The sequence below is a fragment of the Neopsephotus bourkii genome, unplaced genomic scaffold (assembly GCF_033783945.1).
Source record: "Neopsephotus bourkii isolate Nb327-2 ecotype Australia unplaced genomic scaffold, CSIRO-AGI_Nbou_v1 NB_1767, whole genome shotgun sequence".
NCBI classification, from domain to species: Eukaryota; Metazoa; Chordata; class Aves; order Psittaciformes; family Psittacidae; genus Neopsephotus; species Neopsephotus bourkii.
Window position 1 is genome coordinate 3013780 of NW_026902241.1, and position 1152681 is coordinate 4166460.

General features: G+C 39.7%; 3 protein-coding genes and 1 long non-coding RNA gene across 23 annotated transcripts; all 4 read right to left on the reverse strand.

Annotated features, from left to right (window-relative positions):
* Positions 1–116721: 116721 nt before the first annotated feature.
* Positions 116722–276230, reverse strand: UST (uronyl 2-sulfotransferase). Its single transcript, XM_061378795.1, has 8 exons — positions 275783–276230; positions 215407–215450; positions 200931–201086; positions 193154–193233; positions 175945–176098; positions 150875–150972; positions 148510–148667; positions 116722–119725 (listed from the first exon to the last, which is right to left on the reverse strand). Exons 1-8 carry the CDS (start codon positions 276045–276047, stop codon positions 119442–119444), a joined length of 1239 nt encoding a protein of 412 aa, XP_061234779.1. The 5' UTR covers positions 276048–276230; the 3' UTR covers positions 116722–119441.
* A 29110-nt stretch (positions 276231–305340) lies between these two features.
* On the reverse strand, positions 305341–313612 carry LOC133225827 (uncharacterized). The gene is made up of 4 exons (XR_009729295.1): positions 313334–313612; positions 308702–308880; positions 307575–307693; positions 305341–305697 (listed from the first exon to the last, which is right to left on the reverse strand). It is a non-coding gene; the product is annotated as an uncharacterized LOC133225827 (long non-coding RNA).
* An 8266-nt stretch (positions 313613–321878) lies between these two features.
* On the reverse strand, positions 321879–867965 carry LOC133225774 (SAM and SH3 domain-containing protein 1-like). Of its 9 annotated transcripts, none has more exons than XM_061378537.1 (21): positions 867850–867965; positions 866247–867333; positions 416927–417055; positions 385329–385379; positions 385158–385207; positions 373817–373857; positions 372190–372267; positions 370796–370908; positions 369031–369132; positions 354124–354256; positions 349328–350163; positions 345241–345312; positions 342944–343087; positions 340671–340806; positions 339564–339733; positions 338254–338463; positions 337422–337572; positions 334621–334734; positions 327198–328303; positions 326493–326624; positions 321879–325678 (listed from the first exon to the last, which is right to left on the reverse strand). In XM_061378537.1, exons 2-21 carry the CDS (start codon positions 866709–866711, stop codon positions 325418–325420), a joined length of 4494 nt encoding a protein of 1497 aa, XP_061234521.1. In that variant the 5' UTR covers positions 866712–867333; positions 867850–867965; the 3' UTR covers positions 321879–325417. The 9 variants fall into 9 exon arrangements, with proteins under 9 accessions (XP_061234521.1, XP_061234519.1, XP_061234524.1 ...); XM_061378535.1 differs by having other exon boundaries at positions 372190–372276; XM_061378540.1 differs by having other exon boundaries at positions 349817–350163; positions 372190–372276; positions 867850–867963.
* Positions 867966–900531: 32566 nt separating this feature from the next.
* On the reverse strand, positions 900532–1011340 carry STXBP5 (syntaxin binding protein 5). Of its 12 annotated transcripts, none has more exons than XM_061378555.1 (29): positions 1011207–1011340; positions 1010267–1010661; positions 1007725–1007822; positions 980525–980606; positions 979597–979697; positions 968787–968921; positions 967561–967624; positions 964881–964964; positions 955665–955788; positions 954127–954205; positions 948448–948602; positions 947359–947431; positions 944461–944608; positions 943976–944043; positions 943389–943429; positions 941226–941446; positions 939557–939735; positions 938347–938472; positions 937711–937862; positions 928151–928216; positions 925009–925068; positions 924861–924908; positions 918483–918533; positions 913946–914185; positions 912113–912482; positions 908541–908706; positions 907663–907774; positions 906625–906845; positions 900532–906121 (listed from the first exon to the last, which is right to left on the reverse strand). In XM_061378555.1, the coding sequence occupies exons 2-29, from the start codon at positions 1010417–1010419 to the stop codon at positions 906080–906082; spliced, it is 3459 nt and encodes a 1152-aa protein (XP_061234539.1). In that variant the 5' UTR covers positions 1010420–1010661; positions 1011207–1011340; the 3' UTR covers positions 900532–906079. The 12 variants fall into 12 exon arrangements, with proteins under 12 accessions (XP_061234539.1, XP_061234537.1, XP_061234542.1 ...); XM_061378553.1 differs by lacking the exon at positions 1011207–1011340 and adding an exon at positions 1010821–1010993; XM_061378558.1 differs by lacking the exon at positions 1011207–1011340 and adding an exon at positions 936190–936273 and having other exon boundaries at positions 1010267–1010807.
* Between the last annotated feature and the right edge of the window lie 141341 nt (positions 1011341–1152681).

Genomic DNA, 1152681 nt, shown 5'->3' on the forward strand with positions numbered 1-1152681 from the left:
GAAATAATTGGAGATTATGATCACAAGGAAATAGCCTTATAACAACTCAGGTTTCCTCAACTAATTCTGTTTCTCCTTTAAAGGATACTATTAAAGAGTTATGAACAAGATTATATCACAATCACAACACTTATACAATTTACCTGTCCTGTTATATGATATCCACAGGCTCTTACCAAGACAACTTTCTACCAATTCAGTCTGGAAGAATGCACCTTTGTGTTAAGCAATGGAAAGGTATCTTGGCCACATAAACTAATATTACAAATAAATGTAACCATATGTTTTTATTAAAAATACACCTAAAAGCATCCAACATTCATTTACCTCTTAAGATCTTATTCAAACATCTCCATCAATTTATTAATTTTCTCTTCTCCTCTACTTGCTTTCCTTTTTTATTTACCTTGTATTCAGCATGCAGTATTACCCCATGTGCTGACTCAGGGCAACCTGCAGCAGACACCTGCCTCCAGTACCACCAACCACCTACACATGCTGCTCCCTGGATCCCACCAGCTGGAGTTCTTTGCCAACAATCCCACTGGCACACTCTAAGTGAGCTGAGCCTGCATGCTTTTGTTTCTGTACTTCTATGCACTACGTAGGACTAGTTAATTGGAGGACATTAATCACAATTTTCTAGTGCATTAACACCACTTGCGATTCAAATGTAGTGTAGTGCAATGCTACAACTTTTCTTGAGACTCCAAAGATGGAGAAAGAAATGCAAAGAATTGTTGGGAAAGCACAAAGCAGGGATGCCAAGACAGGTATAATACTATTTCAGGACTGCTGAACTACTACATTATATATTAGTCCTGAACCACTTGTTTCAAAGACTTCTTCAGCTGCTATGTCTTCTCTTGTCTGAACTGATACAGCTACCAGTCAACTGTAATTGTGCTGAACCACAGCACTTCCAATAATAGCTGAACATGATCCAAGGAGCAACATATTAACCAGTGCAACCTTCTGCCAACAATTTTAGAACAGCTTTGAAGAAAGAAAAAAATCCACCCTAAACTAATCCAAAATACATATTACTCTGGAAACTCCACCTGTATGAGCCACACAAATGAAAAATCCAAGTTGTTAGCTAATAATATAGTGAAAGCAACATCCTAAGACTATTCCAGTAACCATCTGATCATTACTTTAGTCCCATAAATCCTGTATTTTCTGATATAATCACAGTATGTACTTAAAATACATGTAAGAACCGGAGTTTTTGTTAGAATATTCAGAGATGTTTTGATAAAACACAGATCACAATACTATCCGCAGTTTTTAGTATACGTAACACAATATTCTGCTATCAAAAACAGCACCACAACTTAAACACACCTTAACATATGACAAGTTGCAGCCAGGACTGCTATACCTGGAAACTCAGGTCACAGTATTCCTTCTCAGAATACACATTCTGTTTATCTGAGTATGTGAGTTCAGCTTCCCTTCTCTCTGTGCACTTTATTAACAGAGCCAAAGCAGCCCAACTTTTCAGGAACTGGAAATTCTGCATGATTAGAAAATAAAACCAACCAACCAACTCACCCTAAACAACCTGCAGAGGTGACCAGTACAAAGATCTGTGAAAACAGCAGTCAAGACAGGATTTTGAGTGTCCCACACAAGTAAATTAAAAGAGGCGGGCACACATTTAACACTAACAGTCACACTATTATTCATTAAATACACACCCACACTAATCTTGCACAAATTTACTCTGCATATACCAAAAGCACTATCTGGAAGGTGTAAAGATACACCGAAGCCAACTACTACATGGGGTGCCTTGCAGCTGCTGCTATCAGTACCCAAGACCACTAATGTAAAGGTAGCATGGATATGCCTAAACAAGCTCTGGTCATACTTTAGACTGAAGTTTAGACACACCTGAGAGGTCTCAGAAGTTGCAACACTGGAGAAGCAGAGGATCAAAATATTTTGGTTTTAACAACTCAAGCTATATATACACATCTGAAAAACCACGTTCAAGCAGGAAATCTTGGCTCACACAATTGAGAAAAATCACCCTGGACAGTGAGGAACAATTAAATACCACATCTGAAATAGAAAGCTGTAATTTATTTTCTATCAGAAAAAGTCAGGCTTTTATTCCGTCATAGAGAATAGCTACATTAAACATTAACAATATTATAGTTCAAATAAGTGATAAGAATTGCAAAAGTTAAAACGAAGTAATGAAATAGTCTTTAAACACAAATTCCAAGTACTAGAGCTCCTTTTCCCTCCCACTTCACATACACTGGGTAGCGCAATATTCGGTACGTACATATGCTGCTAAAAAGATGCCAAAGCCTGTTGACATTTACTCAGGTTTAAAGCAAGCAATTCATCAAGGTTTGGGAACAAAGAATACTTTCAAAGTCCCTGAAGTCTTGGAGCAAAGGTCTGTTCACTATAGCAGACCTGAAGGAAGAGCTGATGATGCAGCCAGGCAGAGTGCACCATGCTTTGCCCAGAGAGGTGAGCAAGCCCGTTAGCACACCACCTCAACCCCTGAAAGCACCTCTGGCAGCCATCTGCTCTTGGTGCAGATTCACAGCTGCTGGAGATTCCGCTTCCAAATGCTTGCAGTACATGCCCTCAGATACAAAGTGTGAGATGCTCTGGGGCAGTAGCAGCACAATTTTAGAAATGGGTGAATCCATGGCTCACTAGAAACACACCCTTCGTGTTTCAATGGTTTAGAATGCTAGAAAAATCTGAGCAGTGACAGAACGCTACTGGTTTTACAGTTTATTCTAAGCAACTATTAAAAAAATACTGTTAAGCAAAGGAAAAAGAAACAACCCACCTGAATAGTTCAACTGTTTATCAATAACTGTGTTGTAATGCTTCTCTAATTAAAATTCAAAGTTGTCAAGATCACAGCAAGCTCAGAAAAATATAGGATCCTATTAACAAGAAAACTGTTTTACTTTAGTTAAGTATCAGATGCCATTTTTTCCACTCCTCATACTGAGTAGCCAATTAAACACTGCTAAGCAGTCAACTCCCCAAGCCCTCCCCTAAGACCTCTTTTTTCCAGTTTCTCTACCCTAAAGTAACCCATATCACAATGCACTCTATCAGACCAGTAAACGCTATACTCTCCATCTCAAATTCCCTGTACAGATCTAAACATTTTGTACTTATTCTTTACATAAATTTCCACCTTTTGTCTGAGGTATCAGACTGGCAAAACAGCACCTTCACAGCTCTTACAGCAAAAACTGCATGGAAAAAGTTTCATGCATTCACTCCTTTAATGAAAAACACAGAATAATTAAAAAACATTTTTTAAAACATTTTAAACCAGGAGAACATTCCAGATCATCACCCCAGGGCTTCATTTCAATGAAATTCATAGAGAAATATACTTGAAGTCCTCTAGGCAGTATATCCACTACATTAACAAAAAAAACCCCCCACACTACTGCAGAGCTCAAACACATTTAAAATAAAGATTATTAATAAACTCAAATTAACCTTAAGGAAGTCTGAAGAGCCAGGCCAGGAGGCCTCATGAGGCCTCTAGTACAGACAGATTAGAAGGCTTTTTCCCAATTCTTGATTTTATAAAGGAGCTTAAAAAGGACTCTGCATTCATCTTGCTAGAGGAAAGCTTAAAGAAACTGGAAGGTATTTTGGGAGATGCATGTCTAAGGAACAGAAACAGCGCTGTTGTCAGGCTCGTAACTCAGAATCTGGAAGCAGGACATCCAGAATACTGTTAGAAAGATATATATACCAGTGGAAAATAAAAGGCACAAATGTAAGAGCAAACAGCCAAGACTACCAATAAATAGGCAGCATCAGAAAAGGGTACCAACAGGAGGTACAGAAAACTGCTGACAGCAGTATTTTGGCTTCAGAGATTCAGGCATAAAACAACAGCAACACAGCATTACAGAAATAAACTGGAAAAATATATTAAAGACATTAATTATCAGCACAAATCAAGTTCAACAACGGTGACTCACAGAAAGAGCTCTTCTAAAACCATTAAAAGCAGTTTACTTACAAAGGAGAACTTTTAAATACTAGAGTGCAGTACAGTATAAGGTTATTATTGCGGTAACATCCATTTACTAATCCTTTTACATACTGCTTTTAGATTTTTCAAAAAACCCTTCACTGTGACTTTATACTGTTGAAGAGAGACAGGCACAAGAAAGATCCTACTGCCAGAAATACTAAGTAACTGGAAGATTTAATTAGCTGGGCTCTTTTAAAGACTACTGGCAAGATCCCCAGATAACTTAAAAGGCCTGGCACTTGTAACATGATGGAACTCCTGTTGAAGCTTTATTCTGTGAAAACTATCGATATGAAAGTAAACAATGTGTCATCTCCCAGAGGCTGCTCAGAACTGGAGTACAAGACACAAAATAAACTGCTTATCTTGTTTATTAAAAAACCTCAAAGTCTTAATGTGAAATATGATTCAGATGCCAAATACTATGCTGTTATGATGGACCAATAGCTAGTAAAGAAATACACGGATTTTTAAATCTCCTTTCTTCTGACAGAGCACATATTCAACAGATCAGAAAATTCTTCAATACTAACCTTAAGCTTAATATCACATTCACTTTTCACAAAACACAATGCAAGTGCTCTTCAGAGTAAATTTTGCCAAAACTGATTTTATGAAATGATTATACCTAACAAAATCAAAACAAACAAGCGGACAGTAGAAAATGTTATCTGCACTTCTTGTTCGTTGCTAATCTTTTCCTACCACAACTTCATACCATAAGAAATATCAAAGTTACTTGTGCAAATATTAGCATAACTGCTGTATTGAACAATTCCAGTTGAACTTCCGATGCACTCAGAATGACTTAAGTTCCATTTATGGTCAGCCACCCCTCTGGAAACAGCCTTTGTGAGTACAAGAGAACAGCTTTTGGAAATACACGGAACACTGCAACAGGGAACAGCATGCCCTTCACCTTCCCCAAAATCAAATGAATGAAACCTTTCTATCTGCCTTTATACTTCGGATATGCCTAAAAAGTAAACTGGTCATGCTTTTCTGTCATTTTATCTGATCACGTCTCATCTGTGCTTTACTCACATGGCTAAAAATGCTATAGAAGTTATTGATCTAAAAGCTTACTTTAGAAACCTGGCTCTAAATATTTATTAACTGGGTATCCTTATAGCATTAATGGCACAGATTATAGATGTTTTGCTGTAATGACAGCAAATTAGATGCAACAAGTTGCAATACAAGACCGGTAGAGGTTGCTAAAGTGCCTGTTAAGACAGAAGCCAAGGGATTTCTGGCATTTCTTTTGATAGACCCAAGGGGTGCAGAAAGACAGCAGAAACAAATAATCAATAATAAGGACAATAGAAAAAAAAAAAAAAAGCCCCACTCCCAGCCCCAAGCCTGAACACAACCCCCCCCCCCAAAAAAAAAAAAAAATCACCCAAAAAACAATAAAAAAGAACACCCAAATCCCAACCACGCAACCACTCTACACTTACTTGGGGCTCTTCAGTAGGACTAAGTAGTTCCCCAGTTCTCCCAGACTACCCACTGTGGACAGTCACGTATCCACCAGATAACTCAAAAAAGGAAAACTATCTTCTCCCCACCCCATTCCATGCTTTCTTGATCAGTACCTTTCCCCATATATTTAGCTACTTTTTGTTACCTCATCCAAACTGCTATCCAAGCACCAGGTCAACAAATATTAAAACACTTCTACACATGCTGCTTTTCAGCCAGACTTCAATTATCCCTCAAGTTTGCTAATTCAACTGCAGGCCAACGTTAGGTCACTGTGCATTAAGGATTTCCCTGAATGGAAACATTTTATCTCTGGAAACAGCTTGGCTGATGATAAAGTATGGCTGATATAGATACTCCTAGCATTTCTTTCAGCTTTCTCTCAAGAATATAATGTTATCCCTGGTCTGTACTTAAGTTTGGCAATCACATTATTAGCTTATGAATCTTTATCCACAAAACACCCCTCCTAAGCAGGATCGCATTCCTCTGAAGGTAACCAGCATTGCCAGTTCATCACTAGTTTATATTTACTTATTATGTGTCAACACTTTCCCTCAAAATTAGTTTGGGGTATATTTTTGCATCCCTAATAATTAGACTATAATGACATATTATTCTCCTGCAACCTGCCTCTCTAACCTCTTACATAGTGATGTCCACACCTATTAGTCCTTCCTCACCTGTGCCTGCAAGTCCTTGTTAAATGTCAGACTAGAAATTCCCATTACACATGCCTCTCAAATGAAGGGGTGAATGGGTGGGGGTGTGTGTCAAATACCAGGTGGCTTGAACACACACTTTTTTCTTAAACTTCAAATTTAGAGTAATTTTGTAAAGGAGAAAATTATAGAAACAGGAACATTGTATCATCAAGTACTATATTCTGCCTGTAAAAGAGATTAAGAAGTGAAATGATAGAATCTAAAAGCTTAACATAACATCACTAAAGTTTTAAATGCACATTTTAAAAGAAAGTGTAAGAACTGTATGATGGAAACAGGATTACTAAATATTCCCATGACAACTTAATTTGTCTAATACATTACTCGTCTTTTTTATGGCTATTATGAACCATTTCAGCAGTATCTCTACTTAAAACAGAATAATCTTAAAACTGTAAGTTATCCTCCATTCACTATCATCCATCTCCTAAATAAAATACACATCCGCTCATCACAATTAGTTTTGTCTCATCTTCAACCTACTAAAAAATGATGCTTCTATTTAACTGTTTGCCAGATCCCTGTTCTGCACTGTTCCTTATGCGAACAAGAATATGAGAGAGGGTATAAACCTGATTTCAATCACATAAAACTGAAAAAACCCCAAACCCTGAACTATGAATCAGGCATGACTAAGGTCTCCCTAGTTATGCTAGTGGATTGGATTAGACCAAAAAGCTTCTATCAAATAATTAATTATGGCAAGATCAGAGGAAGATGGTAAATTCTGCAACAGTTCAAAGACATAACCTGTTTCTATGGAAAATACCGGAAAGCAATTATTACCTTGAAGCACAAGCTGGTATTTTTTCTTCCTCCATTACAAGTATTCATCTCCAAAAATAGACTTGCATTTAACATATTTCACGTCTTTTTAACTCCTGGCCTTAATACCAATGTACTACTATGTGTCCCACAGCAAAAGTGAGCACATTAAAACATTTAAAGAGGTTTAATCTGACAGGTACTCCTTTGGAAGCTATAAGCACTTCTACAATTTATCTTTCAAGGAAAAATAGCCAGTTGGCATACTTTTTTTCATGTTGCACATATAAAAAATCCAGTTTGGTTTTGTTTGTTTACTGTGAACTATTTTAATTCTCACTAGGTCAGCCATGCTGAAATGCACATTAAGGGATTCTGTTCATGGATTTTATATAAATTGGGTTTGCTTCCCCCCCCCCATCTCCTTTAGAGACTGAAAACAAGGCCATCACCTTCCTTTACTGTGGGCCATTCTGTGGATTCCACCAAAGCATAGCTGACTTTTTCACAGCTCAGTAACATGGTAGCAAACCTCATACACAAGCACCTTGAAAAATGAGGTTTCTCAGATCCCTATGAGTAACTCCCCTGGAGTATGGTTTCATTAGACGAAAATATATCACAACAGTTATCAAGCCGTCATTATAGTTGACAGTTTGAAATTTGACCTGTATTTTCTGCACAGCATGTTAACAACAGTAATCTGGGTCTGAAAGCTTTGAAATTTGTAGAAAGAGCTTAAATTCATTTTTACTGAAGATGAACTAGGTGAGGAAAGAAAAGCATCTCCAAGATAGCTGAGAGGCATTTTGAATTCTTTCGATGCTTATTCTCCAGGGCACACCCATGTGTTTTTAACAGCAATACTTTGCATGCACTATCCTGTCCACACAGTTCTTCCAAAACCACTAAAAGCTTTGCATCACAAGCTAGCCTTCTACTTAAGAAGGGAACGTACCAGAGTCCCCCTGTAATTAAATTAATCTTACCAAGTTGAAATAAAAAGCTCACAGGAAGAAAGACTAGGCATGCTGTTTTCCTTCATTTTTATTCCCTGACAAATACAGTGAAAGTGAAATTGCTATCAAATAACCGATTTCTTAGTTATTCACATGAATCTGAAAATAGAGGTTCTACTCATTAAGTTACACTGGGAATATGCGTGAAGATAATCAAGATGACTGCTACGTGTATCTTAAATACAGTACTTAAAACTCAAAATTTTAAATCTCAGAATCTTATAAATTTATCATGATGAAGCATTTTCTCCACCTCAAAAGCAACCATACATTTTGTATTGTCTTCCAGCACGTGTTTTCATGGCAGCTGTAGGATGTCATACAGAAATGTAGTGGACCAAGTGAAAACTTCATTATCTAATCCAGTCAGGGTAGTTTTGTTAGTTGTATCAATGAACTGTGCAGCAACTCCAAGTTCTCCCTGTATTAACATTCCAGTCTTAGCATCCTTCAAGTCAATTTTACTGAGCTAATCAATTCTCTCCACTATTAAGCAGATTTATTCACTTCTTTTCTATGCATTTACATAATTGTTTTCATTTGTCAGCATCACAATGAATGAAAAATCCCTTATTAATTCAGAAGTTCCAGTAATAAATATTAGCCTTCACATCCCTGTCAATTCTGTTTACAAATCTGTTGACAATGCACTCATCAAATTCCGTAACCTGCTGAAATCATCTGCATTTACAGTACCCCATGGCAAGAGAGTCCTTAAGTTTACTACTCTTCATTTAGAACTAATAATACTAATAAAAATAAAAAAAAAAAAAATCAACCAAAAATCTCCCTAACCAGTTGCCCTATAAGCTTCAAGTGGTATATAGTTGCAGAATTTGGTAAGAGTTCTGCAGTAACCACTTTCATGAAATTGCAAACTTCACTCATAAATCCTCTCATCTGTCTTTTAAGCCATTCATTGAAAAGCACAAGTTGTCATCTTGATTTAAAAAAAGTAATACAAATATATCCTTCCTGAAATATAGGGACCGTAGCACCCAATATTCAAGAGGAGGGCTCAACAGGGTTTCACATAGGAACAAAAAGACACTACTTCTCATGTCCTCATGATCTTTCTGATGATGCTCAACATCTCTGCAGGCTTTTCTGTCTGCTGCCGAGCAATAGTTTTAGGTAACTGCCATGGATCCAGGATCTCTTTTCTGAATTGTAATGAAAGTTCCAAATACAGTACCTATAAGCATCATGAGGCCTATTACACACCATGAGATTGCAATACTGGAACTTTAATCACCTATTCCTGCTCCTTGCTCCCACCTATGCTTTTCCTTCTCTGTATTTACTTCCCTAAACATCATTAACTGTGAAAGTCTAAAATGTTTTCCGATGTTTTACTACTACCTAGTTTGTTGAGTAGGAGATAGGTTTGTAAAACCTACAACAAAGAATCAGTCATAGTCAATGAAGTTCTTCAGGTATGTCAAAAGTCAGAAAAGTGTTAAGCTTGCGATACAAAGCCTGTTGTTGCTGTGGTCATAACCAGCATGTACAAGTAGGATAAAAAGCACTTGAAAGTGTTAAGCTTATTTCTATCCCCCGGCTTTCATGAATTTCAATTATTACTCTACACATAGAACAACTCTAAAAGAGAGCTGGCTCCAGAGCAGTTTGTCAAGTTCCAGTTTTATATCTGACTTTATTCCAGGCCAGATCAAAGTCTTCCTTGAACAAGTGGCCCCCTAAAAAGCTGTAGATGTTCAGGGAACTTGCCAGAAACCTACTGCCAACAGCTGCAATAAAATATTCACTCAAAAGCTTTAGGAAACTCTACAATAGTTGACTCTGGGCCAAAGGGGGATACCCTGTAGCCTAAGTACACAGAAGCCCATCTCAAAACCTCTTTGCCCCAAGCATCCTCAATAGTACAAAACCATGCTCCAATTAGACCTGGAACTGCAGAGCTTTCAGACTTTTGACTTCACCTGTGAAAACCAGAATCCAGCATGGCAGAGTGCTCCAAAGCTGTCTGACTCCAGTCATTAGCCCCACTGTAGTTTTCACTGTAAGATTCAGCTTATGCTTGCTAAACCCATACCTCATTTAAGAGTCTTCAGCTAAATGAAAGAAAGCTCTGATGAAACAGGAATCCTGATTTCTAGGAAGCCATAACCCTGGATATTTTGCAGTACTTTTCGACAGTGATCTCCCAGTTTAAAAACAAAACAAGACTGCACACAAACTAGATAGCAAACCTTTCACAAGAGACTGATGCACATGATTAACACCTGAAAAGCCACCACAGGACATCACTGTACAAGAAGCAGCACATAAGAACATGATACTTTTTACGCTTAAAAGTTCACACAATCAATAGTATCTCAGAAAAGCTATTCAGAAAACTCTTCAAAATCATATATACACAATTTATTTTTAGAAAAAAAAAGCTTCTCAGTAACTCAGAAGACTGTAGCAGAGAGGCACTTCAAACCCAACTGGTTTGAAACTGAAATAATTGTCAGTTTATTCATGCAAAAAAAATTTAGAAGGAATCTTTAATTTCATAACTGAAAGTACTACTTTTTCCTATACTGCCAGTTCAAACATGGAAGAATGCAAAAGGCTAAGAAGTGCTAAGTTACATGCATGGTATATAATGCTTTTGCTTGCATTTACAGTGACCTGCAACTGTTGAATGTAAAACTATCGTGTTGTCACATCTCCGTAACAGTAGAAAGCCTGAGAAATGTGCACCCTTTTAACGTCCCCACTGACAGTATTACCGTATTTCTTCAAAATTCATACAAGAACATAAAAAAGACAAGCATTGTTGTGCCATGTGTTAGCAGCTTGTCAGGTAGTTCAATTTCCGATATGTATTTTGGGTTATTCAGTTCATAGCAGGAAGCTCTGGAAAGCCTCCATATAGCCAGGCAAGTACTTGAATTCCGGCAGTTCTATGCAGAAGGCAGCAACTGCATCACAAACCCCAGAGCTTCATACGTCACCCAGTGTTACAGTGGTTTTGCTTATGCCTAGGACTGGTATTTGTAATGCTTTTTTTCTGTGTTTCATACCAATACTGAAGTACCCCTAAACAAAATGCCAAGAAGTTCCATTACAATACAACTGTAAGCCAGAAACGAAGTTATTGGAAATCAAGGGACATGACAGCATTTTAGGGAAACATTCCAGAATCAGAAGTATCACAGTATGTTAGAGATTGGAAGGGACCTCAAAAGATCATCTAGTCCAATCCCCCTGCCCGAGCAGTATCTCAAATAATTGCCTATACCTACAGACAAACAACTCTGAAGAAGGTGTTCTAAGTTTTAATGAGAGCAGCACACATTTAGACTGGACAACAGGAAGAAATTCTTTATGATGAGGGTGGTGAGACATTGGAACAGGTTGCCCAGAAGTTGTGAAGGTCCGTCATGACTCTGGATGAGGCTTTGAGCAACCTGATTCCATGAAAAGTGTCACTGCCCACAGCAGGGAACTTGGACTAGATGATCTTTAAACACTCTTTCAGACCTAAGCCATTCCATTAATCCGTGATGTCCAAACCAAAAGATAACTGCCATTCTTTTAACTGCATCAATAGCCAGTTGCTATACAATTGCTTAGTATATCTAAGCAATGCATTAAGATACTCCCCTTACTAACCTCTCCCCCTCCAGTTAGATGATGTTGTTGAAGTCAGGCTGTATGCAAACTGTATGCATACAAGTACATTAGGAAAACATATTCCCAAAAATCTCGGTAGTAACAAGGTATGTCAACTGTCATCTTATTCTGTGCATTATATTTTTCCTTAGAGGAAAAGATGGCTTGTTTGTAATATTGGCCTGAAATGTTATAGCCTACCTAGTTCATCAGCAACAAGGTTTTCTGAAACAACAAAAAAAATCACCCGAATGTTTTTTAAAATTAAGATCAAGCTTTCTTGCTGCTTTGATTAAAAACACTAACTTACAGGAAAAAAATCAGAAGCTACGTGTGGCACTTAGACACACATATAATGTACACACTATTTTCTAGTTTTGTGAGAAGTTTTTCTAATTCTTTTGCCAATTTCATTAAGTCAGTCTTTTCTTTTTTTTTCTTTTTAACTTAAATTTCTACTTCCTTAGTTGTGCAACCCCAGTCTAGACGCTGACTCACTTCAGCACAAGCTGGCAACTGCAACATGGCCCAGCAAGCCAGTGGTGTCCTTTGTCAAGAAACAGATACAGGAAGTAAAGATCTGAAAGCCCTACTCCACCAAAACCTGGTCTCATCTTTAAGAAACTGACTTAGCCAGCACAGGGCTCTGAGGAATGGAAGGCCAGAGAAAAGCCAAGCTGCAATATATAAAATGTATCTTCACTGACCTTAGGCTATGGTTTATTATTCCCTTCTTAAACATCTTTTGTTGTTGTTAAATCTCACCTTATTATATATTTTATATAAATATGTGTTTTTGTCTCGCCTTATATAAAATCTTTGTTTCATATGGCTATAGAAAGAAAGGTAAGCACACATTTCAAATTTAAGACTAGTTGCACCTTTGACACTTTCTCCACCTCTTTAAAATTCAAATCAAAATTTACATGTTCTGATCTTGGAAGATGTTCATGTTCGAAAGTATAGTCTTTTGATTTTTCTTTTCCCCATTACCTTTGTATCTCTTGAATCTGAGCAAACCAGGTAAGCAGGTAACTTCACTGTGGTTTGACAAACTGCTGAAATAAATTCAGAAAGTGTTAGTATAGCCCTGTACAAGGTACCAATGAGAGTGGAAAGTGCTTATCTAAAGGTTGACAGTTCAATCCTCTTACTGAGGATGAAATATAAGGGTAACTATAAGGGTACAAGGAAACAGAATATAAGACTAACTCTTGCCATAAGGCAAAGCTGGAAAAATAAAAAAAGCTTGGTCTGTAAAACTGATTTGGAGGGAACTACAACCTCTGCTCCAAGACTTTTCCAAGATTTTTCAAGAATCTTTTATTTCCCAGAATAGTCAACCAGTTAGAGATCTCTCCATCCTTCACTTACTCGATTGCTCCAAGGGTTGTTACCACTGCAGCAAGAGCAATACTAATGCTAATGCTTTTGAATGCAGTTGTCATGACACACTCCCAAGATCTTCTCAAGCCGTGTAGATAGGAGGGATACTTATTTTTGTGAGTTTCTAACTCAATCAATGAAATTTACTAACATTCCACAAGGCAAACAAGAGAGGTCTCTAGCTTGAGCAAGTCTCATTACCAAATTTTAAAAATGAGCTCCTGACAATACGTACATTAGAACAAGACCAATAAAAGTCTTGAAAATTCTCATCTCTTGTTACAATAAGGCTATTATGAATAATAACACTGCTATAAGGAATAATCCTGTTGGGTCTTCACTCTCGCAGCCATGTTACATACTGTTTGTCATAGTCTACAAATGAAAAGCCACACCAATGCAATAACTGAATAAAAGGCCTCAAAAATGCATGACTGTACCAAAAGCAAATCAAATTTAGCTGTGATTCTCTGAATTTAAGGGTGCTTCAGTCACATTATAACAGCCAAACTGTAGAAACAGTACCTATTTTAAATATATCCCGATTTTAATTAGTCTTCATTTATATATTAAATTGCTGTGTGGTATTTGACAGCTGATACATCCATGTACTGCAGACTGTACTGATAGTGACTTAACTCAATAAAGACATTGAAATACACATCTTTTGGGGAGAAAGAAAAAAATAAATAACAATAATTAAAAAATAATCAAGTACTGGGAAGTTAAAAAGAATAAAAAAGATGAGCAACATCACAAGTAAGCCCTGTGACGCATTCGCACACACATCACTGAAGTCCTGCCTAACATCACTCAATAACTCCACAGTAATGCCAGGAATAGAATTGCACACTCTGATTTTAACACATTGGAACACGACCAAAGAGACAATTTCTCTGTTCTTATCATACTGCAGCTCATTCATCATCTTTCTTTTGCATCACACTAGGCAAAACACTACAACTCTGAACTATGATATCTTCCAGTCTTATCAACAGTCTGTTTGCTGATCTCATTTTAAAACACAGCAGCAAATCTAACTTGTGAAACAACAAGGATTTTTCCAGGTCATAGGGTCAAAATGTCCAATTCCTCATATGCTAAGCAGGCACTTCAAGAATACTAACATTTTGCAAAGATTTATACAAAGGCTCTAATTTCTGTGACCATCATATAACCAGGAACTGTCAGCACTGGTACCACTGGCACCACCTCCCCCCCCGCCCCAATTCAGCTTGCTGAATCCACGGTCATGTAGCATTTCACTGTGATTCACAGTATACTCTGAGAATGCCTGGTTTATACAAGCCACTCAAAAGACAAGTATAGGAAGTGAAAAATTCCTGAGAGATACTACTGACTTTACAGGAGTTATCTGCTTTGAGAAAAGCAAAAACACACCAAGGATTGCTTGATCAGTAGTATTTTGAGCAAGTCTAAGCTAAAAACGGTATTATTTATGAGCAAAATAAATTTACCACTTCATCTTCACTGTTCTTTCCTATACCGTATGAACAGTTACCTGTATGTAAAAATGTCTGTTACATGCTGCATGCAAGTGTAGTTTGGAGCTTTGGTGGTGGAATTTTTTACCCCATTTACATGAAAGGCATTGCTCAAAGCATTAAAATGAATCATCACCAACCAGAGGCTGTGTTTAGCCTGTTCTAGTGCACTATACCAGAAGAGGAAGGCACAAGCTGGTTTATCTCCTCCCAGTTGTCACATACAGTCATGACAGAACTTCCTACTAGTAGTCTACATGTGTAGTCCTTGCCATGCAGGTAGTGCAGGTAAATAGTGCTTTTCAAGCCACTGTAATCACATCTACAGTTTAAGCCTTCACTGTCACAAACTAAATTTTTTCCTTTGAGTTTCAATAAAGACGTAAATGATGTTTAAGTTGCTTAACTTTTATTAGTAACTCAGTACCATTAATTAACCAGTAAATTAAGATTATACTGTGGAATTATCACTCTTGTTATATCAAAGTCACCTTACAAAACACTAATATCAAAATCATTCATATGTGAAATTAGATTTATAGCAGGCATGATGTGATGACTAGGATAAGAGGCATTTAGAAGAGTCCGAGGTCTGGGTTCTCAGTGTGTAAGGATCCTGCTTTTCTCTCCATTAGCACCCAGGCTGCACTTCCCCTTTCTCCATTGAACAAGCACTTGTATGAAAAAATAAGATTATTTATTCAAAAGACATCTTAAGTCTACTTAGTAATCTCATTTTTTGGGGGCTAGGTTAATTTTAACCTAAATCAGTTTCCCAGCCTTGTTTATCACTCTGCCAATCAAACACTTGTGCCAATTTGAGCAATACAGGCCGATTTTAGCTGGCACAACTTCTACAATTCTCAGGACTATGATCTGAAGATGAAAAACTATTTCACAGAACGCTAATGCTTGCCTTCTTCCCTGATGTTCTTCCCCAGGGAACAAAAATATTATTTAGTGCCAAAGAAATAAGCTTTTGGAATGTTTAATAGAAGTATGCCTAGCAAGTTAGGTACTTTATTCTCATTTACAATCCAACAGGAGGAAAACAAAATTTAACTCCTGAAGAGCTTTCAGTTAGTGTTTTCAACCTTTTCCATAGTAAAATTATGTGCAGAAGACTAGCTAATAGTTTTTAAAATACCTCATTTACAGAGAAACTGGAAATAGCTTTGCGCCTTTAAGGAAAGCATGAAACAACAGAACAAAATAGTTCTATTTTGTGTATACCAGACTTGATGAAGTATTCAGTTACAAGCAGCAGCAGGCTATGGGCATCACATTGGACTTCAATGTTTCACTTATCATATGTTACAGAAAACTTTGCAAAATAATTTATTACGGTATTTTCTCAAAGTAACTATTTAGCCAGAATTCAACAAAAGTATCATTTGAAAACGTATAGACCAAGCTACAACTAGAGCAAATACACTGTTAGCGTCACAAGTAACATGTATCTGTATTTTAGTAGCCTCGAGCACAGAAATAACCAAATAAAAGAGAAAGCTTTTAGATTCTGGCAGTGAGCTTTTCCCCTATGGACAGAACAGGCTGTCCTCACAAAACTAGTATTTACCAAATATGGCTCAACAATCAAATTCACTACTTGGTGAATACCAGAGAAAGTGTAATGTATGTGTCAAAAAAGCCACAAGGAAAGTTTAAGAGTAACTCCAAGTATTCCCTTTATTACTCTTTTCAGAAAGTGCTTTCAGTTGCCTGATCTGTGTGCAAAAAGTGGATTTTATATACAAATATTTCAAGAACAAAAAATTTCAATCACACAGATTAAAATAATCTAAACATAATAAAGTAACTTAAATCATTGGTCCAGGATGATAATGATACTGGTCAGGTAACATGTCAAAAGCAGGACTTTGCTTACAGTTCACACTGCCAAATTAAGAAAATGATTTACAGCAAAAAGGTCATGCAAGGAAAAAGAAAAAATTTAAGTTAGTCACTAAGAAGGGAATTGTGGTCATTTGGGTTAATGACTCTACAGGTAACATTTGCCATGTTCCTTCCTGAAGACTTGTAACTTTCGTGTTCACTGTTAATTAAATAACATTTATTTGAACATTGTAATGCAAAAGAATAATCTCATGTTTTACTAAACCAGTTTGAGGCCTTTCATCGAACACACCTAGCCCCCCCAAAGATCACCTCCCTAAAAAACCCAAAAAAAAAAAAAAACCCCACCCTAAACCCACAACCCAGCAACAAGAAGAAAGCAAAACAAAACAAAAAACTAAAAACAAAACCACCAAAAAACCCCTACTACTTTGAAAGAGTTTTGCTGAAATCTCCTGGCTTCAATAGAAGTAAAAGCTGGCTAGTCAGCCACCTAAGAGTTTTCAACTCTTCAAAGTAATTGCAGAATTAACAACCTAACCTACTTGGCTTTTGGAGATGGAACAGAAAGAAATCTTCTAAATATGCACTCCCAAAATCTCTGTGAACCTTCTCAAACCAAGTACAAAGGCCACTCATTGTTGCAGATGCAAACAATGAAGCTCCAGCATTAACACTATTACATCTGTCAGCTGCCTCCTGCAGCATCAGTCCAAAGCACAAGCTACCTTAGTCAGGGAAGGACAGAATCACCCTGAGTTGATTTTGGTTTATTAACTTCTATTTCCAGACTGCTGTGAAGAATACTCAACAAGTCCACTACTGCTGCTTCTACTCACTGTGAGGATAAGATAGTCTTAATCTTCCACTGTGAGAAGATTTGAGATGCCCCTATAAAATGAGAGATGTGCACTGCAAGTTAACTGGGGAAAATAACAGTCAACCTTGCACACTCCTCTACTAATGAAGCGCTTAGATATTTAGGTTGAAATTACATGAGAAAGCTGAAAAGACTGAAGCCTTCAGCAAGAGAACATAACTTCTTTTGCTCCTAAACTGCTTTGAAAGAGGCTGACAAGTTACTGTAATTAAGAATCTGAATTACAGACCCTGGCTAGACCAAAAGCTGAATTTGAGTAGTGAGTCACGAGCCATTATATTATTTTAGCAGTCGGCACTGGAGCCATTTGTTTATTCCGCTCCCATTATCTCCTTTTGGGATTGTATATTCAATTCTACAACTAGAATAGGTGCCTAAGAGCAGTGGCTTCCTTAAATTAAAAAAACCCAACAAAAAAACAACAACAAAAAAAAACCCAACAAAAAACCAAGCCCACAAACACCCCCAAAACATTTCTAAGAAACATGAAAGAGTATATTCTAGGAAGTGCTGGTCTTGATTTATGCAGCCTCAGACTGGAATTATTTAATCTAAGACTACTCTACCTGAACCCAGCAGCAGCCCTGATAAAACAGTACTGATAAGGAATGCTTTCTACATTCCTACAACTCTGGAATACTCTGCAATAAAAACCAGCTCCATTTTCAGAGAATCGCTGAAAAATTTAGACTGGACTAAGCTTCTGGTGGTCAGCAACTCCCAGCACCTTTTCCAAGCAAGTCTAACTTCAGGTTTAAACCAGATGCACAGGGCCCTGGCTAGACAAATTCTGAAAATCCCCAAGGACAGAGATTCTACTATATTTCTGGAAAACCTCCTCCAGAGTTTAATCACTCGCACTAGGAACTTTTTCTTATGTCTAATTGGGATTTCCCCTGTTGCACTCTATGACTTATCTCTTGCCATTTTGCTCACCACCTGAGAAGAGTATGCCCCCCCAACACACCTGTAATTCATATTCGAACAACTTAAAACTACACACAAGTCCACCTTCAGCCCTCTCTTCCCTACATCAAAGATGCCAAGTTTCCTCAGCCTCTCCACATATATCACTAATCATCTTAGTTGCCCTCAGCTGAACTTGCTCTGGTTTGTCAGCATTTCTTGCAATGGGCAAGCTCCAGACCATGAGATACACCCTCACAAGTGCTGAAGAGAAGGAACAGAATCATAGAATAGTTAGGAACACACAGGCTGTGCTCTTTATGCTGAGCCTGAAAGCCCTTTTCCTATACTCCAAGATGACTGATACACTGGGAAGTACTTTGAAACCCATTTAAATTCACAGCTGCTGTTTGAAATAAGCTTTTATGGTGCTTTTGCATCAGCAACTATATTCTAAATGATATAAAAAGAGGTATCTAAAACAAAACGGAATTAGTATAGAAAGACGTTTTCCTCTAGTTTTAAATGTGTTGTACTTTCAGCATTTAAATGTACTTCTGACTGTTTTGTGAACACACATATACATCCTGCAGAACTTGGAGAAAAAGCACTGAGTTTGACAGCTGCCTACTTAAGAAACTGAAGTGGGGAAAAACAAGCAGAGAAAAAGGAAAGTTACAGGGTTGGATATGGGATGAGGAAAAGCTATAGGAAAAATTATAAGCCTCAATGCATTTTGCGACACTGGGCCAAAATTAAATTCAAGCCTCTGTGCCAAGTATTTATCTGCTACTGTTGGGCTCTATGGAGATCCTTAATCAGTAGCTTATGTGAGGCCCAACTCTTTTCCAGAGACCTTTAGATCCTTCTCCACTAACTAAATGTTTGTGTGTTTCAGTGGAATTTGGTTCTATTTGAGCAAGACTTCCTTCTAGCCCAGATAAATGTCCTCTCTAGACATCACAGAGAGCCCATTTAAATATCTGAAATTCAAATTTTAAAATGCCAAACTTCTTAATGCCAAAAATCAAAGCCACTGCTAACAGTATTTTTACAGTAGGAAAGTTTTAGATGCCAATATAGACAGTGGAAAACCTTTTTCAGTATCTTATACTGAGGTTCAGAAAAAACTGTCAAGCCCTAAATCTTCTCATGTCACAGCAGCTGGCAGATCTGGCCTTGCTTTTGTGGATAAATGTAGTATGGTCATCTATTGACTGCAAGAACAGTAAACCTTGAGTGAAGGAACATACAGATACCAGGAAGGATTACTATGAGTTATTACTGGCACCAGTCATTATAAAACTAAGGGAAAAATGAAAAGCAAACATACACACACACACAACCCACAAAAAAAACCCAAACTAACAAACCCCCACCCCCAAAAAGAAAACCACAACCAAACCATCAAACAAACCCAAACTTTTTGAGATGGATTTTTAAATTTCATTTCCCTACCACTGCCTTGAAAAGCAGCTTCTTTCCAATAATGAAGGGAAACTGCTAAACTTTCCATGAAATAAGTTACCACAATGTTGCAAATGAATGGTTAGTTATTTTAAATGAGGTGCATAGTTAATTCCTCATATGGGAAAAAAATAAACAACCCATGATTAAAAATATCTTGAAATGCTGTGGCTTCCCCTTATCCTACAGATCTTCCAGAAAGCCTACTGATTAGTCTCGACAGGCATGCAATCATGTGTGGTCATTACATGACAAGTCCTGAGAACTAAAAGCAAAGATAACAGCCTATGAAATAATATTGAAAGACTACACCTCCTTTGAGCTTAAACATCTTCCTACCTAACTGAAAGCTATGTTCAAGTTGTAAAGAAGTAAGTAATCTGCCATTGTAAATGTCATATCCTCATTCTGACACTGTCAAAGTATCCTTACGCGTGTTTTAAAAAAGCAGCAGTTCTAGTGATTGAGCCAGGGAGGAAACCAAACAGCATAAAATTCCAGGCATCCCTGGAACCCAGCCCAGTCTGCAGATGATGAGGCCTCACACCCTCTATTATTATATAATAGTATTAATAACACTGACCAAGACATCTTAACCATTTCACTGGGAGCCACAGGGGATAAATACAGCAACTTGGTTGATTGGTATGTAACAGTAAGTAACTAAATCACATCTGGACAAATTTTCAAGACATTGCAACATCAATTTTGACCACACTATGCCCTTTTACATCAATGACAGCTATATAGGTTTAAAATACGTGACTAATTTTAGTCCCTATTAGAAAGGCTTAGTGACACAGGCCACAGTCAGCATCCAAGGAAGCAAGAAAGACACAAAGCTAGTCTTCCACAGAATCCACTGACTTCGTCATAATGCAACCCAGGTTATTATAAGTTATTTAAAAACTTACTAAAACCACAGCCATCCCATTTCACAATGTCAAAACATATTCTGGAGTACCTACATTTATTTCATTGTTTCAGCTACAGTCAATTCAATCCCTTTTTACTATCAGTGAGTCCAAAAAAGATCAATTGCTCCAGCCAAATCAAAACTAAATGCAAATACCAGTACCACCAACCCCAGAAGTTACAGGCTTGTTTCCTTCAGGAAAACATAGACCAACATACTCTAGAACAACAAAATGTACCATCAACACTGCCATTTCACATAGATGAATTTAGAATGAAGAACTATGAAATGCTCCTAGGCCTGGATTAATTGTAAAATTAATGCATATAAGAGACTAAAATATATTCTACTCACTATGTTTCATACTAAAACTAATCTAACAATACTTTTAATACTACAATAACTGTAACTTGCTTTTTAAAAAGTACTCCTTGTATCTCAAATTTGAGACAAAAGACAGTTCTTCTCGTAACTTAACATTCTATAAAGAAAAGTCCCTCACAAACAGCACCAGAAGTCAGGTTTTTTTCCTTACAATTTCAAGAGGAAGAGAAGCTACTATTACAGTGAAATGAGTTGCCCATATGCCTTTTACCAACTTCAGAAGAAATTCTGCATGAGTTTTCTTTACAGCTTCGTAACTATTGCATTATTTTCTCAAATATTGGTGATTTTAGCAATTTCACTCTTGCGCAGATCAGTGAGTTTACCCACATATTAAAATTTCTCTGCAGTGCTTAGGAAAGCTACAAGCAGTCAGCAAAAACAACTCTCTACAAAGAACAGATTTATTTCCTTTCCAAACCACAAAATGTAGAAGTTTAGGAGCTGCTCCTCCACACCTCCCTCCATTTTAATGAAACCTTAAACTTTGCACAATTAGAAAACACTCTTTCCAGTTCGAGCTGTTGCCACAGGGACAGTGAACTCTTAAAGGTATAATGAAAAGCACAAATCTACTGGAACACTACTGTACATTTCTCAAACGATCTGTAATTTTTTAGTGTTATTATTACATGATTGTAAGTCACATTTGATAAAAGCTCTTAGAATACTAGTTTGTTTCAAAACTTAAGACTTCTTACTACCCCTGTATCAAAGCCTGTTCCACACTGGTATTTAGAAGTTGAATTGGGCAGAAGGTATTCCAAACACTAATTACCAAATGAAATCCATTAAACCATTTTATAGTTACATCTGACCTTAGATATTTATCAACTTAAAGAGAGTAAAGACATTAAATGCTGTAGCATTTTATTAAAAATCCTATACACACACTATTAGTGAAACATGACTGAATGACTGAAGGAAGCCCACCTTAGCTGAATGATACCTGTATACAAAGGAATGCAACAACAATTTTAAATTATTCTTCACTGTGGATCACACATAGCAACATGCAGAATTACAAATTTTAAAAGCAAAGCACAAAGAAAATCAAGCTCTTTAACTATTCCAATAAGGGAGAATACTTGCCTTTCACACACACACACACACACACACACACACACCCCATTTATAGCATGAGACTGAGAAGTGAATTGACACCTAAACTGATAAAAGCACCAAACTGGAAACAAAATTAATGAATCAAATGGCCTGGGTGCAGGAAACTTGACAAGTAAAAGGAGAGCCCAAGTGTCTGGACAAAGAATCAAAAAAAATTGATGCTTTCTTTCCCAAGTAGACCCAGAGCTACATAACCACCTCTGTAAGTGTGTAGTGACAAAACAAAGAATTCTTAAGAAATCCTACATTATCTCCTGAAGTCTTAAACCTCTTCTTCCAACCTTTTAGCTTCTTAGTGTAAGTATTCAAGAATTGTGAATTCCATTTCTTGTAAGACTTCCTCTTGCCCTCACCTTCAAAAATAAATTGGTATTAATCTGTCATCATCTGCAGGAATACCAATGTGGTTAAAGACAGGAGCAGCCATATCAACATAACACATATTCCAAGAAGACAGCACAAACACAGGAAGCCTTGATTTTATAGTTCTTCCATTTTTTTTTAAATGATCCATAGTAGTTTTTAAATCAGTTTTTTAAAGAATTTTTATACAGAATAGACAAACACATGTTGTATACAGTATGTATTCTGACAACATAGAAGTATCACAGCAAAACCCACAATTGTCCTTTTCTCCAGTTCACAATCAAAATAAACTGTTACATCTGTGTGAGGAATATTTTGCCAGCATAGCATAACTGCACCAGCAAAACACCTATAACACACAGATTAAGCCACAGGCTATAGTTTCACAACACTTTTTCCACTGCACTACCAGCTTAAGCAGTCCTCATCCCTCAGCTGTGCTGGCACAACTGTTTGTGCAGCTGAGCAGTGAGGCCAGTCAGGGAATCGATCCAGGTTAAAAATAATATTTTTCTGATGGTAAATTCCACAACCTGCTTTGCTGCACAGCCACCTGGAACATTAACTAGTTACAGTGGTGCAACCGAGGGGCAAGGCAGGAATAAGAAGCTTAGGTCAGGGCAGTGCTGACACAGAAAGAAATGCTCATGAAACTACACCTTTGGTCTTTAAATGTTTTGGCACTGCCTGATTAAGTGCATTATCCAAACAGTGCAGAATAGAAGAGAAGAATACTGCCTCACACAGGCATGGAAAAAGCCCCCAGACAACACAGGAGGCTTCCACCCACTTTTCAGGAAATGCTACACAAGGACTGCAAGAAATTCTCTTAGAAACATTTTTTTTTTTTAATAGAAGTTGCAAACTGCCCTTCTCCCTAACCCCCTTGCACCTCTGCCATTTCCTGTTTCATTTCCTGTTTGTGCGGAACAAGTGTATTCATTCTATCATTTACTGTTTCTTTCACTAGCTCACATACAAAACCTGGTATTGGATCTCTGCCCTTCAGGCAAACAGACAAGATGTTAATACTTTTGTTCTCTTAACAAATCCTGGGCAAAGGAGAGGAAAAGAAACTGTACGCTAGGACAGTAATATTTGTATATAGCACCTTTATATGTAAGCACATTATCTATGCTATGATAAAGTAACTACAAGACTAAAAACATAGAACTCATCTCACAATACTAGCTATGCTGCCTGCATAAGGGCTATACCCTGGTAAGATTTTAGCCTTCAGCAGCAATAAAACAAGCCTTTCTGTTAGTGATCTGCTTTACTCCTAAGTTTTTCAGTCCAAAGGAACTATTGGATAAACATATCTACAAGGCCACAAAAAGGTATGAGCCCTGGATAGTTACGCTCTATTGATAAAAATGCTTTCTATTCTCGGGGACAAGAGCTATTGGCATGCAAACTGCTCAAGTTTATCACTATGTGGATAAGGTTTCCAGACAGAAGGTAGTTTATATCATATTCCCATGGCATGCAAGACACAGGGAGCATACACCTATGTCCCAACCATGTTCAAAAGCAGCATCCCTGGCACATAATCTTCCTCCTTCTGCTTACAGCGCAAAAAGATTGCAGTTGATATCTGAAACCAAGTGTATGCTTTTACTTGAAAGGAAAACAACCCTAATTTGGGAAACAGCCTATTATTTAAATTCATATTTTATTCACACATACATGCTTATGTACACATATCAGAAAAGTTCGTAGCTTTTCAAATGTTTAAACTAAAAAAACATCAAACTGACAAGTCTCACTTTGTAGCTTCTTTCTATGAATATGCTTCAAAGCATTCATAAGATTTTAATGCCATCAACTTGGAGAATAAGGGAATGCATTTTTTCACCTGTTAACCTCAGATGTTTATCATATATATTTCAAATTATAGTTTGGAATTTCAAGGGAGGAATCCTGTAATTAAGGAATAAGCCTTTTAAAAATTATCCTGAATCAATACTAATGCCAAGAATATACTGTACTATTTCTAGCCACCACTGAGCAGAGGGCAATTCTCAGAGATGGACTGCAAGCAACAGATCTTGTTCAGTATTTTGATCTTTTATTAAACTTCCAATAAATATCACAATATAACTGATCTGTAAACACAATCCATGACAGTGCTGACTTGAGACTTTTTTTTCTCTTTTTTTTTCACTTCAAGCAGGAATGAATTTAGTTTGAAACACTGACATAGGCTTAATTCAGGTTAAGACAGAGTTACACTCTATCCTGAACACAATTTAATCCCCCCATAGATGCTTATCCTCCCAGGAGTTAAGGTCATGCAATTTCAAATCCATTCAGATAAAAATACTCAAGTGTTCTGCACCACAACAACTTTCAGAGTTACAAGATAAAGCCTTTAACAGGGCATCATTTATTAAAAGCTAGCAAATTATCCTCAGCTTTCTTCATCTGCTTATTATATGTACCTGTCCTCATTTTTCTGTCCCCTCACATCTCCCATTCAACCCAGTTCAACAAGTTTCTACTGCCACCTACCGGAACAGGTCTGACTCACCTTTCTACCCCACAGTAACTGTCTTTTCTGGTCCCTCGACACTTCAAAGAGGCAGTTCCATTTGCTAGTGCAACAGAAAGTTATGTTTTGGTGGATGAGAAGGAGCCTGAATTAGTCTCTAGGTGAGCTGGCAAGAAGAGGAATCTAAGAAGCGTCAATACAAGCCCACATGTAGGGGAAGAGCACAGACTGGGGATACATTTCCCATGTTAACAGAAGGGGATTGTTTGATTGGCACCAATTACAGGAACAAGCAGAATGACTGCTGAACTCTAGAGCTAACAGCCAAATAGTGCATTGATAGTTATAAACAAAGTGACCACTGCTACTGCCGTCACCAACAAATACCTAAGCATACCAGTCTTGCTTACAGAAACCATAAGAAGTTGGTTTCTCAAGCATACCACTTTCATATCCACTTTTAAGGACACCTGAGCCTTTAAAAATAAATGCCTAGGTGCCTTCTGTAATTCTTGATCTCACATAATTTTATGACTAAAATATAGTCTCAACTACTGAATTAATATGATGTAAAGATCATGTAAGTTTGATTACAAGCTTTCAATGAATCTCAAAGACCTGAAGACAAACTACTTCTTTGTTAGCAACTGGGCTGTTACCCATCAGATTGGTAAGAGAACAGGTCATCTCTGAACACCAATTAATCTTTACTTTCCTTAAAATTTGAATTAAGTCTCCTGAAGTTACAAGTGAACTAAGGAAAAGAAATTAAATCAAGTCAGCCCAAGCGTTACATAGTCCATGAACACATCCACAGGACAGTTCTAACCCAACATAGAGAGGAAACGGAAAAAGGGGAGGGGGGGGGAGGGCAGGAGTGTGTTGTCCACATCATGAAGCAAGAATAAAGTGTACCAAGTATCTGAGCTGTACAGGTATCTGCTAATTAAAAAAACAAACCCAACCAAATAAAAACCTACAAAAAACACCTCTACCAACAAATCCAGCAGTTTCAAAGCTTTGCACCAGACGTGGAATGGTGACACTTTTGCTTGGATTTGTATTTTTACCACTCAGAAAACCCTTCAGAATACCAAATTTTCAATTGGATAGTTTTACAGTTGTAACTTAACATCAATTAGTCATCAGCATGAAGCCGACTAGAAATGTTTGCATTGCAGTTTTAAAAGTAAGAAATGGTCATCAAAAAACAGATTGCCATGACCATATAAAATAAGATATGGTTTTCTGAAAGACTTCGGGCAGGAAAGAAAGAAGAAAAGAATCCGTATCAGTATGGTTTATTTTTTCTTTCACTTTCCATTCAAAATAAGCAGGAGTTACACCCGTTAATGGAGCAGATTAGGCGCATTAGAGGCTAAGTTTTAGAAAATACTAATATATCTGGGAAAACACTAGGCTTCACAGAGTCTCTACCTGACAGCATGGAAAGCCAGAGAGGCAAAACCAGCCTAACAGGTCAGTACTTTGAGCAGCTGTAAACTCAACACAGACTTTCAGTTTCACATTTGACAGTAATGCCTTTCTACGCATTCTGACAATTTTATCCAACTAAAAGACTTGGAAGGGAAGGAAGTTGCCTTACTCTCACAGTCCTCTCATTTCTCTCCTGTTTTTCCCATTCATTTTGACATCATCCAGAGTACATCCATTCCAAAGTTTAAAAAAAAAATAATAAAATAGAAGCATTCAAAATGAGCCTAGAAAACTGATGTTCTTGTGGGTTTGGGTTGGTTTGATTTTGGTGGGGTTTTGTAGAGTTGTTTTTTGGTTTTGTTTTTTTTAAATATTCCCCCCCCCTCCCCCCCCCGATTTTTAACCTTAAATTTATATATGTGCAGGGTCCATTCTGCAGCCTCGAAAGACATAAGCTTATGTTTTAAAGACTTTCAAACTCTGACCTTCGGGAGCTGGGGCTCAAAGAACACCAAGTATCACACAGATCATTATAAAACTACTAAAGTTAACACAGTATTTCTTTTGCTACTTGTTCCTGCCATCTCTTCATGCCCGTCCTACCAATAAACAAAATATATATATCCAGAAATCACACAGTATATTCAGAAATCAATACTTCAGTTACACTACATCCCTTTTTTTCCACTTTGTCATTTGTTAAAGAGCAATCACAACAAGAAATTTCCCTTTACAATCATAAAAGAAATTCCACTCGCTACAATCAGCAAGACAAAACCAGCTACATCTTTGCTGGTGACGTGGACAGTGGGATTGAGTGTGCCCTCAGCAAGTTTGCTGATGACACCAAGCTGTGTGGTTCAGTTGACAGGCTGGAAGGAAGGAATGCCACACTTGTGAGGTGGGCTGATACCAGCCTTATGAAGTTTAACCATTCCAAGTGCAAGGTCCTACACCTGGGTTGGAGCAATCCCAGGCACAGATACAGGCTGGGCAGAGAAGAGACTCAGAGCAGCCCTGCAGAGAAGGACTTGGGGGTGCTGGTCGATGATAAAATGAACATGAGCTGGCAGTTTGCATTCGCAGCCCAGAAAGCCAACCGTATCCTGGGTTGCATCAAAAGGAGCATGACCAGCAGATCAAAGGAGGTGATCCTGCCCCTCTGCTCTCGTGAGACCTCACCTGGAGTATTGTGTGCAGCTGTGGTGTCTTCAACATAAAAAGGACATGGAACTGTTGGAGGAAGTCCAGAGGAGGGCCACGAGGATGATCAGGGGACTGGAGCACTTCCCATATGAAGACAGGCTGAGAAAGTTGGGGGTGTTCAGCCTGGAGAAGAGAAGGCTGCATGGAGAACTCAGAGCAGCCTTCCAGTATCTGAAGGGGGCCTATATGGATGCTGGGGAGGGACTCTTCATTAGGGACTGTAGTGATAGGGCAAGGGGTAATGGGTTAAAACTTAAACAGGGGAAGTTTAGATTGGATATAAGGAGGAAGTTCTTTACTGTAAGGGTGGTGAGGCACTGGAATAGGTTGCCCAGAGAGGCTGTGAATGCTCCATCCCTGGCGGTGTTCAAGGCCAGGCTGGACAGAACCTTGTGTAACATGGTTTGGTGTGAGGTGTCCCTGCCCGTAGCAGGGGGGGTGGACTAGATGATCTTAATGCCCTTTCCAACCCTAACTAGACTATGATTCTATAAAATCTCACGAAGCACTCAGTTTAAACTGCAGACTTTTGGAGGGGGATAGTGAATTAATAACACCTACTAAAACCAGTCTGTGACTACCTTCTATAGTATTCCTTTACCTTATGTGTTACTGATATAAATCCTACCCAGTACTGTTTCCTACTACAAGGTCGCTGTCATGGTTTAACCAGTTGGCAACTATCCATCACAACCGATCCCTCACTCCCAAAACCAGGACAGTCCATAATAACAGAAATCCATGTGCTTACTAGAACTCGGTGATCCAGTTCATGGGAACTTCATCTGCTCCTGAAAGATAATTCCACTGGCTCCTCTGCAAAAGCTCTTAACTACTTCAAAATATAAGACACCAGCATGATTTTAAGCCTCGAAGTTTAGCCTCTCCCTCTAATTCAAGCAGTGTTTAACATATTAAATTTCCTTCTGCACAAAGAAAATTGCCTCAGCATCTTTTGTCAAGGCAACAAAAAAAAAAAGTAGACATAATCAGAACTGAAAAAAGTAATAAAAATCTTCTAACACATTATCACAGAAGACCTTCGCGCACACATAGAGTTGTACAGTTTGATGTCCTGGACACACTGTTTGCTCAAATACCAATAAAAGCAAAAGTCTGTTCTCCATGTGTGATGTTAAAAGTAAAAATAAATGCATATGGAATAACTAAATAATTTAATTACATTACCAAGACACTTAAGTAACTATATTGCAAATGCCTGAAAAAATATAATCACAGTCCTTTAACAGAGCAAAGGTGCTTGGAACATCGCTATCCCTAACTGCTGAAGAAAAGGGGAAGAAATTAAAAAACCTCACCCTTACAAATATCTGCAATCACCAGTCTGTTGCTTCTTTAAGCAACAACAAAAATATACTGGCAACAAAACCTACCAACCCCTTTCTTTCCCTCATTTAAAAAATAAAGAAAAACATTAAATCAGAACTGTCATGAGATCCAAACCTAAGCACAAAAGAGATTAAACAAATTTACTAATCAAAAACTAGTTTGTTCAGAGTATCTGGGCACAAAATCAGATTCTCCAGCTGTTCAAAGAAAGTAGTCTGCATCTTCCTCTTTACACCTTTCACATACAGGGTACTTTTTTCTACTCAAGAGCTTCTATTAAAATGTATAATTACAGACAATACCACTTCAAAATGCTCAGATCACTTCAAGTCAGAAAATAAACACTAAAGGTATATGAAAAAGTTTCACACATGAACTAAAGCATACCATGTAAAATTGCCACACAGTCTAAACCTTTATCAAAGTGAACAGGGAAGTCAAAAACTTATTTTTGAAATGGAAAGGTATTTTTTGGGTAGAAAATGACTGGCTAAATCAGTCACCGGTTACTTCAATGAAGTAAAAGCAGGGCAAACGTTTTTGGTTAGCTACTTGAGGAAAATTTCATGCAACAGTTTGTTCAAAGAGGTCATATTTTGAGAACTGCAGGCTTAAAAATACAATGTAATAATAAAACATATGATTAAAAGATACATCTGAAAATTAAATAGAACACATCTTCAGTTTTGTGCATTGCTATACTTCATTGACCCATACTTTCCTGAGAAAACTACTTCAGTTATTAAAGAAAAATGCCTGAACTTTCCATGCTATGCTCATAATCAAAATTAAACTCTTTTTTTTTATTTTGCCACACTTAATATTTTTTCCAGTTACACTTGGAATTAGCATAGCAGGACAAGCCTCAAGGCAGTACCAAACCCAACTCTCTTGCTCTCCTCAGGCATGAGGAGTGATACCTTGTCCTGCAGCCTCATGCTATTATCTCCCGGTCAAGGAGCACAAAATAATTGTCTCACACACACTTACTTCAGGGCTGGTTGAATATTTTGTTTTGCATTCTTCTCCCCTTTATAAAAATCAAATCGATTTCTTTAATTGATAGGAGAGGTGTCACTGTTAAATCCAACATTTGGGTAAATACCTACTGAAAGCCAGACTGGCAAAAAATGAATTCCTTTCATCTTAGTCAGGGACTTGACTTGTTTACTAACATATCATTTACTCATAATGTTTCAATGACACTAAGGCTAGATATTTCAGCCACTCCTTAAAAAGCAGTTCCAAAACAATTCAATACTGCCACTGTCATTCCTCCTGCTCCCAGGCATGCATTCCCCCTCTCCCTGCTGTGACCTGCTGCCAATGCTGGCACTCATTTGATCCTGCAGCAAGTCAGTTCATGGAGCAAGAAACAGAGGGAGGAGGAAAGCAGTGTTAATTTTCTGCTAGTTTAGTTTTGAAACAGATGAATGCCAGTGTGAAGGAGCAGAGCCAACTTATACATATCTATAAATCACACCCTTAGTTTTTCCTGAGGGCAATATTGGAGGAGGGGAGAAAGACAAGGCTGCACTCAACACTAAAAGAGACTTCTGATTTTACATTACCTTAGCACTAGAATAAACATTTAGGAAGTTAAACATGTAGCCTAACCACAAAAAACTGTCTCTGGCAGCTGTTACAATCAAACAATGTGGGCCTGCACGGTTAGAAGAAGGAACAGACACACAAGTTCCACAGAAGCAACACAAAAAGGGTTAATAACAGCAAACTGCTTCCTCAAGTTAGCAGCTAATTGGAAACAACTGTGTTAAGACTGAGCCCGGAGATATTGCTTGAGCTCAGGAAAAAGAAAAACAGAATTTATCACCTGTGGAAGAAGGGACTGTCACTCCATGAAAAGTACAAGGATGCTGCTACGTTATGTAGATAGAAAGTTAGAAAGGTGAAGGCACAGATGGAACTAAATCTGGCCACTGCCATAAAAGATAATAGAAAGTACTTTCACAAATATATTAGCAATAAAACGAGAGCCAAAGAGAACTGCCATCCTCTACTGGATACCAGGGGAAATGCTAGTATCCAGTGACTGAGGATGAGGAAAAGGCTGAGGTACTTATGTTGCCTTTGCCTCAGTGCCAGGGAAGGTCATGGAGCAGATGATCCTAAGTGAGATCATAAAGAACATGCGGGAAAATGGAGGGAACAGGCCTGGTCAGCATGGGTTCATGAGGAGCAGGTCCTGCTTGACCAACCTGATCGCCTTCTATGATAAGGTGACCCACCTGGTTGATGAGGCTGTAGACGTTGTCTATTTAGACTGAAGTAAAGCATTTGACACAGCGCTCTCCTGGACAAACTGGCTGCTCATGGCCTAGATCAGTGGATTCTTCACTGGGTTGGAACTTGGCTGGATGGCCAAACCTAAAGAGTGGTGGGTAAATGGTATCACCTCTCATAGGTGACCGGTCACTAGTGGTGTCTCTCAGGACCTGGTGTTAGGGCCAGTATTGCTTAACACCTCCATGGATGATCTGGATGAGGGGATTGGGTGTACCCTCAGTAAATTTGCAGATGACATCAAGTTGGCTGGCAGTGTTGATCTGCTGAAGGATAGGAAGGCCCTGCAGAGGGATCTGGACAGGCTGGATTGATGGGCTGTGACCAATGGTATGAGGTTCAACAACTGCCAGGTCCTGCATTAAGGCCACAACAACCCTAAGCAATGCTACCGGCCTGGGGAAGAGTGGCTGGAAAGCTGCTTGGTGGGAAAGGACCTGGGGTGCTGACTGACAGCTGCTGAGCATGAGCCAGTTTGTGCCAAAAAGGTCAAGAGCATCCTGGCCTGTATCAGATATAGTGTAGCCAGGAGGCCCAGGGAAGTGATCACCCCCCCGTACTCAACACTAGTGAGGCTGCACCTGGAGTACTGTGTTCAGTTCTGGGCCCCTACTTCAAGACAGACATTGAAGTGCTGGAGCAGGTCCAGAGAAGGGCAACACAGCTGGTGAAGGGTTTGGAGAACAAGTCTGATGAGGAAGACCTGAGGGACCTGGGGTCGTTTAGTTTGGAGAAGAGAAGGCTCAGGGGGGACCTTATCACTCTCTACAGCTACCTGAAAGGAGACTGTAGTGAGGTGGGTGTCGGTCTCATCCTACTGCTTGTTCCTTGGGAGAAAAGAGGCAACAGCCGCAAGTTGTGCCAGGGGAGGTACAGGCTGGATATTAGGAAAAAATTCTTCAAAGAGAGGGTAATCAGGCATTGGAACAGGCTGTGCAGGGGAGTGGAGGAATAACACTCCCTGAAAGTGTTCAAAAACTGTGTAGATGTGGCCCTCAGTGATACACTTTAGTGGTCTTGGCAGTCCTGGGGTAATGGCTGGACTTGATGACCTTAAAGGTACTTTCCAACTTAGTCGATCCTATGATTCTGTGATAAGGAGAAGACTCACTGGCACAGCCCTGTCAAGCAGAGCACAGCATCATCAAACCGAGCACAGAGCATCTTCCCTCTTAGACCACAGTCCCTTTTTCTTAATTTTAGGCTGAGCCTCAAGATTATTTTCCTCATGCAAGAAAGAACCTGAAGTGAGAAAAGGTGGAAAAGTTTCAGAATGATTGGTAGGACATCATCAAGAGGGAAGCTACCACCAAGAGGTAGGAAAGAAAGACCTTCAGCTATTCGGCACAGTACCATAAAGAAGAACAGTCATGAAGCCTTCTTTCCTGCCTATCCTCTTGTCTAGGAAGGGTAACTGAGGCTCTTGCATTTGAAGGGTACCCATACAGGAAGAAGCCTACATCTGGGCTGCTGTAGTTTTAGGTTAACAGAGATTAACTTTATATCTAAGCACAGTTATCTTCACCTGTGAAGCTACACCAGCAGAAAGTCCTAGGCTAAGAACATCTTTGAAAGAACAGGAAAAAAAAAATGCTGCAGGGAAAAGGGTAAAGGAAAGGATGAGAATGGTCACAGAAACTAGGAGCTGTTTGCTGTTCTCTGTTAGTTCTAAACTAACATATGTATGGACAAAAATCAAGACCACCGTTGCAACACTTGGGAGCAAAACTCTAGTTTCCATTTATTTTCTGCCTACTTCACAGTAGTTGGGAAAAATAAACAAAAATCCATTAAGCTGCAAAAAACCTACACCAAGATGAGGTAACAGACACTGACAGGCAACAGCAAAACTGAAATACTCATGGTGGTATCACAATCTAATCTGTTTTGTATTGCTTTTCTTCAAGGAGCGTATTTCATACACAGAGAGAAAAGTAAGACATGTCTAAACAGCTGTTCCTTTACCTACCTTTGTCCACACTTTTCTAGAATAAAACATGGTTTTGCTACCTAGGAACTGATAATATATAATTTAAAATTTTGTTATTTCCCCCTTAGGTTTCCCGTGTTTGTCTATGAACTTTCTTCAAGGAAGGAATAATGCTACTTGTTCTCCAGCCTTCTGTAAAGAAAAGATAGATGCAATCTCTGCACTTCCTGCTATGTAATAGGCTAACACTACCAACCCCCTTTTCTGCACTTTACAACACACAGGATTCAGTGAGGAGATTAACGAAAAGGGAGAGGGAAGCTGGGAAAAGCTGAAATGCCTCCATAGTTCAAGGCATCTCATTGCATATTGTTTCCTCCTATTACAACCCTTAAAGATGTCCACTAAACCTTTTACAAATTAAACTATCTTCTACCTTTTCTACTTTAAACATCTCCTTACAAAGATCCTGACATGAGACACAGACTAACAAGACAACTAGATACTCAAAAAAGTTAAAAATAAAAAGGCAGATGAGGAAAGTAATAGGGGGAAGTTGAAAAACAGAAAAGATGGCTCACAGCACAAGGCAAATAAAAGCTTTTAACCTTGTAAGGTCCTCCACTTTGTCACGCTGCTTGGGAAAAGACTCCCACAACAGCAGCAAGATTTACAAAAGACTAAAACCCATGTTAAAAAAACCCAGAACATTTGCAACTAAGATTCTGTCCCTGTATCATCCCTATTCCCCCAACTCTGGGGGCGTTGGGAAAGCAGAGGAAAAATGCAGAAATAAACTACTGTTTAAAAAGCTAGAAATCAAGATTACACTATCATCTAGCAGCTAAAATAGAAAAGAGTTCTTTCCGAAACTGACATACATGCATTATTAAACTATGAAATGTAATAAACCTTTTTAATTATAAACCCTCCAATTTTGATGTATTAACACATGCCAAAATAAAAAAAAGTTAATCTTTAATTACTCAAATGATAAATTGTTATTAACTTGCCAATAATTCTAATAATTAGATAATTATCCGGGAATGGAACACCATCTTCCCACTCAGGTTTTGACCTTCCCCTGGGTTTTCTGAATAGAGTATCACCTTACAGCCTTTAACTAAGAAATTAGTTGTGTTTCCCCTTTCTCTTTAAAACTGGAGTTAAACACAGAAAATTTAACTACCACATACAAGTAAGAATCACCTTTAAGCCCCAGTGTTTATCTTCTGACCACAGATATAGCTAGGTGTCAGGTATTTTCAGGGAACTAAAGAGAGCACCAAGATACCATTTTACTTAATCAAACATTAAACTAATGCATGGAGAAAGTTACTTTGCTAGTCTGGATAGCTCTTCACAACTTAAACATACAAACACATTTCTTGCATTTGAAACAAAGGTAAGAGGCCTGTTAACAGATGAAGACCGACTTTTGAAAGAAAAAAATGAACACTGTCACACAAATAAAGTGCAAAGTATTAATAACTATTATACTTCGCTTCATATCTCAGAAAGATTCAATTTTTCACCAATTCCAATTTTTTAATGCTTGTCCTGCAAAAATCCAAAGCCATAGGTTACAAAAAGGCATAATTTAAAAACGCGGACACGAACTTTTGACAGGAGCTGGCAAGAACAAAGGTATGAAAAAAATCTGTTTTAATTTTGTGATAAAAATCAACAACCCCCCCCCCCAGTGAATAGCAAAGTAGTATTCCTCCCAATTACATATAGTTTCATTCTCACAAGAGGTTCAGGAAGGACAACAAAGCAGTGATAATAAATTCTTAAGTTCAGAAGGCAAAAAAAGCTGCACTGCTAGGCTTCTACATCAATTTAAAAATCCTAGTGAATACATGTACACCACGAAAAGCTACAAAAGCCAGAGAAGTTGTACTGCAATAGTAAAATCTGAAATGAAAAAGTGCTTTTGAAATCAGTGAATTTTGCCAGTCTGAGCAGTCATTGTAAGGCATTCTGCAACATTCACTGACATGACAGTGTAAGGTGATGATTTGCCCTTATCACAAACAGGCAACAGCCTAAAGTCACACAGATAAAGCTGAAATACTAGTTCATTCCAAGACTCCTAAAAACTTCAAATCAGAAGACAACTAGTTTTTAAAATCCCATGCAGTCCAACTCTGGATATTTTTCTAGCTAAAGTTTCTGTTTGTTTGTGGGTTTTGTTTGGTTTTTTTTGTTTGTTTGTTTGTTTGTTTTGTCTGTGTGTAATATGAACTGTATTATGTTGAGTCAAGCTGCAGGTCTAAAGACCTCATTTATATTTCCATGAATTTCCCCTCTCTTTGATGGGGAGTGGAAAACACATTCAGAGAGTTGCCATTGGCTCTACTCTGAAGAAACACAAGCTATAGTTTGGCCTGTTCTTTTGGCCAGTTTCAACAGGAAGGAACCCTGTAGCTCCATGCACTCTGCTAACACCATTAGGTGGTACTTTGACTTTAAGATATTCTGTGTCACAGGTAATGTACTCAAAACTATTCATTTATGGGCAACTAAAAATAAGGCAAAACCAATACAATAAACACAGCCAAGAAAGAAATAATGTCAAACTTCAACACCCAGATAAGGCTTAAACACTTGTGTTATGTAAACAGATGGACATCTACGTTAAGCTTTAGCTTGAAAAAGCTGTACCTGCCAGCCTAGAATCTGAATATGCAGGCCACATTGGAAACTACTGTTAGGTTCCAAAGTCCATCCAATATCTGCAATTTAAATACAAATATTTACACACCAATTTTCATTTACTCATCTTTAAAAGAAGCTTTATATTCACTAATATGGCTGAATAACAGATTATAATTTAATTCACCAGTTTCCTCTCATAACCACTAAAGGCTACAAAAGGCTTTAACTTCAGACCAGATCAAATAGTTCTCCCTTGCAGTATACAGGTGAAATGGGGGTATCTTTACAGAACATTTGTTTTTCTATCTCACTTTAACCACATCTTTCCTCAAGCATCTGCAAGTGAACAATTCTCTCCATCTTTCTTTTTCCATACACGCCTCACTGCAGTTACGCTTATCTACTAGCCACACTTTTCACCAGTTCCAATAGGACCTGAATTTTCTACTCCATTGCAAAACTGGGCTACAACATTTAAAGACTGAACACCTTAGAAAAACTGGCCATTTCTATTGACTAAGACAAGAGTACTAGGATTTTAATAGGCACCATCACTTAAAGCTCACTAATTAAAATATGCATTTAAGCCTCCTTGATTATTTCCAGGGAACAGGAGAAAGAATACTGTCACCATCTTTCACCCACATAGGTCACTGGTGAAGATTTCACACAGTGGCATAATCCACATATGTGAGCTCTGTGGTGAAGTCAGTCCATTTAGTTCCTGTCCTACTTTTTGAAGGGCTAGCTTTTAAATTTGCGCCATCTTCGGGATTCAGCTGATGACCCTATAAACAGCTGCAGTGCCACAGTGAGCAGAGATGAATCTTGAACTAGTCTTCCTGCTTGTCTACTGTAGCACTGCTCTTAGGTCTAGTTTCAAGAGAGGCTTTCTTCACCAATGATACCAACATAGTTTTTCTTCACCATACCCCAGCTTTACAGAAACAAAGCCTATCTGTAGGAGCATACTATAACACACATCAGTGAACTAATGGGAGAGGATGACAAATCCATTCACTCTCACTCCTATAGTGCAAAAGTATTCCTCTCAGTGTGAAGCTATGAGAAACTCCTGAACTCATTTAACAGCTCCTCAGCATCAAGAGGTTAGATCTCGCTCCATAAGATCACCCAAGACAGTTAAATAGCAAACTGGTAGTTTTCTAACCCTCAGCACATAAACTGACCTGGCTCACAGACAGATGAAACAAGTATCAGAGACCAGCTGCTTATGTCAGTGAAAGAAATCTTCCCTGTTCAGTCATAGCAAACTATCAGACCAGACCGACCTCTGATGCTCACAGATGCATTCTTCCCTCCATTTTTTGGTTTAAACCTGCTATCTCAAAGCCATTTTGTTATATTACTGCAAGAGTATTTACACAGAAATACCAACAAAGGAGTTAAAGCATTCCTTTCATGGCAGCAAAGGCATATTTTGCCTCAATAAAGCAAAACTATTCAAACAAATCAAGGTTGAAGCCCTTCCAGAAAAATAACACCACTTTACACATGTAACTGCAGCTACACTAGCAACCTCTGCATGCACAGAATTACACTATGGAACTATGACACTCTTGCATGTATCCAAAATGATGTAGCCATGTTGGTACCAGTCATAGCTTTGAAAAGCTCTACACCACCAGAAGAGTAAAGACAACAGATTATCATATCGATTTTTTTTTTTTTCCTCCGCAGTATGTGCATGAAGGCACTACTGGGAGAACTGGTATGCTCCCTCCAGTTTGAAAACCACATGGTTTTTCAACCCCATGCAGAGGAAAAAAAAAACCAAACCCAAGCAACTAAAACCCGAAACAAACGGGTATCTGCTCTGAACCTTACTGCTAACACATCACCTGCTAGAAACAAGAGGCTGGAGAGAAAAGAAATTTCCAATCCAAATGACAGTCCTCTCCTGCTGCTTACCATTTATTTTATTTTCCTTCACCAGATGCTGTGGAAAAGGAACTCAAATGTGTTGCAGTTGAGGCCTGAGAACGGAAGACCAAAATGCCATTCTTGGAGAGGAGCAGAAACTTAACTCTTTAGCAATCCCCATTCCACGTACATTCATGATGTCCTAACTCAGATGCAAAACAAAGTAAGTTATATTGCTTAAAAATTTGCTAGTGGTCAAATCTCATCTTGCATTCAACTCATAAAAAAAAAATAAAAAATATCTCACTGAAGTACCAGATATAACCATCATAGAGGTGATCCACTGAAAAAACCTCCTCCAACAGGATTCCAAGCTTTGATATACCTACCTCTACCCTAAGCAGCTACCAATGAATACAAGCTGGTGAGGGTTTAAGTCAAGTAATTTCATAATTCTTGTATGAATCACTCAAACAGATTTTAAAAGTCACACATGAAAACAGATAAATGAATTATAGCTGTTAAATACAGTTTTAATTAATTTTTTAAGACTGGCACAGTTTAAGATGTCTGAAGAACTAACAAGCATAACAGATGAAAGATAACACAAATACTTTGCTAAATGTCTTTGCCTGATCCAATATATGCATCTTGGTAAACAAGTTTTAATATTCACGGGACTGCAAACTCTTCTGGGACTGACTTTTAAAATAAATATTTATACAGTGCCTTGCACAAAGGGGTCTAATCCAATCAAAGCTCTCTAGCCAAAACCAAAGCATAAATAAAATATAATAATCTGGTATTGGCAATTATTCCAGCAAGATTATTTAAAACACAGTTTGAGACACACACACATACAGAAAGGTCTTAGCCCCATTTGCCAAAAACAAGACCAGTACTTTAAAAAAAGCGAACAGGACAAGAAAATTTTTAACAGAAGTGAGCTTCCTTACCAATGTAAACCACTTTTTTAAGCATACTTTTGCTGAGCCCTGGAGATACCCTGTACCCAGACTTCAACCTGTTCAAGAAGGCACTGTAAGGTAACCAACCATTCATTCCCTTTCAATAGATAGTTCTCCAACAAATGGAAAGCAGCAGTTTGAACCACCTGAATGAACCGAAAGAAATCCAAGTACAGAACTCATGACACTTCCTTTCTCTTCCATTCTTTCAGGAAAGCCTAAATGGAAAAGGGGCAAACTTAGCAACTGATATTCTGAAGAAGAAACAAGAGAAAGAAATGTCAAGTAAGTGTTCTGTAAGTGTGCAGTGCTTCCCCCTTCCCCATGCCCGGCTGTGTAGGTGAAAGAGTTTATAATTTCTTCCACATTGGGAAATCATGCTTAGGACTTAACATGAGAAAAGACTTCTGCATTTCTAACTTTCAGTATAAAGTAGAAATCAATCCCCTCCCAACAGCTTCAGGAAAACAAATGATTTATCTGGATAGACGTATTAGTCATAGTTTCCGAGGATCGGATCAGTAACAAGTACTAATGTATTAGGAGTTGTTAGAGATTCTAAACTTGCTATGTATTTTTTTCAGTTAGTTTACCCTGTTGAAAAAGACATTCTGAGAACACATTGATAAACACATTGATCACCAAATGAGGTTTTCACACATATACAATGCAGTTTCCTTAATGCATTTTAAAGCTCTAGCTTTGACAGCCTCTAAGAATTCCTCAAAGAATATTCCATAAGCATATTTACGCTTGATCCTTCTACAAGTCACCTATGAAAATACTTGATAATAGCAAACCATCTTCTTGAATAATAAAGAGTTGCTGCAACAAATAAAATTAAGTTTGACATTAAGAACATTTCACATCTGCCATTTCTACCCAGTGTTACATACAAAATACAAGTATACCAGATAAATACTTATTTCAAGATTCAATCAACTCCATAAAATCTTATCCTGTAATAAGAAGCACATAACTTCAGGCTTATTAAATTAGTACAATACTACTATGGCTCACCTTCACATGTAAATCTATTAGACCTTCAGTACATTAAATACACCACTGCATGCAACAGCACACAGACATATGACTGAATTACGCTATTAACACAAGACAAACATTTAAGTTGCATTATCTTAAAAAACTCTAAACTATACATGATATACCAATAAAACAGTGCTTTTTCCCTAACCCTGGAAGTGTTCCAAGGTCAGGCTGGATGGGGCTTTGAGCAACCTAGTGTAGTGGAAGGTATCCTTGTCCATGGCAGAGGTGTTGGAACTAGATGATCTTTAAGGTCCCTTCCAACCCAAACCATTCGATGGTTTTATAACACATTCTGAGGATAACATGTATTTCTTACGCAGCTTAACTAACTCTTCCTTACTTGGGCACATTCTTGCCCCCTGCTGCTACATGCACTGTCAGTCTAGGCATCAGGGTAATCCTAAGGTCGAATCAGACCCATACAAACACAAATTCAGGCACAGCAGAAGAGGCTCTGTATATGCATCACTAAACCTCACCTCACCTACCAGCCACCTCACCCCAAGAGTTTCTATTTCTATCACTGTAGTTAAAAGCTTACAACACAGTCTCAGCAGACTGCTCAGCTACCTTTTGTCTCTCAACCTTTTTCTCCCCCCGCCCCTTCTTTTTTTCTTTCAGTTTTCATCTTCTTAAGAACCTATTGTATCAAGATTTTCACTTAGTAAACCAAAACTGGCAGCTGCTAAACTTCCTCTTAAAGGCACTATCCCATAAATAGCAGAACAAAGCCCATTTCCCATATTTTGCATTGTTTCGGCCATACCCCCACATTTCAATTAGTCACATTCCACCTCTATCCCAGATGCCTATTATTTTACCCCTCTCTTCCAAGAGCTAGCCACAATATACCTAACCTCTCATGTCCTCTAACTACTGACTGAAGAGAGTACTACATTTCACATCTGGTTCCTACCCCACAGACAATGGTTTGATTGCCAACTGGAGGGCTAAACACAGGTAACATCTAAATTAACACAAAACATCCCCCTAAAGAGATGATCTTCCTCAATTAAACCATCAAGTTTAACATAGCCTGTTAACAGTACTAAAATGTAAAGTCTTTGAGATCCTGCCCTTTGGCTAATTTCTTTACTGAAATTACCTGATGGGCTCAAAAATTATTGAGACACAGGATTAAAGAAAACATAATTGCTCAAGATTTGTGCCTTTAGAAAGAAAGGCAAATTAAAGATGGCTTAATAGACTACACAAACCCATAAAACCAACAGCAACCCTTCCTTAAAAAAAAAAAGGAAAAAGCAGTTCTCTCTTAAAGCAAATGCAAACAACCCCCCCCCCCGAAAATAGGTGCATCTCCACACATTTTCCATGTGAGAACAGTTGATTCTGAACTTTTCCAGCATGTCTAATTAACTAAAGTTTCTTAAACTCCATTTATAAATTCCATTTGTCCCTTTAATAAGTATTTACACCGTCCCACTACTTTCAAGTGTATTTTAAAGGGGGTGTAAAAGTTTCAAAGAAAAAAAAAAAAGCTTCTGTGAGTTTTTTTTTTAAACTGGCGACTTTGCAGAAAGCAAGAAACTCAAATTCATGCCTTCAATGAGGGGAAAAATCAGGTGGAATTCTGCCTTCTCTACTGGCAGCCCCAGCAGACCAAACAGCCAGCACACACATACCACCAGATTTGATTAATTCTGGAACAAGCTTTAAATACTTAGTATTTGGGTACTTGTCTAACATAAATAATCAAATTAATGATCATACATAGTGGCTTTTGTCCTTGTTTTGGTGAACTCTAGCAAGACTAGCAATATCATGACTAAATAGGTGCACAGGTTTGGGGTTTGTTTTTTTTTTTAAGTTTTTTTTTTTAAGTTTGTTTTTGTTTGCCTTTTTTTAATAAAAAGCCTCATATACTCAACACACAGAAATATATGTTTGTTTCTAAGTTAACATTTTTCTCAACACTAAAGGGAACACAAGTTTTATATCCATACTGAAACATCAATTTTTAAATAATGGAAAAATTAAATTCTGCTCATAGTACATGAGCAGTACAGATCTGAATGAGTTTTAAACCACTCATCATTAAAGACAATGAAATTTGATCTTCATCTGTGCTCATAATAGGAAAGAGCTATACATTTTCCATATTGCTACCAAAAAAAAAAAAAAACAACAAAAGATTACACGAGGCATTTTTTCTAAGAATATAACACACTTTTTTTTTTAAGTATTTTTTTGGTAAAATTCTGTGGCCAGATACTAACTTGAACAAAGTTTATTTAGCGCAGTACCACAAGTTAAGCATAACTTCTTACCACCAAACAAAAAAAAAATCTCATACTAAAAATGCTAAACTACACCTTAACTGCACCTATAGCAACAAGAACATCCTGAGTGATGCTATTCATTCAACAATAGACATGTTCCAAGAATATCAGGATACTATGCACAAATAACACGTATCTTCCAACTTCAATTATGTCAAGCTACTTCACTTGGTTTCACCAGAACCTGATTACTACAAACTGAGGAACACTAAGATCCAAAGGCAGCATAACACACATCTAGAAAGAACTCACTAAACATCTCTATACTGTCTGGAATACCTTCTTGCATGGCAGTTGAGTTTGCTGATCAGTTTAATAAAAAGAAGCCCCGAATTTTACTACAATTTGCCCACACAAAAAGCTAGTCTACAAAAACTTTTGTCAGGGAAAGCATTACTATTACCAGTGATTTTTGGGTAAGCATTCTCAAGAGATGTTGAAACAAAAACAACTGTTATAACTACAATTAAGAGTTTATAAAAAATATTATCCAACTGTAAATCTGACAGCTTTCTTGCCCTCACAGTTGCATTTAAATGTGTGGAATCCAATGCAGATCAGTTTGCCAAGCAGGGTTCAAGATGTCCGAGACCATCCACCTGCATTTCTCCTGTTTGAAATATTACGTGTATACTTTTCCAGTTGAGATAACCTACTATGCAATTAAAGAGAAGAAAACCCCAACTTGAATCACTGCATACATTACTGGGGAAAAAAGTTAACTTTCACTTCAATCATTTAAATATTTGAGTTTTGAGTATAGCTTTAAAAAATCCAGTTCTGAATCATTGGAATTTTTGTTTTATTTCCTGTAAAAGCACCAACAGCAACATCATTCAGCATTCCGTTTGCAGCAGTTCAGAAAAGATCAGCCTGATGCCGCAGTCATTTCATAAACTTGAGGTCACATCTGATCAACTTATTTCTTCCAGTGTTTCCAACCATGGAGATCATGATAAGGAGGGGGCACTTGCAATAGGATGAAAAGCAATCTAGTTTTAAGTTTCAAAGTACACTCTCACAAAGAAATAGTTTGCCAAAAGCTCTTCAAGCTCCCTAGCAAAAAAGGAAAAGAAAAAAATAATAAAGTTTTCTGAGAATAATCTCTTCAACAGATGACAGGTTTAATTCAACAAGGCTTGAAAAGAATCAGGTATCTATAAAGCCAAAGACTGTTACAAAATGACACAGGACCTAAGCCTTCAAAGCAATACCGTGGTGAAAAAAACACTATCATCTTCCATTCTGTCACTGCTGGAAGAGAGAAGTTTCTACCAGGACACTGTCATAGGAAGGGAGCCCATTTTCAAGAATTCTATTTCTGTATCAGCAAGTTTAAAGAGAGAAGAACCGTTTGATTTCTCTTGATGTTGAGAAGAAAAACCATTTCCATTTCACAAAGTCTTTGAACATTGGTGTGAGCAAAGGCAGCGTAGCACAGGAAGAAGATGGCACTGCCTCCATATATATTGATACGTATGATGCTTTATCAAACATCTCTCAGAAACAAAATCAGGATGACCCAAACTGAGTTCCCAACAGCCTTCCTCCCCTCTTTCTCTTTGCAGGCTCATGTTACTTCACTTCATGTGAAGTAACATGAAAAAAAACCACCCAGGTCTTCTCAGTTTTTAAAAGAAATCAGGAGTCAGCTTACTGTGCATTCTGCTGCAACGTAAGCCAAGGCACCACCTACAGATGCGCATCCATAAGTTTAACATATGGATAACAGCCACAAGTAACAGAAACTTTCATTTAAATTGAAGGGCAGAATTTACTGAGGCTGATGACACGTGTCGCCTAGTTTGTCAGTGGAACTTCCCTCTTGCCAAAAGCAGACACCAGAATTCTGAGATTTTATAAAATCTAATTACAGTAACACAGATAAAGAATAAATAATTGAAATATGCATATGAAATGAAAATGTATGGTTATCTGGTAGATTAATTATTCCACATTTCAGCAAATCATGGCCAATCATGAATATAGTGCTACTGCTATGGTGTCATTAATCCTCCTTACTGTAATGCATGTGCAGTACTATTCTGGTGGCTAAACTTATGATACAAAACGATTTGAACCTTCTAAGAGAATGACTGTATTTAATGTATGTCTTCTACACATTTACATAATCAGAGTACTGAAAATAATATGCCACACCATTTTCAGTGTTCTACAGTTGAACTTCAGGAACGGATCTGATCAGTCAGTGTCAAATATCCTAAAGTTATGATGATCAGAAAACCACACCTGAAACCCACTCCATGCTAAGAAGTAATCCCTCGGAACACCTTTTTTAAGTATGTACTTACTATCATTAATACAAAACCCACCTACAGCTCTTGGACACAAACCAGGCTTTGCTGAGGGGAAGTACAAATAACACAAGGTCCTGCCCTGAAGTGTTACTTGCTACATGTAACAGGGCTAAGCATACAAACTTTTAATACAAGCCTTTCAATGAATGAGACAAAGTACCATACACGTCCACATAGCGTTTCCAGGGACAACAGAAAAGGATGAGAAGAAAAAAAGAAACCATATGCACCTCCTCTCTTCAAAATCCCTCTTATCAGAACCATATCAAGAATTTCTACTCAACAATTAAACTGACTTGAATAATGGAAACTAACGTCCCAAATATACTATATATGGAATCGAGCCCAGCCAGCCCCCGCAAAGACATCAGGCACCAAAGAATCGCACCTCTGACACTGTTACTCATCCTCAAATGGCGGAGGCTCGCCCAGCGCACCCACACCTGTCACCTGCTAGGCGCCAGGCCAGCCCCCCTCTCTCGGTCCCTCCTCCAACAAGGCGAGCCCGCTGACAGGCCGCTTCCGCTCCCCCCGGGCTGGGCCAGGCCGGGGCCGCCACGCACGCTGCCCCGCGCCCCCCGCCCCGCAGGTCCCTCCCTCCCCGCGCGGGGGAATATCCAGCGACTCGCGAAGGAAAAGAAGTTTCCATCTCTCGCTAGACGCCCCGCTGAGCAGTTGCTCCCCGAGCCGAGCCTGCCCTCCCCTCCGCACCCCGCCGGGGAGTCTAACCCCCACCCCGCCCCACCACACTGGGATGAGCTGGGTGCCGAGGGCTGCTCCCTCTCCGCGCACAGGCCTCCCCTGCCCTCTCCCGGGGCGATAAAAAAGGCACCGGGACCTCCTCGGCCCTTCTCAGGCCCCCTGCCCCTCTCAGGCCTGGGGGCTGGGCCGGGCCAGCCCCCCGCGCCTCTCTGTGCAGCCCCCCCGGGGATGGGCTCAGCCCCGGCAGGAAACGAGTTCAGGGAGCTGCCGCCAGGCCAGCCTCGGCGGGGTCAGCCTTACCCTGCTGCTGCTGCTTCTCCTCCTCCTCCTCCGCCTCCTCCTCCGCCGCCTCCCCCACCACGGCAGCAGCCGCCGCCACTACCGCCGCCGCCACCAGCGCCGCCGCCGCCTCCGCCCGGCAGGGGGGACCCCGCCGACCCGACCCGCTCCGCAGCCTCCCGCCGCCGCCGTTCCGCTCCAGGGGGGGAGGAGGAGGATGAAGGGAAGGGGGGGGGTCCGTGCTGCCGCCGCGGGCGTGAGAGGCGGGGAGGCCGGGGCTGGGTGGGTCGGTGGGTGCCTGCGGCGCCGCTCCCGTCCTCAGCTGGAACCGCTCCGGCTGCGCGTCGCTCCCGTCCCCCCCCCCCTTCCCTCCCCCTCCGCTCGCTACAGCTCCAAATCAAAATAGTGACACAATATGGCGGCGGCAGCCCAGCATCGCGAGAGCGCGCCCCGGGTGCTAACGGGACGCTGCGGTCGCCAATGGGCGCCGGGGAGGGGCGGTGGGCGGGGCTCCGCCGGCACCGCCCACAGGAGGGTGGGGCTGTTTGGTGCGGTGCGGAGCTCGTGGGGTAGCGGCTGGTGGCGGCTTCGGTGTGGGGGGACACCGCCCCTCGCCCGGCCCCGGTAGCCCCTCCTCTGCTCTCGCCCCTTCACACCCTGGCCGTGGCCGCCACTCGGCCGGGCCCGGTGCCAGAGGAGGAGGAGGAGGAGGAGGAGGAGGCGGTGGTGGTGGTGCTGGCGCTGGCAGCAGGGGGTGGGTAGATGGGCCGCCCCGGCGGGAAACGGAGCGGAGTTTGAGAGAGCCGAGGGAGGGACAGAGGAGGGCAGTTACCACAAAGGGTAGCGTCTGCGACGGGAAATAGAAACTAGGAAAAGCAGGATTAGTTAAGCAAACCACCCCCTTATCTGAAACGGTTGTTTCTGAGGGGGAATTGCTGGATTCTTTCTGTCAGGAATACTGGTATGCTCTCTAAATTTGTTTATACAGGCCTACATGGTTTCCATCAACCTTCTGAGGTACAGCTCGGCATAATTCTCTTTCCCAAATGCTGCAGGCAAGCAGGGACCCATATGCTGGATGGTGAAGCTCGCTTTCAGCTTCTGCTCAGCTCAGCAGAAGGGATGCCAGACCAAACCTCTGGGGCCAGCACGGCCGTGATCTCCCTCCAAGATCTCCACGGAGGAGAGCTTTACAAGCCTCAGCCAGGCCAGGAGGCCCCATGGGTCCTCATGTGCAGCCTTGGAAATGGGGATCAAATTCCTCCTGTGGTAGAAAGATGGAGTATCCTTGATTTTAACGGGATGTTTGACTAGGTGTTTCTATTGCCATAATTCAGGAAATTTCATCTTAAACGGGAAGACAACTTTTAGATGTGTTTATAAAATTATCCAGTAAATCAGTCGGGTTTTGGAGTGTGATACTATACACCATTTACTCTTTATCACTTTTCCTGTATTTCCTTTTCCTGCATCTCTCATCCTCCATCCTCCCTGCAGTAAGCAGGTGCTGCCTATGCTGTCTAGCAATGAGAAGTCCATCCATCCATCCATGTATCCATTCTTGGGTAATCCTACTCTGCAAAAGACAGGAACAGAAATCATTTAAAAGAAATCTTTTATCACCTGTGGTGGAAAGAAACTGTCTGAAACCCTGTAACCTAGCAAGGTTTCTTGGCAGGGAAGAGGATGTGGGCCTTCCAGATTTCCCCAAACAGCAGTGGTGCTGGGCAGAAATCAGTAGAGATATTTTTTCCCCTCAGTTAACTCCCAGAGGTACCAGTGTGCTCTGGTGTATGAAAGAAGCTACAAAACTGTTGGGCCATAGTCATCTCAAACCTTAGAAGTTTTACAATCCATCGTGATGGTGTGATGAGAGAGGGCCATGCTTTCTCTGAGCAGAGACATCAGCTGTCAGACTTGCCAACTAACAATCCTGAGGTACAATGATACAAACTAATAAACTATCCTGTGCTAGGCAGGAACTATATAATTGGTGACAATTTAGTCTAAGTCTCCTGTTACAAGAGCTAAAGTTGACTTTGCCATTGCAACAATGGCTATTTTCAGAAATGATTGAAAACATTTTCCAAATGAAAGCATTAACACATGAACAAAGACCCTCTTCATTTAGTCAAAATTGTCAGAGAATCCCAGGGTAAGCAACTGCAGACACCAGCTTTGCTTGAGTAGGCACAGGGAGAGACAGAACATGACACCAATGAGTCTGATAGTGAATTATTATGCTGGGAAGGGGGAAAGAAGAAACAGAGAGAAAGGAAGACATTTTTTCCCTCACAAAATGGGGAACTACAGGTATGTATATACATTCCAGTAAGAATCAGTCGTGTTCATAAGCTACAACAGAGAATTCTGCATTTCCTTCATGTATCAGCAGCTTGGTGCATGAAACACGCATCCAATGTTTATTACTCAGCCTGTCTTGAGTCAAGGTTATACAGTACTGAGTATCTGCTGAAATTTGTTGATTGCAAATAAAATAGTATTCCTCCAACCCAACCAGAAATTAATATAGTCCCCTTCAAAATGGACAATGGAGTACCTTGAAGGAAGACACAATGGAAATATCAGATCACAGAACTGTACTCCAGTTGCTCCACCGTAATTGTTCCGGTACATTAATCAAACGTTTCTCTTTTGCTGCCCGTGGTGTAGGCAGTTCATGTTCTTCTGGGTCATCTGCCCAAGCACACTGCTGTTCAACTCTTCCAGTACAACTGCTTCAAACTTTGCTATGCTGTACCTGACCTTTCAGACAGATAGGATCGTATACTCACATGAATACCTTTAGTGCACTAGAAAGTGAATTTATTTTGCTAAGTTTAATACCAAGTTAAATATTTGACCTTTTTGCCTACAGTTGCTAAAACAAAGATTTGCCACAGGAAAGTGAAAAGCCATCTGTCACTGCTCCATTCATTTACTGCAATGCTTAAATGCTGGGATCATGTGAATGAACTGCACCAGCCTTTTTCCCCTCTCCAAGGCTCTACACACTGCATCTGTGTTTGAGCCCACTGCTAAAGTTGCTCTTCTCTCCCCTACAGCAGCTAATTTTGAATCCTTTTAAAACACCTTTCCAAAATCAAAGAACAGAAAAACAGTTCTGTGTACTGAGATTCGGAAAAGAATTTTTTTCGTATGTATCTAAAACAAGAATTAGGAGGATCTAGCTAATATTAAGATCTGCGTGCAACCCTTGCCATGGTGACACCAAGCGGGGCAGAGTTTGCTGCCTGCCCAGCGGTTTGCCTATTCAGCCTTGCTTCTTTCCCTGTAGATTTTAGAGTATTACCCCCCCCCCCCCACCATACAATGTGTGAGTTCATGTTTTTAAAACCTTCATCAGACTGTTTATGTTCTTCACTGGTAGAAAGTGAAATTATAAATAGGACTGGGGGATTATTTTAAACATATTGTGAATGACAGCCATTTCTGCAAAGTACAATCAACTTTCTCAGCTTGGTACTGGCATTTCTGATGATGAAATTTCCCAAGAATGGTTTCTAGAAAAGATAAGAGAACAAGTCCAGTTAAAACCAATCCACAACAACTGACATAATTTTTCTGAAACTGAGTTTAAAATTAGTTTCATGCAGTGGAAAAAGGTGGCACTGGCAGCTGTAAAAACTCTACTTTTCCCTCGAGCATTCACGTCAATTTCTTTTTCATGTTTTTAGACAGAAGGTCTGTCAGTGTTCAGGTTGACAAAAGCAGAGTGCCACAGTACAATACTTTGACCAGCCTGGTGCAGAGAAGTGGATAATGATGGATTTGTAAGCAAATTAAACTACAGAGCCTCAGCATAAAGCCAAAGCTGTGATCAATATGCAGCATAGCTTTGCTCAAGTGAAGCACTTGTCTCTCCCACCCCGCTTTGAGTGCTTATAATACGTAATAGCTTTATAAAAAGCCCTTTTTGTTTGCAGTGTAGAGGTAGTCCAGCTACTGATGTTCATTTGGAGGAGTGTGTTGGAAACTGTAGTGTCAATATTCTAGTTTACTATCTTCTGTTTTGAATCTCAGCATAATTATAAGTCTGCTTTAAAAAACAAACCAAACCCAAAACATTCTTATTTAATCAGAAACATCAGCTCTTGGAGCTCAGCGTTTATGAACAATCCTGAAATAATAAGTATAATAATTCAAGAAAATGTTTTGGTAAAGAAATGGCTTTCAGATCAAATTATTCAAAGACTACAGTGAACTCCGGTTGCTTAGATTGCACTTGTGTGCAGTTACGAAAAGCTGTTGTGTCCTGATGTTTTTCTTTTCAACCCATAGTACACAAACAGCTCCGCTATCACTGTTGAGACTCCCCTGGTTTTCCAGGTTGCTCCCTTCCTTTCTTGAAGATAGCACCAGCTTTTTTACTTCCTAACAGCTCATATATTTAGGAATAGAGAGCAAACATGACATTTGAGATAAGGATATGATTAAGAGGTGCCTTAGAGGTTCATGAGTTCCAACAGCCTCACAAGAGTTGGATAAGGCCTTTGCATAAAGGAAATCCATTGAGAGAAACAGCCTACCATTGCATTCCAATTTTAAAAGCATAGTGAGCATTATTGTAGGACATGTATTAATCTGACATAGCAAAATGATGTATTTCTGGAGATTTGGTAAGATTTTTTGTTTGTTTGTTTTAAATATCTTAAAAAAATATTTTTATATTGACCATGAGTGTCATAGAAGAATGTTTACACTTGAAGGAAAATCTCTTAGCCTAGCCAAAACAATTCTGAAGTTTTTAAATAACTGGGAAAGACCCCCATATTAAATCCATTTTTTGACTAAGTCAGAGAAAGTGGATCAACAATCTACAGATCTTTCAGTGCTCAGGATATGAGAATTAAAAATGTAAGAATATAAGCTCATGTATGTTCACGTGACATATAGTTGAGTCAATACCTACTAGGGAGACAAATTTCATATATAATGCTACCATATGCCTCTCTTATGAAACTAGTTTTGTGAACTCACTGACATAAAATATAAAAAGCTAAGACCATTTGAGGCTCCAAGGTACTTCAGAAAAAATAGCGGTTATGTTTCTTCCAAATCCACTGTTTCCTATGCTTTGTGGGAAATTCAGTAGAAAGTATTTTTGCATAAATTTCCACTCTTCTTGAGATTTATATAATACTGGAATATATTCAAAGCATGTCGTTCAGGTCTCGGTTCAGCAAAACATCTAGCCTCTCGGTAAAGTCCATCTTTATTCAGGATACCTTTCAACTACTTGCTTAAACTTTACACTGTGTTGGAACCTGAGGCAAAGAACAGGCTTAAGTGTTTCTCTGGACAGGTATAACTTGCTGATTTGAGCCAGGAAACCTACCTTGAAGTCCAAACAAATGACTTTCCTGTTCCAGATTCAAATTGGGCATGAATGTTTTCATAGTAAAAATCCTTGCAGAACGTCTTACAGCTTTTTAATTTCCAGATACCGATTTTAACCTCTTCTGTCTCATAGACTTCATAGAATCATAGAATAATGAGGGTTGGAAAGGACCTTAAGATCATCAAGTTTCAACCCCCCTGCCATGGGCAGGGACACCTCGCTGTAAACCATATCACCCAAGGCCTCGTCCAACCTGGTCTTGAACACTGCCAGGGATGGAGCATTCACAACCTCCCTGGGCAACTTCAGCCAAATCCTTTTCATTTACCCACTTTGTAAATGTGAGAGTGCAAACTGCAGTGTACCTAATCTTATTATAAATGTTAACACAGAAGGTGAAATAATTATATTGTGTTTAATTTCCCCAAAATGTGGAGGAGGTTATTGCTAGGGGGCTAGTATATTTAAAAAACCAGCCCAAAGTACTCTAAACCGAAGTGGTTCATGGTATTAGATTTCTCCATCATCTTCTAGCCTTCTGCCCCCCTGCTGTAATTACTTTAACTCCTCATCCAGTAATAAAACTCTGAACAAATTCTGCGCCTGCTATTGAGTAAAATGAAAGCTCAGTACAGATTCTCTGCATTCTTTCTTCTCTTCAGCTGTGGTGCTTGACAACTTGCATGGTACAACTGAAACACGCAAAGCCTTTAAGCCATTCCATATTAAAAGAAAAACAAGAAAAACTCGGTGCTTTCTAATGCTGATACTTGTTAGAAACAGTAAATGTTGATACAGAGAGGTACTGGGTTCTCCATTTGTGTAGAAAACTCATTGGTTAACAAAACAGAATCGGTCATGTAAACTTATATACACACTGAACTGCTTTGTTTCTGCCTGGATCTCATGCAAGCCCTTGTAAGGAGAAGGCAGCTCAGCTTTCAGGTCTACTCTTTGCAGGAGTGAACTGAGGCACATTTCACTATGTAACCACCTATCTTGCAGGTACTGTGACAAAATCACCAAATTCCTGTTCTACCTGTGTGACTTTGAAGTTCCAAATTGAGCTATGTTTCAGTTATCATCTCAACATTTTACTTTTTCTGTGGGAAAAAATCACTTGTGTATACCCCCAGTTAAAAATGTTTCAGTATCACAGGGCAAAATATTAAGAAATACCGAACTTCTAACGCATCAGTTCACTAGAATTAAGAACGGTCATCTCATCTCCAAGCCAAAATGCTCAATACTTCCAGGAAAGCCAATACAGAAGATAAGGTTGTCATTCATGAAAACAATCAGCTAGTATCTCAGCTCTTTTCAGCTACTACATCATCATCTAGAGGTACAAGAGGAAATTGTGGGAAGTTTGTTAGGAGTTGCATAATGTACATATTTAAAGGAATGCAATAATGGCCAAAATATTATTGTTCACTTGTTGGTACTTTTTTCTTCTCAAGATCTTGTGATGAATAACAAAATACTTTAAAAACCTGTGAGAGTCTGTTCTTCCATCAGGAGGGTGCCCACTCTGTGAAACACACACAGTCCTCAAGAACATAACCCAGAAACTATAACCCCAGCTAAGCCAAAGGCCAATTTGTGCTTAAATTTAGGCATAGGAAAGTTCTGTTGGCTTTACTCACACGCTTAAAATTAAGCATATGTTTTAACACTTTACTGGATTAGGGCCCACGTCAGCAAAATAAATTTCTTGGGAAGAAGTAATAAAAATGTAGCTTGCAGTGAGGGACAGCAGAGCCATTCACAGCTACAGAAGCTTTAAAACACTAGCTGGTATTTATATGTTTAAAGAAGAAACCAGGCGTTAAACAAAACATTTATTTTAGATAGCTATCTAATTAGTCTGCTACAAAAGGACCTTAATTTTTCTTAATTTAATGAAGAACATTTTTTGCATCTCGTAAAGTAAATTAATCTACACATTGAGGACAAAAATGTTTCACAAGCACAACTTCAAAAGCAATTTTCCCACTGTTCAGTAACAGCCTGCTGTTCCAGAGGTATCCCGGCATTGCACGGAGAAGGGGACAGACAAGAGGCTAAACTTTTTAAACAGAGTTTCATTACACACAGGCACCTGAATTTGCTCATTCCGAGTGTATATAATTGCATATATACAATAAATGTCAGCTAACTAATTCTCTTGTATGCATTGTGCACTGATGTGTATTTATTTCTAATGTGAAGAACCTCTCTAAATATTTGGTATTGTACTCCAGCCTTTAAGGAGAACTTACATCATTTGCAAAATGAGAATGGATACAAGTTTACTAGACTGTGTCTATGTTAATTATTTTTTTTTCCAGCAAAAACTCTCTGTTGCTAACAACACTGCAGCAAAGTATGAATTCTAGTGTAGATATAGCTCCTTTGGCATTTTAAGTGCAGTGCTATCTGGCCTCGTTCAGAACAGCTCTGTCTTGTATATCAAGATGCCAGTGGTCACAGCAGCTTACTCTGCACTGGTGCTTTGGCACTTCCCAGTAGCAGTGAAATTGTACTAATGGGCAATCCTCTCACAAGTATTCATCCACAGAAAATGTGTTAAAGTCTTTCACAATAATAGAATCATTTTTTCCTTTGGCATTACTTCACGCCTGAATCAGCAGGCAATGCATGTGCATTGTATTTTCCTGCTTTTTCAGAAGTAAAATCCTTCAATCAAAAGACAAGTCATAATCATTTGTTTTCAAGTTATCTTTTTCTCCCATCTTCTTAAAGCCAATTTTCTGAAGGGGACAAAGTTGCTGAGTTTGTGTTGTGAGTTTGTCCCAGTCACAGCCTCTGACCCCCCTCTAGGCAGTTCCAGACAGACACCTTTGTAATTCTCAAGTTTTCAGAAAATAAGTGGTACAAAGAGAGGCAGTAGTGTCCCTTCAAGGGGCAACAATAAAGATGGGTCTTTTATCACTCTTATGACACATGGGAGAATCCACTGGAAACCCTACCCTTGAGACTGGTTTCATGACTTCACTGTTACTATATACCTGATTTGGATCCCTGGGATCTAGAGCTTGGGATTCTCAGTCCTTTTTTCATATCTTATTTGCAGAGTCCACTGCTCAGTGAAGACCTAGTCAAGGTCCCTACAGTACAAAAAAGCATTAAATAGTAAATTTATTGACTGCATAAAACTTAGGAGATCACAGATGTGGAAAAAAAGCAGTGCTGCAAAGAAATCTTAAACACTCACCTGCACATTGACTAGAAGTATGTGAAAAAGGAAGTTTGCTTTACTGGCAGTAGCATCAAGGCTGGGGCTAAGTCAATGAGCCAACTAAACCAAGATGTGCTAACCTGCATACAGAAACCAGCCTCCTATACCTATACATGAGACTTATGGAATGACAGTTCAGATTCACCAATGGTTAACTCAGTGCTGTGTTTTTAAATAGCTGAAGTAAAGGAACCATAAAAACTCCCACCAGGTTGAGGTCTCCAGTTTGGGAGCTTTTTCCTAATGTACTACATATTTTAAAGCTTAATCATCAGCCCTTCTCCAAGCAAAACTCCTACCCATTTCAGTTAATCTTTGTCAAAATCAGTCCTGGTACTGGATAGCAAGCTGTAGTAAAAATTAAAACCAAGTTTCTAATCAGAGAAAAGAAGTTCTGAAATAGTCTTCCAACAGTAATGGGGAGTGAAAACCAGTTTCAAAATAGAATAAAAACTTATTATTGCAGCTCCATGGAATGATGTTCAATGAACCATAGAGGTCTCATCTTGTTCAATTTTTTAGCTACCAAAATCCGGTAGCTGGCAGCCACCTGAAATTTGTACATGAATTGAAATGTTACTGACCAAATAGTTGTCACTGAGTATTTATTTTAGACCACCACCCTCAGAGAAACAGAAGATTTAAAATACTTTTAGTAACTCGTTTTTTAAAAGTCACTGGTCAGCTCGCTTGTAAATACCTGATGCCCAACAGCATAAACAGACTTTGTTTTTTGTTTAGAGAGTTTTGGTTTTATTTTTAGGAGTAGTATTTTTATCCAGAAATCCTGTTACAGTCCTATGTACAAAGTTTTATTCCAAGTAACGAAGGTCTGCAAAGGCACTGCATATATTAAATTACAAAAGATTGTTACGTTTTGGTTATTATTTTGATTATGGTTGTAACCCTGAAAAACAAAGGAAGATCACAATGAAAGAGAAACAGACGTGGAAAACAATTAAGACATGGTGTTAAGCTGCTGCAGTTGAGACTTATAAAGGTATCTGTAAAATAGATAGGATGAGACCAGAAGACCAGATTTTTTGTGTCTAAGTCAGGATGCCCTAACTTATAGGTTACTAACTTCCTTTTGGTTGTTTGTCCATGATAAATCCTTATTTTAATCTATCAAACTTTAAGAATATATAAGCCGTTCATTTTGAGTCACAATTCCATCTACTTTAATATACAGACTTTATTTCTTAAACCTGTAGCATAAGTAAATTTGTAGTTTACAGCTTAGATAATGCAGCTTCAAAAAAGGAATGACAGACCATGTGGCCATGTAACTGGGTGATACAACTACAAATGCTTTCTGTTTCTGTCAGAGGTGTGATGAGTTGTGCAGGCAAATTATATCTATGTAGTCACCCTGAAGTGATGTAGTGATGAAAACCCGGTACCAGATATAATTTCAGAATGGAATCAAATAGAAATTTTGTAAAAGGGAGGGGAAAAAGGTTGCAGCACAGCATCTCATTTTCTGCTGAAATGAAAGAACATCCTATCACTGATGATGCAATAAAATAATAGTGTACAATATCAAAATACAGTGCACTGCAATAAGGAGTTGGCTTGCAGATAATACACCTACATTTCTTGTAAGGTGTTTCATATTATAGGTGTTTCAGTTGTCTTGCTCAAATGAAGAACTCTTCCATGGATATTTTCGGACTAACATTACTTTTTATTTGTATTGGTTATAACAATCCCTAGAGATTGCTCTAGACATCTTATAATAGAGAAACAACAAAAAGTGGATAATTTTGAAACAGCAATAATTTGATACAACTTTTAAGAAAAAATATGTATATTAATTTGCTAAGTACTTTTAGCAGTTTTGTGGTGGGACCACTTCTAGGCACTGAAGTCAGGCTGAAAACATCTATTGAAATACAGGAAACTTGCAGTGTCTGTATGGGTTTGCATGTTCTTGAGATAATCCAGGGGCAGATGGGATATGGATAATCAGAGTGCTCAAATGTAAACTTAAAAAGTTTTGCTGTGTACGGCTCCAGTGTCAGTGTAATGTAGCTAGCAGAGATACTTTCTGTTCTGGTTACCTGCCCAAGCATTAAGTTAATACAGCTTTTAATCTCTGTACTTAAGGGAAAGCTCAGTAGTTAAAAATGCTTGATTAACAAATAAGTTGTGTATTTTAAGAGGCGTCATTACTATGTTTTTGGTACAAATAATAAACATTTTAAGCTCCACAAATTCTGTGCTGCTGTGAGCATTAATTTCTGATTTAGTACTAGCTAGGAGAACATTTCAAATGGAAACCTGAAGGCTTCTGGTTATTGACCTTGTTGATCTGATTAGCGTAGATTGTACTGAGATCCTGCATTCATGGCATAACTCCAGCTAGTATTAGGCAAAATTGTTTGGAGAGTCATACCGTCAGCAATGAGTGCTGTGTCAAGTCACTCTGTGCAAGCAGAAGCTCTCCTGCCTGGCTTATAGCAACCTATGCAGAAGCAGAGGGAGGAACACGAGGCTGAAGGAAGTACCAGACAGCAATTTGTGGTGCATAGCTACAAGCACAGCTGGCTCTGCAGCCCATCTCGAAATAGACCCCTTATTAATCAAGATAATTTTATGAGCAGAGTTTTTTTCCTGTCTCAACACACAGTACCTTGGCTGTGGTGGCAATGCATGCCTTAAAGATACTATGCATAAGAATCAACAGATACTGGAAGCAGTATGGTGTGTCTTTTAATCACACTGCATAATGCAGAGCAATTTATTGCAATTGCTTTAAAGCAAGTACTGTTTATACTGGTACTGTGGCAAAGTTAAGGGCACAGGGGAGCAGGAAGAGATAAGGCTGTCATCTTATTTTTATGGGAAATAAGAAGTGAGCAAGAGGTCCCTGTCAGGAGTAATGCCTGAAACACTGTTAATAAAGACATTAGTTGAGCACTGTAATTCCTAACATTCTAATTCTGTGTGAAGATGCTTGCCTGTAAAATATTTATTTCCTTTGTGGCAAGTTAAAAAAGAAGGTCCCATCCACCTAACTCTGGAGACATTACAAACGTCTTAATTAAAAGGCAAGCATGTAGGACAGCACAGTGACAAGCAGATTCCTTACAAACAAATCTACATATAGAAAAACCTCTCCTAAAACACAAACAGCAGCAGAATTACCTGACAAAGGATGGGTCCTTCGCTGTAGTGCAGAACAGGTGCAACACCACAACAGCAAAAGGTGGGAAAGACGTCAAATGCACCACTGAATTATTTTAAAATACAGAACAGTTCCATTATATGAGCATGTTTTCTCTTCCATGATACTCTCAACACAACATTTCTGCCTACTGTAACTATTAGTAGAATTCCTTTAGTTTCAAACATGCTTAAAGCAAAGGAAATTAAAATTTCTCCTGATGTTTACTGTTTCATTTCTTCTGGTGTACTTTCCCATGTCAAAGTTCTACAATTCTTAGATTTAAACTTAATAAGAAGAAACTTTCCTTGGGTTTTGTGCTTCTGTGTTTCCTTTTAAAACTCAAAATCTCTGGCATTTAATTGTGTGGGTGGGTTTTTTTTTCTTACTCACAGCTTATTGAAAACATTTCTACTAAAAACCAGTTCTTGGTCATTGTTCATATTAGTTTGTTTCAGTTCTTTTTTTCCAAAGTGCCTGACTGACATGTGTTCTCACCTTCATGAATTGATCTTTTTTTAAAACAGGAAGAACTTCTGAGTAAACAATGTCATATTGGGCTTTATAAACAAGAGTAAAGTCAGGAAGATACAGCACGTAATCTTGCCCTACTGAGCACTGGCTTTTAGAGTTCAATATGGCTTTAGACTGGTTTTATTGAAACCAGAGAAGAGTAACAAGGAAGGATTAGAAGTCAGGAAAAATAAAGCTTATGAGGAAAAGACTGAAAGAACTGGTGCTGTTTGATCCAGAGAAGAAAAGGCTGAAGGCAGATAAAATAACAATCTTCAAATATGGAACAGTTGCTTAAAAAAAACTAAAAGGTCTCAATCACTGCAAGGTTTGTGGCTAGACCTTAAGTGAACCTTTCTAAACAGTGAGTGCAACAAAAGCATTGCAATAGCTAGAGGAGTTCACACAGTTCCATCTTTGGAGATTTCCACAAACAGGTTAATGTATAAACATCTGTCAGGAATGCTGTAGAGTATAGTTCATCCCACACAGGATGGATTAAATTACTTCTTTAAGTCCCTCCCCACACCTATTTCTATTATACACGATGCTGGTTATGCAACAAAAATTTGTAAATGAGGTGAAAATGTTTTTGTTAGCCTAGCACAATGCTTTTACTGTTCTGATCAACTCCTTTATCAATGTAAACCACTACCATGTTAGATACATGCAAACCCATGCTGTTCAATGTAAAAATTAAAAAAGAACTGCATTTTTACAGTCTTACGGTTCACAGAAGGCTATACCTCTATTTTTTACCACTTCCCTCAGACTAACAGGTGATACAGGAACAAGTCACTTTATTCTTTAATGCTATTTGATATTAGAAATCATAATCTTATGCATTGTCAATAAGAAGACTGGTCCAGGAGTATTACAGCTTCTGTATTCCAACTTATATACAAAGGATTGGAAAGGATCTCCTGGGTCATCAAGCCCAGGTCCCTGTTATCAGACTCAGCCCTGCAGTTTGTAATTTATCAAGCTTAAATTTGTTTGCAAAGTTCTGTCTTAAAACTCTGTTTCCAGTGTACTGACTGAGTGGCTGTTCCAGGCCTCTCTCCTCTGATGTTTCAAAACTTCTGAAGCTTTCAATGTAAATTTAGTTAGGGCTGTTTATACTATTTCACTCTTGTGCCAGCACTGGTTTTTACCTTAAATATCTCCTTTCCCTCCCTCAGTGACAACAATCCTATCCTGTCCTGTTTTAAAGGTTACTTTCTTTTTTTTTTGGTCTCTTCTTTAGCTGGTCACTTAGCCACCTTTCATTTTCTCCTACTGATTTTCATCTTTGCTACATTAACTCTTGCTTTCCTTGGTGTGTTTCTTTGAAATTCAGATGGACTGGATCCAGTGCTTTCATCGCAAGCAAGATCGTTTGGTAAAGTTGTGTACCTCATCAGTATGGTGTAATCTACTCCTAAAGAAATACATTGTGTTTTATCATATTTTTAAATTTTCTCAATATCTTCAACTCTATTTCTTTCAATATTTAGAAGTCTTGAATAGCTTTGAGATAAGTTCAATGGATCCAACAGCTTATGTTGTAGTCTTGTGTCATCCTAATTGTAGGCACAGTATTTTCTCTTTATGTCTTTTCATCACTATCTGACCAAGTCTCAGCTATTTATTCAAAATCTTTACCTTCTGATTTCATTCCATGTGCTGATTCTTTCAAATACTGGTTATTTTAATGTGTTCCTATTCCACCCTTCAAATGAGCACATTCAGATCTTTCAACTTTGCTGCCAATCTCAGTTGTACTCATTTCCATTTTCTTCAGTGTTAAACATCCTTCTCCTGAAGCTATCTATTCCTTAGTGACTTAAGAGGCAATACTATTTTTTTTACCTGCAGTTTCACTCACTTTGCTTGTTTCCATGCTCTGCCTTTCCTCAAATGGTTGGTTATTGGCACTTGTCTAAATCAGATGACACCAGTCAATATTCTCACCAGCTACAGTTTGCACGGTAGCCTACAGCACTCACCAGAAAGGAGGCAATTCAGATGTGGAGTCCTCCTTGATCAGAGAGGGTACAAGGCATTCCTACATGCACGCTCTGCTCATTCACCCTGCTACCAGCAATTCCTATGTAGGGCCTCCCACATCCCAAGTTAACCTGAGTTACTGCATAGTTCAAATAAAGAAATACAACTTCTTGAGGCCAAAAATGGAAGGAGGAACAAAGAGCTTGGGTCTACAGCCCAGTGTCAGAGTTTGGGCAGAGAGGTGATGCCTGATGCATAGCCCCCAGGTTGTTAGTGCATTTCACTCAGAGGTGGTGCACAACTCTAGCTGTCCGTACCAGCTCTCCATGGATAGGGCACAGAGAGATAGATGCTCCAAGGGGAGAGTCTCAACAAAACCACCCTGAACAAGTGGGAAATCCTGTGTCTCATAACCAGTTCAGTGCCTACTGCCAGTGCAGGAGAGAAAAACCCACTGCTTTGGTGGGAATTAGCATGCCTTCAGATGGAGAGGCATGAAGATGGAAGGAAGCTGGGTGTGTTGCAGCCTGTGTGGCTACAGTTAGGCAGCTAAATTCCACTTTAAACCAAATGTAAGCACTTTGGTGCTTACAGAGTTACTTCTTTTTCAACAATTTGCTGATAAAACCTGAGTCCAACAGAAATGAAAGAGAAGCTTTATGGCTGCAGAGTACCTAACTTTTCTAATCACTTCAAATTCCCTAACCTCTGCAGCTTGCCTGGCTGTAAAGGAGTGGTAACACCCTAGCAGAGTTTATGTAACTGCTATCGGTATTGCATTAAGTTCCTTCATCTGACATGCAAAACTTCCACCTGCTCAGTCACCCAAGTCCTGACTTGAACTAACGACTGTTGGTACTACAGTGCTATATTTGCTTCCAGCAGGCTGATAGCAAAGTGTGCAGAGGAGCGAGCACCTGATTGAATTCATGCTATAGCCTGAGATGATAATTGTTTTACCCTGGCTGTTATCACCTCCCAGCAGGATCAGTTTAAGTTTGTTGCTCTCTGGAGAAGAAGGAAACCACGAATGCAGGGAAAAATCCATGTGCCATGGTGTTTTAAAATGTCAGAGATCCACTACTCTATCATTAACTCTAATTTTAAGCTTTGACAATGCTGTCAATGAGCCTTGGTATTTTGTCATCGCTGTACTATTTGTAAAAATCGGGTTTTCTCCATTGGCTTCTTCTTTCATCTCTGTGCTTGGCAGCCTAATTATTTGCTTTCTGTCTATTGGAAATTCTAGAACTACTGGTAGAAAGTAAAGTGTTGCTATGAAAAACACAATTCCCCCCCCCTCCTTTAAATACCTCTTTCTTTCTCTGTGTTTAAAAATGAATACTTTACAATGTAAATGAATATTGTTTCCTCTCGGTCCCAATTTGTTCCAAAGGCAGCAGGAGCTTTTAAAAAGCTGTTCCTTTCTAAACTTACCACTGAGATAATCCTGAGTTACTGTGAAAAGTTTGTTTCTGTTCACACCCTTCTCTTTTGCACAGAGACATTTTCACAAATCTCCTGTTATCAGGCAGTGCTGAGAGAAGAGCAACTGCAGAGTCTCTAAAATGCCAGCAAAGATGATCAAGTTTGCAGTGAGAAAGTGCAGGAATAAACAAAACACTGTAGCATGCTTTAAAGATATAATCCTACTCTTCACTTGAGCATTTTCTTTTCCTGATCCATATAAAATAAATATAAAAAGGGCAGCAAGTAAAAAATGAGCATCTGTATTCCGCTACAGCAGTCTAAAGCAGTTTGTAGGCTTTCTGTTTAAGTAACTATAAAGCTCTGGTTATCGGTGAAGCTTCCAAACTTCTAAATATGGCAATTTTTATTACTAGCTTTACACTTATTTACAGGTCTTCAATCTCCCCCTCAAGGCACCTCCTGTTGCTGCTGCTGTATGCAGAACCAGCTTTCTGGATGTTTCCTTGCAACGTCCAAACCAGCTCAACTTATCACCTGTAAAAAGCTCCATCTGCTCCAAAATAATTTGTGTCTAAAGAGAAACAAAGAGAGGAAGAGGTCCATTCACCTTGCTAGAAGATGGTCACTGGCAGTACTTGCTCCCTCTCCATAACGCTCTGGGAAGAGAGTTTTAATGAAGCAGCATGGGCCTGAGAGTCCAAATGATGGAGATCAGCGACAAGTGATGTCCCTCAGGGGTCTGCATTAGGACCAGTATTGTTTAGTATCCTCATCAGTGACACAGACAGTGGGATCGAGTGCACCCTCAGCAAGTATGTGACAACAGCAATCTATGTGGTGCAGTTGACACATCTGAGGGATAGGATGCCATCCAGAGGGACCTTGACAAGATCGAAAAGTGGACCTCATGATGTTCAACAAGGCCAAGTGCAGGGTTCTATACCTGGGCTGGGGCAGCCCCTGATATCAATACAGGCTGGGGAATGAAGGGCTTGAGAGCACCCCTGAGGCGAAGGACTTGGGTGTGTGGATTGACAAGAAGCTCACTGTGAGCTGGCAGTGTGCACTTGCAGCCCAGAAAGCCAACAGTGTGCTGGGCTGCACCAAAAGGAGCATGACCAGCAGGTCAAGGGAGGCAATTCTCCCCCTCTATTCCACTCTCATGGAATCCCACCTGCAGTACTGCCTTCAGCTCTGGAGGCCACAAAATGAGAGGGACATAGACCAGTTGGAGCGAGTCCAGAGGAGGGACACAGAGGTGCTCAGAGGGCTTGAGCACCTCTCCTGTGAAGGCACTCTGAGAGCTGGGGGTGTTCAGACTAGAAAAGTGAATAGAGACCATAGAGCAGACTTTCAGTACTTAAAAAGGGCTTATAAGACACATGGAAACAAACTTTTTAGGAGGATCTGTTGCAATATGTCATAGTTTTAAACTAAAAGAGGGTAGAATTAGACTAGATACAAGCAAGAAAGCTTTTACAATGAGGGTGGTAAAACACTGGAACAGGTTGCCCAGAGAAGCTGTAGATGCCTCATCCCTTCAATACCAGATTGGATTGGGCTCTGAATGATCTAACCTAGTTGAAGATGTTCCTGCTCACTGCAGGGGAGGTTGGGACTAGATAACCTTTAAAGGTTTCTTCCAAGCCAAACTATTCTATGATTCTATGATTTAAATGCAGTTTAGGCAGGGCAGAAATGCCCTAACATACACAAGAAACATTTACAGGGCTGTTGTGTTGATGAAAGAGACTTCTCACATTATTTTGTTCCTGGTAGAGGTCAGTTTTAACTGGCCTCTGTACTAGACACATTCCTGGCAACAGACGAGAAGATCCGCAAAGAAAGATGACAGTGGCACTGGTGTGCTCAATTCAGCATATCCTTATGAAAACAAGGTCCTCAGATGACCAGGGGTGCCTACTTGGTGAACTCTACATTGTTGAGGTTAGATGGAGGCAGCAGTGGAGATACCCAGGTGCACTAAGGGGCAGCCAACCTGAGAAGGAGGCAGCAGAACTTGAGGGTATACAGAAAACTAGGAATGCCTGAGGCTCCTCAGGTGCTGAAAACCAAGGTGTGTTTTGTGGACAGCTCATTAAATTCCACATTGGATATGTTTTTGATTTTAATTTTTGCATATGGCACTGTTCCAAAGGACCAGCAACTTTTACTTAGCCTGGAAACTGCAGAAGAGAGGTGACGTGGAAGGTGGTACCATCACTCTGGCTTCTCCTGCCTCACAGGTATTAGCATGGATTTCATAAAGATTTTATCTTGTTAGAAGTTTTGTACTCAAGTTACTTCCAAACTGAGAAATATATCTATATTCCATACTGAATGTGTGAATGTCTGTAACCAAAGGCCAGAATGAGTATTTAAGAGAGAAAAACATAAAGTTCAGCTGTGTGGAAAAAAGGGACTGATGAACTAGAAAGAGTTCACTTTTCATTTCTAGAGGCATGATGAAACTGAGTGCTTTGCATGAGCTACCCCATCAATATCGTTAAAGGATTAGGAGAGGGGCATTCTTTTTGTGCACATGAGCTTTTCAGCAGCATGGCAAATAAAATAAATAAAGAGAATAGGCCAGCCACAGAGGTGGGTTTATATTTAAACACAAAGTTTACATTAAAGCTTCTAGGAGAAGTGTTGGAACAATGTGGAGTAAGCTCAGATCTTCTTATTCTCTTAAGATCAAATTGCATAGTATTTTTACACTTTAATACTGTAAATGTTTTGTCCCAAAATGTAGTTAAAGTCTTCTTTTATCTTGGATCTATTGTGAACTATTAGCACGTGACATTCCATAAACTGGGGCTAGCACAGACTCTAGTAGACATAAACCCAGTGGAGTGGGGCTGTTGGGTTAGGGTTTTTGCCTTTTCAGTAAACACGGATTTATAACGTGCCAAAACCTCTACAGATCCTTTCAATCACAAGTCAAGGGGGAGGCTTTCAAAACATTCTAGGCTTTTTTATTTGAGCCACCTTGTAGCTTTTTGTGCAGGCATTCCTTCCCAGCAAATAGTACAAGAGCTAGCATGCTGAACAAATAAATACACAAAGGTTATTGAATGTATAACCCTTTCCCTCCAAGCAAGCTCCTTCTACTTTGCATGTACATATTGCAGGTTTAAACTGCAAAACATAATTTAATTCCCTCGAAACACAACAAAACAAGCTAACCCTGTAGAGATTCAGAATAAAAAGATTATTGAGTCATGGCAATTTGTTTCATGTCTGAGGCTGCTGAAGATCAAAAACCTCCAGAAATAATTTCTGTGGGTTGAAATGTTCATTTAGACCTCACCCTGACATTCACTGGGCTCCTGTGCTTCCTGACCTCTCCACAAGGAAAGACATGAAGATTACTTGTAAGAAACACCAAGTTCATCTTCTTGCAAGATTTTCTGACTTTTAGAGAGTTTCTAATAACCATACCTAGCCCTAATGGCATCCTCTTCAGTGCTCTGATTCTATACCTGAGATGATCATGACTTAATAATTTAAACAGTCCTGTGCAAAAAGGGTTTTTTCCTAATCTTAAATATGTAAGGCAGACTTCATGTCTTTAGAACGGAAAAAACGAACGTGATGTCATGAAAGAGCTGTTTTAGAAAGGCTTTTTGCTAGTGTACATCAGGCTTCACTTACAGTGTTACAAAGCCACACACCTCAGTCTCATAACTGACCTTTTTCCTAACTAGTCATCTCTGAAACAGGTAAACACATCCAAGGAATTAAAACCATCTGCCAGTAACCATAAGTGGACTGGTTCCCTCTAGTCACAGGACGAATTTTTGTGCCATAAAATACAATTCTGGTCTTACGAGAACTACACCAGCTGTCTTCAGCTTAAAAAAAAAAAAGAAAAAGAAAAAAATAGAACAATCGTCCCACAGTATTTTAAAACACGATATCCATGCACAACATTCATGGCCAATCCAAGTCCAATAATAAGAGGTGAGCTGCATCATCATGCAGCTCTTCCCCATATGTGTGCCCATAGCTGGGCCAGCTGCTTCTCCTGTGGTGAGCCCTGTCCCAGCCTGCATAGGAAGGGAAGTGAAAGGGTTAAGCCTCTATTTCCACTACTACTCTTCAGGTCATATAAAGGCTGAATGTCTTAACACTTAACAAGGTTTTCCTAAGGTTTTATGTCAGATCTTGGCTTCTGTTTTACATTGCTTACAAACAGATTAAACCTTTGAGAAGGCTATATTTTATAGAGCTTAAAACACACATGGTTAGAAGAACCCGACTCAGAATTTAATGTTTCATATGGAACTCGTAAAGCAGACTTTTTTTACCTTTTCTTCCCTCCATGAAAGTGGCATTAGGGATGCATCAGATGTGAAAGTAGAGGTGTTAAAGATCCTTTATATACTACCTAACACACATTCACCATCTCCTCTCTCTCCGAGGAGGCCAGTACCATCCCCTCTTCATGCTCACTCATTTGGGTGGTGGATGTCACTGACAGCAGTCACTTGATGCAGTGCACCCAGTAATCACCTTGGGGAGGATATATCTATGCACAGGAAATCTGTAGTGTTTAGGTTTTGTTGTAACATTTCCCGTGAAACCAGAACTGGGAGAAGCCCCAGTTCTCAGGAACCTTTTTAAGTTGACCTTACGAATTAGTAGTTCAGAGTGTTTCTCTGGGACTTGAAAAGCATTAGTAACATGTCAGGCAATATAGATATATAAATAAACCCTGCACTTTTACTTATCTTTGTAGTCACTCTTATACAGCAAACTTCTCAGAGTAAGGACTGGTAAAGCCTGCCATAGTGCAGCACAACTGTTTAGAAAAAATGGTTAAGGGTATAAAATCTAACCCATTTTTTACTTGTCAACTAAAATACTGCGACTAGCATCTTGGGATGGATTTCTCATCTCCTTTGCCACGTTAGTGTTGTTCAGTGATTTCCTGTACTACTTCCTTTACATAGGTTTTCTGTTTCATTAATTCTCTTATCTTGTGGATTTCCCAAGGCTCAAGCTGTTTATTCTTCCTTTAATCAATAGAACTATTGATTTTATTTTCATTTTCTGTTCTTTCTCCACTAGTCTTCTGTTCACAACTTCATTTCTTTCTGCTTCATTTTCTACTTCCCATTTCTGTATCTCAGTTCGCAGCCTTGGTTTCAGTCTCATCTTGTTCTATACTCTTGGCTTCTTTTCCCTCTCTCACCCCTTGTTTTCATAGCCTCTCTTCTTGACATTAGCACAGTCCTGTGTCATTACAAATAGCCTGATAAACTCTCAGTAGCTGTGTGGTTTTGTGTGAGAGGGGACACACATACACACACACACACACACACACACACACACACACACAGGCTTTGTGGGTTAGCTAATTGCCTTGGGCTATCTTGCAAGTCTCCATGATTAATTCAACTGTACAGTCACTTTGGGACTCTGAAATGTGCTAAGGAGGCTGGCTCTGAATGTGCCCACAATAAAAAACTCCTTGAGCTCTTCACCTTTTACAGAATGCAGTTTTTGCCTGTCAGGGCCTTCTTTCAGTGTGTGAATGCCCAAATGGCCTGCTCCTTAATTTCCTGTACTGTGCTGATAGAAGCCTCTCCTCTGATGTTACCTGCGCATGATACCCACATTCAAAGGAAAGTATGAAAACACACACTTGCTCCCAGTTGAGATCATCTGGTGTAAACAGTAAGTTAAATAAGCATAGTCCATAGTTCACATCAGTTCTCTCTCTGAAATCCTCCAAGTCATCTATTAGGGTTTGTCCACCTGCTCTCTTGCTGTGGCTTCAAAGTCCTGGACTCCCTGGGAAAGGCTGTGTTGCCTGGCCACAACCAGCTCCTGACCCCTGGGGGGTCTCCAGACACCCCCACAATGGAAGCATCCCTACTGCTATGATTAGAAAAGCCTGTCACTGCTTTGTCACCGCGTTCATCTCAGCTATTCAGAAATGAAGGCCATGCCAAGAAGAATCTCCAGGCTCCAGTTCAATCCTTTGAATTCAGTGTAAATACAGCCCGGTTTGAGTGAGAGCTGGATCTAGTCCTTAATCAGGCAGCGAGCACAGTAGTATGGCTAAGTATAGTAACCACTTAGTTTACAGTACAGTGACCTAATAATTATGCAAGATAATACTGTATGCACTTAGCTCGCCTGTACCATTTAGAGCACTTGCCAATAATACATGAGCACATTTCATTATCTCCTTCCCCAGCTCAGGGCTCTTTATAAACGGTATGTTTTGTCCTGAGATCACTGGAGCTATGGACTGTCTAGGTATATTTAACCCTGCGGGTCATTCCAGCGTGCTTCTTTTAAAGAAGATCATATTGTTTTTCCTTCTTTCCATTTTTGAAAGGCTAGGCTTTGGCCAGAGGGTACTCTACATATCTGGCTGCAAATAGACTGCTTGGAGCCAAGCAATGCGGTGCCTTGACTAATTTCAGCATTCACTTAAGCTAAATTATTTATGATACTCTCTGCACAGGCCTTTCTCTGTTGTTGTTGTTTTAATGTTGTAATCTCAGCCAGAATAAAAGGATAATTTGCATGATTTCAGCTACTGCAGTAGCTCACACATGGCTCGGAAGGCTGAAGCCAACTACAATATATTCAGAGTTTGAACTGAGTGGCCAGAAAAGGGAAATTTTGACGTGCCAGTAAATCATGTCCCTAATGGTGAGAACGCTTAACATTTTTACATAAGCAGCTGAAACAACATGAGAAACATTTTCCAATGATACAGTTATTCACTTGTATCAAAAGCTCATCACCTTTGCTGCAGTAACATAAATCAGGAGGATGTTAAGCTGAGAATGGTCTATTTTCACCTCTGAGCTGGTATTACGAGTCCAAGTTCACTGCCAGCAGAGCATGGCTCCGTTGTTCTGAGGATGTAAAATGCCAGGAAGACCGAGGAAAGAAGCCCAATAGTGTTTTTAAGGAGCCTTCTGGTTTCCAGCAAGCGCAAGGCACAAGAGATAAGAAACAGAATAAAAGTTACAAGGGAATGCAGAGCAGAGAGGTACCCCCAGCTTCTCTGGCTGGTGGCTTGCCAAAGAAAACAACAGAAGTGGGGATTAGAGCTTGAGATGTGCACATTAGAACAGAACTACCTATTCCCTGCCTTTTCGCCTTTGAAAAGCTGCCATGTGAAGAGAAACATTCCTTTTATTATTTATGGGGACAGCCACTCTTGTTTATTATGCTCATGTTACTGTGCTACATGCCAAGTACAAGCCCTCTTTTTCATAGAGAGGTTTTTCTTTGTACAGAGTGGGGAAAAAAAAAGAAAAGAAAAAACCCTGCCCTGTTTGCAGTGTTAGTGAGCATATCACAGGCAGGGTAGAGAAAGGAGGTCTTTCTACAGAGCTGTGATTCTGCTTAGAAAGGCGGTAGGAACAGAACACTGCAGTGCCCCACACCATCGAGCTCTAAGGGATTAGCAGGCAGGGATCTGCCTCTGGAGCGTTCCTGCTTGCCTCAGCACTGCTCAGGCACCCACATCCCTCAACAGCCCAAGAGGAGGAGAGCTCACAACGGAAAAAAAGATTAAACAACCGATAATCTGAACATCGGTATTTGTGCAGTTTGTAGGAGATGGGTATCCCCCCCCACCCGGGTTTGGAACTATGGTGATGGGAAAGAAAAAAACCCAAGTTTATTCCTCACCCCTTTTTTCTTTCAAGGCAGCTGAAGGACAGCTGACCTATTTTCTGAGTTCAGCAACTCAGGAGGCTCCCCAGCACCTGATTGCTTCTTTGTGCCTGTCCCCTCGAGCATGTTTAATACTAATAGGCCTGGCCCTGGTCAGTGGTTACAAAGGAGGGAACCCTCAGCTGCTCTTGGACTGCGGAGTTTGTGCCGAATGCAGGCAAGGATTTGAAACAATCTACTGAATGCAAAGCAAATCCCAAAGCAGAGGAAAGGGAAACCAGGCAACAGTACTTTCTGTGGTGGATGAGAGCAGATTTACCACCTAGCAGTTCACAAACTGCCTCCAGCTGGGGGATATTGCTAGTTCAATTCTCCCATGTTTAATGTGATTACTGATACTAGTTCATAGACTTAATTTCATTCCTTTGAATTCCACTTCACTAACAAAACAATCGAACAGAAAAAGTGCAATAAAAACCCCTTCCCAAACTACAGAATACAAACCAGGAACCTTCGCTCATTCTGTCTTCAGAAGAGACTTCTTTTTGTTATTATTATTTTTAACCAAATTATACACAGAAGGAGCTTATTCTGGAAAATAAAAATGCTGTGTTGTATGAAAGGAAGAGAAATCTTTCTCTTTTCCGAGTAGAGTTTTTAAAGAAGACCCTGACTGATGCTTCTGAGTGTATAATCTAGAAATGAAATATTTGGATATGGGAGAAAGCAGAAATACAGTAGATTTGCAGGGACCATGTGAAAATATGACTCAGTTAGATGGTGAAAGGGTACAGCTCTCCCCAGCTAAAAACTGGGATAAGTACAATGCTCCAAACTTTGCCCCCACAAAGAGGCTTGGTTGTGCTGGGAGGGTATAAAAGAGTGAACACATTGAAAGAACAAAAAGACTCCTATCTCACACGTAACTTTTTAGATTTCTGCTTTAAAACTCAGGCTATAGCAACTTAGTTCCCTTTCAGAAACCACTTATTGCTCCATGATGGTATTACAAGAAGATGCTGAGCAAGCATTTTCCTGTTTATCAGTAACACAAATAATGTGTGATAACAGCAGTTCTTCAGGTAGAGTAGGGTTTTTTCAGCATGTTCTGAGTTACGGAACAATTCCCAGCAGCCAAACGAAACATACCATGACAAAATGTATTCTAACAAATTGCATTTTCACGGTATGAGACTGCTTAACACTGTAAGCAAGCAATAGGTTTCACATACCGATTTACCCTTGCTTTCCATAAGCTGCTGAGCTTACTTGTATTTAATCCTCAATATAGTATTAATAGCTGTTGCAAATAATGTATTTAATACCTTCCAAAGGCAGGTAACTCCAGGTTATTGAATCCAAAATAATAACTTTCCATGTTCTTTCAGACTTGCCTTGGCAGATTTTGCAGATATGGCTTCTTTCATGGCCTGAACACGAATGATTCATTTTTCATTTTTCTTATAAAGAGGCAGAAATCATGACTATGGTATACACAAAACATCTGATTTATGGCAGTGCAATACTGCTCTCCTAGTCCCTGGATTGTTCTCAGTCCACTGCTGATATGCTTTTCTTGCTGACTTTACTACCTGTTAAATATATCTTCTCTGTCACCAAGACTGTCCATTTAACTTAATTTACATCTTGCTCTACAACTACTACATTATTTAAACATTTATAATTGTACTTGCCAATGATTGTCTTCCTGTCTCTAATTTGTTAATTAACATTTATTGCATATCTGATTATATTTTCCTCACTGTTGGCTTAATTTGCATTGAATAAGCCATAAACAGTTCATACTAGTTATTATCAGTTTAGTTTGTTACAGGATTAATGTTATGCCATTGTTGACATGAAACTACAATTGTTAATTCACTCCATTCCCTTCAGCCTCACCAGCATGGCAAGCATGAAGCTACCCTCCTGCTGTTGGTATCCCTGTCTGCACGCCCTGCCCAAGCCAGACATTATCCAGCAGGTTTAGGGATGAATTATGTTCCAGAGCTCTCTTTGCATCAACATCATAATCACCATCATCATCCTCTTTCATCCCCTTGCTCTCCTCACCTAATGAATGTCAGACCAAGTCCATTAGCTTCAAGGGAATTTTACTTCTATGTATAGAGGGAGACTGGCAGGCTTACTGAGCTCTACCCTCCTGCTGCATCCCAACAGACAAACTTCATTTCTGTGCCCTAACAGCCTTAGTTTCTTTACTTCTTCATTTTCTCCTACTTCAGGCTTACTTCTGGCTTTCTCCCATTGTTATTGATTCAGCCAAGCCCTCCCAGTCCTGCCCAGTGGTTGTTTTACTGCAAAGTCATTGATTCCCTCTGTGCTGCTCAGTCCTGAACATTTTCACCTGCATTACTTGCACTCAACAACTTTATAACATTTTTAGTCACTGTCTTCTAACAGAGGATGTCTGCAGCCTCCCTCCTAACCTTTATGTATTTATAAAAAATAGGGATTTAATTTCTGGTGTACTAAGATTATTTTCCCTCTGATTGATTAGACCACCTCACACAGAAGGAGTAGGTAGGACAGGAAATCTCCCAGCCTCAGTGGGCCTGATGTCTTCCCTCCTTTCACTAAATTTCATCAGTCCTCTCTCAATCCCAGTGCACTCCCAAAACAGTACAAGGCCACACATTTGTCTCCTTCTCAAAGTCCTCCCAAACCCTCCCAAACTTCATCCACTGCAGCAACTGGTTAGCTAACTCCTCTTTCTTTTTGTTTAGGCTTCATATCCAGAAGAGTTCTTGCCTTCTCAAACCTGCCTTCCCAAGGGTCCTTCACTCTGCCTTTGGTGACTCCTGAGGAAGCCCTCAGTAAGGAAGAAACATGCTCAGGCTCGGAGCATTGTGGCCGTACCTTGTCCTGCCAGCCTAGGGACCTGTATTGAAGAGGTGGTGACATGCCCTGGGGTGGCCACCAAACTCCGCACCTGCAGCTGCCAGCTCCCCCAAAAGCTGGGTTCCTGGGGGAGCTGTGCAAACACTGCATACCCGTGGTCTAAAGGGACAAAATAAGCCTTCTCCAGAATCCAGGCCATTTCTGGAGGATGAACAGTAGTCTTTATTTTGCCTGAGGAATGTCCCTTCCTGTTCTAAGAATGATGCATATGCTGATGTCCACAGAATGCACATCTGAGTCCCCTAAATCGTCTTTGCCTGCAGTTGTTCAAAATCCTCCCTGGCTGTGTTTGCTCACAACATATCCACCAAAGCCTGGATGCAATTTAAGTGTATTGCTCTTCCTGGCTCCAGGTTGGTTGATTCTGTACTGGGAGTGTAAAAGGTCTTGGTGGGACAAATGGTATCAACTCGCCTGTTTGTAAATCATGCTGCAAAGTGTAGTTAAGATTGTTGTGGGGAGGCTCTGGGCACCACTTCAGTACTAATAAATGGTCAGTAATAATAAAAAGAAAGGAATAAACTAAAACCAAGTAGCAGCAGGAGCTGGCAAGAGACTTGAATGTTCTATTCTCTTTGTCTTTTTATTAAAGCTAGTAAAAAATTTGGTTGAGAGAAATGTTTTCCAGCAGAAATTTCCTTTTTCTTTTCTCCCCAGAGTGAAAACTCACCAACAGAAACACAAAAGTTTCTACAACACTGCAGTCAGATTTACTTAATCCACAGATATGTTCATTTACTGAAACCAACTGACTTAGGCAAATGCAAATACTTCACAGGAATTCTAAGAGGACTCCTCAAGAATGTTTAATAAAAATCATGGAAATGCTGAAGAAACCTCAAAATTTAATGATTTTAAATACTGTCACACAGACCCAGTTGCACAATTTCTGCTAAAAAATTGCAACCTACTTATAGAATCATAGAATCAGCTCGGTTGGAAAAGACCTTCAAGATCATCAAGTTCAACCATTACCCCAGGACTACAAAGTCCACCACTAAAGCATGTCACTGAATGTTTTCTGAACACTTCCAGGGATGGTGATTCCACCACTTCCCTGGGCAGCCTGTTCCAATGCCTGAACACCCTTTTGGTGAAGAAATTTTTCCTAATATCCAGTTTAAATATATTCAAATGCATTGAATGAGTGTGTGAAGCAAAGTTTCTGGGAAGACAGTACCCGCTAGGCACTCGCACAATGGCTGTTGAGGGGTATACGCAGAGCCCAGATCAGTTGTTACTTGTCAGAAGTTCGCCTTGAAATGAAATTGGGAATTATTTGCTACATTAAAGCAACAGCTACTGGCTTTTCACTCTGTTTCTGACAGTGCCTCAGGCTCCTTTCCAGAGGAGTTTTCTATGCAGCAAAACCCAGTGAGGGCCGCCCAGCAGCCAGCCTGTGCTCCATGAGAGTAGTGCTTTTGCTCCTGAAGTGCAACAGGTCACCAGCTTTAAAAAGTTTTGCTTTCCCACCTTGAGTGAAGCAATAACTTTTCCTTGTTATAAATAATGTCATTGAGGTTTGGATGTAAATTAGGGACCTGATGATTAGTTTCTAATATTTATTCTGCATCCCCAAAGGAAAAAAGGAACCTGGTATGGGAAACAGGTATCCAGTGAATCACTCTCCTGTTGATTGAATGAGATTACTATTACTTGTAAAGACTTTAAAAAACATGACCTGTCCTGTGTTTAATTTTATGATTCCTGATACTTCTGGTCAACTGAATGCAGTGTTAAGGCCTGGTAATTCTTTGGAAAACTTAGTTTTTGTAGATAATGTTCACTTTCTGGCTACTTTGTGAAGTGTTACTTAGCTCACACAATCAGTGTGAGCTTGGACAGTATGAGACCTGTACCAATCAGTCTGATTCACTACCCTATTTCTTATCACGAACAGTAGCAGACACCTAGAGACAGAGCAGAAGTAGTATGGACAGGGTGATCTTTCTCTGATACACCTTTGAGCTTCCAGCAATCAGCTGAGGGGATTCTTGAGCAGGAGATGGCATTTGGATTGTTACATTAATAGGTCTTGATTGAGCTATTCCCTATAAATTGCCCAATATTTTCTTATTAATTTATTCTTTGGCTATTGTGTCATCATGTGGGAATGAATTCCACAGCATAACTGTTCACTGTGTGTATTAACTTAAACCTGATGCCTGATCATTCAGATGACACCCAGTTTTTGTGATACAAGACTTACTGAAATATGTTCCCCATGTATCTTCTCTCATGTCTTTGTTGGTTTATAGCTATCACATCTCCTCACAACTTTATCCTTTTCTTTATTTTTTATCTTTTTATTTTTTCAGGCTAAAAATTGACAGCCTCTTTAGTTTTCGCCCCCGCTGCCCCCCCATACATCTGAGCATCCTGTCTCTCTTTTTTGACCTTTCTCTCATTCAATCAGCTCTTTCTGGGAGAGAGGAACAGGACTGCCCACAATAACCACAGTGTAGGTGGATGATAAACTTACACAGTGAAACAATGATGTTTTCTTTTCACTTTCCTTTCTTAGAGACTTTTTGTCTGTTTGTGAGTCTAATGTAACCATTTTCAGAGAATTAGCCCAGTGATTCCAAGGTCCGCTTCATAAACAGCAGTAAGTAGTTTACTGCTCAGCATTCTGCATAGGTAGCTCAATTTTCAGTTCCCTGCGTCCCCTAGTTTGTATTTCTCATCACTGTACTTCACTTGACCACTGTCATTCAGTGCACTCTGTACATGAGAGTTAATCCTGAGCACACGGAATGGGCAGGAATGAATATTACGTGCATTTCTGATGTACACACACATGCATCTTGTCTTTTAATTATCTTTCACCATGTTTGAACAACATACTGCACGTTGCTAACAAAGCTATGAAGATCTCTCACTGCCACCTCAAAATCAGAAGGAATTGATTTGTTTTTTAGCAGATCAGACTACACTGTGTATTACAAGCTCTACTATGAACACCTTGCTGTTTATCCTGTCTTGGAAGTAGCTTACTGTTTGCATATCTGTACTGATATTTTCTTTACTGATAGGACAGAAAATGTCTAGTACATTCTGAATAACATTGCTCAGTTAGCTTACCATTTGAAACAGGTAAGACTTAGACATGTTATCATAGCCAAATAACGTACAATTTTTAGCATGATCTGAGAGTCCATGATGCTTTTTATCCCATAAACATTCCATAAATAACAATCTGCTTTTCATTCCTTATTTTTCCATGCAATGTCAAACAAGAACAGGAATGATTTATTCATTGGGAATTAACCAATTGAACCAGTGGGTGTGGACTTCATCCCATTTGAGTGCTTTCCTTGCAGGCTATCATCAGCACATAAATTTAAATCACCTTTAGGTGATGACTTCAGCTTGAGTCTGAGCCTTGTTTGGAAGGTCTTCTCCAGACAAATTCCACATGACCAGTTTTCTGTTGCCAGTTAATAACTGTTAAGATATACCGTATTTTCTACCAAAGTGCTCTTCCTAGTTTTATTCTTTGTCTTTCCTTTGTGTGGCCCTATGGAATAATGTAACTCTTATCCAGAATTCTGCACACCAAGAAAGAGTTATGAAAGTGAAGAAATAAATGTTAGATTTGTAACAAGAGGATATAGACCAAGGCAGTAAAACCAAAACCCCAACTGAAATGAAGAGTAAAATTCCATTCAAAAAATAGCATTCAGTTCAGCAAACTGCTTCCTAATTTATTTCATTCTATTATTAGAACACAAACTCAACAGATCTTTGGGAATTCCTGTGGCAGAAGGACATTCCTGGCATAAGCCTGTATATCTGTGCTTGTTGTGTTACCTCCCTGGCTCCATCACCACCTACCTCTTTAGAGCTGTGCTGTTTTCTCTAATGCCCATTTGCAGCACCTGACTTATTTTCTGCACAGCTACAGTACAATGACACATTTCACCCCTCAGTTATGCCTCTTGCCTCACACCTAGGGTTTGCCCTTGTAGAGGGAAAGGCAGCTGTGAGAAAAGCGTGATCTCAGCAACCACTACTTCAGTATTTGGGAGACAAATGAACATGGTCTGGAAAATCTGTTTCAAGAAACACCCCTTCTTAGTTATACATTATGAAAATACAAGTAAAATAGGAAAGACCATAAGCCCAGAACTAGTGACCATGGATACCTGCAAGCTGAGATGACCTGGGGTAACCCCCAGACCTGGAGGTGTATGCAAAGTGTCACTGTCTGAGGGCTGGGATCCCCAGGTGCTGAGTTTTGGGGAAATCCCTCCTGCAGGCACAGGCCATCAACTCCTTAACAAATTAGCAAGCAGCAGAGATGATCTTTTGGCTGAGGAAATCAGGTTGCCACACAGTCTAAACATGCATGTAAGAAGGGGTTTTTTAAAGCTATACACTCTTTTTTGAACAGTTAAAGCATAAGACTAAGGGATAGGACCTAACTGTCATAATTATGGGACGATGCATGGCTTAGTTTCTTGTGAACATTTCTTTGAATGGGGGCATCTGAAACAGTTTTTGAAGGACTTTCTCATTGGATAATTTATCAGGAGATCACATTATTTCAGAGATTTTTAACTCCAAAAAAAATTGCCCTTAAAAAAGACCAGCTTAGTTTCCACAGCCACAGTTATGCTATGCAAGACCTAGAGGAAACCCAGACCAAAGGCATTAGTGCAGCATGGATTCAGCCACCCTGCTCCAAGGCAGACAAACCCTGAGCAGTGTGAGCTTGAGCCAGTTTTTACCCCTTGGCTGTGGAATTATTATCTGGAGTTAAAGTTATTACACTATTTGTACACAACAAGAAGATATAGTTTGGGTCTTTACAGACTTTCAAGAATGTCTCTTAAAGCAATTTATGAACACTGAGTTTTCTGGGAGACTGGTGAAATTCCTGTTAAGAGTTTTGGAGATGAATGAAGCAATATGCTGTAAGTCTAAAGTGCTCATTCATCATCACACAAGTTATTTAGGAGCAGAAGCCCAAACCCAGAAGCATTTCTGATGCTTGGTAAACGCATAATAAATGTTATGAGATGACAGAAGGTTCCTGAGGCAGAGGCCAGGAACTGATAAGGTAAGACTTGCATTCCAGCCTCCTATCTCGTGTTTACTTCAATCTGATCACTCAGTAGCATTCTTTCCAGGGGAAGGAGTAAAGTGGGGATCTCCTCCTTTCCTTCCTTCTGAAGGGCTAGGCTCCATTTCTGGGCAGAACATGGAGGTTTACCTTATGCGTAGAAATTCCCATGTGGCACAGCCTGACAAACAGCTCAGCCGTGTGCAACGTGCATTTGGGTGCTGCAGCAATATGAAGAACCTCTAGTCTGCAATATCTTAGGGACAGATAATGCTGTAATAACAACACGATCAAGTCTGAATGGTCTGTGAGCTTTAAAGAGCTGTAATGGAGCTCTCCCGCTGGGATGATGTGGTGACAGAGGTTGCGTGGTCTGCATAGCCCAGAGCATTCCCAGTACCTAAGCCTGTGCCAGACAAACAGTGCAAGTTTTAAACTCTGAAAAGTGCTTCCCATGTGAAAGTCACCAGCCAGGGTTTGCCACTCTGTGTTCCAATGCAGAAAGGGATAGCAGCTCCTGCTGATAGCAGGAACAATCCTTGGCCTTATGAGGAACTGTTTTTCTCAGAGTTGTCAGGAAATCCTAGCAGAAGCATCAACAGTGTGGTGCCCTGGAAAGGCCTTAGGCAAAGGACATGCTGCTGCTTATGTGCTCAGGCAGACCTTGCCAGCCCCTCACAGCACAGGAGGTGCAGGGTGCCAAGTGCCTCAGGACATCAGTAAAAGGACAGGAAGGCTCTCAGTCTCCCTTTGGCTCCTTTAATAAACATTAGTTCCAATGCAAACAATTTAAAAGAGAAATTTTTGGAGCGCAGGCTCAGCTTACTGGTGTGGTAGGTGACAAGCAGCTCAAATGGAAGGGGGGTTCTGGGATGCACTCTATGTGCAGTAGCTCCAGATTATCTGGTTGATTTCACTAACCATAATATGCAAGACCTTTTGTTCACCTGGGAGGAAACACTCCTGCTTGAAGCTCTGGTCCAGCTCTTTTCCGTGACCACCACTGAAGAGCCCCTGCCTGCATCACGCCACACTGCAGTCACTTACATCTGCCCATCCTGTATCTAATTAAGTCCCTGTGTCAACTACTGTGTCCCAGGCAGAACAGAACGATGCTTTGGTTTAAGGAATGCATGAGTTTTACTACTTTTTGTGATTTTTTTTTGCCAATTAATCTCTGCAGGAAGGGGGACACACACTAACTTTTCATCTGTATTTGAGACCATGCAAAGACTGGACTTGATTTCAGCAGGAGCCTGTGGGCTCAGGTAACACTGATAATAAATAACTAGGCACATTGGGAAGGGCAAATAACAGCAGTTTTTCTTTCAGGTTGTAGAGTGGTATCTGTTAAGCAGGCAGGAACCTTTCCAAACAGGGCATTTTGTCTGCAGGTGGGATGCTCTACAAACAGGGACGATGCATATTCCCAATACCTTTAGCAAAAGTCTCCGATAGCATCTGTTAAAAAGCATCTGGAAAATCCACCTTAAGAAAACCATACCAATGAAATGGCCTGCCAAGCTGCAGCTTCCCGATCCTTCCATTATAAAGAAATTTGCTTATGGTGCAATTTATGTAAGCTCCATATTCCAGCAAAAATACATCAAGTGGTATCAGGTTACCAGAATCAGTCCTAAAACAACTGCTTCCTAGAAGGGGAGTTAAAAAGAAGCAGCAGCTTGCTTCATGTTCATTAAATCGTGACACGAAACTCTTGGGGAAACACCAGGAACATGAGAAAATACCCTTTTCTTTTAGTGGTGGTGTTTGGTTTTATTCCCCCCTTACGAAAACCTGATACGGTAACTGAAAACAGAGGAAACACCCACTTTTCGAACCTGAACTGTAATCAATTTCCCAGCAAGGGCAGTGTCCCCATACAGCAGTCTGTTTGTTACAAGAGAACATCAGTAATAACACCCATCCCTCTTCAGAAATTCTTTGAGGCAGTACTGTTATCTCTAAACCTTCAAATGCTGTAAAACCCCTTGTTTGGGAGTTTGAAACCTTGATGGTCAAAATGTTTTGACCCTCTGTTTGGGGTCAGAGAGGCTTCCTGCAAGAAGACCTAATACTACAACCTCCCACTCACTACAGATAAGCTTGTTTTCTGTCTTCCAGCAGAAACGCATGTTTCAAAGACAAGATTTGAAATAAAAGTGAAGAAAGGGGTTTCATCTTGTGCTGAAGGGCTTAGGATTTTCTGTAAGGGAAACAAATACTAGCAGAAGCCAATGCAGCTGCTACAGAGGGCTTTTTTATTTTAAAGAAGCTACATAGATGCATGAAACAAAACTAACCCACATGTTCAATCAGTGGGAGTTAGAATAATTTCACTAGAATCCACAATCGTATGTTCGTCACCTGAAAACACCAATTTTTATACCGGGATTTTTTTTCTTCACTTCCCCCACTTATCTGGAGCAGGAACAGCAAGCACCAAAGGAAACTTGAACCCAGACAGTTCCCTACTTCAGACATTAACCTGACTACTACAAGAGCACTTTTACACAAAGTGGAAGTAACCTATTTAACAACTGTGACTTACTTTCCTCTTTACTTAGCTGATAGTTCGCTGCAATGCTCCTTTTTCCCCTCACCTGCAGTGAAAAAGATCTTGTTTTGCTAAGCATATGTGTGTAACTTTAACTGTGAAGGACTGCAGAATGTGCTCTGAAGACAAGGGTGAGCCTGAAGTGCCTGGATCTACACAAAAATTCAGCTTTACAGGAGTCTTCTTTTGGCAAGCAGTAACCCTGTAGTTAAACAGCTGGGTATTATGTTGTCTTACAGGATAAATGCAGGCAGGCACATGCTTGTTTAGAACACTATAAAATTAGATGTGCAGAAGATACTGGCTTGCCTGCTTTCCCAGCTGATGTGATCCCCTGCTCCCATTGCTTGGCTTCAAAAGCGGTAAGAACAAGGTGAACCTGAAGAGGTGACACCCATGTGAGGTATTTCACTTACGTACTGGCAAGAGCAATTGAACTTGTAGAGCTGATGCTGCATTTTGAGTTTGGAGAAATGTGAGTAAGCGTGATGCGGAGTATTTGATCTTTTAGGTTTCTGTTTGAAAGAGGGAATAATGCTGCATCTTGCTTGTGCTATCCAAGCTTGCCTGTGACTTCTATCCATGTAGCCATGAGATCCTAAACATGCCATTTAGTTTCAGGGCACTTCATAGTAATCCTCTCATGAATAGTCACTATGCACGCAGAGGAAGAGATTAAAACCCAAATGGTTGCCTCATGCCAGTCTAAAGACTGGCACGCTGCAGACTTATTAGCAAATAGCTCTCTGAGCTTCCTACGCACATACTTGCTGTGTGACGCTGCCCTTTCTGGGCCTCCAACCTGCCCCTGTGACAGGCAGCTGGGTACCGTGCTCTCCCCTCACACCCAGACCTTTCTCCCAGTATAACCTGCCAGGAACCCACCATTGCCCTGCTCTGACCAGGTCTTTGTCTTGCCAAGACCACTGGTGGTGTGGCATCTATTCTGGTGAGCTGTACAGCCCCAGATCTGCTACTGCTAGTGAACTCAAGAGATGGGCCTGGGTTCTCCTTTGCACAGCTGTCTGTGGCTCAGAGCAGAATGACCAAAATACCTCTATGATTTTCTAAGCACACAGTCTTTTTAAACGCAAAAGGAAGGAAAGGTATTTGTATGGTTTTCTCTCTCTGTCCATCTGGGAACTATTGCTTTAAATAGGTACTGTTACACTCTTTGATAATTTAGTTTCACAATTCCAGATTAAAAATAGGTTAAGAACCAAAAGTGGAGGCTAGAACAACGTTGTGACAACCAGCGACATTTTATGGCATTAAACTGAATGAACTGCCTTTGAAAAACATCTGTATACCTCTTGAGGTTTTCTATTACAAAGAAAAACTGCCTGTGAGCAAAGCTACTTTCATATTTTAACATATGTTTACCAGATAATTTCATTCCTACACGCAACTTACATTTCTGGAAGAGACTGTGTACAATATAGATTGAAATTTCTTACAGCATTTACAATATTACTTCAAAATACCTTATCATTTGGTAAAATCATCTCTCCATTTCAGTTCCTCTTTCTGCCACCAGTGCTTGATGCCTCTCTACCTCTTGTGGTTTTTCTTACCTTATCTCCTATAGACCTTTCCAAAGATCTTCATTATTCTGTCCATCTCTGACAGCAATCTCCTCTATGGGCCAGGTCTTCCAATCATGCTGTGTGCAATTTCTGTGGTATTAAGCATTAAAGCTAAAGAAAAAATAAAACCAAAAAACTTTAAAGAAACCAACCCCAAAACTTGCCCAGAGACTTCTATTTACATGGTGCTCTTTCACCACAATATGTTCAGTACCAAGCTGGTCTTAAAATCCACTGATTTTGTCTGTTGATATCCTATATCCTCCAACCTCCTCCCTTGACTTCACCAAATAGTTCCCCTCTTATCAGCCTCTTTCATTTTTAGATACTGTGTAAAAATCCAATTAAACAGCAATCAAACGAAAATACTTAATCACAGGGTAAAAGCTGTAAGAACCTATGTGGAGGGTGTGGGGAAAACTCAGCAAGCGCAGAGCAGAGACTGGCAAACTGCTCAGTAAAGCAGACACGCAGCCAGGCCTTAGTGATGGGGTGAAATGTATTTCCTAAAGTTTCAAAGATTATTTTCTCAGAGGAGATTTGGTTGCAATACAGAAAGTTCCCGAGCAGCTGAACTGAGAGGAAGCGTGAAAAAAAGGACTTTTCATTCCAGGACACAGTGGGCAAGAAGGAATTCAGTTTCTAAATGCTTTCATTTCTGTTTTGTCTCACTCTAAGTTTTATCAGTTTTAAAGGCTGTGGATCTAGTTTCTGTTAAAATAAAACTTGGGTTTGAGTTTAAAAGCTCTTTGGCAGTCTTGACAGTGCCTAACTTAAGAAAAAAGTTTGGCAGATCTGCCTGAACATTCTAGGCAACCAAGTCCCATCACACCACCTTAGGCTGTGAAGAACACACCAATTTCAGTAGAGAGTCATGAGAAATAAGCATTTCAAAATGCTACACTTTGTCAAAATGCCTTGCAGTATTGTGGCTGATACCAAAGTCCCACCTTCCAACATCTGCATGCTGTTCTTACTTGAGGAGCAGATGTATGCTTCCTCTAGTGAAACAGAACACAACTTGTCTCAGAACTTTCAGAATAGCTAAGATACAACACTGTACAAAATATACATCGACCTTTTGGTCTGCATTTACTTGCATGACTCTTGCTAATCTCTGCTGTCATACAGGATTTATATCTTGATTGTATTACAGTGGGGAATCACAATAAGCTGCATAGGAAAAAAGGCCATTGGAAGAATGAACAGAGAATCAAATGGCTTGTTTGGATGGTTAAAGAAAATGGAAGAGACTGGGTCTTGCAACTACCATTTTTCACAGAAACACAAAAATATGATTACTATTATCTAATGCACTACACAATTCCTTGGTTTGCAAGCATGGAGTCATTTGTACTAGGCTCATCACCATCATATCTGAGCGCTAGACAGACTTTTTTAATTGGCAGCAGTATATCCAGTTCAAACAATGGCTAGAAGTCTTCCATTTGTTAACTGAAAAGAATATACCCTTTTAATACATACCCATTAACACACAGCATAAACAAACCCCAGAATAATTTAGGTTGGAAGGGAGCTTTGTATCACCCCACCTCTGCTCCACAAAGCAGCTATAGCTTTCAGGTTGCTCAAAGCTTCATCCAGTTAAGTTTGGAAAGCCTCAAAAGATGCATTTTATTTCAGTCAGGAGTTCCCTGTTCTCAAGCCATTCCTTGCTGGAACAACTCATTTCCTTGCCCACTGGAAAGGATCATTCTGGTGCTCCATGAGGCTATTATTGAAGATCAAACAAATGTGAAACTCCTTCACACTTCTCTATGGCAGCCTCCCTTCTTTTCCTGAAGAAGATGGAATCTGCTCTCCTAAAATCTAGGATTATTACCTTGCCTTCCTTTCCTTGGGAGCTTAAATTTTATGATCGTACTGTCACAGCAGTGTCAAATTGTGATGTAAATGCAGGCTCTCAGGTAAACAGAACAGTTGGAATATCAGCTTATTTAATAGCAAATAGTTTCAAGGCAATCTTTTATAATGCAAATATGAAGCTCAGATAAAAATGTTACTGTGATGTAAAGCCAAAATGAGGTGCCCATGAAAGCAGCTAGTGCATATCTCCCTGTTTTTCATCATTCTATTCAGAACTTACTGGTTTTATCCAGCAATGAAATAGTCAACAATACTGAACTGTATATCGCGGCATAACTTAAGCATTAACATGCCATGAAGATGAATGGCAAAAATTCACATCTTTGAAGATCTGGCTCTGCCTGCCTGTGGACACCTATGTATTGCTTACCTTTAGCTTACCACCCTTACAGCCTTTTGAGGGCCAAGGGGATGTTTGTAAAGCATCAAAGCCAGGGTACAGAGCATAAAGTGGCAATCTCTGCACGACAGACTTGTCTTGTGCTGCCGGTGAGCCAGCTCTAACTGCCCACACATTATGTGTCCTCATGATTTGTATGCTCCTCCCAGGTCATATACTCCCTTGCTCCTCCCTTCATCTTCTGTATCTGTGTATAATTGCTGTAAGAACCCTTTGTTCAGATGGAACATCAGAAAACTTAGAATGGACATGGCATCATCTCATTTGAAAAAATAAACAGGGGTGTGTGTGTGTGTGTGTATCATAGAACCATAGAATAGTTAGGGTTGGAAAGGACCTTAAGATCATCAAGTTCCAACCCCCCTGCAGTGGGCAGGGACACCTCACACTAAACCATGTCACCCAAGGCTCTGTCCAACCTGGGCTTGAACACTGTCAGGGGTGGGGCATTCACAACTTCCCTGGGCAACCCATTCCAGTGCCTCACCACCCTTACAGTAAAGAACTTTTTCCTTATATCCAATCCAAACTTCCCCTGTTTAAGTTTTAACCCATTACCCCTTGTCCTATCACTACAGTCATATATGTACATTCATATACTGTACAGTCATATACAGTACTGTATCACTACAGTATGTGTTTGCACATATATGCTTCTATGTGTTCACATATTATAGTTTACTGATTCTTGGTTTTCTGCCTTCACATTCCTGCTTTGTTGACATCCAGAAAGAAGTTGCCATTAACAATAGCTTGGAAACTAGTGAGCATGAATTTATGAATAGAATTTCACTGCTGTGTTATTTTGTCAGTCATTAGTACTTCATTTTACATGCCATCCATAACATCTCCAAGTCAGAATCTGATTGACTAAACATGTTTTGGCTTTAGCTAGTAGTAACTATTTTATTTTTGAGACATAAACTGTTACTGCTAAAGTGTGGTCCTAACAAGGACTGTGTTTGAGGAAATCATGGTCTTGATTTGACCATGGCAGGGAGTTACAGCTAAAACACTTTAATCTTTTCTTCAGCCTGCCAAATGAGATGTAGCTGTAGACAGCCAGGCAAAGCAACCTCTAGAATTTCAAGCTACTTCCAGTGCATGTACCACATGTAAACCAGAATGCAAGTGTTACGATACAGTAAATAAAAGCACAAACATCCTGAAAAATACTGACAGCTCAGCCTTTCGTGCTTCCTCTCAAAATGGATGCAAAGCAGTCTGTCCAGAAGCAGCTTAGCAGACTGCCAGCTCCTTTGCTGTCTTTTCCAGACCATGGCTGAGAACTTCGAAGTTATTCAGCCACCTGACTCTCATTTGAATAGCTTCAGGGGTCTGGGCCTTGCTGTCTTCTCTCAGGGTCCTACAAATTTCTTTAGAGTTCCTTTTACTCAGGGCTCCCCTTTTGTTTTTCTTTCTTTGTTTTTTTGTTTCTCCCTTCCCCCATTTCCTGTTAATTGCTATTATGTTTATCACAGCACCATCTAGGTTAGTGAGTGAAGAGCTGACTATACAGATACAGGCTTTCCTTCCCTCATCCAGCCTGTCACCAATAGCGCTACTCCTGCACCCTTCCCAAGTCCCACAGGAGTCATGGATGGATTGAAAGCCTTGGCCTTAATGAGGTGCCAGCTGCCCCCACAACCCACCTCTGTCAATGCAATAATCAGGACCTGCTTTGCTCCCAGCAGCTCACAAAGTACTTCGACTATATCATCGGCTCTGATCGGCTGCATTGCTCACAGTATAAGCTTTCAAATCTCTTATTGTAATATGACCCTTTTAGCAATTGCTATTGCTTTTAAAACCAATTTGTTCTGCATTCAAAGCCCTCTAAGCTCCCATAATGTTAGGATTGGTGCCTGCACACTAAACTCTGCTTGCTAACAGAGGCCTTGGAAAACTATCTGGTTACACATCAGGCTGGTGTGGAACCAGTGAAAAGGCAAAAAGGAGAGAGGCACATTTATACTACACTTACTAGTCTTTCTTCCAGAATTGCAAACATTCCTTCTGTTCCAAATTAATGATGAGCAGCTCTCCACATGCCTGTGCAGCACAATGGCTGCTCAAAAACACTTTCTTATCACAAACCAGTGTAAAATGGTGATCTTGCACAGCAAAACAGAAGGTAAAAAGCTGTTGTTTTAAAGTGCTTTAAAATATTTTTAAATACACTTGATACACTTTTACAATTGTTGTTGGATGAATTTGAACTAAACAATGAGGGAGGTAAAATAACTCTACTCCCCAAGCACTTTAACCTTACTTAATAGGGCAAGAGTTCACAGGAACAAGAGCTTAAGCAAAGCCCATCTGTCTATCAGCCCTTTCCCGAGGTACTCTTGAACCTGGTGGCCAGTTTCAATCATGTTTGAGAGAGAAGCAGCCTCTTAGAAACCAATCTCATATTTCACAGAAACCCATGAGGGGAGGGAGAAGAGAAATTGCTTAAAGTAGTACTCTACCTAAGAGAAAGGCAAGCAGAAACCAGCCATTATCTGGGCCTTTGGTGGGCCTTGTCCTTGAACAAAGAGCATCTTGCTCACCTACCAGCCCCAAATAATAGATGGTGAATGTATGAGGAAATATTTGAGCTGAAAAGCAAGGTGGAGGGGAGTTATTATTATAAGGGAACATACTGAAGATGTGGGATGAAGCAGAAGCTTGAGGGAACCAAAAAAGGAATAATTCTTGAGTCACGGCAAGAGCCTGGGGATGTTGTTATGAAGAAGCCTTAAGAGACCAAGAAGAAGATGGGGTTATTTTGATGAAGACCATAGGAGACAGGAGACACAAATATGCAGGAAACCAAAGCTCCCTACTTATGTGTGTTATGGGTCTGTGTGGAGCATGCTAACACACTATGTAAGTCTGAAGATTTACTTTTATGAGGTCCAAAGATTTGAGTAGAAAGGATTCAAAGTTGTCACTCATATGGCATTCCAATGTCTCATAAATGTGACTGATTTCCAAAGCCAGACCTAAATGTTTAACTAAACTGGTACAGACGTTTGGCCTCAATGTAACTTTTAATCAGACCCAATAGCCTGAGCTCTCCACCCCCATCATACTGCATTGCCCGAAACAAATGATCGACATGGTGGGCAGCATTAACAAACCAGAATCTCTCTATAAATTTATTTAAGGGGTTTTTACCCTTCCTGATAGGTTTGTGTTTAGTAGCAGGCCTTTGAAAGAAGTAGCATGGTGAAAAGCAATGAGACTGCTGCTGACAACTTCTCTTCAAGGCCAGTAGTTATCAGTGGACACATGCTGGGAAGCAAGTTTTGAGGAACAGTGAGAGGTAACTGGGAAGCTTCCAAGATGACTCAGGTTACTGCCAGTGGAGCCTAAGTACTCCTGGCAGAGCTGGTCACCAGCTCACAGACTGACCATCAGGATCAACAGTAGCATGGACTGGTGCGCCTGAACTTTGAGCTTTAGCATAAAGGTATCACCTCTGGCTCAGGAGGTTCCTCAGGCACCAGCTGATGAAATTTGGCAGCATAAGCCACTTACACTCTTCTGCAAGCATTACCTACCAGCTGCTGTGTGACAAAGACGCTGCACCAGTGGGCACTAGTTCAGAGCCTCTTGACCATTTTTATGTTCCAAGAAAACTAAATGCAAGTCTCACTGTCACAGCACCACACAGGCCAGCTGCTCCCTAAAGCAAGGTGACCCAGAAGGTAATGGGAACCCAGTACCAGCAGGGCCAAACCTCCCCAACCAGAACCCATCCACAATATCTGAGTGAGGTGAGCAGGACAAACCTGGAGATGATGACCAGAACCAGCTGAGAGTCCACATTATAAGACATTGAGACATGCTTAAGGTCAAGCTGGAAATTCAGTCTGTAGACCAGGGTTAAGAACAGGTCTAACACTGGCTGGAAAGATCCACGACTGGACCAAGGTCTAGCCAGGACATCAATCTGCATGTTGAGATCTGGCTCAACACAGCCCATGGTAAAACAAAGACATGGACATGGAAAAGCTGAAAAGCAGCACTCATCCAGCCCAACCAGAGACTCCTAGGTCCAGGTTCAGCTGAAATAGGGCTTCTGGGTCATGGGTGTGGGTGGAAGCCCCAGCTGAGGCTGGTGAAGGTCATTTAAGTCTCACTAGTGCATGCAGGTGCCTGATGTGTACAAACCTGATAAAGATGGGCTTGGCTCAGAATGATGGTATGGGATATTTGAATCTATCCAGCAGGTACAAAGAGCCTGTAACAATATCCCAGAGACAACAAAAGCATAGTTTATTCTGACCCAGAGGCTGGTGTGACAGGCTGAAAACGTGCACTGAGGGTGGCTTGCTGCAGGTGTGGGAGTTGCATTCTCTTTCTCATGCTGATGTCTTTGCATTTCCCTTGTAAAAACATACTGGGAAAAACAATCTTGTTTGGTTTAAGAATACCTCATACCCACCTGAATCTTAATCAAGGAGAAGTCCACTTCAAAGGGCCAATGTGCTGAAAATGCATATATACAACATACACATGCAATAAATTTTTATGGAACTTAGATCTACAAATGTAGATCTTATTGTAGACAAAGCAGACAAGCGGCTCTTCTTGGAGCTGTTTTTTTACTGCAATTAATTTTGGTGTCTACTGAAAGGATAAGAATTACGTTAGCACTGTGATAGTGATTATGCCAGCCAGTTGATGATATGGATGTGACGATGTTAAAGCTTTTGCTAGGCCGCTGAGCACTCCCAGTGTGAGCTCCAGAAATGTGAGAAGATTCAGGCTGAGCTGATTTGCTAATGCTGTTATTAAAACTGGAGGGCCTCCTTGTCAGCTAAGCTTGGTGCTTAGCAGAGTGTTCACCATCTGCCCCCTGTGCAATACTCATGAATGTTGCAATCAATATACAATCTGGGAAGTGTGGGCAATGCTGGAAGGTAAAAATATTCTTCCTTTGCCAGATATATCTTAATTGGTTGTTTCATTTCACACATATGGGACAGTAAAATGTATTTGTTTTCTTGCCAATAAAGGAACATTTTCATAATGCTCCTTAGTCACAACTTATCTACAAAAGGTGAAGGCTTTGATGTTTCCTGTTGGGTTTATGGTTTACACTGCAATTCATACACAAAAGCATTTTAGCATTTAAATCCTGAGCTAGAAGTATTTTTAAAATTATATGCTGAAATAGGAACTTCACAACACTGTGTCGGCATCTGCCCATATCTCAAGAGTGTCATGAACTGTTACTACTTGAGGAACCTGACAGGCTGTCCATGCGCCCTGTGTACCTTACAAGTGTGTAGGAGTCCACTGATGGCTTAATTGTTGAGCATTGTATAGCTAGTCTCTGTAATGGGCATGTGTCCTTCCACCAACCTCAGAAACATGTGGTGGTCCATGCAGATTTCACAGGATATATCTGAGCTCCTGAGCCATGAAGGCTGCTCAAACATGGGTGACAGCAGCCTTTTATAAAAGCAAGCATTTCATCAGGACAAACCTTGACTCAGTCTCACTGCTCAAAGAATCTGACATGTGTGTTTCCATCCCCATGTGTTTTACAAAGTACTAAGGTGAAAGGATATCATGTACAATAGTGTTTCCTGGTAGGAGAACACAGAGAGCATTGCTGGGGCCAAATGTGAGAGTCAGTGGTAAAGCCAGAGGGCCCTAAAGTATGCACGCATGGCTGGCAATGACCACCATCTTTGCCTCAGGGTGGAAAAATGGCACCATGTTGGGACTAAGGGATGCTTGGTCTTTTTGTAGGACTTTGCCCCCAACAGAACTGCCACTGAAGCCATGTTTTGTGACTCCTCAAGAGCAGTAGCAGCTGTGTTTGTAAACCAAAATTTGCCTGGAAAGCATATTTCATCCATTTTTTTGCTAGGCCTTTGCAGAGGTCTTTCAGTGGGAGTTGAATATGTGATGCCTCTTTTATCTAGTCTGCAAACTTGATCATTCCGGACAAACTTTCACTGCTTTAAGAAGATGCACACATACCATACACTTCTCTATGGTTAATGACAAGGCAAGACTTTTGCCATTTTTGAGGGTCTTCATGGAAAAAGTTGCATAAGATTACACAAAATTGTCATATTTTTCATGGTTTATAATTCTGACACAGAAACCACATAGCTCTGACACAAAAAAAAAAAAAAAAACAAAACAATGGCTTTGGCACTTTCTGAACCAAGGAACTATGGATCGCAAAGCCAGGAGCTCTGCTGGGGCGAGCAGCAACACCAGGGACCTAAGAAAGGAAGTCAGGGCAGATCTCCATTTCCAACCTGGGCCTGCATGCCACAACGAGTTGTTAGACAGCTTTTCACAGATGGCTCAGTGACACTTAAATCCTTTGCCTCCATTTTTTTTAACAGACCAGAGAAATCACCAGAATGGGGAAGACTGTGGAGAGAGGTGCAAAGACCAAAGTAAAGACCACTGAGTAAGCCAGCCCCATTGCCCACCTCCCACACAAAGCAGGAGAGAAGTAAAAGTGTCACAAGAGTAGGGCCGGAGGTGAGAGGCAAGTGCTCCTCTGAGGTCTGTGCCATGTGTGCTTATTTAAGACACCAGCTTTCCTAGAGCTGAGCTCCTTGTCAGACCCGTCCTCTCCAACAGGAGCTGGTATCTGCCCTGGGGCTGTTAAAGTTTTACAATAGCTGAAATGAACCAGAGTGCTCCTGCTGTCTAGCTCTGGGCCTGAGCTGCTGGGACCAGCCAGGAGAACTCATCCCCCCAAGCCCTTGGCTCCAGTATTTATTGCTTCTTGCCTCGCAGTTTGGACAGTGGTAGAATGTGTCGCAAGACAGAACTTTTAACTCTGGCCTTTATTTAATTTGACAGTGGGTGAGGCCTTTATTCTACATCCTTCTTCAGTGGATAGAAATGTGTTTGGTCTGTATTAATTTTTTGTTCTGTACCAATGGTTGGCATCAATTGGTTTCAGTTTTTTTGCACTATAAATGTTAAAATAAACAAACCAAGGTCCCAAGTGGTGGTCAGGGATTTTGCCAGACCATGGTAAGTAGTGGGCCCCAAGAGGCTTTGAAAACCACCCAGAGAAATACAGTACAGAAGAGCTGCACTGAGCATGCATAATAATCTGTTCCAGAAGCTAGAAAATATTTTCCGGGAGACTTGGCAATTGTGGCTTGAGATGGAGAAAGAGAGAAAGAGAGAGATGGGTAGAGAGAAAATGCCCTTTTTCCAGGAAGGATGGTAACTGGGAAAAGTCCCTGCTACTGCAGGGTACTTAGCTAAAAGGAAAGATTCACTCAGCAGAGAGTTTTGCATCACCAGAGGTACAGAGACAGTTCTTTGCCTAATTGTAGAGTCCAGCCAGGCAAAAACTGAAGGAAGACTTTGTTTAGAAGAGAGATGACAAATAAGGCTGGAAGATAACAATTTTAAATTTTTAACTAATCTGTACCAGTCTCTTAGACCCCCCCAGAATGAGGACTAGAGAGGTCAAGAACTCGTCTGAGCCTCCAAAAGCCAGTTAAGTTTCAGTCCTAAAGATGGGCCACCAGGTTTTGGACAGTCATTTTCATAGGGGAGCCAATGGTTTGTCTACCAGAAACTCATCACTGAGAAAAGCCTGGAGCCTTGATGTGATGATAGCTTGACACAAAGAATCGACCACTCTCTGGCAATTTGCTTTAATGCTTACTCTCACTGTTTAACGTTTCTGATTATTTTCTCATTTGGATTTGCCAGGCTTCCACTTTCAGCTACTGGCTTTATTTGCCAATTTCTCTGCTAGATTAAGAGCTCTTTAGACCATGACATTTTCTGCCAGGAGGGAAACATCTTCTGTACTCGAGCCATTTCTCATTTTTTACAAGCCTTTATTAAACTCAACAGACTGAGTTCTCCAAGTCTTTGCTATGGCCTTTTCACTAGACCTTGCGTAATTTTTGTGGTTGTTTTCTTCACCCACTCCAATATTTCAACAACTGTCTAAAACTGTGGGCACTGAAACAGTCTACCTAATACTGTACACAGGTATAAATGTACATCCCTGCTGAAACTGGATTGGGGTAGTAAACTTTTCTGTTTCTTATTCTGAGATGATTTTTTTCAGTCACTATCAGAAGCTGGCCTGTATTCTAGTCACTAATGCGGTCCTCACCCTTAGGTGGTTTGCTGGTCTCCCTTGCTCACATGCTCAAAGTCATATTGATTGCCTCACATGGCTTCAAAAGGCCAAATCATCATCTATTCTCTTACCTGAACAGTTCCTTGCCAATGTGGAAAATAGATTCTGCCTTGGTCTTACCTGTGACCCACAGCTGGTGACTGAGATGCGTACCACAGTCTAACTGCTTGTTGGTTTGGTCTGGGCATATCTAAGCAACACTGAATAACCTGTTGCATATGGATGGCTATCTGAAAGGCATCAGCTAATGAGCTCTCTGGAGTGACTTCAAGCCCTATGTTAATCCCTTTGGAAGAAACCACACAGATATTGTATACCATTAGTTTCTTACAAGAATGCTATGCTGTAAGCCAGTGTAGACTTCTAGTGACTGTGTGCCCATCCAATTTAATTAACAACTCATTTTTTCTGCTGCCTAAGATCCCTTGTCAGGCAAACCAAGCTGCAGTGCCTTCAAGTGTGCTGGTGACCTCCTGTGACGTTGGCTGAACATTCTGCATTGTTCTAGTGTCCTTCTGATGTTTCAAGATTCACTAAAAATGAGTATTTCTAGGCCAGGATCTTCATCATCTCTTTAGGTCTCTCGACTGCAAGTTTTCTAGGTCTGCTGATTTTCAAAATATTCATTCTGGGTCAGTGTGGTTTAATATAGTCCTCTTTTATGGGTGGAAAGAAGGCATTTATGTTCATTGGCTTTCTGGTTTCTGAATACAGATAAGAATGGAAAAAGTCTATCTTTTCTACATGACCATTGATTTTTTTATCATTTCTATCTGTCGAGGGGCATTTTACCTCTTGTAGTATTTCTTGCATCAAAGTAGTCTTGCTGTTGCTTGTGACACAAATACGGCTGCCCCATTATTATCTGTCTTCAGCTGCTTTTTATGTCTTCATGTCACTAACGCTCCAAACTTTTCTCTCTCTCTTATTAATGCACAGTTAATTTCATTTGAATATTGCTCCTGATGACTGGAGACAATTTTCTGAGAGATGCTAAAGTATTCATGTGGTCTGAAGTTTTGGCATCTGTGTCACTCTCTAGAAGAATTTACCTCCTTCAGTAGGGAATTCAGGGTGTGTTGTGATGTGCTCTGAATTTCACAGGTTTTGAAAAATTGAAGGAGGGTCACTTTTGTAACTGTGTGGCTCCCTTTAGATCAGCTTTTGGTTGTAATTTACTTCCTTTTAACTCAAGCTTTCTTTCTCTCTTCAGTTTTAGCAAATTACTACATCAGTTTTATTTGACTTGCATGCCTTAGTCTCTAAGTTAATAACCATTAGTTTTCTACCTACTTTTTTTTTCCTTCCAACTCCTCCCTGTTCCAGGAAGCTGTTTTCATGAAAATATATCTATGACTCGTCAGCAGTATCTTCCTTTTGCCCCACTGTCTGCTGCTACAGGCAGACTACTATCAAGTTTCAGTCCAGTGACTAATTATCTTTATCTAGTACAAAGAAAACAGAAAGATTTACCTCTATGTGAACAATACCCTTTTGTTAGAAATTCTTTTCAGACAAGGAGTATCTTGTAAAGGAATCTTACCTTTTTCAGATTTTTCTTTCAAATAAAGCAGTTAGTCATATCAGCTCCTCCCCAGCCCTCCCAAAGTCTCCATCTGTGGCCTTGTGCTGGAAACAAAAGCAAAATGAGGGGAGGGGTAGAGGCAGACAGATAGAGTAAGGCTGACGAATGGGTAGGCAAATCAGTGAACTTGCTTCAGAGACATGCTTCTCAACCCTAATTTATTTCCACTGTATTAAGCAGTATATTTTGATCTCTGGAAAGCTTCTGCCTTTTTTCTACTTAATGAGACATAATTAACTAATACTTGCGTTTACCCCAAAACCTGTTTATCTGACGCTCTGTGTTATCAAAACTTTAAGCAGTACTGCTTAGACTGATTTCATTGTTGACAGTACTTCTTCCAGTATACAAATCTCTTATATTGGTGCAATTAGACATCATGTGGGATGCAATATTTTGATTCTACTTCTATCTGTCATTTCCCCTACCCCCCCAGTTTCCCTATTTGTAAGGGTTTTGGTTTTGTGTTTCCTGTATATTCTTATCAGAATGGTGAGAGCTTAAAAAAAAGTTGCTGTTTACTTTTGTCTGAGTCCCCCTTCTATAAAGCAGAAGAAACAGAAAACACTGTTTGATGGCAAGAAATAACAAACAGTTCATCATTATTTTTGAGTGAATAGACAGGGCTGTTTCATGATGCCTCTGGCTGAATAGTTTCTGTTGAAATGAAATATAAAATTGTCTCCTGTACCTTGTATATCAATACTTTTTTCTACCATGGTGATGAGAATTAGGGAATCATTAAATTCAAAAAACAGGAACATAACTGGATAAATAAACCTAGAGGATCCCAACCTGTAGAGAGTTGGTACCCAGGTATTCAGCCAACCCAAACTGAAAATGTTTACATAAGAAAAGGGCTTGTATTTCCTGCTCTGTGCCAGGCCCCTCGATAATTCATGTTCCAATGCAAAACTCTTCATTCACCAACACACAATGTTGTGTGGAGCTCTTGCAAAAGTTCTGACCAGTCCCAAGCTCTGTTAACAAGCATAAGCTTGAGTTGTCCAACACAGGTTTAGCTGGGGCCAGGAGTGGGTAGATAGTGGTAAAGGAAAGGGAGGCAGTACAAAACGTGCATTTTGGGTAAAATGTAGATGAAAATAAAGAGCCTGTAGCAAACCTGAAACAGCAAAAAGCCTGAAATCCCAGCACAAGTCCTTCTCCAAGGGAGCAGACTGTATGCCACACACTTACCAACTAATGGTTCACACCAAAATGGTCAGGGAAGATCACTCACACCTAGACTACTGGCTAGTTGACAGGACTCCACAAAGGAAGAATCAAGGCCAAGAATGCAAATGCCAATTGGAGACGTATAGTAACATTTTTGCTCCAGCCACCTTCCTAAATCCTGAAGGCAGAAGGTCGGATGGTCAGGCAACACCAGAGAGTGTCTCGTGAGATGGCTGTTTTATTACTGAAAATCCAAATAGTGTTTTTTGAAGCAAAGGTTTTGCTCGCCAAAACTGAAGGCACTGAGAAGACTTGTCAGAGCCAAGGAAACTCTGTCATAACCCCTTATACCAAGTATTTTGCACTTCCAAAGTAATCACAGAGCTGTATCCATAAACACACATAGAATGTGTACAGGGCCTCAGAGCAGGAATAAGGAAGGAAGGGAAAGTCACTTACTGTGTGACCAGCAGTGCTTGCTGTCTGGCAGATATGGTCTAAAACAAGTCTGGAATTGAGAAATTTATCTCTTGTGCTTTTTTGTTTGTTTTAAGAAGCTTTTGCCAAGGAAGATGCCACATTACCAGGAAATGACTTTTTGACATGATACTGTATTTTCTGCTGAGCTGTTCAGGACAAGTGACTGGACTGAATACCTAGCTCCATGAAAACAATTGAGATCAGGCCTTCTGACACAAGACAGCTGCTTTCCACTGACATGGGCTGCTTTTTAAAAGTTTTTCTGAAAGCACAGTAAGCACAAGAAAGACTGGTGTCATTAATGTTTCTAACCTGTGGTGGTATGCTTTTCTCAACATAAACCTCTTCAACACATCCCAAAACAAAGGCAGTGTGGAAACAACCACTCTCTCTTCATTTCACATGAAGGTGCTCTCTGAGCTAGACCCCAGGCACAGAGTGGTCCTAGCAAAACCCCAGTGAGAAGACCTCTCTACACTGCACCGTGGGCAGAATTTGGCCCGTTGAATAGGAAGCTAGAAAGATGGGCAAGCATACATTTGCTTGGTGTTTTAATTTGGCCAGTTCCTCTGATGAGTGCAAGCAATCACTGGCCAAGATAAGCATGGAAAGAAGAAACATGTTGACAGGCACATGGCTGTATCTAGGCTGCCTGTGAAGGGCAGCAACGTGACTGATGTCGGTATCAGACTTGTTTACTTTCACCTTGTGTGGGTGAGCTGGTGAGCCCCAGCTGTGCAGTGGATGAGACCCCCATTGTGCTGTTTGTGGGAACACTGCCCCACAGGCACCGTATCAGCCTCCTCTCTGTGGCTGAGTCCCAAAGCACCTCCTGGTTCACAGAACAGATCCAGCCATTCCCATGAGAACATGGTCCACCTGCAAGCTACCATGACAGGGAGGGAAAGTAAAGGAGTGAAAAAAAGTTTGTTCCTCTTTAAGGGTAAAACGCTGACTCTTCAAAGCATATGTAGAAAAATCATTTTCTGATCACAGCAACGGTTACTGGTTTGTAAAACGTGAACTGAGTTTCTCTTGGTAACAATTTTGATAGGATCCATTTCAGACACATCTATTACACATTCAGTAAGTTGTTAAAGGTGCTCTGTTCAGCATAGAGGTTGATTCTGACAGTTTGCTTTCCACAGGTCAGTCACCACTTGGAAAAAAACCCTAAAAATCTGTTTTCAAGATTATTGCAGTCAGGATGTCCATCAGGGGAGCAACAAGGGGAAAACTTTAAGGAGATGGGAGATGTAACAGGCATATACTAACAGTAAGACTGATTGTGGTTGTGTATCTTGTGTAACTTTCATATCTTGTTTGCAGTGAAAGAAGAGTTGAGTGCTTTCCTCATAAGTTTCACCATAACTTCAAGTTGAAAGAGACAGTTAGATTTGACCTGCTTCACTGGGAGCCAGCTATTTCTGAAAACTTTCTTTGGCTGCCTTGCTCCAGTGGCTTATTTGGCTCAAAACAGAAACTGATCATTTACACATGAACTTGGCAAATGTCAATTGCTTCCATTCCAGTCTGGGAGGTTTTATTGCACTCTCTTGAGAAGAGTGGCATTTGTGTGAATAAAGCTTTTTAAGTCCCACTGGCAGCACAGAAGGAGCTAAATTTGCCCTGTTACAAAGAGAAGTGATTCTCATGATTCTCAGAAGCAGATCTGTCACTCAGTCTTGCAGACATGGCCAAGAAGCACTACTGGGCTATTATTTCCAGATTTGTAAATAACATCGTTAAGGAGACAGCAAGTGTTTGCTCGTCTGAAGTGTCAACCAGAGTCATGCAGTGGGAGCAGGGTAGGTTGGGCAGGTAAGAGCTGGCCACGTGCAGCTGTGGGTTCCAGAGATGGGTGGTGCAACAGGCACTGGAAGGATGCACTACCCATGCCAGGAGGGACACACACCTCCATTTGCTCAGCAGAGACATCAGCTGCAGACGACCATGGGCTGGTATTAGTCTGTCTCCTCTGCTAATTGGGCTTTTCTGAGCTAAACATGCTGCTGTCAGGCAAATAGCTTCCCTGGAGCAACAAAGGGAAAAGCTTCACTGGATGTTAGGAGGTGGCTTTCAACCATTGTGCACAATGAGATTTTTTCCCTGATACTAACTTAACGACTCATCAAACATAAAGCCAATGCGCAGATGAAATACGTCAAATGTCCCAGACTAGCTAGGAATGAAATGCAAGCAGTGGTGTCTGTGAGGTAGGAAGCAGCCCTCCGTTGTAGCAGCTCCTGCAATTTAGTTAGCATGCGGGGGGGGAGGGGCTGTTCCAGCCCAAACCCTGCTCTGTCACACCTGGGTTTACTGGCATGTCCAAGATGTCCTAACCATCACAGCAATGAAGAGCACACATGCCAGATCCCAGCCCTAGGACTGCTTCTAACTTCCACCAATTTCTTGTTATTGATGGAAGTAAATGGCATAGGAGCCAGAGCAGCAATACAAACCACTGAGGCTCTGAGAATGAGAAAAATATTCACACAACAATGGTAGAAAAATATTTTGCATTCCAGCAACAACTATGAGAATATGAGTTTTCTAGGAGCCTAAATTTGTTAGTGCTATAGGATAAGTATGCCATGAAAAAATATAGCGACAAAAAGCCTCCTATCTGAATTGCTTGAGATGGTGCATCGAGCCGGGGGAAGGCAGAAGAGGTAATGTTAATAAATCACTGTCCTGTCCAGCAGGCTTCCATTATTCAGAGAGAAGGGCAATTACGAAGGCATACCACTGCCCTGATTTCAAAGTTTAACATTCCTGTTTGATATCTGATCTAGCAAACAGTGTTAGGAGGTATCCAAGCAGCATGCACAGCACTTTAAATGATTAAGGGAGCAGGGTGCTTGAGCACGTTGGCATTCTAGGCCATAGCTCTCCAGCAATTAAAGACGTACATACATATGCCTCTCCTTAGATACTTACTGATATGGCCCAAATTTGGTTTCACTGAGAAGGGGAAACCACATTCCAGGCTCAGTCTCACTGGTGTGAGGTCTGAGGCTGCTGCACCCCTGAAATAGGTGGGCATACACTACCAAAATCGGAAGCTATCTCCACTTCTTTCCTTTCTAAAGCGATGGTTGTGCTCCCAGCTCTCCACTTGTACAGAAAGGTCACTGAAGTGTTGGCAAGATCGGATAGGCATTTCAGACACTGCCACCTCCTCACCCTCCCCAAATAACAGGCTGGTTGGCTCCAAATCCAATGACTCTAATCCCACAGGACATATTAAAACCTAGAGATACTTCGTGCTCAACTCAGTGAGTGAAATGACTACCATTGAAAATAAACTACAAAGCTACAAACTTGCTTCAGCACAAAATTGCAAATGCTTTGGTTTCCACATCTGCACTTATCCCCCCCTGTTTCCAGTGATCATTGGAGGGCTGACCATGAATTAAGGAAACACAAGTCTTTCATCTGCTTGCATGTTTGTCCATCATAACCTTGCTGACACTCTCCCCAATGGTCCCAGTAACCTCTGATAAATCATAGAACACTGTGCCATAAATAGGAGCATTAACTCTTACCTGGGGCACACCCCACTCTGACTCTGAAGCCCAGCTGCAGAATAAGGCTAACTGGACTGATCTGTCTCACTGAGGTGTGCGTCTGTTGTGTGTGTGTGAACACAAACCAAAGGACTAAAATGAGATGCTGTTAATATACCACAGCAACACTGCAGTTAACATCTTCTAGTGTTGTACGCTGGGAAGTGACAAAGGAATTCGATGCACTAATTGAGATAAATTTTTATAAGTATCTACTGGATGCAGATTCTAACTGAGTGCACAGCCCAGTATGAACTGGGAGCTGAAAAATCAGTTTGGCTTGCCTGACCTTTAGACTGACTATTTATGGTTTGAACCACCTTATCCTCCCTCAAGCATGGTCAGGGTTTAACCACTTGAAAAAAGAGGGAGGTGGCACTCAGAGTAGCTCTAGCAGTGATGGGGTAAGGATAAAAGCCAGGCAAGCTTGGCAGGGAAAGGTACTTACTGTGCGTTATTTCCTTTTGCTTTTGAATGCTTCAACTTTCCATACCACTTCTGTGTCACTTATCAAGCCTCTTTGTGGGCTCAAAACTAATTTACAGAGCTAGGAGAAAGCTTACTGGAACAAGCATCTCTGTACTGCAGGTCAAATTCCCAGTTGTTTTGACTGTTTGGTCAGTAACAAGGCCCTCCCCTTTCTGCTGGCCTGTGCAAGGGAACCTGGAGTGGAAATATGCAGATGGGTAGGCAGGGTTCCAGCCTACTAACCCTGAACTAGTTAAAGCTGATTATGCCTTTCATAGTACCTCACATCAGTTTGAATTTTCAAGTTCACAAAGTAAAAGCTGTCACTTGTTCTCTGACCAAGATACCCAGCAAAACCTAAGGGCGGAGATCAGTAGAATAGGTTGGCAATAGAGCTTCCATCTCCTTTGCATTTGCACCTACTGATGACTCTGTCAGTGCCTGCTGCAACTTTTGGCTGTGCTATCAAGGGGAAGTACAGCCACCCAGCCCCTGAATTGAAAGGTTTCATGGTCCTAGAGACATAGCCATGGGTACAGCATCTCATATCCAGACAGGGTATGCAGTCTAACCCAAAGCAACCTCTAAGTATGGATTGTCCAGGTCAAACCTTTATGTTCAATGGACACATTCATGCACTCACATGTGCATGCATCCACACACTGCTAATAAAAACAGCATCAGTTCTCATATAAAACACTAAACTGAAGAAGCACCCTTTCATTATGCTTAGGTTCAGAATGTCAAAAACTTCCTGAGAGAATTAACTGTGACATCTACTGTTCAAGATCATTTATCCTGTCGGCTATTTCTGTGTTATAATAGTGGTACCACTGTTGCCACTGAGGTGCACAGTGCAATACATGAAGACCTCTTCCATACTGCTGGAAATTGTATATGTTCTGTGCTTGGGAGTTCACTTGCTAGGGCATACTGCTGAGCCCTGGCTACTGAACCACCTAACAGAACTGCATGTATTTTAACAGAAGGCAAACCCTGCAAGCGCTTGAGTTATTCTCTCTCTTTTGTGCCCCAGGAAAAAGTGCTGATTTATATCTCTTTTTCTCCAGTCAAAGAGATTGTTCTGCAAACTAGCTTACAAAGCACTTCTGTTTTAACCACTATTGACCTCCAAACCCCAAAGTATTCACTCAATGGATATTTGAAATGCCTAAACGAACTGTACCTAGGAGGAATGCAGGTATGGGAACTTTATTCCAGCTGCAGAATATTAACTGGCTTTACCCAGCTGACACTAGCACTTTGGTTTTCATCACTCAACATCTTTGATTCAGAAGAACAAATGCACAAATTGAATTTTGGCCGTGTGCACCAGAGCCCCATTCCAGAAGACATGTATTAGTTATCTTACCAGCAAAAGAGCAGAAAGAAGCTTTTCAGAGAGGCTGCATCCTGTCCTCTTGAGCAATCCTTGAGTCATTATCTCAGGATCTCACATTTCAAATACTGTAATAAATGAAACTATTCATTAGGAAACTGGCAGTCCATGGTCACCTTCTGATATCTCTAACAGTATTCTCATAGTGGGCAGGCTTACTGAGTCTGGTTTGGATGGGGGAACCTTTTTCCACAGCTGTAATAGATCTATCATGCCAGTGAAGATCTGTCTGGACTGCCATCATTTTCTTGGAGATATAGGCTCAATATTTTTCTTACAGTAGTGAAGAATTCCCTGTTAAAGATTTTGAAAGTCTTCTTTCTCTAGCATCTTAGAGACTGGACTTCCATAATCCAGCTTTACCCTGGATGACCTTTCTGCACTCTGATGAAGTGCCACCACCTAATCAGAGTTTTCCAGGCATGGAGAATGCTAGCAGTCCATTTGTCCAAGGAGAGAGAGATGTGCAGTGCCTCTAACCTACTGTTCTTGTTAGAGAGAGGTACTTGTGAACCTGAAGCCTGAGAGATATCCGGGTCTGTCACTCTCCAATGAGTACTGATATTCTGAGCTGCAGACGTAGCTTCAATTTAATAGTAGCAACATAAACTACTAGGAAAATCTAGTAATGGCCATTCACCACAGTACCTTATGGACTTTAAGAACTGACCTACCCTATATATTAAACAGCCATTGCCTGCTACCACGACCCCAGCTGGGCACATGTCAAGTTGGTTTTGATGTGAAAACTTTTATCTTTAGTGCCTACTTACCATCCCCATCCAAGCCTGTGGTCACACCAGGTGTTTTGTCATCAGCTTTGGGAGAAAATGTGGCAAGGTAAGGAAGATTAGTGGAAGCTGATGTCCTGGTTCTTGCAGCTTTTTTTACTTCCATCTAGGCTTCTGGAAGCACAGTGTAAAAGTAGCTGCAAGTGAAGTGCTCATGTGAAAGGCAATACTACTCTACTACTGCTTCTGTGCCAGAGATAGCAGCAGGCTGAAGATACAGGGGAAAGCAATGGGAGCCACCAGCATGCTGCACTGCTTTCAGCCAACGAGGTCTCTTCCTCAGGTCCTGCACCATGCTCTCTTTGTTTCCAGAGTAGGTGCAGAAGTTACTGTATTTCCTTAGCACTGATTTTTGTAAGGAAAGAAGTTTATGGAAACCACATGCAACTGACTTAAAGACTGATGCTACCAACACCTGCCATTTCTATTTATGTCTATTTTTAATATCTCTTCACACACTGCTCATGCAGCACAATCTCTATTCTACAATATCCTTCCTAAAAGCCGACTTTTGCCAAGAAATTTCACACAACCACATGTAGAAATAAACAGATAAATCTCCAGCAGAAATGGATGAAGTCTTCTGTGTACTTTTTGGTGGCTTGAAAGATTCTCTCTGACCTTAATGCCTACAGGTATGCCAGAATCTCATGAAAAGAGAGCAAAGCTTACAACATGTTGGCTGCCCAGGGGCACACTCTGATGCACGGAGCATGCCCAAGCCTCTGACCACTGCAGCTCCTCACAATGAACAATAGCTTTAACTGCCTGGAAATGTGCTGAATTTCTCTGTAATCATCAGTTATATCCCACTTGCTGTGAATGACCAACCTCTGGAGCCATTATGTGTAGGACTGCTGTTTTCTTGCAAGGGCCAACACTACTTTTTTTTTCCCCAATGCAAATTCCAAATCCTGACTCCTAGCCTGCAGCAGTTTATAGTAACCTAAATAGGAAGACTCATAAGAGTGTTACTTTTAAAATGAAAAATTTAAATGTAAGTGAAATTACCTGTACTTGAGCTACAGTGACACTAGCAGCTTATTATTGCTACGTGAATGAGGTCCATACAATGCATGCAAGTAGTCTGCCCTCCTTTTCATGAGAAAGCAGATTTAACATGCTCCTCTGTTAGGTATTTGTTGAAGATGGGACTTAAAAAAATCCCTGAGCTATTTGGATTGACTGCCTCAATAAATCTGAGCTATGTGATTGCCCTTTCCTCCTCCTGACAACAAAATCTCTCTTGCTTGTTACTCTCACTTTGTTGCTGCAGATAATTTTATGTAGCTTTTGGATATCAACTATGGAAACTGTGCCAGCTTCTCCAAAGTAGGTTTTCTTGGTTGCTTGTCACAATTCAGTGGTGACACGAAACTCAGTTTCATTCCTGCATTTTGGAACAAGTTAAAACACTCTTTGCTGTTTAAGGAAGGGGCCTTTGTTCTTTAACACGTAGCTGTTTGCCATATTACTTTGGCAGCTTCTTTGGACACCAGCAAAGGAGGGTTGTTTCTGTGGAAGGCCCAAAGCCCTGAATTCCTGATGCTTGTTTCTGCAGTGTTGTGGTGGAAGACACTGTTGGGCCTTACCAAGCCTGGGTGAATCTGACGCTTCCTAGGAGCTCTGGCTCTCTTGCTGACACAGGCATCTGTGCCCTTCTTTACAATGTCCTTTCAGTTCCTTTTTCCCTGTGCTTCTGGATCATGTTCAGACTCTTTCCTACACTGCCTATGTCCAAGAGCACTTTTTAAGCAGCACCCAGGTGACCCAGGACCCCAGCTGCGTCTAAAGTCTGTAGGTAGGCTGGTGTGACAACCCTATACCTCTTGGTTTAGTTGTTTCTCTATCCCACCTTCAAATTCTAAGTAATCCTGCTCACCCTTCTCTTTCCTGTGCTCACCTATCCCCACCTCAGGCACATCGTGCTGCTTCCATGCTGCTTCATAGCTCACAGCCTCTGAAAGGACTGGTAATGAAACGCATTGCAGGGTGTGCTTCCCAGCAAACAAGACAGCTGATCCCACAGGGCATCACTCCTTTCCAACACGTGGGTCAGAGGACAAGAAATCAAAAATAAATTATTACCTTTAAGACCTTCACTCTGCAGAGACAGAACCACCGACTGCCCAGGTCCTCCCTCCTACAGGGAATGAGACAGGCTGCCACATAGAGAGGTGGGAGATGGAGGCTAATGGAGCAGGAAAATCAAAGCCCTCTCCCCCTGCTCAGGAAATAAATTCTGTGTATCCCAGAGGCCATAGAGTATGTGCCTTTCAAAGGCAGACATTGCTAACACATTCATGCCTCAATTAGGCCCCATTACCATCCACCGGTTCTTTCTGATATTCATTATACCAGCTTCTGCTTCAGCAGAACTCCCTGAGGTCTCATGCTGGCAAGTTGGTTTTTAATACTCAGTGCCACTGCTGCTTAGCATGAAGAGAGAGATGAGTGGCTGCTTTACCCAGATCCCACCTCACTTGCAGCTCCATAGCCATGTCAGGAAAATACAAGCAAAACAAAACACCTTTCGGCACAAATCCCTTTTCTTAACCAACTTCCCGTAATGTCTGAGCAAGAGAAAATCACTGCCACAGCCACTTGGGTGTTGCCTCTGGAATCTGGAAGGATGAAATCATCACACGTCCCACCACCCTGCTCACTTTGAGGCATTTCTGACTAGGCTCATACGATGTGGTTGCCTCCAATTAGAAGGGATTGGGATCAGTGATTCAGGAGGTCACGTCCAGTCCTGCAGCCCTTAAATAGTATGGAAAGAGTTAGTCTGAGGTTGCCAGTAGAAGGCAATGGTAATTGTTAAAATGGCTCAGGGCCTGGTAATGTGTGACTAGGGCAAAGGAGGGGAGATTCTGGTCCCAGCTGTTGCTTAACTCAGCATGTGAGTTTGGGCAAATCTTTAATCCTGCTGTCCTTTACGTCCTGAGTAAGTTTGCCCCTTAGGAGCAATGGCTTTTCCCAGCCTCTGTAAGGCCCTGTGATCTGTGTGTATCATTGACTCATGCTGGCTACTGGCAGTCAGTCTGGGTCAGCAGCAACATGCTGATTGACAGAACGAGTCAGTGTCATTAGAAGTGGCCAATATACAGTATTGTACTATATATATGGTTTTGTATCAGTTGCACCTCAATGGACAGGGGTGTACTCAACACATATGTGACTATGCCTTTCCTGCACTCCGGTCCTGTCCTGGGAGTGTCTCGTTGGATGCAACAGGCACTGTTGTACCTACCTCTTGCAACCACCCTCTGCAAGGCAGTCTGACAACCACAAAATAAAGCCCTCCTTTACCACAGGCATGTCCAGTATTAAAAAACATCCTCTCATCCAAAGTAGGACAGATCCATGCATACCATGCACACATAGAGCCTTACAGGAACTTTCTTACACAGGGCATTAGACCCAAGATATTTATGCAGAAATATGTATATATGCATGTGTTTATATTCACACATAATTATGCAGCACCGAGGCATTTTACAGGCTTGTCCTCTCCCTGTCTCCAACAAAGACTGTCTCTAATGTTTCAGTGATGTACCAAAGCAATGTTTACATCCCTTTTTATTGTGAAAGCTATTGTATGATGCTTGACAGTAATATTTCCTGTCTGTTATAAGCAGCACCAACAACCGATTTTAATTTCCTTAAAGATGAAACCCACATTTGTTCTCTCCGAAGGCAAAAAACTGTATAAAACGTGCTTCCTGATGAGTAATTTCTGGGCATGATGTGATGCCAGTCTCAAGCCCTGACGCTGAAAATTTTTGTTCTGTAAGTTATTACTGCTAGTTCTTCCTTTAGCCTGCAGATGAGAACGCACGTACTAATAAGTCAGCAGAATAATACATGTGGTAAGATATTCGGTAATATTCAGGTTTACCCATGCATTCTTTCTCCTGTTTTTGTACAGAGTTCCCCTTCTTCTTACAGTTAAGCCTGGACATATTTTTCTATTTTAAATTTTCCAATGATTTGTACAAGAGAGTATTAAATTGCTGAAGGGCATATTAAGTATTACAGCTCTGTTAAACTTGAATGAAGCAATGCAAGTCTGGAACACATTTAATAAAGCTGCAGCTTGATAAGTAAACCTTCTTTGCCGAATCTGACATTCCTTTGCACTAATCACCTATGTGGAAGAGCTGCCTCTAATTCCTTTATTCATTTAACTTTCTCACCCCTAGACTAAAACCAGCTGCAGGCCTCCCCTTATCTTGACACTTTGTAATTTAGAACCTTTTCCACAGCATTCAGAGGAAGGTGTGCAGGAGCTGGGCACTGCAAAGGCTGAAGCTCAATCCTCATAGCCTCGCTGGAGCACTCCTGGCTTACAGTTTTCCAGACTTTATTTTTAAGTTGGAGAATGAGCACATGGCATGCTCAGCCCTGAGGAGGACTCACAGTTGGCATGTGGAAGTTGTATCAAGGAAACACCTATGTCACTGTGACTGCCGGGGGAAGAAATCAAACCAGGCCACCCAGAATTTCCTGGGAAAGCTTGGAGACTTAAGATTGATATTTTTATTTTTTTAACCTTTTCTATTATTTCTTATAGTTCTTTCACTTGAAAAGCCCACAGGTCACCTCCAGGGTGATTCACATCCTTAATTTCACCCACAGGGACAGTGGTGTGTGATTAGGCTCCATGAGGAGCTTGTGAAATGAAAGACCATTACAGCGGTGATGTAAGGCTGAAAATCAGTGCTGATGGATGACAACTCTCCTAGAAGGCTTTGCTTTGCATTTAGGTTTCTGCTGGTGGTGTATCTCCCCATTGCGTCTGTCCTTTTCACTCACTGTACCTTCTTGCCTCACTGACTTGTTCTGGCCTATTTTCTGTGTGCTACACTTACATTTACCATACCAAATGAATTAAGTCAGAGAGGTTATGAAACCCACTTCACCAGAGATTTCACCCCTTATGAGGAGCCTGTATAAAGTCTCAGACCTGTTGATAAAACAGTAAAGACAAAAACCTCCAGGCCTCTATGATGAAAGCTTCTGCTTTCTCATATCGTATGATAAATAGCTTTATTATAGTCAACACTTCTTGCCTGTGATAGCCTCTTGCGCAGCCCTAGGCTGGCTCTTGATCCTAAACTGGAGGGGAAGGCTGACAACAGCAGAGCATGTACACAGCTACATGGCTGCTGTACTCCTGGAAGAGCTCCTGACAGCCACTTTATTCTTAGAGCTGCACCTGTGGCTAGTCAGTGAGCCCAGCAATTCTCTGGCAAGATTTAATTCCTCTGTTTAACGCCCCCTACACAACATCTTGCAGTAGTTTCATTTTAAGCAATGTTAAAAGTGAAAATAAAACTTGTGGGCACTATTTTCATGGCACTCCAGCCAACAGCGCTTCACAAAACAGAAGCTTTTCTTGGTGGAAGCAAGAAAAGTGCAAGAAGCGCTTCTCTTGGTGGAAGTCTGTCTGCCAGAGGATGCAAAAGCTGATGTTGCGGAGTTGGCGAACTCAAGGGGATTTTCTCAAGTGCCTTGACAGCTGCCATCAGCACAGCAAAAATCATGACTGCTGCCCAGGACCCTGGACTTTCCCTGGGGTACAGCATGGTGCAATCATGTCTGCAGGGATTCCCAGTTCCTCATCACCAAACTGCTACCCAAATGATGCCTGTGCAACAGCCCATTTCTCACTGCTCATCCACTTGACAATGTGTCCAGCTGCACGTTACTGCACCAGGTACCGCCTGGACACTCAGCTTCATGTCAGGAGGAGCTAAGGAACAAGCGAGGAGAGTGAACAGGTAGAGGTGATGATGTGGTATCTGCCAGGTAGCAGAAGGTAGGAGAGGACACAGCTTTTTATTCAGGAGAAGGGCATACACAGTATATCAAAACAGTAGCTGAAGGATTGATGGTTGAGTCCTTGAGCTTAGTGAGAGGAAGCTGGGTGTCCTTCTCCTTTAAAGTGAATGTACAGTAAAGCGTACCCATGCCGTGTGCCAGACTGGCAGGACAGAAAAAGAAAGCGGGTCTGTGTGAAGAGGGCAAGTACTGTATTGACAGCAGGAGCACAAGGTTCCTCATGCTTTTCTGATGACACGTTTCAACCCAGATCAAGCTCTTTAGGAGTGAGCTGCCTCATGTGTCATAGCCCTCAAATCCTTGGCCTCCGCACTGAGACTACCAACGAGAATGCCAGCTATGATGGTGGGTTTATTTTCACCAGACTGAATGGACTTCCCTCTCATTCCACAGAGAGCACGAGACAGCTGTAAGTTAGCAACAGCTTTTCCTTGGAGAGGGGCCCGAGGCATAAGATTTAAAGCACCTAACGTCCCTCTGTGCCCATATCCCAGGATATATGTTCTGTTCAAAATAGCAAACAAGGAACCACGGGTGAATTCACCTAATGATAATTGCCCATGCCCCATGTGGTGCTGCTGCAGGAGAGGTAACAGGAAGGGGGAAAGCATGGCAGCAAGGCTCCTATTTAAAGTGAGAAGGAAGAGACCTAGGCTCCCGTTCCTGAAGTGTAAGGCTGGGTAAGTGCCTGGCGAAGCTGGGATTGTAACAGTGAGTGATCTCTCAAGAGAGAGATAAGGTTTAGGCTATTGATCTTTTCGAAGCTTTGATGTCACCAGAAGAAAGGTACCATCTGTGCAGAAGTTTAGTTTACTCTTCCCACTGCCAACAGTCAATGGGAATATGGTTTTGCAGGTTTGACACTTGCTCATCAAAGACTGTAACAGCCCCAGCCTGGAAAAGACTTTTCACATACTTGGTTTCTTTGGTTGACTCTTAAAAGTCAGTTATTATCGTTTCAGTATGCAGCAAGATGCTTCCTCGCTCTTCCTCTCTCCTCTGCCCTTGCTATGATCTCCAGAGATGTGGCCACTCCCTGGTTTTCCTCTTCTAACATCCTGCCACATCGCACATCACCTCCCGCCTGCAATCCCCTGCTTTCTTCGCTGCCTGGACGCTCGCTCCTTCCTTCACTGTCTGCCTGGCAGCCCTGGCTCTCCCAGAACATCCCTGCTTCTGACAACAGCCATTTCCCCTGCTTCATCCCCTTGCCGGCTGCCTCGGGCTGGCCTAGGGCCTGCAGGTATACCGGGCACGGCAGATGCTGACAGGGAGCGAAGCACCCAGGGTCATTGCCGCCGCCAACGCACAGCCGAGTAAACCCGCTGAACCCAAGCGAAACCGCGGGGAGGGCTCCCACATCGGGTTGCGTGGAGCCAGCGGGAGCCACCCCAGCGCTGTCCCCTGCCCGGGGCCTGGGCAGGGCCGGGCGGTCATGGCCGCGGCCGCGGCTCCCTCTAGCGCCCGCCCGGCGCCGGGCCGAGCCCAGCGTGGCCTGCACCGCCGTCGGGCAGCCGGGGCAAGCTCCGGGGCTGCACCGAGGGGGCAGAGCCCTGCCGGGCCCCTGCGTGGAGAGCCTGGCTGGGCCTGCCCACAGCCCCCCACGAGCTGTGGCTCTGGGCAGGACACGGAGCCCACCCCCAAACCGCGAAAGATGCTGAGAGGAAAGGGAGGGAGGCTGCCACCTCTCGCACGAGGAATCATCTGTTCGCTTCCCCCGCTTCTCATTAGAGAAGAGTTTTTTCCCAAAACAGGATGTTGGGCCAGGGAGAGGTAATGTAAACAGATGCATTCTTTGAAAGCTTGCAGTGCATTTTTGCGGAGCATAGGCTCTGCAGTGAAATGGGGAGAGCCATGAGGTGTGGGAACAAAGGACCGACGCAGCGGCAGGAGGATGAAAACCCCTTCCTCTGACAAAAGTGAGTCAGCCCAGAGCCTACCTTGACGTTAGTGCTTTTTCTGGAGACACAGAGGGCACAAAGTTGAGACTGAGCCGTGAAAAAAACCTTTAAACAAAGCTGATACTAGCTCGTTGCTAGAAGAAAGTTTGAAACAGTATCACAGAGAATATGCAGAATTGGTTAATTTGCACCAGAAGTGGCTTTTGCTGATGGGAACAAAAAGGAAGAAAGGATCCCATCTCTGCTCACATCCCCCCAGAGTGGCTCCAGCACCAGAAAGCCAGTGACCTCCAGGGTTACTTAAGCAGTTTCACCTGGACCCGGCACTACATGTGGACCCAGGTTGAATCCTTTCCCCGTTGCTGTGTGCTCTGTCTTCTATGAGGCACAGGCTTTTCACAAAGTGTGCCCTCAGCAGCAGGGCAGTGGAGCCAGGGAGGCTGTGACTGCCCTTTCTGACAGCTTCCTTAGGCACATCCAGCTGCTTAACACCTGCACCAGAAGCAGCTTTCCTCGCCTCCCATTCTACAGGGTTCTGATCCTATTCCTCACAATGCATCTCATGTCTTTCCCGGGTTCTCTGCTCTGGTCTCCAAACTTCTTTCAAACTTCACAGAAGCAAAATCCCTCTTGTCTTTTGTGTCTAAAACCCCTGTGTGGCTCCAGAGGGCTGTAGCTAGTGTTTTGAAGCTCTACACATATACCTGCTACAGTTCCTGTACAGTGCAGAAACCTAACACATGCTAACTGTGTAACTGCATTGCTATGGTGCGAACTTGCCATTGCTGCATGTGCCAACCTAGTTTTACTCCACTTTGCTATTTCACATTACAGCTCCCTTTAGGGTGGCACCTTCATGCAGGATCCATTTGCCCCGAGCATGTAACCACCACTGCATAGTCAGTTTTCAAGCATTAAGTCCCAACAGCTTCCTGGGGAAGGAGCCACTGAGTCCTAGTGCAAGCTTCAGAATTCTTTGTCCTTTTGGATCTCTGCCTTGTCTTCTCTTGAGCAATGCAAATGGGAATGATGAGTAAGGGAGTAATACCTTTTGACTCACAGGACTAAAACAAACTGCTTTTGGAGGGACAGGCTACAGAAAACAATGGATACTTGGATTTGGTTTGGTATGGCTTGCTATGTTTTTCTAAAAGGCTGCATCTAAACTGAAATGACTGGCATGCATGGGGAAGACGGGGAAAGAAGGAAAAGCAAGCTAAGCCCAGGCATCAAGTACGCAGTCTAGGCCTCCTCAGCAAGAAGCAGCTTCCGCTATCTAACCTACACTCATACACCTCTTGCATAGGGCTTTCTTTGCATATGTGTTGTGGTTTAAGCCCAATCAGCCACTCAGCTCGCTCACTCACTCCCCCCGCTCTTGGAGGGATGGGGAGAAGAATAGAAAGAATGTAACTCCCACGGGTTGAGATAAGAACAGTCCAGTAACTAAGGTATAACACAAATCACTGCTGCTACCACTGGTAATAATAATGATAAGGGAAATAACAAGGGAAGAGAATACAACTGCTCACCACTCACCAACCGATACCCAGCTTGACCCAAGCAGTGATCTACCCCTTCCAGGTAACTGCCCCCAGTTATATAGTGGGCATGACGTGCTGTGGTATGGAATACCCCTTTGGCTAGTTTGGGTCAGGTGTCCTGTCTCTGCTTCCTCTCGGCTTCCCCTCCTCCCTGGCAGAGCATGAGACTCAGAAAGTCCTTGGTCAGAGTAAACATTACTGAGCAGCAACTAAGAACACTGGTGTTATCAGCATTGTTCCCAGGCTGAAAGTCAAAACCACAGCACTGCACCAGCTACTAAGAAGGAGAAAAACAACTGCTACTGCTGAACCCAGGACAACATGAAACATTTTTTTGGTCTCAGTTGCAGCATCTACTGTTCACTTGACCATTAACACTGTGACATAAACACAGTATTATCATTACTATTTGTCATTACTGTTTGATCCTCTGTGTTGCTTGTGAGAGGAGTCTTCAAAGGTATGATGTGATACTGCTGGCTTCACAGTGGTTAAGGGCTGGCCAAACCTGAATGAATATTTTGGGTAAGGTGGGGATTACCTGTCCTGTTTCAAATTACTTTTCCCAGCTCACTATCTGGCAGGAAAACGAGGAGGCTTTCCCTAAGAAAAAAATCTCCAGGGAAATTCTCAGCAGCTCCTTTTCATTTCCGGAGGAATATAAACTAGTGCACAGTCCTTATGTGGTTTCGAACCACATTCAGCTGCCTTCCAGTGACACTGGGGCTTCTTTCTGAGCCTGGGAATGACACAGGAGGAGGGAGGTAGAGGCCAAAGTGCCTGGGGCATGCTGGGTAGATGCCCCTCAGCTAGATTTTGAGTGGTGTAGAGCACTTGCTACTGGGATCAGTGTGAAGCAGAGGAGCACAACTCTCACCTGTGGAGTCTGCATGTAAATAGGCAAACATCATAGGCATTTGGGTTTGGGAAGTCTGGCTCCACTGCAGGCTATTGTGATCCCTGTTATTCAGGAATTCTACAAAACCATACCAGTACTCATAAAAGTTTTGCAGAGTAGATAAATACTGCACTCCAGCCTTCGCGGTGAGGGGGAAAAGGAAAGCTTTAAGTTATTAAGCCGGGCCACACAGAGATTCGGCAGCAAGCCGGGCCACCAGCTGTGCGGGGCTCTCAAAGCAACAGTGCCTCCGTGTCCTCTTCTGCCACCACTGAGAGCACTCACATGGGTGTTGAACCCTGGGCAGCAGCTGGGAGGGGCTCTGGGGAGAGGGCATCTCGGGACCACATACATTTTTTAAGAAAGGGCCTGACCTTCCTCATGTTAGCACGAGGAGCTGCAGCTTTCTTGTAAAATGCTGACTTGTGGCTAAATACATTTTCCCTGGTTTGCTTCAGCAAGCTTTGCTATCTGTTTTGCACTTTCCTTTCTATTTTGCAGAGAATTTAGAAGCTCTTAACTCTGGTCAGAGCTGTTCTTTGCCAAGGTTTTGCCAGTGCCTCCGTTCCCTTTTCTGTGGTGAGAACAGAGAAATGAGTTGGGACCATCCTCCAGGAGCTGGCTGCAATGCTTCTCTATACCTACAAAAGACAGAAATGCTTTAGATTTATTTGGGGTGACGGGTACATGACTGTGAAGGATCAGAGTAAGTCTGAGACAATCCCCCTTCTCCCAGACAAAACGAGGACATTCTCTTTTCTTCCTAAGAAGCAAAAAGCTTTTTTCCTTTGACTCAAAAGACATTGTTTTGGAAAATCAGAGTTGACCACATAATAATTCCATCTCCTTCTCCCAGTTTTGGAGAGATAAGACATGCGTGATGCTGCTTGACACTATGATATTTGTAAGACAAAATAGAGGTCAAATTTGCTGAATGTTTTCCAAATTCCAGTGAGGTTTATCACAAAGAGACCCATGCATGTACCCAAGTGCTGTGACTGACAAGGGCTGGATTGTAGAGTCACTAAAAAGCTCAGTTTCCAGCCAGTGTTGATCAGCCAAATCACGATCTTTGGGGCAAAACCTGCTGGAAAGCTACAATTATGCAGAGAGATTCCAGGGAGTTTTCACAGCAGTTTCTGAAAAGAAACCCCATTGTGTGGAGCTGGGTTTTCATGCTTCAAGGAGCAACACTGTCTTCTATCAGCACTGTCCTGCCTTGTCTGGTGAGAAACAGTCCTGAGCTCAGGCCCCCATAGGGCAGGCAGGCAGAAGGCTCCTGACACCTCCCCTGGATCTCTGCAGCCTCTTTGGAAGAGAGGCACAGCCAGGCTCTCCTTGCCAGCTCCTTGTCCCAAGAAGTGCAGGAAGAAAGATTTTTCCCACAGCAAGTGCTGACAGGTCTAGCACAAACTTGTCCAAGGATTTGGCAGAAATGCCCACCAGCTAGCTGCGACTGAGAAACCGGCTCTGTTTCCCTCACCCCGTTCAGACACCAGCCTCCAGCGCTGCTGCTGACACCGAGTGTGCTCATGCTGGAGGGCTGACACTGTGGAGACATCTTTGCACCCTGATGTGCTCACCTGCCAGCTCATTTCAGTCTCCTGGCCAGCAGCCAAAGGGAACAGATTTGGCAGTGCTAAGCCTCAGTTGTTTCAACAGAGACAGGCCAGGACTCGCCCTAATACTCTAAGCAGAAACTAGATCTGGAGCAGGGATGGAGCTGACACCTGCAAGGTGGGCTCTACCTCAAGAACCTTTCCCCAAGTATCGAAGTTTAGAGTGAGGCTCAGCAGCTTATGCTCCTGCACAAAGCATTGGCACTTGAACAGAGGAGTTTGGACTATGTTCACGTTTGTTCAGTCTTCCTTAAGATGGTCCCCAGAAGACATCAGCAAAAGTTTTAATGATGTGTACTGTCCAGGTAAGGGAGGAACTGGGAGAAGATGAGGGGAAAGCACCAGATCTCTCAGCTAAGAGGTATACACCCCTGTCTGACAGCTGGAGTGTTTCTGCTTTATGGATACACCAGAGAAAAACAACTATTCAGTGAGCCAGTCTTTTGACTCCATGTTGGTGTTGGTTGCTGAACAGTTAAGGCATCACTTCATGTTCTGTGTTTCTAAGCACTGTGGAAAACCAAAGGAAAATATGACTTAGAGGACATACATGAACACAGGTTTGATAACTTTTCAGATAGGCTGCAATGGCCACATATTGCAGGACAAAATGTGACCATATTCTTGCAAACAGCTAAATTTACAAGGTGTGACTTCAGCCACCCATCCGCTTATCTGCTCTTACTGCTGCAGGATCACCTTTCCCAAACGTAAAGCTGCCTTACAGCCATGCCATTTCTGCATGTGTTCATTATGCAACTGAACAGATAAGACCAGGAAGTAATCTTTGTTCCAAAAGGACATAAATGGTCTGTTGAAGCATTAAAAATTCATTAACATTTAGGCAGTTACCTGAAAAGTTTGCAGAGTTTTAAGGACAAGGTAAGGGGAAACAACTCTAAGTACTAAAATTTCCTATAGTACCTGTTTTGCCTTCTGAAATCTAGGTCTGATCTTAGAGCAGGAAAGACAGTTTAAGGATTAAGACACTTGGCTAAATTATCATCAGTGTTTTTTCACAACCCTCCTGTGTGACATTGGGAATATCACTTACCCACTTCCTGCATCCATTCCCAATGTATGAAATGAAGATAACAGCATTTCTTTAACTCCACTGTGGATCAAAAGGATAAATATATTAATCATTTTCCAAAATGTTCAGACAACATGGTTAGTGAAGAAATACCCTACACAGATTGACCTTGGGAAATACACCAAATAGGCCTACGGTTTGTTCATATACAAACAAATGGAGTAAGCGAAACTGGAAAAGGTCTACAGCTCTTCAGTGAGACATAGGGGCCTCATTGTTGCTTCTTCTAGAACATCTCTCCAGCATGATCTTAGGAATCTGGTTTTCTTTGGGGAATCAGAGACTAACGACTATAGCTGATTTCCCCTCCCTGAGCTTACAATCACATAAACTGCATTGGAGGCTTCTAGAAGAGAAATTCCTGGGAAGCCACACCCTGGCTCTTATGTCTGCCATGGGCTGTGATTGCCTTTGTTTCTTTCCTGCACCCAAACTAGAGATGATTACGAGTTCAAAACTGGGAGATGCAATTGGCCTTTGCTACCTGACAATGCTCCAGTGAGCCTTGAGGTTATCAGAAGTCTCCCAGTACCGTCCTGGCCTTGTAAACTGGAGAAATGAAGGAATGCCTTCCCTTGTGCACAGTAGCTGAGTATTACTCTGCTCATTAGCAGCAGCACTGTGCTGAGAAGGACTCATTTCACTCAGCTGACTACTTGCACTCAACCTGGAAAGAAGTCTGCTGAAGGATCAAGCCATGTCTCAGAGCAGCTCCTGCACATCAGATACAGGTAGAGCCTGATACTCTGCTCGGCTTCTGGGGTAGACTGGCAATTTGCAAGCAGATTGAAAAAGCTCCCCCAATGCTAACTTAATAGAAATCACAAATGTGAAGCAGCATTTGATATTGAAGCACCATCTCAAGTTTTCCAGATGGGCCAAAGCCACAGATTGGGCAGTTTGTGTAACACTTCTGTGGGGTGCTCTGTATCATCCTAGTATTTAGAGCATTATTCTTAATTCCAAGCAGCACTGCCCCCATGCATTTCTGCTAATCTCTACTTTTCACAGCACCAATTCCCTTGCAGTGTAGCAGAATTCTTTAACATGAGCCTTTTAGCCCACTGGATTCAAAGAAGAGAACAGATGGATGGCAAAAGTTTGCATAAAGCACACTGCTGCCATTCCTGCTTTACAGTAGTGTTATTAACTTACCCTTTCAGCCACAATCAGTTAAATACAAAACCAGACTTGCATTCTTCTTTTACATACTCAGAAAAGGAAATCCACATGTTTATATTCACAATCCCCATTCAAATACACCATTGGTCAATCCTCACCATCTTACGGCATCGAAAAGACCAAATATGCATTTGCAGAAAACTTCCCCCCATTCCCATCCCTTCTTGCCCCCACAGCAACCTTCCACCCCACCTTCAGGCTCTTCCAACATGACAGGATCAGATGCCAGTGCTGAGACACAACCGTTGTGGTGTGCTGGTGCTTCCATTACACACATCTGTTTTCCAGAGCTTAGAACTGAGTGTTGAAGTTCATGCTGCAGCTTGGCATGCAGTGCCTTTTCTGGGCAAACCCAAGAAAATGCATGACAGTTTTCCAGTTGCAAGTGAGGCATCAGCAACTGATTTATGCTGGTCGAGATTTAACTTTCAGCCTTGAAAATAAGATCCCTTCCATCCACTCCCAATGTATTGCAGGGGATTTTTTTTTCATATCCTCAATGGCTTTTTCTCATGGAGCTGCTTTCTAGCACCTTTCCCACAATACCTGTGGGCACCTAAGCAGACCCTTTGCAAACACTCCCTTGGGACTGACCCTGCAGAAGCAGTCCTGGTGATTTCAGCACCACCAAGACAGGCATTTCCAAGGCTTGGTAACACCTTTCTTGTTTTTCCCATGGAGTCTGTGTATGGAAGTCTACATGTAGCAATCCTCAGTTCTTTTCTCTGGTCTTGGCTCACATAAGCAGATTGATTGTCAGTGTTTTATATGTTTGCTGAACTCTATACAGTAAAGCCTGATGCTTGAAAATAAAATAGAAGGAATGCTGTGGTATTGTGTTACAGTATTATAGCACTCAAAAATGTTGCTGTGTTGTTTTAGGCTGTCGTCTAACACCACAGATGTTCCCTTTCCTAAAGCGGAGGAGATTAGAGCACCATTACTCCTAATTGAGAATTCCAGACCTGTATTTTTTAAGAGGATGCACAGTTTTATTCTTTGGTGGATGATGTTTTTTCATTTGCTAAGAGGATCCAAGTTGGCATGCAGTGTGGTTTCCTTTGTTAGTCAAAAACTCTACCTTTAAATAGTTTTATTATGTAAAGTATTGAAAAGAGGAAGAATTCAATGGCTTGAATCAACAGACTTGTCCTCCAGTGTCTAAAATCTGTGGTTTTGTTTGTGTTTTTATGATACCATGTACAATTCTATATTGTAACATTCAAACAATTCATCAAGGACCAATGATAAAGAACTGCAAAGAAATTCAAATGCTTCAAATACACCATTACTTTCACATACCTTCACTCTGCTGAGATAAGTAGAGCACATTGCAAATACTTGAACTTAGCTTTGCAATTTATGTGGAAGAGAAGTAAATTAAATAGGAACAAACTCCCCACCATTTGTCACTGTCACTGGAAACTTAAGACTAAAATTCCTTTTTTGCAGAATGCTGCATTTTAGCAACAGTCGATTCAATTTTTAGTGTGAAAACACTGATGTTTCACTTACATTACAACATCACTCTGGACTATTGGGGCTGTTATGCCTTGCCATCAAATACTAGGTCTAATAAAACACAGTGTGTGTGGACCAAGCTGTTTCTCTCCTGGATAAAACTTGTTAGCAGCCACAAAGCTCATGAGACAATGTACTTCAGGGGTACTTACTGCACTTCTCACCTGAATAATGTAATTCTGGCTTCATTCTCATACCTCCAGGCAGCTGGGGACACAGAATAACCCGGGAGCAACCTGCCCCAATCTCACTGCTAAAGCATGACTTTCAGATGATAAACTGTGCTGTATCTCATTCTGTTTTGTCCGATGCAACTGCGGTGCCTTACCCACAGCTGCAGTACTCAGGCAAAAAATCTAGCGTAAGCAAGTGGACTATGGTGCTAGGAAGAAATGTTCAAGTTTTATTCTTAAATATCACTGGACTGAAAAATAGTCGTATGGCTTATTTATATTTCAAGAGATGGTAGTGAATAAGTTAAAGAATATTTCATCCCAAAACATACCTTGCTTTCATTTATAGCTAAGCTAATGTACACATACGTTTCCTTATTTTCATAAATGTTAAGCACCCACCTTTTTCCCCCCACAAAGATTCACAAGTACATGCATGGCACTTCCTACAAGCTGTCGTGGGCTAAAGGCTTACAAACAATTATTTCTTTTTTGAATATGAAATATTAATCAGACCAAAATATAATAATTTAAATCAACTTCTTCCTGAGCAACTTAGAATTTGGAATGTGCTGAAAAGTTTCAATAAATAAGTCAAAGATTAACCAGCTTAAAACGTACCTTTTAACAATTAAGTAAAATATATTTCATGACAGACAAATAGGCTGTAGAACCAGGAATCTTAGATGCTATGTGCCAGATAAATTTATGAAGTACCATTCAAAGAGGAGAGGCCAGGCTGATTGTTACGAAAAATACAACAACATTAAAACCTAGCGAGTAAATCATTAAACAGGTTTTGTATTTAGGTTATAAGTAGTGATGGCTAAAGATACCATTAAATAAACAGAAACAAATAGACTTTACGGTAAGTGGCAGTGAACTTGCAGGAAGGGTGAATGTGTTAAGTGACTGATTATTCTGTTACAACGTTGGCAAAAAGGATTCGAACAGAATTTCATGAAGGTGAGATTATTAGTTTTCTTTCCAAAATATAACAACTCCACAGTGTGTAAACTAATCATCACTCTTTCAATGTAATTTCATAGAAACCACTTAAAATATACAATGCAGCAGATTCATATTTTAGCTAATATGTTAGTTGTTATCTGTGCCATTTTCAGCTTTCTTTAACGTGCTCCCCCACAGTAGTGCATTGCTGCCACCAACTTGGGATGTTAATAATGAGAACAGAAATTTCTACATAGTATTTTCTGGAAGTTTGCATCTTGTCTTAACATGATGACACTTCTTTATTTTTGTCCTCTGCATGTAGGTACAGAAAGGCTGACGGGTGATGAAGATGGGCCACAATGTTTATTGGCTCTCAGCAGGCTCATAAAAGAAGAAACCCTTCGAAACCACATTCTTGCTTAACCCAGGTTTATATGCCGTGTCCATCACAAAGTAACTTTTGCTTGTTATTGCAAACCAAAGTATGACTGTGCAGATGGCAGACATGCTGCTAAGGCAGCTGCAGAATAGGAAACACAAATTGCCTGGCAGATGTTTGAGAAAGGTTGTGCGTTAGACAGAGTCATGTAGCCCCTGAAGTGTTACTGGGACTCATCCTGAAGAGGGGCTGCAACAACTCAGCCCTGCTTCTTTCCTCTGCTCCAGGACAGGAATTAATTATTATTATTGTCTACCAGCCCGCTTCCTCTGTCAACAACAGCGCCCAAGAGGCCAAGGCCTCATCAAGACCCCCAAATCTCCCCTATTCTGCTATGCCCATTGCTGCATGCAGGTCTGTCACTTCTCCACCATCAGTCCTGGCAGGCTGTCGAATAGCCAGCAAGCCCACAGGTCACAGGGAACCTCAGGGATACCCACCTTAAAAGACAATAGCATGACACATAACTGAGCTATACCCCTTTCCCCTCCCAGCCTCCAACCACCCCCTTTCTAGTGTTTGCTGATAATACTTGTAGTGATTAACAAGAGCAGCTTTCACAGTGGCTCTCTTAACAATGTATCATTGAATTGTCTTTTACTTCACAGAGCATACCTTCTTTGTTTTATCATTCTGAAGTATTTCAACTGGAGAAGTTGAAATCAGCTAAGTTTTTTTAATGAGTAGCTTTTTCTGTGTCTCTTAGGATTTGTGACCCATAAGAATAATCTACAAAACCCCTTTCTGAACAGGAAAAAGATATGCTGCACCTTTTCTTTCAGAGTCTAATACAAACATACTCAGCTGCAGAAACCAAACTCAACTGTTTAGTTAACTCTGCCTTGCACTTTGCATTCACTGACCTGATAACTTTTACTTGCTCTATGAAAAAGAAGGGTTCACCAAAAAACATCTGGTTCCTGTAACTTGCCTTATTCCCACTAATACTATTTTTTTCAGAATAGTAGCCTTGCTCCTCATGCACAGGGTAATTCAGAAGCCATTATCTAGGCCCCTTCTGAGCCTGTTATCCTTGGATGTGCGCAGACATGGCAATGGGATATCAGTGTGTTCTGGGCAAAAAGAAGTACTCTTGCCAAATGGCTCACTACCTGTAGTTCCAATTGCTGGTAGCTAATGCTGCAGCGGTATGCAATGAAGACTTGTTTCTGGAGAGACATGAGAGTCTGTAAAATTCACTTTTCAAGACTGCCCAATCTATTCTTTAATGTTTTGTAGGTTCCCAGAGGACTACTGCATACTCCAAAAGTTATTTTGTGATAGACAGTAGATATTTCTCTCTTGAACCATGCTATAGCAACTATGCTATAGAGCCAACACCATATGATGAATCAAACCTGCAAAACCAGGTATCTCCTGGTGGCCCAGCATGTGGGAATGGTCTCAAATGTTCCATTTCAAATGCTGCTGCGCATTAACTCAGTTCCTTAAGGAATTACTTTTAATAATAATTAAAAAAATCTTAAGAAAGCTGGAGGGGTCACCAGAAGAGAAAGGATAGGTCTTCCATCCATCACCTTTTATAGATATCCTCTAGCCACTTTTCATCATCTTCTTCCTCATCATCTATCGGTTCCTCTGTTTCCAGGGGAGAAGGGATGAAGAACTCAGGTCTGGGACGTGGTTTCCTGATACGAGACTTCAGTCCAAACTTGCGCTTTAGCAGGTGGAACTGTTCTTTGACATAGTAATAAAACTCATATTCGTATCTCATGCGTTGGTAGAGGATCTGTATTGCTTCTGGAGAGGGGACGGTCTTTTTCACTGTCACAGTCAGATTGCCAAGTTTCCTATGTTCTGTAAAAGAAAACAAGCAACGTTGTGGGTACTGATTAATGAGGCCAGACCTAAACTTTTTTAATGATTAAGGCATTGCTCTGCTGCATTACTAATACAAATGAGCTCAAGCTGTCTCCCTAATAATGGATTTACTTTTAACAAGAGATGAAAAAATACTGATGTTTGAAGTCAGACAGCTACTTCACAGATGGCATTTGACATTGTGTGATGTCACCAAGGATTTTAATTGGCAATGAACAGTTATCTCAACATGCAAATTAGGTCATACCATTTATGAACATAAACCACACGCAGAGAAACCCATAATCTTGCCTAGCTTTGGAAATTTTGCCTAATGCATATGAAATATATATCCAATACACAGCTGAGCTGAACTAATCAATTATTTCCTATATAGCATACTGTGTTGTGTCTCAGTGGTGCTTTATTATTGCTCAAATGTAAACAGGTATTTACCAACCTGAATCCACCTAACACCAAAGCACTGTTTTCATCACCATGATTCCTCAGGACCAAATGTACCTGATGACTTTCTTGTCTTTTTTCACCTGTTCATTAAAGCGGACTCATCTTCCTGTCATGACCTGGGACTGGAATATTTCAGTATGTTTTTCTTTACCCGACAACTTTTGCTTCAGTAAACTGAAATAAAACACCCTTATTGTTGATAATGAATTAGAGTAACAAGCGAAAATACTGAATTGCTCTGTCTCCTCTTTGGAGGAGTACATAAATCTCCAATGAGATTAGTACAAGGTGTAAAGCCAAATCTCAAGGCAATCACTTTGCTGTTTCAACACATGGCAATAAGCTGCCAGAGCATCCTTCAGTATTTTCTTCTTCTTCAAGACAGAAACATAATTGAACATTCACGGTGAAGAAGAGAACAGAATAAGCTAGAAGTACTGATCTGTGGCACCACTGTATCATCCCTAACGACTGCAACTTTCTGTAGTAGAGGTGAATGTCACACTGATGAAGTATTAGCTTCTATAATCAGGTTTTCTGAAAGCTCAGTGCTTCAATCCAGTAACTCTGAGAGAACGTGATGCCTATGGAAATGACTGTAATAGCCTCAAAATACACCTGTGTCCAGACACGGCAAGATGAATGGGCTTGCATAGAAGCAAGCAGGTGTCAGTGAGACATTAGTAAAAAACCTTTATAATGGCAAGAACAGATAGGCAGTGCAGTGGAGCATGCAAGTTACAAAAGCTCTGTCTCTGGTGGATTTTAAGACTAGATTCATTGGTTCTCTCCTGAGGGAAGACTAGGGGACATCTTAATGCCATTTTCCATTACTCTAAACCTAATAGATTAATTTTAATCTTGTCAGCCCTTACTTCACTTCCCTGCTTTTTGCTACAACAGCAAGGTCGGCATGAAAACTGATGTGTTTATTTTTTTTTTTTGTTTCAGGATATCTTGGCTTCTGCTACTCATTCTTTCCTTAATATTTAGATCGTCTATTTGTGCAGCCTCAAATGCCAAACAGAAATCCTCATACGCTACATGACTACATAGATAAACTGTTTCAGTGAAGAAGAGCTCAATTTTGATAAGGAAACCTAATTCTTATTGTAACTACAGTTCTGCAAGTTGGAAGAATTCAAAAGGGTTGGGCCATGAAGCATGGCAAAGAGAAAACTTCCAAGGAGGAAGCAGGCAACAAAGAACATTTCACGTTTCCAACCAGATCCCAGCGGCAGTGATCGCCCTCCCTTTCAGGGGGAGTCCCTGAATCAAAATGGGATTTTATCATGGGCAGAGTTTCTCACGTGAGCAGTCCAAACCTAGGTCTTCTGAAGCACCTGCCAGCAAAGCTAAACACATCTTTAGCAGTTCTACAGTGAAACACGTTTTCACAATCACACATACTGCTAAAGGATGGATTGATGGTTCCTAGTAGGAAAAGTGAGTTGTTCTTGGGATTCCACAAGCACTATGTTTATCCAAGAGAAATAACCAAAAATAACTTTTTAGGGAAATGAGGAATTTTAAGCAAAGACAAACACATGTTTCAAGAGGTAATAAAAGGTGAGTAAGCCCAGCTAGCAAACACAACAGCAATGATCTTTAAACAAAAAGTTGGTATTTGCAATATTTTAAATGTTGAAAAGTACAAGAAGGGGTAGAGCACAGCTATGTGAACATGAACTGCTTTCTTCACATGTTAGAAGATATATATTCATATAGCTTAGAGTGTCCACACCTATTAACACATTATAATTTTCAGACAACTGAAACACAATTTCCTTCTTCAGAGTAAAGGAACTGAAGAAAAAAAAACATGAAAGCCATTCATTTTAATAATACTGCATGAGACAGCAAGTGCTGCTGGGCTGGACATTCTCATATTCATTTGACTTCATTCTGTCACACACATCTGGTGCAGAAGAAAAAAAACTTACAGCTGAAGAGGTATTTTCCCTCTCATTTTGCTTGCCAATTACAGCAATTTGAACTGCTGGAAGAATACGATACAGAGGATAGGTTGACTAGCTTACAAAACTTAATGCTGTTCTAAATCACACACAAAAATTATTCCAAGGATTAATTCCGTTTTGCATTTGTACTTTTAATTCCTTCTCTAAAGGAAGAATAGTTTTCATTAGTTGGTAACAGTTAAAACATGCTGCTCTGTAATTAAATGGACCTTTCATGATAAACTTTGTAGCTCTTTACACTGAAATCTTTGTCTCTACTCATATATCAAACTAATGAAACAATTTGGTACACAAGAGTTCTTTGTTCTTTAATTACACTGCTGTATGGTGATATATGCTCTGTAACTACTGACTGTTTATAGTTCATTAATTTGTATAGTTTTATTTAGATAGGAGTAAAAATGATTAAAATATACAAGAAAACTAAATTAAAAAGTAAACAAATGATCTTTAACGTGCTCTAGCTAAGAAAAAGTGTAGAGGAAGGATCATGAAATGCTTGCATTTAGAATAGACATTAGCATAGAAAGCACTACTTGTAGCTAGTGAATGGTGTGAAATACTTCTGGTGAAAATACTGGGTTCCACAAGAGCTTAGTCTCTTTCACACAACTGTTACCCATACATCACTGTAGACTAACAAATGTCTCATCATTTTAAATTACCGGTCATGTGTCCAAGTTGCCACTGATGGCTATTAGATGACTCAATGCAGGAAGGACACTGTACTCAGTCTATCCTTGGGTGAGAAGGTAACTGATGCCTTATGATTACTGAGCACTTCAAGACATTCCTCTTTCTGGTGCTTAGCTGGTAGCTCCCACCAGCTTTGCAGTCTGGTTTTCTTTACAAACTCAGCAGCAAATATACACTACTAAATATTGTATTTATTAAGCTTAAGCCTTTATACTGCTTGCCAACTTCATTTTTATTTTACATAGGTTATTTCTGTCACAAAAAACTCCATTTACCTCGCTGCAAAAGCTCTTTACTTATACAGTCCCTCCAGGACTCTAAGCGGGAAAAGCCACTTCTTACAGCTCCAGTTTCCTTCGGTGGCTGCTCCTCCCAGCAGAGAGAGGTACTTCTGTTACGGCCCAGGAGTGCTGCCAATGATGACAAGGTGAAAAGCAGTAGACTGTTTTCTTGGGGGGGAGGTTGGTGTGGGACAGGAGCAGCCAAGGAGGAATTTACTGGTGGTGTGCCAGGCAGGCAGCAGCCCACCAGCCAGGTGCTGCATGCTGCCCTCATGGTGGGCAGCAAGAAAGCAGCAATACGTACTCCTCCTCTGAATTCGCAGTCATCATCGCATAGAGGATGCCCGTGTACATTCAGTTCTTTGCTCTATGCACCCACCTACCTCCATAGATGTATACAAAGACACATACACACTCTGGAAGGCTATAGGAGCAACGTAGATTTTTTGGCTCCAGTTGGTTCTTGCAGTACAATCATCAGCAATGGCAGTGTATCAATACTTGTGAGGCACTGGTTGTCAGATGCGTGAGCTGGAGCTGTGCCTGGCTGCAGGCTCAGCCTTTTGATAAAACTAGTAGTGACCTTTGCATGTTCTTTTGCACTTGATTTTTATTTAGACTGGTTTCTAATCTGAAATATTCTTAAAAGGCTCTTTAATACAAATATGGATGAAATCACTGAACTGCCTCTTGAAGTCACCTTAACCACCTCTCCTCATCATGGAAGCAAAATGGAAAAATAAGGTAGATCTGGCTTAAAGCCAAAATAACAATCTACGTACGCTACACAAATCCAGCTGTCCCACCAAAGGACCCCCGTTTTACGACCTTGGAGAGAACTAACCATATGGAGGGCAACAAACTACACCATTTACTTTTTAGGGTTATTTTTTCTTAAGCTATGTTTGCTTTGGCATTCTTTTAAGTTACTTAAAAAAAGAAGAAAAGTACTATAGAGTAACCCAACCTCGGAGAGCAGCCTGCTCGTGCCTTGAATTAAGCCTAAATTGGTATGCAGAGATGGATGAAGAAAATTAAATTCTTTTGGGTTCCCAGGTGATGAATAATTTACTATTACTTTTCCCGCTTCAAAAAACCCCAAACAAACTAAGACAACAGCATTACTCACTGCAGCAAACCAAACCATAGCGAAATGTGGTTTTTCTACTTTGTGGCTCAAACAGCAACCTCGGATTGCCATATTTAGACAAAATGAGCCTAAAGACATTCTCCATCTCAGAGGAGAATTTTGGAGTCCCCAGTGCCCCACCATTTCGGTGGATGTGAGGTGAAAGTTTGCTCCCCAGGTTGAAGCCGCAGGGAGCCCAGCACCCTCGGGGCTCCCGCAGGGAGAGGTGAGCCAGGCTGGAGCAAGCACAGGGTGGCTGCAGGCGAGGCAACTGTGGGCCTGCCCGGCTAATACTCGCAGTGGAAAACCACACGCCAAGAGCTCTGCTGCTCTGAGGCTGTGTGAACACGATGGCTGTCACAGATACAGTAAACTCATTTCCTGGAACTGCACGGGGAGGCCGGGTGTTTCAGTGGTACGCAGCTGAGCAGCAGCACATACCTTCTGCTCCACAGTTTTAAATGGAAATAAATGTATGTTACTGTGGTTAGTTGTGACGTACGAATCAGCAAGGGCCTCTGCTTGATTTACCACTAGAATGATCACTGGAGTGCTAAAACAGGGCTCTGATGGCTATGCTAGAAATGATCTCCCGCCAGAATATCTAACGGCAGCCTAGCAGAAAAATCTCTGGCATAGTTGATTCGCTTTTCAAACTTGAAATTTTTAGCTGGGCTCTTGAAGGATATCTGGGAAAGGATGGTTTTGGGAGAAAAGACACTGACGTGTTTGGCTCACATGCCACCTTTCCAATGGTCATAGTGCTGCTACTGCTCAGGAGCATGCCAGGAGCATGCCAAGTGCAGGGCAAGTCCGAGGTCCCTGGCAGAAGGAGGCTGTACTATGTGACTGCACCATGTACTATGTGACTGTACTGTGTGACTGAGCACTTCACATAGGTTCATAGAATCATAGAACGGCTTGGGTTGGAAGGGACCTTACATGTGCTAAAGGAAATCAGGGACAGTGGAGAAAACCTAACAGAGTTGACGACCAGGAAGAAGTGCATTAAAAGCCAAGGTGGATGGAAAAGTAAGTGGTAGTTTGTCCCATAGCATTTATTAGTTTTATCTGTCTGAAATAGTATGAATCCCAATTATTAACCTTCTTACTGCTAGTTTACTCTCTTCTCCATTATTCATGTCAACAAAAAAGGTGCATTTTTTGACATGTAGCTAAAGATGTGACACTTGTGTGCATACTGAGGACAGTTATGCTAAGCTCACTAGCAATGCTTGCTTTGTTTTAGCATTTCTGTCCTGAATTATTGTGCTGCTTTGATGACATGGAATGACTCCTAACTCCAGGACATCAGCAGAACTCTAGCCCACTGGCACACTGCAATGTTCTGTCTCCCTAAAGATCAGATACAGAATCACAGAATCATGGAATAGTTAGGGTTGGAAAGGACCTTAAGATCATCAAGTTCCAACCCCCCTGCAATGGGCAGGGACACCTCACAATAAACCATGTCACCCAAGGCTCTGTCCAACCTGGCCTTGAACACGTCCAGGGATGGAGCATTCACAACCTCCCTTGGCAACCCATTCCAGTGCCTCTCTCACAGTAAAGAACTTCTTCCTTTTATCCAATCTAAACTTCCCCTGTTTAAGTGTTAACCCATTACCCCTTGCCCTATCACTACAGTCCCTAGTGAAGAGTCCCTCCCCAGCATCCCTATAGGCCCCCTTCAGATACTGGAAAGCTGCTATGAGGTCTCCACCAGCCTTCTCTTCTCCAGGCTGAACAGCCCCAACTTTCTCAGCCTGTCTTCATATGGGAGGTGCTCCAGTCCCCTGATCATCCTCATGGCCCTTCTCTGGACTTGTTCCAACAGCTCCATGTCCTTTTTATGTTGAGGACACCAGAACTGTACACAATAGGGTTCTCTCTAAAAGGACTGCTCTCCAGGGGTCATGGAAACATCCAGAACTTGACAGATTTGCAATCCTAGGCACATCAGATGTCTTATCAAAAGGGATCTTGGGAGCAAATACACCAGGCTGTAACTAGCAAAGACATTGCAAAATGATGGCTGCCAAAGACAGACGGAGCTCAGGGTGACAGTTACAGCAATGCTCTTTCTTTTTTCTTAGCACTGCAATGAATAAGGAAACCAGATGGAAAAATAATGTTACTATTAACCTAATATAATTTCATTATTAACATGGACAAAATGCAGAGAGCTCAGAGAACAATACTTGGAGGAGAAAAACAGAGGGATGACAAAACAGAGACTAGTCAGGAAGACCCACAGAGATAATCTGAAAGACACATAATCAAACAACTACTAATGCTCAAGGATGTAGACATCATGGAGTCATGGCACAATATCAGAACAAGAAATGTGTGTGTGGGGGAATGTTAGTTGATAAATGTAAGAAGCACCTTGAGCCAATAAGGCTGAAAATAACAAAAGAATTATCTTCCTACATTATGCAAGTAATATTACTGGGGATATGTTGCAGAGGTCCACAATACACCACTCTGACTGTCAACTGGACAATATAACAGCAACATGCATTCAACAGTGCTCTGAAATACAACTTAAGCTACTGAAGGCATTATAACGCTATTATGAAACACTTGCCCTATAACACAGCAATGCAAATAGGTAACTTTCTCCATACTTTGAAAAGAGCTACAGACTTTAAGGTCTCTTCTCCAGCCATTAAGCATTTATCATGGAATCTCAGCTCTCCTCTGGGAAACTTCACGGTCCTATGCATTTGCTCCTACCAGTTCAGAGCTGTGGATCCAGCAATGCGGATCTCCAGCTGCATGGGCCATCTCATCTGTACCACACTGTGCCTCTGCTGCAGCCCCAGCTGGAAACAGGCTGTGTCTCACACATGAGCAGATAACAAATCTCAGCAGGATCTTCTAAGAAACTTCTTTATTTGGTACACTTTGATGCTGCATTTCCAGTAAGGGAAGTTAACAAAGAAAGGAAAAAAAAGGCTGAAATTTAACCCATGTTGGTAGAGAGAAAAGGCGTATTCTTGAGAATGAGGTCAGGTACTTTACTGCTGTTAAGCAACTTCTAAGTTGAATTAGACAGAGTTGGAGGTGCCAAAACCAAAGCCATCTGCAGAGGAAATGCCAGGATCATCTAGCTCAAGTTGCCGAAAGAATTGCTATGGTTGCAGCTCATATGCAATTTCCAGTTCATTTTTTTATAGCTGTATAAGTATTACTGAATGGATCCAGTCAAATCTGGATCTGACAAAGCCATAATTTAAAAGGAGGCTCTCACAGATCACTTGTGTGATCTGCACAGCATTGAACAGTAGCTTACGCAGACACTAACGTTATTACTTTTTTGCAGAGAGAAGAGAAAGTTCCAGTAATGGAGACAAATTTCAGCAGCACTCACAAGCAGGAAGAGCTTCACCACAGGTATGTGATGCAGCAAATCTGCAGATATAGCCTGGGACTTGAGAACCTAGAGCAGGCATCTCGCTGTTGTGCTCCAAGTCACAGCAGGCTGCTATCTGCGATTTTTGCCTGCAAAAAGGAAGTAGTGGAAGAGGTATGCTCTGCAAGCTTAAGATGTCTAAGCGGGATGGAGCGAGGTGAAGGTGTTTTTATTTCCATATATGTACTGGTGAGTGCAATGCTGGCATATAGCACACAGTTTTGTAACCACATCCTAAAACAGAGAGGGTACGAAAACAGCCTCAGAATGAATACTGGGGTTGGAAGGGACACTTTACAGAAAGATGATAAATTCATTCTGGTCAACTTACCAAAAATTAGATGATTGAGAGGTGACGTTTTTACAGTATCTGCATATTTTCCTGGTGAGAAAAATATGGACATTGAAGGGCTGGAAGCAGAAACCAGAGAAATGTGGACTGGAAGTAACACACAGCTTTTTAAAGTGGTGAAGGTGATTAGTCACTGGAACAAAACAAAGGGTTGATCTGCTATCACTTGGTATTTTTGCAACCATGCTGGGTAACTCCAGTTTGTGATCTCTGTGCAGAAGAGAAACTGTGGCCTGTAGCACACAAGAAGCAAGCTAAATGACCCAATGGTCCACTTAAGTCTTCCATAGATTCAAGTTCCAAACATCTTGCAAATGTCAGCTTCCATATCAAGAGCACCACCTGTGAAAGCCTTTTAGTCAGTGCCTTTGAGATACTTCAGTGTAAATACAATTTTTGGAAGACAGATGAACACCTAATATGCTACCTTTTCCTGTCATCAGCTATTCAAGACTAGCGGGTGCCACACTGCACAGCATCAGGCCTTGTAGGCATGTGAAGTAACACTACACTTCTACATTCTATCCTGAACTTTTTTACTATGAGTGTGGTAAAATACTGACAGGCTGCCCAGAGAGGTGGTGGATGTGCCATCTGGAGACATGCACAGCCAGGCTGGATGTGGTTCTGAGCAACCTGATCTAGTTGAAGATGTCTCTGCTCATTGCAGGGGGGTTGGACCAGATGAGTTTTGGAGGTCCCTTCCAACCCAAACTATGCTATGATTCCACGATTTTACTTTTTTTGTTAAGTTCAAGAACATGGTCTTAAAAAAATACTAATTCTAGGTATTGCCTCCTCCTGTGCTCCAAGAGCATACATACAAGTGCTTATTTATATAAGAATAACTACTAAAATGAGAAAGAAAAGTAATTATACTAATTAGGGATAAACTAATGGACAATAATAAAACTTATGAATTACTGATAAGAGTATACAGGACTGGAAAATGTACATTACTGCATGAAAGCTGCTATTAAAAGGGGGAGGGAGAGAGAGAGAGAGAAAGCTATCAGTCCCCCTCTCCCTTTTGAGAAAGTTGCCAGGTCTAAGATTTTCTCCCAACTGGCTGCAGACAACTGAAAGCCCTGAAATAGCTTTACTTCTTATTACTGCAAGTTACAGGCGGTCAAGAGAAAAGTCTCTCTTTTGCCCTTAGGTTCTTTTGTGTATCATGAGCAACGGAAAGCGGCCAGCGGCTGAGGCACTGGTGAAGAAGGAAGAATGCTACCAGAGCAGAAACAACACACTGTTCCTTTCAAGTTCAGACCCTCCTGGCCCACAGCCTGACTGCCTTGGCCAGCTGCCAGGGTACTGGGACAAAGGCTTCCTCCTCTGGCCAAAACTGAGGAAAAGGGTCTGTTGTTTAACACAGGCAGACTTGTTTCAGCAAGAGAAAAAACTAAAAAGAAGGGGAATTACACTAACTGGAAGTCCTGAGAGAGGACAGTAATCTCCTAGTGTGGCTAATGCAATTCTCACCCCATGCTTTTCCTGAGGAGGGGACGTCTTGATTCTTTGCTGTTCAGGCTAGAAGGCAAAGCGTAACATCTCAACAGCGCTAAGCCCCAAGACTGCCAGGGTCTTCACATCCCCCAAGGTTACTATGAACTAGAAACAAGAATGCACCTCTCCACCTTCCAGGAAGCCCCAGACAACACGCTGCTCCCCTCCATGCCTGCACTACTAAGCTTGAGTGAAGGGTGAACACCCTCCGTCATAAAAAGAGAAATCTCTATGCATGTAGCAGACATTGAAGCATCTGGCAGATAGATAAGCCATTTAGCTACCTCAGGACTTCACAGCGACCAAGGCTCCTTCCTGCTGGCTTTCCACGGTCATTAAACACCAGTCAAGGTGAATTCACACCTGGGCTTTTTGCCATCTCCGTAAAAGATCTTGCAGCTTGGTCTGTGATGGGTAACTTGGGACACTTGGGGTTCACTGCAAGTTGTGAGGTCATGCCCCTACCTGAAACCTCCGAGGCAGATGCTGTTGCAGAGGTTACACAGAGACGCAGTGGCTCTTCATGCCAACCTCTGTGCCTCTTTAGCAGCACAACCACAGGCGACGGATGAGGACTTGAAAAGGGTAGAAGATAATCCCTAGGCCTAGAGTATCTGATTTGGTTCTGAGCACCAAAGCACTTGGGTGAGGTGAGCTACCTCAGAGGCTGCATTGCAGGATGCAGTGTCTCAGTGAGCTGTGGCAGGAGACTTCCCCCAGCAATTATTTATGTCTGAGAGCTTTCAGAAGCAGGCCCTAGTTCAGGGACAAGCGTGATTTTAATCAGCTCGGGTTAATATAAATGAATACAGGACATTTTTTGGTACTTAGATGCTGTTCGAACACCACCAAGATTTACACAGGCATGTACTTGCTCTGTATTCCAGGCAATAGATTTCCTGAAGGAGGGGGAAATGACATTTCTGACATGTGCATGTGAGACCAAGATCTTTGCAGATGAAGGCCTCCCTATGAACCCTGCATCTGCACCAGCTAGTAGCAAAGTCAGCTCTCATCTATTTACAGTGACTTATGCCATCAGCTCCTGCACACCTTGACCATTCTCGCTCATGTGCCAGCACAAAGAACAATCTATTGAGGAAACAGTTTGCTCAATGATCCTTTCTAATTCAACTCGTATTTAGCATTACTGTGCTGACAGGGAGGAGATACATGGGTACACTGTTCTGCCATCCATCACCTTGTTTACAGGAAGTATATTCTCAGTAGCCATAACTCTATTGCAGGTTAAAGGAATTAGCGAATACTGTGGAAACATCCATGAATCAGAACAAGAGATTTACAGGGATATGAAAAGCCACTGCTCCTGCAAATTGTCTTGTGTCTGCAGTGCTTCAATCAGTAGTTTCAGTCCAGTGTTAGAGAGACTGGCTAGTATCAAAGTTCCCAGGATGACTGCACTGTTTTGCTTTAATGACAGTATGAGCCCTGACATAATGACTACCGTGCTTCAAAGTTGTACCACACAAAACTTTACCTTGTGATTAAGAAAACAGGAGATAAAATGACCTGCTGTCTTTTTCCATTTCTGTATTTATGGGCACATGTAAACATTAACACCTCTGAAAGAGGACAAAATGGACAGAAACCAGGGAGGTTGTGACAGCAATTAGGAAGAGCTCTTTAAGAAAGATCGATTTTGGGAGGGAGCGAGGTTACCCAAAAGAACGGTAAACCTGCAGCAAACCAGGATTTTGTTGAAGAACACTCCAATTTTCTACACTGTGACCTTCAAGAGTGGTGAAATAAAGGCCCTCGCTTTTGAGCACTCTTCAACAGTATGCAATATTAAGAGTTGCATCAAGATAAAGAAGGAAACTGTGTTCGGTAGGTTAACCTCAGCCAGCAGCCAATCACTTGTGTGACCGCTGGCTCATTCACCTTGCCCGCATGAAGGGACGAGGGAGAGAATAGGAAGAACTTTAAAAGCGAGAACATCCATGGGTAAAGATAAGGATGGTTTAATGGGGAGCTGGGGGGGTTGGGGAAGTGGGAGGGCAAACTGAGGCAAAGGAAAATCCCTCACACCACCTCCCGCAGACAGATCAATGCCCAGCCAATCTCCGAGTGATGGTCACTTTGGAAGCCCAAAGTTTTCTTTCTCCTCCACCCCTGCTTTTATTGCTGAGCATGATGTTATATGGTACGGACTATCCCTTTGCCCAGTTTGGGTCAGCTGTCCTGGCTATGTCCCCTCCCAGCCTCTTGCCCATCCCCAGCCTACTGACCAAGGGGGCAGAGTGAGAAACAGAGAAGGTCTTGATAGTGCATGAGCTCAGCAACAGCCAAACTGGTGTGTTGTCAGCTTTGTTTTAGCTACAAATCCAAAACACAGCACTGTAGAGGCTGCTATAAAGAAAAGTTAATTCAAACCCACCCAGAGCTGGCAGAGTAAAAATGGGTGCTGCCAGGTATGGGCAAACCTGCCACATCTGTCCCTAGGAAATTTAAAATACGAAGTATATACACAATGCTCAAAATAGGCACAATGAATCACATGAAGTACCCACTTTAGAGGCTGATTCTAAAAGGAAGAGAGGACCTATAAGTAAATTTAACTTATCTGGTAAAGTAACATAGAAAATAACAGTAAGAACAAGGAATTAACATTTCAGTGGCCAATTTCAACATATATTCCTCAAAACAATGAATCTGATTCTGAATCTACAAAATCGTATGCAATTTGCAGATCTTACCAGAAGAATAAATGCCTAAATTTGACCTATGCCCTTAAGAAATCCTTAAACCATAAATGATCAGCTTTTTAAACTCTGTAGACAGAATGCACCATTGAACAGATTTAAAACAAAAGCCAAACAGAATATTTTAATGAAGCTCTGTGGAAAACATGATGAACAAGTTATCTGGGAGAATGGTACATTCAGGGTTTCCATAGTAACAAAAACAATGAAAAAAATGTAAAAATAAGGCAGCTTTGTAAAGGCATGTCGGAAAAATCAAAAATTAACCTCTGGGAGGCCTGGCATACATTTGCTTAGAAGGGACGCCTACAGTGTTGGATGCATATATGCACTTACACATGGCAACAGGGCTCTAAGGTGCATGCTTTGACCTAGACTCATCAATGGGAGATAATGCATGCAATCAGGTTTTGTCCAAGTGCCTAGTGTACAGGTCCCAGAACCCAGTTCAGTGTCTAGAGCGAAGACAAGTTCTCCTATAAGCCTGCAGGTGCTGGGAAGAGAAAACTGTAATCCTGAGCTCTTTAAGAATACATTCCTCACAGGCTGCTCTAGGGTGGCCAGTGACTATGGCCATCATTTTCTAAACAAAAATGGTAACTCAGACACATCATATTCAGCTGAAACTTCATCCATCTGCTTGCCACAGTAGTTGACAGCATTCCTGGCACATTCCCAAATCATTTAATTCTGTTAAGTACATTTACTGAAGAAACTAGGACCCTAAACTGAGCAACACAGAGTCCTCATAAATATAACTGCTTTTCTTTTTTTGTGTCTGAGTAACAGTGGGAAATGAAAAACCACAAGGCTGAAGGAAGTGAAGGGACTATTTATGTAGCATGGGAAAAATTAAACTGAGATTCAGCGCTTTAAAGTGGGTGATATCTGTTTATCAAAATACTTTTGTTGTATCTCTTTTGCCTTTGAGTATCCAGTCAGCCTGCTAAGACTTAGAAACGGTGATGCGGTGCTAGATTCAGCCTTTGGTTTTAGTGGCAATCTGTGTAAGTTCTGCCACTACTTTGAAACCAAAATGTTGCCAGTTGTTAACAAACTATACCAACGTATCACATGTCATTTTTTGCAAAACTGCTCACACATGTATACAATATGGAAAGATGTGTGGGACTTCGATTTTTTCCTTTTCTGCACATGAGATACAAATAGCTATGCACTAACTATTTATTTCTATTAAAACAAAACCTGTTGAACAAGTGGGATGTACACCAAGACGTGGTCTGGAAGGATAACAGAAGCAGCCTGTGAACTGAATAGCTAAATTAAGCAGGAACTCAAACCACTGATTTCTACAAGTAGCTTGAAATAACATGCACCAAGGAAAATAATCTTCATCGATTCAAAGCAGAACCTTTGGCTCAGTAGTGAGTCTGCCCTTAAGATAGGCTAAATAATGTGTTCTGCAGCCACACAAAGTACTGAGGCCTGCCAGGGACCCCATGCCGTATTCCAGCAGCAGCATGAGGCAGTGCCAAGTAAATGTTGAAATTCAATATACAGACAAACATGATTTGCAATTTCACTGCTCGTCTGTTAGTAGAAGTTCTAGATGAATTGGGCTGGTATTTTTGGTAAGCTGTTGTTAAAGTGTAAGAAGACAGACTGAGGTTTCTTGCTTTAAGCCTCTTGCACTGGCATAGCTGCACCAAACAGGCAAAGTTATGCAAGCTGGCAATTTGTTCCTGTTATTTTCAGCTAATACGCCAGTTGGTCTTGCCATGCTTCACCCTCTTCAAGGTCCCTTTGTATTTTCCAGACTCCCCAGGTTTCCTGTCTTCTGCAGTTAATTCACTCTAAGCACTCTTCTAGCAGCTGCTTTGGTCATCATACACAGTGTTCTCAAGAGTTTACCAGAAAGATCTTCCTCTCCATTAATCTCCTTTGATCTTGGCAAGAAAGTCCTCAGCTTCTGCTGTGTTTCTTTGTCCCACATGGATCTAAGTCACAGATTTTGCTCCTGCAAACACTGCAGGAAAAGACACTACCAAAGGCACTAAAAAAAACCCAACACATAAATAAAGGAACCAAAACCTCCAAACAATTCTACCAAAAGGTTAGCTCAAATAGCACTCAAAGATGACCTACCCATTGGATACATAAGGAAAGCACTATAAAGGCATGATATAAAATTTGCTTTTATACGCATAATTCATCCTTGCTTCTACAAACATTATTGTATGCCAACTCCTTGACAACATCCATCTCCACCTTACTGTAATATAAGAATCCAGCATGAGTGAGAAATACTCTTGCTGCTGAACTCCAGGCATCAAACAAATCCTCAGACAGATAAACAGACATTTACCTCTCTTCAGTGATTGTGCAGAGTGTTCAGTTTCCCTGGTGCATAACTTCAGCACCTGACATTAATAATGCCTATACCCAGTGAAGTAAACCAGGTTTGCCAGCTGCCTGAAGACCCTTCAAAGATCAGTCACACCCACTGTAACACTGGCAGAGCACTTGCAGGGACAGTGGAGAGTGGAAAAAAGCTTGGAAGATAAAAATAAGTCTTCAATGCCCACCAAAATATTTGGTGGTATTTAGGTTAAAACAGAATTTTCTGTGAATATTTTCAACATTTCAAATAAACTTGCTTTGGGTACACGCTCATTCCTGTCATGCCTGATTTCCACTAGCTTTTGGGAGATGTATATTATATATCAGCCACGCATTAATCCCACACTCTCATTTTATGTAACAGTTATGTAAAAGTGCATGTCGTTACATAAGCAGTAAACCTCCAAACTTGTTAACATCCCAAAAGCCCTGAGAGCACACCTCTGCAAAGCACTGGGGGCTCTGGCCAGACTGAACACACCCATGTTCTTTGCACACAGGCATGCACCAAATACTCTGCTACAGCAATGGCAGCGTGCTCCACATCTTTCCTCAGCACAGGCACAACACAACCAGCCACTGGGCTCTGCCAGTAACTTAGAACTTGTGTTGCACTTTCTGGCTAGAAACAAGCAAACAACAAAACAACCCACTGCTCCTCTCCTTGATTTATTCTAGGTCCAACAGTGCTCTTATCTGTCTCCTTGCCCCCTTTTTACTCCACAAAAAGCAAGAAATCAAATAATGTTGCTGATTGCTTGGAAATGAATCAAAGCAGTCAAGCATCAGGAGGAGCAAAGCCTGAGAGAAGCATACAGATTTTGTTCTAAGCCCTGAATTTGCATGCTCTGCAATACCAAAGCTCTAATACCTGGAATGACTTACAGGTACGTGTGTACTCTAAGTACAGCAATACATCACACAGTAACACAGCTTCATAGACCCTCTGAACCCCAACTGAAAAGAATCACTATGGAAGAAGACAGACCACTACAATTACCTTGCTTAAAATTTTCACTACCCAGAAAGTATTAGATGGAATCATACTGCAAAAGGCACAGGAATAAGGTATATTGTTTTATCACTGATCATGGCAGAACACAAGAGATACGGTTTCCTCTTATGGTGAATGCACAGAGCTGATTAATTCTACACTTACAGGGAAGCTAGATCACAGGAGTCGAAGAAAGCCACAGGAAAGCAAATTGATTGTGAAGAGAGTGTATTTCAGGGCCTGAGAACAGAGCAGGAGCACTTGTGTGGGCAGACAACAGATGCTGCTCCAGACTTCCAGCAAGCAGCAAAGCAGGGAGGGATGGGTAAATGCTGGGGTTGACTTCTTGTTTCAACTTAAACAACTGGAGGAACATAACAATTTAAGGCACTGTCCCCTGGATGGCTCTTCTATTTCTCCTGAGTCTCCAATTATTGTACTTTTCCTTCTCTTCAATACTCTCATTTCCCCTGAGTATGCACTCATCAGCAACTTGCATTCCCCAGAAATCCTCCCACTAGCTGTTTGGAGAGACATTCATGCTGGAGGGCATAACACTCTTCTAGTATGCAGATGCCTTTAAAACCACAAGTCATCTTAAGAAACCAAACGGCACAGAGGTGCATGAAGAATTTCTCCAAGGCCTATTTTGAAGGCAAGTGAATTCAGCCATCTCACAAACATCAGCAGTAATTTCAATCCAGTAAGCATGCCTGGCATTCTCAAAACCTTCCCCCAAACCACACACCTCTTTGCACGTGCACTTCTTCTAAAAATAGGTTTTTTTTTGGTCTGTTTTTATGCTTACTTTCTGCCCTCAGCCTGCATGATAAAAATGTTTTCTGGTGAGCCCTGGAGAACCAAGCAGACCAAACACTAATACTCATATGGTATTTATTTAGAGGGGGAGAAAAATCCCTTAAGTTGAGTATTTATGTTATTTTGAGCTGGTTTTATATTTTATGCATACATAGTGGAGCTGGAATTTCAGGGCTGGCTTTTGTTTGCATTCATCATGAAACATTTGTTATATGAGCTGCTGCTACTGCTACCAAAACAGCTGCTTCTCACTGCCAGAAAACCAGAGACCAACTCAACAGTTTTCTTTCTTCCTCTGCTAAGCGTAGCTGGCAAAGGAGGCCTAGTACTTCTACATAAAATGATCTTTTTTTAGCTTCACTGTCATCCTTGACACCTTTTGCCTATCCAGAACACGGACTTGAAAAAGAACAGCTAAATCAGAGCAAAAGCAGGTACGTACTGATGCTCCTGAATCACCTACAATTAAACGTAGATCAGAAATACAGCTGTATGAGTTCCCTGCTTTGCAGCTAGGGCAGCACCTCAAGTATGAACATCTTTTCTTCAGCTGCTCTAGAGACTTAGCCAGGATTTAGCCTTTCTGTCCTGCGTCATCATTTTCTGCCATCTGGAAAACTGAGCCATGGCTTGATCTAGCTTTGCAAAAAGATTTCTTCTGCTTCCTTGTGCAGAACATTATACCCACCCATATGACAATCTGTGCACTTTCGTACCCACCTGGGCACACACCAGGACCCAGAGCATCAGCGGACCGCAGTCTCGAGTGCCTAGGACAGACCTTTTTCAACTGCACTTAAGCTGAATTTTAATGCATTGTTTTGTTACAACTACTAAAACACTTCAGTGTTGTTCTTGTTGCTTCCTGGTAATTTCATATTGGCAGTAACATCTCTCACCTCAGCCTCATCTTTGTAAGAGAACGTTTATCCCAAGCTGGAGCACAGTCCCTGCAGGATTCCTCTGCTTGTTTAAAGTAAGGGGAGTCTATCAATCAAATAATGCCTGTCTCTTTAACCAATTTTATCCTGCAGGAAAACATTCTCTCTTGTATCCTAACAACTTATTTTCTGTAAGAGCTTTTGGACAGAGATCCTGCTGAAAATCACACCTCTACCATCTCATATCCCTGTGCTTGCTGACTCCTTTAAAGGACTAGTTGATATTTAAGGGTCTACAAATGCCATACAGACTTTTTCCAACTGTCTATTAATCCATCTTTATTATAGTTTCTACCAGTACATAAATTGTGTTCTTTCATCTGTTGCTATCCAGGCAACCACTGCAGCCCTTTAAAAGCCTGGAGTCACATTAACTACCTTCCATTTCTCCAAAGTAGCTGCTGATTGAATGACAGGACACACCACAGCATTGGCAATCTCAGTTTCAAATTGATCCTTGGTGAATACTAGCTCTGACAGCAGCACTCCTGACACTGCCAACGAGTAAAGATAGCTGAGGAGAAAAAATAAATGCAACATGATAACACCAAATCTGTTACCTGTATTATAGATGGCACCTGCAAGTAACTGAAACGTTGAGTCCAAACAGTACAACTCAACAGACGAAATTTATAAAGTGCAGTAACAGTTGTGCACATGCTGGAGACAGAAAAAGCAGCCCAACTGGAAAGAAGACACTAATTAAAGAACACAATGGGAATGCAGTTTGGAAGAAGGGGAGCAGATAGGGAAGATGAGCACAGAGAGCAGTGGAGGTGAGGAAACTCTTTTTTACTACATACGTGAATTTGTGATTCCACCCCAATTACAGAAAAAAAAAAGAAAAGAAATCTTCCTACCCAAATACAGCAAAACCTTCTTTCCTTGCTATAGCTTCTTGGAGAGCAAGTTTTCAAGAGGGACAGATCAAAAAGCCTGGGAAATTCCAAGTGAGAGAGCAAATAGAGAAGCATAAACTCCTAAGACACACTCACTCTTAGAAGAGCAAGAATCCAGCACCACAAACTGCCTGCAGGGCAGGTAAAGCAAAGGCGCTTGGAGGAAGGAGCATAGGCATGGTGTGAAGCTGTGTTCAAGTGAGCAGATTAAACCCTCAGGAGCACTGGCTGGGAGACATACCAAAAGGACTCCTGCAGCAGTTGAGAGTTACACTGCTAATCTATCTCCTTCATTTTAATTCTTACCACTTTGTAATCAAGGGCCAGCACTGCACTATGCTGGAATTTATTCTACTAATTCTTTCCCTTTTCTAACAGCAGTAACAGTGGTCTTAAAATGACTTAGAGCTCAATACACTGTGTCCTCTGGGAATAACTGCTCTATTTGCAGATGTTCTCTGGGTATGTCTCTTCCCTGTGAGTGCCCCCCTCCATCTCTCCCAGCTGCTTTCTGTCTTCCTCTTCCCAGCTAGTTCTAGTTCTAGAACCCAGTTCTGATGTAGTTGAAATAAACCTTTTAGCTTTAATGCTTTTAGCTAGCTGCATGCCAGAAAGTGCCTTGCTATAATTTCACACCTAACTTGTCAGAATTTACACTCTTTGATGTTTTCCTCATTTTAATTATTACAGCATTTCAATTATTATAGCAGCTCATTTGTATCACTGTAAAAACTAGATTATAAATCACAGTGCTTATGTGAAACCCCAATTAATTCCTTAGGAATGGCCACTTGTCTCTATTGTCCAAAAAATACAGGTAAAAGCGTTTTTACAGTTAAATTTCTTTCTTTTTGTAGTTACTTGAATGTTTTCCAAAACGTTTCTGAGCCATCCAAGCTATTGGCTCATGGTACTCCCATTGTTCTTGCAAGATGCCTCACAGATACGCATAATCAGTTTAACCTGAAGCCTATTCTATCATTGATAACAATAGGCAGGACTTAACAATTAGTGTGAGGAAAAAATACAACAGACTTTTTTGAAGACTGAAAATATTATGCTCCTAAAAAGCAATGTGAACAGTGAGCTCTGTGATCTTCTCCGTACTGCTCTTGTCTCTTCCATGCCAAAAATGCCCAGTTTTCAGTTAAAAGATGTTTCTCCCCGAACACTGACCCTGAAAACATACTGTGGGACACAATAATTGACCTAAATTCTCAGTTGTTTTTGTATTATGATTAACAACAGTTTTCCAGATTCCAGCCTCAGCCACCTTGTGCAATTTGCTTGATTCTGTGTAGGTGAAATGAAGACCCGTGCAAATATGCTGTAGCTGCAGCTGGGAACAGAAGTAGGCCTATTAACTGGGATTTACAGCTCTGCCTTGTCCTCTATGCCTTCTGTTGCCTGAATAGAGGTCAAACTTGTCAAAGAAGCAATTTGCATAATCTGTTACTGCCATAATTTTCATTCAAATGCTATTTTTAAAGCAGAAGCCATAACAGAGGTTTAGCTGGAATGTTACTGATTAAAAAAGCATTACGATTTTATTTAGTAAGTTAGTCAAGAAGGAATGAACTGTCATTGCAAGCTTTAACTGTCTGTCATTAAAATGCTTGTGGTGTTTTGTCATCCGTGACCCAGGGTTATTTATGAGATATAGCTAACACTGAATTTGAATGCAGCTTTCCCTCTGTGCCAGAGCTTTAACAAAGCTTCTTGTCCATGGGTTTTTCATTTTGTTATATTAGGAACAGGAAACATCCAAAAGATGCATCAGGGAATCAACCTCAGATAAATAGCAGGAGAACTCTTACAAAACACATCTTTAGTGACTGATATGCTTACTAGATAAATCTGACAGTTGCTTGAAAGATACCAGCATGAACCCTTCAAAATGATCTCCTGACACACAAAAAATACACATGAGTTCTTGATACGTGGGATACAAGGGTTTGGCTGGCTGCCCCCTGGGATTTAGACCACAAATAAGGTTGTTTTTTTTAACTGCACAAAGTATGAAATTACACTGGTGTGATTTTAGTCCAAAACCAGACAGCCCATCAATAGGTCTGATGAAAGGAAATTGAAACAATGCAAGCATCATGAAGACGTGGGATGAAATGAAAAATATGAAGGCTGAAGTCTTTTGGAACTACAGTAAATGATGCAGACAATGCCACAGGTGGTCTCAGCCTCCATAATCCTGCAGGTATAAATGCATTATACAGCAAGTTTAGAGAAGGGAAACTGCTCATGATGGAAAGGCTCAGACAAGACCATGCAAAAAAGTAAAGTGTGCTTGGCTTCAAGTAAAGACCTTGCCAGTCAATGGGAAATAGCAATATGAAAAAGGTGGTGATGTGTAGGAAAAAAGTAGCAGACTGCAGAGCACAAGCACTGTATATACAACATGTATTATAGCACAAAGAAAGATTCTGTAATTCTATGAAAAAATACTTAGCCTATCTCTACAACACATTGTTGGTGTTGGTGACAATACATTGTCAGAGCCAGTCTGAGCTCAATTGCCCAGAAACTTCTGAAGAGAAACATCTGATCTAGGTTTTTCAAAGGATGACTTTAAGGGAACATGGGCTTCACCTGACACTACAACTCACTCCCAAGAAGAGCCTTTACAAACTCAACTCACGTGAAAATCCAAGCCTAAAGTAAGGTTTTAAAAATCTGCATTGTAACTGGCAAGCAGATAAACCATATCCTTCTCTTCCGTATTCAGTGGTGAGATCTGGAAGGTGGCCAGCCCCCTCAAATGCCAGAAGTGCTGGGCAGAGGCACTGTGGATCAACATTGCCCTCTTCATTCTTTCAGTTCACGAACCATACTCTGTGCCCTCTATCCCCTGGCAACATGAAATATGTCAATTTCTCACCTGATCTAAGTGATTATTGCTGCTGCTGCTGCACTTATAAAGTCAACCACCCATCTTGACTCTAGAAGAAAGCAAAACCATAGTAGTATGTCTGGCAGATAGACCACTTCCCTGCACCATGAGCTCAGGGAGCAGATCTACCCAAAGTGTCAATGTCACACCAGGCTGTCAGCTACCTCACTTTTCATCTCAAAATGTGCATTCATTTAGACTACAAAATGTATTTTTATGTAAAAACTCTGCTTCATGACCATGCACATATGAGCTAACTCCAACCAGCAGGGAACTGTAACTACAGAAAACTTGAGCCTGGGTGCGTACAAGCTCCACGTGGGCTTGGAAAGCCATGCCAAAATCTCTTGCCACACCTTTACTGTTGCTCATATTTCAGCAGTGAGACTGATGCTATCTTGGATAAATCTTTTGGTGCCATAATTCTGTCTCTCATGCAACACACACAGAGTCTGGAGTGGCTTCACCTTCCTCAGCAGAACAAGAACCACAGCTGTTATGAGCTGCCAATCTTTGCTGTGGGACTTGCAACAGAGAAGCTTATGCTTCTGAGGCAAATCACCCAAAGACCTAATGGATCTTTTGAAAAACATGGAGTCATGAGAAAGCCCAAAAGTGCTCAAAGCCTTCCAAGAGCTCCTATTCTTAAAACTTCCTAATTCATTCAAACTGGGGTTTGAAACCTCTGAAAGACAGAAAACAACATCTTTTCCTTTTACAACACTGGAGAAGGAAAGAAGATTCCCACTGATTGTGCTTATCACTGATTGGTGCATCCACTAACTTCAAGGCATCCCAGATCAGGCAGTCTGGTTTTGTCCATGCTCTCCAAACCTTGTATTTTCATGTGTGAAGAGCTAAATGAGGTATCTGAAGCTCTACAAAACAAAACAGAGAGCTGAATAAATGTGCAGAATGCCCTAGATGCTATCGACCTAACTGGGAACAAACACCCTTGGGGATATGCACTGGGACTCTTCCTCTCTCTCTGCCTTTTTTGCACACAGAGAAGTGGGAATTTGTTTTACAAGAAACAAAACACGTAATTAAAACTTTTCCTGTAGCTTAAACTGCCCATTTTAGCATACACATTGTTTTAGAGTGTTCCTCCATGTAATTTTGACAGTTCAGACTTCAGAGGGAGAAGAACGGTTTGTTCACATTTCCTATTTTTATTTTCTATTTTCAGAACAGGATGTTGGGTGATAAAGAAGAAACCGCCACCCAGGAAGAATGTAAATTCACATGTGCTGTTACCACTGGCACTATGTTCAAGTCCCTGAAAGTCCTGAACAAGCAGGGAGATTACACCACCTTCTGGACAAACCTAAGTCACGCATACAGTTTGCTTCATATAACGGATAGGAACATGCCATGGAAGCATTGTACAATTAACTACTCCCTAGGTCCAACCTCATGTTTTACCTCTACATGAAATTTAGAATTTTCCTCTTCTGCAGAAAACTCTCATAGACAGAAATTCCTCTTGAGAATATTATTTAGGGAAAGCGCCAAGCTGCTTTGGAGTGCGAGGTGAAAAACCAGCATGTTTGGAGTCTCCAAAGGTTTTGAACATTTGAATGTGTTTGAAGTTTTCCCAGATTCTGTTTTAAGAAAGTAGCAGATGCAAGGAAGTGATACAAAAAAATCTTATATACATTTAAACCAAGCTGCTTTTATTCTCACATCAAGAGTGCAGATGCTTGTGGGAGAGAGAAGGGGTGTGCATTTGCACATCAGAGATGAGCAAATATATTCTCTTTCTACATATCAGTCACAACCTTCTCCAGGAAATACAGGGCATGAGAAACAGGCTGACTATTAGAAGCTGCACATCATATGACCTAATTTTTCCTTTGCTTTCATTTTGTGCTGAACAAAGACACAATATAAGATGATCACTATTTAAGGACACTGCACAAACACTGCCTCTCCTCCATCAGACTTCTTTCAGCATCTCTTACCCAGAATTTTTGCTCTTGGAGGTTGTGCTGGCAAACACTAGAAATTACAGCTTCTCAGAGGGGAAAAAGAACAGTGGGATCTTCCAGCCCTCCTTTTGCTTTCTTTGTATCACAGCAACTCTTCCAGCAGTAACTTTCAGTTCCAGAGCATTTCCAAATGCACAGCATCCACATCTTGCCAGAGCAGCCCAAGAAAATGGTGGGAGAAAAGCTGCCACAAGAATTTAGTACTAAAGATATCTATCTACCTAAGACAACAGGGAGCACTACTAACAAAGTGATGGCCTGGAAGGGGGGATAAGGAAAGAAAGAAAAGCCTTTCTCACCCTTGTCCACTTGCAAACAGTTTTGTTTTGACAAGGAGTGGGAACATGTTCTTTTCCACTTCCAGCACAGGAACCATGGGAAGGCATGCCCCATCTTCAGTGCTGCCCTGGCACAGGAGCAACCTTTGGCACTATGCAAGACTTCCACCCTTTTCCTAACTCCTTCAAATAAGGCTTCATCATCTACCTCATGGGATTTCAGCCTTGCAAAAAAAGGCAAATGTCAGCATCTCTCTCCTTACTAAGGTTAAAGAGAAGGGGAAGCTTATGAACAGATAATGTCAAGACTCTCACTAGCATTCATGAACAGAATGGATTTAAAAAATCAGTAGGATTGTATTACCCAGGATATTACTACTGCAGCTTAAAATATTCCCTGTAAATGTGATTCTTCTGGAGAATAACATTTTCACTGCATTTTCAAAAAAAAAAAGCACATTTTATTGTTTACCTGTACAATATATTTTCTTCCAGCTGACAGCGTGAGGAATTTCACTCAATAAAATTCACTCTTTGAAAAGCTTAAATCAATCTTCTTGCTTCAGACTAAGATGTTCACATTCTCCATGCAAAACACAACTTTCAGGAAACAATTTTTTCTTACCCTGGTATTGGGAAGGGGTGTTTTTATAGGGCTCCAGGTGCCAAAGAAAATTTATGAACTCCTGCAGAAAGGTGAGAGGATATGGGCTGCATCTGAGGTAACAGAAGATCATTTTATAGCCTATTCTTTGACATCCTGTAAACTTTTACCCCATACTGCAGAATTTGACAAGGCAGAAAAAAAAAATCCATGTTTTGCTGTCTATAGATAATGTGTACTTTTCTACCACTTAAACCCACCAGGATACAAAACCAACATGTACCCATTTCAAAAGAAACTGTGTAAGTATTCTGGCCACCAGCCAGGCTACCAAAATGAGCTATAGCCAGCAAAAATGCACAGGACTAGCAAAAATGAACAGGACTGACCAATTATTTTTCCTTCAGTTGTGCTTCTGAAAGTGAGGGGAGATGTAAAGTTATGCTATAGCTATTTCAGGCCTTTCAAAGAGTTAAGGAATAATTCCAAATTTGAAGTAAATATAATCTAAGGCTCTCCAATTGGTCCTTATCTGCTCCAATGCTAGGCAAAAAAAGAAAAAAAATTGGAGCAAATTTTATTGTATTAGCAAAGAAATCTACTACACACAACAAGATCTTTTATTATTATTATTACTTATTCTACTCATCTATGGATCCATTTATCTATTCCCTAATCTGTCTGCCACCCCTCACCCTCACTCTTCCCTTTTGATCTCATGTCAAGGGTAGTTCTAGCTGTCAAGGCAGGAAGAGTTTGTCACTTTAGACAAGACAGACATCAAAAAGAGAGTCCTTTTGCAATTCTTGACTTGGTACCACCATTAAGAAAATACTTAATTTCAAAGAGAGAGAGGAAAAGGAGAAAAACAGGAAGCCTGTAGCTCTAAAATATTCGGCACGATAAAATCAGATTGGTTCCAATGAAAGCTTAAGCACCACAAAGAACCTTCACATTGTTTTGCACATTGATATAAACCACAGAAGTCAAAATATCTGACATACGGATTAGCTAAACACAACATTTTTATTGATGCAATGAATAAAATTATCTTCCTTGTGTCCTCTGACACTAAAATTTCCTGTCATGAAGAACTGCCAACTTTTTAAACTCACATTTGAGAAAAACTGGTGTGTGTTTCAGATGTGACACCACTGAAAAGAAACAGCCATCAGAGAACAAATACACAGCAGCTGGCGAGCAAAATATATTAAATATCTCAATAACCAACTGTTAGTGATAATGTCCAAACAAGGCAACTCTTTTTATTGCAGTTTTTATTATTTTTCTTATATTTTACCTTTCTTCAGTTTCTTTCTGCCACCTTATGTATAATAAATGATTAGCATCACCAGCAATAGCACTCACGTCTGGATTAAGCAGTTACCTTTGTCATTACGTATACAGACACACACACACTCTGTGTTCTCTAATGTAAATGTTCCATTAGCTATCTGATCAGTAGAGCCACTGTTATACTGACCTTGGGCTTCAGAACAATAGCTGCAAAATGTTCTTGAAGGTAAAAAGGCTACTGATTTTGTTTTCCAGCTAGGAGGAGGACTTTGAGGAAGAGTTCCTTAATAAATGCTGTTACATGCTATCTCGGATGAGAAATTTTACTAGACACAGAAGAAACAAAAAGGTTTGAAGATGGCTCACATAGTTAAAAGAAAGAAATTAGAAAATTTTCCAGATTTCCTGATTCCTATTAGCAGCAACCTACAGTGAAGGGTCCCAGTATTAAGAGCTTCTCTTGGATGGGAGCTGTAGTGATCTGGTGACCACCCAAAGCACCTGTAACAAAGGAGGTGAGTCCCAGCTTTGGGAAGAAGAAAGGGCTTAACCCAGAACTCCTGCAGATATATCTTCAATGCACACATGATTTTGTGGGTTTCATAACATTTAGCAGTTTGCTTCCTAAAATGATAGGTAGCTGTTTTTCATTTTGTTTATATTATGATGATGGTGGGACAGCAATCACCAATGCTCTGCTCTGGTTTCTAATCTGTATAATCTACTAAGGCAACATGGGACGGAAATTGCCTTCCTTCAGTTACTTGCTGCTTCAAAGCAGCTCTACAAATCCAGTTTTTGAACTGTGTTTAATCAGAAACTCTTACTGCAGTGGACTTCAGTGCAGAGATTCACTGACCTGGAACTGAAATCACCTTTCACTGCCCTTTTCTCACGTCAATGTATTCAACTGATAAAAGATAAGTTCTGGAAAATCTTTATTTTCTTTATGTGAAAAAAGGAGAGACTACTGTAAGAGTATCTTGGGTGGAACCGCAGGTCAGAAGGCAAAACTTGTCAATTGTATAGATTTAATCTGCAAGTATTAGTTGCAACAAAAGGTCGTCACGCAGCTGGGCAGAGTAACATCTCTTCTTCCCAGCACTTCATGATGCAACAGCAGAGGGTGTTGCAGATCAGGTCTAAGGTGCTCTTAGGAGAATGATGTAGGATTTGTTGCACAGCACTGGCAATTCTGTTAAGTTCTTCCTAAGCATTAGCACCAACTCAGAAATAACCTGAAAATAATTATGACTGAAAAAAAACCCCAAACATAGGCATGTATGAAAAAAGGAGGGTGTCAACACAAGGAGACCATTTCCTTTCTGTTTTTCCTTGTCAATAAGTGAATGGGAAAAGTAAAACAGAAGTTTAATTCACATGGGGAATACTGAAGAGGTTAATCTTCAGACATGACACAACACTGGTTTTACATGCGCACTCCCAAAGGAAATCGCTGTCCTGAAATAAGGTGTTAAATCTACTCTGGACACTGGAGTAACCACAGAGAAGAGAAAGATCATCTAGCACTTAATGATTCCAAGAGATTGCTTATTTCACACCTGATGAAAACTGAGACCCCGCGTGCTGTTAGCTTCCCCCATTGTGCAAGAAGTGAAAATCTATGGTGAACAGGACAACTGAGGAAGTCCTACAGAGTCCCAAAGAAAAGTTTGCTCATTGCAAAAAGAGCATCCTTCTATTGATCCACTGCTTCTCTCTTGTCTAACATTCCCATGGGAAAACCTTGGAGACTAAGTTGTGTAAATCTTTAGGAAAACTTCCATGTGCTACGAACACAGGCCTTTTTTGTTTTTAATTTACAAAGAAAAGAGAAATAACTCTTTTCCAAACCTGGGCACTGTTATCATGTCAATACCATACTATGCTCTTCTTATGTCTGTTATTGAACAAAACAGCTTTATGGCTGGATACAGCACCAGAACAAAGTAACACACACCCCTTCAAATAGCTGCCTTAGCTGCTTTATTGAAAGCAGATAATGGCTCAATGAAATCACGTTCAGAAGAGGAATGCCATGCTTTCCCTGTAATATCTGTATCATTGTTAAAAAAAATAATCTTCAAAGATGCATCCTGGGGGCAGGGATTGGTGGACAGTCACCCAAAATTCCTGGTTACAGACAGAAACCCGTGATTTCTCCCAAGTGACATTTTACTGTGATAGCTGTTCTCAATCAAAAGCCAACCATCATCTCCATGCATTACAAACAAGATTAAATGTTTGATCCATGTGTTTTTAATACACAACTTCGCTGTAGGCATTTCACACTGACATGAATGCAACCTTCTTGCACCAAGCAAGAAGGGAATTTTTACCCCACCCTGGTTCATATGATGTTGATAGCCCAACCAAATGTAAGCAGGAAATCAGTTCTGCTGAAATGACATGCACAGCTCCACAGAAGCATATTTCTTGGTTTAGGTATAGGACACAAGACTGCCTTCTAATGAAGTCAGCAATAAATAAGCATTGGGAGGAATGGACTGATGCAGAGAAGACAGAACCCTTTCAGATTGACTGCAGGGTGTAAATTAAGGGTAGATTAAGTGCTCTCTGTTTTCATTTCTCTACTCAAGTACCGTAAGTCTTTTTCCTCAACATGCCGTAAATACTCGTTCTTCTTTGTACTTTACCTAAACTCAGTTCCTGAACTCAGAGCCTTAACTGAAGGTTCATTTCATTTCAACTCTTAGTCAAGGTTGAGGGAAAATAAATATCCTGGTGCTAGAGAATCTCCAAAGTGCCCAGCTCCCCAGACCACTTCTTTCAGGTTTCTTACGTAGATATTGCTGACACCATTTCGAGGATATTTTGATGGTATTATTTGACAGCTGAGTATGACAGAATTAAAAGACAAGAAAGCTACTCCAGTGGTAAACGGGAAGCTTTCTGGCATGTGACAAGGTCCCTGGAGCACTAAGTGCTTGCCTGGGAATGAAAACGACACAGCAACATTGAGGAAAAAAGCAGAATATGTATACGCCATCAGTCATATCTGCTCCCTGAAAGGGAGACAGATCTCTTCACTGACTAAACAAGACAAACACGGACCTTTCAGCAGCCTTGCGGATTTTGCCAAAGTTTCTGTACAAATAGCTTTTTAATGGAAAAAGTTACCTGGGTTTTTGTAGATGCTAAGCACATCCTTGAAATAATGAGGTAAGAATCTTTCCAATAAAAGCAGCACATCCTCCAACTCCTCCAGAATGCCCACAAGCAGGAAATTCTCATTAACATTCAGCTTTGCTCTTTCAAGGGCCCATTCACCAGGCTCCCTGTATGAAATTAATGGGAGGAGAGAAAGGGAAAAGAGGAGGGGAAAAAAAAAAAGTTTTAATATGCATTTATTTTAGAAATTCAAGCCAAGGACACAACTGAATAAAAAAATATTTCATGCTGCACTCTCAACAGAGCATAAAAAGCCCCCACCAAACCTGAGCGGCTTACTGAGCTTTCCTGTACATCTAGAATTCGTTTGGCATGTGAAAACATGATCACATTAGAAGGACATTAATCAATGTGTGGAAATACTCCATTCTGAAGACATCTCTCACCAAGTTGTCCGTACACTCAGACTTGTGAACTCCTTTATTTCAACTCAGAAGCATGACCCATCTCATAGGAGGGTGACTGCCCTAGGTGATGAAGTGTGCTGCTAAAGGGTGGCAGGGTCCCTGAACCACATCAGAACTGTTGCAAGCAACCACTGCCTGCTGTTACTCAGTGAGTACTACACAGGAGGCTACTGGCCTGTTTCTCACCTTGTCCTTCCTTTTAACTTCTGCCAAAGTACCCATGAGCTTCCCTTTCCCTTCCATTACCCCTGACAGCCCTGTTGGCTCTGCTACAGATTTCACATTTGTTTGCTCTGAAGATCAGCTTAGGGTTATTCTATCTTTTCCCCCAATAGAAGTGGCAGAACACCAGTAAAACTTTATGCTTCTTTCTTAGTTTCCTGGAAGCAGAATTTGGTTAGATAAGCATAAGAATCCTAAATCCCTTAGGCTAACTTATATTAATTATGTCCTGAGAGCAGCAGTCGGCATTCATTTTGATAGGGAATATAATGCCAGTGTCCCAAATTAAAGGAAATCAGCTTTTTCACAGGGACCACCTGGTATGCTGAACACCTGAGTCACATATGCTATTGGAGAGTGGCTGGAGATTGCACCTCTTCTCTGGCTCCATTATAAATTAAATATAAATATAATAGGCTAAAAAATAAATATAAAAGGCTATCATAAATTCTATGCAATAGTCAAATGTCTTTTGATAACATTTATAAAAGCATATTGCTTCGTACTCTTGCTAGAACAGACCTGGAGGAGGTTTTTCATTTCCTACCACTTTCTGTGCACCGATTCGTTTTCTGGAAGACCAGAGCATCCTAACAAATCTTTTAAAATTCCTTCTTGCAGCTCCTTGTGAGACTACAAAGTACCTGAAGGAAGGGCGTGATAGGAAACCTATCTATAACAAGCTACAAAACGGTACTTCAGTATACTGCTTAGGAACCTCACAGAGCTATGTGGTGAAAGTACTCAGGTATGTGACTGCTGTTAATGGGATTACTCATGCACACAAGTTAAATATGCAACCATAAGCATTTGCAAGTGAGGCCAAAATACATTAAGAAAAAATGTGTAATGAAAATGAAGTCATGCATCTGTTTTGCTTCTTAATCATAACTTCACTTATGCCAAAAAACTAAAGCAGGATTTTACAATGACGATACTTAGAAACTGAGACATAAGAAGGAAAGCATTTTCATGTGTTATTACTGCTCCAAAAAGGCATGGCTTTTGAAAGAAATTTTTGAAAACATCTGCAGTTGTCCCACTCTGGAGAAGCAGTAACAATAAATAAATAGAATACCTCAAAGTTGAACAAACCTAATAAAGAACACGCTGTGACCGACAATATGAAAGTACTTGAAAACAGGAAGATATCTAAAATTATTTACAATTTGTTACATTAAAGTTTACTATGCAGAATCAGTAACACAGCAATATGAGAACAGACACATGAAGAACGAGCTAGGTCAATTACAGCAGTATAAGGCTGCACTTTACAAGTTTTAAATATGATGACTATTTCTTACATGGACATAGAAACCTGGAATTACTCATATACAGACCTCATACGAGTATCTGAGCACAGCTAAAATAGGTATTACAGAACTGCAGTGCAGTAAAATGAATAATGAGCACACACGGTCATTGCCATTCTCACCTTGCCAACCCAGAAAAAAGATTTCCACATAAATATGTCCAGATTCAATGAATTATTCAAATATTACAACAAGAAAAAGGAACAGAAGTACATTTGCATTCCCCTCCTCACGCCAACACATGTGCACATGCAGTTGCCACATCCAGTGCTGCCTTGCACTTACACTTTTTCTCTTCATGTAACCATTGCCTCTTTATTACCAGTGGCTGACAAATTGCTGGCCAAATCGAGATACCTTGTATATATTTACCTGCATCTTGGATGCTGTCCGCAGAAATATGGTATGATGTAAAATAGCCTAGGATTGGAACATTCAGGGTAGTTTTCAAGGATACATACATTAATGTCCTGTGGGGGAGGAAAGGGAAAAATAATTAAAGAAAGAGAGGTTGAACACTGCATTTTCCTTTCTCTATCAGCCAGCGTTTTATCTCATATTTTTTAAAGTCATATCAGAGTCAAAGAATTGTGCTGAGGTTATCCCAGATACCTTAAAAGTCATCCACTGATCCAAGTATCTACTTACAAATATCATTAGAAATATTCAGGAGGGGGAAAAAAAAAAAGGCAAAACCCACATACTTTTTTATTTCTGCAAATAGCACAATTATTATACTGAAGTTTCCATGTGATTCAAAGCAGGGCACATGGATCAACTTTCATACTGAGTTATATTTAAAATATTCAGATTATTTTCAGACACTTTTAAATACACCTGGGACAAAGTCTGAAGTAGCCAGAATAAATCAAATTGAGAGAACAATTATTTAATTTTTTTTTTTCCCATTCTCTTTCATTCAGTGATGGGAATGATCAAACATAAGCTGTAATTTCCACAGCTCACTCTTGATTGAAAAACATACATCACTATTGATTACAATTCTGTTCATTCGTCAGATGTTCAGAATTGAGCCTATTGTATAAACTCCTGCTGAGAAAAGATTAGAAATTATTTATCATTTATTGTTCATCTAATTAGGAGCTATTTACCATTTTTCAAAGAGTAGGCATAGCTATTGATCCCTGAGGAACTGTACTCCATTTCTACCTTTACTGCAGCGCAAAAATAAAAGTACCTGCAAGCTGACAGAACTGCACTATCCTTACCTAGTCTAATCATCCCTTACTCTGCAGGCAGACCCACTGATTCCAAAGAGATGTACAGGACAAGGAAAAACGTGGCAAACAAAATAAGCAAAAATTAAAGGATCTAATCTTTGCAAAACCTTCTTTCTTATTTCAAGATGTGTGCTTTTATAATGCAATAAGCTTGATGCACATCAGTATCAAACCAATGACTAATCAAATCCATGCTTCATCAAGTAAATATTCAGGGCAGCATGGGGTACAGGCCTCCACTGCTCTCCCAGGGCAGCATGGGGTACAGGCCTCCAGCCGCAACATCTGCTTCCGAGACCTCAACACAGAAAAGCTCTTCCCAGAACTTCAGCCCTCATGCCTAACTTCAGTAGTGTTACAGTTGGGTCTGTAAGCTTTTTAAAGCACACTCCTGTTTCTTCTTCTGTCTTACACACATGCATATCAAATTTTATAAGAACATCAGAAAATCCTGAGCTGGGAGGTAAATCTCATGGTGAGGAACCATCAAAGAAAACATAAAAGTTGCCATGTGGAATATGAGCAACCCGATTTCCCTTCTCCCCCCAGTGTATTCAAACATACGGATAAGGGCTTGCCTTACATACATATGAGAAAATTTATGGTCAAGGCCTGAATTTTGACATTCAAGCCTCTGAGATGACACTAACCAGCCCCCCGTTCTCAACCCTATGAATATTACTGAGAAACATACTGGTGGCACAGTAAGGTAGCACAGGAAATGTGTCCCTCCTATCATATAAACAAAATCTAAAAACAACAGTTCTTTTAAGTTTTATCATGCTCTTACTATAGATGCCATCAGATATGTTTTTCAGGGATGTTTTTGGCTCTTACTGATATGTTTTAGTAGTGGACTTGACAGTCCTGGTGTAAAGGTTGGACCTGATGATCTTAAAGGCCTTTTTACCACCTAGTTGATTCTATGATTCTAAATTTTCAGTTTCCACAAGAACCTGCAGAGACCTGCAATGATTTCATAAACTGCTTGAATTTTAAAAAATCTGAAATATTGTCCTGAGAGTACCTAAAATAATGTTCAAGCCAGCTCGTCCTCGATTGATGGATTAACTGAAAGGCAGAAACACCTACATAAGACTTAAAATTCATTAGTAACACCCAGCCAACAAACATTCATCTTTTCTCTGAAAAGAGCAAACTTTGAAGTACTTTTTGTAGAACAATAAACAATTTCCTTCAGTTAATCTCTTTAACTCACAGCAAATACTGTGCCACTTACAAAAATAGGTGACCTTAGCTTTGAGAGCTTTCTTTTGTCCCTCTATAAAATCCTAGGGGTACTGGAGGAAATAATAAGTTTTCTTTGTCCACTAGAATTAACACCTAAGTTTTTTTTTAAATAATAAATAATTATTTGGCTTCAGAGCACTCCCTATTTCTTGATCCTTAGGATCACAACCATGAATTACAAAACCTCCAGATTCTACTATGGATGTACGGCAATTGTAAGTACACCTGAAAATTTAAAATGAGGAATCCTAATTCAAATAAAGGCATCCCTTGTAGATTTATTTCCATGAATCATCCATTATCTATGGGAAGCCATAAGAACAGCCTTCCTCTCACAACCAAAATGAAAAATATGACATGTTGTCTTTCCATGCCCTGCCCTTGTGGGATATTGCAGCTTCTGTGAAGCCAGGAGACTGTGCTTACAGCCCAGCCACACTGAACGCTCCTTACTTCAGTCTGAAGGTTGCAGATGTGAAGCTGAGGTGTGTCACGAAGGCTACAGAGGAAGCAGCGACCTAAATAAATACCTTTCAAGTTTCCATAAAGGGAAAAAAAATGAAACAACGTGGAAAACCAGTGAGTGAGCCCAGTCTAGGGTGACCGCTCCTGCTCACAAGGTTATTCTTCATGCGTTGCTACAGTCAGCAGCACAGTCTAGTCCTCACCGTTGCCAGCCAAGGAAAATTCTCCTGCTCTGCTGAGAGCCTCCGAGAATCCTCCTATGGCTTGTAAAATATTTTCTCACATACTTGCTTGGTGTTTGTGAAGAGGTCAAACTGACCGCTACATCCTGAGGACAGTTGCATCATACTAACTAAACACAACCACGCTGAAAAAAGAAATATAAAATCCGCTTTCTCTGACCCCATCAAGGGAGCTCTGCGTGGCTACAGAGTGATGGGGAAGAAAACAGAAACATGGCATCTTAGAAAAGGGTTCAGAGTGCAAATATGGAAAAGCACAACTGTCTACTTTGTAAGACTGCAGGAAGATACTGGAAAATCAAGGTAAAATTGGCACGAAGGTTTTCAAATATAAATGCAACATAATTTACTAAATCTTATTTAGGAGCATAATATTTACATATTTTTTTATGAAAACTATAACGCAGCAGATTTTTGACCCCAATTAGAGGTGGTTTTACTTCATTAGGTGATATTTAATGTTTCAATTCAATCTCATTTGAGTATTCAAGTAACACACAACAGCAAGACCACCTTATTTCTTTCACATTCTGGAGGGATTTGGTATTTGTTTGTGCATCTATGCTAATGGCACTGGGAGCAGATGGCTGTGACATGGGCATCACCTCCCAAACCAGCACTGCTAACACACCTGAAGCCAAGTGGCTCCCAGCCCATGTTATTGTGGTACTGAGCCCCTCCAAGGAGGGCTGCCAGGTGGAGTGATTTGTGCCAGATGGGGTGGGATGATGGTCCTCTAGAAATGGCAACCTGGACAAGTCTATTTGACACCAGTGGAACGCTGCAGAGCAAGCAGCTGGCACTTTGCGGAGAGGCTTCATGAGATGGCAGAGCTGATTTGGCTAACCAGAACATGGGTTTCTGTCCCCAAACAACCCCCTGCACCAGTGGTGATTGTCCCTTCACTCCTGTACAGATTCCACCAGCTCAGAAAATAACAGAAATCCTTTGCTTTCCTTCTGATGCCTTCTGCTCTTCCACCAGAGGTGTGAACAAAGCAGAGGATTGTCATGGAAATGCCATGATGCCACCTCAGCACTCCCGCTGCACAGGGCATGTCCCCCTCCAAGCGATGCAGTCACATTTAATGCCATTGCACCAACTGAGAAACAGTCAGAGCGTGTGGCCATTTCACCCCAGCACTGCTTGTACCCCTATGCCTAAATTCTGACACCTTTGCAAGAGCCACCCATGCTCCCAGCATCTTCGTCTGTGGGACCATGAAATACACAGATGCCAGGGACTTCTCTCTTCTTAGCTACCTGGCAGATCTCATGTAGTTACTGACAGGAGAGCAGAGGTGAGCCTTGTGTTTCACTCTGAAGAGGATCAAAACTGCTGCAAAAGAGGACTATAGATGTAAGAGATATCCAGGCTAATCCTCTGGTGGGCCCATGCAACAGATTAAGGTCTGCCCTGTGAGGACAGATGTTACAGCAGATGGAGGCCAGTGACAGGATTTTGAGACCTAGAGCATGGAACAAAGAAGAGCCTGGAGCACCAAGTAGGTAGAACTGTGCTCCCCAAAGACAACCTCTTGTAGCTGGCTTTAACCAGTACTTTCCTGCTTAACAGTCAAGAGGTATGTGATTTTAATTTCAACACCTGTATATTTGAAAGCTGAGTTAAGATTTGCATTTTAAAATTAGCTTTCAGTCACAGATAACACTCCTTTCAACTCTTTCTTGATTGGTGCATCTGCTTTTGAAAAGAGATGCTTCTGAATGCTTTTGTACAGGTCTTGAAAGGCTGAACAGGCATTTCACACCTTTGCAGGTATTCAAGTTCCCTTCCTCCACGTATTTTTCAGGAGTTGAAATGCACTTTTAAAAAAAACCAACAAACAAATCTTGATCTCTTTAACTCCTAGAAAACCCTCGTGATCATTTCTTCAAGTTCTCTTTGCCTTCAGCTAAATCATGTATTTGACAAAAAGCAGAAGCAAAAGCAACTGGAAGACGAAGAGATGAGCCCTCTCATCACCTGTACTACCATAAGGCCCAGTGCACTGCTAGAGAAGAAGACACTGCAACAGCCTGCAGAAGAGATCAAAATAATATCCTGCAGGAAACTTCCGGGATTCCTAGCACACTGGATGAGCAAAAGCACCCCATTGAGCCAGCTCATTTGATTCAGGCTGCTGTCCTCCAGCCATTTTATTTAAAGATTAGCTCAAGACAGAAGCTGTCCTGTAAAACAAAGTGCTCTTATCAGTATGGTGGGCTTTCTCCCTCCAAAATAATTTTTCACACTTATTATTATCTGGAAACAGATTCTCTTCCCTTCTCCTCTTTTCCAGTATTTCAGATACTTCACCTCTGTAAGTGAAACATTAGTTAACCACGTGCTTTGACACACTGGGGTGCTTACCTACAAGCTACAATGAAGTCAATTGCTGATGACTGGCATTCCTAGCAAGTGAACTGAAGTCCTGAGGCCCGAAAGACAGTGACAGCATGCTGTCAGTAGCCAGGGGCTACAAAGGCCAACCTGGCATCTTGCAGAAAGCCTCTAGGAGTCCCTGGAAACAATGATTGGAACCTACTATGTTTTCCTCATTATTCACTGGCCTACACTTGAAAGGACACTTATGGAAAGTTACCACATACACAGTTGTTTTGGGGAAACAGCTGACAGCTGCAGATGGAGGCAACATTCAAGTGCTCATACTTCAGCTCTTCTCCATATCAGCTGTCTAGCTAGGCTACTGAAAGCCAAAAGGCTCCAAGACATTTTGTTCCCCCTCTGAGAGCAAGCTTCCTCTTTGATATAACCAGCCTGAGCAGCAAGTCACATCAATATGTTGGTTTGAAGCCAGCCAACCACGCATACACGGAAAAAATATGTTAAGAAAGTGTGGAACAAAAAGCTGTCTGCTTTGAAAAACCTTTCTTTATAGAAAAAAAAACAACAACCAAACCCATAGTTCTTCAATGTCTAATCTAAATAAAACTAAAGGAAAGAATACATTTTTGTTCATTCTCTAGCATGGCACACTCATGAGCAAGACTGCTGCACTTTCCTCTTCTGAGTTTCCATCTCAGAGACCCGATGGAGAGAGAAGCCAGACCAGACAGTTCTTCCCTCCAGGCAGGGGGAAGCTCACCAGACATCTTGTGGAGGCAGCTGCCTGTAAGTTCTTAGTTGACTTGAGAAAGTAAAGTTTCAAAGTACTTCTGGTACTTGTGATAGAGCCTTGGAAACCCTAGAAATAGGGTTTTTCAGTTTCACCTCCAGGGAATGAGTTTTTGACAAGCAACATGTTTAGATTGAAACTGACCTTATCTCTGTACCCAAAACAGCATCCAGACTTACAGGTTTGAATAGATCACTCTGCTGTTATCTATGTCTAGCATGACTGTTTTCTTACAGACAAAACTGGCTTTAATCTACATAACATGTACAGTCATCTCTTCTCTGCCCCATTTCCTTGGGGTGTGCAAAGCACACCTTGACAGTGCACCACTGAGCAGCAGCAGTGCTGCAACTCCCCACAGCTCTCTGCTAAGACTTCCTCACTACGGTTACAAGCACAGCTTAGAGACTCACACTAGATATTTCTATTTCACATGCTCCAGGGTAGCACATTAATGCTGCATGTGAAAGAGATGACAGGAAGCTGAAAGAACCCTTTGCAACAATAGATGACTTGAGATCAACCCGAAATATCAGCAGAGACAGTATAATAAGGAATATATGCATCTTCTATTCCTTCCCTCAAAGCTTGATATTTTTCCTTAGTAACTGAATTGGCAAAGCTAGACATTTATACTTGAAAGTGATTGAAATTTTGTTTTGATTCATAGTATGACATTTTTTCTTTAATTAAAAAAGCCTGTATTGTATGAGTACAATTATTCAAGAGAAAATTGTATTATGAAAATCTGGAGAAAAAGATAAAAGATATGAAGGCTGGTTCAGTTAAGTCTTCTTTCAGCTGTGCTTTACTGAGGAAACTTAACTTTTTAAAGCTAGCCTAGGGTAGCCTACGGCTTGCTTCGATTCAATTTGTGTTGTCTCTACATCGGCCCCCACAAAGCCACTCCATCACTCCCCTTCCTCAGCTGGACTAAAAGCTCATGGGTTGAGATAAGGCCAAGCAGAGATCCCTCACCAATTACCATCATGGGCAACGGAAGGTTGCTTCTCCCAGAAGCCACCTCTGAACTTGTAAGTGCTGGATATTCCAGCTTCAGTAATTACAGCTCTTTCTCCATAAGACAAGCGTGGATGTGCATATCTGTTTCTCCCTGCGGTCTGTGCTAGTAGGTCCTTTACACAGAAGTGTTAAGCTCTCTCTCAGCAGCAAAGCTGGGACATCAGCTTCATGTTCCTTTCTTTTGGAGGACGGGGAGAAAAGTACAACAAAGTTCCCCCACTACCAAAGCCTCGCTGTGCAAATCCAATGCATTTTTTGTAGAGGATAATTCTGCGTTTTCTTTGAATTGACTTTCTGCATTTTTTCTGGCAAAATAAGTGTTTTTCATTTCCCCCCCAGACCACATAAGCAAATAGGCTGCCAAGTTTCATTCTCACTGTTTTTTTTTTCTTTGACAGACTCTTTGGCTGGGCTAATTTGCCTGGCTTTTCTGTCAATAATGTATTCAACTCTTCTTCCTGGCATCTTAGCAAGTGAAGCAGCAGCTAACAAAACAGCTGATCTGCTAGCCATCTACATTTTCATTCAGTGCAGGCATAAATTATTCATTCACATATAAAGTTTTGATGGCAGTAACATAGCAGAGGTGATGAAGTATGCCCACAATGCTTCTATTTACATGTGACAAACATTAAACACATTTGCAGATCCCAATTTTCTAACTTACAATGAAGTACATCATTGAGAAAATATGCATATGGATATATTTCTCTCCTCTCTATATCAGAAATCATATTGGCAATTTTTCAAAGACCAGTGTTATCAATTAGAATGGAATCACTTCTTAGTATTGCACCTTCTCATATCTTTCTTTTCTAACTTCTGTGGTTTTCACCAAGAATCATCTTAGTATGGGATATATATGAAAAAATAGAAATTATGCCAAAAAAATGGGAGAGTGCCTGCCAGCTGAAAAAGTGTATAAGCAATAAATAACTATCCTGTCATAGAGGGCACAGATCCAAAAGACCAAAAACACTGACCATTATACTGCAATCAAGAATGAACTCCAAAGCAACTAACAGCAGGGAGAAAGTTCATCTGTTAACTCTGTTTGCTAACATGTCTCTATAAAGGCAGGTGGAAAATCAGGCTGCTTGGATGATGACCCTTAATAAAGTCAATTAGGGATGTCACATATTCAGTTCTGCAAATGCTGAGCAGGAAGTAGTCCCCACCTCAAGACTTTCTCAGCCCTTCCTAACGCAGCACTGCTGGACCCTAGCCTACAGATGCCTGTGAGAAACGCAGCAAATCGACAGATACAAACATCAATTTACACTCACAAATGGTAGTTCTGGGGAAAAGATTGAAGTTATTCCCTGACAGAGGACAGACTCACCTTGAGCTGACTCCGAGGCTGAAGTCAGTGGGCTGGAAGTGAACAGAAACGCAGCCGGTGGGTGAGGGTCCTCCTGGCAGGATGGACTCACCATACCCAGTGATGCAGCACAGCCCTGGCTCCTCCCAGTCTGACAATAAAGGCTGCTACAGAAGACCCAGGGCAATGAGATGCATTTAACTCCATCCTTTGATAAGGGAGAACCAAGTTTACCTAAACTAGGGTTGCTATTTGTCCAGTCTGCTCATAAAAATGTTCAGATCTGCTCTGATTCGTACCAGTGCTTTACTGCACCTACTGTCAGAAAACCTTTACTAGTATCTGATGCAAAAACAACTGAAGATTTAAATCTCCCCACAATATTTCCTTTTTAAGACCATCTTCTGGACTCTCTTCAATTTCCTAGAAATCCTAAAACGGAACACTTCTTAACTTAAGCTTTTTCAGCTCCAAATGAAACAGAAAAGACCCTGCTGTCAATTTACTGAAATTCTCATCTGAACAAGAGTGTGCTATGGCAGAAATGAAGAAGTAATTTTATGTCTCTGGCTCCTGGAACTCAGCATCTTCTGTTTAACTTGAAATGCTGGATTCCCAGAAACCATTTGTGCTGCACATTAAAAAAAAAACAAAAAAAAACCACAAAAACCAAAAAACCAGAACAAATTGGAGAAGACACAGAGGAAATCGTATCATAGAATCATAGAATAGCTAGGGTTGGAAAAGACCTCAAGATCATCCAGCTCCAACCCCTTTTCCATGGGCAGGGGCACCTCACACTAAACCATGTCACCCAAGGCTTTGTCCAACCTGGTCTTTAACACTGCCAGGGATGGAGCATTCACAACCTCCCTGGGCAACCCATTCCAGTGCCTCACCACCCTAACAGGAAAGAATTTCCTCCTTATATCCAATCTAAACTTCCCCTGTTTAAGTTTGAACCCGTTACCGCTTGTCCTGTCACTACAGTCCCTAATGAAGAGTCCATCCCCAGCATCCCTATAGCCCCCTTCAGATACTGGAAGGCTGCTATGAGGCCTCCATGCAGCCTTCTCTTCTCCAGGCTGAACAGCCCCAACTTTCTCAGCCTATCTTCATACAGGAGGTGCTCCAGTCCCCTGATCATCCTCGTGGCCCTCCTCTGAACTTGTTCCAACAGTTCCATGTCTTCTTTATGTTAGGGACACCAGAACTGCACACAATACTCCAGGTGAGGTCTCATGAGATCAGAATAAAGGGGTGGGATCACCTCCTTCAACCTGCTGGTCACACTCCTTTTGATGCAGCCCAGGATACTGTTGGGTTTCTGGGCTGCAAGCACACACTGAAGCCGGCTCATGTTCATTTTCTCATCAGCCAACACCCCCAAGTCCTTCTCTGCAGGGCTGCTCTGAATCTCTTCTCTGCCCAACCTGTAGCTGTGCCTGGGATTGCTCTGACCCAGGTGTAGAACCTTGCACCTGACACTGTTAAACTTCATGAGGCTGGCATCAGCCCACCTCACAAGCGTGTCAAGGTCCCTCTGGATGGCATTCCTATGTACAGATTATCACCTGTTTAATACACCACTGTGTTAATGTCAAAAGCCTTGTTGTCCAGCCAAGCACATTGTAATACTAAGACTCAGTGTGTCCTGGATTGAGAGCAAGTCCTGCTCATAACTGAGTAGTGAAAAGCATTACGGATTGCTCAGAATGAGAAGTCATGCCATGAAAAATACCATAGGAGATCTGGGATGCTTTTACATACAGCAAAGGGCCTTCTAGAGCGGGCATAAGACAGGAAAACAAGAGTCTCAAACTGAAGTGATAGCCAAAGCTGCTTTAGAAAAAACGGATAAAATGAACTGAAGATTGGCAGAATCAGCTAGCAGTAGATAACACTAATGAAAAACAGGTCAGCAGAGAAAGCTGGGCCTCCCAACTTCCAACAGGTCTTTGATTCAGTCACTGATGATATAATAAATGCAGTCCTATGTTCCTAAATTCTCAAGGCAAAACCCCCCAAACAATAGAGGATAGTCTGGTAAAGGATAGGAAGCTAAGGACAGGAATAAACTGGCCAGTTTTCTTAGGGAAACAGGACATTGAATAGGACATCGTAGTAGGGTATCAGCGTTTGTGCTGAGGCATCTCTTGTGCATAACAAAGAAGGGTTAACAGTGAAGTAACAAATTTTTCATTGATCAATAAGAGCAGGTAAGAAATCTGACCTGAAGCAGTTACAGAAGGACCTAATGCTGCTTAGGCAATAAAACACTGGAAGAAAGTCAGCGCTAGTAAATGCACAGGTCCCTGTAACAGGCTACTCTGGATGACAAAGGTGTAACTGAGTTTAAAAAAAATAAACAATAAATCCCCAAATAATAATAATAATTAAAATAATAAAAAGGTATATTCCTAGAAAAAGGTCTATTGAGGGCTATCAAATACAGATACAGAAGCGATATCTGGCTCAGGAAATTGGTAAGCTGAAGAACATCAGAAGCTGAGAGGACACTGGAGGAGAAGCTACACTTAAGCCTGTCCCCAGTTTTCCCTAGCAGAGGTGGATGGTGCTCATCTCTCAAAAAGGCCTTAATGTAGTAGTCCATACTTCTACATATGACACAATGTCATTTGCACAGGATCTAAATGTTTTAAACTACTGCTTCGTTGCTACAACACAGGAAAGCCTATGTTAATAACAAGACATTTTTACAGTTTACATTTTTCTCACATTTTCTTTTCTATATCAAATGTTCTCATTCCTGTACAGCTTGACTGCATGCACAGAAATTATGCTCAGCAGATTTTAGCACAGACCTCAAAGACGCATACACGAACAGAAACACATTTAAGTTCCACAAATGCCACATCATCTTGAAGCTAGCATTACATCGGTTTTAGTAGGGGCTCATAAAAGATAGTTTTAACAATACAAAGTTTATAAGATGCCTACTAAAACAAGTATTAGAGTTCTGACTGTCAAAGATGTCACCAGAGGGAAGCAATCCATGAAGCAAAAGAAAATTAATTTTACTGGCAACGAGTATTAAATACTATTGCTTTCATATAACCCATCAAGACAGAGGCAAAACAAGACAGTTCATTCCATTTGCATGTGTTTTTACAGAACTTCATGTGACAAGAATTAGGGAGGCAAATGCTTACTTTCTTCAAAATAAAGCTTTAAACTAAAAGATTATATACATGGATAAGGAAGATATGCCACAGTATTCAACCTAGTTGATTCTATGCTTCTATATCTCAAAAAAATAAATATTGCAGATTTCAGGAAAGCAACATTTTTTTAAGTCATTAATCTTCTCTCATCTGCAGATGATGAGCAATATTTCCACTAAATAAAATGAACACTAGCTAGCTGATGCCCTTAAAAAGTTTTATTTCAAGATACTGCTCAGTTATAGCTTACATGATTTGCTGTCATGAATTCAAACGATACACTTCCATTTCAGTGATGCTGAAGAGAGAGGGATCGTATCCAACAGCTCGTGATGTGTACCTGAAATAATCCAGTCACACCAAGTACACTGCCTAGCAAAAGAAGAAAAAAAAACCAACCCTGCTGCTGACCTCTTCATTGAAGAAAATACATGATGATTGTCATGTAGTGCGGGTTACAAATCTATTTGGTTTTACCCATTTTTTAAAGTTAGATGATAAATCTAAAAGCACAGTACTGAGTTTAAAAAAACAACCCTAGCTTTCTCATAGCAGCAAGGTCTGAGTGTTTGCTATGCCTTCTTAACCTACACATTTGTGTGGCACTTCACCACAAGCCTCCTGAATGTTGACAGAAGAGCTAGAAATGCAGCTTGTGTTCTAATTCTGATTTCTTATCAGCCTTTTACGTGGCAGTTGACTGACTTTTAATCTCTCCATGTTTCAGGGCTGAAGTGTAAAAGGAGCTGCAGAGCAGAGAAGAATACCACACTACTTCTGCACGTGGCTTCACTGCTGCTGCAACTGAGGATGGTTTCTGCTCTGCTGCCCCTATCTAATTTCCTCAGCTATAATCTTTCCCCTGCTGAACAGCTTTTCTGGAAAATTACTAATACTTTGCATCATTCATAGCACTGCCATTCCGAACAGCAGCCACAAAATGGAACAGACATATTGATTCCACATTTTTGTTTGACAATACTATCATTGTCAAACATTGACCTCATAGCAGCTTTCCAGTATCTGAAGGGGGCCTACAGGGATGCCGGGGAGGGACTCTTCATTAGGGCCTGTAGTGACAGAACAAGGGGTAACGGGTTAAAACTTAAACAGGGGAAGTTTAGACTGGATATAAGGAAGAAATTCTTTCCTGTTAGGGTGGTGAGGCACTGGAACGGGCTGCCCAAGGAAGTTGTGAATGCTCCATCCCTGGCAGTGTTCAAGGCCAGGTTGGACAGAGCCTTGGGTGGCATGGTTTGGTGTGAGGTGTCCCTGCCCATGGCAAGGGGGGATGGAACTATATGATCTTAAGGTCCTTTCCAACCCTAACTATTCTATGATTCTATTATTGTATTCACAATTCCAGATATTTAAAAACTAAAATTACAAGGTTTAGAGGCATAATTAATGTTCCTACTTGCCTCTCTTTTTTTAATTATTTTTGAACCTTAAATCATCTGCTTAAGTTCTTGTCTACAACTATGAACAACAAACCCATGCCTCCTTCCCCAGAATCTCTCAATCCCCTCATGTCAGGCAGTACAGTTTCAAAAAGTACAGCAGGTAACACAATCAATAATAAAATCATGTAAGTTAGTAACTCTGCCAGAAGGAGAGGAAAAGTGTAAAATCTGCCTTTTTTCTTTCTGTTTATCAAAGGCAAAGAAGTTCTTTACTTTGAGGGTGGTGAGGCACTGGAATGCGTTGGCCAAAGCAGTTGTCAATGCTCCATCCCTGGCAGTGTTCAAGGCCAGGTTGGACAGAGCCTTCAGTGACATGGTTTAGTGTGAGGTGTTCCTGCCCATGGCAAGGGGGTTGGAACTTGATGATCTTACGGTCCTTTCTAACCTTAAGTATTCCATGATTCTATGACATCATCCCTTTGGATTACATTCTGAAGAAATTTATTTTCTTCAAACACTGATGAGCACTTTTAATTTTTCCTTTTAAAGAGAACAGAAAATTACTTTCTAAAAAGAAAAAAAAAAAGTCTCATTTAGCAATCCATATTCACCATGGAAAGTTTCCTATTTGCCACTGGTTAGTGGATTTTTCCCCAAGAAAAAGGAAATTACTCTTGACAAGCTTCAGTTATGAATAGTGGCTGGCTTTGCTTGGATCAGAGTTAACAGGAAAAGGTTGTGTTCAAGGTAACCTGAATAGACTGGGTTTCAATAACTCACTGAGCAATAGGCAGCTCTGCTAAAACAATGGCAGTCCATTTTCAAGAGTTCAGAACAACAAATAACCAGCTTTTGTTGGTTTTTTTTTGGGTGTTGTATTTCTGATTTTATGTAAAGCAAATATAGTTAACAATGGATAGAGGAGCTTGAAAATACCAGTCAACAAGAAAATGAATCCTGCATTTACTTCAAAGGAGAATTTCCCTACATTGGGAATTCCCTACATGGGGAAGGCATTTTCTCAGCTGACACAGAAGGCCTATTGCTTATTCTGAAAGATGAAATTACCTTTCCATTACTTTTTCAAGACAGGCCCCCTCCACGCCTCTGTGATAGTTCATGACCATGGAACCTCATAAGCCAGCTGGTGAGAGGCACATGTATGTTTGAGTAAGGTTATTTAACTGTAAATAGTCATCTTAAGGAAAAGAAAACATAAAAAAGAATGAATTTGAAACAGTTCATTTCTTTCTTTACATAAGGTTGAATTATAGTAACAACAAAAATATGAGTTCCTGGCAGCAATACCTTGCCTTACTTGACTGACTGACTATAAGGAAACAACAGTCAAATGCCTCAAACACCTAGGACATGAGCCTGAGTGCTCACCACAAAGGAGCAGCCTGTGCTCCAACAGGACCCAGAGTCTGTAAGATCTAGAATGAACTAAGTCTTGAGTACGCCTGGCCACTGAGGGTCCCTTTTTCTGCAACATGCCATCCTGCTTCCACGTGGTTTCAACATAAACTATTTCAGAGCATTAAAAATAAAGATTTCAGAGGCGTGACCCAGTCATTCTGCAGCCAACAGAAGAGTCCATACTGCCACCGAAGAATTACATGATAGGAAAATATTCTGCTGACAATAAACACCTAAATCCCAGGACAGCTTTGGATACTTTTATGAAACTTGGCTATCCCTCACCACGTCATGCACGTGCCTCAGGCAGGTGGTTCTCCTAATCCTACCACCCTGAATTCTCCCTGCCACCTACCACCTCAAAGCATCAGCCTTGCTTCGGCCAGTAAGTTTCAGAGATCAGGATTTCAGTTTATTTCACTTTGGTGGCAGTGCTGAGAGCCAGAAAACTTACGTATAAACCACAAAAAGGATGATGACAGAAAAGGAACAAAACAGGCTAATAAATTCAGGTTTATTCTCATGGGTTGTCAGCTCCTTCAGGTTCTGACACCTACAAAGCAAAGTGAGTATCTGACTGCTTGAAATTACATTATCATGCCACAGCCTGAACATGTTCAATATACAGGCAGTAACAGGAGGGCTGCCTCTTTCTGCCCTTCCTCTACCAAGAGGACTAAAAGGTTCTGCAGTTTCCTTCCCCATTACACTGCCAATAAAATAGTTTTCATTTAAAGTGGTTAGAGCATAAAGCAACCAGGAAACAAGTCTACTTCTAGCAAGCAGTGTACTTAGGAGGGAATTTAGTAGGGTTTTCTAGGGAAGGCTACATCAATTTCTTTAGGCAAGACTTCCAAGGCATTTTTTAATTAAACAACACTAAACATTTCAAGAAGTCAGACTTCTAAATATAAAAACATATTTATTTTTAAAACAGAGTATTTGCTGGTCAATGTCCCTTCTCTGTTATTTAGGCCGCATATAAAATGTAACACTAAAAAGATTAATTTTAGAAATTATACTAACAGAAATGGAAACTGGGGGCATTCTTTTTCTTCTGAATGATAAAACACTGCTGTTCTAAACTCATTCTATTCCAACTTTAAACAAACAAAATATCAATAATTATTTTTCCATGATGACTACTAAAGACAACTCTCCAGCTTCACAACACACAAAATGTTGGACTATGCACTGAAGATTCACGCAGATTCTTTTGTTTCTATTACCTGCAATGGTTACTTGCCAGGTAGTATTTGTTAAGCCATCACTTACTGGGAACCATTTAAGTGTTGTCTCTTTAGATGTGTCTTCTTGCTCCTTTAACATTAACAAAATACAACAGGAGGCTGTATTTTATGGAGACTGACAGAAATTATCAAGAAACCTGAAACTCATCCATACTGAAATTACTGTACATAGAAAATGTACCAGGATGTACCAGGAGACTTCTTCTTTCCAGAAAGCACTGAAGAAAATGTTTAAACCCACTATTTTTTTTTTTCCACATTTTTTGTTTTGGTACCTTTACTATTAGCAGTGCATAGTGTAAATTTGTAGATACATTTCACACTTTAAATGTATTCATCTCTTAGCTTTCAAAGACAGATTTGGTAATAGTCATGACAGTGTTAACAATTGAGAGCTTCAGCATCAGTTTGGAAATTATAAAAATTCATTTGATAGGCAGATCTGTAAGACAACAAAATCTTAGCCATTACAGCATAAACACAAAGAAGACTTGATTACTTTAAAGTCAAAATACAATAAATGCAACTGAATATGTCTATAATGGTAACTATCTTACATAAATTACCTAGTAGCAGAATTCATTTGCAAGCATGTAATTACAAAGTTTGCTTTTGAGTTACCCAGAGTAGTCCCTAATTTCAGAAAGTCGGTATGGGCTATGAGGAACACCTACTGTATGCACAGGACCCTATTCTGTACACTTACCTGATCTATATACTTACCAGAGATTTTCTGATAAAGAGATCTTGTCTTGGTAACTAGTGGCCTGTAACGGCTACATATTTACTCTTCAAGTACAATGGAGTATAATAGGATATTTCAGTTGGAAGGGACCTACAGTGATTATCTAGTCCAACTGCCGGACTGCTTCAGGGCTGACCAAAAGCTAACCCATATTATTAAGTGCACTGTCCAAATGCCTCTTAAACACTGACAGACCTGGGGCATAGACCACCTCTCTAGGAAGCCTGTTCCAGTGTTTGACCACCCTCTCTGTAAATAAACATTTCTTACAATGATTCCTTTTTGAATACATATAAACTGTTATCCACAATAATGTCAGCAATGACTTCCACAGCTTAATTACACATTATCCAAACCATCACATCGTTCTGCTTTTTCCTGGGTCTGGCAACTGCTCATCCCAGTTGGGATCTTGCACTGAAATCTAGGTCTTGCACTGAAACAGCCCACAAACAATCATCCTTGATGCAACTTTTCCATGCCTTCTGCAGACGTACCTTCTCATATCTTTTCCCCTGTTAACTTTTTCCTCATCTGAAAAGTCCTATCTTCATCATTCCTCATATGGGAATTACTTCATCCTTTCACTGTTGCTCCTACCCATTTCTGAGTATTTTCCAGTTCCTGAAAACCCATTTTGGGAATGGGAGGTCACAAATGTCAAATGAAGGAAGTGACATGCAGCCACCCTATGGATTTATACACAACAAGATTCTGTTTTGCTTTTTTTTTTTTCTCTGTTGTTTCTGATTTGCCTTTTTTTTTTTTTTTTGACTGCTACTGAGAACTAAGCTGATGCTATAGCAGAACCATTCACCGCACACACAAGACCTCAGTCCTGACAGGTAAGAGTCTGCTGAGAACACGTCATTTAATGTGTGAAATAAAGATGATCCTCCCTACTAAACCACCTTCCAGCCTTCGCTGAAGGCAAGGCTGGCTCTTATCTCTGGACTGCACAAGAACGCTTTTTTTCTGTTCTTATTTCCATCTCCAAAAGTATATCTCCTGAAAACATAACATGGACATACCCTCTTTTTGACATTAACACTGTGGTGTATTAAACAGGTGATGATCTGTACATAGGACCTTGACACGCTTGTGAAGTGGGCTGATGGCAACCTCATGAAGTTTAACCATGCCAAGTGTAAAGTCCTACACCTGGGTCGGAGCAATCCCAGGCACAGCCAAAGATTGGGCAGAGAAGAGATTCAGAGCAGCCCTGCGGAGAAGGACTTGGGGGTGTTGGTCGATGAGAAAATGAACATGAGCCGGCTGCAGTGTGCGCTTGCAGCCCAGAAAGCCAACCGTATCCTGGGCTGCATCAAAAGGAGTGTGACCAGCAGGTTAAAGGAGGTGATGCTGCCCCTCTACTCTGCTCTCATGAGACCTCACCTGGAGTACTGTGTGCAGTTCTGGTGTCCTCAACATAAAGAAGACATGGAACTGTTGGAACAAGTTCAGAGAAGGGCCACGAGGATGATCAGGGACTGGAGCACCTCCTGTATGAAGATTGGCTGAGAAAGTTGGGGCTGTTCAGCCTGGAGAAGAGAAGGCTGTGTGGAGACCTCAGAGCAGCCTTCCAGTATCTGAAGGGGCCTATAGGGATGCTGGGGAGGGACTCTTCATTAGGGACTGTAGTGGTAGGACAAGGGGTAATGGGTTAAAACTTAAACAGGGGAAGTTTAGATTGGATATAAGGAGGAAATTGTTTCCTGTTAGGGTGGTGAGGCACTGGAATAGGTTGCCCAGGGAAGTTGTGAATGCTCCATCCCTGGCAGTGTTCAAGGCCAGGCTGGATGAGGCCTTGGGTGATATGGTTTAGTGCAAGGTGTCCGTGTCTATGGCAGGGGGGTTGGAACTTGATGATCTTAAGGTCCTTTCCAACCCTAACTATTCTATGATTCTATGACTGTAGGTACTTAGCGTGTGGAACTCTTCTGATACTTGGCTTCTGGTTTCTAATATGGTTTCCTAGCATTTGCAACAGCCAGAAATTTTCAGACCAGTACAATATTACATGAAAAAATACCTCATGCTTTTACATTCTGAAGCAAAATATTGTCATTTTCCTGTCCCCTTCCTCCACAAATAGGAATGCAATACAGAATGGTGTAATGATATCACGACAAATAGTATCATTACAATAAAAGCATGGTGTAAATAAAATCCAGATCTTTTTATCTTTGCTATCAATATGTATTATGAATTACATGAAAGATTTTAGTGCTGCAATCTTAACCCATGGTATACTGCTTTATTTACTATGTGCAATTGACTCAGGCTAGTAAATGAAAACAGATTAGGAAGGCACATTTTCTTGCTCTCAAATAATTGCATAATGCTTCAATGTTTGGAACGCAGACTCCAGAGGGGGACATTCAAAAATATTGGTTTGCAAATTAAAGACACTGAAAAGCTAATGTCAACCATGAAAACATTTCCTTTAACACTACATACTATAAGTTGTTTAATCAGTCCCTCCTCCAGCTAAGGTCTGAATTGTCATTAACTCTGAGCTTCAATAAATTATTAATACAAAATGGGAGCATCTAAGGGAAAGATGGTGCTTTCGAACACACACAGCAGATGAAGGGTTCCAAAAAAGGCCCAGAAATGTTGCTGTGAAGAGTTAATGCAGCAAAAGGGAACAGCTGGGACTATTAAAAGCACTCATTAGAGGGAAGAAGCAGCAAACTGTTCTAACTGGGTCAGCTGACAGGTGGCTGTGCTTCAGCAGTGTCCTCCCGGCAGCTCAGTCCCATGCGCAGAGATTGATGCTACTGTGCGATCCTCAAGCCGCATCTACAGCTGCAAAGCTCAGGACACGGTGTGGGACACCAAATGGCCAATTCAAAGCTTCTCAGCACTGATATGTAACACAGGGAGCAAAATAAGTATGCATGGGGGTAAGTCAGGGAAACCAGGGTGTATAAAATGCTTAGTCTCTAACTACAGCTCAGAACCCAGTAACAGAAAAAATGTACTTTTTTATTTATATATTAAACTCCCTAATGTCTGGTATGCACTGCACTGGCACAGGCAAATCATTTTAACCTCTGCACACCTCAGATTTCCAACATAAACAATGTTAACCAAGTTCACCAGAATCTCCTTAAAAGTTCCAAGGTTCAATCAACAGACATACGTAGCCCCTTGTGAGGTCCGCAGGAGAAAAATCCCATCTAGAATGAACCTTCTGCTCCCCCTTGCACCAAACCTGCAGGCAGGCAACTCTCCCACTGCCCTTTTTATACAGAAAAATACTCAGGACAGTGACAGTCAGGAGATGGAGGCATGAGCTCCGTACCATGGTCTCTTCTGGAAGCCACATCCCTGGCAGACTGAAGAGGTGCAAGAAATGTAAGTCATGAAGGAGAAAGCTCCATGCGTTACTGCTGGTGACAATTCACAATACAATTAGCCATGGTTAAGTATTTCTATTTAAAGATAAAGACAGGAACCAAGACAGCTAGCTGCTGTCAGAAAACCAATGCAATTGATAAAAGCATATTTTTCATCATAGATAGAATTTTGGGGATATAAATAATAAAACTGGTTCGATGTATTTAGTGAATGTTCTTACGTTAATGAAAAAAAAGTCATATAAGGAAATTCTCAAAATTCAGGAGCACAAAACCACGTTCTATATGAGTTTAACAGTTTAACTATCCAGCTTTTTCTACAATTTTGTTTGAACTTTATGAAGTAACCTAAACATTGGTTTAAATACTTAGGAAGAAAAGACAAAAGAAAAGACAATCTTTGCCGGAGTGGTTCCTACTATAAGAAATCTGACTTGAAATTTCCCTGGTGTCCTTTGCCCTTCTTTGCAGTAATCCTAACACACTACTAACATACATGTTAACATTTAACTTAAGAGACAAAAAGACAGATGCTCCTTTATGGGATTACTTGCATGAGTAATCTTTAGCATAACTGAAGCTGGATATTGTTAGAATGTTTTTTATTTTTAGCTGAGAAAAGCATATTTATTTTCAGAGATGAAGTTGAAAGACTATGCTGAGCCTGACATAGATGCAGTGCAAACTTAACCACTAATCATAAAGAAAATCTGAAGTGGCCTATAGGAAGGTGACAAGTTCTTAATTTAATGAACAGTATTTTTTACAAAAAACCTCACTCTTCTGACAGATTACCTCAAAGATCTTTTGATCTTGTACTTGAGTGAGTTAGAAGCCATGCCATTTGTGAGCCTAACAGAGAGCAGAATCACATATAACCAATTTCCTGCAATTCAAGCAAGAATACACATCCCGTGCTGTTCCACATGTTCACTCAGCCTTAGCTGTCTTAGATCAAAGTTTCAGCAAGTATTAAGGAAAGCTGAAAAACCCATACATACTTTTTATATTTGACTTCTCACACTGCAGTTGTAGTAAATACTAGGTAATTGCTAACAAGCCTTCTGGAAAGGACAATTTTATATACAAACCTTTCAAATATTTATGGTAATCCCTCTATCAGGAGTGCTTCCCACCTTCTGCACTTTCAAGCCTTAAACTCAACCATCTGATGCATATTTTTCCTTTGCTTGGTACCAGCAGCACCCACAGCTGTGCTGATAAGGGGTAACTTGCTTTCTTGAAGCATATTTACTCCACTCCAACCTGAAACATATTTACTACGATAGCTTTAAATTAACTTTTGTGAATTTACCCTACAAGACCATAAGGTAGGGCGACTCTTGACACTGTTTTAGACCATCACCTCTCTGCCATATGCCATGCTAACATGTTGCCACTATTCATTTTGGGGAGCTCGGAAGTGATCTTTTTAGGTGACTGACAGTGACTCACTCCAGCAGAGAAAGCACTGGATCAGGGCAGGGAGCTGCCTGATCCTGGTGGAAAGTCTCACATTGCAGCAGCTGCCTCTGCTGTATCTGACTCATGAATAAAGGGCTTGTTTTCTATCCTGGCTTTCAATTAAATTTTGGTAAACACAGACATTTACCGAAACATTTAAATCAGTTTATCTGACTCCTAAATGAATGGTTGTTTTCTCTGGAATAGAATCAAAGCCTGAAGCTCTATTTAGAGAAAATTTCAAATGATCAGTGACCGATGGAAATTTCTGTCTCTGTTTCTGACCTTTGCAATGTCAGCAGTCCAAATATTCAAAGTTAAGAAAACAGCACCCAAGGTGCTACAAGACTTCCAAGTTTGTTGTTCTGTTTTTTCTCCAGCCCCCTTTTTTCCTTAAGGATCAGAACTGAGGGAAGAGAATGCCTCCGTTAAGGATATCACAACCTGATGGCCAAGCAGGAGCTCATCAGACACAAAACCAATCCATCTTGTAAATCTATAACCGCTGTCAACACGAGGCTTCTCAGACTCTTCAGCGATGCGATCAAGTTTGTGGAGCCATCAGCAGTTTTATATTTCCCTAGCCATTGATCTGAGGCATGATGGAAGAAGAAAAGTAAAAACTTCTCCAATCCTCCCCCTGCTTTCACATATCTGCTCACTGTCAGGCATACCTCACCCCAAATGACTCGGGTTTAATAACTTTGATCAATATAGAAACTATTTAATATGCTAAATCTAAGTTTACCCTTCAAATACTCCCCTGTGAAAATAAATGCCGTATGGTCCATTTTGCAATTAAAAAAAAAAAAAGAAAAGAAAAAATATTAGGGAAGAATTGCAAAAGGTATGAGGCCAGAAATCAGGCCAGTCATCGGTCCTATGCTAAAGGGCCATATCGGCTCATGCTCAGAGGTAAATCAGCTGCTTACCTTCTTCACAGCTAGAGCAGGCAACTGATCTAGCAGCTTCTGAAGCTACCATTCCACAAAATATATTACCTGAATTTTAAGATATATGCCAGCAGATTTCCTTACACCACTGAGGGGAAGAATAAAATGCAGTCATGCAATATATTACGTGGTTGGATAGCACAGCTTTTAAAAATGCTTAACATTCAGAGTAAGTGGCTTTTGTTAGAATTAATTTCTCTGGCAGTTGGTCTATACATTACTGTGACAGAAGCAAATGCCCTCTTCAAACAGTGCAAGTGACAGCCGAAGTCTGCCAAGGAGGAATGGAGGACAGATTCCACAAATGTTTCCAAGATTCTAATGCTGAATTACCAACAGAGAAGTTTAAAACAAAAAAGCAAAAATAGAATCATAGAATACCAGGTTGGAAGGACCTCAAGGATCATCTGATCCAAACTTTCTTGGCAAAGCATGACCTAGACTAAATGTCCCAGCACCCAGTCCAGCTGAATCTTAAAAGTGTTCAACATTGAGGAATCCACCACTTCCCTGGGGAGATTATTCCAATGGCTGATTGTTCTCATGGTGAACAATTTTCTTCTGGTGTCCAATCAGAATCTCCCCAGGAATAATTTGTGCCCATTACCCCTTGCCTTTCCCATGTGACTCCCTGAAAAAGACAGTCTCCATCCTTTTGTATCCACCCTTTAAATACTGGAACATGGTGATAAGGTCTCCCCTGAGCCTTCTTTTCTCTAGGCTAAACAAACCCATTTCTCTCAGCCTTTCTTCCTGGTGTAAGGAAGGCTTCCCAGTCCTTCGATCTTCGTGACACTTCTCTGGACCCTCTCCAGCCTGTCCACATCTTTTTTGTATAGCGGGGACAAAAACTGAACACAGTATTCCAGGTATGGCCTGACAAGCACTGAGCACAGTGGGATAATGACATCTTTATCTCTGTTGGTGATGCCCTTGTTAATGAGACCCAGCATCTTGCTGGATTTCTTTGCTTCAGCTTTACATCGTTTACTCTTACTGAGCTTATTGTCCACCAGGATATTCAGTTCCCTTTGCACCGAGCTGCTCCCCAGCCGGGCAGATCTCAGCCTGTACTGCACTCTTGGATAGATTTATAAAGTAGTTTTGATAAAGGATGCTGATGGTGCCTCAGACCGACAAACTGTCTTTTAAAGAAAATGACTACTGACCTCAGGCGACCACTTTTTATTTCCCTTTCACTGTATGTGCACATACATGCATGGGCATATAAGCAATTTCTTAAAGAACATCACAACAAAAATGCAAGGTGATTTCTTTCTATTAACTTTTAAACCAACACAAACGACAGGAATTAGATCTATGCATTTCAGTTCTGCTTGAAGTAGAATTTCAGTGGCTTTACATGCCACATCTTAAACTGCACAGGCAGTACTGTATTAATCAAGCTTTTACAGAGTCACTCAGTCATGAGAAGTGTCAATCACTGAATGCTCCACTTCGAATGAGAAGTAGAGGCACTTAGAGTGAAGTACGTACTGTACAACTCCCTTTCAATGTTTTCAACATAGAAAATATGACCGCACTAGCAAAATAATAATGCAGTAAAAACCCACCACACATTCACTTCTGCAGCCCTCTGTCCCACTCGCTGATGACAGAAGAAAAGTCCATGTATGAAGCATGCAAAGCTTTGGGGCTGCCTTCCAACTGCACATGAGCATGTGAAAACCTGCTCAGATTACACAGGGACTTCTTCAGTATCTCTAGACATATAGCAAATAAAACCCCCTTTACAACATTACTGAAAGGAGTTTGTATAGCAGATATCACTGAAGTTTAAGGCTATAGCTATACACACACATCCAACCCCCACCCCCTTTCAGTTATACATAACCTATAAGCTTACCTGTTCATGGGGCTTTGCATGACAGACAACAGTAGTAAAGTAAAAAATATATCAGCATAGCCCTGTCATATAAAAAAAAAAACAAACCCCAGCCTTCCTTGGATCCATCTGACCCCAGCTAGAACGAAAATGTGTTGCATGGCAGTCATTCAGAGCTGTGCTCTCTACAGCTCATCCACACCACATCTTGCACTCTACTGCCCCTCCAAAACGTCGTCAAAACTTCCTCTCTTATCTAAAACACACAGCTCTCTCTGGTTTTGATGTCTGGCCTGCAACATCTCATAGCAGACCATCAAGCTGTCCTGTCACTGCTGCGTCACTGAACCTTCTGCAGGTTCAAGTGTGGCTGAAGGCTGAGTCCAATCAAACTGGATCTTCGTTATAAAGAGGGTAAGAATTAATTCCAACATTTTGTTGTCTTAGTAAGGTTTTGGTGCATGCAAAAAGACTACTATTAAACACACTGACTACCTCTCTAGCTTCTGTGTTTCTCATTCAGCATTTATAGAGTACCTACTGCCACAGGACCTTGGTCTGTGACAATGGCTGGATAGGTGTTATGACAGTTCAGCAGTTACACAAAATTAAAACTTAAGAACAGCTCATCCAGCATTACTGCCTCCTTCTTAATACAAAAAAAGGCAACAAAACCAAACCAAGAACTGGGATCAGAGCCCTAGTATAAAAACATGATGCTCAACTTACTAGCAAGAGCATTAGAGGCTTGGACTCTCTAAATTGCTCTATTTCCCAAATCTCCTCTGAAGCCGCAGTGTTACAGGCATAGTTGAAACCTAAAAATCTGTCTGAATATTCACAGTGATAAATAGGCAGAATTACTATGCCTAACCACTATATAACGAGTGTAAATTCAACTCGGTGAAAGGACCATTGAATAGTGGCAACCTGCGACTTCTGGTCAGCTTATACAAGATCAAACCAAATCACTGAATTCCCACTAAAGCTGAACAAAAATGAAGGACCAGGCAAGAAAAAGACAGAGGAAAAAAAATGCAAGATGCTTCAATCTCCCATGTTTTCAAGCATCTTAATATCAGCATTACGTGATGATGGGAAATTGTCAATAAAAGCCTTTTATTTAAACATACCAGATATCTTTCCTCCTGCCTCATGCTGGGGGTACGGATCATGTGATTCTGTTCTCCTCTCCAGTCTCCAAAACGTCGAAAAAAATAATTGGATAAAAATCGATTGACAGGATCTCTAATGATATTGATGTACACTGGTTGGTCTCCTCCAAACCTGGCGGGAAGAAAAACAGGTCAATCTCACCAGAAGATTTCACACTGGCACACGTATCCACCTCTTATCTGAATGTCTTCTGATTACTCCCTACACAAGCTCAGAGCTGTCACAAGATTAGAACAGAAACTGAGAGGCTTACCAGTAGTTACCAAAACTTTGTGAAAGCATGCAAGAACTCTTTCAGATGAACAGTAAATATGGTGTCACATTAAGCTATGTGTGTAGTACAGAAATTTTCATTTAAGACCATTTTTTGCACTGTGTCAACAGATCAGCCTCTTGAGTTTTCTCCTTGATGTTTTCAGATGAAGAACCTTCTGCAGCTCAGTCCAGGAATGGGTACTTTTGGTCAACGCATTTCTCATCTAGGAAGTTATGTCAGAGCACGCAATGCCTAACACAAACTGCCCTAAGGCAGCCTTGGATCACCTTCACCTGTACAGCAAGTGCAAAGGATTTTGCAACATTCAAGATTATCTGAGAAGTCTTCCTTTGGATGAACTGACAGATATGTATGATATTTCCACCTTTATATTTGCTGGAACTTGTGCAGACCTTCCTCCCCTTACTCCCAGCATGCACCACCAGCTGGATTTGAGGTTATTTTGTGGTTATGCATCACCTTATCCTTGTACTGTTCTACATAAAGGTGTTTTTTTGGAAGTCAATATAAAAATGTGCTTCAAAAAAGAAATTATGCATCTATTTCAAGTACAAGCAAGCCCAAGGAAAAGAAAAAGATAAAACCAGGTGTGACCAGGCTCCGCACAAAAGCAAACTGCAGCACAGGTACCTGCAATTCAGATATGAAAAGATAAACCAGAGCAATCTCATCAGTCTGACTATACCCTCTTGTACACCTCATTTTGGTAATTTACGACAAACATTTTCTGTTTAACAGGTAGGATAAAAAGAGACGAACAGAGTGAAAAGGAGCTTGAGGAGGCTTGTGATTATACTGTATTTTCACAGTACTAAAAATACTTTAACTGCATATTTTGTATCAATACACAGCATCAGAAGAATGGGGAAAAAAATGAAAGTTGCTTACTCTCTTCTGTGGTCAAAACCGACAATGGACATTTATGCTATGGACAATTATGAACTACAGCTGTTGGGAGAGATAAAGAACAAAATAAAACCTTTTTGGATTAAGAATTTCATAGGATAAATTCTTGGAATTTGCCTAAGAAAATGAATTATATTTCTCCCTTCTGTTTCCCCAATCAGGAGGATAATTCTTAAGCACTAGCTTGTGGTTTAAGTTCGGGAGCTTAAGGACATAGCCACGTTTAATGATTTAAATGCTGTTCTGATGATTTTATGAGTCACAATTTATATATTTTCCTTCAAAATGTAAAATATTAGATGAGAAGAGAGAAGACTGAAGACACTCTTTATATTAAAAAAAAAAAAACCACACCAAAACCCTCTTGGCTTCTCTACATCTTTTGAGGCAGATGAATAATTGAATATGTATAACAAAAGATCAGGTCTCCTCATAAGTATTAAATAGCCAGTAAAATTGTTAAAAATATGAGTTCTAGTAAAAGACAAAAGAAAAAAAATCCTACAGTTTCAAGTCGAGTTTTAGTCTGCATGATTCCCCAGACCACTAAGTAGAGTCTGCAGAGGCTAGTCTCATGAATAATGATGCATATCAATAATTTCATTGACCTCAGTGTTGCAGGATCATTGCCATAATTTGAAATTGCATAGACAGCATAAAACTTTAAACCAATCCAATTAAAAAGGCAGATGCTCCTTTCTTCCTGATTAGTACATAGCACAGTTTGGACATGGGTGTGCGAGGGAAGTATCCTAAATTCAGGACCCTGAACTCTTTGAGTTTATTTTTGCTGGTTTTCATCATTATACAGAAATAAAACCTACATTAAAGAAAGGCATTCCTGTAAATACCATAGGAAACGAGGCCATGAAGCTTTGACAATATTTATTCAAGCTGAAAGCTATTGGTGAATGCCATGGCTGGTAGCCATGAAAACTGTATTTTTCAATTGAAACTGCTGGCAAGAAGAGGTTCCACCTAAATTACCAAACACATTATCTTCCTATTGCTTGATGAAGATCAGCAATAATCTAAAGACAGAAGAGAGTGAAGTACAAAGAAAAGGGGAAGCAATGAAGACAGCAAGAAGCGATGACAGCAGCAAGTTGTCTTAAGATACATAAAGATTACAATATCCAGAGAGGCAAAGAGATATCCTGCCCCAGGGTTTGTAGAGAACACTAAGCTTAAATGCCTGTCTGGAGAGACAAAAATCAGAAGCAGACAGCTATTAGTTGTCTAGATAGAAATACTCAACACATATTGTCTTTTCTGAAGTGAAAGGAGGGGTCATATTGCATAACCAGCCCACTAAAGTGTCAGCCTTTGCTGGTAAGGTCATGTCCCTGAACATGTGAACTGCAAATTCACCACCAACAACTCTGAGAACAGGCACATGCAAGCTTGTCTGCTCCAGGAAGGCAGCTCAGATGGGAGGTCACTCTTTCAAAAAAAGCTACAGAGGAACTTCTTATTTCTGAAATGAAGAGTGTGTCCCCCTCAAAACACAGGGCAGCTCGAATGTCTGATTTCCTGCACTCTGTAACCAGCCTGGTATATAGCCTGGAGCTTCAGTTGCTCCATCAGGCAACAAGCAGGGAGTTTTGAGAGAAATTAAGTCTGTTCTGGCTCTTACTCAAATCTGTATTTTTTTTCCTTTTTTTTTCTTTTTTTTTTTTTTGTTTTTTTAAGCATGGTTTTTAGTACTTCAAATTCCAACTGTTTGTTTCTATGGAGTACACTGAGACTTTTTTATGGAAGCTAAGCAGCACTTGCATGGCATAAAAAATCCTCCTGGTTAAAAAAAACCTCTGAAATCAATAACCTTAAGCTATTTAGAGAGATAAAAGGGCAAATCAATGCTCCATTTGTTCAAGTATGTTCAGCATATTTTTAGGTACCTATCAATCACAACATATTAAATATTACTTAGCTTTCCAGAGTGAAACTTCTCAAATTAACAACACCCACATGAAAGTGCTCTTGAAAATAACACATTGTGCTCTCATGATACATCATGTCACCTTATTTATACTCAGATACCTATTGTGAAGGATTCAAAAAGGGATGTGATCATATTTTTCTAGGCCTGAGCAGAATGCTTACCTTCTCTGAGTGGGATCAAGACTTCATTCTGCATGATAAATGTACCTGATCATTCTCATGTCCAGCAGCACATCACTACTGGGTAGAGTGGGCCAGGACACCACCATTTCAGAGAAGCACTGAAAATGTATACACAGATCTTCTGCAGTCCTTTTCCTGTATTTAATTTCTCCTGATTTATTCAGTATATACTATTAAATCCCATTAGTTTTAACTGCTCTGCTGTGACAAGTGTATTTTTGGAGCGCACATCAAAATAACTAGACTATTTACAGGCTTCAATCAATGATATTTAGGTTCATTAATATTACATTTCTCCATCCTTTTTTTAATAACAGGAAACAAAAAAGAGAGGTATGACAGATATTGCAAGTCTGCCCTTTAGAAAAATGTCTCTGATGAATTCCAATTGTATGATTTACATGATTTCTTTTTTTTTTTTTAATCAACGAAAGTGATTTGCTTGGCTTTAGAATGGAGGATCTCTCAGTTCCTGTTATTTTTCATTTCACTTCACTGCTGGAGGCTGCTGTATTTCTGTTCAGCACAAAACCCTTTGCACAAGCAGAAGCATGCTCCTTCATCCCTGCAAGCAAGCAATACTCCTTGAGGAAATGACAACTCCTAACCTATTCTCTGAAAGAACTTGGGCTGTCTTTTACTCCTTTAATATAAAGTATCTCCCCTTAAACAAGTGAGGGAGTTGCTAGAAACTCAATGTAACGGAAGCAAACAAGAACTGACAGTCACCTAATATTAACAGGGACAAGCATATTGTGTCCTTCTTAGAAAGGCAGCACAATTTGCTTCTACAGCTTCATACAAATCAGAATCACATGCTGAGAACACAATTGCCCAGCAAGCTTTACTCATCAATTACGTTATACCTCCATTACCTGCTCTGCAGCACAGCTTCATGGGGAAGTCACACAAAAACACCAACATACAACTTTCACCTTTTCAGGCCTGAAATAAGATGCACTTATATCAAAACCTGTCTTCTGAAAAAGGCACCTTAAAATTAAAAGATAGTATAACTTGTCGAATTTGCATGCACTTGGGGCAAAGCAATCCTATTCTGCACACAAGGCACCAGGCAACGCTGGGATGCTCCAATGACCCTCTTCAAGGCAGAGCTGCAAAAATTTCCAGAGAAGCAGGCCGAGATACTGCCTATTTCACTATCCTGCAAATCTCACAGAGTATTTAATGTAGTATTTCTGTCAGTCTTTTACACTCGTGAATGCTAAACGACAAGGTGGTATTTTTCCCCCTATGCCTTTTGTTATGCTGAGGATATCAAAGTAGTTTAATATATAAATTCACAATTAACAGCATCAGCACTGATACAAATCCTGACAGGGTCTGTATAACATCCCCAACTCAAGCAAAGGCAACACTTGAGAAGGTAATACTAATTGCGTTTCCCTTTATGTAATGCAAAGTTACAGCCAGAAATAAGTAGGAGAGGAAACACTAATTCTCCACAAAGCACTAACAACACCTATAGTCAAACTCTGCATTATTTAGAATCACTTAATTCTAGATACCTTTTTCCCAAGACTTTCCAAAAGTCTGGCTCAGGATCTCTCTGGACCCCTCATTAACATTTCATTGTAATTCAGAGATGCAAATGTTGCACATTATACAGAGGAACAAAAAAACTGATTACAAATTATTGCAATAAATTTCCAGCAAATAGTAGAACAGCTGATACAGCTCTTTGGAAAGTATTAAATCAACAAACATGGTGTGTAGAAAAGATACATCTTCAAAACTGGATGAAACCACACATTTGGCTGAGATAGTTATGTTCACATAAAAACTTGAGGCTTGACTTCTTGGGAAGGTTATAATGCGAAGGATGTTGCAATGCACTTGGCACTGCTTATTCAGCTTCTCATATGAATACATTTATCAAGAGTATCATGTGTGTTTACAGCTGTCCTGTGGAAATGGCTGTCACAGATTGCCACACATCATAATGCTAGGAATGTACACGTGGAAACTGAAATACACAAACCTAGGTATAAGAAAAAAAAACACACATTGTCACCTGGCAATATATATTATGTATACAATGTGTGGTATATAAAAAATAAATGTAAATGAAATTGAAAGCATGGCTGCCCTGTACCAGATGTGAAATTCTACATAATCACCACCAAACAGAGGAAGCTGTATCACCATGCTTGAGGCTTTGAATCTATACAGTTTAACATCGTAATCTATGATTCAGAAGGTAAGTGCAAAACTACGGATAGCATTGTCAGATAACAAAGTTGCAAAAGGAGAGAATAATGGAATGGTTTGATGGCAAAGAGCTACTCAAGCCACAGGGCAAGCAAGACAAGCAAACATCATGCACTGTAGTACAGTAAATAAACCCCTAGAATCAGAAGCAGAGGACATTCAGAGGGAAGTAGCAGTTCTGGCAAGGACTTGCATGCCTCCACAGATTATCAGTAGCATGTGAGACGTTAAAGGCCAATAATCCTAGTTTCCCTTTTTCTGAGAAGCAGGAGCCCTGATGTGACCACTAACAGAGCTCATTTTAAACAAAGTGCGTGCAAAGTTCACTGCAGAGTCACAAGAAGGATGAAAAAAATAAATGTTTTGGAATGGGAAGATGTCTAGAAACTGAAAATCTTCAGCTTGAAAACAAAATGAAAAGGGGAAAAAATACAGAGAAGGCTCAGAGGAGACTGCACCACTGCATGTAAGAAATTACACATGAAAGCTTGCCTACGGAAAAAAATTGATGAAAGGAGTCTTCATAAAGCAAGCAAATCTATTCTCAGATCCAAGGAGAAGGAGGCAATTAGGTTTCTCAGAAAAAGTAAGAGGAAAAAATAACTCTCAATTTACAATCCGCGAGAACAATCCAGCATTGGAAGAATTTACCAAGGGCCGCAAATTCTTTGTGATTGGTGATTTTTACATCAAGACTTAAATTTTTGTTCTGAAAGATGAAGGTTTTAGATTGAAACCTAAATAGTCTGTATCATACATTACACAAGGGTGAGAAAGACTAGAAATTACTTGGGACTGCCATAATCCATCTTTTTGCCTGCAGGCAGGATCAGCCACATAATTGCCACTACCAGCTCCAAGATGCTCAATCTATCCCATTGCTTCGCTGTCCTTGCTCAAGCCTTTTCCTAAATGCCTTATTTAGAATTCTGCTGATGCAATTTAAGGGTGCCACTTCTGCTATCATTACTCATAAAGAACAGTGCAGTCTCTTTATTTCTACAGAACCTTTTAAATATAAAATTCAGAAGTGTTAGCACAGTCCCCTCTTTCCCAGTCTCCTTTTTTATTCTCTTTCTCTGCCCTTTCAATCTTTCCTCACAGGTCAATTCTTTGTATCTCTGATTATTCTGTCTAGTCTCTTTTGGACTCCTTTGGAGTAATCAACATCTGTCTTAAGGTACTTCCGAACCGGTAACATAATCTAATCTACAGTGCGAATGTAAACATGGAAACCAAACAGCAATTAAAAAGAAAGATAATTTGGGTGTTATGTCTGATCCCACCTTCAGTAACTACATTTCAAGCAACAATTCTCCATTACCAGCTAGATGAAAGCTAAAAAGTCTATTACGCAAAGGACATGGGAAATCTAGGGAAATAAATTTTAAATCAGGTAATCTTAAAATCTGTGGAAAAACTTGACATAGAGCAGTATTAAAAAAAAAACAACAAAACCCACCAAAAACCTGAAAACAAGCCCTTAGACCATGCTGAGGTCAAACTGCACATGAGATTTGTGCTTAGCCTTCCACCAAGTCACAGTTAAAAAACATCATTACATACTCACATCATTAAAAAACACATAGTATAAAAAAGGAAGAAAGATGTAGGAGGGATTATAGCACCATGTGGCCATTCATTAAATGTGTACTTTACAAGGCAGACCTCACATGATGGTAGAAAGTGTTTCATGATGTGTTAGCAAAAAGTATAGATTATAATGAACACACATAAAGACACACTGTTAAGGCAGTGCACAAAAGTTTAGCTGACATTTCCCTACTTTTAAGAGCTTACCCAGAGGGTAATATTTTATTTGTTAATGTATTTTAAATGACATTTCCTAGATATATATTGTTTTTTATTTAAAGGAGGAAAAAATCCACAACATGAAAATACTTTAGTAGATAATCTTAGGCTGCAATCACTGTTTCAAGATGTGGACTCAAGAGGGCATTCAAAGAGCCCAATCCCTCCCACAGAATCAGTGCAAGCTGACTGAACTAATGTTCATACAAAGCATACCTGAATTTGCATTCAAAGGGTCACGGACATTCAGCATCCGGTTATGCCAGCTCCATGCATTTGTCCAGCACACCATTTTCAAAAGCTAGTGGAGCATGGTTAAAACACATAATAGGCATGTTCTGCAAAACATTTACGCTCTGTGTGGCATTACTTGTTCCACAGAAAGGGAGAAACAGGAATCTTCACATTATTAATAAATTTGAGTGTTGTGACAAATATTCCATGGCTGTGTTTTAAACCAATGAAAACAGCACCACAGAACCACCCTGGTTTTACTGACCTCTTACCAGTCTGTAGAAAGACTTAAAAATTAAATTCTAATTCCAAATCAACAGGCCAGTGACACACACAGAGGTTAAGTCACGGCAAAGCAAGATCTTTATCTGCCATAGAAATTGTAAAAGTATCATCCAACTGTTATGAATCATCAGCAGGCTAACATACAAGGCTTTCAAACACCATGCTGTCAGCACAGTGTGCTCCTGCTTTCAAACATGTCGCTTATTCTTATGACATACAGCCAACTGCTGAACCTAGGACACTATTCTTCAAGATTTACCCCCTTTTTGTTTGTTGGCTGCAGAGACATTTTACAGAGCCCATGAACAGGGAGTGCTGTAACATGAAAACGTTGTGTTAAACTTCAGTTTTTAGAGAGGCTTCTACATGAGAAAAAACACAAATCCGATGAATAACAAAAAAACCCTGAACAATATTCAGAAACTAAGTTTAAGTTTGGATTTATCAAGACTGCATCTCTCTGCCTGTATCTGCCTTCACACAGCATGTGATTTACTGTTATCTGTAATTCAGAATTCAGGTCAGAGATGAAGGAAAGCATTCAAACTGATCAGCACTGCTGCACATGACACTGCCTGCTGCTACAGCACCCCAATTTACTCATTTTTATTAGTGGTGGGTATTTTGTCTGTTTAAAAAAAGCAATATTAAAGCCAGTATCAATAATGCTGACACAGATTGTCTGCCTAAAAACACTTTTTCAAGAAAAACAAGAACCTTACACATTAACTCTGCTAATATATAACAGAAACCCTGAAATATTTCTTACGTTGATTCCAGGGACTAAAGGCAAGTACATTCTCAAGCAGAAGACCTCACGGATCTTTCTCTCATTTCTTAAACCTGTCCCCCACTTCCCTCATGCCCTGAGCAAAACAGACATGGCAGAGCTGGGGCTGGCATCCAAGCAGGGCATAGGATGGTGGCTGCTGGTTGTGAAGGTCCAGCAGTTCTGCTTTGCCTGGATTTCCCTTGAGCAGGGGTACCATTAGCAGCATGGCTGTCTCCAAGTCTTCTACTGGTCTTTCAAATTTGGCTTTAAACTGACCAGTGGGGTCAGAAGTTATTTAGGCATTAGGCTTAGGGGGGAAACTGAGAAGACGCAGAACAGCTGGAACTGATGTGTGAGTCTTTACTTCATTAGAAAATTATGCTAAAGTGTTGTCCCCTCCCCTCGAGCTCATGCACACATATGCTTCAGTACACACCGCCGATATTAAACTGCAGCTGGAAGAAAGAAGAGGGCAGCAGCCTGACAGTGCAGGAAGAATGACTACTTACCCACTAATGCTGGGTGATAATTCACCCTGTCTTTGAACAAACAAGATATACTGAACTGAATTATAAGGGCTAATTAAAACGTAAGATTAAATTGACTCCATGTTTTATCTTTGCATCTCCTTACCACACCATAGGAAATTTTGAAGGAGATCACTCCCCAGTGGCTAGAAACTACTGCAGAAATTAAGAATTCATGGCTCCAATGAGACATGAAAAAGCCTGTTTCTCTCTCTGGGTGGTCTTTTTAATGCTTCTCCCTCCTGTGACTTTACCCTGAGCTAATCAGCCAACTTTTAAACAAGCAAAAGCCACCTACCAGCCAGAAGAACATCTTTAGATTTTTACACATTTCTCTGAAACTTCCATTTACCCTGAGACAGGAGGGAGTGGGCAAGATTTTCAGTGTGCCTGAACGAGGGTCCTTACATACACACATGGAAGATAACAGTTTGGTGTTGGAGAGAGGCAAGCTGCCTTCCTGTGTCCAAAACGTGAGTGGTGTAATTCTCCCTATCCCTGACTCAGCCTGACCCAAAACCATGGCCTCACCACCCCTGTGCATTCCTACAAAAGTTCTTTCTGCTTCTCTTCAATCTGTGACACTTGGAGCACACACCAAGCATCTTGAAGAGCTGCCCCAAAATTGTTATAATTACTTAATTCAGCTGAAGATTACTAAGAGGTCAAGTGAGGCTTTTCCACAGACTTGAAGCTTCTTCATGCTTCATTTTATTTCCAGGCTAATAGATGCCAAGCAGCATTTATGATGAAGAACAGCCAACAACCTGTACCTATCCTGAAATAACTTTTGGTGTTTCTCTGCAAGTTATTCTAGCTCTTCACAGCTTCTGCACTCTCTAACACTGGATTGCTTGGATCTACTAATAGCACGTGCAATCTTAGCGAATGCATCAGCATATAAATCTCTACCTTCATAGAGTAGAGACATTTTTAACTATTTGTTTCTGATGTATATTTTGGATGCTTTTCTCAGCAACATTAGTATATAAACTTCAATTCAGAAAGAGACATAAAAATATATCAGTGTTTTTACTAATTTAATGTCTCCCACAATCCTTTTTAAATACATGCAGCACTGACTTTGAAAAAGAATTGGAAGATGACAAAGATAAATTATATCTGTCATCCTGGTCCTGCGATGTGACCTCTTCGGGCACATGTCCCTGAGTGGAGGCAAACTGTTGTGGTTTAAGCCCTGTCAGCAAGCCAGCCACACAGTTTCTCTCCTACCCCCCACACACCTCTTTCTTCCCTTCCCCCCCACCCCCACTCCCAGAGGGATGGGAAGGAGAATCAAAAGAATGTAACTCCCACGGGTTGAGATAACAGCAGTCCAGTAACTAAGGAATAACACAAACCACTACTACTGCCACCAATAATAATAACGATAAGGGAAATAACAAGGGAAGAGAATACGATACCACCCACCAAAACCAGCCAGACCAAGCAGTGAGTGCCCTCCCGGGTAACTCTCAGTTACTTCCTGGGCATGACGTGCTGTGCTATGGAATACATCTTTGGTCAGTTTGGGTCAGGTGTCCTGTCTCTGCTTCCTCCCGGCTTCCCCTCCTCCCTGGCAGAGCATGAGGCTCACAAAGTCCTTGGCCGGACCAAACATCTGAGCAGTAACTAAAAACATCGGTGTTATCAGCGCTGTTCCCAGGCCAAAAGTCAACAACACAGAGCTGAACCACCCACTAAGAAGGAGAAAAAATGACTGCTACTGCTAAACCCAGGACACAAACATTCCGAATTCCTAAGTTCTGTGCAAAAGGAGGTGGGTGCTTCTACCCTGTGCACTACAGATCACAGCAGAGGTTATGACTGACAACTTCTAGAGCTCCTCGGGCACATGAGGAAAAAAGTTATTTGGTTTTTGTTAACATAGGCCAATGGATACCTGCATTCTGAGAGTACACATAAAGGGTATATTATTTTTTTATTATTCAATTAATTTTCTTCTTCAGAACATTGACTGCAGTAGGACAGCAGCTAGTAATTTTGCACGCTTCATGTCCCCCTGGTTAACACATTTAAATACAAGGAATGAAAGCCATTTCTGTAAAACGGGAAATGGCAACCTGGTAAAGAATGATTAGGAAAATACTTGGGAAACACACTGGAAAAACAACTTGTCCTGAAAGCCCATTTGCTCTGGCAATAACTGAAGCTTTAGTAAGTGTATGCATGGTGACTGCAAAGTTATTTTTTTTCTACTGCATACAGCATTAGTGAAGCTGGTACAGGTCCAGAGTACAATTCTGATGCTTACACTTAATATATAGAACTGCTGGAGAAGATTCAGAGAAGAGTCACAGAGTTATTAAATGGATTAGAAAAATACTCACCAGCAAGAGGTTTGAGAGTACCTGTGATCAAAAGGAAGAGTGAAAGTTGTTTGGAGACAGCAGCAGCAGACAGATGCATGGGGAGAAATACCAGAGAACAGAAGATCATTCCAGTCAATAAGGAGCAAAAGCCAGAGAAATACTCATTAGAAACTAGCCACACAATTTGCCAGTAAAACTGACAGACAACTGGAACCAAGGAAGTGGCAGAAGAGGTGTAACACAATGCCATCAAACACAGCCTGGATGGTTTTACGGAAAACTTCAGAGAAATACACTCTTCCCCATCAAGAACAAAGAAATCCCTAGTAGCTAACAGCTGGTATGAAGAGAAAAAGCATCAAAACATTTATCTCTGTGTATAAAGACATTTCCAAACAGGGTTAATAGAAGAAAGCCCCCTGGGGGTTTCTTGCAGAGGTCAGTCCAGCATTTAGGATGAGTAATACAATGACCACAAAGACATAATGAAAAGCCTCACCCAGGAATCACAAGTACAGGAGAATCCAATAAACAGCACTACCTTCCCCCCAAAAAACAGTCCCATAATGCACTGGATGGAACAGTCACCCTTCCAAGGCACTGGATCATCTCCTAAAGGTAGCCATAGCTGCACTGGAGAAGGCTGGGAACAGAAGGTGCAAATCACTGGAAACAAAAGCTTTTTCCTCTGACAAGCATTATGTAGAAATTCACCCACATCAAAGAAGAGCAAGAAGCTGCTGCTGTTCACATCAGTGATGTTAACTGCAAGTCAGGTTTGTTTTCCTTACTATTGTTTGGGAAGCTGAGAAGCACCAATAAGAATGAAGAAAAGGCTGAGGTACTTAATTCCCTCTTTGCCTCAACCTTTAGTAGTAAGATCAGTCATTTTCAGAGTACCCAGCCCCCTAAGCTGGAAGACAGGCATGAGGAGCGGAATGAGGCTCTCATAATCCAAGGGGAAATGGTCAGTGATCTTCTTGACCACCTAGACCCACACAAGCCTTTGGAGCTGAATGGGATCCACCCAAGAATACCAAGGGAGCTGGCAGAAGTGCTCACCAAGCCACTTTCCAAAATTTAGCAGCAGTCCTGGCTAACTGAGAAGGTCCCAGTTGACTGGAGGTTAGCAAATGTGACTCCCATCTACAACAAGGGCCAGAAGGAGGACCCAAGGAACTATAGGCCTGCCAGTCTGATCTCTGTGCCAGGGAAGGTAATGGAGCAAATCATCCTGAGTGCCTTAATGTGGCACATACACGACAACGAGGTGATCAGGCCCAGTCACCAGGGCTTTGTAAAAGTCAGGTCCTCCTTGACAAACTTGATCTCCTTCTATGACAAGATGACCTGATTAGTGGGTGCAAGAAAGGCTGTGGATTTTGTCTATCTTCAGCAAGGCCTTTGACACCATTTCCCACAGTGTTCTCCTGGAGAAACTGGTAAACAACCGCTGGATGGATGGCCAAGCCCAAAGTGAGGTGGTGAATGGAGTTAACTCCAGTTGGCAACTGGTCACAAGTGGTGTTCCCCAGGGCTCAGTATTTGGCCAGTTTTGTTTAATGTCTTGTTTATCAGCAGTCTGGATGAGGGGGTCGAGTACACCCTCAGTAAGTTTGCAAATGACACCAAGTTGGCTAGGACTGTTGATCTGCTGAAAGACAGGGAGGCTCTGCAGAGGGATGTGGACAGACTGGAATGACAGGCTGAGGCCATGTATATTAGCTTTAGCAAGGCTCAGTGCCTTGGGACTGCATCTGGGCCACAACAACCCCATGCCATGCTTATAGGCTTGGGGAAGAGTGGCTGGAAAGCCGCTTGGTGGAAAAGGACCTGGGGGTGCTGATTGATGGCTGCTGAATGTAAGCCAATTTGTGCCCAGGCAGCCAAGAAGGCCAATGGCATCCTGGCCTCTATCAGAAATAGCAGAGCCAGCAGACCCAGGGCAGTGATCATCCTCCTGTACTCAGCATTGGTGAGGCCAGTTCTGGGGACCCTCTACAAGACAGACATTGAGGTGCTGGAGCAGGTCCAGAAAAGGACAATACAGCTGGTGAAGGGTCTGGAGCCCAAGTGTGATGAGGAAGGGCTGAGGGAAGTGGGGTTGTTTAGTCTGGAGAAAGGGAGGCTCAGGGGAGACCTCACTGCACTCTACAACTGCCTGAAAGGAGCTTGTAGTGAGGTGGGTGTTAGCCTCTTCTCCCGGATAACAAGCAATAGGACAAGAGGAAATTGCCCTGACTTTGTGCCAGGAAGGTTCAGATTGGGTATGAGGAAAAAACGTCTTCACTGAAAGGGTTGCCAAGCTCTGGATCAGGCTGCTCAGGGAAGTGGCTGAGTCACCATCACTGGAGGCATTCTAAAGATTGTAGATGTGGCTCTTAGGAACACAGTTTAGTGGTGGACTTGGCAGTGTTTGGTTAATGGTTGGACTTAATGATCCTCAAGGTCTTTTCCAACAGAAATCATTCAATTCTATGCAAAAGCAAAGCAGACTTATGTTTTGCATGACTGCATCTCTAGTACCTTGGTAATAGCCTCTAAAACAGCTTAACAATACCTACAGATCTTGAAAGGTCTCAAGCAGCTAAGGACAAGGCAAATGGAAGAGACTCCTTTTGTCCCTAGAGTGTCCTTCAAGCAGAGCATGCCTTATAACTCCTGTCTGCCAGCTTGATAAATGCAGGGAAAAAGGAATATAAAGCATTCTTTATCCCTTCCTGCAAACAAAAGCTTGATTTCGAGTTGCAAAAGGAGAAACAAGTTATGTTACTGGACTAATGCGCAGGATGACTGCACCTGCAAAAATTCACTATTACCAATAATGGCTCTGCTACAATGGTATGTAGAAAGCCTCATCCCTTTCCTTGGGAAGGAGCAAAGGTTGTCACCAAAGTAGGGTTCTTCAACCTTCAAGCTGATTTTTGAGCCTTTCACAGATCTGAAGCTGCCCTAAGCCTGCAGAGTCAGTGGTCTACCTGTCCCTGAGTACCCATCCCACTCCCCACTGTGCTGAGCTGCTCACAGCTAGCTGCTGTCTAAGGTCTTCAGCTGTTAGCCAAGAAAACACCACATAAATACTTTGACCCTCATTCTTTTACTTTCTGGGGTATTGCATGGCTTTCATGTGAGCTGGCAGAAGAGCTGTGGCAAACAGGAAGAAAGGTATTCCACAGACAATTTGAGTTCAGCTCAAGTCACTAGAGGTGGTTTATAAAGGATCAATTTAAAAAAAAAAGCAGTAATACTAAAATGCTTTCACAATTCTGTAATATTTATAATTTGTTTTTATATCACATTCTTGAAATTTCTGCAAAATAGATACTTGACACTCAAGTTCCTAATGAAATCAGTTACAAAGACAAATGTATCACCCTAGAATTCAGGAACAGAGCAACTCTTCAACATTATTCACTGTTAGTTGTAATACCACCAATAAATTTTGAAACTACAGACTAAAACTCTCAAATGTTTATTTATCAGTAAACACTAGGAAATGTTCAACCAATAGTAAGCAATGTTGATGTACTTCAATGATGTCTCATTTTTAAAGGTTAGTCTTTTCAGTACCCTACAGCTACTACTTAAACCACGTCCTCTCAATAAAATGAAAAATGTTTTCCAGGTTTGCAACAAACAGCCAAAAAGGAAGCTGCAAATACTTTTATACATCTCACATAATTTTTATATGTTTTCACAGATTTGTATTGGAAGAAAAATGCAGAGAGATTTTATCCCATGGATACACAACAAAAGAAACAGGTTACCAACATGGCAAGGATGTACCATATGTATAGAGCATGGGATGTTGGGATGAAAAAGAGGCAATGATGTTCATTTCTTTCTCATGTACTAATGTTGTGTCCCATCTCTAAAAAAACAGTTTAATCAAGAAACATCTCTTTATGTGGGTACTTGGTTGATCTTGCAATTTGGCAGAAAGATCATTTATTAAAGATGTGACGTCCTATTCTATGAGTTTCATTTTTTAAAAGATAATACATTAGAAATGGAACTCTCATGGAATCAGAGTAGAGAACACAAGACAGGAATTTTAACTCTTCTTGTTTTCATGGAACAAAATCATGGTCTTACTTAAGTTGATATCTCAAGTGAAATTCCAATTGCTCAAAATATTTTATTTTCTAAAAAAAAAAAAAACCCCAACAAAATGACCCAACAGAACCCCAAAAACCCAAAACCAAACCCTGAACAACAGCCTCCTCTCCTCTCCTCTCCTCTCCTCTCCTCTCCTCTCCTCTCCTCTCCTCTCCTCTCCTCTCCTCTCCTCTCCTCTCCTCTCCTCTCCTCTCCTCTCCTCTCCTCTCCTCTCCTCTCCTCTCCTCTCCTCTCCTCTCCTCTCCTCTCCTCTCCTCTCCTCTCCTCTCCTCTCCTCTCCTCTCCTCTCCTCTCCTCTCCTCTCCTCTCCTCTCCTCTCCTCTCCTCTCCTCTCCTCTCCTCTCCTCTCCTCTCCTCTCCTCTCCTCTCCTCTCCTCTCCTCTCCTCTCCTCTCCCTCTCTCTCCTCTCCTCTCCTCTCCTCTCCTCTCCTCTCCTCTCCTCTCCTCTCCTCTCCTCTCCTCTCCTCTCTCCTCCCTCTCCTCTCCTCTCCTCTCCTCTCCTCTCCTCTCCTCTCCTCTCCTCTCCTCTCCTCTCCTCTCCTCTCCTCTCCTCTCCCTCCTCCCCTCCCCTCCCCTCCCCTCCCCTCCCCTCTCCTCTCCTCTCCTCTCCTCTCCTCCCATTCCCCCCCTCCAATTTTATCACTTCTTACTACACTATCCACCCAAGCCATGTATTCAGAGGACATGCACCGACATTACCACAAAACCAAAATGCTGGAAAGATAAGCAACCTCTTGCAAAGATCTGCAGAAAATTCATAAAATTCAAACTCCTACAAGCATTTTTTTTTGTATCTAAATGCATGGAGTCCAACCTAGTGGCATAGATGGCATGGTTCCCAAATACAATTTCCAAATTAAACTTACAACTTGGGCAATAACCATTCGCAGTCAGCTTTAATCTTTGTGTCCTGGCTAAATGTTAATTGGCATCACTCACTCCTTCAAAAAATTCCTTCCAAGTTTCATCCAAATTCAATTTTCTTCACATTCCATGCTATAAATGTCTCTAGTCTTGCTGCCAGGAGGGACTGCACTCCCATGATACAGAGCATAATCCATTTGCATAGTTTATAAATACTTCCGTACCCTGTGAAATGGGGACTATTTTGTCAGAACAAAATTAAATTGGTTAAACTGGTGAAGAGTTGTTCCGAGCACAAAATAAATGCACTCAGTGGAGTTTTCAATCTCATATTAGTATCCAGCTATACAGAGATAAAACCTCTGCAACAATGTGCACAGTTTAAAGACCTAAGTTATCAGCTCATGCATGTTGGCTGGAAATGTTGTAAACCAAGATCAGCTTGGAGGCAAGGCATGCAATAGCAGCCTGGCTTTTCAGAAACATACTCTATGTAACTATTACGTAGCAAAGAGAGAAAAAAAAAAACCCTCCAAACTTCTGAATGTGACCTCCAGCACCAGAAAGGGAAGGGGAAGTAAATTTTATTGTTTATATGTAAAAAGGAGGGAAAATGTTCCACGTATTACAATTAATAGAAATCAATGGAAAAGACTTCAATTGCAAAAAATGCCTTACCTTGAGAAGTTGAGGAAATGAACATGTCTAGTAAATAAATAGGGCTGCTCAGCAGTGCTTATGTTTTTAATCAGTTCCATCTAAAAAGAATTAACAAATAACATTTTCCAGGTTACATTTTGAGGCAGATACAATTACACAATCAACACATGTAATTTTCAAGTCCAGATTACTCAGGAACCCTTCCCCACTATACCTCCCAAACACTGCCATCAAGATAGCAGGAATGATTACTATTTATGTCTAAGCAAGAAAGTTTAAGCTGCAGACACCATCCTGCCATCACTGAACTTATGTACTTCCTGTATCAGTTTAAGGAAAGGCCTAAACTAAAGGAAAAATCTAACCTCTGCCTAAATCTGCACCAGAGCTTTGCAAGTGGCAGCTGCCCTCTGAAAACACTGGCTCTTTTCACCAGAATGCCAAAATGTAGAATGTCTGAAATTGTAACAGCAAGTAGGAGCTGAGCCAATGACCAATTTAATATAAGAATAAAAATAGCCAACATTGCCAAAACACTGAACCACCTGTTTAAATACAGAAATCCATACTCCTGATCTTTTCACTATTACAGCAAATTAAAGAGTACAGATTAACTGGGCACTTTTAGAAAGATGATGCTAAATTCTAGTTCAGGCACATTCACTTTTTTAAAAAACATAAATAACATTTTCAGATCACTACAATGGAGTAATGTAAACAGCATAGATTGCAGACGGCCTACCATGGATATATGAGTATCTAGATTGTGTAAGCCGAGCTCTATCTAGATCTAGAGAAAACAAAGCATCTAGTGGAGCACCACGCTAGTGAGTTGAGACACCCCGGTTAATTTTGCTTCCTTATTATTAATTTACTAAGATTTATGTTCAGATTTTCTGTTCTGTGTTCAAATGCATGTTATGCTATGGAGGTTGAACCCAAATGCATTTTAAATGATATATTTATTGATTTTTGCAAAGTGGGTAGTATTAAACAATACAGAAAGTAAAAGAAATTCATAATTGGGGGAGGGGGGCGGTGAAGGGGGGAGGAAGAGAAGGTAAATCAAACATTCTGGCTTGAGCCATATCAATTGATGTACTAAATTTAAACACCATTAAGGAGACTTAAAAAAAAATAGTCTGTTTCTTAAAACTTGAATCCTATACCTGACACAGACAAAATAACCGTCTATTATGAGGCCAAGATAAACTGACTGGCATGTGATGAGTTATTGCACTAAAATCCTGAAAAACATTGTAGAAAATAATGTCCATGCCATAACAAATATTAAACTACATTTAAGGGACAACAATTATAATTTTTTTTCCTTCTATCTTCCAGTTTTGCTATACCGATATTTTGCCATGGTTTTTACGCTGTATGTCACATCTTACTGCTTCTCATTCATCTTTTATTCTCCATTTCTTCCTAGGACACATAACCTGCATTTTTCTTGCAGACTACACAAGCTATAGCTATTTAACTTCTAGAACCAAGTGAAAAAGTGCAGAAACTGGTATGCTTTTACCTACTTTCCCTCTGCCTTAAACAATTTTACACAGATACATGTACGATGAGGACTGAAGCAAACAGTTCAGTTTGTCTGTCTTCTCAAGATGGGCCTTTTCCTATCAAACTAGTTTAAGTATATCAAGGCATATTACGTCTAAGAAAGCTCATCACGGTGTATTAGAATCTAAAGATATATTAAGTCCAAAGGGCTGTAACCCCAAGGGGATGGAATTTAAAAGACCACCAAAAGAAAGACAATATGAAAGGAAAAGAAAACAGACAGACGTGTGCTTCACAAAAAAGTGGCAAGAAGTGAATAACCCCCCCTAATTTAGTTAGTCATATAGAGACTCCAGACTAGTTGATTCAAGTACAAACAGATCTATATACAGTTCCTTCAGTACAACATAAATGTTGTGAAAAAGAAATTAATAAACCTTAAGAGAAGAGCTTGCCCAGACCAGAATTAGAAAGCCCAGGAAACTTTGTAATAATTGGCACAAGCAATTGGCTACTGTTTGCTAATTCTCTGATGAGACAAAGGCTTCCCTAGAAAACCAAACAAGTCAACGTTTCTTTAGGACTCTGTCTGCCAAAAAATTATATTCATTCATCTTAAAGAATGAAACAAGGGGAGACTCTAGAGACTGTCTATCAGATGTCTCAATTGGCTTCTTTCTTTGTTTTTACCCAGAAAACTGAAAAAGAAGTGAAATTCTCAGAACTGTACAAAGCTTTATTTAGGTTTATTGGCATTTTACCTGTGTTACTGGATCTGCATGAATGAAGGAAGAAAGGAAGATGACAGAAGGAAGTTATTGATATGGAATAAAAACTCCATTCATGCCATTACAGTCACCACTGTAATTGCATCTTGGAATAAATAAAAACCAAACAGAGCATAAATATGGAGATGTAAAGATAGTACACATATACAGATTAATCCCACTGAGTTTAAAAAGTCAGGCAGCTTTAACATAATACCACTAGATAAACGTGTGCGAGTAGTATAGTGAGTGTTAACAAAGCACCATGCAAGCCTCCCTTGCTCCTCATCTTTCCCTAGGGCTGGTAGCAATTTGCTAGCACCAGGCAGATTCACATCACACCACTATCATGTTTCCCCCATTGCACTTCACCTGATGTCAGTGTCAGGCTTGTGTCAACCAGTTTTTGTACCAGCACAGGCACTTCTGCCTCAGGAACAAAGTCTGGAAAGATGCACAGAGCGCAGGACAGCATCTGGCTCCTGGCTTTTTTTAAATCCCTTGCCACCAAACTCGATCTCTTGAGCTATGATAATAGCTTACACCAAAGCATGCACAGAATTTTGTTTTGACTTAAAAGTGCCTTCACATTTAGACACTTAATGATTAACTAGACTTGCAAGCAGATGTGGATAAAGCTACAATGCGCATATGAACAAACAAGCAAAAACCATCCTTTTAAAAACCCTGCCAAAAGGGTAAGTAAGGCTCAACAGAGAAACAACACACAGATGTCAGCAGGGAAAAATAAGTAACTGTAATGGCTCACAGCCACATGCAAACTGTGGCCATATTTCCCATGGGCCTACCTCTCTCTGATCCCACTGTGCTGAACTGATTTCAGTCTAACAAGCCAAACATTAGTCAGTGCCTCCTTTTAAGATGACTTGGAAGAAAAATAAATGAATACAAATTTTCAAAGGTCTCCCATGAGAGTAAGGTCTCCAGTGGGTTCTTTTGCTGTTGGTTTGGGGTTTTGGTTCTTGGGTTTTACAAGATGGCTAGTGTAGAGTACCAACAGAGAGGAAGACTGAGCAGAGGATAAGATCTGAGGAAAGCAAGCACCTTTGGAGGGAATGAGTGATGAAGGAGACAGACATATAAGCGCAAATGATATAGGAGATCGTCTTAACCAATCTAAGTTTGGAAAGACATGAAAAGGCACAAGCAGCAGAAGAAAAATTACCCTGGCAAAAACTGTTACGAAAGAGATGAACCAGAACACATCCATGTTTGGAGGGAGCAGCTGTAGAAATATCTGGAGGAAGCTTGAAAGGAGCATATGCTCGCTGGGATAAGGGCCCATAAAGAGCCATTCCTCTTTCTTGCTGCTGCCATGAGCTCTCCTGGGGAAGTTAGGTTACTGCAGTGAAACAATGCTGAAAAAGATAGCAATTTGCTTTTGAAATTAACTAAATTGCACCAGAGGGTTTATGCTGCTAAACAAGGATCCAGGGAGAGGGAAATGCCAGGACACAAAGACTGGAGAGGCAGGCAGTGACATTCCATGCCCACATGCACCCAATTCACCAGCGGAGCCTGTGGCATGGCCCAGCCACATCATCTGAACTGGAGGGCAAAAGCAAACCAAAAGCACTGGGTACACTGCATGGCAAGAGTCTGCAGAGATAAGAAACCACAATAAGCACTTGCAAATACCTCCATGGTGTGGTCAACACAAATTTGCTGTCATTCCACCTCTCCTCCATAAACACTTTATTGCAAAAACCAGTGACTTTAGCATAAATGCTGATTTGCTCCCTAGCATAATATCTTTCTACCACTGTGATTCCTTAAGCTTTTATTGTAATTTTTCCTCCAAAATTCATTTTCTGCACTGATCCTTAAACAGGACCTTTAAAGAAGACCAGATCTGCAAAGAGATGCAACCCCATAAATCACAAGCTGTTTCTGAATTTTAAAGCCCACCTGAGCAAGAACATCAGGAAGCAATACCCAAAGGGAAAGGTTTTTCCTTATTCTACCATCCTACACTACTACTGTAGGATCTCAGTTAGCCATGCTGAAGAAATTAAACCATAATGGCTCAGCATCACCCGTGCATTTGTTGCTGTATTGCAAATCACAATCCAGCAGATGGCACAGTTAAATGACTCTGAGGGAGACTAGACAGGCCCTCCCTGAGAGGCGAAAAACGTGGAGGATGGCTTTGCTCCAGCCACAGCATTGTTCTTGCTTAAAAACTCAGCTCAAGGCTTGTGAGAGAAGACACTACCTTTCCCTCTTGTAAACAGCCAGCTCCCCAAGCTAACTGCAGTCCTGTTTGGTTCAAGGTTTGCAATAGGTAAATTCTACTGGGAGCAAAAATAAATAATCTGATAATAATCCCACCCAGACAACAGCCAAAACGTTACCACTTCTTTTTAAATTGCTGTTATTTCACTGGGAGAATTTGAGGTCAAAATGTACAAAAATGGTGAGGCAACTGGAATTTTCCAAGTGAGGTCAGCTGGATCACGCTATGGTCTCCACTAACACTGATAAAATAGGACCAAAAAAAATCTCTGTATCTTTCTTGTGAGTTCTTTACCTTCCTCTACTGTTTTCAGGCATGCAGGGTCCAAGATGCACAAGTATCTACAGGTGTTTGGTATATCACTTTCATCTCAGTATCATTTCTATAAACAACTCACAGGAATGAGACTAGGTCTTTGTTTTCAGCTTTCAAAAACTTGGAATAGTTTCAAGAATTTCCAGCTCCCCAAGCTGCTATGACCAATTTTGTCTTTAGAAGCATTTAAGAAATTAGTCATGGAATTTTAGTGTGTTAAGCTGGAATTATACATAAAGCTGGCTGCATGGCCGTAAGGATGGGTGGTAGAAGTAAACAATATGAGGATAAACCATCAATTACTCCTGCGATTCATATCGGTATAACATATCTATACTCACTCTTACTTCTCCAAATGAAGAAAACAAAAACCAACTAAACAAAAAAGGGTGGTGTGAAGGAAGGCAAGGAAGGGGAAGAATTATTTTGTAGGAGTTTGTGTGTCATTTTAAAGCCACATCAATTAGATTAACTTTGTATACATGAATAATACACATTATTTTCTGAATTATTTGGAAATATCATAGCAAATGGTAAGGCACAGATTAACCAATCTGTTTCCAAAACTCACTCCCTTATGCCCACAGATGTTCAAATGCTGCACTTACAATTGCTGGCAGGCACATATAATTTGGGGAAATGTCTTGGTAGGAGACTGGGAAAGGCAATGAAAACATGGATTTCAGTTATGTGCAGTCTCCATAGTCATTAAGAACACCTACATGCTTAACTTTATTCAACAACAGCAGACTACATAAGCTAAACATTTACATAAAAGTCTTGGCTGGATCAGGGCATTAACCAAACACAGTACAGACAAATTACATAAGGAAGGAGACATATCTTCAGTGAGAAGCCCATGCTCATGCTGGGAGCCTACAGCCCAGCCCAGCTCCCTTTTCTCTCATTCCAGTGCCTGGAGCCTGAGACCATCCATTCTCTTAACTTCCCCTTGTGTACACCACATTAAACGTGGGAGAAATAATTTATTTTTTCCTATTCTGCTCATAAAAAATGAGAAGACAACTAAAATCACCCTGAACAAAAGAACAGTTACTGTCTCCAGGCACATTTCCTGCTGATCAAAGACACTTTTCAGCAAAAGTACTCATTAAATTATGAACATATTGTAACTATGTAAATAAGCCGTAACTTAAGAGACTCAAGTTATAGCAGGGCCATCTATAGAGTACATCATTAGCTCAGTGTCAATTTATCCAATACCATCTGTGTTCCAGCACATTTGCTATCTAGTAACCGAACAGCTTCTGGTGCACAAAAAGTAATGAGGATATTTATCCTCTGTCAGTGTACTGGTTGAATCAGAAATAAGCCTGGGCCTCTCCAGAATCTCCACATACTTGACTAAAGCACTGAAGACTCTTGTGATGTGATATCTGATGAATGACACAGCCAAAACCCAAACAAGCCAAAACACAAAAGCAGTCATACCCACTGAAGTCTTCTATCCCATATCCTACAGTTAAGCAGAAAAACTAACCAGGCAGTAGCTCAGGATAGTTTGACCCTGACCTGACGGGACCCGATGGGACCATCCTGCAAAATTCCGAGGCTCCATGGTGCTGCCAGTAGGATATACAGGATATCCTGCAGTAACTGCAGCCCAGGCCTTCCCTTGGCCACAAGCAGGGGCACTGGGGAGATACTGTCCTCCCCCCCCCAAGCCTTTCCTCTGGGGTGTTGCACCCAGCTGTGCACAGAAGCCTTTGGGTTGCTGTGGCAGCCCTGGCTAGTCAGTCCTGCAGTGGCAGCTGCTGGTGAGACACCTATGGTCATCTTGGAAGGGAGGAAGGTGGGACCTGCAGGACAAGTATCTGCTCCCAAATTTCCACTTGAAATGAAACACTGTGTCTAAAATAACAATCTTCTGCTCACAAACAGGCTACAAATAAATCACCCCCAATCATAGCATAATGCCACTGGCAGGCCCAGGTCTGTATATATCATCGCACTTTATCCTTTTGTGGTTTGCTGGCTGCTATTCCTAGAAGTGACACAGGCAGTTATTGCAGCCTCTACCTGATCTGTAGATCAAAATAGCAGCTGTGGGCAATTTGTGTGCAACAGCCATGCCTATAGCATCTGACCATATCCATACGCTTCAGAGCCTGAGGTTTTTTGTATTAGTTGCACCAGCATCTGCTGATGGCAGTGATACTCAGAGGGCACGTGGTTACCCTAAATACAAAATAATTTAAATAACTGGATCTTTTAAGGAATCAAAGCTGCAAAAATAATGCCCTCTACAACTTTAAAGGAACAGGAAAAGGGGTATCTGAGTAAAGAGGTTTCATGTGATATTTTCATTTGCTTTAGTGAGGGTTGTGTGATAACATGAAAAAGCAGATGAGCAATAGGCTGAGATAAGATCAAGGATGTGTCAAATTATAGCAATACAGGTTAGTACAGCACCAGGGAACATCTTCTTGAAGCAAATGTTTCCTAGAAAATTCTGAATGAAGAAAGTGAGGAAAAAAAAACCAAAAAAACCAACTGTTGGCTATTATTTACTCCTGCTCTACTAAAAGAGACTCAAGTTAGGTCTAAATAAGCTGGCCTGCTTATATGATAAATGGTTGTGCCCTGAAGATACATTAATACAGATCCCAGAAGCTGTTAGCACCTAACTTCTCTTGTACTAACCCTTTGTGATTCACTGCTGGACTAACTGCTATGCTGACTAAATTCACGAGCTGGCTCACTGGAAGTTAGCTTTTCTGGTTAGCTTCCACATCATGTTGCTCTTGGCTCTATAATCCATTTTGCCTATTAACTGAAGCCTCTCAGAAGATAATGAATTCTGGCTGATTACTCAGGTCAAAGAACCAGTGTGCATTTTCAATCTGATTTCTGACAGCATATGCCTTTGTCTCTCAGTCTCACAAACATACTAAGAAAACAGGATCTAAGATGAAGTTACCTGTTCATTTTTGGTCAGTCTTGTCTTGTTATGGATGTCAGATGTAACCAGGTTGAATCCATGTTTCTCTGATAAAATTCTCAGAAGCAAAACCACAGTTCGACTCCCACACTTTCCAACTCTGTTGTAGACCACCTGGCTGGGGAAAGGAAGTACCTAAATAGAGATTGAAAAAACATGGAGTCAGTATATTGGTATTTTTGTTTCTGTGTACCTCTGAATCACAGCATATTTTGACTGTAAGCCAACAAATACATAGAGGAGAATTTCTAGGGCTCTGCCCAGGTCAGAAGTATTTGCTTTCACCATCAAGTTAGAAGCTCTTTAGATTAGAAAGACACAGCTCAGAGGGTGGCAAGCTGAGATTTCACCCTCATGATCCAGTTTAAGCCAGCAGTGTAGATTGGTAACTAGTCCAGATACATTAAGTCTCTGCTGATGTCTTCTAGAGAAGACAATGATGTGCTTAAACCTGCTGCTTGGTAACCTCAGTACAAATAATCACCTTTAGTTGAACGCCTCCCATACAAAGAACAAAGAGGAGTGACTTTTCACTACAGTTTGGCAACTCAAAGTGAAGCTGACATAATGCAAGAGGAATGCTCAAAGAGAAAAACTTCAGCTTAAAAGGAAAAAAACCAACCCACCAGCAACAACCACCAGTTGTACAGAGCTAAGATTAATCAACTGTTTCAACTTCAAATATAGACATCAATCTTTCAAAGAGACTCGCAGAACAAATCATGATACTGGCTAGGTATGTACTTGCAGAATAAACAATGCTTGGGACACAGGCAGCCTGGAGATTAACTGGCACAGTCTGGTCACCTCTGCAGAGGTAATGTTCGCTAACCCTCAAAACAGAACAGCCACATCCAACCTGTCCACTGGGAATGACCTCCAGCCCATGATCTCTTGCACCATGCTCTCCTCCATGGGAAACCACAAAAATTGAGCAGTAATTCACTGTCTTGAAGTACACTGGATGCAGCCTTGGTTTGTTTCTGGATGATATTCATGGGCTATTGCTTCAATAAAAGGCATTCTGAAGTCACACTTTTTCACTAGACAAAGAATTGCATATAGCAGCAGCATCTGATAATACAGGTCAAGAGGCATCTTTTTTCAAGCCTTTTAAACTGGCTAACATAGTCAGGAGTTCAGCTTCATCCACAGCAGTGCATATATCACACTCACTTATAGAAAGTTCAGTTTCCTAGTAAGAGGACAGCACAAAATATTTCCTGACACAGGGAGTGCATCTGGGTTCTAGGCAATGTGATCAGTGCAAAAAAACCCTCACATGCCAAAGTAATAGTGTGTCACAACCTATAGTTACTTCTGCTGTTGATGCAATCACATTCTCCAAGCAGAAGGATTTCTAACATAAGAGAAGTCATATGAGGCATATGGGCTTCTGGCACTTCTTACGGTATTTGAAAAGCTGACAGATCTTCATTAGAGAAGAAAAATTATTCCTCAGGAAACCCTTCAGATTACTTTCCAAGAGGACTGCAAACTAGAATAAAAAACCCATAAATAAATAAAAGGAAAAATCTGAATGCCCCTATGTATAATGGTAACATCCTGGCACTTTGCTATTAACATTACACTTCATGACAATAAGGACATTACTATTGTTACTGGTTGCAGTGTTTAGGATATACCCTTCACTGCAACATGAACATGGAAACCACCATTCTCCAAACTACCTTGGGAAGGGGTAGGTATCTGGTGAACATGGTCTTAGTTAAGCTTTCCAACTTATTCAATCACACCTGCTGATTCAGCAACTAAACATGGGCATCCCAAGGCTCATACAGAACCCACATAACACACCAAGTCTAACTATTTGGTGATGTTTTTACAGTTTTCTATGAGATACTTAGGCCCCTTGTTCCTTATCAATTTTTCCCTCAGAAGCCTTGCTTCCTATGAAATGGAAAATCCCAGCCTCAATGATCAGAGAACTCCAGGGTTGATTAATTTAATGTCTCTGCTACAGCTGTAGCTAACCTTTTCCAAAAGGACTGCTAATGATGTCTGAAAGGTTAACATTTGAACAAGTTCTGTTGATAGTAACACCAGGAACACCATCATGGAAAGTTTTCCTTACGCAAGAACACACACGAGCCATATTCTGGATTGTCCACTTTTTGATTCATTTCTTTACACAACAAAAACCAGTTATTTGCCACAGCCCTGCAGCACTATCCAAGCAACCACTCTGTTAACTGGTGGAATGGATGGGAGGTTCTCCTCTGCTCAGACGCACACTTCTGGCATACTGTGCTGTGCAAATATGTGAAGTCTTCAAGACAAATGCTAAGTAGATGCTGACAAGTGCCAGTGAAGGAGCAAGAGCACACACAGCATGTGTTTGCCTAGCATCCTGAAAATGTGATAAATGATGAGAGTTTGTGGAAACATTTAAAAATGCTCCATTAACTGCTTGGATTTTCATAGCAGAGCTGCACTTTGCCATATAACAAGCAAAATTTTGTCTTCATTGGTACTTCATTCACATGGAATTTTGCTGCACGCAGATCACATCCAACTTCTAATTAAATCCCTGACTTGATCAGCCAGTAACTTTGGGTGAATTTTATTAATATAATTCTTGAAAATGAAACGAAATTAAAGCAAGCATTTATAAGGTCTCTTTTCTATGTGCAAGCAACTTTAGCAGCCAAAAAACTGACAGTTGCCACCAACTTCTGCCATTTCTCACCTTTCTTTTTGAAACTCACCCTCCTATGGAGCACAATTCTGTTTTGCACACTGACAATAACCATGGCAACTCCCAATAAGAAACTGTAAGCAAATACTGCAGTTATACAAAACTGAAATAAAGGGCTATTATTTTCAGACAACTGTTTAGCTTAAAGGAGACAAATACATCAATGCCTTAATTCAGTAAACATCTGAATGCATCTAGGCAAAATCAGACAGGATTCAAGATAAATAAATGCTACAGCTCAAAGCTCACTTCAGAAGAACATAGTCACTAACAATAATCAAAGCTTCACTGACAGCACTGCTGAATGTGATTGGCTTTAGGGATGTGCTGCCGAAGCTTTGCTCATGTTTCTTCTGTTTACGTCACCATTCCATTTCCACACCTGAATGCACCAGAGGGTGTGCCCAGTACACAAAGCCACTCAGTACACAGGCTGTTGGACATAAGCAAGTATTTGTTTGATGTGACCAGTTCCCTCTGGATGCTGCAAACCTGTTTTCTGCATTTTAGAAAATGTCTAAGTAATTTTCTAAAATGTCTAAATTTGATAAAGAAATATTTGCTCCTGGATCCTGAGTTTGTATCAGGCAGATCTAGAAATGCAAGAAATTGAAAACTTCAGAGAGGAACTTGTTTCTCTCTTCCCCTTCCTTCCCTCCCCTCAATACTTACAATAGACTCAGACAATAGAAGAAATGGTGACAGAGAAGGCACTTGAAAAGGAGGCTCCTATTATATTAGCAGAAGCAAGATGGAAAACAGCAATTGGAGGTTTACAAAACACTAACTGGATTACACTTTGTTTTACAGTAACAGTATGCATCATGTAGACTAACTGCTGAGGTGATGCTCTGGCAATGCAATATTCATGTAACAATATACACAACCTAAAATAATTGCAATGACTTTATTGAGCACTGCATCAAAGCTCAGAGGTAATATAAACAATTCAAACATGTAATTCACTTTGGAGTTGTATGAATTAGTACTTACAGCTATAAAAAAGTAAAATCCACAGTATAATTACACCAGCTCTCTCTAAGGGTCTGGAAAGTTATATAACAATTTACTTGTCAGTTCAAACTGAACTTTTTTTTCTTTCGTTCCACACTTAAAGATGTCAGCAACCACTGTGAATGAAATCAAGAAGAAAAAGTAAATTTAAATCAAAATGAATGTACGTTACAGATGATGACTGACAAGTAGCTCTGCCAGTTTTAGGAGGGGGGCCATTTTTCAGAGAGCCTGACAAAAGCTCAGGCTTCCATCTTCAGTGGTGGCTTTGTCTCCAGGTAAACCTTCTCACCATTTAAAAAACAGGCTCGGTAATTACTTGCAGTGTCAACAGTTCAGGGATCCACCCAATGGCCTGAGGCATTCACTTTTACTGAACCAAATCCACTATAATTTTGACGAAAATTTCCCAGCCCAGGTAACAATTTGTCCAGACAAAGAACTCATGTCAGAGATATACGTTCCCAGATGCAATCCACCACTTCCACAACTTCTGCAAGCAAGTGGTCCCTGTCCTTACTCGTAAGAAGGGACAGAAGTAGGTGCCAGCACTGACTTCCCCTTTATGAGCAGGGACTAACCTGTGGTCAGATAGAGCTCCATGTTTATCAGGTGAATGAGGCCAGCTCACAGACAAAACTGGTGAGATCATGAAAGCAATGAAACATTTACTAATGACACACATCCCTATATATCACATCTTCCCGTGCCAACTTTTCATTTTTTTCCCCATCCAACTGACTGAATTACAAGAATTCAGGAAATTGGTTATTGGGTCAATGCAATGGCCCATCTTGCTCATGAGTGGTGGAAAACACTAGTTAGGCACTTGCCAACCTGATCACTGCCAGCAATCTATTTCTTTCCTGTCTCTCTCCTCCTCCAGTGCCCCCAAAAACTGCAGATGGGTTGTTAGAAGGCACATCTATACCTGTTGCCTAAAGAATTTCTTACACAATGTGCTATACCAGCAAACTCCAGAATTTTGTTACCCACCATGCATTTCATTTTTAGCTCATCTTTTACCAACTCCAGAGAGTATCTGTTCTCACACTGAGTTTCATGAAAACAGATCAGATAATTCAGTCACCAGTTTTGAGATTTTCTTAGATTTGCTGGATGCTTCTATTTAACTGAGGTTTGTCACAAGCCTGCCATGGCCTATTAAAAGACAAACCAAAAGGCCACCAAGAGATAGCATATTCCAAACCTAACTTCAGGAATCACTGCAAAAAATTTCATTCCAAGCAAATATCAACTTACTCACTATGAAAGCATTTACAATGAAAAGGTGCTAACACAAAGATATGCTGGCAGAAAACATGACTGAAAAATGAAAGTGAGAGGAAATGAAATAAATTTATCCTCCTTCTTCCCCAGGTAAACCACACAGATCCAGTATATCAAGATCCATCTATGCAGTCTAGTGACACTGGACAGAGGCAGGCTTTGGAATTAACCAACTCTTTAGCAGACCAGACAGCGTGATCTTCTCTATGGGTCACTGAAAATACACTAGAAACCACATGAAAGGTAAGGCTGAAGTTTGTTTTCAAAGTTTGAAAGCCTTCAAGCTGCAGTGGAACACTGAAAATATTGCAGCAGAAGAAACAGAAGATTCTCCTGCTGCATTTCCATTAAGCAACTAATTTTAACTGAAAGAGTATGACTCCTCCCTGCCCCCCCCCCCCCCAGCAATGCATTTCATCTGTTTGGCAGCTGACATTTTTGGAAGAGTAAGTTTAAACGTGTTCTCTAATAAGTCAACATCCCTAAGTACCAAAATAAATTGAAAACATAAGCACGGAGCACAAGCAGCGAAAGGAGACTGGTTGTAGACACAGTCAAACTTACTAAAGAAAAGCACTACTATGAAGTCTTTGCCAAAGTTAATGGTTCCCCATGTGCCCCACAAAACAGATCTGTATAGCCAGTATCAAAACGTCCAATATTTTTCCTATGAAGAAGCACCTCACCCTTACAAATTTAAAAAGAGTTTGATCCAAAGCATAGTAAAGTCTCCCTGTAAAGTCTCAGATCAGGCCTCATTACAAGATATTATGGTTATACATACAGAACATTGAAACTATGACAACCTGGGAAAATTACTAAGAAAAGGTCAAAGATCAAATTTTCAATGTTTTGGCTGCATCCTGTTAAAACATTTTATACCTTGCAACTGATTTAGCTTCTTAAAACAGCAGCTCACAGCTGAGCAAAGCCTCTGCTTCAGCAATCTGCTGCACAAGATTCCCTGCCCAAGAGTGCAGAAGCAGGTTTATTTTGGTTATGTGAAGTTACAGCAACATTCAAATCCAGCAGATGTATACAAAGAGTCAAACCGGCTGGTAAAGAGCACATCCTCTGTTCGCTCAGCAGTTCTAGGTGGTCACTAAAGTCAGGCAGCCCCTGGAGGTGTGAGCAGGACTCCTGGCTCCCTCATCACTCAGCAACATCAACTGTACACAAGCAAAGGCTGTTTTGGATTCTGTCAGGGATGAAGCAGGTGAGAGGGAATCACCCTACCCAAAAGGTAATTGTTTGGGGAAGGGGTACCTGCTAGATTAACCAAATCTTTTTCCTTTCTCCCTTTCTTAACCTAGCATGCTTTTCAATCTCCTCTTCATTCTTCTTGTTTTCCTCTGCAGTTTGCAACTGTTCACTTCTTCTGGGACTAAAACTAGATATAGTGCTGTGTCTAAGGCAAAAAAGAACTGACTAGTTATTCTTTGTATCTTGTGGATATCCCTTTTTAATAAATCTCAGGGTGGCATTCTGAAGAATCAAACCATATGAGACTGTTGCTGGTACAGAAAGGGGTGCTGAACAAAGTCATCACTCTCTCCTTTACCCTACATGAGTGTGTGAAGATTATAACAGAAAGAGAACAGGAAGAACCTCAAAAGTTTTTTTGTGAAAAGCAACATTCTCATATCTTACTTCTAAAGTTCCTCACATTGTGAAAGTCATCTCATTTATGTATGCATCTATCTTCTAATGAGATAAAGGAGAGAAATGATATTAAGGACACAGTTCACTGACTCTGGTATTCATTGTTGGAGCTAGCATGAATTCAAGTAGGCCAAGAATTTTGGTGTCGCTAATTACCCAGTTTTCCACTGGAATGTTTTACATGTCATACCGAAAACCCGTTAAGCTGCAGAATTTGTGCAGCTTTTACACTATATGTATATGTATCTTGGAACTGCAAAATTTAAAACTGCTGGTTTTCCTCCTGAGCCCAGGGTTTTGTACACTCTGTGATGTGTTCAGAACACACTGGCACGGTTACCCTCTGTTGAAGCAGTAAATCCTATCACATCCAACCCACATGTTTATACTGGATACCTACAACATGAGAGATATTAAGTAGCTAAGCCTTGTTTTAAGACTTTTTATAATACATCACAGCACTGGTGTTCCCTTAAGTAACCTAACTACCTTAGAGTAGTTTCTATCCTTCCAGTGTAATATACATGAATTCACCCCAAAGCCAATAATACTCGATTTGAATGTGACAAGTGATAGACTAAATAATTTATTCCTCTGTCTTTCTTCAGATTAAGGGTTAACCCTTTTGTACCTATTGGGGTTGACTATCTATTGGTCTGCACTAGTACAACTCCTCATGGTTTCATCATTGCCAAGGATGTGTCATACTGTATTTCAGTTTGCCCTTCTGCCCTTTACTTTAGTAGTTTCACATTTTATTTTAACATCTACAGCACGCTTGTCTTTTCCAGTGCACTTTGAGCAGGCACTTTGTAAATCAACTGCAGCCTGAAATAAAGGTTGTTTATAGCCGTAACTGGATTTTAATTTGTAAAACAGGCCAGTTCTGCTGGACTGTAATTCAAATGCTCATTACTGATGAGCTGGCTCTGAGGTGCTCTCGCTCCACATGTTCAGGGGAATTCAAAGGGACTGAATTTACTTCACAGCTGCTAGTTACAGATTCAAATCTGGTTCATGACAATGTGTCACCACCTGGAAGGAGCAACACCAAAAAGTGCCTACAGGAAGGACAGTGTGCTAATAGCCAACAATTCCAGCAGAGCCAGAAGAAATCCTAGTGTCACCTGAAATGACTCAAAGGCCCAGAATACCTTCCTGACTGACCACAGTGCATGTTTCAGTCAAAAGTGGATCCTGTGGTGTTGGAGAAGCCCCAAGTTGGAGGCAATAATGGATGCAGCCCAGTATCAAGTGCTCCCATTTCACCCTTCTGCAATCTGAAATGATTAATCTGTTTCTCAAGCATACCAAACCTCCTTCCTGCTGATCAAGGCAGGACTCCTTCCCGTTTCAATGGAGGGAGCTTCTCTTTTAGCTATGGTATTTGACGCAGAACAAACTTACAGGCTGCAAAACTGGTGGTATCAGAATTTTTCTATTTTGTGTAACAGTGGGTAGGCTTCTGTGTTTCACCTTTATCTATGCACACAGCCTGACAATTAAAGTACAGACCAAATGACTGAATACTTCCTAAGCACCTGTGAAATTAGATGGATGAAAACTACAGACTACTGGCATTCAAAAAATCTGCATTCCTGTTGTGTCTTGAAATCCTTCAAAATTGAGAGGCTAAAAACATTGGGCTTTGTAAAGCCAGTTCACTACTGTTTAAACTTTTGCAGGATGTCAGCATGCACAGTATGTCTCATGGATTTATCTTCTTATGACAGGCAATCTGGCTTTAATTTCCCAAGACTCTTTGTACTGTTCATTTACTATCGGTTAGCTTTCCCCTATCTACACCTTTCTGATATGCTATAAACTGAAGTAGTATTAAAAACAGAAGTAATCATTTTCTCTATATTAGTAAACAACAAAATACAATAATTTCTTGTTCTCAAGATTCTTGATCGATAAATTCACATGAACAAAACAAACAAAAATTAGTTCTCCATTACTATTCAAATATTTTCATGATGCAATTCACAAAGTAATAGTACAGACTAGAGTTCTAGTGTATTATTGTTATATCATTCATCACCTGTAGCTTCATCAGGATTCCAATCAATTGTAAATAACAGACAATGGGGAAATCTTCTGGCAAATCAGGTTTTTCTTCCCTTGAGATACTCCCGTTTGTAAGGAAGGACAACAAAACTTAAGGACATGAAATAATTATTCCAAGTATTTCTACAATTATTTTACACTGCCTTTAATAAACTGAGGAAAGTGAAGAAATATTTTATTGGTTTTAATATCACTGTATTTTATTCACTGTACTACACTCAATCTCAGTTATACAGTAAAACATAGTTCTTCAAACTATAAAGGGGATCTTTGTAGTTAAGGCACTTACTGCATTTTGATTTTTATTAGCCAGGTATTGTGTCTAGTAACCACTGGAAGTTACTCTATCTTAGCATTTCTCAGTTCTGGTGATTTTTGCTAGATGAAAACCTTCCCACTGCACAATATCTCATAAACAATTCATTTTACAAACAGAACAAGGCTTTTTAATCACTGAAATCTCCTCCCACCCTGCCCTGGATGGACTGCTTCAAAGATTATCCACCATTTGTTTTAGTACAATTGAACACAGAATATCAGCTCTATTGCAAACACACACTCCTATTCATGATCTTAAATTCCCTATTAAGCATGCACCTAAAGTGAAACAAATCTTGCTTGGGTTTTGTTCCAGTGCCTCACCACCCTCACAGTAAAGAACTTCTTCCTTATATTGAGCCTGAACTTACCCTGTTTAAGTTTAAACCCATTCCCCCTTGTCCTACTGCTACAGTTCCTGATGAAGAGTCCTTCTCCAGCATCCCTGCAGGCCCCCTTCAGATACTGGAAGGCTGCTATGAGGTCTCCACGCACTTCTCTTCTCCAGGCTGAACAGCCCCAACTTTCTCAGCCTGTCTTCATACCGGAAAATATTGTATCGCATCTATGCATTTTATTTCTTTTCATTTTGAACCCATCCATTTCTGTATTCATTTAAAGCTTTGAAGCATTGTCACACACATGCTAAGTATAGAGTTTTGCTGACATCCTAACAGATATCAAAAGACATTGGGTCCATCACAGGCATCCCGTGGGACAACCATCAAGAAAAGAAGAATAGACCACTTGAATTTAACTCATCTGCTATCTATGTGGACAGCTCCTTTACACATATAGAGGGACATATCCTGATGCTCTTGCCAAGTTCTCAGGGGAAAAGCTTTCAATCAGTAACAACAATAGGCTTGATAAAGATCGCATAATTTGTCCTCAGATGTCAGCTTCACCACATTGGACGTCAGAAAAAAACTTCAAGAAGTTTTGCTAAGGAAATAGCTAGGCCAAATACGGGAACAAAATACACCTGTTTATTTCAGAAATGCTCAGACATGAAATATATTAACTGAACAGCAGCAGTCTCTAACAAATGTCAATCTCACAGGTTTTTTAAAAACAGGTCAGCATCATCTATAGTCATTGCTTAGTCTGTAAGAGGCTAAGAGAGGCTAAACAAATGATCATTTTCCAAAAAACCTTCAATTCAGAATTTTCAGAGACTGAGAAAAAACCTAGAGAGAAAGAGGTTTGAACTAGGAAATTCAAGGGTTTTAACTTGAAGAATTATTTTTTTACGGACAGAGCAGTGAATATAGTTTATAGCCGAATGTAACTTCCTTTTTATCTGTCAGACACTAACACCACCAAGACCAGGGGTGTGCTAGGATTGCTGGAGATTGCAGCTACCTGGAAAGAAGCACACACAGAGATCCGTCTTAGAACTCATGAAAACCTACGATGAGTCAATCTCTGGCCAAGTCTCTGGTGTCTAAGGACCAAAGAAGAGTGGCCTATGCCAGACACACACCTTCATACTACAGGCACAGGCACTTTCATACCAGTCAGTGGTAAGGGTAATCACTGCTAGTCTTTAACAGTCAAGTAAACGTTTACTGGGGGAAGACTTGAAAAGCTGGCTCAACTGGCCTTAACGGGAGAACCAGAACCACACCAGCAATGTTCATGTACAGCATTGAGCAAATCTTTCCTTCTCTACTTGCTCTGAGAAAATTGCTGCTGCCACATTTATTTGAAAAAACCAGCCCACTACCCTGACCTCCTGAAACATGATGATGCTATTCCTTATTCAGAGAACAAGAGCTATTTTCAGTTCTTCCACTGGGAAAAAAACCCGCATAGTATTTAAAGAAAACAAAGTTTTGGCACCTAGCCATGACAAAAAGCCAAAACTAATACGATTTCCAACAAAACACTGGAATGCACTCTGCAAAACAGTGCAGTCCAGTGCATATCGACTGTTGGTGGCCTTCCACTACAGCTAACTACATACTATCAGTGTTAGCTAGCAGTCATCCCAACCCTGGGCAATGACTTGTAGTTCACTACCTCAGTTTCTAGCTCTGAAGCATTTTTAAGCAGACACACAAAATTAGGCTCCTTCTAACTCTATAACTTACTTTCTAAACCTTCCAAATCTCAATCTCATGTTTTCATTTAATTTAGGGCATGCTGCAATTCCCTCTGATGAATACAGCAGGCATTAGGGAAATGCTGGAGAGCTTCATTTAATAGCTGCTCATGAGACTGAACACAGTTGAATACAGCAGGGCAAAGATATGCCTGCCACGGTAAGTAACTGCCAGGATTGAAAGAAACAAATGAGGGGCTTTTTCATCCATGTATTGTGTGTGCTGCTAAAGAAAGGTGCATCACCATCTGTGCTTTGTGAGGATCACAACTGAAAATACTATTTGTAATGAAATATTCCAAATGTTGGATTCAGGATTAATTTCTTCTGCCACTTCTTTATGTGCCAAATTAAACCATTCATTGACCTTAACCATCTATTAGTTTAAATGTGGACAGTTACCTAAGCATGTGAATAGAGGCTACCTTAATTATAATGACAATTACAGCGGATTTAGTTCAGGTAGGGTTCACAGTTCAGAACTGAAGCTGTAGGAGGGTAAATAATTGCACTTAGCCAATAATGCAATGCATGATGTTCACAAAGCAAGAGCATCTTCATGCAAAACATGACCTTAAGCAAATACCAGTAATTAGCAGCCCTCTTACCAATCCCCACCCACGTTTTGATTACAAGAATGGAAAACAAAACAAAAAATCCCCACCCAAGAACAAAGCAGACTTGCACACATGTTGTCCAAAAGGTGTTCAAAATGTGCGCATCCATCTTTTAACAGTTTGTAAACAGATGCAAGTACTTAAAGAAGAATAGTTTTAACTTGCAAAAGGCTACAGCCTGTTACTGCACTGAGCTAACCACCAAGCTTTCATAGGTGATTACAGAGGAAGCCCAAAAACTTTACTGACTTTTTGTAGTTAATCAAAGAGTACCTACACAACCAATGAATTGTGTAAGTATTTAATCAGCTAGCCTTTCTACAGACCGCTGAACTGCAGCTGGACGAAACTGAGTGGATACAGCCAAAAATTACATGTTTAGATAGGCAAAAGAACTTTTCGTAATGTAAACAGGAAAGTGTCTGGGTAGAATAAATCTGTCCCACTGCTGCCCATTGGCATAGAGTTCCCATCCCCAGCACCACTAATTGGTAACACAAAATTCCTGAAGAGAAAGGACCAGAACCTGAATAAAGTTTCCAAGGTTAAAAATTCTTATCCAGATTACAGCCTTTTCCTTACTGGCACAACTAGGCACTTCTGAATGCTAAAGGTAGCATGAAGATTAACAGGTCTGGAGTAACTATTGCTTTACTCTTCCGAGCTGGTTGTTCACTGTGGAGATCTGACAAACATAATGCTTTACTCCATGCAAGCTGCTGTACTTCTGGGAAAGAGAAGCAGATGGTACCCAAATAATAAAAAAAGAATAGAAAAAAAAATCTTGCAAGAACATAAGAGGGTATTAAATCAATTGTGTGAAACATATGTTTAGCCTTAGATTCCCTCCCATCCCATCTCACTTAGTAATTCTGAACTTTATTTTGTTGCTTCTGTCTACATCCACTTGGTTTTGTGACTGTGCATGCAGAAAACGCAACTTGTATTAAGAGGAAGAAAATCAGATGTACATCATACCTCTGAACTGACTGAACTTCAGGAGTGTAACAAATTTCTACGGATCAGCTGAAAGCTACAAATCTCATGCGCACACAGACTTTGTAGCAACAACGTCAAGAAATACAGATTATTGTAGCTTGCTTTCACTGGTAACTAAGCTAAGTCAGCTCACTTTCCATACTACCTTCCTTCCACTGACCGAAAGTCAACTGTTTCACCACGCTGATGCACACACATGGTTGAGCATTTAAACTCAAGGCCTGGTGGCTCGGGTGTGATTTCACAGTGAGTTTGAAGAGAGGTGAGGGCTACCACCAGAGAAAGTGGCTCTTCACCTCCACCCCGTCTCTAACTACTTACTCTCACCCGCTGTGCTAGCATTCACAGTGGGCCACATCACCAAAATAATCTGTCTGAAACTAAACTAGGAGACAGACACATTTTCAGGTTTCATGCTCTAGCTCATCCACATCAGCCCAGCAGGACTCCTGCAATGCTGAGGAAAAAAAAAAAGAAAAGACCCTTTCATCAGTAGGCTCCACTTTTTGGCTAGAAATGACCATGGAATCTTTTCATGAGGGAACTATAAAACATGTAAAATTTCTACTTAAATACCAACAGGGCTTACAAAAGGATTCAGGAATCTATGTTCCATTAAACCAATACTACTTGAAAAGGTTCATATTAAAGAAAGCCATAGACTCTATTATGTAAATTAGCCTATAGCTAATTATTATTATATGCATAATCACAGTACCTCTGCTTCCTTTCTGCTTTGCTGTCTTACAAGTAACAGTGAGAATTCTGCGTAACTTCAAAAGGAAACTTGCAGAAAAGCTGCACCTTCAAGTGTTGCAACTGCACAGCATAAAAACCTTCAAAAGACTTCAAAACCACAGTTAGCTCTACCCAAATACCTCAGTAAGACACTACACTATACCTACAGAAATAAAGTGAGTCTAGATAAATTAGAACATAGCATGAGAACGGTTGTCATCCTGTTTTTTAAATAGCTACTATGCAAAAGGAGTTATAATAGACTTCTTGTCTGGAAAGACAGATACAAGACGGTGTAAGATCATGTTCTAGAGATTAAAACAACACAAGATACAAGAAAACAAGAGACCCTAAATACCTGCCTCTACTTTTTCTTCTTGTAGAAGCCATCACAATGCTGGTCCACCTGTCATGAGATGCCACGATAACAGTGATGGAAAAGTCAATGCTGCAGTCATAGGCAATAAGAACAGTGTACCCTATCCCTATAAAAGTAATCATTACCTACATTCATTAAATACTGCTTTCTTTGAAATTACTGTACAGAGCAGCAGAGTCCATTTCTAGTAACTGCTGCCTGGAAAAAGGCCATCTTCCCTTATTAACTCCCACCACTGTGTCTTGTTTGTGCATTAATGTGCTGACAGGCAAAATATCACTAAAATCCTGCCTCTCCTTGACTCAGTGACAAAAATGCCATTAGTTTAATCACATGAAGATTTAACCCAAGTTACTTGCAAATGCCTGAAAACACCGGGGGGGGGGGAGGAAGAGTTAGAAGGGCCAACTAGTATTGACTAGTGTAAACTCATCACAGTTGCTTTGCACACAAGTAAACATACAATTAGTTAAAAAAACAAAACCAAAGAAAAACAAGAAAAAAGCAAATAACAGTAAAAAAGTAAAATAGCAGCAGCTCACCTTTTGAGGGGGTGGTCCGTGGTCATCCAAGTAAGTGGAATTTCCTACAAAAAGCAGAAGAATTGAGATAAACAAAAGTCATCAAATCCAACTTCAAAATTTGCCAATTCATGGAGCCAGTGTATCCCTATCTCACTGGTTCTCTGGTGTTGACTAATTCAAGAAAAATAAATACCCTCTGCTTTAATTTCTGATTGACAAGAGAAAAACAAAACTAATTCATTTTGGCTACATTTGTGCTAAAAGATTAGATGCACATTGTCATTTTAGCAAAAAATAAATGTGCCAAGGCAACTTTAATTAAATAACATGGCATTCAATTATTTGCATGACAAAAACTGTCAGCTGCATCCTTGTATATATTAAGCAAGTGAGCACAGTGAACCTCAAAGAAGTTCCTTAAATAATGAAGCTTCAAAGGCCTTAATCAGATTTTGGTCTGATGGAGCTCACAAGCATTCACCTATCTCCTAACATGTATTTTTCCCAACCTCGAGGTTAACTTCTTTGCTCCCAAACAGTCCTGATCAAATGGGAGAGGTATTCTGCTGTAGTTACACCTGCCCTTTCCAGCATCAATTTTAATTCTGATGAAGAGCTTCCGGAAAAAAACAAAAAAGCTCCTAAAATTTTTATGTGCTCCATTCTTAGTTGGCTACAATAGAAAAGGCAACAACTTCTTTTTACCCATTACTAACAAACATACACTGACATATACAATACACCCTCCCACACACACCCATAGGCTATCTTCCCTGCAACTGTTCTTGAATCCTTCTTAATATTGAGCTTTCCCAACAGAAAGAAGCAGATGATACCTTGCAGCCAGTCTGAAAGTTCCCCTCAGGCCACACATGCCTCTCCTCCTAGTCATTCTCCTACCAAAAGCAACAAAAATACCTCTGCTCTAACCTTACACCAGTACAGAGCATAAGAATCATTTGTACAAGTGCCTGCTAGATATCCAAAACTCACATGGAGGAGGACTGCAAAAATCACATCCCACTTGTGAGCATTTAGCCCCTGGGGTTTTTAATGGGCAGCAGATATTGCCTCCAGGGCAATGTGGGCTGGTGGAAGTAAGACATAATTTCACATCAAACAGCTTTTCCATTGTCAATCTGGCCGAAAGGACACTGAGTCACCTTGGTGTTCAGAGTGCCAGAATTAAAAAGAGATTTCTGGATCCAGAAGGCAGGAAGGGGAAGTCTGTATGTGTGAATGTGATGACTTTCCATGTAAAATAAAAAGGTAAGCCCCAGTACCCCAAACTTGCTCTTTTGCAGATGCATGTACCTTGATGTTGGAAGAGTTTGCACAACTACAAAAGCCTAAACATGTCTTGAGATGACCTTTTGTTAGTCATCTCAGAATATGAATCATCTTCTGAAGTTTACCAGAAACTCTTATTTCTATACAGCTGACACAAATACCCATCCTTTGAACAACCCTGTTGATTATTTTAATGCCATAGATAACATGGCTGATTCCCTCCATCCAAGGATAATCTCTATTATCCATTCCTCTGATTCAATTCTAATTGCCAAGAAAGTGATTCAGTTCCCAGACTGCTAACAGAATTATGTATGGCTTTCCAATAAAGTAGCTACACCATGCAGTGATAGGGACTTGAAAGTAAGCATTTCAGGAAAACCCAGTTACACCTGGGAGGGAGGCAAGCTCTTGGTACCTCTCCTTTCATACTCATTCAGGATTTAACTTCCCTGTAGATGAGGCTGTTACTATATCGTTCATAGCAACCTCCTTCTCTTTGTAATTAAACAATACTGGCACTGTTGTTGATAAAATAACTTTTATGGTTTTCTCACTGTGTCAGGAAAACTGTTTCATCTTGATCCATGCTAGAATAAGTGATGCTTGCTAAAAAGCATGTTTGTGGTCTAAACAAGTTAACACATTAGAAATGCTATAAACACTATATGAAAACTATTTATTTGTTAAAAAGGGTAACAAAACTTTGAGTTTTATAATTGGTATTAAGAGGGATACATTAATACTCTTTTTTTTCCTCATCTCCCCAAAACACAGGCAGTTTTTGCTTATCTAAATAAAAAGGAATATTAGCTACATATGTACATATATATATATAAACTACATGTTTAGGAATGGCTCATTTATCTGTAGAGAAGGATTTGAATTACCACCTTTTCTTGAGGAAACAGATCATCACAGTCATAGTTTAGACTATCTTATACAGCAGTGTCAAAAGTGAGCTATATTACAGACAACTTTTTGAGAAATTCTTTAAAATTAAGGAGCCAATATCTTAAGCAATTTCACATTTCTGTATCAGTAACCTGTATTATTAGCACATGTATTATATTTTCCTTCCTTTTTGTTTTTTAATGTTTGAAATTACATCAAAATATCCCTGTCCTTGAACACTTACCCTATAGGTTTGACTTCCGTTCTCAGAAAGTTGCTAGTACCACTTAAAGGATAATACCACATCATTGGCCCATTTTATAAAGCATCTTTTTCACGGTAGTTGCTTGCTCAAATCCAGAAACAACTAACAGTGGTATAAACAAATTGCCAGACAGATAAAAGTGATCACAGAAATTAAGAGTACTGATTTGAAACATTGTCAGAATAACTTGCAAATTAAGAGCCGAGGAAGGAAAGCTGCACACATTTCCGACATCCTTATGCTGCCCTAAATGCCATGTACTCAGCTAGCTCCCTTCTCCTGCCAGGTCTCCTTCAGGCATATGAACCAGAGCTGATCTCAGCATCCACAGCATGCCACACCAATTCAATAGTCTGAATCCTTCTGTGCTCAAGTTTAAAATAAGTATTTGTTTTCCTTCAGTAATAAAAGCAAAACCTTTTGCTGTATGATTCATACCTACCCTAAGTTAAAAACCACTACAATAGCTCAACAAATCCAGCTGTGATAGAGTGGAGCAGCTGGCTGTGGGGTACACTGGCCAGATCCTTAACCCCAGAAAGCCCTGCACGTGTTCTCACTGCTCATCGCATCATCAAATTGGGCTTGCTTCCATCCTCCTTGCAAAACAATGGCTACGCTACAGGAGGCCTAATGCATGCAGAAATATCCTGGAAAACATGCACCTAGGTCAGAATCTTTCTGCAGAAAACCTTCAGGAAAGATGATCACTTTCTAACACAAGAAGAGACCAAGAAAAGCTTATTAAACATGATTCCCAATTTGGGATTTACAGATCCCATGAGCTTAAGACAGGGTGCGACTTTCACACATAGAGAATACATATCAGACTAGTTTAGTTTAAAAACAAAAGAAAAATTCAGCATTATGTATTTGCAACAATAGAGAAATACCAAAGTAAAGCCTATCTGTGAACTACTGTCTAGAAAGAGATGACAAAACAGTGCAAGAAAAAGAGTTGTACAGTGAAAATCAGGAACTTAATGAATACAACAAGCACCAAAACCACTGTTCCCAAGTTCAAGCGCTTAATTACATCAACATGACAAGCTTATCTAAGATGGAGAACATTATTATGCAGCTTTTTTAAGCTCTGGTACAGATTGCATGTGTTTGACACTACTAAATGCCACAAGAAGAAAAAAGGCTTTCTGTCATGGAAATGATGAAGCGATAGGTCATCTTTCCTCATTAAGAATCTAGTCCATTGCCCAAAGCAACCGATGTCATTACATTATTAGGACGACTTCTCTGCGGTCCTTTAATGAGGCTTATTAAAACTTAGTAAAGACATTGTTGCTTTTGTCTGCTGCCTAGGACACTTTTAGATGTATTTTTTTTCTCCCTGTAGAGTAGTATTTATTCTTTAAAAACAAAATCTTCTTTCTCGCATATTCTGCCTTCCTGTAATAGTGTGAAAGTCTAAGGCATTAGAAACAAGTCGGAATAAATTAGTCTCAGAATAGGGGTATTATGCATTCCACAAACATGTTCAAGAGCACACTTGAGCATAGCCTCCTCCGATCTCTGTCAGGAGAGAAAAAAATCTAAAAAAAAAAGGAATTTAGCTTTATTACAGAACATGGTGAATGGTGGAATCAGTCCAGTTTTTCTATAATTTATTATCTTTGAGGTTAAGTGAATCAGCTGTATGCAAAATCTTTGGGGAAACCTTGTGGTTATGTTCCCTTTTTCTTGGAATCATTTAAGTGTGGGGGTTTTGCTTGAAGCAAGCCAAGTTTATACAGAGAATGGTGGTCAGCCACCAGGATTAAAGGACAAATATTACTGTGTCCAGTTCAGAACCACAGAAAACAAGAATAACTGCAAACTTGGAACAAAAACTTTCCAAAAAATGACTGGGGAGTACGGGAAGAGGTGGTGAATGAACTTATGTATGAACTAAGGACCTTTTGATAGCAACTGAAACAGGATCACTCCATTAGAACAACTTAGATATCATGCAGAAAGAACTGAATTGAGATGAGGGGAGAAAGCCAACATGGAAAATGTGGTGTTTTGACTGTTTTCCTGGAGCAGGGTTTTCCCTTGTTGGGAATCACAAGCAGCAGTCTAAGGGAGCTGGGATCCAGTTACTGCCAAATTCAATGTGTCTTCTGAAAATCCTGCTTTGTTCTCTTCACTTGGTCATCACCGCAAACTTCCAGCTGCCAATACAACCTTTACTGACATACCATCACTTAGATCATCTGACTTCTAATGGAAACGAACAGTCTAATAGTTGTCTGATGAGTCTTCCAGTCTGGGAATCAAGGCTTTGAGGGACAACTCCCCCACCAAGCACCCCTAACTATTAAGAAGTGCACCTTCAAAATAAACAAAAGTACCAGTGAATAAGGTTCAGTTCTGCTCTGCTTCCAGACACAAAATTGTTCAAGCAAGAAACTGGAAAACCAGCCACAATGAAATCAGTTCATGGCTCCCCAGTGCCTGTTATCATTTTATTCTATGCAATTTCCTTGTTCTTTCCACTAAAAATAATTTCCCATTACAGAAAACACTGAGGAGATGCCACCAGTAAGAGTGTTAACTCAAACAGGATGCCCGTGGCTGGCAGCACATATCCAAACCAGACAGGATTGCCAGAAACAATAACTGGGGGTGGTTTCTGCAGTTTATTCTCAGCATCCTACATTTTATATGTGTGTAACAGTTGACTTCCTTAGAAAATTCACTGATTTTTAAACATCTGCAATAATAACATGTTCTTAGTCACCATATCGCGGAGCCCTCTGTGGTCCAAAGGCAGGAAGGGGGCTAGGGACTACAACTTAAAAACTAGCAGCTCAGCAGAACAACTGTGTTCAGTTCATATCCAGCCTGAAAGGAAAACCCAGCTATTGCTGAGGTCAGCATAGCCATTTTAGCTTTAACAGAGGAAACTGTTTCAGAGGTGTGCAGAGATTAACATTGCAAAGCACAGCAAAAGTCCACTGACCAATCTGCACTGGAACACAAGCGACTTACTGCAAATTCTCCCATCATAGTTAAAGGCTCTGTACCTACAATTGGTTTCCTTTGTGAACGAATGGATTTTTCTGCTTCCTTTCTTGCCTTTTAAAACATTTTGGTTAGTCTTGATTTTTTAAATCATAAATACCAAAACAACCCAAAACCAAACCCATACATTTAGTTCACCCTACATTACTGCATGCAATGAAGCAAAGAAGCTGGAATATGACAAAAATTCTATTTAGCTTTATTAGCCAGTGAAATGAACCCTGGAAACTTCATTAAGTTATAATTCAGATTTGTTTACCTATCAGTTTTGTACTTTAACACAATTAGGAGAGAAACTGGTACACATAAGTACAGTTTTTGAAAATTTACTGGTAATTCTCCATGTCATTTATATAAAAGTACCACTAGAGTACAGATACAAAGGGTTTTAATTGACTGTAGGTTTTAAACCAGTGCAGAAAATATATCAGAGAAAGATTCTAAATGAAGAAAAATACCTTTATGAAAAACAGATATTAAATAATACTTTCTGTATACTTAATTTGTCCAAATCTATCAGTGCTTTTATTTAATATGCTTCCCTCTTAATATACTGAAGACTAGAGCGTTAACTTGTTCCATAGATCAATTTCTTAGAAAAAACACCCACATTAACTGTATTTCCTACATTTAAATGTATTTAAATGTGTAACTATAATTCCTAAATAAGAAACCCAAAACTTTCAGCAGTTTAGTCCAACTAAAGAAAAAAAAAAAAAGTCAAAGTTCTGATGTGATCCCATCTACCCAAATTATGTGATCTAGAGCAAGCAACATGATGGAAGTACCGTAGACACTGGGTTTATTGGTGGTATTCCTAGGGCTTTTTGTTTTTACTTCTACCTTCTAATGACAGGCTGTCCAGCCTATAATTCTATGAGATTAAAGACCCATTTTAATAAATATTTAGAAATGTTGGCTATATGAAATTGAATCTCAAAACTGAGCAACTTGGCTCTTGGCTAAAACTGCTCTCAAATAAGTAGAAAAATCCTTCCCTCTTACAAACAAAGACAGACCTAGGTGGTCTCACATCAGAAAGTTCACAATCTTCCTACTGCAAGCAGCCACATTGTGTATTTGTCCTACATACATATCAAGCAGAAAAATATTTTGCTCCAGAATTCTTGCTGGGAGATTTTTCCTAACCCCTAATTGTCAGACAATCTAATCTTTGTTCTGGAAGTTTTCCATGACCAGTTCACACCAACTTTTTACTTGTACCTGCCTTTAATATCCCGAAGTCTTCATGGCACAATCTATACTGGCCCTAGACAAACATACCTACAAACAGCACTTATTCTCCGTGTTGCTCGTTCTTAGCCCCTTTCTACTCCTCTAAAATTTTCCCCACCCTTCTCAGAGGTATCTGCAGGTTCAGTCATCCTTTCTGCCCCTAACAGCAGCACACTGCCTGCCCAGTTACCCCTGGTGAGAGGCTGACTGCTGTCCTCCTGGGTCTGGCATGGGAAGCAGAGAGGTGTGGGCAGGACAGGGGAAGATCCGTATTAGGTATGGCCCTCCTCCTGCAGAGAGAGGAGAATCCAGAAGGCAAAGCTACTCAAAAATCACAGATTTTCTCAGACTTGTGTGGTTAAGCCTTGCTTCAACACACCATATACATAAAGCTAACAAGCATTTCACAGTGTAGATAGCTGTTTCATTTTATTCTTTTTCAATAAACTACTTTATTACAACTGGGGAAGGAGGGGAAGGGGACAGGGGAAATCAACTAATAAAACCAGCTTCAACAGGTATTTTCCTGCATTCCATTAAGACAGCGCAGAGAAAACCTAATGACCAAAACACAGAAGGTGACATTAAGGCAAATTTTATTTGAATGTGTTTTGCAATAAGAACAAACACTGAGACCTATCTCTGCAGCCAGGTAGCTCTGTACTAAATTCACTTCAATCCCCCTTAATCTGTTCTCTATCTTCACTCTGCTTTTCAGCCGGTTCTCAAATTCTGCTTTCCGGTATCACACAGCAAGCAGATGCTGGTTAAATATGGGGTCTTACTTCCCCCACCCCACCCCCTGAATATTTTTATCCTTTCTCCCACAAAGCATGCCAGCTATTTTGTAATGACCTGTGTTATTTTCCTGCAAATGAAGCTGTTCAGCATTTAAGGGGCAAGTTGGGAAAAGCTCATAGTTTGGCTGCTAAACTGCCACTCAGTGAAGTCACACAAAGACTGGTCTCCTACTTCATTTTCTAAGTGGCTAACATGACAGTAATACTGGAAACTGTGTCAAATTATAATGGCTGAATACAAAAACGATCAGTGTAGCACAAAAAGTAGCAAATTAGAGAGTAGTTAGAAACATCTGACATGTGGAAATAAGCTAGACTTAATGACATCCAGGTAATGTATTTTGGAAACTGCCTGTGGCAGGCTGCATTAACAACTATCTCAGAGAATTAGGAGGGAAGGAATGAGTGAAAATCTGGCTGAAAAACAATACTCTGAAAGTAGTTAGCAAAAACCAACACTCAAACTGGAAACAGAAAAATGTGTCAGAAAATCAGGGGGATGAGGACTGGCCGCTAATGGAGATCTCCAAGAGTGGATTAGGCATCTGCCAGGAATGATCCAGGTGTTGCCAGGCTGCTTTAGAACAGACAGGCAAATTACACCAGTTCCTATTCCAGCCCTGCTGCTTTTAATTATTTATTATTTTTTCTTTTAAATTAAGCAGACTTCCCCTGGGTGCTGCTCTAGGTCCCATCACTCAACATTCTCACTCACGACTTGAAGAAATGCATTTACAGAGCACTGGTATTACGTTTGATAACAGTACCAAATGAAGGGATCTGACATGTGCTGAAACTCCAGGGCAAACACAGAAATACAACGATTAGTTAAAGAAAGAGTCTGAAAACACAAGATGCAATTCAATAAAAACAAGCATAGAAATTTCAACTCGCCTAAGAGCAACATCTTCATAAAAGCAGAACGGAAACATAGGGGAAATTGCAGAAAAGAGCATGGGGAGAGATAATGGGAGGTGAATACCAATTCCCTTCCTTTGGATCAGTCTGAGCACTCTGTGAAAGCTTATAGCTTCACTGGCTTGCAAGAAGACTGTTTTAATCGACTGTCACATGAAGAAACTGTTTAAAGCTTAGGGTTACTCTGTTTCCCTGTTGTCCTCCTGAGTGATAGATAGGTGCGACTATCTGCAGGCCATTTGCCTTCAGAGAAATGTTTTTTGCTTCTACCCGGTGGAACACATGATACAAAGGAAGAAACATCGTGGGACAAAAGATGGTGGAAGGACCATGACATTTCCCCTTTCAAGGTGCATGCTCTCCCCAGCACAGAGAGCAGCACACCGAGTGCAGGAGAACTCCCTCTGCGCATGTGAAATACAGGACTGAAGCTCCACAGATAAGCCTTGTCTCTAAAAGGCTCTCCTTACCGAATTGACGACAATTTGAAGGTGACATTGAGGGCTGGACAAAGGACATAATGACGAAGCTTCAATGAAGACCCTGTCACGTGTGAGGCTTCTTAGTCTCGCTTAACTCTGCTTTTCAGGCTCCAAGCTCCAGGGAATCTGTATCTGACCAGACACCTTCTCAGATGATAACAGTCTCAAGAGTTTCCTATTACATCCATACCAGACATCAGAGCTCTGCTTTTTTCGCATGACGTTTTTCCAGGGACAAGGATTTTATTATATAAACCTATCCAACTTGCAGGGTTTATTCCTGTCCATTGCATTTCTACAAATAGTTTCAGATACACCACACGTTTCCCCCCCTGCATAGGCAATCTTGGAAAACAGCAGGTCAATGAATTTTGGAAAACACACAGCTGGCAAGTCACCAGTTGGTCAAGGAAGAAGTTTATTACTATTATTAGTACTATTAAGTACTACACTGCACATGCTATCCAGAAAGGGTTCTTTGTTGGGCGTTTGGTTTGAAGCTCCTGTCCCTCAAGGCACATTTCCGAGAAGATGCCTAGGTCTGTGGGCTGACCCCAGCAGCACCTTCCTAGCAGAGAAGGATTGAACACACTTCACAGCCAACTGGTCACATAAAGCTCTAAAGAATTATTCATATTTGTATCATGCTAAAGCCAAATGAGTTTTCCTTGCATGTGCTTTCTGCAACATCGCTTGAGTCATACGGTTGCTATGATTTTGTCACACTTCTTTAGAGGCAGCTGCATTTACGATAATGGACCCCCCCATATGAGGAAGCCTGCAGGCTCGAACTATATGTCTGCACAGCTTTCTACTTTCTTCACAGTTTAAATTCTCTATCTGATCTCAAACAGAATGACTGAAAGTAAAAAAACCTTTCTACAAGTCTATCTCATTTTCCTCTTCTACCATTTTTTTTGTGCCACAAGAGAATCACTGTAAAACTCTTCTATACTTACAAAGCTCTTGAAAAGCAAGAGCCCTCTATGTAAGAAATGGCTATTATTATATTGCTTTCTTCTCTGAAGATAAAAAAAAAAAAAAAGAAAATCACAAACTGTTTAACCATTATTAGCTTCCCATCCTCAAAAGGCTTAAAATGCACAAAACTGGAAGTAGCACTTCTTGCCAAGGTCTGTTAGAAGCTTATGACTGCAAAACAGGACATGTAAGTAGGTCAGATAAGGAACATAATGTACCTGAGCTATTTCTTCTTTATGACAGTTTAGCGTGAAGTTTTATTAATCTGAATTACAAAAAAAAATTAACTCTTCAGACATTTATTTTAGACTTCAATATGATTTAATACAAATATTTTCCATTACTATAAATGCTCTGGCCAAACTGCTCAATTTTCACACTCTACAGTTACTGGCTTTTGTTCATGAAGACATTTTAACTCCATTTTATCCCTGTCTCAAACAGATGCATTTGAGTGATAAAAAGACTTCTCAGTGCAAGTGTTCGATATTTTAGGAACTTCTATATAGAAATGGCATGTTTAAAAACAAGAGGCAAGATTTATGAGCCACAAAGCACTGGCCTTGGCTTAGACCTGCCCGTCCATTACAGCACCCTTTGATCTCCTGCAACTATTAAAGGACAGGATTAACCCCATTCCTGTCATTCCAACCCCTTGCAATACGTAACTTCTACTTCATATTTTAGCCTTCATTGAGAAAGAGTCATTTTAGTACACAGAACAGACAACTTAAAACTCAAGTGTCTTTGAAAGAGTTTTCTTCTACAAAGCACTGCAAGTACCAGAACAAACATCATGATTTCTAGAAAGATGACTTTTCCTGCTGCCTTCTGCCTCATAATCTCATGATCTTTAACAAGATTCATACCCATTTTTGTACAAGCACATGATTTAAGATTCATTTGTAAGCTTTCTGTAGAAAACCCTATGAAAAAGTAATTTAATGTATTGCTATAAAAGCTTTTGCTTTTCAAAATCTAATGCTATTATTACTGAAGCCTAAGACCCACTGTGCATATACAAAGCTTACCTGTATGAAAGAGACAACACAACCCTTACAACTTTCATCAATTCATAAATTTATCCAGCAGCAAATATAAGTATGTAGTGATGGTTTTTCCCATATTGTAAACAGCAAAAATATGGCTATCACCTATCAAGCATTTGGTATGCTTTCAATTTTCCAAAGTTTGAGTGAAAATTCAGATGTATTAACTGATTCCAAACGTAAGCTCTCCAACGACTAAAACAGTGTCTTGAAAACATCAGCAATGACAGGCTATAGGTTAACATATTTATGTTAAAAAGGTAACTACACCTTATGCAATGTCATACAACCACACAAGCAGTCCAGGTTTCATCAATCTCAGCAGAATTCTTCAAACTGGTATTATATCTCTCATGCTTTCCACCTGTCCCAGAAAGATACGCCCTTTCTATATATACAACTAACCTAACTGCTGAGGAGTTTGACTTAATTAAGGTACTACTAATGTCTAAAATGCATTTTAACTCATTTGGATAACTGTTTATTTGGTACTTCTCTTGGGTGCTTTGACCGCACTCATGAACTCTGAAATGCAAACATTCACTACTGGTAACAATTACTGAGGCGTGCTCTTTCTTTTTATATCATTTTCCTGTGTTTTATTTAGCTTGGAGAACCACATCAGGATGTCACCACTAAGATGTGGCAGTTTAATAGATCTCTAACCGCCACTCACCAGCCCTCCTGCAGACCATGTTTCTTACAAGAGACATCTTAAAATATATGAAAAACATCTGTGCCATGTAGACTGTAACAATATAGTAGCCATTATCTAAATTGAGCTTCTCAGGGTACACATGCACTAGGAGAATTTATTTTTGCTCTGTCTACATATAGCTATACAGATCTGTATCAGCAACAATCTCTGCTTTGCTTGAATGGTTGAGAGACTCTTAACCAACATGAAATTAGTTGTTTAAAAAAGTTAAACCAAAGGTATTCATATTGGCACATACTAGAGGATAGTATAACTTAGGTGTATTATTGCATTTTATTACTAGGTGGTATATTATTTTTAAGACATGCCTAACAGACTTCATTGTAAAAGTAACAATGCTTTTTTAACGCTACAGCTTTATAGCAGTACTTTTAAAATTTGCTGAAAGGTGAGAATAGGCTTTTTGTTCTAATCATATAGCAGGTAGAGTGGTGTAATTCTAGATTTCACAAGGTCATTTCAGTGACAGTATTTCATTTCTACAAATTTCCATCAATCTTGATGAAACAGAACAAAGAACATTGCAGCATACTGAAATTAACATTCAGATAGACAAAAAATGCTATTCTTCATTCTTTATTCTGTATTATATTCTATGTTTCTCAGAAATATGTCATTTGGTCACTAATCATGATAGAGAAATCTAACCTGAGAATCGGACCATCGTCTCCAGACACAGAAACAATGGTCTGCCATGTAAAAATTATCAGGACAGACAGACAGACAGACAACAATGTAGATGGTGCCTAAAGTACCAATATTAGTCATGGGGAATGTAACACTTCTGTGGATTGCCCTGACCTCTGATCCAAAGACAAAGGGTGCTTTCTGATTAACACTCAACTTTCCTTCAAATGGACTCCTGTGGGAATGGGACTCTATTTCAAACAGCACCCAAAAAATCAGTATAATGCCAAAACCAGATTTGTTTCAATCTGAATGCAGCCTTCACACTTTAAAGGAGCACACTCGACTGCGCAGCACTGCCACAGCAGCAGACACACTCAATTTGCTACTCTACTGTGAACACAAAAGAACCTCTTGACAATGGTTGTAGCAGATTGCTCAGGGCTTCAATATTTGGCCCTACAATGCTCTAGGCTTTGGGACACGTGTCAGGACTTTTGTAGCATTATTTTCCTCCTTAGCCTTCAAAAATTCACCTCAGACTTCCTACCACAAGTCATTTTGTTCCAGGCCTCGACATCCGTATGGCTCGGCTATCAGCAGCTCTCATGCTATGGTCAGCCAAAGTGTCAGCTCCTCAGCTCCCCTAACTCCAAACAAAATACAGCTGTGAAAATACCTTCTCTCTGCTGCTGCTGCAACTTCACACAAGCTGTTTAAGAGGTCTCCACTGTTTTCTTCTTGTTTCCCACAGCAGTTTCCACTGTATTACATTATTGCATTATTTACTAATCAAGAACCTGCCAGAACTTACTTTTGTCAAACACTAAGAAACAAGAACTCACTTTTGTCAAACACTAAGAAACAATGTGATTCCCCTGGCTGCCTTCTCAAAGCAGTGCATTATGTTTTACTTAAACTAAACTAAATAGTTAAAAGAATAAAATAATCAGCCTTAGACAGGCTTCTGGCACTGAAAATATACCAGTCCAAACTACTGAAGATTAAGCAGCTGAAAATGGGACCTTAAGGAGGTAAAACTGCAGTACAAACCTTGACAAAATACCATGGCACTGGGATTACCAAAATTTATATGTCAGAAGACACCAGAGTATTTACTCAGGCTGAAATGTGAGTTCCCAGCCAAGGCACAAGCAATAAAATGCTTCAAATGACTCAACTGGGCCCAGAGCTCCTACTCCCATGCCAGGCAGTTTTCCTCCCTTCCTCACAATCCTTCCTTAAGGTAAGACAAAACAGTGTCACGATGTCATGATTTAACCCAGCAGACAGCTACACACACATAGAGCCACTCACTCGTTCTGCTCCACCTCTCCCACCCCTCCTTCCCAAGTAGGATAGGGGAGAGAATTTGGGAAAAAAAAGTAAATCTGTGAGTTGAGACAAAGACAGTTTAATAGGAAAGCAAAGGAGGGGGGTGGGCAATGATAAAAGAATATACAAAACAAGTGATGCATTAATGCAATTGCTCACCACCCACCTACCGATGCCCAGCCAGCTCCCAACCAGTGGTGCCAGCCAGTTTTCCCTCCAGTTTATTGCTGAGCATGACACCATGAGGTGTGTGATATCCCTTTGGTCAGCTGGGGTCAGCTGTCCGAGCTGTGCCCCTTCCCAGCTCCTTGAGCACTCCCAGGCTGCTCACTGGTGGGGTGGTGTGAGAAGCTGAGAAGTCCTTCACTTCCAAGCACTGCTCAGCAACAACTAAAACATCAGTGTGTTATCAACATTATTCTCATACTAAACCCCAAACCAGCACTGTACCAGCTACAAGGAAGAAAATTAACCCTAACCCAGCTAAAACAAGGACACACCTCAAATATCAATTTTTTCAGTCATCTTAGAATCCAGATCACTGTTTAACGTAATTCCATAAAGAGCCATTATAGAAGTAAACTGATCTAAAAACCCTGCAAAGGGTTATTTTAGTATGATGGTTATTGGAAAGCCATGAGAGCAACTGATGAAACAAGTTTACACCAGTAATGCTTGCAGGTTTAAGCCTTCAGACTAGCACCTCTTTGGAAAGAAGATATAGTCTTATAACGCGCTCATGTAGGGCCCAGCACTCACTAACTTCACAATCAACTAAATACATCAAGTTTCCAACATCACTAGGAGTTTATTATTCATATAAGTCCAGGGCTTTACATACTTTCACATCTTTTTTACTCTTTCTTTGACATGTAAATAAGAACTGCATTTAGTTCCTAAGAAACCATGAAATATGCTGCTATTTTAACTCATGGAAACTGTAAGGAAGAGGCATAAATATGGTGCCGTCAGCTGGAACATGTGGTGAGTGAGCACAAACAGGATTTTGCAAAGGCAGCTATATGAGGCTTATATAAAATTACACAATTTTACAGCAAGATGCAGACTCCCACATACCACCCTGAGTGGAAACCAGAGTAGTTGGTTTACCATTTTTTAAAACAAATGGCCTGGTGCATGAATCATGGAAGGAAACCAGTGCACACGCTGTCCTTATTATAATGGAATCATAGATTATTCTACATATAATCTTCATGGGAAGAAAAGCAACTTTGTACTTGACTTATCCTGTCATATTTAAACTACTATATTTCTGCTTGGGCTGGGAAGGATGCCAGCAGGCTCAGCATACCCTCTTCCACCACCTTCAGTCATGGAACAGATTTCAGGGCTTTCTGCTGCTTTCTAGCACTCAACAAACCGTAGTTTGGAGGATACTCTCCCTTTTTATTAGGCAGCTGAATGACAGGGTACATTTTCACTATGTATTCTCATGGCACTTGCTGAAAGTTTAGTCAAATTTTAAGTACCATGACTGAAAGCTATTAACTAACCAAAGTCATCCCTTATGAATTCCTCAGAGGAAGGAAAAACAAACAGAAACACAGATATCAGCACCTCATCACTGACATTGCAGTCTCAGCCCTATGCTGCAGTCTCCTTGGCTACTCTGGCAGCTGGGCTGCTGCAGCTATATGTACACATGGAAAAGCCCAAGCCTCATGCAAAATGCCAGCCTTGCTTCAAGGGCTTGGGCCACATCCCCAACATCTTCCACCATCACTGATGAGTCTGGGAGCACTACCAGCAACAGCAGGACCACTTTGTTTAAGTTATATGTCTCCTGAGTCTGAGAGACTTGTTCTCACAACTGCCAATAACCGCAGATCCTGGGAATCACAAGCTTTGGTTTACACTGTAGAATCATTGAATCTTTAAGTTGGAAAAGATCTTCAAGTCCACCACTAAACCATGTCCCTACAAGTCTTCTTAGATACTTCCATGGATGGCAACTCCACCACTTCCCACATTTGCACATAAACACAACCAAGTTACTGCAGGAGCTAAGACAGAAAAAGAGCAATGCAGATGAGTCCCAAGAAATGTGGAGTAAATGTTACAGCATCATGTGGACCCCTCTTCTCCTTTATCAGAAATTAACTAGGAATATAAATGTCAGTAAGTTGAACCGTTGTAAAGGAATTTTGGCACTTCAGTCATTGCTTCTCCAACTTGTAGATTTAACAGAGCCAATCCAATACCCTGGCCAACATCGATACCACTGCTGGCACTAAGGCAAACGATTCACAGGAACCAAATAGGATATATCACCATATTAGATAAGGATGCTTTAGCCACAGACAAAAAAAAAAAATAAAAAATAAAAAGACGAAACCAAACCACTATTTATCCAGGGACTCCCGATTTCATTTTTCAGCCATTCTGCAGAACAGATACTTGGGTCACCAGAACCCAAATTAACTTTTAAAATAATTTCTGCTGGAAGCCAGCGCTGAAATCAGTGGAAACTTCGAGCTCTTTAAGTTTTGGTTATGCAGAACAGCTTCTCTGAAGGAAAGAGGGATTTCCTGCACAGACCTGAGCTGTTATAAGGTGGACATTTCTGACACTTCACTTTCTGTGCAATATCCTGACAGTATTCACACAAAAAATACCAGACAGTCAAGGCACCCTTTCCAAAGCATGAATTCATCTGTAAGTGCACAATACACAAATAGAAAGTGACTCTGAAGCTTCAAGAACTTTAATGTGTTTATATGACTCTGTATGACACTGCTATTCAGCAATGGCTTCACCCAGACAGAACAGGAAAAACACAATGTATGTAAAAAGTAGTTATGTTGGAAATATGATTTCATGGTATAACAAACATCTAGGAATAACTTAGTCACTCAAAGATCACAAAGGGAACACAGCTCTGCTCCTCCCAGCTGCTGACCAATATCCTGGAGGAGCTACGGTTTCTGTTAAAACAATCTTAGAGAAACAGGCATTTTAGTTTCAAAATTTGGTTTTGGTACAGAAATAAGTGAAGGCAGTTCACACTTTTCAGGAAACTCATAAAGGCAGCACAGAAATGTCAGAAACCCAGTTACAATGTCTTCAGTGATTAGAAAAATTCTGCCATTACAAATGGAAGAATATCTGTACATGTAACATAACACTTTTCACACAGCTGAAATTATAATCTTCTTTATTTCATTGCAATCTGGCACACAACATGTTTTTGACTTGACTTTCATTGCTAGTGGGCTATTTAGTACTCAGAACATTATGCAATTTTGGCATTTTAACTTTTTTTCTGCAATTATGCCAGTTCCATATTTTCCCCCAAGTGATCTCTTATTTACTGTCAACCTAATTTTTCTAGATTGTTCTGAAATTTGTCCCTGCCCTTACTGGCATTTATAGTATCTTTACTTCGGAATCATCTGCAAATATAATCAAAATGTTAACTCTCCACTTTCTAAGCATTAAAGCAGACGTTGTGCAAAACCAGCATACTGATCTTTACTACACACCTTCCTTAACATGTACATAGGCCATTATAGCTTAGCACTGCAGTATATGAGAAAAATTATACTTATTACCCTTATCAACATCTTATTATTCTCATTAACAAAGAATGTCATAATGGAGAATGCAGGTTAAATGAAGTAAAAAAAAGTCTGCTTCTATGAAATATTATCAGTTTTCTAATTGTACTCTAGCACACCCAAAATGACACACAACCACATCCAGCAGCCAGACCCTACTACAAACCAGCTGCATCCTCGGCACCACAAACAACCGTGAAGAGCACATGGTCATTGTGATGAGCACATAGTCATCCCTCTGCCTCTGCAAACCTGCCCTGAGCTGTACCTCATCACAAACATGGGGCACCTGTACCAGAGAGCCCCCGGTGCCACCCCGCAGCAGCCTCCCTCTACCTCATTTAGGTGTGGCAGCCAGACCTAAGCTGCACTTCAGCAGTGCTGGTTTCCCTTCCGAGCAGGACTGGAAAGTGCTGCACCACCTGCTCTGTATGCGGCTTTCAGCACAACCTCCAAGTACTGGACCACTGAACCTGCATGATGCTGTTCCCAGTCCATAGCAGTTGCCCTCCAGTTTCTCCATGAACTATTAAGCACTTGAACGGTAACGTTTTTATGGCTGATTGACAGCAAACTGTGTGCCACTAGACATGATGCTGGTTTTAAACTTCAATTAATTTAGGACTGAATCATCAAACACAGCTTTGAATGCTCCAAATCTACCTACCATGTGGCACATATGAAATTATTAAGTGAGATATAATTCTTTACTTCATTTTCATTTCATTGAAATCACACCATTCTGGAAGCAGGACTCCTGATAAGGTGCTTAATTCAGAGAGTTCTGTTTAAGTGTTAAAGTGAGAAAGGAGACACGGGAATTACAAGCTGTTTTGAAATACTATTTTTTTTTCCTCTCTTTGTTTCTATGGAAACCTGAAACCTGTTTGCTTTCTCTTCCTACTGCTGCTTTTAGAAACTCGAGTACATTCACACTTCCATTTAATCTCTTGCTTTTACTTTAGCAGAAATCCCTATTCTGCAAAATACTTTAAAGGAATAACACTTGTGGTGTGATGAGAGCATCCCGTACCAAACAGCTGTGCTACTGCTGCTGATCCGCTTACTCCTAAACTCCTCCCAGTTTGGTCATTCACCTGATCAGCAACAACAAGGAAAAACAGTGAGAGAAAACAGTCAAAGTGACAGTTGAATAACCACTACTACTCAAGGATATTTGAGATTTTGCCAAATCAAACAGAAGGCCAGCTAAACTGCTCTTCCAGTATACTCCACCGTGTTTACATTTCTTGTAACTAGTTTAACCACAACAATTCTGCACCTTCTTCAACTGTTAGGAATGTCATTTTAATGCAGTAACAACAAAGGAAAGCCCCAAAGCCCAACTGTCAATATGACAGCTTCTGCTCAAGCACTACAGATACACTCCACTTGTGATACAAACCAAACTTCCTGACAGTCCGCAAGACATGGCAAGTGTACAACACAAGCCGGGTAGGCATCGATTCAGCCTTACACTCCGTATTTCAGCGCTTCAACTGCCGCGCTACTCAACACAGAAAGTGAAGTCCCCAGCAAAGCTGAGCTATCAGCTCTCCTCCAAAGCGCCTGTCACAGCTTCCCCACTGGCTCCAGTGCCAGACAAACCACATGGGGCCTGGCTGGCAGCCCCACAAGAGCGTTTTGCAAGCCTGGCCCCGAGGGACTGTTGTGCAAGGCTACCATGGAAAACCTAATGTTCCCCACACCCACAGGCACCTGGCAGGAATTTCTGCCCCACACAGAAAGACCGTGGTCCTACAGTAACTCTCAGACATGTGGCCACAGTGAGTTTGCCATGGCCACACAGGCAGCCACGGTTGTAATTAATCTGAGAAATCCTCTTCGGGTCAAAAAGCCCTCTTGCCATTAGGACAGGCCAAAGCACACATGCCACTGAAGAGCATTAATAAGCATATAATACATGTACACATGTAAACAGCGGCTGCTGGAGTAACAGAGCAGTCTGTAAAACAATCTCCACACACACAAATTGGACAAGCATCCTGCCTGAACCAAAGCTGGTGTCATTTGCACATCTAAAGCTTCCAGAAATCTGTCCAAGATATCTTCCTTTTGGTGACCAGAAGACAAGGAATACTCAGTTTCCAACCACCTCCAAACATGCTGACCTAACTGAGCTGCCCACTGCAGAGGCAAACAAGAATGCCAGTCTCCAGCAGAGCACTGGTGCTGCTGTCAGGAGGCTTTCCTCTCCCATCCTGCCACTACTTTCTGCATCATTTGGGACCAGTCTTATGCTAGAACCTGATGAAGCCGAGCCCATCCTTTGTCTCTGCATCACTGATGTTAACACAAAGTTCTGCACCTCTTCTTCAGCTTCTCTACTTATGCTTCTTGGCATTCATCACTGACACTTTCAGTATATGCCATTTCCTAATTTTCCCTTCCTTGGTCCTTGGCAGTAGTCCTGATGGCACACCACATTAACCAGTGACTGCCCGGGTTGGCACAGTTGATCTGCCCTCAGGAGCCTCTCAAGGTTGACAACAGAACAGCTAATTAAGAAGGGTGACTACCTTTCATGAAAATGGTGAGTGAAACATCACCAATATTTTAACTATCAGATGTCTGCAGCTTCACATGGGACAATATAACTAAACACACTCACTTTTACTCACCTCCTTCCCCCACCCAAACCATTATTTTCATTATATGACATCATTTCTGGCATTAAGTCATGTTAAAAACAAGGTTAATGTGAATTTCTATAAATGACATTATTTTCTGCAATCTAAAGACTTAAGGGTATGTGAACAACTTTAGGCATTTTCCTTCTGAAGTCTTACAATCTACAAAGACTTGTGAAAACAGTGAACATCTATTTTGAAATAGACTCAAGCTAGACACAGAAATTACAGCTGGAAACACAGCCTAGTTTTTTACTGAGCGGAAAAAAGGAAAGCAAACTTAAATACATACAGACAAAAGCTTGATATTGCGCTATCCAGACACTTTCAGTACACATAAGAAACTTATACAACAACAAAGAAATTAATAATAAGGCCCACAAAACTTGCTGAACCAAAAAGTACCCTATTTTTGTGCTTAATCAAATGTTCTCCAGACAGGACATCTGAATTCAATTAACAGAAGTTTTGGTTTGGGGGTTGCTGGTTTTTTTTTTTTTCTTCTTCAGTGGTTTTGTTTTGTTATTTTTAAGTACTGAAAATTTAACTATGTGAGCTCATTATTGCTGAATGTCAGGATCACGGGATGTGAAAAGCATAATCCAAGTTTTGAATAGCTCCTTAGAAAAAGTTGTGTGCAAAATAAACGTGGAATGTGATCATGCTGAATTACTGCGCTAAGATGTGCAGCAGTCATGCTGTTACTAATTCATATATTCTGAATTTCTGTACTTGTTTATCCTCAAAGTCTTAAGTATATGGATGATGTGCTGATTTGTTCCCAACTGTCTCATTTTATCGACTTTCCCTCAGTAGATTAAGGTTCTTTTTGTTCCTGGTAATATAAAGGCCACTAAAATGAAACAGTAAACTTGAAAAATGCATGTAATTAAAAGTTGGTTCTTTGCCTAATATTTCCAGCTATTGTTTCACACCTTTGATATGTGGAGATTGATACACAGAAAGTCCTGATGCACAAAGCAGAAATAACCAGTAGTTTCTTCCTGCTGTCACTCATGACAACTCCGGTTTCTCTGGATGCACAGCCCTGGTGTCAACTTTCCAATTTTTAAGTATGTCTCATAGGCAACCTATGCTTCCTTTGCCTTTCTTTATGAGGTGTGACTGACCACCCAAACTTACAACACACCCTCCAAAACCTTCCATGATCCCAACAGATCTGGACTACACCTGGGACAGAGCATTGCTGTTACAAGACACTGAGGAGCAGTGTGGCCCATTAACTTTGTGACATGCACCGAAAGCCATGATATCCTGACCACTCGCAAAGCCGCACAGCAGTATTAGACACATGGAAGGAAGATGGAATAGTCTTGCTAAAATATATTCAAATGGAGGCAGCTTGCTACTACTACTATCGAGAGAGAGAAGCAGTTTGGCGAGGGGGAGTGGATTTTACTCCAGTCAATCAATACAGAATAAAATCCAGTAATACTGTCCACTCATTCAATACAAATAAAATCCATTTCAGACATTTTCAGGCACTGATGAACTTGTTAACAGATGACTACAGACACTTCTCCCACCTCTTTAAGAGTGCTACTCTGGCTGACATGCACTACATAAAATTCTGCATCATGAGATCCTTCCTTTTCCAGAGGCTGTACATACAGAGATGTCCCAGGCTGCTGTGCCTTGCACAGAAGCCATGACTATTCTTGTCTTATAAAAAGTAAAAAAAAAAAAATAGATCTTTTCTAATGTCTGACAAAAAAATAAAGTATTTGTTTGCACTAGATCCACCTTCTTCTTTTCGCGTGGTATTTGTTCTAAAACAAAAGCTGAGACAAAGTACAAATCTCAGCAAGCAGAGTGAGAGCAAGACTTCCAGCACTGTCCACGTGAATACTTTCCTTTGCACAGCTGGAGCCCATTAGCTTCCTTTGTTGTCTCTACACTGTCCAATAAAAGTAACCAAATCCAGCCTCATTTGTAGTATCCCATTATTTAAACGCAGGCATTTAAGCCTCTCTTTCCTCCAGCTTTAATGTGGCAGGTTTCCCTGGATTAATAAACTGGTCATCCTGTTAGATCTCCAGCTTTATGGGAATAAAAGGCTATGTTATCACAAAGGTGGGGATGTGCATCTTGTGACATGCGAGTCCCTCCATAAAACTGTAAATACATCACAAAGTCCACAAGAAAATACTCAAACCACACAACAATATCACAATACCCATCAGCCATGGTAAACTCAACCCTAATTTTAAGACTATTTTTTTCTCCAAAGTACCATGCCAGTTTCAAAAGACAGGAAACAGGCAGCTGAGAGCGGCCTCACAGTCACAGGCCGTGGTCGTCGTGGGGGATTTTAACTTCCCTGATGTTTGCTGGAAGGACTACTCGGCAACCCAGCCGCAGTCCAGGAGGTTCCTCCAGTGTATGGATGATAACTTCCTCATGCAAATGGTGGATGAGCCAACCAGGAGGGGAGCGCTGCTGGATCTCATCCTCACTAACAAGGAGGGTCTGATCGAAGCAGTGAAGGTTGAGGGCTGCCTTGGTTGCAGCGACCACGAGATGGTAGAATTCAGGATCTTGTGTGGTAGGGTCAGTAGAATAGCAAGTAGAATCGCAACCCTGGACTTTAGCAGGGCAAACTTTGGCCTCTTCAAGCAATTGCTAGGGGAAATACCATGGACTAGGCTGCTTGAAGGTAAAGGGGCCCAAGATAGTTGGTTGACCTTCAAGGACTGCTTTTTCCAAGCTCAAGATCGGAGCATCCCGATACGTAGGAAGTCAAGGAAGAGGGTCAGGAGACCTGCGTGGCTAAATAGGGAATTGCTGGGTATGCTCAAGTGGAAGAGAAGACTTTACAGGTCATGGAAGGAAGGGCTGGCCACTTGGGAAGAATATAAGGCTGCTGCTAGAGGATGTAGGAAAGCTGCTAGGATGGCTAAGGCCTCCTTGGAATTAAAGCTGGCGAGAGGGGTCAAGGACAGCAGAAAGAGCTTTTTCAAATACATGGCAGGTAAAACTAACACCAGAGGCAATGTAGGCCCGCTGATGAACGGGACGGGTGCCCTGGTGACAGAAGATACAGAGATGGCAGAGTTACTGAATGCCTTCTTTGTCTCTATCTACTCTGCCAGAGGCAGTCCTGAAGAGCCCTGTACCGCTGAGACCTCAGATGAAGACAGGTCAACGGAGCGGTCTGCCTTAGTCGATGAGGAATGGGTTAGAGACCAGTTGAGCAATCTGGATATCCATAAATCCATGGGTCCAGATGGGATGCACCCGCGGGTGCTGAGGGAACTGGCGGAGGTCATTGCTAGACCGCTCTCCATCATCTTTACCAAGTCTTGGGAAACGGGAGAGGTGCCTGAGGACTGGAGGAAAGCAAATGTCACTCCTGTCTTCAAAAAGGGCAAGAAGGAGGACCCGGGTAACTATAGACCGGTTAGCCTCACCTCCATTCCTGGGAAAGTGATGGAACACCTTATCCTTGGGGCCATCTTAAGGCATATCAAGGATAAGAGGGTTATGAGGGGCAGTCAACATGGCTTCACCAAGGGGAAGTCGTGCTTGACCAATCTCATAGCCTTTTATGAGGAAATAACACGGTGGATGGATGATGGCAGAGCGGTGGATGTGGTCTACCTTGACTTCAGCAAAGCGTTTGACACAGTCTCCCACAGCATCCTCGCAGCTAAATTGAGGAAGTGTGGTCTGGATGATCGGGTAGTGAGGTGGACTGTGAACTGGCTGAAGGAGAGAAGCCAGAGAGTTGTAGTCTATGGGGCGGAGTCTAGTTGGAGGCCTGTATCTAGTGGAGTGCCTCAAGGGTCGGTACTGGGCCCAGTATTATTTAATATATTTATCAATGATTTAGATGAGGGAATTGAGTGTACTATCAGCAAGTTTGCTGATGACACTAAGCTGGGAGGAGTGGCCGACACGCCAGAAGGCTGTGCTGCCATTCAGTGAGACCTGGACAGGCTGGAGAGTTGGGCGGGGAATAACTTGATGAAATATAACAAGGGAAAGTGTAGAGTCCTGCATCTGGGCAGGAACAACCCCAGGTTCCAGTATAGGTTGGGGAACGACCTGTTAGAGAGCAGTGTAGGGGAGAGGGACCTGGGGGTCCTGGTGGACGACAGGGTGACCATGAGCCGACACTGTGCCCTTGTGGCCAAGAAGGCCAATGGCATCCTGGGGTGTATTAGAAGGGGGGTGGTTAGTAGGTCGAGAGAGGTCCTCCTTCCCCTCTACTCGGCCCTGGTGAGACCTCATCTGGAATACTGTGTCCAGTTCTGGGCTCCTCAGTTTAAGAAGGACAGGGACCTGCTGGAGAGAGTCCAGCGCAGGGCAACTAAGATGGTTAAGGGAGTGGAGCATCTCCCTTATGAGGAGAGGCTGAGGGAGCTGGGTCTCTATAGTTTGGAGAAGAGGAGATTGAGGGGTGACCTTATTAGTGTATATAAATATATAAAGGGGGAGTGTCACGAGGATGGAGCCAAGCTCTTCTCAGTGGCAAACAATGATAGGACGAGGGGAAATGGGTACAAACTGGAACACAAGAGGTTCCACTTTAACTTAAGAAGAAACTTCTTCTCAGTGAGGGTGACGGAACACTGGAACAGGCTGCCCAGGGAGACTGTGGAGTCTCCTTCTCTGGAGACATTCAAAACCCGCCTGGACACATTCCTGTGTAACCTTATCTAGGTGTTCCTGCTCCGGCAGGGGGATTGGACTAGGTGATCTTTTGAGGTCCCTTCCAATCTCTAACATACTGTGTGATACTGTGAAACTAGTTCATGCTCATGTAACAAAAGCACACACATTTGAGTAAGACAGTCAAGCACTAAACAATATCATCAGCTTCTATGTAATACTGGCAAGAGATACTACATCATTTTTTTGGGGGTGTTTGTGTGAGAAGCAATTGTCATCTCTAAGTTCAGAAAAACCATTTCTGTGCCTCAGGTCATACATTTTCAAATGACAAAACATTTCTTTCCAAATTGTTACCCATCACATCTGACTTAGCAGCACATTCACAAGAACAAGTATATTTGTTTTGCTGCAACCATTCTATATATAAAATTAGCTTGCTTTCTGACATTCTGGTGGTGATCCCAAGCACAAGCACTCTTTTAATCATCTTCAAGCAGATTACCAAATCAGAGCTAACACTGGTAATGCTGGGCATATGCATGTTATTCCTGACACATGAAAGCCTAGAACTAAGAGCAATACTCAGGAAGAGCAGTTGGGATTATTCAGATATGCCAGGGGGCTACTTTCCTACTTTTCCTGCTATGCTACACAAAGGAATATAGGAGGAAAGAAACATCACTCAGCTTTTTTAGTCCTGAAGTTCAAAATATTCAAAAAGGCTTAGCCACCTTAGGAGAAAAGACTGACTGTCATTCATTTAAAGAGAGCCCAGGCATTGCAAGGTGAATACTGAAAGCACTAACATTGATGCTGATCTCTGGTACTGGTTTAGAACTGTTTGGAAATATGTATTAATTTGGGAGGTATGTAATACTGAACTGGACATCTGCTCTTGAACCACAAGAAGTCATGTGCTTCACTTTTTGGTATCCAACTTCACTTTTCCAGGAGGTCAAACCCCAAATTCAATCTGATGCTCTTGCTGTTTTCTACGAAAAGTTCAAGACAGAGATCCAAAAAAAGCACAAGCAAAGCTTTCTCCTGGCATGTACAAGAATTTCCCAGGAGCAGCTATGATTGTTTCGCTGGTCTCTTGGCTCTGCTTCTGGGACAGTCCTGCTCCACTGCCGCTGTCAGCTGCAATACCTGGCTGGCTGGTGTGGCCGCAGGCAGCCCTCACTTGCTGGCCATGCTCTGCAGCACCTCTGCCAGCCTCCCTGGCTCTTCCTACCTCCTCCCTAGACTAATTCCTCTCTCTACCTGTATCGCAGATTGCAACCTGGCTTCACTCAGGCTCAGCGAAGCACCCTCCTTTGCCCCCGTGTCTTCATGTTGCGCCCATAACCTTTCCTCCTCCCTTGCGGTCGAAAGGGATGGATCACGATCTCGAAGGCGGATCATATGGAAGAAAAAAAGAAAACCTAAAACAGATGATCTTGTTGAAAAACTTCCTCAGTGAAAGCTTACACAGCTTGTTCAGATTGCTCAAGAGGAAATCCTTTCCGTAACTTTGTAGGTCTGCTGGTGATAAAGTCTGCTAGAGCCCAAAAGCAATCCTCTCTTGCTCCCACACAAGTTACTTGCTTAAGGCCGTGTCATGACTAAACTATTATTTGCAGTTGTTTATAATACAAAGCCACACAGCACCCATATTTTGCAAAGAGACAAGAATCTCACTCAAGTACACAGAGCTTAACCCTTGGGCAAATTATGTAGAGTGAACCAACACAGCCAAAAATGATGCATAAAGTTCAGATTCTTTCCTGAAATCAGAAAGCATCTGCCTTCTCTCTCCTCCCAGAAGCCAGAAGAGGTTATAGAATCATAGAATAGTTAGGGTTGGAAAGGACCTTAAGATCATCTAGTTCCAACCCCCTTGCCACCCAAGGCTTTTGTTTTATTCTCCTACCACAGTCCAATACAACAGGTTAGGACATTTTACCCCTCAATTACAGCCCAGTTCTCCCACCAGTAGAGAACATACAAAGTATTTACAGAGTCCCCGTTTTCAGTGAAAACTGCCATTTTTGAAGGCAGAAACAAAGCAGTTGATACTGCTTAAAACAGCTCAAGTCCGTTCTGACAGACAGTTACAGCCCGTTTTATTTCAAAACTAAATTGCCATGACGAGGTTGTAAAAAACTGACTCGTTTTTGGAGTGCTGAGTATTACAACTCTTAACATTTGCCAAAGAAATCAGTGGAATGTTTTCTTTTTATTTCTTCAAAAAAGACATATCTTTGAGTCCTTGCCACAAGAAATGTTTTTGTCCTACATTGTTAATAATCTCCCAGAACATTTTTTCCTCCCTTAATTAAAAACCTTGTATTTTTTCATAGCTTCTACACAAACAGTATAGGAAAGCCAAAAAGTTTCTCGTAATACAACTTTTAACTAAGAACTTGCTACCTTGTTACAGCCAAATTCTCCACAACAGATTTTTCTCTTCACATCTTCTGGTTGTCCCTAGTTGTCCACATAATCACATTATCATTGCTATTTCCAATTGAAATTTATCTGACTGCAGCTTCCAGCTATTGCTTCCTGTTATGACTCTTTCACATACTGTAATTTCCTTGGTATTTTCTCCCTGCAGATTTACTTGACTGCTGTGATCAAGTTTTGTCCCAATCATCTTTATGCTGAACCAGTACCAAGTTTTCCATTATAAGGTATGTTATCTAGTCCTCAAATAATCTTTGTGTGTTTTTTTTGTTTGGCTGGTTTGTTTTTCCTAATGCTTTCTCCAATTAGTTTTTTCTCCTAAAACATGTATTTTCAAAACTGTACTATGCACAGAGATAAATCACTGTTCTACTATTCACGTGTACTAGGAGCAAATAATTTCTTTATTGCCACAGCATCAGTGTAAAGTGCGTGCTGATGCATAGGAAGAAAGAAAACTATATAAAAACACAAGCCTAAGCTTGAATATTGACCTATACCATTTAGTAATTGTATATATTTAAGTACTTGAAAGGATTCTAAATCTGGATGGCACAAATGTTATACTAGTAGCTATTGCTGCTTAGACCAAAATTAACAGATACTTAAACATGGAAAATACTGCTCTATCTCTGCAAGACAGGGAGGATTTCAGATTTTATCAACCACAAGTTTTACTCCTTAGGTGATTATACACCTGAGTACAGCAACAGTAATAGCCAAGAAAAGCCGAACAGAACAACTCCATTTATGAAACAGAGTTTACAAGTATTATTTGTCCTCCAACTAATTTTCAGGTTTAGCCTTTAAAAATTCTGCCTTTGATCTTTGATTGGGACTAATTTCCACTTGGTCACAGACACAATACCTAATATGAAATACTTTAGTCAAAAGGCAGCAGGTGTTGATTGATTCTAGACAACAGCAAAATACCTAGCTGCTGTGAGTTAATAATAGCTATAATTTAGTGAATAAATATTGAACTATACCTCATGTCAGTCACTGCCATTAAATATTTCTGAAACCAAATAGTACATCTGCATTCAAAAAAATTAAGTCTACAATGGCAGAAGTCAGTGTGACTTCTAATGAACTCTATTATCTTTGGTCATCATACAGGCATTATGTTTTGCACGATGTTTTACAGAAGGACTGTATATGTATCTCTTCCCTCCTCCCCCCCATATATATATATATGTATGTAGAATTTATTTTCATGAGTTTTTGAAGAGTCTTCCTTTCTTATGGAGGAAATATTTAACTTGACATAGCCAAAAAGGATAAAATATCTTAAACTCCAAAGAACTTCATTTGTTGTGTTTAATTCTTTTTAGTTTCTATAGATTTTTTCCAGAAGCAGAGGCAATTTTCCTACCCTATCATGGTTATTTAGACAGATGTACATAGACGTGCACAGGCAGTTCATGTCTCTGCCTGGGCTTAGCCTTTAAAATGAGGCATGAAATACAAATACTTAGCATCTGCCCTTTCAACACGTAAACAACAAAGATGATGCCCAGAGAATTTTTAGATGGTTGTTAGGTCTTTCGGTTCCTTCTTTGTATTTAAATATCACAGACTTTCTATTCTGGATTATTCTTCAGTACAGATCAAGTGAATCTGAACTAGCAATTTCACATCTAAATCTCTCCAAATGTTAGCATATGCCTCTGCAAGTACCAATTCCACACTGATCTCCTGGCAGACCTTTAAATCTTGAAGCTCTGCTAGCACCACAAACAAGAAAAACATTTTTTCCAGAGGTCGCCAGTAGTTCTTTTTCACATTCCATTTCCATTAGAATTTCTTTCTTCAAAACAACCTTTCTTTCCTGCATCTGTAGAACCACCCTCATGCTGACAAGTTCTTCTGGTAATAAATAATGAACATCATTAGAACTGGCCATAAAGCTGGTGTGAAGCAAGAAAATACATAAACATTCTAATTTATAGATTTTGCCAAGATATGCACCGATCAAGAAATAATGAAACTGTGGACACCTCTGTGACCCACAGTGGTCGGTGCAGACAGCAAAGCCACAGTTGGATACAGAAAGAGTATATCACCTTGACAGCAGGTCAGCACTCAAGCTGAAATGCTATAGAGCCAAAAATGCACCAGGCCATGCCACTGACAATCCTGCTGCCCTGGTCCCGTATGCTGGGTCCCTTGGACCACTACTTAACTCTGATCAGAGTAGGCTGCCATGTGGCCTCAGCTGGTCTCCCTCAGCCTTACAACAACAGCATCTGGGTACAGACTGTAAGCTGCACCTCTTAACCATGACAGGACTCACCTCCTGTCCTAAGGTCTCATTTCCACTTGACTAAAAATTAAAAGAGTTTTGGCCATTTGAACCAGTATTTTCTACATCAAACCTTTGTCATGTGCTGTAAGCTTTCAGGAGTAACACCTGACATATGCAAAAAGGAAGCCTTCTCTTATGAAATACACAAGCAGTACCAATTAATGACAGACAGAAAGTGTATGTTTACCTCATTGTGAAGAATTGCCAGTGGAAGATGGCACACAACTTACTGAGGTGTGCACACACTTCATGACAGCAAGCCAGGAAACCCTGTCTGTTCAGTGCAGTACCCTACTGACCCAGTAGATTAAACAAGGGGTTATGGACAAAATGCACAGCAAAGAAAACAGGATCTCAAAGACACCGAGTAAGAGAAATACTGAGTACATCTGCAGAGCTAGTAAGAAATCCTGCTCTCACAAACCAGTCATCTCAGTTAGCAAACTTTTTTTTTTTTTACAGAGAACTTTTAGTTGCTTTTTTTTTTTTTTTCCCCTCAGCCATACCTATTATTTAATAAAAACAAACCTGAGCCCTCTTTCCATAATGCTCAACTTCATCAAACCTATGGCAGGAAAGGAACATTTTTTCATCTCTTTAAAGCAGAACAGTTCCAGTACTTCTGCCTGAACACAGCAGAAGTGCCACTGATGCACAAACACATATTCTACCTGACATCAATACTCATTAGAACACTATGGATTTGACCCCTTTCATGTTCAGGGTAACTCTCTATGTCACAGTATCCACAGCTAAGACAATACAAGATATGAGACATACGCATTTGCGCTTGTATTTTTAACACAAGAATTCTTGTCTCTGAAGCCTAACAAGAATGCATGTACACATGAGGCATCTAGTAGAGAAAGCAATACTTCAAACAGTACATTAATCTGTGGTGTGACACCGAGCACCCAGTTTCTAGCACTTATAACCATGCATATCTGTTTAAAGAAACTTCAGACATACCTATAACAAGACAAGCAACTTAAAAGGCAGTAACCAGAAGTCAGTACAACCAATCACCCAGCTCCTTCCTGCCATAGCATTTTCCAGCCTGTGTTGATGGGCTCTTACTGCCTTCAGAGCTGAGTGGAGCATACCCGAAAAATCTCACAGCAGCCCCCGACAAGGGAATAGAGATATCTGTGGTGAAAACATCAAAAGGCTCAACTTGTCTTCACCTGCAAACCTATCAATCACATCTCTAAGACTTTATTTTTTTTAATTTGGTGAAGAAGGCAAAATAAGAAAGTTCAAAAGGTTCTTTCTTTTTTTGACTTCAACTGATCATTTCTACTCTCTCATCTTTTGGCTTATTACAATAAAGGATGGGCAACTATAGAGGCTTCCCTTCCCTCTCTGTTTCTCAGATTGTTACCTATCATCTCCTTTTCCATCCCTCCACACAAAGTGTGGTTTATAACTATTCATAACTATTTCCAATGACTGAAGATACTCACATGCCTCCCCAAAGCCTGTACCTCTGTCACGGTTCAACACCAGCCAACAACTAAGTACCATGCAGCTGCTCACCCACTCTTGCCTCCCTTTCCCTCTCCCTGCAGTGGGATGGCAAAGGAGAATCAGGAAAAGATAAAACCCCATAGGTTAAGAACAGTTTAATAACCGAAGTAAAATATAATTATACAATAATAATAATAAAAATTAAAAGGGAGATAAGAAAAAAGAGAGGAATAAAGCCCAAGAAATACAACAGATGCACAATACAACTGTTTACCACCTGCTGCCCAATACCCAGCTTGACCTGAGCAGTGATCTGTGCCTCTCAGCCAACTCTTTGCAGTTTATATACCGAGCATGGTGTTCTACAGTTTGAAATATTCCTGTGGCTAGCTCAGGTCAGCTGCTGGCTGTGCTCCTTCCCAGCTTCCTCTTCACCTCCCTAAAATTAGTAGTGCATGGGAAACTGAGAAGTCTTTGATTTAGAGTAAGCACAACTTGGCAACAAATAAAACACTGGTGTGTTACCGACATTATTCTCACACTAAATGCAAAACACAGCACTGCACCAGCTACTAGGAAGAAAATTAACTCCATGTCTGACAAAACAGGACAACATCCCTTTATTCCATATGATTTATGTTGTGCCATGGTCGTAAAAGTTCTGACTGGGCTGGACCAGCCCTGTTGGCAGATCTGGTGCTGACCAACCAGGTGGCTTTTGGTAAATGTATATCCCAATGTTTGAAAGTTCCCCCACCCATTGCTCTCAGTGTAGTTTTTAACAGCCCATTGTACCATTCGATTTTCCCAGAGGCTGGTGCATGGTAGGGGATGTGATATACCCACTCAATGCCATGCTCTTTGGCCCAAGTGTCTATAAGGTTATTCCGGAAATGAGCCCATTGTCTGACTCAATTCTCTCTAGGGTGCCATGTCACCACAAGACTTGTTTCTCAAGGCCCAGGACAGTGTTCCAGGCAGTAGCCCAGTAAATATATTATTATATATTATACAGTACATAGGAAATAAACTATACTTCTCATAAGGTTAGGGGAAGAGGCAGGGAGCTGACTTGTCCTCCAGTGCTGTACTGAGCAGCAAAAATGTCAAGTCAGGTTTCTTATGGAGGAATTGTAACGTTTTATGCCCCTCAGCTCTGAGCTTTCAGAATTAACATGAAAGTTATTGTAATTCTACTTCAGTGCAACTTCAAACTATTTTATTTGAAGTATGACACTAATTTTTCACAGTTTGCTTAGCTCTATCTGTTTCAGGCTGGACAATTACATACTAAGCCATTTTACATGGAAATACAGTTATCCAGGAACGTCAGCAAAATCCAGCCATGCTAAGGACTGCAGGACAGGATCACTCTTCCAATTTCTGTTCTACCTTGAATCTTGTTCCACCACCCATTCTGTTCAAGGCAGGCACTCAATGGCCATCCATGTACAGCAGCAGTTGAGAAGACTGCCAGAGAGAATAAAAAGGTCCTGGTATTAATACACACTACCTTCCCTTTACTTTGTGGGCCTGCTTTACCCCTCTCAGCTTTTGAGAGGGAGTCCTGGCACGGGGCTACATTGCACTGCATCAGCAGAACACAAAGGGAAAAACAAATAAAACCCAGGGCATCAGTCTAACACCAAGCCCACATCCCCTTCAGCCCTCATCAGTGAGGGGAAACGGCACAGAACTGAAGTGAGAATCCACTCTCTGGAACTCCTGGCAAACAAGGACTGAATTTCCAGAGGCTAAATACACCAAGTGCCATCCATCACCCTGGATGTACGCACAGGTCCCACTGCAATTCAATTCTCACAAAGAAGTTGCTTCTTGAGTTCTGTATCTTCCAAAACAGTATTTGTCTGATGTTCACTTTCCTACACATCCATGGTCAACCTTTTTGTCACTTCACCAGTAGAAACAATTGCTGTAAGAAAGCAAAACCAACATACTTAAGACATTTTGGATTTTCAGACAGCAGATGTTACTTTCCAAGCAGCCACTGCCATGTTATCTATTACTTAATTCAACAGGAGGAACAAGAGCTGATACAGTCAATCCAGCACTACATCTCTATTAGGGCCCTTTTGGTCAGTCTTGCACAAAACCTATTTGCAAGAGGCTTTTTAGCCAGGCTTTCTTGCATCAGCATGAAACTTATCCTTCTCCCTCTACCTCTCAATCCAGGAGCAAACACTGCCTTATTTCCAGCATAAGAAAACATCAGGAGGCTTTCCTTTGCAATAAAACACTCAGGTACTTTGGCAACCTTGGAAAACTCCAAGAGGGAAAACAGACCACCCACACGCTAAAGCTCTACACAATGTTCCTCTTGCAGATGTGCAGTCCTTTTGCTTATTAGGTCACATCTCACAGGTTTTACAAGGTAGGAACATTTATTCTCATTGTGACAGTTCATTTGCTTTAGAAGGCATACAAAAAGATAAGAGACTAAGGTCAACAGTTAGAAGCAAGTCACACTTTTAAATGATGGGGAGAAAGATACTTTGATATCTGACATAAATGATTCCATATGTTTTTCTGAAAAGAAAGTCTTCTGAAGACAGCCAACAACATCCAGAGTCAGATGCATTATATTTGGCACACGGAAAGGGAAGTGTAAGAAGCTTACACCTAACACTAAGATTTGTGGTATTTATTCATAAAATAAATCAATAAATTCACAGATCTTTCAACAGTAACTGTTGAAATGGATCCATACTGAGAAAAAGACTTTTCAGCACACTGTGGTACAAAACTTTACAACCCAATCTCTAAACCCAAACCACATACAATAGAAACTGCCATGACAGAAAAGAATTATGTTAAGTTTGTTCAGCAATCTTATTCTTTGACATGATCTTATAACATTATAGACTATAAAACTAAGCTCCCTTCAACAGAGATTAGTCAAAAATCTCACTTTAATATTAAAAAAACATTGAATAGCTGTAGTTTGGCGACTTATTAGATTTTTCAAATTAAAAATCCACCAACTAAACAACAACGCTGGAAATGGCCAAATATTTTATGTTAATACTTCAGGAAATAAAAAATTAATGACTTGACAAGACTTTTAAGATCTGGTCAGAGAAATCACACATGCTTGAATCTCATCTTTTTATCCTGAATTTGGTCTCCTGTTTGTTCTGCAAGGATTGTGAAAGGAATGGGAAAAGTAACAGTAACAGTCATCCAGTTCTAATTAGCAATCTGAATGTTCCCTGCTACTCTGCATCTCGGACTTACATAATTTCCAATCACATGTTCACATTTTATAAATACATTTGAAGTTATGAGGAACAGAAATGGAAAATTCAAGGGGAAAGGCTTGTTTGATCATAGTCTGATACTTGAAGTAATGCAGAATCATTACAGCTTCACATAATGCCTGCAGTTCAATATCAAACCAAAACACATCAGAATTTGGCCCTCTGCTCTGAACTTAATAACTTCTGACCAAGAAAGACAGAAAATCAGTTTGTAACTGTAGAAATAAGAACCAAAAGCTTACCAAATCTTCCTTTGGGCATGCTGTAGTCTATAATCAGAATGGCATAATTTTGGTAATTACTTCGGGACAAAGTTTAGGACAGCTATAATGAAGCTTCCTGTTGACATGAAGCTAGAGGGAACTGTCAGCAGAGGAGGATTAGAACTTGGTCTATGGAAAACTGTGGTGATGCTGAGGATTATGATAACAGAAACAAGGTGAAACTAAATAGTACAAAACCATACACCAAGAGACCCTCTCTAGTAGGACAGGTGCTTTTCACCTAGAAGCAATGGATATTGATTAACCTGTTCACACCTATAGAAAGATGACAATGAATGTTAAGAAAGGCAAACAGGAGCACAGTGCACAACAGGAAGGTTATGACCTGTGGAGGAAAGGAAGTAGTAAAACCATTGAACAAAGTCTTGCATTTGACTGTATATAAAATAGTGTGGGCCATTCTTATTCATTTCGTTCCAGAAAAAGTAATTTCACCCTGTAACAGATGCAAGAAGCAGTACTAGCACCATGAGAGGAATGAAGAGATCCTGACAGAAACTGAAAGTCCTGTTTTTCTTTATGTGAAACAGCTATGTTAGCTTTTACAGGCTCAGAGGAACAACAGCTATTTAAACTACAAAAAGACGGTGGCACAGGAACAAAGATGCATAAAGAAGCCAGAGTGAAACGTTTCAGCTGGAAGCGAAAGGGATTTTCTAAACATCAGAGCAATGCTGTTTAGTAACAAGCTTTCAGAAGGAATGTAAAAGTAAACAAAACTAACTAGTTTTAAAACTTTTTAAAATGTATTCTAGGAGGTAGTTGCTCATAGTAGAAGGGGACTGGATCATATGGTCCTTTCCTCCTGTATTCCTAGCTTTTATTTCTGTATGACATAGCTCATAACACCCTAACTCTGCACAAGAGAAAGAAAACAACACTTGAAACTTCTTGAGGTAGCATTCTGCAGTTTCTCCTTGCAGTCTGGCAGCCTAGCTGATATTATCAGTTATCTTTCCCCCAGTAAGCTGGTGTCCAAAAAGTGTCCTTAAACACAGCACTTATGAACAAACCTGTAGTCTTTATTTGTTTATGGATTCATGCATATTATGAAAAGAAAACACAAGGGCAGGGATTTCAGCTGCTGGGTAACACCCACCCTCTCCAACTCCCTCCATAATCTCATGTTGTTGCCAGAGTATGCAAGTTGGGATCGGGAGCTCCACAAAAGGAGGTAAGCTTTCCAAGCAACCCTGGAGGCAGGTAGAACATGAAAGAGAAAGTGCACTGAAGCACTGTGCCCAAAACCAGAGTTCAGCCCTTAGCTCTGTTCCTAGAGCTAGATCTTTCAGGATGTCTCAGTACATTACCTTAAAAACATCCCTCTGCAACTTCCCACTCTTGACAACGCAACAAGAGCTAACAAACAGGGATAAAAAACCCACCTTGATGTTTTCAGCAAATTATGCCACATCATCTTGAAGTTTCAGTTGAATTTTAAAAGATAAAGTCAACAACTTCTAAACAGGCAAGTTAGCTGATACATGCTATTTAAAGCTGCATATTTCAGTCCAACTCAGAGAACACCAGAAAAGTAAGTCTGATTATGTTCAGAGTCTTTCCAGTAATTACACATCCAGAACTGCCACAGTGTGGCTTACTATTAAAAAACAAACAGCTTAGCCCATATGCTTATCGAAAGGGAAAATAAAGGTAAGCTATTTATACAACATACCGAATATACCCAGCAGTAGAGGCATATATAGAATGTGGGTTGCCTCCCCCATCTCAAGCCTCTAATCATGTTTTCCTCCACTGAATCGCTGCCACAAAAATTCCTAAAATGTCAACAGCTCTAACATGCAGGAAAAATTGAAACAAATATCTTAACCACAGTATTGCCAAGGTTCTCAGCATCTGGGGAAGATGCACATGACAGAAGTGTTTTCACTCTTAGCATTATGCTACAAATGCTTCCATAAAGCTATCACTTGATGCACGTATTTTCAACACTTCCATATAATGCTCTGAAGAAACATCTGACACCTGCAAAGTTCAAAATACAAAGACAGCACTCCCAGGGAACTTGGCAGTGCTCAAATAAAGAAGTTTGCCACAATAAGTTTTCAACAGACCTAAACACCATCTCCAAAATCTAACCCAGTTTATCATCTCCAGCTTTTATAAATGCCATTCTCCAAGATCCTCAGAATGGATTCAATCATTGAATGTAACTAACTTCTTCAATTTCAAATTCCCAGTTTTATTATCGTCACACAAAACAAACCAGCAAACATTTACTTTCCCATTCAAATGTTAACACAACTTGAAGCAGCTTGATGAAACCAGCTAGGACAGATGGGATCTGGTATCATAATCAAGGCCAGAGTGTCCCTTTGACAAGCAGAAGGTTGTTAAGAAAATTCAGAAGTGCAGCCTCCCAGCATTTACATCTAAATTCAAAGATAAGGAAAACGTAAGTAAATATAGTTTACATATTCTTAATTAGACCAATAGACAATTTATTTCCATATCACACAAAGTAAAAGAGTGAATTTTTTCAGTTTGTTTATCAGTTTGCCACTGGTAACACCATGACTTAGGATAGGAAAAGAGGATACATTCAATGGGTTTCAGGACCAGTGTAGGCATTCAGGTGTTGCACAAAACAGCACCCTCTTCAGCCTCCATACCCCCAGCGGCCTTGTCCACAGCTTCTGGATTCACTGCAATACACAACAGCTTATTCCAACTCACCCCCCCAGAAAGCTACCATAGAGCTACAGGGTACTGGCCAAACACACTCATTGTTATTGCAAGACTGTACTGGCTGGCCATCTAGTCCCTCAGTCAGAGCCCAGAGCAGACTGGGAACCTTGCAGAGGGTCTCGGTTTTTGAAGGAAGACAAGGATTCTATATGTAGCTTAGGTCCCTTGTTGGTGAAACTGCATTAACACCTTCTGGTCAAAAAGATGCAAAGCCCTTGTGTGTTTACTCCCACAACCTTCAAGCTGTTTCCAATGTTGATGGTAGCATTCAACAGCATTAAGAGCCACACACAGCCTACAATGGCATCTCCTGTCATTCTGTAATGGTCAGCATAGATGATTCCGCATCCACTTAAATAATATTGCTCAGCTAATGTAATTCAGTATTTTAACAGCTAATATTGACTACATTATTCCTAAGCCACTGGCACTACCAGAAAACATCGCAGATCTGGCAGGGTGATCTCCTCAGCCCAACACAGGGTACCCAGAGGGAAGCTGGCTTTCCTTCACACCCTTTACTCCACTTCCAGCTCTACAGGAAACAGCCAACATAACCAGTACACAGCCTGCAATTACCAGAAGACATGGCTACAGCATGTCCAAAACAATATTCTCCTGCTCTGGTTATCTTGGATTTTAAACATTCATTATTTTTTCCAGCTCTTCAGCATTACTAGAAGCCTTAATACAAAAATCTGTATAACATCCTTGATACCACTTCACAAAAGGACCACTATTCTGACCAGAGAATGCCCCACAGCCAGGTGAGGTAAGGTGAGGTGATGGACCCCAAGGCAGGGAGGCCAGGGACAGATTCTGCTTGCATTCTTCAGAGCAAGGAAAGACATTCCAGGAACAACACATCAGTGAAGATAGACAGATAGATGATGGCTGCTTGCTAGTGTCCCTGTCAAAATCCAATGTAAAACATCACTTTGTATGATTGGAAACAGCAGCACCCAAGTTTCCAAATACAGCAAACAAGTTGCAATTGTCTTGCCCTTGAAAATTACTAGGTTTTGTGCAGAAAACAAAACACCATATGCATATGGGAGGAGTAATCCCTACTCCCTTAACAAATTGGAACTTTGTAACACAAAGCCAGAAATCAGTTACCCCTTCAGAAAATAAGACAATCTACACAATTTTTATTGCATGATAAATTATATTCACACTACCTAGTAAACATCAGTGTCATACCCTTTCTGAAATACAACTCATTGGCTAAAACATAACAGGAAATAAATGCTCTTTTGGCTTGAAGAAAATAAATCACTAAGCTTATTTTTGTGGAGTTCAAGAAAAGATACCATATCCTGTGCCACCTGGAACAAAACACAATAATGATGGAGACAAAACACTGTCAGTTCTCAGTAAAACTGATGGGCATGACACAACATAAGAACTTGCAGTCACTTAAAGCAGCCATTGGAAGTCAGATTTTACGGCAGCACTGAATGTACATTCACTAGAAATGGTTAATCAAGAGCTTCTAGCTTGTAAATAAATATTCCTTCCATATGACAACTGTACCTTTCAGTGAGATATAAAGTGATATTTAGCACACCGTGATGCAAACAAAAAGCTGCATGAATGCTCACCTTCATACTTATCACTCCTCATACTTACTGCTTTATATTTTTCCGATTGTACAATTTCCCTAATTTTAGTCACAACTTGTTTTAAATCTGCCACGTGTAGATTCAGACACAGACTTAACTGAAGCATGACACACACTATCTGTTCCTTAACGAAGGGGTCACACTCCCCACAATGCAAAAGCCCATCAAGTAAAAATATTCTATTAGACCACTGCCACCTATTTCTAGACAATATTCCTCACAATCCAGATGAACCACGCATAAAGACTTTGTGGCCCTCACACCCTCACCAAATAGCTTCAGAGATGCTGACTGAAGAATACTGGACCTAATCCCTACCTAACAAACACTGACTGTCACACAAATGTGTAAGAGAAATTCTAGAAGCACAAAAGTAAGAAAAACAGGATGAAATCACTCTTAAAACCAACATATGGTTACTTCTGTGTGCATGTGTGTGTGTGTGTGTGTGTGTGTGCGCATCAAGAAATCTTTTATCACCTCGAAAAATCTTACTTACACATGTAAAATTACCCCCAAATACATAATTGTAGCCTGAAACCAAACACCAGAGGAGGCAAGGCAGGCACTGCTGCCTTTAAGCGATGCTATTTTTCAGGGCGCAGCTGTTCCCTCTCTTGGTTCTGTTTGTACATTAGCTGGCAGCTACAGCCGGCTGCATTTTTCTGAGAGAGAGAGAGGATTTTGATGCACGTCCAACAGTAAGCAGTGGTTATGTGTTGTCTTTAGATCATGGGGTTTTCTTAACTGTTAGTAGTAAATGTCAGCTATGTGATGACAATCACAATATATATCGCAATTTATAGACCATACTGATATTTGCTTTCAGAAAGCCAGATTCAAAGGAAGATCCAAATTCTTTCTTTAAGGGAACAGCAAAGAGATATTCAGAAATTCTTGCGACACCAAACATTCCTCATTGAAGCTTAAAACACTGCTAACGTTCTGGAATAACATCTGATTCCTGGTCATTTCTAGATACTTGTTCATGCAGTGAAGAGAACAGCATGCTGAGAGAAATAGGCTTGAAACTCAAGTAATTTCGCATTCCTCCCTATAGCTATAAAAATCTTTGTAAATCCTTGTCTGTCCAAAAGCAAGTTCATATTTCACAGAGTTTACTTCATATTTAATAATAATGAACAATGTCTCTTGTTGATCATTCTTGACCTTCTAAGATATCTGTGTTAGGGTTTTAGTGCACATTTCTGATATGCACTGTTTCTACAACCTTGCTCTGATTATCTGCATTTCTAACTTCAAAACTTCTCCTTACAGTTTGTAAGGAAATTACAATCCAAGTGGAGCACAACTGAAAAAGAAAATTGAAAAAAATAAAAAGAAGGTATATGAGACTCCTACCTGTAAGAACAGGAAACAACATCATCATTTTTTCCAAACACTTAACCCAAGTCACAGTGTAAGATATCATAAGTATTTCAAGGAGATAAATTTCTCATAATAAATTCTTTGTGCTATTGCTTACACTACTGCCTTTCCAAGAAAAGGCAGACTGGAAGAGCAAACCGTGTATTCGGGAATGTTTACTGCCAGAGTATCATAAGTTGCCATCTCACAAAGGGCTGAGAAACCATGCTTACCCAAAGGTTATTTAAGAGAAATGTCCTATTCCTTGTAACTGGATGTACAGTTCCACAGAGCAACCAAGGGCGGCTTTGTAAAAATGGCATGAATCTACCATAATAGAGTAGGATTGAACATTCATGTCACACTATCAGTGTTTTTAGGTATTCCCAACTCTCTTAATTGCCACTGTTTATTTCTCAGAGTGTAGCTCTATCAGCTTTAAATGTCCACTGGGCAGTGGTGCAGTATCACAGTCCCTCTTCTCTCTCACTTAGCTTGTGCTTGCAGTCTGGGTGCCAGTGTCCACCAACAACATCACTGAGTCCAGTTGCCATCAAAAAGTCAGCTGAAGTGACACTAACAGCACTGCCACGTTAAAGGTAAGGTATCTTTTCCACAGCCTGCAACTAATAGAGCATGTCCCCACCCCCAGAGTGACAAAGTGTTTCCCAATTTTCAGGGACAATTACACAGAGCTGTTATCTGAGAATTGCTGCCCTCTTGTTTGATCTACCTGAGTAATTAAAAATATGACAGGTATCCTCCCACAAAGGTCACAACTCTTTTAAGTATTTAATCCTTTTTATACTCCTTTGTTTCCTAGTTTTGAGATGTTGCACTTTTTTGGAACTGTCCTTCACCTCTCACCCAACAGTGATTCAGTAGCAGACTTGGTGTGGAGAACATCACAAGAAAGACTTCCACAATCTAGCAAGACATTTAAGGAAAAGGAAGTGGACTAAAGAAGAAAAATAAAATCAATTAACTGAGATTATACATCTCAATTCTATCATTTGAATTATTCTTTGCCAACTTGCAGCATTACTGTGTCCACTGAACACTGCAGATATCAGAGCCTTCCCTGATGAAACACCATCAATCCTTTCAGGCTTGACCTGCAAAGGTTTCCTTTAAAACTTCATCAGGATCTCTTAGCCAATTAACTAGTTAACACACACAATTGCACATAGGAAAAGGGATGCAAAAGTACTCAGATTGTTCTTCCTTCAATTCAGGAAACAGAAAAAGTGCTGAAAAGAATCAAGAAAAATTCCTTCAGACAGGAATGCTTACCAGTGCCAAAAATTAATGTCACGTGTGTGAAGGAAAATGACTGCTCATCTTAGTAAATAAATTAACACAATAGCAATTTTGCTCTCAATCCACATGTAATTTTAAGCTAAGCTTGCTGTATTTTTTTAAATTAAACTATAATTGAAAATATTCTTTGTTTTATTTTGTCTCCTTAAACTCCAAGACTCCCATCCTTGGCACAGCCATCTGAACTAGATCCAACTTGCCAGAGGTATCAATTTCATTGAAACAAATCTGCTTCAATAGTTTTCACTTGAAAAGAACTGGACCAAGCCTTTGCAAGATAGAATCACACTGGAGTCAGAGAAACAAAAACAAGCAGGCTAGATTCTGTCTGACTTGAGCCAGGAGACTGAAGCATCGTATCTTTTGAAGTGAATACATCCTAGAGGCACAATGGATTTACTGTACTATACCCCAGTCTCAGAAACTGCTCTCCTACTGACCCGAGAGGAAAAATGTACAAAGAAAGAAGGGGAAAAAAGTGATCATGCTGTGAGGGGTAAATGATTACTGGAATCACTAAGGAGCATTCTCTTTCTAGCATCTTCTCTCAGATTTCCTATCCAGTCTCTTTATCCCTTGTGCTTAGACACACATATTATCCAAGATTCTTTTTTGGAAATACCTAATTTTGTAGAATATACGCAAAAGCTAATCAAAAAGTATTTCTAAATGTTTTCAGCTACAGTAAACCATAATTTATTTTTTTTATTTTGGTTCCTAGGCTCAAGTCCAACCAGATATTTAATGGTGTGTAAAACAGAAACCAAAGTTTATTACCAAAGTCACTACTTATTATTCTTTTTCATCACTTGCTGTACCCTTCTTTGATAATGACATGATGCAAGATGACAGTTAGATTTCTCACAGCTACTAAAAGTAACCTATGCAAGAAACACCATGATCAAGAAAAGTATGCAGCAGCATATTCCACCTACCAGTTTAAAAGACTAAATAAGATTAGAAGTGTCTAAAGTTAAGTAGTCAGTAGTCAAGTAGCCTGTCCTTCACTTTGCAACACAAAAATTATGTACCTCCATGTCCAATTAATCAATCCCTCGAAAATAATTTTCCAGAGCCCTGAAAAAAATCAACTTCTAGAAGTGATTTATGAATGTGACATGTAATTCTGACATAGCAATCTCCTTTAGACTGAGACTGATGCTAGGACCCAAGCTCTGCTCCTAGACCTGCCACTAATCAGCAACATTTCGATCATATCAATCTTCCTTAACGCATGCATACATTAGAGTCTAAACAGCTCCAGGTAAAGTACAGTACCACAAACAATGAGAACTGGCTACACAGACAGTAGTCCTCTCATAGTATGCATAGTCTTAATTTTACCTACAGTGAGAAATAGAGTAGTATGAGGAATGCTTTTTCTATGCCCTTTCATTTCCCAGCACCAGCGAGGAAGCATTTTCTCCATACTTCACCGTAGAGCTGACTTTTCACTCCTACTCCTAACCAAGTTTCTGAAAGGACAGTACCAAAGGACCATAAGATTCAAGTAGCACAGCCCCACAGGACGGTAGGGTGGGAAGGCACTTCAGCAGAGCCTCTTGTCTGCTCTGACCCTCTGCCCAGAATGAGGACAGCTCCTCAAAGATGCTTTCTGAGTACCTCAAGGCTAGTTGTGCCACTGTTCAATCACCCTCACATAAGAAAGTATCTTCTGATGTTTAAATGGAATCTTCTGTATTTCGGTCTGTGCTCACTGTCTCTTATTCTGTCACAGGGTATTATTGGGAACAGCCTGGCTCCATCTTCTTTACCTCCCCAAGACATTTGCACACACTGGTAAGATCATCTCCAGGCTGAACAGTCATAGCTCTCTCATCCCCTCTTCACATGACACCTGATCATCCTAGTGGTTCTACACTGGACTCGCTCCACTAAGCCCATAGCTTTCTTGCACTTGCTGAAGGTGCACTCTTTCCCATCATCCAGGTCATTAAAGAAGATGCTGAACAGTGCTGGCCCTGGTCGTGATCCTATGATACACCACTAGCAAATTCCTCTGCCTGGACCGACTTCCTGCTGATGATAATGACCCTTTGACCCAGTTGCCAATCAACCTCACTGTTCACACTTCATTGGTTGATCTACCAGGATTCTGGAGAGACAAGAGGTAAAAAGCCTTGCCAATGTGAAGACAACATTCACTGCTCTCACCTCATCCACTTATACAGTCGGCTAACTGCAGAAAGCCATCAGATTGATGAGGCATGATTTCTCCTTTCATAAATTGATGCTGAATACCCCAAAATCACCTTCTTGTCTTTATGTTTGGAAATGGTTTGCAGGATTATTTGCTCCGTCACAGGGATCAAGGTGAGGCTTACTGTCTGTTCTTGCCTTTCTGAACTATAGGATTGACTTTGGCTTCTTACAACCCCCAGGGAACCTTCCTTAGTCACAGCCTTTCAAAAGATAACCAAGAGTGGCCTTGCAGTGACACCAGCCTGCTCCCTCAGAACTCATGGGTACATCCCACCAGGCCCCACAGACTCATGTATGTCCAGTTTTATTGTTCCCTACCCTGATCTTCCACATCTGAGGGTAAGTTTTCCTTGCCTTGGATTCCTGAAGGCAAATCTTGCCAGTAAAGTCTGAAGTACCTCAGCCTTTTCTGTCCCCATTCAGCATTGGGTCCTTATTTTCCCTACTCTTCCTTTTGCTGATGGTATGCCTGTAGGAGTCTCTTATCAGAAAGTCATCAGTGAGTTCACATACAAATATTTGGGAAAATATTTAAGAACGCTGCAGGATAAAGCAACTTCTTCAGGAGCAAGACACACAGCAAGACACGCACATTGCCATCTCAGCTCCTGAACTTTAAGAGGAGAGCACCCAGACAAACTAAAGTTACTTTCAACAGCATCTCAGACCAATTTCTTCATAGACACAAATACCGACATGCAGCAAGACAAAGAAGAAAATATACAGTTCAACAATGTATTACATATGCTTTGGCTTTATGTTGTGCATGAACAGCGGCATCCTTTTCATGGTGTTTAACTTGTAACCTAGAATATGACTTCTATTTTCAGACATGTATTCCCACCTATGTATTATTGTTCTTGTTCCTTCCAGAACCAGATTAGGTCTTATTTCTATTACAGAAAAAGTCCTGTAACCCAGCAACTAGGCTTTGCACCACCTCTGCTCTCAGAAATACACAGAAAAAAAATTACTATTGAAGAAACAAATTGAGCAGGCCTTCCTCCTAAAAAAGAAAATATGGCACTAGAGACTGAACTCCAAATAAAACAAACTTAAGACAGAGTTGCATAAATAAAATAATATTAAATAATTAAATGTAAATTCTGAGAAACTTCAATATCTACCAGTAGAATAAACCTACTTTGGTCACACACACTGTTATTTCTAGTTAAAAAAATAAGTATCAGGCCCTACTGAACTGTAATTCTCAGCAGGAACCTAACTTTTGTGTCACAGACAGACTGAAGCCTCTAACACTCATGCAAGAACATCAATGCAAACTCTGACTTTTTAGTTGCCTAACACAAACTTTACCCAATTCTATACTCCTTTTATTTCCAGGATTTTTAAGTTGGTAAAGCAATTTATTTAATTTCTTTTTTTTCCTCAAAGAAGTTGCAATGCATCCAAAAGCACACAAAAGAATGTTTCACAAGTTTATATTTTCTCTGAACTGTTCTTTGTGGTTTACAAAGAATTACAGCTGCAAGAATCAGAACACATCAAATCTCATATTAGTGTTAATATGACTTTGTCAAAAATGTCCAAAACCACAGTGAAGGAAGGAAAGAGAAAGAATGCTCACAGTTTTCCTCTATTTGTTCTTCCCTCCATTCTTCTTTCCCAGTTGAGGAGCTTTTTCCAAACTATAAGCATGACCAGCGCACGGTATGACCAATTGCAATATACAAGCTTGTACTAAGAAATCTACTTAGTCATGTGGCAACAGGAACTAGAAGTCCTCAATTCTGCAACCCATGAACTATTCTCTGCTCCAGCTGGAGACCAGTAACAAGTGGTGTCCCTCAGAGATCAGTGTTGGGACCGGTCCTTTTCAACATCTTCGTCGCCGACATGGACAGTGGGATTGAGTGCACCCTCAGCAAGTTTGCCGATGACACCAAGCTGTGTGGTTCGGTTGATACGCTGGAGGGAAGGAATGCCATCCAGAGGGACCTTGACACACTTTTGAGGTCGGCTGATGCCAACCTCATGAAGTTTAACCATGCCAAGTGCAAGGTCCTACACCTGGGTCGGAGCAATCCCAGGCACAGCTACGGGCTGGGCAGAGAAGAGATTCAGAGCAGCCCTGTGGAGAAGGACTTGGGGGTGCTGGTCGATGAAAAAATGAACATGAGCTGGCTTCAGTGTGCGCTCGCAGCCCTGAAAGCCAACCGTATCCTGGGCTGCATCAAAAGGAGTGTGACCAGCAGGTCAAAGGAGGTGATCCTGCCCCTCTTCTCTGCTCTCGTGAGACCTCACTTGGAGTATTGTGTGCAGTTCTGGTGTCCTCAACATAAAAAGGACATGGAACTGTTGGAGCAAGTCCAGAGGAGGGCCATGAGGATGATCAGGGGACTGGAGCACCTCCCATATGAAGAAAGGCTGAGAAAGTTGGGGCTGTTCAGCCTGGAGAAGAGAAGGCTGCGTGGAGACCTCATAGCAGCCTTCCAGTATCTAAAGGGGGCCTATAAGGATGCTGGGGAGGGACTCTTCATTAGGGCCTGTAGTGATAGGACAAGGGTAATGGGTTAAAACTTAAACAGGGGAAGTTTAGATTGGATATAAGGAAGAAGTTCTTTACTGTAAGGCACTGGAATGGGTTGCCCAGGGAGGTTGTGAATGCTCCACCCCTGGCAGTGTTCAAGGCCAGGCTGGACAGAGCCTTCAGTGACATGGTTTAGTGTGAGGTGTCCCTGCCCATGGCAGGGGGGTTGGACCTAGATGATCTTAAGGTCCTTTCCAACCCTAATTATTCCATGGTTCTATGATTCTATGACACTAAAGCAAATAAAAGGGATATCTTGAAAATAAGTGAGATGCCTGGCCAGTGAGCAGTACCCAGTGCACTCAAAGATCAGAAATACAGTCTGGAACAGAAGTGAAGCATGGGTGTTTAAAGAGTGCACACCATATTTGCTATTTATGGAATACGAGTAAGGAAATATTACTCACCAGGGACATACTATAACCGAATAGTTAAACCTGTCATTTTTAACTCAGAACATATATTGAATATTGTGGGTTTCTTACTTTCTCTGATGCTGATCATATTCATAGAAGAACAGTCTGAGACCACCACATTTATTTCGTCCAGAAATGAAATTTCAAGCTTGAAATCCAACTGAGGAACCAGAGTATTGTGCTCAAAAACAGAAAATTTTCATGCTTTGTGAGCCAAATGACCATCATGTTGCAAGAGCAAAGAGTTACAGCATAAGCTTTTTTACTTGACTGCCTTAAAATTTAACTACTATTTCATGCTCCGGACATGGTAATCATTCTGTTGAATGAGAAAACAAGTTCTCTGGTCACTTTTCTCATACGATGCAACTGTTACATCAGGATTAAGGAAACCTGTAGGTGTAAAATTTTAGGCAAAAATAGACCAAGGACCTAACAGATGGACAAAATTTGCATGAGCCTCTCATCACCTCCCTCGCACTAGGACCTCCTTTGTATTAAAAATATTTCTGTCTTCAGAATAAGTAAGTTAAGGAAACATTTCTGAAGCTGACTATACAGCTTTTAAGCTGTGCTGGCTAAATAAAGCAGCTATTTTAACGTCTACCCATGCCACAAATACAACTTTTTCCACCCACAGTAAAGGCTTTGGTGAGCAAATTCCACAGAGGTGTTGAAGACAGCTGCAGAAAGCAGTAAGAAATACTTTTCAGTGGGAACAGGCTCCTTAACATGCCATTTATCACTTATCTGCTCTCCCAGTACTATTCCTGTCTTTTGCAGGCTCATTTTAAGCAGAATACATTAAAAGGTATGCTGTTCTAGCTTAAATCGGGAAAGTTCTACCCAGCAACCTATCCTGGTTCACCCGACTTTTTCCTCTACCAGCTATCACTCCCTCCTACATGCTTCCCTGCCATTTTCAGAGTCCCCAAGCTTGATGTACAGCTCTGCAGTAGCAGGCTTCCCCGCAGATGGGAACAGGGTGAGGAAAGACTAACAAGGTGCTGCTTGCAGACAGGAAAATGCAAGTTTCCATACCTGTGCTGGGTAGAGGCTCTGCTGGGTAAAAGATGCTCCACAGTTACACAGATCTGGTTTCACGCTTCAGTGAACAATCCCATGCTTCAGAAGCCCCATCAAAAAGACAACTTCACTACTTTTCAGGAGTGTTATGCCTCAAAGATTGGACAAACTCAGAACACCCCAGCCAGGAGAGGCAGGTAAGCGCTGAGACAAGGGCAAGTAGCTGAGTTTCCATGTGGCTGAGTATCAGTGTTTTGCTGGACACACTGCACATATTTCCAGGCAAAACCCTGCCCTTCCAAGATTGCAGGGAATCATTTCCCTATTCTTGATACTGCTATTGATCAGACAAATAACAGCAAGGAATGTGGCCTTTCTGTGCCCTTTAAATAAAAAAAGTGTTAATATTTACCTTCCTCTTTGACATGCTAGATGGAAACTGCTGTATGAGGGTAAGAAATAGACACTTGTACTCTCTGGTCAGTAGTGAGAGAGAGAGAGAAGAGGAAGTGAGGAGGACACTTAACAGCTCCTTCTGCAGAAGACTGAAGATTTCTTGATCTATGACACCTAAGCAAGAAATTCCAAGCTTGCTTTTTCTGAATTCTTTTTTTAGTAAAGAATAAATGTATAATTGCTACAATAGCTACAAACAAATACCTCTAACTGCGGAGCAGGGTAGTACAAAGAAATCCACTATGTAGGCATAGCTCTTACCCTGATGACAGTTGGGTCCATGCCCCCCCCCCCAAGATTTATAACCCTCAGTAACATGTTTCTGAATCTCACTTCCCTTTTGTACCTAGTACGGGCAGTGAATATACCAGCACCAAGCCCAGAACCACAGCACACAGAAATGGGTAAGAACATACATCAGCTCATTGGGATAACCCACCAGATAAAACCCATTGGATCTTCCACTGCCACTGTACACTCCCATGCTGGCCTGCAATGCCATATCCTTGAGCTAGTGGAACACAGAGGAGGGTGGCAGTTCCCACAATGGTATCATAACAACTCAGACAATGAACTTGCTTCATGCAGCTTACTGAGCATCTCAGCACAGTAATAAGATGCAGTTACTGTCAACCTCAGCTGCATTTGAGGCGGGGTCAGAAGGTGAAAGACACTACACACTATTTAAAAACCTTTCAGCTTTTAACATTGATAACTAAAATGTTCAAGGAAAAAACATAAATTACAAAGCTGTCAGCTGTTTCCACGTAACACAGATCAAAGAACAGACAACTGCTGAGCTATAAAGAATCCCAGAGGTTTGCTAAAATTTACCTCATTGATTAGATGAGACAAGTCAAATTCAAAACCAGAGAGGAAAACGCAAAAGGCTTAGTAGAGAAAGCCTGTTTATGAGGAGATTAAATAACTCATGCCAAGTTTGATTGTATCCTCAGAAAAATACTCTTTGATGGATGAAATTGATTGGTTTTGGTCCTTAGGAGTGAGGCAATGTAGACAACTTGCAGTTTGGGAAAGTAGTTACTACTTCAGCTTTCATTTAAGCACGCTTCTGAGAATGGCTACTTCACATGCAAGAGAGTGGTATTATTATCCAGTTCATAACATGAACTTCCATTAGCATAAAAGTGATTTAAGAAACTTCTCTTTCCTTCTGAACTGCCTCTGATTTCAACACTTCCTCAGCTGGTAAGCGGCAATACATCCTCAGATTTAAGCTAACCCTCAGCTTCTCCTGCCTCCGTGCCTGTTCCTAATGGCAGCCAACACATTTGCTCCTATTCACTTATATATACAGCTACCACTGTTTGCCTGTTGCACAGACACAGTGATAACCAAGCAACCAAAACACGCCAAAAAAAAACCCCAACAAAAACTCAAACAACTACAGGTGGTAGTGGTTAGGCCCAGCTATTTTGTTATTCACCCTCATCTATTTATTGTGATATCTCCCAACAGACAACATAAAATAAATCTGTACATTTGTATGGAGAGTTTTGCTAGGAAAGAACAATAAGCAGCAGATATGAAAGGAACCAAGAAGTCAGCAATTTCACAGCTTTTGCCTTACAATGTTTGCTGCAACATTTCGTATTATATCAAAGCTGTTGTCGCACACCCCTTTTCATGGAACTGCAAGACTTAAGGAGAAACAAACATGGCATCAAATCTACCCATGAAGCAGGGATAGATATCCTCTGCAGTGTTAATTTTCCACTGCTTTATGTGGTCTTTATTTTTAGGCATCCTAAGCACTCAGGTTTCAATGACCAACTGACATGAAGTGACCTATGCATCTAAAAAATTTTGGTAACGTAACTTCCAGGTTTCTCTCCCCCCTCCTCCTCTCTGGAAGCTTTCCACTAGTCTTCAACCTATGTTTCTAAGAATAAATACTATCATGACCCAGATTCTTCCCACCGAACTTCAAGCATTTCCCTGTGCACAAGTCAGGGGCTCTGCTATCATAAACACACAGACAGCCTCAGTTGCTCTTTGGAGATACCTCTGCCTCACCCTGCTGACTTCAGAAGCAACCTCTGAAAGGAGTCAGGACTTTATAGACAAGGAATAGGCAGTCTAAGTCTCAGGTACATTTTTCTAATCATCAGGATGCCTGCCTGTCCCCTCTTCCTATGAAGTTCTCTCCCACTTAAAAATCTCTTCTTGGCACTGCACTGCCCAATCTGAATGCTATTTCTACTTGTAACCTCAAAGTTGTACAGAAGAGGTCTACCAATATTCCAGCTCCAAGATCCCTCTATTTCAAAGTACCTCATTAGCATTTTTCCTTACCTTTAAAGAATGTAAAGGCACAGCCTACTCATGGGACACTTCTAAGATCCCATTTCCTTCTGATTTTCAACAGAGATTCAGATGGCTCTTATCTAGACATAGGTCAGACAAAAGAGGCAAGAATATTTGCTTTATAATACAAGCCACTGAGGAAAGAGAACCTGGCTGGAGGAAGTAGGACCACCTATGTGGTCACGTATGTGATTTGGAAACCACCAGCTGCTAAATATCGCCTGGGGTGTTGTACAGGAACAGATTAACAAAAGGACTGGGCAACTACTTGTAAATACAGAAGGACTGGAAGGAAAAGAATGTGCTCACAGTAAAAGGCAATTAAAAAACAGATGAGAGAAAATGAGACTGAAGACAGAGTACATTGGTACTGTACGAGATAAAGTCATAATAATACTGATCAATTATTGTAGACATTTATAAAACTGAAACTGGTATATTGTGGGACAATTCTTAAACTCTTCCTGAAACAACATCCTAATGTGTTTTCCTCTCACATCTCCCTATCTGCCCCAACTCCTTCAGGTCTTGTGTCTTTTTCAAGACAAGTCACTACCATCAAGCAAAAGTGTACAAATTCATGTCCTGAACAGGCAACTAAAAAAAACCATCTAATCAGAAAAACACTTCAAGTTCTAATCTGCACAAAAATTCCCAAACAAAGTTGAGGAGCTCTTACAAGGATACATAACTAAAACTTACATCTGAAGAGCAAGCTTTGCATTCTGGACAGAAACGCCATGCAAAAATCATTGAGACAATCCTAGTTTCCTCCAAAGTAACCTGGCATTCTGATCAAAAGCCAAACAATAACAGATACGTCACAATAGTCCCTAGTAGTAATTAGGCAAAAGCTATGAAACATTCATATATTTGTTACAAATTTGTTGCACAGATTTTAGAAACACCTATTGTTAAGCTGCAAGGACTCCCGAGGTGTCTAGGACTTTCCAAATTGGGAAGATTGGAGGTGAGGAGGGAAAAGAGAAAGAGAGGAAATAATAGGTCAAATCCCCTTGACTAGCAGCTTTTAATCCAGCTGCCAGCAGCTCACCTCACAGTTCTGTCACTTGCTAGCAGTTCAGTGACCTTGTATGAGTACACTGTTATGTTGGCACCCTCCCTCTGGGGCAGATACATTAAACTAAACCAATCATCCACTTAACCAGTAGAGGTTTTTAAAATAAACATTCTCAGGGGTGCTAAAATATGGTATTTCGCGTGGCAGAGATGCACGGCTGCTTTACTCAAACCACCATGGGCTCCATCCTAGCGTCGTGATGACATCTACCCAGAATCATTTAAGTGTGATAAGAATCAAGTTTTGGCAAGCATCCAAATGCCTGTTTCTGAAGCATTAGTACTCAGAAACCCTAATGCAAACCTAGTAATTGTGCTTCCACGCATACAGACAAAGCCAAACATCTATTTTCTACACAAGAGGGCCTGCTTCCCTCAGTGCAGCTCTACAGAGCAAGAGCAAAATAAAGATCAGTCAAATAATTGCTCTCCACTTCCTACCCACCCCTCCAGTCTCCAAACATCCTCTAACCCAGATTCTAAAACAAAGAAAAACAAATGCCTCATTATATAAACATACGTCACGTTTGAAAATCTACTTGTCTGCTCACCAGTAACGACGGGGGAATTTTCCTTGGTGAAAAGCCATGTGTCATCACTGCCCACAGCTTTCACTTCAAAGTTAAATAATAATAATTAAAAAAAAAAAAAAAAGCTTTTAGGTTATGCTTTTGAGCCACTGCTGCACTGGTCAGACTAGGTCTTACAAACAAGCACCTCCACTGCCCAGGGAAAAGCAGCACCGACGTACTCAAGTCTGGTGTTCCCCTCCAAGTTAATGGCAACAGGCTACAGATGGTTGACATCTCTGAAAAGTCTAATCCTACTTGCATCATAGGTCTCAGGCACTATCATGTTCTGGAAGTGGTGCTTTCTCCTCACTGGTAAAACAGGAAATCCAGATAAACAGCAGAGTGATACAAATCTTACAGTAAGATCCAGAAAGGAACCAAATTATCACCAGTTTCTAAAGGATTCTTGTCCCTTTCTCACGTCCATGATAATGATTAGCAGAACTTAGGCCCTTGCAAGCCCTGGCTCCAAAACTTACTGCTTTGAAAGCACAACACAGAAGGAGGCGCAGGGGGACTTTCAGGAAAGATAATCCAGTTAAAGAGGGCTGTAAACACACCCTTAAAAGTTATCTGCCCTGAATAACAATGCAGTAGTTTATTTTGGTAAGTGTGTTCATATCCACTTGCATGAGCACACAGAGTGGCTATTCACCCCCTTGGCTGCACTGGTAACAGCGGAAGCACACAGGGCTTCCTTTCATAGCACTGCAATTTAGAACAGTGCTCACAGGGGGTCAGCAGCAGGTGCAAAGTCACAACTTCCCCAAACCCACTATAAACAGAGTTTTTTGTGCAGTCATACCTCACCTGCAAACACGTTTGCACAGAGGGACAGCTACGAGACAAACCAATAGTGCTCTTCAATGGGTTACAGGAACCAGAAGTTAGCTAACTGCAAGTGCTTTCACATGAGGCTAAGACAACAAACCAGAAAAAAAGGGCACTTTGAAGTGCCCCAAATTTACGTCCAAAAAATGGGGCGATTATCGTACAAAACACACTCAAGCAATTTCAGTAATTCAAGTTTCTTGCTAGACATGAGGAACTCCCTCTTACTATTATATATATTAAGGGATCAGAAGAAGATGAGGGGGAAAGAATCGATTACCAGCTGGAAACAGGGGGTATAAGAGGAGATTGGAAAAACATGAGAAATGGAAAATAAATGTGTTGTGCTTTTATACACTGTACAGAAAGCTACCACCAAAAACATCAAAACTGAGTCACTTTGCTATACCTTCATCACACATTCTATAATTTCATATATATATATCTACAGAGAGATATAATATATAGAGATATATCTATATCATATATATACACCAATATATAGACATATATATAGATACATATATACACCAATATAGACCTATATTTAAATGACAAATGAAAGACTTTCACTTCACTGCTTATTTTGACATGTGCTATTGATTTCAAAATCATGGTTTTTATCAGGAATCGGAGCAGTAGAGCTAGCACAACGTTAATGAGAGTTAAGGGGTGGGGGGAAGGAAATATATTAGATAACCTTTATTTTCTCCACAGAGCATTAAGTGTTGAAACTTTTGTACCACTTACTTGGCTCACAGGAAGAATCTCCCTTTCTGGCACCCTTTAATGCTCATCATTCTTTGTCAGACCTAAGCAAAAGCAATCTTCCTCCTCCCCAATTTCATATGAAAATACAAGAACCGCTGCATCAATCACCTTTTTCTTCCCCGTGACAGCCACAATTCATTTTGGCTGAGTATTCTCTGATAGGGCACAAAGTGCTTGCCGTTTACTTTGGGAGAATGAAGCTCTAAGAAACTGTATTTTTACTTTCTTTTTTGCAAATTAAGTCTAAGCAGCACCATTGGAAACAAGAAATAAGTGAGCTGGTTACATCGTCCTGGACATTAAGTCTTCTATATGAGGGCACATATGAAAATTGATGTCCTTTGATGAGACTCTGGAAACCAATTACAGCAATAACTCCTGAAGTACAACTGCACAGAGACTGTTAATGAACAGCATGATAGCCTTGAAAGAAAAGCAACTGGACCCTTGACTTTGCCTCAGCCTACACAGGTGTTCCTTTCTAACATGTTCTGTCTGCCTTATCTCCTTGACATGGTCAAAATGCCTCCACAACAAAAGGATTTATCACAAGTATCTTTTTCCTTTAAGTATTTCTGTGGCTACAATCACTGTAATACCTGAGAATACCATATTCTATTACACGTTTATCTTTAAAATGTGCTTTGGACAAAAGGGGATTTAGCGCAGACAGAATTAACATACAATTTGTTCAACATCACATGAAGTCTCTCAGGGAAAGCAACTGAAGCCTCCCTCATCTTCCCAAGCATCCCATTTAATCAGCAGCCTTGTCCTCTCACAGGTATACATGCCACATATAAACCACATATATTTCAGGTCAAATAACCTGAAGTAAACCAAAACCAAATATATTTTCTAAAAAGCTGTAATAATATTCCTTCTCATCAGGAACTGAATTAATCCTCTAAATCCCTTTTTGAAAGGAAAAAGCTTGAGCTGCTCATAAAAAAAAGGTGCACTCTGGTTCTCCTTAGAGCATTCCCTCACACCATCATATGTTAGGTAGAGCTTTGATATTCTTACAATCAGACAAGCTGTGAATGATGAGCAAGCCATGCAGCGTTTTAACAAAAGCTTCTTGGAGAGAGGCACATCTTTTGTCTTCCAAATAAGCTTACTTATAACTTCAGAGCTTAGCAACATAAGCAGAAGTCCAAATGTAATTTAACTAAAAGATAATACATACCACATCCACAATAGCAAAATGAGGAAGCCCAAGGAGGGCAGAAAAGTTAATTAAGAAAGATAGCTACAGATTTGTCATTTTGGTTCAGGCCATCTCTTTTGAAGCCTTTAGGAAGGAGTTTCTAAACTGACCCTTCAGTTCCTTACAGTGTTAATGAATTTTAAAATATACTAAATTCCAAGCGCAATGGAATTAAGCAATCCACTGAAAAGCCACATAAAAATCAAAATGCTTTAAAGTATGGAAAAACTCTTTGGAAAACACTATGCATTCTTCAAAACAGTAACAAAAAACTGGCAGTAAGAACAAGACCAGAGCCTTGCTAAAACATATGAATTTCAGAAACAGGTATTGTGTCACCATACAGTAAACGTCATCCATAGACCTGTCTTTCCTTGAGCGTGCTTCTCCTACTTCCAGGGCCTTCAAAACTGTCAAGGATTCATGATCCATGTGCAGAACAAAATTGGATAAGCCAACCGTTTTGTCCATAACAATTCATTGTGCTTTTTGTCAACCTAAATGGAGCACACTAGGTGCTTTTATTGTTTAGAAAAGCTTGCCCTGAAGAATTCTGTGCTTTCCATCATTTTAGGCATCAATGCAGTATTACCAAAATGAAAAATGTAAACCAACCCCTCAAAAAAAAAAAAAAAAAAAGCCCATCTGTTGTTTTCCCCACCTGCTTCTGCAGTTTAGGAATAAAATTTGTATACATAACGCTGTGGGTTACTTTTATTGTTTGCTTTGGATAGTGAGTGTTTCTTTTTTGTCCCTCTCTTTAACACTTAACAGGAAAAAGCCAGAAGCTTCAGAAGAACAAACCAACCAACCAAAAAACAAACAAAAACCCAACCAAGACGAAATAAACAAAACCCCCCAAACACCCTACCAAAATAAAGCCCATTCACACTACCCCAACTTAGAAGTCTCACTCTGTGTTTAGTTTTAAATATTTTGAACATTTTTGTTACAACATCCCAAATACTCACATTTCTCTCTGCTTCTTCTATTTAACAACATTATGGTTATATTCCTCCACACATCCAAAATAAAGTAACTGCTGTGACAGCTTTAGGCCTACCAGGTACATCTAGAAAATACCCAAGAGCTTCCAGGGCCATGAAAGTGAGAGTAGGCAGAAATTTAGAGACTGTTTTAAGAACAACTGGCCATTTCAGTCTTTTGTCTTGCATAGGAAGCCACAGCACAGGCAGCTTCCACATGCCAGTGTACATGTTGGCAGGTTCCTGGGGAGTGCAGCAGGGGAAACGCTTTAATTGAGACGAACAAGTTTGCACCGCAAATACTGGAGATCAAGAGATTTATTTCAGTTTTTGTATTGGCCATTAGAGGGTTGCTACCAGCCCTTGGAAATACTCATTTCTGCATTTTGAAGCATGTATATATCACAAGCCAAAGCAGGGAAGAACAAAGCAATGCAAAAAAAAAAACAACCCACCATAGTTGCAGGGAAACAAGAGCCCCCAGTGCATTCCCCAAAAGCCACTGGGCTATCCAAGATTTACAATTTCTGTCTTACTCATATAAGGGAAGACTCATCTTGCTTCCTCCCACTGCTGGAGTTGGGTTTTGATTAGCGAGCCAGGATTACCTTGGCAGAATCAACAAGCAAGACCTCATCTGTGCAAATCTCAACACTCCAGTTTATTACTGGAAAACCTGGCAGTTTTTAAACTGTCTTGGTTTTTGGAGCTCAGATGGTCCAGGACTGTTTTGCAGCCCCACACAACAAATCTATGCCTACTGGGAACAGATGTGCTTTTAGGTATCTTCCACAGATTCTTTAGAAATAAACCACTGATGTCCCTGCCCTCACCAATTAAATGCTGAAAACCAGGGCTCTAGATCTATCACGCTGTGTTGTTATGAACCACAGCCAGAATGGCCAGGAGAAGCCATTAACTTTCCACAGATCTTTCTGCCCTATGAACAATTACGAGCTTGCAGTCAGAAGAGGATAAAGAACAAACCTCATACCTAGTACTCTACCCTCACTTGCTCCGTATGACTCTCCCTGAGTTTTATAAAACAGAAGGGACAGCAATGCAAAGTGGAAATACTGAATCTAGCTACCTTCTCCCCTACAAACTGTCATTGTGTTTTTCCAGAGTTCTCCCCAATTAGTATGGCAATCAAACAAAAAAGGAGACACATATGGACAAGGCACCAGAGAAGCTGGTCCAGGAAAAAAAACAATTCACCAATAATCTGAATATCCTAAAAATACACTCATCTCCTCTACCACCAAAGGGAAGTTCATAGGACTAGCAAATCTTTATACACAATTCCTTTGAAAATAAACTTACACTTTCTCCTCCTCCGCAGTGTATGATGCAGGCCTAGTAACAGAATAAAAGTTTTCTACCACCAGTGTTTTCACACTGCCTTTTCTTTTATGCACACACCTGCCTCATGCAGGTGTGATTTCTATCCTGATAGCTGCTGAAGTTTTGTGTTGTTACTTAGGAACACCCTTTCAAGTTCTGGGGTAAAAAACATCCAAGCATTCCCTCCAGAGTAACATAACCATGAGCAACACAGTGAAGCTTGCAATGCTAATAAAAACCCCATAGACAGGCAAAATGAGCCCCCGCCACACCGGTGGCCACAAAATAGTTAAACAGAAAAATCAGTTTTCCCTTTAGGCTAGTCCTTCTTCATTCTTGTAGATTTAAATGCAATAAGGGCAACTGCAAAACTTACACACTGCAAACATGGCTTGCAAACCGAGTGCTCATTTTTGCTTAGGGATTTAAATTTTAACACCATAAATTATGGGTTGGACAGACTGGAAGGAAAGAGTTGCTTGTACTGTGCATCTGTGGCTTCAGGGGGAAAAAAAGTTTAATTTTCTTAATGTCATGAGACTCAACTAGTCCAACTGTTGTATAAAACACACATGCATATGTAGGACTCTGGTAGTTAGCAGGACTGCATTTCCAATACCTATTCCTCCCAGCAGTTCTGTTAGTCCTCCAGAAAACAACACAACTACTGGTTACCACAAAAAACTGTTCTTAATTTGTAAACCACCCCAAGCTGGATACCCCAAGGAGTACACACCACTCCTGACAAACCTACACTCAGTAAAACAATAAATACGTCTTTAGCAACATCCTCACATGGATCAACTCTGACAACACAACTGAAACTATAAACCAAGGCAGCGTAAACGAACTTTAGAAAACAGGATGCAAACAGGCATGTGAGCACCCAGACAAGTACTTTTCCACTTCTCTGCAGAGGCAACAGCACTGTTTGCTAAGTGGGACTAGGACTCCAGCCACAAGGACTCTGCTTCCCTCGGCCACCAGCCTGCTGCTGGATGTTAGACAAGTTCTTGTCTCCTCCACGCCCCAGGTGACCCAGGCATTGAGAAGAAATTCCTATACTAATTGACAAGTGCAGAAGTTCATTAACAGAAAGCTATTAATAGATCTCTCTGCTGTCTCCTGAGAGAATCCGACACTTCAAAAAAACCCCAAACCATTTTCAAATAAGACTGCACTCCTTCCCCAGAGGCTCATCACATCAGGCACACACAATAAAGGCTTTTCTGCACTTTCTGTCTGCCTCACAAAAAATTATCATGACCCATTCACCAAGACACAGTGTTTTCCAAGCCTTTCATCTGCAGGCCTCAGAAGATTTTCCAGCAGACACACAACTAGAGTAGTTAGGGTAGTGCATCATAGTGTTATTTCCCGGATCCTTCAAAAGCAGTCAAAAGGCCGCAAAGCAAGAAGCTGTATAACCCTGCAGCCTATTCCTGAACAAGCCAAGCAATGTTCATCTTGATGAAGATTATTGACATCAATTCTCCTCTGAAAACCAGAGGTCTGTGCTTGATCCCACTAAAAAGTCTACCAATTGTAAGCAAAATCTGCTTCTACCTTGATGGAAAATTTGTCTGGTTTCTCTTCAGTGGTAGAATTTCTTCCTAATTGTAACATTAAAGGAAGAAACAAAAAAAAATAAGGAAGTCATTAAAACTCAAGCCAAAAAAAGCAACACTTTGTTGTGTTTGGGAAGTAATATTGAAAACACTTCTCCTGTTTTAACTTGAATTTTCACTCCCCCCCCTCCAGTTACAGTTAGAATCACAGATTAACATGAACTGGAAGCAACTTCTGTTCCCCTGATCCTTTTCCCTCAAGAAACCAGGGACAAATTGACTTGGGTTGCTCAGGGCCGCATCCAGCTGTGTTCTGAGTATCTGCAAGGCTATCCCAGCTTCCCTGGGTAGCCTGTTCCAACATCTGACCACCCTCACATTGAAAATTTTTTTCCTAATATCTCATTGGAATTTTCCTTGTTGCAACTTGTGTCTGTTGCCTGCTGTGTATCTCCCAGAACAGCCAGACTGCCTCCTCTCCATACCCTCTCATCAGTTAACTGAAGACATGGGACAGGTTTCCATTAAAGACAAGCAGCACACAGTTGTATTCCCAAGATGTTCATTAAATTATGTGCACACACATATGGATTTTCAGCTTATTTTTCTGAAATACAAGTACCATATTTTTGTTTGCAGCCTAATACTGTCTCTTGTGGATCGCCCTTCTGTAGTGTGTACCACTAAAGGCTTATCTTCACAGACAAGTAACACAGAGTAGCTAACATGGTAAAACCCCACACCTCAGGATTACCCTATAGCAATGCTCCCATCCAGAGCAACCCTTAGTTTTTGTTCCCTATGTGAACTAGCCCTGCCAGCCTGAGGTACTTACACGACCTCACGATACACTGCGGTTTTCAGAACTTCTCCGTTAAGCAGGGAAGAGACATTTAACGATGTGGAAACTGGGCACAAAGGAAAACCACGTGCAAACTTGTGGACAGCACGAGGATGAGGACCACAAGCCCGCGGCTTGTAGCTGCTCCGCGGTGACACAACTCCTCGGTGACACGCAGGCTGCAGTGGCAAAGCACCGTAGCGAGCTCAAGAGATGGAGCGCGGATGCTCTCACTCTGTGAGCGCACCTTTCCCTCAGGAAGCCAATCTGCTACACATGGATGGATGGATGCTTGGTGTACACAGTATATGTGTTTAGGGGGGTTGGTTTTGTTTGGGGGGCTGCGTTTCATTTTTTACATCACCACCCTCTGCCATTAGCCGTTTGCGGTCCCGTCCCCCCCACAGCCCCTGCCCGCCCCTGAGCGGTGGGAGGCACTGACAGACCTGCTACGCCCAAACCCCCCGCGCCGGTACCCGCGGGCAGTGAGCCCTGCCTGCCTTCTCTCTCTCCCTCCACGGGTACTTCAACCCCACCTGACAGCAAGAGTCAGCCGGCAGCCCGTGTCGGTCAGCAGCCACAGAACTGCCTCGGGCTGAGGAAGAGTCTCGACGAGACTCTGCCTTTCGCCAAAATGAACTTCTGATAGGGCACACCCCATGCCCTGCTCCCAGAGCATCGCCGGTCCTTCCCATCTCCGTGCCGGACCTCATTGACCATCCCTCCCTGGCAGCTCCGGTCTCCCACAGCCCCCCTCCCGCCGCCCGGGTAGCCGGGGGGCCCAGCGGGCTCCCCGTACACTCCCCAGCCCCCGTCGTCGTCGGGGGACCCCAGCCCAGCCGCCACGGGGGGCGAGGAGGAGCCGCAACAAGTCCCCGCAGCCGCCGCCAGCCGCCCTTACCCAGATAGTGCCGCAGGTCCAGTAGAAAGTGCGGGGGCCCCCCGTTGAGCTGGTAGAAGAGGGAGCCCAGGCAGAAGAGCAGCAAGGCGGCCATGCAGAAACCGTAGTCGCGCAGCGAAAGGAAGGGTAGCAGCGAAATGGGCCGCCGCCTCTTCCAGCCCCCGCCCTGGCCCGGGCCAGGGCCCCCTCCCGCTGCCGCCGCTGCCGCCGCGGGGGGCCGGGGCGCCGGGCAATCCCCGCCGCCGTGCTGCTGTTTCTTCTTCATCCTCCCCTTCGCCGCCGCCGGCTCACGCAGCCCGCCGGGGAAAGCGCATCCTCCATCCGCCTGCTCGGCTCCGGCTGCCCGCGGCGGGGAAAGTTCCCGGGAGCTTAGGGGACCCGTCCCGTCCCCATCGCCGCCTGTCCCCAACTCCGCGGCAGGCGAGAGTCCCGGCGCTGCCGCTGCTCCTGCTGCGGCGGCGGCGGCGGCGGAGGCTGCTGCTGCTACTGAAGAGCGCAGTTAAGGGGAGGAGAAGGAGGTGGTCACCATCCCGCGCCCTGGGGCTCCTCTCCTCCTCCGCCGTACTTTGGCTCCCTCTCTCCGTTCGGCCTCTCGCTCCGGTGTCAGGTTTCAGCCAACACTCCACCGCCGGCCGCCTGCAACTCGCGGCTGACTTGTGCGCGCCGCCCGGCCCCGCTGCCCCCCGCCCGGCCCGGCCCCAGCGCCCACCCCCCGGCCCACCCCGGCCTCCGCTATCTGCGACGTGCACGTTGGCTCCGCTAGAGCGACCCCTGCGGGCGCCGCCGAACTCAGGCCTTGGGGAGATAGCGGCCGGCCCGCCCCGAGCGACCTAACCCACCTGCCCGACTGCCCTCCGGCCGCCGGGAGCGAGGTGGGGGCTGGAGGGGTAGGGGCGGTGTCAGCGGCAGCGCTTCCCGTTGCTTCGGAGCGCAGGGGCCCGCGGCCAGCCGCGGTTAGGTCTGACTTGTCCTAAGCACCCCTCTTGTCCCCGCGCCTCTCCCGCTGGAGCAGGCCTTGGGGACCTGTGTTCCATGGCCCACACATGCCACGTTAGGGCTGCCAGATCTTGCAGTGGTCGTAGCAGCAAAAAGGTTTAATTATAGTGATTTAGACACAGCGTGAAGGGGCAGCACCTTTATAGTCGCATAACATCATTCATGGGGAAAAGGGACAGCTCTTTGTGTTGTGGCTTTTTTGGGAGGATTAAAGTGGGGCTGTTGTCTACGGGAGACAAGGCTTTAGACAAGTACGGAAATGACAAAATTAGGATTGCTCAAGCAACCTTAATTTGACCCCTTTGTACATATGGCTTATGATACAGCCTCTAATTACTTGATCATGCTATTTTTTCCTAGACAAACACTTCCCACCATGCATAGGGTGAATGGCATTCACTCAGCACTGAGCAGTTTAGTAGCTTCATCCTCTTTATACAACATATGTCCGCAATATGTCCTGATGGTTTATTTGGAGCTATTCTTGTCCTTGGGCATTGTCTTCAGAAGAAATACATTTCAGTCCCTCACATGGCTGCACTGCCAGCACAGCAGTGGAGGAGGAGGGCTTGGGGTGGTAGCGCCACTACACTGTTTTGTTTTATGGGCCTGGCGGGGAGGGGGGGGGGTTCCCCAAGATCATGCTCTCAGGATCACATGAGACTCTTAATTTGTCAGCAATAGCAAGTTCTATCCCTCATGGGTTGGGAGAAAAGTAGGAAATCACAGCCCAAGTGCAACTTGCCAGGGCAGAAATTAACAAGCAATCACCCTTTTCCTTTTTAGGCTTAAAAACCAAAATGCATCCCGTTTGAGGGAGCCTGACTCATAACTTTTGTGCACTTGAGGCTGGAAATCTTACTCAGGAGACTGCACTCAGATGGTTTTGTCAGTTACACTGAGGGACTTGGGTAAATGCCTGATTCTTACCTATGCTACTGGCTTTGTTTTGTTGCTGGCATCCAGCAGCAAAGGGCATCTGCTGAAATGGGGAAATTAATCTTGTTGGTGTGGACAAAAGCACAAAGCCAGAATCTGACAATAAATAACCAGTCCCATTGCATTCCTTGATAAAAAATATCCACATACTGACTGAAAGAGCAGACCTTCTTAGATTGGAAAGGCATTTGCTGGGCTTAGTTACACAGTTCTAACACATCACTGCACAAATCCTTCACAACCTTACACAAAACCTTTAGCAAAGACAAAGTTAGGAATGACACCCCATTTTTGAAAAGGAGAAAGGTAATATGATACAAAAAGTAAGTCTACTTTGGGATAGTGTTTAAGCACCAAAAAATAAGGGAGGGGGGGAACCCAGCAAAAGGTACATCTTTGGGACTGTGGCTCATTTTAAACAGAAGACTCAAACACCTCTCAACAGATTAAGTCGTAACTCCAAGTGCATGGTTAAACTACCACTTCTTAACTCTCATGAATGTTGCTTTGAAACACTTGGGAAGTATTGGGGGCTCACTTAATGTGAGCTGCTCTCATGGATGTTTTACATTGGTTTACATATTCTTTTTGAATCTACTGGCTTGTTTGAATGACCACGCTGGAGGTTGTTTAACAGTGGTAGTTGCTTTTATAGATGACAAACAGGTAAGAACTTATACTGAATGGTTGAGAAAAATGGATGCTTTGATGAAAAGACAGACAACACCTGTGAGGTGAATCAATAAATCTTTGTTTTTCTGGTTGCGAAGAATGTCTTTGATCTCTAGGAAGAGTTTGTGGTTGGTTTGTTGGGTTTTTTTTAAATGAAAAGATGGAAAACCAGACCAATCAATGGAATAAAATTTAAGTGGGAATACTACTGTTGAGAAAGTTCTTTCTGTATTTCTAAGCATCGATAGGTAAAAAAAATCTCTTGGGAGGAAGAAGAAATAGAAATCTTTTTTGCTGAAACACATATTTCAACATATAAATTAAGGTGTAAGATAAGTTACTTTCACATATGTGAACTGTCACACCTGCATTATGCTATCATTTAGAATGCCTAAATCAAACAAGGGCAATAAGCAGGAAAATAAATACTGTTTACTTTGTGCTATAGCTTGATACAGCAACTGTTTTCTTATTCTTAATTCCCCTATCAGTCATCTACTTTAATGAAAACAGTATGATTTTGCATGCACAGCATAAAGCAATTAAAACATATATACTTCCTTATTACATTTCCATTCACAAAAAAAAAAAAACAACCAAAATACAAACCCCATGTTATGGGAATGTTATGGTTGAAAAGCCAAGTGTTGATACTTTAGGATAATGCAAAGGTAAAATTTTTTTCAGTCTTGTTTTGATTTGCAAAGGGTATGACTGAAGAATTAGCCTTTAACTGTGTGATGATATTGTTTTGCTCAGAAGACCACTGTCTCATACAGTGCATGGGATGGACACTGTTCACTAAATGTACAGCTTTTCAGTTTATGTTTAATCTCTTTGTTCAACATATGTCCTCAGGCTTTGTTTAAAGCTATTTAAATCCTGCTTGTAATGTGGAATTATTAACATTATAGCAGGCTTTTCTGCAGTGTTCATTGTTACAGTACCTTGAGCATACAATGAATGCTTATGAATTATTTTAATGAAATAGAGCTGATATCACCATTTTACTGATTGGGAAATGAGACACAGAAAGATTAAGGTAAATTTGTCTATTAATTTTGATTGCCAGCCTTGAGATGACTGGAGTTTTCCTTGGTGGAATTGTGAGCACTGTGCAGCATTTTGTATGTTCAAAGCATAGCTCGCTTTGACTTCAGATGCAGCCATGAATGCCAACAGCTTTTACAAATCAGACCTCAGGCTCTCAAACCAAACACCAAGCATAAAAAGAGAGCACTTGGTGGCCACCTGTAGTTCAAGTAATCTTCCTGACATCATCTAGGAATGCTGTGTTGCTAGCAGACACAGAATCAATCATTTTCAGAGCAGTATTCAATGCAGTAGTCCTTGTCCTCTGCCGGCCTTGACCTTGTCCCACTCATTGTTTTCCTCCTCTCCTAGATCTAGTCTCAGCTCCAGGATCTTTGTCCAAATCTCTTTCCTTCAATGACCCCATCCAGTCTAGGTCCAGCTCTTGCTCAGACTGAATCCCCTTCCCAGCTGCAATGGTTCCAGAAAGAAGGACATTGTGACCACAGACATGCTTCTCCTGGAAAAGAATGCTCCATACAGTCAAAGGAGCGGAGCTGATGAAAGTTTCCAGTGGGTCCACATTGGTGGTCTGGTAGAGATTCCTCAGCTGATTAGAAACTCCAAATGCAGCATGGATTCACAGACAAGTTCAATGAGTGAGATAAAGAGCTCCTGGAGGCTATATATCCAGTAGTACTTGCAGAGACTCATTTGGCCACATTAGCACGGGCTACTCATTGGCTAGTCAGGTCTGGCTGAGCCAGCCTCGACATAACATCTTGCCATCTGGGCTGTGCACTCCTGATTCTGAGCCTATATGGCTAGTACCTTGTTTGGGAATACCTGTGCCCAGCTGCTGGGGTGCTGCAGCTATGTTACTTAGTGCACATAATCTGAGGTTACAGGGAGATCTCTAGTCTTCCATGGGAATAGCAAAATCCACACACTCAAAAACCAAACACCAGTGCTCCAAGGAACAGATGTGTGATGATTTCCCATTTTTGCAGTGGTAGGATTTTATTTCTAACGTAGGCAAAACATTTTCCCCTTATTCTTAGAAACATCTGAACACATTTTATTCAAATTTTCTAACTAAATTCTCATTAAGCAAAAGTCCCCAGCTGGGATATTTCAGAATAGGCAGTTTGCAAAGGTATAAATAACTAGAAAGGGATAAGATATAGCCTGGGCCTGAATTTTCATCAGACAATAAGGATAAAGGAAATTTAGATGCAAGGCTTCACTGAGTCAATGTTCATTGCTATAGCAGAATAATAAAATGTAATGTCATCCAAGAAGCATCCATGAGAGATCACAGCCTTGGATTCCTTCAGCACTCCCTGTGATTCAGAAAGGGTTCAGAGCATAACAGAGTAATTGTCAGCAACTGTGCAGGCTCTATTTTGCTTTGTTCAGTGACAGTTAATAATTTGATTGAGATAAAATAAGGGTGCACTGTACCCTTTCATTTCATGCATACAGAATGCTTGCAAGTTTCATCTGCCTTGACTGAACTGAACTGCAGCTCTTTGCTGGCTGGTTGCATTCATTTCTGTCCTTTGTGGAAGGTTCAGGAATATAACCTGACATATATATATGACAGTAAATATCTGAAGACAGGGAAACAAGCTTGTGTGCCAGATAGATACAACTTAGTGACACTTAGATGGAGCAGGTTCACTTCAGAAGAGGTATTTATAATTTGTAATTGAAATGCTACTTGGAAGTACATGAGCATATTCTATCAACATCACTTGGTGTGTGATAGATTTATCAAAAGGAATTTTTATTATTCCTTTGGCACTGCTGGCTATCCCCATTGAATTGCTGCTCACAGGGCTATCCTAAATCCTGAGACTACTATTTTTGTTTGCTGAACCTTCTTAGAAAATGATTAACAAGAGGATTCGATTTGGATGCTTTCCTTTTTAATGAGCATGCGTATCAATCAGAAGAGACAATTGAAGCTAGAGGCACAATAGAAGAGGATGTTGTATAATGTATTGTCTTGATGATCAATCCTTTCCTCTCATAAATATCCACTCAGAATTCCCCAGTTGAGTTCCCTTTGACTTTGTGTCCTCTTTGTATTGATTTTCCAATAGAAGTCAAATTCCTGCACTTGTGTGCAGAAACTACTAATAGAAAGGCAGAAGCTTCAATGTGTAAATGTGAATTTTCACACAGCAAACCCATTAAAAGCTACATGTGTTCAGACAGTTAACAGAGTAACACCATATGATGTACTAGACAGATTTAGACATGTAAAGATGGAGACAGCCACATGGGGAAAATACATTGCTAGTGCTAATTAGGTACTAATTAAAGGAGATAGTTAGGCGCTTACATCTAAACCCAGGAAATGCAAAAATACGTTAGAAACACACAGCTACCTCCAAAATAGATGGTGCATGCATGCAGCCACATGCAGAGCTATGACATTGTAATACCAGGGAGCAGCAGAGCCAGTTTAGTGCAGGGTGTCAGGATGGCTCTCCATTGTGGTTTAAACACTGGCTTCCTTTGGCCAGTCCCAGAGGGATTTTGCAGCTCCTCATAGTGCACCATATTCTGTAGCACAGGGAAAAAGATCATGCAGAAGTAAGCTAACACACGAATAGTTGCAGTGGTGTTGCAGCTGGGAACACTATGGGAGGATGAATCAGCTGTCTATAAGAGACCTCAATCCACATCTCTGGAACTATTCCTAAAATTAATATTGCAACTCCTAATATTCTGCAAACTGTAACACCACCACCACCACTCTTCTATAAAATAATGCAGACCTTCAAATGAGGTCTCTCCCATAGGTGAGGGTTCCAACTGGTTGTAGAAGACTCTCCAACTTGTTTGGGTTTTGGGTTTTGGTTTGAAGGGTTAGGCACCGGGGGGGGGGGTTGGTGAGGTGAGGGAGAAGGAAGATGAAAAGCCAAGGTGAAAAGAAGTTAAAAAAAGAAGTGGGAAGCAGGTTCATGTGGAGGACTGGAAAAAAGAGTGATGCACCAAAGGTGAAGACAGAGAGGATCCTACACCTAGCATGGCATGCAGGGTGGAGAGGTGACTTGTACTTACGGGGAGAAGAAGGAAATTCCTTCCTAGTGGGGTGAGGAAAACTGCACCTGATGTGGTGCATTTAGTGATTAGCAATCTTGGACTCCAGGTGGTATTTTCAAAGGCAGCTGTCTGAACAACTAGGGGTGTAAATCCCACAGTAAAACCCTGTGTTTTTGCAACTCATCTAAGACCTTATATATGAAACAATTCACAAGTTGAAAGTTGCTTTACTGAATTATTCATAGATTGCATGTAATCACAGTATTTCAGAAACACTGTTCACATATCAAAAAGCTGTTCACTTATCAAAAAGCCAGCAACTGCCAAGCTCTTTAGCATGTATCCCTTACTTGGTAAACTGGTATCCACCACAAATAGTTATGCTTTGGCTGCTTTTGTATAATCTGCCACATTACATGTATTAGGTCAAATTTTGGAAACAGCAATGTACAGAGAAGGAACTGGCCCACAAGATAAAGATTACTGTAAAGTCTGGAAATCAGGTCAGTTCATCCTCTAACCTCCCAATGACAGATGATACAACTTTACTCCTGAGCTACAGCAGAGGGAATGTCTTTCAGAGCTGTTTGCCTTTGCTGCATAGGTAACTTGGTCTTTTAGGCTGTTTTATCAGCAAGATTTTAACTGTATAGTGTTGATACATCACTGAGAACTGAAATGAAAGAACAAAATTAAAAAACTCAAGCCAACAGAGCAATATGCAAACTGCTAGAACAATATCCGAGAATTCTCCCATCATATGAGAAACTGGAAAAGAGCAGTACACCAAAGGTGAAGGCACTTACCTGTACACAAGTATGCATTCACACACATACAAGGCGGCTCTAGGTATAAAATGCTGACTTATTAATTCAGGCAGCTTACTGCAACAGCTCTGAGAGTTCTTTTTCTAACTTAGATTTGACTCATTTCCCAGACAGTTATGTATATAACCTTGGCTTCCTGTCACTTCTTTGACATGTGCACTTCTAAACCTGAAAGTTTTTCAGTTGTATGTGAAGTTTCAGTTTGATTCTACACAGATTAGCAGTTTCATTCCATGTCAGCTTGCAGAATAACTGTGAGAAATATGGAACCTTTTCATTCTCAAATGCAGTAACATCTCTCATCTGAATAATACATTCTTGTTACTCTTGCAGTTTCATGTTGTTGTTGAAATGTGGAATACGCAAAGCAGCAAGTAGATCTGCATATCATAAACCATTTCCTCCCACTTTTAAATTAGATTCTTTGGCAACAGCATTTCTGGAATGCAGTAAGAAATTCTTTTAAACTAAAACAAAATACATCTGGAAGACAATGACTACAAAAATGCCCGTTGAAAAAGGAGGCTATATAAATCAGTTATTTAGGACCTCTAAAGTAGAGCAATAAAATCTAGAAAATAAATATAAAAAGATGCAATGCAATTAACGTAGTCATGAATGTTTGCACACACACACACACACACACACACACAAAAAAGCAGCCAAGCATTTGCAAAAGAAGAATGAATGTCATTCATTTATAATGAATTAAGGCAAATAAATCAAAGGCTCCTTGCTCAATTTACTGAGTTTTACTCAACATCAAGGCTTCCTGCGGACCAGTTTGATTTTTCTGCAGTCTTTGTCCAGAGCCACGTGACTGGAGCAAAACTCTGAATTGCTTTAAGCAATCCCAGATGCTGGGGTTGTCAGTCTTAGATCATACAATTTCCAATTCTTGTGGAAAAAGAAAGCATATATAATCATTAGACTGAGCCTCCAACTGAGTAATCTCCTGGTTTAGAGAGACAAGTTTAAAAACCAGAGCAACAATTATGATCCACTGGTCTTATTTCTACTGCTTGATGAGATAAACATTGATTCTGTTGTTGCTGCTGATATTGCCTCTACTATATTTTATTTCCCTGCCTCTACTGAAGAGGCCTTAGCTGTTTCAGTGGGACTGTGCATGTGCTGCTGATTGAGCTAAGCCAGACTTTAACATCACACCTTGTAAAGGCAGCTCCTACTGCCCTTATGGGAGGCTCTTTCAAAAGATGTCACCTTCCCCCCCCCCCTTTTTTTTACTTTGAATTCACACAGTCAGGCTCAAACATGTCTTTGCATTTAAGAGAACAGTACACCATTTCTTTTGCAGATTTGCTTAAAGTGTTGCTAGTTTTTCATGTTCAAACAGCATAAAGCAAAAAGGCTGTGTGTTTGTAACTTTTTGAAAATATTTTTTAATTTAGTGTAAAAAAAAGGTCATATTGCCTCCTCTCCAGCCTTGCCTTTTTATTTCACAACCACATATATCCATGAACAGAAGACTGTTGCAAGGACTGTGCATGACAGTCGCTGCTTACATCCTCAGATGAGTTACAGACCTCTCACATTTGTAGAGTCTTGGGTTGTCTGTAGGGTGGGAGATGACAGATGTGCATCAGTGTAGAAAATCTCACCCTGAAATGCATAATGGAAACACCCAAATACAAACTGAGGTCAAGCAGTATGTAAACCCCTTTTTCCTTTAGGACAGATAACAAGAGAAGAGTGGCAGGACAGGGCTATTGCTCCAAAATCTACACATTGCACCAGCTGCATCTCCACTTTTCTGGACCTCAGCCTACATTCCTTGTGCAAAGCACAGCGTGATAAAGAATTATGCTTCCTGCGATCATCTGTGTCTGATCCCATGTCAGGAAAAACTACAGAACTGTGCTGCAAACCTAAGAAATGCAAGTGCTATGGAAGAGATTATGATACAGGGTCAAAAGTGTGACTCTCGCACTGAATTCAGAGATTTGGTTGGCTTGATGGTGTCTGCAAGGGTTGTTAAAATATCCTCTTGGGGTGAAATTAAATTACTTCATTGTTCTCTTGAGTGTTACACCATCATCATCCATAACATTGTGGATCATAGCAGTTAGAGAATAAACTGCGCTTTGTATCCTCATTCAAGCTTCAAACTCCCCTTCCAAATGTCAGCCTTGTGCCTCTAACTCTTCTCAAGATGGAAAGCTACAATTTGCCCACTCTTCATTACTGCATGTATTGCTTACACAAGTGGCCACAATGTCTCTATAGTCACATAGTATGTTTGTTCAAGCTATGGGAGGTAGGTGAAAAACTAACACTGATGATATGAAAATTCTTCTTCTTTTAACAAGAAACATGTATCTTAGGTGGGAATAAATCATGATTAGAACAAACCCTCAGCCAGAACCAGAGGACGAACTTTGTTGTAGTGATGATGCATTATTTTAGAAAGATAGGGACATCAAAAGTTTGGGGTTAGAGGGTTTTGTGTGTTTTGCGGTGTTGGCTTTTTTGTTGTTGGTGGTGTGTTGTTGTTGTTTGGTTTGGTTTTTAATTCCTGAAGCATTACATCTAAGCATCAGAAATGAGGAAATGATTCCAATTTTAGGCTTTAGACTTACACCAGACATGATCCCCCACAAGGACAAGTGACTGTGTATTGTATATGTATACAATGGGCTAACTGTTAGACTAATGGGGGGCTGCAGGAGGTTTCTGGGGCCCCTTCATTAAACTAATCACAAACATTCATCTCTTATTACAGAGGATACATTCTCTCCTCTATCCCTTTTGCAACTGACTGTATTTTCTCTTTTTAGAAAGGCTTTTCACTTGTATTCTCTGAATTCTTAAGGGAATAGAGGATGAGTAAAAGGCTTTTATTACCAATTAATTACCAATCAATTTTTCTAATACTAATGGGCAGCTGAGGTTGTTGTAACTGCAACTCTTCCTATATTATAGCTGAGACATTTCTCTGAGCTTGTGGACATGGAAGTTTAAATCCATTTCCACATGGTTTGGATGCACAAGAACTACAAGCCCAAATATTTCTTATAGTTTTGAAACAACAAGCTGTAAAAATTATCACTTATATATCACTTTTTGTATAGCTAAAAGCAAGAATACTGGAGGTTCAGTACATCAGTTTAGTATGCCATCTACAATATGAGCCAACCAAATAAGAGACTTTGGCGGGTGGTCTCCATGGTACTTAAAGTTCCTTTCTGGAATATTTCCAGCTTATAGTCTCTCTCCATGATCCTGTATCCTTTGCCTTCTGAAGCTTGGGTTTATTGCCCTACATGCTGAAAGTCAGGACTCCCATTGTACTTGGGTTGTAAGGAGCCAACATGCCTTTGTCTCCTAACAGCCACACCTGTCTCCTGGTATTATACAGAAAGCCAAAATCTTGGGTGGCACAATTAATTACTCAATCTTCTCATTTAAGTTTCTTTCCAGCCTCTGCAAAAATAAGCTACCAAATGCCCATACAGTATAAGCCTACAGGTCTTGCAAATGTTTGAAAAGATATCCCCTTCTTGCAACTCTATAGAGATGTGAATCCTGCCTTATGAGCTTTATAAGCAGGCTGCTTTTTCAAGTCTCCCTTTCTTCACAAAACCCATTTGCTATCAGAGCAGAGCCACAGCTTACCTGAAGACAGTCCAGCATATTTCCTGTATCACAACCAGGTAGATGTCCATTCCACTGGGTCTTGTTTGATAAATGAAAGGCAAAATGAAAATCCACATCATTTCACCATACTACCTGCGACCCCTAGGATACCTGTATTTCTTATCCCCTGACTCTGTTTTAAAATAAAGGCCTTCTCCATCCAATAGATTGAATAGGTTTGCTACAGCAAATCTAGAACTAAGCAGCCAAAAGTAGGAGGGGGTGATGGTAGTCACTTTACATGAATTTTATGGCTGAGAAAACACCAAGAAGCAAACAAATCAATATAATTTCAGAAGAGTCTGGATAACATTGTTTAATGGTGGGGCTCTTTTTCCTCCCTGTTGCTAAATGGGGAATGGTGAAGACACATGAGTACCCCACGTGCTATTTTTCTGCAAGACTTTTGCAAATTAAATCAGGGCTGGAAGATCCCAAAAAAGTTTGGCAGAGAGAATGTGAAACATTTTATAACATTTACATCATTGTCTTATGTTTTGCAAGGGAAATTACTCAGTGTGATTTCTACTGTGAGTAGAAATCTACTCCCTCCTGCGGCACTGCATGCTAACTTAAAGAGAGGCAAGGATTAGCTGATGATTGCAAGGTAAGAATTCCCAAAGTTTGTCCAGTGTCTTCTAGTTTAAACTCTACCTGTCCTTGACTAAGTGAATATGAAATCATGTCAATGCTTTGGGGATGCCAGCAGTGAGAAGCTGAGATGGGCTGCTGAATATAGTGTATACAACTCAGTTCTTTGCTTCAGAGTGGCTGCAGATGTTAGCACTTTGAGGATGCTTTGTGACATAGTCCCCAAAAGGAATAACCACATACCTACTTTGGCAATGTGCCCAACTAGAAGGAATTGTTATAGTTGCTTCAGGAACAGAAATGCTTCAAATAAAAGTTTTTGAGAAAGGTAAGATGCAAAAAAAATACTGGAAGTCTTGAAGGGTGCAGAACACAGCTATAACAAGAACAAAATGGGACAAGCTGTATTCTTGCAAGCACTAATTCAATGCAAGCAAACTGTAGGAAGGAGATGCTAAACAGGAAAAGAATTTTTAAACAATTACAGTAGGGAAATTTCAAATCCAGAGTAACGAAAACATTTTCCATTGCCACTATTTTTCAACAGTCTACATTTTGGTAAACGTGAAATACACAGAATATCACTTTATCTTTGAAAGTAGGTACTGCCTACCGTATAATTCCAAACTGCTACTGCAGAGTTCAGTTTGGAGTGGTGACTATGGTGTGATGCAACACGCTGCTTTCGCACTTAAAAACAGCAATGCTAGATTTGTCAGGAATGAAGGGCTGGATCTTATATTGAAGCAAGTGGTACATTAAGAGGTAAAGTAAGGCCTGTAAGTATTCTGTTGTGTTTTCTTTGTGTTATGGTCTAGAAAGTGAAAAGAAACTGCTGTCATTAAAACTGTCGAGTCCTCTGTGGGTTTGGCTGGGTGGGAAATGGAGAGTGTAAATAATGAAGAATAGGAGAGTCTTTTTAAGAAATTGCAACTGCATCGTGTTCAGAATATCTGCAATTTTTGCAAAAGCCAGGCATAGGCAATCTGACAGTCCCCAAATGTGGGTCCTCTGGCTGGCAGGGTGGTAAATGTGCTGCAAAGGCAGCTGTAGAGTATGTTCTGTTTAAAAAAGAGCCACATATGGAGACCACTGTGCTGTGTTTTAGTGCTGTTTTTAATTTTCAGCTGAAACCACTCTTTAAAATAATTTGAACTTGGTTATTACGTGGACTTTCCAATCGTGTAATTATTATATTCTGTTATCTCAGTGGTAGAATCTGCAGCAGTCCCTCATGCTGACATTCTAATCACTAGTACTCACTGTTGCAAAACTTCTCACAGGCAGAACTGAATTGTAAAACCAAACCTTACATCATTTATGTGGTTCGACATCTTACATAATTACCTAATTTACTATACACCAGAAGTCATTGATTTTACCATGAAAAAAAGTTGGACTGAAACTTGCATCTATTGTTTTCTTCCAATGGATCATTCTGCCCACTATAAATGTTCCTTTTTATTTGTGCATTGTCATTTCCAAGAGAAAAATTTTATTACTTAGATAAATGTGTCATGGTCTTGCAGTTTGATTATCTGTATTTCTCTTTTTAGAAGTAGTTTTTGTTTCTAAATGTGTTTGAAGTAATTAACGCCTGAAACCTACCTGACAAGAGGATGCTTTATATCTTCTTGTTTCAGCCTTTCCATAAAAACCAATGTTCTCTTTTTATTCAAAATTTAATATAAATTATAACTAGCTTACTGAATAGCTCACCTTGCATTACAAGTTTTTCTCACTTCTCACTATTAACAGTAAGAGAAGCAAAATGGGAAGAGAAAAAGACAGTAGTGTTTTAGTAATCTATTAATTCTTTAATATTAATGTTATCTTAATGGATGGATTTTCTTCTAACTCAAGTCACAGTGTTTTGTAAACAGCAGTTTTATACATGGTGGACATATTAAGCATTCCATCTTAATTCCCTCTACACTACAAAAAGATAGCTTATTTATCCCCTTTTAGTATGTCAATTTTCTCCTTCATATATGCAAAGTCAGTTGAATATAATATAGCTGGTTAAGGATATATCAGCTTACAGGAGTATAATTCCTTTGGTGTTTGATGTTACAGATATACCTGTCATGTAAAAGGTTTCTGAATATAGGAAGAATGAATAAATTAATAGGTGATAGCAAAACTTGTACACTAGTCAGAGATGCAGGTTAAACTGTAATACTTAGCATTGCTGTAAGGCTTTCCCTGTGGGGAACAGAAGTGATTTAGAAACACTAATTGTTCCTTTAAAAGTTTAAAGAACCCACAATGTTCTTGCTTACAGAACAGGCAGGCAGCTCTTGCCAAGGTTTCAGGTGCCCATCTCCTTAATCGAAAGCTGGGTGCAGAACTTCTTCCTCAGTGACCAGTCAGGTCAGTGGGCACTGCTGACTCTGCCTGAAGCCAGGTCCTCCCCAGCTTTGGTTCCTTCCTCTCCCTCCTGCCCATTCCTTTAGAGGAGCCTTGCTGTTCCAAAAAACACGTGTACACATTTTGCTGAATAGATATCTATCTCATTCCTTGAAAAATCTCTCCCATAGACTTCAACATGAAAGCCAATAGGCTTTTATTACAGGGGCAGGAAAAGTTTTCATCCACTTAAATAAGCTTGAAGGTGCTGTGGACTGACTCCAGGAACAATCCCAGCCAATTACAGAATCTGAAGGATGTAACAAAAAAGGCTGCGCTGTAGCTGTGGTTTCTGCCATTACCTCAAGTGAAAAAACCACTATATGCAATGAGTACAGCAATGTGTCACTCACGTTTTGCTTCTGCGGCCAAGACCATGAACATGAAAAACACTTTGAAGAAGGAAGGCATGTTTTTGCTTATGTAAAACACTTCTCTTTCCAAGTTACTATAGGGAAGATGGAGCATCAAGGGATTATTTTTTCCCCCTCTTAAAAGTAAAGCAATTTTCTGGGACTTTGTACAGGGTAAGAAGGGCTAGAAATTATGCATCCAGATGGCATTTGGCTAACCCATTGCTCAGAAACCTTACATCATTTGTGACCTTGGGGGAGAATAGCATTACAAAACAAACAAAAAAAGGATGTTTTTTTCTTTTTCTTTTCCTTTTTTTTTTTTTTTTTACAAATGTAATACTATATAGTAGATGAAAAGTGCTATGTTTTGTTTCAAGAGTAGTAGTATGATGGAAGTAGGTCCACAAGGGACCTTGGTAGGTAATTTAGCACATTCACCTCTCCCAAGCTAGAAGTGGCTATGCTTAGGCTACTTCAACAGATGTTTGTACTTAAACATCTGAAGAGATATTCTTAAAACCTCTGTCAACAAAGAGTCTACCATCTCACTAGACACACAATTCCAGTCCTTTGCTATTCTCACTAGAGATGTCTCAGCTACATCTTACTTGATGCTGTTTGAGGTCATTACTTTTTGTCCTATTGACAGAGGTCATGGAAAACTCTTCCCCCAGGCACCTGTATCATTTCTGGGAATTGTTATTCCCATCTTTCTAAGTCACCTTTCCTCTAACCTAAACAAAACAAATCCCCGTGACTTTAGTCACTGGTCACATATTTCTTCAAGATGTGCTCACTGCTGTTGCCATCCATGACGCTTCCGTTGTTTAATACCCTTTTTATATGTACCCTAGTCACACACAGTGCTGAAAAGCAGAGGTGGTGCTTCAGTTTGATGCTCTCAACAAGGCAGGCAGTTCTACCATTCACCATTTAAGCCTGCTCTCTGGGACCCAAACTTCTCATTTTCACAGACAATGGAAATGGCAAAGTGATGAAGCGAGAGTCCTAATTAAAGGAATTATCTTTGAAAGCTGAACACCAACCAACAATCTTCCAACCAGCATTTTGCCTGAAACCTAACAAAAGAAGTCTAAATTCTTTTTCTCTTACAGATAAAGGGGTATTAATAGTTCTGACTTCTTGGGGAACCTTTCTTATTCCCTACAACAAATGACAGACTATGTAAACCTTTAACTTAAGCTGTTCTTTAACAAAGCTGTTCTTTCCTAAGAAAGTCCATTCATTAATTAGCAAATGGGAGGGGTTACTTCCCACAACATCCAAGTGATTTAGGAGCTAAATTATCTATGAAAGGTTATTAGATGAGTTTTTTGAAATGTGCTTTTGAAAAGGTGGCCCAGACCTTGACAATGACGATGTAAAAGCTGAAATAAAATATTTCTTTTTAATGTATTCTTTTATTATGGTTGATGTGTTTTTATATATTTTAATGTATGAATACCTCCTAATCCTTCTTTCTATGTCCTGCTCCAGTCTCCATTTGTTGCGGTTTTATGGATTGATTTTTTTAGACAGATATTGCCCAGATTTATTTTATCCCTCTTTACCATTAAAGCTACATTAAATATACATATTTCTTTAAAAGTCGTAAGTTGTCTCTGTTTCACTTTTTCCAAGCATCATATGGCTCAAATAAACAGCCCTTACGTAAGCTAGGAAACAAAATTCCTCCTGCGGTCTGTTCTCCCTCATTACAGTCCACCTCTGCAAGGACAGGAATTACAGCCCCAGCCTCTGTTGAGACTCACTGAGCACTGCCGCTGGATTTAAAGATAAAAGTAAACTATGCAGCAAGCATTAGCACTGCAGCTCAGGTGAGGGATATTGCTGAGTTGCTAGTGAGCTCCCTGCTGTGGACTACACCTGATGGCCTTCTCCAGAAGGTGAGTGAGTGCAGTGCTAGGAATATTTCACTCCATGGATGGCTCCCAAAGGGCATTATGGGCATGGTTGCCCCAAGTTTGGCTTCCCCCACCTATTTTTCTGACACGATTCTAGCAGACTTTGTACCACAAAGGTGTCCCAAGTGACACCATGACATGTGACAATACCCTCAGTTTCATGCTCTAAACCCATCACTATTGTGGGCTGCAATGCAGCCCAGGTGAGTGTTTCAGATGCACTGAAGTGGAAAGAAAGCCAAACCCAGAACTTCCCAAAGCCCATCAATCACCTCCTAGGGCAACAGTACTGCAGATGAGGCCCCAGGGAGGTGCAGGGCAAAGCACTCTACCAGACATATGGACACTTCCTGCTCAGAGGGGAGCCAGACACTGGGAGGACCAACAGGACACATCTTGCACCACTCAGCCACGTATTAATTCCTGCCATGGTTTATTTAGCAGTACAGACACACAAAATGAGGCTTGCCCAGAAGCAGCTAAGAAGACCTGTCTAATTGCAAGTACAAGTTCACACACATAATCCTCTCAGTATTTTTAGGGGAAAAAGTATGTCACAATATTTACAGTTTGTGGGTGCAGTTTAATTTAGATTGTAATAAGCATCCTTTTCCTTGCCACAGAAGTCAAATGACAATAACAACTTCCTCAGAGCTCTCAGGTGCCAGATAGACATGCAAAGAGGTTTTGTTTCCATTTACAATTTCTATTAGCTTGTTCAGCTCACAGAGAAAAGAGGACATGAAGACTTGACTCCCATGGATGTCTCACCCATGGATGAGTCCCCTACCCAGGGACCTATGCCTGCCATGCTGCCCCTGTTTAAGGGTGCTCCACTTTGCATAAAGACTTGAAGACCCCTTCAAATCTTCAACCCCAAGAACAGATACCAGAAGCCTCTGAAGGAGGAAGCTTTGCAGAAAAGTGCCACATTTGAGTTTAAATAGTTTGAGGCAAGCGGAAGACTCAACACTCGTGTCCCGCACCTCGCATGGGAGGGCCATGCTGTCCTGAAAATCAAGTGTTGCAGTGTTGAGACCACTATATCCTTTTGTAAATTTATCTACAAATGAGCAACTGTTTGGTAGTAGATTTAGGGACAAGCAAACCGATTTTAAACTGGCAAAACTTCTGCCAAATGATTAGGCTGTATCCACGCTGTGTCACAGGTAAACATAGAGAATTGTGAGTTGCATCCAGAGTAGAAAGATGCAAAATACATTCATAACTTCAGGGAAACAAACTAAACTGCTCAGCTGGGTGAATGGTCCCAAATCACAGTTTTTCTTGTTATGTCATGTGGAACATTTTCTGTTCTGCCAGAAACATAGACCTTTGCTTACAAAACTTCACTTTTCGAGTCCCATACAAGCAGCTTTAATACCTGAGCAGAAGCAGGAGCATGCCTGTAAGGCTTGTGCAAACACATCCTGCTATTTAGTTCCATTAAGATGTAAACAAAAGCCACACCCCTCAGGATATAAGAATATAAGAAACAGCAATAAATATTTCACAGAGATGAAAAGAAACAGGTGGGAGGAGTCAAGAGATGAAACTTACTTAAGCTTTAGCTTACTGTGTGCTATGTAAACAAATACCAACCTGAAGTAAGTATGACCGGCAGAAAGCAAGAAGGTGGAAAATGAAGGGCACAGATTCAGTTCAACTGAAATCTTGTGCTTCTGAAATTTCTTGTGCTGCATTCACACAAGACTTTATGTCATTATCAAATCTGTTGTTGAGCCGGTGCTCTGAAGTCTACATCCCATTTAAAATAAATTATGTTCCTCAGAGTCACGGGTGTGAATAAATCCTTGAAGACATGAATCAAACAGGACTGATGCAGGCTTATGTTCGAGAGACCAAAGACAATCGAAGTAATAATTTGCAATTGGTATAACCTGTTCATCCCTATACAGTACTGACTCCAAAACCTGAAGATGACAGTCTAAATGTTAACATTGTTAACTCTTTTACTGCTGAGCATTTTAGTAGAAAGTTACCTAATTCAGAAAATATACTTACAGACAAGAATAAGTTTATGTTCCACTTAGAACACTGAATCAGCCTTATGATACAATTAAACTGACTGTACTTCCTATTTCTGAACAGAATTAAGACTCACAAAAATATGTTAATAGAAGAGTCTTTTCTGTATATTTGTGATGAGCTCTACGATTTTCCGAGGCCACCTAAATAAAAATTCTACATTCAGGAGCTGAAAATTTATTCACTTATCCCAAAATGAAAGATTTTATTTTATTTTTAGGTTTATTATTATTTAGTCAGTACTTTTGTGTGAATCAGATGATCCATGGATTTCAACACACTCAGTATCGGTCAAAACAGTTCCTAACTTATTGCTTCCCCTTGGCTGGGCTCCTCCTTCCCAAATTACGGTGATATGCATAAAGAAGATGGGAAGCAGACTTTGCCTGTGAAAACAGCAGAAAAAAACCCACCACCCAGAATACTTCAGTCTTCACATCAACAGTCCAGCAGATGAGTGCATGCATAACATTTTGTTGTCACTGACCCAGAATTACAAATACGGAGTGCTAGGTAAACATTTGGGATTTGTGTGAATAAAACATTGATACAAGAGAGAACTGGATGCTGAAGTTTCCCTTTGGAATTTTGAACCAGCAGCAGCAGTGTGAGCAGGCAAAGTCAGTACCTGAAGACCTAGTAATGCAGCCACGAGACTGTACTTAGATCTTTACATTTTAAGATAGGAAAGTATTAGATGGCTGGAACTCCTGTGGTCAGAAATCCCTCTTCCTTGACTGCCAGGCTCCTAATGCTTCATCCCACAGCAGTGTGGCAGAACCACATGCAGTTTTCTCCAAAGGTCATTCAGAACCTGAAGGAGCTGGAGCCAGGACTTCCGAGCTAGCCCATTTGTCCTCTCCAACTCGGAGAGGTCAGTGCCAATATTTACATCTATATTATTGCTTTCTAAACTTCTAAGACATTTTGTCCTCCTGGAAATGTAAGGGGAGGAGGGAGAGGGGGAGACTGGGTAGAAATCACCAGTCTTAGTTATGCAAAAATGGCAGTAATCTCGCTTGAATTGCTGTGGAGGTCAGCAGATCAGTTTTACTGCTTCACTCTGAAAATGACACCTTTCAGCACTGAGACAGAGATCATGTATGCTCTGTCCTGAGTGGGAAATGACACCTAGCGAGTTACTGTGAAAAAGATGGTGCTTATAGGTTTTTCTGATGCCTCCTGTGCACCTACTGCTTGCATCTGCAGTTCTTTAGCTGATGAGACTTGACATCACCACTTAAAAAGGCTGGCAATCTCCACCTGCTGAAGACAGTTTTTCACTGTGTGATTTTGACCTTCTGAATACAGCATCCTTACTTTATTGCACTTTTTCTGAAATACCTCTTTTCATGAACTCCCAGGAAATTGGGTTTCACTCTTCTGCTTTATTCAAGCTGACAGAATCATCTGTCATTTTCTTCCAACTGGCTAAGCTTTTTCCTTCAGATTCTTTTGGCTTTGGGATAGATTATTCATCCCAGGTTTTACTGGCTCTCTCCTCAATCTATAACCTGCCTTTGAAATAAGTTTTCAACATTTTCTCTGTAGTCTAGATCCTTCCTGAATAGAAAGTTTAGTCAGAATAATGCAAAAGCATTTTCTGTCTACTTAAACTTTACTTGTCACATGCTTTCTGAACAGAATGAACAGCTCTATTGCTTACAACGCCAAGAGTAACTGTAAATTTGTTTAACATTAGTACTCCAGCCTTAAAAAAACTTCTTTGCTGCTAAAGACACCATGAGGAACGTTATTTCTCCTGGCAACGGATGTTTCAGTATATACTGTGGGCTTTAGTGTCGAAAAAGATGTAAAGACAAACCAAAAAGCAATAAAGCAGAGATGTGAGGTGGAGCTTAGATAAGTTGCTTAGATTGTTAATGGGAAATTTTCCAAACTTAAAGTGGCAAACTACATGTAGGAATGTGTGAGTACAGTGTGCACGCAGTATATATGTGTTCTTTCTAATAAGAGAAAATGCTAATTTCAGAGTGAGCTAGAACCCTATGTCAACTCTCTATTTACATGTTATTGATTTTATTTTTTTAAGGTCTGTCTCAAGTTTTCAATGGAGATGGGAGCAACAGGCACAATAAACCAGAAAGATTCTTTTCAGAAAACAGAGTTAAACATAAACCAAGCCAACAGGTAGTACTCACAGTAACTCTGTCATACTACTCCATAGATTATCCTGCATTGTTTTCCTTAAAGCTAGCAAGCTGTTAGTTACCCTGAAACCTTATCTGCTTTTCCACTGGGAGAAAACCAAATCTAACAGTCACTTTGTGTTGATTTTACTGAAGGTTTCCTGAACCTGGCTTTACTCCTATAGAGCATAAAAACCCCTCTGCAACCTCAGTGGCATTCATCTCAATTTGATCCAAATTAAATACACTCTGCAAATGCTTTGCCTATTTGTCAGGGTATATTTAATCAACAATACATCTGAGTAGGTTCATTTTCAAGTATTGGATATGATGATCTGGATTTGCATTGCAATACTGCTTCATAATCTAAACACAGCAGAACTGGGGGTTAAAAACCTCTTCTCAGGGGACTTGAATACATGGTTTATCCTGAGCTGGCAGTCTCTTTCTGCACCCCTTCTTTCACAAAGTATATAAAGCACTTGGTAAGGTAAGGGGAAGAGGGATTGACCTCCAGTACATGCTGGATCATGTGGGGACCCCAAGGGAATTCTTGAAGCATTTACAAAATAGAACTGGTGGTCAAGAAAGGTAAAGATGGACACTTGCAAGCATAATATTCTGAAAATATACTGGTTAGTGTTTTGGCTCTACATCTAGGCTCAGGTACATCACATGATAAAGATCATGGATTAAATCTCCTATTTGGTTTGCTATAGAATCATGGAATACTTAGTGTTGGAAAGGACCTTAAGATCATCTAGTTCCAACCCCCCTGCCATGGGCAGGGACACCTCACACTAAACCATATCACCCAAGGTTCTGTCCAACCTGGCCTTGAACATGTCCAGGGATGGAGCATTCACAGCTTCCCTGGGCAACCCATTCCAGTGCCTCACCACCCTCACAGTAAAGAACTTCTTCCTTATATCCAATCTAAACTTCCCCTGTTTAAGTTTTAACCCGTTACCCCTTGACCTATCACTACAGTCCCTAATGAAGAGTCCCTCCCCAGCATCCCTATAGGCCCCCTTCAGATACTGGAAGGCTGCTCTGAGGTCTCCACGCAGCCTTCTCTTCTCCAGGCTGAACAGCCCCAACTTTCTCAGCCTATCTTCATACTGTATGATATCTTGCATATGTTGTTAACTTGTCAGTGTGGCTTTTCAAGCTATTATATGCAGCACACCACTATAAGCATTACTGGAACTATGCATTAGGTGTGCAAATTGAGTAAAATGAAGACATCTCATAGCTGAGTTCTACCCTGTGAAATCTGTGCAACAGGTCATATCACCACCCGTTAGTGTATACATATGTTGATCTATATATTAAAATACTAATAAATTCCCAGAGGCTTGAGTCTGGTATCGAGATGAGAAGTCAGTATTATCATAATAGACAGCTCAGTTCTGTTAGAAAAGTAGCAGTCAATGCCCTAAAGACTAAATTCCTGTGGGTTTCCATATCTAAGTTATGGATGGTGTCACTCCTGCCAAGTGCCCCACTAACACAGCACTGCTGAGCTTTGGAGAGGGCCTGGGCAAGAGTCCTGGACAGAAGAGTCACCAGCACAACACAAAGGCAGCTGAGTAGCTCAGGTCAGGACAGCCAGGAGCTGTTACATCCCTTGCAGAGCCAGACCAGAACCAAAGAGCTTGGCCAGCTGTGGGACTGGACACCTTTGCTGTGCTTTTCTCAGCTCCCCAGCCCTGGAGAGGCTCCTGCTGAGGTGCAGAGCACAATGTGTGCATTGCTGGAGCCTGTCTGGGTAGGATGCTGATCATCCCAGCAGAAGAGCCCTGGGCAGCAGCACAGCACCAAGCAACCTGAGCAGCTCTGCAACCCAGCCCTGGGACCAGGCTGAGCACTAGGGTGCCCACTGGCATGGCTCATCCCCTGTAGTTCAGTGCCAGCCATCCTCTCGACAAAGCCTCCCAAAGGCCTGCCTGTGCAAAATGTTCTTTCTGTTACCCATGCTCTTTCATCACGCCAGTCTCTCTTAATCTGAGTAGGCAGAGGTAACTGGGTTTGGAAATCACTTGGCTATAATAATATTCACTATTGTAGCAGTACACAAACACAGCATCTTGCATTCTTCTGTCAGGTGGAAGGAGAGGACCAATGAAGTACACTAGAAAACACCTGGTTATTCAAGGGGCTACTGACCAGGTCCTAGCTATTTCATGAGTCTGTCCTTCTTTGGTGCTTTGCCCTTTGTTACTAACATGTGCACTTCAAAAAACCCCCCCCAAAAAATAAAAACCCAACATGAACCCAACCAAGCATGAATCCTATGGCAAGGTTCTATAAACTCCAAGCCAAGACACACACATTTCATATCTTAACAATAGAAAAATGATGCATGTCTTCTGTATTCTTATGAAACCATTTTTCACAATACAGAACATTAATAAAATATTATTTCACAGAAGTAACTGAACGAAAGCTGTTGCATGTTAGCTTATTTTGTGTTGTGTGCATCTGAAATCTTCAGTGAGGGATATAGAAAATTCACTGATTCTGTTCTGCGTTTCATAAAAAGAGGTGCTTGAAATGCCATAAAGTTCATGAAACATGATGATAAGTGACAGATGAATGATCTTGTTGGTTGCCAGTGGAAGATTGCACTTTCCTGAGGCGTCTTTCTTTGACCAGATTAAATTCTGAGCAAGTCTGTTAGAGCTGAAAGCAAGGGGAGAAGTGAGCATCATTTTTACACATTTTTACTCAACGTGTCCATATGGGAGGCGGGACTTTCGGTTTGGTGTGTTTTTAAATAAACCCAAGGAAACCCGCTTTCCTTTCTATTTTTAAAGAATGGCCTACTTGAAACATGTTAAATAGGCTCCCAGCATCGAGGCAGTTGGGCACATCCTGAAGAGTGCTGGCAGGCAGGATGGGGTGCATGGTACTGTACAACAGGGTGTATTGCTGGAGCAGCTGAAGTGCTGCCTATCCAGGTAGCTGGCAGCATATGTGAGCTTGACTGTTGGTGGGGATAGCATCTGTGAGTGCTGGCAGAAGTGGAAGCTGAATGCAGCTCCATCCCCAGGGCACTATAACTGTCTCCAGAGACCATTCTAGCTCTGCCAGACTGATCCTTCGATATCATAGACCGGGTCCTGTAAAGCGGCATATTCTGGTTTTAATCAGACCTTAACAGATGCTTTTGTGAAAAGACAGTATTGGAGGAGAGTATTTGCTGGAGAGCTTTGGAGCTACAGTCAGTGCTGCAGAGGGGAAAAGAGTGAGCATGCAGCACTGGTACTTCTAAGAGAGCTACACTTCCCTCTTGTTTTGTTCCCTTAAGTCTCAACCTCTTATTTCAGCAAATGTACTGCTTGAATAGGCAGTGCAAATGGCATGCTTGCTATACTAGCCCCAAAGCCGTTGCACCAAAAGTCAAGCTGTTGCAGAGCAAGAAAAGCAGGAGGAAGCTTAATCTCTCTGCTCTCACTGGATTCTTGCTGCCACCTGCTACCAGGCAGATATTACCCTCCAACAGCACTATATGTGTGAGGAATATTTTCCACAGGTAGTTCATCATCTGTTTACAAGTGCTGCCACTTCTGTGGAGAGACTTAGAGCAATGATGCTCTGGTAAATCTTCCCAAGACAAGCCACCAATAGCTCGGGTTATGTTGAAGTCAATGTTGTGATGCTCCCTGGAGCTATGACAGTCATAAAAACCCCAAGGAGCAGCATAGTCTTCATCATTTTGTGACATTCATTTGTCCCTCTCCTTTGAAAAAAACCCTGCCTCTGACTCCCAAAGCACAGAGAGAATTAGCTGCTGGCAGCTGGTGGGAGATAAACCTATTCTCCCTTTGTGCTGTTGGTGAGAATAAATGAGAGGCTGGTCCCCCACACCTCACAGCCACATTCTTTACCCTAATTATCTTTTTCTTAATGGTGTGAACTATCCACATCTCTCTTGCCTTCTGCTATAGCTGCCAAAATAATTCTCACTGTAAGCATAACCCTGTTTACTGAGATTTAAGTGAACTGGAAAAAACAACCCAATGTTTATGTGTGCTCTTTAGACCCATGATAAAGGTTCGGCTGCCTCTCAGCCTCAAAATAAAAATGAAATAACTCTCTACTTGTTCAGAACCGTGCCAAAAGCATGCTTACATTACCACACACCATCTTGAACTTTTACACCCTGAAGCTGTTGATAAATGGTACCTTCCTTCCTAAGAAACAGTTTAGTTTTTACAGAATAAGATGGTAACATGTTTATTAAGTTACACAGTATTTCTTTACATTGGCTTTGCCACTTACAAATGATTTGTGACAACTAACATAGGCCAACTCTGATGGCCTATATTAGGCAGACTTTGCCCCCCCAATAAAAGACCTCAGCCATTTAAAAGCATAGCTACAATGACATTGATTTAATAAATAAAACAGCTGCCAACTTTTAAAGTGGGCTGCTTGAAAATAGATAGGCAGTTACTCAGCAGAAGAGGTTCCTATTATTCTCCTAAGTGAGAGCACAGATCAAACTGGTTTACAATAGGAACATTTATGTATGTTTGTAATGCAAGGAAAATTGCCTTGTGTTGCAAAGCACTGAGTCCTATTACTAGTATATGCAGTCACACATACATAGATGAGAAAGAACTGCCATTGAAGGGAAAAGCAGATCTGGAAGTTAAAAACAGTAGGAGAGAGCATAGACAAGAGGCAAAGTTCACTGAGAGAGTTACACAAGAGATACATAACAAGTTGCAAAGGGAGAGGGAAAGATGCTGAGTTCTCCACCACTGCTTAGACAATCAAAAGGAGCTAAATTACAGTGAAAGATTTTAGCTTAAGGACTTTAAAGCTGAATGACAATCCATTTGCTTAAGGAGTCTAAGGACAGAGTGTGAAGGAAACCTATAGAAGGGAGAATAAGAAAAGGAATGATCCTTCTGGAGACACAGGTTGAGAACTCACACACCCTTTCTGCACGCGTTACATCAGGCACATTAAGCCAACAGCCCACACACTCCCTTGGCTCAGCCTTTGCTTCCTGGCAAAACACAGCTTCATTTTTTCAAGGGTAAAATGCAAAAGCTTCCCAAGAAATACAAGTGATCACAGATAACCATTGCTCCTATGGCCATGGCAGTTGGTAAACCCTTGAGGAACGTTTGGGTTTGGAGAGAAGATTTAGCATGATCCAGACCTGGCTGCTTCTGAGTTACATACATCATGTATCTGCCTCTCTTCTCCCCCCCGCCCCTTACAGTATTTCCCCTGCCTCTAAACAAAGACCCCTCCTGTACAGCTTCTGTACTAGCTTAGACTGAAGGTTTGAACAGTGGCAGAGACCTTACCTTGGTAAAACCAGCACAAGGCTCCCTCCCTGCTTCTGACAGAACCTCTGAGTTTCCTACAGGCTAATCCCACTAATGAAGATACTCCCTCCCCCTCCCCGCTACAGGTGCAGTTGCACTGTTGCCCTTCTGCTTGGCTCCTGGGGTTTGCTTCAGCCTTCCCCCTCACTGCTTTGTGCTTCTCTGCATCCAGCAGGGACTTGGTGTTTCCCATGGGGGTTTCAGTGTCACCCCAGCCTCCCTGGAGGCAGAGCATTTCCTGCCGATAGGACCAGCGGGTGGTGGTGTTTGGGCTGGGCTGGGCTGGCAGTTCACTCGATAGCACATCCTCCCCACAGCTGCTCTGCAGGGTCCTCACGTTTTCCTGATGCTCTAGAAAGCCATGAAGAATTTGTTTCCTGAGATGACTTCTAATTATAAGTTCATGGACCACATTTTAAAAAGAGTAGCTTAAACTATCCATGCAGAGCATTTCATCCCTCCAGTAGGATTCTGTGGTTCATGTAATATAACTACACTGTCCTTCCTAATAAGTGTGTTGGAAAGAAAACCAGAAATGTTGTGAAGATGCTGGTCCACCTCATTAACAGAAGAATAGTGACCTTTTCCATTAACTATATGATGCTACTAATGTGCACCATCTCTCACCTCTGCTCTTGGGGCATTCAGCAGAACCTCCGGTGATTTCTGGAATGCTTCAGCTGACCAGCAGTTCGAATGCATTTAGCTTAGAAGTAGAAAAAGATGTTTTATAAGGCTGCCAGCCCCGCACACTCTCTCAGGGCTGTGAAAGACAGTCTGTGTTCTTGCCGGCACCGACTGCCTCATCCATAATCCCAGCCCAGCAAGATGCCTTGCAGGCACAGTTAAGGTGCAGCTGAAGTCTATGAGAGATGATTTGTGAGCCAGGTGCAGTTTAAGCACTGGCAGCTAGAAAAAGCATCTTTTTTACTTTTAAATGAGCAGATCTGAGGTTTGAGTGACTGAGACCAATAAATATGGATATGTTTTTTTACAGAGTATCTTTTCAGAATGGAGTTGGAGCCATACCATGTATGTTTGTGTGGCAATAGAGGAAGAAAGGTTATCATGTTTTAGTTAGCTGAAAAGAAGTGTAGTCTGAAATGCTAACTTTCTGCTAAAACCAAACCTCAGCCCCTCCCCACTCTTTATGTGGTAAAGCAATTTCACACCATAAAAATGAATTTTGAAATCACATCTGCTTGTCCTGACTCGATGGTCAGATTAAAACAGAACATAAATGAACCTGGAGGAATTTACATGTTATCTTTCTTGCTATTGAAAATTTCACTGGATAATCTACTAGAGTCCTAGGTGACCTCCACAGCCAGGGTCTATTGTGTGCCTGTCCCTTTGTCCCTCTCACTCTCTTTGTCACCAGAGACATCATTTTCACAGTCATCTCCTTTGGCTCATGGGGATCACTGGTAATGCTGCTCTGGGAACTGCACATCTCTGACAGCAAATCCATGAGCGTCTTTTATCTGGACACAGATGTCTTCCTCCCCAGCTATTTACAGAATCCCAGGAAGTGTTAATCAGGAAGTTTCAAATAGTAAAGTACTACCAGCTAAAAGCAGGCTTGCCCTGAGGGATAACTATTCCAGTTTTATTAGCTTCACCCTGTGAGCTCAGTGTTGGAGTGAGCTCAAATAACCCGTTAGCACATTTAGATCATCTTTATCACCCTCAAAACTCAGTGGTGTCTGATCTTTTAAGAATACAGTGTCAAATTTTACCAAAAGCCTGTGAGATAAAGATTATTAAACCAGATATATGATTCTTTTGGTAGCTTCTTACAATTCAACTGCATGTGGCTATCAGGTGTATGTTTTTTTTCTGAGGTCTTTCAGACACCATAGGGTATGGAGCTCCATAATAGTAGGGATCATATAATAAATTTTATGTATTTCATCCTTATTTCTGTATGACTCGTCTGTTAGTATTACAGTTTTACAGATTATTTGGTGCAAAATTCCTTCTAGCCTTTCTCTTCTTTCAGAATCTACCATGCAGGAGTAATCTAGCATGAGAGGAGTCGAAGGCAAGTTGTGTTATGGCTCCTCATGTACAGATTGTTGTGTCAGTTCAGCTTTGACAAGTGTTCTCCTGAAAGCTGAAGAATGCAGGACTCCAAGACACAAGTGTGTTGTTCAGACAGCAATGAGTGAGCTATCACTGCTATGGAGCAGTTTGTCTGGCGTCTGTCCTGACATGGGCAATTTGAGCAATGATTTCCTTCCCAGATGCTGTGCAGTTTCAGAGAGTTTGGCTCAAGAGGTTAAAAAAATAATGATCTGGAAGTAAACAGCTCTTTAGAAATATTATTTGGAGACTTACTTAAACTTGTGCAATACTTTATCTACAGCAATAGGAATTGCAGCAAGTAACAGTGTTATATATAGCTGAAAGAGAGAGCCCTGTTGGACCTTGAAAACTTTCTCTTAGGACATAACTTTTTCAGCTTCTTTCTTTTCATCCTGCTTGAATCAGTGGTAACATGAGGCAAACACCCACAAACTTTGAGAAAAAAAGTGGTTCTGGGTCTAAATGTCAGATTTTGGTTCTGTTCTGCAGATCTGTATTTGGTTCTGCCCATGATGAAATCTCACAGCTAATAAAGGAAGAAATATTTAATGATCTGCAGAGCAATAAACAGCAACAAGCTTCATTCATTTCTTTCCTTCCCATCAAATTCAGACACCATTTAAAAAATGGTTTCTTTAAAGTCAGTCAGTAAGAGTCAGACATTTCCCCCGTGAAGATGAACCGTTACTCAGCCTGTGCATCCTATTTAGCTAACGCTTGGCCCTAGCCACTCTTCATTTCAGAGGCAGCAGCGGTGGGATTAAGCATTCTCCAGCTCCTCAAGGGGTCCAGACCACTGAAAAGGTCAAACAAACAGAGTTAAAATAACCATGAGACTTGCTGGACAGCCAGCACTCTGGGTCCAAGATCAGCGGTACTGCTGCTTGGTGACTAATGCAATTAAATCAGCTCTTGATCCTGTTCTGCAGAAACAAATCTTATAGCATTGCATACTGCTGCCAGATGGATTGCTCAAGCTTGGAAAGCTCCCTCATGTGCACATACTTAGCACAACAGGCCCTATTCCTGGAAAAACCTGACACTGACGGAGGGATTTTTCACCACTTTCCCATAGAAAACAGTGGCAGGGAGCAGACTTCAATGCACAGGCTACAGCCAGTGAACGTGGGCTTTGTGGATCGTGAACAGCCATTTATTTAGTGAGAAGGGCAGTAAAGCAGAGTCCAGAGGGGTCTGTGCTGGGAGGACTTGCTGGAGGACAGGCCACTGAGCACTCTGGGGTGGCTGCCAGCCCTGGGGGTGATCCACCAGGCTCCTACACCCCTGCAATGGCAGCCTCCAGCCTCTCCCAGGTACCCAAGTTCTAGCAGTGGCTGCTGCAGTTTTTCTCTGGTTTGTGCGGTCGCTTCGACCCTAAACAATTAGTAATTGGAATAACAGCGAGAAAATAGATGTCTGGAGTTTGTCTAGACTAAATGGGATGGATAGTTTCCCTGCTTCCTGCTCTTTGAGGTGTTAGTAATAAGCAGAAAAGAAAGGATGGGAGGGCAAAATAGTGTATGAGCCACATTTGTGTTACTCACTGCACAGGTGCTTAAATCACCCATGTCTCCCTGTGGTGATCTTTGCAACGAAAACATTTCTGTTTCCTTTCCTTCTCATCAGGTACTTTTGGCTTTGTCACAAGATTCATTATCATACAGAAAGAGAAAAGCAGCAACTGTTTAGGGCGACACATTAACTAAGCTCCATAAACTGTGTATGAAAACAGAGTGTCAGTCAGGAGAGATCATTCCCTAGTTGCTGCTGTTGGCATCAGTTGAAGTTTGAGAAGTCCTCTGAAGTTTGAGAAGTCCTGTGGAATAACACAGTAGTAAGCTACTCAGTTTTTAATTGAAAGGCCTTTTCCTATTTCATTTGAATTCTCACAGGCTTCTGGGCAATTTAACTGGGGTTTGAGGTACTGCAGATTCCTCTTAGCCAAAAGAAAAGCGATCTTATACTTGACCACTATGGCTAAATCTATACTGTTACCTCTAGTCTGGACCATGGAAAAAATGAGATACAAGGAGGAAAGCACTAGCTGCACATTCCAGCTGCTGCACCTTCTAGGCTATCAGTAAGTCTCCCAAATACATTAGTGTAGGAACAGTAGTATTAGGTCGGAGTAAGGATTTCTTCATCTCATTATTTTATCTTTCCTCCAGATGCATCCTAAACTATGTTTGTGGAAAGAGTGACACCTTTTCCCCTGTACACTCTTCCAGCTCTCTGTGGTTTAAATGTGTCCTGATCTAAAGCCTGCAGTCACACCATAATCATTTTAGCAGGCATAAATGAAGCTATATTCCACAGTCTCTCCAATTCCTTAATTTTTGTGGCATCTGAAGTAGCTTGCTGTAAGGAATACCACAATTTAACCACACAGTCGTGAACAATTATTTCCTTTTGTTGACTTAATATCAGTGGTTCACTGTGTTGTGAAGTCCCTGAACAACCTGTTCTCCATTCTGGCCAATATCATTTCACTGTCCTTCATCCTATCCTACCTCAGTCTCTGCCTTGGGACCTCAGAGCTATTTAATCTCTCTTCATAGGAAATGTGCTGCACTGACCATCCCTGCCCTCATCTTGTACAGCATACAATTCTGTCACTGCTTTATTTGATAGCAGTGACTGCAATGACATCCAGTAGGTAAAATGTAGAGAAACATTGTCCTGGGTTTAGCAGTAGCAGTCATTTTTCTCCTTCTTGGTAGCTGGTGCACTGTTATGTTTTGACTTTCGGCTTGGAACAGAGCTGATAACAATGATGTTTTGGTTTGGCCAAGGACTTTGTGAGCCTCATGCTCTGCCAGGAAGGAGGGGAAGCTGTGAGGAAGGAGAGACAGGACACCTGACCCAAACTGACCAAAGAGGTATTCCATACCACAGCACGTAATGCCCAGGAGGTAACTGAGAGTTACGCAGAAGGACACGGGGTCTTCTGGGTAGGACTCGTTGTTCGGCGGGTGGTATTGTACTCTTTTCCCTTGCTATTATCTCTTATCATTGTTGTTAGTGGTGGTAGCGGTGGTGATTTGTGTTGTACACTGGCTGCTGGACTGTTCTGATCTCAACCCGTGGGAGTTGCATTCTTTCGATTCTCCTCCCCATCCCTCCGGGAGTGGGGAAGAGGGGGAGTCCCCGGGGCGGGGGGAACGTGGGCCTTGACTGCTTCCAGCCCAACACCACTCACTGGGAAGGAGTGCATGAGCTGTCTTCTGGGTTTAAACCACGACAAACATGTAAACCCACTCAAGCAAGAGGGAGTTGTGGTGGCACCCACATGGTGCAGGTGGTGGCACTGTAGGGCTGCATGTGGTACTGGTTCCTGTAGGAGCTACAAGAAGCAGATAAAATGGCATGGCACAGAGCTACATGGAATGTTTCTGAATGGCAGCGAATCACAGAGCTTTTTCTTTTAATGCAACACAGAATATTTATTGGATGAAACAAATATACTATTATTTCTGAAGTTTGTGTCTCCTGCACACTGTCTCTCAGAGCTCTGCTTGGAAACATCCCCAGCTCCCCACCCTGCTTGGCTTTTTCTCTTTGTTTTCAAGAAATATAGCCTCGTCAAAATGGAAAAATGGCCAAACTGCTGCACAGAAAATTGAACCAATAGAGTGATCTCCTGACTCGAAGCTTGAAGGATAACTGTACCTGTAGCAAAGTGATTGTATTTACCTCCCAGTCATATGTTACTTAGCGCTGAGACTGGCCTCTGTCTTAAGGGTTGCTACAAAATGGAATATGAACAATGTCAGATGGTGTGGTAGATTTTCTTCAGAGATATACAGCATGCCCTGTATGAGACACAGAGAATGAAACCAATGTTCTTTGTTTTCAAGGAAAGGAGATTAGCAGAAATATCCTTTCTCCTGAGAAAGAAACCCCCAAAATTGATGTGATAAACACTATACTGATAAATACTAGTGCCAGCCATGGGGACTGAGAACTGATCTTTTCTCCACTACGAAAAAAATCATTCAACCATTTATGGAAAAAAAACCAAAAACAAACTGATAAGAACAACCCCTCCATTGTACTTATTATTCTTCTGCCCTTGGGCATGTGCTGCCTCACTGCTTTAGGATCACAGCTATTGGCAAAGTCTGGGTCTCGTCACTTCTGTGATTTTTGTTAACTTGCTGATATGCAACAGTTAAACGATGAGATGATTTTATTACTTCATACCCAAAAAGGTCCAGCTTGAAGCGAGCCTTGATGCTGGCTGAAGTCACTGTGCACCATGCATGTCTGTTCAGCAGATTTGCTGTAATGCTGTAGGAACTGAATGGGATGTTCCCTAACCAAAAAGCCTTTTTTTCTGCTGCACCAGCTGAGTCTCAGCAGCAATGAGTAAGTTGTCTTGAGTGACATACTTACAGCTGTGGTATTCAGCAGAGAAGAATAGATAGAAACAAGCACCTCAGAAATGATACAATGGCAAGGCAAGCAAGGAGAGATGAGGAGGAGAAAAGGGTGAGTGAAAATATGGGACTGGCACAGGACAGATGTAAAGGAAGATGGGGAGGAGGCAGGGGTGCAGGTGGGCAGGACTCGGGAGAGCTGTGGTGGCTGGAGCACGTTCCTCTTGCGACACAGCCAACCTTTGAGTAATCTTTATCTGTCTTTTTAAACAAAGTATCTTTTTTAAAAAATACTTTCTGTATTAGGGCCTTGACTCAAACCAGCCCCAGCTGACACAGCCACAAACCCTCCCTTTCTGATACTGCACTTATCTGCCTCAAACTTCCCCACTAATGCAGGCCTATAGGATTATATTTTGTCACTTCTTTTAAACCTGCCACCTGGACAGTCTCTTAATGGAAAGTCACGTTCTGCAGCAATCAAGAGGAGCATCCTGTATGGAATACTTTCAGCTCATCAAAGGCAGTTGCAGAGGACTTGGCAGGGTGAGTTAAGGCTGTACCAGCAATTTTGATTCTTCTTCTTCTCCCTATGTTCTATGAACATAAAACTTTATGGACTTAAAAAAGATTGGAAGGCAGGAAGAGATTACTGTATATCAATAAGTACAGTAACACAGATTCATTTCACAGGCCAAAGAAGATGGAAAGAGGGAGAAAGTTTTACATATTTTGTTTTAATTTGCCTTTGGCATAAATTCTGTTGGTAGTAATTTTATCTCAGGAGTAATATTATTTAGCCATTTATTAGCCGTTTTTACAACTGTTAGACCACAAAGGTCAAACAAATACAGAAGTTCAGGACTAAGAAAGCTTTAATCCTTAGCAAAATTTTTTCTGGCTGCTTATCTAGTAGTTCCAGCTCTACAGGGACCACATGAGCTCATTTTGAAGAAACGTTTATCTACAGTATTTAACCTGTCTCACTCTAAAAGTGATATTTATGTGGCTTAACTTTGAAGACAGTGAAGACTACAAACTCTTTAGCATACAGAGAACAATTTTATATGCCATCAGAGTCTTAGACTAATTGTATAGAGACAGGGAAATTTAAAGCCAAAAATGCACAGGAAGCAGAGTTCCTTTACTACGCAAGATCCCTTTACTGGATTTTATTTCTTCACTCTCCGGTAGATGGCAATACAGTACTTGGCCAATAAAACATCCATGTGAAGAGACTTCTGTACACAAGCCCGTGTGGGCTTTAGTTACATATTCTAAGCGAAACTTTGATTGCAAGTGTTATCCAAGTGAATCATTTGACTGGTGTTTACTGTATTGCTGTCCAGCATGAGACAACAGCAGAACAAATACGACTTGACAAATGTGTGTGGAAACAGCAGTGCCTTTCAGAAAAGGGGAAGATTTTGGTGTCCTTAATGGCTGCTGGTTGTTTTAGTGATGACGGTCTCTTACAATGATGTTTTTAGAAGTCTTGGAAGGTAAAAATGTAAATTTTGACTACTCGTTTAGAAATTAGCTTGCTCTTGAACTGTTGTAGATCCATTTCCTGTGCTTAAGAAAACTCCCTGAATCCTCTCCCTTCCATCTGACCTTCTCTCCAGACCGTGGCTGTGTGTCATACAAGTATCTGCTGATTCTCTTCTGCTTGATTGCATTGCTCCAGGGCCATTTGTGAGATTGTCACTGTGATATCAAGCCCACAGACTATGTCAGATTTGAAGCATACACTGTCTCAGCCGATTGCCTAGCTATTCACTTACCCCTGGTGCCCAGGTCACCAGAGCCTTCAGCAGTCCGGGGTGGGTGAGAGTGGTGGTATTAACCCTACAGAGTAGGAGCTGGAGGAGATGTGGATTTAGGGGCACCAGAAGCAAGATCAGGGGGTATGGCACCATCTGCGTTGTATGACAGTGCCATGGTTTAAGCCCAGCCAGCAACCCAGAGCCACGCAGCCACTCGCTCACTCCCCCTGCTCCTGCAGGGATGGGAAGGAGAATGGAAAGAATGTAACTCCCACGGGTTGAGATAAGAACAGTCTAGTAATTAAGGTATAACACAAAACCACTACTGCTACCACCTATAATCATCATCATGGCTTGACTTTGCGAACGAAGATTTGGGAAGGGCTTTTACCCACGCTTACTACAAGCGCGCTGATGGCTAAGAAGGCCAATGTGGGATAGGCAAATCCGGCTACAAAAAGCAGAAGGTCTCCTTGGGTGGTATAGGTAGGGTGCGATCCTTTCTGCGTTGTCTTTTCTCCTCGAGACTAGTTCTTCATGAACTCTCAAAGGAGTCAGCGGCATTATGTATGGTGTGCCTCCAAGTCTCCCGACTGTATGCCAAGGTGGACCACTGATGGTAGTCAATATGGCCAAGGCTAAGGTATTGTTTCAGGGAGTCCTTATATCTCTTCTTTGGGGCACCTCTCTTGCGGCTACCAGTGGCAAGTTCACCGTAAACCACGATCTTGGGGAGGCGGTGATCCTTCATTCTAGAGACGTGCCCTGCCCAGCGCAGCTGCAATTTCAGCAATATGGCCTCGATGCTGGTGACCCCTGCCTGTTCGAGGACAGTGACATTAGACACATAGTCAGTCCAATGGATGTTTAGAATTGTACGGAGGCAGCGCTGATGAAAGCGTTCCAGGAGTCGCAGGTGATGACGGTAGATGACCCATGATTCAGACCCATATAAAAGAGTAGACAATACAATGGCTCTGTAGACACTGACCTTTGTACTTTTCTTCAGGTGTTTATTACACCAGACTCTTTTATGGAGTTTTCCAAAGGCTCTATATGCCTTTGCTATTCTGTTGTCTATCTCTTTGTCGATCGTGGCATCCGAGGAAATGATGCTTCCCAGATAGCTGAACTGCTGAACTGTCTTAAGGTCTGACTTGCCGATGGTAATATGGGGATGGCGATAATCTTCTCGCGGTGCAGGTTGGTAGAGGACTACTGTCTTCTTCAAGCTGACTTCCAGCCCAAAAACCTCAGCCGCCTCCGCAAAGCAAGATGTTAAACGCTGCAGAGCTGCTTCTGTGTGGGCAACAAGGGCGGCATCATCAGCAAAGAGCAGATCACGGATAATGATAAGGGAAATAACAAGGGAAGAGAATACAACCACTCACCATCTGCCAACCGATACCCAGCCTGACTCGAGCAGCCATCTAGCCCTTCTGAGTAACTGCCCCCAGTTTATATACTGGGCGTGATGTGCTGTGGTATGGAATACCCCTTTGGCTAGTTTGGGTCAGGTGTCCTGTCTCTGCTTTCTCCCAGCTTCCCCTCCTCCCTGGCAGAGCATGAGACTCAGAAAGTTCTTGGTCAGAGTAAACATTACTGAGCAGCAACTAAGAACACCGGTGTTATCAGCACTGTTCCCAGGCTGAAAGTCAAAACCACAGCACTGCACCAGTTACTAAGGAGAAAAATAACTGCTACTGCTGGACCCAGGACAGACAGTTACAGCTGAAGAGCTCCTCATCATCCCACAGCTGTGTCATGGCTCAGGACTGCGTAGGCAGGGAGAGCTGTAGTCCACCAAGGTTGCTTGAATGAGGTTGGACATGTCCTTCTGTGGAAAAGGGTGACAAGTCAGCAAGGTACAAAGTGAAGGAAAGGCAGTGTATCAATAGATATTCAAGTGTATTTTGCCAGTACCTGTAAGTCCTCATAGTTTTTTTTCATAGTTTCATTTATACATTTGTTTTGAAGCTTTGTGATTTCTGAAAGCACAGATTGATAGAGGCAAAAATGGCCTTTTGTCAGATATTTGACTGCTTGCATTCCATTTTGAATTGAAGAGGAGTTGAAGGAAAACTTTGTGTTTGCATGTGAATGTGGCTTACACTGTGTTTTGGCTCATTAACAAGTGTGGGGTTGCCAATTTGGTGTACACTTATCCTTTGGAGTTTGGTTAGTTGTTTTTTAAGAAGTCCTTGGGGTTTAGAGCTGGTTAATGAAATGGTAGGTGCTATTTTCTGTATAAGTCAAAGCCAGTGAACAGAAACTGTGCCTGGAAAACTAACAATCTCTTTTATGTTCCCACTGCTGTGTGTGAAAAAGGATGAATCAGATGCTGTTGTGATTGGGAGTTAGTGACAGCCTGCTCAGAACAATATAGAAGCAGAGAAGAGCAGTCTGTGATGAAAGCCTGAGGTCTCAACTTGTCCAGGAGTAACTGTCCTGACTCACGAGATGCTTATTCTGGGCATGTAGTTCTCACAAGTGTTTAGAAATAAATGAGAACTTTCATTTTTTCCTTCAATTCTTTGTATTTTTAGGTGGCTTATCTTTGAAAAGCATCTTCTTAAACCAACACTTTAAAAGCATGGCATAACCTTGTCTAATACATACCAAACACACATCTGAGAATGTGAGATGGCTTTGTTCCCAGAAGTTAGAAATGCTGCTCTTAATGTTATGACATTCAACAGCTTTCCACCAGTTTCTTCATCCAGCCCTTCCTTCTTTCCCTTCTCTATCTCCCAGTAATCCTCTTACATAAGCTGTTCCATGAGGTGGTTGATCCTTTTTCCTTCCTCCTGTGCCCCTAAGGCAGTCAGAGCAAACACATGCCAGGAACACTTCTTTTGCTTGGGCTACTTGGAGGGACTGCCATGCCTAGGCGGCTCAGGCATACCTTGAGACGGCATGACAGAAAAGAGGTACAGTTCATGAACGTTATTCCCACAGCACATGCAGGTCTGAAGAGAGGTACGGAACACTACTGGGGATGATACTGGAAATAACAGAAACCAAAATAACAGAAAACCAGTCTTTCCTATGCTGGCATCGTGCAAACATTGCACAAGCCTCAGAGTGCAGCCTGACAGATCTTTGCAGTTTGCTATAAATAGGCTTTAACTGTATTTACTTCACTTATATCAAGAAGATGTTGTCTGTGGAATCTTGCTGTTATCTACTGTACCTTCCACTCTCCTGGACCTCTCATTACTTGTGCCTCAGGACCCAAGGCTACTGGTAAAAGCGACATTACTCAAAACTAAAGAGTGCATCTGGCCCAGATGCTTCTCTCAATTACTCAATTGAACTGAATTTCTCTTCTCCAAATGAAATATTGACATGACAGAACTTTACAGAAGCACTCAGCAAGGTAGATAAACCTGAAAAAATGAGCAGAAATAGTTACCAACTTGGAGGGCCTCCAGCTGGTTGGTTTGTTTCCTTACCTCTGTGTCACATTTGAGCGTGGGATTTGTGTGAGGCCCTGATGAAATATTCACCAAATCAGTATTAGCTGCATTTTCCCCATGCCTCTTTACATCTCTGGTGCTGCTTGCACAAAGGACCACAGAGACACTTTGTGCACACTCCTAAGTGAGCACTGAATGATGCGTTAGAGACCAGAACTTGATAAAACCTTGGCTTTGATCTTCTCACAGGATAAACAACTAAAAACATAGGATGCAGCAAGTAGGAGTGAGGCTGAATCTTGGCCTACTAGTACGTGCTTGTCTAAGCATGGACAAATGTGTTTCTTTTAGGTGTTCCTGGGCATAGTTGGGAAGCTTTGCCTGCAAGCTTAAACACTGTGTTGCAAACACTTGTCTGCTCCAAGCAAGACACAACTCTACACTCACAGGTAGATATACATATAAAGTATATAATTATGGGAGCTTGGGACATCACTTAATATGCATGAATCCTCAGACTCAGGGTTCTCATATTCCTGAAGCAAGACAAAACTGACCAAATTGCTAAAACCATAGAATCAGGGAATACTTACGGTTGGAAATGACCTTAAGATCATCTAGTTCCAATCCCCGTGCCATGGGCAAGGATGCCTCACACTAAACCATGTCCCCCAGTTCTGTCCAACCCGGCCATGAACACTGCCAGGGATGGAGCATTCACAACATCCTTGGGCAACCTATTCCAGTGCTTCACCACCCCTACAGTAAAGAACTTTTTCCTTGTATCTAACTCTGCTATATCTTCCCCTGTTCAAGTTTAAACCCATTCCCCCTTTTCCTGTCACTACAGTCCCTAATGAAGAGTCCCTCCCCAGCATCCCTATAGGCCCCCTTCAGATACTGGAAGGCTGCTATGAGGTCTCCAAGCAGCCTTCTCTTCTCCAGGCTGAACAGCCCCAATTTTCTCAGCCTGTCTTCATATGGGAGGTGTTCCAGTCCCCTGATCATCCTTGTGGCCCTCCTCCGGACTTGCTCCAACAGTTCCATGTCCTTTTTATGTTGAGGACACCAGAACTGTACACAATACTCCAAGTGAGATCTCACAAGAGCAGAGTAGAGGGGCAGGACCACGTCCTTTGACCTGCTGGTCACACTCCTTTTGCTGCAGCCCAGGATAGGGTTGGCTTTCTGGGCTGCAAGCGCACACTGAAACCGGCTCACGTTCATTTTCTCATCGACCAACACCCCCAAGTCCTTCTCTGCAGGGCTGCTCTGAATCTCTTCTCTGCCCAGCCTGTAGCTGTGTCTGGGATTGCTCCAACCCAGGTGTAGGACCTTGCACTTGGCATGGTTAAACTTCATGAGGTTGGCATCAGCCCACCTCACAAGCGTGTCAAGGTCCCTCTGGATGGCATTCCTTCCCTCCAGCGTATCAACCGAACCACACAGCTTGGTGTCATCGGCAAACTTGCTGAGGGCGCACTCAATCCCACTGTCCATGTCAGCGACAAAGATGTTGAACAAGACCAGTCCCAACACTGATCCCTGAGGGACACCACTCGTTACTGGTCTCCAGCTGTACATTGAGCCATTGACCACAACTCTTTGCGTGCGGCCCTCCAGCCAGTTCTTTATCCACCAAGTGGTCCATTCATCAAATTGATGTCTCTCCAATTTAGAGACAAGGATGTCGTGTGGGACAGTGTCGAACACTTTGCACAAGTCCAGGTAGATGACATCAACTGCTCTACCCCTGTCCATCAGTTCTGTAGCCCCATCATAAAAGACCACCAAATTGGTCAGGCAGGATTTCCCCTTAGTGAAGCCATGCTGGCTGTCACCAAGCACCTTGTTGATTTTCATGTGCCTTAGCATGCCTTCCAGGAGAATCTGCTCCAAGATTTTGCGAGGCACAGAGGTGAGACTGACTGGTCTGTAATTCCCTGGGTCATCCATTTTCCCCTTCTTGAAAATGGGGGTTATATTTCCCTTTTTCCAGTTGTCAGGAATATTTTTCAAATATGATGGTCAGCAGCTTAGCAACTTCATTCACCAGCTCCTTCAGGACCTGCGGATGGATTTCATCAGGTCCCATGGACTTGTGCACATTCAGGTTCTTAAGATGATCTTAAACCTCATCCTCTCCTACATAGGGCCTAAGGTCTTCATTCTCACAGTCCCTGCATCTGCCTTCCAAGACTTTGGCAGTGTGGGCAGAGCACTTGCCAGTGAAGACTGGGGCAAAGAAGTTATTGTGATCCTCAGCTTTCTCCAAAGCCAGGCTCGCCAGTTCTCCTAATAGCTTCTGGAGAAGGCCCACATTATCCCTAGTCTGTCTTTTGTTTGCTACATACCTATAGAAGCCCGTCCTGTTATCTTTCACATCCCTTGCCAGATTTAATTCTAACTGGGCCTTAGCTTTCCTGACCTGGTCCCTAGCTTCCAGGACAACATCCCTGTACTCTTCCCAGGCCGCCTTTCCTTGCTTCTGCCTTTGAATTTTCCTCAGCAGCTCCTTATCCATCCAAGGAGGTCTCCTGGCCCTCCTGCTCTTCCTTCTAGCTGGGACGCAGCACTCCTGAGCTTGGAGCAGGTGATCATTGAATGTCAACCAAGAGTCTTGGGCCCCCCTGCCCTCTAGGGCTATATCCCATGAAACCTTACTAAGCAGGTTCCTGAAGAGGCCAAAGTCTGCTCTCTTGAAGTCCAGGGCAGTGAGCTTGCTGCACACTCTTCTCACTGTCCTGAGGATCTCGAACTCAACCATCTCATGATTGCTACAACCAAGGCTGCCCTGGAGTGTCACATTTCCAACGAGCCCTTCTTTGTTGGTGAGCACAAGGTAAGCATGGCACCTCTCGTTGTCGGCTCCTCTATTACTTGCAGAAGGAAGTTGTCGTCCACACAATTGAGGAACCTCCTGGATTGTTTGTGCCGGGCTGTACCGTCCATCCAACAGACATCAGGGTGGTTGAAGTCCCCCATGAGGACAAGGGCCTGTGAGTGTGAGGCTGTTCCTATCTGTCTATAGGGAGCTTCACCCACAGACCCCTCCTGATCAGGCAACCTGTAACAGATTCCACACATTAATGTCCCCATCACTGCTCTCCCTTTGACCCTGACCCACAAACTCTGTTGACTGATTGCCAGTCCACAGATAGAGTTCCATACTCTCCAGCCTATCACTGACATAAATGGATAATTCTCCTTCCCATCTGCCTGGCCTGTCTTTCCTAAAGAGCCAGTGGGACTCAGTAGAGCAGGCATCCTCCCAGCAACATCCCTGATCCGAGCCCCCAGTAGGCAACACACCTCCCTGACACCCGGTCAGGCAGACAGATGGGTGCATCTGTGCCCTTCAAAAGGAGAGTCACCAACTACTAAGACCTGCTGCTTTCTCCTGGAGGCACCAGTAATGATTCTCTTCACTGGTGCATCAGGGGTTGGTCATTTGGTGCAGTGTGCATGTCTTTGTCAGCTCCCCGCAGAGCTGCAGAGCGTTCCTGGGTGGGGGTGTCAGATTTTGGAGGAAACCCCTTGCTGTTGATAGTCCTCTTCCTCCTTTTTTTTGCTGCTCCCTCTCAGCTTCCCTGACATCTTTCAGCCTATTGACAGCGTCCTGCAGCTCAGCCACCTGCTGCAGGAGGGCCTCCATCAGGGAGCACCGAGTGCAGCCCTGCCCATTGTGCACCTTTCCCTCACCAGAGCAGTGCAGGTACTCTCTACACGCCGAGCTCAGCGCTGCAGCCTCCCCTCGCACCGGCTCTGTCTGGTGCCGACGCTGACACCGCCGGGGCAGCCAGAGCAGAGCTCCCAGGTCGGGCCCGGGCCTGAGGCGAGCGCTCACCACCAGTCTCACCCGCTCACCACCAGTCTCACCCGCTCACCACCAGCCTCACCCGCTCGCCGCCAGCTGCTGCACCGCACCCTGCTCGCCGCGCTCCCTGGGGCTGGTTTTACCCTCTCAGGCCGGCGCCGTCCCTCCTGGAACCGCCCCCTGTGAGTCCCTGCCCGCCTCAGCGGAGCTCCCGGCACCTGGGCAAGGCCTGGCGAGGGCTCGGGGCTCCCTTGATGGGTCTCGCCGCTCAGAGCTGAGGCGCCTGCAAGAGGGGCTTCCCTTCGCTCCGCAATGGAGGCTCCTCTCTGAAGCTGCTCACCTCGGCACCTCTGTGCCTGGCAAAATCCTGGAGCAGATTCTCCTGGAAAGCATGCTGAGAGGCACAGGAAACACAATGAGGTGGCTTTTGACAGCCAGCATGGCTTCACTAAGGAGGAATCCTGTCTGACCAATTTGGTGGCCTTCTATGATGGGACTATAGAATATAGCCATGTATGACACGCCCTGACGTAGACCTGGGGGGCTATCTGCAGTGCAGATCCCAAGGAAGGCCAGTCCCCCCGATGGACCACTCAAGAAACAAGCCTATGGGAGTGGGACCATCAGTCATTCTGCATTTCAAGGATTTGAAAAATCTGCCCTCTATGCAATAAAGATGCTGTCCAAATGCCTCTGAAACACTGATGGGCACAGGGCATTGGTCACCTCTCTAGAAAGCCTGTTCCAGTGTTTGGCCAGTCTCTAGGTAAAGAAATGCTTCCTAATGTCTACCCTAAACTGCCTGTAGTGCAGCTTTGAACCATTCCCACACATCCTATCAATGGATCCCAGCAAGAAGAGAGCAGTTCCCTCAGTGATTCTCACCACTCAGAACTGAGGCTCCTGGACGCTGCGTTTCCCCTCGCTCCAGGCTTGGAGGCTCCTCTCTGGAGCTGCTCACGTCAGCAAAAATATACAACAAAATTAAAAGATCCAAAACAAACCCAAACAAATGTATTTTAACACATTCCAGAGGTTTTGCTCTGTGTGGAATTGAAAGTTTTTGACTTACATTTGAATGTATATCAGAAAGCAGACTGAAATCTCTTGCTTTGCCATCAGGTTGTGGGGGAGAAAACTGAGAAGGCAGCAATTGGTCCCAAGGCATGTTCTAAATCCAGCTTGTGGGGGCTAAAAAAGTCTCTTTGAAAGGGAAGTTGCTTGATGAATTGAGAGAGCATCTCATATGTCATCTCATTTCATTAGATGACTTTATTAAGCATGTAAGTGCTTATTTGGGTAATTGAATTAATCTGAGCCATTCTTCTCTTCAGAAACTGCACTTCTCCAAATCCAAAGCGCCTTCTAGGATGCTCATATTTTGATGCTCTTAAGTGCAGCCTGTGCTGGTCTGTAAGAGTGACAGACCTGAAGTGGTGAGAAGGGATCATGGTGGGAGGCAGGAGGGGAGCAGTCCTGCTTGTCACTATTAGGACTGCAATCTTCCTTATGCAACAACTCCTGTGAATGGCAGGTAATTCGGTGCTGCTAAAAAAACCCAAAATGTTATACAGTGCTGGCCTACAGCTTTAGTGTGCTCAGCAGCAACAGTAATTGTGCTTTCACATAGCTGTTGTAACCTATAAAATTGCTCCCACCTCAGAGTGTAGTAGGCAGTCTGCAATATTGCCAATTTGTTTCTTTGGGGCTTTTTTGGCTTTCTAGAATTTCTAAAACCTGTATTCAGACCTGGAAGCTGGACTAACTTCTGCTCTTGGTACCCAGCTAGTTCCAGCAGGGACTCTGTCATATAGACATCAGAGTGAAAGACAAGTTATTTTAACTGCTAGTAAATGCTGGCATTGAATGTTTTTAATCAGCATCGAACTTGCAAGAGTGGCAATTCAGTTTCACCCTTTGAGACAGAGCACTGGAGGTGGGGTTTTGTTTGGCTAACTGCAAATGAGCCACTTAAACAAGAGCTTTTAAAGTAAACACTATTAGTAGGTAACAGCTTAACCATGCTTCAATAAAACATAAAAAAATTGCAACTTCCATTTTTCCAGATTCAGTATCACAGGAGTCAGTGAAGCCAAACAGCAAACCTAATAGTAGCAGATTGATAGCCTAACTGTCAAGTGTGCCCTCTTCAGGCAGTATTTGTGGACATAAATACAGGTCTTGTTTTTGTAAAAAAAGGAGAAATACAACTTGTGAGACTTTTGCAATAGCATATACCGAAAGAATGAATGTAGAAATGCCAGGGATACAAAATACTCTGCCTACCTGGGATGGGATCCTCCTTGGAAGAGCCAGGTCTAGAACCTCCAACTGTATGCAGGACTCATCTCAGAGATGAAGAAGCTAAAAAGCTGGATTCAGTAAAAAACAAAGGTGTTTGAAGTGCAGAGTTGTAATCCCAACCCATCTTTCCTGCTCCAGCCTGTCTAGTCTTGGAAGCAACTAAACCCACCAGGTGTCTTTCTGTTTGACCTTAGGCATGTAGAGCTCTTATGAACTCCAACCACAGCAGCCTAAGCAACAAAGTTCCTCGAAATAAGATCTATGGCTTTGTTCTAGTCTAACTCTTTTTGGAAGTATACTAACTCTATACGTGTCCTGAAATGTTTTTAAAAAGGTTGGGTTTTTTTTGGGTGTAGAATATTTTAAGTTCATTTACGTGTGTAGAAGTCCTTCTCCTGCCTGAAGCCAGGCCCAACCCACCAGAAATGTTAGAACCTCAGTAATATCAGAGCTTGGGATCAGGGCTTGAACATCACCAGTACACGAAAGAGCTGTGAGCGCCACCATGCAGGCATAAGTTCATCAATACAGTAATTATGTTGCAGAATTGAAGGAAAAAATAATTATGTCCATTCATGCAATGAAAGCCTACAGTACCTGCAAAAGGGATAGCTGAAGCGCTAGGAAGATTTTGCTTTGTATGCCTTTGTAAATGTTAAATGATTAACCTTTAGTAGTCTCATGAGGTAGCTCTGGTGGTGTATACAATGTTACATTCACAGCTCTTAAATCTCCATGGGCTTACATGTGAACCTTCTGCTCAGACATAAAGTTTCTTTTCGTAAGTATTAGTAGCAAGAATTTTAACACATTTCTCCCATGTCTCTTTTTCTGATGCAAACACTTCATGGAGGAGGGAGCTTTTAGAATAAGGACAGAGGTATGTATGTGTCAGAGGTGGTGGTGTTTGGTTTTGGCCCCAGCTATGGTAGCTATCACACATTTGGATCAAACATGCTAGCAAAATGCTGACAGCAATGGATAGGGGCTTTGTGTTTCAGCTGCTACCAAAGCAGTCCTGGACCACAGCAGTCTTGGAAGGGAAGCGGTACTCCTTCCAGCTGCAGCAATGGCAGGCACTCTGGCTTTTCATGTGGCGCAGTGTTTGTTTTGTTTGTATTTCTGTTTTGTTACTTGAGAGATGATTGGAAACAGGCTGTGTGTGAGGCAGCTGTGGTCCCCAGGGACTTGTGGATGCTCTCCTCCCGCCAGCAGAGCAGTGCCCTCTGCTGCACACGCACAGTGCAGACCTGGTCCTCAGCTGAACTGAAACATATTAATAGAGGAGGAAAATTAGAGTTCACATCTGACATGCTCCCTCATTCCCATGAACTGTTTGCCACGTTGTACAGTTCTGATGGGAGCGCTGCCTGAGGAGAACCAAGGACTCAGCTGTCCGGATCCAACCCAAACAGTGGGGATTTTTGTTTTCTCTTTACAACATTTCCAGAGTTAAGCTTTGGTTAATGACAACTAATGCAGGCACAGTCCACCCTTGTTACTTAGGGCTGAGTCCAAAAAGGATTAACTTCCAGCTCTGGTGCACTGTTGCTGTGTGGAGCTGCCAGCCCCCTGTTAGGCAGCTAAGCACACCCATTAATTGCACAGCAGACTTAAACAGACCGACAAATGCAACACACAAAGTGAGAATCACTCAGGTGAGCTCGAAGGAAGTGCCAAGAGTTATGTCCTAAGGCTAAATTTGTCCTAAACCCTGGACATTGGCATCTTAAAGAATGCAGAGATTGCCTAACTGCTCAGGAGTCACAGCCACCCTCTCCAGAATGAGGCACCTTGCTGCCCAGCGAGGCAGAGATGCGTGTGAAGACCAGGTTTGAAATACCTTCTTGAAGGAAAGAGCTGTAACTACAACTCCAGAGCATTATACTCATGTACTCTTTCTCAGATTCCACTAACTTTAAATATTCCATTGCCAAGTTGTAAAGCTCTCCAGGCGAGAACTGGGAGACCTCTCGTACCCTGAGCCCAGCAGCTGGACATTCATGGGATACAAGGCACGAAGTTCAGAAAGGATGACTCACATTCCATGCAATCACATTTTGAGGACTGCTTCCAGTCATGGATTAGCAAGGCTTTTAATATTTTTTGGCTGGTTGGTTGTGTTGGTTTTTTTTAACCTTTCTCTCCTGCTGTAGGTATGTGTTGAGAGTGCTTCACAAGATGAAGAAGTGTAGGCTTGGTAAGATGGAGGGAGAGGGGCCTGGGATACAAGCAGACAAATTAAACAGCTGGATGCTGCTACCAGACCTGTAAATAGAAGACTTGTTAGCTAAATAAAAACAACCAAAAAAGAGAGAGACCAAGGAAATTTATTTACTTTTTATCTATGAACAGTATGACATATAATTATAAACAAGTTTTGATACACAGGAAAACCCTTTTGTCAACCATTTTTTTTGCTAAATGAAACAGCACAATAATCTTTACACATTCATATTTTGTTGTTTTTTTTGTTTTGTTTTGTTTTGTTTTTTCTTTACAATACACAGCTTTCTTGGGTTGAAGCAAACTGCAGGACATATTGAGTACTGGTATATTACAGCTACTTACATCATTTAAGAACAGCAAATGGAGAAAAATAAGTTATTTAAATATTGATTTCATATACAGAAAGTGCAACTTTGTTAGTTGTTACATAACTTGCTTGACAGTTTTGATTCCCCAGGGTGTCAATTAAAGATAAAAGTATCTTGGACCAAAAGTATTATTTATTCTAAAAATAATACAGTACAACTGCACAGCTGTGACTTGGTGAATCGACCACTATTGCTGCTCTTAGAGATGATGACCTGTTTGATGCTTCCAATCATGCTCCCAGTTTGCATTTGAAGCCAGGCTCATAAGAGAACACAGGGAACTACGGGCATTGTTGCCATCCAGGTAGTAACAGAGGGTTATTGATGGAAGCTCATGGTTATGACAACATTCAGTAATAATGTGGGCTTGCCACTTCTATTCTTAAATAGCTGTTTGAGTTACAAAGGTACAATGGATAAATACTTAACATCATTAGCCTGAGCAGAGCAGATTAGGATTCCAGCAGCAGGTTTCCTTTGTGCTTCCCAAGAGCTCATAAGCAAACTTTTTGCTTAGAGCACTGCATGGCTGCAAGATGTAAGAGGTTATGGCTCTCATACTTTACCGGATCACCTGCTCAGGGAACACCACAGGTCCCTGAAACCATAGCAGGGACGCTCAAACACTGAGAAGCTTAAGGCTTTTTCAGATTAAAATATCGACTAAAATTGTAAATCAAGTAAGACCACAGAGCACAGTCTTAGAAAGAAAAACAAAGCAACTATTAAAACTCACAAATCTCAGACTGCTCACTCTGGCCCTGAAGGGTGTGATTTGGTTTCCCTGGGCTATGTAATCATTTTAAAATTATGGATTTACAAAGAGTGTTTGGCGCACAGGTTCAGTTTATTCCCGTAATTGTCCTGCTATTAAGAAAGGTAATTAGTATGGGAGAGCTTTATTATGCAACTTGCCTTCACTGCAATGCAGGGAAATTTGTTTCCATTTTTATTGCATATAGCCATCTTGGACTTTTCCCTTGCTCCAGTATAGCTGCTATCTACTTCTACTCAGTTCTGGCCCCTGCCAGCAACCTCAGGAAGTCTCAATACTCTTTCCATCTCCTGCTTACTAATAGTTGCCATGTAAGCCTCAGAGAGGAAGAACAGAGAAATCATCATTATTAAAATGACACTTCATTTTTTTTACTTTTTTTTTTTTCTGGGTTTTCACCAGCTGTGCAAAACATCTGTGCTGTGTGTTTCCTGATGCTGTCATATTAGAACACGCTGATCACCCACACACTTTGCTTGAGAACAAAAGCTTGAGTTTTCCTTGAGAACCACTTCAAGTTACATCAATGAATTAATTGCCTTCACATGAGAGTGTGTGGTAGACAGTGGTGAAATACGAAAGGAGGCAAATAAACCTAACACCTACCAATTTGACCAGAAGACAAGTTACTTCATATCTTATGAAAATGCATAGTTCATCTAACTTTAAATATGACCATATGTAGTTAGAAATGATGGAGTAACCACAGTTTTGAATTAATCAGTCTAAAAGAATTTTATCAGGAAAAGTGTCATTAGCTAAAAATGAGGCTGGGATAACTGAAGCACCAAATAATTAAGTTCCTTGTCTGGTTTTATACAGTAAGTTGATGTCAGAACTGGAAACTGCCACACTTCCTGGCCTGTGCCCAGGTTTCTATACTCTCTCCCTTTACTGGTCAGAGTAAGCTTGCTGTCCTTCCATGGTGGCTTTGTGCTACAAGAAGCTGAAGGACACACCATGTATAGACCACAAAGAAAGATCTATTTATGTGCTATTCATGCTAATCTGTATTTGGTATAGAAAATGTGTACCCATATAGAAAAATAAAATCTGTCATTAGCCATATATATGAATGGAACATTTTACATGGATTTAGGCAGAAAAATATCATTAGAACATGGAAAAATGGCTCACCACATATGCCAGAACAATGCTCTCTTCCAGTGAGAGGTAACATTTTAACACAGTCATGAGGAATATCAACTGCTGTAAAATCACAGTGCAATTAATAAGACTATATATAGGGGGTTTTCATATATGCAATGGAATTACTGGATTTGAGGATATCTATGGGACACAATTTGCTTTTCTGATGCATTTTATCTCCCACAAGTGAATTTTCATTTGCAGAAACCCACTGTTAGGAATCGATATGGTCAGGATACCAAGTCAAAGCTGCAGCATAATGATTGACAATATAACACAGTACACAGAATATGATTAAAATGAAAAGCAGTTACATATATACAAGGCAGTTTATCTTGTAACAGTTTAGTAAGAACAGTAAATGCAGACTGTAGTGAACAAGAAGTTAGCCTGACAACCGAAACCTAGCATAACCCTGCATTTGTAAAAGCATCTCTACAATACAGAAGGTGTTATGATGAGGCATTTTATAGAAGCTACGTTAGCTGGAAATCACCCTAAGTGCAGCTTAAGGGTGACAGGTTGAAACAAGGCTTGGGAAACATGAATACAGGTAAGTGAACACTAGGTAACTGCTTGAAAGCTTATTTTAAGGCAAATAAAAAGCTGATCGCTATAGAGCAGTTATAAAAATGACCTCAGCTCTGTACAAATAAAAAGAAGCGTTCTGACACTCTGCAGGTTAGTTGCAGCAGAGTGACAGAGATGGACCATACTGAAAACTAATTCCAGTCCATTAACTTTGGCCTAGCTAAAGGCTTTGTGGCATATTGGGACCTATACCAAGTAACAGCAAAGATGACCAGGGGTAGGTTGTATTTAGCTCTATACTGCTAAAATAAACAAAAGGCATTTTCCAAACAGCTTCTACTGCAATTTGCACCTTGGCTTGTACCTGTTCCCTAGGCCTCGCCAAAGGCAGACGGAACCTGAATGTATAGAAGCTCTCCATCCTAAGAAGCTCTCCAGAGAAACAGGGCCTATTATTAGTATTACTTTCATAAACTTTAAGAAAAATGCATGAGGGTCCCTTAACTCTGTGAAGTTGTCTGATTTTCAGGCCAACCCTGTGCACTTTATGAAATAAGTATACTTTAAAGGGGAATGAGAGCGGAGGAAAGTACCACATCTATGTTACCTGGTGGTTGCTTCTTTTCTTCTTCAGTTGCCAGAGACAGCAATAGAAACATTTCATATCTTTCAAAGAAGATATCTGCCTGTCCTTGGGAGCTGCTTCATCAATCCCTTTAGCTATGTGAAGTAATTAGAGCAATACTGGTGCAGGAAGAAGCAGTGGATTCTCAACCAGGCAATGCCACACTATGGAGCATTAAATTGCCTCTGGATCAAGAGGTTTGAAGAGTCTTGCTGCTGCCAGAAGCTTGCTTATATGCCTTTCCTCTGTGATGCCAGCTTCCTGAAGATAAGTTTGTGACAGAGAAGGCACTTTGCTCAGTGTGTTGAATCCTGCTTCTGTGAGCAGGCTGGAATACATAGGTAGACCAATGGAAATCAGCCAGTCAGATACAGAGGAGATAAGTCCTGGGGATACAGGTTTTCGGCAAATTTCAGTGAGCCCTCCACTTGGAATCTGGGCAGTAAAGAAAAAAAAAAAAAAGAACTCTTAATGTTAAACATAACTGCATGCTTTACAGCAAGTCTATTGGTTTTTTCCCCAAACTGGTAGAATTGCATAGCAGACTTTTCAACTTGTCTCATGTCACATTTGTCAGTATGAGACTGGTGCAGGTAGAAAGGCTAAGATCACTTGGCACAGAAGCAACAGCAATGATTTCGCCAATGCAGGTGCAGCGGGCAGTATCCAGCTGCTTGGGCAACTGTCATGTGCCATTCTGAATTAGTTTGAGATCAGTAAAAAATAGCTAGTGACAAGGCTTTCCAGAGTGATCCATTTAATTTCTCATTAGGACAAAAGAATACCAATTTTGCCTATTGCCACCTCAGACAGACCAAATTCTTTTACAGGAAGCCATGGAAGCTTTTGACAGTCTTCCCCTCCTGCTTTTGCTAAGATGTGGACAGTAACATAGCTTAAGAAACAAAAAGGAGTGTAAAACTTTTCAGAATTCAATACATAAGCATTTAATACATAGCACCCTTAATGAGCAAATCTGTTAACCACTGCTTGTGGTTTACTTAGACTACTATTATCCAGTCAGGAGAGAGGACTATCCGCTCTCCTTTCAACTATTAACTGTCATCCTTTGGGACAGGGGGAGGTACCTCCTGCCCCTGTAGTATCCCTACATACACTGTAGTACCTGCTGGGTAAACACAGGGAACACTTTTGTACCAGGACTTCACAGGTATCTCCCTTTACCAGTAGTCATCCCTTTTTAAAAGTCTGCTTATAAATAAGAAACTGTGCTTATGGAAATACTCACTGCCATGCGATGCTGCTTTCTCAGCTGCTTTACCCGGATTTGGTCCATGTTTGTAGCAACATCCTTCTCAGGCTGATCTAAGTCTTCAGAGTACCTCTGTACCAAAGCCTCAGGAATGCCACAGCGACCATGCTGAATGTTCCCAGCCAGATGCAAAGGAGAGAGGACAGACAAAAGAACTGTATCAATACAGACCAATCAAGGCAAACACAAAGGGAAGTGCAGGATGGGAGCAAGAAGGAGCTCTCCTCAAGATTCCATGAAAACCGAAAAAGCAATCTCTAAAGGAAGAACTGGGCATTGGGATTCCTTCCTTCCTAAAAAGATGTCGCAATCACTATGCTATGAATTAAGATTTTCTTGGAAGCATAAAATCTAATCATGTCTTCCTTTTTCAGTTCTACTTCCTCCCACTGGCCGAGAAAGAGACATTTCCATGTGCAGTGCCACCAAAGTATTGGTGGCCTGAAAAGACAAAGGTTCAGAATCAGTTTGGGATTTCTCAGTATCCCTATAATACAAGGGTTACTTCTGGCATAAGGCTTGATAGTAAAGACAAACATGGTTATAGAATGCCTAATGTCCCATCGATATACACTTTATCTTGGCTGGTAAGTCACAAGAATACAACAGAAACAATAAATGAAAGACTAACCCCTGGGATGCTAGTAGAAGAAAAATGTTGAAGTTATGTCCTCCACTTACCTTGTCAGAGTACGGTTCTTCAGTAAGATCAATGTCTTCGGACTGCAACTTGTTTTCTATTACCATTTCCAGATCCATTCCCCTGCTACAAGAGGTTTTCCTCGCTGAAGCAGGACCTAGTTTTATCACATGCTGCTGAACACTAGCAGTCTCTGGGAGCTCAGACAGCCAGGGTGGAAGTGGGCTAGGAGGGGTACTGGGCTCCTGTTCAGAAGATGTCCTATGGGCAGGTACTGCATGACAATCAATGGGAGTGGATGAGCTGTTTTTTTTTACTGGCAAACATGGTGCTTCTAGACTTGAGTGGTTCCCACTTGGGATTGTGGGAGGATGATATAATCCATTAGAAAGGCGTTCTCGGCATTTTTTGGCAGGGACGGGTGGCGGCTGAGAAGGATTTTTTGGTTGCATTCTTGCCTCATTTGTGCCTTTTTGCTCAGCTTCTAGACCTCCCTTGAGGACTGCAGCATAATCAGCCCGTCCAAGGTCATGCAAGCCTTTACTTTGTATTTCCAGAGGCGTCCTTGTAAGATGCGTTGCTAAGGCAGGCTGAGCTTCACAGTTTTTCAGAGGGAATGGAGGAGGCTTTCCACCTGCAGTCTCCATTACAGAGCAGTCCAATTCCTTAGCTCTTCCCTTCTGAGAACTAGCAGCTCCTTTACCCTGCTTAGCCATCAAGTCATCTATGATACAGTTGCCTCCACGAGACTGAGGTGGCAGGGCAGAGCCAGTTGCCTTTTTTGCTATATCCAGTGAATCCTGAGGAAAAGAACCTACTTCCTTGCTAGTGTCCTGTAGGTTAGTATTGGACTCTCCCTGGAGATCATCCAGTGAGTGAGATCTTGGCCATGTATCTACACCCTGGGGGCCATCCAGAGTTTCATAGCTCCGACAGACGGCAACGGGTAAACTCCGACGGTTCTTCTTCAGACCCATAACAGCTGGAGGCTGGCTCAATCGGCTGTCTTTCTCCTCTTGCTGCAGAGTTTCTATTGACTTGGTCAGTGGAAGTGTAGGATAATTTGATAGCTGGTTTCTGCTGAAGTCCTTAAAGCTGTGCTCACTTGTTGATTTTGAGGGCAGAAGACAGGTCCTTCGAGTTTTACCTGGAAGCAAGCAAATCACAATCCACCATTAAAAGTACTCATAATCTGCAGTGTAAATAATGGATCACTTCTAAATGCATTTGAAACAAAATTATTTACTTGCTTTTTCATAACTCTAGATGTACAAGAACTCAGTGCCATTTTAAGCTTATAAATTTGTCAGCTTCAGCTTTAATGAAGAACTGGTAAACATGACCATGCAAAGAAAATTCATTTAGAATACTTAATATCCTTCCTACTCCCCAGTTTGCAGGGATTGGAGGTTTAGCTCCACCTTTTTCAGTGTAGAAATGTCCTACAGTTAGAACTGATACCTTATACCCATTACATGAACTCTTTTGTTCATGTAATGAACACAGAGAATATAATTCAAAGGACCTACCTCTTTTTTTTTACTTTTCTGATTTGTTTAGGATATGGGTAATTATGTTCACCTTTAATGAAGTTTACTAAATTGCTCAGAAAAGCCTTTTTTAAAAAGAAAATATCCAGTTTATTCATTTTAATTACCAAGTGTGCCAATAATGTTATTTCATCTTTTAAATGAGCAGCAAACTATTTGCAATGGCAAACCAGAGAACAGAGGAGTGCTAGAAGACTGGTTTTGCACCAGTCCCTTTGTGAAGTTACTTTTAGGGACAGCAGAGTTTTATTGAAAAAGGGCTTATACTAAGAGATGGAGAAGAGTTTCAAAAGGGAGTTTCAGGTGTGACTGATCTTAGTGTTATTCTTATGTCATAGTGTTTTATTGAAGTGGAAGGTCTTAAGAGATGTGGTGTTTTATTATAATCACTTAAGACGAGATGACATGAATCAGTATGAACAACATGTTCCTCGTAAGCTTTATTTTGTATTTTTACAAGATAAACACCACTGATTTTGAACAGTGAATTCCATCAAATCTGCTTGACAGAGAAATTCCGATCAAAGGGACAGAGCTCACTGGAGTATCCATTAGTATGAAATATAAGGACATTTTTCAAATACTGCATAAATTATTTAATTTTCTTTTTAACAAGACAGAAGTAAATTTGTCTCAAAGCAGATGACCTCTCAGAATGACATCACATCCTGAACAGTTATTGCTTTAGGGTGACAGGGACACTTTCCCCCATGTACAATAAGCTTTCTAAAATCAGGATAAAGCTTTACATTTCTTTTTGCAATGGGGAAAAAAAATAAAAATACACGAAAGCCCTAATCCAACAGATTCGATTAAATGGTCTCAAAAGTCTGTAACAAGTAATCAATAGCTGCTGATTAAAAGACCAGTTACTTTGGAGATCTGAGTAATTTTGCTAACTTCATTGGAACAAAATTAATCTGGTGCACTTTCAAGCAATAGACGCTTTCTTCCCATACAGCTCACCTTCAAAGCTTTATCCTGAAAGAAGCTCAATGCTTCGGTTTTTAATAATATTCACTCCTCACTTTGAATATGAAAGAATCTGTTTAACACCAAAAAGAAATAGCTTGCTTTCTCACTTTCTCTTGCCTCTTTATCTGCTCAAGGAGTTTAAAAAACAAAGTATCCAGAAAACCAGTAAAGAAAATGGAGGTTACATTTAAAGAGAAATGGAAAAATACTGGTCGCATTTACTGGTATGCCAGCAAGGTTATTCCACCTAAAATCAAAGTGAGCCTGCAAGGATGATTGCCAGCACACACGATCTCCTTTCTCAGAAGCTGTATGGTTCACAGTTCAACCCAAGTTAAATATTAACATTACCCCAAAATGCTAATAAAGACACATCACACATTAAGTTGGCTCCCTTGCTACTACGTTGAGTTCAGGTAGCTCAGAGAAATAGCAGAAAGACTTCTCTGTCTGCACCTTTCCATGGTGCTAAGCCACCACTTTCTGAAAATAACTTACAGCCACATTAAAAAGACATATTTAAGAAATTTACATTCATTTTTTAGTGCCTTTAGGCACTAATGTCAATATGTAGTAAGTGTGGAGAGTTCTCATTATTCATATTTGCTAGTAGATGTCTAACTTGTGCGGTAATTCACCATATTGTCTGGGGCTTGCTGTTGCAGCTCACGTAACAAAATTCATGAACCTTTGTTTCAATCTGAAATAAATACTTAGGGGATATACTGGATTAGGAAAGCACACTCAGGAACCTCAGCACTGAAAGACAAGTTGTGAGAAATGCTACTGCTGTGCAGTGCAAGCTCTCAGTGAAGCCACAAGGGTAGCTAGTAAACAACGTTTAGTTCCTCTAGAAATAGGATATGATTGTGTAAAGCAAGTAGTCAGGGAATGGAAAAAAGAAGAGATGGAGAATAGAAAAACACAGAAAAAACCCCACGAAATAAAACAAGGAAAGAAAAACTTTTGAAAGTGAAATCTTCAGTTAATTCTAGCCCGGTCTGGCATAAAAATACAAATGTAGAGAGAACGGGATGAAGTTCAAAACATTTTGTCTCGAAAATGTATAACCCAATATGCAATCTTTAACCTCTCTGCTTCAGAATGGTTTCAAAACAGTGCTAGGTTTAATGCTACTGTTTTGTACAAAGGATTTCAGAACATAATTTCTCTTACACAGGTTTAAATCAAGAGCAGTATCAGGAGTGCAGCTGTTTTCTAGCTATTCCTTCTCTCCTCTTAACTACCAAGTGCACCTTCATTATACTTCTGAGGCATCAAACAAAGAAGATAGTATTTCCTGAAAACAGACTTTTATATATGTTTTTAAGTTGTTTTCATAAAGTAGAGAGCTATATAAACAATGTCCCCAAATTTAACATTCCCTCCCTTTCTCAGGGAAACAAAGAAGAAAAAGCCTACAAGGGTTAATATTTATAGCTAGTAAGGTTTAAAACATTTTTAATGTCAGCACTTTTTTATAATAATTCATTCTTATGAATCCTTGGTCCAGATAATTAGTCTAATAATGCCTTTCTTAGTGCTGTCAGCTAGAGTCGCATCTTTGATTTAAATGTGTGCAGAATGACACAGGTGTAATGGTGAAAACTAAGGTAACAAAGGTGGTCTTTACACAAAACAAATGGAAAAACTTTCATTGTTTCCAGGTTCAGTTAAAGCTACAGGCATACTTCTACTCTTTTTGTTTAATGTTATGGTGCAGTTTTGTTAGACAAAGCACTGTCCACCTCTCATGGTACTTGTTACTAGAATACAGAGAAGGAACTTACCTATTTCCTGTCATCATCTGCCTCAGAAGAAAGGGGATTATCTTGGGGAATATTTTCAGAGGTACAAGAATTACAGCTAAAAAATTTCAGTGTTTCTTTTAGCATCTTTTTTTCTGTATGGAAGGTTGTCCTCTGAAATTTAAGTCCTCCAAACCAGACACAGAATGTATTCAGTGGCCTGAATTAACATCATTTGGCATTGCATTCTGTGGCTATATTTTGCATGCATTTCAAACAGCGCTGTTGACACAACACAGATGATGGCACAGAAGACAACTGTAGCCTCATTGTTGGTTGTTTTTAACTGATTACAAGCTAGCAGAAATGCACACTACATTAGGCAATGCGGACACCTGTTCTGTTGCTTCCTTTTCTCACTAGTTAGCACTGAACACTTAACTGCTTAGGATGCCTATTTGGCACTATGGAAATCGGGGCTTCAGTATCTGAACAAACCAGAGAGCACCCTTATCCCACCTGATAAAGCCATGATTTGTCTGCTTCTTCAGCTTTAGCATTGCATCCACAATTCTTATCCCTTCACATCCCCTCTCTCCTTAAATAAGCTATACAGCACAACAAGAAAAGGTTCAAAGACACCAGACATGATCAGGGACATGAATGCCCTATAAGGAATAAGAACTAGAAGGGTGCTGACATGGGAAGGAGTATGACAGAGGTCAATACAATAGTTAACTGGTCTAAACACTGTTAGGATGGAGGTTCTATGGAAGACTAGGGATGTTCATAAAAAGTTTCAGAAAAATGGATGAATGCCAGGAAACAGTAGCCAATTTTTTAAGTCCTTAAATGATTCATTCCCCAAGAGTACCCTGAGAAGCATCAAATATGCTTGCTCTACTCCTTTACTATTCTCTAGCTATCTGCTCTTGGCCAGACCTCTGAGAACTAGATTTCCGATATGGTTTCCAAATATGTTTCAGATAGACAATGCTTGCAAGCAAAACAAGTACAATAACCGCACCATTGTCAGAAGTCTAGAAGAACGCTTGCTCTCTCTGCCTTGTTTCAAACCAAGCACTGGACTATACAGACTAATAGTCTGATCAGGGCCAGTTGCTGTCTGCTCTTACGTTCTTCCTAACACTGAATACATCCTGAACTGTATATTCTTTGCTCTTCAAAAGTTGGAATAAAATCACAATGGTGCTGTAAGTACATTGTGTATACTTATGAGAATACCCAAATATTTCTGCAGTGGGACCCAGAGCAGTACCTATAAAAGATACACATGTGCCACTGCCATTGTACATAGCGAAGTACACTCTAACCAAAACATAACAGCAACTCTGAAATCTTATAACTGATGCCAAATGGTGCAACATCAGCCCAAAACAAGGCACTATACTAGATATCAAAATACTATGTATAACCACTCCCCAGGAAATCTGAAGAACCATTTCTTCTCAGAATGTATTTCCCATTTATGAAGCACAGTTTATTACTGCTGCTCTGCTCATTATGATGTTTATACTAGACAAATGATTATCCTTATTTTAATGGATGAGAATCCAATGTATTTTGAAAACAATATGCATATAAACAACTATGGTCCATGAACTCTGCAAAGAAGGTGTAGCACATTTCAGATTAACCAGCCTTGACAAAATCTCTGAATGAATCCCATACCAAATGTTCTTTTCATAATGGTTTTCAAAACAAGCACTAAATGCATTTGTGAGCAAAATGATGCAGAAATGCAGCAAGCCATACATAAAGAGCAATATAAAAATTATCAGTGGTAGTTCACATTCTGCAAAACTCAGATAGAATTACTAGTTTAAATGTAAAAGTAAGTATCTAAGCAGACAGGCAATGCCAATTGCTTTCTACAGATTTTATTATATTGTTAAAATAAGGAAAACGTACAGGCAGCAATTTAACTTCAGTGCTACAGCTATCATTATGATGGCACTTAAGAGATAAAAAGGGAAGAAAATTGTCACATATGCCATATATTTAGCCATGATTATATTTCAGCATGCCTACTGGACGGATTCATATTGAAGAAAAAAATGCTCTCTGCTTTCAGGAATTTAGCGTATTGTTGATTTCAGCATTCAGCCCCAAAGCAAAATGCAATTTTCTTCAATAAATGGTTATTTCTGAGTGGCAGACTGACAGAATATGCACATACTAAGAGAAGGACCTTTAGCTCATATTTTAAATGGAAAGAACGGCCACTACAAGGGGCGTATAGTATCTCTATTTATTCTGTTCTTTGTTTCCTGTTTATGCTGGATGTTAGTTATGAAACCAGGTGGTCCGAGGCCAAGCCATGGCTCAATTGCTTGGACTGATAATGCCAAGCTCAAACCAGTTTCATGTATTTTAATATTTCATTCCTAATGACAAGATTACACCATCCCTCAAGTAAAGCACACTCAGTCAGCACAACAAACTGATTTCTTCAGAACAGAGCAACCTCTATTAACATCTCTCATGGTAATTTTTCAGTGTATCACCTTTCACTGGTGCAAGATAAGGCAATGGGAATTGATACCATAAGCATTTTTTTCCCCCATAGTTTATTTCTTGCCAACTTCTCATTTAATTTAACTTGCTAGTGTTCATACACTGAAAAGTCCTAAATCTCTGCAGCTGGCTTCTGAACACAGAAGGCAACATGCAATATAAGCAAGCAAAGATACAGCCTAAAACAGAGAACAATTTTTCTAAATATTTTTTGTATGCTTTTTGCTGAAATCCTGATCTCAGTGGAGTTTACTGATTTCTCCATTACCAGCAGTCCCCTAGACGTGCACTGTTGGAGTGTAAGTAGTGCAAGCCTCATGAGGCACAGCTGCACAACAATACGACAGGGATTGGAGAAGGCAGAGAATGGCAGTGAGAGTGCCTGCTGCTATATGATCACAGAAGAAAGATGATTTCTGAAATGTGATCTGATTCCTACTGATGTGATCCAATTCCTACCAATGCAAATAAGTTAGAAACAATAGCAAAGAAAACCAGTGGCTGAAGCCAAGAGGAAAAAAGGCAGTCAGAACAAAGAGGAAAGTCAAGTGTGAAGTAGCCTGGGTTAGTTAGGAACAGAAGCAGAAAGTATATGAAGATATCTACTGAAAAAAGGCTGCAGGGATTACAAGGCTCATTGCTGTCACCATTACCATTCTCCAGGTTTTCATTGCTTTCGTAGCAGCCAGAATCCCGAGGAGAGCATCCGGTTAGGCCTTGGCCTTCAATGAGAAGTTTCTCCTGAGATCCTGACTGGTCGCTGTTACCTAGAGGATGTGAGAATACAGTGAAAAACAGGCAAACAGAAAATCTGGCTGAACTTTTCCACCTTCCATTTCCAACACCACTATCCTGTGTGTCCAGAGAAAGGCAATGAAACTGGCGATGGGTCTAGAGCACAAGTCTTAGGAGGAGGGAGCAGGGTTGTTCAGCCTGGAGAAAAGGAGGCTTAGGGGAGCCTTACTGGTCTCTACAACTACCTGAAAAGAGGTTGTAGTGAGGTGTGCTTCAGTCTCTTCTCCCAAGCAACAAGCAACAGGACAAGAAGAAATGGCCTCAGGTTGTGCCAGGGGGCACATGAGGGGGTACTTATATTGGATATTAGGAAAAATTTCTTCACTGAAATGACTGTCAAGCACTGAAACAGGCTGCCCAAGGAAAGTGGTTGAGTCACCATCCCTGGAGACACTTAAAAGGTGTAGATGTTGCTCAGGGACATGGCTTAGGGGGTAGACATGGCAGTTCTAGGTTAACAGTTGACTTGATCTTAAAGGTCGTTTCCAACTTAAAATATTCTATGATTTCATGATCTTTCCTGTTGTATTAATTGTAGCAGATCACTGTTTTAGAAAAGAGGGAGCATTAAGAACAGCCATCTCAAATGTTGGAAACATTCATCCTGTTTGGTGAAGAATTAAGTGACAGCCTCAGCACAAGTGTGAGGGAGCAGTGTGACACACAACGAAAGCAGAATGGACTGCTTGTGTACCTCAGCTGCCCTGGGGCCAACCCCTGCAACTTACAATTGTGGAAATTTATTTAAAATGATGGAGTCAAAGTTCTAAAACTTAAAAAAAAAAAACCCAAAACAACAAACCAAACCAAACAAAAAAAAAAAAAAAAAAACCACAACAAAACCCAAACCCAAACTTAATGCCCAAAACAAAGGGGAAAAAAAGAATAAAATAAAAGCACTGAAAAGAACCAAATCAAGTAAAAAAGAACAAAATTCTAACCCTAACCTACTTTTCAGAAGGGACCAAGAGGAAGGATCAGAGGTAGGTCTCACAAAGTTAGATGCTCTCCCCTAATAAAGTGAAAAGGGACAAGGGAAAGACTAGTGGTAACAATTCCTTCCTTCCTTCCTTGGTCTGTGCAAAGAGTCAGCACTCAAGTGTGGTTAATCTAGGCTGCACAGGCTGGATTCCAGGAATTTACCCAGATGCAAGGATAGAGTTTATGCTGTGTTTTTCTTTTCCTGCAAAAAAATGTCAGAAATGGCTACTCCAATTCCTATTCTTAGCACATGAAAGGTAATTATGGGGTGGAACTAAATGTTGCCCTTCCCAGGTTGCAGCTGTCTGGCCCTCACTTCTCTTTCTGCTCATCATCCTGACTTGGAGTTGGTGTTTATACTTTCCAACCACCACATCACATAGTTCTTCAAGTTTTCAAACCAAAATTGAAGTGCCCTAAAATAACCATTACTTCAGGGAAGTGAGTATTCCAAGTTGGCCTGCAAATAATGAAGAGAAGCTCATATTAGGTAATGAAAAGCTACTCTGATATAAGAATCTAAGTCTGCAACCGCAGTTTTATTGAGGGGTAGAGGAGGACAGAGAAAGTGTGGATGCCTGTTTGGGAAATGAAATGAACAAAAAAGCTATGTATCAGTGAAAGCTCAGGCCACACAGCATTGTCTAGAGATACTAACCACACATCTCTCTATAACAGAATTAAGCATTGCACTTAAGCATTTAATAAGCAGCTGTTTAAATTGCTGCTATGGATTCTGCACAGAAGCACCTGAGAAAGTGTGCACACAATCCATTCCACTGATTCTGTTCAGTGTGATACTGAAGTTCTGCTGACACTTAGGTATAAAGGGGCAATTCAGTACTGTCTTAGGTTGCTGCAACTAGGTATTGAGTGCATCTAAATTTCTGTCTCAAGCTACACTTGTTTTTCAAATGAATCTACTCTACCATGGCTCTATCATGACTACTGTGTGGATGGTACAGCCCCACTTTCTCCTGTGCAGCAAAGATGCCATCAGATTTGACTGCCATGGCTTGGCTCTGCTTTCCCTCATCTTTTCAACCACTTGCTGGAGAACATCTGTACAATAGGCAGACTTGCACTTCTGCCCCTTAGGTAATTAAGTCACTGTCTTCTGCTATTTGCACTTGACTTACATTTTGTCCCTTCACAAATCGCTGTGTTGTTATGCGTACAACCTGAAGCTACCCCTGTAGAATCCTGCAGTCCACAGTCCAAGAACCATATGTGTGTGCAGGTAAAATAAGAGAGTTTAATTCACATTTTTAATTCACATTACCCATCTCCATAGCTCTCTGGGTTTAGATCTTTTTCTTACCCTTGTCTATCTCATAAAGAAGTTTCTTCTTTCCTGTTCTCCATGCCTCAGCTTCTTATTTTGAGTAGGTTATCTCAGGATTTATTCCTGAATGTCAGTATTCTAAAACATATGTGTTGTTCATTTGATATCACATGAATAAGTTGGGTAGCAGGGCTTACATGAACAAAAGCATTCTGGCAGAACAAATACAAATCTTAAGTCACTCTTCAAAAATCTACATACTGTTACACAGAATTACCCTGGAAATAACTAGATTAGGGGAAAAAAGATCAAAATCCTGGAACCAGTTTTCTGCTTTAAGAGGTTTACAAGGTTCTTGGCAGAGCTACTGAAAACTTTAAAAATCCCACATACTATCATACTCCTGTAGCAGCTCCACCGCTGTGAGGAGAACGGCTCTGTGTTCAGGATCTCGGATGTTCAGTTCATCCAAATCTTCTTCCTCTAAAAGCTTAAAGGTATCTAGATCTTCATAACCATTGAACAGAAAAGTGGGCATGTGCTCCTGCATGACAGGAAAAAAAAAAGCAGAACTGTAAGACAACATATTTACTCAACAAAGATACCAGAAGAGATATTCATAACAAATATAAAAAGCAGTAGTTTAGCTAATGCAAACCAATGTATAACAGCAAAATTATAGGATTATAGCTCGTAAAAACACTGCTCAGAGTTCAGGGAGGTAGCTGTGCCAGAACCAGAATGCTGCACGTATTTTTGTGTTTGGAATGCACTGTATTGAGCCTGGGTAGTGTGCTATCCAGACTCACAATATGGCACAGCTCTGTATGAATGAGAAGTATAAAGGGTGAATGACTGCCCCATTTGTTTATCCCTAGCTCTTCTGAACAGAAACATGGAAAAACCATTCCTCTTGAAAAAGACGGTTACTACTGTCATTTTACACTTTTTGCTTGCTTTTGAAGTGTGGCACCTAGTAGCCATACTATGCAAGGATTTACAGTCTGCGAGTGCATGCAGCCTGCAGCACTTCATCAAGCCTGACAGGCAGTTCTGCCTGGCCTCAGCAATTTTCACTCTGCAGCTAGCACCCGGCTCTGCTAAGTGGTGTCATGATACTTCAGATTATGAATCTGGTGTGCAGCAGCTTTCAAAACAGTAACCCCAAAGGTGTGACCTCTTCCCACAAATAAAACTGAAGGGTAAACAGAAAGAGAATTCAGACCTTTAAGTTGATGCGATCCAAGAGATCCTCAACTGACTTGGGCTGAGGTGGTCTGCTTTTCCGGCGTCTCCTGGTGGGCCGCTTTGGCTTCTCTTCCTCTTCATTTAACACATCCACATAGATAAATTTGAAAGTGCCAACTTTGTTGTTCAACAGGCCCATCCAAGTGCCCATGGGGGGTTTGCTGATTATATCAATAATGTCACCTTTCTGCAGACCAAAACATCAAGAAAACCATTTAGGCATGATCTCTGATGGATATTCAACCAAAAAACCCACTTTGCCTCATAATTTCATGTACACAGAATGGACAACACTCTAGTTTTAAAAACGTTAACCACAGCTCTTGCAAAAATATCTGATTATACTTGTTTTACAAATGGGAGAAAAAGGTATTGACATGCCTAAGGCCACAGAGCAAGTCAACAAAAAGACCTGGAATAGACCCCCACTGCCCTGATTCACAAACCTGCTTATACACTAGTCATGAATCACTGCTGTTTCGCACAAATGTCTCTAAGCTGTGCAATATCAGAAATGGTGCAAATAACATGCTCAGTGTATACAGACACAGCCTCACTTCAAATCTCCTGAGGAATGGAGGTGTATGCAGAAGTAACTGTGCAACACTGCTACTTTTCCTGAATTGCTCCTGACCGTAACTAAGAAATGGACACACAAGCATTTTTGTATCCTTATAAAGAGATTACTGTACGTACATTTAATAGGAATTACCTGCCCACAGAATTTTAAATAATGAATGTATGGAGTCAGATAGTTTGAAGAATACAACACAACTAAAAATAGAAGTTGATCTCCAGAAAAATTAAAGGGAGGTGACAACTCACAGTCAGCAAAGTAATTCAACATTAACTCAAAAGAAGTTTTATTAACTGAAATGCCTTTAAGAGGCACTATGCGCAGATGCATCCACATTCCTTCCACAGATTCTGATTTTTTTTCCATTGATGAGTTAATTCATTGTGCCAGACAAAGTATTTTTCCAATCTCAAAAAAAAAAGGAAAAAAACCCTTGCAAAATGGAAATGAATTTGTGGCACATTTTTGTTTGTTCCAGAAACTAAAGACACAAGTGTCTTTCCCTCGATATGTAGAAATCCTGATACCTACGTTCTATAACTCTTTGCTGTAATTCAAGCAAATCTTAAATGTATCAGAATAACACAGGTTAAAAGGCTTCAAAAACCACATGTAAACTCACTAAAAGCTAAGAATCGCATAGTCTTGCAAAGAGCTCTTATTTTGCCAGAATAAATGCTTGACCCCTTCAGAAGAGATATGGCTGGTACCTTGAGCTTCAAAGAGTCTGTATCATAAGGACTTGGAGTAAAATCAGTGTGAACCCTGGCTCTTCCACAAAAAGGTCCTCTGTAAGGAGGCTCTTCATCATCACCGTCTTCTGATTTCACGCTCTCCCTGTTGCTGGTTGAGGAATCTGTTGTGCTCACCGTCTGACCACCTGGTGAGAGACACAGTATCAATCTCTAATAAAGAATTTCTTTGTGAGGAAGGTTCAGAAAAGAAAACAGAAGCAAGACAGAAAATGGGTCTTCTTTCCACAAAACCTGGTAATCAAAAGTTCTTAAATGCTGCTATATAACTAACTCTCCCATCATGTGAACTTTGCATTCCTGTTTTCCCAGATTCAGCTCCTCAATATGTAACTAAGAAGCTGTTTAACCAGTATCTCATCAAAGGAGATGTCATTTCTCTGAGAAGTTTTGCCCACAGAAAAGCACAGCGGTGTGAGTAAAATAAGCTCTGAACCCTCCATGAAGTTCCAGAATCCCCTCATTTCCAAAAAATCAGTTTCATGGCAACACTCTGTATTGATATTACAAACAAAGAAAACCAACCAAACAAACAAAAGGCAGATGATTTTCAGAAAGCACTTTCAGTTATTTAAAAATGGAACTTTCTTTTCAGTCCCTCTCCTCCACCCCCCCAGTACATTCTTGCTATCTATTGGTCAGTAACTCACAGCGAAGCAAGTGCATTTCATCTGTGTACCACTTAAGTTCTGTCCAGAGACAGTCTTAGCCAGAGAGGTTTTAAATACTCATCTAACTAGTTAATGAGAGAACCTCAAGGTCCCTTTGGAGGGAGGGTGGGAAGCCCACCAGGAGGCCCAGGAGAAATCTAAAGTTTAGAAAAGCCTGTTCACTAGTGGCCAAGGATTGTAATTCTCACTCCAATCATTTCTACTATAACAGAGAACCCAAAACACCCATCCAGAAAGCAAGTGCTTACAGTTCTTTGTAAACCCTTAATGATTAACCCATCAGACCTTCTAACTTCTTAACCACTGTTTCAACTTTCTCTGATTCTGCTTATTGCAGAGATCTCTGCTCCTTGAAGCCACACAAATGGAGCAACACAATTACAAACGAACTTACTCATTGAGCTCTGACCACTTAAGGAACTCCTCAGGCTCTCTACTGAGCCACCAGCTTTCAGCTTGGGTTTGTCCAGGGAGTCAGTGTCTGGAGGTGGCGACTGCGGAGAACCTGGCATGACCCCAGGGCTGGACTCCTGAAAGGGGTTGAACCATTTCAGTTTGGTAAATGAACACAGGCACTGACAGGAGCTGCTTGTTCATCTTCAAGGAAAGAGATTCTGTTTCCTTGCTTTTTACCAGACCTTCTATGTTTATCTACTTCTTTAGTAGTACTCAGCTGTGGCAGAAACCCAACTTTATTATGCATGACAGCAGACACAGGAGCAAACAGTACAGTCTGAAAAAGCTAGCACTCCAAGCAGAAAGAAACATCAAGCACACTCAACTCAAAGTTTGTTAATGATGTATTTTTATCAGCAGTACTTGCAAAACAGCTAATGCCAAATTCAGCTTTCTGAATCAAGACTTTATATGAAGATGACCACAAACTAATCAGGCACTGCAAGTGAAACATGCATCAATGTACTTCTTTTTTTCAGTGAATTGTTATCTTTGCTCATTCACCTTGAAGACAAAAACAAATTAACCAGAAAATGCAGCCTGTGCATAGTATAAATACTCATCGACATAAATGCCTAAATATATAAAGATTTTGCTGCATGTGCAATAGGTGAGGCAATTTCTCTTTTCATTCATTCAAGCATTACAGGAAATCAAAGAGTATTTCAAAAACTGAAATTCTGTCAGCCTCTGTGAAGCACGGAAGTTAAAGCAAAGCAGCAGATTTTGCGGCCAAAATAAATTTTGCTTGGGATTTTTTCTGAATGTAGGAGATACTGGCACATAGTTTGCGTCATGATGCCAGAAAGGTACAAATATTCTAAACCAACTGTGCCAAAAAGCTTGAAAACAAAAGAACTGTAGCTTGCACACAAGAAGAGGTTTTGTGGGGATTTGTGGTCATAAAACTTTCAGATGGAAGCTATTATTTGCATGCTGCAGAATCATCAGGGAAAAAAGTCATCCCAGCATACGACTTCAGAGGTCAAATCAATCTTGGAGAGAGCTCCAGAACTGTATTGCTAACTCACTAAAAACGATTTCTCAAGTGTCCTTTTCTTAGGCAGTCTTTGCAGAGGGGCACTGCAAGGCCACTCAGACACCAAGGCATCTTTTTATCAATATCGAATCATCTTAGGCCTTAAAATGTTTTTATCTGTAAATTTAAATGAAATAACTTTAACTGTAGCACTGCCCTGGTTATGAATCAGTATGACAGTTCTACAGGAAAGAGATTCTAATGTTGCAGAGCATTGCATAAAACTGGCCACGTTCCAGCCTGTCTCTGCTGTCTCCAGATTCTGCAGTTTGAGGGGCTTATTTTTAATGTTGTGAGCTGCTCCTTTTACCAGCACTAAGGCTTTGCATTAATACCAGAAACCAGATCTGCTGAGGGAGGACATCCTTCCCATTCCCATTTCTCTACGCCTTGCAGCATCCCTGATACGAGCCCACTTGGGGGCGATGTCAGCCAGAGAGAGCTCGGCTTTCCCAGCTATTACACGTTTCAAGTTTGGTTTGACTGGCAAGATTGGTTTCAAACAAATGCCGAAGAATTTTTGACACTCCACTGAAGAAAAGGAATGCAAAATATACCAAAAGGGAAAAAGACAGCAATTGTTCCCAGGCCACTGAAATTCAAAGCCTAATTTACAACTAATGTACTTAAGGTTTGTCTTTAAGAATAGGTCATAAAAATATGTAATGAAAGAATAATAGGAAAATCTTCTGTGGGATGTCCCTTTCTGACTACATTGTGCATCTGTTTTAACAGGATGCTGCGGAGGGAAACTATGATGGACAAAAGATCTATAACAGCAGAGAACCATATATGTGAAGTTATGCTGAGAATTTAAACTAAGGTATAAATTGGATATCAAATATATTACTGTGACCCTGTGTCAAAGACCAGTTCCCTTAATAAACAATGATAGATAAAGAAATGGAAACAGAGTGCAAGATGTGTAACGCCATCAACCATGGGCTTCTGCTGATGAGCTACTTGAATGAAAATCTGAAAATGCATTTTCATGGTTTGACATCTATAGGAAGCCATTTCACAGTAAGGGATTTTATAAGAACATTGAAATAAGCCATATTTCATAGTCTTGTTAGAATTATCTTCAGAGATGCCTTGAAGCATGGGAATCAGTATTGATTATCACTTCTACACTATTAAAGTGTAGGACTCCATTGCTCGACCTTACATACCTGCTCAGACAGAGAGCTGCTGTATTTTTTAGACATCCTTTTCTTCATGGTTTCTTTTACAGACTTCACCTTTTTGCCCAGAGATATACGGGAGGCAGAGGGGGATTTGATCACGTCTTTATAAACAAAGTCTCCTTCTTTGCCCTGCAAAATACAACAGGGTTTAAGCCTATAAAACAGAAGAGCTATTTTTTTCCTCAGTTACCAGTCACTGCAGTGACCTTGTGCAAGCTACTGTAGCAGTCCATTGTAACGTACTCCTAAGGCCTGATTTATAACCTCCTCTGCAGCTACTGTTTGCACGTATGCTGTGGTTTGTTAGGATGACTTTATCAGGTAAGGATTTGACCTGACAGAAAACTCCACAGTTTCAAGCTAAGACTTACACCTTGTAACAGGAGTAAAGGTACCCCAAGATCCTAGTCAAATATATGTGTGTGTGTGTGTGTGTGTATATATATATATATATATGGATACCTGCATTCGATTGCAGAAATTTACTTAAAGAGGCATCCAGTTAACCTCTCTTAATGACAGTCTCCATGGTTTTAGTGTATATTTTTTTTTTATATATATATATAAACCTACAACAAAAACCCACAACAAAAAAGCTTCTAAATCCATCAACCATGGCAGGAAGTAACACTTGCACAGCTATTCTTAAGACATCCAACAGGGAACTGCTGAACTAAATTAGCTGATCCATATACAGTAGATGACAATGGCCCGCTGCTTTGAATACATTTAATCTTTTCTAAACCAGCTTAAGATACCCAGCATTTACTTATGCCACAAGCATACATGAAGAATTAACATGGATCAGTTGACATTTTGCCAAACTCAGTTGTGTGACTCAGCCCTTACTCAGATTGGCCAGGTGGCTTGTTAAACGTGGTCTTTCATTCTATAGCATGTTGGGAGTCACAGCAAGGCAGCAATATTAAGACTTACTACCAGTACCTTCCATTGGCAAGGGTACACCAAAAATCACAACGCAAAAAGGACCAAAATCTGTTTAGCCAAATCAACTGACTACTGAATTTGGCCCCTGACTTGGTTCAATAACCTTTCTGAAGACAATTCAGTTACTTAAAATGACAAATCTTAAAGTGTACACTGTATTCTACACAAAAGATTTATAGCTTTTTTCCTAAATTTATGTATGTTTGCTACTTTATTAAAGTTCTTCAAAAAAACTTTCTCTGAAATTCAGCTGATACTTCATTTCTGACAATTCTCCATTTTTCCTTTAAAAATTGTTTGTGTTTACAACTTTGGTAACTTTTAGTCTTTTGGCAGAAATTAAGGACAGCTTTTTGCCTTTTCTTTTTGTAAAAAACCTTCTACTTAATGGACTTAAATGTTTAAAGAAAAAAACCCTTGCTCTAGATACATTATTCTGGTGCACTGCATCTCTCCCACTACTGATGCTAGTAGGGAAAAATTTAATTTATGGTGTTAAAAAAAAATAAATCAGAAAGCCAAAAACAATCCCAAGAAACAAAATATAATGCTGGCACACAAAATGGTTCGCAATTTAGACTTGATTTAAGTGAACAGAGAAGTTATAAGCTCCAATGTTGAAACAGAAAAGAAAATCTTATGTGGGCAAAAACGAAAAAATATGTTGGCAATTTCGTTTGATATGATGTTCTGTCTCATTTCTATTCTGTTATTTTTGGCTGCAGGCTGGCCAACAGTAACACTGGGATCAACATGAGTAACATAAAATGGAATTAATTCTCAGGGGAGGAGTTTTTTTGTTTTATTTTTTCATAACACAAAGAGCTCTGAGATCAGTTATGCAGCACCCAGCACAACAGGATCCTGGTCTACTCCACAGCTCTTAGATACAATAAGAAAACAAATAATAAATCTCTTGCATAATGACTTCCACCTAAATAACTTGCAGATCTTCAGTGAAGGGAAGTTTGCCTCGTCATTCCAAATAGTAAATATTTTTACCAAGAAAGTATAGTAATCATATGTTTTGCCTAGGGTGATGCTCTGAGGAAGTCAGACATAAGAACAGCTCACAGATGTACCCCCAGATCTGCACTTTGATCACTTGTTCCTGCCTTTTTACACATATGGTGTATAAATACTTATACACACATAGGTATGGGCGGGTATGTTATTCTCAAAGCTAAGGAAGCTTGAGGTTAACAAAGATACTCTGCTTTCTTGGATTCCCAAACTGTTATTACAGACCTAAATTACACTTCAGCCTATAATAACTCTATTGCGCATTTCTTTTTATGCTATTTCAAGCATACACCTTCTTGTCTTAAACTTACCATTTGGTCAGAACTGTTTCCAATATGAAGGGAACGATTTGTCAAGTCAAATCCTCCAAAGCTACAGGTTCTCTGTAAAAAAAATAACCAACAAAACAATGGATACAGTTCTGTCACAATGATTAGTTCACTGAAAACATCTGTGATTTGGGGAACACCAATGAAAACAGAAATGCTTGCAAAAATGGAAACAAACAAACAAAAGGATGGGAAATTATAAATCAAGAAATTTGTTATAAAGCCATTTGAGTCATTGCCTTTTCCAGAGACGACTCCTTGGCCTAAGGTCTGCTGCTGTTGAGTCATCTATTGCCTACTCTTCTTTTTAAAAAGGAAAAAAAAGACCTTCTGGTCCGAGAAGACTGTTGTTCTTATGCATCAAGTTTTCCAGGGTGCTGGCAACTCCACCTCAGGCAGCACTCCCATCTACCTTCATAAATGAGTCCACAGTAGCACTGAAACAGAGAATCACCAATCTCTTAAAGCACTGAATAACCTACCTCCTGGGAATAGCTCCATAGATTTCATTTCCACTGAAATACAGGGAAACGCTAGAGGCCTTGTAGGGGAAGCCCTTGGTAAGAGGAGGGAAAAATCAGTCTGCTTACCCATAAGCATTGTGTCCCCAAAGACTCAGCAAGCCCTGATTCCAGATTAGGTATTTACCATCACACTTATGGTGGTACAAAGCAGCTCTGCTACTTCTGGGATAAAGTATGCTATGTTTACAGTGCCACAGTCTCCTAATGGAGTGACTCAGTTTTGGCTGAATGCACAGATTTAGTTTATCTTGATCATTCTGAATAAAAAAGGAAAAACAGCACTATGATACTGCTTCCTTCCCAAGAGCAGAGGGCCACCAAACTCAGTACAGTTGCATCAGTACAGTTGTATCAGTACACTCAGTACAGCTAACGATCGTTTAATTGTGGTGGATGAATCTCTGCTAAAGCATTGGTATTGCTTTAAAAAAGACCAGACACTTACAGGGCTCTGAGAGAATCCAGCTTTTGCTTTGCAATCACAGAATAGCTTGGGTTGGAAGGGACCTTCAAAGGTTATCTAGTCCAACCCCCCCGCATTCCAAAAGGTAAAACCTTTGACTTTATATTGGGCCACTGAACAGCCAGCTCAACAGTACTCAAGTACCTGGCTCTGCCAGAAGCCTCACAGGGCAATCCAGGGAAATGAAGATGCAACAGTTACAATTTACTTGCACAACTTCAGTTCTGGGCTCTGAGTGTGGGTGGTAAGACAGGCAGATGCCTAAGTATCCTCTTGAGGAGGGAGAAGATCAGCTACTTGCAAACTGCAAGTTCTTAGGGACTGAACTACCCAGCAGAGTAACTTCAAAGATCTTAAGACTCAACCAAGTGTCAGATCAGACCTACAAAGGATTGCCTGATCAGTACCATGAGTGTGTACTTGGGAGACAGTGAAGACTTACCACCTGAGAACTACCAGTCTGCTTCAACACTCTATCAGAAAGAAGCAAGCTCTATAAACTGTGGCTTAGTAAATGATTACATGAAGTAGTTCTATTAAAATAAAAATTCGTCCTGCCTTGTTCACTGCTAATCAGCATACACATTAACAGCTTTTAAAAAGTTTTCTAGCTTCTATGTTAGCTGCTGCATACCTACAGCGCTTGGATAACCATTTTTGTACACACCACAGCTCTACTAGAACTCAAAGCCAGCTTTATGTATGCCCCACATGCATTAAAAATGAGTGCTGTGGTAAAGAATTTTTTTATGTGTCTTCTACCAGAAGGCAATGTGACTATGGCATAGCTTTTAAAAATTCTTTTTGGAAAGCATCTGAGACCAACCACAAGTAATAAGATCAGTTCTTAAAGCACAGCATGTAACGACCTTCTCTCAAGAGTCCATTTTAACTAATCCTACAGTCTAAAGGCAATTGCAGCAATGAAGAGAGAACATCTGGAACTGCTCTGAGCAAGCTGGTCTGTCAAACCAGCCAGAGCTCCTCCTAAAGAAATCTTCTCAGATAGCAAATTGTTTGCTAGTTAAAAGCTTCTGAATAAATGCACCTTAATGCAGGTGCTTATTGTTTCATTATAGATCTCCCCACACATTTAATATTTAACTTCCACCTTCAGATTCCAGTAGTGACCCTGGCAATACTGTACCAAACAAAAGGTCTGTGGATGAGGAGAGGGATATTCAATGGAATGGCCATGCAATCAAAAGTATTATCCTTTTGGGAGAAAAGAAAAACTGATGCGATTTGAAAATTTCATGCATGTCCAGGTCACTGAAACAAATATAAATGATAAAAATGAATGGCAAGGCAAGACAGAGTGACCAATTCCACTGAATACATAGGCATTGCAGTTTCCCTGAGGTTGCAGCAAACAAACACGAAGCATTTCTAGGAAGAAGGAGTGGCACTGGTTGAAGTTTGCCAGCTTTTCATGGTCTCAGGAAGAAGTGTGTTGAAAAAGCTAGTAAGAGCAGCATGCCTCCACCATTTATCCCATTCAAATGGGACTGGAGGAGCAGTTTACTGAGGAGCTCCTCAATAACAGCAATAACACATCATGCATTTCTTCTGCGATTGTATCTCTTGCCAATAAATAAAAGTTGGCCAGATGGTTTTCATAATGAAATTACTATAGCAAGATAACTTATTAGAAAAACTGAAAAGCTTTTCTGTCATCTGTATTTACAAAGAGAGTTTCAGAGGATATTTTTAATTATGGGGCATCTCTAGCACATACAAGCATTCTCTTTTGCCTGAGATAACCCTATTGTACAACCCACAGAAGCACAAGTAAGATTTCTGTTATCATTGTAATATCCTTATGGGAAAACAATGTCTTCTGAGAGTACAATGATTGTGAAAATAAACAGTACCCTGTGAGCAGCAAGGCAAGCAGTCAATGCAGAAGAAACTGTGAAGCTGCCAAGAGGGAATACTCATGGTATTGAGTAGAAAAAAAAAACACGTCTATTTTGCAGCTGAAGAGCAAAAAAGCAGACCAGGAAGGTTTGGTCCCCTCCCACAGGTTATTCAAGGAGACCAAGGCTGTGACTCTTACATTGAGAATACCACACATCTGAAGAAATTAAGCAGAGACCTCTCAAAATGAAATCTGTAGTTCAAGAGGAAAAGCTGTTTCTACTGTATTGTTCACTGGAATAGCTTGCTTAACATTACTGGTGCACTGCTCTTCCCACCCACTGAAGGAGGGAACATATTTACGTTGTCATCTAGAAAACAAACTAGCTGGCTCAGCTTTGGAGATCTGGCTTGCCCCAAAGACAAGTTCCTAGGAAACTCAGCATCATGGTAAAAGGAAATGTCAGAAGGGAATCATATAATCAGGAAGCAGCTTTGGATCTCTGGAGTCGTCAAATAACTTCCCATTGTATTGCACATTTTTATTTATCAGCCACCCCTTGTTCCTTTTCCACAGTGTTCTGAGGGAAGGTCCTGTCTTCATCCCATGCTAGAAAGAAGGAGCAACAGCCAGGGGCAGAGCAGAAGGGGCACTTCTGGCGGTGGCAAGCAGCAAGCAGGGTAGTATTAACATAATGCCAACCTCCTTGTCTTTCTGCAGCTGTGTATGTAACAGAGAATACAGTACTGGGTGGGTGAACTGATGAGATGCAAACTGAGAAAAGGAGGGCCAACATGAGGCAACAACAGCAAGAGAGAAACAGCACAGTTGATTAAGGATGCTCTAATCCTTTGAAAATTTTCTCTGTAATCCCTTTAAAAGAATACCGATTCCCAGAGTATGACAAAGAACATGCCTATAGCATCTCAAACCTATGTTCACATGTGATCTCAATTTCTCTGCTACTTTAAGAAGCAGCAGTGTCATATCTGTGCTCTCATTGAGGTATTCTGTACACAAAGGAACTGCAGTTTCAACAAAACTCATACCTGACAGGATTGTATCAAACTCTTACCTCAGAGCTGAATTACAGTACTTAAGAGTTTCTAACAGCAAGGAAAGCAGAAGCACTGACTTTTAGTTAAAGGTATAAAGCAGAAAGTGTTGACTGCAACCTCACAGAAACTGGAAGACCACCTTCATGGCAACTCTTTGACTCACAGACTTTTGGTGGATTCTCAAGAGAACCCTTTTAGTACAGCGATCCACTGTGGCAGCCCACTTCCTCTTGGCCTCCTCATCCTCCTCCAGCAGGCATCTCCTCAGGTCCTGCTTGTCGGCCTTGCTCAGGGTCCTGTCAGTAACGGGACGCACCAGCTGTGAGAGGTTGAGGTGACTATACAGGCTTTTCTCCACCACATAGGTAATATTGAACTCGCTGACAGAAGTGCGCCCTCGTAGCCTTCTGTTTGGGAAGCCACAACCTCCACCCCCTTTCGTTTTGTGCCGCAGTAATTGCAGGTCGCAAGCTGTGGGAGATGCTCCTTTCCTAGCAGGACGCTGGCAAAGAAAAGCTCTGGAACAGGAATAGTTAGTATCCATTTTCTTCAATCGGATCTGCTTCCTTACACTCTGAATCTCCTCCAGGGACACCAGAAGATGGTGCTTGTGCCTGTTGCTGTCATAAAAGCAAATGCTTTCTGTACTTACCCCATGGCTCAGTGAGCCAAGGCTCTTCTTCATTTCCCCATCTGTCATGGAGCGGCAAACTTTCTGGGTCTTCTCCTCTTCTGGGTAAGAGAAAAATGTCCCCAGTTTCTTGGGAGGCTTGATAAGGCCACGGCTATCGGTTTTGCTGAAGGTCTTCACCAGCTTCCGGTTAGCTCCCCATGTATCAAGACTGCTGGATGAGGGAGAAGTAGTAAGTGAGTCCGAGTCATCCTCTGGCTGCTTTTCGCAGGGGCTGTCAAAGTAGAATTGCTTCTTGTGAACTCCAGAGTAAAGTGCTGATCTGTCATCCAGTATAGGAGAGTTGTCAAGTGAGTGCTCTTCCACACCTACAGGGGACAAAAGCAGCACAATGCATGTCATCCATCGCTCATAGTTATCTAACATACTTCTCCCTACGGAGCTTTGCTGTATTACTTTAAGATATCTCCCACTTCAAATGGAAGAAAACTCTTCCTTATAGAAGCAGCCCAAAAAGCATTTGCAAGTAGTTAAATTTGAAGCAGTTTGTTCCACTTCTAAAGTGAGAGTTCTGGGATGAGTTAACAACAGGCAGATGACAGCATCTTATAAGTAAACTCATTGTTATTTTAAGTTTCTCCCTTTCATCTGCAGCTAAGACAGCTAAGACAGACCACAGGTGCTCTCACAAAGAACCCCTTAAATGCTGGAACTGGGACCTGTTTTCATGGTTTGCCTTCTGATACTTGCTCAGTTCTAGTGAGATTACAACAGGTCAGAAATATACTCAGATATTAAAAACCAAACAAGTACTTCTCAGGTCCAGTTTTGCAATACCCAATGCTGCTCCTGCTGCAGAAAGCAGTATTATTTTTTTTTATGGAGCTGAGCTCCAGGATGAAATATAAAGTTTTGGGATTTTGATGGGGGAAGAGGCACCAGTTTAAATCACACAGAATTTTCTTAAACAGATGCAAAGAAAAAGTAAGTAGGTCAAATTGCGGGTGTGCCAATTTCAACAGTGTCTTTCCTGGCAATGACAGAAACACTTGGTTTTCAACAAATACACATTTCACAGGAAGGGAAGACTTTTTGCAACACAAGCACTAGAGATGGGCAAATAGCCAGGTCTCTTTTTTTGGAGCACAGAGAAGGGGATAAAAGACTTGAACTTGCAATTCCTTTTCACGTTTATCACTTAAGATACTTTTCTCTGGTGTTTTCTTCTGAGCAAAGCATAGGTTCAGATGTTAGACGCGGTAAAAAGGAAACAGTCAAACAAGAGTACACATCCTCCGCAGGCTTGCCTAACAAATTTCACAGCATTCCTAGGTATGTATCAGAAACACACACAGAAATGTGACTGTACTTATTTCTTGTCAAAATAGTTTTCCTGCCTGACCCAACTTGTCCTTCATCTACAATTGCTTCCACTGCTTACACAGCAGAGCTAAATTTGAACCATGACAGAAATACCTATAACTTACAAAACTCCCTCATTCAATAACAGAAGACACATTTCAAAATGAAAGAAGACTGGTTGCCCTGTCCAGGCTTTCTGTCTCACCTTCAGTTCACTCTGTTGGCAAAGCATGTTTGATGTACATTTGCTGAAAACTAAGATGCTACTGTACCAAGATGAAACTCACTGTGACAGTGAAAGGACACACAACTTTCACTATTTTGAGAACTTTTCTGGGAAAGGGAATGGAGAATGTGGAATAGAGTCCGATTTTGACACCACTTTTGCTGGACTGTCCAGCTTACTCTTTTCGCCCCTCTACTTCCCAATGTTGACAGAAAATAGACATTCTCTTGGGACTGAATATGTGCTGATAAACAATTTTAGTCCACTGAGTAAATATGTTTTTAAACAGCTTGTAAAATATGCATTCTGTGTCAACACTGTAACAGATGTTATTTGGAGTGAGTCCATGACACAAAGCCATAATGACGCAGATGTAGATGTGATCTGGTTTTAAATGCTATATAAGAATGGTGCCCAGGAATTACAAAGATTCAGTTATTTAACTCACTATGAACATGCTAAGACAAAATAAACATGGATTCAGCTATCGGCACATTCTAGTGCATATCAGATCATCCATATGTGTGATAGCAGAGTCAACAGCAGAAATGTGGGAGAAGGCTCTAGGATAGTTGTTTCTCCCAAAGAAATTTTGGAGGACTATGAGGAACCTTCCGGGGAACTGCATGTCAGTTTTCAAACCAAGCCTACTCTCACAGTTTGTTAAAGGCTGTTAAGCACTGACGAGTTTATTGAAATTTTACTGATGTTACTCCATCAAATTTTATAGCCAACTCCCCAAAACTTAGCCATCCAGGATATCATATTACATTCATAATGCAGACTCAAATAACAGCAGCAAACTGCTCAAGAACCAATCACAGGTAACTTGGAATGCCAGACAGCAATTCCCAAATCTGACTATAGTAATTTTTGTGACCTTGAAGAGCTCTTTGACATATCCAAATAGGAATACAGACCTGTATTACACGAGTTGGAGGTGGACAGCATTTATAAAGCAGTTTTACTTTGTCATATCAAAACTTGGGTGTCGAGAGAATTTTCTGAAAGAAGTCATTCCTAACATGGACTTGGTTACTTAAGCGGCCTTCTAGTTATAGAGAAGTGATGCAGAGGTATTCCATGATGTGTTATACAGCAATAATTGTTCTTGCTACAGAGTTTCCTGATCAACAAAGAAACTCCAGAGTGTTAGATAAAGTACAAACTCAGAGTTACACATAACTTATTCAGAAAAGCCTGGAGTTAAAACAGAGAAGACAGGCAGCAGACTGAGATAGAATGAAACAAAGCAAACGTTTTTGGATACAATTGTTAATTCAGTGATTTTTCTTTGGGGGGCAGGGGTGGAAAAACTCAGTGGAAAAGAAAAAAACCTGGAAGAACAATGACGCTTAAGTGAAAGACCGAGGGAGAAAGGGAAATAAGGAGGTGAAGCACCATAGGAGAGAGTACAGAGAGCAGTGCAGACACTTAGCATGCTGAGGAGAAAGTGTGGCCAAACTGCAGGAAGGCGTCTTCATGCACAGTGGCCCCTGAGCTGCCTGCTCCTGCAGCTGCTCCCATCCCTGGGGCCTCTGGCTGACTGCTCCCTGCAGCTTTTCCCAGACCTCCAGGGAGGGAAGCGGTAGAACAGGCCTCTCTTGGGTCCTTTCCTCAAAGCAAAGGAAAAATAGCCATGTTGTGTTCACCAGTCTCAAAACCTATGGTTTTGCTTCAAGATAGTCCAGCTTTATGTTCATCCTGTAAGGTGACCTTTTCAGACCAAGAAGTTGCCCAGTGCACAGGTCTAGACATGCCTTTCACACCAGCACCACCAAAGAGGCAGGCTAGATCATAAATTTGCCAACAGCTTCCTGCCACATACTCAAGGAGATGCATTCTCCTTAAATGCACTAGGAAGGAATCATAACACAGCTCAGCTCCCTGCAAAGCTGAAGGAAATCAGCATGTGATTCGGGGAAGGCCACTAACACAGAGGGATGCCCACAATTCCAATGAGGACTCAAGCAGAGTCGTGCACAAAGGCTCCTGAGGCTCAAGCTCCACTAATCTGAGTGCTCACACACAGATACAGGTCATCCAGAGTTAATTCTGCAGCATGGTATTCCCAGGGGCTGAACTCTGCTTCACATTTCCCCACCCTCCTCCTCCTCCTTTCTCTCCCCCTCTCTCTTGGCAGCAGGGCTCATTCAGGAGCCAAACTGTAAGCAGGCTCCTCCAGAAGTAGGGATTAATATTACATGAGGCCGTTGCTATCCCACAACAATGTCTGATAGAGTTTCTGTACTTTTGCCACAGGGTGATGCCATGGTGCAACTGCATCACCAACCAGCCACTACACTCCCAAAACTAGTGAGGGGTTCACTTGTGTTCCATCCCAGGCCTCAGAGGAGGAAGCAACATGGTGGTGGCTCTGCTTACCTATTTGCTGCGCCTGTGGGGCAGCCAGCTGGGATGGCTCCTAGTCTCACTCCCTCCGCAGTATGGGGCATAAAACATAAACAAAGTTCTAATCTCTTAATGAGGGGCTCTCAAGCACTGCTCTGGAAATACCAGATCAGCAATAACCACATCCTAGGCTGTCACTTTCCTCCTTCCACTGTCTCAAAATGCAATTACTTGCATAAGGCATGCATCATAGACAAGGCAATCTTTCCTACCATCCCTTAAGAACACTCCATCCCTCCCTCACCCATCCCTCCACTTTCTGTTCCCTCTCAACAGAACTATGTATGCACACACAACAGTTTTAACCATATGCACATTGCTTTTTTACCTTCCGTACTGGGTTTTTTCATTTCTTCCACTCTTATGAGTTTCTTCCTGACTCTGCGAGTAGAATTCACCAGCTTGTGCAACCTCTTAAACTTCACCGACTCCTCTGTTTCATCATCGGATTGTTCTCTTGACTGGCAAAGAAACAAAGGGAATATTAATAAAGTAGTAGTTCCACAGCTTGCTCCTTCAGGTCAAGTTAACCCAGCTCATCTGCTGGTGTCACTGCAGCTCTGTAGCTGGTGTTATATTTTCAGTCCAGGTCACACAGAAACATTTAAATTACTGAGGGTTTTCTTTTTTTTCTTTTTCTGAAAGCATGACATACCATTTTGATGTCTAAATCTGTGCAGTGTAAGATCTTAGGCATTGAAATTCATTCCTGCCCTTGTCTTTCTTCCCATGCATTGTGTAATAACTACTTCCACGTCCTCTCAGTGCGTTTCAGGCAGGGCTCTTTCCCAGGGCTCTTCTCACCATACCAGTTATGCTCCTGTGGTTTGGGTCAGTCACTGGTCTGTCTGGCATCTCAGAACTTGCTGTTTAAACCTGGTTATAAACAGCTTCTCCAAACTGAAGCTCTGTCATTGACGACTTCTTTTTCCTTCCCCCCCACCCCCCCCACCCCGAGTCTTCCCAGAAAATCAAAACCAGCAGCACAAGAAAGGGATGGGAAGGAAAAGGAAGGAGGAGACCTCATCTGCCTTGTTCATGAACTGCCACAGCTACGAAATATTCCTTTCCTCCTCCCTGTTCCCTACACTCCTCCTGAAGGCTCTTGAGGCTGGAATCAAGATGGACACAGCATTCCTCCAGCACTGACCAAGGGAAAATTCTGACCTTTTCAGATATACAGTGCAGTCCATATTCCCCAGCATCCCGTTTCGTTTTGCATCTGATCCAGTATGCTCAGTTCCAGCTGTTTTCCCTCAAGTATCAAACATTACAGAGACAAAAAAAAATTCCCCTCTCTCCAGCAGCAGTGACACAACAAGCTGAAACAATCCATTCCTTGTGAACAAGAAGATGACTTCGATTTTCGAGCCAGGTCCAACGTTCAACGTGCTACTTCCTCTGTTTTAATCAGTTCAGAATGTGGAAGGCGGTGGGGGGAAGGGAAGGGAAGAGAAGGGAAGAGGAAGCCAGAAGGGCTCTCCGGCTCGGCCAGGACAGCCCTGGCACTGTGGCTGCTGCACATTCCTGCATGCAGCACAGGCTCCAGCTGGAGTGCAGTATGGATCATATACTTTACGTTGTTTTCACCGGCGGTCCCAGCCAATTCAATGCATTCCTAATAGTCAGCTCTAAAAACCCTCATGCAACTTCCTGTCGGCGCAGCTTTCTGGGTTTCCACAGCGCACTCATCCTTTTTAATCCTTCTCCTTAATTAAACTTTCAAAAGAAAAATTCCCAACAAATACAAGCCAAGAAAAAAAGCCACCCTCTGCTCTTCCCCAGTAAAAATGTTGTCTGGTTTTCCAGAGGTTGAATAAAAGACAGGACAAATATAAAACTGCTTTCTGCTTTTCGAATATACTTAAATATCAGGATGTGGCAATAACTGTAGATGCCATGGGGCAGGACACCAATTAGCAGTTGCACGGGTATGCTTTCAAAGGCACAAACAGTGCCTAGAGGAGCTGGGGCAGCTCTGAAAGCCTGCCTCCTAGGCAAGTACCTCACAGGGCCAGCAGCACCACACCAGAGCAAACTTCAGCCACTTTCTGTGAGGGCACTGTCAATTACCGATTTCCCACAAACTTCATTTTAATCCAAAACAAGGAATACCAAATGGACCATATATGGCAGTAAGACTTGTCATTCTGCCATCTGAGAGCCACAGGAATGCGTTTATTATGGGTACAGGCTGGCTAGGTAACTAATGATCTTCCTTTGGGAAAAATAGGGCTGTAAAGAGGAGTACCAGACTTGTTTATATCAAGATAAATTTAGCAGCAAGATGAACATTAATTCAAAGATTTTGGCTGGGACAACTTAGTGACATGTCAAGCAACAAGACAGCCATATTTAGATAAGATGATGAATGGATTATTGACCATAATCAAGGTCAGTCAGGGCTTCTTAGGCCATCGAGCATGTCCTGGCAAGCAACCATCATACGTACTCTGCACTTGAGATGTGTTCATCTTAAACGCGATTACTATTAAGTCATTGCTTTCCTTCATTGTTTTTTGTACCCCCTTCATTTGTGACACTACTATTTGTAAAACTCTGAAACTTAGAGAATGGCTCATACCTGGTCCTCCCGTCCAGGATTTCATCAAAGAATAAATGACTAGTCTTACTTACGCACCACTGGTATCCGACAAAGACCTGTTCCTCTTAGGTTTATGAAGACTCAACAATGACAACAAAAGCTTTTACAGTGTCTGACATTTGCATTCACAATTACCACAGTGAAAGTGAGAGGCAAAATAGTTTCAGCACAAGGTACTGAGATCAAACCCAAGTGGGTGGTAAAAGGGCTCCCCATGACACTTCAAAATAAACAAGATCCCACCATAATCCAAGCGCCAGCTAGTTTTCCCTGCCACTTCAGGACTCCTGGCACCCTTTGAGCCGGGATCCTCTGCAGGCAGCGACAACCCTTCCTAGTGCTGGTGCTTGGCCGAGAGAGGCAAGAACAGCTCATGTTCAACAACAGGAGCTGCCGGAATATGGGATGACTAAAATAAAGTCAGTCTCTCTCCATCATCCTATTTCCTATCATATCGTGTAGCATGTGGCATGGAAAATCTTCTGTAAAAGAAAAGGGTGGCTAATAAGTTTATGCAAAAAAGCATAAAAATGTCGGTGACTATGCCAGTAGTGAGGAACCTTTGTCAAATAATGCTGATTTCTTAAGCATGAAACTGTTTTAAAAAGAGGGTTACTTTTGAGTTACTTCCTGGTTTTGAAACAATTTTTTTTTTAAAGGCCTTGAAATTATTGAAAGTTTCCATTTTTGCACATGGGAAACAGAGCTTAATTTTCCAGCTGAAGCAATGCTTTATTTTACAGCTAATATTAAACAGAAAACAGAAAGCATCCAGGCTGTAAGCAACATATTTGGAAATTGTTGAACTTCAACGCTTTGACTTCCTTGACCCACTCTACCCTTCCTGCCTCCATAGTTACTGAATTACTTTTTTTGGTTGCTGTCCCTTATCTTGGATGGGAAAATCACCCCAATCTCCCCAGTGCATGGTGGGCTGGGCAAATGGCTTCCTGGGCAGCTCTAGCAGCCAGCCCTTAGCATGGGGCTTTGACCCAGCCAGCTGCCAGTCCTCCTTTCACCTTCTCCTCCTTTAACAAGTGCTTCAGTGCTCTGCAACATGGCAAAAGGGTTGCACAGTCTACTAGAGGGAACAATGCATTTGCAAGAGGAGGCTGGAGGCTCTTGGGCACAGGAAAAGGCCATGCTGCACCCCCTGTGCCAATGCCTCCCGGCCCCTGGCACATGGCTGTCCCATTAGGCCAAACCTTCAGGCACTGGTAAAACAGCCAGCACACCTCCATATCCCACACACTGCAAAGCAGGCCCCTCCCCACACTCCAAAGGGAAAACAAGCAGATTTGCAGTACTGCGAATAGGAACAACTTAAATTCCATCTCCTCCACTCCAAATTTTTCCATCTGAAAGCCCATATGGCTCGACTTTTAATTATTTTGGCTAATGCTGTATGTAGTAATTCTGTGGCGAATGCTTAAGTATTTCATTTCTGGTTTCCAGGGCAACATTACATCAGATTGCAGACAGCTGGCTCCACAGCCTTAAACCATAACAAATTGGCCAAAGCTGATGCACAGCAATCACACTTGCTTTAAGGAGAGCACAGGGCTTGGTCAGGCTGCCGGGGACATGGTGAAGCCTGCAGGGCCCCCTTGGTGGGGCTGGACGGGCGGAGCCGCCTTTCCCTCTGCTGCTTGGAGCAAGTGCATCCCCGACACATCTGCAATGCTCTCACGGTGCGGAAACCAGCCAGCTTGGAGAGCTCAGCTGCACAAGCGCGTGAAGGACTACAGGGGAACTGGGACTAAATTAACAGCATCTGGAAATACCAAGGACTGCATGCAGAGGACTGCAGCCACCACGTATCACATGGCTGGAAAACTATGGGCAGTCCAAGGCTCATCCCCACCACCCAGCTCATCACCACTAACAAACGTGGCCAGAAACCTATGAAGATTCTCTCAAATCCGGGAGAGAGCAATTTCCTCTGCAACCTCTCCCATCTCTTCTGCTTGGAAAGCTTTTTCTACTTGTGCACTTTTAAAGGCCACGCTTTGCATCATCTTGTATGTAAGATCAAAGTAAAAAGCCTTACATTCAGGAACAAATGGGAAATTAAGCACATGCACTTTGATATTCAAGGAGCTCTCTAAAGTTTTGCTCCTGGCGCCCTCTTTGCTTTCTCTCCTGCTTTTCTCACGCGGACTCTTTGCTGCTGCCTGATCTGGAGGCAGGGCACACGCCTTGCTCTGCTGCTCTCTAACATCCAGCCCATTTCACACGCCATAGAAATAACAACCCTAACCTCCCCCTTTGAAATAGTGCTTCACACAAGCACACACATACACACAGAGAAAACTAAACATTTATTATGGTACTTGGAATTAATTGGCAAAATGTAAACCAGAAGTAAGTAGCTAGCTTTCGGAAGGACTATGTTTGGAAACATACGGGTTATAGCAGTAGCTCTTAAAAAATACAAGATAGGCAAAGCTTGCTAGCCAGGTCCTAATAAAAATGTTTAAGAAACACTAGGACACTATCCAGTTAAAGCTATCATAACTGATTAATCTGTTTCATCTCCATCAGTAAACAAAAACATACACTACTTCTACATGAGCTGTGTGAAACCATTTAGAGAGATTTTACAGTTCTCTTTATGCCCAGTAATAGCTCAGTCCCAAACTAAGATCTCTGGGGAAACCTGGAGACAAGAAAATCTCCTAATATGTGATTAAGCCCAAGTTATCAGACAATTTTTGATTTTGACAGACAATGTTTTTGGCTATTAGACAATTTTTGTTCAGCAAAGTGGGTCAAAAAACCACATTCAGATTCATGGGCATATCATATCATATCCCCCAGCCCTTGCTAGCTCAATTCAGAACTACGAGCTCTATAGTAAATGCAGAGATTTTGCTGTTCCCTTTAGGAGACGTGGCTACACGTGTCCTTTCTTCTTTCTCTCTAACAGGCTTTACATCTGCCAAAAGCCCCGTTCATTCTAACTTAAAAAAAAAAATGTATTAAAAATGCCTGGATAAAGTCAGAGACAGGAAAACAGAACAGAAAAGAACTTAAAAGCCCAAGGAAAGGAAGACGAGAACTGAGAAAAGCTATGCATGCTGTGCTGTGCCTAAGAATAACCACAAAAGCCTTTTCTCTTTCTCCCTCTCTGAAACAGGAGGCACATCCTCTCACATCACTCTACATGCTCAGTGACTTACCAGCTTCGGCATTTATAGGCCTAAAGCTCACTTTCGAGTAATTCCCCCCGAGTCCTCAACTGCTGTCAGCTTCGTAACCCTAAAATTTAGGAGCAGACCCTTCTTCTTAAGTATTGCATTCACTCCAAATTCCGTGCACAAAATGCCTCTTCTCTGGAGTTACATTATCAGACACCGAACTGGCTCCGATTCCACCGCTGAATATGTAAAGAAGAAAAAAGCGTGATGCTGGACTCAATTAGCTGTTTTCAGCTCACTGATTGATTCTCCCAGTTACTCGCTAGCTGCATAACTTGCAAGAAAGGCATAAGTCATCAGCTCTAAGCAAATCTTCTATTCACCACAAGGAAAAAAGGGAGTGTTGTACATGGCAAACAATCCCTGTTTTCACTGACGAAGGCTTGCTGACCTCTTGCTGGCCTCCAGTTCCTTAATTACTGTCTATGGAATTTCAGTGAAAGAAAAAAAATACAGAGAACCTCTGCAAAGCCAGGACGAAGACTGACCCTCAAACACGACCACTAGAGTGGAGGCTGTGTCTATAGGAAATATAACTTAAGCCCTTTACTAGGCTTTTTTTATTTTCACTTTTTTATTCTTTTGACAAAAAGCCACCCTGAGAATTTCCCTTTATAAAGGGCTAATTTGAGAGAAAAATAAACCTTGCTTAAATGCTTTTAAATTCATGAACTTAAATCTTTCTCTTTTGTTTTTTCTTTTCCCTTTGTCTCAGTAAAAGAAAAGAAAAAAAAAACAAACTATCATTAAGAACTGGAAAGGCAAATGATGTTTAATTCAGAAATCTCAGACTGGTCTAGAATTCGCCACATTGTGGCTTTATAAAGCATTGCAGCATGACTACCAGCTTCTCCTAGGCTGGGCTCAGACCTTCTTTCCTAAGAAACAGACTGAGATGCTCAAGTAAATTGGCACTCCTCTTTTAGTCAACCATGCCTAATCTTAAACCTTGGGATAAATCCAGAACTTGGACATTTCTTCTCAGAGCACAAGAAAATATGGACCAAAATCTCTACCGATTAGAAGCACTGCTATGCAGTCATGGAAAGCAGTAGCAAAGGCATATCACAACAGCGTCCTCTTTAAGCCAAGAAAAGATTCCCCTTACCCAGGACCATACCATCAGTGGCCAATTGATCTGGATTTGCTACAGATCAACCACAAAGTGAAATCACAGTGGGATTGAACAATCTACTTCCTTTGATAACTGGCTGACTTAATGAGCCACCTAGCCAAATATCCTTTTTCAATTTCTCCACCTTTGTACTAGTGACCATACACAGGTTTTCTACTCCCTAGGGGTCACATAAACTAGATTTACTGGTGTGTTGTAGTTGGGTTCTTACCTTCACATTGCTTTAGCCCCAGAACTCTGATGTAAAACCCTATGGAAAATTCTAAGCTTCAGATAAAACCAGGTAGTGTTCTCCAATTTCAAAACCATGCCAGCCCACACTGAGTGAAACACAACAGCTGCTTCCTTGAAATGTATCCCAGATTCCCTAAGAAGTTCATGGTCATGAGTGAAACTGAGCTAAGTCTGGAGCTTTGCAACTTGAGTTTTGAAGGTTTTTGGTTTCATTAAGAAAGTTTTGCAAACCTCTAATCCTTCCAGAGGCTGTAAAGCTCAGATGTGATAATCCACACCATAACCTGAGGTTACAAATATTAATTACAGAGGTCATAAACATTTTTGCCACTTCACATAATTAACTGCAAGAGCATGAATTGTAGGGGCTTTGTAAGTCTAAAACGTGTAGTGGAAGTGTCAGCCCCACAGGTGTGGGTTCAGTCTGTGATTACTTACAAGGGAATCAAAGGGGCATCCAACAGTTACTTTGGTGAAAGATACATTACACATTAGCTGGTGACGACACTGCTTGCTGAAATTAGTAGGAAATATTTGTCATAAGTAACAAGAGTACAAAAATTTAATCCTCCCCGGAGGTCTGTCTTGATACTAGAATAGCTACTTAGGCAAATTCCTAGATGTTAACCATTTCCAGGTTTTACTTGAATAATTCTGAGAAGCCCATTGCCGATGTTTGCATCTGCAAGCCAGACATTTCCTCATGGCTAAGCATTTCTTTTACTGATTGGCGCAATTAATTTTAATGACAATACTCCTGTACTCATGTACCACTTGTCATAGGTATATGTAGTAGAATGAAGCTCTGCATTACATTATTCTGTACCTGATACAAAATGGCATTCCTCTACACATGGGAAAGGTCTCTAACAAGGCTCTCTCAACTGCATCTTGTGTTTCTGGCAAGGTCAAGAGGGCCTGAGGAGAACCTCTACTGTCTGGTGTAGGCTGTACTATTAATGAACAAAGTATACCACTGGCACTGGAAACCAATCGCATCACATTCTGGAAAACCAAGGGTGGAACAGCAATACATGAAACACAGTGAAATTCATACCAGAGAAGAAAAGAAGAGAATGAGAGCCCTATAGTGAAAGGTGTAGTAATTAAAATTACATTCTTATAGTATTTTCAAACAAATGATTAATGTTATCATCCTAAGTGTGAGGAAGGGAACACCAGCAGCAGGGAGAGGGCTAAGTGGTAACAAGCAGGAGCACAATTAAAATTTTCTATTGTACGACAAGTAAAGATTATTCAGCCTGGGTCTGTCAAACAGGGCAGTGAAACACATGGCTTTTGAGATTCCCAATTCTTGAACTGAGCAACCCTTTGTTCCAATTTAATAAGTTTGGTCTCAGAAAAGATGGGGGCAGGGAACCACATTATGGATTACAGCATCTCCTGCTGGCTGATGCATGTGGGGAGAACAGAAAAACCCTGGTTCCATCGTCCCCCCACCCTCTATGTAATAAGCAGAGAAATCAGGCAGCTGCCCAAGGGCAAAACAGTATAAAAAAGCCAAGTAATATGCTAGAATGAATATTAAATTGATTTGCCTTCCCACCTTCCACCCTCCCCCAGTGCATGGCCAAACACTTTGCAGTAAAGCAAGTCAACAGGGCTTGTCTGAATGCAGTCAAAACAGAAGTAGTTATGAACATGCTTAATTACAGTCACTGCCTGTGTGTTACTGTAAGCTGTCTTCTCTGACTCATGATACCAGGAAGATTTTTCTCAGAGACCTTATGGCAGACTAACTGCATCCAGTCCTGACATACGCAGGAGCCACTCCTACTGGCAGCAAGCAGGAGGTTTACTTGGGCTACGTTACTGCCAACTGCTCAGTACAATCCTGCGGTGACAATGTATAGTCACACCAGGGACACATACCTAGCCAAGATGGATCTGGTAACAACATGGGCAAGTCTTGCATGGTAAATAAAGCAAATAAGCAAATGGTAAATAAGGCCAGGCTGGATGCGGCTTTGAGCAGCCTGGTCTAGTGGGAAGTATCCCTGCCCATAGCAGGGGGGTTGGAACTAGATGATCCTTAAGGTCCCTTCCAACCCTACCCATTCTGTGACTCTGTAATACTTAAAGAAGTGATACAGTTTTATTCCTAAATAAATGTGTTATTCCTTCTAATTCTAAAGCGTTCTGGAAAATTTCAGACCTAATATGTAAAAAATTCCTTACAAAAAGCTACAAAATCAAATATAAACACATTGATGATCTTTTGCTCTGCTATCATCACTCCACAGCACTGACCTTACTTAAAACTGTGTTGTGTCCTGGGAACTGTAATGACAATTTGTGTTTCTCTCATGAAGGTTTCTGTATTACTATACCCATGGGAAACCCTTATGCATGGATAGAGAGGGGAGAAAGATAATAAGAAAACATGCTGTAATTCTTCTGCTACGAGGTTTCACAGAGAGGTGCTGGACTTTGTCCCTGAGATCAGTGGAAAAAGGAGGGCAGCCAGTGCCTCCCAGGACAGGCCCCTGTGGTAGGCACATAGCGTGGGAATTCAGAACTATCAGTTTGAAGCCATGTCTTATTGTAGGCTCTTTCTTCATCATAACTATTACTGAGCACAGACAGTATTAATGAAACTTGGATAGTAATAATAAATATATCACTCAATACAATGAGGCACACCGATGCCTTTCAGGAAATCTTAACAGAAATTGGGTCACCACACTATTCAGAGCAAAGATGAAAGCTCTGCACTCATTCACAGCCATGCTCAACATCAGCTCCCCTCCATTACTCTAAGAGCATGCATGGCCTGGAGGTGGCCACAAGCTCTCCAAGAAAAACTGAAACACAGAACCATTCTCTTACACCCTTTAACTTTTAATGGGAAAAAAAAACCCATGAAAAATGGTAAGTCCTGTGATAACAGCAAAAACAGGGCACAGCTCTCAAAATGCTCAAAGCATCCATGTTGCTTCATCTTAAACACTACTTCTTAAATTTAAAAAAACCTCCACATCATACCCTTGTCTCCATTGGTATCCAAAGCTGACTCTCCATATGCATTGATTGACTTTGAGCTTAGTTCTAACAAGTCAAAAGGACTATACCAAAAGAAGGGTCTTTTCCTGTTTACTGGAACAGTCCTGTATTACAAGCAATAATAATGTTAACAAATGGTTAAACATTTTAAGAATCCATCAGTAATGGGAATAAGAATAAATTTTTAAATCCCTGTATTTAGAAAGCATCCAGAATCTGAACCAATGAAATACAGTATAACCCCGAATAATGTGGATTTGCTGTCATTACAGTTAGATTTACTGTCAAGGTAATTGGTGCTATGGAAGTTATACCACAACTATTTCTTTTCTTCCTACTCTCCACACTTACCAAACAACACAGTAATGACTGTGGTGAGTCAGAGATAATTCTATCAGACTTCATCTTTTGTAGGTCAGCTTTGTACAATGGGTACTTTTCACCATGGGTAATTAAATCCTGATTCAACAGCTTCAGCATCTCTCAGATTGAAACAAATACGACCCAAAGTCCATTCTCATCTGTTATTCTGCCTTTGACCCTGATATCACACACAAACCCAATACTGCACACCCTTTCAACTTTCAGCCCCATTTAATGACCTGGTAAATGAAAATGTCCTCAGGAAATTATATGAAGAACAGGAGCAACTGTGGCTAGAACTGGTACTGTGTGGACTCAATGTGCTGCCATTTGTCCAAGTGGATTGATAGAAGACAGACGACCAGCAATGCAAAGAAGGTTTTCCCCAGCATCAGCCTCATGGCAGATGCAGATGTGTATGGCACACCTCCAGGTCTGAGCAACTGATGCCACTCTTTCTCAGCAAAAACAAACAGGGTGCCAGTTTCCTAGTGGTAATAGCGCCATGTTGACAGTCTTGGATAGAGAAGTGTTGGGAGGTCAGGGAGGTAAAACAGCACTGTGGGCTTCCCACTGCCCACCTGCAGGCTGTACAGTTGGAGGGAGATACTGTTTTTGTTCTCCCCACTCATAAACTTTATGGCCTCTCTCCTGAGGCTGCTAGGGCCACATGTAGCAGGTGGAGAGGTCTTGGGGAAGCACAGCACAGTCCCCAACAGAACCCTTCAAACAAGCCTAGCTGGGAACAGAACCCTTCAAACAAGCCTAGCTGGGAACAGAACCCTTCAAACAAGCCTAGCTGGGCTACATGGAAGTTCACACTAATGAGCTCTGGATGGCTGACCATTATCCGCTGATCAAAACCGAAACACAGAAGCTTGATGAGAACAGCAAAACAGTTCCGTCCAGAGATAATTACAACTTCATTTAACTTGCCTCTACAGAAACTGTCAACGAAGCTAATTAGTGGTTTGTTTCAGTGGCAGCACACGTATGCCACAACCTCCCTCCTGCTTCCCTCTTTTCCCTCACCGCCTCATCAAACATGACAATTGGTACCAATCAGCAATCTTTCAGCAGAGGGAACAAGAAAGGATTTATGCTGAAGCCTCCCAGTGCTGGTCCCTCAGAGAAGGCTGAAGCTGTACCAGCGGGGCTCTGGGGATGAACCACCCTGTTGTATATGAACTGAGAATTCCAACAGTCAAAGTTATCAAACAAGTATCTATCTTTAAGAAGCACAAAAAGCACCTCAGTGTAAAGAAAGAATGTGATACAGTTTTGAAGTCTTCTCTTTTCCCTGGACTTTCTGACTCCTGAGGACAAACAGGCCCTTATCTAAAACCCAGCAAGGGCTCCATTTGTAATCTGCACCTGCTTTACATCCCAGCGTTTGGCAAAAGTCAATGAAAGCTTGTCTAGTGTTGCTGTGAGCAGCCTTCATTCCAACAGAGATGAAACATAAATATTCAGAAATAAATGTGTGAAAAAATGACAAGTCATTTTAGACTTCTGATACATTGTACTCAAAAGGATAACAGTTTCAACTGGATTCCCACACTAGCAAATAAATAACACACATACTTTGCTGTGAAACGAAAGGGCTAGAGTAGTAAGACTGAAAGCTACAAACTTGTCTAAAGTGGCAGAGAACTGAGTCACCTACTTACTTGGCAAGGCCTTTGTTTGTTTCTTAAAAGCAAACAAACAGGACATATAATTAACAGCAGAGTAATGACATCAGGCTGCCTCCCTTCAGATGCCGAGATTATGATCCCTCAATCTCTTGTGGTTCATTTTAGGGTTTAGTTTTGAGGGGTATGAAATGCACGTTTCCATACCCTGGTACAGTAATTTAGAGGAGAAACTGGGAAAAAGAATCCTTAAATCAATCTTTAAATGAGTTGATCAACACCAGTGATGTTAGTCATAAACATGTAACAACTATACAAGCTTAAAATAAAAAGTGCTCTTTTTTTTTTTTTTTCCCTAAAGAGGAAAACAACAGCAACTAATGATATTTACCCTTTAGAAGTTACTTTGTAGGTGGCTGTTCTTATGCCTTGGGCAGAGCTAACTTGAAAGCAATGGAGTACTTAAATGCTTAGAACACTTCATATATTCTGTTTCCATTTTAAGATTCTCTGATTGCTTAGATTCTATCTCTTTTTTCTTTTTCCTTCTACCTGAAATGTATTCATTGAGCAAAGCTAGATTAAGATTCTCCACAAAACACTAGAAAATTAGTGACCCATCTTACCAAGTCCTCCTACCAGCAGGTCTCTCTGTCTACACAGATAAAAAAAGGAGGAGGGGAAGGTGGAAAGGTCATTATACAAGTGTCTTGGCATCTCTTAAGTCCCCAAGGTTACTAAACAAATATACAGCAAGTAAACTAAAAATTATTCTTTTCCTAAATTTCCTCAATCTGCAGTTATCCTGAGATTTACTTTTATCATTTGTGTTTACAAAATATTTACAAAATGATTAAGTATGATCATAATGTTCCATTAAAAACTGCCTAGTAACAATTTGGCCATGAGACTGAAAAAAAAAAAAAAATCAGAAAAAAATGTGAACAGAACCAGAAGAACCATTGCCCAAAGAGCTTTAATTCAAACCAGAAACTTCAATTTCAGTGACTCATATTTTCAATTACTTTCTGAGGTTAGAAGGCAGTGGGCTATCTAACAGTGTTTTTAATATATGGAAAAATATCTTTGCTTCATGGCCTCTACAAAATGAGTGGGGTAGTTGAGCTGAGATTCCAAATTCGCAGAGTACAAATCACACAAATGGCACTGAAAGTCAAATCATTTGGCAAAGAGAGGGCTTGAGAACAGAATCATCTTTGCACATCTCAAAAGCTTGTTATTTTGGATTAAAAGAGAAGTCCTTTGACAAAATAGTCCGGGTGAACACACACACAATCTCTAGCCATATCTGATAGTTTGTGCCGTTTGTTTTTCCCTCTTGCATGTCAATTATATCCCAAAGTCTTTCACCTCAGTTAACCCCAGTATCTTTCTTGTCCACACACACAAAAAAAAAAAGAAGCCAAGCTGACTTTTGTTCTAACATGAACTTTCATTTCTGGAGATTATCTGCTTTTTCCTTGAAGGCAAGCAGTTTCACAGCTTCTGTTGAATGTAACCAGGATAAAAATGAGAAGCAAGGGCAAAAATCTCGAGAGGTATCTTACAACGATGGACTAGAGATCCCCCACTGAAGTTAGCAGGAAGACGGTTCAAGTCCTAACAGGACACAAGGGAGAGGCAACAGAGCTCTTGGCTCACAGTGGAAAGATGGCTTAGGAAAATAATTTTAGAGAAAAGGTGCCAAGTTGTTCCATTAGGGAGGAAATACTGAGTCATGTTCAGTTCTCAGAGGTATACACAGCTTGCAGTAACTTCAACACAAGAGTAAACCACTGTCAGAAGGTTTAAGAAAGAAATTCAGTATCCTTCTGAGATTTGACCTCAGAAAATGAGAGTTTTGGGGCTTTTATGCTATAGGTACTTTAGCCAAAGGTCTTAACAAGGGAAAGTTCAGGCTATAAACACTGATGAGGAGATCAAGGGATCTTTTAGCTGGCTAAACAACCAGTATAGAAGAGTCAGAATCCTTCCTTCTCTGTTCTTTGCGCATTTCTCAAGTATCAACGCAACATCAGCTCCCTCTCTGTTCCCATCTAACTAAAGATGGGCATATTCTTTTTTGAATACAAACAAGAAGATCTTTCTCCACCACAAAATATTTTAAACATCTCATAAAATGACATAGCATTCCTCTTTTCATTTAGGGAGGAGAAGCTAACTGTCTGCTGCTGCAGTTAGCAGGAAATTCCATTGAGAATAAAATAAGTAAATCAATCAATGGTCTCAAAAGTCTATATTTCAATTACATGGGTTACAAAAAGCTTGGATTTGACAGCCAAATGTGTTCTTCTCTAAGATTTATCTGTGAACTTTTAATTAGAGAAATGAAGTGGAATAAACTACTCCGTGAAAATGAAGATATTTGGAAGGAAAAACTAATTAACTCAGTATGGCATGATACAAAGGCTGTCTGGTGCTCATAAAAACAACAGAAGCTGCACAGCTCAAAAGTAAAAATGATGGAGGAAAGTTGCCTTACTGCTCATGGGTCTGGCAGAAGCTGCAAACTCTCTCGGCTAAGACTTTGCAAACGCTGAGACAGAACTGCTTGAGAGCAGCAGGTAGCTAGGATTTAGCCAGACACTCATCTAAAATGTATCAAAACCAACTAGGAAGGCCTCAGAAACTCTACTTCTCAGTTACTATGAATCAGTAAAGTGAAACGGTTCCCTCTAAACAACCTAAAAGCCATTTTCTGTACATTCTGTAACACTGTCGTTTTTGCCTGGGATAACCTGTACTTGGAAAACTCAGTGAAAAAGGGTCAGATTAAAGAAAAAAGAAAAATAAAAAAGACAGATTATACAATAAGACTGTTAAAGTGCAAGACAACTGACCTTGAAGATTTAAAATCCATGTTAAATATTTTCTGCAGACAGAACATGCCATCACAAGGTCAATTTATATGTACGCTAATGAGGCAATCGCCAGGTACATCACAGTATTTCTGACTGCACTAGAAGAATTTAAATTTGAAATGATACTGGAGAGCTATATCAAAATGATAGGTACTTACATTACAATTGGAAGACCCATCAAATGTTGAGTAAGAACCATCAGGCCATTCTGTAGCATCAACAGTGCTCGACTGCCTGTGCTGGGCTTCATACTCCTTCAGCTGAAATTTGAAAAGACAGAGATAAACTTTTCCAGTGAGGAGAAGCTATCAGGCTGCATTAAAATAGAAAGAGTTCATGTCCTTTCAGTCCCGTCCCCGTCCCCCCCCCCATGGTATCATTGTGGAACTGAAAGAATCAGAACTTTTCGTGTTGCATGTCTCACTTGTTCAAAATAAATTAATTTGCTTTAGAACCAGTAGTTTTAATGACAACATTTTTTCTTTCTTAAAAGGAAGTTATCTGTAAATAATGGATTTTGATGAAGTGTCACTGGGAAATATAAATTACACTTCCCCATTTCAGAGGCACAGCTTACAGCAGACAGATTAAATCACAATAGCCTGCCAATTTCCTTCATAGAGAAAATGATCTGCAGCAATCACTAGGAACCATAATTTTAAAACAGAAGACCATCTTTTCTGTTTTCCAATAAAAGGCTTAAGACAAAAAATCAATCTTACTGGAGTCAAACTGTTGAAAGGATCATCAAGAACTCATGATACTAATAAAGTTGCAGCTAGTAGCTCAGACCACTAGAGGGAAACAGTACCAGTACATATATGTACCATACAGACTACATACAACCTTTCCCCCCCTCAAATTTTCAACAGCAGAGAAGTGAAAGCATTCCCAATATTACTGCCTGGTAATTAAAAAATTCAGCTTTTTTTTTGTTTTTTTTTTTTTTTTCATGATAAGATTCCCAGCAAAGCAATCTTCTCTTCAGATGATAATATAACTTTATATTCTAGGATAATATATCTCAAGATTTAGTTTGTCAGTACCGAAATTTCTTGGGAGTGCCAATTCATGATCTAAATCGTGTTTTCTGCTCCTCTAATGGAGCCCATACAGAATACCCTGTGTTCCATCACAGTTTTTGCCACAAGGGTACAAAGTCAAATGTGGTGCAGAAACTTGAACACTGTTTTGGCTCCTGAACAATTAAATCTCAGCCCTACTGCTGCACACAGTACCTTACAGTTACTTTTCTTGTGGTTTATTAACATGTAGGTTTCATAAAGAGACACTTGTGACAGCCACTGCACTTATCAAAAGATACATCCATGCTGATTTTAATGTCAAGTGCCAAAAACATCTGAATATGTTTTCTTGAAGGCTATTAAAACAAACATCACCTTTTTTGCTAAGAAACAAGCAGAATAAATTTTAACTTAAACATTTATTTTTTTTTATGTTTTATTGCTGAAAAATGGAAGTCTTCAATCAAACTGCCTTTCAGCCATTAGCAGCAGGAAAATAAGAAATATACGTATTCTGAAACAAGGCAAGCTCAGCAGAACTCGAAGCATTCCTTTTAGTAATAAACAAACTGATGAATATACATGGTAAATAAAGACTAGTTCAGGTGAAATTCCTGTCCCTTACTTTAGACCATTTTTCTCCGATTAGCACTTTTTATTGCTGAGAGAAGCAAATGCTTTTAGGGCTCGATTGATTTACCATGCACGGGACATCTACTTTTGGTTGAGCTAAATCTCACCCTTCTCCATAAACAAAGAAATTGCTACCTAATTTGTGTTACCTATGCAGGCTTTCTCCCCCTTCTTCTGTTTTCTGAGCAAATGAAAATTCCAATTGGTATGGCCTACATCCTAAAACTCATTTCTCAAGGAAACTGAAGCATATACATAATCATACCCTAGCAAGTGCTTCCTCAATGGTGATCATCTTCTCTTTGACCATCATCATGAGCTGGATCCGTTCTTCATCACTCATCGTGATCTCGCTGGCCACGTACCCTACATCCTCTCCTGCAGGAAAAGGCACAGAGATAACAAGCATGTCTAAGAGGTCATGCACAGAGTGGGGTACTGGATTTTAGCGGATGCTCTGAAATATGGTTGCCATATGGCTCTGTCTGGCCAGAAAACAGATGCTCCCCAGAGCAGGCTTATATGATGATTTCAAAGGACTGAATGATTTGGAAGTAATGGAGCAAAAAAAGAAAGTAAATTAAGGCTAGAAAAGTCTACTTTGACACTGAAAGCAAGAAAACATGACAAGGAGAAGTAAAAAGTGACTGTCATCCACACAGTTATTGATCCTGAAAGACAAGAATCAAAACAGAAGGTGCTAAGAAAAGTCCTGCTCTCAGCCCTGAGGAATACTGTATTCACTGCCAGAGCAGATGGGAAGCCTTTTCAGGAATGGTGTTCTGGGCCCTTGTAGCTCTCTGCTGCAGACTGGCCATGTCCCCTTATCTACCCATGCTATCTAATCTAATCAGCCATTGTGCTGACATATGGTGCTGGATGTATTTGCTCTCTTAACACCAGGACCTCTCCTTTTGGCATTTGCCTGGCATGTCAGCATGGACAACTAGAACTTGCCTTGAGAGCAAGCAAGGACCCACATTTAACTGAGAGTGTAAATGCACCCCTTTTCAACCTCCTAAGTAGGCTTCTGTCATCTTCCACTATCTGTCTGAACACAGACATAGTGATGTGGAGAAGCATCTGTTTGCAACACAAGGGTCTACCAGATACTCACGAGGAAACAGAAACTTTCTGTGTAAAGAGAAATACTTAAAGCAATGCACAGCTGCATCTTTTGGAGAACTACAGAAAGATACCTGACCATTTAAGTGCCATTGATCCTACTTTGTATGAATCACCAGAGGCACTTTTACTACTCCTTTGTGTAGTGTCTTATACAATGAGAGGCTGGATTCAGAGTAATCAAATGCCAAAGAAAGGAAAAATGTCTAAGATCAAGCACTTCTCTCATCAAGGCAGGATTAGGGGGGAAAAAAAAAGGCATCTCGTTCATTTACAGATATTATTTATAAATATATATTAACTGCATCACTTAGTGCTATTACTGACAGTCAGGACAGAAGGCATCCCAGCCTCATGTCCGCATCTCTGTAGTCTCACAAAATGTGACTCTTTCTGAGCCCTGTCACAATGAACCAAACCTGTCATACTCCCAGATATAACTGCCACACTGTTGCAAATGAATTTTTACTTGTTTGTGATGCTGGCTCCTTCTATTTTATATGGATAGGCTGTGTGTCATAAAAACAGATTTACCTTTTGAAGTCTGCCTCATTAGTCCTTTCTGGTTCTTTCGGAAATTCTGCCAAAAAAACTTATTTTTCTTTTTCCAGTCTGCTTTCCCTAAAAGGAAAGCGGGGAGGGAGGGGGAGAGGAAAGGGAAAAAGAATTTCAGAAAGAAACATTAGTTAATGAATGCTAGGAAATTTTCAAGCATTAAGCTGTATTTTCTATGTAAAAACAAGAACAAAAATATCTTTTTTTTTTAATTTTATTTTTCTTGATGTATTCTGTACTAGAACTATGCTGATGTAGCTATTTCAGGGAAACACATATTCTGTTATAATTGACAATGCTATAGAGGACTGAGATAAGCCAGTAACTTACATATTTTGAATTATAAACAAAAAATATTTTACATTCATTTTGGTATCTGTTGAGCTGTGAATGTCAAGTATGGAAGTCTTTTTGAAGTATTTTGTTGTTTATTCTCTTTAACTGAACCACAATTATGCAGCCTAAGCCACAACTCAGACAACTGTTTTTCCAATATGTGCGTGCAGTATGCTTATCTATACAGAAAAGAAATACTTTCATTCTATATACATATATATAAATGCACACACACAGAGGCACACACGTATGCACAAACACACACATTCTACTACTTGGCATGAGAAATCGTGTAAACCATCAGCTATATCTGACTCTTTGTATGCCTGGACTGTGCAAGGTTGGATCTCCAGGTCCATTAATGTCAGATCTGCATATGGCTTGATGATCCAGCAGTATATCATTTGTTCTAAAAAAGAAATAGTATCTGGCTCAATTTAGGGCATATAACTTTGTTTCATGAAATACCCAGGGCACATGCTATAAAGTTTATGCCACCTGCAAGAGAACATACTGTGCCTCATCTGGCAAAAATGCTACTGATAAACAGCTGCATCACCCCTCTGCTTTTGCAAAACTCAAAGGAACATGGTTTATACTGTGCCACTGAGTTTCAGCATGTGAATATAGTATTTTGGATCCTGCCCCGGAAGACCTAGTGCTGGATTTACTGACTCTGAAACACAGCTCAAGTACAGACTGTGTGGAAATGTCCCTAGGAAAACACTAAAAAGAAACAAAAAAACCCCTCCCAGTTTTTCTTTTCCTCTCCAATGAGGAAAATAAAATTTGTCCAGAATTGTATCAGCTCAACTAACATTAGGATAGCAGTATGAACTAGTTATAGTAAGTTTAAAAAACAGAATCCCCAAAAGTGAAAGACAATGGAAAACAAATACATATTGAAGAATACAAAATGATTCAGAAATAAAGGAAAAGACTATGGTGTGACATGAACAAAAATAAAACCACCAGTTATTCACTGGTGGTGGCAATTTTCGGAATACAAAAATGAACAGGCTAGCAGTGATCTAACATGCCAATATTTGAAATTCAGTACAAGTCAAAAGATGCACATTTATCACATGACAATGCTGGTTGGGCAGTCTCAGTGATCACTGAGACACCCAGCACCAAACTTCAAGCTGCTGAAACTCGTCTTCCCCACACACACAAATGCTGCTGGCTTCTGCAGCATCCCAGCACAAGCAAAACTCAAAACCTGTTTAAGTATTCCATAGGAGTATCTAATAAAATGAAATATACTGACCTACAGAGCCTTCTTCCGAACTTGATTTATGAATGGAGAGCCTAGGACAAAAAAGAGAAATGGACTTACTGATGCAGGCTTCTAGCATTTCATGGGAGCTGTCTGATTACAATAAATTATAGCTTCCAAACAACATATCATGAGCTGTTTTCTCTTCCCCTTTCTTCTCAACACAGCAAGTGGGAAACAAAAACTGAACCCACTGGTCTGGCTACAGTAACTGAGTTCCCCTCTTACAGATGCCTTTTGTGATCAGTGTAGAAAAATACATACCAGCAGAAACCTATGGTTAAGGCAAAGCAGTCTAGGGATCTCTCAAAAAAAAACCCACTTTTTCACGTCTTTTCCCCCTTTCCACTTGTAAAACAGGAATATGGCTGCCTTAGAAACTGTAGCACTGGGTTGCTGTATTTGTTTAGCTGTACAATGGTTGTCAGCCTGTTTGATTTTTATGTAAGCATGCTTTACAAATATGCACTCATTAACCTTTCAGAAGCCACTGTGTGGAACAGAGAAGTACAGGTTTAAAGACAAGGTACAGAAAGCTTGTGCAGACACTATGAAGTGGGACCATAGATGACTGGAGACACAGCTTTTTCCCCAGTCCCTCCTGTGTGCTTTCCCACAATTGTGTAACTCCCTTCCTCAAAAGCTAACAGAAGAGACTTATTTTAACAGAACATGGACTTTACAAACAACCCACTAAAACAGTAAGTAAATCTTTTGTTCTTGGTCTTTATATTCATTGAACCAGTTTTCCATAATGGATTCCACCTCAGTGCCAACAGTTCATTGTGGGATCTGATGAGACAACATCACCCCGCTTCATTGCCTTTTTTTCCCCTGTCTGTATAAAAGGAAGCTAATAGAAGTTACCAAATCTTGTGCTATTCTTTGAAGCCTTCCTATGGGAATCGCTATTTAACCATGCTGTGCCAAGCCTGTGAAACGACTTCTGCCAGCTTCAATGGCTTTGCTGGAGGTTCCAAGTGCAAAGCATTACTGTAGCGCCTTTGCCAAGCGACCGGCCCCGGAACATGACAATGCCCTATTGTGCTGTGGTTGTACTGCAGCCATGCAGAGTGGAAACATGCATACCCCAGCATACCAAGAAGACCTCAAGCTAAACCGTTCTTTGAATGAGACCACATATAACACACACATGCCATACTCAGGTCCCTTGCGTTTTCTTAGACCCCCAGAAGAGGGCAATGAAGAGTTTTTGATCAATTCAGTAAAGCACTTGAAGGAAAATTTTAGTTCAGCTCAGAAGATGTAAGCAATTACTGGCCAACGTTTTGTAAGCATGAAAAACATGCTCATCAGTTTGCAAAGGCATCATTAAAGCGGAAGTGAGACAGTATGAAGTTTCAGTTTGATTTACTAATTCATCTAGGCAAGGAGGGTTTGGCACAGCGCCTCTCTGAATTGTAACCCCCTTCGACCTTAGACTGGTTAGAAATTTAATCCAATATAAATTGCAAACTAATTGAAGGAACCAAATTTCAGATCTGTAGTGCACAAGAGGAGGGAGACATTGAGTGTTTTCCTTACCCTTGAAGGCGAAAAGTTAATGATACAAGTGGTATATTACCAAATGCTTAGTTTTTAAGAAGCCTGAATGACAAATGCAGGAGAAAACCATAAACCCCATGCTTTCTGGGTAGAAACTGCAGAAAAGCCAAAATCTGAAGACTTTCAACAAGGCCAGGACTTCATCCAGACACTCAACAGTAAAATTGTCAGTATTTTTTCTAAATAAAGGTAGATCAGATAAAAATTATGTGGACTTGTATATGGAGACAACCAAATAAAAAGAAAGCCAAAATCTGTTGGAGCCAACAAAATGAATGCACTACATGTTCTGCACCTCATCACAGATCTCAGTCAATCAGTTATTTTATCTTTAATGAATTCAGTATCCATTAAATGCACCAAATCACCATCCTGAGAAAATTATGTGTTAATGATCAGAATTCTGTCTCAGTAGTGAAATCAGACTCAAAGCAAAGAAGCAGCCTCTTGTATTCTTTAGCCTCTAAACCCATTTTAATCCCTTTCTCCTTTCACACAGTTGCCAACAACAATACAAGTAAGTAGCAGGTGTAATGGCAATGTTTGTGATGTGGACATCTGTTCACTGGGAATTAGCCTGGGGCCACCAACTATCACACACTGGCCTCCAAAGAAGGGGAAGAGCAGTAGGAGCAAACTTCTGACATGCCTGAGCTAAAGCGGGTGAGAAGAAAAGGATCCACAGCAAGCAGACCACCTTCTCATTTATAACTGATTTAAGAACTATGCTGAGTTTCATCAGAGTATGCAAATTTCAATTATCATTTCATGCATTCCCTGAAAAGGAAATCTTCCATGCCTGGTATGACCTTGAAAATGCTAACAGCTGGTCTGAAGAGATGGAAATGCCAACAAAACTTACTACATAGAGCCTGATATGGCACTTGCTTTTTAGTTCCACCAAACAACTCATGCTTAAAAATCCTCAGTAAAATCAATCAAGCATTTACTTCCTAGATGACTGGTGAAAAATTCCAGAGTACCTCAGAGTTGCTGTATGTTTGATTTGCCAATTACACTCCCTTACTCTGTTAAATTTGCAGCTCCTCTGTGAACGTGCACTGAAAGTGATTTGTGTTCTTCCATTCATAGACTGATAACTTCCACTGAAAGTTAATGATGCAGTGACACTTGGCAGAAATTTCAGCACTGCGTGTCTGAAAGGGAGCCAAATGCCATTATTCCACCATGGAGGCCTTCATTTTTGTTGTAGTCTGATGTACAACTTCATTAGCAAGCTTTCACATGAAATGTACTCTGTCACAGCATATAGTGGAAGAAACATATGGGTATATGTTCAGACAAGAAGGAAGATTTATGGCCAGAGAGAAGGAGTACTTTCTTACCAAACCATAATCTCTGGAAGTGTGCTGCAGAATGGGCCAAAACTTTAATCCATTAATCTCACAAATTCTAACCCATCTCTAGGCTGACACTTTGGGCTTCTTGGAGACAAACTTTTGATATAAACAAATGGGGGGTGGGGTGGGGAAGAAGTGTAATAGATAAGTCTAAAAATGGAGCTACTTTTGGGAGTAAGCAAATATTACTGCCTTAGAGAGATTATGGGTTTCAGTGGGGTTTAGTAAATTACATCAGACCACTCAGTGATCAGTAACACAAAATTTAGTAGCAACAGCCAGAGTGGAGACCAGGAAACCAGCTGCTTAGAAAGACAGGTTTGACAAAAATGAGTGTATACTCAACACTACAACGTGCAAATACATGAACAGGACTCACACAAAAGTCAGTCTTTCAAACAGTGGAGTTTACAAATGACGGAGTATCTGGGGATACACCAAGTGAAAAAGGATGACTGAGATAAAAACCAACATGTTAATCCTAAAAGGCACAAGGATGGGAAATTTCAATGGCAGTACAAAGCATGAATACATATGGGAATAGCTGTACAACTGTCATTACTCAGGCTCAAGAAAGATGAACTCAAACCTGAAGCAGTAAAGAGAAAAACTGTTAGAATAGTCAGGGAACCAGACAGCTTATCTTACAAGAGAAAGCTAGAAAAGTTGTGCCTGTTCAGTCTGTCAAAATTGAAAGCTGCAAAATTACTGCCTATTACTAAATCAGGAACAGGAACAAGTAGACGTAAGCTGGATAAAGAAAAAAAAAAAAGGATTTAATATTTTCTAAGTATTTGGACAAACTTCCAACAGAAGGTAGAGAAAGGGAGGACAGCTTTACAAACTAACTGCTTTTAAGAGGGTTATTGAAAGATAGACACCAGACCAGAAGTCTTTGACAAGAAAGACCTGGACATGACAACTGCCTCTGGAGGGCACTTCTGTCTTTTCTTTTGCAGCCTGTGGGTTTGTACGAACAATGGCAAAGCCAGGCATCCAAAACAGTCTTTGATTCTATCTTTCTATAAAAGTGCTACAGTGGGGATGACCTTGAGATATGCTTAAGCGATCCCTTCCATTTATATATTAACCCTTCAATCCTGAAGATGGGTTCTAAAATACAAAGTGCAAAGAAGAACCAGTGCACACATTTGCATCACAAGCCAACTGAGTGTATTTGATTATTAAGATGTGTTTTAACTAGGCTGCATTGAACTATTAGGCTACAGCTTTCCCTGTTAACTCTGGACTGATTCTGATCTCAGACAGAAAACACTGGGGCTTATCTCACATACAGAGCAGTTCAGTTTACAAGGGGCACAGTCATATGTGCCTCGAAATGTGAATGTGCTGGTACACCCCTGAACTGGGAAAGGAAACAAATGACACCATGTGCTGCTTTCATGAATGTGCCTGTTGATTTTTGAAAGCTCATTATTCTCCAAACAGAACAAACATGGGAACTGAAAATGACAGGATTTCTGATGGGTTTTTGTTTCAACACTAAGTATTTTAAATGCAGATGTGATTTAACACATGGGCACATCTCATTTATGGACCATAAAATCCACAGGTGCATAGCACCATCTGATAATGAAACCACAACTATTATGATCTTCAACAAACCGATAGTGGCCCTCTTATTCCTTCCCAATCACTATTTATAGCCCATTGAGGAAAATGCTTGGGATGGAATTTTCAATCTACAAATATTATGCACATTCATAGTGGTGAATAAACTGATGCAAAAGTCCATGCTGGCTCTGCTGCAAAGCCATTTGGTTATCCATGTGCATTAGAAATGGCCCAGTCGCATAATTAGTATGAAAAACTGACAGACTTGTAACTGCTCCTGACTGAATACAAGATAATTTATCTAACTGGAGCTGGCACAGAGAAGAAAATAGGCCTTTGGTATTTTTATCAAATTTGCATGAACCTGAAGAGAAAGCAGGCCTGCAAGGCTCTGACCTTGCTGGCACCAGTGTGAGAAAGGGATGGAAAGTAAAGATGTTTCGTTCAATTATCTTCTCATTAGGTTTCCATAGCAATGGCTCTTTAACCAGGTCAAAACTTTCTCAGTGGAAACAAACACTGATTTACTTGTGGGCCATGTGTGTATACACGTATATTCTACCACCACCAGAATGGAAGTCACCATGTCAGTCTCACAGGCTTGGTCGGGTGACAGGCAGCAGGCAGATGGGGCTACACCACGTATTTAGTAACTGACTGGTTGATCCCAGCCAGGGGGTAGATAAATTGCCAGCTGAAAACTCTTCAACAGCAAAGAGCAGGGCCCAACACACTGCACGCAACACACCCCTGCTCTGCATGCATTGCTCACTACATGCTGTGTCGACTAGCTGCGACAAGTTGGACTTTCTCATGAAAGGCGGCCTTCATGCTTCCCTGTACAAAATTACCAGGCTTGGAATCTTCTTCCAGCTGCTCAAAGGCACACTGGTTTCCCTTCTCACGTGTCCCGGGCAGCGTTTGGCTGTCCTCTCACTCCCATTGTGTGGGTTATTGTGGGAGTTTCCTGCCCTACTTCTCCAGAGAAGGCTGTTTAAAGGCAGCATGAATAATTTGGCTTTGACTAAATCGGGCCTCAAACAAGTGAAAACACGGCTGTACACATTCACTGATTCTTTTTGATTCCTGCAAGCACGGGGTAAAAAAAAGTATCTTGCACACAGACATCTCAAGAGCAAGATGTTATTTTTCTTCCAATATTCCCTTCCATTTTCAACTACTCAAAGGAAACTAATTTATTCAATTAGTATTTAAGTGTGGACTTTAGCATCCTTAGTTTGGGGGATCTGTTTGTTTTCTGCTTTCTTGTTCTCATTTTCTGCCCCCTCTCTGTTTCATGTCCTCTGTCAGCCCCACGCTCCTATTGCTTTGCAGATGAGCTTACAAATACCTGCCAAAGTTAATTTGGACACCTTGAGAAGTTGCCAGAATCAAACATGATAGAATTTAAGCACCCCATCCATGGCCTAGAGGGATGATTTAATAACCTCCTGCATTCAAACCTGGACCTGCAGTTTGGATGCTGCAGGGAAACAGGATTAGCAAATCTGGTGTTAAAATTACGGCAAACACCAGTAGATCCGTGTGCCAAAGGGGGCAGAATTGAGGCTTGCATAAAACCTTTGGCAGAACGAAACCTGTTTTTAAAGAGACTGCTGCTTCCACTGAAAATCACTGTGGAAGATGGGAACATTGAACTGCAGGGACTCTTATAGCCTTAGGGTGATTTGGAGTTCAAGTTTATACCACAGGACAGTGACTGACTATACTACAGCACATCCATTGCAGAAAATCCTTAAAAACAGATTCAGTCAACAGTCCCTCCTGCAGAGACAACAGTGTGCAGATAGCAGCCACTTGTATTCTGGCCTCACTGGCTGCCTGCTAACAACCTCAGAGAAAGCTGTAATGCCCAAGCAGGCTATAACTCCTCCTCTGATATTCCCAACAAGTCATCAGAGATCTGCCAAACTGCACAAACTCAGCATGTGAGGGGCTCAGTTTAAGATGTATGTCCTGCACGCACAGAGAGGATGACAGAGACAGTCACTTGTGGGAGCAGCTGAATCAGGGAGCTGAGGACACAGCTGCCAGAGGCACAGCAGCTTCCCCATGCCAGGGGAATGCAAAGCCCCTGAGCAATGCTGCCATGTGCTGCCAGCACCCCACACGTGCGTGCTCTTCAGCAACTTCCGCTTGACAAGTCTGTTTCTGCTCAGCTCCCTGCTCTGGCAGAGTCTGGGATTTAGGTCCTAAGGATCACAGGGTTGAGAACACTTAAACTGTGCTGTGCCGCAGGCTGAGGAGTACAGCCGGATGAATTGTGGTGCTTAATATGAAATATGACCGTTTACTTGGTCAGGAGCATGTTTGAGCGGAACAGAGCAAGAAACAGCAGGTAATTCACACAGGAGGTGTCAGTTCGTAATACCCACTTCCACACGAAGGTGGTGGGAATGCCTGCGAAACACCAGACATTGCCATAGTCCTGTTTCCTCATGAGGCTTGTTCTGTCCTTCCTTTCTCTAGCAGCTGCAAAGAAAAATGAGTATACAGGGGTGACTGTATGCCATCCTATCTGTATGCAGTGCTCTTGGGGCTCACCCACTTCCACCTCTTTCCAGGCAGTTCTGATACATCAGAGAAAATTGCCCAGAGACTGCTGGAGCAAATTGTGACAGCAAAGAGATCTATTTCCCAAGGGGGAAAACACACAACTTCCCCTCTGCAACATCCCCAGTTCTAAAAACAGGATGAGAGTCAGGATGCAGAAGCATAAGTTCAGGGGACTGGGTTTAACCTGGATTTCCTGGCAAACATGCAAAGCTCATCAGTCTGTCATGTAGACTTGAATGGTCAAAAATGGGAACAGGCTAAAAGCTGGATTACATTGTTTTAAATGCTCTATTTACAATTATGAGAAAACCCTCTCAGTCCCCTGCCTGAGTAAACATCCTTGGGGTGTTGCCATCTCTTGGAAATAATAGGGATTGTATATACAATACATCCCAGGATCAACATGGTATGGCCCTAAAGAAGCCATTCTAACTCCTAAGAACACATTTACCGTGTATTTGTTACACTGATAATTCTTCAAGCAAATTAGAAGTCAGTGTGTCTATACAGGAACACCTGCAGTCCTGAGGAGATTTTTGTTTAAAATGAATACTATCAGTGTTAAAGATGCTGTTGCCACTTCAGTGAAGGCCCACTGAGAATCTGCGAAGTTACACCAGCACCACAACTGACAGCAAGACTGCAGTTTAAATGATAGGAATCTTTAAAAGGGCAGAGGGAAATGAAATTTATTATTAAGAGAATAAAGCTACAAACGTCTCATTCCATGCTTTGTGTTATTTGCTAAATATTATGTGATTCAGAAGCCTGACCAACTGTTTCAGTTTACAGAAGCAACTCCAGTATGGTCAAAAAAACCCCACCAACTCACAGCGATTGTGAGGCAAAGCTTGAACAAACATGACTTTGTTTTCTGTTGTTTACGAATAGCTTTTGAGGCCACATCAGTACCCTTGCTGTTATTCACATAAATCTTAGAGGCCTCTCCTACAGGGAAGATTTGTCTCTCTTTGTCAGAATCAACTGAATGAAAACCATCTTTGGTAGTGCATTTATAATGCATAGAGCAGGTTCACATCTGCAGTATTTTGTAGCTTCATCTAAATTAACAGGAACAGTGTTGTCAGCAGTAGAGGAAGGTAGTATTGCTCCAAATGCCATTTGGGGGAACAATGACTTGGAGTGACAAGCAACTCTTGCCTCCAGGCTTGTTTAACCCCTTTTGCCTCCTTCCAGGCACTACAGCTGCTCTTCTGTGTTAAGAGTGTATCACCCACTAGGCAGATACTTGTTGCGCAACTTGTTGGACTGAGGGCAGCAACTAATTTCACACTGGCTTTGAACAGACTGGGCAGAAGGGTTAGTTAGCAAGACTCAAGGCAAGACTGAACATACACTTCTTGTCCACACAAACAGGGTTTTTTCCTACCACAAAACACCAAGGCTAATCTATTTTCAGTGTGGTGTACAGTGGAGGCTGTCAGGCTCTCTCTTCAGTTGGGCACCACAGAAAAGGAAAAATCAAAGCAGGTTAAAACAAACACAGTTTCTTCCAGACTCCCTCAAAGGCTCTTTCTGTCTGGAATCTCTCAAATCTGGCAAAACTAAACAACTATCCAGGTGTGTTATTTTAGAACTTTAGACCTTGGTAGTGTTAAGCTGCAGGGTCTGCAGGCAGCCACAATGGGCGGGGGAGCTACCAAGAGCAACCACGTATCCAGCCTGCCACTTGCCCTCTCCTCCCTGTCCCAGCATGGGTTTTAGTTTGAGACTGCTTTTACTTTCTGAAGCAACCCGCTCAGAACATCAGACCAGAAACAACTCTCTTCACCTTACCATGAGAAAATGTATTTTCAGTATGCAGACATACAAGTTTTCTTGGGTAAGCTCTTACTCAGGTTTTGGAAGAGTACTCATAACAACAGATCTCTCAGCTCCTGAAAACCTGGATGGCTATTTTGGCATAAATCTTTCCTTTTGCCCCCTGATCTCTTTGTTAATATAAGAAACTAATGCACATCTGCACTCCAGTTTGGCAAACTGGAGTCTTCTCATAACAAAAGAAGTTTTGTAAAAGGTTTACCCTGTAACTTTCATGCAGCATGAGAGGGCCGCAAAAGCAGCAAAGGGACAAGCTTTCCTGTCTCGTAGCATGCCCACACAGCATATTCAGACTAAAGCCACAAACTAAACACTGAACCCAAACCAACACCCGAGGGCCAACATGATGCCCTTCCCTGAAAACCAATAAATTCAACATCTCAGTAGCAAGTACAGATGTATCAGATATACTTGATGTGGCCATTTTGTGCAGAGCAATTTTATAAACTCTGCCTTCCTGGAAGAGGCATTCCCCTGAGAAGTAGGCTCTTCAAGCTACAGGGATGGAACCAGCATTGACATGCAGGCTTGCCACTAATAAGCACAGGCTTGTAAAATTTCAGTTTTGAATAATCTGTATGATATTAAGTAGATATCATCAATTATTTCCAACACCTTGCCCCTTGTTTCCTATTGCGCAAATATTTTATACAACCTGCCCTGCACCAGTTTCACATGTATGATCAGGTTCATCACCTACACCCTTCAACTGACAGACAAATCCTCAAACAGGACACTTCAATTCTGGAAAGGTTCAAAAACCACAGGTCCCTTCCAGCTGAAGCAAGATAACAAGGTTGATTTCCTTTTGGTGAGGTAAATGGGTTCTCTCAGAGCAGAGTTGCTCAGAATATGTTTTTGTAAGACAGTGTCTTCTCACTCAGTTATTTATGGTACAACACCTACACAGACACGCAACTTAGGAAGCTGGCTAGAACCTGCAAGAGGAGTTTATTCCCAGTTGTGTGCTGTCCCACTGTGAGATCTTTATCGCATTATTACCTGAGGAGGGATGATGACATTTACCCATGGGGAAGTGCTTTGAGACTGAGAGAAAAGTATTATGATTATAGGATAACCTTAGAGGCTGACTCCCCAGAATACAGTTCTTATAATGTTCCCCATCCACTTGGCACTTCTGATCTCATTAGAATTTCATATAGGGAGTTATCCTTGTTTCAATATCTGAAGCACCGCTTTTAAACTCTAAGCCTTCTAGGCTTTCAATGTTAATAGCATGTGACATGGGTCCCGTGATGGTACCCACGGTAAAATCCACCTTATCTGTCCTCAGATGTTTTGAAAATGAGCATCTACCTCAAGCAAACCATCACTGTTTCCTCTGAGTAATGAAGGAACCTCTGAAAGATAATTTAATGCCTTCCAAGATCTTCAGCATGAACCAGCTTTCAGACAATCCCACAGGAAGCCCTTAAGCAGCCGTTCCCTACCATACAATTGACTCCTACATGGCTGGCACTCAGGCGAGCCCTATACTTGAGTGGCCATATTGAGGTAGCACCCACCACAGCTACATCTGGGGCTGACACTCCTTCTATTTAACTATCAACAGCAAGGGCAGCAATTTATTACTGCCTTTTACCTATTGCCATCCAGTGTTGAATCACTAGAAGATATGAAAATGTGGGATTATAAAACCTTACAAAAAGCGTGTCACATCATGACTGAATTCCACATACTCCCTCTGAACCAGTCCAGCTGGCACTACCCCATGGAGTGCAGACAATTGGAAATGCAGTGTCAGTTGTCTTCATGCACTGCTGCACGTTGCCCTTAGCAGTAGGGATCCAAGATCCTGGGATCAAAGGAAGAAGGCACAGAAAACAAGCACACACATTGCAGCAGAAGGTGACAGTAAACAGAAACCCTCTCAGTCCTCATAGAGAGGTTTTTATGAAGGACTACTAAAATTAAAGCTCCTTTTAACTTGGTTTTAAACACTTCATTCCCCTGGCACCTTCTTCAAAAGCACAGCTACAAGCCCAGGAGCGCACAGGAAAAGGAAAGTGATTTAAGTTTGTAACTCTCCCTTCCTCGGCCTATCTTTTTTTGGCTCTATTTAGGTCTAGTCACAGAAATTATTTTTTAAGCAGGCTTAATTTGCAGAGAATGTGAGATCAGGAATGTTGCTCAAAAATGACTACCAGTCATCTTAGTGAATGCACATCCCAAGCACTCATAGAGGGGAGAAAAAATAACTCCCTTGATTTAACCCCCCAAAACAACAAAAGGCCAAAAAGAGAATGAGATAAGGAACAGGTTCCAAAACCGGTTTCATTAATAGCTGCTTGATCTGAAATCACAAAACACCAATACAATCTAAAAGGAGTTTACTTGAGGGAGAAATAAAATGTATCAGATTTTCCCTCCCCTCCTGGGACTCCACTTACTTTCTTTCAGTGTCAGGTGTTGATGCGGTACTGCTGAGACCAAGTGACTCCTGCAAGATAAGGCACACAGCAGTGAGAGCAGACACAAGAGCAGCCTTTATCCATTTCATGCAGAATATGAAATTGAAGAACAAACAAACAAAAACGGATTATCAAAATCAAAGTGTGTACCTCAATCTGGGATCGCAGCTGTAAAGATGTGGGGTTGGCATCAGGTTTCTCCTAAAACAGAACAAATGCCTGGTTAATGAAATATCCAAATGTTAAAGACAAGACATCTGCAGGGGAGAAAAAAGGTATATGAAACAGGGTACCAGAACCTAGGACTACTAACATTCAAATGAGAAACACCGAAGTCTCCAGAAGGAAATACTTTCGGATAAATTTTGAAATATTCCAATAAAACATGTAATGCCATCTGTATCGCTGGAGAATGTAGAATAAGGTAAAAGGTAAAACTGCCAGACTGAAATGATTCAAGACAAAATAGAAAGAGGAATGTATTATTTTCACTAGGTCATCACAAAATTTGTTAGATAACATCAAGTGCAAATTCCCACAGTTTACCTTCAGGAAGAACACACGGGGAAAATCTGACATAAAAAGGGCATTCTCTGAGCTAAGAATACTGAGAGGATTCAGACACATGTCAGCAAGGCCAGTTTCTCACACAGAAATTTGTCAACAGGATACAGTTTAAATCATCTTCCTTCAAATACCTAGGATATAACCATCTACTCCAGGACTTAGTTATCCAGGTTCCCTTTGCAGTCAATGTAGAGAGACAGGAACTCTTACAGAACAACTCACCTGATGGGTTTCAGCTGCCTCCAGTTAGATGAGGCAAGTCCCACTGGTGATATCTAATTTAAGATTGCAAGCCAGCTGCCTAAAAGGCACATACTACTAACAAGTCCTGCTGAAGCCAATGGGAAAACTCCAATTTGAATGGAGGAAGAAATCATAGTTGTCAGTACGCTTTGCTGGTTGATCTGCATGTGAAACTACAGGGGAACCTACTTATGGCTATTCTCAGCCAGTCCTACCTGTAGTGAAGTTACTGCAAGTGAGTACTGTAACCAAAAAGCCATCGTAGCTGAGAAAGCAACCACAGTAGCATACACACTTTAAAAAGGAAAAGAAAAAGGACATGAATTTATTCCTCAGTACTGGAGGTCTTTTGGTTCATGCATTCCTCAGCCTACATGTAAATCTCTTATCTCTGTGAAATTGTACTTCCTATGCCCTTTGTTTACAAAAAGGGTGACAAAATGTTCTTAAGATTTAATAAAAAAAAATTAGACACGATTTTCTGGAAATGAAGCCTTTTAACACTAAACAGGAAATTAGCACTGACTGCTATGAAGCAGTGTTGGATTAGCCCGCCCAGAATGTCTGCAAGACCTAAAGTAGAGAGGAACCTACCCTGTCATCACCAGACTGACTCAGTTTGCATTGCTGGCCACAGCAGCTGGGAGGGCACAGGACAGCTCTAAGCCATGCGTTTGCTATTATATGAGGTTGACACAGGGTCAGTGCTCTACTGGGAGATTTTGCCTGACCATGCATTGTTTGTGTATCTGCTTTTGCTGATTTTATAACACAAAAAGGGAAATTAAGTCCTTGAGTGGAAGCCAGCATGAAAAGCTGACCACATTCACTTACTGACAAATCCAACAGCACTCCTCTAGTCAAGCAGAAGCTGGACCAAGCCCAGAGAAATTCCACAGATGCCCACAGATCAGTACTACTGTAGCTTCTGAAATTATTAAACAAAGCTACATCTGAAAGATAGCCAGAGCACTGAAGGTCTTTTAGAGTTTGCTTTATTTTGAAAGCAATTGCACTTCCCAGAGACCTCCACCAGACACATTTTCAACCTCTGCAGTGCTTCTGGAGAAGGTGAAGGGTAGCCCCTGTGCAGAGACAGCACAGGTATGCAGTGTGCAATGGAAACTGCCTACAAGTCACTAGGTATGGGTCACAGGTCAGGATAAAGACATTAAAAAGACCTATACCTGTGGCAACCACCTCAGCAAGTGTTTGAAAGAATTAATCATCTCAGTGAGTTTCTAGTGGTACAGATCAGTAAAAGTTCCATTGTGGGTCTCAAACCACAACCTCTGAACCATCCCCTTAGCCGTTTCAGTGAAGAGTGAAGCCCTTCTGCTCCACTACTCCTGCACATTCAAGCCACAGCTGACACATGCTAAGTGATAACATCCTGCAGCAGCAGCAGCAAAATTCTGGATCAAGAAAACGAGCTATGTGGGAAAAATGGTTTAAAAAAATGGCATTTCAAGCAAAAAATACTTCTACACATGAAATAATGGTGAAAGTGTCTCAGTGCCTCAGACAGCAGTACAGATGTAGGTAAACACTTAGCTTAACTACTGATGAAAAGCAGCTTTAGAGAGAACACACTGCTACAGCACTCCTATGTCTGCTTTTAGTATTACATAGGAAGGAAAAGTCATGCCTCTCAGCTTGTTGCAAACGCTGAAATCTATTGAACGTAACGTGTCATGGGGGAAGCGTTTGACATTCTCCCCTCTGCCAAGTGTAAAAACAGGAGCGTTTTTTTGTCCATCACAAATGCACTGCATACAACACTAAGGCTGGAAGCCACAGGGGTTGAAAAACATTCCACAATGATTTTGAAAACCATAATTCATTAGCAATTACAAAGAAACTGCAGCTTTTGTAAAGCCCTGTAACACCGAAAAGTGAGGCAGTGATAACTCATAAATCCAATTGTAACAATCAGAGGCTGAATCCAGCTAAATTACGGCACAAAGGGAAAAAAATAACAACAATAGGCTTCAGAGAAAGGAAAGTCAATACAGAAACACAGTGTTCTTCAGTGGGGAAATCAAATACCTTCTGATCAATTTTCCAAACAAGATGTAGCAGGCCCAAAACTACAGTAGTTGCTTCTGAGCTAAAACCATATTAATATAAAGGTGTATATATTTGTTTAGGACACAGCACGTCTCTGATTGACGTATTTTACACCCATTACCCAAATGGTAAAACAGTAAAGCACTCTTGTGCTGGCATAACTGCATCTATACTGGAGCTCTTGCTGGTATAAACAGGATGAGCAAGACCTGCTCTTTGCTAAATCTCTTCACGTCTGTCAGCATTGACTTTTATTGTACAGGTAAGGCCAAAAAGAACTTTTGTGAGGAGAAATAATGATGCATTTCTAGGGAGGCCTTTAAGATAGCTAGGGTGTTTGTGGCATCAGAAAGAGCTGTTAAGTTTCAGAGGGATAAAAAACCCCCAAACAAACCACATAAAGAATGGTTAAATATGAAGGCAAAGAGGGCTCAGGACGTGATACAGGTGAGGGAGGTGTGACACAAAGCCCAACTAGCCACTGCCCAAAACAAGGGGCCCAGGTAATAGTCACCACTTCCCTAAGGGAGATAGTTCTGGCCTGTGGGAAAATTACATGAGGAAAGAAGAAAATAAAGGAATAAACAAACAAACAGTAGTTTGTTACAGTGTTCTTTGGAGTTGGAACAGTCTGGTCAGCCAAGTACAGATTCCTGCCCAGCTACTGGTGCTCCAGTGAGGAAGGTGATGGCAGCTTGTGGGCACCTCGCCCTCAGTCACCACTTGAATCCATATCCTTAATTACTTAGGAAGTCAGCACCTCTCTGAACAACATATCCCCCTACCACCACTCTGTACCTTGCTTCCCTGGAACTGCAGGGCCACGAACGCAGATTGTTTTGAGGTGGATCACCACTAATAAGACAAAAATAACCACAAGCAGCTCCTTGCCTTGAAAGCCATGGCAGAATATGTAAAACTTCTTCCTGAATATTGATGATCCTGTTCTGTTTTTATGTGCTCTTCAAATTCAGGATGCACATTCCTCAGGATCAGTGATGTTCTCCACATCCTTCTATGAAACACTTTTCAGCTCTCACTAGCTTTTAATTTACATGCACATAGAACCGTACTATGTTTGTATTAAGCTTATTTGCCTTTTTCTCAATTTGTCTTCAATACTTTCAAGAACAACACAAGATGTCTTTTCTTTTTGAAAAGTGGCAAGGAAGGAGAAAGGGAACTCAGGGTAAGACCAATGCCTCCAGGAAACTTTTAAGGCCATGATATAAATCCTTTCAGACGTACCACGGAAAGAGGCTAACCCAAGTCCACTCTACGTCATATTTGTACTGATACCGTTTTTGTGCACCTACATATGGATATCCGTGCCTCCAGCATGTGAAATTTCGAAAGATCTATACTTCAAATGAATGGAAGCATTCACACTGAATCAATCAATACACTCAAGACTCAGAGATTCTTGTGAAATGGGTTGTTACTCTCATACCAATGAACTTCTGCAATTATACTCCCTTTCACATAATCATTTATTGTGCTAGCAAACATTTAAAAACTGTTGTTTTCACTTATGTTGCATCAAACAATAAGTTACCAATGAATTATTCAGAAGATTTATGAAACCCCTTTGATTTACAAAGGCCTTAAAAACCCTGGTGAAATTCAGGAGTAGGTAAATCAGAAGAAAGTATTACTTATTAAAGAAATCAGAAACTTGTTTTTTCTTTTTTTTACTATTACCACAGATGCATGGAATATCAGCAATGAAGTCCCAATTAATTTCAGGGAGAAACAAACAAACAAAACTTTGCATTAATTTAATGCTGGGAAAGCAGTGACTTGTTTTACTTTGTTGAAAAGCAGACAAAGCAAAAGTCACTGAAATTATCCTGTATGAAACAAAGCATATTTTAGTTTAAAACTTTCTTCACACTTATTTTTATTTCTAATGTATGTCAAACTGACAACGTGCAGTATATTTTGTTTCAGAAACTTCCATCATTACAGTCACTGTAATGTGAAATTGGCTATGGCAGTAAAATTAATTCTATTTCTTTTCCTTGACACACCTCACATTACAGAGACTCAAAACAAAACCCAAGTATATATATGAAAGAGATCCAACTCTTTTCGTTGGCTCCTTTAGCTGTGGTGGGCAAAACCAAACTTGACAGCACTGCGGGCAAATTTAAGACTTTCTCCCACCCAGCACAGAATTTATGAAAGTTTTAGCATTACTGCTCAGGAAACGGATTTTATTTTTTTTGCGGGGGGGGGGGTATTTGTTGTGGGTTTTTTTGTTGCTGTTGGTTTGTTTGGTTTTTTTTAGAGAAGTGAAAGAGTTCTGTACAGAAACAGAAAAAATGGCAGTAGAACATGTAACAGAGAGTTTAACTGAGACACATTACCCCACTTCTCTGGCAAGCAGTCTTATCATGAGGCTGTGCCCATATGCATAGTTACTGGTTTTCTCATCTTTCCATCAAGAAATTTAAAGAGCTTCCTGCTGCATCCTTTCAGAAAAAAAGAATTATGTCAAAGCTTTAAACATTTGGCAAAATGGATTCTTGCTTTCCTACTGGCAGTAAAAGTGTATGTCTTTTTTCCTCTTTCAGAGGTTAAAAACATCAACAGCTGCGAAATCAAAAATGCAGACATCCTGAACTCAGGTCTTCACCAGAAGAAAGCCTTGCAGCCCAGCTTTCAATCCATTCATTCTCAGTGTTTAAGACTCAGTAGGCCTTTCCTGCCCATTTGCACTTTCAGTTGCATGCTTTTAATCCAGTCCCCCTTCGTGACTCCTATATTCATGAGAAGACCCCACTCAGAAAGGTGTAACAACATTATAAATGCTGTGTATTTCATACAAACTTATGAACATGATGGGCTGGTGGCGTCTTGACGCCCATTTCAGCTGCTTTGACAGTGGAAACAGAAGAAATACAGATGAGAAAATGTTTCGAACAAAACTTGTATCAGACAAACTTCTGCCAGCATACGCGGAACTGACTGTTTGCTAACATCTTTTTTATACAATAAACACATTCTGAAGAAGCCGTTTCTTTCAGGTTCCTTTTAAAGAAGGCTCACCTAAAGCACGAAAGAAACTGGTCATACTTGGAAAAGCTGTACTTTTTTTTTTAAATCTGACTGTTCTAACAATTTAGAAAGCAGAATTGACATTTAACTTAAACTGGTTTTGTGTACTATGTAGGTATGTGAACGTATGTGAACCTTAGCATGTGAAAATTAAGATAAATAGTATGAATTCATTCCCTAGAGCTAGGCCTGAACTGCTTGCTCCCAACTTGCATAAACACACTCCAGGAATGTGAGGGGGTGATGGAAGAGAGGCAAAGGTGGATAGTTGGATGCTGACTTCAAAGTCTCCTAGAAAGCAAGGGAGAAATTAATTTCTTAAATTAATTGTTTTCAGTTCTTGAAAGAGAACTGAAAACAAAGTAACCATATTAATGCAAAAAAGGATTAGCCCACAAATTGCTAGTCTGTATTTATACATCCTCCCTGCTATAAAAACTGCCTTTGATAAAGAGAATTTAAAATTAGCCATTTTCTCTTTACCTTTGAAATTGAAGCCTATATTTGATTAATGTTTTAGGCCAGATCCTTATTTAAGATTTCATCACAGTCCATCACATGATGATTATCATCAAATGGAATTTCAAATTAACTCTGAAGCACTGTACTGCATTTTTCAGGCCCAAATACAACATGGAAAATTGTTCCCATCAGAAGGAGAAGTTATTACTGAAGGCCATTACACCATTTGGTACAATTCTGTGTATTTATAAAGAAGATACACAACATTCTTGTTTGGCAATATTAAGACGTGATTGTTGTCTTCTACACATTCATGACAGAAATCTGTACCTACACAAGTAATGATAGAAATATTCTTAATTTTCTATTTACATTTAAGTAACTGGACTAGAAACTTTTATGCCATATAGGGAGTAGTTAACAGTAATGACCCAAGTGGTGGTGCAGCAAATGGAAGCTGTGCTCTCTGGGATTACTGCTGCAGCAAGTTTTCCTTTGAAGGGTGATGGTATGACAGTGACATCGGACAGCTCCACTACTAATCAGCACAACTGCTGCTAAGGGGTTAAATTAAAGGCTTCAGTCATGGCATTAACAGCTCCGGCTGTTGGGCCAGGCTCCAGCCCAGCTGCAGAGCTCCAGCCAGTTCTTGCAAAGCTCAGCTGTTCTGCTGAAAAGACACAAGTGGGTTCCTGCCACATAACCAGCACTTGGGATAGAAGGTGGGTTTTGCCCTGGCACACTGTCCGGACAGCAGAAACGTGGTTCTGGTTTCAGTGACTCTTCAATTTAAAGGGCAACAAATCCAAATTCTGAGGATCTGTCAAATAGCTGTAAAATGCTCATCCTTTCCATTGTTCAAAGCAAAAGGCTTGGAGATTTTCCTCAGGAGAGGACAGTGGGGACCATAACCCTCACCCAGGGCCACCTCAGCCTCCTGGTGAGATCAGGCTTGCAGGATCCCCAGGGCTGACTCCTGCCCTCTCCAGCTCAGGAGCATTGCACTGCTTTCAGGCTAGCTCAGGACTGTGATGCACAGTTCTGCTTTGCCTCATTGTGTTTTTATGCAACATGCGGTTATCCCATCGCAGACTGAGTCAGGGTCTTTTCCAAACAAAAGGCCAATCGCTGAATGAAGAACAAACTAAGTACCAAGAACTTCTGCAGACAAAAAATAATTACAACACTTTATATGCTGCTTACAAAGTGTTTGAACCTCAGCAAATGGCTGTCCTTAAGTAACTGCAGAAAACTCAGACCTGAGTAATCTGCAAAGAAAGCTGCACCGCTGCTCTAAGCAAATCATCTGCAATCGTCATTCCCAACAATTCATTGGAGAATTAAGAGTAAAGCCTTACAGATGATTCTCTAGCGCAACATTTTCTCCCTGTGGAGTTGGACTACATACTCACAGTTCAGCTGCTTAGACCATTTTATTCCCTAAGTGGCAACTACAATGAACTTCTTCTCAAGTTCCACTTGCAACTTCAGCCTTTCTCTCTGCCAGACTATGGGTCGCACTTGATTTTAAGAAGGGTGCACAGAATTGGCAGTTGGAAACAAATGAAGCACAAGCATAGAGCTGGCTTGCACTCCAAGAGCCACCAGAGTTTTTCAATGATGTAGTGCAAACAAGTACCACATACACTTCATTCCAGCAAAGCCTGTACAGCTTTGCACTTCCTCATGCACCTTCTTACTCACCCTAATGACACAGCACCATACTTTACTACTGAAAGAGTATTACAGTCACAGGTAATCAAATTATGGCATTAAAGATGCTGGCATGCATTGCTTTGAATTTTTATAACTTGCCTTCTAAACATAAATGAAGTGAAATAAAGTCCTCAACAACCAATAACTTTTTGTTGGGACTCCCATTCAAAACCCAGCCCCTTTACTAATAGCACTAACCATCATGCTTATCCAGCAGCACAAGAGTTGGCCAATAAATCACAGTCCTGATAAACTAGGTAAAATTAGTGAATTAAGAGAGAATGAAGCACCTGCACTGCTGAAGAGGCGGTTCAGCCCTTCACATGCCCCAGCAGAATTATAAAACTAAATAATTAGAAGGAGGTCACCTAAGACTGTAAAGGCAAGAAATGCCTTTGCAACCCTATGTGCTGGTTTTGGGTGGGATAAAGCTAATTTTCTTCATAGTAGCTAGTATGGGGCCATGTTTTGTATTTGTGCTGGAAGCAATGCTGGTAACACAAGGATGTTTTCATTACTGCTGAGCAGAGCTCACATAGAGCCAAGGCCATTTCTGCCCCCTCACCACCCCAGCAGTGAGCAGGCTGGGGTTGCACAAGAAGCTGGGAGGACACACAACCAGGACAGCTGATCCCAACTGACCAAAGGGATATCCCACACCACATGGTGTCATGCTCAGCGTATAAACCTGGGGGAAGAAGGAAGTGGGGAGAACATACATAGTGATGGTGTTTGTCTTCCCAAATAACCATTACTTGTGATGTTGCCCTGCTGTCCTGGGGATGGCTGAACACCTGCCTGATGATGGATAGTGGTGAATGAATTCCTTGGTTTGCTTTGCTTGAGTGCACGGCTTTTGCTTTACTTATCAAACTGTCTTTATCTCAACCCATGAGTTTCACTTTTTTTCTCCCCAGTTCTCTACCTCAATCCCACTGCAGGCAGGGGGAGTGAGTTAGCAGATGCATGGTGCTTAGTTGTCAGCTGGGGTTAAACCATGACACACTGGAGGCCAGCTACAGCTGCCAGCAAGCATGCTCCACATTAGGCCCACCTGATTTAAGAACAATATAAAAGACATCTATTACTGTCTTGCTGCAGACAGTTGGGGCTTCATCATGACTCCTACTTCATATAGCTAAGCCTTTCCAATCATCTTCTGAACAGGTATGTACGTTGAACGGAAATAGATCAAAACCAAACAAATGAGATATTATGGGCAATGAAGTAACAAAGCAAGAAACTGGAAGCAGCAAAAAAAACATTAACAGTTGGGACACATGTAGTGAAAGAAAGAGGAAAGCAGACTATACACTGCCATTCTCAGGGTACAAAGTGTTGAGCCAGACCTCATCCTGGGTACATATAAAATATCTGGAATAAAGAACCACCAGCAAACCCATTAAAAAGCAACCAGTTGCACTAAACTCTCAAAAAGAAAGGCAGCAGTAAAGGTACAAAAGAAACATACACCTCACAAACATCTAGTAAATCAGACACACAAGCCCATAGACTTTGGTGACTCCTAATGACACTGCGGTATTGCTACGAGTGATAACAACTCTCAATTGCAATATAAACCAAATAGCAGTCAAAAGCTTTAGACTGGGGGAAAAAAAATCTATTGAAGTCAAATCGTTTCAGTTAATAATTTGCTGCCACGCTCGTTCAGTGCTGCTTTGTCAGTGCTCGCGAGGCCACAGAGCAAGCGCACTGCAAGCTGCCTGCCTGCAACAAGCAAAGGGTTTGCTGTGGAAAGGGAGCATGCTGTGTCTTGTTTCCTCTTCCCTCCAGCAAATATAAATTACGCATGCAAACCCCGGTGAACAAATGACCAAACACCCCATCTTTGTGAATGTCTCTGTATGCATCGTGACTCAGTTTGCTGGTAGGCCCTCCAACTAAATTAATTCACTGTGGTAAGGAAAATCTGAGCAAAGTAAAATTTAAGCTGTACAAACACCTGCAAGAGTTTCTAAATGCCTGGGGTTTTATAGCCAAGACCTGCTTGTTTGGGCAGGTGCTGCCACTGTTATGGGAGTGTCAATGGTACAAATTCCTCTCCTCTACTGTCTCCAGAAGGGAAAGCTGCCCTGGCTTCTTGGAAACAAGTCTGCTCCAATCACAACAGCAACAAAATGTCTTGATTGAATCCTTTTTTTTTCTGCTCAGGCTTCCCTTAGTACCTTCGGGTTTTTTTCCAGGTTTATGGCCCTAACAGTTTAGTTAAAACAGCTTGAGGCTCTCATCAGTGCATAAACCATTTCTTTTGATGCTTTTCTTGTTTCAGACTGCTCCTCAATAATACTGTCTCTTATCCAAAGTTAGGTGCGCTCTGTGAATAACTGCATGCCAATGGATGCAGAATGGGTTTTCAATTACACTTTTAAGATTTTGTTAAAAACAAGTGAAATAAAGATAACACAATAGTAAATGTAGCTGAAACTACAGAACAATCTCCCATATGCCTCATTAGGATTTCAAGATACCAACAGGTCTCACTATACAAATTAAATATAATGTACTGCTATGTGCTCAGAGTGCTGCTTTCTTCAATAATGTATGGTTTTATGTGTTTCCACTGGCTTTCAAACCAGAAAGAGACACACAGTACAGCTCATCAGCACTGAGTTTCTTCCTGGTCTTTCTAGCCTGCTCTTCGTTTAGCTTAATGTATGATCATTGTTACATGTATATTTTTAATACAATCTTTCAGAGAAATTCATGGGTTAGGAAAACAAAGTATTTAAGCACTTGCCTGGCAACCGTACTCAAGTTTTTAGATTTTGGCATGTTTTTGCATGTTTTACTGGACGGAATCCTGAACCCACAGGATAGGGTACAAGCAGTAAGAGAATTTAGTAAATAATACAGGACACCTTCATTTTTCATTGCATGGGATTGCCATTCCTTTAGAAACTGCAGTTTTCATATTTCTCAGTGCATAAGCTGCAGTTTCTACACAACCAACCAAGATTTTAGTGTATAAACAGATCTTTTTAAATCTGGAAAAAAGAGTAAAATACACTATCCAAGCATATCCAGAGGCTGCTCTTTGTCAGTTCACAGGATCAGGTGAGGAAAGATGACAGGAGGGTAGAAACTGGTCAGCACCAGGAAAGAGCAGGGGTGCAGGAAGACTGTCTGAAGCCAGTTTCATTATTCACCATTCCTCAGAAATGCATGCAAATCCTCACACCCAGGTATACTCTGCACGCATTGAAATTGTAAGGGCTCCTACGACTGCTGAACTGGAAAAGTGGATGTAACAGAATACCTTAGACAACAAAGACCTACTGGTACTCTGCACTTCTGAAAAAAAGCTTCAAAGCTTGATGAAACTGCAATGCCAGTGAATGAATGAATCACCAGATTCATTCTTGATGTGAAGCAGTGCTTCAAATAGAGAAGAAAAAAAACCCAAGCAAAACAAAACTGAAAATCCATCCACCAATGGTTTGCTGTTAAATTTTTTTTCAAAGTAAATGACAACACTAGACCATGTAAGTTATACTTGTATTCATAACTGCTTTAATTGTTGTGTTTCCTGTCCTTGACAAGTACTCAATTCCAGCTCCTTGTAAAAAATGCATGGCAAATGTATATACTGAGACTCATTTTCAAATCACTTGTAGATTGATAGAACTTTTAACATGAGAAAATTTGTTTAAATAAGGTGAGAGCACTGGTTTGACATGATGTTGATCTTTATACTTTTTAAACGACTAAATTTCCTCCCACACTTCAGCTTGAATTAGATGCTATTAATGACATAAACTCAATTATTAGCCTTTCACATTAACAGTTTTGTTTGCTCACTCCTTCTGATCTAATTAAGAAACAACTTTTAAAACCACGATGTTGCATGTTTCAGAAGGCAAGGACTGAATGGACTCTCACTCTGCTGCTGCTGCTCCCCTCAATAAGACCTTGATGTGCCTACAAAGATTCAGAATGCTGCTACTGTTTAGGTACTAAAATGTGAGGTTATCTCAGTAGAACACTCTCACTCCAGGCCTTTTGCTGGCTATGAAAGATATCTGCTGCAAAAACTGTTCTCCGTGGCCTTTGCCTATTTGCTGCTAAATTAATCTGTTTTCTTTGCACGTCCTTGGCTTCTCTAGCACTGGCAAATGCTTGTCTTTTATACCATCCCCTTCTATCACTTCAAGTCTCAGTGTCAGAGGACAAAAAGACATTTTGCAGTTTACTGAAAAATGTTAGCTGATCAGAATGAACAATTAATTACCTGTTCGTTCTAATATCTTGAAAATCAGTTTCTTGGTAGCTATAAATGTGCTTGTAATCATTATTTTCAATAAGCTTGAAAATAATGAAAACTGTTTTGGCTTGCAGAGATAAAGAAAGAAGATTACTTTTAGAGGTTGGCATATACAGATAATTTGAGCTTGTTTCTTTCTTGCCAACTGCACCTCCCATTTCTCTAATTCCAGGCGTACTACAAGCCATAAATTTTGACGTCCTCCACACTAGGGAAAGGGGAAGTAAAAGTCTTCAAAGAAGGGGGAGGGAAAAAAAAAGTCTCCTGCAGAGTTTTCTTCTGCATATTTTGCATCTTGTACTGCCTTGAGTGAAATATTCTTTTTAAAGCTGTTGTTACTATACACTGTCCTATCCATGGGATCAGCTCCCTAGGGTTTTTTCCACAACTGCACACTTAGAGAAGTGATTTATGTCGTGACCATGAAATACACAATGTCCTGCTATTCCCATGAAAAGTAAACCAGAACCTACTCAACCCTGAGACTGTACATCCCACCAGACAGCCACTGGGTTCATATATGTCGTACTGCTTTGAACTTTCTCATTCTTACTGCTGAAGAGCAGATCAGCAGCTCCACAGGTAAAATTGGGAAGAGCATGATGTGATGATCAGAAGAGAACATGGAACAAAGCCCAAACACACAGGATACTACTTCAGAAGATGGTGTCTCAAGCTTCCTCCCAATGAACTCAGCTGCGCAGTGCTATGCATCTGTAGATTACACTTAACACTACTCAGACTGCTGTGGTCTTTAACGGGCAGCGAGGCTCCTCACACCTATGTTCCTCCTGCAATAAGCTGGCTCAGTACAGCACGGAGTGACTCTGTGCTCACCCATCAAACCTATAAAGGAAAAAAATCCCTCTTCATTATTTTCATGTGGTCTGGCTACAAATACTCTGAACAAGCCTCTAGAATTTAGGAGCCTCAACTGTAATGACCCAGGCTGTCACTATAGGTAGCTATTACTGGTGCCTGTTCTGCCTCAAACTGCTAAAACCATTCATAACATGCCTCCTTACAATGCCTGAAGACAAAGTGGAGAATCGTTTGCTACAAAAATAAAAAGTATATCCTCTGGGGGTGGGAATCCAAACAAAAGAACCCCAAACCCTCCACAAACACAAGCACAGAAAATGAAGTGTGTTCCTTTTCATTTTATATGAATGACACTCCCAAAACTGTAAGAGAGAAATCTAGACACTTAAAATACTCAGTCTTTCTTCCAGTTCAACTACTGATTTTCTGTATTATCTCAAGGGAATTACTTAAACTCCTTGCGTCTCAATATATTTGTTTGGAGAAACAAATTCTTATCTACTATACTTCATGGCTTTTTCAAAGTTTTTTGCTGCCTGAAAAATTCATAAAAGACATACGGAGGTATAAATACCTGCAATTACAGGATGTACCTCCTTTCCTGAGTGCCCTCCATTCTCAGCTGATGGCCACCAATACATATAGTGCAGCCACAGCGGACAGCTGGTGACCAAAAGAGGACTCCGCTGCTGCAACCACCCTATTGCCAAAACCAGCCCTGAAAACCATCAATGAGATGATCATTTGAGAAAGCAACTACAAAACACTCATGTCCCACTCATTCCCAGACAAACCTCTCTCTCCATAGTCTTCCAGGGATGTGTGTACACATCCCTGTAAATAGCCTGTATATTTTTATTAGACAAACTAGACTTTAATTAGACTTTACCACTAAAAGCAGGGGGAGTTATCGCTAGGGGTCCAAGAAAGCAGGGGCTATTTTACCAATAGCCTTTGTGAAAGCGAAGTTGGCGAAGGCGTCAGCAAACAGATAAAGTCTTGCTGAGCGGATTAAATACTCCACCCTACCTTATGCATGACTTTTGTCAGGTCCTTAATTTTTAGAATAAATAACCATTTTGAAAATCATTGGGTGAGGAACAAAAGAGTATGACTGTTTTTTATGACAATCCAATTCCCTGAAAACTCATTGTTCTCAATTTGCCCTGCTTTATTAAAAGCGTGCATGCCAAGCTGAGATAAAATCTCTTACTGCTATAATTGTGATCTATGAAGCAATTCATGATTTGCTCTTTGTCAACTCTGGCTCTGGTTCTGGATACACATGCACGAGCAGCGCTGCAGACTTCATGGACTGTGACTGCACTTCAACTGCTCACCTAAAAAACTCAACTGAATTAGCCAACTTAATTTTCCTCCAATTCTCCTGTATAAAAAACCCCAAACATTTAGTAATTCAGTTCCAAAAGCAGACTTTGAAGAGAATGCATGAGCAGACAGCACCGTGCCTCTAATTAAACCAACATATTTATGGTCTCCATAAACTGCCTTTGCAGCCATAATGTAATTGTTTCTATACGGAAATTTCACAGTATACACAAATGTTTTTGTGTTCTCAGCACTGCCTTCCTGACTGCTTAAGATAAGGTCCTCATCTAGCAATGCAAAGGAGCCTTAAGCTGTGTGCCATGTATTGATGAGAAATGCGAACCATCCAGAGAGCCGTCTGCTCCTCCAGAAAAATCTCTCCTGACTGCACAAGAATATTACCCCTTTGTTTTTTTAAGATTACTTAAAAGGAAAACACTTGGAATGTGCTTCTCTCCTCCCCTTCCCCTTTCCTTCTGACTTAGCATCTCTTAAACAGAATGTCCTTAATTTTTGTTGCGACTCCTTCAAATAGTGATTTATGTTCCTTTGGTGATTGTTGCTTTCTGCACTCGGAAAGCCCTCACATATGCCTGAATGAATGTCCTAAAATTTTCAACAAGTTCAGAGAATGAACATCGCCATATTCAACATTTAGAAACTTAGTTTGTTTTCCTGCAATTTTGAGAAAATTTATCTTGGCAAATGAAAATACAGCAATGGCCAACAGCCAACTGTAAAGAAAATGGAGAAATCAAAAGCAGCAGAACATCCTGTATGCCAAACAACAGGAACACCCACTTGTGTAATTTCTCAGTGTCACTGAAGAGGCATCATTTGTCATTAGTGATATCTGGCCACTGCCCCATCACAGGCTTGGTCCACACCCAATAAAGAGAATGGACTCTGTCAGCAGGTGCCAGATCAAATCCAAGTAACTTCCAACAAATTATTTAACCTTCAAATGCCTCTGTTTAAGCATCTATGAAATGGATAGTTTAGCATCCCCCTTTGTGCAGTGCAAAGATGCAAATCGTATGTAACAATAATCTGTCTTCATACAGAGTAATACCACAGCACAACAAAAGTAGTTCCTCACAGTGTTGTAGATACAATCTGTCCCCTTCAGGGCAGTCATAATACACTACCTGAAAATGTGTTTTCAGAATGAGATGTCATGACGTTAGTGAAGGACGGAAGTTATTTTACATGATACCCCCTTGCACTCCTAAAGTGATTTTTTTCGGACAAATCAAGCGAGCACCGCAGAAGTCTTCCTGTGTGGTTTTAATTTTTTTTAACGAAAAAATTGTATTTTCCACATAAATGGACAGAGAGAGGGAAGGAGGGAAAGAGGGAGAGAACATGAAAGTATTTCAGCAGGAGTGTCTGTGATACGGTACTACGTATTTATGAAAACCGGATCATAGAAGAGTCTGTGAACTAAGAAAGTGTCAAACACCTGTCTTAAAAACAATAGAGTTTTCTCCATTATAAGACACATCCAGGATGTTGTTTCTAGAACAGTAAAGACTAAATCAGGATTGTAAAATGCAGTTCCATCAACAGAATGTCCGACAATGGGAAACAAGTTACAGAAATAACTTTGTTCCACAAAGAAATGATATAATTGTAATTCTATGCAATATAGTTTGTAATTTTATTTCAAAGTCATTCAGGCACAGGAAGAATGCAACTGTGTTCAGTTTGCAAGCATCCCAAGAAAATTTAAAAATATATACAAATAGCAGGTACTAATGTTACATAAAACTGAGCAAAAACCCCCTGATAAACGCTTACTCTTACAGTTCAGTTCTGTTGAACAGCAGTTGTATTATAGCCTGAGTTTACCTCTTCTTTACTGCAGGAAAGCAATAAATATGGCCTTCAAGGTTCAAGATCAACTAATTAATTACAAATTTATGTAAGGCTCCACTACATAAATCAATAAATAGTGACTAAAGAAGGCAAATTAAACAACTTTGTAATACTGGTAACTCCACTTGAAAGCATGGCAAAAATTTTTCTACATAGTAAGTATACCAAATCAATTGATGGAATACAATTTGCATTGAATAAACTACTTAACATTTTGCACATGACTTAAGCATTAACCTCACACAGGTTGTCTCCCATCTTTTTGCAAGGTCACATGTAAAAATACAGAGGGATCTCTGGACCCTTCACTCTCACTTACAGACTGACCCTTTCCTTCAACTACCCACAGTAGCACATGCGTTTCAGAAGTAGATGAAAAGATACCTACATCAATTAAGATAACTAAGAGAGCACATAATGGGACTGCTCAATTAAAAATTGCCACTCCAGAATGTTGCCTAATTTTTGCCAAATTAGTCATCTATATAATATAAACGTGGTTTTTTTTATATATGCATATACATATTAGATCAATAAATATATGCTTGATCTCTGCTGACAGATCAAGCAAGAAAAGTGCAAAGACAGACCGTTGTTTATTTCCATTACCAAGGAGCAAAGGGCTGGAAGGAACTGTCAATATTGATTACACAGACAAAGGTTGTTTTCATATAAGGTTCCATTCTAGAAAAACAAACATGTGAATCCACCACCACTGCTAGGGAAATAACAGATGAAAAAGCAGGTTACTCTGGCTTAATGTTTTGAAATCAGATGTTATTCAATACGGAGAACTGAAAGGTACTGGATTTAAACAGAACTACTCAGACAAAGAGTTCCAGGGTGAGGAACATCTGGAAAGCTAACAGGTTGGCAAAAAAGGATGCAGGGATTACCATAACTTAGTGTTACGTTGTTGCGTAAAGAGCTACCATTGTATGTATAGAAACAACCCTTGTGCTCCTGTCAGTCCTGACTAGACCTCAGGTGCTATCACATGCTCAGTTTTCGGTACTGTTGTTCAAAAAAGAGGCAGCAAATTGTTCAGAATCAAGGAAAAGAAACAGTGATATTTATGAATGGTCTTAGGAAAAAAAAAACCCAAAAACAAAAACAAAGGAGGGTTTAGAAGTTAGCAGTTTAACCTGTGGGGAGAAAAAAAAGAGGAAGAATAAAGAGGGGAGTGGAGGTAGAACATAATGCCCTTCATGAATATTTAAAACAAACAAAAAAAAAAAGTTGATGTAAAGAACATTTTTAGCACCCATGGAAGACAGCAAAACTTAAAGAGAAATGTCTAACACATCAGTTAAAAAACCACTCAGGTAAGGACTATGCAATGCCAGAATAGCTTGCCTAGGGAGATGGTGGAATTAAAATGCTGGGACAGTTTTAACAACAGGTCAGATTAACATCTGTCAAGAATGATAAACAGAGTTGGAGCTGATTTGGGGCAAAGGATGTAGGTGAGTCTCAAAATTACAAAATGAAACCAAGGTAAACTCCATGAAGTACAACAGTATTAAAAACTAGAATACATTTGATAACCCATCCAACCACAACAACAGAAAAATCAGTTTTTGCTATAATCGTGTTTTGCTTCTGGTTTATACATTTCACAAAGACAACTTCAGCTCCTCTATTTGCAGTAAAAGGCAATATTATCTCAGATCAGGTGTTGCAACCTTTATCTGGTGTGGCTAAGATGCAGATTGGTTACGGTGATGCCTCATCCAAAACTGGAAGAAGCTAAGTCATAGAATCACAGGACAGTTAGGACTGGAAAGGACCTAAAGATCATCTAGTTCCAACCCCCCTGCCAAGGTTGTGAAGCTTTGAAAAGATGCATGGGTGGAGTGAAACAGGGAAGGCAGAAGAGCATAGGCTGAACTGCTAAAGGAAGGGATGGAAGAGGAAGATGATGGAGACTAGAAAGAATCACCTGGAAGATAAAGATGGTGTCAATGAAGGAGTGTTATTACAGATAGATATGGAGGCTCCTCCAACAGCTTTAAATCTCCTGTAACAAGGCAGTATAGGGGCACTATGTCAAGTAAAGTATCTCAGAGGGACAGACATGATAATTCTGGAACAACACAGCTTCCTCAGGTATTTTATCCTACCTCCAATCTGTGGAAAAGGCAGACAAATCCAGTGTTGGTAATCAGAACTTTCATCTGCCATTTAGTAGCTCTGTAACAGTGGTGAAAATAAAATTCTTATGCTCAAACCCAGAGATAAAAAAAACCATCAGAACAACGTATATGCCTAATGCATACTAATGGTCCATGACATTCTCTGTTTTGAACATATCTTGCCACTTAACAGAACTGCATCATAGTTGCTCTGAAGCTGCTGACAACAGAAGGGGTGAAAACCCTTTCTGCAGGCTTATAAATTCCTACTCAAAAGGGTTTACCATGTGCTAAAGGTAATGAACCATGTTAAGAAACAGGCCCAACTTCTGTAAGCCCTGCTTACCTATCCAGTCCTCAGAAAGGCAACAGCAGCTATTGACACCAGGATATGCAGTGCGATTTATGCCAAGAAAAGTTAATTTTCTGAGTATGATACATTAAGATGAATTCTTGCACATGCTTATTATAGATACCAGACCACCAAAGTTGAGGACATGGACAGTCAATAGCTTCCTTAAAAGCTTCTAATAGCCTACTTTTAATAAAAGGAGCTATTAAAATTACATTAAATACTCATGAGTCACACTTGCTCACAAGAAGCCTCAATTTCATTTTCATTGTACTTGTAAAGACATCTGAAAGACCAACTGATGTAACACACACTTCTTAGCTTTCCAAATCTCCTTTGGTGTTTTTATTAGCTGTTAAGTGAAATTACCTCCAGGTAAAGAGGTGAGACAAGACCTAGCTCACATTGGACCAATCCATTTTGGGTGGGGTTGGGGTATGAATAGTTCAAAGAAGGAAAAATACAGGAAGAACAGTTGAAATAGTTCAAAGAAGGAAAAACTAAGTTACCAAGACCCCTGAAATGCTCACTGCATTTGTCTCTCCTACAAACAAAAGTCACCCAAACTAATTATGGAGTTAAAAACAGTGATCTAGAGAAATAAACATGAATTTTGCTAGACGGTCAGTGTCTTGACTCCTTGTTAAGAGCATCACTCAAACATGACATAAGCAATGCATGTAAAATAATAAAATAAAAAAGGTGCCAAAACCCATAAAGCCGAGATTACTATTCCTGCTCTGTTCCTAAAAAAAAAACTGTTTAACCCTGTTTAAAATATTTATATTATTTAGCCAGTAAAGATTCATTAACTTTGCAGAGAGATGTCTACCTGGAAGACACGCTTGTGAGGTGGGCTGATGCCAACCTCATGAAGTTTAACCATGACAAGTGTGAGGTCCTACATCTGGGTCGGAGCAATCCCAGGCACAGCTACAGGGTGGGCAGAGAAGAGATTCAGAGCAGCCCTGCGGAGAAGGACTTGGGGGTGCTGGTCAATGAGAAAATGAACATGAGCCAGCTTCCGTGTGCACTTGCAGCCCAGAAAGCTGGTGATTTCCAAGTGATTTCCAAACCCAGTTACCTCTGCCTATGAGGATGATCAGGGGACTGGAGCACCTCCCATATGAAGATAGGCTGAGAAAGTTGGGGCTGTTCAGCCTGGGGAAGAGAAGGCTGTGTGGAGACCTCATAGCAGCCTTCCAGTATCTGAAGGGGGCCTATAGGGATGCTGGGGAGGGACTCTTCATTAGGGATTGTAGTGATAGGACAAGGGGTAATGGGTTAAAACTTAAACAGGGGAAGTTTAGATTGGATATAAGGAGGAAATTCTTTCCTGTTAGGGTGGTGAGGCACTGGAATGGGTTGCCCAGGGAAGCTGTGAATGTTCCATCCCTGTCAGTGTTCAAGGCCAGGCTGGACGAGGCTTTGGGTGATATGGTTTAGTGTGAGGTGTCCCTGCCCATGGAAGGGGGATTGGAACTTGATGATCTTGAGGTCATTTCCAACCCTAACTATTCTATAATTCTACGATTCTAAGATGAGACACTGGTAATTCCCCTTTGTTACACCAGGAACTGTTTATATATGTGAGTAGGGTTGATCAACAGATAAGGTTAAGACGACTACAGAATATTAAATTGCAGATTGTTTTGCTTTGAAATAGAAGAGTTCAAGTTTCCTCAGGCAAATGAGAGAACCAAACTTTGGTTTTCTACACCACTGGATTAAACCACCACCATCTACTACTTTGCACACCATGCCCTTCATTTCCATACTTTCCCACAAGGATTCAAAATGAAATACTTAGTTTGGGGCCTAATGAAATGGCACGTGTTTCTGCCATCACCAACTGACATTATTCGAGTGAAACTAATGCATTATTGAAGAAACAACAGCCCGCTCCACAGTGAAGTAACAGCTCTCTACCTCTGTGTTTATATTAACATTATCCCTGCCATATGTCAGACAATTATTTAATGCAGAGGCATGATGGTAGGAAGAAGAGATGGCAGGCAGTGAGCTACTGATCAGTATAGCTAGACTTCTCACCAGACCTCTATACTCCAGGTCAGGAACACTGTAACAGCCTGGCACAATTTTAACATACATCTGACTTTTGGTTGTTTTTTTTTAAAGTGTGCTCTAGTGGACCTGACCAGGCTTGAGCCACAAGTCGTTTAGACTGTCACTCATTGCCCATGCACTGCTTAATTTGCTCGTGTGGCCAGTATTTGTTTACAGCTGCACTGAGGTAGACCCAGACTAATGCCACCATCTGCTACTACGTTGGTCTGAACTTGTTCATGCTAATCTCTTGCAAACTCAGTTACAGAGGAGGAATTTGGGAATTACATAGGTGTACCTTCATCAGCAGCTGAATCTCAGGAAGGCAAAGGCTATGTTGGGATAATGGTGCTAAAATTACCAAACTCAAAAGATGCAATGAAGGCTAATTAATGTTTTTAAAGAGTTTTGAGGGTGGAAAGTGCTACACAAAGGAGAAATAAAACTATTTAGTGAGCTTCTGTGTAGGCCAGCAATTGAAGGCTCCAATTATGTGGCTTTCTGTAGTTAACCACATGAACATAATAAAGCTAACTCTGATGACTGACTTTCTTCTTACTTCTCATTTGCATGACTTTCAGCACCTCCCACATGCTGCAAAACTTTAAAAGCTCTTAATTCTGTCAAAATGGACTTGAGCTATGGCTTAACCTTTGCTGAATACCACAATGAGGAGAAACCTGAACAGGTCTGTGGAAGCACCAAGACAGAAAGCTGAGTGAAGCTTGAAACATGTGCCCCTTGGAGGTTAAAGGGAGATGGACTTCTTTCAAATATTATTTAATTCATTAGCTAGTTAGTCTTAAAGGAAGTTTCCAATCTCTGATTTTACTTTTGCTAGCTTTTTTATCTTCCTAATTTATCTGGACAGCTTGCAAATACAGCCTTATGAAAAGCTTCTCTGCTTTTCCATGGCTATATCCATTGATTCAATAAGATACTCTTCCTGTAAATACTGCCTTCTTTACACCCTTAAATGAGCCTGGGTACACAACCATACAGCCACTGTTTTCACATGGAGCCTAACCCAAATTATTATAACTGTGGTCTTATCAGGAACTTCAACTGCAACAGGCAAAATACATAAACAAAAAACTACCAGTATGAATTTCATAAGGAGCTTATGAATTCCAGATTTTGCTAATCATTTCAAGTCTTTCTTCTTTAATTACTTCCTAATCCATGACTGATTCTGTTCATCATGCCCAGTAACACAAAAAATCCATCCCTCTGATAAGGTTCTGAAGTTTAATCCTTCAGCAAAATATTACCCATATATTTTCATGTACTTTTACACGATTCTTGTCTTCTCCAACTTAATTTGCTTGACCAGCCAAAAAATACTTATAGTCAGGGAAAATCTGGATGTAGTAATCCCAAAATACATCCTTTCCTTATGTAAGATACAGCTGCAACCTAAACTGTTGGGGAAAACTTGACATTAGAAATAAAGAAATGGGAGTCAGGAACAAGGGTTTCCATCTGACAGCCATTACTTTTCATTATTCTGTGGAAAATAAGCTGATCAATCACCAAAGAAATCACATGTCCTCAAACTGCTTGAGTTTTCCATCAAAACAAAATTCACAGACTATCTTGTTTGAAACAGAGGATTTCCCTGTGTGTTTCAGGAGAGACTGCTGAAACAGGAAACCTAAACAAGACAGAGAAGATAAAATATGGAGAGATCAAAGGCCCGCCTTCCTCTAGGCATCTTTGTTGAAGGACAGTCCTTCTGATGCGGAGAAAGATGTTCCAAAATACATCCCAGATGTGCACAAACACTTGTGATGTGTTTCTCATTTTCATCAAACCATGCTCTCAATTTGTTCTTGATTAAGAAGACCCCGTTTTTCCTGATCACCCACAAGGCCATCACAGTTTTTGTAAGTGCAGTTTTTTAATACCTCACTAACTTCAAGGCTTCTGTCTTCAGCAGTATCCCTACTATTTCTCAAGGACCCATGGTGGTGGTCCTTTACTCAACGGCTTAGAAAAAAAAAATGCAAGCTAGCACAACAATTAGTTGACATCAGAAGTTGTAGTCAGCCACCTTCAGCTCACACAGATGCACTGGAGAGCAGTAGCTGTGGGATGAAAGGAGAGTACGCAGAGGCTGAGGCTGCCTGGGGAGTCAAGCTGAAGCTTTACAAGGACAAAGACGAGTAACCTAAATACAAGACATTATGCCTTCTAGGTTAATTCTTCTGTTGGTTTAGAGCTGCCACTGCATTGCAAAAGTCTGACACTTTTCTAATACAGCCAATACAGTTGCAGTCCTTCCTAGAGTAAATCCATTCATCTGGGTATTTTGGAATTCTTCTAGTAATATGAGAATGGCAAGCTGGGCTGCATGCCACAGAAACAGTTCACCACAGAGTTTGAGTGTTTGAGGGGGTTTGTTGGTTTTGCCTTTTCTGTTGTTGTTAGGATTTTTTTTCCCCTCAGAGATGCACCTTCTTAAATGGCAATTTAATTTCCTTTCTCTATTGTATCCTTTGCAATGAAATTTACCTAATGGTCCAGATAGAATGATGCTGCACATTTCCATTTTTGCTGTCATCTTAAATTTAGAGGGGAAGAATCGGACAAAAAAATACACAAAAGGAGCTGAACTTAGTCAACCAATTCCCTCCTCCCCTCAGAGTCCTCAGGCTCCAATGAGATTAAATCACAGAGTTAATACAAATATAGTCTGTCAGTTCCAGCAGATACAGATACACACTGCTTCTAGCATAAAAGAGCAGCACAGTAAGAATACATATCCAATTGATCTTAGGTTTAAAGTAAAAGTCCTGTTGAATGTGAAAGGACAAGAAAATCACTACATATGATGCTAAAAGATCAAGCATAGCTAGAAAAACATCTATAGCACTAAGGAGAATTTCTCCCCTCCACAATTACCAGTCAAGACTACCAGAAGTGTGTTATCTTTTCTACTTAAACATAAATATTACTTTATTCATAATAGTATTACCAGTTCAGAAAAAAACAGCAAGTACTTTGATAACCTCTTCTTCCCATAACACTGACATTGCCAAAAATACAAACATTATCAGAAGACCACAAGTGTTAAACTGAAGATCATGCTACAAAAAGCAAGGACCCTCTGAAAGTATGAAAAGGAAGACAAAGTCACCCAAACCACCATAGCTGTGCAGTCTGCTGAGTCTCCAGCCTATAAACTCTGCCTATAAATAGATTTTGCTTAAGGGATTACTCATAAATGGACTTCCAACAAAAACAGTAGAGAGACTGCAGGAGATAATTAGCTTTCAGAAAGCAGAGACATTTTTACTTAATCTTCTAGTGCTAAGTGGACTAAGAACTGTTTAAGAACAGTATTCACTTTGCTGTATGTGGAACAAGCCCTGCTTTATTTTCATGTTTAATGCTAGCTCTGTATTTAAATGCCTTTGCTGTCCTGGTGTGTGATACATGAGACACTAAAAATAGCTTGTCTGTTCCAGAATTTCCATTGTGTCTACCTTTGAAAAGCTCCATTAATGATGAAAATATTACTATGAATTGAATTAATGAAGATAAACATAAAATGTTGAGAGACTGAGCCTGCACACAAAGTAAATCTCTATTACGTATTTTCTATGGAAACCTACTTTGTGCACGGCATTCAGGCAAACTCTCTGTACTTCAAGCTGTACTGGAGAAAAACAAAACCAAAAAAACAAATGTTTGAAAGTCCATGCCTTTTACTGCTACTTTTTCTCTTGTATGTCTGCCTGATAAGGCCTGGAAACTCTCCAAAATTTAGTCTTATCTGTGTGTTCTCCAGCTCTTTTTTTGCGCTATAGATACCTTTTTAATCCAACTCAGATGTTGTTTAGAGAGCCTCTTGCAGCCAGCAAGACAAAACAGCAAGATATAGAGGTGTTCTCTCAGGACAAGGTAAAAGCAGCCAGTATTGCATTTGCAAAGCAGAACTGATGATTTCATGGCAGGGAATACAGTCTGGTTTAGGATCCTGAGATTTTTTTTATGTATATAAGATACAAAGGACAGCAGATGTGGACATAGCTAGGTATAGAGCAGGCACAGGCAGACTCCACAAAGCTGTTGTGCATCCTAACTCTAGTTTCAGTGGCTAATCACCACAAAGATTTCTTAAATAGAGATCAGTCACTGACTGCAACAGTTTTGGGTATTTCAGTATCCTTCAGTGAGGGCTGGCTACTTTCTCAAGTAGTCTTGTGGTATCAACAACCAGAAGTACCTATCAGACAAATATACCTCTAAAAAGGTTAAAGCCAACTTTACCACTCAAATTACTAATTATTTGACTTGTCACTTTTCCTCTACTCTGCCTTGCTGGACACATACCACTTATACATGATGACATTTTCTAGATGGTCAACTCCATTTGTAACAAAACAACTGACTGCTGAGCATCTTTCAAAACCACACACATCCAAGACTTCTAAGGACTACATACATTGTGAGCAGCAAAACAAGAAACTTATGTTGGTTATATGTTCATTTCTATTTTCTGACTGCGCATATGTACTTGTGCAGGTACTGTAAAAAAAACACTGAACTTTACCACCATGTACATAGAGAGATTCTGAACATTTCCCCTTTTACACATCAAAATGAATTAAGTGGATGGAAAAAAACCCATAAAGGTATACTTGTGTGCTTTACAGCTTTCCAGTGGCATTCATTTTAAACATATGTAATTTACAAGTCAAAAGATTAGTGCAGTTTCTCAGTGCCACAATCCTACCTGTCAGAGTCAATCGGAAAACCTCAAGCTGTTCTTTGACTTCACAATCATCAACTACAATACAGACCTTGGCAGCAGCAGTTAGCTGGCCGCTGTCAGTGATGGATGTGACAACAGAATGCAGTTTGCTCCTTCACAACTACGTTAATGCCATTCTGCCCTGCTGACAGGCAAGGCAAACCTGGTTTTGTCAGTAAGCCAAGTAGATATGATTCTGAAGATACAAAGGAAGCAGATTGCAGAATCACAGGATGGTTAAGTTGGAAGGGACTTTAAAGCTCATCCAGTTCCAACCTCCCTGCCATGGGCAGGGACATCTTCCACTAGACTAAGTTGCTCAGAGCCCCATCTAACCTGGCTTTGAATACTGCCAGGCATGGGGTATCCACAACTTCTCTGGGCAACCTGTTATAGCATCTCAGTACCCCCACAGTGAAGATTTTTTTCCCAATATCTAATCTAAATCTACCCTCTGTCAGCCTGAAGCCACTACCTCTTGTCTTATCCCTTGTAAAAAGTCCTTCTCCAGATATTTTTCTAGGTCCCTTTAGGTACTGGAAGGCTGCTCTAAAGTCAGAAACAGTGTGCAGCTTTCTGCAGCTTTCTTCAGGCTGAACAAGCTCAACTCCCTCAGCGTGTTTCCATACAAAAGGTGCTCCAGCCCTCTGGCCATCTTTTTGGCCCTCCTCTGGACTTGCTCAAGCAGGTCCACGTCCCTTTTGTGTTTTGGGTCCCAGAGCTGAAGGCAGTACTGCAGAGGGGGTCTCATGACAGTGGAGTAGAGGGGGATTCTCACCACCTCCCTCAACCTGCTGGTCATGCTTCTTTTGATGCATGCCAGCACACAGCTGGCTTTCTGGGCTGCAGCCACATACTGCTGGCTTCTTGTCAACCAGCATAACCAAGACCTTCTCCTTAGTACTGCTCTCAAACCATTCTCCTCCCAGCCTGTATTTGTGCTTGGGGTTGCCCAAACAAAGGTGCAGGACCTTGCACTTGCCACTTCATGATGCTCATACCGGCCCACCCCTCGAGCCTGTCAATGTTCCTGTGGATGGCATGGTGTTGCTGGCATGGTATCATCAGCAAACTTGGTGAGGGTGCACTCAATCCCACTGTTCATGTGGCCAGTTTCAATACTGACCCCTGAGGAACACCACTTCTCACTGGTCTCCACTTGGACATCGAGATCTTGACTCCAACTCTTGAGTGTGACCATCCAGTCAACTCCTTATCCACCAATTGGTCCGTTCATCAAATCCATGTCTCTCCAATTTAGAGATGAGGATATTGTACAAGCAGTACCAAAGTGTCATCCTCACAGAGTCACTTTTCTGGCTGTAACTGCATTTTAGCAGATGTCCAGCTCAATATTGCCAGTGATATATTCATTATAGGCCTGAAAATCCACTATAGCTACTCTGGCTGCAGTTCTTCCTCAGCCAGAAAGCCACATGGTGCACAGGAATAGGCCAAATGCTAGGAAATGTGGGCAACTCCCATTCTGTTCACAAACATTAATGTCCAAACCCAAGCACATTCTCCATTACAAAAACAGAGGCACAATTCCAAATACAAAAAGCAGTTATTGTGGTTAGGGACAACTAACAATCCTTGACGGAACTCCTATTTGGAAAAATACTCTGTGTTCAGCTCCATCTGCAGCTACTGTTTTGTTACAAGATATGCTCTCTCCCAAACAATTTTACCAAGTGATTTTTTAAAAATTCAACTCCAGAGCAGGATATCTAGACTGAAATGGCCATGATCTGATAGGAAAGGCTGGAGAGCTGATTAGAAAGCACAAAATACAATCAAGATATCAACACTTGCTCCCAAATAGCTTAAAATGATCTCAATGTGTACAGAAGCAGCAATAAACAGTTCATATTTCTGTCCTTCCAGAGGACATGCTACAAAGGGCAAACTGGGCGAGCCGGTGTGAAATACATGTTCCTGGCAAAGCTCAGACGCTTCTTTGTTAATGCACTGCCCTCCTGATGCAGCCTCTCTGGCCAACTTCTGGAGGACACTTCAACCCCTAGGGTGACCCACACTTTGTTCAGTAAAAACAGCTCCAAACCTAACTTTGGCCTTTCATGTTTCTACTACATATTATTTATCACTCATACTGCATTTTAGAGGCAGACATTAGAACTTTCATCCAAAAAGCAAGATTCAGCCTCCCAGCTATATCACAGCTGCTGACTGCCTGATCTTTCATGATTATAAAATCTAAAAGATGCATCCCAGTACCTTTTGCTTTATGATATTTTTTGCACATGGGATCTGTAGCTTTGAGATAGCTGTCAACAGAGACTTACACCTCCCCTACCCCTCTCCCTTGCTTTCATTTAAACCCGATCTCTGTGCAGGGGTTGGGTTTATCCTATGGTACACCATTCTCGTGAATCAGTAACCTTCACTCCATCAAATCCCCAGAAGTACTGCCTACTTCCAGCTCCGACAAAACCACACTGCTGGGAAGAGAAGGTATATATAGAGAACTGTCCCTCCTCACTCCTGTCAGGAGAGCAATGTACAGCAGAACAAAGCCAGGCTGGACTAACAGCCCAACAATACTGGTGCATAACAATTTTGGGGCTGCATATACTTGCTATCGGGTGCATGTATTTTGCTATCACAGCACATCTGCGAGATGCTCTAGCATTTTCACCAGCATTACTCCCCACTTACTATTCCAAACCCTCTGCAAATACATCACCTTTCTTCAAACTTCAAAGAGAGGAAAAATATCACAACAAATGAGTCACTCTTCTGAACTGACTTTCACATTAGTAGTTTTGCAGTCACTTCAACAGCTCTGCTGTTTAAACCAACTCCTGTCTGTACAGCAGATTATAAAAGAGCTTACTACTCTATCACACCAAAAATATATTCCAGTCAATATAGCCACTTCCCGCTACCTGTGTACACAAGTCAAGCCTGCCTACTTATTCATGAGAGTGAGATTCAGCTGCAGTCACCACTGTTTGGATGGTGCTGCTGTGGATGTGAGCTAATATCTATAGTCTTATGTGTTATCAGCAGAATGGCTGTCTGATACCCAGAAACTGTATTGTAGTGGTGATGGATGTAGCAAAAATTGAGCACTGATTTAATTTTCAATTGCAATATCTTCCCTCTGACCTGACAGTTCAAGAAGTCCTCGTTGGACTAATAGAGCAAGCAAACTCAATACAAGAGTCACTGAAAAGGAATCTCCAGATGTCTCTTCATATAGCCACTTTCTCTAACTGTAGCTTCTCTCAAGCAGAATGAGCTAGTGAATCACTCACTGATATGTCTTGGGTTAGCTCACATCCATTTAAACCAGCGTGAAGCTCTGCACCTTTGATGTGAGTTAATTAAGCTCACATGGCTTTCTCCAGCCTGGCTTCTGCAGCTTCGGAAGTGAAGGCAGCCAAATTAGGCCCATCTGTCTAAATGGAAGGGAGTCCTCTCCTGCCATAAGGCACACTTCATTACCCAGCACAGAAGCTGCCTTCCAAGAGTGCCTTGAAACAGGGTTTCATTTCTGCCAACAGCTACCCAGAATACCAGGCACAATGAGCATGGGAGTTTTTATGAGAACCACGATTCTGTGCTATCAGCTTCTTTGAACAGAAGCTTCAAGGGTCTGTCTACAAAGGGCTTTCATGTAATAGCCTCTTGTTTAACACTTGGAACTTCTTGGCAGCAACAGATCTGCAAAATACTTCTTTTTTTCCCATTTAAAAATAAAGAAGGAACTAGCAAGCTTCAGTGGGACAGAGGAGATGATTTTCTCTGCAGCCATTCATTGTGTAACTATAGTATGTAACCATACAAGCTCTGGAAGCCTCTCAGCTGCTAAACTGGAACCCCAATAAGAAAGTAGCCTTAAGTAATCCATGTCATCATGTACAGCTGCTAAAACAAGACTCTGTGCTGGTAGTCACTACTAGGATCCGGAGAAGCAAGGAAGCGAAGGTAGAAGACACACAACTTCAGTTCCCCGATTCGTCTTGAAGGATTTGATCTGGTAGAGGAACTGCAGAACTGTGGTTGGATCCCATGCTGGTTCTGCCACAGTGCTGTGCCTCAGTAGATGTATTAACCATACTTTGGTTGTTCTACCAAAGTCACCACCAGATCAAAACTGTGACCAAAAAAACCACACACACACCAAACAAAAAACCAAACAAACAAACAAAAAAAAAATTCCTTCAGTAACCTGTTTTCTGAGAGATGAGACTTGAAGGAAAGATGATACTTGAAGGAAAGTACGTTAAAACATACGATACTGTTGGGAAACACAGACTTAGCACTGAAGACCTAACAGAGCAGACTTAAAAGCTTTTTTATCTGTCACAGATGATCATGATGAATGTTATGAAAAGTAACAAAGAAGTCTGCAATGAAAAAAAGCACAAGCAATCAGTAATACATAGATATGTACCATAAGTACTGACAAACATTCACTACTGTTACAGGACAGTAAGGAAATTGTCCAGCAAGTGAAAACACATGATGTTTTTGCAATAGGCCTCTTAAGAGGCTCTTTCTTAAACCTAACAAAAATGAGGTACGGAGGTGACCCATAGTCACTTATTTTCAGCTAAAGTGGGAGTCCCCAGGCAGTCCACACAGCTAAACAGATGAAAAAACAGCTAGTTGGGCTTTAAGAGTAGTGTTGAATGTGCTGTACTTGAAAGCCAGGTACAAGCAGAGTAGTACAGGGGCCTATCCTGCTAGATACTCCAGGAGGAAATAGGTAATGGATGATGCCCACCTCAGGCTGCAGTCAATATGCTTGAGGGCAGGGTTGCTCTGTGGAAAAGGCATGGAGGACAGTAGGCTTGGCACAAGCCAGCAGCATGCCTGGGCAGCAATGACAGCCAGCAGCATCACACACCATGTCAACAGCAGTGTAGCCAGGAGATAGAGGGAAGTAATCCTTCCCCTTCCCTGGCACCTCTCAGACCATTCTTGGACTACCACTTCCAACTCTACAATCTTGTGTGCTAGGAATGTGTTGATAAACTTCAGTAGGTCTGTGGGGAGCCACCAAAGTGCTCAAGGACTTGAGCCCTTGGCTTACAAGAAGAGCTGGGAGATTCACCCTGGAGAAGAGACACCTTCAATGAGGCTTTTACTGGCAGCCTGCTGGTACCTATGGGAAGGTTATCAAACAGATGAAGCCTGGCTCTTCACAGAAGTGGTGCATGGCATGAGAATGAGAGACAACAGTTATAAATTGTCATGGGGCTACTGCATAGAATATCAGGGGAAAAAAGTCCTGTTGAATGTACAAGCAGTCAAGCAGTACAACAAGCAGTACAAGCAGTCAAGCAGTAGAACAGGCTGCTCAGAGAGGCCTCAAAGCCTCCATCCTTGGAGGTCTTCACACCCAATCAGATAAACCCCTGAGCAATCTGGTCTGAATTCAGTGTTGACACTGCTTGAAGTTGAAGGTTGGCTTATAGGCCTCCCAAGGTCCCTCCACTCTTAAGGCTTCAGTGACTCAATGTCCCTTGCTACAGTTTCTGTAATGCATAATAATGGAAAAGGGTTTACAAAACTGAAGACTGCTTACATTTGGGAGCCTGAAACCAGTATGCACCTTGGACTTCTGAGAAGCAGTACTCTAACAGTTCATACAGTGCAATTGAAAAATAGAATGCAGTTTTGTTGTGCTCACACTCAAAGCATCTTGGAGCAAGGGAACGCTTTCATCAGACATGATCTTACTTCCAAGAGCTGAAGTTTGCAAGCAAATATGAGCAAGCAAAAGCACTTTAATTAAAAAAGAGCTAAGAAATGCAGACTCCGAGGCTTAATGAATCATAACAAATACTTAGAGAAACAACTAATCCTACTCATTTCCAAGTGTTTAATTGAGTTGGCTGAAATGTTTGTGTGCATGAACACAATCACGTAGTTAATTTCCCTGTGTAGAACTCTTCAAGCTGAGATACCAATTCTTCATCTGAGGCATGAATGGCAATCATTTGTTAATGAAGTTGTAATTTCTCTACATACCATATCAAGGTCTTGGGAAACCCTCCGTTTCCGCAGCTCTTCCATCCTCTCACACACATCCGTGAAACAAGTGTTATAGTAGTCTGCATACTGCTGTGCCAGGTCATCAATATTTCCCAGTGACCCATCCTATGGTGGAGACAGAAGAAAGAAAGAGGTTAATTTTAAAATTCTAATTTAACAGTAACATAACAGCACAACCCTGAGGGAGACCCCCTTCCTGCACCACATCCAGCACACAGGTCTTGGGTCATCCTCTCAATCCCTAGCCCCAAGCATGCTAACAGGCCAGAACAGTTTGGAAAAGCAATACCACAGCAGCTCTTCAGAAACAGGTGGGACCTTCCTAATTCCTACACAGAGAGAGAAGGCAGAGACAGCAATGCACGACAGTGGAACAACATATCCCCAGGCACTATCTGCCTCAATTCCTTCCCACCCATATATATTCATATTCCATCTGGTTCTCCCAAGCAGCTGCCCACTCATCCAATAATCAGTCATTACGTACATTTCACTGACCTTATTTACTTGGGAGTAGCCCTGCTTCCTTTGACAATGACTAACAGCAATTTAAAATATTAAACTTCTTGCCTATAAGCACAATCAGCCAGACTGCAAACAATTCCAGCCAAATGACTTTAACAGGCACATTTATGCCGCCCACAAAGACACTCTGCCAGCTGGTCTTTTAAGATATACTGGAGGCAGAAACATGGTTTGCGCAGTCCCAGGAGCTAGGGGCTGCTAGGCAGGATTGCTACATTGTTAATGAATTAGCTACAGCCAGGAAGCTAATTGCAATCATCTGTTAATTATGCCTGAAATTAATCGTTTTAAATGATGGATAAATAAGGGGGAAAATGCAAAACAAAACAAAAAAAAGAGGCTGAATTTTAAGCAGCATGAGAAATCCTTCTAAACTTCAGGTAGGTATGCCATAGAGGACTGAACAAGGGGGTGGGCAGGGGGAATTGCCCATTTTGTTTGGTACAACATGCACACAATCAAAATAGATCCAAAAGATGGGATGGAGTAATTTTGTTCTCTATCTGCCTAATTTATTAAAGAACACACATGTTACTGTATACATTCTTTAAAAGGAAACAATCTATGCTATGTGTATATTCTGAAAGAACAAGAGTACACTTGCAGTGTTGTTTCCTTGTTGCTGTTAACAGATGCAAAACAAACTTATCTCTTGAATATTAAGAAAAAACTAAGCAATTAAGAAATAATTTAATGCTAATAATATATACATTGCAATGCAAACTTCTAGCATACACGCTAGGAGGAAATCTTCTAATTATCAGCCACACCTTACTATCTATACCAGATTGCCATTGGTATAGGTCTTGACTATGCAGAAGAGGCAGCTCTGCTCTAATAAGGTAGGACTTCCAGAGAACTGAAAACACCCTTGCCCCTATTCCAGTTCAAAACAGATTGAAAACCTATTAAATCTCAGATTCTGTGAAACACACTCCTTTTTTGAAAAAAGTGCAATTCCAACCGTGCAATAGGTATCTCAAATTCCACATTCCCCAAATTCAGAACAGACTGCAGTTTCTTAAAACTTCTGAGTACAGTACAGGTGGAAAATAACTTGTGTGTCACCTGTTGGAGCAAGAGAAGCAAATTAACTATGCTAAATATATATGTATGTACACACCCTCCTCTATGAAGGTACATATACATACCTATGTATTTTTTACTCTCTTTCTTATCTCTCAACATGCTAAAGATCTCAAACAGGAGATTTTTCAAATATCAAAAGATCAGGTTCAAAAAGGGCAAGAAGGAGGACCCGGGTAACTATAGACCGGTCAGCCTCACCTCCATTCCTGGGAAAGTGATGGAACACCTTATCCTTGGTGCCATCTTAAGGCATATCAAGGATAAGAGGGTTATGAGGAGCAGTCAACATGGCTTCACCAAGGGGAAGTCATGCTTGACCAATCTCGTAGCCTTTTATGAGGAAATAACACAGTGGATGGATGATGGCAGAGCGGTGGATGTGGTCTACCTTGACTTCAGCAAAGCGTTTGACACGGTCTCCCACAGCATCCTTGCAGCTAAATTGAGGAAGTGTGGTCTGGATGATCGGGTAGTGAGGTGGACTGTGAACTGGCTGAAGGAGAGAAGCCAGAGAGTTGTAGTCTATGGGGCGGAGTCTAGTTGGAGGCCTGTATCTAGTGGAGTGCCTCAAGGGTCGGTACTGCGACCAGTATTATTTAATATATTCATCAATGATTTAGATGAGGGAATTGAGTGTACTATCAGCAAGTTTGCTGATGACACTAAGCTGGGATGGTTGGCCGACATGCCAGAAGGCTGTGCTGCCATTCAGCGAGACCTGGACAGGCTGGAGAGTTGGGCGGGGAATAACTTGATGAAATATAACAAGGGAAAGTGTAGAGTCCTGCATCTGGGCAGGAACAACCCCAGGTTCCAGTATAGATTGGGGAACGACCTGTTAGAGAGCAGTGTAGGGGAGAGGGACCTGGGGGTCCTAGTGAACGACAGGGTGACCATGAGCCGACACTGTGCCCTTGTGGCCAAGAAGGCCAATGGCATCCTGGGGTGTATTAGAAGGGGGGTGGTTAGTAGGTCGAGAGAGGTCCTCCTTCCCCTCTACTCTGCCCTGGTGAGACCTCATCTGGAATATTGTGTCCACTTCTGGGCCCCTCAGTTTAAGAAGGACAGGGACCTGCTGGAGAGAGTCCAGCACAGGGCAACTAAGATGGTTAAGGGAGTGGAGCATCTCCCTTATGAGGAAAGACTGAGGGAGCTGGGTCTCTATAGTTTGTAGAAGAGGAGACTGAGGGGTGACCTTATTAGTGTATATAAATATATAAAGGGGGAGTGTCACGAGGATGGAGCCAGGCTCTTCTCAGTGGCAAACAATGATAGGACAAGGGGCAATGGGTGCAAACTGGAACACAAGAGGTTCCACTTAAACTTGAGAAGAAACTTCTTCTCAGTGAGGGTGACAGAACACTGGAACAGGCTGCCCAGGGAGGTTGTGGAGTCTCCTTCTCTGGAGACATTCAAAACCCGCCTGGACACGTTCCTGTGTAACCTTATCTAGGTGTTCCTGCTCTGGCAGGGGGATTGGACTAGATGATCTTTTGAGGTCCCTTCCAATCTCTAACATACTGTGATACTGTGATTACTGCAAATACACTTCTGGGAACTTCAGATTCTCCAGAGCTTCAGACAAACAACACCGCTAAACAAGCATACAGCTTATGAAGACAAAACAACGACATCTTTCAGAGCATGATAGTGCTACCCTGCCGTTCTTCCAGAGCAGGGGTACCACCTGCTTAGTGAGCAGCAAGAGTAAATCTTCCTCCAGCCACCTCTCTGCCATCTATTGCTTTCCAGCAATCTGGGAAAGAAACTGACTTTCTGCCCATGCCACAACCTCCACACATCTGCCTGTGAAACTGGACTTTCTTCCAGTGGTTGAGGGCATGCTTGCTGATCCCACAGGCACAATGAGCTGCTTTCACTAGGTCTGCACCCTCAGTAGGAATTAACTAATGCTACAGTGCTGCAACCCCAAAACTTAGCCTTTGTTTGCTTGCTGTTGCAGACAATAAGAAAACCTGTATGATTTCCAAACAGATGGCATGACATCTGAACCCCAGCCACCCCATCGTAACATCCCTCTCTCAGGGCTACAAAAAAATCCCACTTTGGAGTATCTTCCCCAACCAGTTTGTTTATTCCTTGGTAAGATTTACCAGGTAAGAGTGTAGGAGCTGGAAACAGTAATAATACACAGACAAGAGGGGAAACTATTGCTTTATTAGAACAATATGAAATTACCTTTCTACTTTATCAGTCCGTCTTCTCCTTCCATTCTGCAAACTGTTATATTTCATATAGTAAACGTGCCCAGATACAGGTACAACCTGTGACGACGGCTGTGAGAAGGGGAGGCCATGATGGGAGTCGATGAGGAGAGAACAGGGTCAGCCTTGACGGGAGTTTGTGAGGGGAGAGGAGAGGCGGTTGTGAGAGAAGATCATGAAGGGAGGGCAGGGGAAGCCATGAGGGGAGACTGCGAGGGGAGAGCAGGGGTGGTTCTGAGGGAAGATCATGAGGGGACAGGAGGCACCGCTGTGAGGGGAGAGGTGGGGCAGTTGTGAGGGGAAATCGTGAGAAGGCAGGAGGGGCAGCCTCAAGGGGATATCACGAGGGGACAGAGGGGATAGCAATGAGGAGTGATGGTGAGCAGAGAGCAAGGGTGGCCATGAGGGAAGATTATGAGGGGAAAGGTAGGGTAGTTGTGAGGTGAGCTCATGAGGTGAGAGTAGGGGCAGGCACGGGGTTTGAGGGGCGGCCATGGGCCACGAGGGGTAACCGTGAGATCTTGTGGGAAGATGAGGTATGGCCACAAGGCGTAGGAACAGCAGCTATATAGTGTGGACCACTGTGAGGGGGCAGATGAGGGGTGGCTGTGACTGGAGATCATAAGCGGCAGTCATAAGGGGAGATCAGTTTACGCCTAGTGACATGGTTTAGTGTTGGGTTTGACAGTCCTGGACTGAGTTGGGCTCGATGATCTTACAGGTCTTTTCCAAACTAGTTGATTCTATGACTGATATACTCCAGATCCAAACATATCACGTGAACTTTAGCTTATGAGAGCTGTGTGGAGTTGAGGTAAGGATAGCAGCACACAGCAGTGCTTCTCGGCACACCTTCCCACCACCTCCTCTGGTGCATGGTCACAGACTGCTCCAGGATACCAATGGTGCTGCGCAATGGATCTGACAAGTGCTCATTTTTCACTTACATTAGCATGCAGTTTGCTGTGCTTTTTTTAAAGATGGTCTCTAGAAGGCTGAAGGCTTGCAACTGTCCCCTAACAAAATTAGCTCAATTGCTAGACCCAATTAAAGCCTGTGGAACGCATGTGGCCCCACTGCCAGTGAGCATGTGACTACAAAGAAAGGCCTATTCACAATCAGCCCCGTCTGCCAGTGCTGCACTGTCCAGAGAAGTTGAGCTGCAGGCATCAGCCTGACCGACTGACAGAAGGAATTGTCAGTGCTCCGGATTCACTTAGAGGCTATGCTCCAAACACAGCTCATGCCAGGTCTCTGGGGAAGACTAGTCCTGTGTGAACACAAGCTTCATGTCCAAAAAATGTTGAAGGAACAGAAAAACCATAAGATCTTAGGAGATGAGAACTGGTAACTGAAACATATTGCAACTCTGCCATACACTTTTGCTGGGTTATCAGACCAAGGGCAGCTAGCTTTAGGAGATAACCATTCCACGAAAGCGGCACACAACCTCCCAGCTAGATGCAGACAGCTTTGGGGTTTGAAGTCTCTAGCTTTGAAAAATGAGAACAAAAATACAAACATTTGCATTTACATCTCAGCTTGCCAGGAAGTTGTAGTGGAAGATGACAACTGAATCATTTCTTTCTATGGCAAAGAGCTTCTTTTATGAGCTTATGTGTACAGGTATCCAAAAAGCATTACTTTTGCTGAAAGAAACACAGATAACCAAATCAATCTAAGCCAAAGACAGCAAGTATTTCACGCCTTGCAGCACCCACTCATGTGACATGTGAGGAAATGATGCAATAACTTAACAAAAGATTGTATGACTGACTTATATCACCTCTAATTTTATTCCTCTATATAGTTATAAGTAGGAATCCTCCACCCACCTCCTTTATTCCTCAAATGCTATTAAAAGTATGGCAAAACTAAAAGAGAAGATGCTTCACTTTTCTAACCCACTGATAATGGCAGGGGGGATCTACTTTAGAGATCAAACTACAAGTAATGAGATGAATTTTGAACTACATCATTTTGTCTGTCTATTCATTGACTGCTACCTTGTCCAAACAATTCTAAACTCTCACTCAAAATCACCATCAGCTCCATGTACTATTTTTTCGGGGGGGGGGTAGATTTTAAAATATTTATATGCAAAGCATAAGCTCTAGCTTGAGAAGTCATTCATTCCCTTACAGAGTCAAACGAATTGTCCAAAATGTCTTAAAAATATCCCCAGCTTTGTTATAAAATAGAACAATAAAAGCATTCATAACTAATAATATTTTTAAATATTACTGATGCATAAAGAATTACATATTACGGATACATAAAGCATAAAAGCCAATGTTAATTTTAATAAGTTCCTTTTGCTTTCTTGCTTTCCTCATTTGGCTTGCATATGATTTTTAAGATAATAGAAAAAAAATTCTTCTTATTAAGAGCCCTACACACTGTCGTCTCGATTTTAATACTAATACAACAGGGTCTCAGTAAAGATGGACTGTCATTTTAGTTTCACGGGTAGGAAAAAAAGCATACAGTTATTTGATACCAGAAATCATAAACCACTGAAATGTTTAATGTTATGTGCCACTATCTCATTTTGGTACAGGTCCCATACTTGAAATAGCTTATGAGAGCAATAAATAAGCTCCCCAGCTTTCAAATTTATTCCTACCACTGTATCTATCATTCAGTAGCAACTGATGTGCTCTTAACTGCTTTAGGTCAGTAATATTTTTAAAACCAAGACCTCATAATAAACTCTTTCTCATTTTGTTACAAATTTCACAGTTAAACAAAGCCCTACCATGAAGACTCCTTTGCACCAGTTGTGTTTATTACCATACAAACTGCAATGTTCCAGCTATATAATCTCACAGATCTCTGGTGGAAAAAATTCATACGCAACACAAATAGTGAGCAGAAATATCATTCTTGAAATGCTTTAATTTATTCGTAAAAAGTTAGAACATGTTTCTCCTAAGACTTCACTACTGCCTGACAGCTTTCCATAGAATAGTCTCATAGCCAGGGAAGTAAACAACCCACTAGTTTTAAAGGATTAAATGTAAAATGAAGATTTAATAAAATAGTCTAATGAAAACAGAAGTTACCTCAGATTTCTATTTTCTGTTGTCAAATGTGTTCCTAAATTTCCATCTTATAATGTATGCATGCAACATTTTTTGGCATCATAAAACACAGAGTAAATGATGAATTGCCCTGGAATTCCCAGAGAATTAGTTCTGATATGCATGTGAATACCAAAGGAATCCATCGGGATTCCTGTTAATGGAGTGACTACAAAGAAAAGTTGGAACGATTTGACACTTATTATAAAGTTAGTATTTATCGGTCACTGCACATCAGTTAGTTTAATGTGCTGGCAAAATCCTTTGTATCTGACATCTGCAAGTGTAAAGGAGAAAAATGTTCTGTTGGAGAGTTCTGCTGGAAATAAAATTAAGTAAAAACACATTCATATTTAAATACTAGTAATAAAAAAAATCCACTATTAGCTAAGGAGGAATAATGGAATTTGCTAGGTAACATATACATTTCATGAACCTGCATACAAACCGAAATACCAGGCAGTGGCACAGCATACATACTTTCTGCATAAATTTTCATGAAGAATAAGCTTTAGAAAAAGCTACCTGAGTTTGTGCTTTTCTATCTCAGATTCTGCAAAAATGTAATACAAAACTACATATTCCAGCATATCCTAGTCCTATTCCAACCGCTGTTAGGAAAGCCAGGAAATAGGTCTTGATTATCAGATGTATGTGCTCACTCTCTAAGACATCAGGTGAAATCTATGCAACTGCACAAATCTCAAAACTGTAAAAAAAGGCGTGCATGCCACAAGCCTGTTTGGTCAGGGAGACAGATGGGTCTCCATCTGCACATGGCAATGCAGATTACAGCATACAATGTACTATACAAGTTCCTAACTTAAAAACTAATCAGCTATGGCCACAGCACATGCATAAACTGGGAGGTTAGGAAGAGGTCGGAAACCGTAAGGGAGAAGATCTGACTTTTTCTTATTGAAGTATAAATGTACGTGGAAAGGGCACACACAAAGGGAAGATGGTCTTTCACAATTCTGCAATCATGCCCAAGCAAAGGCATATTTTTGACCGTCACAGCCCAAGATGAGAAAAATCCATTTCCATGCCTGAAACACAGGACTACTGTGTGGAGAGTCACTGTAAACATTAGCAGCTTATTGCTGGCAGTTGATCTTAACAGGGACGCCTACCAAAAATCTGTGGAACACGGCCCTGCATTTCAATAATACCTTTGGTTTGGATAGCTGTAAGAAGTACATAAATGAAAGCCAGAATGCCGGCCAGAGCAAACAGGCTTGTTTGGGGAGGGGAAAACGGTAAGAGGCAGGAGGGACTAAAAAGTGGTGAAATGAGAACATGCACTGAAAGAAAACATGTCTGTACCTAATAAACACAGTTTTCAACAGGACTTCATACCTACATAGCAAACAAGATGTTTAAAGTCAAGCAGAACTAGCTTACCTAGAAAGCAAAGGTTGCTCAGATTTGCATGGGGCAATTTTGACTAAGATACCAGTCCTGGTTTAGATATTTTTCCTAACACAGGGTCATGAAAGCTTGAGTAACTTGTGCATCCTTCCCTAGGCAATCCTGAACTAGCAGTGTACCTCTCTGCACCCCAAAATATACTAATACATGAATTCAGGCTACAGGTAATTAATCTGACACTGTATTTCATGTTCTTCCACAGCTCTTTCTAAGTAGGCAGATTTAAACCAGATCCAAACCTTCTCGAAATAAGAGTCACACCTATGTTTACCTCTCTGTCTAGGGCTTGTGTCTCAATTTCCTGCAGTAATACTGACTTGCATAATGATGACAGGCATGCATAAGGAAAACCTGTGGAGCTCGATAACAACTGTGTCTTTTAACTGTTTCTGATCCTCTTACTTGCTCCTTGGTAGCAATTTATTTCTGCCAGGATTAAGGCTGATGTTTGGCCTTCTGGCTTAACTTCAAAACAGTTGCCATTAAAACTGAACCCGACAAGCTGCTACAGAAACATTCTCTTCTTTTCCTAGGGCTTAGAAAGGACAATCTTCTATTCAGCAGAACTAACAATTCCACCATCCATGAAGCGACAGGTTCAAAGTCCGTCTTGACAGTCAGCGAGGTCAGAAATGTGAATGAGTCAGAAAAGCATGAAGCCAAGCAGCCCAGTGCTTGCCTTGATATTCAGGGTAAGGCATAAAATACTTAGTGTAGAAGTCATGACATTTTTATATTGAGAACAGCTATTTTAGAGAATACTGAAGGGTTGTCATGGTTCCCTTGACCTCTCTATAGCTGGATGCTGTGAGAACAAAGACAACATATAGATGAAACTGATTCAATAGAAGACCTTCTATTAATTTTTATGGCATCTGAGGGTTAAGTCATTAAGCTATACAGCTTTACAGAGTTACAAAAATAGATCTAATAAAATTGTGCCAAGCTCTCTGCAGCATGGTTAAAACAGTTCTACATTCTGTACAATAAGCAGAATGCACAATGGTACAGTTTGATATCAAAGCTTTTGCATCAGTTACATGAAATAACTGATGCACCCAACTGAGTTCAGAGCACAGTCACCCTAGACCCAGAAACTTTATATTAAACCACAGAGCTGTGTAAGCTTTTCCTAATTCAGATGAAATCTTGCCCTATCTTTACATCAAAACAAACTTTTCCCCTTTTCAAAATTCTGCAATTAAAGTGCACCATCAGCAATATAATCTTTTTTCCTCTAATTTTTCACTGTAAAGCCCTAAAATCTTTGTCAAGAAGGTGCAATAAAGCATCTCTGGAAAAGCAATCTGAATGTAATTTACATTTTTCCTTTTGAAAATTAAAGTAAACTTGAAAGCACATGTTGGGATCCCTCTCTCTGACATGCAACCAAGGAAGTCCTCTATGTAAAAAAATTAAAATATGTGTGTGTAACAAAAAAGTTGCATCTATGCAAATATACATTCCAATGTACTTAAAAAGTAGGTATCTATCACAAGTAGAGCCAGCTCTTTCACACGCTCATTATCTTGACAGACAAGATTACATGCAAATTTTATTCTCATATTATAAGGGTGCTTTGAAACATTAATTCAAAGCACCCTTAATGTCCAGCTTCCCTAATAATAGTATGTTATCTTCTATCCTCCTTTTCCTGAGGTGATGTACACTAAGTTCATCAAAATGTAACTTCTTGTCTGCTCTGATACCTGCCAGGCCACCAGTACCCACACCAGGCTGGTCAGCAGTCAGGCACAAATTATCATTGCCAGCTTGTAAAGCAGAGTAACTCCTCCTTCATCCACGTAATAGCTGCACCTGAGATCACCTCTCATTAGTTTTGTTTCCCTTGTTCTTGCTGCCTCCTCCTTCTGCACACTGTGCTTGCTGAGACACTTCCCTCAAATGCATCTCTTCGTGCACACCAGCTGCAGTAGGCTTCTATCCTGACACTCGGAAGCAAACGGTAAAAAGAAGAATGGCAAGAATTAAGAAATTAACATGTGATATGAAATTAATACGTGATTAAAGCACTATCAAGGAGATAGAGATGAATTTCTTGTTTCAGAATTGAGACGTTTTAACACACATTATGGGGTAGCTTCATGTTAATTTAGTCTAATGAAATAGATACCCCAAAACCAAAAATCTTAAGCAGATGATGAAATAAATCTTTTATTTCAGTGTGCTTGCCAGAAGAGTTGCAATAGTGAAGGAGGTCTCAATAAAATTTGTGTCTTTTCTTTATATTTAGTAGTAACACAGCATGACAAGAACAAATCTTCTGTAACAAAAAAACCCAAACTAAACATCAAACTAACAGGAAACATGTAAAGAAAACAAACAAACAACCCCACAAAACAATAAACAAAAAATCAACAAACAGAATAAACCCACAAAAATTGGATATTTAAAGACAAAAATTGAGAACAGCATCTCAGAACCATTGCATAAACTCAGCAAGCCTAGTATTTCCTAAGGAGTTAAAGTTGCATGGTAGATTCAGAGAAAGCAAACTTTGGTTATGTTTATGTCCAAGCATAGTTAAAACCGATTTCTACTTTATGCCAGTAATCACTAAGAGACCTTCCCTTATAGACAGGCATGTTGGTAAAACACAATAAAACAATAAAATGCAGTCATCTAAGTGAATGAGCCATAATCACTCTCAGGTCCTATCTAACAAGGATTCTGCTGTATGAAATTCTGGCTTCATTTTTGACTTGGGGGGGGAGAACAAAAGTGAGAAACTACTGTAAAATAAGGTTTTCACTATGAACATACTCTTAGGAGTATGCTGAGAAGCATGCAAAGGGTGATTTTATTTGAGGAATAGGCAGTTATTATTCTACAGGTTTTGCAACTCTGCCTGTAAGTCAACCTCCACATATGAACGACATCCAGAATATTAATACCATCTATTGGTACACTAATATTCTGCTCCTATATGGGATTTTATTCTAACCTAATCTTTTTATCCTGTAAATGAAGGACCTTAACATTACAAAACATTATGGAAAGGACTTACCAAACTTTGAATTTGTATCTGTTGCATCAACACAGCAGTAAAACCTTTATAGCACCCAATACCCTACATATCGACCGCTCAAGTTAATTCTTCCTTGAAACACAATACAAATGGATTGCTAAGAGGTATACACATAAGGGACGTACTAATACTGAATGTAATTGTCACCACATTATCCATAGCAAAACAATTGCTTGTTTAGTAAATTAGGTCTTTATCCAGTTTCTCAGACCTTAAGTAGCTTCTCCAAATAAAATGCACTAGATTTGTTTTGGCTTACAAAATATCTGTTTTTCTTCTTTTCTGACACTATGAAACTCTTGCAATTTGTAATTTCTTTGTGGCAGAAATGGTATTTCATTCTGCCTTGTGCTAGGTGCTGTACAAAACCCCCAGTGACAGTGACAAGTATCTACTCTGAACTTTTTTACTCTCTACTCACATAATTTTTCCCAGTGTCAGTAGAAAATAACCATCTTTACCTTAAACTTTGCTGTGTTTCTCACCAGGACAGTTTGTCACAAGCAGGCCATATCTTGCCCAGAAAAGTTCACTCAAAAAAAAACCCAAACTTTTCCTCCTTTCTCTGTTCCCTCTGTCCATTTCCCTTGCTTCTTCAGTGTTCCACTGTGCATGCCACACACCTTTATTTCTACTTCTCTTGGTAGAGCTTTTCAAGAGCTAGGCCCAAGATCCTGAAAAGGTCTTCTGCTTGGCCCTCCCTAAGGACTCCAGCATCCCCCAGCCCACTGAAACCCAACAGGACTAGCTTCTGGATGCACCAATAAAGGAAGAGCCCTCCATGGCTTCCCTAATTTCTTACCATCTCAGCAGCCTCTTCTGCTCCACAGGGAAGGCAGTGCCCAGCAAGGCTTGGCGGGGATGCAGTTGCCCCAGGTTTCTTCTGGCTGGACACGCCAATTGCCTCATCTGCACTTACATGGCAAGGGCTACAGGGCAGCACCTCACCTTTATTCATGCAGCACCCAGCCCAGCAATGAGCAACCCAACATTAAGAAATGCTGCTATGCCTTTATGAAGCAGGGTGTGACAGTAAGTAACATTGCTTATTCCTCCATGTGCCAACCAAGAGGCTTACTTCCAAGAGACCAGGACTCTCATACTATCCATGTGAAGATTTTGGAAAGGGGGAAACAGAATCTTGGAGTATCTCCTTTCACCCCAAAATCCAGTTTTAGAAAGTGTGAAAAACTAATGTTCTGCACATCAAGGCATGACAAGGTCTCTCCTCTGTTTGGGGAGTAGGTACAGAAATCGATTGCCCTGGCTGCTGAGCCCAATGATACAGGGTACTGCGCACCCTGAAGACTCAGCCCTTGATTTATTGCTGCAAGCACAGAGGGCAGCCTACCTGTCACCTGTGGCAAACCAGGACATCAATGTTTAAACTACTATCTCAAACTACTGCTCTTTTACTTCTTCCTGCTAGGAATTCATCAGCTCGAAGCCTGGAGGATACACCCAGCACTTCTGTACCCAGGGACTAACCTCGCCTTCACTCCTACTGCTTCCTGACAGGCCCTCTTTTACCAGGAAAGGAAACAACCATAATTGAGCATGGCAGTGATCCATGTTTCCTCATGTGATGTTAGCAGCAGCAGAAATGGTTTCCCGTAGCTCCCGTTAGCCAGCTGCACCCAGGCTCCCCCCACTGATGCTGTCCTTCCTGCCTGCGCATGCTCCTGCCCCGCAAACCTTGGCTTCTGCAGGGACCAGGTGTTCAGCACTGGCACAGGCGCAGAGGGGCTCCTGCTCTTTGGTGGCATTAATAAACTAGCTTAAATAGACACCCTGCATTCATACAGGTAATGTAAAACCAGAAAGACTGATTCTGCCCTGCAGCACTTCAGTGAAGCACCAGCTTTTGACTCTAGCAGAAGTACAGTACTGTTAACATGCACTCTCCCACCACTGCAGGTAGCATATAGATGAACTAAATATAAAGCTACTCATGCAAAACTTCATGGCACTGGGCTCAGGTTTTTTATCACTTTAACTAAACATCTTGAAGTCTCTTTGGAGAGTGTTTTATTTAGAAGCAGTAATGCACAGTTATCAGGGGGGTTTGGTTCATTTAATTAAGCTAAATACAATTACACTCCAGTGTGTCTTAAAAGTGTAAGAATCTATTTAAATATTATTTAGATGCGTATCTTTTAACTACCACAGATTGCAAAGGGCTTCATGTTTATATCAATTAGGGATATCAACCTTGCAATAAGAGCTCTCTCTCTTGCCAATTTACAATCCTTTCTGCTCTGGGATCTCGTATTTTATTTGCTCATTTCCCTTTATCTGTGTACAGTGAAGATGGGCTTTCTGCATTCCTGTGTGCTCATATTGCTTCATCATTGCCAAAGTGCTTCCAAATTAGGCTAAATAGGTCACTTACCCAAATAAAAGAGAAGTATTTCTGCCTACCTACAGAGCAAATTCTACAGAGTCCAGGCTTCAATAACTTTGAGGTTGCCATATCTCCCAGGTGTTTCAAGGTATGTCTTTAAAGGGACAACATGCACTTTACTACCTACAGGAGCTCATCAATAAGCAGGATGCTATGTGCTTGTTTCAAGGAATTGCTTAAGCCTGTGCGTGCTGTCAGTTCAGTGGCTCTGCCCACTGAAAACAGACACAAGAACATGGAATGAAGCTGTGTCAGGGGAAGTTCAGATTGGATACTAGGAAAACATTCTTCACTGATAGGGTGGTCAGTCATTGGAGCAGGCTCCCCAGGGAAGCAGTCACACCACCAAACCCGTCAGAGTTCAAGGAGCATCTGGATGGCACTTTTAGTCATATGGTTTAGTTTTAGGTAGTTCTGTGAGGAGCTGGACTCAATGATCCTTATGGGTCCCTCACAACTTGGGATATTCTATGATTGTATGTTGCTTTCACTGGAGACTTGAATGCATTGATCAAGTATTGCCATAACAGACATGCACCTCTAACTGAAGTGTAAAACAATTTGAAGAGCCCCACATGGCTAAAGAGATCACAAAAAGCAGAAGCTGGCAGAACCCCAGTGTCAATAAACGTCACAAAAATCTCTACAAAACTCAGTAGCTGGTTCTGACTGATCCAAGGCCCTGAATCACACATTGAAAGACAACTGTAGATAAAAAACACTTGGACTTTGAGGGTAAGCCAAGTGCTCTATGCATAGCAACTTGAACATCAAAAGAGCATCTTGCTAACCAACCATTTGTCAGCAGAGTTGTCATGCCAAAGAAAAACATCTCACCTACCTGTAAAAGCAACTCTAAAATGAGAAGAAAGTGTCAGAAGGAAGACACTTCCTCATAGACTCTCCTTCTGATACGAAGAGACTGCAGTCTTGGGGAACATTGAACCATGAATGCAGCAAGAGCACCAGGACAACCCAAGTACAGGAGGCATCTGAGGCACCACAAAAACAGCAGAGAGTTCTCTGAGCAAAAGGAAGATATTACACCACTTTTCACATTATGCACCATTCTCAGTTTCAAATCATAGCAAATAAGCTGCCTCACTTGTAAGGAATCAGGACTTGAAGGGAAACAAAGATTTTGCTGTACGACTTTCTCAAGAAGAAAGGAGAATCGTATGTTTTTAGATGTGGTGATTTCTTCAAAGCTTTAAAGGTACAACCTGAAATGCAAAGGCTGGTTCAGAACGAGTTACATGTGAACAAGGAGTCAGGGCATCAGACTGTCTCTAGCAAAACAGCAAATCGGGCTCTCAGCCTGTTTTAGCTAACCAGCTCTCTGCTACAAATTACCTATTTGAAGCATCTGCTGGCAGTACCTGCATGGGATAATTTTATATGACTCACACACTCATCAAAGATTACCCACCTATAGTCTGTATTTGTCTTTAAGCAAAACCAAAACAAGGTGCAACCAACTAGACATGAAGGCTTACTTTGCTCTCTGATATCCCTACTCAGCACCTGCAGTGAGCCCTGTCATTTCTGAACCAGGCTTAAATCTCTATTATTTACTTCCTATGTGCTCCCTGCCCGTCCACACCATTCAGTCACCTCCTCTGGGCCTCCCCAAGGCCAGCCTGAGTGCTGACCTTCCCCTGCCAAAGCCTCAGTGCGTGCTCCAGCCATTTCCTGCCATGAAGGCAGCAATCCTTCCTTTCACACGATCCTCTTAAATCCCTCTTCCTAGCAGTTGCAAGTTACCCTGCTGAGCTGGGACTCTCTTTTCACTTTTCTAGCCACAGAAATACAGTTCTGGATACTGAGTCACTGCACTTCCATCCTTGTCAGCCTCCGTTTCCTCTTTGTATGAGAGGTATTTTCCTAAGAGAGGCATGAGTCTGAAGAAAAAGAATAAAACCCACATCATTGCTTTTTCTTTTTTTTTTTTTTCCAACTGCTCAAACACACACTGCAACAGATCTACCTAAAAACGGCAGAAGGGCCAGTGAGGAGGTAAGAAACCATTTTACTCCCCTCTCTTTTTAATGACACTTTTCAAAATAAGTAACTACCTGTAAGCATTTTGCAGTAGTTGGAATTAGGTTTGGCAGATGGAAAATGAAAATTTGTACAGTCTTTTGTATTCTAAGTACATTTGAGATGAAGATTAAAAACCACAAGTAACTTGGCAAAGATTACCTGAAGAACATACTGTTCTGTCAGAGAGAAAAAGCAACACTAAGAACATCACTTCTTTCTTTTCTCTTAATTTTGGCAATTAGGAACTCAGCCTTCACACTGACCAAACCCAGTGAGATTCATCATGAGTAGGTCTGTAAGAAGGATATGCAGAAGCATCTCTTTCCTCTCTCATTTATGCATGAACACACACCATATGCGGTATGAAGCTAGTCTTCATTGTCATGCCAATATTCTGATGAAGTCCATGACCTTATGTTCTCTTTTAACTTCCTGAGTTTAGCTACCTTCATGCAAAGCTTCAGTTTTACAAACCTAAGTTTATCCATCTGCACGTATATACTCGCTCCCAGACACAAAATCTAAACAATATATTGCTGGATCTGTACTGAACAAGAAACAATATACAACACTGAGCCAACACATCCCAGTACCCCTTCAATTCAGTACACAACAGAACGAGCCACCACAGCAGAGAGGGGCCACACAGGATTAGACTCTATTTCACACCTCAATGTAAAATGCACAGAATAAAGGTAGCCATAATTAAAGTGGAAAACAGGGTTTTTCTATTTTTTTTTTTTTTTTTTAAGGACTGACAACCATTTTACACTACCTACAACTGAGCAGTCTCCACTGATGACACAAGAAACAGTACAGACCCTCACACCAAACCCCTCTGAACAATGAGCTGGACACTTCATCACTAAATAAAGTACGATGAAAAACAGGCATCTTCCAATTTTTATTTGCAGTGTGCAGCAAGCAAGGTGGAAGCTTCCACATATAAAATGGACACCGGGAGATGAATTTGGGTAATTAAGAAGAGACACCAGGAATATGGCATTTTCTTCTATAAGGAAAATGACCCTTAAGAAATTTTACAGAACTATGGTATGTAAAACCACAGAAAAACATTCAAAGAATTTGCCATGTATGAAGGTTCACAACATGCCCTGCCAGCAGGCAATCTGCCTTTACTCAGCCCTTTTTCCTCAGTGAAATGAAAACAGACAGACCTAAGGAAACACCTCCAGTGGGAGAAGAGATGCCTGCTACCACAGCCACACCAGTTTTCCACTGCAGTACCTAAAGCTACCTCTGCTGTCAACATTTTTCAAGGGGCATAAACACCCTGCCCACAGCCTGCTCTTACTTTCAACAAAATCTGTGGCAAATAGCAAGTGACCTCAGGGACAGCAGGAACACAACAGGTTCTGTGGTGGTGATCCCCGACTGTGTTTGCTGTGCTGAAAAAAACCCCACTCATCTATATACACCAAACATACATGAAAACCCAAATACCTCTTCTGAGCCTAATTAGTCCTCAGTCTGACACACACCACGTAAATCCAACAAAGAATATGTCAGAAACCAACTAACATGGATTTGTGCCACAGGCACTGTTACCCCTGCTCCACTGCCCATCAACTGCTGTATTCCATGGTATGACCATCAGCTTTTCATTGCTTGTTTGACTAGAAATTTCCTAGCCTTACCAGTGGTTTTGGTTTTGAAATACAGCATCTTTATTAGTCCTCTGATAAAATGGTGCACATGGAGATCTGTTCTCCCCAGGTGTTGTACAAAACATGACATATCCCCACAACACACTCTGAAGCAGTGAGTGTTTTCAAAGCGTAAACATACAGTCATCTTGAAGATGGAAATGTGAAGATAGAAACTTGAAGACAGGAACCACAACTGACACACAAAGTGCAATCTGCCCCCACCTTTTCCTGTGTTACAATTGTTATTTATGAATTCTAAGGTGGGAAAGAAGCCTAATAATGAAGCGGAAATCACAACCTACAAGTTGCGGTGTATATTATCTATGAACACAAATACATTTATGCATAAAATGGGATTTTTCTTATTTTCATCCTTACAGAGTATACATTATAGTTTAAATGCAAAATACTTTTTGTCAGCTTTCAGAGCTATTGCACTAAGCTGGCCAACCACTTTAAGCTCCAAAGCTCATAAGTAGTAAAAAATATTCTGTATAACTGAAGGCTACATTTAAGTCTATGCACTGATATTGATAACAACATAAAATAAGTCTAACAGGGAAGGTGAAAAGAGATAAGCCTCAATTTAGCAGTAGAAAATAAGTATCCTCTATTTGCACTCCATCCCTGGGAGTGCAGTAGAAATTTCAGGTGAGAAATTTCACTATTTCAGCTGAGTTGGAATATGCAGGAAGCTACTGCTGGAAGACTGCAAGCACAAAATCCAGAGGATGAAAGTGTTTCAGAACTGTAACAGATACAGATAAATAGATATAATAAACAAAGACAAAACACATCTCCTAAACTGTAAGTGCATAAACCCCACATATTCTACAGCAATGACATATCACTTTCAGAGGTATGTATTATGACCAGTATGATATTATTCTGTCAAGCAAAATACCTTAAAAGCCTAAAATGCCTTTTTGCTGAAGTACAATGTAATGCTATGCAATCAGACCTGGAACATGCTTTCACACAAGCTCCAGCTGTGGATGTACACTCACTAAAAAAAACCCTTCCAACAGTTCCATTTTGGTCAAATGAGCTCTTATGATAAGTGCTCTTGAATCCATTTTTTTTCTCCATCCAGTTAGACTGGGGTTAAAGTCAAGCAGAGAGAAAGCTCTACAGGAGGGTCAACTTGGTGCTGGCATTGAAAGGGCCAGGACACTCAAGTAGTCTGAATTCGTGAAGGAATGACAGAAGTTGCTTTTTCCTTTTTTATTGAAAACCTACAGGCCACAGACTGCTCAACAATTAAAAAAAATCTTCCATGCCTTAGGCTCATGAAGTTTTTATGTAAACGGAGCAGAAGTTAGACCCTTTACCTTTTGTTTTTTCTTCATCCTTTGTTTCCACATGCCTGTTAGCACTGACAAAGCATCTTCAGTTGCAAGCGAAAAGGGTCAGGAGCATCTTGCAATCAAGACATTGCTCATGTAACTCTCTATTTAACATTGTAACAAATACTGCAGTGTTTTCACTACCACCTATTGACTCTCGTCACTGCAAAGCATTCAAAGTATTGATGTTATTATATTAAATAGTTACCTAATCTCACAGTAGGTAGGTTAGAGATTGGAAGGGACCTCAAAAGATCATCTAGTCCAATCCCCCTGCCGGAGCAGGAACACCTAGATAAGGTTACACAGGAACGTGTCCAGGCGGGTCTTGAATGTCTCCAAAGAAGGAGATTCCACAACCTCCCTGGGCAGCCTGTTCCAGTGTTCCGTCACCCTCACCGAGAAGAAGTTTCTTCTCAGGTTTAAGTGGAACCTCTTGTGCTCCAATTTGTACCCATTACCCCTTGTCCTTTCATTGTTTGCCACTGAGAAGAGCCTGGCTCCATCCTCGTGACACTCCCCCTTTATATATTTATATACACTAATAAGGTCACCCCTCAATCTCCTCTTCTCCAAACTATAGAGACCCAGCTCCCTCAGTCTTTCCTCATAAGGGAGATGCTCCACTCCCTTAATCATCTTAGTTGCCCTGCGCTGGACTCTCTCCAGCAGGTCCCTGTCCTTTTTAAACTGAGGGGCCCAGAACTGGACACAATATTCCAGATGAGGTCTCACCAGGGCAGAGTAGAGGGGAAGGAGGACCTCTCTCGACCTACTAACCACCCCCCTTCTAATACAACCCAGGATGCCATTGGCCTTCTTGGCCACAAGGGCACAGTGTCGGCTCATGGTCACCCTGTCGTCCACCAGGACCCCCAGGTCCCTCTCCCCTACACTGCTCTCTAACAGGTCGTTCCCCAGCCTATACTGGAACCTGGGGTTGTTCCTGCCCAGATGCAGGACTCTACACTTTCCCTTGTTATATTTCATCAAGTTATTCCCTGCCCAACTCTCCAGCCTGTCCAGGTCTCTCTGGATGGCAGCACAGCCTTCTGGCGTGTCAGCCACCCCTCCCAGCTTAGTGTCATCAGCAAACTTGCTGATAGTACACTCAATTCCCTCATCTAAATCATTGATGAATATATTAAATAATACTGGTCCCAGTACCGACCCTTGAGGCACTCCACTAGATACAGGCCTCCAACTAGACTCCGCCCCATAGACTACAACTCTCTGGCTTCTCTCCTTCAGCCAGTTCACAGTCCACCTCACTACCCGATCATCCAGACCACACTTCCTCAATTTAGCCGCAAGGATGCTGTGGGAGACCGTGTCAAACGCTTTGCTGAAGTCGAGGTAGACCACATCCACCGCTCTACCATCATCCATCCACCGTGTTATTTCCTCATAAAAGGCTACAAGATTGGTCAAGCACGACTTCCCCTTGGTGAAGCCATGTTGACTGCCCCTCATAACCCTCTTATCCTTGATATGCCTTAAGATGGCACCAAGGATAAGGTGGTCCATCACTTTCCCAGGAACGGAGGTGAGGAACTCCTTTACATACACACACTCCCACACACATATGGAAAGGTGGGTAACACTGCAATATAAAACTGTAGTATGTTGTTACCAAAGACCAAAAAGCACTGCATATCATCTTAAATAGAGTGACAATAATGAAACAGAAAATGACATATTTGTATTCTTGATAATTATGTTACCATGCTTGTAAGCTTCAATGTGTGTGTTTACTCATGCACGTAAGAACATCCATATTTTCTTCCACCTGGAGGCCTGATCATGTAAACTGATCTGAATAGCATACCCCTGTGTTCACACAGGACCACAGGTAAGCCAAATCAGCAAAATCTAATGGGCCTGTAGCAGGGTCAAGTGTGCTACAGCACTCCAATCACATCACAGTTGGATCATGACATGGATACAAGGAACCAGCTCTCCATTTTATTGTATAACTTCAAAAAAAAAAAAAAAAAAAAAAAGAAAAGCCTTGAAGTGTGCTTAATAAATCTTTGCTATATCACATTTTTGAGCTTGTCCATCTAGTTTTCCGGTTATAACCTCCTTAAAGCTGTTCTCCAAATAGGCTATACAATCTCCACACTCAATTTGAACCTCTTCATAGGAAACATGCCTCTAAAATTAGCAGGTAGCTCAGAAATGCTTATCCAGGTGTCATTAAAACTTAAACCATCAAGTATTTTATTACACTAACCAAAGTGCTAATAAAAATAGTACATTATAACTTAGTGCTTCAAAACATGGCAGTCTGCTATTACAGTAAGCCAGGAAAAGCATTCTCCTCACCTCAAGAAGATCAAAGCAGAGCCACGTGCCCACACCTGACCCACACCACAGAGAGTGCACTGTGGTGGTGGCAGCTCCTTTTATATATAGAGTACTTACTTTCCATAATGGAAATCTGTGTTGTGAACTCCTGGGTTCAAATGTGTTTCAGGGAACTGTGCTGTATTTCTGTCCTGCAAATGGGACAGTTAAGTCTCTTGATAATAGTGAGAAATAAAAACCATTCATACTTCTCTAATCACACAACACGTGTACCTACATACTTCAACAGAGAATACGCTTTCATATCCGGCAGGGGGACTGGACTAGATGATCCTTTGAGGTCCCTTCCAATCTCTAACATACTGTGATACTGTGATAGCAGAAACTTAATTTTTTACAGACTTGCACATATTAAATCCAATTCCATCTTTACGTTAATCTTCTCATGAAAAACATGGACTCCAAACTCTTGCAAAGTTACTTCAGCATCTCTGCAGTCACAACCATCACCTTCGTTCTCCCTCATATCACCAATAACTGCAGAATGCTCATTAGTCATTGCAATCAAAGAGGAAAATTATTAGCAGCACTTTATGTTAAAACAGGTATTGTGACAAATCACTTTGTTGTGTCATTACAAAGTAATTCTTATTCATCCTGTGTCACTGCACCTCCTAAAATCCAAGTACAACGTGTGCTCTACAATCATTAATACCATGACAACGGGGTAAATGGTACAGGAGAAATCCTGTGTTGCTCCATGAAGTAAAAGCTACAGCCAGAGACACCAAAGGGAAGGGACACCCAGGAAGGCACAGGCAACAGGGCTGGGTGCACCAGCATTCTCTCCTCCATCATGCCACATCTAGAGAGAAAAGAAGTCCTGAAGGAGCTGAGCCAAGGGCCAACACTGGAGTAGTTCAGATGGGGTATGAAAGAGAAGTCCTTTCTCCCCTCTTACTCAAACTCCCTTGCCACAGGACTGCACATTTTGTCCATTCCTCACAACCCTGTGCCACATCCAGCAGTGATCTACTCTACTGCACCCCAGTCCCTCTGCTTCGCTCACACAGCTTAGCCTCTCTGCTCCCATTTGCACAGCATCTTGTGCAATCAGCACTAATTTACATTGATTTCTTGACAGCATCAGAATAAGTTAGAGTCATCATTACCCAGTCCTGCAAAATGTCATTCGCTCCGATACACGCTAAAAATGTTTTTCACCTGACTATAGAAAATGGTAACCAGCATGTGTAATACATCACATTCCATACGATAAAATTCCTTTAGGTTATCATTGTCCTGCATGTGCAACACTTTAATTTTCCACACCGATTTTCACATTTCTTTTCTGTTTAGAGACTGCCATTTTTTCACATCTAGAAAAGGAAGGAGATGTCATTACAGGCAAGTTCTGGTGATCTCATAATCCGCCGCTCTTAAAAGACAGAGCACTTGGTTGATTGACTTACAAAATGCAAATAAATGAGGAAAAGGAGTATTTCCAAATGCTGATAATGGAGCCCGTATTCACAGCAAACCAGCAACTCACCAAAAAATAAGATTTTATCACCAAAAATCAAGTTTACCTTAAATTCATAGTTATTATCTAGTAAACCACAGTTCACAGTAGACAAAGAGCAGGCATAAACAAATCTTCCCTATTTTTTCCCTCTGCAATTCAAAGACCAGGGAAACCCAGAGTTTGATTTCAGGGCACCAGAAGCAAAACCTCTTATCATTCCTGACTGTGCAGGGTCTTGTAGGGACTGAACTGTCTGATGGAAACATCTGTTTTATGTAACTTGACATGCAAGAAAAAGCCTGGACCAAAGGTTATCTCTACAAGCTGTCTTTCTTCATAAAGGTATTAGCATTGCTACGTGTAATGCTGCATGGAGATGAGAGGGAAAACAGATGCAATAGGTTAAGTTTCATATATAAAACTGAATCCAGCACCTCAACTGACAGTCAGTGACTTTCTGGTTTGATTTCTTCATTTGAAAGAAATATTTCCTTTAAACAGAAAAAAAAAACGATACCTGCCAGTCTGAAAAGCAGAGGCCAGACCTTCTGGGTTTATCCTTATTGTTGCAAGTGGGATATGCTGTCAAAATGTACTCCAAAGCAGAAGTCAGAACAAAAAAAGTTTTGAATCAGAATGTCTCAAAGTGCTTTTTGAGCTAACAACACAGTGCCACAGCTATTTTGCAACATCTCAGTAAAAACTGGGAAAAAATGAGCATATCGCATTTTCAAAAGCAAGTTCTACCTGGAACAGCTACTTGGTTGCCTGTGCTTTTCTGCAGAGCTGTGCTGAACACCAATGGCTTCAGGTGGAGTGGCCTCTCAGTGCCAAGCAGACCTCAGAGAAACAGAGTCACCTGAATCAGACACTGGGAGGGCAATGGAGTAGAGAGACTTCCGTGGGAGGTCATGGAGAGCTAAAGATGGTTTATGGAAGGGCAATCCTGGGAGAAATCTATGGCTGGTAGGAGCTGCCACCACTCCTCTCAGAAATCCTCCGACTGCTTTTATCAGTCACAGATCTACTTCCCCAATCTCTCCAGATATCCAGGCTCAGTATCAAATTCCTCTACCCAAAGTATGTTAGTCAGTTTGTAATTACATGTTATTACAGTAGTATTATCAGCTGGCATCCTTCTCTCTTGGTTTTTTTCTTTACTACTTTGGTAAGAAATTCAAATAGTCACTGGAACATGGAAAGCAAGATAGATTATATATGTAAATAGTAGGGCACCCAATATAAACCCAAGTGAGCTTTATTGTTGTCAAAACACTGTTCTCTTTAGCTCACAGGAGATGGTGGGAAAGCACTAGTTTCCTTTTAGCATAACAGCAAAACACTACCATAAAATAAAGAACTCCCCTTTTTTCCACCTCTTTTAACTGTTTGAAACAAACTAGCTATGACTTTGAAAAAAAAGTTGGAAAGACTTCTAATTTCACTTCATCTCTTACTATTTCCTCTGTATCTTTCTCATCTTGGCCATTGAAAACAAAAGCTCCTCACAGAAATAGACATTTTCTTCAGGGAAATAAATGCTCTATAAAAACTGATCAGAGTTCTGCTAGTGATTTCATTAATGTCAGGATTTGACACAGATACCTGTTCCAGCTATGCTATATGAGAAGAAAGAGCATCTTATAAACAAGACAGACACTACAGTGTCTTCCCTGTACTAAGGTCAACAGCCCATGTTTTGAAAGCACATCTTTAAAAGACTAAAGTTCATTATTTTCACTTCATATTACAATTTGTTCTCAGATCTGATCACATACAAATCTTCAGACTCTCAGCATAAAAGAGTTTGCTATCTCCACATCAATACATGACTCTATGCCAAAAATATTCCTTTTTTATGGTGTTCCATTTTGGGATGCAGAGAATTTTCTGTATTCTTACTCATGATCCATCTACTACAATCTCTTTCTGAAATCTTAATACACTTCTACCATCCATGGTTGCTTTGAGACGCTGCAAATTATAATCAACCAGTACATTCCATCATGTGCTTGCTGCAGACTGAGCAAAAGCTTTTAAGTATAATTATGTTATCTAGTGAGCTCTATTAACAGCACAAACAGCTTTGAGGTGCTCATACCACAGCTGCACCTATGGAATATTTCATTAGAGTAAGTGCAAATGTGAAAAGTTACATTAACTTCAGCAAAATCCCAATACAGCTGCAAGTACACTCAATATTTGTCAAGCAGAGAGAAGGTTATTATGCAACTTCAAAGTCTGTAAAATATGCTGCTTACAAGCAGCACTTGAGAAATATTTGCTTCCCCTCCGGACCTGGGATCTGCCATCACAGGTTCCTGCTTAATGAGGTCCTATTTTAAGGAACCTATCTAAATGTACACAAACAATGAAATGTATTTATCCACTGAGTGAGAGGGGCTCAGTTTGTCTTTTGAGTAACTGCAGTACTGAATACCAGTTGGCTGACTTTCACAGCCTCTCATTCTAAACCTAAGAGAGACACCACCACAGCCACCAAGGCTTCTGGCAAAGACACTGGGAGAAAGGCAACGCCTTTCCCTCCTCCTCCCCACTGCTGTAACTCCTCAGTATGAGATGGGCAGAATCAGACATTTCATCATTTTTACGAAGACCACCTTTTTCACTGTAAGGATAGTGAAACGGTGGAACAGGCTGCACAGAGAAGTTGTGCAGTTTCTGTCCCTGGAGGTTTTCAAGACCCGACTGGATAAAGCCCCAAGCAACCTTACCTGGTCTCAGAGTGTTCCCTGCTTCAGCTCAGGGTTAGGCTAGATGTCACCTGAGGTCCTTTCTAACCTGCATCATCCTACGATCGTCGCTTAAGAATGCAATTTTCTCCCTTTCAATCAACATATTTTTGATGATCACCTTCTTTCTTTATTTCTTTCTGGTTTTCCCCTCCCAAGATCCTGTCTCTCCTGCCTCTTCTCCCCTGGCTAGCAAATTCCTTTGGTAGCTGTTGCAGGACCAACCTAGCCTTCCACAATACCAACCTCCTAGTTCCTAAATCAGTTCCCAGTGAATAAATCCACTGTTTACCTCTGTGCTCCTTAAACCATTTTGGATCATGAATTACTGTAAATCCCAGAAATGTAAGACCCATACCTTCACTTAACTGACAATGCCAAAACAGTAAGCCAGATACGCAGGCCACTGTTGCGGCCCCATGGACCATGACCAATCATCCACAGACTTTCATGTGGAAGCCACAAATCTGGTTTACTATGTTCCTTTTGCAGTGTAGGTTTGAAAAGGGCAAAGCTGTATGTACCACAAAGTCAAGCTGGCACTGGAGACAGCTTGGCACTGGATCTACTTCTTTCTTGCCTTCAGAGAGGGACAGAGCAATAAATAAGTTTATAGTCAGTTCATATTAAGACATGTTTTGTACCCACAGAGACCAGAAACTCTTTAAAAACCTAAATCTGAAGAAAGCTGACAGCTTGCAGAGAGAAGAGCTTTTGTCTTCCCTCAGATCAGTTGTTATATGGGACCCAACACAAGGGTATTCTTTTGTATTTGTAACTGTGTTGCAACACAAAACACTGCAGTAAGAAAAGATAACAGTGCTGGATTATGTTTGCAACTGATATAAACCACTCACTTCACAGTTACCGGATGATTCCTTCCTATAAAGCAGACCAACTCTAAAATAAGTTATTTTGTCTTAGTTTTATTAGAAGACAAATAATGAAATAGCTATGCTTTCCCAGGAAGGAAACTAGCCTGTACAGCCAGGAGAAACTGTTAGTTGTTTGAGAATCAGATATTTTTCTGCACTGCACTCCAGCATGCTAGGGCTGTTGGTCTGGCCTCCTCAAACACTCCTTCCCAGGCATCCAATAGCATTTTGCTCTTACTAAATGCAGTACTGAAACCTGCCAGAAAAACAGAGAAAGAGACTGTTCATGAAGTACCAACTGTGTGTTCCCTACAAACTGGCAGAACTGACTCTGCTTGCATTCTTAGATTAAAATCATTAACAGTGAAAGAGTGTACGCATCCGGGTGCTACTAAATTGAATGCCAAGTCAACAGAGAATCCCTATGAAGACAAGGAATGGGGCTAGTTTTTTAATGTTACTTTGAATATTAACAATGAAGTCCATGTGAAAAAAAAAAGCAGCATAAAATGCTAATTACATTCTCTGTGCAGTTCTATAATGCTTCTGAATTAGATCCTATGGGTTTACCATTCGTTTTGTTAGCAGCTTTCCAAAAGGTTTTTCTCATAATATTCTTTAAAGTCTGTTGGTTAAATGTTAACAACAAAAAGTTAATACGCATCAAGCCTATTAATTTGCTTTTAAAATGAATAAACAGGCACTCCACTGTTGATTTCCACATTCCTGTATCACTGGAAAGCTGCCAGCCCCAGTACATATATAACATCAGTGTTTGTTTTTTTGCTGAGTGGCAGTACTCGGCAATAATTATCATCTTGCACCTAAAGTAAATATTATTCTCTGGCTCCAAGTAGAAATAAAGAATTGACTCTTCCTGCATTTTGACTGCTATCCAGTCCGTCCTGTCGGTATGCTACGTGCCCACTAAACATAATTCCTTGAGCCCTTGTAACTGGGGCCATCTCCTTTGTTTGTAACCAGTGAATTACGAGGATTAGTCCCTCCTCAGATGATCGCCAGCGCAGAAACTCCACCAACCGTAACCGGGCAACTTCGCTTCCAAAAACACTACAGGGAGTAAGAGCAACACAACCAGCACCGGGGGGTGCATTAGGACACGGGGCAGCGCTGCTGGGCTGGCAGGCCGCCCTGACCCGGGCACACGGGGTGCAGGGGACCCCTGGGCCCTACGACCCCCCCGGCACTGGAACACGTTCGTGGGATATAAAGACAGCAACAAACCAGCCTTTCACCAAAACTTCACCGAACCCGGCAGCACACAGGAGCGCCAGGTACAATGCCCCCACGGGCCGGCCCATACGGGCGCTCCGGGGTGCGTACACAGGCTCAGGGGTCCGGGTCATCCTGGTGAACCGGCGGTGCTCTGCGCTGCATCTCTGCCTCGACTGTAACGACAGCCGAGAAAACTTTCCTCCCAACCCGCGATGCAACCGGTCGCTGATACCACTCTCAGTTGTACCCATGGAGTTGGTGTTCCGGACGTACGCGCCCGCCCGGCGAGGCTGCCCTCCCACCGGTTAACCTCCGCAGCAGGTGCCGGGGCCACGCCGCTCACGACCCCTCCGGTGGGGACAGCAGTGCCCGCAGCCCACCGCTCCCCACGGTGGGTTCCCCCCGAGCCCGACTTTTCCCCAGGCTCCGTCCTGTCCCGTCCCGCCCGCACTCACCAGGATGCCCATCACGTCAGCCCACAGCTGGGCGAACACCTCAGACGTGCCGCTCTCCGCCGGGGCGGCGGGGCTGCCCGCCCGCTCCCCCTCCATGTCCCGGCCCGGCCGCCGGCTCAGTGCCGGCTCCCTGCTGCCGCTGGCCGGCTCCGCCCCGCCATGCCTCCACCGGCCCGCCCCGGGACGGCCCCGTCGCCGCTGCCGCCACCCCTCCAACTTCGGCCAGCGACAGGCCGGCCGGCGGTGCCACTGAGGCGCGGCAGGGGCGCCCACCCGGCGGCGGGACGGCGGCAAAGCCCCTCCTCTCCCTCCTCCCCCGCTGCCGGCTGGGCGGCCCCGCACCCCTTGCCTGCCCGAGGACTCGCCCGGCGCACGTGGCGGCCCCGGGGCGGCAACAAAGGGCCCCGGCGCGGCAACAAAGGGCCCCGGCGCTTCCCCCACCCCGAAACCCGAGGGCCAGGTCCGGCGGGGGGCGGCCTGTTGCTGGCGGGGCTCCGCCGGTGCAGGCGCCTCACCTGCCTGCCGTGAGGTCCGACGGCAAAGTCAACAGGCTTTTCTTCACCCCACGGAAAGGACAGCTGGGAAACGAGCCGGGCGCGCTCGCTACGAGGCCGAGAAGGGAAAAGGCACACGGTTAAATCGAAGTTTTAGTTCAAGTACCGGGACCGCATCATTCGTTCTCCTGAGGAGAGATCCATCATCAATCGCCTCATTAAAGGCAAAGCTCTCCTTGCAGAGGAACTGTGGAAACTGCTCCCACCTATGCCTCCTATTGCTGCTTTCCTACCCCTCTTTAAAGAAATTAAATAATCACTAATTACAGACAGCTCCCGCACCCTTCTTGGGGAACAGCTGAGTGCCCATGCACACACACACACACACACACATACATACATACATTAAAGAACAGTGGCCACTTAATGGAGGAAACTGGAGAGGTCAGCAGGAGCTGGGGACAGAGGATGACCCTAAGGCCTGGCCACCACCTCACTCCCAGCTTCGCTGGGACCCGTGCCAAGGAAATCCTTTACACTTGGTGCTCATCTCTGAGCTCTGAAATGGTTGTATGTGTCCTTAAAAGCTCCTGTTTCAAGCTGCTGTCTACTGAGAGCAACTGTCTGGGAGACTCTTACAGACTGCAGGGCACTGGTAGCCTGCAAAGGCTGGAGCAACAAATGATACCATTTGCCTACAGGGCTAAAAACAGTTTCAGGAGAAGGCATAAAGAACTCCTCGCATCTTCTTTCCACATTCCCACCAATGCCCCTCTTCTGTCCTTAAAGCTAAGATTGCTTATGTTACTTTGTAGGCTAGCACCAAAGACAAAAGCCTAGTAGAAACGCTTCCTTTCTGAGCGACTGGCATGCAAAGCAAGGGATGAGACTTTTCTAAGCACACACACAACAGAGAAAAGGAGGTGGGGGGCACAGGCAGTAACAAGAAATATGTTGAAAAAGTGGTAAAGAAACCACTGATGATGTAGATATGTGCACATTTTTCCTGACTTTTCTTTAGGATGCACATGTAGGACACACACTGTATAACGCGTTGTATTACTGACTAGTACTGAGAAGTAATGAAGGGCCCAAACCAGGTATAAAATCCCTACTGATCCATCTTTAAATTGTACGCAACTGTAAAGCAATGAAATATGAGGATAAAGGCGTGCCAGTGAAGTCTGTCAGTACTCTGAGAGGGCTTGCATAACTCAAAACTGGTTTAATTAGTTAGAGGTAATTTACTCAGTGACCCTCTGAAATCCATGTTGAACCACTTACAACAGTAATGTCAACCAACTTGCAAAATATCTGAACATGGCACACTTTTGATTTCAGGATTTAAATATTCTGGGCTCCTCTTGTGCACAGTCTTGTGTATATAGTCTTTTTTATAGATTAGAGACATATTTAAAACTAACAAACAAACACCTGCAGCACAAAGTCTAAAACCCCCCTCATTGTTCTGACTCAGGCAGCAATGATTAAGACCAAATAGGTGCAAGGGGCAGCACTCCCACTTGCCCCTCCCTGCCAGTGGAGGTCTTTGCTCCACTGTAAGGTTGACTACACTACTTACAGAAGCAGGTCCTGAATATCTGCACTTTTCAGCCTAGTTTATAAATTGTGGTGGTCCAAGAGCTGCTTCCTGAGCTGTGATGTCATCCTCTTTAGAGGAGGCAGCAGCTTTTATCAGAGGAGCATGATGCATGGCAGCAGCAGTCTTCCCTCAGCCAGTTGACTTTAATTTATCTGAGACACAGAGCCTTTTATTTAAAAAAAATGGAGAGAAAAGGGGAAAAAAAAAAGGATATTGCAAAATCACTTGACTCTAAGAGCAGTTCCTTTAAGAAGCAATTTGACATGAGAATCACAACAAATCCATGGCAGTTTACAATAGCTACTACATTCTGTGGTTTTGCAATTACAGTATCTATTCACCTTCAGACATTTACAAGACGCCATTTTCCCAAGACATTCAATGACTATGACATACTAAAATATTTCCTGCTCTCCTTCCCTCAAACAGATCCCCTCATAGGTATCATAGGGTTCCTTTATTTTAATGAAGCCAGTGTCCTGCAGTTAAAAAACCTAAGGGCATTTTACGGAAAACGGCTGCAACAAGAGCACCCACTCATGGTTGCTCTAACATACACTCCAGTGCACTGTGGACAGAAGGTCCCTCCACAGAGCAGCTATTGGAGCTCCCTGGGGATGTTCTGCAAATGTCTACACAGGATTTGGAAATGATCGATGTGAATGCTATGAATCTAGTTTTGCCCAGTTACGGCAGATGCATTGCACGTGGGAGTGTATCCTCCTATCACACCATCAGCTACATGTGGGTGTGCAGTTAAGAAGAGTTTCCCATATCAACACACCAGGCAGGATTAACCAACTTGGAGAGCACTCTTCTATATTCGAGAGAGGGACTTTCTTCTAGAGGAATTCTCAGAGCAGGATCCTAGCTCTAGCTTAAGGTGGCTGTAGGGATGCTCATCTGTCTCCTTTCTTTACTGTGGGTTCAGGGAGATCACCTTCACCAGGCCAAACTCTTTCTCTTTGAAAAGCACAAACCTCAAACGCAAACATCAGAGTCATTAAGACAAAAGATGACAATCTTCCTCTCCCGAAGTAGCGTGCATTATCTCATCAGTGTCACAGAACAGTGACACAATGGTTTCAACAAAGCATTTATAGTGAAAAATTGAAATATTCATCAAAATAAACTGGAAAAGCTGACATGCACCATCAGAATCAGACTATTAAACCTGCTGGCAACTACTTAAATGGCAATTTAATCCAAGAAATCTGTACCACAAACAACCCCAAGTACTTTGATATCCATTTTAAACTACATGCAAAAGGCTGGGAGATACCACATTGCCTTGAGAAGTGGATTGTGCCCCACAGTGTAATGGACACCAAACTTCACAGGTTCCTGATAGTTGAAATGAGGGAAATGGCTTCCTGCTCAGAGGCCTGGCAATTAACTCTGTGTGCGTGAGCAAAACACACGTGGTTTCTCAACATTACTAACACCACCCTGCCCAGTATTTCAAGTCTAAATCAAAACATCAAAGCTTCAGAAATAAATAAGCAAGCCATTGTATGCACAGAGGGTGCAGGGGAAGAGAGAAATAAAAATTCCAGCTAGCCCCTACAGGTGACCCACAAAAGCCCTAAAACTCTTAACACAAGCCAATTACAATGCAACACACTATTGGCAGTGATTTTATCTCCTTTCAGCTCTCTCCCTCTTCCCTCTTGGTGGAAGTCATCGAATTGAAACATGCAATTTCACATCACAGCCTCTGACTGCAACTGCAACCCAATTGCAGGCTCCAACCCATTAACCTACCATAATCCACCTTGGAACAATTTTATCTCATTGGCCTCACTACTTCTTTTTGAAAGTCTCTAAAGCATAATCTCTTTTAATTCTCATCTCTTACTTGAGCTTTATTTTCCTTTAGAATTATTTAAGTTAAATTTATTTAAATAATTAAATTATTATGTCTGGTAGCAGGGTCCCTCAGGGCAGGTTTTTTTGCATCACTCATACCAGCCAAAGGAGCTGGCAGCTGCTCTCCAGCAGAACACAAGCATGCAAGTGGCCATTCCAGAAAGCTTCCAGCATGGGGTGGGATGGAGACCCACACACCCAACGATCAGCTGTTTTGCCAGTCAGGCTGTCACTCGGTCTCAGACACTATTAGTATAAACTGTAGGAGAGCGCTAGATCCATCACCTGCACTTGCACATCAGACTGCTATGTATTCCTGAAATGATCATGTTTTATCATCTGCCAGTTAAGTAACTACAGAAAGTATACCTGATTTTGAAAGTGGTAAAAGAGTGGCTTTAAAATAGACGGTATTTAGACTATATACTCTTTGCTGTATAGTCAGAAATCCTTAATTATTCTTTCAGAGGTTTAGCTGTCAGCTCCCAGTCTTATTGCCAGCCTCATGACTGGATTATTGCATCAAAGTGACAAGTACACTTAATATGCTCCATGCAAACCAGATGTTTAATTCTGTCGGTAGAAAGCAGTTAGAAACTACTAATTGTTTTACTCTAAAAATGTCTGAACTCTCCACATTACACCCAATATCAGTACCCCACTAGATTAAAAAAATGAGGGAGACATGTATCCCCAACAAAATCATTCCAGTAGCCTTAAAATTTCAGGCTAGCACCACGCTTGGTAGGCATACAAATACTGCTAAGCTTGGCAGGCTACAGTCAAAACACAGTGGCTGTGACTTTGAATGAAGGAAAAGAAATCTAAACACAGCAATTATCACAGCCCTTCTGGAAAGATACCTTTTGATGCATAAAGAGAAAGGAAAGGTTCATATCCTCCCTTCCTGCCCACAGACGTGCTCCACAAAGGCCTCTTACATCCTGCCCCGTTCTCCTCCCCACTGTGCAGCACAGCACTGTGCTTCTTAACTGGGAGGGAGCAGCACCAGCTCAGTGAGGGAGGAGGGGCTCCAGGAGCCAGACTGTGATCTGCAAGAAGCACACATCCCCAGGGATACCTGCTTAGGTGCACAGCACACTGCTCCAAAACAGCCCACAGATGGGGGCTCCCCCTGCCTCACACAATGTCAGGCGCTGGCTGGACAATTTCCAAAATTTAATAAGACTCTTGCTTCTTCATATTACTTCCTTCTGCCTTTTTCATCCAAAGTTAGCATCCCTTCTAGCTGCACAGCAAACCAGCTTTTATGCTTTATTTCTTGTCAACATTTAAATAGCATTAATTTTCTACTAGTTTTCTCCAGCACTTTTTACAAAATGTTTCATAAACCTGAATGAAATTTTCAGACAGGAGTTCAGCATCCTTTGGAATGTCTAGGGGTAATCTCTACACTGTCATAGCAGGCTTGCTCAGCTTCTTACATTCTTTCTGTATGTGTCTGCTAGAAAGGATACATACAAATCTTTCTTGCAAAAGACTTAGAAAATCCACAGAGAGAGAGCAATTTAGCTCAGTGTCCTTTGGCTGCTCTTATCCCAAATAATTTTAGAACTGGGAAAGTGAAAAAGGTGAAAAAGCAAGCCTTGGAACTGGGAATAGGACTTCAGCCTCTCCTTCTTCCAAACACAGTGTCCTTTGAGTCCTTTGTTGAAACTCTCGTTAAATTACTAATGAAAAAGAGTCTGATGATCTCATCCCAAATTGCATCATAAAACCAGCCACGAATAAGGTACAACTTGGTAGCATGCGATAGCCATGCATTTCAGAGATGCTCAGCGCTAATGTAAATTCCACGCCAAGTTGGCTGTAGTAAGGTGGGAGGAACACCAAGAGAGAATGCCAAGCTCACACAGCAACTGTTTTATTACTACTCACTTCATGACCAACTCAAATATTTAAAATGAGAATGGATACACCTCAGAGAGGATGTTTATTTCATCTCCCTTTGAAAGGGAAATATCCTTCCTAAATGTTATTCTCTCTAGAAAAAGAAACCGAAGAGCTTTCATCAGTTTTATCTTTGCAAAAGCAGCCAATTGTGAAATGCAAATGTAGACCTCAAGAAAAAAAAAAATATCTGCCTGCTATCAATGGAGTGATAAAAACTTAGAGAGCCACCCTTGGCAGAGTATTACAGCCAAGCCCATGAGACACAAACATGTCAATGGTAGAGACTTGGAGGAAAACAGAAGAGGAAGAATTGCTTACCTTTTCTTCCAGAACAGATGACTTCCACCCAAAAGTCACCTCCTCCACATCCTACCTAACACCCACTCCCCAGCTTACCAATTAAATATTGTCCCAAGCATAACAGAACACAAATTACTTCCTCAACTGTTTCTTTAATACGCCACCCTTCTGAAGAAGCAGCATACACACGCTACCAAAGCTTGACTTTCAGTCCCACAGGGATTCAGTATAGAGCTCAGGCACAGAAGTCACATAGACCTATTATTACTGAAGGAGTAGTTGGTCCTATTTAATGCAGAAGCCAGCCAAACAAAGAAACCTGCCTGATGATCTCAGCTAGCCATAGGTGAAGATAATAGACCAGATGTGATTATTTGATGTTTGTTTGCAAATCACATAAGCCTAGGGTCAGTTCTCTCTCCTGCAGCCACTTGAGAACAATGTCCTGAATTCAACCTCTTCTTTCAGATCAATTTCTGCTGGAATAACTCCTCCTCCATAGCCAGAGCTTCTCCTCTTGCCTTCATCCCTGAAAAGAGCTCTCATCAGCAGGCACTGATGGATGTAAAACACCTAATCTTCTCTCACTTTCCAAACAGCTTCCCTGCCTTTCCTTTTAAAGGCTTCCTGCCCATTCCCTAGTGTACCAGATCAGACCAAAACACAGGTGTCTTCCCTGATGCTGAGTTGCACTCGTGGGTTAGTTGACCTGTGCACACCCAGCAAGCCCAGACATGTACATTAACAGATAATTTATGGAAAACCAAACAGCAGTTGCCTAGTGAACAGTAGGCAAGCAGTTGTGTTACACGTGGTGTTGCAATTTCTGCTGCAGTAAGTGTTCAAAACTCACCCAGGTCATACACCTGGAAAGTACACTGCCATTTAAATATAATGGATTTTTTTTAAAGACTTTTGGAGTGCTTCAGCTTCAATTGCCTGAGTCATCAGGGTGCACTTAGGTCACATTCTCATACTTTTATTGAAAAATAAAAGCCATAGTTTACATTTCCATTAGTATAAAAAACAACAGCGAATTGAGATTTTTAAATCACTTGGCTCCAGCTAATAGGATGTTAAATAAATCATCAAGCTAGTGATGAAATCAGGAGCATTTGCGAGACTGACAATGTAGTCAAGATGATAAGCATTCATTTCAGCTGTGGCTGTAAACACAGGCATGAGCTTGTTTCACAGAGCCCGTGCTCTCCTGCCGGAGCTTTACTTTTCACTGCCTTGCAAGCTGTACATTCAAGATGCATGCTCTCAAATCAGAGTTTCAAATTGCCATGGAAAAAACATATTAAAACCTGCTCTGCGCTCACTAAGAAGAGCTAACAAGAAGTTGAGAATCATACCTGATCAGCAGATTTCATTTTCCCTATATTGTTAATGACATGTTTCACTTCATAAGACTTCATTAAATAATAGAGAAAGGAGAGAAACATCTCTTGGCAGCCAGGCACACCTATAACCCTGGAACTGTGCATTCTACATCCATGAATTCACTGAAGGGGCATGAGACACTTACTACTTGTGTAACACAGCAAGGAGAGGGAGTAATTCTGAGGAGCAGCTGCTTCCAGTTAGGGCAACTCAGCTGGAAAGCAGAGGTGCCTGTCAAACTAATTAAACTCCAGCTTTTAAACACTGGCTAACCCACTCCCTGAATGTAATTTAAAAGAAAAAGAAAAAAAAGTCAAATAAGAGAGACAAATGAAAACAGGCTTAAGCATTGCTGAAAATACACCTCCAAGCTATTATCTTAATAAATATTTTGGGAAGTTTGTGAACAGAAGGATTATTGTGACTGTGGTGGTGTGAGTGGGAGAAATTTACCCTCCACAGCTCAACCAACTGCATCAGTGATGATACAACAGCCCTCAAGGGCAATGAGCTAACTGCATTGGCTCAATGTTGATGAATTTTTACAAAGAAGCCGTTTTGTTGAAGTATATGCAGAGTAAGCTGGTATCTCTAGTTCTCAGAAAAATGAATCTTCATTTGCAAGGATTTAATAATTAGGCAATTCTCTCTGAAGATGGCCAAATACACTACTTCAGTATAATGTGTATCCTGTAGCAACATATGCCTAATCACAAAAAGCGATTTGGGGTTTGAAAGTTGCTAATACACTTGATCCCAGAAGTGCATCACATACTCCTTTTGATTTCTGTGGGAAGAAGTGATTTATGTGAATACATTTAAACAAACAACTGTTGCTTGGATGAATGAAGGTTAAAGGGACTGGAAAGGATGCAGTGATTATCTGAAAGCATGAAGGGTGTGTAAACACCAAGGGGAAAGTCAGATTGCTGAAGAAAGCTCAAGAGGGTGTAACTCGGGCAATGAGATAAATGTATGTGTTTTTAAGCCCTGAAATATTGGCTTCTAAAATGATGACATTATTTGTGTATGCAAAAGAACCTCTGGTCATTTCAGAAGTCATGGCTGTTTGTCACTGAGGACAAAGTATGTGAAAGTGGACTAAAAGGAATGAAAGAAATTTGCTATATGGATGAGGGGGAATATGAGATGCAGCAACAGTAACTGTATCTTGGGGCAAACCAGGTGACCTTCTGGAATCACTTTATACTATCTGCCATCTCTACCACAGTGGAGGCAGCAGGGGCGGGTGGTGAGCCTACAAAGCTCTGGGCTAGGTACAAGCCATTAATTTCACATGGCTTGCAGCTACATGGAAGTATTTTGGATGTTTTTCATGGGTAATTCTAAGGGGTATGCTACCTGCGCAATTACCTAAGAAGTCTGAAAAGCCTATTTGGCCCTTAATCCCCTTGATTACACATGTGGCATTTAGGGAATACATAAGCATATGGTTTAAAATGCCAGCAAGGTATTTGGCCTCATCTAGATTATTTGCATTACTCACCAACTCTCATTTCTTTCTAATAGAAAAATGTAAAACTCCTGAAGATAAAAATCATTATTCTATTTCTTATTTAATATTTATTTTATTTGTATATGCAAACTGCATGAGCAGAGCTAAGAAAAGACAGTATTTTGACTTGTCAAAAAGACAAATTCCTTGCCTCCTAAAAGCTTTCTCCAAGTGTTGTGATACCTTTTTATCTCCTAGTATTTTCCAGGTAACATTTCCAGACATGGGTATCTTATGTTAGAAATGAAATACAATCATTCCCTTGAGTAGCTGCTCAGAGCAGCTTTCACTGTATCAAACGTGATTTAAACTTATGCCTTCTATTGCCTGTACTTTCCCAGCTAGTGTTCAAGTTTGTCTGAAACCAGAAAGAAATTCAAAGGACCTAGTTATTCACAGCACCCTAAAACATGCACAATATTATCCTGATCTCTAACAAGTTCAAATGTATCCAAAGACTTTGGCACGGGAGGTACCGTTTAAAAATATTTTAGCAGCTACTGTTTCCCAAAGAAGTGTGTGTATAGATACAGGCAACAGAGGTTAAATAGCTAAATTGTTTTTATATGGATACACGAGAAATGACTGTAACAGGCTCCGTGTATGACAGATGATTCATGTCAGTGTCAAAGGGCTAAACAGTATTAGAGGCTACTTAGTGTGCTTGGTTTCATGCACATTTAACCTGTTCGTGTTCATTCAAGAATGCTCAGGCTTGGCTTAAAGATACAGAGATTTTGGCTGTAATAATGACTACTGCCTTCACCTCTTGTTCTCACTCCTGCACCTTGGTAATTACAAATGAGGACTCCTGAAGAGTACAGTTCAAGAGGCTAAGGGAGGGCAAGCATGGGGCTGGAAAGACACAGACAAGTTATATAATATTTCTTTTTCCACCCTATTATCCTGTAGGAGTTTTAAACAGCCAGACAAATTTGTCAAGAATTAATTGTGTCAAATCAATCTAATTTCCTTCCTTGGAGGATAATTGGTACTGGATAAGAAGTAGTAGCAGATGGAGTACATATTGAATTTAATAAGTTTTCTACCTTATCCAACACAGTCAGCTGATACCATTATAAGTGGTGCACAACTGGTTGAAAAGAACACTTTCAAAGATTAGTTTTCAGTGGTTGGCAGCCAAAATGAAAGAATATATTGAGTGGAGTTTTGCAGGACTGTGTTCTTCAATATTTTAATTAACAGCTTGGTTGGTAGAATAGAGAATAAGCTCACTACATTTACAGATGACACAGAAAGCTCAGAGAGCCAGCAAATAACTACTGAACATGAATCAAATAAGTCATCCTGTTGCAGAGCAGCAAGTTTCATAGTAGGACACACCCAATATAGCCAGTACACAACCACCAAGATGTGTAGCAATCTGTATGCTGCTCACCAAGTGCAAACCCTCAGCTGGAGTACTGTGTTGTTCTGACCCGGCATGCTCTAGACTTCAAGACAGACATGGACTAATGGGAGAAAATAAAGAAGACATTACATGAATTAGATGTTTATGAACAGAGATTGAAAGGACAAGGATACTTTATGCAGAACAAAAGATTGCCAGTGAATAGGGTAATAATTTTCAAATATGTAAAAGCTTTGGTTCACTGAGAAAAAACTTCTCTATTTACTGGGGATAGGGCAAGAACGAACAGGTTTAATTGCAGAAGGGGTGATGTTGGCTTAAACACTAGAAAAAGCTTTCTAACTGCAAGGTTCATAAAGTGGTGGAATTGATTGCCTGGGGTCAGTGTGGTGCCTTCATCACTGTCTAACCTGTTCTTGAGAGTCTCTCAACATCCCATTATTTTGGTACAATTCATTCAGCTCTGGGGCTTGGGGTTGGCTAAATAACCTCTTAAGAGTCTTTCCAGGTTTTATTGGGGGGGGGTTAATACTTTTTGTGTATGTGTTTTAATCCTTTAAACCAGACTATGACAGCCTTATGTACAGTAGCCAGCATTTATTCAAAAGGATATCTGACTGCATTCCTGCCAAAAACCCGATATACAATGCTGCAAGCTAGAATCAGAGCTTACAGGTATTAAAGACACCACAAAGAGCATGGAAATGCTTTGTATACCAGTGCCACAGAAACAGCCACTGACACGTGGAGAACTGGAGAGTTTTTATATAGGTTATTTGTAAATTCTGTGATTTCAATAGCGACCTGAAGATCTATCCCAGAGTTTGCTACCACCTGGCCTGCTTTTAATATTAACATTTGCACAAGATGTTTGAGTGGCTGTGGCAGCATGTAACTGATATGAGTGAGGATGACAGTTGCCAGAGGGACAGCCTGCTGTACAAGGAAGCCAAGAATCTCAAACTCAACATGCTTCATGAGAATAATCTTAAAAATTACAGCTGCTCAAGGGCAGTAGGTTTGTTAGCTCATTTATATTCCAACTGAAATGCATTAAATATTTTGTTTGGGTATTCCTACTGCTCCTGGTCATAATCAATGACAATCACCATAAAATATGGTCTAGCTACCCTTCCAGAATTGAAATCATTGCCTGCTTTCTTCAAAGAAGCAATTTCTGGGGAAGCATATGTGTCTATCGGGATTTGAATGCTGGAAGCACACTGCAAATGTGGCTTTCTTGCGTAAACCAGACCTGCCAAGGAGTGTACCTTTAGCAGAAGTTACACTCAAAACAGTTATTCTGTGTTTTTCATACAAGACATACATACGTACAAGAACTGAGCATGATGGTGGCATGCCAAGATTAGCAGAAATGATCAGGACAGCTACTTTCTTCTCTGACACCTTCACAGGCATCAGCCTTTTGGAAACCAGACCCACACACAGAAATCAAATCAGACATTCACAAGATCCCTCGTTTGGGAGCCTGAGAGGGGGAGGAAGCATGGAGAGATGTGTATTCACACATCCCCTGAGACAGCATTACACAGACATCTTCATGTATTCTACACATATTCAATTACATATGTCAATCTGTGATTGCATAGACAGACAACACTGCTATTTACATTAAAAGAGATGCACACAATAACATCTGTGGCTGCAGATACACCTAATGCAACGTACAGTATCCAAGCTAACAGCAAGTGACCAACCATCCAAAATGGCAAATTCAGCAGCAAGAAATCATTTCCATGGGTTATGAATTCACAGGAGGCTTCACAGGCCAGTTAGCAAGTTATCGCTCTTACTCCCCACCCCGTAGTAAGTGTGTTAAGCAAGTTGCTGATTAGGAAAAAGTGCTCTCTCAGACTCTACAGCCCACACTTTCTGAGGCAGGATTCACGGAGAAAGTTAGTAAGGTTTGGAGAGAGTTAGTAAGGTTGTGTCAATTAGATACAACAGGGACGTGTCATCCCATCTGCTCTACAAATGTCAAAGAGCTTCATGGCACCTGTCTGAGAGGAAAAAGAACCCCACAAGCAAAAGTTTACCACAGGTTTGGATACTCCTGTGAAACAAAGACTTCTTTGTTCTAGTGCCTTCTGCAGCAGAAGTCCTTTGGAAAAGTTTGGAATATTTTTTGCAGTGGTATTTTATATCAGAGGGTGAAAAAAGAGAAACATACACATGCCCTTTCCACACTAAATGCCTTATCACAAGAGTCTGAGTTTTGTTTTAACTTCGAAGGTCTCATAACTGTAGCTAAAGCCTCCACTTGTAGGAAAACACTTTCTCCCCTCAAATACAAATGCTGAAAGAGGAATGAAGTTGGCAACTTTAAGTATCTCATTTCCTAGCCATTCCTAGTAAATTCTAGATTTGCACATTGCAAAAGGTACAATGCCAATCATACATCTCCCACTCACTTCCCCTGGAACTAAAGCAGTTTCTGGAAAGAAAGAGCAAGAAGTTTCCTTTCTCCATAATCCAGGTGGGACTGGGGAGACCCAGTCTTTTCTCCCTGTTGAACCAATGTGTCCCCTGAAATCCCAGTGCTCCCTTCCTGCAGTCTCTCTGCATTAGCTACTTTTGCTGATGCCTGAAAAACTAGTCCAATTTGCAACAAGCCCAGAAAATTAATGTTAACATGGGTATAAGGCAATAACCACAGCTTCCAAAAATAGCTGTTTTTCTCCTTGGTATGACTACCTTTTGTGCTAAAAAAAGCCCCAAACCTCAATCTAAAATCATCAGTGCTTGGACTTTATGATAGCTGACAATTATCTTGGCAACTCTAAAAGGGCGCTGCTTCTTTTCTACGCAACTTGCTCTTACTGCCTGAACTGCCACCATGCCAGCCATCCACAATTCAAGATGTTATAATTCTTGTGGTAATAATGAGTGACAAAGTTACTAGCGTTACCAAAGTCAGAGGAACATGTGAAGTAAAATGGGAGCTTTTGTCTACACATAAGGTTCTAGAAAGTCTAGAAATAAATAGCACAGGAATCAATTCAGGAAATAAAAGGTAGTGGGACCATGATGAAAATTTTCCTGACGGGTGTTTGTGCAAATACACCTTTTATGCTTTCAGTTTCTGAACATGTTATTTCTTCAAATATTTAGCATTTAGCATGTATTCAGTTTTTACTACAGAAGCATCTGGACACGTCACGTAAAGATTGCCACTGTACTAAATAGTGCATATAGCTTAAGGGCATTTTCATTGTACATCTGAATCTGAAATAGAAGGTGAAGATGCACAAAGATGAAGTTATTTGCACTGGGAAACACCCCAGATAAATTACAGAGCCAAAAAGGAAATCAGGGTCTTCCTGAGCTGTGGTCCAGGGCACTGCTAACTGGACCACGCCATACCCCTCATGATGTAAATAATCATGCACCAGTCCAGGAAGCACATCACATGCTCCATGACTCTAAGAAAGCAAAGATATCTTAGGAAATGATCTGTTTTGCTGGACACCTTTTACACAATGAAGCATAACAGAAATAAACCTGTTAAAAACATTATAGAAACAACCACAGAAAATACACACAGCTGTAAGCAGATACTCTTGTAACTGGGAAGGGGAAATGCTTTGTAATGAAGTCCCAAACTATGCAATGACGTGGGAGTGTTTTCTGGAAAGCAATACTTCTGTATTACAAAGTGCATGCAAAATGCAGTTTCCCAAGAAAGTGAACAGAAATATCAAATATTTTTAAAGTAAATTCTGTTTGCAAGGAAATTCGGTATCTTGGAACTAAAAGCATTACAGTCATCTGGAGGACTGGATCAGCACCATGATCTTTCTGGAAGGTAGCACAGTGACAGGCAGGTATATTTTAATTGTATTTTGCATGTAAAATTATATTGATGATAATTACAGAAGTACAAGACACACTATATCATAGTGACCTGTCATCGTTTTCTGGCACAGTAAAGATGCAGAACCACAGAGTATTCAATTACAAATGCATTAATCTCATTTTATAAGAATCATAGCAATAGTTTTCTCTCTCTTCATTCCAGGCTCTTGCATCTTTCAGGATTTCATGTTACCTGCCTATACTGAAATGTGGTGAAAGGGGAGAAAGAGAAATTAGACATTTAGAATAACCTAGCTCCTGAAGCCCTATCAGTGGAGTAAGCAAACTGGTTTTGAAACCTCTACTGCTAATCTTCACTGCTTAAATAGATAGCAGATGCCTTCCTCTTATTTACTATCAGAAAGGCAGGTAACAAACACTGTGAATCCACTATTAATTACTACTATACTGTTTCTGAAGCTGTGGCTTTCAGCTTGTGGTTCATGGGCTTCTGAGCCTTACCAAGTAGCTTAATGATGTTCTTAAAAAGTAATTAGGAAAATGTCTTATTTCTTAATAGCCTTAAATTCAGCACACCAATTTGCATCTATGTCTAGACAACTTTATGAATACAGAAAGGTTGCAAATCACTTTTGCTGAGTTTCAATCAGAGTCTGAAACATAACTAGGTAAGTTGTGGTACCAGATTAATGGTTAAACCTGCACAGTATGCCATGGAAGCCACAGCTAATGTATAGGAACTGTTGCAAGCAAGAAGTTTGTGGGATAATTAGTTACTCTGGGGCAGCCAAGTAGTTCAACATGGAAAAGTGCTAGTAGTTGCGTGACTAAGTAGCACAGAGAGCCCAAAATACACACACATTGCACTAAACTGCATGGGTTTTAAAGTAAGAAATAAGAAGCAATCAAGAGGAGAATGCAGCTAACATCTCTTTTAAGACATCTAAGCCCTTATGTATGCAGGAGGTTTCTCCCAAGTTTTTTAAAACAGTGTAGAAGTTTGTTTCCCTTTGTTAGGGTCTTGAGCCTCTAACCTTTGCCCTTCAATTTAGGAGGAGCCCAGACACTCCTAGCCTGACTGGGAAGGGCTCCTGCTCCTCCCCAGGTGCTCAGGCACCTTAGTGACCTACCTCCATCCATAGCTCTTTCAGGAGGGGCAAAAAGCTCCTCTTACATAAAAAAAAATCCAACCCCAAAACAGAGCAGGAAACCCACAGAAGCAAACCTACGGATTCATATGGAAAGCAGGAGAAATTTGGACAACTCGGCTAAGGGAAAAGGCACAGGGTCTTCCTAAGCATCCCCTTATACCCCACCAAACTAGTAAGGACCAGACAGAGGAGAGGGGCACACATATGTGCACATGCACACATACACATTGGGGTTGGATGTAGAGGCTATGCAGAGGATACTGCCAAGAGTGGTTTGACTTCTTTGATCATGGGATAATGGCTCCAGGACAGATTCCCTGCTATTCTGCTGTTATCCATCTAATGAAGAAAGACAGAAAACAACGAAGTGAACTAAATTCTCCCCTCTTAACCAAAACAATGTAGACAACAGTCAAACCCCAGAGAAGTGATGGAAAAGAGGGGGAAAAAGAAATAGCACAAAATCTAAAGAGGGAAAGAGGGGAAAAGAGATACTGGGGTTCACTGTAAGGTCACACGAGGGACAGGAAGAAATACCAGCTCAGTCTGGTGAACCTATTAAAAGCCTGTGTGCTAATAAAAGATCTATAACGAATCAAACAGGAGGAACTGGAAGTCTTCATAATAAAGTATGAGATTTAATCGTCATAACAGAAATTTGCTTAGAACTCACACAAATGAAAGGTACAGCTTGTTAGGGAATGATAAGCGAGGGAGAAGCGTGCATTTTTTTTTCAAAGGTAACCTATGCTTCTCCCAGACTCTGAAAAGACAGAACAGAAAGCCCTCTTCAGAATTTTGGGACATTAATAAGACTTTAGGGGCTGTTCACATTTTCAGGGTGTGATCAAAACATCCAGTCTGAGGCAATTAGAGGGCCAATAACCATCCTCTCCAGATCATGATGCTCAACATCCAACTGCAAGGAGTGCCTGAGCCTGCAGAGGCCGCAGAAAGTCATGAGAACCATAAGCAAGAGAGAGCCATGTCATCGGCTAGCCTCTAATGTGCATGATGAAACCTGATTTCTGAGTTTCAAGACTGCACAAAGCTAGAAGGAGCTGCAGGCATATGAGAGTGTGATTAGATGCACAGATGGATACGGAAACTGGAGAAATGGGCTAAGACAAAACAGGAGGCAGCAGGCAAAAAGGACATATTGTTGCAAAATACTTCACTTGGAAAGAAATAAGTTAGGAGGATGAGCAGGAGATTGGAGGCAGCTGGCCCTGAGGCAGTTCTTACAAAAGGATCTGCAGGCTGAACATGAGTCAACTTATTTCTTGCTGTCACAGAAAAGCAACCATTACATAAAGATTTACTAACAGACAGCACGTAAAATAAAACTTTTGCTCTCCTCAGCATTGCAAGACCTCCATCAGCTGGGCCATGAGACTCATTGCTGACACTGCACTTCAAAAAAGATCTGAATCAATTAGGAAGAGTCCAGACGAAACACCTTAAATAACCTAGAATAACCTAGAGGCCTACTTTTATTAGGTCCACAAAACACATCCGGCAGAAGAAACCAACTGCCTGGGATTTAGTGCTAGCTCAGATGGAAAATCTTCAACCTAAGGATTTATGATGGCTGGCATTTCCTTGCCCCTCTGCAGAAACATGAAGTTATGCAGACACATCCTTTTTTTTAATTTTATTTTTAATGTAAATGGAAATTAGGAAAAAAGCCAGGGATTTTTAGCCATCTTGATTTTACAGTAAATGAAAATACATTTTCAGCATATTTCAAATACTGAAAGAACTGGCTTAAAAAGATACCAAACATACTGGTGAGAACATTTAAAGAACTGTCATTATACTGGAAGCCTAACCTAAGCTTGAGTAGCTGTGATCAAGAATACTGCCTATTTACAATAGATTGTAAGAGGATGAAAATTAAAAGTATTAAAAATAGTTGCTCTTCATATTTTATGAAGAAAAGAGAATAAAGGCTATTAAAAATTATTTTATCTTTAAATAGACAATCTACACTTAGAGATATATAATTCTCCATCTCTCCACCTTCATACAATATTCAAGGATTATCTTCCAAGTTCATTTAAATCAAATGCATAGCACCACTACACTGTATTTCCTTTTTATTTACGTCACCTATTTTCTCTGTTCAGAGAAATACGTATTTAACTTCAGCCCCTTTAAGGAGCAGCAGCTCCCACTGATACATCAAGGGCTGCAAAATAGCCAAGTCTTCACCAACCAGAATGACTCAAGTCCTGTTTTTGTCAACATTGTTTTCCTTAATAAGTCTCCTGAAAGCTACTGAAAATAGATCGTTAGTGCTTCCCAATGGGGGAAGCATTCTGCATTTGTCACCATTGAAAGAACAGTGAAACTGAACAGTCCGGATTTTTTTTTTTTTCCTTTAACTTTAAATTCTTATGTACCAGTAAAATAGCACAGTACGTGAGATGATTACACTTATGGAAACCTGCTTATTTAGTTGGAACAAGAATCTCTATTGTAAGTGCTAAAATAACCTGGTTCAGTTCTACACATAATTCTAAGAATTAAGACTCTTAAACTTGTTTTTATACCATCTATTATAAAGTGTATATACTGTAAAATACTATATACTATAAAGCGACACTTTCAAAATTTTTAGAATTCATTTGCTGAAGCATAGTCTGCATATTTTTGTGAAACTAAGCATACAATTGAACAGCTTCGGAGTTAAAGTAACAACTTGCTTATATAAAAGGCCCTGGCACTAAAAAAGTGACAACTCCTCATTTCAGTGCCAACAAAGAACCGTATTTTTGCAAGCTTTCACGCACAGAAAATGTATAAGTCACGTTAAAAGTTTCAACTGAAAACCAAACATTTTCTACATTTTCTATTTTTGTAAAGCCCTTTGGTTTGACACCTAATTTAATTCCAAGAGAGTGAGAAAAGAATATTCTGTCCTATTGTGCTCTGGGATCTTAAAGCTCAGCATGTTGCTAACATCCGTGCATCATTGGAAACAGGCCTTGCATGCCCCCAGGCACTTTTTTTCACATCTTGACTGCATTTTCTCAACTGAATTAACCCCCACCCATTTGGCAGACAAAAGGCTCAGAGGTATGCTCTGATGTGAAGGCTTTAGTTTGTAAGGAAAAGTCACTTCTAATTGAGATTTCATTTCTGGTGCCATCGCTGGGAAATACTAACAGCTTCAGTCACCCAATGAATTACTGAAGTTTTATGTTCTCCAGTATGTTCTCTGTGCCCTGAACAGAAAATTTTACCTAGTCTGAGGGAGCACATAGGAGCAACACGCAGTTTCTTTTGGCTCTAAGCCAAGGTGAACAGGTGAGATATAGCAAGTGAGAAACAATCTGAATTCAAGCTAAATTCATGAAGCATGTTTTTATTAGTATTTGAAGCAAAGAGAGGAAAAAAACCTCATGACTAATCTTTATCCACATCCTGATGCTCCACATTCATATTTATTGGTCTCTTTCCTTTCAACTTAAACATTCCTCACCTTCATATTCATCCACATATTTTATTTAAAGGGATAAATTAAACCAACACTAAAATCTTATTTAACAGTCTATTTAATTTCTTACCTTTCTGTGATAGGAAGCAGCAGAACTGTTTACAAACAGTAATATCAGAAGTTATGCTTCTATTTCTCAGGGTGAAAACAGTTTGAAAGTATTTCTTTTCAATCAATATGTAAGGCCAGTAACTATTAAATTCCACTATAATTAACCATATAATAGCTTTGTAAAAAGCATCAATGTAATCTGCATGTAGTTTGGAAATAGAGGTAAATAGCTATAGAAATATATGAGGATGGAGTGATTTAAATGACTTACCATCTGACATCAAGAAATAGCAGCTTTCTCAAGAGGGATTATTAAGTTCGTTCTTCTTTACAACCTAGACTATTCTCCAAAGCATCTGTGCCATTCACTTCTGCACCAACTTCCAGACCCAGCAGGGGGAAAAACTCCATCAGCCATAAAAACAGCACTTCATACTCCAGATGAAAAGCATCAGCAAGCCACACAGTCCCATTCCTGAAGAGTTATGCCTCCTAAAAATGCTGGGTAACCACTCCCTAAAATATTAAGAAGTATATTCACAGGTACATACAAAGGCTCTGAGGAGCTGAGCCAAAGGCCTCACTGGCTCCTCGGTGCTACATCTCAAACAAAGGCAGAGCCGCCCAGCTGCAGTTGTCCAGCTGCTGGCCTTCCTTTGACAAACACCTTTTTCCCTTTCTGCTAGACATGTGTCATTTCCACCCGTTAACGCTGACTGCTGAAACACCAGTGTGGTGGGGCTGCAAGGGCTCTCCAGCTTGCGAGGGCAGTGGCCAGCCCCACTCCCTGGCATCACCCCAGCGTCACCCTGAATGTGCCCCTCACCCAGAGGTGCCTTAGCCCCAGTGCCCAGCCCAGGCTTGTCCCTTCACAGCTTCCCTTCAGCCTGGACCAACCCAAGTTATGAAAACTGCTGATAAGGATTATATTGCCAATTTGTTGTGGTCCTCTGAATCTTATCTAGGATTAAATACAGCAAAACTTTGTAACTGCGCAAATGGAAGTGAACTGAGAGTACAGAAAACAAGCAAATGTGTTGAAAATATGCACACACAAATTTTGAAATATACACACACACACTCAAGAAAGATTTTACATGTTAAGCCTTTAGAAAGGTCCCTGAATATAATTTTCTATAATGCCTGCTTAGTTTTATTTGGATGCAAATTAAAAAATAAAATGCTCTATGGAAGACATATATCACTACGAATTCAAAAGGGGTAAAATGATTCTAAGATGGAGTGCCGTATATCAAGTCCTTCCACAGTTGTAAGTCACTGATGTTCTTAGACTTCCTCTTTTCAGGTTAAAAATGTCATAACTTCTTTCTCACATGAGCAAAAATAGCACTGCTGTTTGGAAGTACTGTAAGGGCAGAAAATCATTTCCTACAGATGATGGAGATTGCGGTGATTTTAAATAATTTCCCCACACTCTATTACTTTCATTTACCCACCTTTGCAGCTTGGCAATCCCTGCGTTTGCAAAGCCAAGCTGGGCTCTGGCAGCAGCAGCAGCTCTTTGCAGTTTCTATGGGTGACATTTCCATCTGCAGCTGTTAAATTGTGCAATTCTTGGAGGGTCCGATTCTCCTGTGCTCCCAGGAGGAGAAAGGGGGCCTGACCTCAATATTACAGGAACAACCAGTGTGGGCTAGAGCTGCACACCATCCCGACCCCATCTACCATCCCTGCTGCTGTGGAAAGAGGAATGAGGGCTGAGATTGAGATGCATATAACAAACATTCATAATCTTTAGGCTTTGGACAGGGATTTACACCCATGTTTACACCCAGCAGCAGTGGCTGTGGGACCAAAGTGAACAGGAACAGCTTTAGTCCATCTGAGGACAACACTGACTGTCCAAGGAAGAGGGAGGCAGAAGCACAGAGGAAAAGGGCAGCTGATGGGCTGGAGTGGGGTGCAGGAGGGTTGAGGTCTGTGCCCAGTAGCTGAGGATCCCTGGCAGGAACAACACAGGAAGGAGGCAGGAAGCATGCTGTTGCCTGTTCTCGGGATTTCATTTCAAGTCTTGGGAATCTCTTGTTTTCATTAAAAGAAAGAAACCCCCCTGTTTACTCCTTATGGTAGCAGAGAAAAAGAGTACAGTTAAAAAACTAAATGCTTCCTTACGCCTCCCCAGGGTTTAAAATTTAGAAAGTAAATGCGAAGACTTTACTGATCTATTTTTAACCTTGTGATTCAGCCTGATTCAACTATTTCAAATGTTTGTATATGGCCGCAGAGGGAATGAATACTTCTTAACAAAACTTCCATATGCTTAATGTGTGTGTGTGTGAATTTTATGTATGTTTAATGACACATGTCCAATTAGACATATGCATGCATTCAAAAACATGGTACAACTACCACACACTAGGAAATCAATAGCAGAAAAGGGGCCAAAAAACCGTACACACTGCAAAATTCGTAAGACACTGTCAAACAGAGGGAATTTTTGGTTTTCAAGTTGATCGATTTCCCCACTGAAAGCAGAGCTCTACAACCTCTGCTGAACAGCCACAATGCCAGAAAAAAGGCTTAAGCTTCCAAAGTTAAAGTATGAAGGGGGACTAAGCCAGCAAATTACCTTTGGCTATTTCTCTCACCTTATACCCATTAAAAATAACAGATGAACAGTATATTTCCCAAGGAAATTTTATTGCTGTCAGTCTTGTAAAGTGCACTGCTGAGGACAGTCCCAGTGCACATGCCGCCTCTGCTATGCATCAAGCAGTAAAGATGTGGAGGAAAGGGCCTAAATTTCTCCCAGGGCCACACAAGATGTTCTTACAACTGGCCATGGTGTCCCCATGCCAGTAATTCCATGTGTACCTCATGTCCTCCCAGTGTGGGCTTTTCTAATCCCTCCATGCCATCTACATCCTTGTGTTCCTGGATCTGTAAGCACAAGACATTAACCCACATGTGATCCCTTTCCCTCTGTTGTGCCTCCATCCCTTGACCCTCACTGGATGTCACAGCCTTTTCCAGATACAACATTTGCAGATCCCCTTATCTTCCCCCTCCACATCTCCTGACCAGAATGCTTTAATGCCCTCCTCTACCAGGACCTCTGTCTGTTCCCATTTACTTTTTCATTGGAAGCCTGTCAGCTCTTGATTCTGCTTTTTTCCATGTCTCAATCAAAAGATATTTAATGCATCTGAATTGCCTACCAGCATTCCCCATGCCTCCTCCTCCCCTCATGTACCCTCTTCACTGCTTGTCCTCTCAATTTTCCTCCCGCCTGCTGCAAAAAAGCAGCACTACTGGGTGTTCAGGCATTGACTTCTCAAACTGTATCCAGAGAGTAAGTAGGGAAGCTGGTTTGCTGGTCACCATTAATGGATTTGACTTTTAGCCACTTATTTATTGATCTGTCAATAAAGTTATTGTTATCTATGACCTGTCAATAATGGAAAGATGTGCTGTGGTTCCCCTTAATTCCACCACTGCCAGTTCGCCTGCTTCAGGCCAAGAAACCCAATGATTTATGCTTAAGATTGTGAACTGAGGTGGCCACACAATGTTTATGCTTATGTTTATTTAAACATAAATGTATACGTTATTTATATATTTAAACATAAACATAAAATGCATTAAGTGTTAAATGTATTTAAACATTGTATTTAAACAATCCTGCAATGTTTAAATGCTACAGATGTGTAAACAGAAATGGCGTCTAGTTGACTGAAAGATCCTTCATATTGTATAAATTCAGATTGGGTTTACATGCAGTTTTGAAAGTGGAACAAGGATTTACTCCACGTGTCCCCCTGAGGAATCGTAAGTGCAGAGAATAAAACAAAAATGGCATGAAACACCAAAGAAATTATGTCTCTAACATGCAGAATTAATAACTAACAATTTTTAAATATACAGCATTTTCTACTTAATGTTCCTGATGTGTTCTTTCCAGGAGCAGGCTCAGGATAGCTGACTTGATTATGATATCAGTGCATCTCATTTCAGCAATGATGGCTTTATTGTTTGTCTCTTGCTATGGCTGCCCAGATCTGAAAAGTCAGCAAGGGTTTCAATAGACACTCCCTGACCTCTTCCATAGGCAGGTCTTCCCGCAGCCATACTTCTCCCAGCCAGAGGAAAAGGTTATTTCCCAGAATCCATGCTGGTTTTTCTGTGTCCAGCAGACAGTATGGGTATCCAGTCCAAATGACCAAGAAAGGGCTCAAAATTTATCTAACACAAACTTTTTAGAGTCTTACTGTGACCCTTGCAACAAACTGCTGTCTGAAAGCCCTGATAGGTTCCTGCACCTTTCCAGCAGCCCTCTGGCCACAGACTCCCTCCAGGCCCCCCTGCCCAGCATATGTGTCTATATGACTGTGCAAGCCCTGTTGTCTGGTTAAGAAAAACTCTGCACCTTGAATGATCAATGGATTGGTTTGGTAAGTGATTGCTTACTGCCTCTTGGATATTAGTCTGTGTAAAAGCCCTGGGTGAATCGATCTTGCCAGACTTCAGGCCCGACTGCTTTTAAAACACAACTGGGTTCAGGAACCTGGTTACAAAATGGTTCCAATTTGTAGCGCTGACAGGACCTTAATAGTATCCTATAGGCTAGCACAAGCCCTAGGCTTTCTCATTTGTATTATTCCTTGTTCTGCTTTCTCTTTCTTTTTTAAATAAGGAACAATACAAAGAATGAGAACTCAAAATCCAAGTCATGCTGTCAGGAAGAATAATGGATCTATTCTGCACAAAAATGCCTGTATTGTTGGTTTGTTTACTTCAGCTGTTTCATGGCCTTGCTGCTGTCAGAGCTCTGGAGACAAAGCCCCAGCTCTGAGCCTGCTCCTGGGTGCTGGGTAGGGAGACCTTTCCCCTGTGCAGCTTCTACCTGGGTGGCAACAGAAGTCAGTGTCAGAGCAGCATACTCCACCCACTCCCATAAGCAATGCTCAGGAGGGGAGCTGTGAGATATATCAGAGACATCCAGGTTTACCATCAAGTCCAGCCCTTCTACAAGGATCTCAATGGCACATGGTGATATATAGGGAAAAAGCCTATTAAGCATGCAAGGGAGTTAGGCATGGCTAGTACAGCTCTGCAGATCTGTGAAGAGGCTTAAACCTCAGCGTCTTTCACTGAAAGGGCGTCTCCAAACATTATACTCTGCTTTTTGTCACCCCAGTAATGACTAATACACTGTCGGGATGTCTCTACTAGATTGATGACAAGGAGGGGGTTTTGGAAAGTCCCAGTTCAAATAAGTAACTGAACAAAAATAGTCCATTCCCATATAGCTATAGCAACCACAATCTGCTAGGAACTTTCTAAACAAAATAGAGAGTTACAGTCTTACAAAAAAATCTAAACAAGGACCTAATAAGAAAATAAAGACAATGGGTAAAGGAAGGGGTAGACTACACAACCTACAAAGGAAAAATCAGCACAGTGGACTGACATGCATACAAATGGCTGTGTATTTTTTTTTTTTTGTGTCTGTGTGTGTTTTGATCCCTTGTAAACCCTATGTTTAAGCAATTTTCTCAGTTTCTGGAATGATAATTAAAAACCCAACAAACCCAAACAAAAAGTCCCAGTCATGGTTTACAAAAATCCAAGAATAGTTACATCTCACTGGCAAGTTAAATCCTGGAATGCAGAAAGCGATTTCTGAACCTCAGAACAGCCTATGTAAGAAACAATCCTGCTACTTTATTCTGCTATCTTTCAAAGAAGACATTATTATTCTAGTTAAGCAATCTGAGCTTCTTAAAGAAGTAGCATGATAGCAGGCTATTTTGACTAAACCAGGAGTAAGTGCATTTTCATAAGCAGTTTCTTTAAGTGCCAAGAAAAAGTCTAAATCTCCCCCGCTTCCAGTGCTGCTGAATTAGCTGTGCTGCTGCCACGTTTGTGAAACAACGCGTCAATAGAGTGGATGGAGATGCTCTCTGCAATACAGAGAGTAACACAGCAGAGCTGTAAACAAGGCAGGGACCCAAAACAAAAACACCAAACATTTCGATTGCAAATTCAATTTAGTTGAGTCAGCTTCATGCAGTGTTATTTTAATTCAGTGTTACAAAAATACGCCTTCATGTGAAATATTTTCAAATGCCTGTGACAATGTTAGTGTGAAAATTATTTTAACTCATCCAGTTCATTCCTAGATGATGTTTCCTGCCAGCTACATTCACCACAAATGCTGTCTGGTAAATAGCAGCTGCAAAGGAAGGATAAAGATGCCAAGGTACACTTCAGTAAACACTCCTTCTCAGTAGCTTACTATATCCTGGGCCAAGCAAGCTAATGAACATTCACAGCCATGTTTAAAACTCCTCAGACACAGTAGGACGTTGCTTTCATAACTCCCCCGAAGGGGAGGAGAGGAAATCAAGATTAAAGGCATGCCTGTACTTAGCACTGCCTTTGTGTGAAGGGACGCAGTGAGGAGCAGCAAGTCGGGCCAGCAGCCTGCCTGTACGGTGCTGTTACTCAGGAGGTGTTTGCCTCACATGACTGCGACTGTGCTCGCAGCATATCCCTGTGGCAGCACGTTGCACATTGGCTGCACACCCAGGGTGGCCATGCTACCCTGCCACCCATCCCAGGCCACTCAGGCTGCGCCATGCCTTCTGACGGGCACCACTGCAGTGCAAAGGCCTGCAATTAGACCGAGCTATTCTCATGTCACCTCTTGTTTCCTCACCTAGCCTTGTTTTTGCAAGCCAGCACCTTTCCCACACAGGCTGCCAGGCAGCAGGGAGGAGATAGGGGTGAAGGCTGTGAACTGCCACAGCCAGGCTGGCACAGCACGTAACCCCTCTGCAGGGCCATAATGGCACCTATGGCGGACAAGGCTGCTGTTGAGCAGCACTTCCCAGATGTCATCCAGAAGCAGCTCCCGAGGGAGGAGTGCTGGAACCAGACAAGCCACTAGCCTGGGGTACTACTGGAGGCGCCGAAAGCCAGAAGGAGAGACAGGGTTTCTAGGAGCCACACCTGCGGGGATAAACACACACGCAGGGCAGGCAGCTCTCCCTGGGGAAAAGATTACCGCCTGCTGGCGTCACTGCCTCTCCGCCATAAGCTATCAATCTCGCAAAGGCACTAAGGAAACTGCCGGTGTGAATGGCCCTAATCTGCTGCTTCTGCAGTCCCTGATAACCCGGGGAGAGGCCAGGCAAACAGCACACTTGCCTAGTGCCACATGGAGCTGAGGCAAAACCGCCTTTCGCCAACACAGAGGATGCAAAACAGCAGGATCTATCTGTAACTGTGCAGGGTTATCCTAGAGCTACGGTGACCATGCACCCTGCAGAGCACTAGCTTGAAGTCCAACTGTCCTGCAGGGGGTTTAGCTGACTCTGATGTACTCAAGAGCCAGCTGAGGGGAGGCTAGCAGGCTGCAGTGCTACCCAGGAGCTCATTCCTCCCACATCACTACTGACTTTACCCTGCCTTGTCCTCTCCCTGGCATCCTCAGTTATACAATTATTTCCCAAGGTGGCTGTGAGCCAATCTGACTAACAAGGCAGTGAGCAGAGTGAGAAAATGGTGGACTGCAAAGAGAAGACAGAGAAGGTAAAGAGAAGGAAGAGCATCATCAGAAAGTCAGATGACAGCTTCTGTCACACAAAAGGAGACAGGTTGGAGTGGTCAAAGGGCTTGGCCCCTAACTAGCTCACAGGGAGGAGAGCATACTTACCCTCCTTCTGTTGAAAGTTCTGTGTGAACTGCACATGGGAAGAGCAAATGGCAAAAATGACTATTTCAACTTGATGAACCTTTGCTCCACAGAACCATAGTACATCAAACCTACTGCTGAGTGAACATCACTGGCTCCAATTTCTAAGCAACAGCCTTGGACAATAAATGGGAGGTGTCAAAAGGAGACCATGGGGTAGATAGCAGAACATCACTGTCTATTCAGCCTGAGGTACCCTGGTCATCAGGATTGCACTCCGTTAATTAAACCACCTAAACTCATGTACAAAAGAAACCCGTGCTCCATGGCTTAGAAGCTTTTAGCAGTGGTAACCGCAGTTATCATAGGCACTGCTTGAATAGTATGTTGAGACAGAGACTGTAAAAGCAGTTGACAAAAAATAGCTAAATAACACAGAAGCCCTGTAAGTAAGAGCAAGCTTTTCCACATACAGCAAAGTGTGACTCTCATATTTTACACTGCATTACCTAGACGCCTGAACCCACTAAGGACTCCATTTCTAGCCATGTCAGTTTCTCCAATACTTTACTAACGTTTATTACCTAAAATGTTAAAGTCCAAACAGTTCAAAACAAAGAAAACACAGAGCTGGAAAAAAACACAAGGGTGTGAGGGGCAAGCAATCCTGTGAGAAACTGCTTTGGCAGTAGACAAATGAAATACGCTCTCTCTGCATACAAAGACATAACTCTTATTTATGTGAATGGGAAACATGCTCATGCACCGAGGGGGGAATAACTACCATAGATCAGCAGAACGAATGCACTGGAGATAGCTAAAATGAGACTACATGTGCAATGAATGTGAAAATCTTTTCAGACATCTGGGCCATGTAATCTTTCACAGATGCTTTCAGAGCTGAATGGACCTTGTTGCCTCTCTGTTCCCTGACATTTCTCCCATGCTTGCAAATTGCTTTCTGTGACCTGTAGGATGTACTCCATAAAAATTTAGTCTGTTCCTTTCTGCCATCATCCCCAGTGTTCAGACTTCTGTGACCAGTTTTCCTTCCAGAAGGAAAAACCGCCCTGCTTAGTCACACGCAACCATCTGGCAGGTATTCAGTCCACTTATACATCCACACATACTGCAGTACCACCATTGCCAGAGATGGCTTCAAAAACCTCAAACTACAAACAGCTTAACTCACTGTGTAAATAGCTTTTTCTTGGGTACCTAAAAAGGACACATCCCCACTGACTCAGTAAGAGCACAGGATCATAGAAGGGTTAGGGTTGGAAAGGACCTTAACAACAGCTGTGCCATAGGCAGGGACGCCTCAGCCTAGACCATGTCTAGACCATCCCAATATCCCAAAATATTGGGATGCTGCTCTCAGTTACTATAGCTACCAATATTAACCATCTCCTCCTCTGTAAAAAAAAGACCACTACAAAAACAAACCAAGAAACTTGAACTTTTCATTCAGCTGCATCAGAACAGCTCTGCAAGTATGAAGTCTTTAAAAAAGTAGAGAAAACTGCATGCTAGACTTCATGAGCTACTGCTGGTTTCAAGCTTGTTAGCTGGATTTTAACCAACTGGATTTAGCTGGGGAGATTCTTGTGTTTTTTTATTTTCTATTTCCTTCATAGCTCTTGTGCAGAATGTCAGGTTGCTGTCACACAATGTGCTAACTCTTTTCTAGGGCACATAATACCAAATAAAATAAAACACTGAACCTGCCCAAACCTACATTTCTGGTTCTAATTTGTTTTAAAGTATTTTTGAAGGACAACTTTTGTTCTGGCAGGTGTTATTCCTGCGTAGGAACTGTCTGTCCTCTGAATCCAGCATAAACAGAAGTCTGAAATACATGCTGTTTTGCAGGCTTGGGCTAATTGAGTAACCATGTGCCCAGTCTGGTTCAGGACACATCTGCCTTGCCAGTTGATCTGGATCTGATGCTGCACAGACCTGATCTTAATGGCAAGGTAAGCAGGAGAGATGTCCATGTGACCGCAGTGCTAGCACCACCTGTTCTGATGGTCACTTCTATTTACACGTAAAGGTTTTAGAGGCATGAAGCGACTTCTGGATGGTATCCAACATAACACTGAAAAACCATAACCAGCATGGTTCACAGTGATGGCACACTGAAAACAGCCCACACAAAAGAAACACATCTGGGAGGGTCTCATATTTGTATACAATGGCTTCCCAATTTTGTAGAGGCTCTTCAGGCTCACTGAAAGCAGCTGGCAATTTAAACCTGTGCTTTTGCACTTCATGCAGCTGGGACTGTAGTTCTTGGACCATTCCTCTGATGGCAAGGATAGTTTAAACAGCTCTGGCTCCCTTTGGATACTGGTGCCCACCCCACTTCTCGCCCTGTGCTCTACCAAAGCCAACTATTTATGCAGCTATGTGGTAAAATATTTCGAGGAACTGAACTGGGTGGGGACAGCAAAAACCTGAAATAAAATTCTAAGCTATTTTTTCTGGCCAGGTTACTTATGTGTTCAGGTACATCAAGAAGCCACATGAACACTTCTGTTAGCATAGCCTTGGGTGGAACAGAGGAAAGAAGGAAGCCTGCTTTATGGGAGGTGTTACTCAAACAGCACTGCTCCTGGATGTGGAACCATATCCAAAACACTTTCCTACACCCTTGAGAAGTGGGATTTGTGTGCATAGTACAGGCATTCATTAGTAATGGCTGGGCCCCCTTTTTAAACTCTCCCTCCTTCTCACAGGGGTGTTTGGGGAAACAGGCTCATGTGGTTCTGCTAGAATGAAGTTAAAGCCTTGTAAAGCTAAATAAAGCTAGGCACCATTTTTATAAGCTTGGTAATAGTGCCCTGTGGAAACAGGCCATGATTAACAACCATGGCAGTTTCTAACTGCATCTTTAAGGAGCATCCCAACTCTGCCACACTGATATTTTTGAAGGGTTTTGAAGCAAGAATGATCCCTGTTGTGAAGACTAGACAGTTCTACATCTTTTAAACTCCAGCCATCAATGAGATCAAACTAAAGAAGCATTTTATATGAATCTGCAGGAAACTGAAGAAGTTGAGGCTTACTTAGTGACCTATTATGGTTACTACTAATCTTAATACACAAAACCAACTACATCTAGCAGGTGAGCCTGACTAATTGCATACAGAAAAACTAGAGATTGCTGAAGAAAGAAAATATGTGTGTCCCCCCCAAAAAAAAAAATTCTAATTTCCACATCACCCTTTTTTGAAATAACTAAAGCTTATTGAGAACAAGGCTGTCTGTGACTACCAAGGTTAGCCAAGCTCCAAGAACCTGCAGTTCAAGCCTCTTCTCCCACCATGGGGCTGGCTAAAACTTCCTGATGTCTCCTTGAAGACAGGCTGCCTCAAAGACAGGAGCTGTTAAAAGGACGGGGTGCTTTTCTTGTACATCATCAGAGCTCACATGACTAAGTACAGCTGAAACATAAGCAACAAAAAGAAAAGGTGGAAGTCCGAACTTCCTTTAATTTGTGATATGGAAACACACTTTATTTAAAGGAAGCAAGAGGTGCTTGACAGTCCAAATGGTTTGCAGCTAACTGAATCTGCTGCTCTCACCCTTTGAAATGTCTATCAGTTTTGCAGGTGGGACCTGGAAGACTGTGGAAAAAGGAGAACAGCAAAGATATGCACCTAATGTGACAGAGAGATCAGAAGTCCTCTTAAGTTGTGCACTGCAAGAGTTTTGAAATCTGTTAAGCAGTAAAGACCATATAAACCCAAGAAACTAAATACTTACTTTCCTCATCCTAGCACAGCTCACAGACAGAAAATAATTCACGAGCACCACAAGCTCCTGCTGTGTCATTTTTAACTTGATTTTTTTTAGTTCAGAAACAATCACATATATGCAAACACAACGCACAAAATTCATTGCCCTTCATGTGTTGCCTCTCTTCTTGTTTGGAAATAAAATATTTCTCTCTAAATAAACCATCACTCCCACAATAATCTTTGATTTGTAGCAGCATTTAGGGACTTCTGAAGGAGCTTAAAGATGACACATAAACGGACATTTATGTATGATAAAGTGAGACCGCTGCATTCAGCCCTGAAATCTAATCCTCTCCAGGAAAGAACGCAGCAACTGCTTCCCAGCCGGAGCACCATCACACTGCCTGACCAGCATGGAGGAAAAAGCAAGCAGCGACCGCTTGGAAGCGTGCAGAACTTGGGCAGGAGGCAGCTACCTACCCCTGCGAGACTTCATTTACTGTGGGGCAGCAGAGAGAGGCTTCACAGTGCTCTCAGCAGCACAATTCCTCGCTTGCAGATGCTGAGCAGGAGGGAGCATCACTTTTGGCCGCGCAGGGCCCCCTGGAGCATGGGTTCAGAACTGGGACAGTGGAATATCACTGCCTAGGAGAATTCCTGATCCCTGCTGCAGGTAATTCCTGCTCTGGTTCAGATCAACAGCGATTCTTGAATGATTCAGCTGTATTTCTGACATGCTCATACACTGACCATGCTCATACACGCCACTCACTGCACTAAGCCTGCATTTTAAGATTTAATTTTTGGTCTTGTTTTGGTGCTAAGCAATGCAAAGACATATGGCCTCAACTACACTACCATTCCAACTAAATATTGATAGCTTAACATTTAAAAGTTTGAATTATTCTCTCTCTGAAAACACCACCACCACCTGATTTTCAAAGCTATTTTAAAAGAGCAGGAGGATACTGAATATCACTTTTAAGATGCATCCTGTCTTATTTGGAAGTGCCTGGTTCCCCACCGACTTCATCCATTCCTACCTCATTGGGCAAAGGAAGTTTTGGATAGATGCAACAAGTTGGCTGCTACTATTTTATGTGCTACTCTCAGAAGCTAGCAAGGAACAGCTGGTCTGTAATGTATATACCCCAGTTTGTGGATGTCCTGCTCTTAAATACTGTAGTTTTCACTCCTCTATGTCCTATCATGGCTTAAATTCATGTGTAAAAGGCAGATTTCAGGGTTCTTTTTCCATTTGGAGTTTTACATCTCCACAGAATACGTTTTCAAAGTCCTTGCAACAGCAAGGGCTGAATTTTACTGCTGAGAAAACGTCTCTTTTATTTTATTTTCACTAAAGCTCTTTCTCATGTAATCACTATGTTCAGTAACCAGGGATTAGCAAAAATATAAATATCATGAGAAATTTAATAAAATGAAGAGAACAATATTCACCACTTGTTCTACACTCCCACTGTTGCTCTTACCAGTGGATCTGCGCCAACAGTTTAGACAACGGAAAACATTTGCAAGGAGGTCTTCATGCATGAAGAACACTTAACTTTTCATATAATGGAATTCAGCAATATTTTCCTGACAGTGTGGGGCAGTGCTTCTCCAGTGAGGTTTGCTCTGAGTGCTTGCACAACCTTACGTGACTGGCTTAGAAAAGTACTGCAGTAGCCAAGATAGTCCACTGCATTTTTTGCACAACAGGTAGGAAAACTGTTCAAAAGGGGATATTTTTTTTTACTTAGGGATGTAATTTCCAGTCCCCTGAGAATAAAGGAGAGCGTCAACCATTTAAAAAACAGATCATGCTTTTTTTTTCTGGATTCCTTACAGAATACTTATATAGGATTATCTTGCCAGATAAACTTTGCCATATGAAGAACAGTAGATAATCATGCATGCTAGGCGACAGTGAAAAGCTGTATTTTCTTTTTCTTTAGTAAGATTCAGAGACATATCAGCCAAAATGTGAATTACTCTGTGGAGTAATTACTGGCTTCAGACTGGGCAAATACGCTCCCTTGCACTTACATATCTTATACTTGAATCAGAGTGCAACCTGAGCTGTAAACTTCCTGTGTTTGGATGCCTAAATAAGAAAGCACAGCAGATTAACTGTAGGGACCAGGAAATGCTTTGATCCACAGTTCAAGAAAAACCTAAAGCAAACATACTCTACAGAGACCGCTAACACATGTAAAGATTTTGTTGTTTCTGCTTCACTAACAAGGTTAGCTGTTATCAGGTGTCTAACACCATTAAGATGAGAGACAAAGGGATGAGAATTCAGGTCAGATTAGGAAAAAGAAGAGGTTAGACTACTTAGATAAATAGCATGTTTTCAAACAGGCTAGTTCAGGTTGAAATTTACCCTAAGGAAGCCAGAAAATTGTCTTAGCAGTGTCACTGGACCCTCCTGAGCAGAGGCTGGCCTCCCAGAGACAGTGAAATGGTAAGCACAGCACCTCATTTTGATGCCTTCCCTTTAGACAGCACTTTATTATCTCTCTGTCATAAACTTCAAAATGTCAGGAGTAATTCCTTTGAAAGCTGTCAAATATAAATTCCCCTTGGGTTTGATAGTATGATAAAGAATACATCTCTTGCAGACCAGAGAATTTTTGGTTTTGACAAAGCAGTAATTGCAATGATGCTCACAATAATGGCAAGAGAGAGAATAAATGTAACTAATTATCTTCTATGTTCATGTCCAAATGTGTGTCCATTCTGAATTTAAAAAAACTGGTGTACTGCCAAGCAAGCAGAGGTTTAAAATACAAGACATCAAGTACTGCAGAATACAAGAGAGTGTATAATTTACACCTGAGATCTTGATATTTGTCCTTTATATCATGTGGTTTATAAATTAATAAGTGAAGAAAACCTTTTTGATAGCTGCCTCTAAGGTACTAACCTGCTTGCAAATCATTTGGCATAGCTGCTAAGTAATAAAAACATATAGAGTATTAATCAATACACACCATCCATTTTCCTTTAGAAATGCTGCAGTGATAGAAAGCCTTCAAAACTGTAAATAAAATAAATGTCTAATCCTGAGGTTAATGCATGAAAAAATAAGCACACAGACCATATGTCTTAAAACAAATATTTCCCACTGAAAATGAGGATCTTATTTTTTCAGAAAAATAAAAAAAATCAGTATTCTAGATATGGGTATGCATATGTGTATCAGTATACACAGCATATAGGAAGTTTTGGTGATATGGTCAATAAACAGTCACGATCTGGTTAATTATCCTTATTCTTCTATGCTACGTTCCCCAGACAAAACTAGAAAGCTACTCTGTGTTGGGGATCAACTCTTTGAAAAGTTGAGAGAGTGTAAACACACACACACATAAGTTAACTATAGAGAGAAAACAAAATAAATGTAGAGAAAGTAGTTGTGTTTTTTTTTCTCACAAATGTCATGTTCCTTCAGTAATAGCATACACATAAGCCTAAATTAATCATAGAATCATAGGATCATAGAATCACAGACTCATAGGATAGCTAGGGTTGGAAAGGACCTTAAGATCATCAAGTTCCAACCCCCCTGCCATGCGCAGGGACACCTTGCTCTAAATCATCTCACCCAAGGCTTCGTCCAACCTGGCCTTGAACGCCGCCAGCGATGAAGCAGTCACAGCTTCCCTGAGGAACCTATTCCAGTGCCCCACCACCCTAACAGGAAAGAATTTCTTCTTTATATCCAATCTCAACTTCCCCTGTTTAATTTTTAACCCGTTACCCCTTGTCCTGTCACTACAGTCCTTAATGAAGAGTCCATCCCCAGCATCCCCATAGGGCCCCTTCAGATACTGAAAAGCTGCTATGAGGTCTCCACGCAGCCTTCTCTTCTCCAGGCTGAACAGCCCCAACTTAATAAGCCCCAGATTAATAATAACGGTGCAAGATATTTTCTTAAAAAACTCCTTTTGTGCAGTGTGAAAACATTCAAATAACAGTTTTCTTCCTTTTACATAAGTAATGCAAAAAGACTTATCCAGCACGTCCCTATCTCAGCCCCAAGAGCACTATCTCTCTGTCCTTAGCACTCCTCTGCCATAATGAAATTGTTAGCAGCAATGCCAATGAGTCAAACCTAAGGAATCTGTACTTAACTTTGATCAAATATTAATTCAAGTACAAGATGAAAACAACCATCAAAAGATAACTTCCCATTCCTTTTGATCTGGAGTGATCTGGATATTCAGAGATGGAAGAGTTACCCACTAATCTACTTCCTTAAGTGACTCTCAAACTCAAATGGTTTGAGCTATTGATGATCGGTTAATTCTACCAACCAATCAACTTTTTTGGTTCTTCAGTGTTATGTGAAGACAAATAAGAGACCAAAATAATAAAATTACAAATCTGGTTAATCATAAGGCAAAGACAGTCCCATGGCATTCTGCAGTCATTTTTGGCATACACGGAAATATGACATCACGTAAGGAATGCTGGCAGGTTCTCAAAATACAACAAAATTGTGGCTCCTCCAAAGAACACATCACCTCCTGGCCAATACATCATTATTTCAGTTATGTGAATCTCATGTAAAATAAATTCTCTTAACACCATCACAATATTTAAGATCAATGAACTTAGAAAGAGAAAGTGGTAGCTGACTAGATCAGATTCTGCTCCCACTTCTCCAACAGCTCTGAAAGAAAAAAATGAAGCAAGCTTCCCAGTGACTCTTACCCCAGCTTTCCAAAATCTTTTTAGCTTTCATTACTTCTCTTATAATGAACCAACAAAAATTCTTTTTCCACTTTTGTCAGCTATTTGGCTCTCTGTCCTTCACGTGGTTTTAGTCACTGGATGTAACTCATACCTCCTGCAGGGAGTCAGTCTTTGATTCACAGCCTCACTTCCTTAAAAAATAGACTTACTGCCTCCCACAGTCTTGTCCTGACCCATGCAAACAGTCCAAAAGCAATCGACAAAGTGGTTGTCCCATCTCTTTTCATGCTAACCACTTTCTGAACTCAACATGTATCTAGATAATTCAATTTTTATTTTTGTCACTGTTGTCTCACATGCCAAGAAGGGGCTTCATTTCACATGCAAACACCAAAACAATGGACTAAAATAGTTAAGCAGTGCATCATTCTTCATTAACTTTTTAAAGAAGATGAAACAGTCAAGGGCAGCTTCAAAGTGAATGACTAGTTAAGACAAAATGCTCTATGCTTTGCTCAGTCACCTCTGGCATAAGCTTGTCCTTAAATACACCAAACTGCTGAGAAGCAAAATAAATGAAGTAGAAAAACCAAGGGACTTAGATAATAATTACAGTATGCTTAGTATAGTTTTAAATTTTTCAGATACTGACATACTACATTTTAATTTGCTAAAATTGAAGGTTTATTAAAAATAAATAAAATTAAAGGAGGATTCCTCTCATAAAAATAATCCAGGTCCCTCACACATATGCTTGAAATGAGAAAGGGTTATGAAAATCCTAGCTTGTTACTGGATTTTTAAAATACATTTTGATGGTTGCCAAGTAGCAGTACTGACTACTGTGCTCTCCTTAGGGAGGTAAAAATGGTCCTGATGTGAGTTATTTTTCAGTTCGTACCAAAACCAGATCAACCTAAGAACTGTACTTCATGATTTAACAAAAATGTGCTTGCTCTACAGAGTTGCCGTCTCTTGCACAGTGAGAACAAATCTAAAATACACTTTAGAGCTTGATACAAGGCTAACAAGGCACCAGGATGATTAGAAACATTAGGCTGTATCTTCAGCTGAAAGAGGAAGCAGAGATGACCACTTAACTGGCTGAACATCTACCACTTACTTGGGTGAGTCTGAAGTGAACAGTCCCTGATGATGTGCAGCACATACCTCCTTGCCACCTGCGTAGTCTTCTCTTGAAGCACAGTATTCCTATCTTACTGTTCAAGTAACAGTGTGAAGTATTTTTAAAGAACAGAACGTCTATCTCATATATATCTGTTACCTCAAGGAAGAAGTTAATTGCTTGTAATTCCATCATATTTTATTTGAAAATGTACTTTCCAACTGACTCATTTCTAGCTTATCAGCAATACTGATGTAATGTTCTTTAATGCAGATCTGTTTTCAATTCAGGACAGATGCAGGCTATTTTTTTTTTTTTCCAGACACAGGGATAATCAAATCACTCTTAGCATGGTGTATAAAACAGAGGAATCAATTCCAGAGGCTAATTTAGGGTTTCATCAGGCTGTCAGTAAGCATGCAGAAAAAATAGGGCTTATAAAACTAACCAATTTTAAAGAAAAAAGATGGGGTTTGCAAAATATCCTCTTAAGAAATATACAAAATGTTAAGCTCTGCCATTAGGTTGTACACTTTAAATGTATTCTAACCAGCTGCTGTGATTGTGTTGTAGTGTAGTTGAAAGGCAACACGCTTCAGAAGCAGTTATATGGTCTTGCAACCCAAATCCTGTTTCCAAAATTGATTTAAACACTAACTGCTTGAGTTTTGAAAATCAGGGATGGAGCTCCAAAGTAGGTGAAATCCTGTTCAGCAGTATAACCACTCCTCAGTTTCTATCTAGCTGTAATAAATGTCAGTGAATACAAAACTCTGAGTTACTAGAACTGAAAAGTATTAAATATTTTAAAAAGTTCTTGCATTATACAAATACTGAGATCATACTTCTACAAGACCATCTGTGTATGCTTTCTGCCTTCCTCCTGTATAGGACTAGTCAGCATGCCTAAGGATCAAATATGTACCAAAAAAGGTTTTGTGAAAAATGGTCAGAATTTCTGAAATGTTGCATAATATTTTCTGATTTTTTTTTTCCAAAAGCAAAATAGGCAAATACGTAATAGATGGTAATAAAAGTGACACTAAAAGAAATATACAGTTGAAGATGGATCAATTTCTCTTTCTCTAATATATTAAAAAAATCAGCTTTATAAAACTAGCCACTTAATTGACTTTCCATGCTTAATAATAGAAAAATGCATGTATTTATTATATGAAGATTACTTGAATAATTAAAAAAAAAGACCTATTTCTTCCAAAATTAGGAGCAATGCACCACTCAGTTAATATTTTTAAGAAAAAAAAAATAAAAAGAAAACCAACCTACAACAAAAAACCTCCAAACCCCACAAAAACTCCAGGTTAAAAAGGAATGATGATGTTTTTACTTAAGAGTGTGATTTCGAAGCCCCATTCCCTCTGGAGTGCAGGCTTCAGCCCCGCAGGCCAAGTCACATCTCCCTGGGTGGAGTCCTGCAGCAGCCAGTGCAGCCGTGCTCCCCATTGAAGGCAGGAGCAGGCTGCATGCACGCTCACTGTATGGCTTCCAAACGTGCTTGCTTCTCAGAGGCTCAGAAGGGATGCAGAGCTTCCAGAAGGAAGGAGTTTGCACTTGTCTCTCACTCACTGATGCACGTTTCCTTGTTGAGATAGTCTCCTCTGCATTAGAGCTAGCCTTAGTCTTAAACTGGCTGTTTGTGAAGCCCTTTGTTGGCAAAACCAGGGTTTCTCTGGATAAAAGAAATATAAATAAAAATTCTTCTTATATTGTTATTTGCTTCTGCAAATCAATGCTAGCATTTGTTCCATTGGGCTGATCATGGCCCTAAGGAACCCTGTCCCTGAACATTCATGGTCTACATCAAAAGAAACACGAACTTTGTGAAGTGCAAATTTTAATGTGGTCCAGCCACAAAACCCTCAGTATTTATGCTCTGAAACAAAAGAGAACAGCACTGGCTGAAGACTGGAAAACAAAGCAATTCCAATATCCACATTGTTACACTGCAGATTACTGTTATTCTATCATTTGCTTTTTTGAAAACACTAACTAGTGCCAGGTCTTGATGCCTCAGCATCCAATTTTTCTACTTTGAAAAGTTTTTGCCTGCACTGGAATTTGCAGCTGGGAGGAATGGCCCATGAACTAAGTCTGTACGGCAAACTCTGGCATAAGGCAAAAGCAGGAGCCCCTGCTGCCATCATGAACAGCTTGTTGGCTGAGTTCAGCTACACTGGAGTGCCAAGCAACCGCTCTGCTTCCATACCTCTCTGGTTTGGCTGGTAGAGCCCGTGTGAATTAACTTAAAACACTCAGTGCACTGAGCACAGTCTACCTACTCTGGGAAGGTCTGATCACAAAGGCATTATTTAGATCAATTCCTCCAGAAAGTGAAGATGTAAGGATATGTCTTTGCATTCTGAGAACCATATTCCTCAATCACAGCCACTTTCTCTCAGTCCTTTAATTTGAGATTTACTGCTCATTTTACTGCTGTTTGATTTGTTGTAATATACTTTTGAGTCTTTTCTTCTTGTAAAGAGCCAAATCCTACACTCATTTGTGGAAATAGAAAACATTTTTCTGATTTTTGATGTTTTGATTTTCTGGCAATTTATAGGTATATCCTGTCCCTTTTTTTTTTTTTTTTTTAAAGCCAGAAGTAGGAACCACTTGGTTAAGTCATAAATACACAAAACACTCGCACATTCTTCAAACCTTCTTCAACCAATGCTTACTAAAAGTGGAAAGTTGGTACCATATTCAAAATACACATATAGCATAGTTTAGGTGACTGAGATGGTTAAATCACCATGGAGGAGGATTGGAGTTTTTTCCTTTTGGCTCAAATCGTATTGCATGGACCTCTGGAAAAAGCTGAACCATTGCGTCTCAGTTTTCCTATTCTCTATACAGTGGTCATAACATTTATTCCTCTATCTTGCTAAAGTATTTGGAGGAATGCTTAATTAGCACACCCCTGTGCTGTGCTTTAGGTATTGTACATGGAAAGGATGTTTAGCCCGTTTTATTCATCTGTGTAAAAGACAAACTTTATGGATGATGAAACTTTACACTTGTGTGTTAAACAGTTATTCAGACAATGAATATGATCTACAGGTGAGGTTAGCCTCTTCCATGACTATGTGAACTAATTTTCCTGTCTACGCTCATGTCTCCATTGCTTCTTCAATAAAAGTACGTAAAAATCTCAGAAATTTTCATTTGAAAAAAAAGAATTCCCCCCCCCAAAAAAAAACCCAAAACCCAAATAACCAACAAACCCAAAACCAAGAAAGCCCAAAACTACAAAATCACCCATCAATACAGTGAGAGATCGAAGGCAGCACTGATACAGCCTGACCTGAACAGTTGGAAGCCTTGCAGAAAAGCACTTGATGTTAGACATCAAGTTGAACGTGAGCAGTGATGCACCCTTACCATGTTGGAGGCTAGATGTATACCCCGTTGCATGAGCAAGATAAGGTATAGGGAAACGTTTTTTTCTTTCCTCCAGCACCTGAAACTATGTGCAAAGCACTGTGGCCAATCTGGCCACCCAGCACAGGAGAAGTACTGATAAATTAGAGAGAAATGCAGCAGAGGCCAAACTGCTTACCCTGAAGAAAAGAAGGCTGAAGGCAGACATAACCAGACTTCATCTACCAAAAGTAAGGGTGTAGAGAAGACAGAGGCAAACTTTTCTCAGCAATGCATGACAACAGGACAAGAGCCAACGGTCACGTATTGCGAAAGAGAAATTCTGATTAGACACAAGGACAAAATTCTTCACAGCGGGAGCGGTTCAGCACTGGAAGGGGCACCCAGGGAGTTAGCAAAATCAGCAAGACCTGACCTATCTTTGATGTTAACCCTGCTTCAGCAGGCCACTGGGACTAGATGGTCTCCATAAACCCCTTTCAACTTGAATTATTATGTGATTCTATAATTTATGACTAATAAGAGGCATCATTAATGTTCCCATTATTTGCTCTCTCCGCTCTCTCTCCCACCCCCTCCTTTCCCTAAGGGGGACATTGGCTCGCCAAGATGCACATAACTGCCTAAGAATATTCTCAAAAGTACACAGTGTCCATGTAAGGTGTCAAGTATGAAACACTAGTGCTGGCAAAGACCCAGATGCCAAAATATAAATTTCTAGAGCTCAGCTGGATTTTTTTACTTGTCAGATCTGTGTCATAACTGCTGTTTATCCACATTCTTCTCTGCTGACATGTATTTTCAGTGTTGCGGTCCCACAGATTTAGCAGGTCATTTTGTATCTGCAAGGAATTGTATAATTAAATATTGTGATTTAAAACCTTCAAACACATTAATGTTACTTGCCAGGAGAGTTAAGCATGAGAATGATGACATTTTCAGGGTCTGTATTTATGCGTTAGCTTTGCATGTTTAAATGACCCTAAATGTCTTGTAGGGCCTGTCCCCCCTGGGAAACATCTTTGAATTGAACATGATTCAGGAATAACTCAGTAGAAAAATATATATTCCAATATCAGAAGGCCTAAATTTTGGAAATTATTTGAATGCACTGTCCAAAATATAAAAATGTAATATGGAGACAATACTCTCACTTTGAAATAAGCATGTCTACCTGCAGAAAGTTAACCAGAAATACTTTATCTGAAATAATTATTCCTTAATTATTACTGAGACAATTATTATCCAGACAGATTAAATTACTCTAGAGCCTATACATGCAATTCAAGCAAATAAGCTGAAGTTTAATTACAAATAAGGTAATCATATTACTACATTTTAGAACAATTCCCAATTTTAAAGGCTGATAGCCTACTTTGGCTCCTTTCAGGGCAGATAGAGGATGCCTTCTCCAATGGACTCTCAGGACTTTTCAAGCATTTCCAGTTCTCCCATTCCAGCCTAGGAAGACACATGACTTTTTTGGCATCTTATGATTGCCAGGTAAATGACAATGCGCTGTCAACAAAGCACAAGATAGCCTCAGGAAAAAAAAGTGAAATTTACACCTGTAGTAGTTACGCTGCTTTGAAGAAACCTCAGTCTGATATTTTGTATTCAAGGCTTAGCTCAGAGGTAGGCAAACTTCTATGGTCATGTTATTAACTCCTGAAAATAGAGCTCTATAATAGAAATGCTGGCAGACGCTTTAGTATAGCAGCGCTATTGGGCACTGCTATAGTCATGAGTTTTAATGAGAGCCGTTAATATCACCTCAATCAAAATGGTTGCCCTGGGCTGACATCTCAGGCTGTGCACAGGTGCTCTCAGCCAAGAATGTAATGAAGGTTATTACATTATCAATGAGGCACAGATGTACATCCCGCCTGAACTCAAGGTGGTGTTACAGCCAAGCAGGCATCTCTTTCAGCAGGTCCCAGGTCTGTTTATATCAATATGCTGTTCCAGCTCAGTGAACCCAAGCACAGCCTTCTGCTTCGCTGTGGCACCACCAGTGGGAGAAGGAGCAACTTTTAAGAACGCAAGAAAGATTTACCCCTGACATGCAGGTGGATCACAAAAACTAAAACCAAATACCTCCAACCCTGGATTAGTTTGCAATAGTCTTTGAACTTGGAATTACTGCAGTTTGGCTGCTTCAGCATTTCAGAGCAGTTCCTCCTTTTCACCAAGCACAGTGACAATATTGGCTGGAGGGAAAATGCCCTATCACATCTGTGTTCCTTCTTCTTTGTCTCATCTGAAATCCAACATACTTTTCAGTGGATTTGCATGCTTTCCAAACCATGCTTCATGCTTTGCTCATCAGTGCTCATGTTCACTTATTTCACTGTACGAATCATACAAGCAAGTCACATTTCTCTTTTTTTAAAACATCTCTTGGTTTTATAGTACATACAAAATATCCAGACACATCGTGAGCAAGGGGATCCATAGTGGCACATGTGGATACGAACAGGTTACATTTCTGCTGATATAACACCTGGGCATTCAGAAGCCAATTTGGAATGAGCCATAGCCATCCTTCTTCCTTTGCCCTCCTAGGACCCCAGCCTGAGGGATGCAGTACTGCAAGAGGACTGATGTAAATGAGAAATGGCATCTCATTAGAACAAAGAGCATGTTTGCTTTAGCAGAGGAGGACAATGGCTCAGAGATCTCAGCTGGCACAGTGATGTTACTTTGCTCTCCAAAAGTATGTGTTATACCTGGAAGGACTGACATGTAAGTAAAAGTCAAAGAAGCATCACAAATTCTATTGTATCAAAGACTGAAGGTGTGCACGCATTTGTGTATGTGTGTCTGCACACAGGAAAGATAGCTGGCCAAGGCAGCCACTATTGTTCAGGCATCCTATATGTAACTCTTGATGGATTCTTCCTGGAGAATGATGTATGTGCTGCCTTCCCCCCAGCCTACCTCTTCATCTTTATCCACTTCAGACTTTACTAACCAATGCAATCAAAGTGCTGAAGTCAAGCTATTTATGGTTTCACAGCAGTCCCTCCATAACTTAAGGAACAGATAATGATGAACTCTCTTCACCAGACTGCATCTGAGATCCCCAGCACTAAGCAAACATGATAGGTTGAATGGGCTCCATGCTGAAATCCCTAGCATTTACTGTGCAGGTGGTACCAGTGGTTCTCTGTAATTAAAATCTGTGCTCAAGAACCACGTTGAAAGTTGAGTCACTGCAACAAAAGGACAACATGGAGCTGAACCATGGAAGCAATCAGAGCAGAGCACAGGCTGCATTATGACAACTAAGGATACAGGTAGGTACGCTAGAGATAAAGGTAATGGTTAAATTGTGACTGGATCATTCAGCTCTAGTCCTGGACACTGCAGGTGCAAATTAAGCTCTAGCTCCCAAATATTCCAATATTTGGAAGTGATCTGACAAGTCAACCCTTCCAGGTTGCAGCAAGAAATCCAAGCTGGATGATTTTAGCTTTGAAATAAAATGGCTTTAGATAATTACTTTCCTTAAAAAAACATCAGCTTTGTTCTTGTAAAGGATTAGATGACTGTGATAAGCAAAGCTATATTTAGGTGAGCAACACTAAAACTGGAAGGAAACAAGATGAGAGCTATTGCTCCAGCCAAGCAGAAGCAATACTGCCACAGAGCACTGTTTTTAAATCAGGAGATGAGGACTAGTGTTGGTTTGTTTCTAGCAAAAGTAAAGCTGCACTCTTTCATGCCTTAAGTGAAGAAATGTTATACGAATGCAGATGCTCTTATTCTGTATTTCTCAGCAGCAAATATAAAGTAATCTAGTTTCAAGTTATTCTGGATACCCTAGCATGTTCCTGTGCTCTTGTTAATGTTCAAGTGGAAAGAAGTCAACCTGTTTTAGTATGCACAGACCCCCCCGCTGCCAGCAGGCACTCTATGTATGTAGGGCTACAATTGCACATAAATCTAGCCCTGAAAACAGTTCACCACAAGATTTTAACATTCTTGACCCATTTATACATTTCAAGGAAGACTTCATAGCAGACAGATAGCAAAACCCACTGCAACTGACCCAAATATATCCTAGAGAAAGCTTATGTTGAGAGGAATTACTACAAAGGAGTTCAGCTATCATAGTCTGAGTAACTTTCAACCTGGGGCTGAAGGGGTAATGACAGACCTTTGCTACTGGTGCTTCTCCACAGCTGTCACTTTTATTTGCCCTCTGTTTTTTGATGGTCACAAATCCTGCACAGTGTCCCAGGAGGTGGCAGCAAGGGGTGCAGCAGCACAGTCTGGTGCAGGAGGAAAGTCATCAAAACTTTCTAAATTGCTTTTTCCCTAATCATTATGTAGATATGGAACAGGCAATGTCAAGCTATATCTATAGCCAGTGCAGACAAGCACTCTAAAACAACAACAGCAGCAGCAGCAGTTACAGCTCCCTCCCCACCCCAGTATAATAAATTGCTTAGGAGGAAATTAGACTGTGACTTCCTTAAATGAAATATAATACCCTGATTAGCAAACAATGCTCAGTTTAAAAATGGGGAATTTCCGTCTCAGTTTTCTTTGGTAATAATGAATGCTGTAAGATAATGATAGCACATCATAACGTCAAGGAAAGCGAAACTCCTGATCATAGAGTCATTTAGGTTGAAAGAGACCTTTATGAAAACTGAGTCCAACCATTAACTAAGTACTGCCAAGTCTACAACTAAACCATGTCCGTAAATGCCACACTACATGTCTTTTAAATATCCCCAGGAATGATGACAAACCCTTCAGTGAAGAAATTTTTCCTAATATCCAATCTGAACATTCCCTGGCACAACTTGAGGCTGTTTCTTCTTGTTCTATCATTTGTTACTTGGGAGAAGACACCAACCCCCACCTCACTACAACCTCCTTTCAGGTAGTTGTAGAGAGCAATAAGATCTCCCATGAGCCTCCTTTTTTCCAGACTAAACAACCCCAGTTCCCTCAGCTGCTCTACATCAGACTTGTGCTCCAGACCCTTCATCAGCTTCAATGCCCTTTTCTGGACCTGCTCCAGCACCTCAATGTCTTTCTTCTAGTGAGGGACCAAAACGGAACACAGTATTTGAGGTGCGGCCTCACCAGTGCTGAGTACAGGGAGACGATCACTGCCTTCGCCCTGCTGGCCACACTATTTCTGATACAAGCCAGGATGCCTTTGGCCTTCTTGGCTGCCTGGGCACAAGCTGGCCCATGTTCAGCTCCATCAACCAGCATCCCAGGTCCTTTTCCGCCAGACAGCTTTCCAGCCACTCTTCCCCAAGCCTGCAGCATTGCATGGGGTTGTTTTGGCCCAAGTGCAGGACCTGGCACTGAGTAGTGTTGAAACTCAAACACATAGATCCAGCCTGTCCAGATCCCTCTGCAGAGCCTCCCTATCCTTCAGATCAGTGTTCCCACCCAGCTTGGTGTCATCAGCAAACTTATTGAGGGTGCACTTGATCCTCTCATCCAGACTGTTGGTAAACAAGATATTAAACAGAACTGGCATAATACTGAACCCTGGGGAACACCACTTCTGACCAGCCAATAACTGGAGTTAACTCCATTCACCACCACTCTTTGGGGTTGGCCATCCAGCCAGTTTCCTGCCCAGCAAAGACTATGTCCATCCAAGCCATGAGCAGTCAGTTTCTCCAGGAGAACACTGTGGGAAATGGTGTCAAAGGCTTTGCTGAAGTCTAGATAGACAAAATCCACAGTCTTTCCCCTTATCTACTAAGTAGGTCACCTTGTCACAGAAGAAGGTCAGGTTAGTCAAGCAGGACCTGCCTTTCAGAAAGCCCTGCTGACTGGGCTGGATCACCTGGTTGTCCTGTACGTGCTGCATGAAGGCACTCAAGATGATCTGCTCTATAACCTCCCATGGCACTGAGGTTAGGCTGACAGGTCTGTAGTTCCACAGATCCTCCCTCTGGCCCTTCTTATTGATGGATATCACATTTGCTAACCTCCAGCCAACTGGGACCTTGCAGGTTAGTCAGGACTACTGATAAATGGTGGAAAGTTGCCTTGATGTTACACAGGGAAACATTTATGGAGGGGAGGGGTAGGTGGTGGCTCTACTTTCTTAAAACTTCTACATTTTGATTCCTTCCACCTCCCATGTGCGTGTTCTTCCTCTGATAGTTTAAAAATAAAGGATGCAATCTGTATTCCAGACAGATTGCAAGAATAATCTTCTTTTATCACAGACCAGCCACAACTGTCCTTGAGTAGCTAACAAGGAGCTACAGGAATTGCTCCAGCTCCTAACTGGATGAAGCATTAGGTTTATAAATACCTTCTAGCATTTTTAACTCAACTGCAGTACAGCCTCTCTTTTGCTCCAAGACATTGAAAAGAAGCATGAAGTTCATCTGTATGTTGAAATAAGAGGTGCCACGTTCCTCAAGAATGTCACACAGAAGACAAGTTGCTGCAAGTATCCCACTGGCATCAGGTATCTCTTATTAAATAATCTGCCTCTTACATAATCTGCTTTTCCTGGGAGCCCAGGCATACACCCAGGGGAACTTCACCCTACATGGAGCCTGAAATGCAGAATTGTTCTGGAGCTTCCTCTTTTATCCCCTTGCAGCTCCTCAGGATCCGTGCCACTAACCTCTCTGATGCAGGTGTGCTCCAGCATTTTACTGGGAACAAAGGGGGTACCCCTCGACAGAGGAATGGAAGTGAGGCTTCCTTCACCTCCCTGAAGGAAGAGCCAGGGCGGCATCAGTAGTACCATCCTACTTTGAGAGTAGACAGCAGAAAAAGAGGCACAGAGACAGGGAGAAATGCATAATTCACTGATTTTTTAGTTTTGTGAATGCCACGATAATATTGGCACCTCCTAATTTCAATGCTGTCTACCAGCCATGTCATGAAGGTGTGCCATCATATTGATGTGTGTCTGCCAAACAACTCTCAGGCTCTCCCACCAGGGTATTCCATAACGGTTCATTAGGAGATGACTTCTCATGGGTTCCCTGGCCCTGACAGTTGCCAGGGAAACAAACTTTATTATCAGTCCCAAAAGAAACAGCCATGACTTCCAGCTGTGTACACTAAAAATGGTAACTTTCTTGTTACTGTAAAGATTCTTGGAATAAACAGCTGTATGTAGCTATCATAGAATCATAGACTGGTTTGGGTTGGAAAGGACCTTGGGTTGGAAAAATCATCTAGTTAAAATCCCCTGCCATGGGCAGGGATGCTTTCCCAATGCCCTTGTCAAACCTGACCTTGAACACTGCCAGGGATGGAGCATTATGGAATCAATATCAGAAGTGGCTGAGAAACAGCTTTTTCCTGAACTGTGGTCCGGGAAGACATCAGGAGCAATACTAGCCTGTGTTGCTAATATTTGATCAGTTACAGGTTGACACTGCATTTATTTGTGCTAGTGAAATAAAAAAAAAACAAGACAGAGAGAAAGATTGGCATTGAAGGAAATTCAAGTGAGATGGCTATCATGAAATCCAGCCACCCAAAGAGGGAGTACAGGCATATCCACATACAGACCACCTACTTAATGTACTAACATGTTGCCTTATATTTCCTTGCCAGCTTCTGGGATCTTCTAATTATGCTTTCCCGTGGCAATACATGTATTTTACCTACCCCACAGTTATCTGAAAGACCTATATAATCCAAGAACTAACAACCATTTCAACAGAGCTATGTCATGAAACGTGAGACCTTTTACAGATCTGTGTGGTTTAAATTAGCTGGCAACTGTTTCAGTTGCTGGGAGTTTACACTATATTAATTCCATGAAAAAAAAAATCATTCTTAAAGTATGAATTAGCTATCCAAGAAAGTTTGTATTCTTCGTCATTTTTGATGGATTATGCCCAAAACAGATTTACCTTTCCTCGCAGAACTTTTCCAGTGCTGTTGACAACACCACTCCTCTTTCTATCACTCCGGCCCCCATTTGGGGTTGTGTTTTTTTCCTTCCACCTTAGCCACATCCAAACCATCTCCAAGTCACGACACTTGTCTCTTTAGCATCTTCAAAATCCCCTTTCCATCTCCATCCTTACAGTGCAATCCTTTGCTCTATCTCTCATGTGTATCCCATTTTGATTACTGCAGCCTCGATTCCTCCTTCCTGGCTTCCCGTGTGCACAAAGGCATACAAATCAAAGTGCTTCCAAATAAACATGTGTTTCTTGCCTGGAAGTTTGATCACCTCTTTTCCTTCCTCTCCCCCCATCCCTTTCTTAGCTTCACTGTTGGCATCTCTCCAAAATCATGTCAGCACCTTCCAAGCTCAGTGTAATTCTGGGTCCTTTTAATTTATCTTCCCCTTGTTAAGCTTTATCTTCACTTCTCCCCCCCTTTCCTCCCAGCCTGCCAAGTTTTCAGTTTCCTTGTCTTTTGTCCCATAGCACCTCTTCTGCTCAAATTTCCCCCCAAGTCCTGCTTTATCTGAACCTGGCAGATCCACTTGCAACATGCTGCTTATGAAAATACATTGATTTTTAAGCTGTGCAAAGTAGTATTATTTCTTTTTGCCTTACCAGTTATCCAAGCTGACATCCTCAAGTGCTTAGGCAGTGCCAAGCATACAGCTGGCACTCCTGCAAATACTTAACGGCAGCAACCCGGGCTCAACACTGAAAACTGATTAAATTATATGCTAGGGAATAGAGCAACCAGGTATTCACAAAATGCTATCAAATGCATGAAGCAAGCAAGCTGGAAGAAACTAATGGAAGGAAAAATACTTCATCTCCTTTTAGTTATAGGAATTTTTGCTATTATTTTTATGAAGATTTGCTGTTTCTTTTTCTGAAGAGTATGAACGTCACATCCTCTGTTTATGTAGCAAAATTACCGCATATATCACACCAATTAATTTCTCTTCCATGTCTTAACTACCCTTATTTAGGTACCTACTCCTCTTTAAACTCTGGTAAAATCTATCCTAAAGCCACTGACTCAAGGGCAGTACCCTGGATTTAGTACTGTGTTAACACAAGCTGAACCATACTCTTATGGGAATGGGAGAAAATGTCTATGACTCAGAATACCTACCCAATAAACAATTAACATTAATCTGCTGCAAATCCAACTCAGAAGTTGCCCGTTTACATCCATACATGCACAAACATATCCATGCGTATGGACACTCAGATTTCAGCCTCTCTGCCAGACTCCAGTAAGGCTGCTGATTCTGTCTGTGAGTAATCACCAGGAGTCAGCCCTACACCAGGCTAATTTTTGACGGTCTCTTCCAAAGGCATTATAGTAAGAAATCCAGCCATTGCAGGACAGAAAGCACCACACTTACTATTTTTATAGCTATTTAGGGTCTCGGAAGGGCAAAAAGTGAGATCTGCTAAATGATCTATCTACTTTCCTAACTACTAGTGGAACACTTCAGAAACCCACTAAAGAGCCGCCTTTAGATGAACAAAGATTAGAACATTAGATTTAGATACCTTTGGTTTGAAAATCTGAGCCTATGTGCCAATATCACATCACTTCCACCCTTTTCTTAACATAGCTTTTCAAACCCTGTTAAGCTACATGATTTAATACCAAAGAGCTATTAACTTTTACGAGCACAACGTACCATCCTCTACTTGCACAATTAACAAATTTTAGGGTAGTTCCTCATATCCTGACTGTAGCAAGAGATGAGTTAAAACACTGTTTGTGCTGCCAAAGGGGAGAAATTGCATCAATCCCCCAGATTTAAAACATCAGGAACTTTCAGTATCTCCTCTCTTAAGCATAAGGCATCTGTTTCTCCTGGGAAGGTTTCTGGAAGACATATGAGATCAATGCAAGAGGCTGGAATGTGGGATGGATGAGGAATGCCAGGACAGGACTTCTACTCTTAGGCAATACCCCTAGCTCTCCATTTAACAGGTTTCACAGCCCAGCTCAGCTTCAGCCCTTCTGAGCTCCCCAGCAATTTAGAATACAGCTAAACCTCCTGTCAAGGGGCAGAGCTCTTCAGTGTGCACCTTCCTACAGAGGCCAGTAGGCAAACACAGAGGGCGGAAGGAGGCCAGCCTTGGCAAGTGCCCTGCTCTGACACATCCTCACATGGTCACCCACTGCTAAACAACCACCCAAGGCTTCCATTAGAAAGTGCACAGAGGGGAAATTTGCATGAACTGAAGATACCCAGTTCAGAAGGTTCAGAGTTTATGTGCAGGGACAGGTATCCTTGTGTGTACACAAAATACACCTACACTGTCAAAAAGACATAGCAAGCACTCTCATGTGTGCTTAGATTTGGTATTCTTTGAAAACAGATCTGGAAAGACTTAGAAGGATGGAAGGTACAACCAGGGAATTGAGATTAAAATACTGTGGTTTATTGTAACGGCATGCTTTGGGCTCTGAGCAGATACTGCTGGCAAAGAGGGACACAAAAGGGAACCATGTGCTTCATGGAAGTGATATGTAGCTTTAGGTCATTTAGTTTCAAGGGAAAAAAAGAAAACCTATGAAAGGATATGAGTTCATGAATGGAAAACATAGTATTTAAAACAACAGGAACTTATAAACTTTCATCCTTGAATACGACTCAAACATTTGCTGCCCAGTTCCACAAACAAGGAGCTTGCTCTGCTCTGTAGCAGCTTCTGGAAAGATACAGCATCACTCCTCCTCTGATCCACCGCTAGAGGGGAACAGCATAAAGGGAGAGATGAGCTATTACATCAGATCATGCTGTGACAAATAATAAAAAGCTCCAAGTCTTTAGAGTTTTATTTATGTTGCACACTGATAGTCTAGAGTGGTCCAAACAACAGGTCTCCTCCCTTATCACCCTTCCACACCAAGGAAAAAAAAGCCTTCACTGGGGGGATTTGATGTCAACTGCTACCAGACACGTACACTAAGAATTGAATGTTTAGGGCTGATTTAGCTTGGTAAAACTCTGTAATTAAAGCTAGGTTGCACCTTTCTCCCCCTGCAAAGCACAACCTTCTTCCACATTTGAACTGATGGCCTGTGCTGGCAGAAGGAGGAGAAGATCCAAAGGGCCCACTGGAGGCATGAAGATGGGAATGTGTATAAAAAAATGACTTCATAAGAAATTGCCTCATTGTCTAATGTAACACATTTAAGAAATTCCTCCCGCAGCTTTAATGATGGAGTGGGAAGCTAAACCCCTTAGGAGTTCCTCCCTCTATTTACCAGAAAGGCAAGATATGGCCCCCAGTGATTAAGTGTTCCATTAATATTACTGCTAGAGGAAATAAAGCAACTAAGTTGTAAACTAACGACCTCCTCCTAATAACCAAATTCTACACAGAAAAGGCAAGAAAAAACCCTACATTCAGCCATGCTGCCAACTCATAAATTAAGCAAATGACATTGGGATATAATTATAGTAATTAGTACTGATGCCATGCAAAGACCATTTATGGTTATGCGTTCACCCCATTTTTAACCCTAAAGCCTAAATCTGAAATAGTAGCTCAATCAGAGCACACTTTGGAAATTCAGTGTTATTTTTTATGCTGTTGTAGATCTAATTTAATCAATATCATATTTTCATTAAATGCAAGGTCTGTTAAAGATGTTCCTTTCACAGGCTCCACAAATGAACTCTATTGGATTCGTCTCATTACATTATTGCTCTGGGCTTGCGTCATTAACAGAAACAGAAACAACATAGAAGTTAAGTATGAGGCTCTATATATCACCTTAAAATGACAAAGTCACACATGATTATGGTTGTAAGTGATTGGACTGGTAAAAGCTGGCATGTGCAGCGATTGCCAGATATTCATTGGCTTTTTCACATCAAAAAAGGTTATCTGAATTCCTGATGACCTTTGTAGTGCCAAAACGGAAGATAATAGAGATGGGTTCCCTGTTTCCCAGATACCATACTGCATGGATTGTTTGTTTGCTATAACCAGAGAACTCTGAGAATACCATTTCTTACCCTGAATTTACCCTACAGATTTTCATGTTCCAGTAATAAAGGACTGTAACACTATGGTGCAGTGGATTTTAAGACGTCAACACAAGGTATCTCAATACCCTGAAGAGATCAGCAAGCTCTATATCTTGAGCTACTAGAAGAAAGAGTAGACTTATTTCTTCTCTTAGTCATTGCTAGCTAACACTAAGATACATATTAAACATATGAAGAATGTACCAGCATTATTTATATTTGAAGGTCGCCTCCTTAGTTTTTCTTACTTTTAGATATGACTATACATTTATATTTGCCATACCTACTACTGCTCTCTGTTGGTCTGTGTGCTGTTCAATAGCAGAGTACGACATATATGACACACACAGGGCTGTCTGGTTTTCATCTGAAATAACCATGCATAGAAGAGCTGCCAAGAAGATTTTTCATTCATTTTGTTACAATGTTAAGAGACACTATTAAAGCTTGCACTGTCTTGCCATTATCCGTTCACTTCAGTTTCAAACCTCTAGCAACTACTCATTTCATCAGGTTTGGGGTCTTTTGTTTGGTTAGTTTTGGTTTGGTTTTTCCTTTCTTTTTCTTTTCCTAAAACCGGCCAACAAGGTCTGTGATTGTCATGTAATTATTTACTGGAAATACATATATGTATATATATAGAGAGAGAAAATGTGTGAGCAGAAAACAGCAGAAAATGCTTCCCGGTCTAAATATTTTTCTTAATATTTCTGCTGACCATTTCCATGTAGAGTTCTTCCGTGATTGTAATTGCTAGAAAATTGCATGTTTTTGCTTGTCCCTTTGGACAAATGGGCTGAAATTAGTGGTTGCAGAGATCTGCAGCTGACTCATTACAACATAAAGCAGCCGAATGTGGGGTTGGGGGGTTTTTTGGATCTGTTATTTTAGGATGGAAATTGCTGAGTTGGCAGGCAGTCTGACCATATAAATCAACAGCAACTGCATACTTTTAAAATGACATGGTGGATAATCAATTTAATATGTGATGTTTAAGGGGAAATAGTTTTATTGGGGAAGTAAAGCTAATAAAAATTCATCCTATGATACCTCTTAGGTCACTAAGGGCAAAGCCATAGGCCATTATTTGTAACACTAGACAACTGGCTCTTTCTTAATCATCCTGCCTTTCTTTGGATTGCTTCTGGATGAACAGGATTGATATAAGTAACAAAGAGACCACTGGTATCTAACAGAGTTACTGCTTTCATCAGCACTTGAGGGGCAACTTGAATATTATTAGAGTGCAAACCCAGCACAGACAGCTCTGCTATGACTCTTTTTTGAAGATCTTTCCTCCATTTTGCAGCAAGAACTTATGAACACCTCTATAGCATCATCCCTCAAGTCTTCTGGTTCCGAGTCAGCTTTTTGATTAATGCTTTGGTTAAGGAGAAGCAGAAAACCTGAAGGAATCATGCATTATTCCCTCCTCTCTGTGGTGGAGTGGCACAAACTGCAACTTTTCTTTCTGGAGGTGTCCTAAGAAGAGGAGGACTTGAGGGGGTCTTCATGGAGTCAAGGTGTCATATCACACTAAGGAGCAGCAATTGTCAAGTCAAGACCTGGGGCGAGTTCACAACATTTTATACACGGGGGAAAGTTCAAGACTAACTTTTGCACAGGATACTAGGCCAGAGCTGACATAAATCTTTTTTAGGGTGGAGAAAGGGATGGTTAGAACCAATGCACTGAAAGACTGTGCAGTTTTGTCAGTTTTGTATGCCAAGACACTTTTTGAGGATGGGAATTTTCAGAAGGAAAGGTGTAAAGACAAAGAACAAGGCTGTGGTACCGCATAATAGGACCCACAGCTCTTTCACTGCCATTACCTGGAATAGCTCATATCTGTCTTGCTATGTGGCCCTGTATTCAATAGCTGATTAATGGGAATTGCTTATCCACATGTTGCAAATAGCAAAGCCAAAAATTGCTCATACGTAAATGGAATACATGTTTTCTAGTCAGTGACCTCGTAAGTCTTGACAAAACTGAAAAAAATAAAACCAAAATATTATTTCTCAAGTATGATTTAAATTGGCAAGGTGAGCTAAAACTTGCCAAAGATAAGGAGCAGTGGGTTAACACATGGTAAAAACTTTTGTTCAGCAAATATTCTTTGAAACTAGAACTGACCAATTTAAATATACAGGGGAAAACCCCTTTTGTTTTCTATTAAGCATGCATTATGGAAAACATAGGGGTAGACAACACAAAGGCAATGCAAAACTGGCTTCTCATGTTGACGAGACCAAGCTGACATTCAGTGCATCCTACTTGGGTTTTGACACAAAATTAAATAGATTAAATACAACCTATTTCTTTTATTCAAGAATGGGAGCACAGAAACAAGACAAATATCCTGCAATCATCAATGTGTTTGGCTGAAATGCTGCAAAGGTTTGGAGAAAGGGGAGAAGGAACAAAAACCAAGGGGCTCAGGCTCCTGATAGGAACAGGGCAAGTATGCCTGAATTAAAAGGGACAAAATAAAATTGATAGATTTTGAATTGAAAAATATCTTTTGGAGTAATTTATTTATTTCTAACACTCATCTAACAGTAACAAACAACACCTGTTCAGCATCTTTGTCAGGCACGTGGACAGTGGGATTGAGTGCACCCTAGCAAGTTTGCCAATGACACCAAGCTATGTGGTGCGGTCAACATGCCAGAGGGAAAGGATGCTACCCAGAGAGACCTTGAAAGGCTTGGGAAGTGGGCCAGTGTAGACCTTACGAAGTTCAACAAAGTCAGGTCCAAGGTCCTGTGCCTCAGTTAGGGCAATTCCAGGTAGAGATACAGGCTGGGTGGAGAATGGGTTGTGAGAAGCCCTGAGGAGAGGGACTTGGGGGTGTTGGTTGATGAGAAGCTCAACGTGACCCAGCAGTGTGCGTCTGCAACCCAGAAAGCCAACCGTATCCTGGACTGCACCAAAAGGAGTGTGACCAGCAGGTCAAGGGAGGCACTTCTCCCCCTCTACTCCCCTCTCCTGAGATCCCACCTGCAGTACTGCCTTCAGCTCTGGGACCAACATAAGAGGGATGTGGACCTGCTTGGGCAAGTCCAAAGGAGCACCAAAAACTTGATCAGTGGGCTGGAGCACCTCTGCTATGAAGACAGGCTGAGAGAGTTGGGCTGCTTCAGCTTGGAGAAGGCTACGAGAAGAACTGAGGGCAGCTTCCAGTACTTCCAGTACTTAAAGGGGGTCAAAAAGAAATCTGAAGAGGGACTTTTTACAAGGGCATGTAGTGACAGGATAAAGGGGAATGGTTTTAAGCTAAAAAAGGGTTGACTTGGATTAGATATTAGGGAGTTCTTTACTGTAAGGGTAGTGAAACACTGGCACAGGTTATCCAGAGAAGCTGTGGCTGCCCCATCCTAGGCAGTGTTCAAGGCCAGGTTGGACAGGACTATGAGCAACCTGGTCTAGCAGAAGGTGTCACTGCCTATGGCTGAGGGGCTGGAACTAGATGACCTTTAGGTCCCTTGCAACCCAAACCATTCTATCATTCCATGAAATACATGGAGGTGTTTTTCAGGAGTCTTTTGGAAAGGCAAAAGATAGTGGTAAAACCAAAGAAACAGGAAACAAACAACACCTTTAGCTTGAACACCTTGTTTTAAACTAACACATGCTGTAAAAAAAATAAAAATGAAAAATCTGCACTTTTAAGCAAATTAAAGTCTTCCTGAGAATAAACTATTTGCTTTAAGTCTCCAGAAAGCCTCATAAAAAGGTACAAAAGCTATTTTAAAGAGGAAAAAAGGTTTCTTTCTAAAATATAATTCCCTCTTTGGAATTCATTTTTAGTATAGGTAATGGACATAAACCAGATTAAGTATTTAGAAAAAGGTTTCTAAAAATAAAGTGCTTCTGCACCATTTTCTATGGTTTTTTTTGCATTAACACCACTATTCTCCATTAATCAGAGGCAAAATAATTTTAATATAAGGGGCTTCACTGTTAATAAAACTAAAAGGAAGATGCTGTGGGAATTCCCAAATGCTGTGGGAATACAGCTTTGATTTTTAATGAAAAATATATAGTTAGCCTTCAGAATGGTTTGATGACACGTACCCTGAATCAGATCTGATTATTGACATGCCATGGACATCCAGGAAAACAACTGTTACTGCACACAAATTCTAAGTCTGTGCAAAAGCTACTCATTTCTCTAATTCTTTTCCCAGCACTCAACAATACTGGCTTCTAAAGCGATATTATCTTGTCACAGCAGTTGTTTTGCTGTGTCTATTGCTACTGAGAATATGTATCGTGAAAAAAATGAATAGGTAAAATAAAATTTAATAATCCAATGCATGTGTATCTTAGAACTGGTTTGATCTTGGTTATTTTAAATCAAAGCTTCAGAAAGACAGAGTAAGCAGTACCTGTTGATCAACATTTGCTGACTCTATGAAGTGCAGTGGAAACGACTATGCGTTTGTCACAAACTTGACACTCCAGTTCCAGGACTGTAATTAAACCTGTTATTTAAATTACACTTGCTCAGTGCATCAGCTCAGTTTCTGCCCACTCTACAGGACCAGACATGTATGTGAAGAAGCAAGAAAGCAGCTGGCTCTTGCTCACGTAGGTGGAGAACATTTTTCGCTAAGTTCAAAGGAGAAACTAGGCAAATCATACTTGCTGTACCTGCTTTTAGATGAGATTTCCCCCCTGCCAAACTATTGCACTGATGATAGATGCAGAATTCTTGTTTGCTACAGCTGTAACTCATTCACAGATATTTTTTCAAGACTGCTTAGCTGAGTTCTCAGAATTTCTGTATTCAGTAGGACCAGTTTTACACTGAGTGTAGGTATCCAAAGCTGTGTGTTCAGCCATAAGCATCTATTACAGAAGGAAGAATAGCAACTACCACATTGCATGAATACCTCTAGTGGATCCTCTTGATTTACACAAATTACAGCTCCAATTACTTTTGCTTTCTAGACTCACATCATCTGTATTTCTTGTTCTCGGAGGATGAATTTTCCAGAGTTCAAACATTGTGGAGAACTATGAAAACCTAAATGTTATTTTCATAATTTCTACCATTTCGTAAAACGATTTTTTATCCCCAAATTCCTAGCAAAAGAAAAAAAAAAAAAAGTACCAAATTATTATGTAAGGAGTAGTAAGATGCAATTTTTAGTTTTCAGGAAAAAAAAAAGGGTTTGTCTTGTCCAAGTCTCAGATTCCATACATACATAGTGATGCAGCATGCACACCAACCACACAACACAATGTTTAGCAAAGCTGCACTGGTGAAAATATCCTGTGTGATGTTTTTTCACCTAGCAGACTCAAGCAAGGCACCTCAGAAGGTGCAGAAGCAGCCTCTGTTGTAAGCTCACTATGGTGTGTTTGGATATGTCTTTCTCAAGGCTTTTCCCACGCATACTAAGTACTGCAAATTCTCCACTTCTTTTCCTTGAAAAATGAGTTTTAAAATATCTGAAAGGAATGTTTCCCTGAAGTTTAAAATATATGTTCGGCTGAGATGAGATTGTCTGGACGAGTGATTTCAAGGGGGGAAAAATGGGGAGAGATGTAAGGGAAAGAAAAAGTTCTCAGGGTGTCTCCTCTTTCTTCTCTAAAAGCCTCAGATTGTGACTGGCCGTAAGGAGAAGGAATTTCCTGACTTCAGTCTATAAATTGAGAGAATAAAAATCCATATAAACTGAAAAGTGTATCCCAGCTGCATATGTACTCCAATTTCTTAGCTCTAGAAAAAAATGGTAGGAGGTAGATCTCCCTCCTTTTTTCATAACTACTGGAATAAATATGGATGAAGAAAAAAGCTGGGGAGGGGGAGAGGGAAGTAAGGGATGGGAAAGGAAAACTAAAGTTACTCTTGCATGCACCAAGCAGCACATAGAATCTCTGTAAGTCAGGAATTACAGTGTCATGGCAAGCATTCCACCATCAGACAGGGGATTTAGAGGAAAAGAGCATACAGAACTGATCAAAACTGATGTGTGAAAATCATGGGGTTAACTATTTCATCTTCTCTGTCAAGGAACTGATTTCTTCCTTCTGCTTTTTTTGTTTGGCAAAACAAAACAGGTCCAAATCATTGCACTGATTTAAACAGAAAGAGGACTTATTTTTCTTTAAGCATTATTAACTAACAAATTTCTGATCTATGTTGTGATCCAGCAATCTGAGGCAATATTTTGCTCTCAAAAGAAAAAAAAAGGACCACATCTAAAAATTTACAAATTAAAGAACAACAACAAAGTGATTGAGACATTTAAAAGCACTGGCATGGGGAAAAAGAAAATAAACCAACAAAACAGATTTTCAGTTATGCTTTGAAATTAGATGGTGAACAGATGCTTCAGAAAGATAAAGGAAGGCTTCTTTCAGGCAGCACAACTTTTAGGCAGCCTTTGGTAGGACCAAAAGGCCTCTGATGCTAGATGAGAGAGGTGAGATCAGACAAAAGCTGTGCGAAAGCAAGGGTACTTTGAAAATGAGGGCCTTGCACGAGAAAGAGAAATCTTTTGAGAGAGTTGCCACACATCTGTCCTGTTTATGTAGAGCCACCTGCTTCTTACTACTACCACCTCCTACTGCTGCTAGCACAAAAATAAATGGGGGGTCTTTGTCTTCCTCTGGCTTAACCATTCTGTATTTCCATCATCTCCACTGACAGCTCCCTGTGCTCCACAGTTTCACAGGAATCATATGATTAAGGCCCTTTTTTGGTCAGTTGCAAATGACAAAACCTTTCCAATGAGCCAAAGTGATCCAGCACACGTCTCACTGGAGCACAGGCAGGTAACACCACACACCAACTTCTGGAGCGCATGTGCAGGGCGCTCCTTTGCTTGACCAGTGCCGGGGCTAAAAACATCTGCTTGAAATGTTTGTAAGCTGCATCTAAGATCTCAAATTTAAATACAGCTTTCTGGAGGTTTGAAAGGTAAATGAGAATGCCAGGAAGCCTGTAAAGATGAAAAATACCCAAACCCTGTTGAACTGATGACAATTCATTCTCTTTTCATAATACCATTACGTTGCAAATAATGAAGTTCATTGCTAGTGATAGCCAACAGCAAATGAATGCTTGGAAGGAGCAACTTGAGCCTATTCAGCTATCTGCAGGAGGTGGATTTGATAATTAGTTCAGAGCAAAAAAAAATCCTCTTTATTAGCACATTAATCTTGTTTAAAGGTATTCACCTTTTTCACATCATTTTATAGCATGCTATTCAATTATCAATCTTCCAGTTGCAACACAGTAAGATCATTAGAACTTAATCTAGGCACTTAACACAAGGTTTCTCCCCTCTTCTTTTCCCTTCAGACAGGGAAGTTAGGAAGCTTTAGGCCTCATGCTGTACAAATCAGTGTCATTGTGCCATCCAGATTATATAGCAGTCAAGTCAATGTAGCAGGTTTTCATCTTGCATCCTGGTCCCATGGGACACAGACTTCTTAATCATAGTCCAGGGGAAGGGACTACTAAGCAGATTTCAGCTGCATTTTGCATGGATTTGGAGGGACTAATTTCAACAGTAGAGTCAACAGCAGATTATTTCAGTAAACACAACCTATCTTTAGGAAAGATTTTAATTTGCCAACAACAAAACTGATTGTAAAAGTTTGTATTTTCTGTGACAGTATTTTTGTTGTTGTTGTCGTCTTCATTTTGAAGGATTAGTAACTTTAGATGAAAAGACCTGGCAAAACAAGGTGCAGAATGGAAGGGAAAGGAACAGGAAACTGATATGGTATGATTTTTTTTATTTAGTTAGTTTTAGTTTGTGAACTTTTGATATTTCCTAGGATTCAGGCTTTCCATCCTCCTTTGAGAATGAAAAATGTGTGGAAATACTATAAATTCTCGCTGCATTAAAGGATTACTTCTCTATGACCAGACAGAAAAAAACCTTTCTAAGTTCAGAAACCTCTCAGAGTCTGCCTGCGTTGTAGAAACCCATTAACGCAAACTTTGCCTTACTTTGGGGTACTAGCAAGAGGATCAGCCCTTCTTCTGATTTCCTCTCTTCACTGAGTACTTTTTTCCTAGTGTTTTTTGGAAGGAGCCCTCAGGAGCACACTGCCAGTTTCAATTTCCATTTCCCAAGGGAACCCTAAGACTTGGCTTTGCTTTGGTCCTTTGCTTTGGCGAATGATTTAGGTAAGCATGCCATCACATCTTTCAAATAAAGATGCCAACCACGCCTAAGGGTGGCCAGATGTGACATGTTAAATGCAGCTAAGTTGTTATACAAAGGGCTAGGCAAGGTTTAATAGAAGCTGTGACTTCACTCATTAAGCTGATAGTGGGGAGTGACCAGTACGTGTGGTGACAGAGTGATTCCATCACCCCTGGCTTTGACTTCGTACCAGAACATTTTGCAGAGAAACACTAAATGAAGTCCAAAGGCAGGGTATGTCTAAGAAGGCAGAAATACTGTTTTGCTTTACAGATAAGCAGGACAGCATGACAGCTTGTTCTTTGCTTGATTTTCAAATGCAACACATCAGTGTAGGGGGATGGGTGCTTAGATGAAATTTTACCTGTGCATCTCTGAAAATAATAGATGTAGACCTGGAAATGGATAAAAAGTTTTTACTTGTTTGCCTTGTGTGGCAATAATAAAAAGTATTGTAGAATTCCTGATCAGGTAAATGAGGGATGTGTACCTTCGCTGAAGGTAGCACAGAAATTCAGCACCTGTGTGGGATCACAGCTCTGCTTTGTACAAGGATTGCTCTTAAATAGTTAAAAAAGGCACACACGAGATGCTATGGTACTATGTCTTTTCACAGAGAAATGTCTGCTGCAGCTAGGAGAAATTAACTGACTTATCCCAGCACTTTCTTGCATGTCAATGTCTAACTTTCTAATCACAACCATCCTGCATAATATGGAAATTAACTGCAGCATCATATTCCAGTAATTACCAGAAACATACCCATTTTCCAAGAGGGTGACATTATGTCATGAAATCCCTTGTCAAGAGGAAAAGAAGACAAAACATATCATACTTGTTTGAGAAAGCAAGGTGATAGATTTGTCATGAGGGTAATCATCTATACGAAAAAAAATCCACTTCAACTTCCTGTATTTCTGAAAAGGGATTCATTTTCTGCCTGAGCTAATAATGAACATTTTCCTTCTATTCATCATCTTCAGTTATTTTCTCTCTTGAGATTCATTTATCACTAACTACTGAACCCAAGAAATAAAAAATAGGCAACATCCCTTTTTGAAGTAATGGCTTAGAGGACTATTAAATCAAGAGGAAAAATATGGATTTTGAAGATATACGTTCAAAATTCTTTTAACAGCTGCAGGTTTTTCACAGGGGATCTGCACTGCTGGCTTAGTAAAGGTATTTGGGACAGTAAGTTCATCCTGTGACAGCACAAAGCGTTGAACAGTAAGTTGTTTGGAGGTTTGGTGTGTTTTTTTCATTTGGGGATTTTTCTTTTGTGTTTTTTTTCTTTTTTTTTTTTTTTTTGATGAAACTCACAATAATAAAAGAAATGGAATTGCAAAAATAATGAGATCAATGACATGATAAAGTGCAATTCCTGTTGCAGGAATTAGTCTAGGATGATAGTTTAAGCACATTTTAAACGTAAAATAGCCCATGTTAAAGTAAATCATACAGATGCTTGAAGCCTTGTGAACCTTTCTGCCCGTGCACAGGTCCCAGCTTGCCAGAGCCTCACTTGGGGCACTGATTGACTATTTTGTACTCTTGAGATATGGAGTGACAGCCCAGATGGGGGAATGGCCCCAAAGGCTTTTGCTGGTACAGTGGGGACTGAGTCTCCCCTGTGGATTTTGGAGTGCCAATGTTGATGAGTCTTCTCTGCTGCTAGCATCCCTGCTCTTTGGCAGACCTGAAAATGGGGCATTTCTAAGGGGAAAAGAGGAAGACACAGGATTTACATTTTAATTTTTTTTGTGTAAGATTCTGCTGTTGCATTGTCCTGTTATCCCTAACCTTGTATTTTCCAGCAAAATAAGCTCTCATATCATCAGCCTGTGGAAACACAGGAAAGAAAATCCCTTACAGGTAGGGGACAGAAGAAGCAGGACTTTCTTTCTTTACTTTTGGATAGGATGGAGAGAAGACCTCCCAAAATTCCCTCTTACCTCATCCCTTACTCAACCTTTCCTGGCATGCCAAGTAAAAACCATACAAACAATTGCTGTTGGAGGTGCTTACCTGATTCTAATGGATGTGCTTTTGAAAGGTTATTGCATAAGTACTTTCAGATCACACACTTTGGTCCTGGCAAAGGTCTCTGAGCAAATCAGCAACTCTAGCTTCCAGGAGGAGACTTCTGAGAGGTGTGCTTCAGCAACATCAGGACAGTAGAAGTCACAACAAGGTATGGGTTTCTGACATCAATTGGTTCTGTACCTTCCATGCTGTCTCACTGGGATACTGTCCAAACACAGCTTCTTGTTCTGACTTGCTATGCTAAAGCAAGTGTATGGGATTTGAGAGATAACTCTTAGATTCTAGCTTGTTGGTCTGAAGCCAAAACACAGACAACACATATGAAGTCTCAAAGTGAAGCAATTTTATTATGCAAGGCTGCCTCTGTGCAGAAGTGTCTGAATTTCAGTGGCGTGCAAAGCTGATAGTAAAGCACAGACCCTCTGTGATTTACTTCTACAGTGTTTTGAACGCCGTGGAGCACCAGAAAAGAATGGGTGTAAATTCAGTCTCTGCATGTGGATAGTGTGACAATATGCTTTTTGTTTTTATGAAGTCAACAGTCTGTGTGGATGTTCCCTTAATTAAGCCAATACATCGGCTTTCCTCTACAGACAAAGCTCGCGGGTTCGCTGCATAGGCAGCAGAGACAGCTTTCAATAGCAAATTCTCATCTCAGTGCTACATGAACAGGAGGAGGAGCAGAGGCTTCAACATCTGGTATTAATGGCATCAAATCATGTCACAGGTCAGCAAAACAATTTTATTCACTAGGTGATTTCTTGACACTGATTGCTCTAACCCAGAGTTGCCAAGAAGCCGGCTAATCGTAGCCAGCACCCTAGAAGTAAATACTCACAGCTGTTTCTAGAATTTTGCATAGTGGCTATTGAAATGGATTCTCTGCTTAACACAGCAGACAGCTAGCAAGAACAAAGCATGAAATCAAATTCCACCAATCCCTTACATTTGTTTATGCAACTCATTGTTACTGCTCGCAGAACAGCTTTGGCAGGCAAAGGCCATGACAAAATGTAGCCTTGGTTTGCACAGAGCAATTTTTCCCATCTGCCATTTTTGTTGTCAGTTGTTTTATATTGATTTCTCTCCATGCAGTTCCAAGTTTAACCCGGGCACAGCTGCATTGATCCAAGAAAGCTGAAGTAATTTGTCTCTTCTAGTGAAGCAGACATGGGGCAGGAGATGGTACCTATCATCATTTTTCTGGTAGGAATACGTTGGAAGCTCTTTCCTGTAGCACTGACATAGATTAAGCCTGCATTTACAGCTCTTCATACAAATATTTCTGGTAATTCCTTTTTATCTCTGGCAAGAGAGATAAAATTCACACTAAGGAGCATGTTCTCAAGTAACTCCTTCCTTCACATGGGAATGAGCTGACTCAGCACATGAATTATGGAATCACAGTTATATGGAGCCATATCACAGGCTTAGATTTATACAAGAGATTTTGCATTAAATATAAGCAGTGTTGCTTGGGCTCTACAGTAAAGGGATTTGACCTGAATCTACCTGGAGTCCCACTTCATTTATTTGGTGAAATGGCACATGGGATATGCCTACAGGTCTTTTTCAGTGGTCACAAGACCCTATCAATTTCTGTGGTGTTCCTTCTTCAAAACACTTCTGGTCACTGCATGGTCATGAAAAAGCAGCCAGCATAATCATGGCAACAGAGTATCTATCATATGTGAGCAGAGGCTGCTGACCATAGTAAAGTAGAGTTTGAGATCTTGAACTGCTCACACCAAGCACATGGAAGAAAACTGTTTAAGTTAAAAACATCTTTCTGTACGATTACCACAAGGGCATCCAAATTAAAGGGTTATTGAAGCAGCAAGGTTTGGGATTGCCAGCCTATCTACCACTGAGGCTCAGAAGGCTCCTCTCAGTCCTTCTGTTCCTTGGCAGATGTAGCGCTGACATGAAAAATTCACAGTGGCACAGGAATACTACAGATACATTTATAAAAATAAAATGTAAATGATAGAAATCATTATATGGTGTCAAGGAATTAATCTTGTTTAATTTTAAGGCTTTTCAATAAGAAGTCTCCACTCTAACAGCAAATGCTGTTAGAAAGGTGATCACTTCTATTCATAGCCACTACTCAGTGCACTCTGAAGTCAGATGAAATCCAGTGGGTTTTATTTACCAGTAAAGCTTCATGGCAGATAAAGTGTCAACTCCAAGAAACCTGCAATTTTTTTTTGCTAATGAGCATTGTTAGATTTTTGTGTGACAGGAAGAATATGCCCAGGGAATATTCCCTTCCCCTGAATATTTTATCCTCTCTGGAATATGCTTCTGCAAGATAAGTTATTATAAATATGATGTGCCAATTGTCTCACCCACTGGGAAAGAGCAAATATGATGTGCCAATTGTCTCACCCACTGGGAAAGAGCAGGTACATGAAAAACTCAGTGCAAGTATGAGAGAACCTGCTGTCAGGCACAGACATGGTTTAAATGCCATTTCCAATCAGAGCACTATAGATAAAGGCCAGGCATGTAGCCCAATTGTATAATATTTGGAAATTGCCCTTTGCCGTTTGACAGGACTGACTGACAATGGTAAACCGCTTCTTACAATGTCCAATGCAAAAATTCAGGAATTATCAAAAAAGGCCCGCATTTGTAATATGGAATTTCAGACTTTAAACGTGCCATCAATGAAGGGCCTGAAGTGACCCACATTTTAAAGGTCTAACATTACCTGGGTTATTCTTCCAAGTACAAGCTCCTATTTATTTTATTTTCTTTTTTTAAGAGAGTCAACTGATTTTCCTCGGAAGGGATTAAAAGCATGATTCACATTTTCATTTTGCTGAGAACCCAACCAGAATGTCCCATTTTTCCATTTGGATAACTGTCATCAGGCACAGCTTCTCTGTCTATGCCCAAACCAAGCTGTCAAATTCATTCTAGCTCTTTGCATTAGCTAAGCATATAAGAAAAAAAATCCAACAGTTTCTAAGAGGAGAATCATAGACAGGATGTTGAATGGTAAATGAGGATATTTGGAATACATCTATGAACATATACTTTGTCATTCGCTACTCAGTGCAGCTCCAGCTCAGAGGAATGGATTCTCTTACACAGAAGCAGATGTTATTGTTTGGATGGTAAATAGTCATAAGCCATATGGTGTGGCAGAAAAAAACCCTTCACACTTTCTCATATGGACAAATATTATTACTGCAAAGCATAAACACATCAATATATGTGTCTTTTCTCTGGGGAAGCATGTAGCCTTCAACTTGATTCTAAAAAAATTATCACCTTCCAGATAAGCAGATTACCTGTAAATATTGGATTTGGATTTTTAGAGTTTGGGTGACTTGAGAGAAAACAAATGCAGGTGTGCAGTAGATACAGTGCTTTCACTTCCGTAAATATGATGGAAAATAAGCACAGAATATAAAATAAGGTACTAAAATAGGAGTGAAAATTAGGAGGTAAGGGAGAAAAAAACCCATATTCATCTTCTGTGGAAAAATGTATTTCAGTATCTTTTGCTATCTACTGCCTAACTACATAAAAAGCAGCAGGACTGTGGCTGATCATGCAAATGAATCAGCAGTTCCTACACACATGTGAATGTGAACTTTCTAGCAGATCAGTGATGGGTAAACTATTTCAAATATAGGTGGATTGTGTACAGATAAGAGTAGGCCTCTCAAACATGGTGGGATCTCTGCTTGGCAAGGGAAGCTGGTTAGAGTCAGTGTTTTCAGAACCTGGAACAAGGAGAAGATGCAGCCTACTTCCTTTCTGTGCCCCAGCTTAAACAGGCTTCCCCCCCTTCTAGACCTGTTGAGTGCAGAAGGGTTGCTTTGTTTTTAAGTCACGATTCCTTCAGTTTCCTGGTGTTTTTATGCTATCACTAAAGCACTTTTGAGCTTCTTATTTTACTTCAAGCACTTTAATTATAGAATCATAGAATCATAGAATTGTTAGGGTTGGAAAGGACCTTAAGATCATCAAGTTCTAACCCCCCTGCCATGGGCAGGGACACCTCAAAGTGTGATCACTCTTTCCATTGTTTGGTTAAGCTGCCAACACACACAGGTACCTTGGAGTTTTGCAGAGCCAGGTTTCTAAGCTACATCCCAAAAATCGTAGCAGAGTGGCACTGCACTTGGTAATAGTATATACTGACACATCCTATTCCTATGGTTAGACAGACCCCACAAAGCCCTGGCCTGGCAGTTAACAGTTCTTCTGTTATACTCTGCTTCTCTCAGCCTGTTTCAAATGCTGCATTGACACCAACTGGCACACCAATTCTGAATGTGTATGAAGAAAACACCTTTGCTAAAAGATTTTGTTCATGACTAGCTGCACCCCAAATGAAACAATCCAGCAGACAGTAAGAACAGCAGGGCACTCCTGAGCCTGCAAAAGTTATGCCGGGGCTCAGGATGCTGACAGCCACCTAATGAAGTCAAAAGACTTTCCATATTCATCAGCCCTTGTTGAGAGCAACAGTTCAAACCCAACCCAACCCATAGATACAAAAGGAAGTGGCAAATCATCATCTAATAGGAACTGAAATAAAATAAACAACCCTAAGCTTTCCACAGAATTTGGTTGCTCTGCATCACACAGCCATCTTGCTTTACTGACATCTCTCCCACTCCCGGATTTTCAATGTAAGATGTCTACAGGATTAAGCAGTTTTCTACCGTTACACTTTCTATCCTGATATCATTACGTTCTGGTTATCATGTACTTCTTTACCAAAACTCAAAACTGGAACTGAGGTAAGCAAAATGCCTGGATCAGGAGAACTGGTCCACTATTGTCTTTGATGCTTTAGCATGCCTCAAAGTGTTTTTTCCTGTTTATCTTTGACAAGGGATGTGGTTAAGTCCAGTGATCCCATATGTAACTGTTATCCTGACTCACCCTCACAAAGCTGGCGAGATAACCCATCCTCAAAGACACATGGGGAACCAGCTTGCCAACTTCCGGAGCTGAGGTAGTCTTGCACAGCAACTTGAGAATCCCCTCCAGGTCACAGGTGAGAACAGCAGCGTTACTGCAAACCTCACTAACAATGCGGACACAGACCTATCCATGTGACAATCACCTGGCTTCTTCCACAGAAACACAATGCATTTGCTATTTTATTTTGAAATTACAACCAGTATTTCCAGTCACCTTTCTTTTAAAATCCTTCCTGAAGATTACAGTGTTCACTGTATGAATGAAATGAGCTGCTCAGTTTTATTGTAAAGAAATACTTTAACCTGTCAGCAAATCCTAAAGGAGACATGTTCCCAAAGCATTCACTGGACATAAGTCCACCTAAAATAAATTGCAAATATATGCGTGGAAATAACTTCCATGCATGGGAACCCACTCAATATATATGTTCAGACAACCATGAAGGTTGCCTTTACCCACAAAACTCTTGGTTTACAATCAAATTGCAAAATTATGGCCTAAAGGTTTGACGGGATGATCCTTTCCACTTACAAACCTGTTGTACATTTGTACAAATCACATATGCAAGACAGCAAAATGAAGAACTTCTAGCTTGCAAACTTGAACTAAATTATATGGATAAAAGTTACCTTAACTTGTATGTCTCTCAAATGGAGGTTGCCTATGCGCAGTATTTTCAGCACTTGGACAGCCAAGCGGTTACTTTAGTTCCCTTTTTTTAAAATACGGAAATACAAATAAGTCCTTGCAAATTTGAAATGTTTCATATTAATCACTTTCCCAACTCCTGCCTGTGAAGGAAAGATCTAGAGAAGGCTGAAGAAGGTGAGAAGGTCCTCAAAGACTAAATGCACTGATGGAACAAGAATCATAGCAGCCCTGTGAAGGAGACGCAAATTACTGTATTTTAAAAATATGGAAACCTTACTATATGAATAAAGTACAACTCACTGTGTAGCAAAATTGGTTGTACAGTGGCTTCCTCAGAGTCATCTAAGGCTGCCTGTGGCAGTGCCTGAGATGGTAAGCCAGACACGCTGATTATATGCTTTACCAGCAAGATCACACTGCCTCTCTCCCTCAGAAAAAAAAGTGTTCCTTAAGTTACTTTAGAAACCTCCAGCTGATTTTTTCTTTTCAGCAGGCTAACATGAATGTTCTGATTACCATCAGCAACAAGAGGAGGCACAATAAAATTTACTTGTCCTAACCTGAAGCTATGCATATGGTTACCTCCCTATACTTAAGCAGCATTATTTTGTCTGGCATTTTTACTCTTACGGGCAAAACTTGGGATTTAAAAAGCCCACTCTCAATTTGGATGCAACTGATAATTCACACACTGAAGTATTATTTGTACTTTGATGGCAAGAGAGAGAAACAAGGAACAAAAGAAAATGGCTACTTACACAAGATGCAGAATACAGTTAATACAGAAAACACAGTTCCCAGAAAAAAGAAAACATCATTAGTCATTTAAAAAGTTTTCCCTCATCTGAAATAAATTTGGGTTCTGATCTAAGTTTTCTTTTTTCTATAGTAAAAAAACCCCAACTCTTAAAATATCTAGATAGCAATACCACAAATGATTTTGAAAATCTAGGTTACTATTATGCTAAAAGAGGCTGTTAGACAAAATGCATCTATTTAATGAGCTGACATGTTTCCCTTTCAGAAGTCAGATGAACTAACTGTGAATCAGATTTGTATCTCAATATTAAAAGAGAAATCACATTCCGCTTTTCCATGGAACACGACAGCAAGCGTGCCTGTTACTGTCTCACCCCTTCTTTAATCATAACGTTATGTTTTCCAGTTAATAAAAACCATATAAAACTGCAGTCAGAATACGAAAATCACTTCCATCTTAGTTTTCAGAAACTGCTGAATAAAACTCGGAGCAAAAATAACCCCTTCTTCCCCACTCTCATGATTTACTCACCATCACTTTATTCCAAAACTCAGTTTCCCTTGATAAATGATCCATAACAAGGAAATTATTTCTTCCTTCCAAAAGTATCACTCCAATCATTTAAATAACTGAATGAAGAAAAGGTAACATTGTGCTCCACAGAGCACTCTAAACACGCGCTGTCGTTTTCGCTGATGCAATGAGGCTTCTAAGCAAACGATTTTGCAAGCAAGCTGGGTAGTGGCATTTTCCTTATGATTCAAAAGTGAAGCATGCCTCGGCTAACTGAATGCTTGCACAACATATAATAAAGGAACTCAAGGATTCATACGTGTCTCTAACATAATAATTTGTAAAATTTCAACTCATATTACCATCTATAACTCTGCCACACCTCAAAAAAGATGTGCCAGATACAAACTTTTACTCGGTGCTTTGTGCAGCCAGGAGAAAGATAGCTTCAAGCCAGAGGCTTGTATTTAAAAGTCTCTGAAGTGTAAGTCCCTAAGGTGTATGAAGTTACGCTCTGTGTATGGAACGTAACTGTGGATTCCTGCTTGCTACGTACAGAAATATCACAAAGTTCATTGTAAGCCACATGTTAAAAAACATCTGATCTGCCACAATGCACTACTGGGTTAACCCACAAAACTGTTCTGATGGGAAAAAGTCACAAAAGCATAGTTAAATGCTCTTATAATTGCCACTTTTAACAATTAACACCACCCACCACCACTTGCACCCCCCATTCCATCCCCCACCTGCTGCCCAAGACTCCAGGAAAAGCACAGAATTTACAGCGTATTTTTTGAGAAACAAGGATAGCAAGATCAAGGGACAATCTAAATGCTGTGTCTTCTTTCCATACACACACAGACCTGCTTGTGCCCTGAGAACAGAGGCTGGAGAAGTTCAGTAACAACTCTGCAGTGAGTTGAGAAGGGGGTGAAATATGTAAAAAGCTAATAACTGCTTGTTAATTGGGAGAACCAGTGCAGGCTTTGTTGCTTATTTCATCTGCCTATCTTTAAAGCTTTTGGTCAGCTTCCTTTACAGGAAAACCCTGTGAAGCTTCAAAATCTTTCAAGTCCCAGACTAAAAATACCACTCCAAGCAAACAAATGCTGTTGCAGATCTTTACCTGACTGTCAAGCCCTCACCAGATTCACCACGTAACCTTTTTTTCTTTGCAAGCTTCTGCTTTTTCTGACACATTGGGGTCTGAGGCAGTATTCATTCTACACTTCTTGGTGGTTCCTATTGAGTTGGGACAACTGCACGTGCTACAGTCCTTACTGCCTTGGAAACTGCTGAGACAATCTAGATGAGTGTTCTCCACAGCTCCAAGTTTTAATATTTCAAAGCTGATGTTCTCTGCGCAGCTCCTATCTTTAACACCCTCCTATCTTTAACATCTTCCTTTGACACCCTTGTTGTGCTTGCGGGCTGTTCTTGTAACTAGGAGGAGTGCACAGGCAAGACCAAACAAGAAGGCAGGTGGAAGTTGGGAGCAGTTCCCAGGGGAACCCGAGCACCCTCTGCTGGGGTCCGGCCATGGAACAGCATGAGGTGGTGCTCATGGCTGGGAGACCCCTCAGCAGCTGAGGTGGGAAACACCTACCTGGTGGTTGTCGCTCGGTAAGGCAGTACTAATGCTATTGCCCTGTTAAATCATTAAAAACATAGGGAAAGTCCTCCACCTTCTTACACCATAGGAAATTCTACCTATATGTGCAATAACCTAATCATATAATATACATATAATAGCTTAATGGCTATGTTATTATAGCCAGCCATGTGCTTTCAGACAGCATTTTATTAGATCAGTGGGACATCCATACCAGACTGACTGCATGCTTAGGCCTGGGATATACTTGCACTATTTAACACACCAATCAACATTTACAGTCCAAAGACCTGATTTCAGATTTCCCGAGTCTATGTCATCTCCACAAAATGCAGGATAAATTTGGATGCACCTTTAATCAGCACTTATTTCCAGTTAATCACTTCAGGTTTCTACTTATACAAACAAACTGAAATAAAACAGGATGCTGATCATCCTGTATCTGTCCAGAAATAATTACAAAGGATGCCATTCAGCAATAAATCTATTATTAGAGCTTTTCAAGCTCTTTGATTTGCAAAAACTAGCAAACTGTTCCTTGTCACATGTATGTTTTCCCTGCTGTATTCTGTGAATTATACAGCTTGGTAAATGAACGTAATTCTTCTGGCATTTTGTGGAACACAGACATCCTTGTCCCACTACAAAGGATCCTTAACCCTCTGGGCTTTCCAGTTACAATCAGGATGTCTCCAGTACTCCATCTGTCATTCTGAATATGTACATTGAACCCAGAGGGTTGGAATTATGTCCTGTCGCTGAGCTCCACTGTAAGCTCTAAGGAATTTCTGTAGATCCATTACTTTACCACGAGGACGTTACTTTATTTTACATAGTCATTTTGAGAAGCATTTGAATTTGTGTTACAAAATTTAATTTCCATGGAAAATTACCTCAGATTAGTTATTTCAACAGCTAGAAAACAATTTCAACAGTTAGAAATGCTGTGGTGACAAACTGTGGTGAAAACATTAAGAGACTGAGTTCTTGGTTTCAAACTAGTATTTGGAGGGGGAGGGTGAAAAACAAGAGCAAAGGGTGAGTGATGGTAACCTGTGCACTGCTGGATCCTATAAGCAGGAACTTGGGGTAGTTATGGCAAGGAAAACCACAAAGGTGAAATGGCACACAGTAGAAACCATCTTTAAAAGTCTATTTTTTTTCTTTTTTTCTCCCTTGAGTCTCATGCCACACAGCACAAAATCTTCCATCAGGATCATAATAAACATCTATCAAAGAGCTTTCCCTGCTACCTTAACAGAAGGCCAAATAATTCAGAGACCAGTTGAAGTTCAATTACATTTTCTGCAGTAAGGCAGAAAAAGGTGAGCAGTAAATCACCTTTATGTACCCTTCCCAAAGTTCTTTTATATTGACACCCCCTCAAAACATGGTTTGAACATTTTCACATGTCCATCATCTAATTTCATGCTTTTGCCTGTACCAGGCAGAACCCCCACACCAACTTTATAAGTTCATTAGCTATGTAAATAGCTACATTTTAAAATAATGATCTTGTACTAATTTCTTATAAATACATTTCCTTAGTGCTTCATCACGCTTTACCTGCTACCACAAATCTTTGATTTGTGAGAAAGATTTCTGAGGTTTGGTTCCTGTAGCAAGTGCAAGTATACTCTGTTTTTAATGATGTATTTCTGAAGCAGACCTCAGTACTGTGGTCACATACTAAGGGGCCAATCTTCTAATCTTCAATTATAGAATCTCAGAACAACTTAGGTTGGAAGGGACCTTAAAACTCATCCAATTCCAACCCCCCTGCCATGGGCAGGGACACCTTCCACTAGACCAGGTTGCTCAAAGCCCTGTCCAATCTGGCCTTCAACACTTCCAGGGATGGGGCATCCACAACTTCTATGAGCAAACTGTACCAGTGTCTCACTACCCTCATAGTGAAGAATTTCTTCCTAATATTTAATCTAAATCTACTCTCTTTCATCTTAAATCCATTCCCCTTTGTCCTTTTGCTACATGCCGTTGTAACAAAGTCCCTCTCCAGATTTTCACATCTGGTTTACTGGGTGAGGTCTGGCTTTTGCTACATGAAGTATGATTGCAGATGTACTTCTGTTAACTGATGAATTCTTACACTGGCACAGCTGTCCATCAGCCTGAAGGGTAGGATCTAAAGTGAAATCCTTCCATGTGCTGACACAAGCATATGCATTGGATAATATGACAGTTAATCATCTGAGGCCTCACTAAAAGCAAATTACGTGCTCCTGGAAAGCAAGCAAGCTGACTTGCAGCAGAGGTCTATGCCCCCTTCTTTGGAGAAATGCCCTGATCACCAACTAAACTATTTTAACCCCATAAGTATTAACAAAATTATTATCACCGTAGAAAGTGTTCTGTCTTCTATCCCTACACCACTGTGGCCTCTGAACTTGCTCACTCTAGTTATGATCAAGTATGGCTTCTAAACTGGTGGCAATGGGCACCACAAATATTTCTAGATTTAGCCACACTGAATACAGATATAAAAAAGAAATTAAAATGAGAAATTATTGCATGTACCTACTCAACCACACTCACCTCCTGGGCACAGGCAAAGCCTCTAATGTACAGGGCAACATCTAACAATGTCACTACAGACAGCTGGATCAGAGCCTTGCCATACACGTGACCTGCCAGCATCTAACTTCCTACTTGCTACTATTTTATGAGTGCTGATCATAACTCCTGAACAGGGCTTGATCAAATCACTCCAGGATGTGTCATCAGTAGTTTGATATTCTTCATCTTAATGGTCTTCAGCAACATTCAAGCTACGAAGCACTGTGTACCAGGAGCCCAGTTGAATTACCAGCATCAGAAACCTGGCATACTCCTTCTCCAACTTTATGCATGAATGAGTGTAGTCATATCAAAGCCTTATCTGTTGTGATGCAGTATGCGTCTTACTACATGATGCAGAGAGGAATGTGAGGCACATTGTGGCCCTTGCTTCACTCAGGTTTGTAAGAAATGACAGTTCATAGAAGAAGATATTAGAAATTTGGAAAATATGTAAAGTGGCTGAACCCTTCTGACATATGCTTTAGGGGAACTATAACATAAGTACAGAATATTGCACAGTAAGAAGTGAAACCACAACTAAAAGATTCATAATCTGCAATAGTAATTTAATAATCAAGCCCTTATAAAACAACACCAGCTGAAACTGGGAGCTGACAGTACGTTCCCAATCAGTGCTAAATAATGCATCCATAACAATTGCCTCTCACTTGATTATGTTAATGTAGTTGATACTAGATGCAATTCAAAGATTATTGAAGTCAATGACTGTTCTTCATTAATGACAATGGAATTTCAATCATACTCATCAAGTTAAAATACAAGAGGGGAGTTAGAAGTGTAGTAGAGGCATAAGCAAAGGTCAGCAGTATACAGGTCTTGAGCATCAGTATGTACCAAAACTTTGTCACATTCCCAGATATTTCTGCCAAAATGGAGAAGCAGGGAAATAGTGCTTTTAGTTTAACTATTTACATCTCTTTTCCTCCATGGAGGAACAATGCTGTTTTTTGAAATCATACAGCTGACAGGAAATGTTACCATTGTTTTTTTCCTCTTTATATATCAAGTATCACAAAAACCTCTTATGAATAAACATTTGCTGTAGCAGGTGTCTTTTCACAGCTGAACTGAAGCTGGGACATCAACTCTTATGTGAGGTGGGAGAAACATTTAAGAAACACTCCAAGCAGAGGAGCAAATTGTCATTCCCCTGGATTGGTGCTCCAAGGTGGAGGGCAACACTATCTGCTACCTCTAGCTGGAGCCAGTTCTAACTCCTGTGCACATATGTCCCATGCAAAGATAATGACACCTGGATACTAACGTAAGTAAAGCAAGGGTTTGTGTGGAATGATAAAGCACACAAAATAGCCACTGCTTCAAAAATGCATTTTTAGCTACTGTCCTCAGTAGCTGGTGACTCAGCAGAGTTCACCAGCTTGAACAGACTGACAACAGCAATTTTAAGCTTAGTTAAAGACTAAACCAGACCAGAACAAACCCCCTTCTTTTGAGAATACTTGATTGCTAGCTGCCTTATTTTCATCTTACCTCAATTTTGTGTACTGAAGTTGTTGATGATATACACTGTGCTGTATGTAGCAGACAATGTACACAGAGGATTGCCACTCCAGTGGGAGAAGGTAAAAACCTTTAGGCTGCTCTGATACCTCTGCAGGAGTGATACCAGCGATCTTTGCGAAAAGGGGGCTTGTGCTTACACGACTTTCTTATACAGTACATCAATTTACAATTTGCCCATACCAGAAGTCAGGACAGAAAGCAACTGATGCTCTTTGTTCAGTCAGGCCTACCCACACATGAACATGATGTCTGTTTTGGAAACAAGGCAGTAATGGTTTTTTAAAAAGTTACCAGTTCATTTAGCAAAAAAGATAGAGACAGAAAGGAAAAAATCATCTTACTCTGAACTTCCCAGGGGCTCTCTAAATTACATTCATGTTGCCGGCTTCCTACACTAATTTCTTACCCAGTATTAATTCTGGTGTCCTCAACATAAAAAGGGCATGGATCTATTGGAACAAGTCCAGAGCAGGGCCACGAGGATGATCAGGGGACTGGAGCAACTCCCATATGAAGATCGGCTGAGAAAGTTGGGTCTGTTCAGCCTGGAGAAGAGAAGGCTACGTGGAGACCTCATAGCAGCCTTCCAGTATCTGAAGGGGGCCTATAGGGATGCTGGGGATGGACTCTTCATTAGGGACTGTAGTGATAGGGCAAGGAGTAATGGGTTAAAACTTAAACAGGGGAAGTTTAGATTGGATATAAGGAGGAAATTCTTTCCTGTTAGGGTAGTGAGGCACTGGAATAGGTTGCTCAGGGAGGTTGTGAATGCTCCGTCCCTGGCAGTGTTCAAGGCCAGGTTGGATGAGGCCTTGGGTGATACAGTTTAGAGCGAGGTGTCCCTGCCCATGGCAGGGGGGTTTAAACTTGATGATCTTAAGGTCCTTTCCAACCCTAACTATTCTATGATTCTATGATTAGGAGGCTGCTACCAATGATTAGAATTACTACCCTTAACCTAGAAGCTAAAGTAGCTTTCTGTCAGCAGATCTTGACTGGAAACAAAAAGGAGTTGATTTGTTCTTGTATAAAGTCCCCCAGTAAACAATGCTAACCCTCTCTCCCATTCGGACTTGCAGAGATTTTCAAACATCATTTTCTCATGCAATATCATTTTCTCTCTGACCATAGCAGACATGGCAGCATGAGAAAAACATGCTAGGCTGCAGCAAAGAATGATACGATTACCTGTCAAAAAACGACCCAGAATTATATAAAGTATATAAATAATCAGCAAGATATTTATCAAACTTCTTGACAGTACTGTATGAAGGGTAAGTGAGGGTTTGATAGTTGATGGGAAAAAAAATGTGCAAGGCTACAAGTCATTATAGTCCTGACCTGGCTCTTAGCAAAGGCAGTGGTTGCATCCCCATCCCTCCCCTAGCATCTGGATTTAAGAGAACAATTTGTAGCAATACTGTTGGTCAGTCTCATTCCTGATTATCTATATATAATATCCATAGATGCTTTGATAACTAAAAATTACACACAAAATCCCCCAAACAATAATGTCATTTAATTAATGTAACTTTTATAACTTTAAGGTTTCTCAAAGGTATGTAACCATAGCTTGCTTTTTAAAGCTTCAGCTCCTGTAATCATGTTATTTACAGTAAGCCCAGTTTTTATGAAGAATAGCATGATATTCTAAGTACTCAGAGTCACTGAGAAGAGATATAAAGTCTGATGCCTAAAAGATATAAACGTAGTAAGGTAAATAATACTGTTTTTTAATATGAATTTTTTAAAATTTAAACATTTTAATACTAGCAATGGGGAAATGAAAATCTCTTAGCATCAGTGGAATCCATGAGCATTTTGTTTATACCCACAGCTCTCTATCACAACCCACAATGGATTCAGTTGCCTCATCTATTTCTGAAGGGAATATCATAGACAATCCCAAATTTCCTCTCTTTTCCAATGTGCTTAATTCCACTGATTTCAGAAAGGTAGTGCGGTGTAGCAGGAAAGCACACAATGAAACAACTATTCTGTGCTACAGAGTAATGATCATGCAGCGGTTAATACCTAAATACTATGCAAATGCTATCAACTTTACACTAGTGATTTTTTTATATGAAGTGGCTACAAAAAGCAAACAAATCTGCAGCTTCAAATCTAGGCCTTCAAAAAAGACAAAGGCTCAATTTCATTTCAATGAATACATACTAGATAATTCAAAAGAACAGTTTGAATGGCTACGTTCTTTAAGCTACATCATCGTCTTTATTAGAAGTATTTAATTTTTGGAAAAAAATTGCAAGTGAAATTATGAGTATTAAGGCAGGACAAAATACCAGCTCTTTATGTCACGTTAAAGTTGTGAGCTTGTCTATAAGCAACTCATGCTCTCTCTTCCTCTGTAGCCTGTTTAAGTTGTCCTATAGTTTTCTTCCCTTTTTTATTTCGCTGGGGTTTTGAGGGACAGGAAAGGCTGTTTGGCATGAACTTTTTCAGACGACAGGGTATTCCTTCAGGAAACGTTTACTTCTTTTAAAATACAAAAGTAAATAATGATGCTGATTCCTTCCCCGTTACTGATGCTGCAGGAGCCCTCTCAAAGCCCCTGATCCCACTCTACAGTGCAGATTGTCACACCTCCCCCTGCACCTCCAGGCTCCTGAGGGCTGCAACAAGGGCCGTGCTGACTCACGCAAGCTCGAGAGCTGCATAGGTGGAGCTCCAGCGCATTGCCTGAGGAGGGGTGACCCCACAATTAGCGGTGAACATCCCGCAACCCAGACACTGCCCAAACCCACTGTTTGAATGCAAGGATGCAAGGGACAGTTGGCACAGTTCTTAGGTGTTCTTAGGGGTTTGTTTGTTTGTTTGGTTTGGTTTTTTGGTTGGTTGGGTTTTTTTTTTGGGGGGGGGGGTTGGGGGTTCCTCCCCCCCACCTTGGATTTGAGGCTTTTTTATCCTTTTAAGGGATTTTTTTGTATTCAAGTGACGAGGTGCGCTACAAGCTCCAGCAGTATAAACGTCCCGACACCTCCAGAACGAAACCCAGAGTGGGGCCGACCCCAGGCGGGCACCTCGGCCAGTGCCGGGCTGTGTCCCCCGCCAAACCCGGCCCGGCAGCGCCCACGGCGGCCGCTAGGTGTCAGGCGGCGCTCGTTCAGCCGCCCGTGGGCAGCGGTGAGCGCTGCTGTCGACGCACGGACGGACAGACGGACGGACAGGCGGGCTGCTGCTGTACGCTGCCCAGGAAGGACCTTTTCGGGCAGCCGTTACAGGGTAAACCCCTGCCCAAATGTACAGGTACGGCAGATGCAGCATAAACTGTCATTTCTGCACTGGACGCGTTCGGATGCAACTTGCTACAAAACTTCCCAGGGGGCTCAAAGGTGATTATTGATACCCAGCACAGCTGCAGAAATAACATGTGTGTTTGCTTTAGTTTAGCAAAGCAAGTTTTGAACAAAACACCCTCCCCATCGCTCTTACCCCAGTTAAGGACCAAGCAAGAAAGAAGTTCCATTAATGATGAACCTGCTCAAAGTAAAGACCTGTGAAACACTGAATGTACTGTAGGCTTTTCCCTGAGTAACTACAACTGCCAAGGCATTGCAGATTTTGGGCACATTTGAAGAGTACTTGTTAGATTGAATGCCCAGGCTGACTCTGCCAGCTGGGGTTGCCTCCGCACAGAAAAGCAACAGGGATCTGTCAGTGGTCTGGAAGGGCACAGCACTGGTTTGCTTTGCATGTGCGTAGAATCAGCTAGGTTGGAAAAGACCTTTAAGATCATCAAGTCCAGCCTTTATCCCAGGACTACCAAGTCCACCCCTACACCATGTCACTAAGGTTCTTGACTATACGTTAAAATAAAATGAAAATTAAAGAGATACTCAACCAGAGGCAGCTTTTAAGAGAAAACAGAGGTGGGTAAATTTCTGCTCCCCCCAAGCAGCTCACTAACCAGGGAGGGAGGGAGGAAAAGCTGGCCAAAGCCTGGATAGGGAAAGGGACTGGACTCAGCTGTTCCTGCCTGCTAAGCACATCTCCATCAGTCCACCCAGCCTGACCAAGAGTCGGGCTGGAAAGCCTACGTGATCCATTTATTGTTAAAACCCTATAGTTTGTCTCTCCCATTGCCAGACATCTAATGTTGAAAAAGGTATGGCTGGAAGTGGGAACAGAGATGTCTGAAGATAAAATATTACTGTACCCTTCATTTTTATGTCAGGGATATTGTATGCCTACAGTTACACAATCAAACACAAATTCTGAAACACAGAAGTTAACGTTTAACATCAGCACATATGTATATTCACGAGGATCCCTTTCTTTCTAGAGCGTACAAACCACAGCAGAGCACTTCCAAGCCTGTTGTAGGCCATGGAAGCAACTGCTAGATTACAGTGCAGAAATAAATTGCCATTTAAGTTTCAATGTTGCATTTGGATGCCTTTTTTGCAGTTCTTTATGACACAAATTTGAGGCTATATAAAGACATTTGATTACCCTCATTGTATATCCTTGAGCTAAACTCACAATCTGAATTGTCCCGTTTGAAATGAAGTAAAGACTGAATAGTATGATTCATACAGCTGCTTTTAACAACTGTATAATAGAGTTCCCACATAAGATATGCGCTTTTTCCCCGTCAGACAGAGACTGGTGTGAGACAAGTAGGAGCAAATTATGCAAGCTGATGAACACACAAAATATTCACTGGTTCAGGAACACCCTTCAGAAAAATACTAACCAAATAAATAGCTCCTGTCCAGGCAAGGCCAAGCATGGGAGGGAGGGACCTCCTCCCTCTCATTCCCCCCACCTTTTTTCTTTTTGGTATCCAACATTGACATCCAATGCTGCCGATTTTTCTGAGCCAGTTGTTAGCAGACATTGACAGTAATAGCAGAGCCTGTCCCATAATGAACTGTGGTATCTTGTACACTGAAAATACAACTTTAGAACATCTCTCTGAATGAGGTTTGTCTTTCCCCAGCCAAATCTTCATGAGACAGACAACCTGAGAAGTACCATGAACCTTCCTGCTTTAAAATCAGTTATTTCTTTAGTTGTAATAATCAAAGGTCACAAGTGGCTTCAAGGGGATTCATCCTTGTTCAGAAAGATACTTTTTAGTGCACTTAGACAAACAGAAACATGCTTTGGGCAGCTGAGGCTCTGAAAGACTGTTCAGTAAGGGAAGACAAGGGAAGGAAAACTGGATTTACTCCAGAAAGCAGCCTGGCTGCAGAATGGACAGCTTTTCAGTCCCTGTCTCCTGGGAAATCCACAGAGCTGAGGTACAGACCCAGCCTCTCATCCTGCACAACCTGTAACTCTTCTCTGAGGTGGTTAGGACACCTCACAACTCTTCCCAGAGTCACGGACGTGCTGCTCCTCGCCTTCACAGGGCAGAAATCAAACTGCAGAGATTGTCCTACCCAGGAGCATACAGGAAGTACAGCCTATGCAAAGCGAAGAAGACTTGGAGCCAGGTCACCCATGCTTCCAGCTACTCACCCTCATGCCCTTTCTAGCCTCTCCCTCAGTCAGGAATCACCCTGCAGCCATGAGGGGGTGGAAAGAGGGGTGGTAGGAAAGTGGGGCAGTGAGAAAATGTGTAAAGTACTAAACATCAGAAGCCTGATGAATATTACAGTTAAACTCATCTTTCTGTCGAATTGAACTGTGAAAGCAAGCTGGGATAGGAAGTTTTCAAAGGTAGCTGGACCTTATATACATAGGGAAATGATTTGACTTCTGACTTGGAATGTTTACTTTCAGGGAGTTGATGGGAATATGTGTCATGCCTAAGGCCCTGGCACAGCTTGGCAATTGTTTTCACCATGGGCAGTGCTGTCCTGGCATCAGAGATGGCAACCACCTGGCACACAACAGCTGGCAAATGGCCTTGCTGCAGTCGTAGAGCAGCACATTGCTGTGGGTACTCCCTGCCTGCACACTCGTCCTGAAACACGAGTGACCAAACAAGGAGTTATACCCATGTAACTACAGCAGTTTAATTACATTTGCAAAGTTTCCCTGCAGACAGGCACTAAGAGAGCTAATTCTGACTCTTTTCCTGGAGAAAATCACCCTAGATGTCTCTGCCTTTTGCAAAGTATGTGTTTACAGTGCTGCACCTGCAGCAGGAATAACCTGCAACCCTGGGCTTTCCAGTTCCTATCACTGGTTCAGAATACCCAAGTTTCCTGTGCTCCAGCTTCTGCAGTGAGTATTCTACATCTCCCTGAATACTTATACTGCTTAAAAAATAATAATATTATAAGCTAAAAATAAAAAATTAGAGACACAGACCACCCAATACACCTGTACCCTCCCCAGCACCACAGTTAGAAAAAATAGTGTCTTTTTTTCCACTGTTACTGCAAAAGGCTGAAGTTTATTACCTATTAAAGCTTTTCAATTCTCCTTAGAGAATTTCAGGAAGCCAATAAAAAAAAACTAAGCAAACTGATTAAAACAAAACAAAACAAAAAACAAATCCGCACAGTGCCGATGTGTAACATACATGCAGCTTCTTAACAGCATGTTTGATGAAATGCACACCCAACTACTCACAGCCTGGCTCTGGTCCAAATCAGACTGAACTGCAACAGCACATGTCAAGCTGTGCTACAGGTCCCAGACAGGTGATGCCCTGACACTCCCACTTGTTCCTGCTGCTTTGGGGGCAAGCGACTGAACACATAGCCCCAGATGCTGTGTCTGACACTGTTCAACAGCTTCCTTCATGATTTTAGAAGTGCCCCAAGCTAGATCTACAGAAACTTAATGCTAGATGTCATACTGACACTAGCATTTAGGTTATGACCTAGGATTTGGCACCTCCCCAATCAGGCACTTTCAAGCAGTGCTGGGCTTAACCAAAAACTTGAACTCCAAAATCAGGCACACTGAATGTATCAAAAAGCAAATTTGATCTAATCCCATCAAACAATATCCCATGTAATCCCGTAAAGACAAGTGAAAAAATAATTTACATTGCTGCACCTTGTTGTTTTCCATCTTGAAGTAGCCAGTAGAGAGAAAATAAAGTGAAGGTATCGGGTTTTACATACAATAACTCTGTCAACTGAAATTCAAAGTATGAACCTTTAACCATGAATATGTGCAACACTCGGACCACTTCTTTCAAGTAACAGAGGTATTAGCAGGGGAGAAAAGTGCTCATTGTCATCAGTCCTGAGAGTTTGAGCAAGTAAATGGCTTATTCAAGGATCAGATTTTGCTGGCACTATTCCTGTTTTGAGATGATGGTTTCTGTGCTATGAAAACATAAGTGAATATTTGCTTTCTCTGGAAACTAGTTAGGGTTTGATGACAGTTGAGTTTAAGGATGCATTATGGGATTCTTTTCCCTGTTTCTGTGTTTCTTCACACGTTAAGAAGAAACCTGCCAACATTCATCCCTAAAAACACATTAAGAAAATAATGGAAGCAAGCATTGCTACAGGACTAACCTGAAGGAAATATCAATATTAAATGAACATACTCTACACTGACAAAATAGCGAGGACCTTACATTCAATTACCAGTCTGCAGAAATACTCAGACTTTGGGCCAGACCATGATTTATACTACAGTAATTCTACTCATTTCATTGGATCACCCCAGTTCCAAAAGGAAAAAATATTTTAAGGTTTTTACATTTCTCCTCATCCTTATAACTTTCATGTGTCTTTCATGTAACAGCAACAACTTCAGACAAAAGTCGTAATTCTCAACTCTCTGATGTTTCTTTTCAGAATAAGAACTATTTTGGCAAAAGTAAAAGGAGCTGAGATTTATGGGCATAAGGCAATGCCAAGTAAATCTCATCTTTTATGATGGAATGTCATTTTTCATGGTGAACAATGGTCAAACTAGATGTTCACCTAATATTTGCCTTTCCAGGACCAGATGTTCTTGACTTTCTCTCAGAGGTTCACTGATTAATACAGATTTCAAGATGATGAAATTATAGAGAAATGCAAAGTAATTACTGCTTTTGAACAACCTTCTGCTGGTTTTGGCTTTGAACTGGAAGATTAAAATATTCACCTTATTACAGCAAGGTGAACAGAAGAATTCATGTGCCTGCAGTTGGGAAGGGATGCAGAAGGGCTGCAACTACAGCCTCTCAGATACCGTTTTGAATTGGGGAAGTAGTTGCCAAAAATGACTAAACAAGCATAAAACTAACAAGCTGTTGCTGCTGCCATTACGGCCTCCACACAAAAATGGGCACCAGATCCTTGTTAGCAGGTTTAGCAATGGGTGACTAAAGCTGCTGGAAGGAGCCCAGCATGAGCAGTCACTGTCCCAAGGGGCAGCTGGACAGCCTGCCAGCTGGGAACTCTACCACATTTTCACATGCAGCTTCAAAGCCAGTAAATTAGGATTGCTGAGCCTGAAGTTAATATGTGCACGACTCGCAAATCTTTATGAGGGAGGAAGGAGTGACATCTCAGAGAGAGCTTGAAGCTTTATGGAGAAGGGAAAAACAAAAAAGGTACTGAAGCTTTGTGCAGAATCAAAAGGGAGCTTGTGCTTCTCACTGCTCAGCGTTTCACCTTTTCCTCCACTGTCATTTCTATGTTGGCTCCTTTTCATCCACAGCATGATTTTGTGCATAGATTTTAACACATTAGAAGTGAAGATTCCTGTCACTTGGAAACATGCCATTAAAGTGTATGTGGGACCGTTTGTGTGATTTGTGATACTTTTATGAGTAAATCATTGGCAGTTGAGGACAAGTTTTTTTCACTAGTTCTCTCAATATACACACGAAGAAATTAAAGAGGGAATGATTTGACTCTACATATGTTGCCTTCGTTCCAGAGTCAATGTTAACCCACTCCAATCTGATCGCTTGGTTGTTCAAGCATGCACTTGTTATTCTGAGGAATTTATTTAGAATTTAGATCAGAAGTGCTGACACATGTATAATCCTATTTATTGAAGGTGTTTCAGTGAAAAATTGAAGCAGAATTCCCTTCTCTTTTCATTGATATTATGTCTCTCCACTAACTAAACGGGGGGGGCATGATCCTGACTCCTCCCTTTCCCCACCAAAGTCAGCTGGAGTTTTACTATCAATGAGCTTTGGTAACACTTCATTACTATTGGGTAACAATTTTATTTAGAGGACTGTATACAGCAGAACTACAGCCCAATGTCTTGAACACTCTTTATAAGCTGATCTCAGTTAATGACTGCTGAAGATTACCCAGGCATTTAATTAGACAGCATTTGAAATGGGAGAATTATTTCCATTTTTTTTTAATTTGCCTTTTTCATTGTTCTTCTACTATTCCATCTCATACTTCAATGAATTTTTAATAATAGTAATAATAATACAAAAGTGTGTATTTCAATGGGGGTGTAGTGTTTTTAGATAGCTGGCCCTGAATATCAATGCATTGTCACGATGCCCCTGTCTAGACTGTTCTGAAGTAATGCATGTATTTCTCAAACACATTTAACCAGTCCTCCAGCAGTTTAACAGTCCCACCCATTTAAGAGAAGTGGGGTGTTTGGTTGGTTGTATTTTTTAATCAGGCCTTCAGCTACTCCACAAATACAGTGCAATCACAGTAACAGCTTCATTCCTAGATTAGGGAATCTGAAAAACTTACATACAATATACACCACTGGAAGATAACTTTTTCTTGTTGCAGTGCAGAAGAGGGACAACAGACAAGAAAGAGTTAAAACATGAGAAATAAGTGTATCCAGCCTGTGCCCACCTGAACAGCTGTAGGGCTGTGCTCTTTCTTCTGCAGCTGTGCCAATTAATTTTTATATCTCTGATATTCCTAATATAGTGAGGGCATCAGCACTTTTTGTGTGTGCGTCTCCCCAGTTTCTTTGCATCACAGGTACTAAGGGGTTAGTAGATTTACTGTCTGGAAGAAAAACAGTAAAGAGCAAATGCCAGCTTATGGTTTGTAGCTCCATTTTCTTTGCTGAAACAGACTGGTATTCCCACAGATACTCTCTAGACAGTCTATGTCTCTGCTCTCTCTACAAATGCTTTTAACCTTGTCTGTCCTACCAAAAATTGCCATTAAGTTAGTCCTGTTCAGTTTGTTTAAAGAGCACATATATCAACTTTGGAAACTCTGACTTAATTAACCGTAAAAAAATGAATTACTTTTCTATTATGAAATCCATTCTACTGAGATAAAACTAAAGGCTCAGGAGCAGAGTTGCCATATTTCTTGACCCACGTCACTGTAAATGCACAGTCTTTGATGATTTCCCTTTGAAGAGATTTTTCCTGCGCATCGTATCTTATGAGATGTTTTGTATCCTCTACCAGAAGTACTTTAAGGTACTTTCAGTAACACTGTTCACTTGCATGAAATACATATGCAGTACTGTAAAATAAAGTTGCCACTGTAATGCAAGGACTCAAGGTGCCTGTGTCTGAATAACCCTTCTGAGCACATAAAATATCTGCAGCTCCCAGTACAGCAATCGCTCCCTCCTAACATCACCAATGCAGTGCTCTGGCTTAGCCTGGCATTAGCTGTCCTGCACTGATGCCAGCACAATGTGCCTCCTTTTGCAGGCTATCTCTCTGCTCAAGGGAAACCATCCTCAAATACAGATTAACATAAGCAATTAAATGGTCTGGGTAGATTTACGTAGATCTAAGAAAGACAAAAATATCCATTTTCATCTCATCTCAAATGTTTTGTTATCTGGGAATTAGAGAGAACTGATTTACTATATCTGATAACTGAATTAGCATTGATAACAGTACAAAAAGAAAAGAAAAGCCCATCAAGAAACTTTAATCCAAACCTTCATTACTCCAGAAGTTCAAATAAAAACGAAACAAGGAACTTTCCTTCATTTGGAGTTTTTGCAAAACCTAACCCTGACTGACAAGGTTTTACAAATGTAAAAGTTCCCTTTGGCCATCTTTAAGTGCTCTGGTTTATTACAGCTTCGTAGCTAATAACTACTTTCTAAAGGGAAAAGAAAGGCACTTTCAGTTTGTAAATTGTTGTTTCACAATGTGGAAGAACAGCAGTAGCCAATATACATCACAGGTGTACTGCTTTAATAAATTGCAAACTTAGAACCTATAAGGGAAGAGCTTTAACCCTGGGCAAAGCCTTTAGACCCCAGACAGCCACTGGACCACCAGCAGTACTGCATGCCTCACTGGAAATGAATGCTTGTGGGTAGGGGTGACAGCAAGCCGTAAAACAGAGAACAAAAATTACAGATGCTAAAGGACTCCATTCAGTTGCTCTGCTTCCTGAAAACATAGTGTATATCATAGACATATAAAAGCTGTGACCAGATTATTTTCTCAACTAAGGCCTTGAGAAACATAATTTGATAATCAACATCTAGATATTAAACATAGTGGGGAATGTGCAGTGGTATTAAATGAATCTAACCTTTCTTCCCCACATCAGAATAAATCATGCTCCTGAGTAACAGCTATGGAGTTAGCAAGGTTTTGTATTTGGTCATCCAACATGTAATGAACAAGAATGGCGTAAGATGTGCTCTTTGCAAACACTGGTTTGCTTTGGGCAATTACTCATTCTCCTGTATTATGAGAGTGACGATTAGGCAATCAGAACTACTAATGGTATCACATGTATGGGAGCTTGGCTGCAACCCTGCCACTTGTACAGAGCCACTGGAAATAAGTATTTGTGATTATATGTTGTGGTTTAACCTCAGCCAGACAGCTTGTCCACCCACTCCCTCCCTCTTCTTGCCCTTCCCCTACTCCTGGAGGGACGGAGAGGAGAATCAGAAAGAATGCAACTCCCATGGGTTGAGATAAGAACAGTTTAGTAACTAAGGTATAACACAAACCACTACTGATACCACCAATAATAGTAATGATAAAGGAAATAACAAGGGAAGAGAATACAACACCTCAGCACCAGGCAACCGATAACTTGCCCCCCCAGTCCGACCAAGCACCAACCGATACCTCCTCCAACCCTGCAGTCCCCTCTAGCCCCTTCCGGGTCACTCCCCAGTTACATCCAGGGCATGACGTGTTGTGGTATGGAATACTTCTTTGGTCAGTTTGGGTCAGGTGTCCTGTCTCTGCTTCCTCCCAGCTTCCCTTCCTCCCTGGCAGAGCATGAGACTCACAAAGTCCTTGGCCAAACCAAAACATCATTTTTATCAGCTCTGTTCCCAGCCCGAAAGTCAAAACACAGCACTGCACCAGCTACCAAGAAAGAGAAAAATGACTGCTACTGCTGAACCCAGGACATTATATCTGGGACATGTAACTTGCTGATTTTATAATAACTGACTGTAAAACTTTGTGAAACCCAGTACAGAGGCTGTTGAAGAGTGGTGGCTGACTAATGGATTTATGGAAAAGCAAACGCAAGAATACAGACACTACTGGAAGCATCAGCCTCTTGTTTGGTGCTTGTACATCTAAATACTTTTAAATTGCATGAACTAACAAAAGTCCATTTAACGCTTTTGGGTTTTTTCAAGTTGTAAGGACATTTGTATTCTTGATTTACCGTTTTTGAAAACATAGCGTTTTATTTCTTTATGAAAACACTTTGAAAGTTTTATAGCTTTATACTTTGTGTAATGGCTTTTGATATAACCTGTCTGCCACTCATTAGAACATGACCACAGAGAATATTCCTGAATCACTGAGCAGTCTGTGTATATGTTAAACCCATACTAAACTGCTTAATTTGTCTCACTGCAGCAGTTTCCAATACTTAGAATAAGAAAGTGAAATAAAACTTATTACCATTTACTTATTATTTCTTTCAACAAAATGCAAAGCAATTATCTAATCACTCTAGGAAAGACAACTGTTCTGAAATAATCCTTGTTTCTTTATTCTTTCCTGGTAAGTTGTTTACATTGTACCAGAAAGAGGTTCTAACACTTCTCATATGGATAATTCTCACAGATCCTCTCTCAAAATGCTTGTGATTATTATTAATTTGTTTATAAATAGAATTATAAACATCAGGCAAAAAAACCCCACAAAACAAACAAAAACCTAAAACCCAAATCAACATTCCCTTCCACAGAAAAATACGAAGAAAAAAGTCCAACTAGACCAAGTAATTGAAAATGCATTGAGAAAATAATATGTATGTCCCATGGGAAACACAGCACCACTTTATCTTTTTCCCTTCCTTCAAAGACTGCAACTAGGTATATTTTAACATTTACTCCTGCAAACAGAAAGCAACCATTTCTAGGACAAGCCACACAAAGCTCTAACTCTTTGCTATGGGCTAACTGTTTGCAGATAGCATTCCTAAAGGAATTACACCAATCCAACCAGTAGATAGAAATGAGGTATGCTTATATGACCGATGACTACTAGCTAATAATGCCCTGAGGCTGAATATTGAATATTTTATAATCACAAATTGCATGCAAACCAAAGAGTAAAACAAAAACAAAACCAGTGCAGCAATTCTAAAGAATAACCAAATTTTCAGAAATTACAATATGTTTGAGGAGATTTCATGGGCAGACACAGAGGCTAAATTCATCAAGGAAATTATTCACTCAGCATTAGCATTACAGCTGTGTTTTGCCTCCCAAGACTTTTGCCTTTATTTGCAATTGTGTTGATTATGCATATGCAAAATATTTTATCTATTCTATCCATCCCTTTTCCCTGTAAATGATGCACTAATCTGTAATGACAAGCATGGCACTGCACATGCAAAACTCGTCTTCAGTGGGGCAAGCAAAGACACTTGGTTCATAACTAGCAACTTTCAAAAATCTGGATGCAGAATGAAATTGATATAAATCTTCTCTAACAATGTAAATGTACTGTGTTACACAAAAAGGATGCTCTGGTTTTAGGAGATGGTTGTGGTACGTCAGCTGAATTCATCACTGATTATTCTGAAAGCATGACTGCTGCCGCAAACCAGCACTTCAATTTTAATTTGTGAGCCTTGTGCGGGGTGACAGACATTTGCATAAGAGTGACAGTAACTTTAATCCCCCTATACCCTTGACTTGTGTCTTGGTTCCTCTGAATGCATTTCTAAATCAGCAGAGCTTCAGTCAATTAGGAATTATAATACTTCTTGGGAAAGAAAAAACGTTTTCAATCCCAGCACAATTTCCTTGAAATAAATGATTTGCATATAGCCCAGCCAGTGCCAGTAACTGTATTAAAATGCCATTGCTAATTAAATTGTATCCTTTAAAGCCTGACATTTTTGAGCAGAAAAGGAGGGGAAAGTGTTAAATAGATGTATAATTTTAAGCCCTATTCTAAACACACGCTACTTGACAAATATTTGCTGAATATTTCCTGACTAAAACGCATAGTGATAGCTATTTTCCTATTCCCTCACACAAAAGGGCAAGGCAACAAAAGCAGCTGTCTGATTAGGGGCACTGTTTTCCTGAATCAATTACATTCCTGCAGCAGACAGCTCCACTTATGCACCTGTTTTTAAACAGAAAGCTTCTGTAGCTACCAAGGCTTGTACAAGGGAGATGGGGGGAGAAACCATGAGTAAAAGAAAAAAATAATTCTTATGAAGGTCAGCCAGGGCATCCTGCATCCCTCTGCTCTCCACACTCACTGACTGCCTCTGAATATGAAATCTGCCCAAATCTTCTGTAACGATCAAGAACAGGGGGAGGAGATCCATGTTGAACATGTGCCACTTTCACTCACTTTGGAAGGAATATAATTACTGTGTTTAACTGACTGACTTACCTCCTTCCCAGAGCTTTTTGAGCTGAATGACAGCAGAGCTGAGGAGCCTGAGATCTGGGTGCTCATCCCGATTGCAGTGTAACTACAGGTATTCATTAGCATGTCCCCACCTCTCTCCTCTTCTTTCTTACCCTCCTGGCCAGGGCTGATGATTCAAATCCTGCTTGCAGCGGTGGTACCCAGGTACTACCTCTCTGCACTGCATGTTGACACAGGCAGTTCCTATTTACCTTATAGCCTTATGTGCTGTGCCCTGAAAAAATGGCTGCAGACAATCTGGTTATTTTGATGAGCTTAAATCCCAAGAAAGGACTTTTCTTTAATTTATCCTGTCCTATAGCTTCTGGTAGACACCTTTCTACAAGATATTCACTATCACCACCCACAATAAAAAGGAGACTGTTTATGCAGCCTTACTATATGCATACATCTTTTCATGTAATATGAAACATTTCTCTGGAGTATTTCCATTTACTAGCTAGCTATGCACACTTTTTTTCTTTAATATTAATAAAGTCTTAGTCTTTGCTTCATACATATTTCTTTGTAAACAGTATGAAGAAACCAGAATATATTGTTTTCTTGCTAAGTAAATGCATGAAGAAAAATGTAATTGAACTGATGAAACGGAATGGGCTTTGGCCATGGCAGCTGTTCTGCAGTTTGTGCAGATATTCTGGTTTTGTTTCAACCACTGAAATGAGAAGTGGCCAAGCTCCCATTTCCTTGCATACATAGCAGAGAACAACTAGATCACTACCTTCACAAACACTGCCATACTAATACTACAGAATATACACAGAATAATATTTTAAAATAATTATGAATGCTTTTCGTTTTTCCATTTTGCTTTTACATGCAAAAAGGAGCCTGCTAATCCTTTCAGATATAAAGGCCAGCCTTACGGGCTTTGCAGTAAGTATGGACAACAAAAATCACGGCTGAAAAATTCTTAAACACTGTTTCATAAATACTTTCAAGAATTTCATTCTTCTGGCCCTAGATATTAAATTATCAAGTAGATACAATCATGTTATTTAGGCCCAAATATAAATCCATATTTAAGCAACGCAATGCTGCAATCTAAAGTTGTACAGGCACAATGCTCCAGAAGGTATCTGGATTACATTGAAGAATTCACTGTATGGTTTATCTGTCTCTCTACTGATGGTTGGAGGAATCTAGGATGCTTTTAACAATCCCAGTTCTTGCATAAATCCCAGGTGGCTTTAGAGACACGACCTGCAGTATCTGCTATATCGGAAAACAAAATTCGGATTCTTCAGTATTTTGGTCTCAAAACCACAAAATTTTACATTGAGATCCCTAAACTGTGATAGTTTAGGGACTACAGTTATTTTGAAATGAACTTTTATATTTTAATAGGATTTACCTGGACAGGATATCTGTAAAAATGCATTTAAAAATCAGCCTAAACAGAGCCTGCCTGAAGGCAGTTTCTGAAGCTGAAGAATGACCTTTTTGAAAGATAGTGCTATGAAGTTTGCCTCTAGACTATTATAAGTTGTCTTTATAAATAATAAGAATGACTTCCACTAAAGATACACATTTTTAAAAAGCCTAAAATAGAGTCTGGCACAGCAAATTATTACTTACTGAACAAACTATGACATTCTAGTGTTGCTGTCCTTACTAGCCTCTGCTGCTTCTTTTATTAAATGACAAATATCACTCATTCTGATTTTTACTCAATAAGCAAAAGCAAAAGGTCACTCATTAAGAGAATTGATTCTCATCCAGTCAGTCAAAAGAGCTGCTTCAAAAAACTCAGGAATAAACAGTACCAGCAAAAAGATCTTAAAATATGGTAACAATACAGATACTTTAGAAGTAAAAGGCTAAACAAGGAAAGAAGTGGGCCCATTTGACTTCAGCAAGGCTTCCAATACATCTTCTACTATATTCTTGAACCTATCTTAGGATGTTACAGCCTATAGTGAGTATAGAAATGACTGGCTGGTTGGGCTCAGAGGGTGATGCTCTGCCTGGAGGCTGGTTACTAGCAGAGGACTGCAAGGGTCTGTCCTGGGACCTGTCCTGGTTAACATCTTTATCAGTGACACAGAGGAGATGGTGTAGCTCGCTGTCATCAGGTTTGCAGTTCACTCCAAAAGGGTGGGAGTGAGCAATATGCTTGGGAGCCAAACAGCCATTCGGAGGATCTAGACAGGCTAAAGAAGATTGCTCACAGGAGCCTTATGAAGACTCAATAAGGCCAAATGCAAGATACTGCCCCTGGGGAGGAATAGCGAGATGAGCAGAAGCCAGCAGTGGCCCTGTCAGCAAAGACAGCCTGTGGCATCCATGGCTACATGAACAGGAGCCCTGTTGCCACAGCCCCCTTCTACTCAGAATTCCTAGACCACAGTTTTAGACCCTCCAATACACAAAAGACACTTCTAAATTGGTCATTTATCAGAGAGCTACCAAATTGGTCAGGTCCTGACACACTTGCCTCATGAGAAGAGACTGAAGGAGCTAGGCTTGTTCAACCTGGAGAAGAGACAGATCTGACAGCAGCTCCTGGTACCTAGAGGGAAGTTATTGAGTACTGAGAAGATGGAGCCAGCTCTTCATAATGGTGCATGGCAGGAGGATGGGAAAAAATGAGAAGTCCAGACTGGATATCAGACAAAGGTTTTCTTCACTGCTTGGACAGTGATCTAGTGGAACAGACTGCCCAGAGAGGGTGCACATTCTCCATACTTGGAGGATTTCAAGATCAATTGGGCAAAACCCTAAGCAACCTCATCTGAGCTCATACAGTTCATCCTGCTTTGAGCAGGAAGCTGAATAGATGCCTCCTTATCTTTTTTCAAAGCTGAATTATGCTGTGATATATTCAAAATATAACAAAGGAAAATAAGACCAATCTATTCTTGATCATTAAAACAATTCAAATTTTCTAAAGTAATGATAATAGCTGCACAATTCTGTATTCAAATCTCTTGTTGATAATACTCGCCGAGAAACTGGGCACCTTGCTAACTTCACACCAACTGCCATGCGAAATCTCACATTTTATTGAGAACATGGATAACTTAGGCCAACAGATGAGACAAATGCACTATTTGGAAGGAAGAATGCATCCTGACTTTTCTAAAGACTCATAATGAGATTATTTTATTCATCTTTCTTTGTCTAACAAAATTCAGTAAAATAGGAACCTTTATTGTATTTTCAGTGCCACACGTTATAAATTTGTGCAGCATATACAAGCTACATGTCAAATTAAATCACAGTAGGTTTCTCAAAGCTGCCATTATATTAAATTCAAATTGAAGGTGGAGAAAATCTGCTTGACTAGACACCAATAAACAAAGTATAAAACCCTACTCTTTTATATAGCCTGACACTTCTGAAAAACTAATCCATAAGCATTTTGCCCTGCAAAAAATTTAAAATGCTCTTTGCGTTATGTTTCTACACAAGGTTGTTTTCTTTTTACAGGGTGGATGTTGAGTTTATTTTGTCATTTGGTAAATCAACCTCAAATACTGAAAGCTATGGGTTTAGGGCTACCAGGCAGCATATGGCCAAGACAAATATGCACAGATCAGAGATAGTTCAAATATTGTATCGCTCATTCTCCCACAGCCATGTCTAAGAGGCAATTTATACTGCCTTTATTTTAACATGGATAATATCACAACACTGCTGTATTTAGACAAAGTAATTTAGACATAATGTCCCATCGCAAGCTAAATCCCTAAATCACTTAAAATCTAAAATTGCACTTCAAGAAAAGCGTATATTTGTAGCATTCAATCACTGAGAAATGAGTAACCTTGTAGCTCTCTTTGTAAAGGGAGATTTCCAATTGCCTATTTATACAATTTGAGCATCATTCTTGCTCCAGATCATAACTAACACTCAGTACTAACCCCAGCAGTCTAAATTAGAAAACAGAGAGATTTTATTTCCAGAAAATTGTATTTTGTTCATCTGGATGCACCAGTTGTAATCCATACATATCTTCAAGAACAGATCAAGTGACTGACAAATGTGCAAAATAGTTCTAGAGATTTGGAGATCTAAAATAGTTTTCAAACTCTATTCACACCAATCCTTAGATGAAAAGGATCCCCATGACACAATAGGTATTACAGTTTTCTGACTGGGACACATAGCCTGTATATCTTTATAATATCTGCATGTGAGCAGCTAACACAATCAGGAAATACATCTTAAACAGCAAGTGGCATTTGAGAGGTTCAGTGACTCTTCATTAAGTTAGTGAAAGGAAACGAGTAGAATAATATTTTTTCTATTTTAATTATCTGTATACAGTAACTATTACATCAACTGTGCTACTGTTTACTTTCATGGTAATAATTTTGAAATATGTCACAATGAAATGGAAATAACGTTACCTAAAATAAGATAGAGAGGGAATAGAGGAAATAACCCTTGAAATTACAGATTGAAAGAAATACGTAAGAAGTAAATACCTAAGAAGTCATACTCCTGAGTCAGGGGCTCTGAAGCACAGTGCACACCAGTGGCAGTAGGTGCATAATACACACTGGTCTTTGCATTTTTAGGTTTGCTTGACCTGATGAGGTTGCTCCACTGTCTGAATTTGACATGCAAGAAAACCATGCTGTGCATCTAGCATTTCTTTGCTTTGGCACAGCAAGCATGACAGCCTGTCATTTTGAGTGCCCCTTTATAGAAAATTATGCCTGAGTCACAAAATAAATTGGGCAGACTGGTAGCAGGTCCTTGCCACGGGGAACAGAGAGTTACAAAGATTTAATATTGTCCTTTTACTAAGCCTTTACCACAAGCTTTCTGGAATTAGAAAAAGTCTGTCCACTCAAGTCGCAGTACCAATAGCTGTAGTCAAGTGAGCATTAACTGAATCAAGAAGCCAGAATGATTACCTATCCAGCACTACTTGGCCACAGCAGCAAATGGCTGAGCATGGTGTAAAAGGCATGTGTCCCAGAGCAGGGTTCCCAGGCAGTGCCTGGGACCTGTCCCCCAGGCTTGCAGCACAGCAGGTCTGTGACCCACACCAGGCACACTGGTGGTGGAGTATAGTTGCAGTGCAGACACCACAGAGGTCATGCCAGGCCCACCATCACAGCAGGACTTGTGGTGTGGCAGAGGTGTGCCCAGCAAGCAATTATAGCCTGAATCTGAGATTCAGTTGCAGAAACAAAACCCAGAAATTGACAAGTGGGGATTCACCACTGAAGGCAAGACCCAGTGCAACCTGAAGATCTGGTTCCCTGGCTGAATGCTTTTTCTCCTCTCAGACTGCTCCAGTGGATAAATACTACCGTGCTCCGGGACCACTTACACCCAGTTTTTTACAGCTTTGCTTCTCTCAGATCACACATCTCTTACTTCAGTGATATATGGGGATGGAAAACATGAGCAGTAAAACATAACCACAATGTCTCAGCCTTGACAAGGTTACATAGCTTCAACAATTCACATCATACCCATGGGAGCCTGAAGTCACTCATGACATCTATCTCTTTTCCTTCTAGAATCATAGAATAGTTTGGGTTAGAAGTAATCTAGTCCAACCTCTTTCTGCAGTGAGTAAGGACATCTTCAATTAGATCAGTTTCCTCAGGGTCCTGTCCAAATTGTACTTGGATATTTCCAGGGATGGGGCATCTATCACCTCTGTGAGCAACCTATTCTAATGTTTCAACACTTTCACTGTAAAATTCTTCATTATAACTATTCATATATAGCTATATATAGGTATGAATATATATATGAATTCATATAGCTTCATTATACCCTCTTTTGTTTAAAACCATGACCCCTCATCCTACTGCAACAGACCCTGCTAAAAACTTTGTCTCCATCTTTCTTATAAGGCCCCTCTAAGTACTGACAGGCCATAATAACATCTCCATGGAGGCTGAACAAGCCCAACACTCTCAGTGCTTCTTCATAGGAGAGGTGCTCCAGCCCACTGATCATTTTTGTGGCCTTCCTCTGGATCTGCTCCAACAGATCCACATCCCTCTTGTGTTGGAGGCCCGAGCTGGATGCAATACTCCAGGTGGAGTCTCATGAGAGTGAAGTAGAGGGGAAGAATCACCTCCCTTGACTTGCTGGTCATGCTCCTTTCGATGCAGCCCAGCATAAGGTTGGCCTTAGGGCTGTAAACACACATTGTCAGCTCAATTCCAGCTTTTCATCCACCATTACCCCCAAGTTACCTTCTCCACAGGGCTGTTCTCAATCCCTTCATCTCCCAACCTGTATTGATACCGGTGGTTGTCCTGCCCAGGTGCAGGACCCTCCATGCAGCCTTGCTGAACCTCACCTTGGTGTTCTCTGCAAACTTCCTCAGGGTGCACTCAATTCCACCGTCTGTGTAACTGGCGAAGGTATTAAACACTAGTGGTCCCAGTATGGACCCTGAGGGACACCACTGATCTCCAACTGGACATTGAGCTGTTGACCACTATCCTCCAATTCCTTATCCACCAAACAGTACACTACCAAATCCATATCTCTCCAATTTAGATAGAAAGATGTTGTGGGGGGACCATGTCAAAGGCCTTACCGAAGTCCAGATAGACAACGTCTGTGTTTTTTCCCTTGTCCACTGATGTATTTATTCCATCTTATGAAGGGCCACTAGGCTGGTCAGACAGGACTTCCCCTTGGTGAAGCCATGCTGGCTTTCTCAAATTACCTCCCTGTCCTCCATGTGCCTCAGTATAGCTTCTACCAGGATCTGTCCCATGATTGTCCCAGAAACAGAGGTGAATCTGACAGGTTGGTAGTTTTCAGGGTCCTCTTTTCCACCCCTTTTAAAAATGGGTGCAACGCTGCCCTTTTTTCCAGTCAACAGGGTTTTCACCTAGAAGCAGCAAACAAGACAGGTGCCTGCCTTCAAAATCCAAGTTCAGTTTCAAAGCTCCTCTTCTCCTATTCTCCATGTAGATGTGGCACGCCCTGTAATTCTCTGCGCTCTTTTCAACTCTGCCGGCTGCAGCTCCATTATCTCTGGAAGTTGCTTTAACACCTGCCTCTTGCGCCAGCCAAAACAACACCATCTGTTGTGCAGCCTGAAAGGTCTATGAGCCCCAGTGTTCTGATTTGCCTAAAATATAATGAGTCCTTTCTCCCCAAACATGCCAGGCCCAGCAGCCTTCCCGGGGCTCTGCTGGGCGCTTGTTTTGCTCCCCTAGCCCCCTTTGTTCGTGCCCGGGCACAGCGACCAGCCCCTGCCAGCTCATGGCATTCGCTGCTTCAGGGGTTGAAACAAAACCTCCCCTAAAATGGCTTGTAAATGTGTGCCAAATCCACAGCCAAGCCTACATGAGGTTTCTAATTGCAGTCTGTGGGGCAGAGCATGACGTTTCAGAAGCCTTGTTACTCTCCAGTTCAGCTTTTCAACAGATGTCAGGGGTAGGTTAGTGACAGGCCAGATTGCGCTGGTGGCAGAAAGCACACGCAGGACTTGGGGCCAAGGCTTACCTGCACTGCTCTGTGTTCCCCTTCACCCCATGCTCCTGGTCCCCTCTATATCCTTTCCAGACTTTCCCTTCTCTCCTGCGGTATCTCAGGCCTCATTTGTTTTCCCACCTTAAGACTAGTTGGCACTGGAGTAATTAACTCATTTATCAAGGTGATAAAAAAGATGGGGGCAGGATGAGGGAGTTGATACTTTCAAGTACTACACTACAGACCATCAAGATGATCGTGAACACTTGTCCTAGGATTATCTCCTATTACCTGAAGATTTATCCTTTGTCTTACCTTAAAATTTGCACTTGTCTTACTTTTAGCAAGTTCAGATTTCCTAGCAGTCTGAGAAAGGGTATTCTGTGGAATGCAAAGGTTCATACAAACCACCTGAAGTCTGATCCATTTTCATTAGCATGTATGTCTCTGCAGATATTTTTATTTATTGTCTTTTCTGCGTTTTCACCTCAAACTAAGGAGGAGAACTGGAAGTCAGCTAGCCAAATGTCCAACCCAATTACCTACTTTTTGTTTCCCTGGAGAAAGGGGAGAGGGGAAGTGGTCTAAGCAAAACTGGAAAAAGCTCAAACAGTTCTGAAAAGAAACAAAAATTCTGCATATTCTAATGCTCATCTGAATCTAGTGACTTACCTAGATCTTATATATTACATTTAATAGATACAAAACGTAAGTTTCTTGGATTCAGCTTAGCTGAACAGGCAACATTCAGTGTGACATAAAACAACATAAAACCAGGACTAGTTAGAAATTAGCAGTTCTTTCAAAGGAACTGGGTGTCAGTCAGAGTGCTCAGGTGACAACCAGAAGATATGAGCAATTCTCTCAATAAACAGACTTTTCTGTTTCATCCTTGGCTAGCACACATTTCTTGTCAAAATTGTAGGACTGCAAAACTTCCCATCTTTGCCACGATGAAGGAAGCTCACAGCTGCATATAAGACAGTAACTCTTAAACACAAGCAATTATCAAGTAGGTAATGCTGCTGCCGTGTAAGGTTACTTCTTCCCTACCTGTAATCCTCAGACTTTACATTAAATGCAAAAGACTATAGAAAGCTGCAGAACTCCTTTCATGAATCATGCAACTTGGGCATGTTGGTACTAAGGGATGAGAAGGTCTCTATAGAGACATTTGTCATTTATGGAGGGTGCTAACTTGTCCAGCTGGCATAGTTTGGAGGTAACAGGGAAGGCTCTGCTTCAGCCTTCGACAGATTACTCTTTAATGAGAATAAGGCTCCAGTTTACTTTACGCCTGGCCTTGATTCTCTACTGTTAACCACATAGATGAAATTTAAACATCTTTCTCACTGCAGCTTTGTGTCTACATCATCTGTGATTAGTAAACAGCAATCATTTTTAATGTTCTTTGGAAAATGTTTTGGCTGCATTTCAAGCATTTTTATGTATTCTCATCATGATCTTTTACTTTAATTAAATTTAGGGTAATTAACATTTTCCTTAGAGTCTGTATCTGAACATTTTTTTACCCAGGTTCCAGAACATTAGATTACATTTAGTAAAACCTTCACTGTATCCTCAAAAACAACTGAAACACTGAAGGTCAGTCTTATCTTTATTCCATGCAAATAATAAATTATAGTGCATACAATAATGCAATATTTACTCCAAATTCTCAAATGGCATTTGGTTGGAAATTGGTTTTATGCAGCTATTTACTTCCATTACTATCTAAGATATACCAATATGCTTTATAAACACAGAAGGTGAGGCGAGTCACTAGTTCAATAAAGCATTCCACTGTGGATTTTACAAATAACGGCAATCCTCACATGACTGTATTTATCTATTTATTTTTGTTAAAAGATCAGAAGAGGAAAATCTGGTGCCATCAAAAAATCAATAGACACATCAGGAAAAACAAAAAATGCAATTATGGGCTCCAATATTTGCATATTTCAGGCTTAAGATTTATCTAATACATATTTAATATGCGTATTTTAATGCCATTTCAGCTTTAGCAGATTGCAGCATTTCCAAAAGCACTATCATGAATTGTTTTGTTGAAGGAAAGCTTAATTCCTATATCAGTATTTAAATTCACAGAGTTCACCCCTGTATTTACAAGTCTTGTAAACTGATTCTCAATATATAATGGTTCATCTGCATTCAACAAAACACTAAAGCAAACACAGAAAAAATTCTGCTAATCTTAATAAGTTTATAAATGTGCTATGTTTTAAAAAGAGCCATTACATAGCACTGCTGCTAAGATTATGCAAGGAAATTATTTGTGTAAATGTCTTTGATAATTGATGAGATACATTTTAACAAATTTGCCCCTAAGGAAGGCAGATTGAGGCTTCTTTTCATACCAATAATTCAAGAACTATTGGATTCCTCTCAAAATTCTCCAGTTTATAATCAGAACTTTAGTCATGCCGATTTTATTTTTTTTTTTTCAAGTAATGAAAAGGAGGAGATTGTGCTCTGGTGTCCTTTATTGAGAAGAATGTGCTCTAAAAATTGCTCTGTAACTTCAAGCCAGGTAAAAGACCAACTGTTAAGTGTAACACTCCCTATATATTACAAGGTAAGAAGTGCTTATAGTTAATAAACTACAAGGGACAGTAAAAACACAGGAAATCTAAACAATGCACTGTAACTCTATTGATCTCTCTATTATTCTTCTACTCAAGGTTAACCATCACTAGAACTCTGAAAATAATTTTCCAGTGTGTTTTCTAAATAGTGTGACAGCCATCATCTGAATTTATATGAATTCAGTGAATGAATATTCAAAGCAAGCTGTCTCAACCCAGAACATCTTCTAGGGAATTTACACACCAGCAATACAGCAAAGCCATCCTTTATCAAGGTGTAGGCTGAGCAGCAGTACAGTCAGAGATTCCAATTTAAACTCAAAAATATTACTTGGTGATTAATTATTTAAATAACTAATATACAGTAGCTAAATATGTATCTGAGAAAAGTTCCAAATTAGCTACGGCTCCAGTGGTTCCTCAAAATTGGTGGATTTTATTATTAAAACCACCTTTTTTTTTTTTCTAAGTGTTTCCATCTATGGAAAGTGAAAAATGTTCCTTGAGCTTCCTAGCAATATTGAAATACACATCCTCCTGTCTTTTTATGTCCCTCCTCTTTTACTTGAAGATGATTTTTACCCCACTACCCCACAGTGGTAGGCATCTGTAAGCAGAAACTTAGAAGCAGATGGATGCCTCTTTCCCCCAAGCTTACGTTAAGCCTATTCTGATTTCATGGGAGACAGGAGTCCAATATGCCCTGCAGATTATACATAAGAAACACAGCAAAGATCACATTAGAGCCTACTGATGAGCTGACTGAAGGTGGTGAGATACATACAGGGTGAGATACAGACAGGGCTTCTTCAGTCTGAGATCCCTCCCGTGCACTTAATCTTGTGTGGAGCACTGGTTCATACTGTTCACCCAAGTCCCATGCAAACTGCAGATGAGACAGACATTTAAATGTTTGTACAAAATGCTCATCTTCCATCCTCCTGTTTGTAAAACTTCTGTATTCTGCCTGATTAATAAGTAAAATGCAGTTGTGTTATTGAGACAGACTTGAGATAACACCTGTCATAACAACCCACAACTGATTTCTGTTTCCTAGTATTTGCTGATTTAACGTTTATGCCCATGCTGTCTTTCAGTACTCGGTTGCAACATTTAATATTGCTGTAATTCATCACGGGTTAACATCAACCCATTTCAATGCATCCTTAATGTAGAAACATTTTTGACGTTTTCTATCATACGGTCTCTTTCTGACCCCAGAATTTTCACTCCTTCATGTCTGTAGGACACACAGATGTCCTTGCAGGCTTATTCATTCTACCCCATCCAAAACATGCTCTGTAACCCACAGCCTTCAAGCGTATGTCCTCGTCTAGCAAATGAATCCAAAATTTAGAAGAAAACTTACCTACTCATACAGGACAACATTTTTATGCTAATAAAGGCCTCATTTTCAAACACATGGATTGTTCAGCAGTTTTTACTCGATGTATGGCATACACTGAAAAAGGACCCCACTACATATTTAGGAACTTACCTAAGACTAACCTTTAAAAGCTTTTTTTTTCCTTTTTTTTTTTTTTTTTTTTTCCCCAGCATATGACAGCACCTTTCTGAAGGACAGGCTACTTATGTGAGTAAAGTAGGAACAAACATAAATGTCTGCAAAATTAAGGCTTTAAAATAATGGAAACTGTGGTAACAAGCAGCACTACTGAGGCAAGTGGCAAATACTGCTTATATACTGACTTTTAACTTCCATATTTACGAATCAATTTATACAAGTTCCTGCTGCGCAGCAGGCTGGCACTGCCCTTGACAGCTGATGTCCATTGGTAGAGATCACTCAGAACAGATCCCTGAGTGGGGTCTGCTGGAAATTGCTCTGCCACAGAGAGCATGACACTTTATTACAGCAGGATAAAATGGATCAGAGATGTTCTGCATTTTGGTCCTGTTTTACTTGCTTAAAATAAGGTAACTACCTGAGCTTGAAGCAAAAGCAGAGACCTATCTTTCTGAACAAGAAAAAGGAAAAGAAAGAAAAAGAAAAAGGAAAAGTAAACTACCGAGAACTTTGGTTTCTAAATCATCTATGCTTACAGAAACCCTCTGCTATTTATCATGACAAGATCAGCAATTATGACACTTCTAAAGAGGTAAAAAGTTGCCCTAAAGAATCCACATTCCAGTGGAAGGTATATTTTATCGGTCAGAGGGGTCACTACTAATCCTCAGACAGCTGGGCTATGGGAATCATTTCTCAGGAGGAGAAAGTCTCAAACAGGTGTGTCTTCTTACACTATTCCTGCAACACCAAGCTATGGACTTGGTCCAATCTAGCTGCCTCTTCCATGAAGAACAGTTTGATCAAATCTATGATATCAGAAACTGCATGATAGAAATGGTCTTTCTTCCAAATCAGTTAGTTTCTGTGGATATTTTTTCCTGCACACATTTTGCTATGGAAACAAACCAGTAGTACTAAAAGCAGCAGCTTGCCATCTGCTGACACATTTTCATCTCACACTGTCCTTTACACTACATTTCATCTTTACATTTGTATAGAAACATCTAACCATCCCCCGTACCTGACCTGGTATGACAGTTTCATGAATCTGCTTCCATGCAATGTATGAAGTACAACAATAAGTACTTCTTTAGCAATGCCCTGGTGCACATGCAGTCAATTACAACCTCTTGGGATTTTACAGCAGATTTTCCTGCCTATAGAATGCAAAAGGTCATTGAAGCTGGAGAGCCATCACTTGAGCTGAAGTGCCCTACTGTAAGATCAGAATGATCTTCAGCTACAGCTGAAGTGAGGTGTTTAGAAGATGAGGTGAGGAGGAGGGAAACCTTGATGTTTGGAGCAGTAGAACATATTCAGGGTAATACCAAGTGGTGGTTCTTAGTGGCAGATTTAAACAAAACCTGAGATTTGCTGGAAGGACTCACAGACACAAGTCATTCAGTGAAGGAAACCAAGGAGTGACATTTTAAAAGCAGAAAAAAAGAAGCAAATTTGCTGTAGATAGACAAGAGCAAGAAATCAGAAACACTCTGTGGCCTGGATGAAAAGGCACACACAGAAGTCTGATCTAAATAGCCTGTATCTTGCTTATGTTAGGCTGATGAGCTTTGTGCAGCTCTGCTGGTGTCTCACAAGGAAGGAGTTCAGTCTTCCCTTGGCACAGAAGCTGGAGAAATACTCATTTGTTTTTACTACAGCATGCATACAGTCTTTGAGACTGAGAAAAACCTTTAAGAAGATGTTATAGCAGGATCTTAAAATAACTGGGTAACTGTTCAGCTGGGGGAATTTTAACAAGTGTAATAAAGCTCTTACTATTGTTCAGCCTGTTCTATTAGAGAATCTTTTCTCCATCCAGCTTCATTTAAGCTTTTTCCTCCCTGCCTCTCCACCCCTTTGTCTCCAAGTAAATCCAATCAACTAAATAGTCATTTAGTTAAAATCCTCCAAGGGTCAGAGCCCTCAATTCCTTAAGGACTCTTACAGTCCTATCATAATTTCTTCAACTCTGTTTTTCTAGATCATTGATTTATGATTTTATGAAACTACTCCTCTGGTAGCATTTGTGTAATAGCCCATTGTGCGGTGAGCATCACCTAGGTCTGACACGCACAGTTCCACACCAGAGTGTGCCCAGAAAAGTCCACTAAAGCCAGATCCACTGTGGAGAGAACTGCATCAATTTTGATTGTTTTATTTATTTTTTTTTCCACCCTTGACACAGAGATTAATGCTGTAATTCTCCCAAGTCTGTTGAATAGCCTGGAGAATGTGCAAGGATCTAGCTGCTATCTTATAGCTGACAGTTGATTCTCACAGTAATGAAGTGTGAAACTGGAGGGCCCACTTAGCAGAAATTCATGCAGATGTTTCTGGCACTTGAGTATATCTTGGATCTGCACAAATATCTGATCTAAAATGCACTAAGGAGAAATTCTCTCAACACCTATTGCATTTTTCTCAATTGAAAACTGCAAGCAGAAGGCACACACTGCTGGAAAACCAGCATTAGACCCAGCCAGGACTTGCACTAGCTAAGGAGAGAAAGAAGGCAAAAGCCAATACTATGCCGGTGCTGGAGGCTGCCATGAAAGCAGCAATTGTCTACAATGGGAAACTATGACAGCAGATAGCAGGACATCACAAGAAGGAGGTGGCATTTCATGAAGTTGTCAACCAAGATAGGCAATTTTTATGCAGAAGGAGGTGTCAGTATCTTCCCTACATGCCAGAAGACAGGATACTGTTGTGCTTGAAAAGTCTCAGGTGAGAACCACAGCAGGTGAAACCACTGAGTGTGAGGCACAAGCAGAATTACCACAGCTAAGACTGCCCACACTCTGATTTTACTTCAGGGTAGCTCTATCAGTCAACAGAAACCAATGCAGGACCCCTCAGTAACTGATTATGTATTGCCATTTAGTTAGAATTGATGGATTGTTTGTAATTGTTTTCTTATGTTTTCCAGTGGTATTGCTATTGTGTTTGGATGGGAGAAAGAGCTGCTAATAAGTCCTGGCATGAGCTAATTGGAACAACATGTGATACAATACTGCTTATTACACTGCACTGCTCAGCTTGATTTTCTGGTATGGCACAAAGTACATGCGCCAAGACCCTTGTTTCCAAGTATCCCCTGGCATAAGAACAAGAGTAGCCACAGCAGAATTTGACAGGCTTTAGCAAACTTGTAACTCCAAATAACTCTCACCGTTTCAGCTACGCTCTAGAGAAGCATTAAATGATGAGCTACAGGTTGAACTTTTGTCCTCAGAAAGAGCACGAGATTGAAAACCATCCATGTTAACAGACATAGTGTTTTGCCATCATAATTTAATTTTCAAGTATTGCTGGGATTGTGATGGTAGGCAATTGGAGCCGTCTGAAGACGAACCTTTAAAAACCAAATTGCCTTAATGCAGTCCTTAATTTGGGATGTTAATAAAGTTGATTAATTTTCACAAACTTATGTGAGGAAAAGAGTAGCTGTTTTAAAAGCAGTGACACTATCATTCTGGCTGTGTGGCCATGTAAAGATATATTCAGAAGTATTAGGTTGCTGAAATTTACTGCCCATTACTTCTTCCCTGTCTTGAGTATACTGCATTTAAATGCAACAATGAGCTAACATCTGTATATTCCACAAAGGAGAAGGCTGATAAATATTAATGATATTTGCTCCTCATGTATCTTATGAATTTTTATGTATTCTTTCATCTAGGGGCATCATCATACAACTTTCACATAAATGGTTGCAAAGATCCCATTTCAACCTTGAATTTCCACTTTGCACATGAGGCCCCCACAGAGAGAAAGCCAACACTCAATTGGCTGACATGTCTGACTCCTGAAGAACCTCTAACCCTCGCAGAAGAGGCCTTTTCTAGTCTGTTTGAACAACAGTGGTAAGATGAATCCTCTCCCTAAACAGATTAATTTTAATTCAGCAGCAGTGGAATGAGTCCTTACTAGATTGCCTTCAGACACGTGCACGGCCCCCTACACCTAACCATGCAGCTAGCCACAATAAAACCAATACAATAGATCAACAGTATTAAGCTATGTTTCACAGTGTGTATGAGAAAAGAAAACAGAAATCTCTACTGGTAAATAAGACCACGCTTGTATACACCAATATTTCTGAATATTTCTCAAATGCAAAATGCTTATTCTTGTCCTCTTTTACGTACTGTTCCCCATCCCATTGCCATCAATTTGTCACAGAATGGTTTGGGTTGGAAGGAACCTTAAAAATCATGTAGTTCCAACTCCCCATCCAGCCTGGCCTTGAAAACTTCCAGGGATGGGGCATTCAGAACTTCTGTGGGCAACCTTTTCCAGTGCCTCATCAAACTCACAGTAAAGAACTTCCTTACATCTAATGTAAAATTATTTAACATATATCTAATCATAACTGTTGAATTCTTTAACCCTAAGGAACAGAACTTGCTTTGGGGTGACACTAAGCACAAAATGCTCCTAACATGTACCACCTTACCCTTCATCTTCAGTGATTCCTTGGGATTTAGCTTGTTCATAGCCAGGTGATCCCCACGATGCATACGAGGGAATTTGTTCATTTACTTAAAGCTCCATTGTATTTGCTTACTTTATTGCTTTGTTATAAAAAATACTGTTTATCCAAAATCAAGCCACAATCCTGAACAAAATTAAGTAATGCCTAAAGTAAAAGGTCACTCACAAAGGTAATCACTCAACTTTGGACATCAGGAGCATACCTGCTGAGCACAGAGGATTCAGACCACACAAAAGGGAACCTCTGTAAAGTCAGCTGCAGACACGTTGAGGAAGCTCACATAGGTGATTTTCACACACCTTTAAAACACATGCACCTGTACAGAACTCACTGGCCCAAAATGATATTATTGTACCATTGTGTTTTCCAAGGCTGAAGAAAGCGTAGTGGAAGCCAAGGATTTTTTTTTAAGCCATGCCACTAGCTACAGAACAGGCAGATTTCTTACACAGTCATGACCCTATGGCCAGTTAAACAAGTTCTAGCCAGATTCAATACTTAGGCTGTTGGACAACTTTTCTTTTGATATAGAATTTTGTCTCTTCTAAAAATGCAATTTAATACAACTATTTCAAATTGCACTGATCTCCACCTCTGAAACATATTCCTTCTTCTTGCAATGGAGATATATGACAAAAAATAAAAGAGTTCATTTACTGCAGTGTTCACCCCTCCACTGTAAACAATTTACTGAAAATGATCAGTGCACAGCCAAAACCCATCAAAAGCCTTTCAGCAAATCCTGAAATGTTTTGATCTTTAATTCCTCCAAATTGAAAAAAGGCACTATCACAGTCCTCATGAAGATACTGTAGTAACAAAAAACCTAATTGCATGAATTTTCAGCAGTAGCATCATCTTAAGGGCAGAAGTCTGTCATATGACCCTTTTCCCCCCTTTTTGAATAAAGAACTGGCTGTAGAGTTGACATTGTCACCTTGCTCAATAAAAAAAGCAAAAAAGTAATACATTGATATGTGTCTGCATAACTTCCAGTAATGGCTGAATGGTATGTCGGAAAAGAAAAAGGCCTCGAATGACAACTATACTTCCATGCACAAGATGCAGGCAAACCCAGGACTGCTCTTCACCTGTAGCAGAAATGGGGCATTTCTTTTTCTTCTTCCATTAGCTTTGTCTCTAGGTTAACTGAAAACAGAGGTTACTATCAGACAGCTATTGTCTTTTTCCTGTTATCACTGATGCATGCTGCTGAACTGAACTTCTAAATATTCCTCAGTTGCCATGGAAGCCGTGGGAAAAGCAGTATTATCCAAATACAGTGAAGGGACCTGACAACCAAAGGCCCAAATGATGGACTTCCCATCTACTTTGGATGATTGAGCAAGTCATATTGACAGAAAATACTAAACTGCCCAAGCATTCTTATCTGCCAACATTTCCCAATACAAATTCACTAGTTAAAACTGCAGCCAGATTTTAATTGAAAGCATGATTTTGCCTGGAGGCCACAGAAATGTTTCTGTTTGTTTTATTTTATTTTTTTTTAAGCTTTAGAGTTATAATTACTTTGAAACTGTGTTACCACAGATGATTTTTGGTAAGATGATTATTCAGCTGGAAAAGACAATTTAGAGATGAGTTTGACTTTGAAAAGCAAACTCAGAGTTGAAAGGTGACAAACTTTATACAGTCATCATGAAGGCTGAGAAATCATCACCACAGACCCAATCCTACTAGCAAGGAATGTCAGATAGCATGTAGCCTGCACAACAGACAGCATGCTCAAAAGCTGAATATAAAAGAACTGCATTTTTGCATAAGACCAGAGTGTAACAGATGATTTAAGCATACTTACAGTATGGACAGTTCTGTTAGGAACATATTTGTGTTTTATAATGAAGAGAAAATAGATTTCTTAAAATAGAACACACGCTGTCCAGTTCTTTCTTTATGCTGTTACATATTTATGAGAAAGCAGTATCAGCACTACCCTATCAGAGTAAAATTTGTGCTAGAAAGAAAAAAATCAAATCTACAGCATCTAAACTATTCACTGCAACCTCAGAATATTAAATCTTAGATAAAGACGGATGATGATATTTTTCACAACCTTCTGGTACAACGTCGGTCTTGCTGGTAAGATCATTAAAAGGTTAAACACCGCCTCCCACCCCAGTCCTGCAAACTGAAGCTGCTCTAATTTTATTTTAAAAGATTGCTTGTATTTGACACTATTATACAAGTTAACCAGTCTTTCAGGCATGCATTCATACTGAAATTTTACATAGAATTTATCCTTGGAAACTGTGCCCAGTTCCTTCTGGTTCAGAATCTAAGGCAAGTCAGACAAAAATTAATATTCCCACAGTGTGCTCCTATTTTGTCTAATCCAAGATGACTACTAAACTAAAGTCCCAGTAAATTAAATAATGTCAGCATTATAAAACATAAAATTTATATCCATTTGAACTTACGATACCCTTTTGATTAATCAGTCCTGATATAATGTACATCAATAATTAAATGTCTTCCAGAAATGTCAATGCTTATCAGAAAATGACTTAGTTGGGAACACATTAGACTTGTAATTTACCTAATATTTATCTTTAATGCCTGAATTTATGATCCTATTTCTTACAAAGATTAGTAGTGAATTACATGTTTAAAACTTAGGTCATGAATCTGCAGAGAAAAAAGAGAAGGTGTAGAGTGGTCTGAAGACCATCTGAGGTTTCGAAGGATGACAGAACAAGTGTTCCACAAAGAATTATAGGAATAAATGGAATGGGTAAATAAAAATTAACAATATTTAAAAGACATCCCTTGTATATTCTAGGAGAAACGTGATTTATTCAGTTGCTTATAACCAGGGAGAATAATCATTCTTGTCCTTCAACTGGAATATTATCAGGCTAGTCATGGAAAGAAATATATTTATAAATTATCCGATAGATCACGTCCTGCTTTGAAAACAGACAGAATCTCTCTCTTCTTTTTTTAAAAAAGATAAATTTCTACTTCTTTTGAGCAGCCACTACACAGAACTGACTTTTTAAAGAACTAATCTTGCAGAAGGATTAATAAAGGGATTTGGCATTTATAAGACTAATATAAAGATCTACAATTACATTAAACAGAACACAAACACTTCCAGGCATCCTGCGGTTAGGAAGGAACTTTCCCTTAGAACAGCTTATTCCATAATAGTCCACTGTGGGAGTTCTAGCACTTTCCTCCGAGATCTAATACTCTCCACTGCTGGAGACAGAAACATTGGGACAGATATATAATTGTGCAGATAAAATTTGGAAACACTTTTTTTTTTTTTTTTAATGGTCAAGGCTTCTCTATCCATTATTTTTGTTTTGCAAGAATTGCTCATGCTTATTTTGAGGACTCAGACCAAACAGTGACTCAGCACTGCTGACAAAATTGTAGTGTAGCTGCCCTCCTGACCACTGCCAGTGGTTGAAGTCACTCGTCAGTCAACTCTCCACAAAATGGTTCCTTCCAACAGGGTGTTTAAAGCAAAGGGCACCAGTTGTACCTGGTCAATACCATTCACGCACAGAGCAAATGAAGCTTTAAAAATATAGGGCTCTCATTCTCAAAGGTTTCGTAAAGGGAGAACACACAAACTAACCACACAGAAAAGTATTTTTTAAAACAGGGAGAAAGGCTATACAAACAGTATACGCTGAAGGGAGAGTATCTCTGATAATAAAAATAGTTTCCAACTTATTTCTTTCTCAAGTGTATTTTTGGTTATATTACTCACTTGGAAGCAGACCCAAATTCTGCCAAGTCAATATACTTCTGGAATATTCTTTTTCACCCTTCCCTGTTTCTCAGCATGCTCAGAAACCTCAGGTCCAGACATTTTTTATGCTCTTCTTGCTGCTGCTGGAATTCTAGGGGGTATTCATCAGCAAATGTCAGGAAAGGCAGAGATGTAGCTAATGAAAATGGAAGTTACTATAGTGTTGTCTGTATTCTCCTCATCATCAACTTCCCCCTTCACCACCCCACACACCCCCCAAAAAAAACCCAAAACAAACAACCCTAGTGTCACATGCCTATTTTGTAAAAGGAACCCAAGACATCAAGCCCACCTGAGAAATACATACAGATATAAACACCGCATCTCCCAGACCTGGGGATTAGATATTCTGGTGCTTGCTGGGAGCACATTGCCATGTTCTCAATTCAGAGCATGAAGTCCTGCAGGCACTGAACTACCTTTATTAAAAAAAATAAATAAAAATATCACACAGCAGAGCTCCCATCCACAGCCCTGCTAAAGGCTCAGGAGACTGCGGAACTAAGGCTCATCTTCAGAAGGTCCATGCAAGGAGTGCGAGTGAAAAGTGAAGTGAAGGAGTGGGCTTCAGGAATGATTACTACCCCCCCCCTACATTTAATTAATGTAGTGAGCTTAACATAAGGCTTTATATACCTTTACCTAACTACTAGGGCAGCCTAAGACTAACTCTTTGAACTTAACACTAGCATAGACCTATTTATCAAGTAAGAACTGTGACAAGTCTGAAAAAGTGATGAGAATGACCAGATATTAGAAAAGTTCCCTAATTCCACTTTATCCTCCAAAACAGCAGTTTCAAAGCACAGGAAAATCAAATAATTGCTCTCACATTTTATACTGCTATTTCTGTACTCAGACCAAACCCAGTCAAGAACTTCTCATCACTGCTCCCAATGTACAGTACAGATTCTGACTAGCAGAAAGAGAAACTGATGGAGAAACTGGAAATACAGGAAAGGCAGCATTCCATAGTATAAAGAATGCACATAAAAAAATTAGACACAAAAGTGGAGGTTGCATTATTTATGACTTCTAAACATTTTTCATGTGAGATTATAAGGAATCTCATGTCCTGGAACTAATGCCTGTTTGACTTAGAAAATATTGAGTCATGTTACACTACTGACATGGTTTAGAATATCCATCCTTGATTAGGGTACGTTTTGCCAATGTTTATCACTACTGAAAGTGGACATTATGTTTCTCTCAATTTTGTCTAGCTTCCAGTTGTTAGATACATTTGTCAGCTGCACTGCAAAGCCCTCTAAGATCACACTTCAGTTTTCTGTGTAAGTACAACTGAACTAATAATTTAGGTCTTTCTCAACTATTTTCTTGACTAACTGAAACAGTTAAGATCCCTTTGTCAGCCATTCCAAAGATCTCATCTGAGACCTTCCCAACTTGACAGTTTCCTTCTTGTACTGGGGACATCAGAATTAGACACAGTACTGCAGCAGCAGTCATACCAAGTTCAAAATCTAGTTTGCGAGACTGCAGTTTGCAGATCATATTAGCCACCTTGTTACTTTAACAGATTATGTTCAACCGATATCTGCAGAGATAAAATAAGTAGAATTGCTGTTTTCCCTAGATAATTTCCCCCAACCGTAGGAGGACTGCTTACATTCCATCACTAGAACTCTACCTCTGCAAGGGAAGGAAAGATTTCATCGTACTTAACTGCAGTCACACATTCCTTGGCTTGCTCACCTATCAAAAATTTGTTTTGGTTAAGAAAAACCTGATCAGCTCAAAAAGTCTAACCTTGTTTAACACCATCATACAGGGAAGTCTCAAGGCTTCATATTAAATAGCAAGGCATTTTCTCTGCCCTGATAAGGACAAAATATTCGCATGAAAAAGGGCTCTTCATGACAAGGGCTGACAAGACAGAGGAATGAAGGAATAAGTGGAATTAAATGGAGTTTGTCAGCTATGCAAAGCTTTTCAACAAATGGTTGAACTGATGTTTAAAGGCTAAATGAAAGGTTCTTCTAGAGGCAAGGAAAAACCAGCAAATTTCACAATTAAATGCCATGTAACCTTGAAGTTGCAGACAATTACCCAACTATTTTACAAATGAAGGCATCCGGTGTGGAGAAAAACCACAGTGTTATGAGGCTTAGACAACTCTGTAAAATACACCGCTCCCTTCTTGCCATAATGCAGGTAACAGATTCACAACCTAAATAATAAATTACAGCCTGGCTGCTGACAAGTTTATGGCACTTGGTTTGGCACTGTCAGGCAAGAGACCAGGCACAACCCAAAAACCTTCACTAGCATGGTAATAAAGTGTGAGCTCACACAAGGGGGAAGCTGAATCCACACCAATATGACACTGACCATCCACTGCCAGGAGATGCTCATGCAAATGCCTGCAGCCCTTTGAAAATCTGAATACCTCCTGAGGCTTGCTGTGCTTGTGGATAACGTCACTTTGTACTGGGACTCTAAAAAAGAGGTGCCAGCCTGAGGCCCATTGATAGATCCACCCATCAAGGTCAGTGTGGATCAGCCTGAGTAGTGCTGAAAGTAGCAAACTTCATGCTTGATTTGGAATGCTCAAAACTAGTGAGAAGCACTTTAAACCCAAGGAAGAACATACTAAGCAAGTACTTCACATTGAATTGCAACATTTTAACAATTCAGAAAGACTGCAATCCTACATGCTATAGGATGCAGGAGGTGCCTGCTCAGAAAGGGATGCTTCAAATGTGTATGCTCATCTCCTAACTTTATGTACACAGCAAAACGCAGTCCCAAAGCAGCCCAATTATTTCCTTCTCTTCTAAAAAAGGAAGTCACTAACAGTTCAGATACAATCTAACATTCAAAAGCTTGGCATTTCTCCTTGAAGTTTTGAAGGTAAAAAAAGATGGGGTTTTATGTTAAGTTATGCTAATTAGCTATCTCTTCTTTTACATTATAAGGGAACTAAGCTGCAGGGGCTATATTGTAACTTGCTTGTGCAATTTCTTTTTTGGTTGAAGGATTACTTCTTTCCAACATATATTATTTCACATTTATCAGCAAAAGGATTTTAGCACGCTCTACCCCTGCAGAGCAAAAGGCCCCTGTATTCAACACTGCCCCTTCACTCGTTTATTCATTTTTAACCAGCTATCATTCATTGTCCTCAGGCTGCTCATTAATTCTGAAGTTTAAAAGATATCCATCAGCAGTATCATAAATTCATAGCTACAACAGGAATGTCTCTCTCTCTCTAAGCATGACACTTTCCTTTACAGTTTAACCTCTGTGATTAACTCACACTTTTGTGTCTTGCAGCATCTTTTATGCAAATGGCAGAAATTCTTACAGAAAGACCTTTTCTTAATATATGATACATCCTTCCTTGGCTCTCATCTCCAGACCACTGAGAAATCACATTGTCTAACTGGCAGCACAGTAACTGTTCATGTGAATAGGTAGTGAAACATGTAAAAGTGCTTATATACTGGTGAAGCTTCAGTGCCATGTCTGGATTAAGTAGGGCAGAAGAAGGCTACAGCTTTTCAAAAACAGTCCATGAAGTTTTAATTAACACATGTTTTTAAGCCATCAGATTGTGACTTACAAGATGCAATTACTATTTGGACCATTAATGTAATACTCCCCTCACCCTGAAGAAAAAATGGTTACTATAGGAGATTATAAAGAGGATTAGAAGGATTCAAACAGCAATTTAATGAAAAAAAAAGGTAAACACTCTGCATTTTTATAGACAACTGTTAAGTTTCACAAAGTGAACAATTTTCTGCTTCTCTACTCACAACTAAAACCCTGCCCCCAAGTCACAGCCAAACCTGCTGCAGACAGAAGCGGCTTTCTGAGAACTTGTTGCCTACCTTCCCTCACTGCAGGTGAGCCCTAAGTGCAACTCCACACCATTTCCATCTCCAGCTACCAACATCTGCCAAATTCAAGCAGGGCGTGTCAAAGAGTGAAATTAGATACTAGCAATCCACAAACTGTGTAATCACCAATACATTTACAGACTGATAGCGTAAAATAAGCTTGCTTTTCCTTCTTATTAGCAGAGATTATAGATGGCACAGCAATAATGGTATAGAGTTACTGTAAACCAAAGCTGCACCCACATAAAAAAGCTACAAACCAGCACCTCTGTTATAGCAGCACTAATGATATCTAAATAAAGTGTGATTTCAAGTAGGGTAACTATTAAAGGCCCATTTAGCAGAAGTTAAGCATATGAAGGGACAGGAGAAAAAATTCCACAAGGCTCACTCATGTTTCAAAACTACTAGTACGCCATTTTCCACCTCTCAGTGCTGTAATGCATTACTACATATCATTGATGAAAATGGCTAAAGAGCTTGAAGGTCTAGCTCAGGTACAGTGAAGACCTACTGTAGGCAGTAGTGTAGCTTCATTGCCAGAACCACACAGATTTTCCCTACCTTCTTGTTTACTTGCAACTTAATTTTTGAACGTTAAACTCTTTTGAAATATCCACACATGACATACACAGTTTTCCCAGCTTGAGACCTTAGGCTGAACAGCTTGCTTCAGTTCAATTATTATTCAAGCACTGATAGCTTGCATTATCCTAGATGAAACACAAAATCAAGTGAGAAACAGATTCCACATAAAAAAGCTTGTGAGCTAAAAGAAAATGAAATCAATCCTCAGCCTTTCAACTCCTTAAAGTGATAGGCAATAACAGGGCTGCCAAAACAGAGTAAACCTGAAAAAAACATTTTGTGGCCCATGATTGAAAGAGAACATAAAAGGATGTCAGCTAGATAGATGCTTTATTGGTATTTTATATTTGAAACCAGCAAACAAGGCCCAGCTATAGCTGAAGACATGAAATTGCAACTCTTCCATCTATTTTAGGAGACCTGGATGATGCAGCTAATCTTGTTGGCTGATCATGATCACACCCTTCATCTTTCCTATACATTGATCAGCTGTTTCCTTTGACAACAACTTGTCACTAACACCGCTAAAGATTTATATTTATATGCATGTCCTTTTCTCCCCATTACATTTTTATTGCAAACAACCTATGAATACAAGTAGTATGTTAGTAGTAAATATAGCTTCATAGCAGGAAGGAGCTGATACCAAGTTCTTACTCCCAACAGGGGAAACTTGGCCTTTTTCCTTGTTTCCAGAATTAGGTCATCATAGACTGTGGTGGGCTGATGCTGTCTGGCAGCTAAGCTCTAACCCAGTCCACTCACTCAGCTCCCTATGGCGGGGGGAGAGAACTGCAAGGGCAAAAGCAAGAAAAACTTGCTCTCACCCTTGCTGGCTGAAGAAAAAGAAAAGAAAATAACCAAGGATACAGAAGCAATCACTCACCAGCTCCCACCAGCAACTGATGGCCAGCTAGCCTCCAAGCAATGCCTACTTTGGAAAAAACACCCACCCCGATATTATTGCTGTGCATGATGTTATAAGGTCTGCAATAACTCTTTGCTCAATTCAGGTCAGCTATCCTGGCTGCCTCCCCTCCCAGCCTCTTGCTCACCTCCTGCCTACTTGATGGGGCAGCAGTGAGAGAAACAGAAAAGGCTTTAGGCTATGCAAGCTCTGCTCAGCGATAGCTAAAACATTGGTGTGCTGTTCACATTGCTTTGGCCACAGATCTAAAGCACAGCACTGTACAGGCTGCTCTGAAGAAAATTAAGACCATCCCAACCAGACCAAATACAAAGATTCATCCTGCAGCATCCTCGTATTCTGATTGCTCTCTCCCTCAGCTCTTTCAGGTGAACAGATATCAAGACAACTCTCTGATATTTTTTGCTAATTCTAACCTGGATTTCTCCAACCAGTTAAATGTTTTGGGGTTTCTTTCATTTTCCTGCAATCCAGTGTGCTTTACTGTGTCATTTTATTTTAATATGAAAAAAAAATCAACAAAGAAATCAAGGACAAAAATATGTATGCTCCTGGCTGCATCAAAAAGAAGCCTGCTGAGTTAGTCTACAAAAACACCTAGTATATTGCCCTTTGATCTCTCCCATTTAACTGAAAAGCCGAATATATCAATACTCTTCCAGGTCAGTCCCATACTGAATTAATCAGGGAATTAATAACCTATCTGCAGCAGAACTTCAAATTCAGTGAAAGGTAAACTGTAATCTTAGCTCTTTCCTTTTTGACCTCCCTTAGTGGAAACAGGAAGGAAACACTGACATGGAATAAATGGGCCATGTGTGATTTGGCAAAACTACAAACTGAGCTCAGCCACAAATGCCACTTCCCTTTGTCCAAGGGGCGGATTCTCACATATTACAGACAAATCACTGTATCTTGTGCTCCCTGAGACCACCATATGAGGAACTGTTTTCCCCCCAGAGAGAGACAAGGACTCGCTCTTGAACAGAAGCAGGCATGCCTCTGGCTGCACACATCCGATCTTCCTCTTTGCTTATTCATAAGAAGTATGACCATAAAATTGGCTGACCTGAGCAATAATGAATGTGTGAACTTACATCTGTATCCATTTGGGTAACTTGTGACTGTGTTTACCTGGTTCCTTTTATTAATGCTTCCTCAGAGCATCAGGTAATGTGAGAACCTTTCAGTGTTGCAGAAGTGTCCCTGCAAGGATCTTACCATGAATAAAAACGAACCGAGCTCTACTAATGACATATGACGACATCAACAATCAATATCACAGGTTGCACAAAGAGCTGTATTGCACTATCATGCTGTATTTTGTCACACCCTGACTCTATTCTCCCTTTTAACCTGGAGAGAATAATGAAACACATTTTTACTTCTATGCAGTCTATAATGCCAACCATTTGAAAATACAAGCTGTAGCTGCCTGCTCTGATACGCATGAGATGCAGTTTTTTGATCAGCATAAGCTCCAAGAGCAGTCCACCACACATTCATGATGCACTTCTCATGCTTGGGAACATAGCACTGAAAACCATTAGTTCTGTTTTCTTAAATATTTGCTTTCTCTTAAGAAAAAATAAAAAAGAAAAGAAAAAAAGGCGCCAAGTTGTCAGCTGTGAAACTTTCAATTTTGTTTAACATTTCATTTTTTCCTCTTTAAATGACTCTTAGCTCAGCATATTGGGCAACTGCTTCGCTTTCAAAGGTCAGCATTTCTGACTGCCAAGTGAATATCGCTACCACTTGCTGACGCATTGAACAAACTGTTATCCATTGGTTTCACAGAGGAAAAAAAATAATCTTCACTTTCTCTCTTTGGCATATTGCCCAACTAATAATGTGAAAAACCAAACCCAACATCATGGATAAAAAAAAACCGGAAAATGGTAAAATATTAAAAAGCCTGGGGAAAAATGTAAATGAAAATGTTAGTTTTTAAATTTTGCAAGACTTCCTAAAGAAAATTCCTTTTTCAGATACGATGCCTGAACAAGTACAAACTAGCTTTTATAAAGAATCATCAAAAAGAGCCTCTCTTAACAATTTAGGAAGCCCTACATCAACTTTTCAGATAATTCACTAGGAAGGGAAAAGCAAAGCATGGCTGGATATCACACCTTTTCTTCTACTTAAGGCAAGAAGGGAACAGTCAGTGAGTCTCCCCAGTTGGACTGAGAGTTGGACTGGATTTCTAATGCTACATTGATAGGTGTTCAGATACTAGTGTGATAAGTAGGCTATAAATACACAGAGGCTGACAGCTTAGATAGTTTGCTAAACAGACAGCTCTAAGAGCTATTCTGGATAACCATTTATCTATCCATCCATCCAAATTCGCTCTCCAAGCTGTCGATCTGAATTTTCAGACAGGGTATTTTACCAGGACAGCTTGTTGAAATATAGCTATAGAAGATATAACAGAGAGATAGATAGCTAAAACAGATATGAAAGCTGAATTAGATACTTGGTAATACAGAAAGAGCTCCAGGAATCATGGAGAAAAAGAAAACCAGGGTGAAGATGGATGACTGAAGAACAAGCTTGCACCTTACAGAAATAAAAATCCTGCTGATGGCAACTACGTTTTCACATAGTTTTCTGCTTTGGAAAGAACGTGCCTTGAAAATCCACCTTCAAAATCATCCCAATCCAGTTCTCTCAGTAGTGACTGTGGTGCGGACCCACCAGCAGTGTAGTGTGTGCACAGGTCTGTATGTACTTTTCATCTGCACTGGTGCTCTGAGTGACAGGGAAAATCACCATTTCAGTTAATCCTTTTTTAAATGTCCAACATATCCTTCAGCCCCCTCATTTATTTTTTTCCCTTTTCTCTTTCAATTATATTTTTGTGCAGTTTACTGTATTCTTATCCTTTAATATTTGCCATGTGGCTTTCAAGCTCACTAATGACAGTGCAGATATTCCAGTGAAACATTCCTGCCACAATTAGGAAACTTAATTTCCAGAACACACTCCATCCCCACCTCCCGCCCCCTTTCATCTCTTCACAGCCTCATATTCCCACAGAAACCTTAAAACAATTAAAGCCATAACCAGATTTTACCAGCTAATTGGAGTTCTGGGTCTTGAATAAGTTTGTGCATTCAGTAGTGGCATTTTTAAGTAAATTTCACTACATCGCAGCTAGATAGCAGAAGACATTTAAGGGTCGTTTATATAATAAGTTGCTAGTTGCCAGCTGTTTTTCTGATCTTTATTGTAAATCCTGCATTGAAAGATTGCTGCCTAGAAGGCAGGAGCTGACAGTGATCTGAAACTATTAGCCATCTCTGCAGATCAGATGCCATTATTACCAGTGGAATCAATTTTCCATTCATATGCTTCTATTCTTCCCTCTTGGAAAATCCTGTACAAGAAATAATATGAACATACGTATATTGATAGTCTATGGTTACATATGCTGTGCTCATCCACTTACATGTTTCAGCATAGCTTTCTACTGGGCTCTATAGAATAGGCATACATACTGTATCCTACCATAACACATGCTTTTTAATATACCCATATTTCATCTAAATGATACAATAAAGGTGCTAATTTAGTGTATAAATACTGATATAGTCAACTGGAATTTTGCTCCTCCTTTAGTGTTTCTTTATTATTTTAAATATAGAAGAGCATTATAAATTTAAAACATACATAAAGCAACAGCTATTCTGGTACAACACTGATACTTAAGTTTTGTTATTATCCTATACAAACTGATTCGGAGACAGAAGTTTATGGATTTGGTCTGCCAAAAAACAGAATAGCAAGAAACAGAAAATTGTCTGCTTAGACAACAGAAAACACATGCAATTGTTTTAAGCAGCTACTTTTAATTGGAGATGACACATGAAGCAAAATAGAGGTTTTAAATTAGAAGATGACCAATAAAAAATGTTGTCACTTCTTTGGATGTGCTAATTTGCATCACAACACATTGTCTTCAATTTCTTGACCACCCATCTCAGTGAAATGGAAATATGGAAGTGCTGACCCAATGCAGATTTTAGTGAGACGTCAAAGTTTTGGAATTAGGCAGCATAGCCAGATAAAATAAATAAAATTATCTGATCACCATCCAGGAACAAGCCAAAAATCCATGAATTTACACAGCTCAACAAAAAAAAAAGGCTTAATGTGATATGTACATAGTTCAGACGGGGTTAATGTGTTTGTTTCAATTCCCGGCTAAGCTTTTAACTAGACAATTTTGAGATAGCAAAGCATGTGTGCTTAGAGAGAAATGGCAAATATGTTACATATAAATGTCAAAAAAAAAAAAAAACAAACCAAAACAAAACCAACAGGGAAAGTAGGTAAAAAATATAGACCAAGCAATACAATATTATGAACAGATTTATTAAAAATGAATCTTGCAGCATTGAAAGAAATACAAGTCACAGAAATAAAAAAACCCAATCTCTTGAAGACAGCAAATCATTACAGGGTGCTAAAGATTTCTTAGATATTAGCCCACCCTTAGGGCTTCTTGAACATAATCCATTTCAATAACTATTCTGTTCTCCATTTTCTAGCACAAACAACATTGCAGATTAGATCAAGGCAATTCTTATGCTAGTAGCATTGTTCTGCCAATATTCACTATGGGGTATAGCTTGAGAGGAGTGAGTCAGTCAGTTGTAACACAACCTGCTCATGAATTCTGCAGTCTGTGGTTTAATCTAAGGTTACAATATGCATGCAACAGTGAAAGAAGGATAAAGCCACAGGTTAGATGCAGCTTTTATCTCAGCCGATAATACTATTGATATTGTCAGGCAGTAGAATTTCCAGACCCAGAAGTATTTAATTTCTCTGCCCTCCCCAGTGACTTCTGTTCAACACCTTTAATTTTGCCTTCAAGTTATCAAAAACTTGTCATCTCAGGTCTGTAGCTCTAGGGCACTACATGGCTCATATCACTATCCCTCTACAGCATGTTCAGGCTCAAGTACATGTAAGAACCCTGCTGCTCCTACCTTGACTGCTTTCTTCTGGCACTACACCATTCCTCATCTTCTAGTAATTCTAGGTTTCACTGTGTTTCTCATACATATTTCCTTTGTGCTTCACGTTCTTACTGTCCCTCGCATATGAGGTGCCTTTCCTGAGTTTAACTGTAGGACTGAGGACTTCTCTTTCTGCAAGGCTTGCTCCATCATGCCAACATATGGCTGAAAGGTGAAGGATATGGCTAGCACTGAGATGGAACCTTATTTCTACGTTTCACACTACTTATATAAATAGTTAAACAAAGTACAAGGCGTTGAAGAGCCTGAAACTAATATTAATAATGCTATGCATATCTGGGTATAAGGTGTGATGAGCAACAAAGGTGCAGGGTGTGACAGAGAGAAAATGGAATTTCTGGAAGGACAGCTGAGCTGGATTTCACTCAGCTGCAAATGCCTGAAACCTGTCACCTGCAAGGAAGACTGCTATAGAAAGCATTGTGGAACAGCATTATCAAACAAACAGTAGTGCCTGTAAGAGACATCTGCAGCCACCATTTTTCCTCTAGAAACTGGACTTTCTAAAAAATGTTTATCAGGAAACTACAAGCTGGAAAGCTTCAATTGGTCTGTACATAATCCAGAAATTAGAGATGGAAGGACATATTACATTAATCTTTCATACTGTGGCCACTGGTAGATTATTCTCTATTACATAGTCCTGAGCTCTTTGTCCTCTGTAGTTTTAAATGACTCAAGTGTTTGGGCTTCTACCACTTCCCTTGGGGAACTTATCTATTCCACAGTCTAATAGATCTCACTGTCAGGAAATGGACTCCATTTGCCTTTGCTCAATCTTATCCCATTACTCCTAGTTATGGTAGTTTTTTCCTGTTGTGCTCTGAAACACCCTTATAATGGCTCTTACCCCAGAATCACAGTGGAATAACAGCCATAAATGGAAACCTCTCACCTTCCATTAAGTGCTCCCTCATCCCCTCGCTCTCACAGCCTGGCACAACATACTGGGAGAGACAGAAGCAGTTGCAGAGAGCAGGACCTGGACTAATGCCACCTGAGACAGGACTTAGCACAAGGTTCAGCCATAATTATAGCACAATGGGACAGAGGGAACAATGCAGGATAAAAGCAGTGTCAGCAGGCAGGGACACTTCCTTTTAACCCAGGCAGTCTTTAAGTTACATGCTCAATTTTGCAAATAGCCCAATTTTGTAAATGGGCATTAATCATCTCAGTGAAACATCTCATCAGCATCAGCACTCCCGCATGGTGGGCCTGTCTTGCTGCCTTGCTCCACCCTTCTCATCTTTTCTGCTGAACTGTAGCCAAACGTTATGCTGCCAACCGTATGACTAAACTTTCACTATTTTAGGAGGTTCTGAGAACCTGAATCCAGTTTCTGGCACCACTTGCTTCTCAGCTAGGCAAAGGTGAAGATGTGCATTAACAGTTTCCCAGTTTTACAAGGTAGAGATATTTTGTGCTAGTTAATGATCATGTTTTGTTTTAAACATGTAAGTTGTTTGCTTTAATCTCTTATTGGTCTTGAATAGCAATGACAGCAACAGTAATGCAGAGACAATATGAATGGCTGCTAGTGCCTAGAAACCCCCAAACTGGCAGAGGAAAGCTCAAAACCATTGCTAGATGAAGAAAAGAATGGTGTACTCCAACAGATACCAGCCTCTCATCATCACGTGAGATGAAGATAAAATGTCACCCAGGTAACAAAGATATAAGAAGTTGGTATCAGCCAATCCAGAATTTAACTACCAGTTCACGTTTTCAGTGATCTTAGGCAGCAAACTATATACAAATAGTTTTATTTATACTACAAAAAGACACTATCAGAGAAAAAGAAACTTTGCACAGCTCAATTTCCTTTGTGTTCTAATTTAAGATGGTTTCAGTCATTTCTGCTGCTCACCTCTTTATGTTCCCTTTAAGTCTTTTGCTGATATTCTCTTACTCTGAAGCTTTGTTATTTTCAAGGGTATTTTTTAGAGAGTGTTTGTTTTGACTATGCTCACTAATTTCTCCTCAAGTCTCCCTGTGGTCTCTTTGGAAATAATCTGTATATTATAATCTGGGGACTGACAGAGTGAAAGAAAACACAAATACCAGTACTGAGGTGTCTGTAACATATTATGCCCTTTTAACAGACCTGTCTTTTATTAACTCCTTGCTACTTTGCTGTTTCATGTAAGAAAAATGAAGTAGCGAAGGGAGATCTACTGGAAAATATATCATCAAGTTATATTTTAACTCTGAATAAAAACTATCAAAGCAAACAGTATGTGTAAGGGTGCACACTCTCTCATACACAAAAACATGCAGGTTCTTTCCAACGAAATTATCTCCCCTCCACTGGAAGGCGCACAAAGTCTTTGAGTAGCAGGACAGATACCAAGCTGCCAATTTAAAAAGGCCTTAAAATATTTAAAGAGAAGATGATCAAAAAAAGCACATAAACCACATAAAGTAATAAAAGCAGGAATGGTCCAGGTTAAGATGTTTTACGTTTGAAAGGCCGTGCAGGCAAAGGAAAGCAATGCTCCCACAATGCATGTTCCTGAATAATTTTTTAGGTACATTAAGAGACAACTGAAACAAAATTAAAAACATTCTCTTCTCTTTCTTAGTCTATTTCATGGAAAATGAGGAGTGACTGCAATTAGAAGTAGCCAACAAAAAGTCCAGAAAGAATTATTAACAGAGAGCCACAAAACACCCACCATAACAAACTCTCCTTGTAAGTGGAAGAAATGGCTGGAAACATGAGTAATTCAATTCCTTATTAAGATGAGCTATTTTATGTCTACATATTCTACATCATGGTGATGTTTATTGACAGTCTGAAGGCCTAAAACATCTCAAGTTTTTTCTCCTCCATGCATTAGCAAACTCTTAGTTTTCCTGCACAGAAAGGCGACTCGTGCTCATACCTGAATCCAACCATGAAACTCACATTATTTTCAGCTGACATAAGGTCAGGCCCATAAGATTCAACAAGCAAATCCTGATATTGTATTAGAAAAAACATGCAGAACCACTCCTTTATGTTTTGGCTCTTTAGCTTAGCTTGTCTAAGGGGCACAGCTTCACAACTCTCATTTTCATTCACTTACAGCCTTGTGGGTTGTAAAGAGTGACAATGCTGTCTGGGCACCCTGTTCTGCTTCTCCGAAGCACGCAATAAGGAATAAATACCATCCTGGACACCTATTTCTATCTGTTGTAAACACTTTTGATATATACAAAATGTACTTCAGGTACCATTGTCCTCCTTTTCTTTGCTCACCACTCCACAGAAATCTGAGGTTACCCAAGCTCCATACCTGGCTCCCCAAGGCAAGATTATGGCATAGGGTGGGATCTGCACTCACACTGAGTCTGTGCCACTGCAGAAAGAGGAGCCATTAAATTAGTGGCTAACTACCCCTTTCAGGATTTGATGACTTGAAGTGTGACTTCTCTGTCACACTGTTCACCTAGGATTTGCAAACTGGCTGTCTGTTTTTGACAAGAAAAATCAGAAGTGTAGTCCAAACTGACAGGAGAAGCGTATTTTTCTTTTTTCTTTCTTTTTTTTTTTTGTTGTTTTTAAGCATTATTTCTTCCATTTAGTTGATATGTATAAATAAACATGAGGAGAACATTGTGGCAGACTTCGTTATTAGCCTACTGAATAGTACTGTATCACAAATGTAAACTTCGTTGGGGAGACTGCTCCTGACTGGCCAGCAAACCCAATCAAAATACAAATTTTGCTTCAGCTTGACCATATTATACACTTTATCACCCAGTGTCTTGTGTAATAAATGTTACTGAAAAGACTAATTTAAGATCTGAATTTATTTTAATTAGTCTTTGTAATACTGCAGCAGATGTTAGCTTGTATAAAAGCAAACCTGCACTTGTGAGGAATCTCAATGAGAAGGCCCCAGTGTTTGATATTCTCAGACATGCTGCCCCAGATTGTAACAGCAGACAGGAGGGGAGTAGGGAAACTAAAGAACGAACAAGGATTAGGAGGGCGAGGAGAAAAGGCAGCAGAGTTTCATTTTGTTATAAATATGTGCCGTTACCAGTCACAGCACTGTAAAGGTGAGGCTGCAGAGCACCATTAATAACTGACAGTTGTTGTTAACTACCAGGGAACACCAGATAACCTTCCCGAGAATATCTATACCCCCATCTTGGGCAGCAAAGTAATGAGTCCCAGTGGAAAGAAAGCACTGGCCGTCTTTGTTGTAGCTATCGATCTCCTGATGTGATTTAGATAAGGGAGGAAGAGATAATGGCATTGATTATTCTATTTAGGAGCCAGACCAAGACTAAACTCGAGTATAACACATAAAGAGGAAAAATCGACACTCAATCAGTCATTGTCTGTTCTTTGCAGTTCAAGGCAATGCTAGGTGATCATGGCAACAGGGACACACATCTTAATAAAGATGTGGGGTTTGTTTTTTTTTTGACATTTTGATGTAAACTAATCTATGATGGAAAGGGTTTTTTTGTTTGTTTCTTCTTCCTTATTTTAATGAGCACGCACTCTTTTCATAAAGCAAATCAGGAGCAGAGTAGGTTATTTTTCTGGCAAGGAGGTTGACAGTAGTCATTGATGGAGATCTCAGGCTGACAGCAGGACATGCATAGCTAATTTTACTTTACACTCCTCTCCCCTGTTGTGAAGGGTATTCAGCTCAGGTCAGGTAGCTTAAAGGGAAGAATCTTAAAAAAAAACAAAGAATGCTTATATGTACCCACAGCAAGATGCAATTATTCTGACAAGCCTTAACTGCAGGTCATCTGGAGATATGGATTAGAGGCTCAGGCCTTGCCTTTAAGTTAAAAAGAGTCCCTGTTGCATGCAAGAGCAGACACTAGTGAGATTTAGAAGTACTTTAAAATAGTGGAGGAGAGGGGGGAAGAAAGCCATTTCCAATCTTTTTCAAGCTGCTGAACTTAAACTGCCTCTGAGTATGTTAACACATTACAGAAGCCACTGTTCCACCAAAGAAACCCAGTGAGGGGTAGGATGGATTGACAGCCATACTCTGTTGTTTATTCTCTTTTATACTCCCATATTCATTGGAATACTGCCCTAGACCTGAAAACCAACATAAACTTGTACTTTTATTTTTGTCCACAGTGGAGGCTTTCAAATGCTAGACTGAGGTTCTCTTCAAACTGTGTGCATTTAGACTGAGTACAAATTATTCATCTTCTACTGGTGTGATTGATAGATGTGCTTTGTAAAATATAAAAGGAAAAGCAGATAAAGTATGTGATGTATGAGTTAAAAATAAAATAAAATCCTGTCTTCAGTTCTTAGACCTCACCATAAAAAAGTTTCTTTATATATTGAAGGCAGTATTTTCACCTCTTTGTGGCCTTAAACTTGCCAGTGTCAGAGCTGCAATCCACATCAAGCAGAACTGGCCTGAAGATTTTTCATGGAAGTACAATTTACCTTTCAAAAATGAAATTTTAAAAAGTCAGTTCATAAAGTTTTGGGTAAGGAAAGCATGACTGGCTTCCTCATAGGTTCCCTGGGCTGGGTGGCAAGAAAGATGGTGGAGTTTCCTGCACCTGCTATAGTAAGTTGATATTTTATGGAGAAGTTAAAGAGTGGATTTGAAGCATCAAAATTTCAGGTCCCAACTCAAGTTTCAAAAAAAAAACCCTAGAATCTCTGTATTTCTAGCATTCTTAGAGCAAACCTCCAAGATCTCATGTCTTGGTAAGACTGCCACAGATGACTGCACAAAACCACAAAGCACTCCGTCATCTTGGTGTATTGTGTCTTCCAGTAACTGTGTTGACACAGTAAAGAGGAGGATTTGAGTGCTCTCCATGGTAATGCCAGTAATTTGTGTCTGAGCTGCATGTGATTCTTGTTGAACTTGCTGAGATGCAATGAAAAAGCAGTATGCACAATACAATGCACAAAGTATCCACCAGTTGCACAGAGCACTGAACAAGTGACGCAAATCTGTATGGCAGGTCCTTGAATCACCATGAAATAGGAGAGCAGAAGTAGCAAGAATGACCAACCTCATGTAGGTAGAAGCACAAACTGCAAAGCTAAAACCAGTCCCTGCGGTATTGTAGCATGCATATCTCAAGCACAAACTTTGGAGCAAAAAGACTGTGTGGGACTAGCTGATTTATGGAAAAAAAACCCCAAAAACAACTCACAACAAACCCAGCCCAAACCAAACCAAATCTCTAAACCCACTGCCTATATATCACAGTAGAAATATTGACATATCGGCTGAAGGTAAAAGAATCACAGGTTTTCCTTTTCAAAAGGAAATTGATTGAACCATGCAGGAAAGATGGATTTACTCATTTCCTTAACACAGAAAATAGGATCAGTAGTGTTAATGTTCAAAATAAAAAGCACTTCTGTATATTTCCCTGGACTCCAGGGGTTGTTGCTGAAGAATAACGATAGATTTAATGGTAGCGAGAGGAAATGCCTGGTGTGAAAAAATACAACTTCTATTTTCATTACTGTAAATAAAAAGAAGAAAATACACAAAATCATTGCCACAAATCCTTGTTTTTCACATGTATAGCCATAAAATACTATGACTGAAAAGCAATTTATATATAGTGCCTACAGGAGTTAGATACAGGCTGAGGTGGCCCAAAATCACAAGTCAAATTCTGTAGTTCTTTTGAAAGACCATTAGCATATGCCAAACTCCCAAGCACAAAACACACCAAAATTTGGTAGGACCATGGATACCCAAAATTAAATAGTTTTAGTTCTCAATAAGATGGAACCCTAATTTCAGAGCATCTTTAAATATAACACATCTGTGTTGGTACAAGCAACTCAAAGCTGATGGGCTCAAACATTTGATTTTAGCTTTAATTTTCTTCTGAAATTTATTTTAGAGTGAAAGATGCCTTTAAATGTTCTTCATGCTTCTAGCAATTTGGAAGATGATTTTGTAAAGTGATAAAACTGTGGCAGTTGACCTGTCTTTCAGCAAATCAAGCCAAGCCATTAGATTAAACCAAAATCTGACCCAGTAGCATCTTTAATCCCATTCAATTTTTTCCTTGCTCTATGGTTGTGTTTTGACTGTATCACCGCTTCTTTTACTCTTTAACAGGTCTTCCAGAGTTAGATGAACTATTAGTTAATAAATAAAAATATTTTTAGAATCATTGAAGGTGATTTTCTTTACTATCAGTTTAGAAATAGAATCATAGAATCCTAGAATAGTTAGTGGTGGAAAGGACCTTCAGATCACCTAGTTCCAACCCTCCTGCCACGTCACACTAAACCATGCCACGTGAGGCTCTGTCCAACATGGCCCTGAACACTGCCAGGGATGGAACGTTCACAGCTTCCCTGGGCAACCCATTCCAGTGCCTCACCACCCTTGCAGTAAAGAACATCTTCCTTATATCCAATCTAAACTTCCCCTGTTTAAGTTTTAACCCATTACCCCTTGTCCTGTCACTACAGTCCCTAATGAAGAGTCCCTCCCCAGCATCCCTATATGCCCCCTTCAGATACTGGAAGGCTGCTATGAGGTCTCCATGCAGCCTTCTCTTCTCCAGGCTGAGCAGCCCCAACTTCCTCAGCCTATCTTCACATGGGAGGTGCTCCAGCCCCCTGATCATCATCGTGGCCCTCCTCGGGACTTGATAGATTCATAATAGATAAATAACTTGCAGTTATAGGCACTAGAAATTCTAATAGAGATTACTTATTTATACCATGATTCTCAGCCACTCCTAAATCAAGTTGCTGTTTTCAATACAAACTGTCAAAATAAGACAGACAAATCCTAGTGGGAGTGATTACGTTTCTAACAATATCTTTTGGGAATTATCTTCTAACATTTCTTTAATTTCACAAGAAGTATTTTTTTCTCCTGTCTTTTAAATGTCGTGATTTTTTTTTAGCAAGACCTCTCAAGTATACAGTTAAACAAATTGGCTATCATCTAAGCTTCAGTTAACAGAATTAACTGAAGCTCTGTCTTTTGCTTAATTGTCAAGTAGGCACTGTGTCAGTTCCTCCAGCTTCCACTTCATGCTACTGAATGGTCCTGTCTGACAATAATTAACTAGTCTGGGCAATTCTTTCAATTAGTTACAGAGGTAGTTAATATCTAGAAAAATACTTTTGTTTCCAGGCAACTGACATATACAAGGGAGCTTCTAGTTCAGTTTACTTGTAGTTCTTGAGCAAACAGTGGAAATGCTATGTTACTAGATACCTTTACTAGCTATATGGTCTAACTGGCAAATGCCATTTAGATCAATTCCTTTTGTTTAATGTTCCAGTTCTTTCTGGCTTCTAAGCAAGCTGAACAAACAGTGAATCCATGACCAGAAATGTGCTTTCATGCAATTCCCTTGGGCCTACCCTCAAGCGAGATAAAATCTGTGGAAACAACTATTCAGCGCTCATCTGAGAAAAGGTTCTGATTAAAATGTTACCATATATTTTTAAATGCCTAGCTTGTTTTAAGGAAACATATGTCAGTTGTCCTAGAATCATTCCAATGGGGACATGATGGAAGTCATAATACTGTGCAAAATAAACAAGAAAAATGGAGAGACTAGTATTGAAGTTGAAGAGAAATAAAGGTACATCTTTCTCATTTTCAGGATTTTTGAGAGGAAGTGAAACCTGTACTGGAAATTACTATATTCTTTCTACTTCTTAATCATTCTTTGTGGTAGATACCTGAGACTGCTTACAGAGAGGATGAAAATAACCACAGAACAGACATTTAGTTTCAAAGGAACCATATCCATATTTTTATTTTATCATAAAATGATGGGAGAATAATTCAAATGCTAACATTTCTTGAAACTCAGAGGCCATACAAATGACTAGCCCTATAGAGAATACATTATATATGCATGTGGTAAGGGCAATTGCAAGAGAAGATCACAAGACACCATGTCTTAAGTTTAATAACCCATTTAATATTGCCTTTCAATTCCATTTCATGCTCAGTAAAGCAAGAATAACTGAGCCTTTCACTGATGTTGGCCTTAGATGAACGGCTTTTGTTTTGAGGGCTTTGGTTGCAATGCCTGATCATGGCTGACAATCAAGGTCTTGTAGCAAGAGCCAGCGATAATGTTAGAGGAACTGCTTCTGCACCTGAACAAGGATACTTCTTGAACAGGTTATTTTTCTTAGTTAGGGTCATGCTAGCAGCTTGTGTGCTCAGGAAAAAGGTATGGCATGCACTGCCTTTGTACCTTCCCCACTACATCCCCCCATCCTTCTTGTAATGAAATACAGCATCTGCAAATGCGTAAGGGGTGAAAATGTGTGCGACATGCTGAAGTAAGCAAAACACAGCACACTGTCCCATCAGAAAGGTTAATGGCAAAAAGAAGCAAGACATCTAAACTCATGACATGCTAAAAAGCCACTTTAAAAAGGTTAATGGTTCTTGCTCCCAGTGCTTGCTTAAAGAACAAACTGTATTGGGAGTCAGCCAACCAAAAGGGAAGAATATAAAAAGAATGAGCAATGGTTTGAATCAGAGATTACAAATTGAACCCCTACCAGAGCAGATAGCAAAGGTTTACAGCTCAGTTGCATGCACAGTAGTAGCATACCATTACCTTACACTGCTCATAAACAAAATGATTTGATCAGTAGATTGGGAAAACCGAACAGAGTACTGTACTTCGAGTCTATTCATATAGCTTAAGCAAGAAGACAAGTCAATAATTCATCAGGAAGTTCACAATACGTGTTTTGTATTTGCAGTATAAACTGGCTCCAGTCATGCTACTCTTAAGGCCTTTGAAGAATGGCAGGTGCCATGTTTGCTTTTGCCTTTGCATAACCTACTGAGAAATTGTGTGTTTCACCTTGGAAATGGCAATATAGGCCAGTAAAATTAACACAAGGTAATATTGTAACAGTCTCCTCCATCCCACACTGTCCTTACTATAGCCATCTAAAAATTGAAAAGCAAAAAATACTTGAAGTTTGCTATAAACAACTACTAGAAACATGAAAAATAGTGCACAGGAACAATGCAGAGAAGACAAAGCTTCCCAGGACAGTCTCAGAGAAAACAATTCACCCCAGAGAGATAATCAGTTGCCTTTAGTTTTCACAAAACCCTCTTGTTGCACAGGTTTTTTGGTGTCTGTGGCTTTTTTTTTTTTTTTGGTTGCTTTGGTTTTGTTTGAGTTTTTTGTTTTGTTTTTGTTTGTTTGTTTGTTTAATCCCTGCTACCTTCAGGAAAAAGGAATAGTTTTCTCACTGTATCTGCACTTACAGCAGTGCTTTTTCTCTTTTTTCTAGCAGTTTTCCTCAATGCTTTTACCATAGATATTGCTTCCCTCTCTCCTCCTACACAGCCACATATTCCTTTATACTCCTAGTACCTTCAGAGAGGATGACAGTTAACGTAACCATGTACTCACATTTCCCCAAAATGTGATGCTCATTTACCGTAAGTTCTGTTACTGCTTCTTTTTTATAACAATCTCCTGTGTTATGCTGTGCTGAGTATACCACATTAAGGGGGAAACTACTTTTGTGGAACTGTCTTTAAAATATGAAGAACAATATCTGGAATACTTAAAAAATAGTTAAAAAAAGGTATATCCAACAAAATTTGAAGAATGTATATTAATTCTCCTGAAAAAAAATACTGCTTGAGTCTACAGATGAAGTGACAATTGTAGAATCCTCCCCGCAGTATTAGTACTGTTGCTATTAGCAGAAGACTTCAGTTCTAAGAGAGGTGCCACCATGAAAACTCCTGAGTAGCACAGGACAAACGAGGTTTTAAAAAGCTGTCACACTTCTGTAAGAATTGGTGTGCAGCTTTTATTTTTTAACATTTAACTTTTTTATTCTTTTATGCTGCAACCCTAATCTCTGCAAATTGCTTCAAATCATGTAAGACCAACTATCACAACTTTTGAATAACATCTAAGCCACATCATGCATGGAAAATAAAATACCAACTGATATGATCCTGTAATGTGATAAATCTCCCAGATCTAATCTGTGCTTCTGAGAAATGATTGACAATTCTTATTTGCTCTGAACTAAAGCAATCTTCCAACTTATCTGTTGGAACCAAATTCAATGGAACCAACTAATTTGTTGGATTAAAATCAAAAGGAAGATTATGGAAAGCAATTTTGCTGCCTTGTTTTATACAGCTGTTAGTATTTTACATCCCCTTATATTAGATGGAAACTTTTTTGCAACCCCAATTATATCAGATGTGACAAAGCTCCTATTTTGAATGCTGTGCTCCTCTAACATATGGCTTAGACTTCTTAGAAAATAGGTGACCTTCATATAGTTTATTAAAGCTCTCTCACCTCAAATTAGTGATAAATTTTAAATTAAAGTAGTTAAGAATAAAGGACAAACTTAAAACTATCTTTTTCCTCAACCCCACCAGTATCTCCATTTTGTTAAAATGCATTTTTAGTAGCTGGTTTGTTACTAAATTCAGTCCAAACCCTGTGCACAGCTATTACCGCCACTGCTGTGTGATTTTTTAATATCCTCTTAAAAAAACCCTAAATCAAAAAACCAACAAAACAACCAACCAACCAAACAAAAATGGTTTAATGTATGGTCACATTTTGTGAAACTTCCCTTTTTCCTTCAGAAATTTACCAGCTTGCATATTTGATGTTATATATTTTTCCAAGTCACCAGATTAAACCAAAACCTCCACAGCAACATGACTGCATGTACTTTGTAAATCAGAAAGAAAAGTTATTAAATACTGACAATGTCAAAAAGTAAAGAAAATGCTATGATCAAGAGAGGGAGCAAAGAAGAGCTAAACAAACAGATCATTTGAAAGAACTACCTGAAATAATGCAATAGTTTTGAAAACAGTAATAAAAAATATTTACATATTTTTAGGCAGAATCTTCTTCAGATATGTAAAATCAGTTAAAAATCTAGAAAAAAGTCAAACTTATCCATGCAAAGGAATTTTCATTACTGTTCCTTGCTTCTGCACCATTAGTTAAATGCTTCATGAAGAACCACAAGTTTACATATAACCACAAACAGTCCCAAAATGATGCTGTTTCTGTGTTGAACTATTCACTGCAGAAATTGCGAATCTCTAGTTCTGCTGTTCACCTGCCAAGCATGGAGCAACTGTGCACCAGATCTCATCTGGGTCCCATGCCAACCCCAAGAGGGGTGCCGAGGAGGGCTCCCTCCCACTACAAGCAGAGGGACAACAAAGCAGCTTTCCTGAGCCTACCCCATCTTTCTTCTGCTCTGAAGAACACAATCTCAGACAAGCACTTGATGAAAATAAACCCCAGATGTAAGCAATCGTAGAGGGTCTTTTTAAAACAAAAATTACTTTTTCTACTAAACAATGAATGGGCTCAAAATAAATCAGGTTATTAAGGAGCATGGGGTTTTGTTTTGTTTGGGTCAGGTTTTTACCTAATTGCACTCTGGGGCACTGTTTTCCTTTAGCCATTGTAAAACATGGTCTCTTCAACAGACCTCAATCCTGTGCAGCCCATTACACCTGCACATAATAATTTGGAAACAAGACTATCTGTGAATTCAGAAGTTCCTGTAGACATACATACGTGTCATCTAGTCATTTTTCAATAATAAAAATTAAATCAGATCACTTAAAAGGAGTACAACTTTTCAAGAGATAACAATCCATTTCAAAAAGCATATGAAACAGCACACAAACAGGCAAGTGACTTTCACAAAATCCCAGAGACGACAAGGCATGTGATAACATGAATGTGGCTATTTTTACTGACTTCTCCCTTACTTGTTTTTTCCTCAATATTTTGATATTTCTTGGAAGTATAATATTAAGCTGTGATCTTTAGGGAAAACATGCACCATCAAGCATAATTATATTGACTTATGGTTTTGGCTGGTAACAAGATTTATTAGTCTTTGAGATATAATAATGTCATGGATTTGCTGAAGTCGATATCTCTCGTGCCAATAAATCTTGATATTGGCAAGAGAAGTCAATGCCTACTTAGGATTCTTCCAACCATTGAAAAAGCATCCTGTTAATAACAGATCTGTGATCATGCAATAAGCAGTTCCTCTGATACTTAACTCTGGCAGTGCAATCTGTTTTACTCAAAAAGCAAGTTACTTTCCAAGTCCCATCTCTTGCTTAACTAATGATAATGGCTTTCAAGCATACAGTCAAGCAAGAGAGGGACACAAAAAAAGAGTATTGCTTCTGTACCTGGACAGGGGATGAATGGTACATTCCTGTGCTTAAGAAAGGTGGATTGTACATGATGGTGTGTAATTCTTGGTAGTTCTTTAGAAGCTTAGTTTAGTGAGACATTTTTTGAGACAGCTGCTTAGATAGAAAAACAAAATTTTCAGTGTGTTGTTTTGAATGTGGAATACTCTTGCGAAAGCTTGAAAAATAAAATTAATATGGATACAATGGGCAATGACTGGAAGAGCAAAAAACCCCTCTTTTTATTTGATAGTAGCTAAATCTGAAACTCCCAGAGATACTTTTGTTCAAGTCATACTTGTTTGTTACATTTGCATTTGCTACAACAATGCTGTGCTGTACTTTACTTCTTCAATGTCAGCAGTGATATCTTTCGTGTGAAATATAAGAATAATAACAACAACAACAATTTGGAATCTTTAATTTTAAAGCAACATCTCTAACTTACTTCTTCACACTCTATTTCACCCCTGCTAGATTATTCCTTTATGTGACTGGTCATATCTTAAAACTAAATTTTTGCCTTACCATCCAATCTGACATACCTTCTCCTGGCAAAATAACGTCTTCATAAGAGGGGAATGTATTTTAAATCCTGACTTTGTTTAAAAAATAAAAAATATTGAATTTGTCAAAACACTTCAAATATTTCAACACCGGTTTCTAATCTAATTTTACACTTACTAATCTCTTCAACAATATACAATGAAAGTCAATGTCTTGATGGATCACTCATGGAAAACTGAAGTAATTACCCTCATTCTAATATTCCTATTTAAATGCATGGAAAAATGATTAGCTGAAAGTTCTTTATGTAGCGGAAATGGCATCTGCTTAATATTTATGCTAATGCGAAATACCTTTTACCCTAAAGGTTAGGGGTGATCTATGAATGAAAAATGAAACCAAATAAAAATAAAACAAATACTAATTCCTGCCTCATTCTGTGTTTTTTTGCCTGCAGAGCAAATTTGGCATTCTTTCTTGGACATATTCGTTTTCTTGGAGGTTTCTTTTGCCAATAGCAGAATCCTATGAACGTTTTGGTTGGTTTTTTTTTCCCCGCCTCTCCTCCTCCCCCTCCTTTTGCTGGTAATACATATGAGACCTAATCTGGTTTTAATCCAATGCACTAAAGATGTCTGATAGTCTCTTTACGGCATATTAAAGTCCATTCTGCATATGAGTGTGAAGTAAGAAATGGCTAACATTACCTTAGTATTGGATAACTCTACCTCTTCCCTGTCAAAAAATTTCAGTACAGGGACCCAAGAACTTTGTCAGCATTTTGTCTGTCCCATGTCTATCCCAGATGATTCAAGGATTTGCACTTCAATGAACAGCACTGAATCAATTCACTCTCCTTTTATAGACTGTAATGGCAAAGCACAAAAATGCTCAGTGTTAAGGACCTTTCTGCCAGTCATTACAATCAGTGGGATGTTATCTTTCTCTCTCTTTCCCCCTTTTACTTAAAGAAATTATTAAAACCGAGAACTTGATTGTAGTTTTCTAATAAATATTTGAGTTTAGAATTAGAATCTTAGTGGCTGAATTTTAAACCAAAAACATTTAAGAGATGGAGGTAAAGAAAGAGGAGGTAGTGAGGAGTTAGAGGACTCCCTCCCTTCTCTTGTCCCTACATGAAATAGTGGAGACAGACCTGCTTCAGTTGCACGGTTTCCCTGATCTCTCGTGTTCCCACCCTTCAATCACAAATGACCCAGGACTTCTTTACTTTTCTGTTTTTCTTTTAAGATAAGCCCATTGTTCCTACTGTTCAGCTTGATAATGAAGTTATAAATGGTTAAACCAACTTCTCTAAGTTGGTTTCAAAGCTTCCCTTATGGTTCCCAATATGGTTATTACACATAGCAACAAGGTAAATGACAACTAACAGAACTGAATTAAAGGTCGTGAATACTTTGCCATGAGACTAACATGTTTATTTTCACCCCCAGTAAGAAAGGAGCATGATTCAGCCCCAAAGTTCACTTCCAGTCCCAGTCTTCCCTGGTCCGGGGTTTGGAAAGGATGTAGGAGGTGGGAAAAGAGACAGGTTACAACTCTGAATGCAAGAATGGTCAAACACCTCACAGAAAATTTAAACAATGATGAGGACAGTGAAATGAAGTCAGACTAAAAAAGACTTTACTGAATGGATAATTTTTGAAAGACAAATGAAGTCCACTATAAACTAGAGTTCTCTTTCAGCAATTCAAATGTACAGAGAAGATTTTGTATACCTTCCTATTCTCTATACTTTATTCGCAGTTTTTGCAAGGTATTTCATGAGAAACAGAGCGTGAGTTTTACTTCACACTATGGGAATTAACATTATAATAAATTCCTATAGGACCCAACTAGAAAACACTCCCTAGGGAATTATCCTCTGTCTACAAACACTGGTTAGTAATTTTAAATGTATTCTGTGTATACCATATTAATTCTGAATTTTTAGCCACATTATTTCAAATCAAATGCCATGTAGAAGATTTAATACTGAATCATAACAATCACCGAAAAATTTAGGCTGGAAGCAACTTGTGAAGGTAACATGGTCCAGCCGTCTGCTCGAAGCAGGGATGCCTTCCAAGTTTAGATGCAGTTTCAAACCTAGATCACATTGCAAAGGACCTGGTCCAGCCAAGTTTTGAAAATCTTTGAGGGTGGAGAGATGGCAACCTCCCTGGGCTGAACCCTCACAGGGAAGACCCACCCCACATGCACAGGTGTGTCCAAACAAGTGTTTGCTGCTACTTGCCCTTTCTCTGTGCTCCTCCAAGAGGAATCCAATTTCTTTCTCTAAAACACTCCTCACCCACGTATTAACTGAAAATTGAAATTATATCCCTGATTATCTTTCTTTTCTCAGGCTGTAAATCCCACGTCCTCAGCCTCTCTTCCTCTGTTGTACTTCCCAGCCTCCTAACCATTTTAATCACCCTCTGCTTTTTTGAGCTTTTGAGCATTATTCTTGTTTCATCTTTGAAGTGGAGTGTGATTAACAAGACCATGGCTGACCTCTGCTCAGCAAATACCTCTGAATTTTCACTTTGAAATTCAGTGTCCTACAAGCAGAGCCCTGAAGGGCAGAGCTGTTTGCTCTCTATAACTAGTGAATCTCCCTGTAGAAATCTTAAGTAACAGCTAGGTTAATATTACATACTCCCTGCCTAAATTTTATTATTTTACAGGGCTGATGTTACTGTAGACTACATACCAGCAAACATGCACTTTGGTGTTTTAAGAACTGCAAGGAATGGTTTTCAGCGCTAGCACTGCTGGGAAGTCTTTGGCATATGCTAGATAGTGCTTCTTTTAAAGAGCTTGGTACATTTCCCATAACCCATATTTGGTGTTTTTTATATCTGCTACTATTGACCTACACTTTTGTCTGTTTCTTTTAACTAGCTTGCCCTTCTGGTGATCCTATGGGAATTATCTGTCAACCACAGTCAGGCAGCTGTAGGCTCTCCAACATGTGACATGTCTCTAGACAGCAGGTTGGATCTTTATCAAAACTTCAATATACTACTAAAAGTCCTTACTCAAAATGCTACCTTACAAAGACTGAGTACCTCAAAAAGAAGGGACATCAGAAGAAGAGATGATGTTCGCCCCCCAGAAAAACCCCAAACAAATAGGAGGGACTGTTGGGATTGAAACAGCAACATCAAGAAAACCAGAGCACTCGGAAGCTGAAAAGAGAAAGGAATAATTTGTAGATTTCACTGAAAAAGTGAAAACTACAGATTAGAAATCTATTTTTTATCTATTTTTACCTAATTTATCTATTTTTTATCTATCAGGAATCTATTTTTTATCTTCATCAAAGATAAAAAATAAAGCTACTAAAGTCTTGGAAAATCTAGAATTGAAAAACCAACGCGTGTAGTCCTTCAGAAAGAAACAAAAACACATGAAGTCTCTATAGACACTGTGTATCCAATAATGAAATACCAAATCTTTACATTTCAAGGCCTAACACTTGCATGATTACAACAGCAAGTTTATGAAAAAAAACCCACTATGTACAAAAAAGTTCAGTATAACTGAGGGTGCCTAGTGGGGAACTAACATTCACTGAGTTATTCTATGACCATGAGTTGAAAATGAAAAGGAATTTGCAGAGTATTTACTATTGTTCAGTACTGTATTGAGTTTTTTAAATACCAACAGAAACATACACCTTAAACAACCCAATAAGTGTTTTATAGAGATTAAAAAACTCAGAGAAGAAACAATGCTGGCACACAAGATAATGTTGAAGATATCATCGGAACCAGACATTAATATTTACACACAGAGATTACATTTTACTATTATTACTTATATTTCCAGCGATAGCACTTAAAGAAAATATCCCATAAAAATATATCAAAGAATGAATCAGGTCCATATGTGATCAGTGCGCTAGAAACAGTAGTACCTAATAAAGGCTGCCAGCTCAATGACCAGGACTCACAGCAACGTGGTGCACTTTTAACCTTCACCATCAAGCCCCAGACAGCTTCATTCAAAAGGTCTGAGACATAATGAAGTTTAAGCTATTTCTGAAGCTGCTAATAAATAAAGGCATTTGAAATCCAGTGACAGGCCCATATCTGGCTCTATCTGGCTTACAGTAGCATCTTTAGAACAATGTGCCAACAGCCACAATTTCACTTTAATCTTAATTGAAAGTCCAAATTCACATTCTCAACAGAGGTCTAACAGAAACTAGAAATGAACTGAGTAAGCAAAGAGAACCTGTTGAAGCTCATTATAGATTGTAAGAAAGAGCTCTTGCACATGATAGAAGTGTCTAATTTTCAGAAAATAACACCCCCCCCAAAACACCACGCACAAGAGGCATTTCCCCAGGCCCACTCCCCAACTAACCACAAGTTTTTACACAGATTCTAAGTTTTGCTTCTGCACATGCTTTAAGCCCTTTATCACAGCTAGTACAGTCTAAAAAGATGAAAAAAACAACCCAATGAAACCAGAAAATCCTTCCAATCTTTATTTGTATTTCTTCTTTAACACTCTGATGTTCTTAACAATTTATTTATTCTGGTGAAACTGGTCTCTTTCAATACTTAGAATTAAGTCCAAACCACTAACAGCACATGACAAGTTTAACCAGACACACCTAATCATTAATTTTTTAAGGTGATCAATTTTTTTTCCAATGCCTTGTTTGTTAAAATGAAATTTTTAGGTAGACTTTATTGTTATATGCAACACTGAATTTCAGTATTAGGAATAAAACCCTATAATTTTCAGAAATAATGTTTAACATACTAGAATATAAATTGAGCAACCACATTCCCTGTGAAATGCGACAGTCACAGTTGTTAGTTGGCAGCTGTAAGAGAACTGAAATATATAGCTCTCTAGAATATAAGCAACATGGACTAATATTTTAATTCCTCATGGAGGAAAGAACTCACACAATAATGAGTATCCCTAAAACAGACCCCACTCACTGGGAAATACAGGAGCTCAGGTAGGAGGTTCAGTGTTCTTGAGCTATGAGAACTTACCTCACTTCCAAATCCTGGGTGTGCCCCTTAGGTCACCTCTTTCTAATCCTTTCAGTTTGATGTTAGCAAGCAATAATCTCATAGATTTAATACTGACACTATACTGGCAGGTCATGCCAACCATTATGACTGTTGAACCAAAGATGCCTAAAAATCTGCATTTTTAAATTCAGGTCTGTGATCTGCTAAAATGATTATATTTATCATAGACCATTTCTGTCAGCCACTGAACTATGAGAGCTCCTTACCATGGACATTCTAATACAGACAGGTTTTTGAAGGGTTAAAAAGTCTTCCATATAGGACATTGCTCTATGAACTGTAAAATCAGTATTGAAAGCAATTTGGCAAAGGATCTTGGGCCCTGGATTAATTAAAGTTGAGCTTGTTGTGCAAGTAAACGGCACACAGTTGGGATTTGCTCTCTGCATAATTTACACATCCCTTGTTGGCTTGCTCTCAAAGCAACACAGACTGATTCTAAGGCAAGCCTTGCCTGATTTTGATTGAGGGGTCATGTCGCTGGAATAAAAAGAAAGAAAAATCGTGCACTGATATTTTTAGGAAAGCTTAGCTCAAAGTTTCAAAGGCCCGCACATTGTTGATCGCTGTATGCAGAAGAAAGCACATAGAATTTGATAGGCTGCAGTAGAAGAGTTCAAGATTCTGCACACAAAATAAGTAAAAGATTAATAACAGCCTTCATTTAATAACAGAGTACTGTAGCAGAGACTCTTGAAGAATTATAACTACTTATTTTTAAATTATTATGGTTATAGATCCTTGAGCATTCATCTGAATGTATGTAAGAAAGCTACTACAAATGCATTTTTATGTTAAAAACTGTAGAGGTCCAACTGCACCTTTTACATCTTTGTGGGTCAAATGAGATCTTAGATTCAGATTTCTCTAGTGGGGAAAAAAAAGAAGAAGTCATTTTATGTGCTCTTGGGCCCACGTGTCAGACAGTTTGATGCTTTCTGGCTTTCTACTGAGATGGTAAAGTTATGCTCTCCATCTGTCCTTCCTTATACTGTTGAAGTTTGGTAACTGGCAAGCCCCTTAAATACATGGGATATTTAACTACAGAGGGTCTGTAAGCTATCTGCACTTGCTGGCAGAGAAAAAAATATTTTCAAGTACTCTAAGCACAGAAAAGTGAAAAAAATGTGGGGTGTAAATTGAGCTCATGTCACTTACAGGAAAGCTACAAGACTATAATGTCATCACGTTTTAGACCAGAACTGTACTTTTAAATCATTTAAGAGTCATTGAAAATGAAGTTTCCACAAAGACTGCAAACACCTATGCGCTTTGTTTAAAAAGGAATAAAATCCACATTTGATACAAACACAAGAGAGAAACTCATAGTTGCAGTTGTATCAAGCAGTATCTCAAAGGCAAGGGACATAATCAGTGAGAGCTTTATGGTGGTCCGGATCATTCCATTCATACGATGGTGTCAGCCCAGGCACACTGACTAGCAGAAACGGAGGACCAAGGAAGGGTGTCTACGTCATTTCTCATACATGCTTAGCTGCATTGGTTTGCTCCCCACTGGGTTACAACTTACAGCCCAGGCCAGTGGTGCAGAAGACTTAAGGATGCTTTATATGTTTTTTCCTCTGGCAATAGGCATTGGCCACAATCTGGCTCAAAACTGAGCAAGATAATATGCTATGCACGCCTAGTCTTGTGTTTGAAACATTAATGCATGAATGCAAATGTAGGGTTCTGTAAAGAACAAGAAAAAAGCTTATGTTTCCTTTAAAGGTTTCAGTGCTGTAAAATAGATACTGTGAAAATATGCAAGCAAAGATATAAAAAATATTTAAACTCAGATAAAGAACAAAGCAGTAAAGCAATTTAACTGTATAAAAAGAAGGCCATAAAAAGAATACACCACTGAGAAAGATTAATTTTTTCTACTACATGCTGATCACAATCACACAATGAATCATGATTTATAACACAATCTTTGCAAATAGACTTTGTGCATTGAATTGTTCTAACAGGTCATGTTTTTTTATATGACTTCAGAATCCTCCTTTCATAATGACAAAACTTAATGTACAGACCTTGAGATTACTACTTGGTTGTAAAACAAGGTGATTCCTCTTGCTTAAAATGAATTAATCTTAGAAAGACATTCTCCTCAAGATACAAGACATATTACTGACATAGATCCTACTGCTCCTTCTCTTGCCCTCTGTTCTGCAGGTCATTGCTCAGATGGAATCTCTGTTTTCATACAAAGTGACTGACATGAACATATTCATAGGCAACTTTATTACATATTTTTCACATGGCAGCAAGGGACTCAACACAGACCAACTAGCATCTTAAAGGAAAACACAGATAACACTGTATAACAGTAGCTCTCACCTTGGAAAATTTGCGTCAATATACAGCAATGACATCATCTATACTGGTATCGAATTGTTGATTTTCCGTAACCAATGTGCTAGACCTTAACAATCAATATATCTTGTGTTTTAGTTTTATAAGTACTTACTTATCTAAAAAAAAAGAAAGAAATAAAATGGTCAGGTATTTTCATATACTTGAAATACGTTTCAAGTATCAATTTTGACCAAAGATCTTAACAAACATTTTGTCTACTCTTATTCAATTCTAAACCCATAGAAAATCCAAAGAATTTACTGTTTGTCACACAATAGCTTTTAATTTCCGCAACAGATTTGGACTTAAAAGAATAATAGAGAATACAGGGGATTAAAAGGAAACCAACAAAACAACCAAAAATCAAAAGAATAAAACCCCAAACACAACAAAACCCACCTTCCCCCCCAAAAGATTTGCTTTGCAAAAACATTAAGTTTTACTTCTCTAAAATTTGACAACATGCACTGATACTCACCCTTGGGAATATCTATCTAGATTTAGATCTCTATTTCAGGTTCTAAAACAATCCCTAGATGCTTGAAATTAATGGATCTAGATGTGAAATCTCATTAGGACCCTGATTCTGTCAATTATAGTATTTCTAATGCAAACCTTTTTTATTAATGCCCAGTGTTAGATGTTAATGCTTTCTGCCACTTAAAGCTGAAACTTCATTGCTACAGACAGAACACATTACTGAGTCTGTTCCTAACAAATCTCAGGTTAACAGATGTGAACTACATTAGCTTGGGCAGAACAATAATAATCAGAGTGATGGATTTTTTTACCATTACAGTCACTTTTGGATTTTTAAAGACGTATAGTAAGTGCTATTAGTTTCAATGGTGTGGAAAAGATTGACTATATTAAAAAGAAAACAACAAAAAATGACCAATGACCCATCATGTCATAAGGGTTTTTTTTAACTAGTCTAGTACAAGAAAATCATAATTTTCTATCTGCATTTACTAGTCTTTCTTTGCATGCCATTACTTAGATATCATTACAGAGAACAAAAAGACTCAAATAAAGTCATTTCAAGCAACACAAACAATTGTGTGAATACAAGTATGCCACCAAATAGTGCAGATTTCTAATTTGATCATGGGTCACATCCCTCTGTCTGTGTCTCTCTCTGAAGAAAGAGAACATGTTCACTCTGACACAACTGATGGTGAGATTCTTCTTGCAAGGGGCCAGTATGAAAAAGCCAGCACCACTCAATGTCACCTTCTGCCATGATCAGCTCTCCTGTTGGAGAAGTTGACTACTGCTGTCATGCCCTTGACATTATGCTATAAACCACCACTCTTGTGGGCTGTGACTCGGCCTTCTCCCTGTTTGAGTTTACAAACTGAACTCTCTTTCTGTCCCACACCCAATGCTCATATAAAGATCTCTGGGAGTGACAGGGGTGCCCATGTAGACTAAGGGAAATTAATGTGTACATGGTGGGAATACCAGCAAGTCAGTCTAGAAGGAATTAATGTGAATGCTTTGGACTTGAGGCACTCTGGACCTCTTTATTCTGCAAGCCAGAGATCAGTCACTATCCAATGATCTACTACTGCAGGTTCAAATCTTGATTCCCTTTTTCAGAGCACATCTTTATAACACCAAGCTGTCCAGCTGTAATACTGTTGCACCTTTAATGCTGTTGCACAGTATATATGGATATACTGTCCAGCAGTATATCCATACTACAAAAAGAGATAACCCCACCATGACAAGATTTCTTTTTAAACTAAAATTGCATGTTTCCTTTTACTTATGCTATTCCAGAAATCTAAATTTGTTACTGCCTATCTGCATTAATAGTCACTTTGTGTTCCACTTCTTATTTTCCCCTTCAGTTTAGTGTAATCAATGCATTACATAAATATGTGGCATTTTTTTCCAATAAATTACTACTGAAATTTTTCACTCTGCATAAGTAGGCTACCAATGACCAGTGACAGACTTGATAGATTCTCCTTCCTATAGTCAGTGCGCTGTCATTGATCACTCAGCAGTTCTGGATTACTGCCTGTCAGGTTTTCATCCATCAAAGTGTATTTAAATTTAAGGCAATTGGAAATATATCTCCACGTGACATTTCGTATGATCTCACAGCAAATTAAAATTTATTAAATCTAGATATCTTTGCCTGCCAACTACAATGATGTGATTGAATGAAAGAATGTAATGAAATAGAGGCCATTGCTCTTCCTCTGGGTGGTTCCCCTAGCTTGTTGATGACTGAACAGATTTATTCCTGTCAAGCTTATGACTTCATCATATTAAGAACTAAATTTCTGGAAAGAAAATTATATATAATTATAATATAATATAATATAATATAATATAATATAATATAATATAATATTTGGTAACTTGTGAATTCTCATTTCTCAGTTACTTCTTACGTTATCCAGACACAAGAATGTCACATTCATTTTCTGAAATGCTTCACCTTGGTAGAAGTGTGTAAGAGTTCACAAAATTCTAACAGTAAGGTTACAAATTCAAACCAAATTTATTTCTTATGATCCAGACTTACAGGTGTGTGTAATACTTGTAAATCTTAGGCAGTGTAAAGAGTTTATACCTGCAGTCTCAAGTTTCATTTTTAATGTGGTTAAAAAAACCATCCTAAGACTGGGATGTATGGAAAACTCTAAACCAGAAATTTAAGTCTGGTGAAAGTTATAAGCTACAGAAAGCAGACTTTAATAACGGAAAGCATTAGGCAGCCTTATTTCCTTGCTAGTTTGCCTAAAATTATTCTGTCAGAAGCAATTTGCCTATTTCCCCTTCAATACATGTTTTAAAGAAGCAGGAACAAATATTTTATGAACTGCAATAACACCAAACTATATTTCAGGAAGAGGATGTGATTACACTGTTTTACAAGAATTGCAACACAGTCAGAGGACAATTACATAAAGCTGGATCTGGTCTGAACTTCTCTAGTTGGCACTTCTGAAAGCAGCTTATAAAAGGCGAAATAGAATGTCAACACTTTAAGTGATCAAACTTTTGTGCATTATGTAATGTTCTCTTAATGCAAACATTTATCCCTCTTTGCCTTCACCAACCAGTTCTATGAATCGTCTCAGGCTCCTGATAGATTTACCAACTAAACACTGACCAGATTTCACTGTGCCTTGTCCTTTCTCAAGGTAAGAGAAGACAACAAAATACTATGTCTGTAATATACTGTGTTTTTCTGTAATGTTACCACTGACCAGTAATATTCAGAGCAGTCTTCTGAGCAGTAATTGAAGCAAAGAACAATAAATCTGCCTCATGTACTAGGCAGGCACTCAAACATCTGACAAAAGAAATAAGCTTATGCCACCACATATGCTTTATCCTTATTTAAAAGAGGAAAAAGTGCCATAGCAAGACATGTGGCAATTCCCCTCTAACCTCTTGAGCTGCCCAGCATCCCCTCATTCTGGATTCCTGTAAGCCATAGCTCTGGATATAAAGTGTTTGCTCTTATTTTGCAACCCCTCTTGCCCTGCCCTGGTGCAGCACAGTTTAAGCATATTTCTTTGAAACTGTTCCCACTGTCTTAGTCTGGTTGTTTTTTTTTATTTGGTACCCCCACCCCGTAAGTGCTCCTTCAATAAAACATTTTGGCTTGGAGGTAGGTATGTATCTGCTCTTCCTCTGCAGTTACCCCTGTTTATAACCCAGGTGTTAGCAGCTGTGCTCTTAGAGTCATCAGCCACAGCTACCTTAAATAATCTGCAAGTCTGAAAATATACTACTTCAATGAATTTGCTGGCAAGGGGAGACTAATGGTAGGGTGGACAGTTGGCACAAGTGCTTTATTGCAGACTGGCTCCGTTTCACCTACTGATTCTTCTTTCTTATTACTTGCCTCCAGGGAGGTATAAAATGCAAATCTTTTCTTCTGTAGACTTCAGGTGACACTGCAACAGGGAAAAAAACTTTCCTATCTAGACAAAATGCAATAATTGGGATATCTCTGAAAGGTTATTAATTTATGTAAGAGAAAAAAAGTAATGATTTCATTTAACTTTAAAGGCCCACCTAACAGGGGAAGAACAACAGATTCAAGAGCTGGCTTCAGGTCAGCTAAATTTACAACTTCCTTTTACAAAATCAAGGTCTATACAAGCACTAAAATTTTAATTAAACCCAAATATGTTTTGTAGTGTCAGTTAATGATCTATGACTATCTACTAAACTTAGAAAACCTGATGGATTTATAACCTGATGTTTAATGATCACTTTGTGATCCATCTCCAGGTATATCAGTTCTCTTAAAATACTGTTAAGTAAAAGGTCTGTAAGGGAAATGCTTAAATACTGGTATACAAATGTCTGTGATAAAACCAGAAGCTCTGAATTTCATGGTATTTTAATGCTGCCTCTGAAGTAATGGAAAAGCCATTTTCCAGCACTTGCTTCAAGAACTCCACTAATAACATTTTTCACAAAGGACCTATATTTTTTTAAATAAGTTATTGTGAAGTTATTCTAAAGTATTTAAAATCATGCAACTAGATGTGATCAGAACTTCTCAGCCTTTTACTTCTCTTTAATGAAAGGTTTCTTAAATGATTTCTAAACATAGTTTCTATTGATACACAGTCCAATAACAAGAATAGTAATATCACGTTATTGCTTTAACATCACCTATGACTCGACTGTACAACTTACTCTATCACCATGAAATAGTTGAAAAATCCACTTCTGACCAAAGCTGAAAACTCATTTGGTGGCTTCAGACAAAACACTGTCATCTAAACTTCACTGCAGAAAAATATTGTGCTGCTTGATACTTCTTTGCAATTGCCAGTAAACAAGGAGGACTTGCAGAGTGACAAAAAGTGCTGACAGAGCTGTGCATGAAAACACATACGAATATTCAGTGCTTGTCTGGAATATAGACAGAAGGAAAACAAGTATCATAATGGAAAGTGCAACAACTCTTGTCAGCAGCAATATGCATGTCCCAATAGCTCTGTGTAGATGATAAACCCTGTGCCCAATCTTATCCTTGAAAAAGTCATGCTACAACTACACAAGAGCCCACCCACTACCAGTGGCCAATTAACTAAACTAAGTTTTGCTTTGGAGACATCAGTAATTATTATGCTGAATGAATTAAAAAAGAAAAGTAGACTAGAAATATAATTAAGGGGATTCTTCAACAAATGACGACTTTCATTTTTCAAGAGATGGCTTTTTTTTTTTCATTTCTAGCACTGAATACATAAATTTATTTCAAGCCCAACCCATGAGGCCTGAATCTAATCATGATTTAAAGTCTTTGGGCCTGAGGACCATGCTTTCTCAAAAATCAGTCTATGCAAAATTATTCACGAGTTACCCTAACTGCTTTCAGAGATGTGAAATCTAGACCCTGTACTGTCTTCCAGGAATTTTAACTGAAGCTTAAGGGCCTTTGGATCTCCCCAGTCAATCTACCTAAAGAATATAATACTGTGTTCCTCCTTCTGATACACAATCGATGGCTCCATAGGTAAAGGTGCCTTCAGATGTACTCTTCCAAATCAAAGCCTTCTATTGGTGAACATAAAGGAGGAAACTGCAGAAGTTGGCATGTTTGCTTCCCACCAAGTGCTTCCTTCCCTCCATCCCACAGAGGTGTGTTTCCTTGACAAAAGAAATAGGCGCAGCTTTTCTCCTCTTCTGGGGTACCAGAACATCCATTCCCTCCATAATTTTAGCTCCTTTAGTCTTAAAAAAGTAAAGAAGAAAACTACCTTGAAGCCGCCTGAGACACCATAAGGCAAGTTGAATTGAAATTCCTCTGCTTGCTTATCTGGCAGATTCAACTCTAAACAGTTGCTGTAAAAATTGGCTGAAAAGATTCCAAAACATTAAAAACCTGTCCCAGAAGAAAATAAACATCTATTTTTAAAATAAAGTTTCACAAAGTCTGGAATTTAGACCCTGCATAGAGACCTTTTTCTACCAACTGAATACTCAGATAAAACATTTTCATGAGTTACTTGGTTTTCAAGTTGAAGAGCAACCGAACATTAGTTCAACTTGTTCAATTAGTTCTGACTTGTTAAGCAACAGGTTTAGTAACTACAGATGTAATCAGCATTGGCCATATAGAGTCAGAAAGACAGAACAGCCATTTTCAAAGGGAAAAAGAAGTTGTTCTACTGAGAACAGTATCTGTATACAGTATCAGCTGCCCCAAAGCCCACCACTAACCTTCCATGACTCCCCCCCTTATGAAAATGCCCAAAGGAAACAGGGTCAGTTTGAAACGCAGTACAGCAAAGCTGCTATATTCCAATTCAGAAAAATACCTCCCCAGCTGTTAAAAATGCAGTCCAAGATTTAATGTATTAGGGCTTCCAGTGAAATGCTGGCGACTGAAGCAAGTTGGCTGGTTCCTCCAGTAGCTTGACAGGTATAAAATTCTTTGCTATTTTGGGCTGGAGTGGTTCAAACTGTTGACCGTTAAATGGTCATTGGCCCACAAAATGACAAAGCATTACAGCATTATCTTGTAATTACATCTAATTCTGTATACTTGCCTCAGAAACCTTTGGTTGGGTTCTGGTTGGGGTGGGGATTTTCTTGGTGGTGGTGGTGTTTTGTTGTTTGGGGTTTTTTTTTTGTTTGTTTGTTTATTTTTTTTTTTTTTCCCTTCATGTAAGTCATTAGCAAAAGCATTAAATGATATGAGTAAATGTTCCAAGTTTCAGAATGCAAAACCTTTCCCCCTTTTGTAAGGTAAATTCAGAAACACTGAAGTATGATATATAATTTCCACATATACAGTCAGCTATGTTCAAAATATTTCTAAAAATTGTCTCTACATTTAGATGTATTGAATATGCAACAATACATATTTGAAATATCTAAATCTACCTATACAAGTATCTAGATATACTTTGTTAGCCTCATTTTCAATGAAGAGGTGAACCAGAGGTCACATAGAATTATAAGGACAACATAAGAAAGGAGCCTCTTGCAATTTTTTTTTATGGAATCTAAATTCACAATGCACTGATTAAGAGTCATGGAATTTACTAGTTTTGCTCATGAATAGAAAAATTGCAGTTATTTCATTTCTTCAAGACAAGGCATACTGATGCAATACAAAGGCTAATATATTTCTTACCTGCACAGCCACTGTAGCAATATTAGCTTCAAATGTACATGAGTTTTTAGCTTAAAAGGTAATATACACACAGGATACTGGTCTAAATTATCTAGGCACAACATGGGTACCTTTGAACTTAGAGCCTTTGAGGGCTGTGTTTTGAGTACAGATTTATCCTCCACATGCAATTAACTAAATTCATGCAGCGTTCCTGACAAAAAAAATAATAAAAAAAATCCTATGCTTCTGATTAATCAGAGATTAAAACCCCTGAAGCTCTCTTTCCAATATTATCAGAGAAAAGTAACATATTCCTAAAGTTTTTATTCTTACAGGCAAATGAAATACTAAGGAATTATCTGTGGACACATGTAGATGTCTGACAGTACAGCAAGCCCATACACACAGCATAACTATACACTGCAGAAGATAAATCTGAGAACAAGCATTTCTTTGCTGCAGCCTTAGACCACTGGAATATTCTTCCTGCCTGGCTGCACTTCTTAAATCTTTAAACTGCTCTGGCAGTGTCATCATTTTCTCACTAATTCAGAAACAGGCAGCACTTGGTGGCAGTATCATAGATGAAGGGAAAGGTCCAAGAAGGATGGATAGCAATATTTTTGGTGCTACAAAAATAAACTGATTCAGTAAACAAGAAGTTTCCTTATCAAAATGCTACCAAGGAGTACCTGACCTTTAAGGGACAGGTCTTTTGCTACATAATAGAATGGAAAAAAATGTACCGAGAAAACCTTTTATTTTAAGGCTGACATTACTAGCATTTTCTATTTAGCATACTACCCTATAACAAGAGGAAATTCCCTTGCCATCTAGATGGTCACACTAACAGTGATACATTCAGTCTGACAAAATGACATTTTCGAACTGGGCAGAGCAACAGCTGAAAAACTGTAGTGTTTTCTGCAGACAGCAGGTGCTCACATGGCTCTGTAGGCAGCCAGGGCTAGTGGAAACTGCAATTACAGTGATCTTCTGTGCTTGCTTATTTTGGGGAAACGGTGAAAGCAAGTGCTATATTAAAGAATCTGTGGATATTGACTGTACAAATGTTTTGATATACCATATTAACAATAAAATGACGCCCTTTAGGCCTCAACAGACACAGACTGTAGTTCCAGTTGCAGAAAGTCACAGCCTTGTCAGAGCTTGCCCTTGACCTAAGTGGAAGTCATAGACTGAAAGACACAAATACATGCCATGAGAGATAAAAACAGCTAAGAGAAGAGCACACACCTCCTCTCCCTCAAATGCACTGGTGATAGAGTTGTGGTCTGGACATCAGCAAAAGATTTTTTTCCTATGGAAGTGAGACTTACAGCCTTTCCAGGCTACTCATATACTGAAATAACAGTGTAAGACTTACACAAAATGAAAGGTGCAATTCATATCTCTAAATATCAGACTTATTCCTAGAATACAGGAAATAGCTCATTTGACTAATAACTCTCCACTGTAAATCAGCTAACCAACAGTATTAGGAGTACTTAAAAAGTGTATTAAAATAGCCTGAATGCTTTAACATTTTTACAGCATGAAGCAAGCAAAGCAGAAAGAAACATCCAAAGGGAACATAACCAAATCCAAGGAGAGAAACTATTTGCAAGCAGCAATATACATTAGAATTTATTTCTAATGAAAATCATTGATTTTCAGACAGCTCCATGAAATGGTTTCTCTACACTCACTGCTCCCCAGCACTATCACAGTACATTTAGAGCTGCCTTAGAATGTGAGGGAGGACTGAAAATTGCTGAATTGTCAAGAATAGATAATAGTACTGATAAAGGAAAATATTTAATATCATAAGGAAACAAATAATTATCAGGTTGCTTAATGAAAGATATTGCACACTAAGTTTAAACTACAATAACAGCTATTTTGAGAAGAAATTTCCAAGCAGAAAATCAGATGTCATACAATACAAATTAGACCATGGAAAATAACAACAAATATCATTGCTGGTTTCAAATATTTGCTGGAATCTGTTTATTGACTGAAGATGCATCACTAACATTGCAACTACAATTTATCATGAGTAATATAGACAGAATAAATCAATTAATCTTGAAATTACAGATTTCATGCAATTGATTATTATTTAAAAATGCCGGAAATGAAATTTTCTTTAATACAAACACTGCATTTGAAGTTGTCTTCAGATGTATCCCACATTCTAGCTAATTCTGTTTTATGTACAGAGAAGAATCTATTTTTGATAGATAAAAAAAGGATATACACAGAATTTGGGTTTTTTTAGAATTTTTGTTATATTTAGTTCCAGTGAAAAGTCTTTAAAACTTTCAACCAAACACAACCAAAATTTGATTTTTTCTTAGCTTGGAAGAAAATATGCTCATATAGATGAGTTGAATTTGGATACAGGCTATTCAAGAGACCTCTGGTTGTAAGACTGAACAACTGTCTTCTAGACTATGATTCAAGAAGAAAAATACCAAATCAGAACACTACCAAAAACCCAAAACCCCTTCAACCCAAACCCAAGAACCATCCCCAGCAATCCTTCACTATCTTCCTGACCTAAAGAAAGTAACTTTCCCTCACTGTTGGGTGTTCTCTTAAGCCATCATTTGTGGGTACTCCTACAGTTTCCATTCCTGACGACATAAAGCAGATAATAAACACGCTGTGGCACACTGGCTGCTAACTAAATAATATATCTTTAAAATAGACCAGATACTATTTTTCTTGACTATATATGTGAAATGGGGTTGTATATCACATACCTCCCCTTGGGATGCATAACAACTACTAATACTTAGGGGTTCTCCCTGCTCCTGTCCCCTCTTCAGAAGCTGGAGAGATACAGTAGAGAACAGAAATAAATAAATAATCCACATCCTAAAGATGTTGCCATGGTGAATTTAATTCTGTATCTGCATATTCACTGTGGGAGAAGTCAGAATACTGGACAAATTAGAACTTTAACTTTCACAGATGGTTAAATGTTTGTATTTCACATTGTCTAGGTTCTTAGCTGAAGAGCCTGGTTATTTGTAGAAATGATGTTGGTCCAAACAGCTGTGGATGCAAGCAGAAGCAGTATTTTGAACCAAACAGTACCCTGAGCAACATGATCCCAGACATCTCAGATCAGGCAAATAAATCTAATTGCTGGTTTTGACCATATTCTATTTGCCTCATTCCTAGACTTCCTACTACTCGCAAACCAGCATTTTGTATGCTTTCTGTGACAAAAATCTGGAAAATCTAGTCTTTAACTAAGGATAACGATACCAAGACCAATTCACAGTAGTATTGCCAACAGATTTATTAACATTTACATGTTTGGACTGTGTAATGACTAAACACCTTCAAAAACTCACAAGGATATAAATTGTCTTATTTGAACAGGGTCTGAATAATGTGTGTTAAAGCAGGTATAGGGACTGGGCACAAAGAATGAACAGGAGAAAGGAAGAAAAAAGGAACAAACCTTCCTGAATGAATTAAGAATTTGGAGGGGAAAAAAGAAGTGTATGCAATAAAATGACAATGTATATGCACAAGAATATTAAATGGAGACCTTGAAGAAAACCTTCACAACATCTCCTAGTTCCTAAAAGCTAAATTTCATGACCTTAATAAGGCTACTTTAACACTGCTTTTGTGTATATTACATAATCCTAATTTGCTTATTACTTATACACACACTTCCCAAAAATCATACCTTCACGTTATTATTTCACAGCACATATCTTATTATTTCTGTTTCATTTACACCTGGAACATTTTGGTTTATGCATCTGCCAGGTGCAAGATGAAAAGCAGATTGCAACACACCGTACTATCACAGCATTTAAAGCAAGCTCATGTTTTTATACTACACTGCATTAAGAGTGTATACTTTGTGCAGATGTAGCACAAATAGATATAGTATAGCTGTTCTTGTCGGAAGTCTTTACTGTCACCATTTTTCTCCTCCTTCAGCTCACCTCAAGCTGATACTGCCATTGTCCCATGCACTTCCACAAAGCTATTCATACAGGGCAGTGGCTGATATAAGGAGTCTAGCAGAGTTTATGAGATCTGGTACCCCAACCCTGCCTCAAATGCTGCTGTGCTGACACTAACACACCAGTGGGGATAAGGGTGCTGTGTGGGGTCCTACCCTTTGTAATCCTGCATTTTTCCCAGCTCTACACCAGATCTGCGAGTGACCTTAGGTACCTCCCTTCAGCTTACCAGAAGACCAGTTTTACTTATAGTCTTTGCCTGGCCTATTTGTGAATTTTTGGATGACAGATGCTCATTACCATATATAATGTCAGATATGATAAAGCAAATTTTGAAAGGAGCCTCTAGGTGCTACTGTAATACAAAACCTTAAGTCTATTCTTGACAAAGATAGGTCAGAGCTGTTGATACTTCATATGCAAAGCCCCAGAGAAATTAATATGAATAGCAAATCCCCTCCTTTACTACTATTGCTTAGAAGAAAGGTTGTTTTTTTTTTTTTTTTAATGCCTTTCCCTTTAATGACAACATCAAAGAAGTAAGGAAAACAAATTCTGCATTAGGAAGGCTGTGTCAAAAAACATTTCACTTGAAACAAGGCACCATACAGAGCTGACAAGATGAGAGATTTAAACACTAATTAGCATCAATTTCTTGATTGAATTATGATTTCAAGAAAATGTTGTGTGACCCCCTGAATTAAATACTATTTTCCTTTGAAGCATGTTTTTCATTGTCAAAATCAGCTCCTAGATTTATAGGCATGGATCGTACATTTTGAAAGTTTTATTCTTTCACATTAGCCCATGTTTCCACATTTATAACCAAAGGCTGTGAGGACTGCATTAATCACAGTATTCATATTCAAGACCAGAACTGTCACAGAGTATGCAAGGCACAATCTCTCTGTCACATTTCTATGTGAGAAACAACTAACTGCCTCATATACGCTGGATGGGCAACAGAAAGGACATAGTTAAAAGAGATGAAAGTCTGTAAGTCCCACCTGATAAGCAAACATGCTCTGGACTCCAAAAGCCTCCAAGAAGGCTCTACAGTGATGGCAAAACTGCACATAGATGTTGGTGGGTTTTTTTTTCCTACAGACTTATCACAATCACCCATTTGCTTCAATGATCAGAGAGATGTAGAGGTTTGCAAAAGCGTTACAGGTTAATTCACATCTACCTCATGTAAATGCTTTTCTTTAATATTCATGTGTGAGAAACAGATTTCATAGATGAATGAACTTAAGGAGAAGTGGGACCTATGAATGCTTCTTTCTGTACAGCTTTCCCACATGTAACAAGAAAGGAGATTTACACACAGTAGATGAAAACTGAGCTAAACCAATTTCATGATAGGGAGCCATACACAGAGTGAATGCTGGAAGTCTCAATTAATAAGGATTATAAGCAGGTGTGTTGTGACTGAGATGCCAGAACATCAGAAAGGCACCCAGGGGACTAGCTCACCTCTATCCTAATGAGGTTTCCTTGACAAAGGAGAAATATGATGATACAGGCAGTCTATATATAATTTATGAATTCTTGGCTGCATTATAATGTTGACATGTAATTGCTTTAAAGAGGAGTGTATGCCTGTGGGAAAGGGGACTGTAACACGTCTCTGTGGGAAGGCAAATCAGGTGAAGTAGTTAACTCTAACATAGCTGCCCTGACCCCTGGTTTCCTGCAAGAATGCTGGACCAACTTTTAGACCTCAGTGGCTTTAAGGGAAAGTAATAAACAGTACAAACCAAAACAAAGGATTTAAGGTGCCAGTTGATCTTCCTGTGTGCTAAAGTGAATATTTAAAAATTATAGAAAGTGGTAAATGAGGGCTTATTATTAACATTTCATTGCAAAAAAAAAAAAAAAAAAAGGCTTTCAAAATAAAATACATAGTATTTTATATATACTAAGCAGCAAATTCTGAGCCAAATGATGCCAGCACACCCTAGTATACTTATCCAGCGGCAACAGGGAGGTTGTGGAGTCTCCTTCTCTGGAGACATTCAAAACCCTCCTGGACACGTTCCTGTGTAACCTTATCTAGGTGTTCCTGCTCCGGCAGGGGAATTGGACTAGATGATCTTTTGAGGTCCCTTCCAATCTCTAACATACTCTGATACTGTGATACTGTGAACAGAACCTCTCCTGACATTGATATTCAGAGGAAGATATGTAGAAAGATACTGAGGATTGCTGTAGTCCCTTTCCTACTCCACTTGCCTTACCAGTTGGTATTATGTGCTTGATGCTCAGTGTCTTTTAATCACAGAATAGCTGTTTTCTACTCTGTATAGAAGGTTTGCCTGGCTTTTTAAGCTAGTGAGCTGCAAAAACAACTAGAACACTGTTTACCAGATTACACAAAATGCTCAAACAATACAGCAGATTTACGCAAAGCACTGGCCTTGGAGATAAAAGGGTTATTTCAAATTAAACAATCATGATTCTTTCTCTGTAATTTATACCACTGCACTGTGTGTTAGAATACTGAAAGCCTACATCGGGACTTTGTTTATAATGAGCTTTAGGACATCTCAAGAGACACATCTGTGACTTGTTTCAAAATATACAAGTTCTATGCTGCTGAATGATACCATGGTTTTGTCCTCTGGTTCATTAGTAGGGAATGAAAAAAAGTCAAAGAAAAATGTTTTGAATAATTTCAAGCACAAAGGAGCAGAGAAAAAAAGAAATCAGATGGCATAATGCCATGATTGTTTCAGTGGACCTGTCTGTCTGAAATGATTATGGATGCCTAGACTTGCAAGGAGACCTTCAATTATAAAAGTATAATATAAGAAAGAAATCACAAACATCTCTGCATGTGACTTACAGTGGGTAAGCTTACTGTTGTGGATCACTGAGACAAATAAGCAGCTAAATGCAGGCACTTACTCCATATGAAGTTAAATCCACACTACTTATGTTCAGGTTTCACTGAAGCTCTAACAGATTCAAAGATTAAAATTGCCTGATATATTCCTGAAATCCTAAGTGACAGTACTATCATTTAGTGAGCAAGAACTCAGCAGTCCAAGAAATGTTCCAACCATGTTTTCATGGAGCAGTACTGCATTTTGAGGAAATTAATGTGGACAGATTAGGACTACACTCTTTCTAGAGATAGTTTATACCTCTCGGAGAGTATAAAGCCCAATATTCTAGCTCTAAATGACAAAAAAAAACATCCAAGGAAGGAGGCTTTTTCTACTAGTACAGTGATGTAGCTGCCCACCATCTTACTTTCCCTGTGTAATGGAAATGGATGGTGAAAGACTGTACATCATCATATCCGGAGAAGACAGGTCAGGCTGTTAACAGCATAAAATGCAGTTTCATGTTGTCAACTCTTCAGTATCCAGTATTTTAGATTAATAATACGGCTCAGCTATGCACAGAGAATCCCAGTTCTCCCCCCACTCTGACATATAAATCAGTAGCCCACTGCATAGAAACACAGCTAATTCTTGGTTTTGATGCGTATGGGTTTTTTAAATTTTATTTGTAATTTAAGAAAATACAGCCAGCTGTACAACAGAAGTCATTTGATTTAACCCAAAGGATGGTACGTATGAGGAATGTATCAAGATCTGCTTTCAGAACTGCCAATACAAGTAAATTAACATTTAATGTGATATTTTGCTTTCATATGTTAATTTCAGATTCACAGTTGATACCATATATTTGAAACTTAAATAAGGCATTAAAAGGTTAAAAAATACAGACTCCACTGAATAAATGCCAGTGTATCTATCTAGTTAAGCTACATGATATAATAAAAAAAATTTGACATCAAAGAAACTACCTCATTCAGGCCTTTCAAAATACTTGTCATTAAAAGATGGTTTGTTGAAACTTCAGACAGGCTAAATGTATGCCACATTTTGAGTGAAAGAATTACCTTTCCAGGGTTGCAATTACAACTGTACTTAGTTGTCATGGCAACCTGGCAACATATAGATGTTGTCAGATGAAGACATCAAGGGGCAGATAGCGATTTTCAAATCACCGCATGCCAAGTGTCATTTTTCACGGGTATATCTGTGTTCAGTTAGAAAAAAAAGATCAAAAAATGGGAAATTGCCATTTTAAAACAATGTTTAAATAGCATTCAGATTGCAACACCCATACCCCATTTTTCTGAGCTATTTCAGTATTCATAAGGTTAGTGTCTGCTTTTCATTCTTTTTTTCAGTTAACATTTTCCCAAAAAATTAAGCATGGGGAGTTGAAAGGCAACCAGGTCAGGCTCAGTTATGAAGGCTACCATGCTTTAGTGGTTGCTTAGGTCCTGTCATTTTCCTCCCCTTTTTCTTCCTGTTTTAATTATCTTGCTATCTTTATTTTCACTCAGGTGTTCTTTTTGACCTGTACTCCAAGTCCTTTTGAGACAGCAAAAGGAAAAATGGATCTATACTAAAAGCCAATGCTGAGTGTGCTGCAATGATGTGAAGTTCTGCAAATGCTCCAGCTGTGATGCATTTGTAAAGGTTGAGGCAGAATCCAGAAACATCCAGTACAAACACAGCTTTCAGTTCTCTTAAATAGGCAGCTCCTACTGTGGTGCCGTCATCTATACTGTTATTTTTACTTGTACTGCCCAAGGTGGGTTTGTTCTGTTTTACATTACGGGTTTCGACAAAAGTTTTCTGAGTTGGTGTTCAGTTATTTATATGGGCTTCTCATACCCTTGTTCTGTACTCATTAATGCCACAACATATAGTAGCAGTTTGAAATGGATCAAGCCTGAAGATATGCTTGTGCATCTTTCCATGTGACCAGAGTGCATGCAGGTGTTTCTTGCTGTGGGAAGACATGCCAATCCAGCCTAAAGTTTGCCTGAATACTAAATAGTGGAAGCAAGCAGAAAGCACACAATACAGTCTGAATCTTTTTTGGACAAAGCTATTCTTTCAGAGCTTTCAAACAAATAGCAAGGGGAATAGATTATTTACCATTTAAATAGTTGAGATGGTTTTGATCTAGTATTAAACTGTCTCAAAACTCGAATTCATCAACCTTACCAAACCCCACCTTACTAAGAATCTACCTGGTTCATTGAAACACCTATGCAGTACAAAACTAGACACTGAAAATTCAAAGTGAAGAAATGTTTAACTCATTAGTTAAGTATAATTCAGTTACTGAACTTAAAAAGTACAGATTTGTTATGACAAATGTCAGCACAAAGGCTTTTTTGTGTTTTTGTTTCTTAAATAAACTCAAAAGCATTTTATTCTGTTATTGCTAAACACCTTCAGTAATCTGAATGATTTAATAGAACATTGTCTTCTGCATAGGAAGTGCCTACACAGTTTAATAACAAAAAGAATAAAAAATTTAGAGAGATGGATATAAGTACATACTGGAAAACAACTTCTTTTAATGGGAACCAGTTTTAGTTAGTATTTGTAGCAAAAGCTTTGGTTGTTCGAAGTATCTAGAAATTTCTCCATAAAATTTTATGATGATTTCTATCTTGATATGACTAGGTTTGTGTTTTTAGATTTTCACTGTTCGAGTGCTGCAAAAGGATCATCAAGAAAGCTAAGCAGCGCTCCGCCATATGTCTTTTCAGAATTATGATTCAATATTGTCTTTATTTCCTTAACAACTGCTTCAGAAAAAGACACTGCTTTTATTGTTAAATTCTGTCATCTCCTAAGCTTGTAGAAATGAGTACACTGATAAATTAGTGAACATTTTTTCTTCTTTTGTGTAAAGAAAAACAAACTTATTAGTTTGGCTTCACATAAGAGAAGGAAATAAAAAAAGTAATATAAGGTAGTCACAGAGCCCAGCTATCCTACTGTGCAGTAATCACCATCACAAAGTAGAACTTAGGTCATTCCTTAGCAAACAATGCATAAGAGAAAAGAGAACGAGCATTGGAAATAGGTATGCATATGTATGCAAAGGAAGAAGCAAAGGTCTTTTATTAGTCCCAGTTCTATATTTGGACCACAGTGAAATTTGAAATTTCCCTTTAAAAATAAAATACACTAGAGATTTTCTTGACACTCAGTAAATTAAATACAAAATCTGGTCAACAATTTGACATTCCAATCTGAAAGGCCCTTCTGTCTTCTGGTAATAGACACTGATCAATCAGATGTCTATATTTTTTGACATATTGTTCTGGAACTCATATCTGTATTGCTTCTATTATATTTCTGATCTGAAGCAAAATAAAACCAAAATAACATTAATGAATGTTCTTTTCGTTAATGGTCAAATAATGAAGTATGCCCTTTTTTATGATGTTAACATGAAGACAATATACGTCGGTCCTGGCTGTGTTGTGCCTTTGCCAGTAAGAGAATCTATGAAAATATGGGTATCTGTCAAGCCAAGTTTAGCCTGAAAGAGCCACCTCATCTCATATAAGCCTCCAAACATGCATCAGACTAAAGTGGCCCTTAGTTCCTTCTAACTACACTGGGCTACAAGTTATCTCTGTATGGAGTCAGTGATGAAGACTTTACAGGCTTCCATAGTCAATCAAAGTTCATTGTTAATCTGTAGATCACCTGAGATTGCATTTATTGCTTATACCACCTGAAGCACTGTAACTTTCCCAGGAGGTAAAAACAGAGTTTCTAAAACCAATTTACCAACCTTTCTTAATTTCTTCCCATTAGGAATTTTAAGAGGTGGCACCAACATTTTTGAAAACAAGGAACCTTAGCGCACCAGCAGATGTTATCCACAGTGGAAGGGTTAAGGTACAAAACGAACAGAAGAGATGCCAGACCTACCAGAAGACTCTTTTCCTTAGCTGGAGGACACAGGAAAACAGCTGATTAAGAGGGACCTATACTTTCCAAGTAGGATCAAAAAATTATCCTCCTGTATCAATAGAAAAAGATACAGTTCCAAAATTGAAACAGAAGTAACTAAAGGCCAGTCAGAGTACAAGCTACCCCTCTGGTAGGAAATGGAAACATGATGTTAATTTACAGTAGCAAACATGGAAGTTACAGTGTCACGTTTTTTACAGCTGAGTCATGTTATTTGGGCCTGGACAATAGAATGGTTACTATTTACTATTACCAGTAGCTATAGCTCCTGGTAAACAAAGTTGGAGAGCCTGAGGGGTAACAGGGAATTATGTTTCAAATACTCTGTTAACCTTGTCCTTAACTATGCTTGGACTTTTTTAATTTTTTTTTTTTTTTTTTAAATCTTTCCAATGTTATTTCAGTCTGCACAGTATAATGGTGGGAGTATGGATATGGAAAGGTGCCCTCTGAAGCTATTTACAGACACTGCAGTCTCAGTAGCTGCTTCTGTACACTTCTACAAATGATTCATTCTAACAGGTGACACAAACAATGGCTGTCCCAGAAGAAAAAATTACAGTATTGTAAATAAGGTAACAGTATATCTGTATAGTATTTTTGATCCTTTAATTACCTAATAACGCTGTGAATTATAATTATTTAACCCACCCCCAGTTTACAATTTGGCAGCACTATGTAAGCATAAAGTTATAACAGTGGATAATTTCAAGCTTCAAAGCTCCCAGCGCAGATGTGTCCAGAAGTTCATTCTGCACTCTGAACTCTGTGGTTTTCAATTACTACACACAAAGGTCATGTTTCCAACCCTTTTGTTCTGCTTTTCACTAGCTTTTCAACTTCTGATTTATTATAGTAAAGAGTGAGATAAGAGCCAGCAAGTTAAAGTATGTGTGTTTTGATGGGGGATGGAATGAGAGGAAAGGCTACAAATCCTTTTAGTAAAACAGAATGCTGTCTTGGTGTCTGCTTTGCTGGAGCTTATTAGTTCACCTGCCTTGAAAGGAGTCCTGAAAGTGCTTTGACAAATGGATTGAGAGACTGCCTAGTAAATTCCTCTGCTTCTTATAAATACTTCTTTGTCCTATGTAGATGATTTCCAACTTCCTATGTCAAGATGTCTTTGTAAATCACACCAGAGACCCCTGTGCCTTCCAAAGCCACAGCATGGCTCGGAAGGGTTAAAGCAATGCAAACTGAAGAAAGATGTTGACAGAAAATTTTTTTAAGGGATTTCAACAGCTTAATTTTCTAAACACGTATTGAAGAAAGAGATGTCTATTTCCCGCGGTAGTTTTTCACACTTGTGTCAGTATGCACTGCTTGGACCTGGAGTTAAAAGACCAGTTCTCTCTTCTGCAAAGTATTGGGGTCTGAATTTATGAGACTTAATGAAACTCCTCATAAGTCTCATTTCCCTGCATTACTTCAGTTCCTTAAGTGATACTTCAGACTTCTGAGTTTGGCTTGTCCCAACACCACATCTGCCTTGAAAGAGAAGTTTGGATTTGACATAGGGACTTGAATTATTCACAACCCCTGTTGAAAATATAATGTATTTGATCTCTCCCACTATTTAGAGAAAATATGCAAGTTGCGAGTGTTTCTGATGCATTAATAACATGGGAAGATAATGTTAAAAACATCACATATGTAATAATTTCATTTAATCCTGAATATACTTTTGAAAGCATTTAGTTTTGTGTGCAGCTCTAAGATAGGCAAGCCTGATACTTATACAGAGGGAAGAAGTGGGAAGCAAGAAGTGGGAAGTTAGCGTGAAGTTGTCACTTCCAAGGCTCTGTCTAAGGAGCTGGAAATTACAGTTTCAATGCCCTCCCTGTTTATAAAGAGCCTTTTAGTTTTATGCAGGATCCTGCAGGATGAAATTCAGGGCAGCACCCACAAGTTGAGGACATCTTGGTGGTACATAAGCTTTCAGAGCATGCTTTAAGTCTAATGCAAGATACCTGCCTCCATACTGGAATAACTGGGTGTAACTTTACTTTGTTGTGATCTGGTAACACCTGTCTGATTCTTCTTTGTCAGAACAGCTTTTTAGGGACCTGACAGGTCACATTTGTTTGGGGGGAGGAGAAAATTTTATAGAACACATATTTGGTTTTAATAAGTTCCAGAAATGTTTTATTCTCTGTGAAAAATATTCGCATGCATAGATATTTGTATATATGCATTAAGGCTGGGAATAGTACTGCCATAACTCATATGTGAATTTCTTTATAGATACCCTTATCTTACAATTTCTTCTGAAGTGTTTACTGTCAAAGCTGGTCTCAACATCTTAAAGTTGACCTATTAAATTATATCCAAAATGAATAGAACTTTAATGTCAGAGATGTTGATGGATTTTTTTCTAGGAGAAGGAAGTTTCATAAAGGATTTTCAAGTTTTAAACATCTCTTGCAAAATCATTTTGTACTTTGCGTTCCAGTTTCATGTTATGTATTCTGCTCTTTTACAGCAAGGCTTCATTCTGAAGCCAAAGTGAAGAGAGAGCTCATATGAAAGTTCATTACAAGTTCAGCTTTTTTTGTGATTGAGCAAGTGCTGGTGTCATAGCTGATTAAGAGGGATCTACACTTTCCAAACAGGATCAAAAATTATCCTCCTGTATCAATAGAAAAAGATACAGCTCCAAAATTGAAACAGAAGTAACTAAAGGCCAGTCAGAGTACAAGCTACCCCTCTGGTAGGAAATGGAAACACGTGCCCCCCACGTGCCGCCCTTTCCCTTTTGCATAAATAAGAAAATGACACCAAAGCTTGCTCATCTTAGCTTTTCATAGGCACATCCAAACACAATTTCCTAATTATTTTCTTATTGTGTAGTAGTGCTAAAATTTATAGAAAACAAGTAATTTGCTAAGAGGTTGGAAAAAAAGCTAGTTTTAAAAGTCAAATTAGATTTTTTTTTCTATCCTAATATGGGTACAGAAGTTTTTCAGACTGATGTTAAAAAATATATTTTCATTAAAATGTTAAGACATTTCTTTTTCAAGACGATACACAAGAGGAAGTAAATTACATCTGCATCCTTGTAACAGTGTATTATGCACAGCAGTATTTTGTTATGATTAAAAAGACATATCTGTATTTTGTTGACATGGAAAAAAAGTAGAACAAAAATAAGAAAATATAAGTCCACTGACTCAATTTATTTTGAAGCAAAACAACCCTTTTGATCTTAAAATCTGTAGCGGAACTGCACTGTTTCCGAACAAGGAAACCATCAGGAGCAGAACTGTACAAATATGCTGCCCATCCTCTTCAGAAGCACCTGTGAATTCACTTTTGACAGACAGAGCTGATTTTATTTCTCCTTGTGCTCTGCTTTTGCTTAGCAGTATTTGTTACATGTGAAAGCTACAGTACAGTGAGAATGTAATTTAGGCTTCTATCATGCCAGCCTCAGATAACACACAGTTGTCTACATTACTATCTTAGCACCATTAGTTTTATGCTTTAAGACCCAAGAGCAACCTCTAAATCAGGCTCTAGTTGTATATGTCCTATGTTGCTTGCTAAATCATCTCCAGCAATTTTGGTTACAAATGATTATGCACTGGAATGCCAGACTAGAGTGCAATGTCTGCAAGGTGTAGCATGTCTATACAAACCTTGTTAACATGCGAGAAGCTGGAAAACTACAGAAACAAAAGAAAAACCAACAAAGAATCAAAACCTTAAGTATTGAACCTGGATGGCCTTATTTCTATCAGTAAAAAAAAAAAAAAAGATAAGAAAAGCAGCATAAACCCCTTTGAGGGTTAAAAAAAAAAAAAAATCAAATGAAAAATAATATATCTTTCCAGATGAATACAGCACATAAGCTGGGCCCCCAACTGCAGCAGGTAGGTGCACAAGTAAAGGGTAGTTGTCAAAACCCTGACATCAAAGTAGGGAAAGGAAACCAGAAATCCTATGTTTAGAAATGCCATTGATATAATCTGCATATCCTATTTTATATACAATCTAAAACATACCACACAAGTTTAAGAATAAAGCAGCTACATGAAGTTTCCCAAATTGATATGGGGGACACAACAAAGAATCAAGTTCCCTGGTAGCACGTAATTAAAAAACCCAATAATTATTACAGAACATGTACTAAGCTGTTACTTCCTCAGACTTATGAGCCCACATCATCCACAATTTTTCCCAGACCTTTGTCAGCATCTCCCACAATCTAAAAAAAACTCTGGAAGAACCATCCATGGTTCCTGCTCTCCAGAAAGTACACAGACCAGGCCTATAGCAGAGCCAACCATGACTCTCGCACTGTTCCGATCAGGCATTTGGAATGTGGGATAAGAGTAATTCTGCAGGAGCGGGCCTGCACAACACAAAACAGAAAGAAAGCAGAAATGATTTCACATACTGATGCTGAAGGTTCAGCATGCTCGAAGTTGACCCACTTGGAAAGATCTTGAGTCAATTGCAAGCCATTTGAAAAAAGGCTAGAGTCTTTCTGCCATTTTATTCCCACTGATAAGGAAACAGGTTGCCACATGTAATGATAACAGTATGAATTGTAGAGAAATTAAAAGAAGACAGAGTTCAAACTGGAGTATAAACAAATACGTCGGTGATGTGGCTGAACACACAAATCATTTAAACAACAGACTACACTGAGGGATGGCTGAAGAACACAGCAGAGCAAAAACAACCACGCAGGCAGCAGCAAACTCTACATTCCTATTTTCTAGCAGTAAAAGCAGCTTCATCAGCAGTTCAGAGGAAGGCTGGGCAGCATGAACTGAAGAAGCCACACTCTACATGCACATTGAATAAATTTCACAAGGCTTCTCTCTAGATTCAGACAGGTGTGCAAGTACTTGCGGGGTTTAAGACGGACCAGAGAACCGGAGGAGCTGAGGATCTGTCATAATGCCCATGCTTTGGGGGAGGCATATGAAAAGGCCAGGGCAAGCGGTACGGTCACTGAAGGGCAGCTTTGCTGATGCTTTTGTTGTTATGTGAAGGAGCATTTCCTCTGCCCTTCCAAAAGAAATCCCCCCTTTACTCCAGCCAAATGCCACAAATCAGGACTTTTCTTTTTCAAATGCTAACTGGAACAGAAATACATCCTCAACTTGACTATTATTTGTTTGGTTTTTTGAACATTTTCTTTCCCTCAGGAGGAGACATATTAGAATGCTGAAAGATTATCATGTTATTCACTGACAGTTAAGTGAGGGAATTTGTATTCTACTTGGCCTGTACAGCAACTGACACAAACCACAGGGGGATGACTTCTTTTTAGCTGGTTTTGGGGTTTTTTTGGTTTTTTTTTTTAGTTTGTTATATTTCACCTGGTACCCGTTAAGTTACTGAACACACATTTATGTACATGCACATACACTTACAGAAATTCTTCTCAACAGTGCACAAGAAGTACTGTACCATTGATCTGTTGTACACAGACTAGACAGTTACCTGGCCGTAGGTGGGATTGACTGGAGTACAGTTCAAATTTAATATTCCAAATGGTATTGAAGTGAAATGCAAAATAACCCTTAAGATCAGGTTTTAATATATTTGATGAACTTGATTATTACTAAGGGATTTCCAGTGTATGCTTTCAGAGGTATAGACTTGACCATCCTTTAAAGTATTCCTGTTTTGATGTCACAGACAATGGATCCTTACTGACAAAGTAACTGTGTACAGTCACTTCACTGAATGTTATAAAGAACAAAATTCTGTTATACTGAAAATCACCAACCCCACAGATGAAACTACAGGTGCTAGATGAATTTTAGAATAAAAGGCTTAGGCTTTACCTTGTAAATGATCTTGTTTGATCTTCCAGAAATAATTCTTTCTTTTCCCCTCATCAAACAATACATTTGAGAGTACTGAAAACATGTTGCTGCTCTCAAATATATTACTTTTACAGATTTACAAGTTTTCTGTATTTTCATATCATGTTACAATTTGACATATTATTAGCTCCAAAACAGATTATTCTGTTATAGACTCTTACATCATTCCTTATAGCTTCACTTCATTAAAAATTACAAGACGTGGTTATTATAAATACAAAGGCAAGCAGATTAATCAGAGAGGCTTTCAGAAGTGGACATTTGCACTTTAGAGGTGTTCAGTGCATTATTGCTTTTAATAAGCAAAGTAAAACGTTAAGCTTAATTTAACATACCAATCATACATTTATAAACAAACACACAAGAAAAGATTGTATTTAAGGGCCCAGCTCCACGCAAGCAAACGAAAAGGTCTGAGAACATCTTGCCTGCCTTTTCTTTTTTTTTTTTTTTTTTTTTAAGCAGGATTATTGAGAAATGTTTTAAAACTAACTTCACTCAGATTTCCAAGTGGAAAACAACCTGATATTTCCACTTCTTTCCTGTTTGGCATCACAAATTTTGCTGGTTTGAGCTCTACTCCTCTTAAGTAGGGAGCAAGAGTGAGAACAATCTGGCCTGCTGCTCTTTGACTTTCCTTTAGAGGAGATGATGAAGAGCTGATGTGAAAGCTCATGCTGCACTGTTAAACAAACATATATATTAGCAGACATTTCATACTGGAGCTGCCACTATGGCCACGTAGGAGGCAAAGTAATGCCAAAGGCATTCAACTTCATCAGCATATAGAATCCAGTAAAAGTGGTGGAGGCACACCAATAAGGCAAAGTATGTGGAAATTGGGATCCTGCTACCTTGGCCACTAGCCCTCCATGTGGTTTTTAGGAAATACTGCTGTTTCCAGGATCAATTCTGCACTATGTAAATAGACATCAGGTTGTCAGGGGATTACTAGAGCATCAAGATCCCGTGGCATTCTAAAGCACACTTTGGCAAAAATAACATTTATCTTCAACAAATGGTAATTGCAAAGATGTATGTGCAATAGCATTGGGATGTCTCATTTCTTATACAAATATGCATTCATCACACTTAAACGGAATGCCATCCGTATTGATGATAAATGAATCTTTTCCTAAACAACAATTATTTATTTTTTTACAACACATTCCAGTGGCTTTCTAAATGTGCAATGCATTTCCCTGTGAGAATATAAATAAATGTCTGACAGATACAATTAAGTCAGCTATCACTTCAACTTGCAGGACTAAAGCATACCAAGGACTATTTTGATAGATTTCTGTGCAAAACATGAATATAACTTCATTTTCAGAGATACACATCTGCTGAGCAAATACATTTAATGGAAGTGAGTTTTGTTATCAGTTTTCTGGTGGTGTCTCTCAACAGCAATGGTGCAGTTGACCAAAGGCCATCATCTTTGACTTGGAAAAGAAACTATCTTTGAGCGTATTACATAATGTATACCTTATTGGCAAAATGCTGTGCTGTTTCTTTATTTGGCCTTCTTTTGGAAACAGCTTACTAGAAAGGAATAATAGAAGTTTGAGAAGTTAATGATACTTAAACTACAGAATAGAAAGAATCTCAGCAAACAGGCATTTTTCTTTCTTGACTAGCTAGGAAAAAGGCTGAAAGGATATACAGCTTTTATACAACTCCTACACAACTCAAAATGTAAACAGGTATATATTCATTCTAGCTGTTGTTGCTTTTTTATTGGTCAGAATATATCCCTCAGGAGTAAAGTTTATAAACCTGCCCTGCACTTTCCAGAACTGTGAAGTAAAATGAGTAATAGTCAGAGCATTAACATGACATGCTTTCCATCCTCTTCAGTTTATTGCACTACTGTTTACCGGTACCATTCATTTTTTTCATGTTCATTGTGGAAAGGGCTCTGCTATCTTCCACAGGCAGAAATCTTATGAAGGCTGCTAAGGTTAGAATTAGAACTTTGATCCCTTTTCAAATCAAATTATCCATATAGAGAGGACATACATTTTACTTACTCTTAATGGTCTTCAGATTACTTTAAGAAGACATTGCTCCTTAACCTTCAAAGGTATCTATGATTTCAAATCACTTCCCTAACTCTACACAGTTACGCTCAATTAAAATATTTGCTAATAATTATAACTTGAAAACAAATTTAATTTTTCAGTGAAAATATCTGGCAATTCTGTATATTTGAATCCTACAAATATACAAGTTTTTCCATTTCTTTTTGAGTACACTCTTGTGGCACACAAAAACTAGTTCAATAGTCAGGGTTCAGTCTCACCAAGCAAATGTATTCACAAGAAGTTTTTCTATGTCTAAATTTATACTTCACTAAAATCAGAAGGGGCAGCATAGTTTCAAGACAGATTTATTCTAAATCATATGACCAAGACAAACAGATGCTTAACAAATGAAATGAAATAGAGCGTAGGCTGTACCAGAATAATGTTAGTTAGCTATCTTATTCCTTTGTAGGTAGCATTTTATTTACATTGCATTGTCAAGATTTCAGCCTACTAAAAAAATCGTCAAACTTCTATATTTGCAATTTTAATTCTACCAGAAGAAAGAAGTATAGAGTATGTTTAGAGTTCTTTGAATAATAAAAATATAATTATGTACTTGATGAAATGTAAAGGTACTGAGCCACTTAGAAATTTCAGGTGGATACTTCCACAGACTAGTGGCTTCAGAGCTGGCACATAAAACTGGTGTCATTGAAGGGCAGTAACTGTTGCTCATGTTGATCCTTTGTATAGTTTGAACAACAATCTCTGCAGATAATCAGGGGCGTTTAAATAATTTACTACTTCTTTGTTACAATCACATCTCGGTAAAAACTTAATTCAGGAAAAGTAGATACACAACCATCTCTAATGATGAAGATCAATAAAGTAGGATACAAAACAGTAAGAGTTGCCAGTAAAAATACACAGTAAAAAACAAAAGCAAGTATTAATTTTTATTTGCACACCCTCAGGTGCTTCATAATGCATTCTTGGAAAAAAAAACAAAAAAAAAGGAAAATAAAAATAAATCTCTTAGCCACCATCTTCTTTACAGAAATAACTCGGAAGCAATCAATTTGCAAATATGCTTTAACCACCTTATCCACTTTATAGATGTAAGAGTGTGCAGCAGCACAGCAGATGGCTATCAAGGAAATGAAGCTGAGCGCAAACTGGTTGTAGATATTTTGAAGTTTGAAAAGTCACTTATTTTCCACAAAATTAATTCAACTTTTCCATACTGAAACCCACAGAAGCTAGTAATTTAAATAACTTCAAGAACCTGGTCTTTAATGAGTAAGCAACACATTATTTGCAGACAATACTAATTGCTAACAAGTGCAGCAAGTGAGCAGGGAAGTCATTTCCAAACTGCTGAAACACAAATATCCTCAGTACCAGCTGTCTTTTCTGAGTGCTGGTAGAGAAGCCCACCTTGCCACTGCAAGCACCCTCAAAGAGCCCAGAACTTGCCAGGCAATGAGAAGGTTTACAAACAACCTCCCAAGCCATGAGCAGAGAGAGGCTCTTCCAGAGGGAAATCTGAGGGGGGAGAAGCATAGGTACAGTTACAAAAGACTTCCAAAGTGGTAGTTAGTTTATGCATATATTTATCTGTCTAAACATCTTCTAAGTCAACATCCTATTACCTTAAAAAAACAAACAAACAAAAAAACCAGCCCAAAAACCTCATCAGCACAACCAAATCCTGAAAGGAGAAGGAGGGAAAGAAAAATCAAGATTGTTTTATAGGACACACTAGATACAGGACAAGAATAAACTTCCTAATAAAATGAGATACACTTTCTGAGCTTTGGATAATCCTTAGGTAACTAAATTTTGTTAGATTTAAAAAGAACAGTTGTATGTACCAGTTGAGTCTCTACCATATAGTTACAATTAAAAAATAAAAAACAAAACCAAACCCAACACCCACACATTTTCAATGACCAGCAAAACTGATAGAAAATCGTGTATGCTCACACAAACTGACAGGGGTGGGGAGATTCAGCCTAGCTAAAATGAGTCTAGTCACTGGGGACTCCGAAAGACACAATGTGGGGGAAGGAAGACCTAGATGGAAACTACTACTCCTGAAAGTAAGGCTCAGGCTGGCAGGCAAGCTGCCAGGTGGTTTGACAGGGCTTTTCTTTGTTCCTCAAGCCCACAGCCATGCTTCCATCACAAGTAGTTCCTCTCACATACTTATACATCATTATATTTGTAAAAATATTTCAAGATCACTCTCAAGAAATTCGACCATGAAACTGGAAAAAGCCGAGGACTGATGAGCTGGCATTCTACCTACTGCATTTTATCTCTGAGTAGAAACAACAGGAGTTGAAGTGTTAGCAGCTGGTTGCCTCCATTTGACCTGATTAATACCTGACACTGCAGAGAGGCAAACGGCATTTTAAGGTAGCAAAAAGTGCCTACAGAATTCCATGCCTGAGACTGTGAACTCCTAAAGAAAGAACGAATAGTCCCTTTAGTCATCCAAACTGTTATTCTGCAACTGAAATTACAGACCACAAATAAAGGGGCAGACTCAGAAGTTTTATTTTCCAGTAAACTGGAGGTTGAATCAAAGACATAACTGTTTGTAACTAAACAAGTTGACAGAGGAAAGGTCAGATCATTAAAGAATAAACCTACTGAGAATTCTCCTTGTCATTGAGATTCAGCAGAGAGCTTTATATCTTGGGAATGCAGGAATATGTAATTGCAGATGGGAAATCTGCCAACAAAGTCAAGAGAAATGGAAAAAGAGAAGATGGTCACCAATTCTGCCTGCTGATTTTGTTTATTATTTTATTTTAAAATATATGGAATATTTAATTCTGTCACAATACACACTGGGGAGATTAGTCAAAGGCAGTTCATTTTATTTTTGGGTAATGTTAATATCTTTTTATATGTGCCATTCTTGTTTTGAATTTGCTATTGATTTAGAAAATAATTATTAAAAAACCCTGTCCTGAGCCTGAAAATTAGTGTTTATTCAGTATTAAGAACTTTCGAGTTTTCAGATCAGACAAATATAAGCACAATTCTCCAAAAGACTTACTGATTCTTCTTATGTCTTTTAAGACCTGCTATTTTACATATAGAATGTATGACCTGACCATGATCTCATGTAGGCACCATTAACTGGAAAAAGGACACAAACATCCCATCTCATTATTTTGTGTTGGGGTTGCATGAAAAACGTAAGTATATAAAGAAACCTACAAACTACACTGCTTTAAAGATTAAAGCCAGGAACGTTCTTCCATGTTGCCTGATCTTCCTGAAGGCTACCTGCAGAAAAGAGGCTAGGGAGGGGGAAGAGGAAGCATGACAAGAGCAGGGCAGCCTTGTTTTGCCCTTCATCCCTGTAGTCAGGTTCTCCACTCTAATTCCTCTGCTTTCTACAGCAACACTTCAAGAAGCAAAGCTAAGAAGGAAGAATGGTCATGGAAAGAATTTATCTGTTTAGGGCTGGATTAAATTGCATAAAGGGAAGACGGGAAAACAGGAGGTGATGGCCCCTACCCACTTTTTCCTCATGATTTTATGTGCTTAAGCGCCTGTAATTTATCACCAAGACAGACAGTGACAGGTTTGAGGCAATGCACTGCCATCAGAACTGTTGCTCCACCTAATTTCAAAAGGCAAATAAGGCAGCTGGGTAAGAATCTTTCCAGTTATCCACAAAGCTGAATAATAAAAATCATGCAGTGATTTTTAGGTCATGTAGTGACTGTGCTACAGATTAAAGATGATGATAATTTCTTTGAAGAAAGATAGCATGGGGTGGTGGTGGTGTTTCTTTTACTGGAGGTGTTTGGATAATTGGTCTTTTCCAGCAATTAACCCAGAAATGTCCTATTTTTCAATTAGGCAAGAACCTCATTTGCACATTCTTAGAGACAACAGGATATTCTGCCCCCTGTGGCTTTTAAATGATGCAAAGTTAACCTTATTTGTCCCTGCAAAAATATTTCACTTGCATGTTCAAACAAGTTGCTAGAACTCCCCTTCAATGGAACAAGGTAAAGATTTGTCAGCTACAGGAGGAACAGTGATTGCAATCTCCAGTGCTGCAGTGAATTTAATTTTCTGCCACAGCTTCACAAGAGTACTGGGACTGGGGGTGCACAGTTTTAGTTTAGTGGAAGGAAAACTTACCCAGTATACAAGGTTTGCTTATAAATATGTGCATATAAAGCTTATATTTTATACCTAAAATTCAGGAGTTCAAATGCAATAGCTTCCTCTGACAAAACCAAATTCTATTTTCAGTATTATTTTCAGTAGTATTTTCAAATCACAGAACCTCTGAATTATGTTTTGCCCTCCCAAAGCCTAAGGTAGCTGTAACTCCATAATCGTACTGTTCCTTGGGCTTGCAGTAAACCAAATCACATACCTCAACATTTGCCTATTCCAAATAGCACATTTGAAATACACATGGCAGAAGAACAACTCAATTTAGCCTCCCATTTGTTAAGACTTTCAAAGATACAGAAGCCACTTGAACTTGCCTCTCTGCACTATTCAAGATGTCCTTGTATTCTATTCTATATCCATGTATTCTAAAGATCACATGACTTAGACCTGGAGTTATGCAATAATTTCTTTTCTCTTTCTTTTTTAGTTTCATTAACGTTGCCTTCACCATCTCCCAAAGGTGCTACCTTAGTTCTCTTAGGTCTGCTTCTAGCCTTCGCTCTGCTTTAAGCAGAAGCATTTACAATAGTATTTATACGCTGCATTATAAAATACCTGGTTATGTCATGTTTAAATATGTTGCTTGATTCTCACATTAAGCCAAATTACTGGATAAATGGGAAGGAAAGAAGGGAGCATCACTGCTGAATTGTCATGTATGTGTGGAAAAAGACCCATGATTTTAAGGCCCAACAGGTTTTCCTTCTGCTGAATTGGGACCTATTTAAAACAAAATGATACATTTAAAATGATTTCCTAGTGGATTTGATTACAGAAATAAATTAATCACTGCTATTAAATAAAACATTTTTTGCACTGAATATTATGGTAACTTGATTTGCATAATTTAACAGTTGCAGGGACTTCAGGAAATAACAATGTAAATGAGTGCTGAAAGTGTACATTAATGAAAGAGGAGATTTTACTATGCGTAAGACTCTCCCACATGATGTTATTTTGTTATCTTTCAGTCCTTAATTACATTTGTATATAAGGTTAAAATAATTTGGTGTCAACATCTCTGGTGTCACTCCATTCTGGTGTTCTGTTCTTAGAGATATTTACAAGTTTCCTCCCATATCTTTTCCATAAAGGACAAATTAAGTTCTGAATATACAGACAGAAATCTGTGCAGCTGACAGAAATAAAAAGAAAGAAAAAAGAAAAGGCAAGAAAAGGAAAAGAAGGAAAGAAAAGAAGGAAAGAAAAGGAAAAGAAAAATGTAAAGAAAAGGAAAGAAAAGGAGGCATTACTAATAAGATATAAATCACATTTTACTGTTTCCTGTCAGGCAAACCCTGAGGAAAACAGATATTTCATATAATTTGATGAGTGCTTTCCTAATAATAATTGCAAAATAACAAAATTTTCACTTAAATATTTCATAAATCATTAATGAAAAGGGTTTCAGTTGCAGTTCATAAATTCCACTTTGTTAAAAAAAAAAATGGAGGAAAATGCATAGATCAGTGCTTATGTGGCAATCCATGATGATTTTTAATTTTTGCATGTTCACTGCCATACTCCGGAGTTACTTTTCTTCATAAGCAACACTATGATTCTTTTTCAACATCCAATTCTGATACACAATCCCAGATAATTTTATTTTCAGTTTGACCTCATTTGCTGATGGAAAAAGCACAAAAATATCAAGATAGTATCCAGGATTTATAAAAGGTTTAGGGCTAGCTGGCTGCCCAACCAACATGTAAACTAGCAGATGCTTAGGTCCAGTGTCCTGCTTTCACAGCCACAAATAAAGGCAGGTAAACACTGACCTAAGTGCTCTCAACAGGATTTCAGTCAAATCTGAGAGCTCCAATTTAGCACGACAATGTGTCACCTCCAACTTAACTGCACGCTGGGTTTGTACAAGGGACACTGAGCAAGCCAAGTAAAACAAGTAATCTGAAACCACGCTACACAGAAGCTCACTATTACTGCTGCCCATTTTAGCATAAAGAAACAGATCCTGCAATAGAGGATCATGGGCGTCTTCTGGGACTATACTGATTATTTCCATATACATTTAACCCTCACTTTCAAAATGAAGAAATCAAAGACAAAGAAAAAAACAAACCACTAAAAAAACCCCCACAAACTTCTTATTAAGCCTTTCAAATTAAATTTAATAGACTCAAAAGTACAACAATAAGCTCCTGATCACAATAGCTCCAGACTGGACTTCTGAATTAATGCAACTAATGTGCTTTTTGCTTGACGAAATGAGACTCAGACTAATCCCACCAAAAACACGGTAAGGTAAAGGTGAGGTCATGGACTACAAGAGATCCCAATGCAATACAAAATGTCTGTATACAAAATCAGAAAAGTAACTTAGCTCTGATCTTAAAAACAACAAATTGGAAAGTGCAGTCTAGCTATATGGGTATACCTGCTTTGTTACGTACATGTTTACACAGTTTAAAGACTTCAAGATCATTATTTTAGTTCAATGAAAGACACTGGGTATTTGTCAGTGGAGGTTGACGTTTCTTTTGACAGATATCATTAGCCAGCTTTCTGTAGAGAAAACACTACTTAGGAAAACCTCAATAGTGTAATCACAAAGAGCAAAGTTAGATATTACTTAAGAGATTAATGAAGTGGAAGTAAATTTATTAGAAGCAATCTGTCATTGCAAGTTTCACATCTGCTCAACAGACAAGATTGAGGGGTTCTTGTTCTCTGTACCTTGCACTGTCAGAAGACTGAGATCTTATTCACTTCATTCTTGCTCATAAGACATCTTGAAATACAATCATTTATCTTTTAAGATAAAAGCCTAAAAGAGGCTTTTCTGGAATCATATACTTAACAAAATCAATTTTGTTAATAAATATATAAACAGTCCACCAAAAACATAAAAGAAAAATAGTTCAAGAAATGTAACAAGAAAAAAAAAAAAAAAGCCAAAAAAAAGCCAAACAACAAAACAAAACACCACCACAAAAAAACCCAACATTCCCCACCCCTAAATGGTCATCAATCCAGGATTCTTTCTGAAAGGAAATAAGGAAATCTATCCCTTTAGCTAGATGGAGAAACCTTATGATAGCCTTAATCCAGGCATGCCTCAGAATCATGTTCAGCTGAAGTAACCTGCTAAAATGTTGGGAAATGCTTTCCCAACCTATACATACATATCAAATTTTGTAGGTCTAATTAATTGTTATAAACACCAAATCCAACATTTATAGTAATAAATGTTATAAAAAAGTTCTAAAAAATAAATTCAAAACTATTGTTTTGAATAGCTATTTTGAAACATAAGATTTTTAGTGTTTATGTTTCTGGTACTGCAATTGTACATTTGATGTTTCCTTTGAGCAGCAGCAAAACGCATCGTTGTTTCTCTTGATGTTATAGTTTTTACTGTAGCCTTTAACTTGGCAATTAATGCAAGAGAACAAGCAACCGGGTAACAGAACTTGTAAGCTAAAGGTTTTAAAAAAAATTCATTTCTGAAAATAAAACTAAACTTGATCAATAAGAGCATAACAAGTGATTGAACATGGAAAAGTGGCAGTAGAAACATTTACAACCTAAAAAATGGTGCACAAGAAAACCTGCAAAGCCAGAATAATTAAGATGTTTGCTGTTTATAAATGATTAAAGATTTACTCTTCCCGGTTTCTGCAATACTATTTTGCTTTATTAAAGTTTCTCAACAGAAGTTTGAAAGCAACCTGAGCTGCAAAATGAATTGGAAAATGTTCAATGTCCACATTAATCTCAAATTCAGTTCTTAACATTTTGAAGATTGCTGCAATACAATGCAAACTAAAAATATCTATCATAACTGAAAAAGAAAAAGCTTCATATATACTGATGCTAAGTACAAATGAGCATCACTCATAAAATAGTTAACTGCAGCTTTTACAGTGAACAACTTCAGATGTCAGGAACCAGCACCCTCAAACAAAATGTAGAATAAAAGACAGGCATATCAGTATACGACGATCACTTGAAATGGGGGGCAGCTGTTAAGTTGGTGGACTGTGTATTGGCATGAAAAGACACAGCACATATTTGCCCTGACACTGGTATATTTTGCTCTGGCCAACCTCCTTTGAGATAGCTCTTCAAACATCATCTGGATTTGTGTGTCTCCGTTATTCTTAGAAAAGTTCAAAGCACAAGTATGAAAAAGCCTACACAAGCACAAAACCTGACCTTCACCTTCCCATTTTCTGATGTTTCTAGTCCTGCTTCTTCAATAGAAAACTAAAACAGTGTTGGAAACAGCATGGGGCACAGATCTCAATGTAGAATCTACAGTAAAATCTGCTTTCTTTGGTATGTTTCAAGAAAGAAAGTATTTGTCTGCCAGGAGTTAATTTGTGTTTCTACCCAAAAAGGAGATAAAATTTAAAAGCTGAAAAAATAATATGTAATTAGGCTTGACACTGATAGAACTACACTTTCAAGCAGACAGTTCACCCGCAGACCACTGGCAACTCATCAGCAGAGTTTGTATACAACGTTACACATGCCACACAGCTTCCTTCTCCCATTATTACTGGTATCACTGGCAGGAGATTTCTGGAGTTTCTAACCATAAAGCCAATGCTCATCTATACAAAGAGATGACAAATCCCATAAGTTCATTTATTCAACTTTGGCATGAAATGTTCTTCCATTTGGACATTTTTCGCTCTTAAAGTTGTCAGTTTTCTGAGCAAACGTTTCCCTTAAAGCCAGCAAAAAAACCCAAATTAAAAAAAAAAAATAAAATAAAAAAAGAAAGCACAGCTGGGTACTCTACAGCTAATTCACAAATACCTTGAGTCAAACCTGAATTTTACAAGTACAGGCTTTAACTACATAATGATTTTTCTTCTTTTTTTTTTTTTTTTTTCCCCACAGAAAATGCAGATGGACAGTGCCAACAAAAAAATAATCACAATACAAATAAATCAACCTGACTTAGTTAAAGAGGTGAACTGCTCTCTTTTGTTATAGCAAAAATCTACTGGGAAGAGCTATTCTATACTAGCATAACCTCCTCTACCTGCATCCAAAAATACCATCAATATAAACAATGCTTTTGGCAAAGGCTAAGTATGCTGGTTATGGTTAAAATACTACCACTATATGTAATTCATTCTTTAGTCCAATACATAAACGAAAAACACATAGGATAAAGATATGCAGTCACAAAACCCCCAAACCCCTACAAAAGAAACCAAAAATCAAGCAGGGTCGTAAAATTTCATTTCAAAGCCATGACTTAATAGATGATGCTTGAACACAAGATCACAGCACTTTCAACAGGAGGTTTACACACATATTGCCATTCCCAGGTCAATGCCAGAAACACAAAAGGATGTTTCTCTCTCCTGCAGTACACTGCCTCATTCATCATACACCTGCTTAGACAAAAGACCCTGTGGAATCTGCATACCTGAAGTAGAAAATTCCTCCCTCATCATCTAAACCCCAAGTTCCTAAAAACCACTCTGTCCTTCCCTTTCACCCAATTATGGTATACCAGCAACAGCTAGTCCACAAAACAAAATTCAAGCATTTCTTTTTGCTCTGAAAGAAGCCACAGATAGGTATTCAATCTTTTTTTCCTTTCATACACACATGCAATTTATAAAGTAATTTTCAATTAAAAAAATTACACACAGCAATAAGTCTGAGCCACTAACAATCAGAACAGTGCTACTGCAAAGTGTTGCAAAATAATGCTAAAGGACATGAGGAAAACAACATTTATTACTACAATGAACACATGAAAACTGGAAGACAAGCAGCCAAACCAGAAACACAAGTAATCCACTTCATCTAACAAGCTTCTGTACTGTAAGACCAAACAGAACATAACAAAGCTAATGGTAAACCACAGTAATATGAATATAAAAATTAGTGAGGATACCTGCAATCGATACAACTGAGCAGATCTGTAGAGAATAGATCATCTTATGTACCCAAAACCACCAACTTGTGTAGGAGAAGCAGTGTGTGTGTGTGTGTGTATGTATATACACAGCCTTCTAGAAACCATCTGCTCCCAGTTGTAAGCCAACTTATGGTGTTAATTTACACACAGCTGATCCCTATATTCATGTGATGGAGAACACTTACCACAGCAGTTAAATGTGTCCCCAAGTCATGAAGAGAAAGCTTCCACTTACCTAAAATAAAATAAATAAAATGAAAGAAGATTAAAATAATGTATCAGGAAATCTGTTACAGATCTAATGTTTAGGTGGGGAAATGGAAGTTTTACTTCAGTTTTGACTCTCCCATCTTCCCCTCCTCCCACAAAAAAAAAAAAAGGTAAGAAATGTTTTGCAAGGGATAAAAAACAATATCAGTCTGCACGTGTACTACAACCAGCATACATGTAATCAATACACATCATCTTCAATATGCCTCTTATCCAAATAATGCTCTTATCTAGCATGCATTATCAAAGAAGGGGTAGTTTGAGAGCACACCAACAGTCAACCACATGAAATGCTTAATGCATAAGGACACTTAAAAGAGAAGTCAGGAGAGAAAAAGCAAAAGAACAAAGCCATTCCTTTGCAACTGATATCACCTTTGAACTGCACTGCTCATTTTCTAAATTTACCATCATAGGAAGCATGTGAATCATGGTGTGCATTTAAATAAGAACCCTAAAAGCCTGTTAAGGAGAAACAGGATCTCCTACAGCTTATAGCTGACCATACCATAAACTTCTAATTCTCAGATGATTTTAAATAGTTTGTACGTTTATATGCAGTTGTGCCCTTCTAACATAAAGTGCATCCCTTTTTTTTTATTTTTAACACAGCAAGAATGTTCCTATTATCTTGGAGCTAGAGATGCCGTGTAGTTAGCACAAAGCTGTGTCACACAGCATAGCTGCAGAGCTCCTTTCATCATAAAGCTGTAGAGAAAAACAGATGATGTGCCACCTCCTAGTCCAGAGGGCCTGAGCTCCCCCTCACTGAACCCCTGGCAGACTGGGGTACTTGCTCAGGAGCTCCACAGCAGACTGCTCCTCCACTGGGATCTCCTGGCTGTGCATGAGAGTACAGATCAATGATGTGGAGATATTTTCTACTCATACCCAGCATTCAGCAGATTTCACCTGTTACCCCCTAGGTAAACCTCTTCACTAACTCTCTTTTTTTTTGTAAAACTCTTATCATCTCGAACTAATCTAAGACCTTTTGAGAAATACATTTCCCTTTCAGCCTTTCACTTAATGCTTGAATATTACTCATAGCTAAGAATTTAATTTTCTGTGTATTTTCTTGCATTCACTCTGCAGCGAAGGACTCAAAATAGGCTCTAAACAAATGCTCCTATTTGGAAAAGGAAATTCATATTCTAGGGACACTGAGTAAAGGTCGACACTGTTTCTAAGATGCCTCTTATTTCTAATTATCAGAAAAGCAGTTGACTTTTAACAAACATATATAAACATTAAGAGTTACTAAACTGTATGCTACAATCCTGGGAAGTGTTACCAAAATGTTTAACTTGCATGGCTGTCAGAATGACCAGGCTGCATCAGATACAATCGTGCTGTTGCTGCTGCTGCTTCTCCTAGGCAGTGCTGCTCATCAAGCTGTGCTTTACTCCTCCACAACACCCCACTGTTAGGTCACCTAACAGGCTGTTAGAAAAATCCCATATTTCACTTTAATTAAAATAAGAAAATCAACAAAAGCAAAAAAAAAAAAAAAAAAAAAAGCAAAAGCATCTGCTTTCTATACATTTTAGTTCTAGCAGTTCATGACAAAGCTTTTTAAGAATCTGTCCTCCGTCTAAACTATGGCACACAGTGTATATTACTCTGATGTAAAATGTCCTGTTACTGCATATATTTCACATATAGACTTCTCATTATAAGACCTTGTATCATCATCCTATTCATGATTCTGTTATTATAAAAAGAACACAAATCAAACCCACAGTGCACAGGTACTGAAGGTGCCACCACTAATTCATCAATATTAGCAGGTATAGCTGTATTCAGAAGAGAGAAGCAGTGCTGCAAGATAAGCCTTTGGCATGAATAGCTTTCTGCCAAGTTTCTGGACTCAGACTCAGGGGAAGATAAGGACACCTTGAAATCCCAGATCAGAAAAACTTGTGTGTAAAAGTTAACCCTGCTTCAGTCACTTCAGTTTCCAGTCTACATGCTTTACTAACCTAGGATTTTAGAAAAACAAAAGCTTAGTATGCTATGCTATGAAAGCCATCTTTTAGTCAATTCTAGTTAAAAAGAGAGCTAAATCACAAAAAGTTATGGCTATTGCACATATGCAAAAACAGGTTTAGTCCAAAACCAAAACAGTGCAAGTAATAAACAGGACAGCTTTTCTTGCCCTAAAATTATTTCTGTTCTACTGCCTGTAACATAGCTAAACCTGTCAGCTTCTACATATATTTTATTTTAAATAAAATCTGTAGTAGCCTGATGTCAAACTATTCCTCTTCTGCCATTTCAATCCCAAGTAGTCGAGGCATCAGTACACAAGGCACTGCTTAGGTGCTAAGGAAAACAACATAAACAACGTTTTTCTTTCTAGTGAGCATACACAGAAGTATCTCTAAACCCTTAGTCTGTATTGTAACAACCCATTTTTATCCCTCTTCATTAGATTAACTTTAAAGGGATATGTTTCTGCACCAACTTGCAGTGAACCCACAAAAAAAAAATGCCTCTGAGATGGAGATAAGCTATGACCACAGTTGCTGCTCTGTTAGTTTGCTTGCATGGTGGATGTTTTTGTGATTATAGTTACTCCGCGATTTAACGGTAGGAGGTTAATGGAAATGTTACTTGCTATGGTAGCAGGCTAAATCAGTAGGGGGAAGGAAAAGAAATGTGTTTACACTTGAAGATGTCACATAAAACAGTGGGAAGCTCCCACCCCTGACACCAGAACTGGCATGCTCATTCAAGGACTCATCTACATTATTACATGCTCCTTCACATTTAGAAATCTATTAATTTACAATTAGTTGTATTGATTTTATAGCGGATTCATAATTTCCATGATAATTTACGGACTACTGACAAAATTAACTATGCCCCTTTCAAATATAAACATCATTGATAAAGAGGCCTTGGTATGAATTACTGAACACACCGCTGACAGTCTGGATTTTCTCCTGTAAATTCTACATTAATTACAGCAGAACTGATTGGTAGATCTGTCTGTTCCACCGAGAGTTTCCTCCCTCACTCCTGACAGTATCCACCAGCAGGAAATGTAATCAGCCACTGGAGATAATGTCAGTTCAGCCTTGGATGCCTTGTTAAGTTAAAGAGATTTAAAATAATGTAGTTATTGTGTATACCAGCTCATGTTCAAGGGTGATGAGTTCTCAAAAAACCCCAAACCAACCAAAAGCTATAAATAAAATCTGAAAAGAAATGCTGCATAAAATACAATTTAATAATATTTTGAGAGCTATATCTACTATATCTACTGTGGCACTGAAAAAAATAACAGTGGGTCTGTGACTCAGAATGAATTACTTTTAGAATATATACTGTATAAACCATGAGAGTATATTTCCTAGAAAAACAGTCATTGCTTATTGTTTTACAAAGTATTATTTTAATAAAATAGTAAGCAATTTTATAAAACAGGCTTTTACATATTAGTTCTGGCATGTTTTTGCAATTCCTCCACATTTACATGAAAAAATTACTTCCAATAAAAATCAAATATCTCATTTTCCTTCTTCACTCAGCGCTTCATTCACTGACAGTGTGAACAGAATTCCTTTCAATGTTGCATGAATCCCTTTCAATATAAAGTTGGTCACTACATAAAATACTTACTGCATGATTCAAAAAACCATGCTACAGAAACTCTGTATCAGTGCTAATCATAAAATTTCTGCCAAAGACTGCCCACCTTTGAGAAATCTTTAGTTCTGTGCATATCATAGAATCACAGAATGGTTTGGTTTGGAAGGGACCTTAAACATCATCCAGTTCCAACCTCCCAGCCTCTTCAAAGTAAAAATTCTCTCTTTCACTGAGAAGCCTTCAGTAAGTTACTGAACATAACTTTGTAAACTCTCTGCAGCTGGTATCTTGGCACCTAAATGAGCTATTGATACATATAAATATAAACTAAAAAGTAAATATCAAGGAGATATAACTTGCATAAACAGATATATTTCACAAGAGTAAAAATATTGGTTGTGCAATGTCAGTGTTGAAACTTTTATCTCTGTGCAGCACCTTCTCAGTGAACAGTCAGGCTTTATCTTTGTGAAATTATGTGTTAGCCTGGGTTGTATTTATGGCACCCCCAACAAAACTGTGGCAGAACTTTTAAACGGTACATAGTCAGTTATACACTATTCAATCACAGCAGAAGCTGAGCAGTGTACAAGCTCTGATGAACTTATCTGCATCACATTAAAATTGTGCATATGAGGCATCAAACTTCTACATACGAGAACAAACAAGGAAGATGATCTACAGTCAGCTGCATTAGTCCTCCATATAAGATCTTGAGTACTAGATAACGCATGGACTTTCAGGGAGTAGGAAGAATAGGGAATGCCATGCCGTAACTCTCACAAAGCAAGGAGGTAGCTGTAAGCTACATGGGCAGCTGCAGTTTTAACTTCTGAGCCCCTGACTTTGTAATGTCACTATGTTCTTTAAAGCAGACTTTGTAAAGCTTTAGAGGCAGGGATCAACTTTTGTTGTGAATATGTAGTAATGTATTAGCTCACGGGAGTCTTAGAAATATTGCACTGTGCAAACAGTGAACAAAACAGTATCTTTTCCAACTACCTTAATATTCCTGAAAACTAGGTATCACAAGAAGTTCTTTGTTGTAAAAATGAATGCTGCTTGAGGTGATGAAGGTCGCACAGGTATAAAATAATTTTTCCTGCAATATTTTGGAGCTTACCAATTAGCAGTGTAACCCAGATCATGACTGTCACTTGTGCTTCAAAGGCAGTCCCACCTGTCCCCTGTGCCATCATTTAGTGTATCTTTGCCATAAGCAGGTAAACAAACTAATAAAATAAACATGATGTAAGCATGGAGAGACCACTTGCTTCTGCTAGACCATGTCAATGTGCTAGATAGAACATTAGAATCTGTACCATCCAAAGATGATATCACCAAGAATGGAAGAGAAATCAAAGGAAATGTTACAGACAAGCAAAATTAAGAACATATAACTGGACATAAGATACTACTTCCATTTGATGAAGCAGCCAATTTTAACACAGATGTTACCCCATACTAACACATTCCAAGTGCTACCAGATAGCACCAGGCATTTGCTATATACCAGCCTTGTAAACCCTCATTCTCTTTTGTGTGAAAATTTGTGAAGTGTAACATTATTTGACTGTCTCATTTCTCAGCAGCATGCAGCACAGCCCTGCTTTCCTCTATCATCTCCTGTTGCCATACTCTTACCTATCTCAATAACAAATGAGCCCTCAGTGTTTACCCTGATCAAAATTCATAGCTACAGCTAACAGCTGAGGTTCTGCACTCATCTACCAGAATAAAAGGCTGTGGTCTGATTAGCGATCAGCTGGGCTATACATTACTACTAAAAATATTCCATGTTGCTACTGACAGTCACAGTTCATTTACCCCTCATTGTGATAGATGCACAGTCAATCATGAGGAGAAGGTCGGGAGCCACTTAGACATACTTAGACCATAAAAAGGGGCAGTATGAACCTTTATACATAAATCACAGAGAAAAATAGTGGACAAGCAATATCACAAAAGCAAACACTGGCTTTACTATGTGCCAAAACATTACCATATGTCAAGGCCATCACACTTAAGACACAGTCTTCTAAAGACTCACTAGATCAGGACAGACAGACAAACACATATTCAAGAGCCAAGGCAGAAGACGCTTGCTTGGCAGGGGAGCGCAAAGACATGCTTTCTGCTGTTGCAGCTCCTCCAGACCACTCCACTAGGAGCTACTTAAAATTTTGGTCATCGTAAGTAAGTTCATCCATTGCTGTTAAAGGACAAATCCCCTTACTGTTCTAGTGATGCATGTCATTGAGCTTATGTAACTATTTCCGCTGTGTTAATTTTCTTCATAATAGCTTTTACAGTTCTATGTTTTGGATTTGTGACCAAAACAGTCGATAATACAGAGATGTTTCCCTTACTGCTGGGCAACACTTACACAGCATCAAGGCCTGAAACCAGGCAGCAAACTAGTTAGGGTCAGGGAAGCTGAAAGGCTTGATCAGTCGCACATTGTTTTCAGTGCAGGGAGCTATTTACACACATCACATCAGACTGTGATGTTATCTGTGAAAAGGCAGATAGCCACGGCAGCAGGGACCACACAGCACTCTATTAATACAGGAGCCTGTTCAGCTCTGCATGGGTCCAGATATAACAGCTCTGCCCAGAGGGAACAGGCCAATTTATGGAACCAATGCTTAAGGAGGGCGATATTGAGCTTCACTGTAAATATCACAAAGATAACAAATGGTTTCATGCAATGGGACTGGAATAAAAATCACAAATTAAAAAAGAAAAAGAAAAAGGAGGAAGAGCTGACTGATACCAAGAAAACTTCAGATCATCAAGTTGCTGAGCACTGTGGGAAAACAAAGAAAGAAAGATCCCAAACCCACCTCTAAGAAGTTATCACAAATTTCCTTTTCCCACAGCTCAAGCCTGTCACCTTTGTCACATACCCCATTTAGAGCTAAGAATCAGCTCATTACTTGCCTCAGTTCTACTCTCAGAACAATAAACCTGCATGTAAATGGAGTGAAATTAGAAATTACAGAAACCCTTAGAGGTATTGCAGCTCCCTTCTTTTGTCTAACTTCTGTGTAGTATTAATCTGCTCCAAGCACTGTTAGTTGAACCCAAACCAGCTTGTGGAATGGCCAAGGGCAGATGTCTGCAGAAGAAAACCTGCACAATTCTGAGGTTTTATTGACAGGAACCTCCACTGAAGTTATCTTTTCTAAATGTAAGAGCATTATATATACATTTAAGCTCAGTATTTAATAAATTAGTGCCAACACACACACACATACATATACACACACTCATATATACGCACACTTATGTATACACACACTCATACAAACCTGCAAAAAGTTATTTCCTCACTTTGTTGTTTATGTGGACTTTTTTAGGGAGAATTTCTATAAATCGTACTGAAATCCTTACTCTATTCATAAATGGGTAAAAATAATGAAAGCTCAAGAGACCATACAGTAAAGAAAATGTCCTGCTTTTGTAGAGAATCACACTATGTTTCTGAATATTCACAGCTGCAATTGGTGTTTCTTTCAAAAGCATTCCAGATTAAATAAATGAAGCCACATGAGTCCTGTACGTCAAAATGCACAAAGCTGAGATAAACAGCTTCTCACTGGAGAGTGTTAAAAAACATAAGGTTGGAATAGAAGAAAGCGATATATAGGGATTCATTATGTTTTTTTTCCACATAAACTTCAGTTTAGAAAAAACTAAACACATAAAAGAAGAGTACAATTTTACAACTGTAAATTTAAATTTACACTATAAATGAAATCCTTGGAGCTCCTTCTGTTTTCCCTTATTCTGCCAGCATATGCATGCAGACTGTAATACCCAACAATTGAGGCGTATGAATTCTCCACCAGTCCGTACAGTAGCAACATGTTTTGGAAATACTATTTTCCAAAAGCAGATGCTTTGGGCTCACCCTTGCTGGTTAACACTTCACAGTAAACCTGCTTCCCAAACTGTTCTTTTACAGCTGATAAAGATTTATCATCTGTGTGCTTGGAGTATACTTTGGAAAAGGTACAAGTACCTTGGTGACAAGGGGGATAAGAAAAAAGTGCACCAAGTAACTTGCAGGTGTATAAATAGTCAAGACTACAGACAAGAAAATAAAATATGAAAAAAAAAAAGGAAATAGGGCTTATAAAATGTTGGGTAAGAAAACAACAACACCCAACACCCCCCCCCCAGCATTACCACACCCCCACCACTCCCCATAATAAAAGCTCAAACATGCTGACAGATACTACTAAGCAGTACACTCAGTTATCAGCACACTTTGGGGATTGAGCGTTCCTTCCCCATGATTTTGGTTTCCATTGTCCCATCTGTGAGCCAAGAGCCTCTCTAAAAGAAATAGTTGGGTTTGCTCTGCGATTTCCTTGTTAGTAACAATACAGTTTGCCTAAGGAAACACAAGAGGAATTGCAACAGGCATATTTCACACTGAAAAATCAAAACAAAAGTCCTGGTGCCAAGCAAAATATAGTATTGAGTGTATCTGCAATGCACAGGCAACATTATTTCTACTAACGCACTCCCAGGTTTATACCATAAAACACAAAAAATGTTTAAAACCAACTTTGTTTTCTTAATAGTTGATGCATGTATAGAATTTCTCTTTTCATGATACCTCAAAAAGGTGTCTTAAGACTTTTTGAAATGTTTGTATAACTTTTGAATGAAAGATGATATAAAATTAGCAATATTGTTTACTTTAATCAAATATATAGTACTGTCATATAAATAATTAAAAATGGCTTTGCCATTAAAGTTCTAAGTGGTCTTTAAGATAGAGATAATGCAACCTATCTCTGTTTTTGAAAAGCCAATGCAATGAAATACACATTCTTTCCTCCACAGAAGATGCTGTTAGCACATAACATCACACCACTTGCCAAGCAATTTACACATGAACTCAGCTCATGCTTCTGACATGCCAGTCACTTGACTAATTTATCTACATGGAGTGGGGTGAGCAGGAAGAAGGTTTATTGTCTTCACTCAAGGAACTTCAAACCAAAGCAGAGACAAGTAAGTTGCTAAAGGCCATACAAAGCCGAAAACAGAGCAGCAAATCCCCCCGTTCTGATGGTGCATTGCCTGCAAAATTCTACACCAAAGGCTGTATCAAGGAGTCATGTTTTTGAGGCTGTGTACATTCTGGGAAAAAGAGCTCTTCTGATGAGCATTAGAAGGTGCTGGCGCAATGAATTAAGGTATCGGTTTATAACAGAATGTGATTATTTCCACATGAGTAGGCTCAGAAAAGGTGTGATTTTAAAACGTGATTACACAAACAATAGTGTAGGGTTTATCAGCAACATGAACTAAATCTTTATACGATGGACCCTAAAAGAACATTTTCCAATTGAGATGCCCACTGTGATTCAAATAAGAACTTCTAAACTTGCATTTATTATTTTCTCAGTTACATCTTTAAATATATTAAATAAAACCTGCCAAATGAAACAGTGCATTGCAAGAACAAAAAAGCCATATCTTCCTAAAATGTTTATCTAAGAACCAAGAGGCATAGTTTTATGATTACCATGAAGCCCTATATTTTATAACATTATGACTTTAAAAATGCAAAAACCCAAGATTTGAATTGACAAGCCAAGTCATATTAAACCGTAAGTGGCAATATTCCTGAGGCATGATATTAAAATTGATAAACACTGCTGACTCATATAGTAGAAACCAATATCTTCAACAAAACCCACTGGAGCAGCAAGTATAGGAATTTCTAGTAGATGGTTAGGCTCTATCTAGTCAAGGGCATATTGGCTGCTAAGGCAAAATAAAGTGAACATAAAGCTGGCTTCATGATTTTTGTCTGAATTTTGTTAGTCTGTCTTGCCCTGGTAGCTCAGATTTGTTACTTTTAAACAATCTGGTTTAATCACATTATAGAAACCACCTCAGAAGCATTAATGTGCAAGGAATTATCAGGAAAAACAAATAGCGTACTTTACATATCTGTTCATTAAAACATAACTGGATGCTGGGGAAGAGCACTCCAGAATGATGCAGCACTTCAGAACAGAGGGCAGCAGTAATAAACAATTACTCTTCTATAGTAATGAAAAATCACTGAAGTAGTTTATAAGCAGGTCGCAAGCACCTAAAACAATGGCATTTCAGGTCACATCTGTTCTCCAGTCAAGAGCACCCACAGTTAGTTATTCCCATTGTCATTTCCCCATTTTTCTGTCTAAAACCTTGTCCTCGGTGGTTTAAAATTTTTCCAGTAGCTTAGCCAAGTGAACAAACAAGGACAGAAAATATGCAATGGTGATGAGTACATGACTTCCTCCAGCCTTACCTAGTTTTCTGATAGCTTTGCTTGATCCAAATAGAGTCAAGTCTTCAGCTCTTCATCTTCAGAGAAAGGAAAGTGGATAAACTCTTTCTGATTTGCTACTTATTTCTTTAATATCTAAAGATACATATTCACAATGTATATAAAATACACAAAAATATATACTGCATGGTTTTGATTTGATATTGATGTAATGGGAACAGAATTGGGATGCATTTCAGAAATCTCATATCAGATGTTCCAGAAGGAGAAAACAAAGTAAGAATATAATAATTTTAAAACCTAGCTGAAAGAGACAGTAGTAAGGAGAAGAAAAAATAGGGAGGTATTTGTCACCTCTACCATCATTAAAGATAATATTGCTTATGAAAAATCTAATTGCTGAACCTCTAAACATGGCATACATGTACACCAAAAGACTCCTCATGTCCACTGCAATTAGACCTCTTCCACAAGCTCTAATTTAGAGCTTAAATTGTTTGGGTTCACTAGCATTGAAATGCTGTCCCTAAGCACACAACACTCAAAGCCTTCTTTGAAGTTTTTTTCTTTTCCTTGCATTTTCCGATTTATATTTTCCCCTCCTTTCTGAAACAGTCACTTTTAAAGTGTATTTTACAGAACTTGACTAGGTTGAAAAATTTTTGAGGTTAACTTTTCTATCACTTGTAGAAAATGTTTGTACGCAGTTTCTAGCATGCCTGTTGCAAATGGATGCCTTTCAACAACGTTTCCCTTTCCTCACATTTGCAATGACTTAAGGAGCAATTCATTGTGTTCTCTGGTTAGACTCAATGGTTTGTGATATGTCCCAGCAGTATTCCCTCCCTGAGCTTCAGTAGCCAGCACATTGATGTATTTGCTTTCAAAAACCCTGTGCTTGCAAGTTAACAAAACTATAGTTACAACATTTGATGTAGAGTGTAAAAAATGCCTAAAACATTGTTTTTAGGGCCAGAAATAATTGTTTTATGTCAGGAGTGATTCCTCTTTGTTTACGAAAGAAAAAAGGAAATGCGAAGAGAGAAGGGGCAAAGATTAAGATCCATTTTCATCGACTTTTCAAGAACAGAAAGAATTCTGTTGGTTTACTTATATCTGTCAAACCCTTTTGTCCTTCATGAAGCAGCACAGCAACTAAACTAGTACTAAGTTGGTTTAACATTTTCAGAGTGCTTTGATATCCCTCCCCCAGCCCCTCAAAGTAAGAACTTTGATCTAGTTCTCATTGTGAAATATGCTTTCAACCATTTCCCTCTTATCTACAAGGATAACCAACATACAGCATTGTCTTGTAATCGTCTTGCATTTAGCTTGATTACCTAATGTGTCCATGGTCAAATCAGTCATAACCTTTTCTCCAGCTCCTCAGTCCTCAGTGCACAGGTCATCAGATTTTTCCCCTCTTACTTTTTATCAGTTATTGGAGTGAAGCCTAGGGAAAAATCATTGCCTTTATTATATTAATTTGTACAGCTTTATAGCATCAGTACATGTTTGGAGGACACGCACAAAATCCTGTTGTGGTCTACCCTTTTATTTTCTTGTTTACTACTAAGGACTTATCTTTCAGTGCTTTTAGCAAACGTGCTGGCCTCAAACTATTTTCATTGCTGTATTTCACTCTGTGGTGCTGATGCATGTCTGCAGCACTGACAGGAATATACTTACAAGGAACTAAAAAGACCCCAACAACCTACAGCCCTGAATAGAATAAATACATCCTAGTTAGAATTCCTAAGGGATGATAAAAGAAATACTGTCTACCTTGAGTGCTTAAATGGGAATTTTTCTTTCAAGTAAAAAAAACCTTCATAAATTCAGTGGTAGCAGGTGCAATTTAATGTCTTTTACTGCTGGACCAAAACTACAAAACACACATTCTAAACAATTTTTTTATGACCACAACATAAAGAGGCGTGATTTATGTGAATGAAAAAAAAAATTAGTTAATATTTTGACATGGTTCTTGCTTTGCTACTAAGTATGAATAATTACTCTGATGCTGATTCTCTTTGAGCAATAATACACATACACAAGGAAGCATGACACAGCTTTTTCACAGGATCAGTGATACAATAAAGGAGGCTGCTGCAGCTTAGACTGTCTCATGGCTCACACTGCACAGGAGAAAACTACAAACTCAAGTATAACCATATAGTTTTCAAAGGGAATTTAAAACTCTCAATAGCTGCACACATGTGTAGCCCTTAACACAGTTATATAAAACACAAGCATTTATGAATGAATGAGGAAGGTAGTGCATGAAAGAAAGATTTTCAAATATTTTCAGATCAAGTGTGTGCAAAGTATTACTGTATTTCTGCAATAAATCCATTTTGTGGTGTAACATTTCATTGCTGAAACTATAGTCAATCTTTACTCATATACTGAAAAACATCTGACGGTCTTTTGCTAATTAAGAATAATGTAATTGTATAAACCCTTTACAGATAAGTCGTAAGCCAAAGACCTAAACAAATGCATGATGCAACGGAAGAAGAATTTTATCAGCTGAAATGTATGTGGTATTTTCCTCCACAATGGATTTTTGATGTTACTGTCTAGCTTCCCTCACATTTTATTCTTTTATGTTGGTTCTATGAACACAAAGGAGTTTCACATAAGTTATGAACATTTCAACATCACTTCAAGACAAGAATTTAGTGGAAAATGTGTTTTTAACCATGGCTTTTATAGGTGCTTTACTGTAATACTTGCAACAAATTACCAGCATCTTCTTTTTGAAGGTAACTTAATGAACATGACTTCAGAACATTTCTACTAGCACCTGTGTGGTTTCTCTGAATACAATGAACTGAATTAAGTCATGTAGGATGCATACCCTGATGCCCCTGAGCAAAGACTCAGGCCATCACAATCTCCTACTAGTAGATGTGCTAGTTTCCACTCTAGGACTTTTTCAGTTCCAACTTGCCTATAGCTCTTAATTCTCAGTAGTCAAAAGAGAAGCTTTCGAAGTATGAAGAGCTGTTTTCATGCAACAGGATAGAAGAACTGAAAGAACATATACAACTTAAACTGATGTTGCTGGCTTTAATCCCCCAGATCAACTGCCTGGATACTTACAGAGTATTCACAAGAGCAACAAGAAACTTTCTCTTGCCAACCTAAGGAACAACAAATAATTCCTTCAGCAGTCATAAAAGTAAACTAATAATGCAGAAGACTACTAAATCCTAGGAGATCAGTAAGGCTGATGTGTTGAATAAATTAACAGGGAAGGAGCAAAAGATTCAAGAGGGGGGAAATTCTTGAGCTCCTCACACAAATGTACTTAGAAAAATAGCAGTGACAGAATGCTGTACAATAAGAATGTATCCAGTTATTGTACTGAATACAGCATTAAACAGCAAGAAATTACCTTAAATCTTAACAGCTCTTTTATGGCTACTTACTTTACAGCTGAATTCTACACTCACCTTTCAGATTTAAAAGCTTCTTAAACTAAACTAAATTTGCAATAATACCACCTACTGTGGCATCCCTTCCCTGGGAGGGAGAGTTCAGTTCATAAGTATTTGTACCTTTCTATCCAGATTTTCCTCTCTGCCATCCTCTGCCATTAAATTCAAAATAAAGAGCAAAACAATTTTCAGTGTATGACACAATGTGAAAACTTTTCTAAGTTACAGAAATGGATTAAAAGCTGCAAGTTCCTGTCACTTTCATTGTGCCTAAAGTCACAGTATGGTCAAACTGCTAAGTAACTGCATCTTTACATAGAACTTCCCTCTACACTGAGTCTCAGGAGCTAGCCCACAAATCAGTAACATTCAGATGGACATGATCTCAAAATCCTGCCAGACATTCACTGCATCTTTAGACACACACATTTAGAAATCTTGTCACAATATCTTAAACTATTTTTTAAGAAGGGACATGGAAATCCTAAGTATAAAAAGATGACCCTTAAAATACACAATCCTTCCAGATGTAAATTTCAATCAACTAAAGAAGACTTAAATTTAATCAAATGAAGTCAACATCCTGGTTTTGGAAGTTGCCTATAATTCATCAGTAAACCAATTTCTTCTACAATGTACTTAAAAACAGTGTTCATTCTCATATACGACAAATTAACTTCAGTTATAGTACAGCATCACCTCTAAAGCTACTAAATATGAAACCCACTGAAAGTCAAAGATTTTGGAGACCAAGGACACATTTCTAGCCCTCTAAATCAGAAAGCTTATTCTCAGCAACAGGTAAGTTACAGGCCAATTCTCTTTTCTTCAAGTGATAAACTTTTTTTTGCATTTCAGTGATGAAGACTGCCACCTGCTTTGAAGTATACATGGATCTTCTACTTAGAGGACAAATAGATATTTACATTTCAAAATTAGTACACATTTTCCTAAACACAGATTTATACACTTTATACACCATATGCAAATTAATGCAGAAATGTTATGAAGACATCGGATCACCTTTAAAGCGTGATTCCCTACTGTTTTATCTGTGTAAGAAGACACTGTTTTTCTTGGTGCGCGTTTCTTTGAAGTTCTGAACATCAGCATGAAAAATACCAGAAGCACAATCGGAAAATCTGCTCTACATCTGCTTGACCACCACCCAAAGCTACTCAGTCAGTGAACAGGGGACAAGCCTGCAAATTTTACTCCACTGGGTAGCACAGAATCCTTACATCCATCTCTCTCTATCTGTCTTCCAAATCAAGCATCTCTTTACTGACATTTTCTTCCCAAGGTCCAATGGAATTTCATAAAAACAAACTACATTAACCAGAAAACAAACAAAATTTGAAGAACTGTTGTTGAAAACATACAAAAGTTGCACAAAAATCAGAAGACAAAAGATTTTTTTCAGCTGCAGGTTCCTTACGCTGTGTGCTTAGAACTGCGAAACTCAATAACAAAATACTCCATATCTATACAGTATAGGAAAAGTAACAGAGATCAGAAGGACACTACTTCTTATTTTCCTGACCTTCACGGACTTACATTTTTATCCACATCCTAATGCTCTTTTTCAATAGAATTTAATATAGCTTTCATAAAATGAATCAGAAAGACACAGGAAAACATATGAGGAGTACTTCAATCAGAACAAAAACCCTACACAATTCTCTTTTGATTCATGTTCACACATCTGTGTGCACCAGTTAATAATTGAGTAGATTTTGCAATACTGAAAAAAAATTATTTATGTTATATAATTAGAGAGAATGAACTGTATTCCATACACTTTTAAGGCATGAATATTCAGATAACATCACTTAAGATTTGTTAATTCCCACACTGTTAGCACTCTTTCTCTGTAATTGGTCTCCTTACATAACCTCAGCTCAAGCATTAGAAAATGCACTCCCCAAAGCATTAAGCATTTCTGAAAATTTAGGTCAGAGATTTCTACACTTCAACATCAAAATTCTATTTCCCTGAAACCTCACAGGATTCTATTTCTTTGAAAAGTTGTACTGAATTCAAGAGAAAGCAAAGTGCAGTCATCAAACCTTTACCAAGTCCTCATGCCTGCACACCAGAGAAAAACCTCAAAGAGAGAACTGGAAGAATGAGACATCTTAGGTGATGTGTGTGAAGGGAGGAAAAGTATCAGACCAATTTTCATCAACTAGACTCCATGAGTATTTTCTTTAATTGCAGAGAACCTCCTTTCCACTTAACACCTTAGAAAAGCTATAGCAGATTTGATAGTTGGCTGAAGCATCGTTTCTCTGAACTAGTATCAGAAATACATATGACTAGAACCAGAAATACCCAACCCAGCCCTCTATGCCATAGAAAGTAATATCTTATAGATTACATTCATCAGCAGCAAGTGACCATAGTCTGGTCACTCCCTTCTAAATTAAATGAAAATTAGATGCAGAAGCATAGAAGAGGAAAAGCTATTAGCTTTTTATTAAATACGTAAGTGATAGGTAAAAGGTTCATAGAAATCAATGATAAATGATATCACAGCCAACTTCCTGCTAGTAATGTCAGCTGATAAACCACATCGTTAAAGAAAACTCAAACCAACAAAAAAAATACACCAAAAAACAACCAACAAACCAAACCCAGTAGGCTGATACTCATCTCACAATCTAGTGTGGTGGCTTCATGCAACTTGACTTTTCTATTCTTTTTATCAAGTAACACAGTATTATCTACATGCATTCCCTGTTCTAAAAATACATGGAAAGGGCCTAGTCAGACATTTTTCTGCCAGCCAGTTGTACCCTTCTTCCCAACATGGGCTGGAGCAGAGCAGGAAAACCAAGACGACTACAAGTCCCAGGAAGACAGCAGATGAAAGAAGAAAATGATATGGAACAGGGTTTGGGGACTGTCAGCACTACCTGATATTGTAGCTTTCACTATGAGTTTAAGATCTGCATGAACTTCTGGCTTCAAAAGTAAAAACAAACTGACCAAGCAACAGGGGAATAATGATGGCATATCCCCTTAAAAACACTCAAAACTGTCCTACAGAAATATTATTGCACACCATAGATTGTAGTGTGCTAATCAGCGATATCATTGTCATGAAAGATAATTTATATTTCCCACTAACTGCAGAACATGAGGTCTGTGCCCATCATGGAACTATGGGGAGAACGCAGACCACTCCTGGACACTTGCAGATGTAAGGAAGTACATTCTTTCTAAATTGTGGGTCTAAAATGTAGCCATTAAGATCCCAGAAGCAGATCTTGGGTTTATATGTGATAACAGAGGCTGTTACCATTGTGTTTTGATCTGCAGCACTTATTTTAAGCACAGAACTGACTTGTCATCATATGTTTTCGCAAAAATACTCCCCCCAAAGTAAATATATATATATATGTGTGTGTATGTGTGCGTATACACACATATATACACACCTTAAACAAAAAAAAAACAAAACCAAAAAACCATCAGACAGTGAACAAGGACCTCAAGATTAACAAAAAGTTTTAGGCTGCTTCATATGGAGCTAATGTGAATTGACAGAATGGTCTCTTTTTGATGTGAAAGACGCAAGTTTCTGTAACCAATAGTACAAAGCGAAGGCTTTACTAAAGTAAGAACAAAGACGATTTAAATAATATATTTAAAAATCTGTTCTCTCACTGGCAGTTTTCTAGCTCCAATACTAAGCCCCAGAAAAGGCTTTTGAAAGTCTAGGTTTATTGCATATTTTAGAATCCTTTGTTACGGCTTCAACTGAGGCTTCGGCTGCCAGACAAAAATTTCACTATCCATCTATGACTCTGCTTCCAACTTGAGAAAGATCAGCAGAGAATAAAAGAAGGTTAGCCCGCTCAGTTATATAATTACTTAAGGGACATTATATTATAAAGACAATTGAGAAAAAAAAAAGTCTATCAAAAAAGTGAGTGAAAAGCCCAACTAATTGCTCATTTTAATGCCCCTCTCTGGAGATGCACTTACATAATCATAAAGTGTATAAATTAAAAAATAGTGTCAGTAGATCAGAACTGAGTTTTTAAAAGCATTTGCACACTAGAGATACTGGAAGTATTTAACTATGGCTTTTGCACTTCTGCTGCAACAGCTGTGTAAGATGTGCTTCCTCACATGGCTTATGATCTGCACAGAATGCAGCTGTGGAGGTTACCACTTCTCCTTGTAAACCCTAAAGGAGCCAGGAATGTACCATTAATAACCTTTTTCTTAAGAACTACTGAGGGATCAAAAGAAAGTTTGCAGATTAATATAAAATGAAAGTGCTTTTTTTTTTTAAAAAAAAAGCATTATATGTAAAATATCCATTGTGATATATATATACCTGTATTTTTCATATATAATGTAGATACAAATCTGTGAGAAACTCCTGATGAAGTTCACACAGTTTGAAATTTGATCCTTCTTTCTTTGTTGCCAGCACCCTTGCATATTATTTCCAGAATCCAATGTTTTTTTTCTCCTATCCTTGTGCTGCTTGAATTATGGCATCTTATCAGTGAGTCAGTAAATTCCAGGCTTATTTTTAATTTCCACTTCTTCCAAGCAGTTAACTGTGAGCAAAAATAACAGCTTCCATTTAGTATGGAGTTTCCATTTCCTGCCTCATTGAACAAAGTCAGAAATTCACCTAGAGAACCAAATTATCCTCCCATTGACAGAATCACATATTTAGCTGAGTTAAGAGCAAACTGAAGTATTTTTCTACTCTTATTCTTTTTTGGTCTTTGCGTTTGAGGGAGGAAAACAACTATGTTCTGAGTGTTGTATTTTTTTTCCTCAGATTACAGACTTTTCCCTCAGATTCCTCAGACTGCTCTTCCTTCACACAATTCACTGACACTATATATAGCTTCTATATCAATGCTGTGATGTTCAAGTTGAGAGCCACCCTAGAATCTTCAAATGGTGCCCTAAAAGGTTACAAGCTTCTCTGTGAAGTACTGGTCCTGGTAGCTTTCATATAGTTTATAATATGACATTGCACACAAATATTAGTAACTGCCTTTTGTACACTCAAATTACTTTGATGAAAGCTTTTCTTTGCTATTTTTCTTTTTTTAAGGCATAACTAAAAAGTGCAATGTTTTTTACTACAGAGCATGCACAATATTGCTTTTAGAAGTAAAACATACTTGAAGTAATGAATTTCTTTACTTCTGAACTTTGAACTTCTGTCACGTCTCTGACAAAACTTTTCTAAATTCTTTCCAAAAAATCACACGCAATGCCCTACCACTACTCAGACAGCATCATCTGTAATGTTAATATCAGCTAAATTAAATGTTTTTATGTGAGAGGTAATATTGTATATTTTCCTGTAAAAAAACTGTATCAGAAACACCACAAAACACATCAGCCTCTCAGACAGAAAGTTCTGTTTGTATTTAATTATATTGCACAGAAAAAAAATTCCTTATGTAAAAAGACTGAGATGTACAGGCTGAATTCCAGTCTACTTTCATGTTACATTTGTATGCATAACTTTATATGGCAAAAAGGTACAGATAGTTTGTAGTTTGTGCTCCATTTACCCTTCAGATGATTGCAGACATTTACCTGTGGAGGTATTATGCCTGTTTGTCCAATACAGACATATCAGAATTCTCTTTATTAATAAAGCTTTTCTCTGTCTGCTAGATTTTTACCTGCACACAACCAAATTTAAACAGTTGAATAAACAGAACCAAAAAACCCACCCCAGTTACTTTCATTTGATACATTAAACAGAAAAGCTTCTCTTTTATAATTCCAAGCAGTTTATATACCATTGGCAATAGCAGAAAGGTTGCATTCTTCTGCCATAAAGCAGTTAGGGCATAAAAGACAAGCCTTCTCCAAATCTGTTGTATTTCTTTGACACTGCAGACAGAGGTATTCCACAAAATTTTAGGTAAAATGTGACACCAATGAGATCCCCTGCAAAGTCTCATGAGAAACACAGTGGAAAATTATGAGACTCTGCCAGTTTCCTGCACAGAAACAGAACAAAAGTCACTGTCTACTTTGTGCCCCCTGCAGTGGCATGTTAAGAGGTACAGCTTATGATGAATCACAGCAAAAAATGCTATGTAGTAAGTACCTACAGAATAAATTGCATTTTTGTTCAGTAAAACCAATTGATAAATTGCTTTTACTGTGCACCTCTGGCTATCTTCACCTGCCCTCTGTCCACAAATCCATATTTTTCTCTCTGCTTTCTAACATCCCAGGTATCAAGCCATAAGGCACAGCTACTATTTAAAAATTATCACCCATCTAAAAACAAATCCTTTTTTCTTCCAAAAGACCTTAAAAACCACATAGCAATTAACTCAAGCACACAGAGGCATTAGTGACCCCCAGTAAGCAATGTTCTCCAACTCCGTGCACTTTGCACAGTTGAGGGAATAGTTAATAGAAATGTCACGTAACTTTACATGGCTAGAGAATTACAACTTCTAGATTGATTTTTATTGTCAGTGAAGAGAAACGGACACTTCTGTTGTATTTTTGGCACTAACCTCAGGATGATCTTGACCACATCCTAGAAAAGCCTTTTATTTTTCACTGACTACAAGGTGGTGGTCGTGGGGTGTCTACACACCACCAGTTCACGTGTGGGTGCCTGTGTTGGGAACATTTTAAGTTAGGTAAGATATATCCTACGCTCAGTGTAAAACAATTAGCAACCCCTGTCCTGTTTAGCATTGCCCTAAGTTACATAATAGAGAAGAGCATATGGGCAAAATATAGGAAACACTTTGCTTAGCAATAGGTAGAGGACCATAATTCACATCCCATGCGTCCTGGGATCAACTGTAATGGTTATTTTTCTCCTTCCTAGTAGCTGATGCAGTGCTGTATTTTGGCTTTAGTCTGGGAACAATGCTGAGACACACAAAATACTTGGTATGCCTGGAAGTGAGTCCTGCAATGACTGGTTACCAAAAAACTACAGCTTGAAAAAAACAAAGCTAAAATCTTCAATAAGTGTGCTATCTCCACTTTCACAAAAAAAAAAAAACAAAAACAAAAAAAACCCCACCAAAAGCCAGAAAAAAGAAGAGAAACTAATCTACAGGAAAAAACAGATGCTTAAGTACTGTCAAATGCTGCAAGTAAATACGAAATATTAAACAGCTTGTAGCAAAAGCCAATATTCTAAGACGGTAACTCCTTACTATGAGTGTTAGCAAAAAACCCTCACAAAAAAGCCATGTTGGACAAGCATAAAAGTTCTGCTTTAAAAAACATTATCACTGAGCAGAAAAAAAAGAAACATAAAAGACGGCATGTGAAAGCATTTCTCAAATGGCACCTAACTCCTATAATTTCTTTCTCCCTCTTTCAAACGCCATCATAGTCAGATCCTTGTTTGCATTCACCATGTTGTTTAGGAGGATGAGAAAGGCTCAGACATTTATTTAATATAAAAATGTCATTACTAGGAAACAAATAGTAATAGAACTACAATGAAGATAAGCATCAAACATGAAAATAGCAAGTTTATTCTCCAAAATAACTTAATTCAAACAAAATCATCTTACTCAACATCTAAAGATAACATTGGTGCTGCACCCCATGTAATAAGGCTGCTTCATAATCTTCAGGGGACAATATTTCACCTAAGAAAACCCTTATCCATAAAGAAATGCCCAGAATTTAAGCAGAGCAAAGGCTTTGTAAAGCTGACTTAATAACATTCAGCAGACACTGAAAGACCAGAAAGACAGCCAAAATATGAAAAAGGCTTCCCCCTCCCCAAAATCTTATCAAGCAGCCAGCTGTCTGTAATAAGCGTTGCAGAGAGCAAACAAACTGAAGATCATCTTTATGGAACTGTGAGCTTTTCAGTGGCAGCACAAAAGCTTCAGTTTAATGGGTTGTAAAGCTAGCTTCCCAATAAATGTAAGAAAAGGTCATTCTTGATTGAAAACTGCATTTTGATAATAAGAATTATCTAATCAACTTGTGAACATGCTTTTCTTTTATTACCAAGATGAAATAAGCAAAGGACCATTTATGGAATGGAGGTTTTAAGAGATTTTTCATAAGTTTCATTCAAGGTAGTGATCCTGTTATGGACTATATTGCAAAGCTTTGACTGACAAGTAGTGAAACATAAGGAGACATTTTCATTTTACATGCATTTACTATCTGCAGAACCTGAATGTGATATATTACGCAACACATCACACCAGTTCCCTTTCCCACACATTCATCACCTTTTACCCATATTCAAAATAGCACAGTGTGGTATATAACAAAATTATTTGCATTCACCCAGAGAAGTCTGCAATACATAAAAAGAACCATATAAAGAGAAAACCTAACACAGCATGGGCAGCATATTCCTTAGGTTTTTGCAGCTGGTTCCAGCAGAAACGACAGCCCATTTTCCAAGTCACCTGCTAAAGACTGTCTTGCACACCCAGCTCCTCGTTCATGTTTCTTTCTTTCTCCCACACAGATTTCATGACAGATTTCATGTTCCTCTTTAAGAGTTTGGTGCAAAAGTCTCTGCACTACTTGCATGTGAGTGTTTAAGGCTATACTGGACCTCTGTCTTTCGGCTCTTACCACACAAACATCTGATATTTCTCCAATACCATTAATCTTAATATCAGAGGCATAAAAACAAATATATCAGTATAAGGAAGATCTACATAGATAGTCTCATACCCTAAATGATAACAAGTCATTTTAGAGCTATTGTTTACTTGAATACTTCAATATAATATGCTAATGAAGAAGTATTAGAAGTGACAAAATTAGCAACTTCACTCTATGCTATCGTTAAAGAAATTCAATCTACAGTTCACACAGTTATGCTCTCTACACCAGGCCCAGGCACACGCCATTATATGGAGGAAGCCCAAATAACATAGGTCTGAAAAGAGCAGCAGAATGTATTTCAAACCACAGACTGCTGAATGTTTTGTTCATAGACATTTCAAAGGTTTTTTTTTAAATTGCATCTTCAATAAAATTTAGTTTTAAAAGCCAGTCAAAGGATGTTGTTCTGTAGATTGATGCAAACTTCATCTTCCTCTCCCCTAATTCCCAGCTAATATTTTCACAGAACTTCCTCCACCAGCAGCTCCCAGTATATTTAATGACAAAAGCTAAAGAGGGAGAAAAGATCCCCATGTGAAGTTAACAAATACTGTTGAAGAATTACAGTGTCTGAATATCTGGGTTAAGGTCATACCAATAAAAGGTAAATGGCTTTCCTGGTGGGCAGGTGACACGGACTGCACACAAAACTTCTCAATAAGTCTTTATTGTACATTGTTCCTTACTCTTTCTGGGAATCCTCAGAAGGTGTGTATGGACGGTACTACCTCAGAGAGATGCAGTTTGAGCATACTGAAAGGCACTGAAGAACAACTCTCTACATAGAAGGTGGTCTAATATACTTGGCACTTGGGTAAAGGGGAGAGAGCATGAGTTGTTAGGTTTTTTACACTTGAATGTATTAAGCAAAGTTCAGGAAGCTTCATAAAGGCTAAAGCTGCTACTGGATGACTGCCATTGTGTAGCAGAGTCCAGGCATGGAACCGTGCCTAATTACAGGCCAAGTTTAATCCACCAGATGATCTGACTGTGCAGAAGTCTGGCAGGAGCCATCAAGAAACATCACCTTGGGCTGAGAAGAGGCAGGTTTCAAAAGCTTTACTTCCTTATTGAAACATTTCTGCAAGTGCACCAGAAGGCAGCTTAAAAATTAGCTGTGTTTTCCATTCTAATGAAGCTTTTAAAGTACTGAATATTGGTGGGGAAATTCAGCACATACCTAGAGCAAAGGAGCTACAATATGCTACCTAATGATGTGAACACAGAGTATCCTGAACTTGACTTCTGAATATGACCATTAGTTTTCCATATTACTTTATTATGCAGGTATTTTACACAGTATCTCTTGTCTTTGATAACCAGCAGTAAATGAAGACAGAGTCAAGAGTTTCTGGAATAGAGTGAATTATTTCCTTAACTACCAGTGATCTCAGATTCTCTATTTCCACAAAAGCAGCATTAGCACTTGATTTATTTTTATCAAAAGGGCAATGCAAGGAAGCATAAGACAACCTTTAAAACTACTCTCCACACTACAACCAGAGTGAAATGGAAACACCATAGTTCAGATAATAGCAACGGCTAATTCAGTGGTTTTCAGCATTTTTTTTTTTTATTCTTAAATACAGCTCCTTGTAAAAGATTAATATGCATGTATCTCTGAACACAGTATGTTCATTTTACTTTTGTATTTCCCACAACACAGGTCTCAAAAGCAGGACAGGGAACCCTTTGAGGCTTTGGATGCCCACATGGGGACAGCAGTGTGGGCAGGACAGCTGCTGTGCTCCCAGAGAGATGAGCCCACTGCCTCCCCAGATGCCTGCTCGCTATTTCACACCTTCCCTTCAAACCGCTTCTTTGGCAAACAGCTTCAAGAAATCCCTGTGCCCAGGAGGTGTTTGCCTACTTCTATACAGTGCAACAAACTGAGGCACACATTTGCAGTGACTCCCTAAAACACAAGCAAGCTACAGCACACAAGCTAAAGGTGTATCAGTCATGTCAACATCTCACAGGGCACCATGTCACAAGAGGAGCATGGCACCGCCCTGGGCATGTGTCCCATGCCCCCCCCCAAATTTTTTGGGCCACCCTTCCCTGTCATCGCAAGAAGCACAGCCTGCCTGGCCAGCAAAGTCCAACACTGACCAACAAAGGCAAGGCTGCATGCCTGCCCCAAGCCAGGCCACCCTCTTACCCACAGCTCAGTCCAATTATTATAACACCCAATGCATGCTTTCAATCGTTTCTACATAACCAGCTTTCCCAAGGACACCGCTATGATCTTTTCTCACCCCAAAGGTACAGGGGCTTCACACCACCCCCTCTTCTCTGCATGTGGGCTCTGCAGGCAGAGGTGGGCTACAGCACCAGCCGTTTCTGAGGATGACAGAGATGGGGAAGATGTCAAAGGCATGTGCTTCTGCTTGAACGTGCCTCTGGGGCAGCTGAGGGAAACCTGGGAGAGAGGGGAATTCACAGAGCCTGTCTGTGCTGTCTCTTCACCAGGGAGAATGTGCTTCCAGAAATATGGCCAGCTTGGTTGTGAGTAGAGCCTTCTTTCCTGCCAGGCAGGAACAGCTCTCAGCTGCCCAGGGAATCAGCTCTTCAGCAGACAAGTCCTGTATTTCATCTGCCTTTACATTAAAGAAAGACTTTACCATTACCAAGCACCATGAAGACATAAACCGCATAAACACCCCCTACCACAGCTGAAATGCCACACCTGAGAGGTGGGAAGTGGAACTGCATGCACACATCAGCACAGCATGAACACTTCAGAACAGCATGACTGCTCCTGCATGTCACCGACTCTCTTTTCTTTCCCCCTCTCATTGCCAGATTTCACATTTCTTGCAGCTCCCTTATTTAATAGCTGTTTTTATAAACAGCCAACTATGCAAAACCTGCTTGAGTTATACAATATCTCCTTGGTTTAAGATCCATCTCATGACTGCAGTGTACATGTAGGGAGGTTGTATGCAGCTAAGTAATGATTTGAAAAATAAGAAATGCAAAATATTATTTAAGCAGCTTGAGAAATGGTCAGCATTTTAGTAATGTTCTTGGTGAGAATGACCAAGAAATACATGACAACACAAACTAACATTTAGAAGAGTCTCCTTGTGTTTTTGGTTTGAATGTTGTTGTTTGGTTGGCTACTTGGTTTGTTTGCTTCCAAACACCAAGTAAAATAACTGATTGGTATCTATTTTATCCAGTTACTAGAATTGCTCTAAAAAAAACCAACATAAATTATAAAACTTACTCTCATAACAATTCTTACTTAACTTACTTTTCACTTGCTGAATTCAGCTATGATATAAGCAGAGATTAACCTCTTTGAATGGCATCAGTGCAGAATTTTACCATTAGTTGCCTTGGTAGCTTCTCCAACCAGGCAAACCAAACACCTGTTCTACACCGTCCCCCCCCACCCCCAAATTTATGTATCAAACTGAGATGCATTAATACTAGACTAACACACAAGTTTTATAATGAAAAGCTCTTTAGAAAATGACAGAGCCAATCTAGCCCTGTTAGAACACCTATTGTAGGTGTACAGACTCCACTGTAGGGAAGGAAATTTGGACTGTGTTTGTCACTGCCTGATGCTGGTTCTCAGCAGCCAGGCTCCAACACAGATTGACCATACTGACTTCTGGCACTGCTGCCTCTGCCCTGCAGCCTTCACATGTAATAGGTCATCTTGGCAGACAATGCCGTTCTGCTAGACTCCATATTCTAACTCCCCCACTGACCTTTCAATTTGTCTTGAGAGACTCGCTTTACCATTTTTTCTTTCTTGTTTAAGACTTTAGGCAGATACTATTTTGGTGCTCTCTCGGCACGGATGCTTTAATGCCACCACCACTGGTGCTGCTGCTACTGCCAGCAGCACAGTAAAAACCATCACTTCTATAAATCAGTTCCTTCAGAACAATCTCAACACGTCCAAGTGGACTGCAACAGGACTGCATAGCTTTACACAGAAAGCACAGCATCCCCTGCAAGGTCAACAGCTCCTCTTTTGTTCAGGTGGACTGGGAAGAACCACACTGTCAGCATCAGCTAATCTGAAACCCAGGGCTCAGCTTGAGGCAGGCTACTGGGGCTGTGGATGCTGGCAGAAGCCTGCTCCTGTGATTCTTTCCAGCGATGATGCTCAGGGCACTGACCTCTAATGCTGAGGAGAGCAGCTGCCAACTAATTCCTGTCTGCAGGGTTTTGCCTCAGTGGTGTATCACAGCTACTGACAGCTAAGCTGCTTTCTGACATCTTTCTCACTTAGGTGCACTTCTTTTTATGTAGGCTGTTTTGGTTTTGCTACAATGTTGAATATTTTAGCTCGGCTCCTTAAATAAACTTTAATCACATGGATGCAAAGAGGTGAAACTGAATGAAACTTAAAAGAAACACAAGATTTTGCAGTAGCTTTGATGTTCTCTAGCTTTTTATTTATAGAATACAGATTAACTTCCTTTTGTTAACATCTATTGTTGTTTTATAATAGGCGCTGCAAATGCTTTGACAAATGAATTGAAAGGGTCTGCTTCAGCTCCTGCTAGGTGTCCTGACTTACTGTAAAAATGTGTTTCTGACTGAGAAATGGAACAAGAAAATTTCATCTGATTTTGGACAGACATAAAGCAATTGCTTTGAAGCTTTGAAATTTGATTTCTTTACTCACGTGTAACCCATAAAATTCAACCTCAACCTAACCCACATAGCTGCATTGGACGAACACAATCAGTAAGTCCACTCTGTGGCTATGTACCCTTCCTTATGTAACTACACTGCTTTGCTGAGACTCTTCACATCCCTTTTCTTCTGATTCTTGTATTTCCATTAGCATCACCTCTTTATAATGCATTATAATATTTTGGTTCTGAGGTGGATGTCAGACTTGTTTCATTAAATACGGACCTTTTTGAAATTTTCTATGAATGCCTAGAATCATCCCAAAGATGGCAAATATTCTGAGACTTCCAAGGGTCACTAGAAAGAATTAGTGAAATCTATTATGAATAAGGCTACATATATGCACTCGAGCTGTAGTGGTTACTGGGTGGCTACTTCTATTTTTCTTTTTATTTCCATGCAGGCACCTCATGTTTTTTTTCGTACCTGTTGCTCTTCTCAGTTCCACTGTTCCTAATACTAATGCTTTGGTCAGAGAAGGTTTTCAATTCAGTACTTTCACAAACAGACAGATAACCTGAAATTCAAATAACAAAGGTCTTAAAAGAGCAAAAGTGCTGAGGCACTTCATGTACAGTATAAGTGGAAGATAGTGACCCAGATCCATGGAGGACGTTTCACAAACTTCCAGTTGTCCCCACAAGCCATATCCATACCAATAAATTAACAGGCACAGCCTCAGTCTGTTGGTAGGTACGTAGTAGTTATAGGAAAATGTCAGAAAGCAATCATAGATAAAACACCCTTTTCAATCTGTATGGTGTGCAAACTGCCATTTCCAATCACTCAGTTTTCAAATGACTTATCTTTTCCATCACTCTCCCTTTCGATCATTCATTTTCTGGTTTCCCATAGCTGCATTCAGGACAATGGTGAAGTTCCTTTCTCTGAGCCTGGATGTCCTCTTGTGAGTTAGCAATATACATTTGAGTCTTCTCAGGTCATAGGGGAAACTGAAGTCAGAACCTGAGGGCACTGGATGAATGCTCCCAACTGTGAAGCTACATGTAAAGGTTGCAGCTTGGCTATAAAACAGAAAAATTTAGCTATTTGTCCAAACTCAAAAGGACCATTTTCAGGGATTAATGATAGATTTGGGGTTACAATTTTCAGTCTTTTAGAGTTCCCAACTCAAGTGTCCAAGATGGTATCTAATTTGTAAAAAATACACTCCTCCACAGTATCAACTGGTAAATATTCTTATCAAAAAGTTTTTTTCTCTCAGATTTATACAATCATATGACTATAACCCTTTGCTATTTGCTCTTTCCACTAGCTATAAATGCAATAGCAGTGTGACTCACTGCTTCATCAGCGGCAGTTATCACTTGACATACACTAATTAAACCTTGAGTTACTAAAACATCCAGCTTATTTCTCCTGTGGGTTTGTTTGGGGTGTTTTGTTTTGTTTTGTTTATTTTTGGTTTAGTTTTTTTTTTTCTGGTTTGTTTTGGTTTTGTTTGCTTATTTTTAAAGAATCTCTCCTTCCATTCTAGTAAATTCTTACTTAGCTGACTTCATCTGTTAGGTGATTTCAGAATAGAAAAGCATCTCTCTTTTTTTCATTTCTTTGTTGGCTTTTTAAACTATTCAGGGCTCCTTTCTTAGCGTTTTTTTCATCTAATTGGCCAAATGAGTAAAAGGCACTCAAGTAATTAGCACATTCCTTTAATTCAGATTTAAACCCATGTCATTTTCAGTATTTAATGGTTTCCAGCTCAGTTTTGCAAAAATAATACTTGGGGAATTGGACACGCTAGTTAGCTGCATTCCTCTCCTCTTTCAGCTGCTTCCTGCTCTTTTCTGCAAACAGAATGCTCTCTTCTCATCTCAGCTTTTTAACCCCAAGGACTTGAACTCTATTTTTAGCCTTTGTATGAATTTCTAATCTAATGCATTTAAAAAACCCATCACAGATGTCTAAAACCTTGGAAGTAATTAATTAAGTCCTGCTATTTCCAAACTAAACCAAAACAATTTGTCCTTGCATGTAAAACGATATAATCAAGTAGCATAAATGTTCTCAGGCCAAGTCTTGCTATGAATTATTTAGTTCATCTCTGCTAATTAAAGACCTATCAGAGGATTAATGTCTCATAACCTGACAAACTACTTTACTAAGTAACAAATTATCCATATAATGACCTCAAACTAAATTTATATAACTAGAGCAGTAATTTGCATAAGTATACAAAATCTACTGAAATAGAGGATATTCTTCCTTGACATTCAAAACATAGATTATCAATCTGCATTCAAGAAAGTAATTTGGAGCAAATATAAATCTATTAGAAAAAGTAATTCACTAGATGTCTAATTTTTCAGCATTTACATAAATATGAGTTTGTAAGGACAGCTTCTATGGATACTGCAAAAAAACACAGTTATGCTAAGAAGTGAAAACATGGATGCCCTCATGGAAATATGACTTATTTTCCACTGTAATCCATACAACACATACATTTCCTGGTTATAGAATTTGTATTACAAACCTACAGCATATACTATACACTTGAAAGTGGTTGTGAAAAGAAAGTAATGTCAGTGGTTCAGGAAGGCAGTGAAAGATGAAATACAGAAATACAGGCAAACAGAGAAGGACAAAATACTAGGTCAACATAGAGCAACTGCGTATATTGATGTAAGTGGGAAAATCAGGATGCAATTCTATGCTGCCAGAAGTCAAATTTTCAGAATTGTTTAGTTGCCAAAAATTGATAAAGCTAAATACTAACAGAAAAAAAAAAAAAAGACCATAGTAAAAAAAATAACAGACAGCGATGCTTTATAAGCACCCCCTCCGTTTCCTAGGGTCCCAATCCTCTGTGTTTCCAGGACTAGTGGTCCAGCTCTTACCCATTCCTACTGTTTAACTGGGACTCTGGTTTCTGAGAAAATTACTAAGCTGGGAGAAAGAGCTGTGTGGAGTAGAAAAATGAGAAAAGACAGATTACAAATAGAATCACAGAATAGTTAGGGTTGGAAACAACCTTAAGATCAACTATTTCCACCCCCAAATGGGGTACAGTATCTGATATGGGGCTTATTAGTGGCTCAAGGATTCAAGCTGAAAAGGTGCACCAACATGGAAAAGTGTAAAACCCTAAAGGAAAAAGCCACAGATGCTGGTCAAGTGAGTTGGGAATCACTGGGTCACAGGTCTGAGCTGCCAGTGACAGCAGTGATGACAGAGCTGGTGGCAGACGGCAGCTCAGCAGCAATGTGGAGCCAGTGCCGGGGGCTGCAGAGGCTGACCCTTCCCTGCTAGGCTCATGCTGACCGGAGGTATAGCATACTCAGCCTAAGAGCTAATGCTAATGCTTATGGAACGATGCTTTGCCTAAGAGCTCATTAAATCCTACCTATATTCTGTGTGCTAGTTAGGCAATAATTGCTTTACACTTTACGTTATATTTATCCTGTATCTTGAGGCTTATACCTGAACAAACTGATCCAAACTGGAAAAAATGCTTGCCTCTATTATATTTCTTCCCCTGAATACATGACCTGTTTCTATTAAGCAGAGCAGATCAGGCTACGACTGGACAACTTCTGAGTCCCAGATTTTCAGACTCTAAGCCAAATGACGCATTATTTCTGGTTTCTTTCTGTCCTGCTTTTACCAGGCCACAGTTCTCTTGTCTCATTTTAGCATCTGCATAAAAATTTACAATCAACATACATATTCCAGTCTATATATTCCATATTCCAAGACACACAAATAAGTTATTAGAAAACATGGAGAATATTAGGTCTCTCTGTCTTTGATCCCACAAACTCTCCTTTAATAAACATAATCATAACAGACAATGCTGTGCAAAACCCCCTTCACTCTTATATACACCAAATGCCTGCAAGAAAGATGAAAAATAGCCAGAACATCGTACTTGATTCAAAAATAAAAAGGAAAAAATGAATTTGGAGCTGACTTCATTAACTCTGGAGAAATCCTATGAAGAAACATGCTTCACTGAAGAACCCACAGCAGGGAAAGCTAGAAAATCCCCCAAATCCATAAGAAGCATGATTTTAGCGCTCATCCAGAATCAGAAGTAAACCAGAAAACATCTAAACCAGAGTGAAATTTAAAACAAACAGTCCGCCCTACCCAGGGGTTTAACAAGCCTCTCAATTACCTAACCTTACAAAATTGCTTCTTAGGAGGAAAAAGCCCTTTAGTTAATAGAACAGATGCCTCTGAAAATGAGGCACTAGTTAAACTGCATATATTTTAGTAAACTTAGCAGAAGAGTCTTTAGGGTTTGGTTTGTTTACTCTTGGAATAGAGCTTACATCTTCCAATACATAATAAAGGGTTTTTAACATTCCCGCTTGAAAAATGGAAGAGAAGAGAAATAAAACACCTGTACCATATTCTAGACATACAAAAAAGTATTACAGGCTGTTAAAACTACTGGAGAAGTCTATTTTTAAAAGTCAGAATAAGCACAATGCAAAATATCCTGCAATTTCTCTTTGAGAAAATGCTCAGTAAAATGTAGAGAATAACATAGAAAATATAGTGCCTTAAAATCGATTATAACTGTCTTTGTATTATCCACTATCTAAGAATGTCTTCAGTAAAAATATCCCTTTGGCTTTAGAATTCAGGAAGCATCAGCCTGACTGTAGGTCTATATTCTGTGTTTTGTATAAGCTACAAATGCACACAAACCCTTCTGCGGAGTTGAATGAAAAAAAAAACAACACCAAAACCAAAGTTTTGTAGGGTTCATTTTTCTTGGGGTCATCATTATATCTCTCCTATACAGCTTGTTCTCTATACCAACTATCTGTTAGGAGACCCAGTGGCTTACCTGTGTGGTGCTAGTTTGGCTGAACCCAGTGTTAAAACACACACCTGATTCCTCAGCTGGCTGTCAAAACCTGTTTATGATGTACCCAGCTCTATCTATAATGCTTCTGCTCTATCCCCGCTACCATATTCAGCTTTTCACATGGCACAGCACCTTCCTAGACAGAAATTTAGGGACATTTCTGGTTAACAAATGATGCAAACAAAAACCAAAGAACTAATTTTAATGGACTTCATTACTCTTTTAACTATTCCCAGAAGGAGCACCTTGTTGTTTTGTTACCTTTAATACCGAGATTTTATTTTAAATAGTTCCATAGCATATTTTAGATGTATTTCTGAAGGTTGACTCCAGCAATTCTAGAGGGCACAACAATTTCTTGAAAACAGCAGGGACAAAAAGTGACAAGACGAACTCTTGCGTTTTCAGCTGGGAGTTGCAAGGTCAATGCTGATTTAATTGAGATGCAGGGAGCACAGCTTTACCCAGAGGTATAAAAGAGAGAGATGGTACAAGGAGATCTGTTCTCATGAAAATTTCAATTCAATCAATATAAAAGCTACACATTTGGATCAAAAATGGCAGGGAATCCTCAAGGACTCTTACAAAGAGCTCACAGAATCTTAAAGCAGCCTTTGATAGCCTGAGAGAGATAATTTTGTGGATTTGAAAACACTGAGATATCTGGAAAAATATTTTTCTGGGATCTTTACTTTAAAATTAAAGTCAGGCAGTGACATTTCTAACTATCTTGAGTGCTTCCATGTTTATTTCTTTCTTTGCCAATGAAGCTCTTCCTAGGAATGCTACATGTTCTCTAAGTCATAATGATGGTACTTGAAGGAACATGAAGCAAAGGTGAAGGGCCACTCTAGGACCAGTCAACATATGACTGTGACTAGAAGTTTGTGCTAGAAAAAGGTTTAATGTCCCAGTATGTTTTGTTCGCATGTCTCTGTGTATGTCTTTCTCTTCTTTGTTTTGCAGTGTGTATTTTAAAAGAAATCCTGACTGGTTTTTGTCCTTCAAAGGCTAAATTAAAAACAACCCAAGACATTACAAACAAATATTACATAGGTACCCTGTTATAACTGCTGCATTCATAGAATCATGGAATGGTTAGGGTTGGAAGGCACCTTAAAGATCATTTAATTCCAAGCCTCCCACCACAGGCACGGACACCTTCCGCTAGACCAGGTTGCTCAAAGCCCTGTCTGATCTGACCTTGAACCATGCCAAGGCACCACAGCTTCTCTGGCCAAACTGTTCCACAGCCTCACCACCCTCACACTAAAGAACTTATTCCTAATCTAAATCTAATCTAAATCTACCCTCTTGCAGTTTAAAGCCATTCCCCCTTGTCCTGTTATTACATGCCCTTGTTAATAGTCCCTCACTAGATTTCTTGCAGGTCCCCTTTCGGTACTAGAAGGCTGCTATGAGGTCTCCCCGCAGCCTTCTCTTCTCCAGGCTGAACAACCCTAACTCTCTCAGCCTGTCTTCACAGGAGAGGTGCTCCAGCCCACTGATCAACTTTGTGGCTTATCTCTGGACTTGCTCAAGCACATATACCTCTGCCTTTTGTTGGGGCTGCAGAGCAGAATGCAGTGCTGCACGTGGTGTCTCATGAGAGCAGAGTAGAAGAGGAGAATCACCGTCCTCGACCTGCTGGTCATGTTCTTTTTGATGCACCAGCATCACCTCAGTTGGATGTGTTTTCATATAAACTTATACTAACACCAAAGCTGTTTCCTCCTGACCCCCTTTTAGACCAAATTAAACAAGTCTGGACAAATGCAGGCCTCATAATAGCACGTGAACTGGTCAGAATACTGGCAATGTTATTTGAATTAGACTTGCAATTTTCTGAATTGGCTTACAGTACATGAAAAGATGTATATAGTGTATGCAGTATTTCATTACATTTTTATTAAATGCACTGTATATATTTACATTTACTGTTAATATTCTACTTATTTTTACCTTTTTTTAATGAGAAAGAGTGATTAAAACACCCAGAAAATAAAGAAATGGTATTTAAAATTATTGAGATTTGTGAACTACGACATTAAGCACCTTTTTGTTACTGAAGCATTTTTACTTTGCTTTATTTATATCACAGCTTATTTTGGAATGCAGCAGCACTGAAAATCTCTTTGAAGAGATGTGTGCTCGAAATCTATGACTCAAAGCTCAAACCATTTAAAATTAAATAACTATCAGGGGGCATGTGCAATAAAGTGAACATAAAAAAAAATCTAAGCTTATTTATGCATTTTCTTCCCTTGTGTGGAATAAATGGATATGCAATTTGCTTCAGATTCATGTTTAGATTTAATCTACATCTGAAAAAAGGTTGCTCAATGGATTTCTGGGATAACTAGAAAATCAGACCAAATTAAACCATTCACTGTTCTTATCAGATTTGTCTACTCTTCATACATATATATACACATAGAGAAACAATTATATATAAATCCTCCAACTCATTGTTCACTCTGCTATCATCTCTGGGTTCCACAAAATGCGGCTGTTCTATCTTCCCTACTGGACTACAATGAAGTCATATGAAAAAGCTGTATCACCGTTAGTCTGGTCACTACCACCAGTTACAAAATTTGCATGTTTGTTTTTTTGGTTTTGTGGTTCATTTTGTTTTGTTGTTGGGGTTTTTTTGTTTGTTTGGTTTGGTTTTTTTTAGATGACTGTATTTTGCCAGAAAAGGCATCTCATAAGTGGTAAATATCTCATACAGCATAGTAGTATTTCTAGATGCTGCATGTGTTTGAGTCTGGATGCAAAAGACAGAAACAATGGAGCTCCTTTGTTTGGCAGCAGCGCAACCAATTGCCATCTTTTTAAACCATGGCATTTACTATCAGGAAAACTGAATGCACTTATAGCTGAGTAATAATGCAGCCCACATGCCAAAGGTGAATAAAACAGGAGGTACAAGGAAGATGGGGAGCTGTTACCTTAAATACAAATATTTGTGACTTCATGATTTTTTCCAGGCTCTAACGTTTCTGAGTGAGGTTGATTCAGAGGTGACTAATAGGCCTGGAACTTGTATAGCAGGTTTGAATCTGAGAGTATAGATGGCAGAAGAACTTACGAATCTGACTGAAGATACTGTGATGAGGCACTTAATTAATACACTTAATTAAATAGTTAAAAAGAAACCCCCCAAATAACCCTTTCCACTTAAAATTTTGTCAGGGCTTAAGAGTCACTGGCCATTAGAGAGAAGACAGTAGAAAAAGACAGATAAGCAGTATAGATGGTGTGAACCTTTAATTTAACTGACTGACGGGTTGAACGAAATTGTTAGCACTTTGTCACTATGACAGGAGACATAAAAGCTCAAGACTTGGCTATGAGAGAAAATATAGCTACAACCTGAAATGCCAATTAAAAGGGGAAAAAAGTGCCTTTGCTTGTTATGGCATGGAAAGTAGTTCCCCAAAAGTATCAGGAGATTTAAAATATGACTAGCTGTAAGTGACCTACCTTTAACTATCAGCTGAACCTTTTCATAGCCCCAGAGGCTGTGAAATTTCATGCAACAAGAATCAAATGCATCTCACACAGCTCCTAAAAGGCAGTTGTATCAGAAGATAAGCAACAACCAAAATAAAAATCACCACAGAAAGCCTCTCCATCCCCAAGCAAAATAAACATTGTCCATGTTCTGCACTGTAATCTTCATATTAGACCAATTTTTGCTACTATTCAGCCAGATCCAGGCCTTTCTCATCCTTTCTCCTTCCAAATTTTTCAATTGAGTAACATGAAACATTTATGATGGGGCTACAGAACTGATGGACAGCGGTAGAGCAGTTGATGTCATGTACCCGGATTTGTGTAAAGCTATTGACACTGTCCCACACGACATTCTTGTCTCTAAATTGGAGAGACATCAATTTGATGGATGGACTACTCGGTGGATAAAGAACTGGCTGGGGGGCCGCACACAAAGAGTTGTCAATGGCTCAATGTCCAGCTGGAGACCAGTAATGAGTGGTGTCCCTCAGGGATCGGTGTTGGGACCGGTCTTGTTCAACATCTTTGTCGCTGACATGGACAGTGAGATTGAGTGCCCCCTCAGCAAGTTTGCCGATGACACCAACCTGTGTGGTTCGGTTGATACGCTGAAGGGAAGGAATGCCATCCAGAGGGACCTTGACACGCTTGTGAGGTGGGCTGATGCCAACCTCATGAAGTTTGACCATGCCAAGTGCAAGGTCCTACACCTGGGTTGGAGCAATCCCAGACACAGCTACAGGCTGGGCAGGGAAGAGATTCAGAGCAGCCCTGCAGAGAAGGACTTGGGGGTGCTGGTCGATGAGAAGACGAACATGATTCAGTTTCAGTGTGTGCTTGCAGCCCAGAAAGCTAACCGTATCCTGGGCTGCATCAAAAGGAGCGTGACCAGCAGGTCAAAGGAGGTGATCCTGCCCCTCTACTCTCGTGAGACCTCACCTGGAGTACTGTGCGCAGTTCTGGTGTCCTGAACATAAAAAGGACATGGAATTGTTGGAATAAATCCAGAGGAGGGCCACGAGGATGACCAGGTGACTGGCGCACCTCCCATATGAAGACAGGCTGAGAAAATTAGGGCTGTTCAGCCTGGAGAAGAGAAGGCTGCGTGGAGACCTCATAGCAGCCTTCCAGTATCTGAAGGGGGCCTATAGGGATGCTGGGGAGGGACTCCTCATTAGGGACTGTAGTGATAGGACATGGGGTAATGGGTTAAAACTTAAACAAGGGAAGTTTAGATTGGATATAAGGAGGAAATTCTTTCCTGTTAGGGTGGTGAGGCACTGGTATAGGTTGTCCAGGGAGGTTGTGAATGCTCCATCCCTGGCAGTGTTCAAGGCCAGGTTGGACGAGGCCTTGGGTGATATGGTTTAGAGCAAGGTGTCCCTGCCCATGGTAGAGGGGTTGGAACTTGATGATCTTAAGGTCCTTTCCACCCCTAGCTATTCTATGATTTTATGATTTATGAATGAAGTATTTTGTTCAGTCAATCCCAGTCTCAGCCTTCTTGTAGAGGCTGAGAGCAGTGACATGTGAAGAAACTGGACCTGTTCTGCAGAAGAAACAGAAATAACTAAGATTCAGAAAAATTAATCTTCTCCCTTTATTTCTCTGTATGCATGAAGTCATGCACAATCTGTGTCAGCTAGAAAAGCCAGGCCACTTGAGTCAATTTGATGCCTTAACATCTCATTTTGGGGAATATTCACTTTAACACTAACATGGGACAATGGGATGGTAGAAGGATTAAGAGGGGTGAAGACTGAGGCAGACACCCCTTGTAATTACTTCTGAGAGTCAACTAGGAGTCGTGAAATCATATGTATTACTTCAAAAGCCATATTAAGAGTGAATCACTTGTTCTCCACTACAGAACTGTTTAAGATTTAATCTTTTATAACTGAAACCTAGTAAAGGAGCTGAAACTGATCCAAATCTTATTTTTTTTTGATGCTAGATAAGATGAATAGCAACAGTTTAGAGGAATATTCTCCTTCCCGTTAACATAATTGTAAGTTTCTTATATTGGACAAAGACCCTTGGACACTTCTCATGTTTCACTGCTCCTGGTGGCTCTGCCAGCATGCACCTTCTCATTCACTCTCAGAATTGCTCCTGTCCATGTTAGTGGTGCAGGGGGGAGAAGGGTAAATGCCTCTAGTCATTCAAGTGTGCCTCCTCTTCTGGTCTTGCATCAGTAGAATAAACTAAAGCACAAAAGAACTGAGAACTGGTGATTGGTGCGCTCTCTCTCTCTCACATATCCATTTTTTTTTGTGCCCAGGCTCTGCTAAATGAAGCGGAGAAATGCCCCTTCCTTACCTGTCACATATCTTCTCAGTCTGCAAGGATTCAAGATTTCCTTTTTGTGTTTAATAGTATGTGATATTATACAAGAGCTATAGTAGGAGAATATCAAACAAAGAGAAAAATTGGAAGTGAATCACGTAGAAATAGGGAGCAGGTCATCATCTTGATCCTTAATCTCTAATTGAACCTTACTAGTATCCCTAAAAATAATGTTAAGTCATGTAGAATATTACAAAAATGTCACCTAATAAAAAATAAAATCCCTTTAAGAATTTAAGTGGCAAGAGACATCAGCAGTTGACAATAGGTTTCTCCCAAAGGAGCAAGTCATCTAGACAGAGGAGTCAGGATTAGTGGAGTTAGCTGTCATGCAGCTCTGTGAACTTCCTTCATTTCTGTTAGCTGAGGGTACTGGCCCGTGCTGACCTTCTGTACTCTACTTGAGGCAATCACATCAAACTCTCTTTCTGATGAACCAATGTGAATGGCACTCTGCTAATGACTCTTCCTCCCACATTTCAAGATTCGTGACAGCTACATCCAAAGGAATTATGGAGTCCATATCTTTTGCCTGTAATTAATGAAATCCTTTCAGTTCAAAGACCCTTAACTTTAATGCTAATTCAAAGGATATCAAAGTAATTGATAGTCTGCATGAATAAATCTCTGCTTTAAAATACTTAACCTTCAAAAATCCCATCAATTCATAATCATAGTGCCTTAAAATAGTGAAATCACTAATCAGAAGAAATTCCTGAGCACTACACATACTGTTGGTTAGCCTATATAAGGAAGAAGAGCTAATTTCCTAATTTCTCTGATTTCACAGAGAAAAGTCAAAACAGCAAATAACTACATCCTGCTTCTTCTATATGGGAGATCTTACCTGACCTCTGCTCAGAAAATTTCTGCTCAATGACAGTTTTATAGCTTGCATTTCAGCACTATTCCTGATTAAAAAAAATCCAGACTAATTAGCATGTAACAACCAACATCAACAACATATGCTGGGACCTGAATGAACTCTTAATTTGTAAAATGTTCTCAAGGATGCTGTATTATTGATTAAAAATTAACATTTTCTCTTGCACTAGAGCAATTAGTGAAAATGTGAGATAATGAATATTTATAATGCTAAGGTAAAAACTTGATCATATCCTAAGACACTGATTTTGTGCTTAGTAGCAGCCAGCTACTTCTGGCAAGCAGATCTAACATATTAGGTTTTTAGGGCAGAAATTTTCTTATTGCAGTCTATTTTACAGCTAGAGCCAAGAATGCAACAAAAGGGCATTTTCCACCACAAAAGCCAAAAGGCAGGAGCAATAGCACCAAATAAAGCACAAAAAGTCAAGCCAAGATAACTTCTAGTGCATATTCCCAAGTGTTTGTCATCAGAACAGAAAGGTTAAACTGTCAAGTTAGCTAACACCTTTGATAAAGTCAACAGCAATGCTAGTTACAGCTTTGCTGTTTCAGCTCAGAAAAACAGTATGCGCATGCTGCACTGCACACATTTGCTAGGACTCCTTTGATGGAACACGAGGCCATAGCCAGACGTCTTTACTGTGCCAGCAAAGGTAAGATTTGGCCTGTCCTTCAATCTTAGTAATATCAGATTATTTTTATGAGATGTTCAGCTAGCTATGTACTTCACTGTACCGTCATCACAATGGTTATAGCTACTAGCACTTAATATCAACTTTCCTCCCCTACAAGATCCTTCCACAGCCCAGTCTGGATCGTCAACAAAACCTTACTTTTTTGGTTCTCTAATTCAACAGATTTCAAATGCAGTAAAAAATTATTAAAGAGATTGCCTGTGGACTTACCATACCTGAGGTGATAAAAAAGGTGCAAAACCTTGAAGGTATATATATTTCAGATATATTCAAAATGCAGAAATGAGTTATATTTGAAGAAACACTTTAAAGTAGTTGCTACTGCTAGAAATGCTAACTTCTGGGAACTGCAACAGAAGAAAATACAAAGGAACAGCTGTCACCAGGGGTTATCCTCAAGATCAAGAAAAACATTTCTATTGTGTATCCCATGGTCTTCAGAAACACAGAGAGTAATATTATAGTCACCAGGCAGGGAAAGCTCTACCTGTAAAGGACACCATATCCTTTCAAAATAGAAACATATTACTAGCAACCCTTCATCTCCAGCCTGAATGGAAACCTTGGTGTACAGGCAGACAGGTATTAAATTTCTTGCTTACTTCTTTTTTCTGGACCAGATAGGAAATCAAACTCTCCTTGAGAGTTGCCATCTCAATCTTTCCATAGGCAACTGGGACTTGATGTGTTATGCTGAGACCTCAAGGTCTTAAGTTCTTCATCAAAAAAAGATGCTTTTCTAATGAAGAGTCTTGCTTACATAATAGCCATGGCAGCAGAATCTGCTGATCGCAGCTGTGGATGCAATACTCATTTAGCTGCAGCCTTCACAGAAATGCTCTGACAGTGAGAGAAAGGTTGTTAAAAGCTGTGCCTGTCACAAACTGAAGCACCACAGAACGCGGGTTTTTTTTATAGCTTGAACTTCTCTGGAGCTATTAGAGGTCATTTTGTTTCGTGTTTTTTTGTGGGGTTCTGTTTTGGTTTTGGGTGTTTGTTTTTTTTTGGGGGGGGGGAGGGAGATGTTTAATTGTTTTTGTTTTTTTTTTTGTCTACAATAAGTTGTATCTGTAAAAAAAAAAAAAAGTAAAGGAATTCTAAAATTAGGCTGCTATGTTATGTATCCTCCTTTTTTGCTACCTCCATAGTCCTCCTTCTCTCAGGTAAAGCTGCAGGTTCATAGTAACTGAAATATTAACACCCATGTCTCACAAAAAGGAAAGATTGGGTGTTTTTATAATGTAACTCAGATAAACTTTTAACAGCACATTTTATTTTTTGGGGGGGTCTAGATAACTTTTCAAAGTATTAATAATCTAAATTAATATGAGGAGTTTAAATTAAGTCCTTGAATGCAGAATTGCATGCTGGGTATAACATTACCAATCAAAAATAAAATGCTTAATGACAGCAGCTCACTACATCATATGCATTTCCTCTTAACTTCAATAGATATGCCCTATTGAAGGATATTACTTCATATTTCCTCATTATCAAGAAAACATCCAAATCTGTTCTTCACAGACTATAGTCTTAGCAGGGAAGATTTCTTAACTTTATGTATTTCTCCTTTTTGTCACAAACTTAGTAAAATCAAAATTAGAAAAAAGCAGCATCTCACCCTTTACTTGATTTAGATAGAGGAAATCTGAAAAGTTGTAAAGTAAGACTGACCACTTGTGTGCTCCAGGATGAGAAAGTGTTGAAACCTTCCATTCAGTTCACTGGAGACTTCACCTGTCACTTATGTATCTGCTGAAATCCCAAGCGGGTCAGAGATGATACTCAACTACCAACTGTTATGTACAGGAAAGAAGTGAAGCTGTTCAAGATGAAACACAAAAGATGCTTGAGGAGACCCAGACACCATATCCCGATACAGGCGCAAACACACAATACAGGCTCCCACAGTCTCTGGAGTGGGGACTGAAGTCAGATAAAGAAGGGGACTACCCAACATTGCCTTGCCTCCCTGGCTTGGAGGAATAGTGCCCCTAATGCCTTCAAGTGGGTAGGTAGTGTTGTGCTGAAGTGAGCTGAAGATCCTGTATTTTTTTGTTTGCTCCTACCAGAAACTGAAAACTCTTCCCAAATATTATTTTCTATTACTCTTCTATGCTGCTAGGGGTTATGTTATAGTTAATTACTTTCTACCCTGCACCTACGCTAATTTTGGATCAAATGGGGGAAAAAAATCATTTCATTTGCAATCAGGCAAGCGTCAAGGGACTCTCTCATGGAACAGCAGAAATTTGTTACTGCTCTTCCATTCCCAAATTTTCTCTTTTTCATGATCTCATTATGGGTTCCAAAATACTATTACCATTTAATTTTTAAAACTGTTTACCAAAAAACTTCAGATGTTTACAGGTAACAGATTTACACAAAAGACTTTTTTCTCTTAAATTTGAGTATCCAATATATCTGGAAAACATTCAGCACACATTTTTTATCCATCACTATTTATTTCAGATTTCCTCTTACATTTTCTAGTTGCCCTACTCACTATGAGAATTTTTAATCTTTGTACTATTTATGTAGATTTCCAATAATGTAGACTACCCCTAATCTACCTACAGTTTCTTCTTAGATATTTTGGATTCTCATTTTGGATGTTTTATTCTTAACTGAAATTATTAAAATTTTTTATAGAAGCCAGAGAAATCTCTGCAAGTAGTCTTCTACTGTTCTAATTCACCATAGCTTTATACTTGAACTTTAAATTTAATGTGCATCACAGTATTATTGTTAGTTAATCAATTTATGTGATGGCCATTAAGATATAAAAAAATATAAAACATAGATAATAGACACACAAACCTTTCTTGGCATTTGTGAACTCAGAAAAAAACAGAGGAAACATACAGGACAAGCATTTTTCATCCAGAGGAATTCTGCTATGAAAATGTTTCTTATATTCTTAATGATTTTTGTGGTACAAGGCTTTTGCTTACACTTATACTTAGCTTTAACTGTGGAAACTCCACTGCTGATTTAAACAATTATTCTTAAAGCAGTATGGATCAGCAAGAACCATTTGCCAATATTAAATAATGGTAGAAGAATAAAGTTTAATAACTTCCATTAAGCATTTTAAGCTCTAGTCAAATGCAGTACTAATAGCACTAACATATGGCCTTCGCCATCATGTCTGATTTAATCAGAGCCCATGTTCTTAGTGTTTTTTGTTTGGGTTTTTTTTTGTTGTGGGTTTGGTTTTTTTTTAAGAGGTTTTATGTTTTTTCTTCCTTTAAAATCATGGCGATTTTAACACAAAAATAAGGAGCCAGGAAAGGAGGGTGTTTATCACAAACAAAACTAAACCACACTGAGGCGATAGGTGAACACTTGAATAGTCAAGTGGTTCAAGACATGAATTACCACTGTGATAATTGACATCATTAAAACCAAGTCAGGTATAAAGCCAAGGCCACTCTGTTAATACCGTAAGATAGACTAAACTGAATTGTGATTGTACCAACTACTGTTCCACGTTATTGCTCCTCAATCACCAGGATACACAGCTGCACTTTCTGTGGGTTTGTTTTTGAAAGGAGCTGAGTATACGCATAAGCTACTGAAAATCCATGAGTCCAGTCCTCTGCAGTCCCTGTGAATTTTGATAAAATTGAGAACACCTTACACCTTGAAAAACCATTATGTCGTTGGCAAGCTAAAACCCCCATTTTCAGACTTGCTCAGTACAACCCTTCATAGACAGAGCTGCAATTAACTGGTAAATGTATAGGTCTCTTTTTGCAGGAACCAGTTATGAGCTACTAACCTAGAGAAAACCAGTGCTATATTTCAATTTCCATAAACCGTAATTTACTGTGTAATGAGAGTTTCCCAGTGACACAACTTAGACTGTTGCTTCTTAGCTTAAAAAAAAATAATCAAATACAAGCGTCAAACCAGAACAGAACCTGTGCAATTTTTAAGGAAAACTGCTTTGTTATATTTCAAGTATATTCTACAGCTGCATTGCCTGGGCTGACTCAACCCAAGGGTTTTGCTGTCTGATTCTGACTGGAATTACTTTTTTCTTGACTAATTCATGCCTAGAAACCTTCTGAATGAATTACTCTCTGGCCAGTGTCAAAGGTGTCACATAATATAAACACTTGCTTAGAGTTATCACTATTATATTTAATTTATTAAGATAAATAAGGAATCCCTTGGCACAACTAGTATTTTACACCGTAAAGAGCAGGCTATTTTGACAACAGTCAGCATTATGGTTTCACAGGTAATTACTGACATAAATCAATAGATGGTGGAAATATTGATTATACATTCACTGTTAATTTTCTGGCACCATATCTCTAGGATATGGCCAACACATCTTTCACTTAAGTCTTCAAAAAAAAAAAAAAAGACTGGAAATAAATACAGAATTTCAGAGGCTCTGGCAAAGATTAAATAATCAATTAATGACTCTTCAGAGAAAAACTTTGTATGTCACTGCATCATCAGTCTTTGAATGATCCATGAAGTAATTTATTACCTCCTTCTCAATTAGTGTAAGATGTTAATATGGGTTAAAGGGAACTTTCCAAGAAGATGAGAGAAATATGCTGTCATAGGGCTTCCTGGTTGCATTTTTCCCAGTTCTGGTGAATGGAGTTTAAATGTCATCTCCACCTTTAATGTGTTCTGCTTTGATTGAATTGAACAGGAGTAATATGTTCAAAGATCAGCATTTTATATTGCTTCATGAGAGTAGAGGTTTTTAGCCTGAGTTCCTAGCATCGAGCAGTATAATTTCAGATAGCTTAACTGGGGTTAAATGGGAAAGAGGAGGATTTAATTATAAGGGGTAAGATAACAGCAATTAATTATAACAGGGGTTTTGTGTTGTTTTTTTTTCTTGGTTTTTTTTTTTTTTTTGGTGTGTGTGTGTGTGAATTAGAGTATATGCACATATGCTTATGCCAGGGAGAATTCTGCTAGATGAGGAAGAGCATGATTGGACATACTGATACTATAAGGAATCAGAGAGACACTTGGGTGCACACACACTAGGGAACAGCAAAAGACAGCAAAGCAAACCCATCATGTTGGCAAGAGAAAAACTGAGTATAAGCCAACTACAAAGAAATTTAGTCTGGGAATTTAAAGGAAATTATTAGTCTGTATAAGCAAGGGAGGCCACTGTTCTAATTAGTTTTCAAATGGAACTTGATGAATTTATTACCAATAATCCATCTAGCTGCAGCTGTAATCACTGGAAACTGAAATCAGTTTTACCCTGCTAAAGCACATTCCCTCAGCTTGCTTACCCCAAACACACCAGTCTCCTAGATATTCACCCTGAAAATATGCAGCTACATAATGTGTCTGCAAGCACCACCAACCCTCTTTTTCTAGTGAGAATTCTCCTGGTTTAGAGAATTTCTTAGCCTTTTCTAAGAACCACCAGCTGTATTTGCACTGTCACTGTCCCAGTCTCTGCCCTAGGTCAAGCACTCATATTTTTGCAGAACAACCATCCATGCCTTTTCAGAGCAGCATTTTTTAGCAAGGCTGCAGAAGGACCACCTCAACAGGATGTACTTTTGATTAGACCTAACAGTGAATCGAACTGCTGATAACTGAAATCTTAGTAATGTAATGTAGACACTTTGCTTAGTAGGACCAGCTGCAGGGGCCTTGTGGAGCCATTTCTCAGTTAAAGAGATGCTGATGTAGCCCTGAGCTGGGACCTTCTCTTAGTATGACATGTTAATTTACAAAAAGTTATTTACAAACTCCTCCTTCCTCAGGCACAGAGGTCTTATACTTGTGTGTAAATGTGTTGATGCAGGAATACCCCCTTGTGCTTGATTTTCATGAGGGTGTTAAACAGCATTTACCCTCCAAAGAGAGAGGTCATTCTCTTTATCATTGTAAGAAAGCTGTGATGATCACTGCCCTGAAAAAACAATGGAGAGCAATGGAATCCCAGTCATCTTAAAAGTCTTTCAGATCAGTAGCAAAACACAAAATTCTCATTCCATGCATTCAATGACCATCCAGACAAGAGCCTTTAGACTGAAAATAAGGCTATGAGATTTGTCAGAATTGGAATCATCAATGTGCCATGTCATGCACACAGAGCCACATGTCTCAGTTTAAAATATATTGTCAGACTGGATATTAAATTTATTTGGCAGATTTATTTCATGAATTTTAAAGCATTGTGTACTCATCTCTGCTACATCTTTGGCTGTACTGTGCATGCTTTAAGAGTAAAAAAAATGAACTGCAGAACATCTCTTTTTGATTCTACTGATTCATTCTTAAATCTGGGAAAAACATGTTGTATAATACCTGCACTTTGTAATAATGACTTTCAATACCTTTTTGTCTGTACATTAAATGAAATTTTAACCATAGACCAAAACCGATCGATGTAGTCCAGTTCATTTTAAAACACAAGAAAATCAAGTTCATTCCAGATGGCAGCTTGATTCACTGTCTCCCCCTTGTATCACAGTTTTGCTCTACTTCACACTGAATATGGTAGACTATCTTTTTTAACTAGGGAAGTAAACGACATTTGTACTTTGTAGAATTTACCTCTGGCCAAATGCCATTACACCTGCTTTTGGCAATGTCATCAAATACACTTACAAAGATCTGTCCAGAAGAGGATGACAACAACCCCACAACCCCAGCTGTGATCTTCCAAGGGCAACTAGACGGGGATGTAAGAAGGACAACTTGAGACATGAACTATTTTACATACTTGCACACACACCAACTCTCCAAACAGAAGCTTTCCTGTTCAATCTTGGAACCATTCTAGAATTGAAAAGCAATTAGGTGGCTATTTATAATAAGCTATTGTATGAAGCAGGCCATTTTTTTACATATGCCAGGTACATGAACAGGCTTTTATGGTCTGTCAGGTACTATCTCTCAAATGCTAAACAAGGCTTCAGGCACAGTCTGCGGAACTCTTTTTTTTACTGAAGATGAAGCATTCCTCTAAATCCAGGTGAAAGATGCCCCATGTGCACATACACTCATGTTTTACTTTATGACAGAACCCCTGTAATGAGACAACATCTGCATAATCAGCAGCTGTTCACAGAGAAGCTCTTGCAACAGATGGAACTACTAATGACAGTGAGCATGACCCTGCTGAGGAATATCTTCTCTGAAAATACTTGTTCTAAAAAAGCACCTTTTAGATTTTTCAAATCAAAAGGTACAACATCAAAGTTACTTGCAATTCTTACTTTGCAGTTCAGTTTTGGTCTTCCTGCATACAGTCTGCTTTTCCTCTTACCTTTTTTACTAAAGTATGCAATGATTTTGGTATCCATGCTCCATTTTTAAATTACACTTGGCCTTTAAATTACAATTCAGAGAAAGCAAAAATATCAACATGGGCTGTTTTTAAAAAAACACTATTATACTTCCCCTCCCCCCCAACTTTGAATGCAAAATAAGAATGCCTATCAAACTGTTCATTACTTATAAATCACCTGCACAACTACAGGAGTGCTATGATTGGTTCCACAGAACCTCTGCTAAATTCAGACTCTTTTACATGCTGCTCATTTCTGAAATACTCCTCCAATGGTTTCAGAGAAAGAATGGGGTCTTAAGCAGAAGATTCAATCCAGCTCCAGAATGTTTGTAATTCTTCTTTTGGGATGATAAATAAAGTTGGCACTAGGAATTGAAAAATTGTTGACATACAATTTCTCTCTGAGATGTATTGTGAACTGACTCAGTTGTTGCATTCACGAAACAATAAAACATTCTGATGCAACCTACCCTGCCTTCGGCATCATGTTTCATACCTCCCTCTAGAAAATCTCACTTAAATCTAAGATGTTTGTGGATTTTCTTCCTTCCTAACACAGCAGAAACATCCTTTTCCCACCAATCCCAACCTCACAGTTTAAAATCTAGAACAGAAACCACAGACCTCACTTTAATGAGGAAATCTAGTCTAACTCCTATTTAGACATAGTGCACTGGCTATATTCCCACCTTGTTAACCACCCTAGTCATCTATATCCATCAATCTCAATGGATGAAACAAGTACTGACACTAATAACTTTGCTTTTAGTTTCTGAATGCTGCTGAACAGAAGGAGAGCACACGCTTCAGAACTCTTCTATGGAATGCGGGCTTTATCTTCTTCTCCCCTGAAAATATTTTACAGCATTCTCTACAGAAAGATTCTGAAGATGCTTCACTGACGTAATTTAAAATTAAGCATTATTATCACCTGTGTTCTAAGAAATTTTCTGATACTCACTTCTATACAACTTGACATTGCACAGGCTTCTTGAAATCAGCAGAAGAGGCTATTCTGACCTGCAAGGTAATGCCTTCTGAAACACTTTTTGAAATGCCTTCTAGAATTAGAATTGTCTAAATATCTTGCCTAGAAAGCTTCAGGTCAGTTCTCATGCACTTTGCAAAAAGACTACCTGCTACATTAATATGTTATGAAGAGGTGGAAGACTGACTGAATTTGCTCCTTGCTGTACTCTCAATCATATCATTAGCAGTTCTTTCTTTCTTTTAATACTGCCAATATCAAATCTACATACTTCCAGCTTCCTATTAAATGGTATATACAATATAGCATGTATATTATATATGTAATATCCTAAGTACACTTACATACAACCTATAAACACTGGTTAAACCCTATCTGTGGCTGTCTTCCGTATACCATGCCTACTGTTTGCCAACTTAAAAGGCTCAAATGCTGCTCATAGAATCATAGAATAGGGTTGGAAAGGACCTTAAGATCATTAAGTTCCAACCCCCAATGCCATGGGCAGGGACACCTCGCTCTAAACCATATCACCCAAGGCTCTGTCCAACCTGGCCCTGAACACTGCCAGGGTTGGAGCATTCACAACTTCCCTGCGCAACCCATTCCAGTGCCTCACCACCCTAACAGGAAAGAATTTCCTCCTTATATCCAATCTAAACTTCCTCTTTTTCAGTTTTAACCCATTACACCTTGTCTTATCACTACAGTCCCTAATGAAGAGTGCCTCCCTAGCACCCCTATAAGCCTCCTTCAGATATCGGAAGGCTGCTATGAGGTCTCCACACAGCCTTCTCTTCTCCAGTCTGAACAGCCCCAACTTTCTCTGCCTGTCTTCATATGGGAGGTGCTCCAGTCCCCTGATCATCCTCGCAGCCCTCCTCTGGACTTGTTCCATCAGTTCCATGTTCTTTTTATGTTGAGGACACCAGAACTGCACACAATACTCCAAGTGAGGTCTCATGACAGCAGAGTAGAGGGGCAGGATCACCTCCTTGGACCTGCTGGTTATGCTCCTTTTGATGCAGCCCAGGATACGGTTGGCTTTCTGGGCTGCAAGCGCACACTGAAGCCAGCTCATGTTCGTTTTCTCATCGACCAGCACCCCCAAGTCCTTCTCCACAGGGCTGCTCTGAATCTCTTCTCTGCCCAACCTGTACCTGTGCTGTACTACTTATAACAGTAATTACCATTTTTTCATTGAAAGATCAACCACTAATAAAGTCAACCTGTTTTTTAACCCACCTGAATGAGAACTTATTAAGCAAAGAATATAACTTTGGGCAAAAAAATTTGCATTTGATAATCAAAAATAGGTTTTAGATTATCTCATTTAGCTGAATGTAGGTATCATCCACCTCCCTCCGCAAATTACAGTATTTGATCTTTGCCAACAGCAGAAGTACACAGTTTAATATGATGATATAGGACCTGTTGTGAGGTAACACAGACAAAAAAAAAAAAAATAATCATAACCAGGTCATAAATGTTAAAATGCAAAAGGAAGGAAATGCCTATTATTCATCTTCCAGGCAGTATTCAGACATTCATGAAATTGAAAGTTAATGTACCAGGGACTTTCATTATCTGACCCATTCTATACTATCCATTAGAATCCTATAGCACTGGAGACAGAGGACCAATATGTCACTAATACAAGATGGAAAAGGTCACAAAAACTAAGCATCAATAAGACATTACTTCTCTATTAAATTTCTCAACACTCAGCAGAAAATACACTTGCTGAAGCCAGAATATTTTATTATGTAATGCAGCTAAACTGAGAGAAATAGATGTTTATCAAGGGAAAGGCATGATTGCTAGTTGTTGAGTAAAAATAATGATTTTTTTCCTCCGTTTCCTCATTAAAGACATTTTGTTTGTTTAAACAAAAAAGACTGCATGGTTTGTTCTGCTTTTTAAGGCTATTTCTTACAATAGAAATATGTTGTTCCTTTGGCTATAGGAAAGGTTTCTTTTCACACCACTGAAAATACAATATTTATTGCTATGCTGTGAAATCAAAACAAATTCGCTTTCCATTTCCTCTAGTAGAGTATTTCATTCATTTAAAATAGCTTTCAGTAAGAACAATATCTCTACAACTGCAACATCGTTTTCATGCAGAAAGATGATGTACTGATTCCCTTGAGCTTTCTCCATCCCATTTTTCCCCTAATGTTGTTGCCCAAGCCACTCTGTACACACTGCTCATGCCATGCAGCTAAGAAAAACTCACAGCAGAAAATAGGATGTGTGATTCAATTATTACGAAGTAACTTACAAAAACACTCCAAGTTTACCGTTTGCTATTTCAGAAAATACGTGAACATCCACAGTATTTAAGTACTGGAGCCAGCTTGTTTGTACTGTCTAGATCTTGGAAGTCACTCAGATGATAAGGTTGTTCCTTATGCTACTCTACCCAGTAACATCAAGAGGAGGACTTCTCACAGTAGACCACTCATCCATGTAGATGAAAAGCAAGCAGGCAGGTGGTTACGTACTGGTGGACACTGGGTCACAGAATTTCATTCACCACTTTGTGTGATTTGGGGAATGTCACAGGAACTAATGGCTACAGCTGGCCAAGTTCTATCTTGATATATTTATTTAATGGTGCTATGATTTTACAGTATCACCAATAAACACCTGGAGGCTGGGATAAAACTTTTATTATTTAACAAATGCATTCCATTCCTTCAGCAAAACAATCTCTCTTAAAATTCTCTGAAAAGTTATAAAAGCTGCTTGTAGAGACTGACTAGAGTACTTAACATGTTATAAAAAAAATACAAAAATGAAAATAGGATGACACTGAGGAAAGGAAATCATAGGAAGGAAATTTTCATTTGGGATTCCTAACAGCAGTCTGGAAAAAGTGACATAACATACTACATAATTTAAAGAGCAACTCTAAACTGACTGGATAAGAGACACAATAGATCACTACTGTCTCACCCCTCTACCCCTTTCTGTCAGGATGGTTTGAATTTCAGGTTAATGGAGCAAGCCAGATAGTGGCTGAAGAAAAGCCTGACATAATCTCAAATCTGCTGGAGCCCCAGGATACAACTAACTCCCTCTTTCTTTCAAGCGTCCTTAAAGACACCAAATATTTGCAGTCTGGAATTAGAGACTTGCAATCTCTAAGACTTTTTTTTAAACCAGAATAATAACTAGAAAAAGATAATTACAGTTAAAGAAATTTAGAGCTGCTGAATGACAAAAAGTAAACAAAAGGGCTTGGAGAAAAACTATTGCTTTGTCTTCAGCTCAGCAACTCTCAGTGCCTATTTAAACTCCTTCCCATCACATGAGAGGGCACAGGAAAGCCCTTCTTAGTTTCATCAGCTCAGGAACTCGGCTTCCCAGTGCCCATCAGTTTCCAGCTTTCCCCAGGTCTCCCTGCCTGTACCACTGCTGAAGGCTCCTGTTGACCTGCTCTAGTCTGCCGTAAGCGACAACAGTGGGAGCTTGATGTCTCCTGGGAAAGAGAAGCTTAGCCAGCATTCTCTCTGGACGACTAAACCCAAGGAATGGTGAACAGTTCAAAGGAAGATACATCATCCTTCTCTCCTGACTTTCCTTAATGATTTAAAATTCAGTATTTAATAAATATCTAAAAAGTTCTATAGACTATTATATCCAATTGTGATATTAATCATAGGGAACATTTAAAGCATCTCTATTCCTTTAAATTTTCTTATTGTTTAAGGAAGAGACAGGAGGGCACATTTTAGATATTTTACTCTTGCTTTGGTAAACACTTTGCAATGGACTGTGACACAAATTCTTATTTAGAAAGTTGCCTTTCTAACCAAGCCTGAAAGACAGAATCAATAGTAATGCAGACAAGGTTAGCAGTTACTGGCTAACCTCTGTCCAAGCTAGCAGGCCCCTGAGGGACATGGAATTTATGCAAAATCAAAGTTAATAGTGCTGAAAAAATAAGTAAATCTCTAAATCCATGATGCTTGATGTTGCCTCCCATCCAATGTGTTCAATGTGTTTGAAATAACAGAAGATAACCCAACAGTCCCCTCCCATCCTAATCACCTAATCACCTTTTTCTTTTTTTCTTGGCAACACAGTAATGCATAAATAAAAGCCAAAACATAACAAGTGATAATGAGTATTTGTTTGTTTGGGGCTTTTTTGTTTGTTTGTTTTATTTGTGATTTTTTGGTTGTTGTTGGTTGGCTCCTTTGTTTCCCGTTTTATTTTACAGTACTGGAATTCCTTGAATTAAAATATCTGGATACAATGGTAGTTGCAGCTCTGTGCCCACTAACCTTTAAAAAAGGGCAAGATCGAATAGGAGCATTAAAAGACATGCCTGCTCTTCCTGTAAAATTCAGTCTGAAGTTTTCAGCTTTTTTGAAATAAAGATTGTTTTTCACATGACATCTTCTGCCTAAAGATGTGTGATGCTGGACTGACCCTAGCTCATAAAGACGGAAAACACTGAATTGCAATACAAAGATTTTAAGTTTGGCAATGTGATTCCTTACCAGTTTATTCAGCCTTTGCTCATGACAAACTCAGGAAACCAAGAAAACATTTCCAGCACTCCAATTCTTAAAGAATTGGTTCTCTCTTAGTAGATTACAGCAAACCCACCCCATATGTTTTTACATAAAGAGATCAGTATTATGGTACTAAGCATTAGAAACTGGAATCTGTATTTTCCAAAAGAAAATGACAGCTAAGATAACTCAGCCAGCTACGCTTCAATAGTAGGGCAGGCCTTATTGTTTTACTGGGAGGAAAGTACATAAGTAAAAGCTTTGGTTTAGACTTATAGTGACTGGGCCCCCCAAAACAGTTAACCACCACCAAAATAAACCAAGTCACTATAAAACATGCAAAATACAGTACTGAACAATATTACAACTCGAACAGGCTGTGAAAAACATTCAATAAAATCTTTCAGGATACCTATTTATTTATTTATTTGACATGTTTCCATGTATTACTGTCACCATTTACTACTATGTACTTTAATTAGATCCTTATGCCAAAATTCATTATAGAAGAATCTGGTACAACAAGGAATAATAATTCTGTTCATTCATATGTTTTTAAATTATTTTGCTCCTATAGACCAAAAATGGTATCTCCTACCTTGGCTGCCAGTTCAGAGACTGCAAAACCAGTCACAACAATCCTTTCAAAATCTTGTGTCAGTCACAACTGGGTTCACGTGATCTTGCTAGAGTTTCATTTAACATAACTGCACAGGATACCCAGACTGTAATTGAATACTCTACTGCTGAACCCTATATATCTAATTAGGAGTGACACTGAAATTGTGGGGTTGAGACAGACACCTCCAGCCAAGCCCTGCTTCCAAACAGCATCACTGCAAGAAATGTGAACGGTTCGAAACTCTCAGCTGTGTTTAATTACCTGGTTTAGAGATTTGGAAGAAGAAAGGTGGTATCAAGTCTCAGAATAGTGACTGCAGAATTTGCCTAGGAAGTACAAGTCATGCATTTCATCTCTCTCCTTCTAGAGCGACTTCAAGGTAATTGCAGGTTTAGGGACCACTTTCTACTTAATTTGTTAAAGGAACTCTGCCATGAAAACATTGAAATGCTTATGAGTTCTGCCAAGATACTAGGTACATAGGAGTATATTCATATTCATCCCAACTAGCAATTAATTGTTGAACAAACATAAACAACGTATGTCTCATCACTTTGACGTAAATGAGAACTAGAAAGAAAAGAAAGGTTGATCGCAATAAAAGTTCATTGTTGGAAAAATCTACCACCAAATTACAGCTCTAACTCTTATCAATTACTGTGATACAAATCTTAATTACAACACATTTTTATAAATTACCACTATAAAAAATAAATACTTAACAAGTATTTAACAAGAAAAATGATCATTCTCTGATGTCAGCCTATCTGAAATCCCATTTTTTATTCTTTCTTTATTTAGAAGAATACAAATCCTCCTCTTAAGGAGTACCATCTTCAGGCAAATATCAAATTCCTGTCTTTTTGAGGGGAGGAAGCAAGGCAAAGAGAAATTCTCAGTGCTTTAACAAATCTAACCCATTTTGACCCTGATGGAAATTCTTAGGCAGATTTCACTGAAGGATCCAAAATAAAATGTATAATGGAAACTTCTACTTTAATCATGGAGGAAATACTGATGCCGTGAGAGGAGGTTCACTATAAGAATATTACTTGGGTTACCCTGGCTCTCACTGATATCCAGGGTGATACCATTTGAACTTTCTCACCAAAATGCCACAAGAAATAAACAGGAGTTTTACAAAAATTTTCAAGGAGGTTACAGGAGACGGTGCGCAAAGACTGTCTCTTGTAGCAAAGGAATCTCCTTTTCTGCCTCAAACTAAAGCCTTACTCCAAATTAAATCCTGGAGGAAAGGTCAAGATCCCATGGTGCAGGCTGCAGCCTGAAGTGCTTATGGGATCCTCTCTAGCTTCTCCCTTTTCCTGAGGTACAGGATGAAAATGACAGCTCTCTTCTGGTACTTCAAGGGATAAGGAAAACCTGCATTTTTCTAAGTTAAAAAAGGAGAGGAATATGGCTCATCACCAGGCCCTCTCTCCCTCTGTTTCTGTAAAACTGCTCACCTCCTAGGACACAGGTGTAGTTGTGCCATCTCAAGGAGACTTTCCTGCATGCCAAATTGCAGATTTCACACCACACCCGTTATTTAACTTCATCATTGTCTTCTAACACCACAGAAAAACAACCCAAAGAACAAACCACCAAGACTTCTTTTTCCTGCAGATGCCTTGCTATTCTTTCACGTGAACTTCCATCAGTGAGCCGCACTCCTTATTTCAGCTGGGGTAGCACGGGTAGGAAGAGAGAATCAAGGCACAAAAAAAGGGTAATACAGACACTGCTAGAGATAAAAGCTAAAGGAGGAAGAAGTGAAGAAGCAGCTATATTCTCAGAGTCTACAAGATGAGAACAAGGTTTATACTAACCTTTGTGTCTCATACTTCTTCCTGGGCATGGAAAGGCAGTATCAAATACTTTCTGAACTGCTGAGAAGAAGGGGCAGCAGGCTTAAGTAAAAAGAAATAAATTGTGCCCTGAAGGCCTGCTACTAATCCAGGGTGCAGTTTCATGTAACAGCAGAGAAGACCTGAGGAAGGAGTGGAGGCCAGCATTAATTAATGTGATTTGGCCAAGATACTAGAATTAACTGACTTCATTTGGCTGGGCACAATTCGATTACAAAAGGGATAAATTGATTATTTTGAACACAGAAATGATTTATTTCAGAGTAGTAAAGAGGTATGGATGGAAACTAACCCCAGAAATGCAGAAGGGAGAATAGGTAGCATCAGAGAGCATTTATCATCCCCTTCCAGGAAAACTGGCTTAATAGTTTAACTCTTCAGGTTCAGGAGATTTGCCCCTAGGAAGAATCCTTAGCAAACAGCATCTATAAATATTTGGCTTGCTTACCAAGTCTTGGCAAACCACATTTCTAAACAAGCCAGCTAAACAAATGCTCCAATTTTGAGCCAGTTTGAAACTGAGCGCCAAACGGTACACATAAGGATCAAATGACTGTGTGCAGTCACCTAACTTATGCATGGCAATGAATGCTTGTTTAAAAGTATTTGAGTAATTTCAGATGCCTCATTGAGACCCTTCTGAAAATATGGCTTCCATATTTTATTGAATTGCTTATTTTTCCAAGTAGAAGATTTAATGCCAGATAAAGTCAAATGTGCACAAATTTTTCACACATAAAGCTTTCAATTGCATGGCACCTGGGTTATAAAGGAGAATAAAGTAATGCTGTCTTGAATGAAATACTCCAAATGCCCACAGGTGGATGGAAATAACTTTCTCTCCCCTCTTTCTGCTTTTACATGGTGAAAAAAAAACCAGCATCAATCATACGCTGGCAAAAAGCTCAGAGTATTTCATTTGAGCAGACTGATGGGACTTATGTCAAGTAGATGTGAAACTAAGTACACCAGCACTGAATAAGACTTTGCAGTCTTCTCAGCAAGTGAGCACAAGGGATGCTGGCACCATCCTCCAGGGTGGCAATATGTGTAAGGTGGCAGGCAGTAATAATTCCATGGGGTGTGACTCAGCTTGTTTGTCACTTTCAAAATTTGTGTGTTATCCAACTTCTGTGTGAGAAGAAGAAAAGCTAACATTGGTTATAAATACAACTTATGTCACCTTAAACTTAAGAGTGTGATCCTTATGTTCCTGAGAACCCATTCATTTCACCCAAACAAATCAATCTCTATTTGTGGTCTGAGCTAATTTGTCACAAATGCATTCACAAAATGCCTTTGTTCATCCTAATTCTTTTAGCTCATCTCATTTTCTCTTCTGCACCTTTCCCTGGCCAAGGAAGATTATCTAATTAAGACTCCTGTTAAAAGTAGCACAGTATTGGCTGAAGCGTTCTTTTGTACCCTTGCCAGTGGAGAATGATCGACATTAATAATAACCCGTATTGTAGACAGTCCCAATAGTTAAGGCAAAGCAATGGCTGATGCAGAGCCAGGAACAGCAATTTGAAACAGGCAGAGAAACAAAATGAGCCCGCATACCTGGCAGCAGTAAGAATCCCTTCACTGATGGATAGGAATAAATATAAAGGCTGATAGCAAAGTAATAAACCAACAATAATAACACAAAATTATTTATTACAAAGCAAGAACACTGCTGCCTGCTCAGGCTCTGCTGTAAATGGAAGCCGACATCAATGGATGGCTCTCAGGAAGAAAACACGACTCATTTTAATTTGGGAAGTGTCATTACATTTTTTCAGGTGAAAGCCATTATCAGAGGTGACAATGATCTATAGTGAATCAAAAGAAGCAATAGAAACCCATACTTAACCCTTCGGTCCAGTACGTTTGCTACAGATAGCGATTCCCTTGCAAACACCAAAACATCTTAGGAAGTTGAAAAACACCTCCTTCTCAGAAAACACTTTCTCCTCAGAAATCAAGAATCATATTGGGTTTATTAAAGGAGGACCAGAAGTGGTACTGGTATAATATTTTATTTGAAGATAATACAAATCTGCCAGTATTATTCAGAGAATGACTAATATTGAAAAATAGGGCACCCTATCACAAAGAATGAAAGAGCACAGAATAAAAACCTGGAATAAAGTAAAATTCTGATGAATTGTGCTCAATAAGTCCTAGAGAATCTAGTCACCAAGGGAAACATTTCTTCTCACTGTTACCTGCCTTAATACAGCTAAACTTATATTGACATATTTAAGACAGATAATGTGCTAAAGAAGCCTTACAGCACATCCTGTATAAGTTCTATGGCCTCCAGTAAAATGTTACCATAGAAACACCTTTACCACAAGGAAGGTGTACTTTTGCAAGGGACTTATGGGGTAAACATTCAGATTCCCATGGCAACTGTTGGGTCCAAAGGCTGAATGAAGTACCAAATGTCAGTGTCGTCTGGAGCAGCATGCAGGAGAAAGAACGAAAAAAAAGAAAGAAGCCACCCAATATTTTCACCATTAGATCTGGTGATCATAGCTGACCACTCAAGGCACCATCTGAAGGTGGAGTATCTACAGGCAGTATTTTGAATTAAAAACTGTGTATGAGTGGGCTAATAAGACAGCGGAAAAATAAAGGAGAAAAGCAGTGGATTAAAATGGCCATTCACCATTAAAATGATGAATAATACAAAACCCTCTCAGTGAGTAACACCTATTGGGGCTTTGTGATTTTTCATTAGAAGAAGGTCTAAAAATCCCCCAGCATGCTTAATGCAAAAAGAGTGACAGGGAAAACAAAACAAAACAAAACAGAGAGTTCTTTTTGCCCATCATATTTCATACTTCCTAAGACAAGAAATCAGTTTTTTTTCCTGCCACATACTCAACCACCACCACTTGCTAGGAACAGATCTCTCTTGGAGAAGACACTCCTGGCCTGAGAGCCATAGTATGCAAAGGAAAAATGTGAACATGAGGATTCCAGATGCATAAGCTGTCAACATATACTAACTGTATGGGCACATTAGAACTGCTAATATGAAATGTTTGAAATTTCTTTTTTAAAAATCAAGGGTTCAGGAAACAGTGAGAGTGAAATAATTAAGTACAATATTTTCCTGCTGGAATTCTCTGTATTTATTTTTTTCAGACTTAGTTTAAGAATTTGGGAAATAAGAACATACCGGGGAAAAGATTCAGAACTGGAAGGAAAATGAAAGAATGCTTCTTCCACTGAACCCGCAAACTTCAGAAAAATAAGATATAGGTATAAATAACAGTACAGGAACACCAGTGCATTTCTCAGCTAAATTTTGCAATCTTGTCCATTCTGGAGCCCAATAAAGGTCAAGTTCTTTAATGAATACCTAGTCAAAATACGTGCATATTTTCTGAGGCTTATGCTTATTGTCTGGAAGGTAATCCCTCCGTTTCTTGTCCTGTGGCCTAAGATATGAATGTCTAGGAGTCTGAGAGAAAACTGCTTGTGGATGCTGAATTGCTATCTGTTAAAACTCTGATAGTAACTGAATTATTACCTTTCTGTAAACTGTCTAGGAACTTTGTTATTCTCATGAATCCTAGTGGATCTGATAAAACCACTGACCTTTTTGTTCAGATGTAGGCAATTGTAATAAATAGATGCCTGTTTTCTGAGGTCTTTGAAATGATCTTTAATGAGAACTTGGAAAGCAACCAGCATTATATCTGGTCAATGTCAAAGTAACTTGAGTTACTTGAGAGCAAATACTTAAAAAACCTTAGAAAAAAAGCAGTAGGGCTTTTTACTTTGGTATCTGAACTAAAACTAGGAATATTTTTCCAGAATAGTCAAACCTGGGTAGAGGATAAAGAAAACCTTCTGGAAAAATTATGAAAAAGCTGAAAAGTATCTTCAGCTGACAGATTCTTTCACTGCACACAGATGTTATTATCAATAACTTGCTTAAGCATTCCCTGACACAATCCAGACACATACTGCAGACAGAAAAAAAAAAAAAACAAAGAGGAGAAAAAGTCATTGCATGGAATCAGTCTACAATATGGCAAAATTCAGGAAGGACTGGTGACTGGGAGAAACTACCACAGAAGGACCAGTTACTTTTTAGGATGATGAAGAATCATGAAGCTTCAGGTCATAAAACCAGGGAGGCACAGATTCTGTGAAGAAAACCTTCTTCGAGTCAGCTGGGAAGAGTTAATACTGTGCAAAACTCTCTTTCTGTTACAAAGAAACAAACACAGCCCTCTAAGAATCCCTTATGGAGGGGTTAAAAAAAAAGGTAAATATTTCTAGCAAAAGCAGTTCATAGCTCTATCTCTCACTGCCTCTTTTGTAGAGGTTAAATGGTTGTGGCAGCGCATCTTGTTGACTTAGAGTATTAAATTTTATTTTCAATGCTTGAAAACTTGAGAGCTCTTTTCAAAGGGAAAATGTATTATTGAAGCAATTGCACACCACCAGATGTAGTCCCCTGCTATACCAGACAAGCAGCTGTGTCACATAATCCTGTTTATAACTTTATCAAGCATCGTCCTATATCTGGTTAGATTTCCCATTCCCGTTGGAAAGCTAATGCAGCGGTTGTCTCAGTACTTGCAGAAATTTTCTAGGCAAGAGGTACACACAACTGGCTGACATCTGTTTGTTCTCAAACACATCCTTTCCTTGATAACCCGCAATCCTAGGAGTCTTATTTGCAGTGATTTTAATAAAATGTTCATCCTTCTTGAAGACAGACATGTCCATGGCATTTCAGAAGGAACCCATCAACACTTTAAATAGTTGATACTATTCATTCCATGGCTATAAATACCTTGTCATATGCCTCCTGCTATCTTGCTATGTGTTTTGCAAAGCTAAATCTCATTAGTATTTCATAAACATCCTATAACTCCCTAATGAACTTAAGTCTTTTTTATTCTAACTGATGAGAGCTCAGAATGTAGTAGAAATTACTACATGCTTCGGATACACAGCTTTGTCTTTTCTACTCTTAAAATCCATCTCTTTTTATTCATATCAGTTCTCGATATTACCCACTTCATCCTGCTTGTTTTTCAGCTCCTCCCCTGCATTGACATTGATCCCATTTCTACTTTATCAGCAAATTTCATTCGCAAGTCAGGGTCAGTAAGGAGAATATTAAACAAGATTTTTCACTTGCTGAACTCCTCTACTATCCTTTTTCCCTGAAATACTTCCACTTGCAAGATAACCCATCATACTGGGTAAGGAAGGAGTATACATATAATGCACAAAGGGTCAGGAATGAACTCAACTGCTTGGAGCCTTTTCCTGGAACAGCAATAAACATTACTGTGGTATTGGTACTACCAGACTTTTGTCTCATTCTGTAGTCCCACATGTGTTCCAGCCCTTTACTAAGCTACTACATTTTGTTATGCCAAACTCATCCCAGACTGAGCCAAGAATGGGGACAGTACTGCAAACATTGCTTGTGCATACTAGCAAAAAAATTCAGAGTAAACGGGAAGAATCACCTCTCTTGACCTGCTGGCCATGCTCCTTTTGATGCAGCTTGGGTTATAGTTGGCTTTCTGGGCTACAATCACACATTGCTAGGTTATGTTGAACCAACACGCTCAACCAACACATTCAAGTCTTTCTCCTGTGGGCTGCTTTCAATCCATTCTCTGAACATTCTGTATTTATTCTTGGGATTGCCCCAACCCACATGCAGGACTTCTCATTTGGCCTTGTTGAACTTCATGAGTTTCACACAGGCCCACCTCTCAAGGCTGTTAAGGTCCCTGTAGATGGCATCCCTTGCCTCCAGCGTGCTGACCACATCACACAGCTTGGTGTCATTGGCAAACTTGTTGAAGGTGCACTTAATCCCACCATTCATTTTGCCACCAAGGATGTTAAACACCACTGGTCACAACAACAACCCTGAGGAATGCCACTCAATACTGATCTCTACTTGGACATCCGAGTCATTAACCACAACTCTGAGTGAGACCATCCAGCCAATTCCTTATCCACTGAGTGGTACATCCACCAACACCATGTCTCTCCAGTTTAGAGACAAGGATGTTGTGCAGGACAGTGTCAAATGCCTTGCACAAGTTCAGACAGATGACGTCAGTTGCTATTGCCTTATTCACTGTCCCTGTACAACTGTCATAGAAGGCCACCAAATTGGTCAGGCATGATGTGCCCTTTGTGAAGCCATGTTGGCTGTCACCAATTACCTTCTTATTTTCCATGTGCCTTAGCATATTCCCAGGAGGATCTGCTCTATGATCTTGCCAGGCACTGAGGTGATACTGACTGGCCTCTAGCTCCCTAAGTCTTCCTTTCTTCCCTTTATAAAAATGGGGGTTCTGTTTCACCCTTTCCAGTCAGTGGGAACTTCACTAGACTGCCATGACTTCTCAAATATGACATTTGGTGGCTTAGCCACCTCAGTCGTCAGTTCCATATCAAACAGCAGATGCATTTCATCATGATTCTTACTTTCTAGTATCAATGTTGTAAAAGGTTCAGATGATATTATACATCCTAGCACAACAATGTTCTGCAATTCTTATGGCTTTGCTGAAGTGATTTTATAGCTGTGCAACACAGTATTGCCCTCCTGTCCTTCAGTGCTGACAGGTTCACAACCTTTTAGCCAGTCCACTGGAGCTGGCAGGCGATTGGGGTGAGTAATTAGGCACACTCATTGCTTAGATAAAAGCCATTGCTAGGCTTAGGCAGATTGCAGATTGCAGGCTAAACCAATCTGGCACAAATAAAAAGAAACTGGAAAGGAAAAAAAAAAAAAAGCTTAATTGAATCTCTTCATATTCCAGTTACTTTTGCACCTGTGTGCCTACCCAGACTGACAGTACAGGTAATGACAGTAAAAGCAGGTGTGGAGAAAAGATGGTCTCCAAACAGAAGGGAGACCAAACGGCAGCCATGTAGGCTCACAGACCATGCTACAGCTTGCTCAGCTGTAGTTAACCATGAGGTAGAAAATAAAGAAAGGAAAATAGGAGAAAGCAAAGGTAAAATGGAGAACTGAGATTGACTGCATTTGAGTGACCTTGACTCAAGCACACTGCCTCATGATATACGGAAGTACAAACTGACTTTTGAAGCATGTTGGTCTGTTCGATAAAGATTCATTGTCAAAAATTTTGTTTCAGTTGCAATTATGCTACAGGAGTTCGCACAGAAATTTGATACAGGCAAGTAAATTCTTGCATCTCTATTGCTCCTCTGCTGAATCACAAAAGCCCTCAGCTGGTTTACAGTGGCCATACAGATACATCCCAAACACAGCCAGGTTGTCAGCTTACAGAAAGCTAATTTACAGAACCTTAAGCCTAATGGTAAGCTTTTCCTCTGCATGTGGAACTCATTTTTTTGGGTAAATCTGAGGACTTTACAATTTTGAGTTAGAGTTAAGCTTTATAGAATAAAGATACTAATAGCTAATAATCACTGTCAGAAAGCAATAACAGAAGTACAGAAATTACTAAAGTGTGATCTGAAAGGGGTTTCTAAATGAGGGTATCAAGTACTAATACAGTACTTGATTATAAGACCATAGAATAGAATCACAGAATCATAGAATAGTTAGGACTGGAAAGGACCTTAAGAACATCAAGTTCCAGCCTCCCTGCTATGGGCAGGGACACCTCACACTAAACCATGCCACCCACGGCTCTGTCCAACCTGCCCTTGAACACTGCCAGGGATGGAGCATTTACAACCTCTCTGGGCAACCTATTCCAGTGCCTCACCACCCTTACAGTAAAGAATTTCCTCCTTATGCAAAGGAACTTTAGATTTAAGGATACTCAGTGATTAAGAATTTTACCAAACACCTGCAAGAATAGGTTATAAAGATATGTAACACCTATCAGTAATTTCATTGTTTTCTTAAATGTTATATTGATGCCCTTTTCTTTGGGCCTTCATTGGTTACATATTAGTATTATGGAATAGATAAAACTGAGAAAAGGCCTCTGTTTCATGTCCAGTGTAGTCTTGCACAAGTTTTTTAGAACACTGTGGCTGGAAAATACTATGTGTATAAAGAAGAACAACCTTCATGCATGAAAAATAACCAAAACAGCATGCATAATTCAGAGGAGTGGGGAGGTATTAGGTGCTTTTTAGAAATTACACAGACTATTGTTATTGGCTGTGTTAAAGGAGGTCACATCATCTTACAAATCAGGACACAGCTTCAAGAATCCTTTCTTTTCACCTGCCTCACCATGCATTTGTAGTATAATCATGAGGGCTTGCAGCTGTTAGAGTAAGAAATGGTAAGTCATAACAGGGAAATTACATTTGGATACAATAAAATAGAGGCAGAGAAAGAAAGGTTGGAAACTGTGCCTCCCTAACAGAAGTAATCAGCTTCTAACGGAGAGAAACTAAAATGTTCTGTTGTAAGAAAAAACCCTTGTTCCACCACAGAGCATTCAAGGCATAATACCCTCTCCCTGCACTATTCTTATGTAAACTCCTCCTGCAACTGAATTAAAGAAACCAAAGCATGATTTTGCTAATCAACATTTTAATTTCATATGTTGAGATTTACTGCTGAGAGTTATTTTATAGTAAATTACTCTTCCATAAGAGGCACCATTCTTCAAGTTTTACAACTTTCTCTATTTTTACCATCTACATAAATCAAGTTATAAGCACACAATCATTGACCTCTTTATGAAAAAAATCTAATGTGTAAATTCATAAGACATTTTAAGGTTTAGTAAGTAAAAGTGACATAAAGGTCCCTTTTGCTTTCTAAGCTAATTACCTAATTGATGTATTTGCTTCATTAAGCTCTATGTTTGTGGGTTTGGTTTTTTTTTTCAAGTAGCAAAATGCTAGCTGCCATGCATTTTAAAAAGTTATCACTTTCAACTGAGTAGTTTAAGGGACATTTTAAAGTGATGTTCCTTAGAACCTTTCAGCAAATAAGGGTTCATCAATTATGATTTATAACAACGGCATCCAGATCAATGTTTTAAAAGTTGCTCTTATACTATTCAAAAGAACGCAAACTGTGTTTTACATCTCAAATATCTTGACCCTAGTGGTGAACAAATGAAGTCCTTTTTCTGTTTCAAGATGTACAGACTTTTAAAGTGCAGCTTTACAGAGTTAAGAAATGAGGTAATTCAAGTTAATATTCATACTCACAAAATTACTATGAACATTTTTGCAAAAGAGAAAAATTAGTACCAAACAAATGTAATTATTAAAGCCAGTAAAAGAAATTGAACTATGTGTGAAAAGCCTTGTAAGAGGTGAAAAGTCTTTTCAACATGAATTAAAGTTAATCATATCAGGATACGACACATATTCAATAGAATAATGGTTACTTCCTTATTTAAGCTGTCATAAGGAATATTATTGCTTTTCCACAACACTGGTCTTTTTGTTGAATTTTATTAATAATAGTATTTAATGCAATCATTAAATATCATTAAATGGTTCAGTAGCACCACACAGACTATTGAATCTGCTCGCTAAAAATGGATTTAAACTTAGCAAAGAAAAAGGCAGCAACACTATTTTACATAGGTTTGGAAAGTTACTTTGTTGTTCTGCATGCAATTCACTATCCACTCTGCCTGTATCACTAAAGAGGATTATAGTTACTTTTCACTGAAGTTTCATCTTCAGAAGCAGATTAGAACATATAATAGACTGTAAAATATCTTAGGTTTGTGGAGAGAAAACCACTCACATGTAAGTAAATGGAATTTTCAGTCAGCCTTGAGTAACTACTAGTAAGGTCTCCATATTAAGGCAGATAGACTTCCAGCTACAACCGTTTTTTCCAGTTTCCATAAACATCAACATAATCACACAGTATAGAACCAGGCATCACTGCTATATTAAAGTTACTAGAGAGGTAAAAGAGGTGCTAGAAGACATCAGAATGCAAAGGAATACTATTTTGGAGATGACAAAGAGAAAGACTATCTATCTGAAAATTGCATTAACCATTGAGCAAAACCAAGCAAGGGGACCAAAACCTGTTTTAAATTCGACTCTTTTCAAACATCCTAATTTCCTCCACATGCACATGTTCACAGGATGAAAGGGAAAGCCTGTATCTCTTTGGTGTGCAGACCAGGAAGGTAGGTGTTCAATCCACAACATCCTTCCAGCCACAGTGTGGAAGGACCCATCATCCTGTTAGATTTGTGTGCAGCCTTCTTCAAGGGATCTACCTTATTAGCAGAAATTAGACTTTTATTGTGAAGTGTTCTGACACTGATCCAAGTTTCCTTAATAGGTTATGTGCTATGGCAACAAATCTGAAATCCATATAGGCAAACTTTTGCTGATTTATTCATAGCTGATTTACGGATTTTGCTTCGAGGGTCCAGAGGAATTCCATTAAATCCATCATCTATTTTACCAGATTTGATTATGTCAATGACTACTGCCCCTCCTTCTCCTTTGATTTCATAGGCAGAATGAGCAGAGAGTGTACGGAAAGGTGTATTTAGCTGAAATCTCCAAGCTTCTGTCTCTACAGACTTCTAAATTCACACTCAAAATACAAACCTGAAGGGCAATTTTATGTTAAAAAATAAACATGCTAATAGGATGCTCCGATACACGGCGTCTGAAAAGCTTAGCATAGTGTTAAAATGGGCAGTGCTGAAAGAACATAAGCTTCACCAGGTATGTCATTATCTTGGCTCTTCTCTTTCCATAGTGAGTGCAGATGGACATAATTGTCCAGATTTGTGTAGCACTTCTCAGGTATATATTACAGACTAGGAATATATTGTCTGGATTAGAAGGGGGAATGGTATCACTGGGAGTTCAGTCAACTACTGCATAGGAGGTTTCTGATGTTTCTGAATAAATTATCAAAAGTGCAAGGAGTATTTCTGTCCTGACCTGTAATCTCTTTCCACTTCCATCTAAACCCACAGCATCGACACCAGCATACAAAACAGAACTAGGTTTTGACACTATATTGAGTAATTAGAGAAGAAAGGTCTTAAAAGAAGTCAGAATATAATAAAAAATTATTTTGTTTGGAAGATCAGATGCCTAATAAAAGCTTGCACATCAGTTGAGTAGGTGGCTGAATCTGTTGTCCTTAGGAGAGCAGAACATTCATGAAAGCCTAAAAATGCCACAGAGAAAGGACACAGTAACAACATCATACTAAACACCCCCCCCAAAAAAAAAAAAACCCAACCCCAAAAATTAAACAAAATCTGGATTTCCTTCTATGTTTTGTGGCTGTTAATAAGATAATAAGTTCCAGGGTGCAGAGATCCACTTCTGGAAAGAAATTTTCTGTCTGTGAGACTCAAGCACTAAGCCTTGAGGCTGTATCAGCACCTATTCTGTACACAGCCTTTTACTCGTGGCTTTGGCTTTCCTTAACCCATCCCTGCACACTCGGACTGTGTATCTGTATCTTTCTTGAGTCACCTACCGCTGCTGCCACTTCATCTGCTATCTTTTTCACATCTGGGTTCTGTCAGAAGTTCCTTGCTCATACACACAGGCCTCCTGCTAACGTTGCCTTACTTCCTGCTCAAGCTGGACTTTTACAGAGCTTGGAAGAGGAGATCCTTGAAAATTAATCAGCTGTCCTGGACACTTCTTCAATCTAGGGCCATATCACATGGGATCCTTCCAAGCAATTCCATCAATAGGACCCAAGCAATTGTCCTTTGTTTGTAAATATGTGGTCCAGTAATGGTCTGCTTATGACCAGTTATCCTGTATGATGTTGCATCGTGAAGTTGTTTGTCTCTGAGTTCTTGTAACAGGAGCATCCTTTCTTTGCCCTTTCTCTTAGGAAGTTGGCTGTGAAACAGTGGCACTCAGTCAAATCCTCAGTGGACCAGACATCGAAAAATAGTTGAAATTCAGTAAGGTTTGCAGTCTACAAATTTAACTACACAGTGGCACTTGCCATACTGTGTCACTGTGCTCAGCAAAAGACTTACAACAGTCCATGCAGACTGACACTACATTTCTCATTTTGATTCTGCACTTATAATACCTTCACTTACAGTCCAAATTATGCAATGCATTAAAACATCTTGAAAGTGGGAAACAAACAAGAACCAAAAATTAGCTTCAGTAACCCTTGCTGTGTAGAAATTGAATGATAACACCCCCTGCAGGGGTGCAGAGATTTACAACTAACCATATCTGCTGGTACCAACCATTCAGATTCTGGGCAATATGTAAATAGCAGGCTCTCTATAGTGTATCTAATACTTGCCTATGCTCAATTTCAGCTAATAGTTTTTTTCTCCCCAAAACAATTTTGAAAGCTATGAAAATTTGGTTCAAATTGTGTTTGAACTTCTGTGGATAAAAAGACAAACAATTTAGGGATTTAGCCCTACATGCAACATAACTAAGTGTAAATGATCTCTTAATTAAACCCAAAAGAAAATAGAGAGAAAACCTGTACTACACAACATGAAAGCCTTTAAAATTATGAATCTATCATTTAACATTGCTGTATGTGATTTCTTTTGACAAACATGAATTTACTAAAGAGAAAACTTGAGAAGAATTTGGGGCTTTGAAAGGTTTTACCCATATTGCAATACCTCCTATACACGGCATGATGGTAAGTTGAGTGCTAAAATCCGATAGAAGTTTGTAGTTCAAGAGCTGTGTACAAAAGTGTATATAATTGCTGTGATAGGGAGAAAAGAGGCAGTTACCATTACCATTTGCCTATGCTTTTGTAACTTTAAATCTCTCAGACCAATACATAATGACAAGAAACTCCATCAGATCTTTCCTTTTTTTCCAGCATCTCAACTTCTGGTAACTTCCACAGCTTTTTGTTCACTCTAAACAAAATACAGTTTAGCAACTTTGCCTTAGAAAAAAGCTGATCTCACAATCAAATATATGTTACTTAAAACACACACACACACACCCACCCCCCTTTTACCAAGATGCTTCTCATCTACACATTAACATCCCTGTCATAACCAGCTTGCAACTTATAATGTTTTCTAGCTTCTCCTCTTCCAGGAGAGATGTTTCATGATACACTTTCACATAGGCAAAAGAACTTTTATACATCTTTCATGTTTTCCTTAAAAGATTCCTCATCTTTCACTGACTGAGTCAACATAAATGTTTTCCTGGGAACCACACAGCCTTTATCCTTGCTGGCTCCATCTCTCTTCTGCCTACACACTGCTAAACACAGCCACTTCCAGGTAAGTTTGAAAAAGTGAAAGAAAATAAGGTAAACTCACACGCTGGTGTGCTGTATATCACTTTTACTATGCAAATGATTGTTTAGAGAAGAATAAAAGGCTGTAAATATTTTGAGAAGTGGGCCCCTGGTGCCTCTTCAGTATGCCAAATGGCACTGTGTGCTTTGTAATTATGCAATATAGAGAATACCAGCTGGTTTGAATTGTTCTCAGGGGCTTTGAATGATACCAAAATGTTTGGCTTCCCCAGTAAGAGCCATAATCAAGCAAGTAATACCGTAAAGTCAGACCAAATTGACACTGAGTTGTTGGCTCTTAACACACTTTAAAACAGATGTTAATGCTGTACGCTGTGATTTTAAAGTTTCTGGGGCTTTATTTTTCCTTAGATCAAGCATCATTTCTCTGACAAAGTAATCTTCTGGTATGTAGACGCTCTCTCAGAAGCTGCATTTTATATTTCTGAAGAGACAGACAGCCAGATGTTTATTTTCCACTGCTAGGGCAAAAAATGGAAAGGGTACTTGTTTTGCTGACACCAAGTAGTGGGGAGGCGGCCAACATACACAGTGTTATGCATGTGGCATGACAATTGCTTAAAGCAAAGTCCTGGGAGCAAACTTGTCAATTCTTGCAGTAGCACTAACTGAGAAAAAGTGGTAGCTGCTTTTTTGTTAATATGTAAAAATAGGCAAGTGCCTTCATTTACCAAATTTTTTCAATTGGTTCTTTAGTGCTTAAAATTTCTCCAGAACTCGTGGTCTTTAGCTCTTCACAAAAATGCAGTATGAAACTAATCACAAAACTAGAGTCTATAACATTATATCCACTTTGTGAGATCTAACAGAGAGGCTGAGAAAGCTCACAAATTGTTGGCACAGCTACTCCCCCATTGAAGTGTCACAATTAAACTACTCTCTTTCCATGGAGATCATGTCTTCCTTCATCGTAATCATAGTATTTTTTTACAGCCATGTTGAGACAGCTTCTGATTTTTATGACAGGGCAAAGAGTTTTTTCCTTTTACAAATCACACCCTCCCAGGTCAAAGACCCTGTACATCACAGAATAAATCACGAACCATTTATCATGTTGTCTGTGCCTGTTAGTGAAGCTGAACATAACTGGAGAAGCTGCACTTCTTTCTGTTTACAGTAGCAAGTAAAAAACCACATCACGCCTCCTGCAGGTTTCTGATGCAATAGTAGGATTGTCCTAGGAGAAAACTCCACTTTGCAGTATCAGCTGGAGACCCAGCAATCAGCATGCAGCTCACTGTCTGGGTGTTCAATAGCCAGTCCTCCTGCACAACTAATAAATATTTCATACAGCACCCTCATAAACTCTATTCCCAATTTATAATTCTCTCACAGTACATGCCAAAAATATGCCCAGTCTGAAAGACCCAAGAACCGAAGCGTGGCTGCCATGTGACACCTGATCATGAAATCAGCCCATGCTCTTCCACTTTATCCTTCCTCCTGTCCTCATAGCCTTACCAGTTTGCCACTCTGATCCCTTGACAGCCATTCTGCTGGTTTTAAGCTGTTTTGCATGCTGCTGATCCAAGATGTGGGAAACAAGAGGGCTAGGAGATTACAGGTGCTGTTAAACAAAGCTACTGCATAAGGGGGAGAGTTCAGCAACTGCTTGGCTGAAAGAAAATGAGAGGAACGCAAAAATGTACTGACTGCCTACTGTTTATTATAATATCCCTGAGACACCAACATAGCACAGATTTTTTATAAATAAGAAGCAGTTCTTCACCAAGAAGTCAGTATAATACTATTTCGTCTTCTTGGATAAGCATTAAAAATTGTTCTACGTATTATCAGTAGCCTCCTTCCATATAGATAGCTATGTTAAAACAGCAAACAGACAAGCCCTTAGGTAACAGAAGTAGGCACAAGCAATTATGTTATCAATTATTCAGATGGATAACTACTTTAAAGAAGAAAACGCAGTTGCTTTAATAATTAATAATATTTAGGACACTATCGAACTATAATGTCAATTAAAAAGATTTTTTTTGCCTACTGGAGGAATAGTTTTTTTTGGAAGAACTCATAAAAATAAAGGAGCATTTGCAAGACCTCTATTTGGGTTACAGAAATATTGTATCTTTATTTCAGGTTAGATTGCCCTTTTAAAGTTACTTTCCACAACAATCTTCTATCCCAAATAAACTGCTCTAAAAAAAAGTGTGGCAGTCTTGTACTTCAATAGTTAATATTTTATTTTCTGTTGAGTCTATCTTTTTGAGATGTGAAGACAGGTTTTTATTCGATATTAAAGAATGGAAGACTCTCTAATTTAGTAGGGCCATTCATGTACCATTTAAGATTAAAATTGTTACTACCGACCTGTGCCTTTCAAGACCAAGATCCTGTGGCAGCTTCAATTCAAGTAATTGTGAGAATTAACCTGGAGCTGATTGTGGGATCAGAGCTCTATTCTTACTTTCATTTGTTCCTCTAAAAGGCAGTTGTCTTCCAGGTTTCTTTCCCAGAATCATCTCCTGCAACCATGCTTCACTGATTGCTTATTATTCAAAGACATGACTGTGCAGGAAATTCGTCACAGCAGGATTGAGGGGTGTTCCATTTATGTCTGAAAAACTGCAGGCTCCACAGCAATATGAATTCAGACTTACCTCAGCACAGTAAATACAGAGCAAACAGCTTCTCAGAAAATATCAACACCTGACTTCCAGAGGGATCAAAAAGCAGCATGATGTTTGATTCACGACATGATGTCTGGCCTACTGATACAGGCATATTTAGAAAAGGATTTGCACATGGCAGCAATTTAACTACACTGTAGTTTGAGTCAGTAAAAGCTTCTTTCAAAAGATACAAGCAATTTTTATGTCAAACATTAACTATCTGCAAAAGCAATGTGTGATTTCTATGGCTAAACTGATAATAGAGTTGCTTTGCTAAATTCCATTTTACATTTGGTTTTGATATTAAAAAAAACCTTTACTTTCGTATTATTTGAACTGCTCCTCTCATGATTTTTAGGAACTAATTCAATATTAATTAGAGTATTCTCTGCAAATACCAAAATATTAGATACATCACTGCCTTGGTAAACCTAAAAATAAGTAAATGCAACCTTAGTTCAAGCACAATTATATAGTGATTGAACTGGAACAAATGATAGGATAAAACTGGTTGATATTTCTCCTTCTCTACCCCCAGCTCCCCAAGGGCTCTAGCTAATGCCAAATCCACACCAGAGGTTTTGGCTTAGAAAAATGATAAATTAGGTGGAAATTACTTAGCTATCATTACTAGTAGGATGGCTGTTATTAGAAATATGAGGATGAGATCTAAGATCAACCAGAATCAAATCACAGATGGCAGGAATACACCCATTATGAAAAAGGCTTTAAAACGTAGTAACAAGAGAAGTCTTAACAATAGTAAAACCTTCAGTTATAGATGGAAATAATAAAGCTTCCTAACATGCTGATGAGGCTCAAGTATTCTAATAATACTTTTATTTGCAAAAAGCAGAATGTGGTACTCATCGTGTGAGAACGATAACAGATCTTTTCATTGTGCGAATAACATAAGTGGATACATACTAAACGTGTGCTAGCACTAAGGATTACTAAATCAGCTCCTTTTTTACAATGACCTCCCAAAGCTCTATGGAGATATTTCAACCGCTGTTATCAGTTTTTACATAAACCTCATGATACTTGGGAAATTTCAGAAATTTGGAAGCATGGTAACATTTCAAAACACAATGAAGGCAAACAAAGTGTTGTGAATGCTGTGTATGATAAAGACCACCAGATATTTGGTTTCTAGAGGATGGGAATACAATTAAACACTACATTTGGGGTTGCGTAATGAAAGTCTTGCAGCTACACCTAATTCTAGTATTTTAGGAGGTTATAAATTGGAAAATACAAACCTGGGATATTCCTGGAATATTCTATTGGTTCAATTAGAACCACATTAACTGCTAATTAAAAGAAAAATAGTGCAACAATGGAGATTAGCAGTAAAGTGTACATTCAAATACTGATACGGACTCTGATAGGGAGAAGGAAGTAGTGGTCAGAAACCAGTTACTGAGAAAGTAACCACACCGAAGAACCTTGAATACAGTAATGGAACAGGAGGTTTGAATCCTGAAAAATGGTGAAGCTGAAAAAGATTCAGAGAGAACATGAACTCCCAGGATAACATTCTGACATTCTTGGGCGTAAGCAAGGAGTGTTAAGCAGAAATAATGACTTCACTACAGTGCTAAATTGACATGAGAGCATTTCACATGTGTTTTGTATCCATAATCCAAAGCTAATTTTCAGAAATGGAAGAAATTTCAGGGTCAACACTTAAAAATAATATTGTTAAGACATCTCTGTATAAAATATTCAGAACAGATCCATATATACCATACATTAAGAAAATGACTGCAAGACAATCAGATAAGCACCTTTTGGTTTTTATTTTATCCTCCCCCAGTACCTCTATCCCATCCCATGCCTGAAAGATACCACTGCCTCATGCAGCAGTTCTGCAGATAAGGGTCACCCCACAAATACTGGCGTGCACCCCCCAGTGTATTCTCTGCCCACCTGTATGAAAATGGAGAACACAGACTGGACTTCTCTTCTGGAATCCCCTAGGATCAGATTGCAATGGCCTATGTTAGCCCCTGAAAGAAGAAATAGATAGCTGGTGCTGGAGCCAGCCAGTTCCATGAGAAAACTGTCATGATGTGTTAAGTGTGGGTACATGCAGGTACTACACTGAGCCCAGGTACTCAGTACTTCAGTCTTCCTGTTTGATATCAGTGCTGCTGTGTGTCTGCAGGATCCATAAGCACTTGCTTTTCATGATTAGGCAATTCAGTGTACCTGTGCTAGACAAACACAGGTTGCCTGACTCAGTTCAGCTGACTGACCAAGTTCAGGTAAAAATCTTACAAGGGAAAAACTAGTTGAAAATTAGTAATGTTTTACCAGCCATCTTTTCAAATTTTATTTCAGAGGTGGGAAGAAACAGATTGGGAATATAGAATATTATAAAAGATGAAGGGAAGTACATCTTTAGGTATTTCTGTAATTAATGTAGGACGTTCAGCATTTGCCTTACACATTCCCTGGAAATATAACAGTAACTTTGCAGCACCTTCACAACACCAACATCTCCCATGTGACTGCACATTATGCAAATTATTATGACCACGAAAACCAAGGAAATTCTCCCTCAGAAACGAATACTTGGAAACCTATTCCTAAATATTAGAGAAACAACATAATATAAAAAGGTGTGCTAGATTAGTACTGTGATACCAGTATTTTCCCCTATATTTGCCCCTCTGTTACTAAGTGATTTTAGATTCACCCAACTACAAATTCCACAGAAGTTTAAAGATTTACAAAGATTTACACATTGGAAGAGCTGTTTTCAGTCAGAATTATTATTGCTAGGTAAAATAATCCTTTCTAATTAGCCACTTAGACATATTTGCAGAAAAAAAGATGCAAAGGTTCTATTGTTTGCAGTCTTACTGGAAGTTACAAAACACTGCATTTTTATGGAAAAAAACCTAAAGGCAGATGTGTTGATGGGGAATGGACTGACTGTTTATAAATTCTGAGGTAGCATCCATTTTAAAGTTTGTCTTCTACTTTAATCTGTTTCTCCTCCTGCACACAGAAAGCTTGGTGAAAGTTGGAGGAACTGAAAGAAACCATCACAATACATATTCATAGAATCACAGAATCATAGAATAGTTAGGGTTTGAAAGGACCTTAAGATCATCTAGTTCCAATTCCTTGGAGTCCTGTTTGTGATAATCTTTCCTTCCACCCTAACACAGGGATCATACTGCTCAGAAGCAGGGGTTTTAAGGGTTTTAATAGCTAATATTTTAGATGTTAGGCACCTAATATCATTTGAGCATCTGGAAGATGAATTTAATGTCTTGGCCAATCATTTTTATGTCTACCTGTCCTATCTATTCAGCATTACAGTTGTGCATTGTTGGAAGCTATAGCAGAACTCCCAGGATGTGGCAAGTTTGTTTGTTGGAAAGGCTTTATTTATTGATGCTTACAAAGATTATTTTGCATCAAGTTAATAAATGAGGTTAGCCAATGTCCAAAGAACTCATCTCTCAGTAAGAAATAGTCAAAATCAACCTTCTGGGCCATGGAGCTGATGCTGTGGCTGTGCCCTTCATCACATACAGCACCAGCTTTCAGAAGTGCAGTTCTACTCATAGCAAGGCACCTACACTTTCTAGAGAATAAGGAATATCCTTTTATCCCAATACAGAATGCAAAATCCACAAAGGAGAATGAGGAAATACTGGTCTCACTTTCATAGGTCTGCTGTGACAAACATAATTCTCCACTGTTTACATTCTGGGTGATTGAGTGGGGAAGAAAAAAGAGACAGACATAAAAAAGCGTGAAGAATGACTTGGAGGAAAAATATCAGAAGGCTTCAGGCAATAGAAAAATACAATTTCATCTTGATAAGGAAGGAAACAGAAGTTTGGTAGAAGTTGTGTTTTTTAAAAAAAATGAGATTCAGAGTTAAATGGCCATTGCTACAAAGATGGCATGGAACTTACCGGTAGTTTACAGAATAAAATTACAGGAATTGGTACTGGATGGGATTTATAACCTTAACAGGCTGACTACTCAAGAGAGATGTCCAAGGTACACAAGAAATGTATGAAGAATTTGAGCAGAACTCAAGATCAGAAGCTAAACCAAAGATACAGTAAGTGGAGAGAAGTAAACATGTTACCAACCAAAGATACAAAGACTACCTGTATCCATGCCAAATAGCAGAATCAACATTACTCAGACTAAAAATCCTGAATAAGCAAATAATTAATCAAGGCAAATTATGAAGAAATTATATTTAACAGTAGTCAAAACCACGTATTTTCTCAGGACGACCAGCCACAAGTTTCATCAACTTCCAGAGGCCTTTAGTGTTCCCACCTGCTGTATTTTACTTGCTTTAACATGCTGTACACCTGCAGGCTAAAGGATATATTAACAGCACTTAAGTATGTATGGTTCTCTCCAAATACTCATCTCAAATTGATTACTGGAGTACATATTTACTGCCTAAGCTGCAACTTAAATTACTGAAGGACTCAGAACAATCTTAGAAGACGATGATAAGCAATGTTACACAACAAACTCTTATTGTTGTTTTAAGCCCTGCAAAAGAGTAAAAATAGCAGTTACCTGTTTCCACTGAATTAAAAGAAAATGACAATGTAAAAGGAAGAAAAGGCACTGTTTTCTTCCTTTTCTGGGTGTGCACTTGTAAAGCTCTCACACTTTGCCATGATCAGAAGGAAAAAGACTCACAGACTGGAAGAAGTTCTTACAATCTACTTAATCAAATATACCTAAAATATGTTTGTAAGTACTCATTTTGGCAGAGGTCTGAAAAGTTACTTTAGTCTCACTCCAGCCTGTGAGTAAGAAACTGAGACACTGTTACTCCTGCTTAGTCAGGCAGCTTCTGGGATTCTCTAAGTAGGGTGCTATTACTGCTCTTTGCTCACAGGTATCCATCATCTTTTGCTAGTGTATTTCTCACATTTTGTATTCCTCCATTTCACTTTATCCTGTTTCAGCTTTTGAGTCCAAGAAATGCAATTTCTCTCTTTTGCCACTTTAGAAGCATCCTGTTTGTTCAGTTACTCCCATCATGTACAAGTGCTTCAAACTTCCTGTTGTTTCCTATTTTTTTCCAGACTTTGGGATACTTAGGTTCATATTTAATTATAACTGAAAATAGCTATGTTCCATTAGAGACCTGTTTAGTTGTGAGATGTCATTCTAAAAGCCTCAGTGGAAGACCGCAATGGATTTAACAAAACTGGGCATCTCCAATGTAGACACCTGTAATCTACATCAGTGCTCCTCAGTAAGGCACAACTTTGTTCTTGTGTCTCACCAGCAACTGAAGTCATCAGGCTGTTAAACTAGATGATTGTTGTAGGACCCCTAACTGAAATTATTCTCTTCTATTCTATTCAACCACTGCTGCTCTGGGTTACTTCTCAGAAATACAAATTTAAGCTATGTACTGAAAACATGCATTAGCCATAACACAATGCTATCTACAAACAGTCATACTAAGTTACGTTACACTTTATGCAAAAAACATTTTTTCTACCATGCAATAAATATGAAAAGCATTACTATAGATAATATACCCATGTAAATGACCAAATAATATTTAATATACTGAAAATAGTCTGTATATATGCAAATTCATTTTATTCCAGTTACAAAAGTTGTCTCTAATAAAGACACAATAAATGGCACATGACTGAAACATCAATGGATATTCTTCCAGCCTTGATTCAAGGAGAGCTCTCTACGCTTCACCAAGCAGAGAAATATGGGTTTCTTCCTTGCTTCAGACACAAGCAAGTAGAAGCTTCTGTATATTTGTCTCATGACAACTTTCATCTTAACACAATCTGGTCACAGCAAATACTGCAAAAAATTGCTTGCAGTTTGCTAGCACCATGGGAGACCATTGCTACTGACAAGATTGAGAAGCCCATCAAAGACAATTCAGGACTCAATCTAACTGTGGCAACGAAGTGCTGCACTTTTTTATTAGGGCTATTTTCTTGCATCTCTTTAATTCTTATTCATGTCCATTGGTCCTTGACTTACATTGCAATTCAATACAATAAAGACTTCAGCTCAACTGAATTCAATCTCAGAAATCATCAAGAAGTAAGATTTATGTAGTAGTTTTTAGACAACTTTACAACAGTCACCAATTCAGCAAGGAGATGTAAGATTTTCTTCAGCAGTATTACTAAGATGTTCTCTATCTCCTCCACAAAGGAATCACACAGGGCAGTTTATCCTGTATCATGCTGTGATGACGAAAACTCACTTCTTCTGTGGCTGTCTGGGAGAAAGCAGTTACCACCTGTGCCAAGAGCCTTGTTTAATAGGTTTGTTTGATTGAAGCTCATGTATCATATCATAGGTTTTTACAAATAAAAACTAATTCACTTTTCAGTTTCATGATCACTCCGAATCAGACCAAAGCCATCACTGCTCTTAAAAATTATTTAAATAGGGTACAGAACTATTCTTTAGAAAACACGTTACTTGCTGAGTTTGCAAATGTCCATCAGAAAATAAGAACCAACATACACTATTTTTGGCTTTCTTGTTATTGCAAGTGGTATACCTATACCTGCAAGAGAAAGAGACTAAAATTCTAGAAACAGGACAATAGACACAGCATAAGAGACAAAGATTCATACCGCCTTCAGCTGAAGTGTATGCATCTGTCACTCCTGTGCTGCATCAGTTCTCTTGTCTTCACCTGCAGTACAAATCTCTTGTTTCATACAAATCTACTATTCAGTACTGGGGCAAAAAAAATCCAGTGATTCTTATTTCTTGCTTTCTTTTATTAGCCTTCAGTCCCTACTTGGAAGATCTCTCAAAAAACCCACATCCCCAGTCTCTCACTGGCATGTCTAAGGGTATTCTTGCTTTTGATTTTCATTAGTTATTGAAAAAAATCTCTTGAAATACACTCAAAATACCTTGTTTCCAAATTTAGTGCAGATTCCTAATTTCTGAATATTCAACTTGGAGATTTAACTAGGGATTTTGAGGGTTCTGTTTGTTTTTTCTTTAATGTTGTATAGTCAGGCACAGAAAAGCAGTTAGGCACAAAGTATATCACTGCAGGAGGGTGCTGAAGATAGATCACAAGATTTTTGAATGTATTTAAAAAAATATTATTTGGATGGCCTCCTTTTATAGCTTAAAGGCTGGTTCCATCCCAAGTGAAGTCATCACAGACTAGCTTCATTATGGGCATCACATTAAGCTATCATGTCATTAAACAAACTGAGTGAATTAGGTCAATGCTAAGAAACAATTCCTCTCTCTCTTTCATTATTAAATTACAGATATCCAAAAAGAGATACCAGCGATGGTGGTCCAAAGACAGTATTGGTAAAACACTAGCAACCCAGAAAGACAGCCAAACTTTCACCTGGGAAAGCAATACTCTGCAAATTGAAAACCACATCTATGTACTAGTAGTATATGCTGACCTGTTTTGAACCATATGCTCAAACGACTCTCTAACAAAGCAGCTGGCAAGACCTATTCATTCTTTACATAAGAAAAATAAATGTAAAAAACACAACAAAGTCAGGAAACAGAGTAAGTAGACATACAGTTAAAAAACAACAGGACAGTTTTGGGGTTTTTTTTCCCAAATTAATTTCCTTATATGATTTTCTTTCTTTTTCTAGCCCTCATCTCTTTTTAAGACTGTGAACTGTTTTTTTGTCTTTTTACATTTCCCACTATGATGTTTTCTTTGTTGAAATATTTGAGTGATACAATGAGATAATTTTTACTAATATACCTAAGGTTTCTTTTTTTTTTTGTCCTTCTGGTACTTCTAAGTATTCAATTTTTATTAAATTTTAGGATGTGTTTTCAATGTGTTCATTCATGTGTTTACATTTTTTAAAAACACATAATTATACTGGAAATAGAGAATTTCACTTTCACTTTAGTTTACAGGCTCCTTCTTATCAGTTACATTTAAACTTGCACTGAACAGTATTTACAATGAAATGGTGGAAAACACAGCATATAAATATTACTATTCATACCAAGCTTTGAAAATTCATATTTGAGTATAAACTAATATATAATTATCATTTTCACATGCACAGATACACTATTTTACTTGAGCATCCATCCCTGGAAATGTTCAAGGCCAGGCTGGAGGGGGCTTTGAGCAACCTGGTCTAGTGGAAGGCGTCCCTGCCGGTGGCAGGGGGCTGGAACCAGGTGATCTTTAAGGTCCTTTCCAAGCCAAATCATTCTATGATTCTATGACTCCACAGGCTAAATGTGATGATACCTTTTTACCTATGAATAAATACCAGTAGACTGAACAAAAAAAAAAATCTATTCAACTCAAAGTTGTAAAATTAACTGTTCCTTAACCTGAGGTGCAATAGAACTGTTTTAACTTTTCCACTGGAAAGGCTTAGGTTTTGGCTGGGGTTTTTAGTGTGAGATGTCTCTTTTTATGGGACTATTGAGAGAAAAGTATTCACAGAAGTCAAACAGAGAAGGATGAGGTTAGCTGTGTTAGCTGTGTGGCTTTAGGCAGTAAAGGTACAACCTCTGATCCAAAAACACATTCACGCTGCATTTCTGTTCATTGCATCAAATACTGTATTTATAAAACTATCAGATAGGATGCGACAAATCTGTACAAAAATACTACAAGTCTCTTCCACAGTACAGTTCGACATACTCTGACTGTTTTCCCCAATACCACTGAATCAAACTGGGATATGCACATGTGCTTAATCACAGATACGCAGAAGTTCATACGTTCTCAGCCTAATCAACTATTCCTAAACATGGTAAAATAGTCACATAACCTAATCTGTTTGGGCTGGACAAATAATTTATGTAGAGTGTTAACAAAATGCTGGAATATATTAGGAACTTGTGGAGTCAAAGCTAAAATTAAATTGCTTGAGAAACTTTTCCATAGATCAGGAATATGAATAGAAAAGAATTTGCTACCTTTACATGTCTTTAACTGCTCGTTCTTCTTCATGGCAACTAAAAACACTCATGCAGAACTTTTTTCCTCATTACATTAATCCCTTCTAGTCAAAACAAAGGTTCTGGAAACTTTTTTCTAAAGGAAATGTCTATTAAAAAGTGTCCTGCCCACATATGGAGGAATTAACTGAAAGGAAAATTATTTGGTGGAACTATCCAAAGTTTTCGATACATAGGTATCTTAACTTCAGTCACTCTTTAAGTGTTTCTGAGGTCAGTAGTTTATTCCCATCTACCACCTGTAAGATAAGAATCACATCAGTGTCATGCCTCTGCTACTTGAAGCTAATTTTGACTGTCTTTTTTTTTTTTTTTTAATAAGTAGGAAAAAGATAATAAATAATCGGAAAATTGGAACAGTGAGAGATTGCCATTAAAAGTATGCAACACATGTCTACTTGCTCAACTAGGATAAAGGCTGTCTCTTTATAGTACAAATCTAATTAAAACCAGCTTACATAGAGTGTATCCAGAGTATGCTGAGACAATATGAAAAATATGCATTAAAAAAACCTGGATTTAAAACTAGCAAAGCAAAGAATGCAAAAGAATGTAGTAGGAGTACTTTCAAGGAAGTTTAGAATCCTAGTATTTTTTCTCTTTTACAGATAGGATTTTAGGTTATTTGGGCAAATTTGACCGTTTATCTTTGGTCTGTAAGTTTTCTCAGGTAGGTCTCAGATTCTGCAGACAACACCCAAGATGAGTAACCTGGCTGACATCACCACAAATACTATGTGATAAAAGAACTAGATCTTTGCATAATTCTGCTCATTCTTTGAAAGATGGGGGAAGATCTCATGAAGAAGCACATTCTTCGTTAAGCAGGAGTCATTGAAAATGCACCCCTAAACAAGGGTCTCTCTCTCAAGCACTGCGGTCCAAAGCAATTTCTGAACAGCAGCCAGCACCAGGAAGATGAAATTACAGAAATAATCAGAGCAGGAAAGGTGGAAACATCTAGATATACAGAAGGCAACTTAAGGAGGTCTTATCCAAATTCTGTATTTTCAGGAATGGGTGCTGATGAAAAGAGAAACATGCACAGAACAGTCTGATAGCAGCAGATTCCTGTGTTCTTGATGTGTTTTGGTTGGCAGTCACACAGAGGGAGCTAACTGTGCAAGTTCATTGCATATAGCTGCGGAAAATCATACCTCACATTAAGGAGGACACATTTGTTTTAAAGAGCATCTGTTTTAAGCTTAAGGACAGAAGTTGCAGCTTGAAAAATACTTGTGACTTATCTAAGGCTGAAAAGCTATTGCAACTCTGAGAGCAATAACTGAGATATAAGACCCAGTTTTGATCAGACTACAGGAAAGAAATCTCAGAGACAGATTTTGAGGAGACTTAGAATTAGTCCTCTACAAGGTGATTCTCATTTTTCCAATGACAGTCACCATATTGACCAGGCTGAAGTTTCTGACCCTGTAGGCAACATTAAAAATGCAAAGGTATCACAAGGAATGGCTGGAAGCAAAAGGCAAGAGGAGCTGGTTCAATGTATATTTAATAATACCTGAAGCTTGCACAAAGTGCCAAAATTGGATACTGTAATGAAGCAAAAAAATACAAGGGATGCAACTTCTATTTAAGAAAGGATACCAATACACAGAATCAGCTGACATAGAGGAGTGGTGGCAGCACTGACTGTATGACACCATATAACAATTGGCTACGGTCCATTAGGGTCCCAAAACAGGCATGCTGTTTATTCTTATGCCCATTCTTCATTTTCAGAAATGCATAGTCAAGAAACACTTCAATTTCCTAGCAACAAAATAGGTATCTTTCCATACAGAAAAGCAACTTAGTCTGTGGAGAGGTGTCTATCTTTCATCTAAGCTCTGGTGTACCTCCCTCCACAGAAACTGCCCAGAGAAATAGTCTGTTAGATGTGCTTAGAACATATTATTCACAGATTACTAAGGCAGCCTGCACTGACTGAAATAGGAAGCTCACACTGAACAGATGACACCTTGCATACCTCTGTGGGGCATCCAGTAGTTAGCAGAGTTGCTGAAAGAGGCAGGACCCCGTTGCTTCCAACCTGAGAGTATTTGAATCCCGCTGCTCAGGAGTGCCCTGCTAATCTGACAAGAGGGCACTACTTTCTCTTGGATCTGGGCAACCAAGAATGGAGGAGGTGAAAACTAGAGAGACAATGAGCATGAGAAAGCCTGATAGAGTAGCTCCATTCCTATTTAAGAGTCATTGCATACATCTTAAAACCAGTTTCAAGAACAGGAAGAAGCAGCCTGAATTCCCAGAGGACCATGCTCTTCACTAGGTTATGTGTTGTGCACTTGACATGCAACTTTAAATTTAATAGCCTACTATTACAGTAGACTATAGTTTGCAGTTTGCAATGACAATTCCCTAGAAAGTTGTCACAATAACTTACAGAAGCCTAAGCAGCAGGTTCAAGTGCTCATGCCTGAGCATTTGACCATACCAATCAAAAAACAGTAATTCATGAATGCTTAAAATTGCATTGGTAGGAGAGGATGGATCAAGGTTATACTTTGCATTTCTGATTCTATACAGAAGCAGAAGCAAAATATGCAGGGCAGCTTTCCAAAGTTTTGCTTATCAGTCAGTTCTGCTGCTGACCTGCTTAAAAACCTGAACTTTATTCTCATTGAATGACTGAAAAAACACTGGGAAGCTGTATTTTCCTTGATAGGTCAGATCTCATCAAGAAATGTCGAGTTGCTGAGTCAGTAAGTTTTTTTAAAAAGCTTCTTCATAAAGCAGCTCTAATACTGGATTACTTCCAGTCCACTTTTTTGACCCTTTGTTGAATTATGGGACATGGATTTTTCAAACAAAGCCCTTGCTGCCTACCATTAATCCTTTTGGGTAAGCAAATCAGCAAGCTTTTAATCACTGGGATTGACGCAACCACTCCTAGGAAAGCATCATGAGCCATCTGCCAATTTCACAACTGTCAGATCCATGAGTGAATAAAAGTACAAGATAAACAGCATGGTACAGAATGCCACAGCTGAATAAAAAATTAGAACCATCACAGGGAGACAGATTACTGCTTTATTGTACTACAATCCACAGAGCGGTTAAATCTCAACATACAATTCCTATTACGGTAGTCTTTGCTCCAAACTGCAAGTCTAAGCGTAACCACATTTCTGTGTATTATGAGAACAGAAGAATGCAGTCACATACCTAACAAATATGAACATAACGTACATTTTCACCATTTGTTACTATTGTCTATAATCATATCTGAAACAACACTTCAAAATAAGGAAACGCCTTTGTAACCTTCTCACTCACAGACACTGCAGTTTCTGTCCTATATAGTTATATAAGGCCCAAACTGCTCAAAGAGATTTGAAATACTCTTTCAAAATAATGAGAGGCCAATCTCACAGCAAAATAGTTGCCAAAACTAGGTGCAAAAAAAAACCCAGGGCAGGGCTCTTCTGAGAGTCAAATACAGAGGGTTTCAAGGAAGGGGAGGAAGAATCACAATCCCCCTCTGCACATTTGGATAGAAATAATTTACCCACTGTTTTTTTTCCAACATACCTAATACTTCTAGAGGAATAATAAAGCAGAAAAACCCCTAAACTATGCTGAAGTCTGAAATCAGTAGAAAAAAAATATTAAAAAGAGAGTAAGTCTAACCACCATCACAAGAGTCAGCAGTGGCTGCAAGCAGAACAAAGGAAACAGGTTGAAGCTCAGCTCAAAAGGATTGGCAACCAGTCTTGTGGGGCTGGTTGGCATTTAACCACAGATTACAATTGACAGGCACAAACTTCCACTGGGAAGAGAAGACGGTGAGAAGCGATAAACCCTCCTGCATTTGTTTGGCTTCTTCTCTCAAGCCTATGGTGCCACAAAAACCCTTTGGCTGGGCAGGCTCATCCCAAGCAGAGTTCCTCAGGGCTAATAGAAAAGCCACAGCTGGCATGGCAGAAGCAGGCAGGAATCTCTTAAACTGATGGTCAACCAAGTACAGCTTATAAAAGTGAGAATAAATAAGGAAGCTGCTGGGGAACAGCTCTGCCCTAATGTTGAGAAGGAAGTCAACCTGGACCTGCAGCTCCTAGATGGGCTCCCAAGGCTAAGGCAATCAGCAGAAAGGCAGATGATGACACAGACCTGTAATTCTGTCTCTGCAAGCAGCACATGGCAGCTTTAGCCTCACTTGGCAAGGAGCTCCATTGGCTGTCATCTCTTTGGGAGCTTTCGAGGCAGTCAGTGTCCCAGGCCCTTCTGAATATTCAGGCAGAGGATGGCCTCATTTCTGGATCCTGACTTAGAACAGACACCAGCTGAATTGGAAACACAGGCTCCCTCCATGACGCTCAATACAGAATGGCCAGAAACTGCTCAATTTACCTTCACACTATTCAGGACCCTCCACTGCAGCTGTGTTTGCGGGAGACCTGACTAGAGAGGCCAAAACAATGCCTGGGGCTGTTCCTGGAAGTGTGGAGGCCCTTAGCTGAGACCATGTCCTCTCCCTTTTTATTATCTGCATCTATGTACATATAGAGAGCACAAGGGACTTTAAAAGTGACTATGACTTCAATAGCAAAAGTGATTCAGCAGCCTAAGTGGCAACATTACTACAGGAGAAAGTTATTTACAGGAGAAAGTATTTATTTTTTGGCAACCCTGTCTGGGGAATCAGAACAAATCAATCAAGAAGAATTATTAGATGTTGACTGTCTGATATTGTTGAATCTACTGCAAATGACTACATTTTTTAATAACAGTTATATTTTAGGTTTAAGGCTTACTTACTCCAGGCACTTCTTGGAAATTAATGACCAATGAGATAAATGGAAACTACAGTGAGGTATTTACCTTTCCACATGACAGAAGTATCCCTTTGAGGTAGTTTATAGAAATTTTACTGCTGTAAGAAGCTCAGAAATTATCATTTTCTGCTTTTTAGTGCAACTATTCTTGAAAAGTGGTACAGTTTTGTTTGCTGCAACCCTCTCCTAAAGCCTTTGAAAAACCTTCCCAATGTGCTGGGTCTTTCTGAAGGCTTTAAGTTCTGGAATTTGGCACATTCAGCCTTGATTAGAATTTTCTAATGTTCTGCCAACAGAACCTGCAGTTTAAGCATCATGAGGGACATGTGTTTTTTTAAACTGGGTCAGCTCGCTTGTTCCTACTGGAGAAAAGACTTCAGTATATTAATGGAAAGACCAAGTTATGACCTGGCTTCAGGTTTGCTGTTATCTTTCTAATCTTAGAAATCATTATTGCTAGATCTGTGAAATAATCATATAAGCAAACCCAGAAAGTCTCATATAGGCAGAGCCTTCCAAACTTCCAGAATGGTGTTTCTTCTTTCTAGATATTCCACCTCTGATATTTTCTCAGCCCCTTTTTAATTTCACATCTCCCATTCAACCACCATTTCTTACCCTTTCTGCAAAATAATGGGGCCAACTTCACATTTCATTGTTTGAATTTTTATAGTTTAAAATATATTTCCTATTTAAGACTCCTGCGAAGCATGAGGAAAAACTGATTATGTGTTGCAGAGTTCAATACCTGAAGCACAGAAGGGTTGAAGGACCTACAGCTAACACCCAAATGAAAAGAAGCCTGATTACCTTTGCAGACATGGACCAAAAATGTAATGCTTTCATATTAATATTGAAGCATTCTCTAACAGTGGAATACAGGCTGCAGAATAAGGTGGTTTGCTCTATAGTGATTGGGATAGTTACATAAATTGCAGAGACACTAACCTTGCTCTACTCTAAACTTAAACCTTAACCAAGTCTTGCCCTCAGCTCTGACAAGAGGAAGGAGAGACAAGTATTCTAGCTTTGTGCCTGGGTTAAATCTGCTCTGCCACCCAAAGAAGCACTCCTGCATTCCCGTTTCCCCACCTTCCCTTGAATCAGTGTATCTTTTTTGCAACAGTACTAAAACTCCTGGGGGTGGCAGTGGGGGTGGGTTAGAGAAGACTAACAGTAATTCTAATTTGAGACACTAAAAAACAGAGGAAGAGCATCAGTTAAAGTGAGCATACTTGCTGGCTGCTTTGTGTAAAATCCCTACATAGCCAGGGAAGTAAGGAGCAGAACCAGAGTAAGGATGTGCAGGCATCTGCCCATGCTTGCAATCAGCATCCTGGTCTGTGTCACTTGTGGTCCCAGCCCTTTCTTAAACTGACCTAAGTCCATGCCAATCCTCAAAAGGGCATTTCCTCTCCTCCTCTGCATCCCCTGCTCAGTGCTTCTACCCTCCACCTCTCTCAGTCAGCCTCAGAGCTTAGGCGATCACCCACAGATTTTGAAGGGGGAAAGAGATTTTCACTAGATCAAATCTCTAAGCATTCACCTAAACAAAAGTCATTGCTACTACATCAGGTTATTTGTGATTTACTTGAAAGATGCTGGATACTTCCAGGCACTTAAATAAAAGTAATACATATAGTTTTATATTCCTAGTTCCTGTAGTGAACCACTACAAAACTATGATTTACAATCACTGTCTTCACATCTCAAGAGAGTGCTATGCCTTTTACTGGTGATTACTACTGAATAAAGTTACTTAGATGCTGAAAGGATGCATAAAAGCCAATAGTGTTGCTTTGTGAAGTCTGAAGCCCTATTGTAAAACCATGAAATGCATTTCCCTACAGTTGTGAATGTACTTGAAAAAAAACTATCTATTATTTATGATAGAGTATTCCATGCCAGAAATAGATGTGAAGATGAAAACTGCTATCAGATTAGAATCCCCACAATCAAGCACTCATTAAAAACTCAAAGGTACCCTATATACAGACACATATGTATATTTCTTACATTTTACGTCTTAAAAACTGCTCAGAGGGTGAATTTAGTATATCCACTCCAAACCCTTTGAAAACTTTCAAACGCACCCTTACAATAAATGTATGACCTTGTCAGCTTGTTCCATTTTACATTACAGTAATTTGCAATTGAAGATTAAACTGAGTGAAAGAACTGCCAGTCCGTGCAAATTCAGAGCATTCTGGAGCATTACGTAAGCAAGAGTAAACTTGCTCCTTCCATTATGTGAACAGGAGCAAGAAGTGGCACTGCAGCAGCTTCAGTATACCTCCTTTATTTTCTTCATCAAGACTTTCTTCTCAGCTTTTCTGCAACTTGGGTACTTGCACAGGCTTTGAAGCAAGCTATTGTAAAAACAGCGAAATGACCTATTCCTCTCTTGGACATGCCTCTAACATAAGGCCATACCTGTTGCCTCCCATGCGATCTAAAGCCCACTGAGTCTGCCTAATGGCCTTGTGATGTCTTGTGGACCTAGAGCTGTCAAAAGCACTATCATTTCTGGCATCCCAGAAATGAGGGGAATCAGTCGTCTTTCTAAGTCCAGAGACTCCCCTACTTTGTCACTTCAGATATTTGACACATTCCCCAATATGTATGGATAGTATGGCTGGGAATCACAGAGTCATAGGACGATTGAGGTTGGGAGGAACCACTGGCGGTCACCTAGTCCAACCTCCATGCTCAAGCAGGGTTACCTGAGGCACATTACTCAGGATTGTATCCAGATGGCTCTTGAGTATCTCCAGGGAAGGAGACTCCACGAACTCCCTCTCTGGGCAACCTATTCCAATGCTGTCACCTTCACAATAAAGAGGCTCTTCCTCATGTTCAGTTGGAACTTCCTGTGGTTTGGTTATGCCTGCTGCCTCTCGTCCTATTGCCTGGCACAACAGATTCCCCCTGAGCCTTTCCTTCTCTCTGCTGAATAGGCCCAGCCCCCTCAGCCTCTCATCATATAAGGGATGGTCCAGAACCTTAATCATTCTAGTAGCCCTTTGCTGGACTTGCTTCAGGAGCTACACATCTCTCTTGTACTGGAGGGCCCAGAAGCGGACACAGAATTGTCTCCACTCTGTGACCACTTATTGTCAAAGTTGTAATTAATACCTTGTATGGTACTTTTGGCTCACCCAGTTAGCAAATGTGTGACTTGTTAACAGCCTGGGCACTGTTCTGAAAAGGCTGTGTGGATGAGACCAAGATATTTTTTCTGCGGAAAAAAGTTGGTTATATGGGTGTAAACTCAGTTGTGTCACTTGAGCTTCGGGCTAAGGAATGGGGTCCTTGCCCATAGACACTGCCCCTCCATAAATCTACTTGTCTGCAGATGTACTATACCTCTTGGAGAAACACGGCAAGAAGGCAAAGAACTGAGTCATAGCAATCGCATTTGTTACCTCTGTAACACCTCTGAACAAAATATATCAGGGAGTTATCAAACTGACAGCCATGGAAGGAGTATACTCCTTATGTGGCACAGATCCCTTTCCTAACAAGCTTCACTAGACTGTGCAGCTGAGCCTGCCTAGGAGGATCTGGCTAACTATGATTAGTTCTCACTGGTGAATATCAAGACTTTGCCTTCTCCATACTCCCTTCCCTCAAATACCCCTACATACATATTCCCCTTTATTTTCTGTAAAGAACAATTAATAAATAAGAAACTATCATTGTAACAGAGAAATGCCTTTCAAAGACCTTTTATTACACAGTAACCACTTGGAGACTGTCACTCCATAAGCTACCAAACATTTGTGGCAAAACTGCTTCTGTAAACCACCTCAACAGACAATGAAGATGACAGTGCACAGGGAAGGCTGTAATGCAGACCTAAGCCCCTGAAATAAAATGGCAGTTTATGAACCTGACATTCCTACCTGATTAACAGAGAGTTTGTGGGTCAGGGTTAAAGGGAAAACAGCAATGGGAGACATTACTGTGAGGATCTGTTACAGACCGCCTGATCAAGAAGAATCTGCAGATGAAGTGCTCTATAGACAGATAAGAAAAGCCTCACGCTCACAGGCCCTCGCTTTCATGGGTGACTTCAACCACCCTGACTTCTGTTGGAATGACAGTACGGCCCGGCACAAGCAATCCAGGAGGTTCCTCGATTGTGTGGAAGACAACTTCCTTCTGCAACTAATAGAGGAACTGACAAGGAGAAGTGCCATGCTTGACCTCGTGCTCACCAACAGGGAAGGGCTCACTGGAAATGTGATGCTCCAGGGAGCCTTGGATGCAGTGACCACGAGATGGTTGAATCTGAGATCCTCAGGACAGTGAAAAGAGCTTGCAGCAAGCTCACTGCCCTAGACTTCAAGAGATCAGACTTTGGCCTCTTCAGGAACCTGCTTAGTAAGGTTCCATGAGATATAGCCCTAGAGGGCAGGGGGCCCAAGACTCTTGGTTGGTCTTCAAGGATCACCTGCTCCAAGCTTAGGAGTGTTGCATCCCAACTACAGGGAAGTGCAGCAGGAGGGCCAGGAGACTCCCTTGGATGGATAAGGAGCTGCTGAGGAAAATTTAAATGAAAAAAGAGGCTTATAGAAAGTGGAAGCAAGGACAGGCGGCCTGGGAAGAATACAGGGATGTTGTCCAGGAAGCTAGGGACTAGGTTAGGAAAGCTAAGGTCCAGTTACAATTAAACACGGCTAGGGATATTAAGGATAACAGGAAGGGATTCTACAGACACATAGCAAATAAAAAACAAATGAGGGAGAACGTAGGTGCCCTCAGGAAGCTCTCAGGTGAACTAGCTACACAGGATTTGGAGAAGGCTGAGGTTCTGAATGACTTCTTTACCTCGGTCTTCACTGGCAAAGGCTCTGACTGCACCACCCAAGTCTTGGAAGGCAGACGCAGGGACTGTGAGAATGAAGACCTTGGGCCCACTGTAGAAGAGGAACTGGTTTGAGACCATCTTAAAAATCTGAACGTGCACAAGTCCATGGGACCTGATGAAATCCATCCGCGGGTCCTGAAGGAGCTGGCGAATGAAGTTGCTAAGCCACTGTCCATTATATTTGAAAAATCATGGCAGTCAGGTGAAGTTCCTGATGACTGGAAAAAGGGAAATATAACCCCCATTTTCAAGAAGGGGAAAATGGATGACCCAGGGAATTACAGACCAGTCAGTCTCACCTCTGTGCCTGGCAAAATCTTGGAGCAGATTCTCCTGGAAGGCATGCTAAGGCACATGAAAATCAACAAGGTGCTTGGTGACAGCCAGCATGGCTTCACTAAGGGGTAATCCTGCCTGACCAATTTGGTGACCTTTTGTGATGGGGCTACAGAACTGATGGAAAGGGGTAAAGCAGTTGATGTCATCTACCTGGACTTGTGTCCCACACTGTCCCACACGACATTCTTGTCTCTAAATTGGAGAGACATCAATCTGATGGATGGACCACTGGGGGGATAAAGAACTGGCTGGGGGGCCGAACACAAAGAGTTGTGGTCAACAGCTCAATGTCCGGCTGGAGACCAGTAACGAGTGGTGTCCCTCAGGGATCGGTGTTGGGACCGGTCTTGTTCAACATCTTTGTCACTGACATGGACAGTGGGATTGAGTGCGCCCTCAGCAAGTTTGCTGAGGACACCAAGCTGTGTGGTTCGGTTGATACGCTGGAGGGAAGGAATGCCATCCAGAGGGACCTTGACACGCTTGTGAGGTGGGCTGATGCCAACTTCATGAAGTTTAACCATGCCAAGTGCAAGCTACAGGCTGGGCAGAGAAGAGATTCAGAGCAGCCCTGCAGAGAAGGACTTGGGGGTGCTGGTCGATGAGAAGACGAACATGATTCGGTTTCAGTGTGCGCTTGCAGCCCAGAAAGCCAACTGTATCCTGGGCTGCATCAAAAGGAGTGTGACCAGCAGGTTGAAGGAGGTGATTCTGCTCTCGTGAGACTTCACCTGGAGCACTGTGTGCAGTTCTGGTGTCCTCAACATAAAAAGGACATGGATCTGTTGGAACAAATCCAGAGGAGGGCCACGAGGATGATCAGGGGACTGGAGCAGCTCCCATATGAAGACAGGCAGAGAAAGTTGGGGCTGTTCAGCCTGGAGAAGAGAAGGCTGCATGGAGACCTCATAGCAGCCTTCCAGTATCTGAAGGGGGCCTATAGGGATGCTGGGGATGGGCTATTCATTAGGGACTGTAGTGATAGGACAAAGGGTAATGGGTTAAAACTTAAACAAGGGAAGTTTAGATTGGATATAAGGAGGAAATTCTTTACTGTTAGGGTGGTGAGGCACTGGAATAGGCTGCCCAAGGAGGTTGTGAATGCTCCATCCCTGGCAGTGTTCAAGGCCAGGTTGGACGAGGCCTTGGGTGATATGGTTTAGAGCGAGGTGTCCCTGCCCATGGCAGGGGGGTTGGAACTAGATAATCTTAAGGTCCTTTCCAACCCTAACTGTTCTATGATTTATGATTATAACTGGGTATGATTTCTTCATATTACTGAAGGACTTTGTTTAGAATGTTTTTTTCTTGACTTTTAATATTCAAAAGTTTTAAAGGAAAGTATTGTGTTTTCTTCCTTACCCTTTCTTTATACAACACCGTACTCAAACATATGATTATGGACAGCTTATTGAGAACCTTGCAAATGGGTGGCACATGCTATCCTCTTCCTTTTTGCTGTACTCTTTTTAATAGAAAAATCTTAACATACTCTCTAGAAGAACCAGTAACAAAGAAGAACCCTCTCTTCTGAGTAAGATGGAAGACAGTAACTTGATATACTGGTGTGGTCAGAAAGAGCTCTCAAGACTGGATTTCTGTTTTAAGAAGTCCTCCCAATTTCTTCTTTACCTTCTTCATCTTCTATTATGCTTCTAAATAAACCTTTATAAACAACACATTACTCTTGCATGTGAAAAACTACATATCAGCTGTCAAGGAAAACACTTGTGAGAGTGCTTAAAATCCTCATTCTAGAGCAGCTACGTTTCTGGAAGCACGCATATACAGACACTAACTTAATAGCATAAGCAAAGAAAAAGACAATGCAAATTCAAAAACTAACCCTTTAAAAAAATGAAAAATCAACCTCAAAGTTCTAATTATTAAACTACGTACTTTTACTCAGGCAAAGGCTGTCACAAATCCTTGTCTTCATTAAATGAAGATAGATTTTAAGGATCAGCTGTATATTTTGCCTAGCAAGCACCCACAGTAATTGAAAATGCTGTTGTTCAACAGCAAAGTGTTACTGCCTTGGTGCTGGAGGTTACTGCATTGACCTGCATTCTTCAGCCACTTAGAGTGAAATCCAGCAGCTTAACCCAAACACATTTCAATGCCAGTATAAAATAAAGCCACTTAACTTTACACTGGTTGAGGAACAATGGCCTCACATGGCCTGTTGATGCAGCTGTCTAGCAGGAACAAGCAGTTGGTAGGTGGCTTAGCTTTTGCAGCTGATTGCCGTGTGACATGCGCTTAAGATTTCAAATCATAAAAAACTGGTAATTAAATACAAGCTTAGAATTTGCACTCATAATTTGCACAGTCAGAAGCCAGGCTGCTCTCTGGAGCACTTCTTGGTCTACTTTGGAAGCAGAAGTGCTCACAAGTCTAGAATTAGTGCTTTAGACCTTTCTACAACTAGCTCAAAATTAACACATAGGTTCAAATCTTCCAATGAGAAAAAAGAATTTTTTTACACACAGTCAGGGTATGGATTTCGTTACTCAGTCTCTTCCTACTACACACTTTCAACAAGCTAATTTATTCAAGGAAACTTGATAGTTAGGGGTGGCGCTGAGGCAAAGCCCTAAGGAGATATGGGCTGCAGAACTAAAGCTGTGACAATCTGTACAACATGTGTAACTGAGAAAAAAAAAAGAAAAAAAAAGTGATGGAGTGAAATCATTGAGCATCTGAAAAGCAAAAAATAAAACTCTATTTTCTACATCAGAAGTTATCAATACAGTACTACCAGTCTAGAAAGCTTACATGATTGAATTAAGCATGTATCACATTCAGACTGATGGAAATGAAGAACCACAATCTGTCTTGCCTGAACAGCAGCTTGGGACAGTTTTTTTCTAGTGGAGAAATGTGCTAGTGGGAGGGTACCTGAGGAAAAAAATGTCATTTTCAATTATTTATTTGGTCAGCTCCTGCACTAAACAGCATAATCACTCTATACTTCATGAAAACTTTACTCTTCTTGTAATGACTTGGTAATAAGTCCAAATGCATTGGAGCATGATATAATATCCAAACCATTACATGATGTGTAAAAGATCATTACCTGGTTCAGAAATTATTACTGTAAATAGCATCTTTTGCAAACAATTAGCAATCTCCTCTGCATTTGTAAAATGACAATTCATGTTCAGTCAGCCTATGTGCTTCTCTAACATTAGTGTATTACTGTGAATCAAAGACATCCTTACAGTTATAGCCAAAACTCTTGAAAATCTGCAATGTGTGAGATAATGAGGATGACTTTACTGGATGTTGTCTGTTTGCAGAATATGATACCTTAGACGTTCTTTGAGCTAGATACACATTTGATAATTTTCTGCTTAGCAGAAATAGTCTAAATGTAGGTCCTAGCTGTCATATGCTATCCATATGCTTCTTATCTACAATGAAGTACAATAAACTTTTTTCATCGTAAAATAAACTTGTGGAATTTGGGGGAAAAGGCATTTAGACCAGTGCACAGGGAAGGCTGCCTTCTCTATCCTCTTCCTCAGGGGCATAGGACAATTTCAGTTTTCAATACCACACAGTATACCACACTATATACCTTATTTCAATACCATACAGTTCCTTGTAAGTTTTCTTGAGAGAACAAAATCAATTTTTATTTTGATACTTCGTGGGTTTCGACCCTAAACCATCAATGTTACTGTCTTTAGTGAAAAGGTCATGATTTCAGTGACTGTGTCCAACTGATGCCAGTGTGGTCCTCTACTTCCAAAAGACACTGCATTCTTTTTAAAGATCGTTATGAAGTCAGGCATTAAAACACTTAGCATTTTGTAACCCTTTTACGTTGAGCCCTTCACCATCATAAAGTAACCAAGTTGCATTCCAACCTTCCATGTTTCACCAAAACACCTCATTAGTAAAAAACAAGAAAGGATCTTCTCCAGTTGGAGAAAATCTACAGCAAGTTCTCCTGACCTTGTCTGAAGTTCAGGAATGCACTACCCAGGGGATACTGCATAGGTACTCACTACAGTTACTGCATTTAAACAAGTGTCAGTAGTCTCTTGGCATACATTTACTTTTCTACCCCTTCCTTTCTTATATGTCTTCATCTTTACTCTGAGTTTAGAAAACATACTAAATGCAATTACATTGGCTCTTGAGGTTTTGTTCTGTATTTCAAGATTTGGGCGCATGTCTGCTTCTGAAACAGAATCTTGGTACTCTAATTACAACCACAATCAGGGAATATTACCTTATTTCTTTAAACAAATTCATTCAAATTGCCATACTTCATAAGTCAGACACAAAAAGCAGATATGGGTTCCTAAAGAAAAATGGGGTGTTTATATATCTATAAAAATATATATGAGAAGTACAACCCATTACTCTTTAGATCTTCATCAATATGTAACATCCAGAAATAACATGAAATCAGACGAGCAGCAAACCAGTCTTGACAACAGAAACTATATTCTCTTTCCACTGCCTCATTACCCAAAATCCAAATGACAGTCAAACCATTTTTTGAGCTTTGAAAAACTTAGTTATTTTTTTCCTGTCAGCATTTTCTTTTTCTGTGATCTCCAGATCACAGGAATATCAGACAAAATGCAGCTCTTGTGGTCAAATTGATGAGAAGCAGAGAATGTTTCTTTTCAGTTGCACTGCACTGGTTTGTGGAGTCAACATGTTCAGTGACTGAATGAACCTATAGATTTCTGCAAAAATATTCGATTTGTTTGAGATTCTTCTAGAAGTAATAGCAGGAAAAGCAACACTTGCATTCTAGCAAGTGCCACTTTGTATTAGCTAACAGCTAAATACAAAAGCTATGAAGAACAAGACCTGTTTTATACAAACACACAGCCCAAACCGCTACCCACTTTTCTTAAAATAAAGCAGCTATTCCAGAGACCTAACCAGTCTGATCAATATGTAACATGTTACGTGTCGTATTCCCATGTGACATCCTTGTCTCTAAATTAGAAAGACATGGATTTAATGGATGGACTACCCTGTGAATAAAGAATTGGCTGGATGGCTGTACATAGAGAATTGCAGTCAACAGCTCAATGTCCTTGTGGATGAGTGGTGTCATTCAGAGGTTGGTGTCAGGACTGATCCTGTTCACAGAATCACAGAATCCCAAGGGTTGGAAGGGACCTCAAGAGATCATCTGGTCCACCCCCCCTGCAAGAGCAGGGTAACCATCTTTGTTGGTCCTTTCCAACCCAAACCATTCTCTCATTCTATGACTAGGGCAAAGCCTGCTTAATTCCTTTAAGGTGTTTCTGACCAGCTAGTTCCTACCCCTATTGAGTAAATACTACATTACAGCTGACCAGTTCCTAGAGGTGCAATCTGAGAAGCCGTTTATGATTGCAGTCTTAAATCCACACAAGATGTGTGCGGGATATCTGAGACATTCAGCATGCTTTAAGCAGTAAGTTTTCATGAGAAAACCTGTGACCAAACTATATCCCAAAACAGATTCACTAAAGCAAAGTTGTGAAGCTTTGACATACAGCTGATTCATATAATCAAGCCAGTAACTTTTCCAGATTCTCGTTTCAGAGTGGGTGCTCAAACTTTGAGTGTCTTCTCCAGTGAGAGAAAATACCAAAATATTTCAAGATCACAGTATGATTCCCATATACAGATGAGCTGCATGATGCACCACCTCATGTGCAACCATTATTATTCTACTCTATGGATCTACAATTGTGTCTTCCAAATCATATACCATGCCATGCTGTAATTTAAATGACTAACTTTTCACACCATCTAGCTCATTAGTAAAAAAAAAAAAAGCAAAACTCTCTTCAACTTGCTGTTTCTTTCATTAGCACAGAATTTGCTCTCTGTTACTGCTATAATGTATATTAATGAGATATATTTTATTCATCTACTAATTTATAATAAGTTTTTTATTAAGAAAAGGATTCTGAAAGGAAGATGCATGGTTATCATGGCTTTCACTGTTCATTTTTTTGATCATCTGATAGTTGAGAAACACAGTAGGAGGTGCTTTGTATCAGGGAGGTAATGAGGGACTTACTAAAATCAGAGGATTTATCTGTAGTTAGTTGTGCTATCAATAAAACAACAGAGATCCTGCTAAGGAAGCAGTTTGTTGGAGGCATGTAGCACAGTAGGAACACCATGTCTGTTTCTAAAGGTGACCTGAAAAAAAATATGTGATACTGCTGTGCTGTTTATTATGGGGCCTGTTCATTTTACAGCAGAAAGCCTGTCACACTCAAAAATTACACCAAAATGTTACTTCAAAAGTCCTTGTTGGAGAAAACCTGCAGGAAGTGCATCCCATTACATGAAGAGATAGGGTTAGTAGACATGCACCGTAATGATGTAAGTGTACAAGTTCACACACTGGAACAATATCACTAATCTTTTGCTCCAGTGGTGACACATTTTAGTAGGGCCTGCTGTAATAGTATAGGGGTTTAGGGGTAATGGTTTTAAACTAAAGGAGGGTAGATTCAGACTAGACAGAAGGAAAAAAATGTTTACAATGAGGGTGGTGAAATACTGGAATGGGTTGCCCAGAGAAGCTGTGGATGCCACATCCTTTGAAACATCCAAGGTCAGATTGGAAAAGGCTCTGAGCAATGTGGTATAGTGGAAGATGCCCCTGTTCATTGCAGGGGGTTGTTGGTTTAGGTGACCTTTAATGGTCCTTTTCAACCCAAACTATTCTATGATTCTTTATTTCCTTTTCAGAAGATATAGATCAAACCTTACTTCCCCCTCTCACATTTACCACCATTATGTCAAAATACAACTACCTCAGGCTGTTGAATGACTCTAGATGTGGTTCAGGGGCTCAACAGATGTCACAGAACAGATGCTTGTTGCCACAGTCTCCATCACTTTCAAGTTGCTTTCTCTCATCTTTACACCTCATGCCTTTTATACCCTTGACCCTGCCCTTTAGCAGGGAGATCTTTCTCTAAACATATGTACACTATACAGGCATTGGAGTGCCATTCGGTGCATCTCAGGGATACAAGTGAGAGAGATAAACAGGCCTTGTAGGCCAATGGCAGTTACTTCAATTGTAGAAATTGTATCAATTATATAAAACTATCACAATTACATTAATTCACAAAACATCTCCCTCATCTTTTTTAACTCTACTAGTTGCCTTCCACTAATGCAATGGGTGAGATGACAGAAGTTTTTGTAAATAAAGAATACAGTAAAATAGCTACAACTCATCTATCCTAATTTGCTATGTAGTTCTTCAGTAGTTTAAATTCATACTATTCTCCTCTTAGGCTGAAGATAAGTATCTTCATAGTTTCAGCCTTTAATTTGCTCAATATTCTACGATCTTGTCCCCTTCAATGGGAATGAAAATGCTATTACTATATTTAATATACATATGTCTGTAAAAATAATCTTCTCTCAATGGTATAGGCAGAATGCCTAAATGGCAGCTAAGTTACATTGCATCCCCAACTGAGGTTTGTGCAGCATAAGTTACATATTTCACATTTTTGCTTTTGGAGGGGTTTGTTTGTTTGTTTTGATTTCATTCTGTTCAGCTCAAGTACTCATAACCCTAACAATCAAAGAGTTACCAGCACATTGGTCTTTATAGCTATGTTAAACATACATTGACCTTTAATTTTGTCTGACTTTAGTGATGCTGTAAATGACCATACTGTCATTAACACAAAGAGGTAATCTCAACATACTGGTCAAATACATACTTAACTGTCATAAAATCTGAGGATAGATACATGGTTTTACCAGGAACTATAATTCATGTCTTCAACTTTCTATTTTGGCAAAAATGTCATCAGTCTTTTAAATGGAGGAATATAAATGTCTGATGAGAGCATAACCCTCACAGAATGTGGTCCTCTGCACCAAGGTCATGCAGTTATGAAGATGTTTTTCCTTCATTAGAGCATAGTGCCATTATGATTTATGACTGCAAAAACCTTTTCAAATTAAGACTTGTATGACTGTCTCTTTCTATTAGGGGTATCATAATAATATTTTTCTGTTTTCCAAACAAATGTTCTACACAGTCTAGCATCCTGTGTAGCACAAGAATGTGACAGTGATTAATTTCTGTTGCTGAATTCTTTATTTCCAAGAACTAATTTAAGATAGTCACCACTTTTTAATAACTAAAAGATATAAATTCTGCAGGGTATTTTTGCATAGGTAATTGCTAAAACATCTTCATATTAATGACCGTAAATTATGACTATTATATAAATCTGTCTCCTCTGAAATCTCCTGCGGAACATGGCAATATAGGCAGCTGCTGTGCACTGAGGTATAAAATTCATATTATGAAAAAGAACACATCACCACAATGCCAAAAGCTGTCTGAACAGATATATTTATTTTTTTCTGCTTTGATTTCATCTGGATGATAAAGCTCTGATGACATCATATAGAATTGAAATAAATTATATATATGGTTGTTGAGACTCATTGAATGTCATCCTCCCAGAGGAAATGGCAAAAGCATAATTTGTTTGGGGTTTTTAAAAGTAAATTAGACAAATCACTGGAAAATTGCCTGGGTTGAGAACAATGGTGCAGTGGCAGACAGAAGGACAGGTAACTTAACAAACCTTCCCTAATATCTAAGAATTTCTCAACCTCTGGTCCTTCCTTAGCTAAAAATATAATCAGACTAATTTAGATGCAACTGCAAAAAAAAATGGTAAACTAACTCTCCACTCTTAAAGCAAGCTCATATAAAATTATCCTTGCTTCTACAGGATCCTTTCTTAAAGCAGAAGCTCACATTAAAAGATTAGAAAACTTTCTTGGCTAGTACTATGCATTATACACGCTTTAAAACACCTCAAAGTTTAGTAAGGAATTTGGTCCTATCATTTCTGTAGGTATGCACAACTGTTTTTGAAGAAAATACATGAAGTTCTTCCAAGCAACGATGAGCCCCAGTCATATGGATAATCACACTTCTTATGAGAGAAGATAAACTTTTGGTTTCATCATTTCAGTCATCTGTAAGTGACTAAATCTTCCAGAAATTATTTGGCTGGAGTCAAAATATGCTGATATTTCATCCAATATTAGTATCTATAGGTTCATATTCAATTTTATTGCACCTTACAGAAAATTATAGTCCAAACATTTGAGTTAATAAAGGTCAAGGTGATTTCCCAAAGTGAGCATGAGCTGGAAAGAAGACAAACTGAACAGGAACTCAATCATCTGAAATATTTTGTTGAGTATTCTTTGCTAAGAACAACTTCTCTTTGGGCATTTACCCATGACACAGAGGGGAATAAAGAAAAGTTCTTCAGATACCCAACAGCTGTTCCTTGTGTATTTTACTGGGATTCAAAGACAACAGTATTTCAGTAATGCGTATAATCAAGTATTGTATCCATACAGAGTGAATTATTTGTACTGCACTACCTTTAGTTATATTGCAGCTCCTTTACAGTTGCACAGAAACAACAGGAGCTATGGAAGATAAAGGACACTGACACAATCACTTCATCACACCATACTCGGACAGGTCCTGGTGATTAAAATCTCTCCAAACTTTCTATCCAAGAAACCTTATGCCACTTCTATTCATGCTATTACCTTCCATTTTTCCTTTGTATAGGATTTTATGATTTATGAAAAAAAGCCACTAGGATGTTCCTGCCAAACAGCTTCTCTCAGGCAACACACAGGACAGAAGAGACCTTGTGTGTGAATATGCAGCTGAATTTTAACAGCCCTGGAAGAGACAACAGAGAAGGGGTTGCAAAAGGAAGAAGACTCAGTCTAGAAGCTAGTATACAAAAACATTATCCTCTGAACATGTAAGTACTTCCCAGATGTGCTCTTAATAGCATGATTGTGTTAGTAAAATTTAACAAGGAAAAGAATTCAGCTGATGCTGTGAGGAAAGACATGTTACTATTTTTTAGCATTCTGTCCTTTTAGCAATATCATGGGACTAACTCAGTGCCAGTCAGTCACGTCTTTCAGGGACTGAATCTTCCTGGCAGTGACAAAGGTATTGTGTTACATTATTTTTGTACTGTAAAGCAATTTACCAGACATGGAGCAGCATAGTAAAAGAAAATTACAGTAATTCTCAAATTTACCATGATGAATGTACTCCTGCCTTAAGTACACACTGAGAATCACTGAAAGGAGAACTCTGAATTCCAAAGAAACCTTGACATGCCTCAGCCTGCGGCTGAACACACCCTCCTTTCTCTTCACACTCAAAGTCACTATGCTGGAGTTACCCTAGGCTAGACGCCTTGCTGGGATCAATTTTGTCTTACACCAACAAGGCTATTACGTAGGAAAATTTTAGTTTCCATATTGCTGCAAGTATAAACACCAACCTGTATTTGCAAACAATAATGCAATTAGAGGCTATTATAAAATAATAAACTCTGAACCATAACTTTGCATGTTTTCACTAAAAATGCAGATTGACATTTTTAAGTACTGTAATTATTTCTTTTATCATTCCAGTAAAGCTTCATGGAAAAGCTTCACTAGAAGCAGACTCTACAAGACCAAATACCTTGCACAGTTGCCATCATAAACTAACAGTTCCTGCCTGTACCTTAAGATTTTACAAGAGAAATATGCTAAAAGCCTTGAAAAAGACACAGATGGTTTTTCATACCAGTATGTCTCAGATTTAAAACTTAAAAAGTAAAAAAACCCAACAACTTAATGGGAGTAGCAAGGCTGCTTGCACCTATAACTTAATATACTTTTAAATATAATTTCCATTTACTTTAAAGATTGTATCTTTAATTTTATGCATAGATAGAAAAGTATTACTCCAAAGTTAAACTGTAAGCCTTCCAGTTTTAATTGAGAATTGAACAGATGAGAACCACAGCCTCTGAATCTTACGGCACAAGGCAGATCTCCCCAGGAAATAATTGCCACAGGTTTTCCTCATGCTGACAAGAAGCCAAGAGAAAAGAGTCACTGTGAAGATCTGGAAATGGATTTGAGATTGAATATAGAATTGTATCTATAGAGAGATATATTAAACATTTGTACATTTTATACTTACAATGGTACTGCATGCATTGAAAAAACACAAGCAAAACTACAGAACGTAGATTTGAGAAATATGACAATGAAAGCCACTGAGATTTGAAGGGAGTTTTACCATTATCTTCAATGGAACTGAAAATATTATTTAATTCAATTTCTAAATGTTCTTTCAGTATTAAGATCAAAAGTACATCACAGGATAACAGTCTCCTATCTCTGTTTAGCAGCAATATCTGGCAGTGACATGAACAGGATTTTTGCCACAACCCTAGGCTCCATTCATTTATTAATGAAGTAATTTGTCCATAAGCATCACCTGTTGTGACCAAAAAGTCTGACCCCTTGCCTACTTCTGATCATGAGTTTTCTACAAAATCTAGGAAAACCAGAAAACATAAAGTTTCCCATGTCTGAGCACTAAGCTATTAAAGTAGTGAGAGCTTGCTGTTCACCGTCCATACATTACCTACCTACCTATAGCACAGAGCAATCTTGAAGCTAATAACACACCTCAGTCTGCCTAATTCTGATTTAGCAAGATGAGTTCTCGCTGTCCTTTGATTTGTATGTCTCATAGCAGTAGGCATGAAGGAGCCATCAGAGCAGCAAAAGAAAATGCTGCTAGGCTACTACAGCGCACTGACCTTCTACATAGCAGTAAAAAGTGTCTTTAATGTCTTGCTGTTGTTTTAATAGTCATTGGGAACATTTCATAACCGGTAATTTGATTTTAAAATTCTAACACATTATACATTTATGATGTACTGTTCTTAATTAATACCCTTGGTTTAATTAAAACCTTTGCCAAAAGATAAGTTCTCAGTACAATAAACACTTGGCTGCAGACACAATCCAATCTATGGCCACATGTTAAAAATCAAGCATAGAGTAAACAACATGCTCACTTCCTCCTCAAAAAGACATTACAGCATGACATGTGGTGCACGCACACAGTGACATATTGCGTCTGCTCTAATCCTGGTCCTCTTACAGATTATGCCCTTTCTCTGCCTTCTTATTCTCAACAGTGCAAGCTCTAAAGAGACCATATACCAAAGTAGTCATAATGAAGCTTTGGATAAGACCACTACGTTGATTCCACATTTGGTTTGACCTTCAAGGTAACTTTACCAAGGAGAAACTTCATCATCAGGCAGGAAGAATTTGTTTAGGATTGAAATTAAAACTGGATAATGCAGAACACGTTCTTCACATCTCCTACAAATACTGTCACTGCTCTTATTTTCCTTATGTGCATCCATGCATTCCAATTCAACTTGCCACAACCTTTTAGCCTCTTTTTTAAGAACCATAATAGTTGAGCTGTTCATTAAACTATTTTTACCTAAAATATGAAAAAAGTGTTTAATTTCCTGTACATTACATTTATTTTTCTTTTTTGTGTCTATCTTACTAGAAATCTTTCTTCACTCTAATGATATAATTTCCTTTTCTTATTTTCCTTTGTTACACAATCTTTTATTGCCCTCAACTACCATTATTTCCCTATTTTGCAATTGCTTTGCCTATCACTAAAGGTATTTCAGTTTCCCTCTGTGTTTTTTCCAGAACATCCCTTCTCTCTTTTTCCAGCATCTACATGGTCCAAATTCTTCCTTTCTTCCATTAGTATTTTTTCCTATAACTGAAAATATATATGATCCCACTTTCACATTAGCATGTATTTTTCCTACTTTTCAGTTTTCCCGAATGTAAAATAAGCATCTCTTGTGAACTTTAAAACAATCCCTGATTTTTTTGCTTGTATGTATACCTGCCCTTACCATGTGCTAGAATTTAATCTTCTCCCTTATATGATTCCCATGGTGGCTACATCACCAAAGAAGAAAGGCACCACAGGAACCCTCAGGAAAAGTACACATCTAGCAGAATGAAGAAGAGAAGAAAGGCTGAATGAGCCCTTCTCTCAACATGCTATGCTGGAGCACATTCTGTGATATCCCATGGGAGCACAAGTAATTAAAGTAACAGAAAAATCAGTAGGACATAACAGGGAGCAAAAACAGTAGCACGCACATTACTCAGCAGGCATTACTGAGCAAGCCACAGAGAAAGCATTTTGGGATACAGACAGAAAACAGAAAGTGGACACCCTCTGTTGTACACAGAGAAAGAATTTATTTGAATACGAAGGTGTCTTCAGTTCTGGAACATGACATGACACTAATGGACAAAAGCACACCCTGTTCTTGACAGATTTCCAAACTAAAGGAAGAAAAAGAGCTTTCACTTTTATTACTGCTTTTGCTGCATTGACCATCACTAACAAAATCTGGGAAAGGACAACCTGTGAGGGCAGTGTCCTGATGTATTTTAACTGCTGTTCTTATGTGGCTGCTGAAAATAATTTCCTAGAGACACAACTGAAGATATTTTCTCTTCTCCAGGCTGAACAGCCCCAATTTTCTCAGCCTGTCTTCATCTTTCCTCTCATCTCACTTCTTATATATAATTAAGAATATGTTTCTGCTGCTAAACCTTTTAAGTACATGTGAAAAAACCTTTTAAATGCCATAAAACAGTACTTGGCTATAGGACACTGTGGCCTTAAAACACATGACAAGCCAAAAATAAGGAAGTTTGGGGTTTGCTTTGTTTTGTTGTATTCAAATGACAAGCATAGGAATATTTACAGGTTGGGCCATCTGACTTCATTTCATTTCTTGTTGGCTAGAAAGAGCAAAATGCTTTATTTCATTTTCTAGCATTTGAGTCAGAAGATCATAGAACAGCTGCAGCACACTCAAAGATGAGTCTTCAGCTTCTAAAGTGAAGTCTAAAAATGTAATGAGTCTTTCCTTGTAATGATGTTTATTCTCATTTTAAAGTGACTAGCACCACCACAAGAGACTATATAATACACAGCTGCATCAGAAAAGCATCAAGATTATTTCTTTTAATAACAATTCAGGTTAATGTTAAAGGACACATGAAAAACTAAGTTTCAAGACTTGTTCAAACTAGAACTGATCTGTGATACACTTTGTGTGTGTGTGAGTTGGAGGACAATGACCCTGAAAAAAAAAAAAAGGCATATCCAAGCCAGTAAGAGACATATCCGGGTGAGCACCAGCAGTAACATTATTATGTATGCTGTCTGACACATTCATTATATAACAATATGTTGCAAGGTCAATAGATAGGTTAGTATTGGTTGGTTGAGGGGTTTTTGTTGTTTTGTTTTTTTTCCATTATGTGCCACATTATTTGCATATCATGTAGCATTTATTTTACAAATTCCATTTTTTAAAAGGCCATCCAGGAGAAAGTAAGATTTAAAGTCTGATACCTTGAGCGCTGCCTACCACACTTTTGGATATTTACCTTTGAACAGCTTTTACAGCCAAAATAACTCAGTTTCTCTGCATTCTTGTGTCAAGGATTCTTGTTGCTCTGCCTTGTATCAGATTTAGTGATTTATGCAGCTACATGGTGTGTTAGTTCAGTTGGCTCATCCTGTGGAAAACGAACTCTGTCAATACAGAAAAATAGAAGGAACATTTTCTGATGGATCAACAAGATGTATCAACTCACCTTCTAGTGATAAAAATCACTTGATCCAATGCAAAGTAGAGACAAAGTAGAGAAGTGGGAACATAGTGTTGAGCAGGAGAGCAAACACACTGCTCCTCTAATATGCCACTTGCCACAAGGTCAGCAGAACCATATCACCGTTCACATGTTCTCCCTGTATAGGCTATTCCTTAATTTTTAATATCCAAGATTTCTTCCTTGGCTGTGACCTAGAAACACTTTCTGCTTCTTTTTCTGGGGAAGGTGAGATTGTGCCAAATGACTTCAGTGAGCTTACAGCACCCTTTGTGAATGTACAAGTTTTCCGAATGCTGTTGTGTCCGTTATTAAATACTTGTGCTACCTCTCCCAAGTTATCCATGATTACTTACCTTTGCAACTTTTCCTCTACTAATTTTTAAATCATATCCTTGCAGGCTGAGTAAGTGTATAAAACATGCGATAAGAGATGCTGCATAAATCTGGAGAGGCACTATCATTAAAAGGTCTTCCTGAAGTTCTCTTTACTGTCTAGTTACTGACACTGGAAAAATAAACGTACGAAAGGCAACAATGTACACCAACTCCTCTGAGAGACACCTTGGAGCAGTTAGCTCATTTAAAAGAACTTTCTTTGAAAGAAATTCACACTCCAATGAGATTTGGACATCCAAGGCATATAGGGCTCCTGAAGAACATGGGCCACTGTGAATAGATGATATGTTGCTGTGAGAAAAACATCCCCTTTTTCATTTTCTGAGAATGGCTCAGTGTATTGCCTCCTTCTATGAACTCTGTGATGGAGAAGTTACTGGAGAGAGCATCCTTGGTGGATGAAACAAAGAAAAAAATCTTCCACTGAGGGCTTGGATCTGCAGAGCATCAATTTTTTTAAGTGGAATTGGAACTAGCAACTACCTGAATATCATATCTTTCACCAAGTTTAGTAATGCAGATTTCAGTACTGAACTAACTCAAAAGCTTGGCCAAGCTCCTGCACAGTTTCAGTGATGACACATTCAGTGCTGATGTATGTGCCTTGATAAGAGATGACTAGTGCTGACATCAAATCTCTGGAAATCACAGGTGCCTGAGATGCTGCAGAGGATTAAGAAACAGAGGCATCATAATCTTCTGAGATAAATAAAACATTCATGCTTACAGGAACAGGTCTTGGAATAAGAAGCCTAGGATGAAGAACAGCCGTCCTTGACAACAACTACCTTGAAATTTTTCCTGGCTTCTCAGAAACAGCTGATTTGGAGCCTCTAGCAGCCATAGCTTAATTGCTCAACTGTCTCCAGAGCTGATGAAGCTACAAGAGTGTTTGTATGCTGAAGAACATGGCAGGAAAGCCTAAAAGCCAGGGAACTGGTGATCTGCCACAATGACTAAGGTAGCCTCTTAACGGCAGTCAGTAAGAAGCAACTAGGTGTACAGATAAATGCAAAATTACTTTTTTCCTTCTAAAGACCAAGTTTATAGGAGCTCAAAGAATAAGAAATAAAATTCAATCAGAAAATGAGAATGCAACTGTCCTTCACATAAGTAAGCTCTGTCATAGAAGAGATGGAGCACATGGCCAGCATTTGGTCTCACACTAAGCTTGACTTTATGGTCTTTTGTTGTGGTCAACAACCATTTCTTCACTGTGATGTACTCTCACAGTCTATGTGAACACTTGTGAGAACAGAAAGACATCTGAGGAGCAAACACAGCTACGAGTCAACTAAGCAAATTAACGCAACTGAAAGGTGGTGACTAACTCTCTTTGAAGTTGTTCTCTCTCCTGAGTACGTACTTTACCACAAACACTACAGCAGTTTCATAATTGATTTCTTTCCTCAGCTCAGAGCCTCTGGTTACAATACACTGAGACTGATTTAACAGGGTTAATTCAAGGAAGCATTTTAGTATCATCTTAAAATATTTTTTAGTCCTCCCTGCAGGACTTCTTTTAATAATGCTGTCCTTGACTAACTTCCTCTCCAGCTCCACTTTTGTTGCTTAGATAACTGGCACCAAAAGTCCCATTTGAGAATCCTAGACTTCCTTCTTCCATGTGTACTCAGCCCAAAGCAAATGAAACCCTAGATCACATCCACACTGAGAAACATCTCAGATGTTTTTCTCTCCCTCAGCATTTGACACAATGTTCATGGCAGTAAAACTTCAGAATCCAGCATAGTGTTATTCCAGCGGCTCAAGGTGTTGAATATGGTGAATGTACAGGATCCAAGACTCAGGAAGAAATGCAAAAGTATAGTATCATTGTACCTCAAGTGAAGTAAAGTGAAAAAATCAACTCTGCATTTTTCCTCACAACTGAAAGATGAATTGTCTTTGAAAGCGAGAAGACAGATTTTAATGAGATGTGCTAGTGATCTGAGAATACTGCAACATAGACAAAGCTGGTAACCATTTTGATCCTTTTTCTATTAACCAGTGTTGGGACAGCTGACCTGGGAGAAGTTGAATATGCCCTCAGATTCTCTGACCATGAAACTGAAGTCATTGAAGAAAGCTGAAAAGTGGTTGAAACTATTCTGCACATTTTCTGTGGGGTTTGCAGCTATTCCACAATCTCCAGCAATGAAGACCATATCTGGATTTAGATTTGTGTTCTTGTGTTGGATGTTCATTTCCACAACAAGCAGCATACATTCTTTTTCACAGTGTAAAACTGAGGGCAGCATCATCAAAAAAAGGGAAAGGAACAGAGGACTGCTGATGAGAAAGTCCTCTGGATTTGACTATATGATTATACCAGGATCTAAAGTCACTGAGGTAGCAGATGAGATTACAGGATGGTGCAGATGAGAACAGACCAGTTTTCTGAGGATCTTTCTGCGACCGTACCTTCTCTCAAAATGCCTAGCTAGGACTACCTTATCAACGACTCTGCAGCAAAACTGCAATTGTTCTGAGGAAGTAATTTATCAACAGAAAGCAAGTTTTTAGATAAGCAAGGGTATGCCAGGAATTTTCAACCGTAGCCTCCATGGCCCAATACAGTAGTACTCAAAATAAATTCAGTCACATATGAATCAAATATAGGATCTTTGTAGATGTTCATTCAAAGAAGCAGCAATACAAGGATGGGGTTGCCCATATAGATAGAGGACCAAAAATATCAGTCATTTTTTCTTAATGATAAGAAAATAACTAATTCATACTTTCAACAAAAAGTAGTATTAAAAGTAGCCCAAAAACGTAAAAATAGAACAACAAAATTTACAAGTTTAAAATAAAAACCTGTAAAAAATTTGGACTAAATATTCAAGAATGATTTTTCAATTAAAAATACCACAGGGCTGCCATAACACTGCCACAGACACCATGCATTAATGCATGGAAATACTGGTTATTCTGACCTTTAAATTTAAAATTATCTAAATCAATGTTGATTGTAAAATGTCTACAAGATGCCCTTTTCCCCATCCTACTACTTTCCTGAAATGTAAAGAAAACCTAAAAAAAAAGGAAAAAAAAAAAGAAAAGATGAACAGGAGTTACACTTAATACTGTCTGCTATGGTTCTTTTCCATACTTCCTTCCAGGCTCATTTCTTAGTATCTGCATTTTGTATATTTTAAGTATGTTATCTCAGCAGTCCTCCTGAATGCAGTGAAAGAATTCTGGAAAGGAGAAGAAATTACACAAAAAGCAAGGCTTTACACTATAGTTAATGAAAGAGCACTACTTACAATTGTAAAACTATATAGAAACTACTGTAAAACTATAGAAAAAAAATCACCAAGTAAATTTTCCATTATACTAAGAAAGCCTCTATTTTTTTGTATAATAATCATGGGAGTTTTAATTTAGAACTCACTCTCCTAAAATAAAACCCCAACTTTTTAACAAATCACACACAACTTCTACAAGTAACTAGGATCTGTGGTTTTGACCAGTTCCAGAATTATGTTATGAGTGCTTCTCTGGAACCACAGCAGAGGCTATCTGTATCTCCAACAGTTTGAGAGGGCACTGCTGTCATTCCCCTCATGCCTTGTATGAGGAACGTTGGTTGAGTGTTGCAGGTAACACTGTTAGATAAAACATGGGATAATTTTCCTGTTGCAGTCAAAGTACTACAGTGCTGAAGTTCCGTTTTTTAGACAACAATATCTAACTATGAAGGAGGTAAAGATAATGGCATAATATGACTAAATAACATAGATATTGTGGTGGGTTTTTTGTTGCTCTGAAAGCCCACAATATTCAGCAGAGGAACAACACACTTACAGAGAGAATTCTTCTCATAACAAATGTCAATATATTTTATTACAGTGACAGCGCAATAGCATGGCTTTGATATTATTAAATCCACAGCTTTGATAAACAGCCTACAAATTACCTCTTGAAGCAAGCTGCATAATAATACCTGAAGCGTAAAGAGGGGAAATTGAGTTTAATTAAGTGTTGTCCAGCTAAACCACATTAAGAAAAGCACAGGGAGGTGGGAAAAATACTCAGGACTTCAGCCCCGCACAGAGGTAGTAAGACAGAGTAGTCAGAGAAAAGGCTGTATCTAAAAATATGCTTAAGCTAGAGGGGGTTACACATCGGCAGTTTCTGATGAGCAAAAGCACACATCTTCACTCCTCTCCACGTAGTTCTTTCAACATGCAACATTCATTTTCCTCCCCTTATACACAAAAGGAAAAAAGCAATATCATAAACCGAGGAAAAATGCATGAGTCCTAATTTATATTTGATAGTTAACAAAAAATCCAAAGCTGTGCATTTAGTAGCCCAGCAGGAAAGTCCTGGTGGGGGGAAATGAAGTAAAGGCTTACACAACCGCTGCAGAGAAAGCTGACAATATTATACTGGAGTTGGAAAGTAAGATTCAAACATATTTTTTTGCAGAATTGCTGGGTATCAAGATTGGCATGATGCTAAGTACTAGCACTGTACACCATTTTCCTTTAATATCATAATTAATACTCCAAGAGTACCACTGATCATCTAAAACTAGCAGCCAACTAAAATCAAAAGCAATGTACCCTAATGGATTTGGAATCTTTAATTTTTAGGAGTACAACGTCTGTAGGAACCGGTAGATTCACCAAAAGCATGCTGCCGTAGTGCTCCAGTATTTACTGGCATCTCACAGATTAAAATGAGCGACCATTCAACTTTGTCTCTCTACTAATAATTGACTCAGACCATTTCATTTTGCATTAATGTTCTATTGCCCTAAATAAATTAAATTTCTGAAGCAGAAAACAGATTAACAGTGCCCTAAATTTAGTGGCATTTTTTAAAAATTACTTCTGAAAGCAATAATTTGGCCATTTGATAGGTTATAAATTTCTAGGGGTTTATGACTGTGAGGAATAATTACAGCTCTTTTTTTCTTTTCCTCTCTGATCCCTAAACTGGAATGTGCCTTCAATATATGCGAGTGTATATACAATGCCTAATAGTTTGAAAGTGGAGTCCAGACATGAATTTAATACGACGTAGCTTCATAGGAAGACCATCCCAATTGCAATGCACACTAATAACCCAAGTGAGCTTGCACTGAAGTTAAGGAATGCTCTGCAGCCAACTCTAAAGCAATTGCACTTGCCCTTTACAAACAAGCACAGGCAAGATACTGTAACAACCACTGCAGTTTTGTGTTTGCCTAATTAATGAATAAAAGCTCTTTAAAGTGCTTTATGCAACATAATCCCACAGAAATATTTCTTCACAGAAATTTCATGTTTCTTGAGAATGTCGGTGGCCAAATGCTAACTTAAAGCTCCGAAAAGGCAAATTATACTGCTTGTGCTTCTGCAGCTGACTCTTAACTGGAGACTAAGCAGTCAAAACAGAAATGGAGTTCAGCAGCAAATTGCCTGTGCTAATAATAGAAACAAGGCATCATCTACTAATTAACACACCAATAATTGAATATTGATTAGAGTTTGTCACTTTTAAAATAATTTAATCCATCTTTGCTTCTAACAGTCAAGACTGTTAAAGATTTGTAATAAAAAAAGGATCTTCAGTTCAGGAATGCTTTGTCAGCTTTCCTATTGTGTTCCATACACTGAAGGCACACCCAAAATACTTTCTCCTATTTGACAATTCTTCCCAATTTTTCAGTTCCCAAAGAGAAAGCATTTGGGATATCCTGAGTGCATAAAATTCATGCATACAATCTTGTTCCCATGAACAAAAGTAGATCCAAGTACAAAGGATTTAAGAGAAGTAAGACACAGTGATGTTGCTAAATGGTACATCATTTATGGGAAATTTAGGATAAAATTATATGGGTTGCACAGTCAGTAACACAAAACAGAAGGGCTTTTTTTTCCTGGGTTGTTGTAGTACATTCACACATCCCCTTCACCCCTCCAGTTATTTCCTTGGAGTCTCAATTTTGAAAGAGATGGCTAAACTGTGCCAAACCTTTTACGTGATTCCATGGAGCCATCAAATCCTGAGAAATGGCAGCAACTTGAGATAAGGTGGAAGAATAATGTCTGGGAATGTATCTGCGTGGTTAACAACAGTAACAAGTTAAGGATATAATCCTATTCCCTGCCTGGGAACAGAAAGGCCATTAATCTTCAAATGTTTCCTTCTTGGAGTAAGAAGAATATAAGGATGAAAGACCAAGACTCAAGCTCAAACAGGAGAAATGGCAGTAAATGGAACACTTCAGAAATACTTCCTTTGAGTGTTGTTTTTAACTCTCCATGAGTTCCCTCAGTTTCAAATGTCTGTAGTTCTTAACTGCAAGGCCTCACAAAACCAAGACTGGTTATAATCCAGTTACTTCTAAAATAATAACAACAATCTTCCATCAAGTTTTCACCATTTCTGGTTTCAAGAGAGGTTACTTTATAAGTTAAAAATTCATACATAAGAAAATATGTCATATATATAGACGTGTGATTTGCCAAGATTTTTAAAAGGATAGATATTAGTTTAATTTATTCATAACTTATTTTTTTAAATGATTTTTTCTACATTTGTTAAAAAAAAAGTCATCCTAATTCCACTATTTTGTACTAAACAAAAAAACTGTTATTTGCTCCCCAGTTTTTGAAGTACAAGGAACCTTATAACTGAAATTCTGTTTACACAAATGAATTCTCAGCTCTGTATTCTCCAGCTTGAAAGAAGTGGAAGGGCTTACGGAGCCATAATGCATAAAAAGCAATTTCTGTAGTTAAACGGGTACTTCAGATGTAACAAAATGAGTGTAACTGGTCAAATAAATTACTAAAGGCATTTTACCATATTTAACTAATAGGTCAATTCATAGGTATTCCTCTGTTATTCTGTATTTCTTAAAATACCTGAGTGAAGGGCTCTCTGTAACTTACGGAGCCACTGGGGAGAAATTGTGACACATATCCCATCAAATACCTTTTTCTTTCCCCTCACAGGAGGTTTCTTCTGTGCATGGATTTGGGGGAAGAATATTCTAGATGAAAAAGTCAATTTTTCATTAAAAGTCACTGAGGCTCATCTTTAAATTGGTGCCAAAAATGGCTCTTGCACTGCTACCTTTTGTGTCCAGATTCATCATGCAGGGAATTTTTACAGCAAATTCAACACCTCTTGCAAAGTATGGTTTAAAATGGAAGCTCCGATACAACATTAGCAATGGCCATGCTATGATAAGAGGGAAGAGAATACAATAATTGTTACAGCTTGCTAAGCTCCACCTGGAGGACCTGGTGGCTAAATAGATTACTTGCTGACTTTTCACCTCTGGGATTCCAGCCCTGACTGGAGTGACTGAAAATCATTCTGATCAGTCAAGTGAAAAAAGACCAAAGTGAAATTATACTGGTGGTTTCAGCTCAGTTCCCTCAGTGCTGTACCTTCAAATCACAAACCCACAGCACGTTGAAGACTTCTAGCAGGGGAGAAAGCGAGAGGCTTTGAGGCTTAATGAGCATGAATCCAGCTGCCTATATAGCTCGCAAACACCTTAACATAGACTATAACCACCCCATGCAAACAGGCGCAAAGTAGAATAAATGACTGTGGATTACCATACAAATTAATCAGAAGCAATCCCCTGTGAATTTGTAATGAAATGTCTGCATTGCCAATCACAATAATATAATTGTTAATCATATTAGATTAACTCTGACAGATGATACTTTAGTAAATGTTTAAAGAAAGTCTATAGCACTGAGTATTTCTATTAAAAAAAAGAAGCCTTTATATTTTCATTGCATTTGCAAACAGTAAGTATCCTAGCATATCCCATAACCTATCTGTGCAAAACTTTATTCAATTTAAAAAATGAGATTGAGGAACAGAGAGGCTGAAGTGCTTTATTCTTATTTTTAATGCCAGAAAAATTCATTATGATCATCTGATCTGATATCACACTTCTCACCATCTCTGTACAAAGCTGGACAGTGAGAGTCAATAAAGAGAACTGCTGTTAGGATGCAGGAATTCAAGATTTCAAACCCCAAGCTCAATTCCCTGTTAATTTATAGAACTAGGCATAGAAAATTTGCCTCGAGGCCAGTGTTTTACTGCAGATAAAACAGCCCTGTATTGCTGTCTTTAGCTGTAGCTCAGCCAGCAAAGAGACAAAATCCCACTTCCTCCAGTGAGACAATTTAAAGGGGAAAGAGACCTGGCATACATTAAAATGTATTGAAAGTACCTCATTAAATTACCGCTTGGAAAGAAGCAGGAGAAAGACCTCTGTCATAGTTTGAATAATTCAGGTTAGTTGCTTTGTTTGTTTGGGGATATTCCTTGTCTAAAATAATTTTATAAGACTGCATTTTTATGGCAGAACCTGCAGAAAATAGTCATTTGCTACATGAACATGAATGAAGGTATAGAAGAAACTGATTTGGAGGCTGGAGCCCAGGTGTCACAAAACAGTCTCAAAGAATGCTGCCTATAAAAATCAACATTTTTATTTATGAAATTATTATTTGGGGGCATCTAGCACATTGTCATGATTTTCATTAAATGAAAAATCAATTGAGGAAAAAGCAACGCCTGTGAATGTCTCCTGGGGATTGGATATTGTTCCTCACTCAAAAGCAATGTTGGTTTTGCACCTTAGAGCTTTCTCAATTCTCACATCAGAGTAACAAACAGAACAGGAGTTCTTACAAAGCAGCCACAGCAGCTGAACTTCTGCTCACAGAAGTCTCTGACATTATTCTCCTCCCCTACCACCTATCCATCTTCTATGCTCTGTTAATGAGGTTAGGGAATATTAGCAAATATGCAACATTGGACTGTTGTGAAAATGTGTCAGAAAATTTTAGAAGTCGACTGAAACATCCTGTGTACGTGGAGGATTTTCAAATATGGCTCACGACAGAAGGCTTGATTAGCTAGATATGATTGCAATCACTAATTCTCTTCTTTAGGGTCATATGACTGCTCAGATGCCCAGGAAATTTCAATTACAAAGCAAATAGGCTGCATGTGCTCCATGACTATTTCACTAACCTAATACTGCAAAGCCTTCATAAATACTGTATTTGCCCATAGCTCAGACAAGGAATTTCATGCTTTAGAACTATTTATTTAATAATAATTGCTTTATAGAATCTTTCATGGCTTATTTTAAAATGGCATAGAGTATAAAACTGCTTCTAAAACTTTCATAAAACTTACATTTAATGAAATTGTATGCTAAAAGTCCTTCTAGAAATTTGAAAACACCTGATAGCTACTTGGTTATTGATGAAATATATGTATTTTCCAAATTATTCCATGTACTGCATATATCTTATACTGCAAAGCCTCTACATGTCTACTCTTCAGTTAACTCCCTTCTCAGGCTGCTGAAATGAGACTGTATCCATATAACACACTTTCTTTTTCTTTTTTTTTTTGGATTAGTCTTTCAACTGGGACCTGGATTACTTACTATAGTCCACTGAGTTAGGTTGCTACTGAAAACCATGTGACACTATTTTTCTCTGGCAAGTCATAAGCATTATAATAAAAACTGTTTCAGTGAGAACCTTGGTAAAAAATAGTCTGAAATCAACTGGTCTTCATACAGATACCAATATGAGACAAAGGACCTGACAGACTATCATAAAGGCAAGATCACATTTACTGAAGACATCTACTGCTATGCAAAATTAAGGAGTTAGATGCAAGTTAATTGCATCAGATGCTTCATCTATTTCATCATAAAAAGTCTTCATGTACTCTGCCTCAGAAGAGAACCACCATAGAAAATGAAGTTATCATTATTTTGATGCATCACCAGAAATTGAAAATGGCTTTTTAAGGAGTCTATTGGGGAACCAACATTATTTTCCACATTTTTTTTCATCCTTTATTTCCCCAAAATGGATTTTCTTATTGATTTTGGAGCCATCATATATTTTAGTTCACAGTAGCCTGGCATACAGATACGTTGTTGGGCACATCTATTTCTTTGCTCTCTGCTATTTAGATTTGCAATATGTAGTCATTCATCTCCCAGTGTGTAAGTCTGAATCATTTCCATCCGTGAAACCTATTAGTAATTTTTAGCTGTGCTTTCACATTAACCCTTTTTCTTACCAACGTCAGTAAATCTTAATTAAAAATAAATATTAAAAAAATCTACTCAACATTGTTTCAAGTAAGCCTCTAACATTTTGTTTCATGTCAAGAGAAACATATTTGCTTAATTCCTATTTTCCTATTTTACACTTGCAGCAGTATCCAGCAAAATACTACTGCTCCAGCAAAATACAGCTAGTAGAAAAAAAACCCCAAAACTCTTCCAAAGCATTTCTTCCAAGCACGCTCTCTTAGAACGGCTATCATTAAGTCTAGCTTCATTCAAGAGCTAGCAATGACTCAGATGCATTTTTCTGATTTAAATGCATGCTTGCATAAAGAATCATTATCTGTCAACATTTGTACAGAAAATGTAGCTCTCAGAACATGAACAACCTGGGCTGTGCACTACTGCCTGTGAATCAGATGGAAGGGTTTACTTAGAACAGGTTAATGCCGATGTAGGTTATTACTAAAATATTGAGATCCAGGCAAATTATTCTTCTCCCTGCCCAGATGCGAGATTACAACCCAATACCACATCCAGGTTTGCACTTCTGCATGCTAGACACTGCATTCAGTAGTCCATCAGGGATATTGTTAACACATTCTGAATTTCTGTCTTCCTCTTCTGCAGAAGAGCAATGGAGGAAAAAGAATGCAGCAGCATCCTTGGCACCCTAGGTGGGCCTGTGCATGTAACAAAACCTGCAATTTCAAATCAGCGCTTTACTCAGCAAAAACGGCCTAAGAAAGAGTCTGTATTAAGACAGGATCCCAGTTGTGATGTCATGCAAATGTCTTAACAATGTCCAGCAAGATACAGCAGAGAGGAAAATATTTCTAATGAATTAATGAAAACAATAGGAAGATATGAGCTTGATTTTCCGGTATTTTATGATTGCAAATTCTAATGCACGTGTTAACAATATTTACGATGGTCTAGTATTAACATCTTAATTTTATGTAAATATTCTTTTTTTAAGATTTTTTTTTTTCTCCTATTCATCCTTCTATACCTGCAGCTATGGTTTGCTGGGGACCCAACAGTTATCACAGTACTCAACACTGAAGTACAGTTGTCAAAAGCAGGAGGCAGAGCAAGAGGGCTCCTGTTCAGAGCTGCAGCAGCTGATGTGGCAACAGGTAACTCAAGACACCCTTCAGAACAAAATACCTTCCATAAAGCAGCCTCAGCCAGAGTGGTTAGGAAGCAGGGAGAGTGGGAGGATGCCTAAATAATACTGTAACAGTTTATTAAGGGAGCCTTTTAGATTTTTTACAATTCTTTGCAATATATACTAGCTCTTCTCCAGAGTCTTTGCACAGTGGGGACTGTATGTTGGCAATGGTTAGAAGCTCCCAGTCCCTTAATCTTTTATGACTGTGATGAGGTGCTTCAAGTGGAGGCATAAAAGTTAGCCCCATTAGGCTGCAATGTCACTCCCACTAGGTTTCTGAGAGGTTTAATTCTCCTCTGTTACAAACAACAACAAAAAAAAAAAACAACAAAAAAACAAACCAACAATAAAACCCCAAACCAATAAAATACATTTAATATGCCAAGAGGAGACCATCTCCTACCAGCTATCTTTACTAGAAGGGCCCTTGAGCACCCTTGAGGTCGTTTATGCTGCTGATATTGGCAAGGCTTTGTTTTCCTCTTACTGTGGATTGTTGCTATTTTAGGGGAAATGCTGTTTGAAACAAAATCACCTGTAATCACTGACACTTCATAAAATGCCCTCAGGCACAAAAGCAGCTGAACAATGGATGCCTCCTCATATATTTACATATATTGGGTCTCTTTATTAAGAGGAAAAGTTATTAGACATAGTGTTTGAGAATGCCAATATATGAAGATAATTGCATAATATATTTAAATTAGCCTCCCCCCTCAGCAATAGGGTGGGTATTTTAATATAGCATAAACAGAAATTTCAACAAGACTACGTTCTCATGAACAACTGAGATTATAGCAAATACCAGCTCAGGCTGGTAGATGTCCAGACATGGCCCCTAATGAACAAATTTTATAAAACCAATAAATGGTAACACTGAATGTACAGCCCTGGACACCAGGTGCTACCCTTGAAGCTCTTAAGTCTCACTAAAATATCAATCTTTTTTCTTTTTTCTCTTCTGCGGAAGAATATATTTTTAATCTGTTACTGACCTTCTCCCTTTAGAATTTGCCCAGTTCAACGATCATCAGATCATTGTACAGGAAACCGTAACTGGTCACAAGTTCTCTAAAAGCAAGTGTTCCTAATTCTCCCCTTCCCCAAATAATAACTCCAAGAGCTGAAAAAGGTAGCAGCACCCAAACTAAGACTGCCAAATTAATTATGGAGTTGAGTACTCTCTCAGTACTAAAAGTTCAGAAATACTTTTATTTGGTACACTTAGCTAACCTAATATTCTTTTTACACCTGGATAAACTCCAGAAATCACAATCCCCAGAACTACTGTAAGATCAAATTAAAAGTTGAGGGGGAATACACGGCATTAACTATTCTTATGTATCAAACAGGCTCTCTTAAAAGAATAATCTAACTACAAATGGGTAAAAATATTAATCAATTTCCACAAAAAATAAACAGGAAAATTGCAGCAAATTTCTATCATAGATCTCATACAGCCTATAAAAGCATTACCATCTTGTTGTGGTAATTAAAAGCATATAGCATTTATGCAATTAATTTCACTGTAAACACACGAATGTATTTTTCTTTAGGAGTACAAGCTCATGCTATAGCCAAGTTAAAATGAAAGAAACATGAGTCCTTGGGGATGTTACTCTTTTCCCATGGTATGAAAACAAGCCTCGATTTATTTCAAAACTACATTTCATCTTTGAAAAGGGTTTTTAATAAAAGTGAGAGAATAATGGCATTTTATAGGACGTGTTTTCATATCATTCAAACTTAATTTTGATATCACAAGTATATTAATTAAGAGTAAAATAAAAAAAAGGTCCTTTGCATTGATTTCACATAATTGTTTAGTCCAACATACAGAGTTTTTATTCTGTAGCACTAGAGGATCATTGAGTGTTTGCAGCTTCTTCCCAGTAAAGCTTAACCTGAGAAAAATAAAGACTACTGTTGATGTCCTTAATGTGTTTGATGTTCAAGCGTATTTTTCTTTGAACAGCCAAATAGTTTTGCTCATTCTGATAGATAAAAATAAGAAGATAAATGTGGAAGGGACCTCCCAGGGAGCACAAGCAGTTCCATCTCTGTGCTGATCACCCATGCTTTCACAAGTCACCACTGATCCATTCTAAAACTAACCAGGTCTTCTGCTCCCTCTGCTGCTCTTGGCAGGTTGCTCCAGAGCCCTATCTGTCTTATAGTAAGAAATCTCCCAAACCAGATATACTCAGGGACAGTTATATTCATTATGCTGCTCTTGTGCTACCACTGCTCTTCAGCTGAAGCAGTTATTTCACCTCCCTCTCTGGTGCCTAGCCCTGAAGGAGTAATCACACTCCTCAGCCTTTATTGTACTACGTTTAACAAGCCAAGCTCCCTTAGTCCTCTCTGCATGACAAGCTTACCATTTCCTTAATTACCTTAGTTCCAGCTGTCCCAGTTCAAATTCATTTTTCATGAAGGTGGCTAAACAAAACCATCAGGTGAGGTTGCTCCACTGCTCTGTACAAGATCACAAAGGCTCTCCAATTTCTACCAAAACACACTCTTTCCCACTGGCTAATACCACAGCCTGATTTATAGACTCAGTATAGAAGTGCCTCTGGTACATGGGGTCCTAGCAGGTTTTTGGGGTCCTAGTATGTTTTTTCTTCTTATTAATTTGTGCTTGAAAGGGACATCTCAGCCTGTAGGTCTAAAGAAAACAACTCTCAGCACTTCTGTATTCCTAAAGCCACGCACACACTACACAGCACCAGAATCTAAGATTGGTCATATATTGTACATCTTTGGCCCAAGGACACAATGATAATGATGGCAATGACTACTGTTGTTACTATGAGTATTATTATTATTATTGCTGGGTGGTTTTTTTCAATTCAAAGTGCGTGAAATAATGAGAACCCCATGTTGCAGCCACCACTGCAGTATTTTTTATGCCACAGTATGGAGATTATGTGTAATGTGCAGCACAAGGTTGCAATATGAAAGCATACAGAAACTTTTAAAAGCGCAAAGCCTGGGAAGGGTAAGTGGTGTCAGTACATGCACATGTTTTCTACATGTAATCTACACAAATTATCCTGAATTTTTTAAAACTGAATTTCATTACATTTTTGTTATAATAATCTCCAAGTTCTGGTTCTTCCCATCCTGCTGTCTCAATCCTCTTTGTTGACAGTCCCTCCTAATTTTGTGTCAAGTGCAACAGCAAATCACTACAACTTGCTACCATTTAATGAAAACATGACAAAGTCCATTAACTTCTTAATCGTTGGGAAATTCCAGAAATTCCACTGCTTTTTCCCCCCTCAAGCCAGTATTTTCTTTTTCAATACAATCCACTGTCATCTCCTGTTAAGCCAGTTCTTCCACTTCCTAATAGTTCACATACTAAGTCTCATCTTCCCCAGTTTTGCAAATAGTTTTTGTCACTCCTCTGTAAAAATGATTTGGTATGCTTCAATACTACTCCTGTCATTGTAGATTCCTTCCAAATTATTAATTCCAAACTGACAATATTATTTGCAAATTTCCTCAGAACTCTCAGGTATAAACTATGCAGTTCTCCAGAACTGAGCACATTAAGCTCTGGAAATCCAGATGCAGTAATTTCTGTTTCCACACAGTCAGTCCTCAGCTCTTTGTGCTTAAGTTCAGTGCAGTGTTACAGTATAGAGAACACAATTCTTCATTACTCCTTTATTTACAGAGCTGAAAAAACTTATTCCTAAAGTTTTACAAGGATTTAAAAGCAGCATAGAAGTGCCAAAATGAGTCTTCAATAGTACTACAACTTCACTTTTATCACACCTTTGTGGCAGAGTCTCTTCAGTGCTGTCTTAGTACTCTTAAATAGTTATTTAAACATATGCTTTGGTTCAGAATCTCACAATAATGGTCATGTAGATTCATAGCAATTAACAGTTGAAGCTTTTTGAGCTTTCTGAATCCTGACCCTACTGATGAGCTGCTAATGAATCCAAACTCTACTGTTAAAATATTAACAAAATTGAACTTGATATTTACATTTATATTGATATTATTTTAAGCATGCTTTAATGAAACAGCTCTAATACCTATCAGCAATGAAGTATTTAGGTGTAAGAATTCCTGATTTGATTAAAAATGTTCTCTCTCTTAAAAGTAAATGGTATTAAACATCATGCTATCAATTCTTTATAGCCTGAAAAGACATTTTCTTTCCATCACTAAGGTTTTGAACAATTAGATTATAGTATTTTTTTAAATAAACATTCTACTTCAGAACAAACTTCTCAGCTATTCTCCCCAGCTACTTCCAACATTTGCTAAGTTTGATGCATCCCTAATACAAGTAATTGAAAAAAATGGAAGGTGAAATACAGCTTCAATCAGAGGGAGAGAGCAAATAAGATAATACACTGATACAGATGATTTACTATTTTACGTCTGTGAGCTTGTGAAAGATCACTAGCTACAACGAAGTGGTGAGCTCCTGATTCATTCTGGGATGTACTCCAGTTTCTGGCAGTTCGGACAGGTTATTTTTTCATTTATTTGCTTTGTGGAAAAATCATATTTGTTCCTTTTCTCCTATGAGAGAAATGGGTTCAACAGTGGCACGTCTCCAAGAGGTACTACTGCCCTCCAGAAACTCTTAAACTGGGACACCAGATTCAGTGAAACTTTCTTACTATCCTAAATGCATTTGTGCCAGACACATTCTCAAAAAGACTATACAAAGAGAATTTGAGGATTTTTTTTTCCTGTAGTTATGTGGCAGGGCTTTGTTTTGGTTTGGGTTTTGTTTGTTTGTATGCTTGGGGTTTGTTTACTAACAGGAGGAGAGAATTTTCTTTTTCTTCATTCATTGAGATGTATAAATATCCCTCTAAGAATATTTTTCTTCGCCTCTTGTTCTCTCAATTAGAAGACAAGTATAACAAAAAGCATAGTCTGATTAGTATTCTATAAAATAACCAACCCCCTGAGCTTATTCTCTTCTCAACATCTGAAAGAAAAAGATATGAGCTACAGCCTTTTCATCATTAAAAGCTGTCTTTCTGTGCAGTATAAGAGGCAGTTTATTTATTAGCTGTACACTATTTCATTCAGTCCAGCAGCCTCTCTGACCATAATAATTACTTATGCCTGCAAGACTAACACAAAAGCTGACTTTCAGAAGTTGTTCTTAGACCCTCCTTTGCCAGTACCTCTTGACCTAGCTTCCTCTGTCTCTCTGGAATTAAATGAAAGCTCTATGCTGAAAACATGTAACTTGAACACTCTTCCAACGTTAGCAACCTTATGACTTGCACTGACAGAACAATGCTTAGAGGAAAAAACAGCTACTGTGGTGTCATCTTTATAGAAGCACTGCATACATGCTGACCTATCTTTAGTATGAAGCAGAACAGACAAATTGATTTTGGAGACAAATCCATGAAGTAACCTGATGGATGTTCCTCTCCCTTTCACAGAGACAGCTAATTGTATGATTCTTTTGGAGAAGAAAAAAATGATTCCCACATTTATATATAGGGAGGTAAAAACATAGCTTATTTATGGTTTGACTGAGAATATCCATGTAGACAGAAACACATACTGCACCTTGCCAGATTTCTTTTCTGACATCAGATGAAAAGCAATAACATGTGAATGTGCAGTCTGCACAGGAGGAGCGCCTTAATAGAAAAGAAGAACCAACAAATGCTTCGATATCCTCCATCTCGGCAATACAGTCCAACAGCACAATGATTTCTGAGAAGTATAAATGCATTCTTACACAAAAGGACCCAGGAATCTGATTCTTTTATACCAGAAAGCTCTGGCTAAAGTGCAATCCCTCATTTTCAGCATAGGTTTAATCATACACAAATTTCTAAAGAAAAGTCATACAAGAGTGAGCTGTGACTTACAGAAGAGTTCTTTCCTACTTTAGCAGAGAGCCATTTTAGATTTGCTCTATATATCATAAAATAAATTCAATTAAAAAATAGCCACATCATTCTACTGAAAATGGAAAGTAAAATATCATGTACATAAACACTTACTCCTTTGAAATGTTTTTTCCTAAATAGTGAAGATTTGCACATTATCTCTACTTCTACTAGAGGCGGTGGAATGCTGGTGATACTTTCAGAAGTTTCATCATTGGCATCTATTTTTAAAGAACATTAATAATGTCCATATTATGGTAACTCCAACAAGTAAACCTATTTTTAAAAAAATAAACCATTTTTCCCCCCAAAGATATGACTAGAGGAGACCTTCCATATATAGGTTGGTATTAACAAATGTGCATAAGTATCCGGTCATTATCACCTACAGTTCCTCCTCTGTGGTTCACTGTATTTTAGCTACAGTTCCCAGCCTGCTGAGAATGGATGCAGGTTCACTTCCCCAGAAGGTGATCAAAACATCTAATTTTCTTTCAGTGGGAGCTTTTCTCACAAATGACTTTTTGCCTGAATGCCCTCTCTAAAATCTCAATAAAGCTTTTCACAGGCAAAATTATCTTTTACCATTTATAGTTTTTCTTTTAATTAATAACACAGGATATAATTGCAATATGACATTTCAGAGAGTGCAATTATAGTTTAATAAACCACTAGGGCATTTAAAGGCAAAGTGCCCTAGGTTTCCAAGTACTCTGCATTATTTGCATACTCTTTGACATGCTTTGTGACTTAGTCTGATGTGGCTTTTCTAATTAGAAATAAACAGAAGTTAATCATTCAGGAGGCAATGGGAAAGGGAGAGACAGAAAAATATACCTATTTCGCAGTTACATCTTAATTCCATGCAGTAATTCTGACATAACTCATCCTTTTTATTGTTTTTCTTGTTTTTCCCCCAAATAGACTGAAGAATTAGGGTGGGACTGACAAGTGGGGGGGGGGGGGAAGGGGGGAGGGGGGGAAGGGAGGAACACAAACAAACACAGAAAAGAAAAAGGGGTAATTTTAAAACATTGAGGGAGAAGAAAAGTTCTGTTAATATTTAGGTAAGAGTCTACGTACCACCTCTGTCCACACTGGGTTTTCTGAGCAATACCTTACAATGTGCCTCCACAGGGAACAATAAACACAGTTAGTTAACCAGATGATTCAGAAAAAAAGAATTTGATAAGGATATCACCCAAATTGTAAATGGAATCTGCATGACTCATTTGTCACTTAAGAAAGTCTATTGGTATCATTCCATTACTCATTTCACAACATTTTGGGTCTAACAGCAGTGGGTATAATTACTTGGGAAAAAAGTACCACCAAATACCTAGGAACAAAGTCAGGTGTCCACGCAACCTGAAGACTTTATGAAATAAAACAACTGTTCAGCTGTTGTTTTGTGAAAGCTTGGAAAAGATAAGCTGTGTGCATGCAAAGATACTGACACACTCCATAGTACTGAGTGGGAAACACTTGAAATAGTCATCCTGCTGAATAAATTCTGGTTTAAGGTATGTAATTTAGCCTCCAAACTGTACTATTTTCCACAATAAGTCGCAACCAGAACTGTCAAGGTCTTTAGGTGCTCACTGCTACAGACAGGCACCTCAGGACCTTCTCAAAATTACTAACCTTGAGTTAGCCATTTTTGATAACTTTGAGTCCTCCTGAAAATATGATCTGTTTCTACTTCAGACTACTTCTGAAGTTAACTATTTTACAACAAACATCTTTCATGATGAATCATGCTCTGACTGAGGAGAAAAAACAAGAAACAAGATCAACTCACTAACAAAAATCCTTAGGAGTTTGATCAAAACCAGAAAAAAATATTTTTATCATTATAGAAATGACAGGATAGGGCACTATATATTATCTATTTTTTGCAGTTCTCTACTTGCCCATCTTGTAAAAGCTTACCTTCAGATACTGCTTTTCAACTATGATCCAAATAAATTTCTAATTGTTCTTACTAAATGTAAATTAGTAAGCTAAGGGTTCTGTGCAGCATGCAGTATGTCTTTTCATTCTTGCTGTACATATATTCCAGGTGCATCAACTTTTATTTATTTAACTACTTTCTCTTCAGATTATTTAGTATTGTGTGTGCTTAAGTGTTTTGCTAAAATGGGACCTCAAGGAATAACCATTATTCACTTGGGCCTTCAACATTCTCACCACCAATTTAGTAATCTCAAAACAGAGAATTACAAGCACTGTGCACATCATTCAATCTAAAGAAACCTCATAGTAATATACTAGAGCCTTAAAAGAGCTTTGTTTAACTTTTTTGGGGTTTTTTGCTTTGTTTTGTTACTCTCATTTAGCAAAGAACCTTTCAAACACAATGACTTTAAATCCACAGCTGCTAGGAGGACTATAGAAAAGCCCCTGACTATCAGGTGTTTACCTTATACTTGAACTGTGAGACTTTCTTTTGCTAAATTCCCATGGAACTTTTGATGAAGTATCTTGGTTCAGAAGGTGGTCAAAAGGGGTGGGCATTTTTATAGTGAGAAACAAAAATAGTTCCAGAAAAAGGAAACTGTTCACTGTATGTGCTCATCTTCCCAGCGCTTGTGGGAGCTGCTACCAAAGCAGATGGCCAAGAGGAGAATGAAAAGAAGATGGATGAAGAAAACAAGGAACCAGACGGACAAGCCAAGATGGTATTTATCTAATTCTTCCTGTTGTTTTTTTTTTCCTGTTTCCTCCCTTCTGTCTCTGTCTGCTCCAGTCTGAAAATCAGCTGCCCTTCATCAGGACATTTTATAATTTTACAAGCAAACTAAACGAGCATATTAATCCTGCTTTCACAGGGCTCCAAATAGTGAGCAAAATAAACGCTCACTTATAACAGCAAAATGTTAACCAAAACACGCATTTATGCCTGCAATAAAACTGCTTTCTGATTATGTGATTCTCCCATCATATAAACAAAAAATCATTTCATAACAGTTCAAAGACACTTCTGAATTTAGCTTCCTCAACCCCTGAGTGCCCTGCATTTTACCTCTGTTTCTGAACCTCCTTATTTCATTCCTGAAATCTATTGTAATAGCATGTAAACCACTACTAAAAAGCATATAATTAGACTTAGATCAATAGTTGGGTATCTGGCTTGTGCAGTGGCAAAAGTCAGGCAATTCCACAAAAAGAGCCCCTGAGGAATATCCTCTGCTGCTCTACAAGGTTTTAGATTTTACTTTCTACATTTTGACTGATTAATACAAAATGTACCTTGGCATTTTTGCTGCTTATAATGCAAAAGGGTTGTAACATTCAGCAAGATACACTTACATTTGCCAAATATTTCTAATCCAAACACTGCCTTAAATTTTCTGAATTATAGCAGCAGATTTTTATTCAGCTTTTTTTCTTCCCTCTTGGTAAAAGCAGTAGCTTTTAATGTTTTCTAATGAGAATTAAAAATCTGTTTATTTGATTTAATCAGCTCATTGAGCATTCTCTTAGTATCTCTAATCCCTTGAATGGGGATGTCAAGAAACATAGCCATGACAATAATCTCAGGAGGTTTTTCCATTGCTGCCATTTATGAAAAGTAATGCATTTTAGTGCTAAAGAGGCAGCTATCATTACAGGGGGCATCTACTCCTCCCCATGCATAAGAACAGCAGCAGATGGCTTTAGGAAAGGAATTATGGAGGTCTTCAAGGTACAGAACCCATTTCTACCACTCTATCAACCCTTTTTGTTCAGCCTCTAGGCTAAGAAGAAAATGATAGCTACCTCTTACTCAGTTCACCTCCAGAGCATCTGTCCATTATACCAGACTCCAAGGCTGTTACAGACCTACCACTCTGTGACTGAGTATAAGCACTATGGGACCAACCAGGAAAAAGAGCCTTCCATACCCAGTTATGGGCAGCTTTCAGCATATACATACACATATATATACATATATATATAACATTAGACTCTGAAGGAATGGATGTGTGCATAAAAAATACACCCATTTTTCCTCAGAACTGAGCACCTTCAATTACCCATTCCTGCAAAAGAAACGCCTCTTGGATATATTCAGTCATGGCTCTAGTGAATGTTGCTGGAACCTCAATCAGCATAAATCTATTGTGGCTGCTTAAAGTTTCTTGCACTCAAAAGTTGATATTGTTGACGACAATTTGTAGATACACATACCTATGAGCTACCATAGAGAAAAATATGCTGTGAGAGCAAAGAAAATTTTTTATCTGGATATGAAAACATAGGCTTATTATATACAAATATGGGTTTTTTTAAAGTTTCTTCCCACTCTGGTGTCCCGTACACTACAGTAATTTTTCCTGAGATTCACACTGCTTCTGTTTACAAACTCATCAGTGACTGAAGTTGCACTTCATAGGAAAAATAAATAAATATATCATCAACATGCTTCAAAGGACTGTACAATGATGACTTGCATTCATTTGAATGACACGTCCACTCAACAAGGCACATAAAATAAGACAATCTGGTTATCACGATTGCTTACTAATTCTGTCTCTGAAGAACTACAAAATCATTTCAAGTAAGGTGATTTTTGCTTCTCTTCTTAACTTAGATGGGATGTTACCTTTCTTCCTCAAAGAGAGAAGATGACTTGGTTTCCCCATTAAATTACAGCTCTGAACTGTCAAAGAGCAATGAAAAGCCAGGCTGCTAGTGCTAGCATAGAAGGACTGTGAAGTCTTTCAGAGTTTATCACTGTCAGGTTTGAACCGCATTTTGTTATTTTCTTCAAATGCAACAGCTATGCGCATTTGTGACACTTTTTTTCCCATATACTTTTACACTTTGTCTTATGTGGGACATGTGGCTGCCTTTAACTACATAGCTGAAAATGCTTCTGGATTTTCTACTGAACCTTAAGCCTGCTGCCATGATTTCAACATGAATATTTATGTTTAAGCTTTACAGCTGCAGAAGCACTGTGAATATCAATCACAAAATTCCCATCTCAAAGCAGCAGCACAATATAACCTCTGTGAAGTGACTAGATCCTTACTGTCAGCTTGAGGTAGCAGGGCAAGTTCTGTTAAGCTATGTATAGAAGAATAATAAATGCCTTCAATGCAGCAGGGTTACCCAAGAGTCTTACTCAGCAATACTGAGATCAGAACACATCTACAAATAGCAGCAAATGAGACAGCACAGTATATGCAGTGATACTTACCTGTTTGTGCCAGAGTTGACTCTGATCTAAAAGATGTACTGGTACAGAACTGAAGAACTAAGCCTGAAGAATTATGGTATCCAAGTTTTCATCGACTTCTCCTAGTCAATAAATCTCAAAGGCTGCAGAATCACTCACTTTTTTGCATGCAATAAATTGATGGGTTTAAGCCTTCATTTGCTAAGCACCTGATCATATAACCCAAAGCAGCAACAAAGGACCCTGTAAAGTATTTTTCAAAGACAGGATAATTTCCATACCACTCTTTTTGAGTGACATTTAATGGCTGCTCAGTCATCAGACTGAAACTTGACTTTGATCTGATGTCCACTCTAAGGAAAGCATCTTTGAAGAGTGTATCCCCTTCCATATGCACAGGTAATTTTACTGACTAGAAACAATTGCAGCTCCTCACCAGACCTGGTTCAGGAATTCATTCACTATATTGAGAGAGGTAAATTTGAAGTCAGCTTGGCACCCTAACTCACATCACTAACTGAAGACAAGACACCTTCTGGTAAAATACTCGAGGCTCCTTAAGCAACAGAGAAAAGGTATGAAAGCAATTAAAGACAGCCTAAGTGTGACATTTAACCATGACGTAGTCTAGTAAGAATGGAAGTATCTCATTGACACCTGATGTACCCCCTCAAAAGAGCCCACATGCATAAGAAACTTTCAGATAACAAATTCAGGTGTGTAAAAACATCAGACAGAAATGTTAGCTTGTGCAGGGAAGTGTGCAGAGAGGAGGAGCTTTTGCAACCAGCTGGAATGAATTCTTTGCTAGCACATTAACAAGCCACTTACTTCCATTCTGATTTATCTTTGCCATCAATTAGATAACTTTTATTTATGCCTTCAGGCTGTGCTGTGTTGGCACTTGCTGTGCTCTGTTCTCCCAATGAATTTATTAGCCAAAGATGTAATTTAATCAGTTATTTCAATTTACCACCAGCAAATCACATTTACCGTCATTATTTCCAATAATACTGTTTTTCAACAATGTGGTGCTTTATCATGTCTCACTTTTAAACAGTGTTTTCAGTACTGTCAATCTGGTCAGATTAGGCCTCCACCTATGTAAGAGAATGTGCTAGTTCCCTTGAGGATCAACTCTCTATTCTTCCACAGCATACCATGCATATCAAAAATATAATCAAAATTAATGTCTCAGGACAGTTGCTTGTCCTGCCCTGTTCCTGTAATCCTAAAAAGCACACAGATAATACAAAAGAATCAATCAGAGCATCATATATATGTACTGATCATTGAAATACTTTGATACTTCAGTTACAGTTCTGTTACTTTCTGGATACTGATCCCAGTGGTCTCATCAAAATAACTCAGAAGGCAAGCTGCCAGATAACTAAACCTGTGTGAATAGGATAGAACTGACAAATGATAGAGGAGCCACTGCTCTGTTTGAGCTGTTCCTCAAGAACTTCTTATCATTACCCTATGATATTAACATTCCTTGGAAATCACGTGTGTATCTAAGACAGGAGCTGAAGTAGCCAGAGCAGTTACCAGAACAAATACACCATCTAATTTTCATGGGTATCGGAGCTGATTACACCAAAGAGCCCCTCAGGTGGTTTATACCTTGCAGTAGTTGCAGCAGGAAAGACTCTGTGAAGCTCCCACCCTACTGATGCTGATAACGGCATGCCATGAGGAGCTGACAGCAAAAGGTGAGAAGGGCCTCAAATTCAGAACACAAGTAAGTCCCTGCTAGGGATTTTACAGGCTCTGCAAAAATGGAAAGAGACTTTCTAGACTTCCTCTTTCTTGGCCTGTAGTGGCTTAAGGATATTCCCTGCCATCCTTAAAGCCTTAATTCCTTTTTTAACTGGTTTGTTTGGGTTTTTTTAATACATACATTAAAAAAAACCCCAAACAACAAACAGGGGAAGACTGAAGAGCTTCCTCCAAATACACAACATGTATAATTTTTATAATGCAGGCCAATCTGAACACATGATGGCTTTGCATATAAGTCCGAGGCACTGAGCAAAAAGGTGCCGCAACAATGGTCTTCAAAAGAAAAGAAAGAAAATCAGAGGAAATGAATGGTGGAAGATGAACAATGAATTAACTAACACTTAAAAGATGTACTCATTAAAAATAGGTTCTCTCATTCCAACCATTCATGATTCTCTTTAGTTGATATTAAAATGAAACCATTAATTACAGATTATTATTTTTAGATAATTTGATATGTGTATAAACTCTAATTCAAATATCAAACATCTGTCTGTTAATGAACACTATTTTGTGTTTTATTGGTTCTGTTGTGTAAACATTTTTTACTGTGATTTTGTATACTCTGCTTAGAACGAAAAGTTAACATTTTTTTTCAATCAGTACGAGGGGAGAAATGTGGACTTTCTTAAAATTGCTGGCAGATAGGGTTAATGGGTCTCAAAAATCTCATATGAAAAATAAACCTCTGTGAATAGCAGTACTTTATACCCATTTTTATATTTCATGAGTAAAGGCTGTTAATAGCAGCAATGAACTTGATGAGTGAGAGTATTTCTAAATATCAATTTGTATGTTCTAAAATTCAGTTCTTTACATGCACATTTATAATTGGCAAAGATTATGAAAAGCAAAGCAAATCTAACACCTTAGGTATCGTTGAACAGGAACATGCTTTTCCTGACATACAAAAGGTTTTTTAACATGGTACAATGAGGAGAGGATGAAAAATCCCAATTCTTCAAATTAAAGAGACGGATGTTTAATTTCCTTTGGTGAACCTGTTTCCTGTAAAAAAGTTCTCCCACCTATTGCAGGTCTCCACCCTTTCAAGTATTTGCACTCACACCCCAATGGCTTCGCAAGGCTCAGTCATATTACTTTAAATAACCTGGGTCAAATACTCAGAGCTAACAACCTGCCTTTTTGGCAGGTCACCAGGGACAGATTGATGGCAGATAATCCCATCTGGGATATTTAACACTGACCTCTCTATCACACCATGTAACAAATATGTTAAAGGAAATAAGATAATGTAGTCAGGGCTCTGTTTTATTAAGTATTGTAGTCAATTTATATGCAGAAAAGACTCAAAGACAGAATGTACTAGGCCCACAACAGCACAGACTTTCATCAGAGCCAGGAGCTGCAGACAACTGGTTTTGAGCAGCTAGAAATCCAAGCCATTGTCTTTACCCGTTTTTGCGAGTGGCGTTAGTTATCTGCCTGCTGTTATCACCAATCTGCAGCATATTCACAAAATGAATTAAGGTCCAGGTTATCATTCTATGCAATAATAAAGCAAAATGAGCTTTCAGTTGCATGGATACAATCCCATGGATGATCCTTTAAAGTGAACTGAAGTCAAGAGGGCAAGAAAGAAAAACCTCAGAGGACAAACCGTGATACTTTCTGAAGCTTACTCCTTAGTTCACAGCATACAAAATAGTGTAGTGGACTTGATAAAAGTCAAAAGAATGAGGCATACTATCACACAATATAGCCTGAATCATCTCAGTGCTAACAAACAACGATTGGACATTAGAGATTTTCAGAGCTATTATCACAAAGAATAATAACCCTTTGTGCTTCATCACTGCACTGAAAATAACATCCAAAGCCACAATTTAGATACGCAGCTCTCAGAAAACAAATTATATTTCATTCTCAGGAAAATTTGGCCAAGGGAGTCAACTGTTGATCAAAGGTCTTATGTACTTAGGGTTTGTGTAAAGTTTACAAGTTATATGAGTGTCGTGGTTTAAACCCAGCCAGATGGCTTTTCACTCACTCCCCCCCTTCTTGCCCTCCCCCTACTCCTGGAGGGATGGAGAGGAGAATTAAAAAGAATGCAACTCCGACAGGTTGAGATAAGAACAGTTTAGTAACTAAGGTATAACACAAATCACTACTGCTACCACCAATAATAATAATAATAAAGGAAATAACAAGGGAAGAGAATACAGCATCTCACCACCAGCTGACTGACAACTTGCCACCCCAGCCCAACCAAGCACCAATCGATACCTCCTCCAACCCCATAGTCCTAGCCCCATCCAGGTCACTCCCAGTTACATCCTGGGCAAGACATGCTGTGGTATGGAATACTTCTTTGGTCAGTTTGGGTCAGGTGTCCTGTCTCTGCTTCCTCACAGCTTCCCCTCCTCCCTGGCAGAGCATGAGGCTCACAAAGTCCTTAACCAAACCAAAACATCATTGTTATCAGCTCTGTTTCCAGGCTGAAAGTCAAAACACAGCACTGCACCAGCCACCAAGGAGAAAAAAAATGACTGCTACTGCTGAACCCAGGACAACGAGGGAGCTATGCAGAATGCTAGTTAGGCCAACAAAATCTGGACTAGTAGGTTATCCACTTTGATACTTATAAAATGAAAAAGGTTTAATCAGAAGTCATCAAAATGCACAGCTAACACAGTGACTCAGCAGCTAAGCAGTTCATGACTTCTACCTGTATGCTGCCTCTTATCAATTTCTAATAAAATTTGCATAACATTGCAAAGCAGCACAAACCTTTTGAGGGTATGAAGAGCCATTACTGTTCACTGAGGACACTGTGAGGTGGCAGTGCTCTGCACCTTGTAGGATCACACCTCGAAGTTTCACTTAAAGCCAGTGAACACTATACTGTCCTAAGACAGTCCTCCTTGGATGGTTAAAATACTAACGCATCTTTGGAGAGAGATGCAGTGAAAAAGCTCTAAAGTGAAAAAGAGGAATGAGGGCGAATGAAGGGAAGCATCTGTTCAGATTAAGACCAAACATGTTAAAACTACATAGTCTCAGTTTGTCAGAAACAGAAAATATGTGAAGACAGCACACTGACTTCTAGATTATTGTTCGAATATGTTACTGCAAAATGAAAACTCAGCAAATTAATCTCCTTGAAGGGTATCCAAAAACTTGGGCTCCCAAAGGGTGAGATCTAGAAAACAATGTTCTCTGTTAAGGTGTATGAAAAGGAAGCTCAGCCTAATTCACCATTTAGGCAGTTAAGGAGTGCTTCTTCCAGCACTCCTCTGCGGCCCCATGTCAACCTCACTATTATTAATAAGGTAAGAATGCCTTGATACATGTTTCATTTTCTGTAATAGTCAAAATTGGTGATGCTGAAAAAGCTTTCAGGCACATGACCTTACTCTACATAACTGCAAGTCAGCTCTTGTTTACAAGTGTTGGTATTGTGTTATGCTGGCATCATTATCTTCAGCATAAATTGTGTTATAGATCTCATTTTTTCATTACTTACTTTTTGGATGAAAATTTTGTTTGTATGATACTACCAAAAAAAAAAAACAAACAAACAAAAACAACAAACAACAAACCACAAAAGCCTCTCCAGGCAAAACAATATTGGCAGTTTTTAATTGTTCCAACCTCTTGCTACTAATAGCACTTCATACTTCTGCCACAAGTCAATCACTGGCACCCAAAGGCTATATCAACAGTAATTAAATAGTTTTCTCAACATGCTGGTAAGACACCATGGCTATTATTTCCATCATACCAAGAGATTACATGTCTTCTTCAAGAACACAGAAACAAATCAGAGATTCAGATGGAAGGTTTGAATCCTAGGTTTCTGATTTTAGTGGTGACCAACACTCTTACTCTTCTGTTCCTGGAGAGGAGCTATCAAAAATTTTTATGAGTAGTCTGTTAAACATTTAAGAATGTGTTACACAGACTATCAATACCACTGTGCATAAATAGATGATCTCCAAGCATTTAATCTTCACTCCAAGACAAATAACTTCAACAATAATGAAAAAGGAAATGTATCAGGAAAAGAGATCAGAGGTTAATTGCTATCACATTAAACTCTGAAACATGCTCCCCTTTAACACCTCATGACAGATGACAGAAAAGCAGAGGGAATCTGTCACAAGGGAACAAAAGATGCTAATTTGCAGATAAGCCAACTATAGTCTACAGTAATAAAGTCAGTTCTTGTTGTTTCTTAATAACGAGCTGTCAGATGGCAGGATTATAGTGTGGTTTGACACCAAACTACTTCTCATGGAGAGCCACAGCGTTGTGACAATATTCACCTCCTTCACTCTACTGGGATATTTCAATTCCATTACTTATGAAATGGAACCCAATTTCCTACATAGTACAAACCAACTTTGAAACCCTTAACTTAATTCTGTGGGGCAGGTGGGTGTGAGGGAAACCACTTCACAAGCAAACAAAATCACATTACTATATTATCATTTCTCACAAATAGACTCTCTATTCTGCTTGGCACCCTCTCTCGTTTTCCCCTTGCCCCAGGGCACAACACAGTACTGTGCAGCATATTGCCTTATGAATCTTCTTCAAGTACCCAATTATCCTGGTGCACCAGACTTGTCATTACCATGACAGCTGTGTGCAGTATGTGGTACATGCTGTCAGAGGTGAAAGATTGTACACAGGCATCCCTCATTTCCATTACAACATGGAAAGTGAAGGGGAAGGAAGAGACAGACACAAATACGCACACCCCCTTAACAAACAACTTTGCTAGAGATGCTGATTAAAAGCAGAGGTTAAGATCCTTTTTTTTTTTTTTTTTTTCCTTTTTAAGTGGTAATATAATTGCCAGACATTCTGGTGCTGTCTCTGCCTCCAGCAAAATTCCTCCCATGTATTTTTTTGTCATGATAATCAATGAGGTGGTGTAAGTACATTTTGAGCTTTTAGCAGAGTTGAATAAAACAGTCCATCAGCCTGCAGTTTCTCCAGAAGGTGAATTAAGCTTTGTATTTTCTTCCTCTGACCAGTTTTCTTCTTTTTCAAAAGTAAAAACCCAGTCACCACTCACACACACAGACCCACAGACCCACCCAGCCACAAAACCCCGAGGGGTGTTACTGCAGTAATTGAGCTCTACTGGCTCAGATAAGCCTCCAGTATAGGAGAAGGTACAGAAGTGATAGAGGACACTCGCCCTCTAGGTGAACACCGGCTGAGCACAGAGATCTGATCCAGGACACATCTGTAAAACCGCATTGTGATGCATCAAAGCTGGCACTCACATGGCAGGAGGTAACTGATATTACCCCTCTGAGCATATGCTCATGCAGGGTGACATATGCCCTCAGTTCCCACTGATATCAATGAGAACAGTACCCTGCAAGGATCACAGTCAGTATCTCACCAGGATTAGGCCTTTAAGTACAAATATGCTGCTTAGATGAGCGGTCACAGTTCATAAGAATGTGCTGTACATTTTCTAATTACATACAGTGTTGGGTACTTATGTTCTGCATTTCACTTCCTCCTTCCTAAATTATCCCCAGCAGGCCCCTACCAATTCCTCATGTGATCATGCAGTTCATTACAGCTGTAAAGATAAACATCCTTGTTTTTTGATTTATTTTTTTTTCCCCACAACCTATCATTAGCAGGAAACCAGATGGGAAAAAATCTCCAGATTAACAGTAGATAATACTAAGATTTCTTCTTCCCTTAGAAATAGATTTCCCATTTTAAACCAATGAATAATAACCTTGTAGAAAATAATAATTACAGTACATACAGCTAAGACAGTTAAAGATTCTTTCTAAAGACAAGCAGTCAGAAGAGGCTGTATAATACCTCATAATTCAAAATTAATTTCATGTACATTAACAGAGACAAATGGAAGCAACCTGAAACTTCTGGTCAAGTATTCTAATATCAGCACTAGAGGAGATAGATCTCCACAGACTCCACTCTGAAATGGAGGAGAGCAGCTGTGGAGGAAGAAGGAAAGAAAACAGAGAACTCCCACTTTCCCTTTGCAAAGTGGGAATGAGGTGTTTATTACTTGGAATCAGTTGCTTGCTTTTCACAGGATGATATAACACACAAGGGTCCTGAATGAGATCTAGCATTAATACCCTGTGAAGACATTCAGCACTTTTATCCAGCTAGGGGACCTGGGAGTTTGAGGTAATGGGAAATCAGTGTAGCCTAGAGAGACACTTTTCATTCAGCTCTATGTGTAACTAAAGGACAAACTTTGTTTCCTCAAAATAGCTATATGAGAGACTGCTTTCTGTAATCTGCATCCGATCATGAATAATGACTGCATTGCTCTCATTTGGGGAAAACACCAATGCTTATAAACCAATAAGCAATCAGATAACCAATCTCAATCTTACTTCACAGTTAACACAGAAGACATGGAAAATAGGTAGAGAGGCAAAAGCACTGAAAGGTAAGGATTCGGAGAAACGTTTTTTTTAAAAAAGCAATTAAACCACCCTTCAATATGACACATTTACTCTTTCAGAACTCTGCTCCACTGCAGAGGCCCAGGCCCGGGAGCATCATTCTATCACCTACTTAACAGCATACTCACACCAATTCATAGAATGGATTTAATCCTGTTTGAAAAAAAACCTTTGTCGAAGGGATGGGAACAATTATGGTGAGATAAGGAAGTGGAAAAGGGGAAGAAAAAGGGAAAGAATAAGAACAGTAGCAATAACACAGTGAGCTCTAGGAAGATGAACTTAACACTTGTGTCTTACCTGTAACAGCAGCTCTGACAAAAAACAAACCCAGCAGTTAATCTGACAAATATAAAATATGCATAATTTTTACTAGTTATGAAGAGTACAGCTACTTTATAGCAGAAGGTTATACATTTCCATATGGTTTAGATTATTTCAATTTCTTTGAAAATCTACAGCAAGCTAACAACCAAGTGTAATTCTCATCTCTGACAATGACATTGTTCTATGTAAAATGAACTGCTTTCATTTTAATGATGCATTTTTTTTGCAAAAAAAAAACCCAACTTATAAAAATAATAAATCTGTAGTTTATCCAGATTCCTAAAATAAACATTCCTGAAGTAAAGCTGCAAGGCCAGATGCAGAAAATATACCATTTTAGTGGTATGACTATGTTAGTGGTAAGAAGAAGCCATAAATTACCTTAATTTTACTACTAATCTTCCTCCCAAATTCCATCTGATCCTTTAAAAATTAGTGACTCTTCTTCACGTTACTGAGTCTTTGTAAATGGGTGCCCTATTTGGTTGGAGGATGTAACAAGTATTCAGTCATAAGGATATGCTTCATAATGCCTGGATAACATCTAGTGAAGGTTGAAGGAAGGCAGGGAGCTCTAGTCTTCAGCTTTTCAAGGGCATTTACTAAGTTCACACTTAAGATTTTTTTTATTATTATTTTATTATTCTATATCTATTTCCCCTCTTTGCATTTTGGTACTTCTGAGAGTTAAGCCATCTGCAATTCTGGATTCCAAAAATAATTTTGATAGCCTGGGATCAATAGTCTTGAACAACACTGCATTTTGCTAAACACATACAAATCTCTTCCTAATGTGTTATGTAGGAAACCAGAGGTGCTAAATGCAACTTTCATTCTGAAAAGCAACACTGTAAAATTAGGGTATACCTGTCTGAGTCTTTCTGAAAAGCAAAAATAAACTCATTATCTTGATTAACAGAATGAGAAATGCAGAAATCTCTTGGCAATTAAAAAAAAAATATAAATCCATTTGCTTGAAAGGGGGAGGAAATTTCTTGCTGAATATTTAGTGCCTCACCTCTCTGCACACCCTATACCCTCAAAAAGAGAAATTAAAGATACTGCTCTGGGAAATGAAGACCTCAGGTTACCAGAACTCCATGTACCACTGACATCAGCAGGCTCTCCATATGTGAAGGAGATGCAGATGTTACCACAGCTCAAAAACTTTCAGGAAGTTTCCTTATTTTCATTCTGATTAAAATCAAGCCTTTGGTTTTGAAGACAAGCATATTATCCCAAACCTGATCTTTCATTACTATTACCATCATTCAAATTATTAATGAAATTTTCAACATCTAAAGTTATTTTTAAAATATACTTTAAAATTATTTAGTACAGAAAAAGCAGTTCAGCAATGGAAATTATAACCTTTTTAATTTGAAAAAAAAAAGGGGGAAAAAAGGGCATGCACAATTAATTTTCAAAATATCTAAAACAGTATTTCCCTATAATCTCAGTACACCTGTAGGATTATGTTGCATTCATACATTAAGTTAGCTGTAATTATTATTGCTGCCAACCTTAAAAACTATGAAATAACATACTAGATGTTACTAAAAGAGGACAAAAATTGTAACCAAGATGTTGCACTTTAGTAAAACTGATAGTGAATACCATGCTTGCACAGAGAATTAGTTTAAGCCTTTCAAAATCCTTCTGTAGAACATGCAATACTGCCTGACCATGGTGCTGCTCAGTGCAAGATGTCAGCTGTTCCAGCTGATCTTGTACTTCAACTTCTTGTGGCTTAAGCCCAGCTGGTATCTCAGAACCACACAGCCGCTCTCTCACTTCCCCCGCCCCCCCCCCCACCCCGGCTTCTTCCCCCCAGCTCCAAAGGGATGGGGACGAGAATCGAAAGAATGTAACTCCCACGGGTTGAGATAAGAACAGTCCAGGAACTAAGGTATAACACAAATCACTGCTGCTACCACCAATAATAACGATAAGGGAAATAAAAAGGGAAGAGAATACATCTGCTCACCACCTGCCAACTGATACCCAGCCCAACTCTGGCAGTGATCTAGCCCTTCTGGGTAATTGCCTCCAGTTTATATACTGGGCGTGATATGCTGTGGTATGGAATACCTCTTTGGTCAGTTTGGGTCAGGTGTCCTGTCTCTGCTTCCTCCTGGCGTCCCCTCCTCCCTGGCAGAGCATGAGACTCAGAAAGTCTTTGGTCAGACTAAACATTACTGAGCAGCAACTAAACACATTGCTGTTATCAGTGCTCTTCCCAGGCCGAAAGTAAAAAATACAGCACTGCACCAGTTACTAAGAAGGAGAAAAATGACTGCTACTGCTGAACCCAGGCCAAAGAGAAATGGCTACATTTCACCGACTTCCGATTTCTTTTCCTTTAGTTTTCTGTTAATTTTTCTTTAATTTTCTATTATGTTTTATTTCAGTATTAGGCCTCCCCCACATAAACCCACCCAACTGATAGCTTTATGTCACACTCAGGAGACCAGGAAATAGTCTGAGGAGTGTTTCTAGAACCAAATATGCTAATAAACTTTTTATGTACTAGTGAAAATTCTGGCTGATTTATCAAACTGTTAGAAAATGCCTCATGGTACTTTGTGTCTGTTCTCTAAATACACCTACATCTAAATAGTAAAATTAATCTCCTATAGCAAGCACAATAGTTAACGTCTGAGGATGATACTTGCACATGCAGAATGTTTTTGAGGAAACAGCAATAGTCTGGGGGGCCTACCACAGCCAAATAGCAAAAGTACCTACTGCCATGGAAGACTGACAGGCAGAGAGCCTTCATCACCATCATATGCCTTCTACTACAAAAATAGAAGGGTTTTGTTAATTAAACCTGAGGTGACATCTACCTGAGGGTCAAAGCCTTAAGAGAAATTATTTATATACCTGTAGAGGAAAGCCTGCTGCTGCCTACTGCTTGAGATAACATCAGGCACTGAAACAGTCTTCATTTTTTCATCACAATTTTGTAATAATCTGAACTGGCAGAAGTTTAAAAAAATCCTAAATGCAACATCATATTAGAAAGATTTTAATGTATTAGCAATGTAAGTCTTCTGGAAAATTGCCTTCACGCATAGACAGTCTTGTAATTTCCAGCTTTTCAGTTCTTCTCTTATTTGCCTTTTAATAATGTGGCATATTTAAACTGCCATGGGACAAAAACATTTATTAGCAGAAATACTTGATAGTAATAACGCTAGGATGAAATTTATCTTTCTTAACTGTGCTGCAGAGCAGCAGCAACTTGGTCTCTCCCATGCCTAAACTCTCTGTAGAATGGCTGCCAAGTTTGTGTAGAAGGAGACATACCAGTTTTCCTGATCTCATCATCATGACCTCCATCTCAAGCCCTGCTCTATGGGATTGCACAGACATGTCTGAAAAGATGGTCTGCTCCTATGCAGTCTGCATAAGTTCCCCAAAATATTTTAATCTTCTAATTCAGGAGTATAATATAGATCTTTATCAACATGACTGTATCAGGCGATGGAGAAGAAAAAGAAGAAATTGCTCTACCTAGAGTATAATTTCATTCTCCAGAACGTATCTACGTTGCCAACGTTTCTTGTCAAATGTTTTTTAGTACGTACTTCAAAGTAAAGGTATTCTTCGTTTTCTATAAGTCTGTCATTAAGAACACTTAAAGAGGCAAAAATGCAACCCTGCTTGGTGCAACTGATAGGCAATAGAAGTAAAAATCATTTATGAATTTTGAATCTAATCACACCAAATTGTTAAGATGACTGATAAATTAGGATGTGGCTTTTTAAGAATTTTTTTTCTACCCCATTTACAGTAAACAGCAGAAATGTCTCTAGCATTTAAGGAATGCTTTGTCTGGGAAACTGTTCTCCATTTAAACTGCATTGCTATTTAAAAAAGGAGAGGTGGTGGTAGAAGATGAATTCTCCATATCAGAGGAATTATATCCAACAAATGGCAAAACAAATTGTGACATGTAGCACATGTTGCCCAATTGCTTTTCAGTCACGGCTTAGGGCCAAGAATTGCTTGCTTATTTGTTTCACACTAACAGCTGGACACACTTATCCATGATAAACTGTCTTCCTAATGAATTATGTTTAACAACATAATTTATAGATCTTCTCCAAAACCAAAATGGTTCACAATATAGAAACCTGAGATGCATGACAGGCAGAGACCAACTTTCTCTTCTTACAGGGGCCCACACAATGGAGGTGTGCACAGCAACTGCTTCTGGCCACATAAGAGGAGATGGACTGTACCAGTCCTCTCCAAATATAGGGAGGGAAGACAGGAAGCATTCTAGCAGTACTTTCTTCAGCATGGGGCTACAGCAGGAGGCACACACAGCTGCAGTACACTGCAGCAGTCTCCTGGATAAGAGGCAGATGTATGAGCTATCTCTGGTATGTGTGGTCACAGACTGACAGGAAAGCCAGTACTATCCTTCAACCTGTGGTGTATCATCCTGGCTTGGAAGAAGCTGGGCACAGAAGCACATCTCATGTACTACCTTGGGCATGTAAAGCAGTTTGCAGCTGATGCAGAATCATAGAATAATTAGGGTTGAAACATGTCTCAAGACCATGTAGTTCCAGCCCCCATGAAGAAATGGTGCTGCAGAGGTCTTGTCACAGTGCCCATGCAGTGTCTCAGTCACAGATGTGAGGGATGTTGCTTATGGTATGCAGTTCCCTTTTTGGGGTCTAATACCCTCTTCCCTCATGTCCATGTTGTTCCTACTTCACTGTGACCTGTAATTTAAAGGTATACTTTAAGACACAATAACTGAGTGTAGAAGAATATCATCTTTCCCAAATACATTCTTCATATTTCAGATCTTAACCTCAGTTATACACTGGGAGCTGGGGTGTATCTTCAAAAAAAAAATGTATTTCACAAGAAATAAATTTTATTAACTTGCAGCAGTAATTGTTAGAGGTTTTTTAGTTATTAATTTTAAGGACAGTATAAAAAAGATAGCACACAAATGGAGACTTATTATCAAAAGAACCCAAAGCTGTCAAGGCAGACTACTGGTTGCTGCTGAGTACTCAACTCTGAGTCCTTTAAAAAAATTCAACACATTCATTAGCCATCTTCTAGATAGCGATGTTGGAAAGTTCCCAGAGTTCAAAATCTCAAAATCAAGAGGATGTCTTTCTTTTTTTTAAACAGTGTGCACAGTGACACATGAGTTCTAGTCTCCGTGTGCTCTGAAAAGGGGTAATGTTTAGTGAGAACATCTTCTTATCCAAGCAATATTCTCTAAAATTATCTCAGAATAGAGAGACAACAGTAGCATAGGAGAAGACTTATTAGAAGTACTCCTTGGTTACACCTACAGAAGTAAATTTTACTGTGCTAACAAATATTCCTTGGTACTAAACCTTACTTGTCTCTACTGTTAAATCACTAGAACATGGTTTTAGCCTGCCATGACCAGTGTGCTCCCTATTTCCTTCCATGGTGCAGAGGTTAGTATACACTATAGACTGTTCCTAATTGGCGTTCTGCCTACAGCCATGCTGCCTCTGCTTTGTAGGACATGAAAAGATTGCGAAAAAGTACTGTGAGTGTATGGATATGCCATAACAGTTTTGGCATGTTTAATTTAGTAATAACAGGGTGTGTCAGATAGAGCAGGTCCCAGAGGTTGATTCAAATACATTCAGGGCAAGCTATTAATAGATACTATGTTCAGCAGAAGATAGATGTTTTGATTTTTACAGTACATTTACCTTTGCACAGCTGATGTGTGTAAATGGCTGACATAAATGAAAACAGGAGACACAAACCACTACTAAAGAAGTAAAAATTACCAAAAAAATTGCATAAAATTTAGAAAACTTGTAAGTGTGTTGAACTATATTTCTGGGCTTAGCCAGTGAAGTTTTATTTACAAACACAGTTAAGTTTACTACAACAGGAAAACAACATTTCAGGGTAAAGATCTTTGTTAACAGAAAGGACGTTCCTCTAGTAGCAACCTTTGTATATTGGCGATACGCAATCCCAGAAAAGAATGCATTGCACTCATGCGGAATAAACCAACTAGCATAATACAGTAATTGGCATGAACTTTTTTAAGTTGCTACATCTGAGCATTAAGTGAAAATAACTAGTATAAAAGCAAGAGATTCAAGGGGTGTGCAACTCTCTGCTGCTACCAGATGTATACTGGCGGCATTGTTTTTACATTTTTAGGATATAAAGGAACTTCTGTTTTTCAGAAGAAAAGAGAATTGGCAACATTCCACCAAACACTCTTATGTGCTGCACCCTGGGGGTCCGGACAGTAACTTTATTTTGCTTTTGTTTTGTTTTTACATAAGGGTCTCCATATGCTTTACCAACATACCCATATGCCTTTTTTCTTTGTGCCTCCAAATAAAGAAATTGGGTTTTTCTTTTTTTAACAGAGATTGTCTTAACATTTATCTGATGTGAAATGAAAGCATGAAATGGAAATTATAAATAAATAAATAAATCTAACCAGCTTTCTTTTCACTCCTAGAAGTCCATAAATAGCTTAACTTTTGCTACCGTCCTCCATACTCAGAAGCAAGGTCAATTCTTGAAGTGTAGCAGATGATCATGCATCTCAGGGAATTTGTGACAAAAACCTTCCAAACAGTATCCTGTCATACCTTACAGGTAAATTCCTCTTGCAAAAAGACATAAACAGCTCGGAAAAAACACAAACATCAGCAAAAAATACAGTATACAGTTTTTCTTGCGTGTCTATCTTTATAAACACTGTTTTTGCTAAAACTTGAGAAGAACTGGCCTTAGAAGTTATCAGTACCTACTATACTGCAGCATGCAAGTGCACTTTTTTGCCAAGTCGCGCATCTGCTAGTCCTCTTTTCATTTATTTGCAGAGTTGCTATATAAAAAGACAGAACAGAGTAATTGCAAATAAAATGTCTTTTAAAATCTCTATCTACTATGGCCTCTTAAGTCCATCTAAGTAATACTAATTTGAACACAGGGGAGGAACTGTCAAGTGTTTACCAAAATATACAAATAATTGGAGATTTCAGATTTTAATACAGAGAATAAAGATGCAAGTCTGGAGAAACAGACCTTCTTGTATGGAATTAACTTCTCATTGTATACTTTAGGTTTCTGTTCTCAACATCTCCACAGGCCTTTCTAATGTATCAACTGTTTTCTATCCTTCCTGTTTTGTTTTGGTTGGTTTGTTTGTTGGGGTTTGTTTTGCTTTTTACAATTCCTATAAACACACCACTTAACCATCTTATTATCCAGTGGCATTTTATATATTTGTGTATACATTGTGTAGAGGCACCAGAAGAGATAGATAACGTTAAAAAAAAAAAAAGGTTTGCCTTACTCATCTGTGGTGAGCATTTGCAGCTTGTCAGCCACACTCTTAACAGCAGTAACTTTAATAGATAAAGTTAAAATACCAGAGTTTTTCTCTTGAATCATAACAATACCTGACCTTCACTATTGTAGAAGAGCCCTTATATTACATATTGCTGTTTCAGTCGGACTGCATTTTAAACATTTTCTTTTCAAAGGTTAAACCCCCTGAACATTACATTTACTTTGTAGAAAAATGTAAATAATATATAAGTACACAGAATATGACTTAGTATGGCAGATACTCATTTTATTCTGAATGTACAGCCTCTTCCTTGCGAGTTTTCCCTTTGCATGCTCTCCTCTCCAAAATACTTCCATGCAAACGGAATATAAACCCTACAAGCACATCATCAATGGGCAATGTGACTTCGTAAGCTGAAAGCTGAATAATGTAATGAGGAAGCTACACTGAGAGGTAAGAAAAAAACAAGTGAGTTAGTATTTAGAAATCTTCACTGTGCTAGTCTGAAAGTAAAGAAAATCACCATCATGGCACCTTCAAAACTACACTGTTCTTGCAGTGGAAACACACAGCATGTCTGTGCAAATGCTTTAAGCTCCATTTCCCCTTGAAACGTTGATGGATGCTGGCTAAGTCTCTGCAACCATATGAAAATAAAAATGTAACCAAAAATGTTTATAAGTCAGTAATATAAGTCAATAAGCTCATGCCCACTGATTTTATTTGCAGTAACTGCTAGTGACTCCCAGAAAGCCTGTGACTTCTATCAGTATGATACATTACCCCTGTCATTATGCAGTGGATACTGTCTTAAACCAAGTTTTCTGTTAGTCCTCCTGTCCCACTGGCCACTAATTCTCATAAAAGACAGCACCTTCTGGTCAACACAAACAAGTGAAACATGAAATACACTGCCACTTGTGTCACTACAGTAACAAAGGGGCTGTCTTGCCTCTTCCATTACTCTACCTTAAAGGTCATGTTTGTAAAGCAATGTAAACTCTTCTATTTATGAAAGCATACATAACCAAGACAACCAGAGAGAACTGCAGCATGCTTCACTATGAGAGCTCAGACAAGAGATATTCTGCAGTAATAGGGGAATTAAAAGCCTGTGTGGAAAGTCCACAGTAGAGGAAAGCATATTTCACTCTAGTCTGATATTCAGCCTCCATGTTATTTGGATGGTAACCTAAAATAAAATAAATGTATTTGACAAAGCTCAAGGCTTAGAAAAGAATCACAAAAAAGGCAGGCTGGCAAATCACAATTTTTTTGTTATGTAGTGACACTAGTTGAAGTTATCTGTGCCTGGCTCTCCATGTATTCTTACATTGGCAACAACTTTAGACTATCTTTAAGGGCTGTTAGTTTCATTTTTCTACAGTTGTTTTTTTTCTTACCTTTTTTTTTTTAAATAACATGCACAATTATAAGCTGCAGCAGAAAAATTTTTGTCTCAGATTTCATATTCTGCAATTTAAGCAAGCAGGAAAAAAGTATACAGAGAAATATAGAGAAAACAAACACTTGATAATTTCAAAATATTCCTCTGACATCAGCCAAGAAGAAATAGCCCCTCAAACTTCAGAGGGACTAAGAGGTCAGATATAGACTGATGAGGAAAAATACTCATTGAGCCTTGATTCCCCACACCCATATTAAAACAAACAAACAAACAAACAAAAAAAACACCCACACAAAACAAAAACAAACAAACAAACAAAAACAAAAAACCCAACAAAAACACAATCCGGGGGGCGGGGGGGAAGTCAAGTCAACTACAAGCAACAAGACAAAATAACTTTTTAAATTACACTGATGCTGTGATTTGGGCCAGCTTCTTGTGTTTGGTTAGGCCTTTGCTCTCAGAGAAGCGTGTTTCTGGCTGCACACGGAAGCAGGTAAAATGTTTTAGAACTTGACATGAGGTACTAAAATAGCTTTCTTTACTTCAAATTTTTGATAGCCCTTTCTTTCTTCAGGCACAAAGCCTAGATTTCACTTGAACACAGCTTCTCCTTACCTCACTGACTTCTGAGACTTGAACTTTTTCCCGTCAGTAAAATACATGTGGCTTTGCTCTGAGACATTTTTAACCTAGTTAATGGTGATTTAAATTTTCTTTCTCTAAACTCCTCCTGTGTTTTCGACAGGGTACACAGTTCTGCTCTGCACCATTTATGACTTCACACAGTAGATTTGCCTTGTGTCTTTGTCCTATAGGCTGGAAAACTGAAGTGAAAGACATCACACTTCCAATTATATTTTTTTCAGTGTTCAGTAAAAAACATACACAGGTATTATAAAACACTGCCACAACAGTACCTTTTCTTACAAACATATTGTTTCTGCTTTTCCACTTCTTTATGAAAGGTGACAACTCAACTGATTTCACCATTGCTTACACTTACAATCTGAGAGTTAATTTTCACTTTCCTCTTTCCCTTACCACACAGCTGAGTCACTCTGCAATTCTACTGCTGCTTGATTCTTAACATCTCCAAGATCCTGCCTGCTTTTCCTATAGAAAAGTTTCTTACTCAGACCCTCACTATACCTCACCTTGAGCACTGGTAAATCCTGTTTCTTGACTTGCCAAAAGGCTACCCTCATTCCATGCAAAACACAGATCCAACAGCCATCTTCCTCACCTGTCAATTTCATCACATCAAGTCACTCCCTCTTTGAAGCCTTCCACTTCTATCACATCAAATTTAAGCTTCTTGTCATCACCTTCAAAGCTTTAAATTGCCTTTCACCGTTCCCCTGTTCCCTTGACCAGTTTTCCTTATGCTTCAAGTTCCCTATAGCAAAGAATGTTCTCCTTGAACACTTGTAAAGCAATTAGTTGTATGACAGAGGCTATTTACCACAAATAAATCATAAACAATAAAAATCATACCAAACCTATTTTTTTATTTCTCTGTTAACCTCACAAGCTAATTCCTACAGTTCAGACAATGCTGACACAAATTTCACTTCCTGGATGATATCTGCAAAATTTCTAAGTTACTGGCCTCAAAAACTCTCTTCCACAGAGTCACAGAGAAAATTGCAGTATAGAGAGAGACACATGCAGAATGCAGAGATTTTTTCACAGGCGAAAGCGAGGACAAAAGAACCAAAATAAATTCACCTCAAAGGAGGCTTACAAAATGACAAACAAATTCTCTTTTACTTCTAAATATAAACCTAACAGAGGGGTTTTATGACTTCTATGCACATTAAATCTCACCGTGAGTTAATTGCTCTCATACATGCAGTCTGCAGAGTAGCCCTCTGCTTCTCAGGTGTGTCAAAACATGGAAGAAAATTTCACATCTGCTTTCACTGCTTTATAATATTAATCTGCATAGTAATATGGCCACTTTATGTGCTTATCTACTTTAGTATAAAATTTGTATCTGAGTAATCCATACATGGTAGTACTACACTTCTGTGGTGCTTGCCTGACTGGAAGCAAAGACTTAAAGAATGGAAAAGCTGTGAATCTCCTTGCTATTCCTTCACCAATTTTGATTTACAGTTTCCTAACAGTTTGCTACAACCGTGTTTTTTTTTTTCTTTTTTACAAATGAGCTTTTTGTGGCTAACCAGATTTCTTAACCTTAAATGCTGAAAAAATGAGACACAATTGTGCATTATCATGCAATAATTCTGTCCAAAGGTATGTTGTTCTGAATTTGAGATGAGAGCAACTTGGCTAACAGAAAGATCCCATATCTGCTCTGAAGAACTTTCCTCTTTATATGTGTTCCAGCTTTCTGTGTGTTAATTAAGACAAACTCGAATTCCACTTGAGCTAAATGCAATATGTCAACATCTGTAACAGATTAAATTCCTTTTTTTTTTTTTTTTTGTAGTTGCCATTGCATCAAATGCCTGCTATATTTTGCTTGCTCATGACAGATTTAAACCCCCATGATGGCTCAGCACAAAGGGAGAGCTTAAGCTTTTGAGAATTTCAGCAAGCGCCACTGGCAAATCTCCTTAGGCTACTACACTGCCATACAGTCTTCACATTTTCTCTGTGTCAGTGAAAGTACCTGCTGCTCTTACCACTACATCTTCCTCTCTGTTTCTTTACTTAAATATTTAACTCACACACAGAAATTAGCCTGTAATATTTCTAGTGCATTAAACAAAAATAATAATCTTATCAGTATGCATTAAGTTCATGTAAATATTTCAAGGAAGGCAGAGGAGAATCGAATGGGAAAAGATCCAAAAAAATCTATTACAGTTTTTCTGCAGCAGCTGTAATATTCAAAACCCTCACACATGTTCACAAAGATCATAAAAAAAAAAATGATGGCAGCAGGCCTGGTGGACGTAGGGTTCTTGAGCTAATTCCCAGCTCTCTGCTGCTACTGACTTCCCCACACCTCTGTTTCCTGGCCTTGGCTTTACCTGCTCCTCCAGTTATGGTGCTGGGGAGAAGCGACACATCATGACCCAAACTGATCTGAAGTATGCTGCTACTGCAGAAGGAGCTCCCAGTGCTGCCAACACTTTCCCTCCTTGATTCCAGCCACTTCATCAGCCCAATGTTCTTCACACTACTTCAAGTGCTTTGTCCAATTTTTGCACCCGGTTAATTTATCAGAAAAGAAGCCCAAGAAAAGGAACTGAATAACTTTACATTGAATTAGCAAGTTAAAGTTGGTTAGAGCCAAAAATAAAATTTGGAGAGAGCCAAAGTTGTTCTAAAGGACATGGATAGAGGACAATGGGTAGAGACAGGACAAGCAAGAGAGGACTCCTCTCTACACCTCTCAATGAGGTTCACCTCTACGCTGAGGTTTTACAGCAGCCTGAAAGAAACAGTTACTGGCTACTTAGGACAGTGTTTTACTTGTAAAATGAAGTCTTGATGAAGAACTGGCACAAATGAGTGGGATGTAGCAAAGAAAGAAAGAAAGTGGGACCATGCAGCCAGCAGTGAGATCAACTTAAATTCTCATTAAGTGCTTACAAGAACTCGCAGTTCATTTCACATCTGCATTCATACAAAACAACCTCAAACTCAATGAGACCTTTAGGTGCAATTATACTGGAAAAAAGAAAAAAAAAAAAGAAAAAAAAAAACATGCCAAAGTGAACATGCTGCTTATAATGTTTGTTGAACTGGCCATACCCTTAGTAAGTGATAGCATTGGATGCATCACAGATTTTTCTTGGACAATACCTCTGTATATATGACAGACCTTCTAGAGATATTAAAAATGAGAGTCCAACACAAAATGCTTTCATTTAGGAAGATCTACAGGCATTGGAAAGAGACCAATAAATCCTTTACTTTTTGTTTCTAAACTATTTTTTGCAAGACAAGTAGGAAGTATGTATCGACTTATAAATACTGCACTAACATAGCAATGTGTGGGACCTTGTTTAGTAAACTGATGCTCTTTCTGTGAAGATTTCTAACCCCTTTTAAAGGCTCTTCAAACTTAAATACAATCTGACAGTTTTCTTCCTACCATATGTAGGGGTAATGAATCTATCAAGTCTCTTGAGGCAGCCAGCAATTATCTCTGACATTAGATACAACACACTTGCATTTACCCACACAAGTATAATTTTAACTGTGGGCAAGAATAATTAAAACTTTGGAAGCTACTATGAAGTAAGGACAGAACAGCTGGTGAAATGAAAGAGCACTGTAAATAGACTTAAAATGTGCAACGTGTTGAATTTCTCCTGAATGCATTTGTGGCAGTTAAGGATGTGCAATGCGACAGTTTCAGCCAGTCCCCTGGTGATAAGTAAAAGCATCTGCAGACCAACTACCTTTTAAGAGATCCAACTCTCTCCAGGTCTGATATATGCCTCCTCCAAATATTTTGGTGCCACTTTGAACTCACTCTTCCTCAGTCCTTACCCTAACTGCAGGCTCCTCTTGGTTCCAGTATTTTCCAATTCTGGCTAAGTAGTCAAACTATTTAATCATAGCCACTATACACTAAAGGGTTTGTAAATTCTAATTAAAACCATAATAATAAAGGTACTGGGCTTGCCCACTCTTGTCTAATCTCACTGCTTCCAGAGTCTGAAAGTTTCTAATGTTCTGGGGCAGGCAGAGTGTCTCTTGTTTTGTTGTTCTCCAGTCATGTTTGCACAGGATGGTTAACAAACCCTTGAATGCGCTGTCCCATTCTGTCATATAGTAAGGCTGAAAAGTATCAGATGTTATTAGTTATTCAGCGATGCTTCCACAGAAAATCCAGTGTCCCTACTAAGTGAGACAACTTTTGAGAGACAAGCCAAATTGATGTCCAGGATCACCTTGTGATGGCTCTCAGGGACAAACTGTCAAATGCTCCTCTCAGGATGTAAACTGTCTGCTGTAGACTGTCTTGGGCAAGCCTAGATGTGTTCTTGCTGCAATACAAGATGAAGATTCTCATACAAGATGGAGTGACAGTTTGACACCTTACTGTCTTTCTTATTATCATTCTTGGAAATTGGTAGTTTCAGGCCTCTGTGAGTTACAGCTAGACAGTGATTCCCACTATGCAACCCAGCGAGAAGCTTCCCATCTCTTCCTTTTCATCTTTATCTGGGCTATCAAGTCCTCAAGCCTACATCACAGGAGAAACTTGGACAGCTTTCTGTTCATTCCTCTCAGAGTAGATAGTTACTGCAGATAAGCAGAACTTTGTATCCAGACAGCTGCATATACAAGCCAGACTTGCTTAGTGAGTAGCATATATTCTTTTTGTATAGGTCAGTGACTACCTATGAGAAACAAAGCTAAGAATAAAATGCAGCTATTGATGTGCCTGTTTCTGCTTGTCACCTCCAGCAGTGGTACAAGCCAAGCACTAGACCTCTTCCACAGCAGTGCTCAATCCCACAGAGACGCAAAGCCCATTTTTACTATAGCGTTCTCATGTCTGTATGGAAATATTGTGATTTTGTATATACATTTTCCATTGTGGGGGAAGAGGAAAAAAAAAAAAAAAAGGAGAAAAAAAGTAACACAGTGACTATTTTCATGAGACAGCATGTCTACACCACAGCTGAGAAACAGCCCTATTTTTAAATTATGTTTAATTTCCTTCACCCACTTCCTGGAACTCACGAACACTAGAGACCCCTGAAGTCAGAGTTTCCTGGCACTGAACATCAAACCTGCTTGGGTTATGCTCATTTTGTAAAATCCCTGTTGTCAGCACCATGGGAATTTTTCAGACTTGCTTGAAAACGCTGCTTTTAGTCTCAGCTCTACAAGACAGACCCCTCCCCCCAGATCATTTCACAGTTATAATTAAAAAAACATCATATGTTTGAAATAGACACGCATAAATTAACATTTGCCTCCTAAGCTTATTAAGCCTTCAGAATTGCTATAGTTAAAATTTATTTTGATCGCTTTTACAGCTTTCCATTGTGAGAGCATGATGAAAATTAACAGATTTGATGTATACTATGGAGATGCATGTTAACTTCTGGGCCTAACTTGACACAGCAACTGGAGAGAGAAGCAGGAACGGTAATTAACAAACTATCTGGATGTTGTGGCAGTGTTAATTAGGTACTGCAAGAGCTGATGTAGCTCCATAACAATCTTCACTGAGGTAGTTGCTTCAAGCACTTCATAAGAGGTCTTTCTGTCATCCATGTAAAAAGATTCCTATTTTGCCTTTTCTCCCCCAACCCCCCCAACTGACACACAAAAGAATAAAGATCAAACTATACCTCGTCTCATTTTCTCTATTATCAAACCAAACTTAATATTTGACAAGTCAGGCTTATTTAACTTGTACAGAATATGTCCCAGCTTAGCCATAATTAACTTTGGGTTGACTTAACATACTGGGCCACAGGGCAAAACAAGAGTTCAGCCACTGCTTCCACTCTATTCTTCAGAGGTGATCTGTGTGAAAAACAAAAGTTTCTAAGAAATCCATATATTTTCTACTGGTAGAGAAAAGGAAGCAGATCTAAGAAAGTAAGACAGATTTCTGTGGGAAAATAAAATTGTCAGGATCGTAGTCCTAATGCACCAAGCACGCAAGATATGTCATGTCCACAGATTGTTGCACTTGTACCTGGCATTTTGGAATGAATTAGGTGGGTGGACGGTTAAATGACAAGTACTGTATATCTTTAGCCCTCAAGGAAGAGAGTGCTTCAGATTCCCTTACATGTCTTTTTTTTTTAATCCTTTAGGTAATAAATTTTTCCAGGAAAAGGTCATGACAGTGCGACAGAAAATCATTCTGATTTGAAGGCTGTTAGGAATCATGAAAGTAACACACCCAGCTATAGTCAGCCTGGCTGGATGTGTGCAGGAACCTGCACAACCCAAAAACACAGGAGGAAGGAGGAAAGAAAAAAAAAAAAGGAAGAAAAAGAGGGACAGACACAGAGAGAAAGAAAATACCTGCAAAGAAAATTTTATCAAAAATACAATCAGCAAGAGGAGGAAACAGAGACAACAGTACTTGCTTCTGAATACAAAGCATCTGAATCGCCTATAGCCCCATTTTCTACCATATTTCCCCCCCCACACACACAAAAATAGCTATTTCTTTAGAGTATTTTGGAACAAGTTGGGCTAAATCCATTTTCAAATGGCAGTAAAGGTTTCAAAATGATGGAGAGCCCAACTGCAAGGTGACTCAAATCTGCTCCCTTAAAACATGTTGACCAGAAGAGGTGAGCTAATACAGAGGGGAGATAAGCATTGGCAGGTTTAAAGCTCATGATAATGCAGTGATCTAGCTCCAAGACACGTACAACAAAGCTTCTTCAAAGACTTATTTCACTGAGTTCTTTACCAAACAAGGAAATCTCCTCTAATCTGCAAGTAAAGGAAATGACAAGTGTGAAGAAAAAAATGAGCTGGTTACAGACTATTCAACCTTAGATTATATTACTCTGAACTGTTAATTAAACTCTTTTTAGAACTCTCTCCTGAGTCTCCCTGGGGCTATACCTTTAAATTACCTTTTAATGGGAAATTGATGTGAACAGCATGCAGCCACAAGACTAGCGAAATATGTCCCCATTCTTAGGATGTCTGCTGTACACATCAATGGACATGAGGGGTTCATGTAGAACTGGTCCCTCTATTCTCGGCTGTGTAAAGAGGTAACCAATTAATTTGCTGTCAGGAAACACATACAGCATTATAACACTTGGATGGGAAATAAGGAAAAGCATACACATCAGAGAAAAGAATACAAGATAAGCAGGTCAACTATCACAGAAGTGTGAAAAGGAAAAATAGATACTGGAAATGCATGAACACAGTGGCTTACACTTCCAACTCATTAGAATTGGACTAAGCTTGGCCTACATGTTTATATGATGACATATATCACAATATGAAATATTATGGAATAATTCCAAAAGCTTGATTTACAGTTAAAAGATAACCCATGAGAGCGTATGTCAGATGAGTGGTGCAAATGACACTATTGATATGCTATGCTATTTCAAAAGAAAACTGAAATAGCTTTATTTTATAGTTTTAAAGTAGGAATGTAGGGTACTGTTAAAGGTTTGATGGAATTTTGTTTCATTATTATCGCTGCCTCATATTGCAGAAAATATAGGTCTGATATTGGTAATAGATTTAGCATTTTAAAGCTCTTATGTCAAAGATGCATTTTCCACTAGGTCTATACTGAGAAAATGCACATGAAATACAAAGACATGAAACAGAAAGTATGAATTTCTATCTATAAAAAGGCAAACTGCAAACTGTTTCAAACAGGTCACTGTTAGAATGAAACAAAATCGAACTAAGTTGTGCCCTAATGTTGCATCACAGAAAAAAAAAGCTTTCACACAGTGTACAAATGCATTCAGGGGAAGACCGACTCAACAGCAAGAATGGCTGAAAACATTAAGAATCTACAATTTCAAGAAAGTAAATAGTCACCTTTTCTGAACAAATGAAAAACTACATGAAAAAAATCACTACATGACATAAATGGTTGAGGTCTTGGTTGAATTTCAGCAGCGATATAAATCACAATAGCTATGATGGTACCTGAATTCATAACACGATCACAGGTCAGGTTAGCGCCCCACTGCTCAGATATTCACAGTACTGGGGAAACAAACAAAAAATATAGCTCCAAGGAATAATTACTGAAACAGTTATTTAAAATATATATTAAGCTACATTAAATTTTCCTGTCCTTAACTAATAAGTTACTATACCGTACAAAAAACAAAAGCCAGTGGGTTTGGTTTTTTTTTCAGAGTTGCTGGGCAGACTTTATGCATTGCTAATAAATCCAAAACTACAAATCTAAAAATCTTGTTAAAGTTTGAATCCCACAGCAGTTGATGTTTAGACTGAAATTAAAACAACTGCATCAGCACAGTGTCATGCTGTGCACTTCTGTTTAGTGATTTCTAAATGACCATCACAATTTTAACTAAGAAGCACGAAGCTAATCACATGCAGTAGAGCAGAAACAGGCCTAAGATCACAAGCCAAGCACCCTGGTTCTGCAACAGCAATGGTTATAAAATAAAATTAAGGATGGACTACAATGAAAAGCCTACATCTTTGCACATTTCTGAATGAGCATCAATATCTTTGGTCTGAATATACAAGGGCTGATCATCAGATTAAAAAAAAAAAAAAAAATAAAAGAGAAAATTCAGCATTTCATATCCCAAATCTTTTCCTCCTTTTCTTCCTCCTTAAGAAGAGCTAGGTGGAGGGGGAGTGCTAATTTGCTTTTCAACAGGTTATCAGATAATTCCTACAGCTTTAAAGGGAATAAGCAACAAGGAGGGAACTGTAGGAAAGGGCTACATCCTGCTGACTCAATGCAGCTTGTAAAAAAAAAAAAAAGGGCAAAAAAAAAAAAAAGCGCCCTTCTTTGAAGCAGGAATACAAATGCTGAAATTCCTCCCCATTTCCTCAAGGAAAAGAAATGTGATATTCGCATGCAAACAGCATCCTCATGAATGATCATTTCCATACTGTATTTCAGGGTATTGACATGTTACCTTATCTTTAAATTCCTGAATATGACTGTTGAACCATATTTGTGTCTACTGACATCATACTGGAGTTGCCAATAAACAGCATTTCTCTTGAGAGAACCTCAGTAAAGGTAACGTACAGCATACAATAAAAAGTTAGGGGCCAAGTCCCCCTCTCAAGAAATATATGCTCTTCCTCAGAAGGTCACGACCACCCCAACAAATAATCTCAATAAAACGTAGAGTCAGTTAGCTAAGAATTTAGCCTAACCAGTAATTTTGAAGCAGATAAGTGGAACATCTTACTGCACAAAATCTACAATGTACACCTCGAAACAAAAGAGTAAGTGCACAGCACTTAAATTTCCAAGTGGTTAAAGGCACAATGGAGACATCAAATCAGATGCAAAGGTACCTTGTTGGAATATTTAATCAAAGAAGCATCCTCTCATGGAGGGGTTATCTGCAGTAGAATCTAGCTCTTAAACAACATGATTTTGTTCTTTACTGCCATGCCCACTAATGCTGATAAAATACCACCAGGAGAGAAGGCATCTTCACAGGAGATAATGGCTTTGCCAATAGCAAAGCTGAGAAAGTAACTTTTAGTAGACACTTATAATTGTAACAAGTTACTTTTTTTTTTTTTAACTCTGCTGCAGTTCCAAATTACTTTCAGATGTAATCAAGTACAGTTAATTACTTTCAGTGACTTTTTCTTACACTGGGTATTGGTACCTATTGAAAAGAAAGATTACTAAAACATGTGGACACTTTCTCACTCCCTCCCCTTGGGAAAGAGGAAGAAGATTCAAAGATCCAGGAGAGAAGAGAGGCCGCTGCTGGCTGCCTTTTCAAGTTACAAGGTGCCACTCTTCCATTCAGCTGTATAAATTGCAAGCTACAGAATGAAAAATATTACTGATATTCCCACTGTCCCCAAGGAGAACATGCATTTTACTTGTATACATTTTTCTTGGGTTTGAATGCTGGTGTCCACAAAGCCTTTACAATAGACTTTCCATTTGTTTCCCTTATGGAGAGAAAGACTAGGGGAAGGAAAGGAAGGCAAAAGGGTCACACAGACTACATACAGAAATAACAGAAAACCCCTAAAACTAAAAGCTCACCATTTCAGGCAGCTTTTAGTCAGGATAACATACAAAGCACAGGAATAAGTCACCATCATACTTGAGAAAACATTTCTTCAGAAACCCCTACCTATTCTCTTCCCTCAAATCCCTCTGCTGTCACATCCACCAGAGCTTGAAAATAGCAATGCGTTACTGCAATATTATCCTCAACCCTGGATTTTACAGTTTATCATGGAATGTTGCTGGAAATATACAACAATTCATAATTTCCCCGCACATAGTATTTCTAGCAATTTATTATTAAGCATGATTTACAGATGGACAGAAAATAATAAAATGCATATTTTTAAAATAACATTTAAAATTTCAGAATGCACACAGCATTGAAATGCTGCCTTCAGAAAAGACTATGCACCAGGATAAATGTAGCCACAACATAACAAGCAAGTAGGGTATGCATCCTCAGCCATCTCACAAGGAACACATATTCCATTCTCCCTTCTCCTCCCAGATGCTAGCATAGATGCTCATTGCTTATGCTTTCCTACTAAACAACTTATATAGCTGTCTAGATAGTTTAGACACTTTTTCTTTCTATACAGTGACATTACATACCGCTTTAGAACACTTCATAAAACCCTAGTCTGCTAACATCAATAGCCATGTTAAAAACATCAGCTAACAAATACATAAAAAAGGGAACAATGACCTGAATTTGAGACTACTGCCCAGGTACTTTTTAAGTCCCTCATGTTCCATGTACGCAGTGAACCCTCCTCAAACTCAGAAATGCTCACAAGTAGCACAGTTTTCCCAGGTGACGTTTAATTTGTAGGAACAGTTTACTGACCTGATAGGCTATAAGAAACTTTCATTTTAAAAGAATATTTTAAATTAACTTTCACATAGGTTTTATCCTAATGCATTATCTGACTCCCTCTGCTACACACAAGGGAAAACATGCAGAAGGCATGCAATACTAAAGGTTTTTACCCCCATTTTGTATTACCCATTTTAAGATCAATACGGAAGGACTCAAGTGGATAGTAAAACATGGCAGAAAGCCCAACAGTTATTGCCATTAAAAGAAAATAGGCACTAGAGGGAGCATCTGCCTTTACAGTCACTGCACAAAAGTTTCATGAGACTACAACTTAGTCCATATAATACACAAAACATGATTTGCGTATTATATATAAAGTGCAAGTCCTACTTTTCTCACAAAAAAATCAGACAAATAAAGGAAATAAAAATATTACTTAACTATCATTTCAAATAAATGCACTTTCTCATCTACTTAGCTTACTCAACCATAATTTTACATTATTTTCTTAAAGTTCAGACTCTGAAAGTGAACTTTTTTGTGCAGTTATTTAAATAGCTTAATAATGTCAGAATACTATAGCTTGCATTGGTCAGGAAATTAAAGCAATGACATTTTATTTTAAGGACACAGCTTCAGACTTCTGCAACGCAGACACCTACATATTGGCTAGCTGCGTCGACTCACCATGAGAGAAGGGCATTTCTGGGCTGTGATTCACCTGACCAGCTCTAGACACCTGTCAGAGGATGAACGTGTGAATCATTTTCTCCAAGTGCCACTTCTATGAACTGCAAAGGTAGCTGAATTCACATGTGGATGTGTACAGCACAGATGATTAGGTCACAGGATCCCCACCCGAAACATAAACAGAATACACCAGGCAAAAATATGCATGACAACATTAGTGGATGTAAAGAAGGGGGGGGGGGGGGGTGGGGGGAGGGAATAGGGATTCAACTAATTCAGCTTTGCTGAATTAGTGACGTTAAGGTGGATCGTTTACAATGGAAATTAGCTACACGTAGCACTACTACTATGACAGTCACAAAGCCTCAAGAAAACATAGTGGCTACCAATGAGTATCATTCTCAGCAGAGGATTATATAGGCTGGTTACTTGGAGCACACTGGCACCATAAACACATAAATACTGTAAAAATCTTCATTCTTGCTGCATGTAACACATCTGGTCAAGAAAGCAAAAGGAAGAGAGAGCAGAAATTCCTTATTACAGCCCATAAGAAATAACCTAAACATCTATCAAGTTGAGTACAGACCCATTTGAAATGTTAACAGTATTTTTTCTGCTGAAAGCAATAGGAAACAGAAAGTATCTGTCACCTATACTTCTCTTTAATGCCTCAGCTTTGCTATGAATTCCCTTGCTGAGTGACAGGTATACATGCTCACTTCAAGATAGCCCTCGGCTCTCTGTCTGTCTGGATGCTGATGCCTGAAACACTGCTGAGAATCATAGCTTAGTTTACCTTATGCAGTTTAGTAGCCATGGTTTTAATAGCTGGCATTATGCTCCCAGATTGCGTGCCAAGCCTAGAGATAGGAAATTCTATTTTCAGATCCATCAAATTGGTACTGCTGCAGTCAAGGATATTAAATTATGTAATTTTAGTTTGTTGTGTGGTTTCTTAGTTTTGTCAACAGTCATCAGCCACATAAGACAGGCTGTAAATTTTGGAAAGAAATACTGTCTCCACTTATGTCCTCTGAACACAGTACAGTGACTGTGGTTCTCTGGAATTTTCATTAGAAAGCTCCTTCTTCCCCTAGGCTTGAAGGTCCTTGCTCATTTCTAGACAGCAAGGACTATGCATTGCAAAGGCAAAACACAATGGTATCTTCAGTTGTCCACCCAGATTAACAAAGTGATCTCCACATATGACTTCAGAAACAGCATAAGGTAACCAGAAGCCTCCAAAATCTTAACTAATTCACAGAATCATAGAAGAGTTAGGGTTGGAAAGGACCTTAAGATCATCTAGTTCCAACCCCCCTGCCATGGGCAGGGACACCTTGCTCTAAACCATGTCACCCAAGGCTTTCTCCAGCCTGGCCTTGAACACTGCCAGGGATGGAGCATTCACAACCTCCCTGGACAACCCATTCCAGTGCCTCACCACCCTCACAGTAAAGAACTTTTTCCTTATATCCAATCTAAACTTCCCCTGTTTAAGTTTTAACCCATTATCCCTTGTCCTATCACTACAGTCCATAATGAAGAGTCCCTCCCCAGCATCCTTATAGTCCCCCCCTTCAGATACTGGAAGGCTGCTATGAGGTCTCCACGCAGCCTTCCCTTCCCCAGGCTGAACAGCCCCAATTTTCTCAGCCTGTCTTCATACAGGAGGTGCTCCAGCCCCCTTATAGTCCTCATGGCCATTCTCCGGACTTGTTCCAACAGTTCCATGTCCTTTTTATGTTCAGGACACCAGAACTGCACACAATACTCCAGGTGAGGTCTCACAAGAGCAGAGTAGAGGGGCAGGATCACCCCCATCGACCTGCTGGTCAGGCTCCTTTTGATGCAGCCCAGGATACGGTTGGCTTTCTGGGCTGCAAGCGCACACTGAAGCTGACTCATGTTCATTTTCTCATTGATCAAATTCTGCTAATTCTGCTAAGAATGTTCAAAGCTGGAAGATCTTGCAAGGCCACTAGTTTAAACCCTGATAAACCTGAATAAAAATTATTTGACCAAAAGGATTCTGAACATCTGTAAATTTCAGATCTTTTAAAGCATTTCTCTTTGCATTTTGAACATTTTTACAGTAGTGTAGGAAAGCCTCCAAAATACTCATATAAGCGCCTATCATTAAAGTAATAGGAAAAAGAATATAGAAAAAAAACATAAAAATCAAGCTTTGAAGGTACAATTTTCAAGATGTAGCAGATATACAAGGTTTCAGACTATAACATTTCCTCTCTATAGGTAACAAAGTTTGCCTTGTAGTCCTATGGCTAGCTCCTCTGATGCTGCAGTAACAAAGCAGCTGGAAATTCCCATTAGCACTGGGGCTTGTTAGTCACAAGGACTCTGTCTGAACTGCAGGACACCTGACCTAAGCATGCATGGGCGCATGAAAAAGATGAAAGAAAGAAAAAATAATTAAAAAAATAAAAAGGACAATAGGACTAGGAGAAATTACTGTATGGTCTAGACTTGTCCCAGCATGGAGCTGGGACATTATAAGCCTCATAATTTAGAGATGAGCACAGGTGAAGAAGCAGTCTTTCATCTTTCTCTCTTTCTCTGTTCACTCGGTGTGAGCTCCAGCACAAACCAGAAGCGTCCAGCTCCCTCAAGTTATGCATGCAATATATTCCTCATCCTGAAGGAGGAAAAGCTATTTTAAAGTGCTATGTCAACTAAGATTCACTTGACAGAAGATGTGTATCCTGAGCAACTAAGACCTGCAGTAATCAAAATCTTTGATTAATTACTATGTGGATGGGAGGCATGCTGTTGGCCACTGAACTGAGCCCTGAGGAAGACGTGATCACGTTGCAGACAGGAATCAGCTGAGGAATTAGACAACCCAGTTTCTTTAGTTGTAGAAGTGAAACACAGAAGTTACCGTGATCGCTAATATTATTCTATGAAGGCAGAACTTTTTAAGTCTAGGAAATGAATCCTTCCCATTGCTATCTACTTTTTAAAAGCAGGCACAACTTCCTGCAACAATTTCCTAGGGACTTGCATATTTTTTTTTTTTTTTTTAATTAAAATTAGCATATTTTAGAAAAAAGTTTTAATAAAGAGATTTATGAAAAATAAATGGTTCTGAACCACAGCTCTTGATCCAGAATTGTTGTTCTGATTCACTGTTGAATTTGGATCACAAAAATCAACAGCTATGTCCTGTGATGCGTGTATTACAAAGCACAGCAGACTTGGACCAGGAGAACAAAGAAGCAAAAGTCACATTTATGTCTTGCAGATGTATTAGGATGCTTAGCGGATGCTACGTAACCCACATGAGCTCCTTCCCCAGCTACTGGAGCACAGCTTCATACCCTAAAATAGCCAGAGCAGTGTTTCTGGTCCACAGGCTTCCACCCGAACACCATGGATTGTGCTACATGTGTATGGGAAGCTACAGATTACCTACGTAACTTCATTCCTTCTCCACTTCTGGTGCAATTGAATTCCTGCCATGTTTCAAAAGCAAAGCCTTAGTAGCTATACAGGCATGCTCTATTTTTATTTTGTTATCAGTGAAATCTGCTAAGGCTGCATCTCTTCAAAAGAAAGTTACAGATACTGCTATTTTTCCATAAGCTTTCAAAATTACATAGTAGAGCCCTGCGAACCACTTTCTATACAAACTGTGGGATACTTGCCGTCTTAAAAGCAATGCATAAATATGTATTACTAGTTTATAAATACATATTGTATTACAAATGAAGAAAAAAAACTAAACAGAAGACCGCATAATTGGTATGATCCTTTATTTAAAAATAAAAAAGAATTCCAAAATTCCACAGGGAATCACTTTTCATGTAAGCATGGGAAGGTAGTATAGCAAAATATTTTCCAGGGCTTTTTTTTTTTTTAAATGTATCATTTGTGGGTTTGGGGTTATTTATTCCTTCAGTTTAGGTTTTGATTTGGTTTGGTTCTGTGATTTACAAAGAGATAGAATAAGCTCTCTGGGCTGCTGGGAGAAGGAAGGAAGGAAGAAAGGAAGACAGGGCTTTTTGTATCCATCCCCATGCCTACAACGGTCACACAAGTCCACAGCATCTCACATTTTGATTATTGTATTATCTTTCCTTCTAAGACTAGTAAATGCATCAATGCACAGTTGTATCCATTTTCTCAAGCTGTTGCTTTGAATATGCCATCCACATATTGCATCTCTCATTTTCTACTGCATTGAAAGAAGCAAGTGTGGAAATATGATTGTAATCTTATGCAAGTTCTTCCTATCAAGGAAGCTGATCAGCTATTTGAAGTCTGGCCATATACTCTCAAGTTCATAAATACAAAAGGAAAAATTAATTGGTTGAATTTCCCTTAGAAAAATATGTATTTTGTTAAATTTATTCTGTCCATCTGAAACGTTCCTGATCTAAAAAGACATCCACAAATCAGTCAGGTACTGCACACCCCTCAAAAAATGCTGTACAGTCACTGGTGAAAGAACCCAGCTGCTCAGCACTGAGGTGACTGGGTACTGATATGAGCTGTCACAAGACACACGCAGGTCCATTAGGCTGTTGAACCCTGGATGTTAAGTGAAAACACCAGGAACCTGAATCAACCAGAGAGGAAGCAAAAGTCTGAAGCCAAAGACTAGCCATCCAGAAAAGCTAAACTTAATAACATTCTGCTTTAGTTCAGAATTAGGAGGCATAAGGATGGACTATGTGTATTTCTTCTCAAAGTACATTACACTGATAATATCAGTAAATATGGCAATTCATTTTTAAGCATAGGGAGAATAAACAGATAAGGATTATAATGAATGACGGAGGCTCATTATTCATTGAGGGTATGACCTGTATCTCTGTTGTTCAGCCTGGAGAAGAGAAGGCTCCATGGAGACCTTGGAGCAGTCTTCCAATATTTAAAGGGGGCATGCAAAAAAGATCTGGAGGGACTTCTTACAAGGGCATTTAAGGATAGGACAAGGGGGAATGGTTTTAAATTGAAACAGAGTAAATTTAGGGTAGATTAAAAGGAAGAACTTCTTTCTTGTGAGGGTGCCGAGACACTGGAACAGGGTGCCTAAGGAAGCTGTGGATCCTCATCCCTGCCGGTGTTCAAGGCCAGGCTGGATGGGGCCTTGAGCAACCTGGTCTAGTGGGAGGTGCCCCTGCCCATGGCAGGGTGGTTGGAACCAGATGATCCTTAAAAGTGCCTTCCAACCTTAACTATTCTGATTCTATGATTTATCTGTTAGACATTAAACAACTGTACGGACCTATAGCAAAAGCATCCTTTTTAGATACTGAAGAGCTCTCATTAATTCTTACCAGTTGCAGGCTGGTTTTCCAAAGGTCCGACTGTAACACTAAGATCCATAATATAAGCATGCTACATAGATAGGGATTTAATTAAAATCACCTCCATGCCCAAGGACACAATCATCAGACTTTACCTTGTGTCTTTGATGCTATTTGTAAAGATGATTCTGCCTTCATTCCCAGGCTTAAGACTGAAGAATTTCAATCTCAAAGGCAAGTTTTGAGCAAATGTGATGCTGAAGCCTGATGATCCAGCTCAAAGTGAGCTGCTTTATTCCGTAAAGAGAACTCAGAAAAAAGCCAGTCAGCAGCTTTTTTGTTCCAGAACATCCTTGTACCCACATCATCTTGTCTCCATGCAACTTTATATACGAAAGGTGAAATTTCAGAGCTAGAAAGAGGTCTCTAGTACTTTCATAGCATTCATCACTCTCGCATTTCTTCACACATAAAATTAATCCAAACTAGGGAGCTCTTTTAGTAAAGCATACAAAAGCCCAGGTAGGCTATGGAAAAGGGACATCACCTAGAATGTTAGAATAAGTGACACACAGACTGACTGTATCTTACATATAAGACAACACAAGCGTGTAAAGAAAGGAGCTGACCAGGGCTGAGGGTCTATGGGACCATATTTTGAGGAGAAAAACAACACTGCCATGTGCGAGTATAAAATATCACTGTTGTCTTGCATTGTTGTTTTGCAATTTAAATGAAAACAAAAGCAGACTTGCAATTCAATAACCTGAGGTTCTGAATTAATGAAAGTGAGATGATGAGAGGTGAATATAAGGGATCAGTACAAAAATTCTCACAAACAAATAGACAAAGATCTGAGAAACAATTTCCCAAAACATCTGATTATTTTAGTTACCCTTCAGTAAGGTCTAGAAATATAGTGCCATTTTCTGACTATCCACTGATGTATCTTTATTGAAGCTAAGTTTTTTATTACAAATTGAAAAGATAATTTACTGGGAGTTTATGAGTAAGAAATTATTTTACACTTTCTAGCCTCCCTCCCATCCAAATAGCATAAATGCCTCATTGTTCTCCCAAAAGCATATCTCTGGTGGAATATAAAGATGGTGCTTACAGCAGCATTTTGAGACAGTTAGCAGTTAATCATATGTAAAACTGTTAAAAACTAGGGGACCAAATAATTTTTAAACCTCCCTCATGCATTCTGCAACTGTACCGTGGGAGTCTTGACAGCCTGATGGATGGTGGGTCACAGTCTGGCAGAAAACAGTGCTAGGTGACCAAGTAGGTAACAGAGTAACAACAGCATAAAAATTACAAGGGAGAAAAAGGCTTCAACAACAACAACAAAAAAGCTGCAGGAAATGTAGACATGTTTAAGCAGGTCCCTCAACCTGCAAGCAGAACCAAAGGTTCTGAAATGTCAAGTATCTGGTCAGACTCACAAAACACAAGAAGGGCGAGCATGGTATATTGTATTTAACATACCTCCTTTTCATATTTAACCTACTTTTGTATGTTTTTGAATATAAATACTTTAGTATTTAACATACTTTTGTATTTAACATACTCAAATGGGACGCAAGAGTTGTCTCTGACATGTCAGGAGATTTAAGCCTTTGCTTCATTTCCCTTTTTCCTGTTTATCTACTGGGACTGACTCCCACTTCATTTCTGGATTCCTTGAATTCCTATTTGATTCTTGTTTTGGGCTCATGTTCATACCACTCAAACATATGTTGTGCATCCTGCAATTCTTACGCATTCAAACCCTATTAGAAAACCAAACTAAGTGAGTAGAAGGGAACACATTCTCTCATAGGAGCACATGTACTATGGTGATGAGAGGAGCCAACGGTAACCACCATTAAAGGACGACCTCTATGTTCTGAACTGTCTGAATTTTGTCCCACATAGAGTCCCTTATGAAGTGTTTTTAACATGTCCTTCTTTTTGGCAATGGATTTAGGGACTTACCCATTCTCAGACTCAATACGCAGGTAAAGGCCCACATTTTAGACTGCACCCCTGTTTCCTGTAGCAGAAACCAGCAGAGGACAGGTTCTGTTGGTTTGCTTCTAGCACACCACAGTTAGCAGTGCAGCTCCATTGCATCACTGATGAGCAACCTTTGACTTCTTGGCTGCCTGCTCCTTTTAGACATGAGAAAAACTGCATGATTTCAGCAATCAAAAAAGCCTTTGAAAGCCACACTGATTCCCCTACCACATCAGACAATAAAAGATGATACCTCAGCCTCCTCCTGAAATCACATATATTTAAAAATAATTTGTTTCTAACTTGTTCTCTATTACTTACTGAAATCAGAACTCCAATATTTTAGTGTGAGTTACCTATAAAGACTGGGAACCACATTCATCGACTTGCCTAAGAAGGAATAAGGGACAAAAAGAAGTCCAAAATCCAAACTAATTCACTTGAAGTGCTGGAAGTCCCGTTAACATTACAATGTGACAATTGAATAGCATGGCTGCACACATAAAGCTATACAAATGTCTTTCTTCCATATTATACAATAATATTTCTATATGTGCCACAAATAAACATAAAATTATTCTTCTTGGACATTTAGTATTCCTGAACATCTTTGCAGAGTACCTGACTATTGAGTAGTGGAAAATCCCTTTTCATCTTCTACAGTGCCGAAAAAAACCTGTTAACACCATTTATTCCTCAGCTCTTCACATTTTGGGACTAAAAGGAAAGAAAAATATTAATAATATTATTCAGAACAGCACATTCAGTACTCTGAACATGCAAAAGAAAACATCTCTAAAATCTGACCATGTCACATAGTAGTGAAAAACATGCCTATGCTTACTACTTAGCCAGCAAAGAAGCTGCTTCTGTGAATGCCAAAGAAAATTAAATAATATTCATTTGGAAGCCATTCAGGGTTTAGTTTCACATTATTATAATGAATTAAATGCAGACAGGATCCACAGCATCAAAGTACTCAAAATAAAACAATGAGAAAATAGGCAAGTGAGCTTGATTATTTAAATATGAACAATTATATCACAGAGCAAGTAATTTTCAGTGACACAGAGGAAAACAGGTAAACTCCCTACATTATGCATTTTGCCTTTTGGTATTTTTGCACCTACTGTAGAATGAACACTATTTGAAAACATGTAATACTACATTAAAAAGTGAAACAGACTTGACTGACAGAGAGGGACATGGATTAAAATCCCTAAGGTTTACTAGCCTAAAGGCAGCCATGACAAACTGCTGCCAGTTGCCCAAAGCCTGCACAGCTACTCGAGCACACAATCCTCAAAATAGTCATATGTGGCTGAGGACAATCCCTGCTGTGTAGAGCTGAATTTCAAACTGGGCTCAAGAGAAGGGAAAACATCAACACAATCACACACCAGTCACTCACATCTTACATTCATTATCAGGTTTTTCAAAGGAATTCCCAAGGCAGCTATATTTCACAGAATTGAAGATTTAAAATAAAAGAAAAAGAAAAACCAAAGCAACTCCCTCTACTCAAAACTCTGTTAATTTATAAACCTGCAATAAAATGTATGACAAAACTGCTCAAGTAGTTTTTAAAACAAAAATAGGGTTTGGAAAGTGAAAAATAAATACTAAGAGTGTAGGTAACAGCAATAATACTGCTACCAGGCAATTGAATGCCATCCAATATACAGGTTCTTAACTGAATGCTTTATAAAAAGAATCTTACTTTCCAGGAAAACCTGCAAAGAGATTTTGATTTGCTGTACAGAAAGCATAGCTACCCATCGTTCCTTTTCCTCTGTGAAAACTCTATGTGTCACTGCAAGTAAATATAATGTATCAGCAGTAGGACGTGATACGTTAATGTCCTCTGATTTCCATTACTTCAGCAGAACTGATGTGTGAAGAAATGTAAAGTCTATGCATTAGATGGGTTAGTAAGAGCCTAGGAATGAATAAAATATGCAATTAGAAAATTCTGTTTAAATTAAGAAGAGACTTTGCAGACAGAAGGCACATTATGGTCAGCTACTGATTTTTTTTGTGTGTGTTCTGGTGTCAGACTGAAATTTTCTTTACTAGAGTACCCTGGAAAGGGTGTGAAAAGATTAATAAAGACTTCAGAAGGATTTATCTATATTTCACTGATGTGGGTATAATATACTTCTTCACGGAACCCAGAAGTAGTCAAAAATAAGGCAACATTTACCAGCAGAACCTGCAGAGAGTAAGCAATCTAAACAACCATGCATCTCTTATCGATACATTACATGTATAGATGAGCATGTTAAGTACACTAAAAGTTGCTAGTGGCTTCTCCTTTTGCCTTACTGCAAGATATGAGTAGCCCACCTACTACTGAGAACCCTTCTTCCACACTGCCCTTTTTCACTACTGGGAAGTATTTAATAAAAATAACCCCTGAGATTAAACTGATCACAGTTAGTGAGACTGACTGCAGCCAGCAAAGTCACTGTCATTACCCCATTCTATGAATTACAGTATCACAGTATGTTAGAGATTGGAAGGGACCTCAAAAGATCATCTAGTCCAGTCCCCCTGCTGGAGCAGGAACACCTAGATAAGGTTACACAGGAACGTGTCCAGGCGGGTTTTGAATGTCTCCAGAATTGCCCCTCACTAGCACAAAGGAAACATGGCAACTGGCAAACCATGCTTGTGTCAGGCACAGATGGGAAAGCTCCCTCTGTCTGCTAATTGACCGAGAAGAAAACTCATTAAATAGCATTTTTCACCTGTCACAGTCCAAGAGCAAGCTCAGCAGCACTCTTGGCTGCCCACCTGTAGGGGAAAGCATAGCTGATGCTACGCTGGACTCTCTCCTGCTACCAGACAAATGCCCTGTTGCTCAACATAAGAGCAATAGATCATCCCACTGACAATTAAGCTGCTGTAAACCACAGTGTCATATGTATCAAGTTCTATCTCAGTCACATGCAAAAAAAAAAAAATTGTAACCTCTGATTTTCATAGGCAGTAACTAATGAATAAGCTAGATGAGTTCTGTATTTTGTTACGACTTTTTCCCTTCCTTTTAAAGCACTGTCAGCACAATGAAGTTTTATAAAAAGACATTTTGATTAAAACAAAGTAAGAAAAGGCAGGAACTGGTTTTGTGTGATTTTTTTTTTTTTTATAAAACATCACCATTACTATTATTTGCACTTATTAGAAAAGAACGTAAAAAATAATACTAAGAGATGTTATTTTGTGCTCTGTTTTATTAGTATGCTTAATTTAACACCAGCATAATCTTGCTAAGTCCAAAGAACCAATGGCATCTACATCATTAGTGTAAATCCATGCTAGACCAGCAAATATTTAACTTCTGTGTTACACTGGTGGAAAATAGAACAGGATTTGTCTTGTGGCATTTGCTGGACTTCCTAGACACTTGTGCTATTCCACTGGGTTACGAAATTTGCCAGTGGACTTAAACAGTAACTCACTTAAATACAACACATAAAAGTTAGTATATTATTTTAGTTTCAAACAGAGCAGACATTGACACTCTATAAAGGAAGAGCCTACCACCATAATGATGCATACTTATATATAGACAACAAAACAAACAAAAAAACCCCAACAAACCACAGAGCTGTAAAACTCACAAGAAATAATACATACATTTACTTAATTACTTCAGAGTACAACAGCAATCACCAGGAATGTGCAGTCACCATACAGGGACCAGAAGAGAAAGGGCAGTTTTAGTGAAGGGCTTTTTGCAAGCTCAGAAACACATGGGTGCCCCATCCCCAAAACATAGCTTAAAAGGGAGTTCCACCAGTTTCCGGTGAACCAGATAAGTGGGAGAGTGAGCATAAATCAAATCTAGAATCAAAATTTCTCCCACTGCTGCTCTTCCCATACCTCTCCCACCCCAAAGAAAGCCCCACCAATGCTTATCTGTACAACTGTATATCATGACTGGTCTCTCCTGCAGACAAACCTGTCCCTGTATGTTAAATGAATAGAGTCGCAGGAAGAACAGACTTTTACTTCAAAGGAGTGCTGCTTTCACAAGCTGTTTAACTACCAGTCTGTTTTAATTTTAATATTTGCATGCCAACTCTAAACCACAAAAGAATTCTCTCTCACAAGCAATGGAGATCGACATTTCAGGGTGCTGATAGTGACACTGAAACAACAGTTAAGAAAAGGCCCTCAAATAAATCCTACTGCATGGAACAGTACAATGTGACATTGGTTCTGAAAGAACCTATAACTCAGACACTTTTCTAATTTAGCACTTTTTTTCTGAGTGTTCTCCTTATTCTGCCATTGCGTGCTTCTTCCATGCAACATGCTAACTAATATGAGGAAGATGACTTACATTCTGCCTTAGCCATGGATCATGATCTCAGTATTGCAGAAAACAGGATGAGGAACAAAAGGATAGGCTTTCCTTTTATTAAAACATTATCCATAGGGAAAGAGGGGAGAAGATCTGAAGAGAAGGAAGTCCAGTAAAACAAAAAGTGGGAGTACTGAAGGCCAACCCAACAAGCCTGAATCCTGCATATCTCTGCAATGAGCTCCAGCCAAGTATGGAAAGCAATGAGTGGTCATTTGAGAATCACTTCATCAGGCTACAGAGGCAGAGATCATAGACTGATGCAAGGGAGATGTCCCCAAAGCAGTCTCATGTCAGACCTACCAATTCCAAGAGCAAGCTGCTGGCAGAAGGGAATGGATCACGGATCACAAGGAAATACAGGTATCTATGGAGTAAAAAAGAAGCAAGTGCACTGATTCTAAGAGCAGTGCAGTCAGTGCAACAGGCTAGGAAAAGGACATATGGTGCAGCAACCTGACATGAGGTAAAACAAGCAGGGTTCATTTACGGAGGCAAAGAGAAGGATGAGTGCTTACAGAAGAGACAGGATGAACACTAAGTTTGTCCTTTTTTCTGCTAGCTCAAAGAGCTGTTGGAGAAATAATGAATGGATAATAAGTAAGAAAAATTTGAAAAGATATTACCTAAAATGTAATTTTCAGATTCACAATTCACATTTTACTGTTTGCCCACAGAACAGAACCCAGGACTAAGCTGCTTTCCGTCTTAGATTTCTTTCCATTAGATATGATAGTAACAACCACCAGGTTAGACCGAATTTGCCACATAGACTGATTTTTCCCAATTTTTCTCCATTATGTCTGGCTTGAACTGACAACACTCCAAACAAAACTATTGTGTAAGCTCTTTGGTTTGGTTAGGCTGTGTAAAGATTACCACAATGTTATAAAACGTGTAAAAGAAAGCGAACAAAACCTCATATTGTGAAAAGTTACTTGGTCACTGCCATCCTACTTAAAAAGCCTTTTTTTTTTATTCCTCCCTTGCTTCAGATGGAGTGGCCCCATTCTGTTTTCAGATGTCAGACACAGTTAGTGAACACAATGCTGTCAAACTATAATGGACAAAGGTTTGGGGTTTTTTGTTTTTTTGGTTTTTTTTATAATGTGTTTTGTTTGTATGAAGAACTGTGCCAAGGATCTGCTAAGTTATATCATTTCCTTCAATGAAACTAATTTACAAGGAAAATGAATCATGGGAAAGGCAAGGAAGATATCAACTATTCCTTATCCACCCTGTTCCTTCCTGTATCTGTGCCTGGAAAAACCAAGCAACAGAAGCACAACAGACTAAACTCAGATCTGGTATAATGCCATTGAAGTCAGCGATGCTACAGCATGAATGAATTTGGCATAGTATCAATTTACTTTTTAGCAATACCAGAGCCAACCCTAATAGGTAAACATTTGCCAATTACTTTAGAATATTAAGATGATTTTTGTGTTAGAAGCACAATATGTTGCATCCATTCTAACCGGGAATTTGCAGGTAAGCAGGGGGGTATACTGTGCACTTCGAGCTAAATTACTGTTGCAGCAGAAGAACAGAATAACTGCTCTACAAGCTGCATGAAGGATTAGCAACAATGTATTGCTACAACCAAACAAAATCCTACCTTGTTTGCTACACCAGTACACAGACTAGGATTGCAGGGCCAATGTCATAGCTATGATGAAGTAACTAGGCCTGGTATTTGCATTAGGAAGATCACCCTTTGGCACAAAAAAAAATTTATACTTGATTTGTTATCATGATTTCTGAGAATATGTGTCATTCTTGTGAAGTTGCACACTAAACACAAAACAAAGGCCAAAACGCTACTGAAGTGAGCTCCCCTCCAAAACAAAACAAAACCCACAAGACACACCCAAGCATAAAAATCTTCTATTATCAATGTTATAATTGTACAAATGCTTTTTCCTCCCCACTTCAGTATCTCAGAAGTAGAAATTTTAAAACTGAAATTCACCACCTATTCAATCTTCATTACAAAGATAAATGACGTACCACAAGCCTACATAATGCCTCTTTGATTTATCTTTTCTCCAGTGCCTCCCTGCCACTAAAGTCAGTGACAGAGAGCACAAACAGTGGCAAGAGGAGAGGTATGCAGGTCTGGATCAAAACCTTCACTGATGGATAAATTATGAGAAATTAAAATTACTTATTTGGGAATTAAAGTATTTTCAAGTACATTATCATGGTAAGCAGCAATAAAACTAGTTTGGGTTGGGGTTTTCTTTGGTTGGTTGGAGTCTTTCTGTATCACTGAAAAATATACAGTTTCCCAGTTCCCCACTACTCACACATTCCCTTTTGCAGCACACTGAAGTAAAACCCATCCCCATATGGATCATACCCACTGCTTCAATTTGTTTTCAGAACAATTGCACGTTACCTGCTTTCAAAGACATATAATTTTAAACACCCATTTGAAGCATCTCTGAAAATTTTGTTCGAATACTGCCATTATTTAATGTGCTATCATAAAGCCATAGTGTACTGCCCTCCCTGAGCAGCATTGCATGGCAAACTCTCTTCTGAGCTGTAGCAACTGTGCTTGCCGCTGCTAGCTTAAAATCATAGTACATGGAAACTTCTACCCCATCTTTTAAAATTTAACAGATTTTAGATTTAGAATGTGTAAGAATAAAGACTATTGTGGAAATCCATCAACCTTTATCAAACTGTAAAAAAGTTTTACATTTAAACTAAGAGATAATAAAGAAACAGAGATAGATCAGCTACCATATGAAAAGACTAAAAACCTAAGACAATGACAGACTCCAGAATATTGACATATATTTAGCAGTATTAAAAAAAAATCCCACTTCCCCCCCCAAAAAAAACCCAACACACACACACAAAAAAAAAACCAACACAAAACCAAACAAACAACTTTCACAACATAATAGGAACAAATGGCATTCACACAGTGCTCTTAGAGCTGCTCAAAGAGCAGTTGAAGCAAGCACACTTTCATTGACAACAGATGGGCCAAACAGAAGTTAATGGCCTATTGCACTGTGTGTCTGGCTGATGCTGGGGGACTAAGACCTGCCAATGACTCACTGACCTAGACAAGTCATTTTGTGCCTCAATTTCCAAGTCATCAAAATGAAGGCCAATGGCAGTAGCCTTACAGGAGTGCTTTCAGATTTCCTCAGGATAAGCACCACAGATGCCAGGAGCTAGGTGTTGTTGCAATTAGCAGTATGTCAGATGTTTTCAATTGCATGAGACCAACTACATGGGACTAAAATACAGCCTTGTGCAGGACAGTTCTGCAAATAAACTTGCTCTGGTCTTTGTTAAGTGCTTAAAATGACATTTTGTCTAAATTTGCAGTCCATGCAGGTCACAGCAAATAGGATGCGCTTGTGCAGCCTGAGAAACAGTCTTAGAGGGAAACTTTATTCAGTTTGTATTCCTTTCCTCCTCATGCTCTGGAAGAGAATAAAGAGCACCAAGTCTGTACTATTGCAGTATGTTCCCTAATGCTCCACTGATGCATTGCATTGATGGGAGCAGAGCAAAAACTCTTCTAAAAGTATGGGAAAGATACAATTCCTTAGCTGGACGGCTTTCTTTCATAGGTCCGGTTCATATTTTTGTTTTCCTAACAGCAACTCAAGTAAGTGACAGCTGTAAAAGGACACCTCTATCCCTTCCCCTTGAAGCCATTCTCCATTTCTGGGGGTGGTTTACCCTGTCTCAGAAAAGAAATCTGAGCCATGCACTAAGTATATAACAAGAGCTATAGTCCAACATTTTTCTTACTATGGTACCATAAAATTTAGTGATTGTACTTCAAGCAAAGGACCGAGTCTAAAAATTGTACACTAAAAAAAAAGGCAAGAAAACCTTGAGGAAGGCAAATAGAAGAGAAATTGAAGATATAAACATAAAAGTGAGGAATAAATAGGAATAGTTATCCCTCCAAGTACTTTTCTGGAACTGCCAAACAAAAAAAAAATTGAAAAAGGCTTTTTAAAAATTATTTCATACATATAATATGGCAAAGTAAAGTAGACTTTATGGCCAACTTAAAAAGGCTCCAGATTTGCTAAAATAATAGTAAAAATACTCCTTTCATGTCTCTCCTAAAACAATGTTTGAGCTACAACAGCACGATTCCAAAGTATAGCACTATTTGTCTGGAATCTTATCACAGGCATGGACAAAGAAATGAAGGCATACAGCCAACAGTTACTGAAGGGAAATAAGTAACAGCATCCAAGATGTATATACATCCAAATATACACAACTATATAACCTTTTGGGGGGGGGGAAGGGGGAGATAGCTACTCAATGCTTAGAAACAGCTTCAGCTAGAAATCTTGGCGTTTACTTTTTATCCATAGACATTTGCATATGCACACATGCAAAACTGCGAGTACTGAAAATACATTATGTTTTCTTCAACTTGTACAGTAACATGCCATACCATCTGAATCATTCCCTAGGTATGTTGGCAGCAGGGCAACACAAGTGGGAGTTGCAATTGAATCTGACCAAATCAGCTTCTAAAGGTTTAAAAGAAAAAGTTCTGAAGGAGCTTATTATGTATGAAACTATTTGTTCTTCAACAGAAAACAAGTTTCTTTTTATTTAGGGGCCATTAAGGAACGCAACCTATTAATTCAATTCATTATTCAGAGTCTTAAATTTAACTAAAATACTTTCTTAAATATAACTCAATAGTGATTTTTGCTGCATTATTAGCAGTAAGTTCCCTTTGCTGAAATGAAGCATGCACATATGCGGAGATGATAACAAACAGTACATATATTTTATCCTCCACACCACTGAAATAGTTGTATATTCCCCACTAAATTTTTTTTTCCCTGAGAACACACACAGTGAAGGTTTACCTCACTGAACTTCCTTATATGCCCTTTTAACACCATTTTAGGTCACAAGAATGATGCTTTTTTCATATTTGTATTTGTTAAATTTAGGGAATTAACATTATTTACGCAGAACATTATCATGTGGTATATTAGGCATCAAGCCAGCATCATCCTACTTGCAGGTGACTGAAAACCACTACAAAATTATGTTACCTTTAAGTCCAAGATGATCATCCAGAGAAAGAATTTTAACCCACACAATTCATTAACCCTAATCAGCCTTACTGCTAAATTCTTTCATATTGGACCAAGTGTTTAAGAAGTATTTCCTACACTATAATGCTCTGCTACATAGAATTAATTATCATTAGCTCTGAAACCACAAAAGTTCTCACTGACTTCAGTTCAGGGGCAAATACCTGCACTGCTCATTTTTAAGTATTCCACACCAACAGATGCCAAGCATTACTGTAAGTTGCCACTGATTCAGGACAAATTCCCACCATTGTATCTGAGCAGCACTGTTATGCAAAAAAGCATGCAAAAACCTCACAAATCCCAATAATGAATTCCATCAGGATTCTCTATTTTTTTTTTTTCAAACTGAAGGAAAAAAAAAACAAACAAAAACATATTTTGAAAAGGAGCCCTTCAAGACTTGCTTGGCTGTCGATGATGGATCAAGTTATGGCACTTCCACTTTCTCTCCTCTCTACCCTGCAACACCACCCCCCCCCCCCCCCCCCAAAGAAAAGAAAACGCACGGAGGTGGTCTGCTTAAAATATAGTTACTTAAAACAGGCTATTGTTTCCTTCTCCTCCCAGACCACCCAGATTTCCAATACTGAATCATCTTCACACTAGACAGATTAGCCTACTAGCACAGCTCTTTGTGCAAAGGCTTGCTTCTCTGTGATACATTTATCACTACTTACCACCATCACTGCATAAACAGAGCACAATGTGCTGGCTAAATGCATAAGCCTAAGAAGAGACAGTAAAAACTGGGGGGGGGGAGGGGAGTGAGGGAAGTGAAATCTTATGCATTTGGGGAGGGGAGAGCCATGACTAAGGCCCTCTTGAAAGCTCGGGAGATTATGTTTAAAATTAGGCCTTATTTTAGAGACTGTATGTAAAGCCCTTTATTTTCCTTACACATTTAGAGTTTAGGATCTTATATATGTAAACTGGGGGGGTTAATCCAAATTTAAAAAGGAAATGGAAGTAATCACATAATAATCTAAGTCCAAACTCTAGAATTTCTTGAAAATAAGTAAAAGGGGGAAAATGACTTATGTTATGGTTTCTCCTAGAGATTATGGCAATACATACCCAATTTAAAGAAACAAATTCTATTTACAGCTTCGTTATCTGTTTCCACTTTCAGTTCATGAGGCTTCAGTTTCCCACCCAGATACCGGTATATTGCTACTGGTCCCCACTGTGTTTTGAAATCCACAAATGAGAAATAGAAGGTATGAAAAAAGCTATACTAGTATGAAAATGAAGTTAGTACTCATACAAAGAACAGATATTGTTTAGGGGCAGGATTTCTCTATCTAGTCTTGGCTATCTTAAAAAAAATAATAAAAAAAAAAAATCCAAGCATATACTCTTGTTTTATTGCAGGAAAGAGCATCTTTGGAGTTAGGCAAATAAAATCACAGTGTGGAGTTACGCAAATAAAATCACAGTGTGGAGATGCTCAACTAGGGCCTGTCCAGACAGCTACATTTAGGTGACCTGAAACTCATGCCAAGCCACAAATTCAAGCAAAATTATATACATGAAACACATGTCAGGCATTTGTCCTTTACTCAAAGAACCACAGTGGCAACAGTGTTTACTGTATTTTATCACATTTAGTATAAGTAAATTTTTACTGTTATCAGCTGTGCATATTCTTTACTAATCACGAACTTGCCACCCCACACTTTATGTGACTGGCACAGAAACTATCCTATAAATCACAGCAGCTGCTCATCAGTGAAGCAGGGCAGGCAAAGGACTGCCTAAGGATGATCAAAAGAGAGCACTTCTCTCTGCTATGATATGTAACAATGAACATACAGAGTTCTGTTTGAAGACATGTCATTATTAAATCTAATTAGTATCAGCATAGAGCTAAACTGGAAATCATTAAAAGGAGGAAGGGGGTACACTAGAATACTGTCAGTAACAGTATTTAGAGTCTATCTGGATGTGGGTTATATTAAAAAAAAGTCTTTAAATGGTATCTAAAAACCAGGAAAAAAAGATCAGGTAAAAAATCATTGTTGTGTTGCTAATATTTAATATGACACATAAGCAAAATGCTGCACTTCAGATGTTGGTTTTGTATTCTTAATTTCTTGTTCTGCATCTTGTTATGAGTCTGAATGCACAGCTCTTCTTGGAAATACAGCTGCTTGTTCTTTCTTTCCGTTACAGTCAGCATGGATAGGATAACATGGCAAAGTAAGACAGGTAAATGGGGGAGTGCTGATGTTCTGAGAAGCACGCTGGAACAGGATGAGTGACACTGACATGAGCTGTAATAAAGGAAATTCCAGTGAGGTATCAGGAAATTGTTTTCACAATGAAACAACTGAGCACCAGAATGAGGGCCCAGTCAAGTTGTTGAGTGCTCATCTTTGGACAAACTAAAACTTCGCTGGATGAGGCCCTAGCAACCGGCTGTAGCTGGTCCTAGCTGGAGTGGTGTCCTGGACTTAGGTCTCCAGAGGTCCCTTCCAACCTAAACTACTCCAATTCTAAATCACCTTGAAGTAACTTTGTTTTTTTAAATTACTAGTATTCATAGACCATTTAAAATTACTACAGTTAGCGAGGTATTATTGTCAGTCTTTCCATCATGCCCATTTCCCCAGCAGGTGTATTTTTGCTTCTTGGATGGACAAAGAACCCATGTGCCACTGACTGGGGAGGCTCCTTTGAACATCTTAAACTTGCTCAACAGAAAGTTATTTCTTTGTCACAGTCTTAGCATGCTTCCTTTCTCTTCCAGCCCTGTCTCCAGCTGTGCCTTGTAACTAGTTTTCTGCCTGTGAAATAATCAGTGGCACTAGTTCTTTGCGATAACTACATCACAGTTTTGCCAAGTTGTGATTTTTTAAGAGGTTTGCTGTTCCCACTTCCAGCCTGGGCTTTGAATCCCTCCACATGCAGAAAAAAATTGTGCTTCTGTAACTCAAGTTTAAATGCGGAGACATAAGTTACTTATTAGGATAGGCGGTTCCCCAAAATACATACCTTGAAATAGATCAGCATATAGCTAAAAAGATGATTGATAGGCCTTCTACCACTCTCACAGCTACACTTGCTCACACTAACTCTCCAATAATACACACGTCCAGAATCTATGCAACACTTCATAGCAATCGTATAGTTTCAGGGCTAGACAGTTGTTCCTCTTCTCCACTTATAGTGCCAACATAACTTTACAAAAATCACCCCAACAGCAAAAGATCAAATGGCAACAGGTATTTCACAAAGGTTGAAGATAATTTGTGAGTGAAAGTGTGCCTGCCATTTTTGCTAGCCATTAATCTGCTCCTAACTTGCCACTATGGAAAAAAACAAACAACAACCTCACAGGCATCCGACATTGACAACTGCATCAGATTAGGCTTTGGACAGAGTAATAAATTAGTCTTCATTATCATCATGATTGTTATTATGCTGTCTATTCCTCAGCTACTGAGCTTTCGCTCACTTCAGGGCAACAAGAATAGCTGTAATGTTACAAATACCAAAGCCATCTGTGTAAGTGAGGAGACACAAAAGGAGCAAAAGGAAAAACAAGGAGATATTTAAACTAGGAGAAAACGCTGAAGTGGAGCAGTGGTTGTTGCTTGCAAAATATTTTAAGGCTAGAGCATACAGAAGCATATTCATATATTTATAACATTGACTATGTCAGTTGAGGGTTAGCAGTTTTTTCATGTCATTCATAATGATGTCTTACATCCAAGAAACATAACCTTACCATATTGTTTTCCCTCTCTTCATAACTTTTCATTTTGGAAATTATCTTAACACAATATTAATGCTAGACTGAGATGGAAAGAGTTTTGCTGTCACACAAATATTTTTTCCCCCTAACTTTGAATAAAACATCAAATATCCAAACATGGCCTCAAGCCAAATGTAATCCTAAATAAATTGAAATGTTTTTTTTCTTATGGCTATTTTTTTGTTGTTGTTTTACTGTAAATTATTATAGCTTTTGAAATAAACACCAAAGAGTAAAGCTGAACTATTTTATTTAAATAGTGTTAAATTAGAATGTCACAACAATTTCAAAACTCCATAAAAAACATCTCAAAGCAGGAAATTCCTGACCACTTCCTATTAAGGCTGAAGCCAGGAAAATTCTGGTGTAGCTTGCTGCTTAGCCTGGCCTTTGTTTGCATGACATGAAGTATTTCTATTACAGAACTCCAGTAAAGAGATAGCATTCCAAACTCAACCAGTTTAGAAACTGGAATTAACTGAGAGGTAAATTTTCTAGATTATAATTTAGATAAATGAATTGTCAGTGAGTGAATCAGAAGATCTTAAGTAAGGAATAAAAATAAAAACACACTGATGCACGTAGCTATGAGAATCAACATTAGAGGATCTTATACTTTGATTTTTAATTCATTGCTTTTATCAGTGCAAAAAGTATTTGGAAAGTGATTGAAAAGCTAATGAGCTTCTGTTGTATACTCTGGGTAGTGAGTCAGTCTTCCACACTAAACCATCCCCAGGCATCATTAAATACAACAGCAAGGGATGCTGTAGATCTGTGTCTCAACATTGAATGAATTATTGTGTCCCTGGATCACTGCATTTAATCTTCAGATGTGTTACATCTGGCCTCAAGATTTACTGTTAATTCTGGAAGTACAGGATTTCAGACTGTTGATGTGTTTTAGAGAAGACTATCTGAAAGCAGTAAAATCTTTGGCTCTTCGACAACCATGTTATACATGGACATGCTTAGCACATTCTGCCTCCTTTGTCCTGTATAAAGTTTTTGCAGTTTTCAGATGGGGAAATGGCGTGGGCTAATACTAATCATGAAGTTGAAGCATTTAGGTAAGCTGCAAATCCTGATTTTTGATGGAAGTTTGCTAGTTATTTTCTTTTGGACAGAGAATATGACTTGTTAAGTAATTTCTCTGGGGAAAAACACAGTCCCTGCAGAGTTGAGCTACCTGCTGCCTATATTTCATTGTCAAATTTCCAGGCACTGTCCTTACTGACCTGAGCTGAGTACCTCCGCACAGCCCTCCTCATCCACAGGGAAATGAGGTGCATCACAATGTATCCTCAGAAAGCAGCCACCTGGCTAGGGAGATGCCAAAGTTAGCCAAGGAGAGCCATAAACACTAGTAAGGAACCTAAATGGTTCATCTTCAACCCAAATGCCCTTGTAGCACAAGCAACAATGTGTCCACTTAAACACCTTTGAATGTAGCCCAAGAGTTAGATGCATACACATTAAAAATCTAGTCTTGCTTATTGGGTGGTTGTTTTGTTGTGTTTTTTTTTTTTTTTTTTTTTAAAGTCTTGCAACTTTTTGTATGCAAAAATGCAGTTTCAACTAAGAAGTGTGCCTCAGCTGAGATAAATGTTGTCATCTGCAAAGCAGGACACTTTCCTAACTCAGGGCTTGCACATTCCCAGGTGGGAGATAAATGACCTTCAATCTCTCATAGCCTTGCTGAGCATGGAAAGGCTGCCTCTCCTTCGCATTTTGGGGTGGGTCCCCCCCCCCCCCCTCATTTTGGGCCCTACTGTGATACCTCAGTGTAGCAAAATGACAGGAATAATCACATGGATGCAGCAGACACTTGAATGCCTAGGGGGAAACAGAGCTTCCAGCTCTCAAAGTTTTAATAATGAAAATCTGAGCACTAATTGGCTTGAGATGTGTGCGGTTACACACACCTTGAGAACATGCTTAGGCTTCTAAATTTCTTTTTCTACCTAGTATTGGGCCCACTGGGGCTCAGGTCTTAGTATTTCACTGAAATGCATGAAAGTGGAAACAGGAGTGAGGCATCAGAAAGCAGCATGTCAGTGAACATTTCACAGGTACATACAAAGCGTAAGATGCTCCACCATATCCAAGAGTAATGAAGGACATCTATCACATCATGTCTCAGACCAGAATCTTCTACATATTTAAATTGTTCAGCATTAGGTATGCTTCAGTGGTTCCCAAACACAAACACTTTCACTTGCAGCCTGATACAGTCATGAAAGCCTGAGGATTGGTGGCCCAAGACTGCACACATTTCAAAAGTCCTGTAGCAGAACTGGAAAGTTCTTCACAGCTTAAACCTTCCTTAAAAATCCTCAAGGGATGTCTAAAGTACTAGGTGGTTTTACAGAATTCATAATGTTTTACTTTTAAATACTTACCAGATTTATTATAACCAGAAGAGCAAACAACATCTTTAAGAAACTTCATGTTCTGGAGAAACATGAATGGACAAACATTCTTCATACCCGAACAGATCTCTGACACTTGCTATCATTTTGACAATGAAGTTCACTTTGTAGGTATCTTTTAGTGCTAATTAGTCTCAAGCTACTAATAATGAATTTCAGTCCCTCCCAGTTTTACAGAAGAGTAGGAACAGCATTGATGGCTACAGGAATTTATTGCAAAAAAACCCCACATTATTGGGGTGTTATCAGAGACTAACACACCATGCTCCTACTATTTTCCCACAACATTATCATCTCAGAAATAAGTAAATAAACAAACACACCACCTATTCCATATTTCTGGAACTGAAGGCATGGGGGTGTCTGTTTGTTAGGAGGTCATGTTTTGGGGATCTCTTTCTCGTTGTTTAACTACAGCAAGGATAAAATAGGTAAACTGCTGAATAGCAATTTCAATGGAATTGCTGGTTCATGTAAATTACCTACCCCCCTGTGGCATGTTTACAAACCAATCAAAATATTTTCTTCAGACAAAGCACTGCAATAAATTTAAATGAAAATAAGGACAACCACAACACAAGACACATAATAAGAGATTTGTGCACAGCATGGAAAGTATCTTATAAGTAAGAAAATTATTTTCATGCCTTAGAGTGCAGAATTTTCAGAATAACATAGCATATTTATCATTTGCTGTAGTACAGTTATTTCCAACAACTTAATGAAAAAACTCCAGTTATAAGTTGCTATTGGACTCACTGGGAATAAAAAATTAATCTGAGCAAAGAGTTTGATAAAACATGCATATTCTATCAGAGCAAATCTTTTATCACATTCTTTACTATAAGGAACACTTACTGAATGTACTTTACAACCCTGCAAGAAAATTTCATCCAATGATTTCTGGGGTGCATCACAGTGTAGATCTAATATAACACAGCTCTCATCAAAAATTATGTGACAAGGTGCAAATACCAGCTGAAAAGATACATAAATATCCCACAGAATAACTTCACATTCCTTCAACAGACCGATGTTAAAGACCCTCATTGTCAGCAAGCTCAGAAAGTCTTTTTCTTGGATTTCTTCTTCTTAAAGAAATGCCATACCCAGAACAGCATATGAAATTACACGTCTGGAAAATGAAATCTATCCCAACACATGGTAGAAAGTACTGCATAAAATACCTCTGCATCTTCTCCTGAGTGGTACAGTCCTTTGATCTGCTTTGGTCTGTGAATTGGCAGTTCCTCTTTTTAATGCCTCTTCAGATCAGATTTTCCAATATGCTGGCATTTGGCAGAACTTGCCTCCTGCTACAGTGCAAGGCTGAGTGTTCATACATCTCAGTACAGGATCCTCTCGTGTGCAGCTGCAACAGACAACTGCCTACAGCAATGAAATGCTGAGGGCAGGAAAACAGTCCTGTCCCTGTTTTCTCACACCAGAAATCCAAGGGGCAAGGTTGCCAATGGTGATACCAAGGAAGTGCACAAGGCACGGCCAATGACTCCTCAGGGGTGAAACAGCCTGCCCTTGCCCTCCTGGGTAGCTGGCCTTCCCCAGTTCCCTCATCTCTCTCTGCCTTTCCAGTAACTGCCCCTTACCTCCAGAGATGAAAATTTCAATTTTCCTTGGAGGAAAGATCCATTTAACCCTGGAGACCTGCATCCTTTGTAGGCCCTATGGCAGAACCTGGCACCACTCCCACACAAGAGCCTCCACCACTTCCGGTCCTACCCATTGTGTGCGCCCCGCAGACAACAGCATGGCTAAGGTCTCTCAGGCTGGACCTCCAGATGTCTGTGACCAGCAACCAAAGCAAAGCCATCTTAACACACAAGTAGCATTCACATTGTCTCTAGAAAAAAAAAGGCATTTCTACGTGAAACTGGATAACAGGATTGACTGCTGTCTACAGGTAATCTAGGAAAGACCTCAAACAAGTCCGGCTGGCATCCCAGCTTGATTCTCTGCTTTCCCTCAGCAAAAAAAAGACAAAAAAAAAAAGAAAAAAAGGTCATTCTCTTAATCAGGCCCCTTTTCTCAGCTCTCTATCTATACCCACCTCTCCCTGTCCTGTAGCTCCCCAACATTTCTCATACATTTGCCCAGAAGGAGTTTACTTGCTGACACTCACTTTTATTACTGTTTATATTTCCTCCAACAGCTCCCTACTAAAATGAAGCTGCATATCCAAACAGTAAACATAATAATATACCACTATATTTAGTTATGCAATGCAGGCTCACCAGAGAGCAGTTTAAACTCATCGCCCCTGTATCACATCTGTGCTATGAAAGCAAATATACCATGAAAGAGTAAATTGCTACAAGTGTCCAAGGGGCAGGAGACAGAAGCTGGCTGGCCCAGCAGTTCCCAGCCACCTCCACTGCTCGTCCAGCCAGAGTACAAGCCCTTCCACCCATCTGTTCCACCTCTTGCCCAGAGAAGGCCAAACCTTTGAGGTATTTTAAAACAGAGAGGACATTACAGAACTAGTGGGGACAACACACAAGAAAATAAGAGGCATATTCAACTGGGAGTAATATGAAGGAGAAAAGGGAGAGGCTGTACGTACAGGGAGTTATGCAATGATTTGTCATGGTCCATCCACCAACCTGACCTGTACCATTCTGACTTAAGGAAATGAGATAACAGTGGCATGAAAGAGACTGCAATTTTTAGTCTTTTTGCTTTGTTCAAGCAAAAGAAGAATAATAACAGCTAGGATAAAAGAGCAATGGCATAGAGAAGTTAGAATCAGTGTCCCCTGTCTCACAATAGAGGAACAAAGAGTAGTGCAAGGAAACTGAAGGCAGAGAAATTCGTAAGCTTAAAGAAAAAAAGTGATCAGTATTGTTTTACAGGAAAAAAGGAATCAAAATAAGAGCAAGCATATATCTAAAGTTTTGACAGCCATACGTAACTGGCACAGCTGTCAAGAATACTTAGATTTTGTGAAACCAACATAACATTTTGAAAGGCTATTGAAGTCTCATGTTTTATGGTTTTAAACCTGTCTTTAAATATCTGTAATCTGAGTGAAAACAGTTGTGAAGAAGAAATTATCTGCCTACTGTGCCATTTTTACAACTTCAGTTATTTGATGCTGTCAAGTGCACTGTCACAGCCAGGACACCAGCCAAGGCAGCACTGGGAACTGGTATTCCCGCTAACAAAGGGCTCATTCCTCATCTCTGAGGTTTCCCATACCCATGGTTCCACAGACTCAATGATTCTCAAACAAATCAGAATTCACAGACCAAAGGAGCAACTGGAAAAATGGCTGTGATGGTGGAACTAGAGTCACAAACAGCAGAAAATTGGAAACCACTGATCTGCACACTGTATTTCATTAAGTACACTGGATTTTGATTAAAATTTTAAACATGAAATTATGGTATACAGGACATAGAAAAATATATTAAAAAAAACCCACTTATGTTTTTAATTTACTTATTTTTTTTCCTTCCTCCTGAACAAAGGGGGGGGAGAGGGAAGTATAAAACTCTTTGGCTTAAATAACTATTACAGCATCATGACAGCTTCAGCAATTCATGTGAAACAAGAGCTGTATCATCCAAAGTGAAAAATCAAGCGCAGAGCTACACTGAAGAATTCTGCCTTGGAACAGTAAGAATTAAAACAAAACCACTGATTCCTGTCAGGTCTTCAGGTTTTTGTATTTTTAATATTATTGTTTTGTATGGAAGCTCACAATTAACCCAGGCTTTGTTTAATCCCTGCAATTTGTTTGTGTATTATCTCCAACTACAGACACAAGAACAAGCTATTTTGGACCAAAAAGTTAATGAAAAATAAAATAAGCCCTGTCCTTTTTGTGTCATCAATAGCTTGTTTTCACTGAATCTTGGCTGAAACCTCCCTGCCTCCACAGAGACAAAAGGTTAACTTGAATCTGAATATCCTGACTAGCTAGCACAGATGGCAGTGTGGCTTAGAGCCCAGGATCTAGTTTAAACCAAGTTAGCACTTGCCCATTTTGTAGGAAGAATACAAATAAAATAATACTAAGAATCCTCCAATGCCACTCCTGCAGTCCCTACTTCCTCATAAGAAAAGCCAGTTTTCCACATCTGGCTGGGATAACCTTAGGGCATCACAAATCTGTGGGACATACTTGCAGACTTGCACTCAGTCCACACTGTTCATCAACCAGTATGATAGCTACATTTAAAGAAAGATCAACTACCCACTGCTAGGGTACGGACGTGGAGCTGATCACACACAGCTATTATGCTCTAAATTCACACTCTGCTATAATAAGAAACATTTGGAAGGATGAACTAAGGCTGAATTTTCATAAATATTGAGGCTTCTGACACCTGGGATATGACTTGGATCAGCCAGTGGGAGCTCCAAGGCGCTGAAAATTGTTGCAGGTGGCCAGCTGCATCTGCAGACATGGAGTGAGCTGCCTGGTCAGTAAATGGAGATCTGCAGTCTTTCCCACCTCACATTGAAGAAACAAGGGAAGTTGGAGCAGCACTGGGGAAGCAGCAACGCTTTTCCACTTCTAGAAAATCCATGCCTGCCTAGAAGTTTTCCAAAATGGGCCCTGAATTTCCACATATGTCCATTCCTCATCTGTAGAGCTCTGTGTAGTTCTTGCAGTGTTCAGCTTTATTAAAGAAGTAGAAGTAAGACAGATTCAGTCAGTATCTTTTCTTTTTGCTGTCCTTTCACTGACACTGCTTGGGATCGTATATGTTCCTATTTCAAGTTCTCCAGTGGCTTTTGAGCAGTAAACACAGAAAAACCTGAACACTTACAGCAGCAGATCTACTTTAAGAAGGGAATGAAATTATACAAGATATAAATAAAAAAAATGTAAAACCTAAGAAAATATATAAAATCTCAACCATTGGTTTTATATGCTTATGTAATAAGTTATATACAGTAGTTTCTAGTTTTCATACTAGTATTTACAAATGACTTTTCACTTTCCATACCCTTACCATGTTTTACTCTCCAGTTAAGTACAGGCTTACATAACTTTCAATAAACTTTTCCTTCCAGATATCTGTCAGGCTGTGAAGTGCTATTCTCCCATGCTTCATAAATATGGTGTCTGGGAACTCATTATTAAAACCGTTTTTGTGAATGCTCAAGTTCTAATTCATGACTTCTCTGAAACTCTTTAATGAAACCAAGATGTCTGATAGTCAAGAAACTTCTTCCAATGGGCATGAGCAACAGATCTTTCACAACCTGTTAGAAGATGTGCCAAGACTAGTTCCTTTCCTGTGTAATAGAAGCCACAGGAATCAAAGTTTCTGATCAAAGTCCAACACCTCAGCACTGCCAAAAGCTGACAAGCCCTTTTTCCCCTCTTTCCTGAAAACAGCTCTGTAATCACACTGGATTTTAATAGGATAACTATCTCTTGGACTCACGCTGAACTTAGTTGCGTTAAACTATGATTAAACCATATGACGGTTGCTACATATAGCATGACTTCATATATTTATTTTTAAAGTCTGCTGAGATTCTTATGCAACCTACTACCACAGTCCAGGGTGTTTTTTTAATGTAAATGTCTTTCCTTCTTCAGGGACACTGTATTAAGCATGAAGCAAAAATATTCCAGCAGTAAAGCGACAATTCTGCTGTACTTGTGGAATGCCAGTCCAGAATATATAGGCTGGATTTAATGAAGTTATTCTGTTTTGACCAGAGTAACTATGAAGAAATTTTAACGGTTGGAAACAAATTCTCCTGTACATTCCTTCACACTGTGCAGCAGTGCAGTATATCTGCTCCTAACCATTCACAGCCATGGCTGTTGGGAAATTGTCATGGCTACAGAATTCCCATACCAAGATTTAGGTACTGAAATAACAAACTGACCATGCAAAAAAACCAGTACAGGTCTGGCAAAGTTTATCTGCTCATGTTTTGCATTGCAACTCACATACGGTATTTCCGGCTCATCAGTGAGGCACACCCTGCTGGAGGAGGATGTAACCTGAGGCCCAGGGAAGACTTATTTAAAAGGTGAAAGTAGTGTAAAACTGCTCCTGAGTAAGAACTGGCCTTAACAGGGTCTTATGTAGACAAAAGAAGGGAGATTTAAATGTATTATTGCTGTACAGCCTTTCCACACTCAAGCCAGCGAAGGGGGTGGGGATGAGTAAGGACACTGAGATCTGTGAGCACAGCTTCTCCACAGCTATGCCAGTACAGTGCTTCCTGTGGAGAAGAGGCACAACCACACGCACAGACTGAGCAACTCAACCCTTCACTGAGGAACTTACATGGACAAATGCCACTCCAGCCAGCTAACATCCTGCATCAGCAACACGTCTAACTTCATTAACTTCATGCCACTGTAAGGCTTCTGCCAGCTGTTGTCATACAAACTGCTAAAACTGCTTACTGGTTTTGGATGCATAGTTAACCTTGAGATGTTATTTAATTAGATGTGCTGAAGGAAGTAGTAGTTCAATAGCAGCATACAGCAGTCTGGACTTCTAAAACTTCTTATCTCTTGTATTACTGATTCAGTGTAAACCCACAGCAATATCCCAGAGGTTGTTGGTTATTCACTTACAAGGAGAAAAAGTAAAACACTGATCAAAAAGGTCTAATTGTCCTGCAGACGAAGAACCATAATCATAATGTGTAGCCTAAGATGAACAGTCAGGACTTAATCGACAGAGAACTGTTCTTTTCCTCACGGGACAAAGAAACAGTTCCAGTTCTTCTGTTTGAGTCAAATCACTGTTAAATATGTGTGCCAATGACCTAATTCAGTTTTCTAAAGATGTATTACTTACGCAAGAGAGACCATAACAACCTCTTCACAACTATTCCCAGTCAATTGCAGAGTTACATATTTGCAATAGGCACAGTGCATAGTGAAACTTAACAGTGAAAAACATGCAGAACCCAATTTAGCAGAGGGTGAATAGAGGCTCAGTTACATCTCAATTCAGTAAAAACAAATCTATCAGATTTCAGGCCATGTATTTATGCAAATTTTAGCACCTACAGAGAAATGAATTAGCTTCCTAAGGCATTGATATTTGCAAATTTAAGATGTTATGGAAGCAAAAAACTACCACCAATAAATGATAACATAAACCTCTAATTTAGAGTTATTTTTCTTGTAAGCCTACCAGATGGGGAAAGAACCTATTTTCTCTTACAGCTCTCTCCACTCAATAGTTACTTACATGCCCACAATATTCTTCAACTAAATAGGATCTAGCAATTTATAATAGTGGAATCATCACAGTTAATATTTTGAAGGAGTTTCTATGGGAAACAATTTTTACTGTATGCTTGGACTTCTATAAAGAAGAGTTCTTGTGAGTCTAATGTTTTGTGTTGATTCAGCTGCAAAATGCTGACATAAAGTCTTACAGCTTGCTACATTAGCTAAATTCTCAGCAAGGACTAAATCACACGGAGGTGTAACAGGTTTGGCTACCATTCTCTCAAACTGTAATTTTGTGGCAGACCTGGTAAAACTGTCATTGCAACCTAACTGAAAGACAACCATACATTTTATGCCTGCCTAAATCTACCTACAAGGTGCTTCTTATTGTCAGGAACGATGAGAACATACAACAGATTCTGCTATATCTGGTGATACTTAGGTCTGTTTGGAGCAGCTCCAGTTGACCAAGGGCTTCCAGTGCAGAGCTGACATATACAACCTCCCAGCAGTCGACGTGTGAGAAAATGCTGTGGGCTTGCACACAAGTTGAACCAGCTTGGTGTCAGAGTGCGGCTCATTTTTTCCTACTCATTACTGGCCTGATACTCTTCCCAGTCAAGCTCATGAGTTTTTCCTACTGATTTAAGTGGGAGAAGAATTTTAATCCCCAAATACTCTCATTTTTAGAAAATTTTCTCATGAAGGTAAAATACCCAAGCATCCTAAAACCAGAAAAATGGGTACTTTTCTCTCTCTAAATGCAGAAACCTTGTAGTAACAGAAACAATATGAAAAAAGCCCAACACTCTGAATGTTACCATTTTCAATGAAAACGCTAATGTGCATTGCAGACCTGAATGGTTTTAACCCTACGTGTTATATCTAAAAATGTAGTGTTCACATCTTGGCACAACCCACCCAGCCAGAAAAATAATCTGTGCTTTGCTGTTCTGCCAACAGTTACTTTATAGCTTGAGGAGGTATTTAAATTGCTTCCCATTAGCTGAAGTACTAATTTAACTGAAAACATCAGCAGATCAAACTTTTCTCCTCTTGGTGACCTGGTCTTTACTCAACCCACACATACAATCTCCTCCCCACCCCTCTCCCCTTCTTATAATGGCTGAATTTGCTTAGAAATTCTTCCTGGTGTAATCCTAGCCTGGGAGAAGCAAAGTGTCTCCCACTGCCAGTGCTGCTGTTTGGCCAGAGTGCGGAAAACTGTTAGTTCCCTTGGTACTGCTTAAGAGGAGGCACATTATCTCATGCAGGGGAAGGTAAAGTCACAACAAGTGATCATGTGCTTGATAATGTTTGTACACATGATCACCACACTTCCTAGAAAACTAATTAGGGTATTTTGGCATGCTTACACCCATAACTCTGATACAAGACATCTATGCTTAGATATTTGTAAGAGAAATTACCTGCCATCATGAAAAAGAAAAAAAAGCAGCATACAGCTAGAAGGAATTGAGGAGATAGTAAGCAGTTTTCCAAGTTACTGCAATTAAGAAATAAAAAGGTTAAAAAGAAGAGCTAAAATTTAGGTATGCCTTGCTACATACTTGCCTTGCAGCCAGGCAGGAATAATTTACTAACCCAGTGGACAGTGTAATACTGTAATCCCTTTGCGCAACCAAAAACCAAAGCACCAGCAAAGTATGTGGCTAACTCAGAATGGAGGACTATTTGCTTTGCTTTTCCACAAAACCCGACATTCTAATGTCAGTGCTGGCATTTACTAAACTCCAGTCTGTTGGAGTCTATTAAAATAATGTTTGAAAACGAGATGTGAAAATAAAAGCTTTTAAAAATTCCCATATCAAGTGTTAGAAGCCCAAACACTCATTCATCATGTCTTGGAATTAGTGCTACCATTATTTATGAGGTTTCAAATAGAAAAGTACCATGGTACAGTAATGAACAAGAAAGTGGATAAAGACTGCATATTTCATGTACATAAGAGAAATAGTGAAATTTGAATTGGAAAATTAAAAATTATTAAAACTGTTTCCTGCATTTTTCTTCAATTTCATAAAAAGTAGCAAAAAAGGGTTGAAAAGAAATAATCCCCCCCCAGTTCTAGAGACCAATATACCCTAAAAATATCTCCACAAGTTTGGGCAAAATCCTGCAAATGCCAAGGCCTAATACATTGTTTTTCTTCTCTCTTGCTGGGAGACACACAAATTTATGGTGAGCAGGAAATGTTGACTGTATCTCACATTGCATACTTCTGAGATTATATGGGGGGGGTGGGCTGAAGGAATTCACGGTTACAATTTTCTTGAAACCTTACTGCCCCATAAAGCAGAAGCTCCACTGCAGTACGATGTTCCTCACACATACTTATTAAAAACTTCCAGATACACAGATATGAGCTTATTAGGAAACTGAAGACAATAAGATGAAGCATCCTGAAATGCTTATTTTCCCATTAATTGTTTTGACATTGCAAGATAAAAAAATCTGAAGAGACTTCCACAGCAAAGCAGTGCCTATAAAGCATTTTGTAAAGATAACAAGTTTTATACATCAGATTCTGGTCGCCCAAGATGCCATCTATTTCAGTTTGTCAAATAGAAATAGATAACTAAATAGCTAAGAAATTAAAACAGCATTAGTGTATTCTTAAATTTTTAAGATCTGAGAATTATTATAGATGTAATGTCAAACATATGCTTAGTAGCTAGCTGAATTATTCTCAGTTTATCTGATGATAATTAAGAATTCCCATGTACATGTTGAAGAAATCTAACTATTTGCATATTGCATAAACCACAGTGCATTAAGGCTTAATCAAAAATGAAAACCCCACGCATTCATTTTTTCCTGCCTAAACTACATTAGGCTTCTTTAAGGAGAAGTGACGTGATATATGTGCAGCTTTTTATCTTACATAGCCTACTTCATAATAAGCCTGGTGAAAATATCAAGGACTGTTTACATTTTGTCATCCAGTCATTCTAATTCCTTATTTTCTCTGTCAAGCACAATCAATAATTCATTTCAAAAATGTGTGCTTCACATTTGTTTCCAGTAGTCATTCCATTGCCATTTAGCTAACATGGAGATGGCCATAATCCAGTCTTGACAAGCACCCATCTCATTAATGCCTTTTTAATCATCCAGGATGACATCCCTGTCAAGTTCTAGATAAATGATGTCTAAGCACATTTAACACACAAAGCATCATTCTCTCATACATTTGAGTATAAATGGGTTTATTATGGAAAACTAAAATTAAAAAGCAGTGGGCAACAATATAGCAAAAAAGTAAAAGAAAGCGTATAAAAGCAAAGGGTTTAGTGACATTAAGAACTAAAGGGGTTTTGTTTGGTGGGGTTTTGGTTTTTGTTGTTTGGCTTGTTGTGAGTTTTGGTTTGGTTTTAGATTTGGTGGGGTTTTATTTTGGTTTTTGTCCTCTCCTATGTCACAAAAAGGTCTGAACTACTATTATTTCTTTTTCCTCCCACTGCTGCTGTTCCACTGCCACTGAAACACTACAGCACTGCTCCTTCCCTCTTGCTTTGCACACTCTCACAGCTTCCTGCACAGCATTGCCTCAGGGTCAGCGCAGGGTTCACCAGGGGCATAGCAAGATAGGGGCTATGATTTCAATTTTAGTGATAGTTCTTCAGCCAGGAGCAGCAACTGCAGTAAAATGAATCCACCTTTAATGGTGTAGCTCCAGGCTAAAGCATGTTAAGTATCTCAAGGGGGCTGATATGTGCACAGGCTGGTCAGCACTAGCAAAACAGAAGGGTGCAGCGAAATGGTCACACACAAGTTCAGAGAATTCAGGAAACCTTAAAAGGAGTACTCACCAGGGCTAACCAGTCAACTGAGTTTTCTCTCCCTTGACTTCCTCCAGAAGTAATGAAAGAAGAGAACAACTCTCAGCAGGAACCTCACTTTGATCCTTTGAATCACCCCTGGAAGAACTTGTCTGCCATTAACTACAGAGAAGATTAGCCTCTTTCAATACCTCCCTTTTGTCTCTATTCAGCCCATGCAAGCAGACTTTAAAAGTTTATAATTTGGCAAATGAATAATGAAAGAAATACCCCTGGCAAAAAGGCCACCTGCTCCTAAATGTCAAGGCTCTGCTCCCAATTTTGGAACTCAGTAGATAAAGCTATAAATAAAATATATAGAATTACATATAAAATAATAAAAACTGCTGGAATAATTTTAAATGTAAACCATTTTTTTCTGTTCATCTCATTTCCAAGAACTGTTAAACTGTTCTGTCTGAAATTTAAAAAATACTAAAACCAAAATTCAACTATAAGAGAAAACTCAAACACACATATACAAATGTATTGCTCAGTCCCATCAAATGTCTTGGATGCAATAGGTCATTCCAGTGAGGTACAAAATTGTCTCAAGTCAAACAATGGCAAATTACCATACCTCCAAGTGCATTCTATATTGAGGGAAAAGTTAAAACAAAACAAAAAAAAAAACAAAAAAAACAAACGAAAACAAACAAACAAAAACCACCACACAACACCCCCAACCCCCCCACCTCCCCCCACCACACACACACACAAAAGACCCACCAACAACTACAGGGATTTACTGAGGATTACTACATGCTAAATTCTAACATCATGCTACAAGAAGTCATGCAGAACAGTCCATTCTCAGGGTCAGTTTGCAGCACTAAAAGACATGCCTCCCCATCAAAATAGCACCCCCGAAAGCTACCCCTCCTTACTCTTCCCCTAACCCAAGAAAAGGGAGTAGCATCGCAGGAACAAACACAGATTTAGCTGCATTTTAACAGATCCATTTTTACCTAAAATGTATAGCTCTATTACTGCTGTTACCAGAAAATGAGACCACATATTCACACCACAGAAAATCATTAATCCATAATTTTAGCAGCTTCTGTATTCAAAAGTTTAGGCAAGTAAATGCATTTCATGAAGACATGCTTTTTTACTGCTTTTTAAATGGATTAACTGACTTCACTGTAAAGCTGTCATTATAAAAGTCTCCTAATATTTTCAGTTCTTAAAAATGTGTTCAAAAAGCTATCTAGATTAGTCAAGGTAACACAAGAGTAACGCTGCTGAAGGAAACTGCAAATAGAGTTTTCAATCCTTTTCTATATGCCACTTGTTTCAATAAATCACAATCAAGACATAATTTGATTTTTCTGATAATACCTGACGAAGCAACCTTTCTTGCTATTACCTGTGGTTGGCATTTGGAAGAGTTCATGGGGAAGCTGATAGCCAAGCAGTAGCTTCAACATATTTTATTTTTTTGAAACATTAAAAAGAATAACAGTGTTAATACATTCATATTCACTGAAGGCTTCTAGACATGCTTTGAAATAAGGTTTTGAACATCTGTCAGATGAGTAAAATCGCACATCTTCACATCACCTCATCTTACTCATATTGGCTAAGCATCTACTCTTCTCACTCACACTGTAACTGGAATCGTATAATCATTCATAACCCCTCTTCCTTTTGTAAAAGATTATAACCCTTTCTTACACAGAAGCATTTCAAAATAGAAAAATTTTATTGTGTTTCACAAAGACCAGGAGAAAAAGAAAATCCAGTGAAATATGTTGGTACTAAAAGAAACAATAAACTCTAAAGAATTTCTGCTTTTTCATATATAGTCTCTTTTGATGTTTATTAGGTTCCGTCCACTGAACTTAATGGCACTGCATTAGTGTATCTGAGAAGGGAATTTGGCTAAGAGGGGTTAGAAAGTATGGCACTGGGTCAACATTTAGACTTCTCTGCCAAGGGCAACAGAGTGTTGAATATTATAAACATTCTGCTGTGCTTCAGTGTTACTGTATGCCAAGTTGTTCATTTCCCACACATTGTCCATAAACCTCTGGAAGCAGAGGAGGCAATCTGGGGCTTTAAAGCAGCTTGCAACAGTCAGCCACTGAATGCCCCATTGACTGGGCATTTAATTCCTTTTACTCCCTCTAAAAAGCTCGGCTTTCTTGCAGTCTTCTACCATAGCAGATGCCATACATATAAAATAATGCTCCCATACATCAGATTTCTAAAGTTATTCAGCTGTCTCAGAGCCTAATGGGATTTTCAAAAAGCACTGAGTCATTTAACATTTATTGATTTCAAATGAAGTAGGCATTTGTATGATTACCTGTAAGTATACTAATATCTATAATTTAACTGGACTTATAATGAGATCACCCAATTGGACACTCCAATTTTGTCACTGGTAGTGGTGTGACTTCCAAAGATGCTGAGACTTTTCAAATCCAAGTGACTCAGAGCTTTGTAGATGCTCAGCACTTCTGAAAGGGCAGGCTTCTAAGCACACCTGTCCTAATCAGAAGTGGAAGTCTACCTTTGATCAACTATGCCTGACACAGCGTGTTTGTTTAAAGTGCTAAAGTATCATGAGGGAGTATGCCTAAACAGGAGACTAAGGGCCCGTTCACTTTCATTCAAAACTGACTGGGCCTTCGAAGAGCTCTGTTTAGGTAGGCTGGAAGAACAAAAAGCCATTCATATTTCAAGGATCCTTACCACGTACATCAGAAAACAGAAGGTTCAAACTCAGTTGCCTGTAAAATCCTACCTCTGTCAAACAGTGTAGCTGGCCTCCATGCAGTCCTACCCCTTGAATAAATGGGACCAGAGGTACAAAACCATTTCTGTGATACCTACTTTTGAATTTACTTATACCTGCTTGGAAAGTTAGCTGGCACATCACTGTCTCCCATCTTTCAAAAGGATCTTGCTATTTGTGTAGCAAGAATCTACTGTAGTCGTGACCATCCTGACATAGTAAAAGTGTCTCCAAGCATGACAAATAGAATTAGAGGAATGAAACAGAGCAGGGTGGTGAGAAACTCAAGCACATAGAGTTTGGCAGGGAGGTAAGACTACCATTTCTTAAAATAATCTCACCTTTGAGGTATGCTTTTAACCTGTGCTCTTAGGGGAGTTCTCAAGCCTAGCTGCAAGTAGAGCTTATTGCAACAAATTACCTACTTTGTTTTAGGGCTAGTTTCCCTTTTCTGTTAATTGCATACATAGTTAAAGCATTGTTGCTGGGGCTTTGGGGGAAAAGAGATTGTTTTTTGTTTGATTTGGGTTTTTTTTTAAACACTTAAATCAAGAAATAATTTTCAGTCATAGGAATATAAATATATAAATTACAAGAAAAACTCTGAATTACTACCTCTTCATCTGTTACTGAAAAAAAAATTAATGATAGGACAGACCTATCTTTTAAATCCCAGCAAGAGAATTTAGAGGAACAGGAATACTGAAAATTCTTAAAGATAAGCTAAATAAAGCTTTTGCCCTTGAAGCAAACTGAGGCTCTTCCTAATTCAGAAGAGTTTTATGGAGCTAGGTTTTCTATTTTCTTCCTTTAATAGATTTAGGATTTATTTCCTTGGTTGTTCAGCATTCTTTCTATTTTCCAGTTAGTCCTCTTTGCTTGGTTAGCCACATACAGACAGCTACTGATATAGTTTCTGCACAACACAGCCCAGACAATAAACACTTAACAGTTATCTCTAGCTCAGTCTGTAGCTAGAAACAGAATTATGTCTCTGCTCAGTCTTCAGTTCTCAGAACTCAGCTGGAAACTGAGTTAACATAATCTCAAATCTCCATATAATATCCATATTAACACTAAATTAAATGGACAGAGGCTGAAGGAACCTGAACAAGATGTTTTCTGAGTAAAGACAGTTTCACTGAGGTCCCACAAAATTTTATCCAAAATAGTTGTTTCATGTTGCTAATACTTTGTGTAAGTTTGATGCCAGCTGGCAAAACCCAGTCTGTCACCTGAGTAAAACTACATTCCCAAACAGCACAAGCCTCCAGCAAAATGTCACTACGGACAAACTCCAACTGAGAACATATGCCCTCAGCTCCTCTGATAGCGTCCTTTCCCAGTATAGCACTTTTTGCAGCTTGGATGCATGGCACAGGGAAAAGCAGCCAACTCCACATATGTTCCAATAACACAGCAACGTTGGCAGCTGTGGGCTGGCAAGTTTTGGAGTCTCATGCACACCAACACAGGAATATAAGAGGTGTAGATTACATTCTAGAATTTTTAATTAAAATGTATACGATTTTCTTGAGGCTTAAATTCTTCTTCCTTAGCTTCTTTTATACCTAATAAATGAAAAGGCAGGGACTTTTAAGAGGAAGGAGTGAAAGGAGAGCTATTGTCTCTGAGGGAGACAATGCCCTAGCAAAAATGCAGCCATAGCAGCTTAGCAGTTACATTGTAGCCTGTTGTATGATAATTAGAACTGACGAGGTCATTTATACCTTGGCTTTGACAGAACAGAGAAAGAAGCATGATCACTAGTTTCATTACTTTTAGATGACTAAGATTTCACTACTGAATAAACGCAGACTGCTTTGCGAAACAAAAGATGCTAAATACCCAGATTTAATATTTAATTTTGGAAACCCCACTATATCAAAAGAAATTATAACAGAAGCAGACCAGCACAAACATGGATTGGCATATCCTATAAATTTCAGTATGCAGAGGAATGTTTTGGAGTTTTTTTGCCAAACCTGTACACATAAAGATATGCATGGAATGTGGTCAGAGCACCTTCTATTCCTGTGGGATTAACAGTATCACTCAAATTAAACTACATAGGATGATTTTGCCAGACTTTACTCAAATGACAGCCCATTTTCAAGCTGCACTGTGAGGCAGCATGCCTCAGATAAGAGCACACCTTTGTGAATGATAAAGCTCCCACTGCTTTCACACAGGTTGTCTCTCAGTACCAAAGATCAAGAAGAAGAACACTTAATCTCTAGGTGAAAGCAGGAGTAATAACTTTCCCTGTCCCTGAGCACATATAATTTAAAAGATGAGCATTTGGAAGGGAAGCAGGCAGGTTCACCAGATTTTTAGTAATGTCTTATCAACCACAAATTTTGAACAAAATGGTGACCTTGGGCTCAGCAAATGTGTTCCCATTCAGTTGTGAGGAAAATACTAAACACATCCCAGTAAATGCAAGAGTTCAGCAGCAGTACTGTGGTAAGATCATGACTTACTAGCACAATATAAGTAGGTTTTTGAAATTGAAAGCAATTAAGCTATTTGCATGTTTATATGGTAACATTCATTTTTGCAAGAGCTTTTTCTGGGTCACTGGAAAGGAGGCATTTGAATAACAACCCCTTAGATTTTAATCATACATTATCTATTCACAAGTGTGTCAGGTGGCTGAATGGAAGAAATAACCAATGATAATTTAGAATAGATTTTTACTCAGAGGAAAGGATGCAGTTCCTGTACTATAATAACTCCAGCTCCTCTTTAATATGCAACCAAACAAATGCAAGACTCTAGTACTTCATTTATAAAAATTCAACAACTAGTATTGCTGCTCAAGGGACAGTATCTCAGTAGACATCTGGAGAACCTACTGATTAATTAATAGATTAATTAGACAGCTGTAGTGTTAAAAAGAGAACTTAATTGTTTAGATTAATAACCCTACTAATTAGTCCTAAAGAAAGTCATCATCAACCCGTAGAGTCGAGAAAACGCTTGCTTCCTAAATGCCCATCTGCATGATTAACTTCATGTTTCTAGAAGATGTTAGCTAAGTACTGATTGACTTGCAGGACCATATGTGCCATGGGAACATCCAGTTCAACCCTACAGGTGGTGGTATTTCTGGTCTCTAGCATATATACCACTAGAGACAACTGCTATTAAAAAACATTTATCTATTTCTTGATTCTGAAATATGGCACCAACATGGGAATCTGAGAAAAAAAAATTTACAAACACCAAGCCTGTGAGGGGATACATAAATCAGGAGGCAGCCTATGAATATTATTTAATTTAAAATCATTAAGGTATGCAAATGACACACAACAGCAAAGAGAAGCCTATGCAAAACCATGACAGAGCTGCGGCATTTGAGAATAATCTTAATTGTCTTGTCTCACCAAGAAGATGGGCATATCCCTTGCTACAAAAGAAATACTGTAATTATATGAGGTATCTTATATGAACCATAATCATCTACAATGTGTGACAGTCAGAGTGTGGTCTAATAATGAGCTAAAGACCTCATTGCAGAATGTTCCTGTCATCACAGTTGAATCTGACAGTATGACTATACATTGATGAATATGCTAAGAATTCCGATATTGGTTTTCTTCCTTTGTGTTTAAGTTACCCAAATGTTTAACCGAGATATCAAGGGGTATAATGAAAATAAATGAATGATCTTTGTGAAGCACAAAGATGCTTCACTGAAATCCACCTTAAAAGCCCACAGAGAAATTAATAATTCTGCATTACAGTTAAATTAGCATACAAAAATGTACTAGGGATCTAATGAGGAAAAAGTAGCATTTTGCACATCACACATCCAATGTGTTGAAAAAAGTTTACAACCAGTTTGGAAAAAATATTTATGAAATCTCCATGGAAGGAGAAGAGAAAAAGAAGTTAAAAGTGCAGAGGTAGCCACAGCTTCATACTTTCTCTGTTCCAAGTGCTTCTTTCTGCAGCTGTAATATTTTCTGCATTCCTGAATTCTTTAGCTCAAGTCTTTGCATGCTGGTTTGTTGTTTTTTTTTTTTTTTTTTTTTGAAAATTAGGTGTATTGTCAAAGCCCAAGACTGAAAGAAACCACTTCACATCAAATTCTAAAAGCTACTTAGTTAAATAGAATCTCAGTGGGGAAGAGATACCAAGGATGTTTTTAAAATCCTACTGCATCACTTTATGTCCAACTCCCTGTGGCCCAGATAGTCTAAGAAATCTCTTAATGAATGTGTGTCATATTATTATAATACACTACATATCAACAAGAAAAATCTAAATAATTACTTAAGTGAAACTAGCACTTAAACAAATACAGAGGACACTTGCCATCACTAGTTTCATTCAGGTTGCTTATTTGCCTGCAATGTAATGCTTGGATATTACTGCCAAACATAAAATTCCTTCTCACAAATGCCTAAAACTCTGCATTTGTATGATACATGATAAATCAGAAGTTTCTTAACAGAACATTAGTCAAGGAAGTTCAGCTGATACTTGCCATTAACTTTAGTCCTACCAAGTTTCCGACTTTGCACACCTTGAAAACCAACAATGGTGGTAGTTAACAGACAATAGTTCCCTTCCACTGGTATGCAACATGTAATGTATGTAACATCTTATACTTTCTTTCCTGCCTCAGTCTGTTAATAAGGTAACTGAAGAGCCTGAACTAGTGATAAAGAACTTGGCGCCATCTCTGCTCTCTCAACGCTCCTATGTCTCTCAGCTCCCAATAGCGTGTGCTCATAATCACATTATAGGCCAGATGACATTAGAGTACTTAGTCCCCTGTTCAACTCTGCAATACTTGTCTGTACAATCAAACAATTTTTAGGGTTACAAAGAAAGCAGGGAGAGAGTTAAAAAAGAAAGTAGCTCCGCAGACTGGGACAAAGCCATCCACTCACTGTTATACCAACCAATAACCTTTCCAAACGTAATTATCTGTTTTATCTAATTATTGTGTCATACAAAATAAAGATATAGGTAGGAGAACAGAGACCACAATACCCAGGACTTCCCCATTAAAACTAATTGTCTACTTGATTTAGAAGCTTGTTTTAAATTTATTGCATATTTCTCAGAACAACTGGAACTAGTTGAAAAAATCCTCTGGATAACCTGGAAAGAAGTAAAATGAACCAAAGAAAATGGGATGGGTCATGCACTAGAATGAAGGGAGAAAAAAACACCACAAACCAACCAACCCCCCCCCCCAGACCCCCCCCCCCAAAAAAAACACCCCAAACCCAATAAATAAATGAAAACAAAAAAATGCCAAAAAATATATCCCAACAAAAAAACCCAACACAACAATAACAACAACAACAAAAAAACCAAAACAAACAATTACTGTTCAGGAAGATGGAAATCTGGGACAGTGAGCTTTTATACCTGTGCTTGACTATAACAGAAGTCTTGTGACACCAGTATATTTAAATGTGATTCTCACTTCTTTGCCTAGATACTAGTAGGGGAAAAAACAGGGGGTTGGGTTTTTTTCTTGTTTTTTTTCCTTTTGTTTGTTTTGTTTTTAATATGCATGTCAGCCAAATAATTTAAAGTGTCAAAATGTACGTGTCAAAGTCAGCCTGCCTTCTCTGTCAAGAACACAGGGGATATGAGCATGTTGCCAATTTCTACAACACTGTCAGAAATACTACCAGCACCTTTTTTTTTTTTTTAGCTAAGGCATATGGTTAAGCGACAATCCAATGAGCATCCACTCTAATAATGTGTTCTTTGTAGCTGGGTGAAAAAGCTTAAAAAGCCCCAAAGCAAAAACAACAGAAAAATTAATTTCAGAAGAACTGAAAGAACATGAATTGATCTCACAATTTTCAGTCAATTTCCCTATTTCTTTTTTGGGTGGTAAAACAGCTGTGGTGGCCTGGAAGAGGGCTGATACATTCTCACTAAGGTCTGTGGATGGTAGTGCCCTAAACATTGTTAAGAAGGAGCCAAAGTAAATAAGAATCACCATCAAGAGGACATGTACCAATCAAAGTGACCACTGCATCTAAGTGTTCTGTATGTGCTCTCAAGCAGATGGAGAAGAAACAACAGCTCCTCACCTCATCCAGTAAAAAAGAAGAAACATTTACGCAAAATCTACTCTGTCCCTCATATGTAAGAATGAGGGTGATAAACCACGTCAAGTTGTGCAGGTATCTAAATAGGCTCCGCAGCAAATACCTTCCACTGCCCAGAACTGGGCTAAGTGATGCCCACAGCTGGCCCAGCACTCCTATTCCTGAGAACACAACTGAGTTTTTTCTGGCATAAGCATGTGCTGATTTAGCAATATTACTGTTCACAAACATATGGAATAAGACCTATTACACATACCTACCTGTGTGATACTTACCTGGTTTTATTCTTCTTTTAAAGGACCATAATTGTACTCAGTGGCATTACACAGTCCCTAGTTCCCGAAGAGACCATGGAGAATTGAAATGAAACACCAGCATTAAGTCACAAGGATAATACCCTTTGTCCCCATTCACATCATCCTCCTCATGAAGTGAATTCTCTGACTGTCCTGAGCAACAAATCTGGCCCTGATAAAAAGCAATACAGATTTCTGTATTTTCAGTTCTTTAGACATGCTATATCTCAGGCATTTAACAACTACCTTATGGTTTTCAATAAAAAGATTTAGAAAGAATGCCACTGCTCCACTGGATTCTTTTTCAAAAGTCCCATATCTTTCCATGGGACTTTCTGTGAAGGTATGGCAATGGAAAATAAGTAAACCTGCACCATAAACAAACACATCTACATCTCCACCTCCACAGTTCACGGGGTTCCTTTAATGTGCACATTAAGTGCAACTTCACTTGACTGCCTGCTCCACCTTTAGATCACAAATGAATGAAAATATTAAAAACTATTAAGAAAGGTTCTTTAATGCTTGCATTTCTCATTTTCAAGGGGAAAACAGACTGCACTGGCTCTACAGTATGCTGTGCTATGGAGTAGTAGTACTGAACCTTAAAAAACAGATCAAGAAAACGTATATATCAGTTCATACACTTTTGGATTAATCTCCACCTTGTAAGAGATTGTCTTTGCCATATTTTCACTGTGCATCACTTAAAAAAAAAGGCAAAAAAACCCCCCAAAACCCCACCCACAATAACAAACCAAAAAAAACCCCACCAACACAACAAACCAAAACACCACCAAAGAACCTGCCACCACAACAAGCTGCCTTATAAGAATAAAGTCTTCAAATAAGTATCATAAACATCCAACATTTAATTCTTCATTCACTTTGTAATGGTCTCAAGTTACATGATCCTTGACAAATAACTAGCAATAAAGGAAAAGATACATTGGAGAGAAAAGGTATTATTGCAGTGAAAATTTCTGAAGCAACTATTACATTTAAACGCAGTTGCTCTGGATTTATTCCAATTCAACTGTTGACAGTATTAAACCCACTGGAGTCCTCTACTTCTTGCCATAAATTTCAGTTTCCACATCTGCAAATCAGCTTGCTGCTGGAAGTACAAATAATGAGATTTACGGTACATGGGAAAATAGCAACAAACATCTCCAAGGCCCTTGAGTCAGCAAAACTTATTTTTTTCCACCATCTACTAAATGGTATAATGAAAAGCAATGGAAGACATCTTTCTGAGTATAATTCCAGCCATTTACATTTTTACAACTAAAAATCTGGCAGAACGTTTCCTTCCATTTGGGTAGCAGATAATACATGTGAATCTTTCAGAATACTTACACCAAAATATTATATTAGTCCAAATGCTGTGCCATTTAAACCACAATAATATGCTGTACCATAAGGGATTGGTGAGTGTTGCCACTTTAGGGAGGTTTTCTCCCTCTCAGCAAACTGCTGTTCTCTATCCAATGTCATTTATCTGTAGGACATCACACTGTTCTGGAAACGGCAACCCAGGATGGTTCCAGGTTCTGCTCCACTCCCCTTGTTAGACTTCTTTAGTAATTTTACACTTATACACATGGTAGTGTTCATGCAGCTCTGTACTGTCCTGAGTCAAAAGATAAACTTTGAGTCACACATGCAGACAAGCCCCAGACAAAAAAGTGCAACCAAACAGAACCACATGCATTCTTACAGCTCCATGTTTCTAGGGTTTGGTTTGCTCTGTTTAATTCTGTTTGGTTTTTTGGTGGTTTGTTTTGTTTTCTTCCCTTCATTTTGTAATTCTCACATTTTGGAAAAGCACGAAGCAAAAACTATTTTGTCAAAAATTCCTAAATCCTCTTAAAATTTTAATCTCTCTTCCTCCTGCCCTGGCAATCTTTTTCCCCTTGAAGCAGGAGGATGGCTGTTTCTCATATTGCAGCATGCAGCAGGGAAAAGGACAGATTTGCACAGAAATCATTCTATTTCTGTACTACGGATTTCCATTGTGTAAATTATTGCAATAATTTATTCTTAGAAGCAGTAACTCACAGATTAAATGAATATATACACCAAGTCAATCCCAGATAAAATACAACATGCAAATTTTAGTTATGAAATACTTAATCTAGGGTGCTCTGTACCCCTCTGAGCTGATTAGTGATTAACATGTGAATGTAGGAACCAGGAACCAAAACAGAAGCATGTCTGAAATCAAAGCAACACTCCACTGAGCTACGTGCTGCCAACAGTGGCTGCAAAAGCATCTGTGCAGCAGTCACAGGATTTCTGTGCAAATAACCAAGGCCTGTGCCCTCTCTCCAGAGTTGGCTCATAAGCATGACTGACAGCTTGCTGCCTTTAATGAACAGGAAAACTAGGTTTCCCTCCTCTGCAGACTGGGGCAAATTTACCTCTATTAGAAATCATGAGCTGCTTTCCTTACCTTTGCCTTCCCAATCATCCCACTCCCCATCATCCCACAAGAAAACCTTTGCATTTCCAAAGGTTTTCTTGACTCCTATCACTATCTTTCCTGTAGCTTTGTGTCATTCAGACAGAAGATTCTGATATGTTCTACAAGGCTTCACTGACAAAAGCTTTTATTCCCAAATGAAATGGGATCTTCTTTTTTCTTCCTATATGCTTGTGTTCATTAGCAAAATTACAGTTTTCCACAAAACTGCATCTACAGAACAGAGTGTCTCACATTCATGGCATGAAGATCCTACAAATAAACATGTTGCCTCAGGACTGCTGGAGCCAATACTCAGTGTGTAACTAACATTTTTGCGTATTATGGAATAAAGGTAACTCAGTTGCCTCTCCTCTAACTATCTCCAACCTTTTTTTTTTTTTCTTATTATGGTTAGCAACCTAGGAAAGACATTTTGACTGAAGGGGGAAAAAGAAAACCAAACCAAAAAATAAAACAAAAAGGCAGGAGGGCAATAAAAGGCTGTTTCCTGAGCAAGGCACTGCTAGACAGGGTGTGGAGGTTGCTGCAATTCTTACTTGGCTGCAAAGTTAAATTAGTCTCAATTTAGAGCTGCCTAAATGCGGTGACTGGTGCCGCTTAACTATGTGGCAAGAGTCTGAAGTTTACATCCCATTCTACCTTCTATCTTCAGCAGTTTTCTCCAGTCCAGAAAACATGTTTCCAGATAGATGCATTTAAGTTCCTTCTGGCAGCTCCTCTGAGGAGCACATCTCTGCAATGGCCAGAGTAAAGCTCTTCCTCATAAGGCAGGGGAATCTGTTTCTGACACTCTTCTTAGAGATGGAACACTTTGCACAAGAGCTTGCACTGCAATCCTTGTAGAGTTTCCCAGCTGCCAAAGGAGAAGAATACTGTTTGTGATGAAGGTTTCTGAATTTGTTCCCTGATACAAGAATAAAAGTAGACCCTGCCACTCTTGATAGCTGCAATCTCAAAGCCTTTGAGTTCTAGCTCACCAGACTTCAAGCTACATAACTACAGATTTCACCCCCCTTTAAGTAGTTTTCTAATGCTCTGGTGTACAGAACAGCCATTCCCTCCAGAGACCTTGTGACATCTGCTGAAACATCTGTTTAATTTCCTATTCTGTGAAATATCTACTAAAAAAGGCAGTCCAAAAAAAAAATCCAGAAAAAAAAATTTGCATTTTTTCCACTTAAAATATAACAAAAGCACATAGCAATTGCAGAACTTTCAACAACTTGCTCTCATTTTGAGTAACACAGTAACATGCTTTTACCAGTATGCCTACTGTATCCTATGACATTTACTTTTCTCTCTCAGTTCCAAAGAAAACATGTACGTATACACTATGCAACAGAAAGTGCAAAATATACCTCATCATGAGTCTACACTTGTAACACTGCCAAACTAAACATAATCAAGGGTAACTGAACACTGCTGCTTTCATCATAACCCAACTTTCTTCCTTCACTTGTCCTCTTTCAGCACACACAAGGACAAGAACACAAGGTCCGTAGCTTTCTGTGCTCAGCTTCATTCCTAGAAACAAAATCAATCGGTAGGCTTATTACACACTTAGAAACAATTTCTAGAAGCGATTTCCATTTATGAAATTTTACAAGTAATGTGCTGACGGGAAATCATACCTAGTGACTTATTTCAATGTAGGAGTCCAAAGCAAATTTCATAACTGAGGAAGTAAAGGGGTTGGTTTTTTGTTTGGTTGGTTTTGGTGCGTTGTTTTTTTTTTTTTTTTATAATAACAAGGACAACTTTATAATAATGACTTTAATACTTATGAAAGATGTGGGTTTTATAGTTTTAAAACCAGTGTATTTATTCAGGGAAAAGAGAATAGACAAATGACACACTTCTTAAACTCAGTGTGTCATAGTGCAGAAGGATGACATCTAGGCTGGGAATTGAGATTAGTCTTTTTTGCTATATGGATAGCAGTTACTGAAAATGTCACCAAGATCCCACAACGACATCATGCAATTCCTCAAATGTGACCCTATCTAACAGCACTGACACAGGACAAAGTTAAACTTCTGACCTAGAGGTTAAAAACCTTTCTATCTTATTATTGACAGTCTTTTGCTTTACCCATGCACATAGTAAAGGGAAAACGTGAGCAGGTTAATCTGGCTTTAAAAGGTTAGATGAAGAAACACCTTCTTAGTAAAGCAAAGAATTGCTTTAATGAAAGAAATATTAATAAGTTGCTCTTGTGAAAACATTGTTCAAATGAAGTTTAGCGCAGTTTAGCTTAGGAAAACAATGCCTCCTGCATCTAAACATGCTTGTACTGTTCTCCAAGTCATACTCTTGCTTTTCTAGACTTGCTAAGCAGCTAAGTTAGACCTGGACCACATAGGTTTTAAGGACGTTTTCAGGTACCCAAAGTAAATGCTATCTATTAAGAACTCATGTGTGCTGCACTTTTATCACCTGAACACAGCCTCTTTTGGAAACACCACACCAGGGGATGTGCTCCAAACACTCCAGCTCCCCGAGCAGTTGCAGTTCAAAACTGTCTGAGGATTTCTGGGCACTAAGCAGAACAACTCTGGTAAAGGCCACCTGCCAAGCTTCCCAGAGCACGGCTTACAGCATGATATGGATGTACAGCAGGATGCCACTTGGATGTGGGTTCACAGATCCAGAAAGTCTATTACTTTGCACTACCTCATTTAGTTCACTTTGCTTCACCAGTCAGCATTTCAAACCCTTCACCCTCGCATAACACTATTTTGAGCAAGGGGCTCAAAGCAATGGGTGTAAGTTAGACTCTTCTCTGCACCAATCAGCATTGTACTACATACCAAGTGTAAATAATAAGCAAAGCAAGAAACATTTTCTGCTAGGAAATCTCAGCTCTTTTAAAACAGTCAAAAGTGTTTCTGTTTTAAAACTCTGCCAATGTCTCCTCATGATTTCAGAAACAATATTTTGAAACAGCCTCAGGAAGAGCAAGTTACAATCAGCATAAGGAAATTAGTCATAAGCATATAACTATGAATTACTACATCCTTTTAAGTGTACACATATGCATTTTCTTCCCCAAAATTCCTAATGAAATTCATTTACAGGTGCTAGGTTTCTCTTCCAAAACAGCATTTCCTACTGCAGAACATATTGATTTTCAACAGTGAGAAGAAAAAGAAGGGAGAAATAATTTTGTTATTTTTAAAGTTCTGTTGGAACTTTAAGAAGTAAAACCTGATGAGCTGTACCCCATTTCTAACCTATCTACCCTTATTAAATGGATCCAGGTGTTAAGTGGCTGGTTTATTCCCAAGCAACTGTTGTTCTAAAGCAAATCATGGATTACCATATTAAATCACTTAACACAACTTTTCATTTTCTAAATTAACATTCTTTATGAACTTCACTGAAACAGACTGGGATTTTCCTCCTCAAAGAAAAATTCAGATTTAACTATTAAGCAGCACAATATGTAAAGCATCATAATACAAAATGAAATAAAATATTGATTATATTGCAAGATTCTCTAAGTTATTACCAACAAATCCTTAAGCTAATTTAGCAGGACTGAAGTCTTTAATAGAGACAAATGCCAACTAAAACATTTTGGCAAGTGGTATACTGGAAGAACATTTTGAAATGCTGCAAGAAATAAGAGACCATATAAACTGCTGCATTAATAGCGTCATTTCAGAATGCTTTACATAGTAAAAGGCTGTCAAATGCACAGCTTATCTCTTGAAATACCATCTATTTAATAGATCCGTTAGTTTGATGAATTTGATTTTTTGCAATAATTTACTTAATATTGCTGTATAGATCTCAAGGGTGTCTCTGCTCTGGGCTATTTGTACACAGAACAAGAGAATTTTAAATTATCTACTGTTTTAAACAAATAGCTTTAATATACATCTGTGCATGCTACATTTGTCTTGTACTGCAGCTTGACATGGCATTCCATTTACTTTCTTTTTTATTATGTGAAAAGGCCCTTTTTATCAAAGTTGTTGCATTGATTTTTAATGAAGTGCACAGTTCAAAAAGCAGTAAAATACAGTGTTTGCAGAGAGTCCAAGTCATTGTTCAACTAGATTTTCTTCACTTGACATATTTTGTCTGTGCACACAAGGGGGAGGCTTGAAGTAGAGACTAATCAGCCACTGCTTTTAATATCATTCAGAATGACATTGTAGGCAACTGCAGTTGTCATGTTCAACTGTCTCCCGCTTTGGGGGATGAATTTAAATTCATCCACACAATTTTATTTTCTATTTGCCATTAAATTTGTTCTTATTTTTAAACTAGCAGAAAAACAAAGAACTATGATGAGCTTATTCAGGGGAATACAGTGTTAGAGACACCCACTGAAGTGTTTTTGAATATATTTGCAATATTACAGCTCAGTGGAAATACTGAGCAAACCAGTTCTATGTTATATCCATTGAAACAGACATGACTTGGTATTAAAAGTTATGAGCCTGAATAAAGTCTTCAGAGACAGAAAATAGAGAAATGACTTCTGGATGAACCAAGGCAAGAGATACAACTAACAATACAGTAATAAGTAGAAGAGCTAAAAGGGCAAGGTAAAATGATGGAAGAGGAAAGTGTACTGTATCCACACCATGTAAATTGATCAGTGAGACACAGGGTTTATTTACTGTGACACAAGACAATCCAATTTAGCTGTTCTTAACACAGACCAGGAGCCTGAGAAAAGATCTAATTACATCAACTGTGCTACAGGTTTGGAAGAGCTGGTAACTTTCATGATAAACACTGGATGCTAACATGGCTGAACCCCTAATACACAAAAATTTCCTTTTGAAGGGAAAGGGTGAAGACCTTCAGGACGGAAAAACCCCACAGAATATTCCATCTTATACTTACTTTTCTCTCTCCCTCCTCCCCGTTTTGTTGTTTTTTTTTTTTTTTTGTTACTAACCCTAATTTCAAATTCAAACTCATGCACTTTTTCCCTTTTAATTTTATTTTTCCTGTGTTTGTAGGTTACTGAGTTTTTCACGTCATGAATAACATAGAGGGGAAAAAAAAAGCCATCAAGCTACTTTATGTAAGTGATTACACAACACAAGAAGGTGTAAATGGAAAAGCAAAGAGGCAGCTGGGACCTATGCAGAGCAGTCCCCAGAAGCAGCCAAGGGTGTTAGAGCTCACCCTGATTACAGCCAGCAAGTCTGTGTGCCCTGTGGTTGAGTTAATCTCAAAACTGGATCATCTGCCCTGGGTTAATCAAAAAAAGACCATAGCAAACCAGGATGTACAAATACCATTTTGTTTCAGTCAAAACCTGAGTAGAAAAATACAAAGATTAAGTGGGTGAAGCAAAGACTTTCACAAACAGCATACAAATATTTAAGCTTCCTTTCTAGTAATATCACATCTGAACATTGTAACATTTTCTTCTCCTGAAAATCAAGCCCAGTTCCTGAACACCACCAGAAACTGTTCCTTAATGACTGTCATCTTTCCCCAAATATTTATAGACAGCATTACATTGAAAACTTTCTGTAAAAATAGAATGGTTCTATTACCTGAGAATTTTCTTTGGTTTGGGTTTGTTGGGTTTTTTGTTTTGTTTTGTTTTGTTTTTTCTTTACCCTAAACCACTGAAAAATTGTAAGCAACAAATGACATTTTATTTTGATACAGTAAGTTCATAAATGCAGTTCACTTCAGTAAAAAAAAAAAAAAAAAAGAAAAGAAAAATGAACCCAAACACCATATTAAGACCTTGATACATTATTTCTCCTCTCCTCCTTGTTTGTGCTGGTTAAATGCACACCCTTAATTACAGAAATGCATGCTGTCCGTAGGCAACCTGAAAAATGATTGATAATCACATTTACAATTTGTTTAAGGCTTCTCCTTTATAATTAACCATCTTACAGAAAGTAGAACACATATTAGAGACACAGTACCGTGATCTTTGACTGCTTTTTGACTTCTGTGAGGCCAGATCTTACATTATCTCTGACATAAGATTATGTAAACCAGTGTATTTTGCAAAACATTTTTTCCTCTGAAATATTAAAAAAATAATCTTTGAAGTACCATGATTTTTATCTCTCTTAACAATCCTCAAGATAATAACTACTACTTTCACAGAGACCTAAACATTTTAAAATGTGGGTTTATTTTATGCTGGCAATCCATAAAACAGTCAAATTCTGATCAACTAACACTGCAAAGTGATTAGAATTTGGTATTTGTGGAAGTTATTTTAAAAACCAAATTCATAAATTTAATTGAAGAATCTGAATTTAATCTATCTATTAAAGGGTGTGCTTAGGATGGCTAAAACAGAACAAGCAAGATTGATCTAGAGTATTTAAAATAAGAGCATCTAATCCAGCAGAGGGGTGTAGAGATGCAAACTCAAAGCCTGTTAGTTTATCACATCCTAATACATGCATTTCAAGAACATTAAAAAGTTACTCATGCAAAAATCCCTATGCTAAGTTTCAGATCTTTTTTTATTAAATTCTCATCTTGGTAAGTAGCATGCAGTCTTTGCAAGTTGTCATGGAGTGATACAACTCGTTTCTACAGCCGGATTTTCTCCTCTCATGGACAGGATCGGAAAGGAAGTGGCATGTGAAACACATGAGACACTTTATATCTAAATCACTTTAATTTTCTAGTCCAATTAACAGTAATTTCACTATATAGCCAAATTCATATATTCTTCAGTACATGTTCAAATTTATTGAATATATATCTATTTTCTCTCATTAACACACTCCCTATGGGGAACACTTCAGGTTTTGTTATTTTGCTTATTGCCTTCCATACTTTTAAATTTCTGGGGCTTTTAGATGCAACACTCCAAGCAGTTCTCCCCTCAATCCCTACCTGTTCCATTCAGCAGGCTGTACGAAATTAATTTGCCTGCTATTTCTCTGAGGGCCAGATTACTTTTCAATGTACTGAGACTTCTGGTACCAGACTGGGAGGGAAGGCTCCATAGATGCATATTATTTGCTAAAATGTAGTATGGAGCTATGGAAATTAATGTCTGGTAACATATCATCTCACAATGCCTTTTGAAACAGAACTGTAGCTATTAGTGGCATGCCAAAGTAGGTAAAACTGAGCAATGTTAAATAAAATGAGGAAACCACTATTAAGGCAGATACTCACAAAGCAAGATACTCTGTCTTTGCTTCTCTTTCTTCCTAATGATAAGAATTAAGGACGTCTGTAGCATTTAGTGTTATTGTGAGACTAGGTGTAGCTATAGCTCAAGTGACAATTTTATTAACTTTTTTTTTTTTTTAAATTACCATTTTGGTTTAAAACACTTTGGTCAACCTTTAAATAACTTATTTATGACAGGATCAGTATAATGCTTGAAAGATCATGTCAGTTGCAAGTCTGGGAATTGTGGTTTTACACTCTTCATATGTCCCAGATGATCCCCTTTCCTTGCTTTGCTCACACTTAGTGACAAGCATGATTTGCTTTCAATGGCAAGCAAATGAATATACAAGAGAAACAGCAATAACAAACACTTTTTTTCCCCGAAACATGTGCCCATTGTCCAGTATTTGGAACCCAAATTTCTGTATAGAATTATCTCCCCTTTCATTGACTATACAGAACCTCTAAGAGCTGCCCAAAGCATATAGGTTTTCTCTAAGAAATAGTGAGGGAGAATTGCTGTCACAGTTGGACTAATCTGTTGATCTTGCAAGATTAAAGTCAGTAAGCTATGGAATTCTGCAACTAATAATAAATCTAATCATTTATTCAAACTATATGAAAAATGTGCTTTCTTGTGTTGGTTTCAATAGAACAATCATGTTTCAAGATCTGTATTCTTATGAGTGGCATCTTATACATGGAATTTGGAAATACTTCAAAGATGAAGTGTTATTTAGTGGAAATAGCGGCACAACTAAAGACAGAAAGGGATAAAAAAATCTCAGATTTATGCATCTGAAAAGGAAAAACAAACTGCTTCAGTGTTACAGGTCCCTGAAAACCAAGCAAACAAAAAGAAAACACCAAACAAAACACAAGAGAGAAATACTTTTAGGGCAATATTTAAATAAAACTGAAGACCCCCCACACTCTTATGTAAGCACTTGCATTTTGAACAAGCACCAGAATGATTTTCCAGGGACTGGGCAGATTTCCGTGTTCTTAGAGGATTTTACTGAATTAAGCCATTAGTATATGAACTAGTTGCCAAGAATGTTAAACACTTAGAATCATTAAAACAGACAACAGTGACATGCCTGACATTTAGTTTCAGGGATGTACTATTTTATCCTGTACATATTTGAAAGAATTTTCATTTCTGAAATACTAAATGTTGTCTTTTTTTTTTATAAAAGTCATGATACAAAATACAACCAGAAAATATTTTTCCGGTCTTAAGTTATGTTTAAAAGTTTATTTCCTTCCTAATGTTCCAGTGGAATAACTTTTTGGCAGAACTAGCTGGAAAGTAGAAATCAGATCTAAATGCAGAACTTAACCCATTTATTTCTGATCTGAAATTAATGCTAATATTGATAAAATTCTGAAGTCTTCCCAAAGCTGTAAAGTTACAGAAATAACCCTTTTTATTCACGTTACCTTACCTGCATTTTGATATTTATTATCCTGAGAAATTCTGGGGGGTGTTTCTTGAGAAACTGAAAAGTCCAATTTTCCTTTTTTCTTTTTTTTCTTTTTTTTACAGCTGGTTGACCTGTTTCTTTGTATGACCCTCCATAGCCCTTCTCCAGTTGGAAAAAGGGCTAGCAGCCTGATTCTGCAGTGCACATGAATGCACCATCCACTGCAGCCCTGTAGCATTCTGTTTTAAGAACTGCAGAAACAGAGTATAGAATATATACATTTACCAAAAACTCATGTAAAATATGCTGTATTCAATAACTTGAGCTGATCACCATGGCAAGCAGCTATTGGCCCAAGCTCAGAGTGGAGTAAACAAACAAACATTGGCTAATATTGTTCAGTTTGGTATCACACTCCACAACAAGAGGGAAGATGCCTGAGGCTTGAATGAAAAATAAATGTTAGTAAAGAATGTGCAACACATTAAATGGGGAGATGCTTGCAGGAGAGTATAAAACCACACAAAAAGCAAAATAAATCTCAAAAAAACAAAACAAATAACCCCCCTGCAACTTACCACCACCCCTGCCTAAAATAACCTTCAAACTCTTGGTCTGGTCAAAGCTTCCTTTCAGTTCAGAAAAGCATTTTCTTTCATGCATCATCAGCATTTGTAGACCCTTAATCTACAGACAGTTAATTGCTCGGTGTATCAGTTTTATTAGTCCTCAGCAACTTTATCTATATCTTTCACTAGCTGTATTCATTATCATAGTGGTGTATTTCACCATAAATCAATTAGAATTTCCAAAAGCCAATGCATTCCTCCCCCTAACCGTTATTTCTGTATCATGGAAGAGTAAAATATAAATTGAAAAAACTCCGTGTTCTACGCAGTAGTTGAAACCCACCAAGGATTTTTCAATTTTATATGGAGGTTTTGCAGAATTTCTTGGGGGTGTTTAACACTGGGTTTTCCAAGTCTAAAGATATGCTTTGGTATTAATTAAATGCTTGCACTTTGTTCAAAACCAGGTATCTTTTATTTCTGTAGAAACAGTACTCAAGATCTAAATAAGCAGCAATGATGAGCTCCCACAGAGAGATTTTAAGAAAATATCAGTCAGCTTGTTGTATGGTGTCTAACTACTCAGGGCATAGTAACTATCACCTTCTCTGCCCTTGGAATAATCTGGGGAAAGAACAGCCAAATTCATTTCCCTCATGTACATTTGATTTGGACACTCTCACTATGTCAGAAAGGTGAAGTTACTTTCTGAATTGCACCTTCAAGGAAGTACATAAAAAGTGTTATTGCCTCCATAGCTGGTGCAAATTCTCCCCAGTCTCATCTGATCTCTTCTATATATTCCCTCAACACCATGACTTACCAAGACCACCGTAAGCTCAGCAAGTGGGTTCACATGTGGAACTGATAAATTTTGGTTTGCATCCCACTCTACTGTTTTACCTAATAATATACTAAAAACTGCTGGATGAGGATGGACAACAAAGTATGTACCTCTCAGAAGGAAACCAAGACGTTTGAGAATATCACAAATTAGTCATTTATTACAGTAAAACTGATTCCTGGCAGAAAGTCTATAATCTACAGTTCTGTAAATGTGTGCGTGTGTAGATATGTGTATGGATCAGTGCTTGTAATAATTACTGAACGCTTATAGAGCATCCACACGATTTCTGCATTCAAAGTCATACACTATCACTCCAAATCCCTCCTATCATATAGGGTCATGTAATTAAAAAGCTCAAGCCACTTAAATTGCCGTAGTCAAATAAAAAGGAATCACACAGAGTACTCCATGGCCAGTGGCAGCTGTGTGTGTTTTCAAACAATACTTCAGTTAGAGCTGCACACACTGACAGAAAACAAATTATTTCTGTATGCATGGTTCTCAGCAATTACTTCACACATTTCATGATCATTTCTCCATTTAATGACTTTCCTTGGGGATTACTTTATGCTACAACACTTTGTATTCTATTTAATTTCAAAAGTTTTTGAAAGCCAGGACTCTTGCATGATTAGGTTTCCTGCTTTTAGTCCTTCTGAGAAAGTCTTACCAAGGGCTCATTCCTTCTACCTCCCTCCCTCCGTCCAAAAAAGGAAGATTATTTAAATACAAAGAATTTTCTTCTAGCAAAAAATTAACAAGTATCACAAACATCACCAATAATGGAATTCACTTCTAGATTGCACTCAACTAAAAGCAGCTAAGCTAGTGAAGAACACAAAACCCCACCATTTATTGCTGAAATTCACCCACCAAGGGAACACTGAGCATGCACTGTAAAATGTGTATAGAAGTTAAAATTATGTGTTGCATTACTGTGGCATATTTATCCACGACATTATAATTAATAACCAGTTGTCAACATTCTGGAGTGGTTTTGGAACACATTAAATATAGGATGCTTAAATACTTTTAACTTCTTTTTGTTAACAAGCTTCTTTGAACAAGCACTTTTTTTTTTTACATAAGCACTGTACTATTATGAATGCCTGAATAGGATTAAGGGGCTTTCTTGAAATGCAGAGACCCAGTGGATTTCGTCTGCTATACAGGAAGGCAGCACTGTTCATGGGCTTCTCGAGTTTGTGCAACATTCATTATCTTCAAGGACTGCTAGGTGTTGACAGTTTTAACTGCCTTCATTGGAACAACAGCCCCTGCAAAACTGAACATGAGCAGAATTTATGATTTACTGCCCATCTGTCAAGGCTGAAAATCAGCCCTTCACAAATGTGTGTCACAGCACATCTCCCCTGACTCTTCTCAGGGACATGCAAGTGGGAAAGTCAGAGCCAGGAGTGGCAGGGGAAGGGGGCTGGGAAAAGTACTTCCAGCATTCCCTGAAAGCTTTAACTGAATGGCCACACTGTCCTCACTGCAGGAAGTCACACAACCTCCCAAACACCAACAAAAATCTTACTAAGAAGCTTACACATAGTTTAAATGGCACAGAAGTTTGTGTCTCAACCTGCTGTTCTGGAGGAGTCAGCACAACCGCGTACTTAGATGAAGATTTTCAAGAGGTGAAATTAGGAGAGATTCCTTGATCAGTGATATGAAGATTTTTAGATTATCTCGTGCTCTGTGCTACTGTCCAAAACCCCAGGAACATGTTCGCATTATTTTACTGTTAAAAACGATCCAACATTCTGAAGTATCCTTAGACTTTTCAATTTCCCCCTCCACTGGGAACATAAGCTTTGTCTATAGACCTCATCAGTTTTGTTCAAAGAACAGTCTGATATATTATCATAATTTTATCATATTTTTTTCATTGCACGATTACTGGAGATTACATTAAACAAACCAACAATTTTCAGGGATTAAACAAAAACAACAACTCACACTTCAAATAACTGCCTGCTGGTGTCAGCAGGTTAACTCTGAGGTTGTTATTGATTTGGTATCCTACCAAATTATGAAGTGCAACCACAAAATGCTAGATGGATTGCAGAGAGGATTTCATTCATGCATCTTTTAAAAATACCATAAGCAGTAGTTTGAAAAGAAAATTGTATCCTAAAATACTGAACTAAGGAAAATAAGAAATACAAAGGAAAAAGTAAATCAAAGTTTTAATACAATACAAAAATGGTGTGTTGTTCCGTACCAAAACTCCCACTACTATTCCTTTAGTAGTGAAATTTTTGACAAAGAATGAAATTTCAACCACATATAAGAAAATGTTTTCTCTTATGTGAAAGTGGTAAGGAGACAAAAGTCAGATAATGATATGTTAAAACCTGTCAAGAAATTATGGCAAATGTCTATAGCATACATTACTGTATTTAACTTTTAAAAACATCCACATGAAATATAAAGCCTTGATATTTGGTCTTGAAGATAACCCTTTGAAAGGCCCTTCAGTCCCTTGGAACTTTTCTTGACCCTATTCTGTTCTGTTACAATCCAAGAAAGAGAAGCCTCAAGTAAATGTATATAAAGTAAATAGCTTTAAAGTCAAAAGAACAAGTCATAACCTCTTAAAAGAGGTTATGTAACTGAAGAAGAGGAACCCAGAAATACAATCCTGCAAAGGCTTGTACTTAACTTTCTGTAATAAACATACTCCTACTGCTGGGCTGCTCACAGCGGGTGTTAGGTCAAACATTCACATAATGTATCACAAAAATTTTGCTGTATCAAATTCATCTTAAACACAAATCTGAAGCTATGAGTGAAGAATTGTATTTTATTGAAGAAGCCACAAACACACATCTCAGTAACTGAATATGCCACATGAAGTTAATGAAAAAGGGAACTAATAACAGCAAGGTTTAATAGCTGCTGGAAGTGGTAGAAATACAGGTATTTAACCATCTTCTCACTGATCTCACCCTTTATTAGAAGCTCTATCACTGTATTATGGATACAAGTCAGACTTACTGATCCCTAGATTCCAGGGTGTCCACTTAAGCCCTTTTTGTAGGTGGGAGCCATACTAGCAATCTACACAGTAGGCATCCGAAATGGAATGTTACTCAACTTGGCCAGCAGTTCAGTGATTTTGCATGTCACAGTCAAATCCTTTCAGTACCCTTTGGTGAATGTCATCTGATCCTGAAGAACTGTTAACACCTCGTCTGTTCAGTCTCAGATTTACTCCATGTTTACATGAAATTCACCTAGTTTCCTACAGGGACAGCAGGACAATTAGTACATGAATTTGAAAGCAGTCAGACTTAGCTAGGTTATAATGAAAAGAGAGCTATGCAATATAAATAAGGTTGTTGCTGGTGATCTTCAATGATCAGTCTCAAGACTGTTCTTATATAGTGTTTTGCCTGACATCAAAAAAGGGGCAAATGGAATTTGTGAACATCACAAACCACGGGAGGTCCACCAGCACACGGGAGGGTCAGACTCACCAGAACTGCATGATCTCAAAGATTACTGTATGGAAAAAGGACAGCTATAACACTTCAGAGTGCAAGGTCAGTTTATATCCCAACATTAGAGAAAAGTCCGGAATATATACATCAAACTGCAATTAACTGTGAGTGTCAGCAGGACAATACCACCCCAGCAAAAGCAAATATAATCCAGTGATAGATCAGTGAGGTATATACAATGAAAATATTTCATTTCAGCTGAAGTAAATCCAATTTATGCATATGGGGTATTTATGTTAAGGATAGAAATAAAAGTTTAATCCCACTTCAGAATTAATTCCTTTGATCTCTGCTGGAGGCCAAGAATAACCAGTCTTACAGCTTTTTCAGAAAAGCAATACTGAGGCCTCTACTCTATCTTATTAAAAAAAAAAAAAAAGAAAAAAAAAAAGAAAAGGCAAACCAAAAAAGCCCACCAAACCCCCCAATTTTATTGTATAAAGTGAGATTTCTCTCTTATTAACAAAATCTCCTCCTTTTCTTTTTTCTATTATTTTAAACTGTAGAGTTCAATGCTGTCATTAGAGAAAAAACAGCTTTGATTGAATTTTAAAATTGTATTAACATTTAATCAAGAATTTTAATGATACTTATAGTGTATGATAAAAATATAACCTTGCGGATAATAGAATAATTTTAGTGTTTGCAAAGAGTCATGAGGATGCAAGCACTACATAAAGCGCTTTGTGCATACATATATGCTACCTGTTACTATTTTCAGTAACTGTCAGCTATTTTTTTCAGAAAAGCAAAAAATAAAGGAAAAAATGGCTGCACAAGCAAGTATTTTTATTGGAAAGAAAAAAAAATAAATCCAAGAATGCCACAGGAAAACTGTGTTTTATTCAAAGATCAACTGATCAAATGAGCACATTCAGGCAACTTATTTTTCTACTATTCCCAAGTTTCATCACCTGTCAAATTGTACTTTTTCCATTGTAAAATATTTGAGACCTACTGATGAAGACCTCTACATAACCAAGTATTTTATTTTTTCAGTTCATTAAATAGGCATCTAGGTCAAGAGATTACCAAATCTACAGATTAAAGGACCAAAAAATTATTACATGCAATGTTAAAAAGTATTCCCACAGCCTTGAGAGTATCACTGCTGACATAATACACGTTAAAAAAAAAATAAAATCTAAAGGCTTACTAAAATAATTATTCCCACTTTGTAAGAAAAACATTTTGTTAGAAAGCGATTAATTTATCCCCAAAATCACCTACAGTTTTCTTGAAAAAGTAAATAAACCTCTCAGTTCAGTGAAACTAAATATTAATTTATATTTGTATATATTTTTCTACTTCAGAAAAACGTCTGTATTGGCTGGAAAACCAAGAAACTTAAGTATGAAGTGCCCCTTTCTCAGCTCCCATGAAACCCAAACTGCTGGGACAATACTGGTACTGAGCAACAATGTTTTAAGAAAACAAAACTGTTTATCAGAAACAAAACCCAGCAGTAGCACAGACCAAGTTTGTAATTATATTTTACAGAACTACTGTCTTCTCATCTCTGGGCAGATATTACTAAGCTTTGCTTACTTGAAAAGACACAAAACAAATACTTTTTTGTCAATTATACTATTTCATTTATGCTCTATTACTGAAATTACATATAACACTCAGAAACTTTAATTTGCTAAGTGAGAAAAATAGCTTTGTCAGTAAGAGGATTAGAAACATGAAGCAAACCAAAATGTCCAAGCAACAGTCTCCTCAACATGTTTTAAGCAGCATGGCAGCAAGTACTATCTTGTTATGAAGATAGCTATCATTAACAAATATCACAACACTCAGTACCAAAACAGAGAATTTTCAGCTTGTCACCTCAGGTCATAGATCCTGTAGGCTAAACTGGAGCCAGGCACAATAGCCAGGTATGGAATAATAAACTCAAGGTCAGCTGTTTATCAGTAGTCTCCCAAAACTATTGACAAAACTCGGTACATTTAAATTATAAAGGATATAAGAACAATCCAAGATTTACAGCAATAAAACATTTCTGTAATAATGCTACCATGACTACTGCTGGGAGTTTGGGTTTGGGGGAGGGGTTTGGTTGGTTGGTGTGGTTTTCTTAAGTGGCACTTGATTCCCTCTCACACTGATCTTTTAGTTCAAGATCAGAACATAACCCATTTCTTCCCAGAAGGTTTCCCATGAATGGGAATGACTGTCCTTCAGTTGCAACACAGCAGTGCCTTTTAATTCTCTAATAAAACCTAGAACACTTAAAAGTAGAGAATAATGATTTTAGAAAGTGCAACTCTCACTTCAGTAAATACTCTGTTTCGATTTCTTTTTCATTCCAAAATGCCTCTATTTTCCACATACATGAATATGTTTAATCAAGTCTGCTGTTAAGATTGTTTTTTATTATAAAATTTAACTGCATCTCTGTTACAGCCCTTCTGCCATCTGATGTCGTATTTCTTGAATTCAGCATCAGACTACTTGTTTCATATGTTACCTCTTCGTACTGCTGAACATGCATTCCAATCACTGATATTTTACCACTAGGACAAGAATCTTCCGATTTCAAGACGCAGAGGGAGACTAATGATAGAGCCCTCAGCAGGACACTGCATCTCCTCAACACCAATCAGAGATCACATTTCCTCCCTTCCACTGCAGCAGGAAAGCACTGCCTGAGCAGTTCAGAAGAGATCCAAGTAGCTTAGAAAAAAATGCAGGGCCAATCACAACTCTCTAGTGGACACAGCAGTCGCAAAGAACTAGATTAGTATGCAGACCAGGAGGAAGATGCAAGTTCTTTATTAACTCAAGTCATCTGTGTGCCTCATTAAACAACTGGAGAGGAGGCAAAAGACAGAATATGACAAAAAGTGTTATTAAAAAATCCTCCTCTCCTATGACAAAGACTAAATTGACTGGCACAGCTATTCAAATATCAGTGCTCTTAGACGAATGATACAACTCTTCCACTGTCTTATCTCCACATGGACTTCTTAGAGGGCCAGGAGGCCCTCTAAGGACAGGCTAAATAACCTCCCAAACAAGAAAAGGTTGTCATCTTCTCTGAACAAATGGAATCTTTGATAACAGCATCATCTTTGGTTGGGCTGTACTCCTTCCTAGTGTGTCAACAATAAGCATCTGCAACAAATTATCAAAATGAGCAGATACAAAATGGGAAAATCTCATTCCTGAAACAGTCAAGATGAGGAAACCAACATGTGAAGATTCTCTGCATATGACTTACCCAGGTCAACTTAACAGTATAAAAAAAAACAAAGTCAGCAGTATAACTTGAAATGTTGCTGTAACTAGAGTAATCTGATTAGGACGGGAAAATTCATCATCTGAGATCCCATAGAGCAGCCAAGGTCTGATTTAAATTCAGAGCAGTACCAACATAGCATGAACAGTTGTGTGCAAGCTGAGTGTCATACATTGTATATACCAGCTGCAGCAGAGACCTAGTTGGTTGTATGAAGGAAGACAGACGATGGAGGGGGAACACTATTGTTGACCAGAGACTGGAAGAGGCTCTGGAAGCCATCATTTGCAACAAATCAGAATTAAAAGGGGTTTAGGGTGTCAGCAGGCAGCCAACTCCAGTCACGCAATGTCAAGATCCAAATTTATTTTTTATTATTGATATGTAAACCTTTAAGGCTGAAACACACACACAGAGCATACAGATGTCCTTTAGAAGGCTCCACTTACCTAAAACAAGTCAAATACTTTATCTAACAGCATTTAGCTATCACTGCCCAAACATGCAGCAAGGATAACTGTAGCATCAGTTTATATGGCAGACCACAGCTTTATTTGATTCCCATAATATGAAAAAAACTCTCCAAAAAATAAGCCATAATTAGGCATATGCTAGGTTTGGCACTTCAGCACAGGACACCTATACTAACCTATATTCCTGCCTCAGCCTTCCTTGCATTCCCTTTACTCTGCAGAATTTCCTTCTCAGTTTCCAAAAGAGAAAGAATAAACTTGTAATGACTCCTCCGGGTGGCTTCCACTCATATCCCTTCTGTCTCCCACATTCCTTCACTTGCAAGTCTTGCAACAGCATCAACTCTTTTTTCTTTTTTTTTTCCACTTCAAAAAAATAAACCCACAAACTTATCACTTCCCTTTTCCAGAATCTCTTAATTTCCGTGGGGGGTTCAAACAAGACAAAACAAACCCCAAACACAATACATTCACCTTATGTACAGAGCTATTTAAATAAAATTATGTACTCTATTATAAATTGACCATTTAAAACTTTTTTTAAAAACTATAATGAATGCTGCTATTTCTTGTGAAAAACATTAGAAAAAGCTCTAGTAGGAAATCCCACATACTTCAAGTACTGCTTTACTAAAATTCTGTCAGAAAAAAAAACCACAACCAGCTCTACTGCCTAATTAAGGATACAGCAGCTGTTTTAAAATTTGGACAAAGGAAGCCACAGGCCCCTAAGGTATTAGGATTATAATCAGGTGCAGAAAACTGTCTGAAGAACAAACAGGGGATGCAAACTCCAAAGAGCTCATTTGTGTATTAGTGACGAATAACTTAGGTGCTCACAGCAATATGCAATTGCCCCAGCAACAAAAAACCCAACACATTGTCTTCCATAGTCCTTGTGAAGCAGAGTAGCCTGTCTGTACCACTCTTCCTCATCTATATATGGGACAGGAGGATATTAAAGTTGTGGTCTGCTTTTTCCTCAGTTAATGTATTGCCTCTCTGCACACTCATGAGATGTCCTTGGCAAGTAATGATTTACCTCACCTGTTCCAGGAACAAGATGATTGTAATAAATTACTCTGGCTTTCAACACCGTTTCTCCATCCATATGGCCCCTAGTAGACACTCATCATTTATCTACAAGGTTTTCTGAAACAAGTGGTGCTGGTGAAGGAAATGCTCACGCAGTAAGATAACATTTCCATCTATTTACAAGGGGCAAGATTTTGAATAAATAATATGTGTTCATGCTAAGCTTCAATACTGAATGTCCTAGGACTAATCAAAGTGTCTGGTCCCCAGTATCAGCCTTTAGAATGGCACCTTTTAAAGTTATTTGTAGGCCAATAACTGAAATAAAGTGTCTGCTACGTATTACTTCAACAGACAAGTAACAGCACTACTGCTGAAGGAATGCACAGGCATTAATAAATATAGACACTTACTATGATCACAAGACAATTTCAATTTCACACTTGAAATTATACAAGTCCATGCCAGCTGCTGCCATTTCACAAATGCATTCTTTATTGTTGTTTTAATAATTATTTAGAACTTGTAAGTAAACAGAAGTACAACCCGATGCCTTACCTCTCTTTCACACCTTTGCCATACAAGCCTCAGTATTTTGGTTGATGATGTAGTGTATTGCATGCTTTGATACTGCTTATTGAGAAACATACAAGCAGAACTCACACAATGCACAGACAGATCATTTGCAATCTATTAAGAGGGAAAACAGTAAGAGGGAAAGAGAGCAGCATGAGCCACCCTCTTTTTCACTTGTGCAGATCATGACATGAGTATTAGACCAATATATTTTATAGAAGTCATCCTAGGACAAATAAATGAAAATTCTGATTCAGTAAGAAACATTAGAAGTGATGGCTGTGACGCAGTTCTGCAATTATATACAGGATAAAGAATTAGCCCAAAAGCAAATACTGCAGTGCTTCAATTTTCCTAGAGTCCCCATAAACCTATCTTGTGACAGCATGATTACCTAACACCATGCTTTAAAATTTACAGCATCTGAAACACAAATCTATGCTCATCCTGCTACTACTGGTTTAGTTTGAAAAGGCACACAAGACAAATCAGATTGAACCCTGCAATGACTCCACAAAAGTTCTGTACATTACATCAGGGACTCAAGTTCTGCAAGCACCCACCCAAATCTACTGTCAGCCACACAGGCACACAGACAGAATACACATTCACCTCTCCAGAAGCAACCCAACCCAGGAAAAAAAGCACCAATCCCTTGGACAGTCAGAGAAGGTTAGCATGCATTTGCACAGTCACAGCCCCTACTGCCTACCTAGTTTGCACGTGTACTTGCTGTGAAAGGTCACTGAGCCCAGCACAGCCTCTGGCTGCAGGTGCATAGAGCAGTGTACCACAGCACTCCGCCTCAGGTGTGCTGCTCTCAGAAACATCAGAGAGAATATGCTGCTCTATCATCAGCAGTCTGCCCAGACATCTGAAACAGTGGTGTACACACCAGCTTCTACTGCTGATGCTCCTCAGGGACTTGACTGCCATTCACAGATGCCTAACAAGGCTCCCAAGCAACTTGCATGGAATTTATAATGTAAAAAGCTGATCAAAGTGACTGGACCTTTTGTTGATAAGTTATAGTAAAAAATCCCAACCAGTTACACCCCAATCTCATACGCAGCCACTGTAACATAGTTCAAAGTATATTTGCCACAAGAAAAACTGTTCCAATAAAGTTAATGTAAATCTTCCTAAGACAAGGCTCTACAATCCCAGCAGACATAAAGATCCCTTTTGCATGTGAAGACTAACCCTACATGCAGCTTCAGGAAATTCCATATCATCTTTTATTACTTCTGAGATTAATAAATAGTCAGTTCATCCTGTCTACACTGGTTTAGGCCAGGTACTTCAAATACCCTTTCTGAGCCCAAAGGCTTACCCAGCAGTTCAACCCTGCAGAACAATGAAGCTTTAGCTAATTATGCTAATTAATTAAACTAATTAGGCAGCTTTAGCTAATGCATGTAAATGCATCTGGTTTCAGAATACTTCATTTTAAAAGGCTAACATAATTCAGCATGACTTAAGGCTAACAGTAACTTTTATAGTAAGTGTTAACAAACAGCTGTAGTGGTTTGTTTTGCACAGGAAACTGTTGCCATCTTTTTCTCCCACAGAACACAATGCTCTGGGGACAAAACGGTACTTAATAAATGGAAAAGACTAAGCTCAGCTCCAGCACAGTGAGAGTGTAAGTTGCACAGCTACATACTGCATGTGCCTTGCTATCCTGAAAATTCCCAGCAGAATTTCACAGTCGACACTGAAGTTTTAACTGTGATATTACTGTCATCTAGCTAGCTTTAACCTTAAAAGGCCTCATTTTGCCCTTGTGCAGGCAGAAGTCATGACTGCAACAGAGTCATGGGTCTATTTTGCCTTATAGACCATAAATATTTTACTCAAGCTTCACAAGCTAAACAATCAATATAGACTTAGCATAATGTAATACACTTTTGGCTTACATATGCAACCCTTTTGGAGTAGGATATTCTAAGTACTTCATGTTAATACAGTTTTAACACTGTTTTTGATATTGTTAACATAAAGATTAGCTATGGATTACTACTGTCCCTTGAAGGTCCAAAGGCCTCAAATGTAATTTCTATCACTAGTCTGAGCTTCAAGTAATAGATTCATTTGAAGTCAGTCCATTTTCCATTTTGGTAAGCCATTCATATCTGCAAAGTACACCTCTTCCTCATCTTGCTGCATAAAAGCACTCATTAAGAAGACATAAAAAAAAATAAAAAAATCAATATTAGGGTAGATGAGCATAAGGCTGGAGAAAATGAAAGTGGCAGAAGGAATATCCAAACTGAAACTCTGACCTATATACACTCTGGGTAATTACTAGAAGGATGAAAGGCCAACAGCTTTTAAAATAAGAGTGCGAAACCATATATTTTAGTAGAAAAAAGGTATCAAGATCTTAGCAAGAAAGAATTCAACATGACAAACAACAGCTATGATGAAATAAAACTAAGACCAGCAGCATACTGGCAGTCTATCCCATTTTTACTTCCTGTTTATCTTATTTCCTAGTCATTAAGGAAATACCTCTTTTTCTTACATGGGAGTGTAGTGACATTTGACAAAGTAATTAAGAGAAGCACTATCATGATCAGCTGCCTTTGGTCTGTTACAAACACAGTCAATACACAGTTCATGACTCCAGCAGATGTTAACGCTTAACAGACTCATTGGGAACTTAAGGTCTTAACTGTTTCTGTCCTTCTGTATTACATGGAAAACAGGATCTAAACAGAGAAACCACTGAATTTTTAGCAGCAGGTATTAACCCATCCAGCACAATCCACTACATAAATCAACAAATAAACCTCTGCCCAACGGTTACTTCTACAAATCCACAGCTATTTTGAAAAAGGCAGGCTTGAACTTGCTTGACAAACAGCTGAAGAGCTAGCCTGAGCAAAGCCCTGATAAGGCGTGTTGGCTACCTGTCCATCACTCATTGCCCTTTCCAGTTAATACTTGGCTGAAATAACCCTGTTCACAAAATATGCATCCACAGTGCACAGGTCAGAGGGTCACATGTTTTGAGGCAGAGGCAAACCCTGAGTCTGAAGAAGCATTCATGCTTTCCCCCATCCTTCATGACTTTGTCACTCACTGCCTTTACTCCATCTCCTAATATTTCTTATGCCACCTATCTTCACATGACTGCAGGCTTGCCCATATCACAGGACTAATCCAAGTGAAAATTAACCTGCTTCATAAAAAGAGGGTTTGTATGTGTTCATGCTTATACAAGAGGAAGGTAGGAAAGATTTAAAATTAACTGCCTAAAAAGGCTTTAAGCAAAAAACAAACACAACCAAATAAAACAAAACAAAACCAAAACAAACAAACAAACAAAAAAAACAAAAAAAGCAACAAAACCCTAACCCAAAACAACAACCAGTTTAAACTGCTTGTAAAATGAGGGCCTAATTCTGATGCAGGCTATTTTAGCTAATGCAGTGAAAGTACAGTACTTATAACGTGATTTGGCAAAAGGCATCTTTAGTCATGAGTGAGCTGCAATCTCACTCAGCAGCTGTGAGGGCTTGCAGGATATACAGCTCCCCAAGGTAACTGTCCCTCACTCTACCAATCAGTTTCTGGACTTCAAATGCTGGAATGTTGTCTCCACAGTAAAAACCCACCTGGGCTTCACGAATGTATCAGAGATTGGCTGCAGAACCTGGGGCCAGATACCAGCTAGGGATTCTTAGGTCCTCCAGTAAGGAAGAAGATGACAATGAAAACTGAACAGAAATTCTGCTGGAAGCCTGGGTCAACTATCATCAGAAACCAAGAGTTCCCTCAATCTGGAAGAATCCAAATGAAACATTTCAGACTCATAAAAGTATCAAACAATATCTAGACCTGAACACAGTATGGTAGGGAAAAAAAAAAACACCACAAACAACAAACCCCAAACTTTTTTCAGGTGAGGATTTGGGTTTCATCTCTCCTGCCTGCATTGAGAAATTCTTAAGTCCTTACCCATGATATAATAAAGGTAAAATCTTGCTACTCTAATCTTCCAGTATACTCTGTCTTACGCTATTATAACGACCTAAACAAGGCACTAAGCTGGACTGGAAAGAATCTGCCAGAATGTGCAGACCTTAAAGCAACTAGTACTGAGGTGGTCTCTGCTACATTTTAAACCCCTTTTGACAAGGAGAATTACTGAAGGCCAGCACTTCAGGATACTTTGCAAACAATAAGATGAATACAACTCAGTGGAAGACAGGGTTTGAAGCTTTAGTCAACTATGGATTCCAAATAAAACAGAAACTAAAATACAGTAAGTTTACCCTATTAATACTATTGGTCAAAAATAATAGGGACACTCTTTCCATGAAAGCTTGTAAAAACAAACCACTACCATCCAACACTTCAGAAACTTCTCTAGTTTTGAGATTTTGAGTCAGTACATCTAACAAACAGCTATATAATCAGTAACTGTGCAAGTACATTTTACACCGTGACTTGACTGCTAATGTACCTGGTTGCTATCTTATCTTAGTTAAAATCCAGGTTTAACGAGAAGGGAAAAGCAGTGTTAATGCTAATGACCGAGAATTCCTAAAGAAACACATTACTGTTAAAATAGCTTTAACTCCTACAGTTCCCAACTGCAAAGCCCAATTCAGGAATAACACTCCATGTTTTGATGCTTGAAGGTAGCAGAAAAAAAAAGAGGAAATACGGAGGAAAAGAATAAAAAGAACAAAAAGGAGAAATGTGAGCAAAACTCCCCCATGTTCTTACCTTATTCCAAAGGCATTTAAAAATAATTTGCAGGTAAAATAAATCTTCCTTCTCTCTACATAATTTTAAGTGCTCGAAATTTCAGTATATTAGCTACCTTTTTAATGACTCATACATACCTAGATATGCATTTGGGATACAGGAAGGGGTGAAGAAATTAGTCTGGAAGCTAACCTTAAAATTCTTAGACCACAGTAGAAGCCAAGAGAAAAAAATCATATATATATGTGACTCTGGCAGTTGTAGTCCAACTACTTCATTTTAGTTGGAAGTAATTTTCGACAACAAAAGAAAGTAAAGGGCTACATATGTATTCTTTTATGTACAAGATTATAATTAATATAAGGTCTGCTTTAAATTTATTGTTATCTTCTATTAAAGAACAACTGATTTTACAGCTTTCTAACATGTAGCTCTTAAGCTCTAAATCACTGACCATAACTAATAAGCAGTGTAATAGCATGAGTATCTGAAGTAAAACCATAGACTACAATTTTCTTGATTGTAAATCATCATCATTTTTAATGCAAAAGCAACCGCAAATCTCTGTAATTACTGGGTGCATTTTGAATCACTTTTATGATTACTGCTCTATACCCATTAAAAATCCAAAACACTGAACTGCACAGGGCATAAAACTAGAATTATGATACACTACAAGCTGTAATTGAAATCCATAATTTTGAACACTGGTAAGAAAATTTATTTTGTTGCCAAGAACTGCAGCACTGCAGAACTGACTTTAAAAACATTTGCTTTATCTAAGACACTGCTAATGGCAGGGACAATAGTAGTTGCTTTGGAGTATTTAAAGACAAAAGAAGTGTCAAAGATCAGATTTGGCACTCACTGTGGCTATCAAAATCTCCAATTGAGAAAAATATCTGCTCTACGTGTTATAAGAAGAAACTGAAAAGGCCAGCAGTGGTATACATGCAGTTTGGATCTGTAAAACTTTGAAACACAGCTTGTAACACCTGGTATGACTGACCACCTACAGCACTGCCTAAGAACATTTCAGAGTGGTGAAACACTGTCTACGGATTTAGCAAAAAAAAAAAAAAAAAACACCAAAAAAACCCCAAAAAACAAAAAACCAAAACCCCAAACAGAAACACAACAACCCTCCCCACCAAAAATCCCAACCAAACAAAAACCCCACACAACATCAGAAAGCCCACATATACTACTCAAGAGATCTAACACATTTCTTCAGTAATAAAAATAAAACTGGCTTCTAGAAAATATGTTTTCTAGGAGGGGTGGAAATCAGAAAATTTAATTAATAACAGGAAAAGACTTTAATGTTTCTAGATAAATGAAAGTGTATGCTAGCTAGACTTCTCATAGAATGATAGAATAAAAATTCATATGGAATAAACCCATATTTGAAAAATGGATAATACAAACTTCAGTGGGTGCAGAAAAGGGATATCAGGATATTCATGAATTTGAAAAGGCCAATTTACATGGAGAGACTGGAAGAACTTTCCCTGTTTCAGCTATCAGAAAATAGCCACAGAAGAGATATGACTGCTCTCATCATGCTGGTGACTTTGAGGTACTCCTTGAATGGGAACTATGTTGCAATTCACCTCTATATGCAAGAAGCTACACCCACACAGGAGACTATGCACAGGCTGACAAGCACCATGGTGGCGTTCTTTTCACATGGTAACCTACTTAGTCATTTACCATTTAGTGATAACTCATTTATTAGTGATAACTAATAAATGAGATTTGGAAATTAGAAAACTTTTTCCTGTTAAAAAAAAAAAAAAAAAAGAAAAAAGCAAAAATCCACCAAAATCAGTTTTGAGGATTCTGAAGTATTTCTATTAGGATGAACGATAGGGATAAACTAGCCTCCTAAATCAAAAAGTTTCTCCATACCTACATACTGATGTCATTGTCTGCTACCACTGCTCAAAGTTTATTTTAGTGTAGGTAACAACTGTTTTTCATGCTGGTGGGCTTTTCGTAAATTCACAGAATCATATAAGGCACTGAAAAAAAAAAAAAAAAAAGGCAACAAAAAGACAGTAACAGACAATTTACAGATCCACCCTGCAGAACTCCAGGGACAGAATTTGAACAGAACCAGGTAAAAAAGTCCACTTCGTCCTTTCCTCCCCTCCCCAACTTTAGCATGTTGTTTCTACATGACCAGATTATACAATCCTATTATGAACCACAGTCATGGTTGAAGAAGCATGCTTTAATCTAAAAGTCCCTCTTCACTGATTTATAACTTCCCCTAAATTATTTCCTAATTTTCCCAAAGCTCGAGGCGAGGAGCAACCACGCAAAGTATTTCCCCTCAAAGGAATATACTGAACTGTTTGTTTTCAGGAACAATGTGCTGAAAGCGGGTGACATCAGCATTATTTAAGAATGTTTTCAGCTATTTAAAACTAAACTGTTGAAAATGCCAAAATTCACATAAATGTATGTAAATGAATGTGTGGTTCAGTAATTAAGTGCAATCTCCAGTATGCTGCAGCTTGCCCTCTTCACACTAAGATGTGCATTTGTGAATCAAAACATATTAGGTCCATTAGAACAACAATACCAACAACACTTAAAGACACTAAATGGATTCCCACTGCATTAAGTGGAAGATCTGTTGATTGCACAAGTAGGGAGTAAGATATACAGCACTAGAGAGAAGCAGACACTACTTTTCCTCACCCCTTCTTTTGCTAAGGCTTGAGGAAACATGAGACTGCCTTGGCTTTGGTTTTCGCTTACCTACATTTAAACTCTCCTGGGCCTTCCCATGAACTTGATCCTTTTCACCAGCACACCCCTCCCCATGGTTACATTACTGTGCTGTCTTCCAGGATGCTGTGCATATGAGTGATGACTTGTTTTAGATTCAGGAGAGGGTTTCCTCTCATTAGGCCAGATGCTTAAGCTAGGATAGTCAACTTCTCTTGCTTCTGCCTTTTGCAACATCACAGCAGGTAGATCCTCATATGGACATCATGCAGTGCAATTAATAAAGGAAGAGCCTTTCTTCAAAGATAATGGTATCAGAGGTTTCACTACTGAACTACTGTTGATAGAAGAGATTTACAATAATCCTGCTATGATTCTTCCATGTAAGGCACAGGTTAGGTTGTCCTAAAAAAGGATGAAGATCCTAGGGACTAGAAGCATGAATGATGAATTCCTGACAAAAAAAAACCAGCAAGATGCACAATGGGGAGAGAAAGGAGAATGCACAGAACAAAGTTGTGCTATTTCCTCCAAGTCTGTTCCTGTGTCAGTCATTTAATTGCTCATACTTGTACAGCAGGCTACTCCCAGGCCTTTGCCCCTGGCAAGTTGTGTAAATCAGAGCAATAATCAACTGATTTGGGGTTTTAGTAGTCTTTTTAGTCTATCCTCTCTAAAAGAAACAAACCAACACAAAAAAATCATAACAGAACAACCCAAGACAAAACCAAAAAACACAGTACAGAAAAACACAGGATACCTATCTGCCCATTGTCAGCCCTATAAAAAGTCTGTAAAGCTTTTGGAGGTCTTGATGTAAGAGGGAAAAAGTCCTTCAGAAGGACCATACCATCAGGTTATCCAGAGAGACAAGGAGGGAGATATCCTTTCAAGTATATTGTAAAATCCCAAAGGCCTGTGATTAAAAGCTGCATTAGTCCTACCCCGAGTGACCCTAAACAGGGTCAGTGCATATCCAGGGAAATGCAGAACAGACTTATTTATTTTTACATGACATGCCAATTAGGAAAAGTGTTTCCAACAGTTTACACTTTTGAGTTAGATTAATACAGACTAGGTATACGTTCAAGGGTTGAGAATATGTCCAAGGGTTGAGAAAATCAATCAGGATTCATGTGTGACCCTGGTACATTAATGTTTTCTCCAGCTACATCCTGAACAACAGAATGGATGCCACACAGCATTCAACACACACCAGGCCAGTTCCCCAGCAGCAGCCAAAACGCACACAGCGTTTCTCAGGATATGATTTATAGGAGTGTCTCAAGGCCTTCCTCTGGGGACCCCACTTTTGCATGTGCACATTCCTGTAGTGCCTATGGACAAAGTCTCCTCAGGTCCAAAGTGCTGAAGTACAGCAGGGAGCTACCCCTCAGTTCCTTCTACCCACTAGAAAACTAGGAGGAGCTGAAATGCAGAAGGCGTATCAGTGTCTGTGCTCAACAGACATCTCATAGATAGGGACAAACAGCTTTGCAAAGGAGTTCACCTGCTAGGTTAGGTTTATGATAACTAAACTGGGGGGGGGGGGGGGAACTGGACTTCACACAAGGAGATGATCTGCTGTGTACCTTGCAGATCTGCCTAGCACGCTACCATGTCCCAGAACTGGTGCTGTAAGTGACCCAGAGCACTTACTTTTTAGGGAAGGGAAGATAACAGAAGGATGAAACAAACCTGTATTTTTTGGAACAAGATTATCACGCTGTCTAAGGAAAATCCCACTGATCCTCCCACATAAAAATGCTTTGTTATATGAATCAAAAAGTGACAAGATGCTTAACAGTCAACAGACTTGTCTAGAATTATGTCAAATCAGCTTAATCTGTGTATACCAGACCACAAACCTCCAGAGGGAGGAAAAAAAAAAGAAAAAGAAGAAATGTGGATGCCAAAAATCTTGAGTTTATTATGTCATTTGATACTGTTTCACAAGACATTTGTATTAGCAAACGAAGGAATTACAGCTAAAATGAAAATAACAAATGAGTATAAAATATGAGGAAACCCATGCTAAAATTTGAGGAGGTATAAAAAAAAGTTTTCAGGGGGCTGTCCTCAGTACAGCAATAATAATTTTTTTAGTACTGATTTGGGTAGTAAAACAGTTTTGGTGTTTTTCTTTTTTGTATCAGCAGGCCATATTCCACTTGTGAGCACTAGTGCACAAGACTTAGACTCCGAAATGCCCTTAAAGTGGAGGAAAAGCCTGGAAAATACATGGTTGCTCTTCACCAGGGACAACGGCAAGAAAGCACACCTGACTAAATCATTATGTATACTAATAATGGGAAATAAATGGCTCACTCTGCTACCTAAAGGCTTCTGAGGCTCCTGTGAATCCGAGGCACAAGTCAGCAATATCACAGCATTACAAAAAAACAAAACAACCATATAGGGGTAAATGAATCAAATCAGCAACTACTAAGACAGTAGTAGCCCAACACCAGTAAAGTCCCCACTGGGATACCATACCCAGACCCCTTCACATTGACGAAGGATAGAGTACAGAAGGGACAAACTTCAAAGATGGAAAACTGGTCTAGAAAGTAAAAACCTAAAAGGAGAATTAATAAGCCATCTTTATTTTAGCAGAGATACTTAGGTAGGAATTAGCAGCACTCTCAGACAGCTAAAGCTTGCCACCAGAGGAAAAGAAAAAAACCTCTACTCTTCATGCACCTGGCAGACATGGCAAGAAGTAAAAAGCTAAAATTGTTGCATGGAAGATTTAGGTAAGATACTAGGAAAAGAAAAACAGATGCAAAGACACATTAAAATTGTATACCGATTAATAGCCAAGATTAAGATCACCAATAATGCAACCTCTGTAAAGTTAGGCAACTGCTTGTCAATCAACATTTCAAAATCCAGCTCATGCTTGAGGAAAACATTTGCCACTACATCACCTCTATTCAGACAAGTATTTCAATCATAAAAAATTACTTTAGGCTGCTACCACCAACTAGCCAACCACCAGGACATCTATCTCCCAAGGTGGATCTGAAGTCACATAAGCAGAGCTGTTTGTAAAGTGTGAGCAATATCCATTTAGTCAAACCTTAGACAGACTGAAAGGGAACACATGGAAAACTGCTGCACCAATTTCACTGCTTTTTTTTCTATTTAGAGATATGCAGTTGTTTCAGTTCCATGCAGCACTACCACTTATTTGTACATTAGAAAAGAAGTTTGTATAAAAGTGCAGGAGTCTTTCTAAACATAGTCTAGTTGCAAGCTTTCATCTCCCGATATTTTCTTATATTTAAAAGATACTAACAGCATTGGGAAACCCAAGGTCTAAGTGTTATTCACATACACTGTTAGGACTTTTCGTGTTTTTGTCCAGAATGATAAAATAATCTGAGAAGGCACAAGTAATAGGTTACCAGGTCTATAAACGTGTGTGTTTATCAGGAAAGGGAGCAGAAACCAGATATTCTGAAGGAAAAGTGAGGGAGTATATGGGCAAACAGCCAGCTGAACGCATCACTTCAGTTAAAGTCTGTCAATTTTCCACCTTTAGGACTGACCCAATACATAAGTAAACCAATTTACCCATCTCTGAGAAAATCCTGCCATTTCACTGAAGTCCAAGTGATCTCCTCCTTGGGGCACACAGATCCAAAACAACATGATACAAGCTCGCAGTCTAAAAACTTTTTTCTCAGCCTGGCTGCTCTTGAGATCTCTTTACTATAGCTTATACATCCTTTCCAAGTTTAGCTCCTCCCAGGCAGTTTAAGCCTAGTAAGGCACCAATACTTAACATATAGGGTAACTCTTCTTAAATAGGCTAAAAATCCTTTTGAAAAACCTATACATCAACAATTATAGCAAAATTATCAACTTTTGCAATTTCTTGTCTTCTACATAGTTTTTGAAAAATTACAAATATCTCATTCTTACAGATTACATTTTCTATTCTCTTCTAGCTGAAAAATGGAAAATCATCCAAAATTTGACCACAGTGTTTGACAAACTAGGAATTACTTCATAAGTCTTGAAGAAACTGAAAAAAAAGAAAGGCAGAGGAGGAAGTGAGAGGAAAGCAAGAAAGTAAAAAAAACCCACAACTAAGAGAGAAAAGAGGTACAGATCAAACCAATGGTATCTGGATGGCCCCAAACTGGGGGAGAGGCACCAGACAATCTCAGCAGCTCACTCCAAAGAGAAAGGACATTTACCAGTTCATGAAAATAGCAGCTAATAAAAATATGTTTAAGAAGACATTTAGATGAAGGCAAGGTTCCAACCAGAAACCACACTGGTTACATTTTTTGATTTAGTACTCTGAAAGCAGAACTGTATGTTCTCAGCAAAAACCTCAGTCTGTTCCCAACAAAATCAATAGCAAAATTTCCACAGAACGTTTCATGATAGGGGTGATATGGTCAGAGCCTGCACACACACCTGACCGAATCTATTGTAAATGTGCTTTAACTTTTGAAAATCCTACTAGGAAAGGCAACTGATAATACTTGCGGCTTAAACTGCATAATTTTACATCAAAGAGCTCTTCACCTACCAACATACATGTTTCAGTTAAACATTCTGCATGTCTTTCTTTCAAGTGGCTAGCAAACATACCACAGGAAAGCACACAGAGACAAAAATTCAGTGCCGCAGTCTGTTTAGAAAGCACTGCAAACCCCTTAAAGCAAAACCTGAATATTTATGCATGCCCCAAACCCTTCATAATATAAAATCCACAAATAATTGCTCTGTTAGCATGTTATTCCTTGTCTGTGTGATATACCTAACCACTAATAGGTAATTACTATTCAGGTAACTATCTGAAAGTCTACAGAAAAGTTTGGTGGGTTTTTTTGGAAATGCCAACACTTTGCAAAACAAACCTCCACTAAAATAAAAAAGAACTGGTGAAAAGCAATGCCATTCAGAATGGAATTTTTTATTTTTGTCAGCAGGTGCCAGAGAAGTAAGGCAATACATCATCAAATAAATAAATCATGCAAGCTTGTACTGCTTCTAAAATTCTGAGAGGGGCTGTCTAAAGAAGCAAGGTGTCAGTGATAACACCTGATTAATGCTGAAAATTCATACCAGAACTTGAACACCATGTTCAATTTGAAGGAAAAAACAATGCTGCCACTTCAGTTTAAAATAGCACATCTTTAAAATTAGATACTTACAGACTAGAACCTAACAAGTACTTGAAGTGCATATTCATACTGCACAAACTATCAGGGAAAACATGAAAAGAGTGAAGAGTATGAAATTCGAATGTGCTGAGTAGAAGAATTAAACTGTTTTTTTAGTTGTATAACAAATTCAAATTAGAGAACAACATTTTTCCATAGCAGATATGACAAAAGAGATACAGAGAACAGAAAAATAACCTCTTAAAATTTCTTCACTACCTTCACCTTTAATTCACATTCATCCTAAGTATGAAATTATTTCTTATTAAGAAGATGATGCTCATTTCCTTATCCCTGTTGGAAAGAGTGTGCTCTGCACAAAGAAATTTCTGCCTTATTTTCCAAGTTTAGATCAATACTACCAACTCTTGCATCAATTTCAGCCACTAAAAGATCCACAAAACAAGTTGTATGAAAACAATTAGTTCTCCTGAACAAATCTGCGCCCCTACCAAACCCATCACACACACACACACAGAGTAAGGATGTACTGCAATGGCTTATTTCCTGTTAGACACCATAAGAATTGCTTTAATAAATCCAGTGGTTGCATAAGCAATTCTTCTTAATATACGTAAGTTTAGAATACAAATTCTCATTCAAGCAATTTCCAGCTCTAAAATGAAAGAATTCCTTAGGGAAACACATCAGTACTTTACAACCTCCTCTATAGGTGAATGAATACCCACTATTGAAAGCTCATATGAAAACCACATGATTTTATAAGTGATGCAGTACCTTATAAAACACACAGTACCCACACTATCACATATTTGCTACAGTATCAGTGCAAGCCATCTTCAACAAGAGATTCAAACTACCTCTAACTGTGATAACCTCTGCTTTCATTGATACACATAAAACTTACCCACAAGTAGTACTGCAAACCACCTGGATTCCATCAGAAAAATATCCCAAACTAGCTCAGTTCTATGCAGTGCTACTTATACTACAGACGAAGTAAATAACCACTGAGGCCACTAGCCTGGAGTACCAGGAGCAAGCCTAGCTCAGCTGATTTGCATTGCTACCTGATAGCAATTAAGTTTGTTCCTCTCTCTCTGCAGCATGTGCATGCTTTTCTATTAAAAAGAATAAAACCCTTTTCCCCAGGAAATTATTGTTTTCCAGACTCAAAGTACTACTGAAAGGGTAACTTTTCAATATTTCTTCAAACACTGAGTTTTAGACTACAAATTTGGGAAACAAAGTCAACTTTTTAGATGAATTTTGCCATATCTTTTGCTAAGGATACTAACGTTACTAGTTAAAGAGACAGAAAATGGGTGACTGGAGTTTCTCCTTTGGTTTTGACATTTACTGGCAATGACACAAACTTTAGTTACTAGCTGCATGAAGTATGTCCTTACTGTATGTAATTTTTAGAGCTGGACAGAAACCAGCTAGTCGTATTCTTGCCAAACTTCCCCTTCATCCTACTCCACAAGCTACAGAACATTATTTTTACCACTGTAAATACCAAGTGCATGTGAAAATCCTCTCTGAAACACTCTCTTGGCAAATCTTTTTTAGAAGTTATCATAAGAAAATCCAATACATTTTCTTCATATGAAAATAACAAAGCAGGTGAAATCAAAATTACTCTTTTTCCAGATCTCTTGATAGAGTTTCAGTCACATTTCCTTATTTTCTGCTTTTCTCCATTATCCTACAATGAATAAACTTACTTGGTTAGTAATTTTCACTCTTCTCTTTAGGTTAGTGTTTTAAAATGAGATTTCTTTGTGACGCTTGGTCTGATAGGAGAGAGAATGTAGACTAAGAGGCCAAAACAGTCATTCTTATCTTTAGGTTGAATTTTTTAGCCTAGGAACTAGCACATGAAGATCTGTGACTGACCTTCTCAAGCTCAAATTCAGTTCTTGATGATTCTTTTTTCTGGTACTTCCCATTCTCTAGCTATGGAAAAGCTGTTTCTAAACCAACATCTGGATATTTGGAGGGAAACCTTAACTATGAGGTATGCAAAAGATCAGAGATGCATTTGTACAAAAATTCTCAATGCAGTACAACACAAGCAGTTATTTGTAGAAGAGGTGTAAACAAAATTTGAAGAAACACATTTTGCAGCAGCTAAAATTTGGACAAGGATTCTGAGATGCTGCAATAAGATGCAATTAAGATGATCACATGATTAGATCTAAAAAAAATGCAAAAAAGCCCTTTAATCATCTTTGCACTGCACTCCTAACGTTTGATGAGATTACAGCTTATTTTTTTAATAATACATTCAGCCTTGCTTCAAAAAGATGAAGTCAGTCTTATACATATGTTCAAAAGGGATAATGCGTCCTCCTTTTCCTAGATCGATCCCTTCTTTCTTACAAAGAACTGGGGCTAGAGGGACTTTGGATAACTGCAGCTTTAAGGTAACTGGTATTTTTAAGTTTGGAATTTCTAAGATTGAAGTCTAGAGCTTTAGTTTTATGAGAACAATCTGAGCTCAGCCTTCTGCATTGGTCAATGGGAGGGTAGCTGGGGATACTGAATGCAAAGGAGAGAGACATGATGGCCCCACTCTGCTGAGTGGGGAGAAAGCTTCTGTTCTCATCAGAGCATAAAGGAGGACAGAGAAGGCTCCAGATTACAGCCTGAGACTCTGGGGTGGCAGGAGGGAAAGATGGAATGAAACTCATACAAAGGCTTGGGATGGGATGGGAGAAGAAAAACACAGTATTTTCTCAAGCTGCACAAAAAGGTATTGCTACATCAGTTCCATCTTTCCACCCAAACAGATCAGGGTTAACACTCATCAGCTTTGTTGAGTGAATGTAGAATGGGGAGAAAAAGGTTAGGGAGACCTAAAGCAAAAGATGTACATTCCTGGGTGGGAAAGAGATTGCTCTTAGGGCAGAAAGCAGTGTTTCTTGAGACAGGGGAGACGATGTAGAAGTCAGTGAATGGGTAACTCTGGGATACACTGAGGGCTCTGGGACAGTAAGGCTGGGAGATACAGAGCCCAAGGGACAGGAGCTTGCTAGTGCAGAGGCGTCACTCCCAGCAAACATCTCTGTCCACAAACCAAGGGCACTGTTGCAGAACTGCCTCTCACTACCAGTTTTGGTTTTTGAGGGCTTTTTTTTTTTTCTCTGCATAATACTGACTTATTAAGTTTTTGGTTTATACTGGCTTTTGGCCTTCTTCACAGCATGAAGAGCCTAGCTCCAGCTCTCAATGCCTTTTTCTGCTAATAAAAATATTTCCTTCCATGCATGCGAGAGTATGGCCAAGTGGCCACTTAAGTAACTCTGGGAAAAAATACAGTACAAGCTTTTCTTAGTCCCCAGCTGAAAGGCAACTTTTTCTTTCCAGCTTTTTAACTCTTTTCCTAACCACACTGAATTTACAGTGTGGTTTCTGAGGCACAGACATCAGAACTGGACTTAATTTCCCCATAAACTTCTGACTGACATCATATGCAGTGATAATACCACATCCCTGCTTTGGGGTTTTTATCCTCAAAACCAATGCATTCTTCTTGGGAAAAAAAGTACTTGTGGAAGACATATACTTGTATGTGGTTGTAAGTTTATTTGCTATATATGACTGTCATAAGAGTACAGCCGTGAACAACTATGTGTACTTTGTTACAGCCAATAGACATTAGTGAAGATTTCAGAGAATATTTACCGAACATTTAACCTAGCACAAACCTGTAAGCTGTATATTCAGTCTGCCTTGCCATTATTCAAACTGCTAATGGTGATATTTAAGCCTTTGAAAAGTTCTTATGTTTGCATGCTACTGCTGTATTTTTATTGTTTTTATCTCATGTCATCCTGCTTTCACTCACCACAAAAATCACAGTCAGTAAGGGTGTGCTTGTTAGCTGACTTAAATTTGAACACTTCACGCCAAACCCAGCATCAAATTAAATCACTGGCAAAACCCCCACTGACTTCACTCGGAGTAAGACCAACTGGGGAAGCAAGGATCCCATGAGAGGCATGCATCACAGTCATTCACATCCTGCTGAGTCTATGAGAACCAGGATGAGATACTATTTGAAGGCCCTTCTACTTATGTTTCATGTGACACACCACTTCTCTTTTGTTTTGCAGAACTTTAAGAGAAGATTTTTACTATCTGCAAGTAACAAGCTGAAGAGGCTGGATGAGTCACTGGAGACAGTTTTGGGCCAGCTCAGCTTGCAGACTGCCAGTGTCAGGGAAGGTTCACCCAATTCTCCTCTTCCTGCTGCACAGCCATCCCAAAATAACGTGGCAGTGCTAAACATAGCACCGCCGTGCTCTTTTAATAAACAATGATTCCTGCAGCGTGTACAAGTCACCACATTTGTCAAGATAAGCACATCAACATGAGATGTCATATTAGCCTAGACAAAGATATTGAATCAGATAGCTTTGTCAAACACTAAGCAAAGGGGCTTGTTCAAACTGACAAAGCAAGGAATTTAAAAGTTGAACCTACCAATCTAGCCTTAACTCATTCTGTCCTCTCCTGCTGTGGAAGAGTCTCAAACCAGTAAGGGAGCACCTGTAAGTGACATAATAAATTCACTCATGATTTGCAATAACAATATTCCTGTCACTTCAAACCCCTGTGCTGCACTTTTCAAAATTTCTATAATGGCTGTTAGTATGTTTCAGATTATGGATATGGATCTATATACCTTAGTGGTTAGAGACTCTTCATAATAACATATGCACAGAAGGTATAACTAACAAGCAAAATTAACAGGCATAACTAATTACCATATAGACAAGTTACTGGCTATTCCTTGACTTCATTTTAGTTACTTATATGTAAGGAAGTTTAATCATAAGGCAATGGACAAAGATGCGGCAGTAGTGGGTCTCAGTCCTTCATCTGTCTGAATTTTTTCATTACTTTAGGCAAAGTCTTCAATTTCACATCTGAAATCAGAGACACAGCTGCCCCTTATATAATGGTATATGTGAGATAGTGATATTGGTCATAAGCAGAACTAGAAATATGTTCCAAAAGATTACTTTGCTGGTGAGAAATTATCTTGGTTTCTTTGGTATTCCTCACCCATGGTTGGGTGTATGGGCTTCATCATCCTCCATATGGCAGAGACAGAAGCCCTGGGGGTGGCATTATCAACAGAAATATTTTCCTTTAAATGTGTTTTCTCCTCAAGAAGACTTACAATCAGCAAACTTATTTAAAACAAGACAGGTTTATCGGTGCGCGGAAGTGAAACTGGCAGTTAAGATTTCTGCCACTCCAGACAGAAGTCTGACTGTATTGTGTCCTTTGGGGGAAGAAAAAGCCTTCAGGGAACTGCATGATGCCAGGCCAGAGACCTGTAAGTTTTGCTTTTCATTCAAGCCTGGAGCTGTGTGGAGGATGAAGGAAGGATCCCCCTTTCAGAGGAACTGCTGCTCACAGTGGCAGGCTGCTCAGCCCCACACAGTTCTTCAGAGATGAAAGCCACACACTGCCCTTCTCCTCTGCCACCTTCCACCACCACCAGAGCTGAGAAAATACACTTAACACGATCCTAGAAAGGGGGTGAGAAAGCTGTGGCACTGATACTATCCTCTCTCAGGGCTCCACCTTTAATATACCCAGATGGGATCTTCCTCCCCTCAAAACTGAGAGATAATGAAAAACAGGAAGATTTACATTGAACATTTCCAGAGGAAATTGAATACACTTTAAAATATTCAGGAACAATTCAAATGCAAATACAGCGCAGTACTGTATTATTCATATTCTGCAACATTTTGCCATAAAGGTCTGATTGGAAGAAGATCTTTTCCAGTTTGTTTTCTGGGAGGTTAATAAACCGGGGCTTTAAAACAGCCGTCCAATATATGAGGTCCTATATTTTCTTTAAAAGAAATAGAGTTACAAAGTCAAAGGCAAATTCAGTGGTTTCTTAAATAAAATATGTTTTCACTTCCTCAACATTGCCTGTAGCTTTGCTAATTTATTGTCATGAAAATATTGTTACTACTTAACGCATTAGTCCTTTTGTCAATAGGCAGTTTTCCCCAAGGCATATTTGAGAATGCTCTGCTAAACAGAGTTGATGCAGTTATTCCAAAGCAGCCAGGTCTTTAGAAAAAGGCTTGTGTTTAATTCTAGTGTAGGTGAGTGTTGTCATTCCTTCAAAGCACAATATTTTTAATTCACTGAGTTCACTTGTGCAGATACCTATAGCACTGAGTACATTATCCAGCCCCAGACTCAGACTGAACAAGTGTATTTTAAAGCAGTATTGCTGGCACCTTTTCCTCTTAACATTTAACTTATGTGAAATATTCCTCATTTTGTAGTGGCAAGGATTAAATGAACATTTAATCAGAACCACAAATCTGTGCTGTATCATCAGCACAGAACTTGCAAAAATGCAGATGGGTATTTAAGCAGATATTCACTTGGATCTGACTTCTTACTTTTCTACATCTGCTTGAACATTTGAGATTATGACATCAAATGCAGCTGAATTTTTAATGTTCTTCATGAACATCACCATGACTGACAATGAGATCACGTACACATACATATGTCACACTACAGTTTTATTCTCTCTAACAAATATTGAAATCTGCATGAGTATAACTTTACTGAGGTTAAGTAAATCATCTTAATTAGAGTGGGAGCTTCTAATGCATGTATGTTTTCAGTGAGTTTTTAATGCATTTGCAATCCTCTGCAGATGAAAAACTGAATAAAGTTCCTCAAGAAACAGGTCAGGCCATTAATTTCAATCAGAAATAGTAATGAAATTCCAGTAAACTATTAAATGTCACTTAATCTATATTTCAGATAAATAGAATACTTAATTTTTGTTGGCATGTTCCACAACAAGGCACCCTACTTGTCTTTATATTGACACAACTGGTGCTCCTCTGCTTTCCCCACCACAGTGACATTTAGTGACATTATTCCTGCTGAAACCCAGCATGGACATAATCCATTTTGCAACAAGCCCATTAAGGCAAGAAGTGTCTCTGTATGGAGGTAAAGGCTCTACTTCCTCTAATCTGGCTGGTTGAGACTAGTGCTATGCATTTCTTTGTTCATCTTCGCTGGAATCCAAGGGGATAGCTCATTTTGGTTTCCCTCTGCCAGTAGTTCATCCTCCCAGAACTTCTATATGGCAAAAGGACACTAATATTATTTCTACACTGGGCATAATTAAGTTCCTTATTAAGGACAGAATTACAACTATCAAGGTTATTTTTCTTATGCAGCTATATGTTTTGAGATGACACAGATGTTTCACTTGACCAGGAGAGGTACCATGGGTTCTTGTTTGAAGGGTACTCAGGCCCATCACCTCCACAATAAGTTTCTTAGATGTATGACACTTCTAAGGCTATCAGCCAGCAGCAGCAGGAGTGAAACTAAAACAGAAGACTTTGAGTATTAAGGAGCATTACCAACATGGAACGAAATCTGACTTCTGGAGAGTTCTCCTCAGTTACAGCTGTATTCTTTGGCTTGTATCTGGAAAATACATAAGATGCGGTTTGAAGAGATGAGGCCTCCTTCTAATTCTCCAGAGAAATAAGATGGTTTGTGATAATTCTCCGTGTCTGAAGTCACCCACACACATGGCTTCAATTCAAAGTTTGCACATCTTTAAGAGATTTATTAGGAGATTTAAGTAGTTGTTAGTAATTTCTGTTGACTGCAATCAAACTAAGTTAAACTAAAATCTACCATGTCAATATACATTTCTATCCTTCCAACTCTGCTGTCTCACCCTTTATCTGAAAATACAGTGACAACACTAGAAGAACAGCGAAAAGATGCTTTTAACATTTCCAAAGCCATATCCAATGCTCATTTTTGATCCGTTGATGTGTCTATAGCTCAGGCAGCTAGCAAGAAGGTATAAACAAGACACAGGAGTGGTGCGTCCAGTTTCCAGGGATGTTTAAATAAAAAAATAAATCAAAAATTGTCTGAGAACTACATAACTGTGTTCTTCAGGTAACAAGTAAAATGCATACACATGTATGTATACATGCAGACACAGAGGCATGCTCCTCCATTCAGATACTATTTTCCATTCATAGACATTAAGAGGAAAACATGATAGCATCCTCCGTGTAAGCCATGGAGGGAAGTAGGTGGCTAGTTAGCCACTCAGCAGCACCAGAAATGCACATAGATGTCAAACAGGCCAGTGTCTAGTGCCCTGCTCTAAAGTACCAGCACAACTATCTGTAGATGGACATGTAATAAATGCATATAAAATCTTGACACAAGCCTCAAGCCGATTCTTTAATACTGTTCACAGCAGAGAACGCATCCAGTTTCTTTCACCATGCAGAAGTCTGTACACCACATATTCTATATACAAAGTATAATACAGGTTGATTAAACTATGTCCACAATTTTCTAAAGTATTTTTTAAGAGACACTGTCATAATACGACTCTTTCCTAAATGAAAGAATACAGTATTTCATTTTTCTTGCCCTAAACGACATACAATGAATAATTTACAGTGACGTGATCTTTGCTGTTCCCTGTAAGCCGTTTTGGAGATGGATTGCTACAGTGGGTGGCATTCAGAATAATACATGTTGAGCAACGCACACTCAAATCTTGCCAGTTTTATGGTTTCTTACAACATGCTACAATGAGAAGTGATTCACGCAGAGGAGATGGAGCAAGTTTTTCTATTACTATAAAAAAATGATGTTATATGCATTTATCATCCAAAATAAATACATTGACACTACAGGATGAAATGAAACTAGGAAAGTAAGCTTGGTTACTCTATTTCAAAATATTGCATTTAGATTAAACAATTAAAGATGAGTGATGCGCAGTATAAGATGAGCTTGCTCTGATGCCCATCAAAATAAAATAAGGTGAGATAAAGAAGAAATTAGCACCAAAGATTTTAATTTCCTGATGTCTCATGTTGCCATCTGAGAAATTTTACAACTCCTGTGGAGGAGGTAAAGAAGAGAGAAGGTAGAGGATCCACTTGGTAAGAGGGACCTGGTCACCATAAATATACATGAAGTCAAAAGGAAGAAGTAAAATGTAGCTATGCAGGTGAGCAATGTGTTGTAGCTATACCGATAAGCCAGAACTTCCATAGTTGTTCTTTCATCCAACATACATACCAGCAATTTCAGAAAAGTGTCAGTCCAATGACATAACACTTCAAAGGAAGGGGGGGGGGGGGGAAATCTCTATAAAATGATACAGTAACTTTTGGAAGATGCTGTACTTAGAGTAAATGTTCATGGATGTATTGTTAGATTTGACCACTGTCCTATCAGATTTATTACACTGCCTCTGACAATGTCATCAGACAGATGTTTCAGGAAAAGAGTACAAATCATAGAATCATAAAATGGTTAGGATTGGAAAGGTTAAGAAAGTTGGGGCTGTTCAGCTTGGAGAACAGAAGCTTCATGGAGACCTCATAGCAGCCTTCCAGTATCTGAAAGAGGCCTACAAGGATGCTGGAAAGGGACTCTTCATTAGGGGCTGTAGTCATAGGACAAGGGGTAATGGGTTCAAACTTAAACAGGGGAAGTTTAGAAGTGGTGAGGCACTGGAACAGGTCGCCCAATATAGTGATAAATGCTCAGTCCCCGGCCATGTTCAAGGCCAGGTTGGTGTTCCAGAGTTCGAGGATTCCAGGTGAGAGAAAATGAGAAACAAATAGAGAACTCACAACTAGTTTATTAATATAGGAAAACATAGAGATAGTAAAGGATACTTCTGATGTTTGGTTATCTTACCAACCCCAAGGACCCTATGAAGACAATCAGGAAACCAGCTCCGAGAATCATCATCACAGTGCAAGGTGGCAGGCTCAACCTTGGTGGGCATCCCCGTGGGGGCATTGACCTGGGTGGTATGAGGGTATGCCTCCCCCGCATTGCATGAGGCTCGGGCTTTTATACTGACAAAACTGCACACTCATTCTGACGCAGGGGCCAGCCTATGTTGGAAGAAGTGGCTAACTATATCTAGAAAGGTCTCCAAGGGTTGAGACTTTTCTGGGGAGTTCTGAAGCAGAACTTTCAGGGTAGGAACCAAAGCTGGACTTTCCAGGGAGCAGCCAAAGCAGACTCTCTAGGGAGGGGCCAAAGCGGACAAACAGTACTTTTCTTTGTGTGTTTTACCACGGACCATTACCTATTGCTCCTGACACAGTTGGGCAGAGCCTTGGGTGACATGGTCTAGTGTGAGGCATTCCTGGCCACAGCAGGTGGGTTGGAACTACATAGTCTTAAGGTCCTTTCAAACCCAAACCATTCTGTAAATATCTCAAACCAGTCAACTGTGCTCTACTTGAGAAGTAACTATTGGTCCTCTATCACCAAGCTCTTAAAAGACTGGAGTCCTGAAACTTGCTGCCTTATCAGTCTTATTACCTGCACTTCCACATTGTTACCCAAGTCGATTTTTTTCTCATTATCCTCACACTCAGGTCCTCTAGAGCAGGTAACTATTCTCAGTTTTAATTCCTCACATTTCTGTAAAGCCAGAAGTACAGACTTCCCCACCACCTTGCCTCCATACCTTCATAAGCTTCTCAGAGGTAAAAAGTACTCAAAAGTTGAAGGTCTACTTCAACTGCTCAGTCTTTCTGAAAAATCAGACTTCAAACCATTAGAGAAAATACAGGCAACTTGGGTCATCCAACAACTTTGAAGCACTTCATTCTGAACTCAGAAGCAACCATGAATTATAATACCTTATTTTCTTTCACAAATCATCCATGGTATTAGTCGTTTATGTGTTATTTATTCTGCATATAGCTTTTTCAGCAGGAAACCTACAGAAAACTTTAGATATACCGATTTCTATCTTCCAAACCACACGAGTCTTAGACTTTAACCTTTCAAAAGATAAGAATTAGGTAAATATCTGTGTTTCATCAACCTGGAATGTACTATTCCAAGACCTGCACTTTCCTGGCCTTTCAGCAGACCATGTGTTGTAGAGATAGACAGACCTGTCCTGGAGCAGCTGATGAACAGGTCTCACATTCACCAGTCACTACCATCCTCCAATAAATAAATTCAGGAAACAGAAGAAGTTGTTTCTCCATCCAGATTACCACTTGCTTCACCAGCCATTTCGCCAACAGAAACTGATACTAAAATATGACCTTTAACAAAAGATTTAAAAGAAGCCATCACTCTCCAACACAATGGAGAAGTTTCACAGGACAGAAAAGCAAACAAACAAAAACTAAGCCTGCCCTGTCAATTTCTGCCTTCACGCCCCGAACACTCAGCCTGGACTAAGAGAACCGGTTAAGGTAAAATAAATGCAACACCAAAAGGCAGTGCAATGCTGCACCACCCCATAAATCCACACCAAGCCAACAAGCATTGCAGATCTGACCTGTATTGGCCCCACTCTTCTCACACCTGGCTGGTGCTAAGTCCTTACCATGTTTCCTCTGAAAATGCCACCACTACAGTAGAAGATAAACAGAACCAGGTCCCTCATCTTCAGCTGGATGCCACTCAACCTCCTGTTGCCAGCGGGAGGCCCGCACCAGCGGCCACCACCGCCCCAGAACAGCCGGGTGGCCCAGCCCCTCCTGAGGACAGGTGCGGCGGGAACCCTCTTACCTTGTTGGAGTAGGGGGGTTTACTCAGGTTGATGCCGTCTCGGATGAGCTTGTCCCTGATCATGATCTTCAGCTTCAGCCTGGGGTACGCGGTGAGCCCCCCGCCGCCGCCCGCCCGCCGCCGCCCGCCGGGGCGGTGCCGGGGGTCCGCCCCCCGCCGGGCCTCATCTTGCCCCGCCACCCGCCGGGGGCAGCGCCCGGTGCCGGGGGGCGCCAGCCGCGGTGGCGGCTGCGGCTCCAGGGTGAAGTACAGCCCCGCCGCTGTCTCGTCCGCCTCCTTCAGCCGCCGCACAGCTTCGTGGATCCGGCGGCGGTGGTGGGGCACTGCCACGCCGATGGCATCCAGGTCCGGGTCCCCGATTTGCTTGCAGACCTCCAGGTCGTCGTAGCCATTGTCGACGAAGGACTCAGCGTACTGGGGGAGCTGCAGGGTCTTCAGCCACTCATAGACTATGTTGGTGCACATGCTGGTTCCAAAATAATGACTGCAACTTTCAGCACCGAAGCCAGCCTCCCCCTTTCCACGCCTCTCCAAAGGAAATAAACCCACAAAACCTGCGATGCAACTGAAAGATCTCAAAATCAAGGTCAAGATACCAACATCCACCAGGAGAAAAATAAATAAATAAATCCTTAAAGCAGATCAGTAGGGCACAGCAAGAAACGCTGAACAAATCCGTGCTGTTTATTCCTCCTCCTGTTTTCCTACCGCCAAGTACAGCCGCTTTCTGCCACCGGAGAAGGGAGCCTCGGACTAGAGAGAAGCGAACCGTAAGGGTGCATCCCCTAAAAGCCCAAGTCGCTGCTGCACAACATCCACCCACTTTCTCTGGAAGTAATTCGCAGTCGCTGGGGTTTTTTTCCCCTCTTCCTTTCACTGTTAGTTTCTGTTTCTGCTTGTGTCTCACCTTCCTGCGCTCTGTCGCATGATGAAGCTGTTTACTGTGGGGAGCTGCTTTGGTACCCGATTAGGCTGGGGAGCACGGGGCTCCCGCACGCTCGGCCAGCACGGGCAAGGCTGCAGCGTGTGGTGCCCGCCTCTCCCGGGTCTCTCCCAGCAGCGGGGGCATGCGGCGGCTCTTGCTTTCCTTTGAAAAGGGTCCTTTCGGATTAAGAGTAAAAAAAAAAAAAAGAAGGAAAAAGGGGAAAAAAATAGATAAGAATCCCACTCACTTTTCCGAGTTACTTTCCCAGTTCCCCTTCACCCCCGGGATGATGGTTAAACAGGCTTCGCCGACAGTGAGCCCCCAAACTGCTTTCCAACCCCACTTTCTCCGCGCTACTGGCAGCAGTGCCCTCTTGTTCCCTCCGGGGCAGGCTGCCCCACTCGCGGCGCGCACAACTTTCCCCGCTTTCCCCTATCAACGCTACCCCTCCCGCCGCTGCCCGCAGCCGCCCCGGGGAGGAGGAGGATGAGGCAGTGGCGGCGGCGGGGCCGTGCGGACAGCCAGCGCTCCGTGCATCCTCCGGCGGCTGCGGATGAGCTGATCTGCGACAGGTCACTGGCGCTCCCCCCTCCTCTCTCGCTAGTGGCGGGGCTTTCCCCTCCTGCCAGCGGTACCCCGGCGCGGTGCTCCCCTCCCAGGTCCTCCTTCCTCCCCTACCCCTGAGGCGCCTGACACGCCGCCAGCAGATTTCCTCCGGCTCCTCCCGGTGCTCCGTGTGCGGCTTCTCCCCGCTCCTCCTCCGCCCCCGTCACCCCGCTGCCAGCCCCCTCCCTAGCTTTCCCCGGGGCCTTTTCAACTTTCCCCGCGGCAGCCCTCTGTCTGTGCCGCCGGCCGCCACTGCCAGACCCGCCGGGCCGTGGGCACGGCAAGCCCGGCCGGGCAGCTGCGGGGGGTTGGCTGCCTCCGCTCCGCAAGCTCTCCCGCGGGCTTGCCCGTCCCCCTTCCCCGGGAGGTATGGGCAGGCACCGCGCCGAGGAGGCACGGCCCGGGGAGCTGCCCACCCAGCGCCCTTGGGAAAGCCGGACCGACGGCTGTGGCGGCACCGAGCCCCTTCTCGCCAGAAGGGCGACCCTTCGTGGGCAGAGCGGGGCTCTCAGCTGGGACAGGCGTCCCCCCGCGTTTCCCGAAAGCAGCGAGGAAGGGCGGGAGACGCTGGTCCCGCTCTCCCACCCGCCGCCACGAGCTGCCCGAAGCCGGCGGAGATGCCGCACACTGTCCGCCGTGATAGCCCGGCAACGCCTGGCTCGCAGCGCCCCCGCCAGGCCGCTGCGGGAAGTGCCCCCAGGCCCGGCCCGGCCCGGCCCCAGCCCGCCGCCACACCCGGACAGGCAGGAGTCAGAGTGGGGTGGGCGGGGGTCCCCTCTTCCCTCGGCCACCGCAGTGGGGGTGAAGCTTGGTTCCCGCTGCCGTTTCCATTTAAAACAGGTTGAAACTTGTTTTCTTAGGAAAATCCCTTTCCCTCAGCGGACCCTTCAGGCCCGATATGAGGGGTGAGAGGTAGTCAGGGCACTTTGGGCTGACCCTGCCCATCAGGTCCACTTAGAAGGGGATGGGCACTGGCAGGGACAGTCCTGCTCGGACTGAGGGGAGCTGGGGAACGACGGTAGGTTACCCACCATGCTTCCTCACAGCACAGGGGTGCTGAAGAAGGGACATGCTCCCTTTTGCTATTTAGTGAGGTTTGTTTGTAGCAGGTTTCCTAAAGGACCTTTTTTAGCAGGTAGGGCTGCATTTGTCCTGGGCCTTCATAGTAGTTCATTGTAGGATTATGTGGTGAACTATGCTTAGCAGCATTCTCACAAGAAGCATTATATTGAAAAGAGATTTGAAAAGGTTAGCTGCTTACAAGTGGTTAAAATGCAGCCTCTGAGTATAAAGCCTAGAGTTCACAGATTCACCTGCTAAAAGGGGAGAAAGGGAGGAACAGCATTTTATTCCTTTTAAATTTTTCCATCCCTCTTCTTTTATGTATCTTATTTTCCTTCCAGGCCACATAATATATCAAACCTTTTCAGGCCAGCGGCAGAGATTGAAGCAGCAATTATCTTCTCTTCACAGACCTGGTGAAAGGCTGACAACGCTGGAGAAATTAGCAAGGAGGTTCTGTGAACTGGAGCTGGAATTGATGATGTGAGAGTACATCAGGCTAATCAGGCTTATTGACAGGGCATAAAGAATTATATCATTTTTATGCATACATTTCTTTAAGCATCCTGGAAGACTGTTAAGGTATTGCAGATGTTATGGTTCAGATGCACTTGGTAAACTGCGGGTCTCCCACCTGTAAAAAGGTAGGATCCTTAGACTCTTATGGTACAGAAGGAGGAGAAGTCTGTCCTGGGTTCACCCCATGGGAGTGTGGAGTTTGGCATCAGGTTACAATATTGTAACTTAGACAGGGGAATTTCAGTTAGGTATAAGGAAAAAGTTTTTTACTGTAAGGGTGGTGAGGCACTGGAATGGGTTGCCCAAAGAAGTGGTAAGTGCTCCATCCCTGGCAGTGTTGAAGGCTAGGCTGGACAGAGCCTTGGGTGACATGGTTTAGTGTGAGGCATCCCTGCCCATGTCCAGGGGGTTGGAACTTCATGATCTTAAAGTCCTTTTCAACCCTAACCCTATGATTGTGAAACTCTTGTCTGGCTGTGTTGGCATTGATTTTAGTTTCACAAAATGAGTTCACCTTACCAGGTGACTTAGAAATACAAAAACAAACAAAAAACAAAACCCCAAAAAAACAACCAATAATTAAAAACAAATTGTGTCCACCTTTAAAAAAAAAGGACTGTCAAAAGTCCAGGGAACCAAAGACCAGTCCATCTCACCTCAGACCCTGAGAAAGCTCTGGCAAGTCTTTGTGAAGACTTACATGAAGTTTTGATGGATAGTTAGAAGGTGCATTCCTTGGGGGTTGTTACTGGAGCTAACACTGTACATCTTCAGTGATGGTGACAAGGTGGAGTGCATCCTCAGCAAGTTCAGAGATGACACAAACTGGGAGGGGTAGTCAATATGTTGGGAAGCTAATTTCAGAGTGAAAAAGGAGGAAGGTCACAGAGTGGTGGAGCAGAAAATGGAAGCATGTTTTGAGTGATAACAGCAAACTCAGTTTAAAAACCTCCTTTATGTACTTTTTATTAATTGCAAAGTTATTATTAAAAATTATTAAATGCAAAATGTTAATTTCCAAGACACTGAACTGTAGTTTCAATCCAGCTGAAATCAAAGAGTGTGCTTGCTGATTGTAAGGCCCCACTTATCATGCGTATTACTTTTACAGAAATATTAAGCTAATAGGGTAGCATCACTCTAAACGGTATTTCTAATAGTATTTCAGATTAATTGCGGTGGTGGAATATAGACACTGTGTTTCACCTTAAATTTAGCTTGATCTGCAGTACACTATTGTCCTGGTTTTAGCAGCAGCAGTCATTTTTTCTCTTTCTTAGTAGGTGGTTCAGCTCTGTGTTGTTGACTTTCGGCCTGGGAACAGCACTGATAATACTGATGTTTTTAGTTACTGCTCAGTAATGTTTAGTCTGACCAAGGACTTTCTGAGCCTTATGCTTTGCCAGGGAGGAGGGGAAGCTGGGAGGAAGCAGAGACAGGACGCCTGACCCAAACTGACCAAAGAGGTGTTCCATACCACAGCACGTCATGCCCAGGATGTAACTGAGATTTTCCCGAAAGGGTGAGTTCACTGCTGGGTGGGGCGAGTTATCGGTCAGCTGGTGGTGAGGTGTTGTATTCTCTTCCCTTGTCATTTCCTTTATCATTATTACTATTATTGGTGGTAGCAGCAGTGATTTGTGTTATACCTTAGTTACTAAACTGTACTTATCTCAACCCATGGGAATTGCATTCTTTTGATTCTCCTCCCCATCCCTCCGGGAGCAGGGGGGAGGGCAAGAAGGTGGGGGGGGATGAGAGAGAGTCTGCATGGCTGACTGGGTTTAAACCACAACAACTATTTATACTTGTGTTATAAACACTAATTAAGGCTTTTATATGTTACAAGATGCGAGAAGCTTTCCCTGAATATACAAGGTTTCTTGACATACATTGGAAATAGGTTATGCTTAAACAGCTAAAGCTCTATCACAGAAAAGAAAGAAAATCAGACTAATGAGAATAGTGCAGTGAGGAATTTATATGAAATTTAAGGGTAAAAATAGAATTGTTTACAAAACCAAATGTATCATTAGTACTTTATGTAAACAGAGCAATGTTTTAATTTTAAATGAAACTTTAAAATACACAAAACAATGAGCCCCTCCTCTAAATTTACTCACTATATTTGGAATAATTTAATGCTCACTGAGACTATCTAACTGGGAATGTAAAAGGATCTAGTTAAAGAAATATCCATTTTTCTCTGAAATGAAGATAAAATTATTTTGGATTCAAAAAAGAGCAGCTACTTTATTTACTGTGATGCTCCTTTCCCATGACAATTTACAGACATTAATTAAAGATTAAGTCTGTTATAACTAGAAGATCACTTTCTGAATGCAATAGAGAAGGAAATTTAATAGAAATGGGAATAAATATCCAAAATCAAGGCTAGTGATTGCCTCAAACCAAGTTCTGTAACCAGAATTCAGTCTAAAAAATTAGACTCTTTTTCCTCAGTAAGAGAACAAAGAGCTAAACTTCTTCCACAAATTAGCCAATTCTCTATTAACCTGTCAACCTCTAACACTGGTTTTGTATGTCACTGTCAATAAGAAGGTAAAACAGAGCACAAGTACAACCTTCTTGGCCTCCTGTGGCAAAGATTGTCCTGAAAGATCACAAAATTATTCTAAACCAAACCAGAAATACAGTTTATCCCTAGAAATACACTGTGACTGCTATTTTACCAGCTGCTGACAGACAAGTGTTTTCATAAAACAGCTCCGTACAATAGTTCAGGGTGGGTTTCTCTTTAAAAACTTGAAACCCTGAACAATCCTCATTACAGTTAGCTTTGAGACAGAAGATAACACTGCCTGCAGTTAAATTTTAACTCTACTCAAAAACATTTTGCTTCACACTGAATGCAGTTTAAATGAGCTATTAATTGCAGGTAAATATAAGAAGAAATCCTACATTATTACAAATAGTGTTCATACTACTAGTTAAGTTGTGGAAGTCCTAGAAATACCATCCGAATATTAGCACAAGGGGTAGAAAACTGATGAATATTTACATCCTCACAATTTACAAACTAGCACTTCCATGTGATACCGTCTTGGAATCATAATGAACAAAAAGCTGAAAGCTCTGCTCACTTGGACATTTAGTGTCAGCTTCTGTTGCCTTGTTATTATGAACTTCCACATGCTCCACTTCACGAAAAAGTGCTTCTTCATCAGACATATGCACAAAGCATGAAAAAATAATCTTTATGCAGCTTTCAAGTTGTTTCTTTTGTTGTTGCTTTTTTCCCAGTGAGGAATTGAATTTAGAGCATACAGCTACTGCCTAATAAAATTGAACTCACAGTCAGCATAGTCCTATTTTATAAACAAATACATTTTATATTATGTATATTATATACATGTGGATTGTGGAAATCCACAAACATCAGGCACTAGGTTTCCAGGACACCAAAACATTTTGTGTAGGAAAAGAAAATTACTAAAATGGGCAAAAAAAAAAAATTGGATCCATCATTTCTAACTAGCCTGTGCTGCTTGCCCTGAAACTTGTGGCTCTAGCTGTAATTACCAGCTGTAATTACTGTGGGACAGAAAGTGTATGTCAGGGAAAGGAAGAACCCTTTAACCCTTCAGAAATTATCCTCTCTATTCTAAAAGCATTCTCCAGTGTTGTAGGGCCACAAGGTATCGTCCTAACCCCAGGGGAAATTAGGGAAAAACCCCACCATTCAGTTCAGAACAGCTGAGGCTTCTCTGCATTCCTGGAGCAGTGTCACCCATTCCTTTTACAGAGCTATCAGAAAAACTGCCATCTGACAACCAGGTCCTGGTTTCTCCTGTGTTTTACTCTACCACTTTTCAGTGACACACAGGCAAAGGCCCAAATTTATAAGGTATTTAGGCAAAGATAGATATAAAATCACAAACTTTTTGAAATTACTCAAAACCCAGACTCTTTTAAGTACATAAGCATTGAAACTGTGTTCTTAAACTCTTTTCTGTAATATACAATAGCTAACAATTCAGACTGGCTGTTGTTATTACCCGCTGGCATATGCTCAGTTCCCTTATTCCATGGCCTCTTTCTGTAGCTGCTCCATTAATCCGTCCTTCCTCCATACCTATTATCCCAATCAATTTCCTGTATTTCTGTCTGCCTCATGAACTGTGTTTTTCATCATCTCATATTTCCACAATTCCTCCCCTTTTCCTTCACAACTTCTCTGCTGAATGGCTTTTTTTGTTACCACTCTTCACTTTCAGTTATTTTCTCCTTCTCTTGCTGTGTCCAGAGCTGATTCTTTCCCCTTGCACCTCCAACAAAAACAGTTAAGCTGGAAAATTCCCTTGTAATGTTTGCCATGTTCACATATATACTTATTTTTCACTTAGGCACCTGCTACATAGACAGGATATTAAGCTAGAGGGACTTGCTTGTCTGATTCAGCATGGCCATTGCTATAGGTGGCTTCTGTGAAGGGTGAAAGCACTATCTTATCTTTCCCTTTCTCTCTTGAGCTCAGCTGCTGTAGATGGTATAAACACACAGAGCACCCTGACACAAGGCATAAAAGCAGGAGCCATGCAAGTTAGAAATCAGAAAGAGTAAAGCAGTGAATGCCTACTCTATTTCTTGGTCATCAAACATAAAGTGCTTCCTTGTAGGAAGAAGTCGAGATTATTACACAGGTGGCTATCATGTAAAAATTCCTGGAGCCAAGTAACACTGCAGGTTAGCAGTCATGATTTTTCCTTCTAAATATCTGAGCCCAACACAGCAGGACCAATAGTCCTTGAGGAGGAGGAAGAGAAGGAACCAGTTGGCATTAAATGGTACAGGATGGCCCAAGTAAGTTTTGTCCTCTGAAACAGCTAAGAAATTGGCTCCTGGCTTTGAAATAAAGAGTCCTGGTGGTGCTGGGACTCTAAAGAACCTCCACCAAGAAATTAGAAAGCTCCTGCTGTGCTATTTCAAAACAAAGACAGGATAAAGTGTTTAGATTTATGCAAAAGCTTTTCTCCAAACAATCAATGTTTGAAAGAATCAAATATTTCCCCGAATTCCCCCCCAGACAGCTGTATTCTGGATAAGTAATGAGAAATTAATCATCCTGTCAGAATAAATGCTATGAGACCTTTTAGTCATGCTCGCCCCTTTCTCTGTAATAGATTTTTGTCAGTCATTCAACTAAGTCTCCCAAAAGACAGCACTGCATCCAAGCTCCCACCTTTTCTGTGGTCTTTTTTTTCTGGCTGGAACTCATTCCACCATTCCTTGGCATGTCAGGAGTCAATGACATGTCACAGAAGCCCGACCCATCACACCTGCCTCACCTCTGCTGACTCCCTCACCACCGCACAGCACCAACTCAATCATTAAGTCAGTGTTGATTCCAGTCTTCCTGCAGCTGATACCCAGTATCATCCTGACACAGGCAGTCATAGCTGATGCATCTGTGGGGTCTTAACTGGTTAGATGGATAAATACAAAATTAGCAGAATATTATAATGTTGGGGAATTAACAAATAAAAGTTCTGACAATCATATGAATTCATTTACGCTACATATATTTCTCCTAAAGTTGATATGACAGTATAATTAGAAATGCAAGGAAGAAAGAAGAAGAAGTAATGTGCTTTCTGTTCTGAGACCATTTTTCATTGTTATAAAGAGTCATGCCAGCTAAAAGAACACAGAGTTTTTCTGTAGATACAAAATCAGGATGATGGGTTTTATCTCCAGGGAACAGATCCAATTTTATGTTTCTGATGTACTATGGTTTAGTTCCTTTTTCAAGAAATACTAGCTCAACTGAAGTCTTCTATCCTTGTATTACTGAGTTTTCACTTCTTTATAGCATGCATGCGGTTTCCATTCATTTACAAACAGTTTCATTTGGATGAGCCCTCATCCATCTTTAAGCATCAGCTTATATTTGAAGTGAAGGGCTGAGGGTTACAGACCTTGACTGCATAAGGATAGACAGATCTGTGGGTTAACCTTCGCACCTCTGGGGGGAGAAGAAAGGAGAAAGATGAGTTGTAAAGCAAATAATTCTGACATTTCAAATACCATGTGCATATCACTGATGCTTGTTAATCACAGAAGTGTTGGTAGAGAGAGGAAGAAATATTTTCATCCCTTCCAGGCTTCTGTAGGCTTTCATGTCTCACTGCAGCTGAGTATGCAATGTAGGAGTGAACTGTTGTGTAAGTGAAAAGGGGCTGCATATGTGAGATGATCCAAGCTGTGATACCAACTATGATCTAGGCATGGGTCAAACCTAATCCAGAAAGAGCCTCATTAACCGCACTTTGGCATTTGCCAATATTTGATTCTTGTCGCCATTCCAGGATGCCAAATTCAGAAGACAGAGTTGTAAGTCTATTTATAGCTCTGTCTTTTGAGCATCAGAAAAAAAGCTATACCTCTACTTGGTGAACCAAGGACATTCCTGAGTTCCCAGGTGTCCAGGTGAATTCTTCAGCTGTGTCACAACCTCTTACCAGAGCAGAATTTGGGGGTCCAGGTTATTATCTTTGCATTAACTCATATAGTAGAAACAGCAGTCACACAGCCTGGAAGACAGCTGTTGCTTGTGTGAACCAAAACCTTAAGATCATTGAGAGAATAGGACTCACAAGTATGCCATGAAGCACACCCATCTAACCACAGCCTCTGCATTTCAGTCCTGCTTATGCTTTGAGACAGGTTAAATCATGTCCACATGAAGTTTGAGACTCTGATTTGGAATTAGGATCCAAGGTTTGGTCTAAATTTAACATTAATAAAATAAGGATGAATTGGCTTAATTTGGATTAGTCAAATATTAAGGCAATTCCTGTTCCATTCAGGCCCAGCTGAAGACCCAGGTAGAATATTAATGTGTCTTTAAACCAGTCTTAGCCTCATAAAATCAGCATTGGTTCAGACTGGTAATCTGAAGTGACTGAATTATTCTGCAGAGACGTCCTATAATGAATTATTTTTCCTCTCTAAAGATAATGTAAAAAGCCAAGTATTTCTAGTGATGCCAATCAGTAAATTTATGAGGCAATCTGTAGTTTACCCTTCCATCTTTAGGCATATAAGCTACTGATATAGGCATCCCATGTCTTTTTATAGTGAAACTTCACATTTCTTATTACAGAAAAAAAATCAAACCAAACAAATCTGCATCAGCTCCAGCCTATGTAAAATGCTCTAACTATAGTGCAGGGCTCATGGGTTTTGTCTTACAAGCTTTTAGCAGAATTCCATCTCACCCAAATGAGCTCTTTTACTTTCAGAAAAAGATAGTCCTCTATGGGTGCTTTCAATCAGAGCTTTAAACTCCCAAAGTCCCTATTTCATATATGTTTTTTCCCTTATCCACTGCTATGCTGAGCTATGCACTGCATATCTGTTGTAATTGCAGCAGGGATCATTGGAGAAGTGGCATGTTGTTGAAGTTAAGTAAGAGCAAGAGAAATGCTAATGATTGTTGTGAACTATGTAAGGAATACAAAATAGAAGATCCCATCAATGAGATGAAAGAAAACTGCAGAAGTGAAACATATGTGTCTCCATGGTCTTCCTAGTAATTCAACCTTAACATATGTGAATGCAATTTTAATGAATAATTACTTTAATGAATAATTGTAAGAGAAATGTTGAAAGTGATTTGTACCAAGCACGTGCATAAGCCTTTGCTATGCTGGAAAACTTCACTAAACTTCTGGAATAAACTAAATTTAAACACTAGCTTACTCCTATTTGAGTTGTATAGAAATGAACAGTATTACAGATGCCAAGACAAGTTTCTTAGGGGTTTTGGAGCTCTGAAGAGTAGTGATGGAATGCCATATTATCTTCATTTGCCTCTGCCTGAAGTACAAACAGAAAACCGGTTTGGGTTTTTTTCCACTCAAAACCAAAGATACTTAATGCTGCTCTTTTAATGTTTGCTGATCTGACCTATGCTCCAACATTCTCTGCAATTCTTCTGAGATGTGACACCCCTAAAAAATTGCAGCAATTATCAGTCAAATATGTGGTTTCTGAACAGCCAGTTCTGATGCTTAAAGACAGATTTTTCTGTTAAAATATCACCACTGCTTCTCAGACATGGCTTTTTGGGGGGGTTGTTTTATATGCTCAAATAAATGTAAGGAAGGACATGTTGCTTTATTTACCTACCTTGCCCTCAAGGAACGGCAGACACCTCAAACTCATAGAATTGCACTTCTATTGGAAACCTTCCCCCAGAGATGGAAGCAATATATGTGGTACTTACCTACTTGAATTTAATGTAATTGTATTAAAAGATGGCTGTAGCAAGCTCTTCTTCCCCCCAAAAGAAGCAACAAACTGAACAGGAGTATTTAGTATTATTTTGGCAGTGCACATTTCAACTTAATTTTGGAGAATTCAATTTCATAAGGGAGAATGGAAAAGCTTCCTTATTTCCTCAGATATTTACTCCCAGAATGATCAAGGGAGAGGACTTGCAATCATTTTTGACATAGTGCACTGAAAAAATGATAACAATACTTAGAAACTGGTAATGGCAATATTGGTTTTATATTTTACAATGGGAACACCACAAATGTATCTGCCTCTATTAATAGCTATGCTAGTGAAACAAAGCAAGTGACTGAACAGCGTGGCATTCTGCAGATCACTGAAGTAAGTTAAGCATTATAAATTGGATTCTGTTTCGCTTCAAAGAATTTTCTTTATCAAAAATATTTTCCCAGTTTTAAAAGAGAGACAGTAGCAGTTTGGTTCATTTTTCTTGTTAAGTTTGAGAACTTGCTTTTGCAGAGTGAGCTGCCCAACCCAGTGCCATCAACAAATTATATCAAGCACATCTTGAGCAGTTTTGCATATTTCAGCAGAAGTTTTCTTTGAAAAGATGACTTATGTAGCTCCATCTGCAAGAAGAGGCTCCTTTGGGGAGTTTTACTTCAACAGACATTTAAATGTATTGCAAAATAGAAGCAGACTCTGAACCTCAAAGATTTTCTTTTAAAATTGTGATAGAGGATTGTTACAGAGGAGAGAAGGAAGGAGGAGTTAAGCATACCTGGAAAACATTACTGGTTTGAACTATTTCAAGAAGAATTTTTTCACTCCCTTGAGCAGATCTTTTTCTCCAAGTATTCCAGAGATCATACAAATTTAAAGCACTTTCAGATCAAGTTCTTGGCTCTGGTTACCCATTTCTATTTTTTCAACGTAACATTCACACCACTAAATACAGCTTTACTAGAGACCAGAAATAATTAATGTTCATAATGGTTTTGACAAGTTGAAGAGTAATCACTGAAGAGATTTAACTCCTTAAGTAAACTGCCTAATATTCTTTGGTTCTGTAGCAACCAGTATGTTTTCAATCCAGAATATTCAGAAATCATAAATGAGGTCTGATCTTTCATGACATTAATTTCATTCTCATGACAGCTCTTTCTTTTTTTCTTTTTCTTTCTTTTTTTTTCTTTTTTTTTTTTTTTTTTTTGAGGGAGTGTGCATGTGTCAGTTTTGGTTTTATTTTGTTTTGGGGTTTGTTTTTTTGGGGGGGGGGTTTGTTTTGTTTTTTTTCTAGAAAGAAAAGTGAGATTATAATCACTTCCTTTGGGGGTTTTTGAGTTTTAGTAACCTGCACTGGATGCTTTGTCTAACATCCAGTGGGCATCCAGTTCAGCCTTATTTCTCCTGTGGTTTTGAAAGAAATACTGTCTGTCAGACAGCACATGGTAACTGACTTCCTCCTACCTGACTTGCATGAGGCTAATTGTGTTGAAGTAATTATCACCCTGTCCAAGTTTGAAAAGAGGGACAAGACCTAAGACATTTCATTATAGTTTGTTCTGGTGTGTCTGTTCAGGCTGAATATCTCCTCTTCTGCCTGTGAATGATTAGAAGATGTGGACAGGTACATTAACAGTGAGCTACCACTGTAGTCAATGTACACCAAACCTGGCATGTCCCTCCCCCTCTTCAAACTGGAGTAAAATATCAAATAATTGGTAGACCTTGGTAGCATGGTGGTAGCACATCCAGAGTTATCAAAATACTTACTAAACACAGATAAACTAAACTTTAGCATCCTATTGCTGTATTCATTAGAAAAAAAATAGATATTAGTAGATTAGCAGTTGGTTTTGGACTTCCTTGCTTCCCATTTCAATGCCAGAATAAGCATTCAGAGATCCAAAAAAGCTGGAGTAATGAAACTTGCTGGAAATCTGATCCTATCTGTGGGAGTGGCAGGCTGCACTAAGCCAAGGCTACCCTGTGGCTTCACCCCTCTTTTGGCTCTAACCCCACAGGTGCTCAGCACAGGCACAGGGCTTTGCCTGTGAAGCTGTTCCTGGGAAAGGATAGAAATAATCATTGCTATTCCCCTGCCTTCCCTCCACCACAAACAGCCCAGCAGTCATCTGAGTAGTAAAGACTTGTCATGCCTGCCTTCATCAATAGCGAAATGGAACTCTTGATTGCCATTGAATAAGCTTTTTTTACATTTTCACGAGGCTGTAACAAGCATTTCAACTGTTCATTTTTGTTAATGTTGCAAGATAGGGTGCAACCTGTAGACTAACTAATTAAATGCTCTTTGATTTTGAGTGAAGTGTTTGGTACAGTTTAGACAACAGAGTCTAATTAGCGTTGGATGTTTAATGGAGCTAAAGACCCATGAAAAGCAAAAGGTGCTGAAATAAAAAGTCAGCGAGAGAGATGTGAAGATAAGTGAAAGTAAAATAAGGAAAATAAAATAACCCTTTACTGTGCTAGAAATACCATTCCCTCAGAAAAAAAAATCTATATTAATTATGAAAAATTAGTAAAATCTAGTCAACTCAAATGTACAGCTGCTTAGGATAATATAATGGAAAGCTATCTGAAATGCATGTCAGCAAGCAAGAGTTTAAGGTATTTCACACTATCTCACTGCCTTTAATTTCTTTCAGGCAACAAATTCACCCCAGTATTTTTACAATAGAATAAAAAAACCCTGTATGTATTGCTCTGTGTATGTATTGTTATGATTCACAGTCTCCCAGCAGGAAATAGAATGTTTGCCTTAGCAGCACCTCTTCTGTCAGTAAACACAGCCAATTTATGGTTTACCTTGGCTGAGAAAAATGTGTATGCAACTTTCTACCAATATACAGTTAAGTCCATAAACTTAAAAAACAAAGTAAAATCTAAATAGAGGGGTCTATAACATAGCTTTAAAACAATGATCTTTTATTCAACTCACGTGTCCTCTCTAAGAAAGGATTAAGCTGAATGGTTTAGGAGTAACAGTTCAGATTGCATCCCCAGTTCTGCCATGGCCCATTTAGTTTTCCAGCACCTCTCATTCCCAAGCACCATATTTTTTTTCTGCAACAGGGAGTTAGTTTTAGGTTTAGGTTTTGGTCTGGTGGTGAGTAATAGGGTAAGGATGGCTACAAGGGCAAAGCTTCCTAAGGAGAGACATGTGCCCTGGGCTCTGCAGCAAGCTACTTGGAACCATAGCTGTGGAACGGGCCAGTGGAATGAAGAAGTGGTGCCTGGCCCCTATCAGACGTGAGAAACATTAGCTTGAGCAGTTCAGACTGTATTTGCAGTTGTCTTGGGGCTAGGATGAAAATGGTCAAGTGGTTCTGTCCTCACACCTTGCTACCTACATACAGTGTCAGACAATGCTTGCCTTCTCCACCCAGCCACTGTACCCTCTTTTCTCTCCTCAAAATACAGAAACCAGGACAAAATATTCCCCAGGGCTGGACTCCTGTGCAGCAGGGAGACATGCTCTTTGGGAGAGGCCCTTGCAACTTATGGACAAAGTTGCTGGGCAGGGCTTGGTCTGCAGGAGGTGCTCCAGTCATTGAGAAACTCACAGGGGAGTTTAGAATCACAGCCTCACATAGGCTTACAGGGAGCCCAGCCCCGACCCCAGCAAGTCATGTATGACTAGACCCTCTGACATGGGCTCCATATCAAAGGTCTCCATGCCAAAACAAGGGCAGTATGTTCAGCCGTGCTACAGCTGTTTTCTTTCATGGACTTAAGGTAGGCTACCTTTTTTGTGTTGGGATTGTCATCCTGCATTGTTAAAGGCCATCATCAAGCAGCTGCTGAGCTGTCTTCTTATACTGTTGCTTGAAGCAAAGTCCAAGTCACAACAATTCCAAACTAGAGCACCAAGAACCCTATGTTGTTTGGCAACAGGTACAGAAATGACTGGCTGCTTCACAGCCCACCACATTGAACTTCTTAAAGCACAATGTCCATGTGTCTCATATGGAGATTTGTATGTGGCTTGTGAGTGCAAGAGGCCACAAAGGTTGCTGGGATAATTTTGGATGAATACTTCAGCCTTAGAAAGCCAAACAGTTTTGTTTACATCTGCACTGCATCTACAGGCATGGAGCTTGGCAGGAGCAGCCCGCTCATCACACCCATGTTATCTTGCAAAAATAAATAGCTAGTTCAAATCCACTTCAAAGCCAGGGCCTTCATAATAATTCATTTTGGACGTGTGTATGAAAATTAACTGGATATCGGATCACATGCAGGGCACTGCTGCTACAGACAGGAAATCTGGCACATACAGGGTGCCCTTGCATTTATTATCTCCTGACTTTTCTTGGTTACTGCTTTGATAAAATTGGTTTTCTTCTGGTCAAAACTAAACAAAACTATGTGTTCCAGTAGCACATGCAATTTACTTCATTTGCATATGAGGGTTCAGCCCAGGGGACCAGAATCAACCTAGTCCAAAGCAATTCTCCTGACTTGGGTATAGTCTGAAAGTTGGGTCTTCAGCACTCTCTACAGATATGTTCCTATTGGACAATACTATTATCTAAAGAGGCTTAACTCACTGACACTGGGTTAAATGTTTTCGCCTTCGCTACTTGTCATCTACTACTGCCATTGTGGAGGAAAGAACTGACTTAGCAGTGATGGCAGCAGGGTTTTATCCAGATCAGCACAGCACACAAGATGGCATCATGTGTTCCTGCCTTTAGCATCTGACAAGTATCAATTAATTTCAGCAAGCACCGCACAGAAACAAATTCTGATAAGAGATTTGGAGAAAGGGGTGGTATTAGCAGTCTAAATATTGGGGAAAATTCATGCTATGCTTAGAGGTACTTGAAGGAGGATAGACTAAGGTCATTTGTGTATTTGCATTTAAAAAGTTGTGATAGCAGTCAGCTGCCACCTTCCCCCATGCTAAGCCAAAGCTAGCTTAGTCAGAACTAAATCACAGAAGATTTGGAAAGCAAGCTTAGAAGCTCATATTCAGCACAATGAAGAACACAATGAATTGGTGAAGGCTCGCATGTGAGTGGCTACAATGAATGAAACATTGAGCTGCAAGAAAGGTATCTTCCCTCCAGACTCTTGTGAATGCCACAGAGCTACTGATACATAACTAACACAATAACAAACAATAAATTCATCAAAAGTACAAATTTACGTAATTTTAATTATTTTGGGGAATCCATCACTAGTTATAAGTACACTAAGTTTTAAGTTGGATTTACTACAGTACTTGTAAGGCCTTTATTCTTTGTGTCCGGAAAGCTTACACGGATCACAAGAAAGAAGGATTTGTTTTCAGGCTTAAGAGCTCTTAGATTCTCTGGGTAGTGATAAAAGAGAATTGTATCTTATTTTCTTTTCTTAAGGGTCATTTGTTATATATACAACAGAATTTCTTCTCTGCTGATTTCTTTAAAATCTTTTTAAGTACTGTGACTTGATGATAGGACTCTACTGCCAACAGGAGAGTGGAAGTTGCAGGTGGGGGGCTCTGCGTAGGTGAGTCCTAGCAGTGGATGGAAACTCTTTAAGGCCAAAGTTCAGCCTTAAGAGGTTGAGTACCCAAGTTCTTTCCAATACTCCAGTCCAGAGAATTAGAATATGATCATTAGTGACATCCTTTTCAATATGTACAGTTGATTAACAAAACCCCAAACAAAACCAAGAAACAAAACAACCAACCAAACAAAAAAAAACCAACACAGATTTAAAAGCAAGTTCATCTTCTGAAAGGCAGCAAGAGGAAGAAGGGACAGAGTGCCCAAAGCCATGGAAAAGTGGCTTTCATAATGTTGACCACAACTTAACTAAATCATTTACCCATGTGAGTTTCCACCTTATCACCTGCAACCTGTCAGACCATTTCAATTGCAATGTGTGCTGGCAAACGTAATTATTTTTTTTGGGGAAAAATAGTGTAAGAAATAATTACTCAATTGCCAGGTGCATTTTCACAGAATGTAAATGTTTTCTTTTCCTCCAGTGCCACAGCCAATGAAGCCCCTGGAGACCAACAATACAAGTATTTCTTCTGGAGCAAAAGAAAGTCATGCCACTGGTGGCATGACCTTGTCCCTCAACTATTCTTTCTTTTCTGAGGTAGGTTAATGCAGTCCATTGTTTCCTGTTTTGTTGTGTGGGGATTTTTTTCTTTTTTCTGTAGAATCTTTGTTGATGCTAAAGGGGAAATGATGAAGGGTTAGCTCAAGCTGAGATGATGAGAAATGTGGAAAACTTTACTCCAAGGCTGTTTCTCATGATTGATTAAATAGAAACAACTGGAGTAACAAGACTACCACTAGATCTGCATGTCATCTGCTATTCACATGGATTAGTGCTGAGAAAGAAGAAATTAAATGGATGAAGCTCAGAAATGTAGGCAGTACCCTGGAACACTGCTCATGTAATTAGTTGAAATGAAACTCCTAGAACTTGAATTAATATCTGGTGCTGGGTGTTGTTTCTAAAGTCACAGCTGTTGCTTTATGAGGAGGGAGGCAAGGGAAGGGAGACCTTAGTGTTGCTGTTTGTGCTTAACTTGCTGAAGTAATACCAGATCTCTGAAATTAAATCACAGCCTCAAACTATGGCCTTTTCACTGTCCATCAGCTCATATTGTGTTGGAGGCTGAGAATCGCACAATGTTACCAAACTTCAAAAATCATACAAAAAGCCCTTTAAATGATTACTAGAGAGAAAGCACTGAGGTTTAGGAGATAAACTTTAGCACCATTAAGGTAATTCAGATGAACGCATCATCTCCTAGTCCTAAATAATTGAAGGCCATGTGAGACATGGCTTCAGGCCATGCAGTTAGACAAAAATAGAGGCAATATATCAAAACAAATAGTCATTATACCCAGCATGGACTACAGTTTCCAGTGATTTGTCAGATTTTTTTTCCTCCCCCCATTGCCTTTCTCAACTCAGTGGCCCCTTGAAGACTTTACACATCAAATCACCTATCTTGAAGGCAGATAAGGCCTTTTTGCCATTGTCACCACCAGCAGTTTTCCTGTTCACTCTAAAGGCTCACCACTGCCTTTCTTCTAGCTCAGTTCTTACCCTCAATCCAAGAAATCTAAAATTCCCCCCACAAAGCTTTGTTGGTCTTTTGAAAGAGTGGGTAATATTCAAGTGGTTTACTGACCCCAACCTTACTACCCAGAAGAAAAGACAATACTTACAGAATGGCCAGAGCCCATTCAGGAGACCATTTTATTCATGACCAAGACCAAGGAAAAGTCTGAAAGCTTCAGGGAATTTTAAGTACAGAGGCTTACAAGTAGCTGAAGAGTTCTGTGTGTCTAAAAGACAGTAATGGATACTAGCCATGCGGAAGAACCAATAAGTACACTTGCAGGCACACATTTTGGTGTTCTGAAAGCCTAAAAAATTGAGTTTTCAATTCACATTGCAAACCTCTCTGAGGGTTTTCAAAAATCCTAACCTCCAAGCCTGGCCTTCATGTATGCTTCATTCTTCCTGGAAGACACTGGAGGTGCTTGAACTATCAAAAGACTCTTAAGCAACAGAACAAATCAGGAAGTAAATGTTTTTGGTTTTGATGTGTTTTGTTTTTTTTTTTTTTTTTGTCTCTCTGAAAAGACACATCGTTTGTGATAGAAACTCTAAAATGCTCAATCCTAGTTAAGATACAACTCTGATATTTAGGTGATATGGAAAGAAATTGCATTACTATGTTATATGTCCAGCAAAATTCTTAAGATACTCTTCAGGCTCTGAAAGAGTCTCATGGGACAGTTTGATAGAAAGGAGAGTGATGCTTTTCTTATCCTACTGACAGCTAGAAAGGCAGCAGCAATTTTCCTATTGAATTCAGACTACTGTTTAAGCTGAAAGTGTGAAATATGAGCAGAAATAGTTTGCATCAGTCAAAGCATTGCTGACCGAAGGACATGTACTAGACAGCAGAGGTTATAGAAATTATATCACTCCAGGCCCCGCTGTCTTTGCAATTTTATATCTAACAACAGATCAAAGGAAAGGGTTTATTCATCTTGTTTTGTGAACAAAATGTAATTTTCATTTGTATAGTCCAGCGGACTATGGAATTGGGATTTGTAATCTGATCAGAACACACACTCACCTCTGCAGCACTGGGGGAGCACCTGTGTTTTGTTTTGCTTCCTGGTCAGTTAGTTCAGGAGTAGGTCACTACAAAATGGTACAGAGATGATCAAAACATTTGCCGTATTCTGGGCTAAATACACAAGCTGCTTCTTCACCCTGCTGTCTGAAGAAAGAGTTAAATGCAACTTTTCCACACTCAGTAGTTCTGGGAGGTGCAGGGATGTTATTCATCTCTATAAGGACCTCAATCAATAAATTGTGAGACAAAAAGGAAAAAAAAACCCTCAACCACCTAGCAAGAAAGCACAGAAAGCTCTTCTGAGGCTGACTTCAAGGTCCTTTTATAACATAAATAACAAAAGCAATTTTACAACTTTGTGACTGAAAGGACATGGCTGTATGGAGCAATTTATTAAAGTGGACAAAAGCAGATTTTCCCATTATTCCCATCACTAGGACTGTGCAAACGTGTGGGCTGGAGGAGGAGACAGAGCATGACATACTTGGCAGCAGGCTGTCTGATAAAAGGAGGGCTCCTGGTCTTCAGGGTGAGCCTTAGTCTTCAGAGGTGGGGAATGCCAAGGGAATCAGTAAAAATAAAACAGTTTGCTACACTTTGTCTATCAAATTCAGCAAATGTCTATCAAATGTCTATCAAAATGTCTATCAAATATCAAGGTTTGTTTATTTTCAGGCAGAAAATTATTGTTTCCACCCTTTTAGGGTTGGAGGAGTGCTAGCTGGGGCTGGGAAGCCAGCACCAGACCATGGAACTGGAGACAAAACCTGAATATGGCAGGATCTGAAGAAAGTCGGGTCAGCAGAAACTATAGAAGAGTGGGAAGGTAGGTGACTACAGAGGGAGCAGACTGCCCTAGTGGCAAGGGCTGAGCTTGGCAAAGCATGCAGATGCTGGGGATTTGGGGATAATCTGAGAAGCATGGGTAATAGGTTCCTATCTGGACCTGCCAAAGTCCTGGAGGGAAGGCAGAAGAGATGAGCAAATGGCTGAAAGGTAGGAGATGCTGCAGGGGTACCTGGTGATATGAGCTGCAGGGCAGAAGAAGCAGCAGGATGGCTATGGTGGGAATAAACCTCTGCTCCAGCAGGGGCCTGTGGCGCCCAGCAATAGCCAGAAAGCCAGCCCGGGGCAGTGTGGGGCAGCAGTGCTGGTGATGGGCACTGCCACTTCCCACTGTGTGGGAACAGGGGCAAGGAGAAAAGGTCTCCCTTGTAACCAGATCTGCTGCTACAACTTACATACAAAGCACGGCTATTTTATCTTAAGTGGCTTAAATTTTCAGTGTCCAAAATAGGAATGCAATCTGTTCTGACCTGTTTGTTATGTTTCAGGTTAGCATAAAAACGTATCAATCTCATATGCAGGAACCGTAAAGGATTAGCATAATTTAGCATGTAAAATTCAACTTCCCATCATAGCTGTCTGTATTTCTGTTCTAGATTTGAAAGGAGGAAAAAAATAAAATCCCTTTTTTTTAAGCCAGTTGGTTTCCTCTCAAAGGATTTCCATAAGAATAAACTGTGCTGACCCATCTGCCCACAGATCTCTATAGCCTGAAGTGGATTAACTTTCCATCTGCCATTATGCCAGCATTTACTAAATTTCCTATTATTTTTTAAAAAGCAGAGAAAAAGGAAATGGCAACTGGGAAACCACTGGGCTCTTACTGTGGCTTAACAGATTTTGGAGGAAGTTTGATGGAAAATGGACAGCAGGCACAGCTGCTCTATCAACAGGGCTTTAACTTGAAACAAACTTTGTTAAACTAATTACCACGGATTCTATTTGTGAAGGTCCAGACTACAGGTGTACACTCCTAATGGGTGTATAAGTAATTATAAGTAAAATAGTACACAAACTTGGCCATGGCAACCAGGACATGGCAACACAAATTTATAGGGAGGACCGCAAACCCTTCAGCCTGACACAAAAGAGACTTTGCTGATGAATGTGACAAGAAGGGTTGTGAGTGAAGTGAATGGGATCCAGACTGCCTGCCTCTATTTTGCAGAAATCTGAATTAGCTTGTCAGATGGAAGCCGTTAGGAGACAGTATGATTATAATACTTTGAAGACAACTCAAAACCTCCTCATACAACCAACACATCCAACTCTTGGGTGTTGCTTAAGTGCAAAGCAGCTGTGTGAGAGCCCACACACTGCCATGGGTTGACAAAGTTCACTTACCCTGGGGAAAACTGTACTTTTCAGAGTCGGTCCTACCAGGGGCATCTGTTCCAGCACAGGGTGCAGCATTTATGCCACTGTGCCACAGAGGTCTTGCCCTGAAATGCAGGGAAAGCACAAATGAAAACATAAAAATTGTCTGTATATTCATTTTCCTGGGGTCACAAATAATCACTTTGGTTGACATGAAGGCTTAATGTAGCACCTCAAATCCAGAGAAAGGAAAGAAATGGAGGCTACACAGTGGTATTGCTGGAATCTGTCTCTGGGAAATAGTTACCGATTCTGGTTTTGCTTTTTGGTAATGGCCCTTGATTAATTTATTGCAGGTTTCTAAATTACTTTTTCTCTTTGCTCATGATAACAGTGATTATACCACAACGGGGAGGAAATCCAGGCACATGTTGCATGGACTGTGTTGTCCTTGGCTCATGGAGAAGGGGCAGGACTGAGTTGGTGGTATCCATACTATTCCCACTTGTATGGAGTCCAGCCCTTCTGCTCTGCTCCCTTCTTCCCTGCCTGCCCGTCTCCTCAATGGAGGGAAACAGAGCACCTCAGCCTGCCCGAACCACCCCATGTCATTCCACGAAGCTGGCTTCATCCCTGCCTGGCTGCCAGTGAGATTGCATCTACCATTTCAAATAGCAGCTGTGTTGGTGCTGCAGTTTAAGCTTGCAATTAAATTGCTGGTTGAGGTCTTTCATTAAAAAATGCCATGGGATTATAATCACAAGCAATCAAATAAAACAGGACATCTCTAGCACAAGAGGGCTACTGCTGCTTGTTGGTGTGTCATGGAAATTGTCCAAGTATTTAACAGTCATGAAACCATTTACCTGCTGTGATTTAATGAGATCATAGTTCCACAGGCAGGAATCTTAGTGATATGTAGATACTCAAGCATTTGGATAGGCACTCAAAAGCAGTGCTCAAACCACTAGGCTCACAGCTCACAGTGAAAGCTGCAAAAATTTGGTGCTTAAATTGCTCCTGAAAATTCCCAAAGAACCAAAGCTTTACAGGTAAGCATGACCTCATTTCCACTAATTTCAAAGAACATTGAGCAGACAAATATGTTTGAGGGTCTGGTTCTAACTGCCTTATGGCATGGGACATAAGATGGAGCCAGATGTTAAGCTTGTGCTTCTTTGTGTTTTCATTAGCAGTGACTACTTGTTTTACTGGTGTACACAGGGGTGCTAACAGGCAAATTCCAGAATGATTTGCATATAGGCACAGAGATTTACAGATCATGCTCGGATTGACTGGCACACTGTTCTATGGTACTCAGAATTTGAAGACTTTGACTCTATCACATCTGCACTTGAAGAGAAACATCTAAAATATTGGGTTTTTTTTTAATACCTGCCAAAAGAATTGAAACAAACAAGTTGCTACTTTCTGGCTGGCATTAACAAATCTACACGTTGTATGTCTTCTACCAGCTAAGAAGCTCTGCCATAACGCACAGAACTATGTAAATACGGTTGGCATAGCATAGGGACACTCTGAAATAAAACCACCAGCAGCTCTGTGAGAACACGGTCCATTCCAGGGATACCGTGTTAGCAAGTGGGAGCCACAACCCAAATAAAATGCCTGAGTAGACATAAGCAAGGATGAGACACAGGGCTTGTTTTTGCCAGGGGACAACATGTGATACATTAACGCCTGCAGTAGCTGCTTGTGGCAGTACTTGTATGGAAAGTCAGCACAACTCCTGTCTAAGCAAAATCATTTGAGAATAGGGTTTATCATAAGCCCCTGATGTTACACACTATCATACCAAGGCGATGAAAGACATAATTTCTTCTTCAGAACAACTGCAGGAGATATACCTGATGGGTTGATGGCTCCTCTACGTGGGGGCAAAATTTCATGTGCCTCTTTTGTCAGGAATGCATAAGTAATTATTTGCACTTGTTCATTCTGGAAGAGAGAAATTGTTTGCATGTGAGCAATAATAAATTTGGCATTTTAAGTACTTGATTCTCTGCTGTCAGAAAAATGTCATTACAAAAGCAGTTTCCAGTAGCTAAGATTTGCAATAGAGATTCAAGCCCTTTTGTGGAAAAAGTCTTGGATTTAAGGATCTCATCTTTTTCTGTTCTGGAAAAATAAGTAAGAACATTGTCTATTTAGGTGAATCTATATGCGTGATAAAAACTTTATAGGCTTTTCAACTGGCTATTAGATTTTGAATGAATTCATTTAAGCATCGGTATTCTTCCCCTTATTTGTAGCTGCAATGCTGGATTTTGCTAATGCACATGGTTGCTTAATGGGGTCACTACAACATTGAAAGAATCATTGTCAGAAACAGGGTAAATTGTTTTCTCAGTAGTTTATTGTTACCATTACTGGCTTGAGATGTGTATCAAACAAACTTACCTAAATTGCCTCTGAGAACCTCATTGCAAAGTGATGGATTCCTACAATCTAGCTGGAAAAACAGATTGCCTTGTGGTCCTAACAGACTGTTCTGCTTCCACCACCCCACCCCCCGCACGCCTCCCATTCAATAGACATTTTGGTTTATTTCTGAATAAAAAATTAACAGTTGTGCTACCTCACCTTCATCGCAGAGCTGTGACTGTAAGCACTTCAAGCAGACTTCCTATGTTTTTTAATTATTTCCCAGGGCAAGAATAATTATGCAGGTTATAATCCTAGTTTCTACAAAAGACATTACAGTAACCCTTATGAAGAGGGCATGCGTGTAACACTGACTGAAAAGACAAGCATGCACGGATAGATTGAGTCCTGCAGTAAAAACTTAAAGAATGTTTCCTCTGGAACACCGTTATATAAAAATGATTTCTGATTTCCAAGTGAATAGCTCCTTACAATATCCAGTCACATCTGCTTAGTTGTTTGAAAGAAATTACTTTCATTGCCTCTTCCCCCTGAGATACATTACGTACTAATGCCATTTTAAAAAGTCTCCTTTCAGTGCAGAACCACATCTCGCACCCAGAAAGAGACAAAGACTCCAGCAAGCCCTTTCAGACCAGCCTGGCTCTCCTGTGCCCCTGCAAGGGCACACATGCTATAAGGAAGATCTTTCTCTAAATTACTTCTTTTTGTTGGATGATTCACTGCAAGAATCCAGAGAGGTAAACTGACAGGCAGCTGCATGCTGGGGCAATATTTCTGTCCTAACAACACCAGATGGACCCGGACATAGGAAACAATATGGTATCATGAGATATTTTTGCTGAAGATGACGCTTTCAATTGAGCATCTTCAAGCCTGCTTCAGCTTTAAATATGAATTTGCCAGATATAACAAGGATTTGACATTGACCCTTCACCTGACAGTAATACATTTTTTTATCTTTTAATAACATACAGTGGTGTTGCGTTGTGATTCCAGGAAGCTCTTTGAGTAAACAAATCATATTCATTGCCTAGGGACTAACATGCCGTCCCAGAGCCTATAAACATGAGAGATAAGCTGAAAGATAGGCTTGGAAAAGTTTTCAGCTACCTAAAAGAATCCTTTTTAAGAGTATGTTGCCGCAACAGCTAGAAATTACTATCTAAAATGATATTTTTAAAAGTAAAGCTGTTTATTACTGTTTCTTGACTTGATTTCTTGATACTATTTGATCCAAACGTACTGATGGCTTCAAACTGGGTCTCTACTCAGTTTCTCAGGAAAACAAGCTTTATGTGCTCATATAGTCTAGCTGCCTATGCCAAGAAAATTGGTTTTGAACTTAAACTTCAATTTACAGTTTCACTCAAATTTCACATCATGCTAAAAGCAATCCCTTCCACATTCTGACTCATTGTCTGGTCATCAACAGAATGAGAAAAGCAGATGTACTTGTACTATCAGACCCCCAACCTATGGCAGAAATGCTGAGGTGTGGAGAGTTTTTGATCCACTCTGAGCAGAAACGAGGGTGGGGAAGGTCACTATCACACAGAAATCAAGCTGTTAGACAATGATGCTTTCAAACAGAAAATGAAGACTACACCAATAAAACTGAGGAATTCAGGATTTTTGATCAAAAGGCATTTTTGCAATGGGTTTCATAGAAGTTTCATAAGGTTTCCAGAGTTGGTAGGCATTGCAGTTGCATCAAATGCTGCACATACCTCTGGGTCTTCCTAGCAGAAAACAGCACACACTTTCCTTCAGATCCTATTTTGAATGACAGCTGCCACTTAAAGGAACTTTGGTTGGCATCTGGTGGTAGGAGTGAAACACGTCCAGCACAGTAGGACAGTAAAAAATTAACTGTGGGCTAGCTTGGGAAATTGGCTGGCTGAGGGGAAGCAGCATGATTCATCTGGAGTTTGTGGAATAACCTTAGCTGAAGAAAAAAACAAAATCAAAACTCCATTCACAGGAACAGGTTGCCCAGACAAGCTGTGGCTGCCCCATCCCTGGAAGAGTTCAAGGCCAGGTGGGATGGGGCTTGAGCAACCTGGTCTATTGGAAGGTATCCCTGCCCCTGGCAGGGGGGTTGGAACTAGGTGATCTTTCAGGTCCCTTCCAACCCAAACCATTCTATGATTCTATAATGAAATGTCTTAGATAAGGGGGTGCGGGTGGAGCATGTGCATACTGTCAGCGGAGAAGGGTTTCCAGCTATACATTTGACAGATAAAGGTAAAAAGACACACAAAACATTGAAGGACTGTGGACTGAGCTCCACCCACAGCGTCTGCATGTATGTCCTGATATTTCTAATGAGAGTTTTGGAACTGTGTTCAGACTGGAGGGGAGTATTTTTGTGTAACACAGCAGAGAATAATTACTGACAGATTGAAACGAACAGCATGTGTATTGTACTATTTATTTTATCAATTGAATTCTATGATTTGTTCCTCATCCCACAGTCTCGTAACAGCATTAAGTGATGATTGTGTGCTAGCATGGGTAATCAGAATGAAAATTAGCCTTTTTCAGTTGAATTAATTGTCTCTATTTATTCTGCCTCCAATTCAGTTTTTAGCTATTATTTGTAGTCTATTTAAGAAAGATTGCATCTCTTCTGCAAAACCACTGTCTTCAGCAAAACCACTGTCAGAAATAAGAGCAGTTTTACAAAAACTGAAATAACGCAGCATTTCTCATTTTGGTTGGATGTGCCTTCCATACTTAGTTTCTGGCTTGAAAAGAAAGCCATTATAGTCAGATAATAGTTTTCCCAGCCAAAAGCGTGCACTCATATGGAAAAGATTGACTGTTAAACTAGCAAAATCTGTAATCTACACACAATGACATTTCATAATAACAGCCTATGCTAAGTAAAGGCATTTTGTTTTTATTTCTAAAAACTCCTGAGAAACCACAGGATTGACATATCTGAACCCAGACCAACAGCCTAATGCCTCATTGTGCCTTTCACAAAAGCCAACTTACTCAGTGCTAGAAAAGATTGGGACAGTTGTGTCAGAGTTGTTGCAATATGGCAAAGGACACTATCTGTAAAACCTTCATCCTATGTGCGAGCTGTGCTTATTACCAATCAACCATACTAATTACTAAATGACCCAGGGCTCACTTCGTTGCAGTCAGACCTTGGTAAAATCTGCACTGTTGCCTTCATTATGTATTTTATGGCAAATTTTCCCCTTGTTCCAACTCTCAGCCTCCCTAATGGGGGGTAATCACAGGTCTGTGTAAAGCATCCTCTAAGAAGCAAGAATTTCCTAGCAAGCACAAATTAGAGGTGAGTAGGATTGTAGAAGATGCAGCAATCCCCCTTGTTTGACTCAGCCAGATTTTGGGTGACTTACGTGCTAGTGCTGCTGCTCCTGTCCTCAGGGGACGTCCTCAAAGCTTGAGAGGTAAAAGGCTTGTGTCCATAGTTGGTCCTCTGTTATACTTGGTTGGCTAGAGGATGAGTCTACATTGAAAGCTATTAGCATGAGTTGGAAGAGTCAGAGAAGCCAAGCTGCTTCCTGCAGATCTCCAGTGATGCCTAATGTTTGCAAAACAGGACACTAAGTCTTGGCAAGCCAAGCCTGGTTCTGCTGTGCAGTCAGAGCAGTAACTGTCCACACAAAGACCTTTCTCTTCCCTTCCAAGAATGTCCTTGGCCTACCTCATGCACCTCCAAACTTGCCAATTGCTCACCACTGTGTTGGCAGTCCACAGGCTTCTTTTCTCCTCCCAATTCCTGCTCTATCCAAAACATAGCTGCACCCTGCCTGGGCGCCAGCAGAGCCAGCGGGGCCCTGCCCAGGCCCCTCCTGTGAAAGTCACCACTACGGAGCCAGGCACCTTCCAGCTGTTCCCTTCCTGCACACTCCAGCATCTCGCGGCCACATCTGCATCCTGCCCCATCTGGGCTGTCCCATCCCACACCCATGGAGGAGTGGCTGGCCAGCACCAGCTGTGCAATACTGTACCCATCCCACCCTTCAGCCTCTCATCTCTCCTCCTCCTGGCATCAGGACCAGGCTCTTCACCCACCTGATGGGAAAAGGGTGGATCTTCATGAAGAAACAAAGTCTTGGAGGAGCCTTCCTTTTCTGCAAGGCTCACCTGCCTTGCCTCTGCTTCGGTGGCTCAGCAGCATTTATTCACAAGGTACAGCAGGCAAGTGAAACCCTCCACAATGCTGCCATGATGATCCACACAAAAATGAAGGATGGGCTTGGGGAAAGCTTTTCCAGTAGCTCACACAGAGGTTGGAAGAATTAAATAAAAGAAAAGCTGAGGGTGTGAATCTTTTAAGTGACCCCACAAAGAAAGTTTCTGGAGACCTGTATTTCAGTCATACAGGAACTTGTGGGAAGTTTCAGTACAGCATACACTAGTTACTGTGTTAGTCAGGTGTGCAAAGGAGTAAAGGAAAATACTATTGGGAAGACATACAACTCCCAGTTGCCTATGCAGTAAATCTTCCGGTGGAGGGAAGAGAAGTCTGCAATTTCAGTCATCCTTGATGCACTACCATGTACCAGCACAGCTTTTAATTAAAACTATGGAGCAGGAGTGGGGTTTATTTCACTCCAGAGCAGGATGTGTGGTAATGATGAGAAGGGAGGGATCTTTACGTATTAATTTGCAATATTACTAGTATCCCTCCCATGAACATCCATCTGGTGCCCAAAAGCCACAGAGCTTATTACTTACAGGGCATGCTCGCTGCCGAGCCTGTGAGCTTGCTGCAGATCCCGCTCTCAGCAACCTGGCAGCCCATGAAGCCCTTGTCTCATGAGTCTTCATCCGAAATGTGACACTTTAAGCTCTGGGAATAAATGAAAAGATCTGCTCCTTTGTCATGTGCATTTGCCTTCATGGAGTGAGAGTCCCAAGGCAAGGCAGACCTGCAGAACAGCAACTGTAAAGCCAAAAGCTGCTTGAAGGGCACTCTGCAACTGATAATTTCTTCACGAGAGGGTGCTTGCATCTGCAATGCCCTTTGGGCAGATGTCGTCACATGTCAGTGCACGGAAGGAAGCTGCACACACTGTGCCTTAGTTACACTGAGCAGGCAACATTGCCAGTTAATTTGAGCCACAGCAGCACTGGGCTTCTTTTTATTGTTGCTTTCTCATTAAAAAAAAAAAAAATTAAATAAAATCTATATAATCAAAGGCTGATTAAATTTCACCTTTCCTGATAAAGAAACGCTAAAAGAAATCCTGTCTTTTTGTGTTTGGTTCAGAGCCACCTTGGAAAACCTTGGGGGTCAAAGCCCTGCCAGTAGCATCAGAGCAGCCAGCAGGACAGCACAAGGGTCATGGAGTCACCTCCTACCAACCATGAAAGGCAAAAAGCCCACTTTTATCACTTTGAGAAGGACAGAGATCTTGGTCTGGATGCTGGGGAGGAGGCAGTGATTTCAGACTCTTGCTCTCAGATTCCTCAGTGCTGGCAGCAGAGCCCTGGGGTCAGTGCGCTCCTCTCCCTGGCTGCCAGACATATCTGAGGCCTGTCACAAGCTGCAGTGCTGCTCCAGGTGTGACTGTGTTTGGAAATGTGGCCCATAATTGGCATTGTCTGTATATGAAGTGATAACTGGGATAATGTGAGTGCTCTGTCTGGTCAAGCAGGTGTCTCCTCAGCATCATTTCCAGCCACTCTCTGTAGGCACTGATGGTGGGGCTGCCTGCTGCCTCACACTCCTTTTCGTGCATTGCTTCTAAAGCAAAGCCTGTTGTATACATCCACATCACAAAGCTTCACATCAGGTATCATTTAGATCCTTTCCTCTGGTTCTGACAAATGACATCTTGCACAAGGCAGCCATAAAGATCATTTTGAAGCCTGCTTCATAGCTCTTATTGCTCCCCCCCTGTGCTATCTTCCTTTTGCTTCCCTTTGTGTTTGCTGCTTCTGGACAGCAGCAAAGACAATTTGTCTTTATTGCCTTCTCAGCACCCTGTCTCCTTCCAGAGTTAGTATTGCTCCTTTAGTGGGATGCCAGATCTCTCATGGCTGGTGAGCTATGCCAAACATGGTCAATCCTGGCTAGATTTTTCCAAACAGTACCGCTTCACTTTTTCCATGTAATATATATATACACATGTATACATCTATATATATGTATATATACATATATGCATTTATAGTTCCCTATAAATGCACAAACAGCCATTTAAAATGCATTTTAAATGCATTCTTAAAAGATTTCTTCGACAGAATAGCTGCAAAGATGTGGCAAGAGAACCAGGGTTGTGCCAAAGAGCTCAGCCAAACCTCATTTCCTCCTTTCTGTTCCCTTTCCTCTCTGACCTAAATCAGTCATTCTTTTACAAGACTGAAACCTATGGAGCCAGGCTCAGATCAACATTTGCTTCCATGTTTTTGCACCACCTGTAGGTAGCAGACCATGAGTAGGCCTTTCAGTGACACAGACACAGCTCAATCTCTGACTGAGAGCAGATCATGACCTAACAATTTATAATGCAAATGTAAAGGAATTCCTTGGAAGAGCAACTGGATAAATTTTAGGCTATTGCTTGCCATCAGTATGATACAAGACTGTGGCAAACAGCATTGTCCACATTAGCACTGCTTTTTCCGCCAGATGAAATCACAAGGAGAAAGGTTTTCAGGCTTGAAATTGGCTCTCCAGAATCTGGTACTGTCACTGTTTATACTTCAGAAGACCACATCTATTCTTTGCTTGAAGTTCTGTATTAAATCATTGGTAAACTACGCATCCACTTCAGACTGACACCCTTTCACGTTCCCAGGATTGGAATACAAAGAGATAGTGAAGGGCTACAGATGCAATGCTGTCTGTTTCTGACGTGGAACGAGTCCCAAAGTGGTACACTGTGCTCTACAGAGTGCAGAGGGAGAGATTTCTTTTTGTCCCTTAGGGTATAATCTGCTAAATACCCTGAAGTGGTTGTGATACTAGTATCAGAGCCTCCTAGCCAGCAACTATTTGATGTTCTTCAGTTCTCCTTTACCTGCAGGAAGTGAAAGCTTGCATCAGTGACTACAGCCCGCAAGCAACTTGCCAAAATTGGTGCATGCAGCATGGCTGGACTACTGGGAAGGAAGCAGCTGCTTCCAGAATCATTGTAATGAGAGCAAGCAGCTGCAAGTCAGACATTTAGAGCCAAAGTAACTATTGGCCTTTTACAACTGAAGGAAAGCTCTGGAGGTCAATGGAGCTTCCACTGATCCTGCTCTGGCAATAAATTACATTTAAAAATGTGTAAAAAGAAAGCCTTCTGAAGGGATTTAGCTGAAACAGTATAATAAGAGAACTGATTTCTATCTCCCCAGGTGCTTTGCAGATTTCTTTCAAGAGATGCTGGAAACTCTAAAACCCAACCAAAACCTGCTGTACTTAAACATGAAATAGGAAGTATGGGTCTCCTAAGTTCACAGCTAGAAATGACTCTGAGTTTGAGCACATTAAAGAGAAAACCTGATACAATGACCTTGATTAGTCCTTTTCTTACTGATTTTTTTCTAACCCTGTCTACAGGATATACAATTAAAAAACAAAAACCAAAAAAACAAAAACAATACAAAAAAAAAAACCCACAAAAAAAAAACCCAACAAACCCAGAACCCCAAACACCCACCAAACCAAAAATCCTGCCCTTATATGAATTAGTATGTTGCAATATACCACTTGAACAACAGGCACGTGCGTAACTCAGTCTGAAGACAGTAACTGTGATGAAGAGAAGCCTCACGAGGGCCTGGCACACTGCGTTGTGTGCTTCAAGATCCTGGAAGAAGAAAGCACCATAGTTGGTAGGTGACACTGACATTCAGGTACTTACTGAGGTGGTGCCAAGAGACTTGCAGGTGCCCAAGAGGGTTAGGAGAACCAGCTTGAAATAGTTTCGTGTTCACTCCCACAGAGAAGGCTGCGTTCCACGTTATTCTCCATAGGAGTCTCTTGTGCCACAGAAATCACAGTTAAATAAAACTTCTCATTATGTCTGCTTAATTAGGCAGAAGGATTGGTAAACTTACCAAAACATAAGCACAGCCTGACATTTTGATTGCAAACGATCAGCTCTCTCTGAAGCCCTGTCCAGACTATGACTGCAGCAAGATGCAGAAACACTGTTATCTGTTCCAAAGCACATCAATCTTCCTTCTCTTGACTGTGGCTTTGCTACAATCCTCCATCACCCCTTCTGAGTAGCTTTGTAGTCAATCAACTCGAAATGAGTATTTGAGGCTAAAGGAGTGCTCCCTAGGTCTCAACCAGCCAGGGGGTATAGCTCCCTCATTTCCAAGCAGCCTTGAGCTCAGATCTCAGCCTAGGCTGTCTCCTGTGGCTGACAAATAATGACAGCTGTGCACTACAGCAACTGAGCAGAGCCCTGCTACTATAACAAGATACATATGGAAGCCCCCAAGCCCTTACTAAGAGAGCATTAATTACACATTCTGAAAAAACAGCCAGCAAACAAGGTGAGAAGCTGGTGTCTGCTGACATTCTGCTTTTGTGGTGTATCTCAGTGCAGGACTGTGGGGTAAAGCATCCTATTTCCTTAGGCCAGACTGCGATGTCTCCAGCAAGGTTGCCACCTTGCCTCCTAAGAGAGAGGAAACAGCCAGTGCCTCTTGCTTGGCCGACCTACAGCCAAGGTGGTGGCAGGAGGAGGGAGCAGTCGTAAGAGCTAGGGTGCCTCTGAGCACCTGCAGGACAACAGGCAACAAGAGGTTTGGTTCCTCAGTCTGCACTAAGACTGCCTTTGAAAGTTGGGATGCAAGTCTGGTCCCCGGGTTTGCACTTGGTGCTTTTCACTGCTTAATTTACAGTCCCTCTGCACTGGACCTTGGCTGCCCACTGTCATGTCCTTATGGGGCTTCTCAGTCTCCTGGGCAGAGCTGGCCAGGGGCCAGTCCCAATAAAGAATCTGGATAACAGAAAGTTTTAGAGCGTGGCACAGTTTGATACTAAAGGGCATATCATCATGTGTCTATAGGTCTTCAGTGTATTTACAGTACACTGGCACTGGAACTATCATGACAAATGATGTGCAAAGGGATCAAGCTTTACATAGGTCTCATCAAATCCTGGCTTTCACTAAATCAAGGGCCTTCCCTTCACAACCTCAGTCTGACAATCCCCTCCTCTTGTCAGCCTACTGACTATGTGCAGTCCCTCTGTCCCCATAAGGAGGTAATTATTCCTGCTGTGTTAATAGTGATGGCAGAGATCACCAGAGCTGGTGTTAACCCTAACTCTAGCAGGAGGCAGTGTGACAGTTCTGAATGTCTTCTGTCCAATTCAATTGAATGTAAAGCATTTTTTTATTCCAATGCATCATTCTTTTTATAGCTCCATGTGCTGCAGAGCTTAAAGCTCAGAAAACCTAACTATCAACTATTGTGTGTGTGTGTGTGTGTGTGTGTGTGTGTGTGTGAAATCAGAACAGGAAGGCAGCAGAGGTCTGGAACCATCAGACTTCCCCACAAATGAAACTACATCCTCACTATATCAAACACACAATAAAATGGCCAGCACTGAAATATTTTACTATTTGACATCATGAGTTTCCAAAAAATTTCACTTCTCGGAGTTGCTCCCCCAGCCTCTCTTCAGACTCAGCATTTCTGCATCATTCAGACCATGTTTACAAAGCGGGGCAGTCCTGTTCCCTTTCCCCACCCCAACAGCAGAAAACAGAAAATCTAGAAACTGGCCTGTGGCAGAGCTGAGCCTCAAAGAAAATAATACAGCATAGGGCAACGAAAAAAAAACAGAGAGAGAGGGGAAAACAAAATCAGCTTAATTTCTTCTCCCCACACATCCTAGATTTCACATTAATGAACACTGTCAAAACACAAAAAAATACTGAGTCTGTAAAATGAATGACCTTAACTTTTCTGGTAGCTTGAAAGTGTAACAGGAGTTCACATCACCACCACCAAGATGCATGTTTCAGCACGGTTTTAGACCCGCTTGGGAACATAACCACAGACAAATCATTTCACCTTTTGTGCTTCTTAGGGGCCACTTGCTACTGGCCTGGCTGCTAGTGGTTCCAGCACGCACCGCTCCACTTGCTATAAAGAGCATCTCAAAAACTTCAGCCAAATGAAAAAGCCTTTTGTCCCAGGGAGTCACTGCATGCTCCAGCCAGTGGGAGAACAACTGGGTAGGAAGGAGTAAGCTCCACTCATTTCAGGAGAGATTTGAATAGTTTATTTTGCCCAATCAAGAGCCCTTCAGCATAATGACACATTCATATACACATATATGAACATTTTTTTTCTGAAACATTAATGTATAATACAGTTTAAATTTAAAATACCAGCTGCACAGGTATTTTTATTTACAAAAATATTCCATACTTATTTTTTTAACTTTGTTATGATGACATAGTTCAGTTCAAGTACATGTAAGTAAAATAACTCTATGCAACCTAACATAGTTGTGTTTGTAACAGTACAGTTTGCAGTTCATATGAAACTATATTTGTAGACAGATGGATTTGCAACCCTACCTAAAATGCATATTCCAGTAATCACCCTCAGAAGAGCTAGTGGGGCTCCGCAAGACTTAACTGAAGAGTAAGCTGCAATGAACAAAAAGAAAGAAAGAAAGCACACGTACACACTAAGAGACACATAACCGAGAACCGCTACACATCAAGCATGCTTACCCACAATGGGGCAGTGTTAGAGAAACTTACTGGTTTTACCCTTCCCCCCACCCCATGGTGCTGGTACAAGGAAACAGCAGCATAACTAGAAAGCAGCATGTTTTCCTAGTTCTAACCACTACAGATAGCAGAGCTCAGGTCTAAAATAACACAGTACTGCTTATTTACAATTCTGTTTTAAAAGGGAATATTTAAAACATGTTCCCACCCCTCTCCCTTTGCATCACCTATTACTGAATGGTAGTGGTAATCCACATACAACTCCTTACATGTTTTCAACTGAAACAGTTTAACTTTTGAGTTACTATTTGCCTGGTAAAACAAGTGTCAAAGTAACCTACAGTTGTATGACTTAAATGTTTTGTGTGTTTTACATGGAAAACCAAAAGAAATACTGATTGACAACTGACATTTGATTGTTCTATGCTTCTGCCTCTTCTCCCCTTTTCATCTTTTAAAAAATGAACACCCATCTCTTGAAACCTAAACTTTTAAGGTGCAAAAGAACCCCCAAGCACCGTACGCTCATCTGGTTTGAAACAGTAATCGAATAGATCATATACGGTGTATCTTTTTAGCACATGCAAGAAGAAATTGGCCCAGCTTAATACAGCTTTTCAATGAATGAAATTGGTTTAGCCAATTCACCTATACCAACTTTCCTGCTTATTTCCCCCCTCCTCTCAAACAGCATTAATTTCTGTCTTCAAAGCATTTGAAGATTTTGTGGTCAGAGCAAAACTACCAACATCCACCCCAAAAGATTCATGTAAACTTATACAGGAAATTGGCTAGAACATGTTCCAACTGATGAGTTACCCTGCCACTCAGTGCGCGAGGCAAGGTGCTGCCCACCTTCCCCTGCACCAAACCCCAGCTGCTATCTGTGCTCACCTATGTTAAACCATGGTAAGAAAGAAGAGGGCACTTCAGCCACAGGCTGAAAGCTTTCTCGTGCATGTTTGGTACACAAAAAAAGTTCCTTACATGTAAAGAGCTGACGTATAATCAAGATTAATACATCAAGAAAATTAAAAGATTAATACTCAAAGAAAATATTTATTGGATAACTCTCACTTGTTCTGGGGAATTTTAAGTGTTCAAGAAATAAAGCTGAAAAATATCTTTTATGTGTATACCTAAAAAAAATAAATAATAAAACCATAGAAAACCAGTTGGCCACAAGCTGCAGCTACTGAGATAACTTTTACCTTACATTAGTTTTCCGAGTGCACGATCTGTCCTCTCCTTACTTAGGGAATTATTAAAGAATGTTCAAAATGGGATGTAAAAATAAGTATGATTGTTTTCTGCAAAGCAAAATGGGCTATTTGTTTTCATTGCTTAGTAATTTTATCATCTCCATATGAGATATGAATGTATTCATAAGCTTAAAACAACTTCTTCTATGGATAATATACATACTTTAAGTACTTTGACTTAAAAGTTGAACATAAGTCTTTTTAAAATTAAAGGTAGAAGTGTACATATAAAAATTATTTAAAACTAAAAGTATATTCTTAAGCAGTATGTATAAATATAACAGATTTTATTGTAGTAACTAGTAACAAATGTGACAGTGTTGCAGTAATTTATAAACTGAATGCTGACACAGGATACATGCCTTTCATTAGGGTCTATATTGTATATACATATTTTGCTAAGAAAACACACATTCTAAATGATAGTCACAGAATTAGCAAATGTGCCTGAAAGTAATCTGTTCTAGAGTCTTTATTGAACATGTGTGTTTATATACAAATAATGAACCTGAACTGCACAAATGCAGAAACAAAATTAAGGAATAAAATACCATGATTGAATTAAAGTGCAGGAAAAATTCAAGTTTAAAAGTTCAGGTAAGATCAGTGCCATTAAGTAAGCAACAAAAAATAAAAAAGCCAACAACGGAAAAGAGAAAAGGCAAATGAAAGGAAAAAGAGGAAATGAACTCACTTCCAAAAATCCTCCTTTGGATGTAGCTTTCCAGCATCACCTGCCACACAAGTACCACCTCAGGCAAAAATATTGGCATAAAGACAGACAAGGAACACAGCTATCTATTACTATATTTTTATATCTGACTGTTTGCTGAAGAACGAATCACTGGAGATGCCTGTGGTGTAACACTTTCAGACATATTTGGAATACACACATATTCACACAGACCAGCATTCAAAAGTTACAATTTGGCAGGACTACGGTGAAAAAAAGCTTCTTCTGTTTACAGTTCCTAATGAGACACACTACATATAAACAGATAGGTAGCAGCAGTTTCTTACACTTCCATCATAAAAATAAAAAAGTAATAGCTCAGTTGTATTTTATAGTTTTCCAGACACCCTAAAAAAGTTTCACACAACTAAAATGCCAGCGAAAAAAACAGGGGAGCTTCCCCCCAAGGATTTCGATACACTTTGCTGTACAAAAGGTGCACCACCAATAGCGGAACAAGATGCAACAACGTGTGTACGATCATTTTCCTTCCACAGAGAAGGAAACAGGAACATTTTAGACAAAAATTGTACATAGCCCCTTTTATTGATCAAGAACCATTTGTGTATTCATCTCATGAGCAATCATTAGTTTTCAAATCCATAAGCATGCGCTGAACATATGCAACAGAAGATTCAACTATGATAAATTTTATAATACCAAAAAAGCCACTACACTCTTCTTGTACTGGCAGATGGTCTCCCACTGCCACTTGTTTTTTTTGCTTGCTGGTGGTTGTCAAATGTTTCTTGATGAGAAGTATGCTTTCCTTTCAAGCCAAGATCATCGTCCATTGAACTGATACCACGATCTGCTGAAGAGTACTCTTGCCATCCTCTCCCCCAGAGCCTGACCAGACTAATTTTCCAGGATCCGTTGCTCTGAAATAGAGTTCACCTTCACTGTGTCAAATAATAATCAGTCATCTCAATTTACATATGTGATAGAACAAAGGGAGTAAGTGTCAGCTAGGGTGTTGTATTTTTGTAAATGGTATGGATAGCTGTTTACCTAGTTTTCTCCTACCTGGATTTTTGATAAAATGGAACTGGTTTAAATATGCATTAATTAGACAAAAAAAGTTAGCATGCAAAGGCAAAAATTGCGTGGGAAGATGAGTCAAGTAACTGGAGTTAACATTGCCTCAGTAGGTATGGGACAAAGCCATAAGGAAATCATAATGCTGCTTGTTCAAATTGCCACATTCTCATTTGTTCTTTGAACAGTGGACATAGTATGGCATGCCCTCGTACTAGGAATAGAATTCGCCTGTCCTTTTTAATTAAGTGTTACTATACAAGGAATCAGAAGATTTATGTATGCTACAAAGCCCAAACATATTTACCTTTCATTTGAAAAATTCATGAGGAACCATCAGTTACTTCAATATTTTGCATGTGTTGAGTGTTTTGGAAGGTTACCTTATCTATGTATCTGCAACATCACTTAACAATACAAATATAACCAAGGTTTTGCTTTGGGAATATTCAGAACATGTGCAAAAAAACCCACAAAGAAGATGATACTTGGTGAAGCAAACCCAAAAGAATAATTTCCAACAATGTAGATCTTCTGCTTCTAAGTACTCCCTTTTATAAAACAAAGTCAGTCAGTAACTATTCCTGCTTTGAGGAAAAAAGTCAAAATAAATTTTTGAAATGCAAACATTTATCTTAAGGAATTATCTCTTTTTAAAAGAGCTCTTGTCATTCACACTGTTACAGCTTTAGTGCATCAGCCATTAACAAGTTAGCTCAGCAATATTGTTTACGTTACCCAAACAGAACAGTATTTCATGAATTCCTGAAGTTTTAGTGGACACTTACCACAGCCCACACTGAAAAGACTGCTTCAGAGACTAAAGCAAAACTTTAGCCAACTGCCTTTAGTGCTGGGTGGGGCCGAGACAGGTACTTGAAAATAGCTCTACTAGCAGGAATTTTCTAAACGATATACTGACAACTATTAGGATATTAGACGCTTGCCAATATTCATGCATCAGCACCTCCACAGAGTGCAAAACTTTGAAAACCTGAGTCCAAGATTATCTGATTTCATAGTAAAGGACTAAAGGGGCATCTAGAACTTGAGTTTTAAGCAAAACTATCTCAGCTATTTTAATTAATGGCTGTAAAGATACATTCTGTTAAACATTTATAAAAATTCACAGCATGAATGGAACCCACAGCCAATTCTAAATGTTATACAAACTGAACCAATAGCTATTTTTGGCAAAAGAATAGCATTTAACTGAACAGAAATTGAACTATTCTTACCACAATGAAGATGTTATCACATTTCACATTGCACAGACATAACACAAATGAAAACTCCCAGCATGACACATTCCAGTCATATTATCACTTGACTTTTTTAATGCAAAAATTGTGTTTTCTCTTGTTTTCCACTTCACAGAATAGGATGTGAATACAAGAATACTAGATCAGGGGTCCAAGAAAAGACTATGCACGAGTCAACTATGTATACAATTTTCAACAAGACATCTTCCAAGCTTCCAGCTTTCCTGATGAAAGAAGTGACAGCAAACTCTTCCTCAGCAATAATGGTAAATATAGTGAGTCCTAGAGAGGGTAAGAGTAAGTCAGCTACCGTCCAGCAAGACAAACAACTTTATTCCAGCTCTTGGACCCCTGATTTATTGCCTCTCCTCACAGGAGCGTATAACACTGGCAGCAATTACAATAGCACAAAAACTTTTGGCATATGAAATATTAACACAGGATTGACCCTGCATTGCCCCTGCCCATCTCACACTACATTTTAACTTTTACCCTCTTTTCCATATGTTCTGGTTACCTTCTCTGTTCTAACTCTCAGCTAATCACTCAAGAATAAGAAACACTCAAGTTTGCTTTTTGTGTGTGTTTCTTTTAAATATAAAGCTCCTCAGTTAATGCCACGACTGAGGTAAAACAGTGTATGATTTGTGCTAGGAAACACAGTATCCAATGGTGAATACTCCTTTAATTTCAATGGTCCTGCCAAAATTAATGAAAACCCAAGATTTTTCCATCAGGATAAAATTAAACAGATGTAACTGAAGAGCTCATCAGAACTGGTACCACTTCTTGTCTTTGTACTTCAACATCATCTGAAAAACAAAAAAAATATTTCTAATTACTGTTTCTGTAACATACCAAGAAGTACAATGATACAAACAAATCATACGCTTACAAAGCAGTATGAGCAAAGGGACTTTAATAAAGTGTCTCAAAAGTGCAACAACTTTGGTGAACAGCAAGGATTTAGCATGATGAGTTTTCTAATGGTAGCATCACTGCTGATAATTTGGCCTCAAAATTAATTATATCTCAGCAATGGGAATTGAGATGCACTTTTGGAAGTCTACATATCACTCAGACAGAGGGTATGCTCTAGACCAATGTGCCACAAGGCAAAGCTGTTTTAATTAATACTTAGTTATTAGGAGTAATGATTGATAGGTAAAACGGACCTAAGAGGTCCTTTATCCATGTTAGTTCATTCCCTTTACATACTTCTGACATGCCTTTGCATAAACCGGTTACTTGCAAAACTTATATTTATTTGATAAAGAATCAGATTAATGTTCAGCATAACATGTAACAGACTCACCTCATGAGCGTGTTTAGAGAAAGAATCAGCACTGTAAAGCATAGCTGCAGTTTTTTCTTCCAGTTCTCCTAACTTCTGTCCTCTTTCATCTAGTGCCAACCGGGCTCGTGCTAGTTCACCAACTACACCAGATGCTGCTCCTTTGACACCTTCAATACCCCCAGGCCCTGGAATATGCTGGGCAAGACTCCTTGATGCCTTCCCAGCTGCTGATTCTCCAACTAGAGGCATTTACAAAGCAGCAAGAACACAATAGTGAGGTTTTCTACCATTAATACACAAACACCAATGTAACCAGCTTATAAAGAGGTGACATTTCTTTGCATGGACACTGAACACCTGATCATAGGCGTGACTACTAGCAGTACTCACTACTCAATATTACTAGACATTATTTAATAAAATTAAGATTTTTAACCATATTTCCAAGTTTTCCAGACAGGTTATAAAATAATAACCTTCCCACAGCTCAAGTGTGAAATTAAAACTCTCTCACCAGTGCTGCCATCAGTCATCAACAGAACTGCACTGGTGATGTGGTTTTTAGCAACATAGCTGAATTGAACTATCACACCGTTCTATCCTTGTGCTTGCTAAGGCATCTCTGCATAAGTCAAATGCCAAAAAAGAATCTAGCAAATGCACTGAAGTAAAGATGGAGTTTTAATTTTCTCACTATCCAGCATAGTGCTCTCCAGAACCAGCCCCTTTCAATTTAACAGGCTTAAGAAATATCATAGTCAGTACTATGTATTCCATAGAGATGAATAAAAATAAGATCAGTTGTCCCACTTCTTGTTTTATAATCTACTTCTGAATAAATGAGGTAAAGGAGCCTGTGAAGAAACAGTACCAAGCATTTCTGATCTTTTGGTAAGGTTTACAACACAAAAGCTATGAAAAGGTATTTGTTATCCCTTTTGTTACTCTCCTCTCTGCAAATGTAGTGTTCTATTATCACAGGTTAATATATTTTTCAAGGATCACTGACTTCCTTAGACAGAAATACCAGAAAAATAATGAATACAAGAAACTTACAGAGTTCTTCTCTGTCGAGTGACTGTGCCCCACCTCCAAATAGGCCTTTAAAGAACCCCCTGTTTGGTGCTTCTGGTGTTTCTACAGGAGTGAAAAGCTCACCCAACATTTCCTTTACAATGAAGAGACACAACAAAGCATATATTATTACACACACATTAATGGAATATTCTTTAAGGAGCAAACTTTGTGGATTTGAATTTCAAAATTAACATGCTTTAATAGGCATCAGCCTTTGCAAGGCAACATAGGAAACAAAAAATAAAAACACATTAAGAAAGCTGTCCAAGCTATCCATCTGATATTTGCAGGTTTATAGCTCATGCAAATCTGCAGTGAAGAAACCGGTTCAAGTAAAGCTGTATTTTGGGCAACACTCCCGATTTTGTTCTCTTCACATTATATCTACAAATAATCCTGTGTGGTACCACAGGAGACCTTACAGCCTGCATCTCTGCTGTTTCAGTATTCTATACAACTTCCAAGCTGGAGCATGGTGAGAATCTTTAATGTTAATATCACTGAAATATAAGCTTTCTTAAAGCATCCCAAGATAGACTTCTCCAGTTATGTCAGCATGCACATCCACTAGCATCAACTGAACAAGGGAGTTTTTATTAACTGCACATGTTGAGCAAGGAAACTTCCCAATGATCAAAAAGGAAATATAAGAAACTATTTGAAACACAAAAGGACGGATGAAACAGTAAATATAAGAGTAGAAGTGATTCATCCTCAATCAGATTCTACATTGAGGGAAAAACAAAAAACCTAAGCTCAAAAGTCAAAGCTTTACAACAAATTAATGTAAACATCATAAATCCAGAACCAAGAACCTCAGAGTATATCTAAGAAAACTATTTTTTTAAATTCATTACCTGAAGATTTTCACATGTTTCTTGACTGTAGGTGAGCCTCTGTATTTCAGTTGGTGATACAAGATAAAGTGCTTGTCCATTATTGGTGAAGCAGAATGTTCTGGCTATCCGCATATTGGTGAGTGGCAGGTAATATACATCCAACAATGGCCTTAAACTTGGCAAACTTAAGAAAAAGAATTTAAAAGTCCCATTAAATATAGCAGGATTCTCTATTATTAGACCAAATGGCTCATTTTTACACTACAATACATTATTTTTCTCTTCACTATCTCCGTAAGTACCATACAAACAGGGTACCATTTAATGTGATTACAAAATATCTCAAAACATGAGACTTTCCAAAGTAGCACTCAAAAGTGGAATTTAAACAAGTGCATTACAGATGTGTTTAAAAGCATCACTTAAATGATATCCTGGGTGTGTAAGTCAGATTAATTTTAAAGCATTATTCAGTAGTTAATAACAAAGTATTTTCATAAATATCTACCATAATTTTATATTTCAACATCCTGCCTTTTCTCTCAGGTGAAAAATTTATCTTTGACTGAAAATACCAGTCTAAAAGATCTCGATCTTCAAGAACACTTGGAAATACACTGGGCTGAGCTTTCAAAGCACAACAGAATGAAGTATCCTCAAAAAATCTTATTAATTATGTCCACCTTTTTTGTCTGACTATATGTGCAAGAGGAAGCCCTCGAAGCAAAGTTTGCTTACCTTGTATTTTCTGAATCTGTACATGTCACTGCATTACTTACTGCATCCAGCTACTGAAGGACAGACATAGCACACTCAGGCTTTAACAATGCTCTTGCTAACAAACATTCCTCTCAAAGTAATAATAAATGCAAGTAAGTGACTAAATACCTGATGTCTTGAAAAATAGAACCAAAATAAACCACTGTCTCAAAAACAGCCCCTGTGAAATTTTTGTAAAAACATAGAATAGTTAGGGTTAGAAAGGACCTTAAGATCATCTAGTCCCAACCCCCCTGACATGGGCAGGGACACCTCACACTAAACCATGTCACCCGAGGCTCTGTCTGACCTGGCCTTGAACACTGCCAGGGATGGAGCATTCAGAACTTCCCTGGGCAACCCATTCCAGTGCCTCACCACCCTTACAGTAAAGAACTTCTTCCTTGTATTCAATCTGAACTTCCCCTGTTTAAATTTTAACCCATTACCCCTTGTCCTGTCACTACAGTCCCTAATGAAGAGTCCCTCCCCAGCATCCCTATAGCCCCCTTCAGATACTGGAAGGCTGCTAGGAGGTCTCCATGCAGCCTTCTCTTCTTCAGGCTGAACAGCCCCAACTTTCTCAGCCTGTCTTCATATGGGAGGTGCTCCAGTCCCCTGATCATCCTCGTGGCGCTCCTCTGGACTTGTTCCAACAATTCCATGTCCTTTTTATGTTGAGGACACCAGAACTGCACACAGTACTCCAAGTGAGGTCTCACGAGAGCAGAATAAAGGGGCAGGATCACCTCCTTCTATCTGCTGGTCACACTCCTTTTGATGCAGCCCAGGATACAGTTGGCTTTCTGGGCTGCAAGCACACACTGCAGCCGGCTCACGTTCATTTTCTCATCGACCAGCACCCCCAAGTCCTTCTCCTCAGGGCTGCTCTGAATCTCTTCTCTGCCCAACCTGCAGCTGTGCCTGGCATTGCTCCGACCCAGGTGTAGGACCTTGCACTCGGCATGGTTAAACTTCATAAGGTTGGCATCAGCCTACCTTACAAGCGTGTCAAGGTCCTTCTGGATGGCATTCCTTCCCTCCATGATTTACAAAAGATTAGTGCAAATGCACCAACACTACATTAAGCAAGTTTTACTGCAGAAATCATTTCCATTAATATTATTAATTCTAGAAACTAAAAAAGGCAGTAAAGGGGCAAAGCAAAGTCAAAAGCAACAAAAAAGCGGACAGTGAGTGTTGTGGTTTTTGGGTTTTTTTTGGTTTTGTTTTGTTTTTTTTTATATTACAGAGATTTCTAAACATTAAACTTGCATTTTACTGATTGTGAATTGCCTCTTAGCAGGAAACTTCATGTATGACAAACAAAAGAAACGAGAACTGGTAGCATGACTTTGGACACAAATTCTACAGGTAAGAAATAAAAAGCAATATTATCTTATAAACATGTCACCCAGAAACAACACTTCTGCCATGCCTGTGTCAAAACTAAGATTATTCCCAAGAGTGAGTTAGTTACAGGGGAGTGCTTTGCTTCAGACTGATGGAAACATAAAACATCCTTACAGCTTCAACACAAAACCCACAGACCAGATATGACAAGCATGATATCCATGACAGCATTTTCATAGTATCAACCAAATCTGTAACAGAATCTTAAGTCCCATCTAAACATGTATCAGTAGGTAAGTACTGGGCATCTTGGGTGTGACACAATCCCCTGCCAGCTTTATACAAGCACAGCATTAAGTCCTATTCCCAACAGCAATTAATTTTTATGAAATGGAGCTAATCCTTGGAAGTTCAATTTCCCTACAATGTCCCTTAAAGATTATCTAGTTTCAACCCCCCTGCAATAGGCAGGGATACCCTCCACTAGACTAGGTTGCTCAAAGCCCCATCCAGCCTGACCTTGAAGAATTCCAGGGATGGGGCAGCCACAGCTTCTCTGGGCAACTTCTTCCGATGTCTCACCACCCTCACATAGCGAAGTTCTTCCTAATACCTAATCTAAATCTATCTCCTTGTCCCCCTGTCACAACATGCCGTTGTAAGAAAACACTCTCTGGCTTTCCAGCAGGCTCCCTTTAGGTACTGGAAGGCTGCTCTAAGGCTTCCCTGGAGCCTTCTCTTCTCCAGGCTTAACTGGCCCAACTCTATCAGCCTGTTTTCATAGCAGAATTGCTCCAGTCCTCTGATCATGTTTGTAGCCCTCTGGACACAATCCAACAGGTCCACATCCTCCTTATGCTGGAGGCCCCAGAGCTGAACACAGTGCTCCAGGTAGGGTCTCACAAAAGCAGAGTAGATGGGGAAAATCACCTCCTTTGACCTGTTGAACACTCTTGATGCAGCCCAGGATACGGTTGGCAATATATACTATTATACTACTGTATTACAACTGCTTGCAATTCATCTTGCCTCTACAGCTCGAGTTTCAGGCATTTAAGACAGGAACAAGCTACGCAACAAAACAGTAAGCTTGAGGCATGAGCGTGATGCAAACAGCTGCACAAAAATGTGAGTTATGGTCAGGTACCAGCTGAAAACCTAACTGAAGGCAATTTTTTCCATCAGGGAATCAATACATCTTTGAGACAAGCTTCTTCAATTCATGGACTTGTATCACACATTTGGATCTCTCTCTTCAATCAGGGTAGCTCCTGAACTTGTAAGCACTCTCATGTGTTAAAGGCATAACTAATAGGAATGCATAATCAAAATTATGCAGACTCAAGTGTTAGAGGTTTATCAAAACTGAGTGAATGTAGATTTATCTGTTTTTAGATCACATCCTTATGGAAAAGGAAGCGGTTTATCTAGCAGAAGACTTTTTTCTAATATTTAAGTTATTATCAAACTAGTCTTACCTAAAAGTCATAATATGTCCATTGGCACAGAAACATGCAAGGCAGATACTGTTACTCAGTGATACTATGTCTCCACGAAGAACAAAAGAAGTCTCTGTTATGTTTTGTTTATAAATACAGTTCTGGGATGGCAGTGAGATAACTTTTGCTTGCTTTTCTGAGCATATCACTGCATATTGGTTTTCACTGATTTCCTGAGAGGAAGAGGGGGACACTGAGACAGGTCGTCGCTTTTTTGATTTATCTTTTTCATCTTTATCTTCAGGAACATTGTGTTCTCTCCAGGGTTCATGTGCTGGTGGGACCAAAGATCCTGTTGTATCCAGAAAAGCCATTCTCAATATTGCCCCTTTTAGCCTCAGGATGGTTCCTAGAAAAAAGAAATTGAGCGCATTTCTAAAGCAGTTCTAAATTATCTTTCAGCTACAGAATATTCCTTTAGAAGCTCACACAAGGAAAAGAAACAAGAACGTAGGCTTGCCTCTGTAGCAAAGTAACATACCAAAACCTTCAGACCAGTGAAGCACATTCAAGTGCATGTAGGCATTCAAGAAAATCTTAAAACCAGTTTTCACGGGTTAAGTGCATACATACTGCTCTGTTAACTTCAATGGAAATGTACATATTTATTAAGAGTGCCAAGCTGGAATGCATATTTGTTTTCAAGTTCAGGGTCACAAATGCAACTCATTTCAATCTCCGAGGAGGACACAGCATGGTTGATATAATGTCATTAGTCAAAGGTGAGCCCCTCTTTTTTTCTTCAGTATAGACAGGTTCAGAAACAAGCAACACGCAGGATTTTTTTGCCCTGCAGCTTCTGCTTGAATCCATTTCTCTAGCATAAAATGAAAGAGAAGTTTTCTCTCCTTACTGTTTAAACCAATGTCTCTGTAGACAAAATATTAAGCTAATAAATTTCTTTCTTGTTTCTAAGTAAATTCTAACAAATTTCTTGTTTCTAAGTAAAAACACAAACATTTGCTAAGTGCACAAAGAAAATCATACACATAGCAGTATCTTCTAATGCTTATGCGGCAGATCCAGAGATAAAACATATTATCCCATCTGCAGCATTGCCTTTACTATTTTAGGAAATCTGAATACTACTGCCAATACCATACTTGAGAAGCAGAAATCACATATAAAGTCTAGAGGCCACGCTGCTCCTAATCATTATGTCAATCATATAGCATTACCATTTGCATGTCCTGATCCATCTGTGAGAGCAAAGTGGAACACAGCAGTACATTCTGCATGAGATAGTTGTAGCAGGAAACCTAACTCTATGCCTAACAGCATATTCAGCAAACCATTAATACATAATTGCAACTGAATCAGTTGCTGTCTATCAGAAAAACGAGACAGAAGGCCTCCCACCGCAATCCAAAGGAATATTTAATCAGTAATTAAAGCTAGTTGTTCAATATATAACCCTTAACTTGTATTCCCTTTTTATGATGTGGGAAAGCTCAAAGTCTCCTACCTCATGACTAAAAAAGTAATAGACTAAGCATTTGAAATATTCATCTCTTATCCTATCTCTGTTTAACAATTACCAGGAACTATATTAAGGTCAGCAAACATGCTTTTCTCAGCAAGTATACACTAAAGCGGTGTTTTACATTATGCGATATCATATTTTCAACTTCACAACTTTAAAACACTGGTAATTAATTAACCAATCTAAATTGTTAACCTCAGTAGCTATATTAACGGTGTATATATTAATTCTTAATCCATTATTAAGAAAAATAGTTTCCTTATAAAATTATGAGGAATGACAACAGAACATTATCAAAGTATACTTTAGCCCATTTGCTTTGTACATACCACTAGGAGAAACAATTACTGGCTGAAGAAGTCTTTGCTCTCCTCCTGGGGGTAAGTTCAGTACAATAACAAGCACTGTACCCAGCGTGGTCCCAATCCACAGGCAAGGGGAAGGTGATGTATCATTCTTTCTTGTGAAAGTCTCACAGAAATGGAGAGCTGAAATTGCCTCACGTGACTCTTTATCAATGCTAGTTACACTAGAACTCCGGGATCGACTGAAAGAGTTGTCTTTGACATCTGAAAATAAATCAGTATTGATTAAAAAAATGGCAAAATGCAGGGTTTAAGAGAATTCAGAACCTTGTGGTTTTCTGTGTTTTGTTTTTTTCTTTAGCATGAAGTATATACTGACTACCTTTCTATAGTCAGTCCTGTATTCGTCCTTAATCATATTTCCTTTTGGCCCCATTTTTAACACCGTATCCTGAATGTCAAGTGCCCAGTCTTTTTTTTTTGCAGAGGTTGCCATTAGGCAATTGTCATGTTATGTGTGTTTCTGTCTTCTTGGGACAGAGAATAAAAACTAAACAGGACTCCTCCTTTATAAAAATTGAATTACAAAACTCTCTGTCAGTTAGTTCATTGATCAGATTAAGAAATACTGGCTTCCATGGAACATGGTTTAGTAATCTTTAGGAGACACAACTGTTTTACTTTAAGAAGTGCAGCAATATCCAGACAGCAGGTTAACATGCAACGAATAATGACTCAAGATAATACTATCCTGCTTTAGAAAACTGTATGGAGATGGTCAGAGAGGTTACTTTCACATACCCAAATTTTTAGCAAGAGACACATCAAATGCTATCAAATGAAACCTGGCACTGGTATGCAAAACTGAAGATTTCCATTCTGAATACTGTACCTAGTGACAGAAATGGCATTAAAACCTTTCAGGTCATCCTGCTCACTGCTTAGCAAAGAAGGTTCTTGTAACAGACAATGAATTGTAACATTAACAAAAGCTCAAACCAGTACATATGTTGCTCCATTTAGCTCTATGCTCTCTCAATGTGAGGTGATGCTTAACAAAACAGCATGTGTGAATTTATCTGTGCATTCATGAATTAATCCTTCAATTCCTTCACTCATCATTCCACAGTTTTAGCATAAGACAACCCTTACTGTAGAAGTTTGATGCAATATTTATCATGACTTCAAAAAACTAAGTTACTGGTTTGGATCTTTGGGAAGGTAAAAATGCAACTGGCATCTTTAAAGCAGGATTAAGGGCTGAAGAACAACATTTAACCACACACTTTCTGGAAGTAGCACTATGCTAATTCCACTAGATTCTTTCCACTTTGAAGAAAGAACATCTAATATGCGTTTGAAGAGCATACAAACTAATTTCAAATGACTAAATACAGACATCTACTCAGCACAAACAATCTGTCTTCTCAGATTTGTCTCATTCGAAAATCGACAGAAAAATTATTGTCCTGCCGAATTTTAGCTGTCAAATGTAAAACATGGATTACTGAAAGAAACTAGACCAATCACTCAGATGTTGACACCCTAGGTTTCCACTTTAAAGGAAAAAATAAATCCAGAGTAAAACAATGAAAAACAAAATTTGCTTTTATAATTCTTCGTATGACAACATCTTAAATTGTTTGTTTCTTCAGGCTTGAATATTTACTAACAAAGATTTTTCAGCTCTAATATGGATTAAGCAGTCTGAATATAAGCATACATCAACTGCAAAAGGCATAAAATTCAATGTGCATTCATTGAATTGCATTCAGTTGAGTATTTGAAGAGCATGTGTATGTATTCCAGAAAGATTGGAAAAAAATCCATAAAAATTAATTTTCCAGACAGTACGGGCATTGTGGAGAGTGGATAACTCATCTGTATAACTGCTTTAGTGCATGTTATTTATCCTGATATCAATAAAGAATCTATGTGGGTTTTTTAACAGGTTAGTTTCAGATGAAGAGGAAGGAACAACATTGTGATGACCGATTACACACCATCTCATTAGAAGGATGGAAAGATAAATAAACCAAAAAGATAGGACCTAGTGGTAATGGTACTTTAATAACCTGGATTACAATGCTGAAAAGCAATGGATAATGCAGACTAGAGAATGGTCAAGATAACTGCTGTTTTAAGAAGTAGAGGATAAATACAGAAGCACATATTTAGATTTTTCTCTTGCATATTTAGGGAGGAAAAGGGATAGGTTAAAGACCGAAAGACAGAAAAGTGATCTGAAAACATTAGATCATGGATGAGTAGATTCAAGGAGCTATGAAAGAAAGAGAGAAAAAATGATAAGCATAATGAATTTTGGAGAAAGGCAGTTCAGCTGTCTCCTTGAGCCAGGAGATATGGCCACATGAATGAAAAAAACCAAACAAACCCAACAGAAAAAAAAACCAAACCGAACCCCCAACAACAGCAAAAAAACAAAACAAAAACCCCACAAAACCCCAAAACGAAAATCAAGCAAACAAGAAACCAAACCCACAAGCAAGCTGACAATCTTTGAAGAACACTATGCAAAAGCTTTCCCACTAGGAGAAAAGACAGAAGTAAAATAAATTAAAAAAAGAAAATGATAATTGCTAAGGAATTTATTTACAGGCCTGAAAACCTGGAAGAATTTTTACACAGAACAAAATGAGGCATCTAAGTGCAGATATCCACACACATGAAAAGTCAAGTAAAAGCTGTCAAAGGCTGTTACAATTTGGAAGGTACAAACTATTTTGTATGATTCTGTGTGGTGACAAAAAAAAAAAAAAATCAACCAAAACACCCGAAACCGATAAAGCAACCCAAACCAAAACCAACCCAAACCAAAACCAACCCCAAAACATTATTTCAGTAGAAGGAACAGCAAACACTAAATTATGAAGAAAATGCCAAAACTGTCAGGATTGGAAAATGATCTTAGCATTCTCTTTTTTCCAGTCTTCAATAGGAAAAAAAGAACACTCCTAAGTATGTACTACTGTCAAAGAACTGGGAGTAAAACAACAGTAGAATTAGAATGAATTTGGTAATATTTAAATATAAATGCATTCCAGTTTGCAAAAACATCACCCTACACTGCAATCATCTCTAAACCATTAGTAAACATAGTGAGGAAGAATAAAAACATATTGAAAAGACAAGTATTTCTGCTCTTTTGTGCCAACAAGGCCACAGTTAAATCCCTCTAAGCAAGAGATTAGGAAGATGAGGAAAAATTCCAAGTCCAGAGGAGATTAACAGAAGCCATCCTAGATTTAGACATCACAACCTCAGAAAGGACTGAATTTTGTAAGAAAAATCTGCAAAAATGAAGATAAGAGATTTGATGACAGCTTCCAACAGCATAAGACAGCTAAAAAAAAAGTAAAAAAGATAGGGGGCACTTGTTATCCCTGTTCATTGTGGAAAGGACATGGAGAAGTTAATGTGGAAGCAAGGAAGATTGATTAAGTAACAGGAAATTTGAGTATAATACACTGGAACTTTCTGTCTAGGTTTTTTTCTAAAAAACTTATTTATTGGAGGCTTATGAATGGATGAGAGGTTAAACTATCAGACATCTGGATCCTTGCCATAGCAATGGATTAAAGGATCTCTGAGGATTCCTTCCAACTTCACATTTCCCTGAGTGAAGCAAGCTGTAATGGTAAATTGTAGGGGTGGTCTAACTCAGTTTCAGGATATCCCAGCACCATGGACTGACTCTTTCCTTGCTCATAGCAGCAGTTGTCAGATACACAGTCCTGCAGCTGCCAGTCTGACTGGGGTTGTGGCAGCTATCCTGCTGCACGAGGGGGAACAAGCTATGGCAGGCAGAAATCAACTTTCACATTCAGGTTGCATCTACTGGTGTAGGTCTACAACTGTCCCCCATCAACTTGAGGGGACAGGCGAGCTGAATCTGATCTTCCAAGCTGGCAGTAAAAGTACTAAAAATAAAAATCATAAATCTACTCATTTTTACACTGTTTTAGTTCTGCAGCATAATGACCTTTAGTACTACAGACTTCACAACTGAACTGCTTATAGAAAAAGTTACTGTGCTGTTTCAAGAAAAATTAAATTCTCAGACAGATCATCCATGCAAACAGCTCTATATTATTTTCATTTAGACAGAGCAGTCACAAGACAATTAACATTTGTAAAACTATGCACATCTGTTTATTGATCAGAACTCAACATATCCTATTATTCCTAGATATTTATTTTTTCAATTACAATGTATCAGATGGTTTTAAATAGGCAGCGATCCCTATTATCTGTTTAGTCATGCTTTTGCTATCATTACACTACTGATAAAGTGAGTGACAGATGCCCCAAAATTACGACGGAAGTGCGATAAGCCATGTACAAGGACTGGAGGCTTACCTTATGATGACAGGAATAACTTTTTGTACCTGAGAGTCCCCATAAAGAGTGGAATTAAAATTCTAGTTCTATTCTTCAGATAAATATAACAAAGTCACAATTATACATGATTTAGGATACTAACGTACCCACATTCTGTAAAACAGTTTTAGTAAATATAAAATCAACTATGTAAACTTACCTAAATCAGGCTTTAACTCAGTTGGCAAACTTAGCTTCCTGGACATCTTTGCTGAAAAGTGAAGTATATCTTTTTTTTAAAAAAGAATAAACATGATTCTGCTGGCCTTTATTTGCTTCTTCCCAATACTTAATGTATCATTGTTTATTACATTAATTGAAGTACTTAACAGGATTTCTACTAAAGCAGGGCCTCACTTTCACAAGCGAGGAGTGCAAAGTAAAACCTGGAAGATACCAAAATCCCCAAATACAGCACTTTATGACTTTTGCCAAGCTTCATTTTTCCTCAGGCTTCAAGCAGAACTTGTTGGATCAGATGAGTTTTGCTCTGGCTCAACCTCAAGTTTTATCTCTTCAGGTGTGAGGACAGAACACAGACTCTTGGCTATTACAAGAACATGCACTTAAATTTGCATAAAGTTAGCATCCCACCCCCTTTTCTCCTGCACTACTTCCTGATCAAACTTGAGATACTGAAAAAAGAGAAAAGATGAACTTTTAATTATGCTAAAACATTAATGAACATGTGTAAAAAGTTAGTAATCTGAGATGCAACCTGCAACCTTAGAAGAATATGTTATAAAGAATAATTATAAAGTCAGCAGCATACAAACACTTGCAACACTGTCAACAAAACCAGAATAATTTTGATAATATTGTTGAAGCAAAAAAAAAAAATAGAACTTGAACTCATCCCTTCCTTGGAAAATTTAAAATGCAGTACAATACTAACAAATGCTGCTAAAATAAAAGTAACCAGTAAACTAGTAGCCATATAGCTGTCTTCCATTCTGTTTTCAACAATTACCAGAGAAGGAATAATTTTGATGTAGCTTAACTACTACACCAGGGATAGACTGAATTTATTCCCAGCCACAGGCTTGAATTCTGATACAGCAACTAATTCTTCACTATCTTGTAAAGGTAACACTTTTCTACCTAAAGTAGATGTTGACAATAGCTTCATAATTCTAGGAGCACCTTGTAATGGATACCAATCACAAGGCAGCCTGAATCTTGCTATTCCTCTCTGCTAAAAATGAAGTTTACTTATTCTAATTATCCTTTTAACAGAAATAATTCAATTTTCTATATATCCTGAAGAACAGCATGTGATTTAAAGTTACTTCCGCTCCTTCAAAAAGTCAAATACTTCATTGCATCATCAATTATGCTTATCAATATTGCAAATCCTAGTTATCTGAATAGTTGAACAGTTTTATTCCTGTCATACATCATAAAAATTTGAGAGTAAGACTCCAGAAACAATCTTCTTATTTCCTTCATGTGTCAATGTTACAAAGTATATTCTGTTTAAATTAAATTGAAATTACTTTCAGACTGAAATACTAGTCACTTTAACTTACTTTAGCACAGGCTGAAATTGAAAAGGCCAGTCTGACTACATGTTTTCTATCCTCAACCTTGCATGGGCACTGGCATCTGAGGCCAAACCTCATCTTTGTAAGGTTTCTGCCAAGGATTATTTGCAATAAAAACAACTTCTGTTTCAGATCAGACCTCAGGTATACAAACAGAAAACTGTGGTAGAAAACAGCACTAGTGACCAGAAGGCCATCTTCCTCCTGTCAGTTTGAACTTGTATCAGCTTGAAAAGAGATCATGAAACCTCATCTGAAATTGTGAATTACAAATTCCTCATAAGACTTGTCTTCTGTCTTAGACGTATAAACTACAAAAGCTAAGATACTGAACAAAAGCTCAAGTATGTACACAGAAAATAATGTGAGTTATTTTTACCATTGCACATCCTTCACCCTATGTGAACTCCAGCAATAACTAACCTCCTTAGTCACCTTGATGACCAAAATGGTCACTTTTAGCTTCTCAAATAGAAAAATTTAAACGCCCAAGTTTAAGAACTTGGAGAAAAAAAAGGCAAAAACCAAACCAAAACAAAAACCCAGCAAAAAACCCCTAGGTAATATAGCAGATGACAAGAAGCACAGGCCAGTGGGTTGAATTCTAAGAGTCAACTACAAGTTTTAGCTTTTTATTCTTTCACTAGGCCAGCTGTGTGAACTATGTTGAAAAGGCAAAACAAATTTGTCAGACATCATCTTCTAGGTACACTGAACTATGCCTCATTAATAGAACGACAGGACTCATGAACTGTTAAAAAGGATGTCATAGCTAGAAATTGTGAATTAATGTGATATGCAAAAAAACCAAACAAACACATTTCAAAGCATACATTAATGTGTCAAACCCTTCAGTAGTTCAAATATAAATAGGAAACAAGAACCAATTTAAACAGCAGCAGTGCCATCTTGTGTTTAAAGGAAAAAGTGACTAAAATGCCGTAAGAAAATGGGAGTACTTCAACAGCTAAGCCATTTTTACTTAGTGCAAAACTCCAAACTATATTTGTATTCAGATCTGGCTTATGGCTTACGATAGTTTTGGAAAAAAAACTATGCCTCAGATGAAAGACAGCAACATGCTAGACAACTTATACAAACAGAAAATGAGAGAAATGAAAGGATGGAGATCAAGCACTCATGATTTTTTGCATTATTTTTACTGTAGATGTACAACAAGGTAAGGTTGATGGTGACTACTCCTGCTGGGTGTGGCTGACCTCAAGTAATAGCTGACAGAGTGTAATATGTATTGTGGTGGTGGCGGCTGCTGCAGCATTTACAGCCAACACTCTCTTTCTGCAGATGGTGTGAGGCAAGGAGACAGATTCGAAAGCTGTTTCGCTCCTCCTGGCACACTGCTGTTCAAAGCAACAGTGACTATTTTGCCTGAGTTTAGGCCTACATTTAATAGTCCTCTAAATCAGAAAACCTAGTCATACACACGTAGACACATATTCTTTCTGTTGCCAATATATATCAGGAAAAAGCATGATATTGGAGAACTGTCCAAAAACAACATTCAGGATTCTTGGAAATTTCTTACAGGTCAGGCTTGAGGGGGCAGGTGTTAAAATACAAAAAGTTACCTTGGCATAGTGTGTTATATTGCAGGTGCAGCCAATTTAACAAAGAAAATCTGAAGGCTGAGAAATAACTATCAATAGGAAGCTGTGGCTTAGAAGTAATAGTTATGTATACTGGCAGTGGGTTTTCCTGAGCCAATGCTCTACAACGTATAGCACATCAGTTTGAAAGCTGTAAATGATTTAAGCAACCATTCCTTAAGGAAACACTCTAAACCCTTTAAAAAAAAATCTTTTAAAAGTTTTCAAAATTATAAAGGAGACAAGAGTCTTGGTGTTTTGACAGATAAGAGTACAGTTTACATAAAGCCTATTTAATTTCACATTTCATGAGAAATAACTAAGCACCTTAGAATTTGTTAGGCATAGCAGTTCTCAACTTACTCTGTATTTGACAACTACACAGAAGTGAAAGACTTAACATTACCAGTTAACAAGACACTTAGAATTGACTATTGTACTGGTGAAAGTACAGCAGATTATCAATGCTGAAATCTAAATATGATGTAAGAATAATAAACCAAATTTACATGAGAATGTAAGGAGAGATGTACTGAGATACCCCAAATTAGATCAAAGTATTAAAAACCACAATGACTAGCACTGCTTGAAAAAAATTTAGTGTGCACTTAGAATGTAACAAATGCAAGAAATCTGATGTCTATAGTAAAAGCAGCAACTATAGAAGTTTGTATTAAAGCTACTCTGCTTAGATCTACCTACCAATGTTGTTTGCATTTGTTTTTAAATTTACAAACTTCAGAAAACAAATAAAATGAATTTTACTGAAAAGTATTTCAGATGTACCCTACAGGAACAGTTATGAAGGTCTTAAGAGTCTACAACATTTTGCATACATCTTTACTAAAGCTTCTTCCAGAAACGGATGTTACAATACCTTATAACATCTGACCTGATTCATAGCTATCTCATTACAAAAAAACCCAACAAAAAAACAAAATAGGAGACCAACTGATCTTAATAGCATGTAAGACAGAGCTGAAACATTGGTACATGAAGCATTTACATTTTACATTGCTGCAGTGTTGGATGGTTCTTTAACAAAGCAAGAATCTTTGATACTGTCAATAGTGATAGAAATCTGCAGAAATTAAGATGTCTCAAGTAGAGACATAGTTTCTATAGTAGAGACAAGTTTCAGTGAAGTGATTAAATTGACAATGGCTTCATATTTCTAAATGCACCTGTATTATGTTGCCACCTTAGAGCCCTATCCCTGCGATAACATTACTTTGTATCCTGTAAGCAGTACTCCCTTACTCAAGATCTCATGTGACAAAAGACAGGATTGATATTAACAGCAACTGAAATTAACAACATAAATAATTCTTGTTCTGTTTCACAATCCATCTGACAGGTCATATTTCACATACTAACAACGAATAAAGAACTTGAACTGACTGCACCATGTGTCAGTGCAAAAAGCTACAGCCATACTATATATATGTATCAAATTCTTCCATGTGAACACAAATGATGGTTAACAGTTTAAGTTTATACAACATGGTGATGTTAATGATAGTGACACATTTTACAAAAATCACTGCCACATTTAGTTGACAATTCAGTTTAAAACAACAAAATGCAAAACCACACAAGTATTGACACCAAAAAAGAGGTATTCTGCTTATGTGAAAGAACTTAGAATGTAAGTTCAGAAAGAGCCATGCAGAATAAACATGCTAGACAAGGTAGAAAACACTGCAGTTAAAGAAAACCAAAATAAAACAGTTAACAGCACCAAACCACACAAAACTAACAAAATACAGATGAAATAATTTATGTTTTGTTTTTTTTTTTAACTTCCAATAAACTGTGTTACAGAAATTACGGCATAGGACAACAGGGAGTAATTCCTGAATTACACATCAAATGCATTATTGCCTCAATTAACTCTGTGTTTAACTTACACTCCAAAGAATGTATTCCTTGCAAATAAATGTTTTGCTTTTTTAGCTGTGAAAAACATTCATAATATTTTTTTTAAAGGCTTCAAGCTGAAACAGGTGTAAATAGCTCCATAGAATTGTCATTAGCGTGTTTTATTAATACTGTAAAACATTACTCTGAAAAAAAGTGGAAAAAATAATGAAGTCCCACTTAAACATACAGTGTTTCCTGCACAAGACAAGCTGTCTTAAGTTCAGAAGAGACGTCTTTGGGACAAAAAGGAAATATTACCTCGATAAGCATTTATCTAACATGAACAAGATTAAATATTGTTTTTCCCCCCCATTAGAGAACTGAAAATAAGTTCCTAGTTAGCCTGAATTTCCGAACATATTAACCCATACTCATGTAAATGATACTCAAGTTGGTGGTTGTTTTTTTTTCAATAACAGATAAATTGCTATAACATATTAGTGACAGTCATTTGCTTTCCTAAATTATGTTCAGGTTTCCACTTCCTCAGAACTCATTTGCCCTCACATTTCAGTTATCACTGCAGGGAGGGCTCCACACAGTAGGGACCAAAAGGCATAAACAGTAGTTTAGCAAACAATTTTACTGTATCAAGTAGCTTCAACCTTTTTATCTAACAGAAACAAAATTAAATCCTCCTACAGTGATAGACCAATGCAATAAATGAAAGCAAAATGACCCATTAACACAGTGATTATAAAATCAAAATAACCGTAACCAAGTTAAGGAAGAACAGTCCCTTTCCCCAGATTAAATCATACAGCCTCTCACCTTCATTTATTTAATGACCCAGATGTCAGAAGCAGAGTTAATTTTCATTCCAATCATAAAAGGGTTCAATCTACCTGCATACAACATATTCCAAGAAAATTTTGTTGCCAAATTGTTATGACACAAGTCTGGAGCTGGTAGGGTATTGTATCAATGTTGGATGCATTAAAGTAAGCACAGTTCTAGAACAGTAATGGGGTGTATCTAATATGTATGATCAAGTCATCTTCCATATGAGTAAATAAAAACATGATCCTACGTCTTATCTTAAGTCATATGGAAATCCAACCATATGGCTACGAATGCAACACATCAGAAATTAAATCAGTCACATCTTCTCAGAGTGTACCTTTGCAAAAGTAGTGGAATGATGTTGCGACTTGCATAGACTGAACTCTTAGTATGGATTAGAATATTACCCATCCAGAAAACAGAAAGTGCAATCGTAAAAATCAGAGAATTTAAACCACCAATATCCTAGATTTAAAAAATTCCTGTGCCCAATGTATTTAGAGCAGAAGCACCACAAAATTACCAATTAGCATTAAGAATGAAAAATAAATAAGTCGATGCTTTGAAATTTTAATTTTATGTTGGGTTTGAGGTTTGTTTTTGGTTTTTTTTTGCTGCAGGTTAGTGTTGCATAGAGTAAGGCACTGAATTAGGAACAGAGCAGATTTTTCTAATTCCTACCTATGTCATTGGCTACCATCTTGGAAAAATTTCTGCTTTTGGTCTTCACTGTAAAGAACATTTTAATAAAAAAAAAAATCAATTTTAAGTGTATCAACGGAGGAACTGAAGAAAAAAAAAAAGACTACAGAAAAGAAAAATACTGTACCCTTTTCTATAAAATTATTCATTTTTTCATCATCATCAGAATTGTTTGGTGAACCAGAACCTATGAGTGAAGACAGAATGAAATGGATATACAAGCATATATTTTTGACACAAAACAAATGTATTAATACAAGCTTTGAGTTTAAGGAATATACAAAGATGTATTAAAATATCAAATACTGATACAGGTATTCTCTGCAGCTGTACTAGATACTAGAAAGTCCAACTTATTTTGGTATGACAGGAATTCTATCATATTGAGAACAAATTATAATGCAAGGTACAATGCTGTGCAGTGCAGCAAGTTTATTGCTAGAAATTTACCTCACTGCATAAAATATTTATATTGAATAACTAGATTGCTGCCTTAACCATTAATCTAGATTAACCTAAATTATGATTCACAGAACACTGCTGTAACAAACAAGGTTTTTTTTTTCATTTTTTAATTTTTATTTTTTCCCCTCTTCAATGTAGTAAGGTTCTGTAGGGCCACTGTTCAACTATTCAGCATACAATGTAGAGCCAATGCTGCTACATGGGATTTTTCTGAATCCTTGATACTATAGGCCACAGCTTGAGGTTTAACACTGTCACAAAATTGAAACATAATTCAACTAAAAATTGCTAAATCTCACTGGATTTTTATATTGTGGAAGTGTAACGTAACAACAGAACGCAAACTTTTTGGCACCCGTGAAGATAAAAACATGACAGCTTACAATTCTACACAATTTTACTATCTGTCTTGCATTTTCATAATTTTGTGTTATTAACACTGTAGGATACTCTCTTAGCTTGCATATGCACGCTGTCCCTTTCACAGTCCTCTCAACTGTATAACCACCCACTGGAGGATGTCCCAGGGAAGTTAGCTTCCAGTTCTCTCCACGTGGGCACAGAAAGGTGGAATATTTAGCTCACTTGATCAAATGCAGACTTCAGACCAAAAAGTGGCTGGTCTGTTTTACAGATGATACTACAACAGTCAAAATCAATAAGGTACTCAATTGACAATCCTGTCCTGCAATCTTAGAGCGAGTAACAAGCAAACTTTTTGTGCTAGTGCATTTCCCTCTTAACTAGAACGCATCTAAAGGGGAAAATATTCATTTAAATCTGGACTCTGTCCTGCATTTCATGCTCACAACATACTATGCAGCCAATTTCTCCAAAATGTCCCCTCTCACCTCTCCAAAATCTGAATGCCATTTTCAAGCTTCTTTACAGTCTTGTGCTCTTGTCCAGAAAAGATACAAAACTTAAAGCAAACCTAAGGAATTGCAGCTCTTCTCTCTTCATAAGCACCACCAATTTCCGTTATCAGGGAGGTGACCCCTGAGGGAGATAAGGTATAGTCCAACCTCGTGGTCTCAATATTCAGTTTTACAGGGGAATGTAACAGTGTCTATTCTCCTCCACCTTTTGTCCATTCATTACTTTTGGTACTTTAGACTTACTTCTCTTCAGTATTGGGTGTGTAACCAAGACATTACGGTAAACAGACAGAGAGGAGAGGTAAATTATTAAATTTAGTACTTTTCCATATACACCCTGACTTTCACCTTTGGGCTTGTTTCACTGCACTGTTAGTAAAAATGGTGAATTGAGTTTAACTCTACTTCAATTCCAAATTATGAAAGAAACTAACTCAAATAAAATAGTACTTTAAGTTTTATCGGTACCAGTTGGAAGTGGTTTGGGCTGACATTTTTTGTGATGCTGGAGAAGGGGAAAAAAGGATATAGATTAAGGGTTACAACACATTAGCTGTTCATTATACACATTTTATTGCAGTCTATCAGACACTAGAATTGATTCTGAGCAGGACTTGGGGGTGCTGGTTGATGAGAAAAAGAACATGAGCCAGCTTCAGTGTGCGCTTGCAGCCCAGAAAGCCAACCGTATCCTGGGCTGCATCAAAAGGAGCATGACCAGCAGGTCGAAGGAGGTGATCCTGCCTCTCTGTTCTGCTCTTATGAGACCCCACCTGGAGTACTGTGTACAGTTCTGGTGTCCTCAACATAAAAAGGACATGGAACAGTTGGAACAAGTCCAGAGGATGATCAGGGGGCTGGAGCGCCTCCCGTATGAAGAGGGGCTGAGAAAGTTGGGTTTATTCAGCCTGGAGAAGAGAAGGCTGCGTGAAGACCTTATAGCAGCCTTCTAGTATCTGAAAGGGGCCTACAGAGATGATAGAGAGGGACTCCACATAGAGACTGTAGCGGTAACACAAGGGGTAATGGGCTTAAACTTATACAGGGGAAGTTCAGCTAAGATATAAGGAAGAAATTCTTTACTGTGATGGTGGTAAGGCACTGGCTACAGTAGGAAAGTAATCTACCTTTAGATTTCTATACTGATTACCTTTTTGCACTGTATCGCAAGAGTGCACATATCGTTTTAGGTACTTGAGTAAACCTGCAGTTTTACCCTCTACTCAACCTTGAGTACAGCTTTGAATGAAACAGATAAGGTTACATATTACCTCAAAAGCTTACTCATATTAATAGTGAAGACAAGCTACAAACTTTTAGCTACTACATGAAATACTCATCTCAAATACTGTATATTCACATGCACTATTAAATACTTACATGGCTACAACTTCAACTAGCCAGTATTAAACAAAATACTAAATAACATTACATACTGCTGAAGCTTTTTTTAAAGCATTCATGTACTGTAGTAGCTATTAGATAGGGGGAGTGTTAAGTAGGATACCAGTGTCCGAAGATCTCAGATTCCGAAGAAATACAGTAATTTACCACTTAGGAGGAAACTGAAGTCAATTAGCTCTTTTGACAGAAATAATCTTTACTACTTCTGAGGACAAAGAAACACAATCACATCAACTATTACAGGAATTTGTGCATCTCTTATCAGTGTTTCAGAATTCCATTGTGCAGTATGTCCCCTGAAGCATAAATATTTCATATTTCTCTTCACTTATGATATATTCCCATTGCATCTCTTAAATCAGCCTTGTTTTTAAAAATGCAGTTGTACAACAGAAGATTAATCACAGCTCAGCCATGAGATGACCACAGGTTTTACATAATTACTTCACTACTAAGTGTTGAATTAAAGTATGCTATCTTCTGGACAATAAGAAGCTGAAAATCAGAGAAAGTTATGATTACCTGAAGTGGGTGATTTGCAGCGGTCTTCTGGCACTGCTGCACCTTCATTAATATCACAAAGACCTGCTGGAACACAAAAACATTGTATAATAATACAGCTGCTACTTTATCCTTCCTTCCACTGCAGTTAGAAACTTTATTTCTTAATAGACACGAACCAGCCAGTTGTGATAGAATTTGTGACGTATTGCTTGTTTTGTTATTATATGGACATTACCTGCAGTAACTGTAGAGTCAGTTCTTTCTACTGAAGTTTTCTTTACAAAATAAATTTCCTTATTAAATTTGAGTGAAAACCAGCATATTTTCAGCAAGACAGACTTATCAGAACACTTACTTACAAGCTATAGGTATATATTAAGTACAATATATTTTAAAAAACACCCTAGGATTATATTAAAAGTGTAATTACAAAAGAAGCCAGATGAAAGAGGATCTTGAAGCTTACAATCACGTGTGCAGTATGTGTGAAACTACCCTTTTGCAGGTTTTTTCCCCACTATAAAGTTATATGCTGTGCATTTGCTGTTGTTACATTTTGTCCTCCAGCAAAACTCCTTACTGATGTCACCTACATAATTTAGGTTCTATAATGTTTGCGAAAGTGCTCTTCCTTGTACAGAGGACCTCCGCTAAATTCTTACACCAACGAATATGATAATTTGAGTAACTGCAATGTGTTAGTATCTAAAAACTCATTCCTGCCATTCCAGTGAAGGAAGTAAAGCACAGGAGTCCACAATCAGATGTTAAAGATGGAAGTTGCCTCATGAAGGTCCTAAATATTTTTCTATGGCACTGACTAGAAATATACAAGAATTTTTTCTAGTATTCTTTTTGACAATAAAATGCTGCTAGGACTGCCCAAAATTAAGAAATCTATAGCTTAAACCATGACAGCTAGTAACATGTATTTAGGCTTATATAGCAGTTTTCCTTCAGCACGTAATACTTAACAGTAGTAGTTAAGAAATATTTGCTAAAATGAAAAGCTTTGCGTGCACACGAATATTTCAAATGGTCAGAAAGCTTGAAAGGTGTAATGGTAATGACTAAGGCAATAGGGCTTGCACATGCAAAGGCTGTCTATGCAGCTGTTCACTACACATTCACTAGTATATCTGTACATATATGTTAACAGATGACAAAAAATATGGGAACAGCACTACTCTTCTAGCAAAGCTTTAAGATTTCCCAATGCTATTATCAAAATTGTTAATTAAAGGGAAAAAAGTTCTCCTGAAATACCCTACCGATGTGCAACACATTAAAAGTAGGTTGCATTTACGGTTTCTTTTATGCAAAATAGTCTAAACACACAAGCAGCTTGAACCTCAGAACTCAATGACTGATGTGAAATTCTCAAGTGACCTTTAGAATTGGTTAAGCCTACACTTAACAGCATTGCACAGGAGGTGATTTCAATTCTAATGTGCATAGTGAAATCCCAGATGAATGCTGTACCTTTCCACTACACTGGAGAAATAAATACATTGTTGTTTTTTTTCTTTTCCTTTATCTATCAGTAAATCAATGAGCTCTATGGGATAACTGTGGTACACATTCACTAACAATGTATTATCTGACCTCTGAAAGAGTTATAAACAAGAATGGGAGTCTAAATGTTATGTACTAGACAAGACTGTGTAAAAAGAGTTTTTTAAATTCAGATGTTGGTCTCCCAACAAGCAATACAAGTTTTTGTAGCAGTGCTGGGAGAATATACCTGTACTGTGCTTTTAGACAAAGTTGTTTTTCTAGATCACGCTTCTTCAGAAGCCAAACTGAACAAATCCAAGCACACAGTTCAGGAACTTATTTTCCCCTTTCCTGTAAGTATTTTCATTCTTTATCTTAACTTGAATAGTTTAACTTCTCACACTAGTTTTCTGAGGAAAAATCCTGCATTGACAGGAACAGTCTTTAGCCGAGAATTAAATCACACACTTGTACACCTAATTTCTTTGTAAGAAGTCTTGAGGCTATGATTTAATTTATATACATCTTAATGAACTATTCAGATCACTTGATCTAACAGAAAATGGAAGGAATTGCCTAATTTTATGCCTTAGGTAAGATTCACCCCACTAAAGAGTGTGCATTATGTGTGCAACCTTTATGGCACAAACCTTCGAAATCTAAACATAGCCATCACTCATGTTATTTAAGAGGGAAGAAAGGACAGGAGCAGCTAAAAAGTAACTTTACCTCTGACTGTATTAGCAATTAAACTAAGCAGTGAATAATAACAATGATCTGAGTTACGCCTTTGAGCTATGAGGGTCTGTCTGTGCCCAGTGAGAAGAAACTAACGTAGCAATCTTTACTGCTCTTCATCTTCAGCCCCCAGGTACCCTGATCGAAGCAGCATGCGCACTGGCAGTAAGACAGAGTTCCTGGAAAAGTTTCCTGGTTTCAGACTCACAGCATACATACAAATTGTCATGGATTACAAAAGCAAATCGATCCAAGAGTTTCCATTTCAGAACTGCAAACACTAAAACCTGCTAGAACAGATACATAGAAAAGTTGACATTCTAGTGAGTTTTTATATTACCTCTCTGAATCTAGCTGAAAAAAATTTGGAAGCCCCCAAAAAGAAAAAAAAAAAATCAAATAGTATCATTAAAGACAAAAACTACCTATGCTGCCTTAAAAACAACCTAGAATTTAAGCTCAAAATTAACTAATGTATAAAATAAGTTTCATGACATTTGCCATGTTTTGCACGAAGGCTTTAGACAGCTATATAGAATGACAGAACCATAGAATAGTTAGGTTTGGAAAGGATCTTCAGATCATCTAGTTCCAACCCCCCTGACATGGGCAGGGAAACCTCACACTAAACCATGCCATGCGAGACTCCATCCAACCTGGCCTTGAACACTGCCAGGGATGGAGCATTCATAACTTCCCTGGGCAACCTATTCCAGTGCCTCACCACCCCTACAGTAAAGAACTTCTTCCTTGTATTCAATCTAAACTTCCCCTGTTTTAAGTTTTAACCCATTACCCCTTGTCCTATCACTACAGTCCCTAATGAAGAGTCCCCCTCCATCATCCTTATATGCCCTCTTCAGATACTAGAATGCCGCTATGAGGTCTTCACACAGCCTTCTCTTCTCCAGGCTGAACAGCCCCAACCTTCTCAGCCTTATCTTCATACAGGAGTTGCTCCAGTCCCCTGATCATCCTTGTGGCCCTTCTCTGGACTTGTTGCAACAGTTCCATGTCCTTTTTATGTTGAGGACACCAGAACTGCACACAGTACTCCAAGTGGGGTCTCATAAGCGCAGAACAGAGAGGCAAGATCACCTCCCTTGACCTGCTGGTCATGCTGCTTTTGATGCAGCCCAGGATACGGTTGGCTTTCTGGGCTGCAACCACACACTGAAGCTGCCTCATGTTAAATTTCCCACTGACCAACAACCCCAAGTCCTCCTCCACAGGGCTGCTCTGAATCTCTTCTCTGCCCAGACTGTAGCTGTGCCTGGGATCGCTCCAACCCAGGTGTAGGACTTTGCACTTGGAATGGTTAAACTTCATCAGGTTGGCATCAGCCCACTTCACAAGCGTGTCAAGGTCTCTCTGGATGGCATTCCTTCCCTCCAGCGTACCAACTGAATCACACAGCTTGGTGTCATCGGCAAACTTGCTGAGGGCGCACTCAACCCCACTGTCCATGTCAGCAATGAAGATGTTGAACAAGACTGGTCCCAACACCAACCCCTGAGGGACACCACTCGTTACTGGTCTCCAGCTGGACATTAAGCCATTGACCACAAGTCTCTGTGTGCAGCCATCCAGCCAGTTCTGCATCCACTGAGTGGTCCACCTATCAGATTGATGTCTCTCAATTTAGAGACAAGAATGTCGTGTAGGACAGTGTCGAATGCTTTGCACAAGTCCAGGTAGATGACATCAACTGCTCTACCACTGTCCATCAGTTCCATAGCCCCATCATAGAAGGCCACCAAATTGGTCAGGCAGGATTTCCCTTTAGTGAAGCCATGCTGGCTGTCACCAAGCATGTTGTTGTTTTTCATGTGCCTAACCCTAGGCACATGCTAAACATGCCTTCCAGGAGAATCTGCTCCAAGATTTTGCCAGGCACAGAGGTGAGACTGACTGGTCTGTAATTCCCTGGATAATTTGTTCTCCCCTTCTTGAAAATGGGGTTTTATTACTCTTTTTCCAGTCACCGGGAACTTCACCTGACTGCCATGATCTTTCAAATATGACAGACAGTGGCTTAGCAACTCCATTCGCCAGCTCCTTCAGAACCAGCAGATGGATTTCATCAGGTCCATGGACTTGTGAACGTTCAGGTTCTTAAGGTGGTCTTGAACCACATCCTCCCCTAGAGTGGGCCCAGGGTCTTGATTATCACGGTCCCTGCGTCTGCTTTCCAAGACTTTGGTGGTGTGGCCAGTGCATTTGCCAGTGAAGACTGAGGGAAAGAAGTCATTAAGAACCTCAGCATTCTCCAAATCCAGGGTAGCCAGTTCTCCCAATAGCTTTTGGAGAGGGCCCACATTGTCCCTAGTCTGTCTTTTATTTGCAATGTGCCTATAGAATCCCTTCCTGTTATTATATCTCTGATAGAATATACCATATTATATTACATGATATTATCTTAATCTCTGAAGAAACTACAATTTGACTGGAAACAAGCCTAATTAAAAATTACAATTTGAACTAGCTTGATATAAAGATGTAAAAGTAAGAATTAAGAACAATTAACCTGGAAAATGGAGTAAAAAATTTGCAAGCCCAAAATCAAGCTTTCTGGACTTGGCTTAGCCAGTTCTGGGCTTGGCTTAGCCATAGATTATGGTGGATTATTTAATTGACATTTAAGTTAAAAAGTCAAATAGTTCATGCCTGGATCCACTTCAAAGAAAAAGGGGACAAGGAAAACAACTTGAACAAACAACTCCAGAGTTCTAGACATGTACTGTCTTCAGCTTTGACTCAAGTATTTTTTTGTGTATAACAATAAAAAATAATAATAAAAAATAGTCACATGAATGCAAGAACTGCTTCTATTTTGTCAGAATCCTGAACTGCCTCTGGCAGAACTAAGAAATACTAGCTTATAAAAAGTCGTATTATAGTGTACTAGTTGAGAAGTCACATAAAATCTTGTAACTCCCATCAATAGCAAGCTGGAAAAGAATCAAGACTGGTGTCTTATGTGAACTTAATTACATAACTAAGCAAGAAAAAACAGCAGTTGTCCCTAAATTTTGGTGCTGAGTCATAAAATTGTCAATTGTTTGATAATTTGGTGCCAATACTGACTTTCTTAATGGTTCCTACTTAGTAAACAGTATACAAAGTAAAGGTCTCTAAACAGTGTAAGCCTCCACTGACTACAAAGGTTTCATCACAGTGTAAGACTTTAACTTACACAGTTTTTGTCTTTCAGCACATGGGCAAAGTTGTTTGTTGTGTTTTTTTTTTTCCTTCGCTCTTATGATCTAAAGGCAAAGGTTACCTGTTTTTATCCTCAACAAGCACCTGATGACAGGCCTTCATTGAACACATACACTGCATGCTTCACAAACTATAAATTGCCATCCAAAACATGAGTAATATACCTGGTACGAATCACCGATAAATTCCAAAACACGATCCCAACTGGGAGCTTGTATCTGTTGAGCTAGCCTGAAATGACAGTTTACAGTCTAGCTAGTGTAGAGAGCCTTGTCTCTAAATAGATGCTGCTTTAAGACGGGAATCTGAATTTCTTTTCTGAGTGAAAAAAAATGACAGAAACATACATCATATATTCTTGCAACACAAGTGAAGGGAAAATCTTGCATTTCTATTCATATTTTAGAAGATACATAACTCTTACTCTATGAACCCCCCCCCAAAAAAAAGTCTTTAAATTTCAACTGGTTGACTCAGGACATACCATTTACTAAATAACAATATGTAAGCAGATAATGATGATCTGTTAAACAGACATTTTATTCTGGAACATACAGAATAGAAGTGTTCCTAATGAGGAAGGACCAATTCTTGCTGCTTTTTCTGGACTAAACCTATAGAAGTAGTTGAATAACAGAACAATATTTTCCTACCTCCCCTGCCATACTGTAATAATTTAATTTTTAATCCTGCCAATCTTGTGATACAATATGCAATAATAATACGCTGCTTTGTTGCATGCTGCTTGAACCTGAACTTAATGTAACTAATTAAGAGCTTGTCTTAACACATGCATAAGCTAGTATGACTTTTTTGTTTCTCCCCTTAATACCTTGTGATAGTCTTAGAGAATGGGAAAAATACTCAGCTTCTCTAAAGCAATCACATCAAATACATAAACACTTTCTAGGAAGATTGAGAAACTAAGTGCAAATACTCCCTGAAGGTTATTAGAGCTATACAGTAATTGAAAAAGCCTTATTCATAGAAAAATAAAATATAGAAGTAACAAAATGCAAGTTTTTTTAAAGACAAAGAATTAAATAAAGGCGTAACTTTAAAAATAAAAGCAAGGAAGTGTAAGTTCCTTGCATTTCTGAAGTGTTCTAACTCTTAAGGTTCCAATCTTATAAATATAGCAAATGATAATTCTTTGATGTAAGTCTTATTTGTGGATAATTACACAGTAATATTGCTTTAAACTACTGAATTCTGGGCAACACATACATTGAAAGAACTACAAATAATGACAAGTATTAAAACTCTAGAGAAATTTTCAGTTCTTAAAAGGATTGTAGCTCCAAGCTAACCAAGGTATTGGCAGAACAGCGTATGGAAAGTGAATTAACAACATGGTTAAGAAATTAACTCTTTTGCACAAAGCCTGTTTTAACCTATTCCTAAATTAAATAGTCCAGATAAATTCAGCTTTACAATCGTTGGCTTCAGAAATCAGTTTTGGGACTTCCACCCAGTCTTTTGCTTCCCTTCACAATAATAAGTCAGTGGCAGGTTTTTAAAACCAGGCAGTGACTGTTTTTTAATTCTGTATCACCTTAAGGTGGAGGCATTTTTTTCATGTCTAGCTCCTTTTCTCCTTTTTCAGCAGGTGATGGAAGACTGCACAATAGTATTTGGCTGTTGAGTCCAACTCTTCTGAAATTTCTTTTTTCTTGCTGGGGAAAAAAATAGCATAACTAACAGAATTGGACCACAATCTTAAGGTCCCAAGGTGTGTGTGTGGGGAGGGGGGAGGGGGGGCGGGAATTGCCCCATTTTTTAAATTTTTTTTTAATCTTCTATTTTTTTATTAAATAAATCCTACAGGTCATTCTTCCCTTATCTTAGTTTTATTTTACCTTCCTTCATTAAAAAATGGGGAGAGATTATTTACGTCTACCCAAGGGCTGCAGGAAACTGGCAGCCTAGGGAAAGGAACAGTGTTATGCTTTTAAAAATCAGCTTTATATTTGCCAAAGTCTTGGATGTTGTGAATGATGGAGTAAGTCAGAGAAGCGCTCAGGTAAATCATGGTTCCAATGAGCTATCTTCCTTGCACAGGCACCTGAACTTCAAAACTTCTTGGAAACTCCACAGGGCTGAGAGATACACAACACCTCCACTCTCAATCCCTATGAACAACATCTTTGTAGAAGTAAGCTTTTGTAATAGACAAATCACTGCCTTTCACAACGTTAACTAATAATAATAAAAATCATCCGACACTAGAGTTCTGAAGCTTTTTCTGCCAGAAAGGGGGCCAAGCTAAGTTTCTAGTCTCAGATTGTAAAACACTATGATCGGCAAGTAAGATCTCAGGTCTGCAGACATCAGTAACTTCTGAGACAGAATCTCCTTTTAATGTTGATATTTATTTAAAAACAAAATGCAGAGATTATCACAGTTGCCTTTTTTTCCTTCAAATTTCTATCGAAGATGCCATGAATAAGAAATACAACAGCTGTGTGATAAATTAGAATCAGTTTCTAAAATTGTAACAATTACTTGAAATGGACTAACAAAATATTTATGGTGAGTGAATAAGTGAAAAAATCAAATTCAGGTGTTCAAAGATACTTTAATGCCATGAAATGACTTACTTATATAAGAGGTGCGAAGCTTTTTCACAGACTCTGAATATAAGTTAGAAAGGCCGCACATGCAAGAAGCCACAGTCAGCATACCTTCATGAAGCAATGAGAAAAGGAAAGATGGAGACACTAACAGTACATTTGAGACAGAAAAGCCAGCAGAGTAACTTCTATAACCAGGCTTGTAAGATGCTCTTGCCATGCAGATTGTTAGTATTAAAATGTAAGATAAAAAAAAAATACATGATTTCATGTAACAGTTATATTCATGAGCAAAAAGGACATAATTCATGAACATCATAGAGTTAGGCAGATCCAACACATTAAAATAACAAAAGCCAAGAAAAAAAAAGCAAGTAACATTTGACACTCTAAAAAGCAGTTTATAATCCAAATTCATGAAGCAGGATTCAAGACCTTTACTCCTAAGAGGAAACAAAACAGTCAACCAGTAAAGTTATTTCTTTCTCTCAAAATGCAATTTTTTAAATAAAGTTTTTTTTTATTAGAAGAGAATATTTTATCTGACCGGATAAGGATGACTTTCAGACCAGTTTTCCTCAGTAGAAATAAATAACCTGACTGGTGTTAACTGGATCTTCTTCAAACCAGTGATTTACTAAAATGCATCTTGGAGCATCCATTTCAATTTCAATAAAACATTATTTAAAGAACTTACCTGGACCTTATTTCAGATCTCTTAAAATAGAGCAACCAACACTAGAGCATCACAAAGCTTTTTGAACAGTTTATTGCCTATTGAAAAATAATCATATGGGCCAGCAGTGACACTGTTAATTATTCTGTCTTCAGCCATTTTGTAAATTAGCTGAAAAGTATTCACTACATATTGAGTACGAGAAAATAATTTAACAATACTGTGTTTTTCTTTCGGCAATAAAAAGCTTGGCATTTTGACTGCAAAGTCACTTTCCTCCTCAGCTACAAAGGATTACCCTTCAGTATGTTTTTAAATCAAAGCCCTTTTTTCAAAAAAAGATTTACTTTATGATATTGTATTTGGAAGTTTATTTGTTTCATTTAAATCAAATGCTTCCTATCAAGCATAAGAAAACAGCATCTACAAAATAACACGCCTTAGCTTATCAGGAACATTTCTAGTCAAAGTTTAAAATAGGAAGCAAAAAGATCCCAGGTGATACGTTGGCCATCTGCTAACATCAAAGGGTTTATACAAGCATGTGATACAGGTATTAGGTTTACCAGAAATACCAAGATACCTCTACTTCTTCATGCTGTGTTATTAAGTTAAAATCTTGTAAATTCAATCCACTGTACATGCATTTCCTTAACACACACATTACACTGAAAAATAAGTACTGATACCAAACAGTTTTGAAGGAAAAGTGAAGTAACAAACCTGCAATACTAACATTAGGGACAGATCAAGGAGAAAAGATGAAACCGAAATGGAGAAAAGTATGTTTTTATTCAAAGAATATACACTAACAGCTCGGATAACCAGCTGTGCCTTTCTTCTCAGTTTAAACCAAGTTTTGGGTTACTCACCTCCAGACGGTTGCCGTGATTTTCGGGGAGATCGTGGCTCCCTGCGGTAAGGATCATTGGAGCCATACAGTTCAATAGTGCCTAGATTCAACAGCACTGCTTTCTGGAGGTAATCGACCATGGCAATACCATTACAGTTTCCAAAAACTACTCTGGAAAAAGAGAAGTGGAAGGAAAGATAGTGCTAATCAAATGCTGATAAAATTTTATCTCTGTATTTGTTGCTGTTCAGCATTTAAAGACTTCCTAATTTTTTTTATTACCCTAAACTATGCAGATTTATACATTACTGTTTTAGAATGAAGTACTGTTTAATTGCTCTCTTGCAAAAAAAAACACAGGACACTGAGTAGAACAGATCACTATCACTGTACTTGCCAACCTGACAGCGCCTTAAATGACACTCTTTGTCTATACAGTGTCAGGTGAGGAAGAGTGATGCTGATTTGCTTCCAATGTTAGCATCAGCAGCATATGCCATGACCCAAACCCAATTATCTTTTAAGCACAGGACACTGACTGCCTCTCTTGCTTTGCTGTGCAGCCCATGTGAACACACATGGGAGTTTAATTTTTAATAGATAATTTTAAACCACTTTAACATAACAATGAAAAATACTCATAGATTATACTTACAAGCCGTATGCTGAGTTGACTGCTAAGCTGGTTATCTGCTGAGGAGGTTCTCCACTCACCCACACTAGCTGGATAACTAGCTCAATTTGGTAGCCCGGAGACTGCTTGAGAGGAGAATTTTTAACCCTGCAAAGTAAACAAAACATGGTATCTGTTTATGACTCTCCACACTCTCAGTTTTTATCTTATGGGCTCAGAAATCATTACATTCCACACTACACTGGACTTCAGAAAATTGGAAAATTGCAACAACAACAAAAATCAACACATAAAAGCAACTATAAAAAAGCCACACTGGAACCGGTCATTCACTTCAAGGGCCTTTTTCATTCATAACCTTACCTAATTGAAAATTAATTAAGCAGTGATCACAAATATGTCATTTCTCCCCTCTTCAGAGCATGGCATTACAGCATTAGTATGCCTTATTGACTTGAATAAAGGCCACCAGTGTCTCAGTGGAGTTGCCCATTCTTTTCAGAGTTTCCAGAAGAACTCGGATTTAAAAAATGGAAGGGGATGAGAAGCACACATGGAAGCTCCATGAGCACTCTGTGGCATCATACAAAATGAAGATCCATGAGAATGGGACATTTAATTGTTTCCTGCTCCCAAAATACAAAATAGTTCCCTTGAAGAGTTATATATATATATAAAAAAAAAACCAATCAGATTTCTAAGCCTAACCTTAAGCCTACAAATAACTTTCTCAGTTATTTGTAAATGTTTTCATTGCTTTTGATTTGGTTCTAAAAACTTAAGGCTCTAAAACCAGGTGAAATCTATTCATACATGCTTGGCCTAAAATTAAGGAGACTCTCAAAACTAATTAATCAAAATTAAGTTGCCTACTCATTTCAGTGGGCATTAAGGTTTACAAGTAACCATACTGTTGCTATTGAAAATGTTTGCCCTAAAGCATGAGCATCTGACTACACTAACATGCATGTCAAACTTTCCTAAAGCAGGCAGCAGTCAGATGGTAAAAACATTCAGATTGGGTTTTGTTTTTGTTTAGTAAGAATCAGCTTGTGAAGTTTAAGGAAACCAAGAGTGCAATATTAATTTCTTAAAACAGAACCATACTTTCAGATTTTTGGAAAAAAAAATCCCCAAATACTACATTTCTGTAATAATATCAAAGTACATATATTCTAATCACATATTCTAGTAAAGTTTCACACTCAAACACGTAACAAAATATACTTACTTTAAACATGGGACATTATCACGAAGTCCATCAGATGAACTGCTACTAGTAGATGGATGAGACTGGGGAACAATGGATTGAGGATTGGAACCTGTGCCTGGAGTTGGTAAAGGTGGCACCTGTTCACCATCTGGAGATTCCATATCATTTATTTCATACAACAGACGTACTTCCAGCATCTGTGAATTAAAGTAAAAAAAATACCAGTAAACTCTGCCTTTCAAAAAACTAGGTATGAAGTAAATGAAGTGCAACTAAACATAATAATGATAACTGACATCCAGGACTTTATTACCTTGTAAAATATAATGGTAGTTTAATAAACAGTGCAGCCTAAATACAATGCAGTCTTTGGGAATAGAGTTATAATAACTACTACAGACCAAGTATCTTAAGATTGCTAAAACCTGGAAATCTAACCTATTTCCCAATACATAAGAGTTTGCTGCTTAATACTGGAAAGAAATTAAACACTGGATACAAGACCCATTCAGTTATCAACCTGTGCAACATAAGAAATTCTCAGTTATGAAGATGAATTGTTTTATGTAGTCCAGGAACACTAAAACTGAGAAGAGCTGAAAGCATATAGCCAGCTATAGTTTATACTGTTGTAGCACTGTACACATGGGACTTAGTTCAGTGTTTGATGTTGCACTGAATTAGATGATACATTTTAAGGAACTAAGTCCATTATGATTTCAAACTTCCTTCTGCTGGATCTATAATAATATTGGTATTAATTGTAGTGCTGTGTAAAGAAAATTTGCTGCTCTTATTCTCATCATCTGCAAAATAGAACTCATGTACTGAAACAAAGAACTAAACAGTATTTTTTTAAAGCATTTTTAGTACTGAATAGTTTGCTAGTCACTGATTTGTAAATACCATTTAGAAAAACTATTCCCTCAAAAGTGAGTGTAGTCCTACATAAGTAAATGCTAGAAGGAAAAAAAGTATGCCTCAATCTCCTTGAACTGAAACTAATCTGAAGGGGGCAGAATAAGAGGGGGGAAAAAACCCAACTGCATTACAATTAATGCCTTGCTTACAACATACAGTATTTTATAATTAAATGGCTTCTAATTAGCTTTCACCTCACACACTCACGTAACTTAACCTTGCATGTGTGTGTCTGATTTAAAAAGGATTTCTGAAACTCTTGTGACAGAGCTCATTGGATCTTACACAGAATAAAAGTGACACAGCAAAGTCCTTAATAGACCTGAGGGCATGTCTAGAATGCTTCTATTCTAGTTTTGCACGCTCCAGAAGTTTTGCCAAAACAGATGGTAATTAATAGAAATCCAGGAGGAAGAAAGGAATCAGCTGCCTAAAAGCTTTGAAAATTTTTCAAATCCACATCTCTATCAATTTTTTTTTTCTTTTTATTTTTAATATAGCCAAGTTTTGATCTACTATTTAGTTTGATAGATAGAACAAAGAACTATTATTGGCTGCATAATCTGAAAACATTGGTGTGTAATTTTCACTTCTGTTGAATTTCATATTTTTTTTGTTTTCCTCCACAAAAATGTATCTCCTTGTTTTGAGGCCACCATTTTAGTCTGCTTCATTAATAAAATTAAAGACAATGAAATAGCATATTGCTACAGCGGTCTTCTTATAGCTAAATGCTACAAAGCCAAAGCACAGTTACAGTAATTACCGGAATGATTTCTGTTGTCACTTCCTGCTTGCTGAACCTGTAAATAATGACATGTGCAGAAACTCCAGCTATGCACAACATTCTACTTTCTGGACACCATGAGATGATCTGAATAGCATATGGATCTTCATCAACTATATCTGTATTTGGCTTGTCATCCTTATTCCGTGATTTTTCAAATACTTTGGCTGTTTTTAGCTTATAGAGTACTTGCAGCGTTACTAGGGAAAAAAGAAGACAATTAGTTTTGATCTAAAAACATATTCTCTTGGTTTTGATTTTTTTTTTTTTAAATTAGAAACTTCTCCTCATACATAAAGCAACTATATTCAACAAAAGAGGGCAGAGGAGAAGCACCAAACACCTGTGTCAACTCTGCCTGCGCAGTGCACCACTCGACCAACTCAGTTAGTATTAAAACCACCACCACAAGCAGCAAAAGCCAACACACACAGGTACATACTAAGCTTCGGTTGTCAACTAACCCTTATAGCTTCTCAAAGCTTAGCTATACTTCGGTATCTCATACCACAACATCTACCCACAAATTAAGCTTATCTATGGCAGATAAAGTGAAGCTCCTTTCCTTTCCTCTTATAGTATTTCAAATACATGGCCTCTCACTGATGTTCTCAGACTTAACAGGCTCCAGTTTTTATTTTGTCCTGTCTAATCAATCACCCTACATTTTTACTGATAATGTGTTTCTTAGAACTGTTCTAGTGAGGCTTTGCCACAGTTTACAATTGTGGAAAAAAACCCCATATTGGCTTTACATATATTCCAACCTGTTTATAACAATGATAATTTTATACTGTGCAAGGCTGGCACTGCAATCCATTAGACCTCCAGGTTTTTTTCCCAGAACATAAGTCCTGAGTATAAGTCATTGAATAAAGTTGTCTTGAATGCTATTCAAGAATTAGCATTATCATTCTCAATTGTAATTCTAATTCTCTCTTACATTTTCTTTCAACTCTGTTACACATACTAGTCATATCATTAGGAAAACTTAATTTCTAACATCCTTCCTCCTCTTCCGTATTTCCATGTTTTTATCTGAATCACACTTCCCCAGTTCATCTGTAAGACTGGGCTATTACAGAGATTTAAAAGTTAAAAAATCAAGATATGGTGTACTTTCAGTTTCTCCCTTAACAGATTGATCTGTTTTAGAAAGAAACTAAATGCATTTACTAGGATCTCCTTTTGACAGATCCTATACTGAACAGAATTTTTAAACACACACTATCAATAAAAGCTGGGTTCCACCCCCATCCCAAACTGAAATTAAAGCTCTCTAACACTCAAAATACTCCTCCTTCCCAGTTTTTAAACATATACACTGCATCTGTTGCCTCACACACCTACACATGCCTTAGAATTTTGGAATCTCACCAGTCTTCCACAAGTTTTCAAAGACAACTGATAATGATTCCAAGATTGCTTCAGATAGCTTTTAAGTACGAAGAGTAAGGTTAGTCAGAACTAGATTAATTAAAACATCTAATTCTGTGTAGCCCATTCTAATTTGAATTCTTACTGCAACAAAGATTTTCTCACTGTTACTTTTGTATAGCATTAGATGCAATTGACCCTCTAAGTACAAAGAAATGTAAACAGTATCTGACTGCAGGCCTGTTCAGTGTTCCATCAAATAAAAGACTCTTTTACTGCTCTTCTGCCTTTCTTCACAAATGCCTTCACAAAATGGATCATTTTATTAGCACAAACTACTACTGGTTCCAATTCTCATTTTTAGATACTGTAATTTATGGGGAGCTGATGTCTTCAACACATGCCTCTTCTGTCTAAAAACACAGAAACAACCTACTAAAATTCAAATGTACTAAAAAAGAATGCATCTGTCTGTTATGCACCTCTATGCTGAATAAAGTGCTTCTAAAAATTTTCAGAACTCTTCCAGTCTAGCTGGCTCTTGGACTACCAATGTACTGAGGTGGTAAAAAGAGTGAAACAATTAACTAAGAAATAATGTTAATTTTATTAAATTTTAAAATAAAGTTTCCTATAGAATTACTGACTACACAAAGCAGGAAATAATGAGAATGACTAGTTGACAATTATATTCCATTAGAGAAATCAGTAAGTTTAGAAAACTCCTACTGCACAGGGAAAAGTATCTCTACTGAAAACACTTACTTGCTGAGGCATCCCAAAACTTGATTGACCCATCAGCATGCCTATGAAATATTAAAAAATTAATAAAATGGTAAAAAATGGTTAGTTGGACTGTTAGACCTCTGTGCTACTTATTAGAAATATATGGTGAATATTCTATTTCTATTAAAATTCTTAGTGATACTATTTTCATTATTTACTGGAAGCCAGTATTTTACAAACATGTGCCCCCATTACTTTGCACAGAAGGGATTAAAAAAAATAAACAAAAAGTATTTGAAGGCTAACTCCCTGAAATTCCGTGATACTAATGCTAATTTTCCATTTTAAATATGGATTTCAGTTACCTGTATTTCCCGTAAGCAGTTTGGTATACCTTGCCACGTGTTGTTTCTCAAAAGACAGTCTTTATTTGGAGTGACACTTGTAAAGGAAATGCTTACATATACTGTATTTCAGTGTAAATGAGTCACCTAACTTGCTTATTTGTGCTTGAAATTGAGAATCAGCTGACTTCTTTTTTCTTCCAGGACACTCTCTCAGAGTCTGTATACCCACTTGTTTTTAATCATCTAAGAAAGTTATTACCACACTATGGTGTCACTTACCCTGTAATAATTATCTCTGGATAGCTCTGAGTGATCATACCCCAGTTGCCTCCACTGATGGGCCATTCCTGGAAGATTAACAAATACACTGAGGAAGAAAATATCATACAGTGCAAAGTTAAGCCGTTGAAATTACTGCAGATACTGCAGATTCCAATATTTCACAAGTTCAAAAACTAATTAAGACATCTACTTTGAGGGGGGAGGGGATAAAAAAAAAATGTTCAACAATGGCTATAACCACCACCCCTGCTCCAGGAAGTCCCTCAGCTTCCTTGCTAAGCAAGCGATGAGAGCATATTAGGAAAGCACAGCTACAGGCTTGATATTTGCTATATTCTCCCCAGACATCTGCGATTAGTCACTGTCAAAGACAGGATAATGAGTCAGATGGAGCTTTAGTCTTGGCATAGCCACTCTTACGCTGTTTAGCACTGCTGATTTTCAGTATTTTCAAATACCTGTATGTATAGTAGATACTGTACCTTCTTACTGTAACCTTGACGCTTCTGTCGAGCACCAACTGAATAGAGTGCAGGTATGAGGTCCACAGGACAATCAGCGAAATATTCACAACAGGTAACCGGAGATTCATGTATAGTCAGAGGATAGGGGTTCTCAAATATAGGGTACCTTTGATGGATGAAAGGAGAAGGACTGTTAATCTAGGAAGTTTTATTTTATTTTTAAAGCAGAAATAAATCACTAAAGATTAAGTTTGCACTCTTTTCACATAGAGAAAAATAAATGCATACAAAACTATATTATGAACAAATATGCTACACAACTTAACTGCTCATCCAGTAAGCTACCAAGACAGTGTAGTACTTTAGACAGAACTTGAAGTTTGTATTGTTCCTAGAATATTGCTAGAATATTACTATCCCTATAGTAAGCTTTTAAAAAAAATATAAAACTATTTTAATGGCCTGTGGAAAACCCAAAGTTACCAAATCCTAATTGTAGTAACGTGGAGCTATGAATTTGTTTCTAACTCTTCAGCCAATTTTTCTAGGGAGAAAGACAGGAAGACTCCACTTCTTACTGTGTATTATTATACTGTTCTTAGACAGAAAGTTGTCCTGCACTTTTCATAACCTACTTTCCTGGTTTCAGTTGTAACAGTTATTTTTCTTATTCCTAGTAGCTAGTGCAGTGCTATGTTTTGGCTTTAGTCTCAGAACAATGCTGATAACACACCAATGTTTTAGCTGTTGTTTGGTACTGAATACCCTGAACAAGGACCTTCCAGTCTCTCATGCTTTGCCAGTGAGGAGGAGCACAAGAAGCCAGAGGGGAGCAGAGACAAGACACCTGACCCAAACTAGCCAAAGGGTTATTCTATACCACAGCATGTCATGCCCAGCATATAAACTGGGGGGAGTCACTTGAAAGGCCCAGATCGCTGTTTGTGTCCGGCTGGGTATTTGAGCAACTGTATTGTTCATCACTTGTTTTTTGTTGTTTTTTTTTTTTTTCCTGTTCCCTTTTAGTTTTATATTTTCTCCCCTTGTTATTTCCCTAATTATTAGTAGCAATAATAGCATTATATTATACTTTGTTCATTAAACTGTTCTTATCTCAACCCATGGGATTTGTATGCTTTCGATTCTAACCCCCATCCTGCCCAGAGGGGGGAACAGGAATGGTGGCTGAGCAGTAGTTCTGAGTAACTGACTGGGTATAAACCATGATACCTACTTGCCACTCCAAGATCGCTTTCTAAAGATTATAGATAGCAACACCCAGTTTACCAATTAGACATTGTGTCACACATAAACTCCCCACCACCACCTCCATCACACAGGTGACACAGCCTTAATGAGGGTAAAAAAAAATATTTTTTTTTTGAGAGGCAAAAAAGGACATAGCTTCACAACCCATCTAAAGGAAAAGTTAGCAGCAGATGAAAACATCTGCAGACTAATAAGTTTATACAGAGCTATCTGGAAAGTTACAGCAATCTTCTAAAAACTGGACAAAAAAGGGCTTAATTTTAAGAAAAAAGTAAACACTCCGTATCTCAACACAGGGCAATAAGAAAATTCCTGCAGCAAAAAAAAAAAAAAAATCAAAAAAAAATCTACTTTGTTCTTTTATTAAGGTGTGAAACAACTGATACTTTGCAAGTCAAACATGACAAAGACCAGTAGGAATTTCTAAAAACAGAACTGCTGAAGATTTTTTTGTTTTTAATATGAAATGGAATAAGCCTTAACATACTTTTAGATTAGCACTGCAAGCTATTTCAATTCAGGAAAAAAAAGTTTATACAGCTTCTTGACTTCAAGTTTATTAAATCTTGTTTTATTAATGTTTCAGCATATGAATGAATGTTGGAAGCCTAATGCCATTAGTGTATCAGAAACAAGTTGTAGATACAGCATATGGCCATGTAACACCAGCAAAATCCACATGAAATTGCTCAGTAGCTTTAGAGATACTAGGACTACACTTGACCTTCTTCCAAATTCAACAGTCTTCATTAACTAAGGTACCACAAGTGAGGATACATAGTTACAAGTTTTTGTTTCACCCTAGAAGGATGTTCTTTACAAGGATTTTTTGTTCTTCATTGATCCCTGGGGACTCTTAATCAGGAACACCATAAAGATCTTATCAGTCTGGATCCTCTGCAATTAACCCCTTAGGAGCTAGTTGTTACTACCCATACTAATCCCAAAACCCTTGATAAAAAATAAATAAATTGTAGTATCCCAAATTTTTAATCGCCACTGAATAGAGTACACAAACTGTCCCATGGACAAAAGAACAAGAGACTAAATTTGTTAGGAAAATATTGTGAAAACTGTAATAGGATATGACTTTTTATCTCTTACAACAGTAGTAAAACAGGGAGTAGATATTACCATTCTAATTTTACATGTATGATATTTATTGAATCAGTACTGAGCTACTTTAAGCAATACAGATAGCATTCATTTGGCAATAAAAATCAGCAAATATTTATGTGATGATCACAACACTCAGTGTCAGCCAAAGTTACTTGGCTTATCTGAAGAGCTGTTCTCCCTGCTCCCTTAAATTCCAAGCCCTCCTCATAGCACTTCAAAGTAAACTTCAAACAACTTCAACATAAACTGATACTTAAAAAGTAGCAGTGATCTACAAGTAATTTCTGTCCATTGATCAAGTTTGAAAAAGTCACATAATATTCTATTCATCTACTACATACTAACTTGAAAAAGGTTGACCTATACATTTTCACAGGTCTGCCATATCTAATATTCAAAATTTTATATTCTGGACAGGAAGGTATTATGGTAGATTAAAAGGTATTAGGGTAGATTAAAAAACTATAGAGCAGAACAGCAGGCTGAACACTACAGCCAATCGTTAAAAAGACTACACAAGATTCTTACCCATTTTGTGCAAGGTCAATCAGCACTAAGTCCTTTTCTAGGAGAACAACTACAGCATATGGTTCTTGAAAGTCTGAAAATAAGAAAGAAATAAAGGTACTTATCAACAAACACAGCTCTTGCATGCACAGTCTCAAGAATGTGATCAGTCCTCTATCAACTCTATCAAGTGGAGAGCCAAAAGGCCCCTTGGATTACTACAGTTTTCTCTAAGATATCTTATACACTCGCCCCCTCCAAGTTAAGTCTGGGAAAACCATTTAATTCAACATTCTCTACATGTTTCCAGTTTGCTAGAGCCATTTTAACAGCTCAAACAACAAGGAACATGCAAATAACTGGAATAAACAGTATTTTTGAAAACAACCTAATTAAAGAACAGTAACATTCTCCCACCATAAAACTGCTTTTCCTCATATTCAGTGGAGTTCAAAGTGTGATTGCTTACAAACCAGAATGAAAGACAGCCTACCTGACACTAAAATAAGAAAATTGAAAGCCTTTCCAAACTTTACTGTGCCCTCAAATTCTTAGCTAAGCAGTTTTATACACTCTGATTGAAGATGACAGGTAAAAACACTGAAGCCATTGGTAATATAAAACTATTAATATGGGACAAATGCCTAAAACCATCATAAAAAAAATCCCCTTCTACAGAAAAGCGATTACAGATTAGTGATGACCTTATGTGAGTATTGGAATGAATAAAGTCATTAAAGTTAAAAATATTACTTGAATGCTAAGATCTAGCATTGACTGGAAACGCCTGGTATGCTCAGATATCAATAAACGTGGTGCAGTAGCTATAGCTTAAAACTCTAATACTACTTTTTGTCTGCACATGGAAAAAACATGCAATCAGTAAGTGGCAAAACAGGTTTTATAATAAACTTTTCTATTATGATGCTTTGGGAATTAAAACATACTTCAGACAACAGGGATTAACAGATGTTGCTACTGCAGTCTGACTGCCAGAGGTAAAGCAGGAAGGCGATAAAAAATACTCCAATGGGATACAGCTCCAGAGACAAGAGGTTAAAGTACTGAGAAAAAAAAGAAAGAAAAAAAAAAAGTCTTGACAGAACCTACCATTAGGATACGGTGTTTCACAGAGGGTTAGAAAATCAACAATAGAATAATCCATTTCTAGCACAGCAGTACTTTTCCCATGCATAACTGTTAAACAGGGTCTTCTTCCTACAGTGTCATATGATAAGCCTCCTGAGAGAATGATGAAAGGCTCCCTGGAATAAAGCAGAGACACATAGATCAAGACAAGATGATAATGTTAAAAGACACTGGGTTCTTTTGTAACCTTGCAATAAAGTTCAATGAGATATTGTTAAGCAGAGATACATTGAGAATAATGCATACCAGCTCCCCATGCAATTGGGTATGTGTTTCTAAGTTTAAAAAACAAGAATTAGAAGACTATAACTTAAGTCAGACATCTTTTCCAAACCTCTTTCAATATTGCTTATTTAACCAATCTTTGCAACTGTTTGCCAAGATGAGATTGTTTTTTATTTTGTTAAACTTCAGAATTGTTTATTTCCACTAAAGTGCAGATTTGGATTTGCCAACAGCCCCATTTATCCATACTATATAATATTCCAGCAGGATCAAGTACCTTTACTTCCTATACAGAATTACCCTAAATTTTGAAGGATGAACAATTTTTCAAACCCTGTAAAGCAATTTTGCAGCTACAATAACATTACTGTCTTGAAGAAGCAACCAGCTGCTTGATAAACTATAGCTATCTAGTATGTTTTAATAAAGCAAGGATACAAATAAATACCACAGTTCTTCCATCACACATTTACTCTAGACATTTTATTAATTTTACTCCCTACTACAATGCACAAAACTCAAGAAACTACTATGTCATAGACTACTCCTACTGCATAATTAAATGCCTTGAGTATAGCAAAACTATTTCTTTTAGGCTTGAAAAAGAGATTAGAGGCTTCCCTTCAGAAGTTTAAGTCTTTTACAGAAACATTTTTAAATACATCCACATTTTCTCCAATGCACACATAACACACAGTTTAGTATTTCATTTCCTGAAAAGCAAGATGAAATAAATTCGTTTTACCAGTGTCCGGGTTTCAGCTGGGATAGAGTTAATTTTCTTCCTAGTAGCTGGTGCAGTGCTGTGGTTTAGCTTTAGTCTGAGAACAATGCTGGTAACACACCAACTTTTTAGTTGTTGTTCAGTAGCACTTACCCTGATCAAGGACTTTCCAATCTCTCATACTCTGCCATTGAGAAGGGACACAAGCAGCACTCTGGGAGCGCAGAGACAGGATACCTGACCCAAACTAGCCAAAGGGTTATTCCATACCACAGCACATAATGCCCAGAAGGCACTAAGTAGTAATATTAGTATTACATTGTACTTCTGTTATTAAGCTGTTCCAAGCTTGTGGGTTTTATATTATTTTGATTCTCCTCCCCATCCCACCCAGAGTGGGCAAGGTGGGGGTGAGCAAATGGCTGCATGGTTACTGCATGGTTACTGAGTTACCGGCTGGGTTAAAACCATGACAACGAGGTATTTTCTTTATTATCAAAAGTCATTACTCATTTTAATACTTTTTATGGTTAAAGTAGGGCATAATACCTTTTAATGTGCAGGCCTACTGTTCATAAGCATACATCTCAATTTCTTGAGCTATTACTGACTATTGCCTCAAATTTCAGGTTTTGTTTCTGGAGAAAAAATATGCACTTAGCCTGTGAAATTCCTCTGATCTACTCTTATGATCACTTTAGGTAGGAAACCTACCCTTTCTGTGTCTACCTCAGAAGCGGCTAGCATATTACTATCTGGAAAAAGTTTGTAGGTAAAAAAGACATCCTGGAATATTGTGAAAAAGACCCTAAAGATACTTTTTATTTTTTGTCCTTTCCTATAACACCATATTTCCTATGGTAGTTTTGCATTTGAAATAGAAATGTGAAAGACTAGGTACATCCTTTTTCTTGAAAGCTGTGTATGGATGCTCTAGTTTATGCATATGTGCCTTTCATTATTTTCAGGATTGGCTTAAGCATGCTCTGTGACAAAGCAGACTAAGATAAACTCTCATTTTCTACAATTATTTCACATCTGCCTGATCCTTTAGTAAGCCCTATAACTGAGGAGCTGATAGGGTCAAAGAGTTCTGCTGGCTGAGGAAGAGACCCCACAGAACAGCCATAAATTAGACCATGGCTCCAGCGAGTTCAATATCCTGCCTCCAAGAGTAGCCAAAAGTACATTTCTAGAAAAGGATTCAGTTTCCTCTGAGTTTATTTAATCTCAATTCTACATATTGGAACTTCAGACAATCTTTTATGGTCAGGTCCATGATGCAATCCCCGAAAAAGGACAAATTTTAATTTAACCTGATATTTTTCAAGATGTCAACAAAGAGGAAAATATTGGTGTGATGTACTTGCAGTATCTTATTGTGCTGAAATGATTTATTGCGGTAGTTTTTGTCTACACAAAACCACTTTTTTTTTTTCCTTTTTAACAATAATGCTGCCAAGACAAGTTGCAGTAATTATTTGACTTGTGGGTTCACGAAGATCAACTGACAATAACAAAGTGACAAATTTCAGTTTCCAAGTTTCATACATCACAGTAAAAAACAGTTATTCTGGTTTTATTTCTCAAGGTAATCAGATTGCTTTGGGCAGGCTAGCCAGAGCCTGTACTCTTACGAAGCAAAGAATGGAAGACCTAAGAATAGATTACACAGATTTGTCACATGGATTTTTCACAGAGGGATCAAAGATTAAAGCTGACTTTAGTTTGCCAGAAAGACTAATACAGGTCTGTATATGAACTTTTCATATTTTAGTGAAACTGGATTTACCATGAACACAAGCTGTGTGTTTTCTAATTAAAGTGTTGTCCCTCAGTTGTGATACATATTAAAACGTTACCACACACAAATTCTATGTAGAAATGCATAATTTAACAGAAAAATTAAAAGTATTGTATTTTATGTAATAGATGAGAGGTAAAATTAACTCTCTAAGTTAGATCAGTCTGAAACAGTAGGAAACCTTTAACAAAAAGCAGTGCTGAACTCTTAGAGAATTGCTATGTAGCATTTTAACAGCAGCTAATACAGAGATTCTTCTTTGAAACAGTTCTGCTTCAGCAGGTTTTGAAGCTATCCCTTTACACTAATTTTCTCATTAGTTAAGTCTGTAAGAAAGCACTGTAAAATATTCACTAAAAATCAGAAAACACAGGATTAGGTCTTGCAGTGCATGAAAATGAAATAAAAATGAGAGCTGAGTGGCTCACAATCCTGCAGGATGTTCCTGCTCAATTTCAGATGTAAATTGTTAAATGTCAGCCAGTTTCTGGCAGCCTGGACATGAGGGCAAAGAGTGTACACAGAAGTCAGGCCTTTGGTACCAGCTGGCTTCCTTTTCAAACCACAGGTGGATGGATCTGTCAAGATACTAACCCCTAGTAATACAGGTGAAAAATACTTCCAAGAGTTAGTATAGCTTAAAAATGAAATTGAAGTACCAGTGAAGGTAAATTACAAATTCATTTTGGGAAGTGTGCTTTTGAATAAAATACAATAAAACAGTATATTCAAATCAAATTAACAGATCAAGAAATTTTACTTATCTGAAGACCTCATTATTATTATAACCTCTAGGTCCCAATTGTATACATCCATCTTTCAGAGATACTGCTCTACAGTTAGTCAATGACAGCTGCATTAGCTAACAATAACCTTTTGCTATGTTTCACAGGGAGACTTTTGAGCTGTAATTTCTATTACACAGAGCTTTAGTGGTGAAGAAAAAGCTTAGGAAATTTGACCATAATGCTAATATCAATCAGAATAAATACTGCAGGAACTGAATCTGAAGGGGCAGGAAATAGCTTTAGGAAGCTGAAGCGCTTCTCTCTAGATTCACTTTAGACAGTAAAAGTATGCTTAAAAGGCAACATGGAAATCATTTCATCAAGCCCAAAGAGTAATCTGTCTTTGCAAATCATCACTACAAAAGACATGGAGTATTTTAAATGGAAAAAAAAAAAAAAGAAAAAAGAAAAAGATTTGAGAGCAATGGCATTCTCTGGGATTGGAAAATGATACCACTTTTCACAAGGAATATATGAAGAAACTTGCCTTTTTGACTCCCTAGCCTGGGTACAGGATGACTGTCAATAACCTGTCTACATGTTTTTCCCAGAAACAAAGCTACAAACATACTATTGTTGAGGGTAAACAACTTTGTCTTTGGAGACTCCACTATCTGCAGCAGATTTAAGCATAAACACCCAACGACAGAAAATTACAAAAACCTATTTATATTTAAAAAAACCCCCAACACCTATTCATCTTTTAAAAGAAGCAAACCTATTTATCTCTTAAAGATAAATAGGTAGTCTGTAAGAACCAGAAAAAACTTCCTGTCTTGTTTCCACAACTCCAGCTTCACAATATGGAGAACACTGGAAAGCAAGGGGTATAAAAAGAGACCACACTTGGAAAAAGTAGTCTCTCCAAAGTGCTATGCATTCTTCGAAATTACACTAGAGTAAGCTCCTATTTGAACTGCATGAAAAGTCAATTAGTTTCCACACTGTAATATAATTGCACAGAACAAACTTCAAACACATCTTCTTCAGAGTGACTATTCATAAACAGAAGGCTTTTGATTGCAGAAGTTGTAACTTGTTGAAGCTGAGACTACTTTTGGTTATCTGTATCTTTCTTTAGATCAGCTTTTAACATTTCGCTTGAGAAAGGAATACACAGATGTAGACTGCTGCAAGGAAAATACGGCTTGCCAACTGATCATACATGTTCATACACTGTGAATTAGCCACCATCTTAAATTTCTTTTCACCTCACTTTCAGCAAAAACAAAAAACCCACAAAGACACTGCTACTATATATATGTGTATACCGATATTTATATTAAGATCTATTACATCAATTAAGTAACAATCTTCTACAAATCTGAATGCCTGGAAAGCAAATGAAATCAATGCATAACACACACACCACCACCCCAAATAAAATAAAAATCCGAACAAAAACATTTGCACGTAGCTGAACAGGTATCCATGAATATTTTATCTTGATATTGCATTTTTTACTCAAAGGCTTTAAAAGACTTCAGAACCATAAATAAAAAGCTCTACTCAGTTCATGAAATCCTTCAATCCTAATTGCAGTCTTGGTAAGAAAACATGCTACTCAAGATACTCTAATTCCATCTGAGCCTCTTGTTGAAATTACTACTTTGTAACATTCTCAATGTGCATAATTAGGCAAAATTCACAGCATAAATTACTGCACTTTACCAGAAGAGCTTGTCAGTAGCATTTCTGGGAGAGGAACACATATTCAGAACTTAGAATATTTGCATCAGGCTACTATTTGCCAAAGTTCAGTTTTCCAGGCCTGTGCTTTAGCTTCTTGCTTTATCAGCCTTTTTCTCTTTAGTATGCTCAAAGGATTGAGCAAAAAATACACATTTAGTCGCATGGAGGAAGCACGTAGATTATGCATTAGCAGTATCTTTACCTAAGATAAGGTTTGTACATAGTAGTTTGTTCACATGTGGTTTTGTAGTTTACTCAGCAATATCTGCTTTACCAAAATTTTTCAGCTGTTTTTCATAGCTCAGTGCCATCAGAATATGTATCCCAACAACTGGAAAACAAAGTACATTCCCAGGGAGCTACATTTATTTTACATACATTAATTTTAGATGCAAAACAAGTCTTACCCAGCTCTAGTTGTTTTATATTCCACCTTAAGGATAGGTTTACAGGGTTCTGGCTTCTTTCCATCCTTCAGCTGCTTTCCTAAAGTGAATTATTTGTTTACATTAACCTTACAGTTCCATAACCTGATGAAGAATTATGAAATCCACCATGCAATTTGCAAAATAGAACACTCATACAGACGTATGTTTAACACCTCTGAAAACTACAGTTTACCTTGGAATAATATCATTAAAGATTTGTGAAAATTCTCAATATACCAACTTAAAATATTTAGGTTTACTCTGGTTTTTTTATTGTGTTGTTTTGGGGTTTGGTTTTGTTTTTTTTTAAGCATTGTTCAATATTTGGTTAAAAAAAAAAAAAAAAGAATCCTCCCCTAAAAACAGTTGTTTTAAGTAGCCCTGGAAATTTAAAACTTATGTCTACCATTTTGCAATTAAAATTGGTCAGCTTAAAAGTAAAATAAGGTTTATTCTGACTGTTTTCCTTGGGGGCTAAGATTTGAACATGAAGGAAAACTCCTCTACTGTGCACCATTAGCAACTAAAGCTTTACAGACACAATTTCCTACAGAGGCAATAGAAATTAAGAGTATGGTGTAAATATGCATCTTTTCCCTCTGAACATTGATGAAGTCTGATACAGCTACAAAGTTCTGCACAAAAAATTTCATTTGCAGCCCAAAATTAAAATAAAAATGTTTACTAAGAGGCCAAAACAATAAAAATGTTAGCCTTCTCTAGCCAATTTTAACTACTGCAGTGGCAGTCAGTTTTTTATTTTTTGACTGCTATAGCACCATGTAGAAATGCTCAGTTTCCTTTTTCCATTCTAGACCCCAGCCAGCACAGTAAACATGGGCTTGCTGAAGGCTCATATAGGTAAAACAGGATTCTTAACTTCAGCATCTCATGCTACAACTGTAACCTCACAGATTATGCTATTACATTCACACTTCAGAATCTGAGGTAAATAAGTTGCTAAAACATGACTTAGACATATGCACACCATATAAAACCTGGCATTTGTATAGAACTTTTTGAATAGTGGCAGCATATTTCACAGAACAACAACATGTAAAGTTAATTTCCTAGATTAACATGAACTCAAGACTCCTCAGAAATGGGAATATTTTACCAGATGCTAGCCTTACTCTATTACAAACCTTTCCAAGAATTTATATGGTAATCTACACATTTATACATGAAACAGATGCTTGCTTATATGTATTTTAAACAACATATGGGATTGTAATGGCAAGCAAAATGTAAGCCCTGCAAAATATGCATCAGCTAATTTTGAGATCAATGCTGTTGTGTGAAAGGCGAGCTTAAAGTTCAGAGCTTTAGAGAGAACTGCAGTGATCTGGATTCTTATTTGATACTTTTTAAATTAAATCTATCAGAATTTGATACGACTCTTTTTTTTTAGTTGCACTTGCATTCTTAATACTTGGTTTTGCAAGAAGCACTTCTTTTAAAAATAAGTTTCCTGTGTTTTAAGGGTTGTGAAACAGTGGTATCCATTTCCATCTTACCATGTGGAGTAATTGTCTGGAATGGCTTTGTAGGAGATTTTACATTCCATATTGTCAAGGTACCATCTGAGTGACTACAAATGAATTGTTTTCCTTCATGATGCCAAGCCACAGAGTGGATTGCCTATGAAAGAAAAATTTTAAACAGAATAGTATAAATTCAGTAGCTTAGTATAATTTTATCCTTATTCAGTGACATGTGACAGCAAAAGGAAATTAGAGAAAGTACGAATTAAATCATACTGCACTTAGAATGTCCTAATTTACCCATGGTAAGTTTTCCATTCATAAGTACTTCTTTCAGATATACTTTATCCATCTAAAATGCTGTCTTCACTGTAGTTATGTTTGACATGTTTAAGGGGAGGGAGAAAGACACTCTTCACAGGGTAGTATTAAAGTATTTTTCACTAATTGGCAGCATGCAGAGAATATCTGAAAGCACTTGAACTTTGCCAGCCAACATTTTTTTATTATTGGGAAAAACAGCCTGTCCATAATAATCCTATCAAGTACTTACTTTTTGTAAGTCAAAGTTTTAAATGGCATTTCAAGTTATCTGTGCAGATATGCACAAGAGGCAAGCAGGGGCTGAGAACATCCGTAAAATGATGACTGAAGCAGTAATAAGATTTTGGAAATTATGATGAATTATGATGATCACAAAACCAAAACATTAGCTTGAATAAGCATTCTAACGTTGCAATGGTAGTTTTAAGGTATAAGAAAGCATAGGAATCTACTAGTATATCTTTCCATGAATACAGAAGCATTTTTACATTCATAAAATCGGGAATGGAGTGATTAAGCCATGCCATGTGAATTCTCATTGCAGTAAAATGCTGACTAAATGAAATCTACTTGTTGCCTTCAGGTAAGGGAAAAGTAAACAACAAAGCAAAGAGTAAAATAAGGCAGAGATGAACTAGAGAGAAAACTTTGGGTTCATTTCTGTTTCCAACATCTGCATTAGTACACGGAGACATCATGAAACCATTAGATGACGCTCAAGGTAATTTCAGTTATAGGATTAAAATATCAATAACCAAAAATATAAAATATCAAAAACCCAAAGTACCTGTCTACTACCCAAAATCTTCAGAAGGAAGTATTACCTGCTGGAAGTACGGAACTGTGGTATCAGTGAGAAGGTAGGTCTGCCTCATACTTATGATAAAGATGTAACTAGGTAAACTTAAAGCAAGAACTTAGTATGTGAAAGCTTAGGGGCTGTACAATGCCATCTTTTCAGTGGTTACCCTCAGCAGAGTTTCTATCTGTAAGCAGGGTTTTGACTCACTCCAGTAACTCAGGTACCTAAGGGTTGAGTAGTAGGGAATCTTAACTAGCAGTGAAAGCTTAGGCAGCAAATCCCTAGATGAAAAGCAAATCACACAAGACAGATCTAAGCTAGCTTTGCCTAAACTGATTATACACAGATCAGATCCTCACATTTCATAAAATTATACAGAAAAATCAAGAGAGTTTCCAGTAATATGATTGGAAGAATCCAGAGATTAAATGACAGAGGAAAATGACTACACAACATGAATTCTGACTCTCCAGTAACAGCTTTTCCAACTTGAAGTAGTAGAAGAGCTGGATCAGATCAACAGATAAACTAAGTTTTGTATTTCTTAGTGAATTTTAGTCTTGTTCCCTATGTAGTGTGGCATCACTACAGAATTTATTAGAAGACTGATTCAGTGTACCAATATTCAGTCTACACATATGTAGTTCAGAAACCTATACACTCACATGAAGTCTAGAGTCAAAGTGAAACACACTTGCTCATCCTGCATGTAAAACAAATTTTTATTTAGCAAATATAAGCAGGTAATATGAAAGATTTTTTTGCATATATATTGGAAATTCAGTGTTATTTACCAACATAGTACCAAGCAAATCCAGGAATCAGTAAGTTTGAAAGCACAAACTCGGTAAAGCACAGGTTGCATTTATAAAATCTATTTTCACTAAGAGAAGAAATTATCTATACTATCATGAGCAATACAATGTAACAAGTACGTTTTAAATACACTCCCATGCGGAGTCTAACCCTGACAATAATAAGCAGCTCATAGTGCAAATTTTTGATACACATTTACATAAAAATAGGTCTTAAGAACCAGGAAGAAGGCAAGTTTCATAGAATGAAGGGTAAATTGGAAAAAGGAACACTTTCTTTTTCTTGAAAAAGCAGGTCAAGAGGAATGAAACCCAAAACCCCGTTACTGTTGAAACATCATTAATGCTTACAAACATAAAAAGATCTGACAAACTGAGCACAAAGGAGGATGATTGCTATCACCTTACTTCTGCAGGGAACCTGATGGGATGGAAAGTATGCTGAAAGAGAATAATGAGACCTCTGGATTTATGGCTATTTACTGTCTAGTTTTATAGAGCATCTGGCTATGTTTAGCAATGCAGTTAAATATTACTTAAAGCATAACAAGAATACATTTTATGTATTTCTTAAATAATCCAACTAACAATTCTGCGGCATGAGTATGGTAATCTTTGGTGCAGAGCACTATGCTTAGCTACTACACACTTCACATCTTTTTATAAGGCTGAAAAATAAAGCCAAACCTTTAAGTCTGTAGCATAATCTCCAATTTTACAACAGGCTAGCATATTCACAATGAGAATTCAGTCACAACAAAAAAGTACAAGTTTAGGTGGCACTAGCTGGTCAGTGTTGATAGTCTTAATCAGCAGAACAAAACTGGTAACTGAAAAATCATTGCAATACTCGAGAACAAAAGTTTGGACATTTTTTCCATGATTAATATTAGTGCTAGAATACAAAGGAAAGCACAACATCCAAGATAGAAAAATCATCCAGAATCCACTGAGGCTGCAAATCTATATATAGCTTCTTCAACACTAAAAAGCCCCTAGGAGTAATATATTTTCCAGTATTTTACACAAAACTTACTGGTCAAGAATAAAACTTCCAAAGTTTTAATGATATTTCTCATTTTGTTTTAAAACTTCACCTGGTACCCTTTTGTTACAATAAGGCAGCAGTATGCTTAAATCATCTGGTGTTGATTCAACTGTATCTCAAATATTTTTATGGAATATATCACTGGTCATATGGATCCCAGAGAGACAATAATTCCCTATTACAAGATCAAGCACCAGTACCACAGAGGAACGTTGCCATTTTTAAGGCACAAGGCATTTATATCCTTAAGAGGAGTTGCCTGCACAGGTAATTCAACTCATGACCTCATTAACATTCCAAATCTTCCATTTATAAACATACACTGAATCCAGGGCATCTTTACAGGATCTTACACAGAAAATTCTGTATTAAAAACACCCCAACTTTACGTTTACTTAAATATAACTAAAGGCTTCTTATCAAGAATATTCCTACAACCTCCTTCACAGTGATTCAAAGGTAGCTGTTCTGGAATATTTTCAAAACTTTTGAGACAGTTATGTATTTTCTAGGGGAGGGGCAGGGGTGTCAAGTCTATTTTGAATAACAAATCCAGCATGATTGACTGTGCTATCCTGCTTAAGCCAAAGCTTAACCAGAAACATAGAAACTAACTACCCTAGAGAGTATTATGTGGAGACAAGCTGTGCACAAAGGAAGCCTCACTTTCACCAGCTGTTCCAGAAGGATTATCCTGTGTGGAAAAGTGACTGTCACACTGCATGCGAAGGAGGTGAACCTATCTGATTTTCAGAAGGAAACCTTGCAATGACTGCAACAGTTACCTGACAGAGACTGTAGGACTCCCTCACAATCACAAATAAAGTGCAATCACAAATAAGAAACCTGAAGTCTGAGGAAAAAAATTAAAAGTATTCATACGCAGGTCTCCTGCAGAAATATCTTAAGTAGATCACTTGCTTTTAAAGATATTAATGCACATTTAAAACACTTTATGCAATATAGTTTCACACCTGCAGCAGCTTGTCAATATGCCTAGAAATCACTATTATTTCTTGGTTCTTTAAAGAGGTACAAAAATCAGTAACTCTAAATACAACCTTACAATTTAATAGACAAGTTAGTTAATAAGGACTCAAGTTTTGACTCTATTTTTCCCCACCAAGGGGATTTAACTGTTTCAATTCATGAGACAGCATATACATAAAATCCCTTTTCTTTCAATTTCTACAGACTTATAGGTGATTACTTGTACATCACCTCAGAACAGTTTGAGACCACTCCTTGTATCCTATTTTCCTGCAAGACAAGATAAACAAAAACTATTTCAGCAGTTTCCCCTGTATCTATCAGACTTTTTAACCCATTTTTCTAATACCAAGTCTAGACTACTGCAAATACAGTTGCTACAACTCAGAAAAAAAAAAAAATCTGTGTAAACTGGTTTGCTTTTTTTTTGTTGTTTGCTTTGTTTTAAGTAATATGCACCTCCTTGCTTGCTTTTCAATCATGGAAAATTCCTTTCATCATTCTTTGGATTTGACAATGATCCTTTTCTCTTTTGTGCCATTAAGTGAACTTGAAATATACTGTGCATGACTGGTAAGGTCCATGGTAAGACATCAGTTATTCTGCAAACCACTGTTTACCGTAGCCTATTCAGATTTCACCATCTTACTATAGTCCTTCATTTCCATAGACATGGAGAATATTTTCTGGTAAACTTAAAAACAGCTGATGACACTTACTCCATTTCTACAGGTTTACTAACATATGCAAAGCATGACAGTAACTAGGGAGTATCTGTGCTAACTCTCTTGTCAATAGCCTAAGAAAGAAAGGGAAACAAATGCTGTAAGAGAAAGAATATAGCTACTAAGATTTAAATGGCAATATATCATGAAGATTGTTTCGATGCTATGAAATGTGCAAGTGCCTAATGAGTGCATCAACATGCTGTGGTTCCTGGCAAGTCACATATCAGCATTGCCTTTTCTTTTTTTTTTAAATTTGCTCTCTTCCGCTTAATCCCACAGGCTACTTTGACATGTTTTTAATGCTTTAAAATAATCCCTTATACTCAGCTATGTACCAGAACATTAAGCCTAAAAATAGTCATCTATAATACTGTTATTTGCTGATAATTTGCTGAGTTAATGCTATCAAAGCTTCCTTTAAATCAGAACAAAGTAATACTTGAAGAATGGACTGTATTTAAAAAAAAAATAGTTTTAGTTTTCAGAAGTTGCACTTCAATTTTTTTAGAGGAAAAAAAAAACCCACCAAACAGTTGTTTGTTCTTTTTCCTCTCCTGGCTGAAAATATAGTATGAGAAATGTTTGCAGTATAAAAGATATTCCATATAAGAAATGCTTAGCTTTTTTAATCACCAACGTTTGAAAATAAAAGGCTTAAGGCTATAAATAAAGAATTCAGTCTATTTTTCCACTAAGCTCACCTAAGACAAAAGGGATGTTTTGAGGAAAAGGCTTCAAAGAAACTTAGAGAGAAGTTAATTCACAACTGCAGTTTCATTATGTCACTGAATATTTCCTCCAATTTCTCTGGAAAAGAATGCTACATTTGTGCATTCTCTTAAATAATTCTAAACATACAACATATTGCTGTTGGAATAAAAAGCATACACTACTGGAAGTTCAAGATCTCACTTGTAATCCAAAAAAATCAAGAACAAATTATAATTAAATGCATCTTCTTGACCAAAGTTTTTCAACTCTGAAGTCAGTGTTACATGTTAAAAGAAAAAACTTAATATTAGTTTAACATGTGGAAGAGAAGAAGATATCGAGGTGCAAACTTATAATGAACACACATTAGGTTGTTTCTGCCTAGACCTGTCTCTTTTCTTGCCCGGAACCTAGGCTACTCATACCCTCCCTGAATCCTGCTCCATTTAGTCAACTTCCCTGGTTTGTGATTTTCCTATTTTAAAATTCTACACAACTGAACTAGCCTGCCACTAAAAATGATAATTTGCTTACATCATACATTACATTTATAGATATTTCATTTTTGGCTAATTATGTGAATTGCTAAGTTACTCAATCAGAACGAACACGTTACCTTATTATCACAATTCCAGAAACGCCAGTCAGTGTTTTTTACAGTATCAGTTATGGTGTTACTTGTGTAGGCCTCAAAACATTACCCACATTTCTGCAGTTAACACCTTTCAGTAAAAAGCTAGTGAGAATGCTTTTCTGGTAAGGAAGATGCTCAAAATCCAGCACAGTTTTTATTATTTGGCAATATTATTTCATTCTTGCAAAATGTCATGAAAAAACCTCATGTTTCGTCTGTGTTTCTTAACATTTACATTCACTTACTTAAAACTCTGCTAGCTGAAAAATCAGCAAAACCAGTGTATTTATATGGGCCATTAATTAACCAGCATTGATTGTAATACAATTAGGAAGATAACATTATGGAGTTGAATTTTTCTTTCACTGACAAATCATTTGTATTTAGCTGCCATTTTTGCAGCTAAATACAAAACAGAGATAAAATAACACTGGAGGATAAAATGAAAGAAAACTAACGCAGCAGCCCCAACTCACTTTGACTCACACTAAAAAGAGGATAAGATATGTGTATATATAGCATATGTGGAACAATCCACTTTCCACCCCTTCCTATTAATTATCTTTTCTGTATCTTACTGTTTCTGGACCAATGGTCTTGAGAGAAGATCCTATTACAGCACTCCTCAAGAAATGCCATTTTCAATCCTATTAGACAAAATAAATAATTTAATTTCTATGCCATTCAGGCCAGAATCCTGAAGAACTTGAAACTGCCTAACTGAACCCAGGACACTGTATCAAATCCAAATTTGAAAAAATGGGACAGTATTCTATTCTGCCTTCCCCATTAGAAGATTAGATCTAAATAACTTAATCATTTAAGAAGAAATGGATAAGAACCAACAAATTATTAACGCATCCAGTAATTCTTTTCCCCGAAGATTTATATTTCTTAAAGGGTAATCTGAACTCACAGAAAAAGCATACTTCAACTTTTAAGATGTTAGTAGCCAGTATTTCCTTTAAAGCAATTTTATGCATGTTGTTCTCACCAATGAGAATGATGAAAGTCACCAAGTTCACTCTACAGGTCTTGACTTTTCTCTCCCCTTCCTATTTATTCGCAACTTGTAATAATGCACATTTCTTTACTAAAAGATCTGACAAGAGACCTTACTTAGCCAATAATAAAAAAAACCCCAAAACAACAACTGACCAACTAGATACATTCACTTATAAATCCTACGGAAAATCAAAGATGAAACAGCTGAACTATTCACTGCTGTTTGCAACCTCTCAAATCAGGGCCAGTTCAGAAAGGTAACAAGTACGGAGTCAATTTTTAAGCAAAGGGACAACAAAATGTTAAGAAAGACAGAATAAGCAGCATAGTGTCTACCCTGGGTAAGCTTCTAGAAACTGCAATAAAGCTTTAATAAAGAATAGAGTTAGTCTACACAGGGATGAGTACAATATCTCAGGTAGAAGTCAACATGCTTTTAATAAAAGGAAATTATACCCAACAAAACTCTGGAAAATGTTAGCAAGCATGTGGCTAATGGAAACATCAATTAAGTTCTCCACAAGTTAAGTCTTTCAACATCTCTCAAAGAAAACTAAAACCAAACAGATTAAGATCCCTAAACAGATGAATAATTGGTCAAGCTAAAATAAAGACAGACTGGCAGTAATTGATCAGCTCAAGGCAACTGGTAGATACCTGCAGGGATCTGGGCTGCTCAGTTTATTCATAAATAACTCAGGAAATAACAGTGATAAGTCTGCTGACAGTACCAAAGCATATTCAAGGTAGAAATCAATATTCCAGTGAAGAACTGCAGAAAGACTTGAAATTTTTATTGTCCAACTATCTAAGTGTGAAGCACTGCATTAAGTGCAATGAATTTAGAGCTGACAACACTGAAGAGTGAGGTTCTAGTTTTATAGTATGCTATTCTAAGGAAGTATCTCCTTAATGCTTGCCACATCAAAAGGCTGATCCAGTATTAAGATCAAGAGAGAAAAAAAACAAAACCAAACATCATTATTCCACATCGTAAATTAAGTGTGCCCACATCTTGAATATACTACATTGTTGTGTTTGTCTTTTGTAAAACAAAGATGAAATAGAATGGTTAAAAGGAAGAAAAATACAAGGTATAAGAACTTTAGACCAGATAAAGATGGAGACACGATTAAGTTTACAAAACAAAATGACAGGGGGAATTAAGATGCATGGAATGCAACTGGAAGAGAGAAAACTGCTCTTTACATAATATACTCTGAGGCTTATACAGACGTATCTGAATAAGCCTCATTCAGTTCAGATGTTCTAATATAGCTCTGATGATCTAAGGCTTAAACCACTTCAGAGACTGTCCCTTCAAAGAAACTCTTCATTGGTACAGCTAACACGCAGTATGAGTACTGAATCAGAACCACCGCAAAACCTACAAAAATCCTTCCTTGTGAAAAAAGTTTAGTACAGAGCTGAGGAAGATACACCTACTGTGATACAAGAAACAGGTCTAGCTGGCACCCAACAATGAAGCAAACATTTTACAATCAGTGAAATATAACTGAGACTAATTTTATGTTATTTAAGACAAAAATAAATCAACTTGCATGTTATATTGAGTGGTATTTCTTAATCTGTCTTTCAAAAAGTCTACATTCTTTCAAGAAATATGCTTCAAAGAAACAAGTGCCCTTCAATGCAATTGTCTTTTTTTAATCTCTCCCACTTTCATTTCAGACCCTGATCTTGTTCTACAAGGAAAAGGTGTATTTATAGAAATGGCCTAGTGGACTATTTAGTAGCTTCCTTCCCCCCCAACTTTTCAGAATATGTGAGTGATCCCAAATGACAGGAATTGCTAAACCATCTTGTTTCAACTTAAGACTCAAGCTCTTAATACAGGTGAAAATCACACTACTCAGTAACAGGAAGAACATCTGAAAGCCAGACCCCCAAACTAGTAAAGAAATCCAATCCATGCCACCATTTATTGCTTTACAAACTTCAACTCTGTGAATTGAATTCTTCTTATTCAATCTAAAGCGCCTATTACTCTAACTCTATGGTTCTTTAAGAGAAATCTTAAAGTACTCGAAATTTCAAAGAGACATATTTATTGAGCCACTGGTGACAGAAGCAAGAGGAGGAAATCAAACAAAGCAAAACATAGAAAAAATATCACTCTTAGATTGGACAATTATATTCTCATACTAAGCAATGCAGGTGAAAAATGTTACCTCATCATGTGTGTATCTGTAATCTGCCTTCTTTGACTTCAGGTCCCATAACACCACTGTTCCAGATTCAAAGCCAATCAGAAGCTGCAATAATAAGCATATATATTCATTCATTATATAATACTACATGTAGTAACTGCCAGCAGTTATGAAGAAAAAACTTAGAAGTGGTGAAAACAACTGACATTCATGCAAAAAAAAAAAAAAAAAGGAAAGAGAATGCATTCTTCTGAAGTGCTCTTGGAAATCCCCGCGAGTTCCAGGAAGTCTAACATAAAACTTGTGCAAGTGTATTCCTTCCAGAATGAAAATGGGTGGTGGGAGGGGGGGGAACAGTGGTGGGAAAGACAACTTTATTGTGCATTTTCCTCATTGGAATTTGTTCTGCTTAGACGTTCTGGAAGAACACACTATGCTTCTCGAAGTTCTAGGTAATAGTTCATTGCCTATAAAGAAACTACGTAATGTGAGATTTCTCCAGATGTTAATCACAGTTGAGATAACTAAGGTTCTTGGTGTTCCTTTAGCTAGCTAAAAGGAGGAAAGCTAAAGAGAAATTAAACAAGATAATTTTCCAAATAATCTTTCTGCTAGAAGCAAGATTAAACCATTTCTGTAGGGAGTCAAGATTCAAACTGCTCACAATAACTGGTCTCAGACATTCCTGAGTATCTAAGTGCTTTGCTCTCCCACCTTAAGTGACACTTCTCTTAATGAAAACAAAACAAGGCCAACATAAGGTAGTAGTAACAGCCTTGGCACACATTACATAGAAAGTGACAATGCAGCTTCATCTCTCATAGCTGCTGGATCTACTGTGAGAGCTTTTCTTTCAGCAATGCTGCTACAGGAGAAACAGCTCTCAGCATTAAGCAGCATGACTTCATTCCCACTTCTTTTTCCCAGTATGGGCATAAAGAGGAGCAGCTGGATTCTGGGATTTACTTGCTGTTGAAACTGCCTACTTCCCATGAGAAAACAGAACTGTGCTGTCCTCCATATTACAAGTTAGAAAACATTCTCTTCATACACATGGCACTGTAGTCAAAGCTAGAGCTGTACCTAGACATTTTGCCTGGACAATTTTTTCAGCATATTATATTTTTCAAAGAGTACAGTTATTTCCAGTATGAGATATAACACGCAACCAGCTCAGAAATATAATATTTGGTCTATTTCAGTGCTCTACAGCTAAATCTACTAAAATACCCTAAAGATATTAGGCATTTGATCTAGTCAAAGTGAATGTCAGATTTTTAGCTCACCACAGTGTCATATATACTATTATTTTAAATGATTTTATTATAAGTCATATTTTATAATTCTTCTATTTAAACAGTAGAAATATCATGGTGACTGGAAGGCTAATAGCATGAACAAATTTTAAGAGTGAGTACACAGGACGTTCTTGCAACTGAACTTTTTTTTTTTCAGCAAGGAATTACGAGAAATGAGATGAACGTAAGGTCAGATTCTAGAACACTGGTTAAGAGACTGACTGATAAACCCAGTAATTCTTAAACTTTAATTGACAATAATTTAGTATGGGGTGAGGGTGGAATATACCAGAATAAATCGATCATTTGCCTTCTGAAATTGCCATAGCTTCATTATTTCATTCATATCCTAGGGTCTCTGATTATGGAATGTGATTCAAACCCAGTTATACATAGAAAACCATTAGTTACGCACTTACGGCACTGAGTCTCGTCCCAATGAAAAAACTACTCCTGAAATTTTCCTTGTTCGACTGAAACTTCAGGTGTCTAGGATACAGCCTTATAACCAGCATGCTATTAAAACATTCAAAGCTCTACTGAGATAATAGTATCATTCCCTCTCCAATTTTACCCCCTACTAAAATGAAGGAGCTTTTCACTAAATGAAAAGAAAGCAAACAAACAAAATTCTCCTGTGTATGTGGAATAGTAGTAAACAAAATTATTTTCTCTCTCCTTGAAGATTCTTCACAAGTGGGACTTCAGAACTCCAGGGTATTTCTGAGAAGTTGCACTGACAAAAAAACCCTCTCAATTTAAATCAACCACTTATGCCCGATTAATCTAAAGTAGAGTCATTAATGAAAATCAGTTTAAAGTGGTATCAAGGTCTCTCTTTTTAAGTTATAACCATACTTTTGTTAGGAGTGTATACACTTTTGGGAAACATACATCTAAGGCTGCTGTTTTCAGATTCTTCCTTTGTGTTTTGCTCTACTCCTACTGTCAAAATTAAGGAACCCCCCTCCTGCTTACTCTTCAATGTGGACCAAGGGATGTGAAGAAAAGTCAACCCCATGAGCAACACCCATGAGCATTTTAAAGTTTATATAATTCCCATCACACTATTTCTGCACTCAGGTTATGACTGGTTGTTTTGGTAACATCTTAATTTTTACCACCATAAAGTTCCTTGTTTTCACAAATTTCTGCAATTAAGCACTTTCAGCTGTGTTTTCAAATGTTTCTGGTTACAAGATGAATTCAATTATTCTATTATTGTGTCCTACAGTTGTCTGTATCTTGCTTCATATTTTCAGAGCTTAAAAACTTGATTTAGCCTTTATATTTTTAACGTTGTCCTCACCTACTTAATCCTTCCTTAAAAGCACTGGTATGTATACTTTAAAGAAAAACTCTTGCTTGAAAAATGTATTGAATAGTATTTAAGTATATCCTACCTTTCCTTCATCCATTGGATTGTCACTAATGTGCACAATAGGTCCTGGGTGAGATTTGGATGACCTAAACAAGAAATATTTCCATTTAATAAAATTAAAATACATTCAAAAACAACCAAACAAACTAACCCCAACAACAAAACAAAAACCAAAACAACATTCCACTGCCAAAAACTTCATCTCACAGTAATTGCAAGTAATACATATGCTGCAGATATAGACTCCATCTAAAGAAGCTATTGACATTTCAGCATGAAGTCACTTCTATCTTCAAGCGCATGAATACTTCCTGAGTATTTTTAGGCACTTAGTTCCTGGCTTTTTTTTTTTTTTTTTTAAATAAGAAGGGAAGACTTATTTACCACTTATTTGCAACACAGAACAAAATTGCCATCAGCTTTACAATATCTGAATGCCTGTTGTTACAGAATTGACACAGCTGGATACAATATTTTTTTTAATGCTGAAAAACAAGTCTTTCCATTATTCAGAAACTGCCTAAACTGTGCATTGTTAGCACAGTTAAGACATTATGTTGACTTTGCTACTGAAGAAGATGGACTAAAGAGCTGTGTTTGTTTGAACAGCTTTTGGGAACTGATGGAATTCTTGTATGTTTAGAAGACAGACATAACATTACAGACACAAATTAAGAGCACAAGAACAGCAGCACACAAGTATATCTTTTCACCCATGAACCACTGTATTTGTATGCGCAATTACTAAAAAAGGAGGAGCAATGACAATAGCTGTAAAATATACTTTGCTGTTGAAATAGGTCTATTTAAATTTAGATTTTTCAGCAAGTAATTTTATATTCTGCATGATCCAGCCCTCTTACACTGCGTATTTCTATATTTTGATCTTTAACCACAAAAATGTAGAAATGACATGGTTGCCCAAGTACCAGTCACATCATATTTTAACACACATTGTTTTCCCAGTTCTTTATCACCACAGAATTATCTTTTGTCTATTTTTATATCTATTCCAGGCACCATGATAAAATAGTATTATGGGCAGAAACATATATGCTAACATTAAAACTTCATATTTATGAGAATAAAAAGTTTGTGACTGTTTATGTGTTTTGAACATGTATTTGCTGAAGTGAGACTAAGATGGAGGCCACTCTGGGTAACAATGACATTTCTGCCACTGACCTTAATAACATCTAGGACACTTCTGTTCCCTCCCCTCAACAGACAATGCTTCATTAAACTCACAGTTCAATGGCTTTATTCCACATGATGACATAGCCTGAGAGAGTAAATGATTCCACATTGACGATGTGAATGTTTCCTCTTTCGGTGCCCACATACAGCCATTTACTTTGGAAAGGCAGATGACAAAATGTTATCCTAAAAGAGAAGGCCGTCAAAAAAAAAAAAAAATAAAGAAAGGCAATAAGCAAACAGGAAGAAATAAGCTACCGGTAGAGAAAAGTAGCAAAGCCAGTATGTGACAAAATAAAGAGATACACAGACAATGTAAAAACTCAGAGTAAAACAAAAAATAGAAACCAAGGTATTCTAAATCAAGCAAGTCATTCAGCCACTTCTGAAAATTATCACATTGAATGTGTTTGTTCAAGATTGCTGTCACTTTAAACTTAAAATACAGTACTCCTACGCTATAATCCATAAATGTCCCTTTGAAATCTATCTAATTTCAAATTTTAAAGAACAAAACATTTTTAAAGTAGCTTAATGCCGATTAAGGTGGTTTCAAGTGAGGAGACAAAGGCAGAAAATAAAGCATAAGAAATGTAAGTTTACATGTAACCAAAGTATTTCCTAAAAAGTAAACATAAACCCAATCCTAAACAATTACAAAAATAGAAGTAGCTTAATCCAGCAGCTGTTTTACTTAAATAATGTTTTAATATTCTGCCTCAGAGTCTTCTCCTCTACTACAAAGAATTACCTGAACAAAATCCAAAAGCCAATGAAGGTTTGTACTACCAGAAAACTACTCTGACCATAGTTACAGTGCAAGTATTATTTGAAAGCTTGGTTATTACTGTCTTCTTCGGTCCTGCTTATCATTTGCTACTTCTACAAAATTTATAAGGAAAACGTGTTGTAGTAACTGAAGTTTTCGAAGTATCTGATTTTTTTATACAACAGAAATACTAACTAGAAATTAGAGCCTAGAAACTTTCTGGAAACTGTAAACTCCAAACCATTTTAATCTGACAGAGTCCAATAATGAAAGAAATTGCCAAACTACTTGTACTATCAAACTTGGGCATTCATAAATGTTGCAGTGATAAGGTAAAATAATTATTCAATGGAAATCGTTCCGTCAGCTCTAATCCTTAGCTTTACAAACTTTTTGTTCTTGTTTTCTCCCAGTTGGGCTCCCTTCTTGCCAAATCCACGCATCATTTCACAAGCCTGTTAATAAGTATTTATGCAAAGAAGAGCTTTAGATCCTCTGCAGTAGAAGCTGTATATGCACACTTAACCCTCAGCACAAAAGCAAAGGCTTACAGCAGCAATGAAAAGATTGCTAATGGCTGTAAAGATTTTAGCTTATATTACAGGTTTCAAAAGTTAAGGCTTCTGTAGTAATACTAGCTGGATTCAAAGTGTGCCACTTTTTATATCACCAATTTCTTTCTGGTTAGGGAATGCAATCTGCTCAAGCAGATATTTAATTTCTCCATTTTCTAAGTTCCTTGATTGATTGCACTTGAATATTTAAGTCAAAAGGCTGCACCAACTTTTTTTATTCATGTTTCACAGAAGTACTATATGCAAGACTTAAAATGCTCTTCCAACTCATTGAACTTACAAAGGTTGTAACATTTTTACTAGGCATAGTAATCTGCAAACTTTACAGGTTAAAGATTGAAGTGTTCCAAACATCCTGAAAAAAATATTTTATTGTAGATCTGTACACACACCTCCTAGGCAGGCACCAAAACTTTACTGCCCAGGAACAGAACTCTCCCACTACAAGCAGGTAATGGGGGTGAGGAAAGATAACCAGCATGAAAACATAAACCCTCAGTATTCTGCAACTCCACAGGGTTTATTTTTGTGCCAGCACTCCATGTGCCAGAAGCAGCTGGCACACAGATCAACTGGATCTAAAAATGTGTCCTAGCAGCCAGAAATAATATCCAGGAGCAGGGTCATGGGCCTATCTGTCTTGATCTGTGAGTTAATATTGTCAGTTACAGCTGTCCAACACTTTCATTATAAAACCAAATCTAATTCATGTCATTTAAAGGTGGGTAAAAATATAAGTCGGGGCTGCAATTTCGAGTGCTATATCAAAAGGGCAATACTTTGAGTGTCCAACTCCTCAATGTTCTTTGATACTATTCTTAAATGTGCAGCCATATTCAATTTGCTGTCTCCTCTATGCAAGTGAGATTAATTTTGTCAAGAATGCTCTGCTGAAAATTGGACTGAGGATTAAAGGGATTCAAACTTGTTTTGCAGGTATGGAAATAAAAGGTCAGGGTCTTCTTGGTGGTGAGGCAGTACTTGCCTATTTGACTCTTGCCCAAGGATAGCTTATTTTTTGGCTGAAAAATGCTTTTTTTTCTTTCAGAAACCTATTTTTCTGTCATCACAAGATTAGAATAACATACTTCATCCATAACATATTTTAAGATCAACAGAAGTGGAAGCTGCCATATAATGCTCGGGGCACTTTTACAGGTCAGGGATTTTTCCTCTCTCCCTGTGCTCATATGGATACATACTTAAATGTGGAAAAATAAAAACGTGTTGGAAACAGATCAAAAAGACTACAGTCACCCCATATGAGACATTTTTGGAATTCTTTCTTGCACACAACCTCCCAGCTGGCTGAAAACAATGTATCAGTTAAAAGCAGCGCACCATACTCTTCTCATGCATTAAACCACTCTGGCCAACTATTACGAAAAATAGACCTGTTTGGTGCATCTAAGAAAAGAGACAGCCTAGGACTGTTTCAGCCAGTGACCACAGAAAGCAGCCTTCTGCAGGCAGTTCTTTCATGGAGCAACAGATTCCTCATGTTATTGTCAAAGAAACTTCAGCTAGCTCAGTACATATAGCATATTTTGTGGAGTGGATTGCACTTTGAGCAAAATCCAAGTATTGTGCAACAGGACTATACCAAGTATTTCACTTCCCCATATCTGTACACAGAAAAAAAAAATCCCTTAATAGAAAAATGCAGCACCTTAAAGAGATTTTTGGGTTTTAATCTGAAATCTACAGTATGATTTTAATACATGGTAACATCAGTGCTAAAATGAGGTATTGTTATGCAACAGTCAGAGTAGTTCTAAACTCAAGCTGTACTTTTCCCTAAGCATAAAATCTTCCTCCTCACTGAATATATATTTGCAAAGCTACACCTTTACCTGCTGCTCCCTTCCAAAAATAAAACAAAACCCCAAAACCAAACCAACAACAAAACAATCCCAAAAAATAAAAATAAATAAATAAATAAAAAAATCACTTTCATTTCTGTGAAATGGGTTTGTAAGAGCTCAAGAACACAAAATAATATACAAAAAAACCACAGTGGTGCACACAGAGTGGGAAGCACTAATAAAAGAAAAGCCCTTACAAAATATTACCTATTCTTACTATAATTAAAATATAATTTGTGCTATTGCTTATGGGAAAGTATTAGCAGTGACAGAAGAGTCTTTAAGAAGCCATATGTAAACCTACTGAAAGGATGTCCTCTTTTAACTGCAGACCATGTGGGTTTTTTTCATAAACGAAAGTTAGTAAGGGGAAAAAACAAACAAACAAACAAAAAAAACCACCACTTTAATTGTGGTTGATTCACAACAGTTGCTACAGCAAATGTTAGTATTCCCTAGAGGAATTTAATTACAGACATATCAAAGAAAATTTATTAAAGTGCAAGTTGGAAATCAGGCTTTTAAGGGAAATATTTAAGTAAAAATGACAGGCTGTTATCTTGAATATATTACTATGACAACAGAAATCCTAATTTAACCATTAGCTTTTCTTAGCCTACTGTATTATGAATTATTATATGTTCTTCAGAAATTTTCACTGCTTTAACAAAGCACAGTGACAAATGCTTTGATGAATGACCAACACTGATAATACATTTATTTTTCAGTCACTAAAACTATTTCTAGAATCTCAGGCTATCATCATCGGCCTGCAGTTACTGTAATTACACTAGCTATAAAATAAACATAAACATAGCATTAAGCTACCACAGTTGTATGCGGCATACCTCTATATTCAACTTTTCATTCATGAGATAACCACCATGTAAAATCCAGAAGCTGAAAAGTTTAATTCTTGTGTTAGCCTAGATTCCACATCCATGGTCTCTTCTCAAGTCTTCAAGGGGCATAAGTCAGGAGTGTTAGAATTACATACTGATGGAAGCAAGCAGTGGCTATGACTTTCTAGACTGCTGCAAGGGGTCAATTTCCAGGTCTGGTAACTACAATAAGCTTAAAATACCTACCTGGACACAAAAGGCCTGGAGGGGAAGGTGGTGCATGCAGAGGAAGAATTCCTCTTCAGTGCATCAAAAAACTGCCCCCTGAAAGGACCACGTGGATAAACGCGGTATATCATAGAGATGGGAACAGGTACTTCAATTCCATTTATATCCCATAATAACTCTGCAAATACATTCACTTGAAGGGCTGCCTCTAAGGGGAACTGAGAAGTGCTTATGTTCAGTATCAGAGCTATGATGTAGACTAGTGGTGTGAACATTGAGTAATGGGGAAATCGAGTCAAGAACAGAAATAAAGCTGTCACCACTGATGTGATCACTATCAGGTCCATTCAGATAATTTTCCAGAAAAAAGCTCAATTTTAGAGGTTTTGTACATTGCTGCAGGTGTCTGTATTCTTATGATATAATCTTCCTAATATATTTCATGGCTTACATGTTTTCCTTTATGACGTCGCATTTCACCACTCTGTTTTAAGACGACTTTTCGAGCTTCAGTTGTACTTGCCTCAGAAAGGGTCTCCACATTTTTATGTACAAACAAGTAGAAATGGGCTGCTTCATTGCTTGTGATGCTGACAAAAGACTGAAGCACACATGCATGTTGAAGCAACTGTTCGGAAAACTAAGACAATTTTTCAATACTGAAGGAATTCACACAAAATACCCTAAAGATCTGAAAGTCTCTTGCCACTGATAAAATCCCCTGCACTACACCTCCTGTTGGTATATCTGACATGACTCAAAAAGTAACCAAATCCTTGGCATCAGAAGATGCTTGGGTAAGCTCCTCCAACACATACAGTTAAAGATCAATATTCCATCTGGGAAATTATGCTAACTTCTTGAAAGATGATAAAACTCCTTCTAATTACGTCATCTAGTTGACCACTACTGAGGAGCATTTTTAAGCCCACCAATTAAAAGAAGGCTTTATATGACACCACAAATGCAAGAAGACCTGATGAGCATTTCCTTTCACTCTGAAGAAAGCAGTTTAAAATGTATTAAAAAAAAAAAAAAGGGCAGAAAAAACCCACCAAAAAACAAACCCAAACCAGCTTAGTTACATGTTAAAAAACTTAGTTGTGTTGTATATAAAACTTGTACTTGGTATAACACTGACTCTGCAAAGACTCCAAGTGTTTCTCAAAAGTATAGTTTGGATTTGTAATCCTTCTGTTAGTTACAGTATAATCCTACCTCTAAACACACAGGGAAAGGGGAAGAAGTCAGCCCTCAAACAAAGCCTGGAAGTGAAACAGTGATATTGATACACAGAGAGAGGAAAAAAAACACAAAAGCACACAACCAAAAGCCCCGAAACAGTGTCTATCACCTGCTCTCACAGGCAAGAAACCTGTATGTCCTTCAGCTATCCACAAAGTGGCAGAATTCGTCAGTTTATAAATTCAGTGAGGTGAAAGGAAAAACTGTCTTGAAACTAATGCCTGCTAATAACACAGGCTGGGTATAAAGTTACAGTATCTAACAGGATAAGGTATGTGTCATAATAAAAGCTAAGTCTTGTTTATTAATAAGTAAAAACAGGTGGAATTTTTCACTCTACAGCTCTACAGTGAGTAGACTTTTAAACACAAGGCTCAAGTTGCTGTTTAGAGCAGGATACAAAAACATGAAAGCATAATTTCATAACTCCTAATTGTGCAGTTTTGCGCTGAGGATAACTATTTAAATCCTGCAACACAAAAGCTGTCATATTAAAATTAAACTTATCAATATATTCAATGATCAATAGACAAATGCTCAGCTCTATTTTTATGCTATGATTCTGGTTCTTGTCTTTATGATGAGTCACAAAACAAGTAAACTACTTCCTCTGGCATTAGAACAGGGAAACTGAGCTCAGGAAAGGTGGAAGTCTTACCTAAAGAAATTTTTCATATTTGTATGTAAAGCGAAATGGTTTGGGGTTTGGTTTGCAGCAAAGGAGACTCAGATTTGCCAATCCATACCACTTTTCGTCCCTCTGCTCTCCCAGCCCCCCTTTTTTTTTCTTATATCTGGTTAGATTGTCACTTCAATTAAATTGGTTCTGTGAAGTCCCTGGCTCATTAGTGATGTGAATTTGACCTTTCACATCACAGATCAGAACAAAATGAAGTAGTTCCTGCATGGTAAGAAAACTAAAGTCAGACTGGGCATCTAGCTTACAAGATGCTTTCAATATTCACCCTAATAAGAAGCGTTAACTATGCTTATTTCACAGTTAATCTAGCCTAACACATTTGCTACTAAGTCAAACCAGGTTTGGTGCGAGGTTTGCTTTACATGTGAACACACAATTTTATTACCTGTAGGATATTTACACAGGTATATTATGTAAAAAGGTATGCAGATGACAAAAATTGCATTATGATTCACTGAAGAAATATTAGAGAAGTACGAAACCTATGACACTAAGTAAGTTCACACAATTAAGTTTTCATTCTGCAAAGAGGTACTAATACACTTTTAACACGCAAGCAACACCCTTCCCTCCTCCCTGTGTCAACACCATTATGCTTTTTTTTTTCCTCTCTTTGGCCCCTATACACTGCTTCCTACAGAGTGGGAGAGAGTGGCCAGGCTTAGTATGACATGGGTTTAGTATCCTCTAAATTTTGCTTGGCAACCAGAACATGGAGCAGCTGCAAAACCCACACAAACACAACAGAAACAAAAGGCTAGAAAACTTGCAGAACAAGCTTGTTTAGCACTGTGCTTCTGACATCTGCCAGTAATTGCAACTAACAGATTTGTTATACATCAAAAACTTCATCAATCACTGGTTCAGAAGACTTGCTTCAAATTACTAACCATCAATGGTACAAAAGGCAATCAAAAGCTATGAATCTATTCAATGGCCAGTTTCCTATCTATAGATATTCAAGTCACTTAAAGATTCCACAGAAAGCATCTTTCAAGACTATTAGCCGCTGCTTTTAAAGAACTCTTTTGTACAAATCTAAAATGCTGCAAGTTACCAAATGAAGACATTATCTGCAGCTCAGAACAATCTGTAATGACACAGAATTATTTTAAAAGAAAAAGCAATTCTCACCACTCTCCTCTTTAAATTCCTGGAATTTTAAGGCTGGAGAGGCAGGAATTCACAACGCTTTCCAGTCATATACTAAAGACTGCATTCTGAATTAAATTACTGATAATTTAATACTCTAACTCAATTTTCAGGTAAGTATAAAAAAAACCTTGACATTACACAAGCATTAATAAACAAGCTATGTCTGGTTTTTATTCCTCATTTGAAAGATGTTCAAAACAGGGCTGAAGGTAATCTAGTTTGGCTAGCTTGCTAACAGGAGAAACAAATATGAAATCTAGAAACACCAGGCAGTAATTCTTCCATATGGCTAAAAGCAGGGAATTAGCCTGGTAAAAGGCTGTGCTAGAATACAGAATTCATTAACAAGTCATAGCATTATAATTGATTTCTTCCTTTTTTTTTTTTTAAATATAGTTCAAGAATAGTTTTCAAGACTACAATATCCTTTAATCTGGGTAACAACCTGCTACAGTTAGCTTTTATTGCTATAACCAACCTTCTAGTTCACATTTAATCCTCACAGGGTAAACTCTGACTTAAAAACAAAATCGAAGAATTGGCTTGTGACATGTTGAGCTTAACTCCTATTAAACAAGACACAAATACTGCTTTTCTGCAATGTCACCATGCGTCCAGGTACATAATTTTACACCTTAGGATCTATAGAGTCCTAGAGCAAAAACCAGTGTAACGAATAGTGGTTTCAGTCATGGAGTCAGATTTGGCTTAGTTTCCCCTCAAAATATTTTTTCTAATGTGTTAACTATTTATTCTTTCACCCAAACATTGCCAAGATACTGAAGTCCCCTACACAAGCTGGCAAACTAAAGTATCATTAGAGAAGATATTGCTCTGTTGTAGTGTTTAGTATTATAAATAATTCCTTTTTGAGAAGTTATTTATCCTTGAGAGTAAATCTTCACCCCACAACATAAATTATTTTAAAATTTTTGTTAATTAGGTGTCTAACAACTTCGCGTGTGTAAATTGAGAAGACCCAGTGTGATTCATGAACATTTAATTAACTTAGTAGGTAATATAATGCGCATGACCTAAGCAATGCCTATTTATTTCGAATTCACATGATATATCAAACCTATTAGGTATAATTAGTAAAAATTCCTAGTGTTATAAAAGGCACCTATTTAGAATTATTCAATTGTGAAGTTTTGCAATTCTCTGAATTTCAAAATCAAAATAACTCCTTAGTAATGAAATGGTGCTTTACTTTATAAACTAGTCAAGATAACATAATGTTTGAAAACAGTTAACAGTCATCCAGCATGACGCAAGTGGCTAGGACCATGTATGGTTCTGGGATTTTAAGTATTCTGGCTACTTCTATATGCTATTACAATGGATACTTTACTATCAAAATTGCTAGAAGAAGAAGCCCATGTCTCAAACTATCCTTTCACCACTCTTGGCAATTACGGTGCTCTCGCTATCTATTTTAGCGAGGCACAGGTTTTCCTCTTTCCAGAATTAATAACAAATTCAACCACTGAAGTGACACAAGTGACCTAGTCAGCAGCCAAGGTCCAACTGTGGTTTGAGGCTGCAAATCTGAATTTTATATTGACATTTAAGTAGGTGCTGCAGATGAAAGTCATAAGTGGGCATAAGAAGGGAAAGAAACGAGTTTGGGTACACCACTGCATCTCATATAGTTGGAGAATACTAGCTAAAATAGATGTTGTAAATTGCATTCCTCTTCATTTAACCTTTATGCTGTGTAAAGAACCACAGTCACTCCCTTAGGGCAGAGAATTTTGCTCTGTCAAAGCTTTACATTTGGTGCAGAACAGTTCAGAATCATAGAATAGTTAGGGTTGGAAAGGACCTTAAGATCATCAAGTTCCAACCCCCCTGCCATGGGCAGGGACACCTCGCTCTAATCCATATTACCCAAGGCCTCGTCCAACCTGGCCTTGAACAGTGCCACGGATGGAGCATTCACAACTTCCCTGGGCAACCTATTCCAGTGCCTCACCACCCTAACAGGAAAGAATTTCCTCCTCATATTCAATCTAAACTTCCCCCGTTTAAGTTTTAACCCATTAACCCCTTGTCCTACCACTGCAGTCCCTAATGAAGAGTCCATCCCCAGCATCCCTATAGGCCCCCTTCAGATACCGGAAGGCTGCTATGAGGTCTCCACAAAGCCTTCTCTTCTCTGGGCTGAATCACAGAATGGTCTGGTTCTTAAGAAGCCTTTGAAGACCACCTGGTTCTAACACCCCTGCCATAGGCAGGGACAACTTCCACAAGACTAGGTTGCTCAAAGGCTCATCCAACCTAGCCTTGAACACTGTCAGGGATGAGTCAGCCACAACTTCTCTGGCCAACCTTTTCCAGTGCTTCATAACCCTCAAAGTGAAGAATTTCTTCCTTATATCTAATCCAAATCCATTCTATTTCAGCTTAAGATAATTAATTATCCCTTGTCCTACCATATCACTGCAGGTCCCAGTAAAAAGTTTATGCACAGTGATCACAGAAACAACCTCCAGAGGGACTTAGTCCTCTAGCCCCAAAACCTCCAGTAACCTGCATTTAGGTTATTCCTGACAAATATATGTATAACTTGCTCTTTAAAACCATAAGGTTACTCCATAACCCATCAGTCTGTTTAGCACTTTGCTTCAACTTTGGACATTACATTAGAAAGTTTTATATAAATATTTAACTTCCTCTTTTTATTGTTATCCATTACTTAAAGCTGATTAATTCCTGCCCTGTTCAACAGAGGTACAACTAACAGACAATTCTGTATTGTTGCTAGTATCCTCTGAGCTCACCAAGCAGTCCACCTCTGAAGCATGCTGCTCAAAAGTAGACATAGCATTCCAGCTGAGACTTCACCCATACCAGAAAAGAAGAACTACTTCCCCAAAAGGAAGGACTACTTGTTATTAAAAAAAAAAAACCAAACAAAACAAACACAACAACAAAACAACAAAAAAAAAAGCACAAAATAATCTTCTGACTTTTAGAAATTTAAAGTGTCACCCTAGCCTGCTTACTACACTGTTAGTCTCGAAACTGCTAGCCAAAATGCATGCTGTTTTCAGCTTCTCTGATACACACAGGGGCTCTAACACTGCAGAATTCCTATTTCTCATCAAGGGGGAGAAAAACTAACTAAAAAATCGAACTAGTTTTCCTCTTGTGTCATTGGTGCACACACATACACACATATGCACACACTTTCTCTTGTCCCAGAATTCCTTTGGAGACATGCACTGAAAGTTTTCTATCCCTCCACTTTTTAAAGATGAGAAAATTGATGTTCAACAATGCAATATGCAAAATGATAGAAAAGTCATTTCAATTTAAGTTACTAGCATGTCTATTCACTAGGTCCTAACAGCCTGCAATTCAAACAGGATGTAAACCCAGTTTCAACACTGTAACAAGCTATAAACTGGACTGCATTACTCTTACAATAGCACGCAGAATGATATAAAGCAGCAAAGGAATAGTAACCAAATCCTTACCGTTCTCGGTTAAATTTGAGTGAATGAAGTATAGCAGGTCTCTTCTGACGTAAGTTCCACAGGTGTAAGGTATCATCAGCCAAGGCACTCACAAGAGCTCCCTATAGGAAAGAAAAAGTTTTAGTCAACTTATTTTCATAAACCTACTAACACTGTATCATCTTCATAGTGGAAGTACACTGCATATTTGCTACCAGGATGAAAAAAAACGTTTATAAACATGCACATCAACAGCATAGCACGTATAAGGTTTAAGTACTAGGAATGAGATAACTGATGCGATCACACGTGATTCAGCCCACCCACATTTGGTTCAGTGCTATACTGAGGGGTGATGGGGAAGAAGCAGCTTTCCCATGCATGATGTACATCAGTTCCCTCATGTCCTACACAATGAATTCAGCTGCTAATAATCTATATGCTGACAAAGCTAGTGAAGTTTGACTTCACCATTCCTCTGAGCTAGAAACCCCTCTAAAAATCTGGCCTCAGCTAGCTCAAGAGAAGTGCTGCTACACCCCTAGAAAGAAAATATATGCGAAATTACCGAGGGATCAGATTAGGGATCATTGCTCAGCTCATTTTTAAAACAGTAAAAATCGAAATAAAATGAACCACTCACTGAAACTATTAGTACTATTGTAAACATTATTTACTACAAGAGCTAACTTGCAATGCTCATTATATGAATAAGTGTTCCTAGGAAAAAAAAGTTCTTCCTTCTAGCAAGAGTACTCTAGAGACAAAGATTTTCAGCAGTTAGTCGAGCATTTACTGAAAGTATAAAAAGAATTTGTAACTGCTAATACTGTTTGCCATTCATGTTTAGAGGCACTTTATGTTAGCCGATTTTGTTGCTTACTTACTGAGAAATTGAACTAAAAACAGTCTCCTCTGAATTATAGAATATGTACATCATTTTACTAACCTCATTAATCAGGAACTGAAGCTGAATTACTGCAGCTCCACTGTCATGTTGGCAGTAGCATTCAACTCCTGGCCGACCAAAGCTGGAATTGGTACCATTAAGGAATAATTGTTGCATGAGACATAGAGGGAACACAAACAAACAAACAAAGAAAACATCAAACACCATAACCAACATTGTCACTAAGACCACATTCAGACAAGTTAACATCCTGCTTCTAGTTAGAGCACCCAACATACTTAACCATGGAGATCTGAGTGATCACCACAAAAAAATAATTTATAAACAACACAAAGGAACACAAAGAAGTTACAAGGCCCACCTTGTTTATCTCCATGTAATATGAAAATTACCTATAATTGCTTAACTTAGTTATTTAAAGGATTTTTCATCAATCAGAACACAACATAGAATAATGAAGCAGTTATTTCCGTAGTGTTAAATATTGGAGCTAGTATAAAAGGATGTTAATCTAAATAAGCATCAGAATAAAAATGACCAGATTTTTCAAGTTTTAAAGGAGTTTTCTCTCCTTTTAAGCACTACTTACAGATGGAAGATGTGAACAATGCAAAGCACGTTGAAAGAAAAATCTGCTGCAGAGCTAAAAAGATTGATAGCCAAAATATGGAGGAGTCAATGGGAAATTATGGATAATACAAGTTTCCAGGATCTGTATCAAGACTTCCTGGATTCATACCAACTATGAGATAACAAAAGCTTGTTCATTTTCCCTCTCACATGTAAATCAGTTCTGTACTTTCATAATGAATACCAAATAAAAGCAGAAGTAGCAGCAACACAGATTTTTTTCAATTCTCCATAATTGATTTATTAGATGCAGAGATTCTGTATTTCAAATGTGGTTATCCCGCTTTTTTCTGATACAGAATTCAGGAAATTGTCCAACCTCTAGGACACAGGGCAGAAAAAAAAACAAGTCTAGATGAATCACACAAAGTAGCCAGTATTTCATCATTGTAATATGCCCAGCATTTCTGGAATATAATTTTCCAAAGAGCTAAGCACCTCTTGACAGCCACCTTAGTATTTTAAAGAAAAGAAATCATTCCAAAGTTGTATGCAAAACAAACCACAAAACCAAAACCAACCAAACTTGAACATTTCTTTAAATAACAACACCTGTACAATTTGCTCTCTCAGTGTACATTTGAAATTAATAAACCAGTACAATTCTCACCCCTTCTGTATTTTTTCCATTTACTGAGAAATTGTTGATCAAAACCAAAGTAGATACAAATACTCTTAAAAAAACTCTTCATTAGGGACTGTAGTGATAGGACAAGGGGTAATGGGTTAAAACTTAAACAGGGAAAGTTTAGATTGGATATATAAAGAGCAAATTCTTTCCTGTTAGGGTAGTGAGGCACTGGAATAGGTTGCCCAGGGAGGCAGTGTTCAAGGCCAGGTTGGATGAGGCCTTGGGCGATACGGTTTAGAGCGAGGTGTCCCTGCCCATGGCAGGGGGGTTGGAACTTGATGATCTTAAGGTCCTTTCCAACCCTAACTATTCTATGATTCTATGATAAAATACATGCATTCAAACTAGAGACAGTTGAAAGGCTAAAGATATTATGAGGTTAAATGCAAAAAAATTCAAATACATCTTCACAGCCTCTACGAGACAAAACATATCTACGATGGAAACAAGTCTGCTTCAACACAGTAGTTGAACATTTAAACTTCAATAGCATTCTTCTTTAAGGCTAATGAACCTGCATAACATCCAGTTAAGTGATGAAAGATGTACTATGCAGATGTTGAATAATCCAGCAAACTTAATACCAGTTTCTTCCCTCAACAGAATTAGCGATTTAATTTTGTTCTGGCATGGAAGGGCTTGCCTCACCTGTTTTTTCTGCCTTTAGCTTCAAACTAGGGGGGGTGGGGATATCCCCATAAATGATACTTTCCTACAAAAATTCAGTACTTTTAATAGAAATTCATTGCTTTTGCATTAATTATGCATTGACTACACAAATTGCTGCATTAGGAAAAAAAATAAAATAAATATCCCCACAAGGAATACTGGTCTTTCAGAGCACATTCATTTCAGCCTTGCTCTTGCTTCTGCATTCACTTGAATTAACAATTCTTTGCAGAAACAGATAAAAAGAAATTTCCCATGAAACTCAGATGTTTACAGGAACTGAAACATAAAACTTCTTATTCATCTGCACTGAGACAGGTAGTTTTCTAAAAACAAAAAACAAAAAACAAACAAACAAAAAAAAAAAACAAACAAAAAAACCACAAAACATCCCTTGCACATTGGCTTACAACATAATTAAATGTAGCCCTTTTTTGTTCACCCACACAGTTTATTTGGAATTAAGGCTTTAGAGCTACCTTGCTTCAAAACAAGGAAAAAATCCAGAAAAACAGAAAAGCCCACGGATTCCTCAATTTACTTCAACCTTGAAATTATATCTCATGTTTTCTTTAAGCACTTCTAATGCAAATATTTCTGAAAGTAATACTAAAAAAAAAAAAAAACCACAAAAACAAAAACAACCAAACTTGAACATTTATTTAAAAAACAACAAAATAATTCTTTTACATTTTCAAGGACACCTGCACCAGTTCTCTCTCCAGAAATCAGTAAATATGCAGCAGTAGGAGTTAAGTTTACACAAGCTTTAAGCATTCACAGCAAGTTCTTCTTTTTGACAAATTAGTAGAAGCCTCATATGCAAAACTGAAAATAGAATTTGGCTTTTTTATAGCGCTTACAGCTATCAGAAATAGTCCTTGCAGTAGTCCCATTTAGTTCTTTTACCCAAGGATTATGTCATCTTCACTTTTTCACCTAGCAGCTAAAATTACTCTCCTCATCTCAAATTAATATCATCCTCCTAACCAGCATTAATCTTCTTTTCCAAAGCAAAGCAAAGCATCCCAGTTTTGCAGTGTATGCTGAGTTGAAAAACCATGCCACTTAAATGCTGACTGTAGAAGGATAATAATACATGCCCATTTCGGTACATGTTAAGCATTTCTCAACCACCCAAAACAGGCAGCATTCCAAGCAACGCAGTTTGCCCAAATCCTCTATACTTGCCTATGAGTGCTTAAGGCAAGAGAGCTCACTGTACTAAGCAGTGATCATCTACTGCACAGTAGTCCCCAAAACAGGCAAAAAATAATAATGAATAATGACAAGATGGACAAAGGATTTTAATGTTGTAGACAGGAAAAATTCTCTGCCAAAGAGCTAGGGTAGCTCTAAAGCAAACAGTCTGCCCTGAGCAATTTTCTAAACAAAGACACTTCCTTTCTTCTTCACTTCCAAGCATTTCTTTCTACTATTCCTGCTTCATCCCCATTCCAAACATTAACAAACTGGATAAATTACTAGCTTCTCAGTTGTGCATTGAATATTGTTTCTGTGTTCCCCACTAACCCTAGAAAACACTAGTATTTCACTGCATGGGTTGTTTGGAGCTTTTTTTTGGTCTGGTTTTTGGTGTGCTTTTTTTTTTTTTTTTAAAGCAAGTAGGGCCACAAGGATGATCAGGGGGCTGGAGCACCTCCTGTATGAAGACAGGCTGAGAAAGTTGGGGCTGTTCAGCCTGGAGAAGGCTGCATGGAGACCTCATAGCAGCCTTCTAGTGCCTGAAGGGGGCCTATAGGGAGACTAGGGAGGGACTCTTTTATTAGGGACTGTAGTGATAGGACAAGGGGTAATGGGTTAAAACTTAAACAGGGGAAGTTTAGATTGGATACAAGGAAGAAATTCTTTCCTGTTAGGGGGGTGAGGCACTGGAATGGGTTGCCCAGGGAAGTTGTGAATGCTCCACCCCTGGCACTGCTCAAGACCAGGTTGGACGAGGCCTTGGGTGAGATGGTTTAGTGTGAGGTGACCCTGCCCACGGCATGGGAGCTGGAGCTAGATGATCTTAAGTACCTTTCCAACTGTAACTATTCTATGATTCTATAAGTAAGAGACAAAAGCTGTGGCTTAGAACAGGAAGAGATAATGTATTTGTGTCCTACAGCAGCATTCATTTCCATAACTGCTAGAAGTGCAGGTTATACAGAAGCACAGTACCACAGTAACTTTATATTGCGTAATGACACTGATTTACTTTGATTTGTGAGAAAAGGCAACAGGTAAAATATTTTTCCAAACAAGCTTCGGGCCTAAGGTTACACTCCCCCCCCCCAACAAAATTAAAGCATTTCTATTGGTGATATGAGAGCTCTCTACGTAAAACATTCTTTTAAGAAGTATTACTATTATCTACAACTTATCAACACTGAAGAAACCTGGCACACATCTGTCCTAAGTCACATTTTGAAACAGAAAACTAATTCCAGAATATTTACGAAAGCCTCAAAGGAGCAATTTGGTTGCTTGGCTTTTTTTAAAGTTACTTTAAGTAGACCTAGGGAATATCGGATTCTTCTTCACCTACAGTTCACCTATCTAACACAGGAGGCAGTTCCAAAAACTATGAATTCAAGCCCTAACATAAATCAGTTATGAGATACATTTATAACATAAATTACATCCAAAACTATCACCACACAGATAGTCACATCTTCATGTCATTCATTACAATGCTGTGAAAAGTTTTGATTGCACAGCACAAGATATGGACCATGTTCCTGTATCAAATTTGCCACTGTTATGATTTTTAAGACAAATCTGAAACTGTAGCAACTTTTAAAACTAATTCCTAGATGCTTCTCAGAACTGTAGCTGTAACACCTCACAGTACATGAATATTTGACAATTTTAATGAAGAAAAAAAAAAAAAAAGATCTCCAGCTAGAGGAAAAAACATACCACTTATGTCAATTATATACAAAGCATTAAGGGTAGTAGATAACTCACAGTATTCTTATGTGTACCAGTCTGCAGCATATAGTTCTCCGAGACTATGCCTTATACTGACATGTTTTACTATAGTCATTGCTATGTAGCAGTTTTCCACTTTACTTACAAGCAGCAAAACCATCACTTTGCACCCACTTTTGTGGGTGCTTTGATTGTGGTTCCCAAGAACTACTACAACAGAAAAAACAATCGTGAGATTTCTAAACAGTAGTTGAAGTACATAAACATTAAAAGTCTGTCTGGTGTTACTCACCATTGCCAAGTCTGCATACAATGCAACAACAGATAAAAGCAAAAGATTAACTTTATTACAAGTTACAGAGTACCATAAAGTCCACTTACACATCTAAGCACAAAAGCAGATTCATGCAACTTTCCTAACTTTCAATCTTGCCTGCACCTAGATCTAATTAACACTAACACTTGCACATACAAAAGCATGATCTCACAGAAACTATCTTATGAAGAACAATCTATCCAGACATACAGGTATTTATTGCAAACAAGATATATTAGGTTAACAGGCTACAGCAAACTATTACTGCTGTTGGCCACTGCAGCTTTAGAAATTTCCATGAAGTCGTGTAGTCACAACTGCCTGGAAGCAGAATTTCTCAACTTCCAGACCAGCTACAAACAACATTAGTTACTGCATAAATACAGATCAACTTCCTTAAGTATTCACTTTGTTTATAAAACAATACTCAGCTCCTTGAATCTGTTGGCTTTTGATGTTTAAATGTTAACTTAAAAAAAAAATAAAAAAATAAAAATATAAATGTTCGATTAATAGGGTAAGAAAGGAGCTCTGTTTTGAAAAATACCAAAGTACATAGATCTCAAAGTTCATTAACTAGTTTCTGTATACAAGAAGGTACAGCAATTTTAAAGCATAAACCCACTTTTTCTTTGCTTACAGTTATACATTTTAATTTTAAACAATATAACTAGCTTGCATAGAAACCAATAGAGAATGGATAGTGAGCCATTATTTATTTCCAATCCATTTTCTAGTAACGATAATAGCTAGGAGTCAAAATACACCTTAAACTTCAAAGCTGCTTACATAAATATGCACGAATACATTATTTCCCAAACAGCTATGATAACTGCCAGCAAATTTTCTGTAAAGGCTGTATTTAGTAGAATTTTCTCATAACTGCCAGTGAGAGGCAATCGTTCATTAGAACAAGATGTAATTAGCAATACAAATGCAAACAGGATTAAAAACCTGTGATTTAAAAAAAAAAAAAAATCAAACAAGAAACAAAAATTGTTTTTAATTATAAGCTTCTATATGCACAATTCACAAATAGCAAAGCATGCTCTTAAATGAAGACGTAAAAAAACATCAATTTAGACTAAAATAACAACATTCTATTTTCAAAAACTAACAAGCTATAAAGCTATAAACTTTCCTTGATTTTATTCAATTTGTTTTCTGATCCAGGTTTTACGACTAAGAGGTTTTGCTACTTTAGTCAAAAAGCTGTATTTCAGCACTAATGAAAAAAAAATAAAATAAAACAACAAACCAAAACCAACAAACCAGCCAAAAACAGTGACTAATCTGGTACTTTTTTGGGGTTGGATGGAAGAGAAATGATAGAACACAAGGGGAGAAAGAGTAGGAAACAGCATAATGGTTCCTCTAAGCATGATGCAGTAAATTGGGTGGTAAACTGCTAAGTCACTAAAGTTTATTCTGAAGACCCTATACAGATGAGTAAATCCAGGAAATCATATATTTTGAAAGATCTTAATCAAACTTCAGAGGCAAAATATTTGTATTCTGTTGCAAGCCTCCAAGTCCTGCTCACCTGTCATCAATGTAAACCAGTTTAAGTTTTGTCGAATTTCAACATGTTATTACAGATATCCTATCCTTCTGGTAGCACATACTGTATTATAATATCAATAACTAACCATGCTTTTACTTTTATGTCCATAGCTTCTTGGCCAAGGCTTAAGGCAGGACCATTCTATGCTCTCAGAAATGAGGAATAACTGGAACAAGAATGATGCCTTTGCCCAGCATCCAAGTATTTTGTACAGACATTGCCAACAGCAGCATTAACAAATGTAATGTTCTCAACTAGATGTTAAGTGAATTTATATACCTATTTAGCTCAACTCATGAAAACACAAAGAACCATAGATATTATCTAACAAGAAGGACAATTCAACTTTGCCAAGGACCATGGCCAATCCCTGAGCAATCAATTACTGTTTGCCAACACCAATTTGTGATTGCAAAGCAGCTCTTTTGCTAGGTCAGAAGCCTCTCTTCATTCTCAAAGCACAGTGTATAACACCTCCTCTAACTCTCACTTGCCACACAAACCTTATTCAGTTATTTTCAAGTCACTGACTACTGGATGTTCATAACACAAGACTAACTGTAACCAACTAGCCATTCCATCTTAACTTGGTTCAAATACGAGCCCATTCTTCAAACCTCTCTGCAAATTGAGTAGTAGCTAGACTAATCTGCTGAGTCCCAGTTTCATTTTTATCTTGTTAACCTTTTACATCATTTTGAGGTTACATAGAGTAAGACCTTGGATACTATTACAACTTACATAAACTGCAGTGGTTCCCCCAGCCCTCCTGATCCTCTGCTATAACTCAGTTAATATTTCTCTCCTTTTACAGAACTTGTTATTCTCACAGTCCTTCCTTTTGGCACCAAAGCCTTATTTCTCAACTTACCCCTATTATTCATATTTTATATTATATATTACATATTACATATATATCACTACCTTTATACGCCTATTCATCCTTTTTAATTTTTCTCTTATCCCAAACCAGGTTTTGCCTCATCTGTCACCTTTACTACATCACCTATCCAATTTAACATTCTTCATATATCCACTTCTGAAAAAGAAGGCATAAAAATCAAGTGACTAAAGCAGACAGAACTGAAGAGATTAAAATAAAAAAAAAAATTAAATAAATCACCACACAGAAAAACCCCACACTAAACACTTAAAGAGTGCTGCCAGATCTGGATGAGAAGAAGGTCTTAAAAACCACCTTATATTAACATTTGCATTGGTCACATGTATGCATTTTTCCCCCAGAGTTTACTGTGGTCTCTCAGTACTGATATTAGCTTCCTCCGTTGGACACAATCCTCCAATACTTAACTTGTGGATGCGTCTTAAACCCACCCTTATGCTTCCCACACCATTTTGCCTTGTACCAATGATGGAAATAACTCTCTTCCACATAAGCTTCTGTAGAAAGTTTAGCTTTTGCTTTGTACCAATGATGGAAATAACTCTCTCTTCCACATAAGCTTCTGTAGAAAGTTTAGCTTATTGCTCTGAGTTTTATCAATACAGTGACATAGGTTACAGCATATTTTTTTTGCTTTATGCAGCCTTTTGAAGTACTTGCCAGTAAAGTCACTTGTTAAAGTGCTAACAGGGTCACAGACTAGAAGTACCAGCACCTCCGTTATACAGCCAAAAAGTAGGAACTCAGACCCCAAATCAAGCCAGTAGATACCTCTCTGTCTATACCAATTTGACATGACAATCTGTCCCAAAATCATTGTGTTCACAAGCTGAAAGATCTTCCAAATACCGAAAGTGATGTTCAGAAGCAGTATTGATGCTACTGCTTTAAGTATTTCAGTCCTAATTTGAGACTAATGCAATAAGTGGGTCTCGAGAGAGAGTTTCCATGAAGTCTGCTCAAAGGCGTAAGTAGAGAGAATTCTTGAGTGCCATTTTGAATGGATAAAATTTAAGATTTTTACAATAAGCCATCAGTAACTATCCTCTCAGTGCTATGCTTAAAAAGGTTATATTGCAAAACACTTAAGTGTTTTCAATTTTATTTTAAGCCTCCTCAGGTTCCACTACTGCATCATATTTTTAGGTTTTCAAATCCCCAAAGGAACTGATAAACTTATTGTTTCACTGTTATCAAAGTAGCAGTGACAATTTCAAAGGTGTGCTCAAAATTACCACTACAAATGAAAAACTAAGGTACAATTCAAGCAATTCAGTAGATGGCACTCTTCCACCAAAATCAAAAGAGGAAGCATGTCCTCACACAGACAAGAGGTACCTTGGAGCTGCAATTCTTATTTTCAATATGCAAAACCAGTTCTTACTCATTACATCGTTTGATTTTTCCTGTGCTTTTCATAGAATGTACATGTCAAAATACTAAGAGTGATTACTATGTTTTGTTGAAATACATGTAATTTTACTTATTTTGTTCAGACATCTGTACTATTACACATAGCTCCATTTCACACCACAAAAATAGCTGTATATCAGTGCTGCATGAATCACATTTGTGGCTTGTCTTTATCAGAAAACCAACTTGAGGTGGACTATTAAAAGGTTGACATTGTCCCTAGAAGGTGCTTATGCAACCTTAATTCCTATAACCGCAAATATATTATGGTCATTTATTTTTAAGAGCTTATACACTACCTCAACATCACTATTAAATGTTTTACATTATTTAACTAACTTTATTTTAAAATAGTGTCAAAGAGACATTAGAGAAACCTAAATTGCCAGATAAAAAAAGGCATCAAAACATGCCATTCTTCAATATAAAAATGTGAAGCATAGCATTAAAAGCAATGCTACACTTTCCATCTTAGTTATTGCAGATGCCACGAGAGATCTGTAGTTTGCTCTCTCAGTGTACTTGATGACTTCAGATGGATTCTTTTTTTGGCCCCAAGAAATGCATCACTTGACAGTGCTACAGGGTTCCCATGAGACTATAAACACAGAGCTACTGTTTTGTACAGGCTGTAGATGTCAGAAACAAATAGTTTTTCTTAGCATTGGGAAGGCATAATTCAGACAGTATGGTGAGGTTTCCAAGTATCTACACATCAGTTCAAGACTGCAAAAGGATGGAACACAGATCAACAGAAAAGCACAGTCCAGAGCAGCTCTCCTATGCATCTTTCCTGCAGTTTTTCTAGTAGACACATTAACTATGAGATGGAGGGAAGGTATGACCTTGCAAAACCAGCTCTAGTGAGGGGTTGGGTTTGTTTTGGTTTGTTTGTTTGTTTTTTTTTTTGATAGTTTATAGAGAACCTGGTCATCTTTTAGCCTTGTATGTTTCCAGTTCCTGTCAGATTCCAAGTAACGTCTGATACTTCAGGCAGTGCTCATCTGCCCTGCTATTACAAGAATGTTTTACTTGCTTGTCATCTGCTAGCAATTACTGAGGCTGAAGAGCTATTCTGTCAAAGTTGATTTAAAAAAAATTAATAAATAAATAAAGAAGAAGTCTTGCCGATAATATTTGCTGTAAGTTTTATGAAAACAAGATGATGAGAAGAGGGAAGAAACACAGATTAGGCCCATATCCCATTAAAAGGAGAAGGGTGGCAGCATTACCTCAACATCCTAAAATAGAGGCTCAGCATTAAATGCTGCAATCACAGGAAACATTGCAAATGTTACAACACACAGGTAATTATACTACAAGATAGAGCCATACGATAGCAGATTTCACAGATAAAATGTCTGTTTCCTCTAGATAAAATAATCTAGAATTATGAATATCCACATATTACAACTCACTTCCTAGAACTAAAACTGTTCTGGTTCCGAAGAAAGGGAAATGCCATTCTCTTCATATGACAGCTTGGAGGAAATGTTATATAGAACAAATCCCAGTTTTGAGGCTGTCAAAGATGCAGAGCTAAACCTGTTTTGCTGCTCAGCAATTACAAGGTTCCTCCACAATCCTGTAGTTTAACTGAAATACCTAACAATAATTCTGCAAGAATAAGATTGTCTTAAAAAAAGAAAACTTACATGCATCAAAATTTATTAGTTTGATCTCTGACTTATTATGAATGAGGGAAGGGTTGAGCAATTAAAGAAAACTGAGCATTTGTCTACACTTGCTGCATAGTCAAAGAAAGGCTGCAGGAAAAGAGTAGAGATTTTCCTTTCCACACAGTGTTGCCATCTCCTTTACTCCCACCCTGCTCCCAAAATGCCAAGAGAAGACATTCACATTTCCACTATTCCTCCCTCTTTTTTTAAATGGTAAAAATAAGGCAAGGTAAAGAGCAAGCCTGCACAAAGATGCGCTTGAAGACATACAGCCAGATTCCTCAGAAAATTACAACTTTCAAAATGACAGTACTTCAAGTACAAAACTAAGGAAGTAAGAACTTTTTTTATAGCAATTTGGTTCCCACTGGAATCCTCAGCAACTTATTTACACATGAGAACCACCTGAAAGGTAAATGACTGCAGGTTCACTAAAAGATAAAACTATTAAACTTAGTAATCATACATCTTCCAAAAAAAGTAACCTCTATCATCATCACTCTCCACAGGCCTTCCCCCACAAATAAAATTCAAAATACAATAAAATAAAAATCAAACCTTCACTATTTGAGGTAGATTATCACCACAGTCCAGAGCTTTAACAAGGTTTTAAATCTCAATGCCTGAAGTTACAGATGTCAGACAGTGTTTCCCACCTATTGTAGGGAAGTTTCCAGCATGGAAAAGAGCACTTCAGAAGCTCCATAACATTAAAACATCCACGGACTCAGACAAAAGGAAAGTATTGTCTGGAACAGGACTCATCATCCAACCTCAAGGTGGTTTCTAAGCAGCAAATACCAATCATTAAAATTAATGTGGCATTATATTCAGACCTGCTTTGATTCAGGAGAACCTTCACTGATACAATGTAATTCACTGCTTAAAATATTTTGATTAATCCATTTGTTTCAATGTTTCAGTGCCAGCCAGCTTTTCTGACAGGCCAATATAGAAAACGAAAATAGTTTTGAAAGTTCACTTTTGTAAGACCTTTCATCAGCACAAGTGGAAACCAGCCATGTAACTCTCAGCCAGCTTGTGCAACTCACTAGAAGTTGCAACATGTGGAAGCTTTACATATGCTCTGCATAATGAGGAGCAAAACCACAGAAGGCTCAGATACATGATGGAATACTAAGCATCTAAATTGGTTATCTGTCAGACTAAACCTATGATATTACACATTTACTAGAAAAAACAAGCAAAATAAACAAAAAAAAACCAAACCAAACTATCAAACAGAGGAAAAAAAATTAACAAAAAAGCAACAAAAAACAAAAAAAACAACACAACAAACCAAACAACTGAACCACAAAATCACAGGGGAAAACTACTGTTTCCAAGATTTGGTTAGAAAAGTTTAAGGAGAATGAATACCATCTTTACATTCAAAGTTTATTTCTTCTTTTAAATGTTAGCATTGCAGAACAGCAATCTAAAAGCAGAACAAATAATCCCGCTGTATGTTTACAGTGGTCAATAGCTCTGTGTGTATTGGAATAAAATAAATAAATAAGTAAATAAACAAGCAAAACAAAATAATAAAAGAATTACACTTCCTGATTGTAAAGAATTCCACTGAAGATAAACTCAAGCCACATGTATTAAGAGTGGGGAGGAAAAAAAAAGAAGTGTATTTTCCCTTACAAAAAAGGGATCTCTACTGGCCAGCTCCATGCAGATTCACTTTAATTCTTTGAAGCACTAGAATTCTGGAAGTCTTCTGCTTGCAAAATATCTCAAGGGTCATGAAAAAAAATAAAAACCCAAACTGATTGATATGCTAGCACTGCAACCTGAAGTCGGATTACTACTCACTTTTTCCCAATGAATGCCCAGGTTCCTAGCTTCAGCCTCCAGGAACGGCTTACAGAAGTAGGCTGATTAATCTAGAATCACCTACAAATCCCATACACATTCTGAGTCTGCTTGACTCACTAAACTTGGCAAGTCTGCAGAGAACAAGCAGTCTTCAAATTTATTCTGCAGAAACAAAGCTGCAGAGTCAGGCCAAAGAAATGTTTCAACAGAATCAAGCCTTATCCCTCCACACGAGACTCACACATACACAAAGCTGACACTTCCTGAGCAGAGGTGAAAGAGAAAAGAGTTAAATCAGTCATTCACTCCAGACCCCCATGGATATATTCTTTAAAACCACTGAGGAACAACAGCTACAATTAACTACCGGGAGTGTCCCTGGACACACCTGAAAACCATAAGATACATTCCTGAAGAGTCATTTAGTGAGAAAATTAAATCAGTCAGGTACAGACTCTGAAAACTGCTTATGTGTAAGATAAAGTCAGACTAACTAGGTTTCAAAAGACAAGCAGAGATTATTTCTATTAACAAACAATTTCCAATAATGCAAAACAGCAACTATCAAAGGAAGGATAACTTCATATAATCTCCTCAAAGACAAATGAAGAAAGGACCACTAACTTAGCAGCCTGTTGTATGAACCCAGCATGAAGTCTTTTTTACTAAAAAGCACTACAAACTGATATATGAATTCCAGTCAAGCATCAACAAAAATACCATGCTGAATGGCATTTATTAGTAGTCCTTGAAAAGAAAAAGACAACCAAAGAAGTAGCATAGCAAATACCTGTGACCAGCACTGCGATACTAAATATTTTTTAAAGATCTTATTAGGAGCTGAAAATATATTCATAATGATTCAGTATCACCAAGGGAATGCACTTACACTGATCATCTTTAAAGAGTCTCCATAAATACAACAGTAGACATAACGACATACGTCAACATAAAGACAACACTAAGTATCTCCAACTGAGTTTAATTTCATCAGAAGTGAACTCACCCCAGATTAAGTACATTTGTATAATTTACAGTTACACGTTCTTAATGTACTATAGCAGACAATGAGAAATTACAGACTACAAAGGATTTTCCACTTTTAGGGGAAGAGGGATTGGTAGGAAAAAAAAGGCAAAAACAACACCCGATGTGGACAAAGTTTCTAAACTATGCTTTTAAATATTTTACCTGTTTTATGACATAAATCTGCTAATTGAAAGTTTGGAACTAAATAAAATTTCAGGGATATTTTGCAAAACATTCTCTTTGAATAAGCTTTCCAACAGCAAGTGAGATTTTATTCCTAAAAATGCTACTCCATTACTCTGCAAATTAGAACTGCAGCAGCATCTTTTGCCAACAGGTACAACTACTGTAGTAGTATGCTGTAACATTGAAGAATGGCACAGAGTATTTTTTCCCTTTGAAAACTTACTCAAGGTCATTATTTCCTAAATTTGCCCAGCACTCTAACTGCAACACTAACCTCCACTGCAGACAAAAAAGCAAAGGCAGAGAACATTATCAGATCACTGTGTGATTACTACACTCGAGTTTTCATGCCAGCTTCCTTGACATTAAAACTCACCACTGCACCACACCAACAGTCTGCATTTCATATTCTACCATATCATGGAAACCGTTTCATCAACTGTTGAGGCACCAGATAAATTTTGCTTAAGCAGCAAAGATCATTTCATAGCTAACAAACCACAGAAACTGAGAAAATTTCAAACTGTGTTTATAAAAAAATTATAGTGTGAAGAAATGAAGAAGTTTGTGCAACCATGATGTTGAACAACTTCATAGTTAAGGAATTCTTTCCTCCAGCAGGACTCTGCCAGAATAAGAGCACAGGAGACACCATACTGGCTCAAGCCAGAGGCCCACGCAGCCCAGCACTGTCTTCTACAACAGCAATCCAAAATTATTTAAGGATAGCAAACAAGCCTGGCCACTTTTTGCAAGCCTATCCCCTTTCTACTCTCAAACCAAACCCTCCAAACCTAGTGGATTAGGTGTATTAGAGGACAAATTCCAGTCTAGTCCCTTTAGCATTTGCTTATTGGGCGAGTTTGTCCATTCCCCTTCCAAATGCACTGGTACAGCCTCTGCTGACACCATCTCCCACACCCACAAATACTTGAATTTCACTAGTCATTATATTCAAACTAAAATTTGGGTGTTTTTTTTTTTCCTCTTTTAAATCAGTCTATGTCTTTTAAATCATTTAGTGAATGCCCCTAGTTTTTACACTGCGAATTTGCTTAAATAACAGCTGAGCATATATTTTAACCAGTGTCGTCTTGATTTGACAATTGATTGTTGATCATTGCTGATCCTCCTGTAAAGCAGTCACTCCATTCACAAGAATTAATACTTTTCCTTCTCCAAATCCCTGCCACTTGAAATGCAGAGACAAGGAAAACATAGGACTCAAAGTGAACACACCATTGTCTGTATGACAGTAAAATGATACTTTCTTTAGTCACTATACTCTTCCAAGTTTGCTAAGCAAGCTTGGTAACAAAAAGCAAAATGCCAGCTTCCAGTAGCTGGTTCAGAGAAAAATACATATCCACTTATCCACTAATTTGAAGCTTTGTACTTTGACTGCTGTAATCTTTATGCCTCAAAGACAAAGTTTAAGCCAATCCAATTTTTTCTTTAATATATCGTATGTATTACCTATAATAAAGTAAATTAAATATGTTTCTAAATATAAAGTAAGAATTATACATCTTGGGTAATATCAGCTTGATTTCAGACAGGTGAATTACTATGAAAGAATACACAAAACTTACAAGCTAAACATTTAAGTAGTATTCTTGGAATTGAAGTAATGCCTTGCAGGTTTCTGCAGCCTTACTAGGAATTGATTTCCTCCCTCTCTCCCTCCAAGTCAATCTTCAAAATAAAGGAAAACATTTGTAAATGAAAACTCAACTGTAATTGAGTTATGAAAACCTGTAGGTAGGTAACAACCAAATATTTCCCTCCTCCTGGTTTTAGAAACTATCCTTTTTTAAAAAGGGTTTCACTAAGGTAAGAGCTGAAGCCTGTAAATATTCTGCCCAGGCCAAAGTGCACTAGACACAGATAAGGTCACTTTTGAAAACTTAAGGGAAGAGAGCTGGTCCATAACTTTAACAAAATAGCAAGGATCTCTACAACTTCCATCTACTGAAACGAAACGCAGACAGCTTCTATTTGCCAGAGGAACAGGGGACAATGATCACCTCTGGTGTTTATTAGGCTGATACAGATGACCTTATCCCCAGGAGAAAGAGTAATAACAGCCTCATTTTTATCTATTTTATAAAGAAGACTTTTTTTAGTTACTACCATATACTCATATTTAAAACATATACCATCACATTTCTGCCCCCTTTGGAACTGTAATTTCTGGTACCAAAATAGAGCTAGCTTTAAATATAATCTGCTGCAAATATAAGTCAGTTCTGCTGCAAAGGTCAAATACCAACACATTCAAATATTTATCACTTAGCTCCCCAGTTATAGCTATGCACCAGCTGTAATGTCTACATACTTGCAGATCTGTAGAAGTTAAGGTTTTGTTTTTTTCTGTAGAGCTGTATTTGCAAACTGCGTAGCATGCATCCCTACGGCTGCTAGCACTACTGCTACACTGAACATGTTACAGTTAACTTTCCTGTATTGAAAGAGATGTGTTTACTAAGTTTTAGTCAGGTTATCTATAGAAAAACACAAGAGGTAAGAGAGGTTGCACAAATGTCGTAAAAAAGCACGGTCTGGAAATGACAGAATGCACTGTTAGTTAAACACAACAAGACTATCACAAGCTACTGGAACTGCTTCTAGCTATGACATACCAAAATGCAAAATGGCAGTTCCTAAATATATTGCAACCAAACTTCACCATTAGCACCTTCTGACATGCCACTTCTCCCACTGGGAATTGCCAGCAGAAAGAACAGATCATCAGTCAGTAAGATCTGCTCAGGAAATGCCACCTACTCCCCACAGTTTCTTCCCCCTTCCTGTGCCCCCCACCCCCCATTTTTAATCCAGAACAGCATTTATTTGATCAGAAAATTATTGGAAAAGTATTAATGCTAAAAATAAACAAACAAAACAATATTAACCACAAAAAAACACAACCAGAAAACAAAAACCACCCACACAGTTCTTACTATTCAAGTAAGAAAAGAAGCAGTATTACAGAAGTTAACTTCTACCTCTTCCTTGCAGCATTCTCTAAAGCATCTGCAAGCCCTATTTTTTTATTTTATTTTTTTTTTTTACTATTCCCTTTGGCTATTAACACAATTGGGAATATATTCACATTACTTCCATGTGTAATGCCTGAAAGAAAACAAGCAGAACAATCAAGTCCAAGACAACTGTGAGTAATTGGTGGGGAGCGGGGGAGGGGAAGGTTTGGACTTACTTTTTTGTTTAGATATTTTTTAACTGAAAGATGGAGAAATACAAGACAATTTTTTAAAAAATGATAGTTTTTTTTTGTGAGTAGCTGCTATAGCTGTTATTTGAGTATTATTTTCTTTGGCCAGCAGCCCTTATGAAAACATGGAAACATTACTAATAAGACTGTGTACTTTAAAGAGGTAAGCTCCCCCATCTCCTTCTTCACAGGTTAGTAACACACCAGGATTTCTTTGTAAAGTGTTATGTTTCCTATCTAATTATTTAAAGAATGAGGGGATATTCAACATGCCAGCAGAAATCTCATTATACTTAGTCACTTAAATGGAAGTTTACTGCAGGCTTTTTTTGGTGACTTTCCTTTTTATCTGACATTTAAGGGCAGCTGTGAAGCTAATCTAGCTGCACCAGTTTGGAACATGTAAAAAAGGGAATGCCAGGCAAGTTAGTGCTTAGCAGCCCATTCTGCATATTAATAAGCATCACTAAAGCTTAGTAACTGTACTTCTCATATCAACACTACAAAGTTCAGTGAAGAATGTTTTTCAACTGTGAAGATTAACATCTGCTCTGTTTAACAAGGTATTAAGACTGGATAAAGCATATGTTAGAAAAATACAAGCATGCTAACCCTATCAATTAACATAAGTGATCACGAAAAAATAGCATTCTATTCTTTTTCCCCTAATAAGCAAGCAAAAAAAAAAAAACTATCACAAATTGCTTTTGTCCATCTGTTGCTGCTGACTATAAGTTGGTGTTAGTAGGTGGGGAAACAACAGGACCTTTAGTAGAAAAGATTATCAAAAACATTGGCTACCAGCTGGATTACTGTTTTGTCTACTCTGAGTGTTAAATGTATCATTTTAACATGAACCAAAGATCTAATAATGTTAATCAAACACATACAAAGTACAAGCTGGCAGCAGCTTCAAGAGGCTATATAATACAATCCCCTTCTTGAAATGCCATGAATCACACCAAATAAAGCAATAGCTTGCTAAGCAGAAGTACGAAGGCCTTGCTTCCTTTGGATCTGCATCTTTTCTTTGGTTCTCTAGCTTCCAAAGGTAACACAGTTCCTGTGAAGCTATAGACCAAGGCTATAAAAGCAGAAGGAAACAATTAGTTCTTGGAGAATCCATGGGAGCTATATTATAAAAGGGCAAGTTTGATCTACAGTCATCATGGTGGTGAACCTAACCTTTTCACTAATATTGCTCTTATGAGCACTGTCTGGTTTTAATGGAACAAAAACTTACTCTGGACATGAAAGCAGTGATCGCTGCAATCACATTATCTCAATTTTAGAAGGAAACTGAAGCTTCAAGGTGCCCAAACAGAAGCCAGGTTTTGTTACTACCCTTAAGACACAAAATCCTATGACACTCAGTGAAACAAAGTAGCCTTTAGTTATTTCTACCAACCTATAAACTTATCTATAGAACAGTGATCTAGTAGTTGATTTTGCAGCTGAAGTCTGAAGCAACACTTCAGACTGCACTTTTTCAAGTATTATAAGATCAGCACCATTGTTATTACACAAAAATTAAAAGTATTGTGTTTTAATTAGCTCAATTAGCACAACCCTGCATTCTTCAAAGTAGTTCATCTTGCACTATTTTCTATACTAGCAGACATTTCAAGTTTAATCTACTCTTACCACTCTTGACACTTAGGAAGTGATTCGGAGAAACAAATGGAAAAGAAAAATATAATAATCTGTAAGTACAGAACCACTGCTGGAGAGTAGAACTACCACAGATTCTACTACCACAGATTAGGGAAGATCTGCTCCTGAATGTCAGTGAAAAGGTTTTACAATACTAAAATCCATCTTAATCAGCAATTGGTAGAGCTGCCTCAGTACATGCATTCCCTCCCTACAACAAGAGAAATTTAGCAATCCAAAACAGACTAAGTCTTTGCAGTTCACAATTAAGTTAAAACAACCAGTATGCAGATCAAGACTGCAAAGCTGTACCTCAGACAAAGGCAGGTTTTGAAAATCTTACCAAAGAGAGATTTTAACTGCAAGACAAAATGTGTCTCATTTGTGGTAGAGGGCCTTAAACTGAATGTCAGTATGTCAGATCAGGCTAAATGATCACCACAGAAAAAGTAATTTCATGACAGCCTTGTAAAAATTAAGGGGAATCAGGATTTTCAGTACAAGTCTTCAAAGACTGACAGAATTGCTACGTATTTTACAAATCTACTAAATAAGAACATATAACACTCAACCACACTCTTCCCTAGTGAAATATTCCAATTTTAGCTATTTCCAAGATCTTCATTATTTCTAACTGTGCCTGAATTCACTGATACAAATATCACTGCCAGAGACTTCAATTATGTCATCAGACCTTCACCTGCATTTGCACTGTAAGTCAACAAGAATAACTTAGTGTTCCTTCTGATAAACATGTAAGCTGTGTTATTATCAAGTGCCCATGATAGAAGCATTGACATGAAAAAGGTGATAATATGTGATAATACTTCCAATCAAAGACCTCCTGCAGCATATGCTTATCCACATCCACAGTTGCTCTTAGGTGCACCTGCTCCACCATGACCACAGCCACAGCCCCTTCAGAAGTAAACCTGCTGTAGCACGGCCTTACCCATGGCAGTAGACCCTCGAGAGTTTACCTGCTCTGTCGTGGGTTTATCCATGGCCACACACTTTAAGGTGCTCCAGCATGACCTCATGCACAGCCATTGGTGATTCAAGGAGCGCCCTCTCCAGCATGGCCTTATCCTTGGGCCACAATCCCTTGGCACAGGCACAACCATGCCCGCAGACACTTTGAGATGAGCCTACTCTGGCCTGAGCTTGTCCATAGCCACAGACACCTTGGGGTATCCAGCTCCCACACAGAATCACGCACAGGTGATAGTCCCTTTGACTTGAGCTCACACTGGAGTTCCAGCCTTCCTGTTACAGCAGCACAGAAACAGCAGCCATGCCCTGGCCATCTGCCAGTCCAGGAGCATCACCACTGCTGTTACCAGAATGTTCCCAGGCACAGCAGACTAATACGAGCAGTACAGCAAGCAGCAAAAGCAAACAGCAGCCACTAAGAAGCACTAGACTCTAGTATGAAGTAAGGCAAGAAAGCCTATGGCAACCACAGGGGTCTGACAAGTGACTTTATACCTGTTACTGCTATTCAGCTATTAATATAGCACATTCCAAGCAAATCTATCATTATCTCAAACCCTTTGAGTCCCATGTTGGGGATGGGATGATCATGGTTCAGCCCCAGCCAGCAACTAAGCACTACACAGCTGCTCACCCACTCTCCCCCCATGGGATGGGGGAAAAGACTCAGAAAAGTGTAAGTGAGTAAACTCATGAGGTAAAGACAGTTTAATAGGTAAAACAAAAGCCAAGCAAAACAAGGAATTCATTCACCACTTCCCATCAGCAGGCAGGTGTTCAGCTATCTCCAGGACAGCAGGGCTCCATCTGTTACTTGGGAAGACAAACACCATCACTCTGAACATCCCTTCCTTCCTCCTTTTCCTAGCTATATATGCTGAACATGATGCCATATAGTGTGGGAGATTCCTTTGGTCAGTTGCGGTCAGCTGTCCCAGCTGCATTCCCTCCCAGCTTCTTGTGCCTGCTCACTGATGATGTGGTACGAGAAGCAAAAAAGGCCTTGACTCCGTGTAAGCACCAAGCAGCAATAACTAAGACATTGCTGTATTATCAACACTGTTTTTAGCATAAATCCAAAACACGGCTCCCTACTATCTAGTATGAAGAAAATTAACTCTATCCCAGACAAAACCAGCACACCAAGACTCCCAACAAGTACAGCCATGGATTTAAGAAGTACTTCTACAAATACTTTTTTGCTTCTCACACTACACCATTTACTACAAAGTATTCAGTCGTAGCTTTCTCTGTGTAGGACTAACTTGCTATAATCTCACACATCAAGAGTTACATGACTCATTATGGCATTTTGGACTTGCTTCATTTCAGAATACCCAAAGGTAGTTGATTTTCTTCAATGAGGGAATGAGGATTTTTCATTGAAAGAAATATGAGAGCTAATGATACCCTCATGAACTAAGTACTGGAAGAAATTACAAGAAATGTGGGGCCTTAAAAGAAACTGAATTGTGATAAGATTAATGTATGCTTTAAGCACAGTTTTTGTGTTTAAACTACTCTATGTGAATAAGGTGGCAATGTAGCCCATGAAAATTTTCATATTAACAGATAATTAGAGTCTTTCTGACATGACACTTCTGTAGTATTTTCAGTAGCTTTTCCAATGCATTCTTCCCAAAACAGGAAAATTTGTTTTAAGTCCAGAAGAGCATTGATAAACGTTGAGACTATTCTCTTCCATGTATAAATGCCAAACAATCCTGACAATCCACAAAACAGTAGTTTAGTTCTACTTTGGCATTTATACAGAATGGACAGTCTCAAGAAATATTTTAAGTTGGAAAGGACCTCCATGTTCATCTGATCCCACTAGAAGCTTTGCCAACTTCAGTTGGATGCTCAGTTTGAAAAACTGAAATCTGTTCTCTGCCACTGCCCTACTGCCTTTCCTCCAGAAGGAATAAAGAGCTGGTATAGAACTACTGCAAAAAAAAAAAAAAAAAAAAAAAAATATGGAAAAAGCAAACAAAAAAAAAAAACAACCCCTCACACAGTCAAACTGCCTAGCATAGACTGAATGATCCAAAGGAAAAGTATTTTAAATTAATATAATCACATCCCAAGTTTTAAATAGGATTTTGTTACAGCTTCAGAGAATTCTCTAAATTGCTTGAATCTTTTGCTATTCATCTATAGTAAAACTATCCAGATGCTGCAACATGAACATTTCATCAGAAACTGACTGCATGGAACCAGACACCAAGGCTTTGAGCTATTTTAATCAAAGAATAACAATTTTAAGTTCTTCTCACAAAGACCAGAGAATGGAAGTCAGAGAAAGCAAGTTTTAGACACCTCAAACATACAAAAACTTCAGCCATTTGATTATATAAGAGTAATATTTTACATCTGAAAAGAATGGGAGGAAACAAACAAATGCTGACATTCAGAATTACTGGGATCTTCAGATGTTTCATGACAGAATGACAAACAATCTGATTTTTCTCCTTCCCATGAACTGGGTTTGCAACAGAAAGAAACACTCAACTTTAATTAAAAAGAATAAAGAGTTCCAGGCACAATTTGGTTTGCGTGGAAGACACAACACTTATTCCTCTTTATTCTCAAGAGATTTCTAGTGAAAATGGTCTTCCTTTTTAGAATTCACTCTATCAAGACAGAGTCTGAGCTTCAAGCTTCAAATGAGTATTTTTAAGCCATGAAACAGAACTAGGGATACTGCATTCGTATTGGCAGACAATCAAAATACATCTCATTTGATATACTGTCCTAGTTTTGCTATTGAGAAATTAAAGCACAGAAAACCAAAGAAACTTGTTTAAGATGAATCAGTTAAACAGCAGGGAGCAGGAGAATTCCTTCCATTTTTCTGCTTTAGCTTCAAAGCTTATTCTACCTCCTATAAAAGCAAACAAAAAGGCTCAGGCAACTATTAGATTCAGAGCCCTGCACAATTAGTAATTTAAAGATCTGATGAAACGACATCCTAACAGCAGACAAATTCTGGAAAAATCTATCATGCCTTCTCAAATATCTTTACAGTTTAGATGCTACCCTGTTCAAATGACTTCTGACCTAATGGCTTTCAACTGAAAGAGGGCAGGTTTACATTAGGTATTAGGAAGAAATTTTCCACTGGGATTGTGGTGGACATTGCAACAGGTTGCCCAGAGAAGTTGTGGATGTCCCATTCCTGGAAGTGTCCAAGGCCAGACTGGATGGGACTTTGAGAAATCTGGTCATGGGAATGTGTCCCTGCCCATGGTCAGGGGGTTGGAACTGGATGAGCTTTAAGGTCCAACCCAAACCATTCTACGATTCTAAAAGTACTTTAGAGAAGAGCACAAACAATGGACAGCACAGAAACAAGGCTATAACCTACGAGACTGAACACTGTCAGGGTGCCATAGGGGGAAAGTCTACCCAATTAAATCATTCAAGTTAAATCTTGAGTACATATATACTCATCTCTTAACTTATTAGAAGGTTTTGTTATCTGCTGGGAAAACAAAGCACAGCCAATTATGCACCAAACTTCCTAAAGACTCTGGACTTTAGGAACTAAAAGGATGACATATTCTGCTGTAATCATTTGGGTGTGCACAGGAAAGAAGTAGAGATGAACTTTTAACTACTTGATATCTAATACATTTGGGACAGGAGATCAAAAGGTGAAAGCCACCCTTGTAACACCAGCTGAATCCCTTTAAGAATGGAGAGTCAAAGATACTGGCCTGCATTATGAGACAGCTTACATTGACCACTAGTTTGTAATCAAGAGTAAACACTTACTTCTTGTGAGAAACACATCCACAAGCATCCAGCACTTTGCAGAAGGATGAGCCTGAGGCAGAACTACCACACACAAAATCCAGGCCACCAGCCAAGACTCAAAACACCTCAAGCAGCTAGAACAAGTGTCCTCTGATCAACACCACAAACTCAAAAGGAACAACTCAATCAGCATAAGCAGAAGAGTGTGGGTGTATGCGAGAAATAAATTTAAGATTTTATGTCACTCAGCACTGTGCTTTTGCTCTTGTGCCTACCTCGTCACTCAGTTTCCCCTGCAATACAGAACACAGAACCAAACAGCTTGACTTTCATCAACAGATCCTGGTCAGGGAGAGGGTCACGTCAGCTGGTTGTCCTACAATTAAGAGCAGAAACCTCTCCAAGGTTTGTATTCTACTAAGCTATACACTTTGTAACTTTCTCTCGTACACAGTAAGGGAACCAAAGTTGGCTGTAGCTGAAAATGGAACAGAGCCTCTGTTATCAATAGCTCAAGATGATCCTTTCTGTGGAGAGCACAACATACTTTATTAATTCAGGATAATACCTGAGCAATATCAGTTTGCCTCAGAAACACTTCCTTTTAAGTCACCTCACTAAATCAGAAACATTTAGAAGTAGCTCTTCAAATAAACCTAAGGGTTTTTTATTTTTTAAAGGAATACCTGGAATACATCACAAGTTAAGCAACTGAATAACCCCATGCTGTAACTCTGGTGACTCATAAGGTTTAAGTTTTACACTAAAAGCAGTCTGCTTCTAATGTTTTTATAGACTTCTCTCCCTCTCAAAGCTACAAGATCTAGAACCAGATGCTGGTTATGGGAACAGAATGGCAAAGTCCTACATCTGGCACACTAGTTACAACTCAGCAATGCTCTCCTCTGATTTTAACCCATCACACCTAGGATTGCATTCAAGAATATTAACATAGTAGTAAATCTAATCTAATTAGTGAAACATGCCACCTGTATTTTAGGTATTTGTATTTTCACAATTACTTTGGGGATTCAGAAAATTCAATATAGTGTTTATGTTACATTGTCTTTATCTCTGACTGAAAATATACTAAGTCAGTGAATTCTCAGAATATTTGTATCCACAGATTCTGGTTCTTCAGAAAAAACTTCAGTTCTATCGTAACTGTACCAATACTGGAAACAACATTTAGCATCCGTGTGTTACAATTCTCTCTGTTCCTCCACTAGTGGTTACAGAATTCCCATAAAGAAGAATGAATGCATTTGAGAAAACTTCCATTCATATTAATCTGCTCTAACCAATACAGGGTTTGAATTTATAATACCCAAATTGCAGACTATTCAAATACAGAGAACATGTTCTGTAAAGAGGTTAGCTGATAAATGACCCAAAGCCAATCAAGACTGTAACATTAATTTCTTCACATATTAATTAAACCTAAAACAGGATAACTCATTCCTTGATTTTTAAATATTTTATCTTTAATACCCTTTCTAAAAAAATAAAAATAAAAATAAAAAAATTTGCTTCAAAATTTTTCAGATCACTTACTTGCAATAGGAAGGAAGTGAAAGCTTGACAATACACACCTATACTTGAAGATGCAAAGAAAACACTAATATCCCAGATCTCGTCTTCTGGCAGGCAATAAAAGAAGCATTAGCATTCCTTTACTTCTATACTCTCACAAGAAAAATGCAGATGAAAATGAGGATTGATTTTACTCCCACTTTTAGGATTTACTTCTCAGTGGAATACCTCGACTAGCTCTTAAGTCTTTCCAGTTCGCATGCTGTTTCAATTAAAAACATTTTTGTAGCTCTAAAGAGTTAGTGGCTCCCACTTTAATGAATCCTTGCACATAGGTTATTGCTCGTAAAAACCTTGTCAGGTAAAGCATCCTGTAGGTCAACAAGCACTTTTTGGATGTGTTTCTATCTTTAAGCAACAGCATGAAATAAGCACTTCTTGCAAGCTGCACTCCTTCTCAAAGAGCACTTTTCAAATCAGTTTCACTAGAGTGAGAGAGAGGCTGGTTTTACATCAGGAAAATGTTCAAGTCTATCCCTTCTGCCTGCACACCTCTATCCCAGAGAACAAGTAATCACGGAAGATGCCACTTCTGCAGTGTTGCTGTATTAGAGGGCTTAACATATCAGCTGAGGTTGAGGGTTTTTCACTAGTTCTTCCACAAATCAAGATCTGCACCTAGGTACTAAGAAGCATATTAATCTTCACCAAGTTACGGGAACCAAAACATTTCAGCACAAAACCTCCCCCCTTAGGAAGTACATTTTCTGTCATTGTTACTGCTTCCTCTCACAGTAACTGTTTCTTGCCTAACAATCTTGCAGTACTTTCAACTATTTAGAAAGCAATTCTTACTCTGAGATCTTGTAGGTATAGTCATGGATGAACGCAAATAAACAGTTATATATCAAGTCATCATTTCCCAAATTGCAACATCATGTTGCTCAAAATTACAGGTAAGCAAGCTCTAAACAAGTGCGTTTTTATCTCTCCTCCAGACTGAATCCTTACTTTTAGGTCTCTCTTTTCTCATCTGTTCTACTGGTATGAGTGTAATTAACAGCACCACCCACACTTCATTCTTCATTTAAATCAACTCTGTCACCTTTTTAAAAGCAAAATTTATGGAGTTCAGGGTAGTTTCAAATACAGCATTAAAAGCAGTGTATGATTATTACTGTTACTTATACTTTGAATTAAGAGATCATAACAGGCATCATTATAGATACCATACAGGCTACTTCAGCGTCTTCTTAAAGCTTCGGATTTGATAGTGAAGCTCTAATTTTTTTAAATTGTAAAAGACAATCCTGTTAAGGCAATTAACCTTACAGACAGAGCTGTAATGTTAGTGAAAGAAACAAAAAAAAACCCAACATTCTACTTGCAGACTAATATAAGCAGCAAAGGGAAAGATGAGATTTACCTACAGTTTAAAGAGGATTAAGTAAATTTTTCTAGCAAGATGGCCTAAGCCTTCCTCAGAAGAGTCAGAGTTCAGTCAATTTCAGGAAAACAGAGAATTTAATTAATTCCCTTCTGCTGAAAACTAAAGTCTGGGCAATGGCAGTGTGGCTTAAAAAAAATAATAAAAAAAAAATTTATGGGGCATCTTCTTTTAAAAATAAATGTTTAAATACATATGTTGTTAGATGGCTTGGATAGTACCATATGGCTATGGTACTATACGGCTATGAACATACGGTAAGTTCACTTTTTAGTGAGCAAAAAGAAGCAGGGTTACTGGTCCTTTATTCCATAAATTCATTCTGCTCATCTCAGTCACTTGGAAGCTATTAGTGAGATGGAATTCCTGTACCCTTTAGTGTCCCGGCCTTGAAACCATCTTTTGGCATACAGAAGCAGTAGCAGATAACTACAGCATTACAAAGTTTATCTCATGAACAAGACCAAAAATCCCCACGAAGCAGCACAGAATTTTTCCACCCCAGAGAATGCAGCAGAACCACAAAAGAACACTCAACCCAAATCTCTAGATTTGCTGCCAGCAGCTGTAAACTGTCAGCACCCTAGTAACCCTCTACAAAATGTTTCTATTAACTTGAGGTAATGGGGACTAAGCAGCCATGCCCCACATCGTTAATACAACTTGAACTGACATAAAGAACAACCGGAACAGCCAGGACACCCACCAACAGAAAACAGCTTTTTTTCCTCCCCTCCTGCATACCTGGTTCCCACCAGACTTCTGCATAGTTCCAGCATATGAATTAAAACATTACTTGCATGAGGTGCACTAAATCCACTTCAGATTATAAAAGGATACAGCCTTAGTGCTCCAGTCTGAGTCCCGATGGCCAGTATTTTCTGAACCGGATCAAATGCCAAGGCAGAAGGTTGGTAAGGGAAACCATGGCGTACAGTCTAACCAGTCAAAGCATCGCAGTAACAATGGGCCAAGCAGCAGACCAAAAATAAACAGAATCAAAATCATATGTTATTCAATGTTAATCACAATTGAAAAAGAAACTACAAAGCATTTTAACAATAGAATAAGATCTGCTGTATTACATGAACCAATTATAAAAGATTGTTTTAGTCATAATTACCCTTCCATCCTTGATCATCAAGTGCCAGTCACACTTACTGAAACAATTTGAATCTTACATTTCTTCTCTACAAAGACTGTATCAACTCAGAATTTTATTTTTCCATCTACCTCATTCTCTGAGTAAGCTTCTTTTCAGTTCTAACAAAGGTGCTAAACTATCAAAATACAAGATGTTCCTAGGAAGTTTGGCAACAAAGCCAGACTCCTCATTAGAACTACTACAAAGAAGAGATTCAGAGCAGCCCTGCAGAGAAGGACTTGGGGGTGCTGCTCGATAAGAAACTTAACATGATGCTTTTCAGAGCCCAGAAAGCCAACCGTATCCTGGGCTGCGTCAAAAGAAACATGACCAACAGGTCAAAAGAGGAGATCCTACCCCTCTGCTCTACTCTCATGAGACCTCACTTGGAGTAATGTGTCCTCAACATAAAAAGGACATGGAACTGTTGGAACAAGTCCAGAGGAGGGCCAGGAGGACATACAGGGGACTGAAGCACCTCCCGTATGAAGATCGGCTGAGAAAGTTGGGGCTGTTCAGCCTGGAGAAGGCTGCTTCGAGACAGTATCTGAAGGGGCCTATAAGGATGCTGGGGAGGGACTATAGTGACAGGACAAGGGGTAATGGGTTAAAACTTAACAGGGGAAGCTTAAATTAGATATAAGGAGGATGGTTTTTACTGTAATGGTGGTGAGGTACTGGAATGGGTTGCCCAATGAAGTTGTGAATGCTCCATCCCTGGTGGTGTTCAAAGCCAGGTTGGACAGAGCCTTGGGTGGCATGGTTTAGTGAGGGCTGGAACTAGATGATCTTAAGGTCCTTTCTAACCCTAACTAGTTATGATTCTACGATTCTAAATTACTAGACCTGATTGTCTGAGAATCACTTACTTCAATTTCAATCCAATAGGCCCCACATGGAAGTGCAACCTCAGCACATGAAGAAAACACAAAAACAAAAAACCAACAAGCTCAGCTCCACAGAACCAACCTCTTACCCTCTGCTACCTCTCCTTCCCCGAAACTAGACTCTAAATAGACAAAACCAAAGAACACCCTACCAACAAAGCAAAACAACCTTCAAACATGGGATTTCTGCCTAGTATGAAGTTATTGGCACACCTAGCTTTTGGGTTAACCAAGACTAATTTGGAAATTGACCAAATGGTAACTCCATTACACCTCTCAGGCTGCAATTAATCAGCACTGAGAACACAAAAGTGTCACCTACTTTATTTGTTACTTTATGTAAACATACACAAAGTAAGCCACACAGATCTACTTATGCCTTTTCAAACCCTTTAGGTTAAAGCAGAGTTATTTCAGGACCTCATAAATGCATAGCAAACTTCTGGTATACTTTTAATTCACTGAAGTTGCAGTCATACCCTCCATCTCCTGTTTTTTCACAGTGAATAAAATCTAACTGGTAACAGCTCTGCTCTTTTCCATGCTTTTTGTGAACAGCTTGCAAAAGTGGCACAAACACCTGCAATACTAGACAAAACAAGGAGGCGAATCCTCAAACAAGCTCATCCATATCGAGCTAGGCCATGGGTGCACTGTAAAGATAAAAACAGTTACTGATATTCAAAACAGTTTTTATTCCTCCTGATACAGCTGGTGGATTAATGCATCAGTTTCTGAAACGTGCAAGCACAAACCACAGTTACTGTATCATGCACAAGCAAATAAAAAAAAAAAAAAAGGAACTTTTCTTCTGTCTCTGGAGCAGATCTGCAATAGCAGCATCGGCAACTTGGCAACACACTGCAGCGAAACCACCACAAACGTCTACAGCCTTTTTCAGGCACAAAGGAACAGGAAAATGTATTTCCAAATAATGCAGAGGTACAGATTCCTGTCCTTTGGGCCCATTAGCAGAGGCTGCTACTCAAACGCCGCGATAATCAAGTCTGCACTACAGCTAGGTATCACTCCTTCCCCCATCCATCCCACTCTTTCTACGAAGCCTTCGTGCACACTGTTAGCATTACACGCACCAAAGAGCCTGGAAGACGACAAACCTTGAAACTCTCCAGGAAAGATGACTACGGAAATCCAGTAAGACCTGTGCAGCTACACCCACCCCTTCCTTCCCTTCTCCCCCCGCCCTCCCTTCCCAAATAATAAAATCAAACAAGTAAATAGAGCAGGCTCGGCGAGGCCGGTACCGAAAGGCAAAGCCCTCAGAGCCCACCGCGGCGCTGCGCCCCCTTCCCGAGCCGCCAGCCGCCTAGGGGTTGCAGCACTCACTCACCTTGCAGAGCTGGAAGTGCTCGGACTGGAGCGTCTCCTGGATTTCGGTCTCCCTGTTCCCCGCCTGCTGCTGCTGCGCGGCGGACGACGCCGAGGCGGCGGCGGAGACCGCCGTCAGGCCGTCCAGCACCTTCCTGATGTTGAATTTCCTCATGGTCTTCGGCAGCTGCGCTCCGCGCTTCCCCGGCCTCTCCGGCTCGCTGTCACCGCCGCCCGCCCCGCAGGCGGCAGACGAGTCCCCGCCGGGGAGGGCGGTGCAGGGGCGGCCCGCGGCCGGGGAGCCGCGCTCTGGGCCGTGGGGCAGCTCTCCTCCTCGTCCGCAGGGACGGCGGCGAGGCGTCAGTCCGGCAGCGCAGGGGCGCTCCTCATCGGTGCCCGCGGGCTCGGAGACGGAGACTGGAGCCAAGCAAACAGCAGCCGGTCAGCCCACTGGCGGCGCCTCCGCCGGTCCCACACTCGCCGCCCGCGCCTTACACGCCGGGGCACACGGCTCGCCCCGGGCCCAGCCGGCTCCTCCCCGGCCGCCCCTCCCGCTGCCGGGGCTGCGCGGGCTGCCTTGCCTCGCCTCGCTTCTCCGCGGAGCTTCCGCGTCCCCCTGCGCAGTCTCCGCGTCCCCCCGCACAGCTCGCCTCACATCGTGGCGGCCACGGCTGCTGCTGTCATCCGCCTCTGCGTGCGTGTGTGTGTGCGCGCTTGTGCCGGTCCCCTCCCGCCGCCGCAGTCTCTCCCCCCCTCACAGGCGCCCGCCCCGCGGCTCGGCTCAGGCACCCTCCGCCTCCTCAGAGCTGCGTGCGCTGCCAGCCAGTCACCACAGGAGCTTCTCCCGGCTGCTGGCAACGGCGGCTGCTGCCACCACCCGCTCCCACTACCATCCTCCTCCGCCTCCTGCTGCTGCCACGGAGGGCGCCTCCGCCACCTCACAACACCTCACTCCCCCTTGCCTGACAACGCGGAAGCGCAGCGCCCCGGGGAGGAGCGGCAACAGCGATTACCACGGCGCCCTGCCTCGCAGCGGCGAGGAGAACGAGCATGCGCGCTAAGAGCGTCGGCACCCGGATGTGGTGCTGTCTGTTGCTCCCCCGCTACTGCGCTCCGGGTTGCTCTGGGGCCGTAATAGTGTGAGAGGTACGAGTGGGGCGTGAGCTGGGTGTTGGCCTCCGGCCGGGCGGAGCCAGTAGCAGGTAACAGGTGGACGCGCCGTACCTGCTGCCGGCAAGGTGCCGGAGGCGCACGGCGGCTCCCGTGTGAGCCAGGCTGCCGTGGAGGGAACCGCGGAAAATCCGCTGTGGAGCGGAAGGGAGGGGAGATGATCCCCATTCCACGGCGATCGGGACTTCGTAGCTGGTGTGAGTCGGAGCTGGGACAGCGCCTGCGGTTTACGCATTCGACGATTACGCCGTCGCCGTGTGGCGGTGGGGCTGGTGCTGCCGGGGGAGCGGAGACCGGCGGCGGGGGCGGGGGCGATGCCGGGGCGCGTTTCCAATGGCAGTAACACTTGCCGCAGGAGTGAGGCCTTCCATACCCCTCCGCCGTGGTGGTGGAGCGCCGCGGGTGGCTGCTTACAGCCAGAAGCGGCTGGACGGTGGGTGAGTCGGTGCCATCTGCGAAGTCACGGTCAGTCCCCGCCGTGCGAGGCGAGCCGCTGGAGTCACCACTGTCCTTCCATCCAGTCTTACGGCAGCAAAACTAATTTCAGCAGGTGGCACAAAGTTAGCATGTCTTTCTGCTAACCACTGTCGTACAGTATTCCTTGCTCTGCTTTGAGTTGCCTTTTAGTACTAGATGGTGGGTTTGGATTATCTAGTCAGTGTTCAGGTAAGATACTACTATTTTGTTTTCAACTAAAAAGAACTGGAAGATCAGTCATCGCTTCTGGAGGGAAAACTTGCACAGATGTGATTCAAGACCTTCCCTGATATCTTCCAGCTACAGTGTGAATGCGGTAGCAGTAAAAGGCTCCACCAACATTAAAATTGTGCTTTTAAGCGGTGTTTCCAGCCTGGTAGCCAGGCATGCTTTATTAGCACAGTAAATGTAAAAGTGCACAGAGGGATCATCATCATCAAAATGCAGCAAAGTTGTTACAATGCAAGCGATCATCATAACCTCAAAAGCAAAAGTTCCACAAACTCTTCTTAGAACTGTAACTCCATGTCAATTTACAGCCATGTTGCAAGCAAGTGTGTGATATATAAGTATCTGAAAGAAACCAAGACGGTTTAGGTGTACTTACAGAGTGACTGAGTCATTAACTTACAGAGCTGTTCCCCTGTGCTACCAGGACTGTTGGATGTTCTCATCATCTTGGTAAAATGTGAAAGAATGCTTCCAGAGATGGCAGAAATCCTACAAATAAAAGACTTAAATAAGGTTCAGTATGATATGAATATTACTTAAATAAGGTTCAGTTCTGATATGAAAATCAACTTAAGAGAGAAATGTGTTCATTTTCCATGTCTTTAACTGTCCATCGTATACATACATACATTATAACTTTCATAGCACAACCTTGTTATTTATAGTAATATTAATCACAAAAAAAACCAAACCTCAAAACTGAATGAAGAATTAAAGGACTTTAAAAGCACCCTTTTTGCATACTACAGCCACTATGCACTTGGTCCTTGAATCCTTACTTTCACTGGACTGTATGTTTTTAGAGGAGAGGTTGGATTTATTTTTCTGTTTACATTAGCATCTAACACAAGGAGAACCTCGTTCATTATTGCAAAATTGTACCAATGTTTGGAAACTTTTAGGCAAACCATACCCACATGATTGAGACAACAGTTCACTTTCCTCACACTTTCTGGTTGATGCCATTCAACAAATCAATGCTTTCTGGGACGTAAGCTCTTTCTGTAAAACATTAGTGGCAGCCTTCCCTCTTACTGGGATGTCAGTGGGAATAGTAGTAGGCATTTTAATTTTACAGTTCTACAGTTCAGGAGACATCCTCATTATTTCTGAGGATTTAGCTGCTGTATTTCAGAGCTTCTCTGGGGCCTCCAGCTCTTACCCAATAACCATATCCTGTTTACACATGAGACCAATACTGCTAACCTCCTTACCTCATATTGCCCACTCAGACCTTCCGGCTTCTAATGTCTGAAGTCTCTTGCCAGTGTTTCATACCTCAGGCCAAAGCTCAAGTGTCTTGCACAGCTGGCAAAGAGGCAATCAGACCCAACTAGTTTGCAGTGTCTTTTATTCCACAATGACAAGAGTCCAGCTGTGATAGAGCCAACATCAGATGTTCATGAGTCTCTTAGCCCCCAGAAGTGCATCTTCACTGGCTACACAAATCCCTGCCACCAAATTAAACCACTTAGCTTTGGTTTTCTTTGTCCTCCTTTTGTTACTGATCCTGTTATTTATGTCTCCTAGAAAAGGAGAAAGAGGATCACTTGTTTCTTGATCAGTATTCCACAGGTACCACACAGGCAACCACTATTCCTAACAGGGTTTGAGGCAATGGGGCATGCAGCATTGGCCTACATACCAGTGCGATCCCACAGACCATTAGTTGGTGCAGTTGTTGGATATTTTGCCTCAAGATAGTAACTTTACAGATAACTGCAGAGTGCAGCCATCACTCTGCTTATGGTTTGGGTTTTTTAATTATTATTTCTTCTTTTTTGTGGGGTAGTATACCACCAAACTTAGCATGAAGAGGAAGAGGAATGATGGTAGTCCCACACAGACCAGAATGAGTAAAAGCCCACCCAGTTATAATGTATGCTAATATTTTGTGGAGTAATCCCAGAACAGTGGGTAGGTAGTGAAGTGACAGGTCCACTCACACTCATTCTCATTAGCTTTTACATAAGCCCCAGAAGTGTTACCCACTGCATCCAGAGAAGGCAGTGTACTCCAGGTGATCTGCACGCCATAATTATTGCACTACTCAGCATGAATGAGAAAACAGCCATCAGAAATGACCTTCAGATCTCTGCTTGGCCTCTAACTGCGCTAAAGCTTTTGACAGTCAGTCAGCCCAGGCTTTGAAGGCTAACTGAGGTGCTTATCTTTCCTGAGAACTTCTTAATGGTGCTTAGTCACTCACACTGCGGTCAGGATTGACTGAGCTCTAGCCAAACATTTCCTTGCCATAAATAGAAAGAAGCTGGAAAATATTTCTGAACTAATCCTGTTCAGGTTGTTCTACTCAAATATATTGGACAGGGCAGTGCAACCAAAGATCCAAGTAAGTTTTGGAATCAATCCTGGCTGCTGAAAAACTGCTCAAGCTTTCTAGACTCTGAGCTGTTGTCAAACATCTATGATTATATTTCCCCAACAATAATCTGCACTGGTGACAAATCCTATGGAGGACTTCCAGCTACAGGTGAACTTTCTGATGTTTTTGCAGCTCAGTTTGAATAAGCCATAAACAGGAAGGAAATTCAGCATATGTGTCAATTAGCTGGTGAGCTCCTAGAAAAAAGCTATGCTAGTACTTGCTATAACCTCAACTGGAGATGAACTGTCTACTCTTTGGAAATTCATCCATTTCAGAAACATCCTGATTGACTATGCCTGTACTGATATGATGAGTTCCTGGATCTAGAAGCCTGTGTGGTCTTTGGCAGGCTCACAGATCATGGGCATTTTTTATTAAAGACCTATGGAACAGCTTGCACCCTACCTGTGGGTGCCACTAGGCCTTATGGACGTGCATGGTAGAGAGTGGGCACATCCTACTCCTTCAGACTACACCAAGATTCCTGCACATTCAGCTCAGGTCAGTAAGAATAACGACAAGTGCATATGCTAGTTGCTGAAGTATGAATTTTAGGGGCTCTGCAGCACTGATCTGCACAACTAGTATAGATAACACATAAGTGCCTATGTAGCTGTTGTGTGTTGAGCTGGAGCATAGCAAAAGAAAGAGGCATGGCTGTTAGGTAGAATTTAAGGAACTGTTACCAGCTGGCCACTGTGGGTCTTTTGCTACTGGCCACTACTAGTGGTATGTGACAAAAGGTGAATAGGTACAGTGCACTAGCAAGGGAGAATACATAAGGCTAAAGGAAAGAATAGCAGCACTATGCAATGGAAATGTGAGACTTGTCAAAGAGATTGTACAGCATCCTCCTTAGTAACTCACATCCTCCTTAGTAACTCACTGTTTGCATCTTTGTCCCCCCACTGTCATCTTGAACCAAAGGCAGTGTCAGCTATTAAACTACACACAAAAGTTTACCTTATCTAATGAAAATATCTGTTTCTCTTTATCTATTGACCTATTCATATAGTCTCATCTTCACTGATGACACACAGTCCTTTCAAAAAATGTTGTACTTTAGCATCCATCTTTTTTCATGAGACAAAATTTCTTTAAATAAAAAATAAGTAACACCAAATAAATATTTAAGAATGTTAACACCACATCCTTTGCTTTCAAACTTACTTTCATTATTTGCAGCTGTGTCTTTAGTACCTAAGGCTATATCATCTTAGCAGCATAGTCTGACTGATTTGGCTCCAGCCAATCCTTTCTTTTTATCACTGTCTGAAGGAGTAATTTATTTTTCTACTTATCCAAATCTTTGGCCAGTGCAGGCACTTAATTAATTTTGGTTTTATGCTGTACTAAAAAATCACAGTTCTGTTTTGTTCATGCAGTCTGTCAATTTCTTCTACTTTCTGTATGGCATTTTACTTGAGCCTGGACCAGCTTTGTGTTAAGAATAGAGGTATGTCAACCCTAGCCTCTACCCTAGTCTGCCCTATGGAATTCTGTTCAACTCTACCCTGCTCTGCTCTCCATCTTCACCCTTTTAGTTACAATAGCTTCTTCAGTTTTACCCTAAAAATTAATCTCTTGTGCAATCAAAACAGGCAGTTTTGGTGGCAGAGTATTTCTTTTTTGTGCATGATTTTCTGGAGTATAGTGCATAACCACTCCCAGGAGCAGGGTTCACAAGTCAGAATGCTCCCTTTCTAAGCAAATACTCTGTAAGCTGCAGAGATCATCTCCTTCTGCCACCTACTTTCCTTGTGTGTGTGTGAAAAATAAATCAATAAATAGATGATACATTCTCTTGCCATTACATTTTTCCTCTTGATAGTGTCTGCTCATTGGGTGGAAGGTGGGGTGCCTCATAATCCCCATTTTCTTGTCATGAATAAACATCACCATGACAAGGCAGCCACAGAAAGATCTGTTTTGAAGTACAGTGTTGTGCATAGGATCCTAAAATACAAATCTGTTATAGACTGGATCTGATCCCTTGTCAATTTCTTCCAGCTATATTTTTATGGATACTTTTTTTTTCTTTTTTTTTTTTTTTTAGTGTGTATGAATTAATCTCATAATGTTTGTCCCTCACTTGGACTGAACTTGTTGGGGGGTTTCAGTCTACAGATTTATAAGAAAAGCATTACTTATGCTAGTGGATTGTAATGATTTACAGGAGAAGCGTGTAATACATACATTCAACGTTTAAGTTTGCTTAATGTGTTGTGGTTGTACTTTAGATGCAAAAGCAAAATTACAAATAATAATACTAAGGAATTTCTAATTTTAACTCGATCTATGCCATCACTTCAACATGTAATTAAACTTACGTTTCCTTCAACGCAATGTGTGTACCATCTTAACAGTATGTATAATCTTAAACTACATGAGGAGATGACATGCTTTACTTAACTGATAGTATGACATACAAGCAGTACAAAACTTGCATCATTATTTGCCTTATATTGTATTGCTTCTGCAGCTTGATCTGTTCTGATGGATACTTGTGACATCCTAAAGCAAAATCATAAACACAGAATAACTGAGGTGAGAAGGGATGTCTGGTGGACATCTGGTCCAATGGTCTACTCAGTCATCAACTGAATCCAACTTCAAAGTCAGATTATGTTGCTCAGGGTCATGTCTAATATTTGCATATCTCTAAAGATGGAGATTCTGTAACCATTACTACAAAATAAAATTACAATTTCACATCCCATGTGCTGCATTTCTGTTTTCTGATTTTACATTAGCAGAAGGACTAAGGCGGGATTAAAACTTCATATATAGAATGCTAGTACAGGTTTTAAACAAGACTTTTATCTATCTAGAAAAATATGGGCTGATACTTTACTGAATAATGAATATTGTTTCATATGTATGAAACATTGTATGGTATTCAGTCAGGTATAATACAAGTGCTTCTTATTACAGTTCCACTCTAAGTAGTCTAAGACCTGTGTAACAAAGTAAATATGAAATACAATCTGTCTCCATTAAAAGGCAGCAAAATATTACAAGTGAAATCAACACAAACTTTATAAAATAGCCAAGTTAAGATGAAGTATGAGTGTCTGCCAAGTGAAGAATTACTTTCTTGGACTAAATGAATTAAAGCTAAAATATGATGGACAAAACTAATTTATCCATTCTTAAAATATAATTATAGTGCTACATTTAAAAAAAAATCTTTCAAATATAATGACCTGTTTATATACAGTATTTTGTATAAAGTGTAGCATTTCAGACAGGATCTTTCATCAGTGAGTCATTTTAAGTCATCTTAAGACTGCCCACTACAAGAAAAAAAAAGAAAGCTCACATTTTATACTGTCATTGTAATTACAGTGCATTAGTTGGCAGGGGATTCCTGTTGTACAGTAGTTTAACAATGTAGACAAGTACTCATTTAGACTACAGAAACATTAGGCCTTTGTTAAAAATGACTACTATTTCACTGGGTTGTGGGTTTTTTTCACTTTAGATTAAAAGCAGTGAATTACATAAACTGCAAGACTAAGCACACGAGCAATCAAATGGACAATTCCTTTAATGATGCTGAAGCTAGAAGATCCAAAATGCATCCATGCATAATTTTATTTTAGGCTTTTTGGTTTTGGGGGTTGTTGGTTTTTTTTTTTCTTTTTTGATTGTTTGGGGTTTGTTGGTTTGTTTGGTTTTTTGTTTTTTTTGGGGGGGGGGGAGGAGGGGGTTTAAAGTATATTTATTTTCATTCACGTTACCATTTTTCTGTGAATGTAAACCCTTCTTGTAACACCAGTTCAGAAATAGTAATACCAGATCCATATTTAAATTTTCTCATTAGCTCATTTGTGTGAGAAAAAAGATCTCCCATAAAAGAATGGGTATTCTTTATGGTTTAACTTCATTCCAAGCATGGTAAGCCGTACCTCATTCTTCATCTTTCCCCCTCCTTTCCAACCAGTGAAATGCAAGGACAGCTGGGACTTCCCAGAGAAAATGGTAGTGCCCTCCAATTTATGAACATTGTAATTTGAAATTAACAAGCCAAAGAATTGTTTCAGAGAAAGTAAATGGGTAACAAGGCAAATGGGTAGGAGAAGCCTAACATATGCAAGACAGATTCCAATTTATTAAAGTCAATAAGCCTGACAATTCTTACTTCTTATTGAAAATCTTATTGGATCCTGTCCCAAGACACTAGTCACTGAGCTTCTTGAGCAGGCTTTAGGTCCAGTTGGTGACTTACTTAATCTAAAACTTTCTGAAACCTTAATTGAGGCAATTGAACTTTGGCATGTAGCAATGGATTGAATTAAAGCCTAAAGGAAATTGTAAGCTTTAATTAGATCAGCTCAGCAAGCCCTACAGAGCATGGCATTGTCCTGACTGTAATTTAGATGTATTGCTGGGATTAGATTGAGAAACTTGATGTAGTAACACGGTTTTGAGCTTTACTTCAGGCAAGGTGTGTAAGGAGTCATTAATATCTGCTCCTTCAAATCTCTGAGTCACCATCCTTTCTGCCATAGTACCTCAGTTAGAGCTGGTTACAGTGCCAATTAAGAATAGCCAATGTTTACTAATTATACCTATATTTTATGTCGCATTACATTGTAAATGCTCAGGCTGAAAAGACAGTTCCTGAGAAACAGTGAGAGAAAGACTCTTGGAGCAGAAGCCCACCTTTTTAGGCAAGACAGATTAATGGGGAAGAAAGATTGTCTTAATTTTAGCAAATGGAAGTAGAGACATACACAGAAGTAAAGCTGTGCTGGTTTAGCTGTGCAAGTGTCTGGTACAATTTGTACTGCTTCATACAGCTACGCCTAAATTACAATCTGCAGTGGAAGCTGTTTAATTTGCATTAGATTTACATTTTCCCCCTTACCCATAAGGCAAATAGCTGTCCTGTAACAACGTTGAGGCGTGTCTGGAGGTACGGTGGAGGCTGCAGGCACAGCCTGAGGGTACCCACAGCTCTGCCCCCTGCCAGGTTGAGGAAATCTGTTTTCCTCTTTCCCCCAGCCAGGCCCACTCTGTCCTTTCCTCAGCACACAGTGTGCTGCTCCTCCTGGAGGCTGAGCTGCCCTTAGTTACATGGTGGTCTTTTAAGGCGATAATGGCAGCTATACTTCTGAACGGCACTTAAACCTAACCAGTAAATACTAAACTCTAGGCCATGAAGGTTTCATTGTAAAGGCAGTTCGATACACATTCTGTCAGGGCGCTGTGAGGGCCGCTGTCTCCCTGGATGGTTGGTTGCCCATATGGCAGGGACAGGGACACTGGCAGCCAGGAGTGATCCCCATCTAGAAGGAGGTAGTCAGGAACACCAGGAGGGCATTAGGGCAGTGTCAGTCCAGCACCAATTCCAGCAGTCCCCAGTTCCAGCACCAGGAACCTCGCTGGGAATGGGATGAGGCTGGGCTGAGATGTGACACTGTGGCAAGGCAGGGCTGCGGGGAGCTGGAGGCTGGTACTGCTGCTGCATCTCTGGGGCAGGGACCGATGGCCCCAAGGTCTGACATGGGGTCCTGAACTATGGGGAGCCCTGAGGGGTCAGGCAGGGACAGTCAGGGCTGGTGGTGCCCCTAGGACCCTGACATTTTCATGCCAATATCAAAAGTAGCAATTCTTATTGGAAAGGCAATTTTAATTCATGTCCCATGGAAATCTTTTTCTGTATGTCATGACTATTTTAGTTTACAAGTTCAGCAAAAGCAAAAATTTTTAAAGAGAAAAATATAACTCATAAATAAGCTTTATATCGAATGTAAACGAGTTATTCCCTTGCTGTATATTTAGTGTGGACATGCATTCATATTCCTGGAGTGATTTTAGGGAAAAAATGTATAAAGTTGATTCATTGTCAAATTTAAAATTGGAAAACCTTGTAAGTTACATAGTTTGAGTGATATTAAAGCTGTTCATTTTGTTTCGCTTAATGTGAAAATGAGTTTAAGATTTATATCATTCAATGTCACTTACTTTGTATCACAGAAGTATATTGAAAGGTCTTCTGACTCTCAGTCTTCTAACTCCCAAGCAAGAGCATCCATTTTTTTTGGTGAGAGCTGATTTAAGAATAAAAGCTGAGCATCTCTGATCTCTGTCACTCACACTGTCTCACTTGTTATATCTTTTCATTTCAATGCATAGTTTTTGCCACTAAAATAAAATTCCTCTCTTTATTTCTAACACTACATAGTGACTTCATAAGTGGCAAATGAAAGGAAACAGTACTTGCAACGAACCATCACAAATAAGTGCAAACAAGCAGTTTTCTTTTATTTGCTGCTTATTATTCACTGTAGGCCTAGCATGGGTTTGAAGAACTATCTGTGTGTATCTTAAAATTAAATAAATGCTGCATTTTGGACAGTGATTATGAAATACTTCCAAAATCCATTTTGCTATTCTTGTTCTGTTGTCTCCAGTCTTACCAGAAATAGTGTGTAGTCCCTAGCACTAGTTTTTAGTGTAGATTGTTTCCTTGAAATTGAGCAAATCCATCAGGGATTACTAATGGCTAGACTGTACGTGGGTCACTCACATTTCCACCATTTACATGGTCCTCAATTCCTAACCAGGTATTTAAGAATTATCCACATATTAGATGCTATATCCATGTCTACAGACTTGCTCCTGGCTACTCCATTCAGGTTTGGAGGAACTCCTAGACACACTGTATTCTAGGAATCCCCTAGACCCGCATACCAGAAGCCACCACATATTTGGAAGATTTGCGAGGCTGCTCTATGTTTTGTTAGGTGCTTTTGACATTCCTTTGTCTATCTTACTGATCCTGCACTAAACACAGTTTTTAGATCCAAGACTTTAGGCCATTCAATAGTATTTTCAAGAAATTATTCTCATATAAGCAAAATTTCTTAAAGTATATCTCTAACAGCTAAATGCGTAATGCCTATGACTTTGGAGCTTTCAGGTGTGGACAAATATATTGAAAAGGTATCTTCCAAGAAAAGAAACCCAAAAGTATCAGTTATACTATGATAAAATTTCAAAAAAGATTCTGCTTTGTTTTTCATAACCTCTGAAATAAAGATTGTAATCTACCACTGCCTACTATTTATGTTTTGAAGTAATTATGTGCACTGGTAGTGTTTGTGAAATAAGCATATTACTTGGAAAAGTTAGGATACCACATCCTTCCCAGTCAGAAAAAGCTGAACATTTCTTCTGTATAATACAAAGTATGCAAATGGATAAAAAGCAGTGTGACCTGTGTGACCTGGAGCTCAGTGATTTCCAGTTCTAGTGGATTAACAGAAAAACCCACCCCAAGACAGAAGATTCTTTAGTGGAGGTCTTTTCCTTCAACTCCTGCTTCCTTGAATGTGGAATTGTGAGTATAAGTGCTTCAACTGACCTCAGCTGCCACAGTACCACGAGTAAGAACTATGAAAAGGACAGTTAGATGCCCCTGCCCCCATATTTTTATGCAATTTTCAGTTAGTCTTGTTTTAGTCAACACGTATGTCCCTCAACTGTTCCTTTTATTGCTCTAATGTAAAAGTGTATGTGATAGTTAGAAATCCAAGGGAAAAGGATTTAAAAATTACTTCCAGTTTTATGAAAATGTTTGAACCAGAAAAAAAGAGTGTGACCAGCAGGTTGAAGGAGGTGGTCTTGCCCTTTTATTCTGCTCTCATGAGACCTCACTTGGCGTATTGTGTACAGTTCTGGTGTCCTTAACATAAAAAGGACATGGATCTGTTGGAACAAGTCCAGAGGAGGGCCACGAGAATGTTCAGGGGACTGGAGTACCTCCCATATGAAGACAGGCTGAGAAAGTTGGGGCTGTTCATAGCAGCCTTCCAGTATCTGAAGGGGGCCTATAGGGATGCTGGGGAGGGACTCTTCATTAGGGACTGTAGTGGTAGGACAAGGGGTAATGGGTTAAACAGGGGAAGTTTAGATTGGATATAAGGAGGAAATTCTTTCCTGTTAGGGTGGTGAGGCACTGGAATGGGTTGCCCAGGGAGGTTGTGAATGCTCCATCCCTGGCAGTGTTCAAGGCCAGGTTGGACGAGGCCTTGGGTAATATGGTTTAGAGTGAGGTGTCCCTGCCCATGGCAGGGGGGTTGGAACTTGATGATCTTAAGGTCCTTTCCAACCTTAACTATTCTATGATTCTATGAAAATTCCTGAGATAATTAATTGTGCAAATTTACATAAAATCTGAGAACTTTCCAGTAACGGGGTAACAAAAGATAGAAAAACATTTGCTTGCTACACCACCAGATGCCAGATAATCTCGGTCTTCCTCACAGAACATTATGTTATTCATACATTAGACACAGTTCACAGTGTGAGCTCATACTACCAGCACTACAAGCAGTGTACTTGAATTCCTCCCCTGCTCCCTCTTCACAGCAACACATGCTCCAATTTTACTTATTCTTTCTCAGTGTCATGAAGATTTCTCTCCTCAAGGGTGTGTTCCTCTCTCAATCCTCATCCCGTAACAGCTAATACAACATATCTCTGTCTTCTTTAAAAACACCTTTCGTGCATTTTTTTTTCAGGAAAAACAGCAATATATGTTGTCATCCTTGCCAGTCATTTACCATTTTATCATTCTCTCTTTTTACCCCTACTTACTCTTGGTCCATATTATCTCAACTTCAAGCACTTTGTCAGCATTTTCAAATTCTGTAAGACCCCCTCCTCCTTAGAGACCTACATTAATTTCTGATACTTGTATTCCTAACTCTTATTATTTGCTTATTTTATTATTTTCTTCCATGCTGCCCTCTATGCATATACATAAGTTTCTGAAATCAATTTACAAGGCGAAGTAAACTTCTCTGAAAGTCATATTCCCTTTATGCAACTGCAGTTAGGCTTAAAAAGAAGTGAAAATGCTTTTTGTGTCTCATCATATATAATTTTCTACTTTTCTCATATGGTGTGACCTTCTTTTCCTTCCCACCACATTGTAAACAATGTAGGGGAAAAAAAGTTAGAAATAAAAATAATGGGTCTGCATTGCTCTACCTTACATACAGAAGTCTTAAACATCACAGGAGATTCTTTTGAAATAAAAGAAGAGCACTGTTTCTTTTCTGAAGTGTCTGTACACACAAGAATTATTTTAGGTGTCTGAGGTTGCTCTAAGACTCTCTGTGTTGACATCAGGGATGCTGAGAACAGCCTCAAGGTGGAGATACATTTACCTTTAACTGAGAAAACTCCCAGATAAAGCCAGTAAAAGCACAATAAAACCCAGCTTTACCGTTTTGAATATTTTAGTGAAATGTAGATTGTGAAACAAACTATAGATATATAAAGGCTTGGCTTGTCTTATTCAGTCTTTAATGATGTCTGTCTGAACAGCTATAATTCATCTACTAGACCTGCACAGAAGACAAAAAACAAAATAAAAAGAAACAGAAATATATATTAACTTAAAACCAATAATAATTCTAACATAATATTTCAAGATGTACTTCATGTATTGATATATTATAAATTTATTAATAATCTGGAAAAGGCAGTTAATGACATCTTGGTGAGAGAACTAGTCAGAAAACTTCACAATGCTAAGAAGCCTTCTTAGAAAAGAAGACCAGTAAAATAAAATGCTGGTAAATTAATATATACAGTGGGAAATTTCATACTTAATTATGAATATGTATTACCAGCATCATGCCTGTAGAAAGCTCGTGGAGAATCTGTGCTTGGTAATAGCAAAAAAAAAAATAAATTGCTAATATGCAGAATCAATGGAATATATTTCTACAAAGGTACAAATGGCATATTTAATTGAGAATTAATTTTGTCATTGTGAACATTATTGTAAAATAAAAATAGGGAGAGTCTGACCTGTTTAGGACAACCACCAGAAGATACTAGAGAGTGGGTCTGCGTCATTCAGGAAAGAAATGAACTGGAAAAGCATCAATTACACACAAATAATAGTGAAAAGAGAAAGTTATGAGAAGGGGATGAGTCTAATTTATACTTGGTCATCCCAGAAAAAAAATGACAAATATTTAACTAAGACTTAACAAATGAAAAATTGTCAGGCAATATCTCTTATACTGCACAAAAATTAAGTGTTGGACTTTAATGGAAAAAATTAGTCAGCCAAGAGCTTTGAAAGATTTTAAAATAAAATATATGGATGATTAATAGGAAAATTCACTAATAATTAGCTGGCAAGTTTTAAAAATGGTTCATACAGACGTTCATGACTAAATTAATCAGAATTTGGCAGTACTAATGAAGGAATATCCTCTACAGAGAGATCAGTTGCATTTCTTAATTTCGGAGTTTTTTCTAACTTCCTGTAATGATCAAGGTTTGTCAGCTGTCAGAGAGAGGATTATATGGACCACTGACTTAATTCTATTGGCAAACTGCTCTTCTCCCAGTCAAGGTAGAATTTATTTCTTTTGTGATAGCTTTTTCACTTATGACTGAGTTTATTTCTGTTTACAACATTTATAAGTATCATAATTTCTTTACTCTTTGTAGAGACTGAAGCTTAGCCTTTATATTCCTGAAGTTATACAAATGCCCGTAGCATGGGGAACAAACAAGAGGAATTAGAGATGTGTGCTCATCTACGGGACTATGATATTATAGACATCACAGAAACATGGTGGGATGGCTCCTAGGACTGGAGTGTTGAATGGAAGGTTACAGACTCTTTAGAAAAGACAGGCCTGGCAGGCGCAGAGGGGGAGTTGCCCTTTATGTTAGGGATAGGCCGGAGAGTATCGAACTCTGTCTGGGGACTGGTGAGCAGTTAACAGAGAGCTTGTGGGTCAAGGTTAAAGGGAAAACAGCGATGGGAGACATTACTGTGGGCATATGTTATAGACCACCTGATCAAGAGGAATCCACGGATGAAGCACTTCATAGGCAGATAGGAAAAGCCTCACGTTCACAGGCCCTCGCTCTCATGGGTGACTTCAACCACCCTGACTTCTGTTGGAATGACGGTACGGCCCGGCACAAGCAATCCAGGAGGTTTCTCGATTGTGTGGAAGACAACTTCCTTCTGCAAGTAATAGAGGAACTGACAAGGAGAGGTGCCATGCTTGACCCTGTGCTCATCAACAGGGAAGGGCTCGTTGGAATTGTGGCACTACAGGGCAGCCTTGGATGCAACGATCACGAGATGGTCGAATTTGAGATCCTTAGGAGAATAGCGTGCAGCAAGCTCACTGCCCTAGACTTCAAAAGAGCAGACTTTGGCCTTTTCAGGAACCTGCTTAGTAAGGTTCCATGGGATACAGTCCTAGAGGGCAGGGGGGCCCAAGACTCTTGGTTGGTCTTCAAGGATCACCTGCTACAAGCTCAGGAGTGTTGCATCCCAGCTGGAAGGAAGTGCAGCAGGAGGGCCAGGAGACCTCCTTGGATGGATAAGGAGCTGCTGAGGAAAATTCAAATGAAAAAAGAGTTTTATAGAAAGTGGAAGCAAGGACAGGCGGCCTGGGAAGAGTACAGGGTTATTGTCCGGGAAGCTAGAGACCAGGTTAGGAAAGCCAAGGCCCAGTTAGAATTAAACTTGGCTAGGGACATTAAGGATAACAAGAAGGGACTCTACAGGTACATAGCAAATAAAAAACAGATTAGGGAGAATGTAGGCCCCCTCAGGAAGCTCTCAGGTGAACTAGCTACACAGGATTTGGAGAAGGCTGAGGTTCTGAATGACTTCTTTATCTCGGTCTTATCTAGCAAAGGCTCTAACCGCACCACCCAAGTCTTGGAAGGCAGACGCAGGGACTGTGAGAATGAAGACCTTGGGCCCACTGTAGAAGAGGAACTGGTTCGAGACCATCTTAAAAATCTGAACGTGCACAAGTCCATGGGTCCTGATGAAATCCATCCGCAGGTCCTGAAGGAGCTGGCAAATGAAGTTGCTAAGCCACTGGCCATCATATTTGAAAAATCATGGCAGTCAGGTGAAGTTCCCGACGACTGGGAAAAGGGAAATATAACCCCCATTTTCAAGAAGGGGAAAATGGATGACCCAGGCAATTACAGACCAGTCAGTCTCACCTCTGCGCCTGGCAAAATCTTCGAGCAGATTCTCCTGGAAGGCGTGCTAAGGCACATGAAAAACAACAAGGTGCTTGGTGACAGCCAGCATGGCTTCACCAAGGGGAAGTCCTGCCTGACCAATTTGATGGCCTTCTATGATGGGGCTACAGAACTGATGGACAGTGGTAAAGCAGTTGATGTCATCTACCTGGATTTGTGTAAAGCGTTTGACACTGTCCCACACGACGTTCTTGTCTCTAAATTGGAGAGACATCAATTTGATGAATGGACCACTTGGTTGATAAAGAACTGGCTGGATGACCGCACACAAAGAGTTGTGGTCAATGGCTCAATGTCCGGCTGGAGACCAGTAACGAGTGGTGTCCCTCAGGGATCGGTGTTGGGACCAGTCTTGTTCAACATCTTCATCACTGACATGGACAGTGGGATTGAGTGCGCCCTCAGCAAGTTTGCGGATGACACCAAGCTGTGTGGTTCGGTTGATACACTGGAGGGAAGGAATGCCATCCAGAGGGACCTTGACTTGCTTGTGAGGTGGGCTGATGCCAACCTCATGAAGTTTAACTATACCAAGTGCAAGGTCCTACACCTGGGTCGGAGCAATCCCAGACACAGCTACAGGTTGGGCAGAGAAGAGATTCAGAGCAGCCCTGCGGAAAATGACTTGGGGGTGTTGGTCAATGAGAAAATGAACATGAGCCGGCAGTGTGCACTTGCAGCCCAGAAAGCCAACCATATCCTGGGCTGCATCAAAAGGAGCGTGACCAGCAGGTCGAAGGGGGTGGTCCTGCCCCTTTATTCTGCTCTCGTGAGACCTCACCTGGAGTATTGTGTACAGTTCTGGTGTCCTCAACATAAAAAGGACATGGAACTGTTGGAACAAGTCCAGAGGAGGGCCACGAGGATGATCAGGGGACTGGAGCACCTCCTGTATGAAGATCGGCTGAGAAAGTTGGGGCTGTTCAGCCTGGAGAAGAGAAGGCTGCATGGAGACCTCCTAGCAGCCTTCCAGTATCTGAAGGGGGCCTATAGGGATGCTGGGGAGGGACTCTTCATTAGGGACTGTAGTGGTAGGACAAGGGGTAATGGGTTAAACAGGGGAAGTTTAGATTGGATATAAGGAGGAAATTCTTTCCTGTTAGGGTGGTGAGGCACTGGAATGGGTTGCCCAGGGAGGTTGTGAATGCTCCATCCCTGGCAGTGTTCAAGGCCAGGTTGGACGAGGCCTTGGGTAATATGGTTTAGAGCGAGGTGTCCCTGCCCATGGCAGGGGAGTTGGAACTTGATGATCTTAAGGTCCTTTCTAACCCTAACTATTCTATGATTCTATGATTCTAATTCTGAAATTTCCCTTCATATCTTGGAACAAGCATTCCTACTTTCAAAACATTGTTAATGGGAAGATTCACCACTTTGCAAGTAATATAGATAAAAAAAAAATCCCTTTGTTGTTTGTATGTGTTTGAGAGATCACGTTAAACTTTATATATATCTGGCAAACTCAGTGTCTGACATTTTAAAACTTATTAATGTTTGGACAAGAATCCTGGGAAGATGCTTGAAATTGAAGCAGCACATATGCCTGGATGTCTCTAGGAACTTTTCGTTGCATACAGAGAAACTGCTTTTTCTGTGAAACATTTGCAGTGTTTCAGATTAAAGGGAGTTATGGAGGACATGCACTACTATGTTGAAGAACCTTTCAAAAAAAACACTGCACATACATATAGTTTGTTAAAGATACTTGTATTATAGACTTAACACAACCATTCACATACCTAATTTTAATACTTTGTATCTGTTTTCTTAGCTGTGTTGAGCTTTGAGAATGAACACTGGACTGGTTATTTCACTTACAAGTTTTCATATTATCACAATGCTTTTTTACCCCAAAACATTACAATGAAATTCTCCCTTGATTTTTTTGTTTCAAAGTATGCAGTTACTATCATTATACATATATATTTTTATATATGTATTTGGTTTTAAAATGCAATTTATGAGCATTGGGTTCAGTGAATGTTTTAGTGTGCAGATGAAAAATCAAAACAAGAAGGAAAAGTGAATCAAATGCTAATCTGAAAAATCAGGGCATTGTGCCCTGGAGGGTACGAGATTCAGGCCTTCAAGGGCAGTACATCCCAGTGGTAGGACCACTCGTGAGAAATTTCTAACACCAGATGTAACTGAATTCAACCCTGATAGGAAGCAGGAGTAACTCCATAATTGCTTAGACACTAGAGTGGCAGGAACTCGATAAAATCTCTAATTAGATAGAAAGCTTGGTGTTTGATACACATGTTGACTTAAGCCTGCAGCTGGCTCAGAACAGTTCCCTGGGAGTTATGCTGGGAAGCCCTCTCTTGTAGGCTGCCCAGGGCTTCAATTATACTCAACAGCAACACCTTAAACGCAAATCCTCTTTCACCCTGCAAATAAAACTCAGTGCAGAGGTCAAAGGTAACACACAGCCAAAGAATAGGACAGAAAAAACTTCTATCTGCTCCTCCAGTGCTTTTCTGTTACCAAACTTCAGTCCTGGACTGAGTCCTGGACTTGCTGCGAGGAGACCTTTCGTAAGCTTAATGTTCTGTTAGTGTGTATAGTCTAAGTAAGATGCAATAAAATGAAATCGTTTTGTGTCTATACTTAACCACCTAACACCATTTGAGATAGCTCTCTAAAAGGAACAGGTGCCAGGCAGGACAATAATTTGTGAATCCAAAATCCAATTTGTTGGTATCCAAAGATAGCCGGAAAGAAGATACAACTATTGCATGCTTGAGCATGGTCAGCAGCTTGTCCTTATGAAAGGAGGCATTAACAATTCTCAGCAGTAATATCTTTGATTATTAGTGTCTCTGCTAACTTTAGCCAGCCATGAAGAACATAATTATGGTGAGATGGTGCATAATGATGTAGGACTGAAATTTTTAATAGAAATTCTTTGTGTGACAAATGATGTATTAACTTTAAGTTGGATTGGGTCTTTAAAACCTGCCCAATGAAAGAATCTCAGGAGTCTTACGGGTATGACCCGTTTTACTGCCAACTTTCTCATAAAATGAAAAGATGACTTAGTCTTTAGCATTTCCTCAGTTTGGTCTTGCATCTGGTAAGGAAATTAGTTATTTTTGAGGGATGAACAGCCTCCCATATTTGTGTGTATATGTTTTACTTTCCTAAATACACAAAGAGTAGTTGTTTCATTCTCTGCACTCTAAATTGTACTTCACAGTATGTGCAGTTGGGAATACTATCAAAGAGAAACTTGTTTGCCTGAGGAAACATCCTTTCATTCCATGAAATATTAACTGTGATTGCCTCCTAAATTTTGCCATGTTTATAGATAAAAAAAAATGTTTGTTTTTTTTTTTAATTGGCAGCAAACATACTGCTTCTAAGATGTGAAAATCAATACTGGCTTTTTACAGATTCACATATCATGATAATGGACCACCCCTTTGGCACCCTAAGCATATTAGAAATAGTTATTTTGGTGCTAATTACACTGTTGTAATCACACAGTACATAAGGAAGAAGTAATAAATGTTTTAATTATAGACAATATAGACTCTGGTTCACTTCCCATTGTCTTGTTGGATCTGTGACAAACTAAGAAGTAAAATGTAAATTGTACAAAAATTGATGTGATGCAGCTGACTAAAAGCAGAGAATGCAGTTGAAGGGAAGCCCCATATTAGGTAGCAGAAAAAAGTAGAACTATACAAATGCAAAACAGAAGTCTGAACCTAGCAAATATTTGTTAGTGTAAGGCTGTTGCAAAATCTGAAAGTTTTGAGTGTCTGTTCTATTTACAGGAAAGAATGTAAATGTGCTTAAATTTACCTCTGAAATAGCAAAAAACAACCCTTCTTAATATATTTTTTTAATGCTACTGCATAGAAAATATTGTTTGTTTTTAACTGATGCAACGTAAAAACCAAGATGATCTCAGTTAACATAAGCACAATCTTACCACAGGCCATTGCCAAGCCTAGTAAGAACCCTAAAGACATCAGCCAGCATTGTATGCCCAATGACACACAAATTATACGCACCAAAACCATTCTCACTGTAACACAAATAAGTTGTTTGTCTTGACCAGATCTTAAGACATCATAATTTTTTTTCTATGCATGTGTCTATAAGGAAAATTTTCTAAATGCCAATGGATATTAGTGCTGCATTCATCAGTGCTTTAGCTAAAGCAGTAAGATATGTTATTAGCTCAATTTCTCCGAACTGTTGTATTTGCATGACAATTATTATATCAGAATACTAACATTGACAATTTTGTTAGTAGACTCCAATTCTTACCTTATGTGGTTGGTTACTATAGCAGTAATGCAGCCAAAGCCAATAAAGTTATTCAACTACCCTATGCGGTGCTTTCTCTCTGTTAATTTTACTTAGCAGGTGCTGCACCGTCCTTGTGGGAGATGACGAGGCAGCGAAAGTGGGGACAGTAGGCACACGGGACATCTTATGTGTACAGCAAAGGCTGAGACTCTTTTTGACTTTTTGCCTACTGTGAAAATACATTTCAGGCACTCAAATATTACACTTCTGAAGGAAGGGTGACTTTTGTTTGCACCTGCCAGGGAAAAAGTGCCCTTTATTTGCAGCCTATCAATAGAATGACCTTTCCTTCTTGCCAATTTATGCTCAAGAAATACATGTGCTTGTTTTCCCTTTGCTGCGTGTTTCAAGGATCTTCCAAATTTGTTTGTTCAATGGTCCAGAAGCTTTCAAACTGACATGAGAAAATACACGTTTTTGCAGACTCATTTTCAGTTGGACCTGAAGCAGCTGAAGCTAGAGATCAGCTAGAATTAATCTGTACCTAATGAAGAAAACTTGCTGAATTTCTATAAATGCTTGCCTATGACACATACCCAGAGTTACATAAGAAGTCTGCCATTTATGCAATCTGCTTTGGCAATATTTGTGTTTGTATTCAAATCTTCTCCCTTGTGAAAATGAATAAATCAAAACCTTGTAATTGCCTATCAGATTATAGCCTGCACTTTGGAATGCATATGGCTACCTCAAAGGCAAGAACAGGCTTCAAAAGCCACTTTCAGGTTTTCAGAGTTGATCTAGCCAGCAATGCTTTCTTCCTGCTGTACTCAAAGCAGATGCTGTCTTTGTCTTTAATGAAACAGTACAGACGCACCATAATTTTATATAACTGCAACAAAAATTTAAAAAGTAAATTTAGATTATTCTTACATGTGGGGCTATGTGGCAGATATAGATGTATTCAAATGACTTTTGCCTGTACTCCAAGTTCTCTGGAAATCACATAGCCATGTTAGCATGACATTGTACCCAAGCTGAAAATCTCTGCTAAAAAGAAACATATGTTATCCTGACTGAGCACATGTTGCATGTTAACATTGTGATACTGCTTCTGTTCTGTGTCTGATCCACATTCAGCCTTCTGGGAGCAATGTAGACCTCCTACTGATCTCTTTCCCTTCTAAGAAGGTGAGATGCGAAATTGGCATCAGGTCCTCTTCTGAACTGCTCCATAGTGACAGTACATTTCATGTACCTTTAGATGATCATAAGGTCCTTTCCAATCCTAACCATTCTATGATTCTATGTCAGCAGTATCAATTAGCTACTGTTGGACTGGGTAATGCCTGAGACTACAGCAGAAGCTCATACATGTTATGCTCCTGCATGCAGGCAACCAGTTATGCCAGTTCTTTATATCTTAAGTGCCATTTAAAAAAAAAAAAAACAAGTCTCAGAAATGGCTGCCTGCACTTCCACAGGTGTTTTTTAGGAGGCAGGAAATACAGGGTCAGGTTTTTAGGACATTTTCTAAAATGACTGCTCATTTGAGTGGGGCAACACGTATCCACTAAGGTGCCTGATTCCTGATGGATTTTAGCACGTATCATGGTGGTTAGATTCCCATGCAGTGCACAGAATGGGTTACTTGCCTAATTTGCCAAATCAGGAACCATGGTTGCGTTATATGCATCACATATTAATCAATCTGACTTACTTCAAATGCAAAAATTTGCATCATGTGAATCTTATGAAAGTGAAGGGACATGCAGAACTCATAAACCTCATTGACTCAGAGGGAATGGGTTATACACCAAAGTCAGATTAGTGACAGAGGTGAAGTCCCTCAGCCTAAGCCTCGAAGAATAAAGTTTAAGGGAATTTTAATCAAACTGTGACATGCATGAGGAGCAAATGCAGGAACAGCTACAGCAGAGTAATTTGTCATGCTGTGGTAAATTTGGATGGTGTCTCTGAGTCCCTAGCAGCCTGTGGCTAGCAGTTGAATTCCTCTTGCCTTACATGTGGTGTCTCACAGAGGTGCACTGTATTAACTGTGTTTTGATGAGAGCCATACTGCCCTTCCACCCTCTGTCAGCTGTATTGAGGCCTCTTTCAAAAGCATCTTAAAATATTATCAGCTTAACCAGTAATATAGAAGTCATGCCAATGTTATTTACAGCCAAATATGTATTTAATATACACTAAACTAACCTGTGCTTTCAGGCAATAACAGCTTTGATGAGGTAGCATCCTAAACTCACTCCCAGCTGTTCTTGTCTATGTCAATGGTCTTTCACTGCTGCTTCTGCTCAGTGTATTCTCAAACAAATGGCAGTGTTAGCTGCATAAACTCTTAGCTGAAATTGCTTCCTTACTGCAAGCACTTAATCATATTGCTCCTCTATGTTTGCCGTAGAACAGAAAGCAGCAAACACTCCCACAGGGAGAGAAAGACCCATCCTGGGAGGTGCAGGGACCATCCGTGAGCTTTTTGTTGTGGCCTCTCAGCTGAGACTGCAGCCTGAATTGGGAACGTTTCTCCTTCACTGCATTTCAGCACAAAGTGACAGTGCTTTAAAGTCAACCTATGAGGGCACAGCCCTCAAACTAGCATGGCCTGTTGAATTAGGAGGCAATTCAAAAAGTTGCTCAAGTGTTAGTTACTGATTCCTGGGTGAGAACTGGTAAGACAGTGCAAAAATTTCTAGTCCCTGAAGCTGACTTTGCCTTTTGAACAGACTGGATTACTTGGGCAGCTATGTTGGAAAGGCACAGTAAGCGAAGAGGCAGGAAACATCAAAATCCTAGATACCTTCCAGTTGTACTTCTCAAGATTACAGTTTTATCCCTTCCTTTCATCATCCACATGCCAGGACATGCATTCTTGGGGCAAGTGTTGTGTCATTAATGGCATTTTCCCATATTACTACTCAGAGCTACATGGCACTGCAGAGCTGTCATGTTTGTAGCAAGTGTCAGGCCTCAGAATGAGGATTTGTGCCAAAATACAAGGCCACAGGTGTCAGATATGCTCTGAAAATTGCTCCTAGCCATTCTGTCTACTAACTTAAAATCCTTTAGCATCTTCAGGACTGTGATTTGAGCTAAGGCTCTGAGCAGCTAACAAACTGGGAGGTGGAAGCAGCATTTGGCTGCTAGCAGAATCCAGCAGATGGAAGAAAGGACATGTCCGTAGTGAAAGAAGGGGCATGGTCCTCACCACAGTCATATCAGCACAGTGTCATCCCAAGCTCATTAGGCTTGTTGAGATGGAAAGCTTATTAGTTCATGTACATTGGCTTCCTTTCACAGCCAGACTGCTTCCTGAGGCTAAACTAGCATGCTGGCACATGTGCTACACCATATTGTCATACCAGCTAATTTGACAGAAGTTCAGACAGCTAAACATTTCTCTCCTTGAGCACTGTAGCTCTACTCTAGGCAGCTGGGAGGGTAAGTTGTGACTGAGCTGTGGCTTTTAACACTCTTACTTGTATGATGCTGATAAGCATTTATGATCCTGCCCCTAGTGCCTTTAAAAATCTAGTCCTAAAATATATGTAGGTTTCCAGAGTTGACAGATAGCTGACAATAGCCTGATGACTTCAGGAATAGCTGTTTTCTTCAGTACAAGACATTTTTGTGGACCACTGATATAGCTTCCTTTACAAGATGTGAATTGTCCTTTCCCAGCTCATATTGATGCTCTCAACAGAAACGTGCAAGTGCGTAAATACAGCCAATGTGATCTTTCATAGACACATCTCTTAATGAAAACCCCATATTACTGTTAGTATCAGGACAATGGACATTTTTACAATTTCTGGACCTTCAATTTCCTTTTCTTTTTTTTTTGTTGTTTTTGTTTTTGTTTTTTTTTTTTTAACTTTGCTTGTGTTCATTCTTAATTATGCTCAGGCTTCTTCATTTGTTAGACATCACCATTTAGCAATCCATATCCTAGCAGCCATGACTTTGCTTTTAGGAACTATCTAAAATACCTGCCTATTTAGCAGTAGCATATTCTTTTTTTGCCACAGCAAGTAGGCTAGGAGCGTGCTATCCTTCAGAGACCACTAGCCAAGTAAATAAAATACGTAGAGTCAAAGAGTTACATTCTGAACCAGAAGATGCTTTCCCACACTTCCCAAATGCTCTCCTTCCAGTTCCCTTCTGCCCCCTTGAAGCTTTTCTACCTCAGCATTACTGCTACCTGTTTCCTTCACTGTTCTCAAACCAGCTCCAGTAGCTCTACACAAAGATGCCATTTTGCCGAAACCAAAATGAGCATTATTACTTCAAAACTTCACTTCTTACTGCTACTGAATATTAGACTTTTGGATCATGAATAGGGTCAGGTATATATGGTCTTTGTGTTTGGATCGTAACCACAATACTCAACTATGCAAATGATTTTCTTTAGTTTTGTTAATTTCTGTTTTCCACTTCAGTTCTCATCATTTGGTCTCTTTTTATCTTTCCTCCTCACATGTAAAATAAAAAAAAAACTGCTTCAGAATTTTTAGAAAACTTTGCAAAAGAACCCCACCCTAAAATTCCTTCTGTACTGTTAATTTCACATCTGCAAAAGCAGATATGAAAAAACTCTACCACCCACCTTTGGTCAATAAATATCGTTACTGCAAACAAGCATGAATTGTAGGAGCTGAACAAATCAAGATGCGCTTTTGACAGGTTCATTTGGCAGTGTAGGAGGATATTCTACCATTCTAAAAATACGTTCTATTTTCACAGACATTTTGAGATGTCTCTGTAAGTTCTCTTACAGAAGATGGCCCAGGGCCCATATGGTACAAGTCAATCTGACAGATGTTATATAATAATCTTCCTTGATTAAACTAGTACAAGACATTCTCTTCTCACCAACCAAATAAGCAAGAAAAACCCCATCCATTCTGAAATTAAACACCACCAGCTAGATAGACATGGTAGAGCTAGATCTTGTTATAATGAGCATAGTGGTCATGTTCAAGAAAACCTTGCCCCTCTATGTCATGGCAGGAGCAATATCAGATAAGGTAAAGAGACAAACAGGACTTATTCATTCTAGAGTTTTTATCTGTGTATTAATTTCAGAGCCAGGTTAGGGAATAGCAATATATGCCAAAATAATTCTTTTAAAGGAAAGCAACTGGAGAGAGGGACATATTTCAGCCCTGATAATAATTGAATTACTTTGCACAGAGAAACTGAAAGCAACTAATTTGCAGAGAAAGTCTCTGATATTTTGTGGGAAAAGAAAAGGTCTTCAAAGATTTTGTATCAGACATCGTGGGGATAAGATTCATATATCTTTTGAAATGCGCATAGGCAATTACTTTTTTGACCAAATCTGCACACAGAAAGGGCACACTGGGATATCTTCCCAAGGGAGTTTACTGAAGTGGCCTTAGGCATCCGGCATCTTCTAGGAGCTCATTACAAATACCATCAAATAAAAAAGTCTTCAAGCTTTTCTTCAAATTGCTCAAAACTGATCTGAATCTCCAAAGTTGTTGATGAGAGGGAAAAGGATGTAATGAGACCATGCTGCCAAAAAAGACAATTTAGCTCCGAAACATCTGTGCTGATCACCTAAATTAAACAGACAAGAAAAAAAACCCAAAGTCTAACTACCTTTAAACACTATGGCAGAAAAATCTTCAAGCGTTTGCACATAGACTTTTAATTTTCTTCTACCGAATATGCTCATGGAGGCTGCGGGTTCTGGTTTTGACTTGTTTTTCGAGCTGTTAAAATTGCTTCAAACATTTAAATGTGTTTTATGTGTGCTACATGTAGTTTCTGTGTGCAGAGCCTCACCATATTGTGTTTTGATTTGAACCTAATTTTACAAGCCTGCTTTTTTGGTATTTTACTTATATTAGTAGTCATGTGGGGATGACTGTAATTCATTACTCTCATGAATCATAGAATAGTTAGGGTTAGAAAGGACCTTAAGATCAGCTAGCTCCAACCCCCCTGCCATGGGCAGGGACATCTCACACTAAATCATGCCACCCAAGGCTCTGTCCAACCTGGCGTTGAACACCGCAAGGGATGGAGCATTCACAACTTCCTTCGGCAATGCATTCCAGTGCCTCACCACCCTTACAAGTAAAGAACTTCTTCCTTATATCCAATCTAAACTGCCCCCGTTTAAGTTTTAACCCATTACCCCTTGTCCTATCACTACAGTCCCTAATGAAGAGTCCCTCCCCAGCATCCCTATAGGCCCCCTTCAGATACTGGAAGGCTGCTAGGAGGTCTCCACGCAGCCTTCTCCAGGCTGAACAGCCCCAACTTTCTCAGCCTATCTTCATACAGGAGGTGCTCCAGTCCCCTGATCATCCTCGTGGCCCTCCTCTGGACTTGTTCCAACAGTTCCATGTCCTTTTTATGTTAAGGACACCAGAACTGTACACAATACTCCAGGTTAGGTCTCATGAGAGCAGAATAAAGGGGCAGGTTCACCTCCTTCGACCTGCTGGTTACACTCCTTTTGATGCAGCCCAGGATATGGTTGGCTTTCTGGGCTGCAAGCGCACACTGCTGGCTCATGTTCATTTTCTCATTGCCCAACACCCCCAAGTCCTTCTCTGCAGGGCTGCTTTGAATCTCTTCTCTGCCCAATCTGTAGCTGTGCCTGGGATTGCTCCGTCCCGGGTGTAGGACCTTGCACTTGGTATAGTTAAACTTCATGAGGTTGGCATCAGCCCACCTCACAAGATTGTCAATAAATCTTTACAAAATTGGATCTGTAGTCTAGATCCAGTAAAACTGAAATCAAAGGGCATTTTATACAATAAGGCTTTTGTGGATCTAGAACTTTGTTACAGTTTAGGATTTGTTTCTCTCCTTCCCCCTCTCAGAACAGATAATCATCCCATCTTGTTTAATTGCTCAAAACTGTATGTTTATGCTTATTTTTACACAGCAACCTGAGAGAGTCAAGGCAGGAAAAGAAAATCCTCTGGTCTAGTGGTAATAGCACTATATCTTATACAGGACTGTCAGTCAGAACTCTCAATTTGATGCTATCAATTCTGATGTAAAGGCATTTAAACATGTAGGAAAACTCCCATTCATTTCATTGGTCTTGGCATGTTTGTCTAAGTCTCAGCTACAGCAACAATCTAGTGTTCATCTTGTATAAAATTACACTTCATCTTATTGTACCAAAACTCCTGGGAACTAATTACAAGTCTATTTTTATGGCAAGACAAGCATATTAAAAGTTTACAAATTGGGCGTATGTTTACTTTCCTTAGCTCACATACTGTGCTCTGGAGTATTATTCCCATATGCAAACAACACCGCAAATATAAATTGCGTAAGTGAATTCCCTGTTTTCAGAAGCAGCTGTTTAGTGTAGCAGTTACTTCATCTCTTTTTCAGAAACAGATACGAAAACCCCTGAGCTAGTTCTCCTTCATGCAAGTAGCAAAGTGGAATACTGTAGTAATTATTTTATTCGTCTTTTTTTTATTTTATTTGAAACTAAGTGTTCTTTCATGCAATTAATATACTAATGGTATTGAGCAAAATATAAAATCATGGACCTTATGTGTTTAATGCTAAGCATGTTTTTCAGTATTTTGATAAATGGAGCTCTACCCACCTCCTTGTGAATGGATGAGGATAAATTTGATTCTTTGAACTCAGAGTCTATGTTTTGAACCTGGAGCTATGCTTTTGTCATTCTTTGAGAGGTGGTTTTGCTTTTTTCAAATGCAAGGGCTAGGTATATTTTCATTTGTTAAAGTAAAAACAGGTGCACAGTTTATTTGGTAATGCCAGGTGACAGGATTTAAAAGAAACACCAGATGCTATGAGACTTATGATAAAACTATGTATTTCCAGAAGGGGAGAAGAAAATCACTGAAACATTGCAGATAAGGGGAAAGAACAGTTGTGTGGATACTCATACCTGTGTACTTGACCTGGCTAAGAACAGCACACCAGATGTAGAAATGTTAGAAGGCACAACGTCCCCAATGTCTTTATACCTGCCTGACAAAACTCCAATCCAGCAACTACTTTCACCTCTCTCCAGCACTTGAGGCCATAAAGACCATAGACAGTGTGCAAGATCCATCAGCAAACACCACCAGTAGAATATTTGGATTTAAGCACTCTAATACTGTATTATTAAACTAAAAAAAATCAGCCTTGCCATTCTCCAGAATAATTTTGTGGAAAAAAATTACTGTCTGTCCATTTTTGGTACACTTATTTTGGCAGTATTATTAGCAGCTGCAGGAGTAGTCTCTATCTAGATGGGAATTTCAGAGCTGAGACTACTGAAACCTAAACATCTCACAAAGAGGAGATTATTTGAATTGACATTAGTGGATTCATGTATAGTGATCGAATAGCCCACTGTATATCGTAGGTATTATGACATCTATATGTTGTTCTGAGCAAACTAGAAACCTCTAAGTTCTTTGGAACAAGTAGCATTATCATTAAAACATTAGGAGGATTAATCAATACAGTTGAGCAGGGCCTTCCCCTGATATTGAGGGTGTGGTATACCTATTTAAACAGGCACTCCTTAAAATCAGTCCCAGTTGTACTTGTAGTGAACAAACAGGCTTAACTCACCATATTTGTCAAACCTTAAAAAACTATGTCAATAGTAGCATGGCTGTTGCATATGACTTTTTCAGAAGAAGAATTAACACTAGAAATCAGTGTTAATTCCCTTAGCTATTGTTTCCATAGACCTCACACCTTTTTTGAACACTTGCAGGGATGGCAGCCTGTTCCGATGCATGATCATCCTTTTGGTGAAGAAATTTTTCCTAATACCCAGTCTCCGCAATTCTTATGCAGAGTTTGATGTGAAAATATTGCACAGCAAAATGATAAATGCTAAATGGATCTCATTTTTTGTTCACTCAGGTCTCCCTCACAGTGAATTCCTTCTAGGGCTCTGTAGGCAATATTTGGGTTGCTGTGTTGATTAATTGTTTAAAGTAAAATTTGTAGAGGTTTACTGTGAATAAGGTGTGGAAGGCTTTGAAACAAAAAACTTGCTCATTTTTAAATACAAGCTCTGCTGAAATTATTCTTGCTCATAATTACCTCAGATTTTCATAAAACATACCTGAGACTGTCCCTAACTTTTTTTTTATTCCTAATATCTGAGAGCATAGCCTCAGAGTATCTCTCTATGGCACTGACTTGAATAGCAATGACGTTTTATTTTCCTGTGTATCTGAGTCAGAGCTTGGTCCTAATTTAGTGTCAGACTGCACATTTTCTCTTGTGAAACCTAAAAGTAATCTGATTGCATACAGTCCATCCATGGAACTGATTAGAATTTGATTTCTTGAAACAAACCCAGAAATTTAAACAGTCCTTGCAGAGGAAAGAAGGTTAGTTATCAGCACTGAGGATGTGGATTCCTCTCTGGCTTCACTTTCAGTGGAAAGATGCCTGAGCAAGTCACAGACAAGAACATTTCTCCAGTAACACCCAGCTGTTAGGATGTTACAAGTCTCAGACTGGTTTATCCATGCAGTTCCACGCCCAAGCTAACAAGCCTGCCCAAGCTAATTGTATGAGTATATTGACATACCGGAGCAATCCCATGGAGGCCTGCCAGGATGATAAAAGGGCTGTAGCACATGAAGTACAAAGGAAAGGCTAGGCTGAGAGAACTGGACTTGTTTAGCCTTAAGAAGAAAAGGCTCAGGGAAGACATTTCTGCTGTCCAAAATCAGAAGTTGACTCTTCTTGGATGTACACAGTGCAAGAAGCAGTGGGCCCAAGTTGGAACAAGGGAAAATCTGACTCAATCAAAGGAAAAATAAAATGAACTATGAACTTCAGCTAGGGAAGTGCTGCTGATGGCATGGTCATAGCGTATGTATAGAGATGCATTAAAATAAAACACAAAAAGCACTGAAAGAATTTCAGGAATGTTTTAAAGTTCTGGGAGATGGCAGAACATGATATCTATGCATAACATTTTAGTGTGTGTAGTATTCTAGAGAGGTTTCCTGTGGCAAATATCTCTCATTCTTTAAGCCATATTCATTTAAATCCAACAAAGCCCTGGAACTACCAAAGCTCTTCTTTAAAATTAATTTCTGCTACTTAGTTACTTAGGCTTTTATGAGGAAACAGCACATTCCCTATTTTTAAAACCCCAAAATAGCTGAAAATCCATTTGCTTAACAACCTCTGTATGCAATTTCTGTTCAAAACATTTCAACTGTACTTTGTTTTTATGCTCCAAGTTCAGGTACTGTAAAATATTCAGAGTCAGCCATTTGTTTTTCCTGACTAGTTCAAACATTCTGAGATATGATGGTTTCCTGAGAATGAAATAATGCTACCTTGTGATCAAGGATATTCGAGAGGATTACAGAAATGTATTTCACTGGAAAGCAAAATGAACAATGAAAAGACATTTTTCCCATCTTCTTCCAGAAGAAAATATTGCAATTATGATTTCCAGTGGTGGGAAAAGGATACTGATACTTTTTATTGTCCCCTCATTATGTTATCTTAATTTCTATTCCTTTTCCTTAAATCTAATGCTTATGGTGCTACACCCCCATACTTAGGCAGCCATGCTCCCTCATTCACCTACAGTCAAATGTTCATTGAATCAATCAATAGGATTTAAAAACTGTAGTGAATTCAGACTCAAATATATTTTGACTCCCATTTCATAACTTCAATCACAAAAGGAAAAATGAAAACTCCCATTTTCTCAGGAATTCAAACCTTTCCTACTACTTAAGATTACTCACATGGTGTGGAGCCACTACAGGTGCCTTCCACAACTCTCCCATCTTTTCAGGCACATCTGATTCAGTCGGGATCAAACCAGAATACCTGCACTAGCAAATGGCACCTGATGTTGAATTTAGGTACACTTCAGAGTAATGCAGAAACGACTCTCCCGAATGTTAGTGGTAGTGCAAGCAAGCAAAAAAATGACTTTAAAAGAGTCCTAACTAGGACTTGCTTGCCCTTTTAGCTTTTAGCAATCAAGCATGCTCCAATGTTTTAGGAATTAAATCCAAAGATGTTCCAATACAGGAAAAAGGGTGAAACCAGACATTAAAAGCTATTTAGGCATGAGATGAGGAGGGTTTACGAAAGTGTCTGAATGATTAAGCAAACCTGTAGATTTCCCTGGTGCCTCTCTGTATCCAGAAGATCCCAAATAGTTTTACTATCCCAAGTCTAAAGAGCCAATTTGCCTATTAAGCAATATAGTGATATTCAGGTGACTGTGTAATTAAAATTTAATTACTGCATACTTTATTTCTCATTAAGTTTACATTTTCATTCAGCATTAATGCAAGCTAACTACTCAGGCAGAATGTAAACAAGTGCTATTATAAAGCATGTATTCTGTGTTGCTTTATGTATAGACATCAGGTGATAGCAGTAAAAAGGAGTAGTAGTATTATGGGACAGTATATGAAAGACACGGGAATTCACTGCTTAACAAATAATGCTACTTTTTTTTTTTCATTAGGCAGCAGATATTTTCAAAGGAAACTCAGTAAAAACCACGTAGCACCTTTATCCCATTTTAAAATTGCCCATGTGTTTATCCGGCATGTTTCAATTTGTATTCTTAACCTAATAACTCTTCTCAGTTACTACTATCCTCATTTAATCTTTGTACCAACTGCTCTGCTACCTCACCTGTTATATGAATGCGGAGCATTTTCTCCAAGCTTGTAGTCTGAAATATAAAATTAGAAATAGATCCTGCATGTTATTCTATTAAAAAAAAAATAAAAGAAAAAAAAAATTGCTGTCAGTTGGACAGCTCTGAACTACAAATCTGAAGCATAAATAAAATCCAAACACCCCCATCTCCTTTTTATTTCAATAGCTCACACATACACATTATCTTGACCTCACTAACTTTATGAAATAATCAGTGTTAAGCTAGGCTTATACTGTGGGGGATTCTATAGTGTGAAATTAATGAGCTGGATGGGATCCCTTATATTTGGGAGGCAGAAGGAAGTTCTGTGGGGAGGTGTGAAGTCTACTCATGTCAGTGGAAATGTGTTGTGTGGGCACTGAGGTGCCTTTAAGAGGATTTCCGTAATCTGACATTTTCTTGCTTTCAGGAGTGTTCTTTGCATGGATGTCATACTTACTCAGCCTTAACTGAATCAAAGTTCTCTGTGGGAATATGCACAGTAAGTAGGGAAGCACTCAAAGTAAGGCTGGTGAAACAAGCCATAGGTTCTGACGTCACAAGCAGCTAAATTCAGCAATGTTGCAAGCAAGCTCACAGGATACCAACCCTAACCTAGAGTGAATCTGGAGCAGAAATATTCTATTAGTCATCATTTCGACAGGATATTTTCCCTGCTACCTAGCAGTGTAGTATAAGTGGGACTAGAAGCATTAAAGATTTCTACTGAATTTATTGAGGTATTAGCCTTACAACAATTTTGGTATAACATAGTTTGGCATAAGTGAATTAATGTTATTCAAAATAAGGTAGAATTGATTAGCAGAAAAGAGAAAAAGTTATGAATTTTTTTACCAGGATATATAAACTGTGTAACAGAGGGTTGTTTTGTGGTGTGTTTTTTTTTTTATTTGATACCTGGATTTGTAGCAAGTTATCTGCAAAGTAAATTTGTGCGAATAATATGAAAACATAGTGTTACAATCAGTGCTGGCTTTGGTTGCTGTAACTCGAAGTCACCAATTTGTATAGCCAAGAAATTTTAGGAATTGCTAGCAGTATGCAAAGTGGTTAAGGTGCATATAGGACATAAAAAAATGAGCAGCAGAGAGAGGAAGTAAGGTTGGTGTTCAGAATTTTAAGAAATGTAGTAAAAGCATATTTAGGAGAAATAGTCATTGTTAGAGGAGTTAACTTTCTATAGCATGATGTGTATTGGTGTTAGGCTGCACTGTTAAGTTATTGAGCAAAGTTTTGTGCGTGGAAGAATATAGCAGAATTCTGACATTGCTATGGTGGGTTTGATAGGAGATAATTGTTGATACAATAAGAAAAACATTAACTTTACCAATATCTCTCCAAAGTAAACCTTAGAACTTGTAATTATTTGAAAATAATAATTAACAGAAAATAAAAAATACGGACTCCATTACTTTCAGTCTATGATGCTCTATCATAAAACCACAGAGTAGTTTAGGTTGGAACAGACCTTTAAAGGTCATCTAGTCCAACTTCCCTGCAATAAGCCACTACATCTTCAACTAGATCAGGTTGTTCAGAGCTCTGTCCAGCCTGACATTGAAAAGCTTTAATTTTACTTTTTTTCCTTAGCTTATGGCCTCTGTAGAACTATGAAGGCTAACTCCGTTTGCAGCATTTTGTGCAAAAAAATTCTACACCTGGATAGACCTGATTATACGATGACATCTATATAGTTTTCCATTCCCTTTTGTTTACATTTTAACATTTGTTTCATTTTGAATGCATGAAGATTTTGACTGATTAATAATGTACTGTTGAAAATATACTGAAGCAAAACAATTCTTATCATGGAACTTTGATAAGTTTCTGTTGTTTGTTTTTTTACAGATGTAAACATTCACAGTGATAAAAAAAGACCAGTCAAGTTTTGTTCTTACTGTCATAACATTTCTTTGCATAAGAATGTATTTTCTTCTTGCAACATAATTATTTACCTTCTTTGCAGACCCAAGCCCATTATATAGTGTCACTGCTATTTATTTCTTTTTTACTTTCAAATAAAAATGACTGTCTAATAATAATGGAGTTATTTTGCCTTGCTGAGTCATGGTATCTGTTACTTCAGTAAAGGAATTTTTGTGTGACAGATGGTGGAATTACTTCATTTAAATAAATATTAATAATCTGTCTGAAAGACCTTTGCTTCTTCCACCTACATTTTTAGATACAGCTACTTAATGCTCAGCACTGTAGCTCTCATACAGGAACACCTTCCAACTCATCTACAGCTGCAGGAAGAAAACTACGCTATCACCTTCTATCCACATGGCCTTTAATTGTTTAGCTGCTCAGTACATGAGGGTTTTATTCCTTTATTTAAAACACAACACTTATGGAAATAGAATAATAACTGGGAAGTGGGTCAGAAACCTTCAAAATTATACCAGACCACTTTGTAGAGACTGTTATGGCTGGCCAAAAGAAAGCCACAAAAGAGAAGAAAATCAAGATCATGAATTGTTTGGTTATAGATGTTTCCATGAACTAAATATTCTGTGTAAGGTTAAACCATAACAGTTTCACTTACGCATTAGGTCATCTCAGGACAACCTCTAAAGTGTTGCGTTCTTATTTCAGTATCTTAGGTTGCTTATTCCAGTTTCTTAATGTTCATTAATTACACCAAATGAAAGCATCGACTTTATATGGACATCTTTGAAAATGTCTGTTTCATGTCTATTGTAATCAACTTAGTCTGAAATCGTACATACCGTTCCTCACCATACATCCTTAAGAAAATCAAAAGGCTGTAGATTAATCAGTTTCACAGCATGCAGATACAATAAACAGCTGATTTTTCAGGCTTCACATTTCAGGTGGAAGTTCTATATGAATCTAAAAAGTCTTTAGATCAGAGTATGGTTCTTTTAATTATCCCATATAGTATGTAAACTACTAGAAGATTAATCTTCCCAATAACATACAAAACATGCCCATCATTCAAAGAGCTACAGCTAATACCATTGGTTTTATACGTATGAAAAGATATTAGGCTCTAAATCACAACTGAATTTGAGCATTCATTGAAATTCCAAAATTCCTCTCATCTGCCTTAAAAATTCATAAAGCAGCTGTGCTTTTCTAATTTCCTTTTTATTTTAGGGTTTATTAGTCTGCTGACATTAGCCAAAATACTGTAGAAGCAGGAACAGATTACTGCAATATATTCAGCTTATCTTTAATTGGTTCACTTTGGAAATGGGAGATTTTCCAAATAAACCTTATAAATGTGATGAAGTTCATGTTTTCTGCACTGACTTACAGGAAACTACAAATTTCCCCAGACCATAAAACACCTCATAGGTGTTGATAAGCTACTAATTCTCAATCATTTGTTGAAAATATGCCCTTCTCTCTGTGCAGTATGCCCCTGATTTTCATGGGAACCTTTACCCCTTATGCTTGCACCTCTGTGGGATTTTCACTCTAGCTACAAGTAACCTAGGAACATGTATGCCATAGTGACCTGCAAGTGACTCTGCAAGATCAAGAGTGAGGATTTTATCAGTTACCTCATTCTCAGCAAATGCAGGGCCCCAAAGCCAACAGAGATCAGTGAACTGCTCTGGCAGCAAGTGCATCAACACTTTCTAGACTTTACTAGGATTTTCAATTTTAAAGGACAAACTACAGAAATTTTCTTTCAGTTAGAAAAGCATATACAAAGTCATTGGCCTTAGATAAATTTTGCTCTCATAGGGAAGGACATGTACTATTATACTGTTGTTGGGAAAACTATTCACATATTGTTTCCTTATTTGACCCAGAGCAGGAGCTGATTTACAGTCATGGGTTTAGTTACATGTCCTGTATAATAATAACTGCACTAGCTCCTGTGCCAATATATTAGACATTCTGTGTGTAAAATAAATAAGAGCTAAGTTTGAAATAAATGCAAGAGGGGGTTACAGAGAATTACAGGAAACCACAAAAGTTTCCAAAATCATTGTTATTCCGAATTCATACACTGGCTGGCACAAGTGGAATTCCCTCTTGTGATTATAAAACCCCTACAGGTGAGAGCAGGCATGGTGAGCCAGTCATTTCTCCTTCCTCATTTATCCATCTCTACATACAGTTAGTTGAAAGCATAATTAAAATAGGATTTAACATAAACCTGCTAGTTCCATCAAAATTTGGGATTAGTTAGTCTGCATGAGATAAATGCTGATGTGGTTACTTCTGCTTGTGCGGTCTGGTGATGTCTAACCATAAGGTCTGGAACTTAATTTAGAAGTTACATGTAGTGTATCACTACTCACATTCTTCAAATACTTTTCCAGAGCATCAGCAGCTTTGTATAGAAGCCCTTCTGTTTCTGATGGGAGGATACTTAAATCCCACTCATTCCTCTTGCTATCTTTCTATGCCTGTATTGAGCCACTGCTTATTCTTTCAAAATAGATCTGACATTGCTGAACAGAGGCTTTGAAATGAGTTTACAGTTATGATTGATTGTGCTTTCCAGTCAAATATGCCAAGAATTTGTCTTTGGATGTATATAATACACACAATACAACATTTACAGTTTAACATTTTTAAAGCAAATTTTAAAGCAGCATCTGTGAGGATTGGCTTGATTTTTGTTTTGGCGAGATTTCTTTTATAGGTAAGACCATTTTGGAGTTTGTTGTCTGCAAAGGAAGCCCACCATTAATCATTTTCATACTCTGAGCTTGCTCAGTAAAGGCCAAGTGAAATTTTACTAGATTTTACAAAGCATTCACTTATGAGCAAAGAAAGTCAGAGCAGAAGGTTTTTTTTTTCCTCTAAGATTCTAAGGACTTAATGACAAAAATTTTAATGAAGACACTTCATCAACCATAACGTCTTTTCACTGATGAGCTGCTTAATGAACCCTGAAGCTATACAGCATACAGGGAACACTAAATCGAGGAAGGGTCCCTAATGATTTTACAGTCTTGCAAACCCTAGCTTAAGTTACAACTTCAGAAGAGATTATCTGTGATCCTCAGATAAAGGGTCCTCTAAAGGAAGTTTGGATAATTTCCTCTGAAAAGAGGTATAAAGTTGCTGATTAAATAAAGATCTGATCACTTGGAGCAGACTACAGAGGACTTCACAAATTTCTTTTCTGCTAAGAGCATACTTGTTCTGTTCACATGTTACAGGTGGTCACAACAGAAACTTGGTTAATTGGAAATAAATTACTTTTCTACATAAAATATTAGGTTAAAGTGGCAAGCCAAAAATGAAAAGAATAAAACTGGAACTTGCAAGAAATGGACTCATATTTGATTAAATATGATACTAGTAATTATGGATAGATTTATTTTTTTGTGTTTAGGAATGGTAATTATTCTTTGGCAGGATAAAAATCTCACCTCCATTTGTACAGATGAGTTGTACTAACACCAGAAGGTTAATTTGTACACATGAGATGTACTAACACCAAGGAAAGTAGGGAAGTATAAATCTTTAGGAAGATGTATTTGTAGATATAGACCAACAGAGGGTGAAAGGAACCCTGGGGAGATCCATTTACAAAAACAAGAGCTGGGAATAGTAAATAGGAAAAATAAACCCCCCAAACCAAAATCAAAACAAACGAGCAAAACAAGGCTGAGTATTAATTATATATATAAGGCTTATGCCCTTTGAAACTTATGCATTGGCAGCAGACGAATGATGAAGAGATTTGTGTTTCCTGAACTGCATTATATCCATAACAGATTTCCCTTGCTCCTATATAAAGCAAAATACCTTCCCCATTGGTTTTATGAATGCTTTACTCGATATGTTGTGAAACATCATGTTAATTTAATATTGACTGACCTAGCTCAGCAGTTGGCAACCCCTTCCTGCAGGTTGCCCAGCAATCTTCTGGGCTAGAATTTGGAAGGTGCCAATTAATTACTTATTCAAGATGTGATAAAGGGTATGGCTCAGGACAGTCAGATTTTGAAACAGTTGGCTGGCTAAGATGAAGTGGTACATTCTGAAGCCTTGGAAGCTGTACCAGTTTGCCCAAAATCATTTGGCCTATAGAAACGAGTAGACTTGTTCCCTTTAATATGTATTCTTTTATGTTGTTTTAGAAGTGCTTGTTGGGCTTTTTTTTTTGGTTGTGGGTTTGTTGTTGTTGTTATTTTTTTGTTTGTTTGTTTTGTTGTGGGTTTTTTTGGGGGGAGGGAGTTGGGGTGGGGGTGTTAGGTTTTGGGAGTTTTAATGTGTGTGTTCTGAGAACAGCATGGATTCTCCAGAGTAGGGCTTTTGAAATGGATTCCCAAAGATTTACACAAATTTCCTGAGGGCAAATCATTTTAATTTGAAGGAAAAGTCCTACTTAGCTTGCTGTAGATTTCAAGTGAATGAAATTTTTCCAGGGGTAGAACACAAACAGTTCCCAAAGACAGTCAGAGAATTAACACCATAGAACAACTACTATTTCTGAGCACTCTGATAAAGCCCCTGTCCCTATTACTTCAGAGTAAAATCTTATAAGTCATTATGACTTTAGATACGTTTGATCAAAAGCAGAAGAGACTTACCTTCAGACTGGGAAAATTGTTGAATCTGGAGAGCTTGGTAAATAAATTGCACTATAGGTAATTATGCAAATTTAATACACATCATGGTGTTAAACAGGCAAAGCAAGCAGTGCAGTAGAAAGAAATAAGGTCAGGAAGAACTAAACTCTGTCTAGACCTAGCCTTTAATTAAACTACTCTGACATTTTCATCAGTCATGATTAGCAGGCCTTGACCCAGCAAACTCTGAGGTACATTCTTCAGTATCCAAGCAGTCCTTTTAAAGTAGATGGTCCTATAGTTAAAGTCAAGAATATATAATATTAAATAGCTTGTTTGATCACTAATGCTAGTAATTCCTTGTGCTGCTTGCAAGCTAGTGTCAGAAACTTTAATCTAATAGTTAGGAAGAAGAAGAATAAACCTTCATTCTTCTCCATATGCACAGTGTTAGAAACCACTCACCTGAATGGCCAGCTTGCGTTTCTCAGCTTCCTCTGCAGTTAATGGAGAAAGAAGCTGCTTCTTAGGGCAGTTTGCAGCAGGAGTTATATCTGGGTGGGTTGCCTTCTTGAAAAGGGCTTTCTATCCTCTTGCTTACACAGGTTTAGAAGATTACCAGTTAACGAAGATAACTACACTTGAGTAGCTTAAGTATGCTCTTAACACAGCTTGAAACTACGGTAAAAATTGTAGGCTATTACAAACTAACAAAAAGGTCAACACTTGGCAATAAGAGAGTTTAACTCTTACCTTTTCTTGAGATACAGAATTTCATGGAGATTTACGTAGTGCAAAAGTCACATGAACATAAAAGAATCTTTCAATTCAGTGAGCTTGTGTAGCCACATGGGTTTTATTTTTAAATCTGGTGAGCTTTGCTGGACTATGTTTACTTTTAAAATGTATTTATTTTGTATGTGTGTGCCTGTACTGCCAGGTTGAATAAGACAGATTTTTGTATATTTGTGTAGTCTTTGCAGAGATCCACACTGTGTTCTTGTAGTTTGAAGTGCCTGACACTGAGGATACATCATATTCACAAAACAGGACAGAATGTGTTTCCTGGATAAGTTACACATTGTCTTTTTGCAGTAATTTTTTGCCTTTCTGGTAAGGGAGGGTTTGAAGGTTGCCTCTCCTCCTGCTTAGAAGTTCAGCCAGAATGTGTTGTTGCTTTTAGCAGTCCCTAGGCCTCTGTAACATTAATCTAGACACAGAACTCACACCCCATTCTGACAGGGTAGAAATGCATGCTCTTTTGGCTCTTAACTCAGTTAATAGAAGGACTACCTCAAATATTTAACATTTTAAACATACAAGAGTATCCCGTTGATGGTTTATGCTGCTTCCACAGGCATTTTAAAAATTGATTCTTAAACACCAAATGGTTGGGTGTTTCATTTGTTTTAGTTTATGCTCTTTTACTGCTATTAAGGACCTCAGCACTCCCAGCTCTTATATTCTTAAGATCAGGGATATGGTATCTTGTCCTTGGTCTCTAGCTTACCCCTTCAATATTTTTTTCTGCCTGAGTACAGCTGGCTTTATAGCAAAAGTGCATTCCATGAACCTCCGTCAAGTAAAAATCTTGGGCAGAGGAACAGACCAGGGAAGTGAACACTTTTATGTTAATATAATTACCTACAGATAGACAGAGCCTACTGCTTTTTTTTATTTAAGTGACTTCAGGACTTCAAGCTTAGGAAAATGGACTAAGAAAAGCTAAGTATTAGTGGGGGTGTGTCACTGATACATGCTCTCCCACAAGATCATTCTTAATTTCTTCTTTCCCTTTAGCAAATAGACTTTTTATTGGTTCGTGAGCGTGCTTGCTCATTCTTATGACATGCACACGGCTAGCTGAAGAAATCCCTAAATCAATAAAATCACTATTGAGAGAAGAGCAAAGAAAAAAGTTGTTCTGGGAAAGCAAGCAATATTAGAGCTGGCCAGAAACACACTGGGGAATATTTTTAAAATCTTGCTTGATTCAACTCTCATTCAGCTGAGCTGAACTTGAACTAGTTACTGAACTGAATCATTTTCAAAGTATGTCAGAATATATCTTCTACGTCAAGCTCATGTATCTCCAAATGCTTCAGTCTGCAGATTGATGTAGAAACTCTAGTAGACAGAGACATAAAAATTTTAAGTAGCAAATGGCTTGGCTCTCTGAACTCAATCTTACCTGCTGAACACAAACACTAAGTATTCAGCTATTATCTCAGTTTGCCATTTATCTGCTGAGAATATGTAAAGGGTGGTTTCAGCCACCAATAAATATTAAATTATCTGACTACTTTGCAAATACCATTAATGCCAAAACAAAGACTAACTTTATTAATCTATGAGTCAGCAAATACCACTTGATGATATCTACTTACTCTCTGCCTCTATCACTAAATTATGGGAAAGACACAGTAGCTTGAAGCATACTATGGTGTTTCCTTGCAAGACAATTTTGCTTTCTCTTGTAGAGCTGGCTTGTATGGCTGCTTATGATTCCTTCCACTTCATCATGCAAAGATGGGAAGACCATTTTTTTCCAAAATGACATATGATGTATTGCTAAAAAAGTGAGGTTCCCATGGTCTGAACTTTTTGAAATGCTACAAAATCCATTGCCATATAGACAGTTTTCAAACAGTGAAGTGAAATCATATGGACGGGTGTGATCTTTTCTATTAAAAGCTCATATTTCTTGCATGAGAACAGGACATCCATAATTTGGAACTGTTTTAATGAAGTCTATTGCCAGACCAGAGCGCTACCGAGAATCATAGCAGAATGCCAGAAAGTCAATGTTTCTGCCATTCTGTAAGGTTACTTATTATGAAGTTAGGAAAGCTAAAGCCTAAATGAAATCCAATCTGTCCAGGAATGTCAAAGGCAACAAGAGGGGCTTCTGTAAGTACACAGGTGACAAAACAAAGACTAGAGAAAATGTGGGCCCATTACTCAATGGGATGGGGGACCTGGTTATGCAGGCAATAGAAAAGGCTGAAGTACTGAATGCCTTCTTTGCCTCAGTCTTTCGTAACAAGACCAGCCTTCAGAAATCCTAGGTCTAAGAGATCCTGGCGAAAGACTGGTGCAAGGAAGATGTACCCTTGGTGGCAGAGGATCAGGTCAGGAATACACAAGTAAATTGCATACACATAAATCCATGGGCACTGATGAGATGCACCCATCTGAGGGACCTGGCAGATACCGTGGCAAGGCAACTACTGATAATTTATAATCAATCACGGTGACTGGAAGCATTTCACAAAGACTGAAAGAAAGCAAATATCAAGCCATCTTCAAGAAGAGAGAACTAGAAGACCAAGGGAACTACAGGCCAGCTAGCCTCACCTCAATCCCTTTGAATATCATGGAGCAGCTAATTCTGGAAACCACTGCAGGCACATTAAGGACAAGAAAATTATCAGGATTAGTTAACATGGCTTCACCAAGAGGAAGTCATGCTTGACCAACTGGATAAGCTTCTATGATGAAGTGGCTGGCCTGGTAGATGAGGGGAGGGCATTGGATATTGTATACCTAGATGTCAGTAAGGGCTTTGACACTGTTTTCCATAAGATCCTTGTAGACAAGCTGTTGATGTGTGGGCTGCATGAGCAACAGTGAAGGGGTCTGAAAACTGGCTGAATGAGCAGGCCCAGAGGGTGGTGATCAGCAGAGCAAATTCTAATTGAAGGCCAGTGGTGTACCTCAGGGGTCAATATTAGGTCCAATCATGTATAATGTCTTTATCAATGATCTGGATGATGAGATGGAGTGTATCCTAAGGGTTAGCCAAAACTGGGCTGATACAATGAAAAGTGCAAAGCCCTTCACCTGGGGAGGGACAGCCCCATGCACCAATATATGCTGGAGGCTGACTAGCTGGAAAGAAGCTTGGTATAAAATTACCTAGGGATTCTAGTGGACACCAGGTTGAACCTGAGCCAGCAATGGGCCCTTGCAGCAAAGAAGTCTAATGCTATCCTGCAATGGACAAAGTATTGCCAGTGGGTTGAGGGTAGTGATCCTTCCCTACACAAAGTATTAGCATATTGTACTCAACCAATCTAACAGAAGCAGCGCTGGGCAGTTTTAAATTGGAAACTTCCCGTGTGCTTTGGGCTCCTGCCAGCTTATAAGGGTCGAAAGCTCTTAGCAGGTTCTGAAAACACAATTAATCCCAGAAGGCATAGATCTGAGTACCACATTTGATATTTAGTTCTGGAAAAGCTTGATGTATTTGTACTTGTAAAGGAGAAAAAAGAGATATTTTTATTAAAGCTGTTTTAAAAAGAAAACATGGCTTGTCTTGGAAAACATTCATGGGTTGGGATGATCAAAATAACAGTGAATTTGCCTCTCCCTTTGGTTTATGCAGGCAAATAATTAAAAATCTAAAAAAAAAAACCAGACAATAATTTTTCAAGTGTTTGACTCTTCTGTTACGAATAAACTTTTCAAATTCATTGTTTTCTCTTCCTCCAGAGAATGGTAAATTTTCAAACTCAGCATTACCACTAATGTCACTTGTGAAATACTGACTTGGTCCTCAGAGCTAATATCCTCAACTCAAGATGTCTTTGATCCAGCCACCGATACACTTATCCTTCACTTACTCTCCCTTTCTACGTACTTGGGTCAGGTCACATTGTTTTTCTCCATATTGCCTGGACACAGAAGCAGAAACAGATGCTTTGGGCATGAAAGCAGAAACAGCTGCTTTCAGTTCCTTGTATTCCCATGGCTCCTGTATTCCCATGGCTCAGGCTAGAGCCACGTGTCACAGAGAGAGAGCAAATTTCCCTTCACCCAAAAGTCACGAACTGAATTATTCTTAGTGTGACAGAATGGTGGGGCCTTTTATTTGGAATCCTCCTCATGCATTGAACATGCACATTTTGAAAGACCTTTAATTTCTATTTGAGCAGTTTTCCCAAGGGACAGCTCCTTTGCTCCTGAGCTGGCTCCCTTGTAAAAGAAACACAGCGGAGTCCAAGTTGCTTAACTAACTCACTGAAAGTGTACTTTGAAAATGGTGAAGCACAATATTTTCCTTTAGTCTCAAGGTCAGAAATAGCTGATCTTTTTTTCCTTCCACTAAACTTCCATTTAAAAACAGACATCCACATTATAGTATAGTTTAAAGGAAAAAATTTGGCATATACGTAAATGCTTCAAGGCACAGCCCTGTTCTGGAAAGTGTTGGGCAACCTTTACTTTGAGATTACTGGTAGCCTTATTGGTTACTTATATATTTCATTACAGTAGTTTATTATGTAAAAAATGCTTATCTCTAAAGCCTGGAAACATTTTTAAAAAGAAATCATAATCACAGCTGTATATATTTTAAGCTTAGTGCTCTTAATTCAGTCAAACCCAGGCAAAATACTATTAAATTATTTACATATTTTTATCTAGTTTCTGCTAGGTATCATAGCTGTGATTTCATTTTTAATGATTTTTCATATTAATCAAAACACTCTTGCAAAACAGCATTTCAGGGCCTTCCAGCTCTCCTATTGCATGAACAGACACAGTGATTCACCCAGGCTGCTCATGGGTGCGAGGCTGCAGAAGGGCTGTACGCAAAACTAGCTGTGCAGCTTATCTGCCTCTACTGCATAGCTTCATACTCCAGTGTCAGAAGACGGAAAGACTGCTGGATTGATTCTGTCTTATGCAATGCCAGCATCCTTTAGTACTTCTATAGAACACCAAATTAAGTGCCAGTAAATAATTAATAAAAATAAAATAGCAATTGTATTTTGATCATAGCAAGTGGGTTGTGTGCCAAAGAGAGGCAAGAAGACTCTAGGAAAAGAAGAATGTATCCTTGCTTCGGAATTGATGGCTTTGATAGATATCAGCAGTTTTATTACTTTTCATCTAGTATGATGGGGGGCCGGGGGCAGCAAGGGAGAACACAGGTCCTGCATGTAAAGACGACTGTGTCTGAGGAGGTGGCAGTGTTGTGTAACCACACTGACAGAGTGCGTCACAACATGTGACATGTGGCAGCAGCACAGCCTTAAATAGCTCTCACTGTCTTTTCTCCTCCTGAGGTTTTGAGGAAAATTTGTTTTTCTGAGTAGTGTTTTATCTTTCCTGAAATCACTCAATAATATGGTTCGAACTCCTCTAGAGGATAAGTCCCTGGGTTGTTGGAGACGTTTAGGGAAAAATAGGTGGGGATCTTGGTCTTTTAAGTCCAGATGTTAAAAGCATATTCCTGGGACTATGGGATGAACACATGTTCCTTAATCCTGGTGTTAAAATTGATCAATGTCCCTTCATGACTCCTGCTGTAACAGAAAAGTGTCTGAAAATGACTAAAAATTTTCCAATGATAGAGGATCCATTCAGAATTATAAAATTTTGTTTTAGCCGTTAATTGAATTTTTATTTTATTTATATTATTATTTAATCATATTATTATATTTATATTATTTTGATTATCTATACAAAAACCTGAGCTCTGCACTGGAAGGTTTGGGAGCTTATCTAGATTCATCACATGCTCAGGGATTTGTTATTCATTTATCTGCTAGACTTCAGAGACCTTATTACCACATTTCTGTTCTTACTCCCATACTTACAGACTGCAAGCAAGTCACTGCTTATCTCTGTAAACTTAACATATTGAGTTTCTTCAGTCTTTTTCTCCAGGAATTGTTTCTGCACGATCCCCATTGTTCTGATCTCTCTCCAATTCATCTGTGTCGTTTTCGATCTGTAACACCAGCTTTGGACTAAGTATTCTACTAGTGGCTGTGCAAACAAGGAATACAGTAGAAACATAATGTCAGTAGTGTTACTCTATAGCCCCTTTTATTCTCCACAGAACTATAGTGGCCATGTAAGTATGCTGAGCCTGCATGTCCAGTTCATCAGTGCCCTGCAACCTTTTCAGAGTCACCGCATCCTGAATCCTACTTCCTGTAATCATGGCTTTCATTTTTTGTCTCCGGTTGAGTAACTGCACGTGACATTACTTGTTGGCTTCCTTCTTGATGTGCAGAAACAGCTAATAACCTCCCTAAAGTCTGATGGGAAGCCCAAATTTCCTGAGGCCCAGCCTAAAGCCCTTTTTCTGCCCCCAGAGCTATGCTTCAACTTTGCCAGATGGAAAAACCTGTTGCCCAACGCACTGCTTCTCTACGTCTCAGCTAGAGCCAACTTTACATCATAGATCAGCATCTATTACCAATCCTTAGCAGGAAATCTTCTTTATTTTTCAAAGTGAGCTTTTGCAGCTGGCCTTCTGAGACACCTCCCTATGAAAGATTTCACTGCTGCTTAGGCCTATTCAGAGTTCATGTTTCGCAAGCACTGGCTTCTTATAATGGAACTTATTAAGCCAGGACATAGTCTTTTTCATCTATTCCAACATCCAGTGTTAGAACACTTAATACAAGTTGGCTTTCTCATCTGTGTTCAGCACTCGACATCACCAGGCCAAGGACAGGACATTGGCTCTCTGGGGTGGGGGCTAGGGTCCATCAGTAGTGTTTGGGACTTAGGGTGAAGGCAGGAAAGTAGAAACCAGAAACCACCCAGGAGCTTTCTGGTTTGCAAGCTAAGCAGGTTGCTGAGGCCATGGATGGCAGCTATGAAGAGAAAGGCAACTGATGGATGGGTGACAACCATCAAGAACAAAACTGTTCTAAGGGGCAGTAAGTAAGGAACCAGTGATTGCAAGCTGAAAGCAGAGACTGAGGCAGCCATAGAGCAGAGATCAGCTTGGGCTCCCTCCCCTCCCTTCTCTTCTCTTATTTCCCTTCTCTTCTAACCCAACATAAGCAACTTTTTCTCCAGGCGCTCCTTGCAGACAGCATCAAAGCTGTGCATCCAGAAGGAAAAGGACTGCTGGAAACAGCCTGTAGCTAAGCTGTCCTGGACAAATAAGTGTATTATCAGCAAACAAAAAATGTATGCTCTGGCCATTCAGCTGCTTAGGGGTGGTATTTGTCTAGTTCTGACTCTTTCTTTCCTTTTCCCTAAGATTGGCTTCAACAGAACACCACCGTCTTTTCTAGCAAACATGAGAGATATGAAATGTAACAAAGGAAAAAGAAGGCAGTATCTTCCTGCTTGCTTCCAACCTTCCCACCACTGCCCCCCAGCTTCATTTGCCATGCAGCAGCAGTTTTTTGTAAAACTTCTCTCAACACACTGCTCAGTGAATAAGCATTAATTAAAAGGATAAGAAGATGGAGATCAATGTTGATTTATAGGCGGAAGGCAGGGAGCTAAGCCTGAATGGATATATAGCTCTGAAATTAAATCTGGATCTAGAAAGTGGTCAGAAATAAAATAATGAAATGACAGGTTCTTATAGTGAAAAAGTAAGTGCCAAACTCTGCTTAGACCCAGGATGGGTGAAAAGGTCACGACTAGACAGCTTTGAAGGATACTGATGTCAATGATGAGCAGGATGGGGTTACATCAGGAACAGCTGGTTCCTTTTCTTGGCTATGTTTTTTACTTCGAGGTAAGAAAACGTCTTCTTCCCCAGTGTGCTGTCATGCAGCCTGCAAGACGTTCCCAGTGATTTCTGAAATGGGTTCCTTGCAAGAGCTTTCTCCCACCTTTGCCCCTACAGGTTCTTCCTTCCAAGAATTGAAATAATTCATATTTCCAGGATTCCCTTCTCAATAGAAAAATAAAATCTGATTCCTTCCAAATTCTCCACCCATTTATTCCTCTCTCTAATCCCTTACAGAAAATTAGTTTCAGAATATGACAGACACATATCCACTGTGGTATACGAATGTCATACAGAGGGCAGTGCTGTCTTTCCACAGGCTCTCCTGCTTCCAAATTTTACACCACTCCTTATGATATTTTTTTTTTTTTTTTTAAGCAGGATTTGCTACTTTTTAAGTCAAAGAGGGATCCACTGCAGGAATGCATTTACACTGGCTTTGTGCCACCCAATCTTGAAACTGAGACACTGAGTTTAACATTTCTGAGACAAACTATAATGTGTTATAGGCAGTATGCAGCTTAACTTCTAAGGAAGAAGAGAAGGTGTTTTAATGGGGATCGTTTAAATGAAGCAGTATTTAAAAAAGACCTGGGCCAGCTGAAAAAAAAACTCAACACCCTCTCTTTGAAAGCAGTGGTAAAGGTTTGCTGTCTGCCTTCCAGAAGGGATTTTTTTAAATGACAAACTGTGCCAAATTCTGCTTCTCAGTCACAAAGCCCATGATTTACACCATGATTTAGTGCTTGGTGCATGAATATCTGTGAAATAATGGCTGAGCAGGCATAGCAGTAAGTCTCTGTACACCCTTAATGTTATGCAGTGCAGTTTCTCCAAGGGAGATAAGAATTTACACTGTAAGATATACCCCAGCCACTCAAAGTACAGGTCCCTGGAGGCCCCATTAAATTGTCATCATGATGAACATTGGGCTGTGCTGGTCTGTACACCAGTTCCCTTTTTTTGTAGCTTCTCAGCAGGCTCCCTCATTATTTTGAGGGAAATGCAGTCAACAGATTAAAGATCAAAAAGAGTCAAAAGCGAGATGTGAAATATCAGCCCAGTCAGAAATGAACAAATGCCATTTGATTTTCTCTGCAGATAAGGCAGTCTAGTGAGAAACATACAGTTGTACCTACTGTTTGGCACGTACTGGGAGGTGTTTGATCACTTCCATCACCTACTTGTCCATCAGCAGTTACATTTGTTTTCATGGCAGTGTTAAGGGAGAGTGAGGGGGAAGCCAGTGTCACCCTAAGCTGTTTCAGAGAAAGAGCAAGAGATAGAGATGTTGCCGTGTTTGCTGATGGTGGTTGGTTTCCTCTGTTTGAAGCCAGAGTGACTAGCCTCCTTCTCCTTCTTTGTATTTCTGATTGCTATCATAATATGCTCCTGTGTGCCATTCTTTTGGTGGAGGATTAAATTATATGTTCTGACCTGAAATTAAACAAACAAGAGAGGTGCAGCTTGCCCCACAGTTTCAGACATAGCAGAAATGGCACTAAACAAGTCTTCAAGGGCTATGCAGTGATAGTAAGCCCTGTCTTCAAGCCTTTGGTCCAAGTAAATCTGCTGTTTCGGTCCAAGACACTGATATGGCTCTACAAGAACCCCTTATCTCCACTGACAGGAGTTTCTGATAGCTAGTTGTGACTCCACAACAGAGGTCTAGCAACAGGACTAGATGATCTCCTGAGGTGCCTTGCAGCCTCTTCTATTTTGTCTATTTTCTCACCAGAGAAAAGCCAGACTTGGTGGGATTTTCTGTTTTCAACACTCTTGAACAGATACCCAACTTTGATAAGAGATGCCAGAAACATTTTTATGTGAGCAAGTAAACAAAAACTAACTGAAGAAATCAATGGCTCAGGAGTTTTAACAGGCTTTCCCCTTTAGTAATACAGCATTTAATTTTTCTGCTTGGCAGCTTTGTACAAACAGGTGGGGAGGAAAGCTCTGAGCAGGCTTAGCTTGTGTTTTTTGACACAGCCAAATGTCAATATTCAGAAGTGTCATGCAAATCAAAGCCTCGGATCTGAATGGCTCCATTCTTGAGGAAGTTTGCACAGAGATCCAGATTTTACAGATGGCTTCTGTCTTTATGATGATCTGGCAAAGACCTCAAGGCTGAACCTCAGCATAGTCTAGAACTGCATGCTGCAGACTGAATTTATCTGAAAATTTGTGGCTGAGGAAAGGAAACGGTTGTTGCTCTCAAATGCAAAAATAGCCTTTCCTTGGACTGAAAGCTGGTGTTGTCCTAGTAGCCAATTGTTCTTACAATAAAGTATGTATTAGAATGTCTGGCAGAGTAGAAGAAAGCCGCTCAGGTGTGCCCAGGACAACATACAGTGAACAAAAGGGAAGGTGCCATTCCAGCTTCTAGCTAGTAAAGGTTCATTGAACACTACTGGTGGCTTTTGAGGTGTTGCATAAAGTCATGAGCAGTCCAAGAGAAAAACAATCATAGCAATAAGAAAACAATTTTCCCTGAACACTCTTGTGAGCAACACTGAAGGCCAAAGGAAAACATCAGGGGCAACTCAGAGGCTGAAACAAAAATTTGGTAGTGAGAATTTACTACAGTTTCCTGTCAAATGTTTCCATCATCTGCATGAACCTTTTACGCAGCAGTCAACTGTGAATAAACCTTGTGGAGTTCCTGGTGCCCTAAGGCCAAGCACATTAACAGCAGGATTTGCATATATATATATATATATATATATATGGAAAATAGTTTCTCTGCATTACTGAGCTATGATTCTGCACTGAAGATTCATTCAAACACAATGTTAGTTTCATTCCAGTTAATAGGTTTTGAAACGGGTAGAGGTAACACAAGCACATGCTAGGACACATATGTCCAGAAACAAGTGATAAGGATGCAGTTACACACCCAGGTTAATAATAGCTTTTTATAAATTCTCTCAGGCTAAGTGCTGTACTGAATTTACAGTCAGTAAATAAACTCATCTTCGCTCCTGACACAAAGTACATGTTCCCCTAAAAGGAGATGAATACCAAGATCCTGTAAATAACCAACTAGTGGGAAAGGCTGGATCTGTACTTAGAGCACACAATTGGGTCCGGTTCCCATGATGCCGTAAGCCCCTGTGGTACCCCTAAATAAAGTATTAACAAAATCTTTGGGGGTATAAGGGTCCCTGTATCCTACTGATTTAAATTTTTTTCCAGACGCATACTTTTCTGCACTAATACAAAAGAATAACAGCATTACATGTCCTCACAGCACAGCTAGAGTAATTGCATTAAAGCTGACGAGGGTCTGAGGTGGAGGTAATGGCCACTGCATGAATATCGCACACTGAAAATGTAGCAGTATATATTGCAACCACTTCTGACCCACATGTGGGACTCTTCATGGACAGACTGGAAATTATGTCAAATCAATCAGTTGCAAAAGTCTGCCCAGGCAAATTGACGTATTATTTCCTGGTGTCCAAAGAGATAAGCACAAGAATTGTTATTCTTTAATTTTACATATAATTTTGCTATGATTTTCATCACACCACTGAAGAGAAGGTATCTTGGCAAAATCTTAGCCCTGATCCCCATTATTTTAGTAGTTTGGAGTGGGGAAGGGAAGGAGGTGAGGATCACAATCCTCATCCATCTTTTCCAAATGTAAAAGTCTGTTTGGCCACAGTCACACAAAGAATTCTCTTTCTGCCAGCCAGAAGCAGGTCATTGCTTGCTTACAGTTTGCCAGTCTTTTTATTTGCAAGTTATTTTAGCAGCTCTGAACAAGGATATCCTGTGGCCAGCTTGGCTGTGTCCATTGCTGCCTATTTAATTATTGCATAGGCATGCCTCCAGGCCATCCTGCTTCTATCATGAAAAAGGCAGAAAGCGAACACTCCCTTGGCCTCTTGGCAGAGTTACCAGTGTTTCGTGATGTAGGATCCTGTGTCATTGATCTATTCACGCACATGGATTTTGAATAAATCAGGCCTAAAATTGTTTGTAACTCAAATGAAACATTTCACAACAGCATACATTAACTTTTAGTCATTCTGACTACACCTTGTACAATCAGTGCCACAGGGAAAAAAATTTAGTGGCTATAAATTGTGAGAGGTGACATGTCCTTGTATGTGTCAACAGCTAAAACAATTATTCCTGCAGTAAGCAAATACAGAAAGTCAAAGAAACAGGGAGATTATCCTTCTAAACAGTTTCGAATAGGAATTTCATTTTAGCCAGCATACCTGTCCTCACTTTTTTTCCATCTAATTCATTTACTTGATCATTTCTTATGGATTGAGTTTATGAAAAGAAAATCCTCAGTATAGTTAGTGGGGAGCAGAGGGCATTTGAAAGGGAGGGCAATAGTATCAAAAGCATAAGAAACCTTTCTTCCTAGATTGAGTAGTTTTGTGTATCTTCACTCACCATCTATAGCTATGTTATATTTACAAATAAAACATCAGACTGATTCTTGCTATGAGGAACAGATCCCATTTTCTTTGTAACTAACCTACTTCCTCATTCTATAATGAAAATGGATCAGTATAAATATGTTAATGGCCTTACCTGAGGCAAGCATTTCAAAAGAAGATAACTGAGTGTGATGTACAGTTTGAGTTCAGAGCTTCCTGTTTCAAAGCACGCACAGATTTCTATTTTTGTAGAGCAAAGAAAAAACTAATGAGCTTTAGACATAAAACATTTGGTACCATCATGCAGCTGCTGTATGCCAGAAATGCTGACAAACCTCTTTGTAAGTCTGCAACAACCACATGACACAGTATGATTCACATTCATGTTGACCTTTGTCTTGTTTGTGATAGAAAACAATCAAAATTACCAGAGTCAACAGACTGCAAACTATGTAGAGTAATTGGGTTTGGTTATCTATGCCTTTAACTGTATTTCTGGGTTTCATCATTCTGGCTTACATGTACGCAGAAGCTACTGAACCATTCATGCATGCTCATGTGGAGATGTAGATTCAGTGTGTTTGACAGCTCAGGAAAATTATAAAGCAGTGTTGTCAAACAATTGCACAGAAGATGCAAGAAGCATTAGCTAAACTGTCAATAAGCCACAACATTAATGTAAATTATCAAATCAAATTCATTGAGCTAAACCCAGTGTAAACATCTTAAGAGAGCAGCATTTGGATACTTGATGATTAAGTTGCCTTCCAAGACAGCAGGCTAGATGTATAGATTGTATTAATGTTTCCCTTATTAACACAGTGTCTTTAAGTATTTATTCAGGAATTACTTGTCTAGGACCCCTTATTTTTAAGGAACACCTTTATCACACAACGTCTTCCGTGCTCTCATAATTTCTGTCAGGTGTTCAACACAAATACAAGGTGAGGCCTCCTAGTGCTCGTGGAAGGTGATGACAGTGCTAAGTGGTATTCAAATGCACTTAACATTCTTCTAGTAATGGCATCTTTAAATACAGGTTTTAGCTTTGAACTGGAATATTTTTTCACTGCAAGCCTGTCTTTTATTTTCATTTTTTATGTTCTTTTATTTCAGGAATACCTCCGTATATGCTGGCATTTTGTATTTGTCATCCCTTAGACCTAGTAGTCTCTTTTCTTCCCAGTGCCAAAGAGTTCATTTCATATAGCTATTTCTTTTTGTTGGTATGCACTCTCAGACTTTTCCATCATGCTTCTCCCTGTAGCATTCTATTCACTTACAACAAAAAAATTAATTTTTATGTTTACAAGAGTGTTTAAGCCATCATTGCCTTGGGTGCTTTCCTCCTTTTCTGCAGGAACTAGCAACAACTATTCATGCCATGAACACAGTTTTATCTTTGACTTGCTGAGCTTATCCCAGGCTAACATCCCTGTCTTTTTGCCATTGCTCCTCAAACTTTGTTGGCAGTTAATGTCCATCTTGTTTCCTAATCTTTGTTCTGCAGTCAGTGACTATTTCTGTTCTTTGGGGTTTTTTTTTCCTAATGAGAGGAGATGGGGAAAACCGATGAAGTGTATAACAAACTGTTTCTGTTTTTTTAATTCTGGTAGTTATCCCTCCTTCTAAAATCTCCAAAGACAGAATTGTAATCATGCATACAATAATTTACAGGAAGGATTGTTTTTCCTTTAAGAAAATGAATACTTTTGTACCTTCATGCTTCAGCATGTAAGCCAGTGACAAATTGATAGGATTAAACAAATGTTATATCTTATTTTTTACATAATTTTCCTCTATAGACTTTTTCTAATCTTCTCTTAAAGCAGCCAACAATTTTTCCAGAACAGAACAAACTGGAGTCTGATGTGAAGGAGTGTTTTCTTAGACATCTAAAATAGAAATGTACAATGGAAAATCCCAGCACAAAAGTTAATAATGTCACTTCCTTAAGGGTTTAATATGAAAATGCCCTAAACCACTTAATTCAAGGTTCTAAAATCCTGTTTGTCTACCTGTTGCATGGGTAGAGACCAACTTGTAGGGAATACAAGTTATTATTCAGAATATTATAGCATTTTGGTGCCTAATTCCTGGACAAAGACCCATTGTCCTTGGCACTGTAGTAATAGCGATCAGAAGACATTCTCTGCTTCTGACACAGCTTAGGCTGAGTGAGAAGACTAATAAAAGAGTAAAGAAATCAAGTATTTCTTGATCAAAATATACTTGGAGCATGCTGTTTTCAAAAGTGCATAGGCATCAAAGGAAACTTATAAACGAGATAGGGAAGAAAAATAATAAGGTAGCTGTGTGACTAGTCATGAACCTTTCTTTTAGAGTATGAAGGTTTCTGGAAAAAAACACAAAGACTCTATGGTTAAAGGTTAACAAGAGAAGCAGAGGCTGGCATTTTAGCTGGCCAGAAATCAGGATTTTCATAGGAAATGAGAATAAGCGCATATGGCCAGAATGGTTGTCAGGAGTTTTACAGAAGGAAATCAGGCAGTGTGGTCAGAAAAACAGAGACTAGAAGCCCAGGAATGGGGTGCACAGGAAAATCTCAGAGGTCAATATGATATGTCAGGAAAAAGACCTTTGCAGCACACAGGGTGGGTGTGAGTGAGGTTGAGACTGCATTTCATAATAAAAGAGAAAAGGATGTTGCAGTAACTGACATGTGAGATAAGGGCCCTGCTTCAAAGAGGATGAGAAAGGCAGTTTTTTTAGAAATGCAATATAGGAATAGTTTATAAATTTCTTACACAAAGCACTGTGAAAATTTTGAGAGAGCACCAAGTTGAAGTGCTCTTCACAGGCCTAAAAGACAGGAACAGGGTTTTAGCCATACTAAAAAAAATTAAGAAAGAAGAGGCAATTTTAAATCATGACCTGTTACATTAACATGGACTTTTCTTGCCTGCTGTGGCTTCTATTATTTTCTATACTGTAAATTATTTCAGCATAGTGCAAGCTAAACATGAAGAACCTGACATCTGTTCTTAAAGGAGCATACTACCTGGGAAGAAGTGCTCCAGAGGTTATTAGCTATGTACATATTTAATTGTTTTGGAGCATAATAGCTGATGCTAGGCAGATCTTCACATCAGTGCTGTCACATTAATTACATTATCATCATCCATCTTTTCATTGTTAGAGGTTGATATTGTATAGCTGCCTTTCTATGAATAGGCATTAATTCATACCTCTGCCCAAACAGAACGTGTCATGCAAGCATGCACTTTAGCTGCATACCGGTAATGCTATTAGAACATATCTGAGAGCATAAATATGCATATCTATATATTAAAAATATATTTATATTGTTGAGACTATTCAAGCTAAAGTACACAAACAAATACTTGTTACGGATTCCCACTATCTAGAGTACACCTGTACTGTCATATAAACTGCAGTCCCCTCATTAGGTCTTCATTAGAATTATCAGCTCATATTTATTTGGTTTTGAGTCCAGCTTTATAACACAAGGCTACCTGAAATATTTTAGTTTGTGCAAATGCAAGGGGCAATGAATGAGAGATCCTGGCAAATGTGCAGGTCCAAGAAAAAAGCCAGGAAAGGTTTTGATGAAAAAGCAGATGTCTCTTGGAAATGGTCCCATTTTCATATTTCTGAGACAACTCTACCAATCTAATATATTTTCTGACTCTTCTTGCTTACTTATTTTTTATATAAGACAAAGGGGCATTCAGCAGCCCAACCACAACAAACTAGAGGGTTTGCTCAGTTAATTGTTGAAGATACATCTGTTCAAAAGACAAATAGCTAATCAAAATACTTCATATACAGTGCTCTGCATAAAATCGTATTATACAAAGCAATTATACAAGGCAGTGCGCACTCACAGCCCGGAAAGCCAACTGTACCCTGGACTGCATCAGAAGTGTGACCAGCAGGTTGAGGGAGGTGATCCTGACCCTTTACGAAAGAACTGGCTGATGGCTATGCTCAGAGAATTGCAGTCAATGGCTCGATGTCCACGGGGAAACAGGTAGCAAGTGGTATCCCTCAGGGAGTGGTGTTGGGACCGGTCTTGTTCAACACGTACGTGGGCAACATGGACAGTGGGATTGAGTGTGCCCTCAGCAAGTTTGCCGATGACAACAAGTTGTGCTGATGACAACCATCAGTTGATACACTGGAGTGAAGTGATGACATCCAAAGAAACCAGGATGTATCATCAGGGGCCTACTGGATGCTAGAGAGGGAGTCTTCATCAGGGACTATAGTGATAGGACAAGGAGTAACAGGTTCAAACTTAAACAGGGGAAGTTTAGGTTAGATATAAGGAAGAAGTTCTTTACTGTGAGGGTGGTGAGGCACTGGAATGGGTTGCCTGAAGTTGTGGTGAATGCTCCATCCTTGGTGGTGTTCAAGGCCAGGTGGACAGGGCCTTGGGTGACATGGTCTAGTGTGATGTGTTCCTACCTATGGCAGGGGGGTTGGACCTGGATGATCTTAAGGTCGTTTCCAACCTAAACCAGATTTTATATTCTGCTCTTGTGAGACCCCACCTGAAGTACTGTATTTAGCTCTGGGGCCCCCAACGTGCAAAGGACATGGAGCTGTTGGAGCAGGTCCAGAGGAAAGCCACAAAAATGATCAGAGAGCAGGAGTAGCTCTCCATGGAAACAGGCTGAGAGAGCTGTGTTTGTTCAGCCTGGATAAGACTCTGGGGAGACCTTAGAGCAACCTTTCAGTACCTAAAGGGGGCCTTAAAAGAAACCTGGAGAAGGATTATTTTTTTATAAGAGCAAGTAGTGATAGGGGAAGGGGGAACAGATTTAAGCTGAAAGAGGAGATATTTGTATTAGATATTAGGAAGAAATTCTTTAGTATGAGGGTGCTGAGGCACTAGCACAGGTTGACTAGAGAAGTTGTGGAAGCTCCATTGCCAGCAGTGGTCAAGGCCAGGTTGCACAGGGCTTTGAGCAACCTGGTCTAGTGGAAGTTGTCTGCCTGTGGCATGGGGGATCAGAATGAGGTTATCTTTAAGGTCCCTTCCAGCCCAAAACATTCTGTGATTCTATGGTTATGATTCTATGACATATGTAGTATTTCCTTTTAGGCATTAATAGAAGGCATCAAAACCCAACAAGGGTGGGGGGAAGACTCCTTGAGCAGCATTTACCAGCATGACATGATTTTTGTTTATAAGAAGGTGTGAAATACGATAAAATAGTACCAGTTTTCAGGAACAATGATTTACTATGTATATCAGCATCTCAATATAGTTTTTCACTTCAGAAAACAGGTTTTGGTTTTAAAATATTTTGTAAATGGAGCAATAGAACATTTTCATAGGCAAAGAAAAGTCCTTTTAATGTTTTATTAACTAAAACTTGCCAAGAAATACTGAGGTGTAGAACTCCATAGAGACACATTTAGAGGAGGAAGATAATTTTCAGCTTTGATTATGCATTATTCTAAACTTAACAAGGGCTCTGAAATATGATACTTAACAAAATATAGCCCCAAAACTGCAAACTAGACTTGCAAAACTGCAAGGTGTTTCAAAGGACTAGAAGAACTCTACTAAAGGTAAAAGTTAGAAAATTTTTAGTTCTACTTTAAGACTGGAAAGCTCTTATCTCCATTGTTGACTCTAAAAATATTACCAGTCTTAGAGAATTTGATGAAACTTCAGGGGAGTAAAGATAAATATATGCCCAAACGCTGGCATCATAGGAGTGAAATAGAACACAGCATTCCCTAGAACAAAATTTTATGAATTCAAGAAAGTTTGAATTTGCCATCTTCAGTGGTATATTGCATCAGCTTTTTTTTTTGCCATGCTTTCAAGAGCACACCTGGGAAGTGCAGGCTCAAGAAATTCTGGTATAGTCCCTTTATTTTGCCATGCTGGTATGGTTGTTAAGACACATATTTAGACATATATTTTGACAAATGTAGAACTTAGTTTTTGAAGGATTATTTTTTGGCTCCCATTTAAAGTAACAAATTTATTTAGCCTGAATCTCTGATCCTCATATCACATCCAACTGCTTAGTAAAAGTCTATGTGCTTTTATTGCTGCCTCTATTTTACATCTGTTGTAGAATAGCAAGCAGTCTTATCTTTCCTTTCCAAAAGCATAACACAGAGCTTTTATTATAAAGTACTAATAAAATAAAGAGAACATACCAATAAAACATGGTGAATAATGGTAATGCAATAAATTACAAAGTAGCCTTTTACTTGCTTGCATTAAGATTCAAGAATTTTAGTAAATCTTTAGATATGCACATATGCACAAAAATAATTTTCTGAAATACTAAACCATATGACAAAGAACTAATGGTGCCTTCCAAACAGGAGCTGTCAGGATGAAATATTTTTGTTCTAACATGGCTCATTTTCAATATCATCTTAATAAAAAAAGTTATCAGCCATTTTAATTTCTCAGGGTTAATATCTATACAAATCCGTATTTGTTACAGCCATTCAGTAATTTTGTTCTTAAATCTTTAAGAGGAAAAACGTTAACCCTTTTTGTGTTTCCCATGCTGTTTCTCTGGTGGCACTCGTATTGCTCTTAGAAAACACAAAGTCATAAACGTTACTTGAAGTGCCATAAAAGCTTGAGAATTTCTGTGAAAAGGTCCTTACAGGTACTATTTCTGTAGCACTGCTTTTCCTGGAAATAAAAGTCATCAGCCTCAACAAGTATAAAGTACATATAACAGCACGTCCAGGCTCGCTTCAGTGTGTACAGCAGGCTTTGCACTAGGTGATGAACTGGCCAACTCTAATCCTGTTTAGCTGGGGAAAAAATAAAGTGAAGAATGCAGAAGAAATAAGTTTTTAAAATGCGCTTGTGAATGGGAAGGAGAGTATTGTCATGAGGAAGAGGGACTGAGTCAGCCCTTAATGATATCTGTTCAGTTTTCCTCTATGCAAGTCTGGTAAACTGGCATTTCCTCAGCTCCATGTCTTTGTTACAGTAACACTTTTCCTCCAGCCATCCTTCTTGTCTATTTTAAACAGATGCCCTTTAATGCAGAGGCTTTCTTGACATTTGAATGTCTTCCAGCTTGATGGGGGGCTGCTACTCCCCAGGTACTCTAGGGACAGGTCTAATAAGCTGTTTACGTATGACTTGCAATTCAAATTAAGCTTTGTCCACCTCTGCTCTGAAACGGGGAGTGAATTAGAGATGATAGTTTCAAGAAAACTGTAACTGAGAATTACAATTGACAAAACAAAGACAATAGGCCAGGTCTCTGCCATTGGAGCATGTCAGGACTAACTCAATTAAGTATAACTGAATTACACTGGAGCAGAGGAATGGAAAATCTTGACTGATGCACGCAAAAAATGAGTGTTTGGCAGAGGAGCAGGGACCCAGGCTGCTTCTGAACTAAAGATTGCTGGTGAGGTGGCTGTAAAGTTGGTTGAAAGGGGATGTTAAATGTGAATGAAGGTCAAGCTGAATCAGTGTATTTGTAGGGAGAACGTGAAACACCATTGAAGTGGCAAGATGAGGACAACGCAGATTAGCCTGTGGAGACAGAATTAGTTATGCTGCTTTATCTGACTTGAAAGGGGAGAGAGGGGGATAATAACACTGGATTAGTAGGTCATAAAGAAGATGGTTTCTTCACACTGTCATTAGAACCCAACATGTCCATGTCAAAAAATGTACAGATGCTGGTAGTATATTGGGTTTATAAACCCACATTGTAGATCTCATTTTTGTGGTATCACCTCTTTAGTTTGTGGGCTTTTTAACTGAAAACACTTCTTGTACAGCTATGCATACAATTTCAGCTTCAAAATGGCTTTTGTATGGCAAGTATTCACCTGGCTTTGCGTTCACCCATTGTCATAAAAATCTTATTTTTAAATAGATTCCCAAAGTGGTCAGTGTTTTCTGAGGAGGTGAAAAACAGCCATTTCAGAAGTACTGTGTATCTTGCAGTCTGTCTAGCCTGCCTCTTCTCTAAGGGTAGTGCACCGGCATCCCTCAGCAGTAGTACCATTGGTTCTCAAACAAGAGCCAAAGGAAAGGAGAAGGGGGTCTGTTGAGGGTCCTCACACATGGCTTGCCAACGAGCTGAGCAATGCTGGGCAAGCAATGCTGCTGAGAGGTGAAACCTCCCCTGACAGTTCCCCCACCCCAGGAGGTATTGGGCCTCTTCAGGGCACCCTGACTGGGAGGGACCGATGGTTTTCCAACTAGTCTTACAGGCTTCACCAAGCTGTGAAAGGCAGGCTGCCTTTTCATTTATGAAAGAGGTTTTTATTTCTGAAAGTCAGGCATCTCCCATAGAAAGTCTGTTCATTTGATTTTTCCCTTTAGAACTAGAAACAGTCATTAATACAGAGCTGCTGTCTCAAGAGTATCTATACAACCCCCTATCTCTCACCCCATCCTAAACATACACAGAACTCAAAACATGTAATACCTGCCAAAAACCATGAAGAGTTGTTTTCCTCTTGCTGTCTCCATTAGGCTGAGCTTTCATGTCCATGTGAGCAAGATGTTTTAATATAAAACTGGAATTTGTTCTGTGTCAACTTTTTCAACACAAATTATGGTGGCTGTCGAAGGTGTCAATTAGACTGACAAGCCTACAAGTGCAGGTCTTGCTCTCCATGACACAAGTAGTAACATACTATTTCTGTTACTGTATTGAGGCAGCTGTCAGAAACTAATCCAGCATGTGGTCTTCATCCTACAAGGTAGAGTACATGCCTTATATAGCAATTTAAAACCTAGAGTGTAATGTAAGCAATGAAAAACGTCTGCTGAGCCAGGAGGGGAAACAGAAAGATAGTGAAGACTCAATATTATTTAGCCTGAAATGAAGTAAACCCAGTTTGTCTGCTGCCTGAATTTTACCTTTTTGTCAAGTTGTCTTTTGTCAAGTTTGTCAATTTTGCCTTTTTGTCAACATCAAGATGATGGACAGAGGGAAATTTTTGGAGGCCCCCCTCTTACAGGAGAGAAAAACACAAGACGACTGGTACTATTGGCCAGTGGCAGAAACAGAGTCTAGGTAGATATTTCACAGCAGAGAAAGAGAAAGTTTTGTAGTGGATCATAGCTTAAGAGACAAGTAGTGCTGTAATGATATTTTTATTAAATAAGCAGTTTATTCTACCAGTGAATGCAACCTCTCTGCCCTGCTCAAGACAGTACTGACAAGCCAGAAAAAAAAGTCTGTTTCAGGAGCCTTCTGGTCCTAGCAGGGGAATGAGAAATTTGTCTGTGAGGGTGGAGAGGAGAGGTAGCCAATTTTGGGGAGGTGATGGAGGGAATAAGGGCAAAACTTCAGCTTTGATGCAACTTTAGAAAAAATAGAACTACTGTAAAGAGAAAAATAGGTTGAAGATGGAGTAGTTTCTGTACAAGAAAATATGGACTTGCCAGGAAAAGATTGGGAGCTCTGTTTTGTGCCTGTGATGGCAGGATATCCATGAAGAGACTCAGAGACTCAGAACAACATTGAGATATGATGAAACAAGGAGTAATTTAGGTTATCCAAGGTAAGCAGAAGAAATTGCACAAACTAGCTGTGTGCCCAGTTTCAAGGCTGCAAGCGAGTTGAAGTGATTCAAGAATATTGCTGCAGCTAGCCTGTTCTGAGCTTAATTTGTCAACTGCAGTCATTGCTTTCCATGGCACCATCACAACCTCCACAGCAAATGACTGGAACGTTACAAACTGAGGTCTATATGAGGAATAAGCAGCAGGAAAAGATTAATCCACCATTAGTATTTTTGTCTCTTGGAGTGTGTGAGCGCAGAGAGGAAAAGATTCTACCCAGAAGTTGTCTTTACATGCTATGAACATTTTATGTCCTGTAACAGAAAATAAATTTTATATTTTTCAGGAAGGTTTTGTTAAACTTTTTACAGATGTTAGTGAAAGTTTTATTTATGTGTTCTGTCAGGCCAGCAAACCTAAGCTGAAGCTGAAAGTCAGTTGTGGCCTCTGCAGCAATAAGTACCATCAGTTGAAGTGCAGCTCTTATCTCTGAATCACAGTACAGCTCAGCTCACTTTCCCGTTGTTGCATTGGTTTAAAAAATGAGAATATTTTAAGAGATTTTTAGTCAGAAAATACATGCCAATGGAGAACACTCATTCAGTAAGAATTACATGCAAATAGTACCTATTACTTTTGGGACCGTAAACAGACTCTTTGCTGTACTTGTGATCAGCGCAGACAGAAATAAAGAAGTGCAAACCTTACATGAAGGTGTCTGCCATAGAGGACTTAAAATTTCACACTAATTCCACCATCTGAGTAGTCAGTGAAGGAAAAGACCTGCAAAGCGGTTTTTCTTTTGTATATTCTCTACTTAGTGAAGGAGACAGCCTTCAAACAGGTATACATTTATGCAGAGGAGACACCGATTAGGAGGATGCGTCCAAGACACCTCATGATAGGAACCAGACTGCTGACTTGAGTAAGAAGGAGTCACTGGAATGATGCATCAAAGATTGTATTGCACTCCCCACCTGATATACAAAACTAGATCAAATATAATAACATACTCTGATAAAACACCACCAGGGAAGTGGCACATAAAGGAATTGCAATAACAGGGTGAAGTATAACTATCATTCTGGCAGTTTTGTCTAAGACATTACTAGGACAGCATGTATGTTTTGTTGCCTCACGCTATGCATGGCATTTTCAGGGACTGCCTATTATTTGTCATGGCATGAGAAGATGTGATCCTTTCAAGTAAATGGAAGATTATTTTCTTCCAGCATGTTGACAACCATAACATATCTTCCATGAGCTCTGGATTCTTTCTGTGAAGCTATTTATTTACTAAGGATAATGCTGGACATAGCAAGACTAACTGCGAAACTGCTGCTATAACGTATGCAAAGCTGAAAAGTTACTCTGTCCCTTTTGGGTCTTTTCTACAGCATACAGGAGAAGGTTGATTTTTCCAAGAGATTTTATCCTATTTCTTTTTCCCTAGAGCTCTTTTTCCCAGAGCATTTATTTCCTCTGGCTGTATGATAGCAATCATTCTGCATGGATACATCTGTGACCCGATGAGAAAGGTGAGTGCAAAATGGACAACTATAAATTCTATTTAAGAATCAGCGGCAAGGAATAAAATGAAAGTAACGAAACTGGCCAGAAGGCACTGACATTAGAAGAGACTCTTAACATTCCTCCCTCCCCTCCCCATCTCACTAATGTTTGAAAGTCTTAGAAATTGTCCTTCAGGGTAAGTTTAATGTGCAGCAAATAAAGACTTATCCACATGACCCTCATTAGCATTTATGGCGAGTCGTTTTGCCTCTCGTTCTGGGAACCTTGCTATTGGAGTCTGCAAAGCGTAGCAGTAGAGTACAATTTATGAGCTATGAGCACAAGTTACAAGTGAAAGGATGGCAGAAGCTTCCTGTTGTCTTTCACAGAAGAGAACACTGACAGACAAGCATGTAGGAGAAAGCTTCTTGGAGTCACTGCCAAAGGAGCCACCATTTAGGCATTGTAGCTCTAGACATTTCTTTCTTTCTTTCTTTCTTTATTTATGAGCCGATTTCAAAGCATCTGCCATTCAAAAGGCAATGCAGATTTCCTGTTAAAGATGCAACTGCAACTCATATAAACCATATTTAAGGTAACTACAAAAAATAAACTGCTAACTGAATAGTAGTGAACATAGTACAGGGTGTTGTCTGATGAATAAAGACTGGGGGGTAAGGCTTGCCCTGAGTTCCACTCCATCCCGATATAGCACTGCTTCCTTCTAGGCAGTCCAGCTGAGAGACAAAAGCAGGGATTAGAAAATGCAAGGGCAGTTCAGGGCAAACTCTGGAAAGAGAAAGCAAAAGGAGCCAACAGAAACAGCATCTTCTGATGGAGAGGTAGATGTGTTTGGTTTCTGAGATGTGTCAAGAAGAAGTTATCTGACTGTGTCCCAATTGCCCTTCTTCCTGGCAGGTGCTCTGCAGATGCCAGCTGCATTACTGCTGCCATTGCCACCAATGTGAGCCTGAGAGAGACTGCAGCAAGGCTCTGACACTCCTGAAGAAGGGATATAACTGTGTGCCTGCACAGCACAGCAGGGTCCTCACTCAGCATCCCTACGCTTCACACCTTTTAACTAGATTGTTTTGTTCTTGAGGATTATTTTTTATGAGCTGAGTACAGGATTAGGAATACAAGTGGAATTGAGATTTAGAAGGTTTGGCCTAGAGAAACAGACCAAATTCTGCATTCTGCTGTAATAACAGCCTCTCGCTATGCAATGGATGAGAAGATCAAAAGTCTATTTTGAGACTCTCTGGAATTCTCTTTACAGATACCGCTCTTAACATACGGATTGTGTTATTTTTTTTTTAATACTCATACTACCTTGCTTCTAGAGTATGCAAGTCATGATTCCAGCTGGAGAGAAGATACGACGCTATATCCAGGAAAAGAAACCTCGTTTAACTTTCACTTTTAAAAGTACATCCTGCACAACAGACTTCTCAAAGTCCATTCTTTTCTGATTAAACCCAGCTAACACACACACTCACCTGCAGAGAATTTAATAGGTGTAGAAGATACAGATACTGTGCCTTGATTCACAAGCAGCAGTCATGGTAAAACTCCAGACTGGTTCCATGAACTGTATAGTGCCAGGTATTTTGGGAGTCCCCATGGTTATGCAAAACTGGATGTCCATACATTTTTAAGCATGAAAACAACTGACACTTTTTGATTTTCATTTGTGATTATCTGCTGTGCTTGCACATGTAGCTCTCAGTGGATACAAACTAATATTAAATTTAATGGCATTGTTAGGATTTTTGTTTTTCAGATTGTCCCTTAAGGCCAACAAACAGCCATCTGTTTTTGCAGACTTTTTAGTGTCCCATGTGCTTGTGGCTCCTTGAAACTTCATCTTTTTTTTCCCCTAGGTATTTAAATATTCATGTATTTAATCTTGAATCATTACACTTAATACACTAAATAAAAAAAAATATTGCAAAGTCACCTTCACATTAAATACAAAGTGTCTGGAAGGTGCCTCCTTACTTGACCCTTAAGACTTGAGCAGTTGGGTTGGATGTGAAACCCTTGGATGTCATAGTTTGCGATTCTGCCTGAAAAAAAGAGTATTGGCAGTTTGATATGTGACACTACAGGAGATACTAGCTGCAATGTGGCAGAGAAGGAGGAAAACTGAGGACTCTGCAAGCAGCTACAAGGTGGGAGCAGATCCCACCACTGGAGCAGTCAGGGGACCTGACCTGAAGCAGTAGCAGCTCCTCTCAGGCAAAGGAGGTTATTGGCTGGCTCACTGGCAGGGCTGCCCTGGGCTAATGGAACAGCCTTCAAAGCCAGTACTGGCATTTTTACCAGTTGCTGCTGGGTATATAACTGGTTGGAAAATTTCTGACAGAATAATGTTTCTATTAAAGAGACAGTTCTATTAAAATTGACACATTTCACAGAAAGATGACAGCATTGATTCATTTGGACTCTTCCCATTTGAAAAATGAGCCTTCTCATTTCAATTCTATGCTATGAAAACAGCTCATCTCAACTTTTACCACTTTGATTTACTGTACATTTAAATACTAAATGAACTGTTATATAGACATAACACAAATAGATAGTGTTCTGACACTAAAGTGACCTATTGATTTAACTTTGTGAAAAAGGCTTCACAGTATCAAAAGCAAACATTTTGATAGCAGATTCACACTGCAGTTTCCACAGTGTCTATTCATAGAAGTGTGAAAGATGGGGCCTCGCAAGGCAAAACAGAGAAGTCAGTTTTGCCAGTGTAATGTGGCTAGTCAGGTTTCTGAACACCTCTGCATGGGAACCACTGACCAGAGATGTCATGTTCTGTAAGGCAAATACTTGGAGGAGGATTCAGATTACCATGGGCATGAGCATCGCCCAAAGCTAAGTTAAAAAGCCAGGATGACCATTTCTTTCTTTCTTCTCCACTTACCTTTGTCCATACGCTCTGCTGTTCTGAAGAGTCAGGGGAATGCAGGACTAACCACAGCTGCTCATCAACCAACCCTCACGTCCTTCCTCTCTCCACTGACTTTCAAAATGGGATGCAGCCTTTTAGTTACTGGCTGCCCAACCACAGCTGTTAGAAATTTGATGTTACAGCAAGGCTTCAGGACCCAGCGATGTGTGTGTAGTTGAACAATAATGAACGAGGTGTAGGACATTTCCTGGGGAACAGATAATCAGCTGGGAGGAGTTAATGGCCCACATTGTGCTTTGGCTCATTAACTGCCAGCAGATATTAATCCCCAGAGATCATTCTTGATGAAGGCTGGTGTTGCTGTTTGAAACAAGATGAGGCTGTATTGTTTTCTTTATGCCTACCCGTTTGTTCCCACCTGTGTTATGAGTTTGATGGTGATCTCTTTGTCAGAGAGAATCACAGGTTACTAAATCTCCTCTTTATGCCCTAGTAAAGGTCTTGAAATGACCAGATGGTAATGGGCTGTTCTGGCACAGCAGCATCTAGTTGTGCTAACTTTGGCCCGTGGGTAACCCCAGATTCCCTTATTGTGTCTTAATTCTGCATTGGCATGAGAGTGTTGTCTGTTTCCATAGGCAATGCAATACAAGTATGAGAAAGGGAATTGGAGAAAGAGTGACTTACAACATCTTCTAACTTATTCACAGAAACTTCAAGAAGTCCTGTAATTTTTAAGCTAAAATTAGTTATTCTTTAAAGGCAACTGTTCCACAAACTGTTTCTGAGAAGAAAAATATGTAAAGCAAATAAGCAGCTATTTTTAGAAGACATAAAAATATAATAACAGAAGTTATTGATGGGTGTACCTTTGTCACAGAAGTTCAATAACACTATCAACTAAATCACATCCCCAGTCTTTTACAGCTGCCCAACAGTAATGAAAGATTGCTTTTTGCTTTATTTAATCCAGTAAAAGATATTGCATACCGTTTTATGTAACTTTTTTTGCACATTTTGAAGTTATTTTCTACTCAGAAGGGAAATATTCACTGGAAACATCACACTAAAAAAGTCAGAACTACTCTTTCCAGCTTCTCTCCTAAACATACCAGGTACAGCTCTGGAAATAAGAGTCAATGTAAGAAGCTTCTGCTGGTCTGACCATTGGGAATTACTTGAAAGTCATTTCTTGTGGAACTCCTTTGACCATAATAAAATTCCACCAAAGGTGAATTTGGTCCTGGCTACAAGGAGGAAGGACAGAATCACTGTGGATACGGTGGTACTTGCATCTGAACATTTAGCTTACTAGTGGGTTTGTAATTGTTTTCTTTGTGCTGGGAACATGAGGGAGAATCACTAATGGCAGAAAGAATTAAGAAGACAGTGGCTAAGGGCAGCTATCCAGTGAGATATTATCTAAATGCCCAGAGCACTTGCCATGAACTAATTTAGAAAACTGCACTGTTTTATAGCTAATGCTTGAGAGAAATGCTCATTTGAATTACTTTGCAGCAACAGTGCTTTTTATATTAAAGGTCATGAAAACTTGGACTCCTGTTGTAGAAAAAATCCACTCAATAACAGGGCTGACTCTGAAAGACAAGAGGTTTGAGGGGGAGTTTTTGTTGTTCAGTTTCCTTGTACTTGTAGCCTTGGCAAGAACCGAGAAATTAAGCACGGTTGGCCTTATTCAACAAGAGCAAGGTGGTTGCTGAAAGACTGAGTGGACTCCAGGCACCTGTGTTGCATTGGACTGGAGAAGTGTAACACAGGAAAACAGCCAGCCAACCTAACATTGTCTACCTGATTTCACAAGGGAAGCTGTAGATGCACAAGGAATGCTTATGGGTAGAGTTTTAACTCTCAGTAAGCCAGACAGTTACTAAGTCTGAGATCTCTTCACTTTTATCTCTATGACTACATCGTGTATTTCCCAAGTAAAGTTGTTCTCCATTTCATCTTCTAAAAGACCTCCTGTGATCTTAAAAGGTCTAAGAATATCTGGAAAACAGCTAGGAAGGCCATAGCTTCAGTCTCTGAACCATGAGAATAGATACAATTTTGGACAGGGAAGATTTAAAGCAAGACCGTTGAGAAAACTGGATCTCACATCTGATACAAAGTCACAGAATAAAAAGGGAGACTAAAACATGCAACCCCAATGAACTAACTATTCCTGTGGCATAGTAGCTGGGTGAAATGGTATGAGTTTTCATGTGGGAAAACTGGGGGATCAGGCCCAGTCAGCATGGGCTTGTGAAGAGCAGGTCCTGCTTGACCAGCTTGGTCTCTTTCTCTGATAAGGTGGCCCATCTGGTTCAGGATGGAAAGGCTATGGACTTTGCCTCTTTGGACTTAACATTTGACACTATCCCCCACAGCGTCCTCCTGGACAAATTGGCTGCTCATGGCCTGGATACGTGTATTCTTCACTGGTCTGGAAACCGGCTGATAGCTGAATCCAAAGAGTGGTGGTAAATGTCATCACATCTAGCTGGCAACCGGTCACTACGGGTGTCCCTCGGGGCTTGATGTTAGGTCCAGTGTCGTTTCACACTTTCATTGATGATCTGGATGAGCGGATCGGGTGCACCTTAGTAAATATGTGGGTGACACCAAGCTGGTTGGGAGTGTCGATCTGCTGGAGGGTAAGAAGGCTCTGCAGAGGGATCTGGTCAGGCTGGATGGATGGGCTGTGGCCAGTGGGATGAGGTTCAACAGGCAAAGTGCCAGGTTCTGCAACTTGGGCCACAACAACCCCATGAAACGCTATAGGCTTGGGGAAGAGTGGCTGGAAAACTGCTTGGTGGAAAAGGACCTGGGTTCAGCCTGGAGAAGAGAAGGCTGTGTGGAGACCTCATAGCAGCCTTCCAGTATCTGAAGGGAGCCTATAGGGATGCTGGGGAGGGACTCTTCAATAGGGACTGTAGTGATAGGACAAGGGGTAATGGGTTAAAACTTAAACAGGGGAAGTTTAGATTGGATATAAGGAGGAAATTCTTTCCTGTTAGGGTGGTGAGGTACTGGAATGGGTTGCCCAGGGAGGTTGTGAATGCTCCATCCCTGGCAGTGTTCAAGGCCAGGTTGGACGAGGCCTTGGGTGGCATGGTTTAGAGCAAGGTGTCCCTGCCCATGGCAGGGGGGTTGGAACTTGATGATCTTAAGGTCCTTTCCAACCCTAACTATTCTATGATTCTATGATTCTATGCTGATTGATGAAGCTGAACATGGGCCAGCTTGTGCCCAGGCAGCCAAGATGGCCAACAGCATTCTGGCCCATATCAGAAAGCGTGGCCGCCAGGGCAGTGATCATGCTCCTGTACTCAGCACTGGTGAGGCCACATCTCAAATAGTGTGTACAGTTCTGGGCCCTTCACTACAAGAATGACATTTAGGTGCTGGAGCAAGTCCAGAAAAGGGCAACACAGATGATGAAGAGTCTGGAGAATAAGTCTTATGAGGAATGGCTGAGGAAACTGGAGTTCTTTAGTCTGGAGAAGAGAAGGCTCAGGGGGGACCTTATCACTCTCTGCAACTACCTGAAAGGAGGTTGGAGAAAGGAGGTGGCTGGTCTCTTCTCCCAAGTAACAAGTGATAGGACAAGATGTAACAGCCTCAAGCTGCACTAGGGGAAGTTTAGGCTGGATATTAAAGATTTCTTCACCAAAAGAATAATTGGGTATTGGAACAGGCTACCCAGAGAAGTGGTGGAGTCGCTATCCCTGGAAGTGTTCAAAAGCCATGTAGATGAGGCCCTTAGTGATGCGATTTAGTGGTGGTCTTGGCAGTCCTGGAATAAAGGTTGGACTTGATGATCTTGAAGGTCTTTTCTAACCTATTTGATTTTACAATATAAATATACTTACAGTAGAAAAAGAAAATAGATTGGCTACTTCTCTCAGGATGCTATAAAATGCAGTAGACTAGTATTACACTCTCAAACTTTGTCAGTGTATTACAAGTAGAATGAAGACTGAACTTGAGCAGCATATTTTGAGGGACAAGTAAGAAGTAATTGGTTTCTTTATTCTTTTTGTTATATTGTCTCACACCATTTTTATTGTTTCTCTTCTAAAGTGCAAGGTCTCAATATGTATGCGTGATGCCAAAATACACTTTGTTTTAGAATTAATATTCTACCTTTATATCAGAACAGTCATTCAAAAACTGTCATAAATGATATACCTAATGCCATAAAGCAGTTCTGAGAGTGGGTGAAGTGAGGGCTCGAGGCTTTTTTCTTTTGTATATTTCTGGAGCGTTTGTGGAGCTTGTGGTTCATTGAGAAAGTTAAAGAAAGAGGATATTTTGCATTTTCATTGACAAATTCACTGAAATTCTGCTTCTGCTTAACTCCAGAGCAATTTCTCTATCTCACAGGCTCAGTGAATATATTTAATTCCCCAAAGTGGACAGGCTCCTCAATTTAAATGTTTCTTGGCCATAGTGAACCAGACCTAGCAGCCATCCTCAGCACACTCTTTAGAAAACACATACATAAGTACTTTTGATCTGCAGCCAAAACAGTACTGGAAGCTGTACTTGTTTTAATATACAAAGAAAGAGGAGAATGACATTGAGTATCCCTTCCTCACCATAAGAACACGTGCATGATTACCCCCTCCAGTAGTACAGAGTATCCTAAATATGAGTTAATTCACATTAGATTTGCTGTCTTTAGCTTTGGGATACACAAAAGCTCCCAGCTGCCAGGCGTCAGCTGATATAGTACTCCCATCTTGACTCTTGAACACGGCCCTCCGTTATAGAGATGTGAAATCACTGAGCAACAAGAACACATCTAACCTTTCAGAGCCTCAAAACACTAGAGTACAGTCCCCTAAGACCTGTAAATCTTTTCATTCATGCATTATTTGTCATCAAATTCACACCTGGCTGAGGTTAGTTTATGCTAGTAGGACTCCGTCAGGGATGGATGTTTTAAATAAAAAAGAATTATGCCTCCTGAGTCTTTTAGGCTCCCAGCTCTGGGAAGTGATTTGGTAATCCAGACCACTATGCTAATCAGTCTAAGTAACATCAGGAGTTCTATTTCAAGTGAAGATGTATGTGATTCAGAAAAAAGGTAAGATTTAAGATAGAAACTTTTGTCTGAAACATTTCCTATTTACAAGGTCAATGCTCAAGCTATTGGAAATGTCCAACCAAAGTGCCAGCTTTCCCAGGGAGGAGAGGGTCATCCAAGGCTGTTGCAGTTTAAACACCAGATTCAAGACTGTGGGTTCAAACTCTGAACTGGAGTAACAGAAACCCAGAAGGTGGGTCCTCTTGCAGCTTTAGCCCTATGTGACTTTTCAACCGTCCGAGCTGGGTAGGGAAATGAATGAAAAACTATCTTAGATACATAAATAGCTAGTTTAAGATGGATCTTGGTCATTCACACTAAGGAAGAATGACCTCATTTATGGTTAGCCATGTTAAAGTTAGCTATCTGCTATTGCCATGTATGTACTTCCGTAGCTGAACACATTATTCTTGAGAAGTGCCTGCATTGTTTATGGTAAGAGCCTGGGTGAATGACCTGTAACAATTTTTTGATGGCTACAGCTGGAAAAGACAAATCCCATTTCTTTGTGATTAACATTACCAGGAAGAGATGCTAAGGCTATGCTGTCAAACATATGGTTTTCATCAAGAAGAAATCTACCATTGATACATCATTTATACATATGCTTATTTAGGCCAATAGCCAAATGACACAGCCATAAAGTCAGAGATATTTCTCTAGCAAGAAAACAGTCTTAGTTTAAAAGTGGTGATGCATCTGAGCTAGTTGAAATCTCACTGTTGGTTAGGGTTTTTTTGTGTTGCCTTTCCTTTTTTTTTTAATGTGGTTTTTTTTTTTTGTTGTTGTTGTTCTGGTTTGATTTGGTGGTTTGGTTTATTTTTTGTTTGGTTTGGTTTTTTGCTGTTTTTGGTTGTTTTGTTTTTGTTTTTTTTATTAGAGGACATAAAAATGTTTTTCTGATAAAAGTCAGAAACCTGCTTTGTGGAGCTAAAGAGCATGGCAAGAAAAACTCATCTTGAAATATATGCAACATTCCCATGAGCATTCACCAGACAAAAGAGGGGGAAGAGGGACTGTGCTGTGCTTTCACACATTGTTTGCATATAATGTGAGAGTAACTGTCAATGACAGCATTTAGCTGGTTGAAAGAATGTGTTTTTCCAGTGTCTTCTTGAGAAATTGTTTTCCAGCAAACTCCTTAGATACCGAATCCCTCAGAATAGAGCAAATGGATTGCCAAAACACATGAAAACAAAATGACTGTCACCACTGATTAATGAAAATAATACGCGCGCTGGTAGGCACACACTCGCTAATCACATTTTCCATATACAAGTCCTAATCTTATATTTACATTCAAAAATACTTAATTTGCATAAAAGGGAACAACAAAAGAAGCTGAAAGTAAATAGACTGTGGGAGAACACAGTCTGTATCTCCTCTGCAACAGCCTGTGTCTGCACTAAAGATGCGATGGTAGCAATCTCCAGTTGATACCAGATTCCTTGTGACTGAATGGGGTTATACAGAGGGAAGATCCTGATATTTCCTACACATCGTTACAGTCTTGAATTCTCCAGACTAGGAAAATATTGCTTTGATAAAAAGGACAGATAACAAATTGATGAAAGTTAAGCATGAGGAAGTAACCCTTTCTTTGATCTTTTAACAACATTAAACCCTCCAACTCACTAAAATAAACACAGAGGACAGGACTGATGTAATTCACTGCATCGTTCATGTTTAGACACTACAGAATATACCCCAGACAAATTCCAGCCACGTGCTTCAGTCTGAGGTTCTCTACCTAGCAGTTACAGCAACTTCCAAATGTCAGTCCCAACTGTAGCTCAGAAAACAACAAAAGCCACGCAGACAGAACAGTGATCACCCCTTCTCCATCCCTTAACCCTGGATGCAGTTGGCACTAGCCACCTCACTGTGCAGATGGTGGCCTTCCCACTCCTTCTGCAGTCCCTTCTCTTCCTTGGTACTCACTGCCAGCTTTCTGGTGAGAATCTAAATTAATTTATCTAGTGGAGTGATGTCACCCTATTGTGAAGCTCTGCTGAATAGAATAAAAAAGTAAAGGAGTCAAAGCTGAAGGCACATGGCGGGGGTCCTTTTTGAATTCTCCGATTTCTGCTACAAGGCTGTGAGCATAACAGCCTTCGGTAAATAGATGAGGTTTAATGAGTGCCTGCACCCAGACCTGCATTTGTATGGCACACAGCAAACAGCCTCTTTTGTCTTTTCAGTATTTTGCTGAAACTTAGAACACAGGAAAATGACAAGTACTGGTAGCTGAGCAGCCTGCACTTCCATAGCTGGCTGGCTCAATCTTACTTTCAAAATCTGAACCAAAATCTCAGATCTAAATTTCTCTTGAACTTTGCAAAGCTAAAGCCCAGTGCTGAACTGAGCAGCGACAGACCGACGTGAGCAAATGCATTGGAAATTCTTGTCCTGTTCTGAATGGCTAAAAAAAGGAGCCATATGCTGTTTATGCAGCTGCATAATAAAGCCTGCTTTTAAGTTCGCAGTTACGGAATTCAAATTCCCACATTTTTAGTTTAAAAATAATTTTATATTTTGCACAGTAGTACTTTTTCTAGTAGGCATTTTCTAGTTTGTTTTTTTTTTCTTTTTGAAAGAGATGTGTTTTCTCCATTTATTTGAGTTCTTCTAACTTACAAGATAAATGTTCACGGATTTACGTTTCAAGTGGCAATTTTTCTTCACAATGGTTTTGACCCAGACAAAAAGAGCAGAAATATTAAAGGTTTAAAGTTATTGCTAGAATTTTTCATAAGCGAGTTTCTAGAGGAAAGCCAATGTCAAGTAAAGATTCTTTATTTTTAACAAAGCTTGATTTTGGAGCTGGACTCCTGGTGGAAATTATACCAAAGAAATAATAGGGACGTTGGAAAACAGAGGCCACAAGCAAAGGAAGTAATTCAGTTAAGGATATGGATCTGGAAGGCCTAGGGTCATCCAGGGAGGTAAAGGTAGAAAATCTGGGAAAGACATTGAAATGACTCATAATCTGTCATTTTCTCTTTTAACTAGTTAAGAAGACAACACTGATTTGGTTTGGCCTTAGAAAAAACACTGACTTTTGCAAAGGGTCAATCATTATCAGTTCATTAAAAATCTCATGAACTCAAGTACCAGCCAGCAATCTGAGGGCTGCACATGTTTAAGTTCACAGCCATTTTAAAAACAAATATCAAAGTCCCATTTTCCTCTGCCTTTTACAAAGAGCCATCATTCTCCCAGAACTTAAGGTAATTGCATTTAAGTAAGAATTAGGGACTTTATGCGTGCACAGCATGAGACAGAGCAGGTGGGAAAGGAGTGGGAATTGGATGTGGAGGATAATTAAGGGCCTGGACTACATGTGGTCATTACTGCTTTGAGGAACAGTAACCAGGAATGATAGAATGATATTTACCCAGGTTGGGAAGTTTGGAATGCTTTTTGGTCTGGGGGGGGGGGGGAGGAGGTTGGAAGTCAACAAGCATAACCAAAACAGAAAGCATAATGTCAAAACTTGATTTGGTTGTCCTAAGAAAAAACCTACTCTTCCTGTACAAGTAGCAGTATTTTGGGAGGTTTTGGTGGTTTTTATTGTTGTTGTTGTTTTGGGGGGGTTTGTTTTTGGGTTTTGGTGTGGTTTTTTTTTTTTTTTGGAAGGGGGAGAGGGTTGGTGGTGCTTTTTGTTGTTTTGGGGTTTTTTTTTCCCTTTTCTCCCCCTTTTTTGTCAAGAATTATTATTTTTTTTCAGTTTTTGATTGCATAATCCTTTAATGCTTTGCTGCTCTTTTAATTAGTCTGTTATCACTATCTTTTAAGTAGCATTTCTGAGCAATCCTGCCTGTCCTTTAATCCTGTCTGTTCATTGTCACCTCTGTGACTTATTTTCTATGCAAGTATTTTCTAGATGAAAACCTTTCACCATCCTTTGTGTCTTAAATCATCCACTCTGCAGCAGAAAGAAGGTATCAGCCAGTATGGCAATTCTAACCTCAGGTATTTGTAGTCTGTGAAATATTGCAAAACATCAAAAGCACTTGAGCAGAAACTTTAAAAGCATCCAGAGAACATAAGCTAGTTTTAAAAGTTTGCCGTGATTGGTACATCTAATAAGCAATACCCTACTATGACCTTTTAAAAGCATTGAACACCTAGTGAAAAATACCAAGCAGCAAGGATGCCAATTTTTTCTGTGGTTTTGTGTGTGGCCTCTCTTTGAGAAGGAGGAAAAAAGAGAAGCTGTTACCTTAAAAGCACTCCGTTAAGAGGCATTCTGCAGCTGCAGTTGTGCCATGATGTCTTTGTCTAAATTAAACTGCAAATGTCTGCAATTACCTGAAGTGGTAAATGCTGAATTTTAAACCTTAGCTAGGTCTTCTGTATACTACTTCTGTTTCTATGCTTTCAGGTAGTTCTGGCTTCTCTGTAACCACCAGAGCACAAAGAGGAAAGCAGAGTGAATTCATTAGTTTCTGCTTCAACAGCAAAGCAGTACTAGAGCTGCACCTTTTGGAGAAAGAGAACAGATACAAGACAAAGGGCAGGCTTAAGACGGCTTTCTCCAGGAACCTGTTTCTAGACTTTCTGTTTGACTGAGCCATTGTTAGTCAGGCTTATTTTGGACTCAGCTAGACTGTTGTGAAGATAAAGACTTTGAAAAGCCATTTGCACCAGGCACAGGAATTCTGAAGAAGAAAATCCCTGCAGGAGGCACAAGCAGTGTAAGTATTGCCTGAAACACAACATTTTAAGCAGCCCAGTGTGATAAGTCTCTGGAACAATTAGTGTACATACATAACTGTATCCAGATTTGCACCTAACCCTGTGATTTTCTTGGGGAAAAGCCTTCTGCCCCATGGCACACACACACTGAGCCCCACAGACCATGCTTGCTGCTGGGCATCCATACATATGCAGACTATAGAGGCTGCCCTATCACTGTGACTGCTACCCTGAGGCTGAGCTTTCCTTCTGAAAAAATAAGAGACCAGAGCTAGAAGCAGGAAAAGCTGCAAGGCAGAGGCCTTGCTCCTATGTGGCTGGCACCTTATCCTCATCAGTAAGAATGGTTTCCACTTGCAATTGCAGACCCCTTGCCCCTTGAAAGTCTTCTAAAGCAGCATCAGTAAACTGGTTCCACCACAGCTACAGAGGAGAAAGCTCTATTCTACAAACAATCATAGAACTAGGCCGTGCTTTAATGTGTTGCACTTCATTTACATACTTCTTCTGCTTGCATATATATTTTAAATGTTAATCCTCAACTATTTCTTTTAAATGCTTTATGGAAGTAGCTTCCTGCTCTACTGTTTCCCTAGCAGCAGTGCAGTCAATAGTCCTTTTACCATGTGAGCCATAATACACTGAGTTTGTGGCCTGGGAGCCAACCTGCTCCTGATACTCTATAGGAAGATTCTAGTAAGACTTTGACAGTTCAAATTGATGTAAAGCACTGTGGTCTATCTTGCTCTGGGTTAGCATATTCTTCTCATTTAGAAGTCCACAGCCTGTTTGGCCTGTATTATACATGACATGGGCACCACTGGCCTCCCTTCCAGGCAGTGCATCAGCTCAGCAGGCTGCTGGCTCAGCTTATGTCCTACATCATGTTTGATTTGCTGCTTTGGGTCTAATCTAAGTTTAAAGTTCAGGTCCTATGGGTTTAAGTTTAAGGCATTTTGTTGTTGTTTGTCAAATTGGAAATATTTTGTTTCCTGATATTCATGATCTGACTTCTTGTCAGTGTGTTAGCTCTTTATTTAAAATCCCACAATCCCTTGCTAAAACCAGCGAGAGCTGTTTAAAATCATTGCTAATGTGTTTTTGGTGTTTTGTTGTTGTTGTTGTTGTTGTTGTTGTTTCGTTTTTGGTTGGTTTTTTTTCTCAGAAATATGGTGTATTTTAATCTTGGTCTTTGTACATAACTGAAACCAATAATTTTGGATGCCAACAATTCTGCATTCATGACTTGTCACATTAAGGAAGCTTGTTTTTCCCCAGTGTAAACACTCACCACTTCACGAAATACCTAGCCCATTTTTCTTCTCCTCATTCCACTTCCTGCAGCTATAATGATGTTAAGCTCTTTGGCACAGGACATGTGTTTCCATACTCCTGCATTGTTTGTAGCACACTCTGAATGCTGTGGCTGTACATAGGACTCAGAAACATAAGTACTGATCTCAGTGTTCAACCTTCACTGTATCACTCGCAACACCAGCACACTGCTGCAAGGTTCAGCACTGAAGACACAGCTCTGATGTTGCAGGTGAACTGAAATTTCTGCAGAACAAATTTGCTTCCAGCTGAAGCAAATGCAAACTCCAAGAAGGTGAATTATTCTTCCTTCAGATTTTCCTCATCCTGCTGTACACAGATATGGTTATGCAGCATAATGCCTTACATTAACCCCTTTTGTGTGATGTTACAAGTCGGCAAGAAGCCAGCTGTTTCTCCATGGTACCCATCACTTCTCTCCTGCTGTCTATATGAACGTGCCATAGCTTCACTAAACACACTAGCACTGACTATCTTCAGTATTGCAGCAATACAGCTCCCCAAACCCCACTCCAGCTACAGAGACAAAGCTTTCAGTATAAGAGCTGCCAAATGGAAGAAGACACTCTCTGTACTTGTTTTTCAGGATTACACTAACAGACTTTTGGACAGATTTTCTTTGTGGGATCGGCATCCCATTTAAAGTGTTCTCCTTTCATAGGTGCTTTATTAACACTGACACCTGGGCTTGTTAACTTGGTATCCTGTGCTGCCTGTGCATTGAGACATTAAGCAGGTTTCCTCTTCAGCTGTGCTACCTGTACACATGCAGGACCTGGAAGACGTGACATTCCATGCTAACTGCCATAAACTAGCTCTCAGACACAACTGCTGCTGGGGCAGCATGCTGCCCGTCGCTGCCCGTCACTCCCCACAGAAGCACTTCTTTTCTGCAAAGTCAGAACAAGGGGCAGGGAGCCAGTACTCTAGAAACAGTAGAAACAATTGCTTCAAGAGAGTTTTAAAAGCCACTGGAAACTTTTGAGGCTGGACCATGCCAAAAATAAGACAGAATAGAGTAGTACTCAGGGAAGATCCTGGGGTTCACGTTCTCCCACTGCCTCCCCAACATGCTCTGTCTGAAGGTAAGAGTTGCCACACTCTTAGCTATTCTGGCACTTGCAGTCAGGACTGGTGTTTTGGGCTCCTTAATACCCTGCCATTGTGGGTCTCTTGCAGCCCCCTCCCTGTCACTGGCAGGAAGGCTTGCAGGTGGCAAATATCCAACAAATGGTTAGCAATATTTGTGTCTCAGTATTAGCAAGAGGAGAGGCTTTCTGCTGTCTCATGCTCATAGGTCATGGCCTATCTCCAGAAAACTGCTAAGAGGAGAGACTGTGAAGATGTCGAGGGTAAAGGAAAGAAATAAGCAGCTCTGCAGAGAAGGACTTAGGTGTGCTGGTCAACGAGAAACTGAACTTGGGCCTCACAGGCGAAGCCCAGGCAGAGCAACCCTGGCTATGCTGCAGAGAAGGGCACTGCTTGCTCACTGGATCAGCAGGGCAACTAACAGGGCTGTGCCAGCATGTGTGTCAGTACCTGCCTCACCATTGTCCTTCTCTGGACAGCCAAATGTTGTTGACATCACCTGCCATAAGAGGATTACATTCTGGTGGCTCAACATGTTGGACAGGGACCTACCATGTTAGTGCTAGCACCTGAGCTTAGATATGCTTAGTGGCCTCCTAAGGATTTAGGGGGCAGAGGAAAAATCTGCGCTATCCTTCCACAAACATTTTTTTCCTCCTGTACCTGAGAATTCACAGTGTCAGAGAAACCAAAGTGTCATTTACTTCCATCATCAGCCTGCTTGCAGAGAGCAGCTTTGCGATGGGCACTAAACGCCCAGGAGGCTGAAGGGCCAGGGAGAAGGAAGATGTGGCACCTGCGCGAAGAGAATCTTGTATCTAAATCATGCTTGCTTTTTTTTTTGCAGAGAGCACTCAGACTTAAAGCAACCCAAAACTGAGTGGAATTTTCCCATTGAAGCCAGGAGAAGAAGTAAAGCACTCATTTCCTCTAAGTTGCTCATATGAAAACCACAACTCATGATGGGATTGGAGAGGATTATTTTGGTTTATTTGCTCTTCAGAAACATCCATTCTCATTTATATTTGTGTCAGATGCAGAATGGAGAGATAGAAACTCAGACACAGCTGAAGGTTCTGCCTCAGAAAAAAAAGTCACCGGTTATGAACAACCTGGTGAAGCGCTAGCTACACAGAATGGTTTGAAAATAGCCTCTTTTCCAAGTTTTGTTCTGATATTCTTGTAATCTTGGAAGCACGTCCTTCTAAGAGATCAAAGACTATTATTCCTTCACACATTAAAGTGAAAGAAGCATCAAGTCAGAGCTGGACTGAAAGACAATTCAAAACCAATACTAAAGGGTTGTTTCCTTTTTTCCTTTTTTTTTTTTTTTTTGTAATCTAAGAAAAGACAAGGTTTTTTTTATGGAATATGCTTTTTTGAGGGTGAGAAAATCCTTGTCAGGAAATCCAGATACTGTGTTTGTGATCTGCTACCAGTTCTGTGCTGCTTTGACTGATTTATATTGTTACAGGCACTTTCTTCCAGTTCCTCTGTGTGATGCTGTGCTAAGATGAGGCATGAGAAGCCCTCATCAGCAATGCTCCCAGTGCAGCAATGGGTGCTCAGATCAGCTGTAATTCCTTTAGCCCGGATGCAGAGCAGATTAAATCTGTGACTAAGGGTCTTTTGGGCGACAGTTTAATGATCTTTTAAATAATTCTGGATCAGTTCTGATCATGCTTTCAGTCCTCGACACTCATCTGAAGCCTTGATCATATTTAACTACCTGCTTACTCATTCCCACCAAACAATTAATAATTTCCAAGTGTTCAAATATACATACATGCATCTCTGAATTAGATCTACTTTAAATTTCTAGCTTCCTTTTTTTTTTTTTTTTTTTAATTTAATGTCAACACACTGAATGTCTGCAGTTATACTCTCAAAGTTTGCTGGAGAACAGTCAATTTTGAACATAAAATGTTTCTACTTTTCTTTGAAATGGAAAATAACCTGAAAGCCTTTCCCTGGTCATAAACCAAGCTCCATAGCATGCATTTTGAAAAGAAAAAAAATCATGATTTTGATATTCACAAAAAAATAGGCCTCATTGTGGTATCAAAACCAATACATATGCCTAAGCACAGAATATAACAGCATTCTCTTTGATGAATAGGATTTGCTCCATTTTTAAGCAGGAAGAGACTAATGAGGAGACAGGCTGGCAAAGCAAACTGAGTATTTGCATTGCAGCTCCAGTTACCAGTAGGTTTTACCCACACAGTATATTTTAATATGCACCTATGCCTGATATTTAGATCAAATTTCACTCCTTGACTAGCATTTTATCCTTGTTCTTCTTTATTTGTTGCCTTATTTGATTAATGGATATTTATTTTATTCTTAGACTGCAGTACTTGTAGGGGGAGGAAGCATTTTGTTTTTAATTTAACAAGTCAAAACAAATTTGTGATAAAGTGGGGTACATTAAGAACAACTGGCTGCAGCCTTCTCTTGCTCTTTCCTGTATCGTATTCTCTCTTCCAGCTTGGGAACACTTCATTTAAATTTAATCAGAAAAAAACCCCAAAACAATCCCAAACAAGAAAACACAATTTGTTAGAAACCCACTAAAGAAAATAAACATGACCATTTAGAAGAGACTTCACTTATGTGTGAGGAATTCAGGATTACACGCAAGTGGAAGAGGCCAGAGATATCCAACAACCTGTGGACTGCCAATTTCAGCATTAGCTTTGCTTTAGAAAATTGGCCATTGCCTTCATGTAGCATCACCAGGTTGGCTCTGTTGTCATTACTTATTCTATGAACTGATAGAAAAACTAGTCTCCCTTAAGTGACTAGCAGTAATATATGGCTACAGCAGTCCATGGTGATTGGGGTGGGGTAGGGAAAGAGAGCTTGAGAAAAGGCTAGAGAATCTAGACTAATTGAAAAGGTGAAACAAAAATATTTGCTAATTAAAGATGCCTGATTTTCACTTAGTTACTAAAGCCGGACGGAAAACCTCAACAAAACCAAACAAACTCTGAGTTTGTTGGATGGCAGGGTTTTAATGACATTAGGGGGAAAAAAAAGTTTTCAAATCACAAGACTTACGGTTTCCATAAAACATTTGTTTGAAGGCAGAGCTATTAAAAATAAATGCAAAATTTTATATAACAACATCTTCCAAGGTATTTCCCTTTTCACAGCATGAGCTCAAATTGCATAGTGCAATTACACTAAACAGAAAAAAACCTCCAAATGTAGGATGTGACTCAATCAAGGATATTGTATCTATTATTCCTTACTTCTGACATTTCTCCAGTTCCCACCTATAACTGCTTTTAAGGTTATAGAAGTGCTGATTCAATTTATGTCTTTAGGGACTTCACTGCCATACCTAATTTACACATATAATCAGCTCATACTCCATATACAGACTGTGGCACCTTGAGAGAGGCAACTCATCAGCAATATACTGGAGCTCCAATTCAGTTTTTAAAATGAGACTTTCCTTCCTGATGAGCTATCAGCACCCCATTTTCTAACACAGACTGTTTCTTAGTGGACATGACTGTAGTTTTTCCCAGGCTGTCAGGGAGCACTGACCTTGCAAGGCAGCCCATCCTTACACATGCTTGGCTCAGTTCCGCACATACAGACTCACTAGCTGTAGAGTGTAGACATTGTTGATGGTGCAGATTATATTCCTTGCTCCACTATGCTTTAATTACATATGCAGTTCACCAATCTCAAAATGACAAGAACACCTGAAGCCCATGGCATTTTCAAGAAATGCCATTTGTAAGGGACGGAGACTACTGTTCTTCTGAAAAATCGAAGTTAGACTGAATCAGAGGTATAAAAGAGCAAGGCAAGAATGAAAAGCCTGAGTCCAGACATATTTATATTTGAGAGAATCTTGCAAGTCTTTATAAACATACCCAAGATATTTTAAGGCTATTGTGTTTAACTCCTGGTATAAATAAAGAAATGTATGATTATCTGATCTTTCATGAATTGGAATTACTAAAGCATTTGTGCAGCATTAGGTCAGGATAAAATATGAACCCTACAGGCCATGCAAGTAAATCAGATTCATTTCTGGACTATGCTATACTTCTTTTTAGTGGGGTTCAATTTATTTTGATTCACTGTGAACTTTGATTTTCTCTCTTCTTGCTAACAACAAAGATTTCAGAAACTTTATGGTTTCCCCATAATTTTAGGTAGATCATATCTTGGCTAATGAAAGATGTAGGCTGTAGTCTTCGGTTTTTGTTTGTTTACTTGTAGAAGTTAACTAGGACAGCATCCCATAATTTGTCAGTAATAAACAACAGGATTTATTCTTCCTTTAAACTATAGCTCATCACACTAACTGTTTCAAAGTACAGCAGTTTTTATTAGTGTCATTTGAGCTTCAAAACCTATGCAAAGAAAACCACCACAAAAGTTTAAACCCTGTTCTTATCAGCTTCAATAGTGCATTGCCTTTGTCAACTTTCAGAAAAAAGGTATGTGAAATATAGGTCAATTTTTATCTGGCTTTAGCAACAAAGCTATACTTTTGCACTGAATGAAAAAGAGTTTCTAAACTCTTTTGAAATCTTAATATTGTCAAGGGGAATACTTGATTTTATGAAAATATTTATGAAAATGTTTTATAATGCAGCCCCCTTATCAGCCTTTTGGAAATGGCAGCACATTAGGGCTATGCTTTTTGTGGATGCAAATAGTTGGAGATAAAAGAGATGTCATTTTAACGCCAGAGCTATAGACATCCCAATGACACTGAGATACTCTCAGACAGCAGAGAAAAATGGCATGCCTCTTTTTAAATGCATAGCCTCATAAGTAACATGCATGAATGTGAATAACAAATATTGCCTTCCCTCAAGTGATTTGCATATTCTGAAAAAACACATCCCCTACACCTATACACACAAAGTGTTATATTGCCCCTGTGTACACTCACCCACTTTGCACATGGTCTGGGTTACTGAAAATCAAGGAAATGGATCCAGTCATAATTCCCTTGTGAACATCAAGCCAGATGGTTTATGTCTCTACAGCTGTGAAAATCTGCCATTATAAGGCAGATGTAAGGAGCACCTGCCTGTACATCCTTTTCCAACTAATGCTCAACAGAGGCTCAGTGAACAAAGCAACAGTTCATCATGCTGCCATCTGCACTTGCAAACCTCCCTCCATGTCTGCCCCTAAATAGGACTGCCTGGGACAACTCTTACCAGAAATCTCTCTTGATCTTATTCATAGTGGCTTTTGAGGTATCACCCCTCAGCCTACTTGGAAACAAAAATTTGCAATTAAGTTTTAGAGTTAACTGCAGCATATGCTCAGTAACAGACGAAAAACTGCGCCTCCAGAGCTTCATTTACTCTGCTTTGACAGTCCCACCACAGCTCCACAATTCGGCTATAATTCACCAGGAGCCACAGCTTTATGATAAGGTTGGGCTAAATTTTAACAAAACTTGACCAAGTTTTTCTGCAATATGATTCCAGGAATGAGTATGGCTTATGACTGAGAACAGCTGATGACCATAGCTGAATTTTGATGTGAGTTTGAGCTTTCATACTGGGCCCTGGATACAAAGTACAGGCTGAAACACTCGGTGCTTCTAGAAAGCTGAGACAGCGATGTTTCTCGTAGAGCTACTGTTCCTTGTAGCACTCAAGAGAGACCTAGTATCAGCAGGATTCCTTCTGAGGTGCTGCAGATTGGAATAAACCAAGTGGCCATTTCATCACACAATGAAAAAAACATTTTCTATACATCCCCACAAAGTATTTTTTCCTTACTTGATCACCATTCAACAGAAGGACTGATGACAGCTTAAAATAAGGTTATCTGTCTCTACCTAAGGCCTCAAAAAGAATGAGACGCATAGAATACTGGGAGAAGAAGTCATGAATAAATCTATCAGACACAGGAAAGTCAAGATGTTTGAGATTTTGAATGCTGCAATATTATGATTAAAAGCTTACAATGAAGTAGCTCTGTCTTAGCAGGGCAAATTTTCCTCTGGGCAGATCAGACTGCCAGTACTCATCCAGCTCACCTCCCCTGTTCTGTACTTGTGTGAGTATAACTGCTTAATCACAAATCTTGCATTTATACCTAAAGTATTACCTTGTGTGGATTACTTTGTTTTTACAGTCAGAGAAATATCTGATGGGCCACAGTGTGAGGTTTCTTAGCTTGTTAAGTACTGATGCATTAAACTCTTACAGAAGACTAGCAAAACATTTTATCTCGGAGTTCTATTTGTCCAAGAAATATCAAGTAATTTCAAGTCCACTGAGCGTTTTCGCCTCCAAAATCAGAAAGCTCCTAGAAATTTTATCACTTCTTTGTAAATTTGTTCTCATGCACATACTCCATGCAGGAATGCAGCCTTTTGCCATTTTCATTAGAGTTTTTATTCCAGTATTCTTCAGTGAAAGAGTACTCTTGACTGTCCAGTTTGCTCAGTCAAGCAGAGTAAGCCATCATAACTGCTGACAAAAAAGGTCACTTTGCTAGCGTTTTGTTATTCACTGTTTATTCTGAGTCTTGATGTTTAACTCAGCACTAAAATAAGTCGTTTTGTGTTCTGCAGGCCTCAAAGGTGCCAAATTGCTTTTGGAGTCATTAGAATAGGTTGTTTGTTTTTTCCTTTGAAGATGGTGGCTGAGACTCTGCATGTAATAAGAAATACTCAATGGTTATTCTGATGTCTGCCCATGGAGGAACATACACACTCTGTCCTTCATTTCATATTCTAGATACAGATTAAGGAAAACAAAACAAAATGGAAGGGGCTACTTTGTTAAGTAAAATCAATGGTCCCCATAGAGAGCCAGAGTTTATTCAGAGATGCAGTCTTACAAATCAATCTCACAGCATATTTCACAGAAGGAAGGTGCTACCCTCCACCACTTTGGCCAACTTCCTGGTCTTGTTGCTAATATTTTTTCTAATTTGTTTCTTAATTCACTTTGATACCTGAACCCAGGACACTGGGATAAAGACTTTCATCACTGGCCATCCTAAACGACATTGTAGTATTACAATTAGTCTGTTAAGTAATTGCAACTTGCTCTCCTTGGGCAAGGTGCACAGATCAACAGCACAACCTGTGTTTATCGTCTTGTATATCATCCTATGTCACTGAAGTTTTTCACTTCTGCAGGGTGGAAGTTTGCGGTAAGACACTGCAGGTCTTTTGGATGTGCTTGCAGTACCATGAATATACACACACCCTGCTAATGCTCATTTTGATGAGAAAGAAGCTCAACCTTCCCCTCCTAGTAGGGACGTTAAAAGAGACTGTCCTTCCCACTACCCTTCTCCCCCAAGACATTAGGCAAAAAATACCAAACAACTTTTATTTCTTATTTATCATTCTAAATAGATCACAGGTAAGATAAAGGCTTGATTTATCTCAGATTATTCAAGCAGAAGTAGGTTTTACAGCTTCTCAAGGTACTATGCCACATTCACATAAGGCTTTTCACTGTGAAGCAATGCAGACTTCTGCCCAGAACTCTGCCTGCATGAGTGGGACTTCAGAGCACTAGGAAAGACACAGTCTCTAGCGGTTATGTGCTGGAACAGATTCCAGGTTCTACTTATGCAATTGTGTAAAGAGAGTGAACTGCAGACTTATTTTTAGTGGCACAGATGCACTTACTGTCTCTCATTGAGACTGGCATAAAGACACAATGGCACATTCCCAAACTGAGACAGCATCTGTCCTCATGTGTTTCTCCTCTCTAAAACAAGTCTTTCCTTCTTTATCACCCTCCTATTTTTGAGGCTGGGAAAGGGCAGCACATAGCTCTTGCCACCTACCAATCTAAGCAATGTTTGCCATACTGTTCTAAAACAAGGTAAAAGCAGCAGCCCGTGGTTGATTTCAGGCTCAGTAACTTCATTCAGCTTGGAGTTGAGAAAGAGAACTTCCTCCACCTGTAAAGGCTTTCACTGAATTCAGTTTCCTCTGGGAATCTCTCTTGAAAGATGTTATTTAAATCCACAAACTGGGAGTCACCCCTTCTGCTGACTCAGTGCCTACAGGGTGTAGCTGCTTTCCTGAACCCTTCCTTACAAGGCCTGTCCACCCTGCCACAGAGGGACATTTAGTGTAAAGGTATTTCAGCTATGGTCCTAAAACATCAATAATTTAGTTCAGATTTGCATTATGAAAAAGCAAGAATGGGACACACAATATATAGACATGAAGTACCCACAAGTCAAGCAGAAGTGAAATACTTGCAGAAACTGATGTATTTGAAATGAAGGCACAGCTCAATTCATTCCTTGGAGTTTTGGGGAAAACAACAGGCAGTATGCCAGATTTACATGCGAAGTGGTGTCAACAGTGTTATCTAACTGGAGAACAGAAACATAAAGTATTTAACATAAATTCCGTAAATTATGCTGGCAGCAATGAAGTAATTTATTTAGCTTTTCTTTTACCAAAACTAAAGTGAATTTTAAAACAAAGAATCATTATAGATGTGGAAGGAAATAAATAATAGCAAACGGGACAAGACACAAGGTGAATTTGCCAGTATCAGATCAAACTGAATTCTTTCTCCAGTGAGATAATTAGTATTCACACAGGGAAATATTTGGCTGATCTAATATCAGAAAATTATTTAAATTACTACATATAGGAAGTTGTTAATTAGACTGGAGAAGATAGGGAATGACTATGAGTATTATAAGCTGCAAGAAACAGGCTAAAGAGGGTGGCTTGGAAGGGCCTGTCAACCTAGACGGAAACAAGGCAGGCTGTTCCTCAGCAACTGGACTTTTGGTCTCATCTTACATAATGTTCTTATTTGGAGCATGCTGGTGAAGTTTGCTGACCCTGTGAAGCTGGGAGGCATTACAAAGATGTAATAGGGTTAGACAATTGTATTGGAAGAAATGGATGACCTTGTAGACTAGAGTAATAGAAACTGTATGAGAGAATGTCATTCCACATAGAAAGCTTATTCAGGACGGCAGCAAAAACTTCTGCTTTAAGGGATGGATATCAACTACAAACGATAGGAGAGGAGAAAGACCGTGCTTCCAAGTGCGAGATAGTCACTGTCCTCTCTGGTGATTAGGAAAAGCATTTCTGTAACACTGCCACGGTCAGGCATCTTTACAGTAGGACAGATTTTTTCCTGCCAGGCCTTTTCCATACACTCAGAGAAACAGCACGTAAGGAGGCTGACATTTAAAACACTGATGAACAGAGCACTCATTTTCCTTCATTTCAGACCAGAACAAGACCCATCCTTCCAAAATAAGAAGCTTCCTAAACACATTTCTGTCTCAAAGGAGGAGGTGAAAAAAACCCCAGACACTCTATAGGGATGATCACATTGCTTAATACATAATTAAAAGGGTGCTGAAAGTGAAAAACATAGAATAACAAACCTTCAGAACACAACCAGACACTGTATTGCCACCTAGCAGGATATGTAAAAATGGATAAGATTGACAAAAACACCTTTTAAGATTAGTGAGGAAATGTTCTTGATTTCTGAAGAAAAGGAAAAACCTGAATTATTAATGAATCTGAGATACTGACTGCTGTTGAAATTGAAAGTAGGCCTGCAGACTTGGACATCTGGCCCTGAGCATGGCTATATTCCAAGTTTTGGAGAGGACAAGAGAGAAACTTTGGCAAGCAGACAAATACATGTTCCATACTTCCAGCACAGCAGAGGAACCAAAGTTCCCCAGTTCTGTCTGCTGCAGGGACATCCTATGATGAATGTCGCATGAATTACTGCAGATTTCAAAGTACTCCACAGATTCTAGATAGAGTCTGTGAACTGAGCAATCAATGAAAAGGTTAATCTGGTTCATAAAAAGCATCAAAAAAAAAAAAAAAGAAAAAGAAAAAAGAGCTATATAATGTAGATAATGACCATGGTATTTAATTACCAAACTCTTTCTGTTAGACAAATCCTCTGTTCATGTTCTGCAACTTTAGCAGATCTGAGCACATCACAGGCTGCTAAGGCATGGCGAGAGCTGATTTATCTGTTGTGAGATGGCTTTGTGGGAAGTGTGACATCGCATACCTGGGCATCAGAGGAGTACAGCTCTCCAGACAGACTGCCGGAGTGGCAAAGCAGCCTACCATTCACTGCTGCTTTGTCATTGCAGTAGTGGAGCTGGTATCACCCCTAATACCAAGGAAGGGCTCAGGTCTTCCGGGCCAGGCTGTTGCTGGTGTCGTGTATTTCTGTCTATTAAAATGATAGGAAAAGAACCAGCCTTACAGCAAGATACTGAGAACCTTAAGCTAAAGAACTTAAAGAACTGAAAAGGTTGAGGGTAATTAGCAAGAGTTCTGTTTTCAGTGAGGGAGTTTCTCCTGTTTAGTCTTGGAGGCAGTGCTTAGTTCCAGAAGCAGAAAGACTCTGAAGCCCAGGTCATCACTGCTGAGGCTTTCAAGGACACAGAAGCAGCATGGGGATTGGTATGAAGTTGCATTCATATGGGACTTAATCCGCTATGGGACCACCACTAAATAACTTATCTAGGATCTGAACCCCTTCCGATTTGAGCATGACTGCATTACTATTTTGAATGGCTTGTGCGAATTTAAACAGGGAAAGAAAATATAGTCAGTCTCTATGGTGACTTCATTGCTAAGGTCTGTCGGCCTCCCCAAACCTTCTTCCATTTATTGGTTATACACTTAAAATTGCGCACACCAGAACTTGCAAGCCTAGGGAAAAAAAAAACCAAAATTTTGCAAGGCATTTGCACTATTGCTGATCATGTGACTATGAAGTAGTCACTGGTCATTACATGTGGCATGAGGAGATGTCAGTGAAAAACTGCAGTAGGGAAAAAAGACAAGTTGAATATCGACAAAAAGAATAAAGAATGGTGTAAAATTTCTGTCTCTAACCCTCTGCAAGGTAAACACATTAAATAGATACATTTGTGAGACATGCTTTGCTAAGTTGTCATTAAACACATCAACTAATATTAAGATTGGGTCTCAGAACCAACACTTTCAGATTCATGGGCTGGCATACAGTTGTATGAGGTAGTGCAAACTGTACAACTGCCAGTTGTACAAGGTAGTGCAGAATAAAGCTGAACTGTGCCATCTCACAGTCAAACTTCTGATCGGAATTAGGTTAAAAACTTGAATTCAAGACAGATTAAATTTGTGCTTAAATTTCATGCAGCATGGTGAAAACTAAAACACACTGAAACAGCTCCTTTTCACCTAGAACTGAGGAAGTTGTATTCTTTACTTACAGAGACACAGACATTATCATCAACACACATGCAGAACAGCACACCATGGTTGATGTGAGTAAGATCATTTTAGGAAGCCAGGCTTCTCAGATGCATCTGAAAATCCCAATTGGTATCTACCTTCCTGTCCACACAGTATCATGACTTTGAAAATATCTGACCCCACACCACATTTGGGACTTGAGTACTTTCAAAGTCTTATCTCTCAGCAACACGTATCAAATCCAGACTTTACTTCTAATCCTATTGTTGTGAGTTTCACAGAAATCCTGGTGTCACTGTCATTTATGACCACATTTTGTTTGAACTGAGCTTTAGAGTTTCTCTGTAGCTTGGCAACAGAGCTCAAGCAGCAGAACAAGGACTGCAAAGTTGATACATGTGAAAAGACATTTTTAAGAAAGGGATAAGAATACTTTACAATTCAATAGCACACTCACCTGGATCTGGGGCTTTGATTATACTAAGATGCCAAGTGATGCAAAACACAATTTGTTTTTTTCTTTCCCTTCAGAGACCTAAACTTTATGAGTGAGATTATGGCAAAAGGCTTGGCGTATGAATCATTTATTTGAAGGATATCATTAGCAGCTTGCTGTGTTCTCAGCTGGCTGCCTGTTCCTATCCACCTCAGTATTCGTGAAGGTTTTTATATTGGTTTCATTTTAGAATATTCCTTTATGTAGTTGTCTGTAGGAAACAAGTTTGCCATGCATATTAGCCAGAATCTTTAGCATTATATACATTAGTTGAAACTTCTTTTCCAAGTGGAGTGTGGCAACAGCCTTTTCTTCTCCTCCACACTCTTTGTGGGGGGCTGAAAAATTCCGTAGTTTAACTGCAGGTAATCTGTGCTTTACAATAGTTCTAATGCATGAGAACTATATATGCACAGCAGGTAAAAGGGCTTTTCTTGCAATAGTCCTCAGCATTGTTATTGTTGTTGTAACACAGTAGTAATATTCAAACTCTTTTGGGGTGAGTTCAAACATAAAACAGTTATTTTCAGAAATAGGTTTCCACCCCCTGTCCCCGATTGCTGTTCTTGAGCAGATGCAGACTCATTGCGTTTTGTTTGCTGATACACGGAGAAGTCCCTTGGTAGTACATGACTATATTACACAAAAAATTGGTAGCAAGTCTATAAACAGATAGCAAATCTTCTGCCCTGCTTATCTTCCTCCCTACCCCCTTTCAAAGAGAAACCATAAAATCCAAGATAAAAGCAGTATACAAGGGTAGCAAGACCTTGTGTGTTTGCACACAGTTCATTTCTGTGTGCCTCACTACAGTGAGAATTGAAAAAAACTATCACCAGAACCCCTCCAAAATGTTATGCCTGGAGCACGTTAGCACCCAGCTCTTTCAAGGAAATGTAGTTTACAGAATTAGAAAAAGACCACAAAGAGGGAAGGCAAGTCCTGAACATACAGCAGCTCTGAAGTTACACCAGCCATTTAGGCTTGCATAACTGACACTGCTATCCATCCTATGCTTGGAGACTTTACTGCCATCATGCCTTAGTAGTAGATGGCAGGTGAGATGACAATTACGTTTGGCAAAGCAGGTTTGAAATCCTGCTGCGGATCTCACCCCATCAGGAGGTATAGCAGTACAACATGCATGTGCTTATGACTACTGCAAAAGTTTCTTTGATACTGGAGAAAGTTAAACGTGCATACAGACACTTATTTTGAATACTTGCTATATAGCTGCATGAAGCTCTAACTTTGTTACATACTAAGACTTGTTTGAATATACGACAAGTTGTTTAGCTGGCCTTGTACCAATACAGATGCAGTTTTAGAAAGACTATGGTTTCTGCATGCAGAGCAGAGAACTTCATAAATAATGGAGTTTAGTGGGGTGTGATAAATGTGATGATTATCATCATAGCATTGTTCATCTAGTATTGCCTCTATTAGTTGCATTTGAGTAGTAATACAAGAGGTAAAGCCCCAAACTAGACACATGAGTATTAACAAATACAAGCAAATATGTAAACACTCTGTGTAGCAAATGCAGAAGAGATTTCTTAAATTCTTCTACTTTCCAAGAAGACCTCACCATAAGCAGTGTAGTAGCAAACTCTACTTGATATTTGATATCAAGTGTATTGATAAGGAATGGTGAAGAAATCCTGTATGCTCTCTACATTCCTGCAAAGTTCATGCAGAGGGAACCAAACCCCCTTTCTTTCACCTCTGAGACTGCCACAGTCAAATGACTGCACGTGATATAAAAGCCTTTATTGATGCAGTCTGAACACAGGGATTAATTTACAGGGACACCCCGCAATGATGCCCAGTCTGTGGCCTCCATGGGCAGGGACATTCCCCTGGGCCTCCTGGGCACAGACGCTGCCTCAGGGCCAGAACCCCAAAGGCCTTTCTCCCAGGCATGCTGGGAGAAGAGGTGGCAACAGCAGGGCTGCGGTGGGCAGGGCTGTGGGGTCCCCATCACCCCCGTATCATAATGCCAGGACCCACCAACGCAGCATCACAATGCTCTGGGGCAGTATAAGGCAGCGTCCTCCCCTGTCCCACTGCCAGAGTGCCTGGTTTTGCCACCAGGATGAAGCTTGCAGACTGCAGGCACCCAAGAGGAATTCCTTGAGGCACTGGTGGAATTACTTGGAGGGGCAGAGAAGGGAAGACTGACTGAAGCTGCTGGAGGTTCTCTGCTGCAATTCCAACTCCTAGAGGGGCACACTCACAGCTCATTTAATTAACTAAGCTAAAAGCTAAACTAAAATAAGATAAAATTACTTTATAAATATATAAAATACTGCTTCCACCTGTAACCTTTCTGATTTTTGTCTTTGTGGTTTTGGTGCTGAAAACCCCTTGGCATTTCAGGTAAAAAATGGTCTCATCATATAACTCATTGTGAGTGCAGGGAATGAAATGGAATGGAAGTGAGTCACTGCTCGTGTCAGCAGAGCTGCCGGCTCCTGGGCAAGGCCTGGCAAGGGCTTGACGCTCCTTGGGTGGCTCTTGCTGCTCAAAACTGAGGCCCCTGGAAGTGGTGTTTCCCCTCCCTCTTGTGCTGAAGACTCCTCTCTGGAGCTGCTCACCTCGGCAAAAACATGTGTCATGCAGTACAGAAAGGAGAAAATAGCACTCCAGGGGCTCCAATTCAAGAGGCCTCACTTTGCTCTTGGGCTTCTGGAAAAGGAAACCAGACATATTTGTGTGGAAATGCATTGCTGTATATACATTCTCCATCAGTCTGATTCCAGGGATTACATTCCCTCTGGAAGAACAGGGCATTTAGGATCATATCTATTCTTCAAAAATATTTCTACTATCAGTAGACACTATGTAGGGCAATTAAATGTCTGTTTCAGTTGCACAATGAACTAGAGGGAAGTTGACACTCTTCCAATTGCCTTTGCTTTTTGGACTGAAAAGTCAAACCTGAAAGTTTCTGACAAATACAAAAAAACAGAAGTATTGTGTGTTTAATATGGCTTTGCAAACAAGTTGTGGATCAATCATAGAATCATAGATTAGTTGGGGTTGGGAAGGACCTTAAGATCATCTGGTTCCATCACTGCTTCAGCTTATTATGTCATATAGGACTACGAAAGCCCTACATTTTTTAATTCTAACTGTGATGGGCCTAAGAAAACCCCAAAGAAATGGAGATACCACAGACATAGTGAGTCAATACGTATAGACTGAAGTGAAATTAGAGAGGAATTAAATTTGTTGTATAAAACAATTGAGGGGAAACCCTAAAATAAACCAAACCAAACAAACAAAACCAAAGCACATACAACCAACCACAACACACAAACCTCAACCCTTCTTGACTCCCTTTCTCCCTAGAGATGATTTGAGCCTGTTCAGTAGCACAGATATTAGTACTGACTGTGGGGCGGATTGTACTGCTTCTTACTAGTAGACAGGATCTCTCAAAACACTCATCTCTACTTTGTCCCTTACACAGATAGCCCTTCCTTTGGGAAAACTGAGTGGAGGAAAACATGTTGCCTCTCAGTGCCAATAGCAAAATGACTATTATCTTCATCTGGGACAGGAATTAACCAGCTGTCTACCTCTTGCCCTTAACTAGCCAAGACACGGTCAACTCAAAACTTCAACTAGGCTTTGGAGAAAACTTTATCATATAGCATTTTGTTAAGACACAATGCATAGGAGAAGGAGAATAGAAATACAACTCTGACACCTTGCATAGAAAAGGCACTCATCTCTGCACTGGTAAATACAGTCTGAAGCTGTGTTGAACCTGAGGTCCAAATGTGAAAGTTTTTCGACTTTATGTGTCAGTGCTCAAGGTGTCTCCAACCCTAACAGCATCTTTTTTGTTGAGTTTAAGTGCCAAAAGTCTCATCAGAATGAAGCATGACGACTTGGAACAAATCCTGGTGGAATATTTTGGGAATCCTGAGTGGTCTTCTGACTGCTAGGGCAATAGAAATGAATAGTGGGACCACATGCATGTGTATGCACATAGATGTGTGTGTGTATATATAAATTCCTTTAAGACTACCGATTGCCTTATTCATGACATAACTGTTTAAAAGTGATTCCTACATTTTTATCACATTTCTTGCTGATAGGTCCAATTTATCAGATAGGCAAACAATCTGCAGAACAAGTCAATGTGGGGACTTATGGTACTAGTGCTAATCCCAGCAAGCTCCCAGATTGCTCCCAATTAAGAAAATTCTTGTTAGTATTGGAACACAGGATCTAGAAGGCTCAAATCTGAGAAGAGCTGAAGAACATTGCTTCTTGTTAATTGATTAGAGGCGAGTGCTTGCCAACTGAAAGAAGTCTGGCTCTGTGTAAACTGAACTATCCAGGAAAAGAGCTATAAAAGCAGCTTTGTAGACTTCCATACTAAAATGTAATTCGTCCCCATTTTTCACCTTTCTTTGGTATCAATAACACATGGGTGTTTCAATTTTTTAATTCATTTGCAATATGTATTTGAAAAGCTGCTTTTTTATAATGACATTAAATAGTACATACTGTAATAAACACCACAAATAACAGTGCTTGCACTACCTGTTGTCCAGAAGTGAAAGTCAAGGAGATTCAGTAGTTATTCTTACACAGTACATTAGTTATATATGTAATAACTAGTAATATTTGTATTGCAACAATAAAGGAAGTTGAAACAGGAACAATTAGGAGTTTAATATGCTACAAAAAGTTACATTTTCCCTAAAAAGTGAGGAATGTAACACACAGACTTTTTTATTGTGTAAATATTAATAGAGTACTGTAAATAAGGCAGCTTCAAAACATTACTGGAAAAAAACCAAAATCTACCTTGATCATCACCTTAACCTTTTTCCCCATGAATATTTAAAACCATTTATTTTTTCTTGGGTTCCCCACCTCTCCCAGACTGAGTACCAGACCTCAGCTGTGGAGACTTGTGAAAGTTTTCAGTCACAAAAATCAAAGAAAGAAAGCTGTTGCATTTAGGCAATATACAGCCTGTTGTTTGAAATCAGTGATATGTACTTCACCAGATCATGACTTTACACAGTAACAGCTAGAACCCCTGTGTCTGTCTCTGCACAGATTTATTTTCAGAGGCTTTCAGGTCCTCTTGCCATTGTCACAGAGCAGGTCTGCCAGGGTTTTCCAGGACTGCAAGCGTTACTCAATAGGGACTCCAAGCTGGTCAAAGCATGAAAGAAAGTGCTATGACTTCAAACAAGGTGAAGATTTACAAGAACAATTTTCCTAATAAGCAAAGAGACTGGGAGCAAAAGGATGCTCTGTACAATTTTGTTGCCTAAGAGCAAATGTTTTTGGGGCTGTGTTTAGAGGCCACGCCTGTCTTGTAGGCTACACTGTGTTGCCACATTAGTTTTCCAGGCTGTACAGCTGCACTGTGACAGAGAACAATGGCAACACATTACCGGAGCTATCAGCCCCACTCTCAGTGCAGCAGTGTTATGTATTAAATCTAGGGCAAGCAATTCACTCATAGAGGCAAACGTGGGAAACAAACTCACATGCCAGGCTCCTTCAATAGGTTACTGAAGGCAGAAGCAACAAAAATCCTATTTAAATTACTAATTTGAAAGAGATTGGGGGGGGGCCCGTCCCTGCTGATGTGGGATTTGTTTCTTCTACTCTAAAGCTGGAAATGTTTCCATTAAACTCTAAATGCAGAACATTGGCTGCTTCTTGTTTCATTAGAGTGATCAAGGAGCCTGAAACTAAAAGCATATCTTTTCCCACCCCCTGCACTGCTCTCAAATTGTGTATCTCCAGAATGCTGATTAAATACAATGTGCTTTTAGATGCTGATGTGAAAGTTACTTTGTGGGTGGGTGTTCTGTGAACTTAATTAGCTGTATACTTTACCTGGATTCAGACCAGCCCAATCTTACTCACCTTCTTCAAGCAAGACCTCCTGAATTTGACAGGAATTAACTTGTGAAGTTGACTAAATAAGCCAGATTTTATTCATACCAAATATAACAAGCAGTGCATGGAAAATTAAAGGTCTTTATTAAAAACCTCTGTCTGTCTTCTCAACTGTCGTGACACCAATTATTTACTTAAAATTGAATTTTTAAAGTATAATTTAGAATTTTATTGCCAGTTCATAAAGTCTACTCTTTTCAGGTCTGACTCATTCCTCCTACTTAATAATCTCACAAGAGTGACTTGGGTCTCAACCAAAATACAGTTTAATTCCCATGTAAATTGAATTAAGTATAATTATGTTTCATAATTACTACTTGTGTCTGAAAATGCCTCTTTCAGAAAATCAATAGAAATAACTTCTCAGCAATTTCTTCTTTGCAATTAAGAAAGACTTGTTTAAAAAAATAATCCTACTAGCTAGACATGCTTTGCAGACTGTACTTGTGCATGAAATTATAACATCTGCTGCACACTAATTTAAGTCATTCCATTTTACACTCACCTTTCTGTTCTTGAGGTTTCTTGCCAGTTTACTTGCCTCACTTTTGAGATAGCTGTATACAGCAGACTACAGACACTGTGTCACTGGGTTTTTTTTGTGTGCATGTGTTTTTCAGCTCACTGGCCATGCAGTTGCACATACCAGCCCCTACCCAACAGAACCACTTGGAAACAACCCTTTATTCCATAGCTGGGATTACTGAAAAAGGGGGAGGGAAAAAAAAAAAAAAACACCACAAAAGCAGTATTTTCTGCTGATGACTCCTCACTCCCATTACAACTTCAGGCCACAGCGAGTGATAATTCTCAGAGCTGGCAGGTGCTACAGGCCATTAGATTATCATTGCTGGAGAAGGAAGACTTCCTTCATCTTCTCTTCCTAAAAGATCTATTCATGCCACATCAAGGGGGAATCAGGAATCACTGTGAGTAATGCAATCCATCCTGGAAAGAGCCTGAGAAGATTTTCACCTTTCTGCATAAACAGGTATATGAGACAAGGCAGATATATATTCTGCCTATTCCCTTCTGAACCACCAAGCTTATTTGCTGGATTTTAAGGTTAATGACACTTTTAGGTGATGATTACACCATTAAGTAACTTGAGGAAGGGAGGGGAGACAAAAGTGTAATTGTAGAAGCAAACTTCTAGGTACTAACATTGCAGTGTCATTCAATACATGTTGTCATGGGAAGCTTGCACGGCAGAGAGAATCAGGAGTGCAACTCCCTCAAGAGCATTTTGTTTTACTTCCAGAATGCCTTCAAAATGATACAGAATGCCTTTGATCACTTTTCCTAAGAGGCAGCCTCTAGCCATACATTTACCTCACCAGTCCACATTTTAAGAGATGTTTCAGTTTGCAGAAGGTTTGGGATGTCTCCCATGATGTTCCACACTTTCAGTCCCCTTGTTTTGCAAGTGAGGGAAGTTTTTTCTAGTAATCCTAGTAGATACATACTCAGGCCTGAAGTTACTACCTTAGAAATGCCATTCTCTTTGAGAGCAGAACCTTCTTCTAGGAGCAGTTCAGCATTTTATGAAGAGAAAAACGTTGCGGTCATACACCAGGAAAGCTCAGGAACGATTCATCTGAAGAAGCCAGGCATATTAACATGGGTGGACTTTACATATTCAGTATACAACTACCATTCAGTATATAACAACTTTTTGATAAGGCTGACACAAGATGAAGCGTGCAAGCAATTCTATTGTGGATTATACATTGAGAGCACTGGGCAACATTGATTTTGTAAAAGATAGCATAACATTACTCCACACCTGAGCAAACAGCATGCCTTAGCTAGTAAACCAAAGTAGAAGTCTCTCAACCTACCTGTATAGATTAATCCTACCAGAGAATTGCTGAAGTCCTAATCCTGCAACTGCACCCCTGATTTTACCCACCCACCTTAAAGCCATTAATGAACTGGACACACAGACAAAGAAAAACCTGCTCCACATCTGTCACATCCAAATAGAGGCAACTCCAGTGCCTGGGAAGAAGCATTGGAAGTACTTTCTCCATCAACTACAGATGTCCAAACCAACTTGCCTAAACTAGTTTAACAGCACAAAGTTCAGGCAGAATAAATGCTCTTTCACCATATGCAATGCATGTCATAAATAAGGAAATTTAACTTCACTAAAAGTCCCATTCAAATAGCTGAAAATACCATAGCAGTTTCTCACTGGTCTATCAACAGCTGCAAGACATTAAGGCATGTAACACAAAATTAAGCAATCTCACTGAAAAATAAACTATTACTTGCAGCAGCATTAATGTGGTATTAGAATTAGGGCCCAGAAGAAATTTTAGGTTTGAATTCTACCACCACTGAAAGAGATCAGAAAGTCCTTATGAATCAACATCTGATCAAGGAGAAGAAAATAAGACAGTGATTGCAAAGTTTTCTATGAATGCCTACACACTGTATTATATAATACAGTGTACATACATGGAAGTGCTGGTCATATTGTGTCAAGACTTATTTACAGGGAACAATCATACTCCCTCTTCTTAGATGACAGCAGTAGCTGAAGGGACTCAGGCATATTTGCTTTGGTTTGGCACTGCTTGGCACTGCTCTTTGAGGGGTGCCTGCAGCGGGTGTCCTCTGCATGACACCCTGCCTGCTATTCACGGCACAACACAGGACTAAAAGCTGGTTCAAATACTCAATGCTAGGTATTCTATTTTAGTGTAAGAGAAGAACTTGCTGAATAAAAATGCCTCAACCTTACTGCAGCTAAATTATGTTCTGACCTTTCTGACGTTAAGCATTTCAACAGAATCTGGGGGGGGGGGGGGGGGAATGAAAAGAATAAGAAAAAGAAAAAGTTGGTTTTGGCAAATGAACCTTTTGGTACTTGTTTTGTGACACATTCTGACCACTTTCAGAGTACAGACAGGGCACAAAACTTGCTGCTAATGGGCCAGTAGGATAAAGCATTAAATGTGAAACCCGTCATCACTAGGAAGATAACAACATGTCTTCCTTTACTCATCTTGTTACTAGGCACTTTTCTCATCTTTCACAGGAAGACAAGGATATATGTGTAGTACACAAGAATTTGCCGACAAATCAGATGGACCTGTAGCATTAGAAAAGCAGATGTACAACAAGGGTTTTTAAATTACTTTTAATAATTGCATTTCGAACTCTGATGAGACTCTTCTGGTGTTTTAATCAGCCTTAAAGATGTAACTGCACAGGACTGTTCTGGTTCAAATAGATGGCAATATTTCAAGATGCCCACATGCAGAGAGCTGCTACCAGCAGATAATATTGCCTGTGTTTCTTAGTAACTGATAAAATTGTGGATTTATAAGCAGGAAGCCTGAGTAGCCTTAGCTTTATGTTAAGATCCCCCTAAAGATATGCTCCAAGACATGCCATATACAACCAGAGGAAGCAAAGCTGAGGTTAGACCACTACTCTCCCTAATTGCCTGTTTTAGAATGACAAAAATCTAATAACTTCAGAGCAAATGATGCAGTTAGGGATTAAAATAATTTCTTGTGAATTTTAAAATTCATGCACTTATCTTTTCCTTTTCACTGAAGGCCTGCTTGGTGCTTAGCAACTATGAGCTATCTGAACTGCTCGTTGAAGTCACTGCCATACCATGAGAGACTTAGAGAAAAACATCTAAAGGTTATGGAACAAGCTCATTAGGAACTCAATTACTGCAAGACATAAAAATGGACAAGAATTAGCCAATTCATCCTATATGTTGCTGCTGACTCAGAACAAACTCCCTTTTATTCATATGTATGCATATTTTATATACACATAAAATACAAAATACATGTGTGTGTATATATATGTATATATATAGGGTTTGTTTTTCTGTGTTTCACAAGTGCACAAAGGACTTAAATGAGAAAATAACTCCTGCTGATACCTAGAACAAGTTTCAGGTTAAAAAAGCAAGGAATCTTTGATCTGATCACTCAGAGCAAAAAAAAACCCCAAAACCCCAAACAAACCAACCAAACAACAACAACAAAAAAAAAAATCCACAAACCCCCCCCCCCCAAAACCCACAACATCCAACAAAACCCCTTCCTCACAGCAGGAAAACTACTTGCAAAGAAAGCCAGTATTCTTTGTCAAAATAAAGAAAAAAATTGTAAAAGACAAAATATAGCTAAAATAATTACACACGTACACTCAAACATGTGTAAAGACACCACATTGAAAGCATGGGGCCAATAAATAACATCTACTGATAAATCCTTGAGTAAGTAAAAGGATTCCAATATTGCTGCATGGTACATTAACAGAGGCAGCCCTCAGAAAACTGAAGAGGTGTGTCCAGATGAGCTGAATGAAAAGGATCATGAACTCCTGCAGATTAAAACCTACATACACAGTGCAGCAGATAAAAATACCTCGAGGCACAACTGATAAAAGGTATCAGTAATAAATCTATTTGAAGTACATAGGAAGCAGAAAATCTGTCAAAGATTACAAAGAGTCAGTTGATCATAACTTAAGAGCAGAAACCTACAAAGAGAAGACACTGTTTCTTGCACTGTTGTTCATTCGTCAAAAAGCTGGGAAGATTCCCATGTCAAAAGAAAACTGTGTGGGGGCAGGTCTTCTGGGGGATTTATCTGGGCTTTGGTTTTGTATGTGTGCAGTTTGGGGGGTTTTGTTTTGTGAATTTCTTTTTTTTTGGTTGGGGGGAGGGTGGTGTTTTGCTTTTCAGGTTTGTTTTTTGTGTGGTTTTTTTTTTCTGGGATGTTTTTTTTGTTTGTTTGTTTTATTCCATTTTTAAAGTTATAGAACAAGTTGCCAAAACAAACTCAACAAGTTGCCAAGACCAGATGGTATTCACCCAGGAGCACGAAGGGAACTCAAGGATGAAATAACTGAATTGCCATCGGTACCTAGGGAATACGACAAATGTGAAGTCAATTTTTAACAAATAGTTTCAATGGGACCCCAAGCCTCTTGACCTTGTGTTTGTAGCAGGCAGGCAAGTGGCAACTTCAAGTAAAAAACAAAACCAAAACAGAATTAAGAGACATGTGAATAATCAACTTCAGGAGTCAACATCGCTCTGAAGACCAGTTACACCTCACAAAACTCTATTTTGAAGGGCACAAGAAACTCCATGGATAAGAGTGATAAGTGATAATATCTACTTAGATTACCAAAAAGATACCTTATTAAAGAGGTAGAAACAAGCAACTGCAGCATGAGAGACGAAGGTGTTAGCATAGACAAGTAATCAGTAGAAAGGAGCAGAAACAGAGGTTAAAAGTAAATGGTCATTCCATGCTAACTACTGGTTGTACTTTGACTTGTGCTGGTTTTCATCCTGTTGAAGGACCCAAGGGAAACTGAACAAAGCAATTTGTAAATTGTTAGTAAGGGTGAGGGCCAATAGAAAAACAGCGGGACCAAAAAGCTAAATGGACAATAAAGGAGCAGGGAAAATTCAGTGTAGGTGGTAATAAAGGACGCAGAGAAGAAAAAGCACAATCCCAGCTTCCCATATAAATGATGGCCCTTACCACTGAGCTGACCATCACTGCTCAGTAGTGGTACCTTGAGAATGTAACAGAAATAGGAACATAATATATAACTGTATAAATGTAATAGGCAGCTCCATGAAAACACCAGTTCAATACTTTTCAATATTTATAACCTGAAAGTTTAGGCACTATTAGGTGATAAATAGAGAACAAAATGAGATCATTGTTATGCCATAGTTCATTTTGACCATGAACGTTATAGAATCATAGAATCATAGATTAGTTAGGGTTGGAAAGGACCAGTCTCCTCATATCTTGTGGAAGTCTGGTACAGATTCAGAGGTGGGAAGCAACAAAGACTAAGGATACAAGATTGGACTGCTCAGTCACAAAATGAGATGACCAAAGGGGCATATGGTAGAGGTCTACAAAATCACAAAACTCATGAATAGGTTGAAAAGGAATCATTTGTTTTCCCTCTTTGCCAGTAAGATAAGAGGTATTAAAGAAAGCCATCTGGAGCCAGGTTCAGAGGAAACAAAAGTGTAAGGTTCATTATACAACATTCCCTAAGATAATAATAATTATATCTGGGACAATATTTGAGGTTGCCTGTCTTGCACTCTTTTCACTTTTCTACATGCCACGCTGTAGTAGCTAGGATAGAAAGCCGGATGAATCCATAGTCTGACCTGTAGTCTCTTTTGTATTATCATATATAATTCCGATACATCTGAACTAAGATTCAGAGCAGCAGTTTATCTGGATTTCAGGATAAATATGGACACTATTTACCACAACAGGCAGCTTTTCAAGAAGGAGGTATCATGGATTTGAATACCATCTCTACGAAATCATGCATGTAACAGATGAAGAGATTTTAAAATGAAATGGATCTCTTGAAACCAGAGATAATCTTTTCACTTTGCTTTCCTCTTGGCAAATAACTATCAGATTTTCAGCAGCTAAATAACAGTAGAGCTTGTCATTTCACTGCAGCTCCCTAGTAACACCCAGCAAAGAGTCTCAGAAAGGCAATGCTGATGCTGTCCATCCTCATTAATTAAATAATGCTTGAGATTAGTCCATCACACCCCTGTTCCCGGGAACAAACTGTTAAGTTGTTAGTATGGTCCTATCAAATAGCACCACACCAAAACCCCACGGTATGGGGTTTTAGGTTTTTGGTATGGTGTTTTAGGTTTCTAGACCTAAGATTGTTCCAGGGATTCTTGCCAGATCAGTCTTCATATGGACATCCTACTTTGAGATCAAAGGAGAAGACTGCACTTTTCCACCAAAGAGTGGAAGGAAGGAAGGTGGGAAGAAGGTAAGTAACTTCTTTAAGTTGCCATAATCTGTACTCAAATTTCATGCTACTGTTGCATTTCCCATCTATATATTTTTTCTTGCCTTCTCATCTTGGTATCCTGGCAGGTCCTGTTCCTCCAACCCTTTGGTCTTCCCCCTCAACTGGTCTAAGGGCATTTACTGCTTTTCTTGAAATCTCCCTGTTTTCCCCATTGCCACATTACCTGCAGCTCCCCAGTGTAGAAAAAGCTATGGGTATCTGAAACAAGACCAATTTCATTTCATCAGTGTTCCCTGAACAAAGGCTAGAAAAGCTGGCAAATTTCAGGAATATTCCAGTATTTACAGACTTGAAGTACTAGAAAGCCATGTTTCTAGGACTGGTATCTATTTAATGATCTGTTTTCAATTTTCTACTGTTCCTTGCATTTGAGGTAGTACACATAGCAGAATTCTGAAATGACCTACAGATGGTATGCAGTCTACTCACCTTTCCAGACAGGTATATTTCTGGCTTGCCTTTTTCTGTTAAATTCCAAAGCAGCAAAAGACTCAGTTGAGTCTATGTGCTGCCTAACGCACATGCTGTATGCCCAAAACTTGTATGACCAGGGATAGGCTGGGTGTACAGTGTCAACCACTCCAGGAAACAGCTATGTGACTGTGACTAGTATGTCACTGGTACATAGTAAAGAGACAAGAGATCGGCAGTCTCAATACTCTGAATTGCATTTCCTTTTGTTACAGATGAGCACTACAGGATCTTCTAATACAGAGGAGCTGTTTAGTATTCCCACCTTCCTCCATAATCCTCTAGAGATCCCATTAAGGAAATGCATCATTTCTCCAAAGCCAATGAGAAGCTGTGGATGAGGGAAGCTTTCTTTGTCCGATTTACACTCTCCAGTGGTTTTGGCAGCAGATTTGATCCTACTGAAATCCTAAGTGTGATGGAGACCAAAATCTTTATGCTATTAATATACTATTGCTTACTTTGCCATGAAATAATAATTAATATACAAACTTTCATGAATGGATCAAAGGACAGCAAAGGGTATTCAGTCCAAGGTGATCAAGTAAACTTCATGAATAATATAAGGAATAACACATCACCAACACTACTGTATCTGGAAACAAAAGCTACGTAAACTGTGGCAAATAGCATCCAAATAAAACCTAATAATTGCACCTTAGAAAAAAAGAAAAACAACCAACCAACCAACCAAGACAAAAAAACAAAACAAACAAACAAAAAATAAAAAAAGCAACCCAAAAAAGCCCAACAAACCAGATTCTCTCATTAGAGGATGCTAGAAATCTTTCCCTCATTTCAGCAATATTTATCTCAGTGCCTATTCAAACCTCTTGGACATTGACTCAATACTAGCCTAGCTGAGCCCTCTTTCCAGCTTTCCTGTTCTCTGCTCTTGGGAAATTCCACCCCATTAATGTTGCTCATTTTATGAACATGAGGCCATTAAGAGTGTTGAGCTTTTCACAAATTTTATGTGATACAGTTTGGCACTTACTTGTACATGATGAAAGGCCCTTTTACACATCACTTGAATACAAATATTCTAGCCAGGTCATGCAGAAAATCCACACTTTGAGGTAGTTCAGAAATAGTAGCTATTACTGGTTACTCCCTGATTATAACACTATAGGCAGTTTGTAGAAGTAACACTAGCCTAAAAGTTACTTATCCTTTTCCTGCATACATCAATATATAAAAAATAATACTGCACATAGACAAGACTTCACTCCAGTGACTCCTTCCACTACTAGGAGCAACCTGCTCTGAGCACAAGTGTTTCCTCCACTAATCCCTGCAGCACAGAAGAGCATCTAGACTTCAAGAAGGCTGGGGGTCCACATTTAAAACAGAGTTCAAGGACTCACAGTAAGTTGGCCACTGAAAACCTCTTCCTAACATTGTGAACAGGAAGTCCAAGGGAATTCCATTGCTGCTAGAGGCACTGCTTTGCACATATACAAATACACACCTTGCAGTATAGGTCTGCCCCACCATTCCATTCTGAGAGCTGAAGTATCCACTTCAGCCTAATCTCTTCCCACCCCAGAGACAACCTGGCTAATCTCAGTGCAGGCTTCACACTCTAACCTGCATCTGCTGTTCTTGAAGAGTGTCCTGGGTTTAGCAGTAGCAGTCATTTTTTCTCCTTCTTAGTAGCTGGTGCAGTGCTGTGTTTTTGACTTTCAGCCTGGGAACAGCGCTGATAACACCAACGTTTTTAGTTACTGCTCAGAAGTTTACTCTGACCAAGGACTTTCTGAGTCTCATGCTCTGCCAGGGAGGAGAGGAAGATGGGAGGAAGCAGAGACAGGACACCTGACCTAAACTGACCAAAGGGGTATTCCATACCACAGCACATCATGCCCAGGATGTAGAACTAGGGGCAGTTATCCAGAAGGACGAGTTCACTGCTGGGGGGGGGGGGGGGAGTTATCAGTCAGCAGGTCCTGAGGTATTGTATTCTCTTTCCTTTTCCTTTATCATTACTATTATTGGTGGTAGCAGCAGTGGTTTGTGTTGTACCTTAGTTACTGGACTGTTCTTATCTCAACCCATGGGAGTTACATTCTTTTGATTCTCTTTCCCCATCCCTCCAGGAGTGGAAGGAGGAAGGAGGGGAGTGAGTGAACAAGTTGTGTGGCTGGGTTTAAACCACGCAAACAGAAAGCAGACATCTTTGTAGATGCAGCTCTAGTCTGTCAGTTTAAGTGCAGGAAGAGGATTGAGGGGGAAGAAAACAGAAAGATAATGCTTTACCTTTTCAACAATCAAGTAAATATTTTTTTCTGCCAGTTTGGTTATATGAAGCAGAAATACTGAACTGGAATTGATTCAAATGGAATTGACCATGTTACATCAGACTTCAAAATCTGTTAGCTCTGCTGTAAGCATAACAGCCTATATATTTGCTTTTGGAAGCTTTATTTTAGGTTGTTTTTTTTTTTCTAAAGTAAACAACAGTTAGGTGATTTAATCTCAAGGGAAGTGACATTTGGATTTAAGGTGTTTTTTCCAACAAACTGAAATGTAAAGTCAACATTTTCTTCTTGGCAACAGGCAGTGGATAACAATGAATAAAACCTGAGATAAAAATAAAATTGAGATCTGCATGGAAAAGATAATACCATTCCCTCTCAAAGAGCTAAAGATTCCAAAATAAGAGGTAGTCTGTGCCTAAACAGAGCTTTAGATAGAAGGGCTAAGTATCTACTCTGTTCTGGGAAAGGGTCGTAAATCTTTTTTAACCAGACACTTAATGCGAGGAAAAAGACATTTTCAGTGGTGGAACCGAGGACTGAGAATGGGTAATGAAAATTGCTTTGGGTACAAGTGAAGACTAAGCCTTTTGTAAAAACACTCCTAAGAAAAAAATAACTCACCTCCACATCAGCTGGATGAGTCTTGAAATGATTGAGCATCCCTTTTTGTTTTTGAGAGCAAAGTGGACCAGTTTGGGGTTTTGATTTCTTTTTTCAATAAAATATGTTGAGAGATGCTGGCACAGAGTCATTCTGCTGTATTAACTTTATCGTAAAGTTAACGTGAAGAGACTACAAACCACGCTGAACATTAAGACAGGTCAGGGAAACCATAATTTCAGGAAAAAAAAACCAAACACCCTTCGGTAAATAAAATAAACATAATCAGGGCACTCTCTGTGATGAATGAAGGTCAGCTAAATGCAAACCCTTTTCTTCCACCTGTGGAGGAAGTAGCTTGTGGTAGCATGACTTAACCCTCTAAATAGTATCATAAATATAAAGAGCTTCCTCATGCACCATAATTTTTGCAGCAGTGCACCACTCTGCTTGTACATGTCAAAATTCTTGTCGTTATTACCTCTTCCTAGTACTTGCCAAGTGTTTAAAAAATAGAAACCTATTCCTGGCCTGTCTGCTCCCCATGGCTTGCAGCCCAATGGGGTAAGCACTGTGCTACCCACCCAAATCACAAATGTTTCCATGGGAAGACCCAGGGTTTTCAGCTCATATTTATGGGCACAGAGAAAAGCTTGAGAAATATTTAAACAAAGCTTAAGAACTAACCCTGTTGCAGCACCTTCTTCACAAGGTGATAAAATGGGGTGTGATAATTATTTACAAGTTCAAGGAAAACCACTACCACCCCCTGTCCCAAAATTGCAATCGTATTCAAGTTGTTTAGCTGTATTAGAGAGCCTGGGCTTTACCTTCCAAATGCTTTCTGGGCACAGCAGCACACATTTAGGTGCCTTTTCATTAAAGCAGTAAAGGTCTGTTAGCATAATTGTCCCACTGTGATTTTCTTTTTGCCAGAGAACAATTGCCTCCCATATCTCTGAGCTGTCATCCAGCCTTACAAAAACAGCCTCCCGCATGTGTCCCACTGAGTTTTCTAAGGCAATAACTCAGACTGGGGAGGTCAAACCACTACTTCAGTAGAAGATCAGTTCACTACAATAATTATTTGCAGACAAAGCACAGAGTTCATATTTATGTCAGCACAGATCATTGTCAGTATTACAACAGCTTGTCCTAGGATTAGCAGTACCACTGCGCAGGATGAGGTATAGAACAAGCAACCCAGGAAGAACTACATAAATGGAGTCCCTACGAGGTGCAAGCAGCAAGGGACTGAAATTAAACTCTGCATTTTCACTTTTGCATTCTAGGAACTGATTTTAAGTTGCATGCATTAATGAAGTATGTGAATTTTGAAATTTCATAGTATTGGGGTTATACTCACTAAAACAGAAATCTAGAAGATATTTATGAGAGAGGTCACCTGCCTACACAAACAGGAATTCTGCCTGGATTGGCCCAGTGCTATTAACGAAATCAAGACAGGAAAGGCTGGAATGGCATATGGATGACAGATGCAAGCATGTAATTTGATGGTGCAGTGGAAAAAATTACTCAGTACATTATCAACTTAGTATTTTCCAGTTTCTTAGGAGAAAAAGACCTCACTTCTGGTTCAGCCATTTAGAAGTTAACCTTCCTATGAAGGCCGTACATGTGTGTTGCTATTCAAATGGAAGCTTTATGCATAAGTTCCAGCACTCTACAACAAGATGGTTAGAAAGGACTTCATAAAGTCATAGTCCAGCTTCAGTCCTGTCATTTCTGACTGAAGTTTGTCCAGCCTGTTCTTAAAGATCTCCACAGTTTCCCAAGTGTAAGACAGAATCTCATGATCTTTTAGATTGTTTTTTTGTTTGGGTTCGTTGTTTGGCTTTTTTCCCCTAGCACCAAAGCTTTACCTCTGTTATTGCAGTTATAGTTTGCCAAGCAAAATGTTTAATGAACTCAGAGGTTTTTACTTATTTTTGAAGGGTTGGGCTCAGATTATTCCTTCATGCTTTGTAAAAACAGAAAAATAACCCCAAACACCCTTTAATATAAGGAATCCAACCTGACTATCTCCTGTTTTCAAGCTGAAATACTGATAACCCCATCCACAGAGCACCTTATCTGGAGATAATGAATTTTTCACCCAACCAAGTTTCCTAAAGACCATGTTTTCCTAATTTATTCACTAGAATTTCATGTGAAACCATGTCAAAATGTATCTTCCCTTTTAGGAGATCATGATACTGTCCAGCTACAACTCTGATAAATACTTAATGTTCTAGGTAAGTTAACTGCAGGCTACGGAAGGTGGCCAACAGACCATTGAAACTATTTTTCATCATTAAAAATGGTAGGCAATGACCCTGTATGTCTTCTTTTTCTTGCTTAATCTTGCTTTTACAGGATATATTTCTTGGAAGAAAGGCCAGAAAGATTATGGGATGGTGGTTTACAACTAAACAGGTCCACCTCACTTTTTGGCTGGTGTATTTCAGTCCAATCCAGTCTCCTCTTTCACATCACTCAAGTTGGTATTTGACTTTCACTTGGCATTGCAAAGTGAGCAGCAGCTTGAATTCTGAGTCATCTGGCAAGGACACTCTCTCCAAAACAGTAAGTTCAAAGGTACATCCTCGCCACCTTTTCTGTCTGTTTTTCCATCCTTTTAAATATGGATTTTTGTGGAATAGTGAAAAAGAAATCTTCTCTTCAGAAGGAATACACATGCATTTCATTTTCAGAAGAGCATGGACTGTACCCTACTGTCTTGGTTTCAGTTTTATTTTTCTCCTTCTAGTAGCTGGTGCAGTGCTGCATTCTCAACTTTAGTCTGAGAACAGTGCTTATAAGACACCAGTGTTTTAGTTGTTGCCAAGTATTTGTTACCCTGATCAAGGACTTTTCAGTCTCATTCTCTGCCAGTGAGAAGGGACACAAGAAGCTGGGAGGGAGCAGAGTCAGGACACATGACCCAAACTATCCAAAGGGGTATTTCATACCACAGGACATCATGCCCAGTATATAAACTGGAGGGAGTTACCTGGAAGGCCCAGATCACTGCTCAGGTCAGGCTGGTTATCAGTCAGTGGGTGGTGAGAAATTGTATTGTATATCACTTGTGCTTTCTGAGCTTTCATTTCTTCTCTTGTTGCTTCCTATTATTATTTATTATTGGTATTCTTTCTATTATCACTATGCTTACTTTATTTTAGTGTTTGGACTGTTCTTGTCTCAACCAGTGGGGTTTATGTTCTTTTGATTCTTCTCCCCATCCCACCTGGGGAGTGGGGAGAAGGAGGTGGTGAGCAAATGGCTGTGTGGTTCTGAGATACCAGCTGGGTCTAAACCCTGAGACCTACATTAACAGCTTAGATATCAATCTCAATAACAGGCATAGGTTTCCTTGCCTGGTAAATCAAATATATCTTGGAATATTGAATTACGACAACCTGAAAGCATAGGTAAATGGCGTGTGATACCTGAAGCCAACATCCAGTCTTAGCTTGCTTAAATTTGTTACCTTAATTATCTTCTAAAGACAGATTTATCACATTTAACTGGCTTAGCTGCAAGTATTTGCTTAACTGCTAGCTAATATACACATTTAACAATTAGAAGAGCAGAACTCTACTAGATGTGAATTACTTGTTTTGTTTTCTCTGCTCCAAAATGTAGCTCTTAATCAGATATTTAGCTATGTTTAAACCAAGCAGTTGTTGCACCATCCAGAAGCATACCTGTAAGCAGCTAAGAGGTGATTCTGCAAGATCTGTACTTTCTGTAATTGAAAACACCCAAGGGCAGATTTACAGCTTACATGTCCTTTGCATCCTGAGGGAACCAGCTGAATCCCTACCCATTTTTCTAGAGCAAAGTGAAATTCAAGCAAAAGCAAAAGGACACATTTCCTAAGAAGCCCCTTTATTCTCAGCTGAATCTTTTCTCATGCAAACAACCAACATGTATGTGCACATGGACTAGCTCAGATAGCCATATCTCTAAGGTAACTTGCTCACCCCATGCTTTTACTGAATCCCATGCCTGTATTTTAATCTGATTTCAGACACATGGCTTCTGTACTGTGATTGCCTTCGTGTCTACACAACACCATTTTACTGTATGCAAAGCCAAGTCATGACAGACTATTTCACTTGCAACAACACATCCCGCCCTTTTCAACTGGGGTATACAACTATGTGACCTGTAGTGACTCACAGGCTTAATTGCCACCCACCTACTGACCCCCTCCCCATTAGCAAGCTGCCTGAGAGGGAGAAGAGGCAAAGTTTCTGACTCGCTGAATTCTGCACATGCCCTAGCTCAGAAGCATTAGGGGAGAAGGATAAAATCTGGAAAATGCTCTTGCAAAGCTGCCTTTGTGCCCTGGTTTAGATTGCAGAGGGATGGGTCAGGTATTGTTCCTGTTAGCTGTTATGCTCCCCATGCTGAAGAAAAGCATTTTCTGACCACTGCTCACATTTTGGCAGCTACAGAAAGAGTCTATGACTGGAGCTAATGTCTGAATCTGAGGAACAGCCTTGAAGGAATTTGCTTGTTTTGCCTCTAATACAGTAAATCAGATTAACTCTAGCTTAAGACTGACAATTTATATTAACATGTCATTTGTCTACATAACACAAAGAAAATATTCCTCAAGTTAGAAAAGGGCCATGCTTAGGGTCACTAGTTTCAAAGTCTGGAAATGAATCAGCAGTTTTGAAATTACACACACCAACCAAGCACTGCAGCAAAATATGGCCTGGGACAGCTCTTCTGCTTATGCCTCTCCCATAAAAAACACTATGAGCCAAATCTCTTGTTTAAAAACAATCCTCTGTTATTTCAATAAAAGTAGTAGTGATTCAGGATCACATGCCCTTAAGGCTGAGGTTTGCAAAATATCTGATGATACCAGACTGTGCCAAACAGAACGGCTGTGAACAAACCTTCCCCAAGAAGGGACAGGGCTGAATCACAGAACAACAGAAATAGGAGTGAAACGCTATGCCTTTAACATAAACTTACAGAATACCTCTGTAAGAGATGTGGGTTATTATTCAGAAAGGCTGCTCCTGCACCGTCTCCTTGGATAAGAAATCCTCTGCTTTGCCTGGTTCCAAATAGCAACATATTTCAAATTCCAAACAGAGATGTTGACAGAGTTAAACAATTCCATGCCAGGCCTATAAAAGGGCTACCATTGTTAAACAGATGTCTCTGTCAACACAGCTTTGATGAAAACTGTCCCTGGAGACCCATGAGGCTCACTATGCCCCCGGTTTTACACACCCTAGACCTGGGCCTCCACACTTCATATGGGGAGCCACATACTTCAGCTTTATGGTATCTGAGGGCCTCACCAGAAAGGACTCTTTTGCTAGGGGACAACAGTCTTCCTGGCAGGACACATCACTTCAACTCCAGGCAGTTATAGTGTGCTACCTAGAGACACTGGTGTAGAGCAGCAAAAGCACCAGCCCTGATCAATCTCCTAATTGAGACTGTTCAGGCAGGCAGGTGTAACTTGGTGCAGAAACAGGCCTTGCAGCTGAAGAACTGTATTCTTATTTGTACCCTCTGACACCAAAAAGCTTTGTCTTGAGCTCTCACATAATAATTTTTGTGCATGTTGCGTCATACCCTCTTTAAATGTGGGGAGACAGGAGAAGGCAGGACAATTTAAGGACTCCCTTTTAAGCAAGTTGGCTTTGGCCATGAACCATTCACATTAACCGAGAGATATTTGATATGCATCAGACAAAACCATGCTGATAACTTGTCCCAACTCTTTATTGCCCAGCAAATGACAATCCAGAAATTACTACTTTTTCATGGAAGTAATGCAGCCATTCCTCTTGTTCTGCATTTAGATATGCAGTAGCTCCCCCTGAGCTAATGCTCCATTAGCTGGCAGCTTTGACAAAAAGCTGAATAACTAGTTGGGCTGGGTGCTATCAACAAAATCCTTACAAGGCTGAAACAATCAACTCCAAAACCCAAGCATAACAAGAAGAGTGGTATACACTATTTTCTCCAAATCCATAACACTCCACGTGATATCAAATGGCTGCTGGACAAGAAGATCATACCTTTTTCACCTGCTCCAAAACACAGACTGAAAAGTTTAAGCATTGTTACCTTGAAATTCTCATCCAAACAAATACAGAAGAATCATTATCTGGAAGAGCAATTCACTGTAAAAATGTGTGTTTTCCCCATACCCCTCCAGATTGTGGCCTCTTTCTTTTTGCACAGGAAGACTATGTTTCTTTCAGCAAAAATTACTAAACCAATCTAAATTAGTTGGGAACACACCCCAGAACCGGACATTGGCTGAATGGCATTTTAAAGGACATTTTTTAGCTCTTTGTTCATCAAAAGACAAGACGAGAATGCTGAGAGTTTAAATACGTAATTGCCTAAAGGCAGATGAACGAAGCCATGCAAGTGACTTGTTTCCAAATGATCTTAGCAGGTCTTCAACCTTGCAGCTTTTACTGAACATATGCTCAGCATGTTATACAGCAGTGCTCCTCATATAATTTAGTAGTCTGTAAATAGGGATCCCCCTAGCATCCCGTTCCTGCTCCTTAATACCTTGTATATAGTTTTCTCTTATTAATTCAGCTAGTAGTTGAACAAAATTTACAGATAAGCTAGTATAAGAAAATATTAATTGCAGTGAAGAAACACGTAAATAAAAATAGAAAACTATTACACACTCTTATTCTTCTTCTTTTGTTTATTGCAGCTCAGCCCATGTTACCAGTTTCCCTACCCTAATCAATGATGGAGCAAATACATAGCACAGGCAAACCTAGGACAGATGACAAACAAGCAACAGATTTTTTTGCAAGCAGATTGAGAATTCAGCTTGTGTTCCTCCTGCTGTTTTAAAAGTCTTTTTTAGTCCTTTTGATTTAGTAAATTTTATAGCTGATGAACAATTTGCCTAAAGCCAAGAGCCTAAAGCATAGCATTAATCAAGTCAACCATTAGAGCAGTCCTTATTTATTTTGTCTTCTTTTTTTTTAAACACAACTCTCCTACAACATGTCTTGCAAACCAGAGAAAACCGTGACCACTGTGGCAGCAACACAATAGATTATAAACAGACTATAAATAGACTGTTATTTTTAGAGCTGTGCATTTCTTAATTGCCTATAAACTTACACAGTTGTGAGCACTTTGTGAAGACTTCGATGAAAGAATGCACTCTCCAAATTTCCACAGGGCATAGAGACTCTTCATTTTATGTTGTGGATGGGCTGCTGACATTATCTGACAGAAGCAGAAACCCAGCAAAGCAGAGATTTTTAAATGAGGAGGAAAAGACGAAGGAGCCCTATTATCCACCCCCAGCTCCCAGCCCTGCTCCACCTGGCTCAGCTGTGCCTCACAGCTGTGAGAAGCTGAGAGCGCCCATCAGATCTCAGCCCTGGTTGGATTTCAAATTGCCTCTGATGGGACCTGGATCTCTATGGAGTTGCATGTACCGAAGAGAATTGAAGCCAGATGGGAACATCCTAGTGAGAATTCCTAGAAACCAGCTTTTGTCCTCACCAGGTGTAGAACCTGCTGATAATTTATGTGGCATGCAGCCTCAGTCAAATAATAAAACGCTTTTTCATCTTAGGAACAGTTGTTCTGAGACAAAACATGTCTGTGTGTCTGCATCTGCGTGCCTACTCATCATTAAGACAGATTGAAGTGACTGATGTCACAATTTTAATAACAGAAGCCAGAAACACCAGCAAAACATTGACAAGTAGAATTTGTTTGCAGAGGTTTTACAAGACCCTTAGGAGAAAAAACAACCTTAACAAAGACAGATGTAATTATTGAGAAAATTACTGGGTGTTATGCACTGTTTCTTTCAGTCCATGGCACCAGTGAGGTAAATACTTCAGACTGGACGAGCAGTCTTTTGAGATGTGCTGCTGCTTCTTCACAGTGAATCAATAATCACTACTGACTGCCTGTGGCCTTCCCTTGCCAGTCTCCTCTGGGCACACTCCCCTGCCTGCTGTACCTGTCACAGCCCTTCTCATTTTCTCCCGGTGCTGCTGCCCCAGCAATGCTTCACATGTGTTTCTACTTTGGCTTTTCAAGTGCTTCCACCATTTTCCTGCTGGGGATTCTCCTCATGCTTCCAAGGCCTTCCCCCTGCTAGAACTGAAGCAACCCTTTGGTTTGCATTGCTCAGGTTGCTTTGCACACACTTCGTCTTGTACTGCTTATCTAGTCTGTCCATCAGTGCTCATGGGCTTGGAGATGAGCTTTGTATCTCCGTGTGGCCCATGCACCTTGAAAGCATCAACCTCTAAGCAGGGGATAAGTCACTGACACAAAGTATGTCTATTCATTTTAAAGTATTCAATTACTTACTCCTTTTTGCAACAGAGATATTCAGACAGCATTGCAAACAACCCCCTTTCTCAGGAATTTGAACGGTTCTCAAAGGCCAGATCTGTTTCAAGTGTTTTCTTTGGTTTGATAGGTGAGGTGGGGAGCCAATGCCTAGCTTTTGGCCAAGGACACTTCACTAGTAAATGAGCAGCAATGCAGAATTTATTCAAAGACGTAGCAAGCTTTGCACAGCTGTAAAAAGTAGTTTTATCACTATGAGTAACAGTGCCATCTGCTGACTCCCACTGTAACCATATTGGGAGGATTCCATAATAGATAATTAAGCAATAAATTTTTCCAAAATCCAATATCTTTTCACAGAAAACAGCTGCTGTTAGGGGTTTTAAAGTCATCTTATAGGGTTCTAGGGTAAAAATATTTTTCAGTATTACTTCTTAAGTGAAGAAATCCTCAGCTGTTTTCCTATGGACCTGAGAGGCAGCAGTCTTCTATTAAATACTGCTCTGACCTCTGTAGGATATTTAAATTACTTTACATTATTACACAAAGCATTGGAAAGCTTTGTGTAATAGCTGCCCCCAATTTGCCACCTCTCTAAATGATTTTCTGGGCAACATGAACAGAGTGCCTACCTTTCCAGATGGAAGCAGGACCCTTGAGGTTTGCAGGCAAACCCAAAGCAGTGATGTCTGAACTCAGCTATTTGGAAGAGAAGCTGTTGCTTTGGGGGGAAAAGAAATAAATAAAGTATCTTAGTTCCTATGTACACTGAGCCTGCCAGTCTAAGAAGCCTAAAATCCACTTACTGGTCCCAAGGGATTCAACACAATGATGATGCTGATGAGATCCGTTTTAGGTGCCAGTCCCTGAAGTCCTGATGGCAGCCGCCTTCATGATCAGGCACATTAGCTGATCTTATCACGATTTTTAAGCTAGTTAGTTTAATGCAAAAGATTTTAGAGACGAACCCCTAAGAAAACCAGAAGGTAGAAAAAAAATTGTAAATCTTGGTGATGAGAAGCAGTATAGCTGCAAGACTTACTTGCTGAGTCAACCCAAATCCTCATGCAAGCAATGCTTTATCACATATTTCTTAGCAGTCCGGAAGAATTTGCCTCTCAGCCCTCTACTGCTAGGCTGATGTGGGCTGGTTGCAAGCAGGAGACATGATTTGCTGCTTCTCAGATGTTCCTTTCCTGCCACCCCATATGGCTGAGTAGCATCTATGACTTGCACACTATAGAGACCTTTGCCATGGGGCTGGCATCACTATATAATACTATCATCAATTCCAAAACATTATCATATCATCATATCAAGTTTTCTAGACCCAAACTGGCAGAAACTGCAAGCAAGGCAGATTTACTTGTCTAATCTTTATTCTGTGTTAATATGAAAAAGCTTGGAAGGGGTAAGAATATGTAAATTAAAAGGCTATGAATAAAAGTACAGAAAATAGAGCAGAAACTGCATATAGAGTCTACCTTAAAGACTAGAGATACATTTTGGGCTTGTACAGTGTTGGACTTTGTGTGATACAGCCAAAGTCTGAGATTACAAGGCCCACAGTGGTGGCTAGGGGTGAGTGTGAGAAAGTAAACAGTAAGCAAATGTCTAAGAGCTGTGGCTGCCAAGGAGAGAGTCACTGGAGGCTTTGGCAGAGGTTTGTGGAGCCCTGACTGAGATGCTGTTAGAGCATTTATATGAAATAAGTAAGAGAAGACTGAAATTAATAATCCCATTGAAGAGAGACCTTGGACTATGTAGCCATGCACGGTAGCTTGCAAATACACTGGCAAATGTTTGTGGGGTAACCTCTTCTTCTGGGTCTGCCCCACTTGAGTCAATGAGCGTTCTGCAATTCCTTCCAGTGGGTGTAGGGCAAAACTGACACCAGGCCAACGTTCATATGTGTGTATTGCTGTTTCCATCTGGTAATGCGAAAGGAGGCTGGCTGCTTTTTATTCCAGACTGGAAAAGAGAGCTTGGGAGGTAGATTGAACTGTCATGACAGTTTGATGGTAAAGGAACTGTATCTCTGGCTTCATTTTCTCCCTTTTCAGCACTATTTGGTGTGCACAGAATCAATCTCTGTTTATCAAGTTTTCTCTTCATCTGGCTTACTCTTTCAAACAAGAGAGAAGGGAGGGGTTTGAAAGAAGCCCAGTTGAGTAAACGCTATTTGAACACCCACTGCCAATACAGACAGGAGTTGCCTCATGTGTCTTTCAGGCTGTGCTCCAGTAAGCACACCCCAGCATGAAATATGCTACCTTCTTTTCAGTGTGACGTTTCTGACTCCTGTTACCCTCTGAAATCATTAGCAGAATTCATCTCTGGAAAGCTACTCATGCAATTCATATGCATTCCTATATTTCTGTCTCAGCCTACCTTACTCATCCACACATCTCATGTCAATGTGAAGTGAGTCTTCAATTCATCATATTTTTCAAATTAATTTTGATTTATAATCCTGTTCTCCAGCATATGCACAGTTCTTCCCAGCCTGTACAATCTGCAAATTTAATACACTTACGATGATGTCGCCTGTGACAAGATGCTGCTCAAGATGTCTCTGTGCTGGCACTTTACAGATCCAGGCTGGACTGGCAGCCCATTAAATCACTTCGAGGGTTGGGAAAAAGCATAAGGATAGTTCTGGAATGTGTACCCAGGCTTTCAGGGTAATGAGGTCTGTTCAGCAGGAAGCAGTGGGTAAGATCCAGTTCTGCCCACACAACCATATGATAGATAGTGGTCATGCTGGGAGCTGTGGCAGGGCACCTCAGCTGGTCCATGAGAGATCCAGGAGAATGATTCTGGAGTTCCTCCCAGGAATGCAGGAAGTGCCACATACCCTGACTTTGATAAAATCCAGCCAAAACTTATTTATGAGACACATAATTCTGCTCTCTGTTAGTAGTGACCCTGGGACCATGTAGGAGAGAGTGTGTGTGGGCCAGGTACAGGGTGGATCTTCCAGGTATATGTAAGGTTCAGTACATGCCCCAGAGGTTGTTAAGCTAGCCACAGAGGCTTCCAAGGACTCTTGTCAGTGGCATGGAGTCTATCTCAACATCATTTCTGTGATGTGCATATGATGTCTCTCATTAATAATCATCATTTTTATGTATTTTGATAGGATGGAACACAGAGTTGTACACTTGTTAGTTTTACTGTCCTTTCTAATTCCTCACAGAAAACTCCTTCCTGCTACAGGCACTTTCATACCAAGCAGCTCCAATGATATCTTTAAGCATGACAGAGCATCCTCAGCAGCTTCTGAACCAAAGCACTTAACTCTTTTAATCTTCAAACCCCCTCTTTATATGGTGATATCTATAGTGGTCCACTTACCTGCTCATAGTGGTAAGATGTGTTCACATCTCCTTCCTTACCAATAGAGTTCTGTCAATCCACCCTGTTTAAAGCTGGCTCACAGAACATGACTGTATATCAATTTATATTAACAAGAAACTGGTGAGAAGGCACAATGGTTTTAGGTACTGGTAATAATTTTCACTCATTGAAAGAGTTCCTTTTCCTTGAATGAACTATAGCTGGGATTATATCATGATCGTTATCACTTGGAAACTAATAATCACTTTTTAACCAGAAATAGAACTCCCTGTGGACCTCCTGCCTATCTGATGACAAGACAGCTACCAGCTGCTTTGCATGAGGAGTGAAATCAGTGTAGTCGTGGTACAGTGAGTTCTGCTACTGTAATACAAAACCAGCTTTAGAGCAGATGACTATCTGCAGTATGAGTGACAATATTCAGTACTGTCTGTATGCACTGAAAATTTTCTGTAGAACCCATATAGCAGTATAACTTCCCTAGTTTTTATGCCAGTTAATTTCTCCAGAGAGAGACTCAGTGAACAGGTCAGTCCTAATATCTATTGCCTAACTGAATATCTATATGATGGCTTTTGATTTTTAATGTAGGCAAAGACTGTTAAACACACAATACATCCTTACTCTGAAAGTCTCATCTGCACCTGGAAAGTCCCATCTTCACCTAGCAGTGGAACTTGGAATTTCCTTCCACAGTTGCAGTCACCTCACATGCAGCATATAGAAAAGCTAAGGCCTGAGGTTCTGAAGAGGCCCAGATGTGGGGTTTCAGTCCTATCACACATTAGTAGTTTGATGCTGGATCACAGTTTTACCCATCATGTAGGTAAAGGAATTTGGAGCTAGATCTACAGTCTTTGCTTGTGATTTTTGTTTTGATCACCGACTCTGCAATTTAGATTTACCAGCCTGGGACAACCACAGATCCTGAGTAACACCTATTAGCTGGAGTTCTCTATTTTTTTAACAGAATATTGCAGTGGAGAGCGTACAAAAGACAAGGCAGCAGTCAGTATGCTCTAGAGGTGCTATTGTTCTGGCACAAGTGTTTGTTTTATTCCTGGCTATTTTCTGAATTCATCCTTTTGCACTTCAGATTACACAACACAGAATCAACAAGATGACATTCTTCTCCCCTAATACCTCTGTGTGATTTTATTCCCCAAATTTCCATTTATAAAGCTGAACACAATTGAATCAAAAAGAAAAGACTGCATCTACAAAGACAAATAAATTGTGAAAAAAACTATTTCAACTACTTTAACAAAGAACCAACTCAATCTAGGAGCTACTCAACACTTAAAACTGAATCCAATGTATGCAGTTACTGCATACACAAAAAACGTTCAAGACTATAACACCAAACTGCTTATTCTGGAGAATTAAAAATGAAACAACAACAAAACCATAGCGAGGCAGAAATGTTTGCCACCCTCCACTGGCTCATTACAACCCATGAGTCTAGGAATTTTTGTTTGTTGGTTCTTGTTTCTTCATGGCATCTTCTGTAGCAAAGCTTGGCTTTGATCACTTGTTGCTCCATCCATTTGCCACAGTAGTGACCATCTACAGTGCTAGTACTGCTTCTTTATAAGTCAAACCTTCCACCTGAGAACTGTGGGGTGAGGTAGGAGCCCATAATGGGAAGACACGGACAGAATGTTCATAGCTGCCAAACTGACCGTGTTCTTTCAGTGTTCTTCCTGCACTGAAAGTCAGCAGCACTGTCCATATGGTGATGTTATCCCGCTGCTTAGGTCTGGTGCTGCATGCAGAAGGGCTCATCCTCAGAGCAGGGCCGTACCTGAAGTCATCACCATGGTGCTTGCTGGATCCTTGCTGAAGACAGCTTCAGATGAGTCCCTGCTCTGAGGCAGCTTGGGCCTCTATTTTTGTCCCTTTTCATTTGCTAGTGAAGTCATGAACACAAGATTATTTCTTCAGATGTCGGCAATACCCAGTGATTATTCCCCTACTCACTTATAACTGTTTAGTAGCTGAATCACTTCCCAGCCAGCAATTGTGATCTCAGAGATGGAGGCATCTGTTCACACAAACTGAGGTGTGGGAACAAATTAACTCTAGGTTTGGAAAGGGGTGAGAGAGAAGGGGGAGACTCGTTTTAAATATAATTATTTCAAGCCCTAAGACATGCAAGGCAGTCCAGGAAAATGCCCCCTACCACCCTGCAATGCTGTTTGAAATGGGCTTCTCAAAATCACACAGAAGCCTTTTTTCAACTTACTAACAAAGAAACCACGGACAGCAGTAAAGTGTCAGGGTTACACCTTATTATGGTCTGTGCCAGTGTGGTTCATATCTTAATTTTGTAGCTTGGCCTAAATAGTTTACCAGATCCTGTCGCTATGCTTGGCAATACGATTTGATACTTGCTCTGGTGCAGAAAAGCGCTCACCGGTGTGAGATGATTAAGGACTCATCAGTTTGGAATTGCTGGGTTCTGCTGGCTGAAGTGCTCCTAAGCTTTTGAGCCACTAAGCAGAGAGCCCTGTTGATTTTTTCCATTTCTTTTGCTCTCCTCTATGGCTGTTTGCTGTATTCCCTGAATGCAACAGACTGCCTCTCAGCGTCTAAGCTGGCTTCCCACCACTTCTTCTCTGATGGAAGCCTATTCACGAACAGTCCTCACAAGCTTTCCCCAAAGCTGTTATGTGGTCTGGTAAAAGCTTCATGGACAAACACACAATCAACCACTTAAAAGCATCTTTTTCAGGGGAATACTCTGCATTCCTGATGGCAATTTTCCTGAGGTTAATTAGAATATGTTCAATTTTCATTGTATTTCCATCATCCCAGCTTCCCAGCAAGCTCCTATAAAACAGCACAGACCTTTACCACTCTTGCCTCTTACAGTGACAGCTTTAGATTTGGCAGGGGATGATCAGGGAGGAGAAAGGAGGAGGGAAGGGGAGAAAGAATAATGGTCAAACCTGAAGCAGAAGCAACAGCGGGAGTTTGTAACCTTGTAGAATTCACCCTGGAGCTCTACCCCTACAGACTTTCACACCAAAACCTTCCCTTGCAGACGAACGCAAACCTTCCCCCCAACCCCATGCACCCTGCACCACTGTTAGATAACAAAAAACACCAATTGCCCAAAGAAACAAAACCTCTGAGGTCTGACATAACTTCAAAATAACAGAATGGGGCCTCCAAACCCTATTTCTTGCAACATGCCTGATGTGGACAGCTTCAGGCTGTCTTTGAGACAATTGCCACATACATGTCTTTGGTATGTAATTGCCCTACCCGTGAATATGTGTCCTCATCCCTTAACCTTTTATATCTGCGTGCATTAGCATGAGGAGCTCTGAGGGATGGTTAACAATTTCTTGCCTCCAAATCCACAGGAACAATAAACACAGACATTTTGCAGTGTGGTTTGGGCTTAGGTTTGTACACGTGGTGCTTTGGGCCTGCGTTTGGTTAGTTTTGCTGGCCCCTGGACACTGAGAGTCAAAGCAAAATGCTGTGCTTGCCAGCACATGCATGCTGTGATGCAATTAACAGTTACCACCTTTTTCCTTCGAGGTTAAGAAAAAGAAGCAGCAAATTAAATGTTGCTCCACTGCTGCCATTTCTAAAACCACAGGAAGACTTACACATGCTGCTGGCTCTGAGAGAATTTTCACAGCAGCTCCCGAAAAAGGGGAAAAGACAGTGGCTCCCTTTGTTAGTCCTGATAATGTCTCAGAAAACAAGAGAGTTAAGCAAAGGTACAGGCCACACCACTGCTCTTCATGGAGGAGAGAATAGGGCCTGGAGCCCCTTAGATCCAAATAAGACACATAGCTAGAGTGCTGAGAACCTTGTTGCAGAGAATTCTCTGCAGGGGCATAATTTTCAGCCTATGCTTTAGAGCAAGGTGGCAGAGCTGTAGGATTTGACTTCAGAGCGACAACCCTGTCAAGGACAGGCACTTGGTGTGCACTAGTACTGAAGATGAAAAGTTACTATGACTTACTGTTTTCCTTCTTAATTAATGGGCTTTGATGAACTGGTGCAAAAGAAAATTAGACCTGTCTTCTCTTGCCTGTAGCTCGTAACAACACAAACACCTCTTTCCCTGGCTGACAACTTTTGAAAGCATACAGAAACTACATTTTGTGATATCCACAATTCTAACAAATTTGCCAAAATTGCCCAGACAATGAACGGGCAACGGGCAGAAACACTGGCCAACCTGAAGGCATCCAGGCCTCATCTCCACTGAAAACTAGTCTAAAGAGCTTTCCTACCCAATGAAGATATTTAGGCGAACTCCAAAACGGAGTCAGAGCATCTGTGAGATCACACCTGAGGGTCAGTCCCCCACTTTGGTTCAGTACTGCAGACAATTTCAGCCACCCAGATGTAAGGTGAACTCAGGAGTTTTGTGAACTAGATGGGCTTGAAAATGACTTCCTACAGAAGAGGACTTTGCAAACAGGCACCTTTGAATTCCCATCAGCTGTTTTGTATCTGCTCAGAGGTTAGCACTCTGGCAAACTCAAGGGAGAAACACAAAACTCTTAGGAGGCTTTTCTTTAGAGTCAAAAATAAAGGTAGGAATTCATAGAAGATTAATATTGTTAGAAGCAAAATTATCTTCCTGGCACGTAGATATTTAGCTGTTTATTCATCTCTCACTGTTGATAAAGTTAATTAACAGATCTCAGGATAAATGATTTATTTGCTGGAGAGGTGGCTATTTACATGATAATCACCCTCACTATTCATATTCAGTTGATTAATCTCCAGAATAAGGCAAGGCCCTGTGTGAATTGATAACAGCAGGTCCTCATGCTGGGTGGGGCACCCGTTAGCCCAAAACACCCACTGCTCTACAGCATGCCAGCAATCACCATATAAAAAAAGAAAGGAGAGTTAATAGAAGGTCAAAGCCTTGGTAGAACTCACAAATCTTTTTCATCAGGAAGAGAAAAACTATCATCTTCCCTTGTTATCTTTGGAAAGGTTAGTTAATGAAGGCAAGTGAATTTGTGCTGATAAGCTGAGCTGGAACAGTACAGCACTACTACAGTCAGAACAAGAAAATCTTTATCAGTTCTCAGGAAGCCTGTTTGTGAGCTTGCTTTAAAACAAAAGTATACACAAAAAAATGAACCAGAGAATTTGGGAATTAATGCCAAAACACAATAGAAGTCAGCTTCCTGGAACTTGCCTGCTCTGCAAAAATGCTGTGGTTTCCTCTGTCCAGACATAGCACAAGTGCTTCAGCTGCATCTAAACTAGAAACAACAGGAAAAAAAGGAACACTGCAGAAAGCTGTTCTGAAATGTTCTGACATCTTGAGTGTACGGCTGGAGTTGCAGGACATGGATCATTGGGCATTTTCAACTGTTTCTGAAGGAGTTATTTAAAGAGCTCATCCAACATCTTAGCTGGGTAGAGCTAGGCTGCAAAGTTTAATGCTGAAATATCTGGGATATTATTATCCAGATGATAATAAGCTGTCAATTAAATTTGTGTTGATGAAATTAATATTGGATCACATGTACATTACATATTGATCTTCAGGGAATAATAGAGCCAAAGGGATTTAAGTCAGATTTGTTAATGTATTTTATTTCTGCATCTAACAGCACTGTATATTTTAATACATTGAACCAAAATATAAGCACATACCAGGAAAACTCCCCAGTTAAGATTTACTGTTGTTGTTTCCCACTGTCTTCCATTAGCTCTTTCAGGGAAACGAAGCCCCCCCCAGGCACTATGCAACTGAACAGAGAAGTTACCATGCCAGCAAACTTTGCTAGAACAAGGATTTCCACCAGTATGAAACTAAGAAAGCCTAGGTTTGCAAAGACTGTTGTCAGATAACCCATATATACATCTTTCCAGTAGTTCCCATCATAGACCATGAATATTTCCTAGAGCCATATATACCTTCACTCTCCTCTCATGCTTGGAGATAGTTGTTTACATCTGCCCATAAGACATTCCTCTCTGCTAACTTGGCATCAGACATCACTAACTCTCAAAATTGTCCATACAGCTAAGAGGAAACAAGACTCACCTACTCAAAAATACAAATTGCATGGTAGTTACTGGGAGTCCACCTTACCATGGAAGCACCACAGAGAACAAAACACCTCTTAACTGAGTCTGAGATTAACTTTCATTGTTATCACCAAAGAAAATTATGCCAAATAATCGAGCATATTTACTAAAGCAAATTGTTAAGCAGTTAAATAAAGAACTGGAAATGAACATTTTAAATGTAGGTACATTAGTACCTTAATTTTGAGACTCAGATTTCCCCCCTCATCTTCCTTGTTTCTCTTAAAATATATTTGCATTGCACTCCTTAGATACAATTTTTAATGGAAAACATATATTGTGAAACATCTCATTTGACTCATTACTTTTAACTCAGTCTAAGTTATGCACAAAAAGTAAACAAGTTAATATCATAGGCAGACTTTTGTTCTCTGGATTCTCTCTTTTTGTCACCACTAACTAACACATGCTGCAATATCCTCAGCCCCACCCTGTCCCACTACCACACATAGCCTGTTCCCATCCCACCACCTTACCTGTGTTTGGCCTCTTGAATGGACAAAACCCAGCAAACAAGTGAAGCAACTGGGAGCTGTAAATGTAATGACCAGCCAGTGAGCAGCTGCCTCAAGGCTGCAAGGCCATGGCTACAGCCTGCCTCTCCTTCAATGCAGGCTTTAGTAGGGTGTGTTTCTTCTGCAGCTGATCTTGGCAAAGACTATAGGAACTTAGTATCTCTGAGATATTATCCCTCAATTCCTTTGTCAGATTTGACTGAGGTAAGACAGTTGATGGAAAGGAAGGGCAAGGGTAAGGAAGGAGAAGACTGGACAAAAAGAGACAGACTGAGCTTCACATCATCTTTGTTTTGATAGGATGTCATGGTTTAACCCCAGATGGTGACTAAGTATCATACAGCTGCTCACACATTTCCACCCTCCTTCTGGTGGGCTGGGGAGAAGAACCAGAAAAAAATGGTAAAACTCATGGGTTAAGGTAAGAACAGTTTAATAAATGTAAAAAAAAAAGAAATTAAAATGTAGCAATGAAAAGGGAGACAACAAAAAGAGAGATGGGACTAAAACAATAAACACAAGTGATGCACAGTACAACTGCTCACCACCTGCTGACTGATACCCAGCCAGACCCCTGCAATCATCTGCCCTTACAAGGTTTTATTCATTGCAGGGAGCTACACGTAAAGATGAAGGGAGCCACATAAGTTCTTCATAGGCACATGCGAAGGAAAGGCCCTCACTGCCCTGCCCAGTTACTGCTCTGAGGGCAACAGGCACCATGGCATGTGCAAAGCAGCTCTGTGCAGCTTTTCTTTCCTGTCATGGCTGGTTTTCTGTCCTTGTCCTCCAAACTTCTTCCTGTCACCCCTGCTCTGGTTCTCACTGAAATGAATCACATACTTTTTGCATACTGCACATCCCCAGGCAAAATATCTGATGGAAATGCAACTACAGTTTAGTCACAGCCTGAATTTGATCCGCTCAGGCACACACTATAGGGGAGGGGTAGGTGTTGTTGGTTTGTTTGTTGCATATACACTGGCTGTTAATTTTCATTGCTGGTAAACTTTCTCTCTACAAAATCTGTGTAAAAGCTGGACTACCATGTTAAAGGAAAGTTACCAGATGGGGAAAATATGGTTGATTAAAGTGGCTGTTTCCATGTTTGCTCAGTGTTGTGACACATCCTCACATTGGGTAAGGTGATTGGCAGAGAAACAACAGCAGTGAGCACTGATGGGTGTATGCGTCATGTATAAATGCCTCGAGCTGAGTAGGACTCATTTCGTGAACTTCACAGAGCTCCCGAGTCTGATTGCTTGTAGGTTTTGCTGCAAAAACGAAGAAATTGAGAGAAAAATCAAATAAAAATAAAAGTAAATAAAAAAAAATAATTCCTGCTTCAGACTACTGAATGGAAATTGAAGAAAAAGCAAGGAGACTGTCTCAGGCAAGGAATTAAAATTTAACACTGCAAGTACTCTACAGAAGGTACAATCCTATTTATTCCTGTTTATATTAGTTTCCTTGTTTCCATTCCAGGAAGGAAGGATAGCTTTCTTTTTAAACCTGAGTTTCCAGATCTATCACAGACATTGAGCATGATCTGGAAGTCATGTCATCTATTCCTTCAGCTTCCTGTCAATAAAATGTGGACAACACTTCTTCCCCCTTAGTCTTGAACCCTGCATGTTTTGAGTGCAGTTTATTCCACACACATGTGGCAAAGACAGAAATATACAGACCCTGATTTTGCTGGTATTGTAAAATGAGACTAAAAAGCTTTTAGTAAGGAGTGAGCATGGTGGACAACTAATTTACTCAATCGCCAGTTTACAAACAGACACCAATTAGGTCTGTAAGCACTGGTTCTCATGATGTGCTGCTGCTAGCAGAGATGCAATGCACTGGTTTCCAGAAAATTTGCACCTCAGGCTATCTCAAGGTTTAAAAAGGGCTTGTTTCCTTACAGGATAGGACTATTAGCCATCCCCAGCCACTGCCTAGACTGTTCCCTGAGTGAAGAAGCCCCCGAGCTGGTTACCCATTTGCTGTTGGACATGTTGGCCCTGTGACACAGAAGGACTTTAGCAGCTGGCTTCATCCTCACTGCACTCCTTATTGCAGTCATTGCTTCAGTCTTTGTGGATGCTGTACCAGCTGCTGCTCGTCTTGTCTCACACCCATCCTGAAGAAGACAATTTTTCAGACTTTCAACCTGCCATTTTATCTCTTCACCAATATAGCCTCTCATTTTTTAACTCTGCTCTCAACTTCTTTATTCACAGCAACCAACTAAGAGCTCTTCTGCCCAAAATATACCTCGATGTAAGGCACCCTGAGGTACACTTTGTATTTGCTGCTGGCCTGTGGCAAGGCTTGGTTTTGCATGGTCCCTTCACCAGGCAGTACTCATTTTCTCCATTCAGCTTTCTCCCACTAAGTCCCAGGTTTCATGGAAAGCCCTCCCTTGTCCAAGGACTGAGGTTTTTTTCTGAGCTAATGTCAGGACAGAGGCCCCAGAGGCGCTTCCCCCTCCAGGCTGGCACATGGCTGTGTGGGGCAGAGCAGGGATGCAACACTTGGGAGGCAGAGCTGGGGCAGAGCAGGGAATTAAGGAAGTATTTAGATAAGAGTTTATTCTGAGACAAATAGACCCCAGGTTTGTTTGAGCAGATGCAAGACTCATCTAACTCTCTGAGTCTTGGGACCAGCCTGCTATGAAATCCAGCACTGAAGCTTGCTCCATCTGTGAGTTGCTCTAGGAGTACCTGTGCATCAGAGTTGACTGAAGCAAATTAGTTATGTTGCTACACAGGGAATTAAATGCCTGGATAACCCTGTGGGATCTCACTGAAAACACACGGCCTTACTTCCTGGTCTTGCATTTGCACCCAGTTGCTGCAACAGCAGCTAGCAAAGCCCTGGGGGGGGGGGGGAGGGAGAATCAGCTATTATGAAAGAATAAGCATTCATAACTCTTGCAGGGAACACCTAAAGGCAAAGAAGCTGCTCTCCAATTGCATCAAAAGCTGTGCTGAACATGTATGCACAGTGCAACAAAAAGTGCTTCACTTGGGCAGAATGGGGAAGCGAGGTAAATCTAAGAGGTGATGAGATGCGTTTCAGAAGACTTCCCACAATGCATCAATAAAGAGAAGTTTGGCTGAAAGATTACGGAGGGATGGGACTGGTTTTTGAATTTCCCAAACAAAAATCAAAACGAAATTAGGACAAAGACCTCAGAGTTTATGATACTGCTAAGCTGACATGGCTATTTGTAGACCCCACTGTAAAACATGACAGAGTTTTGCTATTCAGGGAAGACGGTTATCCTGGTGGCAGGCTGACAGCTCCCTGCTCCCAGGGGCAGCATGAAACCTAAACAGCTGGAGGCTGAAACAGGGCACTGAGGCTGGTGCTATTGCAAAGCATGTTTCTGATGAACACAACCTTCAATCTCTGCCAACAATGCTTTTGTTCCCCAAACCCTGCTTGATACCCAAAGAGCTACACTGCCTAGTGGGAGGCTGTGGAGTGCATAGTCATTTATAGAGGAATAACCAATAATGTGCAAACCTTGGTGGTGATGAATTTTATTTAAAATATTCTTATAAATGGAAGACTAATCAGACTTGCTCTGGGGAAGTAATTTCTGAGCTTGCTGACAGGCGATAGCTTATGATCTTCCCTTAGAGGCCACGAAGTGCTTTCTGCCAAAATTATCAGTCCTTCAGGCATTTTTTAACTTGTGCAAGCTAGGCTTTTCCTCTTGGGCTTGTTAGCAAAGGATGCCTGACTACTCCAGGCACGTTCTGAGAGGAAAAACACAGTATGGGATAATTTCTGTGCAAGAATATGAAATGTGATTTACCTTAGCTGCACGATGTCAGGCAAAATAATTAATTTCAAGCTTTGCCATCAGAGCAGTTGAATATTCAAATGTAGCCACTGGCCAAGAATTCAATCATCAAGGTGCCCCCTTTTGGGGCTTATGTTTTGGGGCCTGATATGCAGATGACAGACACCTTTCCCTTAACAATTCTCCCTCAGTCACTCTGAGAATCTTCAGTAAAGCTTTTTTTTTTTTTCAGCATCACTCTAATGGTGCTTCTTTTGTTGGTGGCCTGTTAGCAAGAAAAAAAACTAAAAAAGTGGTGAACAAACAATGTTTTTAATTCTTAAATAATCATTTACTGCTGAACTCTGCAGAAAATTTGCAGGTATGAAAAATATACGTCCAAAATGAAACATACGTCCAAAAAGCAAACCAGGGGCAAAAATTATTACAGTATTTGGTTCCAGATGTGCAGACATGACACAAAGCTCATCAGAAGAAAACCCAAACCAACCATAAAAGCTCATTCTGCACTGTCACACATGTTCCTTCCCTGGTACCTACGCAGGGCAGATTTCTAAGCTGAGACTTGCGGTCTGCAGGTCTGTGGTCAGCCCTGTGCCGACACTCAGGACACGTGACTTTCCTCCAGAGCTCACTTTGCAGCACATGGGAGAGCCAAGTGGCTGCATGTGCTCACAACTGGACAATCAAGGCACTGTGACTCTGTCTGACGTGTATCTGGAGGTCAGTGCAGCATTTGGAGATGGACAATCAGCCTGAATTTGCTCCCACGCACAAACAGCAGAACTGATGGGGATGAGTTATTTCATCTTTTTCCCCAGGTTCAGAGAACAATCTGTTCTGTTGCCAGGTCTATTTAGGCTACACAGAGATGTCTCAAAACATCCCTGACCTCGCCACAGTGTTTTCAAACTGTTTACTGCATTTCAGTGAACAGAGACACATTCTGCTGGGAAATAACTGGGAGAAGAATGTTGCCCTGGTGCTAGCAGTGGGTAAAACACTGAAGCGGATTTAAAAAATCCAATTAAGTTTGAGTTTTACAGGACTGATTGTATGTATGCCTTCTTTTGATACAATACTCTGCTCACTCTGCTGATAAGGGAGGTACCAGGGACTGGACTCCCATCAGCTGCTGCACACTGAATAACACAGCTTGCATTGCCAGGACCTCCCCAGCTTTCAGTCAGACCCCTCCATGGCATGGCCTCTCCTAATTAGCACTGTCTTCGGGGGAGAAAGTGCTTCAAATCTCAGCTGAAAGGTGTGTGACTGAACACCTGTGACAAGCAAAGCTTTCTGCTTTGGCTCAGTAGAGTGCACATGTGCCCATGTATATCTGACAGTGTTTGCAAGCCCTCCCCTGCCTCTTGCCACATCCCACCTGCGGGCAAGGGGACAACCCAGCCTCTCAGCCCCTGCATTCAGCTTTTATGCAGCACAGTTGAATGACAGTTGCCTTGTGGCAACTTGCTCACTGCAGCCTTGAACCAAACCCTGCTGAAATCCTGGGGAGATCTGTGCTGATCCCATGGCTCCCCACAGCTGGGAATGAAACAGACATAACCTGCTGAAAATACACTCCCTTCCAGCCTGAGAATACCCAGTTTGGTTTTTTTCCCTCATCTCATTTATTTCCCATCACTACGCCTGTGATTACTCTCCTTCAAACCCTCTCTCTCCCTCTTACCAGCTTGCCTTGCCTAAGTCCTCCCGCAACGTTATCAGCTGGGATGACAAGCAGCTGAGCTCCCCGTATTACTGCTGACGCAGGCGGGCTGACAAATGGAAGAGTGAGCACAAGCCTCGCCGGGTCAGCTCTTATGGGGAATGGGAGAGGGAAGCAGACAGGATGGCAAATAGCAAGAGCTGTCTTTTGATCACCCTTGCCTTTGTGGCTCCAGGCGTGGAGTGACGCAGGGGAAAGACCCATATGCTTCACTGCCCTTGGCTTGCTAAGAGCCACTAACTACCTGGCTGATCTGAGCCCTGCCCCATGGCACTGTTACACAGCCAGCTGGCAGCTTTGCAAAGGGATTCAGTGTTTTTCATTAAATGGTTTGCTGTTTATTTTTTCCCTAACATGCACCCCTAGGATAAAGAAATGCACATGACCTGTCTGCACAAGGCCTGCTCTAGTAGAAAACACTGTGAGGCAGCAGGAGGTGAAGTGCCATTTGAAGAACAATGAAGCATGCCCTCAGTTTCTCTCCCTAGAAGAGGAACTGGATCCTCAAATTTCTACAACATGGTCCCTGTGACCACTGAGGCTTTGGGGTCAGGAGCTAATTGGTGAGCAGCCAGGGGCACAGCTGGATTCTGCTCATTCAAAAGCCTCACTGCATGCTGGTGTATCCTGTATTGCTGGCACAATATAGGATGCACTGGTCAACAACAGCACATCTAGGATTAGTGGTGTTCATTTTTGCACAGAACACAGACAGCATGGCACATACCTCAGGAGGAGGAAGGTGATGACTGGGGAGCCCGGGCTCTCTGGTTCATCCACCTTTTTCACTGCCATACTGGCTTCTGGCAGCAGCTACCATAGCTCATAGGATGAGCAACCAGGCAGGAGGCAGCACGTCAGCCCCTGACAATTGCAGAGCCATGCAGGAGTGTCTAGCTGATGGGAAGGGATCTGGCATCAAAGAAAGGAAACAGCACAGAGCCAGGAGACAGATTGGGGACAATTGTAAGGAGAGGTGAAAAGGTACGAAAGCAGGACTTCTGCTTTGGGAAGGGAACTGCAGCACCTTTTGCACTGTGCTGCTAAAGCATCCTTTGCCAATAGAGTATCCTTTCCTCATGGCTTCAAGGGCAGAACTAGAATGTGCCTTTTCTTGAACACAGGAGTGCTTCTCTGGTGTCAAGACACACATGGAACAACATGGTCCCAGGGGCTGGTGTGACCAGTCACACTTTTTCACTTGCCAGCTCTGACGGGCCATTGTGCACTTGTCATTTTGGGATGTGATTCCTCTGCAGAGAAAGAGTTGAGTTGAAAGGGGAAGCAGAGGTCTCTTTTCCATTGGCTTAATCCACAGACCTTGTTCCAGCAGGAAGGAAGGGTGATAAGATGCTTTGGTATCTCTATTTGTTCCACCCATGGTGGGAGCAGGGCTTTGAGGTTATTCTTCCAGCCCCTACTCAACAATTCTGACTTCAGCACTTGGAACTTTTCTTCAGCCTCAGTCCTTGGTACCGGCTGAAAATATGGGAAGCTCACCTTTGCCTGGAAAAGGGTGTGTTTCTACTTCTGCACTTGGAAATGTCCACTGAGTACACTCAAGTGGATCCCAGCTGTGGGGGAAATTTTACAGCATGATGATTTCTAGGTGACTTGCGGGCATTCAAAGTCTTCTTTTCCTCAGAAAAGTGGCACCTTGAACTGGGCTTCTTGCATTGCAATTACTGTGATGAACTGCCAGGAAGTGAAATCAGGAAAATTATACATAACCAGCCAGTATTTCTCCACTCCTCTTTGTTACCAGTTCAGCCGTGTGTGTTCCTCTGCTCACGATGCTTCTGGTGAGAAGGTGTTTCTTCTTTTGTAATTGACCAATTAAAAGATAATTACTATGTTCATGCTCTGCTTCACTAATGAATCTGGATTTATGTGTGACAGAAGGCAAAGGAATATGAGAAAAAATTTACTCTGAAATGCAAAGATCTTGATCCTGCAATGGACACCTCACTCAAAAAGTAAATAAAGCTTCAATTGGCCCTTTATCCTGTAAAGTTCTCACTTGACTCCCGGGGAGCCGGGATGATGCTGGTGGTCATTGTATCTCATGGCAGGGACAGAAAAACCTCAGGCAGAGAGCCACTAGTGTCAGCTGTTCACTTAACTGTGGCTGGCTCACATTATTTCCCATTCGCCTGTGTAAAATAAAACCTGAAAGGGCTAAAGCTGAAATAAGTATTACTACATACATTGTGTGCTAGGTTCTTAAAGTGCCACAGAAACAAAATGTGTCTCCCAATGCTCTGTATGGAAACCAGTGGGTAGACGATGGTCTTTCTTTGGGTTTGTTCCACCACTAGATGACACTCGCGTCTCCTGCAAAGCATCCCGTTCCCCCCCCCCCCCCGGTATGGCCTGCAGGAACGTTGAAATTGGGTTTCAACAGCTCATCCCAGGTGGGAGCTCCCTCAGTGCCTCTCAGCTGCAGCCACTCTCTGATTTATGCAAGTGGTTGCACATCAGGGAGCCTCAGTTCTTTACTGCACAAGTAAGGTGAGAAAAAATGATGAGTTGACTTTGCAAATGTCGGTTTCCTGCCCAAGAGAAGGAAGGTCATGTGCACTCAGCAAGAGGGTTTCTCCTACTGAGTTGTGGAGCATGGCTATGGATTATGAGAGAAGGCATTGATTTGGTTGCTAAATGTATGGTGTGCCCAGGCCCAGGCGTGGCAAGATCCCAGACTTAGTATGAAGCCACAGCCATGCTGTGCCTCCCACCTAAACACCACTTTCAAAAGGTCACAGTGCTTACATGGTATTACTGTGAATGCCCAAATTACTCTCTGCAAAACTAGGACAACTCCTTGCCACCCAGCACTCTCAGGAGACAGAACTAACTTCTATATGCAAGTGGTCACATACCATAGAGTAACATGCTGTAGCCACCACTAAAATGGAAAACTTTTTGAGTGATACTCCCCATTCTGTTTTGTAGCAGAGCACTAGAAAGGACGCAGGAAAGTGTAGAACATGGTGTTTAAGGACAGCTGTAACAATATTCTTTAAATCTCTCCATGAACAAATGTCCATATACTTCTGTTTGTGGATATATATGCTCACGGATGCCCAGACAAATACTGAAGGGGTGACGACTTCAATTCTCCAAGAAATAAGAGAATACAACAACATTCAAACATAGCCTGAGATGGCAGCCCTAACCTTGTCCTAACATGGAGCTAAACAGGCTGGTGGGGTCAGACAGAATCCCACAGGATTGTACTTCCATAGATCTGCTTGCAAGATGAGAGATTTATGTTTTTTACAGCTTAGAAAGTGATTATAGAGATAATGGGTACAATTTGTTAGCAAGCTAACCTTTACAGAAACTTCCTGTTATGAAGATGTTCCTTTCACATTGTGCATCTTAACCTGAATAATGATAGTATAATGAATTTTGCTATTTCAGGTTTTCCCCTGCTTATGGTCTTTGCTTCCTCTTTTTCTGCAAAAAAATGGAAAGCTGCTTCCCAAACACGTTTCCTCACTTACAGTGCTGACCAGGCAATTAAGAACTTCATTCACAATCAATACACAGAGTTTTCATGACTATATAATGCAGTAGGTAAGGAGATGAATATAGATTTTTCCCATGTAGGTGTTCCACAATAAAACTGAGTGTTTACTTCTCTTGCAGTAAATCTACTTACCTCCATTTAATCATGATGATGAAATCAATTAACGATATCTTACTTCTCTGTCCAAAAACTAATGAGGAAAAGATTTACAGGCAAGCAGGGTATTCTTGATACTGAATTACTGGACAGAGACTCAAGAGACTTCAGAGAGCCTCTAAATTTGCCAGCCTGAAAAGTCTAGTTAAGACTTTTATAGTGCTGGACAAGTCTGAAAATACTTCAGACCACCAGTCCCTTAAACCTTATTTTGTTCCTGTAGCAGAACAAAGCAAAAGCTGTATTTTTGATTAGACCTATTACCATAGAGGGGAAACCAGTCCATTTGAGGGAGCCAATTTACAGGAACAGCTTCTTTACTCTTGGACAAACCATGATGCCTATGAGAGATCCATCCCAAGTGCAGCTCCTGCCGACTTCAGTGGGAAGCCCGTGTGAGTCAAAAGTGGTGGCTCAGTAGTGCACAGAGAAGAACAATCATAATTATAGCAAGGATTATAATTGGAGACTTTCAAAGTCAATCAGACTGCTTCTGTTAGTATCAATAGCTGTCTGGTGGCTAAATTGCCTAGACTAATTCTTTTTTAACACCTCAGCCATAAGACTCATCATTAGACAAATGCCATATCCTAATATACGCTGCAGCTTAAATACAATGAGAGCTTCAATCTGTTTTTTAGTCTCTGTGATATTCTGTCTTGTTGCCCACATACTGGGGAAAAACATTTACTGTAGACAGAAGACTGCATGGACTGCTCCCCCTCAGATGATTCTTCAAGTCTTCTTGTCCCTGAGAAGTGATGAGTTCCTGCAGGCCTTTGGTGCCTGCTGACATCTGTAAAAAAAAGTAATAAACAAAGCTTAAACCAAATGTGAGTGGTTTGCTGCAGCTCCCAGTGCTCCAACTCAAAACATTTGTTGAAAGAAAGCAGCATACTAATGCACATTAGATTCATAAATGGAAGGAAAAGACAATAAGCTATTCAAAACCCAAAGCATGCTTCAGCTTACTCATACAGTTAGCTACTCAGTTCTTGCAAGAGTACTTGGAGGGAGAAAAAACAGAACCTCACTTATCCCAGTCCTCCAGTTTCCTCTTGTACAACATGCAGAGTGTGGATTTGGTGACCCAGTTGAAAAATCTGTCCAGGATCAAGCACATGCACATCCAGTGGAGCTGGCACTTGTACTATGTCTTTGTTCAAGGCTAGGGCCTTCACGTTGTGCTCCTTATTGGCGCAGACAGTGTCGATGCTGATGAATATCACCCTGAAGTTGTCACAAATATCTTTATGCTTGTTCATTCTTTGGATGTTTTAAAAGACAAGCATTGTACTCAGAGATGACAGCCCATGTTGTCAGAGCTAGACTCCACCACCAGTTAATTCAAACTGGCCTGATTTTCAGTGCCCCAATTTGAAGCAGTTCTTCAGCTCCTCACAAAATCAAGTCATTTTTAGTTAGAGACATACCTTTTGGTAACTGATAGGGAACATTATGACCTGCCTTTAAACTGTAATGTGTTACAAAATTAGAGAAACAATTTATGGGACAGCAGATACTTCCCTTTGCAAGTTACTGACTCCCAAGTGCATTATATCCTTATAATGAGTCAATAAAAGAAGTCACAGCTAGAGCACAATGAATGTCAAGTGGAAGAATGGACAGCAGGTATTTTTAGTGATTTACTCCACCAACCTCCTAAACAAGCACTTTAGTTTTTGGAAGTTCACTGTACTACACTGTACAAGGTAAATGACTATCGGTATTTCATCAGCACCTCTTGTACTGCAGTGAGATCAATACGGTGTGCCGGTGTCAGCCTTGCCAGAGCACACAGGTCAGGTGAGCAGTTATCTGGCCCGAGGACAAGCACAGAAAACAAAAAGTAGAGAAGTCTTACAGGACTCATAGGATTGAGGCAACCAAAGCTAGATTACAGGCAGCACCTGCTTTCATGGGGCTTTGCAGCAGTGAAGATTCATCCACTGGTTAGCTGAGCTGTGCTTGGGATTTATCAGGGGGCAGCTGCACACACAGTCTCTCAACAGGCAGAGGGACTGAAAATCCTTCCAGTTCACACAGACTCATTCTCTTCTGAAAGCAGAATAGAGCAAGACAGGGCACAGCTTTGAAGGGCTTAGCTGGAAGCACTAAGCTTTTGTTGTTCTGCAGACCAGTGCCTTTCAGTTATTATATTTTACTTCATTTATTTTTAGCACTACTCAAAACTGAGTACATATTTCGCTGTGGGGTAAAAACTAAAAACATAGCTATCCTTGCCTTCAGTCCCTCAGAAATAAGCTCAGATCAGCCAGAAATTCAGCATTTCTCTTCCGTAGCTGCCAATGGCCTTTGGTGGAGTCCGGCCAGGACACGCATCTGAGCCCCAACTCCCCATGGCTGCCCCTGTCGCATCCCCGCTCCAAATCTGCGGCTGCGCTAGCACGGAAGCGGCCCGCGGGTAACGACGGGAGCGGCCTGCGGGTGAGGAAGGGAACAGCCCGCACACTTCCCCGTGCTGAGGGAGGGGCCGGGGCCGGGGCCGGGCTGGTGCAGGCCCAGAAAGATCGCCCTCTAGTGAGCAGTAGAGGCAAGTGCTGCTATGCTTTCACGGGCCCAAGGACCGCCTCCGCGCCGCGTCCCCGCCTTCGCTGCCGCGGCTAGCGTTTGGGGCGCCGGGCCGTGCTAGTGCCGGTGCCTGCCTCGGGGAGAAGCCATAGCACCGGGGACTTGGCTGGAGCATCAGCCAGCTGAACTCTGCGGGGGAAACAGCCCTCAGGGCCAGGGGTCTGAGGAAAAACATGTTCTGGAGAAGAGAGTGGCACGTCTGGACCAGGATTTTGGGGAGCCTTATGCTTGTGCCGGAGTCTAAGCTAGTGGTTGAGAGACACTGCTTTATGCCACTGCTCTGAGGAAACAAAACAGATCTTAAAAATGTATCTTGAGTTTCATAAAGAAACACTGAGAGTGCACTCAGGGTGTTTGCCTTGTTTGTATTTTCATGAGACCTGGAAATAACAAAACAGGTAGAAGGTGTGAGACACCTCAGAATGACTACAGACCTGTCACTATTTTCTTTTCAATAACTATAACACTTTAGATTTTTACATGAGAAAACAGCAGCATCAGGACTACCCCAAGATTTCTGAGCCATTTAGTAAGCTAAATACTCTCTTAATTACCTTATTCACAGTGTACATTACCTGTTGGCACTGACACAATTCACATCTCATTTTAGAAATTCCTCCAGGCAACAACCATCATTATGAATTTTTAAAAGTGACGGAATGACTCAGCCTCCAGATTTGGCTGGCCAGTGTTCTGCATTGTCTCCATAGAACCCGTACTATCTTTGATACAAAAAATGACTGTGGCACAACCTGTCTGTAGGCTTGAGTTTAAAGTCACTTCCAGTTCGATCCGTATTGCTTCCACATCTAGCCACAGGGTGACAGTTTGAAAGCAGCAATGAATCCAGTGGAACCCGTGAAACAGAATTGGAATGAGGAGACTGGGTCCTGTTGCATCTGGAAGCAAAGTACTTTACTGGCCTGTCAAGGGTGCTATCTTGCCCTGTGTATCCTGCTGGTGAAATCCTGGCCTCCAGCAAAACTCCAGCTGAAATTCACTGGGCAGGGATTCTGTCTTATAAAACATCTTGCACCTGATCTGCAATTACTCTGCACTGCATGCTGGCACTGTTGTACCAGTGCTGACTGTGTGTTAAATTATATAGATGATATACTCAGCACACATCTGCTGATAGGTATGTGGGAGAAAATACTAGACCTCTAGCCCTTGCTAAGGTCAGTGAGAAGACAGAAAATAGAACGACATCTCACTTTGGCGTGCTTTTCTGTGCACCCAATCTGCAAATAAGAGGGAAATACATTCTTCTCGTCTTAGCCAGGTTTTCAGATTTTTTTTGTTGGTTTTGTTTTGCAGTGAATAAATCAGCCTTTAGGAGAAAGCAGATATGGGTACAGACAAACAAACACTCAAACTCAAACTCACTTGAATATCTCAGTCTATGCATAAATGGTATTTCAGAGCATCAATTATCAGAACAGTTTCCATCTACAACATTGCAGCTGCAATGTGTTAAGCCACTAATATATTTGGGAGAAAAAAGGAAACACTCAAAAAAAGCTAAGATGCCAATAAAGTCTTTGGCACTGTTAACACTGAATAGTTTAGGCGAATACTACTTAAACAAGTCTGAGAAATGTGCTTTCAGGAAACCTACCTTTTGCACTGGAACAACAGAAAAGCATTCCCTTGTTCTCCTAATGATACTGGCTTTTGATAATGGGAGTGAAGTGCTGTGAGATTCATTTTCCAAAGAGCAAGGACAAGGTGAGAGGAAGCAGCTTCTTGTTCCTTCATAAGCTGAATCCCACATTGTCTCATGCCACATTTCTGTGGCATGAGAGATAAAGGTACAAGCATTGCTTTAGGCATTTGTGACTAATTTTTGGTCTCTTATTCCATAAAAATATGACTCCTGGGAACTCGAGAAAGATACGTAAAACCCTGTGACATACATTTTCATCCCTTTGTCTATGCAGGTGGCTGGGAGTGGAGCAGCTTTAGTCTTTCCTTCATTTCTGGATCTATGATTTTACCTTCAGCGAACAGCTGTCTCCAGAGCCAACTCAAGGTTTCTCTGTAGTGCAGGGGGGCTGAAGAGGAAGAGTTGTGTGTTGTGGTCTCTGGCATGGGCAGAGTAGAGAAGAGGATTAATGGATTTTCAATTTTTCACTGCCCTTCTGTGTCCCTTTTGGCACTTTCTGCTTTCTGTACGTCATCTTTCAGGTTCCCTCCAACCCAAACCATCCTAGGATTTTAGGAATTACTTCTTGTTCCTCCTAGCCACGCTACAGCTGAGTACTTTGTCTGCCTCTGGACCATGGTAATAGCTGATGTTGTCTGGTTTCTGCCAGTTGTAGAGTGTTCAGCCATGGAATGGAAATTAAGTCTAGGACACTCTAGGCCATGGAACAGTGGTCTCTTTAGTCAGACACTTCATTTATGTGACCTACTAGCAAGTTAAAGCTTACCAGCATTCCTGGAAGTGCAGCTGCTGTATCCCTCCTCACATGTTCCAGCTTTGTAATGTGTTGGCTTATACACAGAGTCAGGCTGTCTTGCTGTGCTCTGTATTTGGTCTTGTGAGAATGGCACAGTGGTTCCAGCTCAAGGGTAGCAGGGAAGGATGTCTGTGATGTCCTGCTAGGTGGGTCACAGACCGACAGCATCCACTTCAGCTCTCTCAGGTACAGAAGCCTGGCTGTTGCTTTCTGTGGGTTGTGGTGCACCCACTGGGTTACCACGTGTAAAGCAAACACCTCTCATGTGCCCCTGAAGAGTGAACATTTTGGTACTTGCCCTTAGGGAGAAGTCCACGTTAGGCAGAGGAGCCCAGGTTTCAGAGAGGAGTATGCATTCAGACCTGGCCCAAAGTGACACATCTTGCCTACATTTGTATGTTACCCCATTCTCAGATTAGCCTGACTATCCCTGGACTACTGTCCCTACCCACATTCTTACTGACAGAAATTAAAGGTCCCGAGTCCTACCTGACCACCCCATCTCTTCTTCTCTGATTTTGGCTAGTAGCATCTTCAACACACCTTGCTTTTGTGCTATTGGCTCACTTCATATGATGCAGACTAGTTCCTTCCCTGATTTTCTATTTGCCCCTCATTACAAGAGAGATACTGAGGTGCTGGGCTGTATTCAGAGGAGGGCAACAAAGTGGGTGAATGGTCTAGAGCACAAGCACTATGAGGAATAACTGAGGGAACTGGGGTTGTTTAGGCTGGAAAAGAGAAGGCTCAGGGGAGACTTTATTGCTCTCAACAGCTACCTGAAAGCAGGATGAAGAAAAGAGGTGGCTGATCTCTTTTCACAAGTAACAAGCAACAGGACAAGAGGTAATGGCCTCAAGCTGCACCAGGGGAAGTTAAGTCTGGGTATTAGGAAAGATTTCTTCACCAAAATGATGATCAGGCATTGGAACAGGTTGACCAGGGAAGTGGTGGAGTCACCATCCCTGGAAGTGTTCAAAACCCATGTAGGTAAGGCCCTTAGTGATGTGGTTTAGTGGTGGTCTTGGCAGTCCTGGGGTAAAGGTTGGACTTGATGATCTTGAAGGTCTTTTCTAACCTAGTTGAATCTATGATTCTTTCCTGTCTGTCATCCTTTGGGATGGAGGACAACATCATCTTGCAAGTTACAAGGATATTTAAGTTACTGAAACATTACCTGGATATTGGATCTATTAGGGCAGATTCAAGAAATGAATGAGAGAAAAAAGGGCTCTGAATGTGAGATTTCATTCTTCAAAGTGCTGTGTGATTATGCAAAGCTGTTCTCTTATGTTTTCTGCCAGACAAAATATGTAGACACTTTTCTTGCCTTTTGGAGGGGAAATGCTGTGCATGTGCATAAAGGCTGTGTCTCTTCCTTGAATTAAAATGACAGAGCTGGTAAATTGCACATTGCTGGGGTGAGCAGACTGGCAGCTCAATACTGAGCCTGATTTCACAGCACATTGCTTGTCTCAGCAGTGAGGCATCCTGGAACGGGCTTGATCTGGGTTTTGGTCTGTAACTCATTGTGTAAATGCCAGCCAAATTAAAGCGAAGCAGATGGGACAAGTCATTTGAAGATTAATGAAGCTACTTGCGTTAAAAAGTAACTTTAGATATGTATTTTAATGAAAAAGATCTTTTCTAGTTCATAATGGCTGGTCAAAAGAAAAGGATCAAGCAGTGAAAAATAGCTAAAGCTTGGCAGAACACACCTACAATGAATTATTTGAAGTGATTAACTCTTCACAGTGTTAACTCTTCACAGAGTTAATCCTCATTAAACTGAATTATCAAGTCAAAGACTTAATTTCTCTCTCAGGTACCTGCAGTGCTTGTTGAATACTACCATTTTTTCCTAAAATGCAGAAGTAAAGAAAGCAAACTCCGAGAAATTCTTTAGGGATTACTCGTAATGCAGTCTTAATGTGTTCAAGTTTTCATTTTCCTTTGGCATTTGCAGTGTCCATCAAAACTTTGCAAAACTTTTCCTGAACACTGACATTTCCCTTTTTATAACTAGTTATACCTCATATGAAAGAGAAATGAGTATTCAGGAATCAACACAGTAAACGAGTGATTTTTGTTTTACCACTACAGAATGCAGCTCAACGTTAAAGATGCTCTGAGAGATGCCCCCCTTCTCTAAAGAATCTTTAAATCTTTATTTAAAATTTCAGCCAATCACAGAGTGTAATTGTAAAGTATTTTCTGTAGTGCCCTAAGCTCTGAGCTCAGTCTCTCAAACTGCATAGGTGGTCCACAGGAAGAAAGCCAGGCTTGTCTCATGTGCCGTTGTGATGCTTTCTGAAACTGCTTCTTTTGTGCAGGTCCTTAGCAACAACCGTATACTAAGACACTGTTTAACAGCATTTAAATGCAGAGATTGGAATTGTATATGAGCTGTGTATGTACATTTGTATATGTATATGAGTCGGAGGCACTTAAGATTCGGGGAATCACACAGACACAAATTACTACCAGAGTATTGTAGACTGGCTCTGTAAGAAGCACACAACATTCTGCAAGAGACAGATCAGGATCTCTGAGCTGTTGGAGTAACCCATCCTCTTCATTTCTGCACAGAAATTGCCACATTCTTCTTCTGGAGTAAGACTCTGCATTTCAGGGGATAATTATGCAACTGTCCAAGTCACAAGACAACTAAATGGCATCATTTTGAGATCGACAGAGCTAGCTATTTGTGCTGCTTTTCATAGTCTTTCCATGAACAAAAATTAAAGGCTGTATAAATGACTGAAAACTTTCTCAGGGATGATTTTCTATAAGAAATGTCAGAGGGCAACTGTTCAACCCCTGCTTCCACTCCCCCAAATCCAAACCCTCTCTTCTGTGACTTCAAGCAACCAGATACCTGGTAAAGCATGCTTTGATGCACAGCCATCCCTCTATTGCACCTCCAAACCAACTATCATCTTAGAAGATCAAGCAATTATCTCTTGACTCAGAAAACCTTTCCCTATCTGTTCTCTTTTGTTCTATAAATAGCTTGACCCCCCATTTCAGTCCTTTGCTGAAGTTCTTTACTGAATAAGAAAGCACATAAGTTCAAGCTTGTTCTTATGCCCCTACTAAATCTTAAAATGAGAAAACTATGAAACTTGGAGTTGTGTATAACATGAGAACTAGATTTGATAACATGAATCCAAGTACACTGTGTCTGAGTTGATTACACATGGGGATGGGTTGTGATCATGCAGGTTATTAGCTGTATTTTTGACATTTAGATGTCAGTTATGCAGGCTTTTGGAATTGGATTGATTTTTACAACAGAATGTCATTATAGTGCTTGCAGTGACATCAAGAACAGAACTTCAACTTCTACAGAAGCTCATTAGAGAGTCACATAAGAAGACAACTAACACGTGCTGTTGCCATGGAAACAAGATGGCATATTATGAAGCAGTAGAGCCCACATTCCAAAATAGAGAGGACAAAGAGCAATTATAGCACAAGACTGACAGACTTCTTATTTGCAGCCTATATGGGTCAAAGCAAAACTTAGCTCCTGCTTTTTGAAATAAAAATTACCAGTGCAGTTGTAGGACTCTGGCTTCAATTCCTGCTTTTCAAACACAATAGCTCAGGTCAGTTAGTTTAGCTTATGTTGTGTGCAAGGAAGGAGGCCAAATGGAGGCAGAGGCACCACAGGAGGTGTGTAGGTGTGGTGATGTACAAAGAACAGACACCACAGAATTGATAGAGGAGTGACTGAAGTTCAAGCCAGGCAGCAACATACTGACAAAACAGAGGTGAGCAAAACCAGCAGAAGGAAAACATCTGGTATGTCATTAAGGTGCAGAAGAAAAGCTAGTTTCAAATGCACTGGCTAGCCAGTGTCAGCAGCCAGAATGCAAAGGGTAACATTTCTGTGATTTGCATCAAATAGGTGAGTATCCTGGTTTCTCATGTTGCCTAGATAATGAAATGCTTTTGGACATACTGGACACACTGAATGTATACAGTATGTAAGCCGTCTAACTTCCCCAGCTTCTGCTTGTGACTGCCTGGTCTGGAGATAGTTTTCATCACTGTAAGTTTTGCCAGTTGTCTCCAAGTACAGAGTGCTAGCTAGTGAGTATGAATGCATGTATT

Excerpts from the sequence above, each read along its gene's own strand:
- STXBP5 (XM_061378558.1), bottom strand. The coding sequence starts at position 1,010,419 with ATGAGGAAATTCAACATCAGGAAGGTGCTGGACGGCCTGACGGCGGTC. Across the intron at positions 979,698-980,524 it reads TTCAGTTCCTGATTAATGAG|GGAGCTCTTGTGAGTGCCTT; the intron begins GTTAGTAAAATG and ends TCTTTCCTATAG. Across the intron at positions 939,736-941,225 it reads TGACAACAGAAATCATTCCG|ATGCTGGAAGTACGTCTGTT; the intron begins GTAATTACTGTA and ends TTTAATTCACAG.
- LOC133225774 (XM_061378535.1), bottom strand. The coding sequence starts at position 866,711 with ATGTGCACCAACATAGTCTATGAGTGGCTGAAGACCCTGCAGCTCCCC. Across the intron at positions 385,208-385,328 it reads AGCTGCGATCCCAGATTGAG|GAGTCACTTGGTCTCAGCAG; the intron begins GTACACACTTTG and ends CTTATCTTGCAG. Across the intron at positions 326,625-327,197 it reads AAGAACCGTACTCTGACAAG|CATGGTCGCTGTGGCATTCC; the intron begins GTAAGTGGAGGA and ends GGGAACATTCAG.
- UST (XM_061378795.1), bottom strand. The coding sequence starts at position 276,047 with ATGAAGAAGAAACAGCAGCACGGCGGCGGGGATTGCCCGGCGCCCCGG. Across the intron at positions 201,087-215,406 it reads ACGGACCACCCCCTCAAAAG|GTACTTCCTTTCCCCAGCCA; the intron begins GTGAGCTGCTGC and ends ATCTCTATTTAG. Across the intron at positions 119,726-148,509 it reads TAGCATCTACAAAAACCCAG|AACATAGGAAACTTGGCAAT; the intron begins GTAACTTTTTCC and ends TTTCTTTTACAG.